Source organism: Rhinatrema bivittatum, chromosome 9 (assembly GCF_901001135.1).
Source record: "Rhinatrema bivittatum chromosome 9, aRhiBiv1.1, whole genome shotgun sequence".
NCBI classification, from domain to species: Eukaryota; Metazoa; Chordata; class Amphibia; order Gymnophiona; family Rhinatrematidae; genus Rhinatrema; species Rhinatrema bivittatum.
The window spans coordinates 42,252,276-43,183,041 of record NC_042623.1 but is presented as its reverse complement, the minus strand read 5'-3'; the positions used below and the strand labels follow the sequence as shown (position 1 = coordinate 43,183,041).

The 930,766-nt window shown below is 42.7% G+C and overlaps 2 protein-coding genes across 13 annotated transcripts; both read left to right on the top strand.

Annotated features, from left to right (window-relative positions):
• Positions 1-112,927: 112,927 nt before the first annotated feature.
• On the top strand, positions 112,928-812,106 carry RELN (reelin). The gene is made up of 64 exons (XM_029615599.1): positions 112,928-113,433; positions 203,145-203,255; positions 261,760-261,895; positions 357,043-357,113; positions 386,196-386,228; positions 389,173-389,251; positions 391,839-391,935; positions 417,934-417,985; positions 429,548-429,644; positions 435,455-435,695; positions 482,396-482,541; positions 497,087-497,238; positions 514,994-515,106; positions 517,088-517,296; positions 519,378-519,506; positions 520,137-520,246; positions 523,209-523,275; positions 526,635-526,868; positions 535,940-536,101; positions 549,812-550,048; positions 569,896-570,088; positions 575,364-575,476; positions 583,368-583,505; positions 585,197-585,383; positions 588,332-588,537; positions 593,147-593,318; positions 594,823-595,023; positions 616,456-616,691; positions 627,256-627,413; positions 628,273-628,480; positions 639,417-639,493; positions 642,782-642,940; positions 646,174-646,362; positions 649,106-649,379; positions 657,544-657,684; positions 660,030-660,207; positions 661,455-661,539; positions 662,170-662,352; positions 680,268-680,439; positions 680,629-680,731; positions 682,990-683,219; positions 684,515-684,735; positions 698,804-698,951; positions 705,417-705,675; positions 721,409-721,658; positions 722,184-722,352; positions 730,861-731,001; positions 735,692-735,869; positions 744,331-744,524; positions 745,497-745,753; positions 750,540-750,694; positions 751,746-751,960; positions 754,082-754,259; positions 754,607-754,782; positions 759,047-759,153; positions 767,545-767,787; positions 769,897-770,072; positions 779,372-779,445; positions 781,071-781,232; positions 782,885-783,042; positions 790,469-790,688; positions 792,452-792,649; positions 793,733-793,831; positions 810,758-812,106. The coding sequence occupies exons 1-64, from the start codon at positions 113,205-113,207 to the stop codon at positions 810,852-810,854; spliced, it is 10,383 nt and encodes a 3,460-aa protein (XP_029471459.1). The 5' UTR covers positions 112,928-113,204; the 3' UTR covers positions 810,855-812,106.
• Positions 812,107-833,545: 21,439 nt separating this feature from the next.
• Positions 833,546-927,506, top strand: SLC26A5 (solute carrier family 26 member 5). Of its 12 annotated transcripts, XM_029616133.1 has the most exons (20): positions 833,546-834,558; positions 836,025-836,130; positions 860,322-860,532; positions 869,315-869,454; positions 876,332-876,442; positions 887,350-887,534; positions 891,006-891,170; positions 892,328-892,480; positions 894,849-894,931; positions 904,659-904,806; positions 907,565-907,678; positions 908,447-908,524; positions 915,002-915,097; positions 917,596-917,702; positions 918,200-918,269; positions 920,114-920,206; positions 921,704-921,814; positions 923,559-923,783; positions 925,323-925,377; positions 926,596-927,506. In XM_029616133.1, the coding sequence occupies exons 3-20, from the start codon at positions 860,378-860,380 to the stop codon at positions 926,766-926,768; spliced, it is 2,262 nt and encodes a 753-aa protein (XP_029471993.1). In that variant the 5' UTR covers positions 833,546-834,558; positions 836,025-836,130; positions 860,322-860,377; the 3' UTR covers positions 926,769-927,506. The 12 variants fall into 12 exon arrangements, 11 of the variants coding, with proteins under 11 accessions (XP_029471993.1, XP_029471992.1, XP_029471996.1 ...); XM_029616132.1 differs by lacking the exon at positions 836,025-836,130; XM_029616134.1 differs by lacking the exons at positions 833,546-834,558; positions 836,025-836,130 and adding an exon at positions 858,370-858,867.
• Positions 927,507-930,766: the final 3,260 nt, after the last annotated feature.

The window sequence follows — 930,766 nt, the reverse complement described above, 5'->3', positions numbered from 1 at the left end:
TGAAAACCAAAGTTATGGACAGTATTTAATTGCAGTTTCATTGATTTTGACAGTTACCTAAATTTCAATTGTCATGGTCTGACCCTGGTTCTTTTTTTTATTTTAGGGATTTATCATAAAAGGCACAGCTCAGTGAATTTGTTCTTGAGCTTAAGGTAGTAATCCTGCAGCTGTGATAATTTTATCTATACATGTATATATTATTTGTAGCTTATGTGTTTTCTTTTCTCAAAAATGCCTATTTTCTGGGACCTTGTGGGGGCATCTGGTGACTAATTAGTAGTGCTTTGGCTCATCTGACTTACTATCCAAATTTGCTCATGGAAGTGGGACTTGGCACAGAAATGGGAGGAAATCCATTTCAATGTTTACTGTAGGTGTAATGTGTGTAAATCTACCCTACAATATTTTCATGTATCTAAAAAATGCACAATGTATTTTCAAAATCATGCATGTACATGTGCTGGATCCATGCTCTGTCACTGTCATACATACAGTCTCTGTCTCATACTCCCTCTCTCCTACAATTACTCTCTCACACAAGACACTGCATATCTTATACATCCTCTTTCGCTGGCATCACTCACACAGGTGCTGTTTGCCTTTAGTGTGCGCATATTGATGGCCTTATTAGGTATTCCCGCGTGATTCAGAAAGCAAAATGTGTAGCCAAGCCAGCACCGGGGAAAGTGCACAGAAAAGCAGTAAAAACTGCTTTTCTGTGCACCCTCCAACTTAATATCATGGCGATATTAAGTCGGAAGTCCCGAAAGTTAAAAAAAAAAAAAATTTGAAATGGGCTCGCGGGTTGAAAACCAGATGCTCAGTTTTGCCGGCGTCCGGTTTCCGAACCCGTGGCTGTCAGCAGGCTCGAGAACCGACGCTGGCAAAATTGAGCGTCTTCTATCAAACCCGCTGACAGCCGTCGCTCCTATCCAAAAAGAGGTGCTAGGGTCGCACAAGTGTCCGTAGCACCTCTTTTTACCACTGGCCCTAATTTAAATATTTTAGTTTACTGTATCACGGTAGGGTGATACAGTAAGTAGGGTGCACACTGGCCTGTGCGCACGCTGGGAGAGCAGGCGCTCTCCCGAGAACTTTACTGTATCGACCTGATTATTTGTAATATATTTTGCTAACCCCTAAAGTAGAGATTTTCAGATATTAAAAACTTCAAGCAAGGCATTAGAAGAGCTAGAACTTTTGCCTAGTAGAAAGCTGACAGGAACGCTAACTCATCCTGCGCTGGTAACTATGGACACTTTGTGGGACATGATGGCAGGCATCACGATAAATATTAAAAATCTGGAAGGGAAAGTTGATTTGTTGCATGAGAAAAATCAACAGGAATTTCTAATAACGCAGAAACAGATTAAAGATTCCAATGATAGGATTAAACACCTTGAAATGCAGGAGAGGAAATCTTTGGAATTTAATGCGGCAGTAGTTAAAGATAAGGAAGCAATGTCTAGAAGAATAGAGACACTTGAAAATAACACCAAGCATTTCAACCTAAGATTTCTAAACTTCCCTAGACTTGTGGGGGAAGAACCTTTAATTACCTTGAAAAAATTTCTGGTTGAAAATCTTGGTTTTACTTTGGAGCAATCACCAACTGTTAATAATTGTTATTTTCTCCCCAAATCCAGAAATGTAAATGATAGATCTGAAATGTTTGAGGGTGATCTCTCAAATTTTTTGGAGGACTCCTCTCTAAATGTAATTAATTAGGGAACATTGCTGGTAACTTTTTATTCTATTACCGATATAAATCTGATTATGAAAAGATATTTTAACAGATACCCAATCATCTTCTTAGAGAAACCTGTAAAAATTTCCCCGATTTGGCAATCTCTACGCAATTGCGGCGGAAAGCATTTTTAGCTCACCGCCAAGAAGTTCTATCATTGGGTTTTTCCTTTGTATTACGTTTTCCTTGTAAATGTATGATTAGAAGGCAAGATATGTATATATTCTTCATTCCAGACCAGTTAAAAAGTTTCTTGGATCAGATGAGATTACCTACCTCATCGGCGGTGTCCAGTTAGTTATTTGAAAATTGGTACAGATGTATGCTAGATATTACTTGAATTTACATTATTACTTGATTATTCTCCCAATATGTAGTAAACTAAACATCCCTCCAATTTGATTGATATGTTATGGAGAGGTTAAGATGTTAGATAATTTGAATGAGGTAATTGACTATTGAATTTTGTTTCATAACCAAACCATTTTTTTCTGTATGCAATAATATACTTATTGTATTATTTTGAAAACTGACAAAGAATTAAAAAAAGAAGAGCTAGACATGTATTTTAAACCTACAGGCCAATGTAATAAGGTGTACTCAGTAGAACACAGTTCTACTGAGTACCTGCAGTTTTGTGCATATTTTTTGTGCACAAACTTTACTCTCAGTGCAGCAAGGAGTTTTGTGCACAATGTGTATACAGGTTACTTAACCTCCCATGCAAATGTAATGGCAATGAAGGCATTAACTATTAACCCCCACCACAGAGAGGTGTACTGGCTTAACTCGTGTTTTCCATTAATCGGTGCTGATTGAGCCACACACATGACTAATGTCATCCAATGGCTCTAAAGAAACCCATCTCTCTAGCTCTACTATTGAACATGTGCAGGAGTTCCCATGTGTGTGCTGTCTCATGAGCCCCTCAGTCTTTTTATTGTCCAAACTCTGCTTCGATGTGTGCCCTCTCTCTTTCTCTGTTTTTTTGGTATGTTGTACCTCCTCTTCAAACTTTTCTTCCAACTTACTGTGAGTTGCCTCACTGCTTTAGAAGCCCCTCAACAGCCCTTATTTTCTTTTTTTGGTATAACTGAAAATAAAATATGTCCAGCCCCAGCAAGGCCACTTCCAGTAGCTTCAAAGACACTGTATTTGGCTGCAAGATGTCCATCACCAATAGCCATAAAATTTGTTAGATGCCTGGGAACAGACCACAACTTCAACCTATTACTATAACTGTGGTTGGATGTCATAGAGGTCCCAGAGGAACAGGGCCTGGAAGATGTAGGAACTTCACAGGTCGTTGAAAAGTTGGAGTCATTCCTCCTTTTGGAGCAGGGCTTCATCAGGCTCCCTCCATGCTGAGTCAAGCAGGAGTTCATCACACATATCTCCCCAACTATGGTGTCAGGTCTCAGATCCACTGTACTTCAGGGGTCTGTGAGCTCTTTCACACATGCTGTGTGTAGCTCATTGGCACACAATAAAAAGAAGCACTATGTGTTCCAACCAGCGGTGCAGTTGTTGCCACCAAAGCATGCATCACACTGGGCTTTGGCTTTGAAATATACTGAGCTCTGTCCCCATCAATGCAACTGATGTCAGCCATGTACCAGCCCACAGAGTTGTTGACAAATGGGCCCTCAGCACCATCGACACATCTAGCCTCTGCTTCAGAGCTGTCAACATTCCATGCCCCACCATAATTGGCATCCCAGCCCCATTGGTGCATTCAATGCAAGAGCAGACTATGGGGGGGGCACTTCTCTCCTTCCATGTTGACATCCTTTCCTCCATTCCACTCCCTCAACCGTGGACTTTGCTTGGACACTCTGGATTTAATATATGGTTTTATTGTTCCTTATGTTCTATAGTTCTATGTAAAGCCCCCATCCGCTGTTGGGCAGTTCATCGTTTTATGTAAACCGGAGTGATTTGTAATTCCCACAAGAACTTCGGTATATAAAAATAAAAAATAAATAAATAAATAAATATTCTGTTCTGCCTCTGGTGTGTATGCAACTCTCATTGCAGTTAACTCAGGAGGGCACCGCCTCCTGGAGTCTAGTAGGAGCTTTGCAGGATGATAACCCTATACTGGTAGCAGAGAAGGATGTCTCTTCTCCAGCTCTGGGTCAGAGGACACAACAGTCTGTAGACCAGGTAGTTGAATTATTGAAGACTTTCTTTGCCTTGTTGACAGCAAGTGACAAGGAGGGCACCCTTCAACCTCTTTTGTCCAGAATGTCAAATTTATTCTCTCAAGGTGGAGGCCTTTATCTCCACACTTCAGGAGCTTCCATCAGCAATTCTAGTAGTGGGATCTAGCCCTCAACCATCTCTCTCTGCAGAGGAGTCTAGCCAGTACAAGAAGGGAGCACGGGACACCACTGGCTGGAGTGTGCCCTAGGCATATTTCCCTCTGAGATGATGAAAGCCCCCACACTGATCACCATCATTATTCGGGTCATAGATTAGTGTCACTTCAACTTTTGGTTCCAAAGAAAGGTCTATAGGGATTTCTTCAGACCCCTTAATTGATCTGCCAGAGAAATCATCTTAATCAAAAGACTTTTCATATTCTAAATGTTAGGGCAATTTGGAGAAAGTCCATAAGGACTTAGATCCCTGCATTGAGGTTTTTGGGATGCTTCAAATTCTGGAAACTCCTCCTGAGCTTGCAGTGATCACAATGCATTTAATTCTGTGGGATTTACCAAAAGAATGTAGGAGAATCTGACCTCCTGCTCCCCCAGTAGCCAGGAAATCTGACCTTAGATACTTAGTGCATCAGGTTCGTGGGTTTGGAGTAGTCTTAACTATCACACCAGTTAGGGTTAGTAGAGTCAGCACTGAAAAGGGCTTGATGCTCAACTCACGCATTGTGGTCCACTAGTTATACATGGTAAAATACATGGCAGAAGGAGCATCTCTCAGTGGGGAGCTGAAAGGCTATCAGCAGGCTCTTCTGGATGCAGAAGTGTGTGAATGCCATCTTCTCTGAGCAGTGTATGAATTGTTCATTACTGCAGCAAGATCTTCTGTGGCAACCATCTGAGCATGCTGGATTGGCTTGGTTGAGAGCCAGCAGCTTGTGTGAGGATATTCATGATAAGTTGGCCAATGTCCTGTGTTCAGGGGGACAAGGGTAGAGAAACAGTTGCCCAGATTAAGGAACAATATCCTTACATTCAATCCCTATCAACAACAACTGAGCAGCCATCTTACTCTAGGAGCCCTTGTTTCACTTTTAAATGCTCCTTCCAAAGATGCTCCTTCTGCCAATTTCAGTAGTATCATACACCACCTGAGCTGCCACAACAGCAGCTTCTGGGACATTGATGTCTGCGTGAAAAACAGCCAAAGATGCTGCAGTAGGCCCGGCCTAAACTGGAGCCTAATTTTTTATGAGTTTTTTTTATGAGTTTGGACCTTCAGACCTTCTAGAAGACTGGCAGAAGATCACCAAGGACTGTTGGGATCTCCAAAATTGTGGAATTTGGTTACTATTTCTTCTCTCCCATCCTCCAGCGCTGCATCAGTGTTTAGCCTTCGATCAATATCTGTCTCACTTAATCCAGCTCGGTCTCAAAGTGGAATTGCTTCTCACTTAGCGAATGATAGAACTTGTTCCTCCCAAACACCTTGGAAAATGGTTCTACTCCTGCTTGTAGACTTACGAAGACTGAACAAGAGCCTATATTGAGGGATGTTCAAAATGAACTCTCTCCATACCATCCTACTCCTCAATTAATTAATTTATTTAAAAAGATTTATTACTGCTGTATCCAACATTGAGTGGGAGACTGGATGTTCACCCTGGATCTGAAAGATATGTATACTCACATATCCATCCATCAGTCTCACTGGAAATACCTCTGATTCATGGAGGATTCCTCTCATTATCAATACAAGGTTCTTCACTTTAGGCTACAAGTGGCCCCGAGAATCTTCATGACATGCCTCGCAGTTGTGGCGGCATATCTTCATCACCAGGTGATTTGTGTCTCTCCCTACCTGAGCGACTGGCTAGTGATGGGACCTTCCCAAGCAGGGGTGTTGTAATCTCTGCTGATGGCCCAACTCCTTCAGTTGCTAGGGTTCATAACCAGCTTGTTCCTACCCAAAGAATCAGTTTGTGGCATGGATATATTCTCTGGAGGGGAAAGTATTTCTCCCATTAGATGAGGTATTCTGCTTTCAAACCTTAATCCAGAACTTACTACAGCAGGAGCAAGTCCTGGCCCAAAAAATCCTGGTTGTCCTTGGGCATATGGCAGCAGTGGTCTATGTTGTCCCCATGACCCACTTCAACATAAGAATCCTCCAATGGGACCTTCACACCCAATGGGATCAACTGCTTTAGCCCTAGTCGCACCCTGTGATGGTTACTATCAAGATGAAAACATTTCTCCTTTGGTAGCTAGATCCAAACGTCCTGGAGATATGTGCTCCTCTTTGGACTTCTGCCTCATCAGATAACGCTGGCAACAGACACATCCAGCGGGGTGGGTGCTGACACAGACTCCTTCCAAATGCAAAGAATGTGGTCTGCGACTGAACATCTGATTCAGATCAGTTTCCTGGAGCTATGGGCCATCTGACATGCGTAGTTTTCTCATATCTCCTTTAGGGAAAAATATTTATGATCCAGACAACAAAGTAGCAATGTTCTGCATGAACAAATAAGGAGCATAGGGTCATACACTCTCTGCTAGGAATCTCTAAGAATTTGAAAATGTGCTCATAGCCATACAGCTTTCTACAAGCAACCGACCTTCCCAGGATCTCCAATATGCTAGCAGATTGCCTCAGGAGAGTGTTTCACCCCACGACTGGCCTCTAGACCAAAGGTTAGCAAACAAGTTGTTCAACCTCTGGGGTCAACCATCAATCAACTTGTGTGTATCAGAAGACAACAGGAAAATCAGGAAATCCTCTTTTCCATATTTCCTCTTGCTGTTGAAGCATAGAGCAATGTTGGAGTCTCATTAACTGTGTGAATGTTTATTGAATAAGGGTATTAATCACCAGGTAGTAGCCGTCATTCCTGCAAGCCACCCCCATACCTCTTCTCTTCATTCCCATCCTCCAGGCTTTATGGATCCACAGTGTTTACCCCACGCCCCTTTGAAATCCTTCACAGTTTTGGTCTTCACCACTTCCTCCGGAAGGGCGTTTCAGGCATCCACCACCCTCTCCGTGAAGAAATACTTCCTGACATTGGTTCTGAGTCTTCCTCCCTGGAGTTTTAAATCATGATCCCTGGTTCTGCTGATTTTTTTTCCAATGGAAAAGGTTTGTCGTTGACTTTGGATCATTAAAACCTTTCAAGTATCTAAACATCTGTATCATATCACCCCTACTCCTCCTTTCCTCCAGGGTATACATATTTAGATTCTTCAGTCTCTCCTCATAAGTCATTTGATGAAGACCATCCACCTTTTTGGTCGCCCTTCTCTGGACCGCCTCCATCCTGTCTCTGTCCCTTTGGAGATACGGTCTCCAGAACTGAGCACAGTACTCCAGGTGAGGCCTCATCAAGGACCTGTACAAGTGGATAATTGCTTCCCTTTTCTTACTCGAAATTCCTCTCTCTATGCAGCCCAGCATTCTTCTGGCTTTAGCTATTGCCCTTGTCACACTGTTTTGTCAACTTCAGATCGTTAGACAGTATCACCCCCAGGTCTCTCTTCTGCTCCGTGCACATTAACCCTTCACCCCCCATCGAATACAATTCTTTCGGATTTCCACAGTCCATATGCATGACTCTGCACTTCTTGGCATTAATCTCAGCTACCATTACTTTGACCATTCTTCGAGCTTCCTTAAATCTCGTCTCATTCTCTCCACTCCTTCCGACGTGTCCACTCTGTTGCAGATCTTAGTATCATCTGTAAATAGACAAACCTTACCTTCTATCCCGTTCGTGATGTCGCTCACAAAGATATTGAACAGGACCGGTCCCAACAGTGACCCTTGCGGCACTCCACTCATCACCGCTCTCTCTTTAGAGTAAGTTCCATTTACCGTAACACATTGTCTTCTGTCCTTCAACCAGTTTGCTGTCCAGGCCACCACCTTGGCATTCATACCCTAGCTTCTCGTTTTATTCACAAGCCTCCTGTGCGGGACCGTTTCAAAAGCTTTCCTAAAATCCAAGTAGATGACATCAAGCGCTCTTCCTCAATCCAATTCCTTAATCACCCAGTCAAAAAAGTCAATCAGATTTTTCTGATAGGACCTTCCCTTGGTGAAACCATGCTGCCTCTGGTCCATCAATTCTGCTGCTTGTAGATAGTTCGCCATTCTTTCCTTCAGCAGCGACTCCAATACTTTTCCCACCACTGAGTTGAGGCTAACCAGCCTGTAGTTTCCAGCCTCCTCTCTGGTCCCGCCCTTCTCCAATCACTCTGCACCACTCCCGTTTCCAGGGAACTATTGAACAGGTCTCACAGCGGAGCCGCCAGCACATCTCTGAGCTCCCTCAGTATTCTGGGATGAACCTCATCAGGCCCCATGGCTTTGTCCACCTTCAGTTTTCCTAGCTCTTCCCATACATTCTGTTCCGTAAATGGAGTTTCATCCATTTCGCTCCCCTCCAGTTATTTAACTAGCATCGGTCCTTCTCAGGGATCTTCTTTAGTGAATACTGAACTGAAGTATTCGTTTAATATTTCTGCCATTTCTTCATTTGTCTCCACCCGTTAATCCTTTTCATCTTTCAGTTTCAGTATACCACTTTGGACTTTTCTCCTTTCACTGATGTATCTGAAAAATGTTTTGTCACCTCGCTTTACCTCTTTGGCAATCCTTTCTTCCACTTGAATTTTCACTTTCTTGATTGCTTTCTTCGTCTCCCTCAGTTCCACCAGATATTCTTCCTTGTGCTCCTCTCTTTGGGATTCTTTAAATTTCTTGAATGCTGTTCTTTTAGCTTTTATTTTGTCTGCCACCTCCTTTGAGAACCAGATATGAAACCATACCGTATGATGATCACTGGTGCTGAGGTGGGCACCTACCTGGACATTAGAGACATTATCTCCATTAGTGAGAACTAAATTGAGTATACCTCCCTTCCTCGTGGATTCCATTACCATTTGTTTGAACAGAGCCCCTTGCAAGGCATCCACTATCTCTCTGCTACTGTTAGATTCTGCAGAAGGGATTCTCCAGTCTACATCTGGAGATTAAAATCTCCAACAATCACCACTTCTCCTTTGTTTCCTATCTTTTGGATGTCTTCAACCAGATCTTTGTCAAGCTCTTCCATTTGATTTGGAGGCCTGTAAACAATAAAAATGGATGCCCCATCATCTTTTTTTAGGTCAGCCCATGGTGCTTCTTCTTTGCCCCATCTTCCTTGCAGCTCGGATGCTTGGATATTGTTTCTGACATTAAGAGCCACTTCTCCCCCCTTTCCTGTCCTCTCTGTCCTTCCTTAATAAGTTATAGCGTGGTATATCGTGGTGTTGCCATATCCCAATCATGAGATTTCGTGAACCATGTCTCTGTGACAGCAACAACATCCAAGTCCGTCTCCACCATTAGGGCTTGCAGATCTGGGATTTTATTGCCCAAACTATGAGCACTTGTGCTCATAGCTTTCCAGCTTTTCTCCTTCAGGTTACTGCTTTTCTTGGACTCCTTTTGTGACTTATTTAGTTGAGTTTTGTTGCCCACTTCACCCTTTTCCATTGCATTTCTATTTGGGGGGTGACATTCTGATTTCTTTCTGCTACTCCCGGTTTCTATTTAAACAGTTAATACTTGGCCAGGGCTGTTCACTGGACACTGTATCTGCTATTGATTTTTTTTACAGATCCTCCCCCAGATAGGCTAGCTAAGTTTAGCCTTTTCCTTAGCTCTCCCCAAGCTACAGTTGTGCTGTCTCCTTGAAGAGCAAAGCAGACTGAATACTTGATTGACCCCTGCAATGCACCGTGACTCACTTGCCCGGAGTTGAAGAGCCTCCTCCCCCCTTTTTTTTTTTTAGTTTTTTGTTTTGCTTAAACAAACCCACAACAGTTTAATACAGCAATATCAATATCTAGGACAATATAGATAATATAAGTCTAGCACTACATCAAACACAGATGGGTTTCCTGGTGGAATGCCACGTGGACTCCATATTTGCGCAAATCGTTAAGGAGCTTTTTCCTTTTAATCGGGGAGTGGAGTCCATCAATGTTAATGGAAGAAAATACAAGGTTAGACATGAAAATCAACAGTGGCATAAATCCAAGACAGAAAGCTGCAGAAGGAATGCTTGCACCAATCCCTCAGCATAGATCCATTCCCCCCTCATCTGAGCACACATCCACAGAAAAAGCAGCATTGCTGAACTCAAGTAGGCCAACACACACAAACAACCATGCACACCCAAGCACACAAAACCACTCCCTACACAGATTAGACTCCATCATGTTTAAAACCAAAAACTCTCACACCCCGACCTGAGGGGGGGTGCTCTCCTGTTGCACCAGTGAAGGAGTGGACACTTCTTCCCCCACTAGTAAAGGACACCCATGCACAGTAGAGGTCTGGATCTGGCAGGGTCCCCCGCTGTCCCTGCCCACCATTTCAATGGGCGTCCAAGAGTGCAAAAAGGAGGAGAAAAAGAAAACGGGAGGGAGGAGGAAAGCAAAATCATCAGAGGAAATCTCAAAGAGCTATCTCAAAAAGGTGCTGCAAAAACCATTTGCCAGTTCAGCCAGTCCAAAGTGATCCTGCATACATAAGTTGCACAAGTAGCCACGGAAGTCAGAATGTCCTAGCAGTCAGGTGAAAAGAGGGCTGAGTGACATGCGGGATCTGAAAATCTCTGAACCCACACAATCCAAGCGCTGATATAAAAGTGGTGAATATGCTCGAAAAAACCATGAGCATTACTGAAGTGCAATAGGATAGAGGCCAAAAACATGGCCTCAATTAGCCACATCACGCCTGGAGCTGGTCCATGAACTCTTTAGCTTTCTGGACTAAAGAGAGCAGCCTGAGTGCTCCATGGTGAAATACTTTTAAGCGTACAGGGTGTTGAAGGGAGAACTTAATCCCTCGCTGGAATAGAGTGCAGTATGGTGAAAATTCCCTCTGCGTTGCTTGAACCTTGCTGGTGAAGTTGGGAAATAGCAGGAGTTTCATCTTGTTGATCACCAGATCTTTACTTGCCCGGTAAGCCTGTAAGATCCTGGCTTTATCCAAATAGTTTAAATACCGGATGATCACTTGCCAGGGCCGTTTCTGGTCCAGGCCCTTAGCTCCAAGGCAATGTGCATGTTCAATGAATACGGGGTGAGTATGCATATCAAGATGCAGTTGTTCCGGGATGGTTTTCTCACAGAGTCTAGTCAGTTCTTCCCTGTGGACAGCCTCTAGGACCCCAACAATGTGCAGATTGTTCCTTCTGCTACGGTTTTCGAGGTACTCTAGCTTGTCCTCGATGGACCAGCAACATCGCCCCAGCTCGGCCACACCAGAGTCTAAGGCCGACATTCTCTCCTTGTGCTCATATATTTTATACTGCACCGCTGAGAGCGTGTCGCGTAGGTTTACATTTTATTTCAGATTTCATCGACAAAGGATTGAATTCTTTATAATTGATCAGTGAGGATGGCAGAGATGGCCCGAATATGTTCTTTAATCACAGTCTTTGAAAGGCCATCTGCGTTCGGGCCTTCCACCACCATTTTGTCATCTCCACCACCAAACTTCTCGGGTCCTGCGCACTTGGTACGGCTCGCCATCTCCTCCTGGAGAAATTAGGTAATGTAAGAGTGCTTTAGCACTCCTGAGAACCCAGTTGCGATAATTAATAGCGATCAATTAGGGGGTAAAACGGGAAAACCCTGCCGGGTCCAAGGGAGCACAAGAGAGAAGCATGTGCTCAAGTGGCAGGCATGGACACGCCCCCGGTGTTTGTGTTTCTTTTTAGTAAGTGCTCCACCATGTAGCCCTCAACTTGGGACTCACCATGTCTTATGGCTAATTCAACCCTGCTTGTCAACAGAGAAAGGAAGTTTGCTTACTATAAATGGGGGTTCTCTGTAGACAGCAAGATGAATTAGTTATGCTTAATACCTGCCTGATTCCATGGAGAGTTGACTACCTACTAATTCTAAGCTTTAGAATGGATTGAGGGGCTTATGAGGCAGCACACATGTGAGAACTCCTATGCATCCTCAGTAATAAAATTCTACTAAGATGTATGGTGCTGATGGATGATGTCACCCATATGTCATGGCTAATTCATCCTGCTGTATACGTAGAATCTTGTTTATGGTCAGCAATAAGAATCACCAGCAGTGACTCTTAAAAATGCAGGCGCTTCTGTCTGCGAACATGTGCAATTATGCATCCTCTTCCTAGCCACAACATGAACCTTGAAGAGTGGTAGCTAGTAGCATGCAAGGCAGGGATAGCCAGGCACTGCTTTATGCAGTAGTACACAATGCACACAAGACCTCCTGAGCTTCCTTGAAGCCTCTGTCCTATCCCCAGGCAGAGTAAGATGGGGAGAGCATGCACTTAGCATGCTTTGAGTATTGGGAGAAGTAACAGTGGAGGAGTTCTGTCATCCACATATGACAGCCAAATTAACTGAACCTGCTGCTGCATCACACACAGGCCTATCCAGTATCGAGCGGTAGGAAGAGCTGCGTTAGTGCCTACGGCACCCGCGGTTACCGCCCGCACAGTGCTCCCTATTCCTGCAGTTTGTATATAGAGGGAACTGGTCCATAATGACACATTCATATGTGTCTCCACTTTCTATCTTCCTTTGTTTTAAAATATGGACAAGAAACGGGGGTTTAAGTACTTCCCTAGCTCTTCTTTTGACCACATGAGTCTTCTCCATGGCCTCATTGCCTGCCCCATGGAGGTTGGATGACACACATTTTTGTTAATGTAGGTGTGCCTTGGGCTTGAAAAGGTTGGGAAACACTGTTCTAGAAAGGCTTCTACCAGAAGATCTTAAGGTTTGAAATACAAAAGATTTGCTCTATGGTGTGAGGGAAAGGTCCTAATTCTTTATCCTGTTCCACAGAAAAATCTAAGAACATAAGAACATGCCATACTGGGTCAGACCAAGGTTCCATCAAGCCCGCATCCAGTTTCCAACAGTGGCCAATCCAGGCCATAATAACCTGGCAAGTACCCAAAAGCTAAGTCTATTCCATGTTACCGTTGCTAGTAATAGCGGTGGTTATTATCTAAGTCAACTTAATTAATAGCAGGTAATGGACTTCTCCTTCAAGAACTTATCCAATCCTTTTTTAAACACAGCTATACTGACTGCACTAACCACATCTTCTGGCAACAAATTCCAGAGTTTAATTGTGCGTTGGTTGAAAAAGAACTTTCTCCGATTAGTTTTAAATGTGCCACATGCTAACTTCATGGAGTGCCCCCATAGTCTTTCTATTATCTGAAAGAGTAAAAAACCGATTCACATCTACCCGTTCTAGACCTGTCATGATTTTAAACATCTCTATCATATCCCCCCTCAGCCGTCTCTTCTCCAAGCTGAAAAGTCCTAACCTCTTTAGTCTTTCCTCATAGGGGAACTGTTCCATTCCCTTTATCATTTTGGTCGCCCTTCCCTGTACCTTCTCCATCGCAATTATATCTTTTTTGAGATGTGGCGACCAGAATTGTACACAGTATTCAAGGTGTGGTCTCACCATGGAGCGATATAGAAGCATTATGACATTTTCTGTTTTATTCACCATTCCCTTTCTAATAATTCCTAACATTCTGCACACTGAACCAACGATTTCAATGTGTTATCCACCTTGACGCCTAGATCTCTTTCTTGGGTAGTAGCACCTATTCTCACAGGACAAGCAGGATGGTAGTCCTCACATATGGGTGACATCATAGGATGGAGCCCAATCACGGAAAACTTTTATCAAAGTTTCCAGAACTTTGACTGGCCCCTACTGGGCATGCCCAGCATGGCACTAACCCTGCAGCCAGCAGGGGTCCCCCTTCAGTCTTCTTTTTTCCACGCTGCAGTAGCCTCGCGGTTTAGGAGCTCTGTGGAGATTCCTGACAGGAATTTTCCTCACAGAATTAACTAACGTTAAATTGCCCCACAGGGGTCCCTCCTCTAACTTCTCTCTAGCCGCGGTACTCCGGTAAGTTTTTTGACAGTTTTCGTCGATTACCGTCGAGTTTGGCCTTTGCAGCCTGCTGGCTGTCGTCCATCCCGCAGCTCAGTTTTTTCTATGGCCATGGCATCGGGGTTCCGCCGGTGCCCAGACTGTACTCGCACCATGTCTATCACAGAACCTCATGGCGTCTGTGTAATGTGTTTAGGCCGGGAACATGATGTCCTGACATGCACCAAATGTGCCCTCATGACACCCAAAGGTCACAAGGCAAGGATGGAGAAGATATGGGACTCCTCTTCCGTGCTCACACCCCGACGCCATCTATTGCATCGACGTCATTGGAACCGGCACCGTCTGTCGCACCAGCATCGACCACCGTCCGGTGACCGCCCGCCATCGACATCTTCTCGGCCATCGGCGCCCGTTACTTCACCTCAGGATTCGGACCGTCGAGGGAGCAAAATCATCTACCGAGCCACCGTCCGAGCCACCGTCGAAGAAGCCCTGTCCAGGAAAGGCACCAACCATTCCTGCAACCGGGTCATCGAGGCCACCCTCACCTGATCGGGATTTGGGAGCCGCGATTCCGCCTGTAAAGGTGGTCCCTCTGGCTATGCCTCTGCCTCCCTCTTTTGTTCCGGAGCCGGGGCTACTTGCTCCAGGTCTCCGAGAAGAACTGGACCGGCTGGTCCAGGAGGCCATCGACAAGGCGATGCAACGACTCCAGGTCCCTTCGGCACTGACACTGGCACCGGTCATTGACCCGATTCCATCAGCGCTGGCTCCACTGCTATCCTGGATGGATGTGCTCATAACTGCCCTTCCACCTGTGATTCCCGGGGCTCCGGTGCGCTCCCTGTTGACAGCCTCATCAGGAGGAGAAACACCGTTCCGTATCCCTCCTTCGGGAGTTTTGCCTCAGCCATCGATGCCAATTTGTCCCTCGCCACCGATGTCGGCGCCATCGATGCCTTCGATGCCGGCACCGATGCCCTCCAGACCATCCACGGTGCCCCCAGCGATTCCTTTGATTTTCTCAGAGCCTCAGCCGGGGCCTTCAGGTATCCCAACCCCCTTCTCGTCCTACAAGTCAGTCTGCTGATCCTTATGACACCTGGGGTAATGATACTTCTTCAGACACAGATGACTTACCTTCACCTCCCTCTCCTACTGAAAGTAAAAAAGCGTTCTCCTCCAGAGGACCTTTCTTTCATTAATTTTGTGAAGGAAATGTCTGAGTTGGTCCCTTTTCAGCTTCAGATGTAAATAAAAATCACCATCAAACATGAACTACTTCATGTTTGATGGTGATTTTTATTTACAGATTAGAGGAACAGCCATGGGAGCTGCCATGGCTCCGGACGTGGCCAACATTTTTGTGGCCAGATTTGAGGCCTTACACATAGAAAATTGTCGCTGGACACCCCATCTGAAGTGCTGGAAACGTTACATTGACGACGTTTTCGTTATATGGGAAGGCTCTTTATCTGTATTGAAGGAATTCCATCAATGGCTAAATAATCTGGAATCGTGTCTAAAATTCACCATGGAGTTTCATCGGGATCGTATAGCCTATTTAGACATATTGATCCAGAGAAAAGATACCACTTTAGCCACATCTATATACTGGAAACCAAATGATTGCAACAATTTGCTTCGATTTGATAGTTTCCACCCAACCAGCTTCAAAACTAACCTTCCCGTGGGCCAGTTCCTCAGATTAAGGAGACTATGCACAGATCGCGATGATTTCAAGACTCAAGCGAAGGAAATGGCTAATCGCTTTTTACAACGTGGTTATCCAACCCAGTGTGTTAAGAAGGCATATCGGCGAGCACTCTATTCTAATAGAGATTATTTGTTTTTGCCAAAAAATCCAGAGCCGGGATCGAACCCACAGACTGTGGTTTTAAAGCATACCTTGCTTTCGGCACCTATCAGTAGAGCCATGAGAATGCACTGGAGGATTATTCAGCAAATCCACCCTCTATTTAATCAACCCCTACGAATTGCATATTCCCGAGGCAAAAACATCCGAGATCATGTTGTACGTTCAAACTGCTCAAAACCTGTAATAACCGTTGAACCAACTCAAGTTTGCGTTAAATGCAAACTCTGTCCATTGAAATCATCCCAGACCCACATCACCACAGCATCAGGAAAGACAATTTTATTGCCTGAATCTTCTTGCCACTCGACTCATGCTGTTTATGCGATCTTCTGCCCATGTCCCTTAACTTATGTGGGCATGACTAAAAGGAAAATCAAGACCCGTCTTACCGAACATAAGTGTTGTATCAACACTAACCGGGTTGAGGAACCTTTGGTTTCTCATTTCAAGGAATGTAAACACGAGTTTGATGATATTAAATGGACAGTGCTTGAAATCATCAATCAACATTGGCGGGGCGGGAATCGCATTCAAACATTAAGACAATGTGAGCAAAAGTGGATCTTTCAATTGAAATCAGTCATTCCTGGTGGCCTGAATAAGGACATTGAATGGTTCCATTTTTGGTGATTGCCCGCCGAAATCAGGAATCACTTGACTGTCAGGTGGACGCAAAAAACCATTGCATTTAAAAATCAGACCGGCCCGAGCCGCCTCACTGCTGAATTTTTCTGAGCAGGGAGACGGCGTCGGTGTCCGGTGAGTCAGATTAATTTGTTCCTTTTTCCCACTTGCAAAAATACATCGTTAAATGTTGCTTTGCTAAAATTATATACCGCTAAAACTAAAAATTCTTAACTATAAGCTTTTTCATCTTAGAAAAATTTATGGACCCGCAGCATTCTGCATGAAATAAATGCTGTTTAGATACCCCGCTAAGCAAGGGGAAGTGCTGGATCTGGAGAGCTTGAATCGGATGTCTCTGAAGCAGCCTTGGCGAAACGCGCGCGTCGGACAAGTGCCTCCGACAGCCCCGGGATAAGCAACCCCGATAACCTGGAAATAAGGAAAGTTGCCTTTTTATTATACAGTAAAAAATGAAAAAAATTGAACATTGATGTCATTTGGACCAATTGATTAAACATGACCCTGTGAAAGTGCAGAAAGTGCAAGTATAACTTGTGAGCACTGGGGGGTGGTATGATGGTCCTTAAATATACATTGTAAAAATTGATAAAAAGATTTACATAGCGTTGTGATTGTTCAAAATTATCAAATACCACGTCTTTATATATAAATCCTATTTAACCCCATTTCAAAACTTGTCGTTCATTGGGGCAGACTTGGACACTTTACGGGCAAAAGCCTTTCTACCTCGACAACGAGCGCTAACACTCGTGGCTCTCGCTCACCAGTTGCAGTCTCAACATACAGCAACAGCTCGCCAATTCCTCGTCCTGCTAGGACACATGGCATCCTCTGTCCATGTTACACCAATGGCCCGCCTGGCCATGAGACTCATGCCTTGGACTCTGAGGTCACAATGGATTCAAGCTGTTCAGCCTCTGTCGACCATTGTCCACATCGCCAACTCACTCCGTCTGTCTCTCACCTGGTGGAAAGATCAGACCAATCTCCTCCAGGGACTGCCTTTTCAAGTGCCAGATCCTCAACTCATTCTCACCACTGATGCTTCCAACCTTGGGTGGGGAGCCCACATGGACAATCTACAGACACAAGGATCTTGGTCTCCACAGGAAGCCAAACATCAAATAAACTTCCTAGAACTTCGAGCAATGCGATATGCTCTCAGGGTTTTTCAGGAACGCCTATCAAATCACGTCATCCTGATTCAGCAGACAACCAGGTGGCCATGTGGTACATCAACAAGTAGGGAGGCATAGGCTCCTTCCTCCTGTGTCAGGAAGCTGAGCAGATTTGGGTGGAAGCGAGCTCCCACTCGATGTACCTCAGGGCCACCTACTTGCTGGGAGTGGACAATGTCTTGGCAGACAAACTGAGTCGCGTCTTCCAGCCTCACGAGTGGTCTCTCAACCCCTCGGTAGCGATCTCAATCTTTCGCCAATGGGGATACCCCCAGACAGACCTCTTGCGTCCCCTCAGAACCACAAAGTGGACAATTACTGCTCCCTCATTCGGAGCGAGCACTCTCAGCCCAGAGATGCATTCTCCCTCTCGTGGGCAACCGGTCTGCTCTATGCATTCCCTCCACTTCCTCTTCTTTCCAAGACTCTTGTGAAGCTATGTCAGGACAAAGGAACCATGATCCTGATAGCACCTCACTGGCCACGCCAAGTGTGGTTTCCCATACTCCAGGATCTCTCCATCCGCAGGCACATTCCCTTGGGAACGGACCCGCATCTGATCACTCAAAACAACGGATGCCTACGCCATCCCAATCTTCAGGCCTTGTCCCTGACGGCATGGATGTTGAAAGGTTAATCCTTCAACCACTTAACCTCTCAGATTCGGTTTCTCATGTCCTGATTGCTTCCCAAAAGTCTTCCACAAGAAAATCTTATTCCTATAAATGGAAAAGGTACACATCATGGTGCACTTCGCAGTCCCTTGATCCCTTTTCCTGTCCAATCCCAAGGTTTTTGGACTATCTCTGGCATTTGTCAGTCAGGTCTAAAAACCTCTTCCATCAGAATGCATGTCAGTGCGGTAGCCGCCTTCCATAAAGGTGTCGGCGATGTCCCTATATCAGTACAACCCCTCGTAACAAGATTTTTAAAGGGCTTGCTCCATATCAAGCCACCTTTACGTCCTCCGGCCCCTTCTTGGGACCTTAACCTGGTTCTTGGTTGGCTCATGAAAGCACCATTCGAGCCTCTTCACTCCTGTGACCTAAAATATCTCACATGGAAAGTGATTTTCCTTTTAGCTATCACTTCAGCTTGCAGGGTTAGTGAGTTACAGTCCCTAGTTACCTATCCACCTTACACTAAACTCCTGCAGGACCTGGCGGTACTCCGCACTCACCCTAAGTTTTTACCCAAGGTAGTTTCGGAGTTTCATATTAATCAATCCATCATACTACCCACCTTTTTTCCCAGGCCCCATTCCAATCCAGGGGAACAAGCTCTGCATACCCTTGACTATAAACGAGCTCTAGCTTTCTATCTAGACCGTACACTTGCCCACAGGAAGAGCACTCAGTTATTCATCTCTTTCCATCCCAACAAATTAGGGCAACCTGTGGGTAAGCAGACTCTCTCCTCCTGGTTGGTGGACTGCATATCTTTTTGCTACCAGCAAGCAGGCATTCCTTTTCAAGACCGTGTTAAAGCACACTCTGTGAGGGCTATGGCGACTTCAGTAGCCACACCTAAGATCGGTGCCGCTTCCTGACATTTGCAGGGCTGCCACCTGGAGCTCTCTCCATACCTTCGCAGCCCACTATTGCTTGGACAAAGCCGGAAGACAAGATTCCATCTTCGGCCAATCTGTCCTGCATAACCTATTTCCAATATGACGTACCAACACCCTTCCGCCTGCCCAGTGGGGTTCAGGATGCCCTCTACCAAATTCCACCCTAGTTGTTATGCCTGTTGCACATCGTTGGGTACATTTGGTGCATGTTCGGACATCCTCAGCTCTGTACTCACCCATATGTGAGGACTATCATCCTGCTTGTGCTTACCTGTAACAGGTGTTCTCACAGGACAGCAGGATGGTAGTCCTCACGAAACCCGCCCACCGCCCCGCAGTGTTGGGTTCATAACGTTTTGTTGTTTTATTTTTTCGGCACTGCCTGTAGCTATCAAATAAGACTGAAGGGGGACCCCTGCTGGCTGCAGGGTTAGTGCCATGCTGGGCATGCCCAGTAGGAGCCAGTCAAAGTTCTGGAAACTTTGATAGAAGTTTTCCGTGATTGGGCTCCATCCTATGATGTCACCCATATGTGAGGACTAACATCCTGCTGTCCTGTGAGAACACCTGTTACAGGTAAGCAACATTTGCTATATGGAACCTAACATTGTGTAACTTTAGCATGGTTTATTTTTCCCTATATGCATCACCTTCCACTTATCCACATTAAATTGCATCTGCCATTTTGATGCCAAATTTTCCAGCCTCACAAGGTCTTCCTGCAATTTATCACAATCTGCTTGTGATTTAACTACTCTGAACAATTTTGTATCATCTGCAAATTTGATTATCTCACTTGTTGTATTTCTTTCCAGATCATTTATAAATATATTGAAAAGTAAGGGTCCAAATACAGATCCCTGAGGCACTCCACTGTCCACTCCCTTTCTCTGAGAAAATTGTCCACTTAATCCTACTCTCTTTCCTGTCTTTTAGCCACGAAAGGACATTGCCTTGGGTAAAACCTTGGGTAAAGCCATGCTGACTTTGTTCTATTAAACCATGTCTTTCTATATGTTCTGTGATTTTGATGTTTAGAACACTTTCCACTATTTTTCCTGGTACTGAAGTCAGGCTAACCGGGCTGTAGTTTCCCGGATCTGCTTTATTACTTTCTAGTCTAATCTCAAAACTAATTATGTTGGGGTTTGCCTTAGTGCAACTGGCGCTCACATCAACATGTAGAAAATAAACCCATCTCTGTAGTTCAGTTTGTGCAGGGCCTGTTTCTGTTGAAACCTCCTGCTATGTCATGGGACTTCAACATGGTACAGACCCAGCTGATAAAAGCTGCCTTTGAGCTGGTAGATGCCTGTGAGTTGAAGTACCTAACTGGGAAGCTTTTATCTTTGTTGGTCACTTGGGCATGCAGAGTCAGTGAGATCAAGGCCCTAGTGACTTATCTGCCATACTCAAAATGTTTCCACAATATAGTGACATTACCCCAAGTCAGTGCCACACATGTTTGTGTGTGTAATTTTTTTTGGGGGGGGGGAGTTGTTCCTGATCTTACTGCACAGAGCACTTTAGAGACATCCAGCTTGTTCCTGCTGCACAAGACACTGTGTTTATCTTTTGCTATGGCAGCTGATGTCTTCTGGGGGCTGTGAAGTTTGTCCCCTGTTGGGTGTTTTCCCCTGCTATCAAGATGTTGATGCTGACCTGGGGCTCCAGCCCCTCCACAGATGGCCCCCAAGCCTGTGCCGCCTTTACTTGGGATTGTGCAGGCAGTCCTCTGCCAGCATGCCTGCATCTAAGTGTGTGCCAAAGGGCATGACCCTGTAATCACTCCTTCAAGAGTTCTCTGAAAGGTTTACAATTGATTTAGGGATAGTTTTGTCTTGATTAATGTGTTTTAATAAACTAGTGAGTAATGAGGCAGTGGGTCTATTTCAACTGTGAACGGTCATGGCTGATATGAGTAGCAAACCTTAAGAGAACCTTTTGGTCGAAAGGGGAGTTAAGCATACAAGTGAAGGTGAACTCTCTTTTTTGACACCAAAAATGGAACAAATTGTAGGAAATCTAACTTTGCTTATATAAATGCTCGCTCAGTGTGAAACAATGTTGTAGCAATTTTTGATGATCTCAGTGAAAATGATACTGATATTCTCTCTATCTGAGAATCCTGGGTCCAAGGTACAGATAAGGTAATTTTAAATTGTGTCCCCATAATTTATCTGTTCATCACCAACTTTATGTAGATAGAACAAGTGATGGTGCTTTAGTTATTTTTAAGTCCTTTTTTTGGTCCCTACCTGAGTAATTGCCCTGACAATTAATGGCATTGAATTTTTGGTGTTAAAATTTGATCATTGGAATCCAACTTTTTTTTTTTTTTGGTCTCCCTAGTTCTTTAGAAAAGGACTCAAGTGAATTGTTAACATATTATTCAACTTTAACATTAGGGCAGCATGAACTTATTTTATTGATTGATTTTAACTTAGATGCTGATAATTTCAAAGCTCACTTAATGAGGACTCTGTTAGTGCAGCCTCCATCTTAGGTTTAAAATAGCTTATTACTGTTCCTACTAATGATGGAGGGCACATTTTAGTTTTGTTCTGCCAAGACACTTATTTTTCTTGTAAGTCTCTCTGATTTCATATGAGTTTGGTGCCATGATCAGTTCACCCACTGATCACTTATAACTATTTTTCTGCTTCATCTGCTTACACTAGTGTATTTCTTCCTTTAAAGTATTGTTATGGTCAAATTGAGATTGAAAGTTTGAGGACTGGTGGCTTCAAGCTTTTCAAGCTTTAAAATTTGATAATGTCTCGGTTCTCAAGTCTTTTATTAACTATTTTGCTTCAACTTGAGACCAGGTTGCCTCTTTGAAACCACTACCTAAAAACATAAGAACATACATTTATTTATTTATTATTTGGCACTTTTATATACCGATATTCTTGTAACAAGTTACAAATCACCTCGGTTTACATTCAAACAATAATCTTTGCACAAGGATGCATTACATTGAACAGGGAGATCAAGACTTGGAGCCAACAATTGACTGTTTCCAGCAGTAGCCAACAAGTTTCAAGTGCTCAACAGTAAATAAATCCCATGCTATTAATGCCAGTAATTAGTAGCTATTCCCTATGTCCACTTGATTAAGAACAATTTATGGACTTCTTCAGAGACTTCACTAAACCTTTTAAAATCCAATTATGCTAACTGCCTTAACCACATCCTCTGGCAGTGACTTCCAGAACTTAATTGAGCATTGAATGAAAAATAAATGCCTCTGATTTGTTTTATATGTGCTACTTGCTAACTTCATGGAGTGCTCCCTAGTCCTTGTATTATCTAAAGTGTAAATAATCCACATTTATCCATTTTAGTTCTCTCATGATTTTATAGAATTCTATCATATCCTCAAATCGGCTATCTCTTCTCCAAGCTGAACAGCCCTAACCGCTTTAGCTTTTACTTACAGGGGAATTTATTTTCATTTTGCTTGCTCTTCTCTGTACCTTTTCCAATGCAACTATATCTTTTTTGAGATGTGGTGACCAGAATTGCATACAGTATTCAAGGCTTGTTCTCACCATGGAGCAATACATAGGTATTATGACATTCTCCATTTTATTCACCATTCCTTTCCTAATAATTCCTAACATTGTTTGCTTTTTGACTACTGCAGTACATTAAGCCGATGATTTCAATGTATTGTCTACTATGATGCCTAGATCTTTTTCCTGGGTAGTAACTCCTAATGTGGAACCAAACATCATGTAACTACAGCGTGGTTTATTTTTCCCTATGTGCATAACTTTGCACTTGATCACATTAAATTTCATCTGCCATTTGGATGCCTAATCTTACAGGGATAGATTTTATAAATTTGCGCACATGCGTACTTTTGTTCACACACCAGGCGCGAACAAGATTTCAATAGATACGCACGTAGCCATTAAAATCCAGGGTCAGCGCGCACAAGGCTGCCCAAAATTGGCAGCCTGCGCGTGCCGAGCCTGCACCTGCCTCCGTTCCCTCCGAGGCCGCTCCGAAATCGGAGCGGCCTCGGAGGGAACTTTCCTTCGGCCTCCCTCCACCTTCCCCTCCCTTCCCCTACCTAACCCACCCCCCCGGCCCCGGCGGCGCGCATTGGGCGGTTGCCGGCACATCAGATTCCAGTCTGGGGGCTGGTCCGTGGCCGCGGCCACGCCCCCGGAATGCCCTCGATGACGAGCCGGCTGCGACACGCCCCCCCCCCGACACGCTCCCCGGAATGCCCCCCCCCCCCAGGAAAGCCCCAGGACTTACGTGCGTCCCGGGGCTTGCACGCGCCACCAAGCCTACTCAACATAGGCTTGGCGCGCACACAAGGGGAGTTTGGGCAGGTTTTCGGGGGGTACGCGCGTACCCCTTTGAAAATCTGGCCCTCAGTCTCACAAGATCTTACTGCAATTTATCAGAATCTGCTTGTGATATAACTACTTTGAATAATTTTGTCATCTACAAATTTGATCACCTTACCCCTATCCAGATCATTTATAAATATTAAAAAGCACCGGTCCCAGTGCAGATTCCTGAGGCACGCCCCTGTTTATCTTTTTCCACTGAGAAAACTGACCATTTAATCCTACTCTGTTTCCTATCTTTAACCAATTGCTATTCACAAAAGGATATTGACTCCCATCCCATGACATTTTAGTTATCTTAGGATTCTCTCATGTGGGACTTCTTCAAATGCCTTCTGAAAATCTAAATATACTAAATCTACTGGCTCACTTTATCCACATATTTATTAACCCCTTCAAAAAAAATGTAGATTTATGAGGCAAGACTTCCCTTGGGTAAATCAATGCTAACTGTGTCCCATTAATTGATGTCTAACTATATATTCTATGATTTTGTTCTTTAGAATAGTTTCCATGATTTTTCTCAGCATTGAAATCAGGCTCACCAGTCTATAGTTTACCAGATTACCCCTGGAGTCCTTTTCAAATATCAGGGTTAAATTGGCCACCCTTCTTCAGTCTTCAGGTACAATGGACAATTATAGTGATAGGTTATACCCTTTCATAACCCTGAGGTGTATACCATTTGGTCCAGATGATTTGCTACTCTTCAGTTTGTCAATCTGCCCTACTACATCTTCCAGGTTCTTTGTGATTTGGTTCAGTTCATCTGAATCATCAGCCTTGAAAACTGTTTCAGGAATGGATAGATTCCCAATATCCTTTTCAAAATTAATTTTGTCTTTCTGCAATGGCCTTATCTTCCCTAATTGCCTCGTTAACTCCTCAATCATCCAATGGTCCAACCAACTCCCTTACAAAGCTATCATTTAAGTTTTTATTATGAGTTTTTGCCTCTCTGGCCAGCTTCTTTTCAAATGTTTTATATTTAAATGGCCAATGCTTATGATTTTTCCTATTTTCTTCAGATGGATCCTTCCAATTTTTGCAGGAAGTTCTTTTGGCTAAAATAGCCTCTCTCATCTCACCTTTTGTTGCGCTGGAGGTGGACCCTTGGCCCGATGCAGGATTGGTACGGCCCTCTGGTCAGTACCAAGAATCAGTCCGAAGGGTACTACCAGGGAATGAGGAGCAGGAACAGGACAGACACTGGAAGACACGGAGGACCACAGGAACACTGAAACACAGAGATGCTGGAACAAGGAGACACTGGAACACAGGATCAGGCACAGGAGCAATGGACAGGCAAACTAGAAACACAGAGATGTCGATCTGATTGCCAAGGCTAGGTTCTGGGGACAGAGCTTCGACTTATATACTGGGGCTGTGTGATGTCATTGGAGTGCACCCGAGCCAGGTTTCCCGTGCTTGGCCCTTTAAAAGCAGAAACGTCGGCCACAAGCGTGCCTAGGGGCGGAGCCGAGGTGAGCTCCGCTGAGAGGCCTGCAGCATGGAAGAGGTCGAGGACACCTGGGGAGAGCGGCAGGGACATTGGGAGCTGGCAGCTGCGGCAAGGCCGGAACTGGTGGAGGGCAGCGCGAGGTGAGCAGGCCCGACTGTGGCACCAACGCGGCCAGATGCGCAACACCTTTTCGCCGCCTTTCCACCTTTTTTAATGCATGGAATACATCTGGACTGGGCTTGTAAAATGGTATTTATAAACCATGTCCACACCAGTTGTGCACTCTTAAGCTTTGTAGCTGCACCGTTCAGGTTTTTTTCTATTATCCTCATTTTAACAGTCTCCCTTTTAAAAGTTTAGTGCTAGAGTTGTAGATTTACTTAAGGTCCCTCTTCTAGTCATTAAGTCAAATTTGATCATTATGATCACTATTGCCGAGTGACCTGGAGATCCTGCGTTCCACTCTAACTCTCCATTTCTTAGCGTGTAGACAGATGGACTCAGGAACAGTGGATTTATGCTCCCCTGCCAGCAGATGGAGATGGAGCAAGCTGATGTCACAGTATATATATAACCCTGAAGTGACCCCGCCTGCCAGTAATCTGTCTCCAGCAGATGGTGGACGTGAATCTCCCTATGGAGATTGCTTCGAGCTTTTTGGAAGGAGAAATTTGAAATTCTAAATTCATAAGAACATAAAAAAATGCCATACTGGGTCAGACCAAGGGTCCATCAAGCCCAGCATCCTGTTTCCAACAGTGGCCAATCCAGGCCATAAGAACCTGGCAAGTACCCAAAAACTAAGTCTATTCCATGTAACCATTGCTAATGGCAGTGGCTATTCTCTAAGTGAACTTAATAGCAGGTAATGGACTTCTCCTCCAAGAACTTATCCAATCCTTTTTTAAACACAGCTATACTAACTGCACGAACCACATTCTCTGGCAACAAATTCCAGAGTTTAATTGTGCGTTGAGTAAAAAAGAACTTTCTCCGATTAGTTTTAAATGTGCCCCATGCTAACTTCATGGAGTGCCTCCTAGTCTTTCTATTATCCGAAAGAGTAAATAACCGATTCACATCTACCCGTTCTAGACCTCTCATAATTTTAAACATCTCTATCATATCCCCCCTCAGTCGTCTCTTCTCCAAGCTGAAAAGTCCTAACCTCTTTAGTCTTTCCTCATAGGGGAGTTGTTCCATTCCCCTTATCATTTTGGTAGCCCTTCTCTGTACCTTCTTTGTATCTGTACCTCTGTACCTTCTCTGTATCTTCTTTTCAGGAAAAGAAAGCCCTGCGGTGATACCTAATGGTCCCTCCCCTAGTTGAGAATTCCTGAGTTGATTTCTGTGGGTCCTCAGAGTTGTGCCTTGGTCCAGTAGCTGGTTCTCGGCATGGACTTAGATGCTTGTACAGCTGGAAGGCAGCGGGTGCAGAAGGCCAAGCGCAGCGGTGACGGAAGATGCCCTTTCCCCCCGCAGCTGAAGACTGTCTCTGTGCTCATCCTGTAAGCGCTTCGCTCCAGTAAGTTTTCAAAAAAAAAAAAGACGAAGAAGAAAAAGAACTTTTCGTACAGAGACAGGGAGATTTTAGGCCTTCCTTCGGTCTCCATTCTCAGCGCACCGTCCCAACGTCGTTCCCACTCCCGTTGGGGTTAGGGGAATTGGGTAGCCTGGCAGGTTAAGTGGCCCAGGTGGGCTAGGCCCCTCGGTAGGCTTTTCTCGGCACGCTGCATGGTAGGCCACGGCGGCGTTTTTGTGCATTTGTGCGTGCTTTCTGCCCTCTACAGGACGTTGGTGTGCGCGCTGCGCTAGGCGCAACTTTTGTGCTCATAACCTTTTTGTGTGTGGTGATAAGCTCCAGCAGGGCACACTAGTGGTGCGTGTACTTTGCCGCGCTTATTGCTGGGGACCTATAATTTGTGTGCGCAAATATTGTGAGCGTGAGCCATTTGCATGCGTAGTTACTGCTGCTCATGGTGCCGATAAACAATAAGCCTAAGCGCCTTTCTCCTTGTGTTGCCTATCATATTAGGGCTTCTAACCTGTGTCAGCACTGTTCAAATGCTCAGGGAGAGTTGTCTTCTTTGGATTTTGCTAAACCTGGATCCTCTCATTCTGATGATGGTCTGGTTACGGTTTTGGCTGGAAGTGCACCAGATCTTGGTTCTCCCTTGACTGGCTCCTCCGCTGGCGAGGGCAGTTCTGTAGGACCAAGTCCAGTTCCTTCTGGGCTTGGTCTGGACCCGGCTGTTTTTTCTTGGGTGGAATTTTTTCAAGGCTTACAAGCCATTTTTCAGGCACAGTCCTCCATTTCCCCTATTTCTGTCTGGTTGGACCCTCAGCCAGTGGCTCCTCCATCTTCTAGTCCTATGCTTAAGCACCAGGGCTCGCCTCAGCTCCCTGCAGGTGTTCCCGACAGGAATCCGGATGGCACTGATGATGAGGTTGATCCTGATTCCCTGGGAGGAAAGAGAGCATAAATTGAAGAAACTTAAAAATATTGAAAATGAGGCATTTTGCTTATTGAAGAAATATTGAAATTCTATTGATCTAGCGAAAAAATTTTTTCACCAGTAGGATCAGCGCTTCTCTAAATCGGCCACAAAGCTGGTTACCATTGTTAATAAATTGGACCAAGTTTCTGATAAAAGGATAAACTGTTCACCACTTAGTTGTGAAGAATTAGCTGATTATTTTGAGGCAAAGATAAGTGCTGTTTGTCAAGAGTTTGATGAGTGTCATGAATAATTGTGATGATTCATCAGTTTCTAATTCAATCACATAGGATTCTTTACTGTCTCATCAAGACAGATTTCTGAGTACTTATCCATGAAAGGTTCATTAGATCCTTGTTCATCTACAATATATAAGAATATGAAATCTATTCTGATTGAAACATTTATGACACTAGTAAATCAATCTCTTCAGGAAAGATGTATGCTTGTTCATTTTGAAAGAGCTGTGCTATGCCCCCTAATGAAGAAACTTGCCCTTGATGCTAATGATCCTTGTAATTACCGACCTAGTTCCAATATCCCATTTTTAGGCAAATTGATTGATTATGCTATTCTTCAGCAGCTCCAAAATTTTTGAATAATAGATTTTACATTTGTTTTGATCAGGTTTTTGTAAGACTCAGAGTACAGAGATCTTGTTAGTTTCTCTTCTTGACTCCTAATTGGTGAATTTAGATCATGAGAAATCTGTTAATTCTTTTGGACGTGTTTTGGTTTCATTTTGTTTTATTATGTACATTTGATATGCACCCTGCTGAGAACCTTGCATCTGCGTGGGTTATAAATTGTTTTAAATAAATCTCTGCTGCAGTTGACACAATTAACCATGTACTTTTGTTACAATGTCACAGTAGTGAGTCCGTGTGCTGTGGCGTAGTTGACGCTTCTAGTAGGTGAACCTACTAGGCTCACACAGACAGCTGATGGGCACGCCCTTACTAGAACTGAATAGGAGCTTCACCTGTACCACCCCCATTCCCCACAGATTGAGCCCTTGCGTTCCAGAGGCTGGCAGGACTTAGGCAAGTGTTCCCGAGGAGCAGGAGAGAGAGAGTCCAGACATGATCAGACGTCAGGGCAGGTAGTGATCAGACAGTAATTGAGTCCAAGCTGAGGGTCAAGGCAGGCAGCGAGCAGAGTGGTCAGGGTCCGAAGCAAGCATTAGTACCAGGCAGCAGGCAAGAGCATAGTCCAGGTCTGTAGCAGAGGTCAGTGCCATGAGTCGGGTCAGGACAAGGCAAGACAAACACTGGAGACTAATATGGACAGGGCAAGGCAAGGACTAGGAAGGGTCAAGCAAGGCAAGAATAACAACAAGCAAAGCAGGAAGCAAGGAGAAGCAGAGGAAGGCAAAGCAGGGCACAGCAAGCTAGAGGGGCATAAGGAAAGCAACATACACTGCAAAACAAGGTAGGGGACCTGTTGCTGAGGTGCTGAGATACAGGACAGCTGGATTTAAATGGGCAGCCTCCGATGATGTCATCAGGCAGCTTTTCCAGAAGTTTCCTACTGCAGGGTCTTTTAATGTGGAGAGAGTGTGTGTGGAAACAGTATTCCAGTCGCGAAGGAGGAAACCTCTGTATCGGGCAGGTTGGCAGCTCTCGCGACCAGCCAAACATTAGACTATGCAGGGCTTAGGAATATGCCATTTTATTATTTTGTTCAGTGGTTTTGGATCTCTTTGAACTGGTAAGATGCAGTAGATACGAGTTTAGGCTCTCGCTTCTTTTCACCTAAAAGAAAGGAACCCTTTCAGCTGTACTTTTAAATATTTTTTTTGCATCCAGTTTGTCATCTTTTAACATCCCTTGAAGAGAATTTACACTGAATTTATTTAATCCATTCTCATCTGCTGATGATACAATGCTTTCAAAGGAGGTTCTTTGTCTATGTACGTCTCAAGAGTGGCTCAAAGCAAACCACCTTCAACTAAATTTTGCCAAGACTGAGGCAGTGATGATTGGTTGTTCCTCAGATAATCTATTTAGAGACCAGCTTAATCTTAGTAATGTTGTTCTCCCATTATGTACTGAAATGTGAAATTTTGGGATGATGATTGATCAAAAGCTCATCATGAGATCACAAGTCCATGCTACCACCTGTTCTACTTTTTTTATGTTAAAATCTGTGGTAAGATTACGACCATTATTTCCCCCATAAGGTTTCAATCTGCTATGTAGGTTCTAGTTCTTGTAGGCATAGATTCTGTAATGGAGTTTATGGTGGCATTCCTGGTACTTTGCTGCATGTTTTGCAGACTATTCCAAATGCAGCTCCTAGAATAATTTCCCAAATTCCCTATCGGGCACATATTACCCCAGTGTTTTATAGCTTGCATTGGTTACCTATTACCTGGTAGAAATAGTTTCAATTCACAATGTTGTTTTTGGGAGCAATTCATAATCTAGGCCCTGTATATTTGAGAGACCTATTTCAGATATATGTTCCTTCTAGAAGCCTCTTTTCTGAGGGAAAGATACAATTTTGTGTTCCATCAATTACCTGTGCTCATTTAAATTTTACCATGTCCTGTGCATTTTCTGTTGTGGGTCCTATTCTTTGGAACACACTTCCTCTAGATCTGAGATTAGAAGAAGATTTTTTATTTAGGGAAAAAAAAGTTAAAGTTTCTCTTCCACCTAGCTTTGTTGATTTTTAAAAGGGAGTTCATAAACTAGCTGTTAAAGGGGGTGACTGCTGTAGCATTTTAGCTTTAGGGGTTTTTTTTAGTCTTTTTATTCTTTTATTATGTTCTGACTTGCCTTATTTTAATATTTTATATTATATATATTACATATATGTTGTATCTCACAGGGAGCAAGCTTATGGACCTGCAGGTTAAAAATGAGCTTAAATAAAGACAACTACAATTTAATCAAAAAAATTACAAAATTGTGCATTTAGGATGCAGAAATCCAAGAGCCAAATACCATTTTGCAGGTGAAGAAATAGCAATCACCAAACAGGAGAGAGACATGGAGATCACCAGCTCTGATGACTTTGACATCATCAGACATGGCAAAGTTATTGTGAAAGTTAATAGTATGCTTAGTTATATTAAGACAAACAGGGAAGTAATATTACTTCTCTACAGGTCTCTGAGACCTCAACTTGGGAACTGTTCAGTTCTGGAAACCAAATCTATAAAAGAACACTGACGCCAAGTTGAGGTCGTCAGAAATTGTGATCTCCAGGTGTCTTTCCTGTTTGATGACTCCTTTTTGACAAGATAGAGGCAATTCAAAGAAGACCACCAAAATAATAAATGGACTGCACTAAAAGCCAATCATGGAGAGACAGAGAACTAAGTATATACTCCCTAGAAAAAAAGGAAATTGAGGATATACAATTAGATATCTAGCAGCTATCAGAAGGAAGCATATTTATTTAAACATTTGTATCCCTCTCGGTCGTAAATTCTCAGTGGCTAACAGGAAACATATATAAAATAGAGATCAAAATTAAACAATCAGTATTAAAATGCTCATAGAGATAAACACAAATAGGGCAGACCATATGACATATAAACTTGAGCAAAAGGCAATGATGGAAATTAGAGTAATACCCCAAAAGCTGAGTTACTCATTGATTTTGGAATAATAATGTAAAGGCTGCTACAGTATTTCCATTACCAGTTCCAGACAACCAATCGAGCAAACTATGCAAGTTTGAATAATGAAGCTAGTCCTAGAAAGCAAGCCTAAATAAATAAGCCTTGTTCCATAGAATACAAAGGACAATGATTTGTCATGTTAAGCTGAAGGCAGAGAAGTTCAAAGGGACTGTGTGAAAATGTTTTTTTCACCAACAGGGTGGGTGGTGGACACATTTCCAGCAAAGGTTATAGGAGCCAATACGATGGCAGATTCAAGCAAGCATGAGAATGACATGGGACTTTAGTGGTGAAGGGAGTGAGAAGACCACAGATCAAGTAACACCTACAACAGTGCAGTAGGTGAGTACAAATGGGCAGAATAGTTGGACCAAGTGGTCCTTTTCTGCCAGCCGTTACTGTGTTTCGATCTATATGCAAACAAAAAAGGCTTTGTAACACCCAATTTTCCTTGGTAGATCAGATCCAAAATATTTTATAGGATATGTTTAGAATAGTAGTGGAGTTCCTAGCATTTTCTACCGTATTATTCAAAATAGCTATATTTATTTTCTAAAGTGCTGATCGATATTTCTGTTCATCACAAAAGATTAAAGTACCTAGAACAGTCTCCGGCAATTAGGCAGAATATAAATTATTGTAAATAAATAAGTTTGACTTAATTGTTTTATGCTTGACTGTCACACAGTTCTTACAGAATGAGAACCATTAAGTATTTTAAAATAGTTTGATAATTAAAAAACATCAATGAAAAACCAGGCATTTAAACATAGTATATGTGCTGGAAGGCAGTTTTGGATAGGGCTTTTTATTTTGTACTAACTTCTCGATTCATATGTTTTATTCCATGGGATGACTTCCAGAAAACTGTGAATGTTTTAGCTTGATTGTAAGTGATTGACAACTTCCTTGTGGTTCAAAAACCTGCCATTCCCAGCAAAGTGTTTTCCTCCTTTGTAATTTTATTACCAAGTTTTTGTCATAGAATTCAGTTAAATTAAACTTTTAAAGAGTATGAGAGTGCAGATGGCTACTTCAGGAAGTGTCTCCATGGAGAGACTGTCCATAAACAAAAAATGCAAGCTTGAGAACACTATAAAACCTTATACCATACAGTATGAAATAGGTATGTGCCAAACGAAGATATTAGAACAATTATTATGTCCAGTGAAAATGTCCTTTTAAAAAATGTTTTGCACAAAATATTCTTGTATTTTTAACCTTTTAAATTTGTTATACCTGGGGAGGTAATCATGAAAGCCATTTCTGCAAGTAAAAGAGCATTCTATTCCTGAAAATTGGGGATTTGATTATTGCCCAACCTGACTGAGGGAAGAAAATAAAATATATGTATTGTTGAGCAATGTGCATACTTTTACTCACAGACTGAAGAAGTGGTCCCAGGGATAGAGATCAATCTAATATACGTAGTTTTGATTATGCGAAAATATGTGCACTGTTTCTGATGGAAAAATTACCTGCAGAGAAAGCAGGAGCAAATCTCTCTGGGTAATTTTTCATTAGGCAATTATGTATGTAAAACTACCAGCATAGTTTGCCTTTCATTATTGCAGCAAACCCTGCGGGTTAAAATTACTCGCAAGATTTGCCAAGCGCCACATACTGAACATTCATCCTATGATGTACTATATCTTAAAACAATATTGCTTTTTAAAAAATGTGATTATAGTTTTAAAGATTTCTTGCATTCTGATGTGAGCTGTTAAGTATGAACAATTTGTTACATTTAATCTACAAATTCCCACATTTTCAATAAGGATTAAATTCTCTTATAAATGGAAGTAAAGAACATTTTTCTTGGCAACTGTTCAACAGATGTCATTCAGTAAACATAAAATATGGTGACTTCAACTACTATTCATTTGTGCAGTCCAGTTTTATGTTGTGTGAAACAAATTTTTCAAAACTGATTTTGAAATTATTTGGGAAATTATTTGGCACCTCAATTTATGCATACCCCATCTTTTCCACTCCAATCCATATATCTGATGGACTCTTGTCCTTAATGCTTATGCCTCAATAAATCTGTTAAGGTGCAACCAACCACTGTTTAATTTTTGCTACAACCAATGGACATGTTGAAAGTTTTATCTGATATCTTGGAATCCAAAACATGCTAAACAAGTGTAATTAACTTAACCTTATTTTGCTTTATATTTTGTAGTTTGGGCCAGAAATAAATCATATAATTATGTATGGAATAAAGATCAATGTCCTGCACAGCATTGTCTTAAATGTTGTTTATGCGCGCACACAAAAAACAAAGAATGGAGAATCTACACATTCTACTTTGTCTGCCTACAGTTTTACTATCATAGGGCCTCATTTTCCAATATCGCATTGGTATCGCATGCGATACCAAAAAGGGGTGTACCTTATGCTAATAAGCATGTGTATCACAAATTGCGATATCAGCTATGCGAAAAGCTCTTATCGCAAGTTGCACTATTAGCCCAATTTGGGCTACATTGCCAGTATATATCGCGGTTCACAATGTTCCAGACAGGCCTGTTTCAGAGAGAGAGAGAGACGTACGAACAGAACAGTGGTCTCGTGTGAAGATTTGCTGGCGTTCGGAGTGAGGAAACTCACTCCAAGATGAGATAACAAGCTAGGTGGAGAGAACATTGCACAAATCTCATCTTGGAGTGAGTTTCCTCACTCCGAACGCCAGCAAATCTTCACAAGAGACCACTGTTCTGTTCGTACGTCTCACGTTGAATGTGATAGTGGCCCCCAACCCCCTACACTCATACCTAAACCCCACCTCGAGTTACTAGGTGGGCCTCCCATAGGGATACAAATACCTGTCTAGGGAGGAGACACTATAGCAAGTCTCTCTCTCTCTCTCTCTCTCTCTCTCTCTCTCTCTCTCTCTCTCTCTCTCTCTCTCTCTCTCTCTCTCTCTCTCTCTCTCTCTCTCTCTCTCATGAACCACAATAAACCTTTACCGGCCTCTAGAGCACAACGTAACGCAAATGAAAGAGGTGTAGTTATTGGCCGCGCTAACATTGCAGCTGTTTCGCAGCACACGATAAATCCTCCCTACTTTACATTTGCTCCGCCCCTGAATACAAAATTAAAAATTTGCATTCGCAAATCGCGTTAACGGCTGTTAGCGCGATTTGCGGCATTATCACCCGCGGTAACTCCTTGGAAAATGATCCCAATAGTGGTATATTGCTTGACATTCTGCCTGCATGTAAACAAAACTGCGTCAGAAAGAAAACAAAAGTTAATTACATCCTGTCAAATCGAAGAAGTACCTGGAAATAGTTTTTAAACCAAGTAAATTACATTATGTGCTAGACTTCCAGGGTCACTACTCATAAATTAAGGAGCATATTTGTTTGCAGTGGCAAATAACAAACTATATTGTCCCGAGAGCCAAGATGCAGATAGACAGTTGGTGTTGCCTGAATAGGAAAAACATACATACATAGAGGAAATTGTCTATTGTTTTTGGTTTTTTGTTTTTTTTTTTAAAGCATTGAGAACAGACATAGAATCAGTAAATAGTTCATAAGTCTGCTCTTCATAAATAGACTGACAAACTTAAATTCACCCTTTTGATTTACTGAGATCTACTAACTTCTTTCTTTCTCCTCCTGCCTCATCTACATATTTCCATGATTAATAATTATGAAAAGAAAACTGGACAAGTTGTGGAAAGAACATTTTGGAATTTTTTTTTCTTTAATGAATGTGCTAATCATTGCAATTTGGCCAAATTCTAAACAATTTTGAGACTCCAGTGGGGTCAGATGGCAGGGCGTTAACCCTTTCCTCTCCTCCTCCCCCATATTTGTACAGGTTCTCAATCTCAATCAAAAGACCATTCTCAGCTCATGACTTTGTGATGTTGGCAAAAGGGCCAAAATTTTTATATAAACATTAATTGATAACAGTTCAAGCTAAGCACAATTTGCTACAGTATTTGTCAACTGGAATTTTTGTTAGTTGTAATTCTTTCAAGACCTTATAGGCTTCTTCAGAACTTGGTAACAAATGGCTCACTCATGATCCTTTTTCCTATTTTGTGCCTGCAAATCTTTAAAAGATACTGTCCTCCATAATGTAAATACATGAAAGAATCTTCAAGGTTTTAGCTCAGAAGTTGTTTAAGCAACATTCATTTGAATGAACCAGGGACAGAAACTTAAATATGTTAAGGATGAATTGAAATCAAAGTAGAGGCATTCCTCACAGTTAGGAGAGAAAATCTCTGGAGTAGTCTGCTTTCCAACTTCCATGGAGGTTTCATAGAATAAAATGGACACTTTTTCGTGCCTGCTGGAACCATTAAGGCATACAGTGATGTGTAGGGCTGCAGAATCCAAAGAATGATTAACACATGTGGAAGAAGGCTGGACATGATGGACATTGGTCCTTTTTCATTCTGATCTCCCAGGGAAAAAGGGAGCAATTCAAACTTGCAGTGCAAATAAGGTTCAGTAGCGGTATTCACCAAAGTAGCCATGTAAGTGCCACATGCACAATAAATTTTCTCAATGTAGCTTTAACTATCTGATCTGGATAGGAGGGGTATCATCATTACAAGTACATACTGCTCTCCTTGCTTTTAATGGAATGAGATTCTGAAAATAGTCAAACATTTCTTGCAATAAATTTCTGATTTTAATAAGCAGGATCTTGAACTGGTGTTTAGAGTCCAGAAATGGAGTGAATAATCTCTGCCTGTGAAGATTAACTATTAACCAAAATTGATATTATTTTGTTTTGGTCTCATCTAGCAATACAGAGATCCCTGCAAGATGCTTGTAGAGTCAACTACTATATTCTTAGATTGTAATAAAGCGCTCTATAGCCTGGACAATCGTTCGGCATATAAACCCTTACATTCTTTTTTTATTAAAGTTTATTTTCACTCTCACACATATACACTATGGGCCAGATTTTCAAAGGGGTACGCGTGTACCCCCCTGAAAACCTGGCCCAAACACCCCCTGAGTGCGCCGAGCCTATGTTCCATAGGCTTCCGGTGCACGCAAAGCCCTAGGGCGTGACACGTTCAGCACATCATCCGGGGGCGGCGCCACGGGCGTGGTTTCGGCCCGGGGGCGTTCCAGGGGCGTGGCCGCGGCCTCCGGACCAGCCCCCGGACCGGAACATGGACTGCGGCAGCCGGCCCGGCACGCGCAAAGTTACACCTGCTTCGAGCAGGCGTAACTTTCGTGATAGAGGTGGGGGGGTTTTGATAGGGCCGGGAGGGTGGGTTAGGTAGGGGAAGGGAGGAGAAGGTGGGGGGAGGGCAAAGGAAAGTTCCCTCCGAGGCCGGCTGCTCGGCGTGTGCAGGCTGCCGATTTTTGGCAGCCTTGCACGCGCTAACCCCGAATTTTAATGGATACGCGCGGCTACGCACGTATCTATTGAAATCCTGCGTACACTTGTTTGCGCGTGCGCAGATTTATAAAATCTGCACCAGTTTATATTATTTGTTTACACACACACACAAAATATATACATAATATGGGCCGGATTTTAAAAGCTCTATACGCGTAAATCAGGTTACAAGCACCGGGCTTCTTTTATAAAGGCCCGGCGACGCACATAAAGCCCCGGGACGCGTCTAAGTCCCGGGGCTTTAAAAAGGGGGCGGTCTGGGGCGGGGCAGAGTGGATCCAGAGGCCTCTGGCACAATGGCCATTTGCCGCAGGGCCAGAGGCCTCCAGCACATCAGCCATTTGCCGCTGTGCCGGGGGAGCGCGTGCTGGCAGGCTGCTAGCGGGGGTTTAGTATAGGCTTGGGGGGGAGGTTAGATTAGGGGGAAGGGAAGTTCCCTCACAGACCGCTCTGAAATCGGAGCGGCCTGGGAGGGAACGGGTGAAGGATGGGGGCATCGGCACGCGCAGGGTGCACAATTGTGCACATCCTTGCGCGCATCTACCCCCGATTTTATAACATGCGTGCACCTGCGGGGTCATGTTATAAAATCAGGCGTCCATGTTGCGCACCGGGTAGCGCGCGCACACGTACGCCCGCACGCTTCTTTGAAAATCTACCCATTTATATATATATATTTGGCTTTGCCTGCTCATTTGTAGCATATTATCAATGATTTTATCCAAGTCTTATATTTAGTTCTTGTCAACAAATAGTCTTGTTCAGTCCACTTTGGCCATTCCTGTTCCACTCCCAAAATGCATTATAATCATGTTTCTACTGACCGTTTTCAGCCATTTCTGTGCACATTTAGCAGGGGATCTAGAACTCTCTTTAAGATGTGAGTTATACAAAATGCGTAAACTTATTTATCTATATCATATTTTGTCACTCATCCAGTGAGATCAACTGAGGTACAGAAAGAACACAATATTAAAATATCAAACTTTGCATAGTAAACAAAATATACAATTTAAGCAGAGAAAAATATAATATCTGTATGACAATCATAAATCTGCAAAATGAGAGCAATAACTAGAATGGTTCAAGTGGAAAAGTCGGCAAAAAATAGCCCACACCTTACAGCATATTTGAAATAGCAGATAGTTTGGCGTTGCGTTTCAGACAGTTGGGCCTTATAAAGTAGATAGTAAAAGTTGGATTCAATATTATTTCCAAAATACGGTTTTATAAACAGTACAAGTACTAGGTTTAAACTAGGATGAAATAAATATTTGAATGACTGAGATTTTGTGAAATGTGTATTCATTAACCAGCTATGTTTAGAACACCATTTGTGTTGGGGAAGATGTGATGTGCCTAAGGGATGTAGCAATATGGGGTATTTCTTGGGGGTGTTGCTTGTGTGTGTGTGTGACTTTGCAAATGTTGACAGTGCCTTTTGGTTCCATCTTTCTTCAGTGGCTTCATTTATTTTCCCTGTCTTTGGGGAGTGTAAGTGTGGTTGCAAGTGTGCTGGGCCAGGCATGTATGTGGGAATGTGTGGTTTGAAGATACTTTTTGTGCCATCCTTCACTAGTCGCTTCCAGGGGTGGCTCAAGGCAATCTGCTGCTTGAGGAGAGTGATGAAACGGTGCCCCCTCACCAAGGTACGGCACAAATGCATTCAAGAGGGCCGGGGTAGGAAGGTGTCCCCTTGGAGTCTGGCCCTTTTGTTGATTTGTAATGCCGGAGAAGGGCAGGGGGATCATGGCAGCTATATTTTCACTGACCTACTTTCTAGGAAGCTGGCAACCCTGCCACACTCCTGGGAACCCCATCACCTACCTCACACCCTTCCTCCGCATCTGCCCCCTGGGGATGTGGGAGATTGGTGAATGGTGGGAGTCTGTGTATGGCGCACTATTTTAGGGCTAAGGCATGGGTATTAGATACTCTAGACAAACCTTACAGCCTTTTGTCCCCCCTTCCTTCCTTCGTCTCCTCAAAGTTATGCATTTTTTTCCCCATTTTCAACTATTTTATTAACCATTTCTCCAAACTAAAAAAGGGAGATTGTATATGGAAAAGGGAAATTCAAAGTGCAGTCTTCTGAGGTAAAAATATCACTTACAATGTATATTTTGTTAACATTCACTGCAAAAAAAAGACCTTTGGCTCCCATATGGTATTAGGCCTATCGTAAAGTGCATTGGGTGTGGATTTGGCCCACAGAAAGCCACGAATAAACTGAACTACAATTACAATGTAATAAAACCTTCCACATAACTGCCAGCACTCAAACAGTAATAGGGCGAAGAGGGGGAATTGAATTGTATTGCGATAAATGCCAGATCTGTGCAGAAAAACTGATTAAGTATTTATAACCTCATTATTAAAAGAAATTTAGATTTGGTTTTTGTTACTGAAACTTGATGGGTTGTGACGACACAAATTTGCCCCAAGGAGTATGAATTAACTTAATGTGATAGGTTAGGAAGATAAGGAGGAGAGGTGGCTGTTATTTTCAGGAAATCTCTTCCCCTAAAATGTATTTTCCTAGAAGCCATTCAGGATTGTGAATGTATGTTGATAACATTAGAATTCAAGACTCCAATTGTTTTATCTTTGTTTTATTGTCCACCATAACTTGCAATTTGCTAGACAGAGGACATTTTGGCAATTTTATTGGTTTTAGCCTCTATATTCTCATCATATCATTCTAGGTGATTTAAATTTGTCTTTAGAGGGAGGAACTGGTTTCAAGGGGCAAGAATTTTTAAATATTTTGGGAACAACTGATTTCACTCATTGTATAAGAACCAACGCATGAGAGAGGAAATATGTTGGATTTAGTATTTGGCTCCTCGTTTGCATGTGATAAAGGTAATTTGAGACTCTGTGGAACTTGGTTAAATTGAGTTTTAGGTTCCTAGATGATAAGGTGAGAAGATTGAAAGACTCTATGTAGCAAAAACTGATTCAGAAAAATTTGGGGAACGATTAGAAAATTTATTAGATCAACATTGGTCAGAGGTATATGTGGAAGATATATAAAGTATGAGTCAAGGATGAGATGGGTTCTTGAGAGATGTTATGAATTCAGAAGGGGTGGAAAGAAAGAAGGTTACTGGGAAAGGTGTGATGTTTCCCTGGTTTTGTTCAGAATTAGCAGATCTGATGAAGAAATCTAGGAGATTGGAAAGACAATGGTTGCATACAGGTCAGGTTGAGGATAAAAGTTTATAGTGTAAGACTAATACCGAATATTTCAAACAGTTAATGTCAGAAAAAAGAAGATATTATTTGGGAAGAGTTAATTCTGCTAACAATAACCCTAGGATTGTGTTTGGCATTGTAAAATCTTTGTTGGAGGATAATAGGAGTAGGTCTCTGATTTATGAAGATATCCCAGACTCTGAAGCTTTGTCCTTAATTTTAAGGCAAAGTGAACCTGTTAGTGGAAGATTTGAATAAGAACATTGATTCAGTAATTGAGGGGGAAAATCTGTTGGAAGAGAGAGATAAGGAGTTATATAGAGTTGAGAATTATGAGGACTTTGTGGAGAAGTTTGATTTACCTTCATTGCTGGAATTGAAGGAATTTGTGGCTCTAGTTAAGCCCTCATGCTATTTTTTTAGATCCCTGTCCTTGGTTTATTCCTGGATGTTCTGATAGGGTGTTAAGCTGTTTGCTAAGTCTGATTAACATTTCTTTGGAAACTGGAAAAGTACCAGAAAGATGTTAGATTTGGATTGTCACTCTTCATTTGAAGATTGATAGGTTAGACCCAAGGATATATAGTAACCATTGTCCAATTTCCAATTTGCCTTTTGTGCACAAAATGTTTGGAGAAAATGGATACTAAACAAATATCTACTCTTATTTATTTATTTATTTATTTATTTTAAGAAGATCCAGAAGCCCTAAACCCTGCACAAGCTAGATTTAAGAGAGACTGTAGTACAGAGACCTTAATGGTCTCATTATTTGATGATATTCTTCCAAAGCTAGATAAGGGGGAAATTGCTCTTTTTATTTTACTTGATCTATCCAATTCTTTTGATCTGGGGGATTATGGACTTTAACTAGAGCACTGTAAACTCTTGGAGGTACATTTTAAGAACTGCGCATGTTTGCCGCAGCAAGCACATGGATGCAGCAATTTTAAAACATAGACGTGTGTTTTAAAATCTGCTATTCATACCACCTTGCTCACATAAAAGGGGGAGATTTTAACAAATCACGTGCGCCAACGCTAGAACCCATTTTCCCAGTTTGCTCAGTTAACTAATCGACCTTCCTAACCCCCTCCCCCCCATTACTTGACCTACCTTTTTTTTTTTTTTTTTAATTTTATGACTTACATGCCATCCATAGCAGAAGTAAAGTGACATGGCAGGGGACCCTGGGGCACACTTGTGTGAGTAAATAGGTATGCACAGAAATCATGCCTCAGCCCCTTTTGGCAAAAAATAAATTTGTGCACATGCCAGGAGATAAGCTTGTAACCGTGAGTGTTTTAAAATCCACACATCATGCAACACGCTGAGTCACACACACACACATCTCCCAGCTTTGGCGCGTATATGGCTTTTAAAATCGACCAGTTAGGATGAGAGGTACAGTTTTAAATTGGTTGGAAAATTTCCTGCAGGATAGAAAACAGATGGTACTGTTTCAAGGAAAAATCTCTAGTAAGGAAGAGGTAAAATTGGGAGACCCTCAGGCATCCTCTTTCTGTGCTACTTTTTAATATTTTTATGGCAAGGTGGGGAATATAGTCAATGAATTTGGTTTTACTGTATACATTTATGTTGTTGATTTGCAGATTTTGGTGCCATTATGATGTCTACAAAAGGTAGTAGAGTGAGCAAAGAGAAACAAACTGGTTTTAAACATAAACAGAAGTGTTTAGGGGTTGACAATTTCCAAAAATATTTAATCTTAAATGGGACAGAACTACAATTAGATGAAGTGAAATCATTGGGGATCATGTTGGCTTCACAACTGAGTTGGAGAGTCAAATTATTCAGGTGGCACATATGTAAATAAAGATAAAAATGGTAAGGCAATGGGGTCATTCCTAGACTGTGTCAGATGAAACACAGAAACAGAGAAATGACAGCAGAAAAGGACCAAATGATCCACCCAGTCTGCCCAGCAAGCTTATACCAGTATCTGCTGCATTGTGCAGGTTACCCCCTTGCTTATCAGTTAACCAGACCATAAAAGTCAGGGCCCTTGGATGATGTTGGAATCCAATTTCCCTTAACTGTTGCCATGAAATCAGAGCAATGTTGCACTTGCATCAAAAGTATCAGGCTTAGTGATTAACAGTAGTGTGCGCCTCAACAGCTAGTTACCCCCATGTTTATTTGTTCCCCAAACCGTAAGAGTTGGGGCTCTTATTGATTGCTGTCTGAATCCAATTCCCCTTTTCTCACTCACTACCGTTGAAGCAGAGAGTAATGATGGAATTGCATTAAGCCTTTTTACTGTTATTTTTTTAAGGGTAGCAACTGCCATACCAGCAAGTTACCTCCATGTACTCTCTTCTTTATTTCTAACCTCTAGCCTTTAGAGATCCACAGTGTTTATCCCATGCCCCTTTGAATTTCTAGACTGTTTTCATCTTCACCACCTCTTCCAGAAGGGCACTCCAGACATTCACCACCCTTGCCATGCAGAAATATTTCTTGATGCTGGTTCTGAGTTGTCCTCCCTGGAGTTTCATTTCATGACCCCTAGTTCTATTGATTTCTTTCCAAAAGAAAAGGTTTGACAATTGTGCATCATTAAAACCTTTCAGATATCTGAAGGTATGTATTATATCTCCCCTGCACCTTCTTTCTTCCAGTGTATACATATTCAGATCCTTAGCCTTTCCTCATAATTCTTCCAATATTGACCCCTCAACATTTTGGTTGCTCTTCTTTGGACTGCCTCTATCCTGACTTTATTCCTTTTTTGAGATACAGGCACCAGTATTAAACGTAGTATTCCAGGTGAGTCCTCACTAAGGACCTGTGCAAGGGCATTATCACCTCTTTTTTTTTTCTTTCTGGTTATTTCTCTCTCTATGCAGCCCAGTATTCTTCTGGCTTTAGCTATCGCCTTGTTACATTGCTTCACCATCTTCATATCATCAGACACTATCACACCAAGGTCCCTCTCCTAGTCCGTGCGTATTAGTCTTTCACTGCCCATCACATAAAGCTCTTTTAGATTGTTGCACCCCAGATGCATGACTCTGCACTTATTGGCATTGAATCCCAGCTGCTAAATTTTCAACCACTCTTCAAGTTTTCTTAAATCACTTTTCATTCTCTCTGCTCCTTCAGATGTGTCCACTCTGTTACAGATCTTAGTATTATCCATAAATAGACAAACTTTACCTTCTATTCCTTCTGCCAGGTCGCTGATAAAGATATTGAACAAAACAGATCCTTTAGACACTCCGCTTAACACCATTCTTTTATTTATTTTATTTTAATGTATTTATATTCCACTTTTCACACTTTTTTCATCACTTCAAAGTGTAGGTTCCATTTACCATTACACGCTGTCTCCTGTCAGTTAACCAGTTTTCAATCCACACTACTACTGTTACATACGGGTTTTTCATGTGCCCTTGGGCCTCGGTCCAATCCCAGACGGATCCAGGACCGAACCAAGGGTTGGCGACGTGTTCCAGCATGGCGGAGACACGGTCTTACCCTCCGCCAGGCCTGCAAGCTCCCAGAGCCAACAAGATGATGTTGGAAGGTGAACAGTCCTCTGACCGTTCCAAGTCCTTTCGGACCTGCCGCTTAGGATCGGCATGGAGCAGCAGGCTGGCCTGAGGATGAGGGCAGACGGAGGCTTTGACATGAAGACTTGAGACTATGACTGATGCGACGGCATCACAGACGAAGGACTGATGCGAAGGCATCACAGGCAAGACAAGAAGCTGGGAAGGTAGACATTGGCACTGTCTCTCAGGGTGCCCTACTCAGCCCACCTTTATGGGCGGATCCAATGGGCTGGTCGCGGACCACCCTGTCCCACTGTGTACCCTACACAGCCCGAGGAGGCTGGTCATGGACTACGAGAAGAACAGGACAAGCGCAGGAAGGAATCCAGCCGAGGCGGGACTTCGACGATGAACCGGTGTCATCTGGAGCACCACAAAGGCTGGCAGGACAGGACGGCTCAGGAGCACAGGACATAAGTCCACTGCAGGCAACTCCAATGACGAAGATGCATCACTCTGGAGAACCAACCGCCTGCAGAACAGAAGGCTCAAGAGCACAGGTGAAGGACACCAAGGAACCTGGAACATCAGGAAGTGGGACATCAGACGACGAGACATCAGGAGACCTGGACGAGGACCTCAGGTGATGAAGACATGGCAAAAGAAGCAGACAACACTTGGAGCTCCAACAAGGAAACACAAAGGACCTGAAGGAGCGCTGGAAGGCAGGAGCTTCCAGAGGCGAAGTAACTCCGATGCAAGGTGAAGACAAAATGCAGGAAAAGCCCTTTTATAGGGCTGGCACAGAAAACAGCCTGAAGGTGGGGCCCAGGGCATATCCAGCTGTGGGCCCTTTAAATCATGAAGAGGGGCGCAGCCGCGCGCCTAAAGAGGAAGCAGGAAGCTGTGCAGGACCGTGGACAGCAGCCCTGCACCAACGTCAGCGTAACTAAGGCAGGGCTGGGCCGAGGAGCAAGCCCCGACGTCAGCAGCGGCTCCTGCCGCTGCCGGAGGATCCAGGGGTGGCTCCGGCCGCCAGGCAAGACCGAGGACTGCGGCCTTCAGCCCCGGAGATGAGTGGGACGGCGGCGGCGGCTCCGTGCCGCATTGAAGGCGGAGACGTCTGCGGCTCCGGCCGCGGTGAAGAGACATGATGGGCGGCTTCTGGGTCGCAAGAGGAAACAGAGTCCGCGGCTCCGGCCGCATAGAAGGCCCGACTTCGGCGGCATCCGACCGTGTCAGGAACGGCAACAGCATAGTAGCAGAGGTAAGGTGCCTGCTCACGGGAACCGCGGGCAGGAGTCATAACAACTACCTTAGCTCCCACTCCCAAGCTTCTCATTTTGTTCATGAGTCTTCTATGTGCGACCATATTAAAAGCTTTACTAAAATCCAAGTAAATCACATTGACCGCTCTTCCCTGGTCCAATTCTCTAGTCACTCAATCAAAAAAATCAAGCAGATTTGTCTGACAGGACCCTTCCCTGGTGAATCCATGCTGCCTCGGATCAGGCAACCAACCGGATTATAGATAGTTCACTATTCTTTCCTTCAGCAGAGTCTCCATTAAATTTTCCCACTACCGACGTGAGGCTACCCAGCCTGCTCCCACTTGTGAAGCGGGACCACCACTGCTCTTCTCCAGTCTTGCAGTACCACTTCCATTTCCATGGATCTATTAAACAGGTCCTTCAGCAGACCCGCCAGCACATCTCTGAGCGTCCTCAGTATCCTGGGATGTACCTCATCCGGCCCCATGGCCTTGTCCACTTTCAGTTTTCCTAACTATTCCCATACATTCTCTTCTGTAAACAGAGTTTCGTCTACTTCACCCTCATCCACAGTCTTGTTAACTAGCATCAGTCCTTCTCCAGGGTCTTCTTTAGAGAACACCAAACTGAAGTATTTGTTTAATATTTCAGCCATTTCTTCAACTCTCTCTCCACACATTGATCTTTGTCACCTTTCAGTTTCACTATACCACTTCAGACCTTTCTCCTTTCTCTGATATATGTGAAAAATGTTTTGTCACCAATCTTCACCTTTTTGGCAATTCTTTCTTCCACCTGACTTTTAGCTTTCTTGATTTTTCTTCATCTCCCTCAGTTTCACCAGATATTCTTCCCTGTGTACCTGATTTTGGGATCCTTTATATTTCTTGAACGCTGTACTTTTTGCTTTTATCAGCCATCTCATTTGAGAACCATATTGGTTTCTTATCTCTTACTTTTGTATACTTTTCTAACATATAGATTTGTTGCCTTTGTAATTGTTTCTTTTAGTTTGGCCCACTGTTGTTCCACCTCTTTCATTTTCTCCCAGTCTTCTAGTTCTGCCTCCAGGTATGTCCCGATTTCGACAAAGTCCGTACTTTTGAAATTCAAAACTCAGGTCTTCGTGTGACTTCTCTGTATCCTATTTGCGATATCAAACCATACCATTTGATAATCACTGGTGCTGAGGTAGGCACCCACCCGGACATTAGAGACATCCCCATTAGTGAGCACTAAGTTAAGTATCACATCCTCCCTCATGGGTTCAATTATTTTATTTATTTATTTATTTAAATCTTTTATATACCGACCTTCATGACATGGTTCATATCAGATCGGTTTATAAGGAACCTAGGGGTTAACCATTACCATTTGTTTGAACAGAGCCTCTTGCAAGCTATCCACTATCTCTCTACTTCTGGTAGTTTCCACAGAAGGGATTCTTCAATCTACATCTGATAGAATAAAATCTCCAACAATCAGCACTTCTCCCTTCTTTCCCACCTTTTTTATATCTTCGACCTGATCTCTGTCTAGTTCTTCCGTTTGAATCACTCCAGTAAAAATGGATGCACCATCATCTTTTTTTAGGATGACCCATAATGTTTCTTCTTTGCCCCATCCTCCTTGCAGTTCAGTTGCTTGGATATTGTTTTTGACATAAAGAGCTACTCCTCTCCCTTTTCTGACCTCTCTGTCTTTCCTTAACAAGTTATAGCCCAATATGCACTTGTATGGTCGCATACAGACTACTGCAATGCCCTGTTTTTGAGATTAACATGACAATCGATATGTAAATTACAAAGTGGTTCAGAATAGTACTGCACACGTTATTACTGGCAGTTCCAGAAGAATGTCAGCGACTTCTTTGTTATTGGCATTAAATTGGCTTCCAGTGGCTGCTCTTTGCAAATTCAAGGCACTCTTACTTGGGTTCAAAATATTACGTGATCTTTGCCCCCCTCGTTTAAAAGGGAGGCTAAAATGGTATCAAGCAAATAGAAATCTGTGATCTGTGCAGAAGCATCTTTCACAATTTTTGGGATGAAAAGTTTTAGCAACAGAGGCTATTAAATAGGTTGTTTTCAGCTGTAGTGCTAAGTATGGGGAATGATCTACCTCAAGAGTTGCAAGAGCAAAAGGATCTTTTGAAATTCTGAAAGAAGTTAAAAAGAAAAAACAAACCTGGCTCATGGCCACAGTGTTTAATAGCTAGAAGGTTAAGTGGGGAGGGTGATCGCTTAGGGAGATTTTATCAGGAAAATGATGGATAAATACTTTTTAAATAAAAAGAAAATAAATATTACACCAGGCCCTATACACCAATATACCTCCCAATAGGAAAACAGAACAAACTAGATGTTGCAAATCCCTACACAGAAAATATACATTAGTAGAATACCTAACCTCAGTTACATATGCAGAACACAGATGGACTCTCTCCAAATACAGAATAAAGAGGCCATAAAATATAAAGAGAAATCTACAGACAAAAAGTGAACTGAAAATCACAAGAAGTCAGTCTCTATATGCAGTGCAAAAATCAAGAACTATAAAACATTATACTAATAAGAATGTAAAATCATCTGATGAATAGAACATCCAATAATTAAAACACATACAAAAATGTAAAAATGTAAAAAAAGTACTAAACAGCAGATATATCACGTTCAATAATTAAAATTAATAAAGATTTAAAAAAAAAAAATATCCCCTGCTGTCCATTCCTGGGAGCTTTAGATTTCTAGTCACCCTGAGATTGCCATAGTATGGAGGAGGTTACATAAACTTTAACCTCTCTCACATGCATACACATAGACAGGCGCACTCACACACACTCTGGATTTCTCCCTCTTCTTCGGTCATTGGCTGTAAAGGAAATGCCGGCAGCCCAGCAGAGCCTTGTTTTTGGCTACTGGCTACAGGGGAAATGCCAGCAGCCCTACGGGATCTCTTCTTCTACATGGAGCCTTTCTATTGCTGGTGGAGAGTGGGAACCCTGCCAGGATGTCACTGTTCTGCACCACCACCGCACCTTTCTGTTACGGGGGAGAGTGGGAACACCACCAGTAGCTTATTCTGTGGTGCTGTGAGATTTCCTGCCAGTAGAGTATGGGAACCTTGGTGGCATTAGAATTTAAAAGGCAAAGTAATGAGGCAGCTAATACAGGGGTTTTTGAGGGGAATACTTGCTGCCACTCCCAAACTTTTGCCACCTGAGGCGGCTACCTCAACCTGTCTCATTAATGAGCCATCCCTGGCTGCTTCAGTTATTTTTCTTTATTTCTACCTGCCTATGTTGCTCTGTGCTGGAAGGGTGTATGGGATTGGGGGTGGGGGTGGGGGAAAAAGGGCTTGGAATGGACCACTGGTCAAAATTATGCAGCCTTTGCTTGCCATAGAAAGCAATGGTGCTTTTTTGGAAGCTTGGTTCTCTGAAAATAATGACCTGAAGTTTCTCAGAAGAGTTGGAAAACTAGAAACAATTTTTTATAGAGATTGTTTCTAGGGCAGAGATTTTCCTGCTGATTCACCTAATTAGGTAAAGTGGTCCCTGCCTTCAATTAGACTCCACCCACCGTCCTAGCTCTGAGACTTACATCTTCTCCCTAGTACTCAGTTTTATCTCACCTTCCTTAAAGATTATCAGTCATGTCCTTGCTGTCTTACCCAAGGCATCCTATTTGTTTTTCAGTGTGTGTTCTGTCAGTCTGTCTTGACTAGATTGTAAGCCACCAGATGGCACTATGTCCCTGCATAATTAGAAATATTAACAGTTTAGTTTTGCGATCACAATGCTGATGATCCCTCCTCCAAGGCTGGTTGCAGTTGTTTATTTATTTATTTCGTTGTTGTCTCAGGTTACTTAATGGGGCTAGGATAGGATCAGGTGTGGCATTTTGGTTACAGATTTGGAGGAGTAAGAAGCACCTTGGAGTTTTTCCTTTAGACTGGGGCCTAATCCCTTTTTCTTAGGAGGCTAACCCTGATGGGCACTTCCTGCCAGTGGGTTTAGCCTTCGTTCTTTACAGACTTCCCTTTAGAATGGAGTTGATGCCTAGCTTTTAGTGAAGGTGCTTTACCATGAATCTGTGGCAATCTGCCTATGGGGCAAGACGGAGCTGTAGTGAAGGTGATTTCTGTTCTTTCCCTGCCGCTTTCAATTTCGTTAACTAAAGAATCATGATTTTGGAAGTGAGAGAGGCTTATGTCCACCCCAATCTGAGATGCAGGGCTGCAGGAGCCAGATTTTTGTCATGGGACCATCCCTTCCAGGAGGTCACACCAAACAAAAGGAGCAAGGAGAGCGAGAGCAGGAATTTCCCAAGGACCTCCATCAGGATCTTCACCCTAAAGGATAAGAACACAGGTTGGGTTCAAGAGCTGGAGATATTGGACTAAGGCAGGATTTTTCATTAGCATAGGCTTTCCCTGAACTTCTGGAACAGTTTATTCATTAAGGGAAGAAGTGGTAAACTACATCCCAGGGATTTGAGAGATGGGACACATACCCAAAGAAAGAGAGAAATCTGTAAGCAACACAGCTGTAATCTCACCATTTGGATTGATTGAACAATGATTTAACTTTAAGAGAATCGTCAAATTTTATTTTGAACACCCAGCAAGTTGTCCAGCCTGTTTTGTCCCAGCCTAACACCCCTTGAGAGCAGCCATTAACTACATACACAGGAGAAAAACACTTCATCACTGGGCCACAAAGGACTACCTTCACCCCCACCGAAAGAATCTACCCCATGGGCATTAGAGAAAAGGGGAGAAAATTATTGTGGAGACAGCCCTAGTACATAAATACTTTTATGGCCCTTAGGGAACATCTGAACCCTGGACAAAGGGTTACATAAGCTTCAAGGAGAAGAGACTGTCAATTATGTGTATCTAGAGCGAAGCGTACCTCTGGTATGTGCTATACAAATCATGCTAATATTTACATTTCCTTCCTGCTTCCCAAATTGTATCCCTCTTTTAGGAGAATTATCATGCCTACAGCTAGGTATTGATCCCTTTGACATAATTCTTTGCAACATTTTGAATGTTGAAAAGCATAAAAAAGACATCAATGTACCGAAGGAAGTTTAAAGGAGAGCCACCAAAATGGGCAATGACCTGCCCTATAAGCAATACATAGAGACACAGAAGAACCGAAAGATAGCCTCTCTAGAAGGAAAAAGGGAGATATGAGACAACCATTCAGCTATTTAGCAGGCTTCAATAAAATATCAAAAGGAAGCATTTTCCATAGAATTAAAAGCTGAAGGACAAGGGGTCATCATATGAAGCTGAAGGAAAGGAATGTGAGAAAAAGACCTTTTCGCTGAGAGGTTGGTGGACACCTGGAAGAGAATGCCAGCAGAGGTTATAGTATCCAAAACAGTAACAATTCAAGCATGCATGGGATGGACACCAAGGGACCTTTGTGGAAGACAGAGGGAAAAGACCGCAAACTGAAAAAGACCTGTGACTGCATAGTAGACAAGCACAAAGGGGCAGACTGGATGGACCAAGTTATCTCTTTCTACTGCCATTTTCTATGTTTCTATACTACCTGGTATATGAATTTTTGAAAGTACAGTAAAGAGAAGGCAGTTATCTTGTATGTACTAACATGGTGGGTGTTAATAGATTACACATTATACCCCTACCAGCTTCACAAGATAGCAATGTGTAACCCTTAGTGGGGTGTTTTAAGTCCCAGGGCACACAAACATAATGTATTTCTTCAGGGCTTCTCCAGCTAGCATGCCTCGATGGCCTGAGCTCTTGATCTCAGAGGTGGATTCTTTTGATGGGGGGAGACTCTCATCTATGGCCCAGAACATGGTATGCAAATCCCTATGTGTGTTAAGTGTGGCATGCCCTGGAGGGAGTTGCTGTAACAAAATAGGAAGCTCCAGGTACTGGGTATTAAATAATTTTACTGATTATTAAAAGTCAATTTAAAGTCCATCTTTCAATATGGGTGCAGGTAAAGTTGAATTTGGTACAGGTAGGCTGTCTCATCTTGGGTGGGTGTCCTTTACTCCAGCATCATAGCAGAGCTTTCCAGGGTGGTGGAATATGTGCACAAAAGCTCTCCCAGCAGCCTACTGGGATTCCTATGCGAGGGGGTCCCCTTCTAAGCACGAATGAAACAGCCCTACCTGAGGCTCCAGATTCTCACCGATCACCCTAGGCCCAAAAAGGTGGAGATCAGGATGGGGTCTCCTTGATCTTACTTGACTCCTTTAGTTGTTCTGAATGATGACTCCTTGGGTGGAAAAGCCTGTGGTCTCAGGAACCTGCTCTTCCAGCTGGGCTCCCAGTAAGGAGGGGTGATTAAAAACCTCCTCACAACAAAAAAAAAAAAAGAAAATACTTTTTAGTCAAAAATCTTCCTAGACCGGTGTTCTGCTGTCATGGGTCCAGGCTCATTGATTTTTAGCCCTTGTTCTCTGCCCAGTGGCAGGCACAAAAGGTAACATAAAAGTTTTGGGGGGGTGTTAGAGTAGGGCTAGGGGGAGGAAAGGTTGGGGAAGGGGTGGGAAGGTTAGGGGGAAGGGAAGTTCCCTTCCAGGTCGCAAGGTGTACAATTGTGCACCCCCTTTTGCGCACCGGGTAGCATGCACACATGTACGCCCGCAAGCAACCTTTTAAAATCTATCCCATAGTGAATATACTAATACATTTAAAGGACACTAATTAGGCACATTCCTACTCCCATAGCAACCTAAAACTTAACTAGGAACTGAAGAAATTTGAGATGAAGGCAGCAGTCCAACAGCAAGAGGGGGGTCTCCTAGTCTTTTGCATCGAGTGTCACATGTATGATTTTGTTTACCCACCGGTGAGAAGTTGTATGTGTGCATATGATGCAAAGAGCTCCTGTCTGTCAGAGAAAGAGTCCGACCTCTGGAGGCTAGAGTGGCAGACCTGGAGGAGCTGAGGCAGACAGAGAGGTATATAGATGAGACCTTCAGGGACATAGTAGTCAAGTCCCAACTTCAGACTGGCAGCCCTGGTGCTGCTTTGGAGGAAGGTCTCATGATCGGAGAGCATCAACCTGCTGCAGCAGGAAAGGATCCTGTAGCAAGGACCTGCTGTCCAGGTGGTGCATTGTCCTCTCGCACCGAGGATGAGTCTCCCAGGGCTATTGTCCAGGAGGGAAGGGTTAGGTCAGCCGTCATAATTGGTGAATCAATTATTAGATCTAATTCTCAGTGGAGCACAGGACTTGGTGAGAGAGGTAACGGTGGTGGGCTGCTTGGCAATAGTGATCATAATATGATCAAATTTGATTTAATGACTGGAAGAGGAACAGTGTGCAAATCCAAGGCTCTCGTGCTAAACTTTCAAAAGGGAAACTTTGATAAAATGAGAAAAATTGTTAGAAAAAAACTGAAAGGAGCAGCTACAAAAGAAAAAATGTCCAAGAGGCGTGGTCATTGTTAAAAAATACCATTCTAGAAGCACAGTCCAGATGTATTCCACACATTAAGAAAGGTGGAAAGAAGGCAAAACGATTACCGCCATGGTTAAAAGGGGAGGTGAGAGAAGCTATTTTAGCCAAAAGATCTTCATTCAAAAATTGGAAGAAGGATCCAACAGAAGAAAATAGGATAAAGCATAAACGTTGGCAAGTTAAATGTAAGACATTGATAAGACAGCCTAAGAGAGAATTTGAAAAGAAGTTGGCTGTAGAGGCAAAAACTCACAATAAAAACTTTTTAAAATATATCCGAAGCAGAAAGCCTGTGAGGGAGTCAGTTGGACCGTTAGATGATCGAGGGGTTAAAGGGGCACTTAGAGAAGATAAGGCCATCGTGGAAAGATTGAATGATTTCTTTGCTTCGGTGTTTACTGAAGAGGATGTTGGGGAGGTACCCGTAATGGAGAAGGTTTTCATGGGTAATGATTCAGGTGGACTGAATCAAATCACGGTGAACCTAGAAGATGTGGTAGGCCTGATTGACAAACTGAAGAGTAGTAAATCACCTGGACAGGATGGTATACACCCCAGAGTTCTGAAGGAACTAAAAATTGAAATTTCAGACCTATTAGTAAAAATTTGTAACCTATCATTAAAATCATCTATTGTACCTGAAGACTGGAGGATAGCTAATATAACCCCAATATTTAAAAAGGGCTCCAGGGGCGATCTGGGAAACTACAGACCGGTTAGCTTGACTTCAGTGCCAGGAAAAATAGTGGAAAGTGTTCTAAACATCAAAATCACAGAACATATAGAAAGACATGGTTTAATGGAACAAAGTCAGCATGGCTTTACCCAGGGCAAGTCTTGCCTCACAAATCTGCTTCACTTTTTTGAAGGAGTTAATAAACATGTGGATAAAAGTGAACTGGTAGATATAGTATACTTGGATTTTCAGAAGGCGTTTGACAAAGTTCCTCATGAGAGGCTTCTAGGAAAAGTAAAAAGTCATGGGATAGGTGGCGATGTCCTTTCGTGGATTGCAAACTGGCTAAAAGACAGGAAACAGAGAGAAGGATTAAATGGACAATTTTCTCAGTGGAAGGGAGTGGACAGTGAAGTGCCTCAGGGATCTGTATTGGGATCCTTACTTTTCAATATATTTATAAATGATCTGGAAAGAAATATGACAAGTGAGATAATCAAATTTGCAGATGACACAAAATTGTTCAGAGTAGTTAAATCACAAGCAGATTGTGATAAATTGCAGGAAGACCTTGTGAGACTGGAAAATTGGGCATCCAAATGGCAGATGAAATTTAATGTGGATAAGTGCAAGGTGATGCATATAGGGAAAAATAACCCATGCTATAATTACACAATGTTGGGTTCTATATTAGGTGCTACAACGCAAGAAAGAGATCTAGGTGTCATAGTAGATAACACATTGAAATCGTCGGTTCAGTGTGCTGCGGCAGTCCAAAAAGCAAACAGAATGTTGGGAATTATTAGAAAGGGAATGGTGAATAAAACGGAAAATGTCATAATGCCTCTGTATCGCTCCATGGTGAGACCGCACCTTGAATACTGTGTACAATTCTGGTAGCCGCATCTCAAAAAAGATTTAATTGCGATGGAGAAGGTACAGAGAAGGGCTACCAAAATGATAAGGGGAATGGAACAGCTCCCCTATGAGGAAAGACTAAAGAGGTTAGGACTTTTCAGCTTGGAGAAGAGACGACTAGGGGGGATATGATAGAGATGTTTAAAATCATGAGAGGTCTAGAACGGGTAGATGTGAATTGGTTATTTACTCTTTTGGATAGTAGAAAGACTAGGGGGCACTCCATGAAGTTAGCATGGGGCACATTTAAAACTAATCGGAGAAAGTTCTTTTTTACTCAACGCACAATTAAACTCTGGAATTTGTTGCCAGAGGATGTGGTTAGTGCAGTTAGTATAGCTGTGTTTAAAAAAGGATTGGATAAGTTCTTGGAGGAGAAGTCCATTACCTGCTATTAAGTTCACTTAGGGGTAGATTTTAAAAATTTGCGCGATCGCGTACTTTTGTTCACGCACCAGGCGCGAACAAAAGTACGCTGGATTTTATAAGATACGTGCGTAGCCGCTCGTATCTTATAAAATCCGGGGTCGGCGCGCGCAAGGGGGTGCACATTTGTGCAACCTGCGCACGCCGAGCCCAGCGCGCGCTGCCTGTTCCCTCCGAGGCTGCTCTGATTTCGGAGCGGCCTCGGAGGGAGCTTTCCTTCGCCCTCCCCCCATCTTCCCCTATCTAACCCACCCCCCCGGCCCTATCTAAACCCCCCTTACCTTTGTTGGCAGATTTACGCCTGCTAAAAGCAGATGTAAATCTGTGCGCGCCAGCGGGCTGCTGGCGCGCCGTCACCCGACTCGGGGGCTGGTCCGGAGGCCTCAACCACGCCCCTGGGCCCACCCCCGAAATGCCGGGGCCCACCCCCAAAATGCTGCGTCGTTTTGGGAATGCCCCCAACACGCCCCTTCCCCCTCCCCGCCACTTTTCCAAAGCCCCGGGACTTACGCGCATCCCGGGGCTCTGTGCGCGCCGGCGGCCTATGCAAAATAGGCACGCGCAGGGCATTTAAAATCCGCCCCTTAGACTAGAGAATAGCCACTGCCATTAGCAATGGTAACATGGAACAGACTTAGTCTTTGGGTACTTGCCAGGTTCTTATGGCCTGGATTGGCCACTGTTGGAAACAGGATGCTGGGCTTGATGGACCCTTGGTCTGACCCAGTATGGCATTTTCTTATGTTCTTAGGAATGTAGACAGCTGCGTGGCTGTTGGGCATGAGGATCGCCTGGTAACATGCCTACGTGGTGCAAAGGTGGCGGACCTCATGCGTCACCTAGATAGGATTTTAGACCGTGCTGGGGAGGAGCCCGCTGTTGTGGTACATGTGGGCACCAACGACATAGGAAAATGTGGGAGGAAGGTTCTGGAAGCCAAATTTAGGCTCTTAGGTAAAAAGCTGAAATCCAGAACCTCCAGGGTTACATTCTCTGAAATGCTCCCTGTTCCATGCGCATGTCTCCAGAGGCAGGCAGAGCGTGGATGAGGCTATGGTGCAAGGAAGAGGGATTCAGTTTTGTAAAGAACTGGGGAACCTTTTGGGGAAGGGGGAGTCTTTTCTGAAGGGATGGGCTCCACCTTAACCAGGGTGGAACCAAGCTGCTGGTGCTAACCTTTAAAACCTTTAAAAAGGAGATAGAGCAGCTTTTAAAGTAGAACAAAAGGGAAAGCCAACAGATGCTCAGCAGTGTATGGTTCGGAGGGAGGTATCTTCAAAGGATAATAATGACGCATTCGAATTAGAGCATCCCAACAGTGAGGGTCCAACAATAAGAAAAGTAGTTCAAGTGCCTTTAATTAAAAACTTACCTGAGCTAAAAGATTCCAATTTATCCCTATCAATTAAAAAGCAGAATGAAAATACAAACAAAAAACACACTTTGAAATGTTTGTATGCTAATGCCAGAAGTCTAAGACGTACGATGGGAGAATTAGAATGTGGAGATCGATCCGTGCTTGCGACTGCAAGATTCATTACTTTCATTGATCATATAATGGTATATATGATCCTTCATATATGATTTGTTTTATTTGTGTACTGAAGAGAATATACACAAGCCCCTGAGGCAGCCGTCTTGATACGGCGAAACTCGGCCTGAGTCGGGCTACTTTGTGTCTCCACTTCAATAAAGTTTTTTTCAAGACTATTGGCATCTATTCCTTTGTTCAACCTGACGGCTTTCATAGATCGCCTTCCTTCGTGTTTTTTGGGTCCTAGCAGTAAATGATGACATAGACTTAATTGGCATGTCAGAGCCATGGTGGATGGAGGTTACCCAATGGGACAGTGCTATACCGGCATACAAATTATATCGCAATGACAGAGAGGAGCATCTGGGAGGCGGTGTGGCGCTTTATGTCCGAGATGGCATAGATTCCAACAGGATGCATGAGACTAAATGCTCAATCAAATATTAATGGGTAGAAATCCCTTGTGTGTTGAGGAAAAGATTAGTGACAAGAGTATACCTCTGTCCACCTGGCCAAGATGTTGAGACAGACAGTGAAATGCTAAGAGAAATTAGGGAAGCTAACCAAATTGGTAGTGCAGTAATAGTGGAAGATTTCAATTACCCCAATATTGACTGGGTAAATGTAACATCAGGACATGCTAGAGAGATAAAGTTCCTGGATGGAATAAATGACAGTTTTATGGAGCAATTGGTTCAGGAACCGACGAGAGAGGGAGCAATTATAGATCTAATTCTTAGTGGAGCACAAGATTTGGTGAAACAGGTAATGGTGGGGCTGCTTGGCAATAGTGATCATAATATGATCAAATTTTAATTAATGACAGGAAGGAGGACAGTAAGTAAATCCATGGCTCTAGCTCTACACTTTCAAAGCAGAAACTTTGCTAAAATGAGAAAAATAGTTCAGAAATAACTGAAAGGAGCAGCTACAAAGGTAAAAAGTGTGCAAGAGGCGAGGACATTGTCAAAAAATACCATTCTAGAAGCACAGTCCAGATGTATTCCACACATTAAGAAACGTGGAAGGAAGGCAAAATGATTACCAGCATGGTTAAAAGGTGAGGTGAAAGAGGCTATTTTAGCCAAAAGATCTTCATTCAAAAATTGAAAGAAGGATCCAACAGAAGAAAATAGGATAAAGCATAAGCGTTTGAAAGTTAAATGTAAGACATTGATAAGACAGGCTAAGAGAGAATTTGAAAAGAAGTTGACTGTAGAGGCAAAAACGCACAGTAAAACCTTTAAGTATATAGGAAGCAGAATGCCTGTAAGGGAGACAGTTGGACCGTTAGATGATCGAGGGGTAAAGAGGCCATTATGGAAAGATTAAATGATTTCTTTGCTTCAGTGCTTAAGAAGAACATAAGAACATGCCATACTGGGTCAGACCAAGGGTCCATCAAGCCCAGCATCCTGTTTCCAACAGTGGCCAATCCAGGCCATAAGAACCTGGCTTACTGAAGGGCATGTTGGGGAGATACCCATTCCAAAGAAGGTTTCATGGGTAATGATTAAGATGAACTGAACCAAATCACAGTGAACCTAGAAGATATGGTAGGCCTGATTGACAAACTGAAGAATAGTAAATCATCTGGACCAGATGGTATACACCCCAGGGTTCTGAAGGAACTCAAAAATTAAATTTCAGATCTATTAGTTAAAATTTGTAATTTTCATTAAAAACATCCATTGTACCTGAAGACTGAAGTATGGCTAATGTAACCCCAATATTGAAAAGAGCTCCAGGGGCGATCCGGGAAACTACAGGCCAGTTAGCCTGACTTCAGTGCCAGGAAAAACAGTGGAAAGTGTTCTAAAGATCAAAATCACAGAACATATAGAAAGACATGGTTTAATGGAACAAAGTAAGCATGGTTTTACCCAAGGCAAGTCTTGCCTCACAAATCTGCTTCATTTTTTTGAAGGGGTTAATAAACATGTAGATATAGGAGAACTGGTGGATGTAGTGTATTTGGATTTTCCGAAGGCATTTGACAAATTTCCTCATGAGAGGCTTCTAAGAAAAGTAAAAAGTCATGGGAATCACAATTATGGGATCAATCTATACCCTTGCATCCCAATATTTGGTTATTCGAGTTAATTGATGACAATACGTTGGTGATAAATGAGGCACAACTGCGCTTGTTGGATAAAATTACGCTTACAGCTAAATCTGCTATTTTATCTCAATGGACAGTCCCAACTCCTCTTCTCATGGTAGCTTGAAAGCAACAGTTCCACAAGCTGTTACATATGGAACATCTTACAGCGAAAAAAGGGTCGGACAAGCAATCCCAGAAGATGCAGCTAGTCTTGGGGCACTACATGAACTCTTTACCAGAGGACACACTATTTCTTACATATTTGAAGTCTTTACAGAGACCACTGGCAAGGACTAATTTTGGAAAATGCGATAGGCCTTGGTCCAGGTCGTTCCCTCGCAGCCAATTGCTCCCTTGCAACTTGGAAGGAGCTCGTGATCCTCAGAAGGATAAAGCCCAATACGAAACAGGGAGCCCTCGAGGATTTCTCTGTAGGTTTCAATCTCTGAACCTTTACCCACCAGCCTTTGCATGTCAAAATGTAATTGTTTCAGCGCTTGCCTATGTATCTGCCATGCGTAATGTTTCTATTCTGATTAAAGTTGTGTTATCTGACCTCATGGTGAGTGAACAGCTGGCGCAAGACAAGATCATAAGTCCCAAAATTCAGGAACTTTGTAAGTGCCTCAGAGAATAAAGGGATGGGTGGGAGGGAAGAAAAAAGGAAAAACCTTAGTCAACGTATCAGTCCACATTTAAGACAACGTTCAAACTAAAAATTGAAAAAAAAATAATTTACCAGTGTAACTGTAACTAATTGACAGATGCCCGTTTTTATGTATGTTTATCTCTTTACACTTGGATGCATAGACTGGTACATTATGTTCTAAATGTTGTATTTCCTTAAGAGACTATTGTTTCAACTAGGTCTATGAGTTTGTGTTATTCACCTTGCAAACTGTTAATAAAATCATTTACACACAAAAGTCATAGGATAGGAGGCGATGTCCTTTTGTGGATTACAAACTGGTTAAAAGAAAGGAAACAGAGTAGGATTAAATGGACAATTTTCTTAGTGGAAAAGAGTATACAGTGGAGTGCTTTAAGGATCTGTACTTGGACTGGTGCTTTTCAATATATTTATAAATGATCTGGAAAGGGGTACAATGAGTGAGGTTACCATATTTCTGAATGATACAAAATTATGCAGAGTAGTTAAATCTCAAGTGGATTGTGATGAATTGCAGGAGGACCTTGGAGACTGGAAAACTGGCAGATGAAATTTAATGTGGACAAGTTCAAAGTGATGCTTATACGGAAAAATAATCCTTGCTGTAGTTACACGATGTTAGGTTCCATATCAGAAGCTACCACATAGGAAAAAGATCTAGATATCATAGTGGATAATACATTGAAATTGTCAGCTCGGTGTGCTGTGGCGGTCAAAAAAGCAAACATAATGTTAGGAATTATTAGGAAGGTGTATTGGCAAATAAAACGGTGGATGTCATAATGCCTCTATATCACTCCATGGTGAGACCGCACCTTGAATACTGTGTACAATTCTGGTTGCAACATCTCAAAAAAAATATATAGTTGCGATGGAGAAAGTACAGAGAAGGGCAATCAATACGATAGAACAGCTCCCCTATGAGGAAAGGCTAAAGAAGTTAGGGCTGTTCAATTTGGAGAAGAGATTATTGATGGGGGGATATAATAGAGGTCTCCAAAATCATGAAAGAACTTAAACAAGCTAATGTAAATCTGTTATTTCCTCTTTCAAATAATAGAAGTACTAGGGAGCACTCCTTGAAGTTAGCAAGTAGCTCATTTAAAACAAATTAAAGAAAATTATTTTTCACTCAGCGCATAGTTAAGCTCTGGAATTCATTGCCAGAGGATGTGGTTATGACAGGTTTGGATAAGTTCCTAGAGGAAAAATCCACAAATTGCTATTGATCAATAAAGAATAGTCGCTTGAGATCTATTTAATGTTTGGGAACTTGCCAGGAGCTTGTGACTTGGATTGGCCACTGTTGGAAACCGGATACTGGGCTTGATGGACCCTTAGCCTGACCCAGTATGGTATATTTTATGTTCTTATGTCCTGTAATAGACAATGAAGTTTGAGTATGTATGTATCATACATCTGTCAGTATAGGCAATTTGATGAAGGTAACACACATGTAAGCCTGGAATCCTCCATGTTATAGCTCTTAGAAAAAAACCACTCTTGATGGCAGTGCTTAGCATGTAAACAGGCCTTCCGAACATAAGCTGGAGGATATCCTCAAGCCAAAAACTGAGCTGACATGATTTTTGCTTGAATCTGAAGTAGTTGAACAAATTTGATGAAATCTTAAAAAAAAAAAGCTTGCTAGTGGGCAAACTTTCTTTAAGGGCACATGGATGTGCACTATGAAAACAAAATCAACTATGGCTTTGTCAATTTCTGAAGGAAAGAAGTTGGATGCCCTCACCTATTTTCTCAATCAAAAGATCTAAAAATGCAGTATGATGCTCATGAGTAACTGCTGAAAATTTCAAATGTGGATCAATGCCATTTAACCATTGTAAAAAGAAAAACCCCAAAACTATGAACAGAAGCCCCTCCAAAGTATGAATACTTCATCAATATAATGTTTCCATATGAATAATTAGTGTTTGTAAAGTGATTGAGCCTCCAAGACCTCTGAAAGGCTTTTATATATAAATAAGCCAAATTGGGAGCTATGGTGGCCCCCATAGCTGTCCCACAGACTTGCTGATGGAATTGCTGATTAAATACAAAGAAATTCCTTGTTAAAACAATTTCTATCAATCGTGTCAAAAAAGAGGTAGGTACCCGATAAGGATGTGGCCCATTGATCTAAATATTGTATAGTTACTTAAAAGTCACCAGCAGAATCTCTGTGTCAAAATGTAGCTGTCCTAACTGGGCAATCATATCCTGCAAGTCCCTCACATATGAAGGCCAAACAAGCATGAAAGGAGCCACAGCTCGGAAGGAGTTTCTAAAAGAGAATCACGTCCAGAACCAATCGGTCAGCCAGGTGAGTTTACCAACCTTTTATGCTTCTTAGGCAGTATGTTGCAAACAGGAACCTTGGGATGCGATTTCTTTAAAAATGCATCTTCTTTGAGAGTAATGAAGCCACAAGCGAGAGTGGAACCAATTTCAGCATGAAGAGTGCACAGTAGGGAAGAAGTAGGATCATGCAGCAAAGGTGGGTAATATTTAGTGTCCACAAGTTGTCGATTAGCTTCTGCTTCATATGCCTGACAATCCATCACAGCCATCTTACTGCTTTCATCCACAGGTTTGATGAGGAGATTGTTGTAGTTTGCACAAAGCACAAAATTCCTCCCGCTTGAGATTGCAAAAGGTTGTTGAGGGAGAAGAGGCAATCTGTTGGATATCCTGAGAGACTAAGAGCTGAAAGGTTTTTATAGCTGGCTCTTCCACACCAAGAATAATCCGTTTCAAAGGGTTTCTGGACACTTAAGAGATGTTCCAGGGAAAAAAAAATGCCTTATAAACCAAAACAAGTACACTTGTAATTTACAGTTTGTCACACGTTATTACGTACTATGCTGTCTTGACTTTTTGCTTTTTATATTTATATTGAGAAAATAATGTGGTTTGAAAAATGCTGACTTTTAAAACTATTCTTTTGTTGTTTTTTTTTTCGTATAGTATTTAACCTGTTCCTAACACTTAGAAGAAAATGTACTATTATGCATATTGAATAATGGGCACTATTTGATTGCTTGCTGTTCTAATGCTCTTTTTATTGTCTTGCTTATATTTAAAAGAAGTGTGCCTCCTGAATTCAAAACTTATGATTTTTAACTGCTAATGGAATAAACTAAAAATGGTTTCCTTGTAGTATGTATTTGAGGCTTTATGCTACTTACGTTCCTTCTTAAACATTGTATCTTGCAGAGGGAAAATGGCCACCTGGGAGTTTTCCATTTTTCTCTATTATGGTAATGCTGTTAGCCTTTGTTTCAAATTTAGAGGTGGCCCCTCTGTCCAACCTCTTGCCATCCAAGAGGTTCCTGTCCCACCTCTTGCAGTGGTTACAGCTTCATCCCAATTGAAAGACAGTTTATAATAGTGATGCTTTGAAAAACATATATATATTTTACAGTTTCCTTGCTGCCTCTCTAATTCTTTGAAGCCTGTACAGTCTGACTTACTACCAGCTGCCAGTTTTAAATTTGCCCTGAAATGATCAGCTGCTACCATGCAATGCTCTTCCAAATCAACAGTATATTAATTGCAGAGACATTCAACAGAAGTTTCAGTCTGTCCTGTATGGTGTGTGTCTCCCTAAAGCAGTGAATGATCTTCCTTAATCTCATGCATGCACACTTTATTGCTGGATAATGAACAATGCATGTCTAGCATTTACAAAGGGGAGTTTTCAAACCCGTTCTCCTTGGCAAATTGGTTGTCTAAAAATTGCTTCCACAGTGCATGTAATATTAGTCGGACTAGCAGGTGGTATTCCCAGAGGCTTGTTAGCTTGCAAGCGTGCACACTATTTTACCCCTCTTGGCAAGCTACAGAGAAGAGCAGATGTAAAGCACGTGACCACTTTTAATGCGCACACTTTACTCTAATTTTCAGAGAGAAACTATCTGCATTGCATGCGCACTTTACAACTATGCGGGCCATTTGAAAATTCCACACACCCCCCCATAGCTCATAGCACAATGGACTATTCCTGCATTTCTCCCCCAGCTTTACTGTTGACAAATGCCTGTTCGCCTATGCTGACACCATGGTTTATGGAGCAGAATCATGACGACATTTACGAAAAAAAAATCAGATTATGAAATCTGCACCAGTACTTCTTCCACAAGTGAACACAGGGTCAAAGGTATGTTGAAGATAGGTTTAATTATTATCATGTTATTGATTGGCATCAGAGCCCATTACCATCAGTGTGTATGGTTTAGCTTTGCACCTTGATGTGTATGTTTAGAAGATATTGACTTGAGATTTCAGTCAACATTTACAATTATTGACTTGAGAGGCCATTATCAACTCAAGTGGAAAGGGTTGTCAATGAAAGAGATAAATTTTCCAGCAGGAAACACAAATTCTAAGTAGGAGAAGAATATAAAAACTGATTTATATTGAACGGAAACAAAAAAATGCAAGAAAATTGTGTGTTCTTCTTTATGTACTATAAAAGTGATTTGTGTTTCTTTATGTTTAACAGATTTATTGTCAGTAGTGTACGGATATGATGAAAAGCCTAGGAAATACCTCAAAAGGTGAAACTGAGGTCAGCAACTCAAGGATCAATAAATCTTATGTTGCATCCTTGAACTTTAGAATGTGTGGCTGCTGGCCTTGACTGGTAAAGGTATCGCATTAAGAAAACATTTAACATCAGTGTAAATTAAATATTTTCATATCCCCACATCAGTTATCACAAGGCAAAAGTAACTGAATCGCAAACACTCAGCTAATGGTTCTCTACAAGAAAGTATGCCTGCCTTTATCATGCAACAATGTATACATATCATGTCTTAAAAGCCGATGTAATGTTGATGCTTAATGCTCTTATTGAAGAAACTTGGAAAACCTCATAACATTCAGTATTAACTCACTTTAAACCAGCCGTAACACCACTCTTTTCAGCGTTGCCTCTTTCACGCTTATTTTTTTCTTTTTTGTGTGTGTGTTTTGGCTTGTTTTTTGAGCGTTAACTTACAGCCTATTTGTTGGCAACAGGCTGTGAAATTGTAATCATTGGTTTCCAAGCTAAATCGATATAAACTTGAGCATTTTAAGTGGCTTTTAGTAATTTTAGCTTTAAAAAATTTTAAAGACCCTGGCACTTACATCAACATTACATTTTAAGATATGATGTTTATACATTGTTACATTTAGAATTACACATCGTACTGTTGCAGTTCATAATTACTTTGCCTTTATCATGCTGCATTCATTGTGGCTTATGAATCCGCGCTGATTTTTCTGGGTGGATTTATTTGGTGCGCATGGCAAAAAACAGCAGAAGCGTGGGAGGTAATAGCTGTGTATGCAAATTAGGTGCATAAAATCCACATAACATACACGCCATAGTGTGCACAGTAATGCACACCCAAGGCCCTGTGTAGTAAATTGCGCAGACATCCTTGCAGAAACCCACACGGACACCCTTTGGCGTGTGAACACCTGCGATTGATTTGTGGGGCGAAAGCCTTTCTTTAAAAAAAAAAAAAAAATTTGTGGTCCAGAAGTTGATGTGAAGATGGGTAGAGCAATATCTAACCCCTTCATGAATAGACTCTGACAGCCGGCAATTGGCAGATTGGCGATTCTGCCTCATTGAGAAGCTGCCTTCTCTCTACCAGTTTTGTCTGCTGCTTGGCTGACCTGCAAAAGCAACAAAAAAATGGGTCTCCACACCAGTGCTTTCACTTAACCCCTGCTCTGACACAGGCACTGAAAACCAGCATTAAAAATCCCACACTAACCTGCTATCCAGGCTTGCGCGGCTCCCTTCGTTACCCGTGATTGGATAATCACATCCTTTGCATGCCGTTTAGCATGCACTCACACAGAGCAGTCTGCAGGTTGGTAAGCAGGTTTATATGCACATTCTTTCCCATGCACAAAGCCTTAAAGGCGAACTTTAAAAGCCTGCAAGTGCCACAGCCAGGAGCTACGTACACAAGTTGAGCCAGTGCGGGCTGAGTGGATTTTAAAAGCTGCTCGTGGACGAGCGTTTCTCCCGACGCGCACATGTGAAAAGTTTCTAAAAGGGGCGGGGCATGGTCTGGACGGGAGCACGTTGAGGCCTGGCCAAGAATGCGCGCATAAATATTTACGTATCCTTGCACGCGCTTGGGGTCCCCTGCCGCATAAATTTACTTCTGCTGTGTATGGCATGAAAGTATTAAAACAAAAAAAAATCTAGGCCAGTCAGCGGGGTTTTAAGGGTTGGGGTTAACGGGGGGAAGGGAAGCTATTAAAACTATAAGGGTTCAGAAATCTTATCCCTTAACTGGGCGAACTGGGAATGAACTGGGAAAAGTAGCTATGGCATTGGCGTGCATCCCTTGTAACATTTCACCACTTGCGCTGTAGACACAGCATTTGCACGCACATGCACGCATCCACTTAAAATTGCACGCATATGTTCATGTGACCAGCCTATTTTATGACATGCGCACATATACACACATATTTTATAAAATGAACACAACTGTTGGCACGGGTTGACGAATGTGTGCACATGTACGCTCGCATGCATGTTTGAAAGTTACCATCTTATTACATACCCGTCCAGGGTCCGTGCAGTAAACTGCGTATAGAAAAGCGTGCATAGTAAGCACTGAAACCTGCAGGAGCAATTACTACTGCTTATTACATTGGCCCCATTGATAGCTAATTATTTTGGGGATACTCAGAAATAGTATTGAACGTAGATATCGATACTTGTTTAATGATCTCAGCACTGCACTTATTCACAATAAGCCCAGAACGGTAAACTGGTAAATCAAAGCTCTGATACCTCCTATACCGGTGCCTGAAAACAAGGCAGTCTCCCAAATCGGTATGAAAACCTTTAAACATTGGTGGTCAGATCCCCAAATATGTACATATTAAGAAGGAAGATTCAAACTGAACATGTGCAAAACACATGCAGAAGTGTAACAGAAAATATTAGTATTTATTCCTGATGAACAACCTCCAAAAGGATTTTGCCACTGAGAAATTATCATCTTTTCTCACTTGTGGAACAACTACTGACCTAAATTTGCACCTGCACGGCAGCAGGAACTAACGTAAGCTATATTTATGCTGCAAGCAGTGAGCTATCTGGTGCACATTTACAGATTACAAAACCTTGTCAGGCAGTTTGGGAGGCTTGCTAAGCCGTGTGATATTTAATAACTTCAGTGTGGAGACATCACGGCTAATAATGGTTTCTAGCTAATCAGTCAGTCTCTTCCAGTTTTCACAGATCTGTTGGGTGCCAGATTTAATTAGTGACCTCCTGCAAACTTCACAAAGTCAGAATAAGAAAAGGAAAAACATGCCCAAAAGTGAAAAATGTGACTATGTAATTAACAGCATAAAGAAACTGTGAAAGAAATCTCCATCGCAAAATCGCAGTAATAGCTATGGAGAACTGAGATAAGCAGAGCGAGTTTTATTCAGAATTTACTTATTTGTTGGTCAGCCAAGGAATCCAGGCAATAATTTGCAAGTTTCTCTTGCAGATGTCCTTAGTGAGGTTCAGTTCAGTCAAAGAACTTTCTTCTACATCAATCATCCTAAATTGTATTCCCTCAACCCCTTTTCTGTCACTTCATATTTACTGACATTCATTCATCACTCGTGTGGCCATGAAAGCCGAACAGGTAGCTCGCTTTGAAAGATCCATTTTTGTAGGATGTACTATGATTGGAAAAACAGCCTTGGCTGCGTCTAGAATGTACAAAGATTTGACCTCTGGTCTCGGGTGGAAATCACAAGCTGCCTAGGCAGCTTTTCTTTCCAGCAGCAAAATCTAGAATATCCCAAATTACAAACTAGAGCATTGTGTATAACCAGGGATGCAAGCCAGGTGGGATTATTTTATAGTAGAAATTTGCTTATTTAAGCAAATGTTTGAACCAACAAGACCTGCTGCATTATTAGCAGAAGAAGGATGGAAGACTTCTTTCTCGTATGACGCAAAGAGACTTCTGGAGCAACAAAAAGCAGCAGCTACCCACAACTTGACTGGCAGTGTCAAAGTGGGAGACAACATGCGTCCCTCTGGCCTTCTGGAAGCTGATATCTTTCTTACGGAAGTTCTGGCAAACATTTCAAGAGGGTTACTTGAGTAAGTCTTATTAGTGATAGCCTGGGTCAAGGCCATCCCTCTACTAATGCTATCAGACAACAGACTGGAAGAGCAGAGGGGCTAAGTTCTAATATCCAACCTATCTATACATTCTAATGTCTTAAAACAGGAACTGAGGATCTCCACCATGTTCGGATTAGAATATTACCTTGCCAACAACGTTTGGCAGAGTTTGATTTTTGCTTGTTGGCTTCACCAGAGGCAGGGGAGTCCACAAAAAATACAAATTGTGCACAACAAAAAGCAACTGCTAGGATCACACCACCATAGCACGCCTCGGCCCATAATACAGAAAATTAGATTGAGGAATTGTGAAATGAATCATATGGGGTAGAAGGACTAAAGTGTGCTAATTGTGCAAGGTAAAAGCAGATGACTTAGCAATTGAATTGTGTTAAAAAAACAAAACAACAAACTGGTATCACACTATGACGGTAACCTTCAAACTGGCACACGTGCGCACATGCATCAGCCCACGCCCAGGTACGCGGTCGTTATATGGCATATACACACATATGCACGCATGTTATAAAATAGCCTGGCCACACGCGCTTGGGCATGCTCATCCGCGCGCAAATCCTGCTTCATCCGTGTAAAACGGGGGATTTTAAAAGAGGCGTACACCAACACCATTCCCAGTTTTACCAGTTTATCCCCAGTTCACCCAGTTATGAAACAATCACTCCAACCCTTCTGGTTTGATAGCCTTCATTCCCCCCCCCCCCCAGTTAGCCCCGATCCTTAATACCCCGCAGTTCTGCATAGTTTTCTTTAAATTTTAACTTACATTGCATCCACAGCAGAAGTAAAGCTACAAGGTAGGGGTTAAGAACATAAAATAAGAAATGCCATTCTGGGTCAGACCAAGGGTCCATCAAGTCCAGTATCCTGTTTCCAACAGTGGCCAATCCAAGTCACAAGTACCTGGCAAATACCCAAACATTTCATAGGTCATAAACTACTATTGCTTATTAATTATCATAATAGCAGTTTATGGATTTATCCTCAAGGAACTTATCCAAACCTTTTTTAAACCCAGTTACACTAACTGCTGTAACCATATCCTCTGGCAATGAATTCCAGAGCTTAACTATGCGCTGAGTGAAAAATAATTTTCTTTGATTTGTTATAAATGAGCTACTTGCTAACTTCATGGGGTGCCCCCTGGTCCTTTCTATTATCTGAGAGAGTAAATAACCGATTTGATTAACATGTTGAAGTCCTTTCATGATTTTGTAGACTTCTATCATATCCCCCCTCAGTCAACTCTTCTCCAAACTGAACAGCCCTAACTTCTTTAGCCTTTCCTCATAGAGCAGGCGTTCCATGTCCCTTATCATTTTAGTCGCCCTTCGGTGAAATTACAACCTGGGAATCCTTGGGGTGTGAAAGGAGACAGAAATGGAAGATCTGGTCCTCTCCGCAGAGTCTGCTATGTGTCCCTATGTCAGCATTGCATCTCATCTTACACACACTGCATTACCCAGAGCATTTCACAGCTGCTATGTTTTCACAATTATCTGTTTATTTATGGGTACCTAAATTGGAACAGAAATGTATTGATTTTGTTAAGAACTGTATACATTGCGATGTCTCTACCCCAAAAAGAGGTCCTAGAGTGCCTCAAGATCACTTGCCTGTACCGCAGGGTACCTTTTTGGAATGGTATGCAGATTTCACTGATATGGGAAACACTGAATTGGGATACTGGTCTGCTTTTTCTCTCACTGGATGGAAGCGCTTCCATGCCAGAATGAAACAGCAGAAGTTATGGCCAAGTTACCGCTGACACAAATAATACCCCGAATTGGTCTTCCTGTCCAAATATGTACTGATAATGGTTCACATTTTCGCAATGATCTGCTTTCATTATTAACCCAAGATCTCCACATTAAATGCAGATTTGTATCTGTGTACCATCCTTCTTTGAATGGTTTAATATAAGGTTTAATGGATTATTGAAAACTCAAATGAGGAAAATTCTCAATGCCTTACCAGGCACTTGGCTGCAGGCTCTGCTTGCAGCATTATTGGCTTTCAGAAATTCGCCCATGAAGTGAACAGGGCTTACGCCATTCCAATTTTGTACTGGTCACCCTATGCAATTGCTGGATCACCTATATGACCTGATGCAACTCTGTATCTTGAAACTCTGTCTACCTATATATCTTGTTTACATAAAGTCCTGTCTGAGTTGAAGACACATCACCTGCAGACTGATTAGGCACCAGCTCTAGATTGCACCATCTATGCTCCAGGAGATCCAGTTTACTGAAAGAATTACACCCACGAGACATGGAAGGAGCTGGTCTACTTGGGACCATACAAACTGACCACGATCCCTGACAGCAGTTCAGCTGGAAGATTTTGGTTCTTTCTATCACCTTGCAGACCTTCGCCCTTGTCCATTTATCCAGACAGAATGAGAGGTGTTGTGTCCCTCTTGTTAGCGTTTGAAGCTGTGGCTACAGTCACTGTTTTTTCTTTTTCTGATTTTTAACTATGTGTGCATGGGTTTAGAGATGTTTAGTAATATTACATGCTATGATGACCAGAGTTGGATTTCCCTTAAGGATTTCACTTCCAGCAGATGCCATAAGTCTTCTGCTACCTTGCACAGTTTAGAGTATATAAACTCCAATGTGCAGCTGATCACCACAGCTGCCGAACAGCTTAATATCACTGACTGTTTGTTCTGTTCCCCGTTGTCTTACTCTGTTGATAACACCCTGATATCCTTGTTTAATCACCCTGCTCCATTGCTAGCCACTCTACATTGTGATATGCCTTGGTATGGAGCCTGTACCCCTAGAACTCAAATTAGTTATGCTTATGTTCTACCTTACCCTATAATGACCTCTTTAAATTTCCCAACTCAGTAGACTTGGCTTTACGCCAATTGCTAGTAACTCTTCCATGCACCTTTGATTTAACTTTTAATACTACAGAATCTCTTTTCTTCCCCATTACTCCCTTTACTACATTTTGGGTTAGTGAGACTATCATTACTGACCCTCTTTGCTGAAACGCCACTCCCTGGAAGACTTTCTGGTGGCCCCTTTTACTTCAGTGCCTCCAGCGAGGTCACTCAGATTATCGTCCTACCAATAATCCCTGTGGTATGATATATAAAGATAGCCACATTTCTAGACCTTGTGATAGATGTGCCAATTTTATATCCTGTGCATGCCGGTGCTCACATGTTATAAAATCCAATGGCCGCGTGCACATATGTGCCGGATTTTAAAATCCATGCACGCATGTGCGGGCGGCCTGCGACTCGCTCACGCAGTGGGGGAAATTTTAAAAGGCCAATTAAGGAGCGGACAAGGAGGGAACTTCCCTATACCCCTACCTAACCTTCCTACCATTTCCCCTCTCCTCTCTTCTCCTCTCCTCCCCGACCCCTAACCCCTTCCTAGCTACTTTTTTTTTTTTTGTTCAATTACTTACTGCTCCTTGGGAACAAACGTAATTTCCATGCGCTAGCTGGCTGCTGGTACGCATTGCCCTGGGATAGCGTCAAATGACACTGTCCCAGCTGCTCCTCTGCCAAGCGCCTCCCTGCCCAGACCAGGGCCTTGGCCCACCCCTTTGGAGAGGCCCAGCACTTTGCTGCATAACAGGGTTTACGCGCATGGTCAGGCCCTTCTGAAAATCTGTGCAGCACGCACAAGGCCCAGCCACACGCATAAACCCCATTTTTATGCGCTTGGCTCTTTTAACAATGGGCCAAAAGTAGGAAATTTGTATACTCAGAAGAGGAGGACAATGGAAATAGTCCAGGATATGTTCTTATAAGGAGATATATCTAGCATGTGCTCTATAGCTGGCAGCTGAGATGTATTCTTGGCAATGTGGACAGGAATAACTGGCCAGACTGGATGGTGCATTTGGTATTTTTCTGTTGTCTTTCACCATGTTACTATATTACTGTGGCTAAAATTATCCATCATGGTGTGAGGGTAGTGAGCCCTTGAGCCACTGTTAAGTTTATATAGTCTATCTTTTGCAAGCACAAGATAGGCCTTAAAAGATGGCAGCTGACACACCACGGCACTAGGTTTTCTACTTAGCCAACCACCTCTTCTTTGGGTTGTGCCCACAAGTTCTGGTGGCTGGTAGGACTTTCCTGGCCAGGTACAAAGGTGATGGCAATAGGCTAGGTTGGTGGCCTAGCTGAGGCTGAGGCTAGTGGCAAGCAGAGCAAAATCAAGGTCCCGTCCAAAGTCAGAACAGGCTGAGAGCAAAGCGAAGCCGAGGTCCAATCTGAGGTCAAGGCATGCTAAAAGCAAGGCAAAGACCAAGCCCAGTTCAAGGTCAGGGCAGGCCGAAGCAAAGTGAAGTCTGGATCCCATCTATGGTCAGGGCAGACTGGAGGCACGTGAAGTCCAGGTCCAATCCAAGATCAAGGCAAAGAGGAATCAAACCAGATGGACAACACAGCGACACAGACTAGGAAGGGGAACTGGAATGAGGCAGGGAAAGGGAGACAGAAAGGATCAAGAGCAAAACAACACAGACAGGGACCAAGCAGAGCCAAGAAAGGATGGACAGGCATGAACACATAGGAGCAGGAGCAAACAGGAACACTGAAGCAACTAGCACTGCAGGAAGCAGGAGACCTTTTGTGAAGGCGTCTGTGAGGTGAGCGGCTGGCATTAAAATAACCAGTTGGGGTGATGTTATCAAACGGCACTGCGGTGAGGTTTTCCGCTGAAGAACTGTAACCTGCTGCAGTGCATGTGCGTCTAGGGAGGCCATGGATGTGGCTTTGGGTTAGCATCGGGAGGGTGTGTGAGGCTGGTCTTGGAGTGGCTGCCACAGCTGGCCCAACATTACCGTATCTGAATTGTGAAAGCAAGTGCATAGTTTTAGCGAGCTGCCCTCCAAAGCTCATGCCTCAATAAATCAGTTAAGTCTATAAGGTGCCACCCGCCACATTCAGTCTTTCTACCAGGGTAATCCCTGTTTTAATCCATGTAGTTTTCAAATAAACCTTTCAAAATTGACTTCATTAGCAGCAGCTCCTCCCCCTTATTCCTCTTTCTTACCCCACACTCCCACCATGTATATGTTAAAGGTATTTATTCTGTCAACAGTCTTCCAAAATTAATGTCTGAACTGAAACAAAATCTGCAGTGCAAACTTGCAGTAGCCTAATTGGTCCTGGAGAAATCTGGATTCTAATACCTTTTATTAAATGAACACTAGAAACCTGCTATATGTTGTGGAAGAGGGATCTTTTTAAAAAATTTGGCTTATTGCTTGTTGTCTCCTGTTAGGATCCAAGGATGAGGTCACCCAACCCAGGCATTTGCACTGGGCTGCAGGAAGGGGCTCCACCGATCCTTGTCCACCAACTTCAGGCTCACTCTGCTTCCCTGCTGTGGCTCCAGGCCAGGGGCTCCCCAGAGAGGAGACCAGGGGATTCCTCGGTGCAGCTCATATTCCTATGCTCCCCACGTCTCCCCACCCAGGTTCCTCTCTTAGTCTTTACCCCATTTCCCATTCAGTTTTAATTCCCTACTCCCACCCTCTTCCTTCTCCCCCTGTGTGGCCTAATTCCCCCTTCCTTTCCCTTCTGAAATCCAATCTGTCATCTGTCTGCTGATTCCTTGGTACCAGCGGTCAGCTCAAACGCCAACATCCCTGCGGGAAAGCACATCTTCCAACCAAAATACTCAGTCTTCAATTTATCAATGGCAGGCCTCAAGGACAATTTTAAAATCACTCAGGAAAGAAGACATGAGACCTGAAATATATTCAGCCGAGAGACCAAACAAATAATGAACAACAAAAGACATTGGATTCTTAACTCATTATGATAGTCCTTAACACCTTCTGTTCTCAGTCTCAGTAAGGTGCTATCTTAACACCCTGGCTGTTCACATTAATTAAAACTCCTCTAGCAACTAAGCTTCTGCCAATTGATACTAACTAATGCTAATCCATTTTTCACTGAACACATCCTGATGACCTCGATTATGGGAAATTCCTGCCCCACAACCATAGGATTTTTTTTTTTTTTTACCAGAAAGAGTGAACCAAAATCATGGGGGCGGTACAGAGAGATTACTGAGTAGACGTTGGGGTTTGGGTTCCCCCCATGTGAGAGAAGGAGATGGTGTGTGTCTGAGTCTTTACAAACCTCTGCCACCACCTTATAGTGTGGATTCTTAGTTCAGTTTTCTTGAGTTGCCCCTGCTGTGGGACAACCTTGGCTATGCTGTCCCCATTTTTTATGTTTCTGGGAAAAGGGCTCTGAGGGTTTTCTTCACGTAGACCTGGGTAAAGAGTGTTGGAACAGAGTGCCTGAACCCTATTTTTGATCCAGAGTTTTGGAGACCCTTTCGTTACTGGAGAGGAAAGTTTTGACCACCTTTCCTTTCTCTCATATGGTTGCCCTTTTGAGTTAGATTTTTCTGTCTTTTACCCACTGAGAGAACCCTAAGGCCCAGGCGCTCAGATTCTTGGTTATTCAGAAGAAGAGGTGTCTTACCTAGAAAGACCTGAGCAGAAGCTGTGTTAACGCAAAGGAATGGATTCACCTCCATTACCAGAGAGGAGGAGTTAAGAAGGTAACATGCAAATTATTTTTTCTAGTGACCCATGGGTGCTGCACTTGTGAAGCGAGAGCCAAGTTGGTGCTGCCAGGAAGCCTACAGGAGAAGTATGAGAATTTGGACTTTTCATTCTGTTGCGTATTTGGGACGGAAATGTTAACCATTTCCACAATGGGAATGTAACCCCACCCCGGTGTGCATGTCCTTATGGCTGGGGCCATAAAAGTATTTGTAAGTTCTTGGGGGCAGGAACCCTGACTAGATCTTTTTTTGTGCCCCCTTTCCTCAGGTTGTGGATCCTTTGGCTTGGAGGGGGGAAGGTTTCCTTTTGGGTCGGAGTGCAGGGGTGGCTGATATCTTTTGGTATTCCCCAGGGGAGGGGTCACCTCTCTTCTTAAATGCTGTGAGCCAAATGAATACACTGAATGCCCTGGATTAGTGTCCAAACTTAAGTTTACTGAATGAAATAATTGCAGATGGTACAATAAATATGATTCCAGCACCACAGTCTTTCTGGTTCTTTTTTTACAATCCTTTTCCTCTAGCTGTGCAGGAGTCTTTCAACAGGCAGGAAATTCTACCACCCTCCTGGATTAGGTGAGGAGGGGCTCCTGGCGGGCAGGGTAACCTTTAAACTGGTCAGGAAAACCCTTTCTACGGTGGCCAAAAATTCAGTCTTTACACAGAGAGTAAACTTCTCTCTCTCTCCCCAGGGGCTGATGACTCCGGATGGGTGTCCTCTAGAATCGTTACAGTTCTTTTGCTCACAGTTAGCAGGTTCTCTCACTTCCTTAGATTTATTTCAGTCTCTTACTCTCCTCGGGGACCCCAGTGGGGGAATCCCCGGGAACAGGTTTTCTTAACCTGCGATGTCTTTCCCTTAACCAAGGATAACACTGGAGTTGTCCCTTGCAGCGATTCACCACCTAGGATGGGCAGGGCTTCCCTATCCATGGGTATCCCAAACACAGGTGTTGCAACCCCCCCCCCCCCCTGGTTTGGCCACCAGATGTCACTGTCCCTGTTTAGAACTCACTATTAAGGAGTCATCCATCCTTAATAGTGTGTTCTATGGTTGGATGTCTCAATATTATTCTGCCCAGCCATTTTAGGACACTTTGGGATCAGTTTGAGGAAGCATTGGAGGAGTAAGGGATGTCTACGTTTCTCACTGATGAGACCTCCCAGCTTCACCCAGACAGAGTTTCATTTAGAAATGATACCTCATAGTGCACTCCCTGCCAGAGAGTCGTACTACTAATTTACAGAGAAAGATTTTTATGCCTGATACCCTTTTGTAGCGAAAAGGCTCTCACCAGAAGACCAAAGACTTGTGAGCCCACTCTAAACCCTAGGTGAGCAAGCACCAGTGATGGATCCTGCTGCAACAGACAGTGAGGGCAGAAAAATGTATCCAGTTTGAAATTTAGAAGTATTTTTGGACCTCAACAGCGTGGGGAGGTTTTGGATGCCCCTCCCCACTGGCATGCAGTGCTTGGGGTAGTCTGATCCCCTTTGACCTTTCCCCATGAGAAGTCCCCCCAGAAAAATCTCCGAAGGATGAAAGACCAAGATCGGGAGACCCCAACCAGATCTCCACCTATGGGAAAAGGAGGGGCTGGGTGTTCGAGGAGAAATGACCTAAGGTAGGACTTTACATTGTGAAGTTAGAGACCCCTCCACTAGGATTTCCGGACAGCTGCTGGGTGAGCTTTGAGCATTAAATATCACCATGGGGCTCTGCCCAGATACCTGAATAAAAGGACACCTACCTACAGAGAGATACACTTGTACCAACAGTCAGATGTAACTTCACTTTTATGGACAAATGGACTTAATTTAATGATTACCAATCAATAATCTTTATTTTAACTCTCAGACCTTGGTCCTGTCTGATTTATCACAGCCTCTCATCTCATGGGATGCATCTACATTAATTAAACACACTGTGAAGCAAGACACCATGGTCCGGGCAACAAGCAAGAACTCCCCCCCCCCCCCCCCCAATAAAACAAATCCCCTCCCTGGATGAAGAGTTAAAGATGGGAGTAAATTTGCTAGCCGGAGCAGCCCTTGAAGAAAATAAATATATTTGTGTGCCCTTGGGGTTAAAATCCCAGCTAAGAGTTACACAGGGCTCTCCATTCCTTGAATCCAGGAAAGGCCTAAGTGTCCAGCAAGACTCCTACCACGAAAAGGTCAAAATTCTGAAAGCAATCCAGAGGAAGCAGAATGGAAGAACCACCCTCCCGACCCTGGTCAGGACTCCTAGGCTGGGTTAGCCTCTTCCTTCCGACTGGGCCTAAAAGGTTTAACAAAAGGTAAGCGCCTACCACCTCCTAACTCTCCAAAAATAATGCAGACCTCTTGGCAGAGCACTACTATAAACCCTCTGAAGTGGGGAGTCTATTCCAGTATCCTCAAAGGAAGGGGGCTGCGCATGAATGAGTCCTCCCCTTATTATTCCCTCGCTAACTGCATTACCATGACATGTCCCAGGGCTTACTGGTAACCTGCCAGGATGGGCGGGTTAGAGGAATAATCTGCAAGTAAATTTGGAAATTTGCGAGAAGGTTTACACTTTCTCAATCTGATTAACTGGAAAGAAGTGAGGAGTTGAAGTATTAAGTAGGGATGTGAATCGTTTTCCATATCGTCTTAACGATAGAAATCGTGTGGCAGGGCAAGAAAATCGTCTTAGGCACGATTTTTTAGTTAAAAAATCGTTAAAAATCGTTTTTTTCCGATTAGTGCGCACTAACTCGAGTTAGTGCGCAATAACGGGAGTTAGTGCGCACTAACTGGGAGTTAGTGCGCACTAACTGAAAATGATACAATTTGACACTTTTCAGGTCAGTTAAGGTCAGTTTAGGAATGAATATGTATTCCTATTGGCTGCCCTCTTATTTATTCATGTTACCAAGTTTCCTACTGACAGTATATGGGGGATGGGAAATGGAAACAGTTGGTAGCTTGACAAAACAAGTAATGTGATCAGTCAATGTGACTAGAACTTGTGCCCTAACCCTGATACCAGGGGTATTGTGATCTTCCTGCACACAGTGCCCTATCCCTATTAATACCAGGAGTGTTGTGATCTTCCTGCACACAGTGCCCTATCCCTAATACCAGGGGTGTTGTGATCTTCCTGCACACAGTGCCCTATTCCTGATACTGGGGGTGTTGTGATCTTCCTGCACGCAGTGCCCTATTCCTGATACCGGGGGTGTTGTGATCTTCTTGCACACATCCCGGTATCAGAGATAGGGCACTGCATGCAGGAAGATCACAACACTCCTGGTATTAATAGGGATAGGGCACTGCATGCAGGAAGATCACAACACCCCTGGTATCAGGGATAGGGCACTGTGTGCAGGAAGATCACAATACCCCGGAGGAGTGAGGGTCAGGCAGCTCCCCCCTGTCTGTGAAGCCAGCCTCTCACTAGTAATGCAGGGAGGGAGCTGTCTCAGACTTCACCATCCTCCCCCCCCCCCTTACCCACACACCATTCACTAGCTGGAACATGGGGGAAGTCAGGAGTGAGGGTCAGGCAGCTCCCCCCTGTCTGTGAAGCCAGCCTCTCACTAGTAATGCAGGGAGGGAGCTGTCTCAGACTTCACCATCCACCCCCCCCCCTCACCCACACACCATTCACTAGCTGGGACATGGGGGAAGTCAGGAGTGAGGGTCAGGCAGCTCCCCCCTGTCTGTGAAGCCAGCCTCTCACTAGTAATGCAGGGAGGGAGCTGTCTCAGACTTCACCATCCTCCCCCCCCCCCCCCACACCCACACACCATTCACTAGCTGGGACATGGGGGAAGTCAGGAGTGAGGGTCAGGCAGCTCCCCCCTGTCTGTGAAGCCAGCCTCTCACTAGTAATGCAGGGAGGGAGCTGTCTCAGACTTCACCATCCTCCCCCCCCCCCCCCCCCACACCCACACACCATTCACTAGCTGGGACATGGGGGAAGTCAGGAGTGAGGGTCAGGCAGCTCCCCCCTGTCTGTGAAGCCAGCCTCTCACTAGTAATGCAGGGAGGGAGCTGTCTCAGACTTCACCATCCTCCCCCCCCCCCTCACCCACACACCATTCACTAGCTGGGACATGGGGGAAGTCAGGAGTGAGGGTCAGGCAGCTCCCCCGTGTCTGTGAAGCCAGCCTCTCACTAGTAATGCAGGGAGGGAGCTGTCTCAGACTTCACCATCCTCCCCCCCCCCCCTCACCCACACACCATTCACTAGCTGGGACATGGGGGAAGTCAGGAGGGAGGGTCAGGCAGCTCCCCCCTGTCTGTGAAGCCAGCCTCTCACTAGTAATGCAGGGAGGGAGCTGTCTCAGACTTCACCATCCTCCCCCCCCCCCTCACCCACACACCATTCACTAGCTGGGACATGGGGGAAGTCAGGAGTGAGGGTCAGGCAGCTCCCCCCTGTCTGTGAAGCCAGCCTCTCACTAGTAATGCAGGGAGGGAGCTGTCTCAGACCTCACCATCCTCCTCCCCCCCCCCCCCCACCCACACACCATTCACTAGCTGGGACATGGGGGAAGTCAGGAGTGAGGGTCAGGCAGCTCCCCCCTGTCTGTGAAGCCAGCCTCTCACTAGTAATGCAGGGAGGGAGCTGTCTCAGACTTCACCATCCTCCCCCCCCCCCCCCCCACCCACACACCATTCACTAGCTGGGACATGGGGGAAGTCAGGAGTGAGGGTCAGGCAGCTCCCCCCTGTCTGCGAAGCCAGCCTCTCACTAGTAATGCAGGGAGGGAGCTGTCTCAGACTTCACCATCCTCCCCCCCCCCTCACCCACACACCATTCACTAGCTGGGACATGGGGGAAGTCAGGAGTGAGGGTCAGGCAGCTCCCCCCTGTCTGTGAAGCCAGCCTCTCACTAGTAATGCAGGGAGGGAGCTGTCTCAGACTGGTATCAGGGTTAGGGCACTGTGTGCAGGAAGATCACAACACTCCTGGTATTAATAGGGATAGGGCACTGTAAGAGATGACTGTAGTAGATTGAATAAAGATCTGATGTTTCTGCTCTCCTCACACCAAACAAAAACAACACACAAGCAGAGAAGCCCTACTTACAAAGCTGAGCTAGTGAGTTAAGTAGGAGGAAAAGTAAACATACTTGTGCCAATGTGGCTACTTAAAAAATACACTTACCAACAATCAATTACATATATTTGAACTGTGTACAGTTCCAGCCAGGACCACCTTTCTAAAATGCACAGTGATTGGGAAATTCAACATGCACTAGCATTTCAGGTGCCTGCTAACAAAAATAATAAACAAACAAGTTCTAGTCACGTGAGTGCTGATCATTACATTACTTTTTTTGTCAAGCTTCCAACTGTTTCCATTTCACATCCCCCCAACCATTACCTCAGTGTTAGCCTTGGTAACATCAATAGATAAGAGCACAGCCAGCCAATAGGAATACATATTCATTCCTAAGTGACCTTTACTGACCTGGGAAGTGTGAACACTTTGTTTCATTTTCTGTTGGTGTTGGTTAGTTTCCAGTTCCATTTCCCATCCCCCCAACCATCACCTCAGTGGTAACCTTGGTAACATCAATAGATAAGAGGGCAGCCAGCCAATAGGAACACATATTCATTCCTAACTGACCTTCAGTGACCTGGAAAGTGTTTATTTGTATCATTTTCAGTTAGTGCGCACTAACTCGAGTTAGTGCGCACTAACACGATTTAACGATTTTTAACGATAAATCGTTAGAATTTCTATTGTATCGTGTTCTATAACGATTTAAGACGATATAAACATTATCGGATGATAATTTTAATCGTTGAAAAACGATTCACATCCCTAGTATTAAGGAATTGACTTTTTTTTCAAAATACTAAAGAGTAAGGTCATAAATTTATTCGTATTTCTATAATGTAAATCAAGTGGATTTAACATTAAAGAGCTGTAAAGAATTTTTTATTCATGTTATCAACTATCGGTGAAAAGATGTTGGAAATCACTCAGCTTCCAGTGTGATTATTGCTGCTGTAGACTTTGGAGATCATCAGTGCTGTTCACAAAGGGTCTGACGGGGCTGTGTAATTGCAACCAATGCAAAAGGGCCTTGAAGTTAAGCTTCTCCCCACAGGGAGACCTGGATACTCAGAGCTGAATTTACAACTTGAGAGAACCTTGCGGGTAGGGTCTGAACTTAGATTGTGAGTCTTTGGATCCATTCTCTAGGTTTTCCCACCCAGGTGTTACAATATTTATTTATTTATTTAGTGATTTTTTATATACCGCGGCACGTTAAAAACATCACCTCGGTTTACAATAAACAATAACACAGCAATAAGCTTTACATTCAACAGGAAATACAGTGTACAAAATGGTTCAATTATTAACAAGAATTTAAAACAAGTACAATAAACCAATGAACGAATGCAAAGAACAGTTCAATGTTAAATAGTAAGTCGAGTGTTAACCATGTGATCAGAGACAGTAAAGTCAATTTATAGCAGCGAGGAACATCTATACGGGTCAGCAGTGGAGGATCGTAGGAGAAGGGTTATACAGGATAAATAAATTGGAAAGTCAGGAGTAGACATGGTCAGTGAGTGTATAAATAGGTATAAATGCAGCCGTGTAGCAAGAATGGGGTGAGCGGAGCTGGTCCAGACACAGAGATCCCTTAAAATGGAAAGGTGATGTTACCCAAACCGGATATAGATTCTACTTTGTGCAGTTGTTTTAGGCCAATTATCTCTGCTAAATTTGGATTTAAAAATATTGGCCAAAACCTTAACTTCTAGATGATCTAGGGTACTACCGGTTTTGGTGCTTTCAAACTGGGCCAGCTTTATAACCAGAAGACAGGCAGCAGATAATATTCAGAAAACCATAAACTTGATTTGGCTAGGTAGGAGGGAAAAGACACCTGTAGTACTATTAGCGACTAATGCTGAAAAAGCTTTTGATCGCGTGCAAAGGGAATATATGGTTTGTGTGCTGAGTAAAATGCGACGGGATGGATACAAGTCCTAGACTCATCACTTGCAGCGTGTATTAAAGTGAGTGGGAGGTACTCTGGGATGTTTGATCTGGGCAGAGGCAGGAGATAGGGCTGTCCTCTTTCCCCACTGATATTCGTGCTAGCTATGGATCCTTTTACGGAGTGAATATGACTGGGGGGGTATTCAGGTGGTGCAGACAATGCTTAAAATCTTTTTGCCAGTAATATTCTTTTCACACTCACAAAGCCCTTCTTTTCGCTCCCAGTTTTACTTAAGGAATTGGATCTGTTTCAAAGTGTACTGTATCTGGATTTTAAAGTAAATTTGGGGAAATTGGACCTACTTAATTTAAATCTAGATCAGGTTCAAGTACAGCAGATACAAGCTAAATTTCCCTCTAAGTAGTCGCAGGCAAGTATAAGATATCATGGGGTGGTGGTATTTGTTCCAATTAAATTATGGGCCCTTCTTGAGCAGTTCAGCTTGGGAGCTAGAGATTTGGTCTCATTATAACTTCTCATGGCTGGGACGTATAGCTTCCGTGCAAATGTCTATTATGCCGAGATGGAATTACTTTTTCAGGCGCTACCTATAGAGATTCCGAACAAGTTTACGCAATTATTACAAAAAACGAATTTTCAGTTACTCCTGGAGGAGGAGGCCGCCTCGCATAGCAGGAAAGTGCTCTTTCTTAAAAAGGAGGGGTGGGGGTGGGGGAATCTGGCGGTGCCCAATTTCTGGCAGTCCAATGCGGCAGCTCAGCTTCGAGTTCTTTGTCATTGGATGCCAGTGACCTCGCTCAAACAGTGGTGGTTCTCGGAGCAAGGGAATCTGCCTAATTAATCATCATTTGCAGCTGTCTGAAGTCATCATCCAGTTAAGGGGAACCAAAAAACTGGAGAATCCCTTCACAGCTTTGACTATAAAGCTTTGGGAGAAGTTAGATCTCTGCTAACAGGGCACGCTTTACATTCACCGTTAATGCCATTAGATGTGCATGAGAGATCCTATGAAATGGAGGAGGTCACTGTATATTTTCATAAGCGGAGGAGTTCGGCCTACGGTGCGGGGGGGGGGGGGGGAGGGCAACTATTTTCAGATGGGAAAATGTTGGGGTTTGAAGCAATGAAGGAGAACTTCGGGGTTCTGGAGGGGGAGAAATTCAGGTGTATTCAAGTAAAGACGATTGTTTAGAGCCCCTATTAGCAATCAGGTGGCCCAACGTTTTTCTCCTTTTGAGGCTCTTTGTTGCAAACACTTAGCAAATAAAGGTCTGTTGTCTAAAATATATGTAAATCTTTATCCTACTCAAAAGGATAAATTAAGGCATGTAAAACAATGGGAATGAGATATTGGGGAAATTATCGATGAAGATATCAATTGAATTTTTTTGTTTTTGTTTTACTATAGCTAAGTGTTCAATGTCTGCTACTATTGTAGAAACAAATTATAAGCCACTGTATAGATGGTATCTCACTCCCTATAGGGTACATAAGATTTATTTTTCAGCCTCTGAGAATTGTTGGAGACAGTGGGGGACCTTGATATGTTCTATCATGTGTGGTGGGCCTGCATGAAAATTGAGAGATTCGGGAATATGGTCTCAGGCTTGATTGAGGACATTCTTCATGTAATAGTACCATGGAACTCTAAAATCTTTTTGCTTTCCATATTTCTGAATGCAGTATAAGGCCATTTAAAGCAAAAAAAAAATAAAATGATAATGCATATAATGAATGCGACAAGAGGTATCAGTGTTTTGGAAAGCGATTAATCCCCCCTCTCAATTGACCTTATTGCATACATTATTTGAGCTATCTTACGGCAGTCCGAAGAAATAGGGTGTCCTTTTGCGTCCATGGGAAACCATACTTGTAATGGCGGAGACACTTCAGCTCGCTTTCCCACTGAAAATTGAAAGGGGAGGAAGGGGAGGGGAGACGGGTAGGATAAATTGGAAAATCTATGTGTCGAGCTAAGTTCACATGTATACTTCTTGTGCGCAGTATACTTTTGTATTCTAATTCTTGGTTCAATAAAAAAATAAATTACAACCCCCCCCCCCCCAAAAAAACCCAACAACAACAAACAGTGGGAAGGTGGGTCCTGAGAGTGCCCAAGTCCTGCATTCCCTGACTGCAGCCAAGCCCAGGATTGGCCCCTAACTGTTTCTCCTAAAGTGAGAGGTCCGTGGAAGAAGGGCGGCGGGCAGGCAAGTGGAGCCCCAGGCGGAGCTATATCTCGTTGCACCATTGTATAAACGCTTCCTTCTTTCAGCACTGCAGTCACTTCCGATGAAAGGTCCCTTGCGGTCTTGAAAGTTCATGTACTGCATCATCGCGGCTCTTATGCCGGTCCAATGAAAGGCATCACGACTAACAAAGAAAGACTCCACTTACTCCGGGACCAACCTGGCCACCAGGTTAGTGTCTGCCCGACATTTTATTTTGTGAGCAGCTTTAGCTGCGTGTAGCCCCGGTAAAATGATTAGCCGGACAGGCTTCGTGAAAGGCAGAGGACCATTCTGGCTATCAGTGTTGACATTTTAAAACAGACATTCTTCCTGGCTTTCACAAGGTCTTTTTAAGGATTCTGAAGATTATTCTGATCTCTGGCTGGTAAGGGTCAGTTCCAAGCACTGCTTCTGCTGTCAGGTTCTTATCCCAAAGGAGGCTTTTTCAAAAGTTAAAAATTCAGAGCAGTTACTGCGCTGAGGTTTGCATTGACTCAAAGTGGTAATTTTTTCCTGTGTAGTGGTAATGGCCCAGATGCCAGATGGCTTAAGGACCATAAAGGGACCATGAATGTATTATTAGTATAAGATTAAAGAAAATTTCCAGTGAGACATATGCTGAAATATATGTTGCCATGATGATTTAAAATAAAAGGAATTTTCCTTCACAGAGGTATATTCACTTCTCTTAAATTGTTACTTCTCTGGTGGTGGGTGCTGTTGCATAATACAATTAATACATTTCACTGTTAATCTTTTATAAATGCAGCATTTCATCTCTGGAGATCTGTGTTGATTCTTCATTACAAAAATTTCCCAGATTTGAGGCTGACCTAGTTTTCACTTCCAGTGCTTATGCCGCATAAAATCATTTAGCGACCCGAGCTTTCTTTTTGGTTTTGAACAGTACCTTGCAGTCCTGTAGCATGGATGGGAAGCATCACCTAAGCAATGTGCTGTGCTCTGTAGGAGAGATGGTGACTCCTGATGTGCTTTTTAATAAGCCAGACTGACCGACAGAGGAGCTGCAATGTCTGGTTTTAGAAGGGAAGCATACACATCGCATTGGCATGGAACTGCAGAGGCATTAGGATACTGTTTTTGGGCCACGAAATGATGGTCATCTCTTGTCAAGTAGGAAAAATCATTTGATAATAAAGAGCCCACGACTCCATTGGAGGGAGTAGGACACAATGGGGGTGGGGAAGGCAAGGCAGGGTGGGGGGGGGGGGGCGGGGAGCGTGGGCTTGGCCTGGCGGGCGTTCCCTGGTTGTAAAGGGGACGTGTGGCTCGAGCGGCCCCCTTTTCGTCCAGGCAACGCCAGCGCAGTTTCTTGAAAAAGAATGGTACAGTAAGAATAGCTTTCATGAAAATCCTAGATTTTTCTACAGTATACCATTTCTTAAATTTATTCCCATGAATGGTGCTATATACTAGCCCAGAGGTAGGCAACTCCGGTCCAGGAGTGCCATAAACAGGTCTGGTCTTCACGGCATGCACACTAAATATCCTTGAGATTATATCTGCATTCAGTGGAGGCAGTGCATGCAAATCTACCTCCTGTATATCCGTTGTGGACGTCCTGAAAACCAGACCGGTTTGTGGCACTTCAGGACCAGAGCTGCCTACTCCTGTACTGGTCCATAGTGTTTGGACCATACCACTTGCCTTTCATGCACACTAAATATCCTTGACATATATCTGCATTCAGTGGAGGCAGTGCATGCAAATCTACCTCCTGTATATCTGTTGTGGACGTCCTGAAAACCAGACCGGTTTGTGGCACTTCAGGACCAGAGCTGCCTACTCCTGTACTGGTCCATAGTGTTTGGACCATACCACTTGCCTTTCAAAACGTGAATTTCCTTTTCTTTTTGTCAGAGCAAAGCAGAACGCCAGGGGGGAGGAGCCCAAGCCTCTGCCAGGCTTGGGAACAAGTTTCACAGGTACCGCGCTAGACTGGAGGGAGGGGGGTCAGAGTCAGAAGGGAAATGGGACGCTTGTGAGGTATTGTCGAGCAGGAAGGGGGATGGAGGGTGGGGAATTCGGGTTGCAGCCATTTCAATTTTTATTTATTGATTTATTTATTACAATTGAAGGGGATGGGGGGGGGGAAGGGCAGCACAGCACACGACGACTTTTCCACGTGCACTGGGAGGTGAGGGCAGGGGGTGCCAGCAGGAAACTTTGTAATTTTTTTGCAAGCAGAGCAGGAGGAAAGGGGCAGTTGTTGTTTTTTTGTGGGGGGGGGGGGGGGCAACCAGTGAACAGCTTCTCTTTTTTGGGGGGGGGTTCATGCAGGAAAGGGGAGGAGGAGAGGGATAGGAGTGTCAGCTTTTGTGCTGTAGGGTTTATACCTTAGCCTGTTAGCAAAACCTTTCAGTGCCAATCTGCTAAATTTAGCTGAGTGGGAGAGATTCATTAAAGCTATCCAGGTAACTTTAGCCAATAATATTCAGTGGGAGATTCGTCCCGCTGAATATTCGGCTGAAGTTATCCAGATAACTCTATCCAGATGACTTTGCCGCTCACTGACTTTCTGAACATAGACCATAGTTAGGATAGTATCTGTGGATCAAGCACGAGGCCTTAGAGTACTCAGTAGATTCAGCGCCAGGAAATCTCCCTGAATTGTTACTTGCTGGATCTTAGTGTTAGGAATGACACATTGTCCGTCTTCATAATTCAGATGGAGTGTAGCCTTCCACATTTTCATAATAAACTTGACGTACTCAATCCAGGGTTCACGTAGTACATTTCAAGACAGTTCATTATCCATGAATGTGGAATGCTATCAAAAGCTTTTGTGTAGTCATAGAAACATAGAAATGACGGCAGAAGAAGACCGAATGGCCCATCCAGTCTGCCCAGCAAGCCTCACACATTTTTTCTCTCATTCTTATCTGTTTCTCTTAGCTCCTTGTTCTATTCCCCTTCCACCCCCACCATTAATGTAGAGAGCAGTGATGGAGCTGCATCCAAGTGAAATATCTAGCTTGATTAGTTAGGGGTAGTAGGGGCAGTAACTGCTGCGATAAGCAAGCTACACCCATGCTTATTTGTTTTACCTAGACTATGTTGTACAGCCCTTGTTGGTTTTTTTTTTCTTCTCCCCTGCCGTTGAAGCAGAGAGCCATGCTGGATATGCATTGAAAGTGAAGTATCAGGCACATTTGGTTTGGGGTAGTAACCGCCGTAACAAGCCAGCTACTCCTCGCTTTGTGACTGCGAATCCTTTTTTTCTTCACCCCTGTCGTTGAAGCTATACAGGATATACGTGAAGCATCAGTTTTTTGGGTTTTTTTTTGTTTTTTTTTCCCCTGCCGTTGAATCAGAGAGCTATGCTGGAAATGCGTGATGTATCAGTCTTTCTCCCATGCCGATGAAGCAGAGAACCATGCTGGATATGCATGGAAAGTGAAGTATCAGGCACATTTGGTTTGGGGTAGTAACCGCCGTAACAAGCCAGCTACTCCCCGCTTTTTGAGTGCGAACCCTTTTTCTTCTCCCTTGCCGTTGTAGCAGAGAGCTCTGCTGGATGTGTGAAGTATCAGTTATTCTTCTCCCCTGTCAGTTATTCTTCTCCCCTGTCATTGAAGCAGAGAGATATGCTGTATATGCATTGAAAGTGAAGTATCAGGCATATTTGGTTTGGGGTAGTAACCGCCGTAACAAGCCAGCTACTCCCCTCTTTGTGAGTGCAAATCCTTTTTTCCATTACCTCTTGTTGTTGAAGCTTAGAGCGATGTAGGAGTCACAGTAAGCATGTGTATGTTTATTTAATAAGGGTATTGTGTCAATAGCCATCATTCTGGCGAGTCACCCACTCTTCATTGGCGGCCTCTTGACTTTATGGATCCGCAGTGTTTATCCCACGCCCCTTTGAAGTCTTTCACAGTTCTGGTCTTCACCACTTCCTCCGGAAGGGCATTCCAGGCATCCACCACCCTCTCCGTGAAGAAATACTTCCTGACATTGGTTCTGAATCTTCCTCCCTGGAGCCTCAAATCGTGACCCCTGGTTCTGCTGATTATTTTCCTACGGAAGAGGTTTGTCGTTGTTTTTGGATCATTAAAACCTTTCAAGTATCTGAAAGTCTGCATCATATCACCTCTGCTCCTCCTTTCCTCCAGGGTGTACATATTTAGATTCTTCAATCTCTCCTCGTACGTCATCCGATGAAGATCCTCCACCTTCCTGGTCGCCCTTCTCTGTACCGCTTCCATCTTGTCTTTGTCTTTTTGTAGATACGGTCTCCAGAACTGAACACAGTACTCCAGGTGAGGCCTCACCAAGGACCTGTACAAGGGAATAATCACTTCCCTTTTCTTACTCGATATTCCTCTCTCTATGCAGCCCAGCATTCTTCTGGCTTTTGCTATCGCCTTGTCGCATTGTTTCGCTGTCTTCACATCATTTGACACTATCACCCCAAGGTCCCTCTCCTGCTCCGTGCACATCAGCCTTTCCCCCCCCATCGAGTACAGTTCATTTGGATTTTCAATCCCATATGCATGACTTTGCACTTCTTGGCATTGAATCTCAGCTGCCATATCTTCGACCACTCTTCCAGTTTCCTTAGATCCCGTCTCATTCTCTCCACTCCTTCCGGCGTGTCCACTCTGTTGCAGATCTTAGTGTCATCCGCAAAAAGACAAACCTTACCTTCTATCCCGTCCGCAATGTCGCTCACAAAGATATTGAACAGGACCGGTCCCAACACCGATCCTTGCGGTACACCACTTAAAACCGCTCTCTCTTCAGAGAAGGCTCCATTTACCATCACACATTGTTTTCTGTCTGTCAACCAATTTGCAATCCAGGACACCACCTCGGCACTCACTCCCAAGCTTCTCGTTTTATTCACCAGTCTCCTGTGCGGAACCGTATCAAAAGCTTTGCTGAAATCCAAGTAGATGACATCTAGTGCTCTTTCTTGATCCAATTCCTTGGTTACCCAGTCAAAAAAGTCAATCAAATTTGTCTAACAGGATCTTCCCCTGGTGAATCCATGCTGCCTCTGGTCCATCAATTCTCCAGACTGTAGATAGTTCACTATTCTCTCTTTCAGCAGTGACTCCATTACTTTTCCCACCACCGAAGTGAGGCTAACCGGTCTGTAGTTGCCTGCCTCTTCCCTGTTCCCACTCTTGTGAAGCGGGACCACCACCGCTCTTCTCCAATCACTCGGCACCACTCCCGTTTCTAGGGATCTATTGAACAGGTCACACAGCGGACCCCCCAGAACATCTCTGAGCTCCCTCAATATCCTTGCATGAATCCCATCAGGCCCCATGGCTTTGTCCACTTTCAGGTTCTTTAGTTCTTCCCACACATTTTCTACTGTAAAAGGATTTTCATCTATTCCCCTTCCCTCCAGTTTCTTGTTGTTTAGAGATGGTCCTTCTCCAGGGTCTTCTTTAGTGAACACAGAGCTGAAGTATTCGTTTAATATTTCTGCCATTTCTTCGTCTCTCTCTACACATTGATCATTACCACCTTTCAATTTCACTATACCACTTTGGACCTTTCTCTTTTCGCTGATGTATCTGAAAAATGTTTTGTCACCATTTTTTATCTCCTTGGCAATCCTCTCTTTTGCTTGACTCTTTGCCAACTTGATTAATTTCTTTGTCTCCCTCAGTTGATACAAATATTCTTCTTTGTGCTCCTCCCTTTGGGATCCTTTATATTTCTTGAATGCTGTTCTTTTAGCTTTAATTTTGTCAGCCACCTCCTTTGAGAACCAGATAGGTTTCAGTTTTCTTTTGCTTTTCTTTACATTTCTAACATATAGAGCAGTTGCCTTGGTGATTGCTCCTTTTAGATTGGTCCACTGCTGATCCACATCTCTCTCGTTCTCCCATCCTTTAAGTTCTTCCTCCAGGTAGTTCCCCATTTCCTCAAAGTCTGTGTTTTTGAACTGTAAAACTCGGGTCTTTGTGATTCTTTTCCCTATTCTTTTAGTGATATTAAACCATACCGTTTGATGATCACTGCTGCTGAGGTGGGCGCCCACCTGGACATCTGAGACATTATCTGCATTAGTGAGCACTAAGTCGAGTATAGCTCCTTCTCTCGTGGGTTCCAACACCATTTGTTTGAACAAAGATACTTGCATGGCATCCACTATCGCTCTACTATTTTTAGTTTCTGCAGATGGGATTTTCCAGTCTACATCTGGCATATTAAAGTCACCCACGATCACCACTTCTCCCTTCTTACCTATCTTATGGATGTCTTCAACCAGATCTCTGTCCACCTCTTCCTTTTGGTTTGGAGGCCTGTAAACCACTCCAATATAAATGGATGCTCCGTCATCTTTTTTTAGGTCGACCCATAGAGCTTCTTCAATACCCCAACTTCCTTGTAGCTCAGTTGCTTGGATGTTGTTTCTGACATAAAGAGCCACACCTCCCCCTTTTCTATCCTCTCTGTCCTTCCTTAACAAGTTGTAGCCTGGTATTGTTGTATCCCATTCATGAGATTCTGTGAACCATGTTTCTGTGATAGCAACAATGTCCAATTCTGCGTCAGCCATTAGGGCCTGCAGATCTGGGATTTTATTTCCCAAACTATGAGCATTTATGGTCATAGCCTTCCAGGTACTCTCTTTACGGTTATTGCATTTCCTGGACTCCTTGTGAGATATTTGTTGAGATTTGTTATTCACTTCACTATTTCTTTTTGCGGTAGTGCCACTGTTGACAGAGTTATCCATCTCAATTAGATTTTTCTTTTGCTTATGGATCTTGAAATACTGCATGCATTGTGTTTTCTCTCTCTTTTCTGGTAATACTGCATTGCTTTTCTCAAGAACTTCTTCAGTTTTTATTTTAGAGAAGGCTTGTTGTTCTTTTTGCATTTGGTACATTGTGTGTCTCCTCATCACAGGTCTAATTCTACCAGAGCCAACTGTATTCCTGGTTTTTAAAGAATTTCCTAATGACCTGTTTGAGTGGGGCGGTATACCTGTTGGCTGCTCTTCTGTCAAGAATGGGTGACTGTGGGTCCTACCTGAGCCTAATGGATCTCCTTTTCTTGACTCCTGGTTTGTTTGTGGTATTGGGGAATTATTTTCTGAGTAATGCAATGTGGGTGTAATTCTTTTAATTGAAGCTAATTGATCTTTAATCACAGTCAGCTCCATTTTCAAGGAAGAGAGTTGTGCACAAATTGGGCAAGCTCTAAGTTTCCAGATGCTTTCCCTCAGAATAAAGGCTCCACAGCAGTTACATTGGATAGTCCTCATCTTGGTAATTTGTGACTTTATTTCCTTGACTGTAACCAATGTACTAATCTATCTTGCTGCCAATGGTAATCTAGGCAGTCTTTATTAGAAACAAGCCCCAGGGGTGGGTGGGTAGAGGGGTAGGGTGCGAGGGAGTCAAACAGTTTAGCCTGGGACAAGCTGGGTAAAGCAGGGCACTACTGGACTGTTGTCTTTGCGTTTTGGTCAATTCTTTTTAAAAAAAACAGTTTATGCCCCAGTTTTTTAGTTTGTGCCAGCTAACCCCAAACTAGAGAGATTTTACCAGTTTAAAAGCTGATAGCTTTGCAGACAGGAAAGAATCACAGAAGCTTTCTACACAAGCTTTCTACACAAAATGAAACAGACTATAAAGAAGTTAAAACACAGGCAGGAAATAATCACAGAAGCTTTCTACACAAGCTTTCTACACAACTTCAGATCAATAAGCAAAAATAAGTAAAAATAAGCAGAAAATACTTAGCCAGAATGAAGATTTTGCAATGCAGTAAACAGTTCCACCAGAGAAATCCCTTTAGCATGTGCTCAGGACAACAATGGCTAATAGTCAATCTATGTTAGATTGAGATTGACCTTTCTTACAGCTGACCATGATGGCTTTATTCAGCATCAACTAGCCTTGGGTTCAATATACTCCTACTCCTACTTAACATTTCTATAGCATTACATGACATACCCAGCACTGAACAGACATACAATAGACAGTCCCTCCTCAATCTAATAAGACAAACATACAGGACAAGAGACTTGGGGTATAATGCAAGGCAATAGTTAAAAAGAAAAGAAAGTTAGTTAACAAGATTAAAAGACAATCGGACATAAGATTTCAAAGCGGTTTAAAAAATGTGGGTCTTTAGATGGGATTTCAACAGGAGAGGGAGCACGATACACCAGTTCAGGAAGACTATTCCAAGGACACGGCTCAGCTGGGTGGAAAGCAGAGCTGGGAATTGCCAGTAGGGGAGAAGGGCAGAGATAGAAGTGACTTATCCGACTAGCAGAGTGCATGAGGAGGGGTAGTGAGGTGCTGCAGAGTGAAGGCCTTTGTAGGTGAGAAAGAGGAGTTTGAACTGTAAGCGGGAGCGGATAGGGAGCCAATGCAGTGACTTCAGAAGAGGGGTTATGTGAGCATAGTGACTTTCGTGAAAAAATAGGTTGTGCTGCTGAATTTAGAACAGATTGCAGTGGAGAGAGATGGCTTGCTGGGATACCTGTGTGGATCAGGTTGCAATAGTCTAAGCAGGAGGAGATGAGAGAGTGGATAAGGGTTCTGCTAGTGTGTTCAGAAAGGAAGGGATGGATTTTGGCAATGTTAAAAAGAAAGAAACAACATGTTTTAGCAGTGTTTTGGATATACATAGAGAAAGAGAGAGAGGAGTCGAAGAGGATTCCAAGTTTATGGGCTGATGGGACTGGGATGACGACCGTGTTATCCAAAGAAACAGAAAGGAGGAAGAGAGAGGTGTACTTGGGAGGAAAGATAAGGAGCACCATCTTGGCCATGTTTATTTATTTAGATTCTTTTATTCCGCTTTTCGGCACTTCAAAGTGTACATTGAAGTGGATTACATTCAGGTACCATAGGTTTTTCCCTATCCTCACAGGGCTTACAATCTAATTTTGTACCTGAGGCAACAGAGGGTAACGTGACTTGCTCAACGTCACAAGGAATGTTGAGTTTAAGGTGGTGGCAGGACATCCAGGCAGCAATGTCAGACAAGCAGGCTGATATCCAGAACTGGATTTCTGGTGAAATTTCTGGTGTACAAAGGTAGATCTTGGAGTCATTCGCATAAAAATGGTATTAAAAGCCATGAGAGGAAATCAGAGCACCAACGGAATTAGTATATAGTGAGAAGGAAAGAGGGCCCAGGCCGGAGCTCTAAGGCACACCAATTGATAGTGGAATGACAGCAGAGGAGGAATTACCAGAGGAAATGTTAAAAATGCGATGGGAGAGGTAAGAGGAGAACCAAGATAGGACAGAGTCCTGAAATCCAAGCAAGGACAAAGTATCTAGGAGTAGCTGGTGATCAACAGTGTCAAAAGCAGCAGGCAGGTCAAGGAGGATAAGGACAGAGTAAATACCTTTACCTTTGGCTTTAGCCATAAACAGGTCATTGGAAACTTTGGCAAGGGCTGTTTCAGTTGAATGTAGAGAGAAAAAACCAGACTGGAATGGATTAAGAACAGCTTGAGATGTAAGAAAGTCAAGACAGCAGCGGTGAACAGCACATTCAAGTATTTGGAGGCAAAAGGGAGAAGAGACAATAGTTGGCAAGACAGGTAGGGTCCAGTGAGGGTTTTTTTTTAGGAGTGATATGATTACAGCATGTTTAAAGGCAGCAGGAACAGTAGCAGTGGAGATTGGTAGACTGAGGATGTGAGAGAAGGGATCACTGCAGTGGAGATGGAGTTGAGGAATCGGGTGGGGACAGGATCAGAGGAACAAGTAGTGATTTTGTAAGAAGAGAGAATGACTTCAGGAAAGGTGGAGAAAGTGGCAGGGGCCAGGGGAAGGGTAGAGAGGCAGGTAAAGGTGAAATAGTTGAGAACTCAAGACTAAGTTTGTGAATCTTGTCATGGAAGTAGTCAGCCATAATCTGGGCAGAGAGAGAAGGGGAGGAGGGAGGCGAGGGAAGTTTGAGGAGGGAATTGAGAGTGGCAAAGAGACAACGAGGGCTGGATGTAAGAGCATTTGTCAGATGGACATAATAGTCTTGTTTAGCAAGTACAATAGCAGGCTGGAAAGTGGTCAGCATGAATTTTAATGTATGAAGTCTGCTTGGGCACGGGATTTTAGCCAGAGATGTGCTGCAGAGCGGGTGCAGGAACCTAGGTAGCAAATTCTGGGGGTGAGCCAAGGCTGGGGTTTAGTGCGCCGTACAGACTGAGTAAGAGGAAGGGCAAGAGTGTCTAAGGCTGATCCGAATATAGTGTTGTAAGAAGAAACTGCTTCATCGACAGATTCAGACAACGTTGTGGAGGAAAGGAGAGATGAAACAGTGGAAAAGATGCAAGGGTCACCAGCTTGGAGATTCCTAAAGGTGTTAGTGGTGACTGGACGAGTATGTAGGGGAGGGAGGTACAATGTGAAAGTTATCAGGTGATGGTCTGAGATCAGAAGAACTGAGGTGGTGAAGTCTAAGAGCAATTGCAAGCAAAGATTAGGTCAAGGCAGTGGCCATGCTGGGGAGTAGAGATGCTCTTTTACTCTTCTTTTGCTGCCCTTCTCTTCTGTCACCATGGTGATGTTAACATCTGTGTGACTATATAGTCTATCTGCCTCTATTGCAGTGAATAACCTGTAGATTGTAGGTAGGCATGTTGTCGGTCGGTAATTTCTGGGGATGTTACCTGGATTTCCCTTTTGGAAGGAGAAGTGCCCTTCCTGTTATTAACCATTGTGGCGTTGGTTCTGACTCTCTGATCCAGCTGACTTTTACAGTTTACCACGTCTTGGTAGAGAGATGTTAATCATTTAAGCCAAAGTCTGGCCACTTCATCAGGACCAGAGCTCTTCCAATCTGGTGCTCTCCTGATTTCCAGGTCTTTTGTTGTCACTTCAGATTGTTCCACAGTTTTTAATGGTTGCCTTTTTCATGTTGTTTAAGTGGTGGATAGCTATTCTGCTTCTCTGTTGTGTTCTGTGGAATCGTCATATACATTTCTCCAGAACTCCTCTGTTTCGGCTTTGGTTGCTGATATTTTAACTGTACTAATGCTCTTCTCCATTTCCCAGATGTGTGACTGCTGGGATTTTCCCCACTGATTTCTCTGACGCTGGAGAACATAAGTGTTTGAGAGCTCAAGCAAATGAGGCAGCTTAATACTAAAACTGGGGGCAGGTGTTTGGACTTCTTGTCCTTAGAACAGGGTTTCCCAATGAATATGCATGAGATAATTTTGTATACAATGGAAACCCAGTTTATAGTAATCTATCCCATGCATACTCATTGTAAAGCTTCCCAAACCTGTCCCCTGGGGTTCCTAGGACCAAAGGACAGGTCTGCGAATCTCCATTTTGGCCTTGCTGGTATTCAGTATGGTTTCCCTGGCTTTTTCTATAAGATACCAACATCACAAGAGCAACTCTGAACCTCATACATAGGGAAATGAGATAATGAAATGCATTCCATAGCTTGGAACAGGGCAGGCCCAAAATCCTTAATTATAAGCCCATTTTAATTCTATTTGCTCCTATTTGCAGCCTGTTTGAATAGTAAACATTTCTATTTGCTGGCCTGATTAAATAGCTATTTACCTCAGCCTCTTTTCTGGCTCTAACATGAGTGAATAGAGCCCTAAGGAAGAATGTGCACGTCTGCATAATATACCGGGCTGGCTGACTGATAGAAGATATTTCTTTCTAATCCCAAAGGTTTTACTTTTAAAATATGAAACAATAAAGCATCCATGTTTCTATTTCTTTATCCTTGTATTTTTTCTTACTTCTTCATCATCGTCATTGTTTATTTATAATCACACTTTTCCAGCCAGAGAGTTCAAAGCATGTTACAGCAGGTAAGAGCTACAATTCTTATCTGGCAAATCAAGCTCTTCTCCCCTGTGCATGCCTTGTCCTCCATTTATCCAAGGGGTGGGCCATTCCAGTCCTCGAGGGCCACACACTGCTCTGGTTGTTAGAATTGCCCTATTCCATATGCATGAAATATATTTGCATACAACTTGAGGCAGCCTGCCTTCTGATCTCTCTCTCTCCTGCATCTTCTTTAGGGATTATCCTGAAAACCCATCCAGCTTGCAGCCCTCGAGGACTGGAATGGCCCAAGCATTCATTTTTTTCCCCACTGATTTTCTCCCATTTATGTTCATCATAATAAACACTGATAAATTACCAGGAAAAATAAAATAGCTGAAAAGGAAGGTCCTTACCTATGCCACCACCTCCACAGTTTGTTCCTCAATAAGCTAATGAAGGGTGGGGGATGGACTACCCTGGGAAACATCAATCTACCCAGCATTTCAGGGTGATACATGGTTTTTGTGTGCTCAAAGAAATTCAGAAACGGTCTTGTCCAGGTCCTTAGAGGTTTGGACTGAAATATGACATAGACTCATTTGAAGCATGTTCATTTTTATGACTGCGATATCAAGCACGAAAAAAGCTTGCGTCCAAACCGGGCCCATGTTTTTTAAACGCGTGCACATTCCCCTCTCCTGGGCGCCCCATGCAATAGACAAATGAGCTGCTGCGCTTAAAAAGGACGCGCTAGGGATAAATTGTGCATGGGACGCCCAGGAGATGTGGCTGTGTGCAGGGTAGGAAAACAGGCGCCCACTTAACAAGCATCCATTTTCCTAACCTGCGCACAGCCACGGGGTAGGAAAACAGATACTTGTAAATTGAGCATCTGTTTTCCTAACCTGACTGCTGCCAGGTTTTTGTCTTTCATGCTGTTTCCTGTGGTTCCTTGCGACGGTATTAAGTAGGAGGAACCCCAGAAAAGCGGTTTTTGGGGGTTTTTTTGCTTTTCTGTGGAGCTTTTGGGGTTCCTCAATACTTAACGTCAGCTCCGGGGCTGGTGTTAATGTTTGCATGTTAGAAAGAGTGCGCTGGGAACTCAGTGACTTTTTGCATTGGGGGTAATAGCTAATAGCCTCATCTACGTGGCATTTGCATGTGATGAGCACTATTAGCTACAAGCTGGTTTGGACACGCTAATCCCATTATTTCATTGGGAGTCATTCTAGCACATTCAAAACGCATGTCCAACTGCGTGTAGGGCCGTGCGCTGGACTGAACGCACTATATTGCATTGGCCTGTTGGTGAATAGAACTTTGAAAATTTGTATTTATTGGCATATCACAAAACATTTCTAAAGCCTCATGCACCTTCACAGTGCACTAGGACAGATGTGATTTAATTTGTATTCTGAGATAATATTTGATGAATTATGTTCTTTTTTCTGCATATAGATTGTGTAGGGACCTTGAAATAAATGCCCAAAGAAAGGATGGGGGAGAGGTGAGGTTTGTGTGACTGATGTGATGGGGCAGGATGGATACAGATTATTTGCTTAAAGAAAATGGTAATCAATGGTAGCTTGATTTCTGGGTTTTTAATGTGCAGCCTTTACTGCTCTGTGATGTTAGGGATTACAGATTGTGGCAGCAGAAACAACTTTTCTAGACCACCCAAGGGAACCATGTTCCTTTAAAAAGCAAACACAACCCAAACTGCCAGGGACCCCTGTGTTCTAGAGGTTATTCCAACAGGAATGGTTAAGTGAGGAGATAAATTAGGCCTGTAAAATGAACTAAGGGTGATATTTGCAAAAAGACAAGAAAATTCTTCAGATAAAAACTTACCCAGGATAAATATTTGCAAGTTGAGCCCCGCATGCCAAAACACTTAGAAGATACACATGCATCTTTCGGGGGGGTGTGTGTGTGTGTGTGTTAGAAACTGTGTGTACTAAATACTAGAAAGAATGTTGTTGTTACTAGAAACATAACAATTTCCATTAGAATTATAGGTGGAAAGGAGATCTTACCAGCATACATTTACAAAGTATTTTAGCACGGTTATATACACTGTTTCTGCACAATTGCTATAAGTGAAAATATTAGGCTTTCTTCAAAGAGTTGAGAAAGGAAGAGATTTAAATGTATCTCTTGCCATCAAGACTGACCAAGGAATGAAAAGTACCCCCTAGTGCTACAAGCCCCTTATCTAAGCTTTTAGCCCTAGGTAGCAATATTTAATCTTCTTGTGGGATCCATCAAAGATCATTAGTGTTGGCTAAGATGTCACATTCCCAGTATCATAAAGAAAATAGTTTCTTTCCATTCTTGAAAACTAAATTAGAAGATCTCTTTCAAGTATTATACAGTTATTTGTCTGGTTTCCTTTTTCTATCACTGTTGATATATTCTGCACACTTAGCTACAGACTTGCTGAAGCACTTCCCTCAATATGTGCCTCCTTCTTCCCTCGGCAGTAGGGAAATTTTCCAGCAGGCTTACAGCTACCACAGCATTGAATTGCTGACAGATTTAACCACCTTGATTGCTTCTGCAGCCATTGGTCCCACTGGGTGCAGAATCTCCCAGGTGTGTTATTCTCTTCTAGGTAGATCTGGCAGAGGGATACATATATATGGGACAAAGAGAATTCTGCAGGAAAGCAGCCACCCAGGCTGAATGTGAAGGTGAGAATCAGGTTTCTGTAAGGGGGACAAGGAGACTGAAGGAAACATGGGGAGCAAGAACTTGTGGGCAGAGGTGAGTTTGTGGCAGAGTGGCGAGTACTCCAGAGGCGACAGGAGAGAGGACGAGAAACGGAGAACAGAGGAACCAGGTCAGAGGGCTCTGAAGGAGAGTGATGATGAGACAAAGGGTGAAATGGTTGGGGGAGCCAGTGAGCAGCAAGAACCTGATTTAAGGGAAATGTTTCACCCTGCCAGTCGGAAGAGAAGTTAGGCAAATGATTTTATATGAAAGGAGTAAACTGTATTTATGACCAGAAGGTGGGTGAATAGAACAGAGGAGAGGATTGTGGAGGACAAGAGAAATGAGGAGTGAAGAATGGTAGGTAGTATGCAGAGTAATTTCTGAGAGTGAAAAAAAAAAGAGAGGTAAACCTGAGAGAAGAGAAGGAAAGAGGGAATGATGAGAAGAGGTGGCAGAGCTTGTCTGTTGCCAGAGTAAAACTGGTTGGAGGATGAGGGTGGTGAATTGTGGAGAGAGGAATAGACTGTAGCTCCTGCTGCCAAGAACTACAAATGTCTTGTTCTTTTAAATACCATTTTCTGGCAAGTGCTTCGACAGCATGATTCATTCTTAAGCGATGTCGAGAGATGATTACATCGTAGCAGGCGTCAGTATGGAAGGGTGGAGCAGGGGCAGCCACAGGAAGAGGAGAATGGTGGTGCCTCGGGTCGCATCCTCCTCCTCCTCCCTCTGCTGTCTGGGCCCGACCTGCTGCTTTGACCCATGCAGCTGTGCAGCCTCCCATGCGGGTGAAAGCAGCAGTGGGGCCTGGAGCTGCAGAGGTGGAGAATGGCGCTGGCGGCTGCTGCTCGTCCCCTCCTGACGCCAATCAGCTGCTACCCACCCAACCCAGCAGTTCTGCAGGCACACCAGATTTTGGACAGGTCATGGTCCCTGTGACCTAGCCCATTCCGACAGCCCTGAGGTCAAGTTTTACTTTGCTGGCTAAGCACTCTTAGGGGGCAGAGTACATAAACTCAAAATCTGTTTACCTCGGGTCACCCTACTTTTGATGCTGGTGGACTTCCAAGACCAGTTTGATTCACTGTTCCTTTTCTGGGTCCATGTTAAGCGTGGGAAAGGTAATTTACATAGGTAAACCAAAATTTACTTGGGCAAACTGACTGGCTGAAAATTACCACCCGTTAATCCAGCTAAAAGTACGTACAGGGCCCCTCAATGCTGCGTTTTTAGCTGTATTTGAGGCAGACATTCCCAGGGGGAGCTGTTTGGGTGGGATCAGACGTATCACTGGAGAGTAGATATTTTTTCAAATCTGCACCCAATATTTTCCATAAAAGTTCTACCTGCACAAAATAAAAAAAAAAAGCAGTTTGAAAACCGCCCTCATCCAACTGGCTCTGCTGAGTGGTAACAGAGTTGCACAAGTTGCTTTTGATGTGGTTGATGAAGGAATGGATTTTCACCCTGGCTCATATTTTCCTCACCTGTTTCCTTTAGCCCAGCAGTTCCCCAACCTTTTACGTTTAAATCATTTTTTTTATTGATTTTAAAATCACAAGGACAACAGTTACTGAACAAGCTGGGAACACTGGTGGGTCCTTGCCCGTGCCCCCTAATAATGCACCCTGACAGTATCCCACGGCAAGTCTTGTATACCCCTCCAGACACTATATCCACAAAGATCATTCAGAATATCGCTACGGGCTCCAGGTGGTAACGACTGAAGATACAAGTCCCAGATCTGCACGAGTGTCTTATTTTTCCGTAGGAGGTTAGTCCGTTCAGCATATTTCTCATATACTCACTTGCTTATGCATCAGGTTTCTCCACTGGGCTACAGTTGGTGCTTCCGCTCTCATCCAACACTGCAGGATTACTTGTTTTTTGGGGGTTTTTTTTAACTAAAAATAAAATTTTACGCAACCAGAATCTCACATAATTCTGGCCCGGAGCAATACCCCGTCAAATTATCAAAACAGCAGCACCTTGAGACACAGAGGCAACAAACGTTTCATCCCCCAACCTTTTATTTGTGTTTTTTAAAAAATGATTTGACCTATTTGAAAGTTTTATCAAGCTCACAGGACTCATCATACCATTTCAGGCTGCAGTGCTTCTCACCACTGTGACAGAAATAGATCCAAATGAGATATGCTTATGAATAATAGTAAATAGAAGCAAGAAATAGAACATTTAATTATTCAGTATTGTAGAGAATAATAATTTTTGTTTGAAAATAAATTGATGTGCACTGATACAGGCTGTTTTTTTTATTTACTGTCTAGATTTTGGCAGGTAACGATGTTGCATATACTATGAAGAGATTACAAGGTTGGAGAGGTCAAGATTTAAAATGATGATAGCGAATGTAAGTTTTTAAAAAAAATGTATTTATATGTTGCTGAAGATTTCCTCAAGGTATAGGCAAATTGTTTTCAGTTTTAATGCACTGTCCTTTTAATGGAGAGCTTTATAACAAACTTCTGGCATGGTGTGACCACTGATAAAGCTAAGCATGAAACGCAGATCCAGAAGGATGATACTAGGAATTGGTAGTTTCCTGTGCTACTGGTTTCAAACTAATGAACTCAAACAACAGATTTACAATTCTTGCTACCTAAGGGACTCTCTGCTTTTTTTCCAATTCAGCCTGGTTAATCAAGTAGCCCCCCCTTTTTTTTGGAACTTTTTATTTTTGAAACTAGGCACACCAAACAAGCTTCAACGATAATACTGAAGTGTGCTATCTGAAACAACATAAAGCTCAATGATAAAATTGACAGTTACAGGGCAATCTGAGAGCCTGCCTAAGCCTATATAGGATCCGTAACCAGCTCAATTCGCAGCTACCCCCCATGTCCCACACAGATTGGTACGTGTCTGCTTAATCACGCAGCAAGGTATCTCAGGGGAGCGCTCACACAGGTGGGCAATGGCCAATTTAGCAGCATGCAGGAAATTTCCCACCAACTTTCTATTTGGGGTGTGGAAATACGAAAGAAATGTATTCGATGGGGGAAGGGCTGATGTGCATGGAGCAGGAGAGAGACCTTGGGGTGATAGTGTCTAATGATCTGAGGTCGGCGAAACAATGTGACAAGGCGATAGCTAAAGCCAGAAGAATGCTGGGCTGCATAGCGAGAGGAATATCGAGTAAAAAAAAAGGGAAGTGATTATCCCCTTGTACAGATCCCTGGTAAGGCCTCACCTGGAGTACTGTGTTCAGTTCTGGAGACCGTATCTCCGAAGGGACAGAGACAGGATGGAGGTGGCCCAGAGAAGGGCAACCAAAAAGGTGGATGGTCTTCATCAAATGACTTACGAGGAGAGTTTGAAGAATCTAAATATATATACCCTGGAGGAAAGGAGGAACAGGGGTGATATGATACAGACTTTCAGATACCTGATAGGTTTTAATGATCCAAAGTGAACAACAAACCTTTTACGTTGCAAAGAAATCAGCAGAACCAGAGATCAAGATTTAAAACTCCAGGGAGGAAGACTCAGAATCAATGTCAGGAAGTATTTCTTCAGGGAGAGGGTGGTGGATGCCTGGAACGCCCTTCCGGAGGAAGTGGTGAAGACTAAAACTGTGAAGGATTTCAAAGGGGCTTGGGATAAACACTGTGGATCCATAAAGTCTAGAGGATGTGAATGTAATGAAGAGGCATGGGGGTGGCTTGCGGGAATGACAGATACTACCTGGTGATTAATACCCTTAGGGCCAGATTTTAAAACTTATGCACGGGCATAGATTTGTGCGTGCAACCCGGCGCGCACAAATCTATGCCCGATTTTATAACATGCCATGCGCATGTTATAAAATCCGGGGTCGGTGCGCGCAAGGGGGTTCACACTTGTGCACCTTGCACGCACCGAGCCCAAGGGGAGCCCCAATGGCTTTCCCCGTTCCCGCCAAGGCCGGAGGACTTGGAACCATCCCTGTACCGCCACCACAATCCCGGCCCCGCCCCCAGACCGCCATCATGCCCCCGGCCCTGCTCATTTTGGAAAGCCCTGGGACATACGCGCGTCCCGGGGCTTGCGCGCGCCACCGAGCCTATGCAAAATAGGCTTGGCGCGCAGGGGAAGGCGCAAACAAAAGTACGCCGGATTGTAATAGATACACGTGTAGCCTTTAAAATCCAGGGTCGGCACGCGAAAGGCTGCCCAAAATCGGCAGCCTGCATGCGCCGAGCCGCACAGCTTGCCTCCGTTCCCTCCGAGGCCGCTCCGAAATCGGAGCGGCCTCGGAGGGAACTTTCCTTCCATACCCCCCGCACCTTCCCCTCCCTTGCCCTATCTAAACCCCCCTACCTTTGTTTTAAAAGTTACGCCTGCGCCGGCCAGCTGGCCGGCGCACAATTCCCCAGCCCAGGAGCTGTTTCAGAGGCCTTGGCCACTCCCCCGGGCCGGAACCATGCCCGTGGCCCCACCCCCGAATGACGCGCCACCGCGACATGCCCCTGACACGCCCCCGACATGCCCCCCCCAGGAAAGCTCCAGGACTTACACGTGTCCTGGGGCTTGTGCGCACCGCCGAGCCTATTTAACATAGGCTCGGCACGCACAGGGGGAACCTGGGGCAGGTTTTCGGGAGGTACGCGCGTATCCCTTTGAAAATCTGTCCCATAGCCTTTGAAAATCTGTTCCTTATTCAACAAACATACACACCGTTAATGCGACTCCAACATTGCTCTATGCTTCAACGGCAAGAGGAAATGTGGAAAAAAAGATTTGCCTTTCACAAATAAGCAGAGGAGTAGCTTGCTTGTTGCGGCAATTACTACCCCAAACCAAATAACCTGATACGTCATTTTCAATGCATATTCAGCGTAGCTCTCTGCTTCAATGGCAGGGGGAATGAAGATAAGAGGATTTACATTCAGACAACAACCAACAAGGACTGAATTGCATAGTCTGGTTAAACAAATAAGCGTGGGAGTAGCTTGTTTATTGCAGCGGTTACTACCCCTAACCAACTAACTTGATACTTCACTTTAATGCATATCCAGCACTGCTCTCTACATCAATGGCGAGGGTGGAAGGAAATTAGAACCATAAAGTTACCAATAAGGGCCCTGAACTCAGCGGTCAGAGTAACAGATAAGTATGAGAAAAATAAGTGTGAAAGCTTGCTGGGCAGACTGGATGGGCCGTTTGGTCTTCTTTTGCCGTCACTTCTATATTTCTATATTTCCTCTCAGCACAAACTATTATCCCACTTCCCCAAAAGAAATAAAGCTGAGTCTATTTACAGCTAATCACAGAGATAAGGTTTGTTACCTTTTCCCATTTTGACCTAACATTTTGTTTTAATATAGTTTTATGTATCATTCAAATAAGACAGTAGGGTTTGATTTGGGGTTGTTTTTTTTCAAATCTATTTATTGAGTTTTATGCCAGGGAATACAGATAGATATACAGAGCCAAGAATAGTCGGTCTTCAAATGAAGTTTTATAAGGTACAATAAACAATGGACCATGTTTAACAATAAAACCACTGGACTCTATACCCTCTCCTTCCTCCCCCCCAACTCTGTTCCCTCAAATGCTGAAAGAAACAATACTTCCAGGAGCTTGGTAAAAGAAGAAACTCAATAGGTGTTGAAAGCCAGACTATAGATTTAAAATGACATTCTTTACTACTAAAGGTAGCTTAACAATGAAAGGCTGCCATATTCCCAACATGTCCTCCTGTTTCAGATGGGAAAGAGATTTCGCCATAAGATATTAAAATGGTAATACTTTTAACATCCTTTTCTCCCAGTGAATTATACATGGGTTTTCGTTCCCTATCCAGTGAGCTAAAATTGTTTTCTTTGCTATTAACCTTGCTTTCAGGTAGATTTTAAAAGCATTGCTTGAGCAAAAATGGCCCCATATACGCAAATTTTAAGAAACTGAGAAGTACACGTGTCAAGAATACGGAGGCAGAAAAGAGGCATTCCCAAAATGTATGCAACCCCAAATTTTGACGTTTCCTGTGTAACTTTACTATTGGTCCTGATGAGGCGCAAGTCTGGAAATTTTGGGCCAGAGGGATCCTGAACATGGGAGAAAGAGAGAGAGAGACTCTTTTAAAGAGCCAATATGATACTCTATAAATCACCCACTGTAAGAGGGGCACTTTCAACTCAGGGTGGGGTTTGGGGGGGGTGATGTTACATTGGTCTGCCTGGGACACTGCCCCCCTCCCCAAAAAAAAACCCACCCTAAATTGAAAATGCCCCTCTTACAGTGGGAGATATATAGAGTGTCAGATTGTCTTTCTAAAAGAGTCTCTCTCTCTCTCTCTCTCATTTACTCACACACAGTAGAATAATTTCTATATGTTTGACATATGTTTCTGTTAAAATTGATAAAAAAAAAAATTGAGCATATTTTTGCTTGCATGCATTTTTGCTTGCATGCATTTATGGTTGCATTCTCCTTTTAAACTTTACATGTTAGTCTATAAATAACTTTTTACATTCCTTATTTTAATCATTTTATTTGTTTTAACTATTTTACAATAATTGTTTTCCTTTATTCCTGTTATCATTGATAGTTTGGGTTTTAATTGTTTCTTAGCTCTGTATGTATCTATCCTATGTATCTATCCTATGTATTTTTTTAAATTTGTAAACGGTTGTGCTGGCTCGTCTGAACGATGGTATAGAAAATCTGATAAATAAATAAAATAAATAATTTCTCTTGTTTGCTTAATTTAGGCAGATTGTTCTCATGAATATCAAAGAGCCAGAGTTTTGGATTCCCTGACAAGGATACCCCCAATATTGAAAAGCAATCCTTCTCTATTTCCTTCCAGAAAGAAGTAACCTTTAGGAAATTCCAGAAGCCTTGAATATAGTCACTAATCTCTGCCCCACATTTGGAACATCTAACCGATGGACAGATCTTTGTTTTATATGCCTTTTCCTGTGATAATTACATTTACCAGAGGAATTTATATTGAGTTTCTCTCAACTCTATGTTTTCAGTAATATCTGAAATATGTTTAAAGCAGTAATGTAGCTGATTATATGTTAACCTAATGTCCATCCATCTGGACCATTGTGATAATAATTCAGGAAATTTCACCTGGGCACCCAGATTAAGAAGAACCTTTGAGAACTTGGAGCAAGACAGTTTCCCAGATTTGCCTCTTAATATGACCTCATCCAATTTGCCTATAATCTTTAAATGTGGGTTCTTAGTGAGAAGACTCATGACATAATGTCTCAGCTGTAAATAAACAAATAAATCTTTATGCGGCAATTGGTAGTAAGTTCTTAAGCCCTGAAAGCTACCCCCGAAATGGGATTCACGATATTTATCGCAAATCCCGTTTTGGCCATATCGCACAGCTTAATGCCAGGAAAAAATGTGTAGTTATTTCCAACATTATAATGTGCGTTATGCTATCGCACACTATGTGAAACATCCCTCATTGTCATAAACCCTGCCCAAACTCCTCCCCTTTGACTACATTTTCAGAATTTGCACACGCATCATGAGATGCGAAAAATAACGCATGCGTTATGGTGTTATCGTGGGTGTTAGAGCTCTAACTCATTTTGATGAATGACCCTGTTAGATTATGAGCCCTCTGGGGACAGAGAAATAACTACAGTACCTGAATGTAATCCATTATGAAGTGCCAAAAAGTGGAATATAAAAATCTCATAAATAAATAAATAAATAGATTTAAGACACTGGGCATGTGTGAGAGCTAATGAGCAGGTATATGAGAGACAGCCAGTGAGCATGTAAGTGAGTGAGAGCGTGGGAGAGTTTGTGACATAATGAGCATGTCTTGCAGAAGGGAGTATGTGAATCAGTGAGCATGTACGTGAGAGAGAATATAAGGAAGTTTGTGTGAGAATCAACATGTGTGTTAGAGAATGTGTATGTATGAGAGAGAGGAGAAAGTTTGTGTATATCTCCCACCCCTGACTAATCATAACAATCTCAGGGTGACTGGAATCTAAAGTTCCCAGGTATGGAGAGCAGGGGATTTTTTTTAGCTTAGTTTTAATTATTGGATGTTTGATGTGTCTACAGTTTCAAAATATTTTATTGATTATTAGGAAATTAAAAAACAATATTATAAGTTTGTAATCACTGGATGTTCTATTCATCAGCTGTTTTGAAATATGTATTTTTTTATGAGTCTGGTTTTATTATTATGATTGATGTTTTATATTTCTTGATTTTATTGTTTCTGTTTTTCCATTGTTACACTGCATACAGAGTCTGTCTTGTTGCGGTTTCCAGTTCAGGTTTTGTCTGCATCTTACTATTTATACTTTATTATCTCTTTGTTCTGTATGTAGTGAGGGTCTGTCTGTGTTCTGTATGTGTGACTGAAGTGAGGTATTCTATTGGCATGTAGTTTTTGTGTAGGGATCTATAACAGCTTGACTTGTTCTGTTTTCTTAATAGTAAGTGTATTGGTGTTTTAGGGCCTGTTGTAATATTTGTAGTGTTGTCTTTTCATAACTACGGTTGTTACTGTGAGTGTCGATAGTGCTGTTTTAGTATGGGAGGTTTACTATATTGTAACTATAGTTCTTTTTACTCATGGATTTCTGAGGGCAAGCCCACAGCTAACACTTGTTAAAATAGGCCTAATACCATATGGGCTCCAAGTGTCTTTTTTGCAGGGTTTTGTGTTTGGCCCTACAGTAGTAAATATAAATATATACATGTTGTAAGTAATGTTTTTCCCTCATAAGACTGTACATTGAATGTTCTTTTTCCTGTAAAGTATTATTAATGCATAATTTTTAATTGTATGTGCGAAGGGCAGGGGAACAAAGCTGTAAGGTTTGTCTAGGGCACCTAATACCCTTCCACCATTCACCCATTTCCCTAGAGTGTAAATACTGGGGAAGGATAGGATGCAGGTGGTAGGGTTCCCAGTTTCCTAGAAATATTAGGACTGACACTCTCTCTGCCACTCCTCTAGGAATTCTGACCCTACCTCCCCCTTCCCCAGCATTTCAAATCCCCCAAAAGGCAAAACTCTAAATGGGGACACCCCCCCCCCCCTTTTTCACTGATTTGACCTCTGCCACACCTTGGGGAGGGGGAGGCGACATCTCATTCCTCTCCTCAGGCAGCAGATTGCCTTGAGCCACCCCTGCTGTTTGGCGTTTTACCTACCTGGACTCTTACCTCGAAGAAATATGGCATGTGTCCTATGGGGCTGAGGCCTCCATTGCAGGCTGTATTAAATTAATAAACTTTGTCTGCTTTCTAAAGTGACTCTGAGCAAGCTTCAGAAAGCACTTAAGGGCCTTGCCTCACGTTTGGATGGAACAGCTCCCCTATGAGGAAAGGCTAAAGAGGTTAGGAATTTTCAGCTTGGAGAAGAGACGACTGAGGGGGGATATGATAGAGGTGTTTAAAATCATGAGAGGTCTAGAACGGGTAGATGTGAAATCGGTTTTTTACTCTTTCAGATAATAGAAAGACTAGGGGGCACTCCATGAAGTTAGCATGGGGCCCATTTAAAACTAATCGGAGAAAGTTCTTTTTCATTCAACGCTCAATTAAACTCTGGAATTTGTTGCCAGAGGATGTGGTTAGTGCAGTTAGTATAGCTGTGTTTAAAAAAGGATTGGATAAGTTCTTGGAGGAGAAGTCCATTACCTGCTATTAATTAAGTTGACTTAGAAATTAGCCACTGCTATTACTAGCAACAGTAACCTGGAATAGACTTAGTTTTTGGGTACTTGCTGTTACGAGACCGGGCTGTGCCCCAGTCCCTCCTCATTCCTCGGGGCGGCTCGGCCCACACGGAGCTCTCCTCGGCCGCTCAGGCCCGACCCCCAGCCTGCTGCAGCTCTCCCTGCTCGAGGGAGATGCCGCTGACTAGACGCTGTTGGCCCCGCCCCCTAGGCGCGCGCACGTGCGCGCCCGGGGGCTGAGGCTTTAAAGGGACCAGCGCGGGAAATTCAAATGGGACACCCTGGATGATGTCAGACGCTGCAGGGTATTTAAACCTTGCAGCTTGAACAGGATCGGGCCTTGCAACGAGGTTCCTCAGTTGTCTGAGTCTCAAGTTGCAGTTGTGTCCCTGGATTGCCTCTGTCTTCTGGATTCCGACCCGGCTTTGCTTCCTGACTTGTCTTTAGCTTCCGCCCCTTGGATTTGGTATTGACGTCTGACTTCTGGCTTCCGACCCGGCTCCGTCCCACGACTTTGTCTCCTGCTTCCGTTCCTGGCTTTGGTTTGGATCTCTGACTCCTGGCTTCTGACCCGGCTTCACTCTTGGACTCCGACTTCGGCTTCTTCTATCATCTCAGGTATCCGGTACTTGCTGGCCCAGGGGATTCTCCTAAGTCCCAGTGGCTCGGGCTCTCACGGGCTCCTCCCGGGGGAGCCGCGGGCTTCCGAGGGTGAAGGCTCTTCAGCCACCTGGGCCCAGCTGTCCTTCGTCCATCTCGTCGGCCGCAGCCCGGATCCTTGGTTGCATAGGATCCCACCTAAGTCCAAGAGGTCCGGGTCCCTACGGGCTCCTCCTGGGGGGACCTCGGACTTCCAGTGGTGAAGCTTCATCCAAGTCTCTTCCGTGGTCCTCCACAGCATACCATCCACCGCCTCAGCCGGCCCAAGGGTCCACGACCGTAACACTTGCCAGGTTCTTATGGCCTGGATTGGCCACTGTTGGAAACAGGATGCTGGGCTTGATGGACCCTTGGTCTGACCCAGTATGGCATGTTCTTATGTTCTTATGTAGGTAAAGGTCCGTGCTCAGATTTCATCCTTACCAAGAATAACATGATCTTGTGTTCTAAGACTGTACCTTTAGAAAATACTGCTAAGAAGAACTTAAAATTTGTACATTTTCTGAAGTCTGCTTTAATAGCTCTGATTGATATGCTTATAAAATATTTTTGCTGAAGTATTAAAAATCCCACCAAAAAGCAACATCCCCAGCCCTAATGAGAAGCAGGGAGAGGAGGGGGAGTCATAATAATCTAATTTCAGTGGACAGCTTGGACATCTCAGCTGTCCTTGAACGACTTCAGGAAGAGAGGATTTCAAGATCCTACCCCGGTAGCGTCATTTGCTCTTGAATCCGATAGAGTCTGCACGCTCAGGTTATTTTTGTTAGGATTAAAGATGTTTTGTTTTAAGGCCAGAGAATTAGGGTATTCCCAGATGCTTGCAAAGTTATCCAGAAGAGGCGTAAGACTTTTCTGGGTCTGCGCCAGTGAGTAAATCATGCCGAGAAAGATATTTTTTTTAAAGTTTTATTCCAAATGTATTATCAGATTTCAGGGAGTACAGTTTCTATTCTTTGAACCATTTCAACTGGAGAATTTTCTAAAAGAACATCTGCTTAGATCTGCTGTTTAAGCATTATTTTATTTTTTATTTACTATAATAAGGGGTTTGCTTGGGCGTGTATGGTGTAATATAAGATGTAGAGCTGACAGGTGATTATTTCATAACTAATGTGGGTTTTATTTTTGCTGTTTTTCCATTTCTCACCCTCTTGTGAGGCAGATTCCCTCTTCTATTGCGGATTTGAGTTTGACAGAATAGGATTTTTTTGTTTTATATTTATTATCTTGTATTTATTTCTAAATGTTTATTATTTTGTATGTTTCATCTTTTTGTTCCCCTGAGTCACTTGACATGTATAATATATGTATGTCACTTGACATGTAAAACTAATAATAACAGTAAAAACACTTAATGAAGCCCATCCCTTGGTATTTTTCAGTTACACGTACACATTTCAGTTCACAATGCATAACACGGGTAATATTCAGTGTTCAACACATCCTCTTTTCTATACAAGTTGTCACATGCACCTGATGATTTGAAATGAACTGATGTATTTTTTATATTTTGATGTATTATTTGTATTTTATTTTTTAATTTTATTTATTTGATTATTTTGTAAACCGCTTTGGATTAGACTTTAGTTTAAGGAAGGTGGTCTCTCAGTATTACAGGAGGTGCAGCTATTTAATTTCAAATATGAACCAGTAGTATCTGACCTGCAACTTCAGATGTATTTTTCCATCCACATATGAAACTTAACATCTCTGATTTGTAAAGGGCTATGTTATATAAAGTCTGATAGTAATTGAAGTCTATTTGTTATAAATCAGAGCATTAAGAGGTCCTAATCCTTTCATAAATATAACCTGTGGATTATCCGTCCCATCATGTATTTGTATTTGGCTAACAGCGGATAATATGATCAGAGCACTGACATCATGGAATCATTATGACATACTACATTCTTACTGGCATTTTAATTAATATTCTTTTGCACAACCCTTTGAACTCTGGGCATTATTTATAAAAATTAAAAAAAAAAGATAAAACTCATCAAGAAAAAGGGATGGAAAACCAAATAGGTATAGCATTTAATAAATTGTGTCCAGCGATGACTTAGTGGTAGCACCATGCACAGCTGTGTTGAGAGACCTGGGCTCAATTTCCAGGTCAGGTCTTCTGCTTCCCAGGAGGGCTGGGGCTGGGCTAGGCAGGAATACTGCAGAGTTCCCAACACCTGCTAAGGAAGGAGCCCCACTCATTGTGCAACAGTGACACCTAGTGGTCAGATTTGGGGCCCAGGATTGCTGGGTTCCAAAAGGAACTCTAGTGCATGGATCCCAGCTGAGGATTGTTATGGCAATGAATAAAATGAGTTGGACAGGGATATAAAACAGGGGGCACATTCCCTGGGTATGAAGGCACAGTATAGCACATGCTGCTGAGATTTGAATTACATATTTTATTTTCTCATGCTATGAATAAGGTGCATGCAGTAGTCAAGTTTTGGCAGCAAGACTGGAGTTGTGACATGGAGTTGCTGTTCACAATTTCAGATCTGTGTTTAATTCAGTCACCTTTCTGTGTGTTACCATGTTTATTTATTTAAAAATGTATAGGCCATCTATCATGCAACTCTAGGTGGCTTACACTATAAAAACATTCATAAAATAAATAAAAAAAAACATCCAAACAGCTAAGACAAAAACAAACAAAAGAAAACTCACACTACAGAATAAGAATTTCCTTCCAGGCAGACAGCAGTGGCATGCTCTAGCACAATCTCAATCATCATACATCTGATGAAATAAAAAGGTCTTTAGTGACTTCTTAAATGTCTTTGTAGACTCCTTAAAGTGCAAAAGGTAAAGAATTCCAGAGAACTGCATGCCATATATATTTCAACAGCCTATTTTGTGTGTGTGTGTGTGTGTGTAAATACCTTTATTGAGCCAAATCAGTACCAGTAACAACTCAAGACTGTGTAACAATTTATATTTTATTACTTATGCAATCCAACAACTTGTTAGCTTCTATCAAATTCAACATTTTCAGGTTCAGCTCCTGATTTTATGTACTAAAATCCCATCTTCCACACTCTTGGCTCACATTCATCCACACCCATCCCCAGTCATCCTTCATTTAAATAGTTCACTCTTCTGTTCAGAGCAGTGCTTTACGGATTAAAGTTGCTCAGTTCTGTTGCTCTTTTTCAGTACTGAGTTTGTTCCACATACTCCTTGTCTTTTTTCCTTTATTCAATCCAGGATGCTGTTTTACTCATAGTTGGGGTTTTTTCTTTTCTTGCTGTCTGACGCCAGTAATTTACTCTGTCTCGGCACACCAAATATTTGTCATTCAATTAAAAAAAAATTAATCATTTAAAAAAAATGACTCCAATATGCATGAATTATACATCTACAAAAAATTACTCTCAAATATTTTATCTTAAAGTGCTCACATTCTGCCTATAATGATACAAGTCCTACTCAGCAGTTTACAACAATGTACACATAATAAAAACAATAAAACACAAACATAATGAAATAAAACTGAAGCATTTAAATCTGATAAGCAAGCTGCAGGATAATTTATTTTAACTTTAAGATGAAGTACAATTAAATATAAGCATTATTACTGTTAATAAAATGCATTGCATGCTTGTTGCTTGTGACACAGGGAGTACAGACAGCAGAATAATGGTATGTGGTAAATCTCTCCATACTATAAAGGCCAGAGGGTCATTATTATAGGTTATTCATTGTCCACAGCCTAGCATGGCCTCATTATACTGTAATCACCTACAGTGCATGCTTTTATATTTCAACACCTAGAGGCAGTTATAGTTTGATTAGAATTACATTTGAGTCCATTATGGAATGTACTGAAGGTTGTTTGTGCTTTTAACAGATTGTGCTGAATGGTTTTCGCTTTGTTTTGTTTTGTTTTAACTACTCCAGCACTATATTTTTTTTTGCTTAAATTATGGTTATTACTAGGGTTATGGCTGACACGGTGAATGATTTGCAGCCCAACTAGTCTGTTACATGCTAGTGACAGCGCATCAGCTGCTGTCAAGGCTCTCAGTGCAGTTATTTGGGAAATGAGGTCTGAACCCTGAACTCGCCCCTCTCTAGGATAAAACATCCTCATTAGCAGACAGCTGCCTTCTGTCCCACATCATCCCCCTCCATAAATTTATTGGGATCAAATATATAAAAAAAAAAAAAAGGTGTGTGGGGGGCCTTCAAACCTCACTCCTTACTGAAGCAGCAGATTGAAAGTTATATATTACCAGCGGTGATACGTTACCAATTTCTTCTCAAGAGGCTCACACTAGCTCCGCTCCACTCTGCGAGACACTCTCTGCTTTCACACAACAATTTAACAAGGGGGTTGGAGAAGAGGCCAAAGTGCCTCCTCGCCTCCAGCACATCACTGTATGCCAGCATCTTTCCTTCCTGCTGTCTCTTTATTTCACATCACTGTTGCAACCTTCTGCTGAATTGCCAGCCAGTGTTTTCCCATCTACCTTCATTAAAAACAAAAAAAAAAACACACACCCCAAGATGTATTTTAAACCAGTATCATCGATGCAGTGTTCCATAGTGTTGCAAGTGATGGCTGAGCTTCACATTGGTACAGTTCTGGCAGGGCAGTCTGGTACAGCAGATGGCCGTGGCCTCCCCTGTCTGCTGCATACAAATCCTGCTTGGAAACCTCAGAGGTGGGTCCAGGTGGGGGGCTAAGGAGAGTAGGTTGAGTGGAGGTAGAGTGCGGGAGGTGAGGGGCAGTGGGGTACGGTACCAGCGTGTATGAAAATTGTTAGAGGTGCTCATTGCTCCTTGAAGGGGGAATTTTGCCCCCTGACCTGAAATTAAATCCGATTCCCCTGTCTCCTCTTCTCCCCGATCCTGGCTGTGCTATTTTCATACCTGAAAAATCCTGGCAGATATACTTACTCCTCCCAAATTCTTCACTGTTTCATACTGGATGGATCTGAATATGCTTAAAATCCAGATATGGGTGTGGGGAATATCAAAACCCGGCACTTTTTTTTTACATTTCCATCTGCTGATGCTGTGGTTTATCAGTCAATTACTTGCCCTCATGTTAAACCCGTGGACATGTAGCATGAATTATTCTATAACATGCCAGCTGGATTTCCTTATCTTTCCTCAATCACCTTTGTATGCTGCAGTACTTCAGAAGACATCGCCCAGGAGTTCACATAAAAAAAAAAGGGTAGCAATGTATTACAACCATAACACCATATCTGTACCATATTTTCTAATGCTTTCAGTTACTGTTTTATTTTGTATTATGATTATTTATTTGCTTAACAGTGACAAATATAGATACTCTTCTTGTCTGAGAGCACTAGGACTAATATTTGCCCCACTGTAACTGCATTTCCCCGGGGTCATAAGATTTTACATGGAGTTTTATGGACAATATTACAATCTGAGAGAAAACTAGCAGACATAACGGGGGAAAACCGAGCAACCTCCACAGGCAGAGGACGAACTTTAACTGAGCCAATTTTACGACCATCATACGTGAATTCGAAGCTTTGCTGGTTTGCAAATTATTATTATTATTGTCTATATGTCTTTTCAATTTCAGACACATGGGCTATAAAAACATATTTCAGTCCCATGTTTTGGGGTTGGTTTTTTTTTTTTTGCTCTGGCCGCCTGATCTCTTCTCCGAGAGTTTTTTTTTTTTTTGTTCCAGCTGCAGTTTTGCTTTCATGCAAACCCAAAACAAAACAGCGAAGCGGCGTCCCTGGCGCGCAGAAAGTTCGCGGCCCCCCCCCCTGTTCTCGCCGCCGCTCAGCTGACGGATTAGCCAGGGCTGGGAGGAAGCGGCGCGCGCCCGCGCGCGCGGGGGCTGGCAGCAGCGCCAGCGGGGGGAAAGCGCGGTTTCCAGTGTCAGTGCTGCTCGCAGCCAAGGCGCTCGCTGCTCTGCCGGCGGCTTTAAGAGCGCGGAGGCTGCAGGGCGCCTTCCACAGTCCTGCACTGGGACTTCATGCAACAGCAGCTGACAGGCAGAAGCTCCCGACCTGCCAACTAAACTTCTGGTTTGTTCTTCTGAACTTTCCGCCCCCCCCTTGTTGTCTCTACTAAACTATTGACGGCCGTTTCTTTTTTTTTTTTTTTTGTTCTTTCTTCCCCCCCCCCCCCGTCATTTCCCAAAGTAAAATTATTCTGAATGAACGCCGAGAGACTCCAGCATGGATCAGAAGAGGTCATGTAACGGTTGGACTTTCTTCCTTCTGGTGGGACTACTGTGCTCAGACTGTGCCAGGGGCACAGTGGGGTATTATCCCAGGTTTTCGCCCTTCTTTTTCCTGTGCACCCACCACGGGGACCTGGCAGGTGATGGCGAGCAGGGAGAGGTGCTCATTTCACTTCACATTGCAGGAAGCCCGGCTTACTATGTGCCTGGACAAGAATATCATGGTAGGTAAACGAGGTGCTCTGGGCTGTAGCACCTCAAAGGGCTTTCTGTCTTTTCTCTCACCCCCTTGCTTCCCCCCCCCCCCCAAAAAAAAAAAAAGAAAAAAGAAAGAGGTAGGCAGTAGCAAGTGCAGTATCTTGGCACATGGTTTTACTTCTAAGTGTAATAGCTGTAGATACAATTATTATATCTGGCTGTTTGCCAGAGTCTATGTATTTGCTATTGCAAAGTTAGTATGGTTAATTGATTATATGCTGTAATAGATATCTAAATAATTCTACTTCTGTACAGCAGGTACTATTTTGCCACTTTAAAATATGCTTCACCCCCCCCCCCCCCCTTTTCCCAAAGAAAAGGGTTTAAAGGTAAACTCTTTTATAAACGGTTTCATCCAATATAGTTAAAAATTGCCCCTTTGCCCCATAAGGGACATTACATATGAAGTCTATGGTCGCTGCCACAAAACCATATGTGAAACATTCTTTAAATAATATGAGGTGGGGAGCGTGACATAAAAACCTTTGCCACGTTTGTGTGGTTTTATTGCATGAAGAAAGCCAGCTGTTTGAGGTCGCTTCACTACCATGGAGAGTTAAATATTTAATAAGGTCTGATTTGAGCTGCTGGATTTTAAGGCCCTATATGATTTTGTTATAATAAATCGAGCAGTTCACATATTTGCAGTAGTACATAAATTATGACACATTAGTCCTTTGATGATGATGATGATGTCTCTGTTATCTCAAAGTAATGGACTTTTTTTTTTATATTTATACAACTGTTGTGTGGCTTCGCTCTCTAGAAGAACTGATGCAACCCTTCTTTTGGGGATACCTTGTTTTTCATCAGAATATAAGATTTATAGAAATCCACTTATTGACTTGGATTCCAGCCATTCTTTGATCAATGTACCCAAAAACTGGCTGTGCTAGCCTGTGGTCATTGATATATTATTTCTGGTGAAATGATTGGCCAATATAATTGCGACACTGACCTTATCCTAGAAGCCACTGAGCGATATCACTCAGTGTGACCCCTGTAGAAAGAGGGTTAACCAATCTGCTGAAAATGAGAAATTAAATATTCACAGCCTGCCTCAAAGAAGAATTAATCAAAACTGGACATTAACATTAAAGAATTTAAAGTAGACTGAAATTTTTCTAATTGCAAACTAAAAAAACAGAAGAAAAAGAAAAGGGTCAGGAGAATGGTAGAAAAAGGCAGCACTGATGGAGTTGCTTGCTTAGTTTCACAGGTTTTGTTTTTTTTTTTTTTTTAATTTTATCCAGGTCCTGTCATCTGTACAGTAATATTCAGAGATATACCTAAATAGTTGAGCTTTTATTTATACAGGATACCTGTTTTATTACATGTGGTTAATCAGTGAAAGAAAGGTGCGAGCGTGTAATCCATTTTCTATTTATTCAAGAGTGACTCCATGCATCCCTTTTTCCTTTGTGCCCTCGTGTAACATTCCATATTAAATCAAATGTGTTCCCACATCTATCTGAGGGCTTGGCTGTGATTCAGAACTGTAGAGCAGACCTCAGATGGATTGTATCCAATTTATAGACCTACTTTTTTCTGTGGTGAATTGTGTTTTATTTTCACTGTTTATCTTGGATATATTTCAGCAGTTTGGTATGGTACTGATTGATACAGTAGTTTTAATTTAAAGTAAAGAATATTTAACCTTTTTTTCTTATACTGTGGAAACTGAGCACATTTGTTTGCTGTATTCTAAAAGTGCATCTTATGCCCTCAAGAGTTTTGAGCAAAGTGTAATACCTCTCCCCCCACCACTGGATAAATCTTAGTGTTTTGTTTAACACTAGACATAATAAATAGCTTCTTACAAAATGCTGGTTGAGAAATTCAAAGGTTCACATTTTTATTCTGATTGAATCTCCAATATGAAGAAAGGTGACTTCTGATGTATTCTACATTCATCTTTTTTTCATTTAATGCCTTTTTTATATTTAATTTTCCAACATTGCATCAATGTAGAATTAGACTTGCAAGGAAATAAATTTGCCGCAATGCAAAAAAGTTGATTGACTCTGCTGAAAGCAGTTGGTTTACTTTTATTTTAACAGTTCAGTTTCAATTGCAAACAGAGAAATATGTGCGAGGCTCAATCAAAATCTAATGTAAGACTATGCATCTGTTCCCCATTAAGCCATATTTATCCACATGACCAGTAACTTTGCCCTTCACAATGGCTTCCACCATTTTACCCGGCACTAACATTAGGCTCACTGGTCTGCTGATAAAATTTCTCTGGGGTGACCTAAGTAGCTACAGACCGGTGAGCCTAATGTTGGTACCAAGTAAAAAAGTGGAAGCTATTGTTAACAAAATTATTGGTCATGTAGATAAACATGGATTAATGGGGAAAAGCCAGTATACATTTAGCAAAGGAAGGTTGTACCTTACTGACCTATTGGAATTCTTTGAAGGTGTGAATAAGCATGTGGATAAAGGTGCGTAGATTGATATGGTGTATTTGCATTTTCAGAAGATATTGGATAAAGTCCCTTATGAGAGACTCCTCAGAAAACTAAAAAGGCTTACTGTGGATTGGTAACTGGGAATCAAAAAGGAGGTCTAAATGGTCAGTTTTCCCAATAGAAATACCTACAGAACCTAAATGTAATCTGCTCTGGAGTGCTTAAAAAAAGTGTGAAAAATCTAAATAATAATAGAGAAAGTTAAATAGTGGAGTGCCCCAGGGATCTATAGTGTGATCTGCATTGTTTAACATACATTAACAATATGAAAAAGGGAGCAAATTTACAGATGACACAAAAATATTTAAAGTATTTAAAACACAAGCAGATTGCGAAGAACTGCAGAAGGATCTTTCATGACTGAGAAATGGGGTACCTAAAAAGTAGATGAGATTTAATATGGACAAGGGCAAAGTGATGCACACAAGAGAAAAATAATCCCAACTGTAGGTACACAATGCTGGGCTCCACCCCAGGAGAAGGATCTTGGAGCCATTGTGGACAGTGTTGAAATCCTTAGCTTAGTGTGCTGTGGCAGTCAAAAAAAGGTAGGTAGAATGTATGGAAAGGAATGAAGAATAAAATTGTGACTATCATAATACCTCTGTATGGTGTGACTGCCCCTTGAGCATTGTGTGCAGTTCTGGTTGCCCCATCTTAAAGAAAGATATACTGAAACTAGATTAAGTACAGAGAAGGGCAACAAAAATGATAAAGAGGATGGAATGGCTCTCTCTTTTGAAGAAAGGCTAAACAGAACTCTTCAGCTCATCATATTGTATTAAGGATATTTATTATGATTATGTACTGTTTGCATATTTGCTGTACACCATCTAGAACTGAAGTTTCTGCTAGAAAAACTTGTAAACAAATACAAAACAAATAAATAAGAGAAGACTGAGACGAGATTTGATAGAGGTTTATAAAATCATGAGTGGGATGGGCCAGGTAAATAGGGAACGGTTATTTATTCTTTCAAATATTACTAAAACTCGGGGACACTCCCTGAAAGTAACAGCAGATTTAAAACAAACTGGAGAAAATATTTTTTCACTCAACACACAATTAAGCTGTGGAATTTGTTGCTGGAGGGTGTGGTCAAGCCTAGTTAGGTTTAAGATGTATGGACAGGTTCCTGGAAGGAAAGTCCAAACATAGTTATTGACCAGGTGAACTGGGGGGGGGGAAACTACCACTTATCCTGGGGTCCCGGGGTACGCAATAAATAATTGGATCTGTCCGTGGGATCTGTTGAGTACTTCCTAATGCAGTGGTTCTCAACCTTTTTTTTTTCCATCATGACACACCTGACAGATGATGCTCACGTGTGTGGCACATTGCACGCTACATTTAACAGCTATACTAAAAAAAAATAAAAAAATCCTAGGTAATTTATTGTTGAAAATGATGCAGGAGAAAGAAAACATTCTTTAATTTCAATAACTGCTTATAAAATATCATTATTAAATGTTTTATTTTTTTTACAAAATTTGTTATTTTCGCTTACTGCATCAGTGAGAAATCTGGGACTGATATGCATAGGCAGCACACAGTTTTTCGATACAAACTCTCATGCATTTCACTGTCAACCTCAGAAAGTTCTGATCTCTTCTGGAGTTTATACAGAGCAGAGTTAGGAAATTTCCCCTTCCAACTCACCATACAAAAAATATATTCAAATTCTGGTATCCCCTCAGAAATAGAACTTCAAAATCCCTTTCCTGCCAGTCACTTTGTGAAATCACATGAAAACCTGCTAAAAAGACATTTAGAAATTATATAGCACACCAGCCATACCATAAGAGCACTAACACCCAGGGCTTGAACCACAATAGCCTTACCTATGAAAAAGCAAGACTGCAAATATAGAACACCTTACACTTACTATTGGAAAAACAAAGCAAGCCAGACTGCTCTAGATTCCTACACAGAATCTGCATCCTAGTTAGCAGAAACCCTCATCTCTGTCAAATATGCAGAATGCAGACTGACTCTTATCTAATACAGAATAAAAGACCATACATTATAAACAAGCAAACAGAGAAAAACTGAAACTCCAAGAAGCAGAGGGGAGGGGGGTGCGGAGGGAGAGGTATGGCGGGATGACATGACAGGATACATCATATACAGCATGCCTGCAACATTTCTGGCTTGGATTGCTGGTGGCAGTGATTGCCAGGGTTGAGGGGAAAAGCAGCAACAGGGTGCGGTGATGAGGAATTTTAATTACCAGCTCCTTACTCTGCACTCTCCTCAAGCGGCAAGCACATGTGGCTGTTACAGAAAGCATAGGCTTGAATGACATATTTTTTGGTGACACACCAGTGGGTCCCGACACACTGGTTGAGAACCACTGGTCCTAATGACTCAATCTGGCCACTGTCAGAGACAGGACACTGGGCATGGTGGACCTTTTGGTCTGACTCACCGTGGCACATCTTGTTTATTTATGTTCTTAAAGATGTTATAAAAAAGGGGGACAGAGTAATGAGTCATGGTGTACCCTTCTGACATAAAGTCCCAAAGTAGCTTTGTGAAGGCGAGGGCAGTTTTCAAAGCCATTCACCTGTCTGGAAATTGCCCTCCCTCAATCTGGTTAAAAGTATGCAAGGGGTCCACCATACTCATATCTTTAGTCGGATTGGAGAGAGGGGTTCTTGTGGGGGGGGGGGGGGAGGCTGGGTGGTTTTGGGCAGGTTCCAGAAATAAAACATGTAAATTGACATTTCTACACACATTATTTTCCAGCAAAATTTTGCCTGCATAGGTTCAGTTTTCAAAAGGCAGGTGGGCGCTTTCCCTTTGGTATTTGGTGCAAAGTCTGTTGGTAAAAAGTACCTGTGAACTTTGCAGCAAGCTAAGAAGTTTGAAAATTGTCCCCTTTATCACTGTTATCCAATCATTTTGAAGCCCCAAGGCACACGTGCAATAACAAAAATGCTGAGTGGCACCACCAGCCTCCCAGTAGCAGGCAGTGCAGGCATGGAGAGGACTCATGTGGGCAAAAGAATAGTTAAGGAAGCGCTGAAAGCCTCACTAGTCTCTCTCCCAAATTTTAAAAAGAATGAAGAGAGGGGACAGAGACACGCATGAACCCATAACAGTGGATTAGCTGCCGCTTTATATAAGTGCAGGAGAAAGGGTCAGTGTGATGTGAGCTGCCCCAGCATGTTTTAGAGCCATCACTGGTGTTTCTTGTTGCTGTGATAGTGCTGGCCTGAATTTATTTATTATTATTATTATTTTTTTTATATACCTACATTCGATCTCAATCAAGATATCACACCGGTTTACATTCAGGTACTGTAGGTATTTCTCTATCCCCAGAGGGCTTACGATCTAAGTTTTTGTACCTGAGGCAATGGAGGGTAAAGTGATTTGCCCAAGGTCACAAGGAGCGACAGCATTAGTCAGTGGAAGCTTTGCCATGGCATCCCTGATCAGGTCTGGAGGCTCACCAGTGTGCCATGGCGCAATGCTAGTGAAGCCCTGCCCTATGTGTCACTTTAAAAGATAGCATTTCCCATGCTATTAGACTACTTTGATCGTTTAATAACATTCAGTTAGCCATAAAAAATATTGGCATAGTTAAGATTAGTGTATTAAAGGTACTGTCATGGTTATTTTTCAGAAATGCGTAATTAGTGCCATGAATTCCTCTTATAAAGATGCTTATGTGATGAATAAAAGGGTTTTATTAAAGTAAAATGCTCTTACTACAATATCTAGGATACTTCTCTTGGAAGAAGCATGTTGGGATCAGAGTCTTGCTGGGAAGATTGCCATCCAGGATATATGCCAAGTGGAAAATATATTTTGCACTTTGACTTATTATCTTGAACTATTGAACTGTGCAGCCACCTGGTAATTTCTTTTCTGTTTAATACACATTTTTTTTGTGCTCCCAATTCCTTTTACAAACTTGGGAATATCTTGAGTATCATGACTCAAAAATGACACATACTCTACTTGCTCTATATTCTCTCCAGTGGGATACTCTACGACAATTAATATTCTATTTCCTTATTTACCAGTCCTTTAACAGTCATCCCTGCAGACCCCACTGCAGTTTTCCTTATAAAAAGAGGTGAGGGAGAGAGTCATTTCTGTCCTGTGGAGATCATTTTTTGTTTTGTGCGTAATATTGGGGTAGATTTTCAAATACCGCGAATAGGCGTACTTTTGTTGGCGCTCCAGGCGCCAACAAAAGTACGCTGGATTTTAGTAGATACGTGCGTAGCCGCTAAAATCCGGGATCGGCGCGCGCAAGGCTATCGATTCCGTATAGCCGGCGCGCGCCGAGCCGCGCAGCCGACCTCCGTTCCCTCCGAGGCCGCTCCGAAATCGGAGCGGCCTCGAAGGGAACTTTCCTTTGCCCTCCCCTCACCTTCCCCTCCCTTCCCCTACCTAACCCACCCGCCCGGCCCTGTCTAAACCCCTCACTTACCTTTGTCGGGGGATTTACGCCTCCCGGAGGGAGAAGTAAATCCCCGCGCGCCAGTGGGCCGCTAGCACGCCGGGACACGACCTGGGGGCGGGTCCGGAGGGCGCGGCCACGCCCCCGGACCGCCCCGGGCCATAGCCACGCCCCCGAGCCCGCCCCCGGAATGCTCCCGACACGCCCCGAAAACGCTGCTGCGCTCGGTCCCGCCCCCGACACGCCCCCGACACGCCCCCCTCCGAAAACCCCGGGACTTACGCGAGTCCCGGGGCTCTGCGCGCGCCGGTAGGCCTATGTAAAATAGGCTCACCGGCGCGCAGGGCTCTGCTCGCCTAAATCCGCCCGGATTTGGGCGGATTTAGGCGAGCAGGGCTCTTAAAATCCGCCCCATTTTGTTTAATCTCCAAATGACATAGAAATAGAGGTCCTAATGACCATTGGACCTTGGAAAGATATAGCAGAACTAGAAAAGGCACAGAGAAAAGCAACCAAAAATGATAAAGGATAGGGAATGGCTTCTATATGAAGAAAAGCTTAACACAGGTTAGGGCTTTTCAGCTTGCAAAAGAGATGACAGGGAGGGGTTGTGATAGAGCAGGGATTCTCATAGCCAGTCAGGTCTCCAGGATATCCTCAATAAATATATATATCAGATAAATTTGCCTGCATTGGAGACTCAGTAGATGCAAATGCATCTTGTGTATATCTCATGGGTATCCCGAAAACTTGATTGCCTCTGGGGCACCGGGAAAGGGTTGGGAAGCCCTTTTGAAAGATGTTTAAAAAATCATGAGTGGGGGGATGCTGTTCGGCAGTCGATGAGAATGGATGTCTAGCTGACAAGCTCCGATCCCCCATGAGCCCAAAACCCGCAAAATTTGGCAATTATCCTTCTGAATCGATATTGCACCAACCGGACAACTAGCTGACTCGATTTTGCTATGAATCCTGATGGCTTCGAAGCGAAAAACCACTGATCTTAGATATTTTTCATATGGCAAACTACCGCCCGACCCAGAACAAGATGGCGCCGCCACTGCAGGGCCTGCACTGGGAGAAGCTGAGGCTTCAGAGGAGCCGCTTAGCGCCGAACCCTGCTTCCCTGCTAACCCCACGAAAATACCTCTGACTCGGGATGATATCTGACAGTGGTTTATGGAATTACGAGGGGACCTAAAGCAGCACAAAATGGACATAATGGCTTCGTTTGTGGACCGTAAAGAAGATTTAGCTGCCTTGGGGACCCGAGTCGACGACATTGAAAATAGAGTTGATGGTCATGGGGACGCTATCAACCATTTACACACCCAGTGCACCACTTATTCCAATGAGTTAACAGCGCTTCAGGAGAAGGTGGAGGACTTAGAGAACCGGAGTAGACGGAACAACCTCCGTATACGGGGGGTGCTGGACAGCCCAGACTTTGCCGATGCACCGGCCGTGGCTCTACAAATTTGCAAGTATCTCCTCTCCCTGGGGTGGGAGACCACCGCAGAAGCACCCTCAACAGCCCCAGAGATGCACCTGGAATGTGCACATAGAGCGCTAGGCCTGCACAGGGACCAACCACCTAGAGACCTCGTATTGTGTTTCCACAGCTTATCGCTGAAGGAGCAACTCTTCGCTATCACACGACAAATGAAGGAGATACAGTGGAACAATCATTCAATATCCATTTATCAGTATCAATTTAAGCAGGCCTACCCAGATGCTAATCAAACATAGACCTCTTCTCCCCTCCACCCAGAATCCGTCCATCGCCCTGTATCTTATTATTTTATTATTTATGCTTATGTAGTTTCCTGCAGCCGCACATGTACCTCACCCTATTTACTCCGCCCCTCACCCTATTTACTCCGCCCTTGTTGAAGTAATTTTAATTGAACTGATATAAATAAGTTACCTTGTTATATGGTTGCTCCTCTCTCTACGTTTTATTTCTACCCTTTTCCCCTTTCTCTCTTTCCTTGTCCCCCCTTCCCCCTTTTCTTGCCTGCTCCCACTCTCTGTACCTCGTTCATTGTAATTCCTACTGCCTTGAGTTAATTGTAAACTGGCGTGATGTGTTTCACGAACGTTGGTATATTAAAAGCTCTTAAATAAATAAATAAATAAGATCTTGCCCATGCAACGCTGAAAAAAAGATATGATTTGCAGGAAGTCACTTCCAATCTGAGGGCAAATGACATCAAATATCATTGGACTTACCCTTTTGGGTTGTCTTTTCAAGTGCAAGGAGTGACCTACAGAGTTAAAACCATTGCAGAAGCATTTGAAGCCTTCACCAAAGAGCAGATAGCAGCCTCTTTTCAGGTTCCCAAGATGGCGTCAGCGCTGGCGAAAATGGATACTGCGCCGTGCTGGCACAGGGCAGACAAAGGTGGGAAGAGGCTCCGGCGACAGTCTGATGCACGACGTTCTCCACCGATGGACCAAGGCTGAGGTATCGACCGGCGATGTCCTGTGGAGCTTTTTGTGGGCAGCATGTTTGGAGAGGAAGATGGAGACTGTTACGCATTAGTAATTCTTTACTGGACGGTTGGTTGCGCAGCACACCACATACTATTCTTTGAAATGTTGATAGTTATATGATACAGAGTTGGGTTTTCTGTTTGTGTTGACATTCGTATATTATCAGAGATTGGGTAGTGGGGGATACGACAGAGATGGCAAATGGCTGTTCACTGTTGGGTGATACAGACCCCCATACTCATGGTATCCCACGGGAAGTTGGAGGGATACTTTAGGACCTTTTGGGGACAATCTGGGACACATTCTTTTCTTTACAAATGCTGGAAAGGGAAGGGACAATTGGGGGGGGGGGGGCTAGCCTTGAGGGTTGGAGCATTTCTTGGATTAGGGGCATTGTGATTTTTTTTTATGGGCCTTTTCCCAATACATGCTAAATGGCGACTAGGATATTCTCTCTTAATGTGAAGGGGTTGAATACTCCCAGAAAACGTATGATGCTTCACTGAGAGTTACAAAGACAGAAGGCGGGAGTAGCGTTCATTCAGGAAACGCATGTGCCTAAGCCCCACGAGTGCCTTCTAGTCTTTTCTCAATACCCTGTTCATTTTTGGGTGGCTAATACAAAGCTTAACAGATATGCCGGGGTAAGGATTTTGTTTGCTGCTGCTTTTGTACATGAGGTGCTGTTTAAGGCATTAGATCCACACGGCAGGTATATATTCTTAAAAGTCAGGGTGGGTAAACACATTCTCTCATTCCTAAATGTTTATTTTCCACACACAGGCCAGCTAGCATTTCTGCGACAACTGGATGCACTACTCCACCAGCATTTAGATGGAGATCTCATTATGGGAGGTGATTTTAATGCCACTTTAAATCCCAAACTGGACACCAGTTCAGGCACTGTACCAGCCTCTCGATTTCAGAATCAGTGGCGCCAATTTTTGGATAAATGGTGTATTATAGATGCCTGGCGGAGGCGTGTCCTACACTTTTTACTCTAACTCCCATAGCACATACTCTAGGATAGATTATCTTTTTGTATCTACCCAATCTCAAAATCAGGTTCAAATAGTGAATATCGACAATATAACCTGGTCTGATCACGCCCCAATCTGGGTTGAGATTCTAATTCAAGACTCTGAGAAAGGATACAGACCATGGAGACTTAATGACAGTCTTTTAAAAGATCATGATTTTGTTGTTAAGCTAGAGACTCACATGATAAATTATTTCAAGGAGAATCAAACAGAAGGCATGACTCCGGTTATTTGGGAGTGTTCAAAAGCAGTCATCATTTTTTTTTTCATTTTTTATTTATTGATATTTCAACAATTTACATTGAAAATTAGATAATGAAATAAAGAAAAGAATCATTACAATACATACAAAAATTCCTAATCCTTAGGAAAGGAAATAATTTTTCTTATCAATTATAAGAACATTGGGAGAACCAAATATTTAGCGGATTACAAAGAATAATTATACAACTTTCTCCAGGAAATACTCTGTGTTGTGTACCCACTCTGTATCCAACTGTCCTAGTTCTGGGAGTTTAGGAGTCCAGATATTGACGGAGTTGTGCAGGGTCAGTAAAGATTTACTTATTATTTTGGTGCAACAGAATACATCTGCAAGGAAACCTCAAAAGATATTTGGCTCCACGTGAGATCACTTCTTGTTTCATTATTAGAAACTCTTTCCTCTTTTCCTGCATTTTCTTGGTTATGTCCGGAAATATTCTTATTTGATATCCGTAGAACAATAAATTCTGATTCCGGAAGAACTTCTTTAGTATATTATCTCTATCCGTGGTTTGTACAAACGATATTAATAAAGTCGCTCTATTCTCAATTTTAGTCTCGTATGATTTCTCCAAGATTTCAGATAGATTATCTGGCTCTTCAATATCTTCTCTCTTCTGTTCCTTCTTTTCAGGTAGATAAATCATTTTTGAGAATGCAGGAATAGTAATTTCGGTATAACCCAAGATATTCTTGAGGTAACTTATAAAAAGATCCTTAGCAGTCATCCATCTTGATCTTGGGAAATTCAAGATTCTCAAATTATTTCGACGTATTTCATTCTCTAGGAAGTCCATATGTTTTCCCATACTAGTTTCAGACTTAATAAAATTACACTGAACTTCTTTCACTCCAGTTATCTCAATTTCTACTTTATCTATCGTCTTTTCCACTGATTGAATTCTTTTTTCCAAACCATCTGATTTCTCCATATTTTGTTTAACTGCAGAAGTCAAATCACATATTGCCTTATTCATACTTATAAGTACTTTCCGTATTTCTTCCAAATTTAACTTTTCAGCTATCTCAACCGGGCTTCCCCACAATCACCTCAATTCTGGGCTCCTTACCGTTCCCTTCTAGGAGACCAGCCTCTCCATTTTCTTTCTGGGTTGCTTCCTCTTTACCTCCCCTGGAGCCCTCACCGGAGCTCACTGAAGCAAACGGGTTCCCACCGTCGCTTCTCGGGGAGTCATAAGTCCTTGGAGCAGTTTTTTCCTCTACCAGATTGAGCTGTTCCTGCCCCAGTGCTTCTGGGGATCGAAATGGCATTGCTGGAACTGTTGGAGCCCGGGGGCTCAATGATGTTTTGTCGGCTAGGGCATCTGGTGGCCGCTCTCCAGTACAAACGCCAGCGGCCTCTCCTTCCGGGTTCTGGTGCACAAGTCCGAACGCATCATCGACTCGCAGCTGCCGCATCGAGGAAATAGGTGTTGAAGTAATATTTTCGCGAATCCTTGCTTTTCTTTTTGTGTGGGGCATCTTATGCCAAGAAATAGACAACGAGGAAATTGAAATTTCAAGAAATTAAGCAAAAAGCCGCGGAACCGAGGTGAGTTCGTGTCACAGAGTGGCAGCCATCTTGGTTCTCTCTGGAAGTCATCATTATCTACACTATTGTGAGTTACCATCGCTCTCTCAGAGCTTTCCCTGGAACCAGGTACTTGCTCCTCGAGGGCCTATCCTTTCCAGCTCCTGAGCTCCCTGAGACTAATTTGTGAGTGTTGTCAACTATTTCTGTTCATGAACTCTGCATGCCCTGCCTACTCACTGTCTACAGTTTCTCAACAGCTCAGCCATCCAGGGATCGCTGTTACAGTATCTGAGGGACTACTGCCTTACCGGGCACTTCAGCTCACTATTGCCACCTCAGGTAGTTTCAAGACCTGTTTAATAAAAGAACTAATGTGTGTCTGTCTCCATTCTCTAAGCCTAGCCAATGGTCCTTCTCGGGATCTTCCCCCGGGGGCGTGGTCATCTGACACCGGCCCAAGGATCCACTTACTACTATCTCCGGCAGTCTATAACAACAGATTGCTAAAGTCCATCTACGGAATACATCAGATTGACACCCCTATCTGATTGCTCCTCCCACCAGCATAGCGGATCATGACATCAAGCCCTGGCTTCTCTAGTTCTAAGTGTTGCTGTAGCCACTAGGCTAGTCCTCCACTCCAGTTTGTTGTGGTAAAGGCTAATAGAGGATGGAAATGAAGAAAAACATGCAGGGGGGTAATTTGCTAGTGAAGCGGTTACTACCCTTAGCAGAAAATGTGGAGATTACTACCCTTAGCTAATATGCTTTGATACTTTTAATGCAATTTCAACATTGCTCCTTGCTTAGACGGCAGGGGGGAAAAGAGGAATTGAATTTAAACAACATCCGAGGGCCCTGACATATACGGTCTAGGACAGGGGTGGGCAGTTCCGGTCCTCGAGAGCCACAAACCAGTCTGGTTTTCAGGATATCCCTAATGAATATGCATGAGAGAGATTTGCATGCACTCTGCCTCAGTTGTATGCAAATCTATGTCATGCATATTCATTAGGATATCCTAAAACCTCGACAGGTTTGTGGCCCTCGAGGACTGGAATTGCCCACCCCTGGTCTAGGATACTGATACGCAGACATCAGGGAAAAAAACACAGGACTGCTTCTACAGCCAAGGCCTAAAGGAAATGAAGAAAGCGTGCATGGGGATAAATTGCTGATGCAGTAGTTACTACCCTTAGCAAAAGGCATGGAGATTACTACCCTTAACTAATAAACCTTGATGCTTTAAATGCAATTGAAACATTGCTTCCTGCTTCAACAGCAGGGGGAAAAGAGGAATTGGATTCAGATAACAACCAAGAAGGCTCTAACTTCTACAGGTACTGATACACAGACATAAAGGAAAAATCATGGCCAACTCCATAAGCAAAGCAAGTCAAGCAGCACTTTCTGAATTTTCAAGAAAGCTCATCACCCTATAAAAAATGTTACTAGCTGCAATTTTTATGGGTTATTATAAGGCTTGGAGATAACTGCATGGAACGAGTTACCATCCTTAAGCGAAACATGGGAATAACCTGCACATAGTGGCAGTTAACTACCTTAAGAAGCTTGCTGTGCAGGCTGGATGACCATTTGGTCCTTTTCTGCTGTCATTACTATGTTACTATGTTATGCATAAGTTGAAAATAGCTTTGAGCAAATTTCTGGAAGACAGTTCCATTAGCAATTATTAGCCAGGGAGACTTTGCCACTTGGGAGTGAGCAACAGGAAAGTTATGTCTACATTAGGATCTTCCTGGTAACTACTTCCAAGTGACCTGGATTGTTCATTTTCAGAGATAGAAGGCTGGGCTCAATGGACTATTGGTCTGACTCAGCATGCCATGTTCTCTTTTGGATCCCTCGTAATGTCTTGACATTTTATTTTCACCTTTTGGATCATTTAATACTATATATCTAGTGAGGAGGATATTGATATTCATTCATTCGAGTTCCTTCCACAGCTGGCCAAACTTTGTAGAAATATATATTAAATTTTCTACAGTTTACTGAATCCTGCTGTGATCAAAGAGCTAAGTGACTACTTTGCACCAGCTGCTTTGATGATTGTAAAAACTCTTGTTAGAAGGACCAGATTATTGCAATAAACAAGGATTGTCATTTTAAATCTGTTTTTGTACATCATGCAATATTTTGCCCTCCTTGTAAAGACAGGTGATGCGGTCCTCCTTGGCATTTTTTAAATTTTATAGTAACTTGATTCCATCATTCTGTGCTTAAAAAAACTAAACTTTTTCATTCACCATTTCCAGGCCCTCTGCATCCGTCTATTTAAGCATTTATTGTTGACTTGCCTTTTTCTTTTATACAAATCGACTTAGCTTTCTGATTGGTGTTGCATTTCTGTTTTTCATTAATACATTTGCTATATATTTATCAGTTCATGAGCAGAGAATGTAGCTGTTATCAATCATCCCTCTCTGCCATATCTTTTACTGTTCCAGACTTGTTTGTGAATAATGAATGATTCCAATCAGCATTATACAACACATCCATTGAAGTCTGCTTAAAAAAATCTTTTGGGATACCATTGTTCGAACATTATCTCATTATAATTTTAAATCTAGTGCTAATTGACTCTGCGCACTATGGATTACTGCCATAGGCACATTACTGAAGTAGACCGTTACTGAATAGAGCTCAGTCTGCTCCCAACTTTCACCTCTGTAATCCTGTCTGGCTCAAACCCTAGAATTCTCACTGGTCTTGGTTGCTCAACCAGGAAAAGAAGCTCTTCTGTGTTACCTCCTGGACCATGCAACTTTCCTTAGTGATTCCACAACTATTATCCATAGTGAAATCCCTAAATGATCAACATTCCAATCTTCTTGCCTACTTCCCTTTTTTAGCATGTTTCCTTCTTTCTCATCTCAAAAATGAATATGCATAGACTATGTAATTTTAAAATATTCTTTCTATCATTGTTTTCCATCCAGACTGCTGTGATAGCTAATTTAAATGTCTTTTTGTTGGTCATGATATCATCCCTAAACACATTCTATATCTTTTAGTTTTTGTGTGTGTCTATTCTTTCAGCCTGCTGTGTATTTTGTACTCTGAACAAAATACTCTGAACAAAATACTTCAGTTTCTGCAATATTGCAATTCTTTCATATATTTTTTTTTCCTTAACAGATTCAATAGCCTAAAAACTTACATTGCATGTTTTAAGGACATGTTTACCCAATTAAAGTTTGCTGTTATGATCTGAAAAGCTTCCATACACTTATTCAGCAATTTAGATTTCTTTTCATGGCTGTATAGATTCTAGCAGAGTTTGGTAAAGACAAAAAAGAGATGTATAAAAATTATTTCACTCCTTATACATACAAGGGGATAATTTTCAAAAGATTTCAGCTCATGAGATTGGAAGTTAGGTGTGTAAGTAGCCTGTATGTGCACTCGTAGTCCTTTCCTTTGTAAACAGCCATGAAGTTTCCGCACCCTAGCAGTGCTGCATATAAATGAAAATTGAAAAAAAGGGCAGTTTAGGGGCATATGCTGGGACAGGGTTTAGTAGTTTGCACGCAAGTAAGTATTTTATAAAAAGTATATGCACATACATTACCAAACTTACACACACTTTTACACCTACTAATTGGGTCACAGAAATTAACTTGCCCTTATCTTTTGTCTGCAGTTTTTGGCTAGGAGGTCTAGGTTAAGTGATGGGGGGTGAGTGTTAGGGTAAAAATGGTGGAGGGTCTAGGTAACATGGCGGCAGTGTGGGTGAACTGGTGGAGGTATCAGCAAATTGGTGATTAAAAATACATGCCCAAGTATTTTCATGAGCAGAGTATGTGTCTAGTTTATAAAATACCTGCCTTCGCCGGTAAATATGCACATGTTACACTTATTTTGTGTGTAAAATATGTGCATGTCTACTTGTATAAAATAGGTGTAGAAAGTATGCGGCTCCCTGCATTAAAAAAAAAAGTGCGCTTCCTGAAACATTCATGCATACTTTGGGTGCAGAGAGGTACATGGTATTTTATAAACTGTGCAGCTCCTACTGCACAGTTTATGAAATATAGGCATAACCTTGTGTGCACATGCTCATACATGAATATACTGACTTATGCCTACTGTTGAAAATCTACTTCAGAAGATCTGCATACTGCTTCTTAACTGCTCCTAAGGGGCCATGGTAATATGCATGTGGGTCCTATTAGCAAATTGATTTAAAGGAGAGTTTTACTCTTTTTACAGATTATGTTATCTGTTAATTAACCTCCAAGAACTTTTGAATAGCTCATCTGATTTTCGTTTCTCAGCTGTTAGGGCCATTTCATATATGAAGAAAATGCCTATAAAGATGATTCAATATTTTCAAAGGTTACCTATTGTTAACTGGTAGACCGCAATTAGTCCTCGAGGTGTTGCATTGATGTGAAAAAGGTTAATCAGTGGAATTTAGAAGAGAAAACACAGAATATTTATTTTTAGTTTTCATACCATTATCCATCAGCAGAAGCCTTCACAATTTTCCTTCAGCTGTTGTATACTCTTGCACAATCAACAGTATTAATTCTCAAGCATTTTGTACAATGATTATCATATAGCACACATTTGCATGCATAGCATTCAGCTTCACTGGATACCACAGGCCATATGCCATATGTCTTATGTACACCTGATTCCAAGACACCAAATGGTAAATGGGGCATAAAAGCCTGATTTGACTGGCAAAAGTGTTTTGCTGCTGGATGTAGTTGCCATCATCTGTGGAAATCAATGCTGGCAATTCTTTTGTTATAATCTCGGTGATGGGTCAGTAGTATGCCACAGCTTTTTCATCTGCTGCTTTTTCTCTGCCAGCATAGCTCCTATTTCCTGGGCAAGCAGGTTCCGCTTCCCCTCAGACCCTTCTGCCTTTATTCTCAGCCTGGGTGCAACTAAGATTTTCCTTTGTAGCCCAGCCCCATTTCTTCATATCTTCAAGTCCAGCTTTTAATAGGCTTGAGGCCTTTAATTTGCAGGGCAGCACCTTTTAAAATAATCACTTTGAAAGATTTCTTGCCTTAAAAAAAAAGCATGAGGTTTGTGTGCGCACCATGGGAAAAGTTAACTGGGTCCAGGATGGGTCAGGGTGAGCAACTTGTAGTGCTCAATAGTATAGTGATGTACTATAGTGATATATTACACTATATTACAGTATTTCTTTTATTTATATTGTAAATTCTTTTCAACAGAACATAGGTGAATTTATTTTTATGTAACAAAGAGTACTTAAAAATTAATTTGTTCATGAAATTGCTGCTGTGGAGGATAAAGGCTTAACCATAGTCATTGAAATTTCAGAATTAAATGATGGTTTAAACAATATATCAGTATTACAGTTATTCTAGGTTCTCAGCAAAGCAGTGTAATTTACAATGTTTCACAGAACAAAAGAGGCATTGAAATTATGAGTTGACGTTCTTGTGACAAAGAATGTAATTAGGACACAAAATGGACATTATACAACATGCATCTGTTCTCCTGATAATGACTGTAACAAGAAAAGGAAATAACACTTCACAAAACTTTCCTGGGTGTAGTTAGATCTAATCTTGGGGCAAGTTGCAGTCATAGTAGGTTTTTGCAGATAAAGAGTACCTGGCTTACACAGATAATGTGTTTTCTCATTCTTACTGGACTTTATCTGAGAATGGTGACATTTTTTTTTTTTAACATTTATTGCTTATTGTGCATGAGTACTTTTTAAAAACCTGATATGAATCCTACTGTTCTAAGAAATGGAATATCTGGGAATCCAATATTTATTTGATGATAATGATGATGACAGAGTCTTCTGTCGTTGACGACAATCGAGTTCAGCAATTCCCTTTGACCAAGTTTATTTAGGTGTCCATTGATGTGTTATGAGACCAATCCTTGACCCACAAAAACTGCTGTTTGTGAAGTTCTTCTCTTGTTTTTTTCCTTTTATGCTTATGTTTACTTGGTTTCCAAGCTCTGAACAGCCAGATGACAGAGCTGCCTACATCTGATCCAGATAGGATGAGGTTAATTGTAAAATATGATAAAACACTATGGAACAGTCTGTCAGATTGCTTGATAGACCTGCTGATCCTGGGATTCTTAAAGGTGTTGACACATACATATAGGAAGAAAAATTACAACAAAGTTCTACTGTAGTCTGATGGAGCCAACTTTGTAAATCTTGAAAAGAACAAAACCCAACTTTGCAGCATGTGAGAATGTACATCATATGCTTCTAACAAGCATCTCCCCTGTCAAGCTGTGGCTAGTCCCATGCAATTTAGAGGAACTGTCTGTAGCAGAGGTAGGGAACGCCAGTCGTTGAATGTTGCAAGCCAAATTGAGTTTTTAGGTTGTCCACAATGAATATGCATGAGATGCATTTTTATGCAGTGGAGGCCATGAATGTAAATGCATCTCATGAATAATCAGTATGGCTATCTTGAAAGCCCAACTGGCTTGTGGCACATGAGGACTAAATTTGCCTACTCCTGGTCTATAGCGCTTTATGAGCCCCTTCTTTGGGTGGTCGGAAGTAAAGAGATGTAGATTTTTAAAAAAACAGGTATAATCAGGGCATTACTAGACACTGGCACAACAGGGCCTATGCACCGATTCTATTTGACAGTACTCTGACTTCAAGGGTCATCCCTAAGGAAGGGTAAATTGGCTTTAAGATCATGGTGGCAAGCACTTTCCGCCCCACCTCCCACCTTCTCTGCTGGGTTCAGTCTGAAGCCTGAACTGTGCAAGGCCCCCATAGTCTCGTGGGACCTGCTGGTAGTGCACATTCAATCTTCAGGTTGAAGCTAGCAAAGGAAGAAGCAGAGTCAAAGTATGAAGTAACTGCTGTCCTCCTTCTGGTGGGAGATGAAGGGAAAGCATCATGCTGATGGAAGGGGATTGTTATGCAGAGGGTTGCTGCCCAAGGCAGGGAGGAGAAGATCATGTCAGGATGAGGGAGCAGAAGAGCCTTGAATTTTTAAATACCTAATGATGCCTCTGGATGAAAATTGGGTGGACTTTAAGCAGATTTTGAAATTGCTAATGAGTTTACACATGTTTTTTTTGGGGGGGGGGGGGGGGGGCGGGATTTGTGTCAAATCTTCAGAAATTTGCTTCAAGTCTTTGAAAATCCAGTGTAATTTTTGAATTTTTCAGATCAACTTTGGTTTTCTGCAGATATGTTTTGGATTTTCCTCAGATCTGATAGTGAAAAATTGGAGCGATTTTCTCAGCAGTTCTTGAGGAAAACTCAGTTTTCCAGATGTCCTCTAGTCAGAAGTATAATTTTTACTACTCATGAATCTGTTACGCCTGTTGGTCGCAGACGGCTGCGACCTCTCATGCTCACCTCTTTTTTTTCCCTGCTCCATCAAGTCTGGGAAGAATGGCGATATCTACCAGTCCACGCCGACCTCTCCGGCATTCCCGGGACAGCGTGGATGCTGTCGACCGCCATCTTGGACCTGGAGTTACGTAGACGCGCACGCGCAAGGGCCGCATTTGAACACGTCATGGGATTCTTAAAGGGAATCTCGGGGGCGTCCCCGCCCGATGATGTCAACCTGCCAGTGTATTTAATCTGACCTGCCTTTGCCCTCCTCGAGTTAGCAAGGACTTCCGTCTTGCTGTATTCTCCACCAAGGACTTTCTGTTCCTGACTCAGTCTTGGCATATGGACGCTCCTGAGTACCCGCTCCTCGGGGGCTCCCCTGCGTTCTCGGCTATCCGCTCCTCGGAGGGCCTTCCTGCCTGACTGCTACTGGACCTGCCTCCTCGGGTCTCTACCTCGCTCCAGGAACGACTGACTGCGAGTACTGCTACTGACTTCTACTATACAGACTGCATTGAGAATTCCACGTGGCATACCCCGAATCTTGGGCCACTACCGCCTTCCTCCTGTAGGAGTCTGCCACCTTCCTGCTCTACAGAATTACTGGCACCTCATTTACAGGAGCCACTTCTGGGTTAAGGCATTGCTACCAGTTCTTCAACATCTACTGTACAGACACCCTTGGCATACCCCGCTCCGCGGGCCACTACCGGATCTTCTCAGCTGTGTCTCACATTGGGTAATTCCCATTGCCCAGGACTGTGTGAACATATTTCCATTTCTGTGGAGACTAATTCTTCCTTCCTATTAATAAAGTCTTCATTACTAGCTGTGTCCCACGTCACTGAGACTGTGCCTGCTAACGGTGAGGCTCACAGGGCTCCTCCCTGTGGGCGGAGACATCGCTCATCTCAGCCCAAGGATTAACATCCTTCCTTAAACATAACAGAATCCAGCACTTACTTGACAATAAATATCTTTGATGATAAAATGCTCTAAGCTTAACATATCTTATCTATTTATTTTTATTTATTTAAAAGATTTTCTTATCTGCCCATCCACAGTTCTGAGCGAAGTACAACATTGCGTGAGGTACCTCTTAAGCTTACCTTTAACAAATTTAGATGAGAAAACCATGAGATTAGTGCATAATAACTATTTACTTAGAAATTTCAGATTTTTAGGAGCTGCATTGTTAAAAGGTCAGGCAGAGTTCTAGCAACTGTAATAATCGGGCAGAAAACAGGATTTTTTTTAGCTTGTAATACATTTTTTATTAGACCTACATTAGAAAAATCCACAGATATTCTAATACATGAGCATCTGGGACCACTTAGATCTCTCTTCCTGATTTCACTATAACAGAAACAGGAGTATGTTTCTACGCATGGAACAATTTGATCACTGTACAGATCTCAAGTGAAGTTGCTTGAAATGCAAATCTTTTCCATTATCAGATGCCTGCAGTTTAAAGAAAGTCAGAACTTAGAGTGATTATTCAGCTATCCCCAAGTTTTTATTTTTTGTTCCCTCACATTTGGCAAACACATACCAGCAATCAAGGCCCATTTGCAGGGCAACGTCAACCTTTTTGGAGGCGGGAAGCTTCTCTCAATTTTGCTTCAGTTTCTTTTGACATGGCCATAATTTTCTGTGGCAGGATGATTTTTGAGACATGTGCGGATATTGCCTGCTTATGCCAGTGATCAGAGGAAGGCGGTCTCCTCTGTTAGCTTTATCACAAGTCTATTGTAAAGTACTTGAGGATATCACTCGGTATCTGTTCTCCGTGGTACTACCAGAGATATGCCATCCAACAGAGAATCCAGGAGACGTAGCGCAGAGCTGATCTGCACAAGCCGTTTTGCTGTTGAGCTCCTGCTGACTTCCAAGCTTTATCTTCCCGTGACATCTGCTGCAAGAGGAATGGAGGAGCTAAGGAGAACAGCATGAAGAAGAAGGAACAAAGCGGGAATTTGTACTTACAAGTACAGTCAGTTCAGCTGAAGTCTTTAGATCTTCAGAAATGAGTCAGAACTATGGGTTAAACTGCCTATGTCAGTTTTTTTTTTTTTTCATAAGAAATTATGTGTATTTAAAAAACATTTATCACAGTAGCAATGAAGTTCTTTTTACTATTTCAGTCATGTGCTTTGAGTGGTGTTTTCTATGGTTTAGATTTTGTGAGTGTACTTTGGCTGATTTAACTCTGTGTCATGGCATTGTAGATGTGCAGTAAGAGTAAGTGGTCACATATTTTTTTTTTATTGCATTTTGGTAAACATCGCTCTATAAAGTTGTAAGTAGGAGAATACTGTTTGCATGTTTTACTCATTTGCTAGAATTCCTCCTCTGTTTAGATTTTTTGAAAGGGGGATTCACATTTCTCTAATAGTAAACAGAATTTGCTGTTTTATTTTATTTTTTTTTAATAGGAAAATATGTAACATAATAAATGATGGCAGATAAAGATCAAAATGGTCCATTCAAACTGCCCGGCAAGTTTTTTTTATTGTAGTAAATGCCGTTCCATGCAGATTATCCTCAAGCAGAAAAGTAAACTTTAGGAATAACAGATGTTACTCCATTTCTTCATTTCTATTCTCTAGCCAGTAGGGATCCTCTGTGTTTATACGATACCCTTTTGAATTCCATTACCATTCTTCTCTTCACCACCTCTTCTGGGAGGGGGACATTCCATGCATCCACCACCCTTTCCATGAAGAAATATTTCCTGACATTGTTCCTGAGTTTTCCCTCTTGTGACCCCTAGTTTTACAACTTCCTTTCCAGTGGAAAAGATTTGATTTATGTGCATCATTAATTTCTTTCAGATATTTGAAAGTCTGTATTGTATCTCCCCTATCTCGCCTGTCCTCCAGGGTATATTATATTTAGGTCCTTCAGTTTCACTCATAAGTCTTTCCATGCAGAACTCTAAACCATTTTGGTTGCTTTTCTCTGGTTTGCTTCCATTTTGACTTCTACATTTTGAGATGAGGTCTTCAGAACTGAACACAGTACTCCAGGTGAGGCCTTGCCAAGGACCAGTAGAGGGGCATTATCACCTTCTTTCCCTGCTGGCTATGCCTTTCTCTATGTAGTCCAGCATCCCTTTGGCCTTAGCCACCGGCTTGTCACATTGCTTTGCTGCATTCAAATCATTAGACAATATCACTCTGACATCTCTCTCTCAGTCCATGAACATCAGTCTTTCATCCCTCCTCATGTTCAACTCCTTTGGATTGCTGTACCCCAAATGCATGACTTAGCATTTCTTGGCATTGAATCCCAGCTGCCAAACCTTTGACTACTCCTCAAGCTAGGTCACTTTTCCTTCTCTCTACTCTTTCAGGTATGTCCACTCTGTTGTAGATCTTAGTGTAACCTAAAAACCCCAAACTTTACATTTTAATTCCTCTGCAATATTGCTCACAAAGGTATTGAACTGAACCAGTCCCAGAACCGACCCTTGAGGAACTCATCTTATCGCTCTTCTTTCTTGAGAGTAGGTTCTATTCACCACTACTTGCTGACGTCTGTCAGTCAGCCAATTTGTAATCCATTCCACCACCTTGGGATCCACTCTCAGGCTTCTCATTTTATTCATGAGCTTCCTATGCGGGACCGTATCAAAAGCTTTGCTCAAATCCAAGTAAACCACATCGCATACTCTTCCTTGATTCAATTCTCTAGTCACCCAATCAAAAATCTATCAGATTTGTTTGATAGGATCTTCCTCTGGTAAAACCATGTTGCCTCAGATCCTATAACTCATTGGATTGTAGATAATACACTGTCCTTCCCTTTAGCAGTCTCTCCATTAATATCCACACCACTGAGTTAAGGCTAACTAACCTGTACTTTCCAGCTTTCTCCCTGCTACCACTTTTGAGACCACAATCGCCCTTCTCCAGTTCTGTGGCACTACTCCAGTCTCCAAGGATCTACTGAACAAGTCCTTCAGCGGATCCACCAGCAATTCTTGGAGCTCCCTTAGTCTCCTGGGATATATCTCATTCGGGACTATAGCCTTGTCCACTCTCAGTTTTGTTAGTTCCACTCAAACATTGTCTTCTGTAAATGGGGATATATCTGGCCCACTCTCATCCATACTCTTTCCATCCAGCAATAATCCTTCTTCAATGTCTTCCTTAGTGAAAACTGAACGGTTGTATTTATTTAATAGTTCTGCTCTTTCTTCATCTTTCTCCACACCTTGCTCCATGACTCTCCTTACAATGCCACCTCTGCCCTCCCTCCTTTCTCTGATACACTATATCTGAATAATGCTTTGTTATCACGCTTTACCTCTTTGAGGATATTTTCTTCCACTCAGGCTTTCACTATTCTGATTTCTTTCCCTATTTCATTTAGCTTCACCAGGTATTCTTTCCTCTGTTCCTCTTTTTGAATGCTGATCTTTTTCTCTTTATTTTCTCAGTCACCTGCTTGGAGAACCATATCGGTTTCCTTTTTCTCTTACTTTTATTCACCTTTTTTACATAAAGGTTTGTTGCCTTTGCTATAGCTCCCTTTAATTGGGCCCACTATTGTTGTTCCTCTTCACCTATCTCCTCTCAGTCTTCTTGCTCCTTTTCAAGATATGTTGCCATTTTATCAAAGTCTGTATTTTTGAAATCCAAGACTTTGATCTTTGTGTGACTTCCCTCCCTCTTGGCTGTTATATCAAACCATAGCGTCTGATGATCACTGATGCCCAGTTAGGTACTTACCTGGACATTAGAGATACTATCTCCATTTGTGAGTACAGGCTCCAGTATCTCTCCTTCCTTCATGGGTTCCATCACCATTTGTCTGAGCAGAGCCCCTTGAAAGGGCATTCACAATTTCTCTACTTTTTGCAGGTTCTGTAGCAGGGATGCTCCAATCCACATCAGGCAGATTAAAATCTCCAACGAGCAGCACTTCACCCTTCCTTCTCATCTTTTGGATGTCTTCGGTCAGTTCTCTATCCAGTTCTTCTGTCTGATTTGGAGGCCTGTAGACCACACCAATGTAAATGGGAGTGTCATCTTTTTTTTAAGACAGCCCACAGAGCTTTTTATTTTAGGCCAGCCTCCCTGCATTTCCGGTGCTGGATATTGTTTTTGATATAAAGAGCTACTCCTTCCCCATTTCTGTCATCTCTATCCTTTCTGAGCAAGTTATAGCCCAGCATGGAGGTATCCCATGCATGAGACTCTCTGAACCATGCCTCTGAAATAGCAACAATATCCAAATCTGCATCCACCATTAGCGCCTGCAGACCTGGAATTTTATAGTTCAGACTATGAGCATTTGTGCTCTTAGGTTTCCAGCTTTTCTCAGCCAGCTTGCTACTCATCTTGGTGACCATTTTTTGCCCTTTGTAGTCGAGATGATTTTTGTTACTTTCACCGTTCACTTCCTGTATTTGTCAGGGTCCACATTTCTTCTGCCAGCCTCGTCCTCTAGTTTAAATGCCTCATGACGTATGATCTGAATTTCTCACTTAGGATCCTTTTTCCTGCCATGGATAGATGAAGGCCATCTTTACCATATAGCCTTTTACTGTTCCATACATGGCCTTAGGCCCCCAATATATACAAAAATGTTTTTTCTTACACCAGGTTTTGAGCCATGTATTAAATTTGCACAGATGGGTTAGCCTTTCCTTTCCCTTTCTCTGAACAGGTAAAACTTCTGAAAAGGCAATAGTATTTGCTGTGTGCCCAATCTGCTTTCCCCCACAGTCTGGAAATCTTTCTGTACAATTTGGATTTTGTTTCTAGCAAGGTTATTGGTCCCCAGATGGATGATAACATAGATTCTAGGGTCCTTACCAGGGGCAGCAGAGCGACTATTTGATTGGGGGGGGGGGGGGGGGGGGAGAGGTCTGCCGAGCTCCACCCCAACTCTGCTGCAAACTCTGCTTATGTTCCCACTGCAGTTTTTTTACACTACTTTTACAGTTAATGTAATTCAATCTTACATACATTCTTCACATAAACCATAGAGTATAATTCAGGGGTGGCCAACTCCGGTCCTCAAGAGCCATAAACAGGCCAGGTTTTCAGGATATCCACAATGAATATGCACTGCCTCCATTGTATGCAAATCTCTCGTGCATATTTATTGTGCTTATTCTGAAAACCAGGCCTGTTTGTGGCTCTTGAGGACCAGAATTGGCCACCCTTGGTATAATTATTAATTCTCAGACCAATTAAATGCTTGATGCTAGAAAACTAGACATAGTGGTAATGGAGGAAACAACCAAAAAGCATTACTGATAGAAATGTCAATACCAAGTGTTCACAGACCACTACTCCCCAACACATACACAGCCCTCTAACAATGGGAGCAAAGTAGGATATTTTCCCGTATACTTTACCATAGAAAAAAAATTCTGGTGTGATTTAAGTATTAGAACCAATAAATAAAAACTCACATAAGTATTTTAATATTTTCCTCAAAAAACAATAAAATATTTCAAAACAGCAGACACATCAAATAACACCCCAAAATTACAACTAGTAAAGATTTAACAATTTCCCACTCTCCATACCTGGGACCTTTTGATGGCCAATCACCCTGAGAATGTTATGGATTGGGAGGTAGGTGGCACACAAACTTTATTCTGTCTCTCTCTCTCACACGCACACAAGTTCATTCTCCAAAACATTATCCACATGCTATCACACACACACACACACACACACACATACACTCAGGCAGGCACTCGCCCATATACATGCACATAGGCACTCTCTCACATACACGCAGGCACGCAGGAAGGCACTCTCACATACACGCAGGCAGGCATTCTGTCACAGGTAGACAAGCATTCTCTCACACACACACATACAGCCAGGCAGGCACTCTCTGTTGCGCCGGAGGTGGACCCTTGGGCCGAGGCGGGGTTGACACTACCCATAGGAGGGATCTTATGGGTCCCCACCGTCGGCAGGCAGAGAGGGCTGACGGACGGAGGCCGGCTGGCGCTTCACCAGTACCAGCCCTCGTTCCCTGCGGGTTGAGCCTTTGGGTGCCGGGACCGGCTGGACTTAGGTGGCCTCCATCAGTGGGTCGTCGATGGGTGGATCGAGGTCAGCCCAGAGGCAGCAACTAGTGTAGATATCAGTCTGTACTGGACAAGGCAGAGTCTCGTAGACCCGGGCGCCAGTAGGAACACAGTCTGACAGAGGGCGCCCGAGCAAGAACAGGCCGAAGCCTGAATGAACCACGTCCAGGCCAAAGCTGATGAGGTGTCTTTAAGCAAGCTGGGATCAGCGCTGGAGGCAGTCTGGAAGCAGTGGCAAGCAAGGCTGAGGTCTAGACGAGGAGAGAGTCAAAAGGATGGTCAGATGAATCAGAAGTCCAGGGCTGGAGAGAAGCAATGGCATAGTCAAGCGATGCAGAGGTCCAGGGCTGGAGAGAAGCAATGGCGTAGTCAAGCGATGCAGAGGTCCAGGGCTGGAGAGAGGCAACGGGGTAGTCAGGCAATGCAGAGGTCCGGGGCTGGAGAGAGGCAACGGAGTAGTCAGGCAATGCAGAGGTCAAACCAGGTTAGCAATCTGAAAGAGAGACGAAGGAACAGGAACGAAGGCAATCAGGATCGGGAACCAGGAACTGAAGAGGCAATGAGTACTCGACTAGTGAGGGGATCTCTTGCAAAGGCAATTTGAGAGAGCGGACCCCAGGCTTATATACCAGAGTTCTGTCAACGTCATCATCCGGGGCTACCGCGGGCCCTATTTAAAGACTAACTGTGCGCGCGGTGGTTGGGATGGTGTCTCTCCGCGGGCCACGCAGAGAGGCCTGACGCAGAGCATCAGGAGCTGCAGCAGAGCCAGAGGACGGAGCTGGCGGCCCACAGCCGCCAGAGACGAGGGAAGCTGGATCACTTTGAAAGAGGTGAGGGGGCCGAGCCACGGGTCTGCTGCGGCCGGCGTGCGTATCAATCTCTCTCACACACACATGAATGCATGCAGGAAGGCCAGGGGCTCATGATTTCAGCTGCCATGGGATGAGCTCCGTGATGGCCTAGGCTTCTTTTTCTGCTGTTGCAGGATGGGCTCCACAGCCGCTTAAGCTGCTTATTATGCTGCCATGGGATGGGCTCTGCGGCAGCCTGGGCTTCTTCTTTGGCTGCTGCGGGAAAGGCTTTGTGGCGGTACAACCAGACCTGTTTGTAAAGGATGGAAGTCCTTTGCCACGTGGTCGCTTCCTTCTCCTCAGCTGTCAATGCCTGATGATGTCATTCAGGTGCCAGCAGCCAAAAAGCAGGAAGTAGCCAGAAGTACTGCAAGACCGCAGTCTTCTGATTTTTTTAAGGAGCAAGCAGAGTGAGCCAAGGGGTCTTGGCAATGCTGGGGGAGGAGGATGGCGGCAGAAAGGACCTGGGCTGTCCCACTTGCCACCAATGAGAATACTCCTTCCGTTTCAGGAGGAAATTTTTTTTGAGGGGGTGGGGGGGGAGAGCATAGTCCCTGCAGACTCCCCATACCAATGGCTAAGGTCCTTACTACTTTAATTGCATTGACTATCTGGTTTGCATTTCTACCATCTGAGGATCCTGGAAGTCATTTAAATATTGTGTTCCCCTCCAGAATGAATTCCCATATTTAGTGCCTCTGATGACGGAGTCTCCCAGGACAAGGAGCTTTATGTTATGGCTTTTGATAATGTTATGGGGTGTCTGTTTCTATTACTAGAACATCTTAGTTTTCCAATACAGAAAAGGCATGTTGTAAGGGAATCCTTTGAGAGAGTGGGTGTCTTAGGTCTTATCCTACCAGAGCCCATTGCAATACATTTATTCCTAGGTTTCCGGATCCTTTGTGGACGTGGGGGGTGTCGATATCCTAGTTGCACAATTGGGGAAAGTGGGAGTCTCTGGGACACAGGTCTTATCCTACCAGAGTCCACTGTAAATCACTTATTCCTAGGTTTGTGAATCATGTGTGGGAGTGAGGGCAGGTTTTTTTTGAATGCTGTAAAGTGGAAGAGGCTTCTTTGGTGGCTGCTAATTCCTGTTTAGCCCTTTTAATTGTAGTTAATTCTGCTTTAATTTGAGGCAATTCTTTTTTTCATCGTAAAGAGCTGTAAACTAATGGGGCAAGCTCTAAGCCTCCAGATGGTTTGCCTTAAGACAAAGGCACCACCATTATTACATTGCATAATAGTCATTTTGTTAATTTGTTTTGATATGGAATACCTTTAATATGATAAAGATTTGCAAAGTACCTTGTTACCACCTACTGTAATTGTGTTCCCTAGCAAGATTATATAAGAAGAGCAAGCTCTGGGATGGGCGGGGAGAGGGGTAGGGAGGGAGGACTTTTAAACAATTGAGAGTATCAAGCAAACAAAACTTTTCCCTGGCATGCAACTTTTTTGGAGCTTTTCTGTTCTAATGTGGAACAAAGCTGTACTTCAAAATGTGCTTACAGATTTTCTGGAAATCGCTAATCTTAATGCTATTCAATTGCTAGAATCTGCCCCTCCCAAGAGACAAGGCTACTATCAGAGTTTGTTTTTTCCTTTCTTTTTTTATAAAGTCTAGACCAGGGGTCGGCACCTTGTGGAACACAAGGCCATTTTTAGTGGCATGGCGGCACCTCACATCACTGAATACAACTGAGAAAAAACTCTGACTGCTGCTGCCGCCGCCGCCACAATTACTGATGCATTAGGAAGGCAGCTACGGGTTGCGATTCTCCCCCTGGCGCCAGCAGCAGGAATTGTGTATAATCAAATGTCTCCTGCTGCCGCGGGGCCAGTCTTGCTGCTCTAATCATGAGGACTGGGCCAGTAGCAGCAGGAGATAATGTTTGATTAACGCGACTCCTGCTGCTGCCCTCCCCATGATCTGTCAGGCTGCAGCTGCAGAGAAGCAGAGAACCCAGTGGCTGCCCGTGGACTTCATCAGGCTGGTGGTTGAAAACCGAGGCTGGCCACCATGGAGCCCATCCCGCAGTGGCCAAAGATAGAGGAAGGAGTCAGCAGCTGCCAGTGGGCCCCATCTCTCTAGCAGCAGACGAAGAGGCCCAAGCCCTGATTGTGTATGTGTGGGTGTATACCTGTGTGTGTATATGAGAGCATAGGTGAGTGTGAGTGCATGTGGGAGGGAGAGAGAGAGCTTGTGTGTGATTTCATGTGGGAGGGAGAGAAACATAGCTTTTGTCTGATTGCATATGGGGGAGAGAGAGTGAGAGGCAGCTTGTGTGTGATTGCATGTCAGGGGGAGACAGAGAGGGAGAGAGAGAGAGAGAGGGAGTGTGTATATTTTTAAGACAGTGTATATTTGAGAAAGGAATAAGTGTATGTATGCACTCATACCCACCCCAACTAATTCATGACAATCTCAGATTGACTGGAAATCAAAAGTTCCCAGGAATGGAGAGCAGGTTATTTTTATTCTCAGAAGTTTTAAATATTGGGTGTTATTTGCTGTTTTTAAATATTTTATTGGTGTTTGGAAAATTTAAAAACATTTGTGTAAGTTTTTAATTATTGGATGTTCTATTTGTGAGATGTTTTGAAATATTCTTTTTATTGGTATGTTTTTATTATTATGTTTTATTTACTGTTATGTTTTATATTGATTGATTTTGTTGTTTTATGAGGCATAGTAATGTTTTTGTTTTTCCATAGTTGTACTCATATAGAGTTTTGGCTTATTGCAGTTTCCAGTTCTATTGTTTTTGCATATTTCTGTTTATACTTTTTATATGATCACTGTATTCTGTATTTGGTGATGTTCTGCATGTTGATTGAGGTGAGGTATGCTGGTAGCTAGGGTGTAGTTTCTGTGTAGGGATCTATCTATAGCAGCCTGGCCTGTTCTGTTTTCCTAATGGTGGTGTACTTGTGAGAAGGGGAGAGTGAGTGAGAGACATTTTATAATTTTGTTTTTATGTGAGGAAAAAATATTTTCAATCATATTTTTATATAACTATTTGAATATTTTAACTGAAAATGAATGACCATTAAAATTAATATTCAAGTGTTGTGTGAGGAATAATTCAGATCAGGGCGGCTTGTGGTATTCAAGGAACAGAGTTAACTACCCCTGATTTAAATCTTGGCACACCACTTCAAAAAGTTTGCCTACCCCTGGTCTATATTTTATAACATGCGTGCGCACATGTATGCCCGCATGCAACTTTTAAAATCTACCCCAATATGTAAGATAGACTAAAGAAGAACATAAAGATGATATTTGAGTTTAATGTTTTTAAGAAATAAGATGTGGAAGTGACTTAAGAATAATGCCCAAACAGAACACAGTACTGTTAGCAGATTTGCAAGTCAGATGCTTCATAGGGCTGTTGATACTCAGGGACGAAAGCACATCTGATGTGAAGTTCAGACAAATTCCTAAAATTGCAAGACACACAGTTTGGACATCAGCCAAATTCAGATGCTTAGAAAAGTAAAAGCACAGGTTCACAAATAAGTTGCATGTAAATGAGCCAAGGATGATAATGTCTGCACACACAAGTAAACTGGCAATTGCTGGCCTTTATTTTTAAATGTGCCAACCCTGTTATTTTATTAAGTATGTCTATAAAGAAATGCTTTCCTCGCCCTTTAAAAGCAAAGAAGAGTGTGTGAATCAGATACTGTAGACATGATTTCTTACCAACAAAGATATTTTATATTTGACATTTGTTTATCATTAGTTACATTTATTTTTGCAATTGATTTTAAAAGACTTTTTCTTTAGAGGACAAAAGAAATCTAAGGCACTTGTGGTTTATTCACTCCTTCCTGATTGCTGAGTGATGACTTCGGACAGAGACTGTGCCCTGAGCTGGAGTAGATGTTGCATCCATGCTGTTTATAATGTTACAAGTGGAACACTGAGGATAGGAAGTCCCTTCAACCAACCAGCCAACGCATTCCTCTGAAATATGATAACATTTTGAGTATAGTGATTCCTACTGAATATAGAACTTTACAATCTTTGTCTGAAGTATTGCCTGTGTTTCCTAATAGAATTTTTTTTATTTTAATAAATTTTTATCCAGCCTGTTCAAGAGAGTACTCCAGGTGATAAACACATACCATGCAAAATCAATAACAAAATTCAAATATATTAAACACTAATCAAACCATAATACATAAATCAACTCTATCAAAATATGCAATATCAAAACAACAGCAAGGTGAAACTTCTCAAATCACACACACAATGGGCCGGATTTTAAAAGCCTTATGCGCGCCGGGCCTATTTTAAAAAGGCCCGGCGACGCACGTAAAGCCCCGGGAAACGTGTAAGTCCCGGGGCTTGCAAAAAGGGGCGGTCCGGGGGTGGAGTGTGGGCAGGGTATGACAGTCCGGGGGCGCGAAGGGGGCAGGGCCAGAGGCCTCCGACACAGCGGCCATTGCCGCTGTGTTGAAGGATCGCATGCCGGCAGGCTGCTGGCACGCGCAACCTGCACCTGCCCAGAGGCCGGCGCAAAAGGTAAAACAAAAATTCAGGGGGGGGGGGTTAGAGTAGGGCTAGGGAGGGAAAGATTAGGGGAAGGGGTGGGAAGGTCAGGCTAGGGGGGAGGGAACGGGGGAAGGCAGCGTGGCTCGGTGTGCGCAAGGTGCACAATTGTACACCCCCTTGTGCATGTCGACCCCTGATTTTATAACATGCGTGCGCACATGTACGCCCGCATGCAACTTTTAAAATCTACCCCAATATGCATACAATTCTGTTTCTGTCATACGGTTCCGTAGGCTCCTACTCATTTATTTATTCAAATTTGATGATTCCGAAGCAGATTTCAATAAAAAGCCACAATCATAGCTTTATAAAAAGTACATCTAATCACATATAACAAAAAAGATATAATACAAATTTCTTATATTTTAAAAATCAAACCATGTAAACCTCATCCCCCTCACATGCAATAATCAAACAATAAAAATCCCAACCTCATCGCCCATCAATCCCCCCCACCCTTCCATCACTCCAGCCAAATCCCTTTCCCTTACAGTCAGCCAAGCCCCTCCCTTCAAAAAAAACCCTAGCTAAAGACCAACATCCAGACTAAATCCCATAAGCTCCTGTCCTTCACAGGATCTCTCCCACATAAGGCAGACACAAATTGCTGGAACAGATAGTTAATATTCTCCCTGAAATCCATTCTCCTAGTAGGTTATGCCTCAAAATAGGTATTGATGCATGGGTATTTATGTGTGGGTCACTCCCAGAATAATGACCTCTTCATCTGTTGTAATGCAGCAGACTGTTGCATGTCTTATCTACATAATGTTTTGGTTTTTACACCGTTTGTTCTGACTGCATGAAAACCAATATTACTATCAATACAGACATTTTTTTGTTTCTTTTAGGGAGACTGGGATGTGTTGGTACAAGTTTATTATTACTTTAGAAGTCAGAATTTAATTTTAAAACTGTTTGAGGAGGGACGAGAGGAGAAGTACATTTTGGAAAAGCACAGTTAGATGAGCCTTGAAAACTGAAATGTTAATTTTCCCTAGGCTCTCAAACTCCAGGATCAATTTGCTAAGCATAGATAATGTTTCCTCAGACCTTTCTTTGACATACAGCATACTTTTGGAGCAATATCAGAACGTAGTAAAATATTCTAAAAATAAAATAAATAAATATGATTGTTTGTATTTTTATTTTCATTTACCTTGCGTTCTATGAAATTTTTCCATGCCATGCATTCCGCCATGTTTAACTGCTATAGTTAGGGGGCCAGCCCAGTGGCTCAGTGGCCGTTCCACATTACCATGTGGAGGGATCTGGGTTCAATTCTTGCCTCAGATCTTTTACTCCCCGGACCAGTTGGGGCTGGGGATGCTGTGGAGCCAGTCTCAGTCATTGTTACAATGGCAGCTGCCAATGGCTGGATGTAGGGCTCGTAATTGCAGGGTTCTGGAAGGGGGTCCTGGTACAAGGCCCCCATGAAGAACCATTGCTGCGATGTCTTGGCTAATTTGCGGGCCGATACAGTACAGTGCGCTCCGATGGAGTGCACTGTTAACCTGCCATTGGATGCACATTTTCCCTTACCCCTTATTCAGTAAGGGGCGGAAAACGCACGTCCAACCCGCCGAACCTAATAGCGCCCTCAACATGCAAATGCATGTTGATGGCCCTATTAGGTATTCCCGCGCGATTCAGTAAGTAAAATGTGCAGCCAAGCCGCACATTTTACTTTCAGAAATTAGCGCCTACCAAAGGTAGGCGCTAATTTCTTCGGGCACCGGGAAAGTGCATAGAAAAGCAGTAAAAACTGCTTTTCTGTGCACTCTCTGACTTAACATCATGGCGCTATTAAGTCGGAGGTCCCGAAGAGTAAAAAAAGTTAAAAAAAAAAAAAAATTTGAAGTTGGCTGTCGGGTCGAAAACCGGACGCTCAATTTTGCCGGCGTCCGGTTTCCCAGCCCGTGGCTGTCAGCGGGCTTGAGAACCGACGCCGGCAAAATTGAGCGACGGCTGTCAAACCCGCTGACAGCCGCTGCTCCGGGCCAAAAGGAGGCGCTAGGGATGCACTAGTGTCCCTAGCGCCTCCTTTTGCCCATTTCTACCACTGGGCCTCATTTAAATACTGTATCGCACGCACAGGCGAGTGGCCTGTGCGTGCGCCGAGAGAGCGGGCGTTTGCCCGCTCTCCCACGGACTTTACTGAATCGGTCCGTTGGTTGGGAAGAGACATAAAATAAGGGATAAATCCCTGGGTTTTTGCAATCCCTGATGGGAAAGAGGGGACAAATTTGGGTGACCACCCCAGGCCCCTTAGTTTGTGCGGCTCCATTGCTGCTGCACTGTGCATCGCCCCGGCTTTCATCATTTCCAGTTTGCGCTAACAGCTTGTATACTCCTGGTACAAGAATTGGCTCCAAATTAGCAGCTACAGCCCATGGCCATCAGCATTCTGGGGCCGTTCTGCAGCCGATTTACCCTGGGCTGCAACCACTTTGGGTCAGCCCTGGTTCCTATTCAGGAGCAGGAGAAAATTTCCAAGCAGAAAAAAAAAACAACTTCTGAGGAAAGGGTGGAAAATAATTCAATGCATCACTCCTAAAAGGGTGGAAGAAAGACTAAATAATTGTTAGTCAGATAGACTTGGGTGTCCCCAACTATTACTTCTGGGACAGAGCAATATGGAACAGACTTTCATTCTGGGATCTGCTGGGTACTTCTAAGTGACCTGGATGACAAGAAATAGGATGCCTAATACAAAATAAACATCAACATAAACACTTTTCACTTAGCAGAATAATCCTTTAGAACAACCAATTCAAACAAGACTTTTGTTAAGGACCGTCATACCACCCTGCGGATACTGAAGCCAATTTTTGAACTTACAGTCTTTTCACCACTATGGGTACACTTTAATCAGTGGTCCATCCAAACACTTTCAATATATTTATATTGACGTTTATTTTGTATTATTTTCAAGATCTCGTCAGTATCATTTTGACTTTCTAATGTAGGAAATGGGATGCACCAATGGACTGACCCATTATCTTTAATGTTGCTGTACTGGGTATTTTTTTTACAAAATATATGGAGCCTTTAGGCCATAGATGTGAAACTTTGGTGATGAAACTCTATGACTGGACTTTATTTTATTGTCCTCCTTGAAAAATCAGTAGAGATCCTACTTTAATTAAAGGCATTTTACTTCTTTATTGATACTGTCAAACAAAAGTTTGAAAGAAGGGGATTTTAATATCCACATAGATAGTAAGCCATTGGAGAGCTTTTTAGACTTTCAAGAATGTCTCACTAATTTACAGTGGACTTCTTTAATTCCTCCACCCCCAGAGGTGGTCATATTTTAGAAGACCAGCTGATCATCCCAGACTCCTATGCTGGGAGCAATAAATAATGTTGACATTCAACCTGTTTTATGATCTGACCATAGTTTTATCTCTCTCCCTTTTAAATTGGTAAACACTTCGATGGTAAATTTGAAACTGGTGCGCTGGCGCACATATGCGCACATTCGTTGGCCAAAGCCCATGGACATGGCTATTTTATAACTTGCTCACTTATATGCACACACGTTATAATTTAGCCTGGCCGCACGCTCATGTGCGCCATATTTTAAGTGAGCGCCTTCAGATGCGCGCAAATGCTGCTTCTACTGTGTAAATTGGAGGATTTTAAAAGAGGTGCGCGCCAATGCCATTTCCAGTTTTACCAGTTCATCCCCAGTTCACCCAGTTAAGGGAGAGGTCTTCCAAAGCCCCCTGGTTTAATAGCCTTCACTACCACCAGTTATCCCAACCCTTAAAACCCCACCAGTCTGCTTATTTTATAACTTACATGTCATCCATAGCAGAAGTAAAGTTATATGGCAGGCGACATGTGCGCATAAATGCTTTCGCGCCAATCTCAGCTTCACGCCTCGAAAAGCCTAAGCCCCACCCAGATCACGCCCACACCCCTGCCCCCTTTTTGAAAACTTCAGAGATGTGTGCGCTGCAGGAGATATGCGTGCATCTCGGCGGCTTTTAAAATCCGCACGGCGCACGCAAGTCCAGCATATCCACACATCCCCTGATTAATGCGTGTGTTGGACTTTTAAAATTCACCTTTTTGTCTCAGAAGTTCACTAATTCAGTTGTGGAAGAAATTCCTGAAGTTTTTATGAGTAAATGGAGCAAAGCTTCTCAGAATGTGGTCATTGACTCAGCTGAACCTTTTTCAGACTCATTCATATAAGCACTATCTTTAGTAATCCAGAAAGTGGCCCCTATTAGGTATAAGCAAAGTAACCACTCTGATTTCAGAGTTCCATAGTTTAAAGATTTGATTATGAAGACACAATTGCTTTGGAATGCAGAACGGAAATGGTGGAAATCCCCTTCGGCTGGGAACCAATTGCTATATAAGTCTTTGCATCAGGAGTATAGACATCTGTTTGGAACAGCTAGCAAGGATGATTTTAAATCTTGTTTGGAGGGGTCACTGAATCACCCTCAGGACCCCTTAGTCAAGAAAACTTCAGCCAAGTCTTTGGACTATTTTAGTCCCCAGATTTTACAGATTTTTGTGCTCAACGTATTGACCTTAATCTGTAAGGTGAGGGATCAGTCAGTTTATTGTATTGATGACATGGTTAGTGATTCTGGATCTTTTCCCTTGTCAAAAGGAGAAGGTGATGTACACTGGAAACAATCTGAGAAAGTGTTCTCTACAGAGGTAGAGGTTTGCTGGCATGCTTTGAAGCATTCTGTTTGTTCTTGACCCCTGTCCTTTCTCAATGATATAATTATTGAAAAAGGATTTCAAAAGGATGTTGATGGGAACAGTAACTTTTAAACAGCTCCACGGGCATACATGTACACGCGTATGGTGGCTCGAGCAAATGGATGCAGCCATTTTATAACATATGTGCATATGAAATAAAATCAGCTGTACATGCATACATGTGAGCACAATTTTGAATGGACGCATGCTTGTGAGCGCAAATGCCAGCTCTGCTGTGTAAGTGGGGGATTTTATTAGATATGTGCCAACACAATTACCAGTTTCCCAAGTCTGTTCCCAGTTTCCCCAGTCTGTTCCCAGTTTCTTCCTAACAGTCCTAATTATTCTTCTCTTTATCCTATTAGCCCCGACCCTTCAAACCCCTCTGACTAGTCCTGATTTTTTAATTTTAAAACTTACACGCCATCCATAGCAGAAGTAAAGTTATGTGGTAGGGGACTCCGGTGAGCGCTTGTGCGCGTAAATACCAATGTACCTATTTCAAGTGATCGTCCCGCAACGCTCATGTCCCAGCCATGTTCTGCCCTTTTTACTTTTTTGATTTGTGCGCTTACCCGGAGATTATGCGAATATGCGGGGGCTTGATAAAATCTGTGTGGCGTGCGCTGGCCTGAGACACACGTATGTCTCTCCGACTTTGGAGCACGTAGGGCTTTTAATACTCAATCTGCAAGCTTATAAATTTGTCATTGTCTGAAGGTACAGTACTTTCCTTGTTGAAGCAAGTGCTGGTTCAGCCAGTTTTTAAAAAGGGAGAGCTTCCTGTGGAACAACCCTCAAGTTACTGGCCTATTTCCAGCTTGCTGACTTTGGGTAAGCTTCTAGAAAAAGTAGTCTACACCCAATTTAATGATTTTCTAGTGACTAATAAGGTTTTGCTTCGTTATCGATGCGGTTTTCAGAAGAAACATTGTACATTAGTTTCCATTCTAGATTTTCTTCTAAAAAAGTTAGATAATAGAGGGGCTGTTATATTTATTTTTTTTTAGATATATTTATGGCTTACAATATCATAAAAAGCACAGAAAAAAGAAAGAGCTTAATGTGTTTTCCATCCAAGGAAAACTACTTCCAAAAAGGAAAAACTCAAAAAACAACCTCTCCGTCTCTTATCAGCACTCAAAATATTTGCTGTAATAGATATTATCAATTTTGTATATACCGCATCAGCAAGCCTGGCGACGTGCCTACCCAAAATTTTTAAAGGAGGCCGTCCGGTCTTTTAATCATCTGCGGTTAGGGTCTTTAAATATGCACATGTCCTTGTGCTAGAATTTCAAAATATAGACTCGCATTAAACCAATCACGGTGCAGTTAATAAATTCAAGTTTGTCGATTTTTCAGTTTTTTAACCTCTCTGCAATCCCAATATATTCGACTCAAATAATATGGCATCAGCTCGACACCCGGCCGATGTTTCGCTAGACAGCTTCATCAGGAGCTGCTGATATTAATCCTTTGCCGCCATTTTTAAAGGGATCACTGCTTCATTCACATACATATTCAAGTTCCTTTTGTCTGTTCAAAATCCTGTATAAATAAAGATAGACTTGTAAACTCCTGTCAAATAATTGTAATTCCACTTATCTGGTGTTGGTAGAGAACATTTCAACCTTCTAACAGGTTGACCTTCTAATGTCCTGTTTATTTAGTTCTGTTATGTTCTCTGATTGCTCAATTAGATAGTAACTTTCAAACCGGCGTGCATGCACACATTTGCATGCATACATTGGCCTGCGCCCAGGGACGCAACCGTTTTATAACATATGTGCGCATATGTACATGCAGCTAGACTGTTTTATAACAAGCACACGTGCAACAAATTTTATGTGGGCATGCACATGTGCGCACAACTCCCACTTCTATCGCATAACTTAGGGGATTTTAAAAGGGGTACACATGGACACCATTCCCAGTTTTACCAGTTAATCCCCAGTTCAACAAGTTAAAAGGGAGAGGTCATCTAAACCCCCAACTAGTTTAATAACCTTCACTCCCCCAGGTAGCCCCCACCCTTAAAACCCTGCAGACTGAATATACCTCCAAAGTTAGCAAAATTACGAATAAACTTATTTGCCTATCTGGGCTGTCTCTGAATATGGACCTCATGGTTATTAATTAATTATTCTAAAAAGAAAGCCTTTGAACCATCAATAATTTGAATGAGCCAACATGGTTCTATTTAGTAGGCCATTCCGATAGACTCACCAATGTGTACCCAGAGGATAGTCTGCCTCTGCTGAGAAAATAAATATATAATTCAAGAAGGCTGAAAAACTGATTAACAATGCCTGAAAAAGTGTGTGTGTGTGTGTGTGTGTGTGTGCATGTGTGGTAGTGGTGGTGGTGGGGAGGGGTTGGGGGTAGGGTGGGAGGGGATAGATGTTTCATAGTGGAAGCTAATCCTGACAGTTTTTCTAGGCTCAAAATAATTTCTAGCATTGAGGCTTATGACACTCACTTTGTATGCAAAACGTAACAAGTATTGTGAGGTGCATACAGGTTCTGTGGCTATGAATCCAAAATGGATTGCCTGACTAATTCTGCTGACCTCCATGAAGGACCAGATTTATGAAGGTACTAAATTCCAGAATTTAGCAAAACAGCCATAATGGCTTTTGCATTAGTTTTAGCTTGCATTATTCTTATTTCCTAAGGGCTTTTCCCCATCCAAAAAGTTGCAGGAATTTGAAATCCTTGGGGCAAGTGGTATGTTATATAAAAACTGAGTAAGCAAAGTGAACTTGCACACTTTTTACCCTAATTTTGCCTGAAATATAATATCTGAGTCCAAAACTTTAAACAGGTAACAATGTGCTATGAAAACTGTATGGTAGTTACAAAGCCAATTTACCATTATTTAACTTTTCCATAGTCCCATCATCCTTTTAGTAGTATGTAAAAAAGTTCCTTAATTATTACTTACAGCCATTAAACTATTGAGTGTGGGTTCAGATATGCTAAAATCTTTGGAGGTATAAACAACAGGCAAGGGAACTATTTATTTCCAGCATCAGAATGCCTCTGAGAATTCTCATCTCGTAATTCTTAAATATAAAAGATAAACATAAAAACAGACACACACAAAACCTTTTTTTGCTTACAAGGGTTGAAGTTTATCTATTCAGTAAAAGCTATCCAAAATCAATCCTTTCAGAACTGAATTTTTTAAAAAAGGTTTATAAGAACGTCTTATTAACACGTTCCTATTCAAGTAGGTTAAATTTTTCTGAACTCACTGCATGCCTGGAGTCATGTGGCCCCAAATAGATGATTTCATCTGATTAAACAAGATGTTAGTGTGCGGTGTTTAATATGAAAAGAGCATGCTGTTGATTTGTTGAATAATGGACTAACAGCTAATATACTCCTAGATATGGGAATTTACTTCAAAACAGCAGTCTATCAGGCCGATTCGGTAAAGCACGCTCACCTGAGCGCACTGTTTAACACACAATTGGACGTGTGTTTTGCACGCGCTCATCACATAAAGCGGTTAGCTATTCGCCACAGATACAAAAAAAAAAAAAAAAAAAAGTGTGTCCGATCTGCACATTTTATGCTCAGAAATTAATGCCTGCCTAAGAGCAGGCATTAATTTCTGAGCAGCCCAAAAAAGGGTACAGAAAAGCAGAAAATTCTGCTTTTCTGTATATCCTGTGACTTAATATCGTGTCAATATAAAGATGGAGGAGCCAAAAGGTTAAAAATAAATACATACATTTTTAAAAAACGTGTGCTGGCAGTCAGGTTAGGAAAATGGATGCTCAATTTTATGAGGGTCCATTTTCCAAATCCGCTGACAACTACCTCTCCTGGGTTTCCGCTGCTAAGGAGGTGCTAGGGGTGTGCTATTGTTCCTAGTGCTTCCTTTTTAGCATGACGCTTCATTTAAATACTGTATCCTGTGCCCAGGAGAGATGGGCGCGCGTTAGGAAAGCAGGCGCTCAACACTGAGCGCCCGTTTTCCATGTGTCCTTACTGTATCGGGTGCTCTTTGGGTAATGTCTTTGTATTTTATGATTTTGTACTTTTCCTTGTTATAGAATTGTTAAAAATAAAAAATGTTTTTAAGCTATAGCTGGCTATAGTATGATTCCCCTTTTACATAAAGGGGCAGATTTTCAAAGCTTACGCGCGTAAATCCAGGTGGATTTATGTGCGTAACCGCTCCTGTGTGTGCCGAGCCTATTTTGCATAGGCCCTGTGACGCGCGCAAGCCCTGGGACGCGTTGGCTGGCGCGCACAACCTACACCTGCCCATAGGCGCAATTTATAAGATAAAGGTAAGGGGGGGGGGGGGGGTTAGGTAGGGCTGGGGGGCGGGTTAGGGAGGGGAAGGTGGGGGGGAGCGGAAGGTGGGGGGGAGCGGAAGGAAAGTTCCCTCTGAGGCGCTCCGATTTCAGGCATGTTATAAAATCGGGCGTATATTTGTGCGTGCTGGCTTGCACGCACAAATGTATGTTCGCGTGTACCTCTTAAAATCCGGCCCACAATGTGCTTGCTTCATGGAGTAGCTTTACATTCTAATTTGTTTTAATTCAATGTTGCAGCAAGTAGGTGATTGTCTGGGACTGGTTTTGGCTTCTTTATTTGTGTATATCTAAGTAAAGATAATAACATATTTTCCAAGCTAGCCAAATAGAGATGGAGTCCATTTACAACTTCAGGTTTAAGCCCAGTATTTTCCTGGCAGTTTTATAGTTAAACTCTCTTACAGTTGTGTGTGTTTTTACATCACTGTTATTGTTCGAGGATCTATGTTGCTAGTTTCCAAACGTTGATACTAAAATGTGTGGTTTATCCCACCTCAGATCTTCAGAATGACAGACAATATATCACTTTGATTGGTCCCAAGTTCTTCATCAAGAACCAATTTCTGACTTTGTTTTTCACAGTTAGGAAATTCTTCAGGGGCACTTCTTGGTGTCAAAACTCAAGCTCTTGTCTGGTAAGTGTCTAAGAATAGTGAGCTAGCTGTATTTCTCACCCTTGTGCTTTGTACACGAGGCATAGGTATGTTAAGGTCAACGGTGATGTCAACCAGCCACATTTACAACATAATTTGTATAGCTGAATCTCCCATAACGCTTTGTGTTCTGACTTTATTTTGCATCATGGCCTATTTGTCTGCAGCCTACCTAGCTTAGGCGGCCATTTACAAAAGCTTTCACACGCGAAAGTCCCTTTTCACGTGCTATAGGGTGATCGGGGCGGAGTCAGCCCCGGAAGAGGAGGAGTCGGGGTGGCACCGGGGCCAACGCTGCGGTGACATTGCTGGAGGCGAAAGGTAAGGACCCTTATTGCCGCCAGTATCACGCCGAATAACTACACCTTTTATGGTGTAGTTATTCGGTGCGAAAGCCGGCCAGCCAGTGCACTGCAGTGGTGCGATGACTACCGGCTTTCGCAGGCCCACCCCCCTGTTACTGCCGGATTTTCTAAGGTCTGCGAACATAGAAAATCCAGGCCTTAGTCTTTCCAATAGGAAGTGAAGTGTAGTAGAAGATGGTAAGAAACAAAAGGATCCACACAATATGTTTTTATGTTGTTTTATTTATTTCTATACCGTCGTTCTGTGGGACAGTCGGGTGGTTCATAAGCATTTACATTTGTAAATTAAAAATGTGGTAAAAAACGAACATATAATCAATAAACATTGAGTCCTAGTTCTTCCTTCAATAAAATGCAACCCTCTTACAGTCCATTTTCCTCCTTTTATTGATGAACATAGTCTATTTCAAAAGCCATTTTAAATAGCCAGGTTTTTAAACCTTTTTAAATGCTTTAAGATCTTTTTGTGTTCTTATATATCTTCTGGTAAAGTGTTCCATAACTTTGATTCAGCAATTTAAAGTGTTCTGTCTCTCACCTCAGATAGATGGGCTATTTGAATTGATGGAAAATTCACTAGGTCTTTGTTGGCTGATCTTAGATTTCTTTGTGGGGTGTGAAAGTGTAATGCTGTTCCAAGCCAATTTGAGTCTTTATTATTTACGATTGTATGAATGGTTGTCAAAACTTTAGATTGTACTTTATTGGAAGCCAATGTAACGACTTCAGTACTGGAGTAATGTGATCATATTTTTTCCCCTTGTCAGCACTCTTGCATTAGCGTTCTGTAAGAGTTGTAAAGGTCTTAAACTTGTTGCTGGTAATCCTAATAATAGAGCATTACAGACTTTATTTTGTGCTTTAATATTTGAATCTGGATTAGGTTTTGAGGGTCATTTTTATGCACTATGACAACCAGGCAGATATGTTCTTTAGAAAAAACAGGGCTCTCTTTTGATATGTTTGAGGGATCTCATATAAATTAAATGAAATTTATGAAATCAACTTAGTTGCTTAGATCTAAAAAAAAATTTAAAAAATACCCTGAAAATAAATGCAAGGAGCTGCACTTCCTTGATTGTGATGCAGATTTTTCCTACCTTATTAAAAAACATGCATTTTTTTCTGTAATAATCTAATCTTTTTGATAGTTCAAAAGTTAATGTAACGGTATAGCCAGCCTTGCATAGGAAATAGGATGGAAATTGCCCACAAGAAGAATTGTAAAAATGAAAAATGTTGGCAGGAACTAGCTTTGGCTCTTGTTGGGCAGTTCAGAATAGGCTGTTTGACTTTTAAGGCCTTTTGATTTGGAACCCCTTCTTATTTAGCACAACTTATAGTACCTCATTGTCCATCATGCACACTTTGATCTTCACAACAAGAACTTTTCGTTCTCCCATGTCCTAGTCAAATCAGGTTAGAATGTACACAAGAGATTTGTTTTTCTTTGCTGGTACCTAGCTAGTGGAATACACTACCATAACAGCTACATTGTGAGAAGGATTATTTGAAATTCAGGAAGACCCTAAAAGCTTTTCTTTTCTACAAAGCTTTCTCTGAATTTTCTTCGATCTGTTTTGTTTCTAATGGCCATTGTTATATTTATTGTTTTATTTGGAATTTGTATGTATTCAGAATTTGTTTTATTTGGTTTTGTCGATTTTATGAATTATTTATGAATTACATTTGTTTTATATTTATTTTATCCAGATTATCCTCCATGTTTCTTGGTTATTTTAAGCAGTTTGATTAGTTTGTACTTTTTTGTTTTACATTTTTTTTTCTATTGTTGCATTTTTATGCCATAAAAGGTGTAGTTATTCGGTGCAAAACTGGTGGTGATAAGGGTCCTTACCTTTCGCCGCCAGCGATGTCTCCGCAGAGTTGGCCCCAGTGCTGCCCTGATTCCTCCTCTTCCGGGGCCGACTCCGCCCCCATTTAGTGATCGCACGCGAAAAGTCCCTTTTCGCGTGCGATCGCTTTTGAAAATGACCCCCTTTGACCCCCTTGGATTGAAAGCTCCTTTGGGGAAGGGATCTACCTACTGTATCTGAATTGTAAATTACCTCAAGTATGTGTTTGGAAAGGTGAGAAATGAAATCCAAAAGCCAGGCTACCTTGGGGAAAAACTCCTAGGTATGGTGGCAAGTGGCCCTGACTGTGTTTGGAAGAAGGAAGGAAACTACTGGAGAGGTGCTGCAAAGAAGACAAAAGGATGGCTCCAGCAGGCAGGAGGCTAAGTAGTCTAGAGTCAAATATGAAAAATTGACAAAACTAAGTACATCTCAGGGCTTTATTTATGAACATTAGCCTGAACAGAAACTTGGAACTGTTAGGATGGATCTGAGCAGAAGGCTTAGGACAGAGACCATGGACTTAAGCCATAGATGCCTAAATGAGGGGGCGTGAACGATCTTGAAGGGGGGCGTGCTGGCCGGTTGATTGAGGAAGAAAAATATGGCTGTGCTGTAAAGTCATGGCGTCACGTCACAGAAGCACTTCAAGCTCAGGAGAGAGGGAAGGCAGTGATGTCATCGTAAGCATGCCATGGCTTAGCCATGTGACTTTTTCAGCATGCCCAGTAAAAAAAAAAGCTGTTTCACTGTGCTGGGCCCAGAAAAGCAACTGAATCCACTACGAGGGGCCTGGACATAGGAGGAGCCACTGCGATATATATTCCATAACCCAGGAGGAGCTGCCATTCTCAAGCCCCAGCCCAGAAGGAGTTCCTCCTACCACATTGTCAATACCCAGGGAGAGAGTTTGCAGCTGCTGTGTGCCCACGGAGAGTAGTAGTGAGGTAGGGGAGTGTAATAGAAGTCAGAGAGAGGGGGGATAAGGTGGAGTTAAATAAGAAAAACAAAATATGCAAAATAAAAAAGATGAGCAAACTAACAAAAAGAAAAAAAGGGAAAATGAGTGAAAGTGAAAAAGCAGGAAAAAAAAATTTTGGGCAGGGTGGGATGGAGTTTTTCTTAGCTCCTAAAAATTATGGCTAACACCTAAGTTGTTTTTTTTTTTTTTAAATGTTCCATCCCTTACCATATGTTTGTGTGTGGTTTGGGTGTGGTGTCTCGCTCTTTGAGTGCAGAGTAAGTGCACCTGTATTTGTTTGGTCTCTGTGTTTCTCTGGTGTACTTTGGTCTGCATATGTTGTCTGACAGCCTATGTCTCTCTCTGTGTCTGGGTGTGATGTGTCTGTGCTTCTCTCTGTGTCTGAGTGCAGTGTGTCTGGGCGTAGGTCTCTCTGTGTTTGGGGTCTCTGGGTCTGTCTGTGGAGTGGCTGCCTGCTTCTTTGCCTCTGTCTGGGTGTGGGGTGTGTTTGCCTGACTCTGCCCTTGTTTTTGTGTATGCATGCTTTTTTCAGAGAAACTTGGCTTTGAGCTTCTGGTTAGCAGTATGGCTCCCTAAAGCTTGGCAACTGGTTCAACAGCTGATTGGTTGGCAAGAGAATGTGATACCAGGCCAGGAATCCAGGATACCATTCATGTACGTGTGTGTGTGTGTGTGTGTGTGTGTGTGTGTGAGTATATATATATATATATATATACAGTGGGCCCTTGACTTACGAACTCAATTGGTTCCAGAGGGCTGGTTGTAACTCAAGTTGGTTGTAAGTCAAGACTTTGTTTTCCATAGGAAATAATGGAAAAACCCATAATGCGTTCCAGACCTCTGAAAAGCACCCCTTACCTAACCATTTCTACAATAAAAAAAATGGTTGTATGAGGTCTGTAATTAACAGAAACACCTATACTTCTTTGATAAAAGTGCAGTTCTGCAGGAGAAAAAAAAATAAGAAACCTAACAGAAAAAACACCAACCCCAGACACTCTTTTCTTCCTACCAACCGCTTCGGAGCACTTCTCTTGCCCTCCAGGAACTATTTTCCCCCTCCCAATCGCTTTGAGCACATTACTGTACCTTGCCAGCTGAGTGATATCCCCCGATATCCCCCGATGCTGTTTGCTGAAATTGCATGCCGGGTCTGCCCACGTGCGCCTGGGTCCCATTAGTAGAAGCAGCAACAGGAGCCAGCCAATCCCTGTAGAAGTCCCGCCCTCCAAGACCAAAAAAATGTGATACGCAACCAATCCGCGGAAAAAAAAAAAATGCACGCGGCACACACGTGGCTGTGGTCGTAACTCAAAATTTGGTCGTACCTCGAAACCGAAAATTATGGTCGTAACTCGAATTTTGTTCGTAAGTCAAACCCTGACATGTTGGTCGTAACCCGAGCCGTTCGTAAGTCAGGGGCCCACGGTATATGATCATGTATCCAACTTGGGAGCCCAAGCAATTGCATGGATTGAAAGGGGGGGGGGGGGGTGCGTGGCTCGAAAATTTGCTCACTCCTGAAGCCAAGGGTGGCAGACTCCCTATAGTCCAACAGGATAGCACTGAGCCAGATGTTAAATGTTTTCTGAGTATTAACCAATGTTTGACTAAATGTGCAAGTCAGTCTTTTTAAAGCTATCTATTGTGGTTAAGTTTTCTCTTTTTTTTTTTTTTTTTGCACGCCTTAAGGGGCCTATCACAATTACATTATATTCTTACGCTGCTCAAATGGTAGATTAAGGCACCTTCAGTTGTTTGAAAGAAGACTCCCTGCCCCTGCAATTTCAGTTGCTATGAAAAAAAAAAAGATTATAACTCAACGGTTGGGGGACAATTATGTGTTTTTTGTCCCCGTTTCGTAGTCATATCTTCCTGAACTTCTCCCTGCCTGCTGGTCTCCATTATTTTACATTCACTTTTACTGAAGCAGCAAACCTGGAAAACTGGTTCAGCAATTACCTTCTCTGCTTCGCCGCAATTAAAGTACAAGGAAAGCGTGCCGGAAAGACTTAGAAATAGTGCTAATTGTCCAAGGTGTCCCTGGGCTGACCCCCTCCCCCTTTCCTACCCTCTGCAGCCAGACCTCCAAACCCATCTTTGATACGCCGGCTATGCCTTCCCTACCCGATAAACTGCAGCTGGAAACCTCTCTCGGTGCAATGCAACCCCTAAAAAGAGCCCTGAGAGTAAATCTACAAGACTGCGTTCTACCCACCATATTCCTCTCTTGTCGTCCGCAGGACGAATCCACTTGGAGATGCCGAGAGAGGCGCTGGTGGCTCAACCAGCAAGGTGGCATTTTGCAGGGAATGTGCTTGTGGCATTGTGAATTCATGGAGAGACAATGATTTCATCGCTGGCTGAAAATTAGCCAGCGATCCTCTGCGGGAAGTCACAAAGAAAAAAAGAATCCAGTCTGAGGTTCTCTGTTACTAGGGGTGCATTGCTTTTTTTTTTTTTGGGGGGGGGGGGGATATGTCAGAAAGTGGGTCTGAAAGTAAAGAGAGATTATGCTGTACTGAATGTGCATTTGTGAGTCTCACATCTGTCTTTTCTGCTTTGTCATGTTTCTCCTATGAATTGATGCTGTAGTTTTATTGAATAATTCAGTAACCTCTTGCTGAGAGAGTCTTTTCCGTCCATGAAACACTTCAGATGCCTCCTTTTTATAATAAATATTCTACTTTTTGTTTGTTTTTGTGCAAGACAAAGGTACTTACTTTCACCTATCTTCTATCAGTTCTTCCTGCTATTTGTATATTTCCTCTCAAATTTGTATTTGGGAGTAGGGCTGAAATTATTTTTGGCTTGTTTACAGCTCCATTATTTCTATGAAATAGCCTCTTTTTAGTATATTAGCTAATGTAAAACAGATGCTAATTTATGCAAATATGGTGCAGTATATAAAAACCTATGCCGTATAATTTTCAGAACCTTGTCTCAGAATCTACCCAAGACTGAATTCCTTGGCTATTGTGTTTCTGCAATTGCATTCATTGCGGTGCCTTTTATGAGAAAAATGTTTTTCATATTTGTAGCCTATGTTGATTGTTTGTTTTTTTTTGCATATTTGGATAGATTAGATCTATGAGCATGCCTTTGTCTTTAGTTTTTCTTCTCTTAATTAGATACCTAATATCACACAGCTGTGGTCTAATTCTCTCTTATAGGCCATGCCACAAAAATGACAAAAAGACTTAGAAACATAGACCTTTGCCTTTTGCCTCTTGCCTCTTTATGCAACCCTGAGTATGCTAACAGTTCGCTCAGATGCAAGCAGAGAGATATCACTAGTAGGAGGAGGGACCTAGCATTTCCTCTGTAACAGTGGCATGTGGTCAGGACATGCAAGGTATTTAGTGAATCCCTAAGAGACTCAGCTCATATTTCCTGACCCCCTCCTCCCCTCTCCTCCCCCCCCTCCTCCCAAACACACACTATGCACACACTCGGACAGGCTTCCTATGCTGAACTTCAGCACTGCTTCTGGGAGCTGAGCAGCTATTCAGCAGCAATTCCTCCTCGCTAAATGCCATTGCTCACACACGGGCCGATTCAGTAAAGTCCGCGGGAGAGCTCTCCCGGCGCGCGCACAGGCCACTCGCCTGTGCGCACGATTCAGTATTTAAATGAGGCCCGGCGGTAGAAACAGGCAAAAGGAGGCACTAGGGACACCAGCACGTCCCTAGCACCTCATTTTGGCCCGGAGCGGCGGCTGTCGGCGGGTTTGACAGCCGACGCTCAATTTTGCCGGCGTTGGTTCTTGAGCCCGCTGACAGCCACGGACTTGGAAACCAGACGCCGGCAAAATTGAGCGTCCGGTTTTCGACCCGACAGCCGCCGGCCGACTTCAATTTTTTTTTTTTTTACTTTTTTTACCCTTCGGGATCTCTGACTTAATATCGCCGTGATATTAAGTCGGAGGGTGCACAGAAAAGCAGTTTTTACTGCTTTTCTGTGCACTTTCCCGGTGCCGGCAGAAACTAGCGCCTACCTTTGGGTAGGCGCTAATTTCTGAAAGCAAAATGTGCAGCTTGGCTGCACATTTTGTTTTCTGAATCGCGCGGGAATACCTAATAGGGCCATCAATATGCATTTGCATGTTGAGGGCGCTATTAGGTTTGGCGGGTTGGACGCGAGTTTTCGGCCCCTTACTGAATAAGGGGTAAGGGAAAACGCACGTCCAATGGTGGGTTAAGAGTGCGCTCCGATACAGTCCGATAACAGTGCACTCCGATACAGTACAATGCGCTCCGTCAGAGCGCACTGTACTATATCGGCCTGACAGGCAGCAGTGCATGTCTATCACAGTTTAGGACAGAAGAGTGAGGTGTATTCCTTTCTTTAATCATTGAAGTCTAATGGTTGGTAGATCCCAACCTGCAATTCACCCAAGACTGTGTGTTTTGGATGCATTGGGTGGAGCCCATCTCACCTGTTGCCAAAACATGAAAGGGAGATGTTGTAAATGAGGGAGTGAGAGAGAGGAAGGACAACCAGCAAGGGAATAATGGATTGCGAGTGCGAGAGAAGATGATTGGGTATGAGAGAGAGGGAGAAACAGGTATGCAGAAGAGATCACTAGTATTTTACATATGTACTGAATCCCCTGCTGTAAATCTCACCACATTCCACTGCTCTGTAGAGATTTATGGTGAGACCCTCTCCCAAGGCAGTCGCTGGGCACATTAATGCCCAGGGCAAGGGTTGCTTTCAGCACCCTCTCCCCATTTTTTTCCTTTGGGTCTCACATGCTGACAGATTCACATATTGATGCAAAAGAGTTGTGTGGCACATTCTTAGTTGGCACCTGAGGTGGTCACCCTGTGTACAGTTTTGGAGAACATCAGATGCAAAATGAAATTGATAAGGTGGAGGCAATTCGGTGGAGAGTGTAACAGAGTATACATTCCAAGGGGAATAAAGCACAGGGCATTAGGACCTGGTAAAGTCTGTATCTAGGCATGTGCAGTAGGAAGTCTGAGTCATGCCACACCAATGGGGGAGAGGCTCTAATACAAGGGTAGGGAATCTCTGGTTCATGAGGGCTGGACATCCCTAGTGAATATGCATGTTGCATTTGGTGGTCCGCGGGTCTATCCTGCAGACTGCTGCGCTTACCAGCCCTGAGCCCAGTGGGGAGAACGCTGATGCCGGGGAAGGCCCCGAAGAGGATCTGTGGCAGGTGCACCACACTCGTGCTGCCTCTGCTACCTGTAATGATGGTTCTCGTATGCTGCGCCGTTCCTAGGCGCACTTGCATGACACTGCCAGATTTAAAGGCACCGTGGCGCGAAAGCCTCCGCAGCCCCTACAGATGATGTAATCAGTGCTGTCCTATAAAAGGGCAGTTCCCCTGCTTCAGTATGCCTTGGTAATAGGTCCACTACCTTAGGAGTGCAAGTTGCCTCAGCCGATTCTTGGTCTTCGTTCCTGTGTTCTTGGTCATTGTTCCTGTGGTCCTGGTCTTTGTTCCTGTGGTCTGGTCTTTATGTCTTCAGTTCCTGGTCTTCATCTTTATCCTGTGGTCAGTCTTCAGTTCTTCAGTATCTTCTGTGTGACCATCTACCCGCTTATGCTGTTCCTCGCCTCCCTGCTTGTCTTTCCATTCTGCCTTCCCTCAGATGGATTTCTGGTTCTTACTTCAGCCTGCTTGAACCTCGCCTGCCACTGACCACTGCCTGACTCTTGACCTTGCCTGAACTCCGCCTGCCACTCACCACTGCGTGACTCACAACCATGTCTGAACACTGCCTGCCTTGACCACCACCTGCCTCTGACTATACCTGAACCTAGCCTACCTCGGACCCTGACTTATTTATTTATTTATTTAGAATTTTTCTATACCGACATTCTTGAACAAAATATCAAATCATATCGGTTTCCATTTAAACAGAACAGTCGCGGCTATGGCGTTACATAGAACATTGAGCAATGAACATGGAACAAGTCAACAATAACAAACAACAGTAAAATAATTCTTCAATGAATAACATAATATATAGAGCAACAACAACTGGGGCGGCTGTGGGCGTAACATCAAATAATACGTTTAATGGAGTATCATTATGAGACTGCATAATAGATAATGCGTGGCGGGGGCCTAAGGCATAGGGTAGCAATGAGAATCTGGCTGAAGGATGGAGGGAAGGAGGAGTAGGGAGAGGGGAGGGATGTGAGGCGTTGCATCATGATTGGAGGAATATGCTAAGGAAGTAATGGATGATCAAGTATCTCCTTAAAGTCCTGATATGTCATATGCCCAGAGGTTCCCTGGTGACCTGTGATCTGACCATCTCTCCAGACATCCAGCTCGTCAGCAGAGGCCCCCACCTAAGACCTGCCAGCCCAGGCACCCGAGGGCTCAACTTAAGGACTGGTATAGGTAAAGCTCCAGTTGGGCTTCTGCCACAGCCAGCTTCGCCAGCTGACTGTGGGGCCCTGCAGGGCTCTTCCTTGCAGGTTGTGCCAGTTCCACCTCAGCCTAAGGCTCCACGTCTGCAACAATGCATGAAGAAGATTTGCATACAATAGCAGCAGCGTGCATGCAAACCTAGCTCATGTATATTCATCAGGGACTTTTTTTTCCTTTTGGAACACATTACTGGAGTGGACTGGTTTATTTTTGGTGGACTTTGTGCATTTTTGTTGAACTCTGAAAAACCTCTTGGGGAGGCTACTAAGGAGCATTCCTGCCCCCCAATCCACAGAACCCAAGTCTCCCCACTGTGTGTGAGTGGGTTCAGTGCTCTCCTTCTCTGAGAGGTGTGTGTGATGCAAAATGAATCTTCATGAGATAAACTGGAAACCCAATATATACACGCTTATTATTTATTTATAAACATTTAATATTCTGCCTTTTCCTGCGATAACCTCAAGGTGGATTACATGTAAAGTTATAATTAAAGTTACAGTTACGTTTGAGTCACAGTTTACAATTTTATCTCATGTACAATTGTGGTTACCCTGAAAAGCCAACTGCCTGTGGGGTCCTAGGGACAGGATTGGAAAGCCCTGAGCTTGCCCTGTCAGAGCCTTAAGAAAGAGGCGAGGGCTGAGCTGTCAGAGGCTGAGGTGCTGGAAAACTTTGTGTTCAGTAATGTTTGCTGCAGGGAGATTTAAAAGTTGGAGTGATGCCATCCAACGGTGAAGAAATATATTAATTTTAAAAGGAGCTTTTCAACCTTATCAGAGAAGGTGGAGACATAAATGCTATTGCAGTCGGAAATTGTTTAATCCTTTCGTGCCAGGGAAGAGGGATGGTTTGTCCAGAACATTACCATGTGACTGTGTTACCTACCTTGTGTGGTTAGAGTTCTGTGAGAGCTGAGTTTTGTTTTCCCGTTAGGTGTTTGTTGTTTGTCTACGTAATTGAACCTTTCTCAGAGTTGTTAATGCTCCACCCACCCCAATGAGTGAAGGGACTGATGACCCGAGAAGGCAAGGTTTGTCATGAGCTAGACTTTGCGATCTTCAGAGAGGGCCACCAAAATGTTGCAAGGCTGTTCTTGCATGGGGTATACCCTTTGTCGTAATGACATAAAATAAAGTTATAATAAGCCTTATCTTGGTATAAAAAAGAAATTCCTAGCCTCATTGGAATTTTGGATAGGGGAAACCATTGCTGAGTTGAATTCCACGGACTCTTGTGTAATTTCTGCCTCCCACTTAACTGCTTAGGACAGTGTCTGATTCTGCTAAGTGGCACGGCATGATTTTTGCATGAAGGCTCGACTGGGGACACAGGCACACAAGCCTCTTGCATAGGCCCAGGTGAGGGAAAAACTCCAAGGCATTTTCTTTTCTTTTCCTTTTTTTTTTTTTTTTTTTTTTTTAATATGCATCTCAAAGATGAGGAAACTCATTTGGAGTCACGATCTTTCACACGGTGATATGGAAGGCAATAATGAAGGAAGGAAAGAGAGAGCAAAACCTTGGGCAGATTCTGGATCCAAGTCCAGGATCCTTTAAAAGCTACCTATGCTTCAGGTCTGAATTTTAGCCAAAGTTTTAGGGACTTCCGTTCCTGATTATTTTCTACCAAGTTTCTGGGGCTGAATTCACAATTATTTATTAATTTATATAAAATTCTTGAATCTGGAAGAATATGCTGCTGAATAGGACTTTTTGTTTTTCCTTCCTTAATAAAATAAACAGACATCAGAAGAAGAATCCTTCTGGGGGGGAATAACATTGAATTATTTGTTTTACAATTCACCCTTGTCCAAACATAATGCAGAGACAGCAAGATCTGGTTCAGGCAGATCAAATCTTGTGTGTTTCTTCTCTGATGAAAGGGCATTGCCTGAGAAGCACAAAGCTTTGGGATGAGTGTCTGGTTTTTGTTTGGACAAGTGTGATTTATAAAACAATTAACTAAGCTTTATCTTCTCATCAGGATAATTCTTTAACTTCTAGTTTTAAATGAGCAATCTTCAGTATACAGAGCTATATAATATTTTGTAACAGTTGTGACTGATATTTTACAGTAAATGTCTTAATTCGCTCTGCAAAGATCCCAACAATATTTTCCCTTGCAAGCAACTTTTGGTTCTTCTTTTGAGCTCAGATAGAGAGGAGACCACAGAAGGCCACGTCATATTTCATAAAACCTTTTTTATTGTATATATCAGGAGTATTCAAACCGGTCCTAGGCCCCCCCCCCCCCCGCCAGTCGGGTTTTCAGGATATCCCTAATGAATATGTATGATAAATATTTGCATACATAGCAGGTAGTGTATGCAAATAAATCTCACACTTTCACCCTCATAGCACCACGGGAAAATGTGTTATTTCCCACTTGGATAACGTGGAAAACATTTATCGCCTGTAGCACTGCCAGGTCATAACCCCACCTAAACCCTGCCCAGACTCCTCCCCTTCCCCTGATAGAAACTTTACCGCTGCGATGCGACTGGTATCAGGTGCGTTAGGGCCCTAACACACGCGATAACGGCACATTGCAGTTTAAAAAATGACCCTGTGAGTTTGGAAATTTTTGCTGGTGTCCAGATCGCACTATGAGCAATAAAATATAACATCTGAGTAAGGGATGCAGACATTGAAACCCACAATGACATTTTCCAAAATATTGCCTATTGCACAGGTTGCATATAGGCCAGCAAGTGTTTTTCCATACTTTTACTACACCTTGGCAACCCCTAGTAAGTACCCAAAGCCACTTTCTTATAAAAGTTATTTGGAAAAAGTATGGGCAACATACTTAATGTATAAATTACTTGTGGTGTATTAGCTTCAAGTCTTCGCCATCACTTTAAATATTATATTGACTACTTTAATGAAACTTCTTGAAATAAACCTTCAACCATTCCTATATTAAATTAAAATTGTTTTTTTCTAAAACATTATGGGGTGAATTTTAAAAGCCTCGTGCCAAAACTAGCAGAACCGCAAGTATGTCCGGCTGGTGATTGCCGAGTGGATTTTAAAAGCTACCCGTGTATGCACGTATCGCCCGGTACATGCACGAGTGAGAGAGCCAAGGGACAAGGGACAGGGCATAGGCGTGGTCTGGGTGGGGCGAGGGCAGGACATGGGCGACCCGGGACTTTAACATGGAATGCGCGCGTAAGTATTTATGTGCACAAGCGTGAGCCAGGGACCCCTGCCATGTAAATGTACTACTGCTATTGATGGTGTGAAAGTAATAGAATGAAAAAAATCTAGGCTAGTCAGTGGAGTTTTAAGGATTGGAGCTAACAAAGGGGTTGGGAAGTCCCATCCCTTAACTGAGCGAACTGGGAATGAACTGGGAAAACGCCCTATGGCATTGGGGTGCGTCCCTTATAAAATTCCCCCACTTATGTGGTAGAAGGCGGCATTTGCGTGCACACGTGCGCGTCCATATAAAATTGTGCATACGTACGCGTATACATCCTATTTTATAACATAAGTGTGCATATTTTATAAAATGTCCGCGTCCATTTTCGCCTGCTGTCATATGCACGTACAAGTGCGGCTATTTCAAAGTTATCATCCCTGGGTCCTCAAGGGATTCAAAAGGTATACTAGGACACCTGGATAGTGTTCCTGACATTTAGGCAGCTAGGAGGCCAAGTGACCGTATGGGATCCTGGAGGGAGATCAGTGACCTCTTCTTCCTGTATATATTGATGTTTTATTACATGATGGGAAACTCTTGAAACTGTGTTAGAGCTGTAAGTAGAAGTTGTGTCTCAGGCATTCACTGTGTTTGCCCATGAAGGGGAACTACTGCGGAAAATGAACTGGACTGGGTAACTGAACTGGATTTAAGCTTTAATTTAGCTGTGATTGTTTGCAACCTTAATTGAAATTATTTGTATCTGCAATGCATTATAAATCAGGGAATGTATATATTATTACCTTATCTAATATTAAACCAGCATTGAGACACCATTCCCACCATGATTTGTACTGTACATAAGAACATTAGATTTGCCATACTGGGTCAGACCAAAGGTCCATTCAAGCTCAGTATCCTGTTTCCAACAATGGTCAATCCAGATCACAAATACCTGGCAAGATCCTATGGGATAGACAGCTACTATGCTGCTTATGCTAGGGATAAGAAGTGGATTTTCTTAACACTGGTTTAAGGACTTTTCCTCCAAGCATTTGTCCAAACCTTTTTAAATGCAGCTACACTAATAGCTTTCACCACATCCTCTGGCAATGAATTTCAGAGTTTAATTAGTAAAAAAAAATATTATCTCTTATTAGTTCATCACCTAGTAACTTCATTGTGTATCCCCTAATCTTTGTACTTTTTGAAAAGGTAAACAACTGATTAACGTTTACTCATTCCACTCCACTCATTTTATAGACCTCTGTCATATCTCCACTCAGCCATCTTTTCTCCAAGCTGAAGAGGACTCATTTCATCCCCTTTATCATTTTTGTTGCCCTTCTCTGTACCTTTTCTAATTCTGCTATATCTTTTTGAGATGTGGTGACCAGAACTGCCCACAACATTAAAGATGAGGTCATACCATGGAGCGATACAGAGGCATTATGATATTCTCTGTTTTATTCTCCATTCTTCCTAATAATTCCTAATATTTTATTTGCTTTCTTGGCTGCTGCTGCACACTGAGCAGAAGATTTCAATATATTATCAACAATGATGCCAAGATCTTTTTCCTGAATGTTGACGCCTAATGTGGAACCTTGCATTGTGTAGCTATAATTTGGGTTACTCTTTCCTAAGTGCATCACTTTACATTTGTCCACATTAAATTTAATTTTCCATTTGCATGCCTAGTCTCCCAATTTTGCAAGGTCTTCTTACAATTCTCACAATTCTCATGTGATTTAACAACTTTGAATAGTTTGGGTCATCAGCAAATTTGATCACCTCACTTGTTCCCATTTCCAGGTCGTTTATAAATATATTTAAAAAAAGGAATGATCCCAGAACAGATCCCTGGGACAGTCCACTATTCTCCTTTCTCCATTGAGAAAATTTACTATTTAGCCCTTCTCTCTGTTTCTATCTTTTAACCAATTCTCAGTCCACAAAAGGACACTGCCCCCTATCCCACGACTTTTTAATTTCCTAAGTCTCTCATGAGGGACTTTGTCAAATGCTTTCTGGAAATCCAGATACACTATATCAACTGGCTCATCTTTCTCCACATTTTTATTTATGCCCTCAAAAAAAATAAAAAATGAAGCAGATTGATGAGACAAGACTTCCCTTGGCTAAATCCATGTTGGCTTTGTCCCATTAAACTATACCTATCTATATGCTCAGCAATTTTGTTCTTATGATAATTTTTATCATTTTTACCTAGGTCAGATATCAGATTCGCTGATTAACCTGGATACCGTTTAAAAAATTGGTGTTATATTTGCAACCCTCTAGTCTTTGGGTATCATAGACGATGTTAATGATAGTTTACAAATTACCAATAGCAGATCCACAATTTCATTCTCAGTTCTTTCAGCACTCTGGGATGTATATCATCTGGTCTAGGTGATTTTCTACTCTTTAAATTGTCAAATCGCCTCTTACATCTTCAGGTTCACTGAGATTTGTTTCAGTTCTGCTGAATCATTACCTTTGAATATCATTTTTGGCATGGTATCTAATCTTACAGCTTCCTCAGTGAAGACCAAAGCAAAGAATTCATTTAGTCCCTGTTCTATGACTTTGTCATCCGTAAGTGTCCCTTTTACTCCTTGATCGTCTAATGGTCCAGTTAACTCCCTCGCCGGTTTTTTACTTCGAATGTAACTGAAAACATTTTTATTATGAGTTTTTGCTTCCATGGCAAGCTTCTCTTCAAAAATTTCTGTTTGCCTTCCTTATCAATGTTTTGCTTTTTAACTTGTCAGTGCTTATGCTGTTTCCTATTTTCTTCATTTGGATTCCTTTTCCATTCCTTGAAAGAGGTTCTTTTAGCTTTTAACCATGCCAGTAGTTGTTTAGCCTTCCTTCCACTGTTTCTATTGCGTGGAATACATCTGGTTTGGGCTTCCAAAATGGTATTTTTAAATAACATCTCTACCTGATGTAAACCCTTAACCTTTGCAGCTGCTTCTTTCAGTTTTTTTTCTAACCATTTTCCTCATTTATCATAGTTACATTTTTGAAAGCTAAATGCTGTCGCAGTAGATATCTTTGGTTTCCTCCCTCCAGTTAAGTCAAATTTGATCATGTTGTGATCACTATTGCCAAGTTGCACCAAATCCTATGTTCCACTAAGGATTAGGTCTAAAATAGTTTCCTCTCTTGTTGGTTCTTGTACCAGCTGCTCCATGAAGCAGTCAGTAATTTAAATATGAACTTTACCACTTTAGCATGTCCTGTTGTGACATTCACCCAATCAGTAATGGGGTAATTTAAACCATCCATTATTACTGTGCTGCTTCCTTAATTTCTTTTAGCATTTCATTATCTGTTTGTTAATTCTGGCCAGGTAAACAGTAATATACCCCACTGCTATTTTATTCCCCTTTTCACCTGGAATTTCTAGCCATTCAACATTGCATTATGTTTCTTGCAGAACTTTTATCCTGTATAAATCATTGCCCTCTCTAAGATATAGTGCTACTCCTCCACCAATTTGATCCATCCTGTCGTTTCAATATAGTTTGTACTCTGGTATCACAGTGTCCCTCCCATTGGTTGTCCTCTTTCCACCAGGACTCTGTGATGTCAATTATATCTACCTCTTCATCCAGAGGTATGCACTTTAAACCTCCCATTATTTTTTAGACTTCTAGCATTTGTATACAGACATTTCAAAGTATGGGTTTTTTTGTTGGTATTAAAAACCTTTGTATCAGTTGACAGGGAGATTTGGAATGTTTCTGCTCTGTTTGTTCTTTACTTAAAGGCACCTTGTCCATTTTAGCATTTATTGCATCCTTTCTACTGGGATGCCCTCATTTCTCTGTTCTCTTAGTATCCTTCAAAGGTATATCATTCTGAACCAAGTGCTTCTGAGCGACAGTCAGCTTTCCCCCCTCATTTAGTTAAAAAGCTGATCTATCTCCTTTTTAAAGGTTAGTGCAAGCAGCCTGGTTTCACTCTGGTTAAGATAGAGCCCATCCTTCCAGCAAAGGCCTCCCCTTCCCCAAAATGATGTCTAGTTGCTAACAAACTTAAAACCCCTCTTCCCTGCACCATCATCTCATCCATGCATTGAGACCCTGGAGATCTGCCTGCATCTGGGGTCTTGTAAGTGGAACAGGGAGCATTTGTGAGAATGCTACCATGCAGGTTCTGGATTTCAACTTTCTACGTAAAATTCTAAATTTGGCTTCCAGAACCTCTCTCCTGCATGTTCCTATGTCATTGGTATCCACATGTACCAAGTCAGCTGGCTCTTCCCCAGACCTATCTAAAATTCTATCTAGGTAACGCATGAGGTCTGCCATCTTTGCACCAGGCAGGCATATTATCATGTGATCGTCACATCCACCAACCATCCAGTTATCTACATTCCTAATAATCAAATCACCAACTACAATGGTTGTCCTAATCCTTCTCTCCAGGGCACATTCCCCTGGAGACATATCCTTGGTATGAGAGGATACTACAGTTCCTTGAGGGCAGTTCCTAGTTACAGGATTGCTTCTTGCCTCATCATGGTGATGCTCTCCTTCCAGGTGACCTTTCTCCTCCAAGGCAGCACAGGGGTTGCTAGATTAGAGGTGGGACTGCTCTACTCTGTCCCTGAAGGTCTCCTTTCTATACCTCTCTGCCTCCCTTAGCTGTTCCAGGTCTTCTACCCTAGCCTCCAGAGGCTGGACTCATTCTTTGATAGCTAGGAATACTTTGCACCTAGTCCACACATACAACTTCTTGCCAGCTAGGAGATAATCATACATGTGGCACTCAGTACAAAAGACTGGAAAGCCTCTCTCTTACTGCTGGAACACTGTCTCTATCTTAAGTTTATTGATTTGTTACCGAGTTAACATTTCTAAAGCAGTAGGGATGTAAATCTAATCTAAGTACTTTTAGTTTATTGATTTATTTTATATTTGTCTGTCAATGACCCTCAAAACACTAAAATTAATCTACTTATATCTACCTAGTTGCTCAACTTATTGACTCTTTTTTGAATTAAATTCCTTCTATGTAAAGTATGTAAGTAAATTTATAATAAGGAACACAGGAACACACTTCTGATACTCTTCTGCTGCAAGGGGTGTGGAGCTTCTGGAAGCTGGGACTGTGGAGCCTGAAACCTGGATTCACTTGTGGTGCCCTCTGGACTCCTCTCCTGGAGCTGCTGGGTAATGTATGCAGATGAGCCTTCCAGTCCTCTTTTGCTGCAAGGGGTGCAGTGCCTCTGGAAGCTGGGGCTGTGGAGCTCTGTAGGGCTTCCAACCTGATAACTTGGATTCCTAAGGCGAATTCTCTCCATGTTCATTACGTTTCACAGAATCTGTGGAAGAGGCACTAGAGGACTCCATTTTGTTCATGCATTACTTTTGCCTCGTTTGAGGGAAAGAGGGTGGGGTGTTTTTCAAATCATGTATTTACCCATGTAAAAACAAAGTTGCTGTCTAAATTGTCACTCATAATCAAAATTGTAGGAAGGCACTCTATGTGCTCTTTCAGTCTCAAAGTCTTTCATAGACTGAATTCCCAGTAGCTTTGGAAGAACTGTCTCCACAAATTTCATTGGATTATTATCTTCCATTCTTTCATGAATTCGCCAAATTTTCAAATGGCTTCGCTGGCTCCCATTTGCATCTTTGAAATCCTGATTTTGTCCTGTAGTAGTATCACATTATTGTTTAACAAAGTATTCTGTAATAGTATAATAGTATCTTTTCTCCATCCAATTTTTTTTTTAAATAAAAAGAATCGTGCTGTAAAAGAGAAGGCACCTCCATTTTAATTTCTTTAGATGCACTATGATTTTGTCATTTTAGGGACTGCATCTACTTCATAATCAGGATAAGGGAGGTTTCTGTTTTAGTTTCCCTGGAGAATCCTGTTTGGACTTTTTGATTCTGTGTGATGCCTAAAAGCCCCTTCTGTATTGCCCATTTTACTACTGGCTGTCTCTTAGGATAAGTATTTGGAAGATGCATCAGTTTTACTTGCAGGATTTACTGGGGGTTTTTTTTTTTTTTTGGCTTGTTTCTCAGAGGGCAGATCTCACACATCTTATCTACGCAGAAGCAAACTCTACAGCACCTCCACCTGCAGGGTGCATTGCATATTGGATTTCAGAGGGAGATGTGATCTGTGGCACCTGATTAAGAATTATTGCTGTGATAGATGGACTAAAGGGCAGAGGGATTGAAAAATGGAGATAGACCTTGGCTAGTATTGAACGGAAGCTCATGCCACTGTGGCCCCCAATAAAAGCTGGTCCCAGCTGAGCAAAAAGCAGTAGTAAACCACCAAGCAGGAAAAAAGATAACTCTTTGTACAGGAGTGGCATAATCCTCTTTTTACTCGTAATAAAGAAGAATCTGCAACGTGGTGTGTCTTCCATTGTTACTTTTAGACCTGTAGCATTGAAACACACATTTGTTTGGGTGTGCACACAAGTAAACACTAGAAAGCTTTTTCATTTTTTTTTTATGCCACTTAGGTTAGCATTAATCAGTCTTCTTAATGGGGATAGCTCTACTGCTGCCTTAGGACATGCCTCAACTCTGTTCTATGAGCGCAAATAATTGATTTGCCAATTTTATTTTTGTTTCTGTTTCCACCGTTTGTTCTTTTTTTAAAGGAAGATTTCTTATACTAACATGCATGTGCTGACATTCATATTCTGTAACAGCCAAAATGCCTGTAGCTACTTTTTGTACCTTAAGAGATTTGGTGAAAGCATGGTTTCAGTGAGCCTCCAGAAATAAGCCATTATGACAAGGAGATTTAATTAAGGACTGCTTGTACTTTAGTCGCTGATTATTCTTACTCTTTATTTCTGTTTTCTGTGAGGTAAAATTTTTCACAAGTTCAGCTGAAAATTACAGTACTGCCTCTATACTTTTATACTGTAGTCCAGACTCCAACATATATATATTCTCTAGTCACAGTTGGAATGCCACGCATGTTGGAACCTCTTGTGACTTTTTAGAGACATACTAAAGTTTAATAATGCTAGATGACTGGAAAGACAATTCCATTAAATATTAAACATTAAATGTGCAGTAGCTGATTAATTCAGAATATTTCTGAGCAACTTATGAATGTTTAATGCCTGCATTTCATCTGATTGGATATAATGTAAGCTCTGAGTTTCATCTTTTAGGAACTGGAAGACCAGATTCATCTTTTTTTTTTTTTTTATTAAATATTTTAGGTCCAGGTAAAAGATATTCTAGACTATATATAACCATCAATGCAAGGAATTTAACACATTTTTTAAAAATTATTTCTTTAAATAATTACATAATTTATCATTAACATTTTGTTATTATAAGTTAAATAATTGCTTATAATAAGACAGGTCTATCTTCATCACAGCACTGATATTTTTGTACAATAGAAATTTTTGTACATTAGAAATTTTAAAAAATCATAATTTATCACAAAAGAGCCTCATTTTCTTTTATAGTACATCTTGAAGTCTGCTTTATTGGTTTATGGGCTAGGTTATAGATTGTTATGAATTTCAGCTCAGGATTTTGGAAACAAGTATCATGAGAGTAGACCGATGTTTCAGATAATCTTGGGTAATTTCCAGGGAAGGGACATAAATATATCCAATTAATTTTTTATTAACCACAAATCTGCATCCAAGTTATGGTATTTATTTAAAATAATTTATAAACTGCTTGATCAAATGATCATTCAAAGTGGTTTGCAAGGGCAGCATCGCCTGCTTTAAAACAACAAAACAAAACAAAAAATTAAAATATTTATATAACCCAAAGCCTTCCCAACCACCTGAGACATAATCCAACCCCAGCTATAAAACCCCTTAAATATACATAACCAACAATCCCATCAGCACATGACATAAGGCAGCCTATAGCCCTACATCCTAAAAACACTCCCTATATATCAGCCAATGACTGTAGCCAGTTGTCCTATCCAATCACTAAATCCTGTACATAGCAATAAATAACTCACTATCCCCTAGATTCATCAAAATGCTATAAATTTCGCATGAATAACGCCCGTGATAGAAAGGGATGTGGTTAGGGTAATTTTTGAGTTACCGCAACGAGTGCTGTTTTAGCGCTTCGCATAGGTATTTTACTGCAACACGCATTAAATTTATCGCACCTGTGATATTTTCACTTCACAACTTGTGGAGTGCCCAGACAGACATTTCCTTATTTTGGGCTGCTGTGTGTGAGAGAGAGAGACTCTTTATAAGGCTCTCATATTAGTCATCTATTTAAACCACTCTCTACCTGGGTGCTATCAAGCTAGGGCGAGAGTATATTGTAGAAATCTCATCTCTGTGTACCTTTCCTCATTCCAAATCACATCAAATCTTCACTGAAGTGTACTGTGCTGTTCCTACCTCTGACTATGCATGTAAAACTGCCCCCCAAACTCTAGACCACCAACAAAACCTCACCTCGAATTATTAGATGACCCACCTATAGTGGTATAAATAGATGACTAATATGTGCTTCAGAGTGAAGGTCAACTTGGGTGCAGTCAGAAAATGCTGAAAAATAAAGAATTCCACTGCCACATAGTAAATAATAGCAGATCAAAATAAAATAGGCCCATCTAATCTGCCTTGCAGTGATTGTACGCGCATCTTCCAAAAGTAGATCAAATTCCCACATGGAACCCAAGCCTGAGCCCCGATGAGTCCCCTTTAAGGTTGTAACTGCTGCTTTGTGCAGGTTACCCAGGAAGAACAGCACTTCTATATCACTGTTGCCTTAGGCTGCAACTGAAAGTTGGCAATGTGACCCAGCCTTTCAAAGATCAGATACTATTAGGAGAACTATTAACCTGGAAAGTAAAGAAGATAGGGTTATCAGTGAAACAACTACTTTGTCGGTGTGATAAATCTCATGCTGAAAGGAATAGGTAATAATTAAGTGACAGCATCAGGATGTTGCAGACCCTGGAGGTTCTGAATGGGTTTGAATTGAGAAGGGTTCCTTCCTCTGCTGAGGGCCTCTCACTGTGCCTGCTCCCTTCCTCTTCTTCTGTGACGGCTCTTTACTGTGATCACCCTCCCCATTATGACTGCTCCCTGCCCACAGCCCCGCACTGTGACCACTTCCTGTTTGGATTCCTCCCATTGATCGCTCCCTTCCGAGGTTCCTCTCCACTGTTGAGCCCTCCCTGTGACTGCTCCTCAGTTCCAGTTTTTGGGTGGAGTGAGCTAGGTGGTTAACTGTGGGATGCAAGCAAGCAGTCAGAAGTAAAGAAAAAGAGAGGAGTTACGGGTTGCACCTGCCCATCTGGGTAGAAGGAGGAGCTGCTAGGTTAGAGGTAGGAGGAAGGGAGACAGATCCCAGGAAGGGCTGCGAAGCCCCCACCACTCCCAACCCCTCTCCAAGAGAGCAGCAGGATGGACAGAGAAAAATATGCTGGGGATCTAGGGAGGGAGAGATGTGGGAGAAGGGGGACAGAGTGCTCAGAAGAGAGGGAGAGAATATCTGTAGGTAGGGAGAGAAGGAGCAAAGAATGCCTGAAGGAAGGGAAGGTGGGAAAGAAAGGAATGAAATGCTTGGGCGGGAGGGAAGAGGAGGGAAGAGGCTACCCTAGTGGGAGAGAGAGAGAATGCCTGGAGGGATGGGGTGAATGAGGAGAGAATGTCTGAAGGTGGGTGCACCTGCCTGAGGGAGGGAGGAAGGGAGGGAAGAGGGAAGGGAGGTGGAAGAAGGAGGGGGAAATGCCCGAAGGGAGGAAGAGAGGGAAGGGAAATGGGGGAAGGAGGGAGTAGGAGGGGGAGAATGCTACAGTTTGCGCTTCTGCCTTTGCGGTGCTAGGCAGCTACAATATTTCATGCAGTTACCTAGTAATGCAGAAGCAGAAGCGCTGGGCTTGAATTGCAGTAGGACGCTGCTGTGATCCGGGCTGCATCAAAATTTCAATTTTACTTACTGTGGAGTGGGAGGGATAGGGTTGGAGGTAGAAGGGGGCCATAGAGAGAATCTTTTTTTTTTTTTTTTTTAAATGGGAAGCGAGGGTGTGGGGGGGGGGGGGGGGGGTGGGGGGGGGGGGGAGGGAGGAAGCACAGACTCCTGGCCCTATTATTTTTTTTAATTAACATACGGCCAATTTGAGGAGAGGGTGGCATGGTCTACCTAGCAGGGCTGAACCTTTGGAGTGCACAGGGAAGGGAGGAAGGTGTCTGGTTAGGGCCTGTAGGACTGCAATCTTTTTTTTTTTTTAATTTCTTTGGATTGCTGTTTAACATCCCACTGAATATGTAAATGTACATGCCAATCTATAATTGTATGTCATGTTGTAAACAGTTGTGATCTTCATTTAGAATGATGGTATATATAAAATGGGTATTTTACTTTATTTATTTATCTAGCCAGTGGTAGCCAGATAACTTTAAACTTAGCTGAATAGTCTTTTGAATTTGGTCGGTTATGTACAACATTATTCAGCTACAGTTAGCTGGATAACCTTACACATAACTGTCTATATTCAAAAGAATATATTCATAAATAAATACATATATACATTCATACATACATACATACATACATACATATATATATATTCTTTTGAATATAGCCGGTTATGTGAATAATTATCCAGCTAACTGTAGCTGAATAACTTTATATATAACTGACCATATTCAAAAGTCTATCTAGTTATGTTTAAAGACTAATCCTAAAGGAAACACCCAGTAAATGGCTCAATTACATTTCTACATTAGAGCTCTTAGATATATTATTAAATAAAAAATCAACAATAATGTTAAATGATGCATAAAAATTCAATGTATTGGGGAACATCCATATTTTTTAAATGATGAAGCACAAGTTACAAAAAACTTACTTTTTTTTTTTAATTGAATGATCTGTGTTATACTTCCTGTGACTTTGAATGATATCTATGTATTTGAATTTGATTGGCTCTAGATATTTTGCCTTTTTTTTTAAGATTTTGAGATTGGTTTTGTCACTTTCATTTTTCAGTGTCTGCTGTGTGGTTGCTACTGGTTTTATATTTTGGTGAGATTAGATTTTATACCCTTATTCACATTAATTTTCAGTTTCTGGAGGAACATATTCTATTGTTTTAAAAATTAAGAAAATTAGAAGAAGAGATAGGGTCATTTATCAAAATGCGCTAAGGTGTTTTCGCTTGCGTTAACGCGCTTTTTCCATCGATAAGCCCTTAACGCATGCGATCGCACCATATCGTATGGTGCGATGCAAATCCGAAAAAGAGGAGGAGTTAGGGGCAGGCTGGGTTTACCATTTTGTGAAGCCCTATCGCATGGCTTTAACTACACCTTTTTCAGTAGCGTTAAGCCGTGTGATAGCTTGTGTTAAGGCTTGATTGCATTTTGTGATGTGTTTGCCAATGCCTGTTTTAGTACGTTTGAGGCTCTGGCTCCGGGGGGGGGGGGGGGGACGGGACTCTCTATCTGGGTAACATCAAGCTAGGTTGAGAGAACATTGCACAAATCTCACCTTTGAGTGAGTTTCCTCACTCCGAGGGTCATCAAATCTTCACAAGAGAGCACTGTTCTGTTCGTATGTCTCACTTTGAATGTCAAAGTGGCCCCTAACCCCTACACTAATACCTACACCTCACCTCAAATTACTACATGGGCCTTCCATAGAGATATAAATACCTATCTAGGGTGAGGGCCTTATGACTAGACTCTCTCTCTCTCTCTGTCTCTCTCTCTCTCCCCTCAGTGGTTGTAAGTTATCACAATTTGCAGTAACTTAGCTCTTCACATAGGTATTAGCATAAACTGCCTATTACCATAAAACACACCTCTTTTTCTATCGCAGGTGATATTTAGTGCATTTTGATAAATCCAGGCCATAGTTTGGCAATTCTACAGCAAAGAAGTCATATTGATTAGCTAGGAAATGTGTTGCCATTACATTTTTACTCAATAAAAAATCTTCTAGATCAAAGTTTTATACTTTGATCTATACAATCCCTTGTATAAATACTTATACAAGGGATTGTATCAGTTATTCAATGCTACTTCAAATCTGCAGTCTTTTGCCTGCAATGAGCTTTAAACTGTAATCATGTCGTGCATTGAGGGCTGTAATCATTTACAATCTCTTGTTTCTATTTCTTTAAAAAAATCCCTTTATTCTTTAATCATAATTCTAAACTTCAAAAATCCCATACAAAAAAATACTTATCTTATGTAATGGCCTTTCCAAACCTATTAACACGCCAGAGATTGTTTTCATACTTAGGGCTGGATTTACTAATGCCGCAAGGCATAGTGAATTCAGCGGTAACAGGGGGCGGTCCTGCGATAGCCGACAGCGATCGCACCTCTGCAGTGCAATCGCTGCCGTTTCGCGCCAAATAACTACACCATAAAAGGTGTAGTTATTCGGCACGAAACTGACAGCGAAAAAGACGCGTACCTTTCGCTGTCGGCGCAGTCTTCGCGGCGTCAGCCCCGGTGCCGCCCCGACTCCTCCTCTTCTGGGGTTGATGCTGCCCCAGCTCCACCCCCATCTTGGTATCACATGGGATCCGGTTGGAAAATGACCCTATTTGATCCCATCACCAATGTTTCGGCAATTGCTCGCCTGCATCAGAGGATCATTAGATCTTTATCAGGCACCTTGCCAGTTCGTCATAGAGCTAAAAAATGATGCCATTTTTGAAGTTTAGAATTATGGTTAAAGAATAAAGGCATGACTAGACATATGCACATGTTTTTTTCATGTGAGCAATACTTTTTTTTTAAACCCAACAATTTTTGAGCGCCAGTATTAGCGTTGCATTTCTGTATATAGCACAAAGAAAAATTTATGTGAGTGATGCTCCAAAATATGAGTCATGACCCATGTGTTCAGCTTAGAGGGAACTATGAACATGACAACAGTTTGTAAAGCCTATTGCGGGCAAAAGACTGCAGATTTGAAATAGCAGGGAATAACTGATACAATCCCTTGTGTAAGTATTTGTAATTGTATACATTTTTGAAACAGAAGATTTTTTATGGAGTAAAAATTGTCACCGTTTGGTGTTCTATTGTGGATTGATATTGGAGGCGAGGTGTTCCTATTTTTCCAGTGATAGATAATTAAATTCTTGTCAACCTTCCCTATGAAAATTTAATTCTGCTGCTCCGTCCTCAGGGCTGGGTTATATTTCATGTTGCTAAAGTCCTATATGTCTGTCCAGTGCCATTAACCATGACAATGATGAGTGGGGGTGTGGGTGGGGGGTCACTGTTTCATACCCTGAGGTATTTTTCCATTTAGCTTTATCTAGTCAAACGTAATTAACAAGATTATGACCCTATGAATAAAGAAGATATAAAATTTTGGCGGACAAGCCTAGGCAAGTATGTTAAATATAATATTTGACCTAATCAAAGGTTTTACAGAAGTCAACCAAGCAGCTGCTTGTGGTTCCCTTCTTATCATGCTGTAACAGAATGTGTTGAGTGATATTAAATAAGGTCATGGATGCTGGATGTTCCTTCTAGACCGACATTTTATTCTGACTTGTTTATGTCCTACATACACTGGATTATTCTTTAATGCTTTTTTAGACAGATGAGATAATAGATCAAGGAAAATGGACTTTCCAGATTGAAGGCACTGTTGGATATTGCCATTGTTTTTCAGTCTGAAGATATTGATTGGGCACTTTCCTGGTTTTATGCTTTTGACCTTGTAATTGATGCTGAACTGCCTGGTCTGTATGGTTAATCTCATAGAAGGATTTATCTGTGCAATCACTTATCCGTGAGGCTTCCAGTTTGGTGGTCTTGCATCCATGAAAAGATGGTGAGCCTTGCAACTTTATCAGTATACACTACTAGGATACTGTCATGGGATTCCAGAGGAGATCAGATTCCTTTTATCCTATGACCAGGGCTGGAAATATCCCAGGTGCCAGGTCACCCAGGCTTCTAAAAACTGGTACCTGGTATGGCTAGCTCGATGCACAAGATCAGCAGGCAGGGAGAAATTGCAGCCCATGGGGTTTGAACTTGCTCTGCTTGTGGTGCTGGTATTTAGTGTCGGAGCAGGCAGCCAAGAGTCGCAGCTCCTGTGACTCTTTCTGCTGTTGCCACTATCGCAAGCTATAAGTATCTCTTCCCTTGGCTTTTCCTTTCTTCTGCCAGGTGGGAGCCCAGCATGTGAGCTGATTATAGCAGTTGGGCCCCCTTCATTGCGGGCCTACTGTGCAGCTGCCCCTGCCAATGAAGGAACATCTTTAATTCTTGCATTTTTTTTAGACAGGTCCCACCATTTCCTTTATGGCTGCAGATTGTGCTGGCTGCCTTCTTTTGGAATGAGCTTTAAAATAAATTGATTTCCAGAGTCCCAAGCGTTTGTAAATATATTTTAAAACTTTTCAATGTACTTTTTAGGTGTGTATCCATATGTATGTTGTTAGCGAGGAATAAGAGGTGAAGGTTTCAGATGCCTGCACCACAAGGGGCCTGATTCATTAAACTTCCCCCCTCCCCCCCCATAAACATAGAATGGGAAAGAAGCCTTAGTGCAGTGGTGATTTTATGCCAGTTCACCGAGGTGGAAACTTTTTTTTTTTGATGGCCTGTGACATACAGTCTGTGGGGAAAAAACATGGTGTAAAAATTGAGCAGACTGCTGAGTGTGGCTGCATCTTGTACCCCGAGGAGAAAACAGGGCCAATGGTAGTCTCGGGAGCTGGCATCCCCACCGCTCACAAGAGAAATTAAGAGCAGGCTTATCACAACCCCTGGAGCCAGTGGAAGAAATGGAGAGCGGGTCACAGTAGCACCATGGCAGCCCAAGCAGCCCTTCCAAGCCTGGGAAATATAGAGTGGAACCCCAGGAGCTGGTGTCCCCTTCTCCGAGAGGGGGGGGGGGAATGAAGTGTGGGGCACTGAAGCCCTGGGAACCGGAACCTCTGCCCGGGGGAAGGAGAAGGGGAGGAGAGGATCAGCAGCTGCAATAAGGTGAGCCGGAATGAAGGGAAAGGTTGATGGGAGTGAGCTTGGGAGGGTGGGTGGTGGGAGAGAGGACAGGTGGGGATGGACTAGGGAGAGAGAAAAAGAACGGTGAGCATTGGCTGGTGGTCTAGATGGTGGGTTGGGAGAGGAGAAACAAGGTGGGGAGGGGGGGGGGGGGAGAAGGTGAAAGAGAAGGAATTTGCAGGCACTACCTTCAAACTTTTCTATCTCTCCCACTAATCCATCACCTCCCAAGCTGCTTCTCTTTTTATTTTTAAAGAAAATCACCCCTGCTTTAGCGAATCAGGCCGAAGGTAAAGAGAAATAGAGAAAACACTGTTCTAATTTAAAAGAACGTAGCTTTCCTTAAATTTTTTGTAAATAATATTTTGGTCCAGCAGCAAATAATTCCTGCTTTCACCTGTACAGCGTTAAGGTCTTTTTTTTTAAACATTGTCACAGGTTTTTTTTTTTCAATGCTGAATCAGTCCTTCGCTCAATTTTGCTTATGCCCTAATTGTTTCTGAAATCATTTGCATGCAGGTCGGGGACTCCGTATATTCACATAACTTCATGTGGATGAATGGGTTTGGATTTAGATGCACACCTGGGTATCTCTGGAAAAAAATGCCTTCTGCATTTTTAAAAAGTGCTGAGCTGGAAAATATTTTGGTCCCAACAACATACTGGACATGATGTGCGCTAATAACTGCTAAGATAGGGGGAGGATGAACTAGACGTGCCGCGTAGTCTCCTCCAGTAGCTCTTAATAAGACAATTTTGATGATAATAAGGAAGCTCATGCAGTATTATCAGGAAGATGCAGGGGCCAGGACTCCAACCTGCTTAAAGAATTGGTAACATATATTGTATACTATATATTTAGGGCTTGTGATTTTCAGTTAAAACTGAATAACTTCGATAAAGCACCCCTGATGAGGAATTTGGGCTTTTTGGTTCTAACCAAAAACCTAGAAAATAGACCTGCCTCCATGCTGAACCCCTTTCCCTCTCCTTCCGTTATTGCTAGTCTCTCTTCTCTTTCTCTCTCCCTTTTTCTCTCAGGGAAGAGACCTGGAAATATTTATACACATGCCTACTGCAGTTATAACCAATGATTCAACCTCTGGGGGCCTTCCTACAAGGGCACTCTTGGGGCATACCGTTATCTATCCATGGTTACATGCAATATTTATTTATTGATTGATTTATTATTTGAATTTATTACTTGCCTTTTTGAATAAAAAAATCCACTCAAGGTGGGTACAACATTTATGAATGGGTTTTATAATCTGTGTTGGTATTGCGGAAATGGACCCTTAGGCAGAGGTGGGGTTGGCTCAACTTGAAGAGAGGAGCTCTGCAGGTCCCCACCGTCGGCAGGCAGAGGGGCCGGAACAGAGGCCCAACTGGAGCTTCACCAATACCAGCCCTCGTTCTCCTTAGGTTGAGCCCTCGGGTGCCGGGGCGAGCTGGACTTAGGTGAGGGCTTCTGTGGAAGTGAAGATCCGAAGCTTGGTAGATGAGGCAGGTCAGCAAAATGGGGAACACCGACGGGTCAGGCCAGTCTGGACAGGCAACTGGCAGTGGAGTCTGGACAAGGCAGAGGTTGGAGGCAGGCTGAGTTCAATCGAAGATGAGGTACAGGCTTTGTTCAGAGGCAGGTAGAGGTCCAGTCCAAGGTCAAGCCAGAAAATCAATCCAAAGAGGAAGACAAAGACCACAGGAACATGAGGAGATGTTGAAGACAGGCGGGAAGTAGACTAACCACAGAAGAAGAGATACAGAAACAAACCAGACAGCAGGAACCAAGGGCAGACGACATGGACTCAGGAATACCACAGAGACAGGAAGCAGGATGCAGGATCGGGAACGCTGGCAAAGCACTTCTCCAGGAGGAGTCGACCTATTGCCGAGGTGTTGGAGGGGTGTCCAGGAAGGCCTTTTAATCAATAGGAGCTGTGATGACATTAGGAGGTGCCTCTGCTGGATTCCCTGCCACTGGTCCTTTAAGAGAGCTCAGCCGGTGCGCACGCATGCCTAAGGGAGGCCCGGGGAGCAGTGCAGAGGAAAGCTATCAGTGTCGGAAGGGACAGCCGCGAAGCCAGTGGCGCCCTGCAGAACGAAGTGCCCTATAGCTGGGGCCTCCCCCAATGTCTGGAAGTGTCTCATCGTACCCGGAGCCGGCAGTGCCTCTTCAGTGGGCAGCAGCGAGATGCCCAGGGGGTCATCCCTTGAGCCGGGACGTGGCACACCCACACAGCTGGCCAGGAGGTGAAAGCAGTGGTCCATGGAAATAGCTCACGGACCACAGAGCATAATAGTTGGACATGGAAGCTAAAGAAGGACATTTATTAGCCATATTTAGTCAGATCTTTGAGCAGTATAGTAATAAAATTATCACAGCCCTTGTATTTTGTTTAGAATAAAAATTGAGATCACATCATTGTGTTTAAGTAGGTTAATGATTATTCTGTCATGTATAATTTAATTAGTTTTGGGGTTTTTTTTTTAGAAAATGCCAGTTGTGTTGTATGTAGAGTTTAGTACTGAGTATCTTTTCATTTTCAATCCATTTTATCTCATGAGGATCTCAATTAACTTTGATCCTAGAGAATGCCTTAAGGCAGCAGAGCTTACTAGATTCTTCAAAACAGCAGCCTGTTTCTTTACTCTACTGTTTTCTCTGACTCTTGTTTTTAAAGCCTCTTTGTTTGCCTTAATATATTGTTGTTTCTTGTTTTTTTAAAATATTTTTATGTGGGGTGATGGGGAACAAAAGATATGCAACTCACAACCACATTCCCATGTTTAAAACTCTTCTTCCCCAAGACCATTCCTCTTCTTTTTAATGCTGTATTTATCCTTTGGCTGTATCATTGTGATGTCTGATTAGCAACCTTTTTACAGCATAACCCTATCAATAATACAATAAAATAGTTACTGCTAATAACAAGTATAGCCGTGTTAGCCCCAGATTTAACAAAATGCTATAATCATAGCGGAAATAGCGCCTGCGATAAAAAAAAAAAAAAGGGGGGTGGGGGTCAGAAGTGGTATAGTGAAATTTAAAGGTGACAAGGAGCAATGTGTAGAGAGTGACAAAGAAATGGTAGAAATATTAAACAAATATTTCAGTTCAGTATTCGCTAAAGCAGACCCTGAAGAAGGACCATTGCTGATCAAAAAGATCGTAGAAGGGCATGGAGTAGATGAAACTCCATTTACAGAAGAGAATGTATGGCAGCAGCTAGGCAAACTGAAACTGGACAAGGCCAAGGAGCCAGATGAGATACACCCCAGGATGCTAAGAGAGCTGAGAGTTGTGCTGGCAGGTCCCCTGAAGGATCTGTTCAAAAGATTCCTGGAAACAGGAGTGGTGCCGCAGGATTGGAGAAGACTGGTGATGGTCCTGCTTCACAAGAGGGTAGCAGAGAGGAGGCTGGAAACTACAGACTGGTTAGCCTCACCTCAGTGGTGAAAAAATTAATGGAGACTCAGCTGAAGGAAAGGGTGGTGAACTATGTACAATCTGAAAGGTTGCTGGACCCTGAGGCACCATGGATTTACCAGAGGAAGGTCCGGTCAGGCAAATCTGATTGATTTTTTGATTGGGTGACTAGAGAATTGGATTGAGGAAGAGCGCTTGATGTGATCTACTTGGATTTCAGCAAAGCTTTTGATACGGTCCCGCATAGGAGGCTTGTGAATAAAATAAGAAGCTTGGGAGTGAGCGCCAAGGTGGTGGCATGGATTACAAACTGGCTGACCAATAGGAGACGACGTGTAATGATAAATGGAACCTACTCTGAAGAGAGAGCCATGTTAAGCCATGTTAAATGGAGTGCTATAGGGATTGGTGTTGGGAACGGTTCTGTTCAATATCTTTGTGAGCGACATTGCGGAAGGGATAGAAGGTAAATTATATCTATTTGCAGATGATACTAAGATCTGCAAAAGAGTGGACACACCCGAAAGAATAGAGAGAATGAAAAGGGATTTAAGAAAGCTGGAAGAATGGTCAAAGATTTTACAGCTGGGATTCAATTCCAAGAAGTTCAGAGTCATGCATCTGGGATGTGGTAATCCAAAAGAGCTGTAGGTGTTGGGGGGTGAAAAATTGACACAGACCAAGAGTGGGATCTTGGGGTAAAAGTGTCTGGAGATCTGAAGATGGCGAAGCAATGTGACAAGGCAATAGCTAAAGCCAGAAGAATACTGGGCTGCATAGGAAGAGAAATAACTAGTAAGAAAAAGGAGGTGATAATGCCCTTGTACAGGTCCTTGGTGAAGCCTCAGTTGGAATACTATGTTCAATTCTGGAGTCCATATCTCAAGAGAAACAAAGAAAGGATGGAGGCGGTCCAGAGAAGAGCAACCAAAATGGTGTGGGGTCTGCATGAGAAGACCTATGAGGAGAGGCTGAAAGATCAGAATATGTATACTCTGGAAGAGATGAGGTGCAGGGGAGATATGTAACAGAACTTCAGATACCTGAAAGGTTTTAGTGATGCACATTCGACAAACCTTTTCTGTTAGAAAGAAACCAGTAGAACTAGAGGTCATGAAATGAAACTCCAGGAAGGACAATTTAGAACCAATGTCAGGAAATATTTCTTCATGGAGAGGGTAGTAGATGCCTGGAATGCCCTTCTGGAGGAGGTGGTGAAGACGAAAACAGGGAAAAAAAGGGGCATGGCATAAACACTGTAGATCCCTAAAGGCTAGAGAACGAAAATGAAGAAAAATGTGCATGGGGGTAACTTGCTGGTGCAGTGGTTACTACCCTTAACCAATAAGCCTTCATACTCTTGATGCGACTCCATCATGGCTCTCTGCTTCAATGTCAAGGCTAAAGGGGAATCTGATTTGAACAATAACCGAGGGCCCCCGCCCTTTACATTTTGGAGAAACAAATAAGTATGGAGGTAACTTACTGATGCGGCAGTTACTATCCTTAACCAATAAACCTGATACTTTGATACAACTCCAACATTGCTCTCTGCTTCAACAGCAAGGCATAACGGGGAATTTGATTCAAACAGCAATCAACAAGGGCTCTGACTTTTACGGTCTGGGAAACTGATAAACATGGGGGTAACTTACACAGTACAGCAGATAGTACCATAAGCTTGCTGGGCAGACCTGATGGACCATTTGGTCCTTTTGTACCGTCATTTCTACGTTTCTATGTATCCCCTTCCACCTTCTCTCGCTATCCCAATTTTTTCATTTACAACTCTTTTCAGCTTTGAAAATGTTTTAATACAATTGTAGTACAAACTGTAATTTGTTTGTATAATTGGACAGCAGTTTCCTTTGCATTAAACTGTTCATTAGCTTTAATTCTATAAATTAAATAATGAAGCCTTATCAGATCATACCGGATGGATATCTGTATGTGTTGCAATTTTTGTATCTACCCTCCCTTTACAATTTGAAAACAGCTAGGGAAAGGCGAACCAAACTTTGTGGGCATGTTAGAAGATGGAGGCGGATCTGACTTTTGGACTTTGCAAAGATGCATGGGTGATTTGTGGAGGGAGGGGGATTAGTGGTGAAGAAATTTACATGCACAGCACATGCAGTTCATAAGCTATGAGACAAGATGGGGAGGTTGGAGATGAAGAGAAGATTTGGAAGATCAGTGCCTGCAATATAGGCGACTAATCTATGCAACAAACATTTTGTAAAAATTGAATTCTGATCAACTTTCCTCTCTATACCAACAAACAGAACCAAGGCTGTTCAGAATGTCTCACTTTCTACTGGCTTTTAATTAGACTTATTAAAGGTTGTATAACACCTGAAAACTGGTCAAAATTTATTAAGTTAGATAAAAAGATGTTGCCTACATTTTGTTGTTCGATCTTTTATACCGCTACACCAAAAGCACTACTTTATAAAAATCTGCTAAATAATCATCGTGGACAAAAGGGGAGTGTTTAAGTATATGGGGGGGGGGGGGGGGGGGGGTTTAAAAAGTGAAAGGTATTTAGCTGGAAGTTATCCAGCTAATTGGCAAGTTGAAGAATATTGAGTCACTTTTAGCTAGATAAGCAATTATTCAGCTAAAATCTAGTTAGATTAAAAAAGAGGCATTCCCAGGGTGTTCTGGGAAGGGCCTAAGTTATCCAGCTAATTTTATCGATTTTCACTTCTATCCAGCTAACAGGGTCATTCATCAAATTGTGTTATGGCATTATCATGGGCATTAGCACCCTAACACTCGCGATAACGCCATAACGCATGCGATAAATAGCGCATCGCGAGATACGTATGCAAATTTTAAAAACGTAGTCAAAAGGCAGGAGTTTATGAAAATGAGGGCTGCTTAATGTGGCATTTGATAGTATAACGCACGCTATTAGCTGATTTAATACTGGAAATAACTTCACCTTTTTACCTGGCGCTATACCTGAAATGGGGTTTGTGATAAATATTGCAAATCCAATAGAGAGAGAGAGAGAGAGCACCTCAGGGGAGGCACACATATTAGTCAACTTTTTATAACACTGTAAGAGGGGCCATTCTGAATTCAGGATGAGGTTTTGAAGGTGGCCTAGGGTTTGGGGGTAAGTTTTACATGCACAGTCGGAGGTACTGTTATTGTTTGTAAGGTTTTGGGTGGACCCTTGGACACTGTGGCAGCTGACCACGCCCACGGGGGGAAGTCCCGTGAGGGCCACAGGTCAGGCTCAGCTTTGGGACACACAACACAGAATTATATCTTTTATTAGACAGAGTTGAGAAGCTACCAGAGGTGGCAGAAGTGAGTAGAGATGAAGCCCGGCTGGGCTTAGGGTTCCTCAGGATACTGGAACAGCGATTCCCTCTATGGCTGTGCTGTAGTGGAGAAAACTGAGATAGTAAGTACAGTGGAGCATACACAGGGTTCTGGTATAGAGCCTCGTTGGTAAAGTTACTCACACAGCGGTTTCTCCCGGAAGGTGACACAGAAGCTGGAATAGAGGCAGGCCCTCGAGGAGTGAGTACCTGGGTCCAGGGAACAGCTCTGAGGAAATAAAGTTGGTAACTCACTGATGATGTATGCAGCGGTTTCTTCCAAGCAGAAGCGATAAGTTCAGGCAGCGAGTCAGGGAACATGGGCCCTCGAGGAGCGAGTACCAGTTCCTGATAGCGACCTGCAAGAAATGAGAGAGGCCCCCGAGGAGCGGGTACCCTGTTAGGATAAAGTCCAAAAGTTGGAGAGGCAGAGTAGCTAGGTACGGAGAGTGAATCCCATCCGTAAGGAGATCCTTTGCTAACTCGATTAGCTAGCAAAAAGTGTAGGCTTTTGGATCCGGGATGTGTGACGTCATCACAGGGGGACGCCCCTGAGGTTCGCGCCAAAGAGAGAATAAGAAGCAGGGCTGTGCGGCGCACGCGCCCTATGGTGCTTGGACAACATGGCGGGGTGCAGCACCCAAGCCGGACCAGGGACGCCGGAGAGGACGGCAGGCAGACGCCGCGGCAGCCAGGCGTCCATCAACCGCGGGAGCAGTCGCAAAAAAGGTAAGGTGAGCAGAGTGGAGACGTCAGGCAGTGACAGTCTTAACAGGTACAAGCAGCACAGTAGACATCAATGAAGATTTTTTGTGATTTGGAGTGATGACAGGTACACAAAGATGAGATTTGTACATTGCACTCTCGACCTAGCTTGACAGCACTCTACTAGTTTACATGCACATCTGACTGTGCATGTAAAACTGCCCCCCAAAACCCTAGGCCACCAGCAAAACCTCACCCCAAGTTACTAATGGTCTCTCTTAGAGCAGTATAAATAGTTTACTTGTATGAAAGCCTTTTAAAGAGGTTTATCTCTCTCTCCCTCTCTCTCTCTCTCTAAAATGCAATCAGTTAAAGCCTGTCTGGGAACTTCTCAGTTTGTGATGTAAAACCACACCCACAAAATTTATAGCAAAATGATGAATCTAGATCTTAGTTAGCCAGATAACTTTAGGCCTGCCTCAGAACAGGCCTAAAGTTATCCATCCTAAAGATATCCAGTTAAGTCATATTGTTGTAGAAAAAAATAAATGTAGTGTAGGCCTGTGGCCTGATTTCCCTCTTCTCACTCCAAATTTCACAATAGGCCCTGCTTGGCCAAGTAGTCCCCCCCCCCCCCCAACAAGCCCCTCCTAATTGTAAAAAAACAGAAAATGTTGCAGGATCTGCACATTGGGGCCCCCTCCTGCAGTGGCTCTATCCCACTCACCCTCCCATCCTCCACCTCTTTGCCACCCATCTGCTGACCTCCTGGACTTTCCCTTCTGATAGCAAAAAACCCAGTTGGGAGCAAGGTATCCCTGCTCACGGTGCTTTCAGTATTGTGAGTTTGGTTGTAATGCAACCTCTCTCTTTGTGTGCAGGTGAAGGCAGCCGCAAGGGGTGCATCTTTTAAATTTATGCCTTCTGCGCTAGTTGAAACCTCTGTTGACCCACAGCGATTTTCACACGGCGTCGCAGGTGCTGGTTTTGGCATCTCTTGAGCATTGTAACTCTGTTTATATTGGGATTGTGGCAAGTACTTTCAGGTCACCGCAATTAGTACAAAACGCTGCAACACACGTGTTGACAAATTCCGGCACAGGGGAGAATATTACACCAGTGTCCCAGACACTACATTGGCTCCAGATGCAATGGCGGGCAATAAGATCGTGTCTTTGATCCATAAATTATCACATAACAGCATGTCCCCTTGGATCTCCGCCATGATGAGATTTTATAATCCTCCGTGGATCTTAAAATTGACACATTGCAGGCTGCTTGAGTTTCCATCATCATGATCTGCCCATCTGTCAAAGACATGAGAGAGAGCTTTTTTCAGTGGCAGGGCCAGCCTTGTGGAAATCACTGCCAGATAACTGAGAGTGATTACTTGCACACAGATATTTAAGCAACAATTGAAGGTGCATTTCTTTAGATAATCCTTCAAACTCTAGGTTTAGGGTAATCTTTCTCCTCAGTTGGCTGTGTTATTTTTCTCCTTTACTAGTTTGCAGGTTGTGCATATGTTGATATGGTCAAATTGTAGTTTCTTATATTGTTTACATTATGTGTGTTCCTAATGCTGAATGTTGGATAGAGCTGGTACAAATTTTTTTAAATTAAATAAATATTCAAATACAGCTGGTTAAGTTTTAAAGTTATCCATCTATGTAGCCTGATAACTTTAGGCATATATATTCAGCAGGATGGTTTTCCTACTCAATATTCGAGAAATTATCTGGCTAACTTTAACCGGATAGCTTGTCTGCTCGCCGAGTTACTGAATATTATTACCTGCATAGTATGTCTGTCGCTCTCTGCTTTGAGCTATAGGGAAAAGCAGGATATAAATATGTTAAAAAAAATAAATAGTAGCAAGATGCATTCTTGGTTACTCAATATCATGATATCCAATGCAACTGGATGCCTTTTGGTCTAATGCCGAGTTATTTTTAGGATGCATAATGGTGCTGAATAAAATTGTCATTAGGAGTCATACAGTTTTATCATGCACCTGCCACCTTTTTTTTCCATAATGCTGAGCTTCACTGTGGGAGATCCAGGACAAGTGAACTCCATCTAATGGAAGTGAAGATTAACAGGAAAAAGGACAGATTGCCAGAGATCATTGGAGATAGCAAGTATTTCCCTTTAGGTCTTGTCTGCTCACACAGAGTCAATCCCTATTGGATTAGCAAGCATTCCTCGTACGGTGAAGAATATGGACTTAAGGGAAGACGGCGATGGAGTGGGAAGATTTAGGGAACAGAAAAGCATGGTGACAAGACTTGAGATTAAACCGCTGAAGGCTGAAAACTGTGAGATGGGACACCTGTTTATGTGGAGATTGAAGAGAGAGAGAGGGACATCTGAAAATGGAAGGGCATCATGTTGAAAAAAGTATTGTGATCTGTTGTGATAATCCAGGACCTAGCTAACTCTTTAGGCAGGTAGGGAGTTCCTGGCTCATTCCCTTTCCAGAACTTTGCTGCAGGACAAACCTGCAACCTGCATTATTTTCAGAATGAATTCCTAATCAAGGTGAGTGGTATTGTCTGCAATGTTTTTCCTGTAAGTCCCATCTCCAGGATTTCCTTCTAGCCAGGATGTGAATTACCTTTTTCAGTGATAGTCTGTGCACCCCATCACTGTAAACCTCTATTGTGTTTTTTTGCCTTTAAATCTATGAAAGATTTTGAAGCATGCCCTGACTATATTATAAGATGCCGACTGCCTTCAGCAGTGGGAGAGGGACAGAATCCATGAATGCACACCCTAGTGTCTCATTACATTTAGAAAATATCCTGGCATCAAAAATATCACAGATTTTATTTTAAAATAAATTAATTGTACACAAATTGTCATAAAAGTTAGATAAAAGCAATTGCATGCATTCCTTTTTTAATTATAAGATTCAGTCAATTCTGACATTTCGATGGCACTAGACTACCTTGTTATGCCAAGAACAGTTAAAAGTGGCTTTATTAGTGATCATCCTCTCCAGATATATTGACTCTCAAAAGAGTCTTAAAGCTGGTCACATGATTGTGTCTGACAAATCACAATGCTTGATTTTTTTCTCAACAATTTTATAAAAGAATGTATGAGCATATGGCAAGTGGGTGAATAGCAACTATAAACATGTATGTTTTTCAATGAAAGATTGTGAGATTTAGAACTGAACTCTGCAGATTATTCTTTCTGTTGCTACAGTAGGGCTTGTGTTAGTGGTGGCAAACAGGTCATTTGGCTGGGGCCCTGACACCACAAGGTGCCCCCTTGGTGAAACTGAGTGATGGCACTGAGGCTGAACTTCAAGGCTCTTGCCGCTGACCTGGACCACTCCTTAGGTTTTGCCAGGGACCTCAGTGAGTCTAACACTGGCCCTGTGTCCCAGAGGATAATTAAAAGCAGCCAGAAGCTAATTTTTTACTCTTTGTGGACAAGAAATACAAGTATGCCTACCACATTGGACTAAAAACTCCAAATATTGATTATCTTTAGCATGAGACCCCATGAACTCGACTCCATCTGACATGCACTGCTTGAAATACAGTGAATCTTGCTATGAACATATAAGGCTGGTTTTATAAATATAAATTAAAATTATGTATCTGGATATTGGTGGATTATTTAAATGATTTGGGTATGGTATTGTTCCCAGGAATTTTAAGCATCACAATGACCTCATCAATGTAGAGACAAATTTCCTTTTCAATTTAATACATCATATAAATTTAGCTGCATCAGGATTTTGGGGGTTGATTGCTCAGTGAAAGAGAGAAAATGCATTACCTTCCATCGAACTTCTAACAACAGTACTTTGTAGAAAATTGTCATGTCCAGATATATTTTACAAATACATAAAAAAAAAAAAATCAAGGGATACTATTAAACTGTCTGTCTTCATGTATTTATTGCATCACATAAATAAAGGTAATTGCTGTGACAATATTTATGAGTCATTTTTTCCTGAAGTCACAGTTGTGGTGGCTTTAAAAATGTAGTAGCAGCATTAGGATAAAAGTTTCATTTTTATTTTATGTCCTAGCATCTGGTGGTGGTAGCAGATTTATGCAGAGGAAGCTGCAGTTTTAATATTCATTTGTTGACTCGTGGTTAGTGCCATTCCCAAAATGAAAAGCACGTTCCTCGGTCAGTTTTTGAGATTTCTGTATTCTAAATGCAAAGGGAACGCGTCATGGACGCAGTCTGTATTCCACTCTCTTCTGGGACACAAGGGCAGAGCTGGGAGCTGTGGCGCTATCATGCAGTCCATGGGGGCTCTCAAGTTCTTTTTTCGACAGGGATGGGGGGAAGAGAGACTTTGCTTTAGGGCCCTGGATATCTTTGTTGCCTCCAGCAAAAAAAAAAAAAAAAAGCAACACAGCCACAAGAAGTTGAGGTTGTTCCAAAAAAATAAAAGGTCACTGAGGTACTTGTGGAATCTACATCTTCATCTGGTAACATTCATAGCAGAAAACAAAAATCCAAACAGTCACACAAATATAGTTCATCGATCGACAGCAAAGGCTTCCTCCGACTGCCAGATCCCTAACAGGTTACGCTTTAGAGAGCCCCCCAACTTCGGGACTCCTCCTTTTGTACCAAAATCAAACTGATGTCGCCTCCTCCTCCTCCTCCTCCTATTACTGCAGGGCGGTTTCCCTGGCCCGGAATGAGTTCCTCTTTCACTCTAATGGTTCTCCTCTGACTTTCTAATGGGCCTTAGAAGAAATTTCTCCTACCTCTCTTGAGGTACAGGGCCTCTTCGGCGGCAGAACACACCACCCTGGAACTTGTACTTTTAGAGCGTATCTCCGCTTCTCCACAAAATCCACAAATCTGGGTGACTCCCAACAGAGGAAAAATCCTGGATTAGGTTTCCCCTCCAAGATTCCCACTTGGAGACTCTCAAGGCTGCTCCAAGCACTCACTCTCTCAGGTGCTCCGAGCCACGGACTCCTTCCAGAGGAGAGAGCCAGAAGGAGAAAACAAGGAAATTACTTAAGTTCATTGAGGTGAATTTTAAGACCTGCGTGCATGTGCATATGTGTGCGCATTTGCCGGCTCACGCACATGGATGCGGCAATTTTATAACATACGCACGCATATGCATGTATATGTGCACCTGTTTTAAAATAGGCTGTACGTGCGTACATGTGTGCACAACTTTATATTGACGCGTGCACGTGTGCATGACTTTATATTGAAGCGCACACGTGCACGCAAATGCCACCTCAGTCGCATAAGTGTGTGTGTGTGTGTGGGATTTTAATAGATACACGTGCCGACACAATTACCTGTTTCCCCAGTTCGTTCCCAGTTCGCCCCAGTAAAAGAGAGGACTTCCTAAACCCACTAGCTAACTTTCCTCCCTTTTACCCTATTAACCCCGACCCTTAAAATCCTGCTGGCTGCCTAGTTTTTATTTTTATTATTTTATTACTTACACACTGTCCATAGCAGAAGTAAAGTTTTGCGGTAGTGGATCCCGGCGTGCACTTGTATGCGTAAATACTTGAGTGCAGACCTCATGTTACAGACTAGGCCCACCCACGCCCCGCCCCCTTTTTTGAACTTTTGGATTTGTACACGTACCAGGAGATGCACATGTACTTGTGCGGGTTTTAAAAACCGCATGGCACACGGCGGGCCGAGCCACATGTGTGTTTCCCAGCTTTGGCGTGTGTAGTACTTTTAAAATCCACCAGGTAATGTGTAATATGTAGAGACCTTCATTTTCGGTTTTAATTTTTCCCAGGTTTATTTTGACAGGAACAAAAACAGGCGAAAATCAGTGGAAAATCAGTGGAAAAAATGTATTTTGGTGGACAGAAACCTCCCACTGTCCCGCAGGGATGTGAATCGTTTTTTGACGATTTAAAATATCGTCTGATATATTTTAAATCGTCAAAAATCGTTAGAGGCGATATACAATAGGAATTCCCCCGATTTATCGTCAAAAATCGTAAATCGGGGGAAGGGGGATGGCAGGAAAACCGGCACACTAAAACAACCCTAAAACCCACCCCGACCCTTTAAAATAAATCCCCCACCCTCCCGAACCCCCCCCAAAATGTCTTAAATTACCTGGGGTCCAGTGGGGGGGGTCCCGCTGTGATCTTCCACTCTCGGGCCATGGGTGCGTTAATAGAAATGGCACTGGCGCTACCTTTGTCCTGTCATATGACAGGGCAAAGGTAGCGCCGGCACCATTTTGGTTCCTGTCCCCCGACGTCACGAGCGCAGGAGATCGCTCCCGGACCCCCGCTGGACCCCCAGGGACTTTTGGCCAGCTTGGGGGGGCCTCCTGACCCCCACAAGACTTGCCAAAAGTCCATCGGGGGTCCGGAAGCGACCTCCTGCACTCGAATCGTATTTGCCGTATTGCAAAATGGCGCCGGCCATTCTATTAACACACCCGTATATTAACGCCATTCCTATTGTATATTAACGCCATTCTATTAATGCACCCGTGGCCCGAGAGTGGAAGATCACAGCGGGACCCCCCCCCCACTGGACCCCAGGTAATTTAAGACATTTGGGGGGGGGGGGGGTTCGGGAGGGTGGGGGATTTATTTTAAAGGGTCGGGGTGGGTTTTAGGGTTGTTTTAGTGTGCCGGTTTTCCCGCCCTCCCCCGATTTACGATTTACACGATTTAAAAAAAAACAAAACCGCGACGATCCGATTCCCTCCCCCCCCAGCCAAAATCGATCGTTAAGACGATCGATCACACGATTCACATCTCTACCCAAAATGCCTATATAACCTCCCTTCAAATGATTCTTCAGGTGATCTTGATCCCTTTATTCCTTTTCCCAGCATTTCCCCTTTTTCTCCCTCTCTTTTTCCACTCTTTCATTGTCTCCCTTCTTTCCAAAAAATCTCCTTCCCCCTCTCCCAAGAATCCTTCCCAAACCACCCTCCCCAGGAATCCCCATTTTTCTCTCGCTCCTCATAGAATCCTCTTTTCTCTCACCTTCAGAAAATCTCCCTCCCTCCAAACATTATTCATTTTACCTGCTGAGGTGACTCCAGGCTCCTTCTCCCTCCATGTTATATTCCCGCACTCTGCAGTGCAACCCTACACTGAACTTCTGAGTCTGCGCTGAGCCAGAGAGGCAGGGATCCCCTGCCAGAAATGTCTTCTAGTGGGGGCTGCTGCTCATCTGTGCTTGGAGGGCAACTATGAAGCCGTGCTCTGGCCGATGCTTCGGTTCCAGCCCTGCACTCCGGGAAAGTGCTGAAGCCGAAGCATCAGCCAGAGCAAGGCTTCTCAGTCCGCATAAAATTAGGATGCAATTCAGTTTAAATCGATTTTCACCTTTGGAAAAATCTGAGAATTTACAGGTGAAAATCGGTTTAAACTGAAAATGAAGGTCCCTAGTAATATGTCTTCTCCTTTGCCATACACGCCTCAGAAAAGGCAACTGCTGCCTAAAAAACCATCCTTAATTTCCTAAAATCCTCTTTTGTTGAACTGTCCTAGTTATTTGCTAGGTCATTTGTGAAATTTGTTTTTGTAGCTACTTTTGTTATGTTATTATAGAATGCTGATTTTATAATGGTGTCCAACCTGCACTGCTGTTGTGTAGGTATAAACGATATGTGAATCATTTTAAATAAATGAATAAACTTAATATGTATCCTAATGCCAGTATTTAATTATTTTTAACAATGTTCACATGGAACAATTTTTATTTGCAAATGCACACTATGCTCCACTGGAGGGATCTGATCCCTTTTAACTTTACAGAAGGCAGTTTTCAAAGGCCATTTAACTAGGTTCATTGGCTGTCTGGAAATTGCCCTCTCCCTAATGAAAATATGTTTGGGGATCAATAATGTGCATTGTTTTGTGGGGATAATGTATCTGCAGTAAAAGGAGATGCAAATTTCTGTGAATACTTTATTATCCATAAATAGTTTTCAAAGGGAATTGATATAAAGTCCATAACCGCAGACATTAAAAAATGCTCCCCCCCCCCCCCCCCCCCGCAGTGTGAATAAATCCTTAAATAAAAGTGATGGCTTTAGGGATGATGCATTGTCAATAGTGCATTTTCTGGTGTCATGCTAAACCAATGAAAGAAACATTTTTCATGGGCCTACCGATGGGCATAGTCCTTGCGGATAATAGAGATATGAGACCAGACTAACTAGTTCATCGTAAGCAAATAATTAGGGTTACCAACATGGCACCATTTTTTTCAGGGCAGGCTGAACCTGTCTTGGGTTTTACCCACTGCATGCTTGGGCTGGCGGTCCTGGTTTTCTTAGGTGTATTTTCCCAGTGGTTATTATTTTCAGCAGGAGCAGTGGTCCCTTCCTGCCCTGGGAACAAGTGATCACCATGCTGTAGAAGCTTTCTGCAGATTATGCTCACAGAGGCTGACATAGACCGCTGAAAAGTGGTAAAATGTTAGCTTATTTATGTCTGCCCACAGGCAATTGCCTTGGTATCACTGCGAGCTGGTCTGTGGTTGCTAACCACTTATACCCATATTTATATGGTAAATATATCCTTCCTGTTTGTAAAGCATATGCATATATGTGATGGGGTTATATCCTGCGTATAAGCCCCTGCAACTCCCACACTGATGAGCTTCCCTTCCCCCACCGCCCTTGAGTCTTCACTCAGTGGTAGATTTCAAGCCATGTTTGCCTATGGTTGTTCATCTTTCCCTCACTGGGAGAAGTATATTTATTTCAGCATTTTTATTATTCTCTGTGGTTTTTGCAAGTTGTTTATATCCATAAACTCACAATTTTCATCTCCTAATATAAAACATATTTCATTGAAAGTAACTCTTGTTTATTTATTTATTGCTTTCATTTATATTCCACTTTATCTGTAACATTTAAAGTAGATCACAACATTTAAAAAATATAGTAGTCAGGTAGGGGGAACCAAGATGGCTACTTCTTAGCAGACACATTTCCAAGCAGCTCAGACAGTTTCTCCCCTTTTTCTCGTTGCATATTGCCTAAAACTCTCTCGTTTGATGGGGAAACAAAAAGGAGCCATTAAGAAAGGTAAACCTGTGGAAACAACTGATTCCCTTCGTCAAACCATGATGCCGGAACATGCTCATACCTTTGTACCGGCAGTTGAAGCCGGCTTGGCTGGACCTGGGAATGCTAGCCTGTCAATGGTGGAATTTTCTCTTAGCCCCGACCGCCATTCCACTCTGCTTTTGCTGGCAAGTACCATCGCTTTTGTGGAGGCTTCTCATGGGGCCTTTTGGACTCTTGGAGAGCACTTTCTCGTCTCCTGGTTCTTCTTATTCTGCCGAGCCAAGGCAGACTCAATGGCAGAGTTTGGTGAGGGAGACAGCAGAGTCTCCAGAAATATTGGTTGGAGCAGAGGGAACAGTTTTTCACTTAACCACGCTGACTGGATTACCTGAAGTAAGTACTAAGGAATCTACAATGCCTTCTTTGGCCCCTCCTTCTGGTTTTCTTGACTATGCTTCTCTGGTGAAACCTGCAGTAATAACTTTGGACAGTCTTTGGACTATTATGAAGTCCATCAGCAAGTCCATTTCATCCTTAGTTTCTTTAACAACAGACTTGCATAATAATTTTCAATCTCAAGAACTTTGTTTAAGTTCAGTGGAAAAGAAAGTTTCTGAAGGAGAGACATCCAAGATGCGCAGGTTAACATAATTAAAGATCTGACATCTACCTCACGTAGAATTGAGAATATTGAGAATTCTCTCATGTCTCTGAATCTGAGAATACTTAATTTTCCTCAGATTCCTCTGATGATACCTACTGAGCTTTTTGTTTCTTCTATGAAAGAAGTTCTGCCTAATCCAGAAAATGCACTACCTCCTATTAAGAAGTTCTTTTTTCTGCCTGTTTGTATGAAATCTGTGGATAATGTCTTGATAGATGTCCCTGCCAACTTGACTGATTTCCAGGAGAATTCTGAAGAGGAAAATATTGTTGGTCGGGCTACTTTGTTGGCCTTTGTTTTCATGCAAGATCGAAATAATATTTTTCGTCTTTATTTTCGTAATAAAGATATCTTGTTCAAAAGTAAAAAAAAATCTGGATGTTTCTGGATTTATCCAGACCAACACAGGAGCGTGTTAGGAACCTTGCCCGCGGAGCTATTCCCCGAGAGCAGGCTCCACTCACCTCCCATGCTTCACCCGACGTGGCACGGATGCCGCCGGAGTCGGGCCTTCCCGCACGGCTGGAGCCGTGGACTTGCCTTCCCCTGCGGCCCGGAGGCCACCCATCGGGTCTCCTTTTCACCGTGGCTGGAGCCGCGGACTTTCTACCCTCTTCGCGGCTGGAAACCACCGCCGCCGCCGCCGTCATCCTGATCTTCGCGGCCAGGAGGCCACAGCCCCGGTCTGGATTGGCGGCTGGAGCTGCCCCCGGGGCCTCCTGCAGCAGTTGGAGCTGCTGCCATCATCGGGGCCTGCCTCCAGGCCCAGCCCTGCTCTTACGTGACGACGTCGTGCAGGACCACTGGCCACAGTCCTGCACAGTTCCTGCTTCCTTCCTCTAGGCGCGCGGCCGCGCCTCTCTACTGAATTTAAAGGGCCAGCCACAGGAAGTGTTGCTGGTCCCATCTATGGACTGATTTCCTGTTCAGCCCTATAAAAGGGCTGGTCTCGTCATTGTTCTTTGCCTTGCATTGGAGTTACTTCACTCTGGAGGCTCCTGCCTGCCAGAGCTCCGTCAGGTCTTCTTCATGGAGCTCCTCATCGTTTCGTCTTCATGTCATGTCAAGTCTTCATGCCTGAGGTCCCCGTCCAGGTGTCCTGGTGTCTCGTCTTGATCTTCTGCTTCCTGATGTTCCAAGTTCCTTGGTGTCTTGTTCCTGTGTCTTCAGCGCTCCTGAGCCTTCTGGTCCTGTCAGGCCCTGCTCCCTCGGATGACGTCTTTCCCGAGCGTGGAGTGGCCTGCAGGTGGAATTCATTCCTGTGCTCCCGAGCCATCATGTCCTGCCAGCCTTCGCGGAGCTCCGGATGACTTATGTCTCCGTCCTCGAAGTTCTGCCTTGGCTGGATTCTTCCCTGCACTTGTCCCACTCTCTGCATGGTCCATGACCAGCTCCTCGGGCTGTGTAGGGTGTGCAGTGGGACAGGGTGGTCCGCGACCAGCCCATTGGGGTCCTCCAGTGAAGTGGGCTGAGTAGGGCGCCCTGCGAGACAGTGCCAATGTCCTTCCGCCCAATTTCTCGTCTCGTCTGGACTTCGTCAAGTTCCTTGTCTCTGTCATCGCATCGACCCTGGTCTGGGATGCCTTTGCATCGACCCTGGTCCGTGATGTCTTCCCATCAGCCTTGGTGTCATGTCTTCAACTACCTTGGTGTCATGTCTTGTTCTAGCCCTCGTCTGTGATGCCATTGCATCAACCTTGGTGTCATGTCTTCATGTCAAGGCCCGTCTGCCCTCATCCTCAGGCCAGGCCTGCTGCTCCATGCCGATCCAAGTGGCAGGTCCGAAAGGGCTCGGAATGGTCGGAGGACCATTCAATTTCCAACATCATGTTGTTAGCCTTGGAGCTTGCAGGCCTGGCAGAGGGTAAGACTGTCTGCCATGCTGGAACACACCGTCAACCCTCTGTTCGGTCCTGGATCCGTCTGGGGTAGGGCTGAGGCCCAAGGGCACACTAAAACACCCCTTCTCAACAGAGCGCAGAAAGAAGTTTCTGGCCATGAAACCTGAAATTGTTTCTTTAGGGGTCTCTTGCCTCATTTGTTTTCCTTGTAAATGTACAGAAATCTTAGAATCAGTATGTTTTTTTTCTTTGACCCTATACAGCTAAGAAAATTTTTGGACTGCAAACGTGGTATTGTGACTTCCCTTCCCTCTGCTAATGAGGAATTGTCTTGATTGGGTATTGATCTCCTTTGAAGTTTGTGCATCCTTGTAGTTAGCCATTTCCCATGGCTTTTTCTGTTTGAGGTCTAATATTGGCATTATACTTTGGGGTACTTATTTTCTTTTTTTCGATTACCTCTTTATAACATTTGTATAATCCATGTATACTGCCTTCTTTTCCTTGTCAAATATATTTTATTTTATATTTTATTTAAAGTTACAAATAAAGAGTTACAAAAATATAGTAGCCAACCAGAGCAAACATAGTAATAATTACCTTCAATAAATTACATATTTTACTAGAAGGACATGAGCCATAAGACATAAGTACATGTTGAATATTTTCATAAAATATTTTATAAAACATAAAAACTACAAGATTGTATCTTGCTTTTTGTAGTTGTATGCTGTATTGTGTACAAGATGCGGAGGTTGGTATGAATTTTAGAGAAAACAATTACAAAGAACCCCCTAAAATCTAATTAGCAGCATAAAGAGAAGCTATTATCTCTTCTCCTTCATCTTCCCCAAACAACAATATCTTTTTGTTTGAACCTTCCACTAGTAAGTCTTTGCTGATTGTAGGGCTTGTTAAATGGTAGCTTTCAGGAGAGTCAGAAAACCACATGGACAGCTAGGCAGAGAAAATGGAAGAAGCGATAAGATTAGTGTGTTCCACGGTTGTTTCTGAAAAAAATAATAAAAATTTGCACAGATGCAAATTCCTAGATGACTGCTTTGAATGAAACCCATGGAAAAGTAGACAGGAGCTGGCAGATTTTGATGGGAAAAACAAATTAATTTCCTTTTCTTTAATTTCAGTGACTGTTTCAACAAGCACCTTCTTTGATGGTTTACTGGTAACAGGACTCTACACATCTACCAGCGTTCAAGCTTCACAGACCATTGGGGGATCTGGTGCTTTTGGATTTGGTAAGTCCAACCTGGTTAAACAAATTAACTCTGCTTGTTTTCGGCTGAAACAAGCCAGTCCCTGTGATGCGTCTGTAGTATTTCCATAAAGCCAACTTTCATAAAATCAGACGCTCGCCACTGAGAACTAAATTAAGTGCTAGAGCAGGGTCTCCTGGAGGCACACCTAGCCAGTCAGGTTTTCAGGATTGCCACAGTAAATATGCATGTGGTAGATTTGCATATATATTGAGACCCCCTTGTATGCAAATCTGTCTCATGCTTATTTCATTACGTATATCCTGGAAACCTGACTGGTTAGTGTGCCTCCAGGAGAGGGTTGGGAAACACTGTGCTAGACTTTGATATTCAGATGAGCTTCAAGAGGGAAATTTTCAAAATAACCACATTTTCAAAGAGAAAGTAACCCATCTTGTTACCGTATGAAAATTAGCAAGTGAAAAAATATTTGCTCTAAAAGTATCCATGAACTCTGCACCTCCTTTTTCTGTGCAGGCAGTGGGTGGGGTTCAGGAGGTTTTAAAATAGCACAAAAATCTGCACCGCTGTTTTCCTCCTCTGACCTGGCCCACAGGACCATCTTTTTAATGCAGCTGAAATACGTGCCCTAGGGCACCTTCAGCTATTTTTAGCCATATTTTTTTTGGGGGGCATGCAGTTTTCAGTCAGGTTATTTTTCCTAGGTAAATGCCTTTGAAAATTGCTCTTCCAATGCACCTTGTGCAAATATATTTGTGGATTATGCTTTCACAGAGCAATTTTCTTTTTTGTTTTTTGTTGTTTTCTTAGCAACCAATTTTTTTATTGGTTGCATAAATGTATATAGAATTTAATTAATGAATCTTTTGAGTTTTGTTTATTTTCCTCCTCCTCTCAAATACCTGTGCAAGTGTATTTCTTATTTACATTTTTTGGCCTCTGAATTCAGGAAAAAAACCTTCAGGTGGAAATTTGCCAGTAGAACGCTGCAGGACAGCAATTATGGAACGGATTGAATGCATGAATAGAGCTCTCAGGGTACACTTTTTTTTTTTTCAGCATCAACAACAACAACAACAAAAAAATAGGTGCATTGCATTATTATGTGTGTTTGGGAGGTGTTTGCCTTAGAGAATAAAGTTCAGTAAGGAAAGAACACTTCCACCATCTGTTCATGCACACAAGGATGGAATTTCTGAGAGCCGTAGTCCCAGTCCAAAACACTTGTAACATGGCATTAATAATAATTCCTTTTTCAGGTGAAACATGTTCCCTATGATAAATTTATTTCTTACCTTCCTTTAAAGATGGTCTGAAAAACTGTGATCTGTGATTGCATTTGCAGACACCAGCCCTGATCTGGGGCATTTGGCTGTTGTCAGGGTTTAGTGGATTGCAGTCTCTGATTGTGATAACAAGAACACAGGAAACTTGGGCAAAAAAAAAAAAAAGAGTACTAAACGGTGCAAGACCTACACCTCGGGCCCTATACCGACATGATGTCCACAACGAATGCCGGTATATAAAAATGTTTAAATAAATAAATAAATAGATATATACTGAAGACTAAGGAGCTGCAGATGCCAGATAGAGACATCTTATAGTTTCATAGAGACAGACTGAGCCACTACTGGTTTTATTCCCATTGCATGCATGGAGATGTAGGTCCAGCTTCCTTCTCCAGAAGAGAAAGGGGGAGGAGATAAGGTAGAAATAGAATGGAGCACTGTTTATTCAAAGATCCATTAACAGGGAGCTCTCATTATCCAGGAAAAAAAAAATCATGGTCACTGTGTTATGATCCATTATCTGGGAAGAACTCCAGATTATCTGAAATTCTTTCATCGGAAAACTCTCATTATCCAGAGCCTCTATCCGAAAAAAATCTGTTATCCTTAATGGCCTGGGTCCCAACCATTCTGAGTAAACGGTGCTCTATTCTATTGTATTCAAATATCTACCAGAATTGTATAAGGTACAAAGAGGGTGGCATTTTCCATGAAAAGAAAATTAAGGACCAGGGGGGGTCATGATATGAAGTTGGAAGCAAGGAGGCTAAAGAAGAAATGTAAGGACATTTTTCTTTTCTTAAAGGCAAATTTTAAAAGCCCTATGTGCGCCGAAGCCAGGAGCTAAGGGCAGAAGTCAGGCCAGCACCTGCCGCCTGGAATTTAAAAGGCGCACCTGAGTACAGGCGTATCTCCCAGTTTTCGCACAAAAATGTTTTTCGAAAAAAGGGGCATATTATGGGCGTGTTCTGGGCAAGGCACGGGCGTTTATGGATTTTTCAGTGAAACCAGCACATAACTATTTACACGCACAAGTGCGTGCCGGGGTCCCTATCCATGTAACTTTACTTCTGCTATGGATGGCGTATAACTAATAAAACAAAAAAAAAAACCCAAGGCTAGTTAGCAAGGTTTTAATAGTTGGGGCTAAAAGAGTAAAAGAGAGGCAAGTTAATTAGGGGGTTAGTAAGTCCTATCCTTTTCCTGGGTGAACTGGGAATGGACTGGGCAAACTGGTAATTGCGTTGGCCCACGTATCTACTAAAATCCTCCACTTACACAGTAGATGCAGCATTTGCGCCCACATGCGTGTGTCCATATAAAATTGCATGCACATAATGCACATACAGTCTATTTTATATCCTGCGCGCAAATTCGTGCTTTTGTTGTAAAATGGCTGCATCCATTGGTGCTAGCCGGCCTACGCACCTACATGTACGCCCACATGACTGAAAGTTATCCTCTTAGAGAACTGTGGATGTCTGAAATAGCCTACCAACAGAAATGGTATCAAACATAACAGTGATCAAATTCAAGCACACTGTGGACAGTGTTGGGAATCCCGGCCGTGGCTGTCCATGGCCGGGTCCCCCCTTACCGCCAAGCTCGCTTCTTGCTCCGCAGGCTGTTCCGGCCCTGCTCAGGCTGTGTCGGGGCCTTCGCTCGGTGTTCTCCCCATGATGGAGACGCCGTTGGCATCTTTAGGCGGCTCCACCCACTAGGCACGCTTGCGCCCGACTGCCCGGGATTTAAAGGGGCCGCGGTGGGAAACCTCGGGCCGGCCCCAAATCCCACGTCATCACTGGAGGACTATAAATAGGCTGCCTCAGACCCCCTTGCCTTGCCTTGGCAACAGGTTGCCTCCTGGGAGAGTCTAGTTGCTAGTTCCTGTCTTCGTTCCAGTATCCTGTTTGTTCCTGACTCCGCTCCAGTATCCTGCTTGTTCCTGACTCTGTTCCAGTATCCTGCTTGTTCCTGCCTCCACTCCTGCCTTCCTGCCTGCTCCAGCTCCTCTCCTGCTCCCGAATTTCAGTACCCACTTGCTTGCTTCTTTGGTTTGACTTCGGCTTGGTACCTGGTTTCGTCTGTCTGCTGCCCGCCCTGACCCTTGGCTTGCTGTTCGGTTCTGTCTGTCTTCTGCTGGCCTTGATCTCTGCCTCATCTCCTCATCTGGCTCCTCTGCTGCCTGCCTTGAACCCCTGGACCGTCACCAACTCCCCTCATCTTCAGCCTGCCTCGACTCGGACCGTTCACTGTACTCCTCTTCGCCAGGAGACCTTCTCCTAAGTCCTGCCAGCCCGGCACCCAAAGGCTCAACCTGCGGGGAACGAGGGCTGGTATTGGTGAAGGTCCTGTCTAGTCTCCTGGTCCTGATCCGCCTCCCGGCTACGAGTACCGCTGCAGGCCTTCCTTCAGTGGTTCCACCACACACTCTAGCTGGCCCAAGGGTCCACGATTCACTACAGACAGATACAGAGGAAAATTATAAGGGTAAGGGGGGGTGGGGGTGAAGATCTAAAATTGAGCAGAATCTGTGATTTAAATTTAATTTAATTTTGCAAATTTATATTCTGTTTTTATTACTACAAAGTAATGTAAAACAAAAAGTATAAACCAACCACCATAATTAAAACATCAAAACATTTAAAACAAATGACTAATAAAATAAACCACACAATATAGCCATTCCAATGAAACACCCGGACAACTAATTTAACCATGATCCATCTAGCAACCCAACAAACCTTGGCATAATAAACATATGACATGTCGAAAACATGACAAACCATCATAAACAAGCAACTAGTAATACAACCAGAGGGCCTTCAATCCTAACCGATCTTATTTAGGATCACCCAGAGACTAACATTATGTTTAAAATACCATGCATCTATATAAATCCAAGAGGCTGGACCGGGGCATACCTTTAGTCCCCTTTCCTCTGACAACAATAAAAGCCTAAAAATTCAGATAATAAGCCTACCCTTCTCCCAGCACCCCCTGCAATATTCTCTTTGGAGTAGGGATAGGCAACTCTGAACATGGAGTGCCATAAATAGGTCTGGTTTTCAGGCTATCCACAATGAATATGTATGAGGTATATTTGCATGCACTGCCTCTATTTTATGCAACTATATTTCATGCATATTCATTGTGGATATTCTGAAAACCAGACCTATTTGTGGCACTGTAGGACTGTAGTTACCTAGCCCTCACCTAGAGGCTTAATTTAACAAGAATAACCAGGTTTCAAAAGTTTTCTGAACCTAACATAGTCAGTGGAATGCTTCAGTTCTAATGGTATCGCCTTCCATAGCTGTAGTGCAGTCATGGAAAAGGCCTTCACTCTTGTCCTGATGACTCCTGATAATTCAGTAGTTAAGGGCAACTGGGACAGACTGAGTGATCCACATGGACCTTATCTGCCAGCCACCACTATGTACAATGGAAAAGTCTCTAATGGTATTGGATATTTAGTTTAATTCTTAATTTCCAAGTCCTTACTATTCCCACTAATAAACCCATTCTTCTCTGAATGCCTGAATTATGCATAGGCTTCACAATTGATGAGCACAATTTTTTTTGGCGAAGCACTATGTATTTCATTCAGTAATATTAAAAAGGTAGACGGTATGAAGTATGATGTGTTAAAAGAAGAAAAAGACTTGTGTGTTTTATGACTTGCCGTGTGTGATGTTTCTAAAATTTGTTGTGGTTATTTTTTAATACATTATGTAACCCCCCCCCCCCTCCCCACCGTTTGGCAGACTGGTTTAAGGGGCCACCCAGTTCCCAGGAGGCTATCAGTACCTCAGACCTCTTTTCCATCACTTTGCTCTAGTAGCTCTGCTGATGCCGGGGTTCACCGGCGGGGAGGAGGCTCTGCGCCTCCGGGGCTCTTGTCTTGCTCAAAATTCTCACTGTAGATGGCTTCTATTGGCACAGCAGGCCACAAAAGATAACTAAAAGACAATGCTGGTGTTCAACAAAACCAAAAGGTCTACTTTAACTTAAAAATAAGATCCAGCTCAATATTGAAAGCTCATGAACAACAGAATAAAAATCATGATGCCAAAAGCCAATGTATCTTTATTCATGGTGCAAACTCCTCCGCCACTCACTGAACCAGAGTCCAAAACTCCTTCCCTGTAGAGGGTAGGAAAATTCTCTTTGTGCACTATCATGTAATAAATGGAAAAAACAAACAAACCCCAAACTCTCTGGCTCCAACTATTGCACAAATGATCTTCAAAATCCAGATATATCTACCACGCTGTATATTGGACTGGTCAAAAAGATGAAAAAAAAACACCTCTCAAAAACTATTCTTGATAAACTAGTGGGGGCCTACTAAGCACCACCTCAAAACACCCAACTCTCCTCTCAAGTCTCTATCCCAGAAGATCTCCAAGGCTATCTCTGGGGCATGCTCACAAAGAGGTGAATTTTAAAATCCAGGCGCGTTACAAAACTGGGAGATGCGCATGTGTCCACCTGATTTTATAAAGTGAGGGGGGATGCGTGCTCGCATATGCTGATGCGCGCACATCTTGCATTGGAGATAAAAGGGGCGCGGTGTGGTGTGGGTGGAGCTTGGGAGCTCCAAGGCGTGGCCAAGAGATGCGCGCGCCCAGGTCCAGCGCTGTATAACTTTACTTCTGCTATGGAGGAGGCGTAAGTTAAAAAAAAAACCCCAAACAAACCAGGCATCCCTGAAGGGTTTAAGTGGTCTGGGCTAACTGGGGGGGGGGGAGTGCAGGCTATAGAGCCAGGGGGGGTTTGGAGGACCTAGCTCTAGACTGGATGAGCTGGTGGATGAACTGGTGAAACTGGTCATGGCATGGACACGCGCCTGTCATAAAATTCCCCCACTTGCGCGGCTCAAACCCAACTTTACGCGGCTGTGCGTGTCCACTTGCAAAATTGGGTGCACACATACACGTGTCCAGTCTGTTTTATTTTGTACATCCGTATGTGCACGTATGTTATAAAATATCAGTGTATTTGGGCTCGTGCTGACTCACATGCGTATATGTGCGCCTGGGGGCCCATTTAAATGAACTGTCAAATCAGATTATATATGTACTAGGCCCAAGGCCAAAAATGGGAAGGGTAAAGGCTAGGGGGTGGATCCCCAGAATGCAGAAATCCCCAGAAGGCAGGCAAGGAAAATATCCAGTGATGGCTGTGGAACCACCATCACAATTATTATCGCTGTACTACTCAGTGGGGATGAAAAGCAGCAAACGAAATGAGAAGGAACCACAACTGAAAAAGTTACTTGACTTTTTTTTTTCCATGCTTTGTATGCAATTCTTACCTTTTATATCTGCGTTTGGGTTGGCACAAACTGGGCAAAACCAATAAATGGAAAGGACCTTTTGTAGTTTAAAGTCAACATCAAGATAAAGTTATCTGTCCTTGCAAACTAAAGCAAACATATGGTAGCTTAAGGCTATATATTTCACATTACTTGTTACCTATGTAATTTTACTTGTTACCTATAACTGTATTAGCTCTGCTCTAGCCTTTTGCACATGACAATGTGCTCTGAATTTACATTTAAATTATGGGGAAGGGGGGATAGTTATCAAAGATTTCTTTAGTGCAAAGATTGTTCCAGTTTTGCACTTATAAACAAACTTTTATCGCATGTTTTATGTTAGCCTTAAATATTTTAGTTGTTATTTTATCTATATTTTAGTGAATTTAGTGTACATTTTTTGTATCCCTTAGCTAGCCTTAAATTGTTTGTATTCTTATGTTAGGCATAAACAATTTTAGTTTTGTATTTTACTTATATTTTAATGAATTCTAGTTCAATTTTTTGTATCCTTTTTAAATTATTTTCGTACACTGTATTTTAATTTTGTATTTATTTATTGTACACCGTCTAGATTGTCTACAGATTGATGATATATAAAGTAAATAAATAAATAGTGTTTTTTACCCCATTTAAAGAAAAAAAAAACAGGGTTATTTTCAATCCCAACTTTAGCTATTCTTGCCCTGCCACCAAATTTTGCTAAGTGTGGCAGACAGATTGTGCAGGATGTACTTTGCACTGCTCAGGAGACTTTCTGTGATATTCTCATTAAAAAAAAAAAAAAAAAAGATGCTTGAACTCAGTTCTGCTGTGGCTTTTGTTCTTCTATCATTGTACACTTTGATAAAGGATTATTATTATATTTTATGTGCTGGATACCTTATACCAATGTGTACTTTGTAGATATTCCTACACTGGCAACACGTTTTCAGGTTTATTTGGGGTGGGGGGGGGGGGAGGGGTTTGTTGGTACAGAAAATACTGCAATAGCAGGCCTCTATAAATGTATGCCTCAGTTGCCAAAAATTTAAAATCAAAGCCTGAAGGGCAGAAAAAAACCAATGCAGAGGAGAGTAGTAGGTCAGTGAAGCATAGTTTGAAATACCTCATTTTGCTTGTCAATATGGATCTAAAAACATGATACCCTGGGGAGTCTGTTGTTTAATTATGAATATCCCTTTATGCATTATAGAGAAAAGACTTCAGCCTTTGACTTGTGTGTTACTCTTCAGCTTAGTGATGCAAACAATCAGGGATCGTGTCAACTGAATAAAGGACTGTTTAAACGGCATCAGAGATAAAGCAGATGAACCAAAAACATTATTTATGTTTTCCAATTTGCATTTTTCCTGCTGTTGGTATTTTGGTTTTGCAAATTAAATATATGCTCATTAAATTGGATGACTCTAAAAGTGGGTTTTATAATAGTTATGTCCCTTGGTCTGTCTGCAGCATTTGCAGGTTGAACACCTGCTACAGTATTTAATTTTAGAAGGAAAAAAAAAAGCTACTGACAATTCAGATATAAGATTTGTTATTATGGTAGCATTCTTTCCTGCTGCCTAGTCCAAGCAGGGCGAGCCTGTCTTGCCCTGCGGACATAACTGTAGTCAAGAGAGAGAAGGAAAGGCGGGGACATTTGGTAAAGGGAGAAGGAGAAAAAGGGGGGGGGGAGTGAGAGCGAGGAAGGAAGCAGCCAATGGAGGGGGTAGAATTCAAATAGGAGTGTGGGATTGGAGGATAGGGAGAAAAAAGGAAAGGAGGGGGGAAATAACTGCCAGTCGGTGAGGAATGACCGAGGCAGCAGGTTGAGGCTTGCCCACCCTCCCACCCTGTACTTGGAAAATGTGTATTTTGGGAGAAATGTTGTATTCGTCGCAGTGGCGGTAAACCCGAGCCTCAAAGGTTGTTTATTGCATTGGGTTGTTAAGTTTACAGAGGGGGGGGGAATCTTGTGCAGTGCGGGGGGGCTGCTGCACGAGATTGCCAAAGAGCAAGAGGGGGGCCGATGCTCGGAGGCTTTACAGGAGGAGGCTCTACCACTGGAAACGGTGGGGGGCGCTGTGGGACTGTTTACTTGGGTATGCTCTACCACTGGAAACGGTGGGGGGCGCTGTTGGACTGTTATATGAATGGGGGGGAAAGGGGGGGATTGTTATATGATATTATAAGTACTTGGCGAGGCTCGGGTTAATATAAGAATAAACTGCGGCCTTTATTACTCCAAAGAAAGTGTGGTGTGATTTGTGGGAAAGTGTTAAAACGAAAATGGGGTCATGAAAGGGGGGGGGGAGGGGAAGGAATGAGCGAATCTTGTATCTAGCAGTTATTTCAGCAGGACAGGAGGCACAGAAGCAACATCACCTACAGTATGACCACCAATGTTCTTCTCAAAAGAATTATAAAAATCACACACACAGTGTGCCTGACAGTGATGTAATTCTATCATTTTCTTCCTTTCCCGAGCCAAAGAGGCAAATGATAGCGCTCATTACAGACTCTATTTCTGTTTGTATGAAAATGGCTCACTAAATCTTCCTTGAGTGTTTTTAATCTGTGGTTAGCTCTGGTTTCCATCGTTGTGTTATGTATGGAAAGGGCTGCAGCCTCCTGTCACACTTCCTGATAAATGACTTAAGAAGCCAACTCTTCTACTTGCCTGTCTCATTTCACCCCTCTATTTATGAGTCCAAGGGCCTTTGGTTATTGGAGCCTAGACAAGAGGCAGAATCATGAAAGCTGAGAAATATTCCTACTGTTCCCCTGCCTTTTGTCTTGTAAATTACTAGGGCCGTGAATGTGATTGCAATACAAAATATGTCTTTTAAAGATAGTTGTTCATTTTATTCTAATAGGTTTGGTGCATTTTTTTTTCTTTTATAGTATCTTACATTTTGGATTAAAAAAAAACCCCAAACCATTTTGTTTTCTGTTTTGTGTATTGACACATCATTGGAGAAAAAGAAATACCTGGGTTTTTATTTTTATACCTGCTCAACATGAATCCATGCTACCAAATCGTTAATGCAAACATTTTTGCTTGCTATTAAGATGATTGAAGACAGAGAGGCCACTATCGCTTCTGCAGTTAAAGAGAGGCTTTGTAGTACCATAATCTATCCTTCAGTGACAAGAATTTCTTGGCACAAAAATGGCCTGCTTTTGACAGGCTGTGTCATGGCATGTGTACTGGGCTGTGAACACAGAATACAATGGTTTGACCTGGCGGTCTTTTCACCTGTGGTCTGGGCATGAATGATTCTTACCGGTTTCCTAGTAGCTGCCAGATAATAATATACTTCCGCACACTTGAGACATTACGAATAATTTACGTGTCATTAAATGTGCTTGGCTTCTATCTTATTTTTCAGCAGCAGTGGAGAGAAACGACCTCAGCGTCTAAGAATTATTTGCCCTTGTTTAAATTTAAATTAGTTGGCTTCCATCAATCATTTAAAAATATGGTCAGGATTTGAAGATACCATAGTTTTATTTTTTTTTTATTTTTTTATGTATTTATTCATTCATTCATTCATTCATTTATTCATTCAATTTTTATACTGCGATCTCGATCCCAATGGGTCACCCAATGCAGTTTACAGTTTATGACCATTAAGCCATCATATAAAAATATAACAATAAAACATAATTTAAAAAACCCCCCAACAATGAAAACAACTGAAATTAAAACAAAGCTGAAGTAAAGCAAGTCAATCATAACCCTGCCGACCTACAGCACCACAGTCCAGTTAAATCCAAATATTGCCCATTCCCAATATTAAAATTCTTCAGTCCTTTCAAACACAGCTGCTTTAAGAGGCCTACCAAGAAAAAATCTATTTTAACCTTCTTCCTGAAAACGAGAGAGTTCAGTTTCATTGGGGAAAAATACATTTTTTAAATATACTTATACATATGCATTTTTAATTTTCAGAATCCATTCATTTTAACATGCTTAAGATGGTTAAAGTAATTTTCATTTAAGTCGCTCTTTTAAATTATTTCAGATGCTACTGGCATCTAAAACTAAGTAATGCTGCGCATCTTTGAGAGGAGCGAATATTTAAAAAAAATAAAAAGCAATCTAGTGCACTGGATTAGTGTGTCATTTCACCATTTGTTACAGTTGGCAGCATGCTTACTGCTGTGCTCACTTCTTGCTGCCGCTCAGCCCCCACATGCCAGCAAGCTGCTGAAGCTCCTCTCCCATGCCGCCACGTCTACAAACTTGACCATCATCCTCAGTGTGCTAGGAATGCCATTAGCCCCAACCTCCGTGACTGCCATGCCGCCAAGACTCTACTTTCCCATAGGCATGTGCATGAGTCTGTGTGCGCATAATAGGGCAGATTTTCAAAGGCTACGCGCGTAACATATGAGCGTAACCCGAGAAAATCTGCCCCTGTGCGTGCCCAGCCTATTTTGCATAGGCTCGGCGGCGCACGTAAGCCCCGGGACGCACGTATGTCCTAGGGCTTCGAAAAAGGAGCGGGTCCGGGGGGCGTGGTGGCGGTCTGGGGCGGGTCTGGGGGCGGGTCCGGGAGCATGACGGCGGTCCAGGGGTGGTCCCGAGTCCTCTGGCACAGCTGCCTATGCCAGGGGATGGAGCGCCAGCGTGTGCCTCGGGTAGGTGTAACTTCTGAAACAAAGGTAGGGGGGATCTAGTTAGGACTGGGGGTTGGGTTAGATAGGGGAAGGGAGGGGATGATGGGGGGGAGTGGTAGAAAAGTTCCCTCTGAGGCCGCTCCAATTTTGGAGCGGCCTCAGAGGGAATGGAGGCAGCCTGCGCGGCTCGGCGCGTGCAAGTTGCACAATTGTGCACCCCCTTGCGCGCGCCGACCCTGGATTTTATAACATGCATGCAGCAGCGCGTGTATGTTATAGAATCGGGCGTAGATTTGTTTGCTTCGGGTTGCGCAAACAGATCTGCGCTCGCGCACAGGTTTTAAAATCTGCCCCAATATGCGCTTACTGGTGAGAAATCAGAGTTGGCGCTCTCTGATAGCATCATCTCCTTTGACCTATATTAGCCTCAGTCTTGCAACACTTCTTTGCCTCAGCAACCTGTCTCATGCATCATTGTGTGTAGTGTGTATTGCTGCTCTTGGTTCATGCGTTCCTGTTCCTGCTTCCTGTCTCATCTCTCCAGCCCAGTTTTGCCTTGTCTCTCCAGTCCAGCCTTGCCTCTTCTCTGCAGCCCAGCCCAGTCTTGCCTTGCCTCTCCAGCCCAACCCAGCCTTGCCTCATCTCTCCAACCCAGCCTGCCTTGTTTCCTTAGTCCTTCTTGCCTCATCTCCCTGCCTTCTCTTGGACTGACTTCTGGATCTCACCTTGCCTGGACACTGACCATTCTTATTTGCCATCTGCTTCTGACCCTTAGAACATAAGAACATAAGGAATGCCATACTGAGTCAGACCAAGGGTCCATCAAGCCCAGCATCCTGTTTCCAACAGTGGCCAATCCAAGTCACAAGTACCTGGCAAGTACCCAAACATTAAATAGATCTCAAGCTACTATTCCTTATTGATTAATAGCAGTTTATTGATTTTTCCTCTAGGAACTTATCCAAATCTTTTTTAAACCCAGTTACACTAACTGCCATAACCACATCCTCTGGCAATGAATTCTAGAGCTTAACTATGTGCTGAGTGAAAAAGGATTTTCTTTGATTTGTTTTATGGTTAATCTGCTTTTTATTATAATACAATAAACAAATACAACAATACAATGGAGTATGCTGTTTCCTTACATACTCCATGGTCAGCAAGTAATGGTAGCCAACAGAAAAAAGAGTGAGCAACAAACAAACCCATATCCATATTCCACCCCTCCCAGCCACCCCCGCCTTCTATATGAATAATGATGACATAATACAAATGTTTGATGAATGTCCTGGGAGTCAAGCAGCACTGTTGAGCACTAAGGGGTCGATTTTAAAAGGAGCGTGCGCGCATCCATGTGCACAAAGTTCCTGTCGCATGCACTGGACATGCTGATTTTCTAACATGTGTGCGCCGGCGTGCGCATGTTATAAAATCTGATGGCCACACACACGTGTGCCAGATTTTAAAATCCACGTGTGCATGTGCAGGCAGTGCACAAGGGTGGCAAATTTTTGGAAAATACGCACGGCGACACAATCAGGCCTCCAGGTCCCTATCCCCCTGCCTAAACTCCCTTCCCTTTCTCCTCCCTCTAAACCCTACCTACCTACCCCCTATTTTTTTATTTCATTACTTACTGCTCCTCTGGAGCAGAAGTAGTTTCTCACAGGACAAGCAGGATGTTAGTCCTCACATATGGGTGACATCACAGGATGGAGTCCAATCACGGAACACTTCTGTCAAACTTTCCAGAACTTTGACTGGCCCCTACTGGGCATGCCCAGCTCCATAGAGAGTTCGGCTTGCTGTCTTGATCGGGGGGGGGGGGGGGGGGGGGTGTCAATTTGGGTTGCTTGTCCTCCTGATTCCCTGCCTGCTATCTCAGGTGGGTTGCCTAGGTGACCAACGCCTCCACCTTCAGCCTGCTCCTGACCTAGATACTGTCCCAGTCCCTTAGTCTCTGCTGTTCTCTTGTGCCAAAGCCCTGCCCTGGGTTCCCTTTTTCTAAGTCTGGCCCTGTGTTTCTTCATGTGTTCCTTTACTATGATCGGAGAGTTCTGCATTGCTAATGTCACAACACACACACAAACACACATATGTACATAGACATACATAAACACACTCAAACATACACAGACAAGCTCCCCCCCCCCCCCCCCCACACACATATATGCACACACAGATTAGCACACAAGTTGTCTTCTTCAGCCTCTGCCAGACCCCTTCCTTGGCCGCCACAGGATGGGAACTGCGGCAGCCATCCTGCAGGCCTCTTCCTCTGGTGTCAGACAGCCCTGATTGCATGAGTCTGAGCCCTAAGTAGGTGAGCCATAGACCACCCAGGCCCACCTGTGGCTACATCACTGTTGTGGATTGTGATCTGGGTAAGGCAGAAAACAGAGTAAGACTAACTGTTCCGTTTTTTTCAGTGGAGAGCAGTAAAATTTATTTATTTATTTATTTAAGGTTTTTCTATACCGGCATTCATGATAAGATCATATCATGCCGGTTTACAGATAACAGGGGGTGCAAAAACTGTTCTTTTAACAAGTGCGGAGGAAGCAAAAGTTACAATAAAACAAGGTTGTAGAACTGGGGGAGGAAGGAGACAAGGATAAATAATGCAGTGCCATAGGGATCTGTGGAATTCCTTATCATTAATTAGAGTTCTCAGGCCCCTTTTTACCAGCTCCCTTGCTTGGGTAAAAAAAATAAAAACAAAACGCCACCATACCCAAGATAGCTTCGGTAAGAATTTCTCTTGTATTCCTAGGTACATGCATGCATGGAGACAGCATAACCATATGCTATTCTCAGCCCAAAATATAGATTCATCTTTTCAATATTAAACAATAGCTCATTACTTAGTATACAGTTATTCATTGGGCCTTTCTTCATTTGGGTTGTGTTACTCACAACATGATTTCAGCTTCTGACTAATAACAGCTGTTAGTTATCTGTGTTTGCATCAGTTTCTGTCATCTATGAATAATAATTTTACCTATGTAATCAACTATTTCTAGGAAAACCATTTTTTAAAGGGTAGATTTTAAAACGTGAACATGCGTCTATGTGGGGGGGGGAATTTTAGAATAATACTCACAGTGATGCAAATGGGCCTAAACCAGTTCCCTAACCCTAACCCTACCCTTCCTACCTTTTCCCCCTCTTCTCTGACCTCTTTTCCGACCTCTAAACCTACCCTAGCTAGCCCCTATTTTTTATTTTAATGCTTATTGCTCCTCCGAAGCAGAAGTAAACACATCATGCACTGGCAGCTAGCTGGCCGTGCTTCCCCGGGACAGCGTCTAATGGCGCCTTTCTTTAGGCCCGGCACTTCAGTGCATATTGGGAGTTACACGTGTGGCCGGGCCCTTTGGAAAATGCGCATGGTACGTGCAGGGCCTAGCCTTGCGCGTAACCCCCGAAATTTACGCGCGCAAGGCTTTTAAAATCCGGTCTTTAGTGAAAAACAATATCCAGTCTGAACTGGCTGTGACTAGCTAAAACTTATCTCCAGTTTCTTTGTTTCTGAGGGTCGCTACCAGTCAGAGCAAATACAAAGCAGTATAATATATTTTAGCTAATTCTATGAAACCAGCACAGAGATTAGCTAGGCCTTGAAAAACACAAATACAGACGGGACTGGTCCTACTAAGATTCAACAAATCTGTACTGGAACTGGTGCTTTTTAATCTAGCACTCTCTACAGTTGGGCAATGAGAGACATTTAATATATTGTCAGTGACGTTTATAGAGAGGTTCCCTAAAAGATGAAGTTTAAAAGCCCTATGTGTGCCAAAGCCAGAAGATAAGCACAGAAGTCGGGCTGGCACGCACCTCGTGGATTTTAAAAAGTACGTGAGTACACGATACTTGCACGAAAACTTTTAAAAAGGGACGGGACGTTGGAGTGGTCTGGGCGGGGAGTGGACATTCCTAGATTTCTCAATGAAATCTGCGCATAAGTATTTATGCGCACAAGCATGCGCCAGGGTCCCCTACCGTGTAACTTTACTTCTGCTAGAGATGGTGTTTAAGTCCTGACACAAAATAAAGTAAAGAGGTTTGTGGAATTTCAAGGGTTGGGGCTAATGGGGTAAAAGGTAGGCTAGTTAACTAGGGGGGGTTAGCAAGTCCTATCCTTTACTTAGATGAACTGGGGAAACTGGTAATTGTGTCAGAGTGTGTGTCTACTAAAATCCCCCCACTTGCGCAGTAGAGGCGTCATTTGCGCGCACATGCGTGTGTCTGTAATAAAATTGTTTGCATGTGTATGCGCATATAGTCCATTTTATACCATGTGCACATATATGTGCGAATGCTATAAAATGGCCTTGTGCATTGGCACAAGCCGGCATATGTGCATATATGTGCGCCCACACCGCTGTTTAAAAGTTACCAACCCCCCCCCGTGACTGTTTGCTTTCTGTTAATTACTTAACAAAATAAAACAATAGTTTTCATTATTCATATATGAGAATTAAACCAGCTGATTGGCTACTGTTTCCATGATATATAAGTTTTTTAAAATTTTACATCTGTCTATTGCACAGATAGTGCATAGATAGAGTTTTAATCATAAATTGTAAATGTAGATCTTTTTGTGTATTTATGGTTGCATAATATTTCACGTGTCTGTTGCGGTCTCCACCGCTTCCCCTCTATCTGCTATGCTTGGTGCTCACCTCCAATGGGGGGAACGCCGCTCCCGTGGCTCCGCTAGGCCTTCAGGGCGTCCGCCATTGCCAGATCATCTTGCTGCTGCCACGTGCGCGCGCAAGGACGCGCATTATGGACGCACGGCCGCTGGAAGTCTGGCTCCGCCTGGGTTAACGACGCCACGCCCCAAGCCTGATTTAACCGGCGTTCGCCTGCCTTCTCATTGCCTTGCAACGAGGGTCGCCACTGTTAGTAGTTCTTAGTTGCGCTTCTGCTGTTCTGCATTCCGGTTGACTTCTGCTCGTTCCTCACTCCGCTTCTGCCTGCCGCCTGCCATTGACCTCAGCTTGTTCCTGACTCCGCCTCTGCCTGCCGCCTGCCATTGACCTCTGCTTGTTCCTGACTCCGCTTCTGCCTGCCGCCTGCCTTTGACCTCAGCTTGTGCCCGACTCCGCTCCTGCTTGCTGCCAGCCTCCGACCTTGGCCTGTTCCTGAGACTGCTTCTACTGGCTGCCAGCCTGACTTGGGTGCGTCTCTGTTCCTACTCACCACCCGTTCCAGCTCCATTGCACGCTACAGACTTCAGTCCTTCCTTCAGCTGGTCACAGTCCATAATACGCTACAGACTCTGTTCCTGTTATCTATCTGCTCCGCTCCACGGCATACTACAAACCCCGGGCCTGCTTACAGGCTGCTTCTATTCAGCAAGCTAGAGACTGTTACTGTGCTCCTAAGTCCCAAGGTTCTAGGACCCTACGGGCTCCTCCTGGGGGGTTCCTGGTTCCCGGGTGAAGACCTTGCCTGTGGCTCCGCCTCCCGACCTACTCTGCCTTCAGGGTAGTTCGGCTCAAGGGTTCACACCTGGACTGCAGCTTCCCAGACTGCAACAGTGTCATTTTTATGTAACATTTTAAATATTACTTTTTATGTATTTATTGGGCAATTTTGATATTTTATTTTATTTTGTTTATTTTATTTTATTACTTTGATAATTTACAAGTGCTTTTATATATTTAAGTTTACTTGTTTTATTGACCAGGATTAATACTTGGTCTAGTCACAATGAAAACCGACATGAAGTGTAAAACAAATGTTCGGTATATAAAAATGTCAAATAAATAAATAAAAATAGATGCACACCCATCTCCCGATTTTGGCACGTGCATTTCTTTAAAAATTCACCTTTGTGCGTATTCGGTCTCCATATATAACTCTGTTACTATGCACATGAGTAAAATATATACATGCGTTTTATAAAATTGGTAGAGAAAAAATGCGTTTTCCTGCATTACAACTGTACACATGTACTGAAACATACATGCATACTTTCGAGGCAGAAATATATGGCTCCTGCCTCACAATTTATAAAATACTAGCATAAATGATCGTGGGGCCAGCCAGCTGCCGGCGCACGATGTTTACTTCTGCTTCGGAGGAGCAATAAGTATTAAAATAAAAAAAATAGGGGATAGCCAGGGTAGGTTTAGAGGTCGGGGGACGAGGGGGAAAAGGTAGGAAGGGTAGGGTTAGGGTTAGGGAACTTGTAAAAATGGTTTTCCTAGAAATAGTTGATTACATAGGTAAAATTATTATCATAAAAGACAGAAACTGATACAAACAGAGATAACTAACAGAGCTGTTATTAGTCAGAAGCTGATATCATGTTGTGAGTAACACAATCCAAATGAAGAAAGGCCCTTATGTGCCTGGGTGCGCGCTCAGGTCCAGTGGTGCGTAAGTTTACTTCTGTTATTGAGAAAGTGTAAGTTGAAAAAACAAAAACAACAACAAAAAAATATACAGGCATCACTTAAGAGTTTAAGGGGTCTGGGGTAACTGGGAGAATACAGGCTAAAGAACCAGGGGGGTATGGAGGACCTAGCTCTAGATTAAGCAAACTGGTGTATGAACTGGTGAAACAGGTCATGGTGTGGACGCGCGTTTGTTATAAGATTTTTCCAGCTGCGCAGCTCAAAGCCAACTTTACACTGCTGTGCTCACCCACTTGCAAATTTAGGCACACACATAACGCGTGCTTAGGCTATTTTATAACATGTGCATGTATGTTATAAAATTGCCATGTCTCTGGGCGTGCACCGACACACACGCGTACATATGCGCCTGTGCACCCATTTGAAAGTTACCATCACACTCTGATTCTGAAGACACCTGTGGGCATACTTGCAATCACCAGTTCACTGACACCTCCACCAGTTCACCCAAACCTCCACCAGATCATCCAGACCCTTCAACATATTAACCTGATCCCCCCCCCACCCCCACCACCACCATTTAACCCAAACCTCCCACCTAAAAACTGCAGACAAAAGACAAATGCAATTTTGCTTCGGTGACTCAATTAGCAGGTATAAAAGTGTATGGAATAGTTAGTAATGTATGCATGTATACTGCTTGTAAAATAGTAATTTGTTGGTGTGTGCTTCTGAACTCTACCTTGGAACACCCCTAAACCACTCCTTTTTTTTTGCCCTGTTAATGTTTACATGTGACACCACAAATATGGCCGTATTTGTGCTGTTTCCAAAATAGCATCTGCACATGCACACCCCACTTACATGACTACATGATTATTTTATGCATGGAAACCTTTTGAAAATTTACCCATTAAATTTCAAGATGTTACAATGGGTCGACTACCTTGTAGTGCAATTTGCTGCATCCGTGTTCCAGTTCTTGACTGCCTCATCTCTCCAGCCCAGCCTGCCGTATCTCTCTACTCAGTCTGCCTCTTCTCCTCCAGTCCCTGCCAGTCCTTCTCTTCACCTCCCTTGCCTACCTTCTGACTGATTCTGGACTTGACCTCAACTTCGACTTTGACCAATGTTGCCTTCCACCTGCCTCTGACCTTAGCCTGGACTGACCATTCTTGTCTTCTGCCTGCCTCTGACCTCGCCTGAACATTGAACACTCTTGTCTGCCACCTGCCTCTGACCCTAGTTTCACTCTAGACTTAGCCTAACCTTCTCCTAAGAGACGCTCGTCTTAGACCTGCTGGGTATAGGTGCAGCTCCTGACCAGTCTCTTCCTCGTTCAGATTCACCAGTTGTCGGTGGAGACCTACAGGGCCCTCTTTGTAGGTTGAGCCAACCCCACCACGGCAACAAGAGTTCACGAATCTTACACAAGGCAGGTTCTTGACCAGCCATTAGGTCCAGATCTGTCGTGGCTCCGGGAAACTGGGGAAGGGGGGGGGGCAGCAACTCTTTGGATCTTCCACCAGATCAGAATTTCCGGTCAGAACTGATATTATGCTGTTGTAGTTTGTTTATTTTTTCGTATATATCACTGACAGTGCACAAGGTGCTAAGCAGAAATGCATCAGTACAGGGCTTCAGTTATTGACTGATGTTAAATCAAACTCATACAGGAAAAATAGTTAAGAGTTCCTTGTCCCAAACAGCTTGACAAATTAAGTGGGGAGAGAAATGCTTGCATATAGCACACTGGAATTATATTTCTTATCATGTGAATTACATTTTTTTTTTTTTTTTACCTAACCATCATCTGTTCTAGCCTACCGAAGTGAGAATCAGTCTGCCGAAAGCTTGCATTTTAATGTTTTCTTTTAAGCCCAGCACGTGACACTCGTCTTGAAACGTTGCTTTGTATGCCACTGGAATTGTTTCAGAGCTCTAGATTTTGTTTTGAGACAAGCTTACATCGGCTTCAGGACCTTCGCTTCCCACCAGAGACACATGCCAGAAACCAAACAGATGGTAAACTAGGAAGAAATGACCCTCGGCATTCACATTAGAACAGTTGGGGAAATTTTAATGGGCCCCCATTTGCCTTGTGCTGTATCTAATATTCTTTGAACTGCATCTTTTCTTCCCTTACAAGTCAACAACCGCTATGTATATTTTAATGGGGATTATCAAACATAATTTGCCCGGAAGATGTACCAGCCCTGCACTGCTAATTAGCGAAGTTTAAATAATCACTGGGTTCTTGAATAATGAGCAAGAACTACATTTTTTTTTATTGTCAGTGCATAATTACTAATTAAAAGGAAGATAAAATGGTCATATCTGGGAGGATCTGTTAACAGTTAATTGAATTGTGACTACCTTCCAAGTATTTCTTGGTCAAGGAAGTTTACATTTGAGAATAGTTTGTGACATTGCTTTAACTTGAACATTCTTGTCAGTAATTCAAGACAAAAAAAAAATCAATAAAATGTTAGAATAAATGTCATGGTCAAATGTTGTTAAATCAATGTTCTTAAAAGTTAAGGCTTACTTATTCACATCCAAAGGATTTTATTATTTTACTGGATATCGTTAATGCTGGAATCAAAGCTTTAAAAAAAGCACTGTCTTCTAAGTCTCTAAGGTATTGTTATACTTTTTTTATGCCCCTTGTTTGAAAGTAAAATTTAATCTGCACAGCAATGAAATGAAGTTAAAAGGGTAGATGTCTCTGTTTCTAAAAGCCTCGAGCTCCCATGATGCATTGCAGATTATACTGTCGCTTTGCACAGTGCTGAAGATATGAATGTCGGGCACAGAAGAGGGAGGATATTGGAGGTACTCATTGTTTTGGCACAGTAAATGAGATAGAAAAGCTTGAAATCTTGGAAGTACATGACTGTAGATACCTGCTTAAAAATTAAGTTGTGGGTGCATCTCCCGATTTTGGCATGTGCCATTTTGGCATTTTAAAATTTGCCTTCAAGTGTTGTGTTCCAAACATAAATAATAGCTGTAACTTAAAATAAACATAAGAGATAGTCCAGAAAACAAAATGACAACAGGAAACAGTTCCTTAAGTTCCAAAATCACAAAAATTGTATTTATTTATTTACTCAGTTTATATTCTGAAAAACAGATTCAGTTCCTTATGCCGCATACATATGGTTCAGGAAAACTAGGATCTCTGAGTCTTTCAATGGGTAAAATTGCAGAATCCCTTTGTTTTCTCTTAATTACTCACTGGTGACAGGTTTGTAAGAAACAGTCCTTTTCTTGATCTATGGATTAGAATCCTTTTTTTTTTTTTTACCATTCACCAATTATGCAGGAACGCCATACACTTCTGCAAATCCAGCTCCACTGCCTGATTCCTTTTCAGATGTGTCTCTCATCAGAAATCCTCATTGACATCCCCCAGTGACTCATTGAGTCACCATTTATGCTCCTTTAATACTGACTCACCCTTTAGGGGATGTATCCTCCTGTCTCTCCAAAGTGAACCCCAAGGAACTCCCCTTTACTAGAGTGTTCCTATCTTAACAGTATAGTGGGACTTAGTTAGTCTTATGAATATATATAGAAAAAGGAATCCTCAAATGCATTAAAAAAATGAAGGTATAAGATGACTTAATTTTATCAAAATTTGATGGGAGAGAGTTGGAAAAGAATGGGGAAGAGAAATGAGACGGCCTCTTTAAATTGAGCAAATGCATCTTAAACCATTTCATAGTCTAAGAAAGTTATCATCTCTGCCCAACTATCTTGTTGGTTTTCATTTAATATATTTTTTTATGTTTGGTGGTCCACCACGATATTAACATTCTTTGAAATATGGAAAATAAAATACCTGAATTTACTTCAAATGACCGAAGTTCAAAAACCTTTTAAAAATCCAGCCAAAATTCAATAGTGACATTTTCTTCCTAAACAAGTGCAAGAAAAAAAATATTCACAAAGGACTAATCAACAAGAATTCAGCCAACAGATTCACCCAACAGCTATGTTCCAGGGCCTTTCTAGAGACTCCCATGTTACAGAATACAAGTCAAACAAACACAGGACATCCAGTTTCAAGGCCTGATCTCAACTCCTGCTTCGTGGGCTGGTTCATCTGGGGAGATCAGCCCACTTCCAAAAGGGAAGTGCAATCCAGATGTATTCCACACATTAAGAAAGGTGAAAGGAAGGCCAAACAATTGCCGGCATGGCTAAAAGGTGAGGTGAAAGAAGCTATGTTAGTCAAAAGATCTTCCTTCAAAAATTTGAAGAAGGATTCATCCGAAGAAAATAGGAAAAAGCATAAGCATTGTCACGTTAAATGTGAAACATTGATAAGGCAGGCTAAGAAACAATTTGAAAAGAAGTTGGCCATAGAGGCAAAAACTCATAATAAAAACATTTTAAAAAATATATCTGAAGCAGGAAACCTGTGAGGGAGTCATTTGGACTGTTGAGGGGGTGGGGGTGGGGGGCACTTAGGGAAGATTTATTATTTATTTATTTATAGCATTTATATACCGGGAGTTCCTGTATAATATACATATCACCCTGGTTTACAAGGAACAAGAACTATCGCTTCATTTAGCGGTTTACATAGAACAGAGAACTATCTGTTTACAATGAACAAGAACTATCGCTTCATTTAGCGGTTTACATAGAACAGATTAATCAAATTGAAAGAGCGAACAAGAACTATCGCTTCATTTAGCGGTTTACATAGAACAGATTAATCAAATTGACATATAAGTGGATAATTGCTGAACAGTTAATAAGTAACATGCCAGGCTCAAGGAGGAACCTAGTGGAGCTTCCAGTGGAACTTAGTGGAGCTTACAGTGAACCGCTTACAGTGAACCGAAAAAAAACAAGATTATATGATTATATACAATTCAATAATGATCTCTTCGGGAAATTATGTGCCTGGGGCTGGGGAAAGAGCGAATAAGCTGAAAATATCGTTCTACCTGCTCTTAGCTCTCAGGGAATGCTTAACGCCATTGTGTAAAGACTAAGGGGTAGATTTTAAAAAACTGTGCCCATGCGTACTTATAAAGCCATGTGGGTGGCTTTATAAAATCAGATGGATTCGCCCATGTGCTAGCTGTGCGCACTTCTCATGATTTTGGCATGCACCCATCTTTTTAAATTCACTTGTAAATGTCTTCTATGTACTGTACATAAGCAGCAGTGTCTTATGGGTACCTGTCTATAACTATGATTTATTGCCCGGGGAGACAAATACAGGAAGGTTAGAGATAAGCTTCTGAGTAAGAAAAAAGTAAGAATTTAATGAAGTCATTATAAAAGTTTTCACAGACTGAGTTATTTTTTAGCAGAGAAGAATTAACTAAATCCGAGGAGTGGAGGTTAATCTCTCTTTCATGGCTGACTCCCCTCTTTCTCTGCCCAAATAGTTGTTTTACATAATATGAGTATAATTAAGAAATAACTTGAAAACATTATTAAGATGACTCCAGAATTAGTTGCATGCATAGTACATGGAACATATTGTGAAGGCCACAGCAGGCCTGGGTTTAGAAATAAGCAACATATAAGAACATAAGGCTTGTCATCCTGGGTAAGATCAAAGGTCCATCAAGCCTAGCATCCTGTTTCCAAGAGTGGTCAATCCAGGTCAAAAGTGCCTGGCAGGATCCCAAGAAGTAGACAAGAGTTTACTGCAACTGTGCCTTAATAATGGTTTATGGACTTTTCCTCCAGGAACTTATCTAAACCTTTTTTAAACGCAGCTACACCTATAGCTTTCACAATATCCTCTGGCAACAAATTCCAGAGCTTAATTATTTGTTGAGTAAAAAAATATTTTCTCCAGTTAGTTTTAAGTGTATCACCTAGGATGCCAAATACCTGGGCCAAACAGGAGGCTATTCCCACTGGGTGTTTTTGCAGCACTGACACCCTCTCCCCACTCTCTATCTGCCTATGGGTGCCAAAATCTTAATCCAGTGCAGGGCCACAGACTGCAGCTCCCTCAAATTCCACCTCTTCCAAAACTTCAATCTGGCCTTCAGGCAGAGGATTACTGATTTGGTTTTTGGAGTGGAGCAGACTGAAACTCTGCTTGTTTGTAGATCTCTGCTTTCACCACTAGGCCACTCCATTTTTGTATATATAAATATGAGATGGGGTGGGTGGCATCCCAGTTTTGCCACCATTGATATTGTTTTCAGCCCAGGCACCCCCCTATGTGAGCCTTGTGCTTCTCTTGCCCCCTCCCCTCACTCCCTTGTAACTTACTGATGTTGCTGAGGTCTCCCAGGTGCCACCTTGTCTGCAGGGAAGGGGAGATTTTTCCTGTTACACTGTGCCCCTCCCCAGAGATTTCTCTTGCACTGTTTAAACCATGTGGTGGCCTATTAAGTCAAGGCTCTGATTGTGTTATGATCTAATAATAAAGCTGTGGCCCTTGTTACCCAGTATTTCATCAGGCATGTTTATTGTATCATGCATCAAGGTGGGTGGCGTGGATAGAGGTCCTGTATCCATTGATAGGAAACATTTCCAACGGTAGCAACGATAATAATGAGCGGTAACATGAAAGGCTCTAGCTGTAAGGTGCCTGATATCCTGCTTGGAAAGAAAGTCCATCATAAATGCAAAAAATTATAATCTAAAAATCATATTATAAAAAAATGTCTTTATAAAAATAAATATAAATTAATATTTGTATCATTAGGATCATTAAAATTTACAAAGTACTTTCCTTCCAAACAGGATGCCAGTGCATCTTACATCTAGACCACCTCATAAATATACACAAAGTTCTTCCTAGGACAAATAGTTTTGTAGCAGACTGCGTGGACCTTGACCAATTGGAAAACATAAGGAGAAATGAATTTTTGCAATTTTTCTGAAGCCTGCAAATGGTCGACTAGCTGGAAATTCTGGGCCTATAGCATTTTGTTTAGTTGTTTCATGCTACAGAAATATGTGTTCTGACTCAGGGGAAAGCTATCCCTGCCCTGCCAAAATTTATTCCTTTAAATTTATTTTTTGCATACCTCAGAACAGAGGCCAATGTGATTAGTATTTACTGCAGCTTATCTTTTATTTGCCAGATATGTTCTTCAGAGAAAGAGTCTGTCCAATAGTCATTTTCTCTTAATGTTGCATTTTTAATTAGAGCACAAATGAGATTTGTTATTAAAATCTACATCTAATGGGCCAACCTTTTTGTTTATCGGTTTTCAAGAGGTCTATAGGCATATAAAAATGACAGTCAGTATTCCTTTGTTCTAATGTACCCTATTTTTATTTTGTATGTCTGTCTGAAACATAAAGGGCTCTATTTTTCAAAAGAGAGGAAAACAATGCCTAAGCAATTGATCTAAATGAGTACTTATCCTGGCCATAGTGTGCACTTGTTTATTGTCACGTACACTATTTTGTTACGGTGCATCAGTTAAAATTTAGAACCATAGACTCGGATAAAATAATAAGGTAAATTTTCAAAAATTTACGTGTAAAAATCAGCATATATACATGAAAGTAGCCTTTACTTGTGTATTACATATTATATTAAAGTAGAACATAAGCACTTATATTTGCTTTCACATGCACATATATGCACATAAATAAGAGGCATTGTGGGCGGGACCAAAACTTATGTGCATAAGTTGCTATTTTAAAAGACTATGCAAACATTTGCCAACTTTCTGCATATTTTTAACCCTGCTAATTATCTGGAAAACATGTTTATTGTGTACTGCTAGCTGGGTGGGAGATCTGGGTGAACTGAGGGTGGTTCAGGCTAAAGAACCAGGAGGATCTCGATGACCCGGAAAAGGACTGGGTGAACTGGTGGACCAATTGGTAAAACTGGTAATTTCCTTGGTGCTTGCAAGTTTTAAAATTGGCTGACTTACGCATGTAAACCCCAGAATAAGCAAGTAAGTCCTTCCTACCTAACTTTTTCATGTAAAATATACATGGAAATATTTTTAAGATAGGTAGGAAAAGTATGTGATGGCTTACGCGTGAATACAATAAATGCTTTGAAACCGAATATTTCAACGTATTGATCACACATTCTTTTCCTACCTATTTTATAAAATACGAGTTATAAAATGCTATGGCAAAACTATGCACGGCCATATAGACGTGTATATGTCATCGCACTCATTTGCTTGAAAGTTATCGTTAATGTGTACAAATGGATTGGAGATAAGTGTACAGATCAACCAAGCATTTGAGAAATTGTTTGCTCATTTTGGAAAACAATGTTGACCAGCCAGAAAGACAATTATGTTGGCCCTTGGAATATATACTACTTAAGTAGTTTTCAGGCACAAACACAATTCACACTAGGAATGTGGAGAGGCAAAAGTTTTGTTTTGGTTCATTTATTCATTTCTTAGGTCACTTTCATTTTTTTCATAAGTTTCAAATGACATAAAAACTCTATTATTACTTTCATTTATTTTCTGTTAAAGTAAATGGGGGAAACAATGCAGCCTATTTTGAGCTTCTAATCAATTCTAATGAAATTTGTGGGTAGACAATATCAGAAGGGGGAAGAGAACTCTAAGGCACCAAAATTGTGACAAACTGACACGAATAGCCTAAAACACCATAAAGGAGCAAAAAGGTACCAGCAGTGGCAGATTTCCAAGGCACTGTCAGAGGAGCAAAGCAGCACAATGAGTGGCAAGAATACCCTAAAGTGTAAATTCTTAGGTATGGCAGCAAGGCAAAGTGGCAGACACCCCCCCCCCCCCCCCAGGTTAGCATAAATGGTATAACAGCAAGGCAGAGTGGCCATAAGATTCCCAAGTGTAGCATCAGGGATATGGACGCAGCAAGGAGGAGTTGCAACAAGACCCTTAAAGTGTAGTGTCAGGAGCAGGGCAGCAAGGCATAATGCCAGCAAGATTGTCAAGGTATAAAATGTGGGGTATAGCAGCAAGGCTGAATGGTTGCAAGACCTCTAAGTTAGTACATTTGAGGCATGACAGCAAGTCATAGTGGCAGCAAGAGTCCCAAGGTGCTCCTTTAAAGCAATTCGAAGAAAATTCTTCTTCACTCAGTACACAGTTAAGCTCTGGAATTCATTGCCAGAGGATGTGGTTATAGCAGTTAGTGTAGCTGGGTTTAAAAAAGGTTGGATAAGTTCCTAGAGGATAAATGCATAAACTGCTATTATGGTAATTAATAAGCAATTGTAGCTTGTGATTTATCTAATGTTTGGGTACTTGCCAGGTACTTGTGATTTGGATTGGCCACTATTGGAAACAGGATACTGGGCTTGATGGACCCTTGGTCTGACCCAGTGTGTCATATCTTATGTTCTTATATAAGGTGTAGCATAAGGGGTAAAGCAACAATGAAAATTGTCAGCAAGATCCCATGAGTAGCATAAGTGATATAGCAACAAGGCAAAGTGGCATAAAGACTAGGGATGTGAATCGGGCTTCGGACAATTGAAAATATCGTCGATATTTTCAAAATCGTCAGAAATCGGGGGCTCCCCCAAAACGATAGGAAAACCCCACGATATTGTTCGTGGAGGCTCTCTTATCGTTTTGGGGGAGGGCGGGAAAAACGGCACACAAAAATAACCCCTAAACCCACCCCGACCCTTTAAAACTAATCCCTTAGCTTCCCCCAACCTCCCGACCCCCACCAAAAAATGTTTACAGGTACCTGGTGGTCCAGTGGGGGTCCCGGGAGCGATCTCTTGCTCCCGGGCCGTCGGCTGCCACTAATCAAAATGGCGCCGATGGCCCTTTGCCCTTACCATGTGACAGGGTATCTATGCCATTGGCTGGCTCCTGTCACATGGTAGGAGCACTGGATGGCCGGCGCCATCTTTAAAGATGGCGCCGGCCATCCAGTATAGTTTTTTTTTCTTCTCAGGTCTTTATCCATATGAATCTGCATAGGATCCAAAAGTTAATATTGATTGGATGTTACCACAATGCATAGGACCGTTAGATGATCGAGGGGTTAAAGGGGCACTTAGAGAAGATAAGGCCATCGCGGAAAGATTAAATGATTTCTTTGCTTCGGTGTTTACTGAAGAGGATGTTGGGGAGGTACCCGTAATGGAGAAGGTTTTCATGGGTAATGATTCAGATGGACTGAATCAAATCACGGTGAACCTAGAAGATATGGTAGGCCTGATTGACAAACTGAAGAGTAGTAAATCACCTGGACCGGATGGTATACACCCCAGAGTTCTGAAGGAACTAAAAAATGAAATTTCAGACCTATTAGTAAAAATTTGTAACTTATCATTAAAATCATCCATTGTACCTGAAGACTGGAGGATAGCAAATGTAACCCCAATATTTAAAAAGGGCTCCAGGGGCGATCCGGGAAACTACAGACCGGTTAGCCTGACTTCAGTGCCAGGAAAAATAGTGGAAAGTGTTCTAAACATCAAAATCACAGAACATATAGAAAGACCTGGTTTAATGGAACAAAGTCAGCATGGCTTTACCCAGGGCAAGTCTTGCCTCACAAATCTGCTTCACTTTTTTGAAGGAGTTAATAAACATGTGGATAAAGGTAAACCGGTAGATATAGTATACTTGGATTTTCAGAAGGCGTTTGACAAAGTTCCTCATGAGAGGCTTCTAGGAAAAGTAAAAAGTCATGGGATAGGTGGCGATGTCCTTTCGTGGATTGCAAATTGGCTAAAAGACAGGAAACAGAGAGTAGGATTAAATGGGCAATTTTCTCAGTGGAAGGGAGTGGACAGTGGAGTGCCTCAGGGATCTGTATTGGGACCCTTACTGTTCAATATATTTATAAATGATCTGGAAAGAAATACGACAAGTGAGATAATCAAATTTGCAGATGACACAAAATTGTGCAGAGTAGTTAAATCACAAGCAGATTGTGATAAATTGCAGGAAGACCTTGTGAGACTGGAAAATTGGGCATCCAAATGGCAGATGAAATTTAATGTGGATAAGTGCAAGGTGATGCATATAGGGAAAAATAACCCATGCTATAATTACACGATGTTGGGTTCCATATTAGGTGCTACAACCCAAGAAAGAGATCTAGGTGTCATAGTGGATAACACATTGAAATCGTCGGTTCAGTGTGCTGCGGCAGTCAAAAAAGCAAACAGAATGTTGGGAATTATTAGAAAAGGAATGATGAATAAAACGGAAAATGTCATAATGCCTCTGTATCGCTCCATGGTGAGACCGCACCTTGAATACTGTGTACAATTCTGGTCGCCACATCTCAAAAAAAATATAATTGCGATGGAGAAGGTACAGAGAAGGGCTACCAAAATGATAAGGGGAATGGAACAACTCCCCTATGAGGAAAGACTAAAGAGGTTAGGACTTTTCAGCTTGGAGAAGAGACGACTGAGGGGGGATATGATAGAGGTGTTTAAAATCATGAGAGGTCTAGAACGGGTAGATGTGAATCGGTTATTTACTCTTTCGGATAGTAGAAGGACTAGGGGACACTCCATGAAGTTAGCATGGGGCACATTTAAAACTAATCGGAGAAAGTTCTTTTTTACTCAACGCACAATTAAACTCTGGAATTTGTTGCCAGAGAATGTGGTTCGTGCAGTTAGTATAGCTGTGTTTAAAAAAGGATTGGATAAGTTCTTGGAGGAGAAGTCCATTACCTGCTATTAAGTTCACTTAGAGAATAGCCACTGCCATTAGCAATGGTTACATGGAATAGACTTAGTTTTTGGGTACTTGCCAGGTTCTTGTGGCCTGGATTGGCCACTGTTGGAAACAGGATGCTGGGCTTGATGGACCCTTGGTCTGACCCAGTATGGCATTTTCTTATGTTCTTATGTTCTTATAAGATTGGTAGGCTTCCAATATGACTTCGGCTTAGTTGGTACATAGATGCATATTCTCATGGAGACGATGCCATGAGTCAGAAGACATCTATCAAACAATACTGAGCCTCATAACTGGAAAGAAAGTTTGTTAAGGCCACCAACTCAGCAAGTTTGTGTCCAGAAGTGCTAACAAAATTGTAAGGTGAAGACATGTGAAGAACAACAGCATCGTCTTCTCATCTGTGTAGTTCTCACTGGCATTAAGTCGCAGGGACCATCACGTGGCTTGACTTTCATCTAGTGTTGCTCAGGCCTGCAAAGTTTGGTTCACTTGCACACTCCATTATCCCTACAAATCCGCGGTATGGTAGCAAGGCTTACACTGTTTACTTCAAGCTTGACAATTATATTTTTAACAGAATAGAATCTTAAAATTTGATGGTTTAAACTTCACAAAATAAGTCCCTGACATTCTGAAAGCTAGGAAGTTTCTTGCTCTTGGACCCTTGTTGCAACCTGAATGTTATATTATTTAATTTTTAAGCACTGCATTATGTTCTGTCCCCCCACAACTCACTATCATACTGTATGCCTATACTCAGACAGCTATAAAAAATTAAGTATTTGAATAAAAATTCTGAGGCACTGAAGATTTCCAATAGTATGTTTTTACTTTGTTATTGCCTCCTAGACATGCACAAGAGTGATAGGAATGGTTAAAATGTTGCTCTATTAGAAAGATCCTGGCCAGTTTGACAAGTCTAGTTACAAGTTGCTCTTTGAAGTCCTCCACACTTACTTGTGTTGGTATATCTGTATATGAGTAGTACTCCTTTGGAGGGTGAGTGGTAGCAAGACCTCCAAGGTGTATCATCAGGAGCAGGGCAGCTTCAGCTTGATTGGACCTCTTTCCTGTGTGCTTGGCCTCTTCTCCCACTCTGTCCTGGCTGCTACCTCACTCAGGAATTTCTTGATTGCTATACTTATATTCTCACTGCAGCACTTTTCAATGAGCCATAGACTTGAATGGGAAACATAAACAAATTAAAATTTTAATTTAATTCGTGGGTACCCTCCATTTGTTTCAGGGTTCTACAAATGAAGCAAAAATGGTTGAATTCATTGCATTTTATCCATTTGTTTCAAATGAATGCACATCCTTAATTCACACTGTAGTTCACTCCAAAGAACTTCTCTAAAGTTGCCATAATTCTACTTACTTGTACAATTTTCTCAACACAATTTTCCCTTGAATCAAGTCTTACATACATGCAATAAATATTTATTTCTTTATTTATGAAATGTATTGATTGATACAGTCTGTGGCCAAGTGCAGGAAACATGTTTTCTTAATGCCATTTAAATTATAAAATAGACCTACAACAGCCAATAAAAACTTTAAGTAGGTCGACTAAATAGGAACTTAAACTTCACTTCTGATTGGAGTGACAAAATAATCATGACCTATGATTAGGAACCTTCATTTATATTTTATTTTTCCTGGGATTTCTCAATGTTTATTATAACGAACAAAAAGGGGAGAAAAAACAGTGGAAAATGTCATCTTTTTCCCCACTGATTTTCTCCCATGTTTGTTTATTATAATAAATACTATGAAATTCTTGGAAAAATAAATAAAAACTGAAAATGAAGGTCCCAACCTATGATCTTGATCATAAACCACCCTTCATTGCCACCATCACCACCTCCATTAAGTGTACTCACATGCAGGTGGGGATTTGTTGGATTATAAACAACAACTTCAATAATAAAGCTCAATAAACGGGAAAAACTGGAAAAAAAAAACCCCTAAAATGATGGCCCTTTAATTTAAATGCTGTGGTTTTAGGGTTTTCTTTTTCAAAGCATTTCTATAGATGCAGCATTTTCAACCCTTTTGAACTCAAGGCCCTTGGACGGTAACTTTTAAACAGGCGCGTGGGTGCACGTGTGCCCACGTTCATCGGCCCGCACCGAGGGAAACGGCCATTTTATAACATACATGTGTATATGCGTGCATGTTATAAAATAGCCTGACCACGCACGCACGTGTGCACAATTTTAAGTGGATGAGCGCCTACGAGCACAAATGCTGCTTCTACCGCATAAGTGGGGAGATTTTAAAAGATACCCGCGCCAGCGCCTTTACCAGTTTTTTACCAGTTCATTCCCAGTTCGCACAGGTAAGGAATAGGACTTCCAAACCCTCCTAGCTTAATAGCCTCCTTTCTCCCCTATTAGCCTCGACCCTTAAAACCCCACCAATCTATTTATCTTTATTTGATTACTTACACATCCTCCATAGCACAAGTAAAGCAGCACGCGCATGTTATAAAATCGGGCGTAAATTTGTGTGCGCCGGGTTGCGCGCACAAATCTCTACGCCCGCGTGTATCTATTAAAATCTGGCCCTGTGTGCGTAAGTATTTACGTTGCTAATTTGAAGTTGAAATCCAGGAATGCACATGCCCTGCTCAGACCACACCCACCCCTTGCCCCCTTTTTTGAAACTTTTCATTTGTGCGCATAGCAGGATAGATGCGCGTACTCGGGCGGCTTTTAAAATCCGCTCGGCGCACACCAGCCCAACATATTCGCGTATCTCCCAGTTAGGTCACACAATGGGCTTTTAAAATTCACCCTTTTAATGTTTCCAATAGAGTTCCTTCAAGGAAGCCAAAAGATACACAAAAGACCAAAAAACTGCTTATATGATAATATATTGTTCTGCCTCAAGTTTTTTTTTTTTTTTTTTACATAAATGCATAACGACACCAATTTACACCGAATCAGGCTCATATTCCGGTCCCTGATGGAGTTTCCAGTGTATCAGTCGTGAGTGAGAGGTTCAAGTTTTTTTTTTAGCATATGTGGTTGAAATCTCTAGTACTTTAATTTAAGAAACCAAATGAAGTATGTGTAGGGAAAGTATTTCAGACTGATTTATTCTCAGTAGTCCTTTAAAATCCATACTTCTGCTCTCTTAATCGTAACAGCACAGTATTTAGATACAATCTGCTTGTCCACTGAAAATGTGATAGCAGCAGCATTAGCATGGCTAGTTTCTTTGCTTAATTCTTGATTAAAGTAGTGTGTTTGTCATGAAACGTCACTTAGATATGCAGAATTAAAAGACAAAAGCAAGTTGTGGGTGATATCTCCAGTAATACTTGAAAATTTGACACTGATCCATAGCAAAAGAAATGCAAAAAATATGTCCTCATGGCTTTGTCTTTGCCCTGTGACAAATCTAACTCATTAGTACAGTATGTAATTGTGATACTTTTAAATCTCATGGTCCCTCAAAGATCCAACTGAATTTGAAACAAATTGTCAAACTTATTATTCCCAAGTCTTTTCATATTAAAACAGAGAAACTTTGTTAAAATGTGGTGCTTTTTGCTGATAAATGCAAATTACTTTCTTCTGTCTAGTCTTCTGATTTGTGAAAGGTTGACTTAGATCTCTGCTTGATACTTCCAAAGTATTTTCACTGGATAGAAATACTTTTTTTTTTTTTTTTTTTTTAAATCACTACTCCATATTTGACATATTTCTTCCTTAGGGCCTTATTTAATTGCATGCAGGAAGTTCAATGTTGTGTGATAACTTGAAGGGAACACATATTTTGCTTTCATCATTGATGAAATCAGCCACACTAGTGGATGACATCAACCAATGGCACCAAGATGGATTAGCTGTCTCAGCTACTCCCACACAAACCTCCTCAGTTATTTTCTGTCGGCTTCTTTGGCCAGACGTGAAGCCAGTGACATCTTTGACATATTAAAGATTATTGACACCCCAAAGGAGATAACTGAAGTGCCAATTCATCGTCTACGCCAAGATTTGAAGTAAAAAAATAGGGAATACCTCTATTTCCATTCTCCTGTCCTCAAAGAAACTGGAAGTGAAAGAGTTCAGCACAACAAGCTGCAAATATCCCACAAATTGATGGCAGTAGAGTTTGTGTTAAGAAAACAAAAACAGTAGAGTCCACTTATTATGCCCCCAGGCAAATGCTACAAGGTTCTTGAGTCGGTACGGAAAAAGATTTTTCCAAGGTCCATGCTGAACTGAAGGATCACAGCCCATAGAAACATAGAAACATATAGAAACATAGAAGTGACGGCAGAAGAAGACCAAACGGCCCATCCAGTCTGCCCAGCAAGCTTTCACACCCATCTGTTTCCATAATCTGTTACTCTGACCACTGAGGTCAGAGCCCTTATTGGTAACTATTTGGTTCCAATTCCCTTCTACCCCCACCATCGACGCAGACAGCAGTGCTGGAGCTGCATCCAAGTGAAGCATCCAGCTAATTGGTTTGGGGCAGTAACCGCCGCAATAAGCAAGCTACTCCCGTTTGTTTACCCTGCATGTGCAATTCAGCCATTGTTGGTTGTCTGAATAAAAATCCTCTTTACTTAATTCCCTCTGTTGCTGAAGCAGTGAGCTGTGCTGGATACTTATTCCAAGTCAAGTATCATGTTTAATTGATTCGGGATAGTAGCCACCGTAACAAGCAAGCTACACCCATGCTTATTTGTTTACCCAGACTATGTAATTCATTCCTTGTTGGTTGATGCTGATATAAATCATCTTTTCTTCATTCTCTCTGCCGTTGAAGCAGAGAGCTATGTTGGATGTGCATTGCAAGTGAAGTATCAGGCTTAATTGATTCGGGGGTAGTAAGCGCCATAACAAGCCAGCTACTCCTATGCTTATCTGTTTACCCAGACTATGTAATTCATTCCTTGTTGGTTGATGCTGATTAAAGTCCATCAGCTGCATATGATCCAGTATATTCACTCATGCATAGAAAAGATCCAGGAGCTAGTAGCTCACCTGCCAGTAGATACAAAGGAGTGCATCATGGTTACTATACAGAAAAATGAGTAGTGTGGCAGTCACCTGATAAGATGAACCTATAATGCATTTGATACATCATCTAGATCTTCATCCATAGCTATTGGAGTGTGTAGGCTAGCCTGACTTAATGCATCAGGTTTACATGAAGATATCCACAAGAAACTTACAGATGCTTCATATATGGGGAATAATCTCTTCAGAGAGGAAGTAGACAGTAGATCTTATTGTGGCAAGCCCCTGGTTAGCCACCAGATGGCCCTAGATATCTACCTTAGGAATTAGCTAGCTAGAAGGTGATACCACATATCAGCACCTCCCCCAGGGGCCATCTGAAGTGGTTGGACACTTTTTTCTATAAGTAGGGGCTAGGAATAGGTTAGGTGTGACATCTGAGTTCAATGCTTAGAGAGTGAGGAGCTCTCAGAGTATTTTTTCTTTCAGAGTAAGGCTTATCCCCTCATTGAGTATACCTTTTGGAGGCTATTCCTTTTTAGGCACTACCCACCATTCTAGATGTGCCTCTATGTTACAAACAGAGACTTTGTTAAGTGTTTTACTATTTTGAGAAGTACAGTTGGGGTGGAATACTGGTCCTTTTCCTTAGATCCAGAGGCCAGGACACTGAAGACCTGGTAGAACCTTGTCCAGGAGAGAGGCAAATCTGCAATGACAGTGATTTCCCTCCATAGGATTTTTTTTTTTTTACTATCAAAGAGTTATACTATTTTGTTGTCCACCCCACCTTGCCTGGAGCTGGGCTGGGAAAAGCACAGTTCTGAACTGTACCATCAGACCCCTCCTTCAAAGAGGTCTCATATCTGTAAGGAAGAAAGTGAAGAAATCTGAAGACCCTCAACATATTCTTCATCCAGGACACACGCTGGGTACCAGGACCCAGGTAGGATTGTTCCATGTGTTATGGGGATAACCCGCAGAGTAAGATTTTCCCCAGAGACTGGGCATCTTACCCACTCAGTGCAGGAATGGTAGGAATCACCCAAGGAACCTAAATTCAAATACTTATACGGAGAGAAGAAGATATTTGGCTGTAACTTCAGTTTATTGATGATTGGACATTGCTTTAACTTTTGACTAAATCTGCGTTGTGTTCAGTTTATCTGTCCCTAAAGTGTTGCATTAAAATACCCACTAAGTTACAGAAGGAAAATACCCCTAATAAGAAAAAAGCCCTTCACCACCTGGGCCATAAGCATTAGATTACCCCCACAGAAGGAACTCACACCTTGGGAAGTAACTGGATGGGAAAGAGTAGTAGCACGGACAGCCCCAGAAAACTAAATTCTTTTGTGTGCCCTTTGGGATCAAGAAACCCATAAAAAGGGATTATATTATTAAGGACCATTGTTCCACCCTCCAAACTTTGATCACAGCCACAACATATCAGCCATCTTTCACTGGAAGATCTTAGTCCTCTGCCTATAGAAGATAATATTATTATCCTAGGAGAAGTTATCAACCACAGCAGCAAAATCAACTGAGCATGTCAAAGAGCCAAGAGACAACCAAAAGTACAGCAGTCCAACCAGACTAAGTCCTCTGTGAGTCTTTGACTGCCCAATATGGGTATAACTGGTCCACATATAGCCACCTTGAAATAGCTACCTGAGTGTGGCAAACTTCAGTTCTTTAAGGAAAGATGGAATCTCATGACATCCGCCACATGAGTTCTGATGATTATTTTCTAGGGATACTGTTTTCATTTCTAGTATCCTTCTCTGAAAGATACTGAAAGAAGATATTCTGTGAAACCACAAAGGATTGGGGGGGGTATAGCGTGAAAAAGAAAATAAGCAAATAAATAAATAAATAAAACATAAAAATATCAAAGGTATGCAAACCCAAATATTTATAGGATTAATTCTTTATATTAGTTCTTTATAGTTAAAGGAGTTATATTAGGCACTCCGGAGTTTCGTTATTCATGTTAAGCCTGTTGCTTTCATCTGTTTTCTTCCTGTAAAGCCTGTTGTATGTAAAGCCTGTTGCTAATTTATTGTTTACTGTAAACCGAGGTGATGTATATTTTTACGTGCCGCGGTATATAAAAATCACTAAATAAATAAATAAATAAATAAATAATTGACAATAGTTAAAATGACCAATGTAATACTAATAAGGCACATACAAACGTATTAATTACAATCTAACATGGTCTTGTTTCTGTAACAGTGCCTGCATCAAAGGTAAAATTTCATTTAATCTATTCACAAAATAGTTCCAAATAACAGTAAGAAAGCATAAAAAAAGCAGACAAATGACAGAGCACCTATAAAGATAAAAACATAAAAGATGAAATATATATATATATATATATATACATTTATTGATATACTTGAAAACAACAGAGACTAGGGAAACATCTCGGAAAAACCTGGAGAGCATTACGTATGTACATATCTATCCAATATAGGGTGAGTGCCATAAATGAATACAGCTAACATAAGAACTTAGAACAAAAGAAATACCATGCTGGGTCAAATTAAGGTCCACTGAGCCCAGCATCCTGTCTATGTCAGTGCAAGTACCTGGCAGATCCTATAAACTAGATCTATTTCCTGTTACTTCCAGAGATAGTAATAGCTTTCTTTAGTCTACCTGGCTAATAATGTGTTATGGACTTTTCCTCTAGGAACTTGTCCAAACTCTTTTAAACCTCACTATACTAGTCACCTTGACCATGTCCTCTGGCAACAGACTCCACAGTTTGTGCGCTCGTTAGCAAAGTACTTTTTACTATTTTGTTTTAAATCTGCTGGCTGGTAGTTTCAAGGAGGATCCCTTTGTTTTAGAATTTTTGAAATGGTAAATAACCGTTAACCATCCTTTATGTACCCATTCCACCCCACTCATGATTTTATAAACTTCCATCATGTTCCCTCTCAGCTCAATTGCTACTTACCATGAACACCATGAGGGATTGCTTATATTTCTCCAACCCTTAGCATCAAGATTTATCACCCTATCAAAAATCCTGCAATTCCATGGGGATCTTAATTAGGTGCTCGTGCAATTTATGAAGCATCATGTCTGAAGCATCTGACGTGGAATGCTATTTTTTTCATAGCAGTTATTTCCACTCGCACAATAAGTGAGCTTCAAGTGCTTGCATCTTATTCCCCATGTCTAAAGGTCTTCCAGAACAGAGTGGCTCTAAAAACTCAACCCATTTTCCTTCCAAACATGGTATCAGCCTTTCACCTTAACTAAGCGATTGTACTGCCAATTTTCTTCCCCAAATTTCATGTTTCTATGGGAGAGCAAGCCCTTCACACTCTAGAGTGCAGAAGAGCATTATCACATTGATAGGAAAACAACCCAGCTGTTTATTTCCTTAGCAGGCTGCATTGACTTTTGTTATAAGTAAGCAGATGAGACTCTCCAGGATAATGTCAAAGCACACCAAGTCAGAATAACAACAACGTCCATAGCTCATCTACGTTCAACCTCCATAGAGGAGTTATGCAAAGCTGCAACCTGGTCATCCATACATACAGTCACCTCTCACTATTGTTAGACTGTTTAGACAAGCAGTCCTCAGAAAAACCCTATTTGCGACACGTAAAGCTCCAAATCTCCCACTTGTCCTCCTCTTTTATTGGTTATGCTCATAAGCCTGCGATGTCATTCATGAGGTAGAGAGCATGCTGGGACCGTCAAGGGCATTCTATCCTGCACTACAACGTGTCTCTTGACTAAGGACTTGCACAACCCTCAGCTTGGGAGACTCCACAAGTGTGGATGATTTCATTCTGCTTGTCAAAAATGTAGGGAACTGACCATAAAAAAAACAAAACCAGGATAACATATACCCTCCCACCAACTCTACAGTTGAAGTCTTAGCTTAGCTTTGTAATAAACAGAAGAGATTCATACAGGAGTGGCTGCGTGGGAACTGACATACATCACATGCTCAGAAAAATCCAGAAGGTTTCTGAGCTCGCTAATCTGTCTCGGCACCATTGGATGATATCACCCACTAATGTGGGTGATTTAGCCTGCTGTCTACAGCCAGCCCTCATTTTGATTAAGTAACTGTGCTTTACTTAGCTGGCAGAAGTTTTATTCACATATTTCTATCTATATTTTATGAAAATAACTGGGCAGTTACTTTAATTTCCAAAACTGCACAACAGTTTACAGAAGTGCCAATTAGTTAAAATAGATTGTAACATTTGTTTACTGTTGGTTGGCTTTTGATGGTCTAATAATGTTTCAGATTAACTTCTTGGCAAACTGACAGCCTTCAACAAAAATCATCTGGAATGTAGTTTTAACAACCATTAGATATCTGAAAACCGAAACAGAATTACTCCAGCTTTAGAATTTTAGGTAGGAAAATAATGGAGATTGTAGCAAAACCCATATTAGTTTATTTCTCTGCCTATAAATTCTTCCCAAGCTCTCTACCTTATTTCAGATGTTTGTTCTCCTCAGCTTTATTTGTTCAATGCTTATTACTGTATGTAATCGTGCTTCCAGTTTCTCTTCTCTCTATCCCAGAATGCAGTAGCACCCTACTGAAATCCATATTCTCTACCTCAGAACAAAGGGCCATTCCTCTAAAACAGTCTCCATCATACCTAATAGCTATCCTTCTGCCTTGACCCCTGTATTTGCGAGCTGGGTGTGGGGACATAACACACGTGAAACATGAGTTTATGGAGCAGCGAAAAAGGACTGAAGCCTCAAGGACGACATCATTGCTCACTGATTTCAGGTTTCTGCTGATTCAACCCTAGTACATGTTAAGTTATGTTATACTTATATATCACATCTCTCAAACATAAGAATATAAGAAGTTGCCATACTGGGTTAGACCGAGGGTCCATCAAGTCCAGCATCCTGTTTCCAACAGTGGCCAATCCAGGTTACAAGGACCTGGCAAGTACCCAAACATTAAGTAGATCCCATGCTAGTAATAGCAGTGGCTATTTTCTAATTCAACTTGATTAATAGCAGTGGCTATTTTCTAATTCAACTTGATTAGTAGTTAATGGACTTCTCCTCCAGAACTTATCCAAACCTTTCTTAAACCCAGTTACACTAACTGCCCTAACCATATTCTTTGGCAACAAATTCCAGAGCTTAATTGTCCGTTGAGTGAAAAAGAATTTTCTCCAATTTGTTTTAAATGTGCTACTTGCTAACTTCATGGAGTACCTCTCAGTCCTTAGATTATCAAAAAGAGTAAATAACCGATTCACATTTACCCGTTCTAGACCTCTCATGATTTTATAGACCTCTATCATATCAACCCTCAGTCGTCTCTTCCCCAAGCTGAACAGCCCTAACCTCTTTAGCCTTTCCTCATAGGGGAGGCATTCTATCCCCTTTATCATATTAGTTGCCCTTCTCTGTACCTTCTCCAGTGCACCTACATCTTTTTTGAGATGCAGTAACCAGAATTGAACACAGTACTCAAAGTGCGGTCTCACCGTGGAGTGATGGAGAAGCATTATGACATTTTTCGTTTTATTTACCATTCCCTTTCTAATAATTCCTAACATTCTGTTTGCTTTTTTGATTGCCATAGCACACTGAGCTTACGATTTCAATGTATTATCAACTATGACGCCAAGATCTTTTTCCTGGATGGTAGCTCCTAATATGGAACCTGACAGCGTGTAACTACAGCATGGGTTATTTTTCCCTATATGCATTACCTTGCACTTGTCCACATTAAATTTCATATGCCATTTGGATACCCAATCTTCCAGTCTCGCAAGGTCCTCCTACAATTTATCACAATCCACATGTGATTTAACTCTGAATAATTTTGTATTGTCTGCAAATTTGATCACCTCACTCGTCGCATCCCTTTCCAGCACCGGTCCAAGTACAGATCCCTAAGGCACACCACTGTTTACCTTTTTCAACTGAGAAAATTTACCTTTTAATCCTACTCTTCTTTCTTTTAACCAGTTTGTAATCCACAAAAGGACATTTTTAGTTTTGTTAGAAGCCTCTCATGAGGGACTTTGTCAAATGCCTTCTGAAAATCCAAATACACTACATCTACCAGTTCACCTTTATCCACATGTTTATTAACCCCTTAAAAAAATGAAGCAGATTTGTGAGGCAAGACATCCCTTGGGTAAATCCATGGTGGCTGTGTTCCATTAAACCATGTCTTTCTATATGCTCTGTGATTTTGATCTTTAGAATAGTTTCCACTATTTTTCCCGGCACTGAAGTCAGACTCATAGGTCTATAGTTTCTGGATCACCCCTGGAGCCATTTTTAAATATTGGGGTTATATTGGCCACATTTCAGTCTTCAGGTACAATGGATGATTTTAATGATAGGTTACAAATTTTAACTAATAGATCAGAAATTTCATTTTTGAGTTCCTTCAGTACCCTAGGATGCATACCATCCGGTCCAGGTGATTTGCTACTCTTTAGTTTGTCAATCTGGCCTACTACATCTTCCAGGTTCACAGTGATTTATTCAGTTCATCTGACTCATCGCCCTTGAAAACCATCTTCGGATCCAGTATCTCCCCAACATCCTCATTAGTAAACACAGAAACAAATAATTCATTTTGTAGTTCACAACAATATAATAGTTACATCAATAAATGGCAGTTCACAACAATATAGTAGGTACATCAATAAATGATAATTCTTTACAACGAAGAATTGTAAGGTTTGTGGACCCTTGTTGCTGTGGCGAGGTTGACACAACCTACAGGGAAGACCCTATAGATCCCCAGTGACAGCTGGGCTAGCAGGAGATGGATCTGGACCTTCACCTATACCAACCCCTTTCCCCTTGGGTTGAGCCTTCGGGTTTTGGGGCCAAACAGGTCTAAGCAAAAGTCTCTTAGGAGGCAGAGGGTGCATAGGTCTCAAGTCAGGCTAGGGTCAGTAGCAGATGGCAGGCAAGAATGGTCAATGTCCAGGCTAGGGTCAGTGGCAGGTGGAAGGCAAGTGTGATCAATTTCTTAATCCAGAAGTCAGTCCAAGGGCAGTCGAAGGGAACACGAAAAAGGACTGATGAGGCAGGGCAGGAAGGAAGGCTGGGGCTGGATAAGATGAAGCAGGCTGGACTGGATAGATGAGGCAGACTCAGTTGGAGATATGAGGCAGAGGAGAAGCAGAAACTCACACTACACAGGTAGGTAGGCGACCTATTGCTGAGGCAAAGGAAGGAGTTCTGAGAAGCCCTATATAGGGCTGGAGTCCTGACATCATCGGGAGGCACTGTGGGCAAGTTCCCATTGTGGGCCCTTTAAATGTGGCAGCATCTGACATGTGCACGCCTAGAGGAGCAGAATAGGGGAGTGATAGTGGCAATGTTCTTCCATGGAGCAAACGCCTGGCGGTATCCCACTGCAGGGGATGGAGAGCAACCGGTCAGCAACATCAGGTAAGTGCTGCGGCTCTTGGGGATGCAAAATGTAACAACAGTGCAGCAATAAACTACTATACATGCTATGCTATAGATGACATGAGAAGTACCTGTTAAAAACAATAAAGGAATACAGTCTTCCTTGAAGTGGAACACTCATAACAAGGAAAAAAAGACAATTTTACAGATGGTGGAATGGATTGATAATCCCTAAGGAAACATCTAAACAAATATCAGTACTTAACAATAGAATGGCAATGTTTTGCCAATCAGCTATTAGTATTGTTTTAAAACATGCATTTTTATTTAGACTTTTCATTCCCCATCCATTGGACACTGAAATGGAACTGCTGACTTGGAGGGTAAGTTGGAATAATGCTATGGATCACAGGTAGAAAAAAATATAGAGCCAGCAGCATGACATAGCTGAGGCCCCTGTCCTCAGAGGGAAACTAGTGTTCTTATTCCATGACAAGGGATAAACAACATGTCAAAGAAAGGCAATGTAATGGAACAGTCATTGTCTTGAAACTTGTCAATTTGTTAAAATATGATCGTACTGGGAAATGTAAATAGACTAGATGCTAGTATAGGCTTCACAAATCATCATGTAATACAGCTAGAAATATACTAGTGAGAAAAAGCTATGCACCATAACATATGTATGTAATAATGAGATCCACATGGAAAAATATTAAGATAAATATTCATGATTTGTTTTTTATGCAACTTTTTATAATACTCCATTTCTGACATGCAGTTGATATCAGGTATGCTTTGTGTTTTAGTTTGCCACCTCAACTGTGTTGTACTTTTTGCCTTCCCATCAACGTTAAGTAGAGGAATAAAATCTTTAATCCAGAAGCCCAAGTTATTTCTCCAGAAATAATAAAACCAGAAGCAGATGTAATATAATCTTCAGCACAGTGCTTGGCACTGTACTTTAAGGCTGGCCTGTAAAACCTATTACAATACAGCAGGATTTTTGTCTTGGCAGTTGATCCTCATAGCAGAGGATCAACTGCTAAGACAAGGTACAGAGAAGGTATAGACAAGGTACAGAGAAGGGCTACCAAAATGGTAAGGGGAATGAAACAGCTCCCCTATGAGGAAAGACTAAAGAGGTTAGGACTTTTCAGCTTGGAGAAGAGACAGCTGAGGGGGGATATGATAGAGGTATTTAAAATCATGAGAGGTCTAGAATGGGTAGATGTGAATCGGTTATTTACTCTTTCGGATAATAGAAAGACTAGGGGGCACTCCATGAAGTTAGCATGGGGCATATTTAAAACTAATCGGAGAAAGTTCTTTTTCACTCAATGCACAATTAAACTCTGGAATTTGTTGCCAGAGGATGTGGTTAGTGCAGTTTGTGTAGCTGTGTTTAAAAAAGGATTGGATAAGTTCTTGGAGGGGAAGTCCATTACCTGCTATTAATTAAGTTGACTTAGAAAATAGCCACTGCTATTACTAGCAACGGTAACATGGAATAGACTTAGTTTTTGGGTACTTGCCAGGTTCTTATGGCCTGGATTGGCCACTGTTGGAAACAGGATGCTGGGCTTGATGGACCCTTGGTCTGACCCAGTATGGCATGTTCTTATAGCACTTACCATACCTGGGAACTCTCAAGGTTTGACCCAGACTCTCTGGGTTTAGAGATCTGACTCCAGATTCAAGAGATTTGGGCACCTAACCTTTATTTACTGAATTGGGTTTATTACCCTCTTTTCTGAACGGCAGTGTACAACATATTAGACTGGCACCATGCAATCAGAAACTAAGAATTATAGCTTACTAATTCTAGTTTAACATTTCTAACGTGAAGAAGAGCATGAGCAATAAGAATTAAACATGAAATAAATCAGAAATCAAGGCTAGACTTGTAGTAAATAATATCTCAGCAAAACAATAGGATGTAGCAGCACGTTTAGGCATTCATTCATCTGTGGTGCCTGGCAGTTTACAGCCGTCAATTTAGTTTTATTTGTTTGTTAAGGAGTCTGGATCTGCCCAAATAAAAAACCTCTCCAACTGAGCCCTTAAATTTAAGTACCTAATTGTACTGGATGCCTTAAAAGTGGGCAGGGCCAGGGAACAGAATCAGACTGGGAGAATGAAGTTAAATGCTCAGTCTGATTTCCAGCACTGGGTGCTTAATTTAGGAGGTTCCATAGCCGGCCTCAGTGTAAGGTGCTTACACTTAGGGGCAGATTTTCAAAGGGGTATGCGCGTAAGATACGCGCGTACCCCCCGAAAACCTGCCCCAAGCTTCCCCTGCGCACGCCGAGCCTATGTTGAATAGGCTCGGCGGCGCGCACAAGCCCCGGGATGCGCGTAAGTCCCGAGGCTTTCCTGGGGGGGAGGGCGTGTCGGGGCGTGTCGCGGCCGGCGCGCCATCGGGGGCGTTTCGGGGGTGTGGGCGTGGTTCCGGCCCGGGGGCATTTCGGGGGCATGGCTGATGCCTCCGAAACTGCTCCCGGGCCGGGGAATCGCGTGCCGGCCAGCTGGCCGGCGCGCACGAGTTACGCCTGGCTCGGGCAGGCGTAACTTTTATAATAAAGGTAGGGGGGGGTTAGATAGGGCTGTGGGGTGGGTTAGGTAGGGGAAGGGAGGGGAAGGTGAGGGGAGGCAGAAAGTTCCTCCGAGTCCACTTTGATTTCGGAGCAGCCTCGGAGGGAACGGAGGCAGGCTGCGTGGCTCGGCGTGCGCAGGCCGCCGATTTTGCGCAGCCTTGCGCGCGCTGACCCCAGATTTTAAAAGATACGCATGGTTACGCATGTATCTATTAAAATCTGGAGTACTCTTGTTTGCACCGGGTGTGCGAACAAAAGTACGTGCGCGCGTACTTTTTTAAAATCTGCCCCTTAGAGTTCAGTGCTCTTTTCTCCTGGCCCTGAACAGGCAGTCTAGGATGGCTAATTGGCTAAAAGAAAGTGCCTAGCTCAGGAGTCTAACTTAGCCTTCTAAACTGAGGTGCTCTGCATTTTCTAAATATCAGTCTCTTTGGGTTTTGGTTTTTTTTAACCAGTATTACCAAGCCACACTGTGGATTCAGAAAGACTAACCCCAATGAACTGTTGGTTTCTTGAGAGCTACATTCCTTTAAAAACACTTATTTTATTATAATCTTTCATTTTCAGTGTTACCCTTTGTCTAGACTCTAGACTTGCTGTTTTTAATACAAGGGTCAGGTTACCATTTGAGAAATGAATTCACTTGTACTGCGCTCCAGTTTATTTGTCTCTTAGGAGCTCTTTTTGTGCTAGATTTCTGGTGGGTAAACATATATATTTAATACTCTATCAAAGCACAAATGTTTGCCTGCTGCCATGTCTTCCACTTCCCTCCATCTACTTCACAGCATCCCACAGGAAACGGTTTAACTTCAGGCATATGAAGCAGTTTAAATTATTTAGGATATCTAACAAGGCTTCTTGCATGCCAAGAACAGGATGAAGTGCGTGTATGAGTTTCAAACTCGTTACAAGGCGGAGAAGTGCTGGGGCAAAATGAGTCCAATTAACCAAGAGTTCTAGCCTTTATGCACATCACCGCTGCTAACAGCATGTCCGTTGTACCTACAGTATGGTAATGGCAGTGCTTTTCTCCCTAACACATTCCTCAGCGTTCTGTCCTAACTGTGGAACAGAAAAATGTGCTTCTGTAAGGCTGATACCTTGTTTGATAAGTCAGCAAATCAAGCTTCCACGACATAAGAGGACTCACAGAACCTTAGCCCTGAATGTTCTTTATGATTGTTTCTTTATTTCACAAGGCAAGTACCCCCATTCTTTGCAATCCAATTTCAGATACAGCTTAAAAATGCAGATTACGGTAATTGACCTTCAGGGATGGTGTTATTTTAGAGCGGTGGCTAAATAAATCGAAGGTAAGACGTACAGCAGCCATTGATGGTACTAAATCATAAGGCCTTTCTCTAAACCATCATTTCCTTTGGAGCATTTAGCCACATGCCATTCTGTAAGAAGCACTTAAATGTAAAGCATATGTTCACCCTTAATTATAATGAGCATCCTAAACTTTTACTATATGTTGCCATCCCAATATACAGCACTCCGGTATTGCAGGAACTCCACTGGCTCTCAATCTCTCTGCTAATTCTATTCAAACTTGGTTGCTTAACTTTCAAAGCCTTTTGTTCTGGGACTCCTTCTTATTTGGCCAATTTTTTTGGTTCCTTATGTCCCAGGCCGCTCTCTCCGTTCTTTGCAATATGACTTGGTTCAAGTACATTCTTTTAGAGAGATGGTCAAAGAGGAACTCAGGAAGTGTCCTTTGCTTTTCTTGCCCCCTAGTATTGGAATTCTTTACCACTTACCCTTCATTTAGAAAAGGAATATTCTAAATTCAGAAAGTCACTTAAGACTGTTTTATTTTGACAGGATTATACTTGCTGATGTTTCTGTTGTATATGATTGCTATTTTATGCTGATTTTATTATTGCAGATTATTTTATGTATCACCTTATGTTTTATTGTTAAGGTTTTATTATTGTATTTTGTATTCATTTTAATTTCTTAATATTGTTATTGTTTTATCTTTTAATTGTATATTGCTTTGATTTATGTAAGAAAAGCGATTTATCAAATACAATAACCTAACTAACAAACGTACTACCTGGAGAATCTCAAGCCCATTCCTGTGATGTCAGAATAAATTTGTTAAAAGGTGATATGGGTGAATGTACACACATAGGAGGTAACTTTCAAAGGAGTTATGCGTATAAATGTAACATGCCATCATAGCAATTTTCAATAACCCACTTATGCGGGTAAAGTGCATTTACACGTGTAAAACCTAGTTTTAAGCATGTATATCCTTTTGAAAATTACCCCTACAGTTCTGAATTGCTCTTTTATACATATGGACATTGAGAAGATGAAGAAAAAACCCGAGGTGTCAGGATAGTTTTGCTCATTCTCTGTAACACAACTCTTTGGAGGTATAGGTTTGAATGTCAAAATATAACTCAAACACTTAAGCCTAAATTTTCAAAGGCCTGCGTGCGTAGAAAGTGGGGTAAACGCACGTGGCTGGGCTTTGTGTGCGCCGCCCGCATTTTAAGATGGACCCGGCCGTGCACGTAAACCCCACTATGCGCATAAGTGCTGGGTCCTGAAAAAGGGGCAGGCCGGGGTGCGTGGTCTGGGCAGGGAGGGGCAGGGCGGGACGGAGGCCGGCTGGGACAGCGGCCATTAGCTGCTGTCCCGGGGAAGCGCGTGCCGGCAGCTGGCTGGCTCGTGGAAAATACTTCTGCTCCAGAGAAGCAATAAGTAGAAAAATGTTAAAAATTTTGGCTAGCTAGGTAGGGTTTAGGGGTTGGGGTAGAGAGGAGAAAGGGAAGGAAGGTTAGGCAGGGGGGTAGGGAACTGGAGGAGGCCTGGTTGTGTCACCCCGTGTATTTACGGAAAATTCGGCCCCCCCTGTGCGCACTGACCCAGTATGGCATGTTCTTATAGCATTTACCATACCTGGGAACTCTCCAGGTTTGACCCAGACTCTCTGGGTTTAGAGATCTGACTCCAGATTCAAGAGATTTGGGCACCTAACCTTTATTTACTGAATTGAGTTTATTACCCACTTTTCTGAATAAGAAATTCACTCACGTGGATTTTAAAATCTAGCGTGCACCTTTTAAAATCGACCCCTTATTTTCTTTAAATCCTTACAATAATCATTCACTAAAACTTCATTTTCTCTCTCTTTCCCTTTTTTTTTTCTTTTTACTGAAGCATGTGCCCAAATATTTAAACGGCTTTTAAGGATGGATGCCTCCACTTGGATGACATCAATCATTTTGTATATAAATTCAGCTATTCACTATCCTATGGAGACATTTTACACTCTGTGAAAGTATATGGAAGACTATATTATTCCACTAAGTATAACCGATGTATAATACAGTTAGCACAATGCTTTGAGAAAAATATAGGTATCATATTAATTTGGATCGAAAGTACCTGCCAGGTATTTCTGATTATAGCTGGAGAATTATTTTAGAATATTGCCATTGGTAGTGCACATGAGTGAGTGCTGAGGATTCCTTATTCACAGTTTCTTGTATACAACAAGAATTGCTAGCCATTATGAGGGTGATGAATAAAACTGTTTTGTTGTTGCTGTGATGTACAAAATATTGAGTGATTGTTGTAGCAGTTTCTGTAGTGACTCATTAAATGGAGGACCTTACTGGCTTGTGAAAGAATTTATTCACAGATTTTATAAGAATACTTAACGTTTCCCCAAATTGTCTGTCAAAGGTAATGCTGTCTAGGTTAAAAACAGCAGTTTGGACTTCACATCAGCTGTAATGTTTAACTACTTTCATGAGCAGGAGGCAAATTCAGTGTGCCAATATAATTTCTGGCTCAAGCTTACAGGATCCCACTGTGAAACGCAATACAAGATGTAAAGGGATGATTGAGTATGGAGTCATAAGTTTCTGAAGCCTTGCATTAGTACAGCAGGTTTGACTTTTAGTATTGTATTGAAACAGCTGCTCTCTAGATAGGCGGTGCTGGACGTCATTGCTTCCCTTTTTTCGAGAATGTCTTACCAGCCTTCAACTTAATGAGAACCAAGTTAAAAAAAAAAAAAAAAAAAGCTATTTAATTGTCTGTTAATTGATAGCCTCCTACTAGGATGGTGAGCGTGAGGAAGTGCATGTTTTCCTGGATGCGAAGTGCTGTCGCCAAATCAAGTGGTTTATGGGGCAAGGCATGTTTTATTTGATGCTACCAAAGGTATTTTTTTTATTTGCAGTAATTAAGGAAGTATGAACATTTTATTTCACCAAGTTGAAGGTTTTTATATTTTTTTTAACTACAATTCAGCAGAAACAGAGCAGTATTAAACTATAGTGGAGGAGTAGCCTAGTGGTTAGAGCAGCAGGCTATAACCCAGGGAAACCAGCATTTAAATCCTACTGTTGCTCCTTGTGATTTTAGTCAAGTCACTTTATTCTATATTGTCTCAGGTACAAAATTAGGTATCCCTGTGGGGATAGGAAAATGCCTATAGTACCTGAATGTAATCTGCTTTGATATACATTTTGAAATGCCAAAAAGCAGAATATAAAAATCTAAATAAATAAAAATACAGATGAATCATCTGTACCTGTGACTGTCAAGAGTATAGTATTCATCTAATTTACAAGCTGCATTCTGATTCATTGTAGTCCATTGCCCCAAAAGTCAAACATTACAGGTTATGGACTACACATACGGTATGCTTTTGGCAAAAGTAAGGCAAACAAAATTTACAGAAAGCCTACAAATCAGTCTTACTGCACAATTTTGAAATAGTGCATTTTTGTCTCAGGGTTTATTTTCTAGCAACTTCAGTAAGGAAGACAAAAAATCTACAGAAAAAAAGTGTTGCAAGATTTTTGTCCAAACACATTCAATTTTAAGAACTGGGGAAAAGTCCCACAGTACTTTTTGTACAAGATTTTGCTTGGCTGATTATTTTTGTGGATTTCCTTTTCCTTTCCAGAATTTGAAGAAATAAAATATTGGGCAAAAGAAGTAGTATTTAAATATTTTGCAAAAAAATTAACTTGCAGAACTTTTTATTCACTTTGGGCTGGATTTTAAAATGGTTACGCGTGCTAGGCCTATTTTAAAAAGGCCCGGCGACTCACGTAAAGCCCCAGGACGCGTGTAAGTCCCAGGGCTTTACTATAGGGGCGGGGGTGTGGGCGGGGCATGGGTGGTTTGGGGGCGGGGTTAGAGGCTCCAGGCACAGTGGCCATTTGCCGCTGTGCTTGGGATCGCACGCTGGCAGTCAGCCGGAGTGCGCAACTTGCGCCTGCCAAATTTTTGGGGAGGGTTAGAGTAGGGCTAGGGGGAGGAAAGGTTAGGGGAAGGGTTGGGAAGATCAGGTTAGGGGGAAAGGAAGTTCCCTTCCAGGCCGCTCCAATTTCGGAGCGGCCTGGGAGGGAACAGGGAAAGACAGCGCTGCTCGGCGCGCAAGGTGCATAACTGTGCACCCCCTTGCGCATGCCGAACCCCCGATTTTATAACATGCACGCGCATGTTATAAAATCGGGTGTACATATGCGCGCGCCGGGTAGCGAGCGCACATGTAGGCCACGCACACTTCTTTTAAAATCTACCCCTTTATTTTTGCCTACTTTTGTCTATAGGCTTTTGATATAGGATGCCTTGCCACACCTTTGCTACCCTAGTTTTAAAGACATTGGATCAGGCTGGGCCAGGCCAGACCAACCCAAAGTCTCACTTCATCCGATGGTGTACAGTTCTGCAGCTGCTTTCCCAAACCTCTTCCTCACTCCTCTGGGCCAGCAGCAGAAGCAGCATTTAATTGCATAATCTCGCAGCTCACACCATGAGACTAACTATGCAGTAGCAGGAGATGTCATATGAATCAAATGCTGCTCCTGCTATTGGCCCATGGGAGTGAAGACGATGTCTGGAAGGGGTAATTATCTATAACCGTAGGGCTGGCCATGCTCAGCCCCAGCAGAAGAGACACCTGGATGTATTGGCATGTGAAGAAAGGGGTGTGTGTGTGTGTGTGTGAGAATGAAAATGAACCTGAGAGTATAGCGGGGGCAACTGTAAGGAGGGAAGGAGTGTGAGAAGTAAAATGAGCCTGGGTTTGAGGTGGAACACATCTGAAGGGAGTGAGGGAGGGAATAGTGGTGAGAAGGGAAAAGAACCTGAAACTAGGGGTAAGAGCATCTGAAGCGAGGTAAGGTTGAGAGGGGAAAAGAACCCAAAGTAGGGGTGAGAGCATCTTGGGGGAGGGTGAGAAGGGAGAAGATCTTGGGCAGGGGAGGGGGAGCATATGGATGGAGGGAGGTAGAAGTGGGGAAGAGCCTTTGGAGAGAGAGAGAGAGGATGAAAGCATCAGGAGAGAGGGAGTCAGAAGGGGAGAAGAATCTCTGGAGAGATTGGGTGATAATGGAGAAAAGCCTCTAGAGGGAGGGGGTGAGAAGGCAGGGGGAAGAAGAACCTCTTGTGGAAGGGAGGTGAGAAGGGGGTAAACCTTTGAACAGAGGGGCTGAGGAGGAGGAAAAGCCTTTGGAGGGAGGGGTGAAAGGAGGAGAAACTTTTGAAGAAAGGGAAGGAGTGAGAAGGAAAGAAAGCTGAGGGAGGGAGAGGTGAGAAGAGGAGTAGAGTGTTAGTGAGAAGATGGGAGGGAGGTTTGGTGAGATGGTGTGGACCTGGAGTGGCAGTCAAAGGAGACAGGGTATTGTAGAGGGGCTGAGAGACAGAGGAAAGGTACAGGGGGTGAAATATGAAAACAGGTCTGTGAAAGAGGTAAGAGACAGAAGAAAGAGTTTGGATCATGCTAGTAGGGGATGAGGGACAGAGAAGGAACTAGGGCTGGTGAAGGAATGAGAGTCAGAGGAAAGTAGATGAGATCTGGGGACAGGGTGAATTGCTAGGGTAGAAATTAGGACTAAGAAGTGGATGAAAGACAAAGAGGGAATAGGAGGCTGGGGAAGGAGTGAGAGACTGGGGGAATGGGAGGACTGGGGAGAGGGTGAGAGTGGAAGACGGAGGCTGGTAGATAAATGAGAGATGAAAAAGAGACTGAGGATTGGAGGGTGAGAGAAAGGAAGAATGAGAGTTCAAATGTAGCTATGAATAGATAGAGGCAAAGAAGAGAGAAATGGAGAAAAAAGATGAAAAGGAAAGATCAGTGACAGAGAGAGATGTAGAGTACGAAGGGAAGAAAACAGGAGGAGAGAGAAGAAATAGAAAATGGAAAGGATACCTGGAAATGACTTTAGAAGATCAACAAGTGGAAAGCAGAAAAGAAAGTCTGAAACCAATCCAATTAAAAAACTAAATGCTAAGGGCCAGATTTTAAAAGCTCTACACACGTAAATCCAGTGGATTTATGCACATAGAGGGGGTTACTTGCGCCGGCTCTATAGCCCCGGGACATGTATAAGTCCCAGGGCATCAAAAAAGGGGCAGTCCGGGGGCGAGGTGGGGGTGGGGCCAGAAGCCTCCAGCACAGTGGCCATTTGCCACTGTGCCGGGGGATCATGTGCCGGCAGGCTGCCGGCGTGCGCAACCTGTGCCTGCCCGGAGGCAGGCGCAGAAAGTAAAATACAATTTGGGGGGGGCTTTAGGATAGGGCTGGGGGGGATAGGTTAGGGGAAGGAATGGGAAGTTAGATTAGGGGGAAGGGAACGGAGAAAGGCCGCAGGCGTCGGCACATGCAAGATGCACTAATGTGCACCCCCTTGCACGCGCTGACTCCTGATTTTATAACATGCATGTGCGTGTCTCCCCCTTCCTGTGCTAGACTGGGGCCTAACTTTGAGAGCACACTGTATCAGCTCCTTCTCCCTCAAAAATAAAAAATACACCTCCACACTCTAACTAAGGCTATTCCCCCCCTTGTGCCTAAAAGGACTTCTGATTCCAGATAAACTCTGGGGGAAGTGCTGTATTGAATGACATATCCCTTTGCAGTGTATTTTTGATTCAAAATATAGCTGGTTAAGTGGCTGCAAAAAGAAAACAAAACTGCTAACTCATGTGCGATGTTACAACATCTTTAATGGTTTGACTCCCTGATTATCCTCCTATCACTTAAATGGATCCAAAAAGCAGTTTTATTACAAATGTTTACCATTCTGAGTTGAATTAATAACAGAAGGACTAGGGGGCACTCCATGAAGTTAGCAAGTAGCACATTTAAAACTAATCTTACCTGTCCAACAGAAAGTTCTCTGTCCAAATAGGCAATGCTGAATCTACCCATTACCCTCTGTCCCAAAGTGTCCCACAAGGCTCCTCCCTGTCTTCCACCCTATTTAATACCTACCTTACCCCCCCTCTGCCAGCTTCTATCAGACCTTGGCCTCAAATTCTACCTATATGCCGATGACATCCAAATCATTATTCCTGTCCATGACTCTATCTCTGATTCCCTTAAGCTTTGGGACACAAGCCTTGTGTCCATTAACACCCTACTCACAAACCTCCACCTTGCCTTAAACACCACCAAAACGGAACTGCTCCTCATATCCCAACACCAAACCCCTAAACTCTCTATTGCTAATGATCCTGCATTCAATGCCATCTCCGCTTAACCATTTGTAAGAGACCTTGGGGTCCTCATTGACCAGCAACTGAACCTAAAGAAATACATCAATACAATCCTCAAGGAGGGATTCTTCAAGCTCAATGTTCTAAAAAAAAACTAAAACCCTTACTCCACACCCATGAATTCTGTACTGTCATCCAGGCCACACTCTCATCTAAAATGGATTACTGCAACTCCCTCTTCCTAGAGCTCCCCTACTCCACCATAAAGCCGCTTCAAATGCTCCAGAATGTGGTAACAAGGACCATCACAAATGCCTCTAAATCAGCCCACATCACTCCTATCCTTAAAGACCTCCATTGGCTCCCTATCCCCTCACGCATCCTCTATAAAACCCTCACCATTATTCATAAATCCATATACAGACACAACTCTAATTGGCTTGACGAACCTCTTTGCCTCACATGCTCTAACCGCCCCACCAGAGCAAACAATAAAGGAACCCTCCACGTGCCATTACTCAAAAAGGCACACCTTTCCTCCACAAGGGACCGCTCCATCTCCATGGCTGGTCCCACGCGATGGAACTCACTACCCACAAATCTGTGACTTGAGCCTTGTACTATCAAATTCAAAAAGAAGTTAAAGACCTGGCTCGTTAAGCAAGCTTACCCAGAGTAGATTCTCCCTCCATTAACCTTATGCTGTATCTCCGATGTATATAGTTTGTGTTATTGCTGCTTGTTAGTTTTATTATATTACTTGTTGCTCTGTTTTTGTTACCACTCGGCCTTTTTCTCCTTTGTCCCTTCCCCAGTACCTGTTTTATGTATTTTCCACCTTTAGTTCGGATGTAAACCGGTTTGATGTAACCACGAATGCCGGTATAGAAAAAGTATTAAATAAATAAATAAAATAATCTGAGAAAATTCTTTTTCATTCAACGCACAATTAAGCTCTGGAATTTGTTGCCAGAGGATGTGGTTAGTACAGTTAGTGTAGCTGGGTTTAAAAAAGGTTTGAATAAGTTCTTGGAGAAGTCCATTAACTGCTATTAATGAAATTGACTTAGGGATAGATTTTTAAAGTTCTGCGTGGGCGTAGATTTGTTCGCGCAACCCAGCACGAACAAATCTACGCCCAATTTTATAACATGCGCGGCTGCCACGCGCATGTTATAAAATCCAGGGTCGGCACGCGCAGGGGGTGCACAATTGTGCAACCTGCGCGCGCCGAGCAGCCTGCCTCCGTTCCCTCTGAGGCTGCTCCGAAATTGAAGTGGCCTTGGAGGGAACATTTTTCCACCCCCCCCCACCTTCCCCTCCCTTCCCCGCCCTAACTAAATCCCCCCTACCTTTGTTAAGAAAGTTACGCCTGCCTGAGGCAGGTGTAACTTGCGCGCACTGGCGGGCTGTCGGTGCGCCATTCCCCGACCCCGGGGCTGGTTCGGAGGCCTCGGCCACGCCCATGGAACGCCCCTGGGCTGGGGCCACGCCCATGGTCCCACCCCCGGAACGCCCCCAAATGCTGCGCCGCCCCCGACACGCCCCCCCAAGCAAAGCCCCGGGACTTACGCGCGTCCCGAGGGCTTTGTGCGCGCCGGCGGTCTATGCAACATAGGCGCGCCGGCGCGCAAGTCCCCTGCGCGCGTAAATCCAGCTGGATTTACGCACGCGGGTCTTTTAAAATCTGCCCCTTAGGGTATAGCCACTAGGGATGTGAATCGTTTTCCATATCGTCTTAACGATAGAAATCGTGTGGCAGGAGAAGAAAATCGTGTTTGGCACGATTATTTCATTGAAAAATCGTTAAAAATCGTTTTTTCCGATTAGTGCGCACTAACTCGAGTTAGTGCGCACTAACTCAAAATGATACAAATAGACACTTTCCAGGTCACTGAAGGTCAGTTAGGAATGAATATGTGTTCCTATTGGCTGGCAGCCCTCTTATCTATTGATGTTACCAAGGTTTCCACTGAGGTGATGGTTGGGGGGATGGGAAATGGAACTGGAAACTCATGAACACCAACAGAAAATGAAACAAAGTGTTCACACTTCCCAGGTCAGTAAAGGTCACTTAGGAATGAATATGTATTCCTATTGGCTGGCTGTGCTCTTATCTATTGATGTTACCAAGGTTACCACTGAGGTAATGGTTGGGGGGATGTGAAATGGAAACAGTTGGAAGCTTGACATGTGATGATCAGCACTCACGTGACTAGAACTTCTTTGTTTATTATTTTTGTTAGCAGGCACCTGAAATGCTAGTGCATGTTGAATTTGCCAATCACTGTGCATTTTAGAAAGGTGGTCCTGGCTGGAACTGTACACAGTTCAAATATATGTAATTGATTGTTGGTAAGTGTATTTTTTAAGTAGCCACACTGGCACAAGTATGTTTACTTTTCCTCCTACTTAACTCACTAGCTCAGCTTTGTAAGAAGGGCTTCTCTGCTTGAGTGAGGGTCAGGCAGCTCCCCCCTGTCTGTGAAGCCAGCCTCTCACTAGTAATGCAGGGAGGGAGCTGTCTCAGACTTCACCATCCTCCTCCCCCCCCCCCCTCACCCACACACCATTCACTAGCTGGGACATGGGGGAAGTCAGGAGTGAGGGTCAGGCAGCTCCCCCCTGTCTGTGAAGCCAGCCTCTCACTAGTAATGCAGGGAGGGAGCTGTCTCAGACTTCACCATCCTCCCCCCCCCCTCACCCACACACCATTCACTAGCTGGGACATGGGGGAAGTCAGGAGTGAGGGTCAGGCAGCTCCCCCCTGTCTGTGAAGCCAGCCTCTCACTAGTAATGCAGGGAGGGAGCTGTCTCAGACTTCACCATCCTCCCCCCCCCCTCACCCACACACCATTCACTAGCTGGGACATGGGGGAAGTCAGGAGTGAGGGTCAGGCAGCTCCCCCCTGTCTGTGAAGCCAGCCTCTCACTAGTAATGCAGGGAGGGAGCTGTCTCAGACTTCACCATCCTCCCCCCCCCCCCTCACCCACACACCATTCACTAGCTGGGACATGGGGGAAGTCAGGAGTGAGGGTCAGGCAGCTCCCCCCTGTCTGTGAAGCCAGCCTCTCACTAGTAATGCAGGGAGGGAGCTGTCTCAGACTTCACCATCCTCCCCCCCCCTCACCCACACACCATTCACTAGCTGGGACATGGGGGAAGTCAGGAGTGAGGGTCAGGCAGCTCCCCCCTGTCTGTGAAGCCAGCCTCTCACTAGTAATGCAGGGAGGGAGCTGTCTCAGACTTCACCATCCTCCCCCCCCCCCTCACCCACACACCATTCACTAGCTGGGACATGGGGGAAGTCAGGAGTGAGGGTCAGGCAGCTTCCCCCTGTCTGTGAAGCCAGCCTCTCACTAGTAATGCAGGGAGGGAGCTGTCTCAGACTTCACCATCCTCCCCCCCCCCTCACCCACACACCATTCCCTAGCTGGGACATGGGGGAAGTCAGGAGTGAGGGTCAGGCAGCTCCCCCCTGTCTGTGAAGCCAGCCTCTCACTAGTAATGCAGGGAGGGAGCTGTCTCAGACTTCACCATCCTCCCCCCCCCCCTCACCCACACACCATTCACTAGCTGGGACATGGGGGAAGTCAGGAGTGAGGGTCAGGCAGCTCCCCCCTGTCTGTGAAGCCAGCCTCTCACTAGTAATGCAGGGAGGGAGCTGTCTCAGACTTCACCATCCTCCTCCCCCCCCCCCTCACCCACACACCATTCACTAGCTGGGACATGGGGGAAGTCAGGAGTGAGGGTCAGGCAGCTCCCCCCTGTCTGTGAAGCCAGCCTCTCACTAGTAATGCAGGGAGGGAGCTGTCTCAGACTTCACCATCCTCCCCCCCCCCCTCACCCACACACCATTCACTAGCTGGGACATGGGGGAAGTCAGGAGTGAGGGTCAGGCAGCTCCCCCCTGTCTGTGAAGCCAGCCTCTCACTAGTAATGCAGGGAGGGAGCTGTCTCAGACTTCACCATCCTCCTCCCCCCCCCCACCTCACCCACACACCATTCACTAGCTGGGACATGGGGGAAGTCAGGAGTGAGGGTCAGGCAGCTCCCCCCTGTCTGTGAAGCCAGCCTCTCACTAGTAATGCAGGGAGGGAGCTGTCTCAGACTTCACCATCCTCCCCCCCCCCCTCACCCACACACCATTCACTAGCTGGGACATGGGGGAAGTCAGGAGTGAGGGTCAGGCAGCTCCCCCCTGTCTGTGAAGCCAGCCTCTCACTAGTAATGCAGGGAGGGAGCTGTCTCAGACTTCACCATCCTCCCCCCCCCCCCCCCCCCTCACCCACACACCATTCACTAGCTGGGACATGGGGGAAGTCAGGAGTGAGGGTCAGGCAGCTCCCCCCTGTCTGTGAAGCCAGCCTCTCACTAGTAATGCAGGGAGGGAGCTGTCTCAGACTTCACCATCCTCCTCCCCCCCCCCCCCTCACCCACACACCATTCACTAGCTGGGACATGGGGGAAGTCAGGAGTGAGGGTCAGGCAGCTCCCCCCTGTCTGTGAAGCCAGCCTCTCACTAGTAATGCAGGGAGGGAGCTGTCTCAGACTTCACCATCCTCCCCCCCCCCTCACCCACACACCATTCACTAGCTGGGACATGGGGGAAGTCAGGAGTGAGGGTCAGGCAGCTCCCCCCTGTCTGTGAAGCCAGCCTCTCACTAGTAATGCAGGGAGGGAGCTGTCTCAGACTGGTATCAGGGTTAGGGCACTGTGTGCAGGAAGATCACAACACTCCTGGTATTAATAGGGATAGGGCACTGTAAGAGATGACTGTAGTAGATTGAATAAAGATCTGATGTTTCTGCTCTCCTCACACCAAACAAAAACAACACACAAGCAGAGAAGCCCTTCTTACAAAGCTGAGCTAGTGAGTTAAGTAGGAGGAAAAGTAAACATACTTGTGCCAGAGTGGCTACTTAAAAAATACACTTACCAACAATCAATTACATATATTTGAACTGTGTACAGTTCCAGCCAGGACCACCTTTCTAAAATGCACAGTGATTGGCAAATTCAACATGCACTAGCATTTCAGGTGCCTGCTAACTAAAATAATAAACAAACAAGTTCTAGTCACGTGAGTGCTGATCATTACATTACTTTTTTTGTCAAGCTTCCAACTGTTTCCATTTCACATCCCCCCAACCATTACCTCAGTGTTAGCCTTGGTAACATCAATAGATAAGAGCACAGCCAGCCAATAGGAATACATACATACATATTAATTCCTAAGTGACCTTTACTGACCTGGGAAGTGTGAACACTTTGTTTCATTTTCTGTTGGTGTTCGTTAGTTTCCAGTTCCATTTCCCATCCCCCCAACCATCACCTCAGTGGTAACCTTGGTAACATCAATAGATAAGAGGGCAGCCAGCCAATAGGAACACATATTCATTCCTAACTGACCTTCAGTGACCTGGAAAGTGTTTATTTGTATCATTTTCAGTTAGTGCGCACTAAATCGAGTTAGTGCGCACTAACGGGGAGTTAGTGCGCACTAACTCGAGTTAGTGCGCACTAACACGATTTAACGATTTTTAACGATAAATCGTTAGAATTTCTATTGTATCGTGTTCTATAACGATTTAAGACGATATAAACATTATCGGACGATAATTTTAATCGTTGAAAAACGATTCACATCCCTAATAGCCACTGTTATTACTGGCATCAGCAGCATGGGATCTGCTTAGTGTTTGGGTACTTGCAGGTTCTTGTGGCCTGGTTTGGCCACTATTGGAAACAGGATGCTGGGCTTGATGGACCCTTGGTCTGACCCAGTATGACAATTTCTTATGTTCTTATGTATTATTTATTTATTTATTTCCAGGCATCATGTCGGACCACCAGTTTGGAAATCAGTTTATGTGCAGTGTCGTTGCCTCCCATGTGAGTCATCTCCCAACAACTAATCTGAGCTTTGTTTGGATTGCTCCACCTGCAGGGACAGGCTGTGTGAATTTCATGTAAGTACAGAAAGCCATAATTATATGAACTAATATTTTTATATATTTTTCTTTATTTTTTGCTGACTCAGAATTCTGAAAAAACGAAAACACTTTTGTCCTTGTAGGTTTAAATAGCTGCTGTATAAAATAAGTGTGAAATATATTTTATTTCATATTAATATGGGTATGAACCTTCAGTTTAAATGCAAGAGGTATTTCTTTACTTATTTTAGAACACACTTGCTTGTTATAGAATGATGCACTAGAATTGTGCTTGCACTGTATACTTAGCTAGGTTTTAAAAGTTATAGTAGTGAGATAAGGTCAGTTTTAGTATCAGCTATTGACAAGATCAATAGCAAACAAATAGATAATGTACATTTACAAGAGACTTTTCTTATTGACCTGATAGCTACACTTTTCATGACCAATTGTTATAAAAAAAAAAAAATTGGAATAATGCTCAGCAAGATAATTAGTTTATTGCTAAGATCATACATGTAGGCCAGTCCAGTGGCTCCGTGGCAGTGCCGTACACTGCCTTGTGGAGGACCTAGATTAGGTTGCTGGGCCAGGACTCTACTCTTTACACCAGCCGGGGCTGGAAATGCTGCAGAAGCAACATTCATAGTGTATGGGGTGTATGGGCATCGCTCACTGGTGTCCAGGCTTAGAGTTCTTGTTACTGTATTCCAGAGGGAGCCGTCGTCCATGGCCCCTGATAAGAGCTGTCCCTGTATTGGCTGTGGGCTAAGTAAGTTGGGAGGAGGATATAAAAACAGGTAGAGAATCCTGGTTAGTTGAGAATGAAAACTCATGGGGTCATAGCCCAACTGAGGCTGTATTCTGATTAAGCAGAGGAGCAGGAGGGAACTGCCAGGCCAAAAAAATACCCCCCAATAATATACATGCCACCCACAGAAGGGATTAGCCTAATTTATGGGATAAAATACCGAATCAAGCAAGTGATTATCTACTTTACCTATTAATTAGCCTACATTACTTGCAGAACTTTTGTCATGTTTGATTTTTGTTTTTTGTTTTTAGTAGCTGGCACATTATAACATGATGTATTTGTTTACATCGTACTGTGTTTCAGCAGAAGATAAGGTAGCATCACTCAACCCATCTTGGTATTCCGTGAGTCACTGACAGTCTGAAAGATTACAGATTTGTTTCTATGTTGTCTACTAAAAGCCCACATTCCAATTCAGCGGCCAGCTTTTTTGGTTACATTAAATCACTAGGAAAAACAAAATCACATTACATTACAGTAGGAAATCAGTGTATTTCAGCCTTGATAAATTTTCATGTAAGCTGTAACCCTATTATAAATTCCACACTCTGGTTCCAAAAAAAAGGGAAAAGCCGCAAATCAAACATTTGTAGCAATATAGTATAGTCCTTTAACTTCACTTAATAATCCTGCATACCAGAAACAGGAACGTTTACAAAATAGCCAAATCACATTTTAGTCTAACTGCTGTGTTCACATCCCATGAACTAATCTCCTCATTAAAGTTAATTTACAGAAAACTGTGGGGGTGGGCCCGATGGTTTTGCGGTAAGTGCTATGGTCTGGGATGCAGGAGATCAAGATTCAGTTCCGTGGCTTGGTCAGGGCTGGAAATACTACAGCTATGGAATTTATAGCCTCAGGAATGAGGGAGCCCTCAACCGTTTGCGCAATGGCAACACCTAGTGGCCATACCTGAGGAGAAGAAAGAAACTTCCCGGTCAAAAAATAAAGAAAATTACAGATGTACTTGAATGTGGAATTAATATAGCTCTGTTTAAATAATAGTCTCCTCTGTACGGGCTTCCATTTCTAGGTATCTGTCCATGACCCAGTTTAAGAGGTCGCAGTGCAATGCCAAAAGCATGTAATACATTCAGCATAATTACTCTGCTTCCGCTAGCTCTTTTGCCAAGAGATCTAATATTTTTAGAAAACTGCTAAAAAACCCCCCAAAAAACCAACAACTTTTGATTCCACTGGCACTCCAGCTGTCTTTCACTGTCACTTAGTGCCCTTTGGAAAGAGCAGCTGGTTGGCCGGCTGAGAGAGGCTCCATTTTCTCACAGTCTAGTCACAAAGTGAAAAATTTGCAAACCCCCCCCCCTCATACTGTGATAAAGTTTAAAGACTCGAAACAAACATAAATGGCGAAATGTGCATAATGATTTACGGGCAAGTGAGCCTTGAACTGGGCAGTTGCATCGAGTACTCTAGGGCTTTTGCACATGAACAGCTAGACCAAACACTAACTGATGTAACGCATTGTTGCGCAATCAAAACTAATTCAGGAAGCCGCTTCCAGATTACCGTGACTGCTCATAAATCCATTGTGTTACCAGGTGAATGAGAAATTAATTTCCCCACAATCAGTGGAGTCTGCCTTTGAAAATCATGGCAGGTCGATCGACGCTGGCAGGAATTCTTTACCCAGCATACGCTGCAGGCACAAAATATGTGGTGGGGTGAAGCAGCGGAAAGCAGGCACGGGGAATCCCATCACCCACTTCTTTAGGGTCACCCGGCACTGCTGGTTTTCTCCACAGACTGGGTCCGGGGCAGTTTTCAAAGGTCCCTTCTCCTTGGGTAAACATCCATTTACCTGTGGAGAATCCTTTTGAAAATTGTCCCCTGAAGGACCGGGAAAAAGATGATGCACTATAGCAGCTGCTGAAACCTCACGAGCTCCTGGAGATGAAGGGACCTGTGATTCTCAAAAGCTCATGCGCTTATGACGAGTTTTTTCCTCAGTCTTTTGAAAGATATCACAAACTACAAAGACTCCATTTTTCTCCAGGTTCAATATGGCTGCTAGAACTCTTTCCCACAGTCAGTGGAATGTGTCTCTCCACTAAATTTGGAATCATTTGTATTTGTCAAATCTGTATTTAAATCCTTCTGAGCCTCATCAGCTCTTACCATTACCTCTCTAGTGGGATATTTTAACTTTCCTGTTTTGACAGTGGGGTAGATTTTTAAAGTTATGCGCAGGCGTAGATTTGTTCGTGCAACCCGCCGCGAACAAATCTACGCCCGATTTTATAACATGCGCGCGCATGTTATAAAATCCAGGGTTGGCGCGCAATTGTGCAACCTGCGCGTGCCGAGCAGCCTGCCTCCATTCCCTTCGAGGCCACTCCGAAATCGGAGCAGCTTCGGAGGGAACTTTTTTTTCCGGCCCCCCCTACCTTCCCCTACCTAACCCACCCCCCAGCCCTAACTACATCCCCCCCTACCTTTGTTAAGAAAGTTACGCCTGCCGGTGGGCTGCCAGCATGCCATTCCCCAGCCTGGGGGCAGGTTCGGAGGTCTCAGCCATGCCCCTGGAACGCCCCTGGGCCGGCACCACTCCCACGGCCCCACCCCCAGAACGCCCCCAAATGCCGCGCCGCCCCCCTCACGCCCTCCAAGCAAAGCCCCGGGACTTATGTGCATCCTGGGGCTTTGCGCGCGCCAGCGGCCTATACAACATAGGCGCACCGGCGCGCAAGTCCCCTGCTCGCGGAAATCCGGCTGGATTTACGTGCGCAGGGCTTTTAAAATCTGCCCCAGTATCTTTAGGAACCGTGTGCTCTTGAGTGACTGTCAGCTTCCCTGCATGACCTAGTTTAAAAGTTGCTTTTATCTCCTTTTTGAAAGTTAGCTCCAGCAGTCTGGTTCCACCCTGCTTAAGGTTGAGCCCCCTCCTTTCAGAATAGGCTCCCCTTTCCCAAAAATGTTCCCTGGTTCCTAATAAATCTGAAACCCTCCTTCCTGCACCATCGTCTCATCCATTAATTGAGACGCTGGAGCTTAGCATGCCTCTAGGGTTCTGCACGCGAAATTGAGATCATTTCTGACAGTGCTGCTCTGCAGGGTCTGGATTTCAATCTCCTAACTAAAAACCTAAATTTGGCTTCTAGAAGCTTGCTCCTGAACAATGACAGCCAGTTGCTTCTCAGCACTTTCTAAAATCCTATCTAGGTGACATGTGAGGTCTGCCACCTTGTCATTAGGCAGGTTAGCAAGCAATCCTCATACTCACCGGCCACCCAGCTATCTGCATTTCTAATGATTGAGTTGCCAATAATAACAGCAGTCCTATCCCTTCCCACTTGGGCCTGGATCCATATTCTCAGCGCAAGAGGATAGCTCATCACCTGAAGAGCAGATCCTGGCTACAGGATCTCTTCCTGCCCCAGCAAGGTGATGCTCTCCTTCCAGGTGGTCTTATTTCTCATTGAAGCACAGGAATTGCCAGAGTGGAGTTAGGACCACTCTACTATGCCTCTGAAGGACTCCTCTGTATAACTCTCTGTCTGCTTCAGCTCCTCCAAGTCTGCCACTCTAGCCTCCAGAGTTCGGACTGATTCTCTGAGAGCCAGGATCTTTTTGCATCAGATGTGCACATATGACTGCCCACTAACAAACCAGTAGTCAGTTCAAAAGACTGGGCAGCACCCATATCTCACTGATAGACGGCATTTTTTTGTTTTCAATTATAAAAAGTAAGTCCCTTAAATTTATTTAATATGTTTTTGTTTACTCCATTTGCCAATGACATGTATTTGACGTACTATTTATTTAAATTGTAGTCAAGGTTAATTTGCACTTATTTGTGTGAAGCCACTAGGGGACCGGACGATGCATGTGGCCAAAGACCGGTCCCGGACTTTGTGCCTATCATGTGATGGGGCAAAGTCAGCTTGACACTAATTTGGAAAATGGAGTTGACTGGGCCCAGAGGTAGGGGGTGCTCCAGGCCCCCACTATACTCCAATGAGCTTTCGGAGAGGTAGGGAGAACTGGAGGTGGGGGGTTGGGGGATTAGAGGGAACTACTAGACCCCTGATGGGGAGTGGCTTGGTGGGAACTTCTAGACCCCAGGGATTTTGTCTTATTTTGACCAGGGGAGAAAGGGGAGGGGGAAGGGGCAAGGGGGGAGTTAATGGAAGGGAGTGGAATATGCTTGGGACAGGGGGTTGGTTTTAAGACTAAGGGGAGTGGTTTGGGAAGGGAGCTGGGCGTAATCATGTGATATCTAAACTTTTTTTTTTTTTTAACTTTTTGTTATATGGCTGCCTTGGCAGGCAGTTCCGGTGTGGGTAGGGAGTATACCTAGACCCCTGGGTCATATCTGCATTTGGGCGGGGTGTAGTTTTTTGGAGGTCTGTGTTAGTGTCCTAATGTTCCTGGGGACAAATAACTACAACTCCCTGAAATGCGATAAAATAACATGGCTGAATTTTTTCAAAGTCAGTCAAGTTATTTTATTTACATGGAATTGATTATTCATGACCTACTTTGCGTGCATTAGGACATTTTATACATGCAAAGCAGCTCAGTTCAATAGAGGGAGGAAATCTTTTAAAGTATCGTATTATATCACGCAATATGGCTGTGATATGTCAATATTGCACGATAAATGGCATTTAATGCGTGTTAAACACCTTTTAATGCATGATATCACCTTATCATGGCTTAGTAAATGTACCTTTATGTTTGTTTGTATTAACAACCTGGTTATCAGTTGATAGGAATAATTTGAAATCTTTCTACTCTGTCTGCTCTTTACTTAAAGGCACCTGGGTTGCTGTAGCATTTTTGCAATCTCTCTATCAGGAAACTCAAAACCAGCATCTGAGTATGTTCCTAACAATTTTGGTTTATGCAATTACTTGTTGCTATGTTAGTCATCTAACCATAAAGAAAGAGTGACATACTGTCTGTCAAAATGATGTTTTACTGGTCAACCACATGCCTAAACTATCATTAGTCTGGTTACTGTCTAGCTTTTTTTGTTAAAAATAATCAAAAGTAATAAATCTGAAAAAGTATCTATGCTAGTATTATATCTAGCTAATGTGCAAATTTGAACATATCTAATTATGGTGTACAAGAATTTAATTATATATCTGATTGGCCACTAAATAGCCAATGGAAAGAGCTGTTTATAAAACACAATTAATCAAGGATCTCCTCCACATACAGGCCACACAGTAAAGTAAGTGAATTGCAAATGACTGTAACCACCCATATATAGTGAACTGAATAATTGATAGCCATAAAAATAGATAGAGGGTACTAAATTCAAACATAGGCTAGAGCGCGGCAGAGCATCTCTATTGTTGTGGCTTGCATTTTAGTGCCTTGCTCTGCTGATTGAAGAGTTGTATTATAAGGCATCGTTCTTGTGATTTGAATCCTGTAATGGGTAGGGAATTGGGGAGAGGGTAGTTGTGGGACTGACGTATAAGTAGTGGGTGGCAAGGTGAGTTCTCAGTGGTATTTGCTTAATTGTGTGTGGGTTATTTATATACTTTTTTGTTAACCATTTGGGGACTGTTTAGTTTAAGTGGTATATAAAATTTATTAATAATAATAATAATAATAATAATAATATCATGTATAGCCTCATGTATAGCCCTATGTTTTTGATTATACTATATTATAAGTTAAGTGTACTACATGTTCGTTGTACTCGCCCCTCAGCGACAGTAAAGTTCCTATGTAAACCGGTGCAATATGTATCCTATTCAGGAACATCGGTATATAAAAGTTTAAAATAAATAAATAATAATAATAATAATATTCAGACTAAGCAAGAGGGAAAGGAACGTAGAATCTCTACAAATTGTAGATAATTGTGTAATGAGGCCTTGATTCAGATCCTGGTCACTAGAAATGTTTGTCTTGGGATAAATATTAAGGGGTGTCACTTAACCTTTACTTGTGAGTTATGATGTTGAGTCATTGTGGCAGAGGTTTATTAAAGGGTCTTGGTATATCCCTTCAAGTCATGGTGCAGTTGAAATCCTCCAGTGGGTTGTTGTTTGCATCAGTATAAGGTGATGCTCAGAGTGGGAAAGAATCTCTTCTTTTGCCCCTTTGCGGTGGTCTTTTGGTTTTGGAATGTGGAGCCCTCACAGCTCCTTAGAGAGAAGTTGGGAGACCATTGCTGGGCTTCATGGGTGGTGTTCAGGAATATGGACCACAACAGCCCTTGTGGAAATCCTTTGGAAATTGTGTGAAGAGAACTGCTGCTTCTATGTCTGAGAAGAATCTGTGTGGGGAATTACCAAATCGCAATAATCTGGAAGAGGAAAAGGAAGCATTTTTAATGCATGTTATCCCACTAAAGATATGGAGGAAGAGTGTTTTGTTGTTGCTATTGATGTTGTTGCAGTATCATTGCTGTGAACCTGTGAACCCTGATTTAATCAGCAAATTTTGATATTGGTCATTTCTGACAATGGAAAACCCCAGATTAGAAAAAGAAAGTTTCATGTTTGAAGATAGCTTTGAAGTTAGACTCTCTTTGATCCCAAAGTGTGGGTTCGTGAGAGGCATCTTTCAGTGACAGAAGAATGGGGGTTGAAGATTTGGGATTTAATGGGCTGCAGTCAGAGGCATCACAGAAGGCAAAGAAGTATTTCATAATTTTCAACTACATCTACATGTAATCTAAACATAGAAATATTCAATATGATTGGGCTCACTGGTTGACACTTGCCAGTATCCTGTTTCTCATAATTTTCCCTTTCCAACAACCCCCAAACCCATCTCCCTTGCTTCCGCTCTCCAAAGTGAAACCCTTAGCTCTACACTGATGAAACAACATCTTCCCATTAATAGTCATTTAGAACTAGACTTCTAGCTCTGTGTGGTAGGGATTGTAAATAATAGTCCCAAATTGGTAAAAAGACAACAACCAACAAGGACTGAACTTCATAATCTGGGTAAACAAATAAGCGTGGGGGTAGCTTGCTTATTACGGCAATTACTACCCTAAACCAGTTAAGCCTGATACATCACTTTGAAAGCATATACAGCGTTGCTATCTGCTTCAACGGTAGGGGGAACTGAGGAAAACAGGATTTACATTCAGACATCATCCAACAAGGCGTCGATCTGTGCAATCTGGGTAAACAAGCATTGGGGTAACTTGCTTGATGCGGCGGTTACAACCCTTAACCATAAGCCTTATGCTCACCTTTGATGCAACTCCAACATTACTCTCTGCATCAATGACAGGGGATGGCAGGAAATTTGAATCAAACAGTTACCAACAAGAGCCCTGAAGTTGGTGGTTGGTGAAACAGATAAGTATGGGAAAATAAGTGTGGAAGCTTGCTGGGAAGACTAGATGGGCCAATTGGTCTTTTTCTGCCGTCATTTCTATGTTTCTTTGTTAAGACTTTTCTCTTTTTGTGTAAATCAGTCTTTTATATATATATGATGAAGTTGGTTCCGCCATTGAGTCATTGTCGGTAGGTCTTTCTGTAGCCAACATTGAAGTACGACCTTTTTTGCCAACAAAAGAGCTTTGCATATCCAAAGTCTCATGAACTTTTGACCAACAGCCACTCCACGCATATTATCAAACAGGAGCACTGTAGTCTGGAGTGGGAGCAATACATTCGATAAATGTAGCTTACAATCGACTTCCAAAATTTACTAACAACAGGACAATCCTAAATTGATGACTCAGGGTTCAAGAATGCAGTTTACATTTAACACATGTATCATACACAGCAAATTTCAGTATTTTAGTTTTTAGTTCCCTATCCAGCTTGAGGAATACAACCCTTGCCTCTATTCCAGGTCCACTACACAATCTGCTCGATCACCATTTTGTTTCAAAACCCACAGAGACTGGTGCTTAGATCCAAAACAGGCATCAGACTCTCCATCACTATATGTGCCCCAATGGAGGGCTACAATTGGAATAGCAGTTTCTTATGAATTTCATTTTTTGAAGTGATTTAGTGTTTAGTTATATAACTACTAGTGAAATTAATAGCTTGTTTGAGTCTTGCAAGCTATAAAATTGTGTTGTGCACCGTTCTAGTTTGCTTTTTGCTGAGTGTAGCAAAATTAGTTTAATAAACATGCTGAACAAGATCAAATTGAGGACAATTAGCCATCCTAAGTGTTAACTTAAAAAATTATACTCTGTGGGGCCAAGTCATTAAAGCATATGCTAAAATAATGTTAGCATGCATGCTAAAACTCCCATTAGCCGTTAAGTCACTAAACTAATTAGATGCAGATCACAAACACATTAACAGGCATATGCGGCCTTTGTATGAGGTACATGCTGCATCTTTAAATCTATTACTACCCCATTGCTCTGTACCTTTACCTGCTGTACTTTAACCTAACTGTACCTGTACTTGTCCCTCCCTGTCCATATATCTGACCATGATGTTGATCTTTGTACTACCCATCTAAACTATCCCAACTGTTGAAATTTGTAAACCGTTGTGATGGCATAACCGAATGACGGAATATAAAACTCAATAAATAAATAAATAAATAAATATTGCAGTCTCCAGGCCAAAGTGCAAAAGCCACTTAGCAGGGAGAAGTCTCCCTTCCATTCTCCAGCAAGCAAAATGGCCTCTGGGATCCTCCCCCTCCTCCCAACATCAAAGTGGGCCTCCAAGCCTCCTCCCACCTCTCCAGATCTAAAACATAGCCCCCAAGAAATCCTGAAATCTTTGCCAACAGGAAGGAATCCATGCACCTTCTATGGGCACACTGCTAATTTCAAAATGGTGCTGCCTAGCTGTACCTCACAGGTACATCATGGGATACCCTGTGAGGTTTTTTGATCTTTGAGGATGACAAGGAAACCTGGGGGCCTTTTTGGGTTGCTAAGAGCAAGGGGGCTTGTGCTGGATATAGGTTTCTTTGGAGAGAGGAGGCTTCCTTTCAAGGGGGAGGCAAGCTCAGAGGAAACTATCTATTTCCCGACATCATGTTAACGTTTAAAGCCAACCCCAGGATAATGGTAAGTTTAGTGCATGCTACAGAATAGAATGCTAATACTATTGAGCTCATTTTGACCCTATTTGAATGATTTACATGTGCATACATGCAAATTTTAAGCATGCATGCACATTCTCGATTTAGTATAGGTTTTCACCCACAATAAATTGATACTGAACTGGCTTCTTTTTAGTATGCTCTCAATACAAAAAAGGAGGATGTAGTATGTTCTCTTTTATAATTTTTTAAAGTGCTAAATGAATTGTCCTTATCAACTCTTTACATAGGAACAAATACCATCAGTATTAGTGCAAATGGAATTTAATCCATCGCCTCTCGCCACACAATGGGCCTCAGGCAAATTCAGCGTTTATTCAAGCACTTGGTATATAATCATTTGGTATTGTTCCTTTATTTATTCAAACACATTTTTTAATTCTTATCCACTAAAAAATTTTTTTTTTTTAGATTATTTTCAAAATTCATTTTATCCCAAAACCCAAAAAACTCATTTATTTGTGTGTTTCTAAAATCTCATATGCTTATTAATATCCTTGCATAAATTAAATGTCCACCGTCATTTAGTTTGTTTTAATCATTGAAATCCTAGAATAAAAATCCTAGGATAAATTATACTTAGCCCCACTGTAGATGTATTGTTTCTCAAATTGTCCCGACATGGGCCATGTTTCGACTGTTGCCAGTCTTCCTCAGGGGATACTTAGTATGTTTTAATCACGATTCCAAAAACAGTTTTGTTTTTCTGCCTTTCCAGCGCTAGTCAGTTAATTTGACAGTGTTATTAATGCCCATTCCTTTTCATGTTGTTAATGCCCATTCCTTTTCATGCATTAATGGCGCCGAGGCCGTTCCTTTTCATGGCGCCGAGGCCATTCCTTTTCATGCATGGGGAGGCACTACACTTTTGCTGTATTGGAAATAATTCCATGTGCAGCTCATTACTAATGCATTAGCAGGCAAAGTGTGCTAAAATTAGCTGACTTTTTTAGTTGCCGCACGGCGTATATTTTCTGTATGCAAAAACCCTTATTACACGAGAAACAATTTTAGTTCTAAAAAAAAAAAAAAAAGGTGCACTTAAGCATGACATAAAGTCTAGCGCACTTTATTACATTGACCTACATATGTTAGTTCCTGTTTGATGATGAATGAAGAGTTTGATTTATTTTCTAGAAGTAAGCTGGGAAGTTTCATGGGCATCACAGTTAAAAAGTTAAAAAAAAAAAACAACAAAAAATGTAAAAAGATGCCATTTTATTCCATGATAACTATACTGCAGCAATGGTATTCCTTGCTGGTCGAGGATAGAGGGAAAGCTCCTTTAACAATGACTATCGGCATTGCTCTCGTGCCGATAAAGTGTCACCCTGGAGGCAGTGGCCATCTTCTCTTCTCCCCGCCCTCCCTCTCTTCCTCCCCTTCCTGGAAACTCGGGTATGTTACCCTTGTGACATGTCTGTGCCCCTCTAACACTTCCCGGCAGGAGGCCTGAACACAAGTCTTCTGCATCGACAGTGTGCAGCGCCGCAGCCGAGGCAGGAAGCTAGCTGAAAATTTTTTTTTTTTTTTAAACTATATTTCCATACTGATTTTCCAATTGCATGGGTTGTGAAAGGTTCCAAATAATCCCTTGGAAAGGAATAGGACATCCAAACCCCCCTAGTTTAACGGCCTCCCTTCTCCCCTGTTAGGCCCCAGCCTTTAAAATCCCACCGATCTATTTGTTTTTTATTTTTTAACTCACATGGCATTCACAGCAGAAGGAAAGTTATGTGGCAGGGGGTCTCCGGCGTGCGCCCATGTGTGCAAGTATTTATAGGTGATAATTTCAAGTTAAAATCCAGAAATGCACATGCCCCGCCCGGATCACGCCCATGCCCCGCCCCTTTCATGAACTTTCCATTTGTGTATGGGTGTGTGTGTGTGTGGGTGTGTGTGTGTAGCGGCAAGTAGGTGCTCATCTGGGTGGCTTTTAAAATCCACTCGGCGCACTCTGGCCCGACTTATACACGTATCTCCCAGTTTTAGTGTGCGCCGGGCTTTTAAAATTCACCTTCATGTGTGCAGGCGGCCAAGCAGGAGCAAAATAGAAGTGTATGTTCACAAATAGAATGTGTATGTTCTCAAATAGAATGTGTATGTTCTCAAATAGAATTGTGTGCTCGCCACTTTGCTTCCCGACCTACGCGTACATGTGTCCCCAGTAACAACTGTTCTTTTAACTCTGCTAAACGTGCACTCGCTATGGAAGCTGATGCATGCTTTTAGCTGGGCAGGGGTGGACATTTTTCAGCCAAGCCATTTTATCTGGGTAAATAATTTGAAAATTGTCCTCCTCTAGCTTAAAAGTTACACTTCTTACAGAGCCTGAATTTTTTTTTTTTTAAATTAATCAATGTTTTACTTGTTTGCTTGAATTTATCTACCAGCCAACATCCAACAATCTCTGGGTGTTTGTGCTGTCCGTTTTTTTTTTTTTGGACTCGGTCTAGCAGCACTGTTAGGGTACATCTTTATGCTGAGCTTTTAATTCAAGCAAATATATGGGAAAAATGGATGATAAGCGCTACAAAGCTTTTCTTCCAAATCCTCATGTAGACATTAACTTTCCTTGTAGAGATGGCATGTTTATATGCTAAGTGCAATGATGGGTTACAGAAGGGCTTTTTTGACTTTGAGGATAAAAGCTGAAGTACTCTTTAATTTTGGTTACTGCAAGGCTCATTCCAGCAACCACAGTAGTTACTTGGCTCAAAATAAAAAAAAAAATGGCTGTACATACAATACTTGAATGCCTATGGATCAAAATTAGTTGAAAAATTGCTGTTTCTCATCTCTAATGCCATTTGCTACACATTTTATAGGTCTCAAGATGCCTTTTGTAATATGTGATAACAGAGCCAACTGAAGCATCTGCCTAGAAAGAGATTACTTTAATTATAAGCTCAAAGTCCTATTTTCTGCAAGCTGTCCCAAGAGAGCTTCTTTGCTGCTGGAGGAAAAGTTGTTCTGGTGCACATTAAAAGCCCACAACTCAAACGCAGAGAGGTTGTAAAAGTGAGACAAGGACACCCATAAAAATTCTTCATTCTCGTACTCACTTTTTCAAAAAATGTACTGTAACAGCATTTTAATTATTGGTAGCACCTGTTACAGAGGATTTCTGTTTCTGTAGAACAAAACAGGTGTGCCAAGTAAAGAATTTGCCCTTACTCTGAGAATACCAGATGGATAGTCACTGCAGTTGTGCCCAGTAAGTATGAATTCTGTTGGATGCTCCATAATAAACAATATTTTTTTTTTTTTTTTTTTTAGCACCTCCACACTCAAATTTCTTTAGCATGCAGCTTATTCAACCAGCCCTGATGAGATCCGCACATTTTGGTTAAGTGTTGTTAGTAATATTGTAGATAAACTTCTCACTAAAAAATAATGTAACCAAGGAAGCTCTCAGCCAACATGTTCATAAGACTTTTTTGTGGCCTGCTCTTGGGGTAGGGAATATCCCGACCTTCTTGGAGGATGAGAGGTTTAGTGGATTAAAAATTGAAATATTAGGCAAAAAAACCAAACCCCTCCTAAATCCATGAATTCAAGATTTATCTCTGCCACTGGCTATCTGTGTTACCTTGGTCAAGAAAATATATATCCCTGTGTCTCTGGCACCCTGTGGCATAATCTGGTTTTCTAAGTCAGCGATGTATATATATATTTTTTAATTGGTTTCTTTCTCACTGAGCATTCCTGGTGGTATATTTCTGCCTTATTGTATTTTCAGCTTGGGTGGTCTTTGGCTAGAAAAGGCGGTTTAAAAATCAACAAGGTTAAACCAAATGAATGTCATATATATATTAGTACTGTGGAAGTTGGCAGATAAGAATCCATGTTGTCCACCCCAGTGTGCCTGGTGGATCCCGCCTACACTAAAGATATCTCCCAAATGTCAGCTGTACACCTTGACCACTACACTGCTCTGACTGTGGTCACCAATCTTTCTTATTGTTCACCCAGAGCATTAAGGATTTCTCCCAGGCGTACAAGTCTGCCACCTCTGAACCATGGTGCTAACAATTAGTGTCGGGCTTCATGCTGATGCATCTGAACACCGTGATTTTGTTTTGAACCATTTTATTTCACTGTCTATGCATAGATGGTTATCTTTATGTAGGGCTGACTAGATTCCACTGTGCTGTTAAGAGAATAACATTCTGGTAAGAGAAGTGTTCTTTGGGGCTGTCGTGTCCCTTAGGAATGACAGAAGGGTCCATCCTCTAAAGGGTGGGTGAGTATCAAAAGAATATAAATGGTGACTCAGTGAGCCAGTAGGGGAGTAGTTGATTTATTTTATTTATTTAAATGCTGCCTGAACAAAAGGCCCTAGGCGGCACACAAACTGACACACACAAATTAAAACAAATATATGACAAACACAGAAGTGACAAACAGAAAAAAGTCCATAGCCTAATATATAGCTGCATGTACCAGTTCAAAAAGCCATGAATTTTCATAACCTGATAAATAGCTGCATGTACCAGTTCAAGAGGCCATAGCCTATAAAAATGCCAGTCAGAAAAAAAAAATGTCTTGGCCATTTTTTTAAAGGTCTTATGGCAATCCATCAGTAGCACCTCCTGCGGCAAAGTGTTCCAAAGAACCGGACAGCAATGGAAAAGGCCCGCTCTCTCATGTCAGCAAGTCTGGCATGACGCATTGAGGGAATATCCAATAGGCCTCTTTGTGAGGAGTGAAACAATCTGCTCAGATTATAAATCTGGACCATGGCATTAGTCCAAGGCAATGCATCCAAAGCTAAAATTTTATGTGTCAGTACAACAATTTTGTATTTAATCCCCCAATATACTGGCAACCAGTGGAGGTCAAATAACACTGGTGAAATATGAGCTCTTATGCTGCAGCTGGAAATCAGCTGAGCAGCTGCGTTCTGCAATAACTGAAGTACTTTGAAGGGAAACCAAGATAAATCATGTTGCAATAATAATCGATAAATTAAATCATGGCCTGGACCACCGTGCAAAAGTTGGCATGATATAACAATGGCTTAATACAGTTTATAATCTTATAGTACAGCTTAATCGCAGTTTCTAAAAACCAGCTTTAAGCACAGCTTTAATCTGGGGATTTATTGATAGTTTGATATCAGTAATAACCCCAAGGATTCTGGTGTAAGACAAAATTGTAATTTTAATATCTCCAGTCTCTACAGTAGGTGGTATAGCAATTGTCCCTGCTGCGAATCACTACAATTTTGGTTTTGGCTAAATTTAAAGTTAATTTATTATGAGTGAGCCAAAGTCTTACGGAAATTAAACATACTGAAAGAACTGCAGTTGTCTCATACCATGATTGGCTAACAGGGATATGTCGTCAGCATACAGACGAAGCCCTCACAGAGGCTAGCCAGTAACCTCTAAACCATTGCCAAATGGATGTTGAATATTCATGCTGAAAGAGCTGACCCCCGTGGGACTCCCATCTGTACAGGAAATCAGACAGAAACTTTGCTCCCAATTAGAACTCATTGTGTTCTGGAGGAGCCTACCAGCGTGTTGTCATTTGCTCTGAGGACCCATGAGGAGAAAGTGTTGCGGGCAGTGAGGTGGACAGCCCAACTCCGGAGGCATCATTCTCACGGGCCCTGGAGGAATAAGAACCAGCATGGTGGAGTGCTGGTTGGGGAGCCTACCAGTGCATTGTCATCTGCCCCAAGGACCCGTGAGGAGGAAGCACTGCGGGCAGTGAGGTGGATGGACTGACTCCGGAGGCATTGTTCTCAAGGCCCCCAGAGGAATGAGAACCAATCTTGGTGGCGTGCTGCTGCTGCCATCACGCCTAAGCCGCACACCAACAAGGCGCTCCCTTTATTGACTTTTTTTTTCTTCTCCCTCTGTTATCGTTATGGGGAGAAAAAGGAAAGGCAAGATTTTATCATCAGGTTCTCCAATTCCGGCATTGTTAAGAGGACCCATGGATAGTCATGTTTATCATCCTCACCCACAACTGCAAATTCATTTGAGTATAGGTGATGAGGAAACCTCCTTAAGTCCGGTTCCTTGAGCTCCCCCTCCGATGCCATCAACTACTTAACAACCGGAGGGTCCTCCATGCAAAGTGAGTAATGAGCTGTTTGGAGTGGCTATTGGCTCTGGATCATTAGGGACTGACATTTCTGTGGAAAATGTGAGTACAACCAACCTAGATGTGTTACCTCAAATCTACCAGGATTCCACCTATAACTGTCTTGCAAGGGACAAGGATAGTTATTCCTACTGCTGAGGCCCCTTGTCTTCTTCTGGCTTCTGGTTACTCTAAAATACATTTGGAAGTTAATAGAATTGATAATTCTCTAGTGAAGGTGGTTCATGATCTGTGTTCTTTATCAGAGGGATCAGCTGCAAAATTGTTGGACTTGAACTGTACAATGGGAGTTGTAAAGTCTCGATTATCTTCTGTTGGTGAAACTATAACAGCATGTCAAATGTTGATTGTCTTCACAAAATGTATCAACAACAATGGTTAAGGATAGTTTGAATATATGTTATCATTTGGAGCTGGTGGAAAATCAAATTAGATTTAGGAATTTAAAGGCCTAATTTTAAATCGCCAGTACACGTAAAAACCACAAGATAAGTGGTGTGGCTGGGCCACACGCAAGCCGCAGGGATTTTAGAACGCCCGGGGCCATGCGCGTATCTCGTGGAAGAGTTGGCTGTGAAAAAAGGGGTGGGGTGGGGCCGGCCGGGACAGTGCCATTAGGCGCTGTCCTGGTGAAGTGCATGCTGGCAGCTGGCCAGCACGTGCAACTTACTGCTGCTCAGGAGAGCAGGTAAGTTGAAAAATAAAAAAAATTTGGTTAGGGGAGGTTTAGGGGTCGGGGTGGAGAGAGGAAAAGAGAAGAAGGTTGGCTAGGGGGTTTAGAAAGTTCCCTCCCAGTCCGTTCCTTTATTGGAGCGGACTGGGAGTGAACTGGGGAAAGGCCTAGTAGCGTCGGCACGTGTTTCTTAAAAAATCTCCCCCCCCCCCTTGTGTGCGCGAGTCGGCATCCGCCCGCACATTCACGCGCCGATATAAAATCAGGTGCGCATGTTCGTGAGGGTATCGGATTTTACAACATGTGTGTGGCGACATGCGCATGTTATAAAATCAGTGCATCCATGTGCGTGTGCACATTGACGCCCGCATGCGGCTTTTAAAATTTACCCTTAAGAATTTTTTTATTTTCCTAGGTGTAGATTGCTCTCTGGGAGCAAATTTTTTAAATATTATCTCAAAGTTATTACAATTTCTACCTGATAGAAGTTTTCTTTTGGTTTATTGCTATTATATAGCTAAGTTATGCCAGGGACCGATGAGGGAGCTTCTGATGTGTTTGCCCCTGTATCTAGCCCTGATTTCTCCCAGTTTCTTCAGGAGGATGTTATCATATCTAGTGCCACAATGGTCGTATCTTTTTCCTCTGAAATTGATAGAGATTTGGTATTCCAACAGTATTCTATATATATAAGAATTCATTATTCTGTGACCAAATGCTTTGGATTTTTCCCAATCTTTCTAGGGAAAGACAAGTAAAGAGGAAGTCCTTTTTGCAATTAAAGCAGCAAATACTTTCTATGGGAGCAACGTTTATCCTGAAATTCCCCTGTAAGTGTCTGGTAAAATTTAGGGGGAATACATTTATTTATTTTTTTTTGGATCCCTCACACTTATTAACATTTATTGCTGATAAATCCCAATGATCCATATTAAGATGGGGGATTAAATATATAAATATTATTTCTAATAATTTTTCTTGCTGGTAGCATTCTCCTTGTAATGTGGACTTGATAAGATTTTCTTACCTCCATGAAGTGGAATGTATATCTAATGAATCAAGGAGAGAAAGTAGGATGATTTCTGAACTTAGTGACTTTCTAAAGCCAAATTGAAATTGATGTAATGTTTGATGCTCATCCATAAAATCTACAAGCTGTTTCAATACAGCAGATTCCACTATTTTGGTCACAAACGACAGAGAAGATATCGGCCTAAAACTGGCCAAATCTGCTGGAACTAAGTTCATTTTTTTTCAAGACTGGTCAAACTGCTGCTCTTTTTAGAGTATCTGACATATAGCCCTCTGAAAGAGATAAGTTGTTTAGAGTAACTAAGAATGGGGAGATCGTATCTTTAAGAGTAGAGGTTTTACAGGTATTCTGAGGACAATTAGAAATATTCATCGAGGGAATAATCTTTGCACCTTGTTAATGGAAACTATTTCAAAGGAAGACCATTTATAAATTTGGATGTTGACAGGTATATCATACCAACTGGGAACATTTGTAAATGCTGTAGTGATGTTTTGGACCTTAACCGCTAAATAATCTAAAAAATCATTACCAGTTTACCACTGATGATTCCAGACTTGCTAGATTGGGAGATAGAGGAGGCATTTTTGCAGGTGGTTAGATTCTTAATAATGCTAAAAAGAATTTTAGAATTGTTGCCAGCTGTGTTAATTTGTGCAGAATAAAAAGACTTTCGAGCCTTGTCAGTTGCGGCTTGGTAAGTACTAGTAGGTGACAAATTCTTAAGTTTTGCAAGAGCGTACTGAGACCATGCTTTTCGCCAGAAACATTCTAGCTTTCTCAATTGTTGTTGCATCTTGCACTATTCAGTTGTAAACCATGGCTGGTATTTTGCTGGACAGGTTGAATATAAGCGCATAGGGGAAATTTCATCTAACACTTTGAGCATTATCTGCCAAGAAGATATAGCAGAGCCACAGTTTTGCAAAACAGCATTATCCAACATGGGTTTCAAGCATTCGTCACAGCGTTCTGCCTCAATATGGCCTCTTTGTGAGACAGCTGCATATCCTGAATGTGCCGCACTCGAGCCATGTTTTACTGGTAAACAGACACTAACAAGATGGTGACTGGATCAAAGGACAGGTCTTGATGCTATTTGATAAGAAGATTGGTCAATTATTGAAGCATATACAAATACCAAATCAAGAGTGTTTCCAGCTCTATGGGTAGGAAACTGAATCATCTGCTCCCATCCTAAGTTCCCCATGGTTTCCAGAAATAACACACAACTTGAAGAAAGAGGGAACTTATTTACATGGATATTAAAAATCACCCAGCATGAAGGTGTAATTAAGATCAACTTTGATGAGAATTCTTTGTGAGTTATCTGAAAAAGTTCCAGAGAGAGCAGCCCAACTGGCTGGGCTTTTCTCTGGAGTCTTTTTAATTGGATCTGCAGGACAGTGTATTTTCCTGTACCACTGGTGAAGGCTGAAAAGGGGTTTCCAGTCTAGAGTTCAAGGAGAGGAATGCTTCTTATCAGTGAGTAATTAAGAACAAGGAAGTAGAAGGGGAATCTGACATTTTTCCATTGGGGCTGAAGAGACAGTTGCCTTTTCATAGGGAAGACCTAGGGATCCTAGTGTCACTGAATTGTACTTAAGGGGCGTAAGGAACTGTATCTGTGATTTTTTGGAATTCAAGAAACTGTTTCCCTTCTTGATTTTGTATTGTGGATTTTCTTTAATTTTGCTTGCTGGCCTTTTAATTCTCTTCAGTTAAAGCTATTTTCTGTTTGGAACACACCACTTGGTGTGAGGGCTGTGTTTATATTTGACAGTTATCCTCTTTAAGGGCCTCCAGGTAAAGCTTGTCCCCATCACAGAATCCATGTTCTCAACCCTGCAGCGAGTGGATCAGTGCTTTGCAAGACTTGGCAGTCTGACCCCTTTGAAAAGGGGGTGGGGATTACTTTTAAATGAACATTTATCAATTATTCCACAATATTTAAAATACTGAAAATACCAAAAGGCACCAACTTGGAAATCAAAATATTTTTTTCAACTAGTTGAGCACAAAACATACTCTGGAAAAAATTTTAAAATTGAGTGTTGTATGGATATTTTATGTCTTCAACTAGCTCAAAATCCACAAAACCAAACTTTCTGGAATATGGTATACTGATAGGGACTTAGGGGGTCATTTTCCAAAGCGATCACTAAATCGGGGCGGAGTCCGCTCCGGAAGGGGAGGAGTCGGGAGGACTCCGCGATGACTTTGCCGATGGCGAAAAGGTAAGGGCCTTTTTCGCTGTCACTAGCGCACCCAATAGCACCACCTTTTATGATGGCGCTATTAGGCAGCGAACGCACCGCGGAGGTGCGATTGCTGCCGGCTTTCGCAGGCCCGCCCCCCGCTTCGCCCCCCCCCCACTTCCCATTACTGTGCGATTCAGGAAGCCGCGGTAGCTTAGAAAATCTAGGCCTAAATGTTTTATTCATATGGGCCTCATTTTCAAAATGATTTGCATGCTTAAAACTGGGTTTTACGAGTGGAAATGTTCTTTATCCGTGTAAGAAGGCTTGAAAATTGCTATAATATATGCCACTGAATTATCAATAGGTGTTAACCTGCATTAAGTGCATTTACCGCAGGTAAATAGTTTTTGAAAATTGCTATGAGTTATATTTACATGCGTCACTCCTTTGGAAATACACCTGAAAGGACTTTTCCCCATTCTGTGTCTATGGAAAAAACAAAATTCATTATTGAATGGTGCCCTGAGACGAAAACTGGGCGTGCCAAATTTCTGGGCAAATAGATTTTGCCAGCTAAAACTGGGACAAGTGAAAATCATGATTTAACACAGATGATATGATAACCAGGTATTATTGTAAACCCAAACCTGGAGGCTCATAATTTTAGTGAAATTCTCAATTGCAGGACCTTTAACCAGAAAGATGAGGAGTGGCAAAGCAAAGGCAGTATTGAGGCATGCCCTCAATGGTTTCTATCCGGACTGGCCACAGTTCAGTATTCTTTATTGTTCATTTTTTTGCTTGAGTAACTACCATGGTAACACAGAATGTTATTTTCATCCAGCATGTTGAGTGTCTCATCACTTTGAATTAATTTGCTCTTCACCTTAATAGCATGAGCCATAATTAATGAATTCATCTACTAATAATAATAGGGGTTTCTTTTATGCATCTTTAGAAATTCATTGGAGGCCAGTACTGATTTAGTACCGTGTAATGATCACTTAAAACAGTTGTTCGCCTGTTCTTATTAATTTCAGAATTAAAATCCTGATTAACAAATGTTGAAGAAGATCTTAAAGTGGTTTAATGAAATTCAGTGGGGCTTTAGAAAAGGGTCTGTTTTTCTCCTGTAGTCATGTTGAATTCTGCAAGTTTTAACTACGATACTCCAAAAATGTGGGTAGCCTGACAAAACTTTGAGAAATAAGCTACTATTTAATAAAGATAAACAAAATGTCCAAAGTTACTATCGTATCACATGGAGCAGCTAATTCTGTGATTTGATAAATGTCTATGTGTATTACATGTGACCTTGTACTATTATTATTACATGAGCTGTTCTCAAAAGTTATTTCTGTTCTTTGTCTTTATGAGCATGTTTTGATAATAGGACTTGACATACACACTTTCTTGGGTAGGGGCAGGGCTGGAGGAAGCACTAGGCAAACAAGGCGATTGTCTAGGGTGCCACAGGTTTGGGGGCAACCCAGCAGTCACCTACTGCTTCCATTGGACCTGCTCAGAATTGTGAAAAAACTTTGTCCCGATTTCTCACACTGGTGGCAGCTGCAGGAGCTAAGCAATAGGACCTCCTTTTTCTAGCCCTCAACAACTGGAAGAGGAAATGTGTTGTGAGCCCGCATGGACAGGAAGAAAGATGCCCAATCGTCGTAGCTGGAAGTTGCGGCCGGAAGAAAAGGCCGAGAGGGTCAACTGCAGCACCGGCCATGCAGCAGGAGAGAGGCATGATCGGATGGGCTGCACGGCAGGAGAGAGGCGCAATTGGCCAGGCCACTTGGCAGGAGAGAGGCATGATCGGCTGGGCTACGCGGCAGGAGAGAGGCACAGTTGGCCTGGCTGTGCAGCAGGAGAGAGGCAGGGATTGGCCAGGCTGCGCAGCAGGACAGAGGCAGGATTGACTGGGCGTGCTGCAGAAGAAAGGCAGCATCTCTGCTGAATGAGGAAGACAGTGGAGGCCTCCTGATGCCAGGGAAGTCCAAGGAGAAAGCTTCTGCTGCTGCTTACATCTAGAAGGGAGAGTAAAAAAAGAGTAATTGTGTGTGAGCATGTGTGAGTGTATGTGTATATGAGAGCATATGGGGAGAGAGAGCATGTGGGGGGGGGGAAGAGTATGTGTTTGTAAGAGAGAGCATGTGAGGAAGAGCAAGTGTGTGGGGTTAGAGCCTGTGGGGGAGAGAGAGCATTTGTGTTTGAGAGAGCATGAGGGGGAGAGAGAATATGTGTGTTTGTGTGAGAGAGCATGTAGGAAAGAGAGCGAGCAAGTGTATGTGTATGTGAGTGCATATGGAGGAGAGAGCATAAGTGTGTGTGTGTAAGAGAGCATGTGGGGGAGAGAACATAAGAACATAAGCAATTACCATACTGGGTCAGACTAAGGGTCCATCAAGCCCAGCATCCTGTTTCTAACAGTGGCCAAACCAGGCTACAAGAACCTGGCAAGTACCCAAGCACTAAGAAGAACCCATGCTACTGTTGCCAGTAGTAGCAGAGGCCATTCCCTAAGTCAACTTGATTAATAGCAGTTAATGGACTTATCCAAGAACGTATCCAAACCTTTTTTAAACCCAGCTACACTAACTGTACTAACCACATCCTCTGGCAACAAATTCCAGAGCTTAATTTTGCATTGAGTGAAAAAGAATTTTCTCCAATTAGTTTTAAATGTGCTACTTGCTAACTTCATGGAGTGCCCACTAGTCCTTCTATTATCCGAAAGTGTAAACAACCAATTTACATCTACCCATTCTAGACCTCTCAGGATTTTAAAGACCTCTATCATATCCCCCTCAGCCGTCTCTTTTCCAAGCTGAACAGCCCTAACCTCTTTAGTCTTTCCTCACAGGGGAGCTGTTCCATCCCCTTTCACATTTTGGTTGCCCTTCTCCAGTGCAACTATATCTTTTTTGAGATACGGTGACCAGAACTGTAAACAGTACTCAAGGTGCGGTCTCACCATGGAGCGATATAGAGGCATTATGACACTTTCCATTTAATTCACCATTCCCTTCCTAATAATTCCTAGCATTCTATTTGCTTTTTTGACTGCTGCAGCACACTGAGCTGAGAATTTCAATGTATTATCCACTAATATGCCTAGATCTTTTTCCTGGGTGGAAGCTTCTAATATGGAACCTAACATCGTGTAACATCTGCATGGGTTATTTTTCCGTATATGCAACACCTTGCACTTGTCCACATTAAATTTCATCTGCCATTTGGATGCCCAATCTACTAGTCTCGCAAGGTCCTCCTGCAATTTATCACAATCTACTTGTGATTTAATTACTCGGAATAATTTTGTATCATCTGCAAATTTGATAACCTTACTTGTCTTTTTCCTTTCCAGATCATTTATAAATATATTGAAAAGCACTGGTCCAAGTACAGATCCCTGAGGCACTCCACTATTTACCCTTTTCCACTGAGAAAATTGACCAGTTAATCCTACTCTCTATTTCCTGTCTTTTAACCAGTTTGTAATCCATGAAAGGACATCGCCTCCTATCCCATGACTTTTTAGTTTTCTTAGAAGCCTCTTATGAGGGACTTTGTCAAACACCTTCTGAAAATCCAAATACACTACATCTACCGGATCACCTTTATCCACATGTTTGTTAACCACTATAAAAAAAATGAAGCAGATTTGTGAGGCAAGACTTCTATCTAATCTCCACCTTGCACTGAACCCTTCCAAAACGGAATTGCTTCTCATCTCACAACACCTAGCCCCTGAACCTGCCTTTGCTAATGGCCCAGTATACAACACCTTCCCCACTCAGCACCATGCCCGTAATCTTGGAGTACAGATCGACCAACAATTGAACCTAAAAAAACATATTAATGCAATCCTTAAGGAAGGTTTCTATAAGCTCAATCTCATAAAAAAAATTAAAACCACTGCTCTATACCAGCGATTACCGTACTGTGGTTCAGGCTACCCTCTCTTCTAAAATGGACTATTGTAACTCACTCTTCTTAGGCCTCTCCTACTCCACCTTAAAACCCCTCCAAATGCTGCAAAATGCGATTGCCAGGACTATCTACAATACTTGTAAACATGAACTCATCACCCCCATCCTCAAGGATTTACATTGGTTTCCTATCCCCTCTCGTATCCATTACAAAACCCTTAATATTATACATAAAGGGCCATATACACCCACAACTCTGACTGGCTAGATGAACCATTCCAACATACTCGCTGCATTCGCCCCACTAAAACCACCAATAAAGGAACCCTCCATGTCCCCTCCCTAAAAAAGGCACACCTTGCATCCACCAGGGAACGTGCTCTTTCAATAGCCGGACCCGCACTCTGGAATACACTACCTACAACCCTTAGACTTGAGCCTAGCGCTACTAGATTCAAAACTAATTTGAAGACTTGGCTCTTCAAACAAGCTTACCCACAATAGTTTCCTGCCTCTTTCTCCTTAACCCTATACAGTCCTTTGTATAAAACCTTTTAGCGCCGTATATCAGTCCGTTACATTGTTACACCATTTTACTACTACTGTTTTATTGTTCCATTGTTCTTTTGCAGTTGTTATGCCTTTTTGATCTCAGCAGTCCTCTGCCTGCTTTCCTAGTTCCTCTTTGCAACTTTGTTCCTTTCATCCCATCCCCGTAACCTATTTGTAAATTTCTCATGTTTTCTAATGTAAACCGACATGATGTTGCTACTAATATCGTTATAAAAAAAGCTTTAAATAAATAAGACTTCCCTTGGGTAAATCCATGTTGACTGTGATCCATTAAACCATGTCTTTCTATATGCTCTGTGATTTTGATCTTTAGAATAGTTTCCATTGTTTTTCCCGGCACTGAAGTCAGGCTCACTGGTATATAGTTTCACAGATCACCCTTGGAACCCTTTTTAAATATTGGGGTTACATTGGCCACCCTCCAGTCCTCAGGTACAATGGATAATTTTAATGATAGGTTACAAATTGTAACTAATAGATCTGAAATTTCATTTTTTAGTTCCTTCAGAACCCTGGGATGCATACCATCTGGTCCAGGTGATTTGCTACTCTTTAGTTTGTCAGTCTGGCTTACTACATCTTCCAGGTTCACAGTGATTTGGTTCAGTTCATTTGACTCATCACCCTTGAAAACCATCTCCAGAACTGGTATCTCCCCAACATCCTCATTAGTAAACACGGAAGCAAAGAATTAATTTAGTCTTTCTGCTATGGCCGTAGCTTCCTTAAGAGCCCCTTTAACCCCTTGGTCATCTAAGGTCCAACTGACTCTCTCACAGCTTTCTTGCTTCTGATATATTTAAAAAAGTTTTTATTATGAGGTTTTTTTCTCTATGACCAACTTCATTTCAAATTCTCTCTTCGCCTGTCTTATCAATGTTTTCCACTTAACTTGACAATGCTTATGCTATTTCCTGTTTTCCTCAGATGGATCCTTCTTCCAATTTTTGAAGGATTTGTTTGGGCTAAAATAGCCTCTTTCAACTCACCTTTTAGCCATGCTGGTAATCGTTTTGCCTTCCTTCCACCTTTCTTAATGCGTGGAATGCATCTGGGCTGCGTGTCTAAGATTGTATTTTTAAACAATGACCATGCCCATTGAACCCTTTTAACCTTTGCAGCTGCATCTTTCAGTGTTTTTCTAACTATTTTCCTCATTTTATCAGAGTTTCCCTTTTGAAAATTTAGTGTTAGAGCTGTAGATTTACTTATTGTCCCCCTTCCAGTTATTAGAGAATGAGTGTGTGTATGAATATGTGTGAGTAAGCGAGTATGGCTGTGTTGGAGCGTATTTATGTGAGAGAGAAAAGAAAGTCTTTGTATCACAGCCACCGCCTCCTCCCATTAATCCATGACAAGCTCAGACAGAAAATCAAAAGTTCCCAGGTATGGAGTGTGGGAGATTTTTTATCCTTATTTTTAATTATTGGGTGGTGTTTATGAAACATTTGTTTGCTGTTTTGAAATATTTTATTAGTGTTTGGGAAAGCTTTCAAAATTTGCATGAGTCTTTAATTGGATATTCTATTCAGCAGCTGTTTTGAAATTATTTTATTAGTATGATTTTACTATTATGATAAATGATGTACTATATATCTTGATTTTATTGTTTGTTTCATGAGGAATGGTGAAATTTTGTTTTTCCATTGTTTCACTGTATAGAGTCTGGTGTGTTGAGTTTTACAGTTCAGTTTTTGTCTGTACATTTCTATTTATACTTTATGGTGGCTTTATTCTGTATTTGGTGAGGGTCTGTGTTCTGCATGCAAAGACTGAGATGAAGCATTCTTTTAACATGTGTTTCTCTGTAGGGACCTGTAGTAGCTTGGCCTGTTCTGTTTTCCTGATAGGAGGTGTATTGATATTTTAGATTCTGGTGTAATATTTGTGGTATTCCTTTTCATAGGTAGGGTTGTTACTGTTTGAGTGTTGGCAGATAGTACTGTGTTGATACAGGAGGTCCATGCCGACATGAAACATGTTACAATAAGTGTCATGCCATATGAATTCCAAGTTGCAAAGTTTTCTTGTTGACATCACAACAGTGCATGTAACTATCACAACAACTTATATATTAATTTTACCTCAGAATGTCATTTTTCATGTAAAATCTGTTATAAATGCATAATTTAAAATTATACTTGGGGAGGTGGGGGGAGGGCCGCCAGGCTGTAAGGTTTGCCTAGGGCGCCTAATACCTTTGCACTGGCCCTGGGTAGGGGTCATTGCTAGGCATGGACCTATGGGGCCTGAATGTATTTGTGAATGCCTCAGATGATGCTGGCCCGGAAGACTCTGTGCCAGAGAGAGGGATAGCTGCTGGGAGAGTATGATCATTAAATATCAAAGGGCAACTACTGTGCCAGGGAGAGGGTTGCTACGGCACAGTAGTTGCCCTTTGATTGTGGAGATATACAGTTAAGTAAAACATTAAACAGTTGTCTACAAATGGGGGAAAAAAGGCAGCACTTGTAAAGTTATGTATATTAATGCACGTGGTGTCTTCTAGAAGCAGGGAGATCCTGGATTCTCCATCACAGGAGGATGGAGTATTTCTGATGTCATATGGAAGATCAGCTGGAATCCAATGGTATGGTTCAGTTTTAGAGCATCAGAGGTGATGGTACATTCTAAGACAAGGGTTCTAGACTTCAGGGAAACTAACATTGTTAAAAAGGGTGTCTACCTCAAGGAGTCATTAGCTGGATGAGAAAATCTAGAAGAAGTAGAAAAGCAGTGGCCAAAACTATAAAGAGATATTGTAAGAGCAGCAAACATTTTTGTTAGGAAACTAAATAAAGGGGAACGGGAAAAAGAGGTTGCTATTATTTGCTAAAGAAGTAGCTGAAAAGGTAAGGGATAAAAGTTTAGCATTCACAGTAATAAAAGTATAAGGCTACTGGCCCTAGGAGTCATCCCAACCCTCGCCGCTGTGCTTTCTCAAAATATGTTGGCCTCTAGAGCTCCTCCTGATATCCACTTTCTTCCCCGCAACCTTGACCTGAACCCTCCCAACTGGCACTCCCGAAACCCCCCAGGGCTGCCGGGATCGCTTGGATAGCAATACTGGAAACATAGGCTGTCATAACATCAATGCTTTGCACTTCCAACAATGGAAGCCACCAGGAGCAGTACGATTGAACTGGGAGCCCGGTGCCTCTAGGGTTTTCGGGGGTGCTGGGTGGGGTGGAAGAGTTTGGGTTGGGGTTGTTAGAGGGGGCGAGAGGGTGAAGATGAGGAGAGTACCTGGAGGTTGATATGTTTTGAAATGACACAGGGGAGGAGGGGACTGGGATAGCTCCTTGGGCCGTTAGGGCCTACCATTTTATTACTGTTTCAAGGGAGAGGAGGCCACAAGCTTTTTCTTTTTTTTTTTTACTTTTTTCTTTTCAATATTTAACTGGCTATATAATTTGAATATATCTGCTTATGATAAAGTTATCCGGGCACATGTACACAGATAACTTTAAACCTAACTGGCTATATTCAAACATAGCCGAGTAGGTTTTAAAGTTATTCAGGAAAATGTTACCTGGATACTCGTAACTTTATTTGAGTATATTCACTGAGACACTTATCCCACCGAATATCTTCATTATGTAAAAAGGCCTCTAATATACAGAATTCCTGAGCCTCATAAGTGGCTAAATTTCTGGTAAGACTTAATTCATACAATTGTTTTATAAGTGTAATATAAAATTTAAAAAATACAGAAAATGTGGACTTTAAGGAACCTATGATTAAAAAAATTGAGCTTTTGGTTGTTTACCAGTGCAACCCTTCGCTGGGTGTGTTAATCCCAAGGGAACACAAACTAATTTATATTTTCAAGGGCTGCTCTGGCTACCAGATTCATCCCATGCTTGACTCTCAATCCCTGGGTGGGGATTCTTTTTATGGGTGTAAGCTCTCGCTTGTGGCCTAGACGATGTTAAAAGTTCCCAGTGTGTGTATACTGTATTGGTGCTTCCCATGAGGTGAGAGGCTGTAATAACTCAGGCAGGACCAGGTCTGGATGTTAAAATAATAGTTTGCTGGTTTGGTAATCATAAATTAAGTCCATTGTCCAGAAGTGTGAATTTATATCTGCATGGTGGTACATGTATATTTCTCCTCTGAAGGTAGGTGTCCTTTAATCAGACCTCTGGGTAGAGCTCATGGTGATATTTAATGAGCATACTCTCCCAGCAGCTATCCGGGAGTCCTAGTGGAGGGCTTCCCCAACTTTACTGCAAAAATCCTACCTTAGTTCATCTTCTTCCTCGGCTACCCAGCCCGTCCTGGTCCCTTGGTGTTGGTGTGTGGAGATTCGATTGGAGTCTCCTGCTCTTGTTCTTCGATCCTTTATTTATTAATATTTCTGGGGGACTTCTCTTGGGGAAAAGTCAGTGGGATCAGGCAAGTTCTCAGCACTGCAGTCCCAGTGGGGAAGGGGAATCCAAAACATCCCCATTCTGCTCAAGTCCAAAACATACTTCAAAAGTTAAAGTGAATACATCTTCTGCCTTCATTGTCTCTCACAGCAGGATCCATCACTGGTGCTTGCTCACCTAGGGTTTAGATTAGGCTCCCAGGTCTTTGATGCCCTGTAGAGAGCCCTTTTACCACAAAAGGTATCAGGCTTAAAATTTATTTCTCTATAAATTAGTAGGAGAAGGATCTTTTGGCTGGGAGTGCCCGATGATATATCACTTCTAAAAGAAACCCCATTTGGGTGAAGCTGGGAGACCTCACTAGAGTGTACAAATCAGACAGCCTTACTCTTCAACTGCTTCCTCAAACTGATCCTCAGGGCTAAATAGTGTTCAGACATCCAATCCAGACCTTCTAGGTGGGAGGGACTGAGGGGTATGGATGGTCTCTTATAATACAGGGACAGTGATATCTAGTGGCCCGATCGGGAGGGTCTGCCACACCAGTATCCATTTTGTATGTGTGCCTCTCAGCTAATCTTCCAGTATTATAAGTCTCACAGGTACAGAAGAGGATAGGATTCATAGGTTGCTTTTTGTCATGTATGGTCACATTTAGCCCACAATATTATTTCTTATGTTGGAAAAAAGATACTTGGGCTGCTTCAGAGGGTATTTGGTTTTCTTCTTAATAGAGGTTTAGATCAATATGAGACAGATCTCTGTTTGCATGACTTGCAATACATTCTGTAACTCGCTCCCTACCCACTCCCTCCTGATCCAGGCCTTTGCAGGGAGGGCTACCTTCCAAACACTACTGAGCACTGAGCCACTGAGTGCAGTGAAGGAGAACAAGACATAAGAATTCATGCTGTGGGGAGCAGAATTATCTGTGGGATCCAAAGTACTAGCAAAATAATTTAGTCCACACCGGAGGGTGTGTTCCAAAACAACAGAAAAGAATCTATTTAAGGTCCACAGAATCAAAGTCAAGTTAAAAAAAAAAAAAAAGCAGAAAAATCAGCAACAGTCCAAAAGACAAAAAATAAATAGCAGACTTCTTAAGACAATTCACAGAACCTACAAAGTTGTTACTCACGGCTTTTCCCACGCTACTTGACTGCAGTCCAATTGAAACTTCTCCCTCTCAGGTTCCCACCAGGGCCCCCTTTGAACTCCAGGGCCCAGTAAAAATCAGGAAAAACTTCTTGTCTTTTAACCACACCTCCGGCTTCCCCAGGCAGATGGCGACCCCTGGATGCTAATCTTCCCAGATGTCCTGTTGCCTTTACCAGAGAGATAGTAATGCTCTCTCCAGCAGATCAGTACGTTTTGACACCCTCTAGCCTTGACCCTCTCAAGGCTAACTCCTGAACTACTCTTTATGACTCAAACTACTCTTTATGACCAAAACCCATCCCCTGAGCGGGAAGGACCCTTCTTTCTCTCACTGTCTTGTACTCACCCTGAGGGACCTCACATTACTGGAAATTATAAGGCTGGTAGAGCCCAAGCAGCCCTATGGACAGAGTAAAGGAGTTCTGGGCTCATAAATCTGTGTAGTTCCGTTTGCACTAGCAGTGTTGGCTAAAAGATTAAAACAATTTGTGCCCTGCGGCAGATGAAATCTGACCATATAATTAATATTCTTAAGTTGTGTATTCATAAGGGCATATGTGCCAAATGAGCCATACACTCTAGCTAGCAGAAAACCCACATCAGAGAAGCGGAAGCTCCTAAATCTTTTTTTCTAGTTTCACACATACAGTGATGGACAAAATGGGAGCAAGTTTTCCTTACCCAACATTTCTCTGGAAGCCTGCAGCGGTTTGATTGTATTAAAGGAATTTAGAATGTAATCTGAGCAGGACGGTGGTCTGCTTTCCTAATTATGCAAAATCTGCATTTGGCCACCTGGATATTTGGCAGCACATCAGGAGACACATCTGGAACGCAGCAGCACATACAGTAACGCAGCAGATAACCATGGCAATGACAGACTTCTGGGCCAGTCTGGATGTAAGAATGCGTATAAGGATGGTTGCTGAAAACTGTTCTCCGTGTGATAAGGGCAAGGATGGTTTCTTCAGTACCAGACTTCAAGGTCTCGTTTGTCTTAGAATTTACTTTCTGTGAACCAGCATAATAACAGGGAAACACTTGGGCCTAATTAAGTAGGCTTGAGTTCCTGTATACCCCTGAGTAAGTGAGTGCAAGGTTTCCAGAGCTCAAAATATATGTAAATCCAGCATCTGGGAATTGTCTTTTCATTTTGAAGGGCGATGGCTGTATTTACTATAAATCCAGTGGACTAGGGAGCTAAACTGGCAGTCAGAATCTCATCCATACTATCCTATACGGCTTTATACCTCTCCATCTTTCTATACATTTATCTGCTGTCCTGATTCCCTTTCTTCTTTTTATTCTCAAGATGATTTTTTGTCATAACCTTTCCAATTTTATTTGTCTTTTTTTTTTTCATGGTTGTTTTCATGTTGGAGCTTGTACATTGCATGGCAGGAAGACATGCAGCTTAAAGGAGATCCGATCGCAGAAAAGTAAAAGTGGTGGTGGGGGGGGGGGCCTAGATTTCAGCTTTTTGGTGCTGCTCTGTGATACTCTGACTCCTGGTTTGGATTCGTATTTTACTCTATAACTAACCGTTCAGAGCTAACCGGCGCACGTGTGTCATAAAATACGATAAACGTGCTCACATGCTCACCTGATTTTATATAATTGGCCTTCCCATGTGCAGGCGGGTGCCCCACTTATGTGCGCAGGGGGGATCTTTTCAATTATGCATGGAGACGCAATTGGCCTTTTTTCCAGTTCTCTCCCAGTCCGCTCCAATTAAGGAGCGTATAGGGAGAGAATTTCCCTACCTCCCCTACCTAATTTTCCTCCGTTTTACCCACTCCACTCCACTCCACCCCGACCCCTAACCCCTTCCTAGATACCCCAAATTTTTTTTGTTTTAATACTGACTGCTCCTTGGGAGCAGAAGTAACTTCTGCTCCCAAGGAGCAGAAGTTACTTCTGGCGCCCACTTTCCCAGGACAGGGCCTAATGGCTGCTAACCCGGTCGGCCCCTGGCCTGCCTCTTTTCGTTGGCCCGGCACTTCTGCGTGTATTGGGGGTTTGGCGCATGGCCGGGCCCTTTCTAAAATGCACTTGGTACGCTCAGGGCCCGTCCCCGTGTATTAACCCTCAGTATTTGTGTGCGCCGGGCTTCGAAAATGTATTTAACACAGCGAGAAAAGGGTGTTTAAAGTATATACAATCTTTTTCATCCTACTTTCAACATAGTTCTCTCATCTATGTATAAATAACTTTTGCTTATAAAGTTACTTATAAAATCTACTCTACAAAAAGGATAATTTGAAATTGGACAGAGCATAATGATTTATGCTGATTATTCCTTCTGGAGACATAACGTGAAATTTGGCTTTGCTGCCCAGTACCTGGACAATCAGTGAGTTGCTTATATTATTCATGGAGCCAGGCAAGTGGTGTTGTGCTCTCTCTCTCTCACAGTATGTTTTAATTTTGCACTTCTGGCTTAGAAATGTTAATGAAAACTTCATGCAGGTGGAGCACAGCTAGGATGCATGCTTTCCATGTTTGCAAGAAATTAAAAAAGTAAGAGAGAAAGAAAGACAAAAAGAGCATTGAATAATACCAGAAATAGAAAAAAACCCCAAACAATATCCATGCCGTCCATTCTCCCTGGTCAGGCATGGAGACAGCACAGATATAAAAAGCATACTACTTTAATTAACTTCCTTTTATGATGGGCAAAAAAGGGAGAGTCCTACATTCAGACGGCCGTTTAGAGGACAAGTTATCCAGCTACATCAGCCGGATAGCTAGTCCAATATATTCAGCAGGATAAATGTCCCACTGAATACACTTGTTTAAAGTTATCTGGCCACGTATAGCCAGCTAACTTTAATCCTAACCAGCCATTGATTAAATATGGCTGATTAGGCCCAAGGTTATCTGGCCTCGTGTGATTGGATGATGCGCTGCTTACCAAGATATCTTCAGAGATATGTAGGTAAGCAGCACATCTTAGGAAAAAAAAAGAAAGTTTTGCGCCTCTCGGCCTGATGGCCAATCCCCCACCCCCCCCCCCCCCCACCACCACATGTATCTACCTCCTTGGCTGTCCCACAACTTGGTGAAAACCTTAACAATTTGGAACCTTTACAGCTTTGATAAGATTATCGCTGCTGGCCCGGGCCTCCCCCTGCCCGCCTCCATACCCTGCTAAAAATATTTTAAATGTCCCTCCTCTGCCTCCTCCCAATCATGCCCCTCCCCCACCCCTGGCTGATACCCTCCCGCCCACCCATTACCTCCAAATGTGGCCTCTCTGCGCCGGGATTGCTGTTCTCAGCATAAAAATACGCTTCCCGCGTTACATAGGTAATAGCGTAAATTATGCTAGAAGCAGCTGGGATCACCGAGAGCTCACTTGGTGAGAAAGATCCCGAAGTGCAACATTAGAAGAAATGTGGGTTCCTAGCACTTGCTAGGGCTTGCATATCAAAATGAGATTCTTTTTTTTTTTTTTTTTTTAAGGATTTGGTTCCTGGACCTGGCTTCTGCTCATTGGTCCAGCAGGGGCTGGAGCTGCTGCAGAGGTGGTGCTTGAAATAACATCAATAACGGAACCATCAATGGTGCATGCAGTCTGTGAATGCATTGGGCCCCATGGATTGAAGGGATCATGAGCCAGTGACAACGATAGCCTTGTGTGGGCCGCCAACATGAGAGGAGCCCAGTGGTGGTGGTGACCCTCACAGGGCCAATGTGAAAAGAGCTGCTCTGGGGCCCTTTCCTCACCTGTTCCTCTGCTGCGAAGGTAGATTCTACAGTCCAGCTTTGAGAAATAGTCTACAGACCATCTTAAAATATGGGATAAAATACAATTGTATCCCAATTTATTACAATACAAGCAAGTTCTATGCTCCAGAACTACAAGGCAAGATTTTGCTACCATGTAACTAATTTCCCTTTCCTGGTTTTCCATAGTGATCCACTAGATAGTATGTGACTATGGTATATAAACAGTACTTTGACTTCTAGTGTAGTTTTGTGGGAAAGAGAGTCCTAGGAATAAGATAAGCAGCTTGGACTCTGTCTACCCCTTTTGATCCTGCCAGAGACTTGAGATCTGGATTGGCTTCTGTTGGAAACAGGATGCTGAGCTTGATGGGCCTTGGGTCTAACCCAGTATGGCAGATCTTAAGTTCTTATGTTCTTAAGGTGCAAAAATGAATTGATCCCAAATTCTCTGCATGAAGGAATCTTGAATCTGTGCTTAACAATGATAGAGGCCATGAAAATGGAGATCTTCAACATGGTAGGCCACTGCAAACTAACAATTTCAGTGCAAGTCAAGATTCAGCATGGAATAAAACCAGTTTAGGAAGATGTATTTGAGTACGTTAGGACTTTGATTTTGTTCTTTGCTTCTACCCTCTGAAACCATGAAGAAATATTATGGATAGCTAGAATTGCCTGCCAGCAGAGACAGTAATATCCAAAACAGTGAAAGAGTTCATAGAAACAAGATGGCAAAGAAAGACAATATGGCCTATTTATTCATTTATTTATTCATTCATTCATTCATTCATTCATATTTGATTACTTTCCATATCAGAATATCTATCATAGCGAGATACAATAAAAATAATTTTACAACATACATGTGATGGGACCACCAAATGGAGTCCATGTCTAAGAGTTTGCCATTTGGAGAGACTTTGGTTGGTGGAGCCCTATCATTTCCCTTGTTGGAGATTTGGAAGTAAATAGTATTGGGCTGCAGTGCCAGTGAACCACCACTAGATGGAACCATGGTGAGCTATGTTATATGCCTGTTAATGGGATTGTTCCAGATAAAGTTTACCAAGGGGCTCTAGTGTATGTTTCCTTTAAAGAGAGCTGAAAAATTGATCCTTTAGAGGAGTGGTCTAGTAGAATATATAATGTGGCCCAAGTTTGGGGCAAGGTGTGGTTGGGGAAGATGAGGAATCTCCAGGGTATAGTAGGATGTCTGAAGGGAGCTAGCTTAGGGGTTGACTGGCCTGGGGACCCTTCTGGTTAGAGTGGGCCTTGCAGGGACTCTTCTCTTCAAGGGGAAAGGCCCGAGACCTGATGTGGAAGTGGTGTTTCTTCCCAAGAGGAAAAGGCCTGGCACCAGTAGTGGCGAGGGTGGAGAAATTGGAACAGGAGTTTTTCTAAGAGGAATGCCTCAGAGAAGTGCCACAGTGTGGAGGATCCTGGGGAAGTCCTAGTCACTACTGGAGGAAAGGGCACAGGACCTGGATGGAAACGGTGCCTGGTAGCCCATAGGTAAGTGAATACCTTGGTTAAAGGGACTCTTAGGAGATTGTGGGAAAATAAACATGGAGTATTGAGGTTGTGGGAGCAATCTAGGCATTTGAGTCACACATTCCTCCTGGGAGCAGTATGAAGAAATAAATGTGGAGTACTGGAAAGGTAGGAGGAGTGTTGAAATGGTACTCTAAATCTTGGAGTATAGTTTGGTTATTGTCTTAACTGTATCTTGGCTGTGAAGCCTGTGAGCCCTGAATAATTCAGCTACCTTACAGTATCCTCTCTAAAATATTTGTAAATAATTGCTGGCTGCTAACCTCAGAAATCAAACAAATAACTTTTAATTGTACTTTGGTGTGGATTGTGATTTGGAGGCAGAGTGGGCACCTTAGCTGCTGGCAGCAAAGGTGAAGGAGACACACAGTTTGCAGAGGGGATGTCGAAGAAGGGTCTCCCAGTCCAAGAGGAGCAACCTACCGCACCACCACTGGCTGAGGTCCACTTCACCAGCTGCATGATCTAAATTTCTCAATTCTAAAAACCTGAGAGACTGACACTGCAAATCCAGCTTATATCAGAAAAGATGACCACAAATAATATGCTTCCTCAGCCACAGTCCAACTAGTCACAGCTTAAAGTATTTCTCCTAAGGGCTTATTAAATAGCCATGTTTTAAGCTGCTTGCAGAAGTTTAAATAATACTGTTCCTCTTTAATCTCAATAGGCAACTCATTCCACATAAATGGAGCATAATGACTAACTCTCCTTTTCTTTTGATTTTTTAAATTTAATTTTTATTGATTTTAAAATAATTTCGAAGCAAAACTCTTCAGACAGCAACATTCAGGAACAGTCTGTAATATTACATCCTAGTAGAAAACATATGAATGATATTCAGATCACAAGTCATTATTGAGAGGGAGAGGAGATCTAATTGAGGATCGCAAAAAAAGAAAATTCAAAAAGAAAACAGCATAGCATGTTTTTACTACCCATTACTTTTTACCTACGTATAGGACTTTCTTGAGGAGAAGAAGTAGGCAACAACCTTTTACAGGATTCAAGAAACAATTTAAGCTGTTCTGGAACAAAAAAGATATAAGTATCATTATCAAGCTTTATAATGCATTTGCAAGGGTATCTCAGCTGGAAGGATGCGCCTAATCCTTGGGATTCCTGACGCATGGTCAAAAAACCCTTTCTCCTCTCTTGAGTGGCCTTGGCCAGGTCCGGGAAAATTTGGACAAACTGACCCCGGAAATTAACCCCCAGATATTGAAAATAATTACACATATCTAGACCTAAATCTTGCTGATATATAAATGAAACCAACAGAGTTGCTCTTTCACAAATCTCAACTGTAGAAATTTCCAGGAAATCTGTTAAGTTCCCAAAATCAATTTGATGTTGTACAGCATTCTCTCTTGAATATGGGAGGAAATATACTTTATTAAATGAAGGAATATTTTCAGGAGAAATATGTAGTATCTCAATCATATACTTCTGAAGAGTAACACTTGGCTGCTCACCAATAATTCTAGGAAAATTAAAAAACCTTAGATTCAAATGTCTTAATCGATTTTCAATAAATTCAATTTTCCTGTTCAATACCATACGTTCCTGGATTATGGATGTCTGTAGGTTCTGAGCGTTTTTCACTTGGTCTTCTAGATTTTGGATCCTGTTAAAATGATCCGTAAACTGAGAATTATAATCCTGTGTTATTGTGTCCAACTTTAATGAAATTGCAGAAATTTGTTGGGAACAACCTTGAAGAGCGGAACCTTGCTTGGCCACTAATTTCCATAGGGAATCTAATGTCACCACTGCTGGTTTGGGGAATGTGGATATCATGGATCCCTGCTCCAAAATTACCGCAGATTCCAGAGTGCTTAAAGAACTCTATATCAAAGGTTTAACAGGTTCACCTCCACCAGAAGAATCCATCTGGGATATTGCTGCCAAAGTCATCGCACCCACACTCCCTGCTGTTGGGGCCGCTGAACCACTCCCTGTCTCCGCGGCGACTCCCTCAACTGCCATTCCAGGGCTCACCGGCTCTTTGACTGCAATCGCCGAACCCGAAGACGACTGGGGAAAAGGTGCCATAGGTGTCTTTAGGCTAGGAGGGCTGAGAGTAGTCTCCCTAGACGAGGCGGAAACTCCTCTTTTGGACCCATCAGCGGGGAACGTCGCCCCTAATGCCAGGTAGATTGTAGTTAACTTGGGGATAGTACGCTGACCCGAAGGGAGGGGGGGGGGTACTGAGGGAAATACCCGAACTCTTCCCTTCCATTTGGGAGGCATCTTGTAACTTACAGATGAAGAAACAAGAAAAGAAGAAGCGAGCAGGCCCAGCCAACGCTACTGACATGCCGCCATCTTGGCTCCTCCTCCCAACTCTCCTTTTCTGATTGTTTTCAGTTTAACTGTTTGCCCATCTCTACAATCTCTACCAGTTCCTCAGAGATCACCTGTGCTTGTCCCATGCTTTCTTGAATTCAGATACTGCTCTTGTCTCCACCACCTTCCCTATAATGAAATATTTCCTAAGATTACTCCTGAGTCTACCCTCTTTCACTCTCATCCCATGACTCCTCATTCCAGAACCTCCTGTCGTTAAACTAGATCTATCTCCTGTGCATTAACATTTTGGAGGTATTTAAATTCAAGGTTTAAAATCTGCTTGGTTCAGATACAGAGGGCAAGGGAGAGGGAACACCAGAGAGTGAATGGGATATGTGCTGACAAAGTAGCTAGGGCAAAGGAGCAGCTTTGGTGACCCAGAAGGTCCTTATCTGCCAACATCTACTAAGTTATTGTATTACTGTGAATCACTTCTTTTTCAGTTCTGGGTTCGCCAAATATCCTTAATAAGGAATAGCCTTGCTAGGCTAAAGAGGTACAGCAGTAGAAGTGATGAAACTGATACAGGACAGAAGCTGGAGATAAGGGCCTCAGACCCTTATGTCCAGTTACTGATTTTAAAGCATCATTTCTTTAAAAAAAAAAATCTTATAGGAGGCAATTTTCAAAGAGTTACATATGTAAAAATTTGCATATATGTGCTAAGTAGCATGTACTTGCATAATCACTATTTTAAAAAAGTCGAAAGTACATGTGAACTTTACGTTTCACACATGTACATGCTCGCCAAAAAAAAAGTGACAGATTAGGAGCATTCTGGGGTGGGGCCAACAGTTACATATGTAAATTGTTATTTTCAAAAGACACGCATGTACATTTGGCAACTTACGTAATTTTACATCTGCTAATTATCTTGCCTAATTGAAATCAGACTTGTTTATTGTGTAGTGTTGGCTGGCTGGGAGGTCTGGGTGAACTGAGGGGGTGATCAGGCTGAAGAACCAGAGGGTCTCGATGACCTGAGGGAAGGACTGGGCAAACTGGTGGAGTAATAGGTAAACCGGTTAATTTCAATTCTACGTGCATGTTTTAAATTATGCTGACCCATGCGTGTAAATTGGGTTAATACAAGTAAGTCCAATTTATTTTCGCATAGAAAATATACGCGTCTATATTATAAAAATAGGTAGGAAACGTACACGCAAAGCATTGAAATACTCGTTTTCAATGCATTGCATGTATTCAAGCATAAGCATACATATGCACATATGCTGTAGGGTAGAGATACACATATTTTGTAATACAAGCATACATGATATGTGCAGGTTATAAAAAAAAAACTATTGTAGATCTACACACAGCGTATATGGATTTATATTCCGCCATGCATAGTTGTGAGAAAGTTATCCTCATTGTGAATAAATTTCACAGAATTTAGACAAACTGCATTGGAATTTGACCTTGGAAACACACTGAATGTGAGCCTGAGCTGGAATTAATGTATTTAAAGAATCAGAAGTAAATCTAGATAATACTATCTAGTATACAAATGAGAAACGGAGATTCTGTTTCATATCATGGCCATCCATCAGTTTTATGTCTCAGTGCTTGCTATGCAGGTAGGAAAGGGTAATCACTCTTGCCAGAAGATTCTACACGAACTGCTATCATATATCTGCAGTGGAAAGGAAGCAAGAAGAACAGAGCCATGCCACCAAATGTAAGGAGCAAGATATTAAAACATTTATGTGCTTGCTTTTAATTTTTGAAGATGTGCATATAAATCTACACATGAGAAGTTATACCAGCTGAGGAGCAGTATGACTTTATATGTGTATGTCTCCATGCATGCTGGAAACACCCGCAAATTTTCAAAGTGGATTTATACACGAGTCCACTTTGAAAATTCAGGCTAAAGTCTGCACAAAGTACCCTCAGACTTTGGTTCTATGCAGGCTGTTTGAAAATTAGCCTCCCTATGTTTATGTATGTATTTAAAGATTTAGGGGCAGATTTAAAAAAAAATAAATACGCGCGTGCGTCCATGTGCACGCGCTACCCGGCGTGCACACATGGACGTGCGATTTTATAACATGCACGCACCGGTGCATGTTCCAACAATGCGGTGTACACATCTGTCACAAATAAGAGAAGGTATATTTTCCATAGTGGGCCCAAAGATATGGAATTCCCTACCTGAGACGTTACGTTTGATACAAGATAGAAAGAATTTAAAACGTGAGCTAAAAACCTGGCTATTAAAAAATGCATGTGACCTAACTTAAACTTCAGAAGGCATAGAACCACATTGTTAAGGTCAAAGATAATACTAGAAGAATAAGTAACAAGCAATGAAAGAAATAAAGCAATCTCAGACAACTCACTAATAATATATGAATACCATTGAAATATAACTTAACTATTACATTCTGCTGTCCTAGCCTGTTAGTTATTATGTGCGAGGAAATCTAAGTAGATGTAGATTTATATCAATCTTGATGTGTTGACCTTTAATATGTATGTTACCATTGTAAACCGTTGTGATCTTCATTTGGAACGATGGTATATAAAATGTCTAAATAAATAAATTTGATTGAACTGATCAATGAATGGCCATCAAGTGAGCCCTGCAATGGGTAACAATGGTGGTTGTCACTAAGGAAAAGGCATCCTTCTTTTCTCTGTCATCATGCCTGGTTTACCTAGGGCACCTCTTCCACTCACATATATTAACTCAAATAATACAAATAATAATCATAGCACTTCAAAGATCTAGGTACGTGATATATTTTTTTATTTCACTATGAATGACTGCATCTGAATGGGCTCCCCCCGACTCTGCTTCTTACAAACAATGGTTATTCAGAACTCCTGAAATACAAATATGTACATATGTGACAGCTCAGCTTGAAAATCACTATATGCTACAGTGGAACGATCACTGCCCTGTCAGCCCTGATGGCTGCTTGTACACAGACATGCTGCTGCAAACTAGTAGTCCTGAAAAATATCCATTTTATATGAAAAGAAGACTTTTAAAGCAATCCTAAGAATGCTCTCTCAAAGGAAAAGGCCTCATTGGTGAAATTTCTGCTTTAGAAATCTAGTCCAGTCTTTTCTTAGTCAAACTGTACCAGGCTAGAATAGGCAGCTGGGGCCAAGATGGCGGCATGAGGTAGGGCATATCAATTGCTCCCTGCTCGTTTTTCTGACTCTATTTCTTGCTCTTATAATGGCATCTAAATGCAAAGGGAAATTGTAGGTATTTCCCCCAGATACCTCTCTTTTACCTGGGCAGCAATTTATTTCAGCTTTTATGCCCTGTGCATCAGTGGAAGGTGGGGAACCGTTGGCTCTGTTGTAGTCTGAGGTGAGGGAGCGCCCGAACTTCCTGGAGATGTTACTCTCAGTCCTCCCAATCCAAGGCTCCCGCCAGCAGAGAGAAACACAGCCACACAGAGGCCCAATGCGCATAGCAATGATGTGCCGCTGGCGTCCGAGTCATAAGGGGTCTGGGTGAATTTGACATTTCAGCAGCCATTACCACCTTTGTTGCTGGAAGGTTCTGGGGAGACAGCCTTGCTGTTTGCCTTGCTTCCTCTTCTCCTATTGAGGATTGTGGTGAGCGGGTAATGGGGTTGGTGTAGCATGACCTGATCTTCTGGTATCCCATGGTGAGTCCTTTTCCATACCATCTAGACCAGCGGTAGTTACACTAGACTCAATATGGAATTTGTAGATAGGTTTTGGTAATTCCCTGAAAGACTGTAACTCAAAGGCCTGTCCAAGAATCTGTGTGGACTAATTGTGAGTCTGAGTCCTGAAATTAAGACCAAAGTGTGGGATATGGAGACAGCCACTAAGGATCCACAGGACTTTAATCTTTCGGTGGTTAAGGATCGGACTATACTTTCTCAGAGAACTGAATCTTTGGAGAACCATATAAGACACTTGAATTTGACTTTTCCTAAAGTGATGGAGGAAATGCCATATTACACCTTAAAGAAATACTTCCTTTATATTTTCCAGTTTGATCCTGAGAAAGTTTCTTCTATAAATAGTTTATTTCCTCCCAGTTGCGAGCAGACTGACTTCTCAGCAATCCCAGCCTGTGAATTATCCTAATGTTGCTGATAATTTGATAGATTTCCTTGAAAATTCAGGCACAGAGATGATTGAGTGTGCAATGTTACTAGTTTCATTTATTTCTCAACAAGATATTAACAAAACGATGAAAAGATATTTTAGGGAGATCAGGTGATGTGGTTAGCTGGGAGGAAGCTGTTCTCCAGGCTCCGGGTACCTATCCCAGCACCGACTAACATCTGACCCCATAGAGACCACTGATCACTTTTTTTCGGACTACTCTGGTGAGAGCTTATGTCCATCGTCCGATTCATGCAAAAATCGCCGTCGGGAATGGCCGCAAAAAGCACCAAGAGAGAGAAGGAGAAACCGCGCGTTACCGAGGCTAAAATGGCGGCGGGGCCTGAGGCGTCAGGGGAGAGCCCGAGCGCAGTCTTTACGCTGGCAGACATAAAAGACACGGTACGAGCAGCCCTAGATGAAAAATTTGGGGAAAAAATAGCGGGAATTGAAGAACGACTTACTGAGGTCTGTTCAGCTTTGGCCGAAATCACACCCCGGCTGGACCAGGCAGAGAGTAGGATCGGAGCTCTGGAGGACGATACTTCTTCCAGTTCCGCTAAAATCCTCACACAAGAGAAAAAAGTCTCTGCCTTGGAACAGAAGCTGGACGACCTAGAAAACCGCGACCGCAGAGGGAATTTAAGATTTCTGGGGTTCCCCGAAACAGTGACTGATAACGAACTCAGCAGTCTGCTGGAAAAATGGCTGCCAGAGGAATTCGGCCTACCAGACCTGCAAGGCCATATCGTGGTGGAACGAGCGCATCGCCTCGGGGCGCGAACGGAGCGACAGAACAAACCCCGGATAGTAATCGCCAAGCTGCTGAATTTCAGACACAAACAAGCAGTTTGGCAGGCTTACAGAAAACGTCAGGAGGTGGCATACAACGGCCAAAAAATAAGGCTCTTTCAGGACTACTCAGCCCGAGTTTCTGAGCTGCGTAGAGGTTTTTCCCCGGTCTGCACGGAGCTGTATAAAAAACAGGTCAGATTCGCTCTGGTATATCCCGCGAAGCTAAAAGTTTGGCACGGGGAGAAAATTCTCTTTTTTGATACACCTGAGATGGCACAAAAATTTCTTCAAAAGTGTGGTTGACTGCTGCAAAAACGGGAGCCGCAGGGCTTCTATTCTTTTTTTTTTTCTTATGCAGGAGAGCGCAGAACCGGACCGATGGACGCTTTTGTTACAGTCGGCAGCGAGTGCTCGTGGTTCTTTTTCTCTTTTTTATTTTTATATATCGGCCCATGGGAGCGGAGGTCTCTTATATATATGATTTTCTGACGACACGCTTATGGGCATACTGCCGGCACTTCGGGACACAGAAATGGAGATTTTTCCTGGGGCAGGATGCAGACCCGTGCCAGGTGGCTGACTGCTAGGTAAGCAGGAACCCCTGGGTCTATTTCTTATTTCATATAGAGCAGCACAGAAGACGGATAGCAAGACTTTTCTTTTACAAACTTTTGCAGCAGAGAGCAACACAGGATTGATGGACGCTCGTGTTAAGGCGGGCAGTGGAGGCTAGTAATTTTTTTTTTCTCTTTTTTTTTTCTTTACTCGCCCGATGGAACGGAAGGCTACTGTTTATATTATTTTTTTGAAGAACAGACCGTGGGAACACTGCCATTGGACCCGGGGGCACTCCTGCTGAGAGGCGCGGATTCATGCTAAGCAGTTATGACTCATGTAGAGGAGGCGACCTAGGGCTACCAGCGGGCCAGTACTACACTGTTGGTTAACTGAGCAAGTACGGGTTCTCGCCCCCAATCGTTGGAATACTCTTCCTTTTCTCTGTTCGAGACTACCATCTTTTCGCTGCTATGACTGAGACGGGTCTTATGCATGGGGAACCAAGGATACTCCACACGTCAAACATAGCAGTGGAAGGTTCCAACCTGACGGAGTTTACTTTTACATCCATAGAGGGTGTTGGGGTATGGTACCCACTCACATCCTTCAAACATGATCTCCAAACCACCAAGGAGGTGGGACAGACTTGGATACCAAAGGGGGGTGGGGGGGGGGGGGTGGGGGGGATTAGCAACTGATGCTGTTAACACTGTTTCTAACGCTGTTTTTGTTCTTGCTATTGTGGTTTATATTCTCACTCAATACGGGGGGAAGATAAGGGGGGATGGATACCAGTCACTGGGGAGGTCTTGGAATACACTGGGTACGGAGAATACTAAGAATAATCTCACTCTTATCTGTTATGGATATTTATCTTGGAGGGTGAGGGCTAAGCTGGGGGCCCCCATGCTTCACTGTTGGTATTGCATGTTTGGACCTAGGTCCGCTAGGGGTCTTTCCTTTCAGGACCATGGGTAGATTGGTATCGTGGAATGTCAACGGTCTAGGATCTCCCATTAAGCGGAAAAAAATTCTTTCACATCTTAAACACTTGCGTGCGGATCTTGCATGCTTGCAAGAAACTCATCTCACAGCGGGGGAAAGTGCAAAACTGAAGCGGGAATGGGTGGGCACTTGTATTTCAGCTGCAGCACAGGGAAAGAAAGCAGGAGTAGCGATTTTAATACATAAGAACATTGATTTCAAAATTACTGATCAAGCTATAGACGATAATGGGCGCTATGTAGTAATCATGGGTACATGGAACAGTCTACCGATTACTGTGTGTAATGTTTATGCACCTAATGATTACACCCACAAATTCTTTGAGGATCTACGTAATCTTCTCTTGGCCCGTTCCCAGGGGACTATCCTTCTCTTGGGAGATTTTAATTGTGTCCATGATCCAACCATGGACAGGAGTCCACCCCCACCAAGAGGGCAGGGAACAAAATTAAAAGGAATAGCGTATCTATGCCATCAATTGGGTCTATTAGACACATGGAGGACCCTCCATCCCAATGAGAGGGATTTCACGCATATATCTAGGGCGCACAACTCACTATCCCGAATCGATTACATTCTGGTGTCTCAAAGCTCCTTCTCGCTGATAGGAGGTTCTCACATAGAACCGCAAGTCATTTCAGATCATGCGCCAATTTCCCTTGATTTCTATGTGAATATCCAAGGGCAAGCCCCGAAGGTTTGGCGATTCCCTGCACACCTTACGAAGGATGTAAGATTTCAAAATTTCTTACGAGAAAAGTGGGACGAGTTTCTATCTCATAATAAACAACACACTGATACTCCCCAATTGTTTTGGGAGACGGCTAAAGTGGTCCTTAGGGGCGAAATTATTTCCTATGTGAAGACATATTATAAATCTTTGAATAACGACATCATTCAGCTGGGGGAACAACTCCAAAAGCACAAACAGAAATTAATTAATACATCTCACCACTTTCATCCCGACTACTATCGGACTCTAAACCAGTTAAACACTTTATTACACCTTAGGGCACAAAGGCAATTATATGCGGGGGAGCTGTCCTTATTTAAATTTGGGAATAAGGCGGGTAAGTTGATGGCAAACTTAGTACGTGCAGCCCGGCCTCAAACATTTATACCACACATGAAAGATTCTAACGGCAAGCTAGTATCCAGCAAGCCTGGAATCTGCGAGGTTTTCAGGGAATTTTATGAGAAACTATATACGGATGACGTGATAGATCGCAAGCCTGAGGAGTCGGATTTTTTTCAGCACTTATCATTAACAAAACTCACTCCAACGCAATTAGGGTTTCTGAATGCACCCATAAAATCCATAGAAGTGTTGGCTGCCATAGCAGCAGTGAATTCAGGTAAATCACCAGGCCCTGACGGGTTTTCTTATGATTTTTACAAAATACTTCGTACGCAACTGGCTGATCCTCTAACTCACTTTTACTGTAATGGTTTGGAGCATAGAAAATTCCCTGACGCCTTTAACTTAGCACATATCACAGTTCTGCCAAAACCTGGTAAGGATTTACTGCTTCCTGGGTCATATCGACCAATCTCGCTGCTAAACTGTGATCTCAAAATTCTAGCAAAAGTTCTGGCCGACCGGTTGAACCTAGTCCTTCCACACCTGATAGCCCCCTACCAGGTGGGATTCGTTAAGGGGCGCAAAGCTAACTCTAACATACTAAAACTATTGACAGCCTTACAGTTTTGTACTTCCAACCACATTCCAGCGCTTGCGGTGGGATTTGATTCGGAAAAGGCGTTTGACCGCGTCTCTTGGAATTATATGTTTTTTGCTCTGCGCAGGCTGGGTTTTGAAGGCGCCTTTCTGGATTATGTTTCTCTTCTATATCACAACCCGATCTCTCGCATTATAGCCAACAAATATATTTCTGGGGATGTCCCCGTTGGGAGGGGGGTGCGACAAGGGTGTCCTCTTTCTCCGCTGCTATATATCTTAACTATAGACCCTTTATTACGGAAAATAGCTGAACACCCACACATAACGGGGTTTGGGGAGCCAGATCAGCCTTTCAAGGTAGCGGCATTTGCAGATGATGTATTGGTTTTTCTGCTTAACCCCTTAGTCTCTCTGCCAGAAATGCTCCGCATACAGTTACTCTTCGGCACTTTTGCTGGTTTAAAAATTAACCAGGAGAAATCCGAAGCGATAGATGTCACAGGTACGGTGCAATCCACGTGGTTGGGCTCATTTCCATTACGATGGGTAACCTCGGCATTAAAATACTTAGGCATCAAAATCCCCATTAGCATCAACAATTTATATGCTGCCAATGTACAACCACTTTTAACGCAAACGATTAGCACCCTGGAACGTTGGAGAACATTGCCGCTCTCCTTGGGAGGTAGGATACAGATTTTTAAAATGATAATCCTCCCCAAATGGCTATACGTTTTGCAAATGATCCCTATATGGTTGACTCGCCAGCATCTTAAGGATATTACAACAGCTCTACGCCTATTTCTATGGAGAAACAAAAAGGCGAGAGTCCCTATGACTATGCTTTATAGACCTGTTTCAGAGGGAGGTCTAGGATGTCCAAACCTGGCTTGGTATAATATGGCTTGCAACATTCGCCTCATTAGAGACTGGTTGCTATCTACCTCAGTATTCACGCCATATCAGAGCCTGATAGCCTGGTACCAGGTACCAGCCCTGAACCCACTGCTACAACTTGATTATGGGCAAATTCAAGGCTCTCTTAAATCTCATATATTATTACAATCTTGCCGTAAGACATGGCTGCACATGGGTAGAATACTCCATATACCATATCGGTTGACCCCCCTGATTACTATAGCTTCTAATCCAAACTTTCTTCCGGGCCTACACCGCTCTGTGTTTCACCAGTGGCAGAGCCAGGGATTACAGTATGTATACCAGCTGTTTGACACGACTACCCGATTGCCCTATGACTTCTCCTCGTTACAGAGTCGCTATGGCTTACAAGCAGCTGATTTCTTCCCCTATTTACAACTCCAACACTATCTTAGCTGCAACAGAAAATATTTTGCAGATACCATCCATATTTCTCGCTTGTGGGACATGTTTTCCCCCTCATCTTTCCAAAAACCCAATATAACGGTATATTATAAAATATTGTCTACCAGTGGGAACATGGACCATTTAGAACGACTACATGCTACTTGGACAGGGTGGTCGCTGTTTCAGCTCTCTTATGAAGAGTTTAGACATCTTTTTACCAAGCTGGTCGCAATGTCTGATAATGTGTTACTTAGAGAATCCCATTACAAATTCCTCTGGCGTATGTATATTTCTCCATCACAGGCATATAAATATAAAGTCATCGAATCTGCGGAATGTCTGAAATGTCATGCACCCATTAGCTCTTATGAACACTGTTTTTGGGACTGCCCCTTGGTGCTCTCCTTTTGGCAACAAGTCGCTAAAAAATGCTCTCATATACTAGGCAAGGACCTCCGGTCTGACCCAAATCTTTGGTTGTTTGGTTCCCCAAAACTTTTATCTTGGGAGCCCACAGAGCAGGAAATGCTTTTTCTTCAAAGAGCAAGCCTTTTGGGGAAAAAGGGGATACTAACATTTTGGCTGAAAGATACCCTGCCAGGCATGGACTTTTGGTTTACCAAATTGATAAATCTTAGTGCCCTAGAATATGCAGCTGCTAAGACCACCTCTAAGAAAAAAGTCACGGCCATTACAGCCATATGGCAGCCCCTTTTTACATACCTTGCACCCACAATAGGCCTTCCAGATGTTGCCGAGCAATAAATTCTGTTTCTGAGGCCTGAACCAGGACCAAGGTTACTTACCTATTTTCCTTCTTCTTTACTTTGGTAGTATCCTTCATTCCCAATACAATGATGATCCCACGATACGTATGAGAGGACAAGTAGTGGGGATTTCCTTTCCTCACCTTGCCCACATAAAGCAGATAAGTTGCTGTCTTGTTTATTTGTCTGTACACGCTGTTTATCAACGCCCACGACTAAACATTTATTGCTGTATCACTCTGTTTATTACCTGAATAAGGTTTACTGCATACAGGCCTCGTAGGGAAGAAGGTGGACTCTCGTTATCCTACCTGTCATTCTTGTCTAGAAGTACTATTGTATTATTACACCATTATTCTTGTATTGAATACGGTATTGATTTCCTTGCTTCTATTCCTACTACTTACTTGTTTTTTATCATTTTCCTCTGGTGACTGGATAGGGGGGGGGGGGGAGGGGGAGGGAAGGATGTTGGGGAAAAATTTGAAAAAACTGGGGATTGTGTCAACAAGATGCTTCATACTGAGTTCAACACCTGTTTTCAGTATTCTGTTTAAGTTATGTTCCATATATGCTCAATCCAAACATGTATGTATGTCTGTTTATACACCTTTACTGGGGAATGTGAAGTGGATTGTACATGTATGCAAGTTGATTGTTCTCTTTAATGTTGTACTGTAGACATCCCTAATAAAAAGATTATAAAAAAAAAAAAAGATATTTTAGGAATATCTCTTCCGTATTTCTTGGTCAAATGAGTCATATTTTTCCTGATTTTGCTCGCTCAATGCGAGGGAGGAGAAAAGAGTCTCTTGCTATCGGATCCCAAACTGTTTCTATTGGGTGTTCCTTTGTCCTCAGATACCCACGTAAATGTGTCATCAAATATCATAATAATTTTTGGTTTTTTTCCTTCCGGAACAGCTGAAGCCTTTTCTAAATTCTAGAATTATTGTAACATCTTCTACTGGTACCCATGGAGCCTAGTGTTTGATCTACGGTTAGGTACTGACCGTGTTAATCACATTGAGCTTGTTTTCTTATAGAGTTTGTTTCTTGTTTTGCTCCCTTTTTTCTGCCTCCTCCCGCCCCTGTTCAAATGTTACCAGTAGAGATGGGGGAATATTTCTTGATACCTTTGTGCTATGAATGTTAATGTTGTTTAATAACAGATTTTGTATTTGTTTATTCTTTTAGCTATTTTCTATTTGCAAATTGTATTGCTTTGTTTAATTTAAAATTCAGTAAACAAAGTAAAAAAAAGAAAGAAAGAGATCTAGTCCACAGACCTTTGCACACTAATCCAAGTGTGGCGGGAAGTATAACTGCTTGAAATGATGCGTTTCCTGTATAGAAGAAATATATCACTCAAAGGAGTGCACACTGCACAAACAACTGGAAAACCAGTGCCTACGGGAAGGTGCCCATGGCTTTGCATGGTTCCATGGACACTGCCAGTGGACAGCCACAGATATCTCTTCTTCCCAGTCTGTGTTTTTATTTCAACGCACTATGAGGCTTCTGTACCAAACTGAAAAAAAACAATTTTTTTGTTTGAAACATTTTGTAAAATGCCTACAAACACGCAGAATGGCTGAAGTGTGAATGTTTTGTGCAATCCTCCAACCCCCTTGCTGCCAAAAGCTTACCTCATTGAAGGAGTGATCTTCTGGGGGCAGGGAGTGATCCTCACTCGTTCCTGCCCTACCAGTGCCTAACCTCAGGACTTCCTTTGCACATGCGTCCTCCCATTGGGTGGATATAAAAGAACTGTACAGTTACAGCTACTGGCACTTAGACAGGGCTGGTTTAAGGGGTGGGCCAACCAGGCAATTGCCTGGGGCACCTACCAGTAGGGCACTGATATCTCACCATCCACCACTATCTGTGCTGGTTGTTCAGAGCCATGGTGCCATCTGTGATGTCATCTACTGCTATCATTGGGAACATTGCAGCCCTGCCGGAATCTGTAGCATAGCTGGCAGGACCTTAAGAGAGAGAGAGAGAGTAGTACCACAGCCCTGTCAGAATCATCAACAGAGCCTTAGGAAGAGGAGGAGAGTTCAGCAGTCCTACCAGAAACGGCGGTGGGGTATTGAGAAGACAAGAGGGAATGCCGTGGCTCTGCCTGAATTACAGGTGGGGCCTTAGGAAGAGGAGGAAGAGTGCCATGGCTCTGCTAGAATCTCCAGTGGGGCCCTAGTAAAAGGAGGAGCGCCATAGTTTGCTCTGCAGAAAGAAGCACTAGACCAGAGATGCATTCACCCCAAAGTACCAAGAAGAAGTGGACTTGTTGGCCATGGGGGGCTGAAGGAGACAGCTATTTCAAGAAGTGGAAAAGTGAAAGAGAGGATATATGTGTGTGTGAGACAGCATGTGTGTGTATGACTATACTGTGTATGTGTATGAGGGTTAAAGTGGGTGGGCATGTGTGTATATCTGTGAGTGAGTGTGAGATGGTATGTGTGTATGCATGAAAGAGAGTGAAAGTGTGTATGTGAGAGAGAGCATCCATGTGTGTGTGTATGAGGGAAGAGAAAGTTTGTGTCAACAACCCTACTCCCGCTCTGCCTGCTAATCCATGACGATCTCAGGGCATCTGGAAATCAAATTTTCCTAGGTATGAAAATCCTTATTAGTTTGAATTATTGGCCTTTGAAATATTTTATTGGTGTTCAGAAAATGTTTATATGAATTTTTAATTATTGGATACTATTCTATTTGTTAGCTGTTTTGAATTCTTTTTATTGGTGGGATTTTGCTACTATTAATGATATTTTTGAGGTCCATATTTAGTCACTGTCCGGATAGTAAAGTTAGCTGGATAACTTAGCCAGCTAACTCAACTCCTCCCAATCCTGCCCCTGAAATGCCCCAACTTATCTGACTAAATTCTAGCTAGCTAACTTATTAGATGGATAGAATTTAGCCGGATAAGTTCCCAAATCTTCTAATATGGGTAGCCAGGACTGACGCTTCTGCCCGTGCCCGCTCCTTCACAACATAATAAATACACACACAATGAAATTGAGAGTCAAAGAGGCTGCAGCTTTATTACAAACACCCCCACCCCATTCGCCACTGACCAGCAAGATGGGCACACCCAGGCTTATCCCAGCCTGTACGAAGTGACCATATTGTATCATATCCCATGACCCCCGCCACCACCCAGCAAGGAGCTGATTAGATCGACCCATGCCACCGTCCAGAAAGGAGTCGTACCAGCAACAACTGCACCCAGTTGCTCTGCTAGGAATCCCTGACATGATCCCTGTCAAGTCAGACAACTGGTAACCAAGGCATAACCCCCCCCCCCAATCAGCTCAGGCTATCCGCCCCCCCCCCCCCCGAAACTTCGACAACGATAAACCCCCCCCAAACAACAACCAACAACAGAGGTAGGCGGGAGGGATGCAGCACCAAGCACAGCTGCGGGCAAGTGAGGCTTGTCCTGTGCTGCGCTGAAAGACCCCTCCCACCCCCAGCTATTCCCAGCGGCGGGAAGCAATCGGTTCCCCAGAAGCAGGTGGTTTGAATACAAACCACCCAGTCCCTGACCTGCTGGCTCCACAGAGCCCAATGGCCTGCAGGCCACCCACAAGTACCCCTTCCTATCCCTCGTACCTGACATGCCAGGCTTGCATAAGCAAGCCTGGCACCATATTACAACGGCTAGGCAGGCATGAAGCCTATCCGACCTTATAATTTATCTGGATAACCTCTGAGTTATCCAGCTAAATGCTTTTGAATATGCAGGCCTGGCATGGCCAGGTGTGTACTTCGTGCATTTACATGGGGTGGCATGCCTGGGGAGGTGGGGGGAGGGGGTGATGGCAGCAAGAGAGACCATGAAGCTGCCAGCAGAGCTCAATCCACTCTCAACTGAAAATAAGGAGAAGCCCTGGTGTTCTCCCTAATGTGCATGCCTGGCCCATACACAGCTTTTCCTGTGGGGGCAGGTGGGCACAGCTTCTGCTGCCCACCTGCCCCCCACCCAGTGCAGGAAAGCCGGCTGGAACATGGTGGAGCTTATTTCATCATGGCCTGAAGAAAAGAGGAGGCCGTGTGTGTGTGTGTGTGTGTGAGTGTGAGAGAGAGAGACTGTGTGTGTGTGTGAAAACCAGTATGTGTGTGTATGTCTATATGAGAGCCTGTATGCATGAGAGTGTTTGTGTATCTGAGTGAGAACCTGTGTGTGAGTGTCTGTGTGAGAGCTTGTATGTGTCTATGTGAGAGCTTGCATGCTTGTGTGTGTATCTTTGTGAGAGCCTGTGTGCATGTGTATGTGTGTCTGCGAGGGCCTTTATTCTGTGAGTGTCTGTGGGTATATATGTGTGTATATATATCTGTGAAAGCCTATGTATCACATATAGGCTCTCAAGTCATGCACACACACACACACACACACACATACACATAATGTGTCTGAGGGCAAGAGAGGGCGTATGTGTGAGATAGGCATGTGTATGAGAGAGGGAGTGTATGAAAGAATGAATGTGTTATTGTATGTGTATGTGCGCACGCGTGCGTGTGAGCGAAGGTAAAATTTGGGCAGTTCTACCGCCCCCAATCCACAACAATCTCAGGGTGACTGAAACTTAAAAGATTCCAAGTATGGAGAGCAGGAGATTTTTAAATCCTTATTTTTAATTATTGGGTCTAATTTGATGTTTCTGCTGCTTGGAAACATTTTATTGTATTTTTGGGAAATATTAGAACATTTTTTAATTATTGGATTTTTTAGTCATCAGATGTTTTGGAATATTTTATTGGTGCTTAGGAAGTTTTGGGTATTTTATTCATTAACATGATTTTACTATTATGATTAATGTTTTATATTTCTTGATTTTATTATTTGTTTTATGAAGAATGGTACTGTCTCTGTTTTTCCATTGATGCTCTGCACGTAGAGGCTGGCTTGTTGTAGATTGCAGTTTAGTTCTTCTCAGCACAATTCTTTTTATAATTTCTGGTCTCTTTATTCTGTATTTGGTCAGGGTCTGTCTGTGTTCTGCCTATGTAACTGAGGTGAGGTATTTTGCTGGTATGTAAATTCTGTGTAGGGATCTATAGCAGCTTGGCTTGTTTTGTTTTCCTAATAGGACGTGTATTGTAAGAACATAAGAACATGCCATACTGAGTCAGACCAAGGGTCCATCAAGCCCAGCATCCTATTTCCAACAGTGGCCAATCCAGGTGTTCTAGGGCCTGGTGTAATAGTGCAGTGCTGCCTTTTCATAGATAAGAGTGTTGCTGTTTGAGTGCTGGTTGTTAGTGCTGTTTTGGTATGGGAGGTTTACTATATTGTAATGGTAATTCTGTTTATTCATTGCTTTCTGAGAGCCAAGCCCACACCCAACATACATTGATTGTTCACATGGCAACAAAAAAGCTAGCACCGGCCCTGTGAATATGGACCTCTATATTTCTTGATTTTATTGTTTTGTGAAGAATGGTGATGTTTCTATTTTTCCATTGTTGCACTGCATACATAATTTGGCCTGTTGCAGTTTCCAGTTCAATTTTTGTCTGCATGTTTCTTTTTATATTCTATGGTCTGTTTATTCTGTATTATTTGAAAGTCTGCCTGTGTTCTGCATGTGTGACTATAGTGAGTTATTCTGCTAGCATGTAGTTCCTGTAAAAGGATCTACAGCAGCTTGGCTTGTTCTATTTATCTTAATAGGGGATGTATTGGGGTTTTACAGCTTGGTATAATATTTGCACTGTTGCCTTTTCATAGGTGGGTTTGTTACTTTTTGAGTGCTGGAAGTTAGTGCTGTTATGAAGTAGACAGTTTATTGTATTGTAATTTTGTTTTCTCATGGCTTTCTGAGGGCCAAGCCCATGCCCATGGCATGTAATAGTAGGTCTATTACCATATGGGTTTCAAGTGTTTTTGTTGCATTTATGCAGGGTTTTCTGGTTGGGACCACAGCAGTGCATGTAAATTTAATATACATATTGTAAATGCTATAGACCACATTATTTATCTGAAAAGACTTTATTTCAAATGTCCTTTTTTCATGTAAAATCTGATATTATGAATGCATAATTTTTAATAGCATGTAGGGAGGGATGAGTTTTCATGGCTACAGATGGGCTTGGGGACTGGGGGCGATGAGTGAAGAGTCTCTTGATGTTTTCCCCTCTCCTCTGCACTGCTGTACTCTGTTAAAAGAATGGTTCACAATTCTGGTCTGCTGTGGTCTCTCTCTAAAGAAGGATTCAATTTTTTGTGTGTGTGTGTGTGAGAGAGAGAGGGGTGGGGGATTTCCAAGTATTCCAAATTGTAGCTTGTCTCCGTCCAGCCCTGCACTTAGATATTCATTTATTTACTTCACTCAAGCCAGGGTTGGTTCCTTTGCTGACAGCTGACCAATCTCCTTTGAGAACCGAGTGAATGAATGAATCTCTCAGGGCTGGTGGCTGTCAGCTGTACTCTCTATTAGATATTTAACCTGCTGGAGGAGGGAAGAGCTCGTCGTCCCCCTCCCGCCGGGGTACCGGGGGGGGGAGGTTGGGGAATGGGGGTGATGCCCCAAATTTTTAGGAAGATAAAAGGGGGCTCCACCACTCAGCCGCTACATTTTTATTTAAACTCGTGGAAACGGAAAGGGGGTTCTACCATTCCGCCGCTACATTTCCTTTTGGAACTTGGAGAAACAGAAAGGAGAATTCCGGTCACTGAGCCCAGTGCATTTTTTTTTAAATTTTATTTTTATTGAAATTTCACCATAATTTACAGAACAGATGTTCATAGAATACAATAGTAGTAATATCCATTTTGACAAGGACATTTTTCAGACTACACACATTTATAATTATATATCTGTCATTCATTATAAGTAATAGGGGAGTCCAATACATATTGAGCAGTCAAAAGGAAATATATCTAAACCTTAATAACATTGCCAAATAGGGTGTGGTTCCTGAGCTATCTCAAAATACCAAAACCTATGGTTTAATTCAGGAATGTGAATCTAAGTATACACATAGTTGCATTGGATCTTGAAAAATATTTCTAGACTCTCGATATATTACAGTACATTTACACAGGAAACGCAGTATAAATTTTGCACCCCTAGTAATAACTTCAGGCCTCATTTGTAAGAATTTCCTTCTCTTATCCTGAGTAACTTTGGTTACATCCGGGTAAACCCAAATTCTATAACCATGAAATAAATGACCTTGATTTCGGAGATATAATCTTAATACTGCGTCTCTCTCTGTGGTAGACACAAAGGAGACTAGCAAAGTTTCCCTCGTTTTAATAACTGTGTCTAAAGTCATATCCAGTTGTGCAGTAATATTCAAAGAATCTTCTTGCCCTCCTTGTTGTTATTGATTTTCTTCCTTACTTTCTTTAATCCTCGGTGTGTAATACATTTTAGAGATGGCCGGTATCCCTTCCTCAGGAAAATTCAGGATATATTTGAGGTAACTTTTTTTTTTTTTTTTTTTTAATTATTTATTTATTAAGTTTAAACATTTTTAGACAATAATCAACTTGTCATTGAAAGGATACATATATTGATTATAAATCCTTAATCAATTTTTAACAAAGTTAATAAGAAAAATAAATCAAATCTTATATACATATACCCTTTTTTTATAAGGAAAATAGAAGGTCCAAGTTTCTACTAAATTGGAGCAAAATAAAGGAAATTATTACTCTCTTAGGAATAGGTGTAATTTAAGTGACATAATCCTATAAACCAGTGACCAGTTAAGTGGGAGGGGTGTTAATTTTTACTCTTGATTCCAAAAACTTTTTAAGTTCCAATGGCTCTAAGAAAACATAACGTTCATTTAAGTATTTTACAATACATTTACATGGAAAGTAAACTATCATCTGAGCTCCTAGTTGTTTAACTTCTGAGCCCATCTGAAGAACATTTTTCCTTCTAATTTGTGTATTTCTCGTTATGTCAGGGTACATCCAAATTTTTTCCATAAGGTATAATTTTTCTCGATTCCTTAAGAATAATTTTAAGATGTTCTCTCTATCCTCAGTTTTCATAAACCTCACACATAAGGTTCCCCTAGACTCAACTTGATCTTCCATTGAGCTTTCCAGAAAATCTGTGAGATTATCCAATGGTTGGGATTGTATTAAAACCTTATGCTCTTCTTGATTCTTTGTTACTATGTAAAAGATTTTCTCTATAGAAGGAATATCTTCAGGGGCAATTAATAAATTTTGATTTAGAAATCTTTTAAATTGTTCCAAATGCGATATTAATTTTACTGAGGGAAAATTCAAAATTCTAACATTTTTATAGCGAAAGATATTTTCTAAGATCTCAAGTCTTCTCGAATTCGCTGTTTCTCCCTTAATCAATCCTACCTCTATCTCTTGGACCTTAATTAGCTATTTCTCTAAATTCTCACAATTCTGGGAGTTCTTTTTCACTTTATCTTCTATTTCTTTTCCTTGTATTTGTACCTCAGACATTTTATTTTCTAGATTATTCATTGAAGATTTTAAATCCATTAATACTTCCCATATGTTTTCAAGCGTAACCCCACCATTGTCCTTAACTTGAAAGATTTTTTTCTTAACACTGTTCCCAGTCTTCTGCGGGTAGTTAATAACCTTCATTCCTGAAGGTCCTACCCCTCCTTCTCCGCGCTTCGGTGTTGAAGTTGAGGGGTCCATAGGTGAAGATTTTTCTCCAACTCCCTTCTCCATCACCAATATTGGTTCATTTATGGCACTCCTTCCAGTACCTTCACTCAATATGTTTCCTCCCCCGAGGTTGGGCATTAAGACCACATCTTCAGTGAGACTTATCCCCTCCGGATTCATATTTTGTGGAGGTTTAGGCTGGTCAGGAGTCAAAGGCGCTCCGGGACTTAAGGAGGTTTGAAAATGTTCCTGAGGGATCAGAGATTGCTCCTTCTCTGTCCCTAGTTCGGAACTGCCCGGAGATGTTTCACTTAAAACTTTGAGAAAGTTCTCTATTAACGGCTGTGAAGGGATTGGGTTGAGAATAGTAGGGGTCTCTGGACGCAACCTTCCCTTCCGTTTTGTATGTGGCATAATTTCAGAAGGCCAAAAAAAAAGAATTATACTTTCTCAAAACACCATTAATAATCTTGGGACCTTCATTGAGGGAGGGAGAGAGCCGGGCACACAAGAAGAATATAACTTACTTTTAAAGATCAGTTTAAGTTCCTGTTTCTTATATCTTTTCCAAACTTATCAGTACCCAAGATCTCAAACAAAGACGCGCGCCGGCGACGACTGCGCACCGCAGGGGGGGCCGGTTTTAGCACTACCGGTCCCTCCCCTTTGATGATGTCAGACGCGGGTGGGCGGGAACAGGATCAGTCCAGGAGCCTCCGTTCAAGGAAATTCAAGTGGCAGGTAATTCTTTTTTGAAGAAATTTTCAACCGGCTCTGGGAAGGAGAGTCTCCTCACCTCTCCGGACCCGTTCTCTCTCCGTCCCCTTGAGGTAACTCTTAAACAAGTCCCGAGGAGACACTGCCTTCAACTTCGGGAAATTAAGTATCCTCAAGTTTGCTCTTCTGATATCATTTTCCATTTTCTTCAGTTTATTAAAGCAAATGCTTTCAGATTTTACAAGATTATTTTGCACTTCTTCAATTTTTTTAACTTTTTGCTCAATCATTTTCACATTGTTTTCCAAGGTTAATATCTTTGTATCAATAGTCTTAGTGTGTTGTAAATTTTCTTTTAACAAACTCGTCAGAGATTTTATAGAGCTATCCATCGATACAAACATCTTCCATATAATATCAATAGTTATTCCTTGAGGTTTTACTAAAGGTAAAGTGGAAGCAGCGTGTACCTCCAATTCACTCCTCCTTGTAAGCACAGGATTCCCCGACTTTACCGTTTTTCTGTTGTTCCTCGGTCTCCATGCCCCCCTGGAGCCTTGCATTTCCAGGCTCTCCAAAAGAGATGCTTCACACACGTCCATTCTCAGGGCAGATGCTTTCAAAGGGGCCACTTTTCCCTCCAGCCATTCAGCTGTGGCATCTCCAGACAAACTGAAGATTTTAGACGGGGGTTCCGGGGTAATCGGAGCACCAGGACTGAGGGATGTTTCCTCCCCTGGGGTTCCTGGCGTCTGCTCTGCGTCGGGCGTCCCCGTGGTTCCTCCCACCGGCAAGTTTCTCAAGGAACCAGTGAACAAAGACTCAATTTGCGGCTCTCTCAAGCCTGGAATCGGCGTTGGGGTAACAGATAATTTAAGTTTACCCTTTCTTTTTGTATGAGGCATATAACGAAGGAAATAAGTTGAGGAAATCTCAGAAGGAAAGGCAAACTTCACAGGAAACCGCGGAACGAAGTTGCTCGTGTCCACTCTATGCGGCAGCCATCTTGGACTCCATCCCACTGTCTGAAAAAAAAAAGAAACTATATAGTAAGCCAGTGAGCAGCAAAATTTATACGGATAACTTTATCCAAGTATTTCCCATGGAAGTTTTACCCAGATAAGTGCAGTTAAATTTATCCAAATAACTTTAGCTGAATATTCATCTGGATAACTGTGCCACTCAGAGGCTTACTGAATATTGATTTATTGGTTATTTAGTTAAATTTCATCCCCCTCTTTCTTTGCATTGCTAATGGATTATATAAATGCAAAAAAAATATATATTTTATTAGAAGGATTTCATCCCCCTCTTAAGAGAGCACGCTTGTCCTGTTTATGGTTTTCTAAAGTGGTGAGAAGGCCAGAAGGGACCATCCTTTAGAGGAAGGTATAATTAGAATAGGTAGTTTATTCGAGGGAGAAATACTAGGAGTGGAGTTTCTGTGGCATTAATGATTGTTAGGTCAGCTGGGTCAAGAGAAGTATATTATATTTATCTTGTTTGCTAGTTCTTGATGTCTGACTGTATTATATGAAATAGATAGGGATATGGTATTTAATACAATATTGTGTCAGGGAGGAATCCTTATATATTGAACTGGGATTAAACACAGTAACTTTATTTAATTTGTTGGGGTTGGGATTTGTTTTGCATTAGGTATGATTCCAAAATGCTTTTTAAGAACATAAGAACTTGCCATGCTGGGTCAGACCAAGGGTCCATCAAGCCCAGCATACTGTTTCCAATAGAGGCCAAACCAGGCAAGTATCCAAACACCAAGAAGATCCCATGCTACTGATGCCAGTATTAGCAGAGGCCATTCCCTAAATCAACTTGATTAATAGCAGTTAATGGACTTCTCCTCCAAGAACTTATCCAAACCTTTTTTAAACCCAGCTACACTAACTGCACTAACCACATCCTCTGGCAACAAATCCTCTTTAAACGAGTGCACCACTTTGGAATATTAGTTCTATTATTATTGTTATAAATTTTCTGTGTAATATGCAAATCATTATTGACTTCATATAAAAATAATGTTTTTATTGTTGTTGTTCTTCCATTGTTCTTATTTTTCAGTGCATTCATTGCATTTTCAATCTGTAGTTATATTTTTAGTTTGATAAGCATACTGTCTTGCTGTTAGTTTTTTAACACTTGCCCTAAACAGAGCTGCTGTTTTTGCAGCATGTTTTGTTAAATGGCATTCACAGATTTTCCCATACGCTTCTAAATTGGGAACTCCATCTATGTGCCATATGCTAACACTCTCTAATAACTGAAATGCTGCTTAAAATCCATGATTCACAACCATATAAATTTACAGAAAAGAAAACAGCAATGGCAAAAATGTTAATTTTATTGCTTGTGTTTTTCCATACAATACAAAGGAAACATCATAAATTATCGCTGTTAGTTGGATCGTGATACCTCATAGTAGGTAAGGCCTCTCGATTTTTTCAGAGAGCGCTCTTAAAGAAACATGTCACATTTCAAGCATTCACCACCAATTGGTTTTACGCTAAAAGAGACTTGTTATTGTCGTTGTAATCATAGGTATCATCAATAGGAAAACTTAAGAATTTTTTTTACAAAAAGATTTTTGTTAAACTTTTTTAGTAAACTTTTTTTAGTGAGGTTAGATGCGAACAAATTACTTATCATTGTATGCTTGGCGTGCTGTGACGACCGCTTTTCTGAAACACCGGTGAGAACCCGACACGTCCGTGTTTCGTATGCTTCTTCAGGGGTTTTAACTTTTACCACGGTGTATTGTTGAAAGCTTGTCCCATCATTTAAACGCCATTTTGCGTGATCACAGCTTGACAAAGCAGGATCCTGCTTTGTCAAGTGACATGTTTCTTTAAGAGCGCTCTCTGAAAAAATCGAGAGGCCTTACCTACTATGAGGTATCACGATCCAACTAACAGCGATAATTTATGATGTTTCCTTTGTATTGAATAGCAACACTACATCATATTTTACACAGTTATTAGTGTATTCTGTGTTTTCCATAAGCATTGGTATTAAAAATATGTGTAGCAAATGTGCTGTTTTCTTTCAATAGTGTTTTAAAAATATTAGAAAGTAATTTTCCTACAATGAAATAATCCCCTGTTTATTTCTCTTTAGTTGCATCCTTTTGCAGCTTCTCTTATACACTCTTGTCAAAGTGTACAGCCCCTTTTCCACCAGCTGATCTGATGCAGGGGCTCACTTGGAAATACCAGGGCCAAATCCTGACCCATGTTCTTGGGGTTCTTTCTTTCAGGGGGAGGGGAGGAAGCAAAATTATTTTTATGCTATAGGGGGCAGATTTTGTAATCTACGCACGGGCGTAGATTTGTGCACGCAACCTGGTGCGCACAAATCTACGCCCGATTTTATAACATGCACGCGCTCCGGCCAAATGTTGGTGCGCGAGCCGCCAGCACGACTGCTGTGCCGGAGGCTCGGTCCCGCCCCTGGCCCGCCCACTCCCCGCCCATTGCTTTTGAGAGAGGTCTTCAAAATGAATTCAGTAGATGGTACCCTTGAGTGCAGTACAATCTAACAGAAACTCAAAAGACAAAACACAATCCAAAAATCGCAAGCACTAAAAAACGTAACATTTTGGGGGCTTTCTTCATCAACCTTCTCCTCCCCTTCCTTCCAGCAAGTAGACATTCATTGGAGATGCTCTTTCCCTGGGAAGAGAGAGAGAAGGAGAGAGTGAGCCTGATTTTACCACTGTAAGAGGGGGCATTATGAACTCAGGATGAGGTTTATGAGGTGAGATGGGTTTTGGGGGCAGTTCAACATGCACAGTCATACATATAAACAGCACAGTTACCATCAGTGAAGATTTAATGTGATTTGGCGCAATGAAAAGTGAAAGGAGTAGCCTAATGATTAGAGCAGTGGGCTATGAACCAGGAGACCAGCGTTCAAGTCCCACTGTTGCTCCTTGTGTCCCTGAGCAAGTCACTTTACCCTCCATTGCCTCAAGTACAAACTTAGGCCTGGATTTATCAAAATGCAGTAAGTACTGCATGCGATTGCAAAAGGGGTGTGGTTTAAGCAAAAATTCAGTTTATCACAATTTGTGCTAATTACCTATGCAAAGAGCAGGTAGAGAGTCCATCAAGCTAGGTTGAGAGAACACTGCACAAATCTCATCTTGGAGTGAGTTTCCTTATTCCGAAGGTCATCAAATCTTCAAAAGAGACCACTGTTCTGTTCATATGTGTCACATAGAATGTCAAAGTGGTCCCTAACCCCCTACACTCATACCTAAACCCACTTCGAGTTACTAGGTGGGCTTACCATAGAGATACAAATACCTACCTATGGGGACAACATTATGGCCAGTCTCTCTCTCTCTCTCTCCCTCCCCTTCCCCTTCCTTCAATTCACCTCAAATAGGCTTTACAGGAGACATCACAAAAGGCACCTTACCACACAGTCACAGCAGCTATCACACAGCCTAACACAATTCAAAGAGGTGTGTTAAAATCAGCATTACAGCTGTGCAATACCTCTTTGCAGACAGGCTAACCCAGCCCTAACTCCTCCTATTTTCTGAATTTGCATCGCACCTTACGATATGGTGCTATCGCATGCGTTAAACACATTTTCGCATGCGGTAAGGGCCTATCGCATGCATTAACAGGGCTTTTCGCATGCGATAAGCCCTTAACGCCTTATCGCATTTTGATAAATGACCCCTTAGATTGTAAGCCCTCTGGGGATAGGAAATACTTACAGTACCTGAATGTAATCTGCTTTGAAATGCTGAAAAAAAGTGTGAAAAGCAGAATTAAATTAAAAAAAAACCAAAAAACCTAGCCTGATTGTAGCTAGGTAGATGGTGCATCAAGCTAGGTAGAGAGAACATGGTACAAAACTGCTCTTCTTTCACCTTTTATCACTCCAAATCACATTAAATCTTCACTGATGGTAACTTTGCTGTTCATACTGTTCATACTGTTCAGACTGTGCATGTAAAACCACCTCACCCCCAAGTGGTATAAGTAGTTAACAATTTTATGAGCCTCTACAGAGATTCTCATTCTCTCTCTCTCTCTCAAAATGATGAATCTGGGCCCATGTGTGGTTGGCTAGTACCAGTGGGGCAGAAAGCAGGACTGCTGTCTTGTTCCCTTCACCTACCAAAGAGGGGGATGGGATGGGTGAAGGAATGGGGAGCGAGAGTTCCCCTGACACAATCAGGGGAGTAAGGCAGCCCTTATTCTGCCAGGGGAAGGGGTCCCACATGAGGCCTTGCATTATAAGCAGTGTCACGTCAATAATGCATTTTATATACCATCGTCCCATGCATCACAATGGTTTTCAAGATGACATTTATAGTTGTAAATTCAACAGACAAACATAAATATGTGCCTCAAAACAGTGGATTTAATGCCCATTAGTGCATCTGGCACTTAATGCAGTGTTTTTTGGTAGATAATTCCTGCATTAAAACTGGCTATTAACATATTTATTCAAGAATACTATTTTGCATTTTCTTTTTTCTATACATTTCTTAACATCAGTGCATTTCAGTCAAAGAGCAAGGAGTCTTTCCTCCCCAAAACATCCAGAGGACATTTTTCAAAGCCGTTTACCTGGATATTTAAACCTATGTGCACAGTTTGAAAATTGCCCTCATAATAGGAATACTAGAATATTTGATGAAACTGCTTGAAATTTTACTTCACTGTGCTCTTTGAATTCTACAAGATGAAGAATTCCAAAGAAAATATCAAATTAAGGTCCTCACTTACTAAGCATTTTTCCCATAGACACAGAATGGCAGACCCGAAGACTTTACAAATCTACAGTGAATGCCCTATTATCCGGAATGCTTCTTGCCCTGGCAGCACTGGGATGTGGAGAGAATAGGGGATGGATTGAATAATGGAGCAGAGTAGCTTTTCTCTGCTCTGTTCTGTCCACTTCAGCCTCCCCTCCTCTTCCCTTGTTCTTGGACAGGAGTGGAGGGGAAGGGTCTGGAAGGGGAGGAAAGGGGAAATAATAGGAAGGGAGGTGCTGGATTAGGAAGCAGCATAGCACTCTTCTCTTTGCTCTGTCCATGCCAGCTTCACCGTCTCACTCCTGTTCCCTGCAAGCTGCTGCCTGGGAGGAGGAGAGGAAAGGAAGGGCTGGAGCAGGAAACAGAAGACCATATTTGATTAACCGACACACATTATTCCCCATGGATTCCAGATAATAGAGCTTTTACAGTAATTAACAATATTCAGCATCAGTATGCTCACTTCATTTATATATATATACAGCATACTAATAGTAAGCTCAGGTTAAGTGTGGATGACATTGTAGCATACTTGTCATTGTCGCAGAGATATGGTTTGGTGTTGAATTAAAGAACAGAACACGTGTATGTCAAAAAATAGTAGTTTTGCCAAAAATGTTACTTAAACTCAAAAACCGGACAAAAAATGGCTACCGTTACAATATGGCCCAATGCTTTGGATTGTTGTGCAGGCCTCAACTTTATTCAACCTTTGCCTGATCAAATCAGCTGCTTGGGGAAGAATGAGTGCAATGGGCAATTGTCCCCTGAAGAGCCAAGGATATTACTCTACCTAAGTTACTTTATCAGCTGCTTCTGAATCCCTAGGTAGCATTTGAAACCTCACTCAATAAAGAAGAAAGAAGAAAAAAAACCCCAAAACCATGATCAGCTAATCTACTAGTCTGTCTATGGTAAACCTTTAACACAGTGAATAATCACAGCGAATAAAAATTAGGAAATCAAATTATGTTAAATAAACAAACTGTTACAAAGTCAAATGACTCTATGCAGGTCCTTTCAATTTTTTGAAAATATAGTTTATTGTGTGTATACTAAAGATGCAACATATTTGCTCGTTGAATGTGTTAATTATTTAATTGATGCTCGAGCAGCGGTGAACCTTAATAGCATACTGCATCAACTTTAAAGTTGGGCAAAGTCATCTTGGCGAGATATTGAGCCATTATTAATAGGAGTCCTATAAGAATCCAGTACTGCTATAAATGCCACAGAGATAATGCATTGTGCATACATTACAAGCTTAACGCTCTTCAGTCATGCTTAACTGACTTGCCATTCTTTAAATGGTTAATGGCTTAATTTTTCTCCTTGAGCAGTGTGACACTAGCTCTGTTTGAAGATTTATTCTACCTTCTGGGATATGTATATTTTATGAAGTATGTATTGCCAGCTTAGCTATTAAACATGGAAGAGAAACAGCAAACCCGTTTTGTACACACACATCCAACATATTCAGTGTCCCTCATGTGCTGGAGGAAAATAGAGATTTTGGTAAGATGTACTTGTTGAAAATGGCTGTTTTCCAGTTATCAGAGGGGATAATGTATTAAGTTGCGTTAAAACTTTTTTTTAATGCGAGTTAACTGAGTTAACAGCTGATTTTAATGCAGACATTATTTCTCACAAACCCCTGTGGTAAATATCCATTGTACTAATGAGTGTTCATAAAACAGGGATTGACAGCAAGCACAATTCCCATTGTACTTCCTCAAACTATTTCAAATGAGCACTTTAGGGATACTTGTTCTACTTGCTTCAATAACTTTTTGGTTGTAGAATTTGAGATAACTGTGATCTTTTGTTGCCTTCTGGAGATAAAAACTATCCAAGGAACTGTGAACATTTTCCAGTAAAAGTTTTATCTTGCTAGCTTGAGAATAAGTTTGGCATCTGACAGCATCTATCAACTGTTGGATTAGTCCCTGAACCCCAAACAAGTTTAAGATTACTTGAAGAGCCAGTCATGTTTTGCTGATAATTTTTTGTGCTTTTTTTTTTTTTTTACAAGCATTTGTATCCTTCTTATATTTAAGTATTTTGCAGTGAATGTGCCATCTTTGAAGGAGCAATCCCTACTGTAAGAATGACAAGTAGGCCTCAGGTCATGAGGAAAAGGTGAACTGGTTCTTTTTTATCAGCTCTTCTTCTAATGAATTCTTGCTGTATCTGAATGTGAAAACTTTGAAATGGGAGATGAAAAGCCAAGGCTGGCTTGCATTTTCCTTTATGAGCTGAAACCATGTGATAACCCTCCTAGCATCTAGCCTGGAGAGATTAACTTCATTGCACAAAGTGTTCTTACCTATATCCTCCCTGAACTGAAATTTATACGTAACTTAGTACTCCTTTTTGCATAGGTTATGAATTGCAGAATTTCCTACAGAAATGGTATGTCCAATAGTGCTGCATATTTTTGTTTAATTTTTTATTTATTCCAAGACCAGACAAGACAACAGGTAAAGAAAGAATACACACTGACAAGCCGATGCAATACTGACGCGGTAAAAACGTGCGTCCAACTGGAAGCCTTTTTTTTTTTAATGTGCACACCTTCACCTCTCCTGGGTGCTTGATGCCATAGGCAAATGAGCCGCCGCACTAAAAAGGACATGCTAGGGATATATTGTGTGTCCCTTGTGCGTCTATGGCATCAAGTGCCCAGGAGATATACCTGTGCACAGGTTAGATAACGGACGCTTGATTTTATGAGTGTCCATTTTCCTAACCTGTGCACAGCCACAGGTTAGAAAAATGGATGCTCATAAATTGAGCATCTCATTTCCTAACCTGAATGCTTTAAAGACATTTTTTTTTTTTTTTGCTGCTTCTGTGGTTCCTCCTGCTTAGTATTGAAACAATATTAGTCAGAGGAACCACAGAACAGCACAGCTCTGGGCTGGTGTTAATTTTTGAGAGGTAAAACGTGCACATCCCGTGCGAGGTAACTTTTTACATCGGGCATACTAGCTAATAGCGCTCATCAACATGCATTTACAAGTGATGAGCGCTATTAGCTACGCACTCGTTTGGATGTGCATTTTGGCCACGCTAATCCCGGTATTGCATCAGGTGTAAGTCTAGCGCGTCCAAAATGCGCATCCAGCTGTGCATTCAGTAGTGTGCTGACCTAAGCACCCGATATTGCATTGGCTTGTGAGTAATAAGGTGATCAACTTTGCTGCATACAAAATTCTAAGAAAATCTGTATATTTTTTATATTTTGTATTTATAAAAGCTATATACCACTTCCCCAGATAAAATTAGCCATCGAAAGCAGTGTACAAAATTGAAAAAAACTGTATAATACAGAATACAAAAGCACACTGGGCTGAACAAACTAAGATAAAAACAATGGATTATGCATATAAAACATGACATCCTTAAGACAGTGCCACAACAATTCTACAAAACCCACCACCCTCAGAGTTTCTTGTATCTTAAAACAAAATGATCCCATGTTGATTCCCACCAACAACCTTAATCCCCTGTCAAACATTTCCAAAAGTCAAAAACAAAACCGTCAACAAGCCTCAAATACCAACTAATCCAACAGAAAATTCCAAAGCCTTGATCCTCTTCTGAAATCTGAGATTATTTCTATCTGATATCAATTGGGAGGCTATTCCATGCAACAGAGAAGGCCCTAGATCCTTGCATCTCTCTCACCAAAGGAACATAATTTTGTCTAGATATAGAAAATAGAAAAGGTGAATTTTATAAGAGTTGTGCGAGTAAAAACGTGCGCACATTCAGCGGCTGCTGCTTAGCCATATAAATTCCTTATATGGTTAAAAAGGTAACCACATAAAAATTAGGCATGCAGTGGGTGAATCGGGGTGGAGCGAGTTAGCCATACAATTTATGTGGCTAACTGCTGATATTCAGTCTTGGCCGCATAAATTGTACGGCTAAGCTAGACGTGCCGTAGAGGAGGTCTAAACTTAGCTGGTTAGACTTCTACGGCTAAGCGCTCAGTTATACATATATATTCAGCAGCGTAGCCGTGCTGCCAAATATACATCGTAACTTAGCTGGATAGATTCTAACTGGCTACATTACTTAACTGGCTAGTTTTGAATATTGACCCTGGTATAATCTGGGCACCTAATATCCCGCAAATGTACGTGGCCTGTAATAAAATTACTCCAGTAGTGTACTGTATACCTATAGTAGCGGGTAGAAATTTTTAACCTCCATATTGTTGAATTTTCTATAATTTGTACAGAGCATAGGTTAATTGGAAGGTTTATTAGAAATAAATAGAAATCCATATTTCCAAAAATGTTAATTAACAGAAACAGAAATAGTTTGAAAGAAGATATTTGTAGCTGTTATAAACAAGAGATGGGTTAAAAAGTTCAGGACATGGTTTTCAAAATACCACCCATTGTCTGGGTTATTTGTCAGTGATAGTGGGGTTTTGTTTATTTTTATCCACAAATCATCACAAAATCACAGGCTAATTTTAAAACGAGCACACTTGTGAGCGGACATACGTTGGAATTTTAAATTGTGCTAGCATATGATTTAAAATAAACCTACCACTTGTAAGTATGCTCCTAAATTTAAGAGGTTACTCGAGCAAACCTACTTCACATATCTTTCTTAGGGCTTTGTTGGCTTTAATGCACATAGGTAAAAGGATTTTAAAGCTTGCTTGCATGAAGGACATTCACAGCTTTTCAAATTGGTCCACCAGTTTGCGCAGTCAATCTCGAGGTTATGCAGACCCTCGTTGGTTCTTCATCCTGCACCCCCCCCCCCAAGTTGACCCAGATCTCTCACCCTGTCGTGTTAGGCCTAAAAAACGATTTCTGCAAACTTATACCTCATCAGGAGCAGCAGTAAATATATGCAGTTAACAAGCTACGGCCTCTGGTTTTAAAATACAGATTTATGCGCGTAATTATTGGTTCCACCCCCTTTTTTTTTAGCTCGTGCACATGTATATTTGCACATAATTAACAGCTTTTAAAATCTGCGGTGCTCACATGTGGCCCAAATACTCACGTATATGGGCCTTTTAGCATGAGCAACGCTTGTAAAATTTGGCCCTTGGTGAAAATTGTGGTTCAAATAATTGTGACAAGACGGGAGTGAAAAAAATATGCATGCTTATTTAAGTAGATTAAGGCCTGGATTCACTATTCTCAGAATAGCGGCGGTACTGGTGGGCGGGAAAGGGGGGGGGCGAAGCGAGTGGGGGGGCGGGCCTGCGAAAGCTGGCGGCCATCGCACAACCGCGGTGCACTGGCTGCCGACTTTCGCACCGAATACACCATGAAAGGTGTAGTTATTTGGCGCGAAACTGGCAGCAATAAGGGTCCTTACCTTTCGCCGCCAGCGATGACTCCGCAGCGTCAGCCCCGGTGCCACCCCGACTCCTTCTCTTCCGCCCCGATCACCCTATCACATGCGAAAAGGGACTTTTCGCGTTCGAAAGCTATTGAAAATGACCCTCTAAGTTTGAAGAATTTGGCAAGTGGTGAAATTAGGCAATTATGCATGCATTGAAATTATGAGGTATGTGCTTTTGTTTTCAAATTACTAAAGGGGTGGGGCGGGGGCGGGGCCAGGGGCCTGCAACATAGTGGCCATTGCTGCCGGTGCGCGCAACTTGCGCCTGCCCGGAGGCAGGCACAAAAGGTAAAATAAAATTTTTTTTTGGGGGGGAGGGGGTTAGAGTAGGGTTAGGGGAAGAAAAAAATAGGGGAAGGGGTGGGAAGGTCAGGTTAGGGGGAAGGGAACGGGGGAAGGCAGTACAGCTCGGAGCGCACAAGGCGCACAATTGTGCACCCCCTTGCACATGCCAACCCCTGCGCGCGCAAGTTATAAAATCGGGTGTACATGTGTGCGTGCGCAGATGTACGCCCACACGCACCTTTTTAAAATCTACCCCACAGTATAGTTTGTTCATTTATGTTGTATAGCTGGGATACCATACTTATATTTCTCAGGAGACAGAGTGAAGCCAAACTGATTTTAATGTCAATGGCAAGGAAATTGTCAGTACAAAAAAAAAAAGGGGGGCATTCTGTTATAATATGGTCTGGAGTTTGTAAGGATGCCCTACGTGCACAGCCAGGTATTTTGGACAAAGCCCATCTGGAACGTAATTGCTTAAAAGTATTGTGGCCTGTACAGAGTCAGGATAATCTGTCAAGTTCCCAATCAGGTGGCCTCAAAGTTCAATAGAATTTCTCTAAAAAAAATAAAAAGTATTTTATCAAAACAGTTTGACAAACTTGCACATTTATCATTGGTTCATCAAATTAGGGTACAAATCTTTTTTTTTTTTCTTTTTTTTTTAAGAAGTTTACACATCCTTGCAAAAGATCACTGACCATGTGAATGAATGGTTTCAGTACTGTAGTCTGCATGAAATACAGATTTCAGCTCATCTGGGATATTCTGACAGGAGAGGTGGATAAGGGGGGTCAGAAAAGGGGACTTTTAGAAATATTTTTCTAGGAAACAGGAGCTTAGAAATGATGGGGAGTGGCACTCATGGATTTTGAAGTAAGGGAATGACCTGCAGCTTTGTGAGATTCAGAGAAATTAAGAGAGATTGAGAAGTCAGTGGCAGTGGTAGATTGAATTAGAAGTGGGGAAAAAATGAAGAAAGCAAATGTCTCTTGATAGGTGAGCCTAGGAGATGTTTTCATTAGGATTTCTGACAGTTATGTGCTATTTTTCAGCTGTCACTGATATGCATATTTATTAGGGATGTGAATCGTTTTTTGACGATTTAAAATATCGTCCGATATATTTTAAATCGTCAAAAATCGTTAGGGCCACGATACAATACCAATTCCCCCGATTTATCGTTAAAAAATCGTAAATCGGGGGAAGGGGGAGGGCAGGAAAACCGGCACACTAAAACCCCCTAAAACCCACCCCCGACCCTTTAAATTAAATCCCCCAGGAGGTCGTTCAGCGGGGGTTCCGGACCGCCGCTGAACGACCTCCTGCAGTCGATCTCCTGCCGGCGCCATTTTCCGTACGGAAAACGATTCGCGGCAAGAAATCGCTTCCTGAACCCCGCTGGACTCCCAGAAACTTTTGGCCAGCTTGGGGGGGCCTCCTGACCCCCACAAGACTTGCCAAAAGTCCAGCGGGGGTCCGGAACGACCTCCTGCGTCGAATCGTTTTTTGTCTATGGCCGCCGCCATTTTGTCTATGGCCGCCGCCATTTTGGCTCACGATTTTAACGATTTTTCACGATATTTTTAAAACCCAAACGGCAACAATACGATTCCCTCCCCCTCCCAGCCGAAATCGATCGTTAAGACGATCGAGGACACGATTCACATCTCTAATATTTATCCAGTATATAATATATATATATATATATATGCATTGTGTATGCAAATTTATTACAAGATTCTATATCAGAAAAGTGAAAGTTGTAATTAAAAGACTGCAATTTTCTGCCTCCAGGTAAAAACAGTCCATGATAATGAACTTGATTTAGATGCACAGTATATAAAACTTGAACCTGTTAATTAATCTGACTTGACAGCAATCAAATCTGTCATCTCTGAAAAATATTAAGCATCCGCAGGACACTTTTAAGTAGCAGTGAATCTGGGTAAAATGTCTTGGCTGAAAATTAACTTCCTCTACCTGGCCAAGTGTACGCGGTGGCTTCCACAGCGCATGTGCATTTAGCTAGGGTAAAAAAACAAATAGATGCCTGGGGGGGGGGGGGGTGTTTAGGTCAGGGAGGACAAGAGGGGTGCAAAGCAGCCTGCATACATTTTAGTTTTCAAATGTACGACTGCTGCTTTGCCCGCCCATACAAAAAGCAGGTGTAATGCATGCGGCTGATTTTAGCATGCACATTTTATGGCTGCTAATTTTCAAAGGGAAAACTGACTGCATTATTGTTTTATTTAATGTAACCCCTGGGCTAGGGTTTCCCCCCTTTTGAAGACCCCCGAAGCTTACACCTCAACTCCAGTTTTAGATGTCACAGTCCTTTACTGAAATTAATTTACTCTGAGTGTCCATGATGCCCTGATGGGGGGGAGGGGAAGAGAGATCTCTTCCTAGGTCCTTAGCATTTTTTTTAGTTCTAAATCACACAGAGTCTCTTGAAAACAGAAGTAATATAATCATGTTGGAAGCAAATATTGGTTTCCAATCCAAAATTACTGTTGGTTTGATGGAAATTGATAAAGTTCACTTTACAGATCTTGGAATTCAGTGTCCAGATTCACAACAAAAGAATTTCTCTTTTTGCCACTTCCCCAATTTTAACAAGTCCCAAGGAGTGGATTCTTTCTGTGGGGGAAAGGCTTAGCCTTTTAGGCCCAGACGGTGAACAGGAATCCTCCCTGAGGTGTGTTACTGTCCCTTTTGGTGATGTTAGAACTGTAGAAACAGACAGGACATGATGTGGGTGTTCAAAAGAAACTTTACTCTGATTTGTAGAAATTAAGTAAATGTCCACTCAATGTGTTTTTTGTCTTACTTCACATCTGTGTTCAGTCTGGGTCATACAGAGGAACTCTCTCTTCTTCACTCTGTGCGGGTGTCCTCAGTACTACTTTCTGGGAGCTGCTCACCCTCTTTTATTGTCTGTGGAGCAAGGGTCCCAGCCAGGAAGGGAAACCTGTTGAGGGGAGTCCCCTAAATCCTAAAAAAAAAAGTCTCATATCTGCAGTCCATAAGAGTCCAGATGTTCCTAACTTGTGTCTTGCATTCCCCGGGGTGGAGATCCGTTTGGGATCTCCAGTTTGATCTTGAAACTCTTCTCTTCTACACTCTTTCTGTAGTTTGACCTTTTAGAGGTAAAGGTCTTTTTCTGGATATCAGCAAGGCCTTTACAGTCCAGCCACAGACAGGTCCATTCAATAAAGTACGCGGGAGAGCCGGCGCTCCGAAGTGAGTGCCCGCTATCCCGAAGTGCGCCCAGGCAACTCTCCTGGGCACGCGATTTTTTATTTAAATTAGGGCCCGCGCTAATAAGGAGGCGCTAGGATTGGCGGAAGCAGCGGCTGGCAGGCGTTACTTTCTGTATTGAGGGTGACTGACTAATAGGCTCATCAACATGCATTTGCATGTGATGAGCGCTATTAGTTTCAGGGGGGTTGGCCATGCGTTTTCCACGTGCTATTACCCCTTACAGTATAAGGGGTAATAATAGTGCATAAAAAATGCGTGGCCAAATGGGGGCTAAATGGTGCGCTTAGGTGAGCGCACCGTTCTGTATCTGCCTGATAGTAAGGAGGGGTGGTACAAAAAACTCCTAACTAAAATGCAACTCTCAAAAATCAAAACTTCACCACTGGATAATGAGTCACTGTGGTCCTCTTTCTGGCTGGAAAGAAATAACCAGGTCTTCTCCCTCCTGCCCTGTGGTTACAGGAATTTCCTCACCAGCAGGAACAGGATTCACCCAGGCACAAACAAAATCCTAAAAAATCTTTTACTAAAATCCTTTCTACTCTCAGGAAGGAATACACCCTACCAGGCAAGGGGAGCACTAGAAAAAGATTGATCTCCCAATCCAAAATCAGAACAGGAGCAAAAACCAACTCCTCTCTCAACAAAACCCAAACTGAATTGACCTCTCTCACTAAGGCTATGCGCCCCACCCACCCCCCCCTTCTGAACAAGGACTGAACCACTGCAGGCATTGCAGGGGAAGGTGCTACAAGGAATGGTCTGTTCCTCTAAGATGTTACCTACCAGGCAGGGATCTAGGGCCCGCTAGTGAGAGACCAAGGGTCCCCCATATAAGTTTTCAATAGATTTGTGTCACTTCAGTTCTAAATTAATTGAATGGGTGATTTAAAACTATTTGCCATCCATTTAGTCTATTCCATTTCATTATTGGAGGTAGTTTTTAAGCTTCCCCTTCACTTAATGATATCTGAATGGGCATTCCAATATTAAGTATAATGTCCAAATTCCAATTCCATACCTTTGACTCCTGTTGATCCACATGAGACAATCATGGCCACCGTGAGGGTGCCACCAGTTTTCTCCTCTCTTCCCCAACTCCTCCTTCTCTGACGATGAATGAAGGTTGATTCCTCCTTGAGTACACTGATGGTCATTTGGGCCTTTCTCTGTAAAAGATGGCCCTCTTGGAATGGTGGAAAAACTGAGTTCCTTTCCCCTAGGGTACTACCACACTGAAAATGAAAATCTTCAAAGGAAAAGGGAAACCCAAGCAAGATGCAGGAAGAGTGGGAAAAATGTCCTCCTCTCGACAGAAAACATTCAAATGCCATGGCAAAACCAGGAGAAGGTGCCCTGTTCTTTACTGCACCCAGATCTCACTCCAGAAAAAGTCCCTGGAAAAAGTAAACCAAAAGGGAACAACAAAGGAACATGTCCCTAGTAGCTGCTTATAGATTTATATCTAGGGGAGCACAACATCATAAACTCCCACATAGGGAAGCTAAATCTCATACCAAATGGCTTGTACTGCTGGTAAATATCCTTTAGGTTCTCTAAAGGAGAGGGACCTTGGGGTGATAGTGTCTAGTGATCTGAAGACAGCGAAGCAAAGTGACAAGGCAATAGCTAAAGCCAGAAGAATGCTGGGCTGCATAGAGAGAGGAATAACCAGTGAAAAAAGGAGGTGATAATGCCCCTGTACAAGTCCTTGATGAGGAAGTCCTTCCTAGAGTATTGTGTTCAGTTCTGGAGACAGTATCTCAAGAGGGACAGAGACAGAGAAGGGCGACAACAATGGTGGGGGGAGCTCCATCAAATGACTTACAAGAAGAGGTTGAAGGACCTAATTATGTCCACCCTGGAGGAGAGGAGGTGCAGGGGAGATATGATGCAGGCCTTCAGATACCTGATGTACAATCAACAAACCTTTTCTGTTGGAAAGAAATCAGTAGAACTAGGGGTCACATAATGAAACTCCACGGAGGAAGACTCAGAACCAACATCAGGAAATATTTCTTCATGGAGAGGGTGGTGGATGCCTGGAATGCCTTCCGGAGGAGGTGGTGAAGACAAAAACAGTGAAAGATTTCTAAGGGGCATTGGGATAAACACTGTGGATCCCTAAAGACTAAAAGATGGAAATGAAGAAAAAAGTGCATGGGGCTAACTTTCTGTGTACCCTTAACCAATAAGCCTTCATACTGTTGATACAATTCCAATATTGCTCTCTGCTCCAATATTGCTCTTTGCTTTAACAGTAGGGGGAAAAGAAAAAGGGAAATCAGATTCAGACTGCAAACAACAAGGACACTAAATTTTAAGTTCTGGGAAAACAAATAAGAATTGGGGGGGTTACTTGCTGATGCTGCTGTTGCTAACCTTAACCAATAAGCCTGATACTTTTGAATCTACCACAAGCTTGCTGGGTAGACTGGATGGACTGTCATCTGCCATCATTTCTAAGTTTCTATGTTTCTACATTAATAAAGCATTTGCATTTGTATACTGATGCCCACATGCATTATAAATAATGCAGTGCTCACATACACTGAAAATAATGTGGGCGATTCAAAATTGCCTCAAAAACTGGTAGTTTTAATTAAAAAAGTAATTTTTTTTTCTGTTTAACGTAGTTTCCCAACAATAAGGGAAAAAACAGGCGCAAAAAAATTCAAATGCAACAAAATGCTCCTGCAACAATTTTTAAACCATATGGTAAATTTTTTTTTTCCAAAGAAAGGACATCAGCACTGAATGAAAACATCAAGACTGGATCCAGCTTCAGATAATAAAATCACAGGTCCACAATTCTCATTTTTTTTAGGAAATTTAAAAAAAATTATTGAGATTTAAAATCATGGTTTTGTGCCCTTAATTTCAAACTCTGTGTGTATTTCTCAAAACCAAATATGAATCCAACTTAAATTTGAGTGTTGTGCGCATACTTCTCAATACATTTTGTAATTTCATCTCATTTTAATGCAGCTTTCTTTTGCGTAATGATTGAACTTTCTGACCATTATAGTCTAGAGCAAATGCTGTGAACAAATGTTGACGTTAGCAACATTTCGCCGGACTGGCTGCATCAGGGCAAATTACTGCTCCTGTGATGACAAAAAAGGTTGTTATGTTTTTAAATATATTGAATGAAGAAAATGCGTACTTACATACAACAATGTTATATCTACCTATGCATTCCTTGTGGCTATGCTTGTCGAATCGCAGCATAAAAGGCAAAGCATTGCATTAGTTGACTTTTTAGTTTTAAAATCCTCATGGGTCAGGTGCATAACGCATCTTGCATCCAGTTGGTTCCTTATAACCAAATGTCCTTTCCACACATCCAAGCAAACAATACTGTTACTAAGCATATTTTGATCAAATGCTCTTTAATAATGGAAGCACCATAATCGAATCACTTATATAAAGCCACAACACTTTCATGGGAGGGACATTTGGTTATAAGAAACAACTGGATGCAAGACACGTCATACACGTGACCCGTGTGGACTTTAAAACTAAAAAGTCAACTAATGTGATGCTTTGCCTTTTGTTGAGAAGAACTGTGGACCCGTAATTGAATTATCTGAAGCAGGATCCAGTCTTTGACGTTCCCATTCAGTGCTGAGGTCCTTTCTTCGTAAAAAAATGTTTTTACCATATGATTTAAAAATTGTTACAGGAGCATTTTGTTCTATTATAATACTATTTAAGAACATAAGACATGTCATGCTGGGTCAGACCAATGGTCCATTGATCCCAGATTGGCCAGTATTCCAACACTGGCCAATCTGGGTTTTCTGGAAGTAATTGAAAGATCACTTCCCTGTTGCCCGTTCCCAGATGTAAGAGTTGGCGATCCCCATGCCTACCTCATTAATAAATATTAATGGACCTGTCTTCCAGAAACTTGTTCAAACCTTTATTTTAATCCAGCTTTGCTATTAACTATGCTATCTTCCAACAATAAATTCCACAGGAATTTCCTAGAATGAGACTCATATACACTGTGATCAGACTACAATGAAGGCCAAAGAATTGTTTTCACTGTTAGATAAATAAATCAGTATAATTTTATATAGCACCATGGCTATAAATATATATTATAACACTTTAAAGGGGTTATTTTCAAAACCATTCATGAGCATAAAACCCAATATCTGTTACAATGGAGAATGTAATAGATTAAATTGACAAAATAAAGAGTAACAAATTACCAGGACAAGATGGCATCCATCCCAGAGGCCTAAAAGAACTCAAACATGAAATTACAAATCTGTAACCTGTTGTTTAAAACAAACACAATACCTAAACAGTGGAGTGTGGCCAATGTGGTGTCAATTTTTAAAAAGGGTTCCAGGAGTGATCTGGGAAAATATAGACTGGTGAGCCTGATGTTGGTGACAGACAAAATGATAGAAGCCAGGGCTTAATTTGTGGGGGAATGGCCTGGAATGGAGTTCTGCCCCTTTTCAGATATAACAGGCAGAACGGCAGGGATATTGTGCTCCAGCACCTCCCATCCAGACAGCCAGGAGCAAGAGAAGAGGGGATAAACCTGGAGCAGACAAAGAAGATAGCAACCATTCTACTTGTTATGATTCTGTTCGCGGGCCTAGCCACAAGCAGCCTCTCACCTTTACTGTTTGCTCCCCCGCCATCTGCCTGCCTGCTTTGCATGGCCAGGAGGCCGCCGGCGGTGTTCTCCGCGGCCCGGAGGCCACCCACGTTGTCCGCAGCAAGGAGCCTTGCCCCGTGTGTCCATGCGGCCTGGAGCCACCTTCATTGTCCTGCCTTTGCGGCAGGAGCTGCCAATGTCCTGCTTCCTCCCTTGCAGCCAGGAGGCCGCCAACGACATCCTCTTCCGTGGCCAGGAGGCCGCCCTGGAGCTCCTCGTCATGCAGCTTGGAGGCCGCCATCATCTTCTTTCTCCTGCAGCAGGAGCCGCCTCCAATACCTCGGGCCTGCTTCCTTGCTTCAGCTCCATCTTCACAGCATGACTGCTGTCCCTGGTCCTGCCTCCTTAGGTACAGGGCCATGCCTCCTATCAACATTTAAAGAGCCAGTCCTCTTGGCTCCTCCTTGTGATGTCATCCTGGATGTTCCTCTTCAGCCCTATAAAAAGGCTCAGCTTTCAGTTCCTCTTCGCCTTCGCAAGGTATCAGTTCTGGAGTTGGACTGCTCCTGGATCCTCCGTTCCAGCTCTTCGGTCCAGGAGTCTCCGACGATGTCCTCCTCCGCTTCTTCAAGGCACTCTGTTCTTCATGAGAATTCCTTTGTCTTCTTTGTGGTTCCTGATCACTCATCTGCATCTTCGTTCCATGTTTGGTCTCTCGCCGGATCCTAAGTCCTTGTCTTCAGATATCTTCATCGTCCGATCCTCCTGATGTCTTCACTTTCAGATCTTCCTGAAGTCCTCGTCTTCTGATGTCCTGTCCTTCCTGAAGACTGTCATCCTCGGAGCCTCCTTGCTGCTCTTGGTTGGGTAACCTGGGGGTCCGAGGTCCAGATGTCCAGATGTCTCATTCGCCAGTTCACTTGACACCTCCTTGATGCTCTTGACTGAGTGTCCTGGGGGTTGAAGTCCAGATGTCTTGACGTGCCAGACATCTTCGTGTCAAGTTGTCTTCATTTTCAGAATCCTTTTGACGTCCTTGTCTTCAGTCTTTTTCGCTATCAAGTGTTCGGAACCTTTGGGCTCCTTCGTCAAGGAAACCTTCTGACTCTTTGGCGCCCTTGTCAGGGTAGCCTTCCTCTTGGATATCCTGGTTCTGGATTTTACCTCCTAGTGGGCCATCCTCAGTTCAACTTCGGAAGACCTTCGGATGTGTCTCCACACCGGGTCGGAAGTTTTGTCTTTCTTCAATTGACCTGTCAGGTGCGTCGATCATGCCTGGTTCCCGAAGCTTAAGTCAGGATGGATGCTGTTAAGAGTCTTGGCCAGATACCTTCATACTGAGTTTTAACTCTTCTGTCGTCTTTTCACTCAGCAAGTGTCTTCATCAGTGTCCCTGATGTTCTTCTCTTCAGCCTTGCCTCATCCTTATCAAGTCCACGTCGGATCCTTGTCTTCAAGTCCTCGTTTGATCCTCGTCTTCAAGTATCGTCTGATTGTCATCTTTAGTCTTCAAGTCTCATCTTGTTCCAGTTTCATCGCCTGCCCTTGACCTCTGTCCGTCCTGGCGCATTTGCCGTTCCCGTACAGCAGGTCTGAAAGGGCTATCTAGTGGTTGGAGGGCTACCCCAGAGACCAGCATTGCGTTGTTGGGTCTCTACTGATGCGTCAGGTTCGGCTGAGGTGCGAGTCCCTGGTCTTCTGCCTGTCCGCCTATGCTGGGATACGTCTCACCTGCCTCAGCACTTCTAAGGAGCTCCTCTCTGCAGTCGCGTCATGGTCCAAGGGCACACCACTCTCCCCGAAAGTGGGATCACTTCCCAGCACTCCTGCAACACTACTTCCTAATTCAGCCCCCCTCCCCCACCTACTGTTCTGTAGGGAACAGGAGGGCAGTGTGTGATCCTAAGCAGAGAAAAGAACAGATACAAAAAGAGGTTGAATCAGCACAAGTTTGGGGCTTGTCAGCAGTAGTACCAATTGTCAAGTCTTAAACCCTGGCCTTTATGAATAGCAATACTGCTCTCAAATTTCAGACTTGTGATTAATTAGTTCAGTCCCTTTTTGTGTGTTAGCTATGGCTTAATTTCCGGTTGAATGATACCGAACAGTGTTCTGCCACCTTTGTTCCGGGACATAAGAACATAAGATATGCCATACTGGGTCAGACCAAGGGTCCATCAAGCCCAGTATCCAACAGTGGCAAATCCAAGTCACAAGTACTTGGCAAGTACCCAAACATCAAATAGATTTCAAGCTACTATTGCTTATTAATTAATAGCAGTTTATGTATTTTTCCTCTAGGAACTTATCCAAACCTTTTTTAAACCCAGTTACACTAACTGCCATAACCACATCTTCTGGCAATGAATTCCAGCACTTAAGTATGCGCCGAGTGAAACAATTTTCTTCAATTTGTTTTAAATGAGCTACTTGCTAACTTCATGGATAGGCCCCCTAGACCTTCTATTATCTGAGAGAGTAAATAACCAATTTACATTAACCTGTTCAAGTCCTTTCATGATTTTGTAGACCTTTATCATATCCCCCCTCAGTTGCCTCTTCTCCAAACTAAACAGCCCTAACTTCTTTAGCCTTTCTTCATAGAGAAGCCATTCCATACCCCTTATCATTTTGGTCACCCTTCTCTATACTTTCTCCAGATGTGGTGACCAGAATTGCACACAGTATTCAAGGTGTGGTCTCACTAAGGAGCAATACAGAGGTATTATGACATCTACCATATTATTTGCCATTCCCTTCCTAATAATTCCTTACATTCTGTTTGCTTTTTTGACTGCCACAGCGCACTGAGCTGACGATTTCAATGCATTATTCACTATGACGCCTAGATCTCTTTCTTGGGTATAACTCCTAAGATAAAACCTAACATTGTGTAACTACAACTAGAGTTATTTTTCTCTATATGCATCACCGACACCTTGCACTTGTCCATATTAAATTTCATCTGCCAATTGGAAGCCTAGTCTTCTAGTCTCACAAGGTCCTCTTGCAATTTATGACAGTCTGCTTGAGATTTAACTACTCTGCATAATTTTGTGTCATCCGCAAATTTGATCACCTCACTTCTCGCATCCCTTTCCAGATCATTTATGAATATATTAAAAAGCACCAGTCCAAGTACAGATCCCTGAGGCATTCCACTGTTTACCTTTTTCCACTGTGAAAACAAACCATTTAATCCTACTCTCTGATTCCTGTCTTTTAACCAGTTTGCAATCCACAAAAGGATATTGCCTCCTATCCCATGACATTTTAGTTTTCTTAGAAGCTTCTCATGAGGGACTTTGTTGAACGCCTTCTGAAAATCCAAATACACCACATCTACCAGTTCACCTTTGTCCACATGTTTATTCACCCCTTCAAAAAAATGTAGGAGATTTGTAAGGCAAGACTTCCCTTGGGTAAATCCTTGCTGGCTGTGTCCCATTAAACCATGTCTATCTAAATGTTTTGTGATTTTTTTCTTTATAACAGTTTCCATTATTTTTCCTGGCACTGAATTCAGGCTCATCGGTCTATAGTTTCCTGAATCACCCCTGGAGCCCTTTTTAAATATCGGGGTTACATTGGCTACCTTCCAGTCTTCAGGTACAAGGGATGATTTTAATGATAGGTTACAAATTAATTGAAATAGGTCTGAATTTTGATTTTTTTAATTCTTTTAGAACCCTGGGGTGTATACCATCCAGTCCAGGTGATTTACTACTCTTCAGTTTGTCAGTCTGGCCTACCACATCTTCCAAGTTCACTGTGATTTGATTCAGTTCATCTGAATCGTCACCCTTGAAAACCTTCTCCAGAACAGGTATCTCCCCAACATCCTCTTCAGTAAACACCAAAGCAAAGAATTTGTTTAGTATTTCTGCGATGGCCTTATCTTCCCTAAGTGCTCCTTCAATTGACTCCCTCACTAGCTTTCTGCTTCAGATATATTTTTTTAAAGTTTTTATTATGAGTTTTTGCCTCTACAGCCAACTTCTTTTCAAATTTTCTCTTAGCCTGTCTTATCAATGTCTTATATTTAACCTGCCAATCCTTATGCTTTATCCTGTTTTCTTCTGTTGGATCCTTCTTCCAATTTTTGAATGAAGATTTCTTTGGCTAAAATAGCCCTTTCATCTCACTTTTTAGCCATGCCAGCAATCATATGACCTTCCTTTCACCTTTCTTAATGTGAGAAATACATCTGGACTGCTCTTCTAAGATGGTATTTTTAACAATGTCCACGCCTGTTGCAAACTGTTAACCTTTGCAGCTGCATCTTTCAGTTTGTTTAACTCATGGAAGGAGACTAGAACTAGCAGTGTAAATCAATTCTGGCTCCCCCACGAAAACATAACAGAGCCTGAAGCAACAGAAATAATTTCTGTCCCTCCAGATTCTGGAGGAAGCAGAGCAGAGAGTGTTAGAGCTGCTCAACCTGAGATGAGGGCAGCCACATGGCCTTGATTTTTGAACAATTTCCCAGCACAATTGAGGAGGCTGTGAGGGAGAACGGCCAAGGTTGAAGACGTACAGAGTGAATACCTGTCCATCCCACTGCTTCTGCCACTTCTGGTTTGTTGGTTTACCAGCCGCACTGCTGCTTAATGTGCTGTATTCCTGGGCCCCATTATCTCTATCCCTAGTGACCCAACTAGAGGAGGGGGAAGTGACAAGAGAGTGAAGGGATATGGGAGTTGAAGATGCTGATTAAAGGAAGAAAACGGAGGGAGGCAAGCAAATGAATGAGGGGATTAGAGGGAGGGGGGAGGGTATAAGAGGGTAAAAGATTGAGTGAACAGATCAGAGGAGCTGTGGATTGGGGGAGGAGAGGGGGAGAGAGTTAATGAGAGGATCAACGGTGCTGTGGGGTGTAAGTGAGATGATCAGAATTGGCACATCAGTTTGTGATGGAGGCGATTGGAGGGTCAGGATAAAGTGAAGGAGGGGAGGGGATAGAAGGCGGTGAGTGAGGGAAGCATGCAGTACTGCTCCATTCCTTCCAAATGTGAAGATTCATAGAGCAGGTCCTGCTTCCCCATCTGAGGAGGCTGAGGAGATCGAGTGGAATATTCCAGCCTGTCTTATCCCCCAAGCCAGCTGATTCTGGCTCAAAGAACAAGCTTGTACCTTTTTTTAGCCATGGAGAGAGTTGCTGAAGAGGTTAATTTTCGGGGGTGGGGGGGGTGAAGGGGCTCAAGGATTACCAGGGATTAGGAGTAAGACTTGGGGGCCATAGGACCACTGAGTGGGGGAACAAAGATCACAGTGGGCTTCATGGTGGGGCTGGGAATAGAGGATCAGGATCCCCAAGGCAGAAAAGAGGAGATGAGAATAGAGAGAATTGTCCCTTTCCCTCTGTCCTCCTCCTTCTCCTCCTTACCCCAGTGATCCTCCATCCCCAGAAACCCAGCAGTGCTGCTCAACTTCCAGCAATTCTTCACCCACTACTGCTCATCAGGTGAAGAAAGGCTAGGGGTTGAGCACTGCGGAGGGCTAGGGATGTGAGATCATTGTGAGGAAGAGGAAGAGCGTGTGTGTGTGTGTGTGTGTGTGTGTGTGTGTGTGTGCGTTTGAGGGAGAGACAATGTGAGTTTAAGAAAGAGTGGGAGTTCATACCCTGGACCCAGTTCCCTGCACAGGTCACACCTGGTGTTTGGGTAATTGCCAGGTTCTTGTGGCCTGGTTTGGCCTCTGTTGGAAACAGGATGCTGGGCTTGATAGACCCTTGGTCTGACCCAGCATGGCAATTTCTTATGTTCTTATGTTCTTATGGTCCTGCTTCACCTCTCTTCCCCCTTCTACCGTTCCACTTCCTTTTTGTCTACAAATTAAGCCCCTGACAGAAACTATTCTGAAGAAAAAACATGGCTGAGTGGGAAAGAGCCAGCATAGTTTTAGCAAAGGTAAGTATTCTCTTACCAATCTTTTAAAAATTTTTTGAGGCTGTAAATAAAGATGTAGATAAAGGTGAGACAGTTTTTATGGTGTATTTGGATTTTCAGAAGGAATTTGACAAAGACCCCCCATGAGAAACTCCTCAGGAAATGAAAAAGTCATGGGATAGGAAGCAGTTTCCTCTGTGGATTAGTAACTGGTTAAAAGACAAGAAGCAGAGAGTAGAAGTAAATGGTCAGTCTTCCAAATGGAGAAAGGTCGTTAGTGGAGTACCTCAGGGATTGGTATTAGGACCTACGCAGTTTAACATATTCATAAATGATTTGGAAAAAGGAGTGATGAGTGAGGTGATCAAATTTGCAGATGACACAAAATTATTCAAAATTGTTAAAAGAGCAGCAGATTGTGAAGAACTGCAGAAGGACCTTGTGAGACTAGGAGACTGGGCAGCTGAATGGTAGATGAAATTTAATGTGGAAAAGTGTAGCGTGATGCATATTGGAAAAAAATAACCCCAACTACAGGTACACAATTCTGATTTCTCTATAGGAAGTCACCATCCAGGAGTCCTTGTGAACAGTACACTGACATCCTCAGCTCAATGGAGATCATTTTCAAAGGAAGATGTAAATGGGCTTTTGAAAATTGCTACGATAGTTATGTTACATTTACATCTTCCTTTGAAAATTACCCTGAGTGTGTGGCAGCAGTCATAAAAGCAAACAGAATGTTAGGAATGATCCAAAGAGAAACGGAGAACAAAACGGAAACTGTCACATTGCCCGTGTACTGATCAATGCTGTAACTGCACCCCGAATACTGTGTGCAGTTCTGGTCACCCCATCTCAAGAAAGGCATAGCGGAACTTGAAAAGATGCAGGGGAGGGTGACAAAAATGATAAAGGGAACGGAACAGTTCCCCCGAGGATGAGAGGCTACGCAGGCCAGGAGTCTCCAGAGGTGGCTGAGAGGAGATATGATAGAAGTTTATAAAGTCGTGCGTGGGGGTGGAACTGGTAAATAAAGGACGGTTATTTCTCCTTTCAGATAATACTAAAACAAGGAGAAACTCCATGAAGCTAATAACCAGCAGATTTAAAAACAGATCGTAGAAAGTACTTTTTCACTCAGCGCGCTGTCAAGCCGTAGAATCTGTTGCCAGAGGACATGGTCAAGGCATCCTGCAATAGCAGGGTTTAAAAGAGGTTTGGATAAATTTCTTAAGGTAAAATCCATATAACATTGTTAGCCAGGTAGACTAAAGAAAGCTATTGCTATCCTTGGGAGTGAGTAACAGGAAATAGATTTACTTTATGGGAGCTGCCGGTTACTTGTGACCCAGACTGGGTTAGGATGCTGAGCTCGAAGGACCTTGGGTCTGACCCAGCTTGGCATTTCTAAAGTTATTATGTTCTTATAGCTGCTCTAAAATTAACCTGGGGTCAGTGCACATAAAAGGACACATTCTGCGGGACAGAGCTTGGATCAGAGCTGTGACTTGTGCTCATAATTTTTTTTTTTTCTTTTAAAAAGCATTCGCGTAAATTACCCTGCACAAGTTACGCCCTGCTTGCAGCAGGTGCAACTTGGCGCAAGATAATTTGCGTGTATCCTTGGCCAATTATCTAAGAATTTTCAAAGCAAACTGATGCGCACATTAATATAAATGAGAACAAGCGAATGTTAGCTCTCGGGGAAGTGAGAAGAGGTGAGTGTTAAGATGGGGGCTGAAGTGATGGAGAGTGCTGGTGTGGAGAGCAGACATTTGTAGGTCATGCCAGATGGTATAACAATATAGGGGCATCTGACCAACAAGGCTTTGGTTAAAGGGTTTTTTTGCTTTGTTTTTTTTTCCAATTCAAGAAATTCTGTAGATTTAAAATTGGAAGCCATCCCATTTTTTTTGATACATAAAATACTCACAAGTTCTGTTAAAATCAGAGTTTTAAAATAATGGTTTGTGGCCCTGTATATTCAGCATGACATACATTATGTCCTTTTTATAAGGAAAAAAAAAAAAAGCATCTTGGAGGACATTTAAAGTAGGGGGAGGACATGAGCCTTGTTTAATACAAAAATGTTTCCCGTAGGAACAAAGAGGGGGCTCTGTGTCAGTGCAAAGACAAAAGGGGGCTTGTTCTGTTGTTTACTGGCCTGGCCACACTGTCTGGAGACCTTTCAAATGAATCGTTGGGATGCAAGAATGACTCCCCTTTCTGTATTATATGTAATGAGAAATATTTGCAAGCGTGGCTGAATCTGAGCAATAATAAAACAAGCCAAATAAAAAAAAAAAAAAAAAAAGCTGATCTTCCTCATGGTTGGAGAACAGTCTGTCAAATACAGAGCGGTAGTCTGAAGTCCAATCAATCTATCTGCAGATGTTTGTACACTAACAAAGTGCCTTACTGGTATTGCTCAGAGGTTTTGTTCCTTGTGATATAACCGTTAATCATGAGTCTTTAATGATATATTTTTTAAAGTTTATTCCCAGTTTATTAATTTCTCAGTCATGTAGGCTCTTTGCCTAGGACTTACAGTGCTGATATTTGATTTCCCAAAGTGAGTTGAAAAAGGCCAGAAGGTTTTTAGAAGTTGATTTAATGGGGATAGTTTATTATGATTTAAGCAACCACATGTGCCAAGTTAACCTCTTCTATTTTACTTTACTTATTAAGATAATGTCTTATCTGCCAACCCAACAATAAGCTCACAGTGGAATACAAAATAAATAAAAATAGTGCAAATAGCACGCACAACAAGATATAATCCTACTGTACAATGGTCTAATCTGATTGCTTACCACAGTGTTTATCACCTGATGCAGTTTTAATAAGGCTCTGCACTAAATTTTCCAAAGTCTCATTTTTAACCAGGATTTGCCACCGAGCCACTGGGGCTATCCCATGATAAATATTTAACACATTTTGCCAGAGTAGTATGCATTATCATCACATAATGCAGGGTTATAAGCAATGCTGTATGCATTTTAATAGGCAATTTTCAAAACTGCGCCAGTAGGCAAAAAGTACTTTTACCCAAAAGTTTTTCACCAAATTTAAAAGAGAAAGTACTTGTGTACTTTTACTTTCAAAATTCCACAATGAAAAAGTTCCTGCTTTTTTTTGCAGATTTATTTTTCTGACCAAAAGCTACATATTTAGAGAGTCATTTTCAAAGAACTCTGCGTGGCCCCATATATGTGCATATATGGTTGTGCAGAGATCTACTACAGTATTTTATAATCTGCGCTTATCAGGTACGCAAGGATTATAAAATACATGTATGTCTACCCACCAGCATACACACTTATGTTTGGTTATACGCAAAAACATGCAATACATTGGAAACTCGTACTTTTCCTACCTATTTTACAAACATATGTATATATATTTTGTGTGTGAAAACATATAACTTGCTCACATAAAAACATGATTTATATATGGAAGTCAGTATATTTTAAAACATGCATGCTTAATTGAAATCACTAGTTTGCCGATACCTCCACCAGTTCACCCCAGTCCTTCTCCAGGTCATTGAGGACCCTGAATTCCCCCCATTCATCCAGACCTCCCCATCAAAAATAGCAGACAATAGATGACTTTGATATAAGAACATAAGAAATGCCATACTGGGTCAGACCATGGGTCCATCAAGCCCAGTAACCTGTCTCCAACAATGACCAATCCAAGTCACAAGTACCTGGCAAGTACCCAAACATTAAATAGATGCCCTGCTACTAATGCCGGCAACAAGCAGTGGCTATTCCCTATTGAATAACAGCAGTTTATGGACTTCTCCTCCAGGATCTTATCCAAACCTTTTTAAAACCAGCTACACTTACCGCCTTAACCACATCCTCTGACAACAAATTCCAGAGCTTAATTGTGTGTTGAGTGAAAAAGAATTTTCTCCGATTTATTATAATGTATCTTTATTAAGGTATACAGTAAAGACATACCATGTAAACACAAAAACCCAATAAAAAAATGTATACCTACAAGGAATTTTAGCCCAGTTCCCGCCCTCCCTCCCTTTCCCCCCTAAATGAACATACCCAAATTCGAGAGGCCATACACCAAGAACAAAAACGGTACAAATTTTTGGTCAGAAAGAGAACACCTAAGCATCTAAGGGACACAACATCCGCAGAGAGTTGGGTAAGGAGCAGGAAAACAGGTATCAAAGTTCTTTAAAAAAAAAAAAAAAAAAAGTCTTCTTCCAAGAAAAACAGTGATACTGGGATCCATATTCCATTTGAAACAGTTCAATCATAAGAGAATGCCACATTTCTAATGTAGGAGATGCGGAGTGAAGCCACTGCAGCAAGATGCACTTTTTAGCAATCAAACAAACCTTAGAAACAAAAAGAATATTCTCCTCATTAACACTGTCATCCCCAATGTCATTATTGAGAATTCAAAAAGAACATGACCAGTGAACATCCACAGAAAAGATATCATTAAGCTGCAGGCGAATCGATTCCCAAAAAAGCCTGTATAGATGGGCACTGCCAAAGACAGCTATAAGCCCTATCTTGTAGGCATGCATAGGCAAAACCACAGTCCTATGAAAAATTCTAATCTGCAATTCACGAAGAAATTTTGGAAATCGATGCCTAACGGTCTCGTAGCATGAGAACATCTAATTCCTCACCAACATTGACTTTCCACTTCAATATGAGCTTGTCATAAATGGAATATGGTTTGACATTTGAAAGAAAGACATCTAAATGTGATAGGGATCCTAATTTATTATTGAACAATTTTAAAAGTTTAGAGTAAGAAGACGTGTCACCCATTAACACACCAGTAGATTGAAACCCCAATTTGTATCTACATTCCTCGAATGAGTATAATTTCCCTGAGCTGGGATCGACCAATTCTTGCATTGTCCAACCAGAAGATACCCGCAAGCTATGTATCTTAGGCAGCACTAAGAAAGGAAATTGCAGGTTAGCACAAAGGGGCAATTGTAATGACACATGAGGCAGCAAAGACAAAGATCTGCAGAGCATGGTCCAAGTCTGCCTAGCTACCCACACCAATTCATAGCGAAGGAAAACCTCTTCAAGACCTCCAGTTTGGCATATAAGACAACTACTGGGTGTAGGGGAGCACACAGGGCTGAAATCAGGCAATAATCAGTATATTCAGAGGTAGCATTAAGCCAATTGCCTAAAAAATGAAGGCGTGCTGCCTAGTTATACATATTGAAATCTGGAACCTCTAGGCCTCCTTTTGCCTTTGGGGCTGTTAAAGTAGCCAAGGATAAGCGAGCCTTCTTTCCACACCAAAGGAAAAGCTGTAGCATTTTCCATAAAGCGCACTGGTCTTTCGCATGTAGATAGCAGGGAAGCATAAGTAGAAGATATAATAATGTGGGGACAATGATTATTTTCACCACAGTTATGCATCCCTGCAATAAGAGAGGAAGCGCCTACCAATTCACCAATTTTTGGCACAATATTTCTATTGTCAGTGGAATATTGACAGAGTACTACATAGCCGGCATTTTGTGAATCTGAATCCCCAGGTATTTAATGGTGTCCCCTGCCCACTTAACCGGAAATGTTGCAATTTAAGAATAAGTGGAGAAAGGGGACACCCCTGCCTAGCTCCCCTCTGTAAGGAAAAGGCTTCAGATAACAGTCCATTGACCAGGATCCGGGCTGAGGGGTTCATGTACAGTAGAGTGATATACTTATAAATACGCCCCTCAAAACCAACTTTTTGTAGGACCCTAAATAAAAAAGGCCAGGCCACCCTATCAAAAGACTTTTCTGCCTTGTAACTCACTAACAGAGGCTCTGCTATAGAATAATGTTGACATCCTTCCAAGGCAGCTTGAACCTTATGAATGTTTACTGTGTAATGCTGACCATGAACAAATCCCACTTGGTCAGGAGATATCAATTTAGGCATCCAATATTTCAAACAATTAGCCAAAATCTTAGCATAAATTTTTATGTCTAAATTTAGAAGTGAGATAGGGTGATAGGATGACAGGAGTTGAGCATCCTACCCTAGTTTAGGTAAAACTACGATAGTAGCCACCTTCATCACATCTGGCATCTGACGTTTCTCAGACATGGCTTCATAAGTCCTCTGCAAGAAATCAGGTATATGGTTGCTTAAGGACTTGTAAAAAAAAGGTATCCAGACCATCCAGTCCCAGAGCCTTCATAGTGGTAGGGACTGATTAGCCTCCTTAATCTTCTCCACATCTATTGAGCAATTTCATTGTGATAAGGTGTCATTCGTGATCTGGGGATAGTTTAAACTATTTAGAAATTGAGACATGACTATTAGATCTGTCGGCCCAGCAACAGACAACTGTTGATAAAAATAAAAAAATACTTGTGCTAGCTCTGCAGTACTAGCCAACACAGTGCCGTTTTTAGCTTGTATAGAGAAGATAAATTTAGAAGAGTCACGACTGTTTAATAAGTTGGCCAATAGTCGACCCGATTTTTTTCCAAAATTAAACAAATAATATTTCATATACCATAAAGAATCAACAGCCCTGGCAGGTAGGAGATTGTTCAAGGCCGATTGTATGCCCTTAAATTCCTCCACCAGGGCAGCATCAGCATCCTATGTTTGCTCTCTCGCAACTTCTTCTCTAAGTTGATAATGTCTACATTGCATTTTTCCTCACTTAGGCCTGGATTTTCTAAGGTCACAGACCTTAGAAAATCTGGTGGTAACGGGGGGCTGGGGGGGGGGGGCGAAGCAGAGGGCGGGCCTGCAAAAGCCGGCAGCCATCGCACCACTGCGGTGCGCTGGCTGCTGGCTTTTGCACCGAATAACTACACCATAAAAAGTGTAGTTATTCGGCACGGAACTGGTGGCGATAAGGGTCCTTACCTTTCACCGCCAGCAATGTATCCGCAGAGTCGGCCCTGGTGCCGCTCCGACTCCTCCTCTTCCGGGGCCGACTCCACCCCAACTCCGCCCCCATTTAGTGATCGCACGCGAAAAGGGACTTTTCGCGTGAGAAAATGATCCCCTTAGTTGACATAGCTAATTATATTGTCCCGAAGCACAGTCTTGGCCATCTCCGAGAATAACAGAGGGTTATCCAAATGCTGTCCATTAAATTCAATTTAGTCTTGCTATTTGTGTTCTAAATAAGCAGGAAACTCAGGATCATTCAACAACATGGCAGGCATTTTCCAACTCCCCGCCCTCTTAGGTTCCCTCACCTTAAAACTACCCACTACAGGGGAGTGATTGGAGATGACCAAATCTTCTATAGAAGTTGCAAGGAAACGAGAAAATAAAGTCTCAACAAAAAGTCTCAACAAATAGTGAATCCTGGTTCTGGTGGAAAGTGCCTGGGCCACGTGGGTGAAGTCATGCTCTCCAGGGTGCAGAGCAAGTCACAAGACCAGCAATTGCAAATTTTTGCACAAAAAGCAAGGTCCCTTGTTATTGCTCAAGGGGTGACCCCCCTTAGATGGCTGTCTCTCTAGGCCTGGATCAATTACACAGTTTAAATCCCCCCCCTATTATCACTGGGTAATCACCCATCTGAGTGATTTGGGACAGTAATGCAACAAAGAAAGAATGATCATATTGGTTGGGAGTATACACTGATACTAGTAAAACAGTAGTACCCATCAATAATTCCTAGACCAGAATATATCTCCCCCCCAGATCCACTACACACCAAATCAACTGAAAGAAGGCTGCTTTGTGAGTAAGGATAGCTACTCCACACGCTTGGTGGAGCCTGCCGCAGAAAAAACTTGTGCAACCCACTGCTTGCTCAATTTGTTGACTTCAACAGAACTTAAATGTGTCTCTTGCAGGAAAACTACCTTAGACTGTAATTTATTCAAGCGACTCAACAATTTTTCCCGTTTGACAGGGGTGCCCAACCCTGTGATATTCCAGGTAACTAGGTTAAGTGCCATAAGCACAAAACCAGATAATATGAAAGTTGACAAGCTCAGCCCAATATATCCCAGGTGTACTACTCACTTTACTTAAAACAGTAGGAGATTCCATAATATGGAAAAAGAAATTGTGAGTACAGATAGCAGTGGACAAAAGACACTGACAGGAAAATCGAGGCCCATATAGAAACAATGAAATTCCCATACCCCACCTCCATCCCACCCCCCCTCCCTGTGAAACTCCAATGATTTAATATCATTGTAAGAAAGTTCCTGCTACCCATCCCCCCCACTAACCCAATCTCTTAACCAAACGAATGAGTCTCCATTAAAGAGAATTGAGGTCATATCAGATGACTTACATGCTCAGCCACCACTCGCTGGACAAAATAACCATAATTTTGAAAATTCATAATAATGAAAAAGACATCCTTGAAAAAGAAAAGTCAAACGGTAACCAGTTCCACATGCAGCACATTAGAGACTTGAATGTGGCCAAGAGAGCTAGCACAGGGAAACCGCCATAAAAGAAGGCTGAAAAACCAAATTTAAAAAAAATTCATTTCTGCTTAGAGAAAATAAAAACCCTAAACAGGATCAATCCATGCTCAGGATGCGGACTCCCTGGTCAAGATGCTCCAGAGGCAGAAGTCCATAAATTTTGTCTGGCCCCTTCCTCTGTCGCAGTCTCTACGTGGCCGACTCTGCACCAACTTCCAGGTTTTGCATATATTCCAGGGCTAGCCTTGCCACATCAAAAACCTGGGAGCTCCTTTGGTACCAAATTCATAAGCGTGCTGGATAAGACAAAGAAAAATGCACATTTTTGCGTGCCAAATCAGTACAAACTGTTGTAAATTCCTTGTGGAGATTCACAACGCTCAGGGGAGAAATCCTGAAAAATCAAGATCTTATGGTTGTCAAATTTTAAGTCTCTTTGTTTCCGAACAAATTGTAGAATCTCAATTTTCCTGGTATAATTCCAAATTTTGGCAATTACCACATGTGATTTCTGGTCCACTGTAGGCTTAGGACCCAGCCAATGCCCCCACTCAATCAGGCTTACTAGGGCTGCCCCAGCAAAAGTAACCATGGCCTGCAGCCATGTTTCTAGGGTCCGCCTCAGATCTCACTCTGGAATGTTCTCAGGAAAGCCGACAAATTTCGGTGAGAGCGGTTCTTCAGCTCATCATTTTTATTGTCCCGGGCTCTTGCAGTATTTTCTAAGGCCTCAACCTTGCGCTCTAAAGTGCCGATGTCGTCTTCAGCCACATCAACATGGCCTTTCACGATATCCATGTGGGTGCTGAATTCGGACATAGTAGAGCGAACCTCTGCAATTTGTTCAGAAATTTGGGTAAGTCGTGTGTCTAATGCCTCTACCACCGCTGCGGTTACCTTTGTTTCCAACGAGTCCTCGGCAAAAACGGAAGGTGAGTCGGATTTGGCTGTGTCCATTTTGGGATCCAAGGCCTTTGGTTTGTCTTTGCTTTTTTTAAGAGTTTTAGTAGCCATTGGGAACAAAAAACTCCGCTGTAACTCACTGCCTGAGCTTACAGATTGTGATCCCATGCCACTAAGGTCAAAGTGGTCAAATATAAACAGTAAAAATGTAAATATAGCTGAGTGGTGGCTGGAGCTTGGTCCTCTCACGTCTTACTGAGCCCGCCACATCATGTGACCACTCTGATTTGTTTTAAATGTGCTATTTGCTAATTAGCTGATCTAAAATTGTGCAAATAAGTTCCCAAATGTACTCATGTAAGTCTCTTATAAAATAACAGCTTGCATGCATAGCTCATGGCCACACCCCAAAACACCACAGTTCACCCCTTATTTGTGCATGTGTGCTCAAAACCAAAAATATGTATGTACTTTTGATGTATCTAAAATAGCATATGTGCGAGTACAAGCTACTTGCATGTATATATGCTAATTTTATACATGTAACTGCTTTGAAAATTAACTCCATAGTTCTGGAAATCCTACTCCTGCCCTGTGAATGCTTGCATTACAATGCAGGTAAAAGTACACACATTTTGGCACAAAACACATACTTTTCTCCTTGGAGAAGCAGGACAATAATTCATCACAGATATGGCTGACATCATTTGATGGCCAGAAGCAGGAAAACTGTCTCAGAACTCACAAATACCAAAAAGGTTTTTAAAAAATGTGGGGATTCATCTCTTCAGTCTTTTTCTTCTGCTGATGTGAAAGAACGTGTTTTTAGTTTCTCTTCTAAAGCTGCTCATCAAAGTTTTTGCCTTTGGGTTTTCTTCTTTTCTTCTTTTTTTATGTGTCTCCCAAAAAAAAAGAAAAAGAAATCAATATATTTTTTCTTCAAATACTTTTTTTCTAAATTGAGTTTGACCTAGCCTCACATCTCTTCATAATGGCAGACGGCAAACTGGATTTCAGAAGTTGCTCCCATTACTCCTATAAGATGTCTTTTTTCTCAGCAGTAAAATCACTGTGTTCGATGCCTCAGCACTCCTCACAACTTACCTGATTGTTCTGCCTGTGCTCGTTTGTCCCCTAGGGACAGAAGATCCAGGAGCTACACATTGAGAGATTTTTTGGAGTCTCCTCAAGCTTCCTCCTTAGCAGTAAAAAGGAAACCTTTTTAGCTGAGGGACCATTGCCTAAATCAAAAAAGGCAGAGTTCTTTCATGCTAAGCATCATGACTTGGAGAAGTCTTGATGCAGGCGGCATACCCTCTCCAGCCAAGAAAGTGATAAGTTATGCTCTTAGGCGCCAGACTGTAGGTAAGTTTTAGGGCTTCAGGAACCTGTCTGCTACAGGGCGCTTCTGGTTCCCCTCCCATCTCGCTTCATGATCCTAAGTTCAGGAAAAGAAAATGGTTTTCCCCACAGAATTAGACTTTTATTTATCAGATTTTCTAACGAAAGTTCTGTACCATGGGTGGTTTAAAACATGCCATAAACCTTAGCCTGCTTAATATGTTAATACTTATGGCTAACTTACTTTCCCTGGGTCCCAACTTCAGGCGATTTCCCTCTGTTTACTTCTGAAGCAGGCTCTGGCTGGAGGTCTGGAGAACTGTCTGGGAAGGAGGCTTGCTTCCGGGTCTGGTAGTGGAGAACTAAGCTGCTTTCCTGTAATAGGTGTTATCCATCGACAGCAGGTCAAATCAGCTACACAATCTCACTCTCCTCCCCTTGGAGTTTGATAAAGACCTAAGAGAATTATGAGACAGTAGCTGCACAAGAATTCCTACACAAGCTCAAAAACTCCTCAGTTTTTCCAAGTATATCATGATGTCACTCACTTGTGTGACTGATTTGCCCTTCTGTGTGGAGGACACCTGATACAGGCAAACAACTTTGCTCACCCTGCATGCGTGTAAAGCTATGTTCAAAAGCCCCGGGTAAATGACTTTTGAAAATTTCCCTCCCTATGTTTAGAGGCAATTTTTAAAGTGCTGGTGGAACCTGCAAACTAATTTTCAAAGGGAAACATCCCACAGAGTTTCCCTTTAAAAATCTGGGCAAGGGGGGGGGGGGGGGGGGGAATTCGGGTATTTTGTACTTTTGTAAGGCTGATGATGATAGCTTGATTTTCTGTATTTTTATGCAAAATATTGATATTATCAGTATACGGACTTTACCCATTTTTAATTTTAAGACTTTTATGGATTCGTGGACTAGCATAGAAGTGACAGTAGCATTCAGTACATCGGCTTGCCTCAGTGGACAAAGATTATCACCTAACAGGATAATGAGACTTTGCATCCACTGCACGGGAGATAAGATAAGCTGACAGGGCACAAAAAAAAATACCTAAAATTACTGTATCTCAACTTGGCATTAAGTGCAAATATTCACTGTTATACTCTAGATTGCATTTCAGCCTTGAAGTAGAAGACCATGAAGAAGAAAAATAAAGGGATAGAGAGGAAGAAGAGCATTTAGTAGCATTTACTTAGGCAGAGAAACAAAAGACAATTTCCTTGCTGAGTTTTGCCAGTGTATTTTCTGTATTTTTAATTCCAAGGTTAAGGTAGTCCTCAAGTCATGCAGCAGACCAAAGCTGTGGATCTCTCTGGCAGTAGCAAACACAGAGGCTATGGGTACAGCTATATATATATATATATATATATATATATATATAGGGAGTCTAGACAAATTTTACCCAATTATATTCAATATAGAGTAAGAGAATTTCTTCAATGACATGAACTTACATCATAGAGTATCATACTTTATCATTTGAATTCATAAATACAATATCAAAAGTACACTTTTAATCAATAATACAATCTTAATACATACATGTGCAAAATACAAAAACCTGAGTAAGAATTGTTCAATCAAAACATCTCTATAACATAGATATACCAGAGAACATGGACAAATTATATCTATTCAGAAGTAATATGCTAAAACACCCATATACACACATATTCATTCCTCATACACTCCCCCACCCAATATAAAATTGTAGTATACCAATTTTTTAGGCGATCCCAAAGGCCACACTCTGCCTCATTAGTATGTAACCCCTATCATTTTAATTCATATCAACATAAATATAACTAATCCCACGCTGGTTCCTTCCCAATACCCTGTTTTCAATTTTCCAAATACCCTATTATCAATTACCCACACTGGGTTCTGCCACTATTTCAGCCAGGGTCCTCTCAATATGTCCGTGTCCACATAGGATCCCTCCAATGCGTCCCATTGCTATGCATGGCCATGTTGAGAGCAAGCTTGCTTTCTTTATCTTTGTTATACTTCATGAAAAAACTGAAGGACATGCTATTTAAAAAAGGCACAAATATAGTAAGTGTGGGTCTCTTTATTTCCCGTATTGATTAAGCAAATGAGATTAGTAGAGTGATCCATTTTTTACTCTTCTTGTTTCTAGGGCTACAGCTACTCACAGGGGCCAAGTTATATTCAAGGATGCCTTAGCACAGCAACTGTGTGAGCACGGAGGTAAGAAATCACATTTTAAAGTTTAATGCCTGGCATGTTTTGACTATTTTCTTTTCATGTCTGCCTAATTTGTTGTAGCAGGCTATTTTATTGATGAAAGAAAATCGTAGCCCAGCTTGTTTTGTGTCCTCAAGACACGGAGCCTTCTTGCCTCCATATCTGCTGATACCTTTCATATCTGCTAATGAGGGGCCAAGGGATTTTAGCTTCAGGACAAATAATTAACAAAACATTTCATGTACTACAGAGCAGTGCAGATTTTTAAACAAATATAAAGTATTGTTTTACATTAACTAATGTAGTCGTCAGGAACAAACGTGTTTTATTATAAGATGAACTTAGGATTGTAAATAATTGAGTAGTAGGATACCCATAGCCTTTTAGACCTCTGTTAATGTCTTGTTAGACCATCATTTTTTTAGAATTGGAAATATAGGTCAGGTGGATTCTGCCGTGAAGTAGAGGATAATGAGAGCTTACCAAGATAAATAAGAGCAGCTGAAGTAAAAAAAAGTACATAAATACAAACTCTGTGCTTCATACAGCTACAAATGTTTGTGATGTTAAATATTTAAAAAATTTGAAAAGTAATTATTGTCAGTTATCCTCACAAGTGCACACACACCAAACCTACAGTATGTCAGGGAAATGTTAAGAGCTCTTTAAGTACAAAGCGGAATCAGATGTGATCAAGGCTCTTCTATACAAAGAGGTTTTATTCAATCTGTACGTGCAGTGGTAATTGAAAAGTAGGACCACCAATCTTACAATATGAATTTCTCAGCTGGTGACCAACTGGAGAAGGCCAGTACAGCTGACAGAAATCAACGTTTTAAGCTTCAGAAAAATGGAGGAGTGTAATGATTCTGCCTGCAATGTCTAGTAACTAAGGGGCCTATTTATTAAGCTGTATTAATGCATTAATAATGCACATTATTACCAAATTCATAGGGTCATTCATCAAAATGCATTATGGCGTTAACACACGAGTTAACTCCATAATGCATGCGTTATTATTCATAATGCACACAGCATGAATGCAAATTTTTTGGAGAGGTGGGATTTAGTTAAATGAGGGGTGCTATTGCATGATTTTAATGCTAGAAATAACTACACCTTTTTCCTGGTGTTAGGCTGTGTGATATGCCCAAAATGGCCATAATACATTTTGTGATAAATTTTTTGAATTGCAATTTGGCCATTTTTGGGGGAGGGAGAGAGAGAGAGACTATTTACAAGGCCCACCTAGATCGCAGAATCCTAGTAGATCGCAGAATCCTCCTATAGAGACATATTAGATGGCCCTCCTATAGAGATATAAATACTTCACTAGTAGGAGGGCCTTGTAGATAGACAGTCTCTCTCTCTCTCATTTCCCTAACACACTCCTTTTTCTTAATGTTGGCATAATCAATGCATTAATAACTCATTTTGATGAATCTAAGGGTCAGTGTGTAATGCATGTTAAAATCACATTAGCATGAGTTGTCAGTGACACTCACATGAGCATTCTCCATTGACAAGCAGGACTGAATTAGCCATGATACATGGGTGATGTCATCCAGTGGCACTGAACAGACCCATTTCTCTGAGCTCATTAGAGCTTTTGCTCTGATGAGCATGCATGAGATTTCCCACACATATGCTGCTTCATAAGCTCCTTGGGATGTGCAGGGAAAAAAAATTGTTTTTGTTTTTCTGTTTGTTTTCAGCAGGTCTTTTTCCCCACAAATTTCAGTTCGTGGAATATTTGAGTTGTTTCATTTTTGTATAAAAAAGAATCAAACATTTAAAAAAATATATACTATTTGTCCAAGAGACTCGCTTTAAGAAGGAATAAGAAATTCCAAACAGAAACAAATAAATAGGGGACACATTCTGGGCTTCCTATAAGACAAAAAGAAGAGAGATAGGAATTGTGTTTTCCAGAAATACATTATTCATTAAAGAAAAAAATAAATCGTGACCCAGATGGACGGTACCTGCTATTAAAAGGACAGTTGGGTACTCATAAGGTAACCTTGGCTTCAATCTATCCCCCAAATGATGATCGAACTACCTGTTTGAAAATGCTATTAGCTGACATCCTTCTCTTTTTTGAGGGTTGTTTGTTAAATGGGGGTGACTTTAACTTATCTATAAACCCAGAAATAGATAAATCTGGGAAAGTTTCAAATTATGGGCCTCATTTTCTAAAGTATTGCAGGCCTGCGATACTTTAGAAAAATGCGGTAATGAGGGGCGGGGGGGCCGAAACAGGGGGCGGTCCTACGCTAGCCAGCAGCGATCGCACCTCCGCGGTGTGATCGCTGCCGGCATCGCGCCCAATAACTACACCATAGAAGGTGTAGTTATTGGGCTCGAAATAGGCAGCGAAAAGGCCCTTACCTTTTCGCTGTCCGCGCCGTCGTCGCAGAGTCGGCCCCGGTGATGCCCCGACTCCTCTTCTTCTGGGGCTGACTCCGCCCCGATGTAGGTAGCGCAGGCATGCGCTCCCTTCGCTGGCTATTGCAGGCTTAGAAAATAAGGCCCTATGTGAGGAAATGAGGATTTTTTCCATGACCTTCTAGAAGTTAGCGGGTTAACTGATCGGATTATACATATTATTCTGTAGTACATAATAATTATTCTCGTATTGATTTGCTTTTGGGTAATGCAACATAGGTTTCTAGAACACGTAAAGCAACCATAGGTAATATCACTTTGTCCGACCATGCTCCTGTAATGATAGAAAGCTATTTATTTACATCTTTACGTGGACCTTAAAAATGGCAGTTAGACCCTACTTTACTCTGAGACTAGCAGATTGTAGATTCTGTTCAAAAGGAATTAGAAATATTTTTTAGAATAAATGAAACCCATGGAATGGCAAACCAAATTGGGATACTATGAAAGCCTATCTGTATCTCTCTTAAGTGCTCTCGTGAGAAAGCAAATCTAGCGAAAGAGATTGATTTGAGAAATAGGTTAAAGGAGATAGAAGATTTAAACAAAAATAAGTCATCTGGATTTAGTAGGGCTAGACTTCTTCATGCTTGAGAACAATTAAGATATCACTTAGCAAGAAAAATAGTCCACAGCTTATTGCATACAAAAGAAAGGAACTATGACTCTGGCAATAAATCTGATAAGCTCTTTGCATTCAGATTAAAAAAGATGGAGGCACACAGACAGGTGAAGGCCCTCAAGAATTCAGATGCAAAAATAATATCTGATAATACTGACATAGGTGGCTTATTCGCCAATTTCTATAAGTCCTGTTACACCTCAGAAGTGTCGTTTCAGCCAGAAATAGTGGATGATTTTTTGTTAGGGATTCTGATGTGTGTTTTTACCTGAGAGTAAAAGAGAATGGTTAGATGCCTCGATTATTAATCAAGAGGTAATGGAAGCAAGTTATTACACTCAAGGAAAAGTCTGAGAGAAGATGGTCTTACTATGACATATTGTAAAAGGTATGTCACCATACTGGCTTCTAAATTGACAAATATTTTTAACGTGGTTCTTTGCCCAACCCCATGAGATTGGCTAATATTGTGGTGATACCTAAGGAAGGGAAAGACCCTCAGCTCTGTTCATCTTACAGACCTATTTCTTTATTAAACAATGATAGAAAGATTTTGGAAAAAAATGTGGCCATTAGACTTAAAGATATTACACCAGTGGTGATTCGTCCTGATCAAACTGGTTTTATATCTACTAGACAGGGAAGGGACATTGTAAGGCAAATGCTTAATTTGATTCATCTGAGCGAGAAAATACCTGGGGATACCATTCTTATGGCCCTAAATGTTAAAATAGTTTTTGATCATGTTGAATGGAGTTACCTATTTTATTTTTTGTCAAAGTTTGGGTTTGGGGATCATTTTACGTCCTGGGTTAAAAGTTTATATTTTTGACCAGCGGCACAAGTGAATTCAATAGTGTTTTGACCACCTTTTCCTTAGAAAAGAGTACTAGTCAGGGATGCCCACTTTCTCCACTCCTTTCTTCATTAGCTTTTGAAACCCTAGCTGCTAAAATTAGGAGTAATATAAAGCCATTAAAGGTTTTCTTTTTCTTTATATGGGAGAGAACACAAAATTGCACTGTAGTAAAGGGCCATCTAATAGGTCGAGGTGAGGTGTTGGTGGTGGTTTAGGGTTTAGGGGCCAGTCTCGCAAGTAGATTGAGATGTGCGAACAGCACAGTACACCTTGGTGAAGCCTTCTTTTAGGATTGCCACATGGAAAATTCTTACCTGTTACAAAGGGGGGTGTTAGCTTAATTAGTCATATGTTGGTGGCAGCGAGAAGAAATATAGCATGCCACTGGAGATCTTCTTTGGTTCCTCCTAAGGTAGGGTGGGTACGACTACTGTGGAGAGTATATACTATGCAATCTATTACTTTTCAATTATAGGATTTCTATTCAAATTTACCAAAAATCTGGGAACCGTTTTTGCTTAAGGTAGACCTGTTCCTTAAAGAAATGCATTGAATACGTTTCTTAATATCTGAACCAGCAGCGTTTAATGTAATCTGGTAAAGGACTCGGGCTAATTTAATTTATTTATGGTTATTATTAGCTATGTACCTTCAGCTAGGTCTGTGTCAATGTGTACTTGGCAATGAGTTTGACATTTAAAAAGAGTAATGTGAGGATTATAATATGGTGGAAGAAAGGTTAAGAGTGCTTATGCTATGTTGCTTATGATATTATAATTTTGAATTTTAAATATGAGCTAATCTGGCAAATCTGTAATTTTTAATGTTAAAATGTTAATAAAAATTATACCAAAAAAATGGCCAAAAAAAAGACAACAGGGCCTCCCAAGGCCTCCCACCCACCCGGAAAAATTTCAAGGGCCAGGATCCCCCCCGGGCCCCACTTACCCAATCTGTTTGGGGTCTGCTGGTGAGGCCTAGACCCAGGCCAAAGCCTTAGCCTTGCATAGGCCATCACAACCTTGGCTTTGTCCTACGCAAGGCTGATGCCTCAGCTTAAGCTGGAACACAGGCCCAGTCCCGATCTGCAGCCCAGCCCAAAGGCCAGGTTCTAACGCCGGGGCCTTAACTTGGACTGAGGCCCGATGCCAGGGCCTGGCCTGTAGTCCATATCCCAAAACCTTGGCCTCGGGCTTGGATAGGCTGAAGCCATGGTAGGTTGCCACAACCTCTGCCTTGGCCTACTCAAGGCTGACTCCTCAGCCTTGGCCAAGGCTGGAGCCCGGACCTAGGCCTGACGCTGAAGCCTCAACAGGGAAGCCAGGCTCGATGCAGGTGCTTGGCCCGAAGGCCAGGTCCTGACGCCTGGACCTCACCCTCGGTTCAGATCCAGGCCCGGAGCCCAGGGCAGTAATAGGCCTGATGGGAGCAGTGAGATAATAGGGGATGCTGGGCAGGAAAAGGGTCAGGAAAGGTATAAGCATGAGAGGAGAGGGGGGTCACTACAGTACACAATATTTTTTTAACATCAAGTTAATTCCAAGTTGCTAAGGGATAAGACATGGTTCCAGAGTGAGACTTGAGGGAGGAAGGTACAGCCTATACAGCAATTTCCCAGACAACTGCAGCTGTTGGCTGGATTGAACAAAAGATCCTGTGACCCATTCCCTCCCTCTATGTCCCCCTCTGTTTCTCAATCCTACCATTCTCCTCATGTGTCTGTCTCCCCTTTCCTTCCATTTTGTCTCTGTCCCTTCTGTCTCTCCCCTCTCCTCATCCTGTACCTCCATCTGTCTGTCTGCTTCTCCACTTTCTCCTCTGTGCCTGTATCTGTCTTGGCTGGCTCACTGCAGCCCCTCTCTTGGGTTCTGGTCCAGCATGCTGTGTGTGTGGGGGGGAGGAGGGGCTGAGATTGATACAGAAATCTGTGGAGCCACCGTTTGCTGAGGGCTCTGCTGTGGTCCATCTCCTCTCCCTATGCTGTCCAATTACAGCATAAGAAAAGAAGTGGGTGCAGGAATACAACAAGCTCTCCTCTGAGAGGCTCCAACCCTGCCTTTCTCTCCCTGTAACTAGATAACTAGATAATAGAGAAGGAGCCACCTGCAAAACCGGACTTTTAGTGTCCAGTCGGAACCTCTGACTGGACTCTGCACAGCATGCCTAAAAACCTGGCTGTCCAGTCCAAAACCAGGCAGTTGGATACCTTAGCTGGTATCTAGGAAGGCAAGAGTGTCCAGATGAATGTCCTAAAGAGAGAGACGTACTCGTACTAGAAGTTGTGGAGAGGTACAGGGACGACCTCTTCCATCAGACCTAGGTCCTGAAGTTTCCTGGCTTAATCGGACAGCGACTTACGAAGGGCCCAGATGCAGCACAATATAGGCACGGGTTGCAATTATGGCGCCTCTACTTCTCAGCAGACAGTTTGATGCGATCGACCTATACGGCCTTTTCTAGTGCTAGTCCTAGCTCAGGAGGTGAATGGGAAGCATCCTAGGGATCTGAAGGAGCTCAAAAATTAAATTTCAGATCTATTAGTTAAAATTTGTAACCTATCATTAAAATCATCCATTGTTCCTGGAGACTAGAGGGTGGCCAATGTAACCCCAGTATTTAAAAAGGGCTCCAGGGATGATCCAGGAAACTGTAGACTGATGAGCCTGACTTCAGTGCCGGGAAAAATAGAGGAAACTATTCTAAAAATCAATATCACAGAGCATATAGAAAGACATGGCTTAATGGAACACAGCCAACATGGATTTACCCAAGGGAAGTCTTGCCTCACAAATCTACTTCAATTTTTTGAAGGGGTTAGTAAACATGTGGATAAAGATAAACCAGTAGATGTGTATTTGGATTTTCAGAAGGCCTTTGACAAAGTCCCTCATGAGATGCTTCTAAGAAAATTAAAAAGTCATATGATAGGAGGCAATGTCCTTTCATGGATTACAAATTGGTTAAAGGACAGGAGACAGAGTAGGATTAAATGGTTAATTTTCTTAGTTGGAAAGGGTAAACAGTTGAGTGCCTCAGGGATCTGAACTTGGACCAGTGCTTTTCAATATATATTATAAATGATATGGAAAGTAATATGACGAGTGAGGTTATCAAATTGTCAGATGATAAAAAATTATTCAGAGTAGTTAAATCACAAGCGGATTGTGATACATTGCAGGAGGACCTTGCAAGACTGGAAGATTTGTTATCCAAATGGCAGATGAAATTTAATGTGGACAAGTGCAAGGTTTGCATATAGGGAAAAATAGCCCTTGCTGTAGTTACATAATGTTAGGTTCCATATTAGGAGCTACCACCCAGGAAAAAGATCTAGGCATCATAGTGGATAATACTTTGAAATTGTCAGCTCAGTGTGCTGCAGCAGTCAAAAAAGTAAACAGAATGTTAGGAATTATTAGAAAGGGAATGGTTAATAAAATGGAAAATATCATAATGCCTCTGTATCGCTCCATGGTGAGACCACAACTTGAATACTGTGTCCATTTCTGGTCGCCGCATCTCAAAAAAGATATAGTTGCGATGGAGAAGATACAGAGAAGGACGTCCAAAATGATAAAGGGGATGGAACAGCTCCCCTATGAGGAAAGGCTGAAGAAGTTAGGACTGTTCAGCTTGGAGAAGAGATGGTTGAGGGGGGATATGTTAGAGGTCTTTAAAATCATGAGAGGTCTTGAACGAGTAGATGTGAATTGGTTATTTACACTTTTGGATAATAGAAGGACATTCCATGAAGGTATTCCATGAAGTTAGCAAGTAGCACAATTAAGACTAATCGGAGAAAATTCTTTTTCACTCAATGCACAATTAAGCTCTGGAATTTGTTGTCAGAGGATGTGGTTAGTGCAGTTATTGTAGCTAGATTTAAAAAAGGTTTGGATATGTTCTTGAAGGAGAAGTCTATTAACTGCTATTAATCAAGTTGACTTAGGGAATGGCCTCTGCTATTACTGGGATCAGTAGCATGGGATCTTCTTAGTGTTTGGGTAATTGCCATGTTCTTGTGACCTGGTTTGGCCTCTGTTGGAAACAAGATGCTGGGCTTGATGGACCCTTGGTCTGACCTAGCATGGCAATTTCTTATGTTCTTATGGTCATTGCTTGCTGCAAATTTGGGGCAAGGCTGACAGGACAATGGTCTGAAACCCTCTCCTGAGTCCTTTCCTGGAATCTCAGGTCCAGATAAATGGATAGGCTGATTAGGCCATCCAATGTATCAAGCAGATCCCTGGCAGCCACCTCATCTTTAATGTGCTCCAAGAGCCCTTTGCCTGAAGATTGTAATCAGACTGTCCTTGACCCTCTGAAGTTCATAGGCCAGGGCACGCAAGTGCCATAATTGCACTGTATACATCCCCAGTGACTGAGAGTCCTGTCTGATCTGCAGGAGTTTGGACACCTTGGAAGCTGTGTGATCAGGCTTATCAAAGATCTTCTGGAATTCCTGCAAGAAGTGATTCAAGTCCCCCAGGAGCATATCATCTTTTTCCCAAGCAATGAGGCCCAGGCCAGGGCAGAGCTGCCCAACAGGGATAGAATATAAGTCACTGACTTGATTTGTCAGGAACAAAGGTGCCTGCAATTCAAATTGCATCTGACATAAATTTAGGAAACCTCTTCATTTCACTGGATCTCCATTGTACCTTGAAGGCAGAGGCAAGCGAAGTGTGGGAATAGTAGGCTATATTGTGGGTGCTGGAGTGGATCGGGCAGAGATACCTTAGAGGTACCTGGTCATTGTATTCAGCTGGTCCTGCTGCTGGTGAAGCTGGTGCATCAACCCGGTGATGGCGGAGACCTGAGGCGAGTCCGCCAAGCTCATGGCCTCAGCAAATTGTGATGCATGGTGTGGGTGAGCCTTTGTTGCTGTGGCATAGGAACAGGCTGGAGCTTCAAGTATATCAGCTGCCCCCCCCCCCCCCCCCCGTAGTTTGAGCCCTTGGTATCTGGTGGCCAGCCAAGCTTAAGTAGGTCCCTAGGGTGGTCAGGAAAGCAAGAGTCCAAGGGCACGCTGGGGTTAGGGTAGTCAGCAGACTTGAGGAGTTGAAGGCAGACCAAAGTCGGGGCAGGCTGCGGACAGATGTGGTTGGGTGCAAGCAAGATGTCAGGTCCAGGTGGCAGGCAATCATGGTCAGGTCCATGTAAGAGGTCAGGTCCAAGTGGTTGGCAATCGTGGTCAGGTCCAAGCAAGAAGTCAGAATCTGGAAGTTAGGCCAAGGGTGGACGAAGACACACAGAAGACACTGGATGAGATGGACAAGATTAGGTAATGCTGGACAAGGAAGTCTGAAAGAGGTAAGACAGGATATGTGAGCATATGCATGCTCACCTAAAGTAAGGCAGTGACCTGGGAGTGTCAGCAGTGTCTGGAGCATGCAACGTTGGCGGCATTCTGCCACGATGTTCCTAGGCCTGCAACAGTCTCGGGATGAGTGTAGCCGGTTGTGGCAACCTGCCACAACTGGCAAATGTAACACTGGATGATCTTTCCAGAAGTGACAGTAACCTTGGGCAAACAAGTTTCCACAACCTGTTCACCCAGTAGTCTACTCTCTATGGGGGTAGTCTTGGTTGCTTATTCAGTAAATGCTCTGCCACGCAACCTTCAGCTTGCATGGCTAATTCCACCCTGCTTATCAATGGAGAAAACAAGTTTGCTTACCATAAACAGGATTCTGTATAGACAGCAGGCTTTATTAGCCATGTTTAATAACCGCCCGCCTCCCTGGAGATTCTACTACCTAACTAAAGCTGAGCTTTCCAAAAGACTGAGGGGCTCACGAGGAAGCAAGCATATGGGAACTCCTATGCATTCTCAATAGAATAAAATCTCTAATAAGTTCAGAGAAATGGGTCCATTTGGCACAGTTGGATGACATCACCTACAAGTCATGGCTGAGTCATCTGCTGTCTATGGAGAACCCCATTTATGGTAAGTAAACTTGCTTTACTAATAACACAAAATAATTCAGCTCAATACAAGGAAAATGTGAAGGAGCTGCGTCACATGCAAAAATATGCATAGCAAATCAATAGTATATAAATAGGCTTTACATGAATCGCAATAAACCTAGGGATCTACTATAAGCTTTGGAAGGATAACTACACCTTTTGAGTAAATTTTTCCTTGATAGCATTGGCAGATTAATGCATCTGCTGATGCTCGTGGGTTCCATCTCGTCACAGTTACCTAAAAAAGGGCTGCTAGTCCCACATGACCTCCCCCCCTCCCAAAGTAGAGTCCAAACCCAACCCAAAGCAGCCTCCTTGGACCCCTCACCTCCGCCCAGATTTCTCTCAACAGATGATCACAATATGAAGTCTTCCCATCTTTAAACCCTATCCCATCTGAATTTTTAAAAAAGCTATCCCTACCTAGGTCCTCCTCCCCATGATACCAGCCTCTCCTTTCCTAAAGACAGCATCAGGGACTCCCTGGACAAGAGTGATATCCTATTTTTTCTGCCTATGTGGCGCTGAAATTCAAAATGGTGCCAGTTCACCCAAGGCTCCCCTTTGCCCTGCATGTGAAAAGTAAAGGGGAGCCTCAAGTCAGCTGGTTCCTTGTTGAATTTCACCGGCAAAAGCGTGAGAACAATTTAGCATTGCTCCTGTCCAGGGCCATGCAGATGCTACCCTTGGGTAACTGGAAGGGGCCTACATGGGACAGAACATTTTTTTGTTATTTGGGTAGGGTGGTCATATAGGTGTCATCTGTTGGGGGGCGGGACTAACTGTGCATATTGTTGCAGCTGGGAATGTAGAAATGTTATTGTCACTGGTAATGCCCGTGTAATCCCAACCTCTGAAACACAGTATTTGCTAAACCATGGAGATCTCTTGATGTAGTTTAGTAAATCACGTGGGAAATAGCTTATGTTAAAATGATACATTAACATGCCATTTTAATACAGCTTAATAAATAGGCCCTGCAGCAATGTAGAAATGTTGTTGCTGGTGCTGCTGCTTAATTAACATATCATAATTAAGGCACAATATGAGGCAAATGATTACAATGCTTTAACTGCCATTAAAATAAATATGAAAGTTAAGAGAAAAAATGTAAAATTAAATAAAATAAGCTTTATATAAATAATACTATAAATTGGGAAGAAATACAGAGATGAAGACACATAGATGTGAACAACAGGGAGTTTAAGGAATAATAAACGTATGGCAAATGTTTTGTATTCCAGCTGGTAATAAATATTTGTAACTGGTCCCCCATTTCAGTGCTTTATCCTAGACTAGAGGTGCTATGGGTCCGGGTTCAAGTCCGAACGGGGAGGAAGATTTCTCCTTGGGGGCCCCTGGCGCTGTTGATCACTATCTCCGTGACCGCTTCACACTCTATATTACACAGTTCTAGGAGGTGCCAGACAGTGAAAAATAAGAGCAGGAAAGCCAAAATTACCACCAGAGGAAGAAACCAGGAATCACAAAAGGGTACATCCATTCCCCAGTAAAACTCAGTGAAAACACTGGAGTCTGTAGTTGGTTCAAACAAAAGATAATCTTTACTTTAAACTTAAAAAAATAGGATCTAGGTCAAGATGACAAAAATAAGAATCAGCATACATCCAGTGATCAATAAAAAAGCAAATTTTTTATCTGCCCATCCTCACTCTGCTTACTTCCCTTCTTGCTCTTGCACCTTCATCCTGATTGAAAATATCCTCACTGGTGAAAGTGGGATAACTAGAGGGTAGTTCCATTCCTGGCATGATATGGTCTGAAAAAATATCCCCAAGCAAAATATCCAAAAGAGGGTTCCAACAAGTCAAAATCTTCAACTGTAAGTCAACTATCAAAAATACAAATCTCTTGAGTTAGTGGCTCAAAAATCTACAAGCCTTTTCTTCACCCAGTCTGTTAACTGGTCAAATGGGTAAAAAGATCTCTGATTCCATTCTTTTGGGATATCAGGGGTATGCCCTTCCCTCAGACACTGGTCAGTCAACATCAAAAAATCTTCTCAAAATAGCTTTCTCAAAACCTCTTGGCCAAATGCGCGAATTGCCTTCTGTGAGATCCAGGGGGGATCTCCAGCTCTCCAGCCACCTTGCTTTGAGATCTTGGGGAAATCCCTTATTCTTCAGTGCTGTCTCTCTTGGAGTCCTGGGAAAGGTTCCAGCTCCTAACTCTTCCTCTCACCAACGTTGTTTTGAGATCCAGGGATGATCTCTAGCTGCTTTCCTGGCCCTCACTTGTTGCGAGATCCTGGGGGGATCTCTAACTGTGACTCCTATCTCTTCCCCTGTTGCCTTCCCATTAAACCTCTGGAGAACTGGGCATGCTCCAAAGGTCTTTATACCCCAAAAAGCATAAACCCCCCATAAGGTGGAAGTTATAGCAATGGGAGGAATACAAAATAGCAAAACCCCTCCTACTGCCCCTAGATAGAAAAATCACCAGGGATTATTTTAGTGACTGGCGTAGCCCTGTCACATATTGTAGAGATAAAAACAAACATGGCTCAGGATCTTGTGCTCGGAACGACAGTGTGAGGCATTCTGGATTAGATCCCCTACCTCTTGGGGCCAGTGGAACCTGGTGATCTGAGGCTTAGAAAGAGTTGCTAGCCCTCCAGTTAGCAAGGATCGACAGGGTATTGCATAAGCATGATGTCTGGGGGGCAAGGTTTGAAGATAAAAGGTGAAATATGGGGGTGGGAAGCATCTTCCACCACCCCCTAGAAAACCCCCCAAACTGCTGCTCATATCTGAAATCGATCAGCTAAGAGAACTTCAGGTTTGCGATGTATAGTACACCACATTTATACATGCAGAATGGCTTGACTTCCTTTAATATAAAGTATGTGAAGGACTGTGAAGAATTAATTCTTCTAACCTGTTCCATTCTGTAGTTTTCCTTGCAACATATTTACATAAAATTACTTTAAAGCGTAAGAAAGTTAACTGACTTGTGAACTGTTGGCTAATTTTGCATCTGTGGTCTGATTCTGGGTTACTCTCCTGAGCAGAAAGTAGTGATCATGGCTGTAAAACAATGGTTGAGGCATTGACCATGGCAGAGGTCTTCAGGAAGCCAAATCTCTCTCTGGCCTGATTTTCTAAGCCTGCTACTCCACTGAGTCTATGTTCTTTTCTCCCCCAGTTGTTTAACTTTTCACATCACAAAGTAATCATCTATGCAGCCTAGAGAAAAGGACATCATATTCACATAAAACAATTTAGTACATTAGATTGAAGGGTGACCAAAAGTCCATTGTATGTAATCTTCACAGCTGCTTCTTTGGCAGCCCTTTGATGGAGATCCAGAAAAAGGAAAAAAAAAACGATCATTATTTGTCCACAGTAAGCAGGGGTAGCTGCTCAATGCAGGAAACTGTTTTGTTGATGCTAAGGATGTGCAGCCTTGAAAAATTCATTTTGGTTCATGGTTCTGCTGAGGCTCTAATTGATGATCAAATTTGTAGATGACACAAAATTATGCAGATTAGTTAAATCTCAAGCGGATTGTGATGAATTGCAGGAGGACCTTTTGAGACTAGAAGACTGGGCTTCCAAATGGCAGATGAAATTTAATGTGGACAAGTGCAATACAGGGAAAAATAACCCTTGCTGTAGTTACATAATATTAGGTTCTATCTTAGGAGTTACCACCCAGGAAAGAGATCTAGGCATCATAGTGGATAATACATTAACATTGCCGGCCCAGTGTGCTGTGGCGATCAAAAAAGCGAACAAAATGTTAGAAATTATTAGGAAGGGAATGGAAAATAAAACGGAGGATGTGATAATGCCTCTGTATCGCTCCATGGTGAGACCGCACCTTGAATACTGTGTGCAATACCGTATCTCAAAAAGGATATAGCTGCATTGGAGAAAGTGCAAAGACGGGCAACCAAAATGATATGTTGCATGGAACGGCTGCCCTATGAGGAAAGGCTAAAGAAGTTAGGGCTGTTTAATTTGGAGAAGAGACGACTGAGGGGGGGATATGATAGAAGTCTACAAAATCATGAAAGGACTTGAACAAGTTAATGTAAATCAGTTACTTACTTTTTCAGATAATAGAAGGACCAGGGGGGCGTTCCATGAAGTTAGCAAGTAGCTCATTTAAAACAAATCAAAGAAAATTATTTTTCACTCGGTGCATAACCTCTGGAATTCATTGCCAGTGGATTGGTTTCAGCAGTTAGTGTTACTGGGTTTAAAAAAGGTTTGGATAAGTTCCTAGAGGTTAAATCCATAAACTGCTATTATGGTAATTAATAAGCAATAGTAGCTTGTGATTTATCTAATGTTTGGGTACTTCTTGGGTACTTGTGACTTGGATTGGCCACTGCTGGAAACAGGATACTGGGCTTGATGGACCCTTGGTCTGACCCAGTATGGCATATCTTATGTTCTTTGCAGGCTTGTGTTAAGAGCATAAGAATGTAAGAACATAAGAACATGCCATACTGGGTCAGACCAAGGGTCCATCAAGCCCAGCATCCTGTTTCCAACAGTGGCCAATCCAGGCCATAAGAACCTGGCAAGTACCCAAAAACTAAGTCTATTCCATGTTACTGTTGCTAGTAATAGCAGTGGCTATTTTCCATGTCAACTTAATAGGTAATGGACTTCTCCTCCAAGAACTTATCCAATCCTTTTTTAAACACAGCTACACTAACTGCACTAACCACATCCTCTGGCAACAAATTCCAGAGTTTAATTGTGCGTTGAGTGAAAAAGAACTTTCTCCGATTAGTTTTAAATGTGCCAAATGCTAACTTCATGGAGTGCCCCCTAGTCTTTCTATTATCCGAAAGAGTAAATAACCGATTCACATTTACCCATTCTAGACCTCTCATGATTTTAAACACCTCTATCATATCCCCCCTCAGCCGTCTCTTCTCCAAGCTGAAAAGTCCTAACCTCTTTAGTCTTTCCTCATAGGGGAGCTGTTCCATTCCCTTTATCATACATTAAGCTTTTTTGTAAAGATAAGTAATCATTTGGATTCTGTCCCACACTGTCCCTATATTCATCATCACAACATCTATTGGTTGCTCCTCCACTCAAACTTACACATTTGCTGGAGTCCAGAGAGAGTGCATCTTTAACATTGCAAACCTAAGCAAATCTGGTAACATTGAGTTACCAGATTTGCTTAGGTTTACTTTACTTTGTCTTTGTCCTTTGTCATCCTTTATTGCTTTTGTTGTATTTCTCAATGTCATTTTTTATTTTATGCATGTTTTGTTGTAATCCACTGAGAATGATTGATCAGCGGACTAGAAATACTTTAAATAAATAAATAATGAATGAATGTAAACCCCTCTTGGTTTGCAGCCACCTAATCGAAGGGTTACAGTAGAGACCCAGGGTCATATCTTCTCTCCTGGATCTCAAACAGCTCTCTCTCATCAGATTAATAACCCTGGGGGGGGGGGGGCGAGTTCCCCCCAGGGGAACTCAGTCTCTTTTGCACTCACTCTCTCCTTAACATAGTCACTGAATGCTTGGTACTCACAGCGGTTGAACTCACTGGCTGGAATCCCTCTCAATAAGGCCACGTGGAGGCAGAGATGATGTTCAACAAAAATAAACTTTACCGAAGTTTGAAAAATAGGATACGTGCCAGCATGGTGAAAATCATAGAGCATACTACAAAAGTTATAACAAGAAAAACAACAATGATGTCCTTATCCATCCTGCACTTCCTCTCCTTCTAGCTGGTACCGCTGGATCAGTGTCCATAAAACCCTTTCCAGAAAGGGCAAGGAAATTGTCCTGTCCCTCCAGCATGAGCCAGAGGGGAAAAGTCCAAAAATCCCCACTCTTTCTCCTCTGAAAAACAAAAGTCCCAAACTCCTCAAAAAACATTCTTCAAAATGCTGCACAATCAAAAAGCAGTCCTCGGGGTAATTGCCACCCACTGTTAAGTAACTTGATAATAGATAACAACCCTGAACCAGCTACAGCCCACTATTAGCTGGACGTGGGAAGTAACTCTTCCTCAAAAAATCTCCAAATCTCCTTCCCCAACTCTAAACTACAAAAACTCTCTCTCGTCCACTGTGAAGCAGACAAATCTCGCACCATCTGGTCAGTGCACCTGAGGGATGGCAAAGACCTTTTGCACATGCTCACGCATCCTTATATGTGAGCCTAGATCGAGCTCGTCCCATAAGGGGGTAAAAGTAGAACAAGGAGGGAGGAGCTCCCCCCTTCCGGAGGCTATACCAGGCCGAGATACAGTAAACCCTGGCAGGCCTGCTTGCATGAAGAAGGGTAGAACTGTGAATATTTGGCAGTATTCCGCGGTCTAGCTTATGTGAGGCTCTGAATTTATAACATTTTGACAAACCTTAATTATAATACTTGAAGGTCAAACTGTGCCCTATTGTAATAAAATATAAAATGCAATAAAGAAATTATTCCTGGGGAGATGAAAGTTTAAGTTCATAGCTCATTCGGTGATAACTTCACAGCCCTAGTATAATTTGTCATATTTAGCAGGGGAAGTTTAATATATCTGAATTACAAATTAGGTGAAAGTCTACCTGAGGCAAAAAAAACACCTCAGTTCTTTGGAATACCTTGGAGATTTAGAAAATGGAGCCTGTTCACCAGCAAGTCATTGTTTGTTAAAACAGGCTTTTGTAATCCATGTACTACTACCATAATTCTGTTTAATGTTAGATGTAGTAAATGATTATTAGATTTAATATAAATATATATTATTGCTTCCCATCTGGGTTGATGAAGCAACAATAGGTTATTATAACTAATCATTTGTTTTACAATCTGTATCACTTCATATAATTATTAGCATATTATTAACTATTATATTTAACAATGCATATCGCTGTAACTTTTTGCTAGAACTTTGCAAATTAATTAATTTTAAGTGTTATTTCAAAGTTTAAATGAATGCTATTAAATCTGGGCAGCTTTAAAAATTAAACTTTCAATTAAGACTTTTTGAAATGATAAAGTGATCTAAGTGCAGGTCAAATTTCTGCAAAGCTTGTGGGTAGTGTGCACTATAAAGACACTGAAAGGATGTTTATTATAGTAGAAATATTTACACTTTTGTCTAAATGCTTGTGAATGAAATAGCCATATATTTATAGATTCGTGTGATGCTATATGCATGCTATTACTAGATCAAAATAAAAATGTTGCTGTTTTGACTATTAATAAAACCAGGTGACCCTGGGCATGGTGAACTAAGTAATCCTTGTGGGAGCCCATCTTTAATATTTATTTTTATGCATAGTCTAAACACACACAAACACATACTACCCAGATCCTTTAAAGAAATAAAGAAGGGGCTGATTCAGCACAGTAATTTAGAGCCTCTAAATTTAGAGCTTCTAAGACGCAGCTTGCATTAGCAAGCTATTTACATACAGGATCGAGCGGTAGGTGAGCTGCACTGTGCGTGCGGCAACCGTGGGTGCGCCGGGCACTAACGCAGCTCTTCCTACCGCTCGGTACTGGATTGACCTGTTACTAAGCATTTTTCCAACAGACAAAGAATGGGGGAGGGAGGAGAAAGTTTTGGCAGATCAAGCCCTTAGTGCATTTGATGCCCAGAGCAGAGGTGAAATGTCCATTGTATCAGGGACTCAGCCGCTTTCCTTGAGAAAAAGTTCACCTTGAGGGAAGGGTCTTCATTCCTGAAACACTGGATTTTTTTTCCTATTTTTTTAAAATTGTGTATTCTGGGCAGTAGTACATGAACCTCTGCTGTCTCTTTCACAGTGTGATCCTGATTAAATCAGAGCTTCCTGTCCAGACTCGGAAACAATCAGAGCCAACCCTGACTCAACTCTGATTTCCAATTTTAACCAAACTCTAGGAGCTGGGACCATAGGGACTCTAGAGTCAGGAACACCCCTCCCCCCCCTTTTTCATGGCTGACTAGGAAAACAGATTGAAAGTTGATGAAACAAAAATCAGAAGCAGAGTTGGACCTTCTGGGGAGTTGTGATAAGATGGGCGTGATTCATAACGCCATTCTGAAATGTGAGGGTGGGAGAAATGGAAGGAGAGATTCTGCAGGATAGACAGCAGGACAGACTGAGGAGGTGAGGGAGGGTCATATCATTTGCTTTCCGCTGTGATAGAACTAACTAATATTCAAAGGGAAGTGACGCTTACATTGTCACTCTTATTTAATTTCCATACACCACTTATATATCTATGATTCACCATTAGTCAATCAGACCATTCGATTTAAAAATCCAGTTTATAATTTAGGTTTTGACATATCACTTTTGAAACCCTAGTGCCTAGTGATGTCAAATAGCGATGGACAGCTTTTGCTTAGAAAATTTTATTGCTGAATCAGAAGACAAAGAAGTAAGGTAGCTTTTCTTAATTTGTACTCAATTCTAGTTGAAACTCAACCTTAGTTACTGTCTGAAAATGTATTTCCAGCTCACAAAAATATCATTAGTAAAAATACTGAAAACATTGTGAAAACAAGATGCTCTGCTCTATTAAATGCAATTGAAAGCCCTGAACATGAGGTATCTCAGGGGATTCTGCTGTAATCAGACATTGGGCTTCCCAGCACATGCAGAACACCAGTTTCATTTACGCTATCTAATCAATGTTTCTGAATTGTCTATTAACCCTCTCAACCTCTGCTTTCACTCCGTTTTTACGACAAAGAAATGACCAATGACATTCTGAATTATTACGAACTGTTAACATCCTCGTGTCCTCAGATTAACAATCCCTATCCCCACACCATTCCCAACCAAAGTTGAGTGCAGGAGCCTTATCCTTTTGAGTATTTCACCCTCAAAACGTCCCTGAATATGAGTGCACTGGTCTGATCATTTCAGCTGCGACTACCCCCGTTTTCCAGCTCAGTGCCTTTTGCTTATAAAACTGCTGCAAGTTAAGATACCTGTATTCTGAGTAATGATTGTCTGCCAACTTGGGATCATTTTGCACTTGCTTCCTTTTACCCATTGCGACTGGAGGGGAAGGTGGAAGTCACTGCTAGCTCTGACCTAGTACCCTTTCCTGTGCTTTCCAACATATGTAATGTTGCAAAGAATTATATTAACATGATCAATATCCATGCGTCCGCCCATCCATATACACAATAATACTCCAAAAAAAAACAAACCAACCAAATTTGTCATGCAGGAAGAAAGTGTGAATATCTCAGCCAAGTTTGAAAATCAGAAACATCAGATCAGCATTTTCAGAGAACCATGTATCCAAAAAAATCGACATTGCTTTCTATGGGAAACAGAAGCTGCAGAATGCTGCCCACCACACCGTTCCAAAAGCCCCACCACCACCACCCTTCCAGCACGTTGGCCCATAGAAAAGTAGGCAGAGATAGGAAAAATAACTGAAGCTGCTGGTGATGGATAGCACTAAAAGGCACTTTCAAAACCACCTCCCCCATGCTTCCAGTGTCTCTCTCTCTCTCTCTCTCTCACATGCATTCACAGCCATTCTCCACATCACACCCCAGTATATTCCTATGCCTTCACATCCACAACACATACTCCCTCCTATACACCCCCTCACACACACATACACAAACATACACACACCCCTATAAGAACATAAGAACATAAGAAATTGCCATGCTGGGTCAGACCAAGGGTCCATCAAGCCCAGCATCCTGTTTCCAACAGAGGCCAAAACCAGGCCACAAGAACCTGGCAATTACCCAAACACTAAGAAGATCCCATGCTACTGATGCAATTAATAGCAGTGGCTATTCCCTAAGTAAAATTGATTAATAGCCATTAATGGACTTCTCCTCCAAGAACTTATCCAAACCTTTTTTGAACCCAGCTACACTAACTGCACTAACCACATCCTCTGGCAACAAATTCCAGAGCTTTATTGTGCATTGAGTGAAAAAGAATTTTCTCCGATTAGTCTTAAATGTGCTACTTGCTAACTTCATGGAATGCCCCCTAGTCCTTCTATTATTCGAAAGTGAAAATAACCCAGTCACATCTACTCGTTCAAGACCTCCCATCTCCTGGTATAATTCCAGTCACCTGCGACAACTTACCCCCAACAACCTATGCCCACCTGCTCACACACCCCATGCATTTCTACACAATTAGACACACTTACAACCCACACAGTCCCACATTCACACATCTCCACACAAACCAATTCACACACTCCTACTCACCCATCCCACACAGCTTCCACCTACACCCACTTGCCTATGCATGCACAGTTGCACACATACATCTCCCAAACACACACATCCCCCTCATACACGATGTCCCCACCACAAATCTCCCATGCCCCACACACATATAATCTACCAACCCTACATCCCCAACACAAATCCACAGCCCCCACACACCCCACACATGCCCCCCCAAACACACACCTAAAGCCACATACCCTCATGTGTACACCTCCTCAGATAACCCTACTCACCTGCTACTCACCCTACACACACACATCCCATAGGCACCAAACCCCTTCCCTCCACACAACCATACCACACCCACCCATACACCCACGCCAACCACAAGCCACGGTTCTATATCCAAGCACCCACCACCGACTCACATCCACACACATCTGCCTCCATACATGCCTGTGCACACAAACACACAATCACTCACTTATCCCTAACTCTCCATACATCCCCACTCACCTGCCACCCACATCCACACCTCCATAGACACCACCCACAAACGCAACTTATTGCTACACCAATACCGGAGACATCCGCAACGCTTCCCCACAATCCCCACACTCCTACACCCCCCCCCCCCCCACACACACACACACACTTTACCCCAAGCATGTGCACCCATCCCACACGTACCCACTTACATCTGCTACAGACATTCACCTCCACCGTTCCACAAACACACCTCCACCATAACCCACTCCTGCCCCCTCTCCCCCCCCCCCCACACTCATGCACACTAATTCACATCTCTTCCACAAATTAGTGTTGGAAAGCATTCCCGAAGCCATGCCTCTGCATGCTTTACCTACTTGCTTTAGAAAACTACTGCTGTTTATTCCATACATTTTCTGTTGCACCGAGGTCCATTCTGAGCATCACCTTATGCTCCCCACTCCTATCCATTACCACAGTTTGCTATGAATTTTCAAGTTTCTAGTCTTTTGTCACCAGCCGTATGCTGTTACTCCTTCTCCTACTGCTATCAAGCAGTTTACAAGACACATGCGGCACTGTACAGGCACACATAAGAAAGAGCCCTCACTCCATGTCACTTACAATCTAGTCAAGTCCCACAGACAAGACAAATAAGAAACTCTGGGAGGTTTCTTTACTTAGGAAGTAGTTAAAATAAAGAAGACTATATAGTCTGAGAGAGACAAGGTTTAATTTTTAAAAACAACCTCAAGGATATGAGTTTAGCGGCAATGCTCAGCAGAATGCACCAATTTTTTTTTAGTGTTTTTTTTGTCAGATAGCAAACAAAAAAATCAAGAAGTACCCCTGTTCCAATAGAGGAAGTTTATTTTTCACTAGCCACTCTGTTATTTAAAAAAACAGAAGTATGCAGTATATTGAATATTGTGTAAAATGTGATTTACCCCTGCCATCTTTCAAATGATAAATCTTTCATGTCTGTAAAATGCCTCGTTATGTCGCTGCATGGCATTCTGTTTATTTATTGTTTTCTCATGTTGGTTAGAGAAGATTTTCCTTTCGAGAACCCGTTTAATAGAATGAATTATATTTTGATGAGTGTTAAATATTTTTCATCTTGTCTGCATGGTAGTGTCTTTGACAGTCTATGCTGTGTCATGTTAATTAGGTCAGGCCCATCGGTTGTTTGAATGACAAGCAAATCCAGCAGAAAGCTGATGCATGCCACTTAGCAATTCAAGATTTTTTTTTTTTTTTTTGGCAACATGATTTTGTTTGTCATTATTTTCACTTCAGCTTCATAAAATATTAAATATAAAACATCACATTCTGAGAACTGATAGATATAATGTTGAAAAATAACTTTTTCTGCATAGTAGGAACCAACTTTGACTGGAATTATTACTGCAGGAGCAAAATTAACATTGAAAAAAATGAGGCAGCTGCCTTGATGGAAGAGTCTTTGATCCCATCACACTTGAAGACCCCAGACTATTAAAATTTTGCCTCGGTGAAAAACTTTGAGTTAGACATCTGCTCAGCCTACAAATATTCAGAAGAAATAACGTGCAATATTTTTTTTTTTGTGCATGCCATTGTGATGGAGAAAGGGATTAAAGAAATCTACAAATTTTGGTAGAACTTGAAATGTGGGAAAACATTAAAAGGACTGACAGTAATCCTGCATGTGAAAGTCAGTAGCAGCATAACTGTGCAAAATATTTTTTCTGCTTCCAAGCTTTTGTGTAACATTTCAATCCAGCTAACATGGAGAATGCCATTTTGTTTACTGACGAGTTCACATATATTATATCTTGCTTTATTTGAAGCTCATTTAAATATTAACATTTAATTACTTTTGCTCTTTTATTCTTTTACTTTATGGATAACTACTCCATATTGATAGGTCAAAGGAAGCAATAAGCACAGCTTGAGGATTGGTCTAAAGTTTGGCAGTTACGGTTATTTAATGCTAAAAAAAAAATGCAGGGCTACTAATCTGAGTTACAAAAACCCAAGAGAATAATTCAGTATAGAGGGTGAAGTTCTGTGTACAAAACAAGAGTGGCATCTGTGAATGATCATATCTGATGAGCGCAAGGTAGCTAAACAGATAGACAAGGCAATGGTAAAAGCCAAAAGGATGATTGGGTGCACAGTGTACAATTATGGAAACTGCACCTTCAAAGAGATATAAACAGAACAGAGTCAATCAAGTGGGCAGCTCCTAAAATGGTCAGCAATCTTCTTCCTAAAGCATATGGGGACAGACTTCAGGATCTAAACATGTGTGCTTTAGAGGAAAGGGGAGATATGATAAGAGACATTTTAATACTTTCTTTACAGAAAGGGTGGAGACTGCATGGAATAGCCTTTCTGTGGAGGTGGTGGAGACAAGGACAGTATCAGAATTAAAAACAAAAACATGAGATAAGCACAGAGGATCTCTGAGGGAGAGGAAGGGACTATAAAGGTGAGCAGAAGATGTAGATGGATAAACTGGATGGGCCATGCGGTATTTATCTGCTGTCATGTTTCAATGAATGAAAAGTAAAATGAAGTTATAGCAATGGGGTTCTGCTGAGAATAAATAATAGTTTATCATCAATGACCTTACCAGTAACAAAGTGGCTTCTCTCCATGTTTAGATGTTTTGTTTGCTAAGTGTTTCATAAGATCCTGAAGACAGAAAAAGTATTTATGTTGATACTATCTTCTGCGGCACACGTGATTGTTGTCAGAGTGGGTACCACTTTGCTTTAAAAAAATGTTGAGGATATTTATCCAGTCTGATACTGAGCACTGATCATCTTGCAGCAGATGTGGTTAAACTTGAAATGCCTTCACTAGGCTTTGCACCGTATGTTCATTTCACATCAGAGCTTCACTTTTGTTTGGATCTTGCTATGTGGGTTAATAGAATATGTGGTTCTTTTGCTGGCTTCAATCTAAAAGGACAGCTGGAGATACTGAACTTGATTTCTTATTTTTCTTTCGAACTGACCCACTGGCGTCCTTGAGGTGTATTCCCTAGACATAGTTGTTCAGACTGTAACTGATTTTTACTCTTCATGTATTGCCCTGTATGGATTCCAGTGATTTTTCCAGCGGTAGGAGGAAAAGAACAAGGTGTAACTATTCTGGCATTACGGAAGAAGGGGAAAAATCTTTCTAAGTCCATAGCACTTACATCAGACAGAGGGATATTGCTGCTGAATTTGCTGGCCTTTTGATGGCAGAGGTGAAAAGGCTTTAACGGAGAAAAATGTTCTGGCTACTACAAATGAAGGCCCATGGCGACCCCAGCTCTGGAATCCCTGTCTGAAACATCGTGAGGGGGCCTGAAGCAGGTCCTGATATGGCTTGAAGCCCAGGAATCAATGGAGAGCTGGCCAGGACCAAAATAAAATAAAAAAAATGGATATGTACAATGTACACACTGTATTATAGAATCCCATTTTATTATATACTGTACATTTGATTGGCTTCCTTTTTTCCCTATATTTTCCTACTACTTTCTGACTTGGCAGTGCAGTGTATTTCAAAACATAAAACAGTTGCACAGAAAGCCTGAGATCATCGGTAGCATCTTGAAGTTATAATGACAAAATCAGGGTGACAGGATTTTTGCTAAATCCACAGTTTGCCATTTGGTCATTTAACCTTTCCTCTCAGTGTTTTCCAAGAAAGAGAGATTATTAAACTGTGTAATTTAAAAAACAATGACACAACGCCAGCCAATCTTCCAGTGCCCGGGACCCCGGAGGCTTCCTGGAGGCAGGCGCTGCAGGCACACCAAAGGACACCCACTGTTGACTCCTTCCATTGGGGGCCTATAAAAAGCAGCACAGACCGGCGCGCACCCCTTATGCAGGTTTTTTTTTTTTTTGTTCTACCTCTATTGGTTTGATGGGGAAGAAAAGGAAAGGCAAGCCTTCAACTCTGTTATCTACCCCAACCTCAATGAGTGAACCTATGGACTTGTATGTTCAAAGGGCTGATTCAACACTGCAAGTAAATCTGAGTACCGAATTAGCTCAGACCCTCCCTACCACCAGAATTGCAAGCTCCATCGTCGAGGCCCTTAATCTCACCAGGTATGTCAGTGGAGGATTCCACAGCAAGCGGGAGACGGGAAGTCAGTCGCACCTGTATTAGAGGATGTAACTGCAGCGGTTAGACCTTTATGCGTGGACCCGGTCCTTGTGCAAGTTTGATCGTCATCTGAGAGAACTGAGATGAGTTCTTCTGCTGAGCCAGCCGAGATTTCCTTGAGGGACATTTGGAGAGCAATTTTCTAGGACAGAGTCCACACTGTTCAGCACTGTGAACCAGCCATGTGAGTATTCAGCTGGAGCAACTTCTAAATTATTTATTCTAGACACTAGAACGATTACCTTAGAGGCTAATGTTAATGCATTTTCTGGGGCAGTTACTAATTCACATTCTTTTATGGCTTCAGGTATGAAAGATAATTTGTTTATCCACCATAAATGTGAAATAATAGAGAACAAAATTGTGATCTAGGAACCTTCAGTTACTGAAATTTCCCCAAACTTGCCTTATTTCAGGTAATGAGCCTTTTCTTTTTTTATTCTTTATTTATCATTTTCAAAAAATAATACATGAGATAAATATATAGGTAGACTTTCTTACATCCGGATATAAAATGTAATCAAAATTTAAGGAAAAATTAAATAATGAGCCTTTTTAAGAAATATATAACTGAGGTTTCACAATTTTCCCCCATGGTAGGAATTTCTTATTGTCCAGCTGCTTTTATTTACCGACCAAGAGGGAAGGTCTCAAGTCCAGAGGAGGGGGCTTCGGATTTGTTAGCGCCCTTCTCTACTACTGATCTTTCATTATTTCTTCAATCCTCATCCGATGATATAGAAACAAGAGCTACTTTCGTGGTTATTTTTGCATTGGACTCGGATAGGGATATCTTTTTTTTTTTTTGTCAATATTTCTAACATAAGGGCAGTTTATTTTGCGGACAAAAGATCCAGGCATTTCCAGACATCTCTAGAGAGACAAAGTTAAGAAGGAAACGGTTTCTCCAATTGAAACCTTGAGTTTTAGCTGTTGGGGCTTCATTCTATCTAACGTTTCCCTGTAAGTGTGTGATAAACTTTCAGGGTCATAGGTTTATTTTCATGGACCCAGCGCATCTTGAAGTATTCTTAGTAGACAAAGCTAAATTATAAGTCGGTGATATTGTGGCCAAAGTAGGGTCCAGAGATGTTTCCTTTTTTTTTTCTTTTTTGAATTATTGCCTTACTGTCTTTGTTTTCTTAATAAGCTGTCCCCTTGTTATGAGGACTTGTTCAAATATTTTTTTATTGTTTATTTATATGTTGAGAATTGCATCCATCTTTCTTGAGGCTGCAAGAGCTGAGGAGGCTGCTGCTGCTTCACTAGTTCTTTGGTGGAGTTGGATGGGGTGGGGGAGAGAGAGAGAGCATGTGTGTGTGTGTGATTGAGAGCCTGTGTGTGTGTGTGTGTGTGTATGTGTGTGTGTGTGTGAGTGTGAGAGAGAGAGAGCGATTGAGAGCCTGTGTGTGTGTGAGAAAGAATCAAGTCGATTTAATCCCCCCCCCCCGTGCGTAAAATCTGGGGTTTATGCGCGCCGCCAGGCCTTGTGCTCACCATGCACATTTTAAAAGGGGCCCAGCTGCGCACGTAACCTCTGTTACACGCACAAGAGACAGGCCTCACAAAAGGGGCGGTCTGAAGGGGCAGGGAGGGGCAGGGAGGGGAGCGGAGCAGGGTGGAGCTGGAGATGGCCAGTACAGCAGCCATTTGCTGCTCTGCTAGCGCTCGCAACTTACTTCAGGTCGGGCCCTGAAGTAAGTTGTGAAATTAAAAAAAAAACAAAACAAGGAGAAAGGTAGGAATTAGGGGTCAGGGAGGAGAGGGGAAGGGAGGTTAGGGTAGGAGATAGGGAACCGGGGAAGGCCGCGATGCGTTGCCGCACGAAAGTTGCAAAAATCTACCCCCCTGGTGTGTGCCGCACAGACATGCACACACAGATTACAAAATCCAGTGTGCATGTGTGAGCAGCCCACCAATTTTATAACATGCGCGCACTGGCGTCCATGTATGCGCGCCAGGTAGCGCGGGCACATGGACCTATTAAAATCTACCTCTAAGTGTGTGATTGAGAGATTGTGTTTGTAAATGAGAGAATGTGTGTAAGGGTGTGATTGAGAGCCTGTATGTGTGAGAGAGAGCGTGTGTATGACTTGAAAGCCCGTGTAGAACTGAGAGAGAGATAGCATGTGTGTGTATGTGATTTTGAACTTGTATGTAATTGAGAGAGGATGGGTGTATGTGTGTTTGAGAGAGAAGAGAAAGTTTCAAGTAAAAACCCACTTCCTCGCCTCTTGCTAATTCACGACAATCTCAGGGCACCTGGAAATTAAACATTCCCAGGTATGGAAAGCAGAGGATTTTTAAAATCCTTATTAGTTTAATAGTTTAAGTCTTTGTGTCTGCGGTTTTGAAATATTTTATTGATGCCTGGAAATGTTTTAGATGAGTTTTAATTATTGATCTTCCATTCATCAGCTGTTTTGAAATAATTTGTTCTTTTTGTTAGTATTTTTTACTACTATTGATTTTATATTTTTTGATTTGTTTTATGAGGACTGGTGATGTTTCTATTTTTCCATTGTTGCACTGAATTCAGAGTCTTTGGCTTGTTGTGGTTTCCAGTTCATTTTTTGTCTGTATGTTTCTATTTATACTTTATTCTTTGTTAGATGAGAGTCTGTTTGTGTTCTGCATGTGTGACTGAGGTGAGGTATTCTGCTGGTATGTAATTTCTGTGCAGGGATCTACAGCTATCTTTTTTGTTCTGTTTCTAATAGGAGGTGTATTGGTGTTTTAAGGCCTGGTGTAATATTTGCAGTTTTGCCTTTCTTAGGTAGGGTTCTTACTGTTTGAGTGCTGGCAGTTAGGGCTATTCTGGTATGGGGAGGTTTATTATTTATGTTATTTCTGTTTAGAGAGAGTACTCTTACCTTTCCCCTGTGTCATTCCTAACAATGCAAGTAATAAAATAATACTTATGCTTTTTTTGAAATTTCTGCCGTGGATTGTAATGAGCAGTGTGTCACACACGTGAGCGTTGTCCATAAGATGTGTCACGATGGGAAAATGATTGAGAACCAGTGGAAAAGAGGATAGCATCGAGTTTCCTAAAGGTTTGCTGCAACAACAGCCTGCTGGCCAGTCCCAAAAAGTTACAACAGATAGCGTGGGTGGAGGGATTCCTCCCATGTTTAATGCTTCATGCAACTTTATAAATAAGTATCTGCTAAAAAAAAAAAAAATACAACTCTCCTTAGCCTATGGTGCACCAAGTCCTATGTTTGCTTCATCTAACTGCTCAGAGCTAAACGTACATCAAAAACCTGAGCTCCTCTCCCCCCCCCCCCAAAAAAAATGCAGATTTCAAATTAATAACACAGATCTAAACAAAATATGACATACTGGTAACTTGTGCTCTTGGAGATGGAAAAGGTACAAGGTCATTCTTGCTGCGTTTGATTCTACTTTTTTTTTTCCCTACATGGTTTATTTATTTATTTACAAAATTTTTTTATATACAGTCATTCGGTGGGTTCCATCATAACAGTTTACAACATTTGCATAAAAACTTCTAATCCAGTTTCAATTCCTAAATTCATACATAAAAGTATTACAATAAAAGAAAAAGGAGTAAAATAGATATATATATTACTTTTAACTCTAAAGTTTCAGATGTGCATATGGCAATGGTAACCGCTACCCTGTTTTAATTGCAGGACAGAGGACTGTTAAGCTTACTGTGATGGGAATTGGTTGATCAGCCATCTTCAGAATCACTTCACAGCTGAGTGCAGACAGAGTTGGAATGGATACGTCCCTGCTCTGTGATGTCATTTTTGTCATTAACCAGGCTTGGGCGGGTCGGATTTGGTGTGAAGTATTTTGTGAGGCTGATCAGAGGATTTGGGGAACTGCAGATGTGTTTCTCAAAGAAATTCTATCGCGAGTTTAATATTGTAATTGCTATATTAGTACATTTGTATGAGGAGTGAAGAAGTAGCCTAGTGTCTAGCACGGCACACTGTGATCTGGCAAAGCCACGGTTCAAATCCCACCGATGCTCCTTGTGATCAGGAGCAAGCCACTGTGCAAACTTAGGGTCCTACTTACTAAGCAACATATTTCCTATTGACACAACATGGGAGAAAATCTTTAATAAATAGGCCTCTTAGATTGTAAGTCTTCCGGTACAGGGAAATACCTCCTGTATCTGAACGCAACTCTCTTTTAACCAGCAATGAATAAGGTGTGACCTAAATCCAAATACGGTAAATAAAAATGAGTCAGGATGGACTAATTGGTTGCAGCTTATGAGGCTAGTGTGCACTGGTGAGTTATCCATTGGATCAGACTAGAGAAATAATCTAAAAACCTTGTGATATTTGTGACACACAGAAATAGATAATGCAAGAATGATTATACGCATCTCTTTTCTTTCCAGCTCCCACGGAAGCTCCTATGCACCCTCATTTAGGTATGTATAGCAGATAGCTTATATTATTTGCAAATTTGGTACAAAATTTCTGTATATTGAACTTTTTACATCTGATCTATAAAATGAAATAAAACAGTAAAATGTTGCACTTCAAGGGGGTAATTTTATAACAGCCTATCTAAACTAGGCGGTAAATATGCATGTAGCTTATCACAGATTTTCAGTAGGGACATACATGCATACATGCATGATTGTGAACATTATCCTACCAAATTTACTTGCACACAATTACATCTGCTACTACTGTATAAGCATGAAAATGTTTTGAGAAAACTTTACACGCATACTTTTGAAAATTGCAAAAGTATGTGCATAAGTCCAAACCTCTTCTCCAACTCTGTCACCTTCCCTAGGAATGCCTCCACTCAGTTCTGCTAAACTTACATGCCTATAGGAGATACCCTCTAATTTTCAAAAGCATTTTTGCGAGTAAAATGGTTTTTTACCTGCAGAAATGGCTTTTTCTAAAATTTTGTCCCCCTTCCTGACATACTGGTATATTTGAACTGAATGGAGGTGTTCCCAGGGATGAAGTCAGGGATGGGCTTGGATTTATATGCATATATTTTGATTTTCAAAAGTATGCGGTTTAACTTTTCTGAAACATTTCTGTGGATATGTTAACTGGTATAGCTGTGTGTGGGTAATTTTGGTAGCATATGCATGCAAGTCCACTTGTGCGTTTTTGCCAGCTTTCTTACACAGGCTGTTACAAAATTACTCCTAAGAAAATAAATATAATCTCTGCTCTATCTGTTCAATAAATAGCGTGAGGAATATTAACTTTCACTTAGTCATGTTTGATAATTGTTGGGTTTTTTAAAATTGTATTTGTATACATTTAAAGAGTGCAAAAGAAATTAGGAAAATGTAAAATTTGTATATTATTTTATAAACTATAAACATGATTCATACCACAAAAGAGGTGAATTTCTTAGGAATAAAGTTAATGTCCCTTGCAGCAAAGCTAAAGAAGGAAAAAAAAGTAAAAACCTCTGAACATTATAAATAGGGCAACAGTGGCAAAAGTTGCCTATTTTCCATTTTCAAAAAGGCATTGTGAACCAGATACTGTGGAATCGCCAGTTGACACAGCAGCACAATGATTCCTGGCAGGTCAGAAAAGGTCATGGCATGCAGCTGCTCTGCATTTTGCTCTAAAACTATGTAATCTGACATTGACTGGGTGTCTGCTGATTACAGAAGGAGCTTGTAAAACTTCAGGGATAATCTGGACTCAGATAATATAATACGTGCTCGGGTGGGCCACTGTGGAGGCACGCCTCTGTGTACGCACTGATGAAGAATTCCAGGAAAATGAGCTCATGCTGTTTGATGAAAGCTTCTTTCATGCCATCTGGCATTCCTCCAAAAAAATGAGATGGCATTTTATCCTGTTTATCTTTTATAATTGTACATACAATTAAAATTTCCAGTAATTTCCAGAAAATAGGGATGAAGAAAACTAATAAATCCAATTTCTAGAGTGCAAACAAGTAATAGATTAATTCAATCCCTACAAATTTTCTGAGCATTATGATAACTATCCAATCTTCCTGAAGCCATAGACCACTAAAATAGAGACCTTTTCTGACTATTTTGCAATATTTAAAAATATTATAGCAGCATGCATTGCTTCTATACATAGAGGTCAATATTCAAAGCCATTTAAACAGTTAACTCAAAAGTTATCCATCTAAATGGCAAGATTTTGTATATTCAGCCCCTTATCCTGTTAAAATCTAGCCACATAGAAAAAGAGGTGTTCCAGGGGTATTTTGGGGAGGAGTTTAGTTATTCTTCTAACTTAGATGATTTTTAATTATAACCGGTTAGGTTAGCTGGACACTTTTAGACCTGCTTTGCAGCAGGTCTAAAAGTGTCCAGCCAATTTTGGCCTGATAACTTCCTATTTAACTGGATATCAGCAGAAAATATCTGGTTAAGTAGCGCTTTTACTTTCCCCTACCAACTTGTATAGAAACCTTGCTGGGCTCTGCACCCCCTAATCCGCTTTTAAATGTAAAGGCAGTGTTCTGTGGCCCGTGGCCCTCCCACTCCCTTCGCCAGATCTTGCATTATTTTAAATATGGCCGCCGGGACTTTTCCCTCCCCTCCTCCCCTCAGTCTCAATGTTCAGGGCTGCACCCCCTACCCACCCCAGACCATGCCCCCATCCCCTCGAACCCTAAAAATCTCTGCTTTGAGCAGGATATGAACTTACTCTCTCCCGGCAAGGTCCAACGTAGATTCTGTCATAAGCTGCGTTAGAAATGTAAACTACTCACAGTTTATACTTCCAGTGCTAGAAATACCCTTCATTATATCTTGTGACTGCATTATTTCAGCACAATGCAATGTAACATTACTCAATATGATGGTCCTTACTAGTGTGTGTGTGTGTGCGCGCGCGTATGTGTGTTCTTTCTGGTAGCTGTGACTTCCATGTTAAATTGTCAATCTAGGCTGAATAACATATGTAAAAAGAGGTCTGGCATGTAAAGATTTGATTTGTTTAAAAACAGATGTACGGCTGGATTTCTTCTCATATGCCTCTAGGCACAAAAAACTTGGGGGTGCCTCTCAGAAGCTACAGGGTTAGGGGAAAAAAGGGAGGGGAGAGGCCTCTGAAGATGTGATGCAACCATTAGGCAGCACCGCCTCCTTACTCCTGGCAACCCTATCTCCCCTCAGACCCGCCCCCTTAAAGGCACGTTTCCACCATCTGGACAGAAGGCACCCCTAAGCAGGTGCTTAATTTGCCAAATGGCAAATCCAGCCCTGTTGATATGTGCTGTCTTACTAAAGTGCTTATACTCAGCCTGGGTGTAGTTTTCATTTATTTCTGGTAAGGGAAATACATTGCTTCGAGCACTGCTGTAACAAGAGTATTCACACAAATCACTTTTGTTTCTTTTCCAAGCGGAAATTCACAGTGACAGCATTATTCTCAGAGATGATTTTGACTCTTACCAACAGCAGGAACTAAATCCAAATATCTGGTAAGTTAGAGAACTGTGTTTCACTTGAATTTGTTTGATAGAGTATTTTAAACATTAGCCACAATATGTATAGGTGTAGCGATTTCACTGATTGCTATTAAAGGCAAGGCTTATATCTTTGCTCCAGTCATTTAGGAGTTTCCCCTGTTATGTATTTCTCCCACCCACTTCCTCTGTTACATTCTCTTTGTTGCTCTCCCCCTTCACTGGCCAGCAGGAAAAATGACACATCTCCATTCTCCAGGGCTGCTCTTCCTGTCTTTCTGTTAATTGATCTGCTGGAAAAGATGATGAAGACGATAACAGGATCTACCATCCCCTACCCTCCCTCTCCCAAAAAACCCAGACAATTTTCAACTCCTGCAGATTTCTGATAAGAGACCCAAAGTCATATCAAACTGCTGTGTTCTCCCATGGAAAGACAACATAATCCCCCTGCCTCAGTGACATCTTTATTTATTTTCCAACTTCTGGCACTCAAGGCGAATTACATTTCAGTATTTCCTTATCCCAAGAGAGCTTCTAATCTAAGTTTTCTTCATGAGGCAATGGAGGGACCCTGAGGCCCAGGGTCATAAGGAGTGGCAGTGGGATTTGAACCGTGGCTTGCTGTACTAATCACTAGAAAGTAGCTAGATATAGAACCTCCATTTGCCCTGCCATATGGAGCTAAACACAAGGCTGTAGAACGGGCTCGATATTCAGCTGTATCCGGCTAAGTTACAAGGGATATTCAGTGGCTGCTGAATATCCATGCACAAATTGCTGCTTAGCCGGATTAGTTATATCTGGCTAAGGGGGTCATTTATCAAAGTGCTATATGGTGTTTTTGCATGCAATGATTTGTGCAATGTTCTCTCAACCTAGCTTGATGGACTCTCTACCAGGGTAACATCAAGCTAGGTTGAGAGAACATTGCACAAATCTCATCTTTGGGTGAGTTTCCTCACTCTGAAGGTCATCAAATCTTCACAAGAGAGCACTGTTCTGTTCGTATGTCTCACTTTGAATGTCAAAGTGGCCCCTAACCCCTACACTAATACCTAAACCTCACCTCGAGTTACTAGGTGGGCCTCCCATAGAGATATAAATACCTATCTAGTGTGAGGACATTATGGCTGGTCTCTCTCTCTCTCTGTTACTGTAATTTGCACTTCACATAGGTATTAGTGATAAACTGCCTATTACCATAAAGCACATCACATGCAATATTTAGTGCATTTTGATAAATCGAGGCCTAAGTTAGACAGTTGTATGGCTGATCTAACTTAACTGGATAAGAGGAGATATGATACAGACCTTCAGATATCTGAAAGGTTTTAATGATGCACAATTGTCAAACCTTTTCCGTTGGAAAGAAATCAATAGAACTTAGAAATCAATAGAACTAGAGGTCATGAAATGAAACTCCAGGGAGGATGACTCAGAACCAAGATCAGGAAATATTTCTTCACAAAGAGGGTGGCCTGGAATGCTCTTCCAGAGGAAGAGGTGAAGATGAAAACAGTGGCATGGGATAAACACTGTGGATCACTATTGGCTAGAGGATGGAAATGAAGAAAAAGGTTTATGGGGGTAACTGAGGGTAACTTGCTGGGGTGGCAGTAGTCTTAATGAATAACAGGCCGATACAGTAACCTGCCCTTGGACACGCGTTTTCCCTTACCCCTTATTCAGTAAGGGGCGGAAAACGCACGTCCAACCCACGGAACCTAATAGCCCCCTCAACATGCAAATGCATGTTGATGGCCCTATTAGGTATCTCTCTCTCTCTCTCTCTCTCAAAAAGTTACTGTAATTTGCACTTCACATAGGTAGTGAAGTGCACTTCACATAGGTAGTAAAATGTGCAGCCAAGCTGCACATTTTACTGTAAGAAATTAGCGCCTACCCAAAGGTAGGCGCTAGTTTTTGCCGGCACCGGGAAAGTGCACAGAAAAGCAGTAAAAACTGCTTTTCTGTGCACCCTCCAACTTAATATCATGGCGATATTAAGTTGGAGGTCCTGAAGGGTAAAAAAAAGGAAAAAAAAATTAAAAATGGGCCGGCGACTGTCAGGTCGAAAACTCACGCTCCTCCTTGTGGGAGTCACTATCACTGTTGCCCCTAAGAAACCACCAAACACCTCAATATCATAACAACATTATTCCAAATGAGGTCTCACCAGAGACTTATACAGTTGCAGCATCACCTCTTTTTTCTGTTGACCCTTCCTCTCCTATGCACCCAAGCATCTTTCTGGCTTATGCTATGGCTTTATCCAGCTGGTTGGTCACCTTAAGATCATCAGATACATTCACTCCCAGATCATATTCTTCTTTTATGCTTGGAAGAATTTCACCCCTAATAAGATACTGCTCCTCAGTTTTTTACAGCCCAACTGTATGACTCTGCATTTTTTAGCATTAAATCTATATGCAGAAATTGAACTCATAACCTTGGGTGTTCAAGACCAGGGGATCCTACAGCTGAGCCACAGGGACTCTGAGGCATCCAAATAATACTTAGTGAGAATGCCTTAACTACATACTACTTGTTATGCTTTTCAGGACTTCAATTCAAACATTTCCTTTTTGTCCTTTTGCAGGTTTGAATGCAATAACTGTGAGGTTGGAGAGCAGTGTGGTGTAATTATGCATGGCAGTGCTGTCACTTTCTGTGAACCATATGGCCCAAGAGAACTGGTAAGTTGATATTTTAAAACTTGTAAGGGTCATGGGATACTTAGTTTTTAGAATTAAGATCTTATCTGTAGATTACTGAAAGATAGCTTTCTTTATATAAGATAACATAAGAAATACCATATTGGGTCAGACCAAGGTCCATCAAGCCTAGCAGCAACCTGTCTCTGACAGTGGCCAATCCGGGTTACTAGGAAGAACTCAGCAGATCCCAAAATGTAGATCTATTTCTTGGGCCCGATACTGAAAGTGCGTTTAACGCTGGATAGCCAGATAAGTCACGTATCCAGCTATATTTTAGCTGGCCATTTTGTGTGCAGGCAGTGGGCAGATCTGGACGGTGCTACATATAACTTAACCAGATAAATAGTGATATTCATTCTTATCTGGTTGAGTTAATCTGATGTTAGATCAGCCATAGAGCTAATCTAACTTATCCAGATTTAACTTATCCGGCTAAGAAGTGTCTTGACCAGGAATATTCAGCGGCATAGCCATGCCGCTGAATATCCCTTATAACTTAATTTATTTATTTATTTATTTAGTTAGTTAGTTATTTAGAAATTTTTATATACCGGTATTAGTTGTGGACAATATATTGGTTTACATTACACACAAAAAGCTTGGAAATTACATGATAACAGGGGAACAATGAACTGGGAGGGGGTAACAAGGAACAGTTATGAAGAAAAGATAAACAAAAACAACTGGTACCTCAATATGAGGAATGCATATACCACCATGTAGTGAACATCATGTGGTAAAGTCTATTCTGGATAGGCTTGTTTGAATAGAAAAGTTTTAAATTTCTTTTTGAATTTGCTCACACAGGGTTCGAGGCACAGGTTGGGTGGCAGGGTGTTCCAAAGGGTGGGATCAGCAATCGAGAGGGCATGGTCACGTACAAAAGAGAGGTGGGCTATTTTCAGTGAGGGCACGAGAATGGTACCTTTGTTGGCAGTTCTGGTAGGGCGGGTACACTGGGGAGCAGAGAAAGGAAGGTCTAACATTTAGAGTTGTGGACGTGAATGGCTTTATGCACTATGGTCAAGGTTTTATAGTGAATGCGGGAGGGGATGGGGAGCCAGTGTAGGTCTCTGAGGATGGGAGTGATGTGATCAAGTTTGCGGGAATTTGCGATGAGTCTTGCAGTGTCGTTTTGTAACATTTGCAGTGGTTTTATCGTGGAGTATGGGAGCCCTAGGAGGAGAGCATTACAGTAATCAAGTTTGGAAGAGATGGTGGCTTGGATTACTGTGCGGAAGTCTTGGGTGTGTAAGAGGGGTCTAAGTTTTTTAAATAGTTGAGTTTGAAGAAGCCAGATTTGAGTATAGAGTTGACATAGTTCTTCATGCTTAATTGGTGATCAATGAGAACTCCAAGATCCCTCACAAATGGTTGCGCTGAAAGGGGGTTGGGTTTGGGGGTGTTGGACAGTAGGGGTGAGGGGGAAGAGTGGGGGGAGATAAGCAGGAGTTCCGTTTTGTTCGTATTGAGGGCAAGATGGAGGTTGGTGAGCAGGGCGTTGATAGCTGTGAGGCAGTTTTCCCAGTGCTCTAGGGCGTCAGAAATGGAGTTGTGTATAGAGATGATGATCTGGACATCATCAGCGTAGAGAAAGAACTTAAGTTTGAGATCAGAGAGGAGTTGGCAGAGGGGGTTGAGGTAGACGTTTAAGAGGGTGGAGGAGAGTGATGAACGTTGGGGGACTCCTTGTTATAAAGGCTGTGGGGCGGATGTGGAATTACCAATTTGAACGGAGAATTTTCTGTTTGAGAGGTAGGATTTGAACCAGGCCAAGGCAAGGCCTGAAATGCCGATGCTTTCTAGGCGTGTTAGTAGGTGCTGGTGGCTAATAGTGTCAAAAGCTGCCGAAATATCGAGGAGGGCGAGGAGGTAGCTGTGGCCTTGGCCCATACCTCTGAGGAGGTGGTCTGATAGGGAGAGGAGTAGCGATTCAGTATTGAAGTGTTTGCGGAAACCAAATTGAGATGCATGGAGGATCGCATGATTTTCAAGATAGTCCATAAGTTGTGAGTTAACAACTCTTTCCATCAGCTTGGCAATGAAAGGGAGGTTGGAGATTGGGCGGAAGTTGGAGGGGTCTTTTGGGTCAAGGGAGGGTTTCTTAAGGAGGGGTTTGACTACGGCGTGTTTGAGTATGTCTGGGACAGACCCATGGGCGAGTGAGCAGTTGATGATGTCTGTTATAGCTCTAACTATGGTGTTGGGGATGGCAAGTAAGGCTTTGGAGGGAATGGTGTCATTGGGATGAGTGGAGGGTTTGAGTTTTTTGAGGATGTTTTCGACTTCTTTGGTGGAGGTAGAGTCGAGGATGGTCATTGTGGGTTGGGCAGGTGTGGGGAGGGCAGGTGGGGTGAGGGGGGGGCTGTTAGAAGAGGGGGGGAATCTCTGAAGGAGAGTTGTGATTTTGCTGTGGAAGTAGTTGGCCAGTTCTTCACATTTGGATGATGCATCAGAGTCTGGAATGGTGGGAGGGATAGGAGTGGTAAGACTTGAAACAAAGGAGAAGAGCACTTTGGGGTTGTATCTATAGTCGTGGATTTTTTTGGCGAAAAAGTCATGCTTGTGTTGTTGGGTGGAGAGTCTGTAGCTGTGTAGAGCTGTTTTGTAGATGGAGGCGTGTTGGGGGGTCAGGTCCCTACGCCATTGTCTCTCCTTTTGCCTGAGAGTATTTTTTAGGGTTTTAAGTTCTGGTGTGTACCATGGCTTTGTGGGTTTTGAGGTGGCTCTTATGACTTGCTTGGAGACTGGGCAAAGTCTATCAGCGATGTCTCCTGTAAGGTTCTTCCAGGATGCTAGAGCTGTGTCGGGATCAGAGCAGGTTAGACTGGATAAGGAGGAGGATAGTGCGTTTGCTAGATCGTCACTGGGGCAAGATTTTCTAGATATTATGGTAGTGCAGTGGGTATTGTTGCAGGTGGGGGGGGATGTTGATGGACAGAAGGCTTTCTATTAGGTGATAGTCAGACCAGGGGACTGGGGTGCAAGTGGGGTGGTGGGTGGAAAGGACGTCAGAGTTGATAAACATCAGGTCTAATGTGTGTCCGGCTTTGTGTGTGGGAGATGCTATGATAAGCTGGATAAGTCATATCCGACTAAGTTACTTACCTGCCAGAGCTGGATATCGGGCTCCATGTTATTTACGCCAAGGGATAACAGCTTTCTTTAGTCTACCTGGCTAATAATGTTTTATGAATTTTTCCTCAAGGAACTTATCCAAACCTCCTTTTAAACTCAGCCACCTTGCAAGTTTCATAGCTTTCTTAGTCCTTCTGCTTCTACTTCCCCTCGGGAAATTTCCTTTCCCTGAGTTTTTCTTGTTGTCACATTTCTTGTCGTCATCCTGTCATAACTGCTGCTTTCCGTGTAGGAGCCGGGGGAAAGGGAGGGGATGACACTGTAGCGGGTCTCTGACAGGTTTGTTAGAGCAGCGCCCGAAAGTCTTGATACAGATAATGGAGAAAAGCGTTAACGTAGGGAGCAATGAGGAAGGCTGCAGCCATGACGCTGAGACCGAGAAAAGCGTGTCACTAAGACCGCATTATGTTTCATTACAATGGCACTAAGTGTGTGTGGGGGGGGGGGGGGAAAGAATAGTCAGTTCGACACCCAGCCGATGTTTCGCTTCTGCTTCTTCAGGAGCTTACAAACTTGAACCTCTCCCGCCAATTTTTAAAGGGACTCTGCTTCTTCAGGAGCTTGCATACTTAATTCTTGCCCGTCATTGGGCAGTAAATGATTATGAGAAGAGATCGCTTTAAAAATTTTGACGGGCAAGAATTAAGTATGCAAGCTCCTGAAGAAGCAGAGTCCCTTTAAAAATTGGCGGGAGAGGTTCAAGTTTGTAAGCTCCTGAAGAAGCAGAAGCGAAACATCGGCCGGGTGTCGAGCTGACTCTTCTTTGCCCACAGGATAATTTAAAAATTAAAAATGTCTTAAAAAAAGCAAAATTATAAAAATTGAACATTATTTAGAAATTTGGTTTAACTGCATTTGACCGTACATGATGAGAAGTCCGGACGGCTCCCTTTAAAAACTGTGGGGTTGCGCGTCGCCAGGCTTGCCGATACGGTCAATTTACTAAAAAAAAAATTATACATAAAGCTTTCAATGAGTTTTGGGGTTATGTGAGCATATAGAAAATAGTTGTTTTGGTTTTTCCTTTTTTTGGTGATTAAATATATTAGATGGAAGAACAGTAGCTCCTGTATTTATTCAATTTTTCAATAGTGTACAGAAGTTAGCACATACACACAAAAGTAGGTGCACCTACAGTTACACCTGTAAGTTTGAAAATTAAAACATGTGCATAAATGCAAACCTTTCCCCAACTCTGCCCCCACAAATGCCTTCAGTCAGGACACACGAGCATAAGTTTATCTAGAAAATGGATGAGCAATTTAAAAATAGACATTTCTGCAGGTAAAACACTTGTTACATGCAGGAATGCTCTTGAAAGTTATCCTCCCTGAGAGTAATTTTCAAAGAGACTTCTGTAGGTAAAACGGTGTTTTATGCACAAAAATGGCCTTTTACAAAATTGCTCAGCTGTAAACTTATGTACATATGTTGTGTTCACATGACCAGAGGGGTGAGGTTGGGGAGCAGTATTGACTTACGCACGTGTTTTTTGGATTTTAAAAAGCATGCACATTAATCGTCTCCAAAAAATTCTTCATATAATTTAGCAGGGGTAAGTGTGTGCGATAAATTTGGTGAAATTATTTTCAAAGCATACTTATTTGTGTAAGACTGTGTTGAAAATTGGTATAATGTGCGCACGTATTTGACGGTTGACTTATGCACAGTATTACAAAATTACCCCTTTAAAACATAAAGATGAGTAGTTTTGCAGGCATTCAGTGATTACATCATTTTAATAATAAACTATATCAAAAATTTATATCTTTAATCATGCTCCATTGTTGAACAAAAACTTTAAAAATGTTAAGAAATATGTGTAGATATTGAATGTTAGAGCAATTATTGGAAGATTTAGTTGTCAAAAAGTGCAGGCCAATTTATTCTCAGTAATATAATCTAATTAAATGCTGCATGACTGCCTCTTTGGTGATAGATTAGTGTGATTTATTGAAGATATGAGTCTCAGAACATTGATAAATTGAAGAGTTTCCTGCTCAGGGTACAGCTCACAAAACAGATTTAATTGAATCTAAATTAAAATATTACCTAAAAGTCTAGCTTTATCAAATGCTACTCTTTAGCAAGAAAATATTCCTGATGCTATAGCAATCTTAACAGAAAAAAAAGACTGATCAAATGCATACATACGATAAGATATTACTAGAAAAAATATATATAATACTAGGGGCTGTGCCCCTGCTCACTTCACTTCCAAACCCCGCCAATGGACTCTCCACTCTAGACTCCTAGGTGGAAAGTGCAAGGAATGGCAGGGTGAGGAAAGTGACTTTAATGAAAGGAAGGGCGGGGCAAGAGATAGAGAATTCTCGGCTTCCTTCCTCCTTTTTCCCCCCCTTGACTGTTAAGGGATTGCCCAAAAAAAGAGAGAGTGGCAATTGCATCAAAAAATGTGTATATATTATTGGTATTTTGTACTTGCTCTGTTGGGGGTGAAGGAATGTGTGTGTGTGGCCGGGGCACTCAGTGGGAAGGCGTAGGGAAGGGTGTGGGTCAGAAAGCTTACAAAGGGTGTGTGAAAGGGGAGGAGGAGAGTGACTGTATGTATACAGTGGTGTAGGTGGTAGGTGTTATTGGGTTGCCGTGTGGTCTGAGTGGGGGGTGCATGTGCACTTTTTCATTCTTGCACTCTCCATGTTCTCCCACTACCCCTCTCCTCCCCGCCTGTGTGGGGATGGAGTGTGTGTGTTGTGGATGTAAGTGGGGGATGTGTAAGTGGTATTAAGAGAGGGGGGTGTGTGTGTGTATTGGAAGGGAACCTACCCCCATTTTCTGCCCACCCTCTCTCCCTCTCCTTCCCCATGCCAGTTTGAGGGTGCAAGTGTGTAATCTTTCTCCCTCTCTCCCACGGCACTCTCCACTTTTCCCCCTAACCCGTTCCCCTTCCTCTCCCATGTGCATGTGTGCAATAGAGAGGGGTGTGTATGTGTTGTGGGGAGGCGAGACAGATGGTTGTGTGTTGAAGGATGTATTCTTTCCCTCTTGCAATCTTGATTTCTTCCTTCACCTCCTGTGTGTGTGTTTGTGTGTGTGATATCAGAGGCTGGTGTGAGTGGTATCAGGGGTGAATTGGGAGGTGTGCATATCAAAGGTGAGCTGTGTGTGTGTGTGTGTGTGTGCATATGCTCCCTCTCACATTCTTCACTTTCCCCTGTTCCTACTCTCCCTTCACCCCTCTTCCCTCATGTATGTGTGTGGGGGGAAGGGGATGAATTGGCAGGGAAAGGGGGAGATGAGTGTGTGTGTGTGTGTGTGTGTTTGAGTGGGGAGCTGTAGAGGAGAAACTGAGGAGTGTGATGAGGTGTATAAATGGGTTGAGTGGATGAGGTTGCGTACTTCTCCCTTGTTCTCCTCCACTTCTCCCTTTTCACTATCCACTTTCTCTCTTGTTCCACTCCTTTTCCTGAGTATGTGCATGTGGGTGGGGTGGGAGCTGTATATTGGGGAGGGAGATTAGTTGGGTGAGGCAGAACACTCTCCTCCCCCAACTCCTTTCACTCTTATGTATGTGTGTGCAGAGTGGGGACATGGAGAGCAGATGGGGGCTGAGTTTGTCTGGGGAGTTGGTGGTATAAGGTTTTATGTGCATGCATGTGTACACAGGGGAGTGTATGTATGCAGGGTCTGTGTGTGCATGTGCCCTCAGGAGGGTGTGTGTGTGTGTGTGCAAGTGTATGTGGGGGTGTGTGTTTGCACGTGGGAATTCTGTGTGTGAGTATGTGTGTGTGCGCGCACACGGGGGAGTGTGTGCGTGTGTGCAAGCCAGTGCAGGGGAATACGTGTGTGCGCATGCATGTGGGGGGAATGTGGGTGCGCGTGGGAGAGTGTGTGTGCATATGTGTGCATGAGCGGGGAAGAGGGGGATTGTTGCACATGTGCACATGTGGGGGAGAGGAAGGTTGCGGTGTGTGCATGCGGGGGAGTATGAGTGTGTGCAGGCTAGTGCAGTCATGCGCACGCTAGAGTGTGTGTGTATGTGTGCGCAGGGGAGTGTGTGCATGTGCATGCATGTGTGGGGGAAAGGAGAGTTGTGGCACATGCGCGCATGTGGGGGAGAGGAAAAGTAGGGAATATGTGTAGGGGCGACAGTGGGGGAGTAGTTTGTTGGGGGGAAATCTTTGCAATCTCCCCTGCTCACTGCTCTCCCCCTTCAGCCCCCTTCATCAGTGCCTCTCACTCTCCCACTACTCCCTCCTCCAGCCCTCTCTCCCCACTCTCATCCCCCCCTACACTTTTCCTCCCCCACTCTCCCCCTCCCTCCCCTCCTCACTCTCCCCTGTCCCTCCCCTCTACACTCCTTCACCTCCTCCACCCCCTCCCATTCCCTCCCCTCACTCACATACTTCCCCACCCCAGTAATCTCCTCCTCCAACCCCCTTCACCCACTCTACTCTCCCCTACCCATCTCTCCCCCTCCAACATCTACTATCTCCCTCATCCTCTGCTCCCCTCCTCCATCTACTCTCCCCTTTTCTCTCCCCTCCAACATCTATTCTGGCCCTCCTCTCTTCTCACTCCTCCCTCGCCTTGTCCCCTCCCACCTTTTGCTCCGAGGTCATCTCTCCTCCCTTCTCTTTGGTGCTGCCAATGCCTCCTTTTTTTTGTTTTAGTTTGTTTTTTTTGTGCTGGTGGGGGCCTGGGAATCTCCACCAGCTGTTCTGTTGCGTTCCTCCCTGGCTGCTTGCAGCCTCTCCCTCTGTTCCAGATGAGGCCGTTACATCGCATATGAGCAGTTGTGATGCAATGATTGATTACCCAGCGCCCCCAACATTTTTATAGCATGGAGAAACAAACCCAAAGTTTACAGAGAATAATTTTTTTTTGCTTTGAAAATAGCTTGTCAAATATAGTTTTGGTACTGTTGCTGTATTAATGCTTTATAAGCAGAAGCTAAGAATCCAAAAGCAAAAACGTTAAGAGAGCAGCCACATTCAGGAAAATCCAGTTTGGGGTAGAAAGCTACATACAGAAAACCATTTAGAAGTCTTATCTCCTTCTCTCTCCCCCAATCCTCTGTGGTATGTAGTACATGTGAATAGTGTACTAGAATCCTTCATCTAACCAGCATTAACTGCCAAATGATAGCTCTTCCCTGCTTGTTTGTCATGTTATTATGTTCAGCCAGCCATGAGGACACCAAGACAAAATAGGCATACAGTACCTCAGTGCCAAGCAATTCACAGCCATTCATTAATATAAAAGGAGGGATAATGGGGTGGATTCTCACACTCCAGCAGCCAGCACCTGGATATAAAGCCCCCTCCAGCTGCCTGACTCCCAAGCATTTATTTGTATAGCCTCACTGTAGTTATTTACTGAAGATATTTTACAGGGCTTCTGCCCAGAGTGACCATAAGATATCCTCAAACAAAATGAGCACCATACGAACAAACTGTAGTCGCACTTGGAAACCTTTGATTTGAGCTGACCCTTGAGAGATTTTTTTTTTTTTTTTGTAGCAGGCAGCTGAAGCAAGCCACTGGCTTGGAGGATATGGAGGAGCGCGCTGTTCTTCTTTTTTTTAATTTACGGAGAACACGTGATGAAGAAAGCTTTCAAAGATTTTGATAAGTGATCTTTGAAAACAAAGAGAATGTGAGGGCGACCGAGCAAATAACCTTGGCTGGAGCAGAAAGCCACACTGACTCCAGCCTTTTCAAAAGCACTTTCACTTTATTCACATTCAGGCCGATACAGGAAGTATCGCGGGAAAATGGGCGCTCAGGGCAGATGAAATTTAATGTGGATAAGTGCAAGGTGATGCATTTAGGGAAAAATAACCCATGCTATAATTACACAATGTTGGGTTCCATATTAGGTGCTACAACCCAAGAAAGAGATCTAGGTGTCATAGTGGATAACACACTGAAATCGTCGGTGCAGTGTGCTGCGGCAGTCGAAAAAGCAAACAGAATGTTGGGAATTATTAGAAAAGGAATGGTGAATAAAACGGAAAATGTCATAGTGCCTCTGTATCATTCCATGGTGAGACCGCACCTTGAATACTGTGTACAATTCTGGTTGCCGCATCTCAAAAAAGATATAATTGCGATGGAGAAGGTACAGAGAAGGGCTACCAAAATGATAAGGGGAATGGAACAACTCCCCTATGAGAAAAGACTTAAGAGGTTAGGACTTTTCAGCTTGGAGAAGAGACGACTGAGGGGGGGATATGATAGAGGTGTTTAAAATCATGAGAGGTCTAGAACGGGTAGATGTGAATTGGTTATTTACTCTTTCGGATAGTAGAAAGACTAGGGGGCACTCCATGAAGTTAGCATGGGGCACATTTAAAACTAATCGGAGAAAGTTCTTTTTTACTCAACGCACAATTAAACTTTGGAATTTGTTGCCAGAGAATGTGGTTAGTGCAGTTAGTATAGCTGTGTTTAAAAAAGGATTGGATCAGTTCTTGGAGGAGAAGTCCATTACCTGCTATTAAGTTCACTTAGAGAATAGCCACTGCCATTAGCAATGGTTACATGGAATAGACTTAGTTTTTGGGTACTTGCCAGGTTCTTATGGCCTGGATTGGCCACTGTTGGAAACAGGATGCTGGGCTTGATGGACCCTTGGTCTGACCCAGTATGGCATTTTCTTATGTTCTTATGCGCGTAAATCGCCTTAAGCACCGGGCCTATTTTATAAAGGCCTGGCGACGAGCGTAAAGCCCCGGGACGTGTTTAAGTCCCGGGGCTTTGCAAAAAGGGGCAAGGCGGGGGCCAGAGGCCTCCGACACAGCGGCCATTTGCCGCTGTGTTGGAGGATCGCGTGCCAGCAGGCTGCCGGTGCGCAAAGTTTGATAAGAATTTTTGAGGGGGTTAGAGTAGGGCTAGGGGGGGAAAGGTTAGGAGAAGGGGTGGGAAGGTTAGGTTAGGGGGAACGGGGGAAGCCCGTTGGTGCAAGGTGCACTAGTGTGCACTAGTGTGCACCCCCTTGTGTGTACCGATCCCCGATTTATAACTTGCGCGCACCAAAGTTATAAAATTGGGCATACATGTGCGCGTGCCGGGTAGTGCGCGCACATGTTTGCCCGCGTGCAGGTCTTAAAATCTACCCCTCGGTATTTAGCACCCGCTTTCCTAACGAGCGCCCAGCCACCTCTCCTGGGCGCGTGATACCATTTTTAAATGAGGGGTTGCGCTAAAAAAGGAATCGCTAGGGACAATAGCGTGCCCCTAGCACCTCCTTAGCAGCGGAAGCCCAGCAGAGATGGCTGTCACCGGGTTTGGAAAACGGACGCTCATAAAATTGAGTCTGTTTCCCTAACCTGGCCCGCTGGCACACTTTTTTTATTTTTTACTTTTGGTTCCTCTGATTTAATATCACCACGATATTAAGTCAGAGGATGTACAGAAAAGCAGTATTTTCAGGCTGCTCAGAAATTAATAACTGCTCTTGGCCTCCTGAATCCAGCTGGGCTTGCACTCTTATCCTGCCCCAGCTGGTCCCACCCTCCAGACTCTCCCCTGCCCACAGAGCTGTCTCCCTCTGTGGGGAGTTAAGGAGGACCAGGCATCTAGCCTAGTCCTATACACACAAAAAGGGGAAAAACAGGGTCACTCTGTCACATACCCCCTCCCTTCAGCTTGGACCCATTGGTCCGAGTGTTACTACTCTCTCCTGGATCCCATCCAGGGAAGTACCACACACCCCACTCCCCTTCATCTGGCCTTCCACCAGCTAGGCTTGGGGATGGGGATCTAGGGTCATATTCACCCCCACACATTAGGGTTATCCCAGTGTCCACCCACAGTCTTTTATCTGAATCCATCTGTAGCTCTGGGTTCCACTTCCATTTTAGCAGGTCTCCTTGGACTGTGGGACTTCTAGTGAGTATTATTCACTCATCTCTGCACTGACTTGTGCCTCCTCTGCACTGTCACGATCAGCGTCCTTTGGTGACTCCACCATGGCTCTCGCTGACTGCTAGTCAGTGCCACACATTGGCTCCTCTTTCTGGGGTCTCTACGGTCCCTTTCTCAGGGTTCTCTGTAATCCCTCCTTCTGGGCTCTCAGCCACTCCTCTGTTTGAGCACTCTACAGCAGCACCTGCATCTGGTTTCTCTGTAACCCCTCTCACTGGGGTCCCTACACTTCCTTTCTCCAGACTCTTCATGGCCCCACCTTCTGGGTTCTCCATGGCAGCGCTGCCATCTAGTTTCCCTGTAGCCCCTCTCGCTGGGGACTCCATGCCCTCTTTGGCCTCTTCAACTGGCCTGTTGGCAGTGTCTCTCTCAGGTTCCTCCATGCTGCCTTCCTCTGGCCATTCCTTTCTCTGGGCATCAATGGCATCTGGGAGTGGCTTTGCTGGCCTTTCCAACTGCCACACTTCCAGTCTCAGTTTTCTCTCTCTTCAACTTGAACAGTAAGAATGACTGCCTGCCTTTGCAGTACACTTCCCATTCCTACAGGTTTGGTCAGAACAGATTTACAGGAGCTGCCTCTCCTGGAGACGCAGTGGCCTCCTGAACCCAGCTGGGCTTACACACTTATCCTGCCCCAGCTGGTCCTGCCCCCCGGACTCTCCCCTTCCCCTAGGGTCCCGCCCACAGAGCTCTGTCCCTCCTTGGGAGTTAAGGTGGACCAGGCATATAGCCTGGTCCTGCACACACAAAAAGGGGAAAACAGGGTCACTTCGTCCAAGAGAACAATAAAATATTAATCTTGGCTCTTCTAACTAGCCAATAAATATAAATGTGTAAAATAAAGCTAAGGCTTCTAAAACAGAGATAGGGAGAGAAGATAGCCAAATTGAGCCATGTTGTCCTAATGGAGGAATGACCATCTCCGTACCTCAGGGGCCACAAACAGGCCTGGTTTTTAGGATATCCATAATGAATATGCACGAGATAGATTTGCATGCAGTGGAGAGAGTGCCTGCAAATCTATCTCATGCATATTCATTGTAGATATCCTCAAAACCTGTTTGTGGCCCTTGAGCAGCAGAGCTGGCCAACTCTTTCCTAATGGAAAACAACTATTCTGATATTAAATCGCAGGAGTGTCCAGGTAAGCTAAAGCACCTTTGTTCTGAAAGATGCCTCTTTATTTTACATGGTTGAAATTCTGACCAGACAAAAAATGTTCATGGTCTTGTTATAACAAATTAAGAGAAATTAGTGGCAGTACTGGAATTTACAGAATATTAAACCAAGAATGTTCATAATGGGCTCCATGTACCCATATTCTTTTTTTGTCTCAAAGATCACATAGTGAGAGAAAACAAAAGTAGCTATTTTGTCCTAGCCTGAAAATATACTTTTGGAGTATGGAAGAGAAGATGTTACCCTAGATCAGGGGTAGCCAACTCCGGTCCTTAAGAGCCATAAACAGGTCTGGTTTTCAATAAATATGCATGAAATTGATTTGCATACAACAGAGGCAATGCATGCAAATCTATCTCATGCATATTCATTGTGGATATCCTGAAAACCAGATTGTTTTTGGTTCTTGAGGACTGGAGTTGTCCACCCCTGCCCCAGATGCTCCATTTGAAGTCCTCCACGTTGCCAGTAGACTGTTTCAAAAACAGATTCGGTCTCATTTACATGCACCTTTAATTTGCCTCTAGCAGCATTCGGATCCAAATATATTTCCTTCTTGAAGCTGGTGTAAGTACATTCTGGAGTGCTGCCACAGTTCTGCAGCTCCCAAGAGAGTGATTTTGACACTTTTAAAACATTTAGACATATATGAAAAATAGGACAGCTAGCTGAATGAAAAGATAGCACCCCTTAGACAAGTTTTAATAAACATCCTCTAATTTTAAAAACAATGTCTAAAAGATCCTATGCAAAAGTCATTTTTTAGAGAGCCAGTGCTGCATTTCCTCTTACAGATTGAAGAATTGCTTTTAAAAAATGTTTTAGTATACCCTAATGGCTAGAGTCTCATTACAAACATGCACACCATCTCTCTTATCCTAATTGAAATCTAGTTTTTCTCACATTCATGTTTTTATTCCTTCTCTCTCTCTCTCTCATGCCCAATCAGATGATGTCACACTATCACAATTTAAATAGAAAATCTATTTATTGCTTTCCAGTTTGCAGTCAGGCACTGTAAGCCTTCATTGGTTTTCCCCCCTGTTTTGTCCTTGTAACCTCTACTCCTTAGCCTGGTTATCACAATAATAGTCCTTGACCATGAACTGTGGTTCTCTTTGAAGCCTGATACAGGTGTGCTCTGTACCAGCCAGCAGGTGTCATAGTAGAGTGACAGCCAGGGTTACTTCTCTCCATTGGGGCTCTGGACACTGTCTCCACTCATTCATAGCCCCAGGACCAGGAAGGGGTTCTGGAATTCAGTCTGAGTCTCCTGCACAGTTGCATGTAGCACCTGCTGCTGGGCTATTAGACTGGCCCGCATACTCCATTTACTTTTTTTCACAAATCCAACTCTCATCTTAATCAAAACAGTGTGCACATGTGTACAAATATAACAGTCATAAAAATAAAAGCCAGGTAGATATCACAATCACAGCGATGCGCGCATGTTATAAAATTGGCTACTCGCGCGCACATGCGCGCCCAATTTTATATTGGTGCACTCGGGTGCCAACACGTGCGCAAGGTGGGGGATTTGTTTTAAATGTGCGGTGCCGCGATTGGCCCTTTCCCCAATTCCCTCCCAGTCCACTCCAATAAAGGAGTGGACTGAGAGGGAACTTCCCAAACCCCCTACCTATCCTTCCTCCCTTTTCCTCTCTCCTCCCCAACCCCTGAACCCCACCTACCTACCCTACATTTTTTTGTTTTACAACTTACCTGCTCCTCCGAACAGAAGTAAGTTGCGAGCGTCAGCCAGCTACCTAATGGTGCTGTCCTGGCTGGACCCCCTCCTGGCCCCCCCTTTTTAAAAGCCTGGCACTTTCGTGCATACCAGGAAATACATGCGTGGTTGGGCTGCTTGGAAAATGCGCTCGGCGCACGCAGCCCAGCCCCGCATATATCTCCCAGGATTTGTGTGTGCGCCGGGCTTTTTAAATCGGCCCCTCAGCAAATAGCCACTGCTTATTACCAGCATTAGTAGCATGAAATATTTTTAATGTTTGGTTACCTGTCAGGTACTTATAACTTGGAAACAGGATGCTGGACTTGATGGACCCTCGCTCTGATCTAGTATGGCAATTTCTTAAAATCCTTATTTGGCTAGGTTTTCCCTGGACTACAGAGATATCAGAAGACCCAGGCAATACTGTGACAGTGCACAGCTACATTAGCACATGACTCATCCTTACTGAGTACTCATAATGTGCACGTGGCCATGTCTTTACTGTACAAATTACTGCATACAGATTTCATTCATAACCCTCCCTCACACCTCATACACAGCACATGCAGTTACAAATGCACCACAAACCAAAAATGTGAAATAAATCTCCACTTGTAGGTTTAACACTTTACAATGTAGAAAAAATTTTTAACCCACTGAATTTAAGTGAAAAACACCTGTGGAAATATATGAGAGATGGACAGTGGAAATTTCATATATTCATTAATCAAGGTACCATACCGATTACCCAATAGTCAATAGATTATAATCATTAACTACCCACCAGCCACCCTTGTTTGTTAGTTGCAATTCCACAAAAAAAAGTTTTAGAACAAAAAATGTTTGCATATAAAATGCACACTCTCTGTATTTCCTTAAATGATATCACTATATGTTCGGCTGCAATGGTCTTCTTCCAAAATGGCATTTGTAACCCACTTAATTCAGTGGGTTATAAATACACATGCACATACACAAAATGGACACAATAGTTCTTTCTGGCATATGAGCATGTGCCACAAACAATATTTGATTTCTCACTTGCAGCTGAACACACACATACAAGTATTTAAATAATCGATATAACATCATGAGTCAGTATGCCTTCTCTACCCAGTTTCAAATGTTGATGTGATCAGAAATGTGACTCTGCATATCTAAAAAGGAATAGTATCATTCATGCATATTTTAATGAGGCTGTTAATATATTTTGTGATTTGGAACAAAGTTTACTCTAAAAACCCATATGTTGGGGCTTTATACTTTTTTTGCAAGCTATGCAGTACCTTTTATTCAGTAAACTTGCTGAATAGCTTTTGACCATAAATTTTTCTAAATCCCAAATCTGGATGAATCATTTCCTTTGTTTTTGCTGTTTGTGGATGACAGTATTCATTTCCTAATACCAACAAGTAAACCTATTTCGGTTACATATTCTTATTTTAGCAAATTGTTTTGACACTGAAGTAATAGTGATATTCTGTGTGTTTTCACCTCCAACGCCTGAAAAGCTGTTGACTTCATATCCCCTGCTGCCGGTGGTACTAAATATACTTAATGTTAATGATGTGATAAGATGAGCAAAATCAATTATAAGATACAAGAGACAGAACCATGGTTCAAGAGAACAGTAAACATCACATTACCCCTTGCTCTGTGATACAGAAAATTTTGAGACAAGGCTTTGCATTACATCTGTGACCTGAACAATGAAGAAAGCTTATATGTAACCAGAGAACAGGATTTGCCTTCTCTGCAACAACTTTATTTTAGATACGTGGTCAGAATAAAAATCATAAATGCCTCGAACTGTAAGAAAGCATATTAGCAAGAAGTGCATTATGTAAAAACAATTAATCTTTTATATAAAGGCTACAGAGATGAAAAAAAATGATATCCCAACCTGGAGGGTATAGCGCTAGGTCATGATTCAGGCCAGAACCTCCAGAGGGCTGTAGCAGAAGATCAGCAGAGGGAAAGTAAGAAAGACAATATATTGGAAGAAGTAAGGAGAGGAGGAGGAGGCTAATGAAAAGAATGAGTATTGAAAGAAGAAGAAAACACCTCAAGTAATAGATCATGACGAAAGGCAAGCAGTAAGAAAGAGAGGGTCAGTGATAAGGGGGATGGATAAAGAGGTGAAGAGTAGAGGTGTGCATTCATTTTTAATGAAATGGAATCTGACAACGAAATGGGATTCCCGAAAAATGAAGAAAAATCCCTGAAATTTTGTGGAAATTGTTATTTTGTTTTACTGTGCACTAACCGGACTTACTGCAAGTAACTCTGTATTACAGTGCACCAACAATTGTTAGTGTGCACAGTAACAATTTCCGTTAGTTCATACTGCACAATAATGTGCACAATAAACACCACCTCAGTGGGCACCTTGGCAACAGAAATAACTAACAAGAAGACAGCCAATGGGAATACAGATTCATAACTGTTGTCAACAAACTGCTCCCTTGAATGACTAAAAGTTTCAATTTAATAACATTTTCTGTTACTTCGCACTAACAGTTGTTAGTGCACAGTACTACTGAGTTACTGTGCACTGACTGGAAATATTGTATAGTACACATTAATGTGAAATTACTGCGCACTAACAGTTGTTAGTGCACTGTAAAATAGAGTTCCTGTGCACTAACAGGAATTATTGCGCAGTACGATTTGTGCCCGACTGAGCACCTATATCCACAACCGAGTGGCCAAGTAGGCAGCCAGCAGAGCGCTTATATCGGTGCTCCGAGCGGCAAAGATTTGTGATTAGTTAGGCACCTTTGTGAGTGCATGAGCATTCAGATTCGCACCTAGCTGAGCACCTATCTAGGCGCAAATCATTTCCATAATTTATTTTTCTAATATCCTGTGGAAGCGCCAACACCTGTTTTGCCGTGGTTCTTAATCGGCCCCTAAATTCATTAGTCTGCACTAATTCCTAGTTGGCGTGCACTACTGGGAACACAGTGCACACTAAGGAACACTAATGAACATGCTCAATGTAGTGCGCACTAAGTCCTAGTTAGCACTCATTAACCAGGAGTTAGTGCGCACTAACTCTAAAATTGAAAAACAATGAAATAAAACCGTCCTGACCCATTTTACCCACGAAATGGCCCTAAACATGAAATGACCCGAAAACAAATCGAAAAAAAAAACCATACTGCACATCCCTAGTGAAAAGGAACAGTAGACTAGAGGGGTCATTTTTTAATCCTTTCACTTCATATTTATTGTATAATTCTGTCAGATGCCTTATAAGATAGGGTATTGCAGCTCACTGTTGCAATTCACCCACATTTTTTTGTGGTCTATGGAGAGTGAATATAGAGTAAAATAACCCAAATGGCAAGCATCATAAAAGCAGATATCGAGGAGGTATTTGGCAAAAGAAGAAAATACTCATCATGGTCTGAACAAAGATATTCTGAGCAGTTATAGAATTGTTAAATAGTAGTAGAAGTAGTAGATAGAAAGCAACTGCCATGGATGTTCCATTAATGCCCTCTACTCTGACCACAGACTCCTGCTTACAAATAACAGTTTGCCCAAATATATTTATTCCTTTTTTAAACTTTTGGGAATCTAGGTTAAAGATCTTCTTCCACCAGGTAGCTCTTTTCCTGTGGGAGCAATTTTTTTTACAATATTAAAGCTTTTTTACACTTGTGGAAAATAGAAAACCCAGCTAGAAGAAGCTTTTGTACTGGCTAATTTTAAAACAAGCAACTATACTCACCCTGAAACTGCTGAGAGCGGCCCAGGACGCCATCAACACGCTCCCGCAGCTGGGATGCTGCCGTCTTCGCAATGCCAATGAGTGCGGCCCCACATGTCACTTTGCTGCTCCTGTCCCAGAACCTCCTAAGGCACATGCGTGCACACAACGCCCTCTCTTAAAGGTTCCACAGCAGGAAAGTCCCTGAAGTGCCCTTTTATGATGTCATCCAGTCCTTTCTATATAAGGTCTCCTCAGATGACTCACTGGTGCCTCAGCAATGGGTGTCCTGCCTTGCAGTACATGTTGTTTGTGTGTTCCTGGTTCCTGTACTCCTGCATTCCTGAATCCAACCTTGCCTCGTCTAGCCTTGCCTCATCCAGCCATGTCTTCTCCATCATCTCTCGTCCAACCCACCTTGTCCTAGCTCACCTTGTCCTCTTGTCCATCTTGTCCAGTGTCTCTGTGTGTCTTCATCCATCTTGGCTTGACTCTCTGGATCTTGACCTCTTGCTTGAATCTGAACCAATGCCTGGACCTGACCTTGACCTGTCTCTGACCTGCTGCCTGCCCTAACCCCGGTGTGCCTTTGGACTATAGTTCTCTTTACCAGCCTAGGGAACTGCCTAAGTCCTGCTAACCACCACAACCCAAGAGCTTAACCTGCGGGGGAGGCAGCTGATATAGGTGAAGCTCCAGACTTTCCCACTACTGGGCACGTTCGCCAGCTGCCAGCGGCCTAAGCTTGAGGCTGTGTCAATTACGCTGCAGCACAAAGGGCTCACACACCCACCACCCTTCACAGTACACAGCACTACACAAAACACATCATACAAAACCTGACAACACTAGATATAGAATGTTAACTTACAAAACAGAAAATAAAATTCGAACAAAAATTAAATCCTTGGTCTCCTTGTAGGTTGCAAGGATGGTGTGAGGGGAAATAAAGAGCCTGGCCCAGTTTTGACTAGTGTCTGCCCTGAGCCACAGGATGGGTCCTTTTCACTAGCAGCTAAGTAAACCAAGAAGGCATGCATAACTGCTTTCAGCCCAGATTTACAATCCCGCCCCTGGGAACTTGGATTGGTCCTCAGAGGTTCATAAGGAATCACTGGGGCTATCCTGGTGTTCCTGGCTTCTTGAGGGCTGTAAGCCATGCAACTGTGAGCACTGTGAAACCGCTGTTATAGAGTACATTTTGGGTTAATAAAGGAGAAGAGAACCTGTTGTCTTTTCTGTTATAAATAAATGCTGCAGTGCTCAAGGAAATACCTGTATCTCATGTCCTGTAGTTAGTAACATGACAGATGGTAAGGATGGTGGGGGCATGGTTGAATCCCTTCCACCCTTTCCCTCTGTTGTTGCTCCTGAGAGACTCTGTAGCTCCTCCCCTTGTGCTTCTGTAAAATAGTTTAGTAAATCCTGTGGTAGTTTTCCCTGCATTGCAAATGCCACGTTAAACAGAAGGCTATTTATCATCCCTATTAAAGAGAGTTTCCATAAAGCCTCTGATGAAAAAGCTGAACCTAGACCCTTGTGATTTTGACAATTACCATCCTATTCCTTCAATTCATTTTATGGCTAAGGTAATTGAAGTTGCAGTTCTAAAACCGCTTCGATACTTTATAAACCAGTATAATGTTTTGGACCTATAACAGTAGTCTTACTGTATTAGCCAGGTGTTTTGATGTCTTACCAAACAGAATGACAGAAGTGCTATGGCCAAATAAGATGTGTTTTTTATGTCTTTTACTCTTATGTTCTTAGGTCTTGATTATTTTCATTTTATTGTTCTCATTTTGTTTTATGAGGTAGTATTTTATTATTATTATTATTATTATTATTATTAAGGTCCATATTCAGATACAGTCCGGCTAGCAAAGTTAGGTGGATAAATTTATCTGGCTAAATTTGGAGGTATATTCAGTAGTGAAACCGAACTTTTGAATATAGCCAGCTAACTGTGGCCGCCTAACTTTAGGGCAGCTCTTCAGCCCGACCAGACTTGGTCAGCTTAACTTAACTGGCTAACTTAACTCCTCCCAGTTATGCCCCTGGAACGCCCCTAACTTAGCCAGCTAAATTCTAGCCACCCAACATAATAGGCAGCTAGAATTTAGCTAGATATGTGTCCAAATATTCATTAACTAACTTCTGAGTTGGCCAGCTAAATGATTTTGAATATGGGCCTCTTTGTTTCTAAGATTATGTAAATAATTTTGTAAACCGCTTAGGAATTTTGATAGGTGGTCTATACATTTTAAAATAAATATCAATTTGATTTTCGGCTTAAGTATAATACAGAGACATTAATGATTTCTGACTTGGATATTTTCAAGCGTGGTCTTAATACTGGTTCTGAGTTTATGCTTATCTTGTTATATCAGTAATGTTTGATATGCTAGACCATGCTATATTATTATTGTAATGTCATGAAATCGGTATCACAGGAACAGTGCATGCATGGTTTCAATCTTACTTTTTGATCGTCTGCAACAACTATAATATGTTTTTCTCACAATAGTTTTCTTTATCAGCAGAGGTGTTACAAGGGTCTGTCTTGTCAGCGACATTATTTAACATCTGTTAGCGCAATCTGTAAGCTGCTTTCAAGACTGGGTGTATATTATTGAATATATGTAGATAATATTTGGTTTTTCTTTCCTATTGTGTCGAATGCTAAGACCATGTTAGGGCTACTGAATATTTATTTGCAGGTTGTCAAGAGTTAGCTTCTTGCAAATAAACTAGCCCTTATAGGAAAGACTGAAATTACTAGAATAAGTTGATTGGTGTCACCTACATTTCCATCTACATTTCAGTTTGCTGGATGTAATATCCCAGTTTCAATGTAATTGCGAAATTTGGGGGTTGTCTTTGATTCCAGCCTTTCTTTCCGTGCTCAAGTAAAGGCAGTGGTATGCAATTCCTTTTCTAAGATTCCTGTGTTTTGTAAGATCAAACTGTTTTTGGAGCTTTATAACTTTCGTACAGTTCTTCATGTTCCAGTTCTTACAAGTCTTGATTATTGTAATATTACTTATCGTGGGCAGCCTTCCTCAACCTTGAAAGCATTGCAGGATATTCAAAACTCTGCTGTGTGGATCTAGTTGTTTCGACATATCCATCTAACTAGCAGGGTATATTATGTCTAACTGGCTAACTTTAGGACAGCCCTTTGGGCCGACCAGAGTCAACTGCATTGGTTAAGCAACTAACTCCAAATATTGGAATTAACCGCATAACTTATGCAGCTAACTCTGGGCCGCCCCTGGACTGTCCTCTTCTTATCCGGCTAAATTCTAGCTGGATAAACTAGAATTTAGCTGGATAAGAGCTAAATATAGCCGGGTAAATCATTTAGACTGATAACTATTATGTTGAACTCACACTAGGACAAGGTATATTTGGAGAGCTAAGAAGGAAAGTCCAAAAAAAGGAAACACAGAAGGAGCACAAAGACAATCCTCTCCAATATAAATAGCAATGCTTCTTCATTCTCTTCCTGCCTCATATTTACTATGCTCCTGCTGAATGCTCAATCTCTTCTTAAAAAAAATACCACTAATTAACGATCTTCTAGACTAGAGGACATCAACCCCGCGATCTGCTGCATAGTTGAAACCTGGCTGAATGACAAAGACAACGTGCTATTAAACCAAATATACACTAGACTCCTAGGATACGTCTTCTGGAATCTTTGGTCTTTAATAAACAAATGAAGAACCCAGTCTCCATCAGAATCAAGAACAAAAATGACTACCAAAGTAATTGGTTTATGGCTCACCCTCATCTTTTTCCAAGGTTTGTGTTAAATTCAAAAAAATAAATGAGAATGCAGTCTCAGGAGTTTTAGCACCATCCTCCTTTTTCACAAATGGAGGCAAGTAATATGTCCTAGATATAGGTGGATGGGACTGTTCTGGAATCATTAAAATTTCCAATATATATTTCTGAAGCATGTTGATAGGTGTAAGAGAAAGTGATTTTGGAACTTTTATAAGGCACAATATAACTTATCTACATGCTCCAAGTTTTCAATCTTCCAATGTAATTGAGTATTTTCATGAACCAAAAGGTTCTCTACTTCTTAATACTTTTGCAAAGAGGTTTCAACCACAACTAAATGTTGGTCTATATCCAGAACTTTATTTTCAACAGATTGAAATGTTTCCACTCTTTGAAGTGAAGGAGAAGACTTTCATGTTCCACTAGCTTTCCAGTGTTCTTCAAGATGAATTACTGGATGCTTCTAAAGTGAGTCCCTAAATGGAAGTTTAGGCAAACTTTTTCTTCTGAAACCATTGCAGAAGTATTCCCTTGTTTCAGTATCTTATGTTTATTGCTGGCAGTTACTGGAACCATTGTCTGCAACCTTGAAATTCCATCTCCCACTTTGCTAGAGAAAGATGCTTTTTATGATTCCTAGTTGACCTGAGAGTGAAGCTTCCTTCCTCAAATCAACTGCTCTGTCAAACACCCGTAGCCCTGGGAGCAACCACATCATCCAAGTGTGCCTGGAGTGCTCATTTAGATGCCTGCCCCCTCGGGATCTACCAGCATAGATTGAATCCTGGGGCTCATGAGAATTTGGCCTCCAAGAGGGCTGACGGCTCTCCTTCCCTCACATGCCTTCCAATGGAGTCTCACTGGGAGATGCTGGTATTCAAATAACAAACCTGTCTATTGGGCTGCTTAACTGCTGAGGACCCAGAGCCACAGGAAGCACCCAGTTCTTCCATTTATACTTTATTCCCATTATTTACTCTCTCAGATAATAGAAGGACTAGGAGGCACTCCATGAAGAGGGCAAGTAGCTCATTTTAAATGATTCAAAGAAAATTCTTTTTCACTCAGTGCATAGTTAAGCTCTGGAATTCATTGCCAGAAGATGTGGTTACAGCAGTTAGTATAACTGGGTTTCAAAAAGGTTTGGATATGTTCCTAGAGGAAAAATCCATAAACTGCTTGAGATTTATTTAATGTTTAGGTACTTGCCAGGTACTTGTGACTTGGATTGGCCACTGTTGGAAACAGGATACTAGGCTTGGTGGACCCTTGGTCTGACTCAGTATGGCAATTCTTATGTTATTATGGTCACAATATTGATGGACTACAAGAAAAAGAAAAGGAACAAATTAATCAAACAAGTATGGTCTTCTAAACTGATGCAATCTAGCTCCCCTTTATGGATTCTCTTAAAGTGGCCTTCATTGTCAGCCTACTTTCAGTGGGGATGTTGGACTAAGCCACTCCACTGCTTTAGCAAAACAGACCGATCCTTAGCCATGTGGTCCACTACATAGCCGCCATTTCTCAGGCTTTTTGGGAATCAGACCAAGTTCAACTAGCAGAGAATAGTCTTATGCATATCTGCTAAGGTGAACGGACAGTGTTAGAGTACACTGCAAAGTTTTGTTGCTGTGCCATGGATCTGGATTGGAATGAACCAGCACTTCAGGCTCATTATAGAAGGGATGTTGCAAGTCACTATAAAGGATGTGGCAAGGCTGGACTTTCTGGGGAGCTTGAAGCCTCTAATCACTCTTTATGTCCAAATTGATAGACCCTGTACTGAATAGAACCAGGAAAAAAAGCAAGAAGACCCTAATCCCGAGAGAAGTGTGTCACCCTTTGGTAGGCAATGACTTCTGGGCACGTCCATGATTACTGACAGCATGAGGCGTCTGCTGTCAGTAGAGGGAAAGTAAAGATATCATTGAGAAGGCCTTGGCTTATATTATCAGCTTGCGGGGCACCAACAAGTTAGTTTTTCTAATCAGCCAGAGACTCATCAAAGCACCCAAGGGGGAAGCGGACAGTCCTGATTCCAGTAAAAATGAGGAGTATGAGATAAGCAGCGATAATTCCACTTGGATAAAGCTCAAACCTCCCATATGACACTTCTTTTTTTTAAATGACTGTTTAATATGACATCAGAGGAGGTCATTACAAAAAAAATGTACAAATGGTAGAACAACATAAGTATAGAAATCACAAGCAAGATTGTCATAATAAACCTAATTCACTAACTTCACCTACATAGCTCTTTGTAAAACTATGGTAATGTGCGTTTCTGTGCCCTTTCCATTCCCCACACTCATATACTCATCCATACTTTTTCATATATAGCCCCACTTCCACTGTACCACTGCTTATAAGAGCTCCATCTGTACTACATTTAACCCAAAGCCAAACAGACTGACTACATTAATCATATAGCCTGCTGCAGCCTGACTTCTTCAGCAAAAAGACATTAAATCATCAACATCTTAGAAACCATTTGAATTTGTGAGATAATGATTCAAGAGTCCACTGGGTTTCAGTTTGGCAAATTTATAATAAAAGGCTTCCAAAGGGAAATACATTTTTTTAAATCTTCAACAGTTCCCTGTTGGCATACCAATTTCTCAAGTTGAAAGATCTCCAACATTAATCTTTGCCATTGATCTATATTGGGCCCTGTTTCCTCTAACCATTTGATGAGTATACATTTCCTAGCTGCCATTAAGGTCAAGTCAATTAAGACTTTATTGCTTGTATGTATATTATGTTCTATCATTCTTAAATCCAACAAAGCTTTTGTGCCATCACAAGGCACAATCACTTTCAAAATTCTCTGGTTTTCTCCAAAAACTTGATGCCAAAAACACTGTGAATAAAATAATAAAGCTTCAAGAAAGCTTGAAGGGCATACCAATCTTGCTACAAGGGTAGACAATATGAATAAATATACCTTTATCAGTTTTATATTTAGTACAAAATTCTGATTCCTTAAATCCCATCCTATACAGTTTGACATCTGTATTCAGACACAGTCCAGATAGAAAAGTCAGCTGGATAAACATATCTGGCTAACTTTGCAGGCATATTCAATAGTGTAGCCACACTATTGAATGTAACTGCTATCTAAGCAGTTCTAAGCTAGACAAAATGATCCACATATACTTGAGAAAATATCCATGCTTTCAAAGCCTTACATTATTTTAGGTAATTTTTCTCTTTCCTGATTGTCACTGGACTCTACTCCATAATGCAAGTGTAACATAGTTGAAATCTGCTTGTTGGGTATGCTCAAGTCTAATTTTAAGTGAAGAGGGAACAACCAGAAGTTCCTGCTGAGTAGAGCACAATAAACGTGTTGGCTGGTAGGGTCTTAAAAGATTAACAAGATATGAAAGGAGTCCATTAGATAAGGCATTAAAGATCAAACATAAGAGTTTGAAGTTAATTCTACAGCTGATGGGATGCAATGCAGTTTAATCATGAGAGGAATAACGGGATCATCTATTTTGGCACCAAATATAAGTTTGGCAGCAGTATTTTGTATCAACAGTAGATATCTAATCCAAAGCAATGTGCAGCCCTGAAAAAGTGCATTACAATAATCGAGTCTAGGGAAGGTTAAAAAATAAACTGTTTCTAAATCTTTCCTATTTAAATAAAATCTGATTTGAAAAGAACACATAAGGCCTTTGAGCTGCATGTTTTAAAACATAGGATGTGATTGTTCTTATTTGCCAAAGTCAATAAATAACATTCTGTCAGAAAAATGTCTCAGATTTGGGTGATTTGGCCCATAGCATGTAATTTTGGTTGTAATACACAATTTTATTGTTTAAGAAAGGATATGTCTTTAGAAGAGGCTAACACAAGGTGCCAGTTGGCATTATGTTTGCTCATTTCTCTGCTTTATTTATACAGTGATATAACTGACTATTGCATCTCTTTGATATGTGGTGTCACACTCATTCTTTGGAGCACTTCCATTTTCATTGCTGGTAGCCATGCCCAGGCTGGATCTGTTGCTGGTAGCCATGCCCAGGCTGGATCTGCGCCTAAAGCCCCACCATTGTTTGTTGTCATCTGTGTGCAAATTGTTGCCCGTCATTTCAATCTGTGCTAACTTCTGCCGCTTTATTTCTTCTAACCACACTGGTGTAATTTGTATGTTTTGCCTAAAAACTCTGGCACACTGCTTCCGAGGTCATTCTAAGAAACAACTGTATGAATCCATATCAACCAGAGTACCTCTTTGATAGGTATCTACAATAGGAAGATAAGCAAATGGGCTATACTTATATATATCATGACAAAAATAATGAGATATTGCACGTTCTGATTGAATTGGAAGTTCACACACTTCACTATTGGGCTATTAAGTCCTAAGGGCCATGAGCATGATGTTTGTTTTAATGCAGGTTTTTTGCATAACAGTAAACAGTAAACTGAAATGCCTTGTAAATGAAAATATTGTTTTGTTGCATATTGTTTTGCTGATTTTTCAAATTCTGAGTGCTTTTTTTGTTTTCTTATAGACAACCACTGCCCTCAATACAACTACAGCTTCTGTACTGCAGTTTTCTATCGGTAAGATTTTATAGCAAATTTTGAGGTCAGCTTCAGGATTCCAGACATAATGTGTGGTTGTTTACCCATTGAAGTATACATTTTTACAGACTCCTAATCCCCTAACTTTGTATTCATGACATTGTGATGTCAAAAGTCATAACTTTGCAATCTTGTTATTTAGATGTCATAAATAACAGTGCTTTGTTATTTTTGAAATAAAACATTTTATTATAATTACTGTACATAATTGTTGAGTTAAAACATTATGAACCGAATTCATACATTCTTGTCAGTGAAATAAATAAGGTTGATTTTAAAAGCGTTGCTTGTGCAAAAATACCCGCATATGTGAGCCATGCACAAGCATCGCACATTTTAAAAAGCCACAAAATACACATGTATGTACCCATGTGCATGTGAGGAATAAGAGAGTGGAAATGGACGAGGAATGGGCATTCTGAGGTGGAGCTAAGACTTACACACGTAACTCCTGATTTTAAAAGCGAAAACTGCAGCACTCATACGCTAGATATCTGCGTAACTTTACTGCCGCTCCTGATGTGGAGCAAGTCTGTAGATCTCGGGTTTTAGGGCTTATAGGACAGGGTGAGGGGTCTGGGTCAACTTGGGGGGGGGGGGGGAGGCCTGTGGGATGAAAAACTATTAACCGGACAAACTGGTGAACTAATTGCAAAACTGGGAATGTACCTCGTGCGAGCTGTGTTCGAGTAACTAGCTGTGCTCGAGTAACGTCTTAAAATGAGTGTGTTTTAAAACATGCACGTAAGTGCGTGCACGATTAAAAATTCTAGTGCATCCTCGCTCACACGCCAATACATGCGTTTATGGGCGTATGCGCACTCATTTTAAAATCGAGCTGAATATCTTGCTAAAGTAATGTGCTATTATATTTTTTTTATAACAAGATTGGTCTAAAAGCCAGTCGTATGTGACATCAGTATAACAGAAGGGCAGAAGTGGAGAAAAATAAATAAGAGCAAATCCTTACTACAGGCTGTTAGGCTATTGACTATGAATGATTTGGCCTTAATGAAATGGCTCTTTTGAAAGTTGGTACCCATTATGGACTTAAATTCCAGATTATGTATAGGCTTATCACTAATCCTGCTTGTGATGTTGTATTTAGGATAACATTTTCACATGCTTAAGGGACTGTTTTGGTAGAATGCATTCAAATAAAATAGCTTAAAATATATTTCTTCCCTTCTGTACTGTAGTGGTGTACATTAATTTCAAAACTGGATGATAATTTGTGTCAAAGCTGAGATATAGCTAGAAGCCACTATAGAGGAAGAGTAATTTTTTAAAGGAATTTACCCCCAAAAATGGCTTGTTATAAAATTGCCTGTCAGCTATGCAGATAAACTCACTCACTTACGTTCTGTGTGCATGTAAGTCCTCCCAGACTGAGTGCAGGCATTCCTGGTGGAAGAGTTGTGGGGGAGTTTGGACCTACGCTCCTGCTTTTGAATTTTCAAATGCATGCACGCAGATTTCCTTGAAAATGTCTTGCACTCAAATTAGTAGGGAATAATTGGGTGCAGGCAGTTTTTGTAGGATAATTTTCAAAGTAAATATACATACATTAGTTTGCTTTGAAATTTGTAGTTAATTTATGCATGTATTTGCACGTATCAGCCTAACAACAAAAACAAAGTCCCATGGGCTGCTTTTTCTTACAGATTCTTTCAGCTATTTTGCCCGTCATGTGAATTTTGACTTTACTAATCAAGGAGGGGCAGATTTTCAAAGGGGTACGCATGTAAGATACGCGCGTAACCCCCAAAAACCTGCCCCAAGCTCTCCCTGCACGCACCAAGCCTATCTTGCGAACAAATCTGCGCTCTCGCTTAAGTTTAAAGATTTGCCCCGATATGAGCTCACTGGCTTCCGCGAGGAATTGGATTGGATGATCCAAGAAGCCATCGGTAAAGCACTGCAGGGCTTCCAGCCTCCATTGATGCCAATACCGGTGCCCGAGAGGTCACCGATCCGATTCCCATGGCGCTCGCACTGCTACTGGGTAGATTGGATGCGTTGCTCAGTGCCCTTCCACCGATGGAACCCAAAACACCGGTATGTCCTCTTCCTTCGATGCCGATACCTGTGTCATCAGAAGACAAAGAAACACTGTTACCCATACTGACGTCTGGAATTCTACCACCGACTCATCCATCGATGTCGCCGGTTCCATTGGTGCCACCATCGGTGCCACCATCAATGCCGTCGGTGCCTCATCGATGCCGTCGGTGCCTCCATCGATGCCATCAGTGCCACCTCCGATACCATTGATGCCTAGGCCTGGTCCTTTGGGATTAGTGCCTTTTCTCCCTTCTGAAGATCCTCAGGGAGCTGGTGATCAACCTTATGATCCTTGGACTGATGATTCTTCCCAGGATACCGATGATCTGCCTTCAGAGCCCTCCCCTCCTAAAAGAGAAGATGGTCTCCTCCAGAGGATCTGTCCTTTATTAACTTCATCAAAGAAATGTCTGAAACAATTCCATTTCAGCTTCAGACAGAAGAAGATTCAAGCCACAAGATGCTGGAAGTACTCTAATTTCTTGGTGCTCCTAAGGAAATCATGTCAATTCCCATTCATGAAATCATAATTGACCTGCTAAAGAGGAATTGGGAGCATCAGGTTCAGTTCCACCTGTCAACTGTAAGACAGATGCCACCTATCTTGTGCAGTCAGCTCCTGGGTTTCAAAGATTACAACTGGATCAACACTCTGTGGTTGTGGAATCAGCCCAGAAAAAGGCTCGACGTTCCAAACCTCATTCCTCCATACCTCCAGGAAAGGAACAAAAATCCCGAGATGCTTTTGGCAGACAGGTTTTTCATGGCTCAATACTTATATCTCGCATTGCTTCCTACCAGTTGTACATGATCCAGTATAACAGAAACCTTTTTAAGAAGATAGAGGATTTCTCACAGGTCAAACAGGATGGTAGTCCTCACATATGGGTGACATCACGGGATGGAGCCCAATCACGGAACACTTTTGTCAAAGTTTCTAGAACTTTGACTGGCACCTTCTGGGCAAGCCCAGGATGGCACTAACCCTGCAACCAGCAGGGGTCCCCCTTCAGTCTTCTTTTTTCTGCGCAGCAGTAGCCACGTGGTTTAAGGAGCTCCACAGAGATTCCTGACAGGAATTTTCCTCACAGAATTACTACAAACTTCCCCCTTTGGCATCATCATCACCTTCTCTTCCCTCCTCCACCCCCGGTATCATCATCATTTATTAATTTAACAAATCTTATATTCCGCATTTCTATTTTATGCATTATCTCTTTCCTTCCCTCTCCCCTTCCCCCTCCATCATCACCACCTTCTCTTCCCTTCTCTCTCTCTCCTGGCATCATCAGTTCTCTTCCCTCTCCATCTACCCTCTGGTATCATCATCGTCATCACCTTTTCTTCCCTCCCATCTCCTTCCACTGCCTGGCATCAGCGTCATCACCTTCATCGCCTTCCTTCTCCCTCCACCCGTCTGGCATCATACCTCCCCTCCCATTCCCTGAAATCATAACTTCCCTCCCCTCCCCCACCTCCCCATGTCCTGGAAGTGACAGAAATCTGAGCAGCGCTTACCTGATGCTGCTTCTGCCTCTGCCTCCTCTGCTGGCAGCCAGGTTTGCATAGCTGTAGTCTTGCTGTTTGCATAGCTGTAGTCTTGCCAGACCTGCTGGTCTTGTACTATTCTAATCGCAGGGGGAACCCTGCGATTAGAATAGTACAAGACCAGCAGGTCTGGCAAGACTACAGGGCCTGAGAAAACCAGCAGAGGGGGAAGAAGCAGCAACAGACAGGTGCGGCTCTTCAACCACGCCCTCTGCTGGTGGGAGGATATCCTGCTGGCGCCTCAACTTTTCTTATCAGGCTCTTCCTGTGGCACACCCTGCACTTCAACCATGGCACACCGGTTGGGAAACACTGATTTTACATACTGATGCTATTTTCTGTGGCCAAACATTGTCAATCCTCTACCTTTAAAATCTGAAATGTGTACAATTTTTTAATTAAGTATGCTTTCAAGGTGTTTTTATATACATACACAGATATTTAGGTAAGCGGAACGGGACCTGGTCTCTGAAGCAGAGATGAAATAAAGCAACCTGAATGTGAGACGGCACTGCACACAGTGCATCATCGCTGCCCGGAACAGCAGGGGCAGAATGCCACACCATCAATCCTCTTGCCCTCCATCCTCCACACTAGAGAAGCAGAGGACAATGCAAAACAAATGGAACTGTTTTACCCAATAAAACAGACTTCAAGGGTATTCTGTATGCCAAACTGTAGAGCTATGCAAACCTGGCTGCAATCTACTATATTCCGCCTAGCACGATTTTTAAGCCAATAAATAATACTCAAGCCCTGAACAGATATTCTTCTGATTAGGGATTTAAGATCACACAGCACGCTGAAAGAAAACGAAAAAAAAAAATCCACATATAGAAACTTAGAATATGAGGGTAGATGTGGACTTCAGGGCTCATCTGCTCCGCTCAGTCTGTTTCCTTTTGTATTGCTGATCTCTGGCTTTCCCTTTGCTTCTTCACAAATAAAGGACTTCTGTGCTTATCCTGTGCTTTCTTGGATCCTTTTACTGTTTTTGCCCTATTGCATCCACTGGGAAGCTGTTCCATACATCTACCACATATACAAAAAAACTTGAAACACATGCTACGAGGACTTCACTTTCTAATTAAAATTAAATACATATAGTAACAAAAGGCTCTATTTTCAGAGGATGAAGATGCCTGTTTAATCTTTAAGAAACCATATGGTCACAGTTTAGAAAATCGTCTTCAGACACACACATGCATTTGGTTGCAAATTGCGTTATCCTATATTTCTGTTTGGTGACTGTCTCTTCGGGGAGTGCATCGGAGGGCCAGTGCTATTGTATCTTGAAGGGGAAGTACCATCAACCACAAAGCATAGCAATAAAAATCTTTACCCTTTGTTTTAGATCTTTCTGGCATTTTGGTAATGTTCTGATTTGCTAATTGTCAAAAAATGTAACAATGAATGGACAGTAAAACAAATACAGGAGGGCAATTGCCTTAAGTTTCCTAGAGCTCTGAACTCTCATAATGTATAATATAGGTAGCTACCTGGGCTACTACTTTTAGCTCCTACCTTCTATCTCTTACCCTCTCCTATCCTCCCTCCCCCCTCCTCCAACCATTACTCAACCAAGTCCTACATCTCAAGTTGTAAAATCCATACTCTGAGATCCTATATTATATGAGGGAAAAAGTCCCTCTGCCTATGTTCATCTTTTGAAATATATCCATGTGGCTAGATATTAGTGACTTTTGTATATTTCATAAGCAGCTTAAAGCTTAGTTTTTCTGTAATGCATTTCAGTAGATTATTGGATTCTGTTGTATAGTACATTCTGTTGAATTTTAGCATGAACCAGATAAACAATATTATTTATTCTTTAGTATTATATGCACACTTTTTGTATATGAAATGTATATTTACTTTTGTTTTACTTATTGTAAGGCTTTTATCATGTCGTTACTTTGTTAGTTTTTATTATGTATGTATTCATTTTATATCCACAAAAATACCAAAATTGATAATCCCTTGTCCTGTAGTAATTACTTTTCAAAAACAAGAAAACAATACTGTTCTGCTCACCAATTTGTCAATCCTTACACACTATATAATAAATAAATAAATATTTGTTTTTATTTCAAAATTAATATGTATTTTGTTTCAACAGCATAAAAATGTTTTCATACTGGTGTCGGGCTTCTGAAATAATACGTTGACACTATTACCTGTTGGAAATCGAGCTGGTTCTCTGGAATATCAATTGGATATTTCCACCATTGTGTTTTGAGGAAAAAGAAGGTTTTTTGAAATAAAATTTGTACATTGTCAATATTTGGAAATAGAACTGGTTCTCTGGAATAACATCTCGATATTTCCATCATTGGGAACTGTGTTTAGAAAAAAGATGGTCTTTTGAAATAACAACTGTATTTTAAATATTTTGTGGAAAAACAACAAAAAGTCAAAAACGTTGACAAAAAACCAGGGTTCTTTAATAAATCTTGGAAGTGGTGTTTTTAATAGATTAGTATATATATATTTTTTTAAGGGGTATATATAAATATAATGAGATATATGTGTGTTAATCCAAATGTATGAAAACATTTTTATGCTGTTCAAGACCTCTCATGATCTTAAAGACCTCTATCATATCCCCCCTCAGCTGTCTCTTCTCCAAGCTGAACAGCCCTAACCTCTTCAGCCTTTCCTCATAGGGGAGCTGTTCCATCCCCTTTATCATTTTGGTTGCCCTTCTCTGTACCTTCTCCATCGCAACTATATCTTTTTTGAGATGTGGGGACCAGAATTGTACACAGTATTCAAGGTGCGGTCTCACCATGGAGCGATATAGAGGCATTATGACATTTTCCGTTTTATTAACCATTCCCTTCCTAATAATTCCTAACATTCTGTTTGCTTTTTTGACTGCTGCAGCACACTGAGCCGACGATTTTAAAGTATTATCCACTATGATGTTGCTGGCTGATTTTATTATACTCAAACTAATATTCATCAGTTTTGTATTGAATTCGTAAATAAATTAATGTTGTTAAAAAATGGGCTACCAAATAGTTAAATTAATAGACTGGGAACCAAGTGACCTAGGCTAAAATCTTGTTTCTGCCATTGACATGTGCTGTGACCTTGGACAAGTCACCTTATACTCACATGGACTGTAGGCTGTCTAGGGAAGGGACTCATTCTACTTGTATATAAGTTGTTATAAAGCTTTCAGGTTTAGGATGCCGTATAAAAGTACAAAAAAAATAAAAATAAAAAGTTTGGGACAATAGATGTTTAGCTAATGAAGTAGAGAAACTTTGAGCAGATGGATATCAAAAATTATAAATTGCCTTTTTTTATATGCAGCTTTTGTGCTTAGTAAGCAAAGCCCTGCTTTGTTACTGAAAGATATATCGCTGATAGGTACTTTACAATCAGTTTTCTGGTAGAAACGGAGCTTTGCAATATAAATGTCTTGAGCATTTTGCAGAATTAGCAAAACAGAACTGGATGAATGCATTGAATATGATTGAGTACTAGGCTGTCAGACTACTGTCTTTATACATTGCCAGAACTGTAATGTTCAGAATGCACTTTAAATACAATCTGAGAAAACCAGGACATGATTCTACTTTTTTTGGGGAGGGGGGGCCAGCAATTTCCTCATTTGGGCTTCTATCTCAGCTGGAACTGGCCTCTGTTGGACTTCAGTGCCATGAGCTTTCATTTGCAACTACCTTGGGGTTCTACCCCTATTTTATATCTTCTTTCAATTCACGTAGCCCAGTCTTTGCCATTGCAGCTATGGTCTTCACCTGGGGGCCATGCATCATGGCCTCCTTCTAGAGCCCTGCAGTCCTTCTAGAGCCTATTTTATATCTCCTTTCAACTCACGTAGCCGAATCTTTGCCATTGCAGCTATGGTCTTCACCTGGGGGCCATGCATCAGGGCCTCCTTCTAGAGCCCTGCAGTCGTTGTCCCTAATCCAGCCACTAAGTGTCACCATTGTGAGATGACTGGGACTCTTTTCTCTTCTTCCCTTCCCTCCCTCCAACATTTTCCTCTCTGTGCAGTAGCTTTCAGCACTTAACCTTCACAGCATCCCCAAGCAACCTGGTAAGTGAAAGACCTGGCTCAGATATTGAGGCCAGGCTCTTTGGATGGCAGTTTGCGATACTTAGTCACTAGGCTGGCTCCTTATTCAGCTTTTTATAGGATGAACAAATAGTGGGCCCCTCATATGCAACAAAAGACAGGTGAAAGAATTATTGATGTTCTTAATTTTTCTTTTGTGCCTCAAATGAGAGCTTCCCCGAATTCCCAGAAAACACTCTACTCATAGCAAACCTTGGGCAAAAAAAATGGAGAAAAAGATGTGGGTGAAATCACTGGCATGAGGAAAACCCATTTGTGTCCACAGGATTAGAAAGTAATTTCTTAAATTGTAGTTCTGTATGTCCAGGATAAGGAACATACACTTGAAAAAATGGACCAGCCAGGCTAGACCAGTCCAAAATAAACATTGCATCTAGGAGTTTTTTTGAACCCTAAATCTAAGGATATGTTAATGCCACAAAAACAAGGACAAGTGTATGAGATAACCGGCACAAAACTGGCAGAAACATTTTTAGGTGCATAGAGAGTACCCTGCCAGGCCCTTGTGACCTGGATTGACCATTGCTGGAAACAAAGTACTGGGCTTCAGGGAACCCTTTGTGTAACCCAGTACAGCAGTTAAGTTCTCTTGTTCTTAAACCACTACTCTGACTCCTGCAAAGTACAAAGTGATAAAGAAGAGGAGAGATGAAAAAGCCAATGAAAAATAAAAAATAGGACTTACATGAAATCCCTTCTTATGGACAAATTAAAGTGAACTTTAAGAGCCTGGCATGCACATCAATTAAGGGATGCGCACAGAAGTCCGGCTCGCATGCGGCAACCGTATTTTTAAAAAGTGCCCAGGTACATGCGTAAATCTCACCGCGCACACATCTCAAAAATTTCCAAAAGGGGTAGGGTATGGTCTGGTTTGGGCAGGACATGGGGTGTTTCGGGGCCTGGCCAAGAGATGTGCACATAAATAGTTATGTGTCCCGGCACATGTGCATGCACTGAGAACCCCTGCCACTTAACTTTACCTGTGCTATGGATGAAGTGAAAGTTATAAAGTAAAAGGATTGGGCCATTTCTGAGAGGGTAACTGAGGGGAGTGCAGGCTAAAACTGGGGAGGGGGGGTGGCAGGTTGGAGGACCTGGCTGTTAACTGAGCGAACTGGAGGATGAACTGGTAAACTGCCAATGGCATGGGCTCGCGCCCATGCGTGCAATGGCGCGGAATTTGGCAATGGCATGGAATTTGCGCACCCATTCGTGTGCCTGTTTAAAATCAGGCACACGCACATTATAAAATGGACACGTCTCTGGGCACGAGCCAACGCACACACTCCAACGCGCACCCACATGCTGGTTTGAATGTTACGTAATTATAACATGTTTTTTTTTATACATTTTTTTATTTCTTTATTGTTTATTGTAATGTGCTTTGTGCCCAGGTACCATAGATCAGTTTTGCTGATGAAATATAGCAGGATTTAGAAAATTAATAAAATATAATGAAATTGAAGAGAACGAAAGGTTAGAGAATTAATAATGCGTAAAATGTTGAGTCCTCCATTAGACAGCAGAAGAGACAAAGACCTTGAACCTCTGACTAACGCAGAAATAAGTTTTAGGATACCAAGCAGTAGACCAGGTTAAGACAGCAGAAGTGACTCCCAGGTGAAACGAGGAGAACTTAAGAGGGCAATCTTTAAAGGGATTTACTAGGGTAGCTAAGAATTTGTGCTGGTAAAGCCCTGAAAATTCCCTCCCCTCAGCTGCTAAATTTGCAGCCAAATTTCATAAGATGGATAGATTTAGCTACAGGAAAAAAAACATCATTTTTGGATCAGGAGGAAGTGGAGTGAGAGAGTGCATGTGCGGGGATTCGATTTTTAACTCCCTATGCATACTTTTCCTGTGCAATCTTTGTATTGAGTCAAACATTCATAACATCTATACAACTGTGAGATGCCCAAGGACATGTTCACTTTGCACCCCCCAGGCTTTAAGATAAGTATATAATAACATACCCTCCACAATCCCCCCCCCCTCCTTTCCCCTCTATCCATAATAGCCCACAAGACCACAATGAGAAATGCCTAACATTGCAATTTGTTTAAAAAATACTATAAAGTTTCTCTCCTATAAATTCTATCGTTAGATCATTCAAAATCAAACTTCAAGCTCAGGGCGATAAGGATTGCAGATAAGAGTCCCATATGTGAAAAAAAGATTCAATGCTTCCTTATCAGGTCCATTTGTTCAGCATATTTTTCCATGCTACTCATCTGATGCACCATATTTTTGAGTTGCCCTAGAGTGGGCACCTCCCAAGCCAGCCATTTTTGCAATATACCTTTTTTTTTGCCAACAATAAGACCCTTTCTGCCCCTCAATCTTACATAATCTTGTTTTAAATGTATAGGTCTGCAATCATCAAATAAAAGAATTTTTGCTTCTAAAGCAAGCGTCGCTCCCGTTACCTCTGTTATGGATCCTTGCACTTGTCTCCAGTATTGCTGTATGAAAGAACAGCTCTAGAAGCCAGGGACCTAGTGTGCCTACCTCTCATCTACATTTCAGACAGGCACTGGAGTCAGTTAGATTATAACCATGCATTTGCTTTTGGGAACGGTACGTCCTTAGAAGAAACTTGAGTCGAGAATCAGGCAGTGGTGGCTTTCCCGTGTCGCACCTGATCAGATCTGAAAGCACACCAGTGCCCTATGGCACACTGGATGGGAAACACTGGAACACATCTTGCAAAATCTGAAGTGAATGGGGTCTAGGAGTGTGTAACGAGAGAGAGAGAATGCTGGAGCCCTATGGAGAGCTAATATAAGAGAAATCTGGGGATAAGGGAGCCATCCATAAAAGATTAGTCAAGGGACAGCAGCTTCTTTAAAGCAAAAGCAGGAACACGGCCAGAATGGTGAGATGAGTTAAACAGACAAGAGACAAATGGTAGAGCATGGAAAAAGTGGACCTCGTGGATGGTGCTGAGTTGGGACTATTTAAAGAAATCCATGATGTCAGGGTTGGATATCAGCTGGTACAAAAAGAACAAAACAAAAATACATACTGTAATTTCAGTTACTATATACACACATTCACTTTAAGAACTGCAGAGGAACAGAAGCCCTGGGCGGGCAATAGTTCATAGAACTATCTGATTTCTGTACTCATCTATGGCAGATGAAAAGTTGGGGTTACCTTTGCAGTCCCCGCTTTTTGGATGTGAAACCCACTGTGGTTTCTAATGTGTGTTCCTGTAACGTATGCCTAAAAGTATATTTCAGTAAACAAAAATGATAAAAACTTGTTTTTAAAAGAGAGTGTTATATTTCTCTTACATTCCAGAATTTTTATTTTTCCCTCAGCTTACGTCTGGGTGATGTGGGTTTTTTTTTTTTTCTTTTCAAAATAACTATTCATAATTCATGCTTTCCTTGTTTAATGGCTTGAATAATTCTTGTGCACGAAGCTGCAGAAAGATGGTAAATCTTTTACGGTGTAAGCCAATAAAAAGAACGCAAAAGATATTGATTATTTTGTACAGAATATTTAGGTTTTGTATCAGCAGGACCTGTGTGTTTATGATCATAGGGTGACCCAAGTCATTTATTTTGCCCTCCCTTGGGAAATCTACAGTGGATTATGTGGCGGTGCAGTGATTTATTATTTTTACATTATTCCTGACTCGGAAAGCATGCATGCATTTCATGTTTACCCTCAGCAACAGATCACAAGGAGTTACATCATCAATCAAGGGATTTTGGCACCAGGTTAACAGAGTTATGGTTCATGAAGGCTAATTTATACTTCTATTGCATTTATAATTTTTCTTTTTTTAAATGTTGTTCTTCTAATAGGTTCGGGCACATGCCGCTTCAGCTACTCAGACCCCAGCATCATTGTCTCCTACGCCAAGAATAATACTGTCAACTGGATCCAGCTTGAGAAAATGAGGTCTGCAATAACAGTGAGATTTTTCATGCTGCTGTCTGTTGAGTTTTTCCTCCACCTCTAACATTCATCAAGCTAATTTCTTTCTTCGTCCTTTTGTTCATATTTTGGTTAGATTATTTTGAAGAATTTTGCGTGCCATCCCTTCTAAAATGTCACTTTTGCATTCTGTTTGGTGAAGGAAAAAAAAAATCTGAATCTGCTATGTGATTAAAAATAAAAATCTCATTATGCCATGAGGGCATTAGGGCTGGTAAGAGTTCAAACCAGTCAGCAAGTATGGGGCTTTTATGGACTTGTCCAATGGCCCTTTAGCAGTGCTGTGCAGTGCCAGGATGGAGACCTGAATTTGATCTCTAAATCAGGCCTCTGCTAAATCTTCCTCAAAGCATATTCCTTTCTCGAGGCAAGCTTTAAGTTTTGGACAAAGTATGGCAAAAAAAAAAAAAAAGCTAAAAGACTACAACTAGTGAATGTGTGTACAAGTTTGAACCAATACATTATGGGCCAGATTTTCAAAGGGGTACGCGCGTAAGATATGCGCGTACCCCCCCGAAAACCTGCCCGGAGTTCCCCCTGCGCGTGCCGAGCCTATGTTGAGTAGGCTCGGCGGCGCGCATAAGTCCCGGGGCTTTCCAGGGGGGGCATGTCGGGCTACTTGTCCCGGCGGCACGTCATTTAGGGGCGGGACCACAGGCGTGGTTCCAGCCAGGAAGCGTTTTGGGGGCTTGTCCGAGGCCTCCAAAATGGCTCCTGGGCCTGGGAATCGCGCGCCGGCGGCCTGCCCAGCACGCACAAGTTACGCCTGACTTGGGCAGGCGTAGCTTGTGCAACAAAGGTAGGGGGGGTTAGGGAGGGGAAGGGAGGGGAAGGTGCGGGGGAGGTGGAAGGAAAGTTCCCTCCGAGGCTGCGCAGCTTGGCGTGCAGAGGCTGCCGATTTTGCACAGCCTTGTGCGCACCGATCCTGGATTTTAACAGATACGCACGGCTACGTGCGTATCTATTAAAATCCCGGGTACTCTGGTGCACGAACAAAAGTACGCATGTGCGCAAATTTGTAAATCTACCCCTATTTGCCCAATGATTTAACTTCCTGCATCTTCTAGAAAATGTAGTCATTCCACTGTTTGGGTGGTTTGGCCACATCCAGGGGTACTACGGGTCCGGGTCCAGTCCAGATGGGGAGAAAGAATGATCTTTCGGAGCCCTTAAGGCTGTCGATCACAATCTCAGTCACAAAATCGCACCCTAGTTCTAGGATTTTCAGAAAGTGCCAGATTGTCCAGAAAAGGAGAAAGGAAGTCAGAACCAATAAAAGGGATAGAAACCAAACTTCAGACCAGTGTTCATCTATCCAGTTTGTCCCCTGAGGCTGAAGGAAAAAAATCACCAGGAGTCCAAAAGTGGTATTCAAAAGAAAGTCTTTACTGCAACTTAAAGAAAGGTATCCAGGCCAAAATCACAAAAATAAAAATCCGCAATGACCAAATCACCAGGACAAAACAGATGGTTTCCTTGTCCACTCACTTCCTTCTCACTTCTCTCCCTGCTCTTGCACCTTCATCCATAGAATATATATCCTCACCAGTGAAGGTGGGTTAACTAGAATGAAGCTCCAGCATAAAAACTGGTCCGATGGGAAAATATCCCCAAGCACAACAGATAGAAATATTACAAAAAAAAACCAACAACCCCAAATTGGGTCAAAACTGGTAAACTGTAATCCAGCTGCAAAATCTGCAAGTCTCTTGAGTTCTTAGCTCAAAAGTCCTTCCCTCACCCACAGTTACCAGTTACCTGGGCAAAAATATTTCTGATCCTGTCCTTTGGGATACTGGGGATATGTCCTTCCCTCTGACCCTGGTTAATCAATCCAAAAAAATCTCTTGCTTGAAAACTCTTGTTTGACTGCTTGAATTGCCTTTTCAGATCCTGGGGGAATCTCCAGCTCTCCAACCAATTTGCCTTGAGATCCTGGGGGAATTTATTTAAAAAGATTTTTTTTTTATACCTGAGCTCATAACATCGCATCAGTTTACAGAATATACCATACATAATTAAAATATCTAAGTATATACAACATACCATACAACACAAGAAAGACCAAAACATACATAATCAGCCATATAATGTCATCTGCTGGGGGCAATTCATCTATCATTCGTCCTAGGGATGCTATGCTTTCAAATGCAACTTCTTCGATGTATAACCAGGGTTTTTACACCTTTTTTGAACAGTTTTGAATCACTCCGCATTCTAAGCTGCTCTGGCAGGGTATTCCATAGGGCAGGACCGGCTATGGAGAATGCTCTCTCTCTCTCTTACCTCACCAATATGTGCCAGACAATATGTGCCAAACCACCAAGAGCCCTTTATTTTGTGATCTTAATGTACGCGTAGGAGCATAACTACGTAACATGGTGCCCTCCCATAGGATATTTGTAGCATGAATCAATTTATATATTAGAATTTAACGTTTTATACTTGATTCTAGCTCTAATCGGCAGCCAATGAAAGGTGGCAAGAGCCGGGGTAATATGGTTATATTTTATATTACCAGAAAGAAGTCTCGCTGCCGAGTTCTGTGGCAATTGGAGAGGATGCAGGGTGGAACTAGGCAGACCTAATAATAAGAAGTTGCAGTAAGCAGTTCCTGCAAAGATCAGTGTTTGTAGAACCGTTCTGAAGTCTTATAAGGATAGAATTGGTTTTAAATGTTTTAATATACGAAGTTTCAAGTATCTGGTATGAATTATGTTTTTGATGTGAGTTTTCATGGATAGATTAGACTCAAGAATAACTCCCAGGTCACAAACTGTTTTTGTGATTGGGAATGGTGGTGTTTACCTAAAACAATTTTATATTCTCAGGTGTGTTCTTAGTCCGAGATAAGAATGCAATCTCTGGTTTTTGAAACGTTTAGCGATAAATGATTATGAAGCATCCATTTATCAATGGTGGCTAAATACATTTTTAGATAGTCCAATGTATTTTCTATGGACTCCTTTATGGGTATAAAAAACTAGATGATATCAGCGTGAATGAAAAAAACTAAGTCCTAAGCCCACCAACAATTTGCAGAGTGGAATCAAGTAAAGATTAAACAGTATTGCTGAAAGGGCTGATCCCTGCAGGAGGCTAATCTTAGGGCTGGATTTTAAGAATTACGCGCGGGAGTAGATTTGTGAGCGCAACCCGGCATGCACAAATCTACGCCCAATTTTATAACATGCGTGCGCAGCCGTGCGCATGATATAAAATCCAGGGTTGGCGCACGCAAGCGGGTGCACACTTGTGCACCTTGCACGCGCCAAGCCCTAGGGGAGCCCCGAAGGCTTTTCCCGTTCCCTCCGAGGCCGCTCTGAAATCGGAGCGGCCTCTGAGGGAACTTTCCTTCCACCCTCCACCTTTCCCTCCCTTCCCCTATCTAACCCGCCCCCCATCCCCACCTTTATCTTTTTTTATTTACGCCTGCCTCTGGGTATGTGTAGGTTGAACGCACCAGCCAAGTGCCGGTGCATGATCCCCCAGCACAATCACTGTGCTTGAGGCCTTGGTCCTGCCCCTGCCCCACCCCCGGACCATCCCGCCCCGCCCACTCCCCACCCCTTTTTTCAAACCCCGGGACATATGCGCATCCCGGGGCTTGCGCGCGTCACCAGGCCTATGCAAAATAGGCTCGGTGCGCAGAAGCAGGTTTTAAAGAATTACGCGCATAACCCTTTTAAAATCTGCCCTTTAATGTTTTTCCACACAGAGAAATTTCCTTTGACACAAATTTGAAATGATCTTTCACTCAGATATGAACTGAACCAATTAAGGATGGTTCCTGAGATACTAAATTCTTTCAAAAGACCAATCAATATGCTGTGCTGAATGGTATCGAAGGTGGTGGAGACATCAAGTAAGATCAAAAGATAGTCTTGTCCGCCATCAAAACCATGCCAGATTGTATCCAATGTAGATAAAAGGAGTGTTTCAGTGCTACTATTCTTTCTAAAACCATATTGATTTGGGAACAATATGTTGGCATCTTCTAAATAATCTGTCAGTTGACAGAGAACAAACGATTCGATGAGTTTTGAAAGGCATGATAAATTAGAGATTGGTCAATAACCGGTTAGCATGCTAGGATCCAACTTCTGATTTTTTAGAATGGGTCTGACAATCGCTTTCTTAACATCCCGAGAGAAAATTCCCTCTGACAATGATAGATTTACCAGCTTGGATTGAAAGGGAGAAATGTCTTCCCCCAACTAATTTTAGTGAACCAGTGGCAATTGGGTTAAGCATACAAACGGCTGGATTGAGCTTAGAGATGACCTGTTGAACCTCGCTAGCCGAGATGTCAGTAAAATTTCCCAAACAGTTAGTGTGGATCACACAAAAAGGCACGCAGCACAGTAGAGGGTGTGAAACCAATCACTGATGCTGTTCCATGTAGAATAAGGTGACAAAACTTCAAAACAACAGCTTTATTTGAACAGCTTCAGAAAAGTGTACAAGTACAGTCCCCCAACACGGCCGTGTTTCGCCGTAAGGGCTACATCGGGAGGGACTCCAAGGAGCGGTTTCCAAATGATTATCTAAACAAAAATGTAAAATCTAAATAAAAACAGTAGCAAGTATAACGGCTAGCAAAAGACAACAAAAGAATAAACAAAAGGAAGTACATACCCAAAAGAGTAAATGCTGAATGTCTAAATATGTAAATTTTTATATTTTTAAGTAGGAGGAATCCTGCAAAAGATTAATAAGAGAATAGTAAAAAAAAAAAAAAAAAAACGGAGAGTGAAATCTGTATTGAATACAAAGATGCTACAATAATGGAGCAAAGCACTGACATACCACATATAAATTCACATATCCAATAAAGAACTGCAAAACATAAAGAGAAGAAATATATTAAATAACATATTAAATAACACATTTTCTCAACATGTTTCAACTACATTTAGGTTGAATAGGGAATCTGAAATAGGGGGAAAATGTTTAATGAGGTTTTCTAGTTTCTCCATGAATCTCTAAACCTCACTTGCTTTGAGATCCTGAAGGAATTGCTAGCCCTCCAACTCCTTCTCCAATCTCTCTCTCCAACCCACTAAATCACCGAGCATGCTCCAAGGGACTTTATTCTCCACTGAAGCCTTCCCCCAAAAAAGGTGGGGTTATAGCAATGGGAGGAATCCCAAATACCAAAACTCCTCCGACTGTCCCTAAAAAGAAAATACATGGGGATAATGATAAGTGACTGGCAAAGCCCTGTCATAAAATGATAAAATTTCACAGGAATATCTGTGCAAGCAAAACATTTTACAAAAAGCACTGCAGAAGTTTCACTCAGTTCTTTAATTTTGCACTTTTAGTGCAGAAATATCCCATTGCTTTTTGCAGATACTTTTGCTGGCATATTTTTTTGTCTGCAAAATTTGTTTCCTTTCCTGAAGCTGCAGGAAATTAAATTGGTTTAGGAAAAAGTGCACCCTTTCAAAATATTGCAAGCACACTATTGTGAGAAATACAGTTAATTACTTCATATAATTATATTCTGTCATTTATTAAATCTTAAGGTTTGTCACAGAACTGTTGATTATTGCAGAAAATCGCATGACTGAAAACATTGTGATCTATTCCAAGTAGGCAATAGTTTATGTCGTAAGCAATGGTCATTATGATAATGGCATCAGACCTCTTTTTCTATGTGCAAGGTGGGGATAATTGTTTCAGCGTAACAGTGAAAGAAGACAACAGTTTGCACTGGCTCATCTGTGATCCAGCTGAAGCCTAATTCTGCTTAACACCTTTTTCAACAGGGCTCCTTCTAATGTCAGTACCATTATCCACATCATTTACCTTCCCAACGATGCCAAAGCTGAGAATGTTAGGCTTCGATGGAAACAAGAGTCTGTGCATGCTGGAGAGTTGTATGAGGCCTGCTGGGCATTGGACAACATCCTGATTATTAATGCTGCTCACAGGCAGATTTTATTAGAAGATAACTTAGATCCTGTGGACACTGGCAACTGGCTTTTCTTTCCTGGAGCCACTGTAAAGGTTTGTTCAATGTATTTACTTTCCTTCTTTACAACAAGCTTTATCTAATGTAAATGGAGGTTATTTCCTCCAATGTGTAAAGTACATGGGATGGCCTACAAGCCCAGGGGAAAGCATTGTGTTGACCCAGACAAATCAGTCAGATTTAGGAACAACCTTAGATTTCTCTGTCCAGCTAAGGGTAACTCCCTCTTTGACTGTTCCAGAATGCAGGAGCCACATAAAGCTCCCAGGGTCACTCTATCATCCCGGACTCCTGACTCTTCTCTCCATGCTCTGCAACAGTCAGCCACTGGGGTGCCGAGGTTCAAGTGGCAAGGAGGAGGACAAGCCTCTGAGGCCCTAGGCTCTTGTGAGTGGGAACCCTATAACAGTCTTTTGCTTCTCTCAGTCAATTCTCCAATAGTTATCACTCACATAGGTCTCAGCAGGTCAAGTCTCAATTTGATAAAACAGGCAGAGACTTGGAATGGTGTGCATCTAAATTCCAAGCCAAAAGAGCAAGAATAGTTAGGATACATAGCAGAATGAAAACTGCAAGTGCCACAAACTCTTTCTCCATCTTCAACTTTCCCCTTGATAGAAAAATAGGAAATCTCCTCTCCAAAGTAGTTAAGGAGGTGGCAGTAGGAAAAAACACTCCCTTCTTTCCAAGATAAAACTTCACAAAAACTGTTCTTACTTCTAGCAACATTCCAATGTTGACTGGATGCAGGGCAAAGCAGCTCACTGCCTCGATCCTCTCAGGAAGGGATGTTGCCACCTCTGAGCTGGGAGCAAGTCAGAAAAACATCCAACTCTCTTAAAAGACAAAAGATTCCCTCTGCCGTTCTCTTATCACCAAGGTAGCACCTTCCTGGTCTGTGAAGGCTCATGCAAGGCGTTCTATCCTTGTCTTCCCAATTATGCAGGCTGTGGGGTGTACTGGGATCCACCAGCAACACTACTTCTACTCCCAGAAGAAATCTACAACCACAACTGCTCATGCTCAGCACCCTGGGAAGGACAAAAACCTTAGGGATGGTCTCCAAAGTTAACAGAGATTTCCCCTAGCGTTACCCATAGGAAATTTAGTAAGGGAAACAAAGTACTCCTTACATCTTCCTCCACCAAAAAGGGAAAAAATATGAAGTCAGGACACTGCCTCAGATACTTTTCTACCTCGCCTACCTTCTATAGGCACATTCACAAGAGCACATAAACATATCCCATTGGAACAAGTGCAGATGTAATTTCAAAGTTGGTCACTTGACGAGCTCAAACCCAAACAAAGGATGTGAACCTGCAAACCTCTGACAACTGATCAGACACATTATAACAGACATCACAAGTCACAGTCACATAAACAATGCATTAACATCACCACAAACTGGCTCCCCAAGTAGGAGAACAATAATCATGTACCTTTACATTTTGTAATATAACTTTATCATATCTGGGGAAAACATCTTGGGCCCCTTCTGCTAGGTGAAACCCACTCATGGGAAAACAGTACCGGTACAGAAGTTTACTGTTCCCATCAGCATGGTCACCCATGTCAGCCCTTCCTCCAGGGAACAACAAACAGGGTCATCTGAACCCTTTCCACCATCTAACTCATTCATGGGAACACTACCAGTTGAAAGGTAATGGTCCCACAAGCAGAGTCACCCATTCCAGTCTCGGCAGGAAACAGCAGAAAATACATCACAAAACCCGTGGTGCATTACAAAAACCGTGGTGCATACATCACTAATCATACACCTCCAAAGGTGAGATACTGAAAAGTATAGTCTCTTCAACCAGGCCCCTAAGGCTCCCTGGGCTTGGAAGAACAATGGCCACATTAAAGAGAAAAGGACTGATACAGCTTCACACCAACAATCCTGAAAAATAAAGAAAAATTAAAGCACATCTGTTAGAGAATCCAACTGCAGGGGAAACCCATCTGAAAAGAATCAATTGTTCATAAAAGACATTGATGATAAAAGACAACAAAGAACAGCATATATTTTTAAAGTATTTTTATAGAATTGTTTTTCATTTAATCCCAATAATAACCAATAACACTTGTGGCCCAACAGCAAACTACAATCCCACCTGCACATGGGAAACAGGTAAAGGGGACCACCATTTGATAGTAGATTCATAGCCAATCCATCTAGCTTCTTGACCTCTTCCTGGCCAGGTGCTAGTTGATTGCAGATTTGACTCATGGAGGGCACCTGGAACACATAAAAGAAACCCTCCCACAACAAGTAAACTTTGGCAAAACCTTCACTAGCCATTATCTATCAAATTCAACAATTCAAAATCAACAGCAAGGAGGAACACTATAGAGAACGGAGTTCTCTACCACCAGAACTCCGTTCAGAACATTGCCCAATCAACTTTAAAAAGAGACTAAAAACCTGGCTATTTGAGCAAGCATTCCAATTATGATAACATACCTCAACACCATCACACAAGCCATCATTCTAAATCAAGACTATCCAATCATGCTACCCTTACAATTTGGTAACCCTTCTCTACATCAGCCTACCCAAAGTTTTAAGTCTCTCTTATTAAATATATGCGCCTAATAATATAATCATGTGTTACGCCCCCTTTTATGTTCCAAGTTTTCCCCATGTATTCTGATCCAAGTTTTATGCCCTGTTCTATGTAATTTGCATTCTCACATGCCTGTTCTCAATTACAATGTAAACCGAGACGATATGTAAAATTTTGCATGAATCCCGGTATAAAAAAATGTTAAATAAATAATGGAATTACAGTAGCAATTCAGTCTCCACCTTCCTCCTCATCATTCCCTGGTGGCAAGGGCTCTTAGTGCTCAGGATGGGGTTTCTTCTGTTAGGTAACAAGTACTCAGTTTGGTACTTGTCCATAATGCCATCCCACCTAAAGTACATAAGAAGAACATAAGAACATGCCATACTGGGTCAGACCAAGGGTCCATCAAGCCCAGCATCCTGTTTCCAACAGTGGCCAATCCAGGCCATAAGAACCTGGCAAGTACCCAAAAACTAAGTCTATTCCATGTAACCATTGCTAATGGCAGTGGCTATTCTCTAAGTGAACTTAATAGCAGGTAATGGACTTCTCCTCCAAGAACTTATCCAATCCTTTTTTAAACAAAGCTATATTAACTGCACTAACCACATCCTCTGGCAACAAATTCCAGAGTTTAATTGTGCGTTGAGTAAAAAAGAACTTTCTCCGATTAGTTTTAAATGTGCCCCATGCTAACTTCATGGAGTGCCCCCTAGTCTTTCTACTATCCGAAAGAGTAAATAACCGATTCACATCTACCCGTTCTAGACCTCTCATGATTTTAAACACCTCTATCATATCCCCCCGGGATACATGGTGGCATGTTTGTAAATATTATACCCAACTTTCATTTCATTTACCCTTTTTACCATTTCCTTAGGATAGTCTGGATGGTTCATCATAAAATCATAGTCAGTTTTGTCCTTAATGACACATTTGTTGGCATACTCCCATATCCATTCTTCTCTGTGACGCTCTACATAGTTCATTACATGCACTCGTACATAAGGGTAATGCAGGCCAAACATGGCCCTCACTTTCTTCCAAACTAATCGTTCGGCCTGGGATGCCCTCTTTATGGTCAGTCCATGTTCTCTGGCAATGGAGAGCTCCATGACTTCAGTGTCCACTTACCCTGCAAGCCCATCGCTGAAGAAAGAAAGTTCACCATTACGCAAGGTGAATTGCTCACCTGGCCCACTCTAGGAAGAAACCAGGGATGCCATACCACCAGGGGACCCTCCTGAGGATACCCCCTGAGCTAGACAACCAGGGTAGAGTGGTTCAGACACTGTTCAGGAGAATGCGAGCGTTGTCGCTGGGCCTTTTACCAGTACGTAGATTTGCGGGGTCACTGTTGCAAAATGACAGTGAGCACTGGTAGTGCTCATGGCCACATTCCACTCTTGTGAATCATAATTTCTGCTAATCATTGTTTGCCTGCCCTGCTGTGACAAATGGGAATCTGACGACCTCTAATCAGATGAACAACTTCCCCTCTCTTCCTGTCAGTAGGTGGGGTAATTGATAGCCTCCGGGTCCCAACTCACAGCCATTGTAGAGAAAATTTAGTAAGTAAAACTAAGTATTCCTCACATGTGGAAGACACAGCTTAGTTTAATTTAGCTTAGTTTAGTTTATTAAATTTCATTATATCGCCTTTCATATAATATGTCAAGGTGATTTATAGTAAAATATCAAAACATTAAAATACATCTATATCAAATCCTTAAAACATAGCATCAAAGACAAAAACATGCCAATGCTAAAAACATAAACTTTAAGACATATAAAAGCACTATAAATACTCATCCTATGATGTCAAAATATAAAAGTACCATAAATATTCATTGTATAACATAAAAACATTAAATACTATTAAAAGGCAATTGATATATAAGACTATAATCCTCAACTATCCAAAAATACTGTCCTGTAGAAGTAAAAGCTACCTAGCTTTCAGAATTAAAAGTCTGATTGAATAACAGTGCCAACAGGGAGGTGGGAACAAGCTATATCACTCTGCAGTCAACCTAATGGTGCTTATACTATCCTGCACATTTCAGCTGGCATGCCACGCCTCCTGCCTGTACTATGATGCTACATTGCAATTGAGCACTTTCAAGGTCTGAAGTTCAACTCTGCATATCTCATACATTATAAATGCAGCACAGCTGGTCAGCTGGTCAGGTGGGAAAAGTAGAATCCTAGGGCACAGCTTGGAGGTAGCTGAATTGCATCAGGGGAACATTCACCTGCCAACCCCATCCCTGGAACTAAAAGAATTAAAGAAGTGAGAGCACACTTATCCTGGGATGTGGGGGTCTCCCCTACTTTAGAGGCCAAAGCAATTTAGGGCATACCCCCCAACACTGGCACATCAATGTTTCACAAGTAGATGTTGGAAGTTTTCTGGCAGTGAACAAAGAACATTGCTAATCTCTGTCTTCTTAAACATAAGAAAGCAGGCAGTGCCTGTAGCTTCTAAAAAGCTGGATGGAAACCAAGAACCAGAAATTGTATATTGCACCCATGTCTTTGAACCATCACGTTCACAATCCTGAAAGTTGGTTATTCGCTTGGTGGATTGGTTCTATCCTGACTGGGGCCCTTATATATGGAGATGTAAGGGATTTATAAGTATAAACTGTAGCTAGTCTGCTGACACCCTTCCCCACCTTGGGTCTTGAGCAGAGAATGTGGCAGAAACTTACTATTTATGTTACCTTTATATGTGACCCGAATAGCTCATGTAAGCAGTTTATTAGAAGGCATTTAGACTTACTATCAGGAATAATATTAACAACTTAGCACTCATACACAATAAACTTATACTACAATCCCTAACACAGAATATGCTTATAGTAATTAGAGTTTAGCAGATTAGAGAGAAACCCAAAGAAATACACCTCATAATAGCCTGGTCTTGCTTGAAATGTTACTAAGAAACTCAGCTAGATACTCCAGAACCAGACTCAGGAGATTACCCCAGTCTCGCCACTGAATACTGTCTCTGTTGCTGAGCTGAGAGAAGCTGAAGCTCATGAAAGCTGGCTCTGTCGCTGGAAGACATGTTGGCATCTCAGCTCACCCACTGAGCTGAGAAGACTTGTCTAATCCCTTTAGAGGAAAAAGACAAGTTTGACTCTGACTGTGAGGTAGTAGGCAGGAGACTTCTCTGGATCTCATCCGACTGCTGGGTTGTAGGGAGGGGCAGAGAGTAGTGACTTGGTGTCATCTACTTAATGGTGTGAATGGATCTTGATAGCTGATCCCCTCTCCCCTCTCCCAAGCCATTTTTAATAGCAAGAATATGCATATTCAGTAGCTGATGCATATTAAAGCTGAGACCCAAATAGAGATCTGATTGAGTTTTTTTTCTTCACTTCAAACTGCTTGACACCCCCCTTCCCCCCCTCCACACACACACACACACAGAGGGTCATCTGTCAGCCACATGACGGAGATCTGACCAGAAAGCTGACCTGTCTGATAAGGCCCCCTGTACAGATTGGAGGGTCCAATTGCCATGCAAAATTGAGCTCTGCTGAAGGCCTCAGGTATGACACCCCCCCTCCCCCCCAAACACACACACGCAGGGCTTGCATTGACTTAAATTCCCTCTGTTTGCTGAGAGAAGATTTCATTCTTTAAGAGAGGCCCGGGTAAATAGTGTATACTGGCAGATCAGATAATTCAGTCGTGTATTGCAGCCTGTCAGTAGTTCATCATCTCTCTATCTCTCTGCTCAGAAATACAGGTCAAGTGTCCATTTTGTGAAGTCAGAATCCATTTTCCTGCATGCACAGTAGTGCATTTTAGAGTTTCTCCCTACAGGTAATAACCACAAAGACAGCAATGCAAAGGATCTAATGGTAGAAAATGAAGTAGTTCAAAAAGTGAAAGTTGTCATGGGTACCAACAACATAGGAGGGCACAAGTGGGAGGTTCTGGAAGCCAAATTTAGGCTTTAAGGTACAATATTGAAATCCATAATCTCTACGTTTGTATTCCCAGAAATGCTCCTCATTCTGTGTGCAGGACCCTAGAGATATATTGAGCTCTGGAGTCTTAATGCATGAATGATATGATGCTGGAGAGAAGAAGGCTTTAGATTTGTTAGGAACTAGGGAACATTTTGGGGCAGACAGAACCTATTCCAATAAAATGAGCTCTACCTTAACCAGGATGGAACCCAGCTACTGGCACTACTAACATTTAAAAAAGGAGATAGAGTAGCTTTTAAACTAGATCATGGGGAAATGATGACAGTCACTCAGGAGCACATGGTTCAGAGTGAGGTATCTTCAAAGAATACTGGCATAATAGGTACATTAGGATATCCTGATAGAGCGGTTGTGGTAAAGATTGAAATAACCCAAGTGGAATTAAATAAAAAGCAGACAAATATGAAGGATTCCAAATTAGCTGTATCATTTGCTAATAAGCAGGTTTTGAATACAAATATAGACAATTTAGGGTATGCCTTTATTTGTATTTTTATATGAATGCCAGAAGTCTAAAAAATAAGATTCTAGAATTAGAAAGTATGGCACTAAATTAAAAAAAATATATATAATAAGCATCTGAGAGTCCTGGTAGAAGGATGATAACCAATGGAACACTTTGATGTCAAGGTGCAGATTAAATTGCCATGACAGGGCAGATCAAATTGGTGGAAAGGTGGCACTATTTGTTAAGAATAGAAGGATCAAACAGGATAAAAGTCCCTCAGAAAAGAAAATGTACAGAGTAATCTTTATGAATAGGAATTCCATGTGTGATGGGGAAGGGTATAGCATTGGATGTATACTACCATCTACCTGGCCAGGATGAAGAATAATATAGCGAAATGTTAACAGAAATCAGAAAGGAAAATCAAATGGGCGAACACAATAATAATCGGAGATTTCAATTTTCCCAGTATTGATTGGGTAAATGTTTCATCAGGACATGCTAGAGAGGTACAGTTTCTAGATGCCATAAATGACTCTTTCATGGAGCGATTGGTCTTGTAACCAATAAGAAGGGAAGGTATTTTAGATCTAGCCCTCAGTGGAATGTGGGACCTGGTGTAGAAGGTGTGGCGGCCACTTAAAATAGTGATCATAGAAACATGATGGCAGAAAAAGACTGTATGGCCCATCCAGTCTGCCCAATTAATTTAGCATTACTTCCTTAGAGATCCCCTGCATTTATCCCCTGCTTTCTTGAATTCAGATACTGTTTTTGTCTCTATCACCTACCCTGGGAGGCTGTTCCATGCATCCACCACCCTCTCAGTAAAGAAATGTTTCCTAAGATTACTCCTGGGTCTACCACCCTTATCCCATGACCCCTCATTTTAGAATCTCCTTTCCACTGAAGAGGCGTGCCTCCTGTATATGGAATCCTTTGAGATATTTAAATGCCTCTATCATATCTCCCATCTCCCCATATTGTATGTTCTCTATCATATCTCCATCCTCTCATATCTTATGTTCTTATAACATGAATCATATAAAGTTACCGAAACTGACATAAGACTTCCAGTTTTCAATAGATTATGAATTTTTAACAACATATGACCCCATGCTGCAATACATACTTGCCAGCAGGAATGCTGAGAACAGCCTTATCAGTAATCAATCAGCAAAATCAGTGTATTGATTTCATTTTAGGACACCTTAGGTGGGATACTTGTACAGTCATTAGTATGAAGGGAATCATGCTAATAATGTCATTTTCTTTCTTTGCAAATACTGTTGAATTTTCTGTTATTCTGGTGACATATGGTAACTGCGAGTTTTCAACAAAGAGTAATTAGATGTCCACAGCTCTGTAGTAAATTCTGTTACAAGCGTGCCTATTTACATTATGCATCAAGCACATTACAGAATTAATGTTCACATATTGTGCGAGAGATAAATTTTGTATTTTAATATTCATTCATAAAATGTTGTCAGTCTGCAGCCAAGGATCTTCTGTGAAATTAGTTATGATTTTAGCGAGTATAGAAATGCATTTGAAAGCACCCTTTATTGTTAATACTGTAAGCTGTTATCATTTGGCCACTCCTGCACATGCATGCCATGCTAACAGAAAAGCTTTTGAGATATAATTGATCCCCGTGCCTGCCTAGCTAATAGGTTTTAATGGACCTGTTCCCCAGAAACTTGTCCAAGACCTTTTTTTTAAACCTAGCTGTAAGAACATAAGAAATTGTCATGCTGGGTCAGACCAAGTGTCCATCAAGCCCAGCATCCTGTTTCCAACAGAGGCCAAACCAGGTCACAAGAACCTGGCAAGTGCCCAAGAACCTGGCAGGTATTAACTTTCAACAACAGAGTAATGTGCGGCAAATTAATTATACTGGACAATATCACTTTAGCAGGAACAATTTTTAATTCTATATTGTGCACACAGCAACTGTGCACAAAGGTTCAATATTAAAGTCAAATGTTGATTAAAAAAGGCCCCAACACAGCCGTGTTTCACGTCAAGCTGCGTCAGGGGGACAAATTCCAAAGATTCTGAAAACAAAAGTACATTCAGTTATTGTGCAGTGTGGCGGACACAAGAAGCACTTAATATATTAAAACCTAAAATAGAGGATCCGGGGAAGCACTGTTGTGGTAGTCGTATGTAGAACAACAAAGCAGGAGGACTCAAGAACCAAGTGGAGACGGTCTGACTCAGAAATTAAATAAACAAGGCACCGGTTTAACTGCTTCGACTCCTTCCTTTGTGTCCCCCCCTTTGCCCCCCCCCTTTGCCCCTCCACCTCTTCCTTCCCCTCCCCTTTCCTTCCCTTCCCCTTTTTTTCCCTCCCTTCCCCTTCCCCCCCCCCCTTCCCCCTTCCCTCATGGTCATTACATTCACATCACAATTTCTGGTTCCTCCTGGGTCCCCCAGGCCCTGTTCCTTTCAATTTTAATTTAATTTCTGAGTCAGACCGTCTCCACTTGGTTCTTGAGTCCTCCTGCTTTGTTGTTCTACATACGACTACCACAACAGTGCTTCCCCGGATCCTCTATTTTATGTTTTAATATATTAAGTGCTTCTTGTGTCTGCCACACTGCACAATAACTGAATGTACTTTTGTTTTCAGAATCTTTGGAATTTGTCCCCCTGACGCAGCCTGAAGCGAAACATGGCCGTGTTGGGGCCTTTTTTAATCAACATTTGACTTTAATATTGAACCTTTGTGCACAGTTGCTGTGTGCACAATATAGAATTAAAAATTGTTCCTGCTAAAGTGATATTGTCCAGTATAATTAATTTGCTGCACATTACTCTGTTGTTGTTCATCTAAATGTGTGTGCCCTTTACTCCGCTTTCCTTGTATGCTTGTGCCCAAGTATTAGCTTTCACCATACCCTTCATAACAAATTTCACACCCTAATTGTGTATTGATTGAATAAATGCTTTCCTAAAATGTATTTTAAATCTGCTACCAGTTAGCTTCATTGCATGTCCTCTAGTCCTAGTAGTATTTGAAAGAGTAGATAATGATTCCCTATTAACCAGTTCCACACCACTGATGATTTTATAAACCTCTATTATTTCCACTGTTAATTGAGTCTTCTCCAAGATGAAGAGTCGTAACCTGTTTAGCCTTTCATCACAAGGAAGCTGTTCCATCCCCTTTATCATTTTTGTTGCTCTTCTCTGTAGAAAGGTACAGAAACACAGTGCAACACACCACTGTTGTCAACAAGTTGGGTTCAGTAGAGTGTGCACCAGCCCAACCTTCATAATCGGTGTACATCTGGGAACAGCGTCAGCTGCTGGAATAATTAATCTCATTTCTGCTTCCCATTTGTTTGCAGTTCACTAGCCAAGAGTAGCAAGTTTTGCTTGCATTGACTTTATCTTATCTTGATAAACTAGGCCATTTATTAGGTTCTAATTTGTATAGAACATGTAATTCAGATCAAACCATCCTTTCTGGGGTTTGCCTTGTTATTAGGCTCTATGTCCTGGTCATTAACTATTCCGAGAGCTCTGTCACAATTCACAGTCAATGCCATTTTAAAAGCAAAACTTTGTATATTAAAAAATGGACTTATCCTATTCCTCCTTCTAGAAAGTTGTGATATATACAAATGCTTGCCTGGATTTTATTGGAAAAATTGGATGCAAACAAATACTCAGAAGTAGCTCTCTAATATTTGACAGCATGGGAAAGATTTAGTGATCTTGTACCCAATGGATGTAAATCTGGTTTGGCATGAGGGGATGTAATATTCTGGTACCAGTACACGGTGTTGTGCTGGTACCAGTTGGGGCTCGCAGCGGAGCCCCAATGGGAGCTCCGCTGCGAGGCCTGCAGGGATGAGGATGCTGAGGAAGGCCATGGTGAGCAACGGGGACGCTGGGGGTTAGCAGCAGCAGCCAGGCCTGCGCTTGTGGAGGGCAGCGCGAGGTGAGCAGGCCCGGTCGTGGCACGCACGCGGCCGGGACGCACAACACACGGTCTTTGTAAGTATGAGGAATGAAAGGTTGTCTTGTCTTGGCTTGTTTTGTGTCATAGAAACATAGAAATATGATGGTAGAAAAATACACTATGGCCCATCTAGTCTGCTCATCCATCCTATTAACTTAGTATTATAATTCTCATCACTTCTTTAGAGATCCCTTGTATTTATTCCATGCTATCTTGAATTCAGATACTGTTTTTGTCTCCACCACTTTCACTGGGAGGCTGTTCACGCATCTACCACCTCTCTGTAAAGAAATATTTCCTAAAATTACTTCTGAGTCTATTCCTTTTCAACCTCATCTCATGACCCCTCTTTCTAGATTCTTCTTTCCATTGAAAAAGTCTCACCTTCTGTTCATGGAAACCTTTGAGATATTTGAATGTCTATCATATCTCCCCTATCTCACCTTTCCTCTCGGGGTATACATGTTTAGATCTTTAAGTCTAATCCCATGTGCTTTAGAACAAAGATCACTGACAATTTTAGTAGCCACCCTCTTGACAGACTTCATCCTGTTTATATCCTTTTGAAGGTGCAGTCTCCAGAGTTGTACACAGTATTCCAAGTGAGGAATTATAGAGAGGCAATATCACCTCCTTTTTTCTGCTTACCATTCCTCTCCCTATGCAGCCAAGCAACTTTCTGGTTTTACCGTCACTTTAGCCACCTATTTGGCCACCTTACGTTCATAAGATACAATTACTTCCATATCCCGCTCTTCCTTTGTGCTTAGAAGAATTTCAATTCACGATACTGTACCTTTCCCTTGGGTTTTTTCATCCTAAATACATTACTTTGCATTTTTTAGCATTAAATCTTAGCTGCCAGATCTTAGATCATTCCTCAAGTTTTGCTAGATCCCTCCTCAGGTTTTCTACTCCTTCTTGGTTGTCAATTCTGTTACAGATTTTGGTATCAACAGCAAAAGACAAACCTTTCCAGACAACCCTTCCATTATGTTGCTCACAAAATTGCGATGGAGAAGGTACAGAGAAGGGCTACCAAAATGATAAGGGGAATGGAACAACTCCCCTATGAGGAAAGACTAAAGAGGTTAGGACTTTTCAGCTTGGAGAAGAGACGACTGAGGGGGGATATGATAGAGGTGTTTAAAATCATGAGAGGTCTAGAACGGGTAGATGTGAATCGGTTATTTACTCTTTCGGATAGTAGAAGGACTAGGGGACACTCCATGAAGTTAGCATGGGGCACATTTAAAACTAATCGGAGAAAGTTCTTTTTTACTCAACGCACAATTAAACTCTGGAATTTGTTGCCAGAGAATGTGGTTCGTGCAGTTAGTATAGCTGTGTTTAAAAAAGGATTGGATAAGTTCTTGGAGGAGAAGTCCATTACCTGCTATTAAGTTCACTTAGAGAATAGCCACTGCCATTAGCAATGGTTACATGGAATAGACTTAGTTTTTGGGTACTTGCCAGGTTCTTATGGCCTGGATTGGCCACTGTTGGAAACAGGATGCTGGGCTTGATGGACCCTTGGTCTGACCCAGTATGGCATTTTTCTTAAAATGTTGAAAAGAACTGGTCCAAGGACCAATCCCTGAGGTACACCACTAGTAACACCCCTTCCTCAGAGAAAACGTCATTTACCACTACTCTTTGTTGCCTCCTACTCAGCCAGTTTCTAACCCAGTCAGTCACTCTAGGATCCATACCAAGGGTGCACAATTTATACGTCTTCTGTGCAGAACAATGTCAAAGGCCTTGCTGAAATCCAAGTACACTGGGATAGATTTTAAAAAAAGCACGTTCGCGTACTTTTGTTTGCGCACCAGGCGCAAACAAAAGTACGCTGGATTTTATAAGATACGCGCGTAGCCGCGTGTATCTTATAAAATCCTGGATCAGCGCGCACAAGGCTGCCGATTTTGGGCAGCTGGCGTGCGCCGAGCCGCGCAGCCTGTCTCCATTCCCTCCGAGGCCGCTCCGAAATCAGAGCGGCCTCAGAGGGAACTCTCTTTCGCCCTCCCCTCACCTTCCCCTCCCTTCCTCTACCTAACCCACCCACCCCCCCGGCCCTATCTAAACCCCCCCCTTACCTTTGTCTGTGCATTTACTCTTTAGAAAACCATAATTTACATTTCTAACAAAAAGATTAGTTGCCCTTATATCTTCTTTTCATTTTGATAACTGCCCTTCTATTTCCCCTAGATTTTCCCATCCTTGAGGTACTCCCCCATTTTGAGAAAGTTAGTTTTCCTGAAGTCTAGGACCCTCACCTTAGAATGAATCTTCATCTCTTGCATCCTAATATTGAACCACACCATCCAGTGGTCACTAGTTCCCAGATGATCATCCACTGCAACATCAGAAATACTATCCCGTTCGAAAGCACCAGGTCCAGGTAAGCCCCCTCCCATGTGGATTCTGTTACCAGTTGAAAGAGCAGTTCTCCTTAGAGAATCCTTGATCTCTGTGCTTCTAGAAGATACTGCGTTTTGGGATGTCCCAGTCAACATCTGGAAGATTAGAAATCCCTAGCAGCAGCTCCTACCCTTTCACAGCAATCCTGTGAATATCATCCATTAAATCTCTTTCCATTTCTTCTGTCTGTGATGTAGGTCTGTATATTACATCAGTATAAATAGATGTTCCAGTACCTCTTTCCAGATTAACCCACAGTGCCTCCTCCTTACCTCAAAAGCCCAGCAGTACTGTTGCTTGAATACTGTTCTTTATATATAGTACCACGCCTCCCCCTTTCCTTCTTACCCAGTCCTTGTGGAATAGATTGTAGCTGGATATAACTACATCCCAGTCATAGTTTTCTGTGTACAGTTACTATATCTAAATCAGCTTCTTCCATGATTGCCTCTAGATTTGGAACTTTATTCCCCATACTATGAGCATTAGTGTCCATAGCTTTCCAAATACTGCTTCCCCATGCCCTCTTGAATTACATTACTGTTCTTGTCTTCACTACCTCTTCCGGGAGGGCATTCCATTCATCCCTCATCCTTTCCATGAAAAAATATTTCCTGACCCTTTCTTTGTCTGTGTATTGCTTCCTTCCTCTTGTCTTAATGTGTGTTCTTTTTCTATGTGTACACTTCCGTGTACTAAAAGAATTCAGATTTAAGCAATTAGGCATCTCCCATTTTATTTCTGTTTGCATGGGTATAATAGGTATACAGCATGTAAGACAACATGCAGATTCCATGATATGTGACCGAGTATATTCTCATGGTCAGATGTATTGAGGATTTTTCAAAGGGCATTTTAATGGAAGGAATTTCTTGGTAAATAAAGCATATGGAATGTGTGAATTGCAAACAAAAATATACCATACTGATGTATCTTTAATGCACATGTTCCCTCCTCCCTTCTTTGTTTGAAATATTTCCAAGTCAATTTTATGAATATGAATGTCTTCTGCCTGCCGTGCCAGATGCCTTTTTTCATCCAAATCCATTCTCTTTTGGAAGTCCTTGCCTCATTGCATGCAGCTGAGAAGCATGCCTGCACATGCACTGCACATGCCTCCACATGCACTCTTTCAGATAATACAAGGGCTAGGGGGCACTCCATGAAGTTAGCAAGTAGCACATTTAAAACTAAGAGAAAATTGTTTTTCACTCAATGCACAATTACTCTCTGGAATTCATTGCTAGAGGATGTGGTTAAGGCAGTTAGCATGGCTGGGTTTAAAAAAGGTTTAGACAAATTGCTGGAGGAGAAGTCCATAAACTGCTATTAATCATGCTGACTTAGGGAATAACCACTGCTTATTACTAGCTTTAGATCTATTTAATGTTTGGGTACTTGTCATGTACTTGTATCCTGGATTGGCCACTGTTAAAAACAATGCTGGACTGGATAGACCCTCGATCTGACCCAGTATGCCAGCTTCTTTTATTCTTATGTTGTTATGCATAATGAAAGGAGTTTAAAGTTGAAGCAGAAAGCACAAGTGGCCAAAATTTGACCAGCTGGATGAAGCACTCAGCCTTTGCCTGGAAATTGTCCATAATGCTTCTAATAAGAAAAAGCTCTACAAACCTCTTTTATACCTGTGCCATTTTTAATCAAGTTTCCAGTTGTGTTATTAAACTGTATGAAAACCCACTGTGAGGAATAAAGTTGCAACCTGCAAATTTTACTCGGGAAAATAAAGCTTCCTAAGATGGCTCGGTTGGTTTTTATAGCACATTGGGAATCCTAAATGTAAAAAAATCAGCCTTGCGTTTCATTCTGTATGACAGTGTATATTTTAAGGAAGACTGTTGGTGAAAGCAGAAGTAAAATGAACAAAAGCATGCATGCTTATCTAAGTCTATATTATTGCATGTTTTGCCTCATATATTTAGTCATAAAATTTGACCCAGATTTCTAATCTGCACTATCATTACAAGCTAAAACATATGTATGCAAGAGCTAAGCTGTACTGAGGTATAAGGGAGTTATGGTACCCAATAAGGGGTTATTTAAAGTATTATAAAATGGTTGTTTATTAAATGTTATTATGCATATTGGTATTATCTATAATAAGTAGCAAAAAAACAGTGAATAGATGTACATAAGATAAATGGCCTAGAAAAATTATTGCAACCAGTTCAGCTAATAGAATAGGTAGAGTAGAAAGCAGCAGGAGGGATTTAATAAGTGCACAACATACTACATTAAGATATAAAGGAACACTAAATTATAAAATATTATCAGGAGCAAATTAAGTTACATTTGCATCCACTTTTTTTTGCAACACTGAAAATTTAAAAATTTGAATGCCTACACACTGCAGTTTGTTCTCAGCTAGTCACAATGTGATAATTTATGGCCTTGCTGTTTTAATTTTTTTTTTTTTCATCTTGTTTCCCTTTACTTTTCATATCTCATTTGTGTGCATTGCTTGGAGTTTAATTAAAAAATCCTCTCCTCTCTGAGGAGCAATTTGAAGTGGCAAAATATAATCACTTAAAATATTGCAGTCATTAAAACACTGGCTGCCGCTTAAACTGTGCGCTGTCAGTTTGCCTGCAGACAATGTTTTTTTAGCCCCCTTTTAAAGTGTGCCTTGCATTCATATTGTAGTCAGCCTGCTTGGCTATCAGAGACGTCCCTACAGCTGGGTGGGCTGAGCAACAGCTCCTTAATGGAGGGAATGGATGACACTGTGTGCCTGTAGAGGGGAAGGCATGCTGGGCAGATTCTTTCCCATCTGCCATCCAGCCCTTTCCAAGCTGGCATTGCCCAAATATTCAATATGCTCATTCCGACAAGAGGGATGTCACCAAAGTAATAAATCAGGCTTCTGTGGCTGTCTGAAAGAATCGCCGAGGACATTAGACCCCGGGGAGGTAATATGAAGAGGTGCATCAATGCTTATCCTCAGTGAAAGACACATTAAAAGATGCTAAAGGTACCAGCAGAGCAGGTAACATAGTAATGACGGCAGAAAAAGACCAAAATGGTTCATCCAGTATGCCCAGCAAGCTTTGCAAGGTAGTAACCGCCACTCCGTGCAGGTTACCCCCATGTTTCTCTTAAGGGTAGTAACTTCTGTTCCGTGCAGGTTACCCACATGTTTCTCTTAAGGGCACTAACTGCTGCTCCGTGCAGGTTACCCCCATGTTTCTCTTAAGGGTAGTAACTTCCGTTCCGTGCAGGTTACCCCCATGTTTCTCTTAAGGGCAGTAACTGCTGCTCCGTGCAGGTTACCCCCATGTTTCTCTTAAGGGTAGTAACTTCTGTTCCGTGCAGGTTACCCACATGTTTCTCTTAAGGGCACTAACTGCTGCTCCGTGCAGGTTACCCCCATGTTTCTCTTAAGGGTAGTAACTTCCGTTCCGTGCAGGTTACCCCCATGTTTCTCTTAAGGGCAGTAACTGCTGCTCCGTGCAGGTTACCCCCATGTTTCTCTTAAGGGTAGTAACTTCCGTTCCGTGCAGGTTACCCCCATGTTTCTCTTAAGGGTAGTAACCGCCGCTCTCTGCAGGTTACCCACATGTTTCTCTTAAGGGCAGTAACCGCCGCTCCGTGCAGTTTACCCCCATGTTTCTCTTAAGGGTAGTAACCACCGCTCCGTGCAGGTTACCCCCATGTTTCTCTTAAGGGTAGTAACCGCCGCTCCGTGCAGGTTACCCCCTGTTTATCTTAAGGGTAGTAACCACCGCTCCGTGCAGGTTACCCCCATGTTTCTCTTAAGGGTAGTAACCGCCACTCCGTGCAGGTTACCCCCGTGTTTCTCTTAAGGGTAGTAACCGCCACTCTGTGCAGGTTACCCCCATGTTTCTCTTAAGGGTAGTAACTTCCGTTCCGTGCAGGTTACCCCCATGTTTCTCTTAAGGGTAGTAACCGCCGCTCCATGCAGGTTACCCCCATGTTTCTCTTAAGGGCAGTAACCGCCGCTCCGTGCAGGTTACCCCCATGTTTCTCTTAAGGATAGTAACCACCGCTCCGTGCAGGTTACCCCCATGTTTCTCTTAAGGGTAGTAACCGCCGCTCCGTGCAGGTTACCCCCGTGTTTCTCTTAAGGGTAGTAACCGCCGCTCCGTGCAGGTTACCCCCGTGTTTCTCTTAAGGGTAGTAACTTCCGTTCCGTGCAGGTTACCCCCATGTTTCTCTTAAGGGTAGTAACCGCCGCTCCATGCAGGTTACCCCCATGTTTCTCTTAAGGGCAGTAACCGCCGCTCCGTGCAGGTTACCCCCATGTTTCTCTTAAGGGCAGTAACCGCCGCTCCGTGCAGGTTACCCCCATGTTTCTCTTAAGGGCAGTAACTGCTGCTCCGTGCAGGTTACCCCCATGTTTCTCTTAAGGGTAGTAACTGCCACTCCTTGCCGGTTTAGCTTTTTTATTTATTCCAATCTTCTAGCCTTTTAGGGATCCACAGTGTTTATCCCATGTCCCTTTGAAATCCTTCACAGTTTTAGGGGTACTTTGGGGTGGGAGGCGGGTCGGGAAGGAGGCAGGGTGAGGCCATTAGCATTTGCGGTGGCGTATGGGGAGTAACCTCAGGAAGATGCTATCCCTGTCTGAAGCCAAAATATTATTTCATTAAAGGAATTCAGACCTGATGTTTCCTGTTGATTTTGGCTTTTCTGAATGGCAACGGGTTTTTTTTGTCATTCATCTGCGCTGATTTCTGCCCGTCAACTAAAGGAAATCCACAGGAAAATATTTACCAATTCATGAGCAAGTGTGCAGCCTAGAAAAGAGACTGCGATCTTGACAGCTTATGTACAACAATAGCCAGAGAAGATTTTATATTGGATCAACAAAAGAATTATCAATTTCTATAAAGAATTCGGGTTTTTTACAGGACCACTGTGGTTCCTAGAACTCTGCACGGCGTGAATAATGGCACAGCCCTCTCTTAAAGTTCAAAAGACTAAGAGACTGAAATAAGAATTGTTAATCTACTGCCCATATATTTGTACATGCCAGCAATGTTCAGGTAGGTCAGTATATGGCAATTTGTCTTGATGTCACTTCTTTTTCTGAGCTGCACCATACCATTACCTTTTTTTTAATCATATTATTGCATTCCAGTTTTCATATATTGATTTGGGCTTTAAATTCTGGATTGAACTATGTGCCTTTCCAAACGTATGCTCAAACTGAGTTATAGTGGGTAGGACCCTGCTCCAGAGAGGGCTTAAAATCTAAGGGCCTTATTTACTATGCATTTTTCCCATAGACACAGAATGGCAGAAACACCTTGGTAAATCAGGTCCTAAGTTGTCTCCTTGGGCAATAGAAGGAAAAGTGAATTGCTGAAGGAGTAACAGTGGGAGAGACCCAGGATATGAACTGGCTTCCCTGCTTCTTAGCCTGTTGGTCTAACCACTGGCCCTCTGAATACTGGACATCTGCCTTCACTAGCAGGTCTGGTGGATTTAATAGATTCGGGCCGATACAGTAAAAATCGCGGGAGAGCGGGTGAGTGCCCGCTCTCCCGGCGCGCGCACAGGACACTCTCCTGTGCGCGCGATACAGTAAATTAATTTATTTAAATTAGGGCCGGCAGTAAAAAGAGGCGCTAGGGACACTAGCGCGTCCCTAGCGCCTCTTTTCAGACAGGAGCGGCGGCTGTCAATGGGTTTGATAGCCAACGCTCAATTTTGCCGGCATCGGTTCTCGAGCCGCTGACAGCCACGGGTTCGGAAACCGGACGCTGGCAAAATTGAGCATCCGGTTTTCAACCCGTGAGCTGTGGGCCTATTTCAAATTTTTTTTTTTTACTTTTTTTAACTTTCAGGACCTCTGACTTAATATCACCATGATATTAAGACAGAGGGTGCACAGAAAAGCAGTTTTTACTGCTTTTCTGTGCACTTTCCTGGTGCCCGGAGAAATTAACACCTACCTTTGGGTAGGCGCTAATTTTTGAAAGTAAAATGTGCAGCTTGGCTGCACATTTTGCTTTCTGAATCGTGCGGGATTACCTAATAGGGCCATCAACATGCATTTGCATGTTGCGCGCGCTATTAGGTTCGGAGGGGGGGGGGGGGGTTGGACGCGCATTTTTCGACGCTGTATTACCCCTTACTGAATAAGGGGTAAAGCTAGCGTGTTGAAAACGCGCATCCAATCGTGGGTTAACAGTGCGCTCTGCCGGAGCGCACTGTACTGTATTGGCCTGATAGATAGAGACATTAGCTATGTAGAAGTTATTGTACAGTGGGTTCCCATTGAATCATGGGTAATCTTGGGAATTTCTTTTTAAGTATTAGGGAGAAGTAAACTATTGGGGTACATTATTTAGTGTGTTTGTGCTTTTAATAGTTAGTAAGGCAGCTTTTAAACAGAAGTTAGTGTGTTTATTTTTAAATAGTCAGTAAGGCAGCTAAAAAGCATAATTAAACTCTGGAATTTGTTGCTAGGGGATGTGGTTAGTGCAGTTAGTGTAGATGGGTTAGAAAAATGTTTGGACAAGTTCTTGGAGGAGAAGTCCCTTAAGAGCACGTTGTAGCTCCCCAATCTGGAGGGAAACTTCAGGAGCTAGCTGACACCTCCCTACCTCATCCTCTTCATCACGTACAGATTGATGCCAACTTGTAGCTGATTGCTATATTTCACTATTTTCACTGTTATTACTTTAACCTTGTATGTTGCTTACTGGGTAATACAATACAACATGGCACCCATTCACTAGCAGCTTCCAATTGTCTTTATTTCTGTATATGAAACCTGAACATTCCTGTTGCTCTCTGACCCAAGGAAATATGAGGGAACCAGTCAACACTGTGCCCCCTATTCTCCCCCTTCCCCGAGTTCCCATATTTACACTGCTGACATTGTTTCTTTCTTTCTTTAACTAACTTAAATATTTAAATTATCATGAGTAGTATGCTACATTCTACTTAGTATGTACAAAAAGGTTTATCAGATAATTCAAACAATTAATATGCCCCTACTCTTCCATAAGGAATTTAAAACTAAATCTGAGAAAAGGATGATTGAGATTACAAGTTGATGGATGGATAGGAGGCAAGAATCCACACCTGAAAGTTTACAGTTCTATGCACTAAGTTCTTTGCTGCACTACTAGCCCAGTCAGAATTTAAGGCTTCCTTGCCATAGTATTCTTATGAATTGTATCATCCAGAATATACTACATTATATCAACACAAAATGAACTCAAGACATTCGATTCTGACTGAAGCAGTTCAATGCTGTTGAACTATGGAAGAAATCTTCACAGTTTACAGAACTTAATGCCAAGAAATGGGAAATAAAGACAGTGAGCAGGATTAGAAATATCCACACTTCTCTGCTGTTAGCAGCATGCCCAGCCTGTTGGCCACCTTCCTGAAATGAGGTTCGGTATTTGCTTTACTAAATTATAGCGGTGTCCATCTGAAAATGAATGCAACATTCCTTCCAGGTCACAATGCACAATTCTATCGTAGGTCATATCAGCTCATAGTGTAACATGACATTGCAACACAACATCAGTGACCTTATGTAAAGCCACAATTAATATTTAAAAAACAGCTTCTGGAGTTGGCCCGGTGACTCAGTGACAAGTGCAGTATATTTCCATGTGGAAGGTCTCCATTTGAATCCCAGATCAGGCCTTCTGTACCATGGGCCATCTGGAGCTGGGGATGCTGCAGAGGCAGTGTTCCCAGTCCCTGAGAAATTGGGGGAGGAAGTTGTGGTCATCAATAAGGACATCGCCTGCTAACTGGATTTAGAGCTCATGACAAAGAGTTCTGAAAGGAGCTCCTGGTCTCAGGACCATTGCTGCCATGACAAGACAAGGAATAGCAGGAAGTGTGGTTCTTTTAAAATAGGGGCAAAATCTGTGCGAGGTTGTGAATGAAGGCTCCATGGTGTCAAAATCCCACTGATGGCTCAAATTGAGCTAAAAGAGAAAGGAGGATCTACTGGGCTAAAAGAATAATAAAATTTTCAAAATAACTATTTTGGCGTGCACACTGCTATTAGTTTAAACACTGCAGTTGGTGTTGAATCTCTGGCATTTCATATACAAGATGGATTGGAATTGGGAAACACATTATGATGATCACAAAACTAAAGTACCCCCATTTTAGCAAACATTCAGTTTTAAAATAACCTAGCAGAAATTACTGAAGTCATAAAAGAAGAATGTAACAATATCATCTGATAAAATATCAAATGCCAAATAGGCTAAGGCCTGATCAGTAGTTGCATTGAGTGCTACAAGGAATGCTGCAGTAGGACTGAGGGAGTCCTGCTGTTGTGCAACATCTTTCAGATTATGGGGTAGATTTTCAAACCGCGCGATTTGGCGTACTTTTGCTGGCGCATCAGGCGCAAGCAAAAGTACGCAGGATTTTAGTAGATACGCGCGTAGCCGCGCAAATCCTGGATCGGCGCGCGCAAGGCTATCAATTCCGTATAGCTGGCGCGCGCCAAGCCGCGCAGCCTACCTCCGTTCCCTCCGAGGCCGCTCCGAAATCGGAGCGGCCTCGGAGGGAACTTTCTTTTGCCCTCCCCTCACCTTCCCCTCCCTTCCCCTACCTAACCCACCCGCCCGGCCCTGTCTAAACCCCCCCCTTACCTTTGTCGGGGGATTTACGCCTCCCGGAGGGAGACGTAAATCCCCGCGCGCTAGCGGGCCACTAGCGCGCCGGGACGCAACCTGGGGGCGAGTCCGGAGGGCGCGGCCACGCCCCCGGGCCCGCCCCCAGAACGCTCCCGACACGCCCCGAAAACGCCGCGCGGTTCGGGCCCGACCCCGACACGCCCCCCTCAGAAAACCCCGGGACTTACGCGAGTCCCGGGGCTCTGCGTGCGCCGGTAGGCCTATGTAAAATAGGCTCACCGGCGCGCAGGGCCCTGCTCGCCTAAATCCGCCCGGATTTGGGCGGATTTAGGCGAGCAGGGCTCTTAAAATCCGCCCCTATGTGTTTAAAAAAGTCCTTCCTAAATAGGAAGATTCTTTTCACAACAGTAGGTATGGAATCATGGCTAAATTTCCAACACAATGAAATTCTCCCATGAAAAGTGTTGTGTCGGAGGTGGACCCTTGTACCAAGGTGGGGTTGACGCAAATCGTAGGTAAGTACCTATGGGTCCCCACCGTCGGCAGGTGGAGTGGGCTGATAGAGGCCGCTGGAGATTCACCTATACCAGCCCTCATTCCCCGCGGGTTGAGCCTTTGGGTGCCGGGGCTGGCAGGGCTTAGATGGGCCTCTGTGTGTAGTCAAAGTAACAATTGGTTCAGTCCAGAGACAGCAGGTGAGAGATGGTACAGTCTTACTCTGGACTGGGTAATTCCTGAAAACTCGGGCGCCAATGGAACGGAGGCAGATAGAGGGCGCTGGAGCAAAAGTAGGCCGGAGCCTGAAGAAACCACGTCCAGGGAGTAAGCTGAAGAGGCGTCCAAGGGCAGGCTTGAGTCAGAGCTGGCGGCAATCTGAAGGCAATGGCAAGCAAAGCTAAGGTCTGATCACGGAGATAGTCAAGAACGTAGGTTAGGCAAGGCAGAGGTTTGATCACAGAGATAGTCAAAAGCGTAGTCAGGCGAAGCAGAGGTCTGGGTCTGGAGATAGGCAGTAGCGTGGTCAGGCGAAGCAGAGGTCTGGGTCTGGAGATAGGCAGTAGCGTGGTCAGGCGAAGCAGAGGTCTGGGTCTGGAGATGGGCAGTAGCGTGGTCAAGCGAAGCAGAGGTCTGGGTCTGTAGATGGGCAGTAGCGTGGTCAAGCGAAGTAGAGGTCTGGGTCTGTAGATAGGCAGTAGCACGGTCAGGCAAAGCAGAGGTCTGGGTCTGGAGATAGGCAGTAGCGTGGTCAGACGAGACAAAGGTCCGGGTGTGGAGAGAGTCAATGGCATGGTCAGGCGAAGCGGAGGTCCGGGCTTGGAGAGAGTCAATGGCGAAGTCAGGCAAAGCAAAGTCAAAGTCCGTGTAGCAAATCCGAGGAATGATGCAAGGTAGGAATGTGGAGACATGAACCAGGAACAACGAGGAACAGGAACGCAGGGATGAGACAAATCTCTAGGAGGCAATGAGTACTCGACCAGTGAGGAGCCCTGTTGCAAAGGCAAAGCTCGGAAATGGAGCCTGAGCTTAAATACTGTAGCTGAGTTGATGTCATCATCCTGTGCCGTGGCTAGGTTCCCACCGCGGTCCCTAATTAAGGATCAATGGTGTGCGCATGTGCGACTAGGGAGGGGCGCGGGGCGAGTAGCAGCGTCTCTCCGCAGGCCTCATAGAGAGGCCTGATGAGAAGTGGTAGCTGGTCCGGGGATGCCTGGGACTGTGGCAGGGCCGGAGGCACCGGGGGAGGCCCGAGGACAGAGCTGATGGCCTACCGCCGCCAGCGAGGAGGAACCAGAAGCTGGAGTCACTGTAGAAAGGTGAGGGGGCTGTGGCGTGGGTCTGCTGTGGTCGGCACGCGTAAAAAAAAGACCTAATTAGGTTCAGCAAATTTCTCTTACCCAGTCTCTGCTGTATACATCCCTTAGCGAAAAGCACTTTACAAATGTGTAAACAGTAAGAGGAGCAAAAATAGTTTACTATATATAAGATACTATAATTACAAGTGTGAACAAATCTCTAAAACACAGCATTAATAGTGAATGATGGTATCAATCACAAAGGCTTAAATTCTGAGGCACAAAATGTCTAATCATGTACCATCATAAAGTGCCAATAAATGGGATAGTCATAAAGTGTCCCAACAACATATCTTGTGAAAACATGTCTATCAATTATATTAAATATTTCAAAACAGTCTTAGGTTAGCCAATTTCCATATTAAAAACATAAAACTTATCTGCACAGTATTAGTCACTAGCTTGCATGGCAATCCTAAATGGTAGAGAAAACCACTGATATAACAACAGTAATCATGACACCAGTGTTTCAGCAAATGTTCTTGCTTCAGGAGCTCTAAATCATTTGTTTAAAAGACAACAATAAAAAATGTTAATATAATATAACACTACGCTGTGTTCAGAAGTGATAACATACATATGTAATGACCGGACCAAAGCTCTCACAGCAATGTAGAAAATGGCGGAGCAATGTTACATTCTTGATATGAACACTGTGAATCAATCACTAACATGCCCATAACAACATCAACATTTATCAAAATAAGACCCCCAAGTAAATCATAGCAAATTTTAACTGAAAAATCAATAAAAAGAACATTATTAAAAATGGAACATTATTAAAAAAAGGCCCAAACTGACCAAGAAAATCAAAATACATCCCACTCAATTTCTTAGTTAAGCTCCACAGGAGTAACATAATTGTGAATTAATGCTTAATCCTATTTAACCAATAGGTGATTCAAATCACCACCCCATTGATTCACTGTGAGAACTTCAAGAACCATAAACACCAAATCTTCAAATTTATGACCAAGAGCCATGTAATGCATGACTAATGGGACCTCCATTCATTCCCAATTGATTCAACTGCGATGTTCTCATAACCGCACTCGTAGCATTCTTGCTGTCTTACCAATATAAAGCAAATGACAGAGACACCAAATAGCATAAATCACTTGCTGTGAAGTACAAAAGCTCACTGTTTTAAAATAAGTCAAAAGGCAATTGACATCCAGAAAATGATTGTGGACATAAACAACATCTAAAAGGAAAATGTCTCACATTAGCATCAATATTTAAATGTAGTGTCTGGATATAAAGAATGAACAATTCGCTGATGTTATGTCCCTGTTTTAATGCAAAAAAAGAGAAGGCTCCTGAAAAACTTGATGTAATTGCAAAATATTTCAGTGTTGTTTGACTGTTGAATTAAGTGAGTTTTCATTGTGAAAGGAAGAATGTCAAATGCTGAGTGGAAGAGTACCCCTGAGGTTTAAAAAATAAATTGCGATTACACCATCAAGCATAAGAACATAAGAACATGCCGTATTGGGTCAGACCAAGGGTCCATCAAGCCCAGCATCCTGTTTCCAACAGTGGCCAATCCAGGCCATAAGAACCTAGCAAGTACCCAAAAACTAAGTCTATTCCATGTTACCGTTGCTAGTAATAGCAGTGGCTATTATCTAAGTCAACTTAATTAATAGCAGGTAATGGACTTCTCCTCCAAGAACTTATCCAATCCTTTTTTAAACACAGCTATACTAACTGAACTAACCACGTCCTCTGGCAACAAATTCCAGAGTTTAATTGTGCGATGAGTGAAGAACTTTCTCTGATTCGTTTTAAATGTGCCACATGCTAACTTCATGAATGTATTGTTGTGAGGCGGATGCCTTGGAGTGAATGCTATGGTTCTGTAGGACTTGACCTGCAATGTAATCCTTGAAAAAAGGCTGATTCTGTGACAACATGGACAAGCAGTTAAGCATTTACCAAAAGAAAACAATAATGTGAAGTTGAGGATGCTTTACTTAAGACACACTGCTCATGATCCCAACCTAAAACATGGGCTGGTTGTGCTCAAAACTCACTCTGGAGTCACTTCATCTACTCTTAAGAGAAGAACACCCAGCACCCCTAGTGCCTCTTCTTTCTTCTGCATTAGCCAGCAGAACTGCCCTTTAAGCCTGCAGTCCTCTTATTCCAAAATAGACTGAACATTTTGATCTCAACTCAACTTCTCTGGGAATTATAGAGAATACCATATCAGTCTAGAATACTTGCCCTAGCTTCATTAGCAACCTGGCTTCAGGCTTCAAATGTTTTTTTAAACCCCTTTACTGTGATTTTAAGTCAGAGACATTCAGCATGGTGGGGATTTTCCCTATAATAACTTCATTCCCCTTAAAACTCTCAATCCCAATGTTTGTCTGACTTTAGCTTCTGCTCTCAGGACCTAGAAGCTGCATAGTGTCAGTCTTTCTAATTACACAGTCATTCTTTCCATATTCCTCCTTTTGAAGAAGTGAAAACACAGCAGGGCTTTCAATAATAGCAGGTTTTTTTTATTGGTAGGAGTTTGGCACATAAGCACCTTTTCACTTCAGCAGATTCATGTCACTTCTCACAGAGAGGTAGGAACACAGTTCTCAAGACAGAAATCATCATACACTTTGCAGTGAAACACCAGTTGTAGTATCCCATCATGCTAACTCAAAATAGCTGACATTCAGTTAAGGTTGGCAGCAGCCTTCCTGAATCACTTGCAGTCCTTTACTCTTAGTTCATCTCCTCCCAAGGCAGCTATAGCCAACAATGCTTGCTCCTACTAGGCTTCTTTCTCACTCTCAGCTTTACTTTGATATTGTTTGAGTCCTTATCTTATCCACTATTTGCTTCCCACTTAAGCTGCAACAGATCCTGCCTCTTAGTAAACATACAGCCATTTACCTCAGCACTAGTAAACTGAACAAAAAAAAAGTTCACAAACACCTGAAGGACAGGGTAGTGTATGGTTAACCTGCATTCTCATTTGTTTAGCTCTATTTAGTTCCCCACAGGGCTTCTAGAAAGTCTTTTCCTTTACTTATGCTCACAAAAAATGCAGTACTGAAGCTTAAATATAAGCATGAACTTCAAAGTTTGGGAATCCGATACACTGAGCAATGGCAAGTTAAATGTAAGACATTGATAAGACAGGCTAAGAGAGAATTTGAAAAGAAGTTGGCCATAGAGGCAAAAACTCACAATAAAAACTTTAAAAAATATTTCTGAAGCAGAAAGCCTATGGGAGTCGGTTGGACCGTTGGATGATCAAGGGATTAAAGGGGCACTTAGAGAAGATAAGGCCATCTCAGAAACATTAAACGATTTCTTTGCTTCGGTATTCACTGAAGAGGATCTTGGAGAGATATCCATTCTGAATAAGGTTTTCATGGGTGATGATTCAGATCAACTGAACCAAATCACCGTGAACTTGGAAGATGTGGTAGACCTGATTGACAAACTGAAGAGTAGTAAATCACCTGGACCGGATGGTATACACCCCAGGGTTATGAAAGAACTAAAAAAATGAAATGTCAGACCTATTTCAATTGATTTGTAACCTATCATTAAAATCATCCAATGTACCTAAAGACTGGAAGATGGCCAATGTAACCCCTATATTTAAAAAGGGATTCAGGGGTGATCTGGGAAACCATAGATCGGTGAGCTTGAATTTAGTGCCAGGAAAATAAGAACATAAGAACATGCCATACTGGGTCAGACCAAGGGTCCATCAAGCCCAGCATTCTGTTTCCAACAGTGGCCAATCCAGGCCATAAGAACCTGGCAAGTACCCAAAAACTAAGTCTATTCCATGTTACCATTACTGATGGCAGTGGCTATACTCTAAGTGAACTTAATAGCAGGTAATGGACTTCTCCTCCAAGAACCTATCCAATCCTTTTTTAAACACAGCTATACTAACTGCACTAACCACATCCTCTGGCAACAAATTCCAGAGTTTAATTGTGCGTTGAGTAAAAAAGAACTTTCTCCAATTAGTTTTAAATGTGCCCCATGCTAACTTCATGGAGTGCCCCCTAGTCTTTCTATTATCCGAAAGAGTAAATAACCGATTCACATCTACCCGTTCTAGACCTCTCATAATTTTAAACATCTCTATCATATCCCCCCTCAGCCGTCTCTTCTCCAAGCTGAAATGTCCTAACCTCTTTAGTCTTTCCTCATAGGGGAGCTGTCCATTCCTTTTATCATTTTGGTAGCCCTTCTCTGTACCTTCTCCATCACAATTATATCTTTTTTGAGATGCGGCGACCAGAATTGAACACAGTATTCAAGGTGCGGTCTCACCATGGAGCGATACAGAGGCATTATGACATTTTCCGTTTTATTCACCATTCCTTTTCTAATAATTCCCAACATTCTGTTTGCTTTTTTGACTGCCGCAGCACACTGAACCGACGATTTCAATGTGTTATCCACTATGACGCCTAGATCTCTTTCTTGGATTGTAGCACCTAATATGGAACCCAACATTGTGTAATTATAGCATGGGTTATTTTTCCCTATATGCATCACCTTGCACTTATTCACATTAAATTTCATCTGCCATTTGGATGCCCAATTTTCCAGTCTCACAAGGTCTTCCTGCAATTTATCACAATCTGCTTGTGATTTAACTAATCTGAACAATTTTGTGTCATCTGCTAATTTGATTATCTCACTTGTCGTATTTTTTTCCAGATCATTTATAAATATATTGAAAAGTAAGGGTCCCAATACAGATCCCTGAGGCACTCCACTGTCCACTCCCTTCCACTGAGAAAATTGTCCACTGTCCACTCCCTTCCACTGAGAAAATTGTCCATTTAATCCTACTCTCTGTTTCCTGTCTTTTAGCCAGGCACAGGAAAAATCATGGAAAATGTTATAAAGAATTAAATCACAAAACATTTAGATAGACATGGTTTGATGGGACCCAGCCAACATGGATTTACCTAAGGAAAGTTTTGCCTCACAAATCTCCGACATTTTTTTAAAGGGTGAATAAACATGTGGACAAAGGTGAACTGGTAGATGTGGTGTTTTTGGATTTTCAGAAGGTGTTCAACAAAGTCCCACATGAGAGTCTTCTAAAAATAACTAAAAAGTCTTGGGATAGGAGGTGATGTCTTTTTGTGGATTGCAAGCTGGTTAAAAGACAGGAAACAGAGAGTAGGATTAAATGGTCAGTTTTCACAGTGGATTAAGGTAAACAATGGAGTGCCTCAGAGATCTATACTTGGACTGGTGTTTTCTAATATATTTATAAATGATCTGGAAAGGGGTACAACGAGTGAGGTGATCAAATTGTGGATGACACAAAATTATGTAGAGTAGTTAAATCTTTGACCAGCTCTCATGACCATTTTTATTTGTGGTATTACAGAGTGCCAAAATACCTGATCACTTTATAGCTTGGCTCCTGCAACAGTATGGTAGTTTGGCGGGTTATAGAGTCAAGTGGGTGTTATGAACGTTCCCGCCCGCGGGCTCCCCCGCGAGCAGGCTCACTTACTGTTGCTGTTTCTTCGCCGACGTGGCAGGACGCCACAGTCAGCCTGCCCACGCGGCCCGGAGACCATCCCAGATTCCCCTCTCCATCGAGGCCGGAGCCGCGGGCCTTCTGCCCCCCTCAGCGCGGCTGGGAACGCCGCCGACGTCATCTTCTTCTCTGTGGCATGGAGACCGCATCCCCGGGTCGGAGTAGCGGCTAGAGCCGCCCCGGGGCCTCCTACAGCAGCTGGAGCCGCTGCTGATGTCAGGGCCTGCGTCCAGGCCAGCCCTGCCTCTTTCAATATTGTACTTCGGTGCAGGCCGCTGTCCGTGGTCCTGCACAACTTCCTGCTTCCTCCTAGGCGCGCGGCCGTGCCTCTCTGCAAGATTTAAAGGGCCAGGCACAGGAAGTGTGCTGGCCCCACCTAGGGAGTGGACTTCCTGCTCTAGCCCTATAAAGGGCTGCTTCGTCAGTCTGTTCTGGGCCTTGCATATCGTGGTGACTTCCCTCTGGAGGCTCCTGCCTGCCAGAGCCTTGTAAGGTCTTCTGTTCTCCGAGGAGCTCCTCGTCTCGTCTGCCTTCATACCACGTCTTCGTGTCTTGATGTTCTGCCTGAGGTCCCTGACCATGTCCTGATGTTCCGCCATGATCTTCCTTGTCCTGATGTGTCTTCCTGTCCAGGATGTTCTTCCCTGCGTCTTCGTCTGATGCTCTTGAGCCTTCCATTCTGCCAGCCGGATCTCCCGGTGACGCGGCTTCGTCTTGGAGATGCCGACAGTGGACTCCGGTCCCTGTGCTCCTGAGCCTCTGTTCCCGCCAGCCATGGGGGAAGCTTCGGATGACACCGGCTTCGTCATTGGAGTTCCTCTTTGCCTGGACCTGCCCCGCGCTTGTCCCGCTCTCCTCGTGGTCCGTGACCAGCCTCCAAGGGCTGTGTAGGGCGCGCAGTGGGACAGGGTGGTCCGCCCCATTGGTTCCGCCCGTGAAGGTGGGCTGTGTAGGGTGCCCTGAGAGACAGTGCCAATGTCTTCCTGCCTTATGTTTTGCCTTGTTTGGATCAAGTTCCTCGTCATGCCTGTGATGCCGTCTGCATCAGCCCAAGTGTCTTCGTTAGTGATGCCGCCTGCATCAGCCCAAGTGTCTTCGCCAATGATGCCGCCTGCATCAGCCCAAGTGTCTTCGCCAGTGATGCCGTCTGCATCATCCAAGTGTCTTGTCTGCGATGCCATAGTCCTGTCTTCATGTCAAGGCCATCTGCCCTCAACCTCAGGCCAGGCCTGCTGCTCCATGCTGCTCGCAGCAGGTCTGAAAGGGCTCGGAATGGTCGGAGGACCATTCAACTTCCAACATCCTTGGATGTTGGCTTTGGGAGCTTGCCGGCCTGGCAGAGGGTAAGACCGTCAGCCATGCGGAGCCACCGTCAACCCTTGGCTCGGCCCTGAAGGTCTGGGCCCAGGCTGAGGCCCATGGGCACACAAAACACCCCCGCCACATAACAGAGGGATAAGTCCAAGCCTCTTCCTTTGAGTTCTAAAGTTACAATTCCGGCTTGCTTTTCTGATTTTAAGGTAGTACAGACTGGTTGTGTATTTGGGTATTTTTGTGTCTAGAAATCATAATAAACTTTGCTCTGGTAATTATAAGGTAACCAAGCAATGATAAAACAGCTCTTGGTGTCTTGGATGGACCCAATTAATTTGCTTAAAATGAGCATTTTGCCAAAGTTGCTATATCTGTTTCAACATGTTCCTTGCAATGTCTCAGCCAAAATCTTTGATGAATTGCATAAGGCTATGGCTAAATTTATTTGGCAAAATAAGCAGGCTAGAATCCGGCTCTATTAGTTATGAATGCCCAAGTCGCAGGGCGGCATGGCTTTTCCCAATTTAAAATTATAATATTGGGCTTCGCGATTACTGTGTCTTAAGGGGTGGCTTGGACATCTTAACAACTTGTGGAGTCCATTGGAAAGATTACTGACAGATGTTACTGACCTGTCTTTGTTACCATTTCTGCCAATGCCCTCTCCGATTGGACGACGAGTAACCAGAAGTAGTTACATTCTGGCCCACATGCTTGGAATATGGGGTCAGGTTCTGCGTTTCTTAGATCAAGAGAGTGAAAACATGCTCTTAATATCTCTTGTTTATGGTAATTCATTGGTGTTGGGTCTAACCCTCTCACCAGCCTTTAAGGGTTGGCGTGATAATGGGCTGTTTAGTATTGCCCAACTATGGGAGGAGGGTAAGTTTGCTTCATTTGCTTCTTTGTGTGAGGATTTTGACCTTGACTCTAGAGACCATGCTTTTTATTTACAACTTTGGGAAGGGCTGGCTTCTCATTTTGATCTGTCTGTGCCAATTCACCTGCTGAATGAATTGTTTACTTGAGTGTTCCTGAGGTGCGAGCAAAAGGAATTTCTTTAATATATTGGGGTATGTTGCAGGGCAAATTTGAGTCAGGTACTTCCTCTCGGTTAGTGGATTCATGGAATGGCGATCTTGGGTTTTCTCTGGATGCTCAGGCATCGAAGGATATTTGGGTGGCAGCACATCATAGTTTAATTTGTCAAAAATGTGTGGAGTCGATAGTCAGACAATTGCACAGGATGTACCAGCTCCTCTCTTTTTCGCAGCAGTTTATCCATATCTGAGCCCAGAGTGTTGGCGTGGCTGTGGGGATATTGGATCCTTCTTCCATATGTAATGGCAGTGCCTGGAAGTTTGGAAGTTCTGGCTTGGTGTCACTCAAGAGTTGGCTGATATTCTTAATTTCCCAGTGAACAATACACCACTGATCGGCTTACTGGGGAAATGGACTGGTTCTAGTATTCCATTTCCTTTAGAAGCTTAGTGGGTCAGTTATTGCTGGCTGCTTGCTTTATAATAGCCACTTTTTGGAAACGTATTCCTTGTTTAAAACATTGGAGAGCTCAAGTCCGAGAGGTGGCTAATATAGAAAGGTGCAGTATACTCTTAGGAATGAGCAATTTAAATATGATCATACATGGAAAGTATATCATACTTATCAGGACAGCAATGCTAATATATAATTATTCTTAATTTATCTAGCTTTACTCTGCCTTTTGTGTGATTATTATACCAATATCTATCGGAGTTGTTTATATACTACTGAATTGTGCCCTGTTGGATTATTTGTCTTTGTTGGATGTATGCCTTGAAAATATATAAAGAAAAAGTTTAAAGAAAAAAAAACAGGTTTCTTCCAGCCTGTCTATGGCAAAACTCCATTGAAAGTAGAATTCTTAGGGCATGATTCATCAAGGTCTTTTCTTCCCATAAATACAGAATGGGGGGGAGGGGGAATAATTAAATGAAATGGACCCTTAGAGGTGAATTTTAAAAGCCCAGTGCGCATATTAATTAGAGGATGTGCAAGGAAGTTGGGCTTGCACGCACTGAGTGGAATTTAAAAGCCACCGAAATATGTGCGTATCTCCCGCAGCACCTACATCATGAAAGTTTTCAAAAGGGTGGGCGATGGGTGGGACATAGGCATTTTGGGATGTAAACCAAAGATGTGCGCATAAATACTGATGCGACCTGAGGCCCCCCTACTGCATAACTTCTACTATGGATGCCGTGTAAATTAAATTTAAAGAAAGCTAGGCAGATCTGAGGGGTTTCAAGGGTTAGAGCTAACTGGGAGGAGTGAAGGCTATCAAACCGGGGAGGGGGGGGGGGGAGGCGTTGGAGGACCTCTCTCTTAACTGGGTGAACTGGGGACGAACTGGTAAAACTGGGAATGGCGTTGGCGCGCACCCTTTTTAAAATCCCCCGGTTTACCCGGTAGAAGCGGGATTTGCATGCAAATGCGCATGACCACTTCAAATTTGGCACCCAGTGCGCATGGCCAGGCTGTTTTATAATATGTGCGCATATTCTCGCGTATATTATAAAATGGCCGTGTACCTGGGCACAGGCCTACGTATGTGCCCGAATGTGCGCAAGCGCCGGTTTGAAAGTTACTGTCCCTGTGTTCATGATCTCTGGATGTCCTAACTATCCCAGTTTTATTTATTCATTTATTATTTACCTTTGATTTTCCGTTTTTAATTTCAAACAGCACCCCAAAAGCAGGTTATACAAGTCCCCATCAATAGCCCAATTTAAACATAACCATAAAAGCCTCCCTCCCTCACATCCTCAATAATAAAACACACCATTTCCTTTCTTCTTTCCTGTATACCCCCACACAAAACAATCCATTACATCATTTCTGAGGTGAGCCCACCATCGAACTCCTCATCCACCCAAATCCTTAATATAATAAATCATATCAAATTTTCTTCCCCAAGAATAACTGCTGTTAAACAGAATTTTCATAGAGTCCTTGAACTATCTTTCAAATTATACTCAAAAGACCATCAAACTCAGCCATTTATGTCTTTTTAGGAGCAGTAATTTGCTGGTAGGCTCCCTGCCATTTGAAAGGGCACATATGTACCAAATGCACAAGTTTAAAGTTGCAAATTTGGCATCCCATATGCTACTTGTTCCAGTGAGATTTTAATAACCTATGATTCTGAAGCACATGCAGAGACCTTGAGTAGTATATCATGCAGATAATAGGTTAAGACTTTCAATTATGTAAGGAGATGAAAATACCATAACTAAATCTTATCTTACTGGTCTGGCTTTCAAAGCGTGAGACTCAGCCTGTAACATTGACAATTTATTAAGACAATTTAGACTGCACTAGTCAACATAACAGCACAGTTCCTAGATTTGTGCTCATACCCAAAATGACAAAAAGACTCTGTTTTGTAGAATGATATGGCCACAGCTTTTATTTCGTTACTTCCGGTTTCAGATTCTCGTAATAATATTCAGTGGTCTGTCCGAGCATTTCATGGAAACTGTTGTTAGAACCACAACATTCTTTACTGCCACCACCCGAAGGTGGGGGAGTCACTGTCTTTGCCCACCAAGGACCGTGGAGTGGTTCGACCTCCCTTTATTCTTATTTCGCAGCAGTAACAGCGTCATTTTTGTACAGTAAGCAGGCCCCACCCGAGCCTTAGAAACAAGTGAATCCCCCTTTGTCAGGGCGCCTCCTGAAACAGGCAAGGAACCACCTTCAAGAAGCGCAGTGTTGGAGAAAAACTGGCTGCAGATCTGAATTACCACTCTTTGAGTTGCAAGGTCCACAAGGTCAATAGGTAAAAAAAAACCCCCAAAAAAAACGCAAAACCTTCCTCATCAGAATGTGTTGCTCCAAAACCAAAATTTTACTGAAAATGTAAAAAGTAGCAAAAACACAAAAATCAGGCCAGACCTTTGCATATTCCTAAAAGTTACAGTTCACAATCCAATAAGAAAATATAAAAACAGAAAATGAAAAACCAAATTCCGGGTGCCTCTTTTGGCTGGTCCCTTTGCTTCCAAGGCCTTGCCAGAAACAATGTTGGCTCTGCTGTTTACAATTACAGATTCTTGCAGGTACTTGTAAGCGCTGCCGTCCTTCTGCAGTGGCTCCACTCTCCTTCCTTTGAGGTGGACACCCTCCAAAGGCCGCACCCACAGAGTCCTCTCATACAAAAGAAGAATACAACTCCCTAGGGTGGATTTCCAGCAACTCATTTGAAATCCATTGACAAATAAGTTTTTGTAGAGGGTTGAGGTTTCCTCCCTTGGTGGAAAAATAGAGGTGAAACTCTCTGATTCGCACAAAAATGTAAGAAAATATGGGAAACAGGCCCCCTTTTGTCTCAGTGAAAAGAGACGTGGTCTTCCCTCTGGAAAAAAAAGTGAGAAGCTGGAGGATCCTATTGAGTGATGAAGCCAGCTCTCATTGCCTCTCTCCACCCCTCCAAGGCATTCCTCCTTTCCCCCAGTGTCTCATGGGGACTCCTATATTTTCACAAAGAGCCACCCTTTTTTTTAGGGATGGACTGGAGCTATTACTCACTAACCACTACATACTCCTGAACACTCCCAATGCTGGAAAGTTCCTCTGTTTTAAGGCATAGTGGAGCCTTGTCACCCTTCACAAAAAATAGGCAGACCCCCCCCCCCCCCACAAATTTCCAAGCTTTTGCTTATATGCTCATGAAGGATAACAAGGATCCCATCAAGCCATTGGCCAACAACCTAAGGGGAACAAAGGCTGATGTAGGCGAAGCTCCTGTTGGACCTCTGCCACAGCCAGCTTCGCCAGCTGATAGTGGGGACCTGCAGGGCTCTTCCCTGCAGGTTGTGCCAACTACACCTCGTCCAAGGGTCCATGCCCACAACAATATATTGTGTGGAGGGGATATAATATAGGGGGAAAATCCACAGGTATTTCCGAACGAAGACTCACAGCATCAGATCCCAGCCTTGGTTCTGACTGAGCTGGAAAAGCAGAAGGAAATTGCTGGGTCAGAAACAGAAATCTATTTTATCTGATTGAACGCTTGGCCTTGCCTCACTCTGTTTATGACCAAATACTGCATATCAAACAACCTCAGGTCTTTGCACAGTGTTCCAAGCAGGGTGTAACTTTTAGTATGTAAGTCTATGGCTAGATTAGTCTGTCTATTAGTCTATCCGCCACTTCTCTGCCTGGCTAGTAAAATGTAGTAACAGTTTCATTTAGAGTTCATCAGCTGGAAGCTGTACCCAGAGGATTAATTTCATCCCAGATAGTTCTTTCTCTCTTGTCTATGCGTGGGAAAAGTAGGTCTGTGAAAGCTGATTAACAGATAAATGACCTGCTTCCTTCCCTCTGAGCTTATGCAGGATATGTTGAGGGTCAAGAAGCAAAATAATCTCTAGAAACAGAATGATATTTTAATTATCCATTTTACCATGTAACTCCCAAACAAATCGTGAGTCAAGTACACTATTGCCAATGGAAGTGATTTTATATTCCTGTTTGTACACTTGTTCTATTCCCCAAGCCAGGTGGACACTTGTTCCCTCTTGCCTCTCATCTGCACTTTTACTATATGTTTTCCAGATTCACTTGTACTCACTCCTGCACTCAGACATCTTGCACCACACTCTCAGATACCACTCACTCTGATACCCACTCACTCCCCCACTCCCTAATTCAGTCTGTCTCTTTGGTGATTGCCAGTAATCAAGCTGTACACAAAGATGATGCTCCAACACCACTTTACTATATACATTAATTCAAACATTAAAATATGGCACTAGGTACAAGGAGAGAGACTAGAGGTCACTTGCTTTTATGCAAACAGGAACAAACCAATACAGCAGCATCTAGTTGGGGGAACTGTGACAAAAGTGGCCGATTCTCTACTCTACACTGCTCTGATCTAACAACTAGGCCATACTTCTTTATAGGGATCCCAGTGGTGTCCTATGGTACAATGACATATACGGAAATCAGAGTAATTTAAGGTGGTAGCAGTGAGCAGGCAGTTTATAAGGACACCAGAGAAAAGTCTGTAGGAATCTACTCTCAAAACAAGCAATTGTGTTTGATACCTACTACACTCACATTTTATTACCACAAAATATAAGAACCCAAGTCAATCTTTCATGGCTGGGTGCAAGGATATGGTTCTGCAAAAAGGGGAATTAATTATGTATCAGATAAAACAAAATCAACCAATTAAATTCAGCAGTTTTTCTACTTGTAAATGCTCTCTGTCACAGGATGTTACTCATTGATAAGTTAATTTATATCTCTTTTGGGTAATAAAGTAGCTTCCTGCGTAGCTATTTAAGGGCCAGATTCATTAAGGTTTTTCTCCCATTTTGTGTCTATGGGAAAAGTCCTTAGTGAATCAGGTATTCAGTTTTTAAGCATTTCTTCTTAATGTTGCGGATAGTTCCATTTTGACATCGCCTTATCTGTTGAGCTATTGCGACAGCTTTGCCTGCCAAGCCATTGCAGTGTGGTAATCGTTTATGCTAAATGCGGCTGGGAGTGTTTCTCCCTCTGTTACCATCTGGCAACCTTTGTGGATGTAAGCTTTATCTTTGAAGCTGAAACTTTTGTGCAGCCATACGAATAAATCTCTCATTTGACTTTACTACTTGGTGGATGACAGTTCATATTTGCTCCACCTTTTACTTTGCTTCCATTTGTATCCGGTGTGCTACCTGCTCTTATTGCTCTGGCAATAAAATACTTTACAATCTTTGCTGTCTCTGGCTTAATGTTTGGACTCTCTCTCTCTCTTTACTCATTCTTTGGTCATATCTCTAGTTCTTTTTCATTTTCTCTCTCTTTGGTCTGTTTTGGATTTCTGGCTTCATCTTTCTTGTCTCTATTTCCTTCAGCTCTTTATTTTTCATTACTCTTTTCTCTCTTCCTCTGCCTCTTTTCTTCTTCCTTCTTCTTCCTGCCTCTCTTCTTACTGTTTCTTTCTTCTTCCTCCAATTTCTCTTGTGTTGTCATCTCGCCCCCTTTCTTCTCACTCCATTTTCCTCATGTACAATTTTTCATCTTCCAACTCCTTTTCTTTCTCTTCTCCTTCCTCTAATGCTCTCTCCCAAGTTCCTGTTTTCTGTCCCCTTCATCTTATACTCTTTCCCTGCACGCTCTTCCTTTATTTGTGTGCATTCTCTCCTCTAGCCCTTCTTTACGCATTCTCTATACCCCACTTGCCTCCTGTGCTCTTTTCTCCTATGTTGTCTACCTCCTGTATTCTCAGTCCCCTTCACTATTCCTCCTCCTGTTATCTTGCTCTTCCTACTGGGAATAGTCACTCTTCCCCTTCCTCAAGCATTTCACCTCCGTTGGTGCTATTATTTTCTACTCCCCCCTCACAAGTTCTCTCCCTGCCCCATCCTCCTGCATTATCACCTATCCCTCTTTCTCTAACCATCGCTCCTTACTCCTACATTCTGCTCCTGCATTCTTTCCATGCCTTCTACTGGTGCTCTTTCTTCCCCTTTTCTCCCTTCCTTATGTAGGTACTCTTTCTCCACTTTACAGCTTTCTCCAATAAGTGCTTAATGCCCTCCTTCCCTTCCTGCCAGATTGATTCCCAGTACTTTCATGCCTCCCTCTCCCTCCAAGCTTAATCCCTTCTCCTCCCAGATTAATGCTTGGTGCTTTTTCTCCCCATCTCCAGCTGAATTCTTGAGCTGCTGTGTCTGGTCCAGCCCCTTCCCTCCTGTCCCCAGGCGAAAGTATCTATCTGTGTGCATGGGGAGTGAGCATAACACACACAAATGGGGTGGACATCATGTGATGACACTGAGATGGAAAAGTCTTAGAGCTCAGGAAAAAATAGAAGGTTTTCTAAGCATGGATGGGTATTCCCAAACAGCTGCTGGTGAATGAATCTCCTCAGTCTCCTCAGGTGAATGGATGCATTTTTGCTCACTCCTTCAGCCGCTCGCCAAATCTTTTGCTTGTGGTTTTTCTTTCATGTTTTATCTTTGTCAAAGTATTTTTTTCTTATTTCAAATCTCTAGGAAAAAAAAACTTTTGTTACTTCAAATTTCCAAAATTCAGTTTTACAGAGCTTCAGCTGTCTTAACGATGGCATACAGTAAACTGGGATTCAAAGATGTCTCCACTGTTCTTTCCAGATCTCTTTACTGGACCTGTATGATCACTGTGGTTGGTGCTTAGATACATTGTATAATGTGCCTGACTGTGTTGCCTGTGCCCGAATGTTGACCAGAGCCAGAGAATCCAGAAGCTTCACACTAAAAGAACTTTTAACTTCTCCTCAAGCTTTTGGATCATCAAAGAGGAAGCCATCATCAGCTGAGGGACCATTGTCTAAATCAAAAAAGACAGTCCCCTTATGCTAAGTACCATGACCACATTCTCTACCTCCTCCATCCCAGTTAGAAAAAATGTCTTCAGTTTTGGAGTCCATGGCTCCAAAATTGGAAACTGAATCTATTATTCCACCATATCAAGTCAGGCAAGAAATTATTCCAACTGGTTAACATTTTAAGCCTCAAAGTTCACCTTTGTCCAAGGACATGACAACCTCAGAAGTAGTACCTATACTACTGTCTGACTCTCAAAAAAGATTACTATCATCATATAATTTTCTAGCATACCTTTCAGATGATGAAGAGTCAACCAGTCTTCTATCAAACCCCTCTCCACAGCCTGCCAGGCGTAGATCTCTGTGGAGGATATGTCATATCCTGCCTTTGTCCAAAAAAATTGGCAAAAGCAATTCCTTTTACTTTACAGGAGGAGGCAGAACCTAGAGAAGATATATTTGGTACGCTAAAATATATTCCAGCCCCAAAACAAGTAGTAGCTGTTCCATTTCATACAGTACTACAGGAACTCCACTCATTACCAGTAGCAAGGAAATTAGATCTCAAATACAAAGTTCAATTCATTCCCGTATTGCAAGAAGCAGAAGAAAGTGAGATCAGCATATGATGAGACCCATATTTCTTCTAGGAAGTTTGCAGTAGCCATTACAGTCAGAAGGCTAGAAATGCTGCAGGTTTCAGGTCCTTGTGAAGATGTCCATGAGAAACTTGCAGATTCTCCATGCACAGGACATAATATTTTTGGAGACAAAGTTAAGGAAACAGTGGATCTTATTAAAGGTCACTGCTGTACTCTCCTTACCTCTTTAGCAGCTACAACTGAACAGCCATCTACAAGCAGAAAAAATAAACCTCAGCATTACAAGAAGAAGGTACCAAACCGGGCCTGTGCAAGGGGATTGGACGCCCTAGCACTTTCAGCCTTGCGCCGCCCCCTCCCCCCCCCACACACACCCACCCCCGTCGTGCCGCTCCCCCAGCCCTGCCCCCAGTCGCAGCCCTGACTCCTGGGGCAGAGACCACATGCCGCTACTCCCCCACCCTCCCAACCACCCCCTCCACCCCAAAAAAAAAACCTCACAAAACACCTGGTCCAGTGGGAAGCCCGGGAGCGAACTGCCGCTCCCGGGTCATCGGCTGCCACTAATGAAAATGGCACTGGTGGCCTTTAGCCCCTACCATGTGACAGGGGCCAACCAATGGCACCGGTGGCCTTCAGCCCCTACCATGTGATAGGGGCTACCGGTGCCATTGGTTGGCCCCTGTCACATGGTAGGGGCTAAAGGCCACCAGCGCCATTTTCATTAGTGGCAGCCGAGGCCCCAGTATCGGCAGATCGCTCCCGGACCTTCCGCTGGACCACCAGGGGGGCATTGGGAGGGTGGCATGACGGGGGGAGGGGAGGGAGCAGGGTGAGGTGGAGGCTGGGCAGGAATTTTGAAGGGGCACTTTTTGCCCTTTCAAAATTCTGCCGCCTGAAGTGGCCACAAGCGGTGGCGGCGCCCCCTAAATCTCAGCATCCTAGGCACAGTCCTAGCTCGCCTAATGGTTCCTCCAGCCCTGGTACCAAACCTACTGTTTTCATTAGCCTTACCCACAACAGCAACAGTAATGGCTAAGGAAGCCACTTGCTAGGGAAAGATCACAGCTCATACTTCTCCAACAAACGCAACCAAAATCTAATCCTAGCTTTTGACTACAATATCAATAAAGCTTCCCAGTTAGATTTAAATAGACTTCTGGGGTGGGGAAGGCTTCAGCACTTCAGTTCGGTATGATCTTTGATAATAATAGACCATAGGATGTTAAGATCATACAACAGGGATAATTTTTTTATTTTCAAATCCTCTCCTCCAAACAATCCACTAAAGAATCACTTCATAAATGCAGAACAGCTCCAACTCCTCCAGCAGGAGCTGTGAGCCCTCCTCATTGGAAATGTGATGGAACCAGTCCCAGTACCACAAAGGAACACCGGATTCTACTGCAAGTATTTCCTCATTCCAAAGAAAACAGGTGGCCTCTTTCCCATCTTGGACTTCAGAATTCTCATCAAATATCTGAAGAAAGAAAAATTCAGGATGAGCTTTGACTTATCTGCAAACCAGATAGTCAAAGTCATTGAAGAAGAAAGTAGGAACTTTGATATCAATGATATCATCCATCTGGAGACCAATGACCTCAATAGAAATGGTATCCATGAAGTACAGAAAGATTTCCAAAATCTAGGAAATATGATAAGGCAGAATGAAAAGACTATTGCCTTTTCGGAAGTATTACCTGTTCATGGAAAGGGAAATGAAAAGCTATGCCATATAGATAATTTCAATTACTGGCTCACAACCAGGTGCACAGAAAGTGGTTTTGGATACATTGGAAGCTGGGGTCATGTATGCAGCAGTAAAAGACTATATGGTAAGCATGGCCTACATTTGTCTGTAGCAGGAAGGAGGATGCTAAGTGAGAAATTCATATTATATATTATCAGACATTTAAACTAAAGAATGGGGGTGGCAGGAGATGGCCAATGAAATTAGAGATGAGTTTCTTTTTTTTTTTTTTTTTTCCCGATTCATGATTCAGTTCAGGTTCCTTGTGAGTAATTTTGTTTTTTACGTGGTTTGGGATTGTTTTTTTTCATTAGTACGCACTAACATGAAATACTAATTTTTCTGAAATTTCAGAAAAATTCCTTTTGTTTTTTGAATGAAATTCACATGTCACCCCCAAGCAATACAGGAAGTGGGCAGAGAAAATAAAATCAATCAGCTCAAAAGGCAGAAAAGGTGACTAGGAAGTGCAACAAATCAAGGGAGAATAATTGGAAAGCTAAGACTACAAATGCTCTTAGCTTGGCCAATAAAATCCCAGATTTGCAAGCCCTAATGGTAGAGGCTGACTTGGACATTATTGCTGTTATGGAGACATGGTTCACAGATTCTCATGACTGGGATACAGCCATCCCGGGCTATAGCTTGGAAGGACAGAGAAGACAGAAAAGAGGGAGAAGTAGCTCTTTATGTAAAAAAAATTATCTAAGCAACTGAACTGCAAGGAATGTGGGGTAAAGAAGAAGCATTATGGGCCGTTCTAAAAAAAGATGATGGCGCATCCATTTTTACTGGAGTGGTTGACAGGTTTTCAACTCAAATGGAAGGACTAGACAGACATCTGGTCAAAGACATTCAAAAGGTGGGGAAAAATGGAAAAGTGTTGAATGTTGGAGATTTCAATCTGCTGGACATAGACTGGAGAATCCCTTCTGTGGAATCTACCAGAATTAGAGAGATATCTCTAGGCATTCACGGAGCGGGATGCCAGTGGCCAGTAGTTGGTGTTCCACCTTCACGGAGCGGAAGGATGGAGGGCTGCTATCTCCAAAAAAAAAAAACCCCAAAAAAACCCAAAAACTAAAAACAGGGGTGGGTAAGAGTATGGGGTAAGGGTGTGGCCTACTAGTTACAGCGGTTGCTACCCCTAATTGAGCTGGACGTTCACTTGGATGCAGATACGGTGCTGCTCTCTAAATTGGTGGTGGGGTGGAGGGGAATTAGGGCTGGAGGGTACTGGAAGCCAATAGTAACAGGTGGGAGAGAATAAAAGGGGAAAAAATGGATAAAGTGCATAGCTTGCTGGGCAGACTAGATGGGCCATTTGGTCTTCTTCTGCCATCATTTCTATGTTTCTATGTTTCTATTTATTTATTTATTTATTTATTTATTTATTTAGATTTTTATATTCCACTTTTCGGCACTTCAAAGTATATATCAAAATGGATTACAGAGTGGATGCCCTGCAAGTGTTACATGTATTAAGTTGTTTACATGTTGATTGTAAACCGGCATGATGTCCACAACGAATGCCGGTATATAAAATGTTCTAAATAAATAAATAAATAAATAAGTTGTTTAAAATGTAAACCGGAGTGAAGGCATTTGCTATACTTCAGTATAAAAAAGTCTCTAAATAAATAAATAAATAAATAAATAAATACATTTGCTCGTTTGTTTTCCATATTTGCTCGTCTGATTTATATCCACCATACTCTTCACGAAGCTCATTCTTTCACACTCCGTATGATGAACACCCTTCAATCCATATGATTCATCATCAGTTTTCCAAAATCTAATATTGAACCAACTCAAATAGTAAGCTTCATATGAACTGTCTGTATACTGAACAAAGAAAAGTGTTTTTCTCTCAGTAGAGGTTACATGAACTGACTAAGATAATTCTAAACTTTTCATATCAAAAACAAGTTTCTGGCCATTTCTCTTTGAAAAAATTGGGTCACCTGGTTACCCCATTTTCACATCTTGAGAGAAGCTCAGTGGCACCTGAATTCTCAGTAGCACCAGCACATACAACTACTTTAACACAAAGGGGTAGATTTTCAAAGGGTTACACGCGTAAGATATGCGCCTAACCCCTGAAAACCTACCCCTGCGCATGCCGAGCCTATTTTGCATAGTCTCGGCGGCGCGCGCAAGCCCCAGGATGCACATATGTCCCGAGGCTTCGAAAAATGGGCAGTCCAGGGGTGGGGCCGTGGTCCGGGGGTGGTCTGGGGGCATAGCCGAGTGCCCCGACACAGCAGCCTGTGTCGGGGTCTGGTGCGCCGGCAGGTAGGGGGGATTTAGGTAGGGCTGGGGGGTGGGTTAGATAGGGGAAGGGAGGGAAAGGTGGGGGGACCAAAAAAAAAGTTCCTTCCAAGGCCGCTCCGATTTCAGAGTGGCCTTGGAGGGAACAGGGAAAGCCATAGGGCCTCCCCTAGGGCTCTGCGCATGCAAGGTGCACAAGTGTGCACCCCCTTGGTGCGTGCCGACCCTGGATTTTATAACATGCGTGCGGCAGCGTGCGCATGTTATAAAATCGGGTGTACATTTGTGCGCACCGGGTAGCACGCATAAATGTACCCCGCGCGCGCAAAATTTAAAATCGTCCCCAGTGTTAGATAGTGGACAACACACTAAGTCAAGAACTACAACCATATAAATATTAATTGAACCATCAGATAGCACGGGAACAGCTCCAGCTTTGGGGTATTCTGCAGGTAGATCTCTTTGCAAAGCTATTTAATAAAGTTTCTATTTACTCTTTCAAGAGGTCAGTAACGAGCAGTCTAATGATAGATGTTGTTTCGATCCCATGGAATCAAGGGCTTATTTATGTGTTGTTCTTCCCCACCCCCAATTCCATTTATAGCCAAGACAATTAAAACATTTACAAGAGAAAAAAGTTAAATGAGTTTCATAGCCCACGTTTGGTCACTTCAAGTTTGGTTCATGTAACTTCAGTGCCTAGCTCTTCAGTAGCCAATAAAACTGAGAGTATTCCAATCCTTGATCACACAGTGCAATGGAAATCTTGTCCATACCAACCTTCAGTCTTTGGTTCTGACTACATGGATTTTGAAAGTCAATTAGTCCTGTCTATGCAACTGTCTACTGAAGTAAAGTTAGTCTAGCATCAAACAATGCTCTACCAGAAGATCTTACAACTTTAAATGAAAAAGATTTTATATCTGGAGTTCATGGATCAGTCAGAACTCTTTTAAATGTCTTTCCTCTCTTACTTCAATACCTCTTAAGGCTGTCTGACTCAGATTTGAAAACTAACTCAGTCAGTACATAGGAGCATATCACTAGAACTCAGGAGGAATTCTTATCTTCCAGCAATCTGCAGTTGTCAGATTCATAAAAGGCTTAATTCATCTTAAGCCTCCAGTTAAAGATCCTCCTACTCCTTTGGATCTAAATACAGTTATTGCTCAGCTCATGAAATCACCAGTTGAGCTTCTAGCAACAACAGAATTAATATTCCTTACTTGGGGATTTTGGTTTTTCGTAACTGTAAACTTCCTGGAGAGCAAGTGAGTTGCAAGCACTCATCTCATACTTTCTGAATATCAAAAATTTTCACAGCAGAGCAGTTGTGAAAAATCATTCAAAATTTCTACCAAAAGTGGCCTATCAGTTTCGTGTTTATCAATACATGGTGTTGCCAATATTTTATCTAAGATCACATACCAATAAGGATGAACAGACTATCAGACTCTTCATACATTGGACTCCAGAAGAGCTTTATTGTTCTATTTTTCAGGAACAAAGTTTTACAGAAAGTTCTCACAAATGTTCATCTCCTTCGAACCAGTAAAACTGATTTTTCAGTTACAAAAAGAACTTAATGCGTATCTTTTACACTCAGGACTACAGCTTCAAAGTAAAGAGAAAGCACATCAGATCAGTGCTACTGCAGCTTCCTTAGCCTGTCTTCGCTCTGCTTCGTAGAAGATATTTGCAAAGCTGCCACCTGGTCTTCTGTACACACCTTCACTGCTCATTACTGCCTAGAAAATGTTTCATGTCAAAACAGCAGTCTTGGCCAAGCAGTTCTCAAAAGCTTATTGAGTGAATTCCTTTAACTCTCCCTCTAACCTCTTGATCATACAGATTCATGTTTTTTCACAGCTGATATAAGAGCATAACAATATTTTCATGCAGCCCTTAGCTTGGGAGTCCCCACATGTATGGCTGATTACTCTTCCACAGAGAAGGCAAAGTTGTTCACAGAGAAGACAAAGTTGCTTGCCTCCATAGAGAGTTAAGACAAATCGGCCACACAATCCCACTCTTCCCCTCTAAGAATTAATTGAAGGCTAGATTGCTACAAAGACTGAGGTGACCCATGTGGTGGCGACTGCGCAGGAACTCCTGTACGTGCTCAGAAAATGTTGTTTTTTTTTTGGGCTTTGTGAGAGTTTTTCTGTCTCGGCACCGCCGGACAACATCATCCCACTTGTGTAGCTCATTTGTCCTGCTGTCTGTGGAGAACAATCACTAAAGGTAAGTAATTTTGCTTTCCCTACATATGTTTCCCACTGATGCGGAGAGTGCAGTGTTAATCACCCTTTATCATGTTAGCTGATCAAATGTTGCTCTCCTGCTTGAGCTACAAGCCTCAGCATTGTATTAGTTTCATATCTTTTTTTTTTTTTATCTTTCTTTGGGCCTTTCCCCCTCCGCCTGAATTTCCAGTACCTTTCTGCTGGTTTGGCTTTTATCTCTTCTTTCTGTGTGTCCAAAACACACCAAATCTTCTTTCCCTTATCTTCTCTGCAATCTTGGCTGCCTTCAGTCTTTTCCTATTATCTTTGTTTCTGATCTGATCACTTTGTGCCACCCCAAAGATCCAGCTTTGCATTTTTATCTGTCACACCTGTTTCTTGATCTTCTTTCTATCTCACGCTCCAACACGCTCATTCATGGACTAGCACTTCTCTTAGTATTGTCCTGCATGCTTTTCCTTTTAAAAATGTTTTAGGATATGCGTGACTTATAACAATAGGTTGGAAAATCTGAACACTCTCTAGAGCGCATTTCAAATAGGTAATATTTACTGTGTAAATAATGCAATTAATATCGAGAATTAGCTTTAATGAGGAGAAGAGAAGGTTCAAAGAAAGGTACAGATAAGCAATGTGAGTATTGTTTATCTGTTTCATGCTTCCATGAGCTGATAAATACACAATAAGCTTTCACTGAGCTCCATGCTTCTTCACAACCAGGAATGGCCCCCGCTGAAAAACAAATTTTACAGTTTGTTGGGTTTTTTTTTCCTTTTTACTTATAGCATAGCTGTCAATCAGAGGGCAACTCCATTTATTTTCATGGTACAGAGGGCAGCGAGTTCAACTTTGCCACTACGAGGGATGTGGATCTTTCTACTGAAGATATTCAGGAACAATGGGCAGAAGAGTTTGAGAGCCATCCAACAGGGTGAGTGCCTCTTACACTCCTTTACTTTAAGTGTACATGCCGAAATCATACATGGACTAAAAACAATTCACAGGATGATTGCATTGTATTCCACACATGGCATGCTGTATGCTCAGTGCATTTTTGTTTTCAGAGCTCCATGGTGGGTAAGTTAATGGAAGCATTACCATAGGAAAGAACAATAGAGTATCTTGAATTCAGTAGATTATAGAATCTGAGGCAAAATGGTTTTAGCAGAGGGAGGACATGTCAAACTAATCTGATCTTTTTTATTTTTTAACTTGATGACCAAGGAACTGGATCAAAGAAAGCACTGGATATAGTATACTTAGATTTCAGTAATGCTTTTCAGACTTCCAGATTGAAGGCTCATAAACTGAGCCATCTAGGGGTGCAGACCTCTAAACTGTTAAATTGGGTTAGAAATTGTGCGATAGGCCTTAGAGAGTAGTGCTAAATGGAATTCATGATAAGGAAAACAGGGGGGTGGGGGTAACCACTGGAGTGCTTCAGAGACCAGTTCTGTGTTCAGTTCTGTTCAGTATTTCCGTAAATGATATTTTCAAAGGGAGGAATTATGTTAACCAAATAAATTATCAGGCTATCTCTGATATTCAGTTTAGCTGGATAACTTATCTGGTTAAGTCTGGTCATGCCAAAGTGCTGTCCTAAAGTTAGCTGGATAAATCTGGACAGTGACTGAATATGTACCCCTATGTATTTTCCCATAGATATAAATTATGGATATTGCTTTTTCATCTGTATCTTAGTGTGCAAAGTTTCAGTTCCCTATCTGATCTAGAAGTTGCTTAGAAAAAAAATATGTAGATAGATACATATATATATATATAGATATATAGATAGATAGATAGATAGTTATATATAAAACATAGTTATATATAAAACATGTGATGGGTCTCCCAAGAAGAAGCCCTTTTTCATCACTGAGAAGACCCCTAGAAAAGATTCTGGCTAGGGGAGACTGCTTAAACTTTGCATGTATTCTAATGCTAAATTTGTGGAATTAATGGTTGTTGATGTACCTTATGATAGCAGAAAGCTGTCGGTTATGTCTAAGTCATTGTTATGGAAAGTGTGATGTCCTTAATAACCTCTAGATGGCATCACGTATAGTAAAATTATTCTATGGGAAGAGTGTATATTGGATTCTAATGGGAAATGTTTCCTTTAAGATGTGATCAGAGATAGATCCTCTAGGAAGAGTTATTGGGACTATAAAATGTTGAGTTCAAAGTTTGATGGGGATCATACCAGGGACCTACAAAGGGAGTGGATGACACAGGGTGCCTCTCCAAAGGGAAAAGGCTCTGCAGGTCTTTCTTCCTAAGGGGAAAGACCCAAGGCTAAAAGGTGTTTCATCTCATGGGGAAATAACCAAAGGAACTAATTTATGGTTCCAGAGAAAAAGGTGTGATCAAAGTTCTCACCAACAGTGGGAGATCTGGAAAGGAAGTGGTCAAGAGAAGGCTTGACTTGGGGAGTCTAGGGATTCCATTGCCAAGGCTTCAAGGAATATTTTTGGTGCTGCCGTGGAAAGAGAGTTGACTCCAAGATGGCAAAAGGAAATCATTTGTTAGTTTCAAACAAGCTAGGTAGAGAGTGCATCATGCTAAGTAGAGAGTGCATTGTACAAATCAACTCCTCTTGTACCTTTCAAAAATTGAAATGACAGAAAATCTTCAATGATGTCAACATTGCTGTTCATACCTCCTACTGTGTATGTAAATCCCCCCCTCCCAACCCCACTCTGAGTTAAAAGTGCCCTCTTTTACAGTGGTATAAATAGTAGAGTGACATTGTGTTCTCTACAGAGTCTCTCTCTCTTTCTCTCTCTCTCTCTCTCTCTCCCTGCATACAAACACATGTTGTGCTATTTAACACTACTGTTAAGGCCCTAATGATAAATGACCTGGTCAGTAAGAAGAACTGTAAAGTAGAAATATTGCAATCTATTAATTAATCAAATCAGGATACTCCAAGTTGAGAATTCTACATCAACTAAATCCTCTGTTAACAATACAAGACTTCCACACTGTTTTGCAAACACTTATATTCTCAAACTTAGACTACTGCAACTCCCTTTTACTAGGCCTCCCTGGAAGTCTACTAAAACCACTACAGTTACTTCAAAATGCATCAGCAAGACTCCTTCTAGGGACAAGGAAATTCGAACACATCACTCCCTCGCTGATAGCCCTGCACTGGCTTCCTGTACAATCTAAAATCCATTATAAAGTGCTGTCATTACTATTCAACATCATCAACAACATTGATCCATGCCTGTTAAGGGTAATACTACAACTCTACACACCACAGAGAGACCTAAAATCACAAAACAAAGGTCTCCTAATGGTACCCTCCACTCAGAACACACACCTAATGCAAATAAGAGACCGAATGTTTGTAATAGCAGGACCCAAGCTGTGGAACTCACTTGCAGAGCCATTACAGCAGATAATAGAAAAAAAGAATTTCAAGCGTGAACTGAAAACATGGCTCTTTAGAAAGGCTTACGATTTAACGTAAACAACTATAATGCTGATAATAGCATTGACAGTACAAGAGATAATGCTAGTTGAACAATCGATATATAATGAATTAGATAAAGGGATTACTAGTATGATTAGAATCTATTTTCACTGTAATGTAGACCTTGAATGATTTAATATGAGCTAAATTAGAAAGGAACTAGGGAACATTAACACAAAGCATATGACCGTTGACCATGAATATGAATGGTAATACTTTAAACCATTGTGATCTCCTTTTGGAACGATGGTATATAAAATGCCTAAATAAATAAAATAAAAATAAATGAAGGGCTGGTACAGAGTAAGTCGAGGAGAACTACTGGTAACATTATATGAAGTACTGTCTGGAAACTAACGTTGACAGGAGTACAAGTGTAACAGTTTGTTGTATCTGAAAGCTAATGCTGCCACAGGCTGCTGTGGATTTAATCAATGTATTTGAGTACTTGTATAAACATCTGACTGCCGGACCTCACAGAAAATTAAAGCTGTTTGTCTCAATGTACTTTGAATTGAGTACAAGTGTGGGAGGTTTCTGGGATAGACTTGGAGGAGCAGTCATAAGAGGAGACACTTATGTTCCAGAATCCCCTGTCCGTTCCAGGGAAAAGACAGTTATTCCACCCTTGCCTCTGGACCCAGGTTCACTATACCATCTGCTTGACCTAACTTCCAAGGAACCCCACTGATAGACCCTCTCACATCTTAAGCTGAATTTTAAAAGGGATGGCGTGCCAAAAATCGGCACATGCACGGTCCACCCGATTTTTATAATGTGGGTGGATGCACATGCAAGTGCCAATGCTCGCACATCTCGCGTTGGAGAAAAAAGGGGTGTGGAGTGGGCAGGGAGGGAGCAATCTGGGGCGAGGCCAAGAGATGTGCGCGCAAGTATCTACGTGTGCCTGGGCGCGTGCTCAGGTCCAGTGTCGTGTAACTTTATTTCTGCTATGGAGGAGGTGTAAGTTTCTTTTTTAAGAAAGCATCTGTGAAGGTTTTGAGGGGGTGTGGGATAACTGGGGGAAGTGCAGACTAAAGAACCTGTGCGGTTCGGAGGACCTAGGCTCCAGAATTGGCGAACTGGTAGACGAGCTGGTCAAACTGGTCATGACGCGGACGTGCGCCTATTATAAAAATTTCCCCCACTTGCGCAGCTGACTTTGCGCGGCTGTACGCACCCACTTGCCAAACTGGGCACGCACATATGTTGTCACCATGCTATTTTATAGCATATACGCGTATGTTATAAAATCACCGCATTTCTGGGTGTGCCTCGATGCATATATGTACATGTGCACCCGCGCGCCCATTTGAAAGTTACCATCCCTATATGCCCTTTTGGGGAGGTTTACATAGATCTATATCTATAGATAGATACAGATAGATATATTTGACAAACCTTCCTTCATATTTGTGCTTCATATTTGCGCTTCCAGCACAATAAGAACCTGCCCCACTTATCACTGTGAAGAAGGGGCGGGGGAGCTGAGAATAGAGCACAATGCTACTTAAATTGAAAACAAGGAAACCTTTGAAATTCATAATACCCCTGGGGTATTAATATATCTTTTGCAGTATGTATTTACAAAATACAATCTGTCCAACCAGCAGGCACTTGTATTTATTCTCCAGGGAAAGCCACTGTAGTAAAATAACACAGTAAAACTAATGTAAATGTTATCCCAGCTTAAATACTGCAGTGTGTGAAAAGAAAACCATTGGCTCTAAAATTAAAAAAAAATATATTGTGTTGCCAGAGAGAATAATGTTCTCAGGCAGAGCAAAAGAAAATGGAATGGCTATCTGCAGGCCGAAATTCATTCTGTAATCATAGAAAAATTGTAGTTTGGCTTGATGCATTGACTTCTGCAGCTGTATGGAATAAGTCAAGACGCTCAAAGCTTGTAGCTTCACACCTTTCTCTAAAAATGTTAAAAAAGAATGGATCCATTGAAAGCTGCATTTGCTCTCAAGAAATACAGTAGTGTTCTATAGGTCCTATAGGTTCTACAACCTATACCTAAGTGATATAAATTGCTTTAAGCACTTATGAGCTAAGAGCACCAAGCCTGTTCCAGCTGTTCAACGCTAAAATGAGACCTGCACACTTTTTTGTGTGTTCAGTTTTACACATAGCTTTACTCTGCAGCAATTTCTGGGCAGTACTTGATCCTAACTTTTTCTCATAGCTAGGGTTTGGGGGAGGGGGAGGAAGCTATAAATTATGTAAACCTGAGTAGAGTGATGTTATATATGCAATCTGTGTTTTGAACATGATGTTTTGTTGAACAATTAGACCTTCACTTCCAAGATCAAGAATCAGCTAGAGTTCACGGAAACAAAACTGAAGGGTGATGAGTGTTAGGATTATTTGAAATGAGATACTGGTTTTAGTACTTTGTCAAATGTGAAATCTTGGCTAAAACATACAAAAAAAATGTTGTGCATAAGGAGAATAATTTTCAAAGGGACTTCTTCAGGTAAAGTAGTGCTTTATTCGCAGAAATGGCTCTTTAGAAAACTGAGCGACCGATAATCAGGTAAAATTATGCACACACACACTGTATGCATGTACTTTTATGTACATAGGTGAGAGGCTTTCCGGGGGGGGGGGGGGGAGGGGGGTGAAGTCTACGCGGGGTTGGGTCTTAATGCACATAGTTTATTTTAAAACTTATACACATAAATGCTCTACTTACACCAATTAGCAGGTGTAATTGTGTGTGTGTAGAGTGTAATTGTGTGTGTGTAGTTTTGCCAGGATACTTTTCAAAGTGGATTTGTGAGCAAAAGTCTGTTTTGAAAACTGGTGCAGCTTATACAATGATATTACAAAATTACCCCCTTAAAATGCAATATTCAGCCATGGCAGTCATACCAGCCATGTTCAATCTAACAATGACACTTCTAGCCAGCAGTTTGAATTCTGGTTTTTGTTATCGTGGTTATTCAATAGAAATTTCTATGTCACAAAAATCAGTAGGTTTTTAAAAAAATGTATTTTCTTTGCCTATGTTTAATTTTATATTATGTATTTTTAAGACCACTATGCCTTATAAACCTTGTTTGTTTGTTTTTTATTGAACTTGAACAAAGGGCTTGTTAAACTATGTGGATTAGAGTTCTTTTATCACCTTGGTCATTCATGCAAAATGCAAGCAGATCTTCACCAAATACAGGATAAGTGACCTCAGACTAGAAATAGAAATATGCAGGCAAAAACTGAACTGGAAACCCCAAGAAGCCAGATTCTGTATACAATGCAACACTGGAGGAACTGAAACAGAAATGTATTGCCTCCTATACTGTGCAAAATACAAAGATATCAGAAATGCACATTTCTCAAAGCTGACAAACTTCCCACGAACAAATGAGCAGGAAAAACTCTGTATAATCCTGGGGGAAAATATGAGAAACAACAGCTATAGCAGTAAAATATGTTGTATCCTGTCACCAGGCCAGACATGCATTCTAACCAGGGACAATATGGACTAGCATTAAAACCCGAGACTTTTCCTTGTTATTGTACTTTCTGTGACCTGTAACTTTACTATTTTCATTATTTTGTAATTTTTCTCCCCTTTTTATCTTAATCATTCCATGTATTTCTTTGGCAGCGCATGTAAAACTGTCGTGCCAATAAAGTTTTCTGAATCTGAAAACTTTCTTTGAAGAGACTGCAGCAGATCTCGTGTATTGCTATTAAGCACATCATGGGAAATCAGAAAAAGAGGCTATATAAATATATTTGAGGCACTATTTGAGGCACTGTTATTGTTATTATGTAAACCGTTTTGATTTGTAATCCTATTACAAGAAATTCAGTATATAAAACTGTTAAATAAATAAATAAATAAATAAATAAATAAATAAATAAATATATATAAAACGAAAAATTTGGCAATATCTACCTAACTATTGCTTGATATAAGCCACAAAAAACCCTTAAAAAAGGGGGGGAAAGCACCTGTATTTGTTTATAGTATTTGATACTACAATTGTTTAAAGTGAAAGTTCATATTTATTGAAAAAAATCTTAAATAAAAGTGTTTTGTTTGCATACAATACAAAATCCTCATACAAAAATTTAATATACGGAATATACAATTCCTAAACCTAAAAACCCCTTGTTCATCTCTCGACTCTAACTATTCTCTAGCTGTCACTAACGGTGCTCACCCTCTGTGGTGGAAATGTGTTATATATGAATTTTTGTATTGTGCTCAGATATATAGGGTTATGTATTGTGTTGACATAAAGGGTGTAGATGTGGGCTTTGCTCATGTATATGTGTGGGCTTTGCTCATGTATAGAGGGTGATACATAAATATACACATATTTTTTTTCACATGTATATATATATATATGTGTGTAACCTCCTCTTGGGGAACTTACTGCACTCTGATGGGGTCATAAAATGTTTCAAAGTCTCTTCGGGACTGGAGCCACTCCTGGCTAACTCTATTACTGTCTCTTTCCCCAGGGCCTGGATGCTTTGTTGGGTGTGGAGGGGAAGGTTTCCCTTACAGGGCCTGGAGTAACAGGGGTGACTTTTCTGCACATTCTCTCCCTATCCCTCTGAGTCCCCTGGGGAGGGAAGTCATTCATTCACTCTGTGTGCCAAAGAGATACACTGGAAACTTTACTTTAGTGTCCAAAAATAAAAGTCTCTACTGATGGGTAATCAGGTTGAAATATGGCACAGTTTAACTTAGGGGTGAATTTTAAAAGCTTAATGTGCGCATTAATTAGGGGACGCGCGAAGTAGGTGGTCTCGCGCTCACTCCGAGCGGATTTTAAAAGCTGCCGAGATACACGCGCAACTCCATCAGCTCACACAGCTCAACAGTTTTCATAAAGGGGTGTGAGTGTGGTCTGGAAAGGGCATGGGCATTTTGGGGCATGAACTAAAACCGTGTGTGCAAATACCAATGCGACCCAGTGAGCGGATTTTGAGTCAAGATACTCAAAACCAAGGCCCTGCCACATTACTTTACTTCTGCTATAGATTCTGTGTAAGCTAAAGTTTAAAGAAAACTAGGCAGATCTCTGGGGTTTTAAGGGTCAGGGCTAACTGGGAGGAGTAAAGGCTATCAAACCGGGCGGGGGGGGGGGGGGAGGACATATCTCTTACCTGGGCAAACTGGGGATGAACTGGTAAAATTGGGAATGACATTGGCACCCTCCCCTTTTAAAATTCCCCGATTTACCTGGTAGAAGCAGGATTTGTGAGTACATGCTCGTGTCCACTTAAAATTTGGCCCACGTGTGCATGCGGCCAGGCTGTTTTATAACTTGCGTGCCTACGCGCTCGTATGCTATAAAATGGCTGCCTACCTGGGTGTGGGCCGACATATGCATGCAAATATGCACATGCATGCCGGTTTGAAAGTTAGCGTCCCTATCCTCAGAATTATTCTTTGGTTACAGTCTCTTTCTCTCTATCTGTGCATGGGTCTCTTATACCCAAGGTCAGGGAAATATCCACCCTCCAGGGCAGTGGTTCTCAACCTTTTTCCCATCATGACACACCTGACAGATCACGTTCACATGTGCTCATTACAATCCATGGCAGAAATAAAAAATAAAGGCCCAGTATTATTTTTATTGTTAAGAATGACACAAGGGAAAGATACATATACTATCTGAACAGAAATTGCATAAATAGTAAACATCCCACACCAAAACAGCACCAATTTCCAGTACTCAGACTGTAAACACCTTACTTAAGAAAAGGCAACACTGAAAATATTACAGCAGGCCTTAAGACACCAATACATCTCCTATAAGGAAAACGGAACAAGCCAGGCTACTATAGCGCCCTACACAGAAACTGCACGCCAGCAGAAAACCTCACCTGAATCACATGTGCTGACCCTCACCTAACAAAGAATAAAGAGACCAAAACGCATAACTAGAAACATGCAGACAAAAACTGAATTGGAAACCATCACCCATCCTTATAAAACAAATCAAGAAATATAAAATCAGTAGCAGTAAAACCATGCTAACAAAAAGAACAGATTATTTCAAAACAGCTGATGAATGGAATATCCAATAATTAAAAACTCATATAAAAAATTTCTAGATACCAATACAATATTTCAAAATAGCAGACAAAAGGCCCAATAATGAAAAATAAAAAGGATACAAAAAATGTTTTGCTCTGTATACCTGGGAACGTTTGATATCCAGGTCTCCTGAGATTGTTTTGAATTAGCAGGAGGAGGGTTTGTTTGCTTGCAACTTTCTCCTCTCTCTCTTACACTGGCTCTCAATCCCTCACATATATACCTGCTTTTTCTCTCTCACTTATATAGGCTCTTAATTACACATTTACATACATGTTGTCTGTCTTTTCATGCTTACACATTCAAGCTTTCAATCACACACATACATGCTGTCTTTTTCTCTCACACACAGACTCTCATTCACATGCTTACACACATGCGCTCTCTCTTTCTCTCATTTACACACAGGCTCTCAATCACATACTCATATGCTCCCTCAACTAAATCAGCTCTCAATCACACACAGACACACATGGTCTCTCTTTTACTTAACCAAAAATAAACTGTGTACTAGTTAGAGAGCTAACATAACACCCAAAAACGCCAAACCAATTTTAAACCAATTTTTGTAAGACCCTCTATTCACGAGAAGACATATTATGTGTTCAACTCGTTTCTCATAGGGGTCACTATTGCTTTTAATCATTCAAAAAAATCAATTTTTGTTATCTTTTTCAAAATTTTTTTTTTTTTTTTTTTTTTAAAAGTTCCTCAACCAATTTTTGGCAATCAAAATGCAACGGGTACTTATCCGCACTGAAAAGGTCCCAGGTAACCCGACATGGCCATGTTTCGGACCGCTGTCCTGCTTCAGGGGAAGAAAAGGAAACCAATTCAGATCCTTGTAGCCTTGTAGAAACCTTCTTCTTGCGGCGTCTTTATTCTGTGCCGATCAATTTTTTCGCGCAGGCTGCATTTCAGCCCGCTCTATTTCAACAATGGCAACCCAACGGAAGCTGTTTATACGAATCACAGTGCTTGGTGCCACCCCTTCCGGTGACGGGTGGAAGTTCCCTCTCACGTCCTCGCACCCAAGCGCTGTCAGTCTGATTATAATTTCTCGATCTATAACGAAAACAAATATTCTCGGCTCACATAATGCAAAAGACCAGGGAGGATAGCTGTCCGAGGAAAGTTTCAACAACGGGAACCACTGCCTCCCTGGGATGTATCATGCTGTTTAGTTAAGAGCATAATAGCATGTGACAGTGGTTCCCGTTGTTGAAACTTTCCTCGGACAGCTATCCTCCCTGGTCTTTTGCATTATGTGAGCCGAGAATATTTGTTTTCGTTATAGATCGAGAAATTATAATCAGACTGACAGCGCTTGGGTGCGAGGACGTGAGAGGGAACTTCCACCCGTCACCGGAAGGGGTGGCACCAAGCACTGTGATTCGTATAAACAGCTTCCGTTGGGTTGCCATTGTTGAAATAGAGCGGGCTGAAATGCAGCCTGCGCGAAAAAATTGATCGGCACAGAATAAAGACGCCGCAAGAAGAAAGTTTCTACAAGGCTACAAGGATCTGAATTGGTTTCCTTTTCTTCCCCTGAAGCAGGACAGCGGTCCGAAACATGGCCATGTCGGGTTACCTGGGACCTTTTCAGTGCGGATAAGTACCCGTTGCATTTTGATTGCCAAAAATTGGTTGAGGAACTTTTAAAAAAAAAAAAAAATTTTGAAAAAGATAACAAAAATTGATTTTTTTGAATGATTAAAAGCAATAGTGACCCCTATGAGAAACGAGTTGAACACATAATATGTCTTCTCGTGAATAGAGGGTCTTACAAAAATTGGTTTAAAATTGGTTTGGCGTTTTTGGGTGTTATGTTAGCTCTCTAACTAGTACACAGTTTATTTTTGGTTGTTGACATTGGTGTGGACTAGAATACACCAGTTGGTATGAGTGGGTTTTGTTGTGTGATTGATATCTCTCTTTTACTTATACACACAGGCTCTTAATCATACATACACATGATCGCTCTCACACACAAAGGATCTCAATTACACACACATACTATTTCACACAAACAGGTTTTCATTCGCAAACTTACACATGCAGGTTCTCAGTCATATACTTCCATTCATGCTATCTCTCACACGCAGGCTCTCAATCACATACATAGTCTCTTTTACATATACAGGCTCTCAATCATTCACATACATGCTGTCTCACTCACACACACACAGCACCTCAAACACATACGCTTGTTCATTCACTCACTTTCACCCCCCCCCTCCCACTCACCCACCAGCGACAGCAGCAGCCTCCTCCACTTCCAACCCTAAAGGCAGCAGCCTTCACTTTCAGCCCTCGCGGAGAAAGGAGTTCCATCGGCCATGGGGGTTGACGTTGTTCTTCGTTTTTCTCTGAGCCATGCTGCTCATTCCTCAGGCTGTGTTTCTCTTGTCTTCTTCGGGCCGACGCTGCCCGCACTAGCATGGTCTCTTCTTCCCGTGCTACCTGGCTAAAAAGTTACTTGTACAAATCCTGTTGAATATTGCCCATTGAAGGTCTATTTACTAAAGAACAAAACATTTGGTTAAATATTGCAACTATTTTGCGCAGCTCACTGCACCTTAGAAATGCCTTGTTTTTGTGGTATTTATTAAAATTAGAGATGCAAAACTCTGAATGCACAAGTCTGCAGTTTGGCCAAGACCATCAAGCAAATTCATCGTTGATACCAGGCCCGCAGGTACCCCATCGGGAAGATGTGAAAAAGTCTGGGCACTTATCGCATCTAATGCAACTTAGGACTAATTCACTAAAGCCTGAATTTTAAAAGCACTGCACTGTGCGCATTTCTGAAAGAGCCCGGCCACGCGCGTAATCCCCGATATGCGCACAAGTGCCGGGCCAGAAGAAAAGGGTGTGGGCCAGGTGGGGATGTGTTTGACAAGAGCCGCCGCTCCTGTCAAAAAGGAGGCGCTAGGTACGCGCTAGTGTCCCTAGCGCCTCCTTTTCCCCGTTTTACCGCGTCACCTAATTTAAATACAGAATCACGCGCACCGGCGAAGGGCCAGTGCACTCGCCAGGAGAGCGGGCGTTCGTCCACTCTCCCGCGGACTTTACTGTATCGGCCTAATAGATAGGTCTAGTCAGAGAAAAGATTGACCTGAAGCTACCTGAGTAACTTTAGGAAAGTTTTTTTTCATGCACACGCCTAATATGTGTACATTTAAGTTTCAAAAATGTACATACATAATAGGCATGCCACTAACATGAGTACTTTTCCATCATTCGGTAACTCTTAACTGCATGTGCATAAATTTTAACTGCACTGCTAGCTGATTGTTTAGGACTGTATATGCAGATATTTTGTGTTTGAAAATTGGTTAGGTTTTTGTGGTGTGAAAAGTGCATGCTTATTTTATTTTAGGTGCTGCACGATCCTATGTATAGAAATAGGCACCATTAGTAGAATTATTCATTCTCTTTCACTGGGCAGAAAAATGGTGCTTTCTGACATTATCTCATCCATTAAGCACATGGCACTGAATACCTCATTTCAGCTTGAAGCGTGAATGTGTATACCTTGTGGTGAGAATCCTGTTTACTAGTTCTTATCATTCAAACATTTTATTGAAGCAAGAGGACTAAGGCAGTTCATGCAGTGGTCATGTTCTGCTGTTCAGAATGTGAGGTGGTTTATTTCTGCATGCTGACAGTATGAATAGCAAGCATTTTTGTGAGTCTTTGTTGCAAGTTGTACAGCTCACACTCATCACTAAACTCATTTTCACTTTGCACAATATTCTCAGAAAGCAGTACCCCCATGATGCAGTGTTCAAATGCATCTTAACCCCAAGATGTTTTCTGGGTCATTGGCTAGACAGAGTACTTTAATTGGGATAAATAGAGCATAAGGAAGGCTAATGAACCATTGTGAGACTACCATGTATAAGTCAAAATAGGCTTAAGCATTTAATCCTCCACAATGTCATGGGATCCACCTTTCAAAAATGTCCGTCTTTTATTCATATGTTAAGACTTACTTATCTTGAGACCTGTATTTAAAAAAGGTTTTGTGGGAGGCACGGATGGAAAAATAAAGTAGTTCTGTTCAGTCTAAAATACTATTCTGGCAAAACAGTAATTATCTGTTGTTTATAATGTGTTATTGTTGTGCATTATTCATAAATTGCTTTGCATGTTATTCTGTTATCCAATTTTCATTGACTCCCTTGGTACTCTCCTCTATACCACCACTCTAGTTGGTGTTCTAAAACAAAATATAGAGCAAACTATTAATTTTCTTATTTTGGATAATGTTTAGAGATTACTATTTTCTGAGACCATCAAATTAAGAGGCTGATGTACTAAAATGCCGCCAAATTTACAAATACAATTTTGAGCACTAAAATTGCCGACAGCGCATCTTAAAATTTGTCATCAGCAAGTTTAGTGTCTGAAATTTAGCGTTTGCAAATTTGACTACAGCTGTATAATTATGCAAAGCAGTTCATTATCTATGTTCACATAGCTATCTTGTGCAAAATGTGTAAATTGGCATTATGTTGAGAAACCTTACACCTTGGGGTGGTATAGTAAATTTTTTTATTTTTTGCATTAAAGTTTGCAACTTTGTGCAAACTTAATGCTTTAAATGTGCCACAAGCATGATTTAAATAGTATTTAAATGAGTTTTTAACACAAGGGTGAAAAAAATCATGTTGCTGGCCCATTCTTGTAGAGCCATTCGCAGGTTAGTATATAAGGCATCATAATCTCAGCTGCTGTTCATGAATAGCCATGCTCTGTATCTCTTGTCCCAGGACTGGAATAAGCAATTATTTTTTTTTTTACATTAAATAGTAAGCTGCTCATCTGAAAGGTATTTACAATAGCAAGAGACACTTACAAAACAACACAGAATGGAACAAATCTTAATGATGTCACAGCTTAATTGAGCAACAGGTAGAAAGCCTGAGGTTTGTGTGCTGAATTCTAATATACTGTTTATATAGAAGAGATTCTATAGGTAATACACAAAGAAGGCAATTTAGTAACATCCTGCCTGAATTTGCAGGCAGTTATGCACCTAAGCTGCAACAGTTTTTAAAGTGAACTTAAGCATATATGTTCACTTTGAAAATTATCCCACAAAAACTACTCCCACAAAGTTACACCTGCTACTTTATATGGGGGAAACTTACCCACCTACTTTTTAAAATTCAAAAGTATGGGCATAAATGCAAGACCCGCCCAGATTCTACCTCTTCCTTCCCCAGAACGCCTGTCACGAAGTTCTTTAAATTATTTACGTGCAGGGTGCATTAATGTAATTTTATGTGCATATTAGTTGGGCAATTTTCTAAAGGAAATGAATAGAATGCAATTTATACTTCTACCAAATATTTATAACACTTTTCTTGCCCTATCTGGTTCATACAATCTTATGAAAAGGAGGAAAAGACCTCAGAACTTAAGCAAGATTAGTCAATGGAACTTAAAATCTTGCTCTACACAATTCTATCGTTGGTCATAAAAACCTCCAACCTTCCTTTTATTCAAATACAAAAATATATATTTTTTAATTTTTCTTATATGTAGAAACATATTTCATAATGATGACCATTAATCCACAAATTATTAGAATGCATACTATTGAGTTCCTCATTAACTTTCATGGGCCTGTTTTTGTTCAGAGCAATTTTCTAATGGGCCATTTCTGCAGGTAAAAAACTGTGTTACCCACAGAAGTCCCCTAATGCCAAAACAAGCAGGACAAGGAGACACACACTACCTCACTATTCAGTCTGTGTCTAAAAGCTAGGGATATTCGTTCCCTGCCTTTTTTCTTTATTATATCTTCATAGTAGAATTCCCCGTACATAATGTTTGCAAGGACATTGCATTTTTTTTTACAACAGAAGATGATTTATGTCTCTGCTTCTGTATTTTTTTTTTTTAATATAGATGGGAAATCTTGGGAGCTGTCATTGGTACTGAATGTGGAACACTAGAATCTGGTCCATCTCTCAATTTTCTTAGAGAGGGTGAGAGAAAAATGTGTACTCCCTACATGGACACCACAGGTTATGGTAACCTGAGATTCTACTTCACCATGGGTAAGTAGAAGCAGTTTTGTAACTCTGAGTCCCATGCATGAGAAGATATGCTGCTGCCATACATCTCAAATGAAGCACATGCTAATTATTTAAATGAGGTGGACAACAATGAACTTCTAAACTCATATCCCCTGGGCACTAAGGGCCAGATTTTCAAAAGGGTACGTGCATAAATCTGGAGGATTTCGGAGCGATCTGGGAGGGAACAGGGGAAAGGAGCGTGGCTTGGAGTGGAGGAGTAGCCTAGTGGTTAGAGCAGCCGGTAATGAACCTAGAGACCAGGATTCAAGACCTGCTGTTTTCCTTGTGACCTTGGGGATAGGAAATACCTATAGTACCTGAATGTAATCTGCTTTGGGTACTTGCCAGGTTCTTATGGCCTGGATTGGCCACTGTTGGAAACAGGATGCTGGGCTTGATGGACCCAGTATGGCATGTTCTTATGTTGGAGTGGGCTTGGTGCGTGCATGTTATAAAATCAGGCATACATGTGTGCGCGCCGGGTAGCGTGCGCAAATGTATGCCCGCGCGCACCTTTTAAAATCTACCCCTAAATGTGTCAACTTTCTTACAGATGTGTGGTTGTAAGAAAGTTAACAACACCTGAGGGTTGTGGGAGGGGAGGTGGCATCACAAAGTTACTATGTTAGCCTCTTTGGCAATATCCCTGTCGCCCACCCAACCCAACAACAAGGCTTCCCAGACCCTCCACCTCCACAACACAAGAAGCAGCATGCTTATACCCAACCCCCAACCCAGTCTAACACAACAGGGCTTCCCAGACCCTCCACCTCCACAACACAAGAAGCAGCATGCTTATACCCAACCCCCAACCCAGTCTAACACAACAGGGCTTCCCAGACCCTCCACCTCCACAACACAAGAAGCAGCATGCTTAAACCCACCCCCTAACCTAGTCTAACACAACAGGGCTTCCCAGAAGCCGACCTGACCTCTCCACAGCTCCCTGAGCCCCCATGCCTCTCCATGGGCCCCTGTTTTCTTGTCCAGCATTGTCCAATTTGCATAGGCTCAGTAGCACATCACACATGGAGAAGTCCACGCAGCCTTGTTACATATAGTCAGAGTTTAGATTGTGAATCTCAGAAAGATGGGCAGGGCTGGATGGGAAAAACTAAAATTGCCATACATTTATTTATTTTATTTATTTATCGAGTTTTATATACCGTCATTCGGTTTCGCCATCATAACGGTTTGCAAAAAATACAATGGTTTACAAGGTTAAGGAGTTAACAAGGTTTTCAAAAAGGTTCAAAAGATTGTTAACATAGATTGTACTCATATACAAGTTAGATGCTGTTCAGTTTTTTTTTCACGTTTCAATTCTTTGTTATAATATATACTTGTGTTGAGTTTCAGTTTTCTTAGGGTTAGACCAGAGGGGGTTGGCATTGTTTTGTTCATTGGGTGAGTTGGTATGCTTTGGTGAACATCCATGTTTTTAGATCTTTTTTTGAAAGTTTATAGGTTTTCTTGAGTTCTGAGTTTGGTTGGGAGGGAGTTCCAGAGTTTCGGGCTTCCTAGAGAGATTGCTCTCTTTTGGGTTGAGGTGAGTTGTTTGGAACGAGTTGGCGGTGTCTTTAGAAGTCCTTTATTTGCTGATCTGAGGTTTCTGTTTGGGGTATGTAGTTTTATGGAGGAACTTAGCCAGTTTTCTTGTTTTTCATATATAATTTGATGTAGTATGGATAGTATTTTGTATTCAATCCTGAATTTTATTGGTAGCCAGTGTAGTGAGATAAGTGTTGGAGTGATGTGGTCATGTTTTTTAGATCCAGTGAGGATTCTTACAGCTGCGTTTTGTAGGATTTGGAGTGGGCGGATAGTGTTAAGAGGTAAGTTGAAAAGGAGTGAGTTACAGTAGAAAATGAGTAATTGAAGGACTGATTTGAAGTCATTGGTGGAAAGGAAAGGTTTTAATTGACGTAGTGTTAGTGGGTTATGATATCCATCTTTGATTTTTGTTGAAATGTGGTTTTTGAAAGAGAGTTCCTTGTCAATTATTACTCCAAGATTGCGGGCATGATTGACCGGAGATATAACCGTATTTTGGTTCATTAGGTTGAGTGGTGGAAGTTGAGGAGAGTTGTTCTTTCTGTCTAATATGATTATTTCAGTCTTGTCAAGGTTAAGGATGAGTTTTAAGTTGATTAGTATTTCCTTTATTCTGCTTAGGTAAGTGGTTGTTAATTTGTATGTTTCTTCTAGTGATTTTTGTATTGGGATTAATATTTGAATGTCATCAGCATAGATGAAGTGGGTCAGATTAAGATTTGATAGGAAGTGGCATATTGGAAGCAGATAGATGTTGAAGAGCGTTGCTGATAGAGTGGATCCTTGGGGAACTCCAGTGTTTAGATTAATTTTCTTTGAGAAGGTATCATTGAGCAGCACTTGGTAGGTTCTTTGTGATAGGTATGAAGAGAACCATTGTAGGCTTGTTTCCTTTGCCCCAATTTCAGAAAGACGGTCAATCATGATAGAGTGGTTTACTGTATCAAAGGCTGCTGATAGGTTGAGTAGGACTGGAAGGTAGCTGTGGCCATTTTCGAAACCTTTGAGTACGAAGTCGTTCATTGCTAGTAGTAGAGTCTCCGTGTTCAGTTGTTTTCTGAAGCCAAATTGCGTGGGTAGCAGGATGTTATTTTCTTCCAGGTGGTCACTGAGCCATGTGTGGACGACTTTCTCAATGATTTTGGCAATGAATGGTAGGTTTAATATGGGTCAGTAGTTCAGTGGGTTTTCTGGATCAAAATTATTCTTTTTCATAATGGATTTGATGATTGTAGATTTTAGGCATTCTGGGTAGTTTCCTTCCATGAGGGAAAGGTTTACGGTGTCAGTTATTGTCTTAGTTATTGATGGTATTTTAACAAAACCTCTAAGCCAGAAATGGTAAAAGTAATAAAAAGCATTTGGTAAATATAGCAGAACAGTGAGCAAACATAAATAATGCACAAGATCTGGTATAAATTATCATCATATATACATAAAAGGCAGTTGGGGCTCCTAGCTTTGGTGTTTATATTTTTTAACCAAGCCAGTCTGTGCTTGTGCCATCTGCACATTGCTGAGAGCTAGTTGGTGCCATATTGGCTGACACTGCTGGTGGGGCAGGACGACCTCAGAATCACACCTGCCTCCCCTGAGTGGAAGAGTTGTAGGCTGTGAACCAAAGAACCCAAGGTTCAGATTCCATTGCTGCTCCTTGTGACCTTGAGCAAGTCACTTCTCCCTCCATTGCCTCAGGTACAAACTTACTGGGAGATTCATCAAGCCATGGTAGGGCTATAACAAGCATTAAACAGCATATATTGCGTGATATAGCCCTACCTTGCAATAATTTACATACATTTGGGCAGTTTCCTTTCCCCTGTTCCACTGAGCTGCTTTGCATGGCATTTGCATGCATGAATTTTACAAATCCATGCAAAACAGCTCATGCATAGGTAATTTTATGTAAATAACTGTTCTTTTGTTGACTTGGGAGTGTGGAGGAAGGAGCCTGCTAGCCCCAACTATGTTTTTGGAAACTTAGGGGTTGAGGGGAACCTGCCTGGCAATTGGTTTCTTGAAAGAGGGGTTTGGGGGGGGGAACTCTGTGGCCTTTATGTGATCTATGTTGACTGAGGGGGCCTTTTGTCGCACGACCATTACCAGATATTTTTATACTTTTGTGGTCGAAGTTGCCTTGATTGCTGGCCGTGCGGTGAGGGGGGGGTGTCATGTTTGATTTTTTTAAACATGTTTGGCACCTTTTTTTTTTTTCGGTGGGCCCTTTAAGGCGATGGTGGTCCCATCTATTGGGGTCCGCCATTGCACAGTAGTGGGTAAGGCTACATTGATTTGCCTCACAGAATTCACTAAGATGCAATTTTTCTTTTCACAGGATTGCCCCCCCCCCCTTCCCCCATGATAGCAGGGCCCCTCACGCAAAAAAAAAAAAAAAAGTGGCTTAGTGAATCCAGTTCTTAGATTGTGAGCCCTGTATGGACAGGGAAATGACCTTCAGTACCTGAATGTAATCTGCTTTGAAGTGGCTGAAAGGCAGAATATAAAAAAAAAAAATGAGCGCTGTAATCCACAGGGTAAGAGAAAGGGAAGGGAGGAAGGGAGCCAGCTCAGAGGGCTGTGCAGGTCCTCTGGAGGGGTGGAAGAGAATTATCATGCTGTAAGGGGATCAGGGGTTGGGGGAGAAGGGGAGAAGGAGCCGGAAGGCGGTCTGGAAGAGGGAGTGGGGGCACCACGAACAAAGACGTGCTCCCCTGTCATTTCTGATGGACGTCATGCCATGATCTAAAATATGAAAAACTATTTAAAAATGCAAATAAAATAGCCTAAAACTTCCCAAAGTCACAAAATCAAAATTAAGTAAAATTTTTTTTTTTTTACCTTTTTCTGTCATCTGCCTGCCTCTCACCCCCACCCACATGGCCAGCCCAAGTCTATAGCTGTCTCCTCTCAGCAACCTCTGGAAGCAGAGCAGAGCTGGTGAAGAAATGTACCAGCTCAGGGTCCTGTCAGAGGTATAGATAGAATCACCACCCCTCCACTCATAAAACCTAAAACACAAAAATGAAGCCATGGTGAAAAGCTTATAGAGGACTTAGAAACACTACATGGTTTAAGTTGTGATTTTCATCGGTAAATGGTATACGGTATAATTGTTGATTAGCCATGTAAATTCTGTATCAAGGTATTCTTGATTGTATTGTTATAAATAAAAGCCAGCATTTGGCGCAACTATTTATTTTTATGCATGCCAGAGGTGAAGCAGTTTTGAAGAGCCGGTGGTTCTATGAGTTTGTCTGGCTTTCGGGTCCTGATGTGCTCTGTTTGGTGCTGCAAGGGAAATATTTTCATGTTGGTAGTGCACCTGTGCTAGTGTGCACTAGGGGGGTCATTTTCCAAGGAGTTAAATTCACAATTTGGTATTCAGGGGGCAGAGTTGGGGTGGAGCATATGTAAAGTGGGAAACAGTTATCGTGTGCCACAAAGTTAGCGCAGCTCCTAGCTACAACCCTTTCATTCGCGTTACATTGTGCGCTAGAGGCCAGTAAAGGTGTATTGCAGTCCATGACAATTCAGAGAGAGAGAGAGAGAGAGAGAGAGAGAGAGAGAGAGAGAGAGAGAGAGAGAGAGAGAGAGAGAGAGAGAGAGAGAGAGAACCTTGCTATAGATCCTACTCCCTAGACAGGTATTTGTATCCCCATGGTAGGCCCACCTAGTAACTCGAGGTGGGGATTAGGTATGAGCGTAGGGGGTTGGGGGCCACTTTCACATTCAACATGAGACGTACGAACAGAACAGTGGTCTCTTGTGAAGATTTGATAACCTTCGGAGTGAGGAAACTCACTCCAAGAAGAGATTTGGGCAACATTCTCTCAACCTAGCTTGTTGTTGCCCAGGTAGAGTGTCCATCAAGCTAGGTTGAGAGAATGTTGCCCAAATCTCTTCTTGGAGTGAGTTTCCTCACTCCGAAGGTTATCAAATCTTCACAAGAGACCACTGTTCTGTTCGTACGTCTCATGTTGAATGTGAAAGTGGCCCCCAACCCCCTACGCTCATACCTAATCCCCACCTCGAGTTACTAGGTGGGCCTACCATGGGGATACAAATACCTGTCTAGGGAGTAGGATCTATAGCAAGGTTCTCTCTCTCTCTCTCTCTCTCTCTCTCTCTCTCTCTCTCTCTCTCTCTCTCTCTCTCTCTCTCTCTCTCTCTCTCTCTCTCTCTCTCTCTCTCTCTCTCTCTCTCTCTCTCTCTCTCTCTCGTCAAAAACTAAACAGAGGTGTGAGACAATTGCTCAGTGTGCAGCACCTAAGAGTAGAAATAGGCCGTCTGGACACTTTCATGCAGTGCATTGATTCTTTGGTTGGTTTTATCGCGCACCGCGAAGATATTTCGCGATTTGCGAAAACATCGCCGCACGCGATGTTTCCCCACTGCACGAAAAAAGCATCATTTGCATGGGACATGCCCCTTAATGCGTTACCAATGCGATATTGGTAAATGAGGCCCAATGTGTGATAATGTGCATTAACCCATGTTAGCGCAATTTAGTAACTATACCCCTAAGTCCTTGGACAAAACATGTGTTGTTTCAAAACTGAACAGAGCAAACTGATTTACCAACATTTACCCCTGCTTTTTTTTGCCCCAGACTTGAATCTGATCCTAACCTGCTATTGTCTATACAAATCAAAGTCCTTAATGAGGTCCGTTGATTGGCTAAAGATGAAGAAGGTAACAAAAATGGGCCAGCCCGGTTGCTAGGTTGAGGCCTAGGCCTAATTCCTGGTTTGGGTTTCTTGCTCCCCAGGCTGGCTGGAGCTGAGGACACTGCGGAGTCTGGGTAAAGGAGACTCAGTTGACATGCAACACTGACCCCTGGTGGCTGGATTTGGGAGCTGTGTTTGAAAGGCTTCGGGAGGAGCCCTGGTGTGTGTACGGCCCCGAGCTGAAGACCAGGCCCGAATACATGTACAGAGCAAAAACCACATATACCGTGTTTCCCCGAAAATAAGACATCCCCCAAAAATAAGACCTAGTAGGGATTTAGCCGAATTCTTAAATATAAGACCTCCCCCGAAAGTAAGACATCCCTTGTAAACAGGGGCGGATTGACCTATCGGGGGATCAGGCTTCCCCCGGTGGGCCGGTCAATCCTGTGACGTCATTTTTTATTTATTTATTTATTTATTTAAAATAAAGTTTCCAAAGTATTAGGAGCAGATGCGAGCAGTGGTATCCGGAGGGGAGCCGATGCGCCCAGGCGCAAGGAGGCTCATGCGGCCGCTGAGCCTCCTTGCCCGAAGAAAAAGATCGCGTTCAAATGCACTGATGCTCTTTCTCCTTCCTGCCTGTGCGGCCCCGGAAGTAAACGTTGCCAGAGCCGCATGGGCAGGAAGGAGAAAGAGCATCAGCGCGTGAAGAAGAGGAGCCGCCGCGGGCTGCTGCGAATCCCAAGTCGCAGCGGCCCAAGAAGAGGAAGAGGCCCGGTAGCGAGGAAGAGGCCCGAGAAGTTCAGGGCCGCTGCAGAGCCCATCCTGCAGCGACCCGCGAAGAGGAGGCCTGCAGTGGTATCCGGAGGGGAGCCGATGCGCCCGGGCGCAAGGAGGCTCATGCGGCCGCTGAGCCTCCTTGCCCGAAGAAAAAGATTGCGTGCAAACGCACTGATGCTCTTCCTCCTTTCTGCCTGTGCGGCCCGGAAGTAAACGTTGCCGGAGCCGCATGGGCAGGAAGCAGAAAGAGCATCAGCGCGTGAAGAAGAGGAGCCGCCGCGGGCTGCTGCGAATCCCAAGTCGCAGCGGCCCAAGAAGAGGAAGAGGCCCGAGAAGTTCAGGGCCGCTGCAGAGCCGATCCTGCGGCGACCCGCGAAGAGGAGGCCCAGAGGTGAGAGAGAGGCTGAGGGTCTGTAGAGGGTGCGTGCGTGTATGAGATGAGTTGAGAGATTGTGTGTGAGAGTGAGGATCTGAATGTTTGCAGAGGCAGCATGTGAGAGCCTCTGTGTGTGTGTGTGAGAGAGACAGCGTGTGTCGGTGAGAGCCTATGCTTGAGCAAGACAGCATGTGGGAGTGAGAGAGAGCCTGTGTGTGTGAGCGTCAGACAGCATGAGCCAGTGAGAGACTGTGTGTGTGTGAGAGAAATGCATGTGAGAATGAGAACCTGACTGTGTTTGAGGGAAGAAGACGGAGAGAAAAGAAATACGGAAGAAAAAAGGACAATATAAAAGGAATTGGCAAAAAAATAAGAAAGGGAAGGTGGAAAAAAAAAAAGCCTGTGACCAACCGATTAGAAAACTAACATCAGCCAGCAAAGGTAAAAAAAAAAATAAAAATTACTTTTTAGTGATTGGCACATGTGATCTTTGGGAATGTGCAAGAATAGCACTTTCTCTATGCAGATCTCACAATGTACGAGATCAGCATGGAGGAAGTGGAAGCCCACGGGGCCTGCACAGAGGAGGCAGCAGAATGGGCTTCAGTGTCAGTAGCAGCAATCGGCGCCTCCCCAATAGCCAAGTGGCAGCAGTGACAGTGGCAGCAAGATTACAGACATCTGGGGATGGTGGCAGTACCAGTCGGGGGACCCCTTCCAAGCAGTGTGCAGAGGTTCAAAAGCAGCAGAGTCAGCCCAAGCTGACTACCATGAATGCTGCACACTCTTACCTCTCTCTGACAGCACACTGGTGAGGCATGGCTGACGCAGGGGCAGCCAGCAGCTCAACGGTATTAGACATCCCCTGAAAATAAGGCCTAGTGCATCTTTGGTACCAAAAATTAATATAAGACACTGTCTTATTTTCGGGGAAACAGGGTAACAGGACTAATCATACATAAGCCAAAATTCTTCTTTCTTTTTTGAGACCCTCATATAAAGTCGGGATGATGTAGAACTCACTTAAATTTGGTTAGTGAACCATTATCTTATCCACTTAGACCATTGAAGTGACCAAAACCCAATTTGCTTGTAATCATTGGTCTCTTTTATATATATATATATTTTTTTTGTTAATACATTTAAAGTCTTCAATGAAAAAATGTTAATGCAGACACTTAGAATTCTTGAAAATACGCTCATATTAGAAACCTTTCAGATGTGTAAAACTGAAGATGAAGAGCCCAATAGCCCAACACGATTCGTGTTTCGAAAAAAATCTTTCTTCATCGGGGGCTATATACATATATATTTTCTACCACAGAGTTCTCAGTTGTTTTGAAATTTTTTATCAGGCCCAAATATAAGCATACACAACATATAGACTTGCCTAGGGTGCCAAAGTTTGAAGGCACCAAATACCCGGGCGGAAGAGAAGCCTTCCCCCACTTATTTTAGGGCTGAGTGCCAGTGCTACTTCAAAGTTTCACTCTGGCCTGAAACCCCCTTCCCTTCCTTCCAGTCTCAGGGGGGTGAACCAGTGATAGGCTGGACCCATGTTTTTGTCTGCACAAACCCTGACGTTCATATGATGCAGTTGCAAAGTTATGCATCTGGCTTTCCTCAGAAAAGGAAGACGTAAGAGCAGTGAACAATTAACAAAACACATTTAAAAAAAAAAAAAAAAGATTCATAGCTGGCATTTCAGGATGTTAAATGTATTTACTTTATTTATTTAAAAGTTTTGTATTCCATCCTATGCAATACAGTTCAGGGCGGATTACGGCACCTTTTCCCAAAATATTAACTTCCCTGTTTCACGGCTGCTTTTATTTCCTGCTTTTATGTTGTTCTTCTTTTTATTTTTCTACTCATTTGTGAAAAAGAAAAAGGAGATTTTCTTTCAAAAGATCTAAGAAGAAAACTGGAAGATGAAATAGAGCTGTTAAAACAAGACATCATAATGGAAAAATAGCAATGAATGGAAAGACAACCGGATTAATGACCCCTCTGTGACACCGTTTAATTGTTTTTTGTTAGACGGAAGTATCGTGAGAGGTATTTTGGTTTTTGGACTTGTGTCTTTTGGCATATTGCTCGCCAATAAAATACAGGAAAGGGAGGTGGCTCGTATTTCCAGGTCTTCCAGACAGCATAGCACCTGGAAGAGCAACAGGAAAGATGCTCTCCAGCCCTTGGGAGACCCCTGCTGCAGAAAACCGCCTGCTCAGCAGCAGGGATTTGGAGTATCTCTGCATTTCGCCAGAGTCCAGACTTTACTTCCTGTGTTTTCACTGATTCATTGATTCGTTTTTGCTTTCAGACCAGCTTCCTTGTCATAAATGAGCTTCTGTGTTTGAAGTGAAATGACAGAACCTAGGGCCCAGAGGCGGTGCTGTGTGCGCCTCCGTCACCTTGAACCTGAGTTTGATTCCCAGAGCTTTTCTTCTGCGCGTTGGGCCGGCGGAGGGCAGCATTCATATCCCAAAATGTGGGAGGAGAGTCAGCCATCGTGCAATTGAGTTGCTCGGGGTGCACGCCTAGTAGTTTCCAGCAGGAGTCTGCGGCCCCCTGGCCAAGTTCTGCTTCTGTCATTCCAGTAGCTAGGCTAGGTAGGAAAGAGTTACTCTGGGTTGCTGTGAATGAAGGCTCGGGGTGCTGTAACTGTAGGAAAAATTGGTCCTAATTGAGCTGAAAGGAGCAGAAGGAAATTGATGACCCTAAAAAAAAAAATTGATAAAAGGATTGTAAAGAATTTTTTATGCTTCTAAGCCCCCTTATTGTTTTATTATGGTTTGCGTTAATAAAGGATACAGTACTGTGACACAATAATGGACTTAGTAATTAGACTATGAATAAGATAAAAACTTCAAGGGTAGATTTTTAAAAAAGCGCGCGCCTGTCCATGTGCGTGCGGGACCCGGCGCATGTTATAAAATCTGGGGGCCGCACGTGTGGGGGGGGGGGGTAGATTTTGCCAATTTACGCACGGCGACGAGATCAGGGCGTCCCCCAGTTCCCTCCCAGTCTGCTTCAATTAAGGAGCGGACTGGGAGGGAACTTTCCTACCCCCTTACCTACCCCTGCCTCCCTCTTCCCCTCTCCTCCCTGACCCCTTATGAGTTCCCACCTTGTTTTTGTTTTTTTTTTCTTTATTTAAGAACTTACGCCAGCTCCTGTGGAATTTGTGGGGAGAGTGTTTACCATGAATGTGAAAAGAATATCTCATTGATTCTCATTTGGCATCCTGGACAAGAACTTTGATACAAACAACATCTAAAAGGTGCCATTCGGGGGGAGGGTTGTTAAGATGGCATCCTGCACCTAGAAGCATCCAAATCATTCTTTGCCCAAATTGTTTCCTTTCTTTTGGTGGGAAAAACTTACCCTTTTTTTTATCTGTTTTTGTTTTGGTTTTGTTTTTTTTAATTATTATGCCTGGTGATTTCCAATAGTCTAAAAACCAAAAAGATGGAGCAGGAGAATTTGCACTCCAAAAAATAAATATCCACACACCAAAGGAGATGCAAAATATTAATAATAAATAAGGTCCAAAGCGTGGCTAGATTTATAATGAAAAACTGTTTCAAATTTATTTTTAACATTCATTTAATACGGCAACTCCGTTACTCATCCATCAAGGATATAAACAGTCTTCAACCAGGTTCCCCCGACTCGGACCCCATAGTCTTTCATATTGTTTTGCATTTTATATTTAATTATTCACCAAATCCAAGCTCATGGCAAGTTATATTCAGGTACAGATCCTTACCCCAAACAGGTTTACAATCCAAGGGCCTGATTTACTAAGCATATTTCCCATCGACGCAGAATGGAAGAAAAGCCTTAGTAAATCAGACCCTAAATTTATACCTGAGGCAATGGGAGGAGAAGGTGTTGTGGTGGGAGAAGTAGGATTCACTCCCTGGTTTTCCTGGTTCTCAGGCAGCTGCTCTAATTACCAGGCCTCGCCTCCACATATGGTGTACTGAAAGGGAAGGATGCATGTTTTTCTAAAAATTCTCTGAAAGCAGTGATCACAGGCCAGATGGATTTGTTCCTCACGCAGCAGCAGCCAATCTGATTTAGTCTTTTCCAGGAAACATACATTCAATACATGTTGGCCATATGGCAGGTTGTAACTGAGCTCAGAATAGGTATGAGGAACAACATCCTTCACCAGTATTACTTTTCTTATTTTTGAAACCCTTACATAATGCAGATACTTGTAAGTACCCTTTTATATCATAGATCACATAGGTGCCAGCTCCGGGGGTGCTCTGGGTTCTTGAGCACCCCAATAACAGATCTGCCTCCCGCGCCGCTTCTTTAATCCGCAGGACCTGTGGCAGCTGAGAGGACAGACTAGAGAGGTGACGCGGGAGGCAGATCTGATATTGGGGGTGCTCAGGCAACCAGAGCACCCTCAGAGCTGACACCTGTATCTTACAAAATAAAAGGAGCTGGAACATGGTCAAAATAGAATGGTAAAACCAAAAAAATATACACAAAACTGTGCGAAGGTGTCCATATATTAAAACAAACATATACTATATAAAGATGTTGTCATCAATTTATAATAGTGCTTAGAATATAATCTCCAGTCTCTTGCCCACAATGAGCTGCAGATTGCTTCAAACAAGAGCACAAATCTTTACATCCTTTATCGATTTCTACCTTCCTACCTATTAAAAATAACTTCTTTATTATTCAAAATTATTGTTATACCTCCAAAATCTTTTTTTTTTTTTTTTTTTTTTTACATTTCACACCCAGCAATCAGAAAAAATAAACAACACTGGCAATACTTAACTGGCAGAGCAGTTTGGATGTAGAATACTCTTATAATTCCTATTATGCCATGCCTGTTTTAACACCACTCAGATGCCAAGAATCCCCATGATGCTCTGGTTCTGGAACGATACCCCACATGGCCATTGATCTGGTGCTCGACCTGGCCCTGCATAGCTTCTTAAAAAAAAGCCATGCCTGGCAGCAACACAGTGCCTCCTGTAGAAATATTTGAAGCAGTTACGTGAAAAACTCTACACCTGACATTCAAAATATATAGCTATAAATTTCTCTTAACCTGGTGCCTCACATAACTAGGTACCTGCTTTCTCATTAAAGCTGATGATAAGCTTGCAAGGAGCATGTGATGGAAAATATACTTTGTTTATTTACTTTATTTCCCAAATCTGATATCCTGCACCAGCATACCATGATGCCCCAAGACAAATGACAAAATAATAAAACATCATATAAAATACAATAACAATTATTTTTCATACAAAGAAACACATAAAGGGCCGGATTTTCAAAGAGTTACGAGCGCCAGACCTATTTTCAAAAGGCCCCGGCGACGTGCCTAAAGCCCCGGGATGCATGTAAGTCCCGGGGCTTTACTAAAGGGGCGGGAAGGGGGCGGGGCAGGGTCAGAGGCTCCTGGCACAGCGGCCATTTGCTGCTGTGCTGGGGATTGCGCGCCGGCAGTCGGCCGGCGTGCGCAACTTACTTCGGCCCCAGGGCTGAAGTAAGTTTTGCAACAAGAAAAAAAAAAAAAAAAGAAAAAGGGAGGAAAGGGCGGGGGAAGGCAGCACGCTCGGCGGGGGCTCGGCGCGCGCAAGGTGCACAACTGTGCACCCCTCTGCGCGCGCTGACCCCTGATTTTATAACTTGCGTGCGCAAGTTATAAAATCAGGCATACATGTGTGTGCACCGGGTAGCGCGTGCACATGTACGCCTGTGCGCACCTGTTAAAATCTACCCCAAAATGAGTGATAAAATAGGTAAAATAATAATGCTGACAGGCTATGGACCCTTATTAGTTGATTAGAGCAGGCTTGGCTAGGATACAATAGCTGGCTTTCTCAGAAAGGACCCGTTATCTTTGGCAAAGCACCTTATCAAAAGTAATGGTGAGGCAATTTGTTTTAAAGCTGTCTCTTTGGAATTGTGTTGTGCTGCTTTGCTGTAGAGCAAGGTTGGTTAGTGACTGTACGTAGGGAGGAGGTTTAATGCAAAGGTCAGAGCGCTGAGCTAGGAGTGAGGGCAGACCCTGAGGCTTAGCTCCATACAGGTTATGGAGGGTGGAGTTGAGGAAGGGGTTTTAGGAGACAGGTGGAAGACAAGAGGGACGGAGGAGTTAAGCCTTAGCTACGGGTTATGTACATTTGACCCCTGAGGAAAACAGCATGAATGACTGCCGAAACACTGGCCATGCGCAAGCAGGTGCACTTTCACTTTGAAATTGGTGATGAGGACTGCTAGCCACAGATAAAGATAAGTGTTTGATTTTTGGAAATTACAAACGTTCAGCATAGTTATGCTTCACACTGATTTTTTGATTTTTTTTTTGTATTTTTGGTTGGTGGTTATTCTTTAATATTTTTCATGAGTGACTTTAACAAAAAGGTTTATGCGCATTTATGCGCGCATGTTATAAAATCAGCTACCCATGAGCACATGCGCACATGATTTTACCGTCTCAATCTCGTAAGGGGGGGGGGGGATTTTAGTAAGTACGTGTGGTGATGCGATAGCCCCATTTCACAGTTCTCTCCCAGTTCGCTCTTGTAAAGGAGCAAACTTCCCGAACCCCCTATCAAACCTGCCTCCCTTTTTTTCCTTACCAGCCCTGACCCATAAAACCGCGCCAACTACCCTAGATTTTTTGTTACCCGCAGTCCGTAGCAGCAGCAGCAGGTTATGCATTCATTTAATCCTGGTGTGCCCCCGGGCCACCTCTTTTTCACAAATCCTTCTCAGTACGCGTACCAGGAGATATGCGCATGGCTGCAGGTGCCTTTAAATCTGCGTGGACCGCGCACAGCCCAGTCACGCGCGTATCTCCCAGATTGGCCACGCATAGGGCTTTTAAAATTCGCCCTTAAGAGAGCAGAGTGATGTATATGAGGCGACATGGCGTACCACGCGGTCTGAGTGTTAACGAATGTTGAGATGTATTGGACTGTAACTTAACGGATATCGTACATCGTCTATATTGTGATTTGCCTGCACAGTGTTCCCATGCCTTGTTAAATAAAGGGTTTAAAAAAAAAAACCAATTATGCTGGCAGAAAGTGACATTTTCTGCACTTTTCAAGTCAAATTCTTCCCACGCAAAAAGCAGGTGCCAGCGACTGCCTGTGCTTTGGAACCTCAGCAGCTGCTTTCAAGGGGAAATTCGATTTCACTTTTAGAATTGGTGCCCCTCCGGTAAAAAGTACCAGCGGTCTTTGTTGCAATGCAAACAATGTGAAGATCGGGCCCCTCTCCCCCTCCCTTCTGTCACTGTGTCATTAGATATAGACTGTGAGACCACTGGCCCAGTTCCGAATTACTAGGGCACTGTCCGTGGTTCACCTGTCCAGGTTCAGCCGTTTCGTTCCCGTTGGTGACAGATGGTGCCCCAGCTGCTTTCTCTAACAACAACAAGAAAATCTCACTTATATCTCAGAATGAAAAGCATCAAAAATTACCTGCCAAGATTATACATTGTCTCTTATTGTGACTTTCATATAGCACTGGGTTTACATGGAAACTCGTATTTCAAACGTTTGTGCTAGTGCAATTGTAATCATCAGTCACATAGAGATATGAATGTGCAGGATTTTGTCCATAAGTGCAAATATCATGCAGCTTTATGTATTTGAATTACTATCACATTGACCACTTTTTATTCACCATGTGAAGAAAGTTTACTTATCTTAGGGGATACCAGGAGTAAATAAATCGTATGAAGTTGAAGCATCAAATCTCTCTGTATATTCTCAGCATATAAGTCACTCGTATGGTGTTGGAGCATCAGACTTGTCTATATGTTCACATCATATGAGTCACCTGACACTGCAGTGTTTTGGAGGAAAATTCCTTCTTCAGGGGTGATAATCAATTGAAAGCTCCAAACAATTAAAAGCTCCAAAACGTAAATTTCTATCCTGGAAAATATGCAAAAATCATTTTTAAACTTTTTCAAGTAACACCTTCATAAAGAAATCTCAGGGGTAGATTTTAAAAGGTGCATGCAGGCATATATGTGCGCGCGCTACCCGGCGCGTACACATGTACGCCCAATTTTATAACATGCGCGTGTATGTTATAAAATTGGGGGTCGGCGCACGCAAGGGGGTGCACAATTGTACACCTTGCACGTGACGAGCCGCGCTGCCTTCCCCTGTTCCCTTCCCCCTAGCCTGACCTTCCCATCCCTTCCCCTCACCTTTCCCCTCCCCCCAGCCCTACTCTTAAACCCCCCCCCCCCCCCCCAAACCTTTGTCTTACCTTTTGCGCCTGCTTCTGGGCAGGCGCAAGTTGCGCGCACCGGCAGCCTGCCGGCACGCGATCCTCCAACCCCGCCCCTTTAGTGAAGCCCCAGGACTTACACGCGTCCCCGGGCACGTAGGGCTTTTAAAATCCAGCCCTCAGTGTATCATTTCTAAAGTGCAACTTTATTTGAAAAAAACAAAATAACTTACTATAGTCCTTGTATATTAAATTTCTGAGATATGCTCAATTGCCTTTGTATGCACCCTGCCTTTGAAGCGTACTAGCTGTTCAGGCGTCGACAGCGCCATTTTAAACTGGAAAAACCCGTGAAAATCAAAATGTCAATCATTCACCGGAAGTGTGATTTAAATGTCATGAAACAGAAATAATGCGAAAAAATCCCAAATTACTTGACTTGTGAATTTACAAAAGCGTATACCAATCGATTTTTCCATTCAATCCATATGGTTCTACTATGCTTAATTTATGAATCCAAAAATTCTCCCGAAAGTTAAATCTAGAAGTATGATCTCTTCCCCCCCCCCCACCCCCCAAGGAGCTGGGGGAATATGTTCCAAAGTTATCCAATGAAAATCATTGACTTAATGTCCTTTTAGTATACAATGTGAAATTATTGGGGCTTTCACAAAACAAATCGGAAGGTGGTCTGTCAAAGCCAAAAAGCAAAGATAAAGCAAGACAGACCAGATGCCTTAGGTAGGGATTATTTATTCACACAATTATCTTGATAAGAGAGCCCAACTCTGGCCGAGTTTCGCACAAGGCTGCTTCAGGGGCTACAAAATAACCAAACATTAAGGTAAGTATAAATAAATAAAGAAATGATAAAAAAACACAAGAATTAGTATAAATATTAAAAAAAAACATACTCCACAAGACATGTATGAGGAAATATAGGTAAAAGAATAAATAATCCCTACCTAAGGCAACTGGTCTGTCTTGCTTTATCTTTGACTGTTGGGGCTTTGACATCTTTAGTGGAGATGCAACTCTGATGTTCTATAAGACGCTTTTTAATCTTACACGATGTCCCTCCGATGTAAAGTTTCTGACGAGGACGAATCAGGTCATAAACCACCTGACTGGTGTCACAATCTGTATTATATTTGTGTTTAAACACATAACCCGTATTAGGTTCTTGCCAAAAGGTACCCGGGATTGTTAACTCACAAAAATCACAGTTTCCACATGAAGAGTGTAATGAATGAACAATTGTGGCTTATGGTTCTTTTTCTAGGGCGGCACGAATGATGTATTGTCTAATATTAGGTCCTCTGGAATATGCAAACATCGGAGGGCATGAAACAAAATGTCGTGTGCTTAACACATGCCAATTCCGTTGAATGATCTTTTTAATTTTGCTTTCTCGACATGTTTTCCGGGTCAGGTGAAAATCAGTCACAGAGGCCCAGTTTAAAACTGTAACTGCATTTAGCACATCTCGTAATCCTTTTTAAAAAAAATTATTTTGGGCACTGCATTAGAACTCGCTGACCCTCTTTTGCTCCCTGTCACTTATTAAAACGTGCTGGTAAACAAAATATTTTAGATTTGAATTGGGAAGCTCTGTCAAAAGAGGAAATGGGGGGGGGGGAGGAGGAGAGGTTGTCTTAGTCAGATTTTAGATTTGCATCCTTTCTGTGTACTTTCAGATTATTTCACTAAATCTTATTCTTTGCAATTGATGGCAGTGCAGGTTTCGTCACATCATGCCAATTGTAGAAAACTGTGCAAATGAACAGCACTAAAGAGCACTGGTACCACTGCATCAGGCTTCCAGAAAGGCTGGGGTGACTAACATGGAGAGGCCATGGTTAAGACGCTAACTTCAATGAGCATGGGGAAGCCGGAATATATATTTTCTTTATCAATGTTAAGAAGATGGCTGAGAGGGAGGAGGTGCTGGGTTGCATAGGGAGATTTAAATGTGCATCTACCCAAAATGGACAAATTTGAAATGGGTAGACCGGATGAACCATTGTGGTCGTTGTCTACTGTTGTTTACTGTATTACTACTGTATAGGTTACTGTGTTATAGTGTTTTATTTAAATCTTTAATGTATAGGGGGACTCTGTGATCCAGGAGAATCCCATGAGAATAATGTCATACTCTATGCAAAGGTGGAAGGAAGGAAAGAGCACTTTGTCATGGACCTGCTGTCTTATTCTTCTTACAAGGTATGGGAGGCATGGCTAATTCTGCTGTAACCACAAAATATGCATTTGAAGAACCCTTTGAATTTTATTTTTTTTTACAGAATAGAAGTGGACACTTGGCAGTCAACCCTAAAGGATTTATAAATCTATTTTATGGAGATCCAAAAAGGTCAAATTAAAAAAAATATCCCTGCTATAATATCTGTCTTGGCTGATGGAGTCAGCTTCTCCAACCACATGGTTTCATGCATGCTCACTTCATCAGTGGGATACAGAAACAATGAGTTCTGCGGCCAAGATTCGCAAAGAAAGCAAAAAATGTAGCTAATTAGAAAGCAGGTAGCTCAGAGGACAATTGTAGGTTTACTTCAGTCACTCACTAGGGCCCATCCTTGGGGGAGGGCAGGGACAAATAGGGGCAACCACCCTGCGTTGCCATGGTAGCCCCATCCCCAATACATTAATTTCCTGTCAGTTTGGATATAGAACCATGCACTTTAGCATTCTAGGACCCCACTGCGGCTGACTGATTGGCCCCAGGCCCCCACATGCTATGGTCACCCCTGTCAGTCACACAGCTGTTTGCTTTATAAGAGCACAATAACAGTCAATAATATTACTTCAGACCATCCAGATACTAATTAAAACATCAGTAAAAGTATCAATAGCTTTATTTTGGTTAGAAAGCTGGCTTCAGGAATAATGTTCCATTATTTTGCTGCCTATTTGCTTTTTTGAGCCAATCAGAATACAGTGCTTCTGCTGTGTTCCAATCAGATTGATTATGGGATCTTCCATTTTCCTTTTATTCATGTTTCTAGTTTGATTTTTATTTTTTTTTTTTTTAAATAATAGACTTGATGTCAGCAAAACAACCCATTCTACAAGGATTGTCTCTTGCTTTTTGAATAAACATCTTGATTTCACCTATGCAGATATTACTGCTCCAAGACATCAGTAGCTTGCCATAACCCATCTTTCTGCTGCCATTATCTCTTAAGTTCATTTTTTGCTATAAATCTTCTAAAAGGAAGATCAAATCGGAATACCCATAATATGACTTTATGCATTACTAGTCACTTTTGTGGCCAGTTCCTGAATTTTTTCGGTATTTTCTCTCATTCCGCTCGATTGCATGTTTCAGAAATATATATATATATCTAAATATATATATATATATATTTATTTATATATATATATATATATATATATATATAGATAAATAGATGAATATGACTGAGTATTATGACTCTTTGCTCTGATGAAGATACTGTTTAGGGAGCTGAAATATCTTCAGAATGGTTTCATATAAGTGTTAAATATTTTTTGGAGAATCTACCCATTAGTGTGCCTTATTAATATTTTCCTGAAATATGTTTTCCAAAGGCACAGAAATTGAGTCAGCACATTTTCCTTAGACATATGGAGGCCAATGTACTGAATTGTGAATGGGAACACATACAAAAAGTAGCCGGCGCAAAAATGCCAAATAGCGCAAGCTGTTTTTCCATAAATGCAATAGCATGTGCTGTTTCATATTTGCAAATACTAGTTCTCACTATTTGGCATCTTTGCACGCACTGTTTTTCGCATGTGGTCCCATTTGTACGATGTATGCAAAATCAACTAATGAGCTCAAACATCATATAAATGAGCTCAACATTTTGACAAAGGAGGTGGTCTGATAGTACATTGGTACCATGGTTTGAAGCTTTTCTCCTATTCTGTGTCTCTGGGAACAAAATTAGTAAATCTGGCCCTTGGTGAGGTATGGTGACACATGAGCTTCAGAGTTGTGCTAAATCAAACATTTTTTCAGTATGTTACCATGCATCCAATTTATGCTGTGTACATTCTAAGACCTCTTTAACCAAATTTTAAGCAGGGCTAAAAATAGATGTTTTAAATTGCTAGTTCTTTCTTTAATAGAACATGTGTGCTGTTGTTTTTATATATACACACGTGTGTGTATAAACAGGATAGTTTATTCTTATTCTTATAGGTGCCATCTTTAGTCTCTGCTGTTATCAATCCAGAGTTGCAGACTCCAGCAACTAAATTTTGCCTCAAGCAAAAAACTCACGCAGGACACAATCAGAATGTCTGGGCTGTTGATTTTTTCCATGTGTTACCTGTTCTGCCTACCACTCAGTCTCACATGATACAGTTTTCTATTAACCTTGGCTGTGGATCTCATCAACCTGGTAACAGGTAAGAAGAAGAGCTACAAGTGCACTTTTCATATCCCATTAAGAGCTCCGGTAGAGTTGGTTTCTGCCATTGTGCAATGCTATGACTTTTCTCTGCAAATAGAAAAGGCACTCTCCTCTGTTTATCTGATCCTGCGAGCATAATCTCCGTCTTCTTCCCTCCAATTTAAAGACTATATTAAAGCAAGTTTTTAAAAAACATCCAAATGGATAAATCAATAAAGGCCTTATTACTATGTCGCTGTCTTGATGGCAGAAGGTCAAGGGTGAGCACAAGGGCAAAGTAATTCATCCTGACCCACAATATCCTGTGCTAGGAGACTCGGATTGTTCTTTCTCTTCTTCCCCTTCCCCCCATAAAAACATGCATTTCAATAAGTATAATCATACATCTGTAAGGCCCCCTCCCTTGACTGTTGCTACAGTGCAGCAGAGGCATTCTATGACCACATTGTTCTGATAACTCAGTAGGCAGAGTGCTCTTTTCAACAGTAAGTTCAGATATGTTGCTGGTTTAATGTCAAGCTGATTGGATGCAAAAATGAAAACATAAATTTTCATGGCAGTGTTTCAGGCCACAATTGTTGCCTGCATACTCTTGCAAACCAGACCAGCTGTCTGAGCACTTGCGAAAAGTAACATTTTTATTTTGGAAATTGTTTTGTGCGTATTGTGCATAATTTTCATCTTCATTAAGGGGTAGGTTTTAAAACGTGCACGTCCATGTCCATATGCATGTGTTGTTTCCCAGCATGTGCATGTTATAAAATACGGTTCCCGCGCGCATGTGCGGGCAGGTCAGGACTTTCATGCGAGCTGGGGGGGGGGGGGGATTTTAAAAGCTACGCGCGGTGACGCGAGTAGGGCTTCCCCAGTTCCCTCCCAGTCTGCTCCAATTAAGGAGCGGACTGGGAGGGAACTTTCCTATACCCTTACCTAACCTTCCTACCCTTTCCCCTCACCTCCTCGACCCCTAACCCCTTCCTAGCTATTATAATTTTTTTTATTTACCTTGCTGCTCCTTTGGAGCAGCAGTAGACTCCGCCCGCCAGCCGGCTGCCGGTGTGCGCTTCCCCGGAACACCGGCTAAATGCGACGTCCCGGCCCACCCCTTGCCCAGACCACGCCCCCGGCTCACCTCTTTCAGACAGGCCGGCACTTTGGCGTGTAACCCTCGAAATGTATGCATGCGGCCTTTTTAAAATTGGGGCGTAAATTATTTGCTGTGGACATTAGTGGTGCAGTTTGATTACTTCCTGGTTGTGTTTTTACTTTTGAATTGCATACTTTATTATTCAACACATAGGATATTAATTTCTCAGCATGCAATTTAGTAAAAAGGCAATTGAAAATCAATTTTGCAATTCTTCATAGAAGGGCAATTTATAAGGCCAATTCCATGGGTAAAACAGTACATTACCCCTGGAAATGGACTAACGGAAAATTGCCTGTCCTGTGCCTAAACCTACATGCATAGGGCCTGTATGCACATGCATTTATCTGCAGTGAACATGGATGTTTCCAGGGTGAGGTTGGGTGGACTTTGCACATAATTGTTCTTTTTAGCACCATCATCATCATCGTAATTTATGATCACACTTTTCCATCTTTAGAGTTCAAAGCATGTGCGGGCAATGGCTTAACAACAAGTTACAGCACACAACTCAATAGCAGGTTACAGAATAACAAATAATAAGCTGTTCTCTTTACTTTTATTATTATTATTATTATTATTATTATTAACAGTGAGTTACAGTAAATAATTCAATAGCTGGTAACAGAATAGACAATTCAAAGAACAGGAATTAGGAATAGCAGGATAAAAAAAACTTTGCATTTTTGTGTGCATATATACGTGTGAGCATTAGCAGATGTAAATGTGTGTGAGTAGTTTTTGTGGGATAGTTTCAAAGAGAAAGCACGGGTGTTACTTCCCCTTTCAAAATGCGTGTGAAGTCTGCAGGTAAAAATTACCCACAGACTTTACATCGATGCGGGCTGTTACAGAATTGCTCCTTTGCAGTATTTGCTTGCAGGGTAAATGCTTCCCTTCTGTTCCATTTTGTTCCCCGATACCATTAGTGTCGTCTTGGAGTTTTCAACTAACCATGGACGCTCCTGGTCCTTGCTTCATAGCGAGTGTCTGCCCGAGTTATGTGCTGGGCCACATCTTCCTCACAGCACAGTTTACTCAGCCGAAAACTACAGCGGGTAAGACAGCTACCACCTCCCCCCCCACCCCCAACACACACACACACACACACACACACACATATACATTAACAACTCAGAGCTGAGGCTCAGAGTCAAAGCTCTGTGACACAATGAAAACTGTCAGCTTCCAGGCAGCATTGTATTTCAGAGCAGCTGGAGATGGCATGTGGCAAGTTTTCTGGTGGGCGTGCTGACCTTCTGTGCCGTCCAGTGTATACAGCAAGGTCTTTGTTGCCGTACAGGCCAGGCTAAAGGCCCCCACGAAGTTCCTCTCAACCGAGTCACTCTTCAGTATGTCTTTTAGCATTTGAGTTTGGGTTTTTGGAAACTGTTTGCCATTTCCTCCTACATTACACATAGTCGTGTATCTCTAGGGCACAAAAGCAGTTTCAATACAATTACAACATAGTTTTTGACACCGCAGTGTGGCTTCAGCCATGGGAAAGGAGGTACTTGGGCCACTGACCTTGGTGGAAATTCAGAACAGTGTGATACAATAGGGATGGGAGGAATGAAGTAGCTGGTTGTGTGACTAACAGCAGTCAGAAAGTTTCTGTGAAAATATCTCCTCTACGTGGCTGAAAAAAATTCGTCTTTAATGCATGTAAATGTTACATTTTGTTTCAGGTGGAATCGGATATCTATCCCCCTCCCCAATGCAGCACTAACCAGAGACACCAGACTGCGATGGAGACAAATAGGACCCATCCTTGGAAACATGTGGGCAATAGATAACAGTTAGTATTTCTGTTCTTCAGAAAGGGAAACTGCATTGTGGGATCTGCCTAGTCAGAGTCCAGTTCATAAAAGATTTACACCTCATTAACGTGGGATTGTCTTGCACTTTGGAGGCTTCTGCCTAAGCTGGCATTCTTGAGGGATACTCAGTTCCCTTTCTGCCTGATCACCCTTGCTTTCCTCTCTGCAATTAACCCATGAGATATGCAGCTTTAAAGAAGGAATGAGGTTAAACGATAAAGGCATTTTATGCTGCAGTGAACAAAGTGCTCACATTTACTGAAATTTTTTTTTCTTTATGGGGGAAACGAGAAAGCAGACCTGGGTGGATGGCTTAGTATGGACTAGTAGTGGATGTCTTCTAGGCCACCAATTCAAATCCTGCTCAGATCAGAGGTGACTAAAAATGTTGCCCACTATGAAAAAAGATAGTGGTTTTGGTTCACAATCACAGTTTGCACTAAAGTGCAACTTAGTTTTGTGTTTTCAACAGAGAGACCAAGGGCTAAATGGGCAATAGTGACTGAACCACCTTTACACTCTGTTCCTTGGTCTCTCCAAAAATAAGACTAAAATACTTGATGAGGGGTATGGTCTCTAAATTAATTTGTTTTGCACATACTGTGTCAGGAATGAACCTGACTTGGGGCTGGGAATGTAGGGCGCGATCTCAATCTCTCCGATTTACTGTGCGTGCTCTTATTAACATTTGCATGGCACCAATGAGTGCTTCCTTCTGAAGTTCATAAGATGCAATATATAATTAAGGGGCACCTGGAAGTTCTTGTAACCAGGCTTCTGACCGCTGAAATAATTGTATCTATTTCTCTGTCTCTCTGCCACATTTTCAGCGTGAGAAGGCAGCTTGTGATGCTGCCGCTTGTTCTGGATCTCTTTTTGAAGGAAAAGGCTCTCAGTTTGCACTGCTTAATCTTGCAACCTTCACAAACAATAGATTCACTTTGACGTCAGTAACTTAATATTTAAATAAAATGTTGAAAACGTATCAAAAGAAATAGCAAAACTGTTGAAAGTCTGTGAATTTTCTAGGACTTGGAAGATGCACTGCAACTAGCCTGCTGGCTCCAGATTCTCCAGATCTTTAAATTATAAGATTTGTTTAATCATGAGGAAGGGGCCATTTTTAACCATCCACTGCCCTTTTCTTCCTTTCCCTATTAAAAGTATAATTTAAAGTACATACTGCTCATTACAGCCTTTTGAAATTATGAAAAGTGATGCGCGAGGTGGCAGAAGGTGGAAGGACCCTGGTCAAATGTAACCATAGATTCGTTGGTCATGTACTCAGAGGTTCCGGTGAAAAATTAACTAATTTAGTTCTGGAGGGTGTGATAGAGGGCAAAAGAGACGGATGACGGCATGGAGGAATATGGGGAAAAGACATTAAAAAATGGTCGAGATTGGAAATATGCGTGACACAAAGAGGAAAGCTGAGCATAAAAAGAATCGATGCAGGGTAATGGCCAGCCTTTGAACTGAAGATCAGGATGATGATCATCATTATTGCAGGAGTTATGTTTTTTTGGACTCTTCCCCCGTGGTGTTGGATTTAACACAGGGTATCTTACTCTTAGAGGACTGGCTCACCTGCCGGAAAACAAAAGTCACCAGTCATTTAGTGTCTGTTATTAGAAACCTATTTTCCCATTGCTCAAGTGGTTTGCTCTTCCGGTTTGACAGATTCCAGGACGGTTTCCAATTCTCAACAATCAATACCAATAATACAAATTAGCAATAAAATATAATAATCATATTACAACAAATACAATAAAATATCTGCTCAATACAATAAAGTAACTACTAAATCATCATCATAAAATTAGTCTCATTTCTTTGTTTTGTCTCTGCTCATCTCCTATTTATGTATTATTTCTCATTTTGGATCCCTACTCTTAGAAGCAGAATAGGAGACAGACCATATTGCAGATGACCCTAAAAAAGAAATTCTGTAGTTCATACCAATCCACAGACCTGCAAAAGAAATCTTTACATTTTTTATGGTCATGAATACTGTTGTTAGTGAAAAAAAACTACAATTTGTAGCCCTAATGAGTAGCTTACCATTCATCCACTGTATGCTGTTGCTTTGGTCGCTGTAGCTTGAAAATAAACACATACTTTCCCAAAATTGAAGGCTTCAGATTCACTGAAGATACCCTGTAAATTATAGAAGGATGACCTCCTTTCAGGTATCTCTTATACGATGTACTGGAAGCCTTGTACCTTTAATAATTGAGACATGGATGGAAGGCCATTCTCGATTGAGATCAGGCCAGTGGAGCTGTGGAAGGCTGCTGAGGATTTCTTAGACTTCTGTACAATATATTTTAAAGAACTGAACCTCTGAAAAAATGCTATTACTCTAGAAAATATATATCATAACAGTTGTTCCATGTAAATGTTACTGTTTCTTGTAAACCGATACGATGTGCAAACAGTTATCGGTATATAAAAGCGCTTAAGTAAATACATAAATAAATAAAATGGGTCAATACCGAGACCAAATAAAGGTAAAACATATCTTAAGGCAAAGATATTAGAGAGCTGAGCAAAATCTGTGAAATAAGTTTCTAGTGAAGCCTAGAAAGTGCCACTGGTGAACATGATTATTGCCAGCCTATTCATATATACAATATATTCAGTTGCTTACCAGTTACACAATTTGTCTCATGGATATTTTTGACTAGATGACCATCTGTAAGGTATTCACTTATTTAGTAATCTATTTTATCCAACAAATAACTGTTATGTACCTTCCTGTATGCTCTTCTTCTCCCTTTTTCTTTACATAAGATATTGTACACATTTATATTTTCTCATGCTGATTTGTGTGTAAGTGTCCATCCATCATTCTTTAACATTAGAATGCATGATGACCATTTTCCTTTCATCTTAAAATGTTGTGTATCTTTTTACTGACGTGATTTCTTTGCACTGCAGTTTATGTTGGTCCATCTTGCCTGAAATTCTGCTCTGGCCGAGGACAGTGCACTAGAAATGGCTGCAAGTAAGAGTTTGATAATATTTGATATCTTAAATTATAAACAGCTTGAGCATGAGAAGCAGATGATCATTATTTGTTTGCATATTTGATTCCCTCATTGCTCTAAGTTTACCTATGTTGAATACCGCAGGATCAGCAGTAACAAGACGCTCAAGTTTTTAAAACAATTGTGAAACCGGCAATTGTCTGCAGACCTAGGGGAGAGATGATAAATGTTAGGAATGGCAGGGATGGGATCTTGTAACCATAAGAACATAAGAAATTGCCATACTGGGTCATCAAGCCCAGCATCCTGTATCCAACAGTGGCCAATCCAGGCTACAGCGACATGGAAAAAGATCTAGGTGTCATAGTGGATAATACATTGAAATTGTCGGCTCAGTGTGCTACGGCAGTCAAAAAAGCAAACAATGAATAAGAATTATTAGGAAGGGAATGGTAAATAAAACAGAAAATGTCATAATGTCTCTGTATCACTCCATGATGAGACCATACCTTGAGTACTGTGTACAGTTCTGGTTGCCGCATCTCAAAAAAGATATAGTTGCAATGGAGAAGATAAAGAGAAGGGCGACCAAAATGATAAAGGAGATGGAACTGCTCCCCTATCAGGAAAGGCTAAAGAGGTTAGGGCTGTTCAGCTTGGAGAAGAGACTTCGAGGGGGGATATGATAGAGGTCTTTAAAATTATGAGAGGTCTAGAATGAGTATATGTGAATCAATTATTTACTCTTTCGGATAATAGAAGGACTAGAGAGCACTCCATGAAGTTAGCAAGTAGCACATTTAAAACTAATTGGAAACATTTTTTTTTCACTCAACACACAATTAAGCTCTGGAATTTGTTGCCAGAGGATATGGTTGGAAGGGTGTAGTATAGCTGGGTTTAAAAAAGGTTTGATAAGTTCTTGGAGAAATCCAATAACTGCTATTAATCAAGTTGACTTACAGGAGGATTTTAAAAGGCCAGTGCATGCAAATCCTGGGAGATATGCGTGTGGCCGGCCACGCGCACGCCAAACACATTTTCAGAGTGGCCCGGCCACGTGCTTATTTTCCGGTATGCGCAAAGTGCTGGGACTTTAAAAAGGGCAGGCTGGGGGCGGGCTCTGGGCGGTGAGAGGTGTGGTGGGGGTAGGCCAGGGCAGCGTCATTTTGCGCTGTTCCCAATGAAGCGCTCACCGGCAGCCAGCTGGTGCGCAGAACTTACTCCTGCTCATGGAGTGGGTAAGTTCCAAAACAAAAGTAATTAGTTTTGGTGGGTTTAGGGATCGAGGAGGAGAGGGGGGAAAAGGGAGGAAGGTAGGGGGACAGGGAAGTTCCCTTAATTGGAGCGGACTGGGGGGGACTGGGGATGGCTCGATCGCATTGCTGCGCATTTTTCATAAAATAGCCCCTCCTTGCATGCGCAGGTTGGAACCCGCGCGCACATGCACGCTCCGATTTTCTAACATGCATGCATGCGGTGACGCGCACATGTATTAAGATCAGTGAATCCATATGCGCGCGCTGGGAACCGCCCACACATGGACATGTGCACGGGCCTTTAAAAATTCACCCCTTAGAAAATAGCCACTGCTATTACGGCATCAGGAGCAAGGGATCTACTTAGTGTTTGGGTAATTGCCAAGTACTTGTATTGAAAACAGGATGCTGGGCTTGATGGACCCTTGGTCTGACCCAATATGGAAATTTCTTATGTTCTTAACATGGTAGGTATTGCTGCAAGTTTATGAAATAACAGCATCCTCCATTCTACCTCACAGACAGGCCGATACAGTACAGTGCGCTCTGTTAGCCCAGGTTTGGACGTGTGTTTTCGACGCGCTAGCTTTACCCCTTATACAGTAAGGGGTAATAACGTGTCGAAAACGCGCATCCAACCAACCCCCCCCCCCCAAAACTAGTAGCGCCCGCAACATGCAGATGCATGTTGATGGCCCTATTAGTTATTCCCGCGCGATACAGAAAATAAAATGTGCAGCCAAGCCGCAAATTTTACTTTCAGAAATTAACGCCTGCCCAAAGGCTGGCATTAATTTCTGCCGGTGCCAGGGAAGTGTACAGAAAAGCAGAAAAAACTGCTTATCTGTACACCCTCCGACTTAATATCATAGCGATATTAAGTCGGAGGCCCCAAAAGTAAAAAAAAAAAAAAAAAAAGTAAAAATTTAAAAAAAAAATTTAAAAATCGGCTCGCGGGTTGGAAGACGGATGCTCAGTTTTGCCAGCGTCCATTTTCTGAACCCAAGGCTGTCAGCGGGTTTGAGAACCGACACCGGAAAAATTGAGCGTCGGCTGTCAAACCCGCTGACAGCTGCCGCTCCTGTCAAAAAGGAGGCACTAGGGATGCGCTAGTGTCCCTAGCGCCTCCTTTTACCGCGGACCCTAATTTGCATAGGCCACCCGCCTGAATCGTGCGCCCAGGAGAGTGGCCTGTGCTTGTGCCGGGAGAGTGGGTGCTCACCAGCTCTCCCGGGCGTTTTTCTGTATCGGCCTTTAAGAGATTGATTTTAAAAAGTCCAATTGGCGCGCGCATGTTATAAAATCCAATGGCCCCCCGGGGAGGAGGGGGATGTAGAATGGGCAGGGCAGGGGGGCGGGCCAGGACAGTACCATTAGCCGCCATTCCGAGGAAGCGCATGCCAGCAGCTGGCCAGCGTGCACAGATTATTTCTGTTTATTGTAATTGCACCCCTGTTTCTTGTGAACCAGCATGATGGGACTTCCGTCTTGAATGTTGGTATATAAAAAAACGTAAATAAATAAATAAATAAATTTCTGGTCCAGAGGAGCAGTAAGTAACAAAATAAAAAAAAATAGGGATAGGTAGGATTAGATTAGGCGTCGGGGAGGAGAGGGGAAGAGATAGGAAGGGTAGGATTAGGGGATTGGAAAGTTCTCTCCCAGTCCGCTCCAGTTAAGGAGTGGACTGGGAGGGAAAATGTACTTGCCACTGATCAGTTTTATACACATTTGCTAGAAGATGGCAACTATCTTATTACATAAACTTGCAGCAATAGCAACCATGTTATTGGAATATTCAAGAATTTGTTGATGTCTTTTTTTCCTAAATCTTTTTGAGAGGATTTAACATGTTTAATCAATGATTTATGTTAACAAAAAGGGAAAAAAAATTCACAGCCTTCCTCTCTACCCACAAACACACCCAGAAATTTTGCAAGTGAAAAACAGCAAAGGAAGTCTTGTAAGAGTTTTGAGCAAGGCTTAAATTTAATAATCATATCATCCTTGTACTTCTTGTCAGAAAATCATATATTAATTATGGTATAATTTGTGTCTCACAGTCGGGAGCTTTGCAACAGATTCATACTGCATTGATTCAATTTTTGTTTTCATAGATGTGATCCTGGGTTCTCGGGTCCTGCTTGTGAAATGGCCTCCCAGACGTTCCCCATGTTTATTTCAGAGAGCTTCAGCAGCTCCAGGCTCTCCTCTTACCACAACTTTTACTCTGTCCGTGGTGCTGAAGTCAGCTTCGGTTGTGGTGTGCTAGCAAGTGGCAAGGCCTTGGTTTTTAATAAAGAAGGGAGACGGCAACTCATCACTGCTTTCCTTGACAGTTCGCAGTCCAGGTGAGGAGCGATAGGATTTGTGATGTGGTCATTCACTTATATAACTGCCATACCTTGAATTTGGGCTCAGATTTAAGAACTGAGCAAAAAGTAAGGCATAAAATGAGCAGGAAATCTGCAGGTCAGTTTGCGTGCAATTTTAATATAGTACATCTTTTTGCAAAGATTTCATTTCTTGCAACTTCTAGGATGTAAAAAATCACTGAAAAAAAACAGTACAAAAAGCACACTTTTGCCCATAAGTTAAGTTTTGGAATTTTTGGCATTTGCATTTTTCTACATTAGATTTTTTTTTTAATTCTCCAGAAGATTTTTTATTTATTTATTACAAGGATTTGTTACTTGTTCTCTTATTGGAGTACTCAAAGTAAGGGACAGGTTTACGAAGTAATTTCATTAATGACACCATCGCCGTGAACGACCCCACTAGCACAGCTGTCCCTTGGTCAGATCACTACCTCTTGCACACTACCCTCACCCTGCAATAAACTGCCCCATCTCAACTCCCAGAGCCTAACACTATACAGATCCGCAAAGCATGTTCCATTGATGAACTTACCAATGCACATCAATTCAGCAATAACATCATGGTACTCTCTCACCGGGAATATTGCCAATGATATTTGCCCATTACGCTCAAAAACAATCTTCCACTGCAAAACACAACAAAAACCATGGTACACTCCCGAACTAAAAACTTTGAAACACACCCTCAGAAAATTAGAGAGAGACTGGCGTAACAACCCCTCCCTCACAAAACGTAATTCATACAGAGCTACCCTACGCATATATCGTGACCAAACCCTGAATGCAAAGAAGAACTACCATGCTAATAAAAAAAAAAAAACGACCTTCAATTTAATGCAAACGCTCTCTTCACATATGTAGCACAAATGACGAAAACCAATACCACCCCCTCCTCTAGCAAAGATGCCCATATCAAAAGTGAGAAATTGGCCACATTTTTCCGTGAGAAAATAATTAAAATCATGGCTCGGTTCCTTAGCAATAATCCCCCCACCAGAACCAACCCACAACTCTTGCTTGCAACCTTCAATTCCTTTGAACCCACCTCCTCCCTTGAGATTCTGAATCCCATAAAAAAATGAAACCTGCCACACACCCTAGTGACACCATACCCACTAAACATCTTCTTTCTATTCCAGAAATTGTAGCACCGCCAATTGCTAAAATTATCAATTGTTCACTAGCTTCTGGAGAAATCCCTACTACACTTAAACAAGCTATCATTTATTTTATTTATTTATTTAGATTCTTTTACTATACCGATGCTCAAGACAAAATCTTATCGTACCGGTTTACAGTATAACCAGGGGAAACCAATAACCAGAAGAGAGAAAGTTACAATGAACAGGGATTACACAACAGGACAATTGAAAGAGGAAGAATTAGTTTAAAAAAGCTCTCCTAAGAGTAAAAACGAGATAATACACCATTGATTAGCATGGATGGTTAACTAAGTGGTTCAAGCATAACAGTTCTTTTCTATAATAGTAGGGGGAAGAATTTGTTAGGGGTAGGCTTGAGAGAACAGCCAGGTTTTCAGTTTCACAATTTCACATCACATGCACTCCCACTTCTTCCACAATAAAATTCACAGAAGTGCTCAACCCTACCCCCAGTTATTCACAGCCTAGCAATGTTCTAACAGCTTCTCTCCATTTGTTCTAGCAACCACTTTCCAATTTGTATATAAGATCCATGATATTGCATTATTTATTTAAGTTGCATCACATTGCAATCTAATTTGTATCTCTTTTGTTCATCTTATCTTATTTAATCCCATTGACGCTCAATTATTTTCATATAGTTATGCTCTTTTCTTCCCCTGCCCTTCTCCCCTTAATTAATATGTTAACTGTATTGCTCCGTTAATGTTAATGTGTCAAATGTAATGCTCTGTTGCTAACCCTATGTTCTTTAGCACAGTTGCAATTTTATGTTCTCTGTGAACCGATGTGAAGTTACTAAACAAATGTCGGTATATAAAAACTGCAAATAAATAAATAACAAATAATACATAATAAATAAACATAAAATATAGTACCTAAGCATAGTATAAATTCACACTGTAATAATACAAAATAAATAAACATAATATCTAATGCTTAAATAAGGAATAAATACACAGTAATCATAAACAGAAATTTGAAAACAATGGGACCAGGGTTTTGGAATCATTTTTAGATACTTTGAATGAGAATGTGTGTGGAGATTGGGCCATGTGGATTCAGAGTTCTCACCCAGACACACACTAGTTTGAAGGCTACAGGCTAACCCGTGAGTGAACTCATATTTACTGTTTTGCACTGTGAAATGCTTACGAACAGGCAAGAGTATGTTTATTTTAGTTATTCCAGAAGGTCTATGCTGCGAAAGCAAGCAATTAATTAACTTATACTAAAGCCTAAAGAGTGAAGGCCAAACAGCTGTGCCTGAAATAGATAAGTACAAAGAGCAAGGGAACATCTTTGCTTTTCCCAAGCATTTAACGGTAGATTTTATAACATGTGCGTGCGTGCGTGCGCTACCTGGCACACGCACATGTTCACCTGATTTTATAACATGTGTGCGCAGGCGCGCACATGTTATAAAATCCGGGGTCGGCGCACGCAAGGGGGTGCACAATTGTGCACCTTGCGCGCACCGAGCCATGCTCCTTCCTCCATTCCCTTCCCCCTAGCTTGACTTTCCCACCCTTCCCCTAACCTTTCCCCCCCCTAGCCCTACTCTACCCCCCCAAATGTTTTATCCTACCTTTTGCGCCTGCCGGCAGGCTGCTAACACACAATCCCTCAACACAGTGGCAATGGCTGCTGTGTGCAGGCCTCTGGCCCCGCCCCACCCCAGACCGCCCCGCCCCTTTTGTAAAGCCCCGGGACTTACACACATCCTGGGGTTTTATGCGTGCTGCCAGGCCCTTAGTGTATAAGGAGAAATAACAGCTAGAGAGAGAGGGAGAACATGCTACTAGACATGATAGCACAGGCTGATCCTTTGGAAACATGTAAGCTTTTTATATATATGCGACAATTGTTATTATCTACCATTACTTCTTCTGTATGATCTGATTTTATTTGTTCTATCCTCCTATTGCTCAAATAAACTTACTTTCCTAAGTACTTGGAACTGTGATGTACTGAATCAAAGTTTATGAGTGGCTATTTGTGTATGGAATAAGCTCCTGGGTTCAAGCCTCCAGATAAAATCCCATTGTGTGTTTATATTGGGTAAGCCCCCGAGGTAGTCCTGCATGCACACAGGCGATAAGCCCCCCAGGTAGCCCCCAGTGTAGACCTCAGTGAGATTAGCCTCCAGGTCAGAGCCTGTGGGCAGAATGCCAGTGTGCACAATCTGAACCCAGAACAGAGGGGCCAAAGTGACTGAGGTGAGGGAGGATGAGGGTATGAGGTAGAGATTTGGTTTACTAAGTCAGCTTTGGGTGTGTTGTGATAAGTGGGCATAAAGATGAGAAGGAGGCCAATGTTGGTGGTTAAGAGGGGTAGGCCTGGCAGAAGGGACAGCTCTTTATCTTATGGTGCAATGTCAGTATGTAAGTGGCTAGCCTGGCCTCTGTCGGGAGAGAGTTCCAGACTCTGGGGATGAACAAGGTGAAGGCACGCTTACAGCTTTGGACCAGCCTGGAGTCTCTAGGAGCAGAGTGCTGTAGTAGTGCTTATTCTTCAGATCTTAGTCTGCAAGAGGGTTTGTAGGAAGGTAGACGATCCTTCAGATAGGTTGGGGTCTGATTGTTTAGTAAGCTGAAGGCAATGCAGGAGTGGATAGGTCCAGGAGGATTGAACTAAATAAGGGAGACATATACATTGAGGATAACTTTCAAACAATTATATGTGGCAACATATATGTGCATATATGGCCACCAGCAGATCTATGATAGTATTTTATAACCTGTGAGTATTATAAAATACACATATCTTCATCCCAGAACATATGTGCAAGTGTGTGTTTACACATGAATACATGCAATGCACTGAAAGTGAGTATTTCAATACATTGAATACATGTACTTTTCCTACTTATTTTTAAAATATGCACAAATATCTTTTATGCAAGAAAATAAAGTAGGACTTGCATAAAATTTGATTAACGTGCATAGGTCGACATATTTTAAAATATGCCTACATAATTGAAATTAACAAGTTTACCAATTACGCCAAGTCATCAAGACTCACCTGGTTCTTCAGCCTAAAACCTCCCCTCCCATTTCACTCAGACTTCCCACCAGCCAGTAGTGCACAATAAACATATCACTTTCGAACTGTTCTGCAAGCGCTTATATTCGCTAGCACAGACTATTGTAACACACACTTCCTTGGATTACCACATTCAACACTAAGACCATTACAAATCTTACAGAACTCCGCAGCCAGAATACTAACTGGAAAAAGCAGAAGGGACCACATCACTCAAACACTCGCAGAATTACACTGGCTGCCAATCGAACAAAGAGTACAATTTAAAACACTATACACAATCCATAAGCTAATCAATGAAGAAAATACTGACTGGTTAAACACTGCATTACGACTACATGTCCCCCAAAGAAATCTCAGATCAGCAAATAAAGCTCTACTAACCATACCCTCTGTAAAGACAGCTAAACTGACACAAGTGAGGGAGAGAGCGCTGTCATTAGCCAGTCCAATATTATGGAACTCAATGCCACCCGAAATAAGATTAATGAGAGATTTAAAACTCTTCAAAAAAAAGTTTAAAAACATGGCTCTTCAAAAAAGCTTTTCAAAGTGAAAGTGGGAAATAGGTGGTACTAATAAACAAGAAAAGGACTCCTACGCACAGACAAACAAAAAAAAGTCACCAGATAACATATATGCGTTCTTTTTTATTTTAACATACTTAAATATTAACTTAAAGAATTACAGTATATATCATGTATGGATATTCCATAAATGGATTTACAATCCACATCACATATAGCATATATTTTTCGAATCATGTAACTGAACAATTTTGGCACCTACTAGTTAATTTATAATCCATTCCGAAATTATTTACGTGCCTATTTCTAAACCGTTGTGTTGGTATATTTATTTATTTAGAATTTTTATATACCGACATTCTTGATAAAAATATCAAATCATATCGGTTTACAATGGAACAGAATAATCGCAGTTGTGGCGTTACATAGAACAAGTAGTCAAAACATTGAAAACAGGTGAGTATAAGTAAAATTATAAATAATATAAATGCTTATGAGTAAGCAGTTCAAGTAAACCGCTATAACTATTATAACTAACAGTTAATTATAACTAAGAATAAGAATAAGGTATATCACTGAACGATGGTATAGAAAAGTTTTTAAATAAATAAAATAAATAAATGTCAGGTAATTAGCAGATGTAAAACTACGCAACTAAGTGATCAAATATATGCGTGTATCTTTTAAAATAGCAACTTATGCACATAACTGTTGGCCTTGCCCCAGAACACCCCTAGACCATTTCTTTTTTACGTGCATATATGTGCGCATGAAACATAAAGTGCACATGGACTTTTGACTTTTATAAAATAGCATAAATGCTCATATTTATGTGCGTATCTCTTACCTCCAATGTGTTGCAGTAGTGGTCTTGTTGGTATATGATGAAAGCATATATCATAGTTGTTCCTTTCTGCATATGACTTTGCCTGCTTTAGTCACTAAAGGTGGTAGAAGGCATTCCTTGTAACTGAAGTGATTTGAGATTCCATGTTCAGTTTGGTATCTAGAAGGATACGCAATATTCAGATCCCTGACTTAAAAATGCGGTATCTTTAACTGCAAGCTTTAACTCCGCAAGAGGCACAGGAGATGTACTTAATGTTGATACCTCTGTTATGCTGTGACTGAGCATGAATCTAATAGAGGTAATGCCAAAAAATAACCTAGCATTGGTGATAAATATAATTAATAGAAGAACTGCCAATATGTACACACACTGGGCTAGATTTTAAAAGCCCTGCGCGCCGGCGCGCCTATTTTGCATAGGCCGCCGGCGCGCACAAAGTCCCGGGACGCGCGTAAGTCCCGGGGCTTCGTAAAAGGGGCGGGAGGGGGCATGTCAGGGGCGTGTCCGGGGTCAGGGGGCGGTCCTGGGTGGGTCCGGGGGCATGGTGATGGTTCGGGGGCGGGCCGGGAGGGCGGTCCCAAGTCCCCTGGCACTGCGGCCTGTGCCAGGGGATGCTGAGGCGGCGCGAGCAAGTTACGCCTGCTTCCAGCAGGCGTAACTTGCACAACAAAAGGTAGGGGGGGGGATTTAGGTAGGGTTGGGGGGTGGGGTAGACAGGGGAAGGGAGGGGAAGGTGGGGGGACGTGGAAGGAAAGTTCCCTCCGAGGCCGCTCCGATTTCGGAGCGGCCTCGGAGGGAACAGAGGCAGGCTGCGCGGCTTGGCGCGCGCAGGCTGCCGATTCTGCACAGCCTTGTGTGCGCCGACCCCGGATTTTATAAGATATGCAAGGCTATGCGCGTATCTTATAAAATCCAGTGTACTTTTGTTCGCGAAGGTGGCGCGAACAAAAGTACGCACACGCGTATATTTTTAGGATCTACCTCACTATGTGTTAGAGAACTATAATATAATCATTGGTCTCGTACATCTGACAGTCTAATCTTTTTGAAAAAATTCTTATATATATAAAATTTGTTTTAAAATGACACTTATCTTTTGCGCTCAACTTGCATGCATCTAATACAGCACAATTCCAACTCCAAAAACCTCTATTAGAGGTGACCCATTTCCATATCTCTGCAAGACAGTTGTTTATTTTTTGCATGGCTGTGTCTCTGTCAGATCCCAGTGATATAAAGACCTGAATGTCATTGGCTTAGACAATAGGAAAAGCATGTAAAGAGCTCCCATGTACCAATTAACACTTTATTTTTACATACATTTCATCTATTGCATGAGAGACAAATGCCTAGTATCTAAATTTCTTTATTGAAAATTCTTACAAAATATATTTTTTTAATGCTCAAAATATTTGACATAACACCACATAAAACTCATTCATCCATCCACATACACACCAGTTAAAATATACTAATATACATTATTTCTGAACAATCTCAGGCCTGGATTTATCAAAATGTGGTAAGTACTGGATGCGATAGCAAAAGGGGCAGCATGTTTTATGCTAATATAGTTTGTTTTGCAATAATTACCTGTGTGAAGAGATAAGTTAGTGCACATTGTGATACCATTTCATATTCTGTGATAAGTGCCAAACCTGATGTATTTCCTGCATGCAACCACTGGGGGGACCTGTTTTAGAGAGAGAGAGAGAGAGAGAGAGAGAGAGAGAGAGAGAGAGAGAGAGAGAGAGAGAGAGAGAGACTGCCCATAGTAGCATGTCCCATACATAGGTATTTGTATCCCTAGGATAGGCCCACCTAGTAACTCGAGGTGGGGATTAGGTAGGAGTGTAGGGGGTTAGGGGCCGCTTTCACATTCTACATGAGACGTACGAACAGAACAGTGGTCTCTTGTGAAGATTTGCTGGCCTTTGGAGTGAGGAAACTCACTCAAAGATGAGATTTGGGCAAGGGTCTCTCAGCAAATCTTCACAAGAGACCACTGTTCTGTTCGTACGTCTCATGTAGAATGTGAAAGCGGCCCCTAACCCCCTACACTCATACCTAATCCCCACCTCGAGTTACTAGGTGGGCCTATCCTAGGGATACAAATACCTATGTATGGGCAGCGCTCCACTGTCTTTCTAATCTTGCATCTAAGGCATAGACATAACATTTAACCCTGGGTTTCCAATTTACTTCAATTAATGGCCTGAGATAGATATTAAAAAGGGTTGGTAAGAGGATTGGTCCTTGTGGAACACTACAGGGCAGAGGTTTGACAGAGGAGGAGGAGAAGTCAGCTGTAAGGCCCTCTTGTGATCCTCCTGTTATCAGTGACTGAAAGCAGTATAAGGCTGGGTCCTTGATATCTGTACCTGATAGCCTCCTTATTAGGATATCATAGTCAATTGGTATCAACAGTGGTAGGAAAATCAAGAATGATCGGGATGGAGGTTTTTCCTGCATCAGAGGCCCTAAGGATGTCATCCAGTAGAGCCAGGAGAACTGTTTCTGTATTATGGCCCTTCCTGCAACCTGGTTTGGAACTTGTTTAGATGATGCCCTTCCTCCAACAGGGTCTGGAGCTTGTGGGGAAACTACCTTTCCAACGATTATGTCCAGGAATGGGATACTTGAAATGGGTCTGAAGTTGTCCAAGATCCTGGGATCTAGGGAGGCTTTCTGGAGGAATGGATGAACTTTAGCACGGATAGCGCCCTCAGTTAAAGAACGCTTAACAACTGGGCAATCCAGCTGTACTGGCTTGAGTCTCGTCACTTTTTTCTGGTTTAGCCAGACAAGTGTCAAGGGAGCCTGATGATGGACTGAGGCCAGAGATAATGAGATATAGAAAATGAGAGCATGGAGCATAACTTTTGCAAGCAGATTTTTTTTTTGCATTTTTTTTGGCCCTACTCCAGCCCAACTCTTAAATCTTAGCCTTGATTTGAGATGTTTATGTAATATGTAATAATTTGGTAAATATGTATAGCTTTTTTCTTCATGTTTTGAGTCTTGTGACTCATTTTATTTTTTTTATTGTACTTTTTCTTTCGTTATATGAAATGAGCAGACTTAAGGATAAGCAGGTTAAAAAATATGATATGGTAACATTTTAAAAATAAAAGATGTGTCAGAGCCAGATGAAAATTATTTCTGAAAGATTTTTTTTTAATTTGATAGTTTGTGACTGCTGATTAGGTCAATCCAGTGCCTCCCCTTCCCCCTGTACCTAATGAATAATTAAATCCTGTCAATTAAAAAAAAATTATGTCGAATTCCATTATCCCTCTAGAAAACAAATTCAGCAGCACAAAAAATATGGGATTTGTTTTCCTTTCTTTATTAGCCGTTTTAATATTTTTCTAGATTTAAGAATTGACTGCAAAATAAGTGGAGCAAAATCTGCAGGCTGATCTGGAAAGGTTTTTTTTCAATAATGCTCCCCTCTAGATTTCTACAGTTCACTTTGCGCCTTGGAAGCAAGTCTGTTCTGAGCACCTGTAAAGCACCGGACCAGCCCGGGGAAGGAGTTCTGCTGCACTACACTTACGACAATGGTATTACGTGGAAACTACTGGAGCACTATTCTTACCTCAGCTACCACGAACCCAGGTATGTGCGGTGCAGTAGTTAATATAGAGTGCATGTACATGATATAAAGACACTGCTGATTAGAGCACTGCTTGGTTTGTAATTTCCAAGTCAAGCCGCAATACCTTGTCACCATACCGAAACTCATGTTTCCAAGCAGGAGCCCAGAAACCCTCAAAGTTGAAGACAGCTTTGAGGGTCTGCAAATAATAATGAGAGCCCAGGGGATCCAGAACTATATCAAGTTTGAAATCCCCGGGGACCGGAGTGCGATGACGTTAAAGAGCTGTAAAGACGTAAAGGCTGAATTTATTTGGGCTGCAACAAAGATTCTGGCAGTGTCCACATGACATAATAAGTTATGTTGCTGCTATCAATGCATGAGTTCTAGTTTTTATATATATATATACCAGGATTGCTAGACTTTGTGATGGCTTTCTAACTCAAATAGGCAATGGTTAGTTCCTGCCTTGCAATTGTAAAGAAAAGAAAAACCTTTCCATAAAAATTAAGTAAAAAATTAAAGAATTGTTCAGAATCCCCGCTTTGATGTTAAAAACAACACAGAAGAGGATGGCTCTTTATAGATAAACAGATTTATTAAGGCATAAGCTTTCATGTCATCAGATGCATGACCTTCTATTGTGGTGAAGGAGACGAGGTTCACTTGAGGGAAGATAACAGATTTCCCCTGCTCAGGCAGAGAGAGGTCCTTCCATTGACTGTTTTTGGTAGAGATACCCTCTTTATGTAGGAAGGTACAATGACAGCTTCTAACCTCAGCTGGTTCCCAGTTCTGCACAGAATGATCTGAGATCAGAAATCACTTCCATGGGCAGAAGGAACTCAAAAGAGACACTGGAAAGATGCTCTGATAAATTGACTTGTCATATATGGAATCCAGTGTGCTGGTCAATGAAATATGAAGTTTGATGAACTTGGGGGACTAAAGAAACATCCCTTAAGGGAGAGCTAAATTCTGCTTTCCTGCACCATGCAGTACCATGCTGCCCAGCAACGCTAGAATATGAGGCCTTCCTGAACTATGCCTAATTGTTTTTCATTCCCACCGTCACTTTCACTGTGTAGTACATTATGGGCCGGATTTTAATAGCTACGCACGGGCGTAGATTAGTGCGCGCACACAAATCTACGCCCGATTTTATAACATGCGCGCGCAGCCGTGCGCATGTTATAAAATCCGGGGTCGGGGCGTGTGCAAGGGGGTGCACACTAGTGCACCTTGCGCACGCCGAGCTCTAGGGGAGCACCGATGGCTTTCCCCATTCCCTCCAAGGCCGCTCCTAAATCAGAGCGGCCTCGGAGGGAACTTTCCTTCGGCCCCACCCCCAACTTTCTCCTCCCTTTCCCATTCTAACCCGCCCCCAGCCCTACCTAAATTTCCCCCCCCCCCCACCTTCATTTTATAAGTTGCGCCTGCCTCCGGGCAGGCGTAGGTTGCGCGAGCCGGCCAATGGCCAGCCCGCAATCCTGGGCACAACGGCTAATGACCGCTGTGCCTGGAGGCTCCAGCCACCCCCGGACCACCCCGCCCATGCCCCCACCCCCAGGATATACGCGCGTCCCGAGGCTTTACGCGCGCCATCGGGCCTTTTGAAAATAGGCTTTGAAAATCTGCCCCTATGTCTACCAGGACACTATAACTCAGGCCCTTGACTGCAATTGCATCTGGATTTTAGAATAACAAAATATGCAAAATAGCAATGAGGTCAATATTGAAAGCAGTTTGTTTAGCTGAGTCCCAGTCTGAAGGCCTGATTTTCAATAGCATTTTTGCCCATGTATGTAGGGTTTTGAAAATTGCTACAGTATATGGCATAGAATTGTACATTGAATTTACCCACGTAAGTACCCTTGTCGCAGGTAAATGGCTTTTCCCTGTACGTACCAGATTCAGTCCAGACGGTGGGTTATGTCCCCCGTCCAGCAGATGGAGTCAGACAAGGCTTCGGAGGGCACTGCCATATAAACCAGTGCACCCTCTGTGAGTCCTCAGTATCTTTCCGACTCCAGCAGGTAGGAGTAGGGGAACCTTTGGCTTTTGTAAATTGTTAAAACAGTAGTTACATTTCCACGTGTAAATCCCTTTGAAAATTACTTCCTTGCAGGCCGATACAGTACAGTGCGCTCCGATGGAGAGCACTGTTAACCTGCCCTTGGACGCGCATAAACGTATCTGGCTAACTTTGGCGTAGTCGGTCACATTCAGTGGCATAGCTGCACTGCAGAATATCCCAGCAAAGTCAGCCAGATAAGTTTATCCAGCTCACTTTCCTAGCCACCTGGTGACTGAAAATGGACCTCCATATTCTTAGACCAATGTATAAAACTATACCTGATAAATATTCACTGTGAATATTCTGAAAAGCAAACCAGTTTGAGGCCCTTGAGAACCAAAGTCAAAGGACCCTGCTATGTACTCTTCTAACTACAGGTTAGATCTACATTTGAATTCACGGTGTTAAATTGCCCATGCCCTTGAGTTCTGATCATGCACATAGTTCAGGGTAAGGAAGGATTTTCTTTGTTCCTGTCATTAAAATCACAACAATTAGCGTGCACTAAATCAGCTGCATTTCTGCATGCTATTTTCTTTTTGTTTTTGTGCACAATCGAACTAAGAGACACCTCAACGTTCTGAGTGGAAAGAGGCAGGTAAGGAGCATTCTCCTGGGCTACAGCACACTATCAGCACATGAAAGATGAACAGATGTGTCCATGTGGAAGTAGCGTTGACGTTAATTATGATAGAGAATGTGGAGATGGCTTTACCTTTGTGTGCTAGCAGGCCAAAAAAAAAACCAAAACATTTTTCTTTATAATGAAAATAGAGTGATAAATTCTACAATCAATCTGTAGTCAGCAATTTAATTAATCTTTGGTCGTATGAAAAATAATTGCACATTTAATGTTCGGCAGGAAAAGCACATTTAATCTTGCTGCAGTTTGACAGCTGCATTTTTCTTCTTAGCAGAACTACAGTGGATTTTAATATTAGGTGCATACATACCTGAAATAGATTGAGATCAGAGTGGGGGTCTCTCAGTTCTAAATAACATTTAATGGAGGTTGGACCATTCTACTGCTCTGTCAACGTGAAGCAATCAGGAATTCTGTCCCTTGCTTTCCCCCCAGCCTTCTGCCTTCCTTCTGTCTATTTCTTTGTCTCTTATGATGAAGCAGGCATGCAATAACAATGCTTATAGACTTATAATGGATTCTGGTGCACAATGTACTATTGGATGCTATCGTTTAGTGTGTAGTATCAAAGAGGACTTTGAGCATTTTTTGTATTGTAATCTGGATTTACAGAGCTAATCCTAGCTAAACCAAATAAAGCTCGTCACTGTTCTATAAATTTATTTAAGCATGGGCTACAGCTGACTTGCAGGATACTATTTTTAAGGTTTTGATGTTATCTATAAATGATTGCATATGTTGAATATTCAGTTTACTGTATGCACTGCTTAGTTATTGACATTTAGAGCTTTTCAGCTAATTAGTTACATTAAATCATTCTCCGAATACAATCTCAGGTTTACTGGTGAATTCGAATTTCTGAAAACTAAATTTGGCCACTGTAACAAAGAAATGTATAAATACCAAAAAAAGAGGATCCCAGAGTAGAAAGGGGGTCATTTTCCAGATGGATCGCACGCAATAAGGGACGTTTTGCACACGAAAAGTCCCTTATCGTGTGTGATACCAAGATGGGGGCGGAGTCGGCCCCGGAAGAGGAGGAGTCGGGGCGTCACCGGGGTCGACTCCGCAAAGACGCTGCAGACAACGAAAAGGTAAGGGCCTTTTCGCATCCTATTTCGCGCCCAATAGCTACACCTTCTATGGTGGCGCTATTGGGTGCGAAACCAGCAGCGATCACAGCGGTGCGATCGCTGCCGGCTAGCGCAGGACCGCCCCCCGTTTCAGCCCCCCGCCCCTCATTACCTAAAGTATCGCAGGCCTGCGATACTTTAGAAAATGAGGCCCAACGTATCAGTACAAACAAATGAATCTACCCAACAAAACAAATCAACATAAATGCACTTAATTAGATTCCCATGTGTTTGTGAGCATCATATGGTAAGAACCAATTGCACATAAAGGGGTAGATTCTCAAAAATACGCGTGGGTGTACATGTGCGCACGCTACTCAGCACGCACACATGTTCACCCAATTTCATAACTTGCACGTGCAGGCACGTGCATGTTATAAAATCGGAGGTTGGCGCGCCAAGGGAGTGCACAATTGTGCACCCTGTGCCCGCCGATGACCGCGCGCTTCCCCCATTCCCTCCCCCCTAGACTGACCTTCCCACCCCTTCCCCTAGCCTTTTTCCAGCCCCAAACTTAACCTAACCCATCCCCAAATTTTTATCTCACCTTTTGCAGGCGCAAGTTGCACGCAGCAGCAACCTGCCAGCACACAATCCTCTGACACAGCGGCAAATGGCCGCTGTGCTGGAGGCCTCTGGCCCCGCCCCTTCCCCTTCCCCGCCCCCAGACCTCCCCACCCCCTTTGTAAAGCCCTGGGACTTAGATGTGTCCCAGGGCTTTATGCACGTTGCTGGGCCTTTATAAAATAGGCCTGGTGCTCGTAACCCCTCCCTACGTGTGTAAATCCTCTGAAAATCAGTCCCAAAATGTGACTCATATCTTAAGGTGCATACTGAATTGTAATCATTGGCCATATTTTTTTATGGTTTTTTTAAATATGCAAACAATTGTATGCCTTTCTTCAAAGTAGACATATTTTTAGAAACTAGCAGAGGAGTGTGGAAGCAAACTGCAGATTCCAGCATTAGATTCTTTAAGAAACACCTCACAGAAAGTAGGCAATTCATTACAGTTTTACTACAAATGCATACTTTAAGTTTTCAAGGGTTGAATAGTAGGGTAAGAATATTACATTTCAAGGTATTGGTGCTCAAACCGGTCTTTAGCCAGCCAGGTTTTCAGGATATCCGTGCATATTCATTAGAGGTATCCTGAAAACCCAATTGACTTGAGGTCAGAGGCCCAAGCATTGGTTTAAGCACCATTGTTTCAAAGCACTGAATCTTGCTGGAGAAAACTGCAGGCAAATAAATCTGGACCGGCTACAGAGAACCAGTTGCCTTCAATTAGGAATTGGAACAGGAGGCAGGGGTGGAGTCTCCCTAATTAAAATCTCAGCAATCAGAAAGCAGAGAGTGAAGGGCTTAGGGCATGGTGGAAGAGTTCTCTTCATATGAGTTCATCAGTCTACTGCATGTTTTCAACTATTGCAAACTGTTATATGCCTGGACCTTGCTAAGTCTAAGAGCTGTGAAGTACACTGCAGTCTCAATAGCTGCCGAACAGCCCATTAAGACTGTCCCTGCAAACAGAGTCTGAGGTTACACTGATCCCTAAGCTAGGAAATGCCATCTACCACAAGGTCAAAGACACTAATGGCCAAATTTTCAAAGGCCCGCGCATTTAATAATTGGGGTTTACGTGCGTGGCCGGGCCTTGCGCGTAAACCCCAGTACACGCACAAGTGCTGGGCCTCTTCAAAGGGGCGGGCCGGGGTGGGGGGGGGAGCAGGCTAGGACAGCGCCATTGTATGCTGTCCCGGGGAAGCTTGCACCTGCCAGCTGCCGGTGCGCGTATCTTGCTTCTGCTCCTGAGGAGCAGTAAGTAAACAAAACAATTTGGGGTACCTAGGTAGGCATTAGGGGTTGGAGTGGAGAGAGGAAAGGGAAGGAGGGTTAGTTAGTGGGGTAGGGAACTGTGGGGGGGAGGGGGCCCGATTGCATTGCTGTGCGTATTCATGCAAAATTCGGTCCCCTAGCACGCACCACCCGCACATGCATGCGGCACGTGCATGTTATAAAATAGACGCATCCATGTGCGTGCATTGGGAACCGTGTGCACATGAATGGCCGCGTGTTGTTTTGAAAATCTACCCCTAAGGGCAGATGGCTCCACAAGAACTAGACTTTACATCCAAACTGATACCAGCCCTGGAGTAATGACCAGGCCTATCAGATTCTGAAGCTTAGTCACCAAGGGCAGGAGTGAAGAAACTCCGGTCCATAGGTTGTTTTTTTGGAATGATAGCCTGTTTTTATTGTAAACCCTGCAACACAAACATTCTGTTTCTTCTGTAGTGGTCCCCAGTGCTTAGAAGACTAAGGGTATCACAGGCTACCTTTGATGTTGACAAGGAAATGATTAGCAGAGCTTGCATAAAGTATATTGGAAGATATTCTGTTCTCTAGTTTTCAATCGAGAAAGATTCTGAAGTGCATAGGGAGAGGAATGATCAGCAGAAAAAGGGAGATGATATTGCCCCAGTATAAATTCCTAATGAGACCTCATTTGGAATACTCTGTACAGTTCTGGAGACCACACCTTCAAAAGGATATAAACAGGATTGAATCTGACTACAAAGTGGCTGCTAAAATGGTCAGTAGCTTTTGTTATAAAGCATATGGGATCAGACTTAACGATCTAAACATGTAATCCTGGAGAAAAGCTAGGATAGAGGAGATATGATAGAGACATTTAAAAACCTCCAAGGTATCTTTGCACAGGAGGAGGGTCACTTTCGATGGAAAGGAGACCCTGGGATGAGGGTGAAAGGGGAAGTATTTCTTTAAAGAAAGGATGATGGATGCATGGAACACTTCCCAGTGGAAATGGTGAAGACATGGACAGCATCTGAATTCAAGAAAGCATGGGACAAGGGCAGGGGATCTCTGAGAGAATGGTAGGGATCGTAGAGCTAAGCGGTTGTGCAAATGGGCAGACATGATGGGTTGTATGTTATTTTCTGCTATCATGTTTGTATGTTTTTGTGTTTAACTCATTCAGAAAGCTCCAGTGCTAGTTTCTAGTTAGGAGATTCAGTTTAAACTCTTCCACCATTCCTTTATTATTCTTCTCATGGACATGGCTTAGGTTTCCTTACATCCGACAAACGCTTCAAATGAAAACTCGAAAAGGCTCAATTTTCCATTGTTTCTGGTCCTATAAAGAAATACGGAAATGCTGGCACTCAATCCAATTGTTGTTTTTTTTTATTTTATAAATATTGGGTTGATATTATGCTCTTTGATCCCTTTAAAGTGTTGTCAGAGCTTTCAAAATCATAAATTAAACTTATCCACTACAGAATTTTTACTACTGGCTGTTGCTATGGCAAATAAATGTATCTAGCTGAGATGGCTAAATAAATATCAATTCACCCGACCTAAATCTTTAGAAAAACATAATGCTAGAAAGGAAAGAATGACATTTGCCTCTGGTGCTGGTTAGAGTTACAAATGTTTTCTTGATTCATGTGGTAAGTGTGTTATTATTAGTAATCTTTCACCAAAATAAAAAAGAAGCAATCTTAATATTAATGGCAAATTAGTCCAAGGGATGAAAATGCTGAAATTTTTTCTTTGCTTGTCATTATCGCAGTGGGAAAAGACAAATATTGATATTATCATGCGATATTAGGGATGTGCATTCGTCCTGGTTCGGGGAGCCTGAAACCCGAATGAGTTTTTCCCGAAATTTTGGGGAAAAATTTGTTTTCGGCTTTAGTGCGCACTAACATAAAAACCCCGTTAGTGCGCACTAATCCGAAATTCGGGCCCCCCCCCCCCCCGAATTTAAAAGGCCCAAACCGCAGGAAATGCGATATATGCTGATTCTCTTCCTTGGCTCATCCCACTTCTCCCCTGATGCAGACAATCCTTTTGTGGTAGAAACTTCTATTGGGGCTGTAAGAGCCTTTTCTCCTTTCAAATCCTTCTGAAAACCATTTATTATTTGTGCTTTTGTTCTCTTATGTCCTTTTCGTATTTGCCATGCCTCTCTAGATCTTGAAGTTTGATAGGTAGAGCATCTTTTCTCATAGTCTCTTTGTTGTTTCTTAAATAAAAGTTCATGGATATGAATGACTAAAGACTTTTCGCCCCCTCTCCCCCTACACCTCCTGAAACTGTTTCAAAATTAACAGGGAATTATGTATGGATTCATTAGTCTCCCGTTCTAGAAGGAAAACAGTGACCATACAGTTCAGTTTCAATAATTGGAAGTCACAACCAATATCAAGTATCCAACTTTATGGATGCATTTCCATGTTTTTAAAATTCTGAATCTTGAGCCCCAGCTTCAAAAAGAAAATTGTTTTAGATTAATAGTCTGTGATGTTGTTTTTTTTCATTAAATGTTGCAATTACATGGTTTCTTCTCTTTCTATAAGTGACATAACTATCCATATTCCTGACCTGGCTTAATTTCACATTATTTTGACTGTTGTGCAAAATGTCTTCTCACTTTTCTCACTTCTGAGCAGTGAATGTTACACACTTCTGTTTTTGACTTCTCTCTGGTTGATACTCACCGGATGAACCAAAATGAAACAATTTCGGATTATGCAATTTAAAAAAAAAAAAAAAAAATCTTACCACAGCAAATACCGAGCAAATTCTAAAAGAAAATGTAACAACTGTGATCACTTCTGTTAGTGCAATTCCTTAATAATATTTAAAACATTTTTTTAAATATTTTTGTGGTCATGCTGCACTGTTGACCTATGTCATGCAATGACTCTGCCATCAAATAATCATTGATCCTAGTTATTTAGTGCAGGAGTGAGCAAACTGAGGGCTGGGCCCCCACCACAAAGAGAGGGGCTTGAACCGTCCAATCAAAGAAGAAAAAAAAAATGGCTATGCTGTCGAGTCTGGGTACCATGGAGCCACTGCAAACTCAGGAGGGAGGGAACTGCCAGAACATAGTGACATCATTAAATGCAAGCCACAGCTTGTGCCTCTTGTAGTGAGACAGGGAGAGGAGCTACTTCTGCTGTGGCGAGTCCAGGGACGGGAAGAGCCACTTATTCTGCAGCAGAGCTGGATAAGGGGGGGGCAACCACTGAAGTGTTACACATCTTAGGAAGAGTTGGCACCCTCAGCCCAGGAGGAGTTTGTAATCCTGCCGGGTCCCCCACCCAGGGAGAGAGATCACAGCTGTCGACCACGGTGGGAAAAGAAGGGATGAGGTAAGGGAGGGGGATGGGCAAAGAGGCCAGAGAGAATAAGGAGGCGGGGGGGGAGGTGGATGAGAAAGGGAGGAAGTGGGGAAGGAAGAATAAAGACAAAAAGTGTGAAACAGTCAATTAAGCAAATCAAAACATGAGAAATAAAAAAGATGAGCAAACTAAGAAAAATATAAAAATGGAGAGGAAAAATTAGTGAAAACAAAAAAAAAGGTGGGGTGAGATGGAGTTTTTCTCAGCTCCTAAAAAAATATATTTATTTTATTTATTTATTTATTTATTTATTTGTTTGTTTGTTTGTTTGTTTGTTTATATTCTGCTTTTTTGGCACTTCAAAGTAGATTACACTCAAGTACTGTAGGTATTTTCCTGTCCCCAGTGGGCTCACAATCTAAGGGGGAGATTTATCAAGCCACAATAGGGTTACAATGTGTGTTATACAGCATATAATCATGAGATATAGCCCTATTACCTCTACTACTATTTATTTATTTATTTGGTTTTCTATACCGATATTCGAAAAAACATCATGTCAGTTTACAGAGGAAAAACAAATACAATAAAATGTATTTCTATAGCGCTACATAACATACGCAGTGCTGTACAAACACACAAAAAGACAGTTCCTGCTCAATAGAGCTTACAATCTAATAAGACAAACATACAGGAAAAGAGACTTGGGGTATTTCATAAAGCAAGACAATGGTTAAATAGAAAAGAAATTTAGTTAACAAGACTAAAGGCAGACAATCAGGCATAAGATTTAAAAGAGGTTTCAAAAATGTAGGTCTTTAGAAGGGATTTAAACATGGTGCACCAGTTCAGGAAGACTATTCCAAGCACATGGCATAGCCACGTGGAAAGCAGAGAGTTGGGAATTGGTGGTAGAGGAGAAAGGTACAGATAGGAGTGACTTGTCTGATTAGCGGGTATGGAGAGAGATAAGAGATGAGAGATAGACCTGGATTTTATAAGTTCACAGAACTTAGAAAATCCGGCAGTAATGGGGGGCAGGGGGGCGGGCCTGCGAAAGCCAGCAGCGATCGCACCACCGCGGTGCCATTGCTGCCAGCTTTCGCAAACCAATAGCGCCACCGGGAAGGTGGTGCTATTGGCCGCATTACTGACAGTGATAAGGCTCCTTACCTTTTCGCCGCCAGTGATGTCTTCACGGCGTCCGCCCCAGTGCCGCCCCGACTCCTCAGATGCTCATTTATCGCTGAGCTATTAATGCCTGCCTGAAGCAGGCGTTAATAGCTGAGTGCAGGTAAAAGAAGTAGAGAAAAGCAGAAAAAACTGCTTTTCTGTACTTCTTTTTTTAAAGTAAAAAAAATAAAATAACTTGGCAGACCGCCGAGTTATGAAGACCGACGCCGGTAAACTCACCTCGTTTTTCATAACCGGACGTCTGCCAGTAATGAAAATGGCCGCCGATAAACTTGGTGGCCGTTTTTATTACTGGCAGACAGGCAGGTTATGAAAACCGAGGCCGACTTTTACCGGCGTCAGTCTTCACAACCGGCAGCCGCGGTGGGTTGCGTTAGCAAGGAGGCGCTAAGGTCGCTCAAGCCACCCTAGCCCCTCCTTCCTAGCGCGACCCCCTAATTTACATTTTGCATGGCGCCACCCCACATGCGGTCGCCATGTGTGCGTTAAGAAAGCGGGTGCTGAAAAGTCAGCGCCCGCTTTCCGCGAACATTACTGCATTGGCCCCTATGTCTGTCTATGTTTGTGGGGGGGGTCTCTATATCTGTAGGATCTCTGGGGTACATTTTAAAAGAGAGCGTACGCTGGATTTTATAAGATACACGCGTAGCCGTGCGTATCTTATAAAATCCGTGGTCGGCGCGCGCAATTGGGTGCACATTTGTGCAACTTGCGCGTGCTGAGCCGTGCACGCGCTGCCCGTTCCCTCCAAGGCCGCTCCGAAATCAGAGTGGCCACGGATGGAACTTTCCTTCCACCCTCCCGGCCCTATCTAACCCTTCCCCCTACCTTTATCAGAAAAGTTACTACTGCACCGGGCAGTAGTAACTTACGCGTGCCGGCGCAGCAGGCCCCGACACAGGCCACTGTGTCGGGGCACTCGGCCACGCCCCCGGACCGCCCACATGCCCCCGAACACGCCCCCGATGGAAAACCATGCCCCCTGGCCACGCCCCCGACCGCCCCTTTTTGCAAGCCCCGGGACTTGCGCGCGTCCCAGGGCTTGCGCGCGCCGCCAAGCCTATGCAAAATAGGCTCAGCGCGTGCAGGGGGGTTTTAAAAGGGTTACGCGCATACCTTATGCGCGTAACCCTTTTAAAATCCGGCCCTCTGTGTCTGTCTATGTTTGCCTGGGTGTCTGTTTCGTTATCTGTCTGTCTGGGTGTGGGGTGTCTGTGTCTTGGTATGAAGTATCTGTTTCTCTCTGAGTCTGTCTGAGTACAGGTTGTGTTTGCCTCTCTTTGTCCGTGTGTGTATGTGTGAGCTTACTCCTTTCAGCAACTTGAAGAGAAACAAAATGGGTGCTTTGAGCCTCTGGTTGGCAGGGTGGCTGCCTGGTGGATACCCATCTTGGGGGAGCCCGAACAAATTGCTCAAAAGTTTGCTCACCTGTTTGAGTGTGCAGTAGTTCTTACTTGGTGAACTAAGGAGCAAAATGTTCAGGGGTTTTATAAAGAGCTCCCTTGCAATTTCACAAATAATGTTTAAAAGTCACTCTGTCTTGACCCGTAGAAAATGTTTCTATCCAAAAAGATCAGTTTTAATATTTGTTCTATAATTTGCTTAGTATTGTTATGGAGAGATTGTTGCAAAATTGTGCATCCTTTTTTTTTATTCCACCTGTGTTCTGGCAGACATGTTGACAATCATTTTCCCCTTTCCCCATATTGTTTGGTCCTTGCCTGAATCATCTTCTCCTTATCAACTGTTTATGTATTTCTGCCAAAGTCATTTGCTGAAGCGCATAATATTTTCAACCTCATGATGTTTTGTTTTTTTTAAAAAGAAGCTGAAATATTCAGCAGAACAGTAAAACCATGCACAGAGCTTCACCAGAAAAAAAAAAAAAAAAGAATGGTCAGGTCACTTTTAGATTTCATGCAATGGCAAAACCATCCGTTACCTTCTCACATAAATGTGCATGGGAAGAATTACTGCATGCCCTGGAGCGAATCAGACAAAACTGAAAAGCATTGCTTTTGGGAATGGGAATGTCCTTTTCCACATTATGCAGGTGCTTAATTTGTCTTACTCCTCTTTCAATACGCATGCATAAGCACCATTTTCAACATATGTCTCACATTGACCGAAGCCTCTAATCCTAAAACTTGCAGTTTTGGTACATAGATGGAGACAAATGTTTCCCATGCCAGCATACTTCAAATCTTCGCCCTGCGTGATGCGTGTGAACAGTGCGATACTCTGTGATTTATGGGGCTTGCAAGCACATGTCAGTGCAGTGGCAATTAACGGATGCACCCTGCTACTGTGTGCAATGATTGCTCTGGGAAATTAGATATTATTCTTCATTTTCTTTAGTTTGTCAAGTGCAGGTTTGTTGTCGTAGGTTCCAAGACAAATCAAATGACCTTGTGTGCTCTGCTTCAGTACACTCTTGGGACTGACCTTTGATCAGATTTCGACACAGCAATGAAATGAATGTGTGCGTTGTATGGAAAAAAAAAAAAAAAAGACCATTGGTTGCACAGTATCTGTCTGACAAGATTAAGTTTGAATGATTATGTTAGTGAGCATTTTTCTTCCAGATATTAATGTAGAATACAATGGTCAAAGGTTTTGATAAATGTATATGCCCAACCAAACAAAAAGACAGAATTAAAAGTCCCTGTCAATTAATCAAGTCAGTTTGTATTAAACTAGTATATTAATCTGAAATGTTCAGATTAACTTGCAGGGCGAATAAGCACACAGTCAGCTTAGTCTTATTTTATACACGAGTTTCTGTGATTCCTGTTGAAATATAAAAAGTGAATTTTCAAAGGAATTACGCATGTAAATGTAATATACTATTGTAGCAATTTTCAAAATCCATTTACCCGCATTAAGTGTATATAGGGGTAGATTTTAAAAGATTTGCGCGTCCATGTGCGCGTGCGGTTCCCGGCACGCGCACATGGGCGCGCCGATTTTATAACATGCGCATGGCCACACAATCGGGCCTTCCCCAGTTCCCTACCCCCCTACCTAAACTCCCTCCCCCTCTTCTCTCCTCCTCACCTCCAAACCCAACCTATCTACCACCAATTCCCTTTTTCGTTTTTCAGCTTACTTCAGGGCTGGAGCTGAAGTAAGTTGCATACACTGGCCGGCTGCTGGCGCGCGAGTCATTGGGCAGCGTACAATGGTGCGGTCCTGGCCTGCCCCCTGACCCTCCTCGCCCAGACCCCGCCCCCGGCTCGCCCCTTTGAAGAGGCCCGGCACTTGTGCACGTACCGGGATTTATGCGCATGGCCGGGCCCGTTTGAAAATTCGCGTGGCATAAAGGCCAGGCCACGCGCTTAAACAACGGGTATTACGCACGCAGACCTTTTAAAAGCCAGCCTTTAATGTGGATATTGTAGCAATGGTATATACAGTAGCAATTTTCCAAAGCCCACTTACTTGGGTGAAGTGCATTTACAAATGTAAAACCCAGTTTTAAGCATGTAAATGCATTTGGTAAATTCTTGTGTTTTGTCTTTTAGGATAATATCTGTGGAGCTTCCAGAAGATGCCAGGAAATTTGGAATCCAGTTTAGATGGTGGCAGCCCTATCACTCTGGCCAGGGTGAAGATGTGTGGGCTATTGATGAGATCATCATGACATCAGCGCTTTTCAACAGCATTAGTCTGGATTTCACCAACCTGGTGGAGGTCACTCAGTCTTTGGGTTTCTACCTAGGGAATGTTCAGCCATACTGTGGTCATGACTGGACCCTATGGTGAGACCATTTCTTTTATCTGACACAGTACCTAAACAAATAATTCACAATCTCACATAACACACACAAAAAAAAAAAAAAAGCATCAAGGTTAGTTCTTTCTCTGTTATTGGCTCCAAGTTGGGGCTATTTATTTTATTTTTAAATTTCATTCTTTTGAATATCTTATTGTATATTTCTACCATCAATGACTCCAGTGCACATAGCCAGAAACAAGGAAAGTAACTGCAACATTGCACCAAATGTCCACATATTCTCTATTAGCAGCATGCCTAAAATGCTCTTTGGTGCAGGGCTTTCCAAACTTATTCGGGTGAACTCACAGCCAGTTGGGTTTTCAGGATATCCACAATGAATATACATGAGATACATTGGTAGCCCAATATATGCAAATATACCTCATGCATATTTATTTTGGATATCCAGAAAACCTGACTAGCTGTATGGGTTATCAAGATAGGTTTGGAAAGCCCTTCATTAAAGAGTAATTATATGCACACACTACTAAGAAGGAATATGTGGATATTCAGTGCAGGTCTGGGAAGTTATGCTTTAATAGCTCCTTTTATAGAAACAATTATGGCAAACATATGTGGGAGAAGGGATGTAGAAACAGATCCTAACAAGGATGTTCTTATCAACAAAAAAAAGAGTCAACAGGTTGAACCATTCTCCTTTGCAGATCAGCTGATTCAAAAAAACATGCATTGTTATTGTCATTATTCTTTAAGATCTTCTTTTGTTGTTTCTTCATGTTATGACAGTAGTGACAAGGATACTGGCTGGCCCATCCTAAAGTAGACAGATTGAGTGTCATTTGTTCAGAAGGCAACACCCGAGCTTCACTGTTTAAGGAAGCAGGCAGGTCCTTCTGCTCCATTATTTACAGTACTTTGGTGATATCCACAAGGAACTGGCTAGAACCCTTTTAGCTATAGTACAAGTCTCCTATGCTAGTGCAATACAGAAACAAGCCTTCTCTATATAAAATTAATATTCTTTCTCACAGCTTACATTTTGAGTTACTGTACCACTTACATTCAGTTCATGAAAATAATATTTTAATTTCTGTGCCTTAATCACAGTCTTGAAAGGAAGCACTGTTTCATCAAAATCTGATGGCCATTCTTAACCTACCATAGTTTTAAATGTGCCTTTTACTTTGAGAAAGTACAGTTGTAGTAATTGCAGGAAACATGAAGGATATATAAATAATTGTGCCATCCCCCCAGGAAACTAGAAATAGCCCTGCAGGAGTTTTATCAACAAGTACATTAGAGCAATCCAATTTGACTTCCTGATCATCTTTCAGACTAAAGGGGGTTGTATACCAGAACAACAGAGAATGTGTTGTGCCAGTGATAATGAGGCTATAGAAGCAGCATTAACCACTTTAACAAGGAGGGGGAAAGTGTTCACAGCTCATTAAAGCCAAGCAACATGGCAGGCCCCAAACTGTTTGCTGTTTTCTTAATCAAGGAGTCAGAATGAACAGTCCTTCAATGGCATTGTTTTCCTTTGTTGCTGAAGACAGCAGTTTCTTATATTCTTCTATTTTAAAATGTGCAAACAGTTCAACCTTGTTTATTGCCTGAGTTGCTATTTACAATATGAAATAATATGTGTAAAACAAAATTTTCTGTTTCCTGTTTGAAAACATATTCGTAATCTCTAATGGGGGAAAATGTTAAGCTCTTATTATTATTTTTTTTTTTGTTTTGTTTTGTACAGTCCACGTTCACTAAAGACTTTTCGTATAAATTATATTTATTAGGCAAGTAAAAGCATGAACTATGCCCTTCGCTGACCTTGTGACTCTCAGGGGAAATTTTTTTTTTAACTTATAACAGGTCTGTAGCAAATGATTGGTAGTTAAATTAATTATTGTGGGCTTATCCCAGCTGTGGGTCCATTTGGTTTTCATTTCCTAGCTCATGACTTTCCATAAGTATGGATTGCTGTGGAACTGAGAGTGTTCTCCTGGGAAAAACTTTTTTGACAATTGCTTTTTCATTAGAAGAACTATAGTCAATATGCTATAAATCATTTTACAATGCGTCTTCACAAGCTTACTTTCAGCTGAGGAAGAACTGCCTCTAATCATCTGTAAGGCGTTAATTACTTACTGGGATTCTGTGAAGGAGAATCCACTAAGATACATTGTTTATGTCAAGTGTTTAATGAGTGGTTCTGCACTGAAACAGAATTTTAAAATAATTTTTTATTTGAGGCCTTCTCGAAACAGTGGGTGAATGATTTCATTGACTTCCTTGAAGGGCTGTAAATAAACAAAACAGCTGAGCTCCAGAGATTTACATTTCATAGTTCTTGATTTTTAGTGTTAAGGTTTGAATATAGGAGACTTACCACAGTTAATTCTGGAGATGTTCAATCTATTGATCTTCCCTGCTGGTAAGTAGAATCCAGGTATCTGAAGCCAGTCATAAAAATGTAGGTTTAAAACATCAAAACTTGATTTTGATAATGCCATTTCTTTAATTACTGTTTCTTAATTTTTTCCAAAAGAACACATGCAATATGGACATGTCACTTTTTTCTGTTGCATTTCTAAACTTGTGTTTGAAAAGCCCACAGAATAAAAAAAGATAATGTATACAAAATTTAGAATATAAAAGCTTTTACTGCACAACACTGTGTTCCTTTGAATTCTCACTTCTGAGTAAACTATGTTGAAGGAAACAGTATTCATTTTCCAAAAACACAACGCAGTATTATGGGCATTTCAAAAAAAGATGTTCAAACACTTGTAAGTTTAGGCATGATTTACAAGGCCCATTTACCATTGAGAAAAAAAATCTTAGCAAATCAGGCCCTAAGGCCTGGATTCACCATTCTATCGTGCCATCCCCCCAGGAAACTAGAAATAGCGCTGCAGGAGTTTTATCGCTGCCGGCTTTCGCACCTAATAGCACCACCATGAAAGGTGGTGCTATTGGGCACGCTATGGCGACGATAACGTGGCTTACCTTATCGCCGCCAGCAAAGACATCGCAGACTCCGCCCCTAGCAAGCCCCGACTCTGCCCCTAGCAAGCTTTCGCACACGAAAAGGGACTTTTCGCATGCAATAGCGCTTATCGCACGCGATAAGCTTCACAAAATGACCCCCTAAGTTAGGTAGATCCCTGTACTACCTCTAAATGTGGTGGGAACAGTAATATAGGTTTTTTTTTTCTACTTCCTGGAAGCATTAGCTGGTGCAATAATCCTTCGAGGTTATAAACATAGAAACAAATTAAAGAAACATTCCAAAAAATTCACTGTGCTCACACTGGTGCAAGTTAGGGGCAACATTCACCAACATGATTACTTTGTATTTCTGTACCCCCTTAGCCAAATTAGATATATAACTTGACATTGAGATAGGTTCTTGAACCCTTTATGAATGTATTGTGGTTTGTTTAGATATGTTTGGTAGTTATAGAAAGCAATCTGTTAGTTATCAGCATTACATTTAGATTTGCTAAATCATATGCTCATCCTAACAGTGTAGAAGTTTAGTAACCCTATTTTTCCTGGAAAAAAATTGGATTCTTTACAGGTTGTGATACCTTTAATTGGACCAACTCAAGAATTATTCAAAGATGTTGTTGCCCAATGAAGTTTCCAGACCATATAGATCCCTTCTCAAATCACATTTGTTGGTCTGATAAAAAGTATGTATCTAGATTGCAAAAAACCGCGGGAACAGTTCAGTGCAGGGAATGAAGTTCTGATGTGCACAAATCAAGAACAGGATCTGGGAGCGATCATATCTGATGATCTTATGGCAGCCAGACAGGTAGATAAGGTAATGGCAAAAGCCAGAAGGATGCCTGGGTGCATAAGGAGAGGAATAGCTACAGGAAAAGGAGGTGATATTGGCTCTGTATAGGTGTTTGGTGAGACCTCATTAGGATTACTGTGTATAATTCCGGAGACGGTATCTTTAAAAGAATATAAACCGGTTGGAGTCGGTCCAAGGCCAGCTATTAAAATGTTCAACTGTCTTCATCATAAAGCATATGGGTCAGTTTTCACGTATATCCTGGAGGAAAGAGGGAAAGCGAGGTATAATAGATACATATAAATACCTCTGAGGAACAGGAGGCAGGCCCCTTTCAATAAAAAGGAGGCTTTAGAATGAGGGATGATAATGAAAGGGGGTAAACTCAAAAGAACTCTAAGGAAATATATCTGTTGCATCCGTCGTTCGCAGATGGCTGCGACCGCTCTGCCTTACCTCTTTTTCTCCTCTTTCACTCTCCTTGGGCAAGATGGCTGCCTCCGGTGCCAAGGGTCTCGGCATTTCCAAACGAGCATGGGAGTCCCAGTCTGCCATGCTCACTCCCGTGACCTCCTAGGGCATGAGCGTGCACCTCTCTGATGCTCAAATACACGTCATGGCGGGAACCTCGGGGGCGGCTCCACCACATGACGTCAGTACCTCCAGGTTTAACAAGCCTCCGCTTCCGCTACCACCTTGAGTTAGCAAGAACTTCGGTTTAGCTACTCTGACCACTCTAAGCTGCATGCTTAGACGCTGATATCACTCCAAGGGCCTCGCTCTACCAGAACTCTAGACACCCGCTCCTCGGGGGTCTCTCGCTTCCAACTTCCCTTCGGGGCCCTCACTAACTAAAGACAACCGCTCCTCGGGAGTCTTTCTCTCTCTCTCTACCTTTCAGGATATCGGACTATCAGGTACTTGCTCCTCGAGGGCCTACCAGCCATCATATCCTGCACCATGGACCTTTGGTCCCATCATACTACCATCAGGAAGATGCCTTCAATCCGTGAGTACCTCTACGATCCGGTGCTCCAGCTCCACCCACCAGCTGCGGCGTTACCCGCACTGCGGGCTCCTGCCTATCGTGACCATCTGGGTGAGACTACACTTCTGAGCCTGTTGAACGTACTGGCACATCGTGGATCAGTGCCTTGCCTTCCTGCTTCACCATCTACCTACAGCAGTACAATAAAGACTCTATCCCTACTGTGTCTGCTATCTGAGTTCAGCCTATCGCAGTGGTTCCCCACGGGGCCCCTCCCCGTGGGCGGAGTCATCTCCATTGCGACCAAGGGTCCACAATGCCTCAAACACAACAGTATCTTTACAGAAAGGATACTGAATGCATGGAACAGCTTCCCAGTTGAAGTGGTAGACGCCATGACAGTATCAGAATTCAAGAAATTGTGGGACAAAGGACTGAGGATCCCTGAGGGAGAAAAAGGGCTTGTAAAGCTGAGCAGGCAATGCGAATGGACAGATGGTCTTTATCTACCATCATGTTCTGTGTTTCTGTGTAATCCTGACCTCAGCACTGAGGGTTGTGGCAAAGTACATGTTACCAAAACAAAGTTGTTAGTATCTGGTGTAATTTGTGACAGCGGTATCTTGGATTCAACCTACCATGCTAAGCTACAGAATATTTTATAACAGTCACAAAAGAGTAAACAGGGATAGAAGAGCATGTCAAATAATGCTAATACTGAAGACTGCACCTTAAAAGAAAAAAAGCAGACTTTCTCCAGCATAAGGCCCACTGTCATGAAATACAATTTTAGAATTAAGTTGCACCTCTGTGAAAATTTACAATTAGAAGATGCTTCCTGGAAAAGGAATAAATTATTAAAATCTATCACTGCAGAGAAGTGGCAGTAATGAATGACAAAATATTAGTGGTTGAAGCCAGCAAAACATTATCCCCCGTGCCTTTGGGCTTACAGTACAGCTGGAACTAGGACTGTGATTTGATACCATGAGTCTTCATTTACCGCTATCCAGTGGTTTTTATCCTAATATTTTTTCTACCCAAATTACTTTAATCTAGTCATGCCAGTGACAGTCTTCAGCTAGGGGGCTATGTATCAGGGCTCCTTCTAGAACTCAACATTCATAGTCCCTAAATCCAGCCACTTGATTTTGCCATCGTACAATGACAATGACTCATGCCTTCCTCCTCCCACTCCCCCAGGGGCTATGAACAGTGTTTTCGCAGCATCCTCAGCTAGTCTGTGGAGCAGAAGACCTAAACGTGGAATCAAACTCAGTTCCCATTTCATAACAGTGCAAAATACCACCATTAAGCCACTGGGGTCAGTCCTTCAAAGATGTTTTTTAATGCAAGTGAAATTAATGTTTGTTTGCTTCTGTCCTCTTCCAAAGTACTCTGTCAACAATGATTAAATTCTGTATTTTACATCAAAGACCTTATATTGCATAAAATAAGACCAGAAATGACACATAAGCGCTTTGTAATTCCTTAAAAAGAGGAACAGCTTGTATTTGGCCTCAATGTATTCATAACTTCCAATATTTTTTAATGCCTAATTTTATTGTTACCAAAACCTCGAAACAGCACCAAAGTCTTCTTGGGGAATTGACAATATGATAATCTAAATATATAAATAACCCCCCAGTGAATTTTAATTTTTACAAATTATGAAAATTGATTCTCTGCTCACAATCAAGTCTCTACTTAAATATCAATTATTTTAAAAGGTAAACTGCAATGTGTGGTGAGACACTTGCAAGTTACCCAGTTTAATTCAACAAAAACAAAATTTTTGAAAAAGTAGAGGAAGGGTTTCATATATAGATTTTTCAGCCCAACACAAGGTCTGTACGGTTTTCATGTATAATCATCAACCAATCCTCCTCCACCTGTGAATTATTTTTGATTCCGTGCAACCCTAGTGAAAACTGCAACACATTTTTTTATCCCATTTTACCAGAAAACCAATTTTTTAAACTGTTATATATTGAATTCAAATTCCTTAATCGACATAACTTTCAAAGTTAAACATTGTTAAACATTTTTTGTTGTTTTGATCTTTTACAAATCTTTTTAAGACCAAATCACTAAATGGCATGCTAAATAATTTTAGCAAAATTTATAAACCCAAACAATATAACATGAAAAAATTATGAATTCAAAAAGAGACCTGTTATATGGATGTCAATAATCTGAGTGTACCTTCATACGATGCTGTAAAAAAATACGGCTATCGTGACTGTGAAGCCTATGTGTAGGCTTTAAAAATCATTAGGTACCCCAGTGTTGGAATGCAAACTTTTGTAGTGCTCACTGTCCACTGTGCAATTGTTGCTGAAATGATCACGTGGATACTGTTGCAATATTCACTTATCTCAAAATTGTAGTCGGTCTTGCCTCAGCCGACATCCTGATGTTTCGGAGGCTGGCTCCTTCTTCAAGGGCTTGAACGGAGGTTTGGCAGCTGGAAAGGCCAGCCAGACTAATGGAGCAAGGGAAACTCACTCCCAAGCGTCCAGGCAGACAAGGGAATGGCTGGACAAGGAATACCAACAGCTCATGGAGGAACTGGACGTGAAGCTGGTAGAGGGGGTCAGCGAGCTGACTGAGTCATGACAACCGGCTGAGAATGGTGCTACAGGTGGTCCTTAGGAAGATCCTATAGTATGCCAAAACACTACTGGGAGTCCAGAGAACTGTTCCCATGAGAAGGGGGCTGTGAAGAACCCTGAGAGATGGATCATAGAGAGCCCTGTAGATGACAACACAGACTGCCCAGGAGGAGGTAGTACCGAGAAGTTGGAAGTTGGCACTACAGAAGGTCTCAAGGAAGACCCTGTAAGGTGCCCAAACATTGCTGTGAGTCCAGAGACAGCTCCTGTGAGATGCCCAAGGAAAGGGCATGGAAAGGCAAGTGAGAGATGCCATGGAGAGCCCAGAGGGTGGCGCTACGGAGACACGAGCAAGAGTGGCAGCAGAGGAGCCAGCAACTGATGTGAGCAAATGACCAGAGTGTACAGAGGTGGAAACTCAGAGAACCCAGAGGGAGGCACTGTGGAGACTTCAGCAACTGAGGAAGCAGCGGAGCCAAGAAGAGGTTCTACATCAGAGATACCAGGTGCCAGGAAGTGGGTGCAACTTGTTATAGAGGAACCAGCACTCATGGTTCCTCAGTCAGTCCATAAAGCTCCATTGGGGTGGAACTTGAACCCAGATCAAGCAAAGGACTTAGTTAAAGGACTGGAGATGTGCACTGTGTGAATGGCACTCTGAGTGGTGGTCATGATGCTGTCAAGGGTAACCCTAAGAGATGGGGATAAGCATGTCACTAGGTCCCTGTTCCCAAACTGGTGGGAAGCCAGAGGAAGGGGAATGGGATGTCTTGGACTCTCCTAGATGGGATCCAGGAGAGAGTAGGGACACTTGCCTGATGGTTCTAAGCTGAGGGGAGAGGTATGTAAAGCAGTGCCCCTAATGTTCCCCTATTTACTTGTGCAGGACCAGGCTAGACACCTGGTTCACCTTAAATCCACTAAAGAGATAATTATCTATGAGCAGGATCCTGCTGGGCAGGTGGGGCTCAGAGGGCATAACCAGAGACTGGGGAATAAGAGCTGGGATCCAGGTGGGGATAACCAGACCAGGCCTAGGTCTCCAAGAAGAAGGCAGCTCCTATAATATAACATTGTTCAAACACTGAGATGAAGCTGAACTGTGATTATTGAGGGAAGCAGTACTGAACTGTAGGTAAAGAGAGTACTCTGTTCTGAAGGGAAGATAATCTACTGTTGTACATGTGTGAAGCTGTAATAAAGACATACTGTTGTAAGAAAGCTGGAGTCAGACTAGTTTGTCTCCAGGCCTATGGGAATCACCGTTCGTTCCCACAGGTCATAAACGATTTGTATATTCTTCAGGGCCGGCACCTCAGGCTAGCTCTCTCATGGTCTTTGTCCCCCAGGACCTCGATCCTTTTACTATAGAGGCAAAGATTGTCTCTTTCAGGGCCTGGAGGGCTAAGGGTGGCTTGGGTGCACATCTCTCTTTGCCTCCCGGGAGTGGTGTCTCTTATTCTCCATGAGGTAGAGTTTAAAAGCCAGGCACCTGCCAGAATTGGGAGATGAATCACACAATAGTAGATTCAGCTGTATAAAGAACTCTATGTGTAAGTGTATTTTGCAACTGTCATATATTGCCACAGTATGCTTGTTGGCTTATATTGTGAAGCCCATAGAGCACCGGGCTTATCTAATCATAGGTTGCTTAAAACACTTAATATGCACCATATAGGGCTATCGACAAAAAATAAAGAATCCCGTATAAGTTGAGCGGTGGGGACGCTCAAAGAGACCTCATAATAGATGTCAACTATTTAAGCTGACATGAAAGCTTATAATGGCTCAAGCTTTTCTTTGCTTGTAATCATCGGTCTCTATGAGCATGTGATGCTCCTGCAATAGGTAGCTATCTCACGGCACAGTCAGTCTCTATTAGTACTCTGATATAGAGTCTCTAGATATACTTAACTTGCGATTTTCGTGTCCGTAGACAAACCAGTGTTGTTAGTACAAGTGTAATCCGACGCTGTTCCGACACGGCGTGTTTCGGAGGAAACCCTCCTTCCTCAGGGGCTCGGATGTCACTAATGCCGGTTTTTCACATTGCTGCAATAAAGTAAATATAGACAAGACAGTGCCAAGATACCCGCCAATTTTAGGCTAGCATGAAGGATGGAAGAAAGCACTTACTTCGTGGAAGGCAAGTTATGCGGCTGTATTATAGCGTCTCAAATGGTTCTGTAAAGCAAAGTGTGCAGGTTGATAAAATATCCACTTTATGTTGAAATGAACAAAGAAATACCTTGTCCCCATAGAATACTGACTTCCAGTGATGCTGAACTAGCATTCATGGAGCCGTGCAAGACGTCTGTCAGCGGCCGGCGCGATGCAAACGCTGGCTTTTAAAGGGGAAAAGGGCGCCAAAACAGTGTCTAAGTCCTGAAATGGGCATATACGTCACTGACGGGCGCCATTTTAGATCTGAACTATCCAAAAAAAGGGAAGTGACGTCATCGGACGCCATCTTGTAAATTTCTCGACTTCAGGATACCCCCACATCTATCCATATATGGGCTTATGCGTCACTAAGAACGCCATCTTGGCTGAAGAGGGATCGGTGATAACATAAAATCCCAAAAAAGATACAGTTAAATCAAAGTGTACCACTCGATCCTTTCATTTAGACCATGTGGTTCCACAGATTTGAGGCGGTGTATCCACTGTTGTTCTTTCAAATTTAAGATTGAAATTCTGTCCCCACCTCGCCATGATTGTACAACCTGCTCTATAATTAACCATTTAAGCTGTTCAAACGTGTGTTGATGAGTAACACAGTGTTGCACCATGGGAGCCTTGAGGTCCTGGTTCTTGATCCGACTTTTATGTTCAATGAGGCATATAGGGCTATATCATAAGTGCAGACACTGTTCAGTATGCAATGACTAATGAATGCACTTATCTCAATCCACACGACAGTAGATAGTATGTGCAGTCTTGAAGTATATCCTCCGACACCACAGTGTTTCAGAGTTTATTACTCCTTCTTCAGGTGACGAGAAACTGTCAGAGCAATTCTGCGTGGAAAACAAATAGAAAGCTCTTATAAAATGCCAATGGCTAATATATTACAATGACGCTAGACTTGGAAGTCAAACTTACGGTATGGCTGTATTACAATCAGTCCATTAGCTAGAAACAGCATCTGCTTATGCGCTGAAAAATGATAGTACAAGGAGGATTATAATAAATATTGTGCTTCAATGATATTATAATAAGAGCTACTATCCAGCGTTTCGAGTACTTACGTGCGCTATCAAAGTGCAGCCTGCCAGCGATCCGTTCTGCGACTGACAGCTTAAGCAAGGCAAAAACGCCGAATTTAAAGGAAATCCTCCGACTGCCAAGCAGCGTACCGGAAATGACATCTGGTGTTCCAAATACGGTGATGACCATATATAGGAAATGACGTGCGAGAGAAATTCGCCATATTAAGATGGACCATATAATTTTTATTTCTTTATTTATTTATTTATTTAAAATCTTTTCTATACTGTCTCTAAGTAGTCTACCATCGCAACGGTTTACATGATGGCACATAAATTAATGTAGGGAAAGTGTACTATCGTACTCTAACAGGTGCCGTCAAAGGTTTGGTTACAATAAATCATTAAAGATAAGAAAAAAAAATTGTTTAGTGAAATAGGTCATGACCGGGTGTACCAGGAAGGTACAGTTTACGGGTAAAATTCACTAATTATAGTGTTACAAATAATTTTTAAAGTGATGTATAAGGTCAATGACGTCAGAATCGCGGCCATTTTGAAGGTGATTCCTCTTTGAAAACAAATCCATTTATGGAGAATGACGTAGTGATCGCAGCCATCTTGAAAGTGCCGGTCAAACAAGAGAGAACCACTCTACTTTTTCATTCAGCCATAGAGGTTCCACGGAACCCAATCTAAAAATCCATTGGTTTTCTTTATAATTCAACAAGGAGGATCTATCCCCCCCTCTCCAATGTGGAGGGATGTGTTCAAGAATAATCCACTTAAAATCTTCGAATGAATGTGCTTGTGAGATACAATGTTGTACCACTGGTGCTTTTATATCTTTATTGTTAATCCTGCTTCGATGTTCAGTGAGTCTTGTGCGAATTCTATGCTTGGTTCGTCCTACATAGATTTTTTCACACGGGCATTGCAGTGTGAAATGGCTCAATCAAGTCAACTCCAACCTCAAGTTCAGTCTCACCTACAATCTGAAACAATTATCCTTTCTTGATATACAAATTATGAAAAATGATCAGGGCATCAGCACAACCTTATTAGGAAAACAACTGATAGGAACAATTATCTTCGTTTCAAGAGTCACTATCCTCGTCATTTTAAAGAAGGACTACCAGTTGGCCAATTTTTCTGGATCCGGAGATCGTGCTCTGACATTAAAGAGTTTCACAAGCAAGCTGATCAATTACGTGGCAGATTTTTGGACAGAGGGTATCCGACTCATGTCATCCAAAGAGCATATAAGAGGGCCACCTTTTCTGATAGGGAGCAATTACTGCAGTATAAACAAAAAAATGAAGCTCCAATTTAATCTGTGTTTTACAGTATACAGACTTCACATCTCAAATTAAAGCAGCCATTTTAAACAATTGGCACGTATTAAGTCCAAACTCCATTTTTTCGTGACCCTCCTATGTTTGCATACTCACGTGGCACAAATATCAAACAAAGGGTTGTTCGGGCAGCCCTACAAGTTAGCTCCCATTCACAACAAGTTGGACAAATACCATGTGGCAATTGTTCATTTTGCTCCTCAGCACATGTTGGTACACAATGGAAAGATCCCCACTCCGCATTCAAATCACAATGCCCGTGTGAAAAAATCTATGTAGGGCGAACCAAGCGTAGAATTCGCACAAGACTCACTGAACATCGAAGCAGGATTAACAATAAAGATATAAAAGCAACAGTGGTACAACATTGTATCTCAAAAGCACATTCATTCGAAGATTTTAAGTGGATTATTCTTGAACACATCCCTCCACATTGGAGAGGGGGGGATAGATCCTCCTTGTTGAATTATAAAGAAAACCAATGGATTTTTAGATTGGGTTCTGTGGAACCTCTAGGGCTGAATGAAAAAGTAGAGTGGTTCTCTCTTGTTTGACCGGCACTTTCAAGATGGCTGCAATCACTACGTCATTCTCCATAAATGGATTTGTTTTCAAAGAGGAATCACCTTCAAAATGGGCGCGATTCTGACGTCATTGACCTTATATGGTCCATCTTAATATGGCGAATTTCTCTCACACGTCATTTCCTATATATGGTCATCACCGTATTTGAACACCAGACGTCATGTCCGGTACGCTGCTTGGCAGTTGGAGGATTTCCTTTAAATTCGGCGTTTTTGCCGCGCTTAAGCTGTCAGTCGCAGAACGGATCGCTGGCAGGCTGCACTTTGATAGCGCACGTAAGTACTCGCACTGCTGGACAGTAGCTCTTATTATAATATCATCGGAGCACAATATTTATTATAATCCTCCTTGTACTAACATTTTTCAGCGCATAAGCAGATGCTGTTTCTAGCTAATGGACTGATTGTAATACAGCCATACCATAGGTTTGACTTCCAAGTCTAGCGTCATTGTAATATATTAGCCATTGGCATTTTATAAGAGCTCTCTATTTGTTTTCCACGCAGAATTGCTCTGACAGTTTCTCATCACCTGGAGTTCCCTGAAGAAGGAGTAATAAACTCCGAAACACTGTGGTGTCGGAGGATATACTTCAGGACTTCACATACTATCTACTGTCGTGTGGATTGAGATAAGTGCATTCATTAGTCATTGCATACTGAACAGTGTCTGCACTTACGATATAGCCCTATATGGTGCATATTAAGTTTTTTAAGCAACCTATGATTAGATAAGCCCGGTACTCTATGGGCTTCACAATATAAGCCAACAAGCATACTGTGGCAATATATGACGGTTGCAAAATACACTTACACATAGAGTTCTTTATACAGCTGAATCTACTATTGTGTGATTTGTTTCTATTTTTCAGTATTCGATGGGGGAAAGGCTGATGTGCACGGAGCAGGAGAGAGACCTTGGGGTGATAGTGTCTAATGATATGAAGTCTGCGAAACAATGCGACAAGGCGATAGCAAGAGCCAGAAGAATGCTGGGCTGCATAGAGAGAGGAATATCGAGTAAGAAAAGGGAAGTGATTATCCCCTTGTACAGGTCCTTGGTGAGGCCTCACCTGGAGTACTGTGTTCAGTTCTGGAGACTGTATCTACAAAGAGACAGAGACAAGATGGAAGCGGTACAGAGAAGGGCGACCAGGAAGGTGGAGGGTCTTCATCTGATGACATACGAGGAGAGATTGAAGAATCTAAATATGTACTCCCTGGAGGAAAGGAGGAGCAGGGGTGATATGATTCAGACCTTCAGATACTTGAAAAACTTTAATGATCCAAAGACAACGACAAACCTTTTCCATCAGAAAAAAATCAGCAGAACCAGAGGTCACGAGTTGAGGCTCCAGGGAGGAAGACTAAGAATCAGTGTCAGGAAGTATTTCTTCACGGAAAGGGTGGTGGATGCCTGGAACGCCCTTCCGGAGGAAGTGGTGAAGTCTAAAACTGTGAAGGACTTCAAAGGGGCGTGGGATAAACACTGTGGATCCATCAAGTCTAGAGGGCGTGAATAAAGAGGAGGCAGCAAAACACTGCACGGAGCGGCAGTAGCCACAGAGGCATTCATGGAGCGGGATGCCAGTGGTTGGAGTTCCACCTTCACGGAGCGGAAGGATGGAGGGCTGCCATCTCCAAAAAAAAAAAAAAAACCCAACAAAAAAACCCCCCAAAAAAACAGGGGTGGGTAAGAGTATGGGGCAGGGGTGTGGCCTACTTGTTACAGCAGTTGCTACCCCTAATTGAGCTGGATGTTCACTTGGATGCAGATACGGCACTGCTCTCTACATTGGTGATGGGGTGGAGGGAAAATGTGGTGGGGTGGAGGGGAATTAGGGCTGGAGGGTACTGGAAGCCAATAGTAACAGGTGGGAGAGAGAAAAAGGGAAATAAAAAAATGGATAAAGTGCGTAGCCTGCTGGGCAGACTGGATGGGCCGTTTGGTCTTCTTCTGCCATCATTTCTATGTTTCTATGTTTCTATAAGCTTTGTTTTGGGTCAATTTTTGAATGGAATTGGGAGATGTGCATACAAGTCAGGCTCACATGCACCCACCAAATTTTAAAAGCCGCCCAGAAGCTCACGTTATCTCCCACTACTCACACATCTCACTTGATTTTAAAAAGGGGCGTGGTCTGGGTGGGGCATGGGCATTTCAGAGCATGCGTAGATACTTTCACGCCCCAGCACGCGTCCTGGTTCACTGCCGCATAAGTTTACCTCTGCTATGGAAAAGGTGCAAGCTGGAGAGAACTGCTTAAATTCTTCCCGGGGGGGGGGGGGGGGGTGGCCATTCCAGCACCCATAAAGGGAGGGGCTGCATTTGAATGGTAACTTATCCCATTCACCCACCTGCTCTGTTATAGCTACACTAAGGGTTCACCCGGGGCTTAATGGTAGAGACCCGACGGTCTGTTATATTCCCATGACGAGAAAGTCCCTGCCTCCCTCTCGCTGGTCCAAGAAGACAGAGGCCAGATCTAGAAGTTCTTGCCTTCTTCAAAAGCCCTAGGGGTCAAAGGAAAAATCAGTATGTAGCCTGACTTTTAGGAATCTCGTGCTGTGCCCAGTGCTGTTCAGGATAAATCCCTAGCATTACAGGGTAAATTGCCATGTGATAGCAGCTATTATCTGCATAAAGAATCATAAAACACTAGAGGAAAGACTAAAGAGGTTAGGACTTTTCAGCTTGGAGAAGAGACGGCTGAGGGGGGATATGATAGGTGTTTAAAATCATGAGAGGTCTAGAACGGGTAGATGTGAATCGGTTTTTTACTCTTTCGGATAATAGAAAGACTAGGGGGCACTCCATGAAGTTAGCATGTGGCACATTTAAAACTAATCGGAGAAGTTCTTTTTTACTCAACGCACAACTGGAATTTGTTGCCAGAGGATGTGGTTAGTGCAGTTAGTATAGCTGTGTTTAAAAAAGGATTGGATAAGTTCTTGGAGGAGAAGTCCATTACCTGCTATTAATTAAGTTGACTTAGAAAATAGCCACTGCTATTACTAGCAGTGGTAACATGGAATAGACTTAGTTTTTGGGTACTTGCCAGGTTCTTATGGCCTGGATTGGCCATTGTTGGACACAGGATGCTGGGCTTGACGGACCCTTGGTCTGACCCAGTATGGCATGTTCTTATGTTGGAATGAATCACTAGAGGGCACGTAGTCCATCCCCCACTATTGCTACTACAGCTAGTCATTATTTCCATAGACATTCACAGAGCTAGTCAAGACAAATAGTCTAAATTATGCCAGTTAGATCTTCGTCTAATCTTCTTTTTAAAACTTCCCAATTATGGATATTCCATTACCTCCCAGGTTAACTTGTTCCAACTGCCTTTACGATTAGAAAGTTCTTCCTAGCAGCCAGCCAAAGTCTCTCCTGCTGCAATTTAAGCCCATTACTCCTTGACTGATAGCTATCTGTCTAACTAATTGTTGCTTCACAAATGCTCAGATTTAACCAAGTAAGGAAGTATTAGAAAAGACTTGATTGCACTACCTCCTGTGTATTCAAATATTTCTCATGCGTGTTCCTTAGCAATATCCTGAAAACCCGACTTGCTGTGTGTGGGGGGGGGGGGGGGTATAGGACCGGTTTGAGCATCCCTGGTCTAGAAGATAATTAGCAGACTGTGCTGATATGGGGCATCTGCAATGCTCATCCACCTGTGGAAAATGAGCCTATCGGAGATTTTAATTTTTTTTTTTTTTGCAAAACATGACATTTTTTATTTGGTGTCTGGAATTAGATAGCATTGCTGGCATATAGCCTCATTTCCAAATGACTCTTCATCAATTTCCCCTGGCACATTGTGATAAATTATTGTATTTGTAGTTATTGCTGGAAACTTCACCAGACTACGTCTGCTCTGGATATTCTGCATCTCATCAGGGAGACATTTTGGCCGATGTATTATTAAAGCACATTTCCAGTTGCTTTAGAGGTCCAGTCTTCAGCTTCCAGTAAATGAAGTGCATCCTCTGATGTGTAGTTTATAAGCTGGATGCTCTGATTCAAGAAGATAGTTTTCAAGAGTCGATCAGTGTGTCTGCAAGAAACCATTTAGAATGGCTTTTAAAGGTATTGTTCTCTGCAGAAAAAATCAAGAGAAAAATGTGCAAATTCTACACATATTCTATCATTCAAATAGCAGGCTACAAAAAAGAAATACTAAGTACAAGAATAATCTACAGCAAAAGTAAAAATGTAATAACCTGTACTACTTACCTATGCATATTTTGTACACATTGTAGAGACAATCTTTTTGGGCTCTCGCTAGTTAATGTTTATGCTGTACTTAAAGGGGCAGATTTTCAAAGGGGTACGCACGTAAGATATGCGCGTATCCCCCGAAAACCTGCCCCAAGTTCCCCGTGCGTGCGCTGAGTCTATGTTGAATAGGCTCGGCGGCGCGCACAAGCCCTGGGACGAGCGTAAGTCCTGGGGCTTTCCCCGGGGGGGCGTGTCGGGGGCGAGTCGGGGGGCATGTCATGGCGGCACGTCGTCCAGGGGCGGGGCCACGGGCGTGGTTCCAGCCCGGGGGCGTTATGGGGGTGTGGCCTAGTCCTCCAAAACTGCTCCTGGGCTGGGGAATTGCGCGGCCGGCGTGCGCGAGTTACACCTGCCTCAGGCAGGTGTAACTTTTCAAACAAAGGTAGGGGGGGTTTAGATAGGGCTGGGGGAGTGGGTTAGGTAGGGGAAGGGAGGGGAAGGGAGGGGAAGGTGCGGGGGGGTGAAAGGAAAGTTCCCTCTGAGGCCGCTCCGATTTCGGAGCGGCCTCGGAGGGAACGGAGGCAGGCTGCGTGGCTCGGGGCGTGCAGGCTGCCGATTTTGCACAGCCTTGCGTGCACTGACCCCGGATTTCATGGGTTTTCCTATCGTTTCGGGGATCCCCCTGAAGCGCGACGAAATAGGAAATATTGTCTATATTTCCTATTTTGTTGCAAACGAATGCACATGCCTAGTTTTATGTGATTTGGAGTGAGGAAAGGCACACAAAGATGAGATTGATGCACTCTCTCCCTAGCTGCTATCGTTAGGTTGAGAGTACACTGTACAAATCTCATCTTTGTGTACCTTTCCTCACTCCAAATCACATCAAATCTTCACTGATGTTTACTGTACTGTTCGTACCTCTGACTGTGCATGTAAAACTGCCCCCAAAACCTAGGCCACCTCCAAAATCTCACCTCGAGTTACTAATTGCCCCTCCTACAGTGGTATAAAAGTTGAGTAATAGGTGAGCCTCCCCAGAGGTGTTCTCTCTCTCTCTCTCCCTCTCTCTCTCTCTTCCCCCCCCCCCATCTCCCCACTTCACTGCCCCTCCTGCCTGGAACAGGATTTGCAATTTTTAGCACAAATCCTGTTTTGGACATATGTACAGCATAATGCCAGGAAAAAAGGTGTAGTTAAAAAGGAGGAGTTTGGGTAGATTTATGAAAACGGGAGTTTAACGTTGCGTATGATAGCATAACACACGTTATCGCATACTTAAACGCCAGAAATAAGTTATTTCTGGCGTTTAAGTATGCGATAACGTGTGTTATGCTATCATACGCAACGTTAAACTCCCGTTTTCATAAATCTACCCAAACTCCTCCTTTTTGAATACATTTTTAGAATTTGCATACACATCTCATGATGCATTATTTATTGCATGCGTTATGACCTCAACACCTGCGATAAGGCCCTAACGTGATTTGATGAATGATCCTGTAAGTTAGGTCCCTAAATTAGGTACCTATTTTCAGCTGAATTTAGAGTTCTAAATTTTCAGATCAAAATTCAAATACATTTAGGAGCCTTAAACTTTGGGTCCTAAATTTAGGACTGCTGTTCATTTTCCTAGATTTCAGATCCTAAATTAGATGCATGCTTCTGAAAATCAATGCTAAGCATGCAGCTTTATTTCTTCTCCCTAACTCTGTCCTGTAGCCATTCAGTTTTTAGGACCCTAAATTTAAAAACCTGATGAAATTAGGATCCTAAATTTAGGCACTCAGCCCTAGTAAACTTTCAAAAGGATCAATATATGAGCCTAACTACCAAAGTAAAGCCTTTGAAAATTTACCCCACAATGAACAAATCAATCACAAAAAAAAGGGACATACAAAATCAAGGAAGCATAAAAGTTAAATGATTTCTAAGAAAACGACTGCTTAAATAGCCATGCTTTATGCAATTTCCTGTATTGCAGAATGTTACCTATGTTTCTGAGTTCTAAAGGAGGAGAATTCTAGGGCCTAGGAATGCAGAAAGATTTTTCAATCGCATCAAATAACTTCATCTTGGCTGGAGCCTCAAGTAAACATTGAGCAGACAAATGTAGTAATAGTGCACTGGACAAGAACACAGGTATAAAGGAGCAATTTCATTTAGCATCCTAAAAACTAAAATGAGCAACATAAATTTATTCTAAAAGCAACTGAGCCTGAATATAAGGACTTCAAGGCTGGGGTAATGTACTATCTACAGGTGAGTCCTAGTGTGTCGTAGTTAGTTGGCAAAAGGGGAAACATACATGCGATGAATTACAATAACCTAGCCTAGCCAACATCAAAGCCCTGTATTAAAGTAGCCAGATTGGCGCTTTAATAGAACAAATATTATGCAACTGATGGAGATGAAAGCAAGAAACGTTTACATTAACAGTGTGACTACAAAATGTCAACTATAAATTTAAAAGAACTCCCAGAGTTCTTACGTCCTCACCTGGAGAAACTAATCTATCTTTAATAAGCACCTGAAGGGAAAGACAATTCAAAGTTGGGTATAATATCCAAAGGGCCTCAAATAATTCAATACTGACTATCATCAGCAACATAATTTAGAACTCTGTTTTTGACAACATCACATAATAAGTGATGATAGATTTTTTTTTTTTTTTAAAGAGTGGGTGAAATTACAGAGCCCTACGGAATGCCAATATGTAAATTCTATGGATCTGAACATTTATACCCATTTGAACTCAAACTCTATCTTGAACAAAAGATTTAAATCAGTTTAGATAACATTTAAACCTAGATTTAGACCCGTAAATTAGATGCCTAATGCTGAAAATGTGTGCTAAGCTCCTAACTTTTTTCCCTACCCCAACTCTGTCCCTGTATCTGTCCACTTTCTAGGCACCTAAATTTAATTTTTAGGGGGCTCAGCCCTAAGCAGTTTTCAAAAGGGTGAATTTAGGATCCTAACTCCCAAGGTTAGACATGTAAAAATTGGCCTCTTTCAGTTTAATTGTTTTTCAGAAATAAGCAAGTGCTTGTCTGATTTTTTTTTTCTGTATGTCTCATAGTTTTACAGGAGATTCCAAGCTAGCCTCTAGCATGCGGTATGTGGAAACACAATCCATGCAGATTGGAGCTTCTTATATGATACAGTTCAATCTGGTGATGGGTTGTGGCCAAGACTTCACACCTCATATGGACAACCAAGTGAAGTTAGAGTATTCTACAAATCACGGCCTCACATGGCACTTGGTCCAGGAGGTAAGACTGATTAAGATATTATTGTAACATTCACCTTTCTACTACTCAGGCATGAATTCGTATTGTATACAAGGAAGTATTTTATCTAACCCTTCCCCTAAAACAAAAAACATCTGAAATTTTGAATTACAGATTGTAGAAGAGGAAATTACGTCTGCCTTCATAATCAATAAAAAAAACCCTTTTGATTGCAAGTCAAAGCTGGAATTTGCTAGTTCAGCTTGCTCTTTTTGCATATATACAGATTTTAAACTGGATTCTGTGGATCTGAATAAATTCTGTATGTGAAAAATAAATGAACTTGGAGTCATACTTGTCATACATGAGAAATCAATTGGCCTTAGTTTCAGGTGCCCTTGTTTTACGCTATCCCCAGCGGTGTGCTGATGACTGAGCACCTAACACTGTAGCCTGCAGCCTAATCACTCTTCTCATGCAGCCAGGTGTTGCCACAATAAAAGAACAATGGGGGTATTGCAGATTATTGGCACGATAAAGAATGACAATTTGACCAAAAATTTGAACATTTGAAACTGTTTGTTGAGTGTTGCAAGCCAATATTTCATGCAGTCACCAAAGGCTCTGCTTGAGGATAAATATGAGATATTATTTATTCCATTTTCTTCCTTAAAGATCCATAAAATTGGTCAGCCAAGCAATTCCTACCAAATTTTAATTTGTATTTGGAGATTCCATTCACCTTTTCCTTTTAAAGAAAGCACCTCAAAATGAGATTCATATTTTCTCTTTCGGATTGTAGATATTTTTGTTTATATATCTGGACGGATGGACAGACTGAATGGGTCATATGGTCTTTTTCTGCCATCATGTGTGTATGTTTCTACCAGTTGGCTCCATTTATTCAGAGTGGAAGCTGAGCCAGCCTGAAATGGCCTGCCAGCAGAGATGGTGGAGGACAGTACTTTTAGTGGATTTTGAGCATTCTTGGGATGGATGTGAAGGGAAGGCAATGAGAAAAGGGTTGCAAAGCCAAGTAAAAGACAAGACTGGGGGAAGTTGTCATTGACATTGCAAATGGGAATTTATATGCTCATCTAGCCAAAGTGGAAGTATTTCAACTGGGCAGACTGAATGGATCAATTTGGTCTTTATCTGCTGTTATCTACTATGTTACTATTTACTGTGAGACTGACAGAGTAAGAGGAAATTAGGAAGAGAAAGTCAGAGGCAAAGATAGGAGATTTCAAAAGGGAGGAAATTCTGATAGAAAATAAGGAACACTGAGGAAGAGGGGAGATAAGACTGGAAAGACGGGAGGGCTGTCCTGATGACTCAGTGGCAATGGGGCTCAGTGGCAATCGGTCCAATGGGCTTTGGAGGGAGCCCTGGTGCACAGCCTCCAGCCAGGGACTCTTGCTGCAGGGCCTGAACTGAAGTAAGCTGGGAGGGGGAAACTCCCTGGGTTGTGGTGGATGATGGCTCCCAGTGCCAGATCCCAGCTCCAGTTCCAGCTAAGCTGGAAGACCAAAGGAGCAGGAGGAGACCAAAGATCAAAAACAAATGTAAAGAAAGGAAAAGAAAACAACTGAGAGCAGGAGATAAGAAACGAAGGAAGAAAAGAATATCGAGAGAGAGATAATTAAGATAAAGATTGAATTAGGAACTAAAAAAAAGAGGAAAAAGAGACAAATGGGGAAATCAGGTTGAAGAAGAAAAGGGAAATCAGGTTGAAGAAGAAAAGTGGGATATTAAAGACTGGCATTTGAGACAGGAATAGAAGGCGAGACGTTTCATATGAGATGAACAGAGAAAGGTAGGCAGAGGAAGAAGTTAGTATAAATGAGTGGGTGATAGAGAGTTTTACAAGAAAGAGAGCACGTATTTAAATGGGTCAGGGACCTGCCAGTCTCCTATAGTTCCAGGAGAAAAGCTGGAGACAGTAGAGCCATTCCAGCTTCCCACTGCTGCCCAGAGATGAAGAGGGAAGGAAGAACAGGTTGTAGGTTGTAGGTTGCAGCACTAATGAGCTTCTGTTGCTTTTCTAAGATGAAGAGCTGGTGAAAAATGGGAGTATCTTGAATCCTATTGCTGGCAGTATGTTGATAATGTGTTGGGATGGTCCATGACAGAGTAGGTACTGCCCTGAAGTGGAGGAGTAGCCTAGTGGTTAGAGCAGTGGCCTGAGATCCAGGGAAGCCAGGGTTCAGCTCCTGCTAACATTCCTTGTGACATTACCTCAGGTACAAACCTAGACTGTAAGCCCTCTGGGGAGATGGAAATACCTCATGTACCTAAATGTAACTTGCCTTGAGCTAACAATGAAAAGAGGTTAGGACTTTTCAGCTTGGAGAAGAGACGACTGAGGGGGGATATGATAGAGGTGTTTAAAATCATGAGAGGTCTAGAACGGGTAGATGTGAATCGGTTATTTACTCTTTCGGATAATAGAAAGACTAGGGGGCACTCCATGAAGTTAGCATGGGGCACATTTAAAACTAATCGGAGAAAGTTCTTTTTTACTCAACGCACAATTAAACTCTGGAATTTGTTGCCAGAGGATGTGGTTAGTGCAGTTAGTATAGCTGTGTTTAAAAAAGGATTGGATAAGTTCTTGGAGGAGAAGTCCATTACCTGCTATTAAGTTCACTTAGAGAATAGCCACTGCCATTAGCAATGGTAACATGGAATAGACTTAGTTTTTGGGTACTTGCCAGGTTCTTGTGGCCTGGATTGGCCTCTGTTGGAAACAGGATGCTGGGCTTGATGGACCCTTGGTCTGACCCAGCATGGCATGTTCTTATGTTCTTAGGTATGTGCTAAATATAAAATAAATAAAAATAGTTCATCAAACTAGGTAAAGGTAATCTATATGCAGGAAAAAGATAGGATACAATTTTTATTACTAGACTTATTTGGTGGAAATAAAATGCAGAGTGATAAAAAGGGATGTAAATTGACCAAAATGTTTTTTGGGTAGGTGTGTGCAGAGGCTTTGTTTCTTTTGCTTTGTTGGTGAGTCAGCTTATGCCATTTTGGAATATGGCACTGGAGGGCAGGAGCAACAGGAGCTCCCTTCTGCCCTTATTGACATCACAGATGGAGTAAGAGGCAGGGGAAGGTTATCTAGGAGGTGGGGGATGGAGAAAGGGCTCCAGGTGTGTTTTTCTTTATTATTTAAGGTGCAGATCAGCTGGGCTTTTTTTGGTTTCTTGGTGGGGGCAGGGATGCATTATTTTAAAACAAAACAAAAAGAATAAATATTTATTTTTCTTTTGTTTTGATTTAAAAACGAAAGGAAACAAAATAGGAAATTTCATTAGAATTTCCTATTTCATTTCCAACAAAAGCACACTGTATAAAAATAATATTTATTTGTAGAATTTTTTTATGCATCACCGTGAGCAATTTATGGAACTGTCGGTTTAATATTTTTTTCAAGTGCTAACACTCCTCTTCCTCTCACCCTCGGATCCCACCCAAATATTTGATACTAGGTCATTTCGCTTGCTTTTCCAATATTAGTTTAAAAATCCCACCTCTGTCCCTAAACTAAAAAATTGAGTTTCAAGTTAAATATTATAAGAACACAATTTTCCATTAGTTTTGAATAAATTGAGGAAATAAATGCATTGAATGTATGTTACAGCCTAATCTAAAGCATTCAAGATGAAGCTCCATTTACTTTATGTCATTGGAACTAAGGAAGGGATGCTCTATACTATAACCAATTACTGTTCCATGTATCACAAAGAAACCTGTAAGTTCCTCCTGATGTGGTTTTTGTCTTCCTTTGCAACAGTAACTAGGATGAAGCAAAAGGTCAAACTAGATGGTTGGTGACCTTCATCTAATTTGGATTAACTTTGTAACTATGCATTTGCTATCATAAATATTCTTCTTAAATATGTGGACTGCTCTTAGTGTACATGGTGAAATACAATTTAGATATTTTGTTTTACCCAAAAGTTGGTGGGTCACACAAGATTTGTCTAAGCCCATAAAAACCACCAGCATCTTAACTATTTATAAAATGACAATAATAGACATCTCTTGACTCGATGGGCTCCCCGATATGTAAGAGCCAGAAAGAATTTCCTTCTAACTCAGGATCATTCAACATCTACTGAATGCAACAGTTCATGAATTTAGGCATAGTGTATGCCATTGCATAAACATGCTTTGTTTCGATCGACACTGTCTCATGGCAAGAACATCAGCTTGAAATATTAAAAAAAAAATAAAATAAAATAAAAGCACTGGACACATTTAAAGTATATTAAAAAAATTAAAGGTTGGAGGTGGATTAAAATGATTAAATGATTAAAATTAAAGGTTGGAGGTGGATTAAAATGATAAAAAAAGTTGAAGCACATTACCAACAGGTGGTGCTCACTGAATTGCATATGAAATTTTCCACTCCTTCCTTAACAATTATTTTATAGAAAGACGTGTTTGTTATTTACTGGGTATTGATTTAAACGCATGTAGATTCTTGGGAATCATGGTGATGTAATATTTAATCAGTATAAATCAAGTCAAAATTATTTTTGAAGGAGGTGATAACTATTGAGGTATTTTGAATTGCATAAACATTGGCATTTGTATTGTTTTTTGTTTTAATTGTAGCCACCATCCTTTGTGGTTAACATTGTTATCTTCCTGGTTCCTTTATACATCTTCAACTCCTCTTTCCTCTTCACTAAAAACATTTAAAACACTGGTAAAACCTTTCATTCCTTTCTCAATAGCATCACCAAAGTCCATCTCTTCCATTATAAACATGCTTCCAAATTTTATATATTCACTGATCACCTCCTACTTAGACTACTATGACCTGCTTCTTACATGTCTCCCATTGAACCATCAGTTTTCACTACATGCAGTCTATTCAAAATTCATTTGCACAATTATTCTTCCTCCAATTTTGTTACAACCATATAACCACGCTTCTCAAGTCACTACATTGGCTCCCCATGCTCTTTTGCCTTCAGATCAAGCTCCTCCTACTTACCAACAAGGGCACTTACACTACAGTGCCTCATTACCTCTTCTTTCTTATCTCCATCTAAACCCCTTGTGACCTCCATTCATTGGTTAGGTTGCTCTTCTCTGTGTCCTCCTCTTCCATCACCAATTCATTCTATGTACATCTTATAGTGCTATAGTAATAAATAGTAGTAGTTCTAGTAGGAGGAAGAACCTCTCTCTGTCCACTTATTCACATTTAGATCCCCTATGCCCAAACGTGATTCAGTTCCTGGTTCTTTTTCTTTTGTCTTTGGCAAACCTGATCTTTTGAATGTGTTTTATTAAGGAATGCCTTCCAAGTATGCCTAGCTGTCAAGAGTTCACATCAGCAAGCATCTACCATTCCAGTGAGTTCACACAATGGAGAAGAATCACAGTTCTCTTGCCACAAAAAACTTGGTAAGCAAAAGAGATTATGCTCTTTAGTAATCACTATCTTCACCTTCTGTTATGCAGCATGTTTTTCTTCAGTGATGATATACTAAAAATATTGAATATCTCAGTGGCAGAGCACAGCACTGCCATGCAGAGTGCCTAGGTTTGATTCTGCTAAGTTGGCCAGGACAGGGGGATGCTGTGGAGACAGCATTCAGAGCTACTTGGAAAGGGAGCTCCCAGTCATTGAACAACAGCAGCACCTACTGGCTGGACTTAAAGCCCAGGACTGCAGGAGCCTTGGTGAATGGCCCCTGGCCAATAATTGTCATTGCAATGACTGGGCTAAGAGAACTGGAAGTAGATATAAAATGAGAGAAAAATCATTGGAGAGTTGTGGATGCAGGCTCATGGAGCTGGTTTCCGCTTGTAGACCCAACTAAGGTGACAGACCAAAATGGCCCAAAAGAAATGTGAATACTGCTTTTGTTTAAAAACATCATGCTGTGTTGGTGTGATAGCTGCCAATCAATTGGCACTTTTACAATACGTTCTGATTAGTACTTGCTGACAGTTTTAATAGGGAAATTGGCACATTCTGTTTCAAATGGAAGTCCTTAGTGCGTCAGTTTTCAGAGATTTGGTTCAGTGGTATTTGATATAATTGAGAGAAAATTATTGAAAATATCTAACAAATTATTATTCAGACTTTTAATTAAACTCTATTAACTAAAAAAAATACTTTGAATTTTTAAACCAGTTTGTTTCATAGGGAGGGCAATTTTCAAAGCTTTTTCTGCAGTAAACAGCTGTTTACCCACAGAGAAAGGGCTGGCAGAAAACTGCCCCGTTAATGCTGGTGAAATTACTCGTGTTGGTCACAGCACGGGAACACATGGTCAAAAAGAGGCAGGGCTAGTTTGGGGGGGGGAGGGAGTGTGCATGCTACACTTTTCATTTCGAAAACCCTTTGCCTACTTTCCTGCAGGTACATTTACATCTGAGTCAAAACAGGTGCAAATATTGCACACCGGTGTAACGGATACGGGATGTGCCGGCCCTTAGTGCTGTGGTGCAATTGCTGCAGCCTCAAGGGCGAGCCCCCCCCCAGGCCCATGCCAGCAGCTGGCAAATGCGCCCCTGTAGTGAGGCAGTCTGGAGGTTCACCTTTGCCAGCCGCCTCCTCTGCAGGTTGGGCCCTTGGGATTCTAGCGGCTGGCAGGACTTAGGTGGGTTCCCCAGGGCAGTGGTGGCGGCTACACACCAGAGACAAGGTAGACAGCAGGGCTATGGAAGTCAGAGAAGAGCCAAGGTCAGGGGCAGGCAGTGAGCAAGAGCAGTCGGGTCCAGACTAGAGATCGGGGACCAGGTGGCAAGCAAGTGTGGCGAGGTCCAGGCAAGAGGGCAAGTCCAGAGCAGCAAGCCAAGAGAGACGTGGACACACAGGAGACCACTGAGGACGGGAACAAGGAAGATAAGCTAGCTTATCAGGTAACAAGATGAGGATGGGTTGGAAGAAAGACAAGACTGAACTGGAAGGCTGGAAGACGAGGCAAAGTTGGAAGAAGGAACAAAGAACAGGAATGCTGCCAACAACCACAAGGGAATGCAGGAGACCTGTTGCAGAGGTGATGTATGGATGTCCAAAAGGCCTTTTTAAGGGATGAAGCCTGTGAAGTCATCCAAGGGCACCGCGACCTGTTTTCTGCTGTGGGCCCTTTAAATCTGTGCTGCCGACACATGCGCAAGCCTAAGGAGATTGGGTGTCTGTGCTGCGCGAGTGAGGCCTGCTGTTACAGCATTCAGGGGTGAGCGCACCTGCTCGTGGGGATGTCCTGCAAGCCGGCAAACATAACAGCTGGGAATGGTGCTTTATTTCTGCAGCCGCTCTGATTTTCAAAGGGAAATCCTGCACAGGGTTTCCCTTTAAAAATGGGCTTACAGGTTCATGAATTGTCTGAAAATTGCCCCATAAACGTTACTCCAAATTATGTGGTTGTGCTATTTTAAGTTTCTAAGTTTTGTAGTTTTCAAGAAAACTAGGTATCAAGCCTTCTGTAAATGGGTGCAGCCATAACTCTGAGTTTCCTGAACTTTTTATACAGTACTCATCTCAGACCCGTAGGGGTGAATTTTCAAAACTTGACGTGCGTAAAAATGCGCATATACATCTGTAAGTAACCTTTAATCGCACATTTCTTATTTTATGAAAGTTACAAATATGCGTGTGCTTTCACTTTCCCGCGCACCTATACTTGTGTGAAAAAGGGGCAATCTAGGGGCATTCCAGAGAAGGGCCAACACTTATGCACGTAAGTTGCTATTTTGAAAGATACTTATGTGCATACAATTTCAAACCTACTTGCTTATTTTTACACTTCCTAATTATCTGGGGCAAATGATATTGAACGTGATTATTGTGTAGTACTGACTGGATGGGAGGTCCAAGTGAACTGGCGGGAGATCAGGCTGAAGAACCAGAAAGGTCTCGATGAGCTGGGTGAAATATTGGACTAGTTGGTAAACTGGTTAATTTCATTTATGCACAAATGATTTAAAATTGACTGACTTATGTGCGTATATCGGGACTTACACAACTAAGTCCTACTTTACTTTTGTGTGTAAAATATGCACACGTATATTTTTAAAATAGGGATGAAAAGTATATGCATTCAATATATGGTTTCAATACATTGCATGCATTTGCAGGTAAACATAGTTGTGCACATATGTTGCAGGATAAAAATAAGCATATTTTATAACACGTGTAGGTTATAAATACTATGGTGAAACTGCAAAGCACTTATAAGCCGCTGTGCATAGTTTGAAAGTTATTCTCATTGTATTGCATTCTTTCTGTGAAATACAATTTTTATGTGAACTAAGAATTTTAACTGTTTTTAAAATTTGAACTGAAAGGATTAGCAGTGGCCTTTTTACTGTGATTTTCTATTAGCTTGTTACAGAATCTCAATAAATTGAAAATATTAGGGCATCGTCAGAGCCAATGACATTGGTCCTTAATACACCCTATCATGCTAGGTGTGGCCTGTTTCATGTTTGCTACTACAGCAAGTAAATAAAAATTGGAGTTTATGAAAATGATCATTCTCAATGATAGTTAATCCAGAGATCAGCCAATAAAATAACAAACCCCCTTCCATAACCTGGATTAGTCACCCAATATTGGAATGTATTGGATTACGATCACAGATTGCAATAGTAAGAACTGGGAAAGACAGGTTATGCATGACAAAATCCCCAATATGACTAGCTCCCCCCCCCCCCTCCCGTGGCTAGCCAGAAGTTAGGAGGAGTCCCTTTTCCCTTGGACTGCCCTGGACCTGGACAATTGACCAGTGTGACACTAACCAATAAACTGCAGGCATAAGTATCCCGCCTGTAACATGACATACATCATTGTACCATTGAAACAGGAGAAAATCAGGGGCCAATGAAATATAGCCATTCAGAATTGTGCAACGGAAGTTAATTACTTAAATGAACAGTCACCAATTAATGCATGAATGAAAAAAGCTGTTAGACTGTAAAATCTTTGGAGGTAATTTTAAAAGGCATTACGCGTTGTTCCGGGTTCAGACCAAGCAGACTGGCATTCTGCCCAGGGGCTCTGACCTGGGAGGGGCTAATCTCACTGAGGTCTACACTGGGGGTTACCTGAGGGGCTTATTGTCTGCGTGCACACAGGACTACCTCGGGGGCTTACCCAATATAATCACACATAATTACTGGGATCATACCTGGGGACTTGAACCCAGGAGCTTATTCCCTACACAAACTTTGATTCAGTGCATCACTGTTCCAGGTACTTAGGAAAGTAAGTTTATTTGAGCAATAGGAGGACAGAAACAAATAAAATGAGATCATACAGAAGTAATGGTAGATAATACAATTGCTACATATATATATAAAGCTTACATGTTTCCAAAGGATCAGCTGTGCTATCACGTCCAGAAGCGCGCTCTCCCTCTCTCTCTAGCTGTTATTACTCCTTATACACTAAATGCTTGGGAAAAGCAGCGATGTTCCCTCTCTCAAGTTCTTATCAATCTCAAGCGCAGCTGTGTGGCCTTCACTCTCTCTCAGGCTTTAGTTTAAGTTAATTGCTTGCTTTCTCATCATAGGCCTACTGGAATAACTAAAATAAACAGACTCTTGCCTGTTGGTAAACATTTCACAGTGCAAAACAGTAAATAGGAGTTCACTCAGAGGTTGGTCTGTGGCCTTCAAACTAGTCTGTGTCTGGGTGGGAACTCAATCCATGCAGCGTAACCTCTACATAAATAACAAAAAATGACTCCAACATGCATGTCTATGTAACACACTATTGTAGTAATTTTAAAAAGCCATTTATTCATGTAAAGTACACTTGCACATGAATATCCTATGGACAATTCAAATGGCATATATTTTAACAATTTTAAAAAGCCTACTTACACGTGCATTGACACATGCAAAACCCAGTTTTAAGGGTATAAATGCTTTTGAAAAGCAAGCCCTATGTGTTCCTGTTACACTCAGGGGAGTGACAGGTCCTTCTCTTTGATGGAACAATATCTCCTCAGTGAGATCAAGCAGTACAATAAGGAGTAGATTTTTTAAAAGTACGCCCGTGCATACTTTTGTTTGCGCACCAGGTGCAAACGCTGGATTTTAATAGATATGCACATAGCCGCGCGTATCCTTTAAAATCCGGGGTTGGCACGCACAAGGCATGAGCAGGCAATCACTCTCAGGCCCCCCGCTGGACCACCATGGACTTTGGGTGAGTTCGGGGGGGGTCGGGAGGGTGGGGGGCTTTATATTTAAATAAATCGGAAGGGTTGGGGTGGGTTTTGTATTATTTTTAAAAAAAAATTTTCCGAAAAAAAAAAAAAATGCCAATCCTGGGGGTGGACCGAAATGGCCCACCCCCATTCCAAAAACGAGCCAAAAAAAAAGTACCTCTAATAAAATATGCAATATGCAAATAGAGGCTACATATACACATATATGCTAATTTTTACGTGTGTATGGTTTTGAAAATTCACAACCCTGTATGCAAATATGAACAATCAAAAATTTCTTACATTTATTTAGAAATATAGTTTGAGGGACTACTATTAAAAATATTAAATTAGTGCATCTGCTCTCAGAAATTGCATTGTATACGAACTGAACATTTGTTACACTGATGAAAATTAATTTCAGTTTTATGAGGACTCATTTACATAAGAGCAGGCCTTAATGAGATACAAAACAGCTGTCAGTTGCTAACTTCATAAGCAAATCAACACCTAATGACTGAATGAGTATTTCACGATAATTGGATAAATGTAATTAAAGGAGCTGAATGCGATTATATCGGCATGTGATTTGCAGAGGAGAGGGTGTTGGTATTAGGTTTCCTTAGTATGAAAGGAACATTTATTTTATATGAAAGTATAGATTGAATTCGATTAAATAAGTTAAATAAGTTTTCTGTGATTTGATTCCTCTGAGATCACCCAGGAATTTCTTTACCTTGTTCCAAGAGTCATAGCATGATCAGAATCTGTGTCCCATCAATATTATCCAGTTGAATAGGCATCTAGAGACATAAGATTTCAATTCAATGCTTTGTTTCCAAAAAATCTGGATATAAACTTCAAGAATCAAATTGTTTGGCAAATGTTATGATTTCTTGTAATCTAGGAATTACATGGTTTTACAGCTCTGTGACATTGCTTTCGTGCTTTGCAGTCCAAGTATCAGGCAGATGATGCAATGAGTACCCAGGAGAGCAATTTTTTTTTATCAGCCTGAATGCAGCCAACCCAGTCTTCTTTTTTCTTGATTTTTTTTTAACATTTAACTGTTCTGTTTTAAACTGGTAATTGCAATTTTAATATTATAATAATATATTTAAGCTCTTTGTTGCCTGAGGAATGGCTTTGGGGATGCAGACCAGTTTCAACCACAAATTTGGCTTGCAGATGACCTTGCTTATTGCCAGAAGCTTGCGCATGTAGCAGCCCTGATAACAATGTGTCATGTAGCATGTATTTCCCATTGCATTCCCTCCAGTCATTTGTCTCTGATTTAGATCTAGATGCACTAAGCACTTTTTCCATCAACCCACAAAAACTGGTAAAAAGCTGTTAGTGCACCTGGACCTAAGTTTTCTGCTGCAGGCCGACACCTGCTAGCTGTTTGTGTTGACACCAGGGTCAGATTTAAGATTTTGGCACCAATAGGCAGGACCATAGGGTGAGGTCAGGACACCAGGGAGCTAAGACAGCAGGGATTTCACCACTGGAGATGGCAAGGCAGGGGATGGTTGTGTGGCCAGAATGGTGCCTCTTTGGTGGCAGTGGCACATGGCCTTAAAGTAAGTGGGAGAAGGTTCCTCTTAGACCCGGGTAATTGGTATCTTCAAAATCTGATGCCCTAATCAATTGCCTACGTTGCCCATGCCTAAATCTGGGCCTGCTTGACACATTTGAATTATATTGGAGAAGATGGAAGAGGGGCAGTAAGTAAATCCACGGCTCTAGCACTAAACATTCAAAAGGGAAACTTTGATAAACTGAGAAATATAGTTAAAAAAAAAAAACCTGAAAGGTACAGCCAAAAAGTCTAAGAGTGTGCAACAGGCATGGACATTGTTAAAAATTCCATCCTAGAAGCACAGGCCGAATGTATTCCATGCATTAAGAAAGGTGGAAGAAAGGTCACACAATTGCTGGCATGGTTAAAATGTGAGGTGAAAGAGGATATTTTAGCCAAAAGATCTTCATTCAAAAATTGAAAGAAGAATCCATGAGAAGAAAATAAGATAAAGCATAAGCATTGGCAAAATAAATATAAGATATTGATAAGATAGGCTAAAAGAGAATCTGAAAAGAAGTTGGCCGAAGAGATAAAAACTCATAATAAAATTTTTCTTAATAATAAAGGGGTTAAAGGGGCACTTGAAATACCTGGAAAGTATTAGAATATAAGACTTATCTGTAAACAGGGCTCTCTGTAGACAGCAGGATGAATCAGCCATACTTAATATTTATTTATTTATTTATTTATTTGAAATACTTATAACCCGCCTATATTAACACAGTCAAGCTAGGCAGATCACAGAAAAAACATCTAAACATTATATAAACAACAATAAACAAATGAAACTAAATTTACATACAGACTTCAGTACTTGCCTGCCTCTCTGAAGATTCAACTATTATGCTAAAGTTTAAGCTCTGGATGAGACTGAGCAGCTTACGAAGCAGAGCACACGTGCGAGAAGTCCCGCATATGCTCAGTAATGCTTTTACTGAGCTCTGAGAGCTGGGTCCTTGTCAGCATTGTCAAATGACATCAACATGCCTAATGGCTGATTTATCCTATTGTCTATGGAGAACCTGGTCTACAGATAAGTGCATTTGCTTTCTGATGGTATCTTTTGGGTGGGATTGGAAAATAACAAGTTATTTTACAAAGAAATCTACCCACATATATAAAGCAGGTTCAAAAGATCTTAAATGTTTGTACCATCAGCAAGGTTCAAAGAGAAAGTATGTACAAACATCACTTTGAAACCTAGGGCAAAATCTGTAGGTAAAAATGCACCCATGCAATTCTAAGTGAAGGTCGTCTATGAATTCACAGGAGGGCTTAATTTTGCTTCCCCCAGATGTGCAGTGCATCTGAGCCATGCTAGGATGTGAATTTTTGTTTGTTTATTTGTAAAAGAATTCCCTGCTGGAAATTTTTTCCCAAATTCTGAATTTGGGTGAATCAAGCTTGCTGATATGATTCAAGGAGGGTAAACAGGATTGTTCATGATTAGAAACTTCTGTCTTCCTGTTCGTTTGGTCTTTGATCTACAGTATGGACAGCCACACATGGCTGCAATTACAATAATCATTCTGTTGGTTTCAAGGTCCAGTGCTACACGTTTCCGGTGGAGTCAGCGATATTATACAGCTCAAGATGAGTGGGCATTGGACAATATTTATATTGGACAACAGTGCCCAAATATGTGTAATGGACAGGGCTGGTGTGATCATGGACAATGCAGGTAACAAGTACCTTAATACATGTTTTAGACACCAGTTTACATTTCACTAAACTAAAGGTTTCAGGAAAAATATAGCCAAACCATTGGATAGTATGCTGTTCTAGCATTTTGTGTGTCTACCAGTCTGTTTTCAGTACTAACTAAAGAAATTATGATTAGTGTCATGTGACTTTAATCTAGAAAGTTGTAGTGCAGTTAGTATAATTGATTAAATAATTTCATCACACATCTATAACACAAATCTCTTTTCTGTTTTAACAATATATCTTGTTTGTTTTTAAACTTAAAAAAAGAAAATTATTTTGTACCTGCACATGTTTACATTTCAGTTTTGTAAATAAATACACTGCGTATCTTAACTTTTTGGTTCCCTACCCCATCTCTGAGCCTTACCCAGCAGGTCTGATTTTCAGAATGTCCACTGTGAATGTGTGTGACATATATTTATATACAGTATAGATCCTGTGTATGCAAATATAATTTACATAGTAACTTAGTAAATGATGGGAGAAAAAAACCCAAGTGGTCCATCTCAGTCGGCCCAACAAGCTTTATTTATTCTTTTGATTTGTTTATTTTTATTCTGTTAAGAGTAGTAGCTTGCTATGATGGCGGTTACTACCCCTAAACAATTAGCTAGATACTTCACTTAGATGCACCTCCAGCACTGATACCCCTAACCAAGTAGCTAGATACTTCACTTAGATGCAGCTCCAGCACTGCTAACTACATTGATGGTGGGGGTGGAAGGGAAATAGATCCATGGCGGGAGTGGAAGGGAAATAGAACAAAAAAGTCACTTACAAAGGACAAGAGTAATAGATAAGTATGAGGAAAAAAATAATAATAATAAAAAAAAAAAAAAGTAAAAGGTTGCTGGGCAGACTGGATGAACCATTTGGTCTTCTTCTGCCGTCATTTCTATGTTTCTATGTTTCTATGGTAGTAACTACCACTCCGTGCAGGTTACTCCTATTCTTCATTTCCATCCTTTAGCTACTATGGATCCTCTATGTTTATGCACATTTGTTGTGCTTATCCTGAAAATGAGGCCTGTCAGATGAGGAGGTTTCATGACCAAGCTGGTAACCACTGCATAAAAATGTGTCATAGCCTTATCTGTCTTAATTTTAATAAAGTACAGTAACCTGACTTCAGATAATTTTGTACAATGACCAACTTTAATTGTAATATCTGTTGGATTATAAGTATTTTGATAATGGAATATACTATTATTAATATTTTGATGTAATTACATTATAAACTGGTATATTTTAATGACCTCTTTTTGGCTGAGCCACGGGCTCTTCTCGGCTCTTTGGCTGATTGAGAATCTGTACAATAATATGGGAGGATTGCCCTGCTACCGCACCTCAGTGGAAACACAAAACCATTGGGACCCTGACTAAACCTGGAGGATTAAACATTCTGTTGAAAAAAAACAAAACAGAAAATTTTAGAATTTGAAAATCAGTTTGAACTTGGTGGCATGTCTTCATAAACATTTAACATTACGGTTCTAACAATCTTTCTTTGCTGTACTGACAAACCCTTATGGGTACACTTCTCAAGGTCGCAGTGCTCGCAGGGAACACGAGGGAGTGTATATTAAAGTTATAAATTCAGCCAGGGTATTCAGTGTACCCAAATGTGTCCGGTTTTAAATGCTTATGGTGTCTGTCTGCTGGTAGGTGTGATTCGGGATACCAGGGTTCGGAATGCCACCCTGAAGCCTCCCTTCCATCCACTGTGATGTCAGACTTTGAAAACCTGAGTGTTCTAAAGACCGAATGGAAGGAAGTCATTGGCGGAGAAATTGTAAAACCAGAGGAAGGCTGTGGTGTTATCTCAGCTGGGTCATCTTTATACTTCAGCAAGGTATGATTAACCAAATCTACTTAAGATAGATTTAAAAATCATTTAACAGCTTGTCATCAATTTCCATACCTGTTTCTACCAGGTATTTGACACAGGATTTAACATGAGTCCAATCTGGTGTATCGCTCAGGGCAAGACACATGAAGCAAGATAATTCTTGGAGAGTTTCATCCATATCACCAAATACTCTGTCACATGCTATGCAGATTTTGCACTCTGTCACAGAATATGCCACACTGTTGGTCTGACCCAACTTGGCAATTATTAAATTCTTAACCCATGGAACTTGTTGCCACAGAATATTGTGACGGCAAATAGAAAAACTGTTTTTTAAAGTCGTTAGACAAATTTATGGAAGATAGATTAACCATGGGCTATATAACAGTCCTGGGTTTAGTGCATCCTTAGGCAACTACACTATGGCACCAATATTGAAACAGCACTTAACTGGTTACGTTGGACTTAACCGGCTAAGTAGCAGGTACTGTATATTCAGCGACTGCCACTTAGCCATTTAAGTCACTTATCCAGCTGAGTTCTTAGCTGGATAACTTGGGGGTGGGTAATGGGCATAACGGGGCAGAGCTACTTAGTTGGATAAGTTATCCAGCTAAGTAGCAATATTGAGCCTTAGCCAGTTAAGTTATCCAGATAAATTAGACTTACTTAATGGTAAGTCTAAACTTAGCCTGGTAATATTTATCCAGCTAAGAAATTATTTATCTGGGGATATTCAGCAGCATAGCCATTCTACTGAATATTCTGTCTAAGTTAGCCAGATAACTCTAATCAGCTAACTTAGATAAATGGCTATTTTTTTAATATCTACCCCAAAATACTTGAGACACAGAAGTCCTACACTCAGATATAGATTAAAGACTAGCAACAGTTTGCTACGTTATAGATAGCTGCATTTCTGATGTCTTTTTCTCCTAACTGAACGCAATCTTCAAGCACATTTTTTTGATATTTGAAATAGTATAGGGAAGCTTAATGTTTGTTTTCAATCTTGTGCATCCTTAACCATGCCTGTTAGATACCAGAAGGATCTGCAGAGGAATAATTGTGCACATGCTATGTTTCTTATATTCATCCCCTAAGTTCCTGCTCCTATTCTCTGTTGGAGACCTGAAACTAGACTAGCTGGATCTTTCATATATCTCAGTTTGTCAGTTCCAAAGTTCTTTAACTCTAGGTTTGGAATTTATTGATACTTTTTTTTTTCAATTTTTTGACTTGGGAAAGTCATGTTAAGACAAATGTCTTGTTTTCAACTGGATCTCAGAGACACAAGGAAGAAAAGAGACTTGCCCAAGGACACAGTCAGTGACAGAGGGGAGTCTTGACCTTACCTCCACGGACTTTTCCTGAGTCAAAATTCAATACTGTAATCACTGAACCAGTCTTCTGCCCCATCCAGTATATGAATGCAGCTGAGTGCAATATCCAAGGGAAATTTTTTTTTAAACAGAGGTATGGACATATTGCAAGATGCACATAGTTTATTCCAGACAAATGTAAAGATTAAGGAAAATATCTGTGGAAAAAGACAGAAGAAAGACAAACAATAGTCCTGTGTTTAATTTTCAAAGTTAAGCCTTAGTCACATTTTATTTAAAGTTTCCTTGGCAAATGCATGGTCATTTATCAGAAGAATAATATATTTTCCTGGACCCCCCTACATATGGAAACTTTTATTACAGATAAGGCTGGGCATAATTACAATTAGTTGAAAGCAGTTGAATTTTATAATGGTGATTGATTGGTTTAGTAATATGTGTCTCTTGTTTCTCTGTTTGTTTTAGATAGTTACTTGTGTGGTTACTCCCCTCTTATAGGGACTAGGTGGACATTTTTCCTTTTGTTTATGTAATTTATAATGTTGTTAATCTATGAATAATCTTTTTAAATAATGGGTGCTATGTTAAGATGACGATATTAGGTTCCTCTGAGGCAGGAAGTAAGATCTTCCGAAACACGGACCATGTTGGATTTACATTTAGACATCAACACGGACAGTGACTGATTTTGGAGCACAACACAGGACATAAAATTTGCAGAGTTCCAATTATTTTCAAATTGTTAGTGCCAAGTTACAGCAATGATTATACATAAGGGCATTGCAGCAATGGTTGCTGTCAGAGCTATTCGTATTGCATTTAGCCCTGAATTATGAAGGTCCTGTTAGTACAATCTAATAAGAATATATACATAAAAAAATATATCACTTGCATGTCACAGCATTGTATTGTTTATTAAACATTGTTTGTTATAACAAATAAATAAGCATATCGATAAAGGAACATTTTTCATGGTTTATTTGGGTCTAGATAATCTATGCCTTAAATATTGCTATTTAAATAACAGAAATTCAATAAAAATAATTTAAAAAAACAAACATGTCAAAATCTACAAATAATCCAGTTTTCTCCAGAATCTATATGGCTGCTAGAAAAAGGCAATATGAAAGGGTGTATGATCTGTAAAATGCTAGAATAGATACATGGCACCAAAGATGTTTTGGTGCTTATTTTTGGCCTTCAGAAAGTGCCTTGTTTGTTTGGGTATTTAAAAACTCAAAGTGCCTTAGCTAAGGTATTTGTGTTAGCTGCTACAGTAGATATTATAGTGCCATGGGTTTACATCCAACGAAAGGGTTCTCGTAGTTGCATTGGTCCTGGAGAAAGCTGGATTTATTCTGCAGATGGCGAGCTATATTAATGGACTAACATATTCGTTATTATGCAGACAAAAAAGGAGGGATCCATGTGTTCTGCAGAGCTCAGTTACATCCTTAGCTGTTTTGTTTTGGGTTGGTTTTTTTTTGCTGCAGTCTGGAAAGATCAAAGAAACAGAATAAAGTTCAGTATTGTGGCAAAAAAAAAAAGCCTTTCAAAAATACAATGTTATGTAAACATATTCATTCATTGTATCTGCCCTTTTTGTAGGCTGGGAAAAGACTGTTGGTCAGCTGGGATCTGGACACCACTTGGGTGGATTTCATCCAGTTTTATATTCAGATAGGTGGAGAAAGTGCCTCATGCAACAAGCCGGATAGCAGAGAAGAGGGTGTCCTGCTGCAGTACAGCAACAATGGCGGCATCAGCTGGCACCTCTTGACAGAAATGTACTTCTCTGACTTCAGCAAGCCCAGGTACCAGCCCAGAGTTTAGCAGCAACCTTTGCATCACCTTTTGCTTTCATTGTATATTGCTGGGTCTGAGGTGGAGGTTTTGCACTGAATTTCAGGACTGAGCCAGCTGCACGGTTTGTTCTTAGGATTCATTTTAATAACATGCCAACCAAAATCTGGGTCATGTTGACTTGGGCCGCACTCAGGAATAGCAACTGTTCCCAAAGATGCCCCCCCACGCATATGAAAAAATGGAAAAACCTGTGCGGTGCAGGGGGAAAAGCAGGAATTTTCTCTCGTTTATCATCACACCTGCACTCTCGACCATCCTAGACCACCTGCACTCACGACCAGAAATTTTTAGTGCTCAGGATGAAATTGCCCCACTATATACATTTAGATTCTATCACAGGGTGAGCATTACTGCTTACCATGTGTACTTCCACAGCACCGTACGAACAAGGTAAGATCAGATTTCTTTCAAAATGGAGATTTCCAGCAGCCATATTCAGGGCCACCATCAAACCTCCTTTTGGGCTCCTTCAGATGTGTCCTCCAGGTTCTTTGATTTTTAAGCAAATGTCCTCTTTTCATGGGGAGGAATCCTTTTATGTGACTGTGATCAAGACACCTACCCACGCATTGAGAGAAGAAACATCTCCTGCCGATTAGTCTAGACATATGGGGATACTAAAGAGAGAGAGAGGCATCAAGCTCCAGAGGCAGCAATCTTGATCTACGTAGATGGATCTCTCTGTTTACCTGTGGAACTCTCCACTCACTTGCTGTCCTCTCCGTGGCCAAGCTTGTGCTCAAGGACCCTGTAGGACTCTCATAGTGAGATCCACTCCCCTGTTTCCTCATTAAAGACAGAGGACTTAGGCCTGGATTTATCAAAATGCGGTAAGTACCGCATGCGATAGCAAAAGGGGCATGTTTTATGCTAATTTAGCATTTATCACAATTTGCACTAATTACCTGTGCGAAGAGCTAAGTTAGCGCAAATTGCGATACCCTTTTCAGATTCTTTGATAAGTGCCAACCTGTTGTATTTCCTGCATTCAACCACTGGGGGACCATTAACAATGGTGAGAGAGAGAGAGAATGAGAATGTTGAATATAAAAAACTGCCCTCTCACAGCAAGACACGTCGGCTGTTCTTGTTTCCTGTAATCACAAGGGGGGTGCTTCAAATGTTTCCAGTTTTAAAGTCTTCCTTCTTGTCCTAAGACAAACCACCTACTCTTCTCAAGAAATTTTTGATGACAATTTCAGTGAGATGTACCTCTGGCTCATGCACTCTTTCATGAGCATTATCGATGCCCACATTGAAGAACTGAAATAGGAAACTAATTCCATTGTGGAAGTAACGAAAACATTGAATTCAGTGCACAATGTGCTTCTTGGTCAGAAGAACCAGCACTTCTTGTGCCTGAAAGGTAAGGGAATGCTAGCCCAAAGGTACAAGTAGGGGGCTGGATGCAGAGCAGGACATATTCTGGGACTGAACGCACAATCTACAGCATGTGCACAGAGGATTCCATAGATGTGGCTGGAACCTCTCCAAGACATCTCTTGCTTCATGTGGATTGCCCTGAGTGAAGCATCAAATTGGACTCATGGAAGCCCGTGTCAGATACCTGATAGAAAATGATGTAGCAACTGATGACATGAAATGCGTTGGTCCATACAGAAATGCACAGAAGTTTGCGAAAGCTTGCAGTGATGATGAAGAGTTCCACAAATTGCTGTCACACCAAAAGGGGCCCAAGTATTTTGAAAATCAAAAAACATTGAATATTACTCAGAACTATTGGAGATCACACAGTTCTTCTTTGCTGTTTCTTCTCATAATGTGAATGTAGAGTGCATTTTTTCATTGATGGAAAGCTAATGGAACAGTCTGAGTGTGGACTCATGGAAAGGGATTCTACTTTTGCAGTGCAACTTCAGCGAAATTTCTTGCACAAGAAGACATAACTCAGGACAAGACTGACTGAATACATGTGGCTTCTCAGCGTGGTGGCATATTTGTTTTTTGGTTTGTTTTTTTTAAGTAATGTATGGGACACTCTCCCAGAGATCAGAGCAGAGGAAGACACACATATGGTTGGGATAGGGTGGGACAATCCTCAAGCCTTTAACCCAACATCCAGGTATTCGCAGGCTAAGGTTTATTGTACTTGTTGGGTATAAGACATAAAAGTGTGATGCTCTTTATTGGTAGACAAGACCTTAACAGTTAAACACAAGTTTGCAAATTGTTGTGTGAGCTTATTTTCTAGATGTGCCTTTTTAGCAAAATGATAGCTGTAGTCATATTGGGGTAGATTTTAAAAGGCCCACGTGGGCGTCCATGTGCACGCAGCTCCCGGCGCATGCACATGGATGCACCAATTTTGTAACATGCGGTTCCTATGCACATGTGCGGGCGGGTTGGGACTCGCGCACACAGGGGGGATTTTGTAATCTACGCATGGTGACGAGACGTCCTGAGACATCTATTCTGAGACATGGAGCGGTGAAAAGCAGAGCAATTAACTACACAGCGAGAGAGCAGTGCTGGTTACAACCCGGACGCCACAGAAATTTTGGAACTATACAGAGAAAATATTTTAAAAAAAAATAATTTTGAAAAAATCACATATATGGAGGTGGCAGGAGGTTAATGATTATAACCATCATGACATTAGTGCGGGGACACCTACACTCTATATGAAACCTTCTGCTCTTCCTAAAAAATATTTTTTCAGATAAATTTTGTTAAAAGTATTAAGCTTTATTGAAAATTTATTCATACCTACTTTGGAGTGTAGGTGTTGAAATTGAAAGTTTATCATTGAAAAAAAAATTTTCAAAATGAATAGATGAAATTCAACAAAAAATTGTTTTCACAGTGACAGAGCATTATTTTGTTCTTGATCAGTTTAAAACTCAGAAGGGACAGGGAGTTTAAACTATGCTGATTGTTTGTGGCGCAAACAAGCTTAGCTCGGCTTGGTGCAGTGAGGGAACTGCTGGTCTATAATAGATGCTCAGACAAAACCAAGTTTTTGATGTATGGTTTTTGTTTGCTGTAATTCATTTAGAACAGCTAATCCATATAAACTGAATATAAAGTTTTTAAATAAATATATTCATTGTTTTCCCTTTTGGGGTTTCTCAGTTATTTTCCTGTTTTCCTAAATAAAACCACGTGAAAGGTTGTACTTTTGAAGCCTCCACTTGTCTGGTATGGGGATTTTAGGACCACAAAAGGGGCTACAAATACTTAGCCACAGCTTGGCCTTTTACAGTGACAAATAAATAGGACACAGTCCTCCAGTTAGTTGAATCCAGAAACACAATTTACACTACTCTGCACAATGTCTTAGGACTTTTGAGGTAATCTCAACCTCCATTGTTCTTTGGGTTGGGTCTTGTGAGGAAGTTCCTATCCTTATAGTTATCCATTCATTACTTAAATCCTTGAATCCTACCATTATACACTCCTCTCCCCTCCTTTATGCTGATACCCTTAGGGGTACTTACTCTTTACTCTGTCTTGGTAGCTTCAGTGCCTGAATGGCAACATTGTACCATCTAGGATAGCTGACCTAGCACTCCTTCACAAAGTTGCAGATTGCTTCAAGGAATGAACAGCTACACTGGACTGCCCAGTGCTCCACAGTTGCGACAAACTGAGTGGTAGCACTCGCAGCTCACTGCAGGTAGGGAGACAAGAGGATGATGTCCTCCTTCTTCAAAGTCTTTTCCTTCTAGCACTCTCTCTGGGATTACTAAATCAGAACCAAGACTGAACTATTGGAGAGTGCTATAGAAAAATGGTTTAGGCCACTCTCTAGCAACCACAGTATGTCTCTAGTCGGAGGAATACAGTTACCTAGAAAGTATTTGGTGGAGCCTTATACCTCTTTATTCAGTAAATACAAGAGTAAAAACAGTCCATACTGTCTCCCTTGGACAGATCAAGAAGCCCAAATAGATGCGATTTCACTCATTATAGCAATGTGCACTGATTTTTTTTTCATGTCATTTTCATTTTGTGTCATTATCTGTTTGATTTTGTTTTTAAAATGGTTCATGAGGTGTTTATTTTGGGTTTCCCTAATTTCAGAGTTAGTGTCCCCTAATGGGACTTAGCGTGTGCTAACTGGATGTTAGCGCGCACTAACTAAAAGTGTTACTAATAAGTTAAAAAGTGTCAATTGGGGAGCAGTTCATTAGCTAGAGGTATGGTTTGCATTTCCATTGGCTATCTCCTTAGTTACTTGTTTGTGTTGCCAAGGTTGCTTTATTTGTAGTTGTGATGTATTTTAGCATCTTTGTCTTCCTGCTCTTGTTAAGTGCCACAATATCTTTTTCTCTGCTGCAGTGATGTAGCCTCATTGGAAACTATTGTATTAGTATGACTGGTCATTCCTCATGCAATTTAGTCTATGAGGAAATATTCTCTCCAGTCTTCTGGTCTCCGATGGGTTGACATGTCTTCAATAGCATACGGGATAGTGCAAGGTCAGCTGCCAGCAGTGGTCAGCTCTGGCACAGCATTAAATATTACAAGGTAGAAAAGTCATTATTGTTTTGTATTTTGGCATGTTTAGAGTGATAAGGATCTTTTATTGTACAGATTTGTGTATCTTGAGCTTCCTCCTGCTGCCAAAACTCCTTCCACGAGGTTCCGCTGGTGGCAGCCGATTTTCTCTGGAGAAGGCTATGATCAGTGGGCTATCGATGATATCATCATTTTGTCAGAAACTCAGAAGCAAATTGTTCCTGCTGCTTATCCAACTTTACCACAGGTAAAAAGAAACCAAACATTTAAAAAAACAACACAGTCAAATAGTTATTATATAAAACAAATATAAAATTGTTGGGTGTGGGGGGTGGGAAGAGGGGAGTTTTCATTGCCTTAATCTTAAGTCTTTTGATAAAACTCTTTTGAAAATGGGGTCTTCAGCAATTTGACAACACCGTGGGTAAGTAGAGGGAGCACTAGTGCAGGTGTTTGCCCCATGGCCTATTAAGAAGTCTGATTCTTCCATCTTGCCGATTTTATTCATCTTCTTCCACGTTGGTGCCATAACACTGATATATCCTCCTCTCAAGTATTTATGCTTCATCATCGCTACCAGTCTGTAGAAAAGGGATTGGTACCACTTAGAAAAGAAAATGAAAAGAAGGCCCCAGGAAGTGACATTTAATTCCTATTTAGGGGATGCTGAAAATGATGCGCCTGGGGCTATGGGAAGGGTTTTCCCTTAAAATGAGAAGGAGGCCTTCTTGTAGCATGAGCGCGTGACTTTTTTTGATTGAAGACTGGAAATGGGCCCTAGTCTAGGACTTCCCAAACCTGAACGGTGGACCTCACAACCAGTCGGGTTTCCAGGATATCCACACCGAGATAAATGTTCCTATATACTGAGTTTCCAATGTATGCAAATTTATCTCTTGCATAATCCTGAAAACCCGACTGGCTGTGGGGTTTTCTGAACTGATGCAGGAAGCCCTGCCCTAGTCAATCTTTAAACATACAAGCTCTAACCAGGAATCAGGATTCAGTGTTCTGCTCGTCTGTGTCAGTACTAATTACTGGACAAGCGAACCAGTATTACAAACTTGCAAACTAGGGGCTGGTTGTGTCGGACAGACTGCAGACCCTGTAATTAACTAGAAGTCCTAGTGGAAATGCAGGCGCTAACGTGGCCAGGTCTGTCTGGCAGGCAATGCAGGGGACCTATAAGGTTGGATGTTTGGGCAATGGTTAGGTTAGTATTCCTGGCTATTTAGATTACTACAGAGTCTTGTGGTTAGGCATGGGAAGAGTGGGTGCTGGGGGGAGCTAGGTGGAAATACTGTGTATGCTCTTCTAACCAAGATGGTGGAATACAAAGGAAGATGAGGAAAAACGCTGACCTGGATAAGGAGAAATCTTGCAGACTCTAGCAGCTGGAAAATATGCTTAGTAGTGTGGATGGGATGGGCCCAGATGTGCTTTTCCCTCCATACATAACCTCCATAAGTTATGTATTTAAGATAGAAATTCTGTTTTATGTATGCTTCTTCCCTTACTACAATATGTTTCAGTTGAGAATTGTTTTCTCCCTATATACTGCACCAAATCTGCCTCTTGAGAGTTTCCAGATGTTGGCATGAATGATTGCATGGACCCTAATTATTTACTGCTGAGAACATTTCTGCATTCCTTTACCTCTGCCTCTCGCAGTGAGGAACATCTGCCCAACTAGCAAACTGTAAATACACATGGAAAGCAATATTATAGCTAATGTTTTACTTTTCTATCAGAACTTTTATGAAAAGCCGGCCTTTGATTACCCTCTCAATCAGCTCAGCCTCTGGCTGATGTTGGCAAATGAAGGAATGGCAAAGAATGAAAGCTTCTGCGCTGCCACTCCATCCGCCATGATATTTGGTAAATCGGATGGAGATCGTTTTGCAGTCACTCGCGACCTGACCTTAAAACCTGGCTACATCCTTCATTTCAAGGTATGATTCTTTCTAGCAAAGCACGTTTCAAACCTGCTCTTTATCAGATTAAGAAGTAACATGCAGTGCTAAAGCTTTCTTCGTGGTTGCCCGGTGCTAATTTAAATCAGCTCTGCTTACGTGGGCCTGCCATGGTCAGTAGGCTCCCAGCCTCGCCCGGGCTGGCACTGCTGTAGTCGAAGCTGCAGTCCTTGCTTTCCCGATGCATCCTTTCCTGTTGTCAAGAACCGGAGAGGAGCAGTTCGGGCAGAACTCCCATCAGCCCCTGCTGGCTTCAGTCTGAAAAAGAAGCAAGGGCACAAAGAAGAAAACATAAGACTGATTGGGGGGTGTTTTAGCTATTACTTGGCCAATTCTCTGAAAACTATACCTGCCCCATGGAACAGGTTTTGCTAAAAGAAAACAGGGGGTTTTCCTTTTTTTTTTTTAAGTTAAAACAAAATCATTGAACGTTGTCTGCCTTGTGCATGCTTTAATGTCATTCTGGAGTGTGTATTATTTTATGTATATGTGTATTATTTGGCAGCATACAATCACAGCAGCTTAACAATTCTAGTCTGAAGAAGGTGCATTGTGAGAACTAAACTTGAAATAAATAAGCAACATCTCAGCACGTTCAAGGCACTGAAAATGGTGACAGGCAGTTTGTTGCAGTCCAGTTTAATTCTAACACAGGCTTCTGTTGCTTTCAGTGGTGGGGGAAGCTATGGTCTGGCAGAAGAGCCAGGCTTTTACTTGTTTCCTGAAGTAGGAATAGTCATGCCTTTGGCAGAGCTTATCTAACAGGTGCTGCTTCCGAGAAAGATCTTGGGCGGATATCTGTTCTTTTGATTTCTTTTGTTGATGGAGTTGTTATGGAGGCTGAAAGCGAGGATCTTAGTGGTCTAGGAGGCATGTAGGAGGACAGCCTCTCTCAAGTAATAGGTCCATCTCCTCTTAAAATCTTGAAACTCAGCATCAGGATTTTGAATTTGGTTCTTAGGGCTCTGGAAGCCAGTGTAGTTTATGTAGGACAGGCGTGATATGGTCGTGCGGCTTGCATCCTTCCAGCAGTCATGCAGTAGTGTTTAGCATTAGCTGCAGTTTGTCGAGGGCCTTGTGCCGTGTGTTACAGTAATCCAGCTGTATGGCTACTGTGCCATAGACTACTGGGATTAGCTTCATCTCTTTGATGAGAGAACATAGTCTTTGTAAGCTACGTAATTGAGAGAGGAAACTCTTTGCTGTTTCCTGAATTTGTGGGAGCATGCTTAGTTCCCTGTCCGGCAAGACTCAGAGGCTTTTTTTACCTCTGTTTCTAGAGGGACCTCATAGGTTCCAAATGTGATTTTCAGCCAGCTCATATTTGCATCCAGAAAATTTCTGTTTTGTTGGCATTCAGATGGAGTTTGTTGTTTTTAGTACACTTATGGATAGCTGAGAGACACGTACTTAGCTTTTCTGTAGCTGTTTTTAGGTTAGGTTCATTAACGGCTATAAAAAAGCTGTATTAGTGTGTAAAGGTCTTGCAGGTTCTTCCACCTTAGAAGCTCTTTCCTATATTGCAAAACATTTGAGCACCTAAATTTAGGCCCTGCTATAAAATCCTTTAAGTGACGCACCTAGCACTGGAAATTGGCACTGAGCAGCTAGTTTCAGTCTCCCAATCTGACTCCTCCCCTGACCCCACCTAATTCTAAGCACCTAGTAAAAGTTGACAGCTATAATTAGGTACTCACAGAAAATGTTCACGTTCACTACCGTACATCTAAGCATCTAATTCCTTAAGTTAAGCATACAGTTCTTTTGAATATCACTTCATAGGACTTTATTCAATAAAGATTTTTTTCAGAAGCAAAAAATGGGGACAAATCCTTTTATAGCCTACTTTCCGAAGAGAAGACAGCTTATGAGATCACTATATGTGTGCTTGTACTCATATGTTCCTGCTTAATAACATTTGAGATCCATATTAAAAAGGTTTTAGCCAGCTAACTCAGAACACAGCTGGCCAAATTAATATTTGGGTACATGTGCAGCTAAGTTCTAGGCAGCTACAATTCAGCAAATAAATTAGGGACATTCTGGGGACATAACTCGGAGGAGTTGAGTTAGCCAACTAAGTTAAGTGGCTAACTCCAATATTCAGAGTTAGCTCGATGACTTAGCCAACATACAGCTCGATACAGTAAAGTTCAGTTGAAGATTTCTCGTCTGTAACGAGCTCGCTGCGCACAATTCGGACGCGTAAGGCAAACCAGCGATACAGTCTCCAGTTTTGCGCGTCCGTAGCGCTTCTTAAAACAGACGCGTAACCCTTCCCGCACCCGGCATGTAAATGAACGAATTAGCTGTATAATGAAGGAATTAGCTATTCCCCTCCGATACCGTAACGGGCACTCAGGTTCTCTCATTAGTAACGCACTGTTTTGCCGCAGCGGTAACGTGTTAGTTTACCGCCTCCCCCTAGTAGGAGTTAGGACTGTGAGTCTAGTAACAAATCCATCGACACTGCTTAAGATACTCAAAAACAATAAAACACAATTTAAAAAAAAAGCGATACAGAGATGATCGGAAAATGTAATGATGTGGGACACATAAAACCTGTCAGAAGAAAAAATAAAAATTTTTAAATACCTGTCGGAGGGCCGCGTGGTTCCAGGCGGCCGGCGGCGGGGGGACACGCGTTAGTTCGAGACAGCCGGCAGGCGGCGGGTGGTCGCGTGTTAAATCTAGGCCGCGGGCGGGTGGGCGCCTGTTCCAGGCAGCGGCGGCGGGGGGACACGCGTTAGTTCGAGACAGCCGGCAGGCGGCGGGTGGTCGCGTGTTAAATCTAGGCCGGGTCCGCACAGGCGCGCATTCATTCACTGCCGGTGGGGGCTGCCAGAGGCAGCCCCCACCGGCAGTGAATGAATGCGCGCCTGTGCGACCCCTGCGATTCGGCCCTCACGGCGTGACGTCACGGCATGTGACTGCCTTGAGCGCCAAATCGCAGGGGTCGCACAGGCGCACATTCATTCATTCACTGCCGGTGGGGGCTGCCGGAGAGGCAGCCCCCACCGGCAGTGAATGAATGCGCGCCTGTGCGACCCCTGCGATTCGGCCCTCACGGCGTGACGTCACGGCATGTGACTGCCTTGAGCGCCAAATCGCAGGGGTCGCACAGGCGCACATTCATTCATTCACTGCCGGTGGGGGCTGCCGGAGAGGCAGCCCCCACCGGCAGTGAATGAATTCATTCATCCAGGCGGAGGAGCCGGCTGCTTTCGCCACCGGCTCCTCCGCCTGGATGAATGAATGCGCGCCTGTGCGACCCCTGCGATTCGGCGCTCAAGGCGTGACGTCACGGCATGTGACTGCCTTGAGCGCCAAATCGCAGGGGTCGCACAGGCGCACATTCATTCATTCACTGCCGGTGGGGGCTGCCGGAGAGGCAGCCCCCACCGGCAGTGAATGAATTCATTCATCCAGGCGGAGGAGCCGGCTGCTTTCGCCACCGGCTCCTCCGCCTGGATGAATGAATGCGCGGCTGTGCGGACCCGGCCTAGATTTAACACGCGACCACCCGCCGCCCGCCGGCCATCTCTAACTAACGCGTGTCCCCCCGCCGCTGCTGCCTGGAACAGGCGCCCACCCGCCCGCGGCCTAGATTTAACACGCGACCACCGGCCCCCCGGATCCCGCCGGCCGCCTGGACCCACGCGGCCCTCCGACAGGTATTTAAAAATTTTGATTTTTACACTTCCTGGTGCCTGTCATTTCAAATGTCATTTGAAATGACAGGTACCAGCGCACCCAGGTTAATGTATAGGCGCTGTATTAAGCGCCTATACAGTAAAATGGGTTACGCGGGCATAACCCTTCCCTACCGCTTTAAAGCCGCGGCATGCATTTGCATGCGATTAGAGGAGAGTATCGGGGAGTTAGTGAAGAGAACTGTGCGTGCGGGGAGGAAGGGTGCGCCTGACACTACCTGACACTACCGCACTGTTTCTACCGCGGCCTTACTGGATCGACCTGTAAGCTTGTTCGTGCCAAAAATTTGTCCTAAACTTAGTCAGCTATACTGGCTAACTTTGCTTTCTGGATTGTGTTTAATGCCCTACCCCACACCAAATTTTCAGGGCACATCAGGGGTGTTTTTTGACACCCCCAACAGGGCCATTTTTTAAATCCAGTTGTATGCCTAGATTCACACACTTTGCTTTGCTTTGCTTTATTTCAGTTTATAGCCAGCCTATACATAAGGTTCAAAGCAGATAACAAAAGTAAGCACACACAAAATAACATAAAATGGAATGCAATAAATAAAACATAAAATTATATGAACAATGAATTAACAAATCATAAAACCAGGCCTGCACTGAATACAGCAGAATATACCACGGCCACATAGAGCTTTTGCCACCTCCCCAGCACAATACGATTAGTGGCATCACACCTCCCTACATCCCATCCTGGGCAGCAGGACTCGCATTTTTCCAAACATCATCTCCTGCTGCCTCGGGGCCAGTCTCGCAACTCTTACCACAAGATCATCCCCGCGGCAGCAGGAGATGATATTCGGATAAATGCTACTTCTGCTGCCAGGCACCCCACAATTTGGCAGGCTACTGTGAAACCTGTCCCACGGTGGCTGAAGAGAGAGGACACAGTGGCCCCCAACCCACTGGCTGCTGAAAAGAGGAAGCAGAGGCTGCCAGCAGACCCCATCCTGTTGGTGGCCATAGAGAGCAGGAGGATGCACTGGATGCCAGCAAACCCCATTCCACTGGTGGCCAAAGAAGAGGCCCAGGCTCTGTGTGTGTGGCTGGGTGAGAGAGTGGGTGGTGGCATGGTGACTGCCTGTGTGTGAGGATGACTGCATGTGTAGGTATGGGTGTGGATGACTATCTGGGTGGGTGAGATCCTGTCTATGTATAGGTGAGAGGCTGTGTGTGTGAGAGAGGCTGTATGTATGTGGGGGTTAAGAACCTATGTGTTTATGGGGGTGGGTGGGTGAGAATCTGAGCATGTGTGTGTGTGTGTGTGTGTGTGTGTGACTCTGTGAGAACCTGAATGTTTGTGTGGCTGGGTGAGATCCTGTGGGTAGGGGTATATGTCTTGACTGCCTCTGTGTGTCTGCTTGTGTGCGTGGATGGAGAAGGAAAGAGCCTGTAGATGGGTGAGAGCCTGAGTGTGTGCTTGTGGGTGGGTGAGATGCTGTGTGTGTGAATATGGGGTTTGAGAGCCTGTGTGTGTGTGAGGGAGTGGGAGGCTGGGTGAGAGCCTGCGTGAGTGTGTGGCTGGGAAAGAGCCTGTGTGTGACTGCCAATATGTGGGAGTGGATGGAGGGAAGAAGGGAAGAAGATAGGTGGAGAAAGAAAAAATAGAATAAAAAAAGACCCTGTAAAAGGAATTGGGAAAAGACTGAGAAAGGGAACATGGGGAAAAAAAGCTTGGAATCAACTGATTAGAAAAATAAGATCAGACAACAAAGGTAAAAAAAAATTATTTTGAATTTTTAGTGATTGACATATGTTATCATTGGGAATCTACATTTCATATTTGTATTTTGTTCTTTCTACAGTATTCCACTGTTCAGAGTCTGGTTTCTCGGCTTTCCATTTTATTTTTGTCTGCACTCTGCTTCTAATTTGTAGTCCCTTATTCTGTATTAGGTAAGGGTCTATCTGTGTACTGCATGTGTAACTGAGGTGCAGTATTTCTGCTGGCATGTAATTTTTCTGCAGGGCTTTGTTCTGTTAACCCCCCCACTAGGTGATGTATTAGCGTTCTAGGGAATGGGATAGGTGGCGATGACCTTTCGTGGATTGCAAACTGGCTAAAAGACAGGAAACAGAGAGTAGGATTAAATGGACAATTTTCATAGGGGAGCTGTTCCATCCCTTTTATCATTTTGGTCGCCCTTCTCTGTACTTTCTCCAATGCAACTATATAATCTTTGAGATGTGGCGACCAGAATTTACACAGTATTCAAGGTGCGGTCTCACCATGGAGCAATACAGAAATATTATGACATTTTCCATTTTATTCGCCATTCCCTTTCTAATAATTCCCAACATTCTGTTTGCATTTTTGTCTGCCACAGCACACTGCACTGACAATTTCAATGTATTATCCACTATGACTCCTAGATCTCATTCCTGGGTGGTAGCTCCTAAGAAAGGCCCAGGTGTCTCACAAGGCTCCTAACATGAAAAATCTCAAAACCCTCAAAACAACCCAGAGAGATATTCCAACCAGCTAGTGAGTAGACTGGAAGAAAAAAATCCTCCTGACCCTGGTCAGGACCACTAAGCAAGGCTTGCTTAGCTCCTCTGACTAGCATTGAGCAATATCAACATCTAAGCTCCTAACTACCTCTTCACTGTGTGCAAACCAAAAGGGACTACCTGCCTAGCTCTAGCCAGAGCCCTGCTATAAAAGCTCACCTGGGGGACGGCCTTTCCAGACCCCACAGAGGGAGGGTCCGCATTTGGCTGGAACCTTCCCCCTACAATCCATCCTGCACTAATTAGCTGTTCTCTAAGAAGCCGGAGCTTCCTAGTAGCATGACAGGTAGTGTCCGCTACACTAAAATATCATATCTCCTTGCACATTGTCAGGGAGATTGCAATTTTCAAAAGCCATTTACCCACGTTAAGTGCACTTAACACAGGTAAAATCTATTGACAATTCAATGATATATATCGTAGCAATTTTCAAAAGCCCACTTATATAGTTAAAGTGCATTTATTCATGTAAAACCCAGTTTTAAGCATTAAATGCTTTTGAAAATAAGCCCAAAGTGTACAACTCTGTTCATGCTGATGGCACTTTATAAACGGTAACAGCGACAGGCTGTTTGGATCATTATACAGACTTCTGTGCATCTATGTTAATGTTTATTAAATCATTATTATTATTATTATTATTAATATTATTATTGCTTTTTTATAGTGATGTTGACATGAATTTAAAGCCCATTTGAGGCTGGGAGCAGAGTCCAGATTGAAATGATTCCACTTCCCATGAGCTAGATCTGCACACCTGAGTCTCTGGAATATGATGTCTCTTTGGTCTCTGTTTCCAAAACAGAGATTCTCCCACTCTGGGACTGAAACAAAACTGGTTTAAAGATCAGGTCATGTGCATATTGTGCTTTCAGGCTACCTCCGGAGTCTCACTTATCACCCCCACGCACCCCCATCCCATACTCCTTCCTTCACCCCACTACTCCCCGACAGAGAAGTTGTTCATTTTATCAGTGTGGGCTTAGTACAGCATAAAAGTCCATGATCAAATAAAATGTGTGTGGGGGGGGGGGGGTGCTGGAGCTACACAGGGAGATTACATCTTCCACAATGCGGGTTAAAGCTTATCTGCACAGCTGCAAGAGCGTCTGCCTTTTCTGTGTGTGATGGGGGCTTTGCCTGTCTCTAATTCAGTCCCCAGTATTTTCCATCAGTAAGATAGTGCGAGAGGGGTTTTGCATTTTGGGATCCTCCCACATCAGTAACCTCACCTTTTTATGGGCTAGGTAACTTGGGGTTTATAAAGCTTGGGAGCATGCTCAGTGGTCAGAGGGTTAGGCACAGCTGTAAGAGCCAGAAGGAAGGAGAGACCCGCAGAGGGTTGGAGATAGAGATTCCCTCAGAATCTCAAGCAAGCTGCATTTGGAGAAGTGGAATTTGAGAACACAAGCTGGCGATCCCCTCAGGATCTCAAAACCTGTGATTTTTGGAGTTTTTGGACTCTGAGAAGATTTTGATGTTTTGGAAACTCGGGATCAGGACTCAGAGATTTGAAGAAGATTTTTGGAAAAGGTTGATCAGTCCATAGGTAAGGTAACCCCTCTGTATCCTAAAGGTCTGGATCAGAAGTTTCTTTTTGCCCAAGCAACCAGGAAAGCTGGGATGAAGGGAAGTGTGAGCTTTCGGACATTTTGTCCAGGCTGAAAGAGAGAATCTGGGGTGAAGAGAAGCTGAAATAAGTGAAGAGAAGTGTAAAAAGTTTTTGGATTACAAGTTGCGAGTTGATCCACGGTTTGGGAGTTTTGCTAAGGATCATGGTGCAAGGAACATGGACAAGGAAACCATTTTTCCACTGTATTCATTGTTTTGATGCTGAACTTTGTTTTGTGAAACCAGACTAGATGTTTTTATAAGCAGCAGTAAAGATTGTATTTTGAACACCACTTTTGGCATCCTTGCTGGAGATTAACTTCTCCTCCCTTCCCCCTCTGGACTTGAACCTGGACCTGTACCACTGCAGAGTGAAGGATAAAGCACCCACTTAGGGGCCAGTTATATGTCCCATTGTCTGAAACTCTCTTCCAGTGGAATTAAGGCTGAGCAATTGTATTAAGAGGTGCAGATTGACTTTCTATTCAAGTAGACTATTATTAGGTGTACAGGTACTGCTGGTCATGTTTAGCGGGTTATGCATTCCAATGAATCTCCCTTTTCCTTCAGAGGTTTTTGAATCCTGAGTGAATGCAGCTTACTAAAGAGTTCTGCATTATTGAGATGTTAAAATCAAGGCAAATTGTGGTTTTGTTTGTTACATTTTGTATTGTATATGATTGTAAACATGAGTGTTTTATTTTGTACATCACTTAGGCCGCAAGTGTTAAGCGATAAATAAATTTTAATAAAATGAAATGAAAAATGAAATCTGTTTCCATTTAAGAATACCTGAATGAGCTGGGTAATGGGAGTAGGTATTGGAGGAGAAGGGTAGCATAGTAATATGGGGAGTTTGGGGGAAGTGGTAGGCAGAAGACTTTGTTATTTATATTTACTTTGCTTCTGCTTCCTCCTTGGAAGCTTCCGACTTACAGCCATCATAAAATCTTAACAATCTTTCAATAGCAGTAGTCTTTTTATTTTTAATAATGTTGTTCCAGCAGATTTTTATGAGCACATCCAATTTTTTTTTTTTGCTGTGAACTTTTCCCCTTCCCTCCACCTCTCTCTTACGATTTTCGGTTTGCACCATAGAAAGAGATTTGACTTTAAGATACCACTGGCGAGGGTGGGGTATTTCCCTCAGTACCGAATAAGGAGTGTACACAATGTCTGCAAGGAATAGGATTGCTTGAACCGCAGCGCTTTTGTTAGGGCCGATTATCTGATGACTCCCTCGGCATGCGCAAGATCAGCTAGCGATGTGGGAGCAGCTGGCGGAGAGGATGGTGTGTGCTCGGTGCAGCCATGGATGCTGCCACGTGAGACACGCTGAGGGGAGCTTTCGGTCAGAGCTCTATTCATTTCAAGTCAGAACCCTAATGCTGTTTTAATGCTTTCTGCGTGTTTACTAAATCTATTCTTTGTATCATACTCTTCTATTTTCATTACATTTTATTGGATGAGTCTCTGATTTAGGAAAAAAATTAGGAACTATTCCAGGCATTTAGCAGAAATCAGCTTGTCACTGCTTGAATGTTTCATTTAAAAGTCAAGAAATGTAAACAATGAGGTGCATATTCAGAAGCATTTAGCCCGATAACTCAGGCATTATCTAGCTAAATGAATATTTGGGCTCTTATCCAGCTAAATTCTAGCTGGATAACTTTTTATCCAGCTAGAATTTGGCTGGATAAGTCAGGGGCATAACAGGGATGAGCTGAGTTAGCAGATAAGTTATCCAGCTAACTCTGGTCAGCCTGTACACTTGACCTAAAGTTGGCCTGTTAAAGTTATCTGGCTAACTTTAAGATAGCTGGATATAATCAGCAGCACTACCATGCTGCTGAATATATATATATATATAGGGAAAGCTAGCTGAATATGGATCGCAATAATTTTAAAAGCCCTTTTTTAAGACTTAACCTTTTCACTTCCAGAGTGATAGTATGGGCATTTCACAGTTTTTTGTCTGGAATGCAGTTTTCAAACCATGGTAACTTTATAAATGTATTCAAATTTGCATAGGCCAATTCTATTCCACTTATTTAGCTGAAGCAGGGCTTTTCGGTAATGCAAGGCTTATGTGGCAGCCAGATCATCATCATCCCTAATCCCTCTCTAAGGGCCAGAGCTATAGAAGGGTTTTCCCTTTTGTTTATTTATTTATTAAAATATTTTTTTATCCTCCTATAGCAGACAGTTACCTATTTGGTATCTATGGCAGAAAAATGCTTAGCACATCCGGCCCCAGTAGGGAAAATTTGTAAAACTATGTTCCCCAAGTACGGATACTTCAGTTCAAGGGGAATTGCAGATAATATTGTAGGGGAAAGAACAGTCCTGAAACCCTCAATTTGTCTAGTTTCTTAAAATACAATAATTTGTGGTAAGATATTTTATTGCTCAGAGGTTTTATAGGAAAATTAATCAGTGGATGTCAGGCAGCATCAATCCAGTCTATTATCCTCCTTTTCTTTGCTCTATGAATTCACTTCCTGTCAGAGTCACCAGCTCCCAAGAAAACATTTTCACTAACAGTGTGACAGATTTTTACTGGCAGCATGACTTTTTTTTTTTTTTTTTTTAGCGACACAAGGGTCATTGCTGGACACTTACGGGATTCAGTTCTTGGGGGGCAGGGGTCCCCTCTGAAAATGTGGAGTGGACACCTTAAAAAATACGTGCTTTTGCCCATTAAAACGTGGCAGACCAGTCTATCTGGACTAGCTGGACTGGCTTTCTCTTTCCCCAGGCGATGGATGAGCAGTAAGCTTCTCTAGAGCAGTGCAAGCCCTTTTAAAATTGAAAAAAGCAAGCAAGCAGCTTGACCACACTTCACTTAAGGCTCCCATCCACTTAACAATGGCAAGAGACGAGTGGCCAAGCCACAATCTGGGCTTTATAATTATAAAAGGGACCACACCACTGAAAAGGAAAAAAGGGAAGTAGCAATCAGCAGAAGTCTGCACTTAAAAAAAAAAAATCAGGACCTTTATGGGCAGGTCCAGTTGTAGCTGCTTTTTACGGGCAGTTGACAACCCTGGTTCCTGTAGAAAAAGGTAACTTCAGCTCGGAAGTACTCATTGCTCATTGTGCTTGCCCACAAAGAAAGCAAAGTTACTTACCTGTAACAGGTGTTCTCTTTAGACAGCAGGACAAATCAGCCATACTCCTTGTTCCTCCCCTTTTAGTGTTGAAGTTTAGCTTGCTGAAAAGACTGAGGAGACTTGCGCTGTGGTGGCTGCGCAGGAATGAATATGCATGCTCAGAATGACCTTTTTGAGAGAGCTTCTTCTATCGCAGCACCATCAGAAAACATCACCCTACTTGTGTGGCTGATTGGTCCCGCTGTCTATGGAGAACACCTGGTACAAGTAAGCAACTTTGTTTTCTGAAGCTATGCAGTACGAAGATTTCAGGATCTGGTAGGAAGTCATTCCCTCCCAAACCTTTTGGTTCGGGCTTCGTTTTCGGTCTGCCATGGGAAATATCGTATTTCCCGCGGTTCGGGCCTTTGAAATTTGGGGGGGGGGATCATCCTCCTTAATGTACCCATTAGTGCACACTAACCCGAAAATGAATTTTTCCCGAAATTTCGGGAAAAATTCGTTCAGGATTCGATGTCCCCGAAACAGGACGAATGCACATCCCTAGGTGATAATGCCTTTAAATATCCAGTTCTCACCTGGAGTACTATGTTCAGTTCTGGAGACCTCATCTCTAAAAGGATAGAGACAGGACAGAGGCGAACCTTCCGATACCTGAAAGGTTTTAATTTTGCATGAACTTCAAACCTTTTCCATTGGAAAGCAGACAGTAGAACTAAGGGTCACGAGATGAAACTCCAGGCGGGGGCGACTCACAATCAACATCAGGAAATATTTCTTTATAAAGAGGGCGGTGGAGCCTGGAATGCCTTTCCAGAAGAGGTGGTGAGGACAAAAACAGTAAAGGAATTCAAAAAGGCATGGTATAAACACTGTGGATCGCCTAAAGGCTAGAGCCTGGAAATGAAGAAAAGGGTCATGGGGTTAACCTGCATGAAGCAGCAGTTACTACCCTTAACCAATTAGCTTTCATGATTTTGACACAATTCCAACATTTCTCTCCGCTTCAACGGTGGGGGTGAAAGAAGACCAGTGTACTGATACGCAGACATTAGGGGAAAAGCGCAGGACTGCTTCTATGGCCAAGTCCAAAAGCAAAGCACATTCAAGCAGCATTGTCTGAATTATCAAGGCTGCTCACGCGGTATAAATATTGCTAGTAGTATTACTACACTTAACATAAGGCTTGGGGGTAACCTGCACAGAGCGGCAGTTACACAGCTATTTTAACTTACCATAGCCTAGCATCAAAGACATGAGGATACATTTCATATCAATAACTCTGGGGCTACTGTCAGAGACAGGATGCTGGGCTCTAGATGAACCATTGGTCTGACTCAGCTTGGCCATTCTTAAGTTCAAGATGTATAAAATAAAATTGACCTTGTGACAGGGAGAGTCATCCTCCTTAATGTGCCCAATTAGTGATATGCTGTTCACAGAAGCATTTAAGCATAGAGGAAAAAGATACAGCATGTTCGACGCATTGAATATTTGTTTCATGACAGATATTTGCCCCAGTTCAAGAGAGTTTAATATAGTAATGATGGAAGAAAAAGATCAAATGGTCCATCCAATCTGCCCAGCAAGTTTCTTTTGGTAGTAACTGCCGCTCCGTGCAGGTTACCCCATGTTTCTGGTAACTTATATAGTTGCCAAGCTGTCAAGCTGTTAGCAGAGTTTGACCAATGGTTCTGATGTACATTATAGGTAACAAAACTTTGAGATATAAAGTTGTCACCCGTTTCTGAAAATAGCCTTTCCAGTGGTTACAAATAGTATAAAATGGAGCCTGGAATTTTATCATTCCATAGTATAAGAATATAAAAGGTAGGTAGGAGGGGATGATAGCTGACATTCTGACAGTGACTGCCAACCCTTTCTCCCTTCCAGTCTTTCACATGCCAAATAATGTCAAAATAATGAGGTACCTAGTTCAAAGTTATTGACATGATAGAACAACAATAACTTTAAAATGAGCACGTGGATGCCCATATATGCATATATGGGCATACGCTGGAATTTTAAATCGTGTGCACATTTAGACCTATATGATTTAAAATATGCCTACCGCGTGTATGTGTGCTCCTAATTTTAAGTGGTTACTCGAGCAAACATTTTGTTTATCTTCCTTAGCACTTTGTCGGCTTTAACCCGCGCAGGGAAATGGATTTTAAAACATGCTTGCATGAAGGACAGTCCCAGTTTTACCCATTAGTCCACCAGTTTGCCCAGTCCATCTCAAGGTTCTTCAGCCTGCACTCCCCCCCCCCCCCCCCCAATTGACCCAGACTCTTCACCCAGTTGATTTTGGCCTAAACAGATATTTATGAAGACTTATATCTCATCAGGAGCAGAAGTAAACATATGCAGCTATCAGCCCGCAGTATGCTGTAGCCACCTGTTATAAAATACGGATTTACGTGCCTAACCGTTGGCCCCCCCGGACCACCCAGGCCCTACCCCAGCTCCGCCCATTTTCCCCTCTTTTTTTTTGCTCAGACATGTGCATATGCGTAAGTAATTTTCAACTTTTAAAATACGTATTACTCATGCGCAGCCCAAATACTCGTATATATCGGCCTTTTAAGTTGAGCAACACTTTTAAATTCCCCCCATAGTGTCTATATTTGTCAATGTCTGATGATCAGCAGTGTTTCCATAAACTTGTTCCTGTGATATATTTTATCTACAATAAAAATCTGTTCATCAAAATCTTGTGTTTTTCTGCTGTATGATCCTTCTCTCTCTCTGTCTGATCTTCTTTTTCAACTCTTTTTTCATGTTTTTCATTAGCGGGTCTTAAAAGTCTCTAGTCTCTTACTAATTACCAAAGTGTCTTCAGAGACACTTACAAATGGTGTCAGAGTTAGCAAGTATCATGCTTAGAGAGAGGGAGAGTTTTCTGTATAGCAGAGGAGATGAGAAGGTTCCCTGTTCTTTCCTTCTAGCTTTTCTTTAGGAAAGGTTCAAGGATGGAGCACCCATGCCTTCAGGAGCAGGAATAGAGCTTGGAGTCCAGGAAGAACCTGAGTGATAGAATTAGGAGATGATCCTTAGTGAGGATTACTAAATTTGTGTTGAAGAAAGAAATTCATAGTCTGGAGCAGAAGAAGGTTACCGGGTATGTGGATTTATCACAGGAGTTTGTGCACCAAAGCGTAGCAGCAGAGACTAATGGTGCATATGTGTTGCAGATTAGGAGCCCTCAGGATCTTAAGAGGCAATTTCACCTGCAAACAGCTGGCAACATTACCCAGGTACCAATACAATGAAAGTCCCAGAGCTGGAGGGAGGTCTGAAGAGTACACTGCTAGAGACCCACATGCTAGAGGAGGAATCCCCAAGAACTGTAAAACCATTGACTCTGTTGGATCTTAATTCCTATAAAAAGTTTACTGTTTGTCAAGTTAGCTTTTGTTTTGGAATAACCCCAGCCTTGTGTGACCATGTGGCTTGTGCTGGGAGGTACAGAAGATGTCCATACTCCTAATAGCTCTGGAAACTTGTTTTTCCTCTCTCCAAAGCTCCTTGATATGTCCCCCCATTATCATTGGAAGAGGGTTTACATGTGTGATGGGACTTTGCTAGTTACTAACAGTTGTTCCCTAGTAAATATTTACAGCAATGTGCAGAGGGAGGGGTTTTTAGATATTTAGGAATCCTACACTTACCATAACCCCACCTTTTTGGGGGGCAGTAGAATATAAAATCCCCTGGAGCATGATTAGTGATTCGGTGGGAAGGAGTCAGTGTGTTGGAGAGTTGGAGAAGGAGTATGAGTTTGGCTGTTGGATCTTTTCCTCATCCCTGGGTGTCTTGATCAACATTTAGGATTTTTTGGAGTAGAGGGAAGAGATATTTTTGAAAAGATTCAGTCTGGAGGGAAGGGCTTTTCCCTAGGAACCTGAAAGGCTGGAATCAGAGACCTTTTTGCCTGAGCAAACAGAGAAAGCAAGGGTGAGAAGAGGTTGGGATTCTTGACCAAGGAACTCTAGAGGCCTGGAAGTTGTAAGCTGGATTACAGTTTGAAAGTATTTGGACTTGTTCAATATTTTTGAGCTTGGGGTGTTGCGTTGGCCGGCCACGGAGCCTGTGGCCGGCCTTCCTTACTTTCTGCCGCTGTCTTCCCAGAACAAGTGCTGGTCCCTCCGCAACATGGTGGGAGCGCCTCCAGCGCTGCTCTCCTCTCTGCGGCCCTGCCTGCTGCCCTCAGTCTCATGGTGCGGTGGAGACGTCACCGTTGTTCCCCTCGTGGGTCTGCATCGCAGCACATACGCCGTCGCCGACTGCCTCTTCCTTCTGGGTTCCCCAGGCGCGCGTGTGCGCCTCTCCGTTTGATTTATAGGGCCCGCAGCACGTTAAGGCTGCTGGCCCTCCCTGGTGACGTCACTTGCCAGGACCTATTTAAGGCAAGCTCTGACAGTCAGAGTTTGCCTTTGCAACAGGTCTCCACGCTGGTCGTGTACTCGTTGCCTCCAGGTGATTCTCCTATGTTCCTGATTCCTAGCCTTCCCTTGGATTGCCTTCTCGGACACGACCTCTGCTTTGCCTGACCACGTCGTTGACTCTCTCCAACCCAAGACCTCTGCTTTGTCTGACTACGCTACTGTCACCAGCCCTGACTCTAGCTTGCTCTACGATGCCTCTTCAATCTACGTCCTGGCCTCGGCTTATTCAGGCTTCGCCTGTTCTTGCTCGGGCGCCCCCTGTCTGATTTTGGTTCTATTGGTGCCCTGGTCTCCGGTACCCCGCCTCGTCCAGTACTGACTTCCCAGCGTTGCCGTTGCTACCTCTGGGCTAACCTCTCGATCCTTCCATCGATGTTGACATATGGAGGCCCACCTAAGCCCAGCTGGCCCCAGAACCCAAAGGCTCAACCCGCGGGGAACGAGGGCTGGTATTGGTGAAGCACCAGCTGGCCTCCGTCCATCAGCCCACTCTGCCTGCCGACAGTGGGGACCCGTAGGATCCTTCCTACAGGTAGCGTCAACACCACCTCGGTCCAAGGGTCCACCTCCGGCGCAATATGCGAATCTTTTCTCCAACTTTTGACCAGTGCATGCTGGAACTACACTCCAGTTACTCTACCCTTCAAGGGGAGGAAGTTATTCAAAATGGATGGTGGTGCAAGGGAAAGAAAACTAGTAAAAAGATCTGGAAGGACAAGGAAACTGATTTTCATCACCCTAATATTATTTTAAATTATTTCCAGTTTTTTCAATTCTGGCCTGGATATTAATTTTCGAGTTAAAGTAAACTGTTATTTTGAACACCAGGACTCTGGTTGGTTATTTTTCTAGTACCCTTTTCTGTATGATTGAGTGGATTGCTACTTAACTCTTTCGTTAATTTTCATTTCCTTGCTTCTATTATGGACCCTCGTGCATCCAGTGGGCATCATTCAACTGGAGTATGAGTTTGTGTACATAACAGCTATAGTCTGTGCCAGGGGTTCAGGAAGATAACTCCCCCTCCCACTGGACTTGAACTCTGGTAACCCGTAGCACCCCTGGATGAGATAAACAGCACTGTCATGATTGGTGAGCCCTTGGGACTGAGACGTGATTAACACAGCCTAGCAGGCTAACCCACTAGGCCCACGCTGTCAGTAGGCAGACACGCTCAGGGACTGGGTATGGGTTTCACCTTTACCAACCCCTTTCCCCGCAGGTTGAGCCCTTGGGTTTGGGGGCTGGCAGGACATAAGCAAGGTCCCAATGAGCGAAGGAAGTCCAGGAAAAGGCCAATGGTCAGGGAAGGCAGTGTGAAGGCAAAAGTCATGATCAGGCAGGAGATGGGGCAGGTGGCGTGCAGGCAGAGTCGAATACCAAGCAGAGGTCAAGGCAGATAGAATTCAGGAAGAGTCAGATTACAGGGTCAAGCATGAGAGATCAGTCTGAGAGGAAGCAAGGGTCAAGGCAAGGAGAAGAGGCAGGTGAGAGCAGAGCAAGGGCAGAAGTAGGAACATAAGAGTCATACACAGGATCAAGAACAATGGAGTAGCAACACATACTGCAGAGCAGGACAGCCTGTTGCTGAGGTGCTAGCTGGTTACAAGGAGGTGATATCATCAGCCAGCACCACAGGAAGTCCCGTTTGGAGGACCTATAAAATGAATCCAGAGCTACAGGAAGTTCAGTCATGTTCTTTGAATGCAGCATGATGCTGGAGGCTTTGCCGGAGGCACTTCAGATTAGAGGTGAGGGGCGTTATAGGCACAAACGGGGGACTAGCTACACATGCAATTTTCCTTTTTTGTGTGTGTGTGCACTTTGGAGTTTTCATCCAGTGCTCCACTGAATGGAGCATTAGCCTTTTGTTTAGACCAGATAGTAATAATGGTACAGTTGAGTTCCTGAGCCAGGAGGATGAACACTATACATCGTTATTACCATAAGAGGGTCAGCAATGAGGATGTATGATGTCAGGAGGCTGCCTGGGAATTAATGATTATAATGCTTCCATCCAAGAATTATTTTTTATTGAAAACTACTTAAAATTTCTCAGATTGGCATATTTTCCAATACAGTGTATCTGCGAGTATTTGGAAGAATTTATTGACACTGCATTGTTGAATTTAGGCGCCAGATGCCTAAGTTATCCTTGAAGTTTGCAACATTTTCTGTGTGATGACAATGCCTCAAAATATAGTCTAAAATGACATTTTATTTGCCTTGACATACTATTGTTTCTGAACCCTAATCATAGTTTGATTGAGTTTATAATAAATTCCCATCTGTGAATTCTGGGGGTCTACTACAATGTGATTTTAATAAGCTAACCATCACTACCTGTCCCTTACAAAACTGGTGGATACAGTCCTCAAACATTCTGAAGCAGACTTATTAAAAAGATCAGATGTTTACAGCACTTCTTCAAAGATCTATAAATAGAACAGATAACTAGACATAAGGAAATATTCTGGTATCGTCAAATATAATGAAATCCATCAGGTACATAACATGGAGAGCTATACTGATACAATGTAACACAGTAAAAGACTGAGATAGATGTTTTAAAATTTTATTTTGCCATTAATATACAGTTTTGCATAAATTATAGTGGTTCAGAGATAACAGGAAATGAGTTAGGATGAGTATGAGGAACTTATATGGGGATGACACTTAATAATGATGACAGAGTCAATGGCTAAGGTGGACTTTTTGTAGTAATGGTAATACTTGTCCACCAGGAATTAGACTTTTTCATAGGCCACAAAAAGACAACTTTCAGATGGTAATGACTCGGGACATATATAAGCCATAAGCAGATACATGGGCCCAAGAACTACAGATAGCCAAGGAAGGAAAGTGACCGCACAGCCTGGGGATAAAGGAAAAATGTATACAAGTAAAGTGGAGCAGAGAGAAAAAGAGAAAGAAAGGGTGCTCCTGAGTGGAACTGAGGGAAAAGGGAGGGACAGAGCTCCTCCCAAATCAGCAATGCTTTTTGAAGTCTAGAAAAGGCAGTGAAAGCTAAATCCAAGGAGGTCAATATTCAAAGCCGGCCCTTTAAGTAACATGACCGCTGAATATACGCATGTAAATTCATCGCTTGGCCATATAAGTTATAACCGGCTAAGTTTTGACCTGCTCTATGGCACATCTAGCTTAGCCGGTTAACTTGTATGGCTAAGACTGAATATCGTGGGCTAGCCGCACAAGTTATGCAGCTAACTCACTCCACCCCAGTCTACCCACTACACACCCACAACTTATGTGGCTTACATAGGTGCATATTTAGCGGGTACTACCTAACCGCTTAAGGTATACTTATACGGATAATAGCACTGAATGCACTTCGAATATTGACCTCAAGGAGTTCATGGGCTGGTGGGAATCTGCAGAGCAGGACTCCAGGAAGAATGGGGATGCAACCCAGAAATTTAACCTCCCATAGTGAGAAGAAAGGAGGGGAAAGGGAGAGAAGATTCCGAAGAAAACTCAGTTAGGAGAATGCCAGGACCAATGGTCACCATATTTTTGATGCAAATATTGTAACCATGGTTGATTTATATAAATTACCCCAGCCTTCCTGGAAGCCCAGTGCAAGTGAACTGCCACTCTCTAACCATTGGATTGTATTCTCCCCTTTTTGGTCCTTTAAAGTTTAATGCGATTGAGCAAACGCTCAAGCCCCATCATTTATTTAGTTTATTTCTAGAATTTATATTCTATATATTCAAAAAATGTTCATAGCAGATCACAAAATTACATGTACAAGCACTCAAAACAAAACCTTACATATTAAATGGACATTGGCATGACCTGGTTCTATTGACCAAAACACAAACTTTCAAAAAATAAACATAAAATTTACAATAAAAATATATGCCCCTTCTTCTTTCCTCCCCCCTCCCCCACCTACCCTGACAACTGTGCTCTGTGTCTGTCCAGAATATGTTTAAATTGTACCAAAGTTTTGGTTTTCACTATGTCTGGCAGTAGGCTATTCCAGATATCTTGCACCCTGTCAATAAAATATTGTCTTGCATGTCTTCCTGAGCTTTCTTCCCTAAAACTTCATATCATGATGCCTAGTCCTCAAATTTTCTTTTCAATGGAAAATTTCACCTTCCCATCCTTTGTTCAAGCCTGCTTCTGTCATATCATCGTATCCCTTCTTTCCTCCGGCGAGTGCATTTTGAGTGTCTTAAACTTAATTTTGTAGGATTTATAGGGGGTTTTTTTGTTTTTTTTAACAGGCCTCGTATCATTTTAGTAGCCCTTTTTCTGCCACCTCTCTCTGCATTCTGCTGGTCAGCCAGCTCCTCACCCAATTTTACAGCTTTCTGGTACAATGTCATACCATTCAGCTTGCTTACCAGTCTTCTCTGCAGAAGAGTATCAAAAGCCTGGCTGGAAGTCCTGATAGGCAATGTTTACTGCACCGTCCTGGTCCACAACTTTTCTCACCTCATGAAATCACTCGGTCAAGCTTGTCTGACGAGACCCTTAATGAAAACATGTTGGCTGGTATCTTGAATTCTACTTGGTATCTTGTTACGAGATGCCGCACTATCTTTTCTTTTGCATTGTCTCCATGTTTTTGCCTACCATAGACTAATCATGGATTTGTAGTTGCTCACTTCCTCTTTGTCCCAACGTTTGTGTAGTGGTGCTACATTCACCGTCTTCGCGTCCCCTGGGAATCTCTTCCCGTCTTATAAGAAATGCCATGCTGGGTCAGATGAAAGTCCATCGAGCCCAGAATCCTGCCTTCGACAGTGACCGATCCAGGTCACAAGTACCTGGCAGATACCCATAAAGTAAATCTGTTTCGTGATAGATTGAACAGAGTTATTGTGAGAGGGGTGTGGTCAGCTCGTTCTTCAGCTCCTTTAGTATCTTGGACGTATGCCATCGGGTCCTATGGCTTTATCCACTCTTGTTTGTAAGTGCAGTACTTCAGGTACCTCCAACCTAGAAGTGAAAAGTTCAATAGCCCTGTGCCAATCCACTGGGCTATGCAGCCCATTACTCTGAAGTATTATGATAGATACATTATAAAATTTAATTTTCAAAAATGTTATCTGGACTGATGGTAATTTATACCTTTCATATGAAGAGATATGCTGCTGTGCTAGTCCATTAGAGATGTGCTGTCATTCGGCAACGACAGGGAAATAACATTCATTGTTTCATTTTGTGTCATTTGTCAGCCAAAACAATGAAATGTCATTTTGTTTCTTTTTTTTTTTGACATTTTAGCATACAGCAAAGACAGAAACGAAAAACAAAATAAATAGAAAAAATGAATCAAAAGTGTGTTTGCATGTACACCCTAGAGTCTATATCTGTCTTTATTTTAAACACATCCAATAGAAAAAATGTTCATACACAAATCTGTCTTCAAAGTAAAATCTAATCAGTCTCTGCCCTCCACCAAAAACAAAAGCATTTATCAACCAAATGTACTTGATTTCACACTTTTGACACATTTTCTATTTAACTCTTAATGATCTACAAAATGCAATCAGACCCACACATTGTGCACCTAAATAAAATCGTCAGTGAACTTTATAATCGAGCACTTAGCAGAGTAAAAAAGCATTCAGAAACACTGTTTAATTTTTAGCTCCTATAATAATTTCTTTCTGTATAAGTGCTCAAAGACTGCTTGTGTTATACTATACAGAGCTGACTATTGAAATTTATTAACATTTTTGAGAGAATAACATTTTTGAACAAATACAACAGTTCCATGTCTGATTTAGCTTCCACTTTTCAAGTGTATTGGGATTTTTCCTGTCGATGTCACTACAAACATTTAAGAGATGGGGGATTTGAAAACAGAACTGCCTCAACATATCTCTGATGACTTGGCATTATTTGGCCATTCTAGGAACAAGAAAGAAAAGATGAAAGTCTAGGTAATTAGCTTTCTGGGAATGTATTAGTAAGTACTCACAAAAATTGATATTAATTCCAGTTATTTATTATTCTTTGTAGCTGAACATAGGTTGCACTAATCAGTTCAGTAGCTCTACTCCAGTTCTCCTTCAGTACTCCCATGATGCTGGCCTGTCCTGGTCACTGGTAAAAGAAGGATGCTACCCTGCAAACCCTGGAATGAAAGGCTGTGAAGGAAGCTCCCAAGAACTAGGTGAGCCAACTGTCTACTACACTGGAGACTTTGAAGACTGGACAAGGATTACTATTATCATTCCAAGATCTCTTGCTGCCAGGTAGGATTTTACCTTCCCTAATATTGTCATATATTATATTTATTGATTTTTCTTTAACATATATCACAAAATCATAGACTCGCAGAGGTTTTAGACTGACAGAAGATCTGCATTCATTGGATTCAGTCTTTTCCCTTCAAGGAGTCCTAAAGTACTCAGTGACGCGACACATCAACACATTCATTAATATTTGTGCTCATGAAATAATCCAGTATTCTGTGATGTATAGACAGCTTTCCTAAGCAGATGCTCTATTTTAGTGCTCTTTGCTTTACAATACTTTGACTTGATATGGAAAGACCAAAACTATATGCCATACTCCATATATGATCTCACTAGAAGAGTGGTATTCGATCCCAGTCCTGGAGGGCCACCAACAGGTCAGCTTTTCAGGATATCCCTAATGAATATGCAGGAAATAGATTTGCATGCAGTGGAGGCAGTATACATGCAAATCGATCTCATGCATATTCATTAAAGGTTGCCTGAAAATCCGACTTGTTGGCAGCCTAAGGGGCCGATGCAATACAATGCACTCAGCCGAATGCACTATATAACCCACAGTCGGACACGGGTTAAATAGGCGTCCGACGCGGAGTGAATGGGATAGCGCTCATCACATGCAAATGCATGAGAATGAGGCTATTACACATTCACTCCAAATGCAAAAAAATAAATGTGTGTCTCAGACGCACATTTATTGCTCAGCTATTAACGCCTGCCTGGAGCAGGCGTTAATAGCTGAGCCATTGAAAAGAAGTACAGAAAAGCTGAAAAAAACTGCTTTTCTGTACTTCTTTTAAAAGTTTAAAGAAAAAAAAAAACTCAGCCGGCTGCATTAAGAAGACCGACACCGATATGCTCGGTGTCGGTTTTCATAACTGGCCGGCTGCGTTATGAAAACCAATGCCGAGTTTATCGGCGTCGATGTTCATAACCGGCAGACTGCCGGTAACCGCGGGGTCACATAAGCAAGGAGGCGCTAGTGCTATTGTGAACCCCTAATTATAATATAGCATGGTGCCCCCCTTGTGGGCGCCATGCGCGCGTTAAGGAAGCGGGTGCTGACTTTTCAGCGCCTGCTTTCCGCTCATTTTTTGGCCTTGGCCCCTTTGAGGGCTGGGAGTGATTACCACTGTACTAAAACCTTACACCATTGTAGGATTACAGAATGATTCCTACATGTAGCCTTTGAGAGTAATTTTAAGCCTGGCCACTTAAGGAGATAGTTTTCAAAATGATTTACACACTTAAAACTTGGTTTTACACGTGTACATACACTTTATGCATGTAAGTAATCTTTTAAAAATTGTTACAATACTCTATATGCCATTGACTTATCAATAGGTTTTACACTTGCAAGTGCATATTAAGGGGTGGATTTTCAAAGGGTTACACGCATAACCCCGAAAACCTGCTCCTGCGCACGCCGAGCCTATTTTGCATAGGCTCGGCGGTGCGCACAACCCCAGGATGCGCGTATGTCCTGGGGCTTTGAAAAATGGGCGGAAAGGGGGTGGGGGCGTGGGTGTTGTGCCGGTCCAGGGACAGGACCGAGGCCTCCGGCACAGCGGCTGTGCCGGGGATGGCGGGCCAGCAGCCGACCAGCGCGCACAAGATACGCCTGCCAGAGGAAGGCGCAAATACTTGAAACAAGGTAGGGGGGGATTTTAGGTAGGGCTGGGGGGTGGGTTAGATAGGGGAAGGGAGGGGGAAGGTGGGGGGAGCGGAAGAAAAGTTCCCTCTGAGGTCGCTCTGATTTAGGAGTGGCCTTGGAGGAAACGGGGAAAGCTATCGGGGCTCCTCTAAGGCTCGGCGCGTGCAAGGTGCGCAAGTGCACCCCCTTGCGCGCACCGACCCCGGATTTTATAACATTCACGCAGCAGCGCACACATGTTATAAAATCGGGTGTACATTTGTTCACGTTGGGTAGCGCGCACAAATGTACCCTGCGCGCACAGGTTACAAAATCTGCCCCATAGAATTTGCACTAATTTTCAGAGCAAAAGTATTTTCACTTTGAAAATTATCCCATAAAAACTACCCGCACAAGTTCTGCACATATTTTTGTAAATTCTTAAGTATGCCTGTAAGAGCACTGCAAACCCCTCCCCACGCCACACCAGGAACACCTCCCCTACTGTGGGGAAAAATGCATGCATAGAGGCCCTGTGCACATTACTAAGCATAATATTTTGAATTTTAGTAACTCCTTTGTTAAAGCAGAATTCTAACATGGTTTACAGTTTAATGCTTGGGAAGCATATACATCATACTCTCTTTGCAGTAGATGGTTTGGCAGCTTCTATTTACTCCTGAACTTCATAAATCTTGAACTTGTGGATCCTTGGACTGAGGTGGAGTTGGTGCAACCTGCAGGGAGAGGCCCCTCAAGTCCCCATCATCGGCAGGTAGAGATGGACAAGGGAGAGGCCCAACGGGAGCTTTGCCTTTATCAGCCCATATTCCTCTCGAGTTGATCCTTTGGGTGCTGGGGCTGGCAAGTCTTAAGTGGGGTCTGTTGAGATCACAGGGCCAGAGTAGATGTAGTACAGGCAGATCCAGAAGCAGGCTGTAGTCAGTGGCAAGTGGCATTCAGGAATGTCAAGGAGGCAGGCTGAGGTCAATACTGGGTAACTGTCCAAAGAGAAAGGTAGGATGGATAGGCAGGACAGGAAGGCAAAGAACAGAACAGGTGGGCAGATGAGACAGAGAGAACCGAAGATTGCTGGACTGAAGAACTGGAGACAAAGACAAGGACCACCGAAGACGAAGGCACAGGCTACTGGAACTGAAGATGAAGACAAAGAACACTGGAACTAAAGATGAAGACAAGGAACACTGGAACTAAAGATGAAGACAAAGAACACTGGAACTAAAGATGAAGACAAAGAACACTGGAACTAAAGATGAAGACAAGGAACACTGGAACTGAAGATGAAGACAAGGAACACTGGAACTGAAGATGAAGACAAAGAACACTGGAACTGCAGACAAAGAATGCTGAGCAACTCACACTACTAGACAGTAAAAAGACCTGTTACCGAGGTAAGGAGGAGATGCACCGGAGGGCCTTTTATAGGCCTAATGTTGTGAAGTCATCAAAGGGTGCCACCAGCCTTTTCCTGCCACGGGCCCTTTAAAAGAGGAAATGGGCACATACACGCCTTAGGGGAACCTGGAGTGAGTGTCGGCGGCGTACCACCATGAAGATCATCAGCGGTGTCCTGCTGTGTCAAGACATGGCATCCCACCACAGTGGAGAGCACAGAAGCCCAGTGGTGATGGGGAATGACTGGCAAGGGCTGGTCTGAGGGGTAAGTTCAGCAGTTCACGGGAGGAGCCCACGCACCACCAAACGCAACAATAAAAGCTTCTAAAAGTCTGAAAGGAGAAAAAGAACAATGAGACTAATATTCCATCACTATTGGGGATGTGTATTTGAAACAAATGGAGGGGATCCCATGAATTAAACAAATCCTGTTTGTCCTATTTGTTTAGTTTCCTATTCATTTCTATGGGTCACTGAATTCTGTGGGCCACTGAAATCAATGGAGAGCAGGTGTCAGTAATTGTAACTATATAACAAGCTAGCAGCCAGCCCTTCCCAGTGAGGCTGTGAGTTGTTGTCAAGGAGACTACAGCGCTGTGACAGCATATCACATGATCCAGTCTATCGCTGATCTCTGTATCCCGTGACATTAATCTTGAAGGCTGAGCATAAGATGTACTGTGCATTTCCTCTGTAGACATTGTTTGGGAGGACGCTGTTAACTGTCATACTCTTAATGCCACCATAGGGGACTTGCTGCCACATGCATACAGGGTTCTATTACTTTGGCACCAATTATATAGTCATTTTTCTTCTACCTCTCCACAATCCCAGCCTGGTTCTCCCACCCTGTTTGATTGATTATACTGGGGTGGTTTGTTCACAAAAGCCATCAGTCAGAAGGAAAAAATACCAGCATAAGAGAAAAGATGTTCAAGACAAATCATTTTCATTTTCTGAATTTCATAACAGTTATAATAGTGAGAGAGAAATGCAAAACCAGAAAATCAGGAAATGGAACTGCCAGAGTTCAGCTATAGCATATGGGAACAGATTTATAAATAAAGCAACCCTTGCAACTTACCAGGAAAAACCAAACCACACTTATTAGAAACCATTTACATGTTCTGAATATGATAAAAGTTTACTTTGGAAAACCCATTTCACAAGAAAATCAAAATTCTACCCAGCAGCTAGATCAAGTGCAAGCAGGGAATATAAGCTTATGACAAGAAAATGATAGTTATCACAGTTCATTTCTTATACTGAATATGACAATTGGCTTCTCCCATGCCACTCTGCCTTGCTCCTATAACACCTCATTCTGCACCTTGGAGGGTTTTTATACCACTCAACCTTACTGTCACTGTTCCTTCTAACTTTTGAAAGCTTAATATGTACAAAAATGTTCTTCTGTGCAAATGTTTATATGCTGAATTCAAATTTGTGCACTTCGAGCCAGTATAATGCAAATAATATTAAGATTTCTTGTGCATGCTATGTTTTGCCATGTGCACGGGGTTCATGATCTGTGTGCACATGTGCACAGCTTAGACAATGCTTGCTGCATTCCCAGGCTTTACAGCTTGGAGTTCTTTCTACCACTGTGCCTTGCTGCCATACCCCATACCTTAAACCTTCAGATGTTCCTGCCACTTTCCTGCCACATTCCTGCCACTTTCATGGTGCCTTAGGATGCTGATGCCACTTTTACTGCCAGTTTGCCTCTTGTGTTTCTATCAAAGGTTAATGCCACTGTTGCTGGTGTCCTCTATTGGATCCTTGGGATGTTCTTCCCACCCTAGCTTTCTTCTTTGTACCTCTGATGATACCTTGGAGAACTCCTGCCAATGTTGAGATCTCTGTGCCTCTTTAAAGAACCTTAGGCTATTCATGCCAATTTTGATGCCACTTTGCGACAGTCTAGGTAGCGACAGTCCAGATAGAGAACTCCCAAGTCTGATGATTTCTTCCCACAAGTTCCATGAGAATTGATGAGAACACCCCAATTCTGGAGCCCAAAATTGGCTGCAGAGCTTCCCCATTGACTTTAATGGTAAACAAAAAAAATATTTTGTTTTTGTTTTGAAACTAAAAAAACATATTGGGGACCCTATGAAATGAATGAATGAAGCAAAACAAACTTTTTTCTTCTACACATCCCTAGCCACTATCAAGCTGAACAAATTATCTGGATAAACATATCTGGCTAACTTGGCCAAGATATTCAGTGGTGTGGCCATACAACTGAATAGCTCAGCCATCTTATAATTAGCTGGATAAGTTTATCTGGTTCACTATAGGACAGCCCAATAGGTGTGCTAGACTTATTTAGCTGGATAAGTGGCTCTGCCCCAGGATGTCCCCATCCTGACCCTTACTTATCCGACTAATTGTTTAGATAGGTAAACAGCCAGCTAAGTGGCTGCTGCAGAGCTTGGCCCAATATTTAGACAGTGCCATTTAGCTGGCTAAATTGGAACTTAACCAACTAGGAGGCACTGAATATCGACCTCAATATTATTATGACCTAATTATAGTTAAGTAAACTAGTCCAAAGTAATAAAGAGAGTAAAGGCAGAATGAAAACTCAATTTCATATCTCAGGAGTTTTCCTGACTAACACACTAACTGCTTTACCATACCTTACCCTTCCAGATGAATTTCTGCTGTCATGGACATAGAAGGCTGATGAGGTACTTGGATTCTAGATTAGAGAGTGGTATCAGGGCAGGGAGACAAATAAATGAGGAGAAACGAGAAACTGCTTAATTATGGCTATATGGGCATCACTTCAGACCCACTCACCCTCTCTGATTACTGGATTCTAACTCACTGTCACCGGTTCTCCAAAATCAGTGCTAGAAGTGAAATAGATAGGGTTAGGATCCAACAAAAAAGAACATATAGGAAAGAGGTCTCACAGAAGAGTATCAACAAAATTAGGAAAATTAGAAGCTCTTGGAAAAAATGTATTTTTACTATCTTTAATGTACAAGACCTTGGCATTGAAATTATACAATTAATAAAGCTATTGCTAAGGTATAATATTTTACCTTTGATAGCCCGTCGGACCTTGGGTAGTCCAGGCTAAAGACTGATCTGTTCACTATAGCATTTCATAAGGAACAGAGTCATCTTAACCTTCCTCTGCAGCAGACACTGACACTTGAGTGATGCATGCTGCTGTGTCATTGGGAAATCTCATTTTTCTTTTACCAAAGAAGGGCCGGAATCAAGGAAGTATTACAGTGGATGCAAGACACGATAATATTCCTAAATTAAGTTATAGGACCTCGCCTCCTCACCCCATGTGTATTTTTGAAAGATGTTTGATGGAATGGAGTTAATCTAATTCTTTTGGTCATGTAACATAGTCATCTTTTTTGGGGGCCTAGTAATAATCACATGAGGGAGTTGCAGCACTCTCCAGTGCTGTCAGCTAGTCAGGATCTGTTCCAAGATGTTTCCAGATGGTTTGCAACTCTAGCACAGCAAGGAATTGTTTTTCACAAGTCTTCATTCCCTTCCAGCTGCTCCGAGGAACAATATAACACAGCATCTCTTTGTAGAATTGATTTACTCCCTGCTCGCTGTTCATCATAATGACAAAGTCTGATCTTTTGTTATGAAAAAAAAAAGTGTTTCAAAAAGGTTTTATCTGGGTATGCTATTAAAATCTACTGGTAGGTTTGAAATGTGGAAATTGTACACTGCTGTTTTGAAAATAATGTTCGGTCTTAGCAGTAGCATTAAAATCATGTGCTGCCCTTACTTCAGGATGATATTTGAAATGTGTAGGGGGTCACACTCAATCCGGGACTAAATCCTCACACTGTCTCTCAAGTCCCGCACACCAAAGCCAGGAAATATGCAAATATGTTGGGCCTGTGCGCGCCGACAGATTTCAAAAGCCACCCATGTACGCGTGTATCTCTCTCGATATGCGCACAAGTGAGAAAGCCCAAAAAAGGGGCGGGACATAGGCATTCCGGGAATTTAACATTCCTTCCCAGACCCCAAATAATAGAATTAATAGTCCTTCCCAGACCCCAACTGAAGGACAGCAACATCTTATAAGAGTCTTCTCAATATAATGTAAAATATAATGTAAATAATTAATCCTAACTGTTCGGTTATCTTACCAATTCTCTCCCCAGTTATTTGATCCTTGTTGTAATGTAACTTTAAGATCTTTTTGCACCTGTTTATGTTCCGTGTTTTGTTCACCCCCCCTTGTTATATGTAAACCGGCATGATGTGGTTTCTAACCGCGAATGCCAGTATAGAAAAACTCCAAATAAATAAATAAATAAAAATAATATGAAATGTGAGTGTAAGTATTTACATGCACAAGCGCGCGCCAGGGTCCTCAGCCACGTAATTTTACTACTACTGCTTCTGATGGCGCATAAGTAATAAAACAAAAAAACTAGGGCAGTCAGCAGGGTTTTAAGGATTGGGGCTAACAGGGGGAAAGGGAGGCTAATAGCCTATGGGGAACTGGGGACGAAGTAGGAAAACTAATAATGGCAATGGCGCACATCCCTTATAAAATTCCCCTCGCTTACGTGATAGAGGAGGCATTTTCATTCACATCCGCGCATCCATATAAAATGTGCACATGTACGTGCATTCAGACTATTTTATAACATGCGTGCATATATGTGCGTATGTTATAAAATGACCGTGTCTCTGGACACGAGTTGACATACATGCATACATGGGCACCCGTGCATCTGTTTGAAAGTTACCATCTTAACCGGATAAGTCAACCCAGCTAAGTTCAGACCTGTTCTACGGGGCATCTAAACTTAGACGTAAACTTATGCAGCTAACTCAGAATATCAGTAGATAGCTGTATAAGTTATATGGCTAACTCGCTCCACTCCCAATCCGCCCAGTACATGCCTACTTTTTGAGCATGTATCTTTTGGCCATATAAGGGACTTATACAGCTAAGTGGCAGCCACTGATCGTAGGCACCTATTCAGCAGCCACTACTTACCTGCATAAGTCCCGCTTATCCAGCTAAATAGCACTGAACATTCTTTGAATATTGGGCCCATACCATTTTGAAAATTCACGTTTGTGTAATGGGATCCCTTTCCCCAAAATTAGTTGAGGTCCAGGTGAACTTCAAGATGCAGTCCTTGTCCTGTGTCCCGGAGCGAAGACTCTAGTGGGAGTCTCCAGATGTCACAAATTTCTTACTCCTGATCTCCGCTCAAAACTGTATGGATCGATCTCGCAAATAGAAATGACTTGTGGGTAGGAAAGGTCAGATCTTCATCTTTCCTCAACTACTGGACAGGAAGAGTGGCAGCAAAAGCTTCAAAAGGCAAAAATCCTCTAAAACTCCAATAACCAGAACTTCCCTGTGGTGAGTCACCACTGTCCCTCTACGAGTTCTGAGACTGACACAGCAGATCTCCTCTACCCATGACCTCTCCAAGGCAGGGCTTTTCCCTCCCTGAGCCAGAACCATGGATTCCCAAAAGACAAAACTCCCCAAAAATTAATTGCCAGGAAAAATAATTCACTCACTCCAAAACCTGAGACAACCCTTCTAGACAAGGTTGTGTACTGGACATGGACAGGCTTCTCCTCTCCTCCAAGGTCTGTGACATGTGGTCCAAAACTGGAGACAAAAGGCACCAAAAAAACCAGCTCCTACTCCTTCAAAAGCCAAACCAAAATGCCACATCAGTCTCTATACTCACTTACCTCTAAGCAGTCTGGAGCTCATCATTCCAGTAAGCCTCAGAGGAAGTACTGTTAAGAATGGTACTCTCCTCTTCTATCTTCCTAACCCAGGGCTTATGTTAAGGCCTTCTAGTGGAGACCTAGAGGGTCTGCACATACTTTCAGCTTTTACTGTATCATTGCTGATATTAGTGCTCTAAGATTAATTGAAAAATATATGATACACGGTGATGATAAAGAACCTGAGTATCTTACTGAGTCAAATATAATCATAAATATTTTTGCTAAATTATCTAACTACACTGTCCGTTTGGTCGTCATCTTAATGTCACCGTCCAGCACTGAATGGTGAGTTTGTTTTGTTTTTCCTATTTATGTCCGGGTGTAGAGTTGCTTTCTGCAGTGTATAGGTTCTGGTGGTGTTTTTCTCCTGTACTGCCTTGGCCTGAACCTGCTTAGCTTCCTTCTTATCTTTCCCAGGCCAGCATTGCTGGGTGAAATGTGGGTAAAATCATTTAATGGGATATTATTAAATTAATCTGGTTCATTGGGCTGCTTGAATTCTTAGCTCAGCACACATTTTTCTGGAAGATATTCCTTTTTTTTGTTGCCTATTGTTATTCTTATCATAGATATATATTACAGTTACACGCAGAGCCCAGCAGAGGGCTACCCATTTTGCTCCTCCTTTAATACCCAAATTAGGATATATACTTCCAGTTTATTAATAAAAAAACAAAACAAGCTTCCCAGACCACAGCTGAACTTTAACTCACCTTGAACTGAAAAGTAGATTTTAACTTAACATGGTAATAACTTTTCTAAGACCATAATTTTGCTATCACCATTAACTGGCAAACTTGTTCTCTATGTTAATTTCCTATTGCCTTTGCTCTGCCCCAAGTTATGTTATTCCCCATCGCCTTTTCATTGCTCCAAGTTTTATTATATCCCTGTTTTATTGTAACTGCAACTTTTTCTCTCAGCACCTGTTAATGTTCTTATTATATCTCCTTTGCACCCCTAGTTAATTGTAAACCGGCACGATGCGATTCCAATCGCGAATGCCGGTATAGAAAAACTCTAAATAAATAAATAAATAAATAAATAAATAAGCTTTGAGTAGTGGACCACTTTTTGTTTGTGACAATCTAAGTTTCTGTAAACTTTACAGGAAAGTGAAACACTACATGGTTAATCCCAGAGAAAGGGAGTTGATAACATGTATATAGGGAATATTACAAATGAACTCATGTTTTGAGTAGCAAAGTAGTAGAAACTATTGAAAACAAAAGGGACGGACTTGAAAGGTATGATCTAGTCGAGGGCTTCCCAAACCTGTCCTGGGGACCCCACAGCCAGTCGGGTTTTCAGGATATCCACAATGAATATGCATGAGATGAATTTGCATATACCGAGACTCCATGGTATGCAAATGTATCTCATGCATATTCATTGTGGATATCCTGAAAACCCGACTGGCTGTGGGGTCCCCAGGACAGGTTTGGGAAGCCCTGAATAGTCGATATTTTCCGGTCACATAACTGCCAGTGGGTAGCATGGTGCCATGGATATGAAAGGGGCTGGGAATAAAGGAAGAAGATAAGGTAGGAACTTGAGAGTCAAAGAAATTTCACAGGCCAATGAGGATCAACTGGAGTGACTCCAGTTCTGATTGAATTTATGCTATTCCAGACCAAGAAGCCTTTGATAGTATGTTCAGTGCATGATATGCAAAGAGCATTAGGCCACCCGAGAGGAAAGGTTAGCACTAACATGCTGTTCTCATTTATTCTTTCCCGGCAGTAAGACCAGATTCCGCTGGATTCAGGAGAGCAGCTCTCAGAAGAACGTTCCCCCATTTGGCTTGGATGGAGTGTACATTTCTGAGTCGTGTCCCAATTACTGCAATGGCCACGGTGACTGCATTTCTGGCGTGTGCTTCTGTGACTTGGGATTTACAGGTAAGGATATGCCACTTTATGACTAGCTCTCGGTCCCCATCCCGAAGGAAGGATTTGGATGCAGTGGTGGTGAATGGAACCTTTTTGCAGCAAGCAACCTGCCAGGGAATTTTTTTTTTTTTTTTTTTGGTGCTTTTGCAAAAATGGAAGCCATGTAGACTTACAAAGCATTACAGTCCAAGCATTACAGTACCTGATCTTGGGAAATTGCCGCAAACTTGCAGCAAGTAGGAAGAGAACCAAGACAAACATGAAAAAAAGTTGGAAAAGATACTATAAACTAAAATGCCTGCATTCGAAATTGCTTTGGACAGACTTCAGAAGATTTATGTTATTGCTTTATGGTCCCTTGGCCTCAGGATGGCATATGATCAGGACTGAACATATGCTGTGACAGGCCTACTGTGGAAAATCCTGTTCATTTGTAGTTTTAGATCCTTATTTTTTTCCACACTGTGATTGACGCAACTAATTATGTATGCTGCTTTCCTGAATCATCTGCAGCAAGGGAGCAACAGCTGAGCATGTTTTGTTGTTCCACTTGCACTGTGCTGTTGTCATTTTATATCTATTTTCAGAAGTTGTGTCATAGCAGTAGACACTGTGGTATAGTTAAGGTCTGGAATGCATTAGCTGGGTTTGTTTTTTTTCCAAGGCTAGTTTGGAGGGCCAAGAATATTGCTATTTTGAGTTGAGAGGCAAGATATATTCACCTTTTTTCAACTAGGCAAATTTTCTGGAAGCATCTGGTGTGAAATTGATATGAGTATCGCACCTGAACCTTTCCTCAGAGCTGTCTCGCCAACGCATCTCATGTGATTTTTTTTTTTTGTTGTTGCTGTTGTTTTTTTTTCCGAAGCTGAACACGGGACCTGCGTGTCAAATGTACCAAATCCCAGCGAAATGTTTGACAGATTTGACGGGAAGCTCAGCCCTCTCTGGTACAGGATAACGGGAGGTCAAGTGGGGACAGGCTGTGGAACCCTGAATGATGGAAAATCTCTCTACTTCAGTGGGCCAGGAATTAGGGAAGCAAGAACCAGCCCTCTGGACACAACAAATATCAGGTTAATACAGCTGAATACAGCTCTGCGCATTTAGTATCACTGTAAACATTGTTCAAGAGAGCAAGTTGGAAATGATTGCATTGATTTGTTTCATGCCACAAACAATTAAATGGAATAAGCAGTTGGGATTTGCTGAGCATTTGTAGTGTGCTGTAGAAACAGCCTGTGCCTTGTTTGCACTTTTGTAGCAGTGTGCAGTGACCAATTGTGATGTGTCAATACACAGCTAGAGAAAACAGAGCCCAGCAGAGGGTGTGCCACAAGCACAAATTTTATTTTGCAAATATTTTCACGCCTTTTGCCACAACATTTGTAAAAGCAGCCACCATGTAGTTTAATTGGAAAATGTCTGTACAAACCGCAAAAGATGGCGAAATTCATCAGGTTAGCAATGTTTAAAAAAGAAAAAGAAAGAAAGGGAAATTAAAAAGAGGAGGCTTTGTAAGCACAGCAAAATGGGCAAATTTTACCATGTTTAAAAATCTGATTGGTCAAAAAAAAAAATCCAATTAAAATCTATGGCAACCAAATTTTGGAGACCTTAAGATTATATGCAAGTATGAACAAGGAAGAGAAATCTAGTCTTTGATATTTATGTCTTTGCTTTTGCTGCAAATATTTTATTTCTGAAGATTCCAAAAAGCATTTGCAGTATATTGCAGCACATCCTCCCCGTTGCACTCTTGAATAGCATCCATTTCACTAACTGTAAACATACTGCAAAACTCAGTCTTCTAGTGCTACAGAAATATGGAGATATTTTAGGTTTTTAACCTTTTTTTCTAGTTCTTGAAACTTTTGTCAAAATCACAACTAGAATGCTACGTACTATTGGGAAAAAATGAAATTCACAGTTTTATGAATTGGGCAGCTTCAGGGCTGTCATTTAAATAGCATTAACACTTGGGTGGTTGCATAGGGCGAGCCCAGTGCCTCAGTGATTGTGTTGTGCACTGCCTGCGGAGAATCTCAATTTGATTCCCAGGTCAGGACTTCTGCTTCCGGGGTCAACCAGGGCTGGGGAAGATGCACAGGCAGTGCTCACAGCCTCTATGGGGGAGGCAGTCTCAGCCATTGCATGCTGATTGCAGGATTCGAGACATAGCCTTGTTGCATGCTAAACCCCCACCCCCCACCTCCCGAACCAAGGATTGTCACTGCTATGGATGGCTTCATATTTGGAGAGAGGACACAAAATAGAGGAATAATCCTTAGGTAAATGGAGGCTCATGGTGCTGAAGACCAACAGAGGCCTGCTCTGATTGCACTGGAAATCTAAATGCTTGGGTACTTGTCAGGTACTTGTGACTTGGATTGGCCACTGTTGGAAACAGGAAGCTGGGCTGGATGGACCCCTTACCAAGTATGGCATATCTTATGTTGTTATGAGCAGAAGGAACCTGCCATGCTTACTAGCAGAGTAGGGCTGTCAACAAGTTCCATGTCACCAGGGACTGGCTAAACCAATTGGGCTTTCATGCTTCTACATCTATGGCCTTATAATCCCACATTTCTTAGTGAAATTGTACTTGCAAGTCTGTAGATGAAATGGGGTTATCCATCTCAGCTTGCCCCTGTTGAGGCAGAACTTGTTGGCAATCTCTACACATGAGCTTCAATTGAGCTCTTTCTCAGAATGGTCATGACTAGTGTAACCCCTGTGATGCTTGAACCTGCATAACAGTTCCAGAGGCCATATTTCACACTTCTATTTAGATGGACACTATAGCTATACCATTAGAGTTACTTCCAGGGTTTTCTGCGCAGGGGGAAAAGTTGCCTTTCAAGGCTCTCACATTGCTCTGTACTTTTTTCCATAAAGTCTCTGGCACACAGCATTGATAATCTCAGCACAGAGGATAATAAAGTCTCTACCCAATAAGACACATGAGAGTTGTTTGGTGGTTTCCAACATTTCTCTTTTTACTGATATAGTGCAGTGATGATTTAAAGTCTTTACAGCTGTGTACTTCATTTTTAAGATGATACAAGTCTTTTAGTAAGTTTGTGACGTCTTACACTCTTTCTTAAATTCAGATGTTATTCCAAATTAATTAATTCTTTTAGTTACTTGATCTCTTCCCTCCCATTGGTCTAAGCTTTAATACTTCCCTCTCGTGGTAGTTTGAAGTATCAAATATGCAGTTTAAAGTATTTCATTTTTTATCTACTATCTCCTCCTATAGTATCAAAGATGACACCTTTTTCTCCTCTTTCTCCCAATCTTCACAAACATTCATGGGCCATTGATGTGGTCCATCTTCTCTCTATCTCTTCCCTTTCTCCTTCTTCTTCTTCCTCTCACAGGATGGCTGGAAGACATCTTCTTCTTGGATTCTGGTGATCTCAGATTCCACTTGCAGGAAGGGAATCTCTTTCAGTGATTAGAAGAGAAAACTCAAAACAGATTGAGTCCAAAAGGACTTGGCACTTCAAACTCAAATAAGTTAAAGGTGGCATGAGAGGGTGGAAAGAGACTCTCATCCAAAAAAAAAAAAAAGTCTCCATGGAGCTTAAAGTTAAGACTTAGAAAAATGAGAGCACAGCTGAGGACATGTTGCGTCCTTGAAAGGAAAAAAAAGATTCATAAAAATAAAATAGAGATCTCCAAATTCTATATGCACTGCAACAGTGGAAAAAAACAGAAGCATTACCATTCCTTGTAAAACAATAAAATTAGTAAACATTGCAAGCAAATGGCGCAGTTGGCATAACCTCATGGGCTGGACCCTAAGCTTTGTGCTGACAGCAGGTGAGCAAGTCTTGGCACAGACCAGGCTATGACGGATTCCACAAGGCTATGGCGAAAGCTGAAGGCTTGATGGGAGCAAGGGTGAAGCTGAAGACTGAAGCGGAACAAGGCTGAAACTGAAGACTGGAGTGGAGCAAGGCTGAAGACTGGAAGCAGGACAGCAGACTAAGAACAAAGCTTGGACACAAACTGGAACAAGACTGGCAGGCTTGAGGACAAGAACAGACATCCTTTGCTGAGACAGGCTTAAGTAAAACAAGGATGATGACCTAAATCAGAGGGCGCCGTGGGGATTTTCTGCCAAGGGCCCTATAAATCAGGCAGCGTCGCCACACGCTTTCACTAGGGAAGCTTGCGGTGTCCCGCCACATGGAGAACACTGGCGGTGTTTCCCTGCCATAAGAAGCGGCAGCATCGGACCCGCAGCATCTGGGTGAGTGAAGCCGCTTGTGGGACCTCCCTGAGAGCGAGAAGTGTAACAGTAAAATCATACCAATAAAAAGAATAATTCATAACTAATGAATAGAATAACATTCAGTAATTAAACATTCACATAAATATTTCCCAAAGACACCCAACAATTAGAACTAATAAGGATTTTTTTTTAAATCCCCCGATATCCATTCCTAAGAACTTTTGATTTCCAGATGCCCTGAAATTGTCAGGGCAGAGAGAAAGGGTGATTGTTGTGTGCACACACATGCTCTCTCTCATACACACACATGCTCACGCTCTTTCACACACATGCACACTTTCACAAACATACACACATGCTCTTTCTCACTCTCACATACACACATACTCCGTCTCTCTTTCCCACATACATACACACCTGCTCTCTCTCCCACACACATATGCTTTCTCACTCTCACATACACTCATGCTGTCTGTCTCTCACACATGCCTTCTCTCTCTCTCTCCCACACACATACAAACATGCTCTCTATCTCACTCTTATACACACATTTTCTCTCTCTCTCACTCTCTCACACAAATGCTTTCTTTCTCTCTCTCACTCCCCCCTTGAAGCAGCAGGCAGCAGTAGTCTCCTTCTTTAGCCAAGGGAATGACTTCTGGCCATGGGGGCCGACCCAGCTCTGGCCTTTGACTCCTGGCAGGGCAGGGCAGAGCTCAGTCCTCCTCTGTAGCAGCGTGGCCCTGCTGAAATCAACAACACGGTCAGTAGGCCTTAGTAAGTGAAACAACAGCGTAGTCCCAACAGAATCAGTAGTGTGGCCGCACTGCTTTTCCACTTACTAAGGCCCACCGACCACACTGTTGATTTTGGCGGGGCCACACTGTTTTGTTTTCTTACTGAGGCCCCACATGATGGCGCTGTGGCGCCTTTTGGTAGTGACATCTATGGTTGTGGCCATATTGACTATAGGCATACTACAGCTCTGCCATTTGTATATGGATGCAGCAAGACCTGTTGGTTCGCTCAGTAAATTCCTTAGTGCTGCTGAAAATTTGTATGCCCCACTGAACATCAATTTGACAAATTTTTTAAAGGGATAGTGTTATGTCCATTGTAGCAGAAAAGTCAAGTATGTGTGTTAGACCACAACTTGACTGTTGGTGATTTCAAGGTGTACATGCACCTAATTCATGCCATAGGGGCCTTATTAGTTTGAAGAAAGAGTGTACTCTAAGTCATTGTAGCATGCCATGCAACATCCGATGCAGGCTACTTGTAAGTTTTTCTTGAGGAAGAACGGTAGAAAAAAACTACTAAAACCATGGATAGTAATTATACCAGCTGTTAACACACAGTCAAGCTGCCACGCAAATTTGTTAGTGTTCTCCTAAAATAGGGCCTGACATTGTCCCTTTAAACTTGGAAAAATGAGAGGGAATGCTTTTTCTGCATGGTCAGGTAAAAGATTGAATTATAATAAGTAATAATAAATTTTGGAATTTTTGCCCATTTTTCCAAATAATGCTCAAGGTCAGTGGTTCTCAACCTTTTTTCAGCTGAGACACACCTGACAGATGGTTCTTACATGCGTGACACACTGAACATGTGACCATCATGGGGCTAAATGTAAATATACATTCTGCATCCTCAGGAACCCCCTCGACCCCCAACAATGGGTGCAGAGCAGAACTAGGGCATTACACGTACAACTCACCATACAAAAAAAGATATTCTGATTCTGATGACATCTCAGTAAATACAAAACAAACTCTATTTTCTGGCAGGCACAATAGCCCTCCTTATGAAAAGACAGTAATTTACCACTAATGCATGTCCTATTGAGAAAACACAACAAATAAGATTGATACAAATACCTACATGCTAGTAAAATACCTCACCTCAGTCACACATTCAGAACTGACCTTCACCAAGTACAGAAAGACCACAAATTATACATATGGAGATAAACTGGAATGGAAAACCAAAACAGCCACTCTGCATGCAGTGCAAACCTGGAGAAATGGAAAGAGAAATATAGCACCTAACATAATAATGCACACAAACTAACGCGCAAAGTTAAACCTGTATTATGGAACACACTCAAACAGTAACAATCCTATCTATGAAAAGGCAACACTACAATTATTTAACCAGGCCTCAAACACTAATACACCTCCTATTAGGAAAACAGAGCAAGCCAAGCTGCTATAGATCCCCACCTAGAAATAATTGTAAAACTATACTAATAAATGTCACAAAACAGCTGATGAACAGAATAACATCCAACAACTAAAAACTCATAAAAATTATTAAAAATTGTCCAAATATCAATAAAATATTTCAAAACAGCAGACACATCACATAATACCCAATAATTAAAATGGCAGTCAATCAAGAAAAATAAACTTTAAAAGCCACTTTTACTTACCCTCTCCAACAACTCTCCTACTCCTTTCCTTTGCAGGCCAATAGAACTCACCAGAAGGAGCAGTCGCTGCTGAAGCTCTGTCCTCACAGTCCTCTTCCTTAGGGTCCACAACCAGTCACTTACACGCAGTCTCTGTCTCACACAGACTAGTAATCTCCCTAACTAGTCTCTCTTCCTCACACACACACCAGTCACCTCCCTGACCAGTCTCTGTCTCTCTCACACAGACACCAGTCACCTCCCTGACCAGTCTCTGTCTCTCACACACACTAGTCACTTGCCTGACCAGTCTCTGTCTCTCACACACACTAGTCACTTGCCTGACCAGTCTCTGTCTCTCACACACACTAGTCACTTGCCTGACCAGTCTCTGTCTCTCACACACACTAGTCACTTGCCTGACCAGTCTCTGTCTCCCACACCCACACACACACCAGTCATCTTCCTGACCAGTCTGTCTCTCTCTCTCAGAAACACATCATCTCTGACCAGTCTCTCTCTCAATCACAGACATGCTCTCTCACTTACATGCAAGCTCTCAATCACACACAAATGCTCATACTCCCATTCTACCACAACCCACAAAGCTGCCACTCGCACCCAGGGACCCATTCTACCACTCTCACACACACAAAGCTGCCATTCACACACCCGTTCTACCACACACGCATACAAAGCTGCCACTCACGCACCCATTGTACCACACACACACACAAGCTCTCACTCATGCACCAAGGTACCCATTCTACCACAGGCACTCAAAGCTGCCACTCACACACACAAACTCACATGGAGCCTCTTCTTATTGTTTAGCCCAATAAGTCTGGCCTCCGCTTATCAGCCACCGCTGGCCTGGCCTCCGGCGGCAGCGCACAACATCTCTCCGCTCTTCGGCCCCGCCCCTGGGGAGAAGGGAAGCACAAGTGGGGCAGTGGGACACCGGGAGCCATGACATAATGGTTGAGAATTGCTGCTCAAGGTGACTTACAACATTAATTATTCAGGTGCAATAGTACTTTTAACTACCCTAGAAGTGCCTTAATGATCAATAAAATTTACCAATGTTACATTCCAGATTTAATTAATTTTCATTTAGACATTATGCCTAAAACATAAATGGTGAAAAGCAATGGACATCCATTTTTTTCTCTTTCACAACTGAGCTATTATCATTTGTTTGCCCTTAAAAAAGAATGAGGACATTTCTAAATTTGCATATGTGAAATCCTTGGACCTACAAAAATTAAAATTTGAAATACTCTGTTATGAATAATGTTCACTGATTTTATTTTAGAGGCTTGTGATGAAATATGATCTCTTGTACTTAAGCATCTCAGAATATATGTAGCACCACAACTGAAACCCTGCCATCTAGTCTGATGTAATAACTACAGATGTCTTAAGCCATTTTTAAGTCTAACAATTATTGTAAACCACCGGAATGCAGGAAAATTCTATAGTTAGTATGCTGTATAAGTTAGTGATAAAAGACCACATACTACAAGAAAAAAGACTTCTAATTTATTTGTCCTGTTTATTTTATTTTTTTTAAGTAAAACCATATATCAAGAGTCTAAATGAAGGGGGGTATGGTTGGAAGAGATGACTGGTGGGGTAGTATTTCTTAAAGTAAAACATTGTAATCAGTGAGTGTAGAGATTTGTTAATTAAAAAATAAAATAAATCAGGGTTAATGGAACTGCAAATTCATTTTGGTCCTCAGAATCTCAAACACATGAAACCAGAGAGTGTGTAATTAACCAAGTTCCCCTTTGGAGCCCTGAGACATTGATGTTAGAACTAGCTTTTGATTGTGCACCAAGAATGAAGCAAGCAATTTACTCCTGGTCTCAAGGGAGGTGCTGAAAAGAATTCCTGATTCAGGATCAAGGGGAAGTTTATCTTACCTTATCCCATAGTTTCAGCTTCCCACAGTCTCTACTTTCTATGAATATGGTCCTTTATAAGAATTGAAAATTAGTAGTGATGATATATTTGGATAAGGCGCCATTAATTAACACAAGAAAAACCTGAAATCACTTCACACATTATATCACACTTTTATCTTTTTTTTTTTCCCATTGGCAAGCCTCCTACTCCTTGGCTTCCAGCTCAATTATAACTTGTTTCAACCCTTTCCCTGCTGGCAGCCAGAATGACAGGGAACCTCAGATGGGAGTACTATGGGGTTTTGTAATTTTGCTAGATTAGTGTTTCCCATCCCAGTCTGCTTTTCAGGATAGTCACAAAAAAACAGGCGTGAGATAGATTTGCACACACTAGATCTCCAACGTATGCAAATTTATCAAATGCATATTCATTATGGATATCCTGAAAACCTGACCAGTGAGGTGCGCCCCATGACAGGGCTGAGAATCAGTGTGCTTGATGACACAGAATGCATCAAGTCCTAGAGCTTCCTAGAAATCAAACCTGCAGATTGATGCTAGTCAGACACCATCCAGCAAGACCATGTGGACCTAGGAGGCCAGATTTTCACACAACCTGCTCACTAGCAGGCAGATTCAGTAAAAGTCGCGGGAGAGCAGGCGTTCGCCCGTTCTCCTGTGCGCGCGATTCGGGGGGGGGGGGGGGGGAAGAACATGCAAATTAGGGCCCGAGGTAAAAAGAGGCACTAGGGACACTAGTGTGTCCCTAGCGCCTTCTTTTTGACAGGAGCAGCGGCTGTCAGCGGGTTTGACAGCCGACACTCAATTTTTCCGGCATCGGTTCTCAAGCCCGCTGACCGCCACGGGTTCGGAAAACGGACGCTGGCTAAATTGAGCGTCTGTCTTCCGACCCGCGGGCTGCTGGCCGATTTAAATTTTTTTTTTTTTTTTTTTTAATTTTGGGGCCTCTGACTTAATATCGCAGTTTTTTCTGCTTTTCTGTACACTTCCCCGGTGCTGGCCGAAATTAACTCTAGCCTTTGGCTGGCATTAATTTCTGAAAGTAAAATGTGCGGCTTGGCTGCACATTTTACTTTCTGTATCGCGCGGGAATAACTAATAGGGCCATCAACATGCATTTGCATGTTGCGGGTGCTATGAGTTTTGGGGGGAGGGTTGGACGTGCGTTTTCGACGCGCTATTATCCCTTATTGTATAAGGGGTAAAGCCAGCGTATCGAAAACGCGCGTCCAAACCCGGGCTAACAGTACTGTATCGGCCCATAGGTTTGGTAACTGTTTAGATTATTACAAAGCTCGATGGTAAGACATAAGTGGATAGATGTTAGTTTAAGTGAGAACATATGTGCTATTCTTCTTAAGATGGTAAATAAGCAAAGAGGAAGACAGCAAAAACTGCCTTGGATAAGGAATAATATCCTATAAATGGTCAAGCTTTTATGGCTGGCAGCTGGGATATATCCTTAGCAGTGTGGGAAGGATTAGCTAATTGTTCTTTTTCTGCCATCATCTACTATATTATTATATTACTACCAATTTACTCTGTGATTGAACAGTAGGGGCCGGATTTTAAAAGCCCTAAGCGCGTAGGGGAGGTTACGAACGCCGGGCCTATTTTATAAAGGCCCGGCGACACGCGTAAAGCCCCGGGACGCGTCTAAATCCCAGGGCTTTACTAAAGGGCTGGTCCAGGGGCGGGGCGGGGTCAGAGGCTCCCGGCGCACCGGCCATTTGCTGCTGTGCCGGGGATTGCGCGCCGGCAGTTGGGACTGAAGTAAGTTTTGTAACAAAAGGAAAAAGGTAGGAGGGAAAGGGCGGGGGGAGGTAGGGGAAGGGAAGGTGGGGTGGGGGGTAGGGAATGGGGGGAAGGCAGCGCGGGCTCAGCGCGCGCAAGGTGCACAATTGTGCACCCCCTTGCGCGCGCCGACCCCCGATTTTATAACATGCGCGCGCATGTTATAAAATCGGGCGTACATGTGTGCGTGCCGGATAGCGTACGCACATGTACACCCGTGCGCACGTTTTACAATCTACCCCTAGGTGTTTCTGTGATACCTGATCCCTTCTTCCTTGCTTGTGCTTACATCACTAGAATTCAGCTTCCTGTGTGTTACCACTGGACCATTAGTTCAGGTCCTGCTTAACACAGTTCTGAATTGCACTACATACCTACAAGTCCTCCAAATGTCTATATGATAATCCCACAACAGTCAGCACTCAATGCAATCTCTGGAGATGATGCAATCTGACACTTGCATACAGTTTTGTTACTGCATCCAACTTCTGCCGAAACTCATAATGGAGGTTCCTTATGTCTTTCCTACAAAGACAGTCCCATATGAATGATATAGCACCCAGAAGCTACCAAGTCTAGAGGGAGATCATAGAATTGCTGGTGTCAGCATATGAATTATCAGCTGATGTGGTTAACATCTTTGTGCTCTGGCTTACCTTGTTGATAATTAAGGAATTTGCTCTAGAATTGTCCTCGGCCATTCTATCGTATTTATGAGCTAGAAGACATCTTTATCCTTTTATGCTACTTTTCCTGGGGTCTGCATTTTCACTGTGGGAGAGATGCTTATTGTTCCTATAATTTTCTAATTTACTATACTTCGATGTTCTGAAGTAAATGATTAAAAGAGAAAGTTTGATGTGCAAAACCTTCATTTTCCCAGGAACAAGAAAAACTGCTTTTGTAGCCTTCTGCTGATTATGCAGTAGATACATTTATTAACTAAATAAATAAACGTGAACCAGATCTTGTGCCTGTGCATAAAATGTTAAATTTCCCTCCTCCACAGCCAGAGAAGACGACTAAAGGGCTATACCCTAAATTATATGCAAAACGCTTTAGCACTTTTCACCAACAAAAGTTAGAATCAGCAATAGTATGAGTTCTTAGAGAAAGGGTTAATAAAGGCAAATGTCCCATTTAATATCCACGTTGTGACCATCAACCATACTAAACCACATTTTTCAGGCAGTAACGATCAAATCTGGAACAAGGTGCCACTACCCCTGCTCCTCGAGCTGTCTTACCTTACTTTCAGGAAAAAAGATAAGGCGTGGCTCTTCGGCCATGGAGTCTCCTCGGCAGAGACATTCAGTCTTTCCAACCTTTCCACCCGAACCGTCAAGTAAGGATTATAAGTTAGACCTCGTGCTCTCTCAGTGCTATCCACTGTAAATTTCATTCAACTCCGACCACTGTACTGTAACTGTTAGTCACAACTTGTTTTGAAATCTGCCTTGAGGTCACTAGTGGAAAAAGGTAGAATATCAGATGTCTATATACCACGAGACAATAAGAGCCATCATCATCTGCATGAAATGACATAAATGGTACTGTTGCTTCCATGTTCATATGTTTTGCCTTTTTTTTTCAATAATGTAACCTATTTTTGATGGGTCTTTTTTTTTTTAAAGATTGGTACAGTTCTATGTACAAATTGGAAGCAAAAATATCAGTCCCTCCTGCAATAAGCCAAGAGCCAGAAATGAAGGTAATTCTTGTTTCCAGTGTTTGTTAGTGTTTATCTTTTGTCTTCACTTGCTCTACATGGTTTAATACTTAATAATCATTTCTTAGACTGATGTTTGGCACTCACACATACAAGGTATAGATACATCTTGTTGGTCATAAGTTTGCAAACAACCTGCTATTCAACCATTGGAGGGGGTATCACACAAAGGCAGCAGAGGTGTTTTTATAATTCTGTTTTTGAGTCGGTACTCATATATTACAATAGCACTAAGGGTGTTTCATACACTGTAGAAGGAGATGGAGATTTTGTGTGTTCTCTCTACCCATGAAAATACTGAGTATGTCAGCTCTAATAGTGATCTAGGATGTGTGTGCTATATACCAGGTTTCTTTCTGTATTACAGTATATTAAAAAGAAGTGGGGAAGAGAGCAATGCTACAGTTGGCTTTATTAATAGCTTCATAACAAGTATCATAGAACCCAAGATTGAAGCCCATTTAGATGTTGCTTGAAAACTGAAATAACGTGTGATGTAGGGTGCAAATTAGCTCTGCATGGATCTGTGCTCAGAGCTGACCTTGGTTTATCTAGAAAAGCTGTCAGCTGCTGTCAGCTGCCTGCAACAGCAGAGACTATCAGCATATTATCTGTCATTTAGAAATGTTTATCTATGAGTGACCTGCCTCCCCTAGTGATTCACATCCCAGATACCTTTCAGCCTTTGGTGGGACACTTTTTTTCAATGTAAATCTTTCAAAATCCTTAAACAAAGCTCCTAAAGTTATTTAAAAAAAAAAAGAAAAAAAAAAGCGATGGGTTGCTGACTATCCCCAAAGAATCAGTTTTAACATCAGGGTTTAACAGCAGTGCTTCCTGTTTTTGAAAAAGAATACGACTATTAAAAAAAAAAAAGAGAAAGAGAGAGGAGCTCTTCATCCCATGCCAAAACAATTAAAGGTGGATTTTAAAAGCCCAGCGCGTGCCAAAATCAGGAGCTGCACACACATGTAGGACTTACATGCGCCCACCGTATTTTAAAAGCCGCCCACATGCGCACATCTCACGCAGAATCAAAAAGGGGTGTGGTGTGGGCGGGGCCTGGGCATTCCAGGGCGGGACCAAGAGATCTGCATGCAAGTGCTCGTGTGCCTGGGCACGCACACAGGCCTAGTGCTGTGTAACTTTATTTCTGCTATAGAGGAGGTGTAAGTTTAAAAAACAAAAACAAAAGCCATTCCTGAGGGGTTTAAAGGGTCTAGGGTAACTGGGGGGAGTGCAGGCTATTAAACCGGGGGGGGGGGGGGTTGAGGACCTAGGTCTACACTGGGCAAACTGGCAGATGAACTGGTGAAAATGGTCTTGGCGTAGACGTGCGCCAGTTATAAAATTCCATGACTTACGTAGCTGAAACCCGATTTGAGCGGTTGGGCACGCCTACTTGCATAATTAGGTACACACGTAGACGCGACAAGGCTATTTTATAACATATGTACACGTATATTATAAAATCGCCATGTACCTGGGCAATCGCACATACGTCAATGTGTATCCGCGCGCCTCTTTGAAAGGTACCTTCTAAGGGGTTAAGATAAAATTGGTTTCTTGACAAAAACATGTTCCACAAAATAGTTGTTTAAGGTCAGAAAATAAAGGAAAAATTTGAATATAGACAGTTGAAATGCCTTTCAAGCTCTTCGGTACACTTTATAAATATTTTCTTCTCAAGTTTCATTTCTTTCCTATTACTCCTAGAAAGGTTAAGCTGTGTTAGTCTGCAAAAATGCCACAGAGGCTGGTGGCGCTTTATAGACAAACAGATTTCTTGAGGCATCAGTTTGCATCTGACTAAGGGGAGTCCTGTTCTGGAAAGCTTAGCCTTGTCGCGTCTACTTGTGTGCCTAATTATGCAAGTAGGTGTACCCAACCTACTTGCAACCTACTTGCAACCTACTTGAAACACAAATCGGGTTTCAGCTACGTAAGTCATGGAATTTTATAACTGGCGCACGTCTACGCCAAGACCATTTTCACCAGTTCATCTGCCAGTTTGCCCAGTGTAGAGCTAGGTCCTCAAACCCCCCACCCCACCCCCCGGTTTAATAGCCTGCACTCCCCCCAGTTACCCTAGACCCTTTAAACCCCTCAGGAACGGCTTTTATTTTTGTAAGGTGCCACCAGCCTCTGCCTGGTTTTTGCTCTTCTGTATTATTTGCTGTTATTTCTGAGTTATCCTTTGCCCTGTTCTTCTTTCTTTCTTTTGACCTTGTTTTACCCTTTGTATTAGATCTACCTGGTGGCTGTGGTAAATGTGTTTTGGTTAGAAGCATTGTATAAACATATAAAGAACTATGATCATAGCTTGCCTGCTTCCTGTAACTTTTAAGAAGTGTGGCATGACTGGAGGCAAGGCAAATGTGACAGTGACACCTCTTCTCTCACAAAATGTTCATGAGAACGGCATCAATCACAGAGTCACCGACTTCTCAAGAAGTGCTTTAGGGCTGCTGTGACAGGCACAGTGACATTTGTGGGGCCATTGGAGGCCATATGGAAGAGCAGCAGAGGTCTTCACCCAGCATGGCAAGCAAAGATAGTCAAAGCAGGGCCGAAGGTGCAGCAGGAAATGGAACATATGAGACGAGCTTAACGTTAACATCCAAGACACCATATGCAGAACAAATCTTAGCACAGCCCCAGGCAGATGCTAACATCTGCTATATTATGCTATGTTATTAATGACAGTTAAGAGCTGTATATGTGAATGACTTCCAGAACCACTCCTGATTAAAATGCAAATATGCGTACATTCATCCAGAAAAGGACAGTATCTGAATTCAAAAAGCAATGGATAAACACAGATCTCTGAGCGAGCGGCAGGGATTGTATAGCTGAATAGTTGGTGTGGATGGTCTCTTCTGTCTTTTTATTTTATATTAAATATCAGCAGATACACTCGGGATGGGTGCAAGATGGTGGTTAGCCACACCTCCCAGTGCAATCTGAATGCTGGCCCAGAGCAGCACACCTGGGTGTTTTGCTTCAGTGAACACCTAATGCTGTTCTGTTCTAGAGTATGATTTTTTAATTCATTTTTATAAAGCATTGTGTTTACACAGCTCTGTACAGTTGCATTTGCAGAAGGAGCACATTTACCAGAGAAACAAGTTGTGAGAAATTGTAACCCACTGAATTTAGCCATCTCAACAGCAAGGCGCTTGTGATACGTTATGCTTTTGACTGCCCTCCTAACAGTGCTTAATTTTTCAAGCTGTGTGCTCCTGGAAGTGTTCCTTTTGTTTCATGCAGGGCTCGTTGTCCAGTACACCAATGATAACGGAATCAGCTGGGTCTTGCTGCGGGAGCTGGACTTCATGTCTTTCCTGGAGCCACAGATTGTTTCGATAGAGCTGCCTCGTGAGGCTAAAACGCCAGCCACTGCCTTCCGCTGGTGGCAGCCGCAGCACGGTGAGCACTGGTCCTTCATAAGGTGCAAGGTTACTTTAAACAAAAACGCAGCCACTAATGCAACCAGGGAACAATAGTATAAGCAGTTTAAGTAATTTCAGCCTTTACTGTAAACCTAATTAGGCACCTCTTCACAAGTTAAGAGGCCTGCACGTATCCATCTGCGGATAAAAAGAAATCATGTGTGTGCTTAATTAAGCTCAGAGCAAAAGGTGAAATGGCATAAATTGCTATGCAATGGAAGTCTTAAAATATTCCCTGCAGACACTGACTCTGATGGATGAATCTACAGCAGCTTCACTACCTGATATCAAACAGCGTTACATCTGTACGGCCTGTGCAACAGCATTATTCGACAGAGCCTCATTTAATTTTATTGTTGAAGTTAGTTATTTCCAGAAGCCTTCAGACTTAAAGTATAATTAAGAGGGCAACTGTTACACCCTGTGGTGAGTTTGCAGGCTTTCTCCTCATGGACCAGCAAACCGTTTTTCTAAGAAACTCTCTAGGGAGTTTTCCTTTGAAAATTCAGGCTGGCGCTTACACACTGCGGGCATAGAGACCCATTCGCTTAGCACCTGCATTGAGGCAGGTGCAAAGTATGTGCCCAAAAGTACTCACTGGCATTTTAAAATGAGATCCTCCAAGTGTACTTTCCTATGCCCGCCAACCCTGCCCTCCCATCTCCACCCACATATAACGTGGCTGTCATCCAGCGTGCACATAGGAACATGCCATACTGGGTCAGACCAAGGGTCCATCAAGCCCAGCATCCTGTATCCAACAGTGGCCAATCCAGGCCATAAGAACCTGGCAAGTACACTTTAATACAGGCTATTGCTATTATTATTATTATTATTATTATTAATGTTATTGTAGCTGAAACCTGTTGAAATTCCCTGGATGGCTTTATTCAGTGTCCTCGTCCCAAGTCCCACCCCAGCACTCCCGTCCACTCTCCTCAGCCCGATCCCCCTCCACAGGCCGACCCCAGCACATTCCGACCCCCTGCCCCAGCATGATACCAGGAATCCATTGCCTCCTCCTCCCCCTCCCCAGCCTTGACCCCAGCGCACTCTGACCCTCCACTCCCCAGCCCAACCCCAGCTCTCCAGTCCTCCCCTCCCTACCATGGGAGTCCCAAGCCCCTTCCCCCAGCACGGTCCACCATAATCCCAACTCTCTTCCTCCCGAACCAATGGCGCTTCTCAGTGTTGTGTCTCCCTCCTTGGGCCACAGCTTCCACCTCCATCCTGGATTGTCGGGACCTCAGCTCCCCACTTATAAGATGGATTGAGCTTCCCAACAGCCATTCCTGTCAACCCCTGTTGCTGTTTCAGATTCCTCACTCCTTGGCTCCCGCCGCTGCCACCTTGTGTCCGTGAGCCTGTGGGAGCTGTCTCAGTGCAGCTGGGTGCGCATGCGTGGTCAGTGAGCACATGTGCACCCCACCAGCTGCAATGAACAGCACGTGCACTTCTGAAACAGTTGGGGGCAGCTGGCGGCTGGTGGTTAGGGGGTTTATGTTCTGCGCTAGCTGAGGGTCGGGGATGTACATGCACACCCCACCAGTCCCTGACAGGACAGGTGCCTTGCCTTCTAAGCGCATGATATATATTCTATATGATTTTGTTATTATCATTGTTAATATCACAGTTATTAAGACATCTAAAAATGTAAAATACTTCTAGTTTCTGGCACAAATGTTAAACCCTAGGTAGTCAGCATTTTTCTCATAAACAGCAAATGGGGAAAAAGAGCCCTTCAGTTTATTAGGCCCTAAGGGCCGACTTCATAACAGAAATGAGCATGCAGCCCGTGTCCTTGCTTGCTGCTTGCCATCTCTCGCGCAGGCTAAGTGCTCGCCTCTCACTATGGTTAAATCCCCTGAGACACAGGCGCACTTTGTCCTGACCACGTGGAATTTAAAGAGCTGGCAAGGGGAAGGGAACGGAGAGATGGTTACCAGATGACACTAATAAGAGACAATGTGGCAGTCCAAAGCAAGAGAAACGACTCTAGGACAATGGTTTTAATTTGACCTCGTTTGGATTTATGTTTAGTTCTGTTTATATACTTATTGTTTTTGCATTTTAATTTGTACCTCGCCTCGGGCAGTCCAATGGACTAGGGGAAGGGGCGAAGACAGTGTGTAAATCTTTTAAGTAAGCATATAAATAAATAGGAAGGATATCAGATATGTACAGAGCGGTTGGCCCCTGCTTCATACAAAGGGCAATAATGAAAGCCTTTTCCATAAGTATAATGCTGTTTTCACCCACGGAAATGTCTTTTTTTTTTTTATTACTGCTCAACTTATGCATATGTATATTAGCCATGCAGGTAGTTTTATCCATATATCTTTACTGTATATTTTTACCTTAAAACAGAACCCGCACCAAAAAAAAAAAGCAGGTGTAGTTTTGTGCTGATACTTATCTGAGGGGCAAGAAAAATAAAAGCAAAACTACCTGCCCTGTAGTTTTGTTTTGATTACTTTGGCAATCCCTGCAGGTAAAAGCTATCCTAGACCTCAGAGTGGCTTCCCCTATTAGAGGGCAATTTTCTAAAGCTATTTACCTGGTCACATGAAAATAACCACCCTCGATGTGCGTTACCCTACAATATGCATTGTGCAGAGATATTCCCGAGGGCAGGATTAGCGCATGGGGAAGGCAACAATGTACAGAGCTTTGCATTTTCAAAACTGCATGCATTATTTTTTGTTTTGTCTTTTTTCCCTCAGAAGTACCCATGGATTAAGCAGGTGGAAATGCCTGCAGGTATTTTTTCCCCAAGACAACTGGGCAACAATGCTCATTCTTTTCCCTTTGAAAACTGATGCAAACCCCACTAATAAAAATATCCACTGACTTGGCAGTTTTGAAAATTGCCCCTTTAATGATATTAGCAGAGGAAACAGGACTTCAAGAAATGTTAATCTGTGTCAGAGGGTTTCATTATATCAGAGTCTGTTGTAGTCACCTCCACTGAGTCTTCAGTTTTACATGCAGTTGAGAGGGTAACATACTTCTGGCACAAGAATTTCCCAGAAAAAATGTTTACTTTTTTTTTTCCCCCGTACCCTGAGTGAACCACTCCACAACTGAAAATATTTAAATGCTCTTTCATTTATCCTTCCTCGCCTAGCAATGTGCTGTGCTTCTTCCTGCAGCTGGAATACAGAATAATCTCCATCTTAACACTTGCCGACTGTTCATCTATCCCAATAGGAAAGCACTCTGCACAGTGGGCCTTAGACGATGTCCTCATAGGCATGAACGACAGCTCTCGCACCAGTTTCCAGGATAAATTTGATGGCTCCCTGGATTTGCAAGCTAACTGGTACAGAATCCAAGGTGGAAAAGTAGATATTGACTGTCTGTCTATGGACACAGCCCTGATATTCAGTGAAAATATAGGTATGCATTACTCTACATAAGTTGGAAAGGTTGCTAAGGTTGGAAAGGTATTTGCCAGGTAATAAGATACTATGTTATGCCTAGCTATCAATGTTGTGGAGCCAATTTTTAAGAATAATGCTCAGCAGTTCACATAGGGTCCTACGAGTTAGACATATAAATTTAGTAAGATTTTTAGATAAATTTAGGGGCCTAGATTTTCAACTCAAAATTTCCCTAAATTTAGGTCCCTAAAACTTACACACCTAAATTTAGGCCTGCAAATCATTTTCCTTCATTTAGGCGCCCGAGAGCTTAATTTACTAAACATTTTTCCCTTACTACAGATGGGAGAAAAGCTTTAGAAAATCAGGCTCTAAGTTAGTTTCCTAGTGCTGAAAATCAGTGCTAGGTGCTTGACTGTTTTTTCCCCACCCCCAGCTCTTCTCCCATAGCCATCCACTTTTCAGGCTCCTAAATTTAGGTGCTCAGTCCCTGCAGGTTTTCAAAGGGGCCCATTTAAGTGCCTAAACCCTTTGAAAATTGACCCCAATGTGTCCTGCTAGCAGTCATATTAAAAAAGCTTCGTACTTAAACTTTACAAACCTTTATCCAAAAGATCCTTTTGGGTGTTTCACATCCATTTGGAAAGAGGAAATTGGACAGTTTCAGTCTATAGGCAGACAAAATTTCAGGGAGTAGATACCCAAAGCTGGCCATGTAAGTAACTTAGGCCTGGATTCTCTAAGGTCACAGACCTTAGAGAATCCGGCGGTAACGGGGGGGGGGGGGCGGGGGGCGGTCCTGCGATAGCCGGCAGCGATTGCACCTCTGCGGTGCGATCGCTACCGGCTTTCGCGCCGAAAAACTACACCATAAAAGGTGTAGTTATTCAGCGCAAAACTTAACGAATCTTACCTTTCGCTGCCAGCGATGTGTCCACAGCGTCGGCCCCCAGTACCACCCCGACTCCTCTTCTTCCGGGGCCGACTCTGCCCCGACTCCAGCCCGAGCTAGCTATCGCACGCGAAAAGTCCCTTTTCGCGTGCGATAGAATTAGAGAATGACCCCTGTTAGCCAGTTAGAACGTATCCGGCTAAGTTACAATGTATATTCAGCGGCAGGGCAAAACCGCTGAATATACGTGTATGTATATATGCACTTAGCTGGCTAAGTCTACCCGCCCTTGATCTGCTCAGTACGTGCCAACTTTTTGTGTGTGTAACTTTTAGCCGTATAAGGAACTTTACGGCTAAGCGAGGGCCGCTGAACGTAGGGGCATATTCAGCAGCCGCTACTTAGCTGCATAAGTCTCGCATATCCAGTTAAATAGCACTGAATTCACTTTGAATATCGGGCCCCAAATGTCCATTATTTGTTTTAAATTTTAAATTAGTTAGAAGAAAACCAGCAGAGCCGTTAAAAAGGTGGTTTTCTTTTGGGGGGGGGGGTTTTCTAGATAGTTGGTTTTCTTTTAATTAGTGTTATTTTTAGCAGGCTAGTTATCATTGGGCCTGATATTCATCCATATCCCGCAAGTAACTTAGCCAGATATAAGATATGCAACTAAGTTACAAGGTATATTCAGCGGCACGGCTATGCCGCTGAATATCCGCACACAAATCGTCTAACTTATCTGATTAACTTAACCGGATAAGAGCAAATATTGCTACTTATCCAGTTAAATTAACCAGATAAGTACTGCTGCCCTGATCCACCCATTGCCCGCCCACTTTTTATGTGGTTAAAAGATAACCGGATAAATCCTACTTATCCGGCTGTTGAGCGTGAGCGAGCTTTGAATATGCCGTCCCATTACGTTTTATGTTATTTGGGGGAGGGGGGCAGATTTTTAAATTAGCTGGATAAGACTATAAATCTAGCTGGTCAAATGTTGACCACCTGGATATATATTCAGCATCACATTAAACCGGATAAGTGCTGCTGAATATCTGCTGATAAAGTCACTTGGTTATCTTTAGCCACTAACTGCAGCGCTGAATATTGACCTCGTAGTGAGTAGCTCGGAGTTATGCATGGGTGAAAACAGCTGTTCACTCTCTCTTATATGACCACAAAATTTGGTGAATTGGACTTTTAATGTACCTTACTGTTTTACCTTCTGCAGCATTGCATGTAAGCAGAATGCATGAACAATGGATATCGAACAAGCTTAAAAATCCAGAGGATGAGAAGTAAATAGGGGAGGAATAAAGTTCATTTAGTATTAGGGGAAAAAAAAAACTTGATCACTAGATTTACTTATGGAGGGTAATTTTCAGTAGCCTGTGTAGGGCTAGAGTCTGTGGGTAAAATGTTATCCGGAGACTGTAACCAGAATTCTGATAGCAGACTTATGCACACAAGTCTGCTTTGAAAATTCACAGCTTATGCTGAGCACGTGTGGGGACATAACTCGCAGAAGCCTGCTCCTGCCACATATACTTTTACACACATACTTTTGACAGTTGGAAAGTATGCATATAAATCCCTATCCTGCTCCAACTCCACCCTTCTCCCTGCCCACCCCCAGAATACCTGTCTAGTATGCACGGTATCGCATTCCACGCCTACTTTTATGCACATATCCACAGGGTTATTTTCAAAGAACCAATTGCGTTCGTAAAAGTGTGTTTTATGCGCATAAGTGCGCTTGAAAATTACCTCTTTAAATTTACTTACAAAGCGTGTGCACATCCAGTAGCAGCATCAAGTCAGTAACTAATCTTAATAGAAACTAAGTTTTGGTTTTTTCTTTTATTAGGAAAAGCTCGTTTTGCTGAGACCTGGGATTTCCATGTGACGGCCTCTACTTTCCTGCAGTTTGAGCTGAGCATGGGCTGCAGCAAGCCGTACAGCACTTCCCATACAGTCCAGCTCCAATATTCCCTGAACAACGGCCGGGACTGGCACCAGGTCACAGAGGAATGTGTCCCGCCCAGCATCGGCTGCCTGTATTACACGGAGAGCTCGGTTTACACCTCTGAAAGGTTCCAGAACTGGAAGCGGGTCACAGTCTACCTTCCACTTTCAAGCATGTAAGAAGTGCTGTGCTGGATGTGTTCTTATCAGTAGTGTTTGAATTCACAGTGGCATGATAGCTGTCGATAGAAAAGGACCGATTAGCCCACCCAGTCTGCTTACTTTCCCCTCTCTACTATGTCACCCCCACCTCAACTGATCTCCTTTCATCTCTCTTCCTCAGCCTTAACACTTTCCTCTGTATCTGGCCCAAGCATGCTTGAATTCTGTCACTCCATCTCTTCTTGTTGGTGATTCCAGTAGGAGAATATTCCTAGCAAAGTAGGATTTCCTCATGTTTCCTTTCTTCCAATAGTTCATAACCAGCAAATAATTTTCTGCAGGAAATGTTTTCTAAATTTATCTAGCTAACTTTCGATCAGCTCAATAGCAGGGCTAACTTAGCTGAAGAAGTGCTGAATATCAGCACTTAGCTGTGTAACTCGTAGCGGGGTGTCTAGTCCCAAGGGCACACAAACTTACCTGTTTATCTTCAGGGGCTGCTCCGGCTAGCGCTCCTCCCATGGCTTGTACTCTCTATCCCAGAGGTGGATTCTTGTTATGAGGTATAGCTCTCGCTTATGGCCTGGGCAGTGGAGTGTTATTCCCTGTGTGGGTTGATAGCTGCTGCATCCCAAGGGATGAGATGCTGGGACAAACCAGGCAGGACAATTCACTGGGTGTTAAATTAAACGAAGAGGAGCTCCACAAAGAAGACCTGAAGGAGCTCTGGCAGGCAGGAGCCTCCAGAGTGAAGTAACTCCGATGCAAGGCGAAGACATAGTGACGGAGCAGCCCTTTTATAGGGCTGGAGCAGGAAGTCCACTCCCTAGGTGGGGCCAGCACACTTCCTATGTCTGGCCCTTTAAATCCTGAAGAGAGGCACGCGCCGGCGCCTAAGAAGAGCAGGAAGCATGTGCAGGACCGCAGACAGCGGCCTGCACCTACGTCTTCCGAGCAGAAGCAGGGCTGGGCCTGTAGAGCAGGCCCTGATGACGACAGCGGCTCCAGCCGCTGCAGGAGACCCCGGGGGTGGCTCCAGCCACCACTCGAGCCCGAGGATGCAGCCTTCACGCCGCGAAGAAGGAGTGATGGCAGCGGCGGCTTCCAGCCGCGAAGAGAGGCAGAAAATCCGCGGCTCCAGCCACAGTGAAGAAGACATGCCAGGGCGGCCTCCGAGCCGCAGAAAGAACTTCAGTCCGAGGCTCCAGCCACACCAGAAGGCCCGACATCGGCGGCATCCGTGCCGCGTCGGGTGACGAGACAGCATGGGTGAGTAAGTGCCTGCTCGCGGGGGGACCCGCGGGCAGGGATCCATAACAATAAGTAACTCCTCCCCATTATGCCCCCATCCTGCCCAGATTTTATAACATGCGCGCGCAGCCTACATATGTACGTGCTACCTGGCGCGTGCACATGTGCACCTGATTTTATAACATGCGTGCGCAGGCTCGCGCATTTTATAAAATACGGATGTCGGTGCGCGCAAAGGGGTGCCCAATTCTGCACCTTGCGCATGACAAGCTGCGCTGCCTTCCTCTGTTCCCTCCCCCCTAGCCTGACCTTCCCACCCTTTCACCTAACCTTTCCCCCCCCAGCCCTACTCTAACCCCACCCAAAAGTTTTATCCTACCTTTTGCGCCTGCCTCTGGGCAGGCGCAAATTGCACGCGCTGGCATGCTGCTGGCACGCTATCTCTCAACACAGCGGCAATGGCCGCTGTATTGCAGGCCTCTGGCCCCGCCCCTACCCCCAACCGGTGGCAGAAGAAGTGGAATGCTACAGCAGAGGAAGCCCTTCTGCAGCTCCTCCTCCGATGCTGGCCCCATAGTATTGAACACTTGTGGTGCTAGAACTTCCTGTATTCTCACAAGTAGAGAATACAGGAAGTGTTAGCACCGCGAGTGTCGAATCACCGCGATACCAGCACAGAAGAAGGAGCTGCAGCAGAACTGCTCTCCACAAAGAAGAAGGTACAGGCTGGCAGCAGCAGTGGAGGAGGAATGAATGTATGTGTGTGTGTGTGAATGGGAGGCTGCCTGGAATGGGTGTGTATGTGAATGGGAGACTGCCTGTGCCTGGGCTACATATGTGTGTGTGTGTGTGTGTGTGTGTGTGTGAATGGGAAGCTGCCTGTAATGGGTGTGGGTGTGTGGGTATGAATGGGAGGCTGCCTGTGATGGCTGTGTGTGAGTGAATGGGAGCCTTCTTGGGATGGGTGTGTGTGTGTGAATGGGAGCCCGCCTGGGGTGGGTGAATGTGTGTGTGTGTGTGTGTGTGAGTGTGTGTGTATGCGCACATGCATGCATGGGAGCCTTTCTGGGATGAGCCTTTCTGTGTGAGAGAATTGGAGCCTGCCTGGGGTGTGTGCATGTAAATGGGAGCTTGTCTGACTGGAAATCAAAAGTTCCCAGGTATGGAGAGCATGAATTTTTAAAATTCTTTTTAGTTTTATTTTTCAGGTGTTATTTGCTGTGTCTGCTGTTTTTCGTTTTAATTATTTGATCATTTATTCATCAGCTTTTTTTGAAATAATATTAGTATGTTTTTAGCATTATGATTATATATTTATTCTGTTTATTTGATTTTATTGTTTGATGTTTGAGGAATGGTAATGGTTCTGTTTTTCATTGTTGCACTGCATAGACAGTCTGGCTTCTTGGGGTTTCCAGTTCAGTTTTTGTCTGCGTGTTTGTATTTCTACTTTATGGTTGCTCTATTCTGTATTTGGTGAGGGTCTGTTTATGTTCTGCATGTGTGACTGAGGTGAGGCATTTTCCTAATAGGAAGTGTTTTAGGGCTTTCAAGGGTCAAGCCTGCACCCAGCACACATCACAATAAGCCTAATACCATACGGGTTCCAAGTGGGGTTTTTTTGCAGGGATTCCTGGTTGGCATCACAGCAGTGCATGTAAATATAATGTAAGTGATTTTTTTTCCCCTCAGATTACTGTACTTTGATATTTTTCATGTAAAATGTAAATGCATAACTCTTAACTGTGTGCATGGAATGGGGCGACAGGGTGCGCTGTGTAAGGCTACAAGGTTCACCTGGGGCACCTAATACCCTTGCACCAGCCATTGGTACGGGGTGGGGGGGGGGGGTCTGTTTTTACATTTTGTATCACTGAAAGGAGCTGGGGCTATTTTTGGTGGGCCCGGGACAGAGAATGAATGAACTGGGGGGGAAGGCAGCACAGCAATTGTTTGCACAGGGCATAAAAAAAACCTAGCATCGGCCCTGACTACAACCCTTACCTTGCTGTCAAAACTGCAACTCAAAAAAGAAAAACCACACTGCAACTCATACAGTGCGGCTTTTTAGGAGCTAACTGATCAATCCAAGCAAGCCTTTCTGGAGGTGCACCTCAGGATTGGTGAGCAAACTACTATCTCCTACCTAATCCTAGCCTAGGACTTAAGGTAGGGAAATTTAGTAAGTAAGGGACCAGGAGGTCTAAACTCAAAAACAAAATGCTTGCGCATATGTGCTTATGCAGTAAGACACACGGGACTGTAGTGTTGTTGTGAGATAACACCTCACCAGATGCGGTGTAATCTCACAACACCACCACATCCCCCAGTGTCTTGCTGCCGTTACTAAAAGTGCTAACAATTAATTTACTATTTTTGTCTCAAAAATGCAATCAATGCTGTGGTTTTGTGCACATTGCATGCTTTACAATGCTGAAAAGCAGAATAAAAATTAATAAATAATAATAATAATAATAATAATAAATAAAATGCTTAGCTGTTCCATTTTGTGCTGTTCTTACAAAAACAAGTCTGCCTTCACTTGTGTTGCTAAACAGCCAGCAAACCTTTTCCCCAGCTTCAGATACCAAATAAACTCAGTTCATGATTAGCAAAACATTTATTAGAATGATGAACAATTCAATCCTCACTGTGAATGAGAAGGCACGAAGAGTAGCTGCACAGATTGAAGAGCCTGATACAGCTGTGATAAGTTTTCTCGGGAAAACCCAGTTAGTCTGAAAGAGGCAAGCTGCAGCTGACAGAAGCTATGGATGAATGAGTGGTGAAAAATGATGCTTTCTCAGGAGCTTGTAGAAGAACATAGAATGAGTTGTTAACATGTAAGAGCCTTTTCTGCAACTGAAAATTCCTCCAGGCAATAAACTATTCCAGACTGCTTTGGGTCAAAGGATGAATGAAAAGGGGGGAAGAACACAGAGAGAGAGAGAGAGAGAGAGAGGGCAGAACAGGAATAGATCCAATAAGGAAGTTCAAAACATTCAAACAGCAGCTAATAATAACCAATCAGGGTAAAGGACTCACATCCTACAGAAAATCTAAGCTAAGCAATATCACAAGATGACACAGGGTGGCAGTGTAATAAAGAAACATATAAATATACTGTGAAGACAGAACACTCCCCGCTTGATATAGCAGATACCACTATTACCAAACATTAGATAAAAACAAAGAAATGTCAAAGACATGCATTGGTCCATAATATTCAAGTATTTTCATGATATAACCAATAATCCAAAAGGGTGCACAGACTAAGCCAATAAAGTAATATGTAAAAAAAGGCAAAGTCAAAAATGACAATTAGAACTAGATCAAACTATATATTGAACTGGGGTATCAGCAACCCATGTCATGTGCGATTAGTCAAACTGCCACTGGACTGTTCAGTCATTCACCCCATACCTAACACATTTTTTAGGAATTTGTTTAAGCAACTAAAATCAGTACTACAATCCTCAGTGTTCAACAGATGCCCAACATCAGCGGATGTTTTGTGGATTGACTATATCAAGGGCTTAACTTATAGAAAATACTCATCTGTGAACATAGTTTGTGACAATCATGGCATCTGGAAATCTCACCATGTACTGTGCTCATTAGTCTTGGACATAAGATCATAAGTAGAACATAAGAAGTTGCCGTACTGGGTCAGACCAAGGGTCCATCAAGCCCAACATCCTGTTTCCAATAGTGGCCAATCCAGGTTACAAGTACCTGGCAAGTACCCAAAACATTAAGTAGATCTCATGCTACTAATGCCAGTACTAGCAGTGGCTATTTTCTAAGTCATCTTGATTAATAACAGTTAATGGACTTTCCTCCAAGAACTTATCCAAACCTTTTTTAAACCCAGCTACACTAACTGTCTTAACCAAATCCCCTTGTAACGAATTCCATAGCTTAATTGTGCATTGAGTGAAAAATAATTTTCTCTGATTAGTTTTAAATGTGCTATTTGCTAACTTCATGGAGTGCCCCCTAGTCCTTTTATTATCTGAAAGAGTAAATAACTGATTCACATTTACCCATTCTAGACCTCTCATGATTTTATAGACCTCTGTCATATCCCTTCTTAGCCATCTCTTCTCCAAGCTGAACAGCCCTAACCTCTTTAGCCTTTCCTCATAGGAGAGCCATTCCACTCCCTTTATCATGATGGTCACCCTTCTCTGTACCTTCTCCAGTGCAACTAAATCTTTTTTGAGATGTGGCGACCAGAATTGTACACAGTACTCAAGGTGTGGTGTCACCATAGAGCGATACAGAGGCATTATGACTTTTTCCGTTTTATTTACCATTCCCTTCCTAATAATTCCTAACATTCTGTTTGCTTTTTTGACTGCAGCAACACACCGAGCTGACGATTTCAATGTATTATCCACTATGATGCTTACATCTTTTTCCTGGGTGGTAGCTCCTAATATGGACTTCCTTGAACTGTGCTCATTAGGCTCAATTTTTTGAAGTTGGGTCTTTCGAAGTTGATTTTCATGACAATTGATGCAGTCAATCCACGAAACATTGGCTGATGTCAGGCATCATGTTGAACATTGAAGATTATAGCTCTGATTTTATTTGCTTAATAAAATCCCTAAAAACGTGTATGTTGGATATAGGGTAAATGATTGAAGAGTCCGGCAGCTGTTTGTCCGATCGCATGCAACATGGCTTGGTGATTTACACCTAGCTCCAGCAACTCTCCAGATACATCAGGATACACCACCTCACCTCAAGTCAGAGATCTGGGTGTACTCCTAGACAGCAGACTCAGCCTCAGTAAATTCGTAAACAACACCACAAAAGAATGCTTCTTTAAATTACAAGTTTTAAAGAAACTAAAGCCACTTCTGCGCTACAGAGATTTCCGCACAGTACTCCAAGCCATCATTCTCCCGAAGTTGGATTACTGCAATTCACTCCTGCTGGGACTTCCCGCCTGCTCCACAAAACCCCTCCAGATGGTCTTAAATGCCACAGCAAGAATTCTCACCAATGCCAAAAAAAAAGACCACATCACCCCGATCCTCCAGCACCTCCATTGGCTTCCCATCAAATACAGGATACAGTTCAAAACCAGCATGATGATTCATAAGGCCCTACATAACATATCCCCACTCAACCTAACATTCCAGCTCCAACTACACACTTCTAAAAAGCCGACGAGAAGGGCATACCAAAACAGATTGATCACCCAACCCGCAAAATCCTCCCTGAGAAAACGCGCTTTATCCACAGCGGGCCCGTCTCTCTGGAACTCACTACCTCCAGACCTCCGCCTCGAGCCATGCCATACCACTTTTAAGGTGAAACTCAAGACTTGGCTCTTCCTTCAAGCATTCCCAGAGAGCTAAGAACAAGATATAATCAACCCACTGTCCTATAGCATTAATGCAATGTTTATTTTACACTATTTATTATTGGCCTTATTTATATGTTTCATAGGTGAACTTAGTTTGTTTTTTCTACTTATTATAAAGCAATCGTTTGATATGTTCTATGTAAATCGTTTGATATGTTCCATGTAAACCGCCACACGGCGGTAGTTATTTCAGTTACCTGTGAACCGGAGTGATATGTATTTTATACAGGAACTTCCGGTATATAAAAACCAAAAATAAATAAATAAATAAATACCCCTGATCAATAAGTAGTTTGACCTAGTTCTTATTGTCATTTTTGACTTTTCACTTTTTTTACATCGAATATTTTCATGAGACATTAGGGGCATTGCCTTAGTGACAGGTCTGATGAAATATCTTCATTATTCCTTGTTTTTCTGGTTTGATTTCAACCTTGTGGACCTTTCCATTGCTACTGGGAAAGGTTTTCAGAAAAAGTCCCATCATCATTCTGTTGAGCTTGTCCATCTTTGAGTAGAACAAAGTCACCTTTCTAGACATCTGGTTTTCAAGAATGCCATTTGTAGCACCTCTGCAGTGGTAAGGTACTCATGCTTCCAATGACTCCAGAAGGTATTGGTGAGAGTTTGTACCTGTCTGTCTCCATTGTCTCTTGTAGAGCTCCTTAGTGTTGAAGTCCCCAAGTGGTGCTGGATTCGTACCATTTTTTTGGGTGAGAAGTGTGGCAGGAGTCAGGATGATTGGAATCAGGATGATTGGTCTTGAAATGTTAATAGCAGAGACCTCATGTACACCTAAACGTTCCCTTTAAGTACCCTGATTATGAGGTCATTAAGGGAGTGATCTTCGTTAATGACCTCATAATTAGGGTATTTAAAGAGAACCTTAAGAGTATACAAGAATGGAAAACATTTGAAATTAGGATGATCAAACACCTTGAAACAAACACAAAAGGACTTAATAAAAACATTGGCTTTCTCACCTATTATTAGATATAGGCTCTTTCAACTGTAAAGTTTTTTACTGCCTCATCATGTCAGTTAACCCTGCCCCTGCTGCCTCTCCTCCCCTTCCCTATAATGGCATATGCAGGCAGCCTGTGACCTAGATTTCTCTGTACTGTTTAAACCCAGTGCAACTGTGCTGTTTCTTCGCTGACATGATGAAGAGAGGAGAACTCTCAAAATCTAGCCACAGATGTATTAAGTTAGTCCATTAAAAAGATATCACTTACAGCTTATTTGTTGACCCTTAATAATACGTATTCAAGTGAACTAACATGGCAACCACTATTCTTTGCACTTTTGGGTAAAAGCCACATGCGGCTTTTTGCAGATTTTGTGCCCACCGTTTTTATGTGGAATTTTTTATTTTCCCGATGCTACAGTAAATGAAAACTTTTGGTAAAAGACGTGCCATTTCAAAATTATGCTTGAAATCTAAGGGCAATATTTAAGATTCAGAAAAAGAGCAAAAAACCCCCTCTGCAAATTAAAATACTAAACTATCTACATTGAGGTATATCTCTTTCTTTTTACTTTGCTAGCTCTCCCAGGACGCGTTTCAGGTGGATCCAGAATGACTATGCTTCAGGTTCTGATTCTTGGGCCATTGATAATGTTTTCCTGGTATCCGGATGTCCCTGGATGTGTTCGGGCCATGGAATCTGTGATTCGGGTCACTGTGTGTAAGTGCTGACATGTCTTCTACATGGAAATACCTCTCTATTATAACCCTCCTTCCACTTAACCCACACTTCTCTGAACTTTTTCCATCAAGATGTGAAACAAAAAGGTGGTGAACAGTCCAGGGTTCAGTGAGTGGGAAGGAAAGAAGATGTTATCATCTAGAAATGTTGTTGTTTTTTTCCTATTCCCTCTCCATCTCAGCATCCCCTATCCTATCCCAGATTCCCTGTTTGCACTCACTGAATATGCAAAACCTGTCTGTGCCTCTGTATTTGGTCCTATTGGTGGTGGTGGTGGTGGTGGTGGTGGTAGGGGGGGGGGGGTGAGGAGGCTGGTAATTGGTGTTCGGGACTTGTGTTATCAAAAATACACATTCATGATTTTACGAGCTAATGATAAACAAAACATAAATATATTTATTTATTTATTTATTTATTTAACATTTTTCTATACCGGCCTTCAAGGTTGAATACCCTATCAGGTCGGTTTACATCAAACAGGGGTAGATCAGTATAACATAACGTAACATAAGGAACAACTTTTTTATAATTAGCGGAGACAAAGCAGAGAAGCCAAAAGTTATATGTCATCAGGTGCCAGATAAGATAAGATGCGGAGAATCAATTGCCTGCCACCATGCCTAGAACAAACTAACTATGATGCCTTTGGACTCCTCTCTTCAAAATGCCATTAGCTTGACTCTATCACAGGACTCTGCTGGGGCCGCTATTTTCTACAAATATTTTTTACTCAGCTTATAAATATGAACCTCGAACTTCCCCCCTCCAATACTCGTCTCTTTTACTAATTTATTACCGTAATAAGCTTACTAGCTCTAGACTAGGCTCGGATATTTCACAACGTATTTAATTTAATACCCTCGTAAGGCTTCTCTTTTTCCAGCTGAACCAGCTTCCAAGTTCAAGGTCCTTGTTATTATGAAATGGTATTAATAGTTTTCTTTGAGCAAACATCCAACCCATCATCTTACTTGTGGAACCCACTATGGTTGATATATCCTAGAAATGACCGCTGTGGTTCAAAAATGGGCACAGGAGAAAGAGTCACGGCCAGGCAATTTGGAACCTATGGTCAAGTAAAAAGTGTGCACACTTCCCCTATCACCCCTCCTGCACTGCCTTCCAAGCTCCATTCCCGCTCACTCTCACCTTCATAGCACCCAATTCCCTTTCCAGTAGTACTCCAGCTCACTCACACCCTCACTCAGACCTTCCTTAGCCCAAGTGGTACACACTCCTCTCACACCCAACTGCAGATTCTGTACTGTCTGCCCCAAGTCCCTTCTCACTGCGTCCCCTCACTCTGAGCCCCACATTCTCTGCCCTCAGTAACCACTTACCCTTCATCGCCAAGTCCCTGTTCTCCCTGGCACCAAATTCCCATTCTTTCCTTGCTCTCCCCCATCTCCAAGTGACACACATCGTTCTTCCCCTGCTCTCCCCCTGCCAGTCCCCATTCTTCCACTGCTGTCCCCATCACCCATTCTTTCCCTGCTCTCACCATCTCTAAGTAACAGGGCCCAATCTTCCCCTGTCAGTTCCTGTTCTTTCCCTGCTCTCCCCATCCCCCCCAAGTGACAGTTCCATTCTTCCCCTGCTCTCCCCCCACCAGTCCTTTTCTTCCCCTGTTTTTCCCAGGTCTCATTCTTCCCTTCCTCTCTCCCATTCCCAGTAATAGTTCCGTTCTTCCCCTGCTCTATCCACTAGTCCTAATTCTTCACCTGATCTCTGCCCTTCCCTTGCTCACTCCTCTGATTTCCATGTTCTCCATGTCTTGCTCCCACTTTTCTAAGAAGCTTTCTGTCTGGCCTCTTCTGCCCCCTGCATGGTGCCTCTTTCTTCTTCGCATCTCATGGCTCTACCTGGATCTCAGATGTTTGAATCACAGGGCTCTGTCTCTGTGGAGCCCCATGTGGTTCAAATAACTCCTGTTTGAACTGCACATGCAAACAGCTGATGTTTGACCCTCACAGGGCTCCATAGATCCAGAGCCCCGCAGTTCAAACAGCAGAGCTCAGGATTCAGCTGCAGGGGCCAGAAGAAGAAAGAGGCATCACGCAGGGGATAGGAGCCACTAGACCAAATTGGGGCGAGAAAGGTTGAGCCTATGTTCTTCCTACAGTGCTGACCCCCCACCATTAATCAGGTATTCATGTGATGGGCCAGTGACGCCCTTGAGCCATAGGCGCCTATGGCTGAGGCCATATTGGCCATAGGCTAGCTACAGCTCTGGGAGAAAATGGTCTAAAAACACCTTGTAATATTTTCATTTTTAATAAATTTGTAAACACTGCCTTTTTCCATGAATGAACATGTACTTTCAGGTGTGACAGAGGCTTTGGAGGTTCTTACTGTGTCCCTATTGCTCCTCTTCCCACTGTCCTGAAAGATGACTTCAACAGTAACCTGCACCCTGATCTCTGGCCTGAAGTCTACGGAGCAGAGAGAGGAAACCTCAATGGAGAAACAATGAAATCTGGAACTGCACTCATCTTTAGAGGGGTTGGATCACATTTTAACTAAATTCTGCCATAAAATGAGCACTCAGTACCGAGAGCATTATTTGTGAAATCAGTGAGGTCAATATTCAGAAAAGCAGTGAGCAATCAAGTTATCCGGCTAAAGTTAGCTGGAAAACCTGTCAACAACATTCAGTGAGACAAATCTCCTGCTGAATAGAATATACTTGGCTAAGGTTATCCTGTCAACTTTAACTGTGCGTTTGAATATACTTGGTTAAAATTATCCATATAAGTTTACCCAGATAACCTTAACCATTCAATATAGCTGGTTAATTAAAAAAATAAAAATCAGCTTCAAGGCCAGCAGGCCTGATCCCTCATCCCCTCACTCTCCAAAATAATAAAAAATAATATTGGGAAATAGTGCCCTTCCTCCCCAAATCTCCCCCTCCTTAAAAGACTTGAAAACAGTTGTGAGCTGTAGTGGCCCTAGGGCCCCCCACCATATGAAAGGTTTTCAGGCCTATTCTGGGCCCTCCCTACCCCTCCACCCACAAACCCTACCCCCACCCTCCTTCCATACCAGGAACCCCTCAAAATCCCCAAGGGCTCCGGGAGCACAACAGATTCATACTGCTCTCAGTGGCATTCAGCATTGTTCTGACAGCACTGAATATTGGAGTTATCTGGATAAGTTTTTCAAAAAACTTAGCTCCACCCTGGAATGCCACTGATTTATCTCGATAAATTTTGCCAGGGTAATGACCCACCCAGGTAAAATTTCTTTGGTTATAGGAATGGGGTTTGTCTGGATAGCTTAAACGTTACCTGGACAAACCCTTTGAATATGACCTCCATATTGCCAGTGTGTTTTTATAAAGGATTCATCTATCTGTGTGCCTTTTTTTTTCAGGTTGTTGTTACATTCAGGTTTATTTTCTTGTTACCTTTAATCAGCTCAGTCATCTATTTGCATATTCAACATAAGATATTTTTGTTTTTTTACTGCTTTCTATTGTCATCATTTGTAACTATTTTTCTTCCCTAACACACTCTCACATGCATAGATGTGCACACAAACACACACACATACATTAATATACAAATGCACATACATATATACATTTCCTGCTAGAATGAAAAATCTATGATACCAAAAATGTAGTTTTCTGAAGATGTGCAAATTGGGCGAAGTGATTTGAAACTTAGCTCATTCTGTTTAGCAAGTCTGAAGTAATAGTACTGATTCAAAATATGAAAAATAATTACTTATTTTTTAAATTGCAGGAGGGGCTGAGGATGCTTGTTTCGAGAGATTTAGACTGCATTCACACTCTGTACATCCAGTTTTCATTTAAATTTATAGCAAAAGGTAAAGGCGCTCTTTGTTGCTTATACAGGATGCTGCTTACGTCACATAAAACAAATAATTCTGAAGCTAAACAGGCATTTGGCATTCGTGGCTGTTGTTAGTTAATGCTAAATTAAAATAACTTTCCCATTAAACTGCACTTCATTGTCAGTAGTACATCTTTCTAAAAGAGGCCAGGTGCAGAATGGAGAAAAGGAAAGAGATCAAAGAATACAGGATGGATCCCGTTATTAAGTGTCCCAAACTGGGCAGTATAAGTAATGCATCGCCACAATAGGAGTGTGCAGACAAAGCCAATTAAAAGGAACTGTAGAGATTTAATCCATACTCGAATCAATACAGCATGCAAGATAGGATACCGTTCAAATGTATTGTCAATGCCAGTATCAAGGTTAATATTAGTATTAACCTTGATTCTGCAGGTAAGCCGAAATATATTGCATCTATGTACATTAGTTCATTGCAAATCTAAACGTCCCATACAAGGATGCACCATGGTGAGCAATGTGAAGGAGAAAACCATTTCCCCTTCTGTAGTAAAATTAAAGGGAAGCTGATACTAAGCTGTGAATGTAAGTAGATGTTGTTGTGTATGGAATCCCAGTTACAGTAATGCCATGTTTTCTGCAGGCACCCCAGAGAGATCTCACTCAATCCTGCTCCAGTTCTCCGCCAGCGGTGGCATCACCTGGCACCTTATCGATGAGTTTTACTTCACTCAGACTACGGATCTTCTCTTCATTAACGTTCCTTTGCCGCGCACGGCACAAACCAACGCAACACGATTCAGACTCTGGCAACCTTACAACAGCGGTAATGGCAAACATTTTCCATTGCAAGCAGACTAACATAGTAGATGTTGGCAGATAAGGACCATTCCCTGTACGTACCGGATCAGTCCAGACTCCTGGGGTTCATATATCCGTGCCAGCAGGCGGAGACAGAGAAAGTAAAACTGCCACTGCTTTAACTATGCTGATGCCCCCTGCAGTTTCTAAGTATTTCTCTGTCTCCCAGCAGGACAGGACGGATGCTTGAACCCTGCAGTTTTGGTTTAGGATTTGGTAGTTTTTTCTTTTAAATTTTGAGAGCATTCCTCCCAGGGGATCGGGGTTGCGGGTACGGAACCCCTACTCTAACTGGTTGAGGTGGGGGGGCCCTTGCCCCTCCTCATTCCCACTGTGTTAAGGATATTTTCCAGCTGTCCAAGTGGTCATCAGTCTTCATTATTCTTGCCCCATTTGTCCAGCCACTGTAATAAGGATATCTCCCAAGTTGTTAGCCATACAAGCTTGACCACCTGCAGGATATTGCTCCTGCTCCCTGACTGGGAAGCATAAGCCTGTTTTGTAAATTTATTTTATATTTATTAAAGTTTCCATTTTAATACATTGAAAAAACCAATGCATACAGAAAAAGAGAAAATTAAAAACTGGACATATTACATCTCTCAACTATTACACAAGAAATATATGTAACTATTTTTTTTTTCAATATTATAAGTATGGTGGGAGATCCAATATACAAAGCGGTTCAAAAAAGAAAATATCAAACAATTTTAAATTGCTGAGACACCGTGCTATGCAGCTTAATTTAAACCAACACTACTTAGAGACTATTGGGAGTGTGAGTCCAGGTACACGCGTAGTTGCTTTATCTCAGTGAAAATGTATCTATCATCATGATGAATCAGAATACAGCGACAGGGAAACCTGAGGTAAAATTTGGCACCTCTAGAAACTACTTCATTCTTCATTGACAGAAAAACTTTCCTTTTTTCCTGCATCCTTCTTACAGCCCATGCCAGGAAACTGGCCACCTTAAACACCCTCCCCAATTATATTTGAGAGTATATAAAAACCTTTGCTTCTGTTTCATGCTGGTTATCCTTGCCTCCCCTTCTGGTTTAAAAACATTTGAGAAGGGTATTTAGTTCGGCTATAGTAGTAATCAGAAAGGATTATCGTGGAGTTTTCTGCTGTAATTACACATTTTATTAGGTCGTAAGTGGCGATGTGTGAGCAATTTCAGATCTAGCCAGCTACTTTTCTGCCTGCTTTCTTCAAAGAGGTTCAACAAACCAATGTGATAAATCTTCAAAATTTTTGCTGATGAACCCTCAAGATTCATCAGCATGCAGCATTTCTTTCTTTTACAGACAAAATAATTACCCGCAAATACAGTCGAATCATCATGCCCTGTTTGACAGAGAAAAAAAATTAGTGTCCTCTTCAAATCCACCCCGATTCTCTCTACAGCGTCTGCCCTTTTGAATCCAGGCTCAAAACAGAATTTCTTTCCTTGAAAACACTGTAAGAAGCCCCTGTTATAGTCACTGGGTCATGGCAACAGCTGAAGAGGAAATTCTAAAGAGCAACCCATACTCTGTATGTACATTTGCAGATTATAATATAGCCATGGCCCTAATGGATTTGGTATTTCCCAGAGCACCCCTAGAAGAAGAAGCTCAAATGAGTCAGCCCAGAGATTAAAGGCTGGTGGGAAGTTTTGTAACATAGTGTTCTACTGAAAGAGAGAGGAGACAACGCTGAAGGCTATAAAGCTGGTTATTTTCAGCTCTCAGTATGAGAACGCCAGAAATCCTGGGAAGGTTATGGCGGCAGCATTTACCTAAAGTTAATGAAATGAGCTAAAAGAGAATAATCTTGTGGTTTGCTGGAACACAGAACTGCTAAAAGTAAATAACAAATTGTGTACAACTGCTACCTCATAAATAAGCAAACCAGCCAGGATACCAAGCAGGGTGTGGACATTGAATTTATTGTATGCTTAAGTCTCCACAAGTGAGTCCACTTCAACACCTATAAAACTCCGTGAGCAGTGACATGGACCCCAAAGCTCCAAACCATTGGGTTGGGGGCAGGGGGCAACAGATACTTTGAGGTTAATTTTAAGACCTTCATGCGCGTCCATGTGCTCGTGATTTCCGGCGCGTGCACATGGACACGCCGATTTTATAACATGCGCGGGCATGGATGCTGCGGTTTCTGCGGTGATGAAATGGACTACCATTCCGGTTACGGGGGCCACAGCTCTTAAGGACCTTCAGTATCAAAAACTAGAGGTGCAGCTTAAGAAGATCTTTGAGGTCTCCGCCCTAGGGGTCCGGGTGGCGATGTGTGGCAATTTTGCCCTGAGAGCGGGGCTTCGCTGGGTGCAACAGTTGTTAGCCAGTGAGGGCCTTTCCGAAGACGAAGCTCGGCAGGCCAGCCACCTCGAAGCGGTAGTGCGGATGCCCTTCATGATCTCCTGCACACTTCAACTCGTTCCATGGTCTCGGCAGTATCGGCACGCAAATTGTTGTGGTTGAGAAATTGGTCAGCGGATGGAGCCTCCAAATCCCAATTGGGTTCTTTACCCTTTAAGGGAACACTTCTTTTTGGGAAAGAGCTGGAGGATATGATTCAGTCCCTGGGCGAGAATAAGGTTCACCGCCTGCCAGAGGACAGGGTGCGATCCAGGGGATCCTTCTCGGCGCAATCCCAATTTCGAGGGGCTCGCAAGTCTCGTCTGGTTTGTACGAACACTTCTTCCTTTCATCCTGCGGCAACCCGCCAGCAGTCTTGGTCACAACCCTCGCGTGGCCGGCGCTTCGGTAGACCTGGTACCTCCCAGACGACTTTAGGTGGTAAGGCTGCACAATGATGTCCGGCCGATCCATTCCTTGGTACCGCAGATTGTCTCTGTTTTACGAGGAATGGGCCACAATCACGTCGGACCAGTGGGTGCTTTCAGTGATAAGACACGGCTACGCTTTAGATTTTGCACGTCTTCCCAGCCCACGATTCCTAATATCCCCGTGCAGATATGCTGAAAAACGGCAAGCAGTCAAACACACTTTGCATCGTCTTCTAGATCTGGGGGTGATCGTTCCGGTGCCTCTAGAACAGCGAAGTGGATGTTATTCCATATAATTTGTTGTTCCAAAAAAGGAGGGTTCCTTCCAGCCCATCCTCGATCTAAAGCGTGTCAACAGATGCCTTCGGATCCCCCATTTTCACATGGAGATGTTACGATCGGTCATAGCTTCCGTTTGGCTGGGAGAGTTTCTGGCTTCTCTAGACCTGACGGAGGCGTATTTACACATTGGGATCAGAGCGGACCACCAGAAATATCTGAGATTTTTCATCCTAGGAAAACACTACCAGTTTGAAGTGCTACCATTCGGTCTTGCGACGGCCCCCAGAACGTTTACCAAGATTATGGTGGTAATGGCAGCTCAACTTCGCCGGGAGGGCTTGCTGGTGCACCTGTACTTGGACGATTGGTTAATTCGGGCGAAGTCCAAAAGTCTGTGTCAATCAGCAATCCACTGGGTGCTGCAGTTGAAGTCTCTTGGTCAACTTAGCCAAGAGTCACCTCGTCCCCTCCCAATCATTGGAGTTTTTGGGAGCCTTGTTCGACACCCGTCAGGGAAGAGTTTATCTTACATCGGATTGCAGTCTCAAGCTGCAGGGCCAAGTAAAAGGCTTTACTAGGGCAACATACCCCAACGGTCTGGGATTACTTACAAGTACTAAGTTCCATGACTTCAACACTGGAATTGGTCCCGTGGTCATTTGCGCACATGCGGCCCTTACAGTTGGCTCTGCTCTCCCGTTGGAGTCCCATTTCTGAACAGTTCTACCTTCCCCTACCATTGACGGAGTCCGCTCGTTCCAGCCTAGTTTGGTGGCTGTGTTCGGACAATCTACACAGGGTTTTCCACTGATGGTGCCGGAATGGACGGTGGTCACCACGGATGCCAGCCTGTATGGTTGGGGAGCCGTTTGTTTGCGGCAGTCGATGCAGGGACTCTGGTCTCCAGCGGAGTCTCGGTGGTCGATCAATCGCCTGGAGACCAGAGCAGTACACCTAGCACTGCAGGCCTTCCTTCCTCTCATTCAAGGGAAGTCGGTAAGAGTGCTGTCCGACAATGCGACCATAGTGGCCTACATCAATCGGCAGAGTGGAACCAGGAGTCGTCCGGTGGCATTAGAGGCTCGGCTGTTGATCCATTGGGCGGAACTTCACCTAGCCGGCATAGCTGCATCCCACATAGCAGGGGTCGACAATGTACACGCAGATTTTCTAATTCGAAATCAGCTCGACCCTGGGAGTGCGAACTGGTGGACAGGGCTTATCAACCCATCTGCGACAGATGGGGCACGCCGTACATGGATCTGATGGCGACGCGCGTATCTTATAAAATCCCACGTACTTTTGTAAAATCTACCCTTTAGTGAATTCACTAATACATTTAAAGGGCTTTAGACACATTCCTACTCCCATAGCAACCTAAAACTTAACTAGGAACTAATCAAAATTGAGATGAAGGCAGCAGTCCAGCAGCAAGAGGGGGGCTTCCCAGTCTTTTCATAGAGTGTCACATGTATGATTTTTTATCCACCGGTGAGAAATTGTACATGTGCATGCGATGTAAAGAGCTCCTGGCTCTCAGAGAACGAGTCCGATCTCTGGAGGTTAGAGTGGCAGACCTGGAGGAGCTGAGGCAGACAGAGAGATATATAGATGAGACCTTCAGGGACATAGTAGTCAAGTCCCAACTTCAGACTGGCAGCCCTGGTGCTGCCTTGGAGGAAGAAGGTCTCATGATGGGAGAGCATCAACCAGGTGCAGCAGGAAAGGATCCTGTAGCAAGGACCTGCTCTCCAGGTGATGCATTGTCCTTTCTCACTGAGGATATCTCCCCAAGGCCTACTGCCCAGGAGGGAAGGGTTAGGTCAGCCGTCATAGTTGGTGATTCGATTATTAGGAATGTAGATAGCTGGGTGGCTAGTGGGCGCGAGGATTGCTTGGTAACATGCCTATCTGGTGCGAAGGTGGTGGACCTCATGCGTCACCTAGATAGGATTTTAGACCATGCTGGGGAGGAGCCGGCTGTCGTGGTACATGTGGGCACCAGCGACATAGGAAAATGTGGGAGGGAGGTTCTGGAAGCCAAATTTAGGCTCTTAGGTAGAAAACTAAAATCCAGAACCTCTAGGGTAGCATTCTCTGAAATGCTCCCTGTTCCACGCGCAGGTCACCAGAGGCAGGCAGAGCTCCAGAGTCTCAATGCGTGGATGAGATGATGGTGCAAGGAAGAGGGATTCAGTTTTGTTAGGAACTGGGGAACCTTTTGGGGAAGGGGGAGTCTCTTCCGAAGGGATGGGCTCCACCTTAACCAGGGTGGAACCAGACTGCTGGCGCTAACCTTTAAAAAGGAGATAGAGCAGCTTTTAAACTAGAACAAAGGGGAAAGCCGACAGTCGCTCAGCAGCGCATGGTTCGGAGAGAGGTATCTTCAAAGGATACTAATGATGCATTAGAATTAGGGCATCCCGACAGTGAGGTTCCAATAATTAGAAAAATAGTCCAAGTGCCTGTAACTAAAAACTCCCCTGAGCTAAAAAATTCTAACTTATCCCTATCAATTAAAAAGCAGAATGAAAATACAAACAAAAAACAAACTTTGAAATGTTTGTATGCTAATGCCAGAAGTCTAAGAAGTAAGATGGGAGAATTAGAATGTATAGCAGTGAATGATGACATAGACTTAATTGGCATCTCAGAGACATGATGGAAAGAGGATAACCAATGGGACAGTGCTATACCGGGGTACAAATTATATCACACTGATAGAGAGGAGCACCCGGGAGGAGGTGTGGCGCTTTATGTCCGGGATGGCATAGAGTCCAACAGGATAAACATCCTGCATGAGACTAAATACAAAATTGAACCTTTATGGGTAGAAATTAGGGATGTGAATCGTGTGCCCTATCGTCTTAACGATTGAAATCGTCTGGCAGGAGAAGAAAATCGTGTTTGGCACGATTTTTTAGTTAAAAAATCGTTAAAAATCGTTTTTTCCGATTAGTGCGCACTAACTGGGAGTTAGTGCGCACTAACTGAAAATGATACAATTTGACACTTTTCAGGTCAGTTAAGGTCAGTTTAGGAATGAATATGTATTCCTATTGGCTGCCCTCTTATTTATTCATGTTACCAAGCTTCCCACTGACAGTATATGGGGGATGGGAAATGGAAACAGTTGGTAGCTTGACAAAACAAGTAATGTGATCAGTCAATGTGACTAGAACTTGTGCCCCAACCCTGATACCAGGGGTGTTGTGATCTTCCTGCACACAGTGCCCTAACCCTGGCACCAGGGGTGTTGTGATCTTCATGTACACAGTGCCCTATCCCTATTAATACCAGGAGTGTTGTGATCTTCCTGCACACAGTGCCCTATCCCTATTAATACCAGGAGTGTTGTGATCTTCCTGCACACAGTGCCCTAACCCTGATACCAGGGGTGTTGTGATCTTCTTGCACACAGTGCCCTATCCCTATTAATACCAGGAGTGTTGTGATCTTCCTGCACACAGTGCCCTATCCCTATTAATACCAGGAGTGTTGTGATCTTCCTGCACACAGTGCCCTAGCTGGAGTCAGTGTGTGCAGTAAAGGAGATCTACCTTGTCCCCAAGCTGGAATCAATGTGTGCAGTAAAGGAGACCTGCCTTTTCCACAGCTGGAGTCAGTGTGTGCAGTAAAGGAGACCTGCCTTGTCCCCAAGCTGGAGTCAGTGTGTGCAGAAAAGGTGACCTGCCTTTTCCCCAAGCTGGAATCAATGTGTGCAGTAAAGGAGACCTGCCTTTTCCACAGCTGGAGTCAGTGTGTGCAGTAAAGGAGACCTGCCTTGTCCCCAAGCTGGAGTCAGTGTGTGCAGTAAAGGAGAACTACCTTGTCCCCAAGCTGGAATCAATGTGTGCAGTAAAGGAGACCTGCCTTTTCCACAGCTGGAGTCAGTGTGTGCAGTAAAGGAGACCTGCCTTGTCCCCAAGCTGGAATCAATGTGTGCAGTAAAGGAGACCTGCCTTTTCCACAGCTGGAGTCAGTGTGTGCAGTAAAGGAGACCTGCCTTGTCCCCAAGCTGGAGTCAGTGTGTGCAGTAAAGGAGATCTACCTTGTCCCCAAGCTGGAATCAATGTGTGCAGTAAAGGAGACCTGCCTTTTCCACAGCTGGAGTCAGTGTGTGCAGTAAAGGAGACCTGCCTTGTCCCCAAGCTGGAGTCAGTGTGTGCAGAAAAGGTGAACTGCCTTTTCCCCAAGCTGGAATCAATATGTGCAGTAAAGGAGACCTGCCTTTTCCACAGCTGGAGTCAGTGTGTGCAGTAAAGGAGACCTGCCTTTTCCACAGCTGGAGTCAGTGTGTGCAGTAAAGGAGACCTGCCTTTTCCACAGCTGGAGTCAGTGTGTGCAGTAAAGGAGACCTGTGCACACATAATGCAATGCACAGGAAGCAATGATGTGACTGCTGGAGTGGTGCACTGCCTGCCTACCTAGGCTTGAATATATTAATGCTGCAGTACTAATAAAAATAAATTATAATTCTGCTAAAATGCCACTAGTCTCACCAGTTACACTAGGCTAGTAGCCTAGTCAGACATTCACCACCACCTAATAATAATTAATTATTAATTCAGTGATATAATAAATAATTTAAAAAAAATTGAGTAGGTTAATATAATAGATGACTGTAGTAGATTGAATAAAGATCTGATGTTTCTGCTCTCCTCACACCAAACAAAAGCAACACACAAGCAGAGAAGCCCTTCTTATAAAGCTGAGCTAGTGAGTTAAGTAGGAGGAAAAGTAAACAAACTGGTGGCCAGTGTGGCTACTTAAAAAATACACTTACCAACAATCAATTACCACATATATTTGAACTGTGTAGTTCCAGCCAGGACCACCTTTCTAAAATGCACAGTGATTGGCAAATTCAACATGCACTAGCATTTCATGTGCCTGCTATCAAAAATAATAAACAAACAAGTTCTAGTCACATGAGTGATGATCATCACATTACTTTTTTTGTCAAGCTTCCAACTGTTTCCATTTCACATCCCCCCAACCATTACCTCAGTGGGAACCTTGGTAACATCAATAGATAAGAGCACAGCCAGCCAATAGGAATACATATTCATTCCTAAGTGACCTTTTCTGACCTGGGAAGTGTCAACACTTTGTTTCATTTTCTGTTGGTGTTCGTGAGTTTCCAGTTCCATTTCCCATCCCCCCAACCATCACCTCAGTGGGAACCTTGGTAACATCAATAGATAAGAGGGCAGCCAGCCAATAGGAATACATATTCATTCCTAACTAACCTTCACTGACCTGGAAAGTGTCAATTTGTATCATTTTCTGTTAGTGCGCACTAACTCCCGTTAGTGCGCACTAACACGATTTAACGATTTTTAACGATAAATCGTTAGAATTTCTATTGTATTGTGTTCTATAACGATTTAAGACGATATTAACATTATCGGACGATAATTTTAATAGTTGAAAAACGATTCACATCCCTAGTAGAAATCCCTTGTATGTCGGGGAAGACTATTGATAGGAGTATACTACCGTCCACCTGGTCAAGATGGTGAGATGGACAGTGAAATGCTAAGAGAAATTAGGGAAGCTAACCAAATTGGTAGTGCAGTAATAATGGGAGACTTCAATTACCCCAATATTAACTGGGTAAATGTATCATCGGGACACGCTAGAGAGATAACGTTCCTGGATGGAATAAATGATAGCTTTATGGAGCAATTGGTTCAGGAACCAATGAGAGAGGGAGAAATTTTAGATCTAATTCTCAGTGGAGCACAGAACTTGATGAGAGAGGTAACGGTGATGGGGCCACTTGGCAATAGTGATCATAATATAATCAAATTTGATTTAATGACTGGAAGAGGAACAGTGTGCAAATCCACGGCTCTCGTGCTAAACTTTCAAAAGGGAAACTTTGATAAAATGAGAAAAATTGTTAGAAAAAAACTGAAAGGAGCAGCTACAAAAGTAAAAAAAAATGTCCAAGAGGCATGGTCATTGTTAAAAAATACCATTGTTAAAAAATACCACAAGCACAGTCCAGATGTATTCCACGCATTAAGAAAGGTGGAAAGAAGGCAAAACGATTACCTGCATGGTTAAAAGGGGAGGTGAAAGAAGCTATTTTAGCCAAAAGATCTTCATTCAAAAATTGGAAGAAGGATCCAACAGAAGAAAATAGGATAAAGCACAAACGTTGGCAAGTTAAATGTAAGACATTGATAAGACAGGCTAAGAGAGAATTTGAAAAGAAGTTGGCTGTAGAGGCAAAAACTCACAGTAAAAACTTTTCAAAATATATCCGAAGCAGAAAGCCTGTGAGGGAGTCAGTTGGACCATTAGATGATCGAGGGGTTAAAGGGGCACTTAAAGAAGATAAGGCCATCGTGGAAAGATTGAATGATTTCTTTGCTTCGGTGTTTACTGAAGAGGATGTTGGGGAGGTACCCGTAATGGAGAAGGTTTTCATGGGTAATGATTCAGATGGACTGAATCAAATCACGGTGAACCTAGAAGATGTGGTAGATCTGATTGACAAACTGAAGAGTAGTAAATCACCTGGACCGGATGGTATACACCCCAGAGTTCTGAAGGAACTAAAAAATGAAATTTCAGACCTATTAGTAAAAATTTGTAACCTATCATTAAAATCATCCATTGTACCTGAAGACTGGAGGATAGCTAATGTAACCCCAATATTTAAAAAGGGCTCCAGGGGCGATCCGGGAAACTACAGACCGGTTAGCCTGACTTCAGAGCCAGGAAAAATAGTGGAAAGTGTTCTAAACATCAAAATCACAGAACATATAGAAAGACATGGTTTAATGGAACAAAGTCAGCATGGCTTTGGCAAGTCTTGCCTCACAAATCTGCTTCACTTTTTTGAAGGAGTTAATAAACATTTGGATAAAGGTGAACCGGTAGATGTAGAATACTTGGATTTTCAGAAGGCATTTGACAAAGTTCCTCATGAGAGGCTTCTAGGAAAAGTAAAAAGTCATGAGATAGGTGGCGATGTCCTTTCGTGGATTGCAAACTGGCTAAAAGACAGGAAACAGAGAGTAGGATTAAATGGACAATTTTCTCAGTGGAAGGGAGTGGACAGTGGAGGTCCTCAGGGCTCTGTATTGGGACCCTTACTTTTCAATATATTTATAAATGATCTGGAAAGAAATACGACGAGTGAGATAATCAAATTTGCAGATGACACAAAATTGTTCAGAATAGTCAAATCACAAGCAGATTGTGATAAATTGCAGGAAGACCTTGTGAGACTGGAAAATTGGGCATCCAAATGGCAGATGGAATTTAACGTGGATAAGTGCAAGGTGATGCATATAGGGAAAAATAACCCATGCTATAATTACACAATGTTGGGTTCCATATTAGGTGCTACAACCCAAGAAAGAGATCTAGGCGTCATAGTGGATAACACATTGAAATCGTCGGTTAAGTGTGCTGCAGCAGTCAAAAAAGCAAACAGAATGTTGGGAATTATTAGAAAGGGAATGGTGAATAAAACGGAAAATGTCATAATGCCTCTGTATCGCTCCATGGTGAGACCGCACCTTGAATACTGTGACCAATTCTGGTCGCCGCATCTCAAAAAAGATATAATTGCGATGGAGAAGGTACAGAGAAGGGCTACCAAAATGATAAGGGGAATGGAACAGCTCCCCTATGAGGAAAGACTAAAGAGGTTAGGACTTTTCAGCTTGGAGAAGAGACGGCTGAGGGGGGATATGATAGAGATGTTTAAAATCATGAGAGGTCTAGAACGGGTAGATGTGAATCGGTTATTTACTCTTTCGGAAAATAGAAAGAATAGTGGGCACTCCATGAAGTTAGCATGGGGCACATTTAAAACTAATCGGAGAAAGTTCTTTTTTACTCAACGCATAATTAAACTCTGGAATTTGTTGCCAGAGGATGTGGTTAGTGCAGTTAGTATAGCTGTGTTTAAAAAAGGATTGGATAAGTTCTTGGAGGAGAAGTCCATTACCTGCTATTAAGTTCACTTAGAGAATAGCCACTGCCATTAGCAGTGGTAACATGAAATAGACTTAGTTTTGGGGTACTTGCCAGGTTCTTGTGGCCTGGATTGGCCACTGTTGGAAACAGGATGCTGGGCTTGATGGACCCTTGGTCTGACCCAGTATGGCATTTTCTTATGTTCTTATGTTACCTCCAATTGCTAAGCTTTACTACCTTCTGACTTCCAAGAAGCAAGCAAACACTGTGGCTCCTCAGTGTTTGTCTAACCTGTCTAATTTCTTGGAAAGTGCTGAAGATAATATTAATGCTAGAGCTACGCTCTTGATCTCATTTGTTTTCCTTCAGGATTGGAATCACATTTTACGCTTGTTTTTTCATCATAGAGGAGTTTTGTTCAAAGGACAGACAATTTGGGTCTTTCCAGACTTGTCCAGGGCAACGCAGAATTGTAGAAAGAAATTTCTTAGTATGAGATCTGCAGATTTGGCTTTAGGGGCTAACTGTGATATAAGATATACTTGTAAATGTTTGATTTTCTTGAATGGTGTTAAATATCTTTTTTTGATCCTATCCAGTTGCGGGAGATTTTGAATGCTAGGGATAATGTTATTGCCCAGGATTCCCAGTGACATCTGTGGGTCATAGTACATATACGAAGGGTGGTCTGTCTGGGAGCTTTTGTTTATTTTTTATTTTTTACTTCAAAAATATTATATATGAGCTTAAAGCCTCAGGCTCACTTTTGTCTCCCCCCTCAAATAAGTGGTCTCTATTGTGCATTATGGGGTAGATTTTCAAAAAACGCGAATAGGCGTACTTTTGCTGGCGCATCAGGCGCAAGCAAAAGTACGCTGGATTTTAGTAGATACGCGCGGAGCCACGCGTATCCACTAAAATCCTGGATCGGCGCGCGCAAGGCTATGAATTCTGTATAGCAGGCGCGCGCCGAGCCGCGCAGCCTACCCCCATTCCCTCCAACGCCCTCCCCTCACCTTCCCCTCCCTTCCTCTACCTAACCCACCCGCCCGGCCCTGTCTACACCCCCCCCTTACCTTTCTCTGGGGATTTACGCCTCCCGGAGGGAGAAGTAAATCCCCGCGCGCCAGTGGGCCACTAGCGCGCCGGGATGCGATCTGGGGGCGGGTCTGGAGGGCGCAGCCACGCCCCTGGGCTGCCCCGGGCCGTAGCCACGCCCCCGGGCCCGCCCCCGGAACGCTCCCGACACGCCCCAAAAACGCCGCACGGTTCGGGCCCGCCCCGACACGCCCCCTCCGAAAACCCCGGGACTTACGCGAGTCCCGGGGCTCTGCGCGCGCCGGTAGGCCTATGTAAAATAGGCTTACCGGCGCACAGGGCCCTGCTCGCCTAAATCCGCCCGGTTTTGGGCGGATTTAGGCGATCAGGGCTCTTAAAATCCGCCCCTATGTTATGATCAGGAGGGATCGTGAACCCTTGGACCGACAGGAGGTGAATTCACCTTAGGAGATGGCTCCTTAGGTTCCCCCGTCGGGTGGCGAGGCGGAACAGAAGATGGGACTGGCAGGCCCTTCGGCATTGAAGACTGAGGCGGCCGTTGAGGGGATGAAGAGGCATGATGTCGGAGCAGAGCCAACTGGATCTTCGCCACTGGAAGCCCGCGGCCCCCCCGGGAGGAGCCCATAGGGACCCAGGCTGCTGGGACTTAGGTGGGCCCTTGAAGATGGATGGTCCGGAAGAAGTCCGAGGTCGAGTACCAGAGGATCGCTGCTTGCCAGTCTGAGGTCACACGCCGAGGGATCACCACTTGCCAGTCCGAAGTCACACAGCGAAGAATCACCGCTTGCCAGTCCAAAGTCACACACCGAGGAATCACCGAGAAGAAGCAGGAACCAGAAATCAGGAACCCGAGCCACCAGAAGACTCACCGAAGCAAGCAGACTTGAAGCAAACAAGTTGCCAAGTCGAGGAGTGAGCGGAGGAAGTCTCCTTATATACTTCCCCTGTTCTGGTCCATTGGAAACAGGTGCAGGCAATTTAGGAGGACAAGGCCCCTTTAAATCAGTCAAGGAGGCGCGGCCTCACGCCTAAGGGCAGGGCAACCATCTTGGATCCTCGGAAGCCCTGCAGACCGGCCCGACGCCGCGAGGGGAGGCCTGGGGCGTCTCCCCCACCGGCCATCACTGCGGAAAGGTGCAGCAGGGTGCGGAGATGCCCGGACTGTGTTCCTCGGCGCTGCTGCGGTGGCCTGATGCCGTGGCTCAGGTAGGGGGTCGCGGCCGCAGGCGGCTACAGCACACAACACATTATAATTGCTTTTCTTCTTTTTTTTTTCTAAATTTGTATTTCATTTACTTATTGGTTTCACACTCCTATTTCCATCAAATATGATATTTGCATTTTATGTTTATTCTGAAATTAATAAAATATAAGTGTAAAAAAAATGTATGCTAAGGTTCTGGCTAATATCTTAAAGTTTATCATACCTTATTTAGTATCTGATTTTTAAGTTGAGTTTGTAGCAAGACGTTGGTTTCAGTGTTATGGTCAAATTCTAACTCCCCTAACTGCAGGTGGTTTCTGTCTGCTGTCAGGTTCTGTAAGTCGTTACAATATCTCATTAATTGTACAAAGTAGAGAAATGACTATAACATGAACCTTAACTATTAGACATGTTAACAAAACCCCTTCCTCCTCCCCTTAATAATGCAAATCATTAGGACCATGAATATCAATATGCAACATTTAGAAAGCCAATCATACGTGTGTCATATAGAATCATACCAAGAGATTTAATTGAAAGCTATCGCAAATATTTGTTGGTTCCAGTGTTTATTTATTTTTATTTATTAAGTTTTCTATACCGTCACTAAGACATACCATCATAACGGTTTACAATACATAAAAATAAGTAACAGCCAATATAATCCAGATAAAATTTTTAAATAAGCAACAGCAATTTAAAATAGCTAAAATTTAAAACAAACACTAAGTCATAAAATATATCATAGTAATCGAAATAACTGTTAAAAAATATCAGCTATTGGCTGCTTTGGAAGTTTGTGTAAAGAATACTGTTATAGTCTGAGACCCCCTACTTGTGGGATTGGATGCAGAGAAAACCTTTGATAGCTTTTCCTAGTCTTTTGCTTTACAGAAAATTGAATTTAAGGGAAGCATACTAGATTCTTTTGGGTCTGTACACATCCAACAGCTTGGGTTTTGGTAAATGAGTGTCTTTCAGACACCTTTTCTCTTCAGCATGGTGGGACTAGACAATACTGTCTATTGTTGCCTCTTCTTTTTATATTATCCTTCAAATCTTTAGTAGTAACTTTTGAATAGGAGCTGTGGGCATAACAGCTGGAGAAGCATCTGTTAAGACTTTATTGTTTGCAGATGATATTTTACTGCTATTGTCCAATACTAAACAATCTTTGCCAATAGCCCTTGAGGTTTTTGAAATCTATAGTTTCTTCTCTGGCCTTAAGTTGAACTTATCAAAATCAGAAGGATTTGACATCAAGCCCAGTATCCTGTTTCCAGCAGTGGCCAATCCAGGTCACAAGTATCTGGCAACATCCCAGACAATAAATAGATCCCATGCTGCTATCCCGCAGTGATAAGAAGTAGCTAGTCCTTAAGTCTACTTGGATATTAACAGTTTATGGACATCTCCTCCAGGAACTTGTCCAAACCTTTTTTAAACTCAGCTATGCTAACTGCTTTAACCGCATCCTCCAGCAATGAATTCCAGAGCTTAATTGTGCGTTAAATGAAATAATTTTCTCCAATTTGCTTTGATTGTGTTGCTTAGTGTCCTCTAGTCTTTGTATTTTTTGAAAAAGTAAACAGTTTACATTTACCTGTTCAAGTCCACTCATGATTTTATAGAGGGGAATATGATTATATCTGATTTTATATCATATCCCCCGTCAGCCCCTCCTTCTCCAAGTTGAACAGCCCTAACCTCTTTAGCCTTTCCTATAGGGAAGCCATTTCATCCCCTTTATTATTTTGGTCCTTTCCACTCAAGTGGGCATGTGAGCAGCTTAAGTATTTGGGTGCTTGGATTCCCCAAGAGCTTTATTATTTATTTGCAGTGAATATTCCTCCAATGTTGAAGTCTTTTGGTCAAAAATGGATACAGTTTCCTTTGTCTCTTCAAGGTGGGGCCACTCTGATGAAAACGGTCTTTTTTCCCAAACTGCTCTGACTTTTACCTTTGCTTCTCATTGTAATTCGGTCTAAAGATATTTCTGAGCTCATTTCTCATTATTTGTAGAGGTGTAAAAACCTAGACTAAGATGAGACAACTGATGCTTCCAGTTATAGAGGATCAGTTGGATTTCCCTGATTTTAAATTTTACAATATGGCTGCTTTGTTTGGCCCTTTGTCAGATTGATTAAGTAGTACTGATTGTTTTGTAGATATAGAGATGGAAAAGAAGATGTTTAGACTTGAAATGTGTTATACATGCTGATAAGGCTCAGTTACCATATGCTGTTGCTTCGCATGTCTTGGTCATTTCTATGAGTAAGGCTTAGAAGTTCTTGAGACTGGTTACTGAAGTATGGGTGCATGTCTCTCCTTTTCTTTACCAGTTTTTGGGAATCTTTCATTTCCACCAGCTTCATTATATCCTTGTTATAAAAAAGTGGCTAATAAAGCTATTTGTATTTGGGGACTTAATGATCCCTAATTCTACAATTATGGATTCCTTTGAGAATTGTATTAAGGTGAAGGATTTTGCCATGAAGAAATTTTTATGTATTTGCAATTAAGGCATTACCTTGATTCCACCTTTGTATCATCCTTCTCACCTTATATCTCTGCCAAATTTTAATCTTTTATAAGAACAGAAGACAGTTTCTGTTATGGTTACCTGTGTTTTGGTGGATCCTTGGGTGCTATGGAGATGACCACGCCTAAGAGGAGGAGCCCCGTGAGGAGCCACAGCACTGGGCTAGACTCGTACTACACAAAACACAAGATAGTTCTTTATTAGACAGCTTGAAGAGAGCCACCAGAGGTGGCAGTAGTGAGGCAGTCTGTAGTTGCAGTCTTCGGGACCTCAGCAGAGGGAGCCCTTCTCTCCTTGATGTCGTCAGGAGGTTCCGCAGCAGGTCTCCCAGTGAGGAGATACTGTGGATGAGATAGACTGAGAGTTAGAGTACTCAATAGGTGTTGGCTGTTGATATGCGATTCCACCAGGTTTGTTGTAGAAGGTACAGGCACCGAGACAGGGAGAGCAGGCCCTTGAGGAGCGAGTACCTGGTCCCTGTAAGGCACCTGAAATAAAGCTGAGGGCCCCCGAGGAGCAGGTACCCAGGTTAGCAGTTACCCCAAAGGGCAGAGAGAGAGCTTCCTATGGCAGCACGGAAGCGGCAGAGTAGCATAGACAGGAACGGATTTGAGTCCTTGCTAACTCAACGAGCTAGCAAATTAGTGAAGGTAATATACCCGGATGGCGTGACGTCAGCATGAGGGAATGCCCTCGAGGTTCGCGCCAAGGGTGTTATAAAGACATTGGTTGCGCGTGTACACCCTAGTAGGTACCTGGGAAGAGCTATGGCGGGAGGCTGCACCATAGCTGTTCTGGGGACGCCAGAGAGGACAGCTTGTAGACGCGGCAGTAGTCATATTTCCCAGGTAAGCGGGAGGAGCCGTGAATAAGGTGAGACAAATAGGGCGAAGCTGTCTAGGACCGACGGACGCAACAGTTTCTGTGTCTCAGTCTGTAAGTGGTTGAATTCTATCCAAAACCCTTCTATTTTAGTAGTTCTGGCTGTGGCTGATGTGTGGAAAAGGGATTGTAATGTGCAGCTAACAACTAAAAAGATATGGCGGCGTCTATTAGAGTATTTTTCCTAAAACCGCTATCATCAATGTTGACCTTTGTGAGCTGCAATATTGAATTTCTCTGAGACTAATTATTCCATTTACAAGGGTGAAGCAGATGAAGTTTATTGCTTCTGACAATTGTCTTAAATGCATTGTTTATGGGAGTTCCCACAAATATAATTGTTTTGGAAAAGTGTCATTCGTATCTGTTTGGTTTTATTTTCCTGAATTTTGTATATTTAACTACTTAGATAAACAAATATTCATTGGGAGATTTCATAAGTTGCTTTTGGCTAAAGCCTATTTGTTAGCTAAGAAGTGTATACTTTTTAATTGGTTAAAAGATCTGCCCCCTTCCTTTCCTGAATGAAACAATCGCATGGTGGATACAGTTCGCACGGAATATCATACTGCTCCCACCAGAGCTTCAAAAGACTGTTCCAATTTCTGTCAAATTTGGACCCCTTTCATTGATAAGCTTCCGGTTACTTAAAAAATAAAACTGTAACAAACCTCGCAGAGTTCTTGCATAACAAAAGTGGGTATGCTATGATTTGGAGGAGAATGCGTCATGGATTTTGAAGTAAAGAAGTACTCACTTGGTACATGGCCTGTGTTTTGTTTATTGGGTTTTTTTATTTAACTGTTTGGAATTTGTACTTTAGGACATACTTGTAAAATGGGTGGCAATACTATTATTGTTGCTTGTTTAACAATTGGAAATTATGCCAGTAAAAAATGTTTATCCATAAGCTGTATAAGATCTTTTTGCAGTCTAACTTTGTAAGATTGTCAGAATTAATGTGATGAAATCCCTTGCTATGCTTTAGCTGGTCAGTCAGTCTTCACACCTTAAACATCGTCTTGTTAACTTCTGAGCAAAGATTGGTTCCAGTTTTCAATAATGTACTGCGCTGATTACCCGTGCCTACTCTGTTCTTATCCTTGACCTTGCAGCAAAGCTCCATTTCTTTCGATGTTTTGAATGTTTATTACCTCTTTTGTAAACTTTTCCCAGGTAAGAAAGAAGAAATCTGGATTATCGATGACTTTATCATTGACGGAAATAGCCTGAAGAACCCTGCTATCCTTTTCGATACGTTTGACTTTGGACCCAAAGAAGAAAACTGGTTTTTCTATCCTGGTGGCAACATTGGGCTGTATTGTCCGTACTCTTCTAAGGGAGCACCGTAAGTATTCAGGCTCCAGTATTAAACAGAGAAAACCTCTCCCAGCACAGGAGGAGACCAGAATGGGAGAATGACCATTTTCTGGAGGGGGTCAAATGTAACTTTCTGTTGGCATGACATGTGCAACTATTGCTCAGCAAGTTTTGAGGCTGAAGTGCCTTTCACATACCCTTCTGTTTTTGTACCTAGCGAGGAAGATTCAGCGATGGTCTTTGTTTCAAATGAGGTTGGAGAACATTCCATTGCTACAAGAGATCTGGATGTGAATGAGAACACTATAATTCAGTTTGAGGTAGCCCCTCCTTTCCCCCTCCTTCTACCATTGCCTCCATTTGCATTTTCAGACAAACCGGGTCATTCACAGCTGTCACACGTTTGGTCGACTAGAGCCAGCATTGCAAACTGTGAAGAAATACAAATAAAATCAAGGAAGGGAAAGATAGTAGGATTAAAGTTTTATGAAATAGATCGGGTTTTAAAGTTTAGTAACAGTTCAGGCAATGTTAAATTCGAGGAGGTACAAAAGCACAAGGCAGAAGCTTAGGGGCCAATTGGCAAAATGACTGCCTAGGTGCAAAGTCTGCAAGTGCTTCATACCCATGGACCTTGCACTTCATTTATAAAGGTAAAATACACATGGATTTTCCCTTTGAAAATTGCACGCAGTTTACAAAATAGCATTTGTTTTTTGCATGGAAGGAGACTAAGCACCTGCTTTTTGCATGGATGAAAACCAATGCACATAGATTTGTAAATACAATCTCCGTGCATTGTTTTCAGATCTCGCCCAAAAACACACTTTTCCTGGGATCACCTCCCCCTCAGGCCAGCTGAAAGTACTTAGCTAGATCGAGGGAGGGCAATCGTCAGACAGGCCAATTTACCCACATAAATGGCTTTGAAATTTGCTCTAATACTGACGGTGATGTTTCTGCTTCCAGTATATGTTGTATCTGTAAAACTAGCAGTTTCTCTTGCCGTCATCACAGTGACACATTGCCATTCTTTCTCACACTGCTATTTACACTGCTCTTAATACAGAGCATTTCTTGATATGTTCCATTAATTCTCTTCTCATTAAAAACAAGACATTCTCTCCAAATGGCAATGGCAGCCTGCCAACTATGAACACACTGTAGTCACTAGTTTTGGGTGGTGGTTGTTTCATATGAGGTCTAGATTCAGAGGCATTTAGCCAGTTAACTCACAAGTTTTCCATCTAAATGGCAAGTTTTTGAATATTGAGCCACTTATCCGGCTAGATTTTGGCTAAGTCATTCTGGAGGAAGGAAATAAGTTTAACTATAACTGGATAAGTTATCCAGCCTCATGCGACCGGATAAAGTGCTAAGTAACCAGGTGTCTTCAAAAGATATCCGGTGATGTAACTCTGTTTAGAGAAATAAAAAAATATATATATTTAAACGGGCCTGTGGCACGATCCTCTCCCTCCCACCCAAAATTTCATATAAAGCCTTGTCAGGATGTGCACCCCCCAACTCCCTTTCATAATTGGCCGATCCTGTCCCAGGTCTGCTGGTCAGGCCCCTACCTTTTCTCGATTCTCTATAAATATTTAAAATCATGCTGCCACCTGAACGCCAACCACTTGCTGTGCCGATCTCAGGCCACCCCCCACCACCACCACTCCCCCGATACCTAATAACCCCTGTCAGGAAGGATTACGCAGTTACCCTCTTCCAGTGTTCCAGCGCTGTTCTAACAGAAACCGGGCTGGGAGTATAAACTACCTGCAGTTTACCAAGAAATCTTACCGGTTATATTCAAACATAGCCGGTTAGGCTTTTAGTTATCTGGCTACATGTAGCAAGATAACTTTAGGAGAATATATTTATCAGGATATTTATCCTGCTGAATATCTGAGACAGGTTATCTGGCTAACTTTAGCCGGATAACTTGTCCACTCGCCAGCTTACTGAATGTGGAGCACATTTTAGACATTATCGTGCTAAACACTAGCCAGACAATGATATCTCATTATCTGGATACAATTTAGCCATATAACGTAAGGGCATTGAGAAGGTTTCTGGGAGGAGCTAGGTTAGCCAAATTAGTTGTTCTGATATTCAGAGTTAGCTGGATAACAAGTTTACTTAGGGAATAGCCACTGCTATTACTGGCATCGGTAGCATGGGATCTTCTTAGTGTTTGGGTAATTGCCAGGTTCTTGTGGCCTGGTTTGGCCTCTGTTGGAAACAGGATGCTGGGCTTGATGGACCCTTGCTCTGACCCAGCATGGCAATTTCTTATGTTCTTATGTTCTTAACATATCCGACTAACTCTGGTTGTGCTGTAGAGCTGTCCTAAAGTTAGCTGGTAAATTTATCCGGCTAACTTTAAGATAGCTGTCTATATTCAATAATGTGGCTACACCATTGAATAACCTTCCAAAGGTAGCCGGATAAGTTTATCCGGCTACCTTTGCAGTCCAGCCAGTGACTGAATATGGACCTCACAATATTTATATATTTTTTTGGTTAAGTTATGTTATTGTGCAGTAACATTGCTTTGATCTCTTTTTTTCTCAAGATCAATGTAGGATGCACTGCGGACAGCTCCTCTGCTGACCCCGTGAGGCTGGAGTTCTCCCGAGACCTTGGAGCCACCTGGCACCTGCTTCTTCCACTGTGCTACAGCAGCAGCAGTCACCTCAGCGCCCTGTGCTCCACAGAGCACCACCCCAGCAGCACCTATTATACCGGCACGACCCGGGGCTGGAGGCGAGAGGTCATTCACTTTGGAAAGCTCCACCTGTGTGGGTGCGTTTCCAGCTTGACTTCTTATTCCATTTCTGATGTATTTTTTCCTTTCTCATATATAAGGAATGCACAATAAGCAGTGTTTGGCTTAGCATGATTTTAAAATATATGAATGCTGGGTAATGGATAATTAATAAATCCTGACTAGACCACACTTGCACTGTTATCATTTTTTTCTCTAAATAGAGAAATGAAACCCTGATAATTGTCCACAACACAATTTTCAAACAAACCGACCCCGCCCTCAATTGCATGATTCACCTTCACAAAGCACAACGCTCTACCAGATCTGCATGCAAAATGAACCTTGACATACCTTCCCCCAGTATTGCCAAACTGACCGCCACGAGGAACAGAGCCTTCTCTATCGCAGGACCCAAATTATGGAACACCCTACCTCATTACCTAAGTTCTCTCAGTGACATTAAATCTTTTAAAAAGGAACTCAAAACCTGGTATTTCAACCTAACTTTCCGTGATGGAGTCGGCTAAGCCGTCATTTCTCTCCACCCCTTAGCACGTCTTCACCGAATCCCCCGAATATCCTCCCCCCCAACTCTACCTCCCCCCACCCTTACCAGATCCCCCCACACCCCACTCCACCCCCCTCTTCATCCCCGATACATCCTTCCTCGGTCTACCCCGCACCTCTCTATGAGTTCTGCCCTCTGTCCCCCGACATTTTACGATGTCCCCGCTTGCTGCAAAGTACCCTTTTTTCAATTTGTAATCGTTGCTCCCATTTTAACCCTTCCCTTACTCCGTTCACTGTTTTAAGTCGTTCCAGTGTTATCAAACTGTATTAAGTTGTTATCTTGTAAACCGGAGTGAAGGCATCCCGCTATACTTCGGTATAAAAAAACCTCGAAATAAATAAATAAATAAATGTGAAACTTGGAACCTAAATTATGTATTTAACATGAGGAGCTGTAAGGCTTTGGTCTAGATCGGGGATTCTCAGCAAAGTCTACAAACAGGTCCTGGTTTTCAGGATATCCAGAATGAGGTCGATATTCCTGGTGGGCAGATGGCTTTACCCAGATGTTAAACGGAACATACCTAGATAAGAGTCCCACCAAATATACCTGGATAAGCTTACCCAGGTAGCTTAAGGACAGCTATTTTTTCCAACCAAATCTAGCCAACTCACTTTAGCCATGTAGCACTGATTATTGCTGAATTTCTGATGCATTCTAAAAAAAAAACCCAAAAACTCTTCTGCAAAGGGGTTTTGCTGCAGACAGGAAGGAAAAAATCAAGTTGTTAATTGTGGGAAATTTGTATCTTCTTGGCAGCTCTGTAAGGTTCAGATGGCACCAAGGGTTTTATCCTTCTGGCACCCAGCCAGTGACGTGGGCCATCGATTCTGTGTACATTGGCCCACAGTGCGAGGAGATGTGCAGTGGGCATGGCGGCTGTATCAATGGGACCAAGTGCATCTGTGATCCTGGATATTCTGGCCCTACCTGCAAAATAAGCACCAAGAACCCTGACTTTCTCAAGGATGACTTTGAAGGTAATTCTCTTGTTACTCAGTAAGCAGTTGGATTTATTTATTTATTTATTTTTAATTTTTATATACCGACATTCTTACATTAAATGTAAATCATACCGGTTTACATAAAACAGAAAAAGCAGGAAGTATAATTCCATAGTCTGATACAATGAACATTTATAACTGAACTTGTTAACAAGCCATAAAGGTAAGAACTTGGAAGAAAGGGTTAGTTAACAGAAAAAATAAAATAAAAGAATATTAAATGAGGCACCAAGGATTGCACGAAGGGGTGCACAAAGGGGAGAACCTCTTTGTCGCGCGGCGCCTGGTGGTGAGGCGCCTTTCAACCGCCGACGAAGCTCTCAGTGACGTAGTGGGAGGGGGCGTGGTCTCTCTCTCACTGTTTAATCTCACCTCCCGGGAAGTGGACTTCTACAAAATTGCCCTCTCAATATGCAGGCAAAAGTGAGCGCATAAAACCTGCCTGTGCCCACTTCTGCCTGCATGCATGGGACAGGCATTCCTAGGGAGAGGGCAGGCTTTCCATTTAAATGCATATGTTCTGATTTGTAAAAGTATGCACGCAGATTTTCACGGATAGTTCTTATGTTCCCAGACGCGAATGTCCTCTACTCTCGTGGCCCCATCAATACCATTACCGTGGACTGATCTATTCGAGATAGCTGGGGTGTCTGGCCACTGAAGATGATCCTGCAGGAAGATATTGCTTATTCTAAAGGCAATGGGGGGGGGGGCGAAGGGGTGGTCTCTCAAATTCTGCTACCTCCCTCCATATTACCCTGGCATTTTTCACATCAGAAAACCCCGTAGCTTCTCCAAACTCTCCCACACTTGTTCTCTCTGGAAGTTTCCCAAAGGAAGGGAGCACGTGTTGTGTCAGAACCGCAGGTTATGCCACCTCCGTCTGCTAGAGACAGAGAAATACTGAGAGGGTGCAAGTTGTACATCGGACTAAGAGGGGGTGCTCTCAACTATTTTCTCTGTCTCCATCTGCTGGAAGGGAGGCAAAACCCACCAGTCTGGACTGATCCAGATATGTACAGGGAAGATCTGTTTATTTCTCACTGGGCTTTTTAAGATTAAACAACATTGTTTGCAAGTCTTACAAACAGTGCCAATTCCACTGTTTATTTAGATGTATGGGACCCAGTTACAAAGGAGCAGAAGGGGATGGCGGTGTCTGGAATAGATTTTGTTTTGATTTTTATCTACTGCACAGCATCAGTGACCCCTTCTAATCTGTTGGGAATCCAGAATGTGGCTGTAATAAATCTCTATATGGAAATTTTTTGGTCCTGAAATTGTAAGATTCTAAAAGTCGTACAACATGCATGTTATAATTAAGAGATGGTCCCAGGGCAGCTGATGCTACTGGTAGATAATTGGCTGCATCCAAATTTAAATATACCGAGCTGACGGCAAGGGCATTTGAGAAAATGGCAAGGAGAGTAATCAAGCAGTAACACAAACTGCCAAGGGCATTAGGAGAAATTAAGAAAATTCAGCTTAATATGTTTTTTATATATACTATGCATGCATTTTTATTTTTGGTGGCTGTCATTTAATGCCCTCTACCTCTCATTATAAATCAAGTGGTAGAAATATTCCATTTTGTAAGTATTAGTGAGAACATAGGAACTTGACATACTGGGTCAGACCAAGGGTCTATCAAGCCCAGTATCTATTTCCAAAAATGGCCAATCTAAGTCACAAGTACCTGGCAAGACCCCAAACAGTACAGAGATCCCATGCTGCTATTTTATGTGTTGCATGACTACACAAATCACTTAAACTGATCTTGGAATTCTTGTAATATACAATTCACAACATTAAGACTTCTTAAATAATAATGAATGAATTTGAATCCTATTTACCTAGGGGTCCATTGAAATCTTCGTGCCGATATATTTATTTCCTTGGATTTTATATTCTGCCTTCTTGTGCAAACCACAAAATGGATAGCAAAATAAATAGATGATATAACAAATACAATAATATATAACAGCAATACAATAAAACATATTAAATAATATCACCCCTTCCCTCAACCATCCCTAACAATAGTATAAAACAAAAGATAAAAGCATAACCCTATAACAATACCAAGCTTCACAGAGTCAGCCTCTTAATCTCTAGCTTATTTCCAGTCACCAAAGTAAATAATCATGGCCTTGTACAAATCCAGTTCAAGTAATCAGGAAAAGCTGGAGTAAAGAACAGTGAGATCCGATTTCTTTTATTTATTTATTTATTTAAGGTTTTTTTTATACCGATATACACTGTGAGTATCACATCGGTTTACATTAAAACATGAACTTAGCTTAATAATGCTTTACAGAGAACTCTTCATATATACGATTGACATGAACTAATTATAAATACGAAAATTAGAACTTAACTTAAAGTGAATAATGTGAGCTTGGCTTACAGCATTTAACTGAGAATTCTTTATAAGTGCTAACTTTCTCCAGATATTCAGTGGTGCATCTGTGCCACTGAATACCCTATTATCTTAAAGTTAGCTTGATAAATGTATCCAACTAATTATAGGGCTGCTATTTGGCAGGTCTAAAGTTACCCAGCTATATTAGTTGAATAACATATTATCCAGCTATCTCGGGGCAGGTCAGTGCAGCAGGACTTTCAGATCCCGATGTTTGACTAAATTTGAATTTAGCTGGACAAATGACGCTGAACATTGACCTCCGTGTTTTTAACATTTTCCAAAGGGAAGATAATGGGATTCATCTCAAATGTCAGACGAAGCAAATTCTATAAAGATGTCATATAGCAATTAAAGACCATACTCCTAGTGACTGATAATTTTGCCAGAGCAAGTGATGGTGTGGCTAGCAAAGCCTTTTGGGATGACCGCAGAGCTCTTTGTGGTTTGTAATGTGTCTGTAGTTTAGTCAAACAGATTGGATCTATCTGATGGTAGCACTTGAACACAATAGGCAAAACTTTGAATCTGATTCTCCAAAGAATAAGTAGTCAATGTAAGGTGTAAAAGATAGAAGTAATATGACCAAGGGTCCTCACTTTCACTAAAACCCTTGCAGCCATATTATGGAGCAGTTGGAGGCACTTTAACAGCCCTGATGGTAAACCCTAGTATACGGAATTACAGTAATTGATTCTACTTATAGCAAGCAACAGGTAAAACCACAACTTCCTGATCCTGCATAAATAGACAAAGGGGTTTCTGGCCACTGATGACACTTGGGACTCCATTTTCAATTGGGAATCCAGTTAAACACCCATGCTACATATCAGTGTCTTAGACTTCAGCTCTACTCTTGAGATTTCAGGGAAACGTGAGAGTTTTGCTTCTCTTCCTGCAGTGTAGCTCTAATTTTGCTGGAATAAATTTTAACCTGTGGCATTCCAACCATTCAACTACTGCCTGAAGGCAGGCATTCAGTCTTCTCGCTGTGACACTCTGATCCCCATCAATATTAATATCCAGTCACACTGTGGCTCTGAATCACCTCCATCAGAGGCTGCATGTACAAATTAAATAAAACAGGGGACAATACTGAGCGCTGTGGTAACCACAGTAAGAAACTTGGAAGCAATCAGTGGCCCATCTTACTGAATATGTCCTGTTAGTAATGAATGACTCAAACCACTGTAACACTAAACCACTGATGCCAGTGGATCTGATCAAAAGATTATTATCTAATGCAGTGGTTCTCAATCTTTTTCCCATCGTGACACACCTGATGGACAACGCTCACATAGAAACATAGAAATGACGGCAGGAGAAGATCAAACGGCCCATCCAGTCTGCCCAGCAAGCTTTCACACTTTTTTTTCCCTCATACTTATCTGTTACTCTTGGCCCTTAGTAACCTTTTGATTCTATTTCCCTACCACCCCCGCCATTAATTCTGGAACTGCATCTAAGTGAAATATCTAGCTTAATTGGTTAGGGGTAGTAACCGCCGCAATAAGCAAACTACTCCCACGCTTATTTGTTTACCCAGCCTGTGCAATTCAGTCCTTGTTGGTTGTTGTCTGAATATAAATCCACTTTTCATCATTCCCCTTGCCATTGAAGTAGAGAGCTACGCTGGATATGCATTGAAAGTGAAAGAGCAGGCTTAATTGATTCAGGATAGTAAGTGACGTAACAAGCAAGCTACACCTATACTTATTTGTTTACCCAGACAATGTAATTTAGTCGTTGTTGTTGTCTGAATATAAAACATCTTTTCTTCATTGCCCCCTTCATTATATGTGTGACTCACTACTCATTACAATCCTTGGCGAAAATAAAAAAAGGCCCAAATTTATTTTTATTGTTAATAATGACACAAGGGAAACATAAGTACTCTTTCTGAACAGAAATTACATAAATAGTAAACCAGAACAGCACCAACTTCCAGCACACAAACAGTAACTGCCTTAGCTAAGAAAAGGCAACACTGAAAATATTACACCAGGCCTTAAAACTCCAATACTCCTCCTATTAGGAAAACAGAACAAGCCAGGCTGCTAAAGAGCCCTACACAGAAACTACACGCCAGCAGAATATCTCACATCAGTCACATGTGCAGATCCTCACCTAACAAAGAATAAAGAGATCATAAATCATAACTAGAAACATGCAGACAAAAACTGAACTGGAAACTGCAACAAGCCAGAGAGACTGTATTAGGGATGTGAATCGTTTATCTGACGATTGAATATATCGTCCGATATTTTCAATATCGTCAGATATCGGGGGGTCCCCAATAGCGATAGGAAACCCCACGATTAATTTAGTGAGTTTTCTTATCGTTATGGGGGGGAGGAGCGGGAAGAAGGGACACAACCTAAAAACACAACCTGACCCTTTAAAATGAGTTTGTTAGTATCCCCCCACCCTCCGGACCCCCCCCCCAAATTTTTTTAAATACCTGGTGGTCCAGCGGGGGTCCCAGGAGCATTCTCCCGCGCTCGGGCTGTCGGCTGCCACTAATCAAAATGGCGCCGATGGCCCTTTGCTCTTACCATGTGACAGGGGCTATCAGTGCCATTGGTCGGCCCCTGTCACATGGTAGGTCACTGGATGGCCCGTGCCATTTTTAAAGATGGCGCTGGCCGTCCATTGCTCCCAACCACCTCAGACAGAAGCCTCCCTAACACTGCACAGGCACTTCCTCCTGACTCACCTCTTTCCTTTCTGCCACTGTAGCTTGCCTTCCTACTCCAGTGCATTCCCATTGACTGTGTCCTACACGGTCTGCTGCTTTTATCACCAACACCGGGCTGTTTCGACATGGCCCTCCCTATGTTCTGCAATTTCTGAAATACCAGAAATTCTACAGGAAAAAAAAATTGGACAAGCAAAACTTTATGCAAAAAGCACTGTAGGGCTTTAAATCCCTCACATTCTTAAAAACGTAGCCCTTCTCTGAGCAAAGAAAGACGTGCCTTTGAAATTGACAGTGTGCGGCAAGAAAATGCAGGTAAGGCAGGATAAGCGAACCCAGTGGCCTGGAGGCTTTTATGGTTCCCCCAGGCTCTGCTCTGCCTACAGGGGGACCAGAAGTGAGCCATGTTATCTATTTCCTTTGGGGCAAAAAAAAAAAACCCCAAAGGAATATTGCTCCCTGGCCAAGACTTGGGAGAGCCCACTGAGCCAAAGCAGCACCGCTCCAGATAGAATCCTGCTTTCCCACGTGGGCCGGTGCAGCCAGGCGCCGGCTGTAAGGGTGTTAGGTGTCCTAGGTGAACCTTATAGCCTTCCACCCCCCACTGAGATCCTGCCCTCCCCACATACAATTGAAATGTATTAATTTTTAACAACAGATTGTACATGTAAAAAGGGCAGAGCACAAGTTTCTGAGGTAAAAAAAACATCATTTACAACAACATGTATATGTACATGTGCTGATGTGGTGCTAACCAGCAAACCCTGCAAAAAAAGATACTCGGACACCACGCAGGGGGTGGTCAATTCTGGTCCTCAACAGCCACAATCAGGCTTTGTTTTCAGTATTTTCACACTGAATATTCTTGAGATATATTTGCATTCAGTGGAGGCAGTGCATACAAATCTCATGTATATTCATTGTGGAGAACCTGAAAACCAGCATGTTTTTGGCTCTTGAAGACTGGAGTTGGCCATCCCTGCCATATGGGGTATTTGGCCCGTTGTAATGCATATTTAAGCTGGTAGTGGTGTCGGGGACAGACCCTCAGAAAGCCATAAGTAAACTTAAACTATAAAAAAAAGTAAACATCCCATGCCAAAATAGCACTAACTGCCAACACTCAAACAGTAACAACCCTTCCTCTGAAAAGGCAATACTTCAAATATTACACCAGGCCCTAGAATACCAATATATCTTTTGGGAAAACAGAGCAAGCTGGATTGTGACAGATTCCCTACAAAAAGACACTATATACGCTAGCAAAATACCTCACCTGTCCCACTGCGTGCTCTACACAACCTGAAGAGGCTGGTCGCGGACCACGCGGAGAGCGGGACAAGCTCAGGACTAAAGCTCAGGATGAAGGAGGAATCCGGGCAGCACTTGAAGACAGATCCGACTGTAACAAGGCTCCAATGACCGGAACAGGACTCAGGCTCAGAATCAAACACGGATTCAGGCAAACTCAGGATGGTCATCTGGAGGAGGAATCCGGCAGTGAGACAAGGCTGGAATACCCAGAGCCAAGAACTTGAGGAACCAGGACAACTGAACACAGGAACTGAAGTAGTGGGAAAACTGGAGACAAGGACCGAAGACAGGAACATCTAGAGAGAGGAACCGGAGAACTGGAATGACAAGGCACAGGACAGACTAGGACGCAGGATCCAACAAGAGATCAGGAACCACAGACGAAGACAAGGGAGCTCCCACGATGAACAGAGGACTTTGAAGGAGAGACAATGGACCTCAGAAGCCTCCTGGAATGAGGGGATGGAAATCAGGAATCCAGGAGCAAACAGGCTCCTTGCGAAGGCCAAGAGGGACTGGCGAGGAGCCCTTTTATAGGGCTGAACAGAGACAACAAATGATGTCATCGGTCAGGGCCGTGGGTCTTTTCCTGCCACAGGCCCTTTAAATATTGAAGAGAAGCGCGGCCACGCGCCTAGAGAGAGCTGGGGCCAAGAAACAGCAATGGCGGCATTCTCGCTGCAAGGCAAGGCCGAAGGCGGCGCTCCTGCCACAAGACGAGGCCAGGATGTCGGTGGCTCCATGCTGTGAAGGAAGGCATGGTTGACAGTGGCTCCACCCGCCACAGAGTGGCGGGTGGAGCCACTGAAGGGAGCGGCGGTGCTTTGCCGTGCAAGGGCGCAGAGACGATGGCAGCCTCCAGGCCACAAAAGGACCATGCCGGCGGCGACTCCCACCACGATAAAGCGGCAATGACGGCAGCCTCCGGGCCACGAAGGAGGACGGCGAGGTGAGAGGCTGCTCGGGGCTGGGGCCCGTGAGCAGTATCGTAACACATTGTTTTTTGTAATTCTATACTCATAGCATTTTGAAATATAGTCAGCTCTCTACAACTAAATGTTGGTAAGCTACTTGTAATTGAAGATTCTGAGATCACATCCACTTGTCAGACATCCACTCTCAGTGTCCATAACTCATGGATCAAGATGATTTTGTTTTCAAAATATTCAGCCAGCTCCTCACCCAAAAGATCAGAAGTGGCCCCACCAGAATAATATACACATGAACCTGAAAGGATGTTGATGATCTGGAATGATTGGGGGGGATAATTTTTAGTTAAAACCAATAAACTAGAAAAATATTCTTTTTCTGCAGTCTTTAAGTAGTAGCTGTTTCTTTAAATAAACTTTGAATCAAATCTCTCTGCTATCTCCTGTCGAACCTAACCACACATGCTGTAATTAGGTGAATTTTCAAAATGTTACTTATGTAAAAATTAAAATATATGCATGAAAGTTGCCGCGAGCAGGCTCTTACCTTCACGGCCCAGGCTGCCGCTGCTTCCTCGCGGCACGGAGGCCATCCTGAAGCCTTGTTCCCGTGGCAAGGAGGCCGCACCGCCGCTCCTACCATCACGGCTGGAGCCGCTGATGTCATCTGCTTCTTCGCGGCCAGGAGGCCGCGTCCCCAGTGTCCTCTGCGCAGCTGGAGCCACCCTCTGTCATCCGTGAGCGGCCCGGAGGCCACCTTCCACGTCAGGGCCTGCCCTGAGGCCCAGCTTCCTCCTGCTCCAGCTCCTGCGTCTTCAGCGGCAGAGATGCCGCTGTCCAGGGTTCTGCCCAGCTTCCTCTAGGGGCGGGTCCATCTCTCTTCTCCTGACTTAAAGGGCCCATGGCCGGATCCGCCCCGGGTCCCACCTGTAAGCTCCTCCCTGGTTGTAGTTCTCTTCTGCCTACAAAAGGCTCCTGCTGTCACTCTAGCCTTGCCTTCACAAGGAGCAAGTTCCTCCCTGGAGCTTGTCCTTCTGGAGCTGGCCTCCTGAGGACCCCTCGTTTCCTGCTCCTGCTTGGCATTCTTTATCTTCATGGGATCCCACGTTGTCCATATTTCCAGTTTCCGCTCTGATGTCTTGATGTTCCCATTTGTTCCTGTTGTCTGATGTCTGATGTCTGATGTCTTCATGTCCTGATGTCTTCAGTGTCCTGATGTTCCGTTCCAGCCCTGATGTCCTCAGCTCCACTCTGACCCGTCCCTCGTGGTCCATGACCAGCCCGGCTGGGTTGAGTAGGGCGTGTAGAGGCCCAATTGTCCGCGACCATCCCCAATGGGGTGTGTAGGGCGCTGGTGGGTCTTTTCCATCTGTCGGCGCCAAGGAGTTTTCTCTTCCTTTGTCTGACCTCTACCTTGTTCCTGATGTCCATAATCCTGATGTCTGTCCTTCCCTGGGCAGGCCCTGCTCCCCTCGTGGTCCGCGATCAGCCAGCTGGCTGTGTCGGGCGCGTAGGGGACAGAGTGGTCCGCGATCATTCTGGCCAGGTACCTTGCTCACCATCCTCCTTCCTCCTGTTCCTGGACCTCCTGAGCGGCTATTGTTCATCCTCCTCTCCATGCTGCTCTTCACCGAGTGTTCGTGAGTGGGGGAGGCCCTACACTCTCTTGAGAGTTCTGGACTTTTAACTACCTGATTTTAATTTGCCTTGCCTTGCCATGCCTTGCCTTGCCATGCCTGAGTCTTTGTCTTCCTCAACGCCTGAATCTTCTTCTCTTCATCCTGTGCCAGATGTCTCCATCCGCCTGCCTCTGTCCGGCAGGTCCGAAAGGGCTTGGAGTGGTCAGAGGATTTACTCATGCAGGGCTTTTAAAATCTAGCCCATAGTATATAGTGCATTCTAATTAGGAGTGCAGATTACTGTTAACAAGGGATTACTGAGAGCTATGAGGCTGGCTCTTCCTGCACAGTGGCAGGTGGCTTTCTCTTGTAGTTTGGGTTTCTTTCACTTATGTAGTAATTGTGGACTTTCTGTGTACATCCCCTGATAGACCTCCAGGTACCCTCAAGGATGGATGTACCCTTTGTTGAGAACCACTAGTATAGTGAGAGCTGTTTTAATGGGCAGAGAAACAGAAATCTATCACCACTTCAGCTTTTTGATTGTTGCTGATGGTAATTTGTGATATCTTGTTCTGATCACAGATATCCCACTGATCCATGTCTAAGGAATTTGTAAAGAAAGTTTGAGTTTGAGTGTACTTATTAGAGGTTTTATTTCCAGTATTCCTCATGTGAAATAGAACCATATAAATGCATGTAAATCTGGAAAAAAAAAAAAGAAAAGAAGAATCTTTAAAACGGAACTCTCATGATCCCAGAAGATCAAAGTGCCATATAGTTGGTAGCACAGAGGACAGTAGAGATATGAATCGTTTCTGGAATGGTTTCTGGTATCGTGTTCATAGAACCGAAGGAAATCTTCATTTCCCGCGGTTCTCACTGCTTTTTTTTTTTTCGGCTGTCCCAAGCTGGGAAAAAAAACCCCACCCCGACCCTTTAAATCTAATTATTTTGCATCCCCCACCCTCCTGACCCCCCAAAACTTTCCTAAAATACCTGGTGGTCCAGCAGGGGTCCCAGGAGCGATCTCCCGCTCTCGGGCCGTCGGCTGCCAGTAAACAAAATGGCGCCGATGGCCCTTTGCCCTTACCATGTGACAGGGGCTATCAGTGCCATTGGCCGGCCCCTGTCACATGGTAGGAGCAATGGACGGCCGGCACCAATTTAAAAAATGGCGCGGGCCATCCATTGCTCCTACCATGTGATAAGGCGGATGAAAATATCGTATGATATTTTCATCCGTCAGAAAAACAATTCACACCCCTAGAGGACAGTGTGTGTGGAGTAGCATCCAGACTACTCGATATTCGATGGCAGTTCTGTCCTCCGCAGGCCAGAACCCTCACCAACATTGAGCTAAATACCATGTCGCCTGTCATTGCAACTTCTGCCCTGCTCTGCACAATCCATTACAAAAACAATTTGTTATCATTTATGACCTTTTTGCCTCTGGAACTTATGACTGTCTGTGTTACTGAAACCTGGTTGAAAGACTATGACACTCCAACTCTCAATCACTGCTGCCCACCTAACTTCTCATACATTCCTAAGCCAAGACATGGGCAAAGAGGAGGAGGCTTAGCTGTATTCTTTAAATCCCACCTGAAATTTACTATGATAAATGTCTCCACTCTTGCTCCATTTGAGCTGTTCTGTCTGAGATCCCAACACATTAATCTCTGTTTGACCTACAGCCCTCCTGGGCTACTTGCAAAGAATGCATTCCCCCTGTGCGAGTCTATCCTTAATCTCAACTTGATTCCCTCTACAACCATAATTCTAGGTAACTTTAACCTCCACCCACCGATCTCATCTATAGCAGCTCCCTCACATATCCTGTTTGATACCCTCTTCTCTTGTGGCTGGAAACAAATCATCTCCTCTCCCACTCACAAGAAAGGCAACTGCCTAGATATGGTAATTATGAACCCCACTGGTTTCCTCATAAATGAAAAGAATGTAGACACCACTGAAATTCCTTGGAGCAACCACTTCCTCATCACCTTCACTCTCAGATCCAAATCTTTTGAAGAAATCCCCCATAGAAATAATAACTCCACTATGAAACTCCGTCAAGAGCCCTTAAATCCTGAGACCCTTGCATCCAACCTCACACCTATTCTTGACAAGAAGTCCTGTAATTTACTCGAAGAATTTTAGAATTCTGGAACTCTTCCCTTAACTCTACCCTAGATAAACTTGTCCCCTTGAAACCATTTTCAACCAAAAGATCTAAATCTGCACAGCGGTACACTACCACGCTCCAATCCCAAAAATGTGAGCTGAGGAAATATGAGAGGAAATGGCAGAAAGTCCCTACCCATGCAAATAAAACTCTATATAATAGTAAGTTCACATCATACCAAGAGGCCATCACCTCTGCAAAGAAATCATATATCTACACAAAATTGTCAGCTAGACTAAACAACCCCAGAGAATTATATACCTCTGTAAAGAAAGTAATTAACTGCAGCTCAGCCCCCTCTATTTTCCCACCAACACTTCCAGGGATGAACATTGCAGAGACATTCGCCTCTCACTTTGCCAATAAAACAGCAACCGTAATCAGCACCTTTAATAACTCACATATCGAAGAAACCGATGAATTGACTATTGATGGCCCAACCTGGAAACTTTTTGACCACATTACAGAATCTGATACTAGTGAGATTATCAGTAACCTGAAATCATCGTCTAATCCCCTCAATCCATGCCATTCTATACTACTTAAACTGATCAATCTTGATATTGCTCCATTTATTACTAAGATCATTAATTCATCATTGCAACATTCATCCCTGACCTACTAAAACAAGCTTCAGTCCAGCCCATAACTAAAAACACTCAGCTGATCCTACCCTCATCTCCAATTACCGCCCAATCTCCTCGCTACCTTTCATGGCCAAAGGCCTAGAAACTGCAGTTCTTCACCAACTCTGCAAATTCATAGATTCTAATAATATCCTTAACTAATTTCAATTTGCATTCAGAAAGTATCACAGCACTGAATTACTGTTGCTCTCCAGCTTTGACATGGTGAGATGGGGCTATGACCAAGGCTCAGCGTTCCTTCTATATCTCCTTGACATCTCATCTGCATTTGACACTGTTAATTATTCCATCCTACTTTCAAGATTGCGCTCTTTTGGTATAACTGGTTCTGTTCTGGCCTCGTTTTCTTCTTTCCTCAACAACAGGACCCAACAAGTCCAAATCAACTCTTTTATCTCCTTCGTGGCACTGCTGAGCACTGGGGTACCCCAAGGGTCCACGCTCTCTGTTGCCTTATTTAACCTTTTCCTCACTCCTTTATGCTGCATCCTCATGGACCTTGGAGTTCACTATAAAATTTATGCCAATGATATTCAATTCTTCTATCCCCTGAAAGAAATATGGGCCCTTACAGAATCTTTCCTCAACCATCCAAAAATAGCTCCACAGCAATAAATTAGCCCTCAACATCTCTAAAACGGAAATCATTATTCTATCACGTTACCCCATCGATAACACTCCCAACACTGTTTCCTTTGATTCCAATTCCATCACCGTCTCCCAAAGTGTATGAAATCTGGGTGTCACAATCGACCCCTTTCTCTCTATGCGCAACTATGTAAGAACCATTACTAGCTCCTTCTTCTATAAACTATGTTTACTCCGTCACCTTAAGCCCCCTTCTTGAACTCTCTGATTTCTGGTCTGCCTTCAATCTCTACTACTCTCCAGTATGGACTACTGCAACTCCCTCCTATCAGGTCAACCTCTATTTGTTACCTGCCTACTGCATATTATTTAAAACTTGGCAGCAAAACTTCTTATAGGCACTCACTTGGATGAACATATCTCCCTGATACTCGGATCACTACACTGCTTCCAATCTCTTACTGTATACAGTACAAGCTCGCCATGGCCCTCTACTGACCCCCCTGCAACAATAGTGTGACCTCCCTTGCGCTCATATATTGCTCCCTCCCGTCTGAAGAATTATGTAGCGTCCTACTCCCCCCTGTTCGTTTTGATTGTGTATGTTCAAATTGTACCCCACTCTGAACTTAGGAAGGGCAGGTAGTAAATGTTTTTAAATAAATAAATATAAGCATAAAGGGATTCTGCAGATGAAGCTTGATTTACCGCCATCAGCTTATTGTAAAATTATCAAAATCTTATATACTGCGATTTTATCTATTCAAAGTGGTGTTAAAAGCTGAACCAGCCATAGTTGGTAATAGACAGTATCCTATCTATTATTCTGTATGCTATACAGACCATGACCGCGGTATAATTGGGACTCTCTGGAAGACAGTAGCAACTAGGAAAGAGGAGCCATAGTGAAACAGAAACCACAGAGGGTGGTCTGGCAGGAGATGTTGAGTATAGGGTTGCCTGAATTTATTGCCCACACTTGCCTATGTTGCTGTGATCACTTAAGCCCCAGATGCTCCTCTGACTATAATGTTAGAGAAGAAAAAAATGCCATATGTCTATATATTATCCTATATCTTGGTTTTCTACATTGATCTTCATACTCTGGAACAAATCTAAACCTGGAGGTAAAATTGCTTATTCTAGCATGGGGGTCCCCAAATGTTGTCCTTAAAGGCTGCTAATTGGTCTTATTTTCAGGTTTTCCACACTGCAATGAATATGCACGAGACAGATTTGCATGCATCGATTACCTTCACTGTCTGCAAATTTTTCTTATGTACATTTGTTGTGGAACTCCTGAAAACTAGACTGAATTGCAGCCCTTGAGAACTGGATTTGGTGACCCTTGCTCTAGAACAAACAATTTTACCAAAATATAATAAATTGTTACTTTTTGGGGGGCAGGATTTGGATTTGGGCGCACAAGTTACTTTGATTTTCATAAATAAAAAAAAAGATGTTTTCAAATGGAAATAATCTAGTTTGAAAATAATGCAACAGTCTGAGGTTCACAATATGTGGTACACCTCCTTAGAAGTGCAGAAAATGGGGGACTTTCTTGAAGATAGAGCTTAAATCATTTTAACTTATGTTTATAGATAACACCATTATTTACATTTTGTGGATATCCTTTCAGGTCAGCTAGAGTCAGACAGATTCCTACTGGTGAGTGGTGGGAAACCATCTAGAAAATGTGGAATCCTTTCCAGTGGGAACAATCTCTTCTTTAACGAGGAAGGCTTGCGCATGCTGATGACCCGGGACCTTGATTTGTCACTTGCAAGGTATAACAACTTATGCATTAGAAGGTAACCCATGTGCCTGAAAATTGTTGCAGACCCAGGAGAAGCCATCATCCCTGCAGCAGGCTGCAAGATTTACTACCTTGTTTTATTTTTTTACTGTTAAGTGTCCATGTCTTGTTAATACTTATTATGAATGTTTATTTTGTTATTCGCCTAGAGTTGTAGATCAGTGGGCACTAAATTTTAAAAATAATAAATAAATAAATAAGAACAGCCACTGCCTATGGCAAGCCCTGGCTGGAAGAAAGCAATTGCGGTTGCTGCCTGTAGCAAGCTCACATCAGAAGAGAATAGCCTCTTCATGCAACAAGCCTGAGTCAAAAGAGAGCAGCCACAATACTGTTGATGCCTGTTGAAAACCCAGACCAGAGGAGCCACTGCTACCTTGGGCTGCTCCTGCCCCATAAAAGAGAGGTTGGAGGGGGAAGATTCTAAGGCAAAGAGAAAATAAAAAAGCAAAACAAGCAAAAAAAAACAAACAACCAAATAGATAAAAAAACAAGCTAAAATAAATAAAAATCCAAAAATGACAAGAGGAAAAAAATAAGCAAAAAAGAAATTCAAAATATAAACAAAACAAGAAAAAGAGCAAAAAAGCAGTACAAAATCCAAAACATAGACAAAGCGAAAAAAAAAATAATTACAAGGAAAACATCTATTTTTGCCAGGCCCCTTAATAATTTCCTCCGGTGTCCAAGTTTTCAATCCCTGTATATAAGGCAATCGAGACATATCATATCATGACTTATTGCTGGGTTGTAGCCAAACTGATATAGAGGATAATTTTCAAATAGCCTGCGCAGAACTAAAGTACCTGTAGACTTTAACCCCAATTTTCAAAGTTGACTTATGCAAATAAATTTAAGGGTATTACCAGTACTCACTGTGACATACATGCAATGATCCCGAGCAGGTATAACATCGTGCATGTAGATTTTTAAGCGCACATTTTCAAAAATCAAAATTATGCATGTAAATCCTTTCCCGGCCCTAACCCACCACCCCGTCCACTCCCCAGAACATGTCATGTCATCACATGTAAAAGTATGCGTGCAGTCGAGTTATGTGCATACTTTTAACACTCACTGGCCTCCGGTTGATTTTCTAAAGATGATTTGGGTACATAAACTGGATTTTAAGAATTTAAATCCTTTTGAAAATCAACCCCATAATGCCTTTTAGCTAATAAATACAGGATTAGTAAGTGTTTGTGGAAGCCACATTTCAAAACGTAAAGAAGTGGTTTGTCCTTTTTGCAGATGGTTATGCTGTCTGTATTCTTGGTGCTGGTTATTTGGGTGCCTTTATTTTCCTGTGTTTTTGTGAATACCACCTTAAGACCTTTTGGTAGTAATGACAACATGCAAATTTTAAAATTTAAATGAAAAAATAATTGTTATATAATGCAGTATAATATAATAATATTGAGCAAAGGTTTTTGGGGTTTTTTTTTAAATAAATCTTAACCTCTCAATGGTGCATTTTCTATGGGCTTTTGAAATTCTAATTTTATCAGTCTGCACATTACAGCTTTTATAAATGGAAATGATAAAATAGTGGTGCCCATATAATAATATATACAGAAGCCTTGGGAGCAGCCAGGCCCGGATTTAGGCATAGGCAACATAGGCAACTGCCTAAGGAGGTCATTTTCCAAAGGTATATCATGCTAAAAGTCCCTTTTTGTGTGCGATATCTAAATTGGGGCGGAGTCTGCACCGGAAGGGGAGGAGTCGGGGCAGCCTCGGGGTGGACTCTGCGACGACTTCACTGACGGTGAAAGGTAAGACTCCTTATCGTCGCCAGTATCGCGCCCAATAGTGCCACCTTTCACGGTGGCGCTATTGGGTGCGAAAGCCGGCCCACCCCTTGCTTCGCCCCCCGCCCCCCAGTACCTTGCGATTCAGGAAGCCGGGCGAAGATAGAAAATCTAGGCCTAAGGCACCAAATCCCCAAGTCTAAGAGGAGCCTTTTCCTATTTACGTTAGGGCCATGTGCCACTGCCGCCAAAGAGGCACCGCCCTGGCACTCTGACCAAACAACTCTCCCCAGCTTTACAATCTCCGGTTGTGGAAGCCCTGTCATATGAGCTCCTGCAGGGGAACCCTACCCTCACCCTACTGTCCTGCCTATGGATGCCAAAATCTTAAATCCGGCCCTGGTGGCAGCCACTCTTGAAAGCAATATATACATTTATAAAAAGACAGCTCTCACCTCCTTATGTCCCATGAGTCTTTGTATAATAATATTTTTTTCAACTGCATCTTTGCAAAGGTTAATTACATGCTGCTGTTTTCAAGCGGTACTCAGAGTTGCCAAGTTACCCAGTTCCAGGAGGGAGAAATTTTCACGAGTCCTTGTATTGAATTTTCATCTTCTAACATTAGGGATGTGAATCGTTTGTTGACGATTTAAAAAAATCGTCCGATATTTTTTAAATCGTCAAAAATTGGTACAGTGCGCGATACAATAGAAATTTTCACGGGAAAACCGGCACACCAAAACAACTCCTAAACCCACCCCGACCCTATAAAACTAATCCCTTACCTTCCCCCACCCCCCCGAATCCCCCCAAAACTTTTTACGAGTACCTGGTGGTCCAGTGGGGGCGCGGTGACCGATCTCCCGCTCTCGGGCCATCAGCGCCATTTTGGCTGCCACTCAAAAATGGCGCCAATGGCCCGATTAAAAAAAACCCACCCGACCCTTTAAAGATGACCCCTTAGCTTCTCACATGGTAGGAGCACTGGCGGTGGCCATCTTTAAAGATGGCGCCGGCCAGCCAGTGCTCCTACCATGTGACAGGTGCCGGCCAATGGCACAGATACCCTGTCACATGGTAAGGGCAAAGGGCCATCGGCGCCATCTTTATGATTGGCAGCCGACGGACCGAGAACGGGAGATCGCTCCCGGGACCACCACTAGGTGATACCGGGAGCACCAGGTAATTTAAAAATGTTTTGGGGGGATCGGGAGGGTGGGAGAAGCTAAGGGGTCATCTTTAAAGGGTCGGGTGGGTTTTTTTTAATCGGGCCATTGGCGCCATTTTTGAGTGGCAGCCAAAATGGCGCTGATGGCCCGAGAGTGGGAGATCGGTCACCGCGTCCCCGCTGGACCACCAGGTACTCGTAAAAAGTTTTTGGGGGGGGGAAGGTAAGGGGTCAATTTTAAAGGGTCGGGCCTCACTAAAAAAAAATTAACAATGTGAATCGGAACCGATTCCGATTCACATCTCCAGCGATCAGATTTTTTTTCTCCCTCCAGCCAAACCCGATCGTTAAGACGATCGGGCACACAATTCACATCTCTATCTAACATTGTGCTATAAGTAGCCCCTGACATTTCACTCATTGAAATTAGTGTTGTAGGTCCTATAATGCATCAGAATGGGGTTGTCAGAAATTCAGGATTGGCCTAAAATTTCCCTCATGGAGTTGGATAACTTGGCAAGCTCTGTGCGGTTATTAGATTTTCTCAAGTAGCATGAATGGCCATCTGTACCATTTGTGCGTACCTGGCCTTTCACTTTGCAAAAAAGGTTGATCAATATAATCATTTATACTTTGGGAATAATTTGATTATTTCAACCATTTAAAGTTCACAACTCCGTCTGAAGGATGCATACAAGAGTCGGTGAGCATTATCCAATAAAGATATGTATATATATATATATATATATATATATATATATATATATATATATAAGCTATGGGCACAGAATGTGGAAAGTCCTCTTTGAATAAGGCCCTTTATCTGGCATAGTGCAGACAGACAAAACTAGAGCACACTTTTCCTCCTCAGCTGTGTTCAAAGCATTGGCAGCTACTGTCGCTGTTCTTGGTAACAGACCTTGAATTTGCATACATTGACCTCAAGGGGTTATATGTAAAAATTGTAATTTTGTTAAAAAGCAGAAGACAAATTAATGCTGCACCTCAAACACAAAGATAACCATGCTAGACTTTGCTTACTTTTTGATGTAGACCTTGAAAACTGGCAGCTCATTAACCTGTTTCTTTCCTCTTCTTTTTGGACAAACCCTTCTACACACACTATAAACAGAATTATCATTAACTCTTAAACTCGGTATAATGAAAACTGTTCCAAATTCCCATTTTAGTGCTGTGATATTCAAGTGCGGCTACTGCTGTCTATACAAGATAACATTTGAATTTCCTTTATCAAAAGCTCTTTATATGAACGGCCCATTAATTTAAGTTTTTGTTTTCCTGGGCATCCACATTTGCTAAATCAAACATAATGAAAATTTAAAATACATTATATCTTGCATTTTAAAAAAACCCATACAATGCAGAACTGCAAGTGAAACACTGTAAATAGTTTAGTTAAACATATGCTAAAAATAAACAAGCAATTGTTTTATTTCACAAGATAGAGACTGTTAGGATTGCCTTTGAGAGACCCACATCAGCAGCCAAGCAGGGGAAAATATGCAGAGCTTTGCTTCCCATTGCTGATTCACTTCCATGGAGCACACTGAAAATGCAGTGTGTGCCAGTTGACTCCAAATACCCACTGAGACATTATGCATTAAAACTGGCACACAGCACTCTTGAGTACCCACAGGGAGGATAATTTTCAAACAGAGCTTTACCTGCAAAAATGCTCAGTTGATATGCTCGTAAAATTACATGCCTGCACCCTATTAAGCATACTGAGGAGAGGTGTTTCTAGGAGGGTGAGGGGAATGGAGTCTGGGCAGTATTTGCATTTACTTTTTTCGATTTTAAAAAAGCATGAATGTAAATTTCCCCCGAAACTTTCCCCACAGAAAGTAGTAGGTGTAACTTTTTGTGCGGGTAGTTTTCATAGGATGATTTTCAAAGAGAATTTACGTGCATGAGTTTGCTTCGAAAACCGAGAAAACTTAAGGGTATAACAGCCCGCAAAACTTTATGTGGGCTGTTATAAAATTACCCCTAAAAGGACCCATGCACCTGAAATAGATGAGAAATGATATTTATTTTATTTTATTATTTGATACATTTATATACCGTTTCACCAAATGCAAGAAATGACTGAAGCGGTTTACAATATTTTCAAAAATGAAAATTAAAGAATAACATAAATTAAATTGATAAAATAGCCAAGATAACTCGTGTCTGTTCCAGATCATGGAGGCCTCTTCTTGGCACATATAAAGGTGTAGCAATCTATGTGGTGTTGAAAGGTGGTGACCAAACAGTGCCTTTGGAGGACTGGCCCAATGGCTATGTGCTGCCATGCAGGAGATCTGGATTTGGTTCCCCAAGCTCACCATCTACTCTTTGGTCTGCCCAGGGCTGAAAGTGTTGCAGAAAGAGTGTTTGCAGGCCCTGAGGGGCTGGGGAGGGGAAGGTGAAATTTTAGATATCACACAATGGTGAAACATAGTAGCCCTGGCCCTTTTGCCAGTGTGATAACAGGGCTAGATGGTGGGATGGGGGCATAAAAAATAGGGGAAAATACCAGTTAGTTGCAACTGAAGGCTAATGGTGCCATATCCCAGAAGAGGCCAGCCTTATTTATTTATTTAAATATTTTTAGATACCACCTAAATAGGCAAAATGCAGATCTAAGCGGTTTACAGTTAAAAATGCATACATAATCAGCATATATAGGATAAAAGACAAAACATACAATAAAATCTGGTAAATAAAAACACAGACATAGTCATATGAGAGGGTATGGTGGAGGGGAGAGAGATGTCTTAAGGTTGGAGTAATGAAAACTCAGGATTGTAAAGTAGGGAAAGCAAGTGAAAACAGGTAAGTTTTTATAGCTTTTTTGAATTCGTTGGCAGCCCTAAAGGAGCAGAAGAAAATTACTGGATATCTTATGGATATGTCTGTTTTTAGTAGAGTGCAAGATATCAACACTTGCGAAGAATCTATCTTTCTCCAGCAACAATACATAAGGCTGCCAACCGACTCCATATTTTCAAGACAGGTTGATCCAGTCCTGGTTTTACCCAATTGCATGCTGGGACTTATTCTGATTTCCCTATTGCATTCCCTAAGAAAAGCAGGACTGTAAGTACCTGCATGCAGGATAGAAAAACCAGGACTGGATCATCCTGTCCTGAAAATCTGGAGCCAGTTGGGAACCCTACCAATACAGCTATTAGAACTTTGCACCAGCTCAGAAAGTGGAAGAGAAAAGCTAGCTCCCTAACCTTAGTATAATGCATGATAGCACATAGCACTGCCAGCAAGGCTTTCAGAGTCAAAGAGAAGGGTCTCGAAGTTTATCTGCGGAAAGTTTAAGGTGGTAGGTGTTTGAATACCTGTATACTGTGAATTATGTGCAAATTGAGGAAAGGTACATCTTCATTTATCTCACCAACAAGTCTTCAAGCTCTTAACAAGGTACCTAAATTCATTCTTTTTAAGACATTCTTGTTTTTCTTTTTCTTTCTTTAACAATAATTGCTACCGATGTTAGATTTGTGCAGTTCTTCATGCGCTTGGGATGTGGAAAAAGCGCTCCGGATCCTAGAAGTCAGCCTGTGCTTCTACAGTATTCCCTTGACGGAGGTCTCACATGGAGCCTTCTTCAGGAGTTTCTGTTCGGCAACCACAGTAATGTAGGCAGATACATCGCCCTTGAAATTCCCCTGAAGGCACGTTCCAGCTCCACTCGCCTCCGCTGGTGGCAGCCGTCTGAGAATGGACACTTTTATAGCCCTTGGGTGATTGATCAGGTACTCAACAGGCTGCTCTTTAACTTTTTTTTTTTTTTTTTTAACTTCTGAGGCTGATGCTTGAGTTTTGTGTACTGTATGTCTGTTATTTGCTTAGCTGGTACTAGAAAATCTGGAGTACTTTTGTCCAAAATGGTGTATCTTCAGATATTCGGGTTGGGTCACCCTGGCTATTTAAAGTTAATTGAAGTTAAATGGAGCAACATTGGGCCATTTTTCAAAGTCATTTTACCCAGATAAATCTGCTTGGCTGAGAACCGCCTTCCCCTGCTTGGCTAAACCTGTGCATGGACTTTCACAGCGTGTGCACCTACAGCTGGGTTATAATGAGCTGTTCGTGTGTGTTGGGGGGAGGGGGGGCCATGTTTTGGTCAAAGGAGAGAAACAAGTGCAGGCGCATTCAGTTATCCACTCACGGACACAGCAGCATTAGCTGAGATTATTCAGGGCTAGAATGCTTTGCCTAGAGAACCCACAGGTTTTTCAAGTACAGAAATGTTAAGCAACTTTTTGAAGATCACATAGCAGCATAAAATACGACGGCAGATAAGGAGCGTATGCATCATCTAGTCTACCAAATTTACTTCTTAATGCAGTGCCGGAGGTCCCAGTTGATCTCTGGCTTTACCTTCACTTCTTTGCCAGTAGGGATGCTCAGTGCTGATCTCACACTTTCTTGAATGCAATTTCTCTTTTTGCCCTCACTGCCTCACAGTGCTGAGTAGAGGATAAGGAGTTTGAAAACAACATCTTTAGGTTCACGACTCAGTGCTGAACCACGGTACTTGCACCATCACAGCCAAATAAATACTGAAGAACCTACGTGTTAACTCTGAGGCCAATCTTTAGCCTCCTCGTGGTGCATGCAAGCAAGTTTTCAAAGGAGAAGTTCCCTGCGGCCTCAGACCCCTTCACCCTACCCTGTCTCTTTCCCCCATCTGTGTGATCTTCATGGGGGGGGGGGCAGAAGCAATCTCCAGTCATTCCTGCCCCACCAATATCATTTCTCATAATGGTGCAGGCTGATTTTATTCTACGATAGAATTTCAAAATGGCGCCAGCATCAGGTTAGCTGACACCATTACAGGAAACAGTATCTTCAGGACAGAAGAGATCGGGATCGCTCCTCACCCATGAAGACCCGCACATGGGATAAGACACAATATTGGAGATTTGGGGGCCTTAGGGACTGGTCACAAGCCCAGGGAGCTTTTTTTTTTATTTTGAAAGGTACAAGAGGATTTTGGCTGGGGTTGGCTTAAAATAAGTTTTGAAAATAGAACAAAAGAAATATTTCATCTTTTTTCTTTTGTTTTCAAAATAAAATAAAATAAAGGAAATGTTAAAATTTCTTGTTTTGTTCAAACGAAAACACATCTCTGTTTATTTGTTGACTGTTAATTCTGGGAAATAGCAAAGAATAAAGACCTGTTGCTTTCTCTTTGAGTCATAGAAAGTTCTCCTTCCTTTATTGTTGTAATACATTTTATTTTTTATATTTTAGATTTTTTTGAGATAAACAAAAAAGTGCACTATTTATTATTGCTGTAATCCCTGTTTAAAACCAAAATCTCCTTGGCTGAATGCACCCGTCGGCCATTTGGGCTTTACATCTGTCAGTCTGGTGACTTCAAGGATAATCGGCACAGCGCATGCACTTATTTACTTAGATTTATGACAGCAAGCATGGTTAGGTACAAAGAACTTTCAAAACCCTTTGAATAAATAGGAAGCGCTGAAATAAGAAGGGGTTTTTAATGATTATGGTTTTAGTTGCCAGTGGGCTTACACAGAAAACCTGCTGGTCCTGCCACTGTAAATAAGGCAGCCCAGTGCCCACAGGAGCAAAGCATCTGCTGCGTGGAACTTACTTCCAGCTCCTGGAGGAATTTGCCTCCTGCGGATCTTTTGTTGTCTTGATGTGAGTTACCAGGAAGAATAAGTGAAGGTTAGGAAATGTGAAAATTACTTTCATTTTGTGCATATGTTTAAAGAACAAAGTACTTTTTCTCTGCTATCTCAAGGGCAGCACCTCCTTCCCGGCTTACCTTCAGGCAGTGTACAGTATCTAGAGCCATTTATTTTGATGCATGCAGATTTTAAAGCATTAAGAAGATATAGATGCTAAAAAGACTATAGATTGGTTTAGCATTAGTCACAAGTTCTGAATGCCATCAAGGCGAGGGGGAGGAGTCCCGCAGGTTCCCACCGTCAGCAGGCGGAATCTGGCGAGACAGAGACCGGGTAAAGGCTTCACCTATACCAGCTCTCGTTCCCCTCGGGTTGAGCCTTTGGGTGCCGGGGCCGGCAGGACTTAGACAAGGGTCTAGGAATGTAGACGAAGTAGCAGAGTTCAGGGCCAGGCAAGGATCAAAGGCAGGCAGCAGACAGGTGAAAATGGAGTCCAAGCAATGGTCAAAACCAGATATCAGACTGAAGAGCAGGAAGGCAGGACAGGAAGAGGATCCAGCTGGGCAAATGAGACAGGAACAGGCTGGGCAGGAGAGGCAAGAACAGACTGGGTGGACAAGGCAGGAACAGGCTGGACTGGCGAGGCAGGAACAGGCTGGACAGGCGAAGCAGGTAGCAACACACACTACAAGAGGAGGACCTGTTGCAGAGGTGAGAAGAGGATATCTGGGAGGCCCTTATATAGAGCCTGAGCTGGTGATGTCATCATCAGGTGCCGCGGCCTTTTCCCACCGCGAGTTCTTTAAATGTCGGGCCATCCAGCACATGCATGAGAACATAAGAACATAAGAAATTGCCATGTTGGGTCAGACCAAGGGTCCATCAAGCCCAGCATCCTGTTTCCAACAGAGGCCAAAACCAGGCCACAAAAACCTGGCAACTACCCAAACACTAAGAAGAACCCATGCTACTGATGCAATTAATAGCAGTGGCTATTCCCTAAGTATAATTGATTAATAGCCATTAATGGACTTCTCCTCCAAGAACTTATCCAAACCTGCAGGGATGCAGCAGTCACGGCGACGTCCTGCTGCATGGAGGAGAGCAGTGAGGCACAGCATCAGAAGTGAGTAGCGTGGTTTATGGGAGACTCCATGAGCCGTGAAATGCAACCATACCCCCGCCCCCCCCCCCCAGCCCCTTCCCTGAGGCTTTGGATTTGGGTTTCGAAAAGTACCGCTGGTGGAATTCTTTCAACAGGTTAAGATCCAGTATATTGGGTGATGGCTCCCACGAGTTCTCTTGTGGACCATGTTTTTTCAGAAGATCAAATATTCTACTTTTCCCTGTACATACCAGGATCAGTCCAGACAGCTGGGTTATGCCTGCCGTCCAGCAGATGGAGTCAGAGAAAAGCTGAAAAGCACCCCCTAGATATACTGGTGTGCCACCTGCGAACCCTCAGTATATCTCTGACTCCAGCAGATTGAGAGAGCATAACCTGCGGTCCTGATCTTTTCTAAATTTGAGTTTCGTTATTCAGGTTTGACTTTTTGCTGACCTTTGACTAGATCAATTTCTTTTGGTTTAAGGTAGTTAGATCAGCGGATAGGTTTGGTTTCTGTCCTTTCTTTTCACATGCGCTGGGCGAAGTTCTGATTCTTGGCAGGCTTGGCAGGGCAGTGCCCTAAGGCCTATTTCCCGGAGATAGTGATCCCTTGGGACCAGGGGAGTATTCACCGGTGGGCCGGTCACTCTCCCCCCTGTATGTATATTCCAGGGGTGTTTCACCTCTGAAGGGGGCTCAACTATCACAGGAAAGAAGCGGGGATCAGATTTTACTTTTATAATAAATAAATAAATAAGCATACAGTAAGTCCTGTTGGTGACAGGCTGTTTGATCGCTTCGTTGGCCCCGGCCTGCCACGCTAGGGTCCCAGGACTCCGGAGGGGATGGCCTGGTCACCCGGCGCGGTTTTATTTTACCTCAGTCACAGCTCTGCTGTTTTCGCGCCCTTTTTTTTCCTACTCTAGCAGCTTCAGGCTGCTATGCCGCGTGCGTTGGCCTGCACGGCCTGTGGGGAGTCGGGGGCACGGCTCTCTCGAGAGGGTCTCTGCTCCCGTTGTCTTCCCGGGGGCGAGGGACCCTCTCGGAGGCCGAGCGCTGCCCATGGGTCCCCCCTTTTGCGGCCGCGCGAAACACGGAGAGTGCCGTCGGCTCGCATAACGAGCAACGAGGATGCAGTGTCGGACGGAGAGGATTTCCCTCCTGATTCTCCTCCAGCCTTCAGCCCACAACGAGATCGCGATTTCGCAGCGCATAAACCCCCCCCCCCCCCCCCCCGACCCGCGAGACAGCTTTAAAAAGGCAAGTTCCATTTTCTTTGCACTTTCTTCTGCTGATGCATGAAGCCTTCCTAGAGGCAGAGGCTGGCTGGGGAGGATGCGGGTCCCTCTCCCCCTAAGGTCTCCAAGTCCGCTGCAGGCGCTGGGAATGCAGGGGTTCATTGTCCCCGGCCGCCAATAAATCCGGGGGATGCCGAGCCAGCTGTCCCGTTCCCAGACCCCTTGATTCAGGATGCAGGGGGTGATTTAGAGGGAAATGTGTCCCGGTTGAACGGGATGACCCCCAGATCTTCCATTTGTTTGGTAAGGACGAACTGGATCCCTTAATGCCACAGGTCTTGAAAGAGCTTGGAATTCCGGCCCCCCTGCTGGAAACAGATGTTTCCCCGGGGGATTTTGTTTTGGCGGGAATTAAGGGACCCCCTCAGACCTTCCCATTTCTTCCAAAATTATTTCAGATAGCATCTCGGGAATGGGATTTTCCAGAGGCCTCAAGGGTTAGCAGGGCTATGGAGAAGCTGTACCCCTTCCCGGCTGAGTCATTAGATCTTCTCAAGCTACCCAAAGTGGACTCGGCGGTCACGGCCATCATTAAACATACTACTATTCCCGTGACGGGAGGAGCAGCGCTTAAGGATCTCCAGGATAGGAAGCTGGAAGTTTTGTTGAAGCACATTTTTGAGGTTTCTGCATTAGGTGTCCGGGCTGCGGTCTGTAGCAGCCTCATGCAGAGGGCTACGCTTCGCTGGGTACAGCAATTGCTTATGGCCCAGGATCTACCGCCTGACGAGGCGGAGCAGGCGAACCGCATGGAATCTGTGGTCGCATATACTGCAGATGCCTTATATGATCTCCTTCGGACTTCCACCCGCACTATGTCCTTGGTGGTATTTGCAAGGTGCTTGCTATGGCTTCGACACTGGTCTGCGGATGCTTCCTCCAAGTCCCGATTAGGTTCCTTCCCCTTTAAGGGGAAATGGTTGTTCGGAGTCGAGCTGGAGCAGCTCATTAAGGACTTGGGGGACAATAAGGTCTGCAAGTTGCCCGAGGACAAGCCCAAGCAGTTTCACACTTTTGGGAATTTCAGAGGCCGTTTTCGTGGTCAACGATGGTTCCATGCGGGGAGGGGTGTTTCCTCCGCACAGAGACAACAGGCGTCTCGGTCACAGGCTTAGACGCACTCCTTTCATGGCAGACGTCCTCAACGTTCGGGGCATCGCATGCCTTTACCCCCAATAAGAGGGCATAATGAAGCAGCGCTGGCCCATTCCTCCGTTCCTTTAATCGGGGGTCGCCTGTCCCTGTTTCAGGAGGAATGGGTCAAGATAACATCGGACCAGTGGGTCCTCGACATTATAAATCACTGTTACGTTTTGGATTTTGCTCGCCCGCTCTGAGATCTGTTTCTTGTGTCCTCTTGCGGCCCTCCGACAAAGCAGCAAGTTATTGCGTAGACGTTGGACCGTTTATGGGTGCTGGGAGCAGTGGTCCCACTCCCGCCTGCCGAGCATCGGACCAGTCGGTATTCCATTTACTTCGTGGTTCCAAAGAAGGAAGGAACGTTCCGACCAATCTTGGACTTGAAACAGGTCAACAGAGCTTTGCACGTTCCGCGTTTTCGCATGGAGACGCTGAGGTCTGTCATTGCGGCCGTCCACAAGGGAGAATTTTTGGCTTTTTTGGATCTAACCAAGGCGTATTGGAATCCAGGAGCACCATCAGAGATTTCTGAGATTCATGGTTCTGGGGGACAGTTATCAGTTTTGCGCCCTGCCGTTCCATTTGGCGACAGCCCCCAGTATTTTCACCAAAGTATTGGTGATGGTCGTGGCTTTTCTTCGCCGCCAAGGGATACTAGTGCATCCCTATCTGGACGATTGGCTCATAAGGGCCAAGTCGGAAGCTCTGTGCAAGCTAGCGGTTCAGTCATTGGTGGAGCAGCTACAGGCGCTAGGTTGGGTGATCAACTTCCCGAAGAGCCATCTAACCCCAACTTAGCACCTGGAGTTTCTGGGAGCCCGATTCGATACCTTGGTGGGCAAAGTGTTTCTTCCACAACAACGAATGGTCAATTTAATGGCTCAGGTGTGGAACCTGTTGGAACTACCATTGCCTACGGCCTGGGATTATTTACAGGTACTTGGGCATATGGCTTCTACTCTGGAAATGGTCCCTTGGGCCTTTGCTCATATGCACCCTTTGCAGGGGGCACTGCTTTCTCGCTGGGATCCCAAGTCCGAGGACTACAACATGCTATTGCCCTTGCCGGAGCCGGCATGGTCCAGTCTCAGTTGGTGGTTAATACCGGACCATCTCCTTCAGGGGATGGACTTGGAACCTCCACCTTGGATTATTGTTACGAAGGATGCCAGCGTATCTGGGTGGGGGGCGGTCTGTCAGTCCCGAGCAGTGCAGGGACGATGGTCCCCCTGGCAGGACACATGGTCCATCAATCGCTTGGAGACCCGGGCGGTTCGTCTGGCCTTGCGTCAACTCCTCCCGATGGTACACCATCGGGCAGTGTGAATTCTATCAGACAACGTGACCACCGTGGCGTATATAAACAGGCAAGGAGGCACAAGAAGTCGCCCGGTGGCTGCCGAAGTGACTTTGTTAATGGCCTGGGGGGAACGCAGTCTGTCCTGCATCGTGGCCTCACACATCGCAGGCGTGGACAATGTTCAGGCAGATTTTCTCAGTTGACAACACCTGGATCCAGGAGAGTGGGAACTATCGGCCGAGGCGATGCAACTCATAACTCGACATTGGGGGACACCGCGCTTGGATTTAATGGCGACTCGGCGAAACGCCAAAGCAGCTTGCTTCTTCAGTCGAAGGAGGGAATACGGATTGGAAGGGATGGATGCACTGGTACTTCCATGGCCTCCACGCATCCTCCTTTATGTGTTTCCCCCGTGGCCCCTAGTGGGAAAGGTGTTAAGACGCATCAAATCTCACTGGGGTCTGGTACTTCTAGTGGCCCCAGAGTGGCCAAGAAGGCCGTGGTTCGCAGATCTGGTCAATCTGGCAGTGGACGGTCCATTGCGTCTCGGTCATCTCCCAAATCTTCTGAGTCAAGGCCCAGTATCTTTCCATCTGACGGATCGCTTTTGTCTAGCGGCTTGGCTTATGAGTAGAGACAACAGAGAAAGAAGGGTTACCCGGAAGCGGTGAGTTGTACTCTTCTCAGGGCACGCAAGTCCTCGACGTCTCTCGCCTATGCTAGAGTTTGGAAGGTCTTTGACTCCTGGTGCAGTAGGTTAAAGTTGTCGCCACAGAGAGCCTCCTTGGGGCATATTCTCGTGTTTTTGCAGGACGGTTTGAAAAAGGTTAGCTTACAGTTTGCTTCGCATGCAGGTAGTGGCCCTGGGCTGTCTGAGGGGCAGGATTGATGGTTCTTCTCTTACCTGCCACCCGGACGTTGCTCATTTTTTATGTGGGGTTAGGAATTTGCGTCCCCCTGTTAGGGCTCCATGTCCATCCTGGAGCTTGAATTTGGTTCTCCGCGGTCTCTGCGCTTCTCCATTTGAACCTATCAAGAGAGCCACTTTGAAGGATTTAACTCTCAAGATAGTATTTCTAGTGGCTATTTCTTCAGCTCGTTGCGTTTCGTAACTTCAGGCATTGTCGTGCAGGGAGCCGTTTTTGCGTATATCTGAGTCTGGGGTGTCCCTGTGCACGGTACCTTCTTTCTTGCCTAAGGTGGTTTCGGCCTACCACGTCAATCAGGCGGTGGAATTACCTGCTTTCTCTGAGGAGGATATCTGCTCTTCTCAAGGTCAGGATCTGAGGCATTTGGATGTCCGTCGGGCACTTCTGCGGTATTGGAGGTGACTAATGATTTTCGACGGTCGGATCATCTATTTGTTTTGTGGAATGGCCCCAAGAAGGGTCTTCAGGCTTCCAAGACTACTGTCGCCCGCTGGTTGAAAAGCATGATTGCTTCCGCAAACATTGGGTGTGGACGGCCTGTACCAGATGGGCTTAAGGCTCACTCTCTTCGTTCTCAGGCGGCATCATGGGCTGAAAGTCAGTTTGTGTGTCCCCAAGAGATTTGCAGGGCGGCCACTTGGAAGTCCTTGCACACATTCGCTCGACATTATCAGTTAGATATCCGTGATCCGTCGGCGGATTCTTTTGGTAGCACTGTGATTCGAGCAGGACTCTCTGGGTCCCACCCCATTTAAGGCAGCTTGGGTACATCCCAGCAGTCTGGACTGATCCTGGTATGTACAGGGAAAGGAAAATTTGTTTCTTACCTGATAATTTTCATTCCTGTAGTACCTAGGATCAGTCCAGATGCCCGCCCAAGTCTTTTTGCTACTGGAGAGTCTGCTCGTATTTCTTTCTGTTCCTTTGTCTCCTTACAGTTCCTACAGTTGCAGAGTATCGGAATACATGTTGATGTGTAGTTTCAGGCAAGTTATACAGGGTTTTCTATTTTCATATAGGAAGACAAGTTTGTTTGTGTTTTCAGAGCATTAGGCCTACTTGATCTAGTCATTGGTTGAGTTAAAGGAGTTTACTATTCAGCAGGAGTGGATGTTTCTATGATTCATTCTGCTTTGATATTCTTTATACTGAGGGATTGCAGGTGGCACACCAGTATATTTAGGGGGTGCTTTTCAGCTTTTCTCTGACTCCATCTGCTGGACGGGAGGAATAATCCAGCAGTCTGGACTGATCCTAGGTACTACAGGAACGAAAATTATCAGGTAAGAAACTCATTTTCCTTTTTGCCTCTTTTGCGAGAATCTAGGATCTCTTGAATCTCGTATACTGTGTCTTCCTTGGAGGCAATTTCCATGGACTTTGGTAGTGATCTCATGGGCCAAGATAATACCAGGGCCTTGAATAGGGAAATGTGAAACACATTGTGAATCTTAAGAGTGGGTGGAACCTTCAGCTGATAAGTGACAGGACCAAGATGTTGTACCCCCTGAAAAAGGTCCTATGAATCAAGTTGCCAATTGTAAGGAATGGACATGAAGGTGTGGGTGTTTGGTACTCAGCCTTACCTTGTCACTCACTTTGAATTGGGGAGCTGGCCTCCTTCTGGCATTGGCAACTTTCTTAGCTCTCGAGGCTGCCTTGTCAATCAGCTGGTTGGTGAGTTCCCATAGATGGAGAAGTTCTTCAGCGGAGGTTAGGGCTGCAGGAAAAGATACTGTTAGTGGAAGTGGCATGGGAATCTGAGGCTGTTTCCCCATAGACAATTTGGAAGGGGGTAGAACTAATGGTGGCATTAACACGATTATTATGGGAACACTCGGCCAAACTCCGACTAGAACCATCCCTGAGCCACTTCAAAAAAGGAATAAAAACATGGCTGTTTAAACAGGCCTACCCCAACTCCTCTCAACCCTAGGCCTCCCACGCATACAGGAACCTGCATTCTCCATACAGCCCTTCCCACCTTTCCCACCCTGGTAACCCTTCCAGCACACCCCATGCTCCCCCTAACTCCCCCCCCCCCCCCCCCACCCCCCCCCCCCCCCCCCCCCCCCGCCTCTTAGCCTCTTCAGCCTCCCCCCCCCCCCCGCCTTCTTTACCATATCAATCTCTCCTTTACCTTTACCTCCCCTCTCGCATATTTTCTCCCCCCCTTTCCCTCTCCCCTCACCCCTCCCCCCAACGTTGTAAATAAGTTCACATATGTAATATGTAATTTTAAACCCATATCTTTCCAATTAAGTTATCCATGCTTGCTTTCTCTTTTCTCTCGTTCTTCGCTTTTTACCTTGTTCCTTTTATCCAATTATTATCCAATTCTCCCAGTTAAACCCCCTTTGTTCAATGTAATTTCCTTTCTCAGTTAATTGTGAACCGACATGATGTGTCCTACGAATGCCGGTATATAAAAATGTTAAATAAAATAATAATAATAATAATATATGTGAGCATGGGAGGCCCAGTCATCCTGGTGTTCATTCACATAAGAGCTTAGAAAGGTTTTGAGCTGTTAGTGAGTTCTGCTTGGCCATTGCCATGGAGATGATGTGCAATGGCTAGTCCAGAATGATCCCAAATTTCTTACAGAAGGCTTGCCAGAAGTGGGCAGTATACTGGACACCCCTGTCTGAGAGAAAATACTCCGGCAGTCCGTGTAGATGGAAGATGTGTTATGTGAAAAGCTGTGCCAATTTGGGTGTAGATGGAAGGTCAAGCAAAGTGATAAAATGTGCCATTTTGGAAAAGCGATCTGTTACCACCCATATTACAGTGGCACCGTGAGAGAGAGGGAGATCCATGATAAAATCAATGGAAGTGTGGATCCAGGATATCCTGGGGGCTGGCAACGACTGTAACAACCCCCAGGGTCAGTCTTGCAAAAGTTTTTGCTGGGCACAGGTGGGACACGAATTGACATATTTTTGAACATCATGCTTAACTTGCAGCCACCAATAATAGCACTGGAGCAATTCAAGGGTTCATGCCATGCCAGGATGTCCTGAGACCCAGGACTCATGGGCCCATTTTAACACTTTGTTATGCAATCTCGAGAGTACCATGGTTTTCCACAGAGAGATGTGTATCGCCGTGGCAGAAGAATCTTTGCTGGATCGATGATATGTCTTCAGTTTGAAAGGAATGGGACAGGACATCAGTTTGTTGGTTCTTGCAAGCCGGGCGGTACTGTAGTTCAGAGTTGAAGTTGGCAAAGAAGAGAGACCAAAGGGATTATGCTGATGGACATGGTACAGGCATTTTAGATTCTTTTGGTCCATGTATATGGTGATTTGATGTTGAACCCCTTCAAGAAGGTGGCACCATTCCTCTAAGGACAATTTAACAGCCAGAAGGTCACGGTCTCCAGTATCATAGTTATGTTCTGCAGATAAAAACTTCTTAGAGAAGAAGGAACATGGACAGAGGGACCCTTCATTGTTGTGCTGGCTGAGGACAGCCCCTACCTCCAAGGGTAGAGGCATCTACCTTTAAAATGAAGGGTAGCGATGGGTCCGTATGGTGCAGACAAGGTCCCTGGGAGAAGGCAGCCTTTAGCTCCTGGAAGGCCTTGAGAGCCTCTGGTGTCCAAGTCTGGGTTTCGGTACCCTTACTTGTAAGGGTGGTGAGAGGAGCCATTAAGGTGGAGTAACCCGATAAACTGCTGGTAATAATTGGCGAACCCGAGGAGTCTTTGAAGGGTTTGGAGTCCTGCAAGGCAAGGCCATTCCAGGACAGCCTTGACTTTATCCAGGTTCATATGAAGTCCCTCTCGTGAGACGACGTACCCCAAGAAGGGAAGTTCCTCCTGTTCAAATAGACACTTTTCAAGTTTGGCATATAGATTATTCTCTCAGAGAAGCTGACATGTCTATGATAGGCAGGTATCGTCTGGAAAAAGATCAGGATATCATCCAGATATACCACCACGCATGTGTATAGTAGAGCGTGGAAGATCTCATTTACCATGTTTGAAAGACCGCATGGCTGTCACATAGACTGAAAGGCATTACCAAATATTCATAGTGCCCATCACGTGTGTTGAAAGCAGTCTTTCATTCTTCACCAGTCTTAATGTGGATGAGGTTATAAGCACCCCAGAGATCTAATTTGGTGAATATCTTGGCACCTTGTAAGCAGTCAAAAAGCTCAGTTATTAATGGTAGGGGATAGAGATTCTTTTTTGTGATAGCATTTAGGCCACAGTAATCTATACATGGCCTAAGGGATCTGTCCTTCTTAGCCACAAAGAAGAATCCAGTGCCCACCAGTGAGGATGATGGTTGAATAAAGCCTCTGCAAGGTTCTCAGTAATGTTCTCCGGCATGGCTTGAGTCTATAGTAGGGAGAGCAGGTAGACACAGCCTCTAGGAGGGGAGGTCCCCGGGAGAAGTTCTATGCCACAATTGTATGGGCGATAGGGCGGTAATGTCTCTGAACTTTTTTTAGAGAAGTCTGTATATTGGGGTGGAAGTTCAAGTAGTGCTGAAGCCACCACCAAGGAGGTGTGAAGTTCCGAATGAGATAAACAGTAGTCAAAACAGACAGATCCCCCACTGTACCAATTGTAAGATGGTCCAGTCGAACTGGGGGTTGATGTTGGCGGAGCCATGGTAAGCCTAATATGACTGGATTAACGGCCCGAGGAATAATATGAAAGATAATTTCTTCGGTGTGCAACAGACTGGTCTGGAGTTTAAGGGATATAGTATTGTGAGTGAGAGAACCCAGTAGTGGATCTCCGTATACAGAGGAGATCACGAGAGCTTAAGGCAAGGGCAAGGTAGGAATCTGAAACCACTGAAGAATGATGTCATCATCAGGTGCTGCAGCCTTTTCCCACTGCGGGCCCTTTAATGTCAGGCAGTCAGGTGCGCACGCACCTAAGGAGAGCTGCAGGGATGCAGCAGTCGTAGTGGCATCCTGCTGGGTGGAGGAGAGCAGCGAGGCCCGGCATTGGGGATGAATAGTGCAATTCACAGGAGGCCCCAGCGAGCCATGAAATACAACACACAGCCAATGGCCAGGACCAAACTGGGCTCCTGCAAGTGAATCATGAGACCCCAAGAACAGGGAGAGAACAGTTGGGATGGAGTTTGTTGTTACTCATGAAACTTAAAGTTGCTTGCTTTACTCATTACATCTTCTGAAAATATGAGGCATCTGGGTATTATAGTGTGACGAGGATTTTGCCTGTCTCTAATTCAGTCCCCAGTATTTTCCATCAGTAAGATAGTGGGAGAGGGGTTTTGCATTTTGGGATCCTCCCACATCAGTAACCTCACCTTTTTATGGGCTAGGTAACTTGGGGTTTATAAAGCTTGGGAGCATGCTCAGTGGTCAGAGGGTTAGGCACAGCTGTAAGAGCCAGAAGGAAGGAGAGACCCGCAGAGGGTTGGAGATAGAGATTCCCTCAGAATCTCAAGCAAGCTGCATTTGGAGAAGTGGAATTTGAGGACACAAGCTGGCGATCCCCTCAGGATCTCAAAACCAGTGATTTTTGGAGTTTTTGGACTCTGAGAAGATTTTGATGTTTTGGAGTCTTGGGACCAGAACTCAGAGATTTGAAGAAGATTTTTGGAAAAGGTTGGTCAGTCTATAGGGAAGGTAACCCCCCCTGTTTCCTAAAGGTCTGGATCAGAAGTTTCTTTTTGCCCAAGCAACCAGGAAAGCTGGGATGAAGGGAAGTGTGAGCTTTCGGACATTTTGTCTAGTCTGAAAGAGAGAAGCTGGGGTGAAGAGAAGCTGAAAGAAGTGACGAGAAGTGTAAAAAGGTTTTGGATTACAAATTGAGAATTGACCCACGGTTTGGGATTTTTGCTAAAGATAATGGTGCAAGGAACATGGACAAGGAAACCATTTTTCCACTGTATTCATTGTTTTGATGCTGAACTTTGATTTGTGATACAGGTCTGGATGCTGTTTTTATAAGTTGCAGTACAGATTTTATTTTGAACACCACTTGGCATCTTTGCTCTTTTTTTTTTAAGTGCACCAAGGGCCCTGGAGATTAACTTCTCCCCCCCCCCATCCGACTCGAACTCGGAACCGTACCACCTCAAAGTGAAGGATAAAGCACCCAATTTGGGGACTGGTTACAACAGCATTTACAGGGAAAGAAAACCCATTCAAATGTACAAACTTTCATTTGAAATGATTTGATTCTGTGGTGTTCCTCATGATTCTGTCCTAGGTATGGAGCAAGAGGAAACTCCCAGGTCAGAGAAACAAACCAGACCAAACCCTGTCCCCTTTTCTACCCCCTCCCCCCCCCCACCAAGAAGAAAATCATAGCTTTAAGCCATCATTGAGTGCTTTGTTATGTTAGCTCTTTTTCCGTGAGCTGTATATGTAAAACCCTGTGTCGAGGATTTGCTGGTTCCCCTAGAGCCATACAAATATTTGTTAGTCAGGGCTGCGCTTGCCATCCTACCCCTTTCTTCCTGCACTTCCCAGGGAGTGAGCTCTTTCTGTGGGGGGGGGGGGGGCAGGGGGAGGAAATGCTTTGTGGCCCAAGTGATGGAGCGTCTGTCCTGATGTGCGTATGTATATCTCTCTAATGTTGTATTCTCTTCAGAGACAGACAGACTGGACCCAGACTGGGTGTTCAAATCAAATTTACTGATTATTTCCAGAAGGTCAATCACTGTCCCAAAATCATTCAACTATCTGCATAGTCTCTCAGCTGGGGTGCTGGTGGCCATCTCTCTAGCTCCTGGGAGGCAGCGTGCCACTGTCTCCTCGACTATGCAAACAGCCCATTAGATTGGGAATTTTAGGGGAATCCCACGCCACAAAAAGATCCTGCCTGAGTCCAAAGTTCAGTCTGATGCCCACAGCCTGCGTCCTGGTCGCTTTGGGGTGGAGATCCGAACGGGAATCTCCTAAGGCTTGATGTTACAACCTTGATAGACCTCTCTGGGAGAGAAGCCTGATGTTCCGGTTCTGGTTACAGCCCTCTATCTCTTTCCAAGTGTGCAGAGGGGTGGGTAAAAAACCTCCACACTAACAAAAAGAGGAAAACTCCAAAAGTCTCTATCCAAAAGTTCTAACGCTGGGCAGCGCTGTGATTGGCCTTGCTTCCTCTAGGGAGTAGAGGGGTTGTTCACAGGTCTTCAGCCCCTGCTCTCAATGTTGGGGGGGGGGGGTTGCCCCTCTCCAAAGCACAGGCTATACCCCAGAATAAGACAAACTAATTCAAAAGCTGAACCAAAATCTACAAAAATCTCTCTCTCCTAAAAAAGGGAGGCAGACCATCTCAGATAAGAGGGGTGGGGGTGTGTACTGATGAGGAATTTCCTCTAATGCAAGAAAAACACCAAGCTGGGTTAATAGGCCCAACTCAGCAGGGAGAAAGTAAAAATAGCTCCTTACTCTTCAAAACCTAACTCAAAATGACCACACACTCTCTACCTCTATCTCTGCCTTATGCCCCTGGGATAACCAATCACAATCAGATCAGTGGAGAGACTGAAAGAGAATGGAAAATCCTAATGCTGTTACTAGTTCTGATGGTAAAGGACCTAGGGCCATCTGGTGGCCTACTGAACGGTCAGCCACATATATATATATATATATATATATGTATATGTATTTATATATATATATATATATGTATATGTATTTATATATATATATATATGTATTTATATGTGTGTATATATATATATATATATGTATGTATGTATATATATATATATATACATATAAATAGGTATAAATAGATCCCATTATAATTCTTTCTATCTTACTGCTTTCATTAAAACAAAAATTTAACAAATACAGTTCAGGGATTATATCTAAAGTTTGCTTAAATCACCAATACATGTTTTAACTTATAGCAAAGATTACACTTTATTCTTCTACATCTAAAATGAAATGTAATTATTTTTCTCCATTTCAGAAGTCTCTTCATCATTAGTATTACGACACAGCCAGCTGCTTTTGGAGGTTTTTGGTTTTTTTTTGTTCTGATAGTCTGTTTTTAATTTTCATTGAAATGTGAAATGTCCTATTTTGGATGCTTCAGATTCTTATTGGTGGCAATATATCTGGTAACACCGTCCTGGAAGATGATTTCACCACGCTGGATAACAGGAGGTGGCTGCTGCATCCAGGCGGAACCAAGATGCCAGTATGTGGTTCTTCTGGGGACGCTCTGGTGTTCATCGAGAAAGCCAGCACACGGTATGTGGTGAGCACGGACATCCTGGTGAACGAGGACTCCTTCATGCAGATGGATTTTGCAGCCTCCTGCTCTGTTACTGACTCATGTTATGGTAAGATATTCAAATTCTATGTCTTGATAGGTAGGTAGACAGTGCATCAAGCTAGGTAGAGAGAACATGGTACAAATCTACTCTTCTTTCAACTTTCATCACTCCAAATCACATTAAATCTTCACTGATGGTAACTGTGCTGTTTGTATGTATTACTGTGCATGTAAAATTGCCTCCCAGAACCCACCCCATCTTACAGTGGTATAAATAGTTAACTATTTTGTAAGCTTCTTCAGAGTCACTCTCTCTCTCTCTCTCTCTCACAACTAAATGCTTTTCAATATGGACCTTTATGTTACTACTCATTTTTCTTTCTTTGTTAGTAAAGGAAGTTCAAGACAATTATATTAAGAGACAGTCATAAGAGCTCATCATGAACATTAAAATAGTAACTGTCAACAAGTTAAATTATATTATTTAAGAAATTATTTGAGGGAAAAGGAGAGTATAAAAATGTTGTAAGCAAGGTACCTATACTCCTGGGTTTCATTATATGAGCTGACATGTCCACCTTGTATTCTTTAGCTATTGAACTGGAGTATTCAGTGGATCTGGGACTGACATGGCTGCCGCTATTGAGAGACTGTCTTCCTACGCAGGTAGACTGCTACAGATATCACCTTCAGAGGATTCTGGTATCAGACACTTTCAACAAATGGACAAGGATTACTTTGCCTCTTCCTCCGTACACCAGGTAGGAATAAATGTACTACACAAGTGGGTATCGAATCTGGTCCTTGAGAACCCCAACGGGTTGGCTTTTCAGGGTGAGCAAAATATACAAGTTAACTTTGCACTTGGACCAAAGGGAGAATGAATATATTCCTTTAATATTCATCATGGATAGCCAGAAACCCAGACTTATTTGGGGTTCCTGAGGGGTTGGATTTTAAAAACTCTGTACTTCATAGATGTTATCTCACATTTTCTTTATTTTCTGTATTCATTAAGCTCCTTTCTGCCTAGTCCTCCAGGGTTGTCCATCCCATTATCTCCCAATGCCTTCAGCCTTTAGTCTTAAAAATATGCTGTAGTCCTCTGCACTAGAAATGATTGCTAAAATTATTAATTGTAACCTTGCCCCAGACTCATTTATTCTGATGCTCTGTGTTTCTATTCATATACTGTTTCTTCAGTAGTCTAGAACAATGCTTCTCAAATCTAAACTCTCAGGCCTCCAAAAAAAAAAGCCTGATTTTTTGGGGTAACCACAATTCACAGATTAATTGGTTCTTAGATTAATTATATGCAAATATGGTTCATGAATATCCACTGTAAATTTCTTGAAAAGTAGCCCTGATTGAAGGACTTTTGAATCTCCTAGCAAGGGCCAGTGTCAGCAACCAGGTATAAACCTCAAGCAGCACAAGCAAAAGCCAGCTGCCGACTTGGTCCCGCTCCTGCTTCCACTCCACTGATCGCTGCTCCTCCGCCCTCCGCTCTGCTGGCTGCCTCTGCTTCTCCTGCAGCTGCAGCCTCCGCTGGGCCTGGGGGTGGTGACGTCCCACTTCCACCTCTTGTGAATCCCAAGAGCTTCCTCCTACTACTGATGGTGGCAATGGGTAGGTCATAAAGTTGTCTTTTTCCTAAGGCAGTGGGAGGCCTTGTGCCAGCCAGCTCTGCCCCTGGTCTAGAGCAAGTTGGGGTGAAAATTATCTGAAAGGTGCTCTTCTTGAAATATCGTAATAAAACTTGTTAAGGTAAATTTTCAATAAGATGCCTAACAAAGTATGTGTGTATTTTGCTGCCCGAACAACCCTACCCACATAGTTTGAGCTCATAGATCGGATTGTTAGGCAGATAAAAAGTATACGCGTATCTTACGTTATTTCAGATGAGGGCGTAAAGTAATATTGAATGCCTTTTGGAAAATTGTACGCTTTGTAGTTTTCTCCCCCTACCATACTAAGTTATGCTTGCTCTTCCCCTTCCCTTTTCTCCTCCTCCTCCCTAAAGGAACGCCTCTTTTCTAAGCGGCTAAAAGAGTGCCCGTTGTGAAAGTACACGCTTACTTTTAAGTGACCGAAAATCCACTTAGCCAGTTCCCTGTACGACTAAAGTCTTTGAAAATAGGCGCCCTTCTTAGCCCAGTGGGAGCATAATATTAGCATTTAGGTACTGAAATTTCATGGATAGTAGTCACTGGAAGTTTTGGCAGCTCGTTAATAAAAAAAATATATTTTTTTTCTTACAAAACTATTATGGGCACAGCTTTTGTTCAAATTTTGCAAACATTTAGGGGCGGATTTTCAGACTCCGCGAATAGGCCTACTTTTGTTTGCGCTCCAGGCGCAAACAAAAGTACGCTGGATTTTAGTAGATACGCGCGGAGCCGCGCTTATCTGCTAAAAACCTGGATCGGCGCGCGCAAGGCTATCGATTTTGTATAGCCGGCGCGCGCCGAGCCACGCAGCCTACCCCCGTTCCCTCCAAGGCCGCTCCGAAATCGGAGCGGCCTTGGAGGGAATCCTCTAACGCCCTCCCCTCACCTTCCCCTCCCTTCCTCTACCTAACCCACCTGCCCGGCCCTGTCTACACCCCCCCCTTACCTTTCGCCGGGGATTTACGCCTCCCGGAGGGAGAAGTAAATCCCCGCGCGCGAGCGGGCCTCCTGCGCGCCGGGCCGCGACCTGGGGGTGGGTACGGAGGGCGCGGCCACGCCCCCGGACCGCCCCGGGCCATAGCCACGCCCCCGTACCCGCCCCCAAAACGCTGCCGACACGCCCCCGAAACGCCGCAACGACCGGGCCCGCCCCCCCCCCGACACGCCCCCCTCGGAGAACCCCGGGACTTACGCGAGTCCCGGGGCTCTGCACGCGCCGGTAGGCCTATGTAAAATAGGCTCACCGGCGCGCAGGGCCCTGCTCGCCTAAATCCGCCCGGTTTTGGGCGGATTTAGGCGAGCAGGGCTCTGAAAATCCGCCCCTTAATGTATTTTATCAGTTGAGCAGAGCACAGTCCAATGAGCAGCTATAGCTGAATTAAGTGTCCTTATAAAATTATTGCTTTGGTTTCAGTTGATGTATGTCAACTGCGTACACTCCCTAATCCTCTTTAGTTGCCCCCCATCTTCCTATTGTTGGCCTGCAGAAGGCTGTCTGCTTTCTTCTTGTTCCTCTGAGGGCTCTTCAGGATCTCAAAAAACAAAACAAAAAGCAATAGCAAAAGGTTGCAAACAGAAGTCTTTGTGCTGAAAGGTCTGAAGGGTCAGGAGTGCGGGTACCTGAGCAGCATGGATCCAGATGGGGCAGCCTTGGCATGAAGGGAAAATGTGGCTGAAGTCAATGGATTCCTTTTTCTGATTCCTCACAGTGCAACCCTGAGCTGTCCTTGGACTCGGATTCCATTCCTTTCACCAGGGGTGGCGTGGGTTGCTGCTGCTAAGTGGTGCAGGCAGAAAAAAAAATGTTTTTCAGTTACAAATTTAAAACAAAATATTTGACTGCCTTTCAGACCAGACTGCATAACTTTATTTTAGTGCATATTGCTCTGTACAAAATGACATGCAAGCCCCCGACTCCCAAAGAGCTTGCAATCTTAAATGAGTATTTGAGGCAGTGAGAAATAAAGTGACCTTTAGTCATGGTCATGAGGAATTGCAGGGATAGGATTTGAACTCTAGTAGTTTGGCTTCCTAGGCCATTACTCAACTACTAGGCTATGCCCTCAATGTAGCTCATAGGAGCCAAAAAGCCCATTTGTTTGTAACCTACAAGGCTACTTTTAGCATGCAAACATTATGCTAATGTTTTACGAGAAAGCAGGCAGGCACTTTCTCTTTGAAAATTAGCATAAAGTACCTGTGCTAAAAGCAGCTGCGTACTTTGCACTTGCTTTGTCGTGTGGGCAGCTGAGAAGCATCCAGTGTCACGCGTACTTGTGGAAAAAGTCATGTGCGCGCACTGGTTGCAACCCTACCCAACCTAAACATGCCTCCTCATGGTCCAGCTAAAAGTGTGAGCACTGTGGAAGCCCACGCGTGCTTTTATCCAGGAACAGGAGTGCATTTTCTTCCAGGTAAACAGCTTTGAAAGCTGTTCTCCCAGTGTCTTATGTTCTCAGTAAAAGCTGGGCCTCATGCAAGTCAGGGGGGGTGACAACTGATGCCCCGAGAAGAGAGTCCCCTACGGTGAAAATAGTAGCAGAAAGTGTTCTTTTGTGGAAACTGCAGTACAAATGAAGACAGAGAATATATTTTCCACCCATTATAGTTTTCAGATCCAGTGTCAATCAGTTGGAGATTTGGGGGAAATGGAAGGAAATGGCAGATTTTTATCACTGTGTCCAGGTATGTAAGAGGGAGTCAGTTTTTTTGGAGTCAATCAGGTATTATGGGAACTTAATAAGCTGATGAGACTCCAGCTGTTGAAATCTCTATTGCTGTGTATTATGAGGTCAGGGGGAGGGTTTGGTCTTTTTATTTTTTTGTAATTTCTAGACCACCAATTTTTAGCTCAAGCTGGTTTACAACAGTTTTTCAGATCTAACAAATCCCTGTCCCCAAGGAGCTCACAGTCTAAGTTGGTACCTGAAGCATCAGGAGATAAAGTGACTTTCCCTAGGTCACAAGGAATGTCAGTGGGAGAAATAGGATTTGAGCCCTGGTTCGCAGCCTATTGCTCTGACTATTAGGCCACGTCTTCCTCTACCATCTCAGAGAAGATTTCCCTCTTTACTAATGCATATATGTCTACTCGTGGCCAAGAAATGTGTTAGGTTCATGTAGGCTGACTCTTCCTCTCCTGGTAAAGCTCACTAGAAAATTCATATGGGGCCAATGAATGTCATCAAGTGGATTACTGTGAGGGGAAAAAGGTCAAAGATGCTTCAGGAATTTCATGTCTTTTGGGACCCTTTCACTGATTCTCCGCCTTTAGGCACAGATTTCCATCTCTGTCAGGCTTGCTATGCAGATGCACTAACGGGCCGATTCAGTAAAGATCGCGGGAGAACAGGTGCTCCGTGTTGAGTGCCAGCTCTCCCAATGAGCACCCAGCCACCTCTCCTGGGCACTCAATCCTATATTTAAATGAGGGGTTGCGCTAAAAGGAGGCACTAGGGATGATTACATACCCCTAGCGCTTCCTTGGCCCAGGGGAGATGGTTCTGTCAGCGGGTTCAGGAAACTGACACTCAATTTTACGAGCATCAGTTTTCCGAACCCACTGACAGCGATCGGTTAGGAAAATGGATGCCGATAAAATTGAGCGTCCATTCTCCTAACTGGACTGGCCGGCACATTTTATTTTTTATTTTTATTTTTTTTACATTTTTGGTTCCTCTGACTTAATATCGCTAGGATATTAAGTCGGAGGGTGTACAGAAAAGCAGGCCGCACATTTTACTTTCTCAATCCTGGGTGACTGACTAATAGCCTCATCAACATGCATTTGCATGTGATGAGCGCCATTCGTTTTTAGGGGGTTTGGTCATGCATTTTCGAGGAGCTAAACCCCTTACAATATAAGGGGTAATAGATGCCCCCCTCGAAAACACATGGCCAAACCTCTGTTAAACAGTGCGCACGGCCCAGCACATTTTACTGAATCAGCCCGTAAGCAGTCTAAGATCCAGAAAGTAATCTAAGCCCGCTGTCGATGGCAATATAATATGGGGCAATTTATCATGGCAGTGTTTGTGGAAACTTGCCTGCAAGATATTGAGTAGATGATTCATATCAGAATATTGGTCTTTAATTGTTTTAATGTATATTAAATGGATTTTGGATCCTGTGGGCCGAGGTGGGAGGGGAAGGTGAGTTTGTAAGTTTTTTGAAAGAAATATGTGTGTATTGAATTGAATAGTTTTGGTGATATTTTGCAATTATGTTGGGGTTTTTAAACAGTATTCACTTTTCACGCTTGCTGAACTGTGTGATATTCCCACAAGTACTATGATGTATATTTTTGAAAATCAGTAAAAACATTTTAATTAAAGGGTATCTTCCATACTTACTACATGATTATAGTGTCTGTGGCAGCTATGGTACAATAGGATGGAGTTATTTCAAGTACCAAAATGAAACAATGAGGAGTATCCTAATGGCTAGAGCAGTGGGCTGAGAACTATAAGAAACCAGGGTTTGATTCCTGCTTCTCCCACAAATACTCCTTATGACCTTGGGTAAGTTATGTCATGCTTCAGGGACAGCTTAGATTGTAAGTCCTCCTGGAGCAGCAAAATAACTGCAGTATCTGAATTGTAACTTTCTTTGAGCTCAGATTTGGGAAGGGTGAGTAAATACATCTAAAATCCAAATTCCTAGAGAGGTTGGTAGACAGGAGAATGTAATTCTCTCCCTATGCTGATGGTCATCTCAGTCCTTGTATTAAGATAGGGGCTGACAATACATCCATGACAGAGTAAGTGTATTAGCAGTCCAGGGGCATCTTGCCATAGCAGCAAGTAAGCCAGTTTGCACCAAACATATGGCTTTCTTCACAAGGAATCCCTTTTGCTCAATTTAGCCCTGTTTTGAGCACAATATCCCCAAGATGTACTACCTTACAGAAACTTTTAGTCTTATGTCCACAACGTGATTGAATTTGTCCTTTTCTCTTGCCCCCTTGAAAAAAAAAATCATTCCTGATGCATGCAATGGCACTGGTTGGCATGATATTGAATAAAGGAGTTCCAGCTTTCAGCACTATGGGGTGATGATGCGGCTTAAGTATGTGGATAGATAACCTACATATATTCCTCACCTTTCCCCTGTGAAGACTCCAGCATCACTTGGTCTTGAGCTCTGTTATCTACTTTATACTTTGATTATTAATACACAGAGTTCTGGTTCAGCCTATTTATATATTTACTACAGATGAAAGCTTGTCCAGTCAACAGAAGCTTGACATGGTTTGTAAATTATGTTAGTTGGGCCTGAATATGCTTGTTAGTACGACTGGTGAATCAATGTTGCTAAGTAAGATGACTTACTGTTCATTCATGTGATGAGCTGAGTCTGGCCCATCTGTAGACATGTGGTTCCAGTGCTCTGGGGAAGAGGCAGCAAAAAGTACTTCGGTTGGTTTTCATGTTTTTGCTCCTTATTAGGCATCAGCTGGATAATATTGTCTTGGGAGTCAACAAGAGATGCATGCTGATGCTGCCATCTAGTGTTCGTGCATGCTATATACATTGGACCAGATTTTCAGCAGGAGTCAGTCAGCTGGATCATGCAGGGGAAAATAACAGATGGCACCAGAGGTGGTCCCGAGGCAGGGAGAGGACTTTTTCTGCAGTAGCCAACTTAATCCAGATAGCCAAATGGCAATCAAATCTAGCCAGACAGATTTTGGCAACTAAGCTTATGATAATTAAAAATGTGCTTAATTTGACTATCTGTTCATTGGGGCTTTGAAAATCAGCCCCTTTCTACTAAACCTATAAAACTGTATTACTAACTAGATTTCTCCAAAGATCAGCTTCACTAAAATCTTAGATCTATTCCTTCTCCTTTGGATCTTATTCTTAAGTTGCTTTTCTTATTTACTATATTTAGTTATTTAGTTATAAGAAATTTATATTCTCTTGTATTCAATATCCTGTCCATAGCATATTACAATAAAACAAAAACATAAATGACAAGCAACTTAAAAATTTAAGGAAAACATCCCCCAAAAGCAAAAACTACATTGTTCCTTTAAAAAACAAAAAAAAAGAAAAACAAAACAATCTTACAAATAGCAAAGAAGAAAATCAAAGGCCTGGGAAAATCAATAACCCTTTAATCTTTGTAAAACTCAAATCATCAGAATTTTGCGAAGCTCGTTTGGGAGAGAATTCCACAAAACAAGCTGGGTGATGGAAAAGGCTTTTAGACAGGTATCCTGTGGTCGAGCTTCACAATAAGATGAATCTGCAAAAAGCGCTTTCCCAGATGAAAGCAACGGACAAATGGGAAAACAATCCCTTTCATGTACTGAGGACCATCCTCTAAAATGTCAAAATCATAAACTGAACCCGTGCAGCGACAGGTAAGTAATCCTATCACAGGGAGTCTGAACCCTCTTACAAGCCTGGCCGTGGCATTTTGCACTAATTGCAATACCCTAAGCAATGATTTGAGAGGATCCAAATACCCAGCATTGCAATAATTAATGGTAAGTGGGAAGATCAGCCAGGTCTAGAATATATTTCAAGAGGACTGTTTGTTAAGGGATTTCGACCATTCTGTGTCTGCGGGAAAAATCTTAGTAAATAGGTTCCTAGCAGGGTCATTCATCAAATTGCAAAGGGCCTTATGGTGTGATAATAGGCTCTAACGTGCCTTATAACATGCAATATAGGCAATATTTTGCATGTCCCCACCCAGATACCCTCCCCTATTACAATGACCTTCTTTGCGTGAGATTTGTCTGCATGAATAATGCAAATGCATCCAAAGAAGGTCATTACTAGGCAGTTCGAGGCAAATTATTTATGGTGGCCAACTGTGAAGGTGGTCAGCCGCAATAAAATAACAACACTTCCTTGGTAAGCATTAGATGTGCGGCGGGAGGCCAAGGACCCTAACATGAGTCCGGAGCCTCCCGCCACACATTTAAAGTGGCAGAGAAGAGAAAAAATAAACCTCATCCAAACAGGGAGGTTGAGCGGGGGTCATTGCTCACCCCAGTTTCAACCCAGGACCACCAGTCAAGGTGGTCCCGACTCCTCTAAAATAAAAATAAGGTTTAAAATAAGTATGTGGCAGCGGCCCCTCTCTCCCCGGCCTCCCCATAGACAGATCTCTCTCCGCCCACCCCCTGGCCCCCCCTTAGATAGATCCCCCCCCCTCTCTCTCTGGCCCCCAATAGGCCTCCCTCCCCTGGCTCCCCTACAGACAGATACCCTCACCCTGCCCCCTAGTCCCTAGTGGAATGCTTGATCTGGAAATCATATCCGGATTAGTTGCATAGCAGCCATACAGCCAGCCCCAGCCTGTGATTTAAAATCAGATCCAGGAATCAAACCTGGGTCTTCAGCATGCTGGATCTATCAGATTCTCCCTGTGATTTTTATGATTACCTGACAGATGAAGAAGTCTTTAAGATGAAAAAATGTTGTTATTTGTAACTTCTGCAAAAGAGACCTGATACATTTCTCTTGCCTTTATGTATTGTGTAGAAATAAGCTTTTTTTTTTTTTTTTTTTTTTTTAACGAAGCTTACCAGACTTAAAAATGTTGTCATTGTTTGTAAACATCTTTCATTCTTTAACCAAGGTCTCGGGCTACTCGCTTCCGCTGGCATCAGCCATCTCCATTTGACAAGCAGCAGACCTGGGCTATTGACAACATTTACATTGGGGACGGATGTGTGGACATGTGCAGTGGCCACGGGAGGTGCACGCAAGGAACTTGTGTGTAAGTACAGCATAACACCTGCTATCAGGAGAGTCATTTTGCAGAGGGGGGAATGCTGACAAGACATTGTACTTCTTCTTTCCTCATGCTGTGCAGTGGCACCAAAGTTAACTAATGTAGTTTTACATGCTTTATGGCAAACAGACTAAATCTATTTGAAAATTGAGAGGACGGTAAAATTTGGAGCACCCTTTCTTTAATAAAATGATGCTGGTAACATTGGGAGGTTTGCAGATGTACTGCTGTTTCTGTTCATGTTGGTATTCTAAAATGTGAAACTTTCCTAGGCAAGTTATTGATATCCCTGAATGCCAGAAGCATTTTCAAACACTGTCATTAATTTGAGTAATTTTGAGACTGCTTCTGTTCCTTACACTGAGCAAACTTGGGAGATGGTTTTCATCGTTCCCAATGGGAAGAGAAACCTATAGTGCTCTTCTCAAACAATATCTATCTGCGAGATAACTCCTGGAGAGTAGATCAAAGCGTTCACTGCTGCAAATGTAACTACATCACCTTTCTTCCCAGCTAGCTCTCAGTGTAGGAGAGGAATGAGTGGAAGCAAATAAACTTTCAGCAACAATAAACTTCTATAGGGTTCTTTAAGATTTTAATTGGCTGCAAATTTTGCATTGAGGAAACATTTTTAAAAACCCACCACAACAGATATGGATTTGGTATTCACTGACTCTGGACAGCAAAAAAAAATGTCTTTACTATTTTGGAAATGGGTATATACAATTTATAAGCACATACATAGGAACCTTCATTTTCAAGTTAGATTTTATTTATCTTAGAAATTGCAGTGTTATAACAAAACAAGAAATCAGTGGAAAAATGACTTTGTTATAACACATAGGAGAAAAATCTGTGGAAGTCATTTTTCCACTGATATTTTTTTTTTGTTATAACATTGAAATTCCCAGGAAAAATAAAATAAAAACTGAAAATAATGATCCCTACCTGTACAATACAAGTTAACAGTGTCAAGACTTTCACAAACCAATAGAGAAAATATGTACCGCAAACACCTCCAACTGACTGAAGTTTTGAGCAGAAAATAGTAGCGTCAAAGAATTCCTCAGCTCTATATGTCCATAAGTAGTATTTATTAGTTTAAAACAAATAACTTTTGTCACTGAAAGATTATTCTGTGATCCTTTAGTGAAGATCCTTGCAGACTCTCGGGCTCTAGTAGCTGCTGCCCCCCTGCAGATCTTCCCTCTAGATCGCCAAAGTCACTGATGCAGTCTTTGCAACAAAAATAAAGAATTAGGGTCCCCTTCTTCTCAAACTATATTGAATTGAGAAATTCACTGCAGCACCTCCAGCCTCTGAGTTCTAACTGAATAGTCCTCAGAAGGAGAACCACTGCAAACTTTAGTCTTAAAGGGACCTCAGCATTTTTATTAACCTTGAATTGCAGAGAAATCATAATAAGGATTACACAAGAAGAATGTGCAACTTCCAAGTCTCCCTCACTTCCATGGAGCCTACAGTAACTTGTATAAACTTTTAGCAAAATGTGCTTTTTTTTTTTTTTCCTAAAACCTTTTTTTTCCAGAAATAGCTTATCTTCTTTACTATTATGAAATTTTTAATTTCATTTGCAGTGCAGAATCTGCTCCCTTTGAAATGTTCTACCTCCAGCATTGTGTGTCCATTTCAGAGTGGTGTGCCCAGGATTGGCTTACTGATCCACGAAATGGGTGCTCAGACCAGGTCTAATACCCTTGGGGCTGATGCCATAAAGGCCGCTAACGCAATACACGCCTAAGCGTTATAGTGCATATGCTAAATGTCAGCTGATTCACAGACCTGTATTACTAAGGCTTTTCTTTCATTCTATGTCTATGGGCAAAAAAAACCTAAGCCCGATTTTTAAAACCCCTGCGCGCGTAAAATCCAGGGGTTACACGTGTGATCGGGCAGCGCGCATTTTCGAAAGGGCCTGGTCACACGCTTAAACCCTGATACACGCAGAAGTGCCAGGCCAAAGAAAAGAGATAGACTGGGGCGGGGTCTGGGTGGAGTAGGGTGGGGGCGGGCCGGGACAACGCCATTAGACGCTATCATGGGGAAGTGCATGCCAGCAACTGGCCGGCGTGCGGAGTTTACTTACTGCTCCGGTGGAGCAGTAAGTAATGAAACAAAAAAACTTTAGTAGCTAGGTAGGGGTTAGTGGTCGTGGAGGAGAGGAGAGGAGAGGGGAAAAGGTAGGAAGGTTAGGTAGGGGTATAGGGAAGTTCCCTCCCAGCCCGCTCCTTAATTAGAGCAGACTGGGAGGGAACTGGGGAAGGCCTACTTGCAACGCCGTGCATTGCTTTTAAAAATTCCCCCCTACGCACGCGAGTCCCGAACCACAAGGCACATGTGTGCGCAGAATTTAAAATCCGGCGCACATGTGCACGCAGGGAACTTATTTTAAAATATGCGCACGCCAACGTGCGCATGTTATAAAATAGCCAGGTCCTTGTGTGCATGCTGGGAACCGCGCACACCTTTTAAAATCGACCCCCTTGGTGAATCATGCCCTAATTCAGGCATGCACTTGCACACTAAAAATGATTCTGCGGGTGTATGCAAAATATGCAAATAGAATCATAATGAGCTCATTAGCTATTATCACCCTATTCATTAAAGGCTGCAAAATTTACAGGTAAATTTATTAGCTGCTTGAGGTGAGTAATAAATGTTAGTTTGCTGGCACCGCATAGAGCGAGCACTCACCTTCCTACAGTATGCATCACCATCTGGCCATAATCAGGTATCCCCAAAGACTTTCCAGGGAACTGCACAGGATTCAGTAGCAGCCACGTTATTCATTCTGGCTTCTTTTCCATGCCTTATTCTTTATGGACATTTATAATTATGGACAGAAATAATACGGGGCATATCCCCCATGGTCAAGCTCTACATGACTGATTATTACCATTAAGTCTTTATTTCTTTAATTCTTCCTTTCTTTAGCAAAATTTAATTACTCTCCTTTCGATGAAAACATCAAGGCGAGGCACAATATTAAAACAATTTAAAATGCATTAAATCAGATAAAATAACATTCATGAGCAATCGTTTAATGAACTCCAGTCCTATATCACTACTCATCCTTAGCACTAACCTCAGCCTAAATCCTCCTATACTTCAGCACTTTTTCTCTCATGCCTCCAGCACCAACCTCACCAGCTTTGCTAAGCTAAAAAAAAACCTGATTTAAGAACATAAGAACATAAGAACATAAGAAATTGCCATGCTGGGTCAGACCAAGGGTCCATCAAGCCCAGCATCCTGTTTCCAACAGAGGCCAAACCAGGCCACAAAAGCGACAACTTCACCAACTCCCTAAATTTCCAGTAATTCCCTTCCTTCCTGAGTTCCAAGAGCAGTCCATCCCATAAACCTGGGCCATACCAACCAAAAGCTGTGCTAGCTACTGATAGCCTAAGCTCCGTTAATGGTGGTAGCCCCAGAAGAGACTGCTGAAATGATCTCATTGACTGTATGGGCTCATATCTGGTCAACACGCCAGCCAGGTATTCTGGGAGGCACTGATGTACGTATTTAAACACTAATGTCAAAACTGAATCCTGGCCTGTATTGTTAACCTATGCGGGTCATGGAGTGATAGGATTATATTTTCTTGACCTCACTAACAGCCTGGTGGCCATGTTCTGAGGAAGCTATAACCTAACCATTCCTACTTACAGTATAATACAAGAGCGGATGCTGTGGCAAAATCTTTAGAGATAAAATAAGACCACAGTTTCTTAATATGCCTCAGGTCGCAAGAGGAGGCAGGTACAGTCACTACAATTTGGCAAATCATTGACAGTTTGCTGCCTAACTTCACCCCTGTGCTAGATACTGTCTCTTTAGGATGAATCTTCACACCAGCTATTTCTGGAATCATTCTTTACGGCCTCTGCTATCCACTGATACAGTTTCAGCCATCTCTGCTCTAACCACCTAGCAACTGCTCCCAAGCACATTTTTACCTTCCCAATATCAGCAGTTTGGTCAGTTCTAGTATGTGCAAGAACTTGAACATCATCTGCAAACAGACTCACAGACTATTTTCACAGACTGGGCCCTTGCAATTATGGTGCTCCTCCTGCCAGCAAACGTGTTAGCAGGAGTCACAAATCCACTGCAAACTTGCTGAAGCAGATTATTGGGTTTGATGGTGCATGGTGCCATACAAGCTACATGACTCGATCTACATGAGGTCTGTGACACTGTTTGGAAAGTTAGCTGCTGTTGCTAGGGAGGTCAGGAGAATGACTTAGCAGTAAAACATTTCTTTGCTGGAGGCTTAGCCTATTCCAGCTTTTCTGTAAACTTCTCTAATATCTTATTGCACAGTGCAGAATGGGTACAGCTTTCCTTAAGGCTGTCTGCTGAAAGGACAAAGGATTGCTGGCCCTGACACACTACTAGGTGTGATAGTATTTCTAGTAAAGATCCCTGCAAATAAATGCAAATTTCCTTGCATCCACTTACATGTTTACAGAAAGGCGGCTTGGGCTGGTCAAAAACATTCGGATTTGTTTTAAATGATAGGCATGTATGACAGGCATGACATGTGCATGGACAGATGGAAAGCAACAACTGTCTCTTCTTATGTTACTTTACTGAACTTTTTCAGTAATATGTTTAGAACCAAAGTCTCAGGAATGTTTCTCCTTTGCAGGTGCGATGATGCTTGGGGTGGAATTTACTGCGACGAACCAGAGACCTCGCTGCCATCACAGCTTAAAGATAACTTTAATCGAGCTCCGTCCAATCAGAATTGGCTAGTAGTGAATGGAGGAAAGCTAAGTACAGTGTGCGGAGCTGTAGCCTCAGGAATGGCTCTTCACTTCAGCGGGGTCAGTGGTGTTTAACTGTGTATATTCACTCACTATTGTATGTGTGTTTTGTCGGAAAAAAAAAAACCACATACACACCAAATTGTATCTATAATGATGGGATGGCGGGGGTTGTATGTATCTAACCTTCAGCATGCCTTATAATATATACAAAGAAGACAAATTTATTAGAAAGGGATACAAGACATAACAACGATATCTGAATTCAAGAAAGCATGGGATAAATACAGGGAACCTGCGAGGGACGTGATGGGAAATGTAAAGCTAAATTAGTTGGGTGGATGGGCAGACTAGATACACCAGTCCTTTTCTGCCATCATGTTTCCTTGTTTCTGTGTTTCCATTCCCTGAGTGAAGTTTAGTGCTAACTGTTCCCAGAGACAAGAAGCAAAAACTCTTAGAAACAGAGAAAATTGACAGCAGAAAAAGATCATACAGCCCAGCCAGTCTGTCCATCTATCCAATTAATTTAGCATTATAATTCTCATCACTTTCTTAGAGATCTCCTATATTTATTCCATGCTTTCTAGAATTCAGATACTGTTTCTGTCTCCACTGGGAGGCTGTTCCATGCATCCACCACCCTCTCTGTAAAGAAATATTTCCTAAGATTACTCCTGAGTCTGCCTCCTTTCAACCTCATCTCATGACCCCTTGTTCTAGAGTCTCCTTTCTGTTGAAAAAGGCTCATCTCTTATGCATGGACACCTTTGAGATATTTGCCTCTATCATATCTCCCCTATCTCACCTTTTCTCTATGGTGTACATGTTTACATTTTGAGTCTATCTCCATATGTTTTAGAACAAAGACCACTGACCATTTTAGTAGCCACCTTCTGGACCGACTCCATCCTGTTTATATCTTTTTGAAGGTGCAGTCTCCAGCATTGTACACAGTATTCCAAATGAGATCTCACAAGGGTCCTATACAGGGGCAAAATCACCTCCCTTTTTCTGCTGACCATTCCTTTCCTTATGCAGCTAAGCATTTTTCTGGTTTTTACCATCACTTTATATACCTGTTTGGCCACCTTAAGATCATCAGATATAATTACCCCCAGATCCCACTTTTCCTTTATGCTTAGAAGAAGCTGACCTCAAATAATTTACTTTTTCCTTGGACTTTTGCATCCTAAATGCATTGCTCTCCATTTTTTAGCATTAAATTTTAGCTGCTAGACCTTAGACCGTTCCTTGAGCTTCACTAGATCTCTCCTCGTGTTTTTCATACCTCCCTGGCTATCTGCCTCTTCATTCCAGGAGTTTTGTGTGTTTGTATTAAATAGCTAGTCAGAGGGTAGGCAAACACCAGGAGTTTTGTGTGTTTGTATTAAATAGCTAGTCAGAGGGCAGCCAAAAACCAGGAGTTTTGTGTGTTTGTATTAAATAGCTAGTCAGAGGGCAGGCAAAAACCAGGAGTTTTGTGTGTTTGTTTTTCCCTCCCTCCAACCTCTCTCCCACCCACCCCTAGCTCATCCTTTAATTTATAAGCAGGTGACACTTTCTCACTAGAAAAAAAAATAATAATAATCGGCTTTTTAACTTAAATTCAGAAATTCCCCACACCTTATCAAGAGTTTAATCATTCGCTTGTAGGTCACTACCAGATAAATAGTGAATTCACTAATTCATTTAAAGGACCCTCATTGTACGCATTCCTACTCCCATAGCAACCTAAATTTAACTAGGAAATGAACAAATTTAAGATAAAGGCAGCAGTCCAGCAGCAAGAGGTGGGCCTCCCAGTCTTTTGCATTGAGTGTTACATGTGTGATTTTTTTACCCACTGGAGAGAAGTAGTATGCGTGCACCTGTTACAAAGAGTTCCTGTCTCTCAAAGAACGAATCCGATCTCTGAAGGCTAGAGTTACAGACCTGGAGGAGCGGAGGCAAGCAGAGAGGTATATTGATAAGACTTTCAGGGACATAGTAGCTATATCCCAACTCCAGTCTGGAAGCCCGGGTGCTGCCTTGGAGATGGAAAGTCTTTTGAACAGATCATTTCCTGCTAGTGCAGCCGGAAATGATCCTGTAGCAAGGACCTGCTCTCCAGGTGGTGCATTGTCCTCTCACACCGAGGATGTGTCTCCCAGGGCTACTGCCCAGGAGGGAAGGGTTAGGTCGGCCATCATAGTTGGTGATTCAATTATTAGGAATGTAGACAGCTGGTGGATGGTGGGTGTGAGAATCGCCTGGTAACATGCCTACCTGGTGCAAAGCTGGTGGAACTCACGCGTCACCTAGATAGGATTTTAGACTGTGCTGAGGAGGAGCCGGCAGTTGTGGTACATGTGGGCACCAGCAACATTGGTAAATGTGGGAGGGAGGTTCTAGAAGCAAAATTTAGGCTCTTAGGTAGAAAGCTGAAATCCAGAACCTTCAGGGTAGCATTCTCTGAAATCCTCCCTGTTCCACGCACAGGTCCCCAGAGGCAGGCAGAGCTCCGGAGTCTCAATGCGTGGATGAGACGATGGTGCAAGGAAGAAGGATTCAGTTTTGTAAGGAACTGGGGAACCTTTTGGGGAAGGGAGAGTCGTTTCCGAAGGAATGGGCTCAACGTTAACCAGGGTGGAACCAGGCTGCTGGCGCTAACCTTTAAAAAGGAGATAGAGCAGCTTTTAAACTAAATCAAAGGGGAAAGCCGACAGTCGCTCAACAGCACATGGTTCAGAGGGAGGTATCTGCGAAGGATACTAATGAATCATTAGAATTAGAGCATCCCAACAGAGAGTTTCCAATAATAAGAAAAGTAATCCAAGTGTCTATAATTAAAGACTCACCTGAGCTAAAAGATTCCAGTTTATTCCTGACAACTGAAAAGCAGAATGTTAATACAAACAAAAAACACACTTTGAAATGTGTGTATGCTAATGCCAGAAGTCTAAGAAGTAAGATGGAAGAGTAAGAGTATTTAGCAGAGAATGATGATATAGACTTAATTGGCATCTCAGACACATGGTGGAAAGAGAATAATCAATGGGATAGTGCTATACCAGGCTACAAATTATATCGCGATGATAGAGAGGAGCAACTTGGTGGTGGGGTGGCGCTTTATGTCTGGGATGGAATAGAGTTCAACAGGATAAAAATCCTGCAAGAGACTAAATGCACAATTGAATCTTTATGGGTAGAAATTCCTTGTGTGTTGGGGAAAAGTATAGCAATAGGAGTATACTACCGTCCACCTGGCCAAAATGATGAGACGAACAGTGAAATGCTAAGAGAAATTAGGGAAGCTAACCAATAGGGTCATTTATCAAATTGTGTTAGGGCCTTATTGTAGGCATTAGGGCCCTTATACTCGCGATAATGCCATAACGCCTGTGATAAATAACGCATCGCGAGATGCGTATGCAAATTTTAACATTTTTCCTGAAAGGGAGGAGTTTGGGTGGAGTAGGGTGGAGTAAATTAAAATGAGGGATGCTTAGCGTTGCATGCAATACTGTAATGCATGTTATTGCAGGTTTTATCTCTGGAAATAATTACATCTTTTTTTCCTGGCATTATGCTGTGCGATATGCCCGAAATGGGATTTGCACTAAAAATTGCAAATTCCATTTCGGGCAGGAGAGGGGAGGGAGAGAGAGAGAGAGAACCTCTGGAGAGACACACATATTAGTCAACTTTTTATACCACTGTTTGAGGGGCAACTAGTAACTCGAGGTGAGGTTTTGATGGTGGTCTAGGTTTTGAGTGCAGTTTTACATGCACAGTCAAAAGTACGAACAGCACAGTACACATCAGTGAAGATTTGATGTGATTTGGAGTGAGGAAAGGTACACAAAGATGAGATTTGTACAATATACTCTCGACCTAGTTTGATGCATTCCTCACTCCAAATCACATCAAATCTTCACTGATGTCTACTGTGCAGTTTGTACCTCTGAATATGCATGTAAAACTGCTCCCCAAAACCTAGACCACCACCAAAACCTCACCCCGAGTTAGTAGTTGCCCCTCCTACAATGGTATAAATAGTTTACTGTTGTGGAACACGCCCTCAGGCCCTTTTAGGAGCTTGGAGGCGCGGTCCCATCAAAGATAGGATGTGAGCCCTTGGGTCACAGCATGGCTCAGGGAGGAGCCCCAAGACACACCACAAGAGGTGGGCCAGTACGAGCACGGGTGGAGCGGGAGTGAGGCTGGAGCGAAGACAAGGTGAGGATTATCTGGAACAAGGCAGGCTCAGGCCTCCGCTGGACGTACACGCACTAATGAGATCCAGCAACGCAATGCTGATCTCGAAAGTAGCCCTCCGGCCACTCGATAGCCCTTCTGGACCCGCCGCTTGGGAACAACGAGTACTTGAGGCCAGACAGAGGCTGAGGGCAGGAACATGAAGACTCTGGCGAAGACTCAGGATACTCGGAGGATTCAGACGTAGACTGGACTTGGATACTCAGACAAGGACTAAGATACTCAGAAGACTCGGACAAGGATTCAGGTTTCTCAGAAGTTTCAGGCAAAGATTCAAGAGTCAGGCGAAAGTACTGGGTGAGAACTGCATCGCAGCACACCCTACAGAGCTGCCCATGGCTGACCACGGACCACGCTGAACGCGAAGCAGACTCCAGGTGAAGACATGGAACTTGAGACTGGAACATGAAGATTCAGTAGAGGCCTGCACCGGGGCGTGCCCTACACAGCCACCTGTGGCTGGTCACAGACCACACTGGAGTGGAGCAGGTTCTGGCAGAGTCTTAGGCATGGTTGGAAGCAGGCACAAGGGAACTCCATAGACCAGGACAGGATTCAAGACTCAGGATACTCAGAAACGAAGCATTAAAAACAGAAGTCTCCCAGAGGCTTGCGCTGCAGACGAGAAGAAGGCCTTGTACCACGAAGCGCCCTATACAGCCTTCCCGTGGGCTGGACAGACAAGGGACCTGGGAACTGGATGAAGAGCTGAAGATGAGATGGACGAAGTCAAGACAGGAACATTGGACATCAGGAATATGGAACATGACACCTCAGGACACGGGACATCAAGAACATCAGGAACCGAAGACAGGCAACGAGGGAGCTCCAACGAGGGATGAGACCAGAAACATCAAGGAGACGAGGTTCAGGAACACAAAGAACATGGAACGAAGATCCATTAAGGCACAGGAGACCACGGAAGACCTGGATCAGAAGGAAGATCACAGACACTGTGCAAACCCAATGCGAAGGCCCTGAGGAATGGTAGCAAGGCCCTTTTATAGAGCTAAAGAAGGAACACGATGATGATCTCATCCGTAGGGCCGCGGGGCTTTTCCTGCCGTTGGCCCTTTAAATATCAATGAGATGTGTGCACCCATGCCTATGGTGAGGCCAGGAAGAAGCAGAAGCCTGTGGTGGCGTCCTGCCACGAGGGAGGCCAGGCAGGCAGCGGCAGCCCTGCTACAAAGAAAGGAACAGGCAGCAGGAGCGGCTCCGCGCCGCGAAGAAATCCTGGCTGCAGCTAAGAACTGCGAAGCAGCAGGAAGAACAGTCCGGGAGGCGGCACTAGGACCGCGGGGAGCACCAGCAACACAGCAGCCTCGGGCCGCGCTCAAAAACGGTGTCGGCGGCCTGGCTGGAGAAGGTAGGTGGGGGACTGCCCACGGCTCGCGGGCAGAACCATAACATTACTTATATAGGAGCCTTATAAAGAGTCTCTTGCTTTCTTTCTCTCTCTCTCACATTTCAGTATCTCAAAAATTACCCTAATCACACCCCTTTTTTTTTATCGTGGGCGCTATTCATGCGAAATTTAGAGCAAAATGATAAATCTAGGTCCAAATTGGTAGTGCAGCAATAATGGGAGATTTCAGTTACCCCAAGATTGACTGGATAAGTGAAACATCAGGATATGCTATAGATATAAAGTTCCTGGATGGAATAAATGAAAGTTTTATGGAGTAATTGGTTCAGGAACCAATAAGAGAGGGAGCAATTTTAGTGGAGTGCACAATTTGGTAAGAGAGCTAACAATGGTGGGGCCACTTGGCAGTAGTGATCATAATATGATCAAATTTGAATTAATGACTGGAAAGGGGACAATAAGTAAATCCACAGCTCTTGCACTAAACTTTCAAAAGAGAAACTTTGATAAAATATGAGAAAAATATTTTTTGAAAAACTGAAAGGTGCAGCTACAAAGGGCAATAGGCATGGACATTGTTAAAAAAAATTCCATCTTAGAAGTGCAGTCCAGATGTATTCCATGCATTAAGAAAGGTGGAAGGAAAGTCAAACTGGCATGGCTAAAAAGTGAGGTGAAAGAGGCTATTTTAGCCAAAAGATCTTCATTCAAAATTGGAAGAAGGATCCATCAGAAGAAAATAGAATAAAGCATAAGCATTGGCAAGTTAAATGTAAGACATGGATAAGACAGGCTAAGAAAGAATTTGAAAAGAAGTTGGCCGTAGATGCAAAAACTAATAATAAAAACTTTTTAAAATATATCAGAAGCAGAAAGTCTGCAAGGGAGTCAGTTGGACCGTTAGATGTTTGAAGGGTAAATGGGACACTTAGGGAAGATAAGGCCTTTGTGGAAAGACTAAACAAATTATTTTCTTCAGTGTTTACTGAAGAGGATATTGGGGAGATATCCATTCCAGAGACAGTTTTCAAGGTTGATGATTCAGATGAAATGAACCAAATCACGATGAACCTGGAAGATGTGGTAGGCCAGATTGACAAAATAAAATGTAGTAAATCACCTGGACCGGATGGTATACACCCCAGGGTTCTGAAAGAACTAAAAAATGAAATTTAAGACCTATTTCAATTAATTTGTTTCCTATCATTAAAATCTTCCATTGTACCTGAAGACTGGAATGTGGCCAATGTAACCCCAATATTTAAAAAGGGCTCCAGGGGTGATCCGGGAAACTATAGACTGGTGAGCTTGATTTTAGTGCCAGGAAAAATCGTGGAAACTGTTGTAAGGAATAAAATCATAAACATTTAGATAGACATGGATTAATGGGATACAGCCAGCATGGATTTACCCAAGGAAAGTTTTCCTCACAAATCTCCTAAATTTTTTTGAATGGGTTGAATAAAAATGTGGACAAAGGTGACCCGTAGATGTGGTGTATTTGGATTTTCAGAAGGCATTCGACAAAGTCCCTTCTGAGAGGCTGCTAAGAAAACTAAAATGTTATGGGATAGGAGGCGATGTCCCTTTGTGGATTGCAAACTGGTTAAAAGACAGGAAACAGAAAAGTAGGATTAAAAGGTCTGTTTTCACAGTGGAAAAAGGTAAATAGTGGAGTGCCTCAGGGATCTGTACTTGGACCGGTGCTTTCTAATATATTTATAAAAGTGGTATGACAAGTGAAGTGAACAAATTTGCGGATAACACAAAATTATGCAGAGTAGTTAAATCTCAAGTGGATTGTGATAAATTGCAGGAGGACCTTGTGAAACTGGAAGATTGGCTTCCAAATGGCAGATGAAATTTAATATGGGCAAGTGCAAGGTGATGCATATAGGGAAAAATAACCATTGTTGTAGTTATACAGTGTTAGGTTCTATCTTAGGATTACCACCCAGGAAAGAGATCTAGGCATCATAGTGGATAATAGATTGAAATCGTCCGCTTAGTGTGCTGTGGCGGTGAAAAAAGCAAACAGAATGTTATGAATTATTAGGAAGAGAATGGCAAATAAAATGGTGGATGTCATAATGCCTCTGTATCGCTCCATAGTGAGACCGCACCTTGAATACCGTGTGCAATTCTGATCGCCGCATCTCAAAAAAGATATAGTTGCACTGGAGAAAGTACAGAGAAGGGCGACCAAAATGATAAGGGGCATGGAACGGCTCCCCTATGAGGAAAGGCTAAAGAGGTTAAGGCTGTTTAGTTTGGAGAAGAGACATCTGAGGGGAGATATGATTGAGGTCTACAAAATCATGAAAGGACTTCAACTGGTTAATTGAAATTGATTACTTACTCTCTCAGATAATAGAAAAACTAGGGGGCTCTCCATGAAATTAGCAAGTAGCTCATTTAAAACAAACCAAAGAAAATTCTGTTTCACTCAGCGCATAGTTAAGCTCTGGAATTCATTGCCAGAGGATGTGGTTACAGCATTTAGTGTAACTGGGTTTAAAAAATGTTTGGAAAGGTTCCTAGAGGGAAAATCCATAAACTACTATTAATTAATAAGCAATAGCAGATCTATTTAATTTTTGGGTACTTGCCAGGTTCTTGTGGCCTGGTTTGGCCTCTGTTGGAAACAGGATGCTGGGCTTGATGGACCCTTGGTCTGACCCAGTATGGCAATTTCTTATGTTCTTATGTTCCTTTAACCACACAATGGTCAGTGAGAGCTCTTAGCTATCGTGATAGGTGGATAGTATAACTGTATTTAACGAGGCCTCCTCCTCCTCCCAAAGGAGTCGTCAAGAACAAGTTCTATTTTACAATTGCCCTATGTACAGGCCAAGCTATTAACATACACCCTTGCGTTGTTTTTCTCTTCAGGGTTGCAGCCGTTTGTTAGTCACAGTGGATCTGAACCTCACTGATGCTGAGTTTATCCAGTTCTATTTCATGTACGGATGTCTGATAACTCCTAACAGCCGTAACCAAGGAGTCCTTCTTGAGTACTCCGTGAATGGAGGCATTACCTGGACCCTCTTAATGGAGATTTTCTATGACCAGTACAGCAAACCTGGGTATGTGCAATTAAACATATTATTCCAGTAACTGCTGTGGTTCCCAATTCTTTCCTGTGCATTTTTCTTTCTGTTCTCTGTTTTATCATTTTATTTATTTTTATTTATTTATGTTAAAAGCTTTTATATACCGCTATTTGGATATGACCGTCATAACGGTTTACACTATTTAAAATTATCAGACAAATATCAAACAGTACAAAATTAAAAAAAACAAAACGACATTCTTACTTTTTAAAATTAAGTAACTATTACAATTTAAAATCAAATTTAGATTCATTCATCTAAACATTCATCCTGTTTGCAGTCTCAACCCAAATAGTGCATCCATTTATAATATTCCATGATTGGTTATATTTTAATGACAAGCAGACAGTCAGTAAAGGTTACCATAGGTATTAAAGTACGCTGTGTTTTTTAGAATCCGGTTGTTGGGTTAGTAGTACCTGAAGTTTTTAAAGCAGTCTTTGGAAGAAAGGAACTCGCTTGGCCCTTTACCATGAGAACATTCATTATTTACTGCCGCAGTTCTCTCACTGTTTTTATTTTCTTTTACTGTTAGTTCGGTCATCTTCAGTTCTATCCTGTACAATTAGAACGTTCTATATGCCGAAGGGTTTCTTCCATTCTGTGCATACAGCAAAACATTTGGAAACAGCACCTGTGAAGTTTTTGTAATTACATATAATAACCTAAGCTGCACTGGCTGTAATAAATCTCTGTACCCCTTGTGCCCATGGATATATCTCAGGTTAGAAATGGTTCTAGCTCTCTACATTTATTTTGGTTAACTGACATTACTAAATGGCACTATGATCATTCCAATTTTTGGCGTATTTTTTTTTTAGGGCTACGGTATTATGTTTCCATCCAAGTCCTAATATATCTTAGAACCACTGAACCTGGGTGCCCCCGTTCCCTGTTGCCTCCTGTCCTTTCCTGTGATGTTTTTCTGTCCTCATTCCCTTGTAGCTTTGTCAACATTCTTCTGCCTCCCGATGCCAAAACCATCGGGGCTCGTTTCCGCTGGTGGCAGCCGAAGCACAACGGGATAGAGCAGAATGACTGGGCCCTGGACAACGTGCTGATATCGGGCTCGGCGGATCAGAGGACGGTGATGCTGGACACCTTCAGCAGCGCCCCCCTTCCGCAGCACGAGCGCTTCCCAGCGGACGCAGGCCCCGTCGGAAGGATCGCTTTTGATATGTTTGGGGAAGACAAAAGCACAGGTAAAAGCGCGCCCTACTTGACACATGACACCCTGCAGAGGAGTGGGCTGGCAGTGGCCTTCGTTTACAGTGCTCCGAACGCTGCCCAGCCCTTGAGGCTGAGTGACACTTGTCAGATAGCGCCACCAGGACAGAGGAGAAGATGCCCCTTTCAGGCCAGTGCCCGTAGACAGCTGTCTGCTCTGACTCATGGAAAACACAGACCTGCAGATTGTACAGATAAGTCATTGATATACCCTGTTCAGCGTCTTTATAATGGAATAGCTTTTTTTTTTTTGCTGGATGATTTCATTTTTGAGCTGTTTACTTCCTTTGTGAGATAGCGCAGTTTCCAATTCATGCTGTTGTCTGTGGCTTGGACAGCGCATCTCCTAACACGTCCGAGTTCACTGAACACACTGTTGTCGGCACCAGAGGCAAATTTGATGATTTGAACTAATTCCACAGGCTTCTGCCAGAATTCCCAACAAAACATTTGTTTCATGTTTTGCAGATATTTGCTAACCAAGTTGAAATAGCTGCTGTGGAAATATGTTCCACTTTATGGCCAGCATAAAAAAAAAAAAATGATAGGAAAATGTGTGATTATGCTAATTTGTTAGCAAATATTTTCTTTCTTGGCCAGAAGCTAATGTTTGTCCTGCTGGTCACGCCAAGTATTTAAATGTGACAGACGCAAGTCCAGAAGCGGCTGCATGTGTTGCATACACCTCAAGGTTGGAAAAGCTACTAACAAAATAACCCGCTCCTGACGCAGCAGCAGAGTATAGGAGAGCGAATAAGCCTGCTCAGCTTACTTCCTGAGAGAGGGAAGACTCAGGCTTGCTAGCTCTTCCTTGTTAAAAGGGAGGCTCTCTTCCATCTGACAGAAGCCTTGGCATTTTTTCATTTATTACATAGAAACATAGAAACATAGAAATGACGGCAGAAGAAGACCAAACGGCCCATCCAGTCTGCCCAGCAAGCTACGCACTTTATCCATTTTTTTTCCCCCTTTTTCTCTCTCCCACCTGTTACTGTTGGCTTCCAGTACCCTCCAGCCCTAATTCCCCTCCACCCCACCACTAATGTAGAGAGCAGTGCCGTATCTGCATCCAAGTGAACATCCAGCTCAATTAGGGGTAGCAACCGCTGTATCAAGCAGGCCACACCCCTGCCCCATACTCTTACCCACCCCTGGTTTTTTTTTGTTTGTTTGTTTTGTTGTTTTGTTTTTTTTTTGGAGATGGCAGCCCTCCATCCTTCCACTCCGTGAAGGTGGAATACCAACCACTGGCATCCCGCTCCATGAATGCCTCTGTGGATACTGCCGCTCCGTGCAGTGTTTTGCTGCCTCCTCTTTATTCACGCCCTCTAGACTTGATGGATCCACAGTGTTTATCCCACGCCCCTTTGAAGTCCTTCACAGTTTTAGACTTCACCACTTCCTCCGGAAGGGCATTCCAGGCATCCACCACCCTTTCTGTGAAGAAATACTTCCTGACATTGGTTCTTAGTCTTCCTCCCTGGAGCCTCAGCTCGTGACCTCTGGTTCTGCTGATTTTTTTCTGATGGAAAAGGTTTGTCGTTGTCTTTGGATCATTAAAGTTTTTCAAGTATCTGAAAGTCTGAATCATATCACCCCTGCTCCTCCTTTCCTCCAGGGAGTACATATTTAGATTCTTCAATCTCTCCTCGTATGTCATCCGATGAAGACCCTCCACCTTCCTGGTCGCCCTTCTCTGTACCGCTTCCATCTTGTCTTTGTCTCTTTGTAGATACGGTCTCCAGAACTGAACACAGTACTCCAGGTGAGGCCTCACCAAGGACCTGTACAAGGGGATAATCACTTCCCTTTTCTTACTCGATATTCCTCTCTCTATGCAGCCCAGCATTCTTCTGGCTTTTGCTATCGCCTTGTCGCATTGTTTCGCAGACTTCATATCATTAGACACTATCACCCCAAGGTCTCTCTCCTGCTCCATGCACATCAGCCTTTCCCCCCCCATCGAATACAGTTCATTCAGATTTCCACTCCCCATATGCATGACTTTGCAGACTTCTTGGCATTGAATCTCAGCTGCCATATCTTCGACCACTCTTCCAGTTTCCTTAAATCCCGTCTCATTCTCTCCACTCCTTCCGGCGTGTCCACTCTGTTGCAGATCTTAGTGTCATCCGCAAAAAGACAAACCTTACCTTCTATCCCGTCCGCAATGTCGCTCACAAAGATATTGAACAGGACCGGTCCCAACACCGATCCTTGCGGTACACCACTTAAAACCGCTCTCTCTTCAGAGAAAGTTCCATTTACCATCACACATTGTCTTCTGTCCGTCAACCAGTTTGCAATCCAGGTCACCACCTCGGCACTCACTCCTAAGCTTCTCGTTTTATTCACCTGATTTTAATCTGGTTTTATTCACCTGAAATTTAATCTGGAAATTTATTCCAGATTAAATTTCCCTTACTCCAATGAACTTCCATTACAAATTAAGGTATCAGGCTTTTAAAGAAAATTTTCCTGCCTTATACCTCCCTCTGATAAAGGGGTAGATTTTAAAAGGTGCGTGTGTGCGTCCATGCGTGCGCACTTCCTGGCGCACGCGTACATGGACGTGCCAATGTTAGAACATGCTGCATCGGTGCGCGCATGTTATAAGATCCCATGGCTGCGCGCACATGCGTGCGGGATTTTATAGTCCGCGCACGCATGTGCGGGTGGTGCGCGCGCGGATTATAAGATTACGCGCGGTGACGCAATTGGGCCTCCCCAGATCCCTACCTCCCCTCCCCATGCTCCTTCCCTCTATACCCTCTCCTCCCCACGATTTATTTATTATTTATTTATTTGTTTGTTTGTTTTATATACCATCAGTCTGAAGCAGTTTCAATGGTGTACACTGAATTATATAGAAAAACCTATATTATATTACAATAAAGCAAATTTTAAAAATTAATCAGAATAAAACATTAATTATTTGCTACATAATAAAATTAAATTCAAAATAAAATACAAAAATTTTAACTAATATGGTAAAAATATAGATTTAAACTTGAGAAAAAATAAAATAAGATAAAAACCAATAAATTAAAATAAAATAAAATAAAATGAAACAATATAAAAACACACATAGGCCAGATATTATAGCTTTAAGCGCAACAAAACAGCCAGAATTAGGGATTATTGCTTTCCCTTTTTATTGTTTCGTTACTTACTGCTCCGTTGGAACAGAAGCAACTTGCGCGCGCTGGCCAAATTCGCCCAGCACATATAAGGCCCGGCCACGCGCGTAAACCCCAGGATTTACGTGCACAGGGGTTTACAAATCTACCCGAAACTTTCACAAATTGGGTTGTAAGAAGGCTGCTGCTTAGACAGTGAGAGACCAAAAACAGTCTCTGGCTATGAATTGTACAGATAACAGCCTCTGCAGACGAGGAGGTCCAGCGCTGGAGCTGGACGTAGAGAATCAAAGCAATGGGAGAGTTAGGCCAGGAACAAAACCTGCAAAGGGTGGAGTCCTCCCACAGATATGAACTTAATTATTATTATTAATAATATTTATTTATTGAACTTAATATACCACAAGCATAATATAAATCAAAACATACAGTCAAGGATAGGCAGTAATAAATAAATGCATAAACAAACCCCACAAGGAAATAATAATAACAGTCAGCCTCAGCAATCAAATGCCTGGCTAAGAATAAAAACAAGTTTTAACTGTTTTCCAGAATTTCATATAATTTGATTCTGAATGGATATGCAAGGGGAGGGCTTTCCAGAGTTGCAGGGGCTTGGTAGCTGAAAGCTGTCTCCCTAGTGCCTTCCAGGCTAATAAAAGATGAAGGAGGGAGGTGCAGCCAGGATAGAGCTGTCATTCTGTGGCAGAGCAGAGTGGGGGTTTTTTTGTTTTTTTTTCAGAGTCATGCAATGAAGGAGGGCCTGCATTTCCTGGGGAGTTAGCAAAATAAATAGATGATGTCGAGGAGAGATTTCCGTACCTCTTCCCCCAGTAAGCAATAATGGCAGGTGACTAATTCTGAGGGCTGTGCTATTATGAAGGTAAAATATAACCGTTAAAATTTTTGAAAACCTGTTTTGTATTGGGAAACATTTTGATTCTGTTTTTGTTTTTTAACTTTTTTCCAAGCAACTGAATATGTTTATTGCTGATTATCTGCACAGAGGTCATCTCCATTTTAGTATGCGACTGATAGCTAAAACAGTCAGGAAACACCAAATGCACTCTCTAACCACTTACTTGTTTTGCAGTGATGCACTTTCCACCTTTTGTTTTATTTTTGTCTCATGTTCCTACTTCTTCATCCTGGGCTGATTACCCAGGCGACACTAGTCCCTCAAAGGGTCTCAGCTTCCTCTGTACCTGACTCAGGGCCACTTTGTTTAACCAGCAGGGATTTCCGTTGCAGTGGTAACTGCCCTCTCTCTGCCGGGGTCCATAGCATCTTCACTGAAACAAATCTCCAGGGCCATCCCTGGGGAGGGGGGGGGGGGTGGCGAAGAGAGGCGACTGCTCCCGGGATCCGCACCACTGTTATAGCCCCCATCCCCAACACTATAATTTCAGTGTTCCTCTTAAGTTCAGCCCTGCAAGCCTCCGCTGTGTTAGTGCCAATGATCAGGAGATACACTGTATGAACGACGCTACTGCTGAGCTACAGGGACAGGTGCATTAACCATTGTTATTGTGTGTGTGGTTTCAATTAATAGCTTAGTTGGGTTAGTTGCACATCTGCAAGCGGAACAGTAATTTATTTTTTTTTGTGGATTGATTTTAAGTGAATGAGCATTGGCTCTTCCACGACGACTGCACTATTGAAAGATTCTGCGACTCGGCTGACGGGGTTATGATTTGCGGTAGCCATGATGGAAGGGAAGTCTATGCGGTCACCCATGACCTCACTCCTGCTGAGGGCTGGATAATGCAGTTCAAGGTAAAATCCCGATCACAAACTTTTCTTAGGTACAGTAACTGTTATACTAGCTCAACTAACATGTACCATATGCGGGATTTTATCCTTCTTTTTTCAAAAAAGAAAATAAAGTTACCCTCAAAGATTTAGGTTCAGATTTTAGGAAATGTGAGTTACATTATAGCAAATTATAATAATGGTGTAACTGTTTCCTTTATAATTAGGATTTCTATATATTTTTAGGTCGGAAAAGACTAAGGATAGATTTGAATAGATACGCGCGCGTGTCCATGTGCTCGCTACTCGGTGCGCACACACAGACGCGAGCATGTTATAAAATTGGGGGTCGGCGCGCGCAAGGGGGGTGCACAATTGTGCACCTTGTGCGTGCCAAGCTGCAATGCCTTCCCCCGTTCCCTGCCCCTGGGGCTGAAGTAAGTTGCGCGCGCCGGCCAAGCAGCAAATGGCCGCTGTGCAGGGAGCCTCTGACCCTGCCCAAATTAGCCCAGCGCGCGTAACCTTTTGAAAATATGCCCCTTACTGAGGTAACCCTTATTTTATACCTCGTATTTATTGATTTGTAGTTTGTTTTTAGAGAAACCAAACGTCAGTGAGTCAAAAGAGGAACTGACTCACCACCTTTCTTATGACCTGGAACCATTTGATAGTTCTTTTTATGTAACACTCCCAACTGAAATATTAAACGTATTTAAACTGCTATTTCCTGTTTGGGGGAAATAATACAAATAATTTATGTGGATAAGCATGTGGCTTGATTATTGTCCCCTCCCTCTCCGCCCCCCTCTTAATGCCGGTAAAAGATTGCGCACTACTTTTGCCCAGGTGGAGAAAGTGCCAGGGTTAGGCCGGGAGAGGGAAAGAACCCAGGCTGATTATACTTTGCACCCGCTCCCAAAAACATTTGTTTGCAGGCCTGTAGGATTTCAAAATTGCCTTCTTAGTTGAGAGTAGTCTTCTTATTACAAAATAAAAAATGACCTGCATTGATTTACAAATATAATATTATTCACATATAGCGTCAAATGTAAGCCCGGCTTTCTTTCTGCATTAGATTTCTGTTGGCTGCAAAACTTCTGAGAAGATTGTACAAAATCAAGTACATGTCCAGTATTCCACGGACTTCGGTGTGAGCTGGAGCTACTTAATGCCCCAGTGCTTGCCCGCTGACCCCAAATGCTGTGGCAGCGTCTCCCAGCCTTCTGTGTTCTTTCCAACCAAAGGATGGAAGAGGGTCATCTACTCGCTACCTGACAACCTGATTGGCAAGTAAGTTATAAAAACAGGGAGGAAGGGAAATGAGGATAGAGAATAAAACTACTGCCTGTAACATCGACAAAAACCTGGAAAGACACCAAGTTTGAACGAGAAAATGCGAGACAGTGTATGAGAAATCGGTTCTGAGAAATCTAAAAATACAGCTATCTATTGCATTCTTACTTTGTTCAGTCAGGGTGCAAATGCTGCTAAATATAAGAAGTTAGGTAGTTATGTGGTAAATTCACATTAATTAGAGTGCTTTCAGGTTCACTCACCTTAAATTGTGGTTATGTTGTGCCTAAATTCTGAGAGCAAATTGAAAGGTTTGTTTGCAGCAAATGGTAAGGTGTGTTCACTTTTAAATATATATCAAAATAAAGTGAATGGTAGTGGAAGCCAGGGACACAAATAAAATACAGCAGTTAAGATAATGCAGCAGTTCAACAAAGCTGAGAAATAGACAACACAAGTCCCTTTTTATAAATGTTTAACCATCAATAGTGGCCAGTCATAATAGGCACTGGCCACTGTTGATGGCTAAATATTTATAAAAAGGGACTTGTGTTGTCTATTTCTCAGTCTATCTTGTCCTTTTTTCACCTTTGAATATTTGAGTTTAATGACCCTTAGACCAGTCGGTCAGTGAGCCTGCACTCCACTGGCTGCTCCGTGACTGGACCCTGTGCCAGTCCAAGAACAAACAGAAAACAGAGACGTAGCAAAGCAAAATCTTAGCAATACATTTGGTCCCTCTTAAAAGGCTTTTTAAAAAGAATTTGAAATTAGCTAAGTTTCCCCCTCAGGTGGTTTAGTGATATTTAGAATATGCCACAGAAGACGTGCAGAACAATTCAGGATTGTCAAAAAGACTTCTGATGCAGGTTTCCTTTCCAAGGAGTAGAACTGTCACTAGGTTAGCAGGTGTTTATTATATTAATGGAGGGCAGGGGACCTGGTAAGAACGGATAAGAATGTACTGTGCAAGGACTGATAAGATATGTTAGAATATCTTATGTAGGTTAGGATATCTGATGTCGAAGATCTGCATGACAAGAAAGCCACTGGAAAATCAGCTTACAACCCTAGAGAAGAAAGCGAGGAGGGTAACCTGCACACATCAGCAATTACCACCCTGAACACCCTGCTGGGCAGACCGGATGGACCACTTGGTCCATATTTGGTGTCACTTACTGTGTTACTATGTCATCAAACATGAGGGCCTGCAGGGGGCAAGGGCAGCCAAAGGGGATTATTTGCCTCCCTTCCTCCCTGGCATGGAGAGGACAATTTTCAAAGCTGTTTATCATAGGTAAATCATGCTTTGTGCAAGTAAGCTGAGTGTCCGAAAATTGCCCTAGTTTAATACAACCAAAGTAAAAGTAGATGAATTGTTCCACAGTGCACATACTTTTAGCCACATTCAGAGACATTCCCAGGGGCATTTTTACGTCAAGAGAGAAAATGTGCATACGTAGATTGCATTTTCAAACCTACAAAAGTTATTTTCCATGAACAAAGCACCTGCGGAAAAAGCTGATGCAAAATGTCCATGGTGACAATAGTTTGTACTTGTGAATTTTTGCTTTGAAAATTTGTGCAAAATCTGTGAGTAAAAATCAACTGCAGATTTTGTCCCGGTATGGGCAGTTTGAAAATTGCCCCCTTGCATGATTAATTTTGATTTTGTAACTATTTATTTTGATTTTGGTTTTGTAGCTCATTTATTATTTTTATCTCCCCCAACCTGAAAGATTTTCTGCTGGCACTCATTGTCATCAAAGGATGTTGACATTTGCATGCCAATGAGGATACAGCTATTCTGGGAACTAGAAAACTTTCTGCAGAATGCTAAGGCTTTTTTTTTTTTTAAATGTGTGCTTAGGTCGTTTATGTGGCCACTAGATAGCTGAAATCTTAGGGGAGGTGGTGTTTACTTTTTTAAAAAGATATAATGAAAAATTGAGAGCCTTTCATAATATTTAATTAACATCTTTCTATTGCTAAAGTTGTTTTGTTTTTTTTAATTCTTTTTGGGGTCTAAAATGTTTAGGTGCGTGCAATTGAAAATCTTCATGGTAATAATTCTCTCTGCGTAAAGGTAATATGCTTTCTTCTGCATTTATTGTAAAGCCCTGTGAGGTTTAGATTCTACCAGAAGTATTCGGATATGCAGTGGGCCATCGATAACTTCTACCTGGGTCCTGGTTGTTTGGACAACTGTAGAGGCCATGGAGATTGCCTGAAGGAACAGTGCATTTGTGATCCTGGATACTCTGGTTCAAACTGCTACCTTACTCATACTTTAAAGGTATTGTAGTCTAAACCTTATTTTCCTCGTAGTGAAGAAGCAAGGTTAGGAAAGTCACAGAAAGCCATCGTTTGTGTAACAGGCGCTCAGAAGTACTCTATGGCATTTGAATTTACGTAGGTACCGCTTTCCTTTCCCAGCTTAAAAGTGAAGGATATTTGGGAGATAGAGCTGGGAAAACGGGATTTGAACTCGGTTCTTGGTTGCCCCGTATAGTTGTGAGACCCAGTAAGCCAGTTGTCCCCCATTGACACATGACGGGGGAGCGCCTTCAGCACCACTGCTTTGTAAAGGCGTTCTTCTGATCAACAACGCAGTCCTGACTGACTCCTAACTCATTTTTCCAGACTTTCTTGAAGGAGCGCTTTGACAATGAAGAGGTAAAGTCGGACTTATGGCTGTCTGTGGAAGGTGGAAAGGCTTGCACGGAGTGTGGGATTCTCGCAGAAGACACAGCCCTTTATTTCGGTGGCGCCACAGTGCGGCAGGCGGTCACACAAGACTTGGACTTAAGGGGTGCCAAGTATGTAACACTATCTTACAGCATTTTAACAATCTTAAGTTAATAGTAGTAGCCTACCAAGGAGAAACACAAGTAGAGTATCATGGAGAAAACAGCAACTATGATATACCTCGGACATAGCTCTTCCTCATGTTATGCGATTGATTCCTGGAAACTCAAGAGGTTACTGCAATACTGCATGATTCGGGAGTCTTTATCAAGTTCAGTTCAGTGGTTCTCAGCTATGCAATGGCCTTATTTTTTCCCTCCACATTTAGAAAGATAGCAAGCTTTACAGTAAATGAGAAGAAGAGATAGAACTTGCAAGCAAGTCTGGATTTAAGCACCCGCACTTTTTAGGTCTGTGCCTAGGGCAGCAAAATGCTGGGAGCGGCCAAGTCTCTGCCACCTGCCACTCTCCATTCCTCTATTCCACGTTCTCCCCACCCACATTTGCTGTCACTGCCACTATTACTGTCCTCCAGTCTGATTGAAATCACACCCACTCCTTCCTGCCGGGCTTCCAGTTCTTTCCTGCCCCCATTGACCTTAAAGCTGCGACTACAATACAGGAACTGTCCTTCTAACAGGGCAACATGTGCTGTGCATGGGGACTAAGTGAACCCACAGGCCAGGGCTCACAAGCACCACCTCCCATAGGAAGGGCAGAGGGGCTGGATCGCAGCTGACTTAGTCCCTGCTCATGGTGCACACTGCCTTGTCAGAAGAGCAGGTTTTTGAGGTTGGTGCAATGGTGGGGTAGCGGGAGGGAAGGTAGAGAGAGCCTGAATATAGAGGGTTGGGAATTGAATCGGTTAGGAGAGAAGTAGGGGGAGGAAATCACAGATTTGCGGGAGCAGTGGACCTCGGGTTAGCACCACTCGTGCACTGTGAAAGTGCAAGGGAACAGCAGAAGACAAAATCCATCCCTGCTTGTAATGCTTTGAAAAGTCTTCTTTCATTCTGTACGTGCAGGAATTCTTTAAAATAGGGCCTTCAAACCTGAAATCAGCTGAGTGGAGAAAGGAGCTGCTTAGAACTTTTGGTCACTGTTCTTTTGGGTTTTTTTTTTCCAAGCCTGCATAGTCTCTGGTCTTTTTATTACTGAAAGTCATTGTGATACCTATTCCCTCTTTAATCCTCCAGCTTGTGGCCTATACAATTTCCTCTCATTGCGACTCTGTGTTCCTCATAGTGGCAACCTCTGGTGGAGGCGGAAGAGAAGAGAAGTGCTCTCTTACCAACTGCATATTAACTCTAGCATAGCCTCCATTCATCTACTCTATAGGTGGATGTAGTAGGTAGTCATGCTCAATAACCCTCTACATTTTCAAGTACTTTTATATTTTACATCAGCAGTACATGTAAGGGTTAATTTTCAAAAGGATTCCACTCATAAAATCAGCATATACGCACTTGAGTAGCGTGTACACGTGTATATGCTGTTTTGGAAACATCGTGAGTATCCACGTAAATGTTAATGGGGAGAGGGAACGCTTTAGCAGCATTCCGTGGCAGGGTTCAGCAGTGCGTGCACAACCTGCTATTTTGTAAGCGGTATTCATGCAAACATTAGTGAATTTCTCCATATGCTTTTATCCTTGCTAATTAAGGCCTGGATTCACCATTTTATCACAGAATGGTGAATCCAGCGAAAACAGGGGGTGGGGGGGGCGGGCCTGCGAAATCCGGCAGCCATCGCACCACCGCGGTATTTTCGCTGCTGGCTTTCTCCCCCAATAGCGCCACCGTGAAAGGTGGTGCTATTGGGCGCGCTATTGGCAATGATAACATGGCTTACCTTATCGCCACCAGCGAAGACATCTCCGACTCCGCCTCCACACCGCTCTGATTCCTCCCCTCACTGCCCCAACTCCGCCCCCGCATGCTATCGCACGCAATAAGTGTTAGAAAATGACCCCCTAAGTCATATAAGTGAACTTGCACTTGACTTTTATCTGCAGTTTTTGTATGAGAGGTCTGGGTTGAGTGGTGGTGGGGTGTCAGGGTGAAGTGCTGGAGGGTCAGGGTGAACTGATTGAGATTTCAATGAACTGGTGATTCTAAGCAAGTTTTTTATTAAGTGGAGTACATGCCAACTTTATAAAATACCAGCCTCCATGTTTAACTGTGGGTTATTACGCTCACATTGCAGTTATTTTGCATGTAAAATATTTGCGCGTAATTTTATAAAATGGGTAGAAAAAATATTCATTTTCCTGCAATCAAGTATATGCGCCTACCTTCGGAGCAGAAATACATGGTACTTTATAAACTCTGTGGGCCCACTTATGCATGCATTTGGTGACTTACACGGACTTAAAAACTGGGCCTTTTTGGATGTTCCTTTGGTGAAATTAGCTAAGCTTTCTGAGACTAGAAAACACTCTTCCTTATGAATTAAGAGAGGTGGAATGCCCAAAAAAATTCAAAGCTCTTTTAAAAACTGTTTTATTTAAATAAGCATTCTGCTAATTTTAGTCTTTGAGTTGACCTGATTTTACACTTTTAGCCAGATATTTATTTGTATGAATCTTGTATTTTTATTGTTTGTTGGCTTATATTTTATTCATTTTATTATGTATGTTTTACTGTAAGCTGCTTCGGGCCTTGGTATAAGCAGCATGCAAATACAAATAAATAAATAAATACTGACTAGTAATTGATTATTTGAAAAATTAATAATGATAAAGGAAAACCAACTGTGTGATATTCAAAAGATCCAGGTGTCTAACTTAAGGAGTTACTTGCCTAGATCTTCCTAAATGAAAATTTTCCACTGCTGAACGCCTTAAATTAGGATCCTGTTTTTACTAGATACCTAAATTTAGGCACCTAAAAAGTAGATGGGGCAAGGGGTAGGGTCAGGTTTAAGTTAGATGCTCAGCACTAGATGCCTAACTTAGGCCTGGATTTATCAAAATGCACTAAATATTGCATGCAATAGGAAAAGGAGTGTGTTTTATGGTAATAGGCAGATTATCACATGCTTTGCATAGGTATTACCACAAATTGTGATAACTTTTTCACACTTTGTAGTAAGTGCCAGAATTGTTGGAGAGAGAGAGAGACTAGCCATAATGCCATCATACTAGGTAGGTATTTATACACCTCTGTATGAGGCCCACATAGTTTCTTGAGGTGAGGATAGTAGGGGTTAGGGGCCACCTTGACATTCAGAGTGAGACATACGAACAGAACAGTGCTCTCTTGTAAAGATCTGATGACCTTCGGAGTGAGGAAACTCACCCAAAGATGAGATTTGTACAATGTTCTCTCAACCTAGCTTGATGGACTCTCTACCTGGGTAACATCAAGCTAGGTTGAGAGAATACTGCACAAATCTCATCTTTGGGTGAGTTTCCTCACTCCAAAGGTCATCAAATCTTCACAAGAGAGCACTGTTCTGTTAGTACGTCTCACTCTGAATGTCAAAGTGGCCCCTAACCCCTACATTCCTACCTAAACCTCACCTCGAGTAACTATGTGGGCCTCCTATAGAGGTATAAATACCTAACTACTAGAAGGGCAGAGAGGAAGGGCAAGAGCATGTTCAGAGCACCTCTACTTCCACTATGCCACCAGAGAGTCGAAGTAAGCCCAATTTATTTTATTACAAGAGGGCAGGGCTTCCTTACCAGGGGATGGGTCAGAGAGCCTTTACTGTTATTTTAGCTTTGAGACACTTGAGGCTGCGAGAGGGTGGATGGGAGAGGGTTGTTCCACTAGACCCAGAGGATTTTGGTTCTCGGGCTGGGGAAGGGCTTATCTGGAGCTGGGTAGCCCCTTTAAAATGTGACATTCCTGGGATGTGGGGCCACCAGAGAGCATTGGATTGGCCAGGAACACATGGAAAACTACCACGCGATTACTGTACCTCAGTTTAGTAAATCCCGTGGTAATTTTCTTTGCAGTATAAGTACCTTATTTAATTGCTATATGCTGAAAATAAGCATCTAGCTTAGGTGGTCAGCTTTTTTCAAATATTGGCCTTCTAATGTCTTGGTAGTCTTTTCTCTTGTTTTCCCAGTATATGTTTTTAGTTGTTATTTGTCGCTTGCACAGTTTAATACTACATACAACAGTGCTTGATATTTCTTCTGTGAATGTCAGCACTTACTTGAGAAAAGATGTCAAACAAAATAAACTAAACTACACTCTTTCAAGTGCTGATATAATGTTTGGAATGTTAACTTTTTAAAGAAATATTTACCTCTGATTGATTGTAATGTACATTAGATATAAAATCTAATGTGTGTGGGTGTGGGGGGTTTGTTTTACAAAGGTTTGTGCAATACTGGGCAAGAATTGGAAGTGAAAGCAACATGACATCGTGCCACAGACCAACCTGCAGGAAGGAGGGCGTTTTGCTGGATTACTCTGTGGATGGAGGCAAGTGGCCCCCTTTCTATTTCTTCAGAGATTTGTATTTCATTGAGTAGCAATTTTTCCTCTTCTCCTTTCCCCAGTACAGTTTGCTCCAATGACTCAGGACCCCCAGTGAGCCAAGAACGAGATATGAAACTCCCTGCTGGGTAAAACTGTTCAGCACCAGGTTGTTCACTATAAAAAAAAAAAACCCGAGGCTCTGTAGTGAATCCCTCTACAAACAATATAGACACACAATAAATAGGGATACAGTATTTATGCCGAAATCTAATGCCCAGTACTGCTTTAAATGGGTAATATCTTTTTTTGTGGTTAAAACTCAAAAAGGAGACAAGTACCGCTTTGCTCTGTTTAAAGCAACTACTTCAATTTTTTTCTTTTTGTTTTCTTATGCAAATTTGAATCCATTCTTCAAAGACCTTCTTAAAATACTTGTTCTGAAATAACAACCCCCCTAATGTGCTTCTTAAACTTCTGATTTCTTAGCAGCTGTATTGCGGTATATCATAAAACTGATCTGATAACTCGCTGGCTTGCTAGCTTGCTGTAATTATTCTCAGAAACCATCCCTCTTAAAACCAGGTGCCCGCTCAGCCGGCATCACCCACCTTGGCAACTGACTTCCCTTCCCTCATAACTGAACACATCACCTCCGTATTCTGCCTGCTTCCTCTCTCCAATGCAGTTTTGTTTTTTTTTTAATGAGTGCAAAGCATGGTGTTGGATGATATAGTGTAATAAAGTATTTATACCTTTTATCCTTTGGTGTTGCGTGTTGGTCACTGGAAACAAGACACAAAACACTATAATATACATACATTTAATAAAACTGTGCCAAATCCTATATGTGAAGTTGGAAGCTGAGTGCTGAAACTAGGGTCCTTGTTGGGCATCGTTCTAACAGAACCTCAGTATTGTGCCGCACAACATGCAAGTACTGCTTAGTATAAACACGTTCAAGTCCAGACCGCCTCTGGCTTCAGTTTCTTCCGCAGATTTTGAACAGCGAATAGCGTTTCTTTTTGTATGTTACCAAATTTGTAATCATAATGTTTTTTTAAACGTTGTATGAGGAAATGATTACAAATGATAAAGTGTTAAGCATGATATTGCTTTAAGGGGATTGGAGTGTCTGTGATGTGAGGATTTAAATAAGCAATTGCATTTGTGCCAAACCCTATATGTGACCAGTTTTATTAAATATATTCATTGAACTATAATGTAAATTATAATTTCAACTATTTAATACACAGATAGTTTTATACATGTTTTAAGATTTGTATACAAATTATGTTTCTAATAAAGTATTTGTATATTTTATTAAGTATCTAAGGGTTGGTGCATGAGTGCTTGTTCACCTTTGGGTTGTTGTAATGATACATCAACAGAGCACTTGCGAAATAGTAGGTAAAGTTGTCTGGTTTCTTATTTGTCTCTCTCTCTCTCTGATTAAAATTAAACTCTGATTAAAATTAAAAAACGATGGTTATGATAAATGCAACATAAGCAAAAGCAATATTCTGATATACATTGATTATTCAAGACAACTTATGAGAATGGTTTAAAAGAGAAAGAAAGAGGCAAACAAAAAGAAAGCATTTATGTAACCCTTTGTTCAGGGGGGAGGGTGTGCTGTTTCCCCTAGGGCCATAAAAGCCTTTGTTAGTTGGGGCAGCTCTCACCATTCTTCCCCTTCTCTCTGCACCTCTCAGGAAGTAAGCTCTTTCTATGGGGGGGGGGGGAAATCCTTTGTGACCCAGGTGATGGAGCGTCTCTCCTGATCTGTATGTGTCTCATAACCGCAGTATCCTCCTCGGGGACAAAGAAGCTGGACTCAGACAGGGTGTTCAAGTAAAGATTACTGATTATTTCCGAAATGTCAATCACTGTCCCAAAATATTCCTCAAAAGAAACTGTTCATCTGAACTATTTACATAGTCTCCTTGCTGGGATGCTTGTGTCCATTTCTCTAGCTCCTGGGAGGGAGGTCGCCACTGTCTCCTCAACTATGCAAACAACCCAGTAATTTGTGGAATCCTACGGGGGAGTTCCATGCCTCGAAAAGAGCCTACCTGAGTCCAGAGTTCAGTCTAATGCCCACAGCCTGTGTCCTGATCCCTTTGGGGTGAAGATCTGAGTGAGAGTCTCTAGATTTTGGTGTTATAAATCCCATTCTCTCCTTCCTGTGTGACTTCTCAGGGAGGAAAGCCTAATGTTCCAGACTTGGCAAAAGCTCTCTATCTCCTTTCTCCAAGTTGTGAGGAAGGGTGAGAAAAAACCTCCTCCACACCAACAAAAAATGGAAAAATCCAAATGTCTCTATCCAAAATATCTCATGGTGGGTAGTGCTGTCACTGGACTTGCTTCCTCTAGGGAGTAGAGAGTTTGCTCGCAGGTCTCCAGCCCCCTGCTCTCAGGATTTGGAGGAGATGCCCATCTCCAAAGCACAGAGTTTTTCCCAGAACAAGAATAACTTATCAAAAAGCTGACCAAAACTCTACAAAAACCTCTCTCTCTTCAAAAAGGAGGCAGACTCTATGAGACAGGATGTGTACTGATGAGGAATCTCCACTGAATGCAAGAAAAAATACTAAGCTAGGGTAGTGGGCCCAACTTATTAGGGAGAAAATAAAAATAGCTCCTTACTCATCAAAAGCCAGCTCAAAAATGACCTCACTCTCTCTACCTCTAGCTCCACCCTATGTCCTTGGGATAGCCAATCACAATCAGCTCAGTGGAGAGACTGAAAGAATATGGAAAATCCCACTGCTGTTACTAGTTCTGATAGTAAGGGACTTAGGGCCATCTGGTGGTGAACTGAAGGGATGGCCACAATTTATAAGGATATGTCTTCGGTGGTTGCTTCTGCAAGCAATCAGAGGAGTTCCAATCCCTCACTTGGCACTTTTCAAGCAAGTACAGCAATTCTGGTCAGTTGTGGTCCCGCTGAGAGTAGGGTGTTGTCTCTCTCGGGAGGTGAGGGCTTCAGGGCTGGGATCAGATCTGTTCAATGTCTCTTCCATCTGTTCCACTGTACATCCAGGGTGGCTATCTTTTATAAGCGCCGTCCTCTCTTCTTTGTCCATTACAACTGAGCCAACTCTGGAAGGGTGGGGGGGGGTTGCCAGGGGCCGGGAGGTGGGTGGCCATGTAGTTCCTCATTCTCTGACAAATACAGTCTTTCTGTTAAAAGCAGTTAATTATGAGAGTTCATAGCATTCCCTTATCTCTGGTCTGCAGGAAACTATGCAGAAGGTCTCAATAAGAAGGCACATATATTTCAAAGTATTTCACCTTAATATGTTAAAAGCAGCTTTCTGTCACATTCGCATCTTTACTGCCTGCTAGTGAGATTCCCCCTCTGAAAAAGACAGCCTTATTTACCTTCCTCTCTGAGCACAGCAATATTTAGCAAGCAAAACAGCCTTAAGAACATAAGAACATGCCATCAAGCCCAGCATCCTCTTTCCAACAGTCTATCCCATGTTACTGTTGCTAGTAATAGCAGTGGCTATTTTCTAAGTCAACTTAATTAATAGCAGGTAATGGACTTCTCCTCCAAGAACTTATCCAATCCTTTTTTAAACACAGCTATACTAACTGCACTAACCACGTCCTCTGGCAACAAATTCCAGAGTTAAATTGTGCGTTGAGTGAAAAAGAACTTTCTCTGATTAGTTTTAAATGTGCCACATGCTAACTTCATGGAGTGCCCCCTAGTCTTTCTATTATCTGAAAGAGTAAATAACCAATTAACATCTACCTGTTCTAGACCTCTCATGATTTTAAACACCTCTATCATATCCCCCCTCAGCCTTGCATAACTTCTTCTTTGAATACAATATTTGGCACTTCAATAGTCATTTATTCTTACCAGTGGCGTAGCCAGAATTGATTTTTTGGGTGGGCACAAGGTTAACATGGGTGGGCTGTAGGCATGCAGGTCTACTAGTTGTTTTTTTACTGATAAATAATGCCAAATTATGCAGCATAGCATTCACATCTACGCCTAAGTATGAGGTTTACTTAATGATACAAACATAATTCACGGTGATTTGTGGTACTTTAGCCTTCTTATTATTACGATTTTATACACGGCTCCTACCTGTCCATAAATTTTGAGAGAGCGGTTGTGTTGCTTATATTTAAATTGCTAACATCTCAAAATATAGATATATATTTTTACCTTTGTTGTCTGATCTTTGTATTTTTCTAATCAGTTGGTCCTGGTCTCTTTTTCCCATTTTTTCCCTTATAGCTCATTTCCTAATTCCTTTTCAGTGTCTTTCTTCTATTACTGTCTTCTTCCCTTCCACACACACACACACACACACACATACACGCTTTCTCTCACAGACTCCCTCTCACACACTCAAGCTCTCACTCTCATATGCTCTCCCCCCCCCCCAAGCTCACATTCAAGTTCTCACTTTCTCACCCCTCCCCAGGCTTATATTCTTATGCACACACAGATGCACATCCAGGCACCCATTCTCACCCACACACATAAACCCAGACTCCCATTCTCACCCACAAACCCATGCTCCCAGTCTCACCCACACATATTCAAGCTCCCATTCTCATCCATACATATACACATTTAAGGTACTATTCTCACCCACACATACACACATTCAAGCACCCATTCTTATCCACATATTCAAGCTTTCATTCTCACCCACCCACACAAACCCAGGCTCTCATTCTCACCCATATATACACATTCAAGCTCCCATTCTCACCCACCCACAAACCCAGGCTCCCATTCTCAACCACACATACACACATTCGAGCTCCCATTCACCCACATATTCAAGCTTCCATTCTCACCCACATACACACCCAGGCTCCAGTTTTCACCCACACACACTCCCATTCTCATCCACACATACACATTCAAGCACGTGCACAGCTTCCGCTTTCTCCCCCAGAGCAGGAAGATCAGCTGCCTCTCCTGCTGCCACCGGCCTCCTGCTATCTTCGGGCGTCCGAACTTCCTGTCGGGGGGGGGGAGCGGAAGCGCAGCGCACAACATCCGCTTCCTCCCTCCCCCCCCCCCCCAAGCAGGAAGATCGGCGGACCATACGGCCCGACGCCCAAAGATAGCAGGAGGCCGGTGGCAGCAGGAGAGGCAGCTGATCTTCCTGCTTTGGGGGAGAAATCGGAAGCTGTGCGCGGCGCTTCCGCTCCCCCAAACAGAAAGTTCGGCAGGCCGTTTGGTCCGAAGATAGCAGAACGGGTGGCAGCAGGAGAGGCAGCTGATCTTCCTGCATTGGGGGGAGGAAGCAGAAGCTGCCCGCGGCGCTTCCGCTCCCCCCCCTCAACAGGAAGACCGGTTGGCCATACGGCCGCAGCAGCGCTTCCCCATGTGTGCCGTGGGTTCTCTTGTTCGCTGTCGCGGGGATGGGATCCCGCGACAGCCTTGCAGTTCCGGTGCCAGTTGGGTGGGCCTGGGTCTAAGTTGGGTGGGCACCTGCCCACCCAGGCCCACCCGTGGCTACGCCACTGATTCTTACACAATGCACTTAACTGTTTCTCTGATGCATATTTATGCAAAATCATCTTTTATATGCAACAATAATCATTTCTTCACTATATGTAAAGCAATATTATCTCATGTATGCAATTAAACTGTTCTCTTTTAAACATAGCAAAGATCACTTGACAGTGTCTATTTTATGCAGGGCGCTAGCTACTATCCCTGTGCATCATAGCTAGGTGTCTTGCGACCCACTGTCCCTAAATATTCTAATACATATAGTCGAATTCTGTGGCACGTTCTTTGTCATCAAGTGCTGACTTCAATGTAAAGGTTGGTAGCTGTGGTGCACTAGTTCTTGCATCCAGATCATGATTTTATGTCATCACCCTAGACTTCTCTTTGCTTTCCTCTGTCTCTTGCCATCCAGTACTAAAACTGTTAATTTGCTACTGGAAACCTCTAAGTATTTGACAAGCACATTTCATTTTCCTTTTGACCAAGTCTTCTAAGATCATAAGAATATAAGAAGTTGCCATACTAGGTCAGACCAAGGGTCCATCAAGCCCAACATCCTGTTGCCAACAGTGGCCAATCCAGGTTACAAGTACCTGACGAGTACCCAAACATTAAATAAATCCCATGCTACTAATGCCAGTAATAAGCAGTGGCTATTTCCTAAGTCAACTTGACCTATAACAGTTTAAGGACTTCTCCTCCAAGAACTTGTCCAAACCTTTTTATAAATCCAGCTAAACTAACTGCCTTAACCACATCCTCTGGCAATGAATTCCAGAGCTTAATTATACATTGAGTGAAAAAGAATTTTCTCCAATTTGTTTTAAATGGGCTACTTGCTAACTTCATGGAGTGCCCCTACACCTTCTATTATCTGAAAGAGTAAATAACCGATTCACATTTACCCGTTCTAACTCATGATTTTATAGACCTCTGTCATGTCCCACCTCAGCCATCTCCACAGCCTTAACCTCTTTAGCTTTCCTCATAGGAGAGCCATTCCATCCCGTTTATCATTTTAGTCACCCTTCTCTGTACCTTCTGCAGTGTAACTATATCTTTTTTGAGATGTGGCGACCAGAACTGCACAAAGTACTCAAGGTGATACAGAGGCATTATGACATTTTCCATTTTATTCACTATTCCTTCCTAATAATTCCTAACATTCGGTTTGCTTTTTTGAATGCTGCAGCACACAGAGCCGACGATTTCAATGTATAATCCACTATGATGCCTAGATCTTTTTCTTGGGTGGTACCTCCTAATATGGAACCTAACATCACGTAACGACAGCAAGGGTTAATTTTCCCTATATGCATCACCTTGCACTTGTCCACATTAAATTTCATCTGCCATTTGGACGCCCAATCTTCCAGTCTTGCAAGGTTCTCCTGCAATTTATCACAATCCGCATGTGATTTAACTACTCTGAATAATTTAGTGTCATCTGCAAATTTGATCACCTCACTCATTGTATCTCTTTCCAGATCATTTGTAAAATTATTAAAAAGCACCGTTCCAGGTACAGATCCCTGAATCATCACCCTTGAAAACCATCTCCATGGTGTGGCTGCCTCAGGGGCTGTATATGTGTTCAGTGTTCAAACATGATCAACTCTTGGTTTCAAAGTTTGACATCTGTAAGAATGATGGACCCTAAGTATTCTGCAGGAGTATCTTTAGGTGTGTGTAATTTCTCGTATGATTACTAATTACACTTGTTGTGATGAATTAGAATCTTTATACGATGCTTGACTGTATGTGAATATTTTTTTAAATATCCTATTCCAGTGAATTGAGACTTGCTCATGCTTAAGTAACGTGCAGGTAAAGACTGTTCATATTGCGACCACCGCATGATGCTCTTCAGCAAAAAACCTGCGGTTATTAATTTTTTTGATGAAATAAGTAAATCAATATATCATCAATGAAAGCAGTATTTACTCGGCCAGAGTCAGGCTACTTTTATATAATTATTCTTTAATAAAATTGTAAACACATCTGGACATCTGGCGTCTATTACATCTTTCCCAACCTGATGGCTTTTATAGATCGCCTTCCTTTCTGTTTTTTGGGTCCCTGCCAAATTAGCTAGCCTTCCTGATTTTTCCCAGCATTTCATCATCCATCTCCGCATTTTGACCAGGTGCACGGTAGTATATTCCTATCACTATACTCTTACCCAACACACACACGATTTCTATCCATATAGATTCTACTGTGCATTTATTCTCCTGCATGATCTATATCCTGTTGGACTCTATGCCCTCCCAGACGTAAAGGCCCCCCCCCCCCCCCCCCCCCCGCCAACCAAGTTGGTCATCCCTATCATTGCAATATAATTTGTACCCTGATATACACTGTCCCATTGGATATCCTCCTTCCACCATGTCTGTGTGATGCCAATTATTTCTATCTCATCATTTTCTGCTATACACTCTAACTCTCCTATCTTACTTCTCAGACTTCTGGCATTGGCATACAGACATTTCAAAGTGTGGTTTTTGTTTGTATAAGCAACCTGCTTTTCAGTTGTCAGGGATAATTTGGAATCCATTAGCTCAGGTGATTCTCTACTTATATGCACATGGACTACTTTTGCTTTTATTGGAACCTCTTTGTTTGGATGCTCTATGTCTCCTGTTTCATTAGTATCCTTCAGAGATACCTCCCTCCGAACCATGCACTGCTGAGCAAATGTCGGCTTTTCCCCTTGTCCTAGTTTAAAAGGGTTCTTCCAACTCCTGTCATCTCATTCACCCTTCAAGCACTTAAGGGTCAGTTTTAAGTGAACGTACCTTCTCTGTATCCCTAAGTGAAGGAAGGCTACATATAAGGGCCCGTAAGGAATTATCTCTCGTGCAAGTTTCTTACTTGTGGTGTCTGCTTTTTCATAGGGACAACTTGGGTTCTGCTGCATGAAATGGATTACCAAAAGTATGTTTTGGCCAGATATGATTACATACTGCTACCAGAACGTGCGCAAACCAACACAACCCGCCTGCGCTGGTGGCAGCCTTTTGTTGTTAGCAATGGACTTGCACTCTCAGGCCCTGAGCGTGCACAGTGGGCACTGGACAACATATTAATTGGAGGAGCAGAGATCAATCCCAGTCAGCTGGTGGATACCTTCGATGATGGTAAGAAAAAGGATGAGAATCACCTTTTTGCTTTTTCAGAATCCAGGATTCTTTCCAGGTTAAGATATCTTTTCTCTCTTCTCAAGCAGCTTTAATGGGAATTGCATATGTAGGTCACATGCCCCGTGTGCCGCATATTGTCCCTCCAATGTTACATGTGACCCATGTGTATATCTCCCGCTAAGATGCTGCTATGAGAGAACGGGATTTACAAGTAAATTACTTCAAATTATGGGACCACCATATTCACATGAGGTTCATTCTTCAGATGCTTTTCAGAATATAACTTCATTTTAAAAAGTCCTTGAATACTTAGTGGAAATCTACTAGTTTAAAGTTAATATGATTTCCCAATCAAAGTGATTAGGTTTCTTTGATAGGATTACATATTTTCAAATAATGTATTGCTGGTTTACCACAATTTGTTCTACTTATTTTATGCCAGAAAGGTAAATCCTAGCAGTGCCTTCTCCAGATTTCAGAATCTTCTTTACTTTGGAATGATATATTGACTCTGTTCCACATAGAGATCTCCATCATGTGGATCTCAGCATGGGTGCGCCTTCAAACTGATGCGTGACCTTCATCAGGTGTTTTAATGGTCTGAAAATATTAAGCAGGGCTCAAAAACTGTAAAAACAAAAACTGTTGCTTCTGTGTTGGATAATTAAGAAAGGTGAATATGGAAAGAAATCTTAGCTGAAGCAGGGCTTGAATTCTCACAAATTATTTTCCCAGAAGATCCCCTTCCCACCACCACAAAGTCATGTTCTAGACGCCATCAGGCCAACACCAGGTTGGTTGGGAGCCCATCCAATTGGGCAGCCTCTGAGAAGAAGAGGGGGGGGGGGTGACCCCAGGCAATCGGACTGCTTCCTAACAGAGGATAAGCAGTGCCACCACTCCTCCCACCTGCACACTATCGGCACCGTCACGGGCCAGCTCTGCGCGCATCCTCAGTTCTCAGCACAACCCAGCCCATAAAATCTGAAAATGTGGCAGTATTGTTTGACAAAATATTTACCGGAGTAGAGTTACAGACAGCTCTGGCTGAATTCAAGCCCTGCATTGAAAGTATACATCTGGCTGCAGGGCTTAATTTGTGTGGGGGAACTGCCCAGAGCTGAGTTCCACCACCTCTTTTCAGATTGTAAGAGGCAGAACAGCAGGTGTTCCAACCTGTTCTCCTCCAGGCAGCCTACAGGGATGAAAAGGAGAAGGCGGAGAGCCTGGAGCACAAGCAGCAAAGAACAGTCTCTCTTGCTCCCTAATTCAGCCCTTCCCACCTGTTGTGCAGAGGACAGGAGGGGGGCGTGCGGTCCTGCAGCATCACCGCAGTGTAAAAAAAGGGGCTGAATTTGCACAGCTGTGAAACTTGTGAGCAAGCAGCGCCGGTCATCGAGGCTTCGATCCTCGCTACCACGCTGCTGCTCACACATTTCAAACTTGTGCTAATTCAGTGGTTTAATTTCCGAAAGAACAGTTTAGAATGGTGTTTTGTCACCCTTTTTTCCAGGACCTGAGGAAGCGGAGCAGAGCTGATTGTGTATATCAGTTCTGGGGGGGCGAAGAACAGCTGGGGTTGAGCACTGGTGAGGGATGGGTATGGATTATCCCTAGGGTAAGGAAGAAGAAGAGTGTGTTCAAGCATATGTTTGGGATAGTGTGCATGTGTGTGTGTGGGGGGGGGGGTGTGGGGGGAGAGTGAGTTCATAACTGGGTCCTGGTCCCACCCTATTGCATGTCACACTTGGCCCTGACTCTGGCCCTCTCTTCCTGCCCACTCCCCCCCCCCCCCCCCCCCCCACCAGCTATAAAGCTCCACTTAATTTTATCTACAAATTAAGCCTTGAATGGCTCTATAGCAGTACCTTAAAGCATGGGATAGGTTGTTGAAGGTATATAGTATCCTGGCTGAATTAGCTGGGTAGGATTTAGAATTATTAAAGGCTGCTACATAACAATTTTACAAAAAAAGGTAATGTATGGTACAGGTAAGGTATACATATAGAAAAGGTGCTGTTATGATGGTAGTTCTTGAATGTGGATTCGGCAAACCTGATAATTAAAAGATAGAAATAAAAGCTTTTTTCTAATTCATGTTAATAGAAGGCATGTCCCATGAAGAAAACTGGAGCTTTTACCCCAATGCAGTAAGAACTGCGGGATTTTGCGGTAACCCATCTTTCCATCTCTACTGGCCAAATAAGAAAAAAGACAAGACTCATAACATCCTGTCTTCCCGAGAGCTCATCATACAGCCAGGATACATGATGCAGTTTAAAGTAAGTTTCTCCTTCCAGCATAAAAGCACAGTCCGTAACAACTCCAAAAGATGTGGCAGACAAAACCGAGCAGGCCATCAGGTACAGTATTTTGTGACGTTTTAATTATTAAAGTCGGGGAAGTAATTACTGCATTACAAATGCTGAAGTTAGATTTACTTGTAAATCTGCTTGACTACAACAAGAACAAGGATCCTGCAGCTTACAGCATATCTCTGAACCCAATTCCTCTTTCCTGTCAACCCTCGCACTCCCCATTGAAGCAGAGAGTGATGTTGCAGTTGCATCAAAAGCATCAAGGCTTATTGGTTTTAAGGGTAGTAATCCCATGTCTTCTGTTAAGGGTAGTAACTGCTGCTCCATGCAGGTTACCCCCATGCTTATCAATTTCCCAGATTGTAAAAGTCAGGGCCCTTGTTGATTGCTGCCTGAATCCAATTCCCCTTTTCCCCTGTTGTTGAAGCAGATAGCAATGTTGTAGTTGCATCAAAAGTATCAAGAATTATTGGTAAGGTAGTAACAGCTCCACCAGCAGGTTACCCCCATGCTTATTTATTTAGAAACTTTTATATACCGGTATTAGTGGGGACATCATACCGGTTCACATATTAACAGAAGGCTTGGCTTATCAGTTCACTAGATCGTAAAATGTTTGGTCCCTCGTTGGTTGTTGTCTGAAATCAATTCCCCCTTTTTTCCTGCTGTTGAAGCAGAGAACAATTTTGGAGTTGTATTAAAAGTATCAAGGCTTATTGGATAAGGTAGTAACAGCCACACCAGAAAGTTACCCCCATGCTTATCAGTGCCTCAGACCATAAAATTCGGGGCCCTCATTGCTGGCTGTCTGAAATCAATTTCTCTTTTCCCCCTACCATTGAAGCAGAGAGCAGTGTTGGAGTTGCATCAAAAGTATCAAAGTGTATTGGTTATGGGTAATAACAGCCGCACTAGCAAATTACCCCATGCTTATCAGTTCCTTAGACCATAAAAGTCCGAGCCCTTGTTGGTTAGTATCTGAATCCAGTTCCCCTTTTTTCCCCTGCCATTGAAGTGGAGAGAAAAATTGGTGTTGCATCAAGGTTCATTGGTTAAGGGTAGTAACTGCCGCACCAGCAAGTTACCTCCATGCACTCATTTCTTCATTGCCATCCTCAAGCCTTTAGGGATCCACAGTGTTTATCCCATGCCACTTTGAATTCTTTCACTGTTTTCGTCTTCACTACCTTCTCCGGAAGGGCATTCTGGGCATCCACCACCCTCTGTGAAGAAATAATTCCTGACGTTGGTTCTAAATCGTCCTCCTGGAGTTTCATTTCATGACCCTTAATTCTACTGATTTCTTTTCAATGGAAAAGGTTTGATGTTTTTGCATCATTAAAAACTTTCAGGTATCTGAAGGTCTGCATCTTATCTCCCCTGCACCTCATCTCTTCCAGAGTATGCATATTCAGATCCTTCAGCCTCTCCTCATAAGTACTCCGATACACCATTTTGATTGCTCTTCTCTGGATGCCTCCATCCTGTCTCTATCCTTTTTGAGATACGGACTCCAGAACTGAACACAATGGGGTAGATTTTCAAAGGGTTGCACGCGTAAGATACCCGTGCAACCCCCGAAAACCTACCCCTGCCTCCCCCTGCACGCGCCGCGCCTGAGCCCCGGGACGCATGTATGTCCCGGGGCTTGCAAAAATGGGCGGAGCATGGGCGGTCCAGGGGCGAGGCGGGGCCTGAGCCTCCAGGCACAGCGGCCATTTGCCGCTGTGCCCGGGATCGCGGGCCGGCCGTTGGTTTGCGCGAACAAATCTGCGCCCACGCACAGGTTTTAAAATCTGCCCCAATATTCAAGGTGAGGCCTCATGAAGGACCTGTACAAAGACATCACCACCTCCATTTTCTAACTAGTTATTCCTCTCTTTATGCAGTCCATCATTCTTCTGGCTTTAGCTATTGCCTTGTCACATTGCTTCACCATCTTCATATCACCAGACACTATCACCCCAAGATCCTTCTCTTGGTCTGTACACATTAGTCTTTCACTCCCCATCACATGCAGCTGATTTGGATTACCTCATCCCAGATGCATGACTGCATTTCTTAGCATTGAATCCCAACTGCCAAATCTTTGACCATTCTTCAAGCTTTCTTAAATCACTTTTCATTCTCTCTGCTCTTTCAGGCATGTCAGCTCTTTTGCATATCTTAGTATCATCTGCAAATAGTAAACTTTACCTTCTATTCCTTCTGCAATGTCACTCACAAAGATATTGAACAGAACCGGTCCCAACACCAGTGCCTGTGGCACTCCATTTAACATGGTTCTCTCTTCAGAGTAAGTTCCATTTAGCATTATACACTGTCTCCTGTCAGTCAACCAGTTTGTAATCCATACCACCACCTTGGCGCTCACTCCCAAGCTTCTCATTTTATTCACAAGCCTCCAATCTGGAACCATATCAAAAGCTTTGCTGAAATCCAAGTAAATCACATTGAACATTCTTCCTTGATCCAATTCTCTAGTCATCCAGACAAAAAATTAATCAGATTTGTCTGAGTTCCCTTAGTATCCTGGGATGTACCTCATACAGGTCCTTGGTGAGGCCTCACCTGGAGTACTGTGTTCAGTTCTGGAGACTGTATCTCCGAAGAGACAGAGACAAGATGGAGGCGGTCCAGACAAGGGCGACAAAAAAGGTGGAGGGTCTTCATCGAATGACATACGAGGAGAGATTGAAGAATCTAAATATGTACACCCTGGAAGAAAGGAGGAGCAGGGGTGATATGATTCAGACTTTCAGATACTTGAAAGGCTTTAACGATCCAAAGACAACGACAAACCTTTTCCGTCAGAAAAAAATCAGCAGAACCAGAGGTCACGAGCTGAGGCTCCAGGGAGGAAGACTAAGAACCAATGTCAGGAAGTATTTCTTCACGGAGAGAGTGGTGGATGCCTGGAATGCCCTTCCGGAGGAAGTGGTGAAGACCCGAACTGTGAAGGACTTCAAAGGGGCATGGGATAAACACTGTGGATCCATCAAGTCTAGAGGACATGAATGAAGAGGGGGTGGCTCGCATACAGTATGCCGAACAAGCAGCAGCCCTCAAGGTAGAAGGGCTCAGAATAAAAGAACAACAGGAAGCCACAGCTGCCGCCACAGCCGCCGCCGAAGTGCATAGAAAGGCTGATCTAGAGATCGCCTTAGACCTGTTGTAGTAAAAGGGAGAAGCAGCAGCCCTTGAAGCCCAAATTAAAGGTCTTGTTGTGTGGGGGGGGGAGTTATCACAGCCACAAAAAGTAGCGGACGCAGGGATCAATAACCGGGGCCCGCAAGGCCAGGGGTGGGAGGATGCGGCAGAACACTGCACGGAGCGGCAGTAGCCACAGAGGCATTCACAGAGCGGGATGCCAGTGGTCGGTGTTCCACCTTCACGGAGCAGAAGGCTGGAGTGGCATTCACGGAGCGGGATGCCAATGGTATACCACCTTCACGGAGCGGAAGGATAGAGGGCTGCCATCTCCAAAAAAAAAAAAAGCAGAGGGGTGGGTAAGAGTATGTAAAATTACCGGTGAGGACATAGGCTATAGGTATTGCCAATTATTAGGCTTGTTCAATATTTGTTGATTGTTAATGTGGCTCGCGAGAATGAGCGCTACTACCTGGAGATAATACCCTTGTTCAATGTACATACACACGGTTAATGAGACTCCATCATTGCTCTAGGCTTCAACAGCAAGAGGAAATATGGAAGAAAAAAAAAAGGATTTGCATTCACAAAAAAGCAAGGTGTAGCTTGCTTGTTACGGCGGTTACTTCCCCAAACCAAATAAGCCGATACTTTACTTTCAATACATATCCAGCAGAGCTCTCTGCTTCAACGGCAGGGGAGAAAGTCTAATACTTCACTTTCAATGCATAGCTCTCTGCTTCAACAGCAGGGGGAATGTGGAAAAGAGGATCTGTATATGGACAACAACCAACAAGGTCTGAATTACATAGTCTGGGTGGACAAAGGCATGGGTGTAGCCTGCTTATTGCTGCGGTTACTACCCCTAATTAAGCTAGATATTCACTTGGATGTGGTTCTGGCACTGCTCTCTACATTGGTGGTGGGGTGGAGGGGAAATGGAACTAAGGGGTACTAAAAGCCAGGCGTAACAAGTATGAGAAAAAAAAAAGAGTGCATGGCTTGCTGGGCAGACTGGATGGGCCATTTGGTCTTCTTCTGCCGTCATTTCTATGTTTCTATATTTGGTCCCATGGCCTTGTCCACTTTCAGTTTTCCTAGCTCTTCCCATACATTCTCTTTTGTAAAAGGAGATAGTCTACCCCATTCTCTTCTAAGGTCTTGTAAACCAGCAGTGGTCCTTGTAAACCAGCAGCGGTCCTTCTCCAGACATCACTTGTGGTTTGATAGTTTGTGCTGCCTGCTCAAAATGGTCTGAATTCCTCAGGTAGTTTACCACTTGACCATCCCCCTTCACACCCAGTTCAGAACTCAGGCCAGGACATGGTCCTTTGCAGTCAGTCTAGCTATCTAGGCAGCCTGGAATGGACTGTCAGGAATAGTCTCTCGCATCAAACCTTTGGCCAGAGGTGGAACAACAAAGTCTAGTAACCCTAATGTCAGGCAACTCAAGCCATCAGCATGGGCAATTGCTTTACCAGGCTTGTACACCAATATATAGTCATAAGCACTCAGCATGATACTCCAACTTTGCATCTGTGGCAACAAGACAAGGGATGCAGGCTTCTCTTTGGAGAATACACACAACAGAGGCATGTGGTCATTATGGATTTCAAAAGCCTGGCTGTACACACAATTATAAAACTTTTTAACCCTAGCTATCAAAGCATGTGCTTTTCTATTAATCAGAGCATAATTGTGTTTAGATGATGCAAAGTTTGAAAATAGTAGGAAATCAGTGCCTCCATGCCATTTGGCAAAGCATGGCCTATCACACCCCCAGCACCATATTATGAGACATCACAAGTGAATATGAGAGGCCTCTGCTCATCATAGGGAAGGAACAGAGTCTAATGTCAGGAGTTTTTAATGTTCTGGAAAGCATCCACATATTATTTAAGAATTCTACGAATTTGCAGTGGTCTGTGATTCTGCGCAGCTCTGCCATATAGGTGGCAGTGCTCTCACTACAACCTTGATTCCTCTTTTGGAACTGAAATTTTTTCATTATGATGGATAGCGTAGGTGAGAAATTGGTCTTTAGCAATGCTATGATCTCCTCATCTGTCTTAGTGTTTGGCAAGGCCAGCGAGACCAGCGAACATTTGATAGTGCATGTTTTTCATCCACACACAGTCAAGAGAACACCCCATTTCTGTTCAGGGATCACAATCTTATTTGCTTCCAAATAGAATGACAGCATCTGCATAAGAGTCTCAAGCATTGGGCTGTCCCATATCAAATTCCAGCAGTGCCCATAGCAGCAGGTGAATGTGTTGTTCTGGTGTCCAAGTATGGCCTTGCCCTCTGAGTATGGTTGTTAATGCTGGACTCACCAATCAAAACCTGTACACTACTGTTGCCTGTACACACCTACAACAGCAGGATCCCATCCATGTCACCAGAAAAAGGGTGTAGAATATTAGGTGGAGCCAGCAGATGTTAATCAACTTTTCATGTACATCAGCACCCACCTGGGTGGGAATTGCACAGTCAGAAAAAGATAAAAGACAGGAACAAGAAGCAAGAGAGTGTCTAGGACAGAACCTGAACATTATATACAACAAGCATGCCTCTTGCTGTATACATAACAGAAAGGAAGAAGGAATTTTCCTGCACTTTTCAATTGTTTTTATTATTTGGATTTATTACCTACCTTTTTGAATAAAAGATTCACCCAAGGCGAGGTAACCTTGACCCTTAGCAGATCAAGAGCCTTTTCAATAATTAGGTGCCAAGAAAATGCTCCACCTTCCCCCCTCTCCCCACGTTTGGGTCCAGTTAGTAAATTTTCACAGAAGTTACTGTGCCTTCAGGAAGACCGTTGGGCAAACCGAATAACTGCTATAGCACTTTCAGCCCTACTTGAAAAGCACTAAGAAAATCTTAAAATAGTGAATATGAAACCAAGAACTGATTTGTTGCACAAGTTTATTTCCTATCGGCCCAAATTTTAAAAGACCCACAAGTATAAAAATCAGGCGTTACGTGTGTGGCCGGTCCTTGCACGCATTTTAGAACGGGCTCGGCCATGCACATAACCCCCGATACGCACACAAATGCCGGGCCTGCTGAAAGGGACAGGGGTCTGGGAGGGGTGGGACAGGATGCAGGCCAGGACAGAGCGGACTGGGAGGGAACTGGGGAAGCCCTACTCGCGTTGCTGCGCAGATTATTCTAAAATTCCCCCCCCCCCCCTTCCGTGTGTGGAGCAGGCCAACCGCCCACACATGCGCACACGGACATGAAAATCCGGCATGCATGTGCGCGCAGGAAATGTATTTTATAACATGCGTGCGCCCAACACACGTATGTTATAAAATCGGTGCGTCCGTGTGAGTGCACCAGGAAACGCGTGCCTTTAAAATCGATCCCTATATGTCATACAGTAGAAATATCATATTATCAACACATTGTGAGCAGAAAAATGTTAATATAAAAGCAACCATTAGACTAGAACCTTGCCCTCTAACCTTCCGAAAAAAACTTAAGACCTGGCTCTTCCTCCAGGCCTTCCCTTAACTTTCAAAACCATCATTTGTCTACCAGACAGGACTCCGCTTACCTGACTAAGCGCCCCGCCAAGTTTAGGCGTTATATTTATGCCTCTGTTTCTTTATCTCATTGCCTTATCTAGTTTATTCAGTTATGCTGTCCTTTACCTCTGGCTAACCTAGCCCCCAAGTTAATACCTCCTTGTTATATGTAACTTTCGCCTCTTGTTTATCGATTGATTAAGTTATACCCCTTGTTACATGTAAACCGATCTGATATGAATTTCTTTTCATGAAGGTCGGTATAGAAAAGTGTTAAATAAATAAATACATAAATACATAATTGCATCAGTAGCATGGGATCTTCTTAGTGTTTGGGTAATTGCCAGGTTCTTGTGGCCTGGTTTGGCCTCTGTTGGAAACAGGATGCTGGGCTTGATGGACCCTTGGTCTGACCCAGCATGGCAATTTCTTATGTTCTTATGTAAATTATAGCAGTAGCATAAAATCTCACCAGCAAAGGAGAAAGACTTTGGGAACAATGCTAGGTGATCTGGCCAGACTTCAAGAATTGTACAGCTGTTTGTGTTCCAACAAAAGTAAAATAAAAACAAAGTAAATGTTTACTCATTCATGTACTGTACTGGCCGTACCATGACTCACATTAGGCCTTTCCCTGTTATGAATGGTCTTGATTTTTTATTCACAGCACAGATCAGTTCATTTATTCTGTATAGAGCTCCATCTTGAATAAGCCAGCAAGTGGAAAAGTTATCTGAGTAAAGTTACCCAGATATTTAGAGAAACTTACCCAGATAAGTGTTCTGCTGAATATACTGGAATAAAGTTTTCTGGATAACTTACTTGTCTGACAAGACTAGTTAATATCCATCCAGACTTACCCAGCAAACTTTCCCCTAGATTCATCAAAATGCTATAAATTCTGCATGAATAACACCTGAAATAAGGTATGATTAGGAGAAGGAGAGAGAGAGAGAGAGAGAGACTCTAGGATGGTACACATAGTAGTCAACTATTTATACTACTATAGGAGGGCCAGCTAGTTACTGGAGGTGAGGTTTTGGTGGTGGTCTAGGGTTTTGGGGAATATGGTTTTGGAGATATGATGTGTTTGGAGTGAAGAAAGGAACACAAACATGAGATTTCCATAATGTTCTTTCGCCGTAGCTTGATGCACTCTCTACCAGTGTACTTTTTCTCACTTCAGATCACTTCAAATCTTCACTGATGAGTACTGTGTTGTTCATATGTCTCACTGTGCATGTAAAACTGGCCCCAAAACCCTAGACCACCACCAAAACCTCACCTCGAGTTACTAGCTGGCCCTCCTATAGTGGTATAAATAGTTGACTACTATGTGAACCATCCTAGAGTCTCTCTTTCTCTCTTCTCTCTCTCTCTCTTCTCTCTCTCTCTCTCTCTCCAATCCTTTTTTGGTCATAACACACAGCTATCACAGGTCATAACACTAGGAAAAAAGATGTAGTTATTTCCAGCATTATTGCCCGCAATAACATGAATAACACATGCATTGTGCTATCACACACAGCATTACCACATCTCATTTTCACTTACTCCTTCCAAAATCTGCCCATCTGAATACATTTTGCAAATTTGGATACGCAGCGCACACTGCAATAATTAAAGCATGCATTATCGCGGGTGTTAGGTTACTAATGCGATTTGATGAATGACCCTGTTTGTTTGGGTAGTGCTGAAACTGTACCTGCAAAATGTTTAGCCAAGAAACTGGGGAAAATATTCAAAGTTAACCAGACAAACCCTTCAAATAATCGCCTTCATAGTGGCAGTAAAACTGTATAAAGCTGATGGTTTCAGAATGATATTCAAGTCAGAAGCCATCATGATGCTTTTATTGCAGTAAAAGTATCTGTCAGGTTGGCCCTGTGGGTCAGGCTGTAGCAAAGTTTACCACTGCACAAAAGACTCCTGTTCAAATCCCATGTCTAACGGCAAGACTTGGGAATGTCATGGAAGTGATACACCTGGTGCCCAGGTAGGCAGGAAAGCAGCTGCTGCTATGCTGGCACCAGCATGGCACTGAGGAGATGGTCGCAGAGGTAAATGTCAACCCTTCGCTGGCGAGGAGAGTCAAAGTGTGTGAGCAGTTGAAAAGAGAATGACTTTAAGGGAATGTTTGCTGAAGACAGCTGTCGATAGCAAGTGGCTTGTGGATGTTTATAAATGACAGATTACATGGAAAAAAAATCTGGTTTTCTGTAAACTGTCGATAATAAGTAGATGCTAATGGTAAGCATATTGATATAAATTGGCTGCTATTGTACAGGACTCTTCATATGAAGAAAGGAGACAATGCAATGTGCACTAAGTCAGGTGAAAAAGCATTAGCAGAAATTAAGAAAGACTGGGATAAGCCAGAGGAGCTTCAATTGCAGGGAAGTGAGAGCAAAGTCAGACCTCAAATGGGGTCTGTGATACAGCAGCAATAAGAGGAAACGGAAAGACTAAATGTGCCTTGCAGGTCTTTATCTGCCATGACAGACTATGTTCCCATATGACTGATAATATTTTTGTGTATATATAATCAATCAATAATTAATGTTTGTTGTTTTTCAGATTGTGGTTGGCTGTGAAGCCAGTTCGTGTGGAAATCTTCACTCTGTGATGCTGGAGTACAGCAAGGATGCCAGGTAAGTTAGGAAATAAGACAAGGGAACAAACCCACCGATTATGGCACTTGCATCAGACAAAGACATGCATGAGTAAAATATCAACAATGTATTTTCAAAGCAGTCAATTCTCTTTTGAGCATAGCCTGAAGCAGCTGCTACTCAGTGACTACAACTGAAGTATTATTTTTTAATTTGCTATTCTGACCAAAGTACACAACACAGCACAATATTACTCGTGTCTTAAATTTTCACTGCCACATTAGATGTAGGAGTATAAAGGTATATCTGTAAGAGTATCCCTTAACGAGATATATACTGCCTTTATTTCTAATGTATGTATATATATATGTATATATAGTCAAACAAATTAAGACAGAGAAGAACTGTTTTAATTCTATAGTCCCTACCTATTACAAGAATATATTCCTGTTAATGAGGAACCAAAAAATGCTGTCATAACAAAGAGATCTTTAATTTTATTTATTTCATCATTTAATATAAAAATTATACAGGTTAACCATTTATTAAAACCACCCTCCAAAAAAACTTTTCAAACAAAAATCAAAATAATGTACATCTCAACCTTATAAGATATCATCCTAAAAATGGCCCTTTGTATGATCATAAGAATAAATTCTTCCAAAGATGCTTGATAATGAATGGCATTACCATCCAAATCAATCTTTTTGTTAATTGAAAGACCGTAATCAGTGTCTAAGTTATAGTTGCACTAATCACAAGATGACCATGCCAAACGCTCTTCTATTGCCAATGGATCTTAGAATAAAGATGAAACTTAAGGTTTATCTTCAAACCCCTTTGAAGTCAATCTTCAAACCCCGACATGAAGGCCTCGATGTTTCACCGCCAAGCGGCTTCGCCAGGAGGAAAATATCATCAATTCATATGCTACCACAAAAACAAAAGTGTCACAAATATCATACTCAATAATTTATATGCTGCCTCTTAAGAAGTTAATAAACAACACTAAACTTAAAATACTTACAAACTGGTTCAGTCATTAATTACCCATGAATTCACACTGTTTTGTATTGTCTACTTCAAAGACTGAAACGTCTCATAAATCTAAAATTCAAGATATATTCTGTTATTGTCAGGAAACCTCTGCTGAAAAAAACATGAATGCATTCTTATCTATCTGTGACTGATAGTGTGTATTTATTTTTAGTTGCATTTGGTAAATAAGGTAGGAATCTGACTGTAGATTGGGGTATTCCACTAGGATTAGCTTTATACCAAATTAGGAAGGTATTTGGGGGTGAATTCAAATATTTACAGGGGTTTCTTCCCCAGTAGTTTACAGGAGTTCACACAAATTCTGCAATGATTGTTTTGTAGAACTTTCATTCATAGAAACAGGAATCATGAATGACATTTGATTGATGACAGATTACAATATTTGTTGGTGCTGTCAAACAGGTCACGATATTGGCATATTATCAGGTATTGTAGACATGTCTCCTCTTGGAGTAAGAGAAGTTGTCAGTTTGTGACTTACTGTTCCTGGGAACTGTTATTAAGAAGGGTCAGTTTAACTCTAAAATCACTCCTAAGTAGTACATGTATTTGCACCTTTCCTTATTCTTCTCAATGGTTCCGACAGCATGTCTTCTTTGTCACAGGACAGATGTATGGCAACTTGTCCAGGCACAATGCCTTCCTTCCTCCTCCAATAGCATTGGGTGCTCCCCCTTTCAATTTCATGAAGCTACCATCTACAACTCCGTCAATAGCTCAACCTGGAAGAGAGTGACTCTGCAGCTACCCGATCACGTCTCATCCAGGTACTTTATAATACAAAGCTCATGTTTTTAAAAAGCCCAGAGTGTGGATGGGTGCCCAAGATTTGTGATAAATGAGGTTGAACGATACAGAATGCCTAGCAAGCTTGCATATTTCATATGATTGTAGCATTCTTATGCTCTCCCTAGTCTCTGGCCAGCTTCATTGTTCTGACTTGCTGAGGCTGGGCTCTTGGTGCAGCAAACAATACAGATTTCATTGATTAGTGGTACCACTCCCAAGTGGTGAAATCTGTGCCCACCTTCTTCAGGCTCCAGGCAGCACTTCTCATGGTTGAGGGATTGCAGTATCCACGGTTTCCTCCAAAAAGCTGTTCAAAATACGCAGCCCTACTTGTCTTTTGGGAGAGGAGAGGGGAAAATGTCAAACGCATTGTTATGTTTTAGTGAAATAACCAAAATCTTAGGGCCGGATTTTAAAAAGGTTATGCGCGTCGGGCCTATTTTAAAAAGGCCTGGTGACGCACGTAAAGCCCCAGAAAGCGTGTAAGTCCCAGGGCTTTACAAAAGGGCGGGTCCGGAGGCGGGGCAGGGCAGAGCCAGAGGCCTCCAACAGAGCAGCCATTGCCGCTGTGTCGGAGGATCGTGTGCCAGCAGCCTGCCGGCGCACGCAACTTGCGCCTGCCCAGAGGTAGGCGAAAAAGGTAAAATAAAAATTTTGGGGGGGGTTAGAGTAGGGCTAGGGGGGGAAAGGTTAGGGGAAGGGGTGGGAAGGTCAGGTTAGGGGGAAGGGAAGTTCCCTTTCAGGCACGCATGTTATAAAATCGGGTGTACATGTGCGCACGTATGTAGGCTGTGCACACTTCTTTTAAAATCTACCCCTTAGAGTCTTATAACATTAATAAAAACTTAAAGTTAGTACTCAAGTGTATTAATTAAAAAATGTCTTATTAGTTTGCAGTGCACTGTGAAGAGTCTAGTTGTATGATGAAACTAGGATGCGTTTCCTCCATGAGCGAGGCAGCAATTACTATGCAACAGACAAAAAAACATAGTGACATTGGGTGCAACATAAAATTACAGCCCTGGAACCAGTTAATGTACTTAAAATAGGACGTTGTTAAGCATTACAAATTGTTTTTATCAAAAAAAGGAAACAGGACACAGAAAATATGTCATTAGCTGTAGAATGCACTGTACTATATTATTAAATACTAGCAGGATAATAACATAGAAAGAGGAAGGGAGGAGGGTTTGTTGCAATCCCAAAAATGGAAACTCTATATCTAGAAACATAGAAACATGACGACAGGAAAAGACCATATGGCCCATCTAGTCAGCCCACCCGTCCAGACTAGATGGCCATATGGTCTTTTTCGGCCATCATGTTTCGATGTTTCCAGATACCTGCATTTTATTCTGCAGTGTTTTACTGATAACAGTGGCATAAATTCCAATCAAGGGCCCTCAAGTGACAATTTTGGAAAGGCCCCCAGAACGGGGGGGGCACCTCAGAAAATACAAGAGAGGCTCCAAATTGGGCCCTATTCTTCCTTGGCCTCCCCTGCACTGCTAGGGTTCCTTGGGCAGAGTTTATGCCACTAACTGTGGAAGCACTTGCTGAGATGGATGATTAATTCTGTGACATGACACATGCACAGCACAGGAAATTCATCCATTTTTGTTTGCTGCAGTGCCACGCAGTTCCGGTGGATTCAGAAAGGAGATGAAGCAGAGAAGCAGAGCTGGGCGATAGATCATGTGTATATCGGCGAGGCTTGTCCTAAGCTTTGCATTGGTCACGGATACTGCACAACTGGAGCCATCTGTATCTGTGATGAAGGATACCAAGGTCAGAAATCTTTATTTGTTTAATTTGATGACCAGATTAAGTCAAACGCCTTGCTTTCAATCAAGCACCAGATTTTCATGTTCACATGTTGGTTTTATTCCTTTCCTTAATTTCTCCTAAAGAAATAATATTGGAGAATACAGAATTGGAAGGAACATTGAACCACAGGGAGGAGTTAAGATGGCTGTACTGTGTGGGCACCAGTAACCCGAGCTTCTACGTGGTTCCTTGCTTCCCATAACATTGTTGATTTTATTGCTCCAATTTTCTATTTTATTTGAGGTTTAATATGGGGAAGTGAAAGGCAAGCTGAGAATCTTTCCCTCCATGGCAGCCATGAATTCCTTAATTATCCAGCCGATGTAGAGTTTATATCCAGATCTGTCCTTGGAAGATACATGTTGTGCTGGAGCTCCCTCCATACTTGGAGGCAACACTGAGTTGAGCTTGGAGGAGTGATTTCCTCCTAAGTTGCTATTTGTGGTAGCAGGAGCAGGGCCGGCAGCATCCACAAAGATATATGGGCGTATCCTGCGTAGAGGTGAAGTGTCAAGCCTGGCAATCCCAGTTTAGATGAGATTTGATGGGGGAGGTGGAAATCTTTGGAGCCTTGACTTGCCATCAGAGGAGCCAGGGATAAGAAATGGAGGTCAACTTTGCATGCACCTTGGAACATCACATTGGAGGAAATTTGGAAAACCATAATCTGGCTGGAAGAGGCTATGTCAGGTCATAAAGGTTCTTTGGATAAGTCTATATTAGAGTTCAGTACCAACCATATCTAAGCAGAACATGTTAAAGTAAACTAGTGATCGTGTTACAGTTTTGGAAGGACCAGTTGGAATCAGCTCAGAACTTGGATAATTCTTTTCTTGGAAGTGGATCTTGTCTTTTCTAAGGTGGAAATATTGGAGATTGCCATCAGGAGAAGTAACTATATCCGACTAATTTACCCCACATAGCAAGTATGGCCCTGCTGGCTACGTTCAAAAGATATCTGCATAAAGTTCATACGTTCCTAGAGAAAGTGATGCCTCCAGTTACAATGGTTTTTTATCTACACTTGGCTAAATGTGCAGCTGGGTGGCAGGAAACTAACGGGAAGGATCAGCTCTCAATAGACTGGACCAATTCCATTTCCTGCAATCTTCTCAGTAAACTACCCAAGCAACCATGATAGCTACATATTTTTTCAAAATGAACAAGGATAGGATGCTAATATATTTTTTCTGCAATATAGACATAAGAACATAAGAACATAAGAAATTGCCATGCTGGGTCAGACCAAGGGTCCATCAAGCCCAGCATCCTGTTTCCAACAGAGGCCAAAATCAGGCCACAAGAACCTGGCAATTACCCAAACATTTCTTTTTAAGTCACAAAATACATATATTTCCAGATGTTTGCTGGACAACCCAGTTGAGCTAAAAACAAATTTTGGCTCTGTTTCAGGAAATTATTTCCTTAGGCACAGAATTTTGTTTTCAAAAATTTCCCTGCAAACATGCAATTAGAATTGAAGGAAATGAGAACATGTTTGAGCAATTAGAGCAAAGAAGAGGCCTAGCAGCAGCAGAAGAAAATAAGAGGCCCTGTCTGCTTATAGAGCTCATCCCTCTCACAGCCACAACAGAAAGGGGGACTGAACCTGATGGACAATATGTGTGGGTGTGTATGTGATAGAACATGGATTTGCATGAGAGAGAGTATCTCTATGTGATGTAAGAGAGAGCATTGGTGTATGTGTGTGTGCATATGTGTGAGAGCATGTGCATGTGTGAACATGTATGAGAGCAACTATGCGAGTGTATATGTATGAGAGAGCAACTGCGTGTGGGTAAGAGAGAGAATCTATTCGTGTGCCTGAGAGCATGTTTATGTATGAGAGAGCATGAGTTCAGCATGTGAAAGAGTAAGTGTATGTGTGTGAGCAAGTGTGAGAGTATTGTGTATGGGTGTGAGAGCATCTGTGTGTGTGTGTGTATGCGTGTGTGTGTAAGAGCAAGTGTGAGAGAGAGAGGGAGGAGAAAGTTCCCCTGCTGTCCCCTCCACCCCCCCAACTGTGAGAGCATGTGTGTGCTGGCTCAATAATGTTCTGTTCCCAGCAGTGGGTACATGTTTGTGTCTGTATATACTGTAGCTTAACTGTGCTTAGTGCAGTTCTTACTTTTTGTAACCTACGATAAAAACCTATGAGCCTTGCCTTTAAGGGAACTTGCCCTTAAGAGAAGTTCCCTCTCCCTTGCTTTCTCTCTCTTGGGAAGAGCCTGAATGCCCTCTCAATTTAACTTGAGTCTTCTTAAGTGCCTCATAGGCTCGAGGAGCTGTCCTTCATGCGCCCCCTGTGTCACATGGGTCCTAGATTCATTGCCATTGGACCTTGCTCCGCCCCCAGCTTGTGGAGGCGTTTTCTGTAACAGCTTTCTGGGAAACTTTCAGTCTAGTCTAGCCCATATATGGCTTCAAAGCCAGGAGCACTTGCAAGCTCTGTGAAATGATTAGCTTTTTTACTGTGCTGGCTCAATAAAAAAACATCCGAGTTCTTCTCATCCAGACAGCTAACTTTCCTTCCCAATCATGTAGTTTTTTATTACTTAAATTTATTTATTTATTTATTTAAAACTTTTCTATATCGTCGTATAGTAGAGCACCATCACAACGGTTTACAGTCAGGCACAAATATGTGGTTTCTCAATTATCCATAGGGTGCCATTATTATACGGTTACATAGTTCAATCATATACTTTAAATGGGGAATGGGTGTGGTTACCATTTATGATTTGCTGTCTTTCTAATTTAATACTTAATTGTGAGAAAATAATAAAAATAAGCAATTCTGCTTTTTTTCTCTTGTTGACTTCCTGCTTTGTGTATGTGTTGTTATTCCGCTACCTCACTGTGAAATGCTTTTTTGAAGAGCCATGTTTTTAAGCCTTTTTTAAAGAGTTTTAAGTCCTTCATTAGTCTTAATTCCAGGGGTAATGTGTTCCATAGTAATGGTCCTGCCAGATAGTGCTCTCTCTCTAACTTGGGTCAATTTTGCTGTTTTGACTGAGGGTATGGTTAGCAGAGCTTTATTGGCCGATCTGAGATTTCTTTGAGGGACATGTAATTGTAATGCGGTGTTTAGCCAGTCAGAATTTTCGTCATTAATTAGCTTATGAACTGTGCATAGTGTTTTAAATTGAACTCTCTGTTCTATTGGGAGCCAGTGTAGATCTGCAAGTGTTTGGGTGATATGATCTCTTCTGCCTTTAAATTGTTGCATTCCAAACGTGTAGCCCCAGACAAAGATCTTTGTAGCTGGAAATAGGTAGGAGAGGGGAGAACAGAGTTTCTTGGGATGCAAGGTGAGAAGACAAAAGGGTTCTGAAGCTGATTTAATCTTTAGAAATAAAGCGATAAGAAGGAATATAAAAAAAGTCAATCGTTTCACAGAGCTTGCAAGTGCTCTTGGCTTTGAAGCCGTATAGGCTAGACTAGACTAAAAGTTTCCCAGAAAGTTGTTACAGAAAACGCTTCGACAAGCTGGGGGCAGGGGGAGCAAGGTCCACTGGCAACGAACTTAGGACCCATGTGACACATGGGGAGCATGAAGGACAGCTCCTCAAGCCTATGAGGCACTTAAGAAGACTCACGTTAGATTGAGAGGGCATTCAAGCTCTTCCCAAGTGAGAGAAAGCAAGGGGGAGGGAACTTCTCTTAAGGGCAAGTTCCCTTAAAGGCAAGGCTCACGGGTTTTTATCATGAGTTACAAAAGGTAAGAACTGTACTAAGCGCAGATAAGTTACAGTATATACAGACACAAACATGTACCCACTGCTGGGGACAGAACAATGTGTATGTTCGAGAGAGGATGTGTGAGAGCATCTATATGTATGTGAGCACATGTATGAGCATGAAAGAACTTGTGTGAGAGAGAGAGGGAGGAGAAAGTTCACTGTCCCCACCCCTCCCCCCCCCAACACACACTAATCCACAGAAATCTCGGGGTGACCAGAAATCAAAAGTTTCTAGGTATGGAAAGCGGGAATATTTTTATTCTTACTAGATTAAATTATTGGGTGCTATTTAAAGTGCTTGCTAGTTTGAAATATTTTATTGGTGTTTGGGAAATGTTTTTATTATTTTTGTATGAGATTTTAATTATTGGATGTTCTATTCATCAACTGTTTTGAAACATTTATTCTTTTTATTAATATGGTTTTACTATTATGATTGTTTTATATTCTTTGATTTTTTTTGTTTGATGTTTTATGAGAAAAGGTATTTTCTATTTTTACATTGTTGCACTGCATATAGTCTGGCTTGTGCTTTGTTTGTTTATGCTTTATGATCTCTCTGTTCTGTATTTGGTGATGGTCTGACTGTGTTCTGCATATGTGACTGAGGTGAGGTATCCTGCTAGTGTGTAGTTTATGTAGAGATCTATAGCAGCCTGGCTTGCTCTGTTTTCCTAATAGGAGGTGTATTGGTGTTTAGGGCATGGTGTAATATTTGCAGTGTTGCTGTTGTGGGAGTCTCAGTTTAGTGGACCCTTGGGCCGACCTGCTGGAGACTGGGAAGAGATGGACAATGTCTCTGATGAACAGCAGGCCGGGAGGCAGATGTTCAGGCGGGACGTAGATGCTCTTCACCCTGGAAGCTGGTGCCCTCCCGGGAGGAGCCCGTAGGAGCCCAACCACTGGGACTTAGGTGGCTTCACCCTTAGAAGCCGAAGCACCCCCGGGAGGAGCCCGTAGGGGCCTGGCCGCTGGGACTTAGGCTGGTTGTGGATCAGGACAGGTAACTGTAACCAGACTAGGACAGTAGCGATACTGTAACTGGGTTTGGGTTCTGGAACCAGGCAGGAACTGTAGCAAGACTCGGGTACTGGAACCAGGCAGGAACTGTAGCAGGCAGGCAGGAACCAAGCAGGTACTGTAGCAGGAACGGAGCGACGAAACCAAGCGAGTCACTCCGGGGCACAGCGCAACAGGAAACCGGGATGCTAACCCGTTGCAAGGCAAAGGCTGGATGGCCGCGGCCGGCTTATCAAGGCCGCGGCGTCTGACGTCAGGAATTGGGCGGAGTCAGCACCGGCGGGAAACGGGCTACAAAGGCACCCAAGTAGCACGCGCACGCGCCTAGGAGCAGGGCATCCACCGGCCCCTTCACGGTGGTGCTGCCCCAGCGGGGCTGCGCCGCCAAACAGGCCACAAGCCAGGACTCCGGAGATGGGAGCAAGTCCTGGAATCAAGAGGTAAGGGCCTGGCCGCGGTGCTCGCGGCCAGGACCGCAACAGTTGCCTTTTCAAATATAAGGTTTTTTCATTTTGAATTAGTGCTCTTTTTTTAGTATGGAAGGCTTACTACTATATTGTAATTGTATATATTTTGTTATAATGTAACTTTTTCATCCCTGTTTTCCTCCTCTTCCTCCTTTCTTTCTGTTTTATGTAAACTGATGTGATGTCCATACGAACTTCGGTATATAAAAGTGTTAAATAAATAAATAAATATAAAAGTGTTAAATACATAAATAGATAAACAAACAAACAAATAAATAAATAACTGTAATCCAGTTTACTCTTGGCTTTCCGAGGACAAAGCTCACACCCAACAAGAATTACAATAGGCCTAATACCATATGCACTCCCAGTATGTTTTTTCCTTTTTTGCAGAGTTTTCTGGTTGGCACCACAGCAATGCATGTAAAAATAATATACACGTTGTTGTAATATTTTTATCTCGGAAGTCTGTATTTTGAATGTCCTTTTGTCGCGTAAAATTGGTTATCATAAATGCTGAATTTTTTTATTGTGTGTAGTGAGGGCAGGGGGCTGTGGGCCCAAGGTTGAAAAGGGCCTAGTCTGCCTTATGCCCTTGCATCGGCCCGGAGAGAGTGTGCCACACCCAGACCACCACCATGCACCCATCTCCCACTTCTCCAGGTGAAAATGCTGGGGAAAGGTGGGAGGCAGGTCGTGTAGGGTTCGTAGGAGTGTGGCAGGGTTGCCAGTTTCCTAGATACAACATCGCTGAAGCTCTGCCACGCCTCTGGGGACTCTGACCCCTGCTTTCCCCCTTCTGCAACATTTCAAATCCCTGAAGGGGCCAGACTACCAAGAGACTCCCCTCTTGCTGATTTGATCTGTGCCGTACCCTGGTGGCGCGGGATGGGGGGCGGGGCGTGGGGAGCGCCATCTTATCCCTCACCTCAGGCAGCAGATCATCTTGAACCGCCCCTGTCAGGGTACATGACTACGTAGGGCTAGAGGAAGGCGCACTCTGTAGCCCTGACTGAGGATTTGTCACTGCAGAGGATGCACTGGGCAGGATAGGGTCAAGGGTTAGAAATATGGATGAACTCCGGATAGCTGCAAATGAAGACTCGTGGCCTTTATTGCTCAGCGAGCGTCAGTTTCTGATTGAGCTGGAAGTAAAAAAGCAGCCCGAGGGAAAACTGCTAGCTAAAAAAAAAAAAAGTAACAAGAGAAAAAAAGAAGCCTGGGAGCCTCTGTCACTTTGAACAAGCCCTCTAGCAAAATCAAACCGTGGAACTAGGAGGGAGTGTGGCGACGAAGGTACCTACCCTCCCGCTTGGTGGTTTTGTTCAGTGGTGCATACATTTTGGGAGCTGATTGCTCAGCAGAGCTTTTGTTGGACTCTGCTTCAGTTGTGCCTTTTGGGCATTTTGGAGACCAAGGGACTGCACAGAAATATTAGCTAGCTGGTGTCACACCTTTTGGATGCAGCACGCTTGACAATTGCATTTTATTGGGAAGCATCCCCTGTGATGACGTTCGGTGTAGCAGATATTGCAGTAATGGAGCATATTACACACAAGCGCTTCAAGAGGATTCAGCTGAATACGGTTAAGGTGCGGAAACCCTACTGGAACTGGAGAGAGCAGACTGATGAGGGTGGCATTCCTTGAATTGGGTTACTTATATTGACTTTTGTCTAATGTTGTGAAATGGATAAATGCTATGCTATTAAGGTTTGCTTTTTCTCTGTACAGTCCTCTTTGTTTGCCGAGGTGTTACAATTATGGTTGTTTTAATGGAAACCTTTAAGAGTTTGAAATAAAACAGTGGAACGATGCTAGCATGACTTTTATATAATTATATATAAATAGTCCATTATTATTTAGCATTGTGAAAAATACCTGACAGTGTCATGGGCAGAATATTTACATACCAGTATATAGTCATTGTGTATACAGATATGTAAGCAGTTCCAGGACTCTGATGGCAAGTCTAGAGGTCAGATTGTGACAAATACCAGCTCAGCATGTAACTGTCAATGTTATTCATGCAGTGTCATGCTGTGCCCAAACTCTACTTTGACCATTGCATTGACCTTCTTATGAAATCACATTTAGGCCTTCATATGTTTTTAAATGCTTGCTTTTTCATGGTAACATTTCTAAATTTTGGTTTCAGGTGACGACTGTTCTATTTTCAGCCATGACCTTCCCAGTTACATCAAAGATAACTTTGAATCTGAAAAAGTCACGGAGATAAACTGGCAGACTATTCAGGGCGGAGTAATAGGCAATGGATGTGGACAGCTGGCTCCATATGCTCATGGAGACTCATTGTACTTCAATGGATGTCAGATAAGACAAGCCATTACTAAGCCCCTGGATCTCACCAGAGCAAGGTAACTAGTTTCCTAGGCTAATTAAGTGCAAATTCATGCAAAATGCACTGCTGGACTTTTGCCCTGATTCTTACATTCAGTCCCAGGATGGTAAAATCAGGCAGTGCAGTGTTTTTTGCAAAGAGATATCTTGCACAGTTTTTTTCCTGTGGATTTTTTTTTTATCTTCCAGAAACTGCTGAAAATTAAATCCTTGAATAAAAGATGGACCATGTTAAAACTGTGCAAACAAACTGACTTCCTGGCTTTTTACACTTCTGCCTGAGCTTAAATCTAATTAATGTTATTCACTGATTATTGTTTCATTATTGTTTGATGTCATTTGCTTTGTGTAGCCTTGGCTATAAAGGCAGAAAATAAAACTCAGAAATTAAATTAAATCTGATCCTCGAGTCCAATGTCCAAAGACAAAGGAATCAGTATCTCTTTGTTCAGTTAATATTGACTGTCAGTGTTTCCTCAATAGTCACAAACTGAAAATGTTTTCATTCTTACATTTAACTACAGAAGAAGTTATTTACACACAGTTATAACTGGTCACTGTTTTACACACCAAAAGTGGAAGGGCTGAGCGATCTTTGCTGGAGTTTCAGCCTGTCAGTGTTAGTGCTCTGAGGCTATAGCCATCAACCCAATATCCAAAGCCTGTGGGGGAAATATCTTTTACAGTCAGAGTTTCACCTGCCCACTGGTTTGCATAGGAGAAACTCTGTTTAAAGCATTTATGAGCAAACTCAGACCCCTCCCTAACTTGTATCTGTAACATTCACATGGCTCGTGTGAGAGCTCATTAGAAAATATTCACCAGCACAGCAAAAAGCAAATTCCAATTTTGCATAACCGCACTTGAAACAGTTACCAGAAGAATGAATGTTAGGAATTATTAGGAAAGGAATGGAGAATAAAACAGAGAATGTCATAATACTTCTGTATTGCTCCATGGTGTGACCTCATCTGGAGTATTGTGTGCAGTTCTGGTCACCACATGTCAAAAAAGATACAGGAGAATTAGAAAACATACAGAGAAGGGCAACCAAAATTATAAAAGGGATGGAAAGGTTCCCTTATGAGGAAAGGTTAAAGAGGTTAGGGCTCTTCACCTAGGAGAAGAGATTGCTGAGGGGAGAAATGATGGAGGTCTATAAAATAATAAGTGGAATAGAACAAATAAAATGAATCAGTTATTTACTCTTTCAGAAAGTACAAATACTAAGGGACATACAATGAAGTTATTAATTTGTACATTTCAAACTAATAAGAGAAAATATTTTTTACTGAATGCATAATTAAGCTCTAGAATTTGTTGCCAGAGGATGTGGTGAAAGCTGTTAGTGTAGCTTCTCTATTAGCACAATTGTTTTGCTGCACCTAAAATAGATTTGGACAAGTTCCTGGAGAAAAGGTGTATAATCCATTATTAAGGTGGAGTTGCAGAAATCCACTGCTTATCCCTGGGATAAGCTGCAGGGAATCTATCTACACCTTAGGATCCTGTCAGGTACTTGTGAACTGGATTGGCCAGTGTCGGAAATATAGGATATTGAGCTTGATGGATCTTTGATGTGACCCAGTATGGCAAGTCTTATGTTCTTTTGAATGGTTTAGAATATAATATATATATATATTCCCTTTGTATTAGTCTGAATGATTTATTGCAGTTGGTCAACATAAAAGGTGATGACAGAAAATGTATACATTTCTAAAAAGTAAATATCGCACTTTACTGATTTTATTTCCCGGTGCATTTTGTTTTCACTTTTAAGCAAAATAATGTTTGTTCTGCAAATTGGAAGCCTATCACAAACAGAGAGTTGCAACACCAATCTAAGCGATCCTAATACTGTGGACAAGGCAGTGCTACTCCAGTACAGTGTGAATAATGGAATTACATGGCAAGTAATCGCACAGCATCAGCCTAAGGACTTTATACAAGCCCAAAGGGTGTCATACAATGTTCCACTGTAAGTACTGTAACGATCCTATAAAGACCTAAGAACAAATAGTGGCCATTTCATTCAAAGGACTAATCCTTAATACCATGTGCTATAAGAGAGGTTCAAAAGAGAACAAATAAGGGGAAAAGCTAGAGAATAATAGTAACTTGAATAACTTGGGTTTAGTGGGGTATAAATGTTTAAAATATTATAAATTATACCTCATTGCCCTACGTATGTGACGAGAACCTTCACAAATTTTTTTATCCTTCCAAAAAGAGGAGACTCGGATGTAGTAAAAGAAAAAGTATTAAGAGACTTTCAAAGTACTTTCAGCCAAAAGAATATATACTGTTGAATGTAATATTAGTGATATTTGCTGTATTATTACTTGCACTAATTAAACATTACATTATCTGCCCAAATGCCAGTATTATTTTTATTCTGATGAAGTTTGATCTCATAGATGTACTCAATGGATGAGACGTACTAAAGGGTTGACCCCATGGTTATTAAAGTATGTTTAGATTATATGTTCCTTAGCATTTTACTACTTTAAATTACTAATCAAATTTTGTATTTGCCACTGGAAACATAAATGTTGAGGGTTTTTTTTTTTGACCAGTCAATTTCCTCTTGCTCCTTTGTACTTCCAACTCAGTTGGAAGTAGAGCTGAGATCCGATACCGTGAACCTTCATTTGCAACTATCTGGGGATTTTCCCCGTAAAATGTGTATTTCCTTTTCCCTTTACCTCGACCATTGTCCCAAACCTAGTCTAGTTATTGCAGTGCCAGTTCTGACTATGGGCCATGCACCAGGGCTCCTTCCAGAACCGTACAATCATGGGCCCTGAATCTGATGTCACCTTTAATCAATGACCATGATGCCATTCCCCCTTGAGGCTGTGAATGCTACTGCTGGAAAGCAGAAGACCCAATTCGGGGATTGAAAGGGGGATCTTCCACGTAGCAGTACAGAGCACTGCCACTGAGCTGCTAGGCCAGCCCCTGTTGAGTTTTCTTTATTTGGAGTATGTTTCTGAATTCACTGCAAATTATCATCTACTTCATGTTGACCAAGTTTGAGCTGTTCTGATTCTGGTGACAGGGAAGCACGAATGAAAGGGGTCCTACTTCGCTGGTGGCAGCCTCGCCATAAGGGAACAGGTCATGATCAGTGGGCTTTGGACCATGTAGAAGTCGTCCTGTGAGTATCTGATGTCCCTTGCATCTGTTTCAAAAAACACTTGAAAATCCTTCAAGGTGATAGGAACCTTTTGCTTGTTTTCTTCACTGGCTGCAAAGATCCATGTTTAGGACAATGTCATGAAGTAACACGGAAACATAGTCCTTAGAGAAATGCACAGAAAAAGGTGCTGGTTTGTTATTAAAACAAACAAAAAAAAAAAGGGTGACTATGTAAAATCTCACGTCTGTAAAACCAATATATTTAAAACCTCCATGGGTGCATATGCAAATGCAAAGCTAGATGAATAGCCATGCACATTGGCTCAAACCCGCTGGGGACTTGTGCAATCCCTGAGCATTAGGAGAGGAGGAGTAGCAAGGGTGTTCACCTTGACCCATGCACACAGTTGTGAAGGGATACTTATACCATGTACAGCATATCAATTTTTGTTATTATAAAGTAATTAGTGCACTTAATGTGGTTGCTTAAAAGCACAGAACTATTCTGGCTTATATGAGAATTCAAGGTTAGCCCATCAGCCTCTCTCTACATGTCCCTTTCTTAAATTAATTCTGAGGTCCTCAAAGTTCAGGAAAAATTAAATTTGAAATGGGCTTTAATCATTTTTTGGAGGTTGTGTTTTCTTCAGGAGCTGAATGGGGTTTTTTTCTCTTCCACTGAAAGCCCCCTTATTGCCTTCTTTCTCTTTCACTCACGCGCACACACACACACACACACACACTTTTGTTCCTCCCATTACCTCACAAAGAATTTTTGTAAACTACTTGTTCATAGATTGAATGGGGGCGGCAGGCACATATTGTGTATGACTGCCAATTCCAGGCCTGCTCCAAATCACTGCCGTCTATTGCGAATCCCATTAACTCCAGCGTGTCCGTGCGGGTCAGGTGAGAAGAGCGCATCTTCTGAAGGTGCTCAGGCATTTGCATGTGCACTCACACTTGAGGTAATTTAAATATCTGAAATGCGTCTTCAAGAAAGTGCATGAGCATTTCAGCAAGCTTCTGAGTCCTCACCCTGCACTGCTTCCAAAGCACTTTAATCTTGCTACAGTATGACATGCAAAACAATTGTGCTAATAGATAAGGTTGATAGAAGCATACTTTCAAAAGCAAAAAAAAACATGAATTAGATGGTACAAACCACAGCAGCCAGTGCCTTATTCATTTCCTGAGCTCATGTAAAGAATTTTGTTCAGAAACGGGATTCGTTATTTCAGTTTCCTAGCTTTTAGATTTGCTTTATCCTTTGCCAAGATTTTCAGGTGCACTGTTTTCACGCATGAATTCTCCCATCAATAAATCAGTTTTCTGGTTTAACAGCCTTATAACATGGTGGAGCTTCTTTTTCTTTAACCATATAACATAGGTCTAGTATAATCCGAAGTGTAATTATTTTGAAAATTTTGAACTATGTATGAGATGTTTGCACACATTGGGCCACACTCTGAATTATAGTCAAGCAAACTTTATTAATGTTGACAAACTAACCTGTTTGTGGCCCTCAGGGACTAGAGTTGGTCATCATTGTGGTATGTACAAGTACAATGCTCACTTGGAACTCCTTGGAATAGAAGTACACTGTTCATTTCTTCCTTTCACCCCTTGTCACTGTCTTCTCCAGCAGTGGAGCATCTGGAAATGATATTCTGAGAACTTGTGGTTCCTATACAGTCCGGATGGATTGATATTTACTGACAGAGGCGGACTCCATCTAAATATTGTTAGGCTTCCCAGCTGTTTTCTATCCACTGTTGTAATGGAGGTAGATCTGCATGGTGTGGGCTTGAAGCCACTGCACTGTTTTTTTTGTCCTCTTGGATCTCATTTTGCTTTTTTTTTTTTTTTGGCCTCCTAGTGAGACAAGTTTGCTCGTTTTACATGCTTATGCGCAAAGGTTTGGAGCATTGAAAAGATCCCTAACAAAAAAGCCACCCCTAAGAACCTGCTGGATTATATCACATTTTTCTGAGCACACCTTTTTATATTTGGTCTTTAAAACTGCCTCTTCCAGTACTTTATTTCACTTGAACAATGAGCTTTTATCAACAGTGTCTGCTGCATAATGAATTAGCACAATTTTTTGCATGTACATCTGGAACCATATCTTTATAAACCTGACTGAGCCATTTCAGATATTAAAAAGTTACTATTAAGAACTGTGGGGCCAGCAAGTGAGAAAACTAGTTATAAAACACGCAGAGACCTAAAGAAACCTTGCTGGCCATGCAGCAGGGATCTATGTGAAGGGAAAGGCAGAGAAGATCTGTTGTTTTGGAGGATTCAGCTTTTTGTGACACATAAATCCTCTCTATGAGGGGATGCTGGTTGGCAGTGTTTGACTGGCACCCGCATTTCTTACCTATTGTAATACGTTGATCATAATTGCGGCACTGGCTTCCCCATAATTGTCACTTCATGCTAATCACTAAAATCACAAAACCTTGGCACAAATGATTCACAGAGGAATACTATACTGCAGTACATTTTAATTACAAAAAACAAAAGAAATTGGGACCTTGTTAAATTTTCCAAGTTATCTCAAGAACGGGGGAAAATGTCTCTTTGGCGAATCACAAATGGGGATGGAATGGCTGCCTTATGAAGAAAAGGACTCTTCAGCTTGGAGAAGAGAGGACCGAGAGGGGATATGATTGAGATTTATAAAATCATGAGTGGGGTGAAACAGGTAAATACCAATGAGCGGTTATTTACTTTTCAGATAATATTAGGACTAGGGGGCACTCCATGAAACTAGCAAGTAGCAGATTTATAGCAAATTGGGTAAAGTCTTTTTTCACCCAACGCATAATGAAGCTGTGCAATTAGTTGCCAGAGGGATGTGATCAAGGCGACTAGCATAGTTGAGTTTCAAAGGAGCTTAGGTGATTTTGTGGAGAAAAAGTCCATAAACAGTTATTAGCCAGGAAGCCTGGGAGAAAGCCAACACTTATCCCTTGGAGTGAGCAGCTCTTTGGGATTTTCCAGGTAGTCCCTAAAGACCCAGATTAGCCACTGTCAGAAGACAGGATGCTGGGCTCGATGGGGCCTTTAGTCTCTTTTTAAATATACCTGAGGTTCACAAAAACATATTAAAAATCAAGCTAATGTGAAAGTTACAGTTTCACATTCACATGAACTGTTAGGGATCTTCTGTTTTCAACATTTGTTCCAAGTTTAATGCTATCTGTAGTGTCTTGCTTTAACTTCGCTTTACCATTGCTGTAAGAAAATATTGCATGACATGATCAATAAAAGAGAGAAAAAGAAAAGATTGGTAAAACAAGCAATAATTTCTTCAATTTTTATTTTCAAAAGAGATGAAAAATCCTATATTGCCTCTAAACCTCATCAGACTTTTATGACTAATCACAGTGCTGCATGCATTGAAAGGCATTTTCTAACTTGTGTTGTATTTCATTATTTGCTCTCATTGGTTTTACACTAGAGTAAGGTAAGAACTATTACTAAATCATTAATTATGTTTGTCATTAATGTTAAACTAGGTGAATGTAGAGAGAGTGGTGTGCTTACCATCTTTAACTATAAAAATATAGAAGCCAGTATTCAGACACTATTTAGCTAGATAAGTAAGGCAACTGCCACGTAGCCAGATAAGTCACTTAACTGGCCAAATAGATAGCCGGATAAATTGTGGGCAGGCAGTAGACGGATCGGGGCAGCACTACTTAACTGGTTAACTTAGCCGGATAAGTAGCAATATTTGTATGTTAGATAGATAAGTAAAACCTGGTCTAAAAATAGCCAGATAACAGTTATCCGGCTAACTAGCAATTTTCACAGGGTTATTCAGCAATATAGCGGTGCTGTTGTGTTTCCCATGTAAGTTAGCTGGATAAGTGAATATTGGTCACTTATTTTGACTTCTCTTATTTATTTTGGTTACAAACTTTGTTGAGAGAACATATATTTTTTTCCTATAGTGCATATTGTATAGACCATGCTGGTCATGGCATATGAATAAAAATATCTGACTAGGCTTGGGCAGTGCTAAGTTTTTCAATCTAGGTGACCAGTTGACTGGCTTTGCACATGTAAACCACCTGGTTAGTTCTGCCAAAATCATACTATTTGGGCTCTGCTGAGTACTTGTGACCTGAACTGGCCCTCTTTCAGGGAAAGGATGCTGGGCTCAATGGATCTTGGTCTGAGCCAGCATGGCACTTCTTATGTTATTATGACAATCAAAGTCTTCCTTGAGAACCTGGAGCTCGTCAATCCCTGATACTTGGTGTGTTCCCCTTTTAGCAGTGATGGGCAGACCTTTAGGTTACTGAAGAGCAGGGGGGAGATGACAGGGAGGAAGTGACATGTTCTTACCGTCATGAGCTGAAGCACACTCACTACCACAAACCAGATGGAAACCTCCCATGGGTCAGATGTCCATGGTGGTTAATAATGTAATGTCAATGCAAGTGATTTAAGTGGTCAGCTGGTTACAGAAGAGACACATGACATGATTGCTCAAACAGGGTGCATAATATTTTTCTTCTTCACATGCAACATAAGACACAGTATTGCTAAACAATGTTATGACACAATTCTTGTAAACATTTTTCATTGTGCCTTCTTCAGGAGAATGGCAGAAACACAAAAAGAAAGATGAATGCTATTGTATTACTGATCTTGTTAAATTGACCTTCTCCTACAATCCCCCTCATCCATTGATGAGATCCTGTTAACTTCAACAATCACTTTGCTTTCTGACCAACTTCTCCCAGTGAGTCTTATGGAGGTCCCAGTTCAATAGTTTGGGGAGAATATCTGCACACTGGTTAATTCACTTGACATAAACCTACAGTTCCATCTCACTCCCAAAGTGGTATTTGATGTCAGTGTGCATTTTCCTGGACTTGTCCACATAGTTCTTGGGATGCATGATGGCTGCTTAACTGTCACACCTGTCACATGGTAGACAAACTGTGCCTCATCCAACTGGAACAAGGGCTCTCTCATCAAAGTCACATCTCTCAACTAGGTACTCAGCTTCCATTGTGCTGGAGTGTTATTGCTACCTGATTTGTGCTCTTCTAACCTAGAGAACAGGCATCCCTGTAATACTCTTATGGGTTTCACAATGTATTGTCCAATCGACATCTATGCTGGAATCCCTGGTGGCCTTGAATGGTGTAGCACTCCATTCCCCACATGGCCCAGTGCTTCCTTGTGAAGCAGGTGCAGAATTGTGTCAACTGACTATAAAGGCAATGTCTGATCTGGTTCTTTGTGACAAATAACAGCAGTCTACCAATGAAGTCACAGTAGGGGAGTTTCTGGTAGCAGAGGTACTGCTTTTCTCATTGTACAGGAAGTTTGATCATACTTCTGTCAGCATCGTAGCTCCCTTTGCATCTTGAAATCCAAAGCATTCCATGACGCAGTTGATGTAAGCTTCCTGTATCAGGGTCAAACTACCATTCTCATAGCGATCAAATTTCACACCTAAAAGATATGATACTGGTCTAAACTACCTGCTGTCGAAGTATTCTCCCAAGAGTTCCTTGGTTTTCTTTCTCATAGCTTGGTACTGTGTCATGGAGAAGATATAATCTGCAAATACTGACAGAATTAAATGTCCCTCCTTCAGTGTCAGTTCATAGACTCAGGGTCCAATGGATTGTGTCTGAATCCATCTTTCCTTAAGCAGTCATCCAGATGTTCATTCAAATAACCTTTCACTCTGCTTCAGTCTATAGAAAGACTTCTGCAGCTGGCAGTATAGATATTTCTTTTCTGGTCTCAGAAATTCATCTGGTTTTTCTATATAGATCACTTGCTTGTTATGGTTAATCCTTGGACGCTGTGGCAGCTGACCATGCCCACGGGGGGCAGTCCCGTGAGGGACCACGGTGTCAAGGCTAGACTCTGGACACACAAACACAGAATTGAATCTTTATTTAAACAGGTTTGTGAGTAACCACCAGAGGTGGCAGTAGTGAGTAGTGATTGTAGAGCCCGGCTGGGCGCGTCTCGCACAAAACGCTGGAACAGCGGATCCTCTGCAGGGCAGTGCTGTAGTGGAAAGAGACTAAGAGTTATGAGCACAACATGAGAATAGCATTCAGAGTCCCAATGTTGAAATAGGAGAGCTCTGTGCCAGGGAGAGCAGGCCCTCGAGGAGCGAGTACCTGATCCCTTAGAGCAGAGAGACTCGGTAGCATAGTACTCACTTAGCAGTAACAGAGATTCCACTAGACGAGAGGTCTGGCACCGGAGCAGAGAGCAGGCCCTTGAGGAGTGAGTACCTGGTTCCATTGAAGCAGTACTGAGGATAGAGATGGTTACTGTCCTCACTGATGGTAACTGTAGGTTAGTTCTTCCAAGTAGAAGGGTAGAGTTTGCAGGCAGCAACTCAGGGAACATGGGCCCTCGAGGAGCGAGTACCAGTTTCCTGATAGCACCTGAAAGAAGCAAAGAGGCCCCCGAGGAGTGGGTACCCTGTTAGAGACCCCGAAGGGCAGTAAGAGTTCCAGATAGCGCTGGAGTGGCAGAGTAGCTTAGGAACGGAGAGCGAATCCCATCCTTACGAATCCTGTTGCTAACTCAACGAGCTAGCAATACTGTAGGCAGATATACCTGGAAGTCGTGACATCAGAACAGGGGGACACCCCTGAGGTTCACGCCAACGTAGAGTTATAGTTGAGGGCGGCGTCCTCGCGCACGCCCTAGAGGTACCTTGAAAGAGAATGGCAGGAGGCAGCACCAAAGCCGGTCCAGGGACGCCGGAGCGAACAGCAAGCAGACGCCACAGCGGCCATCAGTCCAAGGTGAACAGGAGGAGCTGCGGGGCGAAGCCATCGAAGACCGATGGACGCAACAGTACCCCCCTTCAAAGGATGGCCTCCGGCCCTTTTACCAGGTTTAGGTTTGTGTGGATGCATCTGATGAAATTGAAGAAGCATCTCCTTATCCAGGATATTTGCCAACGGCTCCCAAGAATTTTCCTCGGGGCCGTAACCTTCCCAAGACAGAAGGTATTCCCAAGTTTTGCCAGATCTTCTTACATCCAGAATAGCTTCAACCTTATATTCAAGGTCTTCTTCTGTGGTAATAGAAGTTGATTCTGGAGACTTGGATGAGAACTCACTGAGAATGAATGGTTTCAAAAGTGAAACGTGGAATGCGTTGTGGATTTTCAATTCAAGTGGTAGCTTCAGACTGTATGTAATGTTGCCAAGACATCGGAGAATTGGAAAAAGTCTAACGTAGCGTGGAGCAAATCGAGTCGAAGGTAACTTTAGTCTCAGATGCTTAGTTGACACCCAGACTTTGTCACCAGGTAGAAATACAGGTGCTTTAGAGTGATGAGCGTTGTATGATTTCTTTGCTCGTTCATCCGCTTTGATTAGCATGTCTTTAGTCTGAGTCCATAATTGATGGATATCATCAGCAGTGGATTAATCTGCTGGGGACGACACTGAGAGAGTCAATGGAAGTGGCGGTGAAGGTAGTTGTCCATAAACCACTTCGAATGGTGTTGATCCAGTGGATGATGCTGGATGTGAGTTAATGGCAAATTCTGCCCATGGCAACAGTTCAGCCCAGTTATTCTGAAGGCAACTCACATAGGCACGAATGAACTGTTTTAGGGTCCTATTCATCCTCTCAGTTTGGCCATTAGATTGAGGATGATAGGCAGATGTATAATCCAGAGAGATGTCAAATAGCTTGCATAAAGCCTTCCAGAATTTTGCCGAGAATTGAGATCCTTTATCAGAGACAATGTGCTTTGGTAGGCCATGTAGGCGAAAGATGTGTACGATGAAGAGCTTAGCAAACTCCAAGGCTGAGGGTAAGCCAGGCAGCACCACGAAATGGGCCATCTTACTGAAATGGTCAGCCGTCACCCAGCTGTGCATGCAGCTGATGAAACGCAGTAGTCAGATTCTCCAATGCGTATTGTTCAGCAACGTGCCGGACCAGGCCTGGAATGGCTGTAAGGCGTTGAGCTGAGCCTGATCCATGGAGTTAGCAATCTGTTATGGTTAATGGTGTTTGGGTGGATCCTTGGACACTGTGGCAGCTGACCACGCCCATGGGGCGCAGTCCCGTGAGGGACCACGGTGTCAGGCTAGACTCTGGACACACAAACACAGAATTGAATCTTTAAACAGGTTTGAGTAACCACCAGAGGTGGCAGTATTGAGTAGTGGTTGTAGAGCCCGGCTGGGCGAATCTCGCATAGAACGCTGGAACAGCGGATCCTCTGCAGGGCAGTGCAGTAGTTGAAAGAGACTGAGAGTTATGAGCACAAAATGAGAATAGCATTCAGAGTCCCAATGTTGAAATAGGGAGAGTAGGCCCTCGAGGAGCGAGTACCTGATCCCTTAGAGCAGAGAGACTCGGTAGCATAGTACTCACTTAGCAGTAACAGAGATTCCACTAGACGAGAGGTCTGGCACCGGAGCAGAGAGCAGGCTCTCGAGGAGCGAGTACCTGGTTCCAGTGAAGCAGTATTGTGGATAGAGATGGTTACTGTACTCACGGATGGTAGCTGTAGGTTAGTTCTTCCAAGTAGAAGGGTAGAGGTTGCAGGCAGTGACTCAGGGAACATGGGCCCTCGAGGAGCAAGTACCGGTTTCCTGATAGCACCTGAAAGAAGCAAAGAGGCCCCCGAGGAGCAGGTACCCCGTTAGAGACCCCGGAAGGGTAGTAAGAGTTCCAGATAGCGCTGGAGTGGCAGAGTAGCTTAGGAACGGAGAGTGAATCCCATCCGTATGAATCCTGTTGCTAACTCAACGAGCTAGAAATACTGTAGGCAGATAAACCCAGAAGTCGTGACGTCAGAAAAGGGGGACGCCCCTGAGGTTCGCGCCAACGTAGAGTTAAAGATGAGGGCAGCGTACGCGTGCGCACCCTAGAGGTACCTTGAAGGAGAATGGCGGGAGGCAGCACCAAAGCCGGTCCGGGGACGCCAGAGAGAACGGCAAGCAGACGCCGCAGCGGCCACCAGTCCAAGGTGAGCGGGAAGAGCCGCAAGTAGAGAGAGGTAGGCGGGGCGAAGCCGTCGAAGACCGACGGACGCAACACTACTTGAGTTGTCTATGCAAGTGTGCACACTTGACATCATACTGGTCAAGGATCTAGTCTTCAACTCCAACAGCAGTAAGCATTCTTGTAGTTTCAAAGTTTGAGATTGGTTCATCATAAACTGTCATAATCAATGTCTTTGCAGATGGTAAATCCCTTGGCTATCAAGCATGGCTTGTATCATACAACTGCACCTGCTATATTGGTTTTCCTTCATAGTATCCATTTATACTTGATGGGAGTCATCCCCTTTGGTAATTCTGCAAGTTTCCACAAGTTGTGTTCATCCAGTAGTTCTATCTCTTATTTCTTTGCTTTAAACCATTGTTCCACATTGGCTTCATGATATAAGATGGGCTCATCTGCTTTACTCTTCTGTGAGCTGTGTGATTGCAGTTCATTAGAAGTCCCAGCTTCTGGTTACTCAGGAGTCTCTGTCCGTGGAGGGTTCCTTGGGATCATCAAATATGTTCTCTGCAGAGAGAATGCTTTATATTTTGATGGATCTTTCATATGTCTCCCTCTCTTCTTTGGAAGGATGATCATTAGTGGCTTGAATTTTTATGGTTGACATCGTCTCCTGGCTGCTCATCATCCAAATGAGCTTCTCCATTCAATTTGACATTTGAGTGATCATCCTTATTGTTTTTTTCTCCCCTCCTCTATGAAATACCACTAAAGTACTTAATAGAAGGTGGGTCATCTTGTTGACACATGGCCCCATTCATCACATTTTCCTTGAAAACATAATCCCATGATTCAACAACATGCAGTTGTTTGAACTATGACTTTGTAGAGGGTATCCTACAAATATACTTTTGTTGGCCATAGCAGTCAGCTTGTATCCCCTCTTTTGTTTGAGAATGTGAATAATGACATCACAGCCAAAAACTCTCAGGTGATGCATACTCTGCTTTCTTTGGAACCACAGTTTGTAGGAAGTCTCATCATTGTGCTTGTTCATCATATGGTTCCTGATATATGCTGCTGTATATGTCAGTTCTACTCAAATTCGTCTTGGGTAGCCCACTAATGCTGATTGTATCCCTGAAGAGACTGAAAAGAGTAGGATTCATCCACTCCACTGTTTTTTGCTATGAGGTGCACACCATTGTGCACTCATGTACAGTCCCATATGTTGCTCTGGACGTTCTACATACCCTGGAACAGAACTCAAGGTTGTTGTCAGTGCAAATTCTCCTCAGGATCTTCTGAGTCTGTATGTCAATTTCCTGCATCCACTGCTTGAACTTCCTCAGCACGCCTCCTTTGTATTGCAGGAAGAACACGTGAAGATATCTCATCACTTTGATGATGCTGACAATGTACCTTGCTCCACCCTAATCTGCATGTTGAGTGGTTTCATCAGATCACTGTGGAAAAGGGCCATTGGTGCCATCTACTTCATCCCCTCTCTCAGTAATCGCTTTGGAAACAACTGACGTGTGCTGACTTGCCTTTCAAATAGTTGTCACACAACTATTTGCTGCTTGGCAGTCCAGTCCTTGTACAGCTTGTCTTAGCCATCTTCAGAATCCTGTCCTTGTTTGCATGCATCATTCATTGATGCCTCTTGTCCTCATTATGCTCAGTCATGACAAGGTCCTGCTTCATCTCATAATTTTCACTCTTGCCATCATTTGGTGGTTGAAGAACCATCTTCCTATGAAACCAGATGATCTTGGTCCTCTGCCTCAATGTGTTCAAGTTCTTTCTCATCACAAATGTGCCATACATATTGTAACCATCAAAAATAAATGTTCTCTTATTCCCAGCTGATTGCAGTACCAGCAGTATTCCGTGTTTAATCCCTGGTACAAGTAGGCTGCTCTTGGCAATGAATTCACTTATTTTTCCATAATTACTGATAATCTTTGTGTAGGCTTTGCCTTTTTATTTCTTTCTTTCTGAATTCAGATACCAGTTCTGGTCACAGCGGTGCACGTCAACTGTCAGCTTGTACCTGTGGATCTGCAAACCAATTTTTAACAGAAAACTCCCTGCTGACTTTCCCCTTTGAAAATCCTGGGTCAGAGAGAACCGTCTGCAGGTCACTTTCGTACCTGCAGACTTTGCACCTGCTTCACAGTTGTTACAAAGAATCTATGAGGATTTCAAAATGAATTCCTGCACATACTTTACTTTCTTCCCCCTCCCACTCTCACTATCCCTTTTTCTATAGTGGGAAGTATGTGTGCTGCTTCTGGCCGCTGAAGGGAGGCAATCTTCAGCCTGGGAAATGAGTTATCCAGGCAAATTCCTTTGAAAATTATCTTTTCATTATGTAGCTCCTGCACTGATCTGGACACAAGCAGAGGGGGCGAGATCACTGGGAAGGTTATGGGCCAGAGCAGTACCCATGTCGCTCCCAGGTCCTTCCCACGTGGTAATGGGTGGGGCGAGGTGGAGAATCGACTTTCCAAGGCCTTTAGGGCAGTGTTTTCCCCGCTGACTGTCTGGGTGTGCCTGGAGGCACACCCAGACAGTCAGGTTTTCAGAAGCGCCACAATGAATATGCATGAGATAGATTTGCATAACCTGGGTCCCCAGAATATGCAAATCTATCTCAAGCATATTCATAATGGATATCCTGAAACCCCAACAGGTTGGGAAACACTGTTTTAGGGTTTTCTCTCTTCTGGGGCTCTTCTGCACATCAGTGCAGTTAAAGTCACAAAAAAACACCAGACTGCTGTTCAAAAATAAAAAAGTCTTTGCTGGTCATTGTTGGCAGGAAAAACAAAATCCACAGGTATACACCAAATGTTAGTGTGCCAAACAGTTCAGGAAAAATAAAGTTCAAAAGCACAACTCAGTCTCTCACAGTAGCAAAATGCTGCACACCCTTGCAGGTAAGCTCTCTAGGGCTGGAACTCTCTTCCCTGGTATCTGTTTCTGGATCCAGTTCTTTATTCTTCTCTCTTGAATTCCTCTCATTTCTTACACTTGGATGAGCCTCTGACTGATTTCCTCTGTCAGTCAGCAACTCTTTAGGACCTTTCTCTGTTAGGCAGTTTGCTCTCTGAACTCCTACAAAGGACAATCCTCTTTCTCCAAACTTCTGAAGTAGTCACTTTGGACAGATGAGGAATATGAACTTAAACTGTTGCTATTACTAGCAACGGTAACATGGAATAGACTTAGTTTTTGGGTACTTGCCAGGATCTTATGGCCTGGTATGGCCTCTGTTGGAAACAGGATGCTGGGCTTGATGGACCCTTGGTCTGACCCAGTATGGCATGTTCTTATGTTCTTAAACCTGTCTTCCTTGAGACTACTCCTGGTCTTCCCCAAACCTTTGCAAGTCCCCGAAAGACTTCTTACCACTCCTGAAAGCCTGGGAACCCTGACTTTGGGACCTAGCTGCTATCCTAGGGCAGGCCTCTTCTCCAGACACCACCTCTGTTCAGAGAGGGCCCAACTGCTAGTCCTTTCTCTGTGAAGGGAATGACCCCTGAGAGAGGAACTCCAGCCCTCACCTCAAGACTCCCCCTGCACTCATGTGGGCACAGGAGTTTTGTTAAACCTAGGACACCTCCCAATGGGGAGTGTCAGACTTTACTAATCACTCCTACTCTGCTCTGACATCATTCATTGCATTCAGGGTCTGCACTAGTGAGAGGCAAATTCTGGGTGCCCCCTTACACTTAGTAGTGAGCGGAAGTGACAGATGTGAAAATATTTTGTCTCTCAGACCATTAAAATCCATGAAAGAAGTCTAGGTGCCAACAATGTCATAAAATTTGAAGAGAAGAAAAGCCTTTGCAAAGGAACTAAATGTTTCAAATGCCTTATGCATATTCATTGTGGCAGTACCATGCAGACTTGAATGGTATTATTTATTAAAAATACAAAAATTCTAAGTGGGGTACAGCAAAGATAAAAAGCAATATAGGAAAAAAATACAACACAAAGCAAGACTGCAGATGTTTGCAGATAAAAGCCCCCCCCCCCCCCCACCTTGCCCAACAGTTTCACTTACCTGCATATGTTCCTGATTTTCCCTGTTCATACTTAGATTAAGTGCATTTAATGTCCTTACTTTCACTGCCATGCTGGGATTCTAGACGGTTTCTCCAATAACACCCAAATCACGAATGAGTTAGGAGCGGGGTAAACGCGGCCGCACTTTACAGTATTGAGCTGATAGTTTGTTGTAGTTTTATCTTTGAGACCAACTTGTTCAGTTCCAGTGCAGTCTCCTGGAGTGCATTTCAGACCCCCAGGGGCCAACGTGTATTGTACACACAGAGGTGATTCATGTGCCAGAAAGAGCAAATTGTCAGATGTTTCGGGTGAATCCATGTTCTCTGTGTAGTGGATATACAGTATGCTGACCTTGGAGTCTGGATTGTGCCTTAGGAGAGCCGAGTTCCAACTGTGCCAAAAATGTGCTCTTCTGGTTTACTATGGTGTTTAATTATCTCAGAACTACTGGGAGGAAATCTGGTACTGAGTAAATAAACCAGATTTAAAATTTTTACTTTGAAATGTGCAAACTAAAAAAAACTGTTTTAATGGAATTTTATTTATTTATTTGTTTAATTTATATACCGACATTCGAACTAGGATATCACATCGGTTTACAAAAAATAAGAGGCTTCATACAATGGTTTCAGAGTATATTTTGGCATAAAACTTAATAATAATAACTTAACAATATTTCTCATAATAGGACTTAAGAATAACTTAATATTTCTTATAATAGAAATTAATAACGGGGAATAAATAAAAATCTAAAGTATAAATGCGGTCATGCCATAATGAAACATTTTCATCTAGCGTATAACATAAGAGGTTATAATAGTACTTAACGGAAATAATCATATGGGGATCTTTTCAGACAAAGTTCAGATGGGTGGACAATATGTAGCTTCGGTGGCTGTCAAGAATCATGTTGTTGATGGAAAGGCTTTCCGAAAAAGCCATGTTTTTAGATTTTCTTTTAATGCTTTTTTGAATGTCATGGATTCTAGCCTTAGTTCTGTTGGAAGGTTGTTCCATAGGGCTGGGCCTGCCAGTGATAGTTCACACTCCCTGACTGAATTTAGGTGGGCTAGTTTTGGAGAGGTGATTGGGATGAGCCCTGTGTTAGTGGAGTGTAGGTTTCTTTGGGGAGTATGAAAGTGTAATGCAGCATTCAACTAGTCTATTTTATTATTGTAAAGTGTTTTATGGATGAGGGTTAAGGTTTCGTATTGGATTCTGTGCGAAATAGGTAACCAGTGTAATTCTTTAAGAATTGGCATAATGTGATCCGTTCTTTTACTGCTTGTAAGTGTTCTTCTAATGGAAGCGAAAAGACTTCATTTAGCATGGTGCTACCTTTCTCATCACTAGTCTTGTATCTCTCTCCAAATATTGCAATATTTTGATGTTTTATAAAAGTGAAAAAATAGTGAATTGTGAAATGCTTTTAAATCATATCCTTCTTCCAAATGTATGCATCTCTCTTCACAAACTTTTAACAGGACTATATGCTCAAACGTATGCGATTCTTTATGAGACTAATCAATAGGAGCCCGATGTGATTCACATTTCGCCAATAATGGCTGCATCAGGGTACTCTCCTAAAACAAACTTTAGATTAGCCCAAAAAAATTGTTTTCTTTTGCAACACATTTGAATCACAAATACTGTTCTTCTTACCACAAGTTATCAGATCACATCACTAATACTTTCCAGCGACAATGTGTCTGCTTTTCCTCTCATTCAAGTGAATAGTGTCTCAAAGTAATATGCTTACTGCTGATTGGTTAATGAAAATTCAAATCAGCATATCATATGTTACATGATACATATAACTCTTCAATGAATAATCATTATTAAAAAATACTTACATTCACAAAAATTATTACAAGAAGTGATACCACTCAGTTTCGGAATTAAGTCCCATTGATTCTATTGTGTTCATTTTAAAAAGCCAACATTGTTCTCTTCTGCTTAACTCTCTATCCAAATCCCCATCTCTCAGATAATAAATGACTTGATCAATTGCACAAAAAATCAATTCATCAAAACTGTGACCATGGGATACACAATGAGCTACTATAGGAGCTTTCCGTTCTTCTTTGTTTTAGGCAACTTCTATGTTCTGAAATGCGTGTCCTGAATTGGCGTGTGGTCTTCCCAGTGTAAAGTTTATTACATGGACACTGGACTATGTAAACTACAAAACATCTAGCACATGCTAAAGAAAATTTTAGCAAAAATGTTCTCATAATGCTGCCCGTTCTAAATGCCCAACATGGCCAATGTTTCGGAGGTCATACCACCTTCATCAGGGGTCAAGGCCAAAGCATTTTTACGAGGTAACACTCAACACCTTCAAACAATTGGTGGAGCACCATTTTTTAAGGTGTTGAGTGTTACCTCGTAAAAACACTTTGGCCTTGATCCCTGATGAAGGTGGGATGACCGCCAAAATGTTGGGCATTTGGAGTGAGCAGCACTGGTGATTCACATTTAAAAGCATTATGAGATAAGTGTCTTTTATAGACGACTTTGAGATGGTTTATTTGCAAAAGGTTCAATATATATCCATAGATATTTGTAGTTTGGAGAAATTAGTAAATGATCTGACATCCAGGGCTTTTCTTCCGATTCATGTTTGAAGCCCATTGTGGGCAGGAGACAGGCAATTAGTTTCAGAGGATACACTTCTTTCTGATACTTTTTTCTTCAGTGGATGTAATTTACTTTTTTGAATTCTTTTTCTATAATAGGACTTTTGGAAAATAGACCATTTTAACCCTCTATACAGCGAAAAGTGTGCATGTTTTTGAACAACAAATGTTCTTTTTACCCACATACTGTGGAGGTGTTCCCACAGGCAGGGTTAGGTCGGGGGAGGCAACAATAAGATGTGATGTTTAGCTTGTTAAAAACCAACCACAGAACAAAGTAGGCATAAATAAATTTATGTGCAAACTTTCCAGAGGCAATAATGAAAGCAAAACTACCTGTACAGTTTTGCTTTGATTATCAGTGTAAATTCAGCAGGTAAAAAGTACTTGCAGAGTTTGCACCAACGCAGGCAGTTTGATTATTGCCCCTTATAGATCTCAAATCTCAAGGGGTTTTTTCCTCCTAAAAAGTGAGACTACTCTGAGGACCTGTGCCGAGAAACCATTGCATAGATCTTTACATATTGCTGCACATTAGAAAGCTGAAGAGAGTAAAGGCCAATGGTTTTCCCACTATTCTCAAGAAGTCATGAGGAGGCCTTAAATTTACATGCATCAAGAATGGACACTCGTTTATACAGTACCATATGGCCACAGGAATGTAAGAATCACGAGGTCCATATTCAAAAGCATTTAGCCAGTTAACTCAGAAGTTAGCCGGCTACATGAATATTTGGGCACTTATCCAGCTAAGTTCTAGCCAGCTAAGATAGGGGAATTCTGGCCATGTAATTGGGAGGAACTGAATTAGCTGGCTAAGTTAACTGGCTAGCTCTGATATTTAGAGTTAGCCAGATAACTTAGCTGGCTAAGACTGATCAGGCCAAAGGGCTGTCTTAGCTGTAAGATAGTCGGCTGTATTTAATAGTGCGGCTGCACTATTGCATTTACCTCCAAAGTTAGCCAGATAGGTTGATCTGGACTGTGTCTGACTATGGACCTGTACATGGATTGCAATTTACATTTCCATCCACGGGGCTCAGTGTACTCCTTCTTAATGTGTCACAACTCGTGGGCTGACAGCGCACTGTATATATATTAAATGTTAATAAGATTAAAAGTTGACAGTTTCAACTTCTCTGCTTCTTAACTTTCTCTCTTACTGCAGTACAGTTTAAAGTATACCATGGGTAAGGAAATGCATTCACGTTCTCTGTTTCTCCAACCGTTTTTTTTTCCTTTAACAGCACTCGCAAACAAAATTACATGATGAATTTTTCACGGCAACATGGGCTCAGGCATTTCTACAACAGAAGACGAAGGTCACTTAGACGATACCCGTGAAGACATGAAAAATAAACCCTTGGTTTTTGTTTTCTCCCAACATGTGATCTGTTGCTTTCCATCCTCTTAAGTATCGTGTCCGATATTGGGACTTTTCTGCGACGGGCTGAAATAACTAAAAGCCTTTCTCAAGACTAAGTGTGCTCCACTTTTTCGCACTGTGAACTAATGAGAAGTGACTTATTTTCTCATAGGTAAATGTTTTTAATGTTGATGTGTCTGTGGAATTTGTGATCTGTTGTAATATCAGTTACAGTGGCAGAATTGGAAGTAAGCAACTACTTAATGTTTAACAGGAATACATATTTAAGCACAAGGACTCTTCAGACTGTTTTGAAACAATAAGATGAAAGAATTAAGTACAGTATTTAACACTTTCACTTCGCTATTTACATGCACTGTATTTCTTTCTGTATATTTTATATGATTAAGTTATCATTGTTTGTCTTTTATGTACTGTTTCACGACCAGACTTGGGCACTCTGCCGGCTTGTTAAGCTGCTGTTAATATTTTGCCGCTGATCTTCTTGGCTGCCTTGCTGTGTATTCCAACATCATGCATAGTGCGAGTCAAAATGTCTGTGCCGACAGGTAACCGCAGAAGAGTGTACCAGGTTAAATACTTCTCACAGATGCGTTCTGCTGGCTAGCAATGTTTCCGTTGTGAATAAGAATATTTGATCTCAAAATGCGTTCCTAGCCAGCTGTGGCTAAAACCCCAAGCGAAAGCTCCCATTTCCAGTTGAAAAGACAAAGCAGGTTTTTAAGACCGGTTTACTTACAGTAGCTGCCATTTGGTGTCTATGGTAATGGAGTGATTTGTAAACAGTGGATGTGTCACCGTGTTCTGTTTGTGGTTTGTTTCTATTGCGGGTCATTGTTTGTATCTTCTGGTCAAGCTGTACCTACACCAGCAACATTACAATGGCCCTATTGCCCAATGCCATCTATTCTCATGATGCCTATGTTTCACTATACAGTATGGTGAAGAGAGCTAAAGATCTATGCTTCAATAAAGACTTATGTCAACCAATATACGATGTAACTTTTGAGGACATGAATTGTTTTGATTGAAGTTGTTATACTGGGATTTGACGTATCCAAACAAGTCCTGGAGAACAGATCATGGACAATTTGTATATATAATAACTTCTTGAGCTAAGTGGACGCTGTCAGCCTTCTCAATGTCCTCAATTTAATAAATGACCAATTCCAAGGAAATGAATAAACTAAATAAAATGGTGTAAATGTTTCCATCTATCCCTCTCTTTTTTTCATCTTTTATTCCTTTGAAATGTTTTATGAGGTAAATGTTAACTGATAAAACTTTCAAGGGATTCCTCATTGAGGAGAAGAACCAGATGCCACTGGAACATAAAAGAGCGTGGAATTCTCCAAGTGTAGACAAAGCCAGCAATCTTACATTATTCTACATCTGCCTATTGAGTTATCCTTGCATCATAGTTCATACACCTATGTTATTTGTACAGCTGATATGTAACTGAGGGCTAACCTTACATTTGGCACCGTCACACAGATGATGCCTTTTTCTTCTTAAATTCCAACACCCCAATAGAACAGCATGCAGATGAGATGTGAATGCAATTCACATCATTGCTGCCATGAAAAAGCAGAAGAAATACTGAGGTCCATATTCAAAAGCATTTAGCTGGATAACTCAGAAGATTTGGGCACATTTGGCTAAATTCTAGCTGGCTAACTTATTGTCCATGATAAGCTGGTTGGCTAGAATTTAGTCGGCTCAGTTAGGGGAATTCTGGGGGCATAACTGGGAAGAGTTGAGTTAGCAGGCTACGTTATCTGGCTAATTCTGATACTCAAAGTTAGCCAGCTAAGGGCCTCATTTTCCAAGCACTTTACCGCGTGCGATAAATTCGCAAATCGCGTTAACGCGATAGCATATGTAAAGCGGGAACCTGTTTATCGTGTGCGTGAAACAGCCGCAGTGTTACTGCGCTACGGGCCAGAAAAGGGTTATTGCAGAGAGAGAGAGAGAGAGAGAGAGAGAGAGAGAGAGAGAGAGAGAGAGAGAGAGAGAGAGAGAGAGAGAGAGAGAGAGAGAGAGAGAGAGAGAGAGAGAGAGAGAGAGAGAGAGACTGACTTACTATAGTGCCTATGCCCTACATAGGTATTTGAATCCCTATGGGAGGGCTACCTACTAACTCGGGGTGGGGATTAGGTATGAGCGTCGGGGGTTGGGGGCCACTTTCGCATTCCACATGAGACCTACGGACAGTACAGTGGTCTCTAGTGCAGATTTGCTGGCTGTCGGAGTGAGGACGCTCACTCCAAGAAGTGGTTTGGGCAACGTTCTCTCTACCTAGCTTGATGGACACTCTACCTGGGCAACAACATGCTAGGTGGAGAGAATGTTGCCCAAATCTCCTCTTGGAGTGAGCGTCCTCACTCCGACGGCCAGCAAATCTGCACTAGAGACCACTGTTCTGTCCGTAGGTCTCATGTGGAATGCGAAAGTGGCCCCCAACCCCCGACGCGCATACCTAATCCCCACCCCGAGTTAGTAGGTAGCCCTCCCATAGGGATTCAAATACCTATGTAGGGCATAGGCACTATAGTAAGGCTAATGCGTTACCAATGCGATATTGGAAAATGAGGCCCTAAGTCTGGTTTAGGGCCAAAGAGCTGCCATAAAGTTAGCTGGATTCAGCTCTGTAATTTTATTCTAATATTCTTAAAATTTGGGAGCCTTTCTTGCAGAAAGTGGGCCCTTTATTGGATGCAGTGACATGATCTGTTCATCTAGCATCACAGACTCTTAAAATGCTGTAGCCTGTATTGGCATTTGGTGCACAACATGTATTATTTGCAATACTTTATGCTGCTGCTTGATTTGCATGTGATACTATATGTCTTATTTGCTATTCTGTTCTCTGAAGAGTGCTTCATAAGCCTAAAATTATTCAATAACCTGGTATATCTGGAAGAGATTATTTTATCCAATGTTACTTATACTGGCAACTATACGTTGTTGTATTACATTGAATACTTTTGCATTGATAATTTGTGAGCCTTATAAGCTTGTAAATTGAAAAATGTCAATTAAACTAAAGATAGCAGGCTACATTCAGTAGTGCAGATGCACTATTGAATATACCTCCAAAGTTAGCCAGATAAGTTTATCCAGTAAGGCCTGGATTCATCATTCATCGCTGAATAATGAATCCAGCGAAAACGGGGGGTGGGCCTGTGAAAGCTCGCAGCCTTCGCACCACCGCGGTATCTTCTCTGCCTGCTTTCGCACCGAATAGCACCACTGTGAAAGGTGGTGTTATTTGGCGTGCTACTGGTGACGATAACATTACTAACCTTATCGCCACCAGCAAAGACACTACCGAATCCATCCCCTCGCCACCCCGACTACTCCCCTCGCCACCCCAACTTTGCATCCTATTGCACGCGTGCGATAAGTCTTTAGAAAATATCCCCGAAACTTTGCTGTCCAGACAGTGACTGAACATGGACTTCACTATTACTTTCTAGTACGTCACAAAACTGGGAGGACAGTAGAGGTAAAAAAAAAAAAAGCTATGTTGCATTGGAATCTTCTCTCTACTGGAAAGACTTGTATGCCAAACTAATGAGATGAGAAACCTCAGGTCTACCAAAAACATAACAGAGAAATAGAAACAAAGTGAGGTCAACAGAATACACCAAGATTCAAAGAGGAAAACAGTTTAACCCAAAGGATCAAAGTGCATCTATAAGATACACAGTGTGAAATAAATACGCTCCAGGATATACAAATGTTTTATTTTTTACATTTTAATGGAACTGCTGTTTCATTTGGTCTTCAAACCAAGGTACCTCAAATTACTTAATATTCAGACTTACGTGAGGTCGTGTGCATAAAATCAGCATATACATACATAAGTAGTCTCTGTGAAAGGTAAGCAAATTTTCAGAAGGGTGAGAAAGTATGTGCGTGCTGTCACTACCACACAGAAAAGTATGAAAATACAAAGAGGCGCGTACTCCTCGAAAACCTGCCCCAAATTCCCCCTGCGCGCGCCGAGCCTATGTTGAATAGGCTTGGCGGCGCACACAAGCCCCAAGATGCGTATAAGTCCCGGGGCGTGTTGGGGGGCGTGTCATCCGGGGTGGGGCCGCGGGTGTGGTTCCGGCCCAGGGGCATTTCAGAGGCATGGCTGAGGCCTCCGCAACTGCTCCCAGGCCGGGGAATCGCGCAGCCGGCACACGTGAGTTACGCCAGCCTCTTCAAACAAAGGTGGGGGGGTTAGATAGGGCTGGGGGGGTGGGTTAGGGAGGGGACGGTGCGGGGGGGGGGGGGAGAGAATGGAGGCAGGCTGCGCGGCTCGGCGCACGTAGGCTGCCGATTTTGCACAGCCTTGCGCGCGTCAACCCCGGATTTTAAAGGCTACGGGCCTGATTTTAAAAAGCATTTACTCAAGTAAAAACCAGGTTTACTGGAGTAAATTCACTTTACTTGAGTAAGTGGGTTTTTGAAAATTGCTACAATAGTAGCTACATTTACGCATGTAACTCCTTTTGAAAATTACCCCCTACGTGCGTATCTATTCAAATCCAGCGTGCTCTTGTTTGCGCCTGGTGCGCGAACAAAAGTACGCGCGGGCGTACTTTATTAAAACCCCAGAGGGTGTTTTGAGGGTGTTCCAGTGCAGGATTTGTAAGTATATGGTAAGTATAGCTTATTTATGTATTTTATAAATGGAGTTCACATATACATCACTAAACATGTATGCATGTTGCGGATACTAAATCTGATCTGTCCACAGTTTTTGGTTGGGAGTCTGGAGCAAATGGTGGAGAATGTGGGTGAACTGGTAAAGATCTGTGTCAACTGGTGCAGGTCTCAACAAACAAGTATTTTCATAAGCAAGATAACAGCCAACTTCAGAAAATACTGTCACTGCACAAAAACAGAGGCTTATTACATGCTTTTATAATTATTTTAGGCATAAAATATATGCTCAGATCCCTCCATTAAAAAATGTGCATGTACTGAAACATATGTATGTACTTTCGGGGCAGAGATATACAGCATTTATTAATAACTTATGTGGCTCCGGCTGCACAATTTAAAAAATACAGGTGTAAGTTTAGCTGTGTATGTGCTGAGTTATGCAAACTGTTGGAAATCACCCTCCCTATGTAGTATTTAAACATTTCCTCCTATACCTCATTTTTCAGCACTTTAGGAGCCTGTACAAAAGAGTGACTGGTATAACATTAACTCAAAAGATATTCTCATGTGAAGCAGGCAGCCAGTTAGTGTGGCAGCCAGCTTATTTTTCAGAAAGTAGGAGAAGGGGGAAAGGGAACCACTTTAAGTGTACATAGACCATGGAATACCCAGTGGAGAGGAAAGAGGCAATCGTGAATCATTTTAAGCAGAAAGGCAGCAAGGTACCAATTTAAGGAGAAAATCAATAAAATACCATCTAAGAGGAAGGAGGCATCTGAAGGAGAGAAGAACATTAAAAAGTCTCTCTCCTTAAATGTGCCCCTGATGAGCTCCAGTTTAAAAGCAAATTATTGTGACCCATCCTCATAGAAAAATCATTTTGGCCAGCTGCCTCTTTCAAAAACAAGGTAATGCCAGCTTTCCCAGTCAATAGGTTTATTGTAAATAATACTGCAGCAGTGCACTCTAATACCTTTATTGCCTGGACATGTTCAGAAAACTTCTAAGGATTAAGAAACAATAGAAAATGAAAGGAGCTTTTCATGATTGCAAAACAACCATATTCCCTCTATAATCCTTTGCGTCATTTGGTCCATGAGCTTTCACTAACGCTTTGACATCCAAATCTCTAACGTTTTGTAGTCATGACCTAAAATTGTATCCCTATATCTGCGCAAATAGGGGTAGAGTTTATAAATCTGCGCCCGCGCGTGCTTTTGTTCGCGCACCAGGCGCAAACAAGAGTACGCGGGATTTTAATAGATACGCACGTAGCCGCATGTATCCATTAAAATCCGGGGTCGGTGCGCACAAGGCTGCCCAAAATTGGCAGCCTGCGCGCGCCGAGCCGCACAGCCTGCCTCCGTTCCCTCTGAGGCTGCTCTGAAATCGGAGCGGCCTCGGAGGGAACTTTCCTTCCACCCCCCGCACCTTCCCCTCCCTTCCCCTACCTAACCCACCCCCCCAGCCCTATCTAAACCCCCCCTACCTTTGTTGTACAACTTACGCCTGCCTGAAGCAGGCGTAACTTGTGCACGCCGGGCCAGCCGCCAGCGTGCGATTCCCAGGCCCGGGAACCGTTTCAGAGGCCTTGGCCATGCCCCGGGCTGGAACCATGCCCGCGGCCCCGCCCCAAATGACGTGCTGCCGTGTCACGCCCCCCCCCCCAGGAAAGCCCCGGGACTTACGCGCGTTCTGGGGCTTGCATTCGCCTCCGAGCCTACTCAACATAGGCTCGGCGCGCGCAGGGGGTACGCGCGTATCCCTTTGAAAATCTGGCCCATAGTGACAATATCTGCCAGGACAACCAACATATTAATGTTTGCAAAGAATCATTACTGTATTCTTAGGGATCTTCATTTTCAGTTTAAACCGATTTTCACCGGTAAATTCCCAGCTTTTTCCAAAGGTTAAAATCGATTTCAACTGAATTTCACTCTAATTGTATGCAGACTGAGAAGCCTTGCTCTGGCCGATGCTTCAGCTTCAGCACTTTCCCGGAGTGTGGAGCTGGAACCGAAGCATTGGCCAGAGCACGGCTTCACAGCCGCCCTCCCAAGCACAGAAGAGCAGCAGCCCCCCCACCACCACCACCAGAAGACGTTTCTGGCAGGCTCCCTGCCTCTCGGGCTCTGCGCAGACTCAGAAGTTCAGTGTAGGGTTGCACTGCAGAGCCCGGGAACATGAGCGGAGGGAGGAGCCTGGACTCGCCACAGTCGGTAAACATGAATAATGTTTGGGGGAGGGCGATTTTTGGAAAGAAGGGAGACAATGAAAGAGTGGGAGAAAAAGGGGGAATGCTGGAAGGATAAAGGGATCAGGATCACCTGAAGAATCAGTTGAGGAGAGGCTATACAGATGGGTTGGGAGGGAATGGGACAGTGGGAGGCTTTTGTCCACCAAAATAAGTTCTGATATTCTCCGAGAAAAATGGTGAAAGATCTTTTTGAACTGATTTTCTCTCGTTGTTTTTTTGTCAAAATAAACCCTGATAAATTCCTGGGAAAAATAAAAAAATAAATAAAAACCGAAATTGAAGATCCTTGTGTATTCTGCAACTATTAGCAGAAATAGTTACAGATCACTAGAAAACACCAGACTCCAGTGTTCTTCCAAAATACTGTCCTATATAATGATCACCTAACCCTGTAGCAGCACAAACAAGCAGTGACGTTAAGTCTCAGCACTGCACATAACAGGAAGACGTGGCTATGAAAGAAAACCAGCCTGGGAGTTTGGTAAAGGTGATGTCCTTCTTAGGTCAATGCCAGTTTAAAGATTCAGGTTTACAGCACTACTAAAGTGTCATCCGCAGGGAATGTGCAGAAGTAGGTGAAAATGTAACTTAGAACAGAGAGCTGTTCAAGTATCTAGTCACACTGCTCACCTGTATAGAAAATGTACATAATACAAATTAGAGAATCATACTTCTTCATGAAATCGTTATGTAGACTGTACATATCTTCCTTCACTTGTATGCAATATACACACCTCCTCTAGTATGGACTCTGAATATTGCCCATTAACCATGACACAGAGAATGCCTACCCCATTTTAGAATTACATACATGGCGGAAAGATGACTGGGGCTGTGGCAGAGTAATCTCTTTACAGGTGATGTTATCGCTCAAGCTCCACTATGCAGGAAGTGCTTCATCCTGGTTGTAAAACTGTTACTGACTAGGCTTTGGGTCATAACTGAGATTGCAACCAACAGCTCTGTGCTGGCTGAAGAAACATTTATACATTCATACGAAGGCAAGAAGCACACATTTCAAACTATACTGTTCCAGCTTTGGCCAAAATTGGACTAGTTAGAACATTAGTCTCTTATCAGCATGTGTTTTGTTTTGGATTTTTTGGGTTTGTTTTTTTAATCAATTGCTGACCTTTAGACTTGTTTTTATGAATCTGTTTACTTAAATACATTTTATTCAAGAGACGTAGCAATGAATGAACTGCCGGGTAGACCCCATCAATAAGAGCTAAACCCTTTCTTGCACTTAACTTGTGACACTATGGTAGCATATACACGTAACATAATAATACCAGGTAAATAAAGTCCTCGGCCCACCTTGCTTCCTCTTCCTGCTGTTTCACCATCGACAGTCAACTCTCTCCCTTACCCATATCACTGGCCTCTGCATCTGTCCCAAGTATGCCTGAATTCTGTCACTGTCACCTCTGCTGGTAGGAGTTTCAGACATCCACTACCATCTCAGTAAAGTAGGACTGTAAACGTTACTTAAAAAAAAAAGTTAATTTTGTATGTATTCCAGCTTGGCATGAGCTCTCGTCACTGAAACCCAATCAAAGAGCAGTTCTCAGAGCACTCCTAGAGCAGAGCCATCAGGAAGGGAATGAGAGCCTTGGAGGAAGATTTTACAAATTTGCGTACACGCGTACTTTTGTTTGCGCACCAGGCGCAAACAAGAGTACGCGGATTTTAATAGATATGCGCATAACCGTGCGTATCTGTTAAAATCCAGGATTGGCGTGCGCAAGGCTGTGTAAAATCAGCAGCCTGCCTCCGTTCCCTCCACCCCCCCTTTCCCTCCCTTCCCCTACCTAACCCACCCCCCCAGCCCTACCTAAACCCCCCCTACCTTTGTTGCACAAGTTACGCCTGCCCAAGGCAAGCGTAACTTGTGCGCGCTGGGCCGGCCTCCGGCGTGCAATTCTCAGGCCCGAGAGCCGTTTCGGAGGCCTCGGCCACACCCCCGAAATGCCCCCGGGCCGGAACCACGCCTGTGGCCCCGCCCCCAAATGACACGCTGCCGCGACACGGCCCCCAACACACACCACCCAGGAAAGCCCCGGGACTTGCATGCGCCGCCAAGCCTACTCAACATAGGCTCGGCGCGCGCAGGGGGAACTTCGGGCAGGTTTTCGGGGGCGTACTCGCGTACCCCTTTGAAAATCTGGCCCTTGGTGTGCAATAAAGACAATAAAGTTGTAATTATTATCGCCAGTGGGTACGCATACCTGGAAACTCTTAGGATTTCACCCAGAGACTCTGGGAATTTGTATCAATTGCTGGTCTAGGGGGAATGTTTAGACAGCTTGGGCCTCCCTGTTTACTGCTCCAGCCCCTCCCCTTCAGGAAACCTGCAGAGAACAGGAGGGGAGGGGTTAGAGAAGGCAGCAGAGCAATTGTTTTGATGTTTTCTGCTTTGCTGCGTCTGCTCCAGTGCCATCTCTCTCCTCTTCCTCGGGGAAACCTGTAGGGAACAAAATAAAGAGGGGTGAGCAGGGCCAGTGGAAGCACCAGGCGAACTGGGCCGCTGCCTAGGGCGCCAGGGGCAGCAGCCGTGGCAGCAAGAGCCACGGAGACCTGCTGCCCTGCGCCTTTCCGCTCACCTCATGCCACCACCGACAAAGCCTGGCTCCTGCCTCCCTCACGCCGGCTCCGATGCCTGAACCCAGTCTGAAGCGCCCCTGCCCGCTGTCGCCTCTCTCTCTTCCGCTGGTTCAGATGACTGAGCCTTACCCGCGGCTCGCCAACCCCTCTGTGACTGAGGCCTCTGCGCTCTTCTCCCTCTCTTTCTGCTAGCCGGGGGTCTTTCACTTTCTCCCTCCTGCCAGCTCCAGTGCCTGAGTTTTATCCGCTTCCCTCCCTCTCCCTCTCCCACTGGTGACTGAGCCGCCCCACTCTTTTGCCATCCCGTGGGAGGTGACGAGCCACCGGCAGCCGAAGGAAGGAGGTGCAAACAGCTGGTTGCGTGTGTGCACAGCTTCCGCGCTCCCCCCCCCCCCCCAAAGCAGGTGGTCCATAAGAGAAAGACAGGGGGAGGGGCAGAAAAACGGGTGCTTGGCACGAGGGCTTGCCTAGGGTGGCTGAGCCTGTCACACTGGCCCTGGCCGGGAGCACACACTGCAGGCAACATGTGGGGAGAAACAAGAGAAACTGCAACAGGGGCAACCGAGTCTGCAACTATGATTCCAGGACTTGTGACTCAGCTGAGGGTAGAGTGAGGGAGCACAGGGCAGGGAACTGTGACTTAAAAGGGTGGGAACAAAGAGAGTACTGGGGGCAGGGAGGGAGGAAGGGGGAGAATGCTGAGATCACTCCTGAAGGCAGGGAGGGGAGAGAGTGTGGATTAAGAGGGGTTGGAAGAGAGAAAACTGATGCACATGATTATTCTCTCTCCTCCTCTACTAATCAACAGCAATCTCAGGGTGACCACACCTGAAAAGTTCCCGGGTATGTAGGTGCATAACACTATAGGCTCGTGCTGTGCAGTGTGGAGAAGTTACAGATCCATTGAGAAAAATCTGATGGCTGCTATAGCTCCTACAAGTATCCCACCTGAGCCCTATTCCCAAAATTCATACTTTTGCAAACCAAAGCAAAAATTGCCATCCCTCCTTAAAGTTTTTAAATGAAATATTTTTTTTTCCTCGTTTTGATATTGATTCTTTGTTGCTATATTCCAGTGAGCTTCTCTCTCTTAAGCTTTAGTTTGTATTTAAACTTACTATTTTAATTTATTTCCTAAAATCCAATTCTAGGGTAATAGGATAACTTTTATGAATATTTCTTGGAATTATTTCCCCATCTTATTTACTTTTCTAACCATATTGATGTAACTTTGGAGGCCTTCTGAGTTTGTGGACTTATAACTGGACAGTCCCCTCTCCCAGGTATAAGATCAGTGTGATTATGCCTTTCATATCAGACATGTGCCATTTGAAGCATTAAATTTCATCTTTCTATTTGAAAAACAAACAAACATGAAATCCATCTTATTAGTGAACAGCAGAGATGGCAGATCTGGAAGAGTCAGGCAGGGGCTCGTGTTGCCATCTCAGCCCAAGTCAACCAAATAAACTGATTCAGTCCTGGATTTTCCCCATTGCACGTGTAGCCCCTACCCCCAGCACAGGAGCTCCCCATAACCAGGACCACACAGGGGGAAAGTTCTCCTTTTCAGAGTCCTTAGGGTTTTTCCATTCTGGGGCTCTCCCCCCCTCAATCAGTGCAATCCAGGCATCAGAAACCCCTATCAGATTCCCAGATTGTTGTGCAAAATAAAAATACTTTCTTTTACCTGCTCATCAGTACCAGCAAAGTCCAACAAGTACAAAAATGAAATCTCAGTCTCTTTCAACAGCACTCTGCTGCGTTCACAGGCAAGTCATCTCCATGGGGTAGAAATCCTCCTCCTTTGGGTCTTGCCAGGTACTTTTTTCTATAGAGTAGCTCTCCTTACATCTCTTTAGCAAGCTACTGCCAGTCAGGAACTTCTCCGGGATTCCTCCTCAGATGGGCAGCCCATCTCCTGCACGCTCCTACCAAGGAAAAATCCTCTCTCGCATCCCACTCTCTGAGAATTCTCTCAGGCATAATATGAAGCACTTTCATTGACCTCTGCCAAGAATATGCCAACCTAGCCCCAGCCACCTTTCCTGGACAGGATTTTGACTTCTTCCTTGCCTCTCTAGACAAGGCTGGATTAAGACCAACTGATGCCCTAAACACAGCCCAATAATAATGCCTTGTCAGTTAAGCAGTGGAAGGGCTGACGGGGCACTAAGAGTCAATAAGGGCTGAAGGTGAAATAAGAGATTAAAAATTCAGCTTTATTCCAGACCAGACCCCACCAAGATATTAAATATAAAATTTTTAAAAACTTTTATTAACACTAAAGAGCAGTGTGGTGAAACAGATTTTGCATGCTTTGTAGTTCATTGTTCTGCCCTGTGATACTTTTCCCCAGAGCCCTCATTGCTTGTTTGCTGGCCTGTAGGTGGTGTTTGACCTCTGCCCTGTAGTTCAAGCAGAGGCTTTGCATACTGCCTTGATTGAAGATGGCTTGATTATCATACACATCCCAGCAGCCCTGAATAAATGCAACACTGAAACACTCTGCAGCTAACTCTTAATACTGTGGGCCCCGATTGGCCCTGGAGACAGCAAACTCTCCAGTCTTGGCTGGGAATGCAGAGGAAGCAGGTCTCTGTGCAGAGGCCCTGTTCAGCTCCTGTGGAATGCCTTGTACCTGATCTCCCTAGGCACCACATAAGTAGTGAAAAGTGTTAACTTTTGCTGTATAATCCTTGTTGTTTTACCTGTTTCTGTTTGCAGTTTAAATCTTTTATCCGTTCGCTGTTCCTACTTTTTCTAATAAACTTATTAGTTTGTTAGCTCTGCCTGTCTTGGACTGACTAACAATTCTGGTATTGTGTATATTTGATCTGTGGGAGTATTGCTAGCAACTGAGTGACCCTTGGTTGTGAGGGGTCTCAGTGTCCCTAGGAACCCTAGGGGATAGCTTGCAGGCAGGGAACTTGCCAGGCCAGCTGGCAGGTAGGAGGTTGTGTAGAAGCACATGCACAGGTGCAGACGGGCCTGGGCAGTGCTTGGCAGGATCCTCCAAGTGGCCACAGGGTTACCGTGCATGGGTATTAGGGGTGGTGCTGTGGCGTTACATGACAAGCCGTGAGCAATATAAGCAAACTATTTATTTATAACTAGGGGGCAACAGAAAAAAATGAACATTTTCAACATTCTGTGGTGCCTTCCCTAATGGTTAATGCAGAGCAGTCTCTTGAAAGCTTAAGAACCCTGGCCTTGTGGCCCAGCTACACTTTAAACAGGAATTACTCGGCTTCTCTTGGAAGAAAGCACTCCCTTGGAATTTCCCTGTGGAGTTGCCAAAGCCTAGTGGTATCCTTCGGTGAAGAGCTGCAGGCTGACTTCTGCTCCAAAATCCTCAGCACATTCCTTCAGGTCCCTACTGCATCAAATAGGTGGCAGGAGTTTTAAGACAAGTTCCCTCTCATTGGAGAGTGGCAGTCCTCCTAACACACTCCCACCTAATGGATTCAGATTCATCACTACTTGTTCGATTTTATTTGTTCTACTTTCCAAGTCTACAAACTTTTCTCTAGTTTCTACAGAGAAAGTATGTATCTTGGAAATAGAACTAGACAATTTCTTATCAATTTTAACATTCAGTCTCCAAACATCTAATAAAGATACATTCACTGGTTCCACTTCAGTATCTACTTCTTCATTAGCAGATTCAAAAATCACAGCTGGACATTGAATTTTTCTATTATTGGTAGTGGTCACATTTTCTATATTATTTATACTTGAAATTATATTCCCCTCTGGTATGTTCTCCCCCAAAAGTATACTAGGGGACACATTTGCAGAGGAGTCTATAATCACATTGACTTCATGAATACCTTCCCTTGGCTGTACAGGGGGTTGCGAGGACCTGGGACTTAAGGAAACTCCCAGTAGGGAGCTATCTTCTAAATTGTCCCTAATATTGGACTCACCAATATGAACTATATGGGAGTCCATGGGTCCTATCCTTCTCTGGGTTGAAGTTACAGGCGATGTGGTATAGTTCTTAGATTTCAGCTTCCTACCCATAGTGAAGAAAAAATTACCTAGGAGCGCGACCCTTTGGCACGCGGCTGCGTGCCGCAGGGCCCTTGATTTTATACTGTCCAGCGGGCGCCTACTGATGACATCACTATAGGAACCTCGCTCTCAGTCCGGGCCTCATCGCTCCTCGTCCAGGAGTAAATTCCCTCTCTCTTTAGCTTTTCAGCACTGGAACTCAGCAGGGATGGATTGAACTGCAGGACATAAGAAAACCCACTGCAGAGAAGGAAGTGGGGGAAGGGGAAGCAGCGCCAGTGCAAGACCCCATGCTTTTTCCTCTCCTTTGGCACCCCAAGGGGAGTCTGCAGGATCGAAGGAGTGGCAGCCAGGAGAGGGAGAGCCAAAGCCACAGTAAGGGCAAGAGCAGCAGGTACAAGTGGCAGGGTCCGTGTCTCTGCTGGTGGTCAGTTGAGGACAGCTTTTTGCCTAATTTGATCCTAGTTTTGGCAAGGGAGTCTACCTCATCCTTTCTATAATCCCCCTTGTGGTTGTATGTGAGCATATATTCATTATTGAAAAAACTAGCTGAAACAGATCATAATAAAATGACAGGCAGATACGGCATCCCAACTTTAATCAGTAATCTTATGATATGAATTCATTAGTTTGAGAGAGCAGATAGACACTTTTTGTGAGGTGATCAATTTATTAGCAGCATAAGTTAAAATAAGAGAAATATGGTACAATTATTCTCTTTGGTTTTATTACAATTTCAGTTTTCAGCGCAAACACTATCATGTAAGATAAACATCTTTATTGACAATTTTATTGACATCTTTATTGAGATTGACAGCAATCTCACATTTAAAAAATTCATTGCGGATACGGTAAAAAACGGTTTCTTTAAGCTATACACGCTTAAACGTATTAAATCTCTATTATACCAATATGATTTCCGCACAGTCTTACAAGCAACTATTTTATCAAAGATTGATTACTGCAATGCTCTGTTACTGGGTCTACCTAAAGCCACCATTCAACCTTTGCAAATGCTGCAAAATGCAGCTGCCCGCATTATCACCGACACAAGCCGCCATGATCACATCACTCCAGCTCTTCAGTCTTTGCACTGGCTACCCGTGGCTTACAGGATAATTTATAAATCTATGTCGCTGATACACAAAGCCATTTAAAACAGAGAAATGCACTGGTTCACAGATCAACTACAATTCAACACTTCATCCTGCCCAACGAGATTCCAGCATTTAGCCAAACTAAATATCCCAGCACCCAATCTGACTAAACTTTCTAGTACAAAAGAACGATCTTTCATCATTGCTGGATCAACAATATGGAACACCATGCCCTCTGAATTACGCCAGGAACTCTGTCACAAAAAATTTAAACAAAACCTTAAAACCTGGCTATTTAAAAAAGCCTACTATCAATGATCTGAATCCTCAACTACTCTTCCTAACTGCCACAATCTCTCATATATTGCTTATATTCTATAAATACAAAGTTATATACTGTATTGTATTCGTTCAGTTACCATGTTATATTGTAAAGCGCAATGCTGAATTACTGTTTGAATGTAAACCGAGGTGATGTTATTTACGTACCCCAGTATAGAAAAATCTATAAATAAATAAATAAATAAATCTTATAAGCATTATCTAAGCTCAACTATGCACTTAGAAATTATGCAACTGCCAAAACAGATTAGCCTAGCTTTAAGGTAACTTAAGTCAGTGTTCTCACCCTCCTTTGTAGTACTGCATAAGTCTAAGGTTACTCCTGTAACAGGACTCTGTCTAGACACCAAGGGATTATGACAATGAAATACCTTTTAGGAGATAACAGATGAAACCCAAAAGATCTCACAGACCGTTTCTGCCATCAGAGATATGATGGCAGAAAAGGGGTAAAAATCCACTAATTGGCCAAAGTCCCTCAATGGAAATAATAGGCAAACAGTTGCATTCATGTTAGTGAGCAACTGTGCAGAGTACCTGAAACTGTTTAGCTTGCAGATTTATTGCGGCAGTTCTGTTAACAAAGCTCTCTTGGCAGAGCTTGGGGGAATCTGTGGAGAAGACACGGGGAAAAGCCCTTAGCAAAGGCTCTTTTGGAAAGTTTCCAGGATGTTGTCAGACATCCCAGTCTGTTTAGATAACTCAGTGTCCTTTTCTCAGAGTCAAATCTCTTGAATATTTAATTCCATAAGAGTCCAACATTGATCCAGATTGGATATTGCCACCTTCTATAGACACAGGACTGATGGGATGCAAATGATGTCATCCAGGCACCAATATGCATAGGAATATTCTCAAACACACAGAGTCCATCACTAAAACAAGTATTAGAACAATACCCATTTCATAGCTGGTATCAGGCAGGATACAAAGTTTCACCAAGGACATATTCTTCCTTCTAGTCTAAGGACACATCCTCACTTCTAGTCTAAGGTTCTCTTCTCATTTGGGAGGTGGTAACAACTCTCTGATATGAAGAAATAAACAGTCTTTCCTCCTTTGTGTAAAAACTGTCTCATATAAGGTTGCCAAAAATCGTGTCTGCAAACTCCATGTTTGCATTGCTTTAGGCCTGCACCTTTTTACTCAGTCTGTAACATAGCCGTAAGCCTCAAAGTTTAGGGCCACTGGTGTTTACCCTACAACACGCAGAGTGAACAAAGTCAGTTTGTTTGGAGGGACGTAGTAGTATGTGCCAGAATCAGTAGATGTGGAAGGCTGGGTTGGAATTATTATGCGCACTGAGTCAGTAGGCAGAGGGCCTGATGTAATAAGGTGTGTGGTAAAACTGTGCACTGAAACAAATTTTAACTCCTGATACAGTAAACCTAATGGTATGTTGACAGATCACGAGTTTTAAAAGTGCAGACTGGAAAATGTGCACATAGACCCAAGTTAAAATATGCACTCAGTAGGGGCTGATCACACATTTTAATTCAGGAGAATCTCTCAGACATGATTTATGAGCACAAAAATGTTTTTGGTGCACAAAGCATGTTTTCTGCATATAAATCCCGATTACAGATCCCAGCACCAGAACTCCTACTTCTGTCCATAAACTAGCACTGGAAACTTTACTCCACCTCTAACAAGGAGTAAAATTTCCATACCTAAGAAAACACGAGTTACGCCAGCACTCCTTTCTGCATTGTGCACAGGAGCGGGTGATAACAGTTAATGCCTTCATTTGCATGGGATTTCTATGCCAGGGTGCGAAACACAACGCAGTGTTTTACATGCATGTTTTTTGTGCACAAAACTCCTTGCTGTATAGAGAGTAACATTTGAGCAAAATAATGTGCACAAAACGAAAGTTGGCTCTTACCTGCTAATTTTAGTTTCTGGAATACCACAGATCAATCCAGACTCCTGGGTTTTGCCTCCCTGCCAGCAGATGGAGACCGTGAACAAATTTTCACTGATACTGCCATATAATCTAGTATGCCACCTGCAGTTCCTCAGTATTGACCTGTACACAAGCCAAGATAATAATATGCAAACACAAACTGACTCGATCCCCCATAATGAGCAGAAGGAAGGTGAAGTCTCAAAATGGAAAATTCTAACAATAAAATCATTGAACCCCTCAACAATACTTCATTATATATAAACTGGGGACACAAATGTTTTGCTCCCCGAAGAAAGCGAACCTTACCCCGAAGACAGCCTAGAGCCACCACTTGTACTCTAAGGGAGCTAAAGGCTAAATCTTTAACTAACCCTCCTGTAGAAAAGTCAAAATATGCACAACCGAAGCATGGGTAGGCTTAACTCCCTGATCGGTATACCAGGACTCTAAAATCCTCCAAATCCTTACACAGACCAAGGAAGTGGATTGTCTTCTTGCCTGCAAGGTGGTTATGACATCATCAGAATGAACCCTTCCATCTCAAATGCTTGCTTTCAAAATCCAAGCTGAGAGACAGAAGTGAGCCATCTGATCTGAAAATACTGAACCCTGATGAAGAAGCTTCGGCAGATGACCAAACATCAACGGCCCATCTACTGCTGAATTGACCAGGTTCACGAACAGTGGTTGACATGGCTACTCCACAACCACCTCATCCAGATGTTTCTCTCTCCTTCATAACACCTTGTCCACCAGTGTCTATGGAGGAAACCAATAAAGAAGAATCCCCTGAGGCCAGGGTAGGACCAGGGCATCAATGGCTCATGTTCTCACCTGCAACTGTAAAAGTGAGGCACCTTGTTGTTCTGTCATGATGCCATTAAGTCCATGTTGGGCATGCTCCATCTGATCTGAATGAGGCACAATGCCTCCTCTGCTAGTTCCCACTCTCCGGAGTCCACCCATTGCCAACTGAGAAAATCCACCTGTATGCTGTCCATCCTCGATATGCGAGATGCTGCCAATAGTGAAAGATGTTGCTCTGCCCAGTGAACCAACTCCTGGGCCTCTTGATCCACTGCTCGACTCTTGGTTCCTCCCTGCCGGTTGATGTAAGCCACCATTGCTGCATTGTCTGACAGAATACATAGCAGCAAGCCGCATAACTGTGGCAGAAAGGCAAGCAAGGTGAAACATACTGCCCACATCTCTAACTGATTGATAGATCATGATGTCTCCTCCTTTGACCATTGACCCTGCGCCAACTGATCTTGGCACACCGCTCCCCAACTGGAAAGACTGGAATCGGTAGTCTATCACCCAATTCAGAACTTTCAACTCCACTCTGCTACTCATATTGGCATGACCAAGACTGGACATGGCAGCCCCCTGAGTGGAAGTGCTAGATGAAACTCCTCTGATAACGGATTCCACTGGGAAAGGAGAGTATCATGCAGAGGCCGCATATGAGCAAATGTCCAAGGAAACAACTCCAGAGTTGAGGTCATAGAGCCTAGGACTTGTAGGTAGTCCCAGACCTTGGGTACCGAAAGTCCCAAAAGACAGTGAACTTGAGTATGCAGTTTGAGTAACTGTTCCATCATGAAAAATAGCTTCCCCTTGCTGGTGTTAAAGCAGGTTCCTAGGTATTCTAGGAATTGAGAAATTGCAAGATGGCTTTTTGCTAGATTTACCACCCAGCCCAGGGATCTTATCTTCTGCAGAACCTGTTGTACTGACTACCGATAGAGATCTGCTGACTTTGAATGAGCCAGTCATCCAAGTAGAAATGTATCAATATGCCCTCCCTTCGGAGGAACGCCACCACTACCACCATTAACCTTGATGAAAGTATGTGGCGTCGTCGCCAACCGGAAAGGACGGGCGCAAAACTGAAAATGCTTCCCTAGAACCATGAACTGTAGGAACTGCTGGTGCTCTGGTGAGATCGCTGTATGGAAATATGCCTCCGTCATGTCTAGGGATGCCAGAAACTCTCCTTTGCACACTATCTCTGACTGAGCGCAGAGTCTCCATACAAAACGAGTAAGCTTGAGAGCTGTATTTACCTTCTTTAAATCGAAAATAGGTCTGAAAGTTCCTTCCTTTTTCAGTACTACGAAATAAACAGAATATCTTCCTACAGGGGAGCAGAGAACTGAACAGGAATTATAGCCCCCAGGCACTGCAAGAGGTCCCCCCTCCCCTATACTGCCACTTGCAAAGTAAGCACAAGGGGAGCACATTTCTGAGTGGTCAAGCAAATTCTAACATGTAGCCATCTCTTAAAACACTTAAGACCACCTGGTCTATTGTAATTCTGGTCCACTCCTCGTAAAAGAGATTTGGTAGACCCCTGACAGCCAGAATAGAAGAGTGGACCAGCCTCACCTCATTGTGAGGACTTGGCCCCACCAGTTCCCTGCCCAGGGTTTGGCTTTCTCCCTCCATGAAAGGACTACCCCCAGGACTGTGTTCTGCCTGAGCCTTGCCTCTGAGTCTCCAAAAAGCCCTATTCTACCTAAATCTCCTATTAACCCAAAAACAGGAACAGACAGGGAAAGACTTCTTTCCACCCTTCATTCTTTCCTCTGGCAATTTATGCCCTTTGGATTCTCTGAGATCCTTTATCAGTTCTTCCAAATCCTCTCCGAACAGAAGCTTGCCCTATGACTTGAACCAGACATCCACCAACCAGTTCCTCAACCAAAGCAGTCGCCTGGTTGACAAAGCCGACATCATAATCCTGGAAGAAGTTCTGATCAGATCATATAAAGCATCTGCAACATATGCTACCGCTGCCTCCAAATGCTCCACCTGCTTTGCTGCAGATGCAGACGTAGACTCCTTTGCCTACAATTGCTGGACCCAACGCAAGCATGCTCTTTGCATAAAACTACTGCAAACCGCAGCCCGTATGCCCAGTGCCAACCCGTCAAAAATTGTTTTGAGATGAACGTCTAACTTCCGGCAACAAACATCATTCAGCACAGCTGACTTAGCCACAGGAATGGTGGTCTTCTTGGTCATCGCTAACTCAGAAGCATTAAAAGGTTGAGCTTCTCTTCCGGTAACGGATACAACTTAGCCATCGCTCTGCCAACCTTCAAGCCAGTCTCAAGAGCATCCCACTCTCTGACTACCAACTTTCTCACAGACTTGTGGAAAGGAAAATCCTTCACTGGGTCCCTCAAGCGGTCCATGACCAGGTCCACACCCTCCTGGTCCGATTCTTCCTGAGGGACCTTGATCCCTAGCTCCTTAAGAACCTGCAGAATCAAGGGTAACAGCTCCTCCCTACGGAAGAGACGCACCACCTTAGGGTCATCCCCTTTGGTTACAGGCATTTCTTCTGGAACATCTTCTTAGGCGGGCAAGTCTTGATTGGAACCCAAGCCAGGAGAGTCGAATGCCAGTGAAACAGAAACCTCCTATTCCTAGAGTACTCCTTAGGGCTATTTGGGCGAGCTGTCAGCCATAGGACCCTCTGGATACTTTCTATTCCTTTTTTCTTCTTTGAGTTTGGGTCTCATTCTGGTCGCAAATCATCGACGGGGTGTATCTCAAACCTAGACCTCTTAAGCCCCACTGCTTTTCTGACTAAATAAGCCCTGTGCAGGAGCAGTACAAACTCAGAAGAAAAGGCAGAGGAATTTTCAGGGTCCTCCATCAGGAGGTCCTCATCTGCCTCAAAAGCTTCCTGCCTTTCCTCAGTGCCCTGAATGGCAGGAATTAATGAAGGTGGGGAAATCCCCTGGCTCCCTAGATATCTCTATTGCCGCTGCAGTCAAGATGGCTTTGGGTCCCACGTTGATGGGAGAGATCAGCGGCAACCACCGACGCTCCTGATGCTTGCATCAGCGGTCGTGCTGGTTTGGCAGCAGATGTCTTCTCTCCCAAACCTCTTTCACCACCAGACACGCAGCAGGAACAGAAGTTAGCGTGCAAAAGATGTACATAAGACAAAGACCAGCACACGATTCCCCACACGAATGGCAGCTGCTGCCGCTTGCCATTTTCCTTCTACCTGCAAGCTGAAGCCGCGTAGCAACAGGAGCTGCGTGCTGCAGTGAACTCTTTCACGCCGGGATCCCAGGCCATCAACGCTGCTCTGGCTCAACTCTCAGTGCACTGCACTATCAACATCCAGTCCATCCTCCCACTCACACAACTAAAATTTAAAAAAAGACAAAAGAGAAAGTTAACAAAAAGCTTTTAACAATGCAAAGAAAGAATAAGAAAGTTAGTTACTTCACTAAAACTGTTGCTTCTCCAAAGCTGCAGGATTGTAGCAGGATTCAACAGGCCTTGGGGAAAGAGAACTGGATCACCAGCTATCAAACCCTACAGAGATATGGACAGAGCCACTCTGAAGGGTCACCAACCCCCTGCTCATCCGCCTGAGACCAGGAGGAATGGCCCCACCAGGACCTAGCAACCTCCTGGGAGGAAAGCTAAAACTCCCTCTTTTTTTTTTCCTCTCTCTCCAGACTGCAGGTTTTACACCTCTACCATCGATTGAAAACAGAGAAATATTGATGGACAGCAGGTGGCACACTATGGCAGTGCCAGTGAAACTTTTCTCTCGTCTCCATCTTCTGGCAGGGAGGCAAAACCCAGGACTCTGGACTGATCTGGGTATGAACAGGAAAGTACAGGTAAAACTGCACTCTTCTGCATGCACCTTAATACACTGGGTCCAAACTGAGGGCCACATGAGTAGACAGCAATACAAAGTCAAACATCACCCAAACAAAGAACTCCCTATTATATATAGGGAAGGATGATCATTTATAAAGGATGTTTGTGAAAAAATTCATGGTGGGTAAAAGAAATTATGTGAGATAGCCATTTGGACTTAAGAATTTTTAATACAATGGGAGTTCATGGGGCTGGTTCTTAAATAGAAGCCATGGCTCAGGGATGGTGAACTCGAGTACCACAATTAGGCCAGGTTTTCAGGATATCTTTTCATGAAACTTTTCATGAAGACTTTTCATGAAGAAACTTTTCATGAAGACTGTAATCTGTAAGCACCTGTATTTATTATAAGAATTTGTATTTACTATTTATATGTATTATTTAGCTATTAACATTGTTCTGTTACCACTTGGTACTATTTCTCTCCTTTACCTCAAACTCTAAGTTCCTACTAAGTTAGCCATGTTATTTATACCCAATCGTTGGATGTAATTGTATATTTGTTTAATTGTTCAATCTGTTTGATGTAATTTTCTGTTCCTTGTTCTGTGTAAACCGAAGTGGTATGCACTAGTGCATGAACTCCGGTATATAAAAGCCAGCCAATAAATAAATAAATAAATAAATAAATATCCCCAATGAATCTGCATGAGATAGGTCTGCATACAATGGAGGCAGTGCATAAAAATCTTTCGCATGCAGATTCATTGGGGATGTCCTGAAAACATGGCCTGTTTGTTGTACTCCAGGACTAGAGTTCACCATCCCTGCCCTAGTTCTTAAAATGACTCCCAAATACCTCTCAAGGGCACTAAGCCTTTTCCAACAAGCCTCACTTGACCCTGTACCCACTCTGGGGCCGAGTCAATTTGTAGTCCTACTACTGAATGGATTATGTATTAAAACTGCAGGCCTGAAGTTCCAGGCAAGCTCGTGAGATCATCAATCTGAGACTGTCGCTTCCATAATGTCGTCATTTCACTGGCCCAAGGCTCTTCCTTCTCGGCAAAACAGTTTTTTTTACTTCTTCTCTGTGCCGGTGACCCCCTCCAAGAAAGCTGCAGTAACTCCCCGTTGTTGCATTTTTGGGTTTTTTGTTTTTCCCCTCTAACCGTCTTAGTCTCTCTGCGGCTCTCCCAGCATCAGCCCCCACCAATGTCACACCTCTTCTCTCTGGCACCGTTGCCGGTTGGTTTGTTTTTGTCAATTTCCATCTCCCCTCAGGGAACCGCCGTCGCTTCCTTTTTCTCACCGCAGTTGAGCCCGGAGCAGCTGATTCGTGGGGGAGGAGGGTCGGTTCTCTCCCTCCTCCCCTCATCAGGCAGGCAGGGGCCTAGGCTCACTCACTTCTTTGCAGAAACTTTCTCCCTATCGTCCCCTGCTCTGCTCTTAAAGGACTAGCGCCCATTTTTAACAAAAAAGATATATATAAAATTAACTTGGGCCTTTGGAATAAAGAGAGTCACTCGACCACCAAAACAAAAAGCAAATAAGAAGGAAACAGCCTCCGCCTGAGGAAACCTCGCACAATTTCTCCTGTCAAACTCGCTCTCCTATCTCCTCCCTGCACTTGGGCGCTGACTTGCTTATTTTTGGCCTATGGTAGAACATAACGGTTCATTCCACCCTCTCGCTTGTGCTTCCTGAATCTCCTCCAACAGCCTTACACTTAGAAAAAAGTTCCACTAAAAAATAAATAACTCCCATCTAAACATTTGCGGCTTCTCCTCCATAACTAAGATGGCCGCCGATCGGCTCCCATTGGTGCTCTTCGCCAACCATCTGATGCAACAAGTCCTGTCCCGCGGCATCCTGGGACGTGTAGTGTACTGGGCGGAGGGCAGCGGGTAGTTAGGTGGCCAGGAGAACTGCAAGTCCCAGATTCCCGCTGAGGTCAGTCCGGCAGGCGGGTGAAGGCTGTCAGGGCAGTAGCTGCTTATTAATCTTGGTTGGAGTTCCACGTGAAGAAGGAAATTCTTTGCTGTATACAGTCGGGATTCTGTTAAATTGTAACTGCGGCACAGGGTGTTTTCCTAAGGAGCAATAAAGGAAAGCTAAGAAGAAATTAAAAGGTAAATGAACCTGAGTGACCGATCTTGTTCCTAGGAGTATTTGCCAATGAACAGCCTCAGAGATTAGCATGTCTTGTGGTAGAATGTACTATGATGGACAAAGGACTGAGTTATTTATTGAATTCTGAAAAAGTATTTTTTAAAAAAACTAATATTTCCATTGTTTTATTGCTATTTATTGTTCCATTGCTTTGAAATGCTAAACTGATTTTTTTTCCGGTGTTACTCAATGTTGTTCCGGCTTATCATCCTTTAATAAGGATGATGCTGGGAGACCTGTATATATGAGCTCCGAGCTGTTTATAAAGGGGCAGGGGGAGATTGGGAGCCCGTGAGATACCTGGGCCTGTCTCCTGTCACGCCTCGGTCTCTTCCTCCCTTTTCCGGCCGTTCCCTGGGTTGTCCGCGCGCTTCCTCCTTTCTCTCTAGGGTCTGGTGATCATCAATGACTAGGATGTGCAGTGGAAAGACGCATGCACTGCATTGCAATAAAATGTAATATTTCGGGTCAAAATAAAAAAGTTCTTGTAATACTTAACAAGGAAATTAAGGTCAATAACAATATAAGGTGATATCTTTTTTACTGAACTAACTTGATGCGTTTCTTAACTAGCTTTCGGGAGCGAGACAAGAAATGTATGAAGTTAGTCTGATAAAAAGGTATCACTATATATATATATATATTTGTATATTGGCCACCAATTAGCGTGGACTAACATGACAACCACACTGTATGACCTTGGAAAGAGAAATCAGTTTGTGCAGATAAGCTGAAATGACAGTCAACCTGCAGTGTTTAAGGTTGTCAGTTAAATATTGTGATCGTTGTAGAAGTATGTGTATATTCTTTAACCATATTAAAGGCTTGTTAGCTATGCTATGAAACCACTGTAACAGCTTGGCTTAGAACGTTACTTTGGGTTTAAAGCCATGGGTTTTATGGTCCCAGCTGAATAAATGACAGGACAGTAGCAGTTCATAGTTTCCCTGACACATGGATATAAAGTCATTGTTGTAGTGCAGAGTTTTATAGTTGTCCTGATGGTTTGTGCTAAATGTTCATCTACATTCAGCAGTTATGCTTTGTGAAGAATCCGTTTTGAAGATCCATGTATGAATTCTTTTCATGCAATACAAAATCTTACACTATTTTTCAAAATAATAAAAACTGCATAAGCAATATAAATCAATTTAAGTGTAATCCTAAGTGATGATACATTGTTTCAATTCAGCCGTTAACTCGGTGTTTAAACTTTTTACATCAAATAACTTTTGGTTTTAAACCTGGCAATTTGGTTGTGCTCCCATGGGCTTCCAGCTCAATCAAAACTGGTCCCAAAGCTTTCTTGACAACTACCTGAGGTTTTATAGTTACATCATAGATAATGGCAGAAAAAGACAAACTGATCCATCTAGTCTGCCCAATTATCTTCCTGTTTTTAACTCCTTCTTCTTCTTCTTTCTAGTCTTCTGTCTAGGCTTCTGTCATAGACAGTCCTCAGCCAGAGGCCACAAACCTGGTCTTTATATGCACCCTGAGCCTGGCTACTAGGTAACGCTTTTATCCAGTAGGTGAGTCTCTCTATACCTGACCTGGGGCCAGAGACTGAGATCATATCTAAAATAGTAAATGAGGGCAGATAAACCCAAAATGGTCCATCCTATGGTGTATGGGATTGTAAAACTCTTCTAGTAACAGGGACTGGGTAAAATGCATAGTGCTGTGTAGCTCTGCATGGCTGCTTTGTATCACATAAATGTGTGGATTATTTTCTACAGTTTGTCCTGCCATGTAGAATTAACCTTGGCCCTCTGTTTTGCAAAACTTTGCCCTGCAGAGCACCAGAATTACAGCATGTCTCCATTAGACTACACAGAAAGTCAATTCTCTTTTGCACAATTGTATTCACAGAGAATCAAGTGTGTCATATCTTTCAAAATTAGATTGCTGCTGAGTCTGAAGTAAGATGTTTAGTCATTTCCTGGGTTTATCAACTGGTGTGGTTTAAAACCCATCCCCCCCCCCCCCAACCTCCCATGAAACTCAGACAGAAAATCTGTTTGGAGCTGAACAGATTTTGTCTGCTTCACAGTTAATCTAACACTGGCGTGTTAGATTAACTGGTGGCAGTAGTTGCTGTGTAATGCTGAATTGCACAGACCCTGAAGAGAAAGAAGGTCGGGCTTTGTTAGATTAATCTTTGATGTGCCATAAAATGATAGGAAAGGTTGGAATCCAGGAGTTTAAGATTTTGGAGGATGGGGTAATTCACTGCTTTCATGTTAACTTTTGCTATGATCTAGTTGCTCTTGACAGACAAAAGAACCTTTGAAGTTGTATCCTAGCAATTATTCAGATTCAGTTGGTTTGTTTTGGCAGTTAAAACAGATTAAATCCTTTCCTGCCTTTCTCATTCAGATTATTTTGAAGATCCTGAAGGAATGATAAATGTTTAAAATCTTCTGAAATGCCTCCTGTTCTACAAATCTCTCCATTACATGTCCCTATAAATCACAGGTTGCCAAAAGTCCATCAGAGATTAACCTGAACCACATCAGAACCCAAAATGGGCACTTGATACCTGGACAATAACAAGATTATATGAACTAAGATTTTTTGATCCTTTTTTTGGGGGGGACCCCAGCAGCTTTCTCCTGCTTCTTTGGGGTTCCAACTCAATCAAAACCAACCACTGTTGATCTATGATACCACCAGTCTTCACTCTCAACTACCCAGGGATTTTTCCCTTATTTAATACTCCCTCCACCCACTGGCAGCTCAGCCTAGCTGATAGAACTGGGTCATCACAGAGTCAGTTCTCAGCAATGGCCCACAAACAGGCCGATTCAGAAAGAAATGCGTAAGAGTGGGCATTCTGTGTTGAGCACCCGCTCTCCTGACACGTGCCCAGCCACCTCTCCTGGGCACGCGATTCGGTATTTAAATGAGGGGTCGTGCTAATAAGGAGACGTTACGCCTCCTTAGTAGCAGTAGAGGTGGCTGTCAGCGGGTCCCGACAACCAACGCTCTATTTTATTGGTGTCGGTTTCCGAATCCGCTGACAGCCACGGGTTAGGAAAACGGATGCCGGTAAAATTGAGCGTCCGTTTTGCTAACAGCTGACCAGCGGGCAGATTTATTTATTTAATTTTTTTTTTTAAAGTTTTGGTTCCTCCGACTTAATATTGCTAGGATATTAAGTTGGAGGGTTGCAGAAAAGCAACACTTTTCCGGATTGCCACACATTTTACTTTCAGTATCCTGGGGACTAACTAATATCCTCATCAACATGCATTTGCATGTGATGAGCGCTATTAGTTTTCGGGGGGGGGGGGGGGTTGGCTGCACGTTTTTGACACTGTATAAGGGGTAATAGACGTGCGTTGAAAATGCGCGGCCTAATGCATGCTGTACTGTATCAGCCTGAAGCTATGGTTCCTTCCAGAACCGGGCTTAGGTAGACCCTAAATCTGGCCACTAGGTGTCACTGTTGCACAGTGACCAAGGCTTCACCCACCTGGAGGTTGTGGCCGCTGCGTCTGCAGCATCCCCAGTCCCAGCCAGTCTGGGGAGCAGAAGACCTGAGCTGGGAAATATGCAATAGTGCCACTGGGCTAGCCCACTAAGGAGATTCTTAAAGTTAGGTCTGTTGGCACTGGTAAAAAAAAAAAGCAACCCTTTTATTCCAGAAAAGTGTAAAAATATAAGAAATAAGATATAGTAGGACAATAAGAGAGAGTACGTGCTTTATCTGGAGGCATGTTTAGGGGAAGAACAATGACATTCGTAGACTGCTTTTCAAATCTCTGCACGGTTTTCTATGGGCAAAGTATTTGCGTAAGAAGCAGGAGCAAATGTCTGCCGATCCTTTGTCCCCCAGGGCCGTTTTCAAAGGAGGAGCATGCACGTACTTTCATTTTGAAAATGTGGTGCAAGGCACCTGCAGATTGGTTAGGAAATTTGAAAATGTTCCCCTATATTGTTTTACCGCCTGGCAATTTTAAGAGAGTTTGCTCGATTGGGTTTCTGGATTTGGTGCAGTGTGTGTGCGCTCTTTTGATGTTGTGATGCTCGTCGGACAGAATGAAGGAAAACAGCCCCGTTGCCTGGCGAAATTTGCCTCTCCCCTGTCTTGGGAGCCCAGTCAGATCTCAGCTGGGCGAGAGGAAGGGTCTCCACTACTGTTAGGCTTGGGGAGGAGGGTCCAGAGACTGCTTGGACAGGAGTCCCATATTCAGGCTGAGTGCGAGATTCTTTTATTGGAAACTGTCCACATGACACACAAACATGGTTTATTTCCGAGTAGCACATTCATCCAATATTGCAACGGTCTCTGCTAATTCTTGTAGATTATTGTTATTTTTTAAAAATTCTTTCACTTCATCTGGAGCTTGTGCACAGCAGCCTTGAGGACTGGTGTTACTGCGCACGTGGTTCATACCTGGGGTAAATTGTGTGTCCAATCCACATGCTTGTATTTCTCTAATGAATTATTAAAACCTGGACTGGAGATTTATGGTAGCAATAAAACCCTCAGTAGCCAAGTTATTAATTAGCAAGATATGGTGTGGGAAAACTAAACAGTATTCCCATGTCTTTATCTAGACGATAAGTCGTTATTGCTTTATTATATTTGCCACTATTGTTTCAAAATCACACAATTATATATCTGTGGAAAAATCCCTGGCATCTAAAATTTGGTGGAGGCGTTGTCCGGTGCACACCAGGAGCTGCCGGCCTGGGCTCAGGAGAAGAAGCCGGCCCAGGCTGCGCAGAAGATGAGTCGCTGCTGGTCCATGTGGAGAAGCCATGGGTCCTCAATTGATCTCTGCTGCTGGGCCAAAAGGCTGCGGGGAGGGAAGCGAGTGAGGGAAAGTAAAGAAAACCAAATATGAGCTTAAACAAAAATGGAAAAAAAAAACCAGGCCAAAAATGTAATTAAAGGAAAAGACAAATATTTCCCTGACTTCTAAAAAAAAAAAAAAGAAACCTCTTGACTGGTTTTTCAGTTTTCTGGATATGTTTCTAGCACCGTGCATGTGTATTGCTTCCCCTTTTGGTCTACACTCCTCATGGTGTCATGTAGACGTGATAAGGTTTCCATTTTCTTTGTGTTCGTTATCTTCCAATTATGTTAACTAAAGCCCCAGTACGGTCCTTGTAACTTACTCGGCAAACCATTTCCAGCCTGGAGTGGTGACTGAGAAGGTGCGGAAGAATAGGCCAGAAGGTTGGAGAAGAAGCAAGGCTTTGTTCTTTTGGGTGTGAGGCAGCTCTCTTTGTCTTCTCACAACTGTAGTGAACTGCGATTAGAAAAGCTGCCATAACTTGCATGGCGACCAGGCCAAGGGTGATTCTGGAAGCCAGAAACTCCTCAGAGGGGAAAAAGCAGACTTGGAGATGGAGACGGGGAGGCCAAGTTGTGACAAGCATCTCTGGTACTAGATTCCCTTCAAAACGGAGAATAAATTGCACAGCTGAACTGAATGAAGTCCAGGAAAGGCCAAGCGCCAGACTTGGAGACTGAACCTTCATTGCAGGGGTAGGTGGTGAATTATTATTATTTGGGGTTATCATGCTCCTAAATTGGCAGATGATGGAGTGAAGTGGGGAATTGCAATGCATTGGATAATCATTAAGTGTTGCATTTCTTGGTGGAAGGTCTGTCTGGTTTCTGTGAAACGTTGGGTAACAAAGCCTTGAGTCTGTGTTAAAAGCCAGTTCAGGAGCTGATATAAAAACCTTCAAAAAAATCAAATCAGCAGGCCAGCATCAGCCCGACAAGCTAAAAATTAGAGCAGCAGAAGACTGTGGGGCCTGATTGTTCAAAGGTTTTCTCCTGCGTTCAGACTGTAGAGCGAGCCCATTTAGGCCAGGTTTCACTGCAGGCTCCTCTTCAACCTTCCCCGTCACTCCACATTGGGCAGAGTGGCGGGAGGGAAGAGAAGACAATGTTCAAAAGTAGTACTTAAGGTAGCTCCTGAAAGAGCTGCCTCCTACGTCCTTCCACCCACGGCTTGGCCCATGCAAGATGAGGCGTGGGAGCAAAAGAAAAAGACTTCCTGGAGGCCGTTCCCAGCAGCTCCCTAGGATGAAAGGAGGGAGATGCCGCGAAGGGAAGCGTCAAATCAATAAATACCAAGCTGCAAGTATGCCTGAGTTTACAGTTGATTTTTTTTTAGCAGGCAGAATTCAGTATTATAGACGACTTTTCAAAGCCCTTTACATGGGCAAAATTGGCTCTCTGCGCAGTGCCTCAAGAAACTAGGTTGCAACATTTCAAGGACAGCACTGCATATTTAGATTGTGCGGTTTGAAGACTGGGGGAAGGCGGGGAAGAAGTGGAAAGCATAAAAATGATGAGCTGTTGAACTTGTGCACAGAGAGGTAATCGAGACTGCTACGAAACAGACTGACCGGAAAAATGTGATGGTAAAGAGACTTTGGAGTGTCTGGCCTGATCCCTCCTGCGTCTTGATATTTTTCACTCTGGACTTTTAAAACTGGAAGCTAAAGAATGGGACAGCTATGTTATGTATTTGATGAAGCCCACATTGCTCAAACATAACTTGACAATGGTGGTCAAATAGTACAAATGAAATTGTCAGAGTGGTCCAGTGTGCAAGTTTGAACATTTATAATTATGTTGGGTTAAAGTTATATAACCTTGAGACCTATATCCTGATTGCAAGACAAGAATTTTTTAGGATGTAAAGCTGTATATTTGATTGCTTTCAAAATAGATTACTGGATATTTTTTTTACTCATATTGGGGCAGATTTTAAAAGCCCTTGCACGCGTAAATCTGGCTGGATTTACACGTGCAGGGGGGTTACGCGCGCCGAGCCTATTATGCATAGGCCTGGCGACGCGAGCAAGCCCCGGGATGCGCGTATGTCCCGGGGCTTTGAAAAAGGGGCGGGAAGGGGGAGTGGGCGGGGCGTCGGTCCGGGGGTGGGACCGAGGCCTCCGACACAGCGGCCGGCATGCGCAAGTTACGCCTGCCACAGGCAGGTGTAAATAGCAAAATAAAGGTAGGGGGGATTTAGGTAGGGCTGGGAGGCGGATTAGATAGGGGAAGGGAGTGGAAGGAAAGTTCCCTCTGAGGCCGCGCTCCGATTTCAGGGCTCCCCTAGGGCTCGGCGTGTGCAAGGTGCCCAAGTGTGCACCCCCCCCTTGCGCGCGCCGACCCCGGATTTTATAACATGCGCGCGGCTGTGCGCGCATGTTATAAAATTGGGTGTAGATTTGTGCGCGCCGGGTTGCACGCACAAATATATGCCCACGCGTAGCTATTAAAATCCAGCCCATTATTTTTGAAAATGATTTGATTATGTAGGGCAGGGGAGAAGCAAAAGAGCACTCCATGAAGTTAGCAAGTAGCACATTTAAGACTAATCAGAGAAAATTCTTTTTCACTCAACGCACAATTAAGCTCTGGAATTTGTTGCCAGAGGATGTGGTTAGTGTAGCTTGGTTTAAAAAAGGTTTGGATAAGTTCTTGGAGGTGAAGTCCATTAACTGCTATTAATCAAGTTAACTTAGAGAATGGCCTCTGCTATTACTGGCATCAGTAGCATGGGATCTTCTTGGTGTTTGGGTAATTGCTAGGTTTTTGTGGCCTGGTTTGGCCTCTGTTGGAAACAGGATGCTTGGCTTGATGGACCCTTGGTCTGACCCAGCATGGCAATTTCTTATGTTCTTAAGATGAGAAACATTTACAATTTGAGATGAAGGGGAGGAGAATATAAGGGTACATATATGGGTTATGAGTGTATTGTATGCATGGATGTATGTGCAGCTATAGATTGTTCAGAATATAATAAGGCAATCAATTGCAAGTGAATTCTGAATGTTACACATGCTCCAAGTATGTCTCCTGCAAAAAAGCAACCTGACTGTTCAACCGCTTTAAGAAAGTAATCACTTTCTGTCTCTGTAGGCGAGGGAAGCCCATTACCATTCTATGAGTATAATAATACCCAGTCCCAGCTAGAAAGAAAGGTTTGAAACTGAGTGACCAGTGTCCCCCCAACCTAGACAACTGATCATGATGATTTTCTACTCTAGAATTACTCCAAGTTTTAATTTGGAAAGAAGCTATTATGGTTGACTGACAGGAGACAACATGTAATAGTAAATGGAACCTACTTTGAAGAGAGAATAATGTGAAGTGGAGTGCCACAGGGATTTGTTCTGGGGCCAGTTTGTTCAATATCTTTGTGAGTGATATTGCAGAAGACTTAGAAGGAAAAATTTGTCTAGTTGCCAGTGTTAGTAAGATCTGCAACAGAGTAGATGCGCTTGAAGGAGGAGACTGATTTGAAGACTTGGCAGCTGGGATTCAGTACAAAGAAGTGCAGAGTCATGCATCTGGGGCACAGTAATCCAAAGCGCTGTATGCGATGGGAGATGACAAACCAATTGTTACAGACCGGGACAGCAACCTTGGGGTGATTGTGTCTGGCAATCTAAAGACAGAAAAATGTGACATGGACCATTTGGTCTTTATCTGCTGTCATTATTATGTTACTAGGTGGTAGCTAAGCCAGAAGAATGCTGGGCTGCATAGAGAGAGGAATAACCAGTGTTCTGTCCCCAGCAGTGGGTACATGTTGGTACCTGTATATACATTGCAGTTTAACTGTGTTTAGTGCAGTCTTTATTTGTAACCCATGATAACAGCCTATGAGCCTTGCCTTTAAGGGGAGTTTTGCCTTTAAGAGAAACTCCCTCCCCCCTGCTTTTCTCATTGGGAAGGGTCTACATGCTCTCTCAATCTAACTTGAGCCTTCTTAAGTGCCTTATTGGCTCAAGGGACTGCCCTTCATGTCGTCGTCCCCCTGTGTCATATGGATCCTAGGCTCGCTACCATTGGATCTCACCCTCTAGCTCCAGCTTGTGGGGACGTTTCCTGTAATCACCCTCCAAAACTGTGTCTCAAGCATGCTGCCTCAAAGCTAGAAGTGCCTGCAGCCTCTGTAATACAATTAGCTTTTTTACATTTCTTCTCATTGCTTTAATTCTAAAGACTAATCAGCTTCAGAACCCCTTGCCTTCTCACCCTGAATCCCAAGAAACTCCATCTCCCTTCTCCTGCCTATCTCCAGCTGCAAAGATCTCTGCTAGAAGCATATGCTTTTGGAATGCGACAATTGTAAGTAATGGAAAATTATCTGTACAATAAATAATTTCAAACTTAAAAGATCTTTGTCCTGAGGACTGATTGGAAGGAATGTTAGCTGTGTGGAAGAGGGAAACCCGGGTGTTTCTTACTGAGCCAGCACAACCAGTAAGAAAAAGGAGGTGATAATGCCTTGAACAAGTCCTTGGGGAGGCCTCACTTGGAGTATTGTATTCAGTTCTGGAAATCATATGTCAAAAAGGATAGAGACAGGATGGAGGTGGTCCAGAGAAAGGCGACCAAAATGGTGTGGGATCTGTACTAGAAGACTTATAAGGGGAGGCTGAAGGATCTGAATACGTACACCCTGGAAGAGAGGAGGTGTAGGGGAGATATGATACAGACCTTCAGATACCTGAAAGGTTTTAATGATGCACAAACTTCAAACCTTTTCCGTTGGAAAGTAAAATGTAGAGCTAGGGGGTCACTAAATGAAACTCCAGGGGGGGATAACTCAGAACTAACATCAGGAAATATTTCTTCACAGAGAGGGTGGTGGATACCTGGAATGCCCTTCCAGAAGAGTTGGTGAGGATTATTCAGAAGGGCATTGGATAAACATTGCAGATCACTAGAGGCTAGAGGTTAGAAATGAAGAAAAGGGTGCATGGGGGTAACCTGCACGGAGTGGCACTAACTACCCTTAATCGAAGGCATAGGGATAGCCCGAATGGAACAGCAGTTACTACACTTAACAGAAGGCATGGGGGTAACCTGCACGCAGCAGAAGTTACAGCCATAAGAAGGCTTCCTGGGCAGACTGGATGAACCATTTGGTCTTTATCTGCCATCATTACTATATTCCTATGTTATGTTACAAGAGAAAATGAAGAATTCTACAATGTACTATAAATCCAAATAGTGTGTAAACATGGTAAGAACCTTGCCAGCACACATCCAGACTTATCTAAAAGTATAACTTTCCATGGACATATCTGCTGCCTTAGCGATGAGCAAGATAATCTTTGCAAATAAAAGAATTAAAATATTTTGTCCGTTTTCTCAAACGGTATATAATAAATATGAGAGCTGGGAAGAAGCTGCAAACAGGATTTTTGTGGATAGGACCTACCTCAAGTCTCTCTGGAGGACTTACTGTTTAAAATGCATTGTATCTGGCAGTGTGCTAGACTGCGTTGTGTTAGCTAGTACTGAACTGTACCCTGTGAGGGCTTATGCACTATTGGCTACGCAGACTTCCTTGCTTCCTGTTTCTGTGTGAGTTTTGCTGCTGACTGCTTCCAGCTCTGTTTTACCTTCTTAATGAAAGCAGTGCTGTTTTACTGCTCGGACACAGAGGAAACCTCCCTGGCTTGTTTGCTTTTTCTTTAGAAGGACATTCTCTAATTCCATTGTGCCACAAATCTCTTAACACAACACCTCAATAAATGCATCAGCAATGAGAAAATAAAAAGAATACTCATGACTCTGCCCAGTTGTAAAGGCGCTGGGATCAGATTGCGTTGGAGCAAAAAACCTACGTGTATCCCTCCCTCAATCTGGCTGCTGTGTTTAAAGCCATGTTGACTAATGAAACCTGGTCAGATATGTTGGATTTTGCTAGTAAAATGGTTTTACACAAGAAAGATAGGGACCCACAATTGTCATCTATGATCATCTTCTTATCGAACCATCTCTGTAATTAACCAAGACTTTGGGCTTTTGGCTAAACTACTGGTAGGTAGGCGACAAGAAGCTATACCTAAATTGATCCACTCAGATCAAGTACTCTTTGTAACTGGTAGGCAAGCAAACAGTAATTTTAGAAAACTAATAGCGATATCAGTCAGCAGCAGAAAGCAAGATGGAGGCCATGCTCGTAAAAAGAGATGCAGAAAAAGATTTCAGTAAAATTAGCTGGAAGTAGATGTTTTGGGTACTCGAATATGGTCTTCAGGGAGAGTTTTTGAATCCCCAAGGCTATGATACTGGTGAATAATGGGGTTACAGAACCATTTCATTTGCTAAGAAGCATTTTTTAAAAATAATTTATTGTTTATTCGACAAAACATATGATGCGTACTATAGAACAGAAATGATATGACACTAACAGTACATTTTAACTGCATGCAATTGCATATGACCATTAAACAACAATAAACTGATTTACAATGAACTAATATGGCTACTGTAGTTTAATTTTTGTCATTTGTTTTTGCATAATTACACATCCCCCCCCCCCCCCCCCCCCGCTAAGGTCAAGTACATTTTAAATACATGATTTCATATAACCTTGGTTAATGAATTTCTGCATTAAACTGCTGCTTGCATTTTATACTTTCCTGTTGTAGTACAGAGACGATGATAATGTAAAAATTGGTCAATAGGGATATTTTCCTTCCATGTCCGTGGATGAAAGTATTCTTATCTGTAATTTTCTTATAAACTGAAGCACTGAGACCACCCTTATATTTATATAGCTGAATATCCAAAAAAGGAAATAATGTGTTGCTGGAACTGGACTGTGAATTCCAAATTAGGGTCTAACATATTAATCCACTCAATAAATTCCTTTAATCCCTCATGGACACCAGACCAAATCCAAAACAAAGCATCAATATAAAGTTTCCAACAGATATCTATCATAAAAGTAGATGGGAATATATAAACCACTGCTCAAAAAGGCACGCAACTGATGGTGCCAGTGCAGATCCCATGGGTATCCGTTTTATTTGCTGATTTAAAAAATAAATAAATAAATGGTCTCGACCATAAAGTAATTTTGAGTAATGGCCACACCTAACTGTAAAATAAAATCTCGCCTACTTTCAGATACCTCCATCTCTATTAAAGCTTGCTCTACAATACACACAACTTCATCTTGTTGGATATTGGTGTAAAGCGATGTGATGTCAGCTGTCACCAAAAACCACGGCAGCTCGACACATGGGTAATTCCTGTAAAGTCACAGTCAAGTGAATAGAATCGCTCACATACAATCGAATTTTGGGTAGCAATGGCTGCAATAAGATATCAATGAATTTCACCAGCGTTTCTAAACCGAAACAATGCCTGACAAATCAGGCGATCAGGTGTATTATCTAGTGTTTTATGTATTTTAGGCACTATTTAAATATAAGGGATAGATGGACAGGATTGAGATAGAGGGATTAAGTGATTGGCGTCATTTGGAGGTTCTTTTTTGCTAGATGTATATTAGCCAACAATGAAATAACAGGTGAGGCCTTTCCTGGTAGGTTCCATTTTTTTCCTCGTATAGGCCCAGGCCATCCTTAGCGGCTTTATCAATATGAATCCCCCCTGAGACATGTACAAAATGAATAGTTAAATATGGATTTAATAATTTGGTATCCACTGGAGAGCTCCACATCTGGTAGAATGATACTACATAAATCGTTTTCTCTGAACCATTTTTTCATACTTTATTCTTGGTTTCTTTTTCTTCCTAAGTAAGGTACTCAACCTAGTGTTAATTTCTAACATATCTTTGCTGCATGGAATAAGGGAGTCAAAGTGGTAAAAAAATAGTCTTGTCAGCAAATTTGCAAATTATGCTTTCCTTTAGTGATTTAAATGATCTATCTGACATCCCTAAAACTCAACTTTTTATGTTCCTGCATGGAGTTTTCAGGTATTACAAGAGATGTTTACTGTTTTCCTAGGGGCGAATTTTAAAAGCATTCCTCGTGCCAAAAGGTCCATATATGCAAATATCTGGGCCGCAAATGAGGAATGCATATATTAAAAGCCGCAAATTACACGTGTATATGCGCGTACTCGAGCAAAAGAAAAAGAGTGGAGTAGGCGGGGCATGGGCATTCTGGGGCAGGGCTAACAATTGTGAACATAACTTCGTATTTTAAAACTGGCTGCTGCTGCGTGCGGCAGGCCATTAGCCGCATATATTTACTGCTGCTGCTGCTGCTGCTGATGAGGTGTAAGTCTGCAGAAATTGCAGTTTAGGCCAAACAAACCAGGGTGAAGATCTGGATCAACTGGGGAGAGTGCAAGCTGAAGAACCAGAGGGGTCTGGGTGACCTCAAGATAAACTGGTGGACCAGTTGGGAAAACTGGAAATGTCCTTCACGTGAGTGTAGCAAGCTACTATAAACCTGGTCCCTACCCCCATGAGTTTATCATGTGTTGGAGCCTTAGAATGTGGACTGAGCTGCATCTGAATCTGAGTGATGTGTTTTGGACCTGTCAAAAAAGAGAATGCAAGACGCTGCAGCCAAGGTGAGGGAATATAAAAATATGTCAAAATCCCCTGTATGCTCTCCTGTGAATGACAAATGTTCTGCAAGAGCCAGCATCCAGCACTCACAGTGTTAACAAGTTGGCAAAAGGGCTGTACTGTTTAGCCTGCCTAGAGAACAGCACTACATAGCCTGCAGAGGAGGAAGCCGAAGGAATGCTGGGAGATCATTTAAGGTAGAAAAGGTGCAATTTGGCTGTCTCTATGTGTACAGGGTGGGGACGACCAGGAATTAGAGCCAGGAAGAGAGGATTGCATCTGGCAGCTTTGCAATCAGTTCTTCTCCTGAAGAACTAATTATCGAGAGGGAGAAACAGAAGTCTGCACTGTAAGGAAATAGTGAGACAGACAGCTATTCTTGCTTTATAGCCGAGCTACATGCAAAATCCCAACAAGGGACAGAGGAGCCAAGAGCTGAAAGACTTCCTTTCTAGAAATATCCAGGCCCAGGAGCACATGGCTGGATCACCCTCCTAAGAGACTGAGTTAAGTAATCTAAACTGCTCAGAGATTATTTTAGCAAAGGAGGCAGAAGGTTTATTTCCTTGCCTTTTGTCCCTAAATTCAGTATCTCATCTTAATTGCTTCAGCTTTTCAGCCAAAGTCGAGCATAAACCCTTGCTGGGAAAGAAAAACTGGTGGACCGTGGTCTTTCTGTAAGAGACTGAAACCAGGCCTGCTTTCTGTTTAGTACCAAGTAAACCATTGAGGGAGACCTTTCACGGACTGCAGTGCTCATCTATTTAGTTTGTCATCTAGCCATCTCCACCATCAAGAAAGACTTCTTCATTTTCTTAATTGTTTTTTTCCCCCACACAATTTTGTGTTTGAAGCAGGGTGCACCCTTTACAAATTGGTGACATTGGGATAGATCTGTCCCCCCCCCCCCCCTGCCCCTTTTTGATTACTCAGGGGTAAAGACAATTTTTGAAAGCGTGATTCAGTGACGTGATTTGTACTTCACTGCTTTTCCCCCTAACCTTTCTCTATTAGCCTTCCTTATCTATTTATTTATTTATTTACTATCCATATAAGTATGTTGGTTGCCCTGGCCAAAAGACTCTATCCAGTGTTATTTTTGCATTGCTTGATTTAAAATAAGAAATTGAAAGTTTATATTATACTTCACTGTTCTGGTTGGATTTACTGGTCTTCATGCACAATATTAGTAAAAGGGTTAATTACTGTTTTATTCTGGTTTGATGATTTTATCTGGTCTGTGGTGCCACAAGTGAGAGTTTGTTTGGGAAGGGCACAGAATTGTGGAATCGAGGTGTCTAGGATCCTGTCTCATCCCCCCACTCAGGCTACGAATCCAAAGATGAGTCATACTAATGAATGTAATTTCTCATGTGGTACTCCCTACCCTAAGCATAGGAGTAATTCATAGTCCGGACAGTGGGGGTGGGGTCCCACGAACATGTTTTTAAAATCTGCTTCCCTGCACGCGTTAAAGCCGACAAATTCTTAAGGAAGATATGCGATTCACGTTTGCTTGAGCAACTGCTTACAATTAGGAGCACGCATACGTGCGGTAGGCATATTTTAAATCACACACGCATAAATGTGCGCATGATTTAAAATTCCAGCATATGACTGCTCACGCACACCTACGCATGAGTATGGGTGCACGCACTTGTTTTTAAAGTTACCGTTTTACTGTGTACTAGGATTGAAGCCGTTTTGGGATGGAGGTCTTCAGAGAGGTGTATGTGAAATCAAGTGGAAAGAATGGTTAATCAGCCTCTCCTCATAGCTAGAAAATGTCTCATTCATTGGGTAGATGACAGCAACTAATATTCGATGTATTACGTATGGAAGGATTGAATGCCAGAGGACTGGCTAAAAACTAACAGGATTTTGAGAACTTTGGAAACAGTTTATCTTGCCAAAAGGACCTCAGAGTGCTTTAAGAGGTACAGGGTAGCAAAGTGAATTGAAAATCAGCTGATTTATAAAAATTCAGTGGCGTGATTTGTTGGTATGTGTGCACACCTCAAGTGAATATCTACTCTTAAATCTTTGTGCTAAATGGAGGAGGGAAGATTTTAAAAGCCCTATGCGCGTAAATCCAGCTGGATTTACGCGCGCAGGGGGGTTGCGCGTGCCGAGCCTGTTTTGCATAGGCCCGGCGACGCGCGCAAGCCCCAGGACGCGCGTATGTCCCGGGGCTTATGTTATAAAATCGTGCGTATGTTATAAAATCGGGCATAGGTATTAAAATCCGGCCCATAATCTCTCCCCCTAGGACATTCCTTACCCTGCCAGTAGATTTCTGTCATTCGATTATCTGATGTACTCTTGTTAGCAAAATTTAGATCAAATTTCATGGTGTGGAAGAGACAGCAGTTTGCTTCACCTCTCTGGTCCTCCGCAGCCCACTGACTGACTGTTCCTATTCCTTTATTTCATTTACGTGCTGGTAATTAAACAGATGCAGCCTGTCCCTTATGTTGTACTAAAGACAAAGAGCCTTACTTAAAACAAAAAACGGCATTTCTCCCATTCTGTGCCTCATTACTGGATAAAGTCCAGTGTGCATCAGGAGCCATGCCAGGACATTGCCTTGAGGACTGTAGTGTGGCCACACGTTATCCAGATGTGCGGGGAGGTCATGGTGCTTTACCGTTACAGGGTAGAGGTGAGTGAGCTATTTAATTGGTTCATACTGCCAGTTGCACGTCCTTGCTTCAGGTCATTTTGAAAGTGTTACCTGGCAAAAGCAAATAGACTTTCTGACTTACATAGCACTGGCACAGAAGTGTCCTGAAGGGATTTCTGTATTTAGTGCAGTGAGTTAATTCTTTGAGATTAGAATGTCTTTGGGCTCAGTCCAGAGCTGGAAGAATATTGGCCTTTTGTGAATGCCTTTCTTTGTTCAGCACATAGAGTAATTCGCTTGATGGCGTGATTAACTTTGCCTGTTAATATTTAATGTCGTTCTCTTATCAGTAAGTCCCTGTGGTCTATGTCCCATTGATACTGTGGGCGCGGTTAATACACCCCTCTGTGCATCGCTTATAAGCTTAATCTCTGAAATGGGGTAAAAGATGATAAGGAATAGGGGGAATGTGTCCGAGGCCTAGGTGTGACCCCGTCATATGCTTGCCAGGAAAATGATGGCAGACTGTGACCAGCAGAGGATTATTACCATACTAGACCAGCACCATAGCGTTATGTAATTTAATTTAGGATTTCTATTCCGCTTTTCATGATTTGACAGTCATTTCAAAGCGGATTACAGTGTAGTTAAATCAGGTTATATAACTTTAAATCAAGTTATAGACATTACATGCACATTTATAATATGGTAGGTAGTTAAGGTACTATGTACGTTGGTTGGCATAAAGAGCAGCTATTACTTTGAACCATAACATAATTACGTACTCTAGGACTAAATAATAGAGTTTATCACTATTTAGAAATCTTTGTTCTCATTTATTCAGTGGTATTGCTCTAATCGAATCAGATCTTGCTCTAGTTGTCACAAGATGCAGACTTCCCATTAGTTCTCTTGACTTTCAGCAGTGTAAGTGCTGGCTAGAGCTGAGCAGTTGTGGTTGGGCTGTCAAGAGAGACCATATGGTCTTTTTCTGCTGCCACGTTTCTGTGTTTTTAATTGGTGTTGGTGCTGCCTCTCTGGATGCTCTGGGTCTTATTTTTTTCACAGTTGTAGTATTTGATGGGCAGAATGGCCAGGTGCTGGTTTTGGCTTGACTGCAGAATTTTTTATTTTTATTTTTTTAGAGGGGGGGAGGTGTGTGTGTGATAGTCGTTTACCTTTATTGTCAGGTCAGATACTTAGCCAATGTTCTTCAGTGCCTTGAATATGAGAAGTAGGATTTTTAATTTGTCGTGAAGGGCAATTGCAAACCAGTTTACGGTGATTTTTAGATGGAGGATGCCTTTTCTTATTTCATGTTACCTGTGATTATTCTAGTGGCAGCTTTTTAGAGTATCTGTAATTTTCTCATTGTCTTTCTTTTGGTAGTTCCATATAGATGGCATTGCAGTAATCAAACTGTGCAATGCCATTGATTATAAGGCTGTTTTTTAGGTTGTGAGGATCCATTGCCAATGTCACTTCTGACCAGCAGGTGGTACTGTGAGCTGCTTGGACTGTCAACTCAGTCCTCCCAACTCTGTGCCTTTACTCCCCCCCCCCCCCCCCCCAGCAGCCATCTTGTTGCGAGAGCTTGGTCCTACTTCCTGGTCTTTGTATTATGACTCTGTCCTTGTTACCTGAATCTAGAAGACTTCTTTGTCTCATATATTTGCCTTCAGCATTATTGCTTGACCTCTTTCGTGTTTCTGGTTTCCTGGTGTGCTGCAGCTTCCCATTCTATTCCAGGCTTCCAGCTGTTTGCTTGTTTCCGGGGATTTCTTTGTTCTTTATGCCTCGCTGGCCAGTAGGGCTCAACCCGAGGGAGGTTGATTGGCATAGGCAGAAGATGCCAGCTTCTTTTGTTTCACAGTCATTGGCCTAGATTTTGCCTCTCCAAATGTCAGGCTGTTTCTTCTTGAGGCACCCCTCAGACGACTAACGTCACATAGGTCTGTTGGTTGTAGAAACTGGCATTGCTTTATCATTCGGTAGCATCAGAATGTTTTCTTTCTTAGCTAACACTTGTCTCACCATGGTATGTGTGGCATCAAGGGTGACTTCTAGGGTTTTGACTTCTTATTGTGGGTCAGTGTAACGTCATCTGAGGTAAGCGGGAGAGGAGGGGGGCATTTTCTGGTGGTGGTGATTTGCTCATCCAAAGGACCTCTGTTTTGTCTCTGTTTATCTGCAGTTGGTTGTTGATCATCCAGTTTGATACCACCATCAGGCATTGATTGAGGAGCACTGTTCCTTCCCAGGTTTCTGGTGTTGGAGTATCTATATGTCGTCAGCATAGATGTAGCCTGTGAGATTACATTTTCTTACTATTTCTTGAAGAAATAGGTATCTGTTCGAAAATATCTGTATCTGTTTTCGCTTTTTCTTGTATGATGGTGAGATGTATCATTCCTGTCTTGGTAGTGGTGGTGGGGGTATTGTCTTATTTGAGGTGGGTTTTTCTTTCTGGGGTCCTTCCTAAGTTTCGCTGGTGGTTTGATGGAGGGTTTGAGTAGTTGCGTGTTTCTTCTCTTGGTTGCTTTTGATTCATTTTGCTTTCTGCCAGCACTGTAAGTAACTTTCAGAAACAATTCTTTTATTTGCATTTAAAAGTACGGCCATGCAGCAGTGTTTCTCGCTAATGCTTAGTGGGAGAAAATTAATAGTCCTTATTGTCCATGCAGACCAGTCCAGACAAATGGGATATGTCCTCTGGCCAGCACATGGAGGCAGAGACAACTGCTCAAAGCTAACTTCACTCCCACTATAAACATATGGTGCTGCCCCCAGCTTGTCAGTATTTGTCTCTGCCTCAGCAGGTTTGCAGACGTATGGACTGGTGCTAAAGCTACGAGTAAGCCATGCCCAGGAAGGCCTTAGGCCAAAATTCCAGATGGAGAGTAAACCAAGTCCTGGGGTAGTCGGAGCGGCTGTACTGATGAATTGACTCGCCTTCCCCACCTTGGGAACCGACTCCATGGGATCTGAGTTCCTGCAGCAAAGGGTCAAGCGCCACAGGGCAGTTCCCCAGTAGCTTTCTTTCCTTTAGTGGATTCTGCAGCAGGAGCTGCAGACCATGCTTCTAGGGCAACAGTCCATACAAGTGATACTGAGCTCACTGGGAGAGCAGGCACTGATTTCCCTGGTAGAGTGGCCTCTTAGGACAACAGCCCAGACAAGAAGTCTGTTTTTCTGGTAGAGCAGGAGCCGAGCAAGAAGGAACACCAGAGATGAATCTCAGTGGTGCAATTGGTTAGCTTGTGGTACTTATAGAGTAGTACTGCCTATGGTTATGCAGAGTTCAGACCTCACTTGGAGCACCAGCAGATCAGGTGGGTACACTATCCCAAGCAAGACTGGGTGAGTTTCCCTATTTCAAAACCCTGGATCCTATGAGGGAGGGTAGGACTATGGTACACAAGAAACAGGACTGGCTCAGTGTGCTGTCTCTGCAAACACATTAATGTCCTTCCTTTGCTGCTCAACTGTCAATTAGCCATCTTTAGGCAAGCAGTTTGACTCGCTAATTAACTGCTCGGATTCTGGCTAGCTGACCCCTGTAGGAGAGAACAGTGGTATGAATTGATTTTGGCTGGTGCTGCTAGACAGCCAGTTAACCCTGTGATCCAGGTTCAGGTAATTAGATAGGCTCAGTAATTGGCTGCACAGGTTCTGGAATGGTCACAGCTGGGAGAAATTGCTTAGGAGTTCAAGACTGCAACAGGTACTCAAGGCCAATTAGGGAGATCAGAACGATCAAACTGCAGCTCTAATGACCTATTGTGAGCAAAGGTCTTATGTCCTCCAGAAGGGTAATAACTAAGTAATATAACAGATGCCTGGCACCATAATGATTTGCTTGCGGGACCCAAACCTATGAAAGGAAAGTATTCCTGGTTTCCTTTTCATTCTGTTAGACCAGTTATCACAACTAGACTGGTCTAGCAGGACTCCAGGGAAGTAAATTAACAGGTAGTAATTTATCCTTTTGGCAACCGAAAGCCATACATTCCCTGGACTGAATCCAGGAGATACATGGAGGGGTAGAAGATCCTTAGAAGATCTCTGGTATACTATTCTACAACCTTGGCTATTAAGAGACCAAGGCCACATAGTGAGAATATTTAATGCAGGGGTTGCTGCTGTTGGTGGTGTGAAAGTGGACCATGTAGCAAACATTAGAGTTTGGAGCCTCTGCGAGGTCACTTTACAAGAGGTCCATGCCCTTGATTGGGATGAGGGCATAAACGCAAGTCTCGAAAAAGGCCAAGTCAGACTCTGGTTTGCTACCTCACTACTCTCTCAAATAAGACACTTTGTTCCAAGGAATCAAGATCACAAGTCCTCCACTACGGGAGGTCTCCTCAACTTGGAAGTGATTTGCCATAGCTTCCTTTCAAGGGTAGCATCTCTTTGAGTCCTGCGGTGGACGTCCGTCTCTGTGGTGGCTCTTAGTAATTTTAAAGGAAAAGATATCTCTGTGCCCGGTGCGCTACCTTTGACTCAAGAGTGATGTTTCACTGCTTTCGGAATTGGATTTTTCTGACTTACGAGAGTGAGAAAGTCAGATGATGTAGGGGAATGGGGACAGCCACTTCAAGTCAGTTATATGTCACCTGTGGGATGTTTGTAGGTGTAATCAAGCAGAGGCTCCCGGGAGCCCACACCAGCAAGAGTTTGCGGCACAAGTTGGGGAAGGAGTCCTCTTAGGCAGAATCGGCATCTGTCTTTCCAGTGGATAGTGGCAGGGAAACGCCCTTGCATCCATGTCATCCCTGCTCTGAGCTCCTCAGTAGAGATGAGCAGGTGGGGAAATGCTCTGCCTCGGATTCAATTGTTCTGAGAGCAATTGAGACTTCCTCCCGCCCAGAATGGATGGAGTATTGGGACATCCGACTTGTTTGGACTGATCTGACATGGATGATAAGAAAGGTAAAATTAACCTTACATGTTGCTGGTTAATTTCCTTTAACCCTGCTAGATCAGTCCAGAAGCCACCCTAGGAAGCCACAGCATCAAGGGCTCATAATCTGCTAAGCTTAGAAATCTAACATGAGCTGTCCCAATTGTGAGCTTGGTGTAGGAATTCTTGTTCCTGGGTTAATAACCTTGGAGTGAACTTGATGGTTGTATTACAGTAAGTTGTGGTTATAATTGTGATTTGGAAACCCAAACTAACAATTTCCTTTGGTTGTCTTAGCTTTGGCATCAGAAATGAAGAGCTGAGGGCAGCACCAGACCTTTATAGGGGGAGTAAAATCAGCTTTAAACTTTTGTCTCTGCCTCCATCTGCTGGCTGGAGGACATATCCCACTTGTCTGGACTGGTCTGACAGGATTAAAGGAAATGAAGTTAACAAGCATCAGGTAAGTTTAATTTCACCATATTCATTGCAAGGAATAATATGGTCCTGCCTCATCATTTCCACTGAAAAATTGTAAATGCTTTCCTTCAGCAATATCTCTACTCCAATCATCAGACTTTCACTAAAACATGTTCCAATTATCGCCCAGTTTCAAAGCCTCCTATATTAGCGAAACCTTTATAAACCATGGCCATCCAACATCTAAGAAACTTCCTTGAAGAAAATGACAGCTTAGATCCAGCCCAGTTTGGTTTGCGTACAGGATACAGCACTAAAACAGTACTAGTATTTCTGATTGATGACATACAGCTACTAATGGATCAAGATAAAATACGGCCTCTGGTCTTATTAGACCTTTCAGCTGCCTCCAACACAGTTAATCACCCCACTATCAAACACAGGTAAACAGGGGAATACAAAAAAATGGATCCAGTCCTTCCTAATGGACAGGGAATATTCTCTGAACTTGGCCCCTGAGATGGGGTATATCACAAGGCTCCCCACTGTTCCCCATTCTGTTCAATGTTTCTACAGTATGAACTAGTTCTGTAGTACGTAAGCAAAGACTAGAAGATATCAAAAACCTCACAAGACGACTAGGAAATGAAGAATGCCCAGTTGACCCATGTCCTGCCCATCTCCTTAAACATCTCCCAGATTCAATGCTATCCTACCTAATAAAATCTGGGGTGGGTTTGGGGGATCTGTTTTATGGTTCTTGAATATCCAGTCTGTTGGAAGTGGCCTGCTATAAAATCCCCTCACCCCACTCCCAACATAAACTGTGAATTCTTCTGTACCTCATCTTGCTCTTTCTTTTCATGCCTTTATTTTCTCTCTTTTTTTGTTTTCTTTGTTTCATTTTTCTGTGTAATTCAGCAAGTTCTCCTTTTCTTAAAGATGAACCCTCCAGAACAGGGCAGAAGTTACAAACCCTAGCACGCTCCTGAGGACCTGGTGAAATGTCCCGGAGACGAGAGACTTGATGTCCCCGGAACGCTATCTTTGGAACCTGCGCGGCCCGGGACCGCTCTGTGCTTTCGCTGCCTGTTAAACTTCTGTGTTTGGGTGACTCAGCTGGCAGCAGAAATCACGCTCATCAGTCACTTTCAGTTAAATTGCCATGAACCTTTCATGAAGAGCAATTTGCACACATTATTAAGCCATTGCAATTGTAAAATGAATGTTTAATGTTCATCCAGGTAATTGTCACCCCGGTTAATGGCAGCAGAAGTCATTTACAGGAGGTTATTGTGCCATGCAAGCTGTTTGGGTATAAAAGAGCAGAGGACTGTGTTGCTTTTGAAGGCGGGCTCCCTCCTCCTGCTCTCAAGAGCGTTAATCAGTAGTGCTTTGCAATCACTTCTCCGGCTGCCCCAAGGCCTGCCTGTTAGTTTCATTCAGTGTGAGACCCTTTCTGAGCTGGCACTGAGCTTTGGTTTGATATAGAAAGGCAGTATAGCAAGAGAACCGCATAAACCAAACTAAACACCATCCCCTAGTCGGGACAGCTCGAGGCTAGAGAGATCTACGTCCAGTTTTCCTCACCACCCCAATGACATGAAGTTCAGGCCTTCAGAGGAAGGAAAGCCCCTTGCTGCCCAGAGCTCAGATATACAGTCCCCATCCTTATGGAGCAAGGCTTCTTTCAATATGGCCCCCTCTTCGCAGAATTTGGAGGGATGCAAAGAATTGTATTTTGGAGGAACTCTCCACCGGCCGGAGAGAAATACCCTCCTAGCCGGCCCAAATATCTTCATTGCAGTATGAGAGAAACTGTGGCCTGGCAGAGAGTTCCAGACGCGCCGCTGAGGAATTTTACAGCAAGTGAGCCCCTCCTAATCCCTCTTGCACCGCACTATGCCGGTGGCCTGTAGGAACCAGAGTTACAGTGTTCCTGGCTTATCCTTACAGGGTTTCCCTTTCATGCACTTTGTGTTCCAGATCTGCCGTGCTTTTTTCTCACCCAAATAAAGACCCTATCAATCCCCTCCATAATAAAGGCTTTATCCTCAGGAAAGCTTCAGCCAAAAGTGTTCGTAATCTCCTTCCAAGTGAAAGTTTCTGCAGCTTCCATTCATTAGGCCTTTATGTAACAGTTGATGCTTTATGAGAAATTTGCCTGCTCCCCTCTGCTGACTGTTCGAATTTTCCGACACCCCTCCCCCCTCATTGGGCCATAGAGGTGGAGCGTAACAGCCTTCGCTCTGTCCTTGGGTTCTGCTAAGCTAAACCTTTCACGTTTTCGTGTTTCCGTTTTGAACGAAACAGAGTTTGGCTGTTACAAACCCTACGTTTTATCCCCGGAGCGCGATCCAACATTGCAGTGGAAAGGAGAGAGACGGGTGCAGTGCCTTGGCGAAGGCCCCCTACAAACAAATCTCTTGTTTCTGTTTTCTAGTCACAGCCCCTAGGAGTTTGGAGCTCCTCTGGAAGTTTCCTTTGTGAATGGCTTGCTCAAGGGCTGTCTCTGACCAAATTTGTGAAGGGAGACGTCTTTTGGCAATACATCTTCTACTAGTGAATTTGACCCCCTACTCTCTAAAGAGGACACCAAACTCTTTTTGCTGACACGGGGGGTGGGGCAGTGTCAGAATTCAAGAAAGCTTGGGACAAGCACAGGAGATCTCCGAGAGAGAGGAAAGGACCATAAAGCTGAGCAGGAGATGCGGATGAGCCGTGTGGTGTTTTATCTGCCGTCATATGGTTTCTATCTTCCCTCGTAGTAATTGTCACTGGCCACCGTTGAGTGACTTTGCCCGAATAATCTCGAGTTGCAGCTGTCAGCCAGCTCAGGATGATTCAACAGCTTGCAAAACCGGACGTGCGAGTGGGGGAAAGGACAGAATGTGCAGAAAAAGGAAAGAGGTCCAGAGGAGAAAGCAAGCCGTCTGCCACCTTCCCAGCGGCCTCTGTGTAGGCTTGAATTGGAGTCGCGCTGGTGAGCACAGTGTGTACGTGTGGTCACTATTAAGTGAATGCACAGGGCAGGCGAGTGAAGAAGTTGGAAATGTGCCGACTGCACGTCTTGGCAGAAAACAGGAATTCAGTATTGTCAGGCAGCCAAGATGCACATTTTTTTTTCCAGCATTTAGACTTGTCAAAGGTTATGTTTATTACTTTCTGCACTTCTTAATGGTGTTGTATGGTTTTGTAATGTGCAACTGAGAGGCACCCAAATCAAGAATATAAGAAGCTTCAGTAGAAAGAACTTTCCAGATGTTCAGCAAAATGTACCAAAGGTGCGTTTCAAACTAAATGCAAAAAAACCTGAAACGAATATCTCCATATTACTGGGAACCCTGTTTGGTCTGTTACTGCCTGATAATGTTACCTACTGATTTAACATCGACTTCCTATGTCTGCTGTTCTTACTCAGAGCAGTAGGAAGCTTTGTGCCTGCTTTGTGTCTCTGAATCAAGTGTGCAGTGATGCTAATGCTGACCCACACTATGTCCAGGGCACACACTAGGTGGTATTGTCCTTTGCTAAGGAATGGGTGAGTGACCACAACGTTAATTTCAAATCCTCAAGGACAGTTCCAGGGCCTAAGTGCTAAAGGATTTTCTGCCATTTTGTATCTGTGGGGAAAAAAATGCTTGGCATATCTGGCGTTCAGCCAGGCTTTTGTAATATATCGCATTGCGTACTGGGACTTGCCTTTGATCTGTAAAGCGAAACCACAAAACCCCACATATCTGTGGCACTTGAATTCAGTAATAGAGGTGGGGCTGGCTCAGCTTTCTCTGATGGCCTACGCGGAGTAGGCAGCTCTGGTTCTGGAGTGCCACAAACAGGTCTGGTTTTCAGGACATCCACGATGAATATGCATGAGTGGTGGCGGTGCATGCAAATATACCTCATGCATATTCAGTGTGGATGTCCTGAAAACCAGACCTGGTTGTGACACTTCAGCACCGAGATTACCTGCAGCTAGCCACCTTGCAGTGACAGATGTGTCCGTACTGTTTTCAAGGTGTTAGCCCAGCACGACAGGCAAGTACTGTTGTTTCAGTTTGCAAATCTTTGCTGCTGCTTCTTGGAAGAAGATACAGGGTAAAAAGACTTGCAAACGTGATCCAGCTTTTCATTTCATGTGACATTTCTTTGCATATTCTCAAACTTAAAGGAACTTATTTTCTGCCTCTCCTTCAAGCTCCTGTCCTTTTCCTCATTGGTGATCAATCTGTCCTGCTGCACTAGTTCCTAATGAAATGCGATTGGGTCTCTGGTAACTGAATTTGCATATTGTTGCTGCTACATCACAGGGCTGAAAACAAATAACAGAAGTTTCCATGTTTTCAGCCCTGTCAGCGTTCTTGTAGTTATAGAAAATGTACTGATGATGGTAAAGTTGGGTAGCTAAATAATGTCCTTTTCTTTTTCCTCCCCTAGTGACTTTAAGCACAAGGGTTTTTTTTTTGCCGTTTAATGTATAACGGTAACATACCATGGAAGAAGTTTCAGAACATGAGGACTGTTCAGCACAAATCCAGAAATACCACGTGGAGCGTCCCGTGTATAACTATGATTCCTTGCAAGAGCGGCTACACGTGAAAGAAAAGAAGTCTCGACCTCTTACCCAGAAGATTGTGCACGCTTTCCGGTATGTTCCACGGGTAAGGTCTTTCTTTTTGGTGTTCTCTCATTCTGGTGCAGAAATGGAACGTCTCCGTTTCCCTTCAGGGACTCTCAACGTCTTTCTTCCTGGCCCAAAAAAGGCTCTGATTTTTCAGGGTAACTACAATATGCAAGTTACCCCAGTTCTTAGATGAAATGGTGCCAGTATATCGTGAATATTCATTTGGCATATCCTGAAAACTGGCTTTGGAGGAGCTACGAGAGCAGGAGCTAAAAAGCACCCATTTGAGTTCTCAAGAATCGAACATTTCTTTACCTTTTGTGAATGTTCGTCAAAGCATTTTATTTATTTATTCAAAGTACATTTACTTTTGCTTAATCCAGAGATTTCAGACACCAGCCTTTGAGGATTGCAGACAGGTCTGGTATTCAGGGTAGCCAAATATTCAAATTAAACTGGTTGTAATTGAAAATGAATGCAAATATCTCAAAACTTTGTACCAAGGATATCCTGGATCAGCTAAGTGCGTTCAATATAGCTCTTGAAAGCTTCTGGAGGAGGTGGTGAAGACAAAAACGGTGAAAGGTTTCAAAGGGGCATGGGATGAACACTGTGGATCCCTAAAGGTTAGAGGATGGAAATGAAGAAAAGAGTGCATGGGAGTAACTTGGTGTGTGGCGGTTACTACTCTTAACCAGTAAGCCTTAATACTGTGGATGCAACTCCATTATTGCTCTCTGTGTTAACGGCAGGGAGAAAAAAGGAATTTGATTCAGATAGCAACCAACAAGGACATTAAATTTTACGGTCTGGGAAAACAAGAATGGGGGTAACTTGCTGATGCGGTTGTTACCACCTTCAACCAATAAGCCTGATACTTTTGATGTGACTCCAACATTGCTTTCTGCATCAACAGCAAGGGATAATGGTGAATTGGACTCAGACAGCAACCAACAAAGGCCCTGACGTTGACAGTTTGGGATACTAAGTATGGGGATGACCTGTATAGCACGGCAGATGCTACCATAAGCTTGCTGGGCAGACTGGATGGAGCATTTGGTCCTTTTCTGCCGTCATTTTCTATATTTCTGTGTTTCTAAGCACAGGTGTATTGAGTTCAATAGAAGGGATCACCGATTGACTTTTTATTCCTACAATCCCTAGTAGGATTTCATGGCTTTTAAAAATCCCATTTGTGATTGTAGTGGTAGATTAAAGCTTGTTTGATTTAGTGTACTTGCTGCGCCGGTTAGCTCTTCACCCCGAGGTATCCGCACGTGCTCACTTTGGTGGGTGGAGCCACATTTGTTTCTAGCTGAGGGCGAGTGCGTGACTGAATGATTTTCCTTTTTGCTTTGTCACTGTGGTATGACATTTCTTAAAGCGAGTTGATTGGTACGTGTTTGTTCTTGTTTTCTGTGGGGTTGATTTTCAAACTGATTTAACTGGTTAAAACCAGAGCTGGTTCAAAACCTGGCCCTCTGATCGGCTGAATCTGTCTGGCCAGACTAATTTGCCAGATTGAGATTCTATCATGAGATTGCTTATTACACAGAAGCAAACTTATACCATGGTCAGAAAATGTGGATTTCTCCGGACATTGCTAGAACTACTCGGGATCATAGGAAAAAGTTTCTTCTCATGTGTCCTGAAGCCTTGACTTTCAGGGCACAATTCATTGTTCGTTATCCCTGTAAATGTATCCTGAGAATGCAAAATACTAGATCAGTTTTCTGTGAGTCATCTCAGCCAAGCTGCTTTCTTGATTTAAAAAAGGGTGCCAGTGCTTAGTGCTGGTCTATTTGCTCGTTTTGTTCCTCTTCAGACATTTCTTTTATCTTTTGTCTTTTACTCCACACTTGGAGCTTTTTTTTTTAACCTTTTTTTTCTTTGTCTTTATTCAGATTTATGAATCGCCTAAAACAAAACACTAGGCGATGTACAAGCAAAACATGCATAAAAAGTTTACAAAGAGTCACAAACTCATAAAATACATAAAATTGGACCAGCTCAATTAAGGCTCACACAGAACAGTGACTCAAAAGAGACCTGTTTGAACAGCCAAGTTTTCAGCAAAGTTTTAAAAGTTTTAAAATTTTGGCCAGACGTAATGCCTCTGGAAGGGCATTCATAGAGAAAGTGCAGTCTCTAGTGCAACATAATCTTGCATGACACTCAGATGGTACATCCAAAAACCCCTTTGAGAGGAACGCAGTTGGCGTGTTGGGCAATACATATGTAGCAACGCATTGCCCCAAGGTGTCATAAGTGAGGAAGTCAGTTTAAAGGTCATGACAGCGATTTTGTATTTAATTCGTTCCATGATGGGAAGCCAATGAAGGGCCATAAGCACGGGAGTAATGTGGTCACGTCTTTCATAGCCAGAGATCAGATAGGCAGCAGCATTAAGCAATAATTGCAGCGCTTTCGTCGTCATGGCAGGTAAGCTGAGGAGGATGGAATCAACTATTGGTAAAATTGATGGTTGAACCACTGTCCTAAAATCTGGTTCCTCTAAAAGATGTTTGAAACCATAAAGAACCCATAGCTTTTAGAAACCAGATTTCAACATACTTCTTACATGAGGGGAGGACAAGAAAGGGCCGATAACTCCAAGGTTGCGAATACTGGAGTTGAGTGAAAAAGCAGTGTTCTTAATTACGATTGAGGTTTGTTGAGTCTTAGAGGGAGAGCGATGAATCAAAACACACTGCGTTTTAGCAAGGTTCAGCGACAATTTGTTAAAAAATAACCACTTCTTAGTGGTGGAGACACATAGATTAACAAGCTCCACTGTCTCTGTCCACGATGGTTGGATGCGAATAAAAAACTGGATATCATTGGCATACAATTTATATCCGTCGCAGAGACCAGCTAGGACCTTACATAAAGTGATCAGATAATCATTAAACAGTGTAGCAGATAAAGCCGAACCTTGTGGTAACCCAGTCACAATTTTTGACCATTGTGAGATCATGTTATTATACTAAATGCGTTGAGACCATTGTGACAAAAGTGATCTAAACCATTGTAAGAGAGAGCCAGCGATTCCACATTCTTGTAATTGATATAACAAGATGGGATGCTATAATGTCCAGGGAAATTAGAATATAGCTGTTCCCAGAGTCTAGGCACCTTCTTAGAGTGTCTAAGAGAGACAGTATCAATAACTCAGCACTGAGAGATTATCTATGTATTAAATAAGGAACACCACTTCTTTTTTTTATGTACTATGTTTTTTGTCTGATGTAGTGTTTCTTGATTTCTGTTACAAGAGATTCTTGTGATAAATTGTATAATTTTGAATTTAAAGGGGGGTGTAGGTAAGAGGAGGGTTGAGAAATTGTTTTTTAAATGTATTTAATGTTTTTATAGACCGACATTCGTTGGGAACATCACATCGGTTTCCAAGCAACAAAAACAGCATCGGACTTTACAATAAAATTGAAATCAAACCAGGAGCGGGGGAAAAGCTATATAAAAGATAAACCATAACGAACAGATAAGAGGGAAAGGTAGTGATAGAATGGAGGCAGAATTACAGTGTTGAGAGCTATGCACTACATATAGATAATTGAAAAGGATAAGATAAGAGTAGGGAAATTCCAAAATATTTACAATAAATTGCGTTAAGATCTGAATAAAAGCAACAACTATTTAGAATGTGGTCAACGTAGTACAGAAGTAACAGTAATGCAATATATCAAGAGGTACATAGGAATAGATATTGAGTGATCAAGATAGTACAGAGGTGACAGAATTGCAATAAATAAACATGGAACCGAATTATTGGTCTACATGGTATATCGGTATAGATATTGCAGGAGAAATGACAGTTAAACCAGTTAGCTCAATATTCAGTGGTAACCGGCTAACTTTAACTGCACAAGTGCGATCAGCCAAATTAGCAGGCGAAAATCTAGGTGGACAAATTGTATTCGGCTAGATTTAGCCTGACTTTCAGCTTCGACTTCGGCTGGTCAGTGTTTCGGTGTTCTTGTCTACTGACTTTATTGTGACTAGGCATTATATGATACGAATCACAGATGTATGCTGAAAAACTGTAGCTGATATTCTTTGTTAAATAGAAAGTTAAAGAAAAAAAACAGGTAAAATTACCCAGTTATCTTTATCTGCTCTGCGGCCTTTGAATATCCACCCTGATGTGCCTAATTGCATTTTTTACGCACAGGCCTGTTCACCACCTTTTCCAGTACTGCTGAGGTTACTTTCTCATGACTGGTCTGGCTTCACCAAGCCACATCGGAGAAGTTGGTAGTCAAAGTTTTGACAAATGATGAAATCAGTCAGAGGAGACCTTTCCTGTCGCCTCTGAAGTGCGTGTTCTTACGGGGTTCAATCTGGTAGTTCTTTCTTTCTTCTTTCCAACACAATTGGAACCAGTGCTGTGATCCTGGCATCATGAGTCTTCATTCACAACTACCCTCTATTTTAATAGACCCTCCCACCTTTCCTAGCCTGGTCATTGCAATAATGATCTTAAGCAGGGCTGGGGCTGCTATTAGGCAAACTAGGCCGTTGCTCGGAGCACAAAATTTTGGGGCAGCAGAATCCCACCAGCACGAGGCCCAGAGGGACGCTGCGCTAAAGCCAGTATCGCCAAAGAAGGGAGGGTTGCGCTGGAGCCCAGTGCCACTGGTAGGAGAGAGCACAGAGGGGGGAGGTGAAGGACCAAAGTTCACATAAGGCGCCAAATACTCTTGCTCCGGCCCTGGTCCTGAAGCTGAGATCCATGCACCCCGGCTGCTTCTGTAATACCGTATAACCTCGCCTCTGATCCGGTCACCAGATGACACTAATCACCTTTTCCCCTCTCCCCACCCCTGCTCTGCCACATCCCCACCAGCAGCCAACCCAGGTGGCAGGAGACCTGATCCAGAAATTGAACAAGGGAGCTTCTGCCTGGAAGTGCACAGCATTCTAGCTAGGGGGCCAACTTTTCCATGACCATAACTGGACACCCCACTAAACTTCATGCTTTGTGGGAAGGGAGGCAGGGGGTGGGGAGAGGTTACAGACTACTGTCAGTTGTCACTCCACTCATTACTTGGCTTTTGAGTACCCCCCTCAATATACTTTGTTTTATAAAATGTTATTTCAGCTATTCTCATAAAGACATCAACCGCAGCCTCTCTCATGCAGTTTTGTTCTCTAACTAAAGCCTTTCTAATATACACCCACCTTCATACTTCCTTATACACACTCATCCCCAAACATACAACTTCCTCTCATACACACACTCCCAAACACACAACTTCCTCTCATACACACACACACATCCCCAAACACACAACTTCCTCTCATACGCACACACTCCCAAACACACAACTTCCTCTCATACACACACGCACATCCCCAAACACACAACTTCCTCTCTCAGACACAGGTGGTTTGCTCTCCCTTTTCTTAAAATCTTCTCAGCCTTTCATCTCTGTCTCCCTTGTGCCACCTTCTCTCAATATGCCCTCCCCCTCCTCCTTCCCATATCCCTGGGCTGGCTCGCTGCAGCCCCTCTCTCTCTCTGGTCTTGGCCCAGCACTCAGTGAGGGAGGGGGAGGGACTCAGAGGGAATTGTTGCAGAGATCTGTGGAGCCACTGGGAACTGAGGGCTGTGCTGTGCCCCGCCTCCTTTCCCCATCCCATCCAATCATAACACAGGGAAGGGGGGCCAGAGGGCAGGGCCACAGCTCAGCTCTCAGCGCTGGGTGAGAAGGAGTCAGATACTACAACACTAGGGTGCAGAAAAAGATAGTAGTAGTGAATAGAGGAAACACTACAAAGGCACACTGAGAGAAGATCTTAAGGAAACAGACTTGGGAGAGGAGGGTACTGGCAACCAACCGACTTCGGTGATGCTGTCTCATCCAACACAGAGCAGCAGCTTCAAGCGTGAAGGGGAAGCATTTTGGCACTGAGGGCGTGAGGAGAGACCAGAGGAAGGAAAGGGAACGGAGCCCTATCCAGGGTCTGCGGCTTTCGGATCAGAGTTCCGAGCAACCTCAGCATCCATCGGTGACTCTGGGGTGAAGGTTGTCCATGTGTCAAGGGATCGTGGACAACAAAAATGATACATACAGTGACAAATATAGAATCAATCAAACGATAGTGACAAGTAGAACATAAGAATGATATTAACACACCTGATTTTATTTATTTTTAAGCATTTGGAAAACATTTTTTAAGGTGGGATTGGAAGAGGGTCAAGGTAGGAACTTTCTGTGTAGCAGGAGAGGAGATTATTCTAAAGATATGGTGTAAAATAGTAAATAGCAGAAAAAGACCCAAGTGGTCCATCCAGACTGCCCAGCAAGTTTCTTAGGTAATAATTTCTGCTCTATGCAGTTTATCCACATGCCTTCTGTTAAGGGTAGTAACTGCTGGTACGAACAAATTACCCCAAGCATTCTATTAAGGGTAGTACCTGTCACTCCATGCAGGTTATCCCCATGCCTTCTGTTAAGGGTAGTAACTTCCGCTCCGTGCAGGTTACCCCATGCCTTCTGTTAAGGGTAGTAACTTCTGCTCCGTGCAGGTTACCCCATGCTTTCTGTTAAGGGTAGTAACTGCTGATCTGTGTAAATTATACTTGTTAACATAGATTACCCTTTGAAAGGATACCTCATGGTTTCAGGCTGTCTTGAACGAGGTTATGTAGAGGAGAATGTGTGACTGGGTATGTATCCTGCAAGAGAGGATAGACTGTTGAACAAGATCCTAGTGATATGCTGGCACTAAGCCATTGATACATTTTGAAAGAAAATCCCAATATTTTGAAAGCACAATAGCTGACAGGAAGCCAGTGGAGGAAGGCCAGAAGAGATGCGACATTAGAAAGCCGTAGCTAGTGCTAAAGTATTCTGACAGCTGAGTTGGAGGAACTGAACTGGGCACAAAGAAGAATAAGGGGAAACCAACTGAAAAAAGTGCAGTGGTCCAAGCAGGACTACCAAGATTACTTTTCATCAACAAGCACAAGTGAAGAGAAACGCTAATAAAAATATTCACCTATGTGCACAGCATTTAGATGTAGGCCTTTGGGTTTTCTTTGAGCAAGATTAGGTGATCACCTTTGGGCTGTAAACAAGTGGGGTTGACCCTGTGGCTTGGGAGCAGTGCTCCTTACTGCCTTGTGTTGAACCTGGGTTTGATTCCTTGGTCAGGTCTTGTGATCCTTGGGACTCTCAGTCATTGTGCAATGGTGACATCTAGTGGCTGGATTTAGGGCCTATGATTCATCATTCCAGTAGGAGCTTTGCACATGGCCTCTGACAGAAAAATGCTGTTGCAATGACACTATAGTATTACAGCAAAAGGTCCGGTGCTGGACTTTCTACTATGCTACCTGATACCAAGCATCAGTCCGATGCTGTGGCGTGTGCCTTCCTACTTTGCCTTTTGGTGAATTTTCTTCCTAATCTTATGCGTTCTGGCTTAGTAATCACCTTTGATTTCTGAGATCTGGTACACAGAGGAAGAAAACGTTTCTGCTTGGCAGAAGTATCAGCTTTTATTGATGTATTTGACTTATATCCCACCTTTCAAACACTTTAAAATGCATTACATTCAAGTTTGGGGGAGTAGGATTGTAAAACATTTTTGGGGGTGTGGAGGGAATTGGGCTGGGAGGTTATCTGGTTAAGTGGCAGGTTATCTGGCCACTAGGGATGTGCATTCGTTTCATTCATTTAATTTGTTTCATTTTACATGCTTGTATAGGAAACGAATGCACATCCCTACTGGCCACACAAGGCTGGATAACTTAGCCGTTATAGTTAAGCTATCCAGCTAATTTAGCTGACTTTTAACACCTCCTAGAAATGCCCCTGGAATGCCCATATGCCAGGGGTAGCCAACTCCAATCCTCGAGAGCCACAAACATGCCTAGTTTTCAGATATCCACAATTAATATGCATGAGATAAATTTGCATGCATTGCCTCCATTGTATGCAGATCTATCTCATGCATATTCATTGTGGATATCCTGAAAACCTGGCCTATCTGTGGCTCTCCAGGACCGGAGTTGGCAACCCCAGCTCTATGCTATCCGGCTAAATGTTAGACAGATAATGAGTTATCTGGGTTATCACCTGACTTATTCTTACACAAGATGCAGATTGGTAATTAGCCCAGCAGAAAGACCATTTCCAAAAAACCCTGAAAGGAAAGAGACCTAGAATTAAAACATAACGAGGAAGCAGTAGCATCAAGGGATCCGAGTACTGCGGCTTGTAAATGGCTTATTTGAGGACAGCAGTGTGTGTCTAAGCAAGGCCATTACCAGGGGGAGGGCAAGAAGGGTGACCGCCTTGAGCGCCAACCAAGGGTGGGGGAGTGTTTTAGCACCCTTTTGAGTCAGTCCGTGAGCATTCAAGCCCCAAAAGGAAGAGGGGTATCAAAAGCAATCTTTATCTGGAGCGCCATTTTGTCCTGCTCAGGAGAATCTGCTGTGAGAGCAGCCAAGGATCTGTGTCACCTCCATTAAAGGTATTGCAGGGCATCATTGAGGTCCTGACCCTGCTGCATTCAGGTAACTGAATTTAGCATTCCCAGAAGAGAGGTTTGCGGCTCCATTAAACCCATTGCCTTTAAGAAGCCTGCTTCAATTTCTGTTTCATTTAGGCCTTGAGGTTAATTTGAGAATGTGCCCCTAGAGGTGCCTGTAAGCTAGTTTTGTACTTTCCCAGTTTCTGGAGCACTGACTAAAACGGGAAAGCTCTCTTTTCTAGGTTAATAATTTTATAAATTCACATTCTGGGTCTTCTTTTTTTTTTCTTCACCTGTCCAGGTGTTCTGCTGAACGTGCCAAGTCTCATCTCTACAGTTTTTTGCCCATTTTAAAATGGCTGCCGCAGTACCCTGTGAAAGAGTACATTCTAGGGGACATTATTTCAGGATTAAGCACGGGGGTTATGCAGCTACCTCAAGGTTTGTAAAATTCCATTGCATATATGGGTTTTTTTTCTTATTCTTCCACTAAATATCTCTTGTACTGTATTTTTCTCTGGGTAGTTCTCTTATGTGGAAATGGTAGCGTTGCAGAGTCATGTGTTGTGACATATATATATGGCTCAAACGTGAATTAAAAGTGAGTTAGTACAGCAGGAAAAGAATAAAGCCAATATATGCAGGGCTGAACTTACTTATCGAGGAACTGCAACAGCAGGAGGGGGTGTCCTCTCCAAGGATGCAGGAATGGGAGGCGGGGCGTCTTCCTCTGAACATACACTGCACTGAAAGGGGTGCTCCATCCTCTGTCCCAGCAGCACGTTTCACAAGCACTGCTCAGCCTGTCATACCCACTCTGTTAACAGCACAGGGGTGGACCAGCAGCAATTCTCTTCTACAGTTCTCTGAATGCAGTTGGCCCGTGGGCCTCTTCGGCGTTTATAGGAGTGGAGTGATGGGCTGAGTGGCACTTGTGAGAATGTGCCACCAGGAAGGAAGAGGAGGTACTTCTAACATAACATAGCATAGCGTAGCATAGTATAACATAGTAATGACAGCAGAAAAAGACCAAATGGTCCATCCAGTCTGCCCAGCAAGCTTCTTATGGTAGTATCTGCCGTGCAGTGTAAGTTACCCCCATGTTTCTCTTAAGGGTAGCAACCACCGCTCCATGCAGTTATCCCCAAGCCTTATGATAATCCATAAAAAAATGTACTCCTTGCAACATTTTTACTGTGGGAGGAGCCTTTTGGAAAATTAGGACAGTGCTGCTTGACGTGCTTTGCTTATGGACTTGGCTGGAGAAGCAGTCCTGTGCTTTTTCCCTTATGTCCGCATATCAGTACCCCAGATTGTAAAAGTCAGGGCCCATGTTGGTTGTTGTCTGAATCCAACTCCTCTTCCCCCAAGCTCTCGCCAATAAAGCAGAGAGCGATGTTGCAGTTGCGTCAAAAGCATTAAGGCTTTATTTATTTAGATTTTTATATTCCGCTTTTCGTACTTCAGAGTGGATTACATTCAGGTACTGTAGGTATTTCCCTATCCCCAGAGGGCTTACAATCTAAGGGGTAGATTTTCAAAAGCCTACACATGCCGGGCCTATTTAAAAAAGGCCCAGCCACGCGCATAAAGCCCGGGGACACGCATGAGTCCCGGGGCCGCAGAAAAGGGGTGGGGGTGGGGTGGTCCGGGGGCGCGGGGCAGGGGCGAACTCGAGGCCCCCGGCACAGCGGTCATTTGTCGCTGTGCTAGAGGACCGTGTGCCGGCAGGCTGCTGGCGCGCGCAACCTACATCTGCTTCGAGTAGGCGCAAGTGGTAAGTTAAAACTTTTGGGGGGACTAGATTAGAGCTATGGGGCGGGAAGGTTAGGGGAAGGGGTAGGAAGGATAGATTAGGGGGTAGGGAATGGGGGAAGGCCGCGGGTGTCGGCACACACAAGTTGCACAATTGTGCACCCCCTTGCGTGCCGACCCCTGATTTTTATTTTTTTTTTGATTAATAGCTTTTATTGGCACATAACAGAAGTACAAAATTGCAATTAACTCAATAGACATAATACTTAACTTGAACAGAGATTGCATTTGCTCAACGTTATTTAGAGCCATTATGTGGAGATATATACCCCCTGTAATCCCCCCTCCCCCCCTAGAGGTAGCATCAAAAAGAAACTGTTAGTGTACCTGGTAAGTAACATACGAGGTATGAGAACTAAAAACAGAGAAACATGCCTGTCCCATATGCCCCAATGAGTACAATGGCCCCCCAAGGTTCTGAGTCTATGGGCAAGCTGACTCTAATCCGTCATTGAAGTGACATAAGGCTCCAGGTCCCCGGCTTGCTATCACTGACCCGAGCTAGTCCATGGGAGCGTTGGACCATTGTTCGTATCTGCCCCACACCTTATGGAAATTTGGAACCGACTTATTCCGGAAAGCCGTTATTTTCCCAAGGGCATGCATGGTCCTGACTAACTCTTGCACTGTTGATAAAGTGGGCACTCGAGGATCCTTCCAACTGCGCGCTATAGCGCATCTCGTAGCTGTCACCACATATTTAATAAAGTAATTCTGAAATTTCAATCTGTCCTTAATATCCTCATGCAACAGTGCTTGAGACGGAGTAAGTATTATGGTCAGGCCCAGGATTATTGAGATCCAGGTCGATACAGAGTTCCATAGCTGCTGAATTTTGGGACACTGCCACCATACATGGAAGAAAGTGCCCCGTTCTTGGCAAAGTTTCCAACAGAGTCCCAGGGAATTAGGCGAGAAATGTTGAATAGAGGCCGGGGTTATGTACCATCTGAAAAACAATTTGTATCCATTTTCAATGTGTAGAGCGGAGATTAAGCCCTTCCTCATAGCCTGAACGACCCCTGATTTTATAACATGCGCGCACGTGTTATAAAATCGGGCGTCCATGTGCGCACGCCAGGTAGCATAACCTTTTAAAATCTACCCCTAAATTTGTACCTGAGGCAATGGAGGGTAAAGTGATTTGCCCAAGGTCACAAGGAGCAAAAGTGGGGCTTGAACCCTAGTCTCCCCCGGTTTGTAACCCACTGCTCTAACCACTAGGCTAGTAACCGCCATACCAGCAAGTTACCACCATGCACCTTTCTCTTTATTTCTATCCTCTAGCCTTTGGGGATCCACAGTGTTTATCCCTTGATTCTTTGATTCTTTTTGTCTTCACCACCTCCTCCAGAAGGGCATTCCAGGCATCCACCATCCTCTCCGTGAAGAAATATTTCCTGACATGAGTTCTGAGTCATCCCTCCTAGAGTTTCATTTTGTGACCCTTAGTCCATCGGAAAAGGTTTGAAATTCATACATCATTAAACCCTTTCAGGTATCTGAAGGTGTGTACCATATCTCTCCTGCCTCTCCTTTCTTCCAGGGTATACATATTTAGGTCCTTCAGCCTTTCCTCATAAGTCTTCCGTTACTGACCCCATACTATTTTGGTCGCTCTTCTCTTGACTGCCTCCATCCTATCTCTGTCCTATACAAGGGCATTATCATCTCCCTTTTCTTACTAGTTATTTCTCTCTCTATGCAGCTCAGCATTCTTCTGGCTTTAGCTATCACCTTGTCACTTCGCCATCATCAGACACTATCACCCCAAGATCCCTCTCTTGGTCCGTTCACATCAGCCTTTCACTCCCCATCACATACAGTTCTTTTGGATTTCTGCATCCCAGATGCATGACTCTGCACTTCTTGGCATTGAATCCCAGCTGTCAAATCATCAATCACTCTTCAAGCTTTCTTAAATCACTTTTCATTCTCTCTACTCCTTCAGGTATGTCCACTCTATTGCAGGTCTTAGTATCATCCACAACTAGACAAACTTTACCTTCTATCCCTTCTGCAATGTCACTCACAAAGATATTGGACAGAATCGATCCCTGTGGCACTCTGCTTAACACAGTTCTCTCATCAGAGTAGGTTCCATTTACCATTACACGTTGACTTCTGGCCATCAACCAGTTTGTAATCCACGCCACCAACTTGGTGCTCACTCCCAAGTTTCTCATTTTACTCACAAGTCTCCTATGTGAGACCGTATCAAAAGCTTTGCTGAAATCCAAATAGATCACATTGAGCGCTCTTCCCTGATCCAATTCTCTAATCAAACAATCAAAAAAAGTCAATCAGATTTGTCTGACAGGACCTTCCCCTGGTAAATCCATGCTGCCTCAGGTCCAGCAACCCACCCGATTGTAGATAGTTCTCTATCCTTTTCTTCAGCCCAGCACCTGGTAAGCAGCTGCTTACTTCACTTAATGGAAAATCTGGGCTTAGGGGAGTACATTTGTTTTGTAAAAAAAAAAAAAAAAAGTGATAAGCCTTGTTTTCATTTCATTAGAAAACAAAAGATAAAGAAAAACCCAACAAAATTTGAGGAGGTCCATATGCAACTCCAAATATCGGAATTAGCCAGTTAACTTATGCGGCTAACTTCGCTTCTCCCCAGAATGTCTTCTGCCTGCTGCCAGAATGCCCCGTCTTATCCATCTAAATTGTAGCTGGATCCGTTTAAATGGCTTATCTGGCTACATTCAGCCCTTAACTGCCGTTATGCTGAGCGCACCTCTGTCATGAGGGAAAGTCATTGGGGAGGACAGATCATCCAAAGGAAACGCCGCTTCCAATCTGTTATTTTGTCCGTTTCAATGGCTTATCTACATTTAAACGAATGTAGCCAGATAAGCCATTTAAACGGCAGTTAAGGGCAGAATGTAGCCAGATAAGCCATTTAAACGGGTAACTATTACATTATCCATGTAATTGGCTTTTGAATATGGACCTTCATTGGGCTTTTCTTTTTGTTTCAGGAGGCTGCCGCCTCCTCCAACTTCCTCACTCCCCCGACATAGTCTACGCCATCTGTGGAGTTCCCCAGTCGCTCCTACTCTGCTGGGTCCCATTTTCAAAATGGCACCAGGCTTGGGCCCTGAGACTGGCGCCAATGTGTTTTATAGTCATACGTAGTACAGCCTTTTCACATATGGCTGGAAAACCAAATGGTGCTCACTTCGGGACTGGCCAGCGCCATTTTTAAATTGGCAGGATCAACTGGGGATCGCTTTCACTCCTGCTCCATTTGAGCTATTGGAACCCCACAGATGGGGTTAGGTACATTAAGGATGGAAGGAACCTGGCCCCTTTGTCCTGTTTATTTTGACTTGTTTTCTAGGGTCTTTCTTTTTCTTTGAGTTATTTTGTTTGAAGAAAGAAAATGACCTAAAAGTAAACGTCAAATGAAATGAAAACCAAATTAAAAATACAAAACAAAACAAAATGAAGGTGTTTTTTTTTCTCTGCACATGCCTATTAAAGGTACCGCCTGTGCATTTATATCACTTTTATCGTGGCTGTGCTGTCATCATCATAAATCAAAGGGGTCTAGGCAGCTGAGCACTGATTGAAAGTAACTGTAGAGTGGCTAGCTAGCAGTTGAATTTAGCTGCTTTGCATTCTCAGGGGAGAAAACTGAGTCTTCAGTTATACACGTGCAGGGTCTCCCCCTCCATCCTAACTGCACAATGGCAGGAGCAAATTCCACCGGTACTTTTGTACCCTCAGATCCTTTAGGTCATTTTCAAAAAGAACGTCTGTGGAAAGTTATCCTGCCACTCTGTAGCTGAGTGGAAATTGCCCAGCGTACGTTTCTTGGCACGTGGAATTCACCTTTGAAACGGACAAAATAACAGATTGCAAGCGGCGTTTCCTTCGGATGATCTGTCCTCCCCAATGACTTTCCCTCATGACAGAGGTGCGCTCAGCATAACGGCAGTTTTTCTGTGGTGAAATACACTTGAAAGGAAGGCAGACTGGAGAGAGGTTCCTGGTGTCTGGGAATCCATTGCAACCGAAACGTGGAATATGACGGTTATAAAGGCAGCAAGACCCGTCATGGCTGCCCATTTTACTTTCCTGCTGCAATACCACAGACCATATTTGATCTCTGCTTTTATCGTCACTTCCTGCAACACTTCTTTTTGGTTTTTAGGTGGTGCTTTTGGCTAGGGTGTCTAACAGTAGTCGGTACACAGCATCATGGTAAACAGAAGACGATCTGAGTTGGAGCAGTTCAGATTCAGAAAAGACCAATTGGACTTTTAGTTTAGATTGGAAGGTAGCAAGGCAGGGGATAAACGAGGGGAAGCCTGTGTCATATGGAAGGAACCAGAAATGTGAGAGCTCAGAAACGGGATGTAGCTTGCTTGGGGCAGACATAGGTTACACGACTGGGAATGAAGGGAGTGTGAGGGTCGATGACAGAAAAAGGAGCAATGCTGGGATGACGTGCATTAACAGTGTGAATGTTGTTCACAGGAAGCTTTTGCAGTGCAGGGCTGATGGAAGTGGTGAGGGAGGCAATAGAGTAAATGAAGTACTGAGCCAAGTGGGAGAGGGCAGTGTGACACAAAGGTGGAAGCTACCCAGTCTAGATTATAGGAAAGCATGAAACAGGGTAGAGCAGGCATCAAATACCAGAGAAAAGCATATTTAGTGGTGGGAAGAGATGTGCTGGATCCTCTCGGTCTGTCCCAGGTATTTGTGAGGCAGTAGGAGGCATGTACCAGAATTCAGTATAACACTGTGTGTAACAGCAATTTATCTGACAAATGAAAATTTCCCCGATTTTTCATTCTTTGCCATTTTCTTAAACCTTCTTACTGGATCAGTGTAAAACATCTTCGGTGACAGTGATGTGCCTGGGCTTTCCAGATGTCTTGGGTCCCTTCTTCCATCGTTTAGAAAGCTCATAGACGGCAGTCATGTCGAGTAATTCTGCTCTTGGTTCAACAAATGGTATCACAACCTGTAAAGAATCCAGATTTCTTCAGGGCCAGTTTGACTACTTGGACTCTGCGTTTGTAAAAGTATATATATGTTCCTCTGCTAAAGTTTCCATGGCACTGTTCTCTTGTAAACCAGTTACGGAGGAAAAGAATGGGAAGACAGTGATCTCACTGCATGGGATCTATTGATTGCAGCCCCATCCATTCCTTAGGGTTTGATTGCTTCTGTCTGCCTAATTCTTTCATGGTAGATCTCTTGGTTTGCATGAGAGTAGGCCTGAGCTGTGCCTTCTCAAGTACACACACTTCTGCACTGCTTATTTTTCACTTAGCCTGAATCAGAAAGCAGACTATGCCAACAAACGCTTTATGGCCTATACAAGAACTCCATAGGGTGAAACTGAGTCTCTTAGTAATGTGATTGCAGGACCAGGTGAACTGTGGGATCAAAACTAATTGCCAGGGAACATATTCTGGCATTTGGGAATGGTTTGTTCTTGCTGGGCAGAACTTTCACTGACTGCTCTTTGCTCTGTTTGCAGGTTTGGCGTATGCCCTGCTGGCAGCTGTGCCCCCGGTATTTGGACTGTACTCCTCATTCTATCCGGTTATTCTCTATACCTTCTTTGGAACCTCAAGGCACATATCAATAGGTACTGTCTTGTACTGTTTTAGAGCCTAAGGTGTCTCCATGTTTCATTATTTTCCGAAAAAGGTTAGTTGTGCTGGGGAAAGCCATTTCCTGCATTGGCACAGATGAGGATAGACCAAACAAGAGCCGACTATTCTTAATTGTCCACAAATGTTAATCTGGCCCAAAGAAGTGACTCTTATCTGTTGCTATTGTGTTGGCATGTGATTAAGGGAAATGGACATAGTCATTGGGCCAGACTTGTCCTTTTCCCTACAAGCTAGCTCTTTTTTTCCTCCCTTATTCTCAGGTATGCATAAGTTTTTTGTTTGAATGTTTGACCCTGGAGCTGGCTACTTCCATATTCTACCCCACAAGTTAGGAAAGGTGAGACTGCAGAAAGCAAAAGCAGTTGGCAAGGATTAGGGTCTGCCACATTGGGATCCTGGAAGATGACCAGAGCTGAGGTCAACTGCAGGCTGACCCTGGAGGATGTCTAAGGCCAGGTGTGCTAAAGGGTTTTGGAGTCTGCAAAGTCAAAGCCATATTGGAGGTCTGAAAGATCAGGCTCTGACATAGACTCAGGAGTGAGACGAACTGGAGGCATGCAGCAGTCTCCCAGAGGAGATGGGGACAAAAACAGTAACCAAATTCAAGAATGTGTAAGGTGGGCACAGAGGATCCTTAATAATGGGAAGATTGGGGTAAAGCTGGAGATTAAGGGCCACTATGAAAAGATCTTGCAGCACTATTTAAACATTTCAATGTGCTCACTTTTTTAATGCAAATTTTGGCTTTTGCCACATATATACCACAATAAACGAACCCAATAAAGTGAAATACTACAAATATCAATCCAATGAAAAGATTTCACTTGAAAGTCTAAAGAGACATCTAATATTTTTCTTAAAGGCAGATCATAGCAATATTTCATTGACCTTCATTGATGAAGGTCAATGTTGAATGTCAATGAAATATTGCTATGATCTGCCTTTAAGAAAAATACTGTATGTCTCTTTAGCTTACAAGAGAAATGTTTTCATTGGATTAGGACATAGGCAGACTTTGCTCCATTTCAAAATTATACAAGAAAATGATTTCTGGTATTTATGGGGTATTTCTTTTGCTCATTTTTTTATGACAGTGTTGGAAATGATTGGATGTTTCTGTGCAACCCTTACAATTCTGCTCAAGTGCAAACTCACAGTGGGCACAAAACATTGACATTTTCAGGCCGATGCAATACCAACATGATAAAAACGTGCATCCAAACTGGATGCATTTTCTTTAACGCATGCACAATTACCTGTCCTGGGCGCTCGATGTATTAGGAAAATGAGCCATCGCGCTAAAAAGGATGCACTAGGGACAAATTGTGCCTCTCTAATGCATCTATGGCATCAGGCACCCAGGAGAAGAGGCTGTGCGAGGGTTAGGAAAACAGATGCTCAGTTTTACGAGTGTCCGTTTTCCTAACCTGTGCACAGCCACGGGTTAGGAAAATGGAAGCTTGTTAATTGAGCATCGGGTGCACATTTATTTTCTACATAAGCGGGTACTAGCTAACAGCCTCATCTACATGGCATTTACATGTGATGAGCGCGCTATTAGCTACGCGCTGGTTTGGACGCACTATTCCCCTTATTATATAAGGGATTATGGACATGTGCTAGCCTGAGCGTACGGTATTGCATCGGCCTGCTTGTTTGCAAAATACAGAGATTTAAGAGCAACACATTTCTCAAAAATGACGGAGAAAAGAAGACTTCCCTTTAAAAGAATGAGCCAGAAAAATTCCAGAAGGAAATGTAAGGATGTATTAGCAACATGTGGAAATAGTTGTTCGGAGAAATGGCTAAATGGACCAATCTCCCAGGGGGAGATGGTGAGGACAGAAAGTATGGGATAAACGCAGACCGTCCTTAATTGTGAGGAAGTGAAGAGAAAGCTTGGAGGTACCATGGCCTCTGTGACACAGATGGGCCTTGCGGTCTTTAACTGCGTCCATATTTATCTATTTGATTTATCTGATTTTACTTCAGAGAGGATTACATTCAGGTACTTTAGGTACTGGTGTTTTTTAATGTGAGCCAGAGTTTGTGAGCCAGAAGCATGTATGTGAGAGAAAATATAAGGGAGTTTGTGTGAGAATGAGCACATATGTTAGAAAGTGTGTATATATAAGAGAAGAGAAGGTCTATGTATATCTCCTGTCCCTGCCTAATCCATGACAATCTGCGGGTGACTGAAATTTAAAGTTCCCAGGTATAAAGAGCAAGGGAATTTTTTTTAGCTTTTGTTTTAATTATTGGGTGTCATTTGATGTGTCTGCTGTTTGAAATATTTTACTGATTGTTTTCTGTTTTAATTTTCCAGTGTTATATATTTTTAATCATTCAAATGTTCTATTCATCAGCTGCTTTGAAATATTTATTCTGTTTATGAATATGGCTTTACTATTATATCTTTATTTTATTGTTTAATTTTAATAAGGAATGGTAATGTTTCTGTTTTTCCATCATTGCACTGCATACGGAGTCTGTCTTGTTATGGTTTCCAATTCAGATTTTTGTTTGCATGATTCTAGTTCAACTTTATTGTCTCTTTATTCTGTATTTGGTGAGGATCTGTGTGCTCTGCATGTGTGTCTGAGGGAGGTATTCTGCTAGCATGTAGTTTCTTTGTAGGGATCTATAACAGCTTGGCTTGTTCTGGTATCCTAATATCAGGTGTATTGGTATTTTAGGGCCTGCTATAATAGAGTAGGTAGGCAGTGCAGAGCCTGGGGAACTATAAAAGCAGCAGACTCTGTAGCACTCAGTCAATGGGAATGCACTGGAATTATGGTGGGGGGTATGGAGAAGGGGAGGCAAGCTCAGTCACAAAAAGGGATGGGGTGAGCCAAGAGGAATGCAGTGTTGGGGAGGTTTCTGTATGCTGGGCTTTCCTCCTGAAAAGGTCAGCTGGAAACAGTGAGTCTCCTGGAGTAAGGGTGGGATGAGAATGGGCAAGGGTGAGGGTGAGTGCACCTGCAGGCTGAGGGAGGGCTGGCAGCAAGCAAAACCTTTTTAGATAATCATGTGGTAGTACTGGAGTGGGGGCCCTCACTCTGTGAGCATATGAGCAGCAGCAGCACAGTGACAGAATGTGTGCTTCAGAAAGAGAGAGAGTGTGTATGTGGGTGACTTTCTCCCTGACATAGAAAGATACCCATACACACACTTTCTCTATGACATACCCATACACTGTGAGCAAGAGAGTGTGTGTGTGAGCATCTTTGTGAGCGTCTGAGGGACTTGTGTGTGTCTGACACTGGCTGGCAGTGTGGTTGTCACATTACTTGGCAACTGGTTCATGAGCTGATTGGTTGGCAAAAGACTTTAATACCAAACCAGGAATCCAAGATATAATTACGAGAGAATGTAACCAGACTTGCAGGCGGATGGCAACTGATTGCATGGATGGAAGAGGGCAAGCAACTCTGTTTGCTCACCTCTGGTCTAGGTTGTATTCTACGACTTAGTTATTTAGGAAAAATGTGAAATTTATGTTGGCGATTTTTTTGGCTCAATTCTGCCAGGCTCCAGGTCACATGATATACCTATGAAGGGTTAGTTTGGTGTGCTTTTGGGAACTGTCGAAGCACATGCTGCAGGGAAAATGCACAAGGGAGTCAGACAGATACCTTGTGGGCCAGTTTTGAAAAAAATCCCCCGGGCTGATCTTTTCCTGCAGTCCGCCCCTGGTAACATGCTTTCCTAAAATACTGAGTCAATAAAGTTTATTGAATCTGAATGTATCAGCAGTAAGCGGCAACGCTTATCCAGAGACCCGAGGTAGTGTGAGAGCTGTGGCGTCCACTGAATCACCTTAAATACAGGGACCTGTGGGGGGGGTGTGATGGCGCGTTTCCCCTTCAAGAGAGCCGTGGCCAGGAGGACCTCCTTCCTAGCTAAGGAGGATTTGCCGCTGCTGCTTCAGTAACTTTAAAGACATATGCCATTGCTTTCAGCCTTCTGAGGGGATCACATGGGTCACAGAAAGCAGAGCGCGGCTGTCTCAGGGACACTGCAGCAGCTTTAAAGGGGTGCTGCCACACACACTGCTCCTCCTGTTTGCACAGGGCACCACCTAGTCCTAGCCCTGCTTAACTGCCTAAATAGAGATAACTTAATTATTTCTCCCCCCCCCCCCCCAAAAAAAAAATTTGAATGGAATGAGAGAAACTTGGCATGGAATGGATAAAAGCAAGATAGCTAATCAACAAGTACATGATGATGGGAGGTTAACAGCAGCTGTTGCTACTAGTAAAGTCAGATCTAGAGCCTGCGAGAAGGCAATAAATTCTTTGCGAGGCTGTAAAAGGCATTCCTCAGTTGTGGTTTATTGCCAGTCAGTGAGAAGTGCCTGACTAGTTAAGACACAGAACTTCTCTGTTTGGTTATTCCACTTTATTTGCTTTGCTTTTAATGCCATTCGGAAGGGTCAGGGCTGTGAGGCAGAGTTTGAAGTTCCTTGATCCTGCTTCTGATAGGATTTGTTCAGTTAAATAGACCCCAGTTAGAAATGGTCTGACTTTCTAATCTATCCAGTCAACTAAGCGCACAATAAATTTGATTTGGTCGTGGTTATAATAACTTCATTTATTTTAAATGGTGACTCCTTCTTTACATCCCACACAGATAAGGCATACAGTTTAACCTGACGGCGCTGTCATCTGCCATCGGCCCAAGGATTCACTATTCTACATTAGAGTGCTCATCTCTCACACTTCAAGAGCTGAGTACAACAAACTGCTACCTTGCAGTCTACCCTCAACTGTTGCTAACATCTCCTTCCTCAGGAACTGTGTCATAACCAATTGCTACTTCTTAGCAGGAACCATACAGATAGCCAACACCTCCCTTCAGGGGAACTCTCGTATATCAAGGTGCCACTCTGTGCGGAGATCCATAACAGATACTAACTTTTCCCCTCTGGAAGAACAGATCTTATAAGGTTGCTGACCTCTCCCCTCTGGGGAGCAACTCCATAAAAGTTTGCCAACAGATTGCTAATCCTAGCAGCTCCTACAACAGATTGCTACTCTGCAGTTCTAACCTATAACAGATTGCTAACCCTAGCAGAGTCGCTAACAGATTGCTAGCTCCTCCCCTCTGGGGGAGCAAAGCTCAACAGGATTGCTAACTCCTCTCCTTGGGAGGAGCAAACCCTAACAGACTGCTAACTCCTAGCAGAAAAGATAACAGATTGCTAACTCCTAGCAGAATAGATAACATAATGTCTGCCTTATTTTTATGTACATCTTTGCAGAAGGCCTCTACTAAACTATGTTGGTGCTAGTGTCTGGTGGATAGGGGCGCCATGTGGACCCATGGTGCTGCGCCATTAGAAAGTGGCAAACGCTTTGGGGCCTGCCTCATGACTGCGTGGCAGTGCGGCCCTGCATAGGGTGTCTTTGGGCCTACCCTTCCTCCTGTGGTGCAGTTTTTATTTTCTTCTTTTTTGAAGTTCTTTTTTTTTCGCTCATCTTTTTACCCCTCTAGTTGTCAATAACAGGGATAGTCTGCACATCGCAACATCTCAGTGCAATGAAATTTTTTATTTTTATTTATTTATTTATAGCTTTTTTTATACCGACGTTCGTTTGCACATCACATGCCATATGATTTATTGCCTGTCTGCAATGGGGGGATCTTATGAATGTGTTTGTGTTATATGTTTCTGTTTAGCCTAGTAGTTGCTGAACAGATGCCTGTTCATTCTCTCTTAGGAATCCTCCTTTGTATTCAGCAGTTATATCTATGCTGTGCAGCTTTACTCCTGACTTTACCTCACATGGTGGGGTTTTTTTTCTGTCCCCTAGTTTGGTGGGGCAGACCGGCAATTATAACAATTTACACTGTCCTGTGCAACTTTGTCTGCGGGGTAGTGTGCAGGAGTATCAAGTACCTAGAGATGGGTGGACTGCCTTCTCAGTTCTGATTTATTTCCCACCGAGGAGGTGTGAGGTCTATAGTTTGGGGGTTTTACTCTGGGGTTCCTGTTGGGTGGGTTAGGGTTATGTCAGGGATGCTTGGGTTATTCTGAAGGGCTGAGGGGTTAGTTTGGCGTTTAGTGGTTATTACAGGGAGCGGGAAGAAAGGTTAAGGGTATAGTTCTGAAAGGTTGGTGGGATATGGGGCGGGTGGGGTTAGTTTTGGGGGACTTTCTATTTCAGCGAGCATGGGGGATAATACGGCATGCAACCCTTTTGCTGTACTCTTATTTACGCAGTTCAATGTAGCTCAGTCATTGCAACAATAGTCCTCAGCAAGGGGGCACACATCAGGCCTCCATCTGGAACCCTGCAATGAGGCAAAAACTCATAATAAAAACTTTTTTTAAATATATCCGAAGCAAGAAACCAGTGAGGGAGTCAGTTGGACCATTAGATGACTGAGGGGTTATAGGGGCTCTTAGGGAAGATAAGGCCATTGCAGAAAGACTAAATGAATTCTTTGCTTCGGTGTTTACTAATGAGAATGTTGGGGAGATACCAGTTCCGGAGATGGGTTTCAGGGGTGATGAGTCAAACAAACCGAACGAAATCACTGTGAACCTGGAAGATGTAGTAGGCCAGATTGACAAATTAAAGAGTAGCAAATTACCTGGACCGGATGGTATGCATCCTAGGGTACTGAAGGAACTAAAAAATGAAATTTCTGATCTATTAGTTAAAATTTGTAACCTATCATTAAAATCATCCATTGTACCTGAAGACTGGAGGGTTGCCAATATAACCCCAATATTTAAAAAAGGCTCCAGGGGTGATCCGGGTAACTATAGACCAGTGAGCCTGACTTCAGTGCTGGGAAACATAGTGGAAACTATTCTCAAGATCAAAATCATAGACCATATAGAAAGACATGATTTAATGGAACACAGTCAACATGGATCTACCCAAGAGAAGTCTTGCCTAACAAATCTGCATCATTTTTTTTAAGGGGTTAATAAACATGTGGATAAAGGTGAACCAGTAGATGTAGTGTATTTGGATTTTCAGAAGGATTTTGACAAACATAAGAACATAAGAAAATGCCATACTGGGTCAGACCAAGGGTCCATCAACCCCAGCATCCTGCTTCCAACAGTGGCCAAACCAGGCAAGTACCCAAAAACTAAGTCTATTCCATGTAACCATTGCTAATGGCAGTGGCTATTCTCTAAGTGAACTTAATAGCAGGTAATGGACTTCTCCTCCAAGAACTTATCCAATCCTTTTTTAAACACAGCTATACTAACTGCACTAACCACATTCTCTGGCAACAAATTCCAGAGTTTAATTGTGCGTTGAGTAAAAAAGAACTTTCTCCGATTAGTTTTAAATGTGCCCCATGCTAACTTCATGGAGTGCCCCCTAGTCTTTCTATTATCCGAAAGAGTAAATAACCGATTCACATCTACCCGTTCTAGACCTCTCATGATTTTAAACACCTCTATCATATCCCCCCTCAGTCGTCTCTTCTCCAAGCTGAAAAGTCCTAACCTCTTTAGTCTTTCCTCATAGGGGAGTTGTTCCATTCCCCTTATCATTTTGGTAGCCCTTTTCTGTACCTTCTCCATCGCAATTATATCTTTTTTGAGATGCGGCGACCAGAATTGTCCACAGTATTCAAGGTGTGGTCTCACCATGGAGCGATACAGAGGCATTATTACATTTTCCGTTTTATTCATCATTCCCTTTCTAATAATTCCCAACATTCTGTTTGCTTTTTTGACTGCCGCAGCACACTGAACCGACTATTTCAACGTGTTATCCACTATGACACCTAGATCTCTTTCTTGGGTTGTAGCACCTAATATGGAACCCAACATTGTGTAATTATAGCATGGGTTATTTTTCCCTATATGCATCACCTTGCACTTAACCACATTAAATTTCATCTGCCATTTGGATGCCCAATTTTCCAGTCTTACAAGGTCTTCCTGCAATTTATCACAATCTGCTTGTGATTTAACTACTCTGAACAATTTTGTGTGGAATGGTTAATAAAACAGAAAATGTTATAATGCCTCTATACCACTCCATGGTGAGACCACACCTTGAATACTGTGTACAATTCTGGTCGCCGCATCTAAAAAAATATATAGTTGCGATGGAGAAGGTACAGAGAAGGGCAACCAAAATGATAAAGGGGATGGAACAGCTCCCCTATGAAGAAAGGCTGAAGAGGTTAAGGCTGTTCAGCTTGGAAAAGAGACGGCTGAGGGGGATATGATAGAGGTCTTTAAGATCATGAGAGGTCTTGAACGAGTAGATGTGAATCGGTTATTTGCACTTTTGAATAATAGGAAGACTATGGGACATTCCATGAAGTTAGCAAGTAGCACATTTAAGACTAATTGGAGAAAATTCTTTTTCACTCAGCACACAATAAAGCTCTGGAATTTGTTGCCAGAGGATGTGGTTAGTGCAGTTAGTGTACCTGGGTTCAAAAAAGGTTTGGATAAGTTCTTGGAGAAGAAGTCCATTAACTGCTATTAATCAAGTTTACTTAAGAGTAGATTTTAAAAGCCCTGCGCGCCGGCAGCCTATGTTGCATAGGCTGCCGGCGCGCGCGCAAAGCCCCGGGATGCACATAAGTCCCAGGGCTTTGCTTGGGGGGCGTGTCGGGGGCGGTGCGGCATTCAGGGGTGTTCCGGGGGCAGGGCCGTGGGTGTGGTGCCGGCCCGGGGGCGTGACCGAGGCCTCCGAACCAGCCCAGGGGCCGGGGAATGGCGCACCCGCGCGCAAGTTAGGCAGGCGTAACTTTCTGCACAAAGGTGGGGGGGGGGGGGGATTTAGTTAGGGCTGGGGGGTGGGTTAGGGAGGGGAAGGTGGGGGGGCCGGAAAAAAAGTTTGGAGCGGCCTCGGAGGGGATGGAGGCAGGCTGCTTGACTCGGCGCACGCAGGTTGCGCAATTATGCACCCCCCTGCGCGCGCTGACCCTGGATTTTATAACATGCGCGCGGCAGCGCATGCATGTTATAAAATCGGGCATAGATTTGTTCGCGCTGGGTTGCGCGAATAAATCTACGCCCGTGCATAACTTTAAAAAATCTACCCCATGGGGAATAGCCACTGCTATTAATTACATCAGTAGCATGGGATCTTCTTAATGTTTGAGTAATTGCCAGGTTCTTGTGACTTGGTTTGGCCTCTGTTGGAAACAGGTTGCTGGGCTTGATGGACCCTTGATCTGACCCAGCATGGCAATTTCTTATGTTCTTATGTACACCCTAAGTCTGGCCGCTAAGCATCACCATTACACAGTTATAAAATAGACACAACAAAATGTCGGATCACAAAGGAAAAATGCTGTAGCCATCTCCCTTAATCTCGCGATGCACAACCACATTACTAAATCAAGACACGTATGTTGTTAATGTTTAATATTGAAGGTTTATTTTTTCTCAGTATGGACATTTCTTTTCTGATAACGTTTTCATTTTGCAATGAATAAGACATGTCGATAATACGCCTTGAGGAAGGAGATCCTCTTCGAAACACAAGCCATGTCAAACAAGTCATCTTAAAACGGGTGTTTTTCTGGACATGATAATCTTGCATCTATTGGGAAAAATTGATTCAAGATAAGTGTCTTTACTGTTTCTTAAAGATATTTACACAAAAGAAAAGAAAAGTATATATAAAAAGAAAAAAAATGTTTCCAAAAAAGACAGATGATTAAAAAAATATCACAGGTATTAATTATTTCACTTGTGGTGACATTGATTTAGTCACAAAAAATAACCTATCAGTGACTTTGATTACCCGAATTCATATGAGTTCTAACCATTTGGCAATGAATTATTTCCTGATCTGTATGGCTATTTTAAAACTGTAAGTTTGTAATTACCACTATGCAATGACGTGGACTCTCTCAGAGAGTTTGTCCTGAGTTCCAGGGAGGGGGGAGAAGGCGTCTGCTGCTGTGGTGACCCTTGCTGGTACACGAGCAGTTCAAACGTTGGGGAAACAGCCGCTCCTATCCTTAGCTAATGAGGAGTCCTCCACCTGTGCAGGCCAGCTGAGGGTTTTTTTGAGGGCAAAGAGAGAATTTATGGTAATCGCTGAAATAACGCAGTGAAGAATGACGTAAAATAAATATCTACCAGTTCTAGAAATGTCTCTGGGGGGAGGAGGGGTGTTAGGCTTGCCTGGACATTTTTCATATTCTCAGTTCTCGGTTGACTTGAGCCTCAGATTCGCACAATGTAGTCTTTGGCTTCTTATTTCCTGTAGCAAGTTTAGAGCTTGAACATATCAGAGTTTGCTAAGGAATTAGAGCAATAGTGGACTTTGAAATTATTTCTGATCTCTGAACCACACTCTTTCTCTGACTTTTAATGGCAGCTGTTTCCATCTGGTTCTGCAGCTTCTCTCCTGAGTTGGTAAATTCAAGTTTGTTCTAATTTCCAAAAACAGAAAACCTTCTAATATAACTTTCGGCTGAGGTGTTCCATCTTTGAATCAAGAGTACTTCCCATGGTGTTAGTAGTAAGGGGCAAAGAGGTTTAATTACTGTGTAATATCTCATTATACCTCTGGTCATTTGATGGGTGCTCTTGGAGTAGTAAAAGCCCAAAAGAGATGCTGTGCAGTGAGTGGAAGAAAGGAAGATCAAAGTAGGCTGTTCTTTCTGTCCAGACAGTAAAAGTGGGAAATAAGTTTGAAAATTTTTCATGGACTCTTCTTTTTTTTTTTTTCTTTCAATCATTGAAGAAAACGTAAGAATTTAAAGATGCTTAGCTGGTCTGCAGATGTAGACCCTACCGCTGGTGATCTGCCAGTCAGGACACAGGATTTCCAGCAGCACGTTCACAATGACTACGTTTCCTGACTCTAGAATGAATTTGTATCGTCAGGATAAACCTGGATGTTCTGCCTCTTTCTGTTCATTTTAGGCACGTTTGCGGTCATCAGTCTGATGGTTGGTGGAGTCGCTGTTCGGATAGCTCCCGATGAAATGTTCGACATTGTGGAAACAAATTCTACCAATGGCACTGATCTTCTTGAGAAGTATGAGGCACGAGATGCCATGAGGGTGAAGGTAGCTGCAGCTGTGACTATACTCACAGGACTCATCCAGGTGAGCCTCCTGAGGTTGGTAGATTGTGTCATTGCTTTTTGTGTACTGATTCATTTCAAACTAAAGCACCACCAAAAAAAAGTTCCCAAAAAGTAGAAAAACAGAATAACTTTATCTTCTTTATTGCTAATTCCACTGCAACTTTAAATTTAAGTTATACAAACTTCCATATACCCAACAACTGGATCCACAACCAAGAGCACGTCAATGTTAAATTTTTTTTTTTACATTGCTGCTTCCTCTGGGGCCCACTGGTTATCCTGATAGAGCATTGGTCACCACATCATATGTCAACTCAAGAAGTGTGAATTTAGAATCTGTGATGTTTTTTTGCACTATTCAGGTTAACTAAGGCCAGTACCTTATCCCCCAGATCAGTCCAGTTGCATGGGTTTCTCTCCCCTACCAGCAGGTGGAGATGGAGAAGAAAAGCTTTACTGAATTCGTGGTACTTAACCCAGTGTGCCGCCTGCAGTCCCTCTGTATTCTCTGTCTCCAGCAGATGGTAGAGGTGTAAAACCTGAAGTCTGGAATTTTGGAGTAAAAAAGAAAGAAGACACGTTGCTCCCAGGGGTGCTAAGTTCTGTGGAGGGCTATCCCCCTGGTGGAGTAGATTGCCTTTGCCCAAGTAGTGTGGGGAAATTGAAAACCAAAGGATTGGTTCCCTCTTTTCTCCATGCTGCTCTATCCCTGCAGGAAAGTTTCCCGAGCAGACACCAGCGAGAAAGTATACCCTTTTTGTCTTCCTTCGTACAAGCAACTGTATCTTAAAAAAAACAAAAAACAAAACAAGGAAGAGGGAGGTAGGCTTGGACAGCTCGGCTGACCATATACTCAGGAAGAGAGAGACAGCTGTTTATCTGGCGGTCGAGGCAGGGGATCAGCTGTGTGCTGCTGCAAAAGTCCCTGGGGCTTTTCTGTCTTTCCCGCCGGGAGCCGAGTGCAGCCGAGTACCCGCGATGGTAGCAGCTGCTGAGAGCAGGTAACACTGCAAGTCCTGTGGGGACAAACGAGTGCAGGTGAGCTCCTCGGGTCTGTGCAGGCCGTGTGTTGATGGTGGGGAGGGCAGCTCGGCGAAGACTAACTCTGCATTGGAGGGGAAAAGGGCAGACTGGACAGCTGATTCTGGGAGCGCTGCACTTCCCTGCAGCACTGGAGCCGTGGCCATTTTAGAATTTGTTCCCTCAGTGGAAGGAAGGTGAGGAAATGAGGCTACTTCTCCACTGATACAGGCCTCAGAAAGTGTCCAAGAAGGATCAGCAGAAAGCGAGGATTCTCCAGGGGTGGAATTAGATTCTGGAGTAACTTTCTTGACTGTATTTGTGTTGCTGATGCACAAGGCTTTTTTAGCGAAGAAGGGAGCATCAAGGAAGCATCCCCATTCATTTTTTGTAAATTAGATCTTTATTAACAATTAGAGGTGTGAATCGTGTGATCGATCGTCTTAATGATCGATTTTGGCTGGGGGGGGAGGGAAATCTTATCGTCATGGTTTTTTTTGGGTTTTTTTTAAATCGTTAAAAATCGTAAATCGGGGGAGGGCGGGAAAACCGGCACACCAAAACAACCCTAAAACCCACCCCGAACCTTTAAAACAAATCCCCCACCCTCCCGAACCCCCCCAAAATGTTTTAAATTACCTGGGGTCCAGTGGGGGGGTCCCAACGCGATCTCCCTCTCTCTCTGGCCACGGCTGCGTTAAGAGAAATGGCGCCGGTGGCCCTTTGCCCTTATCATGTGACAGGGCAAAGGTAGCGCCGGCGCCATTTTGGTTCCTGGCTCCCGACGTCACACGTGCAGAAGATCGCCCCTGGACCCCCGCTGGACCCCCAGGGACTTTTGGCCAGCTTGGGGGGGGGCCTCCTGACCCCCACAAGACTTGCCAAAAGTCCAGCGGGGGTCTGGGAGCAACCTCCTGCACGCGGGCCGTATTGCCAATCTTCAAAATGGCGCCGGCGCTACCTTTGCCCTCACTATGTCATACGGGCGACGGTCGCCCGTATGACATAGTGAGGGCAAAAGTAGCAAAAGCGCTACCTTTGGCTAGGCATTATCTTGTAAAGACTCCTTCCTTCAGATAGACGGTGTTTTTACACACCATTCCTTTGTTTTTACCAAAGGTGGTATGTCTGTTTCACCTAATTCAGACAGTGGAGTTACCTGGCTTTGAAAATTTGAAGTTTTCTTCTCTGCATGCTAAGGAACTGCACTTTTGGACATGTGTTAGATCTTTCTACGCAATTTGAAGTCACCAACAGTTCTGAGAGGTCGGATCATTTGTTTATGCTTGTCTGTGGAGCAAGTAAAGAGAACAAGGCTTCTGAAGCAACCATTGCATGGTGGGTGAAAGAGGCCATTGCGTCTGCTTATTTATGTAAAGGGTGCCCAGTTCCAGAGGGTCTGAGGGCTCATTCCACTAGATCCCAGGCAGCGTCCTGGGCTGAATGGCAGTTGGTTTCCCCGCAGGAGATCTGTCGGATGGCAACTTGGTCTTCACTACACATTTTTGCAAGGCATTACAGGCTGAATGTTCGGGCTCTGGACCCAGCTAGTTTTGAAGAGTGTGTGTTGCAAGCGGGTCTTTCAAGTTCCCGCCCAGTATAGGGGAGCTTAGATCATCCATGCATCTGAACTGATCCCATTGATAATAAGGAAAGGAAAACTGGTTCTGCCCTGCTAATGTTTGGTCCGGGAGGCCCACAGATCAGTCCAGAGCCCCATCCTGTATAAAAGACTGCTCTAGTCTGTGTGTAAATAAACAGATGTTGCCTTGTTTTGGGGAGTTTTGAATCTCCTCTATAGTCGTATGGTCTTCAGTTGGAGGGCTTATCTTTCCCCTGCTCGGTTGGGAATGGGGGTTAGTTCTAGTTTTATAAGTCTTTTATTTGGGTACAGTGCATACCAAGGGATTGCACATGGCGCACTGGCTTAAGTAGCATGAGTTCAGTAAAGCTGTTCTTCTCTGTCTCCATCTGATCATAGGGGGAAAAAACGTCTCCACTGATCTGTGGGACTCAAGAATGAAAATTAGCAGATAAGAACCAATTTTCCTTTGTATGGTAGAGTTGGTGCTCTCAGTACCTGACGGTATATATACAGGCATCTTAGAGCTTCAGAAGAAAGCTATTTGCTCTTTCATCTGCTAGCGATTTGTTTGTAGTAAAAATAGTTTATGGAATTATTATAGGACATAGGATTGTGGTGCTTAAGTAGTCACATTGCTAGATCCTAGTCTGCTGGACATCCAGACCTTTAGACCATGTTGTCCACCCAGGAAAGTCTGTGTGACAGCTCTCACATGGGGAAAATTTAGCCACAAGCTAACCATGTGATGGTCATAAAGGTTTGACCCATGCAACAATCCATTAACGGGTATCCAGAAAATAAAGCAATGTGAGGGGGGATTAAAAACATGACAAATGACATGAATTGGTACTCACCAGTTGTGTGTTTTGGGTTTTATATGAACAGCTGTCCCTGGGCATCCTTCGTTTTGGTTTTGTAGCCATCTATCTTACGGAGCCCTTGGTGCGTGGGTTCACTACTGCGGCAGCTGTGCACGTCTTCGTATCTCAACTGAAGTATCTCCTTGGAATCAAAACCAAAAGATACAGCGGGCCCCTCTCTGTGATATATGTAAGTCATGTTTGTCTGTTTTGCAGAGAGAAAACTCCATGCATAGTGTTGGCGTTTAAAAGGTGTGCATTTAAGTTTTGGTTGGGGGAAAAAGCAGGTGCAAATTTTTCTTGGCCGATTTTCAAAGGGAGTGTATGCATTTGCTTTTTATTAGAACGCTGGTGCTATGGTTAAAAATCCCCATGGATTTGCACCTGTGAGGGTAGTTTAAAAATTGCCAACTTACTGCTCTGTATATACTGATAGTTGTGCAGAAATAATAGTTACAGCGTCACTTTGAAAGACGAGATTGTGTTTATTTTATTATATGCTTAAATTAATGGATTCAGACATCACCAGCTGACACACAAAGGAAATATTGACTAGGGAGCAGAGAAGAGAGATTGGGATTAGAAATATCTTTTGAGGATTTTAACACTAGAAGGTACCCTAAAGCTAATATGGACGGAAATGTTCATTTCATATTAGACAAAGCTTGGCCTTCAAGGCCAAGGCAAACCATTCTAGCCCTTGAGTTTTGCAACAGGAGTAGTTTTCCGGCAACTGACCTATGCAGATTAACTGGCTTCTTAGACTACATCCATTCAAATATATTTGCTGAAAGTTCAACGAGGCTGTCCTGAAACCAGACTTGGTCATGGCTCTTGAGTGTTGCTTACCCCTGCTTCAGTGTTATCTTTGACCTTTAACTTTGACTAGTGCCCATTTGGGTCCTGTTCCTTCTGGAAGAACAAATAGCGCAGTGCCAGCTGTTGAGCCCAGCTGTTCAGCAGTTTGAACAGCATGTATGCGGCTGCCAGGGTAGCAGCAATAAAATGACTATGTTATGTTATTTATATGCCGTTTATGTTAAGCGGCTAACAAAAGGAGCATACACTAGGACCACCTGTGGGAACTAATGCCACACCTTTGGCCACCTGCAGTGGCTTACTGGGTATACATGAGAGAAATTTTGCATGTACCGCCTCCATGACATGCAAATTTTCTCTCATGCATATTCATTGTGGATATCCTGAAAACGCGACTGGCTGGGGGGTCCCCAGGACAGGGTTGGGAACCACTGCTCTAAATAATGGATGGAAAAATGGTTGAAAACAAAATACTTTCCATGAATCTGGCATTTAGTGAGTAACCTGCCATATTTTGTTGTGTTACAGAGTATAATTGCTGTACTGTCAAATATTACAAAAACCAACGTTGCAGCCTTAATTGTGGGAACGATATGTATCATTTTACTGCTGTGTGCTAAGGAAATTAATGACCGCTTTAAGAAGAAACTGCCAGTTCCAATCCCTATGGAGATCATTGTGGTAAGTATAGGGTCAAGTTTCACTTCATCAACAGAGAGAGATGGTGGCCCAGAGCTGAGCACTTTGCATGAGGTTCTTAGATTGAGTTCTGACTGACGGTGTGTGTTTAAAGTAACACTCACAGGCTGACCAAGGCCTTCACAAGTGGTATCTAGTCTAAGCACTGCCACAAATCGTTACTGCATAACTTTCTGAGTGTACTCTGAGCAGGGCCGTTTCAAGTGGTGGGCAAGCAGGGTGACCACCCTGGGCGTCAAACTGAGGGAGGGGGAGGGAAAGGGGCACTGTAAGCAACACTTTCCCTGAATGCTGTTTCGTCCAACGATTGCCCTGGGAATGTGGGAGATAGAAATATACCTTGTTTACAGCCTGTATGCCAAAATTCTGTGGTTGAAACCTTAGGGGGTAGATTTTAAAAAGGTGCGCTCGGGCGTACATGTGCATGCGCTACTCGGCACACGCACATGTACACCTGATTTTATAACTTGTGCGCGCAAGTTATAAAATCAAGGATCAGCGCGCGCAAGGGGGTGCCAAGCCGCACTTCCTTCCCCCGTTCCCTTCCCCCTAGCCTGACCTTCCCCCCCCTCAGCCCTACTCTAACCCCCCCCCCCCAGACCTTTATTGTACCTGTTGTGCCTGCCTCCAGCCAACTGCCAGCCCACGATCCCCAGCACAGTGGCCCCCAGACCGCCCCTTTTGTAAAGCCCCGAGACTTATACGCGTCGCCGGGCCTTTTAAAAATAAGCCTGGCGTGCATAACCCTTCTAAAATCCGGCCCTTACTTTGTGGGAGCTTCTATGTTTATCTGGTGAGAGAATAGAGAGTCAGATGAGATGGGAGCAGGGCCAGCTCAGAAGTGGGAGACAAGTGGAGGAGGGGAGTTGTGATAGGCACATTTAAATCTCGCTCACTTTCCCTAAACAGCCTTTCCATACATATTCCCTTTCTCTCCATTTCTTCTCCTTTCCTTTTCCCTAAGGCCTGCCTTCGTTCTCTTCCACTCCTGCTCTGTGGTTGCCCACTCACTGACTGGCGAGATGGGTGCCAGTTACCATTGTTGCTGCTTTATACGCCCACAGCAGGGAGACAAGCTCTGCCAGCTGAGCTGTTCCTCCTCGCTCCTTCTCCCTGTGCCAGACACCAGCTCTCCTCCTCCTCTCATGACAGCTTCATGTTCACAGCTGGACCACTAGCTTCTGAAACAGCAGAGTCCTGTGAGAGGCCCAAGGACTTGGCACCCATGTGTGTGAAAGCTCCTCCATGGGCATCCTCAGCTAGGCTGCAAGATCCATTGTTCAGGCCAAAGAATTGTGGTTGCCGCGGTAGTCCACTTGGGTATGAGGAATTAAGGGTTAACAAATAAACGGTGTACAATTCTTTTTTGTTGGACTAGCAATACAGCTATGATGAGCTTAATACAACGGTGACGAGCTTTTGAGAGTTATGCAGTCTTCATCAGGTCATGGTGAAGGTTTGGGGATTTAGCAAGGGCTAAGTGAGAAGAAGCAGGGAACTTACTGTAGGCCTAAGAGAAAATCTAGAATGCAAGCAACTAATGATGAGAGAAGTGAAAACAGTAAAGAAAATACAAGAAAGCATGGGGTAAGCCCAGTCTATCCCTGGTTACAAAAAAGTGAGGGGAAAGATAGAAATTGACTGAGGTCTGTGGCAGTGCACCAGGAAATACATTGGGTATTGCAGATGGGCCTTACTGTTCTCGTCTGTCGACATTTCCCTGCTTGGCTTCTGTTATTCCTGAGTTATTATATCACTGACATTGTCCAAATGTGGTGTTTGTCCCTGCTTCCTCTTTGTCAGGGCTTCCCAAGCCCGCCCTGAGGACCTCTCAACCAATCAGGCTTTCAGACTATCCACAGCGAATATGCATGAGATAAATGTGCATACACTGGAGACTCAGTATGTAGCAATGAGGTCACCAGGACAGGGGTGGGAAGCTCTGCTCCACTTTCAGCTAACAGCCATGTGCTGACTGCTGGCCTTGACTGCTGCCGCTCTGAGAGTGGCAACTTACCCCATTTCCACATCAGTCTCCACCATTTTTATACTCAAGACTCCAGTTTGAATTGCCATTTCAGTGTTTACAGGCCCAGAACCTGTCTTAGAAACTTCTTCCAGGAAAAACGGCGCTTTCCTAACTTTTGTAGTGGTTAAATAAGTGTCAGTGCCATGGTGTCTGCCTAGTTATGACCATCACAGTGGTTAGGAGCAAACAGAGGCATGGGAGCAGCACAGTACTGAAAGAAGGAAAGGCCATGTACTTCTTATGCCCCCCATGCTGAGATGATCCCTGGGACTTTTCTGACATTTATTTTATGTTGGATTTTATTTTATTTATTTTTTTTAGGTGATAATTGGAACTGGAGTTTCAGCTGGAATAAATCTGTCGGGCTCATATGGGGTGGATGTTGTTGGAAATATCCCCACAGGGTGAGAGACGTGAGGATGTGTCCACCATTGCATCGAAGGATGCCACCGGTCAGATGATCTGCTAGTGCGAAAGTTTGCTTTTAGTCAACCATTTCAGAAATGTGTATTCCTAAACTAACAACCAAGGAACCTGCCAAAAAAAACACTGAGCATGCACGCATGGTTAGCACTCCAACATTGCTGGGACCTGCAGATGGCAATGAGAACAATTTGCAAAAGGTTTAGGTGCCTAACTTGGCCCATTCAAAGTTGATTAGGGCTGGGCCGTGGTGGGGGTCAAGCACGGGGATCAGATTGGGGAAGCAAATTAGGCACATGGTGCTGATTTTCAATGTCAGCCGCCTAACTTAGGCACCCAAATGTAGGCAGAAAAAAAGTAGCAGGTATCTATTTATTTTTATTTACAAATTTTTATATACCGACTTTCCTCAAAAAGAAATCAAGACGGTTAACAGAATAAAACGTCAATACAGATCTATACGATCATAAGGACGCACATTTTTTCTAAAGTTAGGAGATTTTCTATGCAAAACTCTAGGCATCTGTGTGTGCTGAAAATTTGCCTAACTTTTGGAACCTAGGTCAGGTACACAGCTGTCTTTGAAAACTGGCCCCAGTGTGTTTTCCCGTGATCTGGTGTTTTCCTTTGTTTCCTATACGTGTTTGGTATAAGACATTAAGATTTAGTAAGTACTGATTGCCCTCAGCTGTTGAAAGCTGCAGTTCCCCCCTCCCCCTGTCCCAGTTCCTATTTGTCTTTGAAGTGGGCGTTTGTGATTTGTTTTCTGATGGGATAGACTTTGGCATCCAGTGTGTTCATTTACAGCCTGTGTTGTACCAACATTGAAAGCTGCTCAGGAAAACATGTCTAAATTGGAGTGAATTACGTCGCTAGCCATTTTACTCTGCTATTCAGTTGTAGCAATGTGGGAATAGAAGAAAATAGGTTCCCTGTAGGAAACCAGATCAGTCCAGACTCCTGGGTTTTGCCTCCCTGCCAGCAGATGGAGACAGAGAAAGTTTCACTGACACTGTACATAACCCAGTGTGCACCTGCACTCCCTCAGTATTCCTCTGTCTCTAGCAGATGGTAGATGTTCTGAAACCTGCAGTCTGATTGCTCAGTCCAAAAGTCCATGGGGGTGGACATCTGGTGGTCCAGATCCCTCATCCCCCATGAGACGGCGGAGGAACCAGCTGGCAGTTCTGCACTGCAAGCCCAGTGGAGCAGGGAAGTATCCCTTTTATATGGTTTGTCCTGGGCTGGGTCGCTAAGGTTTGGTGAAAGGAGACGGATATAGCCAGTGGTCTGGCTCTCTTCTGATCTGCCATGCAGCCTGCGCTCAGGAACCGGAACCTCTGGACCAAAGGAAAGTATTGGTTTCTATGTACCGTATTTTTCGCTCCATAAGACGCACCTGACCATAAGTCGCACCTAGGATTCAGAGGGGGAAAATTAAAAAAAAAAATTGTGCTAAACCGGCTCTGCATCTGGGCATCTTATGGAGCAAATTAGGGGAGTGCATAGCTTTTTTTTTTTCTCCCCATTTTGTTTTCGGGTCTGGGGAGGGCCATTTCGGTCCACTCCCCAGATCAGAAAACTTTTTTCTCTGGGAACCCCTCCCCCCCCCCAAAAAAAACCCCCCATCCCACACTTTAAATTAACAACCCCCACCCTCCTGACCCCCCCCAAGACCTGCCGACTTAATTTACCACAACCCCCCACCCTCCTGACCCCCCCCAAGACCTGCCGACTTAATTTACCACAACCCCCCACCCTCCTGACCCCCCCCAAGACCTGCCGACTCAATTTACCGCAACCCCCCACCCTCCTGCCCCCCCCCAAGACCTGCCGACTTAATTTACCGCAACCCCCCACCCTCCTGACCCCCCCAAGACCTGCCGACTTAATTTACCGCAACCCCCACCCTCCTGACCCCCCCAAGACCTGCCGACTTAATTTACCGCAACCCCCCACCCTCCTGACCCCCCCAAGACCTGCCAAACGTCCCTGGTGGTCCAGCGGGGGTCCAGGAGCGGTCCGGGAACGATCTCCTGGGCGTGGGCCGTCGGCTGCCAGTAATCAAAATGGCGCCGACGGCCCTTTGCCCTCACTATGTCACTGGGACCGACCAATAGCAGCGGTCGGTCTCGGTGACATAGTGAGGGCAAAGGGCTATTTTTTTATTTCCTAGCAGCATCGGTGGGAGAGGCAGGGGAATCCTCTCCTCAACTATCGCTGGTGGCTCCCTGACCCGTGGAGGTGCAGAAAGGCACTTGCACCAAGGAGGAGCCTCTGGTTCTGGTACAGGTCTTCTGCCGGTTTTATTTTGCTTATGCACAAAGCTTGTTTAGTAGAACAAGCTGTGGAAGATGCTGGCTTTCGGCCCCAGTCTCCATGGATTCTCGGCCAGTCAAGAGACCTGAGCTGTTGAGAAGTTGTTCAGCCCTTCGATGATTTTCGGTGCCGGATGTTGAATGGATCCGGGCCTAAATGCGCTGGAGGTGCATGTGGTAGGCCACAGCAGCAGTTCTTTTCCTGCGTGCATAGGTATGTACGTGCAGTGTCGCCGCATGGCGTTTGCATACGCATTGACCTGTGCACATAATGCCACAGCCTAGATTTGAGTGCGTACATCTGCAGCCTAGATGTGAGTGCATATTTGCACAGGTCCTTGAGCACGTATTTGCATAGGTACTTGTGCACATAAGGCCGTGACCTAGACTGGAGCACTTATTTGCGCGGGTACTTGTACACATGAGACTGCAGCCTACACTTGAGCGTATATTTGTGCAGGTACCTGTGCGCATACGACCACAGCCTATATGATCTTGTATTTGCGCAGGTGGTTGTGAGCATACGACCGCAACCTAGTCTGGAGCACATATTTGCGTGCTTCCTGCAGGAGTGTGTGTGTGTGTATGCCTGGATGAAATTGGTGTGCACGCAGGAGGCCGCCTAGAATCGAAGTTCAGGAGAGTTAGGTGCTGTGGATGGACAGGTTCCATCCTGCTCGTCCTGTGAGAAAAAACGTTATAGAAGTGCCAACAATGATCAGTTAGAGTGTAATCTAATATAAAGCTATTTGCTGAATTTTGTTTACATGTAGGATAAAACGTCTCTCTTGCAGTTCATATATAAAGTTAACTTTCTAAGATGTATCCAATAAGAACATAGTAAAAAAAAGAAAAAAACTAAGTGCTGAGTGCACGAGCTTATTTACTTTCTTCGTTCTCTTTATAAAAAGCCTGTTTAAAAAGCCAAGTTTTTAAACTTCCTTTGAATAGTTTAAAATTTCTCTGCAGGAGGACTTACTGGCTGGAGCACTCTCGAAAGAGAGAGAGGTTTTGGGGCCTGAATCGCTGCATTTTTCTCCTGTTGAGAGCGTTACCATCTGCATCGGCTCGAGGCCACGCCCCCGGAAGTGACATCAGCGCCGGGTCGAACGCTGGTATAAATTCAGCGAAGGGATAACCTGACTTGGAGGACTTACTGGCTGGAGCACTCTCGAAAGAGAGAGAGGTTTTGGGGCCTGAATCGCTGCATTTTTCTCCTGTTGAGAGCGTTACCATCTGCATCGGCTCGAGGCCACGCCCCCGGAAGTGACATCAGCGCCGGGTCGAATGCTGGTATAAAATTAAGACAAGTGCGGCGCGCAGCCGCCGGGGCGCTGCCGAAGCCGCGCGCCAAAGGGGCGCGCCCCTTGGTAAAAAAAATTTTCTTAGTGTCTTCTCCTGTCTTTATGGGCAGGAAAAGAAAATCTAAAAATTGGACTTCAACACCGGCGTCTATGGAAGGCAGGGGACTGATGGATCAGCATGTAGTAAGGCGGGTAAGTCAAGATACTCGCAATACTATTCCAGAGATATCATTTTCCTCAGGTGCTTCTGATAGCCCAAGCCACCAGTTACAATCTCAACCCTTTATAGAAGCGAAGTCACCTATTCCATCAAGTTCGGAGGTGGTAGAAATCAACGTGGAATCTCCCTTAATGGGAGAACAGGACGCAAATGAAATGGTATCCAAAGGGGAAGCAGAACTACAAATATTAAGTTCTGCACCATTGGATCCACATAACATAACTCTGACTGATGTTTGGAAGGCTATTAATGATCTCCAGAAGGTTGTGTCGGGGTTTATGTTACAAACTAATAAAGGGAGTGTAGAAATGAAAAATGTCCTACAAAAATGTGATAGTCGGTTAAAACAACTGGAAGATACAGGAAAAGTCACTACAGATCAGATAATAAAATTACAGACAGCAAGTAACTCCTTTATTAAGGATAGTTTAAGTAGTCAGAGACAGATTGAGAGTCTGGAAAACGAGAATAGGATTAGAAACTTAAGGTTCTTAAATTTTCCTATGACGAGACTTCTCTCTGCTATAGAATTATTAAAAAAATATCTTAAAGAGAACCTGGCTATATTAGATGTAGATGATAAATCTGTATCAAAAATTTATTATATATTAACCTCAAAGATCAAGAGACAGGAAGGAGATGATGGGATGGACAGTATACAACAAGAGTCCCCCAATTTAACCTCCTTCCTAGAGTCATCTATAGATGATATTCCTCAGCGTGCTACCCTTTTAGTAACTTTCTGTAGAGAAAGGGATAAGGTACACATACTGCAGAAGTATTTTAGAAATAGGGAACTTCTATTTTGTGGACATAAAGTCCAAGTGTTTCCAGATGTGTCACGATCTACACAATACAGGAGGAAACAATTTCTTTCCTTGAAAACTAGAGTTTTGGCCCTAGGGGCAACATTTTTTCTTAAGTTTCCCTGTAAATGCCTGGTGATTCATCAAAGGAATAAATTTATTTTTCATGATCCAACACATCTGGAAGTATTTCTTGTAGATAAGGAAACGGGTTGAGTTATATAGTAACTACATTAAAAATAATAATCCAGTAAAAAGTTATTGTTTATATAACATTTGCTTGTTAAAAATTGCCTTCTTAGTGCCTCCCATTTAGGGGACTATAAATTTGCATTATAGTTGTGAATCTTGAAGAATTTGTTTTTTCTTTTTTGTTATGTCTAATGCAAATTGTTTCCTGTTTTTTTTTGCATATGTTTTAATTTGTAAAAAATTCCAATAAACTATAAATAAAAAAAAAAAAAAAATTTCTCTGCAGTCTTATCTCAAGAGACATTGGGGTACATTTTAAAACATAGCGCACAAGCGTACTTTTGTTCTCGCACCAGGCGCGAACAAAAGTTCGCCAGATTTTATAAGATACGCGCGTAGCTGCACGTATCTTATAAAATCCTGGGTCGGCATGCGCAAGAGGGTGCACATTTGTGTAACTTGCGCGCGCCGAGCCCTGCGCGCGCTGCCCATTCCCTCCACCTCCCCCCCCCCCCCTTCCCCTCCCTTCCCCTACCTAACCCACCCTCCTGGCCCTATCTAAACCCCCTCCCCTACCTTTGTCGCAGAAGTTACGCCTGCTCGAAGCAGGCGTAACTTTGCGCGCGCGCGCCGGGCCAGCTGCCCAGCGCCATGTTCCGGTGCAGGGGCTGGTCCGGAGGCTGCGGCCACGCCCCTGGAACGCCCCCGGGCCAAAACCACGCCCGCGGCACCGCCCCCGGATGACGCGCTGACCACGTCACGCCCCCGACACGCCCCTGGATGATGTGCCGATCGCGTCACGCACCCCGACACGCCCACCCCAAGAAAGCCCCGGGACGCACGTAAGTCCCGGGGCTTTGCGCACGCCGGAAGCCTATGCAATACAGGCTCGGCGCGCGCAGGGCCGTTTTAGAAGGGTTACGCTCGTACCTTATGCGCGTAACCCTTTTAAAATCCGGCCCATTGAATTCCACAAGATGGGTCCTGCCAAAGACAGTGCTCGCTCCCTGACTTCTGTAAGTCGTGCTGTCTTAACAGATGGAACAGTCAGTAGTGCCTTATTAGCTGACCTCAGATTTCTGTATGGTACATGTACACGCAGTGCTGTGTTCAGCCATTCCGCTTTTTCATCATGAATTAATATATGTATTGTACATAGTGCTTTATATTGCACTCTTTGTTCTATAGGTAACCAGAGTAATTCTGCTAGTGTTTCAGTAATGTTGTAATGTGGTCTCTTTTCCTTTTATCTGTAAGTATTCTTGCGGCAGAATTTTGCAATATTTGAAGCGGTCTTATAGTCGCATATGGTAATCCTAGTAACAGAGCGTTGCAATAATCAGTGCTTGCAAATATTAGTGCTTGTAAAACTGTTCAAAAATTTGATAGTGTTAATAAAGGTTTTAACTGCCTTAGAACCATTAATTTAGCATATCCTTCTTTTACTTTCAGTGATATATGTTGGTTAAGGTTCAGTTCTGGGTCTATTACGCCTAGGTTATGTACCTTCTCAGCTAATTCCACTGTTTGATTATTTTTAAGCATTATTGGTGTTTGAATTAGATTATTTTTTTTTTGTTCCAAGTGCAAGAATTCTGTTTTTTCAATATTTATCACTAGCTCCATTTGATTTAATAGCTGTTTGATTATGTCCAAATAAATATTGGCTAAGTTAATTGTTTTTTCAATTGTGTCGTCAATGGGTAAAATTAGCTGTATGTCATCTGCATATATATAATGTATGATTCCAAGACCTGCAAGTGGATGGCATAACGGTAAAAGGTAAATATTAAAAAGTGTCGCAGAGAATACTGATCCCGGTGGTTCTCCTGTTTGTAAATTTATTTTCTCTGACATTGTGTTTTTAATTTGCACCTGAAAAAATCTATTATTTAAATATGACTTGAACCAGGCAATTGTGTTACTATGCAGACCAATTTCTTCCAGTCTTTTGATCAGTATTTCATGGTTCACAATGTCGAATGCTGAAAATAGGTCTAATAAAACAAGAATGTAATGTGTTCCACTGTCAAAACCTCTTAAAATATTATTCAACAGTGAAAGTAATAATGTTTCAGTGCTGTAATGTTTGCGGAAGCCGTGTTGTGAAGGATATAGGATATTGTTACTTTCTAGGTGTTCTGATAATTCTTTTTGGACTGTTTTTTCTATTAGTTTCGCAATTAATGGTAAATTTGATACTGGTCTAGAGTTATTCAGGCTTTGGGGGTCCAAGTTTTTATTCTTTATGATCGGTTTAATTATTGCCCCCTTCAGGATATCAGGCATTGATCCTTCCTCTAGAGATAAGTTTATAATTTTTGTTAGTGTTGGGGCACCTATATTAGCTAATTTTTTTAACTCCATTATAAGTAAGGTGTCGATTGTATGGGGAGCAGGATTTAACCTTCTATATTTAGATCTATGATCTCCACTTCTAAATTTGACACCTCAGCAAACGAAGACCATTGTGTAACGTCTCTGGTTCACATTTTAACCTGTTGTTTAGTTGTGTTCGGGATTTTGGTTCTTAAATTCTCAATTTTATCTTTAAAAAACTGTGCTATTTCATTGCAGTGATTCTCGGGTAAATTCTGAGGAGAGTTCATTTTATCACTAGTAAGATCTTTAACTATGTTGAACAAGGTTCTTGAGTTATTTGTAAACTTTTCTATTTTAGAACTGAAATATTTCTTTTTAGCATCTAGGATTACTTTTTTGTAGTGAACCAGATGTTTTCGGTATTTCGTTAAATTTTCTGTTTTATTCCTTTTCCATTCTTTTTCCTTCTTTCTAAGATTTCGCTTAACTTCTTTTGTGTCTTCAATATGCCAGGGATTTATTTGTTTCGGTTCCTTGATGCAGATATTTTCTGTGGGGTTTATTTCATCTGCTAATTTATTAGTCCTATTCACCCATGCAGTTGTTGCAGTGCAGCTATCAGTGTAGTCAAAATTTGTTAATTTTTCCTGTAGTTTGTCTTTTAGTATTTCTATGTTTTAAGGTGGACGATACTTAAATTCAACTGGTTCCTTTCTTTGTTTCTCTATTGGTCCTGAATGTTTAATAGTAGATTGAATGAGGAAGTGATCTGACCATGGAATCTGAGTATAGTTTGTGTTTATATTTTCTAGAGAACTGCTGTTGATGAATGTCAAGTCTAAGGAATGCCCAGCTTTGTGTGTGGGTTTGTCTGTAATTAATTTGAATCCTAGTGCATTCATTATGTCATTCAGTGTCTGGCATGTATTTGATAATGGATTAAACGTCCATGTGAAGATTAAAATCTCCTAATATGATGGTTGGTTTTGATGAGTTTAGGTGAGTTGTAAAAAAAATTTGATTAGTGGAGAAATATTTAATTCCAGGAGACTAGGTGGGCAGTAAATAAGACACATTTGTATATCGCTAGTTCAAAAATGGCAATTTCATGATTCATTGGAGGTGTAGTTGGTAACAATTTGCATTTAAATTTCTTTTCAATGATTGGTATTAAGCCGCCATCTCTTCTATTTGTTCTAGGGATCGAGAAAACATCGTAATTTTTATTCACTATCTGGTTTTTTAAAACTGTATCTGGATTTTTTTTAGCCATGATTCTGTGATTACGATAAAATTAGATTTAATGTCATATAACAAATCTGTGATGATAGGAAATTTCTGATTGTGCATTATCGCTTGGATGTTGGGGCTCCAGCTTCCATGTGCTTTGGTGAGTGCGTTCTACGAGCAGAACGTTCCAGATTCCACCCAAGTTAAGGGGAGCTTAGGTACATTCCAGGAGTCTGGATTGATCTGGGTACATACAGGAAAAGGAAAATTGGTCCTTACCTGCTAATTTTCGTTCCTGTAGTATCACAGATGAGTCCAGAGACCCGCCCATTTACTGGAGGGTGGGGGGAAGTCTGCCACTCATAATGTTGCTTTGTACATAGTGCAGAATTGTTGGAGGTTTTCAATGCTGATCGCTTATGTTAAATTTGGGAATCTTTTTGGGCAACTTTACCTTCTTCTAGCTCGTTGGAGGTGAGGGAGTTTGCTTAGAAATTTATAGTTGTTGCTGGCATCTTGGCTTACATACAGGTCAGTACTGAGGGACTGCAGGTGGCACACTAGGTTATGTATGGTGTCAGTGAAACTTTCTCTGTCTCCATCTGCTGGCAGGGAGGTAAAACCCAGGAGTCTGGACTGATCTGTGGTACTATAGGAATGAAAATTAGCAGGTAAGAACCAATTTTCCTAATGTGCAGACAGAAGAATTTTTGTTTTCTTCTTTTTGTTCTTTTTCCATTTTGTTTTGTTTCATTTTTAGTGTGCACTATTTCGATTTAGTGCACACAAAACAAAATTAGCATGCACTAAAAAGTTAAAATGAAATAAATGAATGGACATCCCTGCTATTCCTGGAAAGAAGTCTCTGCCATCTGTATTCCATGTCTGGCATTGCTTTCCTGAGTTAAGGAAGACTGTGCCACAGCTCAGTGGTTTAGCCGTTCATGAGACATGCAGCAGGAGAGATGATCTTTCTATTCTAAACTGATCTATCCATTTAGGGAGTAATTTTGTAACACCAGCATACATTAGATGGCAGGTAGGTGCCATAGAGAAAGTACACGTGTAGTTTCCCTTTTGAAAATTACACCTGCTAAACTGTATGCTGTAATTTTCTGGAAAATTTTATGCGCAAACTTTTTAAAAAAATGCAGGAGTGCATGTGTTAAGTGCAAACTTCTCCCCATTTCTGGGTGCAAAACACTGTTTTAATCACACAGAAATCCCTTTGAAAATTCCCCTCCCTATGCTTTTTGCTTACAGATTACATCGTACCGGCAGTTAAAGGCACGTTTACCATTTCATTTTTTTTTTAGCCTTCGCCCTCCGGCTGTCCCTGATTTCAGTCTCCTTTCAGCGGTGTTCATGGATGCTATTGCAATTGCAGTCGTTGGCTTTTCCATGACAATATCGATGTCCAAAATCTTTGCACTTAAGCATGGCTACACTGTTGATGGCAACCAGGTAACTAAACTTAAGCTTGTATTTGTGCACTTCTTCCGATTAGCTTGCTCCTTCGTTATAAAGCTTGCTTTCCCTGTATCTGCTGTCTTCATGCTTTACCTGTAGTAATGGGATGCCTGCCTGGCTTCTGATGAAGGTCAGCACAGCACTGCCACGACTTACTTCTTAGACTGCTACTACCTTACTGGCCTAAATGTAAGATGCATATCCATAAATCCACCTGGCTGGCCAAAGTGCCCTTCCCTGTACAAACCCGCTGCTGTGGAACGCACTCCTTCTCTTCAACCTATCTCTAAAGATGCTGACCCTCTGACGCTTCAGATCTTCTCCAGATGGGCTCCCCACAAAGGCACCAATGCCAGCTGCTCCTCCATTGTGTCCCTCATCAAAGAAGTGCTTAAAGCCTGAGCTTCCCCAAAAGACGCTGACTGTTCCTCCAGCCACCTTTTTGCTAGGTCTGAAGGGGATGCAGGCATCACATCCAGGCCCAGTGTGGCTGGAGCCAGCAGCTTCCCGCTAGGCCCGGCATGGTGGAGCCAGTGGCTTCCCGCTAAACCCAAAGTGATGAGGTTCCACATCCAGGTGCAGTGGCATCACCTGGGGCCCAGAACAAGTGGAGGCAACAATATTTGGCCCAATTGGTCTGAGGAGGAGGCTATGTTTGGTATGAAACCAGGAAGGGGGAGGCCACATTCAGCCATTCAGGTCTCTGGAGGAGTTGGCAGTGACCAGTGTGGAGTTAGCAAAGAAACTTCTGCAGCAGATGGCAGGTGGAGGGGGGAGAAAGGATTGGGGGAAGTGGAAATTGTTATAAGGGAGGAAAAAGCATAGGAGGGCAAAGATAGAGAGGAGGAGGAAGAGGATAAAAAGAGGAGATAAAAATACTCATATATGCTTTTTCTAATTAGCTCTCCTGGAAGACAGGGGATCATCTTATATTTGAAGCTGTCTTATATTTGGCCAATATGGTAGTAGGAATGGCTAAGTAAAAAAAAGAAAAAAACTGTCAGTAACTTTATATACATACTATTATCTCCCCAGGAATGAAATAGAAAAGTAAATGTGAATCTTCATGTTTGGGTACATTTGCTGCTCATCCTGAAGTGGTTTCCACCAGCACAAACTAACAGATTCTTACCTCCTCTTTCACAGGATAGGAAAGAACCAGCTCGACAGGTTCAAGTAGACTATAGGCCCCACCTCCCTCTGATGTCATTTCCTGCCTCACTCCAGTCTTCTCTACCTGCACAGGAGGCAGCTGCTTCTTTAATGTTCATGAGGGCTCCTTTCTACTAGTTCTAAAGGGAGAGAGCCCAGAAATGACTGCGAGCAGTGGTGGATGCCCGGGCCACAGCAGCCATGGTGCTTACGATGGGGCCTGGTATGTAAAGAGTCCTGGATGGACCCAGGCTGCCCCAGCGAGGAGGCATGACTTGGAGGGGTGGGAAGGAGGCGGTCCCAGTGGAGAACTCTGAAGCTCAGCATGTAGGCGGCAGTGCAGTGAGTGAGGGGCACACAGGGCGCGCTTCTGCACCCTCTACTGTGATTCTGTCGCTAGGTTTCCAAACAGTATAACCCAGATATCCTGGCCTCAGCGAATGTCACAACCAGCAGTTTGGAGGCCCATTTCAAAGGGTTTAGACTCCTAACATTTGAAGTTAGGCTCCTAAATTGGCCCTTTTGAAAATTTACTAGGGCTGAGTGCCTAAATGTAGGCTCCCACATTTAGGGGGCTAAAAAGTGGGTGGCTCCAGGGGCAGCGTTGAGGCAAGGAAAACAGAGGCGCTTGGCACTGATTTTCAGAACCAGGCACCTAACTTAGGAGCCTAAATCTAGGTAAATGGATAATATGCCAACATTTAGGTAAATTTTCAGCTGAAAACTTAAGCTCCTAAATTTGACTGAAAATAGGGAACTAACTCAGGTGTGTAAATTTAGGATTTCACTTTTTTTTTACTACCAGCCTCTTATGTTTTTAGAGCATTTACTTTGAATTATATTTTATTCTTGTTATATATTTATAATCTTTTAACAAAATATTCAAGATATACCACCTGAAATACACAGCCTAGAGATTACAGAAGGAGAAGGAAAAGAAGGAAAAAGGATTAAAAAAAAAAAAAAAAAAAAATCAAACCACAACTCGCGATCAAGCTGCCACCGCCATGCTAAAGCAGCTGCCTCTCACCGTCCAGGGGCCACGTTGCCAGCTGCTGCGAGGTGCGGGTACAGGGGCGGATTGGCCTATCGGGGGATCGGGGCGGTGAATCCCCGGGCCGGTCGTCATCGGGAATCCACCCCTGTGCAGGTATCTCCCTCCCCTTTGCTGGGCTGAGCAGAGCCAACCTAGGGGACACGGACACCTTCTCTGCTTATCTCAGATCCATAACTCATTTTCTACCTCCCCTTCATAGATTAAAAAAGAGGTTTTTAGAACCACAATTGGTAAAAATCTAATTTGGGAAAGCGTAGTTTTTACTACCTGTATTTCAGTTTTTTCCAGTCCTACCCCTTCCTTTTCTAGAAGGCTTTAATGTCCCTTGTGGGATATTAGGCGTGGTGCATATACATCCATTATAGCTATGGAAAGCGCAGAGAGGGAGTGAGGGGACCCAAAGTCATGTTGAACCTGTCAGGCTGGGCTCTGCCTATGCTGTAAGGAAGGGGAAACAGCCCCCTTAGCCTGCATTAGTAGCACAAATATTTTACAGGTAAAAAAAAAAAAAAGACTCCTTTTTGTTTTTTTGTTATTGAAAAGGAGCTTATTGCCCTGGGAATATGCAACTCTGCTGGCTCCTTCTTCCAGACGTTTGTGATCACTTGCTCAATGTCTCGCAGTCTTGTTCAGGAGAGCACCGGCGGGAAAACTCAGGTGAGTGCATGCTGGAGGGTGATGGGTGTGTAGGGGAGTTTAGGGGAGGGCTTGTTGGAGGGGTCATGGGTTTGGAGGGAAGGTCGTGGGTATGTATGCTGGAGGGGGGTGATGGATGTGGAGAGAAGCTCGGATGTGTGTGCTGGAGGGGGGGGGGTGATAGATGTAGATGGTAGCTCGGGAGTGTGCATGCTGGAGGAAGTGATCGGTTAGAGGGACACTCAGGGAAGTACGTGCTGGAGTGGGTGATGGTTATGGCGGGAAGCAAAACCATGCTGAAGGGAGGCAATAGGTATGGATAAAAGCTCAGGGGAATGCGTGTTGGAGTAGGTGATGTGTGTGGAAAGTAGCTCTGGGGAGTGCATGCTGGAGTGGATAATAAGTGCAGAGGGAAGCTCAGGGGTGTGAGTGCTGGAGGGGGCGATGAGTGTGGAAGGAAGCCCAGAAATGTGCGTGCTGGAGGTGGGGTGATGAGTATGGAGGGAAGTTCAGGGGAGTGCATGCTGGAGGGGAAGATGTGTATCTCATTCCTTTTCAGAAATATATTTGAAGTAGGAGTGAATTTTATGAGGGACTGTAGTCCTCTTTTAAGAAATCTGTATGCATGCTTATTTCATCTTTAGACCCATTTAGTTCACACACAATTGTATCTGCAGGTCCAAATGATTTTACAATATTAAACAAAGAAATTGCAGAAATGTCTTGTGACCAGCAATAAATAAATATCCTGTTTTGGAAATGTTTCTATTAATTAATTTGTTTTTGCAGCTTGCAGGATTAATTTCATCCATTATGGTGCTGCTGGTTATCTTAGTCGTTGGGTATCTTTTTGAGGCACTGCCACAGGTATGTTTGGAAGTGCTGGGAAGTATGGGAGCAGTCAGCCATTTATGTTACTGTAGATAAGGAGACCCTGACATGGATCTCCTGGGCATTGGGGCCTGCAGGATGCACGGTGAAAATGATGTGTGCTCACGTTCCAGGTATAGGGAGGATGGCTCTGAGATCTATGGTTGACCCCCTTCTAATGCAGCCTCTGAGATGGCTTCCCTTCCAGCCATTGAAGGGATGGGAATTCCCCAGCATATTTATATGGAGAGAGGAGGGCGATAGACAAGAGGAGGAAGCAGAGGTAAAGTGGGGTGGGTTTGTACTGAGAGGCTAAGCCTGTCCAGTCTTTTTTTTACCCCACTCCGTGCATGATCCTGTAGCTCTGTCATCTCTAAAAAGAGCAGGAGGACAAACTTTGGTCCAGAGAGCTAATACCAGGACTGGATTAGTGTGTTGGAGAAATTTTGCACCAACTGGCAATCGTAAGAATGAGGGATCAAAAACCCAACTATTTCATTACTGGATACATAGCAAATGGAAGCAATGGTAAATTTCCTCCAACAAGAGTTGCACAGATTTTGTAAAAAAAAATATTGTAAATGCCCCAGGTGAGAGGCAATTGGAGAAAGGGCAGTCCAAACACATCCCTGATAGGAAACTCGATAAATGGGAAATATTTTAGGTTTCTACAGCTGGCTAGGGAATGAAATGTAGATTTATGTATTTTTTTGTTTATATTAGTGATTGCTGTAATTTTCAGTTATATTATTTTCCGCTGTTTTGGTATTTTGTTTTCTTGTTGATGTTTTTGTTTTTAATGGTACATTTTTATTGTTTTTATACTTATATGATGATGTATTGATTACCTGTTGTAACTTGCTTGGAGCTTTTTGTATGGTTGGGATATAAATCAAGTAAGTGAAATATTTAAGGGGAGAGAGATCTAAATCCCTTGGTGTACAAATCTGTTTAATAAATATTTATTTTGAAATACTTAGGGGGGGGACTTTTATAACAGGCCTCATAAATTTGCAGTTCTTATGCACCCAAGTTGCATCAGTTTTCAAAAGCAAACTCCTGCCTGTAAGTTCACTTTGATGTTGATTCCAGAACATGACACATGCACAGTTACACCTGCTATTTGGTGCTTGAATTTTCTAAGAGAATTTTGTGCACATAGAGGTCATTTTCAAAAGGATTTATGTGCTTAAAACATGGATGTTTTATTTTGAAAATTCAATTTAAAAAATTTGAATTTAAACCAGGTTTTACGGGTGTAAGTGCATGTTAAGCACATAAATGGGCTTTTGAAAATTGACATACTATGTGCTACCTTTACACCGTAAATTCTTTTTAAAGTTACCCCCTTTTTAAAATCATAAAACATGCATGCAAGTCTCAACCCTGCACAGTCATCAGCCCCTGGTACTCCTCTCCTTCATACCTGTAAACATACATTGTGTGTGAGCATAATTTTACGTACACATTGGTACTGCAGTTTTGGGTTTTTTGTTTGTTTTTTTTTTACAGGGCCATTTTTGTACCTGCAGAAGTCTCTTTGAAAATTACCATCTCGGAAGGTTTTATCACAGCCCGTACGCACGGACCTGACAGGAAAATTGGTTCTTACCTGCTAATTTTCGTTCCTGTAGTACCTCAGATCAGTCCAGACTCCTGGGTTTTGCCTCCCTTCCAGCAGATGAAGACAGAGAAAGTTTTGCTGACAGTGGCATATAACCTGGTGTGCCACCTGCAGTCTGCCAGTATTGACCTGTACCCAAGCCAAGATGCTACGTACCTAAACCAATATGCCTACACTTAACACATCTCTCATGAACGAGCAGCAAGATGTGGAAAACCCCTTAATGGAAACTATCCCGATCAACCTTTAGATCAAAAGGATACCAGAAAGTCAACCTGTGCCAACCTTCAGATCAAGCAGACTCTCCAAATTTCTCACCCCAAACTGGGCGGGTCTCTGGACTGATCTGTGGTACTACAAGAATGAAAATTAGCAGTTAAGAATCAATTTTCCTTTCTCTATACATACCCAGATCAGTCCAGACTCCTAAGATGTACCAAAACTTCCCTAAACAGGGTGGGACTGCGACCGCTCGAAACAGATTTTCACCAAAGCCCATGTTATCTGGAGTGTGTCTGGTGAAAGTGTGCAACGATTTCCACGCAGCCACCCTTCAAATCTCTTGTGGTGACACCTGCTGACATTCCCCCAGGATGCCGCTTGTGACTGAGTAGAGTGAGGCCTCAAGCCGATAGAAATCACGTGAGCCTGACATATGTACGCCAAACTTACCACCTCTCTCAACCATCGCACAATGGTGGCCTTCGAAGCCATCTGAGCCTTCTTTATGCCAGCCATATGACCCTTCTTTGCGCCACTCCATAGCACAAAAAGATGATCTGACAGCCTAAAGCTATTGGTGATGTTAAGATAACGTAACAAAGCACGCTTCCATTTCCACTTCTTATGAGGTACCAATGCGTCCAGGTTCGGAAAAGCTGGGAGCTCCACCGATTGATTCAACTGACAAAATGTCACCACCTTCGGCAGGAAAGAAGGAACTGTACACAACAAGACTCCTGCCTCGGTTATCTTTAGAAAAGGATCCCTGCATGACAGAGTCCACTTCCTCATGGTCAGATCCGTCCTGTGGCTCCTTTATTCTGAGCTCCTGCAGGACACAAGGAATTAGTGGCTATAGCTCTTCTTTGTGAAACCGACGAACCACCTTTGGATTGTCTCCTTCCACAGTAGGGGTTTGACCCCCGAGGTACCTCCACCAGAGGCTCCCCACCATCCAACTCTCCCAATGTCTCATATGTGTCCGTGGGTGGTTGCGTCTTTTGGACCGCTCGCTAGGACCCTGATGATGCGGACTCCCGCTCCTGGAAAATCTGCGTCCCGTGGCCTTCCTGGTGAGGTACGCTTGTGAAGAAGCAGCAGGAAGTCAGGAGAAAAAGCAGCAGTATCCTCAGAATCCTGATCCAGGAGGTTCTCATCCTCCTTAAACAGAGGTGCCTGGGACCCCCGGGCCTCTGTGGATCTTCTGTCGACCGGGGAGAGCAGTGGGGGAAGGTCTCCCTCTTCTCCCGCCTTATCAGCAGCTGCAGACAAGAAAGCCATGATGGCTGCCGCTCCCTCTGAAAACGGGAAGACGCTATCACCTGCATCATAACCCTCGCAGACTCCACGGGTACCCGATGCCTTTCCGCCGGTCTCTACGCTGTCCCCAAGCTGCCATGTCCTCCTGGAGCGGCATTGGGAACAGATTCCGCTTTGAGAAAGATGTGCACGAATGCACCTCTCCACAGGTTGCACTGTAACTGCCACGTGGCATAGCCCCTAGCGATGTGCTGCCACATGAAAAAGGCCACTGCTGCGAAAAGAGAAATGAAGAGGAACGGATCCCCCACCAAGCCGACTGCAATTCCCCCCCCCCCCCCCCCCCGCCACACTACAGAGTCCTGATTGAAAAAGAAAGGGAAACACTTTATACTTTACTGTTTTTTTGTTTTTTTTTAAATCAAACTTTAAAAGATAAACAAACACTTCTCTGAAGCAGGGCTGCAGCACTGGTTGTCCTCTTGGCAGGAGTTAGGGGGGAGGGAGGGAACCGGTGCCATCAGTTATCCCCCCTCGGCGGCAAAAGGACCGAAGCAAAGAAGGGGCTTCCAACCCCTTGCTTGTCCAAGCCTCAACCAGAAGGGGTCTGCCAACCTTCTGGGAGGAACTCTTCCAGTTTAAAATTGTTATCCTTTTTTTTTTTTTAAACTACGCAGATTGCAGGTTTTGCACCACCACCATCTGCTGGAGACAGAGAAATATTGGTGGACTGCAGGTGGCACACCAGGTTATATGCCAATGTCAGCGAAACATTCTCTGTCTCCATCTGTTGGAAGGGAGGCAAAATGCAGGAGTCTGGACTGAGCTGTGGTACGTACAGGGAAATGAGGATTTACAAAGGAAACTTCCACGCATAAGTTGACTTTGAAAATCCGCAGGTGGCTAGCCAGGTACGCGTTCAGACTACCTCGCACAGAGTTATGCCTGCCATTCAAGCGGAGTGTAACTTGTGCGTGCACACTTGCGCACAGACTTTTTAAAATCAAAAATTATATGCACGAGTTGCAACTCCGCACCAATTCCACGTCTGCTCGGTTCTCCAAAATGCACGTGCAAAACCAGGTCATGGGAGCACGTTTATGCAAACAGAGCCCTATTGATTTTTCCCAAGTTGATTTACGCACGCAAATCCTTTTGACATTTACCCCATTAAAGCCTAATCCATTGGGTAGCTAATGATTAAATCATGAATGATTCTCAGTCTTGTGCACCATAAACTTCTCTCAAAGTTGTGGCAACGTTCCATCAGAGATAGGACAGCAGTGTTGTAGGAAGAGTCTCTTTACAGAAGAAAACACATCCCAACCCCAGAAATATTCCAGAAGTAGTCATGCTCGCCCTGTGTGAATGACGAGCTGTTGTTGCTAAATCCTTGCTCTCTGTGCACTGTGAAAGCAGCCACGTTAACAAGTGATGTCGTGTCCAAACCACTTCATTTGTTTGCAGCGATGATGTCACAGATAACATCTCATAACATGGTGACCAGAGAAGATGTCTGCTTCAGAGCTTACAGGGAACAGTTTAAAGTCAACAGTAGACATTTTAATAGGGTGTTGTAAACACACCTAGTTGCTGTGCATACTTTTGAAATAAAATATGGAACTCTACACAGGGGGAGAAAATGTGGATGAGGGGAGACATCCAACAGAGGGCGTTACTGACAGCATTAGCCACTCTAGCCCTATGGGTGCTTGGGGACAGTTTGCCAGCATTAGTCCACGTCTGGCTGAAGATTGCTAACTCACCCCAGGTCGGCTGAACAGGCTGACCCAGTTCTAATTTTGCCCTGTTGCTTATATGTCCTTGTTCATTTTGATTGTACAGTTCCCCCCTGAATCTGGCTGGGTTGCCTTGAAGGGTCTTGGATCAGAGAAAGTAAGGCAGGTTCACCTCTTAGGTTCAAATAGGCTTGAAACCACCCTTCCTCCTTCCCTCCGGGGTTTAAACGTAGCCCCACTATGAGTTCAGACTGCATTAGCCCTTAGGCCTGAATCTGCTTGAACTAAAGTTTAGTTTTTTTGGGTTCCCTTACATGAGAGAACGGTTCTGGATAGGGCTGGGCCTCAGTAGTGTCTCTTCCACAGTATCCAGGCTTCGATTCCAGTTCAGCCTTCCGTAGGATCTCGCTCTCCTTCTGTCTGCTCCAGTCTTGACTTAAAATCCCTCCATTTGTTCTCCGCTGTGCTCGGATGGGCATAGAGCCTCCAGCTGTCCCACGCTTTGGAGATCTTACTTCAGGGTCTCATTCAACCTCTGCAGTTGCTCACTTTTCACATGGCCACCTGTTCTGGAACCGATATTCACTGTCTTTCCCTGTATTCCCTCTGTAAGGGAGGTCAATGCCATCACACTTTTTAAGAAAAAAAGATGAAACCTGTGCCTCAGCGACGGGACAGGAAACATGATATTTTATGGGGAGAGATGCTGGGATGCATATACATGGCCCAGAGGGACTGCCAGCGAGAGAAAGCCTTTCTTCAGGATTTCCAATATGAATATTAATGAGATACATTAGTGTGCATCCAAGAACCAGACTATCCTGAAAAGCGGCTCTGTTTAGGGCACTCAGTATTGACCCTGCGGGAAAGAAGAGTGGATTTAGGATTGTATTTTAAATGGAATTTCTCGACTTCCCAAACCTGCAGGCACAGTAAATATGTCCCTTCCCAGAGGGCTTTACCCTTTATAAAATACGCAGGTAAAGGGGTACGCAGACAGGTTCAGATGAGGCATTCCAGAGGGGGGCCAGGATTTTCATTGATGTGCACACTTTTTTTTTTTTATTATTTTAAAAATTGTATGCGCATACATTTTTTTTTTATGGCTGAATGACCTGCATCAGATAGCAAGTGTAGCTGTGAGCAGGTAGTTTTACCAAGGTAATGCTCAAAGTAAACTTGCATGCATAAATTCACTTAAAACGTGGCGTGACAGCCCACAAATTTATGCCGGCTGTTACAAAATGACCCTCTAAGTTTAGACTTGAGGCAACAGAAAGTGAAATGGCTTGCCCAAAGTCGCAATGAATGTCGCTGGCATTTGAATCCTGGTTCTCAGGCTACTGCTCTAACCACTAGGCTAGTCCTCCACTCCTAATGACCAAAAACCGAAGACAAAGGACACACTTGCCTTTGGAGATCATTAGCGACTCATGAGGAAGATGGGGTTTTGGGGTTTTTTTTTACAATATTGAGTGAAATTGCCGGCCTGTATATATGGAATGGGGAGTGTGTGTGTGTGTGCGTATGCGTAGTGACATGATTGAGTCCCTGTTATGTCATGAAAAAGGACTTATCAATGGGGCTTTGTTACGAAATTCACTAAAACTTCATGAAAATGTTTTCTAGACTGTGCTGGCTGCCATTGTGATGGTGAACCTGAAAGGGATGTTTAAACAGTTCAGCGACATCCCTCATTTCTGGAGGACGAGCAAGATTGAACTGGTTAGTGATGGATGCATACCAAAGCCTATTCTCTCCGTGCCCAGCTGTAGTCTAAGCTGTTTTAAGTGTGGACGTAGAACTTCATGTTTTGACCATTTTTAAGGTGGTTCAGGAAGATATCGCAACCTAGGCAGAATCCATTTTTTTAACACAAGGTGTCTTTGCAAGACAAACTGGGCCTTTGCCAGTAGCCCAGAGCTCAGAACAATCATCGTATCCACTTGAGGTACTGAGTACATATTAATTATCCATGTTGAAAACAATATGTAGAGCAATTGCTGGTTTAAGTAGGTATGTAGCCTGATAGATTGCCTTTTTATTGAAAATTGTTCCCCCTCAAAATGGCTAAATAATACGCGGGCTTTGACACTGTTCATACTTTTAGCAGGGTTAAAAAAGAGCGTTTCCCAGGGTGTGCTTGGGTCTGGGGTGGGTGGATAAACAGTATGCGTGCATTGGGGTTTGCAAATGTGCTGATCTTGTCTTATCTTGGAAGCTAAGCAGGGTTGGGCCTGGTTAGTACTTGGATAGGAGACCACCTGCTATACCAGGAGCTGTAGGTTATTTTACCCCCAATAGCAGGTGTAGATATGCACGCATACCTTGTAAACAAGATAGCTACAAGGTACGCATGTACCACAGTACTATTGAGAAACCAGAGTTCAGCTGAGATACACAGCAGCTCTGATTTTATTAATTTATGTCTTGAGCACATTTTGTTTGATTGCAGTTTGTCTGTCTGTCTGACGCGCAATCTCACAGGTGAAGACCAGGCATATAGCAGCAAACAGGCAGATGAGAGGGTAACTAGGAGCCAGGCTGAGGATGTGTCAGCACAGTTCTCTTCCCCCACTGTCAGGCCGATACAGTACAGTGCGCGCCGGAGCGCACTGTTAACCTGCCCTTGGACGTGCATTTTCCCTTACCCCTTATCCAGTAAGGGGCGGAAAACGCGCATTCAACCCGCGGCACCTAATAGCGCCCTCAACATGCAAATACATGTTGATGGCCCTATTAGGTATGCCCGCGCGATACAGTAAGTAAAATGTGCAGCCAAGCCGCACATTTTACTTTAAGAAATTAGCGCCTACCCAAAGGTAGGCGCTAGTTTCTGCCAGCACCGGGAAAGTGCACAGAAAAGCAGTAAAAACTGCTTTTCTGTGCACCCTCCGACTTAATATCATGGCGATATTAAGTCGGAGGTCCCGAAGAGTAAAAAAAGTAAAAAAAAAAAAAAGAGAAAAAAAAAAAAGTAAAATGGGCCGGCGGCTGTCGGGCCGAAAACCGGATGCTCAATTTTGCCAGCGTCCGGTTTCCAAGCCCGTGGCTGTCAGCGGGCTCGAAAACCTACTCCGGCAAAATTGAGCGTCGGCTGTCAAACCCGCTGACAGCCGCCGCTCCAGGTCAAAAGGAGGCGCTAGGGACGCGCTAGTGTCCCTAACGTCTCCTTTTGCCCGTTTCTACCGCACCACCTAATTAGCATACTGAATCGCGCGCATCGGCGAGTGGCCAGCGAGCGCGCGCCAGGAGAGCGGGCGTTCGTCCGCTCTCCCGCGTTTTTACTGAATCGGCCCGTGTGTGATTTGTGATTCTCCGTCCTCTCCTGCCGATTCCACTCTCAGTCCAGCAGAAGGTGGAGGAGAGTGGCGGTGCATCAGGCTTCTTACTCCTCCTCTAACACTTCGGGCCCAGCTGCTGCTTTGATCTGCACAGCAGTACAGTCCCTCCCGGGGCTCAAAGCACTAGTCGAGCCCCCAGCAGCCGGGAAGGAGGACACAGCCCCTTGCACTGTTGCTCTCCTCCTCTTCCTGTGGGCTTGATCAGAGGAGGAAGGGGGGCTTAGATGTAAGAGAATTTTTGGGGAGGAGAGGAGGTTGGTGGAGAGGGCGTGAGGATGTGCGAAGGGGCAGGACTGGAGTCAGGTGAGGGGCACCCCTTCCTCCCACTCAGTTTGGATCCTCCCTCCATCTGGAACCTCCTCTCCAAGCCTTCCAGATCCCAACTCCTGTCACCCAGCTCCTCTCCTCCCCCCCCATTCCCAGTCCTCTTTCCCTCTGCCTTTCCTTTCTCCCCATACCCAACGGAGATCATTCCTAAAATATGCTCTCTTCACTCGCCACGCAAGTGAAGGCTTCCTTCTTTTTAGAACTTGGAAGTGGCCATTTTTGGTTCAGCACATGCACTGGGTTGTTAATTTATCACTACGAGTAGTTTTCTGAGAAATCACTTGGGGAGAAGCTTGCAGTTCTCACAGGCTCGAGGATTCCTGTATCGGCTGTGAAGATTTGAGTGTACTCTTATATTACATTAAGCAGAAATAATACACTTGAAATATATATTTCCAGCCATTGGGCTCCATCAACCAAGTCAGGTTGTTGTGAATAGATAGAAGGTTTTAAGGCAATAGAATGGTAGTTGGAGTGCTTTTGATTGATACTTTGTGTAATATAAACAGAGTGATGGCGTAAATTAATCTGCAGTTTTTCTGTGGTGTCTAGACCATCTGGCTTGTTGCCTTCCTGGCTTCGGTTATCCTGGGCTTAGACTATGGTTTGCTGGTTGCAGTGGCATTTGCCGTCATGACTGTCATTTACAGAACCCAAAGGTTAGAAATGATTTGCTTTAATAATTGAAATTTAAATCTAAAGCCTAGAATAAACTCCAGTGTTCAGTGTGGTGCAGATAACATGGAGGCTCTCCATATTACTTTTTAACCCGTGCCTTACCTCCGTACCTTGGACCTCCCTGTTCTCTGTCCCCTTACTATTGATCCAGTGCCATTCTTTACCACCCAACAAGCCCTGGCATGCCGCAGACGGGCTCAGCTTGGCCCTTGTGACCCGGAACCTTTTTGGCACCCTCAGCTGGGAAGCCTCACTCTACCCCGTCCTTCCTCAGGCAGCTGCCATCTGAAGCCTCTCAGAATGAGTCCTGAATATTGCACCGAAGCCCTTGTCACAGCCAGATAAATCCGTTGCTAGTCACCCTAACCATCGACAACCCATTTCCCTATCCCAGACAGGAAAAAAGAGCAGATTTTCTGTAAATCGCGGTTCTTTCTCTGTTCAATGTGTCTGTTCTCTGATGGTTTTATGTTCACAGCCCCCAGTACAGAATCCTTGGTCAGATTCCCAATACAGACATATACTGCGATGTGGAGGCGTATGAAGAGGTAAGAAGTTTATTATACTACCCTGCTCCTTTGTACTTCCAGCTCAGTCAGACCCTGGGCTGGGTTCTGGCGCCATCAGCTTTCATTCATCTCTACCCAGTGATTTTTTTTTCCCTGTCTTACATTCTGATTCTGCAACCCCCACCAACCATCACCACCATTCCCAGTTTACCCAGTGTGGTTGTTGTATGACGATTAGCAAGAGGAAGCCTTAAAAAAAACCCAAAAACTGTGGGTGATTCCTTTACTTTTGGTAAACAACAGGCATTGCAGATTTCTGTAACTTCATGCAAGCGATGCACTATTGCTAGGAACACACAATCTAGACGCCTGTGCGCCAATGCAATATACTTTTGTGTGCCAGAAAAGCATATTTCTCCCTAGTGTGCCCTTTTCCTATGCCACTTCGGTTTCGTTCTCATTAGAATATTGCATCAGGCGCACAGGGGATGTGGATGCACTTGTATTAGGAAAACAGGCGCTCAATATGAGCGCCTGTTCTTTGCACACGTGTTATTGCATCGGCCTGTCTGTTAGCAAAGTAGTCAGTACTGGTTAGGAATGCAGGAGTCTCTTGGCTCAGTATGAAAATTTCAGGTCAGCGTCTGTCTTCGGACACAGGAGATCAGGCAGCCTCTGTGTAAAAATCTCAGAGGTGAGGCTGCTGGCCCTCAAGGTGTCAACGGCCATTGGTGATGGCAGACTATTGGCTCCTTTGATTGTCATGGCTTATCTAGTAGCCAAATTAGCATAGTCAATGCATATAGATGAGGGCCAGAGACCTTTTGATTGGAATACTCTCCCTGATTTTTACTTTTTTTTTTAATAAAAGTGAATTGTTCAGTTTTGCCTATGTGGCTGCATGGTCTTGAGAATGTTTAAAGATAAGTAACAATGTATTTCAGGCAAGGCCAAAGACAGACAGTCTGGTGAGACTGCCAAAAAATGTTATAACCAAGGCTGTTTTTGCAATGTCTACAATTCTCTTTCTTAAATCATGGAGTAGAATAACCAGAATCCTTTGCTCTTCTTCCATCTTTGGTTCAGAGAGAACAGGCTTCTTTAACACATGATCAGAGTTTTGGCCTGAATTGGGCCTACATTATTCACTCCCAGGGATGGCAATGGCTTTCCCAAGTCTACCTGGCTAATAATTGTTTAGAGATCATTCCTCCAGGAAATTGTCAAAACCTCTTTTAAACCCCACGTCTTTTGGCAACACGGTTTGATTATTCACTGAGTGAACGAGTACTTTCTATGATTTGTCTTAAATCTGCTAGTTCTTAGTTTCACAGAGTGTCCCCTTGTTTTGGTATTATTTGAAAGGGTAAATAACCATCCCTTATTCACCTGTTGTACCCTATTCATGATTTTATAAACTTCTATCATGTCCCCACTCAGACTTCTCTTTTACAAGCTCAAGAGCTCTAGCCTACGTAGCCTCGTAGGGGAGCTGTTCCATGCCCTTTACCATTTTTTTTTGCCTTTCTCCTTTTCTGGTACTGCTATGCTCTGAGATGGAACGACCAGAACTGCCACAGTACTCAAGGTGCAGTCGTACCATGGCTCGATACAGAGGCAATATGATACCTTCCGTTTTATATGTCCATTCCTTTTCAGATAATTTATAACATTCTATTTGCTTTTTGGACCATCGCCATGCACTGAGCTGAGGATTTCAGTGTATTGTCCACAAGGACTTCCAGGATCCTTTTCCTGGATGGTGACTCTCAGTACTGAATTTAACATCATGTACCTGCAGTTGGGATTATTTTCCCCTATATGTATCACTTTGTACTTTTCACATTAATTTTCACATTAAATATCATCTTTTTGCTCCTCAGGTAAAGGAATTCCCAGGAATAAAAATATTTCAAGCCAACTCTTCACTTTATTTTGCCAACAGTGAGCTGTATGTCAGTGCACTGAAGAAAAAGGTAGGCAAAACTGGTTTTCCCTCTTAAAAGCTGGAATTTGGTTACTGTTCACCTAAGTTACTGTTCCCTCGGCTCTTTTAGGGAACAAGTTTCCAAATTATGCGGGTGGTTGCAAAGTCCGCGGGTACTTCGATCCACAGGCTTCCAACCAGTTCTCAAAAGGAAAGTACAAGTGTGCTTTCCTGTTGAAAAATGCCTTGTGAAAAAGTACATGCAGAGAAAAAAAAAAAAAAAAGCCAAGGGCCTGCTTTTTCTGTGGATCCTTTCCTGTTCCTACCCCAGATCAGTCCAGACAAGTGAGTTTTCTGCATCCCTACCAGCAGATGGAGGCAGAGAATAAAAACTTTGAGGCACTGCCACATAACCGAGAGTGCCACCTGCACTCCTCATATGCAAGAATTTTAAATCGTGCGCACGATTGCGCGCGTTTGATTTAAAATGCACCTTCCACGTGTATGTGTGCTCCTAATTTTAAACGGTCATCCGAGCAAACGTCATTCACATATCTTTCTTAGGACTTTGTTGGCTTTAACGAACTCAGGTTAAGTGGATTTTAAAACATGCTCAATATGAAGACCATTCCTGGGTTCCCCAAATAGTCCACCAGTTTGCCTGGTCTGTCTCAAGGTCATCCAGACTCCTCTGATTCTTCAGCCTTCCCCTAATTGATTTAGGCCTAAACAGATATTTATGAAGACTTGCACCTCATCGGGAGCAGAAATAAACATAGGCGGCTGACAGCCTGCTCCGTGCTGTGGCCGTCTGTTTTAAAATGCAGAGTTACGCATGCTCCATCCCTTAATTCCATGTGCTCCACTCCCTAATTCCGCCCCTTTTATGTTTTGCTTGAGCAGACACACATATGCGTGTAATTTGCGGCTTTTAAAATATACGTTGCTTGGGCGCTGATCATGTATATGGGACTTTTAGCACGAAAATGCAAAACTCCACTCACTGCTGCCTCCCCTGACCTAAGTCCAGCCCACCTACCTTTCCCTCTGATAAAAGTACACGCATTATTGATCCCCACGCCTGCTTTTCATCAGCCGCTATACCCAGGTAAATGGCTTTTGCAACTTGCTCTCTTAATATCTCCTTCTCAGAGTTTGCTCTCCAAAAATAAAAGGGATCCAAAGCAAAATCTATCTGGTCCCATAGATCTCTGCATGGGGGTGTAACAAGTTACAGTACGAAGAAATCATGGTGTATTTTAAGATTCTGTAACTATGAATTAAAAGACATTTGTAACATAATTATTATACTTTGATTCCTTCATGTTTAAGGTAATTCAGTTGGTGGAATCATATTTTTCTTCCTTTGTTGGTTTGCACAAGTTACAGTATGCCAATTTTTAGAGAACATTGGGGTGTATGTTTCATCCTGTGAATATGTTTTATATGAGAACAGTTTCATTTGTCCTGGTCGTGTGATGGTGAATTTGAATTCCCCAGGAAGTGTTACCAAGATTAATATATTTTGATTACTGTATTTCCGCAGACTGGAATTGATCCTTGTGCCATCCTCATAGCCAGGAAAAAAGCTCTGAAGAGGCATGCCAAGGAAATGAAGGTCTTGAAGGAACAGAAAAAGGCGACAGTCTTAAAACTTGTGAGTATGATACGTGCGTTTTCTTGGGTTGCAAACACGGATGTAGTTTGTCTCTACCTGCGTTTACTTGAGATGCCAACCAGGCTCAGGGAGGGAGGCTGTGATTTTGTGTGTGTGTGTCTGAGGCTTTGTGTATGTGTATCTGAGGTTATATATGTTATATAGGTTATATATATATTGCCAAACTGACCACTACGAGGAACATAGCCTTCTCTATCACAGGACCCAAATTATGGAACACCCTTCCTCACTACCTAAGTTCACTCAGTGACATCAAATCATTTAAAAAGGAACTCAAAACCTGGTATTTCAATCTAACTTTCCGTGATGGCGTCAGTTAAGTTGTCCACAACTTCCTTCCTCACTCCTCTCCTACGCACATCACGCTCGAACCCCCTCGAATGTCCTCCCCTTCCCCCCTTCACCCTGCCTCTCTCCCCTCTCTCTTCTCCGATCCTCCCCGCCTCATCTATTCCTCCTGCAATCCTCACCTATCTAGGAGCTCTGCCCTACGCCCCCCCATCTTTATGATTTTAATGTTTGTTGTAAAATGTTCCCTTCAAGTTTGTATTCGTTGCTCCTTCTCTCCTATATCCCTTTCTCAGTTACCAGTATATTAAGTTGTGCCAGTGTTATAAAATTGTATTAAGTTGTTATCTTGTAAACCGGAATGAAGGCATCTCGCTATACTTCGGTATATAAAAGCCTCGAAATAAATAAATAAATAAATAAAAAAACAAACAAACAAACAAACAAATAAATGTGTGTGTGTGAGAGTCTGTCTGAGGCTGTGTGTATGTGTATCTGAGGTTATATGTGTGTGTGTGTGTGTGTGTGTGTCTGTCTGTCTGAGGCTGTGTTTATGTGTATCTGAGGTTATATGTGTGTGTCTGAGGCTGTGTGTGTGTGTATCTGAGGTTATATGTGTGTGTGTGTGTGTGTGTGTTTGTGTGTCTGAGGCTACGTGAGGGAAGCTGTGAGTGGGCATGTGTTTGTCGGTCAGGAAGGTTGTGTATGTTTGTGCGTTTTGATCAAGGTTTGTGTGTGTAAGGTTGTAAAAGAGAGAGAAAATAAAAAAGAAATTAAAATGTGAAATGAAAAAGTGGTCTGACAGAAAGAAAATGCTTAAAAAGACGTAGGGAGAAGAAAAGAATGGAAGGGAGGAAGCAGCTGCAGTAGAAAGGGACTAGAGGAGGAGGACTGAAAGCCTTGGCAGTGATTTGTCTCCCCACCTTGTGTGTACAGTGTGGATGGTTGTGGATCTTTTGCATACAAATGTCTTGGGGAGGTGGGTTTGTGTCGGCTGCCATGGCACTGCATCCAAGATTTAAGGTTCATGGTACAAAACCACAAGTTTGTTGCTGAACTGGTAAGCATAGGCTATCTCCTTGCTGTACAGTGATCCCTTGGGACACAGCTGGCTGTTATAAAGAGGGCTTGTTAAAAGAATGTGACTGCTCTCATGCATCCTGCAGTACATGTGCTCTGTGGGAGAAGCCTTCGTGTGCTAGAATCAAGCTCCCTTGTTATGTAAAAGACCAGTTTACAGTGTTCTCCAGTGCGGGCTCGTGCATAGGTGCAGTCACCCTACCGAAGATAAATGAAAAGATCAGAGATGAGCTCAGAGTGGAAGGAGGAGAGATGAAGAGGGGGACGGAGTGATGAGGAGTGGAAAGAGCAAACAAGAGGGGCAGTGACAATACTGCGTGCGCTTTGATACTGATAGATTATTTTTGTGTTCCAGAGTAGCGATATGCAGATAGGCGCGCAGCATGAGCTGATGAATGATGAGATGTCGTCAGAGCTCGCCGTCAATGGGAGGAGTGCCTCGGCGGACACCGTGCTCCAGGAGCTGCCTTCCAAAGAACTGGAGCATTTCCTAAAGCCGCCAATCGACATTCACTCTATAATTCTGGATTTTACGCCTGTCAACTTTATCGATTCTGTTGGTGCAAAAACCCTGATCTCTGTAAGCACCTCTCTGCCATACATTGCTTTGTCAGAACAATGGACAGTCCGTGCTCAGAGAAGAAAAGTGAGCTCTGCGTTTGTGTATGGGGCTCCATAAGTGGCACTGGTGACCTAAGTCCTTCCATACCCAGATAGTGGCAGTGTCAGCTTCCCCTACACACGTCCTCCACAAGCCTGCCTTGAGCCTGTTCTAGACAGCCCATGTCTAGAACTAAAGGGAGCCCATCGGGCGTGGTTTTGTCCTGATAATTGCTGCAAATGAACACTGTCATTGATTCCCTTACATGCGGAAGCTGTGATTTTTGGATCCCGTGCCTGTTTTTTTTTTTTTTAATCAGTCCTTCCTTTTTTATATTTTTAATGTGATTGATGCTGCAGGAATGTGTGGTGGTGCTGCAGTGCTGACCCTGAATGAACGTGGCTCAGTGCGGCAGTGACCCTGCAGAAAGTTCATGCAGCCGGTTACATCAAAAGCGCCGTCACACCACTGCAGTGCCCTGCTAAGATAATAAAGAGAGCAGCGCTGCTTTTTAAAGCCTGCACCTGCCTCCTATGCATGTTTATAGGATTTATTTTTTTTTTTTGCAGCTCTGCAGTCCTGGAATATTAGAATATCGGTTATAATCCTCTTGTTTTTGTGCAGTGGTGAGAGAGCTTTACTGCTCTAATTCGGCTGATCAAAGATTTTCGTGTAAACAAAGTAACCTGCACAGCCCCAAGGGTTGCCTGATACCAACTTACTAAATTTACCCATGAAGGGGAAAAGGGTGGGCCCAGACAGACTGGCTTGAAGGGAACCTTCCAAGGTATCCTTGGCGTTTACCAAAGAATATGATGAATCACATGCAGCCTCTTGCCTTGCCCGTGAAACCCCTTCTATTTCTATAATAGGGCTTCATGCGCAAAACTTTAATAAAAAAAAGGCACTTGGGGGTTAAAGATTTCACAATGATATTTTTTGTATTAAGTTTACTATGTTTACATGCAGGTTTGATCAATATATTAGCAATACACAGCTCTTTTTTTAGGATCTCTCAGGGCATATTGATGTTTCAGTGATCTAATCGGTTTGTAGATGTGAACTCAAAACAATAGGAACCCCCGAAAAATGCCGGTGAAACTTTCACAAGGCTTACACGCGGCAGTTTGGCCTGCATAGCAATTTATGCGTATAAATGTTGGCCACACCTATATATATATATTTTTTTTTACATGCGCACAGTTCCTCGCAGACTCTGATTTCTGCGCATATTCTGCAGTTTTGAAAATACCATCTACTCGCTGGGGCGCCTTTTTATGCGCGCACCTGCTATTTTTTTTATGTGCACATCTTTTGAAACTTCACCTCTGATATCTGATACAAGTACTTTGTATTAAATTTCATGTGTGCTTGGTGCAGAAATCATCACAGCTAATGCATTTTTTCAAGATTTGTGTGATGACAAAGATGCTTCTCCCTGTTTATTGGGGAATATCGAATTGGTTTACTTAATGGACCTGAGTACATGCTTATATGTCCCTTTTAATATTGTTGCAGATCATTAAAGAATACAAAGAAATTGGTGTCAGCATATACATAGCAGGCTGCAGCGGTAAGTTGTTTTTTTTTTGCTTTGCTTCCTGCTTTTGAGATGAACAATGATTTGCATCCTAATTCTGGAGCCCTAGTGGACTGTACAAAAATCCCTTCTCAGAGTAAGGTTAGAGATTGAGGGCCCTTACCTGCCTTTGTGCAGCGGACTTAATGAATTGTGGACATGTGCTGTCCTGTTCAGTTTATTTCCTATTGTGGTAGATTGAAATGATTTGAAAAAAAAAATGATTTTCAAAAACTTTCCAACTTGGTGGATTCACAAAACCTGACCAGTTGAAATGTTCCCAGCAGACAACAAATTTATTTATTATTTATTTATTTGAAATTTTTGTATACCGACATTCGTTAGGCAAACATCACATCGGTTTCCATGTAACATAAAAACTGGCCAACATGGCTTTACAATGAAACTGATAATGGAACTGGGTGGAGGTAAGGGAGGGGAAACAAAAGGGAATTACTGAACGAAAAGAATATAAGCTATAAACATGATGATATATAAGCAATAAAAATTGAAATGAGACTGAAAAATAGCGCTACACAAAGGAGAAATGAATTCTTCCTGAGGGACTGCTCAAACTGGTCCTTGGGCCCTCCTTCCCCAGCCAGTCGGATTGTCAGGATATCTGTAATGAATATGCCTGAGATTTACTTGCATGCACTACCCCTGTGTATGCAGATATTTCTCATGCATATTCATAAGGGGTATCCTGAAAACCTGTCTGGCTAGGGGTAGCCAAGGACTGGTTAGCGGTTATAAGAATGAGACAGGCTGCTCGGGGCACTCAGGCTGATCCGTTCCCGCTGAGTGCGGGAATGGCGGCCATTTTGGATACTTTTGCCGCAGCAGAGGCCAGAGCGGTAGGGGGAGGAGATTTCCCTCCTGACCTTTCTCCAGGTCAAGAAGCACCAGTGTGACCTCAAACTAAAAGCAGCACGTTTAATAAAACCATGAGTGTCCTGGGGCGGGGGAGGAAGAGCAGACAGGGATGGCTTCCCCCCATGCTCCCATGGTAGCTCCGCCCCCAACACCGTCATTTTCTGTCAGCTTGAAGGTGGAGCCATGCACATCAGTGTTCCAAGGCTCCGCTGCGGTTGATTTGTCCCCGGGCCCCTCACCCTCCTAAAGTCAGCTCTGAATAAAACAAATAAACGATATATGAGGATTATGAAGTCTTCCACCACTCTCTACTTCTCTTTTTTTTTTTAATTCCAGGACTGGTTGTAGAAGACCTAAACAGGCTTAATTTTTTTGAAAAATTTGTCAAGAGAGATTTGATCTTCCACAGTCTTCACGATGCCGTGCTCAGTTGCCAGTTCAAAGTTGTCAGCCAGTTCTGTGTGGAAGACAAGGGGCTTGTGGATGGAGGCAAAGAAACCAGGGTCTGAATGTGGTCAACAACCATCAAACTTTTTTTTATCAAAGCCTCATCTTAGGAAGGCAGTTGGAGCACAGCACGAATGTGACGGATTTATTTGGAAAAAGAGGAACAAGCCATAATGCCTTTAACCTGTGATTTGTTTTTAAAGTTTCTGTATGTTCAGCCACAGCTGTATATGTATATGTCCAACATTAACACAGTTGTATGTGTTGCTTAAATGTTTTGTGGGCTGACCATTTATGGGCATTGCTGGTTTTGGAAAGGCGGAGGTACGAGCGCATCCACCCAGAAGCGTAGACGTCATTATCTACTGCTTGAAAGACAAAATATTACAAAATAATGGCAAGTATCTGAAAACCCTCTTTTCAAAATTCTTTCTAAGGGCTGGCAGAAGTGCACTTGAAGGGGAGAGTAGTACAAAATCGATTTTGGTGCAAGAAGCCACTGAAGAGAGTTTTATATTAAAATATTTACGGCCGAATTTTAAAACGGCCGCGTGCATAAAAATCGGCACTTGCACGTGTGGCCGGGCACTGCGTGCGCCACGCATTTTCAAAAGGGCCCAGCCACACGCGTAAGTGCCAATACATGCACAAGTGCCAGGCCCTGAAAAAGGGGCAGGACGGGACAGAAGCCGGCCGGGATAGCGGCCATTAGCCACTGTTCCAGTAACAGCTGGCAGATTACTTCTGCTCCGGATGAGCACTAAGTAAGAAAACAAAAAAAAAGTAAGTTTAAACGAAGGGTTTAGGGGAGGGGAGGAGAGGGGAAGAGGGAGGGAGGGAGTTTAGGTAGGGGGTAGGGAAGTTCCCTCCCAGTCCGTTCCTTAATTGGAGCGGACTGGGAGGGAAAGTGGGAAGGCCCGATTGTGTCGCTCCACGTAACTGCGGGCGCCGGCACGTACATGTTATAAAATCCACGTGTCCATGTGCGTGCGCCGGGAAATGCGCACACATGGATGTGCACGTGCACCCTTTAAAATCTACCCCTTAATTCCCAAAAGTTGAATGAAGTCTGGAGAGAGAAAGTGACACAATTCTTGTGTACGTTTGTTTTCTAACAGTTCTAAAGAAACCAACCCAGAGCTTTTGAGAGTGGAAGCAGCCTCTACAAACTTGCCATACTCCCAGTTCATGTGGTTGGTTTGGTGTTAGAGGCAGTAGGTCACTAATCATGACACAACGTCGCCTCGATTTAGTTTTTATTATTCAATTTAATCCATTTTCTAAAGCTCAATTTGAGCAATTTGAAAAGTGCTGCTAATTTAGAACTGCAAGTCTGTCCATCTGTCTGGCCCAGAGGTTTATTGTGGTTAGAAAGCAATGGAAAGTGAGGGAGGAGAGAACAGAGAGGGGAGGATAGATGGGTGTGGATCAGGCTGAATGGGTGGGAGAGGGGCAGGGATAAGAAAGGGGACATTGAATGGGGGGGAGAAAAGGTTGGATAAGTGCAGATCATGCTGATGAGGTTAGGAGGGGGGGAGAAGAGAGAGGTTTAATATAGGCAGATCAGGCTAATGAGGGGAAGGGGTGAAAAGGTATGCAAAATACACTTTAATAAACCCCTGGATTTATTACTTATTCTTGTTTTAATGCAGTGCAATTCTTCATGCCCTATTTCCTTAGTAAATCATGCTAATTTTAATAGAATAAGAAAATTATTTGAAGTGGATTTTTTGTCAATAAATATGATATGAATCATTTGCTTGCATTATAATATTTAAATTGTCAAGAAGCAGTGCCAGCCTGGTAAAACTGAACTGTGATCAGACTTCTAACTGATATGAAATTATTTATTTATACAGCCATCGCTCTGATGTAAAGTAAAGCGTAATAGATTATAATCTCATACAATATCAACTAAAGTCGACTCCATATGCAGGGTTGTCCTTGTGGGGGTGGAGGGAGGAAGTGGAGGTGACTGCCGTGGACCCTGTGCTTTAAGGGGGCCCTCCCTCAACACCACCACGTTAATCTTGCCCCCCACGATAGTCTTGCCCCTGGCTCTATAATTTCTTGTCAGCTTGGGGCAGTTCATATATGTTGGCGTTCCAGGGCCCCGCTGTGGCAGATTCATCCCAGATGCCACATCCCTCTAAGGTCAGCCGTGTGCATATGATATACCATATATAATTAGGGACCTTTGTTCTTCGGATTTTATTTTATTTTTCCTTGGGAATTTCAATGTTATAAGAAAAGAAATCAGCGTGAAAATGATTTTTCACGGATTTTTTTTTTTTTGTTATAGGATGATTTTTTCCACTGATTTTTTTTTTTTTGTTATGACATTGAAATTCCCAGGAAAAATAAAATAAAAACTGAAGAAGAAGGTTAGTTAGAAGTATGCACATAGAAGTCGATTTTAAAAGCTGTGCTCGCACAAAATTCCCCTCATATGCACATATAAGGGCTGTACACGAGCAACGCTGATTTAAAAAAAGCTGCAAAACACGCATGTAATAAGGGGGCAGGGCTTGAGAGATCCGGGGCAGGACCAAGACGTACGTCTGTAAGTCCGAATTTTAAAACTGGAGACCGCAGCACACGTAACCTTTCTGCTGCTCCAGATGAGGAGCAAGTCTGTAGATCTCGAGTTTTAGGGGTGACAGGACAGGGAGCGCGGGGTCTGGGTCCACTGGGGGGGTTTGCAGGATGAAGAACCAGAGGGGTCTGGAAGTCCTTGATTTTATCACTGGGTGAACTAGTGAACTAATTGGAAAAACTGGGTTGACTCTTATGCGAGCATGATTTAAAATTTGCCGACCTGCGTATGTAAAAGCCGATCTGGTCCTATTGAAGACGTATGCCAGCTGTGCTCGAGTGACCTCTTAAAATTATAGTATATGTTGCGCAGTTGGTGCATTTTAAAATGGACACACATTAGTGCGCGCACAATTAATTCTAGCGTGTCCTTGCTCGCGCGCTGATGCGCACGGGTATGGACTCACATGCGCCTGACAGTGTGGATTTGGTTGTAGTGCTGTAATTTTGTTTTGATTAACTCTTATTGTGGTCCCATACATGCTTCTGGTTTTTATTTGTGATCATTTTAAGTAAACGAAAGACTGATCTTCCTAGGTTTAATGTTTCCTGTCAAACTGCTTGGAATCAGTTTCTTCAGTGTGAAAAATGAACAGCAATGTAACCCTTTATGGCATGATTCCCATGCAGTCTAACATCAGGAGGGTGAAAGCATCATTCGACGGAGTGCAGTGGTTAAGGGCAGCTGGGGGGAGAGCTCCGTCACCCGGAACAGTAAACGGACAAAAACCGTCATGCACAGAACGGTGGCACAGCTGCAGTGAGCTCCAAGCCCAGGAGACAAGGCCATGGAACATGCAACCAGAGCAAGACGCTGCTGTATTTTCAGGCAGGGAAACCTGGCATACTGGATGGGCCAAATTGCCTTTACCTGCAGAAATCTGTTGTTAACATATTGTCATCTACATTGTCACAAGCTGCAGCAGTGGAATATAGGTTTTCAGCAATAGAGCTCATGGCCTCCCTTCATTCTTACCAGAACACCTGGCTAGCTGCAGTTTCTCTGGCGAAAAAAAAACAAAACAGATCAGGTTTAGAACAAAGCAGTGGACAAACGAAATGCAGGAGGCATGAACGTTGTTCAGATGATGCACAGAACAATTATGGTGGAAAGGACTGTAATCACAGCAGCAGAAATGTTGTGCAGCTCTTCAGAAAAGACTTTTAATTTTACAGCCATCCCGGGACTCTCCCTTCCCCCCTCCCATTTTGAAGTTCATTTGATCAGCTCTCAATCAGGTTAAAAGTAAATGGGTTTCCTACTGTGGCATCGCTGTGGCCAGGAGACTCCTGTTCCCTGCCCAAATGGTCTGTGCTGGAGTTTACAGCCTCTTGAAACTTGGAAATTCTTGAAGACTTTAGCAAAGATTTATAAAGTTTACCAAAAAGCGAATATTGGTTGAAATGTCTTTGTCCAGATCTATTTTTTTAGATATCTATTTTCATGTTGTGTGCTGAAAGTGCA

What these genes read in the sequence shown, in the direction of transcription:
- SLC26A5 (XM_029616132.1), top strand. Translation starts at nt 860,378, where the DNA reads ATGGAAGAAGTTTCAGAACATGAGGACTGTTCAGCACAAATCCAGAAA. An exon ending in AAGATTGTGCACGCTTTCCG is followed by an intron (nt 860,533 to 869,314) that starts GTATGTTCCACG and finishes TCACCTGTCCAG; the next exon opens with GTGTTCTGCTGAACGTGCCA. An exon ending in TTTTTGAGGCACTGCCACAG is followed by an intron (nt 908,525 to 915,001) that starts GTATGTTTGGAA and finishes AATGTTTTCTAG; the next exon opens with ACTGTGCTGGCTGCCATTGT.
- RELN (XM_029615599.1), top strand. Translation starts at nt 113,205, where the DNA reads ATGGATCAGAAGAGGTCATGTAACGGTTGGACTTTCTTCCTTCTGGTG. An exon ending in TGTGATTCGGGTCACTGTGT is followed by an intron (nt 657,685 to 660,029) that starts GTAAGTGCTGAC and finishes ATGTACTTTCAG; the next exon opens with GTGTGACAGAGGCTTTGGAG. An exon ending in GACCATGTAGAAGTCGTCCT is followed by an intron (nt 793,832 to 810,757) that starts GTGAGTATCTGA and finishes TTCCTTTAACAG; the next exon opens with CACTCGCAAACAAAATTACA.